The sequence below is a fragment of the Emydura macquarii genome, unplaced genomic scaffold (genome assembly GCF_026122565.2).
Source record: "Emydura macquarii macquarii isolate MOO-44397 ecotype Brisbane River unplaced genomic scaffold, CSIRO-AGI_Emac_v2 contig_3108, whole genome shotgun sequence".
Lineage (NCBI taxonomy): Eukaryota > Metazoa > Chordata > Testudines > Chelidae > Emydura > Emydura macquarii.
Window position 1 is genome coordinate 2,106,793 of NW_027133245.1, and position 995,245 is coordinate 3,102,037.

Below are 995,245 nucleotides of genomic sequence, written 5' to 3' on the forward strand. Positions count from 1 at the left end.
TGATAAACACTATGAAAGAAATAGGCGATGATATGTCAATACTGAAAAAAGAAAGGTTTATTGCATTTATGATAAAAGTGATAAATTGTACATCAAACAGGGGAAACAAATCAGAAAAAATGAAAATTATAGCCATGGCAGTGGACAATACTTGTATGTTAGCAATGTGTCAATTCATATAATTTTGCATGAGGTTAATGGTGAAATATTATTAGTATGGGGATCACAATTTTTTTTTTTTTTTTTTTTTTGGAATGCATGCAGTTTGATAGCAAACAGTCAAGAACTAAAATAAAGTATCTCAGAAATGAAAACTGAACCAGATATCATAATTATCCTGAAAACATGGATGTTTAAAAAGCCTGCTTTTAAAATTCCAGGGTACATAGCCTTTAGGCAAGACTGAACTAGGAAAAGGAGGAGGTGTTTTTACTTTCACGAGGGAAAGATTAAACTGCATAATAGAAGAGAATGAAGAAGTAAGCTTAGAATACAATGGTGCTGGGCTCCCAATGCAGAAGAGAAATATTTTTCTCTTATAATATCTATAAAATTTAAGATTTATGATATATGAAATTAGGATTAATAATATCTATTACCCATGTGGAAAATTAGAAAACTCAGAGCTACAAGAAATAGTAAAGAATGCTAAAAGACCATTCATTATGTGCGGTGATCTAAACAGTCATAATAAATTGTAGGGGAAGTAAGACAACTGATAAAAAGGGTACATTCTTAGAAAAGTTCATTGATGAAAGTAATCTAGAGTTTTTAAATGATGATTCAACTAGATTTAATGCAGCAGATAGATTTTCCTGCTTAGAATTGGGAATCATAAGAACAATTATTGCAAGTAAATTCATCTGGGAAATATATAAGGACAGTGATCATTTCCCTATACTTATTACTATTCAAGGGGCAAGGTAAGGTTGAAGGTAATGGAAAATTATCCATCTGAAATTTTAAGAAAGCTAACAGAGTAGTTTACAAGTAAATGTACTGAATATTTGAATAATCATGGTGTGACAGAGAATTTCAATGATAATGTAATAAAGGAATTAATAGCAACAGCTATTACTATAAGATATTAAAGTACCCAAAACTAAAAACTCACTTCCATGGTGGAATGAGGAGTCCAAAATGGTAGTTAAAGAAAGGAGCAAAGCCTATAAAAAGTGAAAATATACAATGGATAGTGAAGATCTAATGAAGTAGTAAGGCAATAGCAAAAAGAATTATATAAAACAAAACAAAAATCAAAGAAAGTAGGAGGAAGCACTGTAGGTGGATAAATAAAAATATCAAGACATCAGAAATATACAAGGAAATTAGAAGAATAATGGAACTCAGACTAACAGCAGTCATAATCCAGGTTTTACTGGGACAGACAACATAGTTAGAAGTTCTGATAACGAGAAACCAACAGTTTCAGCAGAAGCTTTCCAAGGGGGTAGTAATGACAAAAATGAAAGTGAAGTTTTCCACCAGATTACAAGACAATTAATTGATGATAGCCATGATCTATTATGTAGTTGAGGTAAACATGAAGATACTACACTGATTGATTTTGCATGTGGAAACTTGAGAAATCTATTGATATCAGCAAGAATACATCCCCAGGTAAAGATAATATATGTAACAATATTTAAATATCTTTCTGAAAGCAGTTTGATGATTCATTTGGAATTATGAAACACTATAGGATACCAGTAGGGTGGAAACATGCAATAGTAATTCCTATACAAAAACCAGACAAATTATCCACAAAAGTGGATGCCTATAAACCAGTGGTTCTCAACAAAGGGCATGGGTACAGAGAGGAATTCCAGGGGATACTCAACACATCAAGATCAAACTGGGGATTGTGACCATGGGGCTCACAGGTCAGGATTAGGGAGTCACAAGTGCAGGGACAGCCTTAGAGGGTGGCAAGCATAACAACTGCCTAGGGCACCATGCTACAGGGAGCCCCATGTAGCTAAGTTACATGCTTCAGCCCCGGGCAGCCAGACTCAGGCTTCAGACAAGGCTCAAAATTGAAAAACAGGTTCAAGTATCACACTGAAACATAAGTACAATATTTGTGTTCCAATTGATTTTATAGTTATCTGGTAAAAATGAGAAAGTAAGCAATTTTTCAGTAATCGTGTGCTGTGACGCTTTTATATTTTTATGTCTGGTTTGTAAGCAAGTAGTTTAGTGAGGGGAAACTTGAGGGTACGCAAGACAAATCAGACTCCTGAAAGAGTACAGTAGTTTGGTAAGGTTGAGAACCACTTGTAGACCAATTACCTTTACATCATGTCTGGGTAAAATTATAGCGACAATGGTGAATAACAGTTTGGTTGTTTATTTGGACAACAATGGCATTATAGATAAGGTGCAGATTGGTTTTAGAGAGGAAGCTGTATCATTGATCACATCATGTAAATTAGAAACCAAAAGTATATGAGTCACAAAGGTTTCATGATAGCTGTCTGTCTAGATATTGAAAAGGCATATGACATGCTATGGAGGGAAGGCTTGTTGTACAGTGTAGGTGCACTAGAGATAAGGAAAAGAATAGAGAATTTTTTAGTAAAAGGTCCAGGCAGGTGAAAGTTGGGAAAGTTGTGTTGAATATATATAATATTAACATTTCCCTGTGGTGTACCATTTTTATCAGCCCAAACGTATTTAACATTATTATAAATGACCTCCCAAAACAAATAAGTGCCGGGGTAGGTGTCACTCTATTCACAGAGGATTGTGTTCTGTGGGTTAGGAGTAGGAATCTTGAGGCGACAGAAAAGAGAATCAGAGAGTTACAAGAGACATCTGGCTGGGGAAATACAGGGAGGGGGGCTTCAAGATTTCTATTACCAAAACCAAAAAGATTGATCTTTACAAAAAGGAAAATTACAAAGGAATGTAATCTGCAGCTGTGTGGAGAACAAGTAGATGCAATTAAAATGTGTAAGTTCTTAGGGGTAATATTTGATACTAAATTACTTGGGAAAGATCATATAGAATAGAGGATGTTTAAGATAAGTATACAGGAAGTGTTAACCTGCTTAAACATTTTGCTGGAAGTATTTGGGGGGGCGGGGTGGATAAGAAAGCACTACTGATGTTGTATAGAGCTATAATCCAACCAGTTATTGACCATGCTTGTCAACCTTTTGGGTCAGCATCAAAATTAGAACTTAAATTAGATTTAATAAAAGCCCATTGCATGCAGTGCATTTATTGCCACACCTATATGCGCATTACAGACATGCCATTTACACTATAAATAAAACTACTGTGCCCAACTTTCTGGGCCAAAGTTAATGGCAATTGCAATGATGAAAATACCATACAATATATGAGGATAGTTGGGAATGTGATGGGTGAACTATAGCACACAATGTTAGAACTCCACATACCATTCGAGTTGAAGATGGGATGCAGGAGTTGAAAGACAATGAAAAGCTGAATGAAGGCAAAACTTTTAGTCATGGGAAAATTAGTTATGGATGGAAAGTCACATGTCCAAACTAGGGATGCAAGTGGCTAAACGTTTAAACGGAAAGCAGCAATCTTACCATTTATTAATTAGTTTAAATGTTGTCCTCGGGGGTGGGGGAGGGAATTTTACATACTTAGTCCAAACATGGATTTAGGTTTATTATATAAACTTAAGGGTAAAAAAAGAGGCACTATGTATTATAAATGAAGTGTAACAGTATAGAGATGAAAAGTGGAGTTGGTTTTAACAAATATATACAGATGGGTCCAAAAAAGGAAGAAAAACAAGAAGAGTGGGGACAACATAATGTATACCAAAATTAGGAGTTAGTACACCCAAAACAATATCTGATTATGACACTCTCATGACAGCCGAACTAGTAACAATAATGCTAGCATTAAATTGGCTCTGGGATGTGCTCCCAATAGCGACAGTCTTTTTAAAAATTTAATCTAAGGCTTATGATAAAAGAAGGTATCTCAGTATGTAGAAGAGATTTAATCAATGAAATTGTATTTCTAATAACTCAGGGAGCACAGATAAGTCTACATGCAGCATTCCAGACCGTATCAGGATAACAGGAAAAGAAATGGTGGGCAAAGCATCTAAAACACTGTAAGAAAATGGAAGGATAGACATAGAAATACCTTTGAATAAACAGGAATTCAAAAGCTTAGTACAAAAAAAAAAAAAAAAAAATTTGGATTCATGAAAGAAGAGGAAAAATAATTGTGCCCTAGAGCTGAGGATAATGACATACTTTAGGGCCTGGATAGGACTAATGAAGTGATTTTGTTTAGAGTAAAAACTGGACATTGTAGCATAAACAAAAATCTTTTTCAAATAAATAGACATGAAGATGGACTATGTGCACACTGTAAGGTGGAAGAAACAATTGATCACGTTGGGTATGTAAGGCTTTGATAGAGAAAGGAAAAAGCTTTCTGAGGAATTCAAACATCTTAGGTAACAAAAATTACATTATGTTAGTTAGTAAAAATATTGGGAATAGGGATATTATTAAAAAAGGTGGTATTACATTACCTGCCCTCTTTCAATCCAGGAAGGTAAGGAGAGATACCTGGGAAGCTATGAGAGAGACAGAATTGGAGTAGAAGATGGCTTCAGCCAAGTAGGGCTGGGAAGGATGGAATTTGGACCCGGGAGACTGTTTCTTGATTGGAACAATTTATGATAATAAAACAGAGTATTATTGGTAGAGAACAACCTGTATGGAGTTTCTTAGGAGTCTAAAAAGGAAAATTGAGGCATGATGCTGTTGAGCCATGCTTTGCCAGAAGAGGATGCTATAGGGCATGCCCTTTTACACTCAGTCATTCCAAGTGGATCTGACCTATAAACTGACATGTGCAGATCTTTCCTTTTCGGGTAGTTGTAATCTCTGCAAAATGTGGTGGGACTGATTCAAGAGTCACATGGTTTAAAATGCATCAGCCATGGTCTTGAACTCTACAATGCTCCTTTCTGTTATTCAAGCTTTAGGAATGCCAGAGGTGGAAAACAAGTGTTGCATCTAAACTTTCCTCTCCTGGTCTATGTAAAGCCTGGGTATGAACTTGGACCCACAAGAATAGCTTTTTTCATGGTATTGATATCTTGCTACTTCTATTTCTTGCCTGAAACAGAATCAGGAATTGAAAGGTGCATGAAAATAAGGGGGAAATAGTGATTTTTTCCCATCTTTAGCAGAGTTTTGTGTTTGGCCCAACGGATGTGCAATGATTCAAGATAGTTCTTGTTTTATTGAGACCTGATCATCTTCATGGTGATGCATCTTTTGTTCAAACAGCCACACATGCAAGGTCAACCACAACAATAGTTTTAAACAATCTTCATGCCACTAATGGGTTTGAAAGGTGTATACAAGTCACAACAACCATCAGATCCTTTAAATATTCTTTTTTCCAATTCCAACACCCTTCTTTGCTGGTCAGATTTTATGCTCTAAAAAGTGTTTGTTTGTAATTGTAATTCAATAAGGAATGACTGTAGGCCATGTTTCAGATAGAAAGGTGATATTTATGATTTTCTGTGAAAACTATGACATTGGAGAGGGTTCAGAAGAGACCTGCTACAGTGATTCAAAGTCTAGAAAACCAGTTGAGACTTAAGAAGTTCATTCTATTTCATTTATCAAAGAGAAGGTTAAGAAGTGACTTTTCTCATGGTCTATAAATTCACTTGTGGAGAGAAAATATGGTACTTCAGAGCTCTCTAACTTAGAGAAGTGCATAACAAGATCCAATGTCTGGAAGTTAAAGCTAGATAAATTTAAATCGGAAATAAAATGCACTTTAAAAACAGTGAGGTAATTAACCATTTAAAAAGCTGAACAATGGATGTGGTGGATTTTTCATCACTTGAGGACTTTAAATCAAGAATGAATATCTTTCTGAATGATATCCTCTATTTCAATCAGAGGTTATGGCCTGTGTCATGCAAGAGATCAGAAGAACTAATTATAGTGGTCCCTTCCAGTCTGAAGTCTTATTCAGTGGTTTTGCTTGCTTTCAACCTGAAAATGGGCAAAACTCACCTGTTTTGGCTGAATTTCTAATATTTCAAATCCCAAACTCAAAGCAATATTATGGGTGTGACCCCTCAAAGATTAAATACAAATGAAAAGATTCATATTTAATCACCTGCAAACCAAATCTGTAGAGTTTCACACAGCTTCAGTAAGCTGAAAAACAAGCATTTTTTCTTTTAGCATATTTCTTTTCAGTTAGGCTCGCTTATTCAGTGGCACAAGTGTCTGAGCAGATCATTCACTGTCTTTCCTGCCAAATTAAGGTGCAGAGTCAACAGTAACCAATGAAGCATAATATTTCTTGCTAGACTTTTAGTCCCTGATAATGTGGTCAGTGTGATTTTTTTCCCCTGATGCAAATGTTTCAGATTATTAAACATTTAAATACCACACAGGACATTAAAATTTACATTTAATGTAATGATTAGTGCTATAGCATGACATATTGTATGCACCATCAATAGAAATCTTTCAAGTGTAGAGTCTTAAAATAGGCTAGAACTGTAAGAGATTGAGTATTTGCAAATGTAACTGCTGGGTCTTCAGTGCTAAGACATAGGCATTGATTTAAATGTTCAGTATAAAGCCCAATAATGAGGATCCTATTGTCACCCCTTATTTACTCTTGCCAGTTGACTTGTACAGCAGTTAAAAAACAGAAATCATATCCTCATCTTCAAGGCTGGATGTGAGGAGTTGTAATAGAGTGAAGGGATCACCTCCACCATTCGATAGGACAAAGATTGCTCTTCTAGATATCTGAATTCCTGTTGGAGCAGGGTTGACAGGTAATGAGATTGTCATCTCATGCTGTTTATAAAACACTCATTTATTTGAGTATTTCACATCATCTCTCCTTAGAAGTATTTAAAATTTTGAAGACAGTGGGACTGAGAAACTAAATAGTTCTCAGCTGACTGGTAGAAAAAAAAAAAAAAGAGTGAAGAATAGGATTAAAAAGAAAACTGATTATATAACATTTGTGCATCTAATTTCTTTAAAATACATTATGCATGACAATATATAAATGTGTAAATATTGCCGAATTTTATAATATTCAGGTATCTTTTAGATCTATTATAAAATGTACCCCACAATCTATAGACTTCAAGGGTCCAGCCCTACTCCCAATGCACATGCACAGATTTTATCCACACCAATGGGCATTTGTATTTGCAAGTAACAAGAGTTAGTGGCTCGGTTAACTAATTAGTACTTTCAAACTGATGTAAACAGAAACACTGGGTTTATATGTGTAAATGGAATTTCATACAGAACTTTGAAAGTACAAATTATTTAAGAGGCATTTTTGAAACTTTGGCTCTGAACTTTTTTGATAGAAAAAGAAAGCATGGATAGTATATGTCAAAATGTGCTCCAAGAGTGTATAAAAATTGTATTAGTATATTCTGGTGATATCTCAGCTTTGCAGCTCTGACAAAAGGCATTGACACTATACTGCAAACAAAGCCAAAAATAGATTAAGTAAAGTAAAAGTACCATGGCTTGTAAGAAGCTGAAAAAGCTGTAATTACAATGTTGCTTGCCATCTGTCTCAAAAGTAAATATAGTGAATAAGGGTGAAAAGGAGAGAATGTGTTACATCTCTTCATCCAGTTATCCAATTAGAAAAGGCCAGAGATGCTAAACTTCTGAATTTCAACATCTCTGCTATTTCTGTCCCTTCCTCCTCAACCCACTGAGTTTTCAAATAGAGAATTATATACAGTATCGCCTCCCACAAATTCAAAAATGACTCAAATAATGAGATTTAAAAATAATAATTTAATTTGTTTTTAAAATCATTCTTTTTTTAAAAAAATTTAAAATCTGGCCTTTTTATTTCCTCTAAGGGTTGAGCCTTTATATATGATATTTTCAAGCATTTACTTCACAACTATGAGGGCTACTTTTATTTTTAATGAAAGCAGAGATTTTCTCATAACATTATTCTAGGAGGTGGAGCTTCAAGAAAATCACAAATATCATGAGACTCAGAATGAAGTCATGAAAGTTGGCAACACTTAAATACCATAGTTACTAATAAATTGTAAGACTGATACAGTATGTTCAGTTCTGGGTTTGGTTTAGGGTATTTATGTTTAACTTTGGAAGGCATTTCAGATACCAGCATCATGATGGCAGTATAGAAATATATAATTCCATATAGGAAAAAACTAAATAGAGTGCTCCAACAGAGTTTTTAAATAGCACTCAGTTCACTGGCTGAAAGTTAAAGTTGCCCCATAGAAACTGAAGTACTCAATCAAATGGAACCCTCAATTCACACTCAGTTGCCTCACAAATACCAAGCATGCAAATCCTTTTGTATGAGCATATAACTGAGGAACATTCGAGTGGGAGAAAACAGAACTGAAAACTAAGAAATGGAGCTGACCAAAAAATGGTTTCCCTCCAAAAAAAGTTTGATGAAGATAAATGATTTTTCACTGACATTTTCCATGCAAAATTTCAATTTTTGGCAGAGATTTGAATACCAAAAATCTTCAGCTGAAAACTGGGGGGAAAAAAAAAAATCAAATTGAAAATACTGTTGCATTGCCTCTGGAGTTTTAGTTCAGATACCTCAAGCTCCCATTCTCTGTTGCCAGGGCTCCCTGGTTGAACTACATCTCCCATGATGCTCTATGAGCTTTCCTTTTAGAGATGAGACATTGCATCATGGGAGTCCCTGAGCATGGTGCATTCTGGAAGATGTAGTTCAGCCAAGAAGGCTGGTCCATAAAGGAGAATGGGGACATGATACAACTGAAATACAACTCACAAGGAACCATGGCAGCATTTCTAAATTGAAATATTTCCATTTTCAGGCAGTTTTTAATGAAAAATCAGTTTTCCACAGAAAACAGACATGGCATCAAAAAGTTTAGATGGAAAATTTTTCATCAGTCCTGTAGAAAAACAATTATAAAACACAATGGACAGAAATCAAAGTGTGGTACAAGAATAATCCTTTTGTCAAAGAACTTTATTGCTTCAGGATGGGACTGTTATGAATTAAAAGTACCATCCATGTAATAGAGCACAAGGACCAGGGAAAGTGAGCTCTCTCTGGCATATTATATTCCCTGGGCTTACCAAGACACATACGCAGATATGGCAACTAGCAAACATGTGAAACAATCCCTCAGCTTTCATAAGTGCATTCTAGAGCATGTGCCTTCTTGCAGTTGCACACTAAGTGTGTATCCTAACCTCATCTAGGCCTGGGCTCTACTTGCTAAACCCTAGTCCTGTAAGTGTTTGCATGAAGGAATACTGCTGTGCCCACATACAGCCACTTGAGGAGTGGAGTGCTAATCATTCCTCATACTTAAAAAGATAACTCACACATGCATTATTTTTTTTAAACAGTCTAATCTTAGACTGTGAACTTCATGGGGAAGGAATTGTTACTACTTTTCTGTTTGGAAAGTTCTTAGCCTATTGTGTGTTATTGCAAAACATAATTACATAGATATAATAGATAATGATATATCATCATTCACACATATGGATTGATGACTGTCACTAATCCTGAAAGAGTGTGGGAGTCGCTCTTACTCATCTGCCATACTAGTTGAGAGAGAGAGAGAGAGAGAAAGTAGAAGTGTGGGAAAAGAAAAAGCAGTTAACTCTGATAGAGCTGGTTGGGATTTAAAAAAAAAACAACATTTATTCATCAAAAAAATACCAGTTTGTCAAAACAAAATGTTACACAGGCTTTGACAAACTTTTGACTCAGTTTTAGAAAATATTGAAATTGTCAAAATATTTTGTTTTGACATTTTTTAAATGTAATTCTGATTTTTGGGCTCAAATGACTTTTCATTTTGAAACATAAGCTAATTTTTAAGTTTTACTTCAATTTCAACCACTTTTAACCAATTTTAAACATTTAGTAAAACATAGAAGTAAAACTTAGAAATGATCAAAACAACCTTTTGACGCAAACCACATTTTCCCCCAGGTATTTAGTTCACAAAAACTTGCGATTTCAACTTTTTCCTCATGATTTGGAAGAGGTCCATGGAAGAAGAAAATAGTTTCCTATCCTGCTCTAAGCTTTGATTAGCTAAGAATCAATGCATGAACTTCCCACAATCATTCACCAGCACTTAACTCAGTGTATGTGAACCAGCAGAACACCTTTCAAAAGAGCTTCAGCAAGAGACCTCAGCTTTTGATACAGTTTAGCTGTGTACTAATGAGCTGCGGACTACCAATCTTCTTTCACATGTATTCCACTATAGCTTAGGTTGGAAGACTGAAACTCTGCTTTTCTAGTATCATTTAACACAAGATAACCTGTTTCTATTAAGAAAGCCTTTTATAAAAGAGACAAATAATAAAAATATTTGATACCTATTTGCTATAGTTAGAAAATTACATTTGAAGAACACAAATAGACACAATGAACAAATGCTAAAACAGGTTGCACACCCATTCTAAAAATACATGCCATGATGTGTCATGGGTCACTCACCCCTGATATGTTCTGGGGGGAATAGCCCATCAGGTGCAGCTCGTCGTGGTTGCAAGCCATCCCTCCACCTGTCTCTCTGTCTACAGCCCCTTCTTGCTGTACATGCTGCTGCAATCTTCTTCATGACTCAGCCTTCTGGCCAGGTCACTCAGCGTTCCCCTCTTCTAGGGTATATCAAAGTCTTTCCTTCAGCAGTCTTTGGAAGTCTTCCCATTCACTGTCTCAGATGGTTGGTAGGGGAACCTGGGCCTTCCTCTCCTCCAGGTTCCAGGCCAGGGATCCTCAACCCAGTAGTCCTGGGCTTTACTCTCCCATCCCTCACCATTCCTTCCTTGAACTGCTTTGTACCACTCCTGGTTCCCCCCCCTTTTTCTGAGTACCAACTCTAAGCCCTTCTCCCTCTTCCCAGAGAGTGACTGCCTTTTTCCCAGCAGCAGCCCCTTTCTGTTGCCAGCCTCCTGGCTTTAGAGGTCCTGTCTATTCTTGCACAGCTGCACCTACTTGCAATCAGTTCCCTGCTCCCTGTCTCTTCCTCCAAGTGCAGCCTGTGGAGTTAATAGGCCTACCTGGCCAACTTAACTTCTTTCAGTCCTGTGTAGCGTGGACCCTCCATTACAGACCTATAGTATAATCAGAAATGTGAATGTTCAAGAGGAGTTAATAAAAGGAGTGGGACTTGAAGCAAAATCCATAACAGTTGTCAAATTGAGAGATTTATATGTAATATATGGACAACCTATGTTTAAATGGTGTAGTCATGAGGATCTAAAAGGTAACCTGGTAAAATGAAGGGTAGAAAGGACAAAGACTACATTCCAAATGAAAGGTTTTCTGTGCTTTAGGGCAGAGAAGCCAAAGACTTGCTATCATAGTTAAATCTGTAGGCTCACACTCTGTAGACTCATTCTAACCAGAGGGCTAGTGAAAAATGGTTCCTGTTGTGAAGTGCAGGCTGAGGAAATGGTACAAAATAAATCTTTAATTTTAAAGGTATCTCAGAATATACCAAAAAATCAGTCTTGAAAGCCAGCTGAAACTATTAGGGAGCATTAATTAACCTGAAATTTTGCAATAAGAATTAAGATAAACCATAGTTTTGGAACACAACAAAATTATATAGATGAAGTCAGGGATAGCAGTCTCAGGAAAATCCGAGTCTCTGTCATCTGAGAAAATGCATTTGCATGCAAATGGGAGTAGGATGATTAATTGTATATACACAAAGATGATAAAATATTTAAAAGGAATGCTTTTGTGTCACAGCATATGTAGAACATGACAGGAAAGTTCATGATGACCTGGGATTAATGTACAAAGCAGACATTTTGAAAACTCACACCATCACTCCGGAAATGCCAAAGTTACATGGCTTGTCATACAGCATATAAGGAATTAGAGGCAGTAAATCATCTTGTGATGTCTTTTCTCCCCATTATATGGGTTGCATGGTGGCGGGTATAAAGGGATCTTATAAGGAAAGGGAAAATGAAGAGTTTTCTGTGATTCTGCCTGCAGGCAGCCCTAGAAGAAACAGACACTTCTGCAGAGAGGTTAAAGACTGTTAGATTTAAAGAAAAATGATCCCGCCTCGTTCATTCAGCCCACCCACACCAATTCTTCACTAGTGTCAGACTGAGGGGATAGTGCTGAAGTAAATTAATGCCACCAAAGATTATACCAAACAGCGGCCATCCGTGTGCCTAGGAAGGTCCAAGAGAGGGTTGCAAGTAGGCAGTGACACCTGGAGAGGAAGCCAGCAAACAGAACCTCTCTGCTTCAAGGGACTAGTGAAGAAATGGAGTTCTCCAGCCAACCATGGAGTCCAGAGAACTGTGTGGTGAATCCAGGGCAGGAATGAGTCACATTTGAATAGTTGGAGAAGTCAGGATCAGCAAAAGTGCAAGGGGGACTGGGAGAGAAACTTATTTCATGCAATTTGAAATAAGTAAATTGAATGGGTGCTCAAAAGCAAAGATGGCATATTTGGCCAACTCAGACAACATGGATGAGCACTGTAATTATCAATCCCTGCCTGAGGCACTCATAATAAGCTATGGGAAAGAGAGACAGATTGAGATGGTTCCTATCAAATCAGAGGTATGCTGAATTTTGTTGAGCTACAGTGGGTGGTTTGGGGGAGGGGAACATTAGATTTTTTTTTTTTTTTTTTTGAGGAACAATTGACAGAGGGGACTGGAGTATTTCATGGGTGGCCTGTTTGGTTCAAATCTGCAGATGCCAGGTGAAGCTAAGTGGACCCAACTCTGTGAAAGAGGACTTGATAACAGTTCCAAAAACAGTGTGATGGGAAGAAAGGCAGAGTTGTGAAACTGTAATTTGTACAGTAGAACCTCAAAGTTACAAACACGAGAGTTACAAACTGTCTGGTTAACCACACACCTCATATGGAACTAGAAGTACACAATCAGACAGCAGCAGAGACCTCCCCCCGCAAAAAAAGCAAATACATACAGTACTATGTTAAACATAAGCTACTAAAAAAATAAAAGGAAAGTTTAAAAACGATTTCACAAAGTAAAGAAACTGTTTCTGTACTTTTTTTTATTTAAATGCAGATAAAAACAGCATTTTTCTTCTGCATAATAAAGTTCCAAAGCTGCATTAAATCACTGTTCAGTTGTAAACTGTTGAAAGGACCACCATAATGTTTTGTTCAGAGTTACGAACATTTCTGAGTTACAGACAACCTCCATTCCTATGGTGTTCATAATTCTGGGGTTCTACTTTATCAGAATTGGTCGCTAAGCCTATATAGGAGAGTCCAGAGTGGAGGGAAAGGTGGTCAGAGCCCAAGGCAGTAGGAGAAATCCCAGCTTAGTCAGGCAGCTTGTTCAGGTGGTGATACTGGATTGTACCTTCAGTAATCCTTTGGTGACCTAGATTACATGGTGGAAATAATCCTAACCCAGGTGTTGCAGAGTCAGGACAGGCAGGCAGCTAATTGGTACCTATGCATAAACCACCAGCATATGGGTCTAGGGCTTTTAGTACAGATATAGGCCGATGTGTCTACCTAGCTTTCCAGCAACTGTAGACGTCCTTATATTTAGCACAGATAGTACTGAGCCCCTAGTGCTGTGAAAAGACTGGAGAAGCAGCTACAGACTGGGTCAGAATTTGGTACAGAGGCAGAGTCAAATCAGCTGGGGCTGTAGGACATAGTGGATGATGCAGTGATTAATGGGGAAAGTAAAAAGAACTAGGAATAAGAAAACATGCCAGATTTCAGAGCCAAACAAAAGGATGCACTGCAGAGATTTGGGGGGGAGGGGACAAAGAAAAAATTGGTTATACCATTGGGAAAGGAAATAAACTCAATGGCTAACTATATTTATTTCATCTTACCATAGTGGCAATCTGTATGCAGGATACTGCACTGAAAGCATTAATTGCAAAAGGTTAATTGATATGTGGTTGGACCCATAAGAGTGGTTAAAGAGGAAGAGTGGATCTCTGTTGGACACAGTTAAGGTTGTGATTTGCATTTTATAGTAATAGTGAGGTAAGCGCTTTTAAATGGAGGAGTAGAGGTTACGGACTGTTAGGTGGTGTGTTTTGTTTCCTTTCTTTTTTGTGGGTTAGGATAAGGTATGTTAAGTGTTCAATAACTAACAGCTCCACAACAACTTTTTATGTATGAGTTTTCTTTGGACTTTAATATTTAATTGTGGGGGTTGGTGGGTGGAATTTGGCCAGGTAGGAGCAGTAGAGGCAGGAAAAGGAATACCTCCAGGAGGTAGAAATGAAGTTGTTGACAGCTCATATATTAGTGTTGCAGTGTCAATTGAAGAGAGAGATTGTTGGGTGGAGCAATAAGGAGCATTTATTTGGTTACAGCTTCTAATCCACTCATTCCCCTTTGCTACGCATCCAACAAAGTGAGCCCCGAGTTAACTACTTTACAACTTTTTATCTAAAATAATATGTAAATACACACACTTCTACAAGACCCCATAAAACCCCTATTTGGTGATATAAATGGTCATAAAATTAATATTAGTGGCTATAGGAGGTATATAATTATACCCCTGTTTATTATTTACCACTTAACCTGAGTGGCATAAACATTTTCGCTGTGAATTTGGCTATCTTGACAGCAGGAATGACCATAAATCTCCTTAATGAACCAACTGCAAGGGAAGAAGAAGGGGGAAGATATCCTGAGCTTTTTCTAATAGGCGTGCTGTCTGAGAAAGCACTTCTTATCACCTTTTTTCTCCTGATGGTGAGGGGAGGAATAGAAGGGGGGACATTATAACCCCGTTACCATGGTACCCCTCCCTAACTCCAAGACTAGGAAGTTGCTGTGATCAGCACATGATTATTGCTTGTGTAGTAATGGACTTTTTAGCCCAAGCCAGGGGTCCCGCAGAGGACAATTTGTGCCCAAAGCCTGGGCCCACTTCCCAGCCCCCCAGGAATTTGGCTCAGAGCTGACCTCCTTTGTCCCTGTGCCCACAGTTAGCAGCTTCACATGAACCCTTCTTTATTGTAGAATAAAATCTGTCAGAAAAGTGTAGGTTACATGTGTGTGTGCACATAGCCCCAATCAGGTCTAAATGCACAGAAAAACTTTCAGTTATAACTGGAAAAACTGGTATAATTACCAAAAATTCAACATTTAAATCTGACCCACTGCACCAGATTTACTCAGGATGCACCTTTCTACCACATGTTTATGGATAGCTAATGTTTTGGAATTAGATAGTCATAACAATGAAAAATAGGGATGCCAAAAAAAAAAAAAAAATGCAGAAAACGCCCAAATTCAAAGACTTCCTATTAAAAATGTATGGAAAGAAACCAAAAAAACTACACAAAAGAAAATTTAAAGGGCATTAAAAACTAATCACATTTGAAATTTCACATTGAGTAACCACCTACTTTTAGAGATAAACAAGAATGTAGAACATTTTAGCCTCCATAGCAACCAGCAGAAGCCTGAGCGACAAAGGGTGCATTTGCTGAAAAATTGTGTTAGGGAAATTCAAGATGTGGCATTGACCAAGTGCTCAATATATGAAACTGAAAGCCTTGCCAGCACTTCCTTCATCAGGAGAAGAAAATTACTTCTCAGTAGTAGAGCTGAGCATACAATATCTCCTTGGGAATATTTTGACCATTTTTTGTTGTTGTTGTTGAAAAATACAATTTGTTGAAAGTCTTTGCAAAAAAGGGTCAGTCTGATTCTTTTGGCTCAAAGAAATGTTGGGGGAAAAGTTTGAACTTGTCAGAATATTTCATTTTGACATTTTCAAAACGAAAAATTCCAGTTCTCTAGCTCAGAATTAGTTTTTATTTAGAAATTTAAGCTAATTGGACTAAAATGGTTAAAGGGAGGAAAAGGTTGAAACCAGTATTTTGTGGATGTGGTTATATCCAGCTCCAGGGGAGGCTGGCATCTCTGTAACAAGGACTCTGGCTTCATTAAAAACTTTTGGATTGAAAGATTTAGTAATCTTGTTAATATGGCTACAACTGATGCTGTAATGTGTACATTATAAATTAATCCAGAAATAATATTATCTCTGGAAGTTGAGAAAATATGTATGTTATGAAAAGCAGACAGGTTGATGCAGCTCAGATTCTGTTTACTCTTTCTAAAGCCAAAAAAAAAAAAAAAAAAAAAAAAAGTCTTTCAATTATAATGTCAGGATTCAGGCTTTTAATTGAACAGCTCCACAGTTTCAAAAATCTTAATGAAAAATGGCATATTAGTCAGTTCCCTGCCATGAAACATCCATCCTAATGAGATATTCTGCATTTTCTTGTCATAATGGCATATTTGCTAGGAGCATGGTGGGAGAAAGTTAATCCTTTCTGTTTATCATCTCAACTTCTACTGGAAGGAAAACACTTAATAGGTGTTTCGGCTGCCACAGGGGGACAACAGCAATAGTTATGACTGGATTAAGATAAAGGAACCAGAAATCTGTGCTTGGAGCCCCTGTTTCTTGCGTTATAAGATTACCTCAGAATGTTAGCATCCACTTAAAAAAAATTCTCTAGCCTTCATGGTTGTGAAGAAAAGCTTGAAAATGTGTCCTGAGTGTTAATGGTGCAGCAATGGTTGCCTTCATTTGCAGACAGCCTGGACAATAACTTTGAGAAGTGTAAATTGCTCCATGAATCTCAGTGGGGTTTAAACTCCAGGACCCACTGCTCTAGGTGTGGCAGGTAAAGTGCCCTGGGACCAGCCCATAAATTCTTGCTACTGGGGAAGACCCCTGCTTCTCCAGAATGGAGCAGGATTTCTCTGCCACTTCTGAATGGGGATCAGGGGTCTCCATGTTGTTGCCCCTACGTCACTGGGAGGGAAGGGAACTCCCAGCCAGTGCCACTCCAAATGGAGTTCTGGGCAACAGTGAAGGATCGGGGTAGCCCCCTCCCCCATGTTGTGGTATGCCAAAGGCCCTAGATTGCCTTAATCTATCCTACACACAAACATATGCACACACAAAGCATATGGGAAGACTAAAAGGCCACTGGATATTCACTCTGAAAGAGATGTATGTATACAAGTCCTAACACAATGGACCTTTTGGAAACCTAAAATACTGACTCGGCCAGTCTTTGGGTTTAGTCTGGCGAATACATTTTCAACTAAGCATAGCTCTTATTAGAGTGAATAGACGTTACTAGGCATCTTGAAAAGGAGAATCAACAAGGGAAATTTTAATATAATTTAGAAACAATTGTCTCTGCATTAATAAAATATATTATTTTGAAAGATATTCTTAACTTTCATATTAAGTAATATGTATTTGGAATTACAGTTTATTTAAGTATCTCACTATATTTTATATCTGAATCATAAATAATTGTAAAATTATTTGTTAAAGTAATGTTACATGTTCAGTAATTGCATGGGGGGGGGGTGAGGGGGAAGGGGGACAGATTCTGCCCACCTTACTCATACTGAGCAGAAACTTTCTTTGTTAGCAGTCCCATTGAAATCAATGGTATGACTCATGGAATACAAATTACTATTCCATATGAATAAGAGTGGCAGAAGTATAATCTGGCTGTATAGCATTAAATATTTCTGCCACCAGACTCTTTTCTCTGCCCCAGTTTGACTCCAAACTTTCCTCCATTCCCATTGTATGAAATTTTGAGTGAGTCAATGTTTTGACAAATACTCTTTACAAGTACTTGCTATGAATGTTAGCTGTTCAGTTTCTTCAACCCACAGCTATTGTTTTGTCAGCCCCCAGTTGGTTAAACGGTGCTAAATGTATACGTCTGGCATATACTGTCCATTACAGAAAGTCACCCTGTAATTAGGTTGACCATGTGATGTCTTTGTCATGCCTGGTTTCATTACTGGCTATTGTGTATCTCATTTTTAAATGAACTTGCTTCTCTCAGATCACAGTTACAAAAGCAGCAGTTAAGTATTTCTCAGGGAAAATGTCATTTCTTTATACTGTAACCTGGGGATGGTCTACTGCATAAGTGGCCAAATAGCAGCTCATGACTAAAAGAGACTCAGGAAACGTACATTGCTGGTGACAAATACAAGTAGTTAATCAAGATAACCAAAATCACACTGCTTTAGTTACAGATTTGTGAAATGCAAGGACTATAATTGCGAATGCATCTCCCTTTCTCAGTGGGGAGGAAGTTTGGCTGGACCATCAGGGGGATGGAATACTTGTGTCCCAGATATGCTGGAGTTGAACCCCTCCTTGTGCCTCAAAGTGCATATGGGAGTGTGTTTAAGGGAGGGGCTCCTGTCTCCCACTGTCCAGCTGGGATGGATGAGGGGAGATAATTGAATCTCACAAGCCCCTCCCCCAAATTTACAGACTTCCCATGGGTCTCGGGGCCATCTTGCCATAATTGCTGCTCCCTGTAATTGAGGTATATTGAGCTACATTTCCAGGATGTTGTGGATCTGACCAATCATCTGCTACCCTGTACTCCCCTTTAGTGAGGGAGGTTGAGAAGATTCAGAAGTGAGCTGAGTCCCAGGGATTAGGCTGAAAAGTGTCTCTATCCTGAGCTATTAGTTATATGGTGGGAGTCCTTTAACTCTGAATTAGACACAATTGCACATATGAGGTGGGGAAGGGGTTAGTGCTTTATTTTGATCTAAGAAGTGATAGCATGTAACGTTCCCTGTTTCTCCAAGCAACATGGTCATTAAGGTCAAAATGGTTCTTTGAGCATTTGTACCAGTAATCCACATGGTTCAGATCAAAGTATTTAAAGTATAGACAGAAGCAATCGACTCCATTTCTTGCAAACTAGTTGCACTTTCAGGATCCTGATGAGCTGCCAGTGTGACCTATCTTAGATTAGACGTGTTCCAACCTTGCTTACCATTTGATCAAGTGTTAGAAGTTAGATACAAACCCTATCAGATGAAAAGAAAGGATTTTGAAACAAATGGAAGAAGTGGCAAGGAGGCTTTGAGAGACAGTAAGCAATGGAAATTATAAACAGCTCAGTCCTTTAAGCTAGAAATACCTGAGTGCAGAAATGGGAAGGACTTCTTAGACTTCTTTGGGACAGTACTGTTATGGGGTATTTGTTGGGGTAAAATAGAAGGGAAGTAAAAGTGCCCAGCACATTATGGGTGTTGCCAGAATATAGATAATAATAAAAAAGAAGAAATTATTTTTCTGTATATTCTCCAACTTCAAAAGAGGGGGTTGCTTAATGAAAAATACTTACAGTTCTGAGGTACTTATACTTTTTGTAACTCTTGCACTTATCTAGTACTTCAAAGACAAGTTACATACCAAGAGGAGGTTTCCAGGTAGGCAGAACAATCCTCAGGGATATGGCACAGTCCAAAAAGTAACTAGGACAGGCTGAGAGAGAGATAATAGCTAAGTTTAAAAGGCCACTGTCAATTTTAAAATAGTAAAATTATTTATATTTGGAATGTTTGTCCAATTAACACTTTGTAACATTACATACAAAAAGCTTGCTCTGAAATGTGGTAAATCTGCCAGAGCTTTTTTGGAAACCACACACAGAAGAGTGATTGTGTGCCCATAGAGCATTACGTGCAACGTTTAATCTGAAATAGAAGAGGATCTGCTCCTGAGAAAGCCATGGAGGAAAAGATGACGTTCCAGGCCTGAAGCATCTCTCCCTTGTGTGCATCTGGGGAAATTAATAAAAGTAAAGGTGGATTGGGAACCCTGCTCAATCTATGGTGAAGCAGAAGAGAAAAAGTTATATTAGGCTACTAGGCTACCCTTCAAAACTCATTCTGTGTGATGGGTGAGGGGTTACTATTATGTTTATGTTGGGGCCCCTCCCGCCTCCAACCCATCAAAAAAAGTTACTGTATGAGTCACTCTTACCTTAAAACACCATTGCACAGCAAGATATGGAACCAACAACCTAGCATGTGAGAGAGCCTGGGGCAACAGAAAGTGTGGCATTTCATTGTGTCTGGTGAGATGGGTAATCTTTTGTAGCACAGGCATAAGACTAAGCAACCAAAAGGTCTAGAGCAGTGTCACAAAAATGCCTCTAGCATTAAGGATGAAAGCACATACACAGCTGAAGAGAGAAGACTGAGCATAGTCAGACCTACTGTAATGAAGAAAAATTACATAACTGGAAAGAGTCTGAGACCAAAACGCTAGATCAGAACAACCACCCCAAACTTTGTGGATCCGAGAAATCTAAACCTAGCTATGGATCTGAGTTTTGCAGTCCAATGGCTATGATGGTCCATATTAAAATCCAAAAGCCAAAATATACCCTAACTGTGGGCCCAGATCCAAAGGTCACGCCCAACTGTAGGAACATCCTTCAAACGTTTCTCTCCTCAGCAGATATGATGATTCACAAGAGAGATAGAAAAAATAATTTTTGCTTCCTCTTTCTAATATAAGACAATTATCTCTTAATTGGAGGATTTTGTTGTTCCTTTTGAACAAAGTCTACAAAGAATGCCTAATTTTAGCTATTCCCAAATCAAAATGTTGGATTCTTATAATTATACTTTAACTAAAAACCAACTATTGTTAGTATCCAGGAAACTTACCAGGGATACACACAAATTTCTAACTAAATCCAGCCCTGCAGTGGGCTGCTGCTTCTTGTGATCTGACTGGATCACAGAGTCCCACCCATTCTGAGGTAGCAATAGTCCAACAATTTGTCTAGCTTCCTGCAGGAGTTGACTGAAGTGTTTTGGATGGTTTTATCCCACAAACACATCCTGATGAGTCATTTTGTTCCCACATACTCCCAGGAGGCAGATCCAAAAATGGATCCCATACTGGTGGAAGAATGTCCTTACTGCATGCTCTCAGTACTATGTTGGAACATAGGCACAGCATCTGTGAGACACTGGTGGACGTTAACGTAAGAACGGCCATACTGGGTCAGGCCAATGGTCCATCTAGCCTTGTATCCCATTTTCTGACAGTGGCTAGTGCCAGATGCTTAAGAGGGAATGAACAGATCATAGTAAATATCGAGTGATCCATCCTATGTGACATGATCCAGCTGCCCATGAATTGTCCAAAGGCTGCATACTCCACAGGGCACAAAAATGTGGAGGGGACTTAGTCCATGGGGTAAGAGCAGGTTCTGGCACAGGATACTGTGTCTGCTAGCCATGAGTACAAGTAATCACTCAAACACCTCTTTGTACTGCTCTGTCTTCCTACCTCAACCTGCAGTCAATATTCCCTGAATCTGTCCACTAGTTTTTCCTTTAGGGGTACAGGCTCTATCTTTCTTTCTACCCTGTGTGCATCCTTATCCTTCTGGTTTTTTTGGAACTCACTCTTCTGAATTGTTTTATCTAATGCACTCCCATCAGCTTATCTTGGACTCTCTCTCCTTGCAGTAGGTTGGTTCACATCCCCAAGCTCCTGGTGTTGTGTGTTTGCCCTGTGGAGGTCAAAGGGCCTTGAACGGAGAAAGACAGAGAACATTATTGTCTGAACCTAAAAAAATTGTATTTCCCATTCTATGAAATGGGCTGCTTTAATGCAAGGTCAAAGGATATTTTATTGAAAAATAAAATCTGCTTCGGACATCCTTTGGAGTAACACTGGAAACTAGCAGACATCATGATAAGATGCATGTACAAAATGCAGTACAGCATCCTTAAGACTGCCATCCTCCCCTGCAATTTAGACTCGCATTAAAACTAGGTATGGATACATAAGAGTCATAACAGTATGAACTTAGTTCCTAAGCGGTCTGGGACAGTGTGGGCATGACCAATTTATAAGGTGCACTATATTAGATAGGAGGGTCACATTAATTAATTGTAGAGCCCCAACCCCCACATGTAACAAAATCAGTGAGTAACTAGCAAAATTTCATGACAAATGTTTGTTTAACTTTCTTCCTCATTGTCAGTTTCAATCCCACATGGCATTGGGGGGGACGGAGCGGTGGTAGGGGAATGGCATGAGTTCTATCCTGAATGGAAGAACACCAAAACCCCAACTTGTATTAATACCTTAAATCCTTCCTATCCATATATTAATAAAAACAAACATGGCAACAGAAACTTACTAGCACTTGTTCTGATGCCAGTTCTGCAGTGGGCTGCAACCCAAGCCCATCCCAAAATCTTCTTTGAGTATGGATTAAAGAGGTGCTATAGCTGCTTCAGTGGCATAGCTTCCTTGGTGACCGGCTTTAGCTCCAGGGTGACTTCTTGCCTTCCATCCATCAGTTGGCTCTCCTCTGCATTGTCTGCCATCCCTGCTCAGCAGATTGTCATGCACCACTATGGGTTCAGTGCTCCCTACAGTTCCCAGTGTCCAGTCGAATTCTTCATAAAGGAGGCAGGAAGATGGGGAGTTCCCAGAGGTGCCATTAGTATCCTTGACTCTGCAATACTCTGTCTTCAGCCACTTGATTTGCCGTCTGCATTGTTCTACTCTCTGGTCGATCCCCAAAGCTGCCAGCCACTCAGATATAACTTTGTGGACATGATTGTTGCTTGTGCTCTCACTGAATTGAATGTCTTGCTCACCTGACAGCAGAAGTTAGCCAGAATCCTGTTATATTCCTCTGGCCAGCTAGCAGTGTGCTTGACTCTGGACTTCTTACTGTTAGTCATAGCTAACATGTGTGAGCATTGACTGTGTTTCCAGTTGAGCAATCCAGGTGGAAATGAAGGGTTAAATACCAAGCAATTGCATTTGAACCAAAAGGTTGCTTCTGGTTCCTGGGAGGCAAGTGGCAAGTTTTGGAATTGAAGGGCTGGGAAACAGACTCAGGGGACTGTGGAATAATGTTGGTGGATTCACCAGACCTGAGTCTGGTGTCCTGGACTTGAGCTGAATCCACACTATAAAGTGTCTGGGCTTTGATCTGCATCACAGTGGGACTGAACTCTGACTGAAACCCTAACAAAGTCCACAGGCCCAAGTCTAGAAAGGCTCCTGGCTTGAGTCAGACTCATTTCTGTGTGGAAGGAATGGGGGCTTGAGCTTGTCAGAGCCTGGCCTTAGTGTGCTGTGCAGACCCACTCTGATTGGTCATTAAGAACTGTAGAGTGGATGGAATCACTTCTTTTTATATGCTCAGAACCCTGCAGGAAGAAAGGAAGAGCAAATGATTCCAACCAATACTGCTCTCTAGAAAATTCTGAGTTGTGCGCCAGGATTCACTTCTTGTTTGGCAAGATCATTTTAAAACAAAACAAAAACAAACTAGTGCATTTTTGATGTTTAAAGTCAACTATAAAATTAATCACTGAAATTCTGATGAAATCACTCTAAAACAGTTCAATTTGATTATCTGTATCTAATTTCCAGTGTTTGCAAAATAATAAAGACGATTCTTTCAATCGTAATCTGCATTATGAACTTGACCAGCCAGTTGGGATGCATCATTAAAAGAATCACTTTCAGTGAGAGATACACAGCTCCATTGCCTGAAGGGCGATGCTGATATATTACTGATACTTTAAAGGCTGTTTAGAAGACAGTTTTCCTTTATATTTAATATAATAAAAAAGAAAGAAATTACTTAAAATTTAGACTACTTCATAGTCAAACAGGTAATGGGATTCTCTTCAATTCGTCAGACTCAAACATGTGTAAAACCTAATTTTAAATAAAAAGACGATTTATTTTTGGAGATAGTTTGAGGTATTATTGAAGAGTAGCATAGTAGGCCTTCTAATTGCTTTTACCATAAAGCATAGGAAAAAAGTACACATTAATGCTGGTAAAAATAGCATTAAAAAGAGAGCCATGACACTTCTTTCATCAGAAAGTAAATTCTTGAAACAGAAAACTATTAAGATTTTTTAAATATAATAATCTGGTTTATCAATTACACCTGAGAAAAGAAGACTTTAGAAAATCCTTTCACCATAATTCAAATATTACAAAATCTTAAATCAGAAAAAAATCAATTAGAATTCTGCTTAAAATGTAGTCAATGCCTATTCCCTTATATTCATGATTTTTTTACTGATTCTCTAAAATGACAGAACTCCATGGTACAGTCTGTTCAGATTTAACAGTTTTGCTTGAAAAATAGAAGAGATTGTCCAGTGGTCTGATTATAGCCCAACATCACTTATCAACTTTAGTCTGTTCAATCTTTGCTACATGCCTGCAGTCTGTAACACAGAAGGCTGTACACCAAGATCAAGGGTGATTCTTAAAGAAGAGTCCTGGATCACACAACACCTGCAAACCTTGCAGTATATAATACTTCATTCTGGAATAACCAAGATTTCCCTTCAGCTTCTGCTTCACTTGGCACAGCAAATCACTTTGACAAAGTGAAACAGAAATGTATTTTCTTCAAAATAAAGTGGTTTGATGTCTGTCAAAAGTTTAAAGACTGTCTAATTAATCTACGCTAATTACATAGAATATGCAGTAGAATAATTATTTCTCAATTTCCTGTAGATAACCATATTCCTCAAGGAGGCACCTATTTTTTCTTGTTTGGCCATAATCCCTCAGCAGTAGATATAAAAGAAACCTGAGCATCAAAATTAACATCAATTACTATCTATCATCAGGTTTGATACTCCTGTCCATTATTGTAGTAATGTTCCACAGCTGTAAAAGCTTTCTTGTCAGAGGGCTGGTAACCTTCCATATACGGTCAACAACAAAAGCATAGTCCCAAGTATAGTATCACTGTCACTGCATGCAGATGGCCTATGGACTGTATTGTTGAATCCACTGTCCCTAGTTTGTTAATATTCATAGACACATTTGAAAAGAAAACCTGAGTACAAGATAAGCTTTTCTTCAGATCAGCAGCTGTTTTTACAGTAAGACCAAATTCATAAATGAGAGGCTTATTGGCAATCTCAAATTGAATGCAAGAGCATTCTGCAAAACTTCTGTTGCTTAATGTTCGACATGTTGTTAATTATAGTGGCCACATATTTAAAGTGTTTCCTTTTTTTGTCTGTGTATCTGTTTGCACACTTAGATAGCCATTTTCACTCCTCACAAGTCCAGTAACGTCACACTGAACTTCTTGCTTTGTGTGCACAAATGTGGGGTTTGGCAATCAAAGAAGGATAATACACACAAGAGGGAAGCTCTTAAAATGTGCCCAATGAATCGTACCTCCTAATTGAAACATCACTATTGAAAGAGGGTTGGGTTTATGAATGAAAAATAGGGTTCGTTCTTCCAAAGTGATCACAGTCTGGAGCTTCCCGAAGCCTGCTAAGTGTGGGAAATAGTCATTTCCAGTCTTTTTAGCCTTACGACTAAAAAGTTTAAACAATTTGAAACCTGTGGCAGTCTGACCTAATCTGCCTCCTTCTTTTAGAAGACTTCAGTAGGTAAGGATGTGATAGAGGTGAAGGCAGAAGAGTCATCTGTTCTTAAAAGAAAAAACAAAACAAACAAACAAGTAAACAAAAACCAATAGAAATTGTTTGGTAGGACGTTTTGTACTTGAAAATTATTCCAGCAATGTCAGAGTTAAATAGCTTGGCACTGGAGTGACTATAGAGCACAATGTGTTCTCTAGCAGCAATATTCCATCTCTTAACTTGCTGTTGTGACTAACACACGATGTAATAGTTCAAGCAAAGATACAATTTTGGAGGCTTTGTAATTTCTGAAAATTCAACGGTGTCTAGGACTAGACAGGTGGGTAACTTGGGACCTACCACTGCTTTCACTGTCATTATGCCTCACTGTGTGTCATAAATAGCAAAGAAAAGAACCAAACGCAATAGGCTGACAGTTTTAAAGTACTGTGGTATCAAAGCTAAGCCCTTTGGGCACTATCTGAAACTGATTTCCATTCTGCTGCATTGATCATAGAGCAGTTTATCTTTAGTAGTTACTGTAGCAGGAAAAACATCGTGTTTGAACATTCTGAAGCATGTTGTCAGGTTTTAGCATCTGTTTTATTTAAATACTGAACAAGTATATACACTACCTCAACATTTAGCAACCAATAAACTCAGACTCAAAAAGAAGGCAAAGGTGAAATTGTCAAAAAGAAAAATATCTGCAGTCAGGGCAAAATTCTTAACTACACAGGGCAGATCACAACCCCAGTATTCTTTTGGAGCTTGGCAACCCTGCTATTATTATTGAAAGGTATAATCAGGAAACCATGTCTTAATTATTTTGCCCTCCAGTGGCATATGTCAGGGCTTTAAAATCTTTCTGGCATTTTACCTCCTGCAAGAGCTTTCTTACAACCTAAGACCTCTGATCTTCGACATTGGGTTATCAGTGGTTCAGAGTCAAGCTGTAACGGCATATGGAATGGGGTCCAGCAGGGATCAGTTCTGGGTCTGATTCTGTTCAATATTTTCATTAATGATTTAGATAATGGCATAGAGAGTACACTTATAACGTTTGCAGATGATACCAAGCTGGGAGGGCTTGCAAGTGCTTTGGAGAATAGGATTAAAATTCAAAATGATCTGGACAAACTGAAGAAATGGTCTTAAGTAAATAGGATGAAATTAAATAAAGAGAAATGCAAAGTACTCCACTTAGGAAGGAACAATCAGTTGCACATATACAAAATGAGAAATTACTGCCTAGGAAAGAGTACTGCAGAAAGGAATCGAGGGTCATAGTGAATCACAAGCTAAAAATGAATAAACACTAACTTTATTGCAAAAAAACCAAACATCATTCTGGGATGTATTAACAGGAGTGTTGCAAACAAGACATGAGAAGTAATTCTTCCATTGATTAGGCCTCAACTGGAGTATTGTGTTCAGTTCTGGGCACTACATTTCAGGAAGTGTGTGGACAAATTGGAGAAAGTCCAGAGAAGAGCAACAAAAATGATTAAAGGTCTAGAAAATGTGACCTATGAGGGAAGATTGAAAAAACTGGGTGTGTTTAGTTTAGAGAAGAGAAGACTAAGGGGGACATGATAAGTTTTCAAGTACATAAAAGGTTTTTACAAGGAGGAGGGAGAAAATTGTTCTCTTTCATCTCTGATGATAGGACAAGAAGCAATGAGCTTAAATTGGAGCAAGGACAGTTTAGGTTGGACATTAGGAAAAACTTCCTAATTGTCAGGGTAGTTAAACACTGGAATAAATTGGCTAGAGAGGTGGTGGAATTTCCGTCATTGGAGGTTTTTAAAAGTAGGTCAGACAAACATGTCAGGGATGGTCTAAGGTAATACTTAGTACTGCCTTCATCACACGGGACTGGACTAGAAGACCTCTTGAGCTCCCTTCCACTCCTACATTTCTATGATTCATATAAACAGCTCTAATACTTCATTCTCATGGTTCTTTATTTGTTTATTTATTTATATTCTTAAGCAATATAAGTGAGAGGCCATCACATTATGTAGAATATCAATGCGTGATGTCCTTCAAATTGAGGGACATTTGAGAATTAAGAGGGTGAGACTTGAAGATTAGTGGCTAAGGGACTTGGGCTGAGTGAATAGGAAGAAATTAGGGAAAGATAAGGAAAAATGAAATATATTTGGTACTGATGAGGAAGAACTTCAGTTTATCAGATATATATTATCTGAGTTGATGGATGTGGGCTCCCCGCATCATAATGTAGTAGAAGCCCAGGAAACATCAGTACCAAAAAGCCAGGAAGATGGGCAATACTGGGTTTTTTACCAATGTGAATCTGTGTTCAATCTAGACTGTATATTGATAGTTTTATATATACTCTTTAATGAAGCATTCTATTATTCTCTTGTTAATTAAAAATAATTCATACGTTTGAAGAGTAGTTACAGTCCAGAAACGTTTAAATCAAGTTATAAAGAAGACTTCAAAATATATCATTAGAAATGTGTCGTTCCTTTCATCCTTGAGAATCCCAAAATGTTCTGCACTATCTGTGTTAGAAATCATTCCGAGGGATTGCTTCACTCCATATTAAATTCCCCGGGGAAATGGGTTGAAACAAATGCTACAGAGCACTTTAGGACAAGGAGTAAAGAATGGTATACCCCAGAAAGAATACAAGGGTATACCCAGGAATGTGCAAGGCAGAGTGGACTAAAAAGCATCTGATAAAATAGGTAAAATCTTATAGTGCTATTGGAATTAGAATCTCACCTAGATATTGATCGGATCAGATTAACCGTATGTCAAAATTATCTGGATATAAACTGGACAAAAAATTGATTCTTTATTCTTCTTAGTGTTGCCCCACTATCATATCATCCAAAAGGAACTTCAGACGGATACCAAAGGCTATGAAATATTTAGAAATATTAATAAAGATTTAGAAAACACTGAAAACTTGCTAAGGGATAACTAAGGTGCCAGTGTACTACTCAGCACATTAGACATGCATTATGCATAAAGATCCCTGATTTATTTAGCAGAGCTGCACTTAATTATGTGTAAAAGGGGGAATTATTTAGCAATTTACAGGAGCAGGGATTTACGCAGATAGGACTCAGGAGGTTCACACGATAGTTGCCTTCTCTTGGAAGCCTCCTTCTATTCTCACAGCTACTGAAGTTCCTTCCACCACAAGCCACCTCTGCCCTCCTATGGTCTGTGTTCCCACAAGACTCATAAATTCTTCAGGATTAGTGTGTAATATTAGAGTGACATGAGAATTCTGGTAAAATAATGACTTTTGTTTCCTGGATGGGGACTTGCTTGTTTTCAGGGAAAGAGGTGGCCAGCTTGGTTCGTACAGCTTGGTTTACACAAAAGGAGCTACTGAGAGAGTGGAAGGGGCTCTGAACTATGGAAATCATTCTCTACATCGGTCTAAAATAGCCCCTATACATTGACCGTTAGGGCTTGCTGCAAAGAAAATGTCTTTTTGGATATTTTTTGGGTGGAAAACGGGGGCTGAAAGCAGTGCTCTGAAATCTGATATTGTGGTTGGGGTGTGTTTTGTTTCCCCTGACTGGTTTGGTGAGCTGGGTTTACTTTGCTTATAACGATACAACTGCATTTGTAATACATGGCTTGGAGCCTTCAATTATAAAAATCCAAATATTTAACAGCTAGATTATGCCATTTAGGGGCAGCTGAGACTAAGGAGAGATGCAGAATGGATCCCAGAGCTCCTCTACCAGCAGTGGCTGCTTGCCCACAGATAGAACTCAGTTTACTATTTCCTGAGCTCTGGGGGCCATGTGAACACACAAAAGGGGAGGGCACCGTCTGGTCCTCAGTAAATAAACAGCGGGGGATAATCAGGAGAGAAACGGTGATGACAGTACAGCTTGGAAGTTCTGCTCTGTTATTACAGAGAGAAAAAAAAAAGAAACTGTTGCTCATGTCTCCGCCAAGGCAATGAGGATTTTCATTTTTCTAAAAACACCCTGTATCTTTACCTTCACCATTGTATTTAGTCTTGTGTCTGTACTGTATGTAATGTTGGCAATAGAGCCTGCAGGAAATGTCAAGAGTTTCTAACCCTTGCTGTACTTGGAGGTTTTGAGTTAAGAAATCCTATACCCTTTACTGGGGTTAATGCAGAAGGTACAGAAACAGCAAAGATTTAAGGTTTCTATAAATCAGGATGGAAACTGTCAGAAAATAAAAATAGCTCTGTCACTCAGCTTAACTAACAAAGATTCTCTGTGCTGAACAGAAGCTGAAATTCAGACATGGGGGAGGGGGGGAAGAAGGGGAAAAAAACAGAAGAAAAATACATTCCTCTCTGACAATATCTCCCTCTTCTGAAGTTTTCACTGGCTTTCACTTTTCTGCATCAAAGTTAAGCTTCGTGTCCCCATATTGAAGGACTGAACAGCTCTTCTCCTGCCTGTATCTCTGCTCTCATTTCCTCCTACACAGCATTCTGCTCTCACCAGACTTCTCCCACTGCCCAAGGCTCCTTAATGAGTGCCAAGTGCCCTCACTCACTTCCTTCAACACCCCTGGAATCCCATCATCTTCATGAAATCAACTATCTATAAACCCCAGAAATTCCCTGTTTTCCTGTGTTATACCCACTCATAACTTTACATTTCTCCTGGATCAGGGACTCTTGCCTTATTTAGTCCGGTGCAAACTCACATCTACACTCATGGTGCAATGTGGCCCTAATACAGTAAATACTTACACACTCAAAAATCAGGCATAGGGTTAGTGCCCTGGACTTTAAACAGAACTTGGTCCTAAGGAAGTAAACTTGCTGAAGCTACAGATCACTTGATTTGTTCTTTCCCCAGGAAAGCAGATCCAAATTCTTAATCCATTTCTGTTTCTTGGAAGCCACCACACTGTTATTTAGCATTATACAGCAAAGGAAAATGCCTCATACTATTAGAAGAAAAATGATGCTACTGGCTGCTATGGACTTTTGTAAGGGAATGTTTGGGGCTTTTACTAGAAATAAATTGATATACATTTCAGTTTCTGGTAACAAGATTAAAACAAAAAAGGATGATATGGACAAAGATTTCAGACATTACATTTATTTATTTAGCTGCACACACATCATGACTAACGTGTATTTATTCATATCAATGAGTTATGCAACAGATCTATTTTGCAATTGGGGTGGTATGTCTGAAAACCGTGGGAATGACTGCTCTCTGGTACTTCTGCGTTGCTCTGCGTTTCACCACTGCACCTCCAGTGTTGGAGCTTGCCAAGTTTCTTCTTATCTGTGCTACATTCCCCAAGGACACTATGCAAGGGATGTGTGTTGTGGAGAGGGAGGCCTATTCTGCCCCTGCGCATCCTGCACTTTCTTTGGCTATGCCAGTGGTGTGGCTGGGTGGGAGCAGGGAGGGGGGGCCGGTCCCTCCCCCTAACCCGGACCCCGACCCAGGGATCCTGCAAGGAGTAGCCTCAAACTGCTTAGTCCCTGGGTCATCTGTCCATGGCCCTTCTGCTTGTGGTCCGCTTTCTGGAACCGGGGAGGAGGGTTGTTCAGCCTTCCTCACCTTGAGTCTCTGTGATCCTCCGCTGTCTGAGGTGAGGTTCCCACACCTCAACTCCTTCACCTAACTGCATGAGTGACCGGGTCCTCCTTCAGGTCTCTGGGCCCACGACCCTCGGCCCCAGCTGGACAGGCTGCTCCCTAGCTCCAGTACCTGGTATTGTGGCGGCAGCAACAATGATAGCACCAAGCTCTGGCACGGCTCCTTCTCTCAATTCCCTTCCAGCTGCCTCCTCTGCCTGAAATGGAGGCTTTTAACTGCTGGGGCAAGCTCCTTAATTGGCCTCAGCTGGCCTAATTGCCCTGGAGTAACACCAGCTGAATCACCCAGGGAATAAGGATTTATTGTGGATGGGGCTAATATATATGCTTTCCAGCACCCTTCTATAGCCCTCAGGTCTGGCCCCATCACAGTGTACTGTAGATTTTCCCATGTGTGGCTGTGATGGTCATCAATGGAGCAACATCTTTGAAAGACAGCAATGAAAACATTAAAAAAAAATTAGAGGCTTGGGTTGGCAATTAAATGTGGAGACTACATACTTTGAGATATTTTAGACCAATATATACATCTAGAGGAATAAGGGCTTTATAGTCTTTTCAAGATCTTGACATGCAGCTTTCCTTCTCATAGCAGACAAGTTTGTAATCAATTACATTTTTTAAAAAATAGCATTAATTTTGTGAAACTAGGTCTTTTGTTTTTCCCTATCAATATTTCATTTAACTCACTGTATTTCTTTCATTCATCATCTTTTGCAGACAATCTAGCTAGGTGGAGACAGTGTCATCTTGCAGTGAAGACAGCTATATTTATGCTTTCATCAGTATTCAACTGGGCAGGGGTACCGGTGAAGCTGTAAATTTAAATCGTTATACACAGTTTGGTCATATGAAAGTTGATATCATGCATTGTCTATTGGGACAAATGATGTGGTCCTAGTTTCCCATTATTCATAAAACTTAGTTATTGGTGTGGGCTTTACAGCTGTTTAGCTATTTAGTTTGTTGGCAAAGAGAAGAGTTAGCTATGGATTGAGCATGTTTAATTACTTTTTCTGTCACTTGACACAACCTGATTCTTCATCAAGGGAAATTAGCTTTAATACTTTTGAAAGTCTAAGTCACAGGTCCCCCATATAACATAGGAATAAAGTGTTCTGACTTATCTATAAATGTCTAATTGAGTCTGAAGGAAAAAATATGATGATCTTTTTTGAAAGACAGTGTTCATGTGTTTTAGACAAAATGTCTGCTGGATTGACATCACACATGTGACACACTCATATTCCATTCCTTTTCCTCTTAATTATGGAACATACAAGTATCAACTAACATGAATCATTATTTCCTTGAATCTATTGAAGTTAATAATAGAGGCAGCCACAAAGGAAGACAGTTTTAGATCCATTTTAATAGTATTAGCCTGAGCCAAACTCATTAGGTTTCTTGTTCAGGCTCAGGAATCAAACCCATGAAAATAAAATAATCATTGAAGATTTGTTATCAAGAAGCAATTAGAAAAGGAAGAAAGAAATACAGCATATAGTTTGACTCTTTCCTCTCCTTCTTGTAGGCAGAACAACTTATTTCTGCAGCTAAAGTGAAGCAACTCCAATGGGATAGTTAAATCCACACATCCAACATTTGAATACTAAAGTCAGGGATCTATTAAAAAGCAAAAGATTAGAAAAAGTTAGAGGGTTATATACTGAAAATCTCTCCACATGGCCAGTTCATTGGGCCAAATTCACCCCTGTTCCAACTGCACTGAAATCAATGGAATTGCTTCAGGGATGAATTTGACCCATTAATTTCCATTTGCTATGTGGAAGAAATAGATCCTTCTACATATAAACTATTCCATGACAAAATATGGAATAATACAGAAAGGGATAACAGAAAATTAGCACCCAATCTTATTTTAATCTTATTTTATCTTATCAAATCTTATTTTAATGTACCAGTAAGGTTGCAAATCTAGAATCACATGATGATACCCTTATTAACATTTAGAGCCAATAGCTGATTGAAAAACAGAATTTTCATACCACGGATGATTCTGATTTTGACATTTATTTCTGTCACATTTTTGGAAAAAATGTGTCAAAATTTCAATCCACTAAAGGTTTTGATAAATTCTAAAAAATGTTGATTAGAAAATGTCAAACCATTCAATTTTGGGTCAGGTTACTGTTAAAGTCTGCATCTACCTGAGCCACCATGATGCCTCTCTGGATGTGTAGTTCCAGGTCCCTTATATCCCTCTCTTCTGCTATGGGCCCTGCTTCTGGGCTGGACTACATTTCTGATGCTGCATTGTGCTCTGTTCATGTGCTGAGCTGCTCCAGTGCATCATGGGACTCCCATAAGGCTCTTGGAAGCTCAAGTGGATGCATAAATTAATTCTGACATAACTCAAAGGAAAAAGTGTTTTTGAGCTTCTAACACTGAATATTACCTTATTCACAAGTAATTGGGCTACATGTTATATAGGTGCTATTCACAATGAATAAGGGAATCAGAGTCTGGCCCTTCAGCACTCTAAGGTCAGGAAATAAAGATATAAAATATAAGGGTCTGATGATAATGTTAAGTTGACCATGTAGTGCATATATTGCAATCCCATGTTGTTTTTTATGTGTGAACTACTGTGAATATGTGTTGTTAAAAGCAGACTACAGATACATACAAGATAAGTAACATAGCTGAGTTAACTATTTTCATCTCCTGACCTCTGAGTTTTCACATTTAGTATTAACATATTTGTGTGTTTATACATAAAAAGGGTATATTTATATATACACTAATCTTTTTCTTGGGGAAAAAAGTGAGTTAACACAAAATTATAGAAATACAAGGGCCCAGGTACAGATAAAGTGGACAATGTTAATATGGCTGTGTCCCTGGGCAATGTGATAATACAGTAGCTTAGATACTGGATTTAATAAGAGACAAGAAAATCTCTAAATACTCTTTTATGGTAGTCCTAAATGTTCATAGGCAACTTGATAACTGCACAGCTATTTGCTACTCAACTGTTTTAAATACAGAGGATGTTGAAAAAGATGTCTTGGCATTTGATGAGAATGATACTTAAAAAAAAAAAAAAAAAAAAGACACACAGATTTTATATTATGTAAAGACCAAAGAAAAAAAACAAGACTATGAAATAAATCTCACACACACACACATCTCCCTTTGCAGACTGTTGCAGCAGAGTACAGTGTATTTTGGAGACTACTAAAGCACCCTTTCTAGCACAAAGGCTAATGAATGTCAATTTGATGATACTGATCTAGTTAAGTTACGTGAGGAATGACCTTATGTATGGAAATCACACAGGTTTCTTCTTTCAGAGAGAATGTTAAAAAATTGACTGCTAAGGCTGATTAGAAGAATAAACACTTAAAATGCTAAGACAAAGTTTTAAGGTAAATATAAGCTTTTCATTGACTCAGTATAAAGTGTCATATCATGAAGAATACTAAATTAAAGAAATCAATGATGTAAAAATGTTAATAGTTTGGTCAGAACTGAAACATGCCAAATACTGCTCATAAAAGTAACCAGACATCAATCATTGGGACTATTCACAAGGCTAAGATGAGCAGTTTGGGCCCAGTGAATAGAAAGTTATCTACAGGATATTCTTTAAAGTGGAAAATTTCTTCTAAAAACATAACATTCTTACATGGAGTATTCCATTTCTAGTATTTCTATTTTCTATGATATTTCTATTATTTGCTATTATTTCTACCTAGACCTAAATTATTATTTTTTTGTTTCTCTATGTAAGTGTATAGAATTTACATCACAGAGCTATTCTTTTCCACATCTCTACTTCTGAAACAATCTACTTTTAAAAATGTACTTCTTATAAATTTTACACTTATTGGGTAGTAAAATACCAGCAGATTTATTTGTGAGCTTTTTGCTATTTGACTTTGTGGGAGGGAGAGGTGACTGATGAAAGAGAAGATTTGGATACAGAAGAAATAAAGGATTTCCATTTGCAATACAGCATCTCATAGACTCACAGACTATAAGGTCAGAAGGGACCATTACGATCATCTAGTCTGACCTCCTGCACAACGCAGCTGACAGAACTTCACCCACCCACTCCTGTAATAGACCCCCTAACCTAAGACTGAGTTACTGAAGTCCTCAAATAATTATTTAAAGACTTCAGGGTACAGAGAACCCACCAGAAAGTGACCCGTGGCCCATACTACAGAGGAAGGCGAAAAAACTCCCACGGTCTATTCCAATTGGCCCTGGGGAAAATTCCTTCCCAACCCCAAATATGATGATCATTTATACCCTGATAATATTGGCAAGACTCACCAGCCAGAAACCCAGAAAGAATTCTTTGTAGTAACTTAGAACCATCCCATCTAACATCCTTTCACAGGCCATTCGGCATATTTACCGCTAGTAATCTAAAATCAGTCAATTGCCAAATTAGGCTGTCCCATCATATCATCCTTTCCATAAACTTTTCAAGCTCAGTCTTGAAGCCAGCTTGGTTTCTTGCCCCCACTGATCCCCTTGGAAGGCTGTTCCAGAACTTTATTCCCCTGATGATTAGAAACCTTCATCTAATTTCAAGTCTAAACTTCCTAATGGCCAGTTTATTTCCATTTGTTCTTGTGTCCACATTGATGCTGAACTTAAATAATTCCTCTCCCTCCCTGGTATTTATCCCTCTGAAGTATTTATAGAGAGCAATCATAACACCCCTCAGCCTTCCTTTGGTTAGGCTAAACAAGCCAAGCTCTTTGAGTCTCCTCTCATAAGGCAGGTTTTCCATTCCTCAGATCATTCTAGTAGCCCTTTTCTGCACCTGTTGCAGTTTGAATTCATCTTTCTGAAACACGGGGGACCAGAACTGCACACAATATTCCAGATGAGGTCTGACCAACGCCTTGTATAACAGTACTAACACCTCCCTATCTTTACTGGAAATATCTCATCCGATGCATCCTAAGACCGCATTAGCTTTTTTCACAGCCACATGACATTGGTGGCTCATGGTCATCCTGTGATCAATCAATATGCCCGGGTCCTTCTCTTCCTCTGTCACTTCCAACTGATGTATCCCCAGCTTATAGCAAAAGTTCTTGTTATTAGTCCCTAAATACATGACCTTGCACTTTGCACTAATAAATTTCATCCTATTTCTATTACTCCAGTTTACAATCCAGATCTTGTTGTATGATATCCCGGTCTATTCTCTGTATTAGCAATACCTTGCAAATTTGTATCATCCACTAACTTTATTACCACACTCCCATTTTTTGTGCCAAGATCAGTAATAAAAAGGTTAAATAAAATTGGTCCCAAGACTGATCCCTTAGGAACTCCACTAGTAAACTCCCTTCAACCTGACTGTTCACCTTTCAGTATGACTCATCGTAGTCTCACTTTTAACCAGTTCCTTAATCCACCTTCCAATTTTCATATTAATCCCCATCTTTTCCAATTTAACTAATAATTCCCCACTGTATCAACTGCCTTACTGAAATCTAGGTAAATTAGATCCACTGCATTCCCTTTGTCTAAAAAATCTGTTATCTTCTCAAAAAAGGAGATCAGGTTGGTCTGGCACAATTTACCTTTTATAAAGCCACATTGTATTTTGTCCCTATTACTGTTAACCTCGATGTCCTTAACTAGTTTCTCTTTTGAAATTTTTTCCAACACTTCCATACTACTGAGGTCAAACTAACAGGCATGTAATTACCCAGATCACGTTTTCCCCCCCTTTCTTAAAAATAAAAACTATGTTAGCAATTCTCCAGTCACCTGGTACAACTCCTGAGTTTACAGATAAAAGTCCTTGATAATGGGCTTACAATTTCACATGACAATTCCTTTAATATCCTTGGATGGTGATTATCTGGGCCCCTGGATTTAGTCCCATTAAGCAGTTTGAGTTTGGCTTCTATCTCAGATGTGGCAATTTTTACCTCCATATCCTCATTCCCATTAGCCCCCCTTCCACTATCCCTAAACTCTTTGTTAGCCTAATTAAAAACTGAGGCAAAGTATTTATTTAGATATGCCTAGATTATCTTTAACTTCCACCCCATCCTCAGTGCTTAGTGGTCCCACTTCTTCTTTCTTTGTTTTCTTTCTGTTTATATGGCTATAGAACCTTTTACTATTGGTTTTAATTACCTTTGCAAGGTCCTTCTCATGTTGTCTCTACATGTTCTGACCTCCAAGAATATTTTTCCTTGCTGATTCCTCCCATCTTCCACTTCTGGTAGGCTTTCTGCTTTCTCTTAAACACCTGTCTGAGATGCTTGCTCATTCAGCTTGCTTATGAATATTTTCCCCTTCCTTGGGATGCAGGCTTCAGATACTTCAAGTCAAAGTTGCAGGAACTAATTCCAAGCTTTCTCCGCCCTTAGATCCATGAATTCTTCAGTCCAGTCCACTTTCCTAACTAATTCCCTTAATTTTTTGAAGTTAGCCCTTTTGAAGTCAAAGTCCGTAGTCACAGATCTATTTTTGTTTATCCTTCCATTAAGTTTGAACTGAATTAGCTCATGGTCGCTCCAACTAAGGTGTCCCCTACAACCAGTTCTTCTACGAGAGCCTCACTACTCATCAATACCAAATCTAAAATGGCATCCGCTCTTGTTGGTTCAGCAGCTATTTGATGAAGGAATCTGTTAGCTGTCACATCCAGGAAAATCTGAGCCCTATTATTACTACTAGCACTAATCTTCCAGTCTATATCCGGGAAATTAAAATCTCCCATAATCACACAGTTTCCAGTAGTATTTACTTCATTAAAAACATTAAGGAGGTCTCTATCCATATCCAAATCTGATCCTGATGGTCTATAGCACACCCCAAGCACTATCCTAAGGGAAGCTCTAGCAATTTTCTTCCCCAGTGTGATTTTTGCCCTGACAGACTATCTTATCCACTGCATCACTTCTCATTTCTTTACAATCTACTTCAACGACATACAATACTACTCCACCACCTTTGCCTTTATTTCTGTCTTTCCTAAATAGCACATACCCATCAGTACCTGTACTCAAGTCATGATTACTATTCCGCTGTGTTTCTGTTATTCCTATAATATATGGTTTCACTTCCTGCACCATTAGTTCCTCCATTTTGTTACCCAGGCTCCTTGCATTGGTGTACAAACATCTTGATTTTTTGCTGTTTGGCTTCAGAAGTTCCTTACCTGATTTGGCACAATCATTCTACTGCCAATATCATCTATTAGACTGGTATCTATAATATCCTTTCTCTTAATGTCCATTCTGCTTCCCAATGCTGTGTCCTTTCTTACTTCATTTTCCTTCCTCTCAATGCTAAAATCAGGCATGGAGATTACCGGGGCTTCTCCCAACCATCTCCCCCAAATTCCTAGTTTAAAGCTCTCCTAAATCAATTGTGCCAACTGTCATTCTAAAAGTCTATTTCCTTCCCTGTTCAAGTGAAGTCCATCCCAAGAGGACATCTGAGCTGGGCTTTCCTGTGTAACTTATAATACCAAAAAGCAATATCATAGCATTTTAAGATCACTGAAATTTCTGATGATCAGCTCTCTGTTTGGGCTTCAGAAGACAATTTTCCTCAGCATGCACATACTCAGTAATTGTGTGAACAATTGTCTTAGGTGCTTTGAAAAGCTTTCAATACAGTATTTACACTAAGCTATTCACCATAGCATCTAAGTACCTGGAGTTTCCTTTGGGAAGCCAAGCATAACTGTATATCATTAGTAGCCCAAATCAAAGTTAAAAGCTAAATCAGGAGCTGCAGGTGCTGATCACAGCTAAGCTTTGCCTCTACTGTAATTTAAACCCTGAGAATATTCACTGTTCACTATCGAAACAAATACCGCAACTATGAAGGGCCAAATCCTGCAGTCCTTACTCAGGCAAAGTTCTCAGTGAATTCAGTAGGAGATTTGCCTGTATATGGAGAAGAAGGGAAACAGAAATTCACCCTAAGAAAATACAGGGTCCTAGTCATCACAACCTCCATATTGTGGTGCAAATTGCAACTCTCTTCACCAAACTTGTCTGTTGCACTTTGGGACAGAGGAATAAGGGAGGGTAAAAATGCACCCTTGGTGGAAGGCAGATTTACTTTCCACAGGGAGCGCCACAGACATCAAAGGGATGTCCAGGCCATATCGACTTTCAAGTCAGCACTGCCTTTCTTCTTTACATTAAGCTTCCAAGTGGAGGTATGATTGTGGCCCACTTATGCCATCATAGCCAGCACAAACCTATGCATCTTCCTGTTGCCACAAACCACGTGCCGATCATATAGTCAATCTGATTAGCACTATCTTAAAATAATCAGCAAGATATTTCTGTGGTTTAACTGACTGGCTTCTGTGGCATTACATCAGGGATGGCTTTGACCAAAGAAATTGTTGGTTTTGAGATTACATTTTACCTTTGGCATTAGTTGTCCCTACCTCAATATAACAGATTAATCATATTTATGTTTAATGTCTAGTGCTCCCTGGCTTCTCAATTTTGAGGAAATAGAACTTCCCCTAAAGTTCCTATCTCATTTGAGATCACTGTTCAGGTCCTTCAATGATCATGCCAGGGTTTTCCCCTAAAGAGAGAAATGTGAAGACCAGAGATTTCTAATGTAAAATAAAACAATAAAAAAAACCCCCCAAACTTTGAGACAGGCTTTTTAAAACAAAGAAGCAGTGAAGAACCAAAAAAAAAAAAATTTTTTTTAAAGAGTTTTATGTTCAGCTCTTAAACCAGATTGGGAAAAGTACCAGAAAATATATGGTAACAATCCTGAAGTGGTAGGGAGACTGACTGAATGGATGAGCTAGCAATGCATGAATATTTGCTCATATTTCAATTAACTTTATCACTGCTCATGTGCTTCTGTTTCACTCTGAGGAATATAAAATTCATTTCTTAGTTGGCTGAACCTCTCAAATTTTCACCAGTGGCCCAAATGAATCTTTCCAAACTAACAAGGTGCAACAGATATTGCAACCACATGCAACATCTTTGGGCCACATTGTATTTTATGTTTAAAACATGAAAACTTCAAAAAACCCATTATATTGAGGTGGGCCAGACAGTAGGTGCTAAAGAATGTTCACAGACCTTTGTATCAGTATAGGTGATGTGTATTTGGGTATTCCTGATTCTGTAGGGGTCGGGTTTCCTCTGGAATCACTATGGAGTGATTAATGCAAATTCCTCAAACCCTGGTTATGCAAGAACCCAGAATTTAAAGCTTCCCCCTGATGAGAGGACCATTGACTGATGATTGATTACCTGTTACAGGAGGCCAGAGATCAAAGGCCCAAACTGGATAAAGTAATGGCTGACACTGTTCTAAGGAGTTCTTATTCATGATCTAAAACCTGACTTCAACTGATAATCAGGAGAGAAAAGCCAGGTGAAGGGTTTAAAAGCCTGACACCTAGCACAGCCCTGTGCTGTAGCTGGTTGACCTATGGTAAGCTTTCAGCATGTGTATAGAACCATTTATTTATTTATTTATTTTGGAGGGAGTGGCAGTTATGTGTTTCTCGGTAATGCTTTTGCTCCAAGAAATAAATGCACCTTGCTTTGGAAAAACTGTACGGTAACCTGTGATTGTTGCCCTACTCTGGTCATTGATCTCACAGAGAAAGCACAGCCCAGGTGCTGGTCCTGAGGCAGACTGGCTTGCTGGGGCTATCACAGTACATGGCAGAGAGCTGTGCACTTGTAAACCTCCCAGTCAGTTGTGAGAGACATGCACCTCTCCACCCAAGAATTGACAGCTAGGAGGGAGCCTGAAACCCCTTGAGGGACCACACAGGGGGCAGTTCTCTCTGAAACTGTGACACAGAATATTCCTTCATGAAAATGCTGAAAAGCTTGACAGCCAGTTACTGATCTTTGGTAGAATTAATCTGTGCTCTTAGCGCTATAGACAGGACAACATAGGAGCTCAGTGATACAAGCCTCTTTCTTTCAGTAACTTCCTCTAATTAAAGAAACGTTGTCACCATAATTTACCCTGTTACTATTAAGATCCCTGTGGGTATGGTTTCCCCTGAGGAATGCTAATTCACTTTACACATGGAAATAGCTTCCTAGTTTAAATTATGTTACATTAGTCAGAATTCTTCAAAATAATCTTGTCAATAGGAAAAAATGTTATGCTTTGAACGGATGAATTGCTTACATGTATGATCATATTTAACACTAGTTTCCACTCTCTAGGTCCTAGAAAACATTTTATAAACATGGCTGAAGCATTAGAAATAAAGGGTTTTTTGTTTGAAATCACCAGCTGATCAAATCCATCTCTTCTGTCTTTGAATTAGATGAATTTATGTTACCAGACAGAAGAACTGAATGCTATAACCTTCTTTGTCTTAATTTCTCAATTGGCAAGACATTAATCCAGTGTCCTTATTGATTATTCTCAACATCTATGTTCCTTTTATTTTGTCCTTTTTGTGTGTCAGACGATGTGGACCCCTTTTTCCATTTTTGAGTGGCCCAGGAGACAAAATATAATGAAGTACAATCACCTAGTAGAATTTAGTAACTGCATTGCCTCAAATATCTTCCCTTGCAGGCTCAATCGGCTTTTCTCTATGTAAAGCACTGTAAGGCATCATTTCCCTCTGTCTTTATTATGAACAAACAAAACAAGAAAAAATGATGCCTTGCAGACACCTTCACCTCTGGATCACCATGAAAAAGTCAACAAAATGAGTTTGTTACCCTAAAGTGCACATTCTTTTTTTCCCTTAAAGCTACCGAGAGCAGATAAATCTTCTGCAAAGTTGATCAGCCTTCAGATTTTGTTTATTACTACTGATGACAAATTATTCTTTAATATATTTTTAAAAGAGACTGTTGTAACACAAGGTCATTATATAATACATTAAATGATATATGCAATACATAATTCCCAATGATAGGTAATTCACAATCAAGTATTTTTACCGCCTCCATCCTGGCCATCTCATGCTATAGTCTGTATTTTGATAGAGCCTCTAGAGGCTTCAGTGTTGATCAGGGTTCCACTTTGTCCTACTAATAGTACAAAACACATAAAAATACAGTTTCTGACCCAAATATGCTGCCAAAGCATCTTGGACAGACATTTATCAGACATGCCATAAGCAGCACTGAACACAGTTATAGGTTTAAAAACAATGCATTTAAAACAAAAAAAACTTTAGCTATATTTGACCAAGTTTCTCTCAGCCTTAATCCAGGCATAATTCCACTGAAATCAATGATTTCACAGGGAGTAAATCAGAACAGGTTGGCTCACTGTGCATATTTCATGATGCTGCATCAAATTAATGCTATGGTGCCTCAATAACAAGAGGCTTTGTTATTTCCCATTTGCTCACATTTTTTATCTTTTTTCCTCCTCTCATCAGAGTCTCATTTCCCTGCTATCTATTATCATGCTAGTTCCCTGATGTGGTTGTGTCTCTTCTGTAGCTGTTTCCTCTGTAGTGTAAGGCTCTGGAAATCATGTGATTCAGAAAGCTCTGTTTTTTCCGTGAATGCTGCTATTTACAGAATTCTCTCTCTGCCCTTGTGACAGGAATCTTTTTACAGTAGGTTTCTCAGGGTCTGAAGATTTTTGGCACTTAGACTGCAGAGCCTGTGAATTTGGGTCACTTTAGGATCACAATCTGAGCCAAAAGGAAGATGTTCATAATTCTTGTGCTAAATTTGCGTTCAGTAATGCATTAGTAATGTTCAGTAATATTCCTTCAGTGCAATCTTTTCTGAGCTGCCATGTATTTCTAGTGTAAAATGTATATTTGAATGGAAAAAACTAGAATGTCTCTGCAATGTCTAGGAAGCACCATTACTGCTATGTGTGCACATTCAGGTGGATAAATCTGAGTTCAACTCTAACCCAACTGAAGGTTGAGTTTTTATTTACAGGCCACTAGAGGATTAGCATTCCTAGAATAAATCCAATACAGCCAGAAGTTAGTAGAATGTAGTAAGACCTTAAAGCAGAGCTTTCTGAATAACAATGCACATTGGTATGTGCATGTTCAGACTAGTAGCTGATATTACAAGCTATGTCCCCATTCCTACAAACTGCTCCATGCTAGCAGACCCGTGCCTACTCAAAACATTATTTACCTTCAATGATGAGCCAGGAGTAGCCCTGGAAGGCACAACATCAGGGACAGAAGAAAGAAGCACAGCACAGAATCTGGCCCCTTCTTCTTATTCTCTATTCTGCCAGAAGTGACTTTAGGCACCCTCTCACTTACCTCATCTGTAAGATAAGGTGAATGATTCTTCCCTGCCTCTTAAAATAGAGATATGCGGCTTTGCTTAATAGTAAGGGCTGTGAAAGGCACAAAATTATTAACACGGATCAATGCAAGAGACTAAAACTCATGCCTCCTCTTGGCAACCAGCTCAACACGTCTTCACTCAATGATTTGACGTAGATTTAAAGAGGAAGGGGAACTGTCACCATAGCATCCAGAAAGGGGAGGAATTTGCAGGGAGAAACTGTTCCCACAATCCAGAGAGAGGATGGGGAGTGCTCTCTGTTTTTATAGGAGCAGTTGCATCAGTCCTACTCTTGCCAGGAACTCAAATGTTAGCAGCAATCCTCTAGAAAAGCTCTACTGAGCATAAGTAAATGGTCATTTTCAGAAAATTTATAACACAGAAAAATCTGAGTCGATTTTCATAAGTACAACAAAAGATGTCTCTCCAACTCCAGGACCGTGCCTAAACCAAATGTTGAGTTCCTTGTGCAATTTTTCTGAAATGTTAGAAATGGTTGGGTTTTTTTGTTTTAAACATGGTCACAGGTGCTCATTTTCCTCAAACTTCATTCTCAGAAATGACTGAACACTTTTTGCTAAAAGTTCCTCTCCCCCAAACAAACAAACTTCAGCCAGAGGCAGTGAAACAAACATGGATCATTTTAGCCCAAAATGTTAAAAGTTTTGCAAAGTTACAAAATGAAAACAAAGATAATGGAATTGGTTAGTTAAGGCTGCCCATCTGTATTGCTTCTAGCTGTGTCTATAATCTAAATAAGCAGGGAAGCTTGCAATTTCTACTTTGCACTCCCGGGCTTTTCTAAGCGGGAAAAAAAAAAAAAAATACCTTAAGAATACCTTTCCTACTGAACACTATTTCTTTCCCATCTTCTGATGTAGGGATGGTAGAGTACCTTCTCCTATGGGATTTATTCCCAGTATAAGTATGTGTGAGAGAATGTGATATGAATACCATATACCTCTTAGTCACCTTACCTTTTTTTTTTTTTTTTTTTTTTTTTTAAATGGCTGCAGTGCCCTTTTCTTATACTCTACCATTATTAGAGTTTTTTTCACTATCAAAACGTCTTTCTCCCTGAGGAGAAACAACAGTTTTGGCTGTTTGGGTCAGGAACTCTCCTTCAGTTATTTTGGAGAGGGTATAGAACATCTGGGCCAAACCCTCTAGGCACTCCCACAATGCAAAGAAACAATCATATTCCTCAGATGAGCTGACAAACAGCCACCAACTGGAAGCTGCTGCCTTTGGGTAGAAGCACCATCAGATGGGATTAATTAAGAGAGGTACATGAAGACAATTAATTAGTAGCTCCCCAAAGGTCTTAAGCACAAAACTAGCATGAGTTACTTCTGTAGCACCAATGAGGAGATGGGAAGGCAGAGCATAGGTTCTAATACAGCCTGGAAACAAAGCCTTTTAAAGTTCTTGAGGGACAATAAACACTCAAAAGGTCAATGACTTTTCTTCTTTTTTGTTGTTGTTTATATTCAATATATTTCCTATCTGTTTGCACCTCACCAACAACCTAAATCCTGGTTTATCAGCCAAACCTACCAACTCAGTATGCTGACATGTGAACATCAGAGAAGGGGGGGAAACTGGAGAAGGTGCCAAGGGATTGTGAAGTGATGAGAAACAGCTGGCAAGGCATGCTTAACACAAGTAAATTAAGCATTAAGGTAGAGCTGGATTATTCTTAAGTGACACTGTCTCAGGGAAGGGGGTGGAGGCGGTAGGAAGATGAGAATCTCAGTTAGAGCTCCAGGAGGGATTGCTTCATGGACCTTCCAAGCACACAGGAAGATTGTGACTGCTGTTCTTCCTATTAACATGCTAATAGGGTATTCTCTTTGCAGCTGGCAAATACAGAGTTGTCAAGGATGCACACCACCACCTATTTCCCCTATTCTCCTCAGGCACTGCTAGCCTGACGGTCTTTGTACTGAGCTGAGAGCGAGAACTGTGATTGTGTTTGGCTCCTGGGTAGGGATATAAAGCGGGGAAAGCTTGCTGGGGAAAAGAAACTTCTTGTGTTCTTATCCTCCCATGCACCTGTAAAGATGAAACACAGTTTCCAGTAATCTGAGTGACAATATAATTTGGTCAGGGAACAGAAACAATATCATGTGACCATATAGTAAGTGACCAATCATAGCCTGAATTTCAAATATCACATTCAATAAGGTTATGTATGTTGTGACTTTAGTTTAAATTTTCTGATACCTCACCAAATAAATGTAGCTGGAAACATTTTATCAAGGGTGCAGTTTGTACAAATTGTCTATACCAGTAGAGGACTGTGGAATTGGGATACCCCAAACTCAGTAATGAATAGTACTATATTATAGATATTGTTGGTAGCATATCCATTACAGAAAAGAATAAATTGTTTTTCCTAGGACACTTAGAAAATATATCCCCAGAAGTCCTATTCCCTTTGATGTGAAGATTGTAGTGGAGGGAATCAGCTTTAAAAGAACCTCAGAACATTTTAAGTGACCTCTCCCAACCTCCAATCATGACTGAAACATTCCTGGAGGTGGTATTATCATTCAATGTGGTGAAGAAAGGAAGCACACATAAATATAAAATAGGTATTGTACACTGTGAACAGAATTCTAAATACATAGCAGATAAAAAATAATTCCAGTGTTAAAGTGTGAAAGACTTGAAATTTAGGATTTTTTTAATTGATATTATTGCTAATGGCAGTGCAATAAACAAGCTGTGCACAAGAGGTTCAAATTCTGTCCCTATTGGCTTCCTTAGAATAGCTCAAACCTCATTTCATTCACTGAGGAAAGGCGGAAAACTATTAATGTGTATATATTTCATTCAGTTACTTTATCTAACAGTAGATGAGTGAAGAAAAAGGGAGGAGGAAATACTGTGAAATTTCTGAACAAAAGTAGCAGTTTACTTGCTTCACCTTTTGCTGCTGGAATGTGTAGTCTCCTCATACCTGCAGGTTGGAGATATATATATATTTTTAAATTTGGGTGGCAAGTTTTTTATCTTATACCTTTTGTTAAAGATTATGAATCTTGGATAAGATTCTATTTAAATGTTGCAATGAAGGTCATTAATTAAATATCCAGCTAGACCACTCTAAGGACCTAGCTAGAGATTGGTCTGGGTGCTGCTCAATTTGCAAGAAGGCTATGTCATGATGATGATAAATGATGGTGATTCTTTATTATGTAAGATTTGTGGGTGAAATCCTGGCCCAAATGAAGTCAATGAGAGTTTTACTACTGATTTCAACGGAGACAGGATTTCACCCTAAAACGTTAGTATTAAGCCTGAGGGATTTCAGGTGAAAGTTAAATCTTTCTTATTTCTTAAATCTTATTGCTTCTCTTTCCCAAATTTCAAATAATGACAGCTGATTTTTTATAAGACTTGTATCCTAAAATCTGAGTTTCCAGATTTGTGTATTTTTACTAGCAAGACATTGATCATCTTTCTCCATTTTCAGGTAAACAAAAGCCAAGAAAATAAAATGCTGAAGAAAATAAAATGCTTTCTAATGTGTCTGCCAAGGCACTTGTTTTATATTTATCATTGCAATATCTGCACATCTAATGAATTATGTAGACTAGCCATTTTGAATCATCTATATCCCAGCATGATCTCTTCTCTGCCATTATTAGTAACAAAATCAGTATTAGTACTGGTAATTTGAAGTGTATTTTCTGTATCAGGTTGTATCTTCTTCATGGTAATGAGTTCTTTGTCCACTGACTCCTCTCACATTTCCACAGACTACATCCATATTTGAATCTTTTGAATAAAACTATTTTTCTCCTTCTGGTCTGGGAGAGGGGCAGATTATGACAATCTGGGGCTGTAGGCACAACACAATTGGGGGGTCCTTCCATGGCTCCACCCCAACAGTCTGGCCCTTCACTATTGCCCTGCCTTCCACATGGAGTAGGGTCATAGTCCCCTCTGCCCCTGAAGGAAGAAGCATTGGGCTCCTTTCTCCCTTCAGGAACAGTAGGGTGGTCTCAGGGATCCCCTTCCCACCTCCACTGAGGCAAGATAGCAGCAGGCCGTGGGGGACAGTACCTAGAAGCAAGTATGTATAGACTGAGCCCACCCCACTCCGTCCAACCTGCAGCACAGAACTGTTGAGGGAGGGGCTTTGTATTTAAACACCATTGAAATGCATGGTGCAATTTCCACGTCTCCGAGCTATTGTCCCAGACTCTCTGCAGACTCAGGTAGACATTAGTGAATCAGTTACACTTGAGTAATATTTTCAATCTTTTTCCTCAGCCATGAAGAGACTTGTTGCTTTTTACCCCACACCTCAAAATGAAAGTTGAGATTCTAATGTAAGCATAAGACTCCAGGAGGTGGAGCTTTAGGCTATATGGGTTTACAGTACCCATTCCTTAATCCATTTCTATCTGATTTAAGTGCAAAATATTTTCGAAGTATCACAGCCAATATAAACAACCAGTGTTCAGAGGCCTTAACTTTCTATGATTATTTTGCAAACTCCCAAAAGACAATGGTTAGTGAGTCAATGAGGAAAAAACATTGCTTAAATTAGAAATGAAGGAATTTAGAGTCCATCATAATCTGTGTAGCTAAATCGATCTAATGAAGATAGGAACATTATTATATTCTTAATGAAAAATGATTTCTAAATGTAGTGGGTAAATGTATGATATATGAACTTATTATTCAATGGCAGAAGCTAGTGAAAATTTACCTAATTAAAGTAGAGTCAGTTTTACCTTGGATTAAAAAAAAAAATAGGAAGAACAAAGTTCTAAAAGAAGTGGAGATATTTCTGTCTCCTTTCATTTTCAAGATGTTAATGAAACAGTGAATTAATTGGATCTGTTGAACCCATTCTAACCTATGTTTGTTAAATTTTAAACAACTCTGCTTTGCAAAGAGCAGTGTGTCCAAGAGATAAAAGTCTTCTGTGCCAAATAATGTCTTTGTTAATCCAAAGAGACTGGTAGTATTGTGTGTGTGTTTCAAACGGGCTAACATTTCTGAACTGATAAACTGTCATAAGAAGCAGTGCTAGGTTCACTACACTGTGCAAAGTTGTTTGTCTAGTTTTAAAAGATTTCTAAAGCAAGAGAGTACTTTCTCCTTCTCACTCATGATGTACCTCCTTGTGTATTCAACAGTATCTTCAGCTTTAGGATTCCTGCAAGGTTTTCAACCTTATATTATATTTTCTCATTTTCTTCCATTACCCTCAATTTCTTTAGATTCTTCCCAGAAATCTATTAACTGTCATTTTATTATTTATTAGATAATTAGTAATTGCAAAATAACTTACAAGGTATAGGTATAAAGACAGTCCCTAAAGATTTTGTAGTCTGGAAGACCATCACAGAAACACAAGGCACAGTATGAGAACCAGAGCATATGATGTATTAATACACATATGATGGAGTCAGTTTTGATAGACACATATAAAAACCTTATGGAGCCTTTTTAAAGCGGGTAGGATCTGATCTTCCTGAGAAATACACACTTGAACCTCTCAATCAAGCTTTTTGCACACATGTATTCTCCTGGAATTATCAGGACTCAGGTATAGGTAATAGCTTCCATTAGGAAGCTAGATAGCAAGCCATAAGGCAGTGCATCTAGAAAGTCTGTTCTTCCAAACACACTTCTTTAAAATGTCAGCTAATATCCTCAACTATGGGGGAGAAGAATACAGCAGGCTCAGGAAGATGGTGCAACGCGTGTGCAGTTCCCTGCTATCACATGGCAGCCAGGGCCCAATAGAGTGCTTACATCATGTTTCTTTGCCCATAGCCGCTATGTCAGCAGAAGTGAAAGGGTACCATGTAGGATCTACTATACTGGCCATACAGCCAGAGGATCTTGTTAAAATAGGGTGATTCTCCTGCTGCTGGCTATGCTGTGTTTAGGGCCAAATTCCTCAGCAATGTTATGCAAAGCACCTTCACTGCAGAGGATGCTCTGTGCTGCCAAATCTTCTTAGGCAAGCTCTTGCAGAATTCTCTGATTTAATAAGGAAAACTTTATGGATGTATGCCCTATTGCTCAGTGATAATTCCATAGACTCACTTGTCTCACTAAAGTTCCTTTCCATTTTTCCTCTGATATGTATTATGAGACCCAGTAATTCCCTGATCATTAGAAGGCTATAATTTTATCAGCTACTGTTTAAAAAAAGTTAAATTCAGTACACAGAAGGATATTTTCTCCATTCTCCCATTTCACATTTATCTTTAAATAGCGAAACACACTTTATACTTTATTCTGTGATAATATAATCCCTTTCATGAATGTTATCAATGTATTTATTAATGACTGACTTAATTCATACACTCAGTATTTATTTTGCACTCCAGAGTGTGAGTGGCCTGTTGGATGGGAATACATAACTGGGCTTGAGCTCAAAAGAAGTGCCCCAATTTTAGTGATGTCGAACATGGCACAGGCAGTCAGCCCTTGCCAAATGAATCCCACACTACTCTCTTCATAATAAACCTAATGAGATACAGAGCAAAACTGCTAAGACCACAAACAGACTGAATATGGAAGAAGAAATCTAGCCTTGCTGTGAGACTCAGTCTATTGAAACACTGAGGCCTCATTCATGGCCCCCAAACAATATATCTCAGAAGTTCTTCTAATTTAATATGTAAAGTTGGGCCAACACCACTGATGAATACTATGTCTTCAGTTGACACATTTTCTTCGTGCACTATGTGTATGCCCCAAAATTACAGAGACAACATACAAGCAGAAAAAGGGGTGGAGAAGAATTTAAGTATTTGCCACTTTCAGTTTAAAATGTTTGATTAATCATCAACTTGTATTCCCATGTTATTTATACACTTGCCATTTACAAATAACAGCACAGTACAGCCAATGTTTTAGGATAAATAAAAGCACTGTTTTGTGGCAGCCTCTGCAGCTAACCAGAGTCCTTGAGGACCATTTATTTTAATCTAACATTTATTTTGTGGTGGCATCTAGACACCTTAATCATTTTGGGGCTCCTTGATGCTGTACAAACAGTTTGATGATTAAACATTATGGACTAGATTGTCATCTCAAATATACAAATTTGTATGTAAATCTGGAATAATTTCACTGAAATTAGTGGTATTATCCCACAATTACAACAATATAAATGAAATCAGAATCTGGCCCCCAACTATGCACTATCAGAAAATAACTGCTTAGAAAAATAGCTTAAACTAGCTGTTGTTTAGAAAAAGGCAAACATATTTAAGACAAATCAACTAGAGAAGAATGCACTTAATATTTGGAATATAATGTCACTCTAGAGAATGGTTAAAATAACAGTTTTCATTCTGTGACAATATTTGCTGCAAAAGCTAAGGAATTCCCCCAGTTTCTTAAAAGAAATGCACAAAAGGGGGAAACTTCACACTCTAAAAGCAAGAGTCTCAACATTCTGAAAAATCTTAGGGCGTACTTTGAGAATTTATAAAGTTCCATAAAACACCATAGCCAGACAAATAACAGGGAAAGAATGGTCCTGTAGTTAAGGCCCTGGAGTGGGATACAGGAGATCTAAGTTCAATTGCCATCTCATCCACAGACTTGTTGCATAACCTTCATCAAGACACTCAAGCCTTGATTAAGCTTGTGCTTATAAGAAGAAAAGCTCTTAAGTAAGTGCTGAAGTCCCATTGAAATTAATCACAGAAAATTAAGGTGTGTAAACATTTTAATATTGGCTGTTTATATTGGTGATTGTATTATTACCCCCCCCCCCCTCATATTTGCACTTTAGCCATTAGATCAGAAAAAAAAATGGCACTGAAATCAGTAGGAGTGAAGCAGAACCCAGCCGGGTTCCAATGAAAAGCTTCCAGGTTTGTAGCTAGCTTGCCCACCCAGCTCCTTGTCATCTTCCCTTAATGACTGATGGGGAGCCTAGGTTTCCAGGCTCATGGCTTCTCAGCAACTGAGGATCTCTGGGTCTGCGGCTCCCTTGACAGTACACCATGTGGATAGCCCCAGAGCCAAATTTCCATTCTCTTTCAGAGCATTTCAAATGATTGGTTTTCATTGCAAATCAGAATGAAACCAAAATTCTGAAATATCAAAAATCCTTCATAAAGTAGAATAACCTTTCGCTGCACAGCTTTACCTAGCAGAATGCACTTTTGAGGCTTAACCCTGTGTCGTGGTGAAGGGCGTGTGAGAGATCATGGGGTGGTACACCCAAAGCCAACAGTACTGCCTAATGGTAATAGTATCAGGCCATCTCATTTATAGGCTACATTTCAGGGAGGAGTTACCTAATGGCAAGGATCCTAGGCCACCTTGCCTAGCAGCTACAGTTCAGGGATAAGGGGTGGGGTGAGGGAAGCCAGGCCCACACTACTGCACCAATTTCTGACCCAGGGCCCTTCAAAACCACAGTCCTTGTACATGACCTAGGGACTGGTACCCTTACATATGCTCCCTAGGTCTCGTCCTACCCTTGTTCTGGTTCCTCAGTCATTGCCATGGGTTGGTCTTGGGATCCCTCCTGGGTCCATTTCCAGAGACCCTTCTGTTCACGGTAGTGAGCCATAACTCTTAGTGCCCACAGTCGAAGCATTTCCAGGGGTTTTACTGAGTGGTCTAGTCCCAGTTCTTTAGAGTCCTAGCAGCTTCTCTGCAGGACGCTGCTGCAGAGACCCGTTTCCTCCTCAGTCAGCCCAGACTGAACTGAACTACTCCCTTTTAAGTGCTCCCTCCACTGGAAGCATGTCCAACAGAGGCAAGGAGGCATGGTCTCCCATGCCAAGAGCAGCTCTTTTACCCTTACTTCACCAGTGTGGGGTAGATGCACCCTGTCACACATTGTCATGCAATATTTTCCACTTGATGGCCTGCTGACTCCCTTAATGCTGCTCGTGTTCCTTCACTTTAAGAGGGAAAATGACTGGACAAAAGCAACAGTCACCTCCTACTTACAAAGATACTTTTTCAAATTAAATATTATCAGCTGCATTTTACATTTACACAGTGTTGACACAGAAATATTCAGTAGTTATCCTATGCATCCATTAAAATCTTTCTCCCTCACTTTTAATCTTGTGTTGTGATGGGATGTGTAAATCCCACACTCCAATTGAAGGCATTAAACAGTCGTTCTGGGCCCAGCAGGAGGAAGGAGCTTAAATGGAGCCAGACAACTCAGATAGTGGCAGCTGTGGGAACAGGACAGATCTACCTTGATAGTTCCTGACCAATGCTGCCACAGAAGCCTCTGCTGTGGATGAAGGAACCATCAGCTGAGCCCAGCCATGTAAGAGGTTCATTTACCTCTTTTCCCCTTTTGCTAGTTTAAGTTGGACTTTGAGTTTGTGGAGGGGGCCAGATGGTAAGTGGTGGTGCACGGAGACAGCTTTGAGGCATGTCCTGGTGCTTGACATTGTTTGACTCTCACAGGGCCCTGGGCACAGCCTAGTTGTGTGGGAGGGCCCGGGCTCCCCTATTAGCTAGAGGGCTGAGTCACCACCCACCAAAAGGGCAGACCATCCCAGGACTGAGGCACCAGACACCAAGAAGGGGAAATAGAAGGCCCAATGACTTAACCACTGGGCGATAAGCCTGGCCTCCTGTCACCTGGGTGTATTTATATTGCAAAATATTATTAGAAAATTGGGATATAGAACAGAGAAAGGAAAGTATTTGTCACAACTAGAATGGGAAAATATCTAAAAATAACAGATGTAGAAATTCGTATACAACATTTTACAGAGCCTTTCACTCAGATAATTTCAATGGAGCAATACCAATTACACCAGCTGAGGATCTGGTCCTTTGTGTGCATCTGTAAACAGATGTTCAGGATCTCCATATGTATTTACAGTATATGTTTATCAGTCTGCCAATGTGAATTATATTCAGACTACTGAATTTAAACAAAACAGAAGACAATATCAATGGAATATAAATGGCCTTTTTTTCAGATATACCAATTTTTATCCTTGTCTCAACCTAACATGTAAATGGTTTAATAATCACGCTCCTTTTTCATGAGTCATCATGCATGCAGGTGACATGTTTATTCTTTTTAATTATATTACTGCTAGAATGTAGAAAGCAAAATATGCAAAAACACCCTTTGTGCTATTTTTGCTAGCAGGCAGGAAAACCCTCTTTTTTTACTTGGACCAGTTTTGTCAGTCCTGCCATAAAGCAAAATAAATTTCCACTAGTAGAAAGCTGTGTTTCGTCACCTGAATTGTAAAGTTTGCCTCCCACTGGAAACAGGGTTGAAGAGGAAAACTAAATTATTGTTTTCAGCATAGGTTGGTCTGGATCTGAATGTTGTTCAGATGGTAACTATAAAAACAAAAAGCCCAGATCTAATGAACAATCTTGGCAAAAGGTATTATTTTTGCAAAAGTTCACATAAAATTAAAGTCAGTTGCAATTCCATTTATTACACTTAACTGAGATCCCGGAACTTTTCCAGAGACTGTAGCTATGTCTTTAAAGACTGAAGGTCAATCTAAATATCCACACAGCTAGTAAAATAAGCATATTTCAAATTATATGTTTCTTTTAAGTAGGATGATGAAATTTCTCCCAGCAAATTTCTGGCCAGCTCCTGACCACTGAGCTGACTGCCTGGGGATTCTGGAAGCCAGGAAGCTCAGGGAACCAGCCAACTAAGGTCTCTGCCCAGCTCACTGGCAGCTGGCCACTGGGATCCCTGGTAGCCAAAGATCTCTGGAGCCTGCTTTCCCACACTCCCACCAGGCAGGTAGCCCAGCGATCTGGTCAGCCCAGAGAACTGGGAAGCCAGGCAGCCTGTCTACCAAGTAGACAGGCAGTCCTAGGAGCTGGCCAGCTGTATGAGGGAGCACAATCATCAGCAATCACCTGCCTAATGGTTAGGGAGGGTTTCGACAGGTCACCTTCCCTCTGAAAGCACAGTCCAGTTCTTCAGCACCACTTCCCTCAGTGGTTTCCTATCCTTCCCTTTAGCACAGAGATTGTGTTGGGGCTCAGTCCTTGAACAGTCAAGGCCTTTTCCATCAGGTCCTTCACTTAGGTGAAGGCTCTTGGTGTTGCAATGTCTTCAACCCTCTGGGCCTGAACTTGGGTGGCTAGCCTGAGTCTGCCCACACAGAAATGTCCACGCTGCTATTTTTAGCATGCTAGCTTGAGCCCTGCTAGTGCAAGTCTGTCTACCCAGGCTGGAAGGCTTGCTCCCAATTGTAGGGTAGATATACCTTAAGTCTCTCTTCTCAATCTTTCTGTCTTTCCCTCAGCCTAATGCTCAGTCACTAGTTTCATTGTGCGTTCAGTAAATCATATGCATGCATATACCTTCAAATCAGTGGAAGTTGTCTGTTGTTTCCGTTACACTTTGGCTTTCTAATAGTTAAAAACAAGCATTTTCTGCGAAAGGAAGTTTTGAGGAATGTTTTGGCTATCCCCAAGCCTAAGGTGACCAGATAGCAAGTGTGAAAAATCAGGAGAAGGCTGGAGGGTAATAGGCACCTGTATAAGACAAAGCCCCAAATATTAGGACTGTCCCTGTAAAATTGGGACATCTGGTCATCCTATCCACCCCTTCTTTCTCCCACCACACTATTGCTTAGTACAGCCATTTCACGCTGTTAAAATAGAATTCCTTTGTCCCCACATAGAAGCAGCCACCAGTTTGGGGGGGGGGGGGAGGGGGGTAGAGGGACAGAGATGATTTGGGGGCCCTAGGGAAAGTAAACAAAATGGCCTGCATTAATAAGGAAGTCCTCTTTCACTGTACCTATCAGAGTCCCCTTCCTCCGGGATTGATTGGCTGGGTCTCAAAGAGCTCCTGGCTGAGGCTGGCCCAGCACTATGCACATTCCCGTTCTTAGTAATCTCCTTTTTGGTTGCCAGTTCTCCTGTGTCCTCCTCTGCAGTTTGCAGTGTCCACTGTTCCAGTTGTGAGGGGGTGGTAGTGGTAGGATACCAGCTCAATATGGCATTGAATTGGTCATAATAGGAGCATGTTTTGAGGACAGCATCAGACTGGAAGTTGTTCTCCTTTGTTTTCCGGTAAGAATGCCATCGATCCTTCCACTTAACCTATCATCAGCCCTCATCCATGCTGTGCCCCTGGTTCTCTACGGCCTTTGTAATGGCCATGTACACTTTATTCCTGTGGGAGTTCGGTTGTTGGGCCTGCACACGTTGTTCACCCCACAGGATGAGGAAATCTATGAACTCTCTCCTGGACTATGCAGCAGCACAAGGGTGACTTGGAGCAGGAGCCATGCTCACACAGGGAGCAGGGAAAGAGGCATTTCCAAAACATACTGGGGATTTTAAATGGGTGGACTTCTGGTCACTGATCTCCCGGCAGCAAAGTTAAAAATACAGCTAGAGCAGTGAAAGCTGAAAGGAAAATTAATATTGAAGGATAAAAGCCCAGAGAAAACATCTGTAAACATTGCATAGCTGGAAACATTTATCATATGGCATAAAGTGGCTCAGTATCTTTGAGACCTACTCTTGGAGCATTTCCACTTGCAGGCACAAAGGGTATTGGCTTGTCTTCCTTTCAGAAAAGAACTACTAAAATGATCTAATTAAATGCTCTGATTTCACTGTTACCAGCAGGTCTGTACAAACAATCTACTTCGCTTTTTGATCAATCGCTGCTTGTCAAAACCTCCATCTCTGAGCTCTTTCTTCTATTTTATTTGCTCTTTAGAGTCATCCAAGTTTATTCAATGTTTTCACTTCTGAGTGGTTGCAAGACACAGAAATTCTCTAACTTTGTTGACACTTGTTAAACAGTGCTATCAATCACTGCATCCAACAAACTGCTCTCTCCTATGCCCCAGCATTGTGCCAGCCAAACATGAGATAATAGAGCTTGATGATTTCATTCTTAGTATACCACTTCACTGACCAAAAGGGACCTTTTGAATGCCCCAATGAATTCTCCCAATAATTTTCAAGTGACATCTTGCTGTTTATTCTACTCCATGCTAGGAGAAATTGACAGTTTAACTAAAATAAAGCTTCCAGAAATCTGGGGCTTCTCTGCTGCCATCGAAAGCCCTTGTTTCCACTTTCAATTTGGCCTTACAGCTTAGAGTTTCTCACCAAACAAAAAATAAATGGTCATGTAAGCTAGTAATTTCAGATAAGCCATAGATCTTCTTATTTATACAGCACCATAGGTAGGCACAGGGCTTTATAGATAAATAAAAGGCTGTCCTTAAAAGCTTCCCCTCAAAATTGAACATTACATAGAAAAAAATGATAAACAAAATTTGAGAGCAGGAGGATGGAATGGAAACACAGGGAATTCAAGACTAAAAGAGCGAAGGGTTCTTACTACTGACTATGGATCTTCTCCTGTCAGTTAGGCCTGTTTGAACTGCCTGTGTCAGTGGGCCGGAGAGGTGAATGCCCGGGACACTGAGCATTGTGATGGTGGATGTGCCTTCCTGATACAAAAGACACAGCTAGCATGCTGTGACAGATTTGGAGCTGCTCTATATTAATTTAGGAATGCTGTGTGTTAGCCTTATTATTAGGCTGTTTACTGTACAAATGTATTAGGTTAATTCAATAAAGGGCTGTATAGGAAAACAGGCAGGACGGAAAAGACTGGCTCCGTTTAAGCCACCCCTCACAAAAGTTGTTAAGGGACAACGCTAGGTTGTTAAGGGACAACGCTCTGAGGACTGTGTTGCAATCTCCTGCTGAGCCTAAAACACTGGTTTTGAGCAGAGGGTTCAAAGCCCAGGAACACAGAAGTGCAAAAATATCATGGCACAGTTTAAAAGCAACCTTCTCTCAAGAGGTGATAGTTGTTTGGAGGAATCAGACTGAGACACAAGCATTCACTGAGCTGTCTGGAGAAGCTAAATCTGTAGAAATCACAATCCATTGATGGTAGGGCTTTAAGTAAGAGAGAGATATTTAGACTTTTTTGTTGTGTTAAATAACCCTTTTCTTTAAAAGTTTTTCTCCTACCTCAAAATAAACAATACTTTCTGATTAAGAAGGCTGTCTGATCATGGTTTACCACCGGTTAATGACTCTCGAAGGGAAGAACTGCAGGTATTGGAACATACTTGGACCTGCTGGGTGAGCATAGGTGATACAAAGGGTACAGTAGTCGAGGGCCTGATCCGGGTGAGACAGAACTACATACTTCCACCACAGGAGAGGTACTTGAGAGGCTGCAATGAGGGAGACCAGAAAATGGAAAAAGGTGCAGTTAGTCTGCTAACCATGATACACTTGCATCTGAATCAGGGAAGACAGGTGTGCAGAAAGAACATTTTTTCAAGCCTGTTTTAGACTCTGCCTCAGACATGGCTCTGGCACAGAGTTGCACCCCCAGGAGCTCCAAGTGCAATAGTCATGGTGACTGAAGAAAATTTTCTAAAGTCCTATGAAAGAAAGGTAAAGGGCTCTCAATAAAAAGTCAGCACATGCACACCTGACTACAGCGCCAGTCAACAACAAAGGTTTCTGTATTCCCTGCCATGGGAAAGGTGGAATAAGCTGGTTGAGGTCTTTTATAATCTTTAGTGACATCTGTTTGACACCATGAAGGGGTGCTAATGGAGCACTAACAGATACAGATACAACTTCTAGATGGCTCTGGAAGGTCAGATGCCAGGCAGTTGTTTCTATAAGTAGCATGTACAGAGGTCCTTTAAAGAGAAAATGAGAAAAGCACACCTTTCCATGCACCCTTTGTTACTGTCTTTACCACCACCCGCACACCCTTTCCCTGCTTTTTTAATTACTATATTAAAATTTGGGAAAGAAATGGGTAGAATTGCAAAACTAGTTTCTTTTATTGAGCTTGCCAGAGGGTTTTGAAGGAAAATAAGGTATACAGGGTATCCCAGGAACTGGAGTTGGGGTGGAGAAGGAAGAAGGGGCTCGTTACAGCCACAACTGCCTTGGGAGATGTCTGTGGGAAAATTAGAACAGTGGTTCACAACTGGGGGTACATCAACTCACCTAGATATGTGCCTAGTTTTACAACAGGCTATATGAAAAGCACTAGTGAAGTCAGTACAAACTAAACATTTCATACAGACACAATGAGAAAGTAAGCAATCTTGCAGTAATAGTGTGCTGTGACACTTTTGCATTTTTATATCTGGTTTTGTAAGCAAATTAGTTTTTAAATGAGGTGAAATGTGGGGGGTACGCAAGACAAATCAGAATCCTAAAAGGGGTACAGTAGACTGGAAGGGTTGAGAACCACTGAATTAGACTACTGACTCAGTGATTGTGGTTATTATCTCTTGGGAGGTGCTCAGCTATTACAATGATGGACACCAATATAATAATTAAAATAGAGTGAGCGGTTGTGGCATGAGAAAGATGCAAAGTTATTTGTGGGAGTGCAGAGACCAGGGGATCAACAAGAGCACAGGGGATATGTAGAGCACAGGGTGAAAGCTATGGAGTTGGTGCATTAGAAGTGTGTGTATTGTGGGGTTTGCCAGGTAAGAGCTATGAAAAGCCTTGAAGGTGGGGCTGATGTGGAATTTGATCTGCAAGGGAACAAAGACTGAATTCAGAGAATCAAGGAGGTAGATAAAAAAGTCAAAGTGGTGGGTGAAGATGATGATGTAAGGAGGACTGTATAAAAGGCAGAAAGGCCAGTGAGGGTTGATAGTAGAAGGGAATAGGTAGTTTGAGGTATTAAAGAGCCGGTGGGGTTTTGCAAAAGCCTTGGATGTGGGAGGAAAAGGAGACAGATTTTATTTATAAAATGCAAAGGTTGTGTTCCTGATGAGCAGAAGGGTGGCAGAATCATTACTACTGTTAAAGAACACAGAAGGAAGTTCAGAAGCAGAGGTGGAGAATTAGGAGTTGTTGATGCAGAGATTGTAACTAAATCCATAAAACCAGGTCATGTGCACAGACAGGCATAGGAAAATAATTTTATATATTTAAAAAAAGTAAAAGTTGCTTTGTTTAGAACTCAGTCAAGAAATATCAGAGTTAGACTTAAAGACTGTTGGCTTGATTCTCAGTGTGGTGTAAAATGGCCATAATTAAATGAGAATCAGACAAATTTATGTTCAATTATTTTTCTCAGATATTACTATATCTTAGTATTTCTTCTGCTAGAGCCTTGTGCACAAGTCTTCTACTACTGTGTACTACTCTGCATAAACTAGAGAGAAGCTTTGAACATCACTGACAAGGTACCTACGATAATCTCATTGTCCTGGTGCCTCAGAGTTCCTTGAGACTTGTCTGTTTCTGCATAGCACCACTGGTAGTGTCTTGGTTTGTGACCAGAGATTTCTGGGCTTGACAATTATTGCTGCTGGGAACACATCTCACTGTAATGAGTGACTTTTCTAGTAAACAAATAATTCACGTCATTTATCAGTTCAGGGATATACAAAAAACATTTGAAAACTTGATTGGCTATCCTGGGTAAAGCAGAGTGCATATGGTATACAAGGAGGAAAGCACCTCCTGTGGTCTCTCCATAAAGTAAATAGTTATTCAGCAGTTCTGCTGTTGTCTTGTTACTTTGTGATGGCCCTAATGCCCCTTTGTTGTGAAAGTATCAGCCAGAATTTCTCTGTGAGGATACAATTCATATAAGTGGGAATTGCAGACATATCAGGAATCAGCCACTCTTTTGCTTAACTCACTGAAGCAACAACTGATTTGATTGATGTAGCTGAATTCCCATGGAAGCCAAGAATGTCAAGTTGCAACCAACTCTGTGAGCAACTGATAACACTTGCTTTAATTAATTTTCTTATAAAAACCCAAATCTTTAGTTTTATCTTACTTCGTATTAATTAGTTTGTTGAATCGCTATATTTTGCATGCTTGTTGTTTGATTAAAAACAAACAAAGTAAAGTAAACCAAAGGAGTTAGCAAATGCCGTCCTAAGTGAAGAATCTGCTGACTGTTGAGGTATTTTATTTTCAGCATACAGAATGTGCAGTAGGATTTCTTCAGGTTAAAAAAAAAAACCATAAGAATGACATCAGCAAGAACAAGCAACTTACATTTATTATTATACGTCATTTTTTCTCCTACAGGAACCAAATCACTCTACAAGTTACATGTACATATCTGCTACCTGTGTGGAATTAATATATATGTATTACAAGGAAGTTCATGTGATAAATTGCTGAGCCATATGATAAATGAATTTATCCTGGACCTTTTCCCACCATCCACTAATTCATCTCTCTGGAATTATCTCTCTGTTTATTCTAACATTGCAAACCATACTCACAGCTTCTAGCAATCAAAATAGACCTTTTTTAAAAAAATAAAATCAATCTTCCATAGAAATGATTCCTCCATCTTACCCCACCTCATAAATGAGGAATTCCTGCCTTAAAAATGACTCCAGCCTGAGCCCCAAGATGGTTAAGATTCAGCTGAACAGCAATAATAGCTATTCTTCACCAACACGTGTCAAGATATAATCCTACCTCTACAAACCTAGAAACAGGAGATATGACTGGAATGTGGGATTTTCTGTTGTCTTAATAGGATGCATAGCACTGGCTTCTAGCCCTGGAAGATCTTGAAAAAAACAGACTTAAAAAATCTTTTAGATACAGAAAACTATTTTAGGTCATTTTTAGAGGTTTTCCTAATTCTCACCAAGCTCTATGTGGTTGAAATCATGAAGCCTGAAATCATGAGGCCTGATTCTGCACACATGGACATCAGTGAGAGTTTTGCTATTCACTCCAACAGATGCAGGACTGGGATCTGTCTTTTCAGACTGGGGAATTAAAAAAAAAGTATTGGAGCTGGGATTTCTTTTGGTAAACTCTCTCTGTAGTTTAATTGGATTTAGTGCAAATGCTATTTCATTTTCTGTTATGTTTTCATACAATCCTTACTTCTTCGCTGGTTGGCAGGCCTTTGTGCATGCATGTTTGCATAGCTATGCCTTACATTTAGACCTAGGGACATACTTGCACTAGCTCTCATTGAGCTAAAATGCTAAAAATAGCAGTATGGCTGTGGTTGCCTGGGCATTGGCAAGCGGCAGCAAGGGTAGCCACCCTTTGTATGTATCCACAGGGTCCAGGCGGATTTGTTTTCAGAGCAGCTAGTCCATGATGTCACTCACAGCTACCCATGCTACTTGGCTACACCACTATTTTTATCATGCTAGCTTGATGAGAGGTGGTATGGAAGCTGGGAATCATGCCCCCAGCTCTAAGTGTAAACATAACCCAAGAGAAACAGGCGCCAGCACACACACAGAGACAGACACAGACATAGCCTGGAGATGCACCATGTGTAACCCTGAGAGAAGCTTAGAGATGGGGCTTCTGTGTTTGCTTCTGGCTAAAGAAGCAAAAAACACCTCTTGCCTGTGGTTTGGCTCCCTCTATGTTTAAGAAAACAGGCCTGTGTACATTCTTTGTAAATAAACAAGATTGCATCAATACCTGAAATCAATTTCTCCTCCTAATTGGCGCAGCCTGCAACACCCTGATTTGGCTAATCACTTGAGTTTAAAGGGGTAACCAGTAAATTAAATGGCACTTGTCCTAGAGCCAGTCATGATTATCAAAAAGTTGCTAACTCCACTCGCCTTGAGTCTATTACTTAGTTTAGCAGTAGTGAAAGTATATTGGCTCTGTTTTACATCTAGCTCAAGACTTTAGATTCCAAACTGAAAAATAAAGGTCTATTAGCTTATTATGGTTTAATGTGACTAACTCCTGTGACAGGGTTCAGAGCAGTATCAGTGGAAACATGAAATTCTCTCCCCCAAGATTTGAGATGATTCAGCTTTTTGAGTAAAAAATATATTACATTCATATTTTACTTAAAAAAAAAAATAGTGCTTTTGACAGGGGCTGCTTTAAAAAGTCTAGAGGGTTCTCCCCCAGCGTAGATGGAATCATGTATTAAATAAAATGCTGTACTTAAATTCCACTTAGGCCCTTAACATGGACATGTCTACATTTAAAATGTACAACAGTGCCATTGAAGCTCCACTGCTGTAGCACTTCACTTTAGACACTACCTACACTGACAGGAGGGGTTCTCCTGTTGGATTAAGTGTACAGAAGAGAAGAGTGAGGGGGGATTTGATAGCAGACTTCAGCTACCTGAAGGGGGGTTCCAGGGAGGATGGAACTAGATTGTTCTCAGTGGTGGCAGATGACAGAACAAGGAGCAATGGTCTCAAGTTGCAGTGGGGGAGGTCCAAGTTGATATTAGGAAAAACTTTTTCACTAGGAGGGTGGTGAAGCACTGGAATGGGTTACCTAGGAAGGTGATGGAATCTCCATCCTTAGAGATTTTAAGGCCCGGCTTGACAAAAACCTTGTCTGGGATGATTTAGTTGGTGTTGGTCCTGCTTTTGAGCAGGGCGTTGAACTAGTTGACTTCCTGAGGTCCCTTCCAACCTAATCTTCTATGATTATCCTTCCCAAGAGGTGGTATCTAGGTCAACAGAAGAATTCTTCCATCAACCTAGCACTGGCTGCACGGAGACTTAGGTCAGCTTAACTACACTGCTCATGGGGTATAGATTTTTCATACCCTTGAGAACTGTAGTTATGCTGACCTAAGTTTCTAATGTTGACCAGGCCAGATGGTGTAGACCATCTTGTTTAATTTTATGCCTTTATGAGCACAGATTGGAGCCTCGGGGACTAGTCCTGAAAACACAATGCTTGGGTAACTTTACTCATATGAGTAATCCAATTGACTTCAAATTCATTATTTAAGAAAAAATTGGGGGGGTAAAGTTGTGTGGGCATATGGAAAATTATATATGATTATATTATACCTGAAAAGTTGGGAGAGGAAGGGGGCTAAAAAAATAGAAGCTGTAATGGAGCACATAGACATAAGAAAAGGGGGCAGCAAACCAAGGTCTGGGCGTGCCACTCCTGCACTTCTCCCATTAGCAAATGAGGCTTCTAATTGATTTAAATGAAATTACTCATGTGAGTGAAGTTACTAATGTAAAAATTGAGACGTCTCAATAACTGGACCAATTACGCTGATTTTGATTATGGATAATGGCGTATTGTTGTTATTTTAATGTAGATACTTGTCCACAGGTAACCAGATGGGGACAACCAATTAATTTCTCATAGGTCATTGAATAACTTTCAGTCACTATGGTACCAATGTAGATTCAAATCCATAGTATAACAGTTAAAGACTCCAAATATCATGGTCAGTCCCTTCAGTCATCCAGTTCTCTTGCTTGTTAGCTTTAAGTGATTTGAGCAGCTTTGGTCATGTTTCATCATTTACGTATAGTTCTATTTCTCTTATACATCAGAGTTCTCAAACTGGGAAGTGGGCCCCTGTGGGGGGCATGGACTGTATTTTAGGGATTCTGTGAGAAGATTTAGGGGGGAAAATGTACTGAGCACATTTTACCCACAGCAATAAATAACTAATGAAGTTGATTACTCCAGACATATCAGGTCCTCAGCTGGCGCTGTGCATTTGACTTTAAATGGTGCTGTGCATTTAGACTGATTTCTCTTGAGCATAGCAATATACAAACTTTTTGCCATCTGTATGTTAATGTGTTTGCTACAATGCAGTGTTCACATTTAATTGTAAGCATCTACCACAATCGCACTGTGCTTTTGATCTCATCACAATGGATCATTGGCTCTGTTTGAATCAATACCTTACTGTTTTTAATATTTACTGAAAGTTGCATGTGGATTTTTTTTTAAATCGGTATGTCATGGAGGGGGGGCATAAACTACCACGGACATAAAGAAGAGGGGTGCGATCAAATATGTTTGCAAACCACCATGATAAAGCTGTCTTCCATAATTCTCAGCTCATGTATTTTGAATATCTTCATTACAAGAAACATTGTAACAAAAACGAGGACAAACAAAATTAAAAAGCAGATAGTAAGAAAACAATAGCTGGAGCCAGAATTAGCGCAGAGTCAGAGTTAAGTTAAATTAAATTACGAAGGATTCATTAAAGTTAAAATGGCTGTTTCAGTGGTGCATTAACATGATCAATGTTGTAATATTGTAAGACATGATCATCAGCTTGAAATCATCAGGATACATGAACTGATTCCCACAGCTGATCATTCAATATTTTTGGGCCCTCAAAGAAAATACATACCATTATTTATTGAGTTATTCACCTGATCGTCTTAACAATAAAATTTCATTAGATCAACATATAGATAAAATGCAAGTTTTCACATTGACATTAAGAAATCTCACAAACAACTATACTGATCAGCTTGAAGCTGGCAGGAAATAAAATGGAAAGTGGCCAAGTAATAATGAGTGTAAACTATTGTACATACTGTATTTTATAAAAACCTTAATTTTGTAACATGATAGTTCTATAGACGCTGAGATTTAAAATTACATCATTCATAGTGTTAAAAGGATTAAGATGGAAAATAACCAGTAGAGTATATCATCCACTCATCCTGCTATTCCATTCGTGTTTTTTCCACTGTGGTTATGAGCAGCTATGAGCATTGAGGAGTACCTGGGTATGCCACAGTTGACTAATGACGTTAGAATATTAAAAATGACAACATCCTAAGATACTAATGGTTAGAAATGGAAGAACAATTCACTGGGTTAAGTAAAGACAGATTTATTCATGCCTGAGTGATAAGTGAGTAACATAATGTTCTAGGTTAGGTTAAACCTTATTGTTATAGGTTGCCTGTAACTGCTGCATTTTATTCAGGATGAGAGTAAAGAGGTGATTGAAACAGCAGTCTCCAACTCCCAAATATAGGTATATATCTCTGCCCAAAACAAAGGCAAACACAAGGCTGTCCAGAAATGTGAACAGCCTGGGTGGAAGGTTGCATTGGGTATTGTTTGACCAGAGGGGTGGGGTGGTTGCATGTGTATAAGAGCAGCAGGAGACAGCAGACAGCGAGAGTCAGACAGACACAGCCTAGATAAGCATAGCACATGACTCTGTATTGAAAGAACCACTCTCCTGGTGTTTGGTTCCCCCTGTGTTCAAGGAAACAAGACTTTGTATGTTATTTGTAAATAAATATGATCTCATTAAAGAAAATACCTGACAATCCTCAATTTCTCCTCCCAACTGGAATGTCACAGGCAAGACTGGAATGTCACAGGCGAGACTGGGTTTTTAAGGAATTGTGGTTCTAGTCCATCTGTGACTAGTTAATGGCACAATCAACGTCACCCCAAATATGGCTAAATGCTCAGATGAAGGGGTAACAATAATTAGCCTTCTTAAGAAAGAATTGGTTTAAGTGTTTCAACAAATGTTTCAGTGTGGTTACTTCCTTTCTCCTTTAATACAGCCAGAACAGAGGCTAACTCCATGACTGGAATTTCTGTGTTAAGCCACACATCAACATTCCATGTTAATTCTAACAGTAACAACACAGAACTAAAAAGTTGTTAAAATATTTTATACTAAAACTGCATACAATGCAGTAACCAAAATGTTTTTATTATATTCCCAATGGATCTCCTATAATAGATAGTATAAAAATGGAACGTGCCATTATTTTCCTTTCAGAAACATTGCAGTGTTTGAAGTTTTCTAGGGCAGTTTATCATTTCTAAAACGTTACCATTTCCCCCCCCCATTATTAGCTAAATATTAGTCACCGATTACGTTTTGACTGTTAAAGAAAACTGTATTTTACCCTCACTGCAGATGCTATTATTTCAAGTTACAGAATGCAAAGCACATTTTTACTGAACACTACTGTTAGTCATCCTAAACAGCAACATTACAAGCTGCTATGGAGCCTTTAGACTTAACTTAGCCAGTGGAAATGGCACAGTTAAAATCAGTACTAAGCTAGTAGAATAAAATACACAACTGACCTCTAAGATGAATGCTAGGTAGAGTTAGTTTAATGGGGGAAAACAAGTAGTTTTTTTCCCCCTCAAGTAACGTACTATATCCCTCTTTACAGCTCAGACTCTAACAATTTAATATTCTTTTACAGGAGAGATAAATAATGAACTATTTTGTGCTGCAGACAGAAAGCTAGTTAAACAGTCAGACATACTATACAATTTTAAGTCGTATGATAAAATCCACTCTAAATATGACAGCTCATAATTTCAAGCATTTCCAAGCACAGAAACAATGGCATAACACACCGAAGTGGGACACTATTTACAACTGTTTCTTTTAGTAGGTCAGCTTAATATCTCTGGGGAAAAATCTGTTTCTCTCTGCTTCAAAGGAATTTCTCTTGTGAGGAAAATGTGTACACGTGTATATCACTTCCAGTGATAATAAAGTAGGTCTTAGAATGATCTGCTTTTTAGGGAATGGGGCATGTTAGAGACAAATAGAAGTCAGACACCCAGAGATTTCAAACAGTGCCAGTTTTCTAATTAACCTAGTAAATTTTCTAGTGGCTTTCACTAATTTCTTTCTTCAGAAAAAATGCAACTTCAAATTCAAGTTTTTCTTTAGCACAAAACGATAAACTTACATTTTTAATTTTTATTTTGTTTTAATATTTTTATTTTTTAAATTTTGAGAATTGACAATGTTTTACAAGTTTGGCACTTAAAAAATAGACTCGACCAGTAAACAAAGCAACAACCACAAGTTGACCGCTTCTTTGAGAATGGTCATTTCTTTTTTATGGAAGCGTATGATCTCTGTTACTCGTGTACTTGGATTTGAGATGAAGAGGCACAGGAATATAGGATCGGTCACTGAGGGCAAATCCAATTAAGTTGTCTCCAAAACATGAGGGGGAGGAAAACAAAAGTGTCACCCCTCCTCCTAAAACTGAGGAATGCTGAGGCTGAGATCCTGAAAGTCTTTTTTGAAGGGAAGGGAAAATACTGCTGAGGGAGCAGGCATCATAGGCAACATTGTTCTCTTTAGGAAATCTAAAGAATTTCTAGCAAAAAATCACAACAGGATTCCTTTGGAAAGGGCAGGAACAATGGGGTTTAGAAAAGCCTCAGCATCCATGTTTTTCAGAGGCTGCCCTGCTTACCCTTTCTTCAGACGCCACAACTGCCTGAAAAGGATAATTTATCCAGTTTAGAGTATGAGTTAGCCTAGAATCATTGGCCAGAAATGATGACAATGTCTTTCACTTGTGCTTATGAAATGAGGAATTATTTCCACTCAGCATTTCTAAAACATATTCAAGCCTCTACAAACATGTCACAAAGTTGGGTCTTCAACTTGAGAAGTTAGAAAACTTTGGAACTCAATCAAATTTAACTTTTTCTGGTTTTTGCAAACAGGAAAATTTATTGTTAGCAATGAGGAAGCAAAAATAACTTTTTTTGGAGAGGTATTGTAATGTACCATGTCACGGAAAGTTTACAGTATTGGTATTCACAACAGACCATTCAGTTAGTGCATGAGAAAGGAGGCAGCCATCCCAAAGGGGAAAAAAAAGTAGGAAATCAGTATGAATAAGCTGACTACTCTGACATGGAAACACAGAATATTTTCTAAAAAGTTATGTCAATATGGTCCTCAGATCATGTCTGATATATACGGTAGCTGGTTCATTTAATTGATTGCCAAACCTTTATCTCAGTACCAAATGTCCGTGTTACAGGGTTCATATTTTCACAAGGATGAGCCATTCTTGAATAATATTTCCTTTGTATTTAATCTGGAGATCCTTCCCTGCAGCACTGGGAATGCAAATATTTCCTTTTTAATCTTCCAAAAATTATGGTGGCAGGTGTAAGGAAAATTCCATTCTCTATTTGTTTGAGTTCTCCTCTGTCCCTCTGACAATAAATAGGGCAGTGATACAATTCAGGATCTTGTTACAATTTATAAACCAATGTCTTCCTTGCTTTTTTCAAATCCCCCTTCAAAGACGCCAGTGTCATGGAACAGCTGGTAATATATAGCAGCCAACTCCACTAGTTCCATCTTTTGAGGATGTAAACTGATTTTCCTCATATTAGCATGAGGAGTTAGGGGATGCTCACTGCCTGAAAAGTTGCAGTAGTACCATCCACAGTGGATAGGAAGACACACACTCAGGTCAGAAGGGACCTCCTGCACAACGCAGGCCACAGAACCTCACCCACCCGCTTCTGTCATAGACCCCCCTAACCTATGACTGAGTTATTGAAGTCCTCAATTCATGGTTTAAAGACTTCAAGATACAAAGAATCCATGAGCAAGTGATCCGTGTCCCATGTTGCAGAGGAAGACAAAAACAAAAAACAAAAAAACCCCAGGGCCTCTGCAATTTGCCCTGGGGAAAAATTCCTTCCCAACCCCAAATATGGTGATCAGCTAAACCCTGAGCACATGAGCAAGACTCACCAGTCAAACACCTGGGAAAGAATTTTCTGTAGTAACTCAGAACTCACCGCATCTAACATCCCATCACAAGCCATTGAGCATATTTACCACTAGTAGCCAAAAATCAGTTAATTGCCAGATTGGGCTGTCCCATCATACCATCCCTTCCATAAATTTATCAAGCTTGGTGTAAGCAAAGTGTGCTGAGGCTACTGCCCACTACATGCTGACAAGAGGCTACTTCCTTGTTACTGAACAAGGTTTCAAGTATGTAGATAATTTGAAGATCTGTGTATGTATGTGTACTTCACTTTATATGGCAAATAGCTGTGGATTCACTCTGTTAGTGGGTGGAGTCCACACTTAATATGCAGCTCACTAAAGCAAACTGAGATGATAATATATGTCCAGTGATTTCTACGGGGTAGAGTTGGTTTCTTATTATATGTGCAGAAAGCAACTAGCATGTAGTGGATGCAACATTAATAATTTAAATAATAAGTATACCATACCTCCTTTGATGCATTTTGATTTGATGCAGGCAGCTATGCAGAGAAATCACATAAATAGATAAAGGGAAATGGCAAGGAATAGATAATCAAATTAGTGGTTTACTGCTCAATTCAAATACATGAGAGTAGGAAATTGGAGACCAATCTAAAGTTTGCATTCACCTCAGTTCCCTTGTAGTAAATCATGGCCACCCAATGCTTTCCATTATGTTGCTTTAGTTCATCAAGACTCTGAGCCAGCAAAATCCTTAAAAATGATTTTAACTTTAACTACCTTATTAGCCTTGTTATCTTCAATGGGATTACTCATGTGCTTAAAAGTAAGCACATGCTCAAGTGCTTTGTTTGAATTTAGCGTAAGTAGTAAGTAAAGCAATAAAATTACATTCACGATGAACCGACCCAAAGAGTTAAATGATATTATATGAAAGAATACAACAAAAATTACAGGGCTTCTGTAAAGGAAAAAGAACTTCCTTCTCTTCCAGGAGATGTAATCAAAACTTCTGCAAGATGTAAGAGGCAACTCATAACACATAAGAGAATATAAAGACCATTTTTATAATAATTTCAGAATTATTCAGAATAATTTCAAAGCATGTGTCACCAGAGTGGTTAAATAAGTTGAGGTTGCACACTTACCAACAGTTTATATTAAAGATTTTTATTCACATATATTTAAAAATTGATATAACATAGCTTGTCATACTTCACAATATGGTAATACATTTATAGACTTTTTTTTTTCAGTAATTCTAGTAATAAACAACTTTTCTTTTCTAAAAGGGAATAATACACCATTTAGAAATTTTTGTCTTGGAATGTCAATACTTGGTTATCACAATAGTTTAACTGAAGTGATGCTTAATAGACAAACTGTACAGTGTCAAATTTGATGGAAGGTTTGTTACGTTTGCTAAAACTAGATAGGGATATTGCCTAAATCAACTGATATTATACCTGTAAAATGAGACATAATGTATTTTTCCCTTTCAGTTATCAGCAACATATGGCCATTAAGAAAGTGTTGTGGTTTAGATATATAATTTAAATTTCCTAAAAAGTATATAATGTACTATAGATAAACAAAAATATAAAATCAATCTTAGATTAAATCCATGCAAGATTTTGGAACCTGGAGGTAAATAACCAATGAAGATATATTATAGAGTGACTCCAGTAAACTGGTTACTCAAGTGATGCTTTGGTCATGAAAAATATGCTAACATGCATGAAAAAATGTTCACTTTCGCTTTCCTTGAGAACTTGCACAGTGTCCCTGACTTCCCCAAAGGAAACTGGAGGTACAAAGAGTCCACATTCAGTATCAGAATTTTGGCAGGTCTAATATACACCTAATGTATGGATTTACCTAGAGGACTTGTATAGCTGTGACAGTACTAATCTTAAAGGATGGCTGTGAATGACCTTATGTAGAATGAGTACCGTATATGACCTAAATCACAACTAACAATGTAGCCTGTTCGCTCACACTTGGGACTGCTGAAACTAAGCTGACAGCAAGGGGAGTGGCGCCAAATGGTCTCATGTGGATTTTAAGGCCTTGAAATGTAATTTATTCCATGGAAAGATATTTTAAACTTTCACTATTACCTTTTCATATGTGCTAGGGCTACAATGCAAAATATAAGAAAGTTGCTTCTATTTGTTAAACTAATTTTTTCACAACTAATTTTTCAGTCATTTTTAAATAAGACATTTTTTGAGTGCTGTGAGGGTGATCATAGTTAAACTCAAAATCTTTTGCTGCCAAAAACTTTTTTTTTAGCCCCCCCCCAAAAAAAAAGAGTCTAATGGAGAGAAATACAAGAAATGTATGATATGTTGGTACTGTTCTCTGTTTAAAATAAACGTGATTGTTAATCTTAACTATGTACAGATGCACTGGACTACTCTCCATTTCTCAACTGGCTTTTTTCCATTTACCTAGTGTAATGGGTCTGAACCATTCCTTGGTGCTACTGAAACCACTCTGGAAGTCCTTGTAGGATTGTTCCTTGTGCACATACAAATAACTTTCAGTCTTTCTCCCTGGCATCTAATATGAGACACAGGCAAACTCAGAAGTCATCAGGCGGGAACTAGCAGAGAAAACAGTACAGTAACCTGTAAAATAACCTGTACCCTCCATTTGCTACCAATAATATATATCTAATCCCACAAGAGGCTAGCAATTCAACAGCCTTCTGAAGGCTTGTCTCAGCTTGCCCTGTTTCAAAACACGTCTGGTTAGGCAAACAGAAATGTAAAGGAGGAATTTATTATCCTCATTTTTCTAAATGGCAACCCCTTCTCATCTGGCACTACCTTCTTTTCTAGTCTCTTACCCTTCTCCACTCCTGTTTTCTCTCCCCATTTCATTTTTTTTTTGTTTCTTGGCCTTATTTCTTTTCTTTTCCATTCACATATCCTTTACCTCTCTGTTTCACTACCACTTGTGTTGGCAAAATTTATGTTGCTCAGGGGGTGTGAAAAAACACCCCCCGAGCAATATAAATTTTGCCAGCATAAATGGTAGTGTGCACAGATACTCTCCCACTGACATAGCTACCTCTGCTCGTTGAGGTGTTTAATTATGTCAACAGGAGAACTCTCTCTGTTGGCATAAAGCAGCTACACGAGTGCTCTTACAGCAGCACAGCTACATCAGTACAGCTGTGTTGCTGTAAGCTTGCTAGAGTGACCAGATGTCCCGATTTTTCTTATATGTGCACCTATTACCCCTCCACCCTTGCCCCAATTTATCACACTTGCTATCTGGTCACCCTAGTGTAGACATGGCATAGGACCCACATGTGACTGCATCTCCCACAGCAGAACCTGGAAGAGGGTGAAAAATGCACCTCCAGCCTGGAGAGAGGGAACCGGCAGAGTTACTCAGGGCAGAAGTTTGGGAAGCTGAGATAGGGAAGGAAGATACAGCTGGTAAAACCAGCAGACACCATGGATCTGCAGGGAAGTTTATGCAGAAGCCATAGACCTTGGGCCCTTCCACTTATAAAATAATTCCTTCTTTATAGCCCTCCCATCTGGAGCTCTATTCTTAATGGCCCTGGTCCCCAAGCCTGCATATCAAGCTATCCCTCCACCTCCCTTCAAGGGTGTTACTAGCACAGATGACTTCCGGTGGGAAAAATCTGTATGCTCCGAAAAGCTGCCTGTCATGTCCATGGGCTACTACTAGGTTTCTTTCTCTCCCAGAATGCCGTGCTAGATTCATAGAAGGACTTCTGCTGTGTCTGTTGACAAGGTAGATCATATCATGGAAGCCCAGCCCCAGTCCTGATTGTGGAGCTCATTTTATTGCCCAGCACACTAGGTAGGAGGAGGGAGCCCATGATCCCATATGATGGCTGACATTACTCCACTAAGCCTCCTTAGAACTGACTAGGAACTTCAGGAAGATAAGATAGGCGGTTTCCATGAACACTTTTCTGCCAGGAGAGAGAGACAAGCCCAAAGCCAAGTGCACTTTTTAAATAATAGGCCTGCAAATGCCAGTTGAGAGAATGAAGGGGATGCAAATATCATTGCAGTGCCAGCAGATTTATACTATCTCTGTTGATGTCTCATAGTGTGACAGGTTCTAAATTCATTTGCTAAATCTCCATTTTGACACATCAGGGAACACCGCACAAACAGACTAGTGTGTGCTAACGAGCTGGCACTCAACTTTCACAAACTCTTAGATTAGGAAAAATTCAGAGTGGAAAATATACTAATGTTAAGTGTATATTTTAGAAATAGTATATAAAATGGTGTAATTTGATTAAATTTATATTGCACAAATATTCCATAAAGATTTTGAGCCTGATCCAATGCCTATGAAATCAATAGAAAGACTCCAGTCAATTTCAATAAGCTTTGGCTTGGGCCTTTAGTGTTCTGAGCTAATTTTCTCTCTATTTTTCACAAGCGCACACACACATACCTAGAGCTCACCGTCATTATTTGAGAAGACTACATATTTATTTACTGGGTTCTGTTTTTCTCCCTCTCTGAGGATGTTTTCCGAGAAGAGTCAGAGAGAGAGAGTGTGAGTGGAAAGAGAGACTACACTTCATTTATATTATATAGGACTGTCCTCCCCTATCAGCTCTCTAGCTGTTTCCTCTGGGTTAATAATTGCCCTATGAGGCAGCAGAATGACTATTTTTGTTTCAATAAAGTAATAAGCAAGTTTTCAGCTACATTATTGTTGTGAACACATGGGACAGCCAGTTACAATAATTACTGCCTTCCAAATAATTACTGCCTTCCAAAAATTAAATAAAATGGCCTGCTCCCTGTTCTTTCAATACCTGGGATCTTAATCACTTTTGAGATAAGCAGGCACAACTTCACTGACAATGTGATGGGTTATGGCAGAAGTGAATTTGGCCAATGGGAACAAGTATTTTGGTGGGCACAGTAGCTGATAGAATCTTGACTGTCTGTCTTTATGGTGATATTTCTTCTAAGCTTTGTCAGCTTGCCTTTGGTGTTTCTTCCTTATGTGTTCTGGAATATTGGTCAATGGAGCCAAGACAAATATCTGAGCTATTCTGAGAATAATAATATCTAGTTCTTATATAGCACTTTTCATCAGCAGATCTCAAAGAAGCACTACGAAGTGCTGAAAACCACAGAAGAAATCACTGCAAGGGAAAACCTTTAATTTATATGGGATATGAAAAAGCTTGTATCAAACAAACAGTATTTTGTTTGCTGTTATTTAATACTGTAAAGCAGTAGTGGCAAATTCAGATGTATAATACAAAAGTTATTAATACGTTATAGAAGCAAATTATTAGCACATTAGTAGCTTCTCTATTTTACTTGTATATGATGCATAAATATACTGTTAATAGTACAGAATATTTTATGTTGTGTATTTCTTTGATACTTTTTTTGTAAAACTTTTGTGTGATTTTTTTAAAGGCATTTTATGTAAAAAGCATTATGGGGAGCTGGATAATTCACAAACTCTCACTGTAACAGGTTGAACTAATTTGGACAGTTTCCTGTATTTTTAGTCTCTTGATTATATAACACTCGTTTTCAGTGATCAAACAATAATCTTCTTCGACAGAGTAAAGTTTCATGATCCTGCAGTCTTTGCTAAGGCACACCTCCCACTAACTCACATTTGGCCCTAAAACATTTGGTAAAATCTTGTGAAGAAGTGCACCTGTTTTGATGTGTCCTGCCTGTTTGGACCCCTGGAGAGCCAGGGGAGGGATTTCCCTTCTAGTGAATTACGGTAGTAGTTAGAATGAGACTATCAAAGATACACTTGATTTAGCAGGTGAAGTGCACCTTTCAGAAAACTTAGAAGTGTTTCACTGGGCCAGACTGCTGGCACAGGGAAATCTCCTAGTGATGGAAACCATGCTACCCCTCCTCCCAACACAGCCAACAGCATAGGGGCATGCCCAGAGTGGTAAATATTTGGCTATCTCTGGCAGCTGGAATGGCTGCTCTAATTTACATCTAATATATTTTAAGGCTGCCGGTTTATGCCAGAGGCTGAACTGGTCCCAGAATCAAGGAGGTGTATATATGGTTTAGAGAGACCTTTTGCTTCCCAACTCAGGTCCTGTGCCACTTGTAGTGTAGCCAGAACAAAGGCCCATTGTTGTTTTTTCTCTGAAAACAGCTTCTAAAGCTTATATACCTCTTTTCCGAGATACTTCCTCAATAGGGTCAGATGCTCAGAGAAGCACTTGAAGTTTGGCTGCTTCTCATAATCTTATTAGTCTAATAATGGATTCTGTCCCATTTATGTGGAACAAGCTTACTTGTGGTAGCTCTGGTACTTCTTGATCTAGACTGGCCAGATATATAGTACATGATTTCTTCAGGATGTTCCAGCACTTTCCCTTCCAGTCCTGGCTGAAGCCACAAACTGTACAGGCGTGTGGTGATATTAAAAAAAAACCAAAGTTCAAATTTTTAAAACATTTAATTTGGGTATAGCTCAAGGCCCAAGCAAAGCTTCAGGTGAGTTATTATTTTAGACAGAATAGTTTATATTTATCAGTTTCATTTTAATGCATTGGTGATCAGGGTGGATTCTCCCTTAAAATTATAAGGATATATACAATTATACTTACAGTTTCAAAATTACCAAGCTTAGTGAGATGGGAAGGACAAATTCAAATATGCATGGAATGGCTCAAAATATTTTTGTTTTATTGAATACTGCATTGGTATTTTTGATTACTCAACACAGGCCTGGTTCACACTTACATTAAGGCCACTTTACACCACTCTGACATTGTAAAGTAGAAATGGTATTCCTATCCTGCTAATATTTTCAAGAATTGATCTTTTTTTTTTTGGTCCCAGATTGCGACAAAAAGTCAAAATCTCAAATTTTTTTGTGAACCAAAACCCCAAACTATTGGTTTGTTAAAGTAAATTGAAACACTTAATTTAAATTTAAACCTTTTTTCTCTTTTTTAAACTTTTTTCACTCTAATTAACAAAGTCAAACTGGAAAAACGGGGGGGGGGGGGGGGGGGGGGGGGGGGGGTTTTGTTCTCCAAAGTGTTGAAACTAAACATTTTGAAAATACTTTTTTCAAGAATATTTTTATTTGAGAGATCTGTTGAAACTGACAGTCTTCCTTTCAACATTTCAGGACTTTTCAATCAAAAAACTTCATCTAAAAATTTCCAATTGGCTCTAGGTTCCAAGAAGGTACAAATGTAATTTACATTGACTTTAAAGCTCCTTTTCTTCAAAAGGGTGATGTAAAGTAGCCTTACTATAAATCAGACCTTTAGTTTTAATTTCTCCAAGCTTGGCATGAAAATAAAATCCATGAATTTTGCAGGTTGGAATGTCTGCAAAGTAGTCAATCTAAATGTATGGTGGTTTTCAAAAAAAAATTAAAACAATCTCCAACAGTTTTTGTTTTGCACTTGATGAGAAAATTAGATTGAACTAAGAGAAGTTATTACCAAATTGCAAATTTAGACAAAACAGGAAATATGCTAACAGAAGTTATCTTTAAATAGAAAATACTCAGAAAAAAATTCATTTCCCATCAGTGGTAACATTTCTGTTCTCCCTTTGACAGCATCATTTGAGCATCCTGAATTAGTTCTATTAATTGTTTTCCTATTTCATCTATAACATTTAATTGTGGTTATACAGTAGCACCAGATGAAAATACTAAGACCAAATACAAAGAAATACAGTACAGATTTTAAACTGTGTGTTAATTACATGCTGCAAAAGTTCCACCTTTTCAACAAAAGTAATTTCCAACTTCCAAAACCTTGCTGTTGTTTCACTAAAAAAAACCCCAACAAACAAACAAAAAAAATCTTGAATATACAGTATACTGCTTTTGAATTAATATGTTATCTACAATTTATAAGACAAACAATCCATTTAAATAGAAAAAGATTTGTTTTACATAAAGCAAGAGAGAGTACAAAAGCACAGCTTTTGTAATTTTGGTAATATTGCAATTTTACAAACGTATTGCATAGTATGTGTAAGAAAATATTTCCATTTTTTTTATATATCTATACACACAAGAAAAGCATTAACATGATAGTTACAAAACAAAACAAAAAATGGTTAGCAGACTTTTTCTGAAGTATGGTTTTAAACAATATGACACTCAAACTCTTAATCATTTGCATTATAGTGAATCAGCTGATAATTCCAATATTCTGTGTTGGGCTTTTATTTTGTTAACATTTAGGCAATGATTTGGAAACCTTAAAAAAATCACAGATTATTACAGCTGAATATCCTTAACATTCTTCATCAACTTCTTTCAGTCCCTATGGCTGTATCTTCAATCCATACTAAATAGCCCTCTGTTTCTAAATTGGTCTAAAATGAATTGTGTTAGCCAGTCAAACCACTGTGCAAGCAAAACAATTTAAATTATAAATTCAGTTGAAGCAAGCAACTTTTTGGCACATTTTGGAATACACATTCTTTCCTCTTCTCATGATCTCATAAAAAAAGACATATCCTGTTATGTATGAAGAACAATGCAATTGGACAACACTGACACACTATCCCCTCTGAAAAAAAAATTTACAGCTCAAACGCTGCACAGAGCAAAAGTACATTACCATTTCATGTTGTAACTACAACTTGTCCTCTCTTCATTCCAACAGAATTAGTAGAAGCAGCTGTGTCATACTATTAGATATAATAGAAGTGTCAGTCTTTGGTCTTTAACATTTAACCAGTGAATGAACTGCAGTACAAAACCATATAGGTAACAGTGCTCAAAGAGGTCATTCAATGTTTTTATTTTATTTTTTTAAACTAGAAAGAGACAGTATCCTTTTCTATTATAACAGGAACATTTTACAAATATTATACTATAATATATATTAATACATGTAGCTAACAAGGTCTTTTTTATGTTTCATTGTTGTCATACAAGCAATTCTGAGGAGGTCAGCCAACTACAAAACCACTTCAGGAGTGCCCATGCTAACAGCCTAATACAAAAGAGGCATTATTTGATACATGTATTCATATATATTATAAAACACTTCAGAGGATTTTTTTTTAGCCCCAACTATTATTTTCAAAATTGTACATTTATTAATTTAAAAGAAAAATGGTTTAGAACTGCTTTTGGGACTCTTTCTGCTGTCCTATATCACAATGCAATGACCTGTTAATTGGGAAGCTCTTGCCTTAGCCATAACAAGAAGGTGCATACTTCTTCTAACGAGGATCTCGGAATGTTCAGCCAGTCAAGCCAACTAATTGAGGAAAGGGCTGCAGTTGTTTTATCATGATCAGAATGGTAGCTATTATAAATGGCCATAAAAACTTGTAAGCAACCAAGAGACTGGGCAAGGCAAGGGCAGCTATGAAAAACATCCTTCAGTTTTGCACATGTGGCCTCCTTTATTTTACACCTCAATTTCATAAAATCAATAGTAGAAATGTAGTGATATCACTCCCTGTTTCCATTGATCTATTTGCTGAGAGCATCCACTTGCCCTCTGTCTAGAACTACATGCATGGGTGTGTGCAACTTTGCCGATTTTTTGAGCACTATCACCAGTAGAACTGGGAAATAGTGAGAAACTTTAATTTAAAGCATTTTAGGATCTGAAACTAAAGTTTGTTTCAGTATTCCTTCATATTTGCTCTTCATAAACATACATACAAGTAAGGTTTTTATTACTGCCAACTCCAAACATTCAAAACTCATGAGTCAGGCCTCAAAAATCATGAGATAGGCTTAAAAATATTTTTTCCTTTCTTGTTATTTTCTTTCTGTGTGTTTTTTTTTTAAATTTAGGTCATATTTTTAAGTTTTTCTCTGTAACCTTGAGAGCTAGAAACTCATCCAGCCAGGGAATCAAAACTCTACTATGTGATTTAGGTGACCAATCATAGAGTTCGATTATCATGAATGGGGAATACTCAAGGGAATACTCATGGCAAACTATTTCAGGCCACTCCCACAGGCTGACATTTGTTTGCACAAACATTCCTCAATACACTTTGAACAGCAAACAAATATTCAGTCTGTTCACAGACACTTTGAGAACAGCACAAAGGATTAAATTCACTGAATAAATTATTCACTGTAATTTTTTGCCCATCTTTTAAATTACCAGCATATGCACATGGGCACAGGTGATAAAATGTATGTGCTCTCACACACACACACACACACACACACACACACACACACACACACACACACACACACACACACACACACACACACACACACACACACACACACACACACACACACCAGTGCTCTTCTCTTCTCCTTGGAATACCATTTGTTCTGATAAGTTTTACACATACATTTTGTTATCTGTGTGCCCAGATGAAAGAACTCTCTTTCCTCATAAGGTCATTTGATAATTCCTACAGTTTTCATATAATGTTGCTACTTTATTTCCTGTATTGCAAAGAATGAGCTCGCTAGAAAAAGGAAAACAAATGACTAATAATAGAAGTATTTTTCTTTATTTAAAGACAATTAAAGTCTGGAAGCAAATACTTTAAATCAATAGTTAACAGCTGAAAAAAATCTGAGCAAATGAAATAGTCAAACAAGGATTTTAAATAGACTATGTAGCAGTGGAGGGTATAGTTCTTCCTGTTGGGTGAAATTCATCCTTACACATAAGACTAGGACAAGGACAAGTACCTGTGAATCAGTGGATAGGCCTTGTGCTAGACTTCTGCATAAGGGTGAATTTCACCTGTAGTGAATAAAATAAATCCTGTTAGATGACACTAAAATAGAAAATTAATCACATTGTTATGGTTGCCAAATTTCACTTTTTATTTTTTAAGTTTTTTAGTTTTTTATTTTATTTATTTTTTAGTTTTTACCCCCCTAATTCTACTTTCCCTGACTTCAGAGTTAGCTTTGAAAGCTAGACATTGCATTGGTGATCTTATAGTCAGACACAACTAAAATTATGAGCTGGGTGGGATAACTGAAAAGATAATATTTAAAAGCACACTTACCTTATTGTTATCAAGTCATCTTCCCACAATAGGAAACATTTTTTATCTGTTTTACATTCCTGGATTCTGCAAGTTTCAAGATACTCTTGTTAAGCAGCAGTGTGACAAATTTATCAACAACATACCAAAGTGTCTTTTGCAGGAGCACAATTACCAAAAAACAAACAAGGAATGAAAAATGGAAGAGGACTAAGGTCTCGTGTCAAGCCAGTCAAAAAAAAAAAAAAAAAAAAAGAGTTAATATTGAGAGCTGAGTGGAAATATGATAACATTATCTAAACTCAGACCTGGTGGAGTCAACACAATGTCAATGTACTTGTTAATATTCTATGTCAATTCATATTTGCTCATGGATTTTTAATACTATTACTTTAAAAACCTTAATAGCAGATGGTAAAAGAAAAGGATAATAAATCTGAGGGTGTCATTCCAGTTGTTAATGAATTGCTTCTTGGAGTTATGTGTCACATTAGTATTTATGTGTTTATACTATATTCAAATGGCAATGGATAAACATAGCTTTAAAATGGACAAGATGTACCTCTGAAGATCTTCTTTCTTTTCTTTTTTTTTTTTTGCCAATCATAAATTCTTTCTGAAAAATGTCTATTTGATCAGACATTTTCATAACATCAATATTTCCCTCTTTATCCTGTTCTTCTTTTCCAGAAACTCTATGTTTTATTTAAAGGAATGACTTCATGTGCAATAACTCACTAATTAATATGTAAGGCTATTCAGATCTGACAAACAAGAGCAGATGTCTTTTGAACTGTGTAAATTTAATATTGCTGAATGCTTCCAAAATTTACCTAACATACAAAACCCCAGACTTAGTAGACAAGGAGTAACAACACATTTGTTTTAAAGAAATGAAACTCAGGGACGGATTCTGTCTCTCTTTTTTTTTGTTTTTGTTTTTTGTTAAAAACCATGTACTTAATTTAATTGTTTAGTAAAGCAAGCATCACACAATGCTTCAAAATTTTAAAATTCAGGGATAAAAGTTTACATCCAAAAAGATGAATGGAAAATTGTGCTTTCAGACAGTAAAGTTAATTATCATATAAGGGTTACCTAGTCATCTCACAATTGGATTCTGGGTAAATTTCTATAAGTACTGTATATATGTGTGCAGTTCATATCCAGGTCCTGCATAAAACTAAAACTATGTGCTTCACTTCATGTAGCAAAGGCACCTGTGTTATTCTCCCTTTTGGACAAAAGATGATATTATGATCCAGGTTTCCTGATGAAGATTACATTTATTTTTTGAATATCTCACTCCCATCTCTATGTTGAGTAGTAACATGAGCCACAAGAGAAGGCAGCGTTGTATTCCTGCTTACACTGGAAGAAGTTGCTGTGCAGGCCATTTGAAGCTTCAAACTTGTCACAAGGGAAACCGAGCAGAACTGTGAAGCAGAGGGACAGTAACAAAAGGCTATTCTGGTGTGAGGAGAAACTGGAGTCATTTCAGCTCCACAAACAGATGTTGCTACTGGATTGACAGGTGGAGCCTGCTCCTGCCGGGGAAAGGTATAGTTTACCATTGGGACAGACGCAGAGCTCATAGATAGTCTGTCGAGGAGTTGAGGAGCTAGATGGGGAAGATGAAAAGGAACCCATTGGTAGATTTCCCAGTCGGATAACATCTGCATTTAAAAATATCTACAGAGAGAAAAAAAAAAAGAAACAAACAATTGAATTTAATTTCTTTTTCCATCCTATATATAAAATATTTTAAAGTTTATTCTAATGTGCACCCAAGAGTTTAATATGAATATCTAAACAACATACATTTCTACTGGTGTTGCTGTCATGTGCTTTTGAACACCTATTAGTACACATAAATACAGTTTATGCAAATACATTTTAATTCTTTACCGAAGACATTTATTCAACCATAAGTAAATGCCATACAATAACATTCTGAGACTCTTTCCTGAACAGGCTGAATTTTCTCCTGTATTTTTTATGGTAGAAATTCATTCATTCCATGCAGTAGCATCTCCCTACCTCGAACAATTTGTATTTCAATAAATGTGAAGTAAATCGTACCCCCATGTATTACTTTAAGTAGCAGGAAATGTGTGGTGAAATATGCTGTATAGTCTTAACAATAACTACATATACAGAATAATTACATAACCATGTGAGCGCTAATACACTAGATAATGTGCTTACTAGATTTGAAATTGGATAAAAAAGGTTTAAGGTTATTTAAGGTTAAAGTCTTGTTAAGAGCACAATCAGACTACATCCATTTGTTTTCTGAACATTGTATCTAGTCAAAAATGTCTTTTTCACCTTCTCCCATCAGAAATAACACTAATTTAATGAGGCTGGCCAGTTTGAAAAGGCTAATGTGATCATCATTTATTTTATAGTTTATAATGTTTATAAAAAACTTCAGCCATCCACCAAATTGCTCATGGTGTTGAATAAATAACTACAGTATAATGAATCATCATCAAAAGAGATGAATAAAGTGATAAAGAGGTAAGTTGTTTAGAGGGACAGACTGATAGAGAAAAAACATCTGAAAAAAGTGAGCTGTTAGGGTTTGTTTGTTTGTTTGTTTTAAATTAAGAAGGGATGAACTGAGGGAGATAGCTACAGACTAGGTAGCCCACCAAAGCTAAAGCAGGATCAGCCACTGCCCTAGGTGCAACATGGGAAACGCTAAACAGCAGAAGGTGTTTCAGTGCAGATACAAACCCTGGAGATAACACTGAGACTTGTCACGTGGTGGGGATCCTGAAATACTGCCTAGTGCTTTAATAGATAATCTACTACATTATAGTCAGCAAATATATAGAATGCATAATGGCATAGTATATGCTGCTCAGTTCAGTAGAGAAACATTCTTTAATATTCAACACCAACTGTAAATGGTAGAGAAGCTACAGGAAAGCACCATTAAGCCCCTAATGGAAATAGATGAGGATAAGCTGGGACATCGGAACAAAGGGGGGGCCATAACTGCCTACTTTTTAATATGGAGGTAATTTGAGAGGCAGGGGCCACGTTGCTTCCGCTTCCCCCCAAACAGCAATCCTTGGGAAGGTGTGGAGCGGCGCTGGCAGGGACTGTGTTTTGAGGCAGGAGAGTTGATAAGATGATCAGCTCCCCTGTCAAGAAGCACAGCCCAGCAGCCCCTGCCAATGGCACCCACCTCTTCCCTTTGAGTTGCCCTGCCGCTGCTCCTTCTCTTCTCCTCCGTGAGGCCCTGCCCCATGGACAGGCCAGAAGCCAGTACTGGGCCATGTTAAGAGCCACCAAGCAAGTCCAGGCTGCTGTGGGGAGCCCCAGACCCTCCACCTGTCCTGGGCGGAGGGCCGGGGTGCCCAAGAGCAGCCCCTGGACCATGTCCCTGTCCCCTGGAGCATGCCATGTAGAGCAGGTGTAAGGTCCAGGGCTCCCCTCAGTGGCGCAGGCTCCCTGGGCAGCTCTTACTACTGCCCAGCTCTGGCTTATGGCCTGGCCAGGGGGCGTGGCCTAAGTGGAAGAGACGCATCGGGGTGGAGGCATAGAACCTCGTGCCCCTCCTCCCCCCTTCTACCAAGGTTCTGGAGCTGTTGGGATGAGCAGGCTGTGATTTACCAAAGAGAAGACCAAGAGGAATTCTACACAGCTAGAATTGTTATATTCTCAGTTTGTAAACTGCAGAAAATATCTCCAGAGATCCAGGTGAAGGAATGGAATAGAGAGCTGTATGGGACATATCGCAACCCACTAGACAATAAAATGTGCCCACAAAGAGATCTCCAACTGCCCAAGATGACAGATGACCCTTGTTGGAGATTCCATACTAAAAAGAATGGAAAGAACATTCTGCAAGAGGCAGATAGACAACAGGATGGTGTGATGTCTTCCTAGAGCCAAGATACAAGATGTGGCTCTCAAATTGGGCAGGCTTATGAGGCTGGTGGGTAAGGATTCACAGATGGCTGTGCATATTGATACTAAATGACATTGTTTCACGGGATATCTCATAAATCATTACTGATTTCAGGGAACTTGAAAGGGTGCTGAAGAAATAGAATGTTTAAGTGATCTCTTTGATGATCCTTCCTGTTCCACTAGAGAAGGAAGACAAAGCACAAGAATCTGGAAGTGAACCACTGGCGAGGTAAGTGGTATAAGGTGGAGGATTTTGGTTTTGTGAAACATTGGTCCATTTTCTCTGGGAATAAAGGACTGGATAATTTGGAAGACCTCCTTGACCTCCTTCTCAGTAGAAGTGGAACCAATCTCATCAGGGACTAATAACAAAAAGGAAGGGTGAAGAGAGGAAATGCATGAGCACTCGCTTTGCACAAAATCATGATATTCACAAACAAACTGATCAAAACATCAAAGGACATGAAGAGAAATTATTTAATTGCGTATACACTAATGCTAGGAGCCTGAGTATAAACAAGAGGAATTGGAATTGACCATTTATGAGCATAAATTTTACCTACTTGATATTACTGAAACCTGGTGGGAAGATTAGCATGACTGGAATGTTAAAATCAATGGTTATAACCTCTTTAGGAAGGATCAAGTGGGCAAACCGAGAGGGGGAGTGGCACTCTATGTCAGAAATGGAACCATCTATTTCTAACTCACTGACAACTCAAGAAGCAAATTATTTTGAATGCTTATGGATCAATGTTCCAACAGATAAAGCATACAATGAAACATAGTTGGTACCTGCAACAACTCATCAAATCACACCAGGGAAAATGATGACAAGCTCAAGTCCCTATCTGTAAGGTGTGGTGAAGACATTGCATCATTACAAGGGACTTCAAGCTGAGTGTCATACGCTGGAGGTCAAATACTGCCAATACTACAACATCCTTGGATTTTCTAAAACCCATAAATGACAATTTCTTAACTCAAAAAGTGTTGCATCCCACATTGGGAATTCTATATTAGACTTCATCCTGACTGATAAAGGGATCACAGAACTAAAAATTCTGTCCAAATGATCCCAACTTGATTATTGCGTTTGCACACAACATGTAAACATCAAACCAGTCCCATATATATATACTATTAAAAGGGCCAGCCTCAAAAAAGCTGAAAACAATTATAAGACCAATCATCTGGGAGATGAAAATTAAACAAAAAATAAAAGAAAATTGGGAACTGTTTAAGAACATTTTGCTAGATGTGCAAAATGCCACAGTTTAAAAAGAAGGCTGCACTTGTAAAAAAACAAAACAAAAAACCAACCCGGCTTGGAGGGGAAGTGAAAGCAATTATAAATAAATAATAATAATTAATAACAATAACATATCTACAGATACATATAACAAATGGAAAAAATGTAGAATAGTAATAAGGGAAGCAAAAGGACACAAGGAGAAATCTATGACCAGCAATCAATAAGAAGGATGCAAATTGTAGAAACATTAATAATAATGCAGAAATGATATTCAATACATATTTCTGTTCTCTATATGGGAAAAAGCAAGATGATGTATTCATATCATATGATCATGAAATACTTTCTGTTGCAACTCAGAAACTCAGAATTAACCCAGTAACTCAGCTACTAAAGTTAGATATTTTAAAATCAGCAAGAGTTTTCAAAGAGCTGGATGAGGAAGTCCTGATCTGTTAATGGTGATTTTCAGAAGTCTTGGAACACTGGGAAAGTTCCAGGTGGGAAGAAAGCTAATGTGCCACTATTTAAGGTTCAACATGTTGACCTGGGTAGTTATAGGCTTGTCAGAGTGACATCACTCCCAGGAAAAATAATGAAATGCTGGACAGGGGACTTGATTAATAAAGAATTAAAGGAGGGTAATATGATGAATGCCAATCAACATGGGTTTGTAGAAAATAGATTTTGCCAAACTAATTTGATATCTTTTTTGGGTGAGATTACGAGTTTGCTTGATAAAGGTAACAGTGTTGATGAACTATACTTAGTCTTCTGTACAGCATTTGACTTGGTAACGCACAATACTTTGATCGAGAAACTAGAACAAGACAAAATCAACATAGCATACATTTAATGGATTAAAAGCTGGACACCTGATAGGTATAAAATGTAAATGTAAATGGGGACTCATCATTGAGTGTGTTTATACTGGGGTCTCACAAGGTCTGGTTTTTGGCCCTATGCTATTTAACATTTTTATCAATGACCTGGAGAAAAACATAAAATCATTATTGATAAAAGTTTGTAGATGACACAAGGAATGGGCGGGATTAATAAATAATGACAATGACAGACCAATCTAGATCACTGGGTAAGCTGGAAGCAAACAAACAATATGTATTTCAATATAGCCAAATGTAAAGTCATACATCTAGGAACACAGAAGGCCACACTCACAGTTCAGGGGACTCTATCCTGAAAAGCAGTGACTCTAAGAAAGACTTGCTGTGTGTGTGTGTGTGGGGGGATCACAATGGATAATTAACTGAACAGGAGATCTTAGTGCAATGCTATGGCCAAAAGAACTAATACGATCCTTGGCTGTATAAACGGGGAAATATTGAATAGGCATAGAGAGGTGTAACAGAATAAATTGGCCCTTTAAGACTAGAGGGGACCAGAAGACCTGGTTCCAAGGATGTTGGAATAAACTTGGAAATGACTTTGTAGCAGGCAGACAAGGAACAGTCCCAGGGAATAAGTAGATGGACATGAAAAACCATGACATTGTTCCTTTAAGTGCCCTGGCTCAAGAGCCTGTACAGTAGGATGGGGTAAGGCTCCCCTTTCTCACAAACAAGCTGGGGTGAGGGACGTCACCAGTATATATACTGCCTTTCCCCTTAGAACAGAGGAGGCAGTGACAGGGAGAAGGAAGTCAGAGCCAGAAGGCTGAGTTCCTACTAGGGAGGACAGGATTAATGAGGTCCATAAAGAACAGTCTGGGAGAGAATAAGAGCTGTGTGTGCAGCAGAAGAACCTGAGGTCAGTTTGAACTATTGTGTTGCTGCAGTGGACTTTATTTTGGGGACATTGAGGACCACTTTGAACTGCTTTCAGCTATTAATCCAGTCCCACACAGTAGGTGGTGGTAGTCCCAAGTAAAACTGCCGGGAGTTCCTAAGTGGCCCTCAATAAGAGGAACAGAGTGAGGGTTCTGAGTAGACACCTCTGGCCACAAGGGGTGCTCAATAAATAGCAACCCTGCTGCAAGAGATGGTATTGCCTCTGTATTTGGCCCTGGTGTGACTGCGTCTCTTTCTGCTGTCCATAATTCAAGGAGGACTTTGATAAATTGGAGTGTTCAAAGAACAGCCATGAAAATCATTAAAGGATTGGAAAACATGCCTTATAAAAGCTCAAACTAATAAATCTATCATAGAGACAGTTAAGAAGTGACTTGATTTCAGTCTATAAGTACCTACAATACAGGGATATTTCAAGCTAGCAGGCAAAGGTATAACAAAATCCAATGATTGAAGTTGAAGCTAGACAAATTTCAGACTAGAAATAAGGCATAAATGTTTAACAGTGAGGGTAGAGCAATTTAGCCAGGGTTCTGCACCCTGAAAATCTCTGTACATTTTAAAATCAAGATTGGATGTTTTTCTAAAAGATATACTCTAGTTCAAACAGGAATTAATTAGGGAACTTCCATGGCTTTATAATCTAGATTTCTGGTTTCATAATCTATGAATCGATAACGGTGGCTTTTTATCAGTGTAACTAGAGTTGTGCAGAACCTCAACGTAGGTGCATTGTACTTCTGTAAGATGAGAACTTCAATGGAATTACTCTGGTGTAAGTCAGAAGAGAACCTGCTGCAATTTTTTTTTCCTGATGATTTGGAATGTTGCTTAACTTTAATTTCTGCTTCAGGTTGTACATTGTTATGCTGTGAAAACTGGATTTTGGTTTTGCTACAATATAAAAAGCAGTAATCTTGTTTTCTTCCTGTGGTGAACTGCTTTGAGGCATGCATTTGGCCATGCAACATGACATCATGCAAATGGAGTGGTAACAGAAGGAAGTGTAATACTACGTTATTTATTTGACAAGAGAGCCTTGTGATGTAATGATCTTAAGTTCAAAGCAAAGAGAACCTTTTGACAAAAAGACCCAAACCTGAATGGGAATTCATAAAAGAGCATTATCTAGCTATAAGAAATTTTAAAGGCCCTAGAGCTACTAGCAGGGATGTGTTTACGGTAAAATGATGTTGAGTCTCGTAGGATTTGGGCAACAAGATTGTGAAATTCTTTGAATTTTTCATGTTCAGTAGCAATACCATGACAAAGTGCTCTCTTACATTCGCTCTGGATGTAAATTAAATGCTTTCCTTTTGAAAATTCTGTACCACAAGTAAGTTTTTTGTTACTGTAGTTCACAAACTATGAATAAGCCGGACCCAGGCATGATATGACACACACACAAGAAAGGACAAGTTCTAGTGGAAGCATACAACACATTTGACTAGACAGAGAAAAAAATATGAAAAAGCTGATACATGAAAACAAAATACTGTAACAGATTAAATAAAAATCAAAACAAAGGATTTCAAAAATGTTCTGAGCCAAATTTCCCATCTATTAGGCAAAATTGCTGTTGATGTCAATATTCAGACTTCTGTTGAATGAAGGACTCAGAGAGAACTAAAAGGATATAGTCAAATCCTCTTTGCAGCTCTGACCCTTTGATGCTGTGTAGTATTCTTTCAAGACAGGAAGGCTAGAAAGCAGCTGTAAAGCTCCCTTCCAAGGACACCCTTGCAAGTCCTAGTGTATGGGCAGTGGCAGGCAGTTTGCTAGGATTGGGGCTGCGATGGATAGCTGAGAAGGGTGTGTCAGGAGTAGGGCTGAAGCACATAATACTGTGGTGATACCGAGAAACACTGTGTTACATAAGGGAACCCAAGGAAACTGCTGTAATTTAGACAGGCCTCGATAGATGTATAAATTATATCTAAGGCCACTCAGCCCCTGGGGCAGCCCAGCGTCAGGAAGGTGCAAAGGATGTCTTGAAGATACCACATAGCCCACCATGGCTTTTGTGATTATAAACAGTAAGATTTACCATGCAATCCATCAGCATGTGAGTTTGTGACTGACTACCAAGATCTGTGATTTCCAGCCTGAGGACCAGACATGTAATCCCAACAAGGTCAAGGGAGCATAATCAATACTCTGGGGCAGATTGTTCAATTTCTAAACAGCCTGTAGTTCCCTGGCTGAGGATTCCCCTGTACAGTTCCCATGGGGAGGTACTAATGAATAACTCCCCAAACCTAAATTGCCCTAAACTGGGCTTTGTTAAATCACTGAATGTGTGTTCCTACTTTTGTGAAAGTATCCAGAGAAACTAAGATATCAGCTATAATCTATTCAGTGAAAGCTGCTAAATTTTGCTTATCCTAGTGTTTTGTTAAAGTCTGTAATTGTCTGATGGACGCAGGGGACATGAAACAAATTAGCCACTATACATAATAGTGAAATCTAAGGCAGAAGCTCTAAGTGGCTCTGAGGATGTGACTTAAGTGGTAAACAATAATTTGGTTTTAGTATTAAAATGTTCAACTAGCAAAGATGATTTTGATATGCAAAAGTTCTCTAAGTGGGGTCTGTTACTAAACAGACAGTGAGCTGCCTCCTTAGACTCATGTTTTTGGACTTATAAGATCGATCATCTGCTATTTATTATAAGACCATCTGCCATCTGCTTATAAGGACAGATCACCTGCTAATTTTTTGACCAAATTGATTACTTAATTCCAATATTGCTGCTAACTTTTCTATTTGATTTTATTTTGACCTCAGTTTGACAATTTAATTGTTGAATCCTAGGTTAGTTTAGTAGAACTTAGAGTAGTTTAGCCTTAGTGATAAGTTTTGATTTGGTTTTTGTTTGTTGATTAACTTTAATAAACAATTATTAAAAGGATATGAAGACAACTCTCTTTCAATAAGCAACTGGAGCCAAAACTATTGAGAGTATCTTGAAGGTATCACTCAATTCACCTAGGAGCCTAATCTGCTTCTTCTAAATTAGCTCTTTGGTTCTTCCAAGCTTTACTGAGTACAATGGAGCCATGCTGATTTACACTAGCTGAGGATTTGGCCCAGGCTTGGTCTCGTCTATGCATTAATTTATATGTGCTATTGTTTTTCATGCACAGATAGTAGTTTGCACAAACTGGGTTACTAGGTTCCCAACCATGCAATTTTCACATGTGCATATATTAGAATGTGCAATTTTAGAGCCTGAACAGTGGCCCTTTAACATTCTATTCCCACACAGCCCATTCCTTTAACAACTTTTAGTCATTTTTTAGTTTTGGTCATTTACTTCAACACTTATTCACTTAATTCAATTTCCATTTGATATAACTAGAAATTCAGAGAAAAAGGAAACAAAATACTTTCAAGGATTCATGAGGCAAAATCAAAGCATTTTAATTTTCTATTGTGATTTCTTGTGTGTTTTTAAGTCTTTGTGTCTGATGTGAAAGTAACAGATTAAGATTATTTCATGCTATCCTGACCTGAGGGCAACGGTACAAATTAAATTTCACATTGGGTTGCTCTAGTAGTTAAAGTGTAATTCTGATCTCAGAGATTTACACTGATTTGTATTATTTGTCTTACAAGTGAATATAGTAGAACTGTCTTACTTTTACTACAATAAATATATAATACTTTACTATACAATAATATTCTTGGCATCAGTATACTTGGAGTAAAAAGGTTCTGTGGTTAAATCCTCCATGGTGAATTTTCAACCATTTATTGCTATGTCTGACTTCCATTCTGAAGTACAAGCCTAGACCTCTGTGCCCATGCAGTGATAAATTAAAATGAATGAGACTCTATGCCAACATATCAGTGCACAATAGGGCATCTGTTTGCAGAATCAAAGACATAACAAGCATGAGGCAATGAATGGCTTTTAAGGATGGTTAAATATTGAAACAAAGCTGAGGACTGGGGCCTAATGCATTAATATATTAGGTGCATTTGTAAAATGCTTTCAAGACAAAAAAGCACTATGAACAATTTAGATATTATTATACCCTATAACTGGTGAAACAGACACAGTTTGTTTGTTAAATAATCTTAAATTATTAATACCTATTTAAAAAGGTAAGAATTTATGCTTCACTATAGATTTTCAAAGTATCTATTTATATCTATATGAGTTTGGAGATATTTCAAAATTCTTCCCTTCTGATATCATTTATTTTGTAAAGTTATATGGTTAAAGAACCAGTTCAGTATACAATGGTGAAACAAAAGCATTCCATTATATTTGTTCACATTTTTAATGAATTCAGGCATGATCTCATTTGTTTTAAGTTTGTTTTCTGTGAACATTTGCATGATCAAATTTTACAATCATAGATGTTTGTGGAAAGCTAATTACAGAGTCACAGGCTCAAGTGTTTATAGAAACTGAATTTTAAATTTGCACATTCAAGTATATGTACTGGAAGCATTAGCATATGCATCCAATGAGGGGACAGAATCAATACCATGTGATTTATCTGCCGAATTGCAGCTAAGAAACACTCAAAATTTGAATATGCACGCTCAGTCCAATGAGTGATATATTCATCATATAAATTCAAACAATGAGTCTATTCAAAAAAATTGTAATCAGCTTGTGAAAGAGCTAAATTTGTACAAGAAATTATCCACTGTGAATTATTTGGCCACAGCTATTAATGAGGAATATGGATGACTTCACTCTTTATTATTTGAAGGAAAATCCACAGGGTCCTACATATCAGTATTCCAAGAACTGGAAATGCATCCTAAAATGGATTTATATGTTAAAATATTAAATTGGATACAAATTATGGAAGTTTTTGATGTTTTGAAAATATCCTTGACTGGCATATCTGAGAGCTAGCTGGTTCCCTAAGACACTAGTTAAATCCCAGCGTTATGAATATTTCAAGCTTTATCACCAAGGTTCTTAGATTAAGCATATCAAGCACAGAACAGAGAATTAGGAAATCTGCACAATTTCAACAGTGCTTCTTCTGATTTACTGCAGGAATTTAGGCAATTAACAGCCTATCTTTGTCAGTTTCCTTCTATTTAATAGTACTAGCTACTAGAGTTTGGCAGGAAATGTTTTTCCTATACAACAAGACTTTTCAAGATTTTTGAAAAAAAATCTTGTACTGAATTAGGATGGAAAGTCAAAATGTCAAAAAATGTCATGAACAGGTAAGTGAAAAAAAATTCAGCTTAGGTCAGTCCGTTTTCTTTGGATAATTTTGAAACATTTTGATTTAACTATTTTTTAAATATACATTAACTTAAATTTTAAATTAAAAGTTGCTTTGAAGCAAAATCAGAACGTTTCATTTTGAAAATGTCAGAATGGGACATTTTGATGATTTTGAAATTTGGTTTTGTTTTGGTTTCCACCAACTGGCATTTTTTGATAAAGAAAATGTTTCATTGAAAAGTATCTCCACAGCTCTACTAATTACTTTCCTACCTCACAGAGGTGACGAGTAATTAGTTAGAGTTTACAAAGTGCTGTGAAGATGAAAAGCAGGATACAATTGTTAAGCATTATTTTGTTGGATGATCCAATAGAATAGCTGACTACTGCTTCCTTGTTCCCCTAATTCTGTTTATCACTAATTTTTAATGAATTCACTTCAGGAGTTATTTCACCTCAGAAATTATAGTTGCCTTCAAACAGCCATTCCTACTCAGGCAGCACCTAAGCCAGGCAAGAAAAGTCATTCCATTTCAAGGACTTAGACATATCAAAGGTTGGATTTGTTCCAATGCAGAACAAAATCCAGAAATTTCAAAAGTCTCTGCAAGAGGAAATGGAGCCAGAGAGCTCTAGGGTAGACTTCCTGTTGGCTTGCCCTAGAACCATGGACCCTGAAAGCCATTGGGTTTCCTACTCCAAGCAATCCATCAGGTGGACTATTCCCAGGCAGGAACCCTGGCAGTCCTGTATGCTGAGGAGCCAGGAACCTTGGAACTGGGACTTACAGGCTTGTGTCTCCCCATCAGTCTGCCAGGTGGCAGTGAAGGTTTTAGGAGCCTGGAAGGTGCTGGCAGAAACCTGCCTAGAAGGCTGAGTTCTGTTGGAACTCCATCACTCTTCACAAAATGTTTTGATTTTGATGAATTAGGAAATTCCAAGCAAAAAAATGTTTCAATGGAATTTTTCTGACCAGCTGTAGTCACAATCCTCACTATCAACAGATCAGCTGACTCTCACTACTTTCCAAACCTACTGGACCAGAAAATATAGAGCCATATAAATACTTATATGACCCAGAACTGAATTTTGATCACAGTTACACAGCTGTAAATCTGGAGTGACTCCACTGACCTCAAAGGCATTTTCACAAATGTAACTAAAATTGGAATTTGACTTAATAATTACAAAATTTGTATTGAAAAATACCATTTATTTTAATGAGTAAGTCACAGAAGCCAAAAGACATCAAAGACAAAAAGCCATAGAGAAATCAGGAGAAAAAGTGTACCATCAAGTGTTTTGTACGGTTTGAGAAGACACAAATAACGAGGTTTCCACTCTTCCTTTCGGATAAAAGTCAACAGTCTAACAGTGAAATATTTAGAAAATATATCCTAATATTCAGCAAAAATTTTAATGTAATTATTAGTTATTATTATGGTAATGGTTAGAGGCCCAGGACAGGTATCAGGCTCCATTATGCTAGGCAATGTATAAATAAGCAAAAGAAAAACAGTTCTCTGTTCTAGAGATCCTGCAATCCAGGATTGTAATAACCAGCCACAACAGGTGGATAAACAAACAAAGGGGATGGGGTGGGGGACAAGCTGACAATAAAGATGAATATGTTTGCATAAATGAGTAGTCTCAGAGGGAATGTCGACACAGCTGCTGGGAGCGAGTTTTGTAACCTGGGTCAACAGAGTAGCACCATCAGGGCTTCGGCTAGTGAGCTAAAAATAGCTGCATAGACATTGCTTTGATGTGCTGCCTTGGGCTAAATTTAAGCTTGGGATCTGAAACCTGCCCCTCCCCCTCAGGCTTCAGAGCCCAAGTTCCAGCCCAAGCTGGAGCGTCCACTTTGCTATTTTTAATGCACTAGCGTGAACCCTGCTAACGCAGCTTTGTCGACTCAGGCTGAAAGACTTGCTCCCAGCAGCTGTGTAGACATACCCAGAATCTCTTTTTCTTTATTTTATTTGGCCTTTGTTAGCCAATGTGATGCTGCTGCAGTTCAGAGCATGTTACTTGGGAGCCATTTGGGAAAATAGATAGCAGCTGAATCAGAATTAGGTTTCCTGAGAGCTGGGTGAGGTAAATCATATTTTGGACCACTGAGTTGCCACCATCAAATAATCATTTAACCTTGTTACTGTCATATGCTGGCGTATTCTGGGTTCAACTCAACAGACTTTTGTGTATTTGCAGGTGTACCAAAAGCCAGTAGCTACAGGATGCAAATAGCATGATTCAAAAGTGATCTGAACATCTTTGAACTTTTCTTCTGTGTTTATATGTTGAAGTAATAGTCAACTAGCAGCCAGGGGGATGCATCTGCAATGATGAAATGTTCTTTTTTCCTCCTATATGAGCTGATAGGATCTTTTAATACCCAGAGTTTCTGATTCCATTTTATGTGTAAATGAATGCTTTAAACCATTGGTTATGGTTTATTTATAGAGTAATACATAGTTCACAATTAAATGCCAAGCTGTAATTGAATCAAAGGATTTTGCTGATGCCTTAAATCACAAGGGTGACGCTCAAGTGCTTTATAAAGGGCAGCAGAACCTGAGACTAAATTACAGCCTCTAGTATTCAATCTGGGATCATACATTATTATTTATAATGCGGATTAAAGGATTATTATAATACTGAAGTAAATAAAAAGAAAATGCATCAAACAGCAGAAGCCAGATTTCTTGCAAAGACTTTCAGTTTCTGATGTGGGAGGCTAAGGATTATACTGCACAAGACATAGGACTGGAGGAAAAGTATTTGGTAAACATAGTTATGTTCTTCCCCCCCAGAACCCCCAAAACTTTAAAGTTCTTCTTGAATAAAAGGGAATTATATCTTTCACTGCTTAATCCATGGAAATGTGGATTCATAATGTTCTGCTAATATGGTTATAACAATTTTTTTTCTAAGTGCTATGCAATTCCTTCCTTGTAATATTTTCTACAGAAAGAAAATATAAATTCAATACATTTATCTCATGTGATTTACAGAATAAGTAAAAGTCTACAAACATTATAAAATTCAAATTGGTTGGGCAGCATGTGAACAAAGCAAAAGAACTATTTTCTAGTACAAATCCTCTAGTTTCAAATAGTGCAACAACTGTGCACAAAGACTGATTGACAAAGGTTGATTGACAAAGGTTTATTATAGAAGGGCAAAGATTATTTTTAAAATGTGTGCTTTCACTTAAGAATGTGATATACTAATAGAACAATAATGATAAACTCTTTAATCATCAGTGACCTAACAAGGAAATGGACTGTAAGCTATTTACTAGGAATAATTTTTCATTGTATTAGTCTCTGTGATTTAAACTCCCTAATGTTATTTTCCTGCACTTACTTGCTTTGTCCATTTCTTATGGAATTTAGAGCACATGAATGATGCTGGATTGCTAGTCTTGAACACTGAAGTCCCCTGTGTGTCCACAGAAAAAATAAAAATGGGCCTTAACAGTCATGCTCTTCTAGACTGTTCAGCCAAGACTTATTCTGGAAGGACTATTTCTAGAGATGAAAAGGTAATTTAGTCTTCATGCTCAGTCAGTCTTTGGCCAATTTGTTGGGGACCAGAATGGCGTTGTCTGGTGCTATCATTTATAGGTGACAAAAAGCACACATGCGTTCCAGCAACTTGATACAGGTGTTCTGATGTGGAAATCTGTGCTTTAGAAACTGTATTGGTCTGCCAGATCTTTATTCATAGGTTCCATATCTGCTGTCAGTTAGTCGATACTATACTCTGTCACCACTGACCCGGATGACAGAGGAAATAGTGACCTAGAAGTGAACCAGTCAGTAGCCGGTTACCAATCTCTTGTGCTATCCATTCCCTAGAACCTTGCATAATAAGGACATTTGGACTTTTTGGGAGGAAGGAAGGGAGAGGGAAGAGGGACTGGTATCTGCTATCTCCACAACCATCAAACCCCCCTGCCACCTCCTCCCATCACTTGTTATACCACAGGAAGTTGCCGAGACCAAAAATGTAACATGGTGGAGAAAGGGACTGGACATTTGCATGGAGATCAGGAATAGCCACGGTTATCATAATTCATGGTAACAAAAATGTTGTGGAAGTGATATTAAACTTCATGCTTCAATATTTAAGCAATCTCTGTTAAAGATCAGGATATGCCCTAATGGAAGGGAGGGGAATTATTTGCCCCGAGTGCTTCAACCTTCCATTGAAGCATCTGGTATTAGCCAATTGTTGGAGAGAGGATATCAGACATAATGGACTTTGATCTGATCCAGTACAGAATTACTGTGTTTATTTCAGGACAGATCCACAGAGTAAAACTGGATGTTCCTTTGCTCAACATAAAATTTTACCACCACTACAAGAATTAAACAATGTATCATAAGCATATAAAATACTTTTGGCTATAACTATCTATTAGGTGTTTGTGTGGCAGGGCAGAATAGTACTGTTTCATGACAACTATTAATGAATTAACAAATCATTGTAGAATCAATCACCTGGGAAATCCCAGATGTGAGTAAAGTTTTGGTTTCCATCATTTTCATGTTGGTTTGAGAATTTAACAAATGCTCCAATTTGGTGTTCAGCCAAAAACCTTTCAGCTTTGTGTTGAGATACTTTATTAGCATTCAAAACAGAGACTTGTGTTAGAAGTAAAATATCTGCAACCCTTATCTGAAAATGGTGTCTTCTTTTATCATTTTGAATAGTTTTGTCAGTCTTGCTACGATACCATGACATCCAAAGGCAGGGTTTCTGTAAATTAAGTTTGAACACTTAAGTGAATCCGAATTTTGGATAGAGAATCTAATCAATTTAACTTTCCTAAGTGCTCATTACTAAAGTATCTAGGTTAACCAGGTAATTGAACATCATTTCCAAAAATACCTTTCATGGAGATGAGAGAACAGGACTGCAGAAGAATAGTCAGGAAGGCAAATAGCAGTCAGGGTACATAACAAAATGTTGGACCAACCCATGGGCTAGAGGATATCCTCACAACTGTTGGTTCACAATTATTAATTATTATTATTAAACATTTGTAAAAGCACCATAGATGTGCTTAGTACTGACAGAGAAATTAAAGCCACAATCACTGCCTCAAAGAGCTAACGGTTTAAAAAAAACAAAACAGTTTAATCACTCCAATCATCTTTGAGTATTACATTATTATATGAGAAATGCCATGAAAGATAGAGTAAGAGTAGTAAGATGCAGATCCTAGTTGGAAAATATAACATGACTCAAGGAAACGTTAGACTAGGTGAGGGGGAGGGAGGATGGAGGCTAGTAGAAATAAGGCCTAGATTGTCACTAGTCCTAATATGACCGCACAGGGAAGTAAGGACACATTCTTTCTCCCTCTCCCCCTCCTCAGTTGCTGAAGTGAGAAAAGAACTGCATAACCTGTATTTTCCACTGTAAGAAATTGGATGGGAACATGCTAAGAGTGGGCAGGGAGTGGATGGGCACTGGGCTGAGACCCTCCAGCCAGACACATGGCCAAATGAAACAGCCAGGCATAAGAAGCCTATATGTGGGGAAATATGTTATGCCCCCAAGGCTTACTTACCCCACAAAGCAAGGGGGAAAACCTGGGAGAAGCTGTTTCTCTGACATACAATACCTTTATGGGCGTTCCACTTGGCTGGGGCAACTCCATGCTGTCCTTTGCAGAACGCTGAGCCTAAAGGTTTAATTTTGCCCTAAAACAGCTGTCTTCCTTGTGTCACTTGAGATACATCACATCAGTTCCTTCTCTTTAAATGAGATTTTCTAAGGGTGGCACTATCATGACAGAAATTTCTTAAGGAATTGTGGGAAGAAATGGATTTTGAAGAAAAATTGAAAAGAAGAGGTACTAAGGTGCATAGCACAAGAGTGGAGAATGGTGCAGTGCCAGAAAAATTATTATTGTGCTGCATGGAAATTAGAGATCCATTGGAACTTTTCATAAAAATAAAGCTCTGACCCAGAGTCCTTGGCTAAAACATTCCTGTATGTATTGTAATACAGTATGATGTGCAATGGTTGGTGGCTAACCATCACCACAGATGTGGGTATATTTCAAGGCTGTTATATGCATTTTGTATAGTTTGTGCAGCATTTGGGATTCTTTGTGGAAGATGTGATATATAATCACAAGGAGACAGATTTTCATAAGAGCTCAGTTCCCAGTTAGGCACCTAAATGAAATGGCCAGATTATCAAAGGTGCTTGGAATATAGCAATTCCCAGCAAGAACAATTTGAAAATCATGTCACTTCTCTGAGGTGCCTATTTGGGAACTGAGCTCTCTAGATGCTATTGTCCAAGATTTCTTAATATTATTTCATTTTTAGGTAAGAAGATGAAAAGATCCCTTCTCATTCTAGTAATCTTCCAGGCACCACTATCACATATGAACTGAGTTACAACAAAACCAAGGATCTGATTCTCATTCTGTTTTGGTCATATTTTACACCCACTTTGCACAGGTATAAATGATTTCACAAGCAGAAAGTCCTGCTCCAAAATCTATTGATACTGAACTGGATCACGGAATATCACATGGATGGTGTGGTATATCAGTGAAGTGGAGCTTTCAATCTCTCACACAAAGGCAATAACAATTTAAGAAGAGAGAGCAGTTAAACCAAATTGCGGAAAGTTAGAAAATGTAACAGCTCTTCTTTTCTCAGGCTTTGTCAAGATACCATTCAAATTTAAGATTCATTGGTTGGATGCAACATTTCAATTTAACTTTCTCTCTGCACATTCACACAAAGTAATTGTGTATGTATGCAAAGTCCTAGCCATGAAGGACATGATCAGCTCTCACCCGCCTCTGTCCCAGGACTCTGGTGATGGATTTGGGTAAACTTGTCCTCCGCTGCTATGTTAAGCAGCATTCCATGCCATACCATTTCCAGTGCAAATACTCACATTTGTATTTTCTCAAACATTCTTTTTCCTAAGAGAAATTGTGAGAATCAAATTTAACCATTCAAATGTTTTCCTATAAAACAAAGAATAATGCATGAGCCAGGCTGGAGTAAATCCACTTTTCAATTCGAGCAGGTATAGAACATTTCTTACGGCATTCACCTGGTTCTTACATACAGGATCACTGAAATAGTTTGCTTTTTGCAGGACAGAACTGCATAGTATTTCACTGGAGACTGAGCTTACCTCCCCTTCCGTGGACTGCAAGTGCAGTTCTTTCCTACAGGTGGCCTTTAAATCTCCTGCAGCTGCACTAACTTGTACTCCCCTGGGAGCTTCCATTATCAATGACCTAGTTGGAGACTCAAGTCTGAAAAACAAAAGTATCCATTAATTAAAAAAAAAAAAAAACTCCAAAACCAATCTTCACATAAATAGCATGTGTTGATGACAATCCATTGTCAAGACAAAGAAAATGAAAAGTGAATTGTTGCATGAATTGTTCATTTATTATTCTTTGTGACTCCAACTCAAGAAAGCACCTAAGCATGCACTTAAGTCCATCACTGCTCAAGAAAGCACTTCCCTCAGCTGCTTAATTTTAAGCAATAGGATGTATGCACATGCTTGCTGTGTTGTGTAGAGATGCTTTCTTGAACTGAGGCCTAATTTAGTTGATAGTGCACAGACACTGAATTATTGTTTCTATAAATATGCTACCTTCTACTCTGATAATATGCCGAAAAGCAATGTCTAATCTGTGTATTCAATGTCAGATGTACATTTAAAGAAAATCTAAATGGAAATGTTTCCTTTGAGCTTTTTAATAGCAGTTTAAATTCCCTGGGACCTCTTCTTCCTTCATAATGTACAAATAACTCCTACTAATGGCACGGAGTTACTCACATGCTTGGGGATGAGGAGAGAGAGATTAGGCCCTCAGTCTGTATTATTCTGCTTTCTGCACACATTTCACCACTTTTTGCAAACTGCTAACTCACCTCTTCAACCCTGCAATAACTGCCATATTCTCTGTCTCATTTCTCAGTGCAATTCCACATTTCTCTTTTTGTCTGTCCACTAGTTTCCCCTTCTCTTTCCTCACACTCTCTTGCCCTTAAGATTCTGGACCACTGAAAGTTGAGGGGTGAGCTCTCTCTGGAGCGCTAGCTCACAATACTCCACTTTTCTCTGCTAAGTGTGAGTATTCTAGTGATGAGGATTTATGGTGATGGTGCTCACATGAATGGCTTAATAGGATAGGGTACTGCACTGGGATTCAAGAGATGTGGATATAATTCCTGGATCAGCCACAGACTAACTGTGTGACCTTGTTTAGAATGAGCAACCTTCACTTAATCTAACCAGGACCTCAGTTTTCCATCTGTAAACTGAATATAGTACTGCCCAACCTCACAGGGGTGTTATGAGGATGAAATCCATCAATAATCGTGATATAACCACGCGGGCCAGATCAGCACCTAGGTAGATAGCTGGGAGAAAAAAGACTCTACATTTCTTCCCATCAATTTGAACCCTGAGTAGTAGGTCATAATCATCCAGAATTATAACAAACTGCATTTATAAGGGGCAGAGGAAAGGAATAGTATGGTATAAAGGATTTGCCAGCTAAAGTCAACTGAAATAGCTATTAGTAGCATAGCAAATTGGATTTAGGTGTATTGTAATTAATTATTTATTTATTTCTAGCAGGGGTTGCAGACAGGAGATAGGAGAGGAGATAGGAGAGGTGGATTATCTTCCTGAAACCAAAATACCACATTACTTTACATTCGAGATAATGGAGATGAGATATGAGCTGCATGTCACTGAAATAGCATCTGTAAAATATTTCTGACTGCTGGGTGTCACTGACACTCAACAGGAATTAAGCTGAAAGCAATTATTTGGAAGTACAACACATGACTTAAATACATTGTTCATATAGGAAATGATCAGATATTCAGCATTTTAGATGCCTGTATTTTAAGGCAAATGAAAAACATGAACACATCTTCTGTTAAAGAAAGGGAGAGAGAGCTTTTTTGAAAACCTGTGTAACATTCTTTGTGCTGAATGATTTTGTTTCATGAAAAATGAAACAGCAGCTAGTCCTGATTATTAATTATGGTTATCACCAATGTAATGTCCATAAAGGAACAAAGACTGGGAAATGGAGGTAAAAGGGAAAAAACCTCTAAAGTAATGAAGGAAGCTTACAATATCAATTGTTAAAAAATGACAGTTAATGGGAATCTCTATAAGAATATGTTTTCTTTAAAAGGACCCACCCTTTGGGCTTGAAAAACATGACTGATCCTATAATTCTGGGGGTAATTATATTATTATTGCTATTATACAAAAGAGCAATTGAAAAAAAATCTTTAACTTTTGTATTCTGTAGGGGATTCTCTCTTGGTTTTATTTTTTTATTTGTTTGAATAGGTAGGTGCTAGTAAAAGATTTTGTGGTTACTTTCATCAGTGCAGAATGTACATATGCATTATGTTGTTATACAGATAAAGAGAAATCTCCGCTATGTAGTTGTATGTTCTATTTGTTTATCAGTTACATTCCAGACACAAAACTGTATATATAATATACATTTTGTAATGATCATCATAATTTTATTTTAGAGTTTTAACATGTCTCTTTTTGAGCATCATTTTGCATTCTCTTGCAGTAATCAGAAACAAATATAAATTGTTTTCATAGGAAATTTAGGCTACAGTTCTGCAATCTGATCCACAAAGATACAAATTTTGATCCGTGCAGATCCGTGCAACAGACAGTCTTTTACAAACGGTCAATCTGATACCAAAATGAGATACTTAATATTAAATTACTATTACAGAAATATACATATTATCCATTTAGATATTTTATTAATGTTGTAGGCTGGGATTTTTCAAAAGTGCTCAGCATGTTGGTCTAATTCAATTTTACTACTGTTTTCAAAGAGAACAGAGTTGGGCCAAGTTTTCATGTTTGTGAAATTACCACTCAGTATATTTCAATGCGTGTAATGTTATTTAGACATTTATTTTCCATAAACTGCATACCTCCTATGAGTTACCTTTATCATCTCTTAGTCAGGAGGATAAAACTGCCCTTTGTTATATGTATTATACTGAATGGATGACATTAACAATTCCACATTACTGCTGTCTTCAGAAAATCTAAACCACTATTGATTTTGCCTGGAAGTTTTCCAGTAGCAGGTATAGTGTTGCGTATGCTGATCTGTGGTGGGTAATGTCTTTCACAGCATTGTAATGTTTTCTATAGGATCACTAACAATTATTTGTAATAAACATGTCACAGTGCTGCTCAGAATTGTCTTCTCTAGTTTTAACATGATTAGTCATTTTCCACCAATTTTATGAAACTGGTAAGTGACTGATGGTTGTATGAATCTAAAAAATCTGAACAATGAATTCCTGAAGAAGCTATTAATATTGTTTTTTCTGTGCACAGTTGAAAGAAACTTGAGCATTTTCAGAAAATAAAATAATTTAAGCAGCTAACTGAAATTATTAATTTCACCAATCTGATGGATAGATGAATTGCTGGGATGATTTGCAGTATAATTTTTAAAAGCTAGCTACTAATAAAAATGATTTTTCCTTCCAATTTACAATTATGTCTATGTTTTTATTATTCTTTTACTTATTATACATCTGGAAAGAATCTTAGGGTCTATGTGACCTGAAACTATCAACTAGAAAAGTAAAAGTCTATATGTTCAGAGAGATTTTTTCCTCATTAAGTGTTGCCAGGAAATAGTGAGAAATTATTTTTTGACCAGAACCTTGCTGGAGAATAACACTTGTTTGTCTCAGTCCTATTTTTTAAAAGCTTTGATCTTTGCCATAAATCTATTTCAACATTCCATGTTATGATATTCATGTCTTTAAAAATGCCATAAATTAAATGGCAGTAAAGGTCTCTTCTGAGCACTGTACCAAATATCTTCTTTCCTTCAAATTTGCTAATGGCCTGTCAGAGAGACATTTACTTCTGTGAGTGAATCCCTAGTCACGTGATTTAATTTTTTCTACCCAAGACACCAAGCAGATATGACAGAGCAGAAATCTTTACACAAGCTCCGCCATTAGACAGACACTTTAATGTAGCAGGAAAGAGAAGTATGTTTTTAAAACAAAGATCTTTAATCAGAGAATTCCAGACAGAACAGCTGTCTAGACTAAACCAATCTCAGTATTTTTGTTCAAAGGTCAAATGACATGTGACACTAAGCTGAAATGACATATGAAACTTGCACTTACGATATTCCATTTTGTTGGATCTGAGAGGATTGGGGTTGATGGGCCACTAATTAGTTAATTGAATCACCCAGACACTGGGTATTGGGCAGCCAGCAGATAGATGATGTTACAGTCAATGTTACATTGAACCTTTCAGCCAGAGGGATCCTTGGGCACTATTACAAACAGATGATCTCTGCCCACTTCTGATGGGCTTCCCTTTTGGGGTGTAATGAGTCATCTGTCCATGGCAACAGCAACATTATACTTCAGCTACAAGGAGCACTTTAGGAAGGCATAATTGAATTACTCACATCTGATTTTGGCTAAGAAAGCCAAATGATGTTTAAGGGGGCAGGACCTGAGCTTTTCCATCTCATGCACTTTCAAGGTAGCCTGAGCTGAAAAAAAATTGTTAGGGGTGCTTGTTTTGCTTCATTGTTCCTCCTCCTGCTCTGCTCAGAAAACATACTGGCCCTGATTCAGAGTGAGCTAATTGTGGCTTCATAATCATAAACCACTCAATGGAAGATAGAGCACTAGAGAGCCTAATCTAACTTGTCTATTTGAGTTTATCCTAGTGGAGGATCAGGCATAGGGAAACTCTGCTCCACCCTAATCCCTTGCACTTCTGCCTCATTGCCAGGCCACCACTTACATGTCTCCTTCCTCCACCTGACACGGAGTTGGGAGGGCAGCTGGTATAGGGTTACATCAGCTGGCTTTATGCGTTGGCAGAGATTCTCCCTACACAGAGAGAATTCTCCTGTGGGAATCTGATTGACTTAAGTTTGCTTTGTGCCTCTAAGGCAGAGAATCCAGCCCACAACATTCAGTAGAACAACCAAAGCAGATTTTAGTCTGTGTAGATAGGGCCTCTAATCTCTCTTCCCAGGCTGTCTCTGGAGTCCTTTCACTCTAGCATGTACAAGTATCGAGAAAGACTTAAAGTACTTTAGGCTAAGACTCATAAAAAGGAATTGGGGCATTTACAAATGTGCTGCTAGCCAGAAAACATACACGAAAAAGGGCATCAATTTCCCTCTTGTCTAGATTATCTCTTTCAAATTGGCCTGAGTGCAAAGACTCCCAAGATGAAAGCATTTCCAAGAGTTCAATCCCTTTATCTGGGAGTCTCACCAACATGTCTTGTTTGCTTTTTCAGTTAGCATTATTTTATGGACTTCTATACTACTACAAGAATAAAGATCCACCAACACACAAAAAAAGAAAAATCCATGCGGTCTTTTAGGTACCCGTTATGAGGATTTTGGCATATTGATATAAGTGTGCCACCCATGCGAGGTACCCACTGGTGCTTGTGGACACTACAATTGTCGTAGGTTGGCAGCAGAATCCACAACTCAATAACGATCTAAAAAAGTGCCAGACAAATATTCAGTGACTGGATAAATTGTTCACCATGTTCTCTCAGCGGGAGCAAATGAATGTAGCCGATCAGATCCAAACCCTATTTTAGTGTCACAGATGGAAGATTGAAATAAGACATTTGGCTGAGCACAGTTACATATTTTCCAATGTGACATGCTGGCATTGAGAAAGCAGTCTTGCATATGTTCTACATCCTAGTTTACAGTGACAATGTCATGGATTATGACAGAGAATCATTAAGAAAACAAAAAGTGGAAAGCAAGGAAAGGGAATGGAAGTAAAGGACAAAGGAACAGTGAGATATGAGAACTTCAGGGGGAATGCAGACAAATGTTAATGCCACTGTGGTCATATTCAACACTGATTTACACCCCTTATTCAATCTCTTTGAATTCAATGGGACTGTCAGTTAGCACAGAGTTTGGCCATCTGTCTTTTGAGAGCAATATACATCAGATAGCAAAGTGATTTCCCAATTAAATGGCAAATCCTGACCTTGTCATCTCAACTGTGGAACAAACTCTGGCAGCAGCGCTTGTGTGGTTCTGCTGGAGGTGGGCTAGGGAAGGAGGGGCTAATGCAGAGGGGAATTTCTCTAGAACTGGGGTTGCAAGAGCAGAGTGAGGACCTCTTCCCTCTGTAGGAAAAGATGTCTAAGGGCTTTAAAGAGCATATCTGTGGCCCATTCCCCACTCATTCCCCTAACCCTTCCCCCCAATCTATGTCAAGCCAGGGAGAATCCCTTTCAAGAGATGGGAGAAACAGTAGATGGGGCAGTTAGCAAAGGGCCTAGGAATTAGCACATGTGCCCTTTCCCACTGTCCTAGAGAAACTGTCAGCCTTCCAGGAAGAGTATCCCCCCTTCCATAAAAGACACAGTTGACGGGGAGGACAGGGAAAGTCAGTATCTGTGCTTTCCCACAAGAAAAATATGTAGAAGACCTGAGATGTGGGGCTCAGTGGGAGAGCACCCATATCACTTAAAGATGGCAGAGAAATATCGCAGAGAGCTCAGTGCATGAGTTACAGCCCTGCTCTGCCCACTGTTGCTGGGAAGCTGCATGCTACATATTCTCTACTCCTCATTCTGTGTCTCTTTGATCTGCAACATGGTGGGAGGGGAGAAAAGGGTATGGCCCCACCCAGGCCTCTCCGAACAGGTAATTCACCTATTCACACCTGGAATGGGGACAGAGGCTGTCTCCCTTATCTCCAGGCAGGACAGCAAAGGGCAGCAGTGCTGGGGTGTGCCTTACAACTATGCCTTGTTTCTTTTTGCTCTGGAAGGATGTTCTATATTAGTCCCACCCAAGGTGCCACCAGTTCTTTGATGTGGGAGTCCTTACTGCTTTCAAGCAGAAGCAGCAATCTCTCCCTTTTCTTACAGCAGAAACTTTCACCCGATCAGGCCCCACCCCTGTTGCTGATGCCGGAGTCTATCTGGGTAGGGTCAGCTGAGGTCCCTAAGCGTCCAAAAGTCACCCTATATAATGAGAAATACCTAGACCTCACTTTTATCAACTGTGACACTGTTAGGTAGAAGTGCACTTTAATTCTGATAAATAACAAGACGCTAAAAAGGAAATGACTGGAGTTAGTATAAAGGAGCACAAATTATGTCAAAAGAGAGGAACAAAATACATTACAGGGCACTAATCAACACTGACAAGCAGAGATGTTGACTCTGCGCAAACCATGGCTCACCCCAGAACTTGCATTCATTCATGAGCTTGTTTCACATAAATATATATTTTTTAATCATTATTATTATCATGATATGGTAATTTATGGCCCCAAGTACTTTGACTGTGGGAGTCAGGGTGCTTGATAATTAAAATGATTATTTTCACTTTATTCCCATTATTTATGCTGCTATGTATCATATTCATTATAGGTGAATACATACACACATTTTTAAAATTTATGCAAAACTTTATTGAAAAAAATGTATTGAAAAAACTTTTCTTGATTTATTTAATCTAGTACATTGCATTAAAGGTCAATTTTCCTGGACCTTGTTAGACACCAGTTTAAAATCTGTGTATGAAATTTAAAATAAGTGTTTTTAACCACTGGAAAGCAGTAACTCCAGGATCAAATCAATGCTGTTATTGGAATTCAAAGGGAAATAAATATACATCTACACGTAGGACTCAAGGAGGTCTAATTCTATGCATCAATCATCAGCTGTATTTTAACGGCTGAAATCTGTTCTCAGATGAACACATGCAACTCCCTTTGACTTCAGTGGGAGCCTGACACATACATTCAAGGGCAAAATCTGGTACTAGGTGTTGTGATCTCATCAAGAGAACGAAGTGGATGCCCTATAGAAATAGTGGTACAGCTTCCTAAAAAACAGTAAAGATGAATTTCTGACCTATACTTTCCACATTCAACTTTACAGGTCATTAACAATACCTTTAAATAAAGATGAATCCTTTGTGACTCAGTATCAAGACAATAAGGCAGTCACTGTACCTTTTGCTGTTATGCACACTTTCATATCTAACCAATATCATTGACTGTAGGACAAGTCATTGTCACCTTTATAGTTCCTAAAGCTCTCATTAACCCAGAAATCAACTCACTGGACTAAAAGCTGAATACTAATTGCACTGCACACTCCATTACTTCAGTACAGTAGGCCTGAATTATCATAGTAACTGAATACTTGAATATTAATAGACCTACACAGGTGGGGAGGAAAATTACTTCTTCAAAGGCCAAGTGGTGGGATCCCTTCTGAGAACCACAAAGAAAGTTAGAGGGGAAAGAGAGAGAAATAAAATGGAATTGGAGAGGCTCTGGAAATATCATTAACTTTATTTATTGCAAGGGCTAGAGAAATAGTGAAGAGGCAACAAGGAAATCTCGAGAGGTGTTAGAGAGAGAAACAGCATTGAATAAACAACATCCATCAAGTTTAACAAAACTTCAGGAATGACCAGGAGGTTTGAGGAAGGTTAAAGATGTTCAGTGTATGAATATGTAGATTATAGAGTCGAGGAGGGCATCCCCAGGATGTCTAAGGATTAATCAGAATATAGGAAAATAACCCAAAAGACGAGGAAGCATAAAAACAAAATAAAACCTGGAACATTGGAAGAGGATGGAACAACCAAGAAAGTTAAGTGAATGTTGAGCATTTTAAAGGGTGAAGCTAAGATTTAACATTAATAGAGCAAATAAGACAGCTAGTAATATGGAATTTAAATTTACAAAAGAAACTTATTTACATTAGCTTTGTTTTATAATAGCTGTGGGGGTGGAGAATAGGCAGGGGGGAAATAAAAGCCTTTAAATGTTTTTCACTCTGTAGGTCAGTTATGGATCATTTACTCAAGAAAGTCTGGCAACTGCTTGCTAGTTTTTAAAAACCTTTCTCAATGTATTATCATACAAAAAAGGTTTTTTTCCTTTTTGCTTTTGTACTTGAAAATCTCATCATTACAACATTCTGTATTGACCACCTAAGGTTTAGTAGGAATTAAATGAAAATGTGACAGTAGAATGACTCAGTATGCTTATTTGCACAAAGCTAACACATCCAAAGTGATAAAAAAATCAGCCTTTCTGGTTTACAACAGACATGAGAAAATGAAAACATTACCTTGCCAAGTGTCCATAGTAGTAAAACATGAAACAGAACAAGAGTTTTTAGAAAATATTTTGTGTTTTTAACTGAGGGAGGAGAAGGCTGGCTGCAAGGGGTATGGGTGTTTCTTGAATTCTTTACAGGGATATCACAGGTAATCTAGCTCAGGAAAATCAACAGCAGAAAGCTTTTTTTCATCCCTTGTGTGACAGCCACCAAGTTGGCTGATACACTGGGGAATGAAAAGGAGATTTTCAGAGCTAAAAAGCATAAGCTTTTATAGCTTAAGCAAAAGCTCTCAATCCAGGGGTCTAGCAGTTTCATATCCTACAGCTGAGTAGAGGATGGAAATTCTGTTTTGCAAAGGATTTCAAGATTTTGAAATCTAGCTTTGTTCCCAACTGGAGTAAAAAACCAAACATTTCAAAATTCTCTGTAAAATAAATTTTTAAAAAGTTGAAAATAAATTGAAATGTTTCATTCATATGAAAAGTGGAAACTAGGTCAAATTAAAAAAAATGAACATAAAAACTCCATAAGCATGTAGGGACAAAATTAGAATGGCCAAGGCACAAAATGAGGTTAAACTAGCTAGGGACATAAAATGTAACATGAAAACATTTTACAAATACATTATGCAAAAGGAAAACCAAGGACAGGGCAAGCTGTTAGTCAATGATGAGGGAATGCCAACAACAAAGAATGCAGCAATGGCTGCAGTGTTAAATGCCTTTTTTACTTCAGTTTTCACCGAAAAGGTTAGCGGTGATTGGACGACTAACACAGTGAATATCACTGTAAATATAGTAGAAACTGAGGCTAAAATAGGGAAAACAAGTTAAGAATTATTTAGAGCTTCTCGTAAGCAAACTAGAGAAATATCACCTAGACAAGCCAACTAAAACATTGTTATCAATGGTTCACAGTCAAGCTGGAAGGACATATATTGAGTGGAGTCCCACAGGGATTTGACCTGGGTCCAGCTTGCATTCAGTACCTTCAAAAATGATTGGATAATGGCATAGAGAGAGTACACTTATAAAGTTTATGGATGATTCCAAGCTAGGAGGGGTTGCAAGCACTTTGGAGAACAGGATTAGAATTCAAAATTACCTTGACAAATTGGAGAAATGGTCTGAAATAAATAGCATAAAATTCAATATGGACAAATGTAAAATGCTACACTTGGGAAGGAACAATCAATTGCACAAATACAAATTGTGAAATGACAGCCTAGGAAGGAGTACCACAGAAAAAGAGCTGAGAGTTATAGTGGATCACAAATTAAATATGAGTCAATAATGCAATCCTGGTGAAAAAAATCAAACATCAATCTGAGATGTATTAGGAGGAGTGTTGTAAACAAGACATGAGAAGTAATTCTTTCACTCTACTCAAAACTGTTAAAGCCTCAACTGGAGTACTGTGTCCAGTTCTGGGCACCACACTTCAGGAAAGAGGTAGACAAATTGGAGAATGACCAGAGGACAGCAACAAAAATTGTTAAAGTTCTAGAAAACAGGATCTATTGAGAAAAGATTGAAAAAATTGGGTTTATTTAGTCTGGAAAAGAGAACGGAAACAGTCTTCAAGTACACAAAATGTTATAAAGAGGAGGATGATTAATTGTTCTCCTTATGCACTGAGGACAGGGTAAGAATAAATGGGCTTACATTGCAGCAAGGGAGATTTAGGTTAGACAGTAGGTAAAATTTCCTATTTGTAAGGGTAGTTAAGCATTGGAACAAATTACCTAGGAAAGTTGTGGAATCTCTATTCTTAGAGGGTTTAGGAACAGGTTAGAAAAAAAAACTATCAGGGATAGTCTAGATAATATTTAGTCTTGCCTCACTGCAGAGGACTGGACTGCTGAGATGTCCCATGCAGTCCTACATTTCTGTGATTTTATTTTTCTATTATTTTGATTTTGACTTTTTATTTTATATTCTTTTTTAAACTAGAATATAATATGAATTTAAAAATTTTGTAAGTAATTTCAAAACAATAAATCAAAATGTTTCATTTTGAAACATTGAAATCGAACATTTTGACACTATTGGAACTTCTTGTCCCATTTTTTCCTCCAAAACAAAATTTCAGGGAAATTAACACAATTTCACAAAGCATATCAATTTTGACAGAACTGCAATCTCTCACAAAAAATGGTTCTGTTGAAGCTTTTCCAGCCTGCTCTGTCATCAGGCATAGAGGGGAAGTGTAACAGACTCTTCCTCAGTTGGTTACTCTGCCATTCAACTCAAACTTCTTATTTTTAAAAACAAGATTCAGGAAAGATTTAGTAAGTCAATTCATTTTCAGTTACCTTCTTATGACAGGTACCATCTTTAGCAGAGACCAGACATTTCTTTCTATCTTTTGGCAGCAGACCATGCCACCTGGGACGAGCCAAATTACCCTTTCTTCCTTTTAGACAGTGAATTCTATCTTCAGAGCCACTGAAGATAGAACAAAACTAGTGAGACAAGGAAAATAATCATTTCCCTTTATTCTGTACTGGTTAGACTACAGATGGAATACTTTGCATAAATATGGGCATTACAGAATAGAAATGATATAGAGAAAATTGAGAGATTGCAAAGGAGAGTAACTAGAATGATAAAGTGTTTAAAGCAAAACGTAATGCAAAGAAAGATTAAGGAAAATAAAAGGGAATTAAATAAAAAAGCCTCTTACATCAATGCAACATTAAGCCTGCACAGTTAAAATCACAAAAACACAGGAAATGCAAATATTAAGGTTTCAGTAGCAATACTGACTCAACTGCACTGCACGTCCTTGATAATGCAAGTTTTATGATATACACATTTAAACAGAAGAACATGATCAAAACAGGTTACACCAAGGTGATGCAGCAAATTAGTGTTTCTCTTGGCACCCAAGCTTTGCATTTCTTGATTTTTGGTGATTTTACTAATTAAGTTAAAATGTTGCATCACATTTTTAAAATGTAATATCCTTGTTTTTAAAAGAAAAAGAAAAACCTTAAATAATAATAGCCTAAATAATGTTGGCCTTTAAATGATTGTAACTACTAGACTTTGAAGTTCATACTTCTCTGTATTGTTGCTATTATTTGGTTGGAGACAGCTTTCTGAAATGCTAGATTGTTAGGACAACATAATCGTTCTTTATATTGTGATGGCTCTAACTTTACAATAGAACAATTTTTTTTTAAATAAAAGCTTCTAAACTAAGCAAAAATTGGAGGGACAAACATAAGACTATAGGATTTCGGGGTGGAGGTGGTGGTGTTTTTGCACCCATGATTTCTTCCTGAGGTTAATACAGGTTTTTTTTTTTTGGTTTTTTTTTTTGAGAATTTAGCTCTTTTTCCCCAATGTAGGCTTGATCTTGTGAGATGCTGTGCACTCAGGTTCTGGTCTAAGAAAATACTCAAGCATGTCCTTTACTCAACCAAAGGACTAGTCCCAGTGAAGTCAATGGGAATATTCACTTGCTTGAAGTTAAGCATGTGCTTAAATACTTTGTTGGATTGGAACCAAAGTGTTCGGTACCTTGAATAGTTGAGCCTTGAGACACAACAACAAGAGAGCAGCAGCCAATGTCTCAAAACTCCTTGTCAGGCCAGAGAGGAGAATCATGAAGTGCAGTGACCTTAAGTAGAGTGTGGGGTTTCAATTGGCTCTGCTAACAGGTTTACTTAACTGTCACTGAGCATGCTCAGAAGTGACTTTTCAATACCTTAGAACATTAGTGTTTAAGTGAGGACAATGTGCATGCTGATTTCATGCTTCAGCTGTTTCCAGGGGCGTGCACAGAAATTTAAATTTGACCCCTTTTGTAGGGGCACCTTCTGTGCCTCCCCCACCAAAGTGTTCGGTACCTTGAACAGTTGAGCCTTGCTCTCAGCTCCCCACCCTGCCAGCCAGAGCTCGCTCTTCCCTCCTCCCTGGGGCCGCAGAAGTTTTGTGCCCCTGACTATTACTGGGAGGGCGGGGGTGCCTCGGCTTGCCCCCACTTCTGCACACCCCTGAATGTTTCTCTTAAAGCCCTGTAACAAAAGAATAGGATTCTTTTTTAACATTTGCAAAAGTATATATATATATATATATATATATATTTTTTTTTTTTCACACTTTGGTCATTTAAAACAGCAGAAAGGATTTGGGCCATATTTTTCAAGGAATAGTCACTTCTAGGCTTAGACTAAGGGTCCTAAATATTAATTCAAGAGATGAATGTTTTTGAAAGATGCAAGCATAAAAAAACAGAGGCATATAATGGAAGCTATTTGTCAATCTTAAATAAGGCCAGAACTAACAGGTACCTGTCATACTAATCAGGGAAAATTGAGTGTACAGGGGAATATGGTTAGGGTATGCGCACACACACAGAGCCCTCTGTATGTATAAAGAAAAGAAAAAAGTTATTCTCACCAATTAGAGATAGGACTAGAAAAACGGATTTTGTAACAACACAAGAACATTTCAAATACTGAATATCTGTATGTGAGATCAACTTGGGAATGGAAACAATTTGTGAAAAAAATCAGAGAATGACAAAGTCACTAGACTCCTTTGATCAGGGCTTGAGAGTCTGGCAATAGTTTATAGCCATTAAAGTCCTACCAAAAAAAGGGGGGGGGGGGAATTTAAAAAAAGCAAGGGCTTGGAATGTCTCATGCTACTGCATCTTTTCCCTTGTGTAGAAGATTGGTTTGTTAGCTTTTCCTGGGTGAAGTGTATGGACAGAGGATCACTACTCTTCTGCCAACTTCAGCCTAGCTTTTCTCAGCCTTGATCATTTTAATGACAAAACTCCTGTGTGACCACTTCTCTGGCCTCAGGCTTTTACCGAAAGGACACACTGCTCTGATAGCATGCTACCTCCCGCAATCTTTTAAAAAATGGCTCTTAGAGATGTCATGTGGTTGTAGCATTGTGGAACACACAAAACCGTTGTGCAGGATTTGTCTATCTTCAATACTAATCAGAGTCAAAATGGGATCCTATGAATTTTATCTAGTCCTTGCTGCTTGATCAATTTCCATCTCATTATGCCCAGCAATAGCTTTCAGGATTAGCTAATAGTCAATGGTATACTAGCCTTGACGTAGAAGAAAAAAAGCTATTAAATTTGATCTTCTAGGTCTCCCCAGAGGTAGGAAACAACAACAAAGTAATTTACCCCCCTTATTAAAAAGGTGATTCAGGGCATAGCTATCAGCATATAACCAGTGGCTGCCTCTTTTGTGCATAGATATTACCCATTAGTGCACCGGGTTTTAATGCATTATTATCATTAAAGCCAATATTTTGGGGGCTGTAATCTTGGCAGTTTAGTTTTCTCAACACCATTCTTGTGAAAAAATGTATCAATGAAAATCTGGAGATTTAATTATTAAAATGTAATTCATCTGACTCATTCTAAAGCACAATTCTTTTATTCTGCATGTTTCAGCTAATGAAAGTCAGATTCAATTAGTTTTTGGGCAATGGACTTGATCTAAGGAGGTTTATCAGCTTTCAGAAAGGATTGTAGGAAAACATTTTTTGCTAGCAAAAGCTGGCTGGTTAGATTTGAAAAAAATGTTAGGAAAAACACAGAAGAGGGGACAAATATGCAGTTGTTTTAAAGCTGCAGTGTGTATGATTTTTAAAAGGAATATTTTAATGTTAGAAATAGCAATGTTAGAGCAAATGTTAGAGATAGGGAAAGCCTAAACACCCCTATATGCTGGGGGGCATGACAGTGTTTTGCGTGTGAACCAAGCTCCATATCTGAATTCTGCAACCAGCCCCTTTCTTTGTGTATAATGAGCTTAGTCAAATTCTCATATTTGAAAAACCCTGAACTTTATAGGTGTCAAACTGTTGGTCCACATCCAAATTCTGTATTTAGAAAATAAGAACAGCTATTCGGGTCAACCCAATATCCTGTCTTCTGTCTTATTGCTTATGCCAGTGTAACCACTGCAATTAATGTTGACCCTTTTTAAAATAACATCAGAAGGACTCAGTAAGTGCAGCTGACTTTCCACTGCCCCATCCTGACCATATTTACAATTTTCCCAAACTCCAAGAGAAACACTTCAGCAAAAATCCACAGAATATATAAAACTGTAAATTGTAGTCTCTGGAAGACTGGCAGCAGGGCCTATTAAATCTTAAAGCCCCTGGTGATGATCATTCAGGAAGCCCAAGAGATTTCTGGTGATAGGCTGGGTTGAGAATGATTGACTGAATGATGTGCATTTTCTTTTACCGTAATTTGGTTATTTTTTAAACACAACGTTTAAAGTTAGCACAACAAGCCTTTGCCCCTTGTACATAAGCCATATGCAAAGCTTAAAGTTTTAAAAACCAGCCATTTTGGAATTATTTGAGTTTATAAAAAAGTTCAAGGGTTGGGATTTTCAGAGGCCTAAGGATTTTGAATTCCTAGATCCTTTTCACCTTTGAAAATATCAGTCAAAAGCATTATTATTCATACTTGTCAACATCAAAATGGCTGAAGAGATTTTGTATGAATCCTTCCAGAAAGGTTCATTTTCAGATTGAGACCAAACCTGAGAAATCACTGTCCAAAGTATTATCATTATGATTTTAGAAAGGTTTAGATGACTTGAGAGGTTTCACATGCAATAACTCTGAACCCTAATTAATACATAGCAGTGACCATTTAGGGGTAGCTAGCAGAGCATAATTCATATCTAATAAATGAAGAAAAGAATAATTGTATGATAAATTAATGCTGTTTTCCTGAAAAGTTATGTGTAAAATAAGAGTCATTTCAGTTTCATAAATGTCTTATTTGAAAATGAATGGTGCTGAATCATCCTTCTATGAGTTCTCGCTAATTATATCTGATTTTAGAAGAAGAGGGGAAGGCTAGGTGAAGAAAGTTGGGGAATTCCCATTAATTGCAGCACGTGAGAACAAATAACTTGGGGGAACGGTTGGTTTGGCAAATATTCAGTGGGAGAGAGAAGCACAGAAAAGAGTAATGCCAAAAGAGAACTAAGATTGATAGTAGATTGCAATTTAGATGTGAGTTTGCAATGGGAGGTGGTGGCAAATAAAGGATAATGCAATTTGCATACACAGAGGCATCAGGAAGATTATAGCCATACACAAATGGACCCTTAAGATCACATCTAGAATACTGTATGCATAAAGAGCTGACAAAATACATCTGCTTCTGTCCATCATATTCTTTATGGTGTCAAAAGTATCACTTCTCCCTCAGATCAGACTGTTGCTGCTGCTTGTATCTCTTTAAAGCAACAGCTACTTGTTGTGTTTTCTATTCAATCTAAATTGCGCTCTTCCCTGTTAGTAATCCTGTCACCTAGTTACTGTTGACAACTGCTCTTAACAACAGACAACAGCCCTTGGCAGAGTAAGGGAGGAGGGAAAAGAGAGTTGAACCCTCTGGAAGCCCCCAAAGCCTTACTTTATGTTTAAAATGTTCTGTTTAAATGGTCAAATTGGTCAGACCCTTCATTTTTCTGTGAGAGAGAGAGAAAAAATATAAAGGCCCCAGTGCTGCAATCTGTATGCCTCCCTGTTAGTTTGATGGTTCTTTAAAATGCATAGAGGGGGCTTCATCTAACTTCCTTCTGGAAGTCAGTGAACAGTTGAGCACTGTAAATGCTGCTAGGCAGGATAATGAGAAGGGTTTATAATTTGCAGAAAACCTGGAAGAGTTGCAGTAAACTCTGATGTAAGTACAGCTAGGAAAGATCACAAACAAACAAACAAACAAACCCCTTAGACTGTAGTATGATAGTTTGTTTCACCATCATTTTGTGTAAACCATTGATTAAAATCTACCAGTGAAATCGCATAATAACTTTATGAAAAGGCTTCCATTAGAAAGTCATTATAAATGATCTTTTTCTTGGTCTTATAGACTCTTTAGTAAATTTTAGATTTTGTCCTTTTCCGATTTACTTACACATACACATCCAGACACACATACAACCACGCCAGAATGACTTTGAGAATATTTTGAGAAGTAGATTGGCTTACTTAAAAATGAATTCCTGAAGAAAGCAAAAAAAAAAAAAAAAAAAGGCTTAAAAAATCCCACAGAAATACTGTTTGAAGGACAAACCTGTGGGTGTTTACTTTCTGTTGACATTTTGGCTTGCATCTCTCCTGGAATAGTTCATAAACAAACAAAATCAGGGCTTCATGCTGTTAGACAGCACTCTATTAAACTGGACTTCTTTTTAAAAAGGTTGTTCCAAAATGTATAATATGTGTACAAACCCCAGACTCAATGATTTAGATTAGTTTGGTACTGGAGAAGATTGCATTATAAAAAAGAAAGGTGAGTGCATGTCTTTTGTGATAAAGTATATTTTTCTGTTTGACTGATATCTTCAATTGTAGATGAAGTCTGTGGGTGTTTTAGATATACCAGGAACAGGCCAATAGAGTATATATAAGTTATGGCCCAAATGATGGAGATTACTTTATAAATAAAAATAAAAATAAAGATTTCTGAATTGATGTTGGGGAAAATTACATTTTAAACAACTATTTTAACAAAACACCTACTTGAGGTCTTGGGAAGGTTCTGCTCTGATATGGGGTGTCTCCACAGAGTGCCCAAACACTGCCCCTTCAGTGCCTAAAATAAATACATAAATAAAATACAGTACAATTATACTGGGAAAAAAAAACACATTCAAATCTATAACCATCAATTGACATTCTAAGAGAAAATACTTGCTTGATTCATTTGTTTATGCTTCTGCATCTCATTATTAATAAGCTTTTCTTCAGATTCAACATGTATTATTTGTATTAAAGAAAATGTTATTGCTTATGGCAAAGTTTGGATTAATAGTACTAGAAACTGCAGTCGCCTACGTATCTATAGAAGAGCTTTAACATAAAAAATGGAAGTCCAAATTTCACAGCACCGGAGTGCCCACCAGTAGGCCCATCTCAACACTTTTGGAGGGATCATATTAAGGGTTAAAAATTAGTAAAAAGATAAAGAACATAAATGTGAATAACAAAAAAATCTATGGTCAAACTTTCAGAACTGTTCAGTGATTTTGTGTGCCTCAGATTTTGTGTGCCCAGTTTGAGACATCTTTCATGTCTCACATTCCCTCTCCAGGAGGCATTGACTCACTAATTTACTGATAACATTTTTGAAAGTGGCTACTAATTCTAAAAGCCTAAATTTTTGGGTGCCCAACAGGAGACACCCTGGTGTATGTTACTGGACACCCAAAAATTGAGACGCACAGAATAAGTGAACATTTCTGAAGACTCAATTTCTATAAGTATCTACAAGTTCAGATGCTTAAACAAAGGCTTAACTAATAAGGTTATTTTACCATTTTCAGTCAAAACTGGGTTTTGGTGAAAAATTAGGTTTTGAGAAAATGAAATTTATCATGAAAAGCATCTACTTTCCATAGAAAAATGTTGACTTTTCAGTGAAGAACTGAGAAACACAGAAATGTTGGGTTTCAACCAAATTTTTTCTTTTTTCAACAAAAAGCTGAAAGTTTGAGACAGCACACCTCCCCTTGCCCATTTTTTCAACAAATTCTATTAACAAACATGCTTAAGTAATACACGAATCTGTTCCCAAATAGGTTAATCTCTCCTGTACTTAATTTAGCGTCTTCTCTCAATCTAGCCTGTTGATATGGACCATGCACAAGCACTCTGCTCTACACTCTGGCAGTGGACCTTTATTTGGCATGCCTTCACATTTTTAAGTGCAATGCAATGGTAGGGATTAGGCATTGTTGGCTCTTGGGGCAGAATAAATGTCACCCAGTTTGGTTTCTGACGAACAGATCTAAGGCAGACTCGGCTGGCTGGTTCTTGTTCACATGCTCAGGGTCTAACCAATTGCCATATATGGGGTTGGGAAGGAATTTCTCCCCAGGTCAGATGGGCAGTGACTTTGAGGGGATGGGATTTTACATTTCTTTGCAGCAAGTCTGTGTGGATCACTTGCTGGGAATATCTGTGTATCTCTGATTCAATCATTTCCCTGCCATTGCAGAAGCCTCAAGCACTGGTACACCTTTGTCCCCCCTATTCTGTGACTGTGGCACATAATAGTCTAGTCTTCTGTGGGGTTCATTTACTTTGGTCTCATTTCTATTGTCAGGTTTAGTGAGTGGGTGCTTGGAGATGTTGATCACCTGTGCTATACAGGAGGTTGGATTAGTTGATCTAGCTATTCCTTCTGGCCTTAAACTCTATGACTCTAGGAGTGTAATGTGCCTCTCCAATTAAGAGGTGCTCAAGGGTGGGGAAACAGGAAGACTGACTGGCTGTCTCTAGAAAAGGACCTGCTGCTGAAAACAAGATAGGGTGGTTGCTGGTGGGTTGGCCCCAAAGCAAATATTTTCAATCCTCTAAAAGGATCACATGCTTACACAAAAGGTTCAGTTTGAGATTTGAAAGAATGTTCAGTGAGATTCTTATTTTATCCAAACTAGTTTTGTCCATCTCAGATAAGTGATAATTTCAAAACCAAGATATAAAATTTCACAATCTTTTTACATTTTAAGACTTTCTTTAAAACATGCTGAAGAAATTTGGCAAAATTTAATATGCATCCCATTAAATATAATAAAAGGCCATTTGCAAAGTAGGAATAATCAGGCATGACCAGATTTTTGAAGACAAAAAACAGAGCCCCAGGAAAAGATGGCATTCCCTATGTCTTCCTGCAAAAATGAGATCCCAGTTGCCTGGTATTAACTGTTATTTTCAACAAGTGCAAACAGTTCTACTGTACTCCCACTTCCTGGAAGAACTCGATAACAGTGCTTGTCTGCAAAAAGGCGCGCAAAACAACCCCAGTAACTGGAGACTCATCTCTCTGTGCTCCACCATGTATAAAATATATGCCAGCTGTGTTGTGGATAGGATTACAGACTGATCAGTGAATGCAGGAGCCATTAGCTCTATCCAGGAGGGCTTCATGTCTTGCGAAGGCTGTTATGAACACAGGTTTGTCCTTTAAACTGCCATCAACACAGCCTGGAGGGCATGGAGGCAATGAGCCATAGCATGGCTCAACTTGGCTAATGCCTTCAGCTCCATGCCCTAACAGCACATTTTTGCTGCAAGAGTATGGGATGCTGGAAAAGTTTCTTCAGCTGGTCCAGGAACTTTATGAAGGTTGCATGGAAGGGGAGAACCCCAAAACTCCAATCCAAAGTGGCATGAAGCAAGGCTGTCCCTCAGCACAATTGTTTATAAACTAGCCCAGGATCCACTCATTCAAGTGAGCTCCAGCAGTCAAGGTGGCTTTGACCTGTATAGCAATAGCGTGAATATCTTGGCCTATAAAAATAATCTGGCTCTGATTGCAGATAGCCCTGAGAGTCTCCAACGAATGCTCAAAGTCACCAGCCAGGCTGCCAGCTGGATGGGATTCCGCTTCAATGCTAGGAAGTGCACATCCCTGCATATTGATGGCAGTAGAAGGGACTCAGTCCAGGCAATGCCATTTAAGATCCAGGGTGAGCACATGATCTTCCTTGAGAGCGGACAAGCATACCGACATCTTGGCATGCCCATGGCTTTTCATGTCCAGCAGATGCCTGAGGATACCATTGTGGAGATGTGGTCAACATTGACTCCTTGCTGCTGACCCCATGGCAGAAGATTGATGCCTTGAACACCTTCCTTATCTCCCATATTTCTTTTGTCCTGAGGGGATCTGCCATGGCGAAGGTACTTCTCAAAAAGTTGAACAACACCAATAATGCAGTTGGAGAAGAAGTGGATGTTTCATCACATCTCGCACAAGCAGACCAGTGCCAATGTCCCTTAAATGGGTGATCACTCATGCATTCCACCTTCTGAGATGCCCAGATGGTATGGTGAGGAACATCGAGGCGAGTGCTGTGTGTGACATCATCGGGAAGTGAATCGCCAGAAATTCTTCCAGCCAAGATGTCACCACATACCTGAGCGGCTCCCTGGAAGGTGAATTTGGAAGAAACAAGGAAGACTTTGTCTCACTTTGGACTTGTGCCTGCCACACTATGTGAAGGCTAGAAAAGTGTATTGCCTGCCAATGGATGTGGTTGAGGAACAGTGGGAACTGGGAGTCCTGGTGCCACAGGTCAAGAATACAGAGCACACAATATCACTCTGAGAGCTAGAACCATGTTCAGGAGAACCTAGAAGGATGCCATCTACTGGCAGTACGTGGAAAACCTGAGATAGAAGTCGGACCAGAGTAAAGTCTTTGAGGTCACATGCAATTGGAATGACAGCTACTGCTTTCTTTTTAGGGCCATTTTCACCCAATTTGTGGATTGGAGATTCATCTACAGGACCCAGCTCAATTGCGTCCCACTGAATGGAGTTGTTCAGCATGGGAATCAGAACAAGCAATGCTGAAAGTGTAGCTATGCCAATGAGACACTTCCCATGTTTTGTATAGCTGCAAGCCCCATTCCAGAGCCTGGAAGCTGCGCCACAATGCCATCCAAGATTGCCTAGTCAAACCCATCCCACCACCTGTGGGGAAGATTGCCATGAATTCTGTTATCCCTGGAATGGACAGTCCAGTGCAAACAGGTAGCATCATTATTAACAAGGAATAGAAGAGGATCCTCATGGTGAACAACAAAGTTTCTTTTGAAAACAGGCCTTCCATGACACCCGAGCTCAAAAGGTGGAGAAATACTTCTTCCTTGCCTATGCCTTGAGAGTTAGGGGTTACAAGGTTCAAATACATGCACTGATCCTCAGAGCCCTGCATGGGCTCCCAGTAACGAGCGAGTGTTACAGGAATGCGGAATCGGTCAGCATTAAGCTTGACTGATGCGGCAAATCATGGTGTCGGACACCTTCAAGTGATCAAGGGGCATCTATTTAGAACTTATCACCAGACATTGGCAATACCAGAAGAAATGAGCTAGAGTACCATTAAGAAGCAAAGTTGGGAAAGTAACTGAAATACTTCTTTGATGGATTGTATTTATTTAGGGACAACATATCCTAAATTCTCAGTTACTGAGTGACAATTTAAACATTTGCTTTCCACAAGCTCATCTTCATATAAACTTTTTTGAGAGATGTATCCAAATATTTGGATGCTAATATTCAAACTGTGTCATTAAATTTATTAACCTTAATTTGGGATATTGCAGATTATGTATTATGTGAATTTTATCACTTTTGAAATCAAAGTTGCTCTTTTTGGATAATTTAAGCATTATACCGAGATGAATAGAAACTTTTTTATTAATCCATGTTATAGATAATTTTAACGTAAACTTTAATAAGAATGCTATGAGGACAGAAAACTTCAAAAACTCACTCAGACAAAAGTGGTATTATTCTTTATTCTCTGCGACACAGGGATAGAACATATAACAGCCATTTTTATTACTAACTTTATGTATTTTAGTAGATAGCAATACAATACATATATTGTTAGTCATTCAGCAGATGAGAGCTTTATTTATTTATTTTTGAGACCATACTGATATCTATTTTTGTTTATTGCCTTTGTCTTTGAGCCATATTTTATTTTTGTTACCCACTCTCTCTATAAACTTTCTATCATCTTTACTAAATCAATAGCTATGTGCCTGTAAGCTCTTTTCCTCCCTTTTTTAAGATGGAATAGTGGACTTTCTGTAATAAAAACAGATTCAGTGCTATGGCATAAAAGGGTTGTCACTAGACCATTGATTATAAAAGGGAAAAAACAAATGAAATTAATATATTTATTCATTATATATCACTAGAAATAGGGTCTAGGAGAACTTCCAATATTCTAATAGCTGATTATTAAATCGTCTAGGATTAAATACTCCATTTTTTATCAGTTCTGATATTTCTTGTTTTCTGAACACTACCTTTAGTATATTTAAACATATCCAAATTTTACTAGATAAATGCAAAGATACGATCAACGGAACAGATGCATCATTCTAAATGTAACAATATTTTAAATGCTTTGCTGAACTAAACTATAACAATAAGATTTAGAAAACAGCTATAGCCAGCAGATTAAAGAGCAAAGAGAACAGAAATATGATGTTAAATTAATTTATTTGTATATTTTGCATTGATAGAGGAAAAGTGTGCTCAATTTGAAGCCCCAGTTAAAACTGAAGGATGAGGTTGATTTCCTTGGCTAAAATGATGCTAGTTATTCTTCTTCTGAAAACTACTTTCACAGGAGAGAGTTTTTCTGAAATGGACGCTGCTACTGTGGTTAACAGAGAGAGGGGATTTAGGGAGATCTACAATAGGCTGTAATAGCAGCAGGTATTGATATACCTGAGCTAGCTTTAATCTAGCTACTTGGGGTACCAACAGTGAAGTCACAACAGCACAGACTTCAGCATGGATTAAAGATCTAGGCTTTCATCTCCAGAGATGTAAGTGCTGCAAATCCTTATTTAGGTCGCAGTGAAAACCAGTTAGGTGGATTCATTGCAGCTGCATGTTTTAAAAAACAATGTATGGGGCAAATCCACTCCTCACCACCAAACCAAGCTGAGTACTATGGAATCTACAGGAAGGGAGAGGGAGAAACACCACAGAACAGGAACAAAGCTCTGTTATGGAATCTACTATGTTGTATGGAGTAACCTTTGCAAGCTACTACTGCCAGCAGACAGAGATGAGGAGAAGAGACGGACTGGGGCATCTGTATAGTGATAACTTCACCAGCTATACTCTTATGTTTTCCTGCTCAAAACTCAAATCCTGTCTCCACATGTAGTGCCATGAAGGGAACTCTTGTGGAGCTGAATTCCTTGCCATAAAGAGGGTGCATCCTGCCTATCACCAACTCCTCTCCCCTCCCTGGCCAGCAAAACTGCACACATTTCACACCCAGGGGGCCTTCTGCAGCTGGGAAAGTGGGAACAAGACTTGAATTCATCAGAAATTTGGCACAATTTAAAACGACCGTCAGTCTCTACTTATGAGAGGCCCAAGATTGTAATAGCAGAGTTGGTGGGAAATCAAGATTGAGGTGCTTAGGGGAAGCTTGAACAAATCATCTCTATACCGGAGCCATATTCTAATAACATTCTACTGCGTTTGCCAAGCTATCATTAATGTCAAAGACAATTCTGTGCAAAGAATGAGGATAGAATATGGGCCATAACTGGCTCAAAGGCAGCATTAATAATGTTTCCACTTTCATGAGTATAACATTTGCTTATGAATTGAGAGAGATTTTTTCCTGTAACACAAAATTTTAAAAGGCAAATCCATTCCATAAGCAGAGGGTATTAACATGAAGACAACTAAACCAAGCAGCTTTTAAATTTTAGCTCTGGGGACTAAATAGAAACCTTAAAGACACAACTAATGTTTAAAAGACAGATGTGTTCCCCTTTACCCTCAGTAACACAATCCCACATACTTTTCTTCTCTCTCTCAAAAACCTAAAGTATAAACTTGTTTTATAGTAAATACTTTGACACATTTCTGAGGTTCTTCTGTTCACTAGGGAAATACAAGCACATATTTCTTACTCCCTAGCAGAAGAGATGTGTTAATATATAATTACCTTGTTTTTAGCAAGAAAGGTGAAAAAGATCAATCACTCAAAATCTACTGATATATCTCCTGTGATAAAACAGGAGGTTAAGAAAAACCCAAACAATTGGCATAACAACTAAAAATATCTTATTACTAGTAACTAAAAAGAAAAGGAGAGTGGCTATGGAATGTACTGTATAAAGCTAACATATTTTAGGTATCTTTTCTCTCATCCATGTATATGGAGAATGTGTGGTGCATAACTCCCATTAGTACTACAGGGAACTGTAAACTTAAGTCCCTAAATTCATTGATGGGAGATTAAACCCCTTTCTCCAGAGTTTACTATAAAATTACACTAGAAATGTCTCTCTATAAATACTACACGCTTCATCATAAATCATATCTTTAATGTAAAAGTGTGATTGGTTTTCTGAAGGCAAATTTGGATAAATAGGAAGAAACGTACCCTTTACTTCTTACATTCTGAACATGAATATTTGTCCTCAAGAATAAGCCAAAGGATATCTTAGTCCTACTTGTTTTACTCAGAGATAAAATATGTGTCTTCTTTTAATGGAATGTGAAAACTGCTTTATCTGTTACCCAAGGCTGACAAGAAGAGACAATATGAATGAGTGAGAGTTAAAAAAAACTATGAGAATTGAAATGCCACACAGAGAAAAGTCCTTCATCAGGATAAGGAAAGTCCTTTCAAAAGTTCCTAAAGTTAATTCAAAATATGGGTAATCTCTCTCTTTCAGTGACGGAAACTTGGCAGGACTGGATATCTCCGGAAAGAGATGTAAATCTAATGAAAATCCAAGCTAGAATACAGTTTCACTTGCCTATATTTATAGAATTGTAACCCAGATTTACACTGAGGAGAATGAAAATCTAGGCAGAGATTAATCCATATAAAAACTAGAATCTTTTAGCCCTTTCCAGTATACCACAAGGTGAAGTAGTTAGGGAACTGAATTCAATGGAACATGACAGAGAATGGATAACAATAAAAAGTGAACCTTTCAGTGGAAATAAAATAGAGAGGGCTGAGTAACGTGCAAAGGAGGTAAAAGCAAAATCACAAGTATGATGGAAATTACTTCCAACTCTAGCTCTTGAAGAGAATGAGTTAACAACATTACAGACTTCATTTAGAAAAAAAGCATCCCCGGGAAAGAGCCTAATGGACAATAGGGATAATCTACACAGAAACACTGAAAGAAGTTAAAGCAACCTGAGGCAGAATGGATACAAGGAAAGAAATCCCCAGTATACACTGAGAGTTTATAAATGGCAGGTTTTTAAAAGACATTTATCTGACAGAGAGCACAGCACAAATCATATTAATCCTAATTTAGTACAAGCAAGAAGTAGTCATGCATTCCCAAATTGTATTCCCCCTGAAACTATGGAAACTGAAAATGTATACTTGACAGATGTAAACTACTTACTTTTGCTCAATTTACTAGTGACTGAATTTCAGCTTTTGGAGAATGACAAGTTTCATTAGTATATCTGGAAATACAAAGTTGATTTTGGTAATAGATGGTGTTATCTCATTCAGGTGCTCATGGAGAAATCCTGTTGGTTCACTTATATATATATCCAATAAACTATGTCTCGTTTATTCTCAAAAGAAGTTTGGTAGCATTCAGTGCCTTACTAATAGGCTAGCAATTAAAGGGCCAGATCCGGCATTATTGATTTCACTGTACATTTTATGGGAACACCACATTAAGGAATAGTGGAGTAATTACTCTGAAAGGCTTATGAATGAAGACAATCCAAGAGTACTATGCCATTAGATAAAACCAAATCAGAATTGGGTGGCATTAATCCAAGAAGAAGTTTTTGCAGAAGCATTGATCAATACAAAAAAAAAAAAAAAAAAAAAAGTGAGTTCTTGGCCCTGATGGCATACCAGCAGAAGTATGGAAGTGAAAGTAAGCATGAATAATTTGGCACAACTTTTTAATTTCATCATGAGGTCTGAGAAGATGCCTGATGTTTGGAGAAAGAGCACATTAGTATCGCTATTTAAAAGAAAAGGAGGCAAACAAGACTGCGGTAGCTACTGCGGCATTAAACTCATGAGCCACACAAAAAAGATCTGAAAGAAAGTTATTGGTAAGAGACTATGAAAAGAAGTAAAGGTCAATGCCAATCAATTTCGATTTGTGTCAAGCAAGTTAACAATGAATGCTATCTTTGCATTAAGATTGCTTGTGGAAAAATATAGTGAAAAGAACAAAACCCTGCACATAGTGCTCATTGATCTGGAAAAGTCTTATGACATATCCTGAGAGAAGCCATCTGGTGGTGTATGACAATGAAACAGATACCTGAAGACTATATCAGATTCATCCAGGCCATGTACAAGGATGCTGTTACCACAGCTAAAAGGTCACGTGGAGAAATTGAACAGTTTCAAGCAAAAATCAGTGTACATCAAGAATCAGCACCACGCTCCTTTTTGTTCATGTTGGTGCTTACAGAAAACATCCAGGGTGGCACCTGGGTGCATAGTTATTGCAGATGATACAGTGCTCCTGGGGGAGAAGAAAGAGGGGGGGAGAAGAAGGTTTAGAGGCACAGAGGTGCCTACTTGAAAGAAATGGCATGAAAATCAGAAGTAAATCAGAGTATGTGATCTGTAGATTTCATATCATCTTGCAGCAAGACATGAGACTAAGTCTTGGGATGCCAGTCACTACCAAAGATATAGAAGTTCAAGTACGATAGTACAAGATAATGGTGAACTCCACAATGATCTTATAAGCAGAACAGGAAAGACATGGACTACATGGAGAGACGTGAATAGAGTGATCTGTGAGAGAAGAATACCTATCAACTTGAAAATTAAGATCTACAAAATGGTAATTAGGCTGCACTTTTGTAGGGCTCCAAATTCTGGGCACTGAGAAGATGGATGCTTGGAGTGACAAGGATGGACTATGTTTGGAATGAACCAATTAGAGGAAGTGTGATACCAGTTATAGAAAAGCTGAGGAATCCAGGCTCAGGTGTTTTGGACTTGTGAAAAGAAGATCAGAAGAATGTATAGGAAACAAGTTGTTAAACTTCGACATGGAGGGTGAGAAAAGGATTGGAAGTCCCAAAATTAGATGAGTGGATGTCATACAAAAGGATTTGATCAGCTGCGGAGTTTAACTTGATCAGACTGGAATGGAGATGGGAGAAGGCTTAGAAGAAGATTACAGTGAATTTTGGATGGAGTATCAAGCCTAAAGTCAATGAAACAGGAACCAGAAAGCTGTTAAATTATTCATTGTGAATAAAGGGCTAGATACTGACATTGTCCTGCCCGCTTGCCACTTCTTTTGCACCACAGAGCAGGTAGCAAGGTGGCTTAACTGGACAGCTGAGGATTCTCCTAAAATAGGAAGGGAGGTTGTGATGCCCTGGACAGTGCTATCCCCTACAACTGTGAACTTTTTCTAGGCTCCCTGAAAATATAAAGGGATGCATGGCAATGGTTTTCCAGACCACAAAGGACAGCCTTGTCACAAGCTTGTCAGAATCTGTAGGGAAAGTGAGAATAACGTGTGATCTTCAGGAAAAATCAATGACAAATTTTCAGTCCTAGTGATCAATGCCTCATAACTACCATCTTAAGGAAGAGAGCTAGAAACTTATTTACTTAAAAAAATAGCGAGATTCTCCTTTACTTTTTTATTTTTTCCCAATTAGAGAAGATCCCTAAAAAGGGCAATTCTGTTACACTATCTGTAAATATCTATGACAGAAACTGGCACATAAAAGGAAGAAAAAAAATAGATTCCCAAGTTAAATGCCAGAAGGGACCAATAAATTTCATTCTGTTACCTCTGTATTGAGCCCAATAATTTGTGTTTGACCAAAACATAACTTCTAGAAAGGCATCCAACCTTGATCTGAAGATATCAAAAGATAGAGAATTCATCACTTCCATTGGTAAGAGAACTTTATGAAGTGTTAGTTTTGTGTATATATTAGGATGTAGAACTAGTTTGTCCTACTAAGTTTAAAGGAGAGTGTAAAATTTTCATTATGTCTGAAGCTTGAAATTTAAGTAAAAGTATCCACAGTCTAACTTTCAAAGAGAAAGAAAAGTAATTAATCAGGATTGCTCTGCCACTGCAGGGACCTTGAAATTACAGTCTTTATGCTCTAAAAAGCTTAATTGAGCTAGAAAAGCTGAATAATTTTTGCACTATGTGTTGAAAGTTAATCTTGTTTGTTTCTCTCCATAGGATCAGCCATTCTCCTATGCACTATAACCTGTGAAGGCTTGATTCATGTTACAGCAAACACAGGAATATTCAGCCAATCAGAAACAGTACATCAAGGCATCACTTAAGCCCACATTCATTTGACTTTTGGTATTTAAGAAAAGAAAAGAAAAGAAAAAATGAGTTTAAGGCAGTGCTCCTCAAACTTTTTATGCCACTTTCCACCCTTTACCCCCGTCCGCACCCCCTCCTCCCAGCTGGGGCCTGGAGCGGGATCACTGTCAGGGCTGGAACTGCGACTGGGACAATGGTTGAGGTCTGGGGCCAAAGCTGTGACTGGGAGGCAGGGATGGTCTGGGGCAAGAATTGTGTCTCTGACTTAGTATGGAGATGTGCAGGGCTGTGGCTGGGCTTGGGGCCATGACTGGGTGTGGAACTGCAGCCCAACCAGGAGCCAGAGGCCAAAGCTGGGCCCACAGCTGTGGCTGGTGGTGGGGCTGGAGCAGAGCTGAGGCCAGAGTGGGGCTGGGTGACACTCCAGTTCTCCAGAGTGCTTGTAGCCCCTTCCAGCTTGGTGTCATCTGCAAATTTTATAAGCACACTCTCCACTCCATTGTCCAAGTCATTAATGAAAATATTTAATAATACTAGACACTAGATCACCCACCAAGTTTGACAGCAAACCAATGACATCTGTTCTTTGAGTATGATCTTTCAAACAGTTGTGCACCCAACTTATAGTAATTTCACCTAGACCACTTTTCCCCAGTTTGCATATGAGAATGTCATGTGGAGCTATGTCAAAAGCCTTACTAAAACCACGATACAACAATTTTATTGCTTCTCCCTATCCAGCAGGCTAGTAACCCTGTTAAAGAAAGAAATTAGGTTGGTTTGGCATGATTTATTCTTGACAAATTCATGCTGGCTATTCCTTATAACCCTATAATTCTCTAAGTGCTTACAAAGTGATGGTTTAATAATATGTTCCTATCAAAGCTATCAAAGTTAGGCTGACTGGTTTATAATTCGCCAGGTAGTCTCTGTTCCCCTTTTAAGAGGCAGGTACGTTTGCCATTCTTCAATCCTCTGGGACTTCACCCATCCTCCACGAGTTCTCAAAAATAATTGCTCATGTTTCAGAGATAGCGTCAGCTAGTTACTTAAGTATCCTAAAATGAATGTAATCATAATTTAATCCTGCCAATTTGAATACATATAAAAATATTCTTTCACCATTTCTTTCCCTATTTTGGCTTGTGCTCCTTCCCCCTTGCAATTAATATTAATTGTGTTGAGCCTCTGGTCACCATTAATCTTTTTAGAGAAGACTGAAGCATAATAGGTATTAAACACCTCAGCCATTTTAGCTCTCCTTCCCAATAAGTTGAGGGCCTGCACTTTCCTTTCTCTTTCTTTTGCTCCTAATGTCTCTAAATAACTTCTTCCTAGTGACTTTTATGTGCCTTGCTAGGTATAACTAATTTTGTCCCTACATGTTTTTGCTATTCTTTTGTACTCCTTAGCAAATTTGCCCACTCCCTTGTAGGATTTCTTTTTTGATTTTCAGGTCATTAAAGAGCTATTGATGGAGACACATGGGCTTCTTACTATTCTTCCTGTATTTTCTTTACACTGAGATAGTTTGCAGTTGCACCTTTAATAGTGTATCATTGAGAAACTGTCAGTTCTCCTGAACATCTTTATTCCTTTAGATTTTCCGTCCATGGAACATTACCTACTAGTTCTCCGAGTTTGGAAAAGTCTGCTTTTGAAGTCCATTATCCTTATTCTGCTGCTCTCATGCTTTCTTTTCCTCAGAATCATGAAATCTTATTTCTAGGGCTGTCAAACGACTAAAATTTAATCATGATTAAACATGAGATTAAAAAAAATAGTCACAATTAATTGCAGTTTTAATCACACTATTGAATATTAATAGAATAACATTTATTGAAATATTTTGCATTTTTGCTGGAGCCCATGGCCATCCCGCAGCCCTCTGGCAACTCCTGGTTCACTGGGGTGCCATTTCAGATTTTGGTTTGGTGTGAGACAGCACTGCTCTTTCAGCAGAGCACTCAGGAGCCTGAATGCTTTTTCAGCCAGCAGCAGCTGCTGTCAGCAGCACTCATTCCTGATCCAGGAACAGCAGCAGAAGCAGACAGGCTCCCCCTGTTCCCCAGCCCCAGCTCAGCAGTGATCACTGTACACAGTACACTGGCAGGGGGTTGGGAGACACCCAACATCAGCCTTCACCTCTGCTCTGTGCACCAGACAGGCTCCCGGTCCGGAACAGCAAGGGTGGGAGGGAGGAGACAGCAGCAGCAGTGGAGCAGGGCGGTAGGAGGATTGGCACCTCCGCCTCGGAGGCATGCAGCAGAGCCCCCCTGAGCATGGCACCCTGAACCCATGGTGGTCCTTCTTGCCTACCCAAGACTGGCCCCATCCAGGGGATGGTACTGCAGCTTGTGCATCCCTCCCCGCACAGCTGATGCGGAGTCCCATCTGCAGAGGTGTGCAATTAATGCTCGTTTAAAAAATATGCACTAATTTTTTTGAGTTAATCACATATGTTAACTGCAATTAATTGAGTCCTACTTATTTCATTATCACTTTCACCTAAATTGCTTTCCATCTTCAGATTCACAACTAATTCTTTCCTGTTAATCGGAATTAAGTCCAAAATGAGTTGCTTCCTCCACTTTCTGAAACAAAAAAGTTGTCTCCAGTACATTCCAAGAACTTATTGGACAGTGTGTGTTTTGCTGTTTTACTTTTCCAACAGATGTCTTGGTAGTTATATTCCCCCACAACTAGCAGGTCTTGTGTTTTGGAAATTTCTGTTATTTGTTCAAGAAAATGCCTCATCAACTTCCACTACCTGATTTGATAGTCTATAACAGTTGCCTACCATGATGTCACACCTATTTTTCCCTTTATCTTTGCCTAGAGACTTTCAACTGGTTTGCCTCTTACCTCCTACGGAACCTCAGAACAAGCATACATATTCTTGGTGTATGATGCAATGCCTCCTCCCTTTTTTCCTTGCATATCCTTCCTGAACAAGCCATACCCCTCTTTGCCAATATTCCAATTCTGATATTTATCCCACCAAAACTCTGTGATGCTAATTAAGTCAGAATTTATCTTATGTACTAACACTTTCAGTTCTTTTTATATATTCTGCATACTCCATGCATTTGAGTATAGACATCTAAGATGTTAAGCAGGTTATCCTATTGAGTCCTCTTGTTCCTATGACCCTATTTTCATTTTCCATGCCCCCCCCAACATCTAGCACTTTGTTCAAAATCATCATTTTTATGCAGACTTTTGGGCTTTTGTCACCTGTCCCTTTTGAAACTAGTTTAAAGCCCTCCTCTCTGGATAGGTGAGTTGGTGCACAAAGATGGTCTCCATCTTCTGGGTCATATGGACCCCATCTCTTCCCAGCAGTCCTTCTTCCTGGAACAGCATCCTCTTGTTGAGGAAACTAAAACCCTCCCATCAATACCATTTGTTCAGCTATGCATTCATCTCCAGGTTGTGCGTGTCTCTGCCTAGGTTCTTACCCTCAACTGAGAGGATGGACGGGAAAATCATCTGCACCCGCAACTCCTTCACCCTTGCTCCCAGAGCCCTGTAGTCACAACTGATCAGCTCACAGTCACACCTGGCAGGATCATTGGTGCCTACATGGATGAATAGGTAGTGATCAGAGGGGTGGATGAGCTTGGCAACTTTTCAGCTATGTCTTGGATGCAGGCTCCAGGCAGGCAATACAGTCTGTAGGACATCATGTCAGGCCAGTGGACATCATGTCAGGTCAATCAGGTTGGCAGGTGGATGCCTCTGTCCCTTCAGAAGGGTGGCCTCGACCACCAGCACCCTATGCCTCCTCTTCTTGGCTGAAATGGCTATGAGACTCCAGCCCTGGGGCAGGTTGATCTTCCTCGTCAATCATTAAGGTTTGCTCCTTACTTCCTGTTGCCAGTTCAGCATACCAACCCTTGACCGTGGTGGATGGGGTATTTGTATTTTTGTAATTATCGTACATGTTCCTGCTGCAGTATAAAAGTGCACTCTCTCTCTCTCTGTCACACACACACACAATCTTTGTATTTCTATCTAAATAGATAAATAAATAAAATGTTTCATTGGGCACAGGAATAATAGTATTTGGGTGAAAAATTGTTAAATCAAGATGATTAAATAAAGCTTTTTAAAAATCATGTTTACATTTAATATTCCGGTTAATCTTAAATTAAAAAATCTGTAAGGATTTACTAAATACATGATTTTTTAAAATCTTTTTCATAACAAACTATTTTCCCCTAGGATATATATATATATATATATATAATATACAAAAATAAAAAAAAGATTAAGTATGATAATTTTCTGCTTGAAGTGGGTACAGTCTTCCTGAAAAGTTTCAAGACCTAGATATATGGTTAGATTTACAGCTCACATTTAGAATTCAAATTAAGCAACTGCTGAAAAAGACATGGTTTTCTTTTCTTAAATAAATGTTGTAGCCCAAATTCACTTGTTTCTTACACTGATGTAAACTGTTCTTGGTTTATACTAGGTGCAAGAGCAGAATTTGGCCCTGACTGTCTTTTCAATAGCAAACATTGTAGACTAATGTCAGGATTTAGGATTATGCCAGTATTGTCTATGGTTATGCATTTCAGACTTGTCACTAAAGAACTGAAACTGTATTTTTAAGATTAAAATATTATCCAAATTATACAACATACATTAAAACTGTTAATAAATAAGTACATACTTTGTCAAAATATCTACAAATGAATATAATATTCTATGAGGATTTAAATGATAATATATATCTACATTACATCAATGTATGCCAGTAAAGAATATTGGAAAACTCCTATTCATTTGACAGCTGTGTAACCCACATAAGGCTTCATATAGCCACACAAGCTGCTGAGAGACTGTCCTGCAGCTGGGATCTCAGGATTGGAATGATACCTGGGGAGTACTCGGTGTGGTCACTGACTCCCCTAAAGTCTTAGCAGACAATGGGTTCCTCTCTGGCTTCCTGACAGAGGGAAGAAATTCAAAGGCCTTAGGTTACCCAAATCACTCTCCATAGCTGACATATTCAAAAAGAACTCCCTGCTAATTTGAGGTAAAAGGGCTCATCAAGTCACAGTGTCTTTCTTCATGACAATCAGAAGCTTGATGGAAGGAAGTCTCCTCTCCAAAAAACAGAAATGAGGCATCCACACTTGCTCAAAGGCAGGACCTCATTTTCAAAAACAAAGAAACTAAGCCTGACACCTTTTCCTATCTCCCACTTCTCTGTTAATGTCACACAAATGGAATTACAGGATCAACTGCACTGTATGCAGGCCAACTTGGGATGGGTGGCAGTGATAGCAAAGATGGTACTAGGACATGGATTGGGGGACTAGGAAGGATGTTCCTGTATATTCCAAGACTATTATACAGTTAGGCTACCATGTAGCAAGGACTTCTGTCTTTTCCAGTTTCCTCCTGTCTGACCACTCTCCTGAAAAGGTCATATAGGAGAGTTATGTACGTCTACTGCACCAATCACCATACTATCGGCAAGTCAAAAACAAACAATAACAAACATCTTTCCACTCCATTCTTCCCCCCCAGAGGGTGAAGTTAGGTTGATATGTAGTTGTGGATGTGTTTGGTTTTGTTTGTCTGTCTATCTAATTTATGGAATTGACATGTTATATGTTGCTTTATGGAAAAGGAAGGTAAAATACATTTGATTTGGAAGGGAATGTGGTGATGTTTGTGGTCAGTCTCAGTCTGAGTGAATTCCACAACTTTGTTCTTGACCTGGAGGAAGCCCAGTCTCCCTCGCACATGAGCTTCACCTTTAAGAAGTTAGGTAGATCCAGTGTTCTCGAGAGTCAGTGTTCTCAGTCATGGGAAGTGGGGATTCTGGAGACTGAGGCAATTTGGTAGGTATCCTAGGACCCAGACCATTTAAAGCCCTGAAATTAAGGAGTGAATCTAAACTTGATGTGAACTTCAATAAGAAGCCAGTGCACAGGAGCTGTGTAATCTTGAGAAGCTGTTTATGATGAGATGTGCCACTATTGCACTCAGCTCCTGGTTTAGTATTTTCAAGGGTGATATTTTTAAGGTCAAACAAATTACTTTGCAATAATCCACCTGGGAGGGATTAAAAAAGGCACATCTGACAGAAACCTGGTTGACATTGGCAAGAATGGGACACAGATTATTAGTCAGTCAGAGACGAAAAGTGTTTCTTGCAGCTGCTAGAATTTTTTATTTCCTGTGGATTCCCTTTTTGCATGAGGTTGAAAGAGAAGACAATTGCTGTTCTTGATGCAATTTTGGCTGATCTCAGTCCGTGGTGGGGGATTAGGTGAGTTAGCACAGATCTTGCAGTATCAGCCAGCCAGGACTCTGCAATTCTGGCTGCATCTGGACAATGAGATCATGACTGGTAAGATACTTACTGACTGCAGATCTGGCATTGATTGACATCTGTTTGAACATTTGGACTTATTTTACTTGTGTCTTTTTCTCATGGTAGATAATATTTATGTAGCTCTGTATTCTTTGGCATGCAGCTTTCCTCCCTAGGCTACAGGCATTAAGGTCCCATAGATCACTATAGCTCTACTGTCAGAGGCAGAGCCTCATCCCCGCCAAAGGCTAAGAATAATAGTCTGGTAATGGCAGATGAAGATTGAGCACAAACATATGAGGAGACAAATAGGGTCTTGCTGCTAACTTGTAAGTGTTGAGAGCTTAAAACCTCTGTAAAGGCTAATATGTATCTATTTAAAGGCTTTACAATATGGAAACCAGCCAGGATCAATGTGGAATATTTATTTCTCCTTTCAAAATGCAATTCCTAAAGCTTTGCCAACACAAAAGTCAAAATTAGATCCTGCAATTTGGAAGTTTAACCCCTAAAACAGTAAATCTTGGATGATGAGGTCCAATCCTGAAAGCTTTGCTAGAGACAAACAATCATTCTTAACTAGTTCTAAAGTGAGTCTTGTGGTAAGTAGGGACTATGAAAGACTGTAGAAAAAAAACCACCCTCAAATGTTGATGAATATCTAGCAAAGGAAGCTGCTGTGAGAGAATATCAGAGTACTACTTCTGCTTCCTGATTTGTAATTATTAAAGATTATCTTTGAAAACCATGTGCTGGTGTAGTAGCTGGAAACTGCTGGATTCCTTTTTTACTAATGAAACTGTACTATTCAGGTTTATACCTCTGAAGGATGAAGCCGCTCTAGGACAATATCATCACCGAAGTTTTAGAAATATAATGAGTGTTGCCATATAATCAAACACTCAAGCAAGTCTGATATTTCATCAGTAGAGGGCAGTAATACACATAAAAATTCTGGGAAGACAGTTGCATAAAAACAGGGTAATATGTACATGATTTTTTTTTTACTCCACAATGCTTCATTCCACAATGCTCCACAATGCTTTCAAATACCTCGGAGTACAAGAGGAAATAAAAAAAGATGAGAAAAGTCCTCATATTCCTTCCTAACATAATGAAGATACATTGATATTATTTGCTTTGCTGCCTAGTAGGCTAAATTGGAACAAAAATATTAACAACTTAGATTACTGATAGTCATAGATTTTAAGCAGAAATGTGGAATATATTAAAGCTATAATATCAGTGCTTCAGAAGATAGTGAAGAAATTTATATTTTGATATTACCATTAATTCTCTTGATTATTACCTACTCTGACTGCCTTTGTAGTCATGCTCTTTCTAAATGTTCTGTCTTTGTGCACTGGAACTAAATTGCACAGCTGAATACAGCACATTCAAACCTGTCATTACTACAATGCAAAAGGGAAAATGACTTATTTAGGCATGTCTTAACTGTAGTTTAAAATGGAAATTCTGCAGCTGTGAGGGAAATGGTAAAATGTAGAACAGTAATTTTGTCACTTTAAAATATTCCCAACTCCAATAAAGCATAACTGTGAAACAAGCCTTTTCATTTAGCAACAAAGTGGAAGCAGGTGTATTTTAAAGCAATTAACTGCAGTGACTGGGAACAGAAATGGCCATGGCAGCCAGAATATGTATGTGACCTTTATTCATCACAGAAAGGTGATCATGTTTACAGTGGTAAAGGAGCAGTTTCTGCAGTATATTGCACTATATCATTTCAGTAACTTTAAAGAGTTTGCTTGCCAAATGAATTGTGTATGTGCTCACAAAACTCCCCTTCAAATATTTTAAGAACTATTTTGTGAAGAAACAGAATCACCGATTACTTTTTTCCTTTTCTCCTTTTTATATCATTTTAAAAGGGGTGTTGGTTTCTATTTTATGATTTTTATAGAATGTATCATTGTAACTACAAGGAGATTCAATTAAAAATTTGAAATAATTAATTTGCATACGCCACTCCCCAGAGGAAGAGATGCTTTTAGAACTGTGGCCAGCAAGTCTTGGAAGACCAAATGTTACCTAAACATGCAAAAAGAGCCAAATGTAATAAAAAACCCCCAGTCAATCAACTGCTAACCCAAACAAATGAGTGCTCTGAAGTTCACCAAATTCAGGCTCTGCCAAACCACTAAGGCTGTTAACTGAGTATGTGCTGTTGACGTCCAGAGAGAAATCTACCCTCAGAACATCAGCAAAAAACATTCCCAATTTTGTAACCGATGCAGCATGGTACAAAGTGAGACGATGTCTCAGGCCATCCAGAGTTTTAAAGATTATCATTAACATGTTGGAATGCTACTGGGAAGCAAATAAATAACCAGTACAGACACTGACCTATATGTACTGTAACTAATTAGTCTTTTATCTTTTTCACTAGGACTTTCCCACCACGCTCCTTCTCACTAACAATGGTACTAATTTCCCAGGTCAATGCTTTTAAAAAAAAAACAACAAACGTTTGAGTTAATGTTCATTTTGCAGCCATAGGAAACCAATGAAAGCAAATCTATTCACAATAAATCTCTATTTTCAGGAATATATTTTCTAATTAAGAATTTTCTAATTGTTCTCTTTGCTTTCAACTCAAATTTAAGTCAACTCAGGGATGCCATAGCAGAAATGACAGAAGAGGACAATTGCTACACCAAGAAAACTAAAAGCAATCCTAAGACCTTAAACATGAAAGACACTTGTTGATAAATACCCTCACTGCACAGTATGCTTTCATTATTGGGTTTTCTTCATTCCACACTGTGAGAAATGCAATCTGAGTGTAAAAATAGATAAAGAAAGCGGTCCATCATTTTGGTAATGTGGCTGAAATAAAATAGTGGATATAATGCAGCCAGTTTAAAATAAATATTTTAAAAGAGATGATTCCCTTTTCCCTTAATGAGAAAAGACAGTGATAGTTACATAAATCCTTTAACATATAACTACAAACTCTACCTCCTTCTGATGACCATAAAAGTAAGAAAAAGCATTTCTCCAAAGGGCCTTGCATCCTGCCACCCGTGGAGTTCACATTGTTGATCTTGGGCCACCTCTAGTCTGTCAGGTCATGCTCCATAAACTATTGTATCCAGGAATACTATAAGTCTTTTAAGATGCTGGGTCTACAACTTCAACCTCTATAAAACATTTGCTTTGCAAGGAGATAGGTTTTGTGTGTAGTTAAAAAGCAGGTACAACATATTTTCCATGAAACAGTTCTACTGCCAGCTACAGCTTAAGATGATGTACTCTTCGTGCTGCTGTCACTCTGTCTCACTTCTTATATAACATTTGTCATGCAATGACAGTGGCTTGGGGGAAAGCTCTCCACTTGAGATCAGTGGCAGTTACCCTCATGAATAGGGAGAGCAGAATGATGGAGTTGAGACCGACTTTGAAGAGCTGAAAGGAGATTTTTGCCCTTTAATTTATATTTTGCACAGCCTATTATCGAGACTGATTGCAAAGTGCTTTCCAAACTGATTAACAAACTACAGTATATAACAACTGCAACCACATCTGAAGCTCATTCATTTCTAAAAGCCTGCTATAATGTACATTCCACAAAGTTAAGCTTTTCTGTGCTGGCCGTAGGTGACACAGACACAAGTCAGAACATCTAGACAAACAGATCTCCCCATTTCCATACTGATACTACTGCAAAACTAGGTTAGTAATTGTCACTTAATCAGAGGTCTGTCTGGAAAATGTATACAAAAATAATTAACAATCTTCCAATAGCATGTGCATAGTAGGGGGGGAAAAAAAAGGACAGCTCTCAGCATGAACCCCTTTTTAAAGCCAAAACAAACACTTCTCATTCTTTAGTCACTAGTATAATTCTTATCTGGGAATGTTCTTTGGTTTTCAATCATTTTAATCATAAATGCTTTAGTGTGTAAGATGTTATCAGGAACAGGAACCTTTATTTGTGAGTACTCTTATAGCCACAAAAGTTATAAGGCCATTCTGTGACTTAACCATGGGAAATGCCAGTGTTTTACCAGTACTGATCTTCATTTCAAACCACTGTACAGTGTGACATTCATTTTGCTCAGTATCCAAGGTGGCTTACCAATGGACAACTCAAAGATAAGAGGTAATAAAAAATGCTTGGTAAAGGAAAAGGAGGGGAGCCAAAATACTCCCAAATACAGAATACAGGCCAAAGAAGAATACTCAGTCATTTAAGACTTTCAGGAAAAAGATAGCAACAATATTAGGAAAAAACCAATCAAAGAGACTAAGGGGAATAAGAAAGGCTTTCACAAATATATCTAAGGCAAACTAAGTACTAGGGAGAAAGTAGATTCATTCCTAAGTGTGGAAGAAGATAAAATATAATTACTCAAAAATAAGAGAGACTGAATTCTTTCTAAATGTCTTTAACAAGAAAAATAAAGAAAATTAAAAAAAAATAAAGAATTAAATGTCAACATTTATTTTGGTAAGAAACCCTGTAAAATAACTATTGTTCCTTGAAAATACTGAGCACTCTGGCCCTGATCCAACAATGCATTTCAGTATGTGCTTTGGGCGGACTACTTGCATGCTTTAAATAAAGCATATGCTTAAGTGACTTGGAAAATCAAAATTCTCAGCAACTTGCAGGATCAAACCCAAAGGCGGGTAAGGTCCTCCTGGAAAATCTGAATATACTCAAATCAACAAAATAGATGAAATGCATCACTGAGCATAAAAGATTTGCAATTTAACACATTGTATCATTAACAATTATTTCTGAGAAATCATGGAGAACTATGGAAATGCTGAATCATACCATAAATCTTCTATTAGACCAGCCCAGACCTTCAATATTACAATCAATTTAGTTTATTCATTCAGGGTCCAATCCTGCTCCCATTGAAGTTAATGGCAAAACCAATGACTTTAATGGTGCAGGATCAGACCTTCAGTAAATAAGGCTTGGGTCAGTATTAAAATAAATAAATATATATGTTTTGTGTTAGCTCTAAGCTAGATTTCTAGAGAATTACTTTACTAGCAAGAAAGTTTGCTATAATAATGTTTCTAAAGCAAATATGGCAAAATATGTTGAAAATGCATTTGTAATTACAAGTTTTGCACTGGCAACCCGATCTCAAGGATTAGACTTGTTCATTAATTAAACAAACATGTTTATGATAAATGTCAAAACAGCTCACATTTCAAATACTAACAAGGCATAACAAAGTGTTCATGATCAAGACACAGAGTATTAATTATTCACTGACTTTACTTAATGAATAATTTAAAAAACAAACACAAGGAAAAACACAGTTTGTTCATGGACACTTCACAAACTGAAATAAGCAACATTCTTTAGGGGATCTGGTTAAGAACATAAAAAGTTTGTTAGTTTTATTGTTGTTCTATATCCGTTTGACACTGATGATATTCATAGGTTCACAGATTTTAAGGCCAGAAGGTACCAACTAGCTTAGCTTCTGGTCACAGAATTCACTCAGTTACATTTGCAGTGAGCACAAAGACATCCAAGCCCTGATTTGAAGACATCAAGAGACAGAGAATCCAACACTTCCCTTGGTTGTTGGTTCCAGTGGCTAATCACCCCCACTGTTAAATATGTGTGCCTTGCTTCTAATTTGAATTTATTTGGCTTAACTTCCAGCTATTGTTTCTCTGTTTTACCTTTTTCCTCTAGACTGAACAGCCTGTTAGTATATGCTATTTCCTACCCATTTCCTCTTATTTACCTCTCAGTTTCTTTTTTGATAAACTTATGAGTGAGAGCTCTTTAAATCTCTCCCTGGAAGGCATTCAAGTCATTTTTGTGGCTTTTTCTGCATCCTATCAAATTTTCCATCTGCAGCTCTGCACCTGTCCCACCCATCCTGCACATCCCTGGCACACCCTCTGTGCTGGGGCTCATGAGGAGATCCTTGGTAGGCTAACTTGCACCTGCCTGTGCAGTCCCTGCACTGGGGGAATCCTCTGTCAGGCAGAATCTAGGCTTTTTGGGACCCTTTACACTGCTCTCATCTTTTTTCACAGCATAAAGGGGCTTGAGCAGGATTGAGGATCTTATCCCAAGTCTAGAAAATCCAAGTGTTCTAAGCACCAGTAGACTTCAATGATCCTTGGATCAAGCCCTAAAATATCTTAGTAGGCAAAGTGCATAAATGGTAATATAGAAGACATTTTACAAGTTCTCTTTGTAAGATAAGGTTTTCAAAATCACCTATCTGACTTGGAAGCCTAACTCCCATTTGCAAAAATGCCAGATTCACAAAACCGCATGAAACTTAGGCTCCGAAGTCACACAGACACTGTTGAAAATGTTATCCATTATCTTTTAAGAGATGCTTAATATTTAGTTGCGATTGACTTTTAATGGCATCAGTAAAAACAATCTGTTTCTTTCTTTAAACTGGGATCATATATTTTAATGTGTGGTAGTGTATGATATTCAATATTATGAAAGATAGGATCAAAATAAAAATGTATTGTTGTAATTCTACAGCAAGACATTTGGACCAGTTTGGAAGTTGCATATACATATCAGATACTGTCAGGTATGTAAGTGACTCAATATGCACATACAAAGCCCTTCCAATATTTGCTTGCTTTGTAAGCCTCAGGGCAACTCCCATGCTCAGAGAATGTCAATCCTCCCATATGACATCACCCTGCCATCACCAGCATTGCCATAGCAACAGAGCATGATCCTCCACAACGTTCAGTCATTCCTTCCTGGGGACCTGATGGAAGCAAAGTGCCCCAGAGCCTGCAAATGGTTGTGGTCATGATCCCACGATCCTGTGGATGAAGGCCATGGATGAAAACCACCCACTTCCTTAACCTGTATGTATAGTTTGCATATCACCTTTTTCAAAATTTTACCTTCCAAATGCACAGAGAGCTGACACAATAATCCACAATATGCTCTTTCTTGTGCACTCTGGGATGCTGCTAATTCTGTGTTCGATATTTTCTTGTTAAGTCCCTAAGAAAGTTAGTCCACAAATACTGTACTTTTGACCATTTTGAAAAAATGGGTGAAAATGTTTCTGTGATTTGGGATAAAGACAAAAAAATGCAAGTAATTCATGAAGGGCCCAATTGTGCTGGGCTTGTGCAGCCATACAGGATAGTTAGAGGGTGTTGGGGCTTTATCATGAAAGCCTACACAGGAGAGTAATGAGGGTAGCAGTGCATGGGAAGGCTGCAACTTTTGTGAGAGGCTACCGTGCCTCCCCAGTCACATGTATAAAAAGGTGATGGGAGGAGGATGAGAAGAACCAAGACCATTGGCCAATATAGCTGTGCCAGCGCTGCCTGGGGATGCACACTGCACCAGCTATAGGCCTTGCACTGGACGTTCCTTTCGCAAGAACAAGGGGGAGGCAGATTTCTTCAGTGCTCGTGGCAGGGCTACAATTAAGCCCTAAATAACGAGAGAGTAAAAAGTTTAAGATTGTTTACCCAATGTGTTACCAATCTATCTTTTATAACTGATATTTCTCACCTGATGGTTGCTCTTTTTTCTATTGATGAATTACTGCTCTACAATCATTTGCTGACCTACATATTAATTTATGCCACCTGGTGCAAACTTTGAGTCTTGAATTTTCCAAGGAGCTTAATGGAGTTGGCTGCTCAAATGGCATTGAAAATTAGTAGGTGTTAGGCACCTAACTCCATTTAGGCTCCTTCAAAAAAATCCAAGTCTGAAATTAAAATAGATAAAGCAATTTAAATTCAATTTTTCCTCTCTTTTTCATTGTACAGTATATAAAACAAAAGTCTACTATTAGCCTGCATCAACACATCTCCACATGTACCCCACACAGAAGACTTCATGGTTGGTACAGAAAGGGGCTGGTTTAATTAGTTACTATATATAGATACAGATAGATGTTTTTAAAAATATAGATTTCATAGCATTTAAGGCAAGAAAAGACCATTAGATCATCCGGTCTGACCTCAGGTATATCATTAAATTTCACCCAATTATCCCTGTGTTAGGACAATAACTAGGGTTAGACTAAAGCATTTCAGTCTGCAGGAGGATAAACTGTTGTGTGCCACTGGCAAAAAACAAGGGAGACAGGGGTACCCCAATGTCTGATGCCCCTGAAATGGCAAGGAAGTTATTAGATGAGATATGCCCAGATGATGGACAGAAACATATAGACATATTTATGCGCTCACTCCCTCCCACACACATATTGTTGTTTTCTTCTTTTTTGCCATGTTGAGATCCTCTTGTTTGTACTAAGCATTGTGTTGTGTCTAGCTATTTCTACAGTTTGCAAATAGCACTAGCATTGAAGGGAACTCCATCCGCTGAAAAAGGACTGTCCTAGTGCACACAAAGCACTTCAGGAATTTCTAGAGCTGCTGATCTAATACTGCTGTATATGGAATAGAAATGCTGGTACTGTGCATCTTCCAACTGACCTTCACGGTTAAATTGTGTAAGTCCCTTCTTCCTACCTTGTGAAGATATTCTGAATTGTATTTTACTTTAAAACATCTCTCTTCATTTTAAAAAGATTGTAATATGCTAATTCCAAATTCTCCATTCAGATTATGTTATATAAAGTGGACAAAGATAGTTGCACTACTCTCCTCATCCTGAAATTCTCCCACTCACAAGTATCCTTGGTTCTTACAGTAGCAAAATCTTGTCATTTCCTGTCACAAATCCAGGTGTGACTCAGAGTTCCTTTGGTGTCTGAACAGACTGATGACACAAGACATTTCTAAAAGCTCAAAATGGCACAAAGCATTTCAAGCACATAGAGCATGTTAACATTTACAAAACAATTAAAACTGGCTTTCAAAAACTAACACATAAATACGTATAATATTCAAAAAATTCAAGCAAAGTAGTTGAACCAAAAATATGAGAGAGAAAAAAAAAGATTTCTTTTGAACAATAGAGACAGAGTTAAGCATTCTATCAGGTAAAAAGAGTGATTTGTTTAGGCTACTGAGAGCTGTAGAAAATAGCACACTGTTCTCTCATATCGGATCAAAGAGAAGGAATTTTACTGAACTTACCTGAACCAGTTTGTGACTAGAGGTAAAACACTAACTGATTTTTCATCTCTTAAGGGTCCTTTTTGTTCCAATATCTATGCTTAGAAAGTACTGAAAAGCCAAAACCTGGGATGGAATCATAATACAATATCTCATATTCATCTCCTACAATATGTGATCTGTAGTACTCAGTAGTTCACTTGACAAAGGACTTGGGCTTGCTATCCTTTCACCTGCAGTTCAACCAGCATTCTTTTCACTAGTAGACTGACTGGATGGTGTCTTTCACAATCTTAGGTTCTACAGATGCATTGTTAGTGGAATATTTTAGAGCCTGTATTTTCCTTGTCCTATTACCTCTGTGCCACTATGTGCATCAGCAATCCAGCCTTCTGTCAGGAAACTAGAGAAATCACACTTCAAACAACGTCACAGTTCCTCCAAATATGTATACCACATTTGTTAGGAATTCTCTCTTCCTGTTTGCTGGTAAATCCATGTTGACTGTCCTTAATTAAATCATATCTTTCTAGGAGCTCCCTGATTGTACACAATGAACATTTTTTGTATCTGTCTCTTCCCTGCTGATGAGATTTCAGGGTCTTTTCTACAATCTTTTAAAAATATTTTATTGCTGTTATTCTCCCATGTGTCTACCATTTGCAAAAGCCTTTAAAATGTAGCTGCTACTAGTCCTCTTCCCAGTTGATGCTTTCTTCAGAATTTTGGGAAGCATCCGTGTGGATCTGAAGTTTTGCCAATCTATAGGTCTTCTCTCAATTTAAATCACCTTTGGTGGAACAATCCTTATTGCATTTACTTTTGCTTGTTCTATAGAGTTCATGTTAATTTTTGCCACTTTTCCTTCTGGACTTTGTGTGCACTGATGCTAGTTTCCAACTGAGAATCCTTAGCTGTGTACTACTGTACTTGCGGAACACCCAGTAACATCATACACGTACATTTACATTATATGAGGATGACTCATTATGCTTGTGTATCACTGTGTTGAATTTATTGCTGTCAAACTGAAATGTAAACCCATCATTATCCTCCACCCAAAAAGAAATTTAAATTTACAATGCAGGCAGAAAGCTTCAGGCCACATTTTTGTGGGTGATTTAATATTTTTCTGGAGTGGTTTCCCATGGATGAAAGCTTTCCTAGCTCATAGGAGTCTGTTACCAATAAGGTTTGAGATGCATTGCACAGAAGAAATGACTGAATCTACAATTTCTTTCACAGCTTCACCTGAATGCTGCTGCTTTGTGCTTAGATCTACTGACAACAGTGTTTGATGCTGATGCTGCAAAACTAACGTCCCCATCAGGGTAGATGCTGGTTTAAAATTTTGATGGCCATGGATTAATGCAGCAAGAACATGAACTTATGGGGATGAAAAGTTCTCCTTAGCGGAGTTTATTTTGGGGGTCGCATTATTCAAGTATTTTGTTCATAAAGACTATTTTATTTACAGCATAACCTTCCTTTGCTGGCTATTTACTTTTATCTATTTTTCAGCCTCAAACATACACACAAATCTTATGAGTGAAATTATCTCCCCGTTGATTTCAGCGGGGTCAGGATTTTATCTTGTGAGTCCAAGTTAAAAAATAAGAAAGCTCCAACAAATAAAACCAAGTTTAAATCCCTGCAAAATTATACATTCAGACATTTAACAATCCACCATTTCTAGTTAAATTAAGAACAAAAGCATCTGCTTAATCAACAGTAGAAAGGTTCTAATTTCCTCTGATTTTTTTCTCTCATCAATTTTAAAAATCTCCATAAACTTCTCAGTTGATTTTGTTTGTCATTTCCCACCTGAATGCAGCGGTAATGTCATCCAGTCCATTGCAAATTTAGTGGCATTATTATGTAGTCATTGCAAACGCTGTACATAAGAACATAAGAATGGGCAAACTGGGTCAGACCAACAATCTCTTTAGCCCAGTATCCTGCCTTCTGACTGTAGCCAGCGCCAGATGCCTCACAGAGAATGAACAGAACAGAGCAATTTATCAAGTGTTCCATCCCCTGCCATCCAGACCCAGCTTCTGGCAGTTGGAGGTTTAGGGATACACAGAGCATGGGGTTGCATCCCTGAGCATCTTGGCTAACACACATTGATGGACCTCTCTTTTTGAAACCCAGGTATACTTTTGACTTTCACAACATCTTCAGGCAACAAGTTTCACAGTTTGGCTGTGCACTGTGTGAAGAAGTACTTCCTTTGTTTTAAACCTGATGATTATTAATTTTGTCAGCTGATCCCGGCTCTTGTGTTATGTGAGGGGGTAAATAATTCGTTATTCACTTTCTCCACACAATTCATCATAATTTTATAGATCTCTGTCATATTCCTCTTATTCATCTCTTTTCTAAGATGAACAGTCCCAGTCTTTTTAATCTCTCCTTGTTTGGAAGCTGTTCCCTTTCCCTAATCATTTTCTCTGTACTTTTCAAAATTCTAATGTAACTTTTTTGAGATAAGGCAACCAAAACTACATACAGCATTCAATATTCAGTGCAGTTTCCACATAACCTAACAGTAAAGAATACAGTCACTAAATACATTGCTTTAAACAGACTGAATGTTCAGTATCTGTTTTGCCTTAAGGTAAGGCTAAAGCTGTTGTGCATTGGCTTCAAATAGGATTCAGAGGGCTTTAATAATGTTAATATATAGTGCTGACATTCATTATATGGCTTGATGTAATAAAATAGCATTCACTACAATACTTTGCTTTAGCTCACAGTAACTGGGTGCCATTGTACACACTTTGGAAAACCAGTAATACAATGTGCTTGTGGTGTTTGTTCAATATGCTTTTATTATTCTGCCTATGATTCCAAGGACTCTGAAAGTAGAATTCCAAGATTTTTATCTACTCGCTACTCCACCCTAGTTCCACCTTGGGACATAGTGATATACTTTGCCCTGTAGCACCCTGTTTGTATGCATTACATTCAAATCCATATATCCTTATCACTGAACCCATATTCTATAGTCTCTTCAGTCTCACCTATCTTCATAATTTGGGTTATGTTTTCATGCATAAATTATTCACAACCAAATTTTCAGTAAAAAACAGAAACAATGAAGTTCTTCTAAGATTTACCCTTCCTTTTTGTTAGCAGCTGAATTCTAAAAATTGAGATCTATAAAAGCATCCAAAGTTTGGGGGTGTTTGATTGTGAAGTTTCAGTTCAGCCCATTAAAGAGGTAACTCTCCACTGCAAAATCTGGATCCCTATCCAAGCTTAGATTTCAAAATTCCAAAGTGTATTAGGGTATATGATTCTTTGGCTCAGGCCCATCTCAGGTTTACCAAACAGGCTCAATTATCCACTGTGTCTTAACTCCACAAGAGGCCAGTTGTGATTTCCTGATACACTGCCACCCAAAACCAGAACCAGTGAAAATTAGAGCTGCTGGATGTCTGTCTCTAGTCTCTGACATGTCCCCTCTGCACATACTACGGATGGTGTTATCAGCTGGCACAGGAGACAGTGGAGCTGCCATTACCAATTTTCCAATGGTTGAGAATTCTTCTGTGTAAGGGGAATTCTCCACTGGTTGTTTAACTCTTACTACATAAAGGCCACTTTGCAATGTTAGAATGTTGCAGAGTGAAGTTAGATGACCTGAGAATCTAGCCCAGGATCTCCATTTTTATACTCACCCTCTGTAATGAAGGAATCAGATCCAAATAGTGAGCAGGATTTCCAAAGCCACATATGCAAAATGGATGCATATTTTTGTGTGTGCCCATTTTGCATAAATATAAATGCAAGTTCAGATATATGCATACATACAAATGTATGACTATCACAAGTCAGGTGCATAGCTTTGAAAACCTAGATAACAGAATTTAAAATGTGACCTTTTTACTATTACTAGGATAATATTTTCTAATTTCTCAATATTTTTATTACCACAAAGGTTGGAGTTTTAAAAGTCATCCTGAAAGGTTAAAACTCCCTGTCAGGTTAAAAAAACAAGTCAGGTTTTTGGTCCATGCAAGCTTTGCCTCAGGAAGATTAGCCTTGCTCATTTAACAAAAGACTAAAGTAAACAAAAAGTCAAGTGTGGATGTAGAAAGCACTTTTTAAATTTTAAACTTGGCCAAATCAAAAGTGAATTTTACTAGACAACCAAAAAACACATCAACCATCTAGGGACTATATGCTTGTCAAGCATCAGTTTTCCATCATCTTCCACTGCAGTGGGAAAGATGTGGAAAAAAAGGGAGCAAACAATTTTATTCACTCTCATCAACATCTAAGGCATTTCTACAAAACATTTCCTAACACGCTCATTTGCAAATTGGTAACAAGCAAACCATACTTTAGTCAAAATGGTAGAAGTATCCAAAAATGATCCATTAAAATGTATGGACAACCTTAACTGCAGGTAACAAAACACACTCAGCCTACAGTACCCGCTGTAGAGAGAACTTATCATATAAAATGAATGGATTTGCTAGATCATCGTGACATTCAAATTGGTGTAAGTATAAAAGTATGAAAGAAAAATAATTATAATACTATAGAAGTGTATTTATGGTTGTAGAAAATAAATACCAAAGATTTTGAAAAATCCACTGAAGAATCTGTATGGGACAGATCCTCTACTCAGATCCCGTTCATTTGTTCCACTCAGGAGAGGCAGAAAGGAGCCAAACACTGGGTACAACAAAGAATTCCTCTGACAGATGCTGCTGGTGCAAGCCTAATGGATTTGTACCCTGAGTCTACTATCCCCATCCCTGCTTAGGAGGCATGTGAGGCAAGGAGAGGGCTTGGCAGAGCTCTGCTCCCCTATGTCTACGCTCCACTGGCAGATGATCAGATAAGGACCCTATATTAGTGGTGCACATTAGATGTGTGCTGAATCAGCTCTAACACTTGGGTAATGGGCTGGTCCTGAGGATCAGGATGTTGGGACCAGCTATCTGACCTGTACTCAGAAGATCTCAGACACGGGAGAGAATCAAGCCATATGTGTTCATGTGACTAAGGACTCACAATAATGCATACATAAAAAGATTGCAACTGTAACATTAGCATTTTCCAACTTTTGGTTGCTTAACTGTGTATATTTATCATTCTCAGAATATAGATTGTTTTGTATCAATGACCTGGCTGTGAAGCCAACTTCCCCCCTTTCTGGTGTCTCTGAAAGCATCCCCTCAGGCATATTTGGTGAAATATTGCAATTCTCTCACTCTCAGCCCAGGATCAGGGTATAACACCCTATGTGTGCCAACGCCTTATTGCCATGCAGATCTGATTGGTACTCCCTTTTGAGAGTCTGTGAGCATTGATATAGTGACCAATAGCCTTCTTAAAAGACGTATGTAGCAAACAGAACAAAGCAATGGAAAAAACTATTTCAAAATTAACAGCCTATATGTATATTTAGTCAAATCTAATCATATGCTTCGCTACAAGCTGAGTTAGACAGTGTCATGGCTATAGGACTAGGAGCACTAGCAGCACCTTTGTCCCCTTTTTGGTTTCTCTCTCTCTCTCTCTCTCTCAAGTGTCAGGGTCTTGGGCCTTTACCTGTTCTGGGGCAAAATTCCACAACTCTCTCACTCCTAGACTAGGCCACAGGATATAGAGCCCTGTGTATTCACTGTTCTCACACAGTAGGTCTGAATGAGGTTGGACACATGAAGCTCTTCTCTTTAGGAATCTATGTCCTGAGATAGGCAGGAATCAGACAGCTTTCTTAACACAGAAATATTGTTTATTTTGCAGTAGGAACAAAGCGTCGGAGGAAAAAAAGATTTTTAAAACTACAGTCAACATGCATGACTATCGTACCTAAGGTTTCTTCTAATGGTAACCGAAGAAAGGCCTAACTTCTTCAAGATGCCCCAGTGCCTGCGTCTCAGTCTGGTTCTCTATGAACAACTGCCACACATCTTTTGAGAGAGACAGACCCTTTTAAAGCATCCCATAGTTCCCAAAACCAGTCCCCAAATCAGCAGGAACTCAAGACACAGCCCTAGCGCCACTGATTCTGGCATTGTCCATTAACAATTCAAGCATTTACTATGGGATGGCTTATTTTGAGCCATTCTTTTCTTTTCTGCCTATTTTTCCAGACAAACTCCTGCTTAGTTAAATCAATGTAGTCACATAGAAAATCCCTGGTAACCACACCAACACACAGTATTAATAAATTATGATGATCTGTCACAGATGGGCTTTCTCCTTGTGTTATAAGAAAATAACAAAACCTTTGGCTTTCAGGAAGCCAAGGGAATTTTGGGAGATTTAGCCTCTTTCCAGTTTGTTTTCCAGAGCACACTCCATGTCTGTTCACCTGTCTCCTTTCAGGGGAACTCTAGATTCTCAAACATCTGTCCTCCTTATGTGTTCCTGAGTCCAATACCACACTGATCAATGGGTTTATTACAGGGTGAAGGTGTGAAGTCTTCCTTTAGCCTCAGACTGCCTTTTTTCCTAGTCACCCAGCCATCTGAGAGAATGCCCCTGTGATGGTTTCTCCATTGTTTGGAAGCTAGACTCATTCAATCCTAAAGGCTTTCAATCACAGGCCTGTCACTGTAGGAAGGAGCTGAAACTGTCTGCTTCCCTGACATTCCAAAACACCATCTCAGAAATCCTATACACAAACACTCATTTTTGGGGTACAGATCAATATTATTTACTGAACACTGCCATATTCATCAGAACTGAACTTTTGCTTTTTTTATCTGGATTGAAAGCTGGGTTCACCAGGTTTGCAGGAGTCCACTAATTTTACTTAAATTTCACTCAGCCTCTATTTGGAATTTTTATTTTTTTACAACCACATCAAACATAGCAATTTTTCTAGTGCCACCTGTGATTTAGCTGAGTAAGCCAGGTGAATGTTATTAAGTGCTTCCCCTACTCCTCACCACTTCCCCCTCCAAAATGCATTCATTTTGAATGATGATCTTTCTCTGGGCCTGGCAAATCCAAGATCCTCTCTCTCATTGATACTGAAATTTCTAGTCAGCCTTTGAAGACACTATATATATTTCTGCTATCATTACAACATATATCAAATAATCATTTATTTCTCTATATTTCAGTATTTGTTATAAATGTTTTAAATATATTCTTACAACCTCATTTGTAATTCACAAATATTCCTCATTTTCTCATATTTCTGTCATATTTCCTTTTAATAGCCTTAAGCCACATTTCTACTTTAACAGCACATTTTAACTATTCTATATTAGCCCTTTCTATATTATTTCAAACACTTGCAGGCCTACATGACAGTGTTAAAATCAAAATTAAGAGATCTATTTTCTCTCCTGCATGTTTATTGTGAACGGAAACTAAAATATAAGGGCGTGGACAATTATTAGCATTTAAAGTACACCTCAAAGCTCTGATGCTGCCTCCATTGAAGTTAATGGCAAAGCTCTAACTACTTCCATGGGAGCATAATTGGGCCCAATATTCACAAGAACATTTAATCTATTATAATAAAAATGATATGTCATTGCTAACAGATTTTTTTTTAAATCTAAGACTACTTTGGTATGAAAGTACATTTCAACTATGCATGCCCTGCAAGTAATCTGAAAATGTTTCTGATCAGATCTTGCTATACTTACTTTCTCTTCCTCTCTACCTTTGTGCCTTTTATAACTGTATATTTTCTCCTGAAGATGCATGGGAGGATAAAATGGCCTCTAAAATTTTTACATCTATTTTTTCATCAACCCAAACAGCATTTCCCGCTAGCCAACTTGTCAAACTTTTATTTCAATAGTCTATGACTCCAGTCATGCAGCAAACAAATATGCTTGAAATATGGGAACAAATAAAGTGACTGTCAACAAATTAGATCAACTCAAACAGTGTACAGCCATGAAAGTCCATGGTCCTAAAGAGTTACATGCCTCAAAAGATGATGGAGCCAGTGGAATTTTTTAAACACTACTGCCCCAACTTCATTAAACACATTGATTGACACTTTCTTACTCACTTTTTGTTTTTTTTTAAAGAAAAACAGAATATTTTTCTAATAAATACTCAATCATTCATAAAACCTCCATTTCTTTCAGAAAGACTTGGGGACCAAGGCAAATACAATGCTAAAAGCAGACCATACAATTATCTATTGCAACAGGAGGGTGTCAAAAATAAACAAACTAAACAAGTAAATAAAATAACCCCAGATACAATAGTTAAGATGGTTCTGAGGCAGTTATTTTTGCCAGAAAGGAAAGTAATATTTTAATTCACCAACTAATTTAGAATGGGCTTTGTAGTAAAATTTAGTTACAATTTGACCATTTGCTGCAGTTGTAAAACACAATCTGATTTGATTGTAGGACAAGAGATGGTTTCTCTCTAACACTTTATTAAAATGTAGCTGTTACTGCTAGAATTGGGCAGCTTAATTTGCAAGTTATTCCTTTCCATACCCATTATTTTACACACACTATAAAACACAAAGACTTAGCTGATATTTTAAAAATCTTTGAACACACCTAGAACACATCAAAAGTTACTCTGGTTGTTTTTAGCATTTGTGGAGAGGCTGAGGGGAAGGTTGTTGTGGAGTAAAGCACATAGCACAGAAGAATGTGCTAAGGAGTGAAATTTCAATGTAAACACGTTTTCCGTAATTCATAGAAAGACAAGCATCCCTGAGTTTCATGCCAAAAAGATTAAATGTTTAGTATAATTTGAAGAAAGCATGAAAAGCTTAGTGATAAGAGCACTCCTTTTTAAAGTGTGTGTATGACCTCTGAAAATAAATTCCTTCATGTACATAAACTGCTTTGCTGGTCATGTGAAATGCATGGAAGCCAAAAAATATGTCATTTTGTCCAAAGGAATCCCTTTTTATTAGATTGCTCCATAAAATGTAGCAACAGGACAACCAGAAGTTGGGCTCTTTGTTTAACACTGCTTACACAATCACTAAATAGGATTTCAGTAATAGAGATTTTTAAATAATCGACAACTTGTAGGCCAAATATGTCCTTAAACTTGGATCAAACTATATTGACACACAGGGAGAGGTTTCACAGAGAAAGAAGCAAAGTCCCTTACAGTAGAGTCTTGGAAATCAGTGTCAAATGGCATGCATCTTGCATAACACAAATACATTTTCAAGGTTTGTCACCCTTTCGTGCACAACTAATGATATGTTTAATAATTAGTAAATAATTAACATTAAGGGGGGAAGAAAAACACCTTTTCACTTTGGACTGGGATTTAGGAAAAGTGGGGGATAGCGAAAGGGCCCACACGATTATAGAGCCAGGATATTCATTTGAGGTCAAGGACCTGGCTCTCTAGTACGACTGTGAAAGGTGTGTAACAGCGTGTGTGGAGTCAGCTGGGAGCTCCACTGCTGGGCTCTACTTCCCAGCCCCTTGACAATATCCATGTTCCCCTTCTTCCTCTGCAGCCTCCCTGGGATGTGTTAAGCCTAGCAACAGGAGTCACAGGGCAAGAAAGGACAGCAGTCTTCCACAAAGGTTCACTGTTCTGTGAACCTCTGTAGTGAAAAATAAAGTGTGGCTCAGAAACCAAAACCTGGATGATTTATTGTGATTTAAAAAAAACAAAAACAAACATACATCCCTTGTTGGTTTTTCATAGTGTGAAGTCTTGTGTAAAATTTTGAAGGTGTGACTTTAAGATTGTTATGTTTTACCACCCAGAAAAGGTGGTAAGTCTTTGTGGAAAATTTGAAAAGGAGTGATTTTAAATGTTTCAGAACTCTGGAAAGAAGGCCCTAAAGACTGTGAAAAAGACCTAGAAAAAAAAGATTGTTCGGGTTGAAATATTCATTTCCGTGAATTATAATTCTTAATTAAGGGATTTTAACCATACTTTAGTGGAAAAACTAAACCCAGCCTTAACTACAGAACCACTAAGGTACCTCCATACACAATGTTCATATGAAGTGGTTTGATTCAGCCTGAGAACACCGACATTTAGGAGAACTTTGGACATATAGATTTATACATTTTATTTATCCATCAGCTCCCTAGAGAAAATTCTCTGAAGTAACCTCCCTGTCTTGTTGTTCTATAATTTAAAATAAAAAAGGAAGATGTGAAGTTTTAAATTGGTCACAGGAATGCAAGCTTTCAGAACCTGCACAGTCTTTTACTCTTGTTGAGTGATAAAGTAGAAAAGAACCAACACAATTTAAAGACAAACAGAAAGCAGTGGTGGAGTGAGAGAGAAATATAAGTTCTATAAATTATATCAGCAAACTCTATATCACCAAGATTTTTAAATTAAACTTTGGCACCTGTGCAATGCGAGTGTGAATTATTTTCATTATTTAGTGAGGTTCTCAATAAGGTAAAGTGTCAATGGCTATGTTGACTCCATTATTCTTAGTGGTAAAGGAACTGCAACTCCTATGCTCACCTTTTAATATAATATTTATAAAATTTCAAGGTTATCTATGAAGCTCCGTAATGGGGAAATCCATAAGAGTAATTTTTCTGGAAACAAAAATATAACTTCTGCCTCCATGTTTAGCTAGTCTTGGGAGTATGTGTATTAATTCATTTTCTCAATTTCTGGTTTCACCAGTATGCCGCTGCTGCACTTTTCTTGCACAAAATAAGGCTCCTTGCATTCTAGATAGACAAATAAAAGTGTCACAAGTCTTGTAGCTTCTAGGGGTTAGTACTGCTTTGAGCAGGACGTTGGAGTAGAAGACCTCCTGAGGTCCTCCAAATCTAATTTTCTATGATTCTATGATAGCTGATGCTTTATATTTCCAGATATCTAAAGATAGAAATTTGTCATAATATCTTATCTAGGTTGCATTGTAAGCTGCGTTGCACCAATGTTTCCTGATTATCCAAAGGGAAAAGAAGAAACCGAGTTTGGCTCTGTGACTTTCTGCATTTCATCAGAGATGTAGCCTTCAGCAGAATCTTGATAATAACTCTTGACTATGTAGTGGATTGATTCATAAAGTGGTGATTCCTGAAAAGACCTCTAGGTCACAGTTAAGTAGAAAAACAAAATCTGGTTTACACTCTAATATCAATCCTGAATTACCATAATTTGAAGACTTCAGATTTTCCATCCAGAAAAATTGTTCTGTTTATGTTCACTCTTTGTTTATTCCTGTTTTTCAAAGTTATGCTTTCCCCTCCTCTTCTTCCCTATATCCCACCCCAAAGTACTGTGGTTATGAAAGTGTGCATTTGAGAAAAATACCCCTTTTGTGCGATTTCCATCTGATGCTTGGCACTGTGACACCTTGCCAGGTTTCATCAGTCATGTCATGTCATATAGTGTAATGTAAATTGACTGATGCAGCCCACAGGGACTCATCACCTCCCCAGGTTTTTCTGAAAAAATTAAAAGTAACACACAATTCTTGGTCAGAACTCAAAGACTGTGATATGAAGAAAGTGTTATGTTTTTATTCCAGGCTGGGGATTTTACCACCTTTTGGCAAGATTTTAGTACTTTCCATGGGTCTACATGCAGACTCATACATTTAATACACACTATTTACTTCCTCTCTCACTGACATATCTGGATAACTTGGTTCAATAGTCTCAGCTTTAGGCTGCAGTCAGTAATGAAGCTAACACAACTCATTACAGCTTTGATGTATGGCTGGAGCTTAGCGCATGCTCCGTTTTCTTGTCAGGGATCTAGAAGTTTGGAAATGAGGGATTTTTGTGCAACCCATTTGGAAAAAGCTAATTCATTTGACATTTTAAAATTCCAATATAGGGGATATTTTTGTTCTCCTATAAGCTGATTAAAGAGTCAACATAAAAAGGACCCCAGAGTTTTTACAATAAAAGGTTTTAGATTCTAGCCAGTGTTTCATCCAAATTACATTATAAGCCCCTACATTGCTAGGTCATTAACATCAGTTTACTGAGACTAGTCAGGAAGCAATTGCAAGCGAGTGATCTTAAGAACATAAGAATGGCCATACTGGGTCAGACCAATGGTCCATCTAGCCCAGTATCCTGTATTCCAACTGTGACTGGTGCCAGATGTTTCAGAGGGAATGAACAGAACAAGACAATTTCAAGTGATCCATCCCTTGTCATACAGTCCCACAGCCTCTGGCAGTCAGAGGCTTAGGGACACCCAGATCATGGGGTTGCATCCCTGCCCATCTTGGCCATGAAGACAATTTTCTCACTGATATCACGGATTCTGTGACTTTAAGAGATGTCCATGAGTTCTTCGACTTCATCTCCATTTTTGGGCAGCGGGGCTCGAGCTTTGACTTCCACTCCACTGTGACCATATCCTGATTGTGTACATTTTTACTATGACTGTTCGGGGAATTTTGCTTAATTTTACCATGACAAAATTGTGTTCATATTAATAGCCACTGATGGACCTATCCCCCTTGAACTTACCTAATTCTTTTTGAAACCCAGTTATACTTTTAGCCTTCACAACATCCCCTGGTAATGAGTTACACAGTTTGACTGTGCATTGTGTGAAGAAGTACTTCCTTTTCTTTAATTTAAATGTGCTGACTATTAATATCATCAAGTGACCCCTAGTTCTTGTATGAAGGAATAAAATTTCCCTATTCACTTTCTCCACACCATTCATGATTTGATAGTCCTCTATCATACCCCTCTTAGTCATCTCTTTTCTAAGATGAACAGTCCCATTCTTTTTAATCTCATCCCATGTGTTAGTTGTTCCATACGTCTAATCATTTTTGTTGCCATTCTCTGTTCCTTTTCCAATTCTAATATATCTGTTTTGAGATGGGGAGACCAGAACAGAATTGAGGGTATGGGTGTAGCATGGATTTGCACAGTGGCATTATGATATTTTCTGTCTTACTATCTATCCCCTTCCTAATGGTTCCTAATGTTTGGTTAGCTTTTTGACTGCCATTTCACATGGAATGGATGTTTTCAGAGAACTATCCATGATGACTCCAAGATCTCTCTCTTGAATGGTCACAACTAATTTAGGACTCATCATTTTATATATATATCTAGATTTAAAGAATCTTTTCAAGAACTTAAATTAAAAATCTCTTAAATGTTATTTATGGTAGTTTTTGCGAAGAAATTGTTTCCTTTTATCTGATTCAATGCACACATTTTGCTTTCTGTGAAATTTTTACAAAATTCCCTTTTTTTAACTAAAAAAAAGTGAAAATACAAACTGCTGCATGTTGTTATGCAAACTATTTTTTAAATTAAAAATGGACCCAATTTCTCTTAAAAACTCGTGCATTAACACCTGAAAATGGGAAGATTTTGTGTACAGTGTTGTACCCTTAATGATTTTTTTCTAACAGGAAAAGGTCAGTTTTTAACTATGTAAGTTAATACAATCACCCCAACTATACAACACACAATTTTAAATGGTTTTGCACTGCTCTGTCCTCTTTTATAAACTATATTGCATAAGGAAGGACAGAAGAGGCAAAAGGAACTAGAGATAGTATATTTAGTAAATAGCACTACTGCAAGGTCTGGAGTTTGGTGCTACATCCAGCCAAGAAATACCAGCCAAAGAAAGCAAACCTAAGCCCATGAGAACTCATCTTTAAAGAAAAAAACTACAAGCAGAAATTCTTTGTGATTAGTAAATAACATGGATACTAAAAGACACCATAGCAACAGCAAGGACTCTCCTACATTAGAAAATGCCCTACTAACACTTTCCATCAATGACTAGAACTGTACAATTACCATTCATCTCCACAGCTCAGAGAATAATTGATTTTCATTTCACTGACAGTTCTGAAAAACTGAAAAAAGAATCAGTTCGGATCAAATCAAATAAAAGAATTCCCAAAAATTCAGTGAATCAAAAATATTTGTTTTGGGCCAAACAAAGCATGTCGTTCAACCTGAAATGTTTTGTTTCCAAGCATTTTTAAAGGGCTAGATTCACAGCAAGTAGTGATGATTTGGTCTCCTTATGATTTTTAGTCCAGTGGTGAGGGCACTCACCTCAGAGGGGAAAGACTTGTGTTCAAATCCCTGCTCCAGAGAGGGAGGCAGGCCTCCTTCCATCCATGTGAATGCCCAAACCAGCAGGCTATACATTATTCCTGGGTTAAGCTTTGCTGTTGAAGCTCTTCCACTTATATAAAATAGCTGAATCATTGGGGGATGGGGAACAGGGAAGGAGAAAGAGCAAAAAAGAGAGAAAATGATTTAATAATCTGATGGTTAGGGCACTCACCGTGGAAGTGAAAAGCCCAAATTCAAGTACCTGACGCAATGAATGTGTAATCATTTAAAGCTGAGCTGCTCTCGGTCTCTCCTGTTGAAGCTATCAGATCTAAAATAGTCTATAGCCATTTTGTGAAGCTAGCCCTTTTTATTCTGGCATAAAATATTCAGCAAATTTGTGTCAAATTCACAAATAGTTTCAGGTTGACTAAACTGCATTTTTCAGCAAATAAACTGTGCTTCTGAAAAATTTCACCCAGCTCTAGCAATCTCTAAGATATTTGATCCAAACTGCCACAAATCAGAAAGATTCTCCCAAAAATAAAAACAAGGCCAAATTTACCCAGGTTTTTCCCAGCATTTGCTTTATATATTGCTTTAATACATTAATTCTAGATAACAAGACATCACTATGATTATTTAGTGAAGCTGCATCTGTATTCCAGAGAAGATCCATCTGCATACCTAAGGACAGATTTTCAAATGTACTTAGCACTCAGCAGCTGCTACTGAAAACAATCTGAGTATGTTTGACAAGCAGACCTTTAGTTCATAAAGCACTGAAACTTGAGAACTTTTCCATTACTTAAGTAACGGTAGATAGCAGTATTCTTTCAGGTCCTCACCCTGCAGACACTTACACACATGCTCAACTTTATTTGTGTGTGTATTGCCCATTAAACTCAGTGGGACTATTCACATTAGTAAAGCTGTGCATAAGTGACTACAGGATCAGTGCCTTAGTTTGTACAGTATATACAAATAAATATTGGGCCATGGCTATTTCATTTCACTACAATATCATGAGAGTCTTTGTTGGAGAGCCATATATATATATACAGTAATCCCTGAAACTAATAAAAGTTATCAAAGCAGCAATTAACTCAGATTTTCCTGGCCTTTGGGGGATAAAGTAAAATCTCTAGTATTTAAAAAAAACAACCTATATTTGTTTTTTGCTTAATATTAGATATACACACTTTGGTTTCTTTCAGGAATTAAGAGAAAAATCCTTTTCTTTTTCAAAAGGAACAATTTTACATACCATATTTATTGGCTTGATTTTCTTTAGTACTATTTACCTACCAGTCCCACTGAAGTCAATGGGAGCTGCTGTTGTTCAGCCACTTTGAAAATCTAGCCATATAAATTGAAGTTACAGTTCACTTATACAATACATTGTTTCAAAGTCCCTAAAAAGATACATCACATCTACAGCACACAATTAGTTTTCTTAATGGTGACTACTCTAGCACTTGGGTATCCGTTGTTGGACGTGTTTTCTTTTGTAAACTTTTAATAGCTGCTTTGAAAACTTGTGCTAATTGTTTAAGATACAGTGTCTAAATATTTAACAATCTGACTGAGAGTTTGGATCCCTATGGGGCTCCAGGATGATTCTGTCTTTTTTTCTTCTAATGTTATTCTGGTTCTTCTCTTCCAATGTATCCTTTATTGTGATAAAAGTTTTCTAAAACTACTATCTGTGAAGAGCTTCTCTAAAGCAATGAAGAACTCCCCCACTTTCCAGTAAACAGGTGGAATTAATGCTATTTTACTGGACACTACAGCATTTTTAACTGTCTTCTAGCGAAAGCCTGTGATTATGAGGTACCAGCATGAGAACAGAAGAGTGGGCTGTGAAAGATAAGTAGAGATCAGGTAGGAATGGAAGAACAGGAGTGCATAAAAAAAGAATACCTATTCATCAATACTGTTGTAAGCAGACATCTTTTCCGATATTTAAAAAGAAAGTTTGGTTTGCTTCCTCCTCCCCCCCACACTGGCTGTGACACCAGATTTCCTGGATCCAGCCTGGACTGGAAGTGGTAGTAGTAGAATAGTAAGAAATAACCATTTTGCTATATCTGGTCTGACAGTAAAGAAAAAAGTTTCTAAACCTCACAAAAAAGCCTATTTTTGCAAGGGATTTACATATTAACTTTACAGACAAAAGAGGTTCAGATAGCTCCACTTAAATATGGGCTCAAAATATTTTTGAACGATAGAAAGTGGGACCAGAATCTGAACTTTGTAATTCAAGCTTCTCTTAAATGTGGACTGCCCTGGCACTCTGAGTCCAAACATACTTGAATTGTGGGGAAATTCAGATTTGGATCTGACTCTGGATTACAGTTTTATGACTCAGACCTAGCTCTAGTTTAGATAATGCTTTTTTAAGCACTGGAAGTTTAGATGCTTATCCAAACCTAGCTTATCTGGTTCTTTTAACCCATCACTGCTATCAAGTATATAATGTATCCATGAAACTTCTAGGTTTTGATGTTCAGGTAATGAAGAAAGATGCTTTAGTGGTGATTTGTTTTACACTGGCAGTACATAATTATTACAGATTTGCCCCAAACTGAGTCATTTGCCTCCTAAGTGAGAATTTTTTCTAATTCTTCTATTAGACAGGCTAAGGTTCAGCTGAGAAATAGGCTTTCCCGTCTCAAATTCAAGGTCAGCCTGCTTTAGCAGAGTATTTCAAAGTATGTACCCTTGGCCATGCAGAAATTAGATTTGACATTTTCAGTACAGAAGAACTGCAGAACATACTGCATATTGGAAGTTCTTATACAATTATGAGGGGCCATTATATAAGTAAAACCTTTCAAAATGGCACATGTGCCATAAATCAATGTTTTATCAGTGATGACATATAAAATAGTCCCTGTTAAAAATGAAACTTATACAGTTAGGTCATATAAACTTCATTCTAAGTTCAACTCTGCTTACAGAGAAATTGATTCTTAGCATTAGAAAATGTCTTTCATTCATGACATTATGCAGCATATGTTGATTGCTCATTCTAGATTATTCTGAACAGCTCAAGCACTCACTGCTAAAGCCAAGATTCTCTCCCCATATACCCATTCATTGCCATGGGAAAAGAGTTTATGAACATCTGATAGATACAGGTTTATTAAGCAAAATTATCAGCAGGGTTATTAAACATGCAAACTTAAATGTTGTTTAGAGACCTGATTGTTACTCTACCTGTTACTTTGAGTCTGTCAGCCCCAATGATGATTTCATCTTCATCTGCAGAAAATAGCACCTTTTCATCTTCACTTGCCCTCACTTCAAATCTCTTACACTGGGCCTCCACAGCATCGGCTCCTGGAATTGAGAAATAGGATACTTAATCTAATAAAATAGTTATGAAAAGATAAATAATCAATACTTCACTTTAAATCCCAGAAGCACATACAGTACCTCATGCTTTGCACAACATTTTGGCTTCAATATTTTGATTTGTGGTAGAAGACTTTGTATTATAAAATCATTCAACAATTTCATAATATAATTATCTCAATATTGTCTATTAGGGTAGGATTTAAAAATAACAAAAATAAATACTATATATAATTTATTTAATTGACATAGTGGAACAAGAAGCCACTGTTCTGAGATCCTTAAATGTCAATTCACAAAGGTTTATTATATTTTATTTTATTTTGTATAACTTTCAGTTTTGTGCCAGTAGGAACAGAAGATAAAGCACTGACGTGTTCTGCCAACACAAACAAACAAACAAACAAATTCACTTTGTGAAAAAGGTATTTTTTCCCCAGGCTGATTTTCTAGTCCTGTCACATACTTTCATAATTTAATATCTTAAAAAAGCTTAGAACACACACACTTTTGTCTCTTCACTTGTTTCACATTTGATGTTATGGAAGAAAAGTCCTTAAATATCTTAGGGCACCTAGAACATTACAATTAAAATTGTTCTCAATGCACTTGGATATCTATAAGATGCCTCTGTGTTACCTATTTTCTGTATTACTGCATCTGAAGAAGAGAGCTGAAGTCTCTCGAAAGCTCATGTCTGCAAATATTAAATTTGTTAGTCTTTTATTTCACTCATCACTGGCAATGAAAGTGCTTTAGTTCTCAAAGTGAGGGTGATAAATGACAAATTATTTTCCATTGACCAACAGTAAGAAATCTTTCAGCCTTCTTGTCCAATGTTATTTTGATGATACTCCTAGGTCCCCATCAATTTAGTTATATTTCTAAATTTAGATCCTTAATTGAGGCCTGGATTATCCCCTCCAGATGCACATGTAAGGGATAATGGGGGTGGTATTCTAAACTCTACCCTGAAGTTGTCATCTGAGTTCACTTACCAGCCTGACACATCTATTGAAGCAGTAGACACTGCGCAGTGAGGATTGCACCTGCTTACATAATGCTGTAGTCATTAGTTCAACATATAAATGGCCATCATCAAAAACCGGAATCCAATCAGAGATATAAAAGCCCTAACAGCCAATTTTGAATTAGGATTTTCTGATGAAGCCTTTAATATTCAGGGCCAAATCTCCATACAAAAAGATTAAGTTTATGGAAGGGTGATTATCCCACTAGAGTGAAATTATATTTACATGTATAAAAACTAGAGTTATATTTAGAACATCATTATAGAAGGTTTATAGTTATATAAGTGCAGCTCTCTTCCTTTGAAATTAGTGCTATATTATATGTATAATATAGTGTTGTGAAAGTGCATCTTATGCAGAAGGTATCAGATTCCACCCCAATGCCATATTTTTGCTTTATTTTTAACATTTGGACTGTGATCATCAGGTTTTGTTACAATTTTCATTTACGCCATGTAGTAAAAGAAGTAACCAGGCTTCTGAAGTGCACTTTTTAACCACATAATAAAGACCAGATTCCAAGAATCTCTCAGAACCCTCATTTCCTATTAAAAGAGTCTTAATCCTGCCAGGGACAGAGTGCTTCCAGACAGGCATTCACTCCCAGGGGCTTGACAAACAAACACTTAACCACAGCAGATATGAACCCCTAAGAACTGAAACTGCTGGTTTGTAATCCCTAACCACAATAAAACCAAGAGGGCAAGGTCCATACAGTTCTAAAGTGGCTTTGTTTTTTTTACTGCATTGAGGATCCTCTGTGTATGTACATGAAAGTGTCCACTTACTTCTCATGCAGCATCTAATCTGTGAGGTACACATGTCCCTCAAAGCCCATTTTAGGGCCTGATCCAACATGGTGCTGAGATTCCTTCATTCCCATTGGATTTTTAAGGTAGGGTGTGTGGGGAAAAAAGGTTAAATAACCCCCTATTACCTGAACTTCTGAAGTCTTCATTGGACAGATAAGATGCCCACCTGTACATCAGGATTAGCTAGTATGACCACTACCTCCTTCTCCCGCAATCTACTAGAACTTTGAGAGGGGAGTGCCTGTATCTCCACTATCCTGGACAGTGGGACAGCAAAAAAGAGATCTGTTTACTCTGCTTAAATTAATTTGGGCCTAAAACACCCAAGATTCCTCTGCACTAAAGACCATTCTGCTTGCTACCCTGAGATAGTCCCCAGATTAATTCCACAGAGGAAGGAGTCAGGAACAGAACTGCTTCACACTCTCACTCTCCACACTCCCAAAGATTATGGACTTACTGAATGAGTACCATGTTATATCAGGCTACAAATGGCTATGAATGCTCTTCTCTATTATCAGTACTTCAGCCTTGTTACTCTTGAGGTAATTCTGATTTTTTGCCTTCTTCTGCAGCATGGGGCATGGGTCACTTGCTGGTGGATTCACTGTACCTTGAAGTCTTCAAATCATTATTTGAGGAATTCAATAACTCAGTCTGGGTTCTGGGTGTGAGATGGTGGAGCTCAGCAGAGGGGTCAGGCTGGCTCCAGATGCAAGGAGTGAGGCTCAGTGAGGTGGTGGTCTGGCCCTGGGAGTATGGGCAAGGTGAAGCTCGGCGGGAGGCTCTGGTTATGGGCAATTAAGATGCACAGGGGATGGGCAGATGGGGGAGCAGCTCCCTGTACAGTGACCCATCCCCTCAAGAAGCAATGGTGACAGGAAGCAGAAGTGTGTGTGCAGAACTTCCTGAAACTGGGGAGGTTTCTGGGGATGGGTCTGACTGGGCCCTGGCCACTTCTCAAGGGAAGAGGATGTCCCATTCTCTAACACCCCCAGCCCAGACAGGACTAATAGCTGAGCCTGATACAGGGTAGGAGCCACCAGCCAATGTTTCCTGGACTCCCCTCCCCAAGGTGAATTACCTCTCCGCTGGCTGCTCCGTGCACCCAAAATGGTGCAGCCACACTGCTGGGGAGGGGCGCATGACTGCTTTTGTGCTTCCCTTTGCTTCCCCATCAGAAATTTTTCTGTGGGGAAGCAAAGAAATCTGTGGGGGACATGTGCTGGGGACATGATTTGTGTGTGAGCGCATTGGCGCAGAATTCCCCCAGGATTATTGCTTGCACTATGAAAATCTAAATGGAAAACCAAAATTAAACATATTTAGGAACTAAGTTCAACATGAGTAAAATAGAAAGAGTATAAACTCTGTCAAGACAAGTATAAAAATATAATAAGGCTGGCTAAGAAGGAATTTGATGAGTAACTAGCTAAATACCACAAAAACTAACAGTAAAAATATGTTGAAGTACATCAGAATCAGGAAGCCTGCCACACAGTCAATGGGGCCACTGAATGATCGATATTACTAAAGGAGCACTCAAGGAAAATAAGGCCATTGCAGAAAAGCTAAATGAATTATTTGCATTGGTCTTTAGCACAGAGGATGTAGGGGAGATACATAAAAAGAATAGCTATGATGTGGGTAACAAATCTGAGGAACTACCCTAGACTATCCTAGAGGAGGTTACCAGGACCAGATGCTAGTCACTGAAGAGTTCTGAAGAAATTCAAATATGAAATTGCAGAACTACTAGCTGCAGTATACAACCTATCATTTAAATTATCCTCCGTACAAGATGACCGGAAAATAACTAATTAACACTATTTTGTTTTTAAAAGGTTCCAGAGATGATCCTGGCAATTACAGGCCAGTAAATCTAACTTCAATGCCAGGTAAATTGGTTGAAACCATAGTACAAAACAGAATTATCAGACACATAGATAAACATGGTATGTTGAGGAAGAGTCAACACAGCTTTTGTAAAGGGAAGTTACACCTCACCAATCTACTAGAATTCTTTGAGAGTGTCAACAAGCACGTGGACAAGGGTGATGCAGTTAATATAGTGGACTTGGACTTTTAGAAAGCCTTTGACAAGGCTCCTCACTAAAGGCTGTTAAGCAAAGAAAGCAGTTATGGGATAAAATGGAAGGTCCTTTCCTGGATCAGTAGCTTGTTAACATATAGGAAACAAAGGGTAGGAATAAATGGTTATTTTCACAACGGAGAGGGGTAAATAGCGGGATCCTCCAGGATCTATACTGAGACCACTGCTGTACAACATATTCATACATGATCTGGAAAGAGGGTGAACAGTGAGGTGGCAAACTTTGCAGAAGATACTAAATTACTCAAGATAGTTAAGTACAAAGCAGACTGTGAAGCGTTACAAAGGGATTTTATTAAATTGCTGACTGGGCAAAAATGGCAGATGAAATACAATGTTGATAAGTGCAAGGTAATGCACTAGAAAAAATAATCCCAGCTAAACTTACAAAATGATGGGATCTAAATTAGTTGTTACTACTCAAGAAAGATCTTGGAGTAACTGTGGATAGTTCTCTGAAAACATCTGTTTAATGTACAGCAATCATGAAAAAGTTAACAGACTGTTAGGAACCATTAGGAAAGGGATAGATAATAAATCAGAAACTATCATAATTTCAATATACAAATCCATGGTACACCCACTCCTTAAATACTGCATGCCCCATCTGAAAGAGATAAATTAAAATTGTAAAACGTACAGGGAAGGACAACAAAACTGATTAGGGATATGGAACAGCTTCCACATGAGGAAAGATTAAAAAGATCTGTACTGTTCATCTTTAAAAAAAAAAAAAAAAGAGTTTACTAAAGGGAATATGACAGAGGTCATGATGGTGTGGAGAAAATGAATAAAGAAGTGCTATTTATCCCTTTACTTAACACAGGAACTAGAGCCCATGAGATGAAATTAATAGGTAGCAGGTTTAAAACAAACAAAAAGAACATCTTCCCACAATACGTAGTCAGCCTACAGAACTCATTGCCAGGGGATGTATCACTCGAAATTGCCCTGTTCTATTCATTCCCTGTGAAGCATCTGTCACTGGCCACTGACACAACATAGGATACTGAACTAGATGGACCATAGGTCTGACCCTGTATGGCCATTCTTATGTTCTTGAGTGTAGGCATAGATCTTTACTCATATTGAACAGGAGTAAACTTGGGAAGGAACCACACATAATACATAAACTTTGCACTTAATACAGAGGACCCCAAAGATACTTAAACTTAATTCAAAAAGTTCTCCCAAGGACATGCAGGAAATTGCCATATCTGTCACAAGCCAGATCCTACATTTACTTTTCTGGGTCCTACTACACAGCTAAGGTTTATTGTGCTGCCTTCAAACAAAGATAGGAGTCCAGAGAGTCATTGTGGAGGCACAGAGCATCAAAACAGATGGGCTGGGTATAGAATTGTTGCCAGGTCTGGGAAAGAGAGAGTAAGTGCTTTAATGAAAATATTGGGGAAATGTGAGAGAGGCAAAGATATCTGTTACAAGTAATAGCACAGCTTTTAATGACTCACATGTAAAACTTAAAGTGTATTACAAACAGTACAATTTTCCAGGCAGAATGCTTAACAAGCCAACCATCTGTAGCAGAAATGATTATTACCACCAGGAAACTTGTGAGATATTTTAAACCTTAAACATTTGTGGCTCTTCACTTTCATAGTATATCAAAATACTCCTAGAAATCAGTTACTCCACAAATGTCATTACAAAAGCAAATTCACATTTTCTACATTAAAAAAATGTGCTTTGAGTGTGTTACACTATGGAACCCAATGGTGTTTTACTCAGCAGTACTCAACTATTATTGCTGAAATAGTAGTTGGTATATTCAAGTCATTTGTGGAATCATCTGGAGACATGAAGTCCATTTCTGATGTGCAACCAGTTTGGAAAGTGGTTTTTGAGAATTAAAATTGTCGACAAAGTCATAAATGCTATGATAACAGAAATACTGGATGTTTTGTTATACATTTCAGCCATGTAGAAGGAAAATAAATGTATGCAGTTGCAAATGTATACAGCTGCATGTGTGATGAATTTCTGTTGCATCCTTTCAGTTACAATGCACACTGCTATGTCTTAAAAGCAGTCGGAAAACATTTGATTTGTGAATCTGTGACAGTTATAACAACAAAAAGAAGCAATGTATGACAGAACTGTCTCTCAAGACCTCACATGAGCAAGGTACACTCAGATGCAGTGGACACCGAACATCATCTCTCTCTATACTATGGATTCCATAGTTTCTGAAAACTTGTCTGTCTTTCTCTTCAAAATGTTGTTGCATTGGGAAGGTCATTTTTGGGAGTTCCTCTAATCAGTGAGCCATTTGAGAAACTGTTCAGCTCTGTTGCACTCTGGTACACTCTGCTTTCCGAGGGTCTTCTCCCACCAATGTCAGTGGCCAAACTCTTACCATCTTCAGTATTCTCAGGATTTAGGACCAAGAACCCAGAGATGTTTAATTGCAATTTCAATTTCAATTCATAAACCACTGATTCATTCAAAACAAAGTTTACATTTCAAAACCCCATATATTATTTCAGTATCTTCCTTAAGTATTTTATAAATAAGCCCTGTGAAATTTAGCTGTGATTTCAAAGCATATTAATAGTGAATAATATTTTCTTTGAATTTGTATTAAATCAGTGTATTTGTTGAAAATGTGAAGAAGAAATTTTAGCATTGTCTGCATTCAAGAGGATTTCACAATAAAAACAATAACATAATGTACCGTATCTTACAGATTACCAGAATGAATATTGATGTAAATTGCAAATACAATAGTATAGAAATTTTTTGGCTGTCTTTTTCTTTAATATGAACATTCCATACAGAAATTTATCCAAATAAATGTAGGTATTAAAACACTAGAATGAAAGGTATACAGTAAACTAACCTTACTCGGCAATCTCCACTTGTAAGAGATTCACTCAGATTCTCAAATTGGGAATTCACAAACTACTGTGCAAAGGGGCCATAATCCAGGCACAGTTGCCTGGTAAATAATTCCTTTGGTGGTGGGCAAATCCTTTGGGCATTTACATCAGAGCCAGGCCCTTTGGCTTTGTCATGCCCTGGGGAAACGTTACGTTTCAGAGGCAGAAAGTGGGCATGATGGAGCACCAACACTACCCTGGAAATATCCATTAAGAACCCCGTATCAGTGTTACAAGATAGAAGTGCTTGGAAGCAGCTCTAAATGGCATCGATAGTAGAGAAAGCACTGAGAATCAAGGAGTTATAATTTACTCCCTGATGCCTGTTCTCACATTCTCTATCCTACCCTTATGTTGAACAGAGCTTTGGCACAGAAGAGAATCAAAGTATTAATAATACCTAGATCTTATAGAGCGCGTTTCATCAGTACGTCTCAAAGCACTTAATAAAGATCAGTATCACTATCCCCATTATCCAGATGGGGTAACTGAGGCATGGAGTGGTGAATTAATTTACCCAAGATTATCCAGCAGGCCAGTGGGTGGAGCTAGGAATAAAACCCATCTCTCCTGAATCCCAATTTAGTGCTCTTTCCAGTAGGTGACACTGCAACCAAACATTTTATGCACAATTCTGAAGTGTCCCTTCGTTAAGCAACCAATTTCTTTCAGTCCTTTGCATGACAGATTAAGGCCATTGTCATTGTACTTGCGTCCATTTTAAAATTCTTTATGAATGTTCCTTTATAACTTATGCTTATTTACTGCACAACATTTGCATAACCAAAGTTAGCATCTTACCAGTTGTGTTCTGTATTTGCTCACTCATTAGCAATACACCTTTAGGGAATTCAGAGTACAAAGGGTGAAAAGCATAAAATTATGCATTTTAACTTGGAATTGTAACAGATGTATATATAACAAATAGTTGGTCTGAATATGATATACATTTATAATGGAGTATGGCATTATAACTTCAATTGTAAATACTTTAGGGCAGGGACTGATGCTCTGTCATGTGTTTCTTGAATGATGGGGCCCTGGCTTATTTGCAACATATAAACAATATATTTATTTTTACATAGCTTTGTTTACATAGCTTTGCTAAAATAAGATAGAATTTTGCACAACTGCCACTAGTTATTCAACAAACAAATCATAACCATTACTTGGAATTATGGTACATATTAACAAGTACTCACCCCTACCTTTTCCCTATAATTTAGGTATCACAAGTTGATTTTAAAGACAGAATGGTACATGCTCCCGTGATTGGCGTGCTCTTGAGTTATGAAAAAGTGCTTTGGAGGCACTCAGGCATGTCATGCAACCCAGTGATCAGTGAGTATAATATTTTCCATTCTGTACCCAATAATACACAGAAGATATGGGCCTGTTCTAGCTTTCACCTAGAGAACTTAACTCAGGGTGTAACAATTCCTCTTTTTAGCTGTAGCTGTCCCTGGTTCATTCCTTGGTATCAGCCAAGATAGTAACCATCACAAATTGTTTAGATAAAGTGGAATTTACTGGAGAATATGCTTGGAAACCTCCCAAATTTAGGTAAGTGGTATAATACCCTACAGAGTACAGAGCTATATTTGTACATTCATAAAGGAACTGCAAACAGTACTTCAGTGGCTGTGCGAAGGGAGACCTCAGAATTGAATGCATAATAGATGGGTTCCCCTGAAAAACTAATGCAATTTAGTCTAGAAATGCCTTTTTTCCTTGGCATCTCTATGAAACTTGTTGATGCAGAATGTATATTCCACAGGAACCTTACCATCATACAATGGCCTGCTTTTGCTGATCTCTCTGTTGGTGTAGCTCATCACAGATTTTTAGATGCTCTGGATTGTTTGAGGTTCTCGTGTCTCATGCCAACCCTGACAAGGTATCTGTGGGCTGCAGTTCTTCACAAAAGGCTTTGTAACTATGCATGTTGTGCATTATGAAACACCGAGTCATATGTCAGATTGTGATGAATGATGGTCACTTTTGAGCATCTCTTTCGTGCATAATTTTTTTTATCATAGATTTCACTCTCTTCCATATTTTTCTACATTCCATACAAAAGAGATCAGAATGGGGATAATGATATTTACCACTTGTGTAAAGATCTGACATCTACAGATGAAAGTGCTATATCAGCGCTAAGTATTTTTATTATGTGGACCATAATGACAAACAAAACTCTGAGTTTTCTTGGTTTTACATTTCAGTCAAAAAGTCTGCATTGAGTTTTCCTTTTGTATTTAATGTTATAATTGTTTCTTATTCAAAAAGTACAAAAAATTGTGCATGGAACTTTAAAGATATGTCCTTCTCCAAGGACCTTATACACTGCATTGTTCTTTCTTGCTGTCTTGGCAGTAAAAAACCATCCACTCCCGCTGCTATCGGCAAAAATAAAATAAAGATAAAGCTGTGCAAGAGAATAAAACTAACACTTTCGTTACTGTACCTTATGCTCTGCTTCCAGACATCTGCAGTACGTTGTTAATCCATCCTTGAAGCATCAGTGCATGAATTGAAACTGAGGTGCCTGAAAGCATCAGTAATACAAAGCATCACCATGCTACATTGTGATGGCTCCTTTAAATTACAATATACCATGAGAATTCGTATACAAAAGAAGTCTGACATATTCTAAGCCATCACAATGTATCATGTCAATCTATACTACTGAAATGTTTACAAAGAATCATTTCTTGGGGGCACTTATGCAGCTGTTGAAGGATCAAACAGCTTTTTCTGCTGTGCATGGGGGGAAAAAGAAAGGAAAGTCCACACTGGTAACTCCACATACCCGTGTGCTGTGAATGTTGTATCTGTGCCAGATCTTTAAGAAGAATAATGCATTTGGGGGAGTGTGGAGAAGTAGAGTGATCCTGCCACATATAAGAGAATGTGATCAGTGAGGCCAGATGCAACACAATGTGATTGCGTATATGGCCTGATGCAGGGAGGTGCTTACCCACTATAGCCAATAGAATGATCGATCCTCAGCACCTCCCTGGTACAGGCCTACATACAGTCCCCACTGTCAGCAAGAGGGATAGAACCTAAGACCATCAATACCAAAAAGCATAAGATCCTATTGAGTGAGCAAAGGAATAAGGCCAGTGAGTTTAAGTGCTTCATAGTTTGGGAGCTCAACTTCAGATCATTAGGCCTGATTTTCACATCATCCAAAGTTCCTGTTAAAAGTCAATGGCAGTGCATAGAAGCTTGCACTATTATTACTTTTCATGGCTCTAAACATAGCGATTATGTTTGAGTGTTTACTGGGATATTCCTTTTTTTACCATTCCTGCTTGGTTCCTTTAATAACGCCTTCTGATCTAACTCCAGAGCAAGTAACCCATCATCATCAAACATAGAGAGGCATGCACCATATTAATAAAAAATAATGCAGATCTCTCCCTGTTCATCACATGGGCCCAGAGTTCAAAGTGAACTATCAAGAGTTTATGATCTCTGTGTATGCAAAATGTAATGAAATTCACGCTTAATTTACAGTGTTTTGTTTCTTCAATAAAAAACAGGCTGTTTAAATGTTTATTAAATACATGATATTTCTTGATGACAAAGAAAGATTGAAAATGTGTGGATGCTTTTGAGACTAAGAAGATAAAAGAGAGAAAACATTTTTAATAAAGAGTCAACCCCCAACAGGATTTAAACTCAAGATTTTTTGACATATGAAGGCAGATAAAATATGTACTGAGCCAGAGAGATTTTGTTTAATAATCATAGAATCGTCAAGTATTATATTATTTCAGCCACCAGAGGGCTCCCATATTTTTCAATGAATGCAAAGGCAATAAAGCAAATGAAGAATTCATACAAATTTCATATCCCTTATATTCAATTTAAATAATATGTTTTCCCCAATTCATATCAAGATGCACACACATTCAGATTTCCATGAAAATAAGAGTGTTTGGAGTGTTATATTTTCTTATGCCTAACTAAAAGCTGATTAACAGCAATTCCCCTCCGCCCCCTATATTTTACCTAGGAACTGGTCCATGAAGAAGTATTTTTAAAGTAAGTTTATATGTTACTTTTAAGTGATGAAGTCTGTTAGATTTTTGCAATACATACAATGTATGCTCCCCTTGGAGCACAGCCAGCTCTACTGCCTGGTGTAGGTGAGAGGTGTGAAATGGACCAATCCCTTTGGGTAGACAACATGCAGAGGTGCACCAGCAGGGAGCAATGCCCCCTTTCCCTCAAACATGTTGGTAACCCACGCAGGCAGCAAGATCCTGTGCTACACCTCTATGAAGAAAAGCACAGGAGAAAGGACTCAAGATGGCTTCAATACATCTTTGTGCCCTCCCGATTGTGATCTGCCCTGGGAGCTGCAGTGGTTCTGAGGAGCTGTCTAAGTTACAGCAGACTTGCAGGGCTGTCTGAGGTGGCTACAGTACTGCCTGGAATATCCGCAGCACTGTGCACCCAATCACGCTCCCACCATACTCCTTACATCAGGGCTTGCACAAGGGCCCACAGGCAGTTTTCCTCAGTTCCTGCCTGGGAGAATTCTCCCATGGATGGAACTGGGACTTGTAGAGCCCCTTTATGTTGTAAAGAGGCTGAAACATGAGTGAAAAGTGGCTCCCCATTATGTTTCTCTCAGACATTTCTCAGCCCAGTTATCTATATTTCCTCATTCCGCAGGCCTATTTTCCAAAAAACTTAGTTGTATTGCTCTACTTTGAACCTCCTCAAGTCTTTTGTTAACATGAACACATTAATTAAACTGAGGTTTTTGTGCAGTACAATGAGTTTATTACCTGACTTGTTTTATGCATACTTGCATGAATAAAATCCAGTTTAGTATTTGCCTTTTTTGCAATAGTATAGCATTGCTCCATGCTTCATTTACTGTCCATTATAAACCACAGAGCCTCCTCTGCAATACTAACATGTAACCAGACTATATTTGATTATTTCTCCTCATATGAAGTCTCCTATGTTTGCCTTTATTAACTTACCTGTCATTGACCTTAGCCCAGTTGTTCAATTTATCAAGATCATTTAAGTCTAGTCTCGAAAGTATGTGCATTATCTATGAATGTGATTAACACACTTTCCATCATTTCTCTAAATGATTAATGAAACCTGAGTAGTTCTAGACTCAGACCAAATATTTGCACTTGACACCACCCTCAAAAACTTGGAACTGAACTACCTGTAACACTTTTGCATTTTAGCCTGCTGTGTATTCATCACAGTGTAGTTCCATCTAATCCACATTCTTGACGTTCTTGAAATCCAAATTCTTTAAATCAATGGGAGTGTTTCAATTACTTTAATGGGAATTGGATCAGGAGCTAAGTTTGCTACCTTATTAAAGAATAAATAATTAACTTGGTTTGCCATTGCATATTTTATGACAAACCCAAGTTGCCTACTAACTCCCTTATGCATATTATTTTTTACATGTTATTAAACTGAAAAGGAAATGAGAAGCTGAAAAGTGAGGGGATAATACAAAGTACAAGGTACATGACCATGCATTGTACATACTGAATAGCACATGAAAATTAAATAGCAAGAGTATTCTAGAACTACTATGAATAGGGAACTTTTTAGTTATACAAATTCAAAACCTAAGGCTTACCAAAATCTTTACATTTCCCTCTGAAGAAATATAAAACCCTCAAATTCACTAGATTATTGGATTCCTAAATACTCTCTTTAATCTTGGGTCCTATTTATCATCTTATTTTCTTCTAGGTGCTTTCACTACGACTGTTGTGTGAATTGTTTTAAACATTTATCAGATATTGAAGTCAGACTCACTTATCGGCATCCTGTTTATTTCTCTTCATAAAACAGGTTTGATGTCTGACTTGCTCCAATCTGCTGAGACCTTATCTATCATCCATGAGTTCTCAAAATATTGCTAATGGTGACAATATCTTTTCTGCTACCTGCTTTAGCCATCTAAGGTGCATGAGGATGTGAAATATGTTCATATTATTAAGTGATCTTCCCCTTCCTGATTCCTCATGATCTTTCCCTTTCCTTTTTAACTATTAGTGTATTGAACAGCTTGCTCTGTGAAGACTTCAGAAGAGCAGCATTTCAGGTTTCTCCTCGTCAACTGTTATTTTCTCCTTCTCTGTTAAGTATTAGACCTACACTTCCTGTGCCTTGTTCCATGGTAGGTTATTTTTGTGTTTTTATAACTTTGGCTAATGGCACCTTATTGTGTCCCTTTCCCCTTTTGACATTGCTTCTTTAGGTCCTTGTTACCTATTCTCATTTCCTTGTCTATTTTAATATAAAAGTTCCTGGTGCAACTAGTTTGTGTAGATTTTTAAAATATTTTCCTATTTTTCCTTTGAATTGGAATTATCTGTTGTGCCTTGAATGACATTTACAGTGGACAAACCTACATAGAATTTATTGTATAAACATATTTCACAACTTTACAAATACCCTCTGAAATATTCCCATTTTGATGATGAGGAAACTGAGTCAAAAGATTTACCAAAGCCTCCAGGAAATATGTCAATACATAAGGGAAATTTTTGTGAAAAAAATCAATCCAATATTACTAAAACCAGTTGAGTGCCATCAGTATAACTAACATTAAGAATTCTAGTGATCTAGACTGATAGCTGATTCCACTGTTTTAAGCACCATGTAATCTGATCTTGTCCAGAGTGGGAATACCTACACTGGAAAAAATCTTGGCAAATATTTATTTTTGCTAAAACCCATTAGGTTCCACTGGAATAGCTAAGTTGTGAGCCCTACCATAAATGGGCTCCTGTCAGGTGCTGCATTTCAAGCACCATGTTGATTACACTGGCTCCGAGTAGGGTTTGTTGACACAATGCTTAAACTAACGAAGGCAGCTTGTGGTCCAGCTGCACTAGGCTTTCAATGTTGCTAACACCAGAGTTAGATGAACCAGAGTTAGCAATGGTGGGAAATTGACCTGAGTCTGATTATTTTCATTCTATTGCCACTTGATAGAGCTATGAGCTGCAGTGGAGGCACTGGAGCTGTCTATTTGCAGACTCAGGAAGCTGATATAACTAATGCCCATCATGAAGGTGTTGCATGGAGAGCTGTGCCTTTAAGGATTTCATTCACAGCCCTCAACTTGTGCCTGATACTTCCTGAACCATGGGGTTTATAATCCTGAGATCATTGGCTGTGGGACAGGAGCAAGATCTGCTGAGAAGAAGGAAGTAGGGTAAAAAGCAGGTCCTGGCTCTCAGTCAAGGGGAGAGCTACGAGCAGCTTCAGGAACCAGAGTCTAGGAAAAAACCAACAATGGCTTACTGTTCGGAGGAAGCTGGCAAGAGATCAGGGAACATGTTGAGCAAGGTCTCCTGGGATTCAGGGGTGAGGACTGATAGCAATAGATGTTCCCTGTGAGGAGGAGAATCAGAATTGAGCCCCAAAGGATCTTAACTGAAAGAGTCTCAGAAAGACCTGGAAAGAGACAGCTAAATGTAGAAATTGTCCCTGCGAAAAGTGAAGTGAATGTGGAGGTGGGAGCACACTGCTACTTCATTAGTGGGGCCGCGGGACTGGAGTCCATGGAACATGTTCCCTGCATTTTAGCTGCACCTCCTGGAGTGGGCTGAGCCAATACTCTTGAGACCAAGTGGGAAAGGAGTGAACTAGATATTTCTAGTGGCAGGTGTAAGCCTCTGCAAGAAGGGAGAAGGTCCATACCCTGGAGAGAGGCCTTTGGTAAAGAAGTGTGATTCCTGAACTGAGGGGCAAAGGACTATGGAACTGTTGAGCCTGGAAGGGCCAAGAAAAGTTTTAGTTTGGGAAAGGCCCAGGTCACCTGACAAAAGCCTATAGTAAAAAAGGGCACTGAATGGGGAGGGACAAAGATGTATTTTGCTTTGTTTTGAACTTTGTTTACTCTGGAAGGGGGAAATCTTTGCTTTGGCCAGAGAGCCAAAGCACTGAAATCACTCTATTGGTATGGAGAAGACTGTCTTTAGCAGGAAACTGAGGCAGTGGCTGTCCACTTGGCATCAGAGATGTAAGCTACACCCTTCACGGGAGGGGGAAGAAGATTAAAAAAAAGGGAACAGGACATCCCTCCTCCCTGCTAGCAGGCTAGATAAGGAACAGAGCAGTCATGTCACCCATTCTCACAAACAGCAGCCAGGAGGATCCAAAGGATGAAGAAGTGACAGAAAGCTCCTTCTCCCTTCCAGAAACAAAAGTGATTAGAAGCTTCACACGTAGAAGGCACCAGTCAACAAGAGATCTTTAAGCAGGGTCCAAGGACAGCACTTTGCAGCAGCTGAAGGTGGCAATGAAGAAGGCTTATAAACAAAGTGTTGTTCCACACTTCCCTGGGATGGACTCCATCCTCATTTTTCATATCTTCCTTCAACTTGTAAATTAAGTCCACCAGCCAGTAGGTGTTTGGTAAATTTTTCATGAACTGGCTTTCAGTGGATTTCTGGGAATATTGGGTTTTTGGGTCTGTAAGGGGGTACTGTCCTTTTAAGATCATGTGAGGGACCAGTTATCCCAGTCCAAGTGTCTGAAATAACTAAAACTAGACCTTGATTAAGAGGAGGCTGGTACTAGGGAATAGTTAGTGTCTGGGAGGGGAAATGTATAAGGAAAACCCAGGCTAGTGTTTCTTTAAGGGCCTGGGATCAGGAACCTTGTACAGTGGGCAGGGAAAGTCTCCTAGCCAACATAGACTGATGTTTGGAGTAATTAGACCCACCTCAGAAGACTTGAGTGTCAGGTAACTAGAGGCAAGTGACAAGGAGGAGACTCCCAACCCAGCCAGAGAGATTGCTGCTGAGGGAAGAACTTAGCCCCAAGAAGAAAGGCTGTGCAACCCCTGGACCTGAGGGAAGATTCTACTGACCAGGAAAACCCAGATGGGAACACACAGGTCCCAAGGAAGAAGGCTCTGAAACTCTGAAATTAAAAGGGAGCTGAGTAATCTGAATACATTAGACCTCAGGTGAGAGGGAATATTATTTTAAAGACTCTGGGAGTATGTGAATTACTTTTGGATTCAGAGTGACACTGAGGCAGGATGTATGCAAGGCCACCCCGGGGGGGGGGGGGGGGGGGACGGGGACAGGAACCCAATTCATATTAGAAACAATCTGGTGGGAACTCCCCAAATGAAATTTCCAGTCTCCCTTATAGGAATAGTCTGCTTACTGGACGATACTGCCCTTAATTTTAGTTGAGGGAGAAAATTCTGATTTAGGTTTATTATGCTACTGGATATAAGATATGTCACCCTTTAGATGTAGTGATTTGGTCTGATTACTTCTGAGGGGTATTGACTGGTACTTGACCTGAGCTATTCTGATCTGTAAGTGAAATCAAACAATGATTGAGTCAATGATTCGTAGTTATTCCATGTGATTGATTAATTGCAGGTTTATGGAATATTCTTATTCACACAAAATAGAAGAATGGTAGCAGAATCTTTTAAATAAAATAGCTACATCACCAATTCAATGCCATCTGTTCCCTCATTCTACTCCAAGTACAGTATTTATTATCAATTAAAATAACCTAAAGGAAATAAAAATATAAAGTCTTAAATGTTAAGTTACTATAGAATTTAAAATTACTCATTAAAAATACTCCAGCTAAACAACCGTCTATGAACTTTTGATTTACCCTAAAAGAAAGAGACATCTGCCAATTCACCATTCATCTTTGCTTGCTATAAATCTCAATGATGAAGCTCCATCCTATTTTGATTGGAGGCAAAACAAAACAAACAGCAATAAATGTAATTAACTTGATTAATGAGAACACTAAGATTACTATTTCTTATTTATGGTCATTAATTAGTATTGATTTTGCAATGAGAAATGTGTATGGTTACAAGATTATACTGAAGTCATTTGAAAGTTTGATTTCATTGTGCTTTTGATTACTGTGCAGTAACAAATAGAAAGCAAATCTTGATATTTGATAAAAATATTGTTCTTAAATTAAGAGTAAACATAACAAAATAATGGACTGCTCTATGATCCAATCTGCCAAGGATTTGTACCAGACCAAAGATATTTGAGAGCAAACAGGCTGTGGCATTAGCGAAGATGACCATATGATCTTTCTAGGAATTGCAATATGAATGGATTCACAGATGATATTCAACAAAATAAATTTCTTTACTGAATATAGACCACTGATATTTTTTAAAGGCATGATTCAAAACCTATAGAAGTCAACATGTAGCTTTGACAGCTATCAATGAACTTCAGATCAGGCCCTAAAAGTATTAGACATTGGACAGAAGAAGCACTGATCAATGTGCAGTCTTCTGCAATATATTTCATTGAGGCTATATATTTAATATGCTCCTAATTTTGCATACAAACATAATATATTGTGCATGCATTAAGGATTTGCATTAAGGATAATATATTGTGCATGCATTAAGGATTTGCATGTGATACTTAGGATTTACACAAGTAGATTGGATAATCTGTCTTCTATCACATGGACATTGAGGCTGTTTTTCCATATTTGACCCCATAAGATATTAAAATAATAGAGTTTCAGGTCAGACCTCTGTAAGGAGTGCAAATCTGAAAATAGATTCAAATCTGCAACCATATATTCCTACCCTTGTACTTACTTGATGATATACCTCTTTGCTGCTGTTTTAACATCTTATTGTGTATGGTAGCTTTTTGTCCCTGAAGGCAGGAAAAATGGTGAAGCCAGAAAGCATGTTAGAAAGACCTGCTGGCTTCCTACTAGGGTTTATCTCTCTTTTTTTTAATAGTATTATTACATTTCTGGACTTAATAGAATAAATTTACAAAATGGCATGAAATTTACTTGCCCTTTTTTATGCCTTTCACCTTAGCCGTTCATAGGTGGAACGGCATATTCTCGCCAAAATTAATGAGCTGTCTGGATGTCAGAAGGAAAAAAAGGAATAAAAATAAAATCTTAACGTCCTGTCAGGGGCTGTTAAAGGGCCAGATGCTATAGTTAATTTAATTGTGCTGAGCACCCTGCAGCAGCTTTGTGAATGTCATGACACATGCACAGCGCCTGCCTTAGCAGTTCAATCAAGTATTAGCAGTTAATGAAGTTAAAGACTGAGAATTTACACCATCTTTTGAAGATGTACATCAAATCCCTGAAAACATATTGAAATTCCTCTGAATAGTGTCTGCGGCTTTTTTTTCCCCACTTCTAGATCCACCTGCTACACTACCAACCCAATTATTCCCACTTTATACATTTCTGAGTAACAGTTATGCTGTCTGTATTGGCTGACTGAGCATGAGGGCTGGCAATATCAAGACAGATGACAATGGATTAATGATTAAACACTAACATTCCTGTACTGCACTGCAACCATTAGTGACTTCTTTTCATTCACTAACGAGGACTTATACAGTTGAATCCAACTACAACTCAGAGTTCCATGTCAACTAGTGTCTTTAAGGAAATGGAGCTTCCTTTCTAATGAATTGCTGTAGTGTGTTAGACAAGACATTTCCTTTCTTACTTCTTTACGCTATAAAAATATCTAGAGAAAGCTGGGAGCACTCGGACACTATACTGATTATGGTTCTAATTATGCAAACAGTTTCACATGCCCGTAATCCCACTGAGTTCAATGGGGCTAGTCACAAAGGTAAAGACAGGCACATGCATCTGCAGAATCAGGTCTTATTTTTTAAGAAGCCCTTCCTTTTATTTTTGTGTGTACTTCTGAGATGAGCATTATCTCAGTCAGGACAAGAGATAAATCTCCCAATATGACCAGGTATCAGCAAATGTATGCAGTTTCATTACATGTTCCACATATGTATCTCCAGGAAGACTATTCACTATTCTGGAGCCATAAAGGATCACTTGAATCTCTTACTTTCCACATAATCATTAAGAAGCGGAAAAGAGGAATTAAAAAGGAAGGCAGGAGAAATCTAAACTGCTTTTCTAAATTAATTCATTGTAAAAGTATAGTACAACTACTTCATCTGAAGAAGGAAAATGTTTTAGTTTCTAGACTATTTTTTTCTTTCTTCTTGGTTACTGACTGCAAAATATATTCCCTGCATTTGATAACTACTAATACTGATACAAAATAATGTTGGGGAAATTAATGATTAAAGAGCTCAACTATCAGTGAATTTGTACCAGAGGAAGGAAAGGAGGCAGGCAGACCAGCCTTCTGGAGTGCAATGAAAGAGAAGGAAGAAGGAAAATCAAGTCTAGAAACCCTTTTAGATGTGTGATAGGGGTAGAAAAAAAGAGAGAAATGTGTCAAATAGAAAAGTGAAAGGAAGGAATTTGGAATCACAACGTGAAAGCTATTTACATAGTAATGAAATTATTTTAACTAGAGATAAGAAAATAAAAAAAAAAACAAAACAAAAACCAGTGAGAAAACCTCCCTTCTTATACTTAACATATGATGGTGAAGTTGGCATAAAGCAATTTGTTTGTAGATAGCGGCTTGGGATACTGGCTCTGATATTTATTATTGCAGAGACCAACTCCCAATGTAATGACCAAACAGAAAAATTGATATTTAATAATGTTTAATAATGCTTATTAATGTTATGCATATGTATGTCTAGAGGTCCAAAATCCCGATAGCAGGCCTTCAAACTCAGACATGTTGAACAGCAGGGCATGCTTCTTTGTTTCAGAGAGGAATTTAGAATGTGTAACAGCAACATCCAGCTAACTAAACTAACCACATACTCTTACCAAAATCTGAAGTAACTCACTGTTTTATCTTTTTCTTTTATATACATTTTATACTTAGATTATACATTAGATATTGTTTGATATAGTCATTGATACTATAGTATAGTGGTATAACTGTACATCAGATGTAAAAAAGATTAATTAAAATCTAAAAAGTATATAGACAGGTAAAAGCTATCACAAATATTCTGTAATAAACCTCTTCAGTTTAAGACGGCATTACTGCCAAGCTGAACAGACCACAAAGAGTAGTGCAAACAGTTTGAACAAGGATGACTATTTTAAATTGAAATGTAATCTCTATATAACTATCTAATAAAGATATAACAAGATCTTTTGTTTTATATTTAATGTTATATTGAAGAATGTGATAACAATCGGTATAATGAGAAGTAAAAGTGAAGTGAAAATCTTCAAGGTAAACCCAACCAAAATGCTATATCATCTATTGGCCATAAGCCTAATTAACTGTTTGATGGCAGTTACAGTGAGACACACCTTGCCTTATTAAGTGATCCTACTACCTTCAACTGAAGTGAAAGGAAAAGCTTTTATACAAATGTATCCAGTTATTTTTTATTATTTCATTAACTGTTACATCGTGTTGGTGTTGTATTACTCAATGATGAACTACTAAACAAGAACACATTCTCAAAAGAAATGTGAACTGACTTTACATGAAGACTATTTTTACTTCAGAGTGGCTATTTTGGTAGACACTTCAAAGTGCTGGGAGAACACTGAACATGGGACAGAATATGAAGTCAGGCAAAGCTGGGCAAAGACGATACTGCAAGAGGGGCTCCTATAATGTAACTTGGAGGAGTACGCTAGAGATTTGAGTTGAATCTGCAGTTATTCAAGAAATAGCTCAAGATATTTTACACAAAGTTGTATGGTCTCATGTATCTTACACAAACTGGCATGGCCCAAAATGTTTTGCATGAAGATGGCATTTTTCAGAGATGAAATTATAACAAGTCACAAAACTGACACCAGACTGCACACTGGATGATGAGAAGGGACACAACTTGTATTCTAGTTAGACATTTCAATCTTCACCAAAAGCATACATCACATTCTGACTGCCCCATTTGCCAAAAAAGATAATTAAAGGCATATTACCTATCAGAAACGATATAAAATAGGCTTACTGTGTTCAATGTCACTTTCTCAAGTGAAACGTTCTGATGAAAGATATGGAGAGGGGCTTGGCTGGCTGGCCACTGAGAGCACTCCCTACCTCATAACAAAAATCTTGTCACTGACAGTATCCTACTAGCACTTTTTAAAAAAATCATCTTTCTTTTCAGTCCACCACTCATGTCTCTAACAAAGACGGAACAAGTTAATGGAGGAGGGGGATATCAAGTAAAGGAGAAAAAAAGGTTGGAGATGGTAGCTATCCAGCAGGAGGCTGATAAGATGATAGGGACAGATTAAGATGTTTAGTTGAAAACATGCAAAATCAGTTGCTGTAGTTGAGTTTTGCTTTGAAGTCCTGGAGTCTTAACAAACCCAGAACACAGCAAACCTGAAAGGAATCAAAACCATATGATATGATTAAATATTTTGCTGACCCCAGTACAAAATGAAAGTGATAAGTTTCACACCATTCTACTTATCACTATAAAAAAGATAATTGTTTCAAAGAAAAACTAATTCTTTTTCAAAGCCATTTATTCAAGTAATCCTTCATGCTCCTTGTCATGGTTTTTTTATATATATTTTTCTGTGAATAAAGGAATTTAAAAGGACTTAAAGATCCAGGTCCACAAACTGAAGAAAAAAAAAAAAAAAAAGGATGGGCTGGAGGAGCAAAAGGAGATGTCTTTAAGGTAGATGCAATACAGTCACTTCCCTTTGTTGTAATCTGGCCCCAGGGACAAAGGATTCGGGGGGGAAGGGACTGGGAGATTAGGAACATGGAGCATTGAGGGTACCATTTTGGCAGTTTAAGGAAAAAACTTAAAAAAGGAGGAGGAAGAGAAGAGATTAAAACCTCAGTGTATGCGGGAGTGTGAGGGAGGGCAGCTTGGTGAACAGCTCTCCTGGTAAACTTCCATTGCCATAGGGCTGCCAGACCTCTACACCACAGCTTGTCTTTTGTAGCTCCCCTTTCACAGGATGACCCCCATGGGTGGTAAATGAAATGTTACTAGACAGCAGGGAATCAATAACTATGACAGGGCACTTGCCAGAAGGATCAAAGCAAAGGAGGATTCAGGGAGTTACTGGAGTAACTCACATGGTGCAAATTAGGAAAAACAAAACAATTGTAATGAGACCATGGAAAGAAAAATGTGGCAATCAATGAGATGGAAGAACAGGGGACTAAGATATGGTTCAATGCCAAAGGAGACCTGACCAATTATCAGGTGTGATCTATAGTCATGATCCAGGATCAGGCTCCCTACCACTCTTTCCAAAAGGCAAAGTGGTACATTCCATGAGTGATACTGGATGATTGGATCGACTTGCTCCCTCTATATGCTTGGTAGACCTGGGAATTAAAGGGCAGAGTTGGATTCAAGGAAGCCAACTCAAAATTTATGAAAGTGAGTAAAGAAAGAGGCAAGAAATGGTTTCTTCCCTTTTTTTCTTACAGATTTGCAACCATCAAATGGTGGAGGCTTAAAACATTGTGTGTCCTGATGTGGAGACAAGTTTTTGGTGGGGACACCACCATGGTAGGGAAGCCTGAATGGATTTGTCTGAAGCTCACCTCTCTGACTCAGACCCGTGCCCTATGGCCAAGTATGCAGATTGAGGAGAACGTAACAGAAGCCATGACAGACAACACCGAATGGAAGTTGCTGGTGACCAATCTCTTTGCATCCATATCTCCCTTGTCCATTAACACCACTGCTTTGGTACAAAGGAAAATAGAGTAATTGGTGCCATTGCCCAACTAACAGCCGCACGATTGGGAATTGGGATGATATTGTAGAGGCAGAGGAGACACCCTAGTGGGTTGTACCAGACGTGATGAGCTTACACCTCCCTGGTTCATACTTTGAGCCTAATTTTAATGGTGGTTCAAGTAATTACAACTACTGCAGCCTTGAAAATGTGCTGCTGAGTAAAACTTGAAAAAGAAAGCACAAAAAGACAAGAATATAGTGCAAATGAAATGAATGCTAATATAAAAAGAAAGACAGAAGCAAGGGAATGTAGCTGAGACCTGGCCTGACATGAGTAATTAACACATGAAGGGAGGCCTCATTTCTTGGAAGATAGAATTAGGGAGGTAAATGAATCATCAGGTTGATAACAGAATGCTTGTGCTAAGTAAGATAAGTCACTAGGCTAAGACGACAGAATGTCTGAGCCAAATAAGATAAGAGGAACAAAACTCAGGGAACTATTTACTAGAACTAGATAACAAGGGGAAAATAGCATAGAAATGTAGAGAGGAGGTAAAGAGGAAGTCAAACCATGGACACTACATATTTCACAGGAATTGATTCCTGCAAAGTAACCAAGCCAAGCCAAAAATGTGTCATGCAATGTTTAGTAAATTCAATTAAATGTGTAATATATATAAAGGGAGAGGGTTTCTGTGTAACTTTGGAGCTGTCATATACCCTCCATCCATCCCCCCCGTGTTTTAGTCTGATCGCCTTAGCATAGCATTGATGTATGTCAAATAAAGATAGCTGAGTGATGAAGGCTGAAGTCGAACGGAGTACTTGGGAAGCGAAGTGGAAAGAAGTCTTAGAGGGAATCCCAACAGGACTGGGACAGTCACTGCTCAATGAAATGGCCTTTGCACACTTTAGATTAATACACTTTAAAGTACACTAAGCAAAAGGCACTTTCAGTGCTTAGAAAGAGCATCCTCATGGGAAGTTAATGCAGAGTAGCTAGTACTCTGTAAATTCACACACTATCGTGCACAACACTAAATTGCAGTGTAGACAAACCTACAGTCTTCATGTATTTATATAGGGTATTTAGGAACACTTGGCAAAGTAATAAAGATAGTATGAAGATAGTAATGGGTTCTGCAAATCTTGTGTAAATGGAGGGAAAGGGTAGTGTTAAGGATGTGTGGGCATGTTGAATGATAATTTCTTGCCTTTTTCATGTTTAAATTCTTAACTTTACCTGAGAATTAAAGAAGATTTTGCCACTGAAACTTTTATTTTTTTCATCTTATGATTTCAAAAATTAAACTTATTCACTACACATCAATGCTAAGTGCTGGCAAAGGCATAAATATAAACCATTTCTGAATGATTAACTCTTCCAAAAAGTTTAAAGAATTTTTAGTTGAAAGTTGTTGTTGGAAATAAAGGTTTTTTTCCTTTCTATGAACCTTGAATTTTGAAATATGAGCTGTTTAAAACTTAAAAAAAAATCCTTTTAATTTCTGGTCTGAGATTAAACATGAAAATATTTAGGCCAATGATTTCTTATGCTTCTTTGCTTTAAATAAAGCCAGAACGCATTCAGAAATACGACCTATGCCCAAGATTTTTAAAAATGGGTGCATAAAAGTTAGGCTCCAAAGCCCATTTAGACACCTAAATAAGGGGCCTAATTTTCAAAAGCACTGAGCATTCAGCTGTTCTCACTGAAGTCAATGGAAACAACTAAGTGCTCAGTGTTTTTAGAAATTAGGCCACTGATATAGGAGCCTAAATATGAAGTTAAGATCCTAATCATGCACTCATTTAAAAAAAAATGGCCTAGAACAAAATGCATCTTTCAACTTTACCCATGTAATGACCACATGAAAAATGTATTATTTCTGAGGTACAGTGCTTTTCCTTTATCCACTTTATGCACAAAGCAATGAGTGATCCATGTCATGATCAGCAATTTATTGTTATTCCGCACATGTCCTACAGGTCTATGCGGCTCATTCACTGACACTATAGTAAACTTTGCATTATTGTGATGTTCCTAAAGAGACCCTTGATTGAGACCCAGGATTTCATTACACAATATGAAGGTTGTCCAATGTTTTTACTGCCAAAAAATAAATATCATTTCAGTAACATGCACAAACACAACATATACTTCTCTATATTCTACAATTTGCCTGGCTATTTAGCACAGTCCATAGCAATACCAACAGAAAAAACTACTGTTCCTATGAATTTCTCCCGTAGTAATTTTTATCAGTGTTAGTACCAAGACAACTAACACTGCACACTGATAAATGACATGGCCTTGTTGTTATTATAACGACTCAGAGCCATGACTTTATATTTAAACATATAAATATTGAATTCCCCAGCACTACCAGTCGCCATTTTTTATACTTTCCCCTTTCGCTCCTTGTAGATTGGGATGTGCTCCAAAATGTCTTCATGATGTACTTTATTACCCACCACTACTAACATAATTCGTCATGCTCAGTCTCAAGGAATTGAGTACCTCATTTATTAACAGTTTTATGCAGGGTCTTCCATCTCTCTCAGTGATCAAACCTTACTTTTTCTTTTCTTTAAAACAGCAAATGGTAGCTGTAGATTAATCTTCCATTTCCTAGTCTACCATAGCTGCTTTTCCAAATATCTCAGATGAAGAGAGTGCACGCTCCTAAAGTTTGACAAGTGCAGCAATTTGGATGTCAAGATCAGGGTCCAGATAATCCACAGTTGGCACCTTGTGTAGTCTTTTATATGTGTAAAATGGGTGTAAAATTTTGGGTGTAAGTATTCTGATTTGGCATTTTACACCTATTTTGTACATGTATAAATATAAAGTGCAAGGTGTGACCTGTCAGTGCCTAGGGTAGTCCACCTGAAAATGCCAACATCAGGACAGGCTGCAAAAGGAGAGCAGATTCTCTCCAAACTGGTGACTAAAAGTGCCATAAGATTCACCAACCATTGCCTCTGATTCCCCACACTCATTATCACAAAGCTAAAAAAAGAAGTTACACAGCCCCCTTTACAGCAATTCAGTCTCTGGTCCCCAATTAGCACTAGGTCCAGTAAAGAGAAACATTATTAAAACTATATTCCCTTTACCAAAGATGTTCTCCTGATCCACAAAGGGTCAGCCACATTGGCAAATCATTATTAGTTTGGATCTTACCCAAAATACCACACTGCCAGCCAATTCTTTAGCAACTAAAACTAAAGGTTTATTGTAAAGGATAGAAACAAATGAAGAGAGGGGTCAAAGCAATCAGATACATACAAATGACTTTAAAGTCCCTATATATCAGATCCTCAGCAGAACTGTGGAGTTTGCAGGCTTATACAGTTCCTCTGGAGTGCATCCAATACTTGGATGGGTCTCAGTCCTTTGTTGCAGCTTTAGTTATAGATGGGTTGATCCAGAGATTGGAAGCAGGAATGAAGACAAGATGGGAATGGTGCAGCTGCCTTTTATGTCCCTTTGCCACATGGCTTGCCCCAAACACAGCCACATAGCACATGACATCAAAAAGGCCCAGAGTCCTCTGTCCCTGGGCATGTTCTTACATATCCTGGTAACTCATAAGGTGTAGCACCTGGGTTCTTTCACTGGATTCATAGTACCTTTGAGTTCCCTTTATGGACTATTAAGCCGGTTTAGTGCTGCTGCCATCCTGTCTGGGGGTGTGACCCAGAAAAACAGCACAAGTTTGAAATACAAATATACCAGACATATTTAGAACTCATAATATAAAACTGATACAGGTATATAAACAATATATTAGACTTAGTAAATTATAACCTTCCCAATGGTACCTGACACAGAATATTTTGTAAGATTCATTGTAATTTTGCAATAATGATATCAATAATATTATAAGGGATCACATATATTTGAGACAGTGTCACACAAGGTAGTAAAGAATCAGCCACGAGAAGTCTGTTCTTGAGATTCTCAACAACATTGTACGCACGTGCACTCCTATAACACTCTTACAGGAGCATTTTGGTTTTTGTAATGTTCACAAACCAACATTCTTTTCTATTTGTTAAACTTTTAGGATGAATTGACAATTTAATTAATTTTCCATTTTAGGCCCCTATTAATTTATCTGAATCATGTGGCCTGATGGTCAGAAATAAAAGAACATTCATAGCTTGTATTAACAGCAATAAAAGCTGCTGTTGCTCAGGAATTTTTGAAAAATATCAGGCTACTCACTCCTGATAGACTTCACCAAAAAATAGAAAGAAAAAGATAAATGGAACAAAACATAAATGACACTTATAATTAGCAATCTTCCACTCTCTTGATTTAATCTGCACCAGCTGTAGACCTATTAAACAGCTCACAGGTGTTCATATTAATGACTAAAACAACAACACATGTTTTCTTTATGGCTCCTTAAGTATTTATAATATTAAACTCAAATACAATGTGTTTAAGCAGATCAGGTGTTACACACACACACACGTTTTCAATATAATGCCTTGGCCGGAAATGGTATCACCAACCAGACTATCAGATCTAATGTGTGTCACAAAAACCCTACCTTTCAACAATATCAGCTGAAGCAGAAAGTTTTTGTAATAAATATGTTAGAAGCAACAGGCACTGGCAAGTACAAAAAGACAAACAGTTATCGGCTTGATTTCTTCTCATCTGTATCTTCTAGCAAGTCCAGTTACCTTTGCACACCCATTTGCCATGGTTATTTAGAATAATCACAACAGATGGTGTCTATCAATAATATTGCCAAACAACAACTGTAGTTTCTACAGGACTGAAGCAACAATCTTAACTCAGTGTGAAGGCAAAAAGTAGAATTTACAAAGCTAGAATTTACAAAGAAGCTAGAATCAAAGCTAGAATTTACAAAGAAAGTAATTGTAAATCTATCTGAAGATTCTTGAGTATATGAAGTAGTCGACTGTGAAAAATGCATGTTATAGTAGCAACCTTGCTTGATCTACAGAATTAAAGGACAATGAAACAAGGCTTTTACAGGAATTAATTACTGACTAATGAAAATAAATATCTGTGGGGAAAAAAAAAACCAACAACCCCAAAACACCCCAAATCCTACCCACCCCCCCATCTTTTAACTCTCCCTCCTGAAAAAGGCTAGAATCTCTCTCAGCCATCAGACGAAACATAGATACACTGTAGGAAGAGAGATCTTCTGAGTGATTAAAAGCTGGAGTATCTCCCTTGAAAATGAGATTCAGAAATAGTAATCACAACACGTGAAGTAGCTAAAAATAATTTCAGTCCTCCACTTGTTCAGAAGCAACATCTCATAGTTTATGGCCTAACATTAGATAGAACCATTGGGCTTTTCATAATGTTAGGCAGTTTTAATTATAAGCATTCATGTTTATAAGGTTAATAGGGACAGATTCTTTAATTGTAACTTATTAATGAAGGTGGACTTTTGTTTTTACCAAAAACTTTTCTGGTCCACGCCTAAGTAGTCCAGGTTAGTATCTATTCTTGCAGCATACTGAGAGCAGCAGGTATAATTTATAAAATGAAAAAATATTACTCTGAGAAAAGGAAAGTGTTAAAGCCCTACTTCAAGAGACAGATACCAAATCCCATTAAACATGTATTACTTTAGAGATCTGTGGAAGGCTGAAGATTTGAGAGAGCCAAGGATGTGGCACAGATTCAGCATATAGAGGATCCCTCATTCTTCCTTCTGTAGAATATCCAAGTTCCTTTTCTAACTATATACTAAACCATTTCCACTACGTGCCAATTTCTTTGCAGGATGGGGAAATTCTATTATATTGAAGTATGGCTAAAAATAGAAAACATTTCTTCTTACTACTCTAACTTTCTTATCGACAGCCCCACACCTCTATTTTTTGTCTATATCTTGTGGTTTTGTTTATAATACAATGGGGAAATCACTGATAGGTTATTTATTTTTTTAATTATCATTATTTATTTTGGGCTATTTAAAAGTAAATTTGTGATTTTTTTTTTTCATTCACAAACTTGGATACCAAATGGCTAGTTCAAATATTAAGGTAGTAAGTAGAATTGTCCAAAGGAGGAGATAATTTACTAATGGCTGCTTTGTATTCCAAGAGATGTTTAACCTCTTTTCTTGTAGGAACTAAAATAATATCCACTATGGAAAGATATTTTATTATATTCAGTTTCCATTATCTCCTGTGACACCACCTTTAGTCGCCAAACATGCTGAAATTTTGTAAAAGATGTAAAAACGATGCAGTTAAGCTGAGAACATCAAGAAGATACCTGCTACCAGAGTTTGATAACAGAAAGCCTTATCATCTGAATAGGATATAACTACATCTACAATACTAACTTATTTAATGTAAATATAATCTAATACACTGCATTACATGCGATCAATTACCAACTCAGGATTTTAGCTATTAAATGCATATATCCACCAAATCTACCAAAAAAAGGATAAAAAATGCCCTCTCTAATTTTAAATTGTTAAGACTGTGTGACGATGCCTAGTGCTTCCCAGAAAGGGGGTGTGTGTTGGTTCAACTCCCATCCTATGCAGGTCCCAAAGTGTCATGCTTGGTCTCTGGCTGCCTATAACACCACTGTTCGAGAGTTTCCTAGGTGCGTTGGGTCCAGCAGTCCACCCGGGCTGAGCAGTTCAACTGTCCTGAAGCCTCTCTGGGCATGGCAGGGCTTCTGCCAGGCTCTGGGAGTGAGTCTCTCTCCGCTATTGTCCCGCCCTGCTCTGAGGCCTCTGCTGGGCTTTTAAGCCCCACCTCCTGCCAGGGTGCGTGCAGCATGCATGACGGGGAAGGGCCTGTCTGGCCCCGGATGAAGCTGAGGGTTCCCCCTCTGGTGGGAGGGGCTGATATACCCTGTCACAGACCTACATGTGTAGGTTTTTGGGTGGAGAGAAGGAAGTGACATGACTATATTTCTGAATGGCTATTTTTCACCTATTAAATGTTAGCTTAAGGAATGTAAAACTCCTCGCAGAAAGGTAACATATGCTTTACTTTCAATTAAGTGGGGAAAAGGCAAAATTTTGCTTTCATAAGCAACAAAGCTGACCAATAAAAATTTGTAGAAGCTAGGGCTGGCCAGAAAACAAGAATTCCGTTTAATGACAAATTTTGAGTTTTCAAAACTTGTTTTTGTCCTGGATTGGAATAAAAACAAGAGTTTTGGGAATTTTCTATGAAAATAAAAGGAAGAAAGTTTCTCTCTGGCCCAATGAATATATAATTAGTTATAAAAAGTGAACAATTCCAACAGGAGACATTGAGAGACACAAAGACTGACTCAACAGCTTGGTGGTTAGGGCACTCACCTCATGGGGGAGAACTAGATTCATGTCCCTGTTCTGAACCAGGAAAATCAGGGACTCAGACCTGGTTCTTCACTTGGAAGATGACATCCTAACCACTCATTATTGGGTTGATTTCTTTTTCTCTAAATTCCACCTTGGACCTGAGAAACTGTTTTGTTGAAACAGATAATAACTTCTATAAAGCTATAAATACAACAATCGGAGTAGTCTAAGATTACTCATTAGCTTGTGTTATTTCTTCTTTAATTTATAAACAGTATGACAACAGTCATTTGGGACATGTCCTTTTCCTGTAGAATATGTAGCATGTTGATTCTCAAGGTTGAATACATTTTAGGTTTCATAACATGAGACAGAAGAGTTCTTTATTTTTAAAATCCCTTTTTAATATCTTTCCCGGGACAACACAAGATTCTTTTATCCGACAAAATGACAAAATGACACCAATATTTACGATTAGATCAATGTCATAAACCAGAGACAGAAATATTACTTTCATGAAAATGTTTTTACTACATCATACTGTACAGTAGAACAGTCTGTTGAAATTGTAAACAACACTAACACCTATAGCAATTACTAATAGGCTGTAGGGTTTTTTGTTTTCACTGTCCCTCTCCAGGGCAAGATTTGTGGTAGATAAGATTAAGAGATTTTCAAAGCAACAATATCAAAAAGTCATGGAACTGTTGAAAAACACAATGAAAAGGCACATAGCCTGGTGTAAGACTCTTTAAAATTACATTTAAATTTAAATATATTTTATAAATGCACATGCGCACGCACACACTATTTTCAGTGCTTCAGGAAAAGCAATACACTTTTGGTTCCCCTCCCAGGATCCATTTACTCTCCTTCTAATAAATGATCGATTTAGGACACCTAATTATTTTAAAGGGTACCTCAGTATTGACCTTTATCTTCACTCTCAAGAAGGCCATGAATGCCTTTAGTCCTGTGCTAACCACTAAAATATACAGCCTTATTAGTTATAGATATATACTTTCATTTACAGTAAATCATACTTACGATAATAGTAAATATTAGAAAATAGTAGACAATAAAAGCAGGATAAAGTAAAAGGAAAGCAAGATAAAACATACCACAGGGAAGCTGATGACATTGAACTACTTAGAATTTTAATTTCATTTTGAATTTTTAAATCTTATATTTTATACTTCAATTGTAACAAAGATATATCAAATATATTTTGATTAAAAAACTGGAAATATGTTCCTGATTACATTACAGTGGTGTACTTATAATACACACAGGCAACATTTTGCTACCTGGGAAAGTATTTCAAATAGGTTTAGACTGTTTACTTTCTATTGCTTCGATTCTGCAATCCAATCTGTGCAGGACTTAATTCAGGATCAGGGTTACTGGGTCCAGTCCAATGCTCATTGAAGTTATGGAAGTCTTTTTGTTAGAAAACCAATTACTTTACATGAAATTCATTTTGTTCAAAAAACTATCTGCTGAAATATTTGTTTTGTGACAAAACACAAAAATATGAAAAAAAAATGTGTTTAATGAAAAAGCCATTCTCTCTCATTTTTTTTTTACTAGCTCTACTTTCCATTGACTTCAATGAGTGTTGAATCAGGCTCAATAAAATGTTATCTTAAAGTATGATTATCAGAGCTTTTGCAAGAAATATTTTACACAGCCGTTCACTAATATTTTCTTTTACATCACTAAATAAAGACACTTATTTTCCTAAGACTAAAATAATACATATAATCTTCTTTAGAGAAGAACACTCACCTACAGTCAGTTGTCCAGTTAACTGTCCCATGTGATTTCTTGCATTCACTGTTACATTCCTGTCAGACTGTAAGACCAGTGGGCTATCCTGGGAAACATGTATAAGACAAGCAAATGAGAGAAAGATACAGACTTCAGTTAGAACTGTAAAACACACATATCTGATGATAGGGTCTTGCCAAAATACTAGATTCTTATTTTATATCACCAATTCATGTAAAATATTTTACATATACACAAGGACAGAAATCTTAAAAATGAAAAGTTTACTGCATAACCTCTATTTTTAGATATCAGAATTGAAATTATTCTCCAGAAATTATGTTTTATTCCCTAAGGATCACATTTGGATGATACAAATTATGAACAAAAAGTAACTAATTATTGCATTTTATCTTAACCTTTTCTATATAATATAAACCATGTGTTCTCTATGCAGTACTCTTAGGATCATAAACAAACATTATAATAACCTTACTTTACTATTATTAATGATTTTAAGCCTTTGGAGGAGAAAGTGTTATTTGTATTTCCAAATTGATGAAAACAGAAGCATAGAAAGTTTACAGAGGAAATCATCAATTTAACAAATCACATTGTACTATTTTAATGTAGACCAACAGAGTCTTCAGAGAGTATTTATTGGGTTTACTAACAAGATTAACAGTGATGTACTCAACAGACTGAGATTATTATTGTATTTGTCTATTACACTGAACTGTCATGAGATGATACATTAACAACTAGAGCTGGTTGGAAAAACTGACAAAACCATATTATGTCAGAACAGAACTGTTCTGTTGGAACATATTCCATTGAAACAGAAATTTTATGAAATTGGGTCCATTATTGCAGATTTTAATTCGAAGAAAATTGGGGGAAAAAGTTACAATGATGTTGAAACATCCCATTTCAACATTTTTAGAATGAAATATTTTGATTTTGTTTTGAAATGGCTTTTGTTTTTTAAACTTTAGAATACAAAATTAAAAAAACTGAAAAAATTGAAAATTTCAGAAATTCAGTTTTTGCTCTGATTCTGAACTAAGCCAAATTTTGAAATTCTTCATGAAGCAGAACTTCCATCCTCTGCCCAGCTCTATTAACAACCTTCAGATACTACTTACATAGAACTGTGACTAAAGTAACATTTTTGCATCAAATAACCAATTCCATGAGCCATTCAGTTCCATAATTTATTTTAATTTATATGAATTTATTTGGCGAAAGCTTTGATTGTGCATGTGGCAAGATCAGGTTTTGACCTAATAAGCTTTAAATTATCCGGGACCCACCTACCTAACAGATCACCTCTCTCCCTGTGAAACACTGTCACCATTGTAATCAGCTGAGCCATTGATACTAGATCCCTTCTTGATAGAAAAGAGAGTTGATAAAATAGAGAGCAGGCAAGACAATCTCTCTGAAGTTCCCAGGCTTCTGGAGTGCTCTCATTCAACCCCTGGTCCAATACAGCCTGAATTTGCAATTTCCAGGGCATACCTTAGGGCCCATTTGTCTCATCCAGCTTTTGAAGACCTATTGAGGTATAGATTGAGGTATGGGGTTGTTAGCATTTGATTATGAGCTGCTGCTTTGGTATGAAGGGTGAATTGACTGAACTGCATATCTAGTTGATGAATGAAAATAATTGGTAAGTCATTGAGACCATGATCATGGGTTCTTATTCTGAGAAAAAGAAAACAAACAAAAAAAACCCCAAAACCCACCAAACAAACAAACAAAAAAAACCAGTTGCCTGTGGTCAAACTTTTCTAGAAAGAGAGATCATCTCCTCCCCATTTACTCCCCACGCTTGCTGGGAAGATGGGGGAAAGAACTAAGGAAGCCACAGTTGGCCTGATTTTCATTGACTGGTGAATTGCCGCTGTACTTCAATCTTGCATTCCTCCTCCACTTGCCCTTTTCTTCTGGTACAGGACTAACTTCTATAATAAAAAACTCTTCTGGATTGTGTTTCCAGTGATATTTAACCCTAAAATGGTACTCTGTCTGTAGGTAGGTCTGATATTTTGACCTAGTTTCCAAGATAGTAAGTGTATGTTTTCTCTTTCCCTGAACCCTATGTAATGCCCTGACAAACAACTTTCACAAAGGTGCTGCTTGGCTTGTCTATTTTCTTTTCAGGTGCAGAGCCATAACTATCTGAGACACTGTGTTCAGAGCAAACATTTGAGCTGAGAATATGATCATATCAAGGGATGCATCGGCAACAAAAGCAGCTGCAATGGATATTTTTCTCAGCACTGATTTGATTTTCATGTCCCTTATGGATTTTTGAAGATCATTAACAGGCAACTGGCTCTTTGGCAAAAGAGGTTATAATACACAGCTGAAACTTCAAAATGTATCTTTAAAGAGCCTTTTATTTTGCTGGCTAGTCGATCTTTGTGAGAGAGATCCTTCTCTCTGAGAATAACCATATCCTTATCAAGAGAGGCTATTATCATATCTATCTTTGCTAGCTGAACTAAATCTTTGGATTCAGTAATTTATTGACCTTAGGTAGCTATTTGACTGCTTAAATTTCTCAGTGGTCTTCACATTCTCATTTGAAGGGTTTTTGTTTTCTTTTCATACTTAGAATAACTATTTTGATTATCAAATGCTTTCTGCTCCTCAGGTTCGTTACACTAGTGCTCTGATTGTAAGTGAAGACCTTGGGTAGAAACTCTTAACTACAGTTTCACATAAAGATAGGTGGAACAAGGCTGTCCTTAGTTTCTACCACCTTCCTTACATCTCTGGTGTCAACTCCAAGAACTTGTTTTCCCATGTAGAGGACAAAGGACAATACATCTGTATTCTTAATTCATGCATATAGCGGTTTGTGCCTGACTCTTTTGCTGCCCTTGGTCCCCACAAACCACTTCCAGATAATGGCTTCATGCTCCACCAGTGCACTTTATTTACAACCCACCACCTTCTATATAGCCAGTTCTTACCAGTCGCAGGGTCTTACAGATTCAGCCTCTAGTCAAAGGGTGTGCAGCCTTCCCTGGCTGTAGCTTCTCCCTCTCTGGCTACTTACCCCTCCCTTCCTTCCAGCATCATCTTCCCGGGAGCTTTTATAGCCCTCCCAGGTTCTACATCTGTTCCTAATTCCTTCCTTCCAGGCCAGTTTGCTCAGGTGGCTCCCATCTACAGGCTTGCTCAGCTATCTCCCCCTGCTACAATGCATGTCTTCTATATGCACTTCTAGGATGAAATCCTGGCCTGACTGAAGTCAATGGCAAAAATCCCCTTGATGTCAGTGAAACCAGGATTTCACCCACAGTGCTTAACAGAGAATGTATTATCTATTGGCTCTGAAGACAGAGAATCAGATGAATCAACGTATACAACAGTAGCCAGCTCAAAGACATAAGTGGTGGATAGAAGACTGTACAAGTCTCTGAAATTACTCCAGTGTAAAACAGTTGTGAGATGAGAAGCAGTTTTAGGAATGAAAATTAACCTAGTTCTTTTACATGGTAATGTAGGATCACTACCTCTAGATCATTATGTCTGCCTTTCTTCTGTTGTGACCTTTTAACTCAAAAGTAATGGATTTGATAATCTTCAGAATATTTGATTATTAGAGCGAATCAGTGGGCTAGGGGTTAGCACCAAAATGTGATCATAAAACTGTTTCGATCAACAGAAAATTAAACCAACATGTCACAATAAACTTAACATATACAGCAGAACACAGAAGATTAAATTCCTCATCCATTCACGTTTGGACAAGTACTGTAGATAAGGAAAATACATTCAAAAGTCAGAATTAATTAGAAATAGAGTTTTTCTTCAACGGCCATATAGTTGAAGACCAGAAGGGACCATCAGATCACCTAGTCTGACCTTCTGTATATCACAGGCCACCAACATCACCCACAACCTGCACACTAAACCCAACATACTATTCTTATATGTGATTAACCATTTCATTATCTAGGATGCTGATCCACAAAACGACAGATAAGTACAATTGTAAATAATTACACATATAAAATGGTGTCAAAAAGCCTTGGATTCTGCCTGGCAAGCAACACAGCCCTCACCGTTTCTGCAAGTAAAAGCTACGATATCCTGTCAGTGTTCCATTTCTGATATACACCGCCCAAGTGAGGGTGACTTTACCTCAGATTTTCCACAAACATGGATGAAAGTTTAGAAATTGTTCTCACATGTAAAGGGAAGTAGACTGCTTTATAGTGTAATTTCTTCACCTTAAGTGAAACAACTCAAATCATTCACATGGGGATTTCATTTGTATTCACCTTCTGATTGCATAGGGCAGCCAATCCCTTTTTGATGGTACTAGTTTCTCAGGTGTTTAACACACTGATGGCATGGCAAATACCTTGTTTTTTTTTAAAAAAAAAGATATAAACACTGAATTTCATAGACTGAGATTATGACAGTTTTTATTTCCTCTGGAAATGACTTCAGGATCCAAATACCATAAGTAAAAGCTCTCTGTCTAAGGAAATAAATTACTGAAGTTGTGTACTGAGAAAAGCAGCTGTTCCTCAAGTTAAACCTTTACAATGGGATAAACTTGCAAAAACAGAATATATCATGCAAAAAGAAACTGGGTTTATGAGATGTAACCAATAACCTCTTGCATTTCCCCCAATAGTTCATGAAGGTATTTGGGTCAATGTAAGTACTTTTCACCTCAATCCTTATTTCTGCTCTGGAGCCTGTAGTGATGTCATAATCCTGAACTTCTAATACAAAACCATTACCATGGAAATGTCTTTGATGTCACTAATTCTGCACCAACTTCTTCACAGAGTCATACGTGAACTCTTATATAGAACATACTTGATGAAAGATAGATCTATCGTCAGCTGAGAGTACTTTGATTTCTTCTTTCTGCAACACTAGGTCAAATTTGGCATTTGGAAGAAATTTGGTATAGGGATGTTGAGACCGTATCAGAGTCCATATTGCAATTATTTAAAAGGAACATGATAGAAATGCCCCTTCTCACCTTTAGTATTTGCTTAGAGCCTTTAACGATAGTAACATTAAATAATAAAACCAAAGGGATTATAGGGGGCAGTGAGGAGGAGTTTAAGAAGTTGAAGTGTGCTGAAGATTATAGACCACAAACTATAATCCCTGAAATTTTGGATCTTGGTGATTTTAGTGTAATATATTAAAGACAAACTAGACATAGTATCTGATGCCATTGTAATCACGTAGTTACCTGGATCAATTTTGCAACTGGAATATCACCTAGGCAGGAGACAGGTGAACCTATTTAGGTACACACAGAAATAACTTAAAAGGGCTTCATTAAATTTTAATCTAGTTATAAATACAAAAAGGAATACTGAGGAAAATTAGAATTCCTTTATCTTTCCCTGTGGGGCAATATGAACTTAATTAAAATTAATGTTCTTCCAAGAGTATTTTGTAATCTTTGCTGGCTGATGTTCCTGCGTACTAGCTGAATATTATTAAAATGATGACAGTATGATCGGAAAGCTAGACTATCTTAAAAAAAAACCCCAAAGTTTCAGTGTATAGAACAGGAGGGTTTTGGAGTTTCTTAATTTTAAACACTCTCCTGCAGCTCCAGTTACTTGATAGCACAATGAACCCATCTTTTCACAGTTAATGTTATGAGCAGAAAGAACCCCCACCCTGTACCTCAGGAAAGGCCTATTTCCAACATTGACTCTGCACAGCAGAAATGTTTGACCAACTCTGAGGCAAATTAGACTAGCAATTTGACATAGGAGAGCTGAAAAATTATGGGATAAATAACACAGCAAATAGAACACTTTTTTGAAGCATGTCTCATTCTTATGGCCTAAAATATTGGATTTATTCATGAGCTGTTAACAAAATCTAGAATCAGGATACATGTTTTTGAAGTTCTTCATTTGTCTAGTTAGAAATATTAGAATAGTCTGAATAGAATAGTTAGAATAGAATAGTCTGTCAGGTTAGAATAGAATGGTCTGTCAGGTTTGGAAAAACTTTATGGCATTTACAAATAGTCTGACAGACTAGAAATTTCTCACGTCTGGTGAATTTTAGAGTGGACTGGACCACTGGTAAACAAGGCCCTTTGTTTTCAGTTTTTATTTTGCTGAAAAAATCCTGGGACTCATCACTGTTTATTACAAAAATTTAAAAATGGCTGAAAATTAGTGTGAAAATTAAATTCAGTTTTCTGGGAAAATATCAGGGAACAGGTGGGCATTATAAAAGCAACAAATAGAAAAAAGTAAGAATATTGAAGAGAGAAGCAGTTTAATGCTGTGGTGGTTTATGCATGAACTGTATTTAGCTGCATAATACATAGCATCACTAAATGGATACTTGAACCAACTGGAGCCTCAAGATATTATAACAAACAGAATTTAATATGGTTCACTTTTCAACTTAAATTGAACTCAAACACACTGTGCACTACCTCTGAGTTTTTGAAACCATTCTCTCTAATCCCTATTAAAAAGGAAATGTCTCTTCTTAATAAACAGTTTACTATTGTTGACTTACATTTGACATAAGGGGATTCTATGTAAATTTCAAAAGTCTAAGGTAACATACGCTTGCAGCAGTTTAAAAAGTGTCTTTTCCAAAGCTTGTTCTCCTGAAGTTTTGGAGTTAGCTGAGTTTAGAAAAATATTCTCACTGCATCAGCTGAGTCAGGTCGGGCACCAGGAGGTGAGAAGTAGCATGGCTCAAATTTGGGAAGTTGCTGCAGTGGATTTTCCAAAATTCAAATTCAGTGATGTTGCCATTGTCTGGAAAAGACATTGTCATGTATGCATGGAATTCGCTTTCCAGTTTCTCCCTTTCCTCCTTAGGAGTCACAAAGGGAAAAATTATACAACAATAATCTTTAAATCTTTATCAGTACAGCCTGTTCCTTTGCAATGAAGGTCAAACAAGCACAATGACTTTCCAGAATTAGGATTCACAGGTGAAAGTTTCAGGGGACAGTAGCTTCCCACTTCTTTGACACCTCTCTGAAAACTCTGGAAAGCCTTTCTGAGTATAAACTGCTCACTAACTGGCAAAATGGCTATGAAAAGATTGCTTTTTTTTTTTTCCCTGGGCTCTCCCCCAATGTGATTTTGTGACAAAATTCTGCAGGGACATTGCTGTCCAGAATGTGTTAGATAACAGTGTCTGTTGTGGAACCAGATTCCAATTTTTCCTGCACTTCATATGATGGCCAAAGGGTTTCAATCAGAAATTTGAGTTTTGGATTGACCTAGTTTCTTTGATAGCTGCTTGAGTGTTCAGCATTTCATCTTTTGCGATCTAGAAGCTGTGTTAGGATATCCCATACCTTCTGAATACTCTGTGCAACTTAACCATCTTGTTGGTACAACAACATTAGGAAGGGAGCATTCCAATTTGATCTCTTCACAGTTATCCTGAACATGTTTTTCATTTTACTGGAATGCTTGAAAACCTCACCAACTTCAGTTATGATGATCTTTAAATTAACCATTTTTAGAAATACCCATTGTAATGTGAAATAGATGAGCTGGGCAAGACAAATGAAACAGTTCAGATTTTTCATTCAGCATTACATTGTGTGTGAAGTTTGCCCAGTAAGAGGCTCAGCCAGAATTCACTGCTGCCATATCCTGCCAAGTAAATTCATCTTTACATAGTTTTACTGACACCGGGATGCAATTGTGACTATTTGCTAAAATTACTATCTCCAAATCTGCCAAAATAAGTACAGGCTTCTCCACAACAGAGTTAAAAAAAAAAAAACAACCCAAAACACAAAAACACAAAACTTGCCACTGCAGGTTGATCGAGAACAACTGGTGATTCATCCAAAAAAAAAAAAAAAACCAAATACCATCTAACCACATTCCCAGTCAATCTCTCTTTAATGTTGTTGTTCAGGTCAACATCATTCTCCTCCAAATATTTCTTGGACAGATTGATTAAATTTGGCAGGGATTTTGCAGCCAGCTTAAAGTTTAGCACAAAATCCCCCAAAGGACCATCAGCAAAGCCTGAAAAAGCATAGGGCATGGACAAATTAGCTTACTACATAATGCTGATCTCTACTTTACTGTTGTGCAGTGTCAAAGCTGCTCTCAATGTATGTTTGCTTTTATTTTCACTTTCTTCTTTCAGCCTTAAGTATAATTTGCTTTCCAAATGTTCTTTAGTCCAGTCAGCCTGGGTGTCGACTTCCATGGCACATTTGCAGTGCAAACATTCAACCTCACGCTCCAGTCTTTGTTTTCTTTAAAAATACTCTTATGTTCTGAAATGCACTTGGACACAGTTTTTCATTTTTGACCCATATTAACATGAAAAATAGTTCATTAATCGTATTTGCTTTGAATGCTGATAACTATCCACTCTCTCTCTAAAGCTGGTAATGTGATGGGCATGCGATTGACAATAGTACACACACATGCATATCTTCCATCTGGCTTTATCTTAACAGATAGCCTCATATTTACACTTACACTAATTTATTATTAACACACACATCAATAGGTTGGATTTACTTAATATATTCTGTATTTTCATGCACTTGAGTAGTCCAAAATTCGGGTGACAATTGGTAAAAACTGAGTAGCTTTTGTAAAACACAGGAAAGGAAGCAGAGCAAGGAATTTTGCCCCTTCAACACTCCCTCCATCAGAAACACACACACAGTACTGCCACACATGAAACAGCCTTTCCCTCCATCGTTCCCATACATTTGGGTTAATGCACTTGGGTCCTGATCCAGTGCCAAACTCCAACTTACTTCAGTGGGCATCAGATTAGTCCTTACTACTGCAAAGACTCATTCTTTCAAGATCTCCTGTGAAGTTCATGAGCTGTGAAAGGTTTCTAATGGTCACTATATATCCTTATTACATATATACATTACTTATTACATATATACATACATTTATAACACTGGTTTCACTTAGAACAGATTGTATTCCCTGGTACTAGGGTAAAGATTCCCCTTAAACACAATCTCACAACCTTCTTCCCCCTCCCAACAATAAAAACATCAGGAATAACGTACTCACTGTAAAATGCTCACATCTGTCACATAGAGATTGTTTCAAGTCTTTAGAAGAACCAGCCAGATTAAAGGAATTTCCCAAGACTTATTGAGGCCTGCAGACTTTTAACTGTCTTAGCAGAGCATGGTGACTAAAAGGCTTCGTCTTCACATAAACTTACTGAAGAAAGTGAACTTTTAAAGTTCAGAGATGAACTAGTGGGTTGAAAGAAATCAAGAGGCATTGTTTTGAAGAAACTTTGGTGCATCATTTTTTCTTAAACTTAAAATAAACTAACAATTCCAGAGGCCGACACCAAAGGGTAGATCCTAAACTGATATAACTTATCATAAGTCAGAGATGTCAGAGAGCGTATGATAATTTACACAAGTTGAAGAACTACTCCCAAGCATAGAAAATTTCACCACAAATAGTTCAAGGCTAGCAGAGTTTTAAGCCACTGAAATAAGAAGGTTATAATGGAAAGTGATATACAATGTTAACGTTAACTACTGGGGTTCACTCTGCCTTTAATAAATATATTAACAAAGTTAACACAGTTAGATCTTCAGATTTGCGCCTCTGCTGCAAATTAGGACCACTTGAAATTTCACTGCAACTCATACTTCTGTTTCCAAAATAATGGCCCATAACACTAGAGCTAATGGAGACTTTACAGTAGTTGTCAGCAGTATAAGACCTAAGAAATGCAGCTGTGCAATTCTGACTCTAATAGAGGTGGTGGATCATGTACACCCTAGCTTGTATGTTGCACTGTGTGCTTCATTTCAGCACTGTTGGCGTGGTCACTTGATTAAAATAGATACTTTGCCCAAATTTTTCCTCCTCTGGTGCCTAAAGTTAGGACCTAAATAAATGTTGAGGAGGAATTAGTCCACTTATTTAGGTATCTAGGTGACGCTGGCTGACCCAGTCCCAGCTCATGTCAAAGCCCCAGGTCTCACTGAACACTGACAAATGCATAGCTGGAAACCAGTCTCGCTCACCTGTGAGTTAGTATAGTTAAAATAGATATTAATGTTATATGAATGTGTTTAGATTTTATGGAATGCTAGTAGGGTGCTGCATGTACTAATCTTACTTATAGTATCTGTGTCCCATGCTATAAGGTAATACTTAAATGTTTACTCTATAATTGTAAAATGTTTGTTCTGAAACTCTCTAACTCACCAAATGGGGGTGGGGGGGGGGACCCTTCACCTAATGCAAAATGCCGGATTCCTGCAGAAGGTGTTATCTCCTGCCCATCAGGAAGGACTACTATATCCAAATGGGCCACTGGGAACCAAAGGCTGTCACTAGACCCCTGCCCGCTCCCCCAGCACCCACACATGAAAAGGTTATGTGCAGAAGTACACATTGCATCAGCTTGGATTCCAGGGAGAGGGGGATAAAAATCACACACCAGAAGGAATTGGGTTCTCTTTATGCTGTCTGGACTCTGAGGGGCAAAGATTCCTAAACATAAGCAAGAGATCCCCATGCTGCTTCTCATGGCTCAGCCATAAAGGACCTACAGAGCTGCTTATTATAGAAATTTATATTACCTTTTTACATTTAAGGCTGTAAATCTCATGTGTGTGTGTATGTTTCCTTTTTTAACCTTTTAAACAACTCTCGTTCCTTTTTCTACTTTATAAATCTTTAGATAATTTATTACAGGTTTGGATATGGGTGTTGTCTTCGGTTTGAGATCTGAGTACAGTTGACCTGTGGTAAGTGACTAGTCCTTTGGGACTAAGAGTAACCTGAATGTTGTTGTGATTTTTGGTGTAAAGTGATTATCACATAGTCCAGCTTGCAAGACAGTGGCAAGATAGACTTGGAATGCCCCAGGGAACTCTCTGTGACTCCATAGTAAGACTGCTTTAGGAGTTCACACTTGTTATTGGGTTGGTAAAATCTAATTATAAAATACACAACCAGTTTTGCGTTTCTGCCCTGATTTTTGGTAGTCTGTCCTGAGGTTGGTTTTCACACTCGTGAGCCATTCCAGACAGTGTGAGTCTCATTGTTTTTTCTGCAGAAAATCTTACTTCTGATTAATTATTGCATCACTGTATAAATCTGGCTTAGCTCAACTTTAGATTTTAAAACAAACAATAAGGAACACCTTGAACTTTTTCCCAAAGGGAATATTCTTGAACTCTAAAGTAGTCCGGTTAATTGTTATTCAAAATTATTTTCCTTTTTCACACCAACTTTGCAGACTCAAGAGGTTTGGATAAGTATTCAAATCAACCCTAGGTAAATTCATTCATTCCCCTCTGGCCAGGCTGATTATCTATGTAATTATCACCAATTGCATAGGAAGCAGAAACATCAGTTCATTGACATTTTTAGATAAACACACTAGTTAAGTGAGTCAATTTTTATTATTTGACCTGTAAAATACACTTATTAAGGCTATCTCATGTTCATATGTAGAAACAGATTTTCAGAGAGATGCAACTTTTACTTAGTTTTCCAGATCAGTTGAGGAAGGAACAAAGAGTTCCTTTATATGACTTGAACTTGATCTTTATATAGTGAACTTTGAAGATGAGGACCACATTATTAGCAAAAAAACAACCTACCAATGATTGCACAAATGATTTGATATTGAAACACAGGGCAAACCGATGAATCTCAATTAATAGAGTAAGAGAGACAAAACATTTAGCTAGCTAATGCATTAAACGACATTGGTACAGATGCATGTACTGTAAGAGTTAGTTGCTCTTGTTGGGTTAGCTCCTAATCCCCTTTCTCCTTCCACATCACACCTTCATATTTGCAAAGACAGTTCCAGCAATTAGGATCTGCATCAGTCTGTCTCTGGGCAGCTTTTAAGACCCCCCGCTTGCAAGGTAATAAGCGCCTCAACTCACTGACTTTAATGGGAGTTAAGGATACTCTGTACCTTACAGGACTTGGTCTTTGTGAAAGAGTCAGTTGGCCTGGAATCAACCAGTCAGCAGGTAGCTCCTTCCCTGAAGTTGCTCAAGGGACCACTTTCTTCTAGTTTTCTTTGCCTCTTTTCTCATTTAGAATAGAAACATAGAATATTAGAGTTGGAAGGGACCTCAGGAGGTCATCTAGTCCAACCCCCTGCTCAAAGCAGGACTAACTTCAGCTATATCATCCCAGCCAGGGCTTTGTCAAGCCTCAGCTTAAAAACCTCTAAAGATGGAGATTCTACCACTTCTCCAGGTAACCCATTCCAGTGCTTTACCACCCTCCTAGTGAAAAACTTTTTCCTAATGTCCAACCTAGACCTCCAGCCCTGCAACTTGAGACCGTTGCTCCTTGTTCTGTCATCTGCCACCACCGAGAACAGCCTAACCCCATCCTCCCTGGAACCCCCTTTCAGGTAGTTAAAGGCCGATATCAAATCCCCCCTCATTCTTCTCTTTTGCAGACTAAACAAGCCCAGTTCCCTCAGCCTTTCCTCATAAGTCCTGTGCTCCAGCCCCCTAATAATTTTTGTTGCCCTCCGCTGTACTTTCTCCAACTTGTCCACATCCTTTTTGTAGTGGGGGGCCCAAAACTGGACACAATATTCTAAATGCCGAATAGAGAGGAATAATCACTTCCCGCGTCCTGCTGGTAATGCCCCTCCTAATGCAGCCCAATATGCTATTAGCCTTCTTGACAACCAGGGCACACTGCTGACTCATATCCAGCTTTTTATCCACTGTTACCTCCAGGTCCTTTTCTGCAGAACTGCTGCCTAGCTCGTCGGTCCCCAGTCTATAGCTGTGCATGGGATTCTTCCTACCTAAGTGGAGGACTCTGCACTTTTCTTTGTTGAACCTCATTAGATTTCTTTTGGCCCAATCCTCCAGTTTGTTTAGGTCACTCTGTATCCTATTCCTACCTTCCAGGGTATCTACCACTCCCCCCACCCTCTGGGTGCCAAACAGCTAAAGGTTTCCCCTCAGTTTTATTCCCTTCCTGCATGGATAATTTAAATCCCCATAAATGCTAAGAAAGGCTAGAATATGAAAACCATGCTCATAGCCTAATTATCCCTTTCTCCAGTCAACGTTAGGTTATGTTCTTACCATACAACACCATGAGGAAAGCACTGCAACGCGATAACAAGATATTGTAACATGATCATTGTAAGTTACAAAAATATATCCTCTCCCTGCTACACCTTGTCTCATCTCCTGAAAAGGTTCTCTCTCCTTTATTTCTATTTCCCATCCCTTCATCCACACCTCACTTCTGGCTGCTTGGAGGGGCAGGGAGAAATCTTGGCATCTCCAGTGCATTTATCAGGAATCCTTTCATGTATCAGAGTACAACACTATCCTGGGAGGAACTCTGACCAAAGCTCTGGACTCCATGAGACATTCATGCTGGGCCCTGGAGAGCCACATGTGATAATAAAGCCACATGGTGATCTGTGTTATAACCTCTAGACAAAAATAACCTTCTTGTTTTACTTTCTAGTGTAATGTACCATGAAATTTGTATTATGGCAGCAGTTAGTTTTGCACAGAGAAACTTAATGATACAATAGTTGCAGCCTATTCAAATAGCAAATAGACCTGGATTTCTGGAACTGATTCAAACATCAAACAAAACTTCCACAGAACTTTAAATTTAAACATCCCAACATGAAATGCAGCAAAGCTGCAGTGAACTTGCAGAAAGCTTCTGATCTACCCAGAGTTCTCTCCATAGCTATGACATAAAGCAAATACAATTCTGGATCACTGAGCTACAAAACCTCCAGAAAATTCAAATTATGACAAGTGTAGGAGCCAAAGGAGGTCTTGACAGTATAAGACAAGATTCAGACCCAGATCAGTGCACTGTGGTCTCTTTCTGAACAACTTTTCTTTGTATTTGTGCATGTCAGGTATGGACCACATGTCAGAGGAGCAAGTTGAACCAAAGGATTAGCTGAACAGTTCAGAACGTAGTTGTTTTACAATGCTGGAGACTGGCCTTTCTGTGTTTGTGTGTGCGTGAGAGAGAGACTAAGTCATGATATACAGTAAACCTGGATTTGGGATATGTTTCTGGTTGGATTTTTTAGTTAAGATCTAGAATATTTTACAGACAACTATAAATAAATACAGTCAGAGGGTAAAAAGATCACAAGCAAATTTACAAAAATTAACACAAATATACTTATTTAAGTGTTATACCCCCTCCCTTCTGCCCAGGGGGGGACTTGACCACTGGTTTTTAATTATATTTATTTTAGACTCATTGGCTGGAAGAAAAAGCTAATTAAAACTTGAATATTTAAAACTTCAGTGCACAAAGCACTGGTGAATATACAGGAGAGGGAAACTCCAAACTGTCACGGAATTGAAGTGAGCAAGTGATGGCAGAATTTGGGTTCAGATTATATTTCACTTTTTCTCTTGCCAAGATTTCAACCTATTTATTTATTTATCCCATATACTTGGGATCTATACTAAAGTCATATCTCTAATAGGGAAACTAACAGACTTGGCCAGAAAATGGAAATCCCTTCCCATGAAGAATTTTGCAGTTTTGAAAACTTTTCCTTTTGAACCAGGATGAAAAGTCAAACGTGCCAACATTTTCTCAGGATAGGATTTCCATAAAATTTCTGTTATGACTGAACTTAAATGGAATTCTTCTGCTTCCTGGTTGCCTGGTTGGAAGGCTCTTGTCAGTTTCACTTTCTCCCTGCAGGCACCCAGACAGAAAATGAAACTGACTAGCCTCTTTCAGCCTGGCTGCCTCAGAGAGCCCAGAAGTTCATCCTCTCCAACCCTGCAGCTGTGGGGGGAAGGCGGAGATCCAGTGTGGCACAGAGCCAGTGCCCTCAGCCTTGGCAGCCCTCCAGGCAGGGATCTAGGGAGCCATCATTTTGTTTTTCCTGATGGCAAAAATTAATAACTTTTCAGCAAAATTGAAATTTTCCATGTGAAAACTTCCATTTTGCACAAAGAATATTTTCCATCAGAAAATTTCTGACCAGCTCTACAGACTCATATAGATAGCTATCAAGATAGATGAGCAAACTTCTTATTTAAATTTATGAATGCTTATCTGAATACAAAATTTCCAAATTTAGTTATAATCTGACTTTGTTGTCTATAATTTGGCTCAACTCTGCTAATACCATTGTTCTTATTCATCTACCACTTCCATAATACTACCCCAAATGGAGGGTGTATGCCTTTAGATTGCTAATATGGGCTGCAGCCTCAATATTCACCTGGCTTCTTCCCTGTTTCTGGATGTCCAAATAGCTATATTGTGCCTTTTTTTTTATATTTGACTGGCTGGGAGACCAGACCCCATCCTGCCAGATTCAGACTTGGTTATGGTGATTCATGACCTACAGTCTTGACTACTACAATGTATGATAAACGGAACTGAAACCATAATCTTTATAGGCTCCAACTGGTGCAGAAAACAGCAACATATGCTGCCAAGAGTGCAACAGTCCACTGCCTCTCTCCCTTTGCTGACTCAAATTCAAAGTTTCAGTCTGAATTTTCAAAGCCCTTCATGGGATAGACCAGAGTTACATAGACACTGATAAACTTGATCAGACCTGGGGCTCATCTAGTCCAGTATGCTAAACTGTAACCAGTACCAGCTGCTTCAGAAGACCAAACCCTGTACACAGATTATTGGATAGTCTGCATACTGGGAAAGTTTTTTATAAACTCTAATCATGGCCAGATTAAGACAAAATCATATATGATTTAAGTAGTTCTACTAAAGTTACTCGAACAACAAACTGGATATTGTTCTGTCCAAATTTTGTTAGCTATACATTATTATATTTGTTTCTACAATGCTGAGGCTTCCCCATAACACTCCTTTTCGTGGTTTGGCTCACAAGCCTTGAAGAAACAATTATTGTTACATCTTGATTATTTCAGCACCTTGGCAAAGCTTTCTGTAATGCTGGTTCTATCTATTGTTCCAGTATTAAATAAGAAGTGCACATATTTCCCATTAACTGTGAACAGCCCCATTTAAATGTGAAAATGTGTTCATATTGTTGTTGCTCTCCCTTCTGCTATAACCACACACATGCGTATTTCATCCAATTCTTGCATGTTTTCATGAACCACAATTGTAGTCTGAGGCAGGGACTATGTTTGTATAACACCTGGTGCAATGGGGCCTTGATAAGTTTAAGGTACTTAAATGAGACCTGTTGGTGCTATTGTAAAACAAATAATACATCATAATAACCTGAAAGGTAAATTAGTAAATCATCTCTTGGTCAAGGGATAAATTGTAAATTTTTCCTGCATCTCCAGAATGTATCTGTCTGGATCATGACAGCATAGGACCTAGGAGTTTTTCATTTTTCCTAAACAATGGCAGATATCTCATCATCCAATTTTACCCTTGACCATCAAGAATATGGATTTAGCTCTGGAAATGCCGTTGCTTTGTTCCTTTCATAAAAATAAAATCAGTATGTATCTTTTGCTAATTTATTTGCTTTGTCAGACTTGAAGCATCAACATGAAAATTGCAATATGTTGTATAAAGTAGGAGGAAAAGGAATACCCAAAGTTGCAAAAATGAAATCCCCTCCACACATCAGACTGTCACCCACAGTTCTGACAAACCAACAATCATAAGTGAGTCTGGAAAGAATGTACTCATACTGTTTCTTCTGCACATTCTTTAACCTTGTAAAATCGTTAATAAGCAGCTTAGCCATCAGTATGACACAAACTTGGCTGGTATCTGAGCTCAAAATTTGTTAAATAGTTTTCCTCTAAAATTTGTCATCTGTGGAGAAGAGATATTCAGCACCACCTTTACTCTAGGACATGACTCAGTGGTTCAATACATTTTCTAATAGAAAGGCAATTTGCCATGAGACTTGCCAGTCACAGATAAAGAAAAGTCATCAGCCTTGTTCAGAAGGTCAAAATAAAGGAACTAATATTCTACAGAAAGAATTATAGTTCAGGGAGAGAGACAAGACATGTCCCTTGAGGGGTGAATATTATTTTTCAGTGACTATGGCATTAGCCGCTACTATTTAGTTGCAGATAATTGCAAACTTTGAATACTGTAGATCTTTTACAAATTAAATTATGAGGGATGTCTCTTTTTCTTCTACTGTCTAACTGCTAATTATTTAATTCTGCTTTAGTAACTATCTAACTCTTTAGTACATAATATTTAAGGAAGTCTCAGGTACAGATATTTGAAGAAATTCTCTTACTTTCATTCTTGGGCTACATCTAACACTGGGAGCTGGGGGTGAGGGCGGGTGATTCCCAGCTTGAATAGACATAAGTGGTAGCTCTCATTAAGCTAGCATGCTAAAAATAACACACAGCCACTGGGGTAGCACAGGCATTATCAGCATGGGAAACTCATCCTCAGTACAAAACCTCTCATGCCCCAGAGATCCATACTTGGGGTGGCTAGTTCATGCTGCCACTCACCTAGCTCCAAGTGTACACACAACCTTAGCAACTTCACCAAATACAGCTCTGTGGCTTATAGCTTTCTACTGCCTATATTCAGTGTAGACTTGCTTAGGAAATCCCCAACAAGAGATTGTTCCTTTAGTCATTAGAACTCATAACATAAGAGTTCTCCCCTCCCCAAAAAAATCTAGAATTATTGCAGTTCTAAGAACTCAGACTGTTTTTTTTAAGTTACAAGATTACAGTGCCAAATGGGAACCCTCAAGTAAAAAAACCAACCCAGATGAATGCATTTTACTATCAGCTTTCATAGGGTCAAACTTTTAAAGGGGCCTCATTCCAGCCTACAATATTATTCACAGTTTTTTGTGTTTTTAAACACACACACACATTGAATTTGCATGTGCATATGTAGTTTGTGCACTAAAATCCAAGTTTTCAGAGTCTGCTTTGGAAAATTTGCTGTACAGTGCCTACAACTGCTGTGTCATTGGTGAAGTATCCATATGGAGTTTTTTTACTCCTTGTAAAGTCCTTGGCATCTGGTCAAAATCTAATGAGAGGACAGGGTGATCAAACATCTTTCTTTCTGAATATTACAGTAGTTGTCATTAGCAACTACTATATTTAAGCTTCCATTATAACTCTGTTAAGATTTAATTAGAACTTTATTAATAATCTGTCACAAATGTTTCTTGTGGGGCAGAAATTTAAATATCTGGTCTCACAACACACACACACATACTCTGGGGCAAATTAAAAATGGAGCAAATTTATCATCTATTTTTAAGTTACAAGTCAATGGGAAAAAATACAACATTTCATATTTTGACCACCAGTTTCTGTGTAAAGAAAACTAAAAAATGGCTGAACTTAGAAAGTTGAAGCTTGTCACACAAAAAATCCTCATTGAAAACTAGGACCTTCAATTTTGAATATTAAGAAGTTATAAGCATCTGAAAATGCCCTTTGGCACATGCATAGTTGTGACCAAAGAACCTCAGGATGGCAACTGGCAGGGGGCACAAGATTACACAGAGGTATAGGGATCCCCTGTGTTTACCAAAAGAGATCATGTAAGGTCTTTTCACACTGTCGTCATAACAACTGTGAGATGTATGTATGAAAAATGTAAGGACTTATGTATATATACTGAAAGTATGTTCTTTAGGGCTTGTAGTTAAATGCAGGTCACTCAAAGGTAGTGAATCCTGGGCAAACTTCTCCAGACAAGAGGTGGGAGACACTTATCTCCCTGGTGGTCCACTGAATATTGTGTATCTCACAACAGAAGTTTGTTAGCATACTGAGTCAAATACTAATGAAAACCTTGTGGAGACTTCAGAAGGAAATTAACAAGAAGAGATAAACAGTGAGAGAAGGGGGAGAGGAATCCTATAGCCCAGTTATGATAAACAATATCAGGTATATTTAGGATATAGAGATGAAAAATAAGTATTGCTTAATGTTGTAATACAGGGCCTACAGGCCTCAGGACTGTAAGATATAGAGTTTAGTTAAACAAAATCTCAGGCCTAAAGATAGGTTGCCTAACTGATGAGTGTCCCAAGGTCACATGATGAAACAATTTCAGGAATAGATGTTAAACTATTGATATTTAGGAAATATAGACCACAATGTATCCGTTAGAGCTGGTTTAAGTATTTGGCGGATTTTTGCAGACAAAGAATATGAGCAATGTGCTATCCGCAAGTTGTTATGGTGATTGACTAAGGTCAGTATTAATGAGTAAAAGGGGAACTAATAAGCTAGCCTGTGTAAAATGTGGCACCCCAAAATTAGTGGGGTGTGGAAGTTAAAATCAGAAAAGGGCTTGAAACCTTTATAAGTATGTATGAACCCCAGTGGGCATCAATGTAACACTTTATAAGAGCTGTATCCTGGTTTGCCTGCCTTGGGAAACATTTGGATGACAACCATTGGTGGTGATTGTGAAGATAATGACTGACACCCCGGGGCTCGGCAGGAGGACGTGAATGAAACCAGTCATAGAGCTAAACACTTTGTACAAATTCTCTATCTGCTGTTGTATTTCAGTGTTCATGGGATTGTTTATCATCTGATTAGTGGATTTGTTAATAAAGGGACCTGTAATAAATGGCAATTCTTTCTTGTGTGCTCCTTGTGTCTCAATTTAATAACATTGGTAGTGATCTTTTTATTGCCATTAAGAGGACCAAACCCTTATTGACCACTGCTGTTTAAGAAACTTAATCTATTCATAAGAACAGCCATACTGGGTCAGACCAATGGTCCATCTTGCCCAGTATCCTGTTTTCTGACAGGGGCCAATGACAGGTTCTTCAGAGGGAATGAACAGAACAGGTAACCATCAAGTGATCCCACCCATTCCAAGCTTAGAGACCCTTCAGAGTATGATTTTGCATTTCTGCCCATCCTGGATAATAGCCATTGATGGACCTATCCTCCATGAATTTACCTAGTTCTTTTTTGAATCCTATTATAGTCTTGGCCTTCACAACATCCTTTGGCAAAGAGTTCCACAGGTTGACTGTGCGTTGTGTGAAGAAATACTTCATTTTGTTTGTTTTAAATCTGTTGCCTATTAATTTCATTTGGTGACCCCCTAGTTCTTGTGTTATGAGAAGGAATAAATAATGCTTCCTTCCTTACTTTATCCACACCAGTCATGATTTCATAGACCTTTACTATATTCCCCTTAGTCATCTCTTTTCCACGCTGAAAAGTTCCAGGAAGCCATTCCATACCCCTAATCATTTTAGTTGCCCTTTTTGGTACTTTTTACAATTCCAATATATATTTTTTGAAATGGGAAGACCAGATCTGCATGCAGTAGTCAAGATGTGGGCGTACCATGAATAGAAGAAATATATAGAGGAAATATAATATTTTCTTCCTATTATCTATCTAGCCGTCCCTTTCCTAATGATTCCCAACATTTTGTTAGCTTTTTTGACTGCTGCAAATTGAGTGGATGTTTTCAGAGAACTATTCACAATGATGCCAAGATCTCTTTCTTGAGTGGTAAAAACTAATTTAGACTCATCATTATATTTGTATAGTTGGGATTATGTTTTCCAATGTGCATTACTTTGTATTTATCAACATCAAATTTCATCTGTCATTTTGTTGCCCAGTCACCTAGTTTTTTGAGATCTCTTTGCAGCTCATCACCATCTACTTTGGACTTAACTATCTTGAGTAGTTTTGTATCATCTGCAAATTTTGCCACCTCACTGTTTACCTCTTGTGATGGGGGTGGGTGGGGGAGGCAATACATATCCCACACTGGGAAGGAAGGGGTTAACCCTACACTCTGGGAGGTTAACCTGCCCCTCCACCCTTGCTGTACATGCTCCAATTGGTGTGCTAGTATAAAAAGAAGCAGTTCAGCTCATTTGGGGGCTGGCCACTGAGGAGGAAGGAAGTGGTGTGGAGACTCCAGCCAGGGAGACAGAGAAGCCCACAGATGCCCCATGGAGGCTGGATTCACAAGCTGCTATGCCTGCCGAGGGATCCGGAGACTCCAATGACACCTGGGCCAAGGCTTCAGGAATCAGAGTAGTAAATAGCTCAGGGGGTGGGTAACCTAATGTCCTGAAAAGAGTCAGTATATTTCAGCTTGATCCCTGCTGACTCAATGGCACTCACTTGTCACAGACACAGTTCTGGGTTGAGTCCCAGGGGACAGGGGCTGCCCTATTGACCCTGGCCATTGGGCCCATGCTGCCCTGAAGGCTGGGACTGCCCTATTGACTCGGACTGCTAGGCCACACAACCCTGAGGGTGAGGAAGCTTGACTATGGGGTCTGAGAGCCCCCCTTCTTGCCCCAGAGGATGACAGGGTGTACTTACCCCAAGACACCCCTTTTTCTAGGTCATTAATGAATATGTTGAACAGAACTGATCCCAGCACAGACCTCTGGGGAACACGACTGTTTACTTCTCTCCATTCTGAAAAATGACCCTATTCCTACACTCTGTTTCCTATCTTTTAACCCGTTACTGATCCAGGAGAGAGCTTTCCCTCTTATCCTATGACAGCTTAATTTACTTAAGAGCCTTTGGTGGAGGACTTTGTCATAAGCTTTCTGAAAATTTAAGTACACTATATATACTAGATCACCCTTGTCCACAGGCTTGTCGACCCCCTCAAAGAATTGTAGTAGATTAGTGAGGCATGATTTCCTTTTACAAAAACCATGTTGACTCTTCCCCAACAAATCGTGTTCCTCTATGTGTCTGATAACTCTGGTCTTTACTATAGTTTCAACCAATTTGCCTGGTTACCTTTAGAGCCTTTTTTAAAAAATTGGCATCACATTAGCTATCCTCCAGTCATCTGGTACTGATCAAGCTGGTCCCTGGTCAAGCTGATTTAAATGATAGATTACATACCACAGTAAGTAGTTCTGCAATTTCACATGAGAGTTCCTTCAGAACTCTTGGGTGAATTCATGGAGTATAGGTCCATCAATTGCTATTAGCCAAGATGGTCAGTTATGAAACCCATGTTCTAGGTGTTCTTAAACCTTTGACTGCCAGAAGCTGTGGCTGGATGGCAGGGGATGCATCACACAATCTTTGCTCTGTTCTGTTAATTCCTTCTGAAGCATATGGTGGCAACCACTGCCAAAAGACAGGATACTGGGCTAGCTGGACCATTGGTCTGGCCCAGTATGGCCATTCTTATTTTCTTAATCAATACACCAATTAGGTTTCAGCACTCTCCCAGAACATGGGAGACTCAGGTTTGAGTTCCTGGTCTGAATTCCTAGAGCAGGACTAGAACATAAGTCTCTGATATACCAGGTGAGAGGCCCAAACATTAGGCTACTGGCTATTCTTGGGTGGGTCTCTCCCACATCCTGGACCTGATTAACCTGTATGGATGAACCAGCATTTTACAAAGGGAAAAATATTTCTTCAAAAAATTACAGATCATACCTAGTGGCTAATATGTTCTCCCTCACAATACAGACATGGTAGTGCAGACTTTGACTGAATATTCTCGATAAGCAGAAGTTTGAAAACACTTACAAATATTACAGATGACAATCTCAAGTTTAACACACACAACTTTAATGAGCATCTTTATGAGATGATACCTAGAACTTTCTTTCTGGTGCCTTCCCCATGTGGCCTTATGGGTACTCACCCAAACACATGCACACAGCCACACTTTCACTTACTAAAAATAAAGAAAATGAGAGAGGCTGAGATCTCCCAGCTAATAAAGAAAAGATAAAAACAGAAAAAAAACACTTACATTTATATGGCATTTATGAAATCTTCAACTGGACAAGAAAGAGTCAACAATTCTTTTCCCTAAACCATAAAGGGTTACACTTTTTATGAAACAAATAAGAAAATTCATCCTAGATTTACAGGGCCATATCCTCACCTGGTAAATCTCAACATAGTTGCAATGGAAAAAACAGTGCTACATTAGATGAGGATCACTGATTGGGGAGTCCAACTCCCTCCCCCCCCCGATTTCCCCTCTTTTAGGCTGTTTAACCTACAGACTTCTGCTAGAATAGCTATATCTGTCAGGGGTAAGAAGAGATGTGATCCTTCTTAGGCTCTGTAGTGTAAATACAACTATATTGGCAAAATTATGCCTTTACCAGTATAGCTTATTTCTTTTCTTCTTTTTTTTTTGGGGGGGGGTGGGGGTGGATTACTATAATAGGACAAAGCAAGGATTTGCTGATAGGAGCGCTTTGCCAATATAATATACCAGTATTCCTGTATGGGTAAAGCACTGTTAGTGTTGAGCTGAGCTGACCTCACTGGAAGTTATAGCTTTACCTCTGAGCAAATGGTATACAGTGAGGTGGGTGAAGTTGAACCCAAATTTACCTTTGGTTCATTGGGGCGTAGGTAGTGACCCTATTTGTCACAGGTCTTTACACCATTTTAAAGATTTTAAGCAACTCTGGGTAATTTAAATACTTAAGATAGTATAACCAGCTAAAATTTGCTCTAAGGTGCACATTCTGTCTCCAGATAGTAATGTACAACATTCATTTTAGTCAGTGGGAGTCCGGTGTGAATTTCTGTCTTTTTAATGTCTAAAATAAGGCTGTGCTCAAATTCCTCCCTTGATGAGAATATTTATTTTGTTTTGCTGCAGGGGATTATGTAGATTGTTAGCACCATGAGTATGAGAGATTCTATTTTATTGCATAGCAAAGCCATTTGAACTCAAGTTTTGTCACTGATTCTCATAATACAGCTAAATGGCCTTTTTGGTTTAAAAAAAAAAAAAAAAAAAGCCCTGTTAAATATTTAATGTGACATTTCCCAAAGCTAACTTGTTTACCAGTGGTTCAGAAAATTTTTAGCTTTTGGAGTTGGTCCTAACAAAGTGGTATAAATATTAAATTTGAGTTTTCCATTTCTGCCTCCACTCCACACCTTTGCTGCAGTATTGTATTAACATCCTGAACTAATAGAACAGCCATTTTCAGCTATCTAGAAGTTGCCATTTTTTCAGGAGGAAAGGAGAAAGGGAAAAACACACACACATATGCACACATACAATCACCAGAGGTCCTAACAACTTGTGATTAGAAACATCTAATGGCACTTTTGTCAAGAATACTGGTGTTTAGCTCCAGTTTTTTTGCCTACGTTTCAATGGAGTAATAAATTACATACCATTTACATAAAAATCTTCCCTCCTGTCCCCCCATTACAAGTTAAATTGTTCACTTTGTTGTCCATTCTTTAAAACTGTTATAGATTGTGAACTGTGCACTATTTAGACTGAGTTTAGCTTCTTCCACACCAGAGCTGGCAACATTTCAGTGAATAGTGCAATGATTATTATGGATATTTTTTAATCGGTATGTGAAGTTTGGAATCTCTGTATCATAGAACCATAGTAAAGTAGGGTTGGAAGAGATTCAGGAGCTCATCTAGTCCAACCCCTGTGCAAAGCAGGACCAACCCCAACTAAAGCATTCCATCCAGGGCTTTGTGAAGCCTGGCCTTAAAAACCTCTAAGGATGGAGATTTCACCACCTCCCTAGGTAACTCATTCCAGTGCTTCACCACCCTTCTAGTGAAAAAGTTTTTTCTAATATCCAACCTAGACATCCCCACTGCAACTTGAGACCATTGCTCCTAGTTCCGTCATCTGCCACCAATGAGAACAGCCTAGCTCCATTCTCTTTGGAATCCCCCTTCAAGTAGTTGCTATCAAATTCCCCCTCATTCTTCTTTTCTGCAGACTAAATAAACCCAGATCCCTCAGCCTCTCCTCATAAATCGTGTGCCCCAGCCCCCTAATCATTTCATGGCCCTCCACTGGACTCTCTCAAATTTGTCCACATCGTTTTTGTAGGCGGGGTGTGGTGGGGAAGGGGGGAGGGGGCAAAACTGGACATGGTATTCCAGATTTTGCCTTTCCAGTGCTGAATAGACAAGAATAATCACTTCCCTCAATCTGCTGGCAATATTACTACTAATGCAGCTCAATATGCCGTTAGCCTTCTTCTCAATAAGGGCGCACTATTGACTTATATCTAGATTCTTGTCTACTGTAATCCCCAGGTCTTTTTCTGAAGAACTGCTGCCTAGCTGGTCGATCCCCAGTCTGGAGCAGTGCATGGGATTCTTCCATTCTAAATGCAGGACTCTGAACTTGTCCTTGTTAAACCTCATCAGATTTCTTTTGACCCAATCCTCCAATTTGTCAAAGTCACTCTGTATCCTATCCCTAGCCTCCAGCATATTTACTGTTTCCCCCAGGTTAGTGTCATCTGCAAACTTGAGGATGGTGAAATTCATCCCATCCTCCAGATCATTAATGAAGATGTTGAACAAAACCGGACCCAGGACCGATCCCGTGGCATGCCGCTTGATACCGAACTAGACATTGAACTGTTGATCACTACCTTTTGAGCCCGATGATCTAACCAGCATTCTATCCACCTTATAGTCCATTCATGCAAACCATATTCTTTAACTTGCTGGCAAGAATACTGTGGGAGACCATATCAAAAGCTTTGCTAAAGTCGATATTTCACATCTATCACTGGCAACAAAAAGCTCCACAGTACATTCTGATAAGGCCCTGAGGCTGTCAAATAAACGATATAATACCTGTAAGGTCTGGTCTTCTTTAAGGGCAGTCTACATTTAAAATGCTGCACCAAAGCAACTGCACCACTGTATTGCTTTAATGAAGACACTCTACACAAAAGTGAGAGAGCTCTTCTGTCCGCATAGTTAATCCATCTCCACAAGAGGCTGGAGCTACGGTGGCAGGATAAACTCTCCTGCTGACATAGCGCTGTCTATACTGGCACTTAGGTCAGTATAACTACATCATTCAGGGGGGTGGATTATTCACACCCCTGAGTGAAGTCATTATACCTAAGTAATTTTGTAGTGTAGATCAGGGCTAAGGAAGTTTAATCATGTTTAAATATGATTTTTAACAATTAATTGAGGTGACAATGCTCATCTGTCATTGCAGTCAAGAACAAGTCATAATTATTAAGAACAGCGATTAAACACAATTGCATATTCTAGAGAAAATGAGTTCTAACCGCTTTCAAATACTTGCTCCTTTTACAACGGTCGACACATAGTTCAGCTTCAACCAAAACATTTGTATAAGCTAAGCACCAATGTTTCTTTTGTAATAGCTCTTTCCTAAAATTGTATCTTAACAATAGATTTTTCTGGGTCAGATCTTTCTGATTTTTCAAATACATACTCCCTACTGGGTAGAAGAAGAATTTTAGTTTGGAATCTTTCTAACCTGAATCAATCAATGGCCTTTAGGTTTTAGTAGGCTACTGTGACAAATTAGCTCTTGGTTTTGTTAAACAGTAAGTCAAAATCAAGCTGTTGTGCAAAAGACAAAAGCCTATTCATATTTTTCTTCCTTGTAAATTATATCACTGTGAATTATGAAACTGAAGTCCTAACAACATTTGTTTGAAGTTGTATTGAGGGAGGTGTTGAACACAAATAATATAATTCAATACAGACCTTCAAAAACCTGTTATTCTAGCTGTGAATATCTCATGAGACTGACATCAACTGCATTTTGATCTTGATAGGGGAATATATGAATTCAGAGAGAACAGACCTTCAAAACCATGTTTATTTAATTTATACCTTTGTCCAAGATTCTGGGAACATAAACATCCACCGTTCAAAACCAAAGGTCAAATTTTCAAAATAGTAGTTTTTGGCCTGCAGTTTCATACCCATAGGTGACTGCTGGCAGAAAACTGCAAGTAGAAAATTAGAAGCTGGGTTGAGGCCTTTGAAAATTTGGCCCATAATTAAAAAAAAAACAAAAAAACAATCCATAGCATACTGCTAATAACTGTTTGCCAAAACACAATTTCCAGCATTCACAATAAAGAGAAACTAAAGAACACCATCTCTGTGTGTTTATCTAACCAGCTCTTTTTGACATGAGGCACCTCTCAACTGATGTCACATCAGGTAAGAACCTGAGTGAACAGATGAGACTGGCATTGTGATGAAAGTCAGTAAATGTACGTTATTGCAGATTAACATGGTAACTAAATTCTGGAGTTATGGATCTCCCACTGAAAAAGGCTTTGCCTTACCTAGTGCAGCTAGGGCCTCCTCAATTTTCTCTTGCCACCTGATTCAAGGATTTAATGTAGGAAGATTTAGAGTCAGATTTCCAGAGGGAAGGAGGATGGAGATCTAACATTTAGATACTTTCCTTCCCCCATCCCAACTTAACAAAATGCTTACTTTATTTCAACTTCACTTTTAGGAAAAAAATTCATGTCTCAATCAAGTATTGATTAGAAAATACATTGTATGTGCTGTCCTTTAAACATCTCCAGCTTCCATTGTACTGTCTCACTACTTATTGTCTCTAATACTTTGTATAAAATATCTACAGGTACTGCTTGGATGAAGACATTTATTTGGATTCATTCATTCATTCCTTTATATTACCTGTGATTCATGATATCTGGAGGCTGTTCCAAAGGAGGACTAAACACATTACAATTAAACTTTTATTCAGGTGTTGTAACAAAAACAAGGAGGAGTGTAAGGTTTGTATTATCTAAAGGAAAAATATGCAGGTTCTACCTTGGGTGAATATTAAATAGTACCACCACTCTCCCCCTGGCTCTGCAATAAAAATCTATAGTGACTTTTGTCCATGTTCATCTGAATTCAGAACAGCAAAAACTTTCTGCCTTGCCTGATAGAGCTAATGACTAGAGATAAGTAGGGTCTTGCTTTACATTTCATTAATAATAAAATGAAGACCTTCTACACAAGAAATCTAGTCACCAGTTGGTGGAATTGTTTTAACTGGATAAATGTACCCTACTGCCTTTTCACCAGTTCATAGAAACAGATGTCACTGCAGTATATTTTATTTTTTTTAAAAGGGAGAAGTAGTATTAACTGTTGACATTTGCGATAAAGGTGCACAAGTCAACCAGTTAGCGGCTGAAAAAGGATATGAATACGGTTGACTAACCAGAAGGCATTGTGTGCGGTCTTCAAAATACTACATCATAATTCCAATAGGAAATATATTAATTTTAAAAGGACTGGTCCTAGAAATGTCAGTTGCCTTTATGAAGATTCAATAACTCTGGCCTTGAGTGTACTCAGGAATCTATAGGTAAGATACTTCTACTTCTATCTGTACCTCTGCCAAACTGTCTCTCAGGATTTGTATACTGCAACGATCTATTCATCTGTATCTGCTATTCACATTACATTCCAAACTAAAAGTCCCCTCAGAATTATTCTAGCTATACCTAAAAATGCATCACCTCCAAAAAACTTGAAGTAACTTTTCTAGAATAAAATTGTTAAGTACGCAAAAGATTGTAGAATATGAATTCTTCAAACTTTCAGGAGCAAATAGGACTTCAATCAGAATAGCAAAACTATAGAAGGAAATATATTTTAAAAGATATAGTAATAGTAAAAATTTCTGCCATATGTTACATGCCAAAGCTTACATGATTTTTTTTTAAATAATATTGCAAAATATCCATGACAGACTACGACTTTGCATTGTCACTTCATTGCATTCCATGGTCACTTGGAGCTTCAAGGAAGCAGCAGGGACAGAACTCAGATTCTTGTCCAAAATGCTAGGCCACTGAAATTTGAAATTGAGGAGAAGTAGTATAATGTATATGAAACACTAAGTTGCTAGCCTGGGGACTTGGAAGACCTGGGTTCAGTTGCCTGCTCCTCTATAAGCTTCCCATTTGACCTTGGGAAAGTGATATTCTGAAAGTCTCTCTGTGCCTCAGCTTCCCATCTGTAAAATTGGGATAATAGCATTTAGCTACCTCACAGGGATGTTAGAAGGATAAACACATTAAAAAGGTTGTCAAGCACTATGAAGAATGCGGAAAATATCAGTATTATTTTTAAGATTGTGTACCTCTCTTTATTTGATTCTTCTTATTCTCTTTGGTACATGGGATCAAATAGCTATCTCCTGTAGGAGCTCTCCTCATGTCTCAATGAAGGAAGACTGTTATTTTGGGTAACTCAGTCAGTGGTACTTTATTGACAATACAGGGTCAGTGCCTTTGAAATTTTGCCTCTTACCAAGTTGGCTTGTACAGGAAGGGGGGACTTCAGGAATTCAGAACTGTTAAAAGGACAGCCCTGATGAACAGAGGAGGGAAAGGTAGGTCCATAGGAAAGCAGATGGAACATTGGTCTCAGAAGTGGAGAGATAGCAGAGATAAGTTGGGCCTGTGTAAATCTTGAGATAAATATATACTTTAGGCAAGACAATATGGTGTAGACCTCTTATTGTTTCAACTCTTTCGTTTACCTGCTATGTTGATATGGATAAATAAATATTATATTTTGAAAAAAGCTTCTCTGAATCACTGTATCTCCTGTTAGACAGAGCTCCCAAAAGGAATCTGTGCAAGTGGCTAGTCATGGTCAGACTTGAAGAGTAATCATGGCTGGTACACAGGGGAGCTGTAGCCTGGGGACCCTCTCTAAAACTGGAGTGAATCATAGGATTCAACTGTGGAAGAACTGAAGGTGTATGGCCTATTGCTTGAAAGGATGCCTGAGAAAAGACAGAGGTCAAAAGTACAGCTAACCCAGTACTTAAAAATGTTCTCAGATACCATGGTAATGAGGGACACATAAGTACATTAGATACACAACTGACCAGTTCAATTCAAGTAGAATGTTTTGCTACATATTCACATTTGCCACTATTTATAGTTTTTTTTTAATTATTTTTAAATGATAATTAAAGTTGCATACATTAGATTTATTTTAGTGATGTTGCCCTTTGTTTTGTCTTTCTGCTACATATCTCTGAGAAAGAAGATTATTTTTGAATGCATGACTTACAAAAAAGTACAGAAGAACATCAAAAATTTGAACACAGTACACTGAAGACATCTTAAATACGTAGTCTTTATATGAAGGATCTGAAAAAAATTAGAAGTTTATGTAAAACTTTCATCCCTTTACATTAGAAATATGCTTCTTTTGGAAAAAGTGTCATAAGTGATTTGCAATAAATTCTTGTAAAACATTATGAGAAATAATTTAAGAAATTTTGCATCTATTGACTATTTTAAATATACTTTACATTGGATAACATTAAGGAACTTTTTGTTTTATATTAAATAGTCATCCAATTGAAATATTTTAAAAATATCCTATAAAACAATAACTAGCACATCCCACACTCCTTACTCAGGCAAAACTCCCATTGACTTCAATGGGTGACTTTACCAGGGAGTGGGGCATGATTGACTAATTAAGGACATAGGATTTTGCCCTGACTGATTTGTACTGAGTTGTTCTACAAAATCTAATTATGAACTATTCAGCATTAATTCTGTCTTTATTAAAACACATTGTTTTCACTATCCCTACCCCTTCCATCACATGAAAATGGGTCCTCCTGGAAAGTAAATAAGACATCTGTTTTTAACTGCTGATTTTGAACTGTTCAGCATGCTGCTAGCAGTTACAAAGCATCATCCTTCCAAAGTGCTAATGCTTGCATAAATATTTTAAAGTTACTAAAATTCATTTTCATCAGATGAGGTGAGATGACATGTCCATACATACCTATCTCCCTGAGCTGCCTTTGCTCCAACTGTCCTATAGGCCTAGTTGCACCTGGCTTTCAAAAGGTCAAGATAAAAGTGGCTGGCATACTGACAATTCATATGTATTCTAATTACTATAATCTAGTAGAAAATTACCTTGGCCAATAAATCACTTCCAAGTGTTCTTTCATAATGCAAGGCTAGCCTTTATCACAAGGCCAGCTGTCAGCTTTTTTTGTTTGTTTATTTGAAGACACAAACTTTGGATCTATAAAACTCATAAATTTAATCTTTAATATCTGAGTCATCAAGAAAAGTTAAACTAGAAATTCATTTCTTGTCCAACATAGTTTACTTTTCATTAAAAAAGGAGAAGCATGAAAAGAAAAGATTATTAAATCAATGTTGATCACTCCTATATTTGTTTTAGCTTTCATATTTCTTGTTTCATTATTCAGTTGGTACAATCAAACAATAAAGTAGGATATTCCGTACTTATATATTTTTTCCTGATTTGTAATGCATGGGATTGCATATATTCCTGCCTAGAGCTATCATACTAGAATTAGTACACTGTATTCACATACATAAACTATGATATAATGGTATTAAGAATCTGATTTAAACAGCAAAAGTAGTGGAGTTAGGAGATCAAACCACTATTTTATGTGTAGGCACTGAGGCTTATGCTTTGTTCTATGGAATCATGAACTGATACACTCCTGAAAAACTGTCATACATTGGTGCGTGTTAGACATCAACCTTAATTATGGATTTGTTTACTTTTGTCAGCTGAAGTTGGAACTCATTTTTACTGTAACTCTTTTGATTTAAGTTCCCAGTTTCTGCTTTACTAAAACATATTTTGATACTTTGAATCCAAAATGCCTGCCTTGTCTCTGACTCACTTATCCATTGATTCTTTGGAACCATTGTTACAGTTCAGGGAAATTGCACCAGTTTCCACTCTCCATGGTGCACCCAGGACACCCACTCTACGCTCCTGGTTCTTCAGCTATCACCTATCTTGGTTAGATGGTTCTCTCTCTCTCTTTCTCGACCCAGATTTTTCCAGGCTGCACAGTTCCTCACCTACACTGATATTCCCAGCAAGCCAGACTGCCTAAACAGGCTAGCAGCATCTGTTATACTTTCTCTCTGAAGGCTATGCACAATGTAAATTGCCAGTAGTTACAAGTTACCACACCACTTTTTATAAGCAAGCAATTTATAAGCAATTTATTCTAAAAGTGAAAGCATTAGACAGAAAACATTTAAAACAATAGAAGAACCTACACACATGCTAATAAATTCACCAGATATTCCCCCTCCTGGCTCCACCATCCCAGAACTCCAGCAGAGGCTCTGGTAGGAGTAAGTCCTTCAAACCCCACAAAGCAGTTTTTCTGTGGTTACAAGTTCATAACAGCCTTAGCTCGCAATCAGAATAACCATGAATAGAATGGTCTTTCCTTTATACAGCTTGGGCCTTTGATCTTATGACTGAGAACAGGTAAGCAGCAGACAATGGTTGTCTCCTCAGGGCATAGCTTCAGAAGGCTGGGGTTTTTGATTAAGTGGAGATAGAGGATTTGTATTCACCTCCCCCAGAGATTCCCCAGGCAAAAATCACTTGACACATTCTCTCAAAAGTCTATTCTTGTCTGGCACATTGTTCACTACAGTCCTTTGAAGTTCATAATACTTCCCACATCCCAGAGAGGTTTCATACAATCCCAGTCCACAATAATACATCACCTTTGCATTTAATAATGACTTCCAAGATACTTGAAGATCTTGATCGATTTAAGTTTAAGGATATTGCAAGAAATTGGCATATCTGCTACAGTCATTATAATTTATTAAGGTAAGGCTGGCTTAGTGGTTAATTGTGTATTTGCCTTTAATATTTCACAGTATATATATTGTACATTAAAGGCTCCTTTGGAATCCCTATGATCCTAATAACAATACAGATATTTTTAAGTTGCATTCCCCAGATTTCCTTGATCCCATTCAGTTTGGCTTTAAGATTGGGTGTGTGAGCAGTGTTCTGGTCAGCTGAAAAAAGGATTCGGCAATTATGAGAAGGCTTCTCTTTCCTTCATCTAAGTCACAATTTTAGCATATTCCTGGACCCCAGTCTGCTGCTGGAATCTCAAAGGATACCAATGGCTTAGGGCACTTCTTTTTCCACCTGCTTCTAGCTCAGCATTTATGACCTATTCTTTCAGATCCAGACTTTGCTGAAGTAATCTATGTCTTTATGACTCATTCGTGAATTCATTGGTGAATTATTGTAACTTGTTCCATAAGGGCCTACAGCTGAGAATCATTCTTAAATGCTAGTAGCAGATTGAGGATAATACTAACAGGTGGGAAGCTGCAAAGAAGACAACACTAATCTTCTATGGACTTTTTCTTCCCTTTTGGCTGCAATTCAAAGTGTTGATATAGAGCTACAAAGTCCTATCTGGCTTGGGGTTCAATTATCTTAGCGACTACCTCTCTCCTCATGTACCTTTACAGCAAAAGAGGTCACTTGGGATACTCAAGACAAAAATCCCATAGATTTACACATCTGAAGGCCAAGCTTTATCACTGGAGAGAAATAATTTCGACCACTGGTCTGACAAAGCCAGACTCCACTGATATTTAAGACAAAATGTAGGTCTCATCTATGTTCTCAAGTATTTGTTTAAGGGATGAAGGGGTTATATTCCCATTTTCTTATATTTTAAGATGAGAAGAGATGATTATGATCACCTAATCTGACCTCCAGTTTGAAAAAGGCCACAGAACCTCAACCCAGTAGTTTCTATATCTTTCATACATTTTATAATTTTCAGGAGTGTCTACTCTCTCTCATTTCTTGGAAAAGAGGCAAAGTTTATGTTTTTGTTAAAATTTTATATGCATTCTGTCACAGGGCACTCTACTCACCAGTGGCTGGCACTCTCTTTGGGTGATTATGGGAATTAGTTCCTCCTGGTTTGGCACCCCTTTAAAGCAGTTGCACAACTTGTCATCCCTCTCACTCACTTCACCATTTGCCACTTTCCTCCTGCTCACAGAGTTGCAGTGAAACTACTTTGTGACTCAGTCTTCTGGTCAGGTTTCTCCTTCTGGGAGGGTGGAGGAGGGGGATTATTTCGAAGTCTCTCAAAACAGGGCCTACTGCCCTGGCATTGTCACTCCTACCACGACTCAGAAAGTCTGCTGGTTCACAGCCCTTGGCAGTGGTTGGTACGGGAACTCAGGCCCACCCTCTACTCTGGGTTTCAGTCCAAGGCCCTTTCCAAGCAGTCAAGGTCTGCATCTTCCCTAACCTTACTGCTCTCGCCTCTGGACTACTTCCTACTTTGTTTCCACTCTTCCTAGTTAGACTCCTTTCTCCCATGGCCTACTTGACCTCAGGAATTCCTATCCTTCCTTCCCTCTCTCTTACCTCAGCAAGAATGACTGCCACTTTTAACCCCGCAGCCTTTTCTCTGTTGCCAGTCTCTGGGCTTTATGCAGTGTAATTGTAGCTGTGTCAGTCCCAGGATATTAGAGAGAGAAGGTGGGTAAGGTAATATCTTTTATAGGACCAACTTTGTTGGTGAGACGACAGACCAGGGCACCCCAACTCAAAACAGCACCAGCCCCTGCAGAACAACAGATGCAAAACCTACTGTCATCTCTCCACTGCCACAATGATCAACATCCCCTCATCCAGGGCACTAAATGCCCCAACAACAACTGCATGGGTGAAATCAGACAATCACTATGCTCTTCAGTGAACTTACATAGGAAAATGATAAAAGATAAAAACACCCTGTCACCTGTGAGTCAACACTTTTCACAAAGTGATCACTATCTCTGGCCTCTCAGTCCTCATCCTCAAAGGAAACTTTCACAACACCTTCAAAAGACAAGCCTGGGAGTTTAAATACATCATTCTGCTATACACTAAAAATCATGGACTGAACAGTGACAGTGGATTTATGCCTCATTGCAACCTTATTATAACCCACTATCACCCTCTTTTTGTCCTATGCCTGCAGAGGTTTTAACAGATCACTCTACCTAGAATAATCTCTTACAATATGTGCTAACTACTTATAATAAACAATTGGTTCCACCTAGCATTTTGCTGTGACACCGGGAATACCTTTCCCAGACCTGAAAAAGAGCTCTGTGTAGCTCAAAAACTTTTCTCTCTCACCAACAGAAGTTAGACCTGCCTGGCCTAATTCAACCCTCAGGGCTAGTGAAGGGAGCTCACCCCCTCACATACCTTGAGATGTGATAGAGCACATCTCAAATATCTATAAACAAACTCAGGGTGAGGAGAGGGAAGAGTGGATTTCAGCTTTACCTATAAAGATTGCAGTAACAACTGTGGCATATGGTGGGGTTTTAGGGATGGGTAGTACCTCTGTCAGGAGAAACATGTCGTACTCCTTAGGGAATAATTCATCCACTTTGGTCCCCACCTGCACCCAGCTCTCACCTGTGGCTCTAAGTAGCTGTTTGCATGTGACAGTGGCCACACCCTGATAAACCACTTTGATGAGTGGACTAAACCAGGTGAGTGTAGCCAAATGGTCTTTTACCCTCAGTGAGTCTACCACGTGAAGACTGTTCCATCAGACTGGGTGGAGGAAATCAATTTGTGATTCAATGGCCACAAAGGCTGTTCAGTGGTGTGTTGTGAGGTGTGGAGAGTATGACAAGGCCCTGAAGCTGTCCTGGTCACCCACTACACCTAATGAAGTTCCCAACTGTAACGTTTCTTCATGCCCCTGGAATCAAGCTTCCACAGCCAAGAGAGTGAGACTGCCCTAGTACAATGGCTTTCTCACTTAAAAATTTCCCACACAAGTTTTGTTGTTATTGTCATCGTCATCATTGTCAGCAAAGGACTACCAACAACAACAACAGCAGCAACTGCAAATGCATACACAACTTAAACTAACTGAACCAATTCTTTAAAATCTGCAGCTTTGTACAAAAATAAATCATTCTGGAAAAGAGAGACAAATTGTCAAGCTTCAGCACAGATCAAATTGAAGCAGAAAATAAGCTTATTGTATAATGGAAATGCTGACTGACCCTGTCTTTAAAAGATCTCATGCATGTTAAATCTATCGCCTATGTATCCATAAATTATGGATGTGACACAGCTCCATTAGGGTTCTCTGATCATTTTATAATATATATATATATTATAAAATGATCAGTGAACCCTAATGCAGCTGTATCAAGTCCATAATTTTATATATATAAATATTTATATTTATTATATATATTCCGCTTTTCTCTGTGCTGATTAGGCCTCAGCTGGAGTATTGGGTCCAGTTCTGGGTGCCACATTTCAGGAAAGATTAGAGAATTGGACAAATTGGAGAAAGTCCAGAGAAGAGGAACAAAAATGATTAAAGGTCTAGAAAACATGACCTATGAGGCAAGAATGAAAGAACTGGGTTTGTTTAGTCTTGAGAAGAGAAGACTGAGAGGGGACATGATAACAGCTTTTAGTACATAAAAGGTTGTTACAAGGAGGAGGGAGAAAAATTGTTTTTCTTAACCTCTGAGGACAGGACAAGAAGTAATGGGCTTAAACTGCACCAAGGGAGGTTTAGGTGGGACATTAAGAAAAACTTCCTAACTGTCAGGGTGGTTAATACTGAAATAAATTGCCTAAGGAGGTTGTGGAATCTCCATCACTGGTGATTTTTAAGAGCAGGTTAGACAAACACCTGTCAGGTATAAACCAGTAATACTGTTATAGTGATGTCATCAGGAGAGGAACTATAATACCACTTGGCTGATGTTATGACAGTGGTAAATAATACCCTTTCACACACATCATTTAGGCCTCGTCTACACTGGTGGCATCTAGGGTACATGTAGCTACATGCTGCAGTGAAAAGCAGGCTGCATTCACACTGATGTGTGTAGCTACATGCAACTTTGAAGGCTCCGGTAGTGGGGAGCTGCTGGAGCCTTTCCCCATGCTTCTTCCTTGTCAGACCCTTTCCCTGCTGCTGGGAAAGGCTCTGGTAACGGGACATTGCAGACATGGGAGGTATTGCTTGGTCATCCAGAGAGCCATGTAGGGCATATACCCCAAGATTTTGGTGCATCTTTATTCTACTCGCCTAAGCCATACCTCACCATCTATACTGCTATTTATATATAGGAGGGCATGCAGCATATGTACTCTATACACCTCCATCAGAGTAGATATAGCCTTAGAGAAAGGTTTAATGTTAGCCATTATTAAAGAAAAAATTCAATTTAGGAAGTTTAAATGTAATATAACATTTTACAAGTTATTTGGCAGAACACACCATAGAATCAAATACTGATAGGGCCCTGAAGTTTTTTAAATTAGTTATAAACAATAAACAAGAAGAGGACAAAAGGTGAGCCTGGAGTGAATCTCTGAATTTAAATAGAATTAATCTATTATGTGACTTTAAGGGTCTGTTGATGAAATCCTCAGATAGCCTAAACTGCAGTCAACAGGAGTTTTTCTTCTCTCTCTCTTGCACACGGGTGCACACACACACAACAATACAATTCAATTCAAGTAAAGTTAGTGTTATACCAGGAATAAATTTGGCCCAGTAAGTTTGTATTTCAGTGATGGACAGTACATTACAGTTATTGGAGAGAATACATCTACATCAAATTTTTAGTCTTAAAGCTGAGAGGGGAGAGGGAAATCTGATCAGCTGAGTGGAACATTGATAGCTCTACCAGGTCACTATATATCCATATACTCCACAGTATCTAGGAACAGAACAAAATTTCAATGTCAAGAAAGAAAAAAGGATATAATTCCATTATATTCTTCCAACAACTACAATGAAATTTTTAAAAATATCAACAGGAATCAGAATAATAATTGTAGCCACTGATGAATGCAAAATTGCCTCAGAAAGGGGTGTATCATCTATATCAGAAGAAATCACAGAATCACAGAAATGCAGGGCTGGAAGTGACCTTGAGAAGTCTTCAAGTCCAGTCTCCTATGCTGAACCAGGATCTAGTAAACCTAGATCACTCCTGACAGTATTCTCCAATCTGTTCTTAAAACCTCCAATGATGGTGATTCCACAGCCTTCCTTGGAAGCCTATTCCAGAGCTTAACTATCCTTTTAGTTGGAAAGATTTTCCTAATAACTAACTTAAATCTCCCTTGCTACAAATTAAACCCATTATTTCTTGCACCTCTTCAATGGACATGAGAACAATAGATTACTGTTCTCTTTAAAACAGCCTTTAGCATATTTGAAGACTATTGTAAAGTTCCCCCTGCAGTCCTCTTTTCTCAAAACTAAACATGCCCAGTTTTTTTAAGCCTTTTTACAGTTTTTTCCCCCTTATAGGTCACGTTTTTCAAAGCTGCCATCATTTAAGTGGCTTTCTTCTGGATTCTCTCAAGTTTGTTCTCATCTTTCCTAAAGTGTGGTGCCCAGAAATGGAAACAATACTCCATCTGAGGCTTCACCGCTGCTGAGTAGAGCACGACAATTACCTCCCATGTCTTTCATATAACACGCCTGTTAATATACCACAGAATGATATTAGCCTTCTTCACAACTGCATCATTTGTTGACTCATATTCATTTTGTAATCCACTATAAACCCAGATCCTTTTCAGCAATGCTACAGCCTAGCCAGATAGTCCTCATTTTGTAGTTGTACGTTTGATTTTTCCTTCCCAAGAGTAGTAATTTGCACTTGTCTTCATGGAATTTCATCTTGATGATTTCAGACCAATTATCCAATTTTTCAGTCATTTGAACTCTAATCTTGTCCTTCCAAGTGCTTGCAAACCCCACCCCACCAGTTTGATGTCATCCTCAAATTTTAGCACACTCTCCACTCCATTGTGCAAGTCATTGATGAAAATATTGGTAGTTTCAGACCAAGAACTGATCACCTGAAGGAACCCACCCACTTATACCATCCCACCAGTTTGACAGCAAACCACTTATAACTACTCTTCGAGTTCAGTTCAATCAGTGGTGTATCCACCTTATAGTAGTTTTATATATACAGACCATAATTCCCTAGTTTGCTTATGAGAATGTAAAAGATGCATAGATTCCAACGGCAGAAGGCCCCATTGTGATCATCTAGTCTGACTTCTTGTATAATGCAGGCCATAAAACTTCCCCCAAATAATTCCTAGAGCATATTTTATAGAAAAACATCCAATATTGTTTTAAAAGTTGTAAGTGATGAAGAATCCACCACAGCCCTGGATAAGTTGTTCCAATGGTTAAGACGCATTGTTAAAAATTTACATCTTTTTACCAATCTGAATTTGTCTAGCATCATCTTCCAACCTTTGAATCGTATTATACCTTTGTCTGCTAAATAAGTCAAAAGCCTTACTATAATCAAGATACATCACATCTACTGCTTCCCATCATCAGCTAAACCAGTAAATCTGTCAAAGAAGGAAATTGGGTTGGTTTCATATGGTTTGTTCTTGACAAATCCATGTTGGCTATTCCTTATAACCCTATCATCCTCTAGGAGTTTACAAATTGTTTCATCATTTATTCCAGTATCTTTCCAGGTATCCAAGTTAGGCTGCTTCGTCAATAATTCCCTAGGCCCTCTTTGTTCCCCCCTTTTTAAAGAAAGGTACTCTCTCTTCACCATTCCTCTGGGACCTCATCTATCTTCCATGACATCTCAGAGATAATTGCTAACAGTTCCAAGATTGTTCCTTAAGTACCCTAGGATGAATTCTGTCAGGTCTTGTTGACCTGAATACATCTAACTTATCTAAATATTCTTTTACCTTTTCTTCCCTTTTTTTGTTTGTTTGTGTTCCTTCCCCTTTGTTGTTAATATTAATTGTGTTCAGCATCTGATCACCATTAATATTTTTATGGAAGATTGAAGCAAAATAGGCATTACACATTATTAAACAAATAATTAAAACATGATTAATACTGATATATCAGCTCTAAGTATTAATTTTTATTAATTTATTATTGTTAATAATGATGACAGGGCAGAGATTACAATTTTTATTGTTGATTCACTTCCCGGAACTGCCTTTCCCATTATTTCAGTCACCTAAATTGCATTAAACTATCCAACACGTTAAAAGATTTAATTTTATATCTCAGATTTTCCAACTCCAACACAAGGACAAGGCCTGGTTATTTTTCAAACAAATCTGAAATTCACTAACAAGTAAACACATGGACAGATGGCCTTTCTTCCTACTGATATTACATGTTAGAAATATGCTTGGAGGGAAAATCTATCAAGATCTCTGGAGTCATGTCTGTGTCTTATTTATTTTAAAATATTACCTAATTTAGTGTATTTTTTCACTGTTTTCCTTTTCACCTTAAAGTTTCATCCAAACTTATTTATAAGTGTGTTTTAGATTTTTTTCTCTTCAATGTATTTAATTTTCATTACAAGAAAGCATATCACAATTTACTAAACTAAATTAACACATTTAGTATGTTAAATATTTGTTGTAACCATGTATTTATTTAAATTAATCAAAATACCTATCTAGATTCTAGGTGCTATACATTAATGGCATTTGAAAACTCTCAACATCCAGAAATTAGGTTTGCACAGTTTTTTTTTTTGTTTTTGTTTGTTTTTTAAATGCCAGTTAAATACTTCATGTAGGTCATTTATTTGGAAGGCCAATGGTGTTTACTGGGACAAAGTTTTAGGGAGTACATAGTACATAGGTAAAATATAACATGATTTAAAGCATTCAATTGAGTAGAAAGGAGGGCAAAGAGTGGGAAGTTCTCTTTGTTTTTACTTCGAGTCCCTATCTGACACCAGCTTAGAACTTATAATGTGTGTATGTATCTTTCTGATACAAGATTTTAGGACTAAACTGAAATAGGGTCAAGGAGCTTTCACTTATTCATTCATGAGAAAGAGCAGATGTTGCTTGGGGTCGAACACTCCGCCTTCCCTAAGACACAAGTTCTTTGTAGACATGTTACTTTCCTCCTTCACATGCTCTTAAGACAGCTAATGCAAACATACCGTCTCCCCCAAGACTTCAGTACAGCCTTTCCGCCAATAGCTGGTATTGCCAGAAAGGAACACTGAATTTAGTGACATATCTAACAGATTGTTACTCAAATTGAAGGGTATCAAGTGTGAGAACATAGAAACATGCCACGCTCTATTTGGGCTGGCTACACACATTTAATTAAAAAATTGTTTGCAGAGTGGAAATGTATGTCATATCTTGTTTTTCCTTTCTAAACGTTCTAAACGCTTGACATTTTAGAATAGATGCATCTACCCACTGACATTGTATGCAGTTTGGGAACAGGAAAGTTTCTTTTACCATGTATCTTTTACAAAAACAAACTAAAATATGCAGTGCATTGTTATAGCTTAAACACTTTTCCCATCACATATTACTTTGAACCACTGCTGCAGCAACCATTCAGCCATAGGATTTTGAGGTTATTAAGTGTTCATCAGGATGTTGTCAGTGACCAGGATGTGTGTAGTCAGGCCTATAGGTTAGAACAGGCATCAGTAGCCAGGAATAGTAGCCCGGAGTGAGAACCGGAGTCAGATCATATGCCAGAGCCACGGGGCTGAGACAGAATCAGGAGCCAAGAGTCAGAGCTGGGTTACCTGGAGTGAGATCAGACAAGTCAGGGACAGGGCTGGATCCTAGTCAGAAGCAGGGCTACAAACAAGTAGGAACAAGCACCACCACAGCAATGAGAAAATACTTAGAGCAGCTGCTGAACTGCTACAGCTGCTTCTGGGTTTAAGAGCTAACTCTGCAAACTCTTCCAACCAAAGAGGTGCCATAGCCAGCCAGACAGCCTACTACAGGCTAGCTACACTTGTTAGAGTACCTGGAAACTGGCTCTGCTGCAGGCCCTGAGTCCTCACATATCAGCAACAAAGCGACAGAGTTCCAGAGGGGTAGCCGTGTTAGTCTGTATACAGCAAAAACAACGGGAGTTCTGTGGCACTTTAAAGACTAACAAATTTAATATTTGTAGACATAAGCTTTCGAGAGACTTCAGCTCTCTTCTTCAGATGCAGTAATACAGAAAATAGGTAACACAGAGGTATCTTATAGGTATCCAGGTGCATTGAGAACAATGGGGGAGGTGGAGTCCAGTACTTAAGACCTAATGATGACCATTGAGTAGGAGGTGAGAATGGGTGAGAGAAGTAATTTACCTTCAGTAGTGAGATAGCCACTCCAAGTCTCTGTTTAAACCCAGTTTGAATGTGTCAAGTTTGCAGATCATTTCTAACTCAGCAGTTTCTCTTTGAAGTCAGTTTTTGAAGTTTTTTTGGAGAAGTACAGCAACTTTCAGGTCAGAGGCAGAATGCCCTGGGGAATTAAAGTGTTCTCCCACTGGTTTATGGATGTTGTTATTTTTTACGTCTGATTTGTGTCCATTTATCCTTGTGCGCAGTGATAGTCCAGTTTGGCCAATGTACATGGCAGAGGGGCATTGCTGGCAGATGATGCATATATATTATATTAGTGGATATGCAGGTGAATGAGCCCCTTATGGTGTGATTGATGTGGTTAGGACCAGTGATGATGTCATTAGAGACGATGTGTGGGCAGAGCTGACAATGGGGTTTGTTGCAGGGATAGGTTCCTGGGTAGGATTTTTTGTAGGGTGTATGGTTGCTGGTGAGTATTTGCTTCAGGTTGGGGGGCTGGTTTGCTTCTTGCTCTGAGACCTATATGATAGTTAAAATGTACAAAATGTAATAAAGGGAGTGGTACTGGAACCATGGACAGTGAGGAAAGATAGGCAGAGCACAGAAAGATCAACTATGTTAAAAAAAACCCAAAGCAAATTGTGTGTATCTGGCAAGAGGAGTAAGATCTCTTGCAGCTAGAACTTGTGATGCACACATGGTTGGAGATGAATAGGAGAAGTCTGGTTGAAGCTTCCTGGAATTTTGAGTCATAAAGCACTTTTGAGAGTGAACTGACCCCAGTAGCTGATATTGTATCATGTGGGCAATTTGCTAGTAGTCCCATCTCTTTATGCATAGTTTAACCTTGCATTTAAAAGCAACAAATAATCCCATTTTTCTAACCTCTGCAGTTGCAAAGGTAACCTAGTAAATGTAAAGTATTGCAGATGAGCCTGGTTTAAGGGCTTGATCCTTCCAAATGCTGAGCTATTTTGTGAACTGCTGAGTGACTTCCACTGCCATCAAAGCCAAGGCTTGATGAGAGGGCACATCACCTTGCAGGACTGGCTTTTTACTGATTTACAGACAGACAAAAAGGTCTCAAGATGTCAGTTGCACTCATTCATATCAATAACTGTGTTTATTCTTCTTGAGTGGTCACAGAGAAAGAATATATAGCTTTGCTACAAGAGCCAAGACATCTATGGTACATCTCTGTGCTGCGTACCTAATGACGACAATTTAAGGGTCTAATTTTCAACACAAGACTCCAATTTTTAGGTCCATTTAACCTTAGATCCTACAAAATTCCATCCACAATGATTAAAGGGCAAAATATCAAAGGCTGATTCAAAGTTCTTTTGAAAAACAGGGCCTAGATACCAACAGTAACGGTTCAACTGATGATCACCGTAGCTGTGTAGTACAGAGTTTGGGCTCGTCAAAAGAACTTGAGTAGAGTACTGCAACTCCTGCCCCACACCCAAAATATCTCCTAGTTTATCCAAACCAAACCTGTGAACATTAAGAAAGTTACATTCATGGTGTAGATGTAAAGTTAGTGTGTACATGCTTATTTCAAATCTGATTTTGGAGAAGAAAAAGCGGTCAAAACAAACACAAAACAAACAAGGCCAAAAAACAGAAATCTAAACTACAATTTTCAAAACATTCAGACGACTGCTTCATTTTTACAACACCATCTCCAAATAACATGCCCCTTTGTTTTCCCTCAAAATATATTAGTGGAATACATTGTATTCATTCTCTCTCTTGCAACACTGGAAATGTGGAACACAAACAACTGCAGGGAGTAAGTCGCATGTTGCAATCCCTCAACAGCCTGGAGCTGAAACAGCAGTATAAATTAGTTTTCTTTGTTAAATCAGACCAAAAAAGGCTCAGTCCTCTTGGGGAGTAACAGCATGAACTTTCAGGGAGGTGGATTCAGAAAACTGCCTCCTCCAGGAAATCATTATATTTCTAAAAGTTTGTAAGTCTGGCACTGATGCTGAAAAAACAGTAAATGTTCTTATGCTAACCGGTATTCAATAATCTCCCCACAACAGGCCCTCAGATCCACCATGATCAGTACAGGATAGACAAATTGCGTGTCCCTTCTTTTTCCCATATGTTTTTAATCAAACAAATATCCATGAAACAGGAGATATAGAATGGATGTCCTGGCTCTTGCAGCAAAACTATACAACTCTCTTTGTAATTGTTCAAGAAGAATGAATAAAAATGTAACAACAAGGGGAAAACAAAGAGCAGAACTAATTATTTAGAGTATGGCCCTGAACTCAGGGACTTTGGTTTGCAGAAGAGACACAGCATTAGCAATTGTATACTGCCCCACTATGTGACTAAAAGTTTGTAACTGAGCTGGAGCAGAGGGGAAGAAGAAAAAGTGATTTTAAGCTAACTTTCTAAGCTTGTTTTCATCTTTCCAATTCTGGGGATTGCCAAACTCACCTCTTAGAACAAAGTCAGATAAACATAAGGGCTTTTCAAGGGAAACCCAGAGCTGCTCACTTAGGGTATCTTTAAGGTTTCTTTGTGTTGCTCTAATGGTGAAAAAAGTCCTATCAGGATCTGGCTCAGTGCATATAAACTCTGACCTAGAAAGAGAACATTTTGGAGTAAGTGTAGTTAGGATGCCTATCCAATTTTTGTCTTTGCCATTAAGATTAGAAACAAGTGTGACAATTGTGATAGTAGTTTTTGTGATGTGGACAAATGTCCAGTAGAAACTGCTCTGAGATCAATAACTTGCTTCACAGTGATCACTAAACAGCTAAAAAAGAGACAACTTTGGCTGACTTCTGACTCAGATTGAATCTGGAATGATAAAGGAGAACGGGGTTGGGGTGACTGAAGAGAGGGAAGAACAGAGGTATGGAAATGGTGAAGAGCATTAAGAAAATTACACAAATATACTTCTCTGTTTATGAAGAACAAAAGAGTCCCCAAATGATCGGCTTCATGTACATCTTTTCAAACAGAATCCAAAAATGACCTCAAAAAAACTGCAACCATAATTTATAAGGTTATTTATTGTTAGTTCCTATAGCTACGGTGCAAATGCAAAAGGAAGACACATTTCAATTCCTTGCAGGATAATATCTGACTCAGTATACTTAAATATTTTCTGTTGTACTGAGTCAATGCATATTTTCCTAGGTTTCTGAGAATTGTTGCCTTAGTGAGTTTTAGGTGGCTATTTTAAAAACGACAACTCATGTACAATACACACAATATCATCCCAACTCTTCTCAGTCATCATGCAGTATTGTTTCAGTTTCTGTGAAGCAGACAGATGAATTAAAATTAAATATAATTAAAATTGTAGCAAACTGTTCACAAACACTTCCAACTTTGGCAATGAACAGCCACAAATAAGCTCATGATCTTAGTACTGTCAAGTAAATACAGTCTTTGGTGGGAGTCAAAATGATATTAACATATCAGCCAATGTTGATTGGAAATGCTCTGAAATCCCTTGAGGAAGCACTCCTGTGGGAGAATGCACTTCTGTGAATGATGTGAACACAAATTGCCTTTGGATAGGTTGTAAATGTTGGTTGTAACTGTATAACTTTTTTAATCTGCTTTCTAAAACAGTCAATGAAACAAAAAAACAAACAAACAAACAAACAAACAAAAAATTAAGGACAGAGAGGAGGAGGAGGAAGAGAAGAAAAGAAGAGATTGAGCATTTTGAAGTGAAGAGGGTTGCATTTTGAGGAAATTGCTCAAGAGTACAGGAAAAGTAAAGCAGGGAACATTTTGAATTAAGCTCCCAAAAATGTTCTTATTTGGTTTTCTGTCTGATAGACCAATTCTGGCTCCTGAGGCAGAAAACACACAGCTCCATTTAAAGTTAATAATAAATGCATCCTGGTATGTAAGAACAGAATTTAGCCTTAAGACTGGAACTAGATGGGCAAGAAGCCAAGTGGTGGTGGTGGTGGTGCTGATAGTGAGACTGGAATTTGGACCCATAAAGGAAGATTGGGACCAACTTGGAAAAGGCACAAGTAGGGGGGAAAGGAGACAAGACTAGCACATGAACAGCTGGAGGGGACATGTGTAGGGTGATCAGATAGCAAGTGTGAAAAATCAGGACACTTTTTTTTCTGGGGGTGGGGGTGTATTGTTGCCTTTATTAGACAAAGCCCCTAATATTGGGATAGTCCTGATAATACTGGGAAGTCTGGTCACCCTGCATATATGATACTGAGGATTGTTTCTTTAAGGGCTGAGCTTCCCAGACAGACAGCCTGTGTGAGGTGATGCTTTTTTCATTATGTACAGCCAACTGGAACCAGACAGAATAAAGCACCATAAGCACTGACTGATCACTGAACACCACATGGCACCAGGAATAAAAAGGAACTAAGAAAGTAAAAGAATGGAGCAGTTAAAAGCCCCACCTGAGTTGAAACTCTCTGGAAATGTGGATTTAGATTGCCAAAACTGCTGCTCAGGATTAGAACTTGGAGAAAGTCATTCACGGTATTAAAAAAGGGTGGCCAGGCAGCATATTCCAAGCCCCTCTTATCAGTTTAAGGGGGAGCTCTCAGTACTCGATGGGATTTTATGTAAAAGAACCAGGATGGTGATTCCTTAAATGTTACAGTACAACTTGGGCTAGCTGTCTGAGTACTGTCCTGCCCATCCCCTTAGCTACATACTTAGGTGGCTAGCCCAAGCCACTGCCTGTGCCACCACGGCCACAGTACTATTTTTAGTGCTCTAGTTTGAGAAGAGCCAACATGTGCATATCTGCCCAAGTTGGGAATCACACCTCCTAGCTGCTGTGTAGATGTACCCTGAAATGTACTCCCTCACCTTGGTCTAAAATAATGCAAATTGATTGACCAGCCTATTACTTTGCCCAAGGCTGGGGGCTGAAGGACCACAATAAAAACTGGTGTTTGTGATAAAGGGTAGGAAGACATTCTTTTGGGTTTTCCTCTTATTTTTCTGGTTTTGGAGAGTTGTTTAGCTGCCAGTTCAAGCTATTTTTATGTGACCATATTTTTAATTTCTGACATTACCTAGAGCCTATACAGGTACCTATGGTATATGCCATAAATTCAAAGAAAAAAACAGGCATATGCTGGGTATGGATAGTCAAGTCCACTCTTTTTAAATGATCACTATAATAAATAATTTACAACAATAAAATCACAAATCACAAAAAAGTTGGCTGTGTCTAGCACAGGGCATGAAGTGGAGCAGAAGGATTAAATGAAAAAAAGTTTCCAAAGACATTTTGACCCTGAGACCGTCTTCAAGAATGATATGTACAATAAACTATAAAGAACCCATTTTAAACATACACTAGGTAGCCCAAGCCCAAGGTTCAATAAGAAAAGAAAGAAGGATGAAATGTATAGCATTCGTTCAGAAAGGCAAATCTGAACTTCAAAGAGTCTCATGTGCCAGTTTTGCTTCATTGTGAACGTCTTAATTTATCCCAGGCATATCTGTATGTCTTCAAGCTCCAATGCTGACTTGACTTAAAACAAACAAAACAAACAAACAAAAATCCTCTGCTCTTTTGGACAATTTACTTAAACTCTGCTCAAATTCACCAGGTACAAAATGAGAACAATACTTATCCGTCTCACAGGAGTGTTGTAAAGGCTAATGAATGAATGTTTCTCGAGTGCTCTGAAGATGGAAGGTGCTATGTAAGTGAGAAGATTATGATGATTATTAGTATTAAGTGGCACACAGATGGTCTCCAGCTGAGGGAATATAGACCCATTCCTCCTGCACACTAGTATGACAATGATCCTTTAAAATTTCAGATGCTGAGGCATGCTCTTTTCTAATATGAAGGCTACTTTTAGAGAAGAGTCTCCAAAACAATTCTTACTGGACAGAGGGGATCTATGTGTGTGTTTTCTGGCAGGTGGGGTGGTGACAAGACTTGACGGAAGAAAATGACCAGCATATATCACATTTTAGTAAAAAGTTTTAAATTTAGTTTTGTTTCCCCCACTCCCTCAGTTACCTGCCTACCACTTCATCCTACCCGTCCCCCCCAGACATGCTTTTAGTCCTGTGAAATCAAACACTATGCTCCAATCTCAGAGTAGACGTAAACAGTGCTACAGCTTATGCGTCAGCAGCTAGGTATAAACTTATGTAATGTATGAACTAAGGGAAGAAAGGAGTCATATGATAGTAAGAATTGTGTGAGGAAAAACTCCTTCACTCTTTAGTAGATTACTTTACAAAAACTCTTCCTTTCTGACTGCTCACCATATAATTTACACCAATTGGCACGCTGATGCGTAAATTACACCACAATTTACATAACATCCCTAAGGACCAGATTCTACCTACCACTCATGCTGAGCACTCCCTGGGACTACTCATGGACTAAGCACTATTATTCAACACGAGTAATGGTGTGACAAAACTTAACCAATATAGGTTAGGGTATGTCTGCACTGACGGCAGCAAAGTCAGCGCCATAAGATCGACCTTTCTGAATCGATTGAGCGATCAGTGAAGACCTGCTCAATCGATTCAGAAGTTGATGCTGTAAAACCACCCCCTCAAATGGTGTAGTGCTGCACTGATGGGAATGCAGTTCCCGTCGGTGCAGTGCAGTGAAGACACCATGCAGAAAGGAAGCACAGCAGTCGACGGGAGTTATGCAAGCTACTCTGAGTAGCTTGCGTAACTCCCAGCGACTGGCGCCGAATCATCAGGTAGTGTAGACCAGGGATTTGAAAATGAAAGTGGGGCTACAGCATATAATGTCTCAGAAAAATAAATCCATACCTCATATTCAGAGTCAGAAATAAAGGGTTTGTTGTGGGACCTGTTCAAAATCTGTGCAATATATCCTCTGCCGTTATATCCATTTAAGAATAAAATTGACTTTTCTTACCTTAATGACTTTAGTGTACACTAGAGGAGGATACAAATGTGGCATATTTAGTATCTTGTGAACAAAATTTGGGCCTGGATCTTTCTGAATACTTATAGTAGGGGTTCTAGATCTAAAGTGTTGCAGTGTGATTTTTACTACAATATTTCTCAAAAAGGATTTTGTTTAATTGTAGAATGTGCAGTTTTCAAGGGAGACTCCAATCTAGGGTACATGATTGTTCCTGCAGAAATCTGATTAACTAGCTGTGTCAGTTTTCTGGCTCAGCTAATCAGGGGGACTAATTAACATTCCAAAATGTCTACACATTTATCAAAGGTGATGACACAAGTATTAGAGACTCTTTTCCTTTAGAGTTTGGGAGTTAATTGAATTCCACAGAAATCAATGGAAAAGAAGGGTAATCCATGAATTTAAAGAGAAACATGTAATTCATCTGGTACTAATATGGAACTCAGTAAGAGTCAAAACTAAAAATACAACCAATTTTTTCATTCTGGATTTTTTATTTATATTTCTGGTTCATCTAGTTAAACCCTTTTTGGTCACTCTAGACCCACATAGTCCCATTCATAGACTTCAGTAAAACATTTTCTTTTGTTTTTCTTCTTATAGCTTGCTGCTATGTACAGCACTTAGGATCATGTATCTTTCGAATAACTTCAGTAACAGTAAACTGTAAGGTGCAATCTTGCAAACTTTTAAAACAACTATTGGCACTTGCTTCGCTGAAAAAGCAAATCCAAGTCAGCAGATATGAATGAATCCTGTAGCTCCTCTAGCTCAAGAGAACCTGCCAACTTGAGAGTAAGTGCACAGATGTTCAGCTTATGAAACTAATGCTAACACTCTGATGATCATTTTCAGGACAAATGTGATAATTTGCTCAGCTGTCTCCTTATAAAACTTTTGCTTGCCCTATGAGTTTTCTTTATTCCAGATCACTGATGGTTTCAATCAGGGGTATGCAGCAGTACTTTTTCATTGTATCATTTTGTTTATTTAATGAATTTCCACTTGACTTTCTCTGAAATCTTACTGTCATAATCCCAATGCTATGGGACATAAGAAAAAATACATTGAAAAAGCAAAGATATACAAATGTAGATGTAAAAGATTATTGACTTTTAGTAATTAAATTAGTAAGAATTGATTGCTATTGAGAAAAATACACCTTGAAGATGAGACACAGCCTCGCAGCCCTGTTGTAATACATTCTTTATGTTTGATCTAATGCCATCTTATTAAATGCATTTTAATGGCACCCATCACTAAATTATGCTTGAATAAATACTCCAGGACCAGATCCAAAGTCAGACACAAGGAACACATCTTAAAGTACTGAATACAGATTCAGTCTCAAATTGTTTTTAATCTCATCCTCACAGAATTATAAAAATCAAGTGTGGAAGGGTGTTTGTAACTGAATAGAGTAAGTTATATTTAAGAAAGATTGTAACTTATTAATGCAATTTTTCAAATTCATTTTTTAAAATGTACTTTTAGTAAATGCATTTTACACTGATTTTCAAAGCAACGCCTTGTCTGTGTCCCCACTTAGAACAGAACCGAGTTCATAATCATTTGGTTTGTGCAAGCTGGCTCCTGGTGACACTGAGTGAACTGGCAAGCATTTCATTTACTGTTAATAATATTTGATTTTATTGCTATTGAATGCAGCACAATCCCAAAAACTACATTGTCCTGGTTCTGGGAAAACCATGTTTGTCCCCAAATACTCTCTCAAAAGAATTAACCTCAAAACTGCTTAGTGCAAAAATGTTAAAATTAGCATAGAAATTCTCCTTTATAGGGTAGAAATGTTAAACAAGAAAAGTCAGTGATGCTTACTAAATAAAAACATATTTTTTATTAAGCACATTCACTGTACTTGGCTCTGTACAGACATACCATAGAGAAAGACAAAGTCCCTGCTCTATAAAGTTTATCACTGAAGTCAAACACAACCAATAAAGTTTAAGTGCATAAAGCACAAAAAGTGGGCTCATCCCAGAAAAGTTGTGACTATCTATTTTACACCTATAAAGGGAATAAAGTAAGTTATATTTAAGAAAGATTGTAACTTATTGATGCAATTTTTCAAATTCATTTTTTAAAATGTACTTTTAGTACTACTTTTGTACTACTACGGGAAGACATTTTCAAAGTCTGTTTTAAGGAGATATTGAGTGAACAATATTTTAAGGGTCTATGTGTAGTAAAAGCTGGTAATATTTTCCCTATATTAACTGCAGTAGGAGAAAATACTGAGCGTGGAAAATATAGTTTCAGATTTTAAGAAGCACATTCTTTATTTAGCCTAAAAGAACCTTTGCAGTTGGACCACAATACTCCACACACTTTACAAATGAATGTAACTATCTTTGATACAACACAGGTAATTTCTTTTTCACTGTTGAGGAAGGAAGTTTGGAATTTTGTTAGTACTAGGATTACTGAAGCTGTGCCACTTCTTAAATTTGAAGATTTTGTATACCAACCAGGTTTGCTGGGAAAGAGGGCTGCAGGCCCAAAACACGTTAAAGTCCCATTACTAGAAGGATGGTAAACTCTTTCAGGAACAGCAAAATACTGTACAATGCATTGTCAAAACTAAAAATTCCATAGTTGATGACCATGTATTTAGGGAACCAGATGGTCATCCTAACATGAACAAGCTAGGTACTATAGATTCAATAGGCATATCCGGTACAAAGATTGAAATGTTTTTAGGCGGCCTCCAATCTTTAACATAAACCAGGTAATTTTCAAATGTTGCTAGCTGAATTCAGACACAATAAACTGACTAGAACTGGAATGTGTTACACTAGAAATGTGTTAACATGTGGAACAGGCAAAAAATGAAAAAATATTGCAAAGTCTGATGCAGGAAAAGCCATCAGAGATAAAAATTAGTATGGCATCCACAATCTTTGAGGACAGAGAAAATAGGAGCAATTATCTCAAAGATAGAAGGCTACAAATATATATGTATAAAAGATATAAATAAAAATTATAGGGGTTCGTAATAATCACCTCCACTACAAGAACAAGTGATTTGTTCAGAGAAGAGCTGGAAGACATCATAATCAGACAGGTATGGGATATATTTGCTGAGATAGGGCTAAATTTTATGATTAGGCAAAGCCTTGTATTGGGTGGGGATTGCCTAACTGTACTGCAGAAGACAAGGTGGGTGAGGAAATCTCTTTTATTGGACCAACTCCTGTTAGAAAAAGAGACAAGCTTTTGAGCCACACAGTGTTCTGTCTCTCTAATATCCTAGGAGCTACATGGCTACAACTACACTGCATGTACTGCAGAAGGATGGTTTAAGGAGACATTGCGTTTGGAGAAGAAGGTGGGTGAGGATTCCAGCTTGGTCTGCTGGATGCCTGAGGGTTAAGACCTCTGATCCCCCTGCTCCCATTGACCGAGCTTATCAACACTATGGTATTCGTGAAACCACAGTCATTCACAGACATTTCTCTTTCATCTGTCTGTCCAAAAATATTGTGAGAGCAGGCTTTCTGCATTTCTGATTGCTGCTAGAATCCAGAAATGAAGATAAAAATAATAGAGAGAAAGTTGGTCAAAGACAGTAAAGATTCAGCCTGAGGTTTGAATGATTTCTATTTTATCTAAACTGATTCATCAATCCCTAGAAATAAGATATGATTTTAGAGAAGATGAAATTAAACCAACCTAAGACTTGTGCTTGAACATTTACAAATTCTTTACAGTCTCAAGCATACTTTTGAGCTTTGATTTATGTTTATTTCATTAGATTTTAAAAGTCTGGCAGATTGATTAGAAATTATTTACATAAAAAAGATTGTGCTCATGCAAAATATAAGGTACACTGAATGCAAAGTTACAACATCAAAGATAATTTGCTGTGAGAAATTATACTTACACGACAACACAGTGCTGTTTAATTGTAAATTTGACATGAACTGAGAATTGTCTATGGATTTCTCTAATGGATGAAAACTAAATTTTGTAAATAAAGTTATCTGCATTTTACCAAGTTCAAAGTTCAAAATGTCATCAAACTAATTTAATCTCTGTCTCTGAATTAATATTTTATGAATCTCTTCCTTTTCCTTTTTAAGATGAATTTAGAAGTTTGTTCTACCTTTGAATGTATGATTTTTTTTTATTCCAATCAATGGCTTTGTGGCTGTGTATGATATAAATCAGATGGAGATTTCTGCCATTACTACCACCTTATAGATAACTGTAACTCTGAACAGTTACAAGAACAATTTTTAAATTATTTTTATTTTACTTCTATCATTTTTTCTTTCTTTTTACGTTTCATCTCTAAACTTTCTGTTTTTAGGTATGCCTAACTAGGAATAGTGGATATGAAGCACCAGAGTTTCCTGTCACTAAGAAACAGTTTGTATATCAACATTTTTAGATATAGAATATTAAGTATGTTCTCTATTGTTAAGTAATTGAAATCTCCAGATATCACATAGCCCTAATTTAGACACACTTATTAGTTCTTCCCTTTTGGAATAAGAGTTGTCTCTAGGGTCAATAATCTTTTGAACTTAAATAAAAACTACTAAAATGTCCTCCATGGGTTATTGAGTTATCTGCACTCCCATAAGTATTTCTGGGAGGTCAAGTTATCTGTAATTTGTTGGTACATAGAGATTTACAGTTCTAACAGAGGGTTCTTCCAGAATCTCCCAGTGAGGGAACACATGTATACTCATAGGTTCAATGAATAGAGTGTGCAATAGGATAAAGACTCTTTTTTCTCTTTCCATTATGAAAAAGAGAGAATGTAAGATTCTGTCTCTAGCTTTTCAAGTTCTCACCTGGGTAGGGGTTTCCTGTGGAATGACACTAGCACCTTTTCCTTGCCTAACACACACAGGTTTTCTTTCTTTTTATGGGCCTTTCGTACTCTGTAAATTCTGAGAGCATAGTTTAAAACCTCAATACATTTTCAAGACCATCTTACATAGTACAGTATACAGTCTTAAGAAGCTTAATTTGTCTCATCAACCCAAGGAAACAGGAATCGTCACTTTGCTATTCCGGTTCTATGCCAGTTTAACTCCATTAACTTCAGCAGGATTATTCTTGCATAAAACTTGAACAACAGTGTGGAGAATTACATTAATTAATTTTTTATATTTTTAAACTTTAAACAAAAATCTCTATCTTTTTATAGTGAATGAATGCTATAAAGACAGAAGTTGATGTTTTCTATGTTCAACTTCCAACCATGGCTTTGGACAATGGCTTTTAGCCAACTTTTAGCCAACAACTCAAACAAACCCTTAAATTTCCCACAGCCCCACTACAATATTACTTTGCACTAAATGCAAAATTATGAGAAGAGATTGTTTCAAGGCTTCTCCCATGCCATGCAATTGAAGGATATAGTGTTACCAACTAGGGAGATGTAGGATGAAAAATTGGTTCTATTAAAGTCTGCTTCCTATAGAGTGTATACTGAGTGCTCAGATTTACTGAATTAAAGGATATTATTATATCCACTAACAGTTACATTTCTTAAAAATATGGTCAAAACTAAAATACTGAGGTGGGCTAAAACTAAAACATGTGGAATTAAATGGCAAAGAGGCCTTCATTCACCCTGCCCTTCGATAAGAGGCAATGAGTAGAAGTTAAGAATGAAATCACACTGAGCCTGGGCAATAAAAGCTCGTCTTCAACCAATTAAGTGATAACCTCCCAGATTGATATTTTCAGCAATGGCAAATGGAAATTTTTCTTAACTGTTGTTGAGCTGAAGACTTCATTTAATACAACTCATCCTCCCCATGTTCCCTAAGAAGACTCACACTTAAATTAAAAGTAACTAGTACCACCCTGGATGAGCTATATGAAGGACCCCACAGATGAAAAGATCACCACTGGACTGAAAAACTGTACAGTTCCACCACCATTTACTCTTGATGGAACAGGTATTACTGAAAAAAACAAGACTGTAGTAGCAGGCACAGAGGTTGCTGCCATTTCATGACTTGGAGAGAAATTACGCCCCCCCACACACGTACATCCACATTCTCAGAAATCATCCTCATGCCAAGCCCAGCTATTCAAGCTTGGTACAAGACAGGATGGACTTAAATCATTCATTACTAGTCACAGGTGTTGTAATCACCCAAACTAAAAGGATGAGTAATATTAACTCAGAATTTTCAGATTGTCACCATCATCAGTGCACATGCACCAACACTTGATGCTGAAGAAGAACAGAAAGTAACCTTCTGCGTGTACCTCAACAGAATTCTGTCATAAATTATGACATTCTGCCAAAAATAGACAAGAAATCCTCTTAGGGGACTTTAACGCAAGAATTGGCTGAGAGTCTAATGCATGGTGTGGCATCACTGGAAAGGAAGGAGTGGGCAAGACCAACAGCATTCTTCTACTCAGCAAATACACAGAGCAGGGCCTTGTGATCACAAACACAATCGTCAAACAAAGCAACAAGTATAAAACAATTTGGCAACATCCTTGTTCAAAACAATGGTTCCTCTTGGACTATGTCACTGTAAGAACATAGACTCTAAGAGATGTCCAAATCAACCATGTCATGATAGGAATAGATGATTGCTGGACTGACCATCGCTTGGTGAGGTCAGTCATGTCCATCAAGATTGCACCGAAACATAGAAAGCAATCCAAATCACTGAGTTGGCAATACAGCATCCAAAGACTTCAATCTTCAATGCACCAAGAGAACTTCCAAGCACACTTCAGCAGAAAACTGACCATATGCTCACTTGGAAATGACAACACAATTGTTGAAGAAGATTGGGAATCCTTAAAACAGACCATCCATGAGGCTTGTGAGGAATCCATTGGCCTTCCTATATGCTGCCATCAGGACTGTTTGATGAAAACATCATTGAGATCACAGCCCTCTTACACCAGAAGAAAAGAGCTTTCTACAACTGGCAAAACCATCCATTATTATACAGTCAGAAGCAGAGCTCTTTCCATCAGCTCAAAGCTAAAGTTCAAAGGAGGATCGAGAAATAAAAAACAAATGGTGGAAGGACAAAGCAAAAGAAATCCAAGCATTTGCTGACAGACATGCTATGAGGACCTTTTTCTGAGCCACAAAGACCCTGTATAGACCAAGCTCATGTTGCCTCACACTGCTGAGATCTGAAGATGGTGGTATCCTTCTTAAAGACAACAAATCCATCAAAGAGCGCTGGAATGAACACTACCAAAAGCTTCTAAATCGAGAATAGACTGTGATTGAGGACATCATTGACTCCATACTTCAGAATCCAGTCTGTGAAACTCTCGCCAACACACCAACACCTGAGAAGGTCTGCAAAGCAAGTAAGCAAATGAACAATAAAGCATCAGGTCCTGATGGCATACCAGCTGAAGTACTGAAAATGGGGGAAGAAATAGTGATTGACAAGCTCCATTTGTTGTTCCTCAAAATCTGGAGCACTGAAGAAATCTCCACTGACTTATGCAATGCTATCATCACAATTTTTGAAAAGGGAGATAGGGCTGAATGTGGCATTTATCAAGGGCAATGCCCTTTTCTCCATTGCTGGGAAGATTTGTGCTAGAATCTTACTGAAACGTTTGCTCCCTCTTTTGGAAGAAGTACTCCCAGAGTCCCAGTGTGGCTTTAGACTATCACAAAGCACCACCACATGATTTTTTCAGCTTGGCAGATCTAGGAAAAATGTCAAGAACAATACCAGGAGCTGTATATGGCCTTTATCGACCTGACCAAAGCCTTTGACTGTGTCAACTGTGAGGCTCTGTGGAAAATCATGTCAAAGTTTCTCTCTCTAAGCAAATTTACCACTATTGTAAGACTCCTCCATGACTAGATGATTGTCTCAATCCTGTGCAGTGGCTTTTCCTCCGAGCCTTTTGCCATTTGAACTGGCATAAAGCAAGTTTGTGTACTGGCACCCACTCTCTTCTCCATTTTCCTATCAGCTATGACAACGCTAATCCAAGACTGTCTGCCCTACAGCACTGGCATCCAATATCGGACTGACTGTAACCTCTTCAACCTCTCTCACCTCCATGCCAGAACTAAAGTAAGATAGGCAACAATAACCAAATTTCAGTATGCAGACGATTGTGCTGTAGTTTCACACTCAAAGGAGGATCTACAAACAGCTCTTAACTGCTTCTCTGAAACTTACAAAAGCTTAGGACTAACCCTGAACTTCAGCAAAACAAAAGTTCTCCACCAGCTGCTCCCAGTCAACCAGCAAGGAAGATCTACATTGACAGAGAGGAACTGGAAAATGTAGAACACTTGCCTACCTTTGCAGCCATCTCTCACAGAGAGAAAACATAGACATGAAGATTCAGACTGTCTTGAAGGGTGTTCAACAACCATGAAATCAGAACGCACACTAGACTTTTAGTTTACAAAGCGGTGGTAAACCCAACTCTCCTCTATGGCTGAGAGACTTGGGTGACCTACAAAAAACACCTAAAAAACCTGGAACGCCAGCACCAGCACTTTCTCCAGAACTCCTCAACATAAAGTGGAGGATTGCCACACTAATGTCTATGTCCTCACAGAGGCCAACATCTTCAGTGTTAAGGCCCTGATTATCTAGCACGAGCTGAAGTGGAATGGACACTGTGTGCGCATGGCTGATGCACATCTACCAAAACCATTGCTGTACACTCAACTCACTAAAGGAAATGGGGAGGCCAAAAGAAATGCTTTAAAGACACCCTCAAGACAAACACCAAGAGTTGGGGCATCGACATCACACATTGGGAGACAGTAGTCCAAGATAGGGATAACTGATGAAGACTTGTCAGAGAAGGACCGACCACTTTTGAGGAAAATCGCCTTGCCTTGGTAGCAAAAAAATGCCAGAAGAGAAAGGACAGACAACCGTCATGCAGCAATTGTGGCCCAACCCTGCCTTCCAACACCACCTGCAGCATCTGACAATGAGTCTGCGGCTGAAGGATTGGATTCCTCACTCACCAAAGGACCCATATAAAATAAAACCTGTGAAAGAGATCATCCTTGACCAGAGAGGGATCGCCAACACCACCGTATTAGAACTCCATCATTTTGAAAGCAACAGTGAAATAGGGGTCTCTTTATTCCACAATGATGACTTTATGTTCACCAATAGGTTAAACAATCCTAAAGGCAAGTTAGGAGAATAGATTTTAGCACTAGGAATTGGGAACCATTTTAGATTTTATCACACTACACAGGAAGGTAGAATTTAATTACAAAAATAGACCTTGTACTTTACACTGAAAACAATGAGGGTGGATTCTGTGTTCCCCTTGTGCTGCTCAAGCGATGCATAGATAGCAGATGCTAGCCACCCTACCCCCTACCATTTGACAGTTATCTAGAATATAGGAATCTTCAGTGCCTGTAGATTTCACATAGCTGGCTCTCACAGCAGCCTCCTAGTTCCTCCAGCACAGAAACCATGTCTGGGTTAGAGAGGAGGCAACAGAGAATTTGTCCCTGAATGTATACATGAGAATATACTTGGAAAAAGAAGTGCACTAAATAATAAGATAGCTCTTGCAGAGCATTATAGTAAATTATGGACACTTTCCAGGCATGTACTGTGCAATTGGTAAATAACACAAACAATACAACATTACAAATGGTTTGTGATAACCCGGACTGGAAACAAGCCAGTATTTTTCAGTTCTAGTTAAGTATTAATAAAAAATACATTTTATTCCATCCAAGCAATAAATCTTTTGGGGGCAATCAATTTCAGCAACCATGTTACTGTAATAAAATCACAAGAACAATTTAATCAAATACCTTCAAAAAGATAAGCAATGATTAAGAAGCTAACAGCATTTTAACTTGTAGAAATGCTGAATTAATCATATATTTGTTGAATTTATCAAAGCAACATTTCTGGTGAAAGTTTTCTCTTCTTGACTGTAGAATCAGACAGCCAAATTCTATTCTGACATACAAGTGTGGCTTCCACTCACATCAGTGGGAGTTTTGAAAAAGTGTATAAGGGCAGAATATCCCCTCAAATAGTCACATCATATATTAACTCTTTTAATGTAGTTCATCAAAATTCTCTCACTTCTTTTATAAGTAGAAATATTGTCACAGTCTATGAAGACAGTTAAGAACTTGAATCTATGCAAAATATGAGCTTACATATAGAAGGAATATTGACATTCATCAGGGGCAACAACAGATATCACTGTAAGGCCAAAAACAGCTTCTCAGTGTACAAAGATCTCCAGCTAGTAACTGAACATATCACTCCTTTCACCTACCTAAGATGGATTCAGTATTTCCCTCTAAAACCTCTGCTACATGGAGTAGTCTTATTCAAATGTACAAATCATGAGACCCAAAGAAAAATGAAGTATAGCAAATAGTGCTTAAGAAACACTAGGAATCAGCACAAAGCACATGTAAAAGTGGCTGAAGTGCAACATTTCCTGTTTATACTTAAAATTATGAATTCTCTTTGTGAATTAGAGACTGGAGATAGCACAGAAGTTTGGTTTGTGATATGGATGTTGCTACTGACCACAAAATTCAGCAATAATCAGAAATTGCCAAACCCAATCTTCCACTGGCAGGAAAAGGAACAGAAATTCAGCCCAACTTTTCCAAAAGAAAATCTCTTGGGCGGGAGAGGACTCAGACCTAAGCCCAATGACGAGCAATTGTTGAAGGGGACAGGATGCCTAAATGCCAACCCTCTAAAGATGAGCTTCTGGCCTGGGTTTCCAAAGAATGAATCTGATCTTCTCCCCTCTTTTAAGTTGAACCTAAAAAGATGACAGAAGCTCGGTAGAGTAGAAGGGGTGCAGGAAGAAGCCTATTGCACGTCAGCCACTGCTAACATTGCCTCATTTGTGAACTAGCAGCATTCTTTCTACCTTGTTTCATGCAGGGAGCACAAGACTCAAGTGAAAATCTTGAAGTGGATAGAATCTTTAAGGAAGTTCAGCTTTCACATGAACCTGTTTTTCCAAGAAACCATTTATTTCCCTTTGACCCCCCCAAGACCATATTAGATGTTTTAAAACAAAAACAATGTGAATTTTGAACCGAATTAGGTGTTCAATTGTGAGTACAAAAATACATGATTTTAGCAATATGGTGTATATATTCCATTTTTATCACATTTGTTGATTTTGTGCCTTGTAAACCCTTTCTCTAATAATCTTTAACTGCACTATGTAATGATGTGTTCACTTAGGGCAATCCCTTGAAAGCACATGATCCAGGAAAAGAGGGAATTCTTTTGATCCCATTAGATGGACAGAAAAGACAGCATATGAAGCAATGGATTATAGAATAAAGGAAAACATCCTCTCTCTCTCTCTCTCCAAGACAACCAGGGAGACTGCACTAAAGGGGTGCAAATTTGGGTTTCCTTAGTGCTTCAGGCAATGTCATATGGGTGAGTGGTGAATAGCTACTCAGGATCAAGGAATTTGGGACAGTTGCCTGTTACACTTGCAATATGTTTAAATCTAACGAACCTCTACACTGATAATACAGCTGTAGCAAACTATAATATTTGAATTCAAAAACCTTGAAGCGTTGTCTCAGATTAGTCAAATGCATTATGAGTTATTTGCATATCTACAATTGATCTGCGTGATGCTATTTTAATTATCATCTGATGATGGTTGCTTGCTAGATTAATGCAAATGATGAGAACAGAAAACCATTTAACAGCAGGAAAATAATTTTAAACCATAAATGAACCTGCTTAGGGCAGTGTCATTTGGTTGTTCTGGTCCAGACAGACCTTTCAGCAGTTTTTGATACCATTGACCATGGATTGCTGCTTCAGAGATTAACGGATGTTGCTGTGTGGCCAGAACTGCCCTCCAGTGGTTCAAGTGATATTATGGATTACAGAGTCAGTTGGCGATAATGGAAAAAGATTTATCATTACGAAGGGATTTGATTTGCAGTGCACTTCAAATTTCCCTTCTTGTTCAATATACATATGAAGGATCTCTTGGTGATAATTTCATAAAACGGTTTGAATAGATGCTGCTGACATGGAACTATATCTCACTGAATCTGTGGAGCCAGCACATTCAGTCTCTTTTATGGAGGAAAGCCATAATGATAGGCCATTCGAAAACAGAGCAGCCTTGTCCCTTGATCCAATGAAAACAAGATTTGTTGCTGGTTAGAAATCATTCAGCGATAGATTTCCATGAAAAAGAAGGGGTCACAAGTGATGCCAAAATTCTTAGCTCACTTATTTGTTAAATGTATTTTGGAATTTTTTTCAGTAATGCAATTTGTGTAGGCTACACCTATTTATGCTATGAACAGTTTACAAGAGCAACACATGCTTATGGATCACAAGATTCAATTAGTGTAATTCCCTTTCTTTAACAGATTATAGTATGGCTCCTTCATCACCTGCAGCTAGTTCAGGATGCAGAAATGTGCCATAAATCTGCCATCAGTATACAATGCTTGCCCTCTTTTCTTTACATTGATTGAATATACCAAGGTAGATTGGTTTTAGCTGGACTTTGGATTCAGGAACGGGCAGTTAGGAAAACTGGGAGCTGCTCTCTGTACTCCTGTTTGCTACAGTCTCTTTGACCACTTCTTCCTGTCCCTCTCTAGCCCCTGTGCTGTGAGTTGAAGGGAGGGCTTAGGATCTAGGTATGCTGGCTGAATACAGTGTTGTGCCCAGTCTGGGCCCAGTTTGAAGCCTCAAATCTCAATTCCCTGCCCCCGACTCTCAAAATCCTGCAATGACCACTAAATATTTTTAGAAAGGGATCTTCCTAGCCTTCTCTAAAGCAATATAATTAATTAGCTATTCCCAGTCTATCCGCCTTGCTTCCGAGTTCTCTAGAGAAATAAAAATGCCAAATTATTTAACTCTTCCTGCCCCTTGGACATTTTTAAATGGGTCCTAATTCATTTTAACTTGCAGAAACTTTTCTAGTGGCTCCAGAGTGTGAGTACCAAGCTGAGGGCAGACTGTTAAGAAGCAGGTTACAAACCCCAGCTGGCTGTGAATTCTATACTTAGATTTCACCAAGCAGATATCAAGTGTAAACTTCTCAGTCACTGTAACAGTCTAACCATAGTACCCCAGTCGATCTTGGGTACTCCAGCGTATCTTGCCATCTAGACAAACCTTACACCAAAAAAAAAAAGTCACAATAATATAGAGGTTACATCTCATCCCAAAGGACCAGTCACTTAACCCAGGTCAATTGCACTTTAGATCTCACACTAATTAAAACACTCAATCTTATAATAAAATAATTAAACTTTTATTAACTAAGAAAAAGAAATGAGTTATATACAAGTTTAAAGCAGTAAACATACACACAAATAAATTGCAGTGTTAGGTCCCAAAAACTGGTAAAACATCTTTAATAAGCAAGATCTATATGTCCTTTAGGGCTAACACAGGCCAAGCATTGGGGATCTTTTGCTTATACTTAGTAATCTCTATCCCTCAGAGTCCAAACAGCATAAAGATCTAGTTTCTTCTTGACAGGGATTTTTAATTCCTTCCACTAGAGTTCAGGCAAATGGGACAAGGCCATATGTATGTGTGGGGGAGTAATTAACAAAGAAAGTCTTCGTTCTTTGATGTTTCACAATGGCTCATTTGATTTCAATGGGCCTTCTTGATGGGCAGGCTTAACACCTCGTGTAGGAAGCCAGCATTTTACATTAGTTAATGCTTCTTTCCTATTTGGTGAATTACACAGTTACAGAGGTTTACAATGCAAACACTCAGTATAATCTTATATCATGGGGTACAGCTGTTAAAAGTGAGATGAATACATGGAGCATCCTACAAGCATTTCATACAATCTTAAACACCAAACACATTCTTATACCATTAATATCTATTTTAACAATACTAACACATAAGTGAGAGACAGACTGCTTTCCAGCTGTGTGTTGGTCAGTTCTCAGTTGATCCCTAGGTCTGCACATGGTCTACCAGTATCACAGCTCTTTTCACATAGACATAGTTATAAGAAAACAGCAAAAAACATGCAGTACTCTTTCTGTATTGGAAATGAAAGCACCCATTGATCTCCTTAGCTACATTCACAAAATTTCTTTTAGATGTGAATTTTTCTAAGTCTTCCTTAAAGATTCACCAGGAAAAACTGGCAAAGAGCTAAATCTCATTCTCAAAAATCTCAGAGTTTAAATCCCCAGGGTAGCTGCTTCCTAAGTTTCAAGTCTCTCTCGTTAGGTCTTCACTACTGAGACTTTTCAGTTTCTTGCCTGTCAAAAAAGAAAACCATTCTATGACTCCATCATAGAATCATAGAATATTAGAGTTGGAAGGGACCTCAGGAGGTCATCTAGTCCAACCACCTGCTCAAAGCAGGACTAACTTCAGCTAAATCATCCCAGCCAGGGCTTTGTCAAGCCTCAGCTTAAAAACCTCTAAAGATGGAGATTCCACTACCTCCATAGGTAACCCATTGCAGGGCTTCACCACCCTCCTAATGAAAAACGTTTCCCTAATATCCAACCTAGACCTCCCCCACTGCAACTTGAGACCACTGCTCCTTGTTCCGTCACCTACTAGCATTGAGAACAGCCTAGCTCCATCTCCCTGGAACCCCCTTTTACGTAGTTAAAGGCTGCTATCAAATCCCCCCTCATTCTTCTCTTCTGCAGACTAAACAAGCCTAGTTCCTTCAGCCTCTCAGAAGTCTTGTGCTCCAGCCCCCTAATAATTTTTGTTGCCCTCCGCTGGACTCTCTCCAATTTGTCCACATCCTTTTGTAGTGGGAGGCCCAAAAACTGGACACAATACTCCAAATGAGGCCCCACCAATGCCAAATTGAGAGGAATAATTACTTCCCTCGATCTGCTGGCAATGCTCCTACTAATGCAGCCCAATATGCTATTAGCCTTCTTGGCAACCGGGGCACACTGCTGACTCATATTCAACTTCTTATCCACTGTTACCCCCAGGTCCTTTTCTGCAGAACTGCTGCCTCACTCATCGGTCCCCAGTCTGTAGCTGTGTATGGGATTCTTCTTTCCAAAGTGAAGGACTCTGCATTTGTCCTTGTTGAACCTCATCAGATTTCTTTTGGCCCAAGCCTCCAATTTGTCTAAGTCACTCTGTATCCTATCCTTACCTCCCAGGGTATCTACCACTCCCCCCCAGCTTAGTGTCGTCCGCAAACTTGCTGAGGGTGCAATCTACCCCATCCTCCAGATCATTAATGAAGATGTTGAACAAAACCAGCCCCAGGACCAAGCCCTAGGGCACTCCGCTTGTAACCGGCTGCCAGCTAGACATTCATCACTACCCATTGAGCCCAATGATCTAGCCAGCTCTCTATCCATCTTATAGTCCATTCATCCAATCTATATGTCTTTAACTTGCTGATAAGAATACTGTGGGAGACTGTATGGGCATGGGGACAAAGGATGTCAGTGCTGGGCCACATTCCTGGGGGGCTGGGAGTTGGGCCCAGGCTTTGGACATGAATTGTCTTCTGCAGGACCCATAACTTGGGCTAAAAAGGCCATATACTACACACAAGCAATAATAATGTGCAAACCACAGCACTTTTCCAGCCTTGAAGTCAGGGACAGAGGGAACAAATCAGGGCAACTTTCTAGCAGTGGCTGGAGCTGGGCAGACCACCCGATAGGTACCATGGTAACGAGGGCAAAATATGAGTGGGCTATGTTCTCCCTTTCATTCCTCCACCCACCACCTGGACAAAGAATGTAGTAAGAAGAGTGTTATCTCTTCTTTCCCAGACCTCTGGTTCTTCCCTTATTGCTAATTGGTTATTTTTATAGTAAAAATGCATATGCCATGCAAGTTAAGTAGTAAATAATAAACAGAGGCAGGTATAATTATATTCCTCCCATACTCATTAATATTCATTTTATAATCATTTCTATCACCAAACAGAGATTTTATGGGGCGTTGTAGAAGTGTGTGTATTTAAATATTATTTTAGATAAAAAGTTGTAAAGTAGTGAACTCGGGGCTCACTTTGTTGGTCGTGAGGCAAAGGGGAAGAGTGGACTAGAAGCTGTAAGTGAATAAATGCTCCTGATCACTCCACCCAGCTCAATCTCTCTCTTCAACCAACCCTGCAACATTTTGGCGCAGCGAGCAGGGTGCCAGGGTTCCCTGTTTGTGAGCAGCAGATCAAGAGGAGCACGGCCCCTAGTTGGTTGTTCCAGCACTTGCACCAAGAAGTTGTCCGCAACACTCTCCAAAAACTTTCTGGATTGTCTATGCTCTGCTGTATTGCTCCTCCAGAAGATGTCAGGGTGACTGAAGTCCCCCATAAGAACCAGGTTCTGTGAACTGGAAACCTTCCTTAGTTAACTGAAGAAAGCCTCATCTACCTCATCCTCCTGGTCTGGTGGTCTATAACAGATATGCACCATGATATCACCCTTGTTATTCTTGCTTCTAAACTTAACCCAGAGACTCTCAACTGGCTTATCTCCAGTTTCATACTGGAGCTCAGAGCAATCATCGTGCTCTCTTACTTATTTATGCATTATTATTATCTCATACTTATTTATGCATCCTATCATCCAATTGTCTAAGTCAGGATGAAAACCTCACATTTAAGTAACTTTTTTGGGATCTGATGATCTTTTATCATTTGCAAATTTGCCTGGCATTACTTTCCTCCTTTGAGATTGTTTCTCTCTGAATTGTCTGGATATTCCCTAATGTTTCGGTCTGTGAATCAACAGCTTCCCTACATGCAACAAAACACAGGAAACTATCATTCAGATACAACATCTAAAAGACCACCAATTAAACCACAAACCACTTAATGTCAAGATCTGGACTTGGAAATTTTTTGCTCACAATATTAGTTTTTGTTAAGCTAGGATACCAGCTCTTCGGCACAAGAACTGAAAACTCTGAAATGTTCACTGGAAGGCTATCCATTTCTGACTTATGTTCTGGTGTCAGATTGTGTGAAGCCTTGATCTGCTCTAAAGCATCAAGAATGCCCTCAATCTGATTTCACAGCAGATAGCTTGCCTTTGCCCTTGGGTTACTATCTTATTACATGTGGCATTTTAATGTAATGCTAATATGCTATTTCAACACACCCCAGGGACTAGAAGAAGAGTAAATTAGGGTATACTATCTTTGAAAAATTCCAAAATATGGAACAACTATTGCAGCAGCTACTCCAACAAGATTCAGCGAGTGGGCAGCACATGGGTTGAAAGATGTGTGTTGATTTGCCTGCTGAATTGGATTTTCAACACCTTTGTATGCTGCAGCCGTGATTGTCATAACTTTGTCTTCTGCAATCAGCAAGATGTACAATCATCTCTGTAATATCCTCCTCTGTTTTCGGGAGGATATCAGTGAAATCTACTAAGCTCTCAACAACTTTTGCTCTCTCTTTCGAAACCTCAATACCAAGACATTGGTTCCATTCAGGAGAGGTTTGGAGTACAATCAATCAAACATAACAGAGAAATATTTAGCTTTCCTAACAACCTTGTCAAAAAGAATCTGCCATACTTTCCTTGTGATCCTACTGATTTTGATTTCAGTTTGATAGGTATGTCACCTTTGCAGTACTGGCCTTAAATACCTTCTACATGATCTCACAACACCACTATCATACCTTGCAAGCAATTCAAGTAAACCTAAAAAATTACCATTACAAGGCCTGACTAATTTCTCATCTCCATCTGTTCCTTTGAACATTAATATTGATATATTTGCTTGCTACAGTAAAAGTTTGTAGACCCAGTTTTATAGTTAACAGGGAAGACGAGGAGTTTGATTGGAAAAGCAAACAGGTGAAATAGAACAAGGAAGCAAGAATCAAACTCTACATCCCACAGCAGGTGGACAGATTTATACTAGCTCAGCTTGAGCTAACATGCTCAAAATAGTAGTGTGGCCATTGTGGCGATGGCAGCAACTCAGACTAACAGTTTGAGTCCAAGCGCATTGGCCCGAACCCCCTGGCAAAAAGTAAAGCAAAAAACACAAGGCCTTTGATGGGCTGTGGCCCAGTTTCTCTGGAACTATTTGAACACCTCTTTGCACGGCCTTGGCTCAATGCCTGCAGGAAGTCTCCATTGGGAGATTTATTAATGGTTTCATCAGACCAGAATGAGTCAGAGAATCTGTCCTCCTATATTTGAGACCTGTTCTTCACATCTACATTCAGACACCAGCCACCATTTAAGATTCTCATTATCATGCCTTAAGTCAGTAGGCAAGCTGGAATCTACTATTGTGGTGTGCCCTAAGGCTGGAGAACCCCCTCTTGAATTTCAGGTCACAACTTCTTTCACCAATTAAAGAAAAATACAATCTTTTTACTCTAAAAATATTAGTTCAAAAGATTTACATTAGATTGACAACTATTGGCCTTATCTGAATGGGATTCTGCCACAGACTCCATAGGGAACTGAGTTGGAACCTTTATTATCATCCTTCACCTCTTTCCTTTTCCCATTTTCAGGTTTATTGTTAAGCATTTTTAGAGAGCAGTATTTTATTTTATTTCTTTAAAGTTTGTTAAATTGGTTGTATTATAATGAATAGCTTCCAAACATTTTGACAGGAGTTAGGGGATTTAATGTATAAAATTATTACAATTCTCTACACCTAACGAGAAAAACAAACATAATGCAGCTTGAAGTATCCTAAAGTTCAGATTTCTAAGATGATGATGATACTGTATGAAAGGTTCACAGGATATTTTCCTTCACTAGATCAATGCCACAGTCATAATGCCTCTAGTATACTGGAAGTTATTGCACAAAAGTTCTAGGGTACTAAGTCAGTTAAAGACATTTATAGGAAAAAAAATGTCAAGAGCAGAGCTGATACACAAAGAACTTTCATCTGTGGTAATGAACGCTTGCATCTTTTCTGAATCTTCTAGCTAGATAAATAAAAACTTTCTCAGGCTAAAAACAAGAAAAAGATCAGATTAGCTGCAGTTAGGATTTAAGAACTATGTATCAGTTCCAATAAATAAAATATGTATATTTAAAAATCTATGTTTTGAATAGAATATTGTATCCAGGCTTTCTTAAAAATTTCCTTTCTTTAGGTACCAAGGTCCACAGTATGACAGATATGGCAAAATCCTTGACAAATGTTATTGAATTAAGTTTAAGTACATTTGCAGGCCATTGTAATAAAAGCAGAGTTTATGTATTAATGTGGACCAGAACTGTATGCAACTTCTATAGGAGAAGATGGAATGTGAACCCTGGGAAGTGTTATGAACTTCAAAGGATTATACTGAACAATGGGCCAGACAAGAATGGACTTTTGGGCAAAGAGCAGGAAATTTCTAGGGAGAAGTGTAAACATAAAAACAGTCTTTCAAAGTTATGCCCTGAGGAGAAGAGCATTGTCTACTGATTACCTTTTCTCAGCATCACAAGATCAAAGGCCCAAGAGGTATCAAGAGAAGACTAATCTATTAATGGGCGTGCTAGTTCTGAGCTAATGCTTTTATGAATTTGTAGCTACAGGGAAAACTCCTTTGTGAAATCTGAAGGACTGACTCCTATCAGAGCTGTTGTAGAAGTTGGAGGTAATCTTTGGTAAGCTTATTGGCATGTGTGTAGGTTCTTCTTTGTTTTTATCTGTAATATTTTCATTTTAAGGATACATGTGCTTGCTTAGAAGGAGCTTAGTGGTAACTTATAACTTTGGGCAATTACCTGGTCATAGCCTTCAAAGAGAAATCAAAGTACAGATGCTGGCCTTTCAGGCAGTCTGGCTTTCTAGGAACATCACAGCATAGGTAGAAAACTGCACAGCCTGAAAAAACCCTGGGCAGATGGGAGAGAGATGCAAGTATCTGCCCAAGAGATGAGACAGCTGAGGAGTTGAGATCCCTGAGTGGATGCTCTCGAGGGACCATGGAGGGGGAAGACAGGTGCAGTTGCCCTGAACTTTGTAACCCAGTTCCTGCAATGAGTTTTCAGGCTGATTCTATCTGATGATGGGTACATCAGAGGGGACAGAGCCAGACCTTTTAGTACCTGGCAGCTGAGCAAGTTCCACCTTCCAAAGGCTATGTTGGTCTTGTAACTTCTACAGCCAAAATAAATATGAATATTATGTTTACCTTTCTGGGAAGCAAAAAGTCGCATAAGTAACTATTGCTACTAATTTACCATGATAAAGATTGAGACATAGCACAAGGAAGACTAATTCCGTTCTATTTGCTAAGGATAAACATTTGAGAAAGCCAAATTACTAGCATCAATATTCCAAATCTCCTAATGGAATTTTTTAAAATGGTTAGCATTTGCTTTTCAAATTAATTCTTCACTAGGTGAAAGCCCATGTTGTCATATGTAACTCGTAAAAAAGCTAAAAATGACTGGGAACTTAAAAACTGGAGAGTTACAGAGCATGAATCCCAGTGATGATTGAATTTGGTGATATTCTAAATAAGAAGAGCTTGCAGGTATGCTTGTAGCTATTTCCATCACTTCACACTGACTCTACAGACATTCTAGGCTCTAGAGTGACACACAGTGACTATCCTGGAATCTTGTTATACAGATGCCTCTGAATTAAGTAATTGCAAGATATAGAGTTGGGGATTTGGCTTACATACAAAAGCCAAATAAATCATCTGCAGTGGGTTTTGGTCAGTGGATTAATAGGCATGGTTTCACTGGAAGTTCCAATGCCTCTCCTAAGCTCAGTTCTGCCTTGCCTTAGATATGGAAAGAAGCAGTGAGGCACTGCTTTACAGTGCCCGTGGATGTGTGCAGGGGCCCCCATGTGGCCTCTCTAAATCCTCCCTCCTCTGTGCAAAGGAAACATAACAGTGGTGCAAAAATATTTTCTGATCTATGAAATGTCTTAGCTAAAGTACTATCAACCAATCAACCAACCACATTTCACTTTCTGCCTTCTTTTAATGGGAAAATAGTGAACTTATTAAAAGAGGAAATATTTGCATAACCAAGCAATATCAGACCTTTTGTGGGTTCCATTTTCAGTATGGAACATAAATTAGCCACAAAAAAGCCTGTAAAGTCCTCAGATTCAGTTGCATCTTTTACTCTCTGATCTACTATAGTTACATTAATATTACTATTTCACCATGTGTTTATAATATCTTCAGGAAAAAAAGGGAAAAAAACCTTATTCTGCTGCTTTTTCATTCTTCTCACGTTTTAATGTTTTATATTTCTAATATGATAACAGATAATATACACAGCAATTTCTTTTTCAAGCAAACTGTGACACTTATAAATTAAATCACAAGGAAGATGAAAGTGAGCAACCTTGTAATTTCCAGGAGTAGAATTCCAGATGTGCTCCTCTCAAACTATGGTTAAGGTGAAAAAAAACAAATTATTCTTATTTTCTTTATTTGCATGTGCAAAGCCTATTTCAAGAGGAAAAAAGAGAAATTCACATATATAGTTTAAACAATAATTCCCCTATGGGGTCTGGAATCAGTATCCAACCAGCTGCTTACATTCCTGCTGTAACTTTGCACCTAAGATGATATTCTATTCACATTGATATCTCAGTCTCAAAACCAAGTATTCTTCATGAATCACATAGTTGCGTCTACTTTTCAAGTATCAGACACGTTTACCAATACTGGGAAACATTAAATATGGGGAACAGTTTCAAGACTGATTTCTGAAACATAACAGAAATAAAGACAATGTGTTATAAAGAACACTAGGAAGTTGATACTGTGAGAATGTGTTTATTGTTTTCCTTTTTATTAACTTTACTAAGTTTACTACAACTGTGATTTGATTTTCTCTATAAATAACCACTTGCTGTCAAAAAGGTCAGAAATCTGTGCATACCAGAAAGAAAATGAGTATATGAGATTCATGTGTTAACTGTCTTATGTGGGGGGTGTGGTGGAAGAAACAGAGACTGTTACTTACATGAAAGTCAAACACTCTCCTAATACAGTGTTGTTCAACAGAATTCAGTGGTGTTCCCCTCTCTGACCACCACGAAAAAATACAACCCAATATATTCCTTTCAAATGGTGGCAGGTATTTGCATTTACTGTATCTGAGTCCCAGACAATCAAGCATACTGGTTCTGAGTATCCAGGGGACAGGGAAGCCTGGTATGAAGGTCCCAAAATAATGCAAATAGTCCTCAGCAGCTACCAGCAGAAAAACTAAAAAAACACTGTCCATTTCCAGCCTTAACACAGCTCCAGAAGCATCTTTCAACCTACCTCATCCACATTTGCATATCCTAAAAGGGTTACCACAGCCTTAGGACTATAATCAACTGCCATTACGTTTCAGTGTTGGGGAGTGTTAAGTAACTTCTGGTCTAGAATATAGGCACTGTGACTGAAGGGATACTCCAAACCCTTGCCGAGCAGTACAGCTACAACTATATTCTTCCCCTTTTCTGTTGTTTTTAGAGGACTTATTCCCAGGCTTATCTTTTTCTAGCCCCATTTCAGCCATTTACATTTTGCCTATTTCTCCTCCTAGTAGAACGCTGGGGGGCTCTCTCAGCTTCTTTGGGCACCAATCTTGCACAGGACTTAAGGATATGCTTAACTTTGCTCATATGAGCAGCAGCATTGGCCCCTCTGAAATTAATGGTAGAACATCCGTTGACTTCAATGCAGCCAGGATGTCTCCCATTGACTTCAATTGACTACTTAACCTAAGAATTGCCATACTGGGTCAGATCAATGATCCATCTATCCCATTATCCTATCTTTTGGCAGTAGTCAGTACTAGATGCTTCAGAGAAAATGAACAGAACAGGGTAATTATTTAATTTTCCATCTCCTGTTATCCAGTCCCAGCTTCAGGCAGTCAGAGGTTTAGGGACACCCAGAACACGAGATTGTGTCCCTCACCCTCTTGGTTAATAGCCTTTGATGGACCTATCTTCCATGAACTTCTCTGAAGGTTTTTTTTAACCCAGTTATACTTTTGACCTTCACAACATCCTCTGGAAACAAGTTCCACAGGATAACTATAAATTGGGTAAATAAGTGCTTCCTTATGTTTGTTTTAAATCTGCTAATTTAATTGGGTGACCCCTGGTTCTTGTGTTATGCAAATGGGTAAACCACACTTCCCTATTCATGTTCTACAATCATAATTTTATAGACCTCTATTATATCCCCCATTAGCTGTCTCTTTTCTAAGATGAACAGTCCTGGACTTTTTAATCTCTCCTCATATGGAAGCTGTTCCATACCTCTTATAATTTTTATTGCCATTCTCTGTACCTTTCCCAACTCTACTTTTGCGAGCAAAGTTACACACCTGCTTAAGTGTTTTGCAATAGCAGGGTCTTGGTGAGTAAATAGAATAACAATTCCCAAAACCCTGATCATCAAAGCAGTTGGGCTGGACAGAATCACAAACATCACCCACGGGAAGGAACTGTCATAGCATACTTAATCTGGCAACCTGTGACTACTGGAGAGGACTCATGTTTCCCCCAGTGTAATTACAATGATTGTTCACACTGGGGAATTTGCAGAGCTTCCATAGACTCTGCTTTTGTAATGTTCCTACTGGCTGGATTGGGAAATGGATGCTTTCAGGAAGTTTACTTTTTAGCTTTGTTTGAATATGTTCATGAAGTATTCTGCACCTTTTAAAGCAAATCTTGTGTTTTCTACAACAGGACCTCGATATCACCCTTAAAATATGGGTGATCTACTTTGTTACTTCTGGAAATAATTAAAAATCTAAAGCTAAGTTAGTGTATCAAAGATCATCGAGTTTCAAAGATGCACATGAGACTTCTAGAAGATTATTTTGAGAGGGTCTTTGTGCCTTTCTATAGCATGACACGTTGAAAAAAATATTTGAGGAGACAAATTCCACCCACAGATGCATGTCCATGTATTAGATGGCAGAATTTCACCTTACATATCTATTCCTGGTAAAGATGCCCAATAAAATATACAGAGGTCATTTATGTAAACTTAGTCTTTTGGCTGTATCATGATCTAAATCAGAACTATGATATTTGCATTTCTAAATACACTCAGTTACCTTGTTACTGAAGGTTTGCTTATAGATGTTACATTAATTATCTTTTCCTATTTTTAGCACCCCTGTCACAAGGAATATTTTCAAAAGGCAAGCCGTAAGAGAATAAACTGATTGTGAATAGAAAAGTCAAAGATGATGATCAATTTAATAAAATTATCAAAAGACAATGACTATTTTGACATATACACAGATTGATAAAGTGTTGCATGATATTTCAATTGCCAGGCAAACACTCATGACTCTTTGTAAATCTTCACCAGTTTTTTGTCTTACAGATAAAGGAGAGAGAGAGCAGTTAATTGTCCATTTCAATTCATTATTTTAAAGACTAAGAATATAATCATGAAGGGAAAATATCAAGGTACCACTTATAAATTTAGATTTTAATCTTGTAGCCTGCAGTTTTCAGGTACATTTTCACGCACATGACTGACTTCAATAGAAACAAAGACTTTTCTGAGGGAGCTTTAACAGCGTAAAGACATTTTGAATAGCTCTTCATTCCTGTCAACATTTGCACTACGCATATTAAAATTCTCCGTACTTCATTGACTAAAACACATTTTAACATTTCTCTCTGATTGTAGGTTAGCATTTGTATGTCAGTGAGAACGTAATAGAATTCAAGTACTGCAAATTTTTTTGTTTTTTAATATATCTAGGAGAGCTACAACCCAGCATGATTCAGTTGAAATGAGCTGCGTTGAACTTTTGAATATATAATGTCTTGATTTAACTATTTTTTCCATAATGGCCTGCTGTTAAGTGATAAAACAATTAAGTTCTTAGCATTATTACAAATGGGTTGCTTTGAAAAGTCTCCATCCAGTTTTAATAAAATTCCCTGCACCTAGTGAAAAAAGATCATACTAACTGAAGCTGGAAGGTACTCAGGTTGAGCTACTTGAACATATTCTTTTCACTGCATTTTGCAGAACTCTGTATTGCTGGGTTCAGACCAAATTAGCAGAATCAAATGTTTCATTCACAACGGTGAGCTTCCTCTTTTGAAGATTAATGTACGTATTTTGCTTCCTCATCTAGAAGAAGGATGATAGCACTTTCTAAGTCATACACAAAGTTTTAGACAACAGTGAATATCCACTCGTTAAACTGCATCTCATCTTTGGCAGTCATGAGTCTTTCACTGCTTTCTCTTTAGGTGTTCTCAAAGCAAGCCTCCATTGAATGCCAGTTTAGAAGGTGCAGAAATCCTGTTCTGCAGTTTCAGGATGAAGAAATTAATTTGAATTATCTGTAAATAAGCCCAAAAGATGCCAAGCACCTACCTTTCGGGAATGTATTTCTTTCACATACAATGGAAGTAGAAATTCAGATATGCCTTCAAGTCGAATTCCTTTCTTGGTGACTCTCAGATTCCCCATTCCATCCTGCAAGTAATAACATATATGTTTCACTTTTGGAAGGAACTACTGTGGAGAAATAAAAAAACCATTCACCCTAAAGTCTAGAAGCACTGAATACAAAGAACACTGAAGAGGGAAGTAAGGTGAAAAATGCACGAAAGAACAAAATGTTCATGCATATGTAGATAATAACTAAGACAGAGAACTTTTCAAAAGCTGCAAAAGACATTTAAAAAAATTAAAAAATAATCATCCAGTAATTTGAAGAGAAATATTACTTTTACAATCATTAGTCAAAGTCTGTGCAGGGTCTGGGGTGAGTGGAAGGATGAAGCCTCCTCGAAATTCCAAATATGCAGCGGTTTTGAGTAAAAACAAATGTGGTTACAAAGATGATCTATAGTTAACATCCTATTGAATATGAAAAGAGACCTTTTATACCTGTATTGAGGGCAAATCCTGTTCTTTTCTTTGTGGTTGTGAAAATTCATCTTATAGCAAAACTAATGCTGTTCCAGTGAGCAAAGGCTAGGGTCAGGATTGGAGGGAACCCACGCAAGGGATGATCTCTGCCTGCTGCCACTCACTGGAGAACTGAATACAGCTTCACCATCCATAATTTTATATGAACACATTATCTATCCTTCACTAGCAATACTTCATTGGGGGGAGAAGAGGCAGGGAGGCTACTCAAGGCCCAGAGGATGGAGAAAAAAACCATAGAACAGCATTTCCACTGTGCAGTAGTCTTTGCAGAAGCAGTGTTCACCAAAACTCAGCTGAGCAACTGGAGCTGTGAAATATTAACCGGGATAAACAATGGCTGCAAGTTCTGAGTGTCACCCGTCCATGCCTAGGGCAGCCACCTAGAAATGCCAAGGTCAGGGCAAGCTGTAAAAAGGGGAGCAGATTCTCCCTGTACTGGTGGGTGGCACTGAAGCCAGACTTTCCAATGAGCCACAAACAGTGCTTGTGATTCCCCATACTGGTTATCAAGAAGCCAGTATACAAATACACACAGTCCCCTTTATTGCATTCCAGTCTCCGGCTTCCCAATCAGCCACTAAGTCCAGTAAAGAGATCAGTTATTTAAACTCTATGATCTTTACTAAAAAGGTTCCCTCTGACCCCAAAGAGTCAGCCACAGTACCAGATCAATACAAGTTTGGATCTTACCCAAAATACCACGCTGCCAGCCAATCCTTTAGTAACAAAAACTAAAGGTTTATTATAAAAGAAAGAAACAAACCATAAGAGAAATGTTAAAGGATTAAAGCAATCAGACACATACAAATGATTTAAAGTCCATACACATCAGGTTTCTAGAAGAATTGTGGAGTTTGCAGGCTTGTAAAGTTCCTCTGGTATACATCCAGTAATTGTTTCACAGCTTCAGTTGCAGATGACTTGATCCAGAGGTAGGCTGGTAGCTGAAACTGGACCCCAACTGGAGAACAAAATGGATTCCAAAGCCTTGCCTTATATACCCTCTGGCCCCTTACATGCTGCTTGTGGAATTTTACCAGAACCAAACTGGAGTCCAGAGTCACATGAGCCAGTCCTGGTGACTCCTCAGGTCTGTCTTTGGTTTCTCCCCTGGGCCCCTGGCCTCTCTGCATGTCTTAATGGACCATTGAGCAGGCTATTATCCTACCGCCATCCTGTTTAGGGTGTGTCTCAGGCATTACAATTGAAATACAGGTATATTAAATATATCTATAACTTCCATTACATATATCACACATGAACATAAGTATTATCATCTTACCTAATACATGTTAACCCTTCTAACAGTACCTGACATGGCATATCTCAAATAAATTATTATGATTTTGACATATTGATGTTAAACCATATACTAAATGCTGCCCCTCCTCTAACCAGCATGACACTGAGCATAATTGCTTTATTTTCCCCTTTACTTTCTTTTGAACTAAATTTGATTACAATGAAAGAATGGCAGAAAAATAAAAATGTGCTGTTAAGATACAAATTTCTTTATGATAATACAATTGAAAGAGCCTGCTCATGGTTAATTACGGCAAAAGTCCCAGTGGTCTCATTGGGAACAAAATTGGGCTCAAATTAATAATTAGTCTCTTATGTGGAGACAGGAAGCTTCAAAAGATGGCTGGTGAATCTGCAAGCTTTTCATCAGGCTTTTTAGCACACATTTTGAAATATTCACCCAGTACCTACTTGAATAAAAGAAGAAAAGAATCTTGTCATAAATATCTTGGATCTGATGAAGTGGATTTCTGCCCATGAAAGCTGATGCCCAAATAAATTTGTTATTCTTTAAGGTGCCTCAGGACTCTTGTTGTTTTGCCATAAATATTTAATTATACAACAAAGCCCAGATCCCATGTCCACTTCTGCAGACCTAATAAGATCATGGAAACAAATGAATATGCACTGCATAGATCTCCCAAGCTGTTGATGGCATAACGCTTCAAGCTCAGCACCCTACAGTCCGCCATGGGGAAATACTCTGCAGGGCTTTCCACAGCAGGACATAGAATAAGTATGTTGAATGTTGGGATGTAACCAGTGAGGCAATGCACAGCAATCCACTAGGCTAAAATCCTGTGTGCAGAAGACGTGAACACATTAACCATTTCCCATAAACCAAGTAGCAGTAGCTGCAGGCATGTTATACAGCAGCTTCTGCAAACAGCTTCTGCTCCTCCTCAAGCCCAAAACTTAGTGCCCAGTTTTCCTTAAAGATGATCCCTTAGTTTGCATTTTGGTCTGAGATTCAGAACTAGCCATAGTTTACAAACAAGTGCATTAATTAAGTAACTAAATACCTCATCTTTAAAACCCTTGATTAAAACCCCCCAGGTTGCTATTCAAGTGTTTTTCGGACAATGTAAACAGTATAATCTTATCTGGGATTTAGAAGTGACTGCCATAGGTAGAAGGTTAGTAAATAAAAGCCATATTAGAGTCACTCTGGCAGAGGACTGCCTCTTAATTTAGGTAAATGTATTTGTTGTTTAACAATTTTAACACTTGAAATTAAAAGGTAAATGATACACTGGACTTCTGGTATGATTCCACCAAAAAGAGAAACATTGACCATAAGGTCACTAACTAATGAGGAAAAGAAACTAAAACCACTGTGTGGCGTTTTTAACAAAAAGTCATAATTTTATTATACCAGTTGTGAAAAAAATTATCTATCCAACTTGGTTCCGTTTATTTGCTTCCTGGCCATCAATGGAGGAAGGGAGACTTCATTTACTTTCTCCATATCCATGGTGATTTGGGCCCCCAGTTGACAACCCTCAAATCTTCCCTATTCTCTCTCTTTCATGGGCAGCTTTTCTAATCTTTATACGCACAAGCCAGCTAGCACTAAATGATGCAGAATAAAATATTAATTCTTTCCACAGTATTTCATTGCTCAAGGCCTTTATCTTCTATCCAACTTACATGTAACCACATGTCCATCTAATCAAACACACTTCTACTGAATATCAGAATACATTTTAGCATTGCATGTTGCCTTTTGTGAACCTTTTAAGATATATTTATAAATATTATATGTATCAAAAATATCACAATGTGCATAACTCAGGCTATGAACCATCCCCCCCCCACCTAAAAAAACCTATCAAAACCCACAAATACAGAAATTAGCATTAAAGCAAGGTCTTACGCTAAAAAGTTGTACAAAAATGATATTGTCATTGGGTTCAACATCTATAGCACATCTGAAGTGGCACGCTCTAAAGCTCAAGATTAAAAGGCCTCTGTATTAGAAATGACAGAAATTTTAGATTTTGTATGCTTCATTTCATACCTTGATAGTGCTTCGTGTCTATTACATACAAAATTACATCTATTTTTTTTGTTTGTTTTTAAAGAAAAAAAAAACAAAAAACCAAAACTCCTGACCATACCACAGTGATACTAAAATATTTTAGCAGTTTGTCCTGGACTCAGCTGTGTTCTTAATTCAAAAAGTCTAAAGCACTTTAGGCCTCTTTGAACATTAAATAGCACAAGCATTTGTTTTAAACTACAATTACTATAGGGCAACAGGAAAAAACGTAACAAAAATTGTTCTAATATGCATACCGAACAAAAGGGCCCACAAAGACATTAAAAAGAAGAAGAAATTAGATTTGGTATAAAATGAATAAAGGAAATTCAAGAAAAAAAAAATAGATATCTAGAATATATTTGCACCCTTGTCTAATTAGGGCTGTAAATTATCTCTGTTTGGGCTATTCCTCTTTTTTCTTTCTCCAAATAATCAGCTCAATTTATTTGAAGCTTTCTAGGCTGTCATTCAACTATTAGTCAATAATATTAACTGTTTGTATGACACTATTTTATTCTTACATAAAACATGATCTTAATGTAACAAACATGAAATTTACCATCTACACAACAGGCATAATACTGCCAGTGCATTTCTTGCTTGAACACAAAGATTCATAAAGTGTAACTATCTAGTAATAATACTTGATCAAATTATTATTCCAAACACTACACTCTATTGTTTGGTCTTAGTGCATACAAACTGTAGGCTTTGGCTGCACTATAAGGCATGCGTCATCTGCTTGAAATCTCCAGAGGCATTGTCTGGAATCTAATGTATGTGATGAATCATATTAAATTGAATTGAAAGTGATTCCTATTTTCTTGCCAAGCTCTGGTACTTGACAAATTCAATTCTATTCCTTGTTGACATTTAAGGCCTTTCTTTTAAATTCACTAACTGTTGTTAAATAGGTCTACTGCAAGATTAGGTAAATAGATGCATTCTCTATGGGCTACAGGAGACAAGGTTTGAGGAGAGCTCCTGAACCTGGGAGGCAGAATATACCCAGTTGCTTAACTTAGATTATAGAAATCAGTATCCAAAGACATAAGAATTAACACGGGCCTCGTATTCCTTCTTTATAAAAAAGACTTGGGATTTCTCTAGTAAGATTGTTTTCTCTCGCACACAATTTCTCCTTTAAGCTTAAATTTTGTCCATATGCATGGGGGATCACTACTTATTTTTCCCTCAGACTGCTCACAAGCAGTGGGAAGAAAGTGGGTGCAGGCAGACGCCTATCCTTGAACTTGGCAGAATCAGCAGGAGAAAGACAGTGGATTCAGGGCCAGCTTGAGTGCTGGGGGAAGCAGGGGTGCTGGGAGTCTAGAGAAGCCAGTGAGTACCATAGTATTGAAATCAGGAGCAGACTGTGGGATTAGGGTATAAGGGTTTGTTTGAGGAAAGGACAGATAACTTGGGGTTATATGGGGGAAAGCTTGTGCATCTTCAGCATATCTACCTGTCTGCCCTCCGTGCTGGTGTCTGAGAATAGCAATTGTAGGAAAGTCCTGCCCAGTCCCTGTAGCCCTGCTGGATGCATGAGAATCCTACAGAACTATGTGAGGGAAGAGGCAAATGCATGAATGCTGTGCCCAATGCATGCCCAGGACTAGGTTTGAGAAAGGAGGAGACAACTTCAATTTAAAAAAAATCCATTTCTAGACAAATGATCAACTCAAGCATCTAGTTTTTTGCACTCAAGACAGCTTGCATCAGAAGCTAGGCTTTCACACAATTTTTGGTGTTGGCAGGTGTCTACTTTTATTGACTGCCTCCACCCTGCTAAATTCTGGCAGCAGTAAGGGCCTCTAGTGAGGTTATCAACCTCATCCTGGGCAAGCTTGCCCCTCAGTCTGTATCACATTAAGAAATCCAGGTGCACTTGGTCTCAGACTGAAATACATGTTAAGAGCAGCACCAGGAAGACATAATGAAGCTTTTGGGTTCCACTATTTCTGAACAGGGTGTGTGTGTGTGTCGGGGGATGGGAGGGTAGCGTGACAGCCTATATGAGATACCCAATCTACTCATGAAATTTTTATGGAAGCTGTAGAGAAAATATGAGGATTCAGCCAATTTATAATACTGTTTCTCAAAGGTAAAAATTGGGAGACGGATTAGAACAGCTCACTCTAGAGATAGAATGGGCATGAAGTAGGCAGCCAGGCATGGGTAGGATACAATGGAGATGAAAGGGTTCAAGTGACTGGCAGCGACCTAGCCCATTTAGGAACTAGAGGCAGGATATCTATTGGAAAGAAGCTGGTGGCTCAACGTTCATTAAAAAAAAAAAACAACAGTTTTTGTGTGTATGAATACCATTGCCCTGTACTAGTTACAGTTAGAGCTTCTCTGATATGTCATTTGCCTGGTATTGCAATGAGCTGAGGTAAATACTCCTTTAGCTGAAGTGGTAAGGACTTTTGCTTTTCAAGTTCCACCCACTTGGTCTTAACAAAGCTTCATGTAGCCATGGTTTGTGTTGTTACAGTGATAAAGTCATAGAGGGTCATAGATGGTACCATATGAAGAAATTATAGATTATATGGAGACTGATCGGAATCAGCACGAAAAATGCAAATAAATAATGTTTAGGGACCACTAGAGTAAATCCCCTTCTTGCAATGTAATTGTCTTTTAAAATGTATTAAAACACAATGGCTCTAAAGTAGACTAATTCTGTAATTGGTAAAATATTGTGGTCCGCTGTATCACTTTTTTTACTGGAGTCCTCCTGAGATTTTACTTTTTACCTTGTCAGACTATTGACATGAAGCCTTTCCTTAATTCAATTTACTAGAGTAATATCAAGCTATTCTTTTTATGTTAACTGGTAGGAAAAAATCATATCCATCTGAAATGTACTTCTTTAGAAAGTAAATGACCTATTAGATTAAAAATTTGGTCTTTCAGAGCTGGCTCTTGAGGAAAATAAATTTTCAGATAAAATGAGCTTTGTATAGATTAAACTCTGAAGTTGTCAAGGATTAAAGGTGCTTGACATTCGATTTTGAAACATAGCCAAAGCTACATTCATACACAGACAGCTTGATCATTATTCCAAACAATTCTTAAAGTCATCCAAGGAAAAGGAGGAATACGACTCACTTCCAAGGACATAATTTCTAGTACTTGTCTTGGGAATTTTAGATTATGTGGCATTTTATCTGCACCACCCCAAAGACTAACACAATATATTAAAACAAGGTTTGATGCAAAGTCCAGAAGAAAAATGAAGTCACTGGCTGCAGCAATATTGATTGATTTATACTTCCTGGTATCCTCAACATTAGTGCTCCCCAGTTCCAGTAGGAGGGTTTTATCACACAATGTAGCAACACATTAGTGTGAATGGAACCAATCAGTATGTATGGCAGGCATGGAAATTGATTACCAATTTCTCTTGCTTGGCAGAATTACTTCTCTCCATTCACACTCTTCACCAGGGTGGGAGCTTAAAGCCTCAGTCCCCCAAAATCTTCTGTTATGTGGGACAGTTAAACTCACTAATACATGTAGAAACAAAAGAGATGTGAGGTAATATCTTCTACTGGACCAATGTCTGTTGGTGAAAGAGACAAGCTTTTGAGCTACACAGAGCTCTTCTTCAAGTCTGGGAAAAGTAATCAGAATATCACAGCTAAGTACAAGATGGAACAGATTGTATTTATTTGTGACATTCTGATTACTTTTCGCAGACCCAAAGAACACTGAGTAGGTTGAAATCATGTCTCTTTCACCAAGAAAAGCTGATCCAATAAAAGATATTACCTTAACCACTTTGTCTGTCTCATATCCTTTTTATGCCGTGCTGTTGTAGCCGTGTATCCGGATACAACAGCACAGCATACAAAATGTAGGATAATCTTTAAATCTTGTATTTTTCACATTCTGTCTGTACCAGCTTAAGAAAAAAAAAGTGGGGGTTGGGGGCCTTCTTTTTCCACTCTCTCTTCTTGGCCTCAGCTCTCTCTGGCACGTCAACACACAAAGCCTGTTTTTTTCTTACTGCTAACACAGTAACCTTCTGATGTTGTTGGCTTAGTGATTTTCTACATCACATCTCTGATCTCCACCAGAAATTTAAAAAAATAAGCAAGAATATTAAACCTTAGAAACAGGGAAACAAAACATTTCTTAGATGCTGACACTGAGATTATCTTGCAATAATTTTGCTGCATTTGAATGACTATGTCAAGATGAATAAAGTCCCAAATTATAATCTTGTTGGGAAGGCAAGAAAGTCTAATTAACTGGAGTTTATTAAATGGGATTGAGGTGTTTTAAAGACAGACATTTTTCTCTATTATGACAAATGTTTCTGCCCTTAAAATTGAAACAAAGTGAATAATCAGTTCATGGAGTCAATCAAGCTGTTAATACCCATATTCAGGAATTTTTAAAGTCTTGGGCTGTAAGTAAATGGGTACAGATATGTTCTTAAAGGAGTTGTTAAATGGATTTAGTGCATATTACTGAAGATCTAAAATTAATCTTAAAGAGTAAAAACAAGCAAGAAGGTCTTTCCAAAGGCAAAACACTGGTTTAATTATTTTTTGCACTGTATTGGAAATTTCCTTAAGCAACAAAAGCTTTTATAATGCCTAGATAATATTCTTTATTTTATTAGATAAACCATCTTATACACACCATTACACAAAACAAACAATGTCAGTGAGCTATGACTCATGCTTTCTAAGTCAGGAGGCTATTTAAAAATGCTTTGCTAAATGTAGGGAGGTTTAAGAACTGCTACTGAAGTTAAAAAGGGACAGTAAAATTTACCCGTCTGCCTTAATTAATCCTGTGTCATACTTTATGTACAATGGAAAATAGTTTGAAAAACATTAAGGCAATGACCAAGTGAACCTACTATGGATTCTGTCTAGATATCTGATAAACAGAAGTGCAGAAGATCAATGGTAACAATACACACACAGCAGTCATTTAGTTCCTTTTAAACTACACTTTACAAAGTTAATTGGCCCAATATTTGACTCACTTGGAAAAAAGCTAATACACCTCATAACTCAGTTTTTATAAGATAGTTTTAATGTTTATCCAAAAACAAAATACAGATAAACACCAATTGTTTGGTGCATCTGAGCAGGGACAACAGGGAATTAATGAACAAGGAAATTCATGAATTGCCAGGCTTTAGGATTTTTACAAGATCCTATTAATAATGTGGTAGTTGCTTTCCAAGTATTTAACAAGACAGTTTATACCTCAAAGAGCTCTCAGTATAAGAAAAAAAGCAACGAGCAAAGGATGGGGGAAAGGGCAAAAGATATATTTTAAAAAAGGTACTCACCATATCCACCGGCCTCCCATTTAACAATTAAGTATTAGTTAGCAGTTTATTATAGGTATCATGGCAGAAGCAGGAATTCAGAAGGAATTTGAAGGTGAAGGTAACAATCTTATGAATTACCTCAGAGTATGTGTTTCATGCATAAGGGGTGATGTAGAAAAGAAATAAAAAGACTACTGAAAGGAACAAAAAAACAGGTGGGTTAGGGCCAAAATGTTGGGGTAACATACTGAGAGTAATAAGCAGATAAGTAGGGAGAGACAGAGTTGTGAATTACACTGAAGGTGAGGATAAGAATCTGGAAGTTGATATGCAGGTAAACAACAAGCCAATGGAGGGATTCAAAAAGGAGACTGACATGGTTGAAATTAAAGACAAGATAGAAGATATTAGCAGTTGTACTGTCTGTGGTCTGGTGGTGTGGGATAAGGCTATCAGGAGGGTCAGAGCAAAAAAGAGGAGATTGCGGTAATAAAGATGTGTAAAAATGAGGGACTGGAGAAAAGGTTTAGCAGTGTGGTCAAAAAGAAAAGTTTGGATTTTAGAAATGTTATAGAGGAAAAAGTGGCACCATTTGGGCATAGCATGAATATGCACCGACAAGAAGGAAAGGTAATCACTTTCAGGCCTGCATGATGGGGAGGATGGTAATGCTGTCAACCGTGACAGAGAATGGGGAGAGCAGAGATGGTTTGAATGGAGAAAGTAATGAACAGCGTTGGCCAAAGAAGTTTAAGATGACTGAGAGATATCCAGAAAGAAGATGTCAGAGAGACAGGTTGAAATACAGTATTTGATTTATGGGAAAAAATCAGGAGTGGAAAGTTAGAATTGAAAATCATCCACTGAAAACAGTTTTTGCAGCCATGTAAATGTGAATGAGATCCTCCATAGAACCACATAAAGGGAAGTTGGATCCCTCAGGGGAACAGGTAAGGGAAGGAGAACTCACTGTAAGGGAATGAAGGAATAATCAGAGTTAAGAAGAAGAAGAACCAGGAGAAAATAGATGAAGATCGAGTGCAGACAATGAGTTTTAGCCAGGAAGAGTTAACTGGAAACTTCAGTGAGAGCAGTTTTAGTGGAGTCAAGTGGGCAGAAGTCAAATTAGAAAGGATCCAGAATGGAGTTGGAGAAGACTTTGAGGCAACGTTTGTAGACTACATATTGATTCCTTCAGAATCTAATTTATTTATTTTTAAGACAATCTTCAGTCTTCATTTTCCAGTTGCCAAGTAAAGTAGCCTTGACAATAAAAACATTTATATATGAGTTTTGTTGAGTCTGTAACCTAAAATACAAACAATACCACCAAGTCAGGTGTGAAGTTTGTCTGTTCATATTAATGAGGTGTCAAACTGGGAACATAATTATCTAATTACTACATCAATTAACATTTCACTGGAAATTATTATACCAGGAACAACTGGTTTAAGCATTTAGTACTAGTCATAAAATATTTCTTTTATTTTGAAGGATGATCCATAAGAGTAAGTATTTTGTTTTTTAATGTGGAAATTATCAAAATTTGATTACAAACGTATCATCTGATTGAGTATTTACTATTTGTATATGGCTAAATGGAGACATTGCTTCTAGCCCATAGTAGAGTTATGCAGACTTGCATTGTCCCAGGAGCAGAGGCAGACCAAACAGTATGATTAAACTTTTAAATGAGAACGATGGAATTGAGATGACTGTAATCACAAGGTTTACTACAGATTAAAATATGCTATGACTAGCAACAGACATTTTCAAACTATACACTTTGCATGAGATGTCTGAATATCATTTTATAAAACAATATGGTTTTAAACAAGGATAATGAATCTGAAACTTGTTGACTAGTGGTTTTAGTGCTGCTTGAGTGAAAATTCTCAAGAAAACTATTTTTAAAAATTCAAACATAAAATAAAATAACCTTCAATAGCAAGTAAAACACATAAAAGTCAACCAAAGAGAAAATACACACAGGCCAAATGTGGATACCTAAAGTTCTAGGCAACTAAAATATTCATGACCTAATTTTCAAAGCTGCTGAGCATCTAATTCACATTGCAGCTAGTGGGAGCTGGGGATGCTCAGATCATCAGACCATTTTATATAGGTATCTAATTATGAATGTGTGCGTGTGTCCTGGTTTGAAAAGTTTGGCCACAGGTTTTGAAATTCATTATTTATTCAGATGTTACCTATCTTAACATTTTCTATGCCAGTCTATTTTCTGAGCAAGCTTGAACTATTGTATGTACTTTCATGTTGTGTGGCTTTTTCTCAGCATAGGCATAGTTATAAAATCAAAACTGGCCGTTTATTCTTTCAGGCTGACAGGCCTCTCTCTGTCATTTATCATTGCATTTTTCTTTGGGTGCTTTCAAACATATATTCCTTTTGTCTTGCTGAGTAGCTGAGAGATAGGCAAGATTAATAAAAACCTTTGTACTGGAATATGAGGTGTCTGAAAGTTTTGTAGATCCACCTAGACAGTGCTGAAAAAAAACCAAAGCCAACTTCTTTCTAGCAGGCACTGAGGACTAGCACTCCTTCAATACTAAAATCAAAAAAGTTTACATTTCATTTAAGAGGGGAAAATAAAGCAAACATGAACACAATTTAATAGTCAACTAGCCATAATAAGCCAGGTCATGAACCAGACTGTGTAGATATATTAGTGCAAATGCACAGTAAACTGCACCTGTATCTCCCATTTCCCCACCCCTCCCCCTTCTCCGCGTGGTCCATTCCAGGAGTGCCCAGTCACGTCTCAGGTCTTCAGCCATCAGTAGGAAGGGACCCTCATCCCACTCCCCTCTTATCTGGGAGTGGGAGGTTGGGGGAGCTTAATACTGCACAGATCCCTTCCTTACACTGTGATATCACCAGCAAACCTGCCTGCCAAAAGGCCAGCTCCTGCGCTTTGCTTTGTCTCCAAGGGCTATGAACAGCCTATTGCCAGCATTTACATGTTACCGCACAGCTCATTATAAGCAAGCACATTTATTCTTAAGTTAAAAGCGTCACAGAGAAAAAATATAAAACATAAGTTCCTATACACATGCTAAAAGCTTATCAGAGATAGCACGCCTACCAGGTCAAAGTATTTCCAATCCTTCAACAAAGGTTGGGGCCCCTGTTAGACAGAAGGTCTTGTCTGTTTGCTGGATCAGAAGGGAAGTCCTGAGTTAGTTTAAACTCAGCCTTTTTATAACAAAAAAGGCACTTTTCATCTGTTGGTCTCCGGAAACCCCAATTTGAACAAGTACTTGCAAGTTTCCCCAGGAGGTGATCTCTTTCTGGAAGCTGTTACAACCTAAGTGATTCAACTTAATCACTTCCTTCCCCCCCATGCACACACTGGGTTTGGGTTCCTGGTGGAGCTGTGATAATCAACCTCCTGGAGTTGCAAACAATCCCTAGCCCACTGTGATACATAAACTTAATACAATATGGTCCCCAAAGATATTGTATGCTGTTGCAGTATTTGTCAAAAAATCCACCTTCATCCCCATCTAGCCCTGTCAACCTTCCTGGACTTTGGATCCAGGTCCAGAGGAGTAAGCAGTTATTGCACATCTACTATTTCCCTGAGCAGGGAGTGGATGGAGCTTTGTCACTACTCCTCCAATGCACTGGCCAGTGTGTTTGTGTGGGGGACAGGGATAAAATTGCTCCTCTTGGATGGATCATTCACTCCCTCTGCTGCAGGTATGTGTCACTGATTAACCAGGGAGGGTCATTTAGCCAGTTTCATCCAGTGTGAGAATCTAACTGGACCTATTCTGAAGTGTTCATTTACTTAATCATATATGTCCTGTGCCAGGGATCCAGTCTAGCACTCACTGAAGTTAGTGAAAATAAAAAGACCCCCCTCCCCCCCACAGTTTAATGAATTAAATTATGCCCAGTTCAGATCTGTAGCACAAACTTACATTAGTTACTGTACATTCTCTTCCCATTTTTGAGCATTGTGTCCATTCTATTAAAGATGTTTCCTTTTGTCGGTATTTTCCATATCAGAAATTAACGGCATGCTTACATCCATTGTAACCTGAATACTACTATGACACCTCAGCATGGTTTTTTTTTGTTGTTGTTTTTTTTAATAATAATAAACAGTTCCAATTGCTAACAGGATTTGTACATTGCAGAGTTTTTCCCTCATGAAGTATATTTGTCTTATTCTTATTATTATACATTTGTCTTATATTCAGATTCTTATACTGCATCTGTCACCACAGTATCTGACTAGTGTAAGACCTCTTTTCAATCAGTGGCCAGATCCTGGATTGGTATACATCGGCATTGCTTCACTGGCACAAGTTTGATTGACGTCAACTGTGAATCTTACTCAAAATATTTTTTTCAAATTCCATAAGCTATAATCACTTCTGGAAGATACAGAAACTAGGAAATGCACAGTCACATAAGCATGAAAGCAGTTTGTAAAAAGTGATTCAATCCCACTGAAAATTTAATTGCACTTTTTTTATGTCGTATTGTTTATATTTTAAATAAGCTGTCACTTGATGCACTTTTTAAAAAGGAAAAAAAACATTTAGGGGCTAAATTAACAAAAATAGACACAAACTGATTTCTGTTGCCTAACACATTGGTACAGTAAGCAACATTCAAAAATCTTTCACCTTTTCATTACAAGTTATTGATATTATTGATATTACTAGTTGTAATAGGTGAGAGTAGTATGGGTTGGAGAGGAGAGTTGGAGACAAAAAATATTGAAGATATAATTTTGAAAATAAACATCTTACTGCATTAAAGTACATCTCAGCATGACAGAGTACCAGAGTATGTGGAGAGGAGCTAGGGATTGAGAGCTAGAGTGGGAAAAAGGGAAGATGGTAGAGAGAAAAAAGTGAGCAGATGAAAGAGAATTTGGCAGAACCCAGATCCAAAACAATGAGAGTTCTGTAGCACTTTAAAGACTAACACATTTAAATTTCAGCAGGCATAAGCTTTCGTGGGCTTCAGCCTACTTCCTCAGAATCAGCTTATGCCTGCTGAAATTAAATGTGTTAGTCTTTAAAGTCCTACAGAACTTTTGTTGTTTTTGCTGTATACAGACTAACACGGCTCCGCCTCTGGAGAACCAAAACAGATACTCTAAAAAGGGGGGGAGGGTGTGCCTCTTTTTGGAGAGACCTCCAATTTGTTTTCAGCTAGCTGGCATAATAAAACTGTAAATACCATCACCAACCCAAAGTAATAAGACAAACACACATTATTGAAATAACCTTGTAGTGAAAGGAGAGCTAATTACCCCAGGGTAGTAGCAGCATGTTTTAGTATCAGGCTGCTTCCTTAGGTGAAGTCCTTACAAGTTGGTGAAGCATTTTCCCTCTTGAGATGATTCCTCTAGATTCTAGCTTATTTTGTAAGGGAAACTGAGGTCACGGAACCAAGATTACAAGCCCCTCTTCCCAAGAAAGGCAGTGCTGCTCACGATCATGAGAAAAAGGTGATATTAATAGAACATATAAGGACAGAGAACCTAGCAAAAACAGAGTAGAGAGACAGAAAGAGAAAAGCCGTAATCTAGCAATAAGGTAAGATGCTTGGGCCAAGAATGTTATTTTCCATTTCGAGTTGGCCACCATTTGTCCCTATTACAGATCTTCTCCCAGTCTTCTACACCTTTTAGGGGTGTACATGCACTTGCTGGGCTGCCAGGTATAGGACAGAAAATATTATAAATGTTGGTACTAGGGGAAGACAGTAGAGGGGGACACAGATGGGTAAATATGATTCTCCCAAACCCCTCATTTACCAGAGCCTGTCCTGTTTTATACTCTGAAATTAGGCAGAGTAATGGAGGAGGAGAAGATAATTAGGTTGCTTGGTGATGAAAAGTAAGGGGGGGACAAAACAAAAAAAACAGAATCTTTTTTTCTCTGCTCTCCCCTGACAAAAGTCTCCTGACCCTCCCCTTGAACATGCTCTCCTTCCCCACACCACCTATCTCAGACATTAAATCCATTCTCTGTGCTCCTATCCCTGATTAGAATCTCACTTTATCACTTTGAAAAGTATTTCTAACCAGAATTCAATACAATACTAAAGCATATAAGGATGCAGAGAACATCAGAGTAGTAAAACAATCCTTAATAAAAAAGTTTACAGTCCAGTTTTGTCATCTGCAAAATGTGGTCAAATCAATATAGTTCCATCAAAATATTTTTTTAAATGGACCTAAGGATTTATTTTACATTTAAGTTGGCACCTATTGAAACTCAAGATGAATATTCAGTACTGAGCAAGTCATTAAAAATATAAAAAGGTAGAAAATAAAAATCTGTTTTACTCTAGCTTCATGTCTAAAAATCATGCTTCCATGAATATTTTAAGTCTTAGCCATTTTTAAAAAAAACCAAAACAAATATTTTCAAAGTTATGTGTACCGCATCAGCAGAAAGAGGAGAGTCTTAACAGCTGGCAATTTGTGTGTGTATGTGTGTGTTAAATATTTATGAATTTTTTTCATCATTTCCAAGTGCTGTGAAATTGCCACCGAATTTTTCATCACTATGTACGTTCCACATTACAAGTGTGGCTGGCTGATTACGCCAAAGATGCTCTGTTGACACCAGATGGTGCTACAGAGTTCTGCTAGTCTGCAGTTACAGTGAAAGATATGCTTTGACAAGCCAGTTGGGTCTTCGGTAGATTTTAATTTTACTGTGTTGGGAACAGAGGGTTAGTAATCAGCAAAGATTCCAAAAATTGGCAAGACTAATGTGGGAAAAGAAAAAAATACAAGAAAGGTACTCCAAAGTTATCCCATTATGGATTTAAGAAAAACAAAAACGAAATACCCTCCAAACATACATCATAAATAGGGGCCTGATCCAAGGCCCTTTCAAGTCAATGGAAATCTTTCCATTGGTTTTATGGGCAATGGATCAGGACCTAGTTGCATGTATGTAGTGGATCAAATATATTTTGGCTCCAGTGGAAATGAAAAGTGAAAAAGTATAAAGACACCCTGCTCTGTTGTCAGACACTGTATGAGATAAGCAAATTTTCAAAATAATCCACTTGCAATGTGTATGATAGCACAGGAACAAATTATAGTATTGCCAGCACAAGATTTCAAATGCTGGTTAAAAAAAGTTTCACTGCAGATGCTCTCTCTAGATAAGTCCATGGAGGATAGGGCCATCAATGGCTAGTAGGCAGCTATTGTTGTTTGCCAGAGGCTGGGAACGGCCAACGGGATGGATCATTTGACTACCTATTCTATTCATTCCCTCTTAAATTCCTGGCATTGCCACTGTTGGAAGACATGATACCGAGTTAGATGGACCATTGGTCTGACCCAGTATGGCCGTTCTTATATTCTCTTACCTTTAAATTAAAGTACATATAGCTAGACACAGGATTCAAGGCAGATACGGTAGCTAGACAGTAAGCGCTTCACTAAAATTGAAAGTTAGTTGAGGGCAGAAGGAAAAAAAAAAAAAAAGACATTTTGTAAGCCATCTGGAACCAAGACATCCTTCTGTTTTAACTGTAAGTCTTGTGCTTGTTACCTATTGTTGTAAAACAAACTGCTGAACTGCCAAAAACAGCTGTTTCAAAATGGAACAGTGATACACAAGAGCTGGAGAATGATGCTCTACATTGCTATTATCTTTGACATTTCAGGACATTTAAATCAATAATTTTTCACCTGTAATGTGCTGCTTTTTGTTTCTGTAGTTTGCTGGTCACAAAATAAATAATATACTATTGTGATATTGATTGTATTAAAAAAAGTACAAAAAGATTGCCAGAGGGTAACTGTAAATGTAGTTCGTTTACCATTACCTGTTGAGATAAATGGACACATATATATATTAAAAAGAGTTTCTACAATTAAACTGTGGAATGCTATTTTTTATTAATGAACAGTTTAGATACAAGAAGTCCCAAATATTATATTTTAAGCTCTTTCTCTAACTTATCACTTTGAAAAAAGCCCTGAAAATTATATGCAGAGAAGGTATCCAACAACTCATCCACATAATAAATTTAATTCCATGTAAACTAGATCCAAGGTTTGTAATAAAAATGCTACCAGTGATATTACAACATTCTGGCTAGTTGCCCAGTCATTCAAATAAATGGTTGTGTCAAGCAGAAAAGATACTTCTCCAACATACAGGACAATTTGAATATCATGCTCGCTTTTAAATATGCTTCTGCATCTAAACGTGCACGCTCTCTCTCTCTTTAGTGTTTCTGTAATCAGAATGTAAAATCTTCAATTATTATTAGCCCTTCAGAACATCGGAGCTACTGCAATCTTCCTGAAGATTCTCAAGACTATATCACAAAGCACAGAGAAAATAAAACTATAAGTATCTGGAAGATCTGCTACTAAAACCTATCAAAGATTCAGATGTCTAAAGAAGCAGGCTGCTATTAAATGCCAGTGTGGCACCTGCTTAAGGTAGGTACAACTTATGTTGTTTTGCTAAATCCTTTTGCTATATCTCCTAGCAAAATATTGAGATGTAAAATAGGAAATAAACATCCTTTCATTGAAAGCTTCCCTTTTTAATCAGTACCTTTTGAAATGTATGGCACTATTCTATGACAGTAGAAAGGGTACAGTTGATCCACTTATACATAGCAAACGATTCATATCTAAGTTCCTGGAAAAGTAATAAGGGTTCGTTTCTTTAAGGTTCCTTTCTTTTTTAAGAGCTTTACAGATAGTATTGTGTAATTGTTTATTATGGGGGTTCCTGCAGTGTTGTGTTTAGTCATTCCTATTGTTTAATGTATTTATTTAGGGACATAAGGAAGGTGGATAGGCAACACTGGCTGCCATGCCATTAATATGCCATTGTCACCCAGCTCTGACCCAGATGATGCAGTTTCTCAGCTTTCCGACTATCTAAGATTCAAGTTACCTGTCATGCTCAGTTTAGATAAAACACATATGATACTATATGGCCAAGGAAACAACCAAAAGCTCTTTCTCTCCTCTTGGCAGATGGACTTTCTCATATTCTATTGGCATTGTGTGCAGTAAAGGGGTCTTGTTGGACAATGTATTGTTTCTGGATGTCTAGATAAGCACTCTTGGCCAAGAATGTTGTTTTCCATTTAGACTTGGCCATCATTTGTCCCTATTTCAGATCTTTTCCCAGTCATCTATACCTTTTAGGGGTGTTCTCCAAAATACGGCCACATTTTTGGAATTTAATGTGCCCATCCTATACCCATCCACATCATTTCTCATTTGAGGAGGTATGATGTGCATCTGGCAAGTGGTGCTATAAGCCTGTAGGCAAGATGAAACAATGGTACCTATAATACAAATGTCATTTTTGCATAGTTCCAAAAATACTGCAGCATCGAATATGGTAACAGATTTTCCTGTTTAAGCTGATTTCTACACACTTACGTTGGTGTTTATTGGTAAAAGCTATCAAACAACAACAATGTATGAAAACATTTTTGTTTTTTTCACAGGCAATTTTTTTTTAGAAATTATGAAGCTCTTTAGCATGTGGCAAAAATGGTAAATATCAACATTTTGCAATATAGTAACAGGAAATGTTTTCACATCTCTTATTCTTAATTGTTCAAGTATCTCACAAGTGATAATAGTTTTCTATAGTTTCAATTGAAATTTGCTGACCAGGTCAGTCTCACACTGAAGGTTGCGCATCAAGAGCAGAAGATTGTGTGCCCATTGCCTGCATAGAGGGTTGATATAAATGTATCAATTCCTAATGTAGTGCTTCTCCATTTGCATGCTTTTGTATATACAACGTAGTATCTAGTTTGTCTGGTAGAAGGTTTTAATTTGCAATTGCCTCTGCATGCAGTAGCAGCCTTTGAAATAGTCTAGAAACTAGCTTTTTATTTCAGTGGTACTTATGCACAGGTTAGTATTAGTGTTAGGGATGACAATACACAGCTTCAATCAAAGCGTTCACTAAACAAAAATGGCAATTTGATACTAACATATAGATCTAATTTAGCACAAATCTGTATTCTTGTACAAAATGAAAAATGGTGGAAGTGTTGGTGGTAACACTAACAGGATGCTTTGGGAATTTTACCTATATGGGGAAGTTACAGTATATGAAGACCTGGAGGATACAAGCCCATTAATGCTTCCAACAAAGTGAAAAAAAGACTCTCCACAAAAACTTTGAAAAATATGTTTTGTCAAGAGCATCAAAAGAATGCAAAAACACACTGTCAAAAGCCATCAGTGGTGGACAGAATTCTGTGATTCTGACAGCAAAATCCATGAGAGATTAATTCTATTGGTGGCTATTGGATGAATTTGCTAATTTAGATGATGTGTCACCAATACTCTATCACAGGCATTGCTTTCCAAAATACACAAGCAAGTTGACTTTGGCACATGTCAGAGTTGTATTGAACCTAAGAAAGAAAATAGACAATTTAATCGAATAGCACCATCTTCACTTGCTTCTATAGTTAGACTCAAAGAGCAGCAGTGGGATTGTAGGACTGACAAGAAGCCATCCCTTGTCAGATGGACTCTCACAAGATGTCTTAAGTGAACATGAAAAATTATGAGAGAAAGATGTGATGACAATAAACTCCACAAACAAGTCTCTGCCTCTGCACTGAATAGGGACACCAAGCATTTTATCAACATGACAAATTGATTTGACCCTGAATCATATACAGAGGTGCTTATCAACGTATCTAATGGACTGCATGTAACATCAGATGTAAATGAGCCTCTACTGAAGACAGCAGATGTTGGTGTACGCTTGATTCTGATGGCATATATAGTTTCTTCAGCCCAGTCAAGAAATCTGGCATCAAAACATTTGCTGATATGGCCAAGACCACCAAATTTAAGTCCGGCAAGGGAGGAACAAAAAGCAGCTATCAGTCCAGAAATTGTTTTTCCATGAATCCCTGTCCTTAGCAAGATGCAGAGATGATGTTTCAATGGCAACTGTTCTTACCACTCAATAGTACCTGAGCCGACATCACGCTTGTGTGTTCACAGAACAGTGCAAAGAACAGACAAAGCTGAATTAACGCATCAGCTTTAAGCTCAGGCTGAAAAGAATCCATGAGATAGAAGCATGCAACAAAGCAACTACAGTGTACCTCAGAGATGCCATGGCTGTCAAAGAAAATGATGACTGAATACACATTCGATGAATTGGTTGCTGAGTATTTGAGGCAGGCCCCGAAAAGATTTGACAAAGCTAAATTTTGCAATCAAAGTCTTTGATAGATATGAAAACAGTAACTCAGTGAAAACTGCAGAAAGACAGCGTTGGACAGGATCTAAGGTTGAATGCAAGAAATACCAAGTGATTGGTGGACACCCTGTATCTCTATAGAAACATGGAATCCAACAAACAGGCACTTGCAAAATTCCTTTGTGAATATATGGTTCAAAATACACCTGACAGTCTAGGAGCAAACCCAACAAACACTTCTTACTGGAGAATCAAGTCCACCACAGTAAAGGTGTAGAAGAAGCCCAAAGCTTGTGCAGTACTGAAGAAGACGCGGTTGCAAAGATGTTTCTTCATGCTATGTGCCAATATGGCTTTTAGGTCTCTTGGTGAGAAGGAACCGTAGTGATTAAGTCACTAGATATGGAATTTGGCCCTTGCTGTTCACTACTTTCCAACAGTGGAACCCATAGATAACATGTGGTTTGAAATGGCACTATTACCAGCACAATTGACAAACATCACTTAATACCCAGGCACACAATTTGTGACACGCTCACTCCTGACTCTACAACATATTTTCTGCTGTACAGGCATTAACTGGAGGTGACTGTGTAATCCCTATTTGGTATTGGGAAAAAGATCTGTGTTTCAATATGTCAAAACAGAGGGAGCTTACCTTTTCAAAGATCGTGCCAAACTAGGGGGAGTGATAGACAAGCTGTAATTTCTGCAGCAAGGAAATTCGTAGCAGTGCTGTATGACCAGAGGAAAGGAGACCTGAATTGCTTATGCATCAGTCTAGCGATCAAAAGGGATAAGTCACTGGCCAATATCCCACCATATGAGGACATTTTTGAAGAATATGTCAAAATAACATCTTGGCAAACAAAAATTTGGATGGCTTCAAACATAGATAAATCAGGATTGGATCGCCATTGGATTACCATTGCAACATGAATAGAAAAATGTGGATGATGCCATCTGAGCTTCTACAGGATCTTATTTGTGCCTGTACCACTAAGGGTAGTGCCACACATTGCCCAGGTTTGGTTATTTTAGTGTGGTGGCAGATGAGGGCCCTCAACTATGGAATTCACTCCCCTCCTTGGTCTAACAGAGAGAATCTAACCGTGTCGATATTCAGAAAACACTGCATAGTTTCTCTATTTATCCAGACTTTTGCGGAGACTAGTTTTTTCTTTTTTGGAAAGTTGGGGAGTTATTTTTACCTGACTTTGGTCTCATCATAGATTTATTTATAAAATACATATTTTATTCTATACTGCACAGAGCACCAGAAGACAGATACAGGAAATGTAATTTAATCAAACAAATTTTGGACCAAATACTTTCTGGCATCTTAAAAAAGGTAACCCTAACCCCCCAAAACTGAGTCCACTAATGCGCTGAAAAAGCAATGTTAATGCATTGAAATTCTAGATGACATTGCTTTACAGACCCCTTTCTGATATTTCTACAACTTGCTATAGGAGACAGAATTTTGGTGGCCCTCTTCTACCCTGAACGTCTGCTGCTGAACTAGTTTCTAGTATGACTATGCTTGACTCCTGGTCCTTTGAATCTGCAGAATTGTATAATCTAACAAGTGTCAGGCTTCGATATGTGCATTTCTTGCTTTCTGTAATTATACATTCTAAAAATGAGTCGGATAATAATTATGTTAAATATATGATTCTTCTAATAGTCTGCATTTTGTGAGCACTTTTGTTGGATTCCAGGGTGAAAGATCTGTTTGATTATGTCCTCGTAGCAGAAGACATAAGCAAAGTCCTGTTGAGTACAAATCTGGTTGTTGGTACTCTAAGCAGCATGTACGCTCTAAAAATTAAGGTATCTGTTGATGTGGAATAGCATGTCAGTTGGTGGACTCACACTGGGATGATAAAAGTGTATTAAGATCATTTCATAGACAGACATATGGTAGCTGGTAAATAACAGCAAGACTTTTATACAAAGGGAAAGATAAAGACAAAATGTTAAAAAGAAACACTATCTAGAATATTTTCATATCTAAGTTTTTACATGTCAATTAACTGTATCCAATTTCAAATTCCTGTAGGAGAACAGAAAATACTGAGTCCAAAATTTTGAGTATATTTTACATAAAGTGTTACACTTAGGGAAGAAAAACCAAATGCACAAATAGAGAATGGAGGGCGGCGGGGGGAAACTGGTTTGGCAGCAGCACGGCTGAGAAGGATCTGGGAGTTATGGTGGATCACAAGCTCAACATGAATCTGCAATGCGATGCTGTTGCAAACAAAAGCAAATGCAATTTTAGGTTGCATTAACAGAGACATGGCATGCAAGTAACAGGATGTAATAATACCATTCTACTTGGCACTGGTTAGTCTCACCTGGAGTATTGTGTTCAATTTGGTCATCAATGTATGGAAAGGATGTACAGAAACTGGAAAGGATCCAGAGGTGAGCAACAAAGGTGATCAAAGGGATGGAACAAGTCATGTGAGCACAGGTTGAAGAAGCTGGGTATGTTTATTTTGGGAAAAGAGGAGATTAAGAGGGGGACAGGATAACTGTCTTCAAATACCTGAAAGGCTGCCATAACAAAAAGAAGGAGAAAAGTTGTTCTCTTTTGCCACAGAGGGCAGGACAAGAGGCAACATTTCAATCTACAACACAGCAGGTTTAGATTAAATTTGGAGCTTTTCAAAAGAAGGCTGGATAGCCATCTGTTTTGGGTGATTTAGACACAATAAATCCTGCATCTTGGGTCTCTTCTAACCCTATGGTTCTATAATTATAAACCTTTTTTTTTGGTGTATTAGCTATGTTGTTTCTCTCCCTTTAATAGAAACATAGATACTATAGATATTAGAATAGGAAGAGTAAAGGTCTTTGTCTTGATTTCTTAATCACCACATTACTTTTATGTTATTAAAAAAGTGAATAGAAAATGGCAGGTTTTTGTTTTGTTTTTACACAGAAATACTTTGAATTTGAACTATTTGGGCCTGGTTCAAAACCTATTGAAAGGCTTCCTTAACTTGAATGGGCTTTGGGTCAGAATTTGGGGTCAGGATTTCACTCATAAGAAAGGAAATGGGAGTTTTGCCAGGGACCTCACTGGAACTAGTATTTTAACCTAAGTGGGCAGTTTCTAATATCTGATTATCTGACATTTAGTATTTTAAAGGAGCTATACTTTGAATTTTGCTATAAGAAAACACAAAAGGCTACATTCTGCCATGACTTACATGTAGACAATTCCGTGGATTGAAAAACAGATTGAAATATTTCAGTCATATAGGCACTTTCAATTTATTCAAATTTTAAACTTATTCCAAGATGCATACTAATTTTAAAAGCACAACATTTTAAGAAATACCTATGTGACTTTTCATAGATTTATACTGTTTAATGCCAGATGAGACCATTAGATCAACTTGTCTGACCACCTGTATATCACAAGCCATTAATTTTCATCCAGTTGCTAACCACTTATGTTTGACTTACGTCTTGATTTTAAGACATCAAGAGATGGAGAATCTACCGTTTCAAATGGCAGTTGGTTCCCATGGTTAATCAGCCTCACTGTTCACAAATTGTGACTACTTTGAATTTGTCTGGCTTCAGCTTTCAGCCACTGGTTCTTATAATGCCTTTCTCCATTAGATTAAAAGAGCCCATTAGTACCCGGCATTCCCACCCCAGGAAGGTATTTATACACTGTAATTAAGCAATCTCTCGATCTTCTTTTTGATAAATTAAACAGATTGAGCTCTAAATATCTTAGAATAAGTCATTTTCTCCAGCCCTCAAATCATTTTTATGGCTTTTTTCTGCAGCCTTTTTATATTTTCAACATCCTTTTTTAATTGTGGACACCATAATTATATGCAATATTCTAGTCTTGATCTCACAGAGGTACAGATGTAAAAACATGATCTTCCTATTCCTACACACTACTCCACTACTTATACATTCAAGTATCACATTAGTTCTGTTTATCACAGCATTGCACAGGAAGGACATGTGCAGTTGTTTGTCCATTACTACTTTCCAGGATACAGTCCCCCATTCTGTAGGTATTCCCAGCATTCCTTGTTCCAGAAGTAGAACTCAGCTTATGCTCTGTTAAAATGTATTTTGTCTGAATGGGCCCAGCTTAGCAACAGATCCAGATTACTCTGTATGACTGTCTTCATCATTATTTACCATTCTGCCAATCCTTGTGACATCCACACATTTTTCAGCAGTGATTTTTATTAACTTCCAGATCATTGACGAAAACATTCAGTAGCACTGGGGCTACTACCAATCCCTGTGGAACCTCACTAGAAACATCCTTGTGAGTAGTGAATTCCTTATTGACAACTATATATTGAGTTCTGCCGGCTAGCCAGTTCTTAATCTATTTAACAGGTGCTTTACTACTAATTGATAATGTTGATTTTTTAAATCAGAATGTCATGTAGTACTTAGTCAAAGGCCTTACAAAGGTCTAAGGGCTTGTCTAGATGGGGAAGTGAGAGAACAGAAAGCTAGGGTGTGAATTTACAATGCAGTAACTACTCCACACTAACTCTGAGTAAAAGTCTTACAGTGCACCAAAAATGACTTTGTACACTTTAGAATAATATTTTTTAAAGTGTACTAAGATAAACCAACCAAGAGCACTTGTAGTGCATAGTGAGGGTCCAAATGTGGAGATGCTTGTGCATTGCAAATTCAAATCCTAGCTTCCTGTGCACTCACTTCGCATGTAGACTAACACTACATATATTACACATTTACACAGTTACTTTTATCAACCAAACCTGTAATCTCAAAGAACAAAATCAGGTTTGTTTCAAAAGACCTACTTTCATAAAACTATGTTGGCTGGCATTAAATTATTTTCCTATCATTTACCTCTTTATGAGTAGAATACCATATAAGCTTTTTCATCAAATTTGTACAGTGCTGATGTCATACTAACTAGCCTATAGTTACCCCATCACACTACTTTACCTTTTTTGAATGTTGACATAACATTAGCACTCTTCTAAAATTTTTCAATACTCCAAGATTTATTAGAACTTAAAATTGGAGGGCCAGAGATTTCTTTAGCCAACTCTTTTAGGACTTGCGGGTATAAGTTGCCTGGGCCTGGTGATTATAAGATATTTAAATCTAGAGTATGTTAACATCCTTTTTTACTAATGGTCCGGAAGGTACTTCTTCATTCTCATGTGATTCAAGTACATCATCCTGCTTCTTTCCAAATACAGATGAGAAATATTTACTGAGTACGTCTGCCATTTCTGCATCATTAATCATTTTACCATCTTCACCTAGTAATGGATCTATGCCATTGCTAAAATGTCTTTTGTTTCTAGTATATTTAAAAATTCCTTCCTATTGCCATCAGTCCTACCAACCATGGATTTTATCTCCCTCTCTCCCATCTATAGCTTTCCTTTTTCTACACTTCATAACATCTAATTTATAATAAACTGCTATCTATTTACTCCTTTTTCCATATATTACATAAATACACACACACACAGACACACACACACTGCTGTATTTATCTCCCCACTGAATTAGCATTTTTAGCCAAGTAGTCTTCTTTCTTGATTGTGGAATCCTGGCTTTTGAACATCTAATAGTCTTCCAATTTTCATTCACATTTCCATCTAAATTTTCACAATCAGTTTTACTCAATTTTCTTCATCTTTAAGAAATTAGTCCTTCTGAAGCATGAAGGACTTATATTACTAGTTAGGAGTCTCTTCTGTTTTCCCAGCTCATGATCACTGAGAGCTAAGCAACCACCAACTTCTAGTCCAGTGATTCAGAGCCTACGTCAAGTGCTCCTGAAAATTTTACCCAAAATAGATAAGCTCCTAGAGACATTTGAATGGGTATCCAAAGATTATTTAAATTATGCTATTCTAATGTGTTTGAATAATTAGGATGGAAATATGGGATTCTTGTTCCCAAGTCAAGCTGAAAGGTAAAAGATCAACCTCCCTTGTGGTATTTTGGCATTTCTGTTTCTCTTTTCACCTGTATCAATCAGAAGGTGAGATTGTAGCACATATGAGCTAGTTTTAATCAGCTTGCTAAAAGTAGCAGTATAGCAGTGGTGGCACAGGTGGCAGCACTGATCAACACCCAACTACAATCCCACCCAGAATCCTGGGTATGGACCCTGGCTGGGTTTCACCACCCATGTCACTGTAGCTAAACTATTAATTTTAGTAGGCTAGCTTGACCAAAGCTAGCTCAGGTATGTCTACATGTGCAGCAATCATACCTCCTGATTGCAGCGTGGATATACCCAGCAGAATACAGCTCTTTAGGAGGCAGATGAAAATTACCTTTTTCAAATTATAAAGAGAGATTAATTTTGTTCAACCAATGGGGAAAAGTGGTTACTTTTTAATCTTATTTGAAACATTATTATTGATCCCTATTAAAAATCCACCTACTTTTGTATATCACAAATCTCAGCCCTAAAGAAAGCTCGCAAAGGATCATTACAAAAAAGAGTAAAAGGAACTATAATCCAAATATTGTTGATAGAAATCAGTAGAAACTAGGTCAAGCTCCTACCCTGCAAAAGGCAAAATTATCCAGAAAAAAAAACACTTGTCTCCTGAGCACAACAATAAAATCCACAACTAGTAGTTTGACAAAGAATGTCTCCATTTTGTTTGCAATAATGAACTACTATTCTAAAACATGACCTAAATTTTTGTTCATCATCTCTGATTGCTTTTTGTCATCACCTTCTATCTCCTGCAACTCTAAATCCTGACTTGAGCTGTAAGATACCATTGTCATTTCAACCCCAACATGAAATTTATTAAAACCAAAAAAACCCAGGAGAATAGTATTTTGTAATTTGTTTGAAGTGATATACAGAACAAGAGTAATTTAAATCTTCAGCATACATCACTTGATTAATAACCAGAAAGTAAGAAAAAAATAAAAAACTTGTAATTAACACCAAACCTCACAAAATACTTAGCCATGCACTCCTTGTATTGCATACTTGATTGTAGAGTGCCTGAAGATATAATTATGGAAATACAAATGGCAACAATTCCTGAATGGATTTTCCTAGTTTAAGTATATTTTTAGTTACAGAAGTCTGGAAATCATAACTCTGACAGATATGACTACAGGACTCTGAAGATCAATACCATGAGATTCTAATACTGTACCATATCTGTAGGCTGTCTTTGAAATGCTCACTACATAAAGTTGAAATATCCTACTTCCAAATATATCTCTTCACTTTTGTTGTTTTACCAACTATAGTATGTTTCAAGAAGGCATTTAGAAGTTTATAGAATGAATTAATACAATAACCGAACCACATTCAAAACCAAATTAAAACCTGCCAGACAATAAAAAGTTTGATGTCAGAAATCAAAATTGGATGATAACATATTCTAGAGCGTTTGTAGCTATAAAATTTACATTAACAATCTGGGAATAGTTTCCACTGCTAGGAAAAAACTTCTGTACATTAAAAAAAATCCATAATCCTAACTATTGCTGTCTTTTATAATCTCAGATGTACACTCTGTCTTGCTGCATTTCTGAAGATATCAGATTTGCTTTTACATGCACTGTATGAGTTAAGAATTGATGTGAGAAAGAGATCAGAGATTAGAATTTAGCTTTTGATGTATTTAAAAAATTATAGAAAAGCAGCTACTATAATGAAACATAGCACACAATTACTGTAAATGCATTAGTTATCTCCACAGTAGATATGTGATACATGTCAAATACAAATTTATTTTTTTTAAATATTACAGTAAGTCTTAAGAATTTCAGCTGTAAGAATTAAGAATTTCTGGCAGAAACATCTGTTTCACAGTTCTACTGGAAAAGCTAAATTTATTATGTTGGTTTGAAATAGAATATATGCGATTAGATTAATATTATAGTATATTGGTATCAGATGTCAAAATTAATTACTTTTTAATGATAGTCCTTGCTTATGAGTCACTAGAAATAAATGGGGGGGGGGGTGTTAATGTGTTGCTTTAGTTCATTATTATTATGACAAGCTTTCAATGATATGTGTAATAAAGAGATTAAAAGGAAAAACATTCTTGTGCTTCTTAAAGAAAAAATAGGAGAAAAATAGGAGAAAAAATACAGAAACAATATTTTCTTGTATCATAAGCAAATTCTAAGGCCCTTTCCACTACAGTATAAAACAAGGCCCTTGATTTTCTGTTTTTAATTTTGTTTAAAGTTTCCCAAAAATGTGTCAGTGTTTATAACAAAATCAACATTAAAAATGGATGAGAATCTGCAGGAAAAAGATAACTTCAGTCTTCTGAGTAAATATCAGGGGACAGAAAGACAGAAAAAAACAGAGAAACGTAAGTGTGTTGAAAGCAAAAGCAGTTTAATGCTGTGGTTTATTTCATGAAAAGTATATTAATGCAATCTATACATATGCATTTGTGTGTGTAACTTCCACTACATTTCCTTATTTGACAACCTCACACTTAAACTTAGACTAACTTATTAAAATATACACAACTATCTACTGCAATGCATTGAATTCTCCTTAACGTAATCATACATGAGCAGTCCACATTTTGAGTGGAAAAAATTGAAAAAAAACCAAAGAGCAGCTTTTGTAAAACCCAGAACATTTTTGGCACAAAATTAGTAAACCTGAAAACAAAGGACCTTTGGTACTCTAAGAGCACAGTAACAAACTTTTCGACATAACATATAATTGAAAATATAGAAAAAAATAAAAAATCATTATCTGACCCTTGGCTTACTTATTTACCTAACACTATCCTTATTTCCCTCATCCCCTTGTTTGCTCTCTCACGTGCCATGCTACATGTGTAAATTCTAGATGGTCAACCAGGCCCTTTGGTAGGGTTGCCTGGTATCCAGTTTTTGACTGGAAAGTCTGGTTGAAAAGGGGAACTGGCAGCATCCAGTTAGCTCTGCTGACTGGTCACTAAATATCAGGTTGCCGGAGTAACAATGATCAGCATCCCTGCCAAGATGGTGGAAAGAGCAGTAGCTGCTCAGCTTCTTCTGCTGACAGAGAACTAGGTGGGCTCCCAGACCTAGCTCCAGCCTCCCCGGTGGAGAGGTAGGCACTCGTGCCAGTGCCACCTGGGGAAGGAAGGGGGCGGTACTGCTTCCAGGACTGACCCCCCACACACACACATTGCACACCTCCTTCCTGTTACTGGCTCTCCCCCCCAAACAGCATGTCCCCACCCCCACTGCCCATTACCACCTCTCCCCACACATAGCACATGCCTTCTTGCTGCTCCTTACCACCACACACACACTGCACCCACCCCACTGCCAGTTAGTGGTTCCTCCCAACTCCAGTGCCCCCCCTCTCCCAGTTAGTCCCCACCCCCCAGTGCCATCAATGCCAGTTACTTCTCCCTCCACACCGCCAGGACTCCCTCAATGAGACTTCTTGCTCTCCCCAAAATTGTAGTGCCCCTCCTCAGTATTCTTCTCAGGGCCAATTATTGCTCTCCTCCACTCTTTTAGAAGTAGGGCAAGGTTACTTTCGTGAGTGATCAAGAGTGTTGATTAATACATTTATATTCAAACAATATTCTGAGATTTTTAAAATTGTCACTGTAATAAGCATATGTTCAATTTAAAATATAATACTTTAAGCAGCAAAAAAAAAAAAAAAAAAAAAACCACACTGCCAACTTTTCAAAGAACTATTTAGATACATAAAAAGACTTAATTTCTACAAAACAAACCTTATTGTGCATAATATGCCAGAAGCCATAAAATTTGTACCAAATTTAGAGATTCTAAAACAGAAAATAGATTATTAGGACTATGGAAAAATGGGTCGAGTAGCTGGCAGCAGCCTGGCTAATGGGTTGCTGCATTTTATAGCAGAATTATATATGCTCTCAGGTTTGTTTGGTGTTATCTTGGGATAGTATGTTTTAGCAAGGCATTCTTTGTATAATTGAAACTTTCCTTTTCTAAGTTTGTGAAATGTCTCATTCGACCTCACCCCAAGACAAAAACCTCACATTCCTGTATTGTTTGGTATCTAATAATACATAGAAAAGAGGTGGGATGGGCTTTTAAGCAACTTATAGGAAGATTTTTAAACTTTGTTTTTGGATATTAGTGGTGGTAGTACTTCTCACCTAGTGTAGATGTGCTTAAACCTGTTTAACACTCACTTACAAATTTAGTTTAACTTAGTAATTTACAAGTTCATGCTAAACAAGGATTAAATGGGTTTAAGTGCATCTGTACTAGGGGGTCTCACCTGCCTAACTACACAGACTTCAAGTGAATTTAGTTAAGACTGTCCAACTTTTCTAACATACAGGGATGCGGAACAATTTGTACAGTGGGGGTGCTGACAGCCATTGAACCAACCTGTAAACCCTGTATTCAATGGAAACCATTTCAGGGCGGGGGTGCTGCTAAACCCTTATCACCTCAAGTTCCAGCACCTATGCTAATATAGACAAGCCCTAAGTATAAAGTCACAATTGCCAATAGATGCACATTAAGTAGATGTCAATATGTATTTGTATAACACCACACAATCTGCTCATTAGGTTTGCTTCATTTGAGTGTGGAATCAGTTTTCTCTTTTAAAAATAAAAAAAGGACCCGAGAAGGTGTGTGGAGAAAGCCTACCTACAGACATTTAATGAATGCTCCTAAGGCTAGACATTTTTTCTACGTGATTTTTCTGTGGAGATTTTTGTTGTAGAAAGGAATCAGGTATGAGAATTTTTTTTCCAAAAGGCAAAGAACAAACATTTCTTTTAAACCTCTCCTGCTGTTCTAAGTCTCATGATCCAGCACCACCTTGCTCAAATACTCCAGCTTCCTGGGAGAGGTGAGTGAGCAATGCGGGGAGAAAGGGAAAGAGAAGCAAGAAGGAGGTGCAGCCTCAGGGGAAGAGGCAGAGCAGAGGATGAGTAGGATGGTCCAGTTTTCAGCAATTAGAAAGTTTGCAATCTTATGGGCCTTTCGGGAAGAGGTTTGCCTCACTATTTACTTTGTGAAGTATGTAACAAACCTTTTTGTGTGGGATAAATAAAAATAGAGCAAGTTCTATTCTCATCCTCTACAATGACTCGCATTATTTTTTTTACTCATATAAAATTTAACATAATTTAATCATGAAGTAGGTAAACATTACCTCCATTTCATACATGGGGAAGAGAGATATGAAGTGAAATGGCCATATCAGAACTTTGAATGGAAGCCACATCTCCTGGATCAAGAGCCAAGTCCAATCCATTACATCACACTGTCCTTGCACAGGCAAGTAATTTAACCTCCGAGACAAAACCTGCCCTCAAGTTACTCCAGATTTACATTGGTGTAACTCCACTGATTTATTCAAGAATTACACTTGTGTAGCTGAGAGCAAAATTTGGCTTTCCATGTCTGTCTCAGATCAATCTGTAAAATGATGGTAATACTTAACTGCCAGCCTACAAGTAGTTACGAACATTGCAAGTCCTGTGTATTTGCAGATTTCATTGACTGCATTGTTCTGGTGGGAATCACCAGATGGCCCTCTTTTATGTAGTGTTACAAAGTTCTTTTTTTAGCGTGCGAGCAGAGTCTTTGAAAAAAATGCTTACAATGTTAGTTTTGTGATGTGGATTCTTTGTGGGGGAAGCTTTTGCAAACAGCAAGAGTTCGTTCTCAGTCTTAATCACTCTAAAATAATTTCTGAAACACTGTTTCTTCTTAGTAGGAAGAAAACTGCTGGAGCTAAAGGAATGCACTTTTCTGTGTCACATTCAAGTTTAGCTGAGTTGCAAACTGTTAAAAATTGCCGTTTCCCTTCTGTTTGTGTTCCTCAGGAAAACAATGACAGCACTTAGAAATAATAACTGAACATCAGCATTCTAAAAAAAACAAGCCCATACCAGCGCCAAAGCAGCAACCATCAGTACACTACACTGCAATTCATTGTAAATACCTGGGGGCTGCTGGAGCATCTGTAGTGGTGGTTGAGCAGGGAAAGCACCCCCCACTTCCCTCTCTCAGACCATGCACATGGCCTTTATGTCTCATTTCCCCCCTGGGGTCACCACATAGGACAAGAACTTCCCAACTTCTGGAAGAGGAGGGGCATGGAGAGTGAGAAACAGGACAGGCCACTCCCAACAATCTTTCAGACTTAGCGTATGCTATCAGTGGTCCATCCACTCTCTGGGATAAGATTTCCCCTGTTGACAAATTAACTACAGGACAAACTGTGTTAAGCCTAAAAAGTCTATGCTGCAGTTTTGAAAGTTCAAATCCGTATGATGTTTAGGTGTTGTTGCAGTTGTATTTAACATACTTTTTACTAAAAACAAAAACACCGAAAGAACAGCAGCATCAGCAAAAACCCGAGGAAATTACACACTAAAAATTAATTATGTTATTTAGGGTGCAAAGTCAAACACTGAAAAGCTAGGAAATGCCAAAATTAAGGATGCCTGGGCATATGCATTATGATAGTCTTTAAATATATAATCACATTTTATTTTTGCCAAAGGTCTTCTGCCTCATTCAGTGAGCAGATTGGATTCCATTTAAGGCCATCTATTCATAACAACTGGTCCTTGTCTAGATAGGAAAGAACAATCTTCTCCTGGTATCTCCTTCCTTTCCACACCCAGTTGCTTTCCTACCAAAGTCACCTTTCCAAATAGAGATTCATTTGTTTCTTGTTTCCTCCTGTGATAGAGAGAGTGGCAATTCTGTTTGGATGCAGTTGTCCCAAAAGAAGGGTATAGAACAGCAACTTCTGGATGTAGGTGGGATGTTGTTTTACTGTCCTCCCTCACCTGCTCTTTCTCAAAAGAAAGAATGATTTTTCCCCTCAAAATTCACTGCTTATAATAAGACTTCAGCTTCTTTCCCCCAAACTGAATTACCTTTAAGTACGGTAGTGTCAGAACATGTCTGAAAATAGTTTCTTACATAATAAATCATCAGGTAAGTAATATTCCAAAGGAGGAGAAATGTACTCTTAGAGATAACCATTAATTTCCTCAGAACCTAAGTCACAAATGTCCTTATACATTAGTGACAATGCAATGGACTATACAGCCTAAGCACAGGTTGAAAGAGAAACTTTCTAAATTCCTCTCATCATTTCACTTTCAATTTTTAACAAAATGTTCCATTTGGGCAGAAATTTCTCATATTTACTTTCATTTAGAAGGTATTTTCTGTGGACAGAGTTTCAAATAATTCAGATGAGCTCTGTGTGTGTGCATTCATAATTCACACAGGCTTCCATATCGGAAATATAGTAGAAATACTATTTTTGCTGTCCGCTGACTCATAGACATTTATGTTTTTAAACTTTACTCTTGCCATGCATTTAATCCACAGTTAAGATTTAAGTGCCTTTGAGTAGTTTGAAGGAATCTTGTTCAAAATTTGAAAAGTTACAAGTGACTGAAAATTACTTATGGACTACTCCAAAACATTACATGGGAAATTTCAGTTCAAAAGGAGAATTTTCAAGATCATCAGGAAGTGAATATAGTTGTAGCAATATTTGGAAAGCCCTATCAAATTTCTGTTACTGAGTCAAGTTGCAATGTTGACCAGAAACTTTCATTAGACCAGACATTATGAGTGTCTGTTATTTCCTATTTCCCTTCAGACTTGATATACTATATTTCCTATTTCTTGTTCTGTCCAGGTTTTGATTAAAGAGCTACTTGAAAATTGGAAATGAAGTTGTTGTTATCCACAAAGACTTTTTGTTCAAACTGGTTCTTAATTTCTCCTGAATGTCATCTCTCATCCATAATTTGGATGCAGTAATCCACTAATACCACGAAGGTAGATTGCATAAAGATAAAATTAGAATTCCTATATGCAGAATGGAATGTTATGGGGAAAAAAGAAATAAAAAAAATACACCACTCTGCCTGAGTAAGAACTCTAAAGTTTCTCTTGTCTACTTCATACATACTCAAAGAATGACAGTTTTCTATTAAAAATTATAATTGTATAGATCTCCCATTATATAAATAAAAATGTTTAAAATATACACTACCTTAAATAAGTCTTTACAAAACCCCAGAATTTTCAGTTGTTACATTGGCTAAAATGTTTAATACAAATGTTTGAGAACAATAATCTACAGTGATTTATTTTAAATGGTGTTATAATGGGATTTTTTACAGTGTTAACATTTGCTTTTAAAGAAAAACATTTACCTTTTACTTGGAAGTCAAAGCTAAAGGCTTCAAATTACTGTTTATCATCTTTATCTGACAAACTATGTGTTCCGCTATATCTTTGGAAGGCTAATGGTTTAAGGATTCTAGAATAATGTGAATAATTTTACTTGTATAAAAACTGTTCATTAAGATTTAAACTGGTTCATTAAGACATTTTAAAATGAGCAGGATTCTTTAAATAAAGTCATGTAGATTTATAAGTTAGAGTGGCCAACAGAATTAGAGCAATTACATCTTCATAATATACAAAATCTTGTAATTCATTTTTATCTAGTAAAACAAAACTTGTCTGTTAAACTTTCTGGGTTTTTTTTAAAGATTATATTTTGAATTTGTACATGTTACAGCACAGTTTTGAATCACAAAGTTGTAGGACTGGAAAGGACCTCATGAGGTCACCTAGTTCAGTCCCCTGCACTTATGGAAATATGTAACATGTATCAGAAATATGAACAAATACAAGTGATGAAAGGCTTGATCTATAGGTATAATATAGAATACATAGATAATAAATTCCTTGAGGCAGGATCTCTCTTTGTTCTATGTACACGGCCCAGTACAACGGGGCCCTGGCCTATAGGTTCTACTGCAATACATATAAAAGACTACTATAGTTTATGTTATTGAGCTAAGTTTACCTTCCCCAAAGGAAAAATTCTGCAGTAAACCCTATTATGAAGAAAATAAATACAGAAAATGTGGAGGTTAGTGGTAAAAAAAAAAAAAAAGACATTTTCAGTTATATAGGGTTAAAGAACCCAATCAATAAAAACTGTAGTGTGAGCATCAGAGGTGTCTCCCTCCAGACGTACTACATGGACAGCTAAAGATCCTACTTCAAAATGCTGGGTTTTTACAATAATATTTTTCTTTTTCTCTCCCTGCTGTTGTGTCTGAAAACCCCACAAACAAGACAGGAGGAAATTGACTGACTGACTTTAGAAGAAAAACTGTGTGATTGACAGTACGCAACATGCTGCCAAATACAAAAATATAACAAACTGAAGACAGAAAAAAATTCTCTTCTTTCTTTAAGTTATAGTCATCTGAGGTGCTATTTGTAGCAGTAGTCACATATATATATCTCAGACAGAAGGAAATTGATGGAGTCACTTTAACTTGTATTTTAACACAGAAGAACAGATCAGGGCCTTCTCTTTCAAGTGTATAGAGCAGGTAAACGGCAGAAAATCCATTTAAATGGAAATTTCTGTAGGACCATCACTTTTACCTTGCTCCAGGGCTTTCATAAACCTGCGTTCTGGCTTGGCATTCCATCAGGTCCTCCTGATTATGCTACAGCTTAATCTTGTGTCAGGCTGCCCACTTTTCCAATCTTTAGATTTGGTCCCCCTTGTCTTACTGAGCTGGAGGTGATATTTCAGTTAAGCTTCTTTTTGGCCCACTGAATAGGGTTGTTAGTAGCTCTTAAGAGTTTTTAGGTCCTATCCTTATTTTATTTCCAAAGTCAGTAATAATTTTTATCATCAGTCAGGCCACTTCCCTGTTCTGCTTTTGACCCTATCCAAGGGGAAAAGAGAAGCTGTGACATTTAAGAATAACCTCTACCTTTCTGAACTCAAATTCGAATACCGCTTCCATCTCTTCATACAGCCTAAACAGGAGGCCAAGATCTCTCTATTGTCATCAACTACTTGTGATTGTCACTTTCATTCCCAAATTTACATTTTGATTCTTTTAGTCCAGATTTCAAATTTTGAAAATTTTCAAATCAGCACTACACCTGGTCAGAAAATAGGATGATTCTTTTCTGAATATTTTTATAAAAAAAATCATTCCCTTTTTTGAAATAGCAATTCATTTTTTTCATAAAAAATAGCAAAATTCTGAAAATTTCCAGGAGCTCTAGTTCAAACTGCGAATGCCTCAAAGCTGTTTTAGTCTCCATAACTAAAAAGAGGAGTCTTTGTATGCAGGGCATTGCCTTGACTAAGGCTAATTTCTGCGTTCATATACATCCAAGAAACCAGAGCTAAATGGACTCAAATGAAAGAAGTATTTGGCCCAGTTGGATGATAATTTCTAGGATTGCTTATGTTTTAGAGAGACCTTGGTCCTGGCTGTTTTTAAAAACAGAAGGACAATTATTAAATGTATTTGAACTTCTAATGGGAATTGCATGCTTTTGACAAACCCACTAGGCATCTAGGCACTTATCTGCATCTTAAGGTGCCTAAGTACCTTTAAAAGCTAGCCTCTGAGATTACGTCTACACTGCAAAAACAAAAACATAGCAGCAAGACTCAGACCTTGGGTCTAGAGATTTGGGCATTCATTACAGAGCTAAAAATAGCCATGTAGATGTTCTGACTTGGGCTAGAGTATGAGCTTCAATGCTCCAAGAGAGAGGTGGGCTTCAGACCTTGAGCACCAGCCCAAGCTAGAACATTCACATGGCTATATTTAGCACCATAACACAAGCCCCACATGCTCCAGTCTAAACCCTGGCTCTGAGACTCACTGCTTTGGTGGTTTTGTGGAGTTTTTTTGGCAGTGTACGTGTAACTTTAGGCCAAAATTTTCAAACCTGAGTGCTTAAAATTAGCCATCCTAATCCACATATAGACACTTAAACAAGGGACAATCAATGTTCAACACCTCTGAATATCAGGCACCTTAACAAACTGACCTATGTATGGATTTAGGTATTCAATTTAGGGCACCATGTTTTAACATTTTGACCTTCGTTCTTAATGCTGGGGAACTGCTGGCACAGATTTCTCAAACCTGATTTAAAAAAACCAAAACCATGTATCCAGCTCAATCAGTTCATTTCCATATTTTCCAAAGAATTTACTTATTTAATTAGACAGAGTCATCCACAGCAATACTGGACTTCTGATTGCATTTAAAAAAAAAATATATGAAGCATTTTAATTTAATCTAAATTAATTCTTTCCCTAGGCACATTTGTTCCTCTGTACTTTGCTTGGGTCATATAAAGAATATAGTATAAAGTTTTAAAATAAAAATATATAGTTACTCATGAACCAAAATGTTGTTCAGTATTATTTTTGCATAGTGAATTTCACTGCTTTTTTTTGTCACTGACTGAAATGCATGAATAAAACATTTAGTTCTATCAGATAAATATATTTATCATGGCCAGTAGAGACCCCTAGCCTTTCATCTACTCAATCTGAGAAGTCATCTGCTGTTGTTATTACAGACTATAGCTAAAAGGATATGAAATGTAACAGGCAGTCAAAATTGCCTCCAAAGTATTTCTATGAAGGGACTCTTGCTTACCTATTTTGTTGACATTTTAGATATTTAAAAATTGGTTCAACTGTAGGATTAAATGCCATACAAATGTTCAACAAACTGCACCTTGACTGAGATACTATTTGAAAGGACATCAAAATGCCTGAAATAAACTTGCCTTTCAGCTGCTCACTTTAAAATAAAAGTTATGATCCACTATCTAAGCTCACCTTCTTCCTGTTGAACTTTTCAACAGCAATAACCACTGCTGAAGTGATTAACTACTAAGTAACTATCCTGCTTGGCTGTCAATATATAGTACCGAAAATTAGCACTGACCTGTTATACAGAACTAATAGGGAGCAGGTTTACATAACTCTAGGAAGGTCTACCTCCACATCATGTCTATTTTATTGATCTTTATCAGTATTTTCAGACTCCATCATCTTAAATATAGTACTTCTAGGAAGAACCTAACAAATGATGGTAGGTTAAGCTTTAGGAAATTCTGTAGTGCTGTTCCCAGAAGTGCCACTTTTAAGTGTGTTTTGTAGTCAATCAATAACATTTAAAATTAAAAAGTACAGTTTGACTATCTTATATCAATGTTTGGTAGTCAAACTGTACATTGGGTTTTGTTGGCTATTGATGGCATTTAAAATGACAAACTACAAATATCTATATGTGGCAATCACAGAAGTAAATACAGGTGAACTGCTATTCACTCTCTATACAAAAACAAGGGGGCACTCAATGAAACTGACAGGCAGCAAATTTAAAATGGATAAAAGGAAATACCTTTTCCACACAATACACATCTGTGGACATCATTACCACAAGAGATCCTTGAGGTCCAAGATTTTAGCAGTATTTAAAAGGGATTAGATGTAAATATGGATAATAAGAATATTCAGAGTTTAATGGTAAATATTACAAATGGACAACATTTTTCAAAGGGATACAAAACCTTCAATTTTGCAGCCATAAGACAACCTCTAATTACTGGGAATTAGGAGCAATTTCCCCTAGTTGCCTACTGTAGGGTTTCTAACATCTTGTTCTGAAGCATCTGGCACAAGCCACTGTTGGTGATTGGATATTGGACCACTCGTATGATCCAGAATGGCACGGCCTATTATCCTCACCCCACCCCCCGCCCCTTTTTTTTCCAACCATTCTTATAGAGTGTAGATATTGCAAGCAAGACCATGAGGTGTGATAGGTTTTACAAGGTGAGTTAAGGACAAAGCACCTTATAGTAGATTTATCCCCCCCCCCAATATTTTCTTGATGTTATTGTTCTTTATGTTTTTCTTTTCATGGTGCAGGTACTGTAGAAAAAGGAAAAACAATTAAGAGTCTTTCCTAGAAGTTTTAAGGGTATGTCTGCACTGCAAGAAAACACCAGCAGCTGGCCAAGTCAGCTGACATGGGCTCACTGGGCTATAAAATTGCAGTGTAGATGTTTGGGCTTGGCCTGGGGCCCAGGCTCTAGGATCTTCCCATCTTGTAGTGTCCCCTTGTCCGGGTTCTAGCCTGAGCCCAGATGTCTGCAATTTTATAGCCCTGCAGCCTGAGCCCCATACGACTGAGTCAGCTGACAGAGGCCAGCCATGTACTTTACTGCACTGTAAATGTACCTTAAGCATTAATTTATTTAAAAAAAAGTTAAAGTGCGCTATAGAAAAGATTATTGTTAGTTGGTGGATAAATTGGACCATTATAAGTAAGTATTTAGGAACTTTTTTTAAAAAGTGCATTATTCTGTGTGTATAACGTGTAACAGGCACAGTGACTGATTTTTTAAAAATAGATTAATAATACATAGTTTATCTGATAGACTGTAATGGCTCCAGCTAAAATAAAAAAACATATTCAATGCTGTTTTAAAATGCAAATCACTGCCTAATACTTAACAGCTCCATCTATCAAATCAATAGGATTTTGCACAATGAAAATTAAAAATTTCACCCTGAAAGAAACATACAGGCCTTGTCTACACGACACAGTTTTGTTGAGAAAAGTCACATTTCATCGACAAAACTGGAGATGTGAACACTGAAATGCTCCTTCCACCAGTGTAATTCCCCTGCTACGCTGACATAATAAAACTACCTCAACAAGAGGCATAGGTCATTTTGCGATGTAGTTCGACTGATGCAGCATCAGTGTAGGCTCTGTGCTTGGTTATGTTGCCCTAACTGGCCTCCAGGAAGTGTCCCACAATGCCCATCCTGACTGCTCTGGTCAGCAGTTTGAACTCTGCTGCCCTGTAGGTACACAGTTATGCTCCCCTCTCCCATTTAAAGGCCCAGGAATTTTTGAAATTCCTCTTCCTGTTTGCTTGTTGTGCACAGTGCACACAGCATCTGCACAACTGACCATGCCAGCTTTCCGCAGCAGACGCGCTCCTGTGCGGAGTACACCAGAGATGTTGGATTGGCTGGGTCTATAGGGAGAGGGGGCAGCCATAAGAACTTGTATACCTATAGGCTGATTACTAGTGGCATGTAGGAAAAGGGGCACGAAAGGGACATGCAGCTGTGCTGTGCCAAGATCAAGGAGCTGAGGCAGGTATACAAGAAGGCAAGAAAGGCCAACTGTCGCTCTGGTGCAGCACCAAAGATATGTCGCTTCCTGGAAAGGAGAGATGGACAGTGTGACGGACTGCCACAGGGACAGTGTTCTGGAATCACTCTGCGTGAAGCCAGACAGGACTCTAGGGGAGTGGGTCTCCCTTCAGGACCCCTCACACCAATGCAGCCGCTTCCTGAATATGGCTTCAGAGCATTCAGCATCCCTGTTCCACCATGTGCTCCCCTCTGAGTCCGCCTGGATGGGATGCCTGGAGAGCTCCTACATGTCCTGAAGGAGGCCATGCATTCTGCCTTGCAGTCAGAAGCAATTCACAGCCAGCAAGGAAACAGAAGGGTTTATTAGTCCTCAGGAACACAGCGTAGAAGAGAAGTTGTTAGCAGATGAATCATGAAATTACAACAAAAACCATCTTGGGTGTGCCAGAGCCCCCATTCCTGGGTCCTGCTCCCCAACAGGAACTAACTCTTCCAGTCAGCCAGCACCAGTATCCCCTTCCCTTGCCTTTGTCTGTTTTCCTGGCAAGAAGGTCAGCTGACCACTACCCTCCTCTCAGTACCTTGCGAGGGGATGGGTTTCAGCCATTGTCTGTATGTAGCTACACTGCCTGCTCGTGGTCACTACAAAGATCACACATCCTTAACGCAACACTTATACTTGAATAATACATGGGGGAAACTGAGGCACACATAATATTCATTAAGAACATTCCCACTTTATCACAGGCAGGAACAGATGATAAAGCTCCTAAAGGACCAGACAGAGATGCTGAAGTTCCTCATTATACTGCAGTCTGAGCACATGCATGCATAACTCCCCCTACAGCCACTACAGAACTCTGTTCCATGCCCTCGCCAAACTCCCTCACTGCATTCCTCATGTGTTCCTGATCCACCACAGTACCCCATGCAATCCATTCCTAGGGATTGGTTTTGTTTCACAATGAAAGCTGGAGTTACACACAGCTATGAGAGCACTAATTGAGAGTGTGTTCCTCTTTGACCTGTCCCGTTTGACCAAAAGTATTTGTTTTCTCCTGTTACTAAACTTGAGTATTTGAAATAAAATGAGTCTTTATCTGTGTCATACACACATCAGTCAGTGCTAACATTCAAACACAGTGGCTATAGGAATATTTGCTCAGTCCAATTAACACTCAGGAAGAAAGCACTACAGGAGTTATTCAAGGTGGCAAGTAAACATTGCCTGGCCAAATGCAACACATAAAGACACATTACTGGGAATCATTGTCAAAATGCTCCTTCAAGCCTTCCTGATTCAAATAGCCACCTGCTGTCCCCCTCTAATTGCCCTGCTATCTGACTGCTCAAAATCAGCAGCCACAGCCCATCATCCCATACACGCATGCATCGTGAAGCAATTCCACTACTCGGTGCTTGTTTCCTGAGTCCAGTACCGAAGGTCCACTGTGTGAAGCTGTTCTGTAAATGCCAGCAGAAGTCATGAATTATCTGTTTCCAAGGCAGACAGCAAGGAAGCACCATCGAGTCACTCTCTGAAATACTGAAGGACCAGCCACATTGTGTTCATAATACTCATCAGCTGATCAGCAGTTCAGGATCCATGCTGCCAGGCAGAGATGGTGGGTGCACAATTTATAAGGGCCATTGAAAAACTGCAAGAAAAAATCAGAAGTCTATGGAATGATGGGACAGAAAGAACTGCATAATGGGATGGTGCCACAATGCACCACAATCTGTTCCCAGAACTCCTAGTGGCAGAGGCTGTGAATAGCACAGTGGGATAGCTACCCACAATGCAATGCTCTCTCTGTGAATACAAGAGCAACGACTGTGGACGTGCTACACCAACATAAGAAGTGTTGCGTAGACATACACAACTGGTATAATTAAAGTGGCTTATAATCATCAACGTAACTTAAGTCTACTTAACTCTGTAGTGTAGACGTGGCCATAATAAAGTTATCAAATCTTGAAAATAAAGGGTTTATAATGATAAAATGCAAAGACCCTGTTTCCAGTACCACCAGCAGGGACCTGTATTACACTTACTTAAATATAATACATCACCCAAAAAAACCCATATTCTTAGATATGGGAGAATCATCTGACATTTATTGGACTTTCAAAAGCCTTTGGGCTAGTCTACGCTAGAAGTGCTATATTGGCTCAACTTCGTCAGTAACGCATCTGGTGAAGACCCTCTATGCAGATGGGAGAGAGCTCTCCCATTGGCATAATGAATCTACCTCCACAAAAGGCAGTAGATAAGTTGGTGGGAGAAGCTCTCCTGACGACATATCACTATCAACGTTGGAGCTTAGATTGATGTAACTTATATTGCTGAGGAAGGTGGCTTGCTCACACCCCTGAGTGATGTAAGTTATACCAAAGTAAGTGGTAGTGTATACCTGGATTTAGATAAAGTCCCTCACAAGAAGAAATTAAGATACTAATCCTGCAAGAAGAACCCAGTCAGTTCATCCATGTACCTGCACAGTGCCTCAATAACTTCAGAGGGGATCCATGCATGAGTCTATGGAATGGTAGGATGGAAAACAGCAGAATAAAGACAATGGACTTCAAGAGGACAGACTTTAGCGAACTCAGATCATTGGTAGACAAGGTTGCCTAGGAAGCAAGTCGAAGGGGGAAAAATTTCACAAGATTTGGCAGGTTTTTTAAAAAAGACATTATTAAGGACAGAAGAGCTAACAATCCCAATACATAGGAAAGATAGGAAGTGTGGTAACAGGCAACCCTGACTTAACAAGGAGATCTTCAATGACCTGAAACTGAAAAAGAGAGTATACCAGAAGTGGAAACTAGGTCAAATTACAATGGATGAATGTAAAAAAAACAAAAACAAACAAACAAACAAAAAAAACAAACACAACCATGAAGGGACAAAATTGGAAAGGCCCAGGAACAAAATGAGATTAAACTAACTAGGGACATAAAGGGTAACAAGAAAACATTTTACAAATATGTTAGAAGCAAAAGAAAGAAGACCAAGGACAAAGAAGTCCCATTATTCAGTGTGGAGGGAAAGACAGTAACACAAAATGCAGCAATGACTGAAGTGTTAAATGCCTTTTTTGCTTCAGTTTTCACCAAAAAGTTTATCAGCGATTGGACGACTAACATGATGAACATCAGTATAAAGGGGATAGGCTCTGCGGCCAAAATAGCGAAAGATGAGAATTACATATACAAAGTACATATTTTCAACTTGGCAGGTTCTGATGTAATACGTCCTAGAATACTTAAGGAACTGGCTGAAGAGATCTCTGAATCATTAGCAATTATCTTTGAGAACTCGTGGAGGACGGGGGAGATCACAGAAGACTAGAAAAGGATAAATATAATACCTATCTATTAAAAAAAAGGTAGTAAGAACAACCCAGAGAATTATAGACCAGTCAGCTTAACTATGATACCCAGAGAGATAATGGAGCAAATAATTAATTTGTAATCACATAGAAAATAGGGTGATAAGTAACAGCTGGGTACTGGGTGAGAGGAAAAAGGGTATTCTGACTTCTCTGTGGAGGAAAATACCTCTTCTTCAACACTGGTGCCTGCCAGAATGTCTTGGCAAGCTCTAGGATGGCCTCATGAATTTGCAGCACCACCCTGATCGGGCCCAAACTGTGCAGGATGCCAAGTGATGGCCTGTGTGAAGCCACCTGGATCCTCTTCCAGAGGGATTTGCAAGGCCTCTGCCACCCTCTTAAGCAAGTTCTGGAAGTCCTTAGGATCACCTAGGAGTGGAGGGGAAGCCAGTATCACCTTTCGTCCAGAGAGGATGATGACAGGATCACTGGTGTCCTGTCCTGCTTAGGCTTGTCCTCCCCTTCTGAGGTTTGTCATAACTCCACGGAAAGCTGTGGGTTCCCAGCCCCATGGGGTGGGTACACTGGGCAATAGGCTCATGAATCTTCCAAGCTCCAATATTGGCACTGTGGGACATTATACCTCATTAGTGCAGGTCCAAGGTGATTTGTATGAGCTCATTTAGTGTGCTTACTCCCTCAGTTAGGAGTATTGAAACACCCTGGATGGTTTGTCTAGACTCAACCCTCAAGAGGGTCCCCTCAGAGATAGATCTCCTTGACTTTGGTATCCCCCTTCTGAGCCTGAAGATTTAAAGCCCAAGTTCTTCAGGGAAGCTCCCACTACCGAAGGTGGTAGCCTGCCTCTAATCATCAACAGTAGAAGTGAAATCCTGACTCTACCTTAGGGTGACCAGATATCAAGTGTGAAAAAAATCAAGATGGCGGGTCAGGAGTAATAGGTACCTATATAAGAAAAAGCCTTGAACAACAGGATTATCCCTATAAAATAGAGACATATGGTCACCCTACTCTACATCAGCTAAATGAGAGATTCACCGATTGGTACCACAGCAAGGCTGGTGTTGACTGGTATCGCAGTACCAGGCATGGGTCACCAGACAGTAATAGTCACTCCAGTTCCTGGAGAATCAGAAAGTTGTCTGGTGCAGAGAACTGGGCCAGAGTAGATAGATTCTCTGCTGCCTTCTCCTCCACTGCATGAGCAGTGGGTGCTGAGTGCACCATAAATAAGGGCAGTGTTCCAGATACAGCTGCAGGAGGTGCTGAGGTACTGTTACTGGTATTGGAGGGTTCAATGCTTTACCTTTACTTGATGTCCTGGGCTGGTCTGGAATGGGATGGGGACTTCTGCCTCTAAGGGCTTGGACTGGTAACTTTCCCTCTTGTCTTTACAGAAGTACCTCTGTCTCCCTTTACCAGTCTCCTGGAGTAAATGTAAGGGGCAGAGGCCCTGGAACTGACCACAGGCACACTCAGAGAGGCCCTTGTGTCTTCTTCAGACTGACGTATGGGTGGGTCTCCCTGGTTAGAGCCCAGGCCGGCTTTCATGGACTACTCCATGAAAGGCCTCTTAAGCCAGAACTCCCTTAACTGCTTCATCTGCCTCAGAAACAAACTGCAGATATCACTCCTAGAAGGGTTGTGGATGTCTGTCCAGGCAGCGCAGACAGGCACTGTGATCTTCCATTAGTAGGAAGGGCTTCTGGCAGTGCACAGCTCTTGAAGGCAGGGATCCTTGGCACGCTTTCCCCACTACCAGCAGTGAACATGGAAGGGGAGGAGAGAAAGGGGAGCAGGGATTGCTCCTCTACCCAGTGGGGCCCCAACTAGTGTACCAAACCCCAAAATACACTAAACTAACTAGACTATAAACTAACTATTTTCAACTATTTACAAGTAAGACCAAGGAGGCACAAACACTGAGGCACCATTCCAAACCACAAGCCATGAGAAGCAACTGAAATGGGTGGTAGTCTGGAAGCCTCCTTATACCTGTGGTGTGGGGCACAAAGAGAGAGAGGGGGCACATGTGCGGATCAAGCAGACACTGCTAGGACGAATTCTCCAGTCCCAAGTGCACAGAGTACTTGAAGTGTGTTTCACACAGGGAGAAGCACTCAAAGTCATAGTAATGGTACCACACAAAAAATGTGTGGTTTTATTAATCCTCCCATAACACAGTAGCAAGGGGCCAGTGAGAGAAACTGAAATGCAGCAAATGTAAAACTAGTAAAAGGAAATGCCCTTTTTATTAACACAACACATAACTAACTAGTGGAACTCATTGCCACAATGTATAATTAAATAACCATGCTTCAGGGCATAAGCCAGTCATTCACTAAAATGACTTAGAAGGACAGTTCTCATCAGGATGGTATTTCCATAATTTGTGTTTCACAACAGGATTTCTTACACTTTCTTTTGAAACATCTGGTACTAGGCACTGTCAGGTTATGGGACTAGGTGGACCACTGGTTTGAGGCAGTATGTCAGTTCCTATCTTTTAAAAATATTGACAAACCAGAAGCACCTATGTGATGCGACACCTTGCAGTTTGATCTTTCACTTTTCCATTATAATCAATCAAGAGGGGGCTGCAATTTATACCACTATGCATTTCAAAGCCCGGCTGTTAGAACAACATACGCTTACTCCAACACAATACATTATTACTGCCAAGCGCTATTTGTCATTTCAGCTCTTAAATTCTTTGTGATATTAATTATTTATAGTGCCAAGCCATCTCACCCTTAAAATGTAAAATAGGAATACAAAATTGCCTTTGATATATCTCTTTTGAAATTTAAAGTGTCATAAAATTTCAAATCGGGAACCTTTCCAGTTTAAAACCTTTGAATCAGATAAGCTTAACAGAAATGTTTTTGGACACTGCTTTGTGTAGTTTGGTGTAAATGAACCACCATTTGTTCATTAGTTAATCCACAAACTCTGCATGAAAGGTAGATGTTTACAGTGAGCATCTTAATGATAAATCTCATATTTAATATAGTCCCGTTTTTCAAGAGCTATTAATTTTCATCAATAATTATCACAGACTATAGTGGGACTTTCTTGCAAAGGATAACATATTATATTTGCATTTCTACCATAGACCAAAAGTAAATAAATAAATAAATAAATAATCCTGTCAGGGGTATGGTGAGAAGGCATCAGAATTCTCTTTATAGAACGTAAGGATAAGATTTTAATTAAAAATGGCTGGGTTCTGTAAGCTATTTGACATTTTAAACCTTGATAGATATGGACTGCAAAAATGAAAGTCACCCTGGTTGGTATATTCGGCCAGGTGTCAGGTTAAAATTTAAACTATTCTAAATATGTTTCGCACTTTAAATAATCAGATGCATAATTTAAAAATAGTCTCCCCAGCAAGATATATATATTAAACGTAAAATTTTTAACAGTAATTATAATCTAGATATATTTTAAAGCTAGCAAGTTTTAAAAAAGCATATACACATTTATGCAAGAAAGTATTCAAAAAACTGTATTAAGAACCACATTATTATTCTGTTTTGTTTACTTCTCTAAGTATATTTAGGCCCTAAATATAGAAATGGGTATTAAATGTCAACTTATCCCCTTTTGTGTAAAAAAGTGCATAGGGTGAAAAGATGTTTAAAACATACTCTAATATAGGGCAGTATAAAGTGCACCCTAACACACCATCAAATCTAGGTAACCTTATAATGTGAGCCTTGAGCTGTGTATTTGTTTCAATGGGTAGGGAAGGTTCAAGTGACGTTTACCTATATGCTATAAACACACCTGCATTTATGGCTTTTGGAAGCACAAAAAAGAGAGAACTATACAAAACCATATGAATGAGCTCTGATTTCAGAGATTTCTGTTATGCTGGAGGCAGAAGTAGAGTAGAGCAGGGCAGTAAACAAAGCAGGCAATACATGCTGGTTGGCTACATATGAACAAACAGATAACGGGTCTGATTCTCCACTATCTTGCACATTGTGGAATCATTTATTTACATCTGATCAAAGTGGATGAAAAACACTGTGATTGTAATCTGCTAGCATTTTACAACCACTTTGTGCAAATTTAAATGGTTACACAAGAAACTGCACCTTCTCCACCAGACCACTCACCTATAGCATCTTAAATGGATCACTTCTCTTTCCAGAGCTATTCCTCATCTACATGTGACCACTAGGACAACTGATGTCACCAAAATGCTCAAATGCCAACATTAAAGAGAGGAGACAGAGCTCTGTCTGTCCCTCACACCTTATGACAATGTCACTGTCACCCAACTACGCATATGGCTGAGATTGACACATGAATGAAGAAGAGCTGGTTGATGTCAAGCCCCAGCAAGAAAGGAGTTATGCCAGCAAGCAGATGAAGACACTTTGGAACACTTATAGCATGGTGCACGCTCCACCAAATGAAGATTTATCTGGAACTGGTCCAGTCAGTCAACAGTTTCAAGGTTCTTCTGGATCCCTTGGTGGCAATAAACATTTCTCACATAGCAGTATCTATGAGGATTATGTTTTTCTCTCTCTGATTGTCCAAGAGACTGCATTACAATACCATGACCTGACCTTAATTGACATGCCATCTTTACCTCCTGACTGGGCAATACAGCAACACAATCTACCTGGGCTTCAAAAAAAAAAATCAACCCTGAGCAAACTACAACTAGCACAGAGTGCAGTAGTGCTCCACCTCAGCAATCCAGGCTACCAGCAGCAGTCTCCAGTGGCTGGAAGTTGAAACTAGACAAATTCAAACTGAAAATAAGGTGAACACTTTAAAGAGTGGGGATAATCAACTGTTGGAATGACTCAGCAATAAAGAAGTGGATTCTCCATGACTTGAAGTCTTGAAATGAAAATTGCATGTCCCCACTCGCCCCAAATATGTTGTGCTGTAATTCAACCAGAAGCTATTGGACTACAAGAATTATTGAGTGAAATTCTATTGCCTATGTTTCAGGATCTCAACACAGGCAGTCAGGACAAAGAGTCAGAGCAGGTGCAAACCTGAGGCAGTGAGTAGCAGAGGATTGTGTAGACAGGTTCCAGGCCAGGTCTGATACCAAGGGCTGGAGTCTGAGTTAGGTTTCAGGGTCTGAGTCCAAAGGCAAAATCCAAATCAAGCTGAGGTTGAAGCTAGGCCCAAAGCTTGATTCTGTTATATTGATTCTATGTGAAATACCCTTATTCTTTTGGTACGTGACAAACCACCACAGCAGTCTCTGTGAGGCTTTGAGTTTTGGGCATGTAGGGTGATCTGTTCAATTTTGATGAGGTTGTTTTGAAACCACCATCTGTTTGCCCGAAACTAACAGCTGGTCATTGATTATCCCGTTTGTAAAGTTACCAAAGATCATTCTGTAAAATTGTTGCTATTGCTGAAGTACACATTTTAAGATCACTGCTTAAAGTAAAATCAGCAAACTTTCTGAAACAGAAAGATTCAATGTTAAATAAGGATGCTTTGTAACAGTAGTGAATGTTTTAGATTAAAAAGAAACATTATTGTTTCTGAAAGACACTTGTGTCTTCCAGTTACAAGTTTTAAGTAAATGTTAATTGATTAGGGTGTGACTAGATCAATGAGTGATGTGTGTATGTGACACCAGGAAATGATGGGAAAAGGCACCAGCCTCAGATGTTCAAGGGAGTGAAGATAACTTTTACGACCCAGATGGCTGAAGACTGCGCACCCTGATGATCCTGGGATCTACCTCAAAGGACGAAAACAAGATGAACTATGAAAAAACAACACCAATGGTCATACTTGCAAAACATGGGTGATTAATAATCACACCAGGATGCAGATGCAGCATGATGAAGCAAAACCCATAGAGTGGCATAAGAGCTTACCCCTATAAAAAGGGGACAGAAAGATGAGGACTTTGGGTTTGGTTCTACAATCATCCTCCAGGAGCATCGGTGCGCACTGGCAGACTCCTGCTCCCTCCCTTGTGTCTTAGCCACCTGGCCAGGGGGCTAACATGAACAACAGAGGCGGGTAACTATACTTCGTCTTTGTAGAACCGTGTATGTGTCTGCATGTGTGTGAGTGAGAAAGTGCGCAGGCAATTGCTCTTTGAAATTTTTGTATTCACAATAAATGTGGCTTACTTCCTTGTCCCCCTGAATAAGATCCTGCTGTTTATTTTATAAGTATAACATTTGCAAGGAATGGTCATGGCAACTACAGGGAATCCATACTTTTGCCTGGAAGCTTCCTGGAACACCCTTTAGCTTTATAGGGTGGGGAGCTAAGTAGGAGCCACGGAACTGCTGTCTGTCAGACCCCTTGAGGCAGGACTTCCCATGGTCTGTGACCACATCAAGTCACGGTGGAGTGCAAGGTAATTATAGCTGCCTCTAGGTGGCAGCATGGCACTGTCAACTACCTAGCAGTTCTGCAGACCTAGGTTCTAAATCTATAGGGCCTTACAGTATTTTAGTCAAGATCTCAGATTACACTATCATAACAGGTCTTAAAATCTAAGAGAAGATCAGACCTGTCTTTACTCACAACACAGGTTCCCAACAGCATACTGTGTCAAGTTTTAGGTCTGAGTTATTATTTTCAAGGCACTTCACAGTTTTGAACCAAAATAGCTAAATGATTGCCTCATGCTCTGAGATCATGACTGGAATTGTCTACCACAAGGATAAAGCGTATTTGTGATGGAAGACAGAGCTTTCTTAGCAGCCTGTCCAAGAATGCAAAGCTCACTCCTGTAGGACTAGCAAAAACCTTTTCAAATAAAATATAGCAGAGCATAAAATAAAATTAAAAAATCCAAAGCGTTTTCCTCTGGGAGGAGTGCTGAGAAATAAAGAAGGAATTGCTAGTCACATTGCAAGACACTCAGCATGTTGATTGGCTTAACATTAGACCCTGAATAAATTAGGATAAAACAGAACAGCTTTTGAGTACCTGGCCTCATTATATTTGCCAAACTATACAATGTTTAACCAGCCAATCTTTTTATCACTATAGATACAAATGGGTAGCCATATCTAGTAATGTGTACTACTCTACGTATGCCAGTGTCCAAAGCAGTCATATATATACAAAAAAATCACAAAGTAAACTGTACTTCCCTAATATATTTTAAGTAATCAGCAAAACAATATTGAAAATTAATTGCTGTCTATAAGTGACCTAAAGATCACAGTTAAATTTGATGTAGTTAACTGTAGCAGTCTCTGCACTGCACATCAGAAAGCCTGTGCCACACATCTAGGAACTGTGAAGTTAGTTTCCTAGTTTCCTCATCCCTAAACAGGACTTAAGGAAGATTGTTTTGGTGTTTAAATGACAATGCATCATATACGGGTGCAGACAAAATTATTAAAATATACACCTTAGCAATTTTTAATATATAAAATGTATATATATGTATTAAACACTATGATGATGAAAATAGCCTCAGGATTTTTCCATTATGATATAGCTAAGAAGCTATACATTTTCTCATATTATAGAAGACTGTAGTATTAGAGAAGTATAGACAATTTCAGTATCATAATACAAATGCAGATTTAAGATTGCATAAGCAAATTTAACTGTAGAATTTTTGGAATTTTGAAAGCTTAGCCAGGCAGTTAGTTCTTTTAATTTAGTTTTTTTAAAAGGAATATTACTAAAAATACTGTCAAGAGTATTTAATAAGAGACAAGAAGCTACAGATGTTAGGACAAATATTTAAAATGTTCCTTCAATCAATGAATTTATTTGATATCATTAGTTATATCATGTTTATATTTTTTAGAAAAATAAATAGTGTATTCCTCTTCAATAACTGTTGTAACTACAACAAGGAATCATTTGTATTCTTAGGCTTAAAAATTGTAGTAAATCTTTTATTAAAATCTGTTTAAACGTTGATGTCAAGAAGAATGAAGATTGGCAGATTTTTTAGTTCATTCTGAAAGCTAAACTGAACTTATTACAACAGGAACTGAATGATGCTGATATTATTCTACAAGATATCACCTTAAATCAGGTCATCACCATAAAGAATCTAACCCATAACATTTTACTCCCTACAATACAGATGCCAGGTACTGAAGTCAAGATAACCACTTTGTTACCCAATTGACACTGGCTTATTTGTATTAACCTCTTCCTATTAATAATCATAATAGTACTTTGCACTTACACAGACCTTTACATATATAGTACTTTCCTGAATTAATTATTGCTTCACATACAATAACTAGAGCATATCTCTCAGGAAACATCCAACCTTGCTTTAAAAATTGCCAGTGATGGATAATTCATGACAACCCTTGGTAAGTTGTTCCAATGGTTAATTATCCTCATTGTTTAAAATGTTCACCTTACTTCTTGTCTGCATTTGTCTAGCTTCAACTTCCAGCCATTGGATTTTGTCATACCTTTGTCTGCTAATAGACAATACTTCCTCTATTAATGAATTTCTATTCCCCATGTAGATACTTATAGACTGTAATCAGGTCCCTCCTTAACCTTCTCTTTGTTAAGCTAAATAGATTGAGTTCCCTGAGTCTCTCACTATAAGGCTTCTTTTCAATTTCTTTAATCATTCTCTGAACCCTCTCCAAATCATCAACATCCTTCTTGAATTGTGGACATGGTATTCCAGAAGTAGCTGCACCAGTGACAAATACAGAGGTAAAATACCTTTCTACTCCTACTTGAAATACCCCCATTTATACATGCAAGGATTGTATTAGCACTTTTGGCCACAGTGTTGCACTGGGAACTCATCCACCATGACCCCCAAGTCTTTTTCAGAGTTATTTCTTCCCATTCTGAAGGTATTACTTACATTCTTTATTCCCAGAGGAAAACATTTGGCTACATTAAAACATATTGTGTGCACGCAGGTTACCAAGCAATCCAGATCATCCGCATCAGTGACCTGTCCTTTTTTGTAACCAGCAAACTTTGTCAGTAATGTTTTTATGTTTTCTTCAGCGTCATTGATAAACATTGTGGCAAACAGCCAGCTCCTCCTTAGTGGGTCTCACGCTTCAACCCCTTGTAGTGGGCCAGGGAGTCCCCAGTAACCCTGTCTCCCCTTGGAGGTACCTTGCTCCAGCTTCCTTCTGCTGGCTGGGGGAAGTTTCTCTACCAGCCTTCTGGCAGCTTCCTACTCCTGTGCTTCTCCCCCTCCCTCTAGGGAAGGCAGGGTTTAAGTACACCTGGACTAGCCCTTCATTGGGTCCAGGTGTCCCTAATTACCCTACAACAGTCTCTCCCTTGCTTGCAGGAACCAGGGCTTTAGGCATTCTTGGGCTCACACTCTGGCCCTAGTATGCCTTTTTGCAGCCCTCTGGCCTGATTTTATCACACCATATTAAGTAGCATTGAGCAAAGGACCTGGAGGATCCCACTAGAAACACACCTGCTGGATGGATTCCCCATTTTCAATTACATTAAGATCCATCAGGTAGCCAGTTTTTAATCCATTTAATGTGGGCCATGTTGATTTTGTTTAGTTCGGGTTTCTTAATTGAAATGCCATATGGTATCAAGTAAAATGACTTACAGACATCTAACTGTATTACATCAATGCTCTCAATCATTTTGTCATCTTAACCTGTAATCTCAAAAAAGATAAATTAACGTTGCCATATAAATAAATATTCTAATGAAGACAATAGGAGTAAAAATTATGGGTTTGATCTTGATTGTAGCTGAGTCTTGCTTTGTTGTGGTGCAGAAATGAACAACCTTAGGGGAAGCACCAGGAAGCATTCTCTCAGCACCAGTTCATGAGTGGCTGTCCAGTGCATGGTGGGAACAAAGCTGTGATCTGCATAAGATGAGAAAGTTCCACCCTTGTATTCCTTTTTCCTATGTACACCAGCAGGATGGCACATTTTGACCCTAAACAGAAACAAAAATTCTTACTTTCTGCAAAGAAGCTACTTTAACCTAACCTTAACCTAACCTAACCATAACCTAATATTTTCCTTTCAACCTTGATTCTGTTTTCTGACAAATAGGTACAGCACTACATTACTAGTGGCTGTAACTATAATTCCACTAGTGTTGTCATAAGAAAGGAGAGGATTTTCCATTAAAAACATTGCAACATTCTCCCAAACTGTGTAATACAATATATAGCAAAACATTAGATAAAGTATTTTCCATCTGGAAAGCAATTACTTTTTAAGTTCCATTTGCATTATTTGCCTGAAGCTTGAAGAACATGGTCACTAGTCTCAAGTTAATTTGTAATGTTTCATTTTTAATGTTTAAAGAAATATACACATTTTAAATAAAATGCAAAAGCAAAAAACTCAGGAAAAATAAATCAGCATTACAAAAATATAAATTTCTATAGCATACTATACACACAGTGTAAGTGGGAATCAATAATATATAATTCACACTTAGTCACATCAGTCAAGAAAGTCAGGCTATGTATAATTTAAACATATATTTTGCTCACTATATTAAAGGGTTTTATTTCAAACATAACCCTATTCATATTGCACTATATTCCAGTTCCTCATTGTCAGGAAGATGACATTTTCATTTTATAAGGAATTAGCTTTCCTGTGGCCACAGGGATGGTTCCAGGAGTTCTACTGTGTCTTTAGTAATAGCTAGCAACCTTATTTACAAATAATGAAGGTTTTGTCTGCTCATTTCTCTCTAAATGGAGCCAATGCAGAGTTTAGGAACTCTTCAAGGTTCCTGCAGTATCTTTCCTTCTCCTCTCCTTGCTCTTTAGTTTAAGATAAGTATAAGATCTCTGTAGTGCTTCAAATTTCCTTCCCACCTCTCCCTCCATGTGGAGGTTAGCATCTCTGCAGGGGCACTGGCTTCCTTTGTTTTCACATCACATTACGGAACTTTACAGTTCTGCAGGGTAACCAGATCCCTAGCTCTTTATGGCTTTATGTACACCAGAAGTTTTTCAGTTCCAGAGGTCTCTGGATCACCCTGGCTTCTTCCACCTACAGGGGCTTAGAATTTCTATATTGCCTGTATTTTCCTACTCTCTATTTGTATTTAAATTTATGTAAAGTGGGAAGTGTTAAAAATCAAACCATTAATTTCCAATCAGTCTTTCCTGACAACCATGCACTCTCCTCTCTCCTCCCCCACTCCCATATGATCTTGTCCAAACCTCTCACCTCCTTTGGATTCATCTTTGTTCTGTTATACTTTTAAAGTAACACAAAAAAATAAAGCCTTGAGAAACGACTATGCATATTAGCATTTCTCCACAGATCTTCATTTATTTCCAGAATTTCCTATGTTGCTTGTCCCTCCCTCTAGCTGTCTTACCTCAAAATGCCACTTAGCCTTTTTTGTTGTTGTTGAACTGGTTCTAATGAGACCCATCTAGTCAGACTACACAGCTGAGTCAAGTAAATAGGTCTATATCTATCTGTATAAAAATTGTGTAGGATATTTAACTATAGGAAAAAAATTTACAGGGAGTGACAAACCATTTTTTTTAGGAAGAAGAATGCCAAGAATCTTTAGCCACTATTCTAAATTTCAAATCAGGGTCATGTTTAACAACCTGTGTAACTCCAAAAAAAAAAAAAAAAAAAAAAAAAAAAAAAAAAAAGTTTGAAGAATTTTCTACAGCCTTTTTAGCCTTCAGAGTAAAATCTGGTTGTTTTCACATAAATTGTCCTTACTGAAGTTATAGGGAAGCTAAGAGTGGATTTATATTGGAAATTGGCTCCCTCCTTACTGAAGTTATAGGGAAGCTAAAAGTAGGATTTATATTGGAAACTGGCTCCCTCCTTACTGAAGTTATAGGGAAGCTAAAAGTAGGATTTATATTGGAAATTGGCTCCATCCTTAAGCACAGAGTTATGACCATAATATTCAGGATGTTCAGACATGATATAATGTTTAGTTATGGTTATTTGACTGCATGTAATACAAGACAAAAACAATACAGCATGAAAATAGACCAATTTTTCTTTAAAATTGACTTTCAAAAGTATAAGCACACAGCAGCTCTCAATGAAGAGCTGCTAGACACTCAGCAGTTTGAAAATCGGGCAACTTGTACAGGCATTTGACTATGGATTTAGGCCCTTAACTTTACGTATACATTTTTATTTCCACTGATTTTAATATCCATTGATATTTGACTGCAGGTCTGACTGTGTGTGGTGATGGCAGAGAGAGGCATTAAAAATTAAGTTTAAACATTTCAGGAAATGAAAATAAATTTCACCTCAATAAATATGATCACAGTTACAAAAACAATTTTATACTTCTCTTTAAACTTCTCATTAAATATCTTATTAAATTATAATTTAAAACCTATGCTAAGCAGAATGGAGACAGATTCTAGTGCATTCTGCAACCTGAAATTACATTGTTTTCACAGAGAATGATTAAGGACGATAGTTATAATTAGTAAAATGCTTCAAAGGAACCACTTTTTAGGTCTTCCTGAGTTCACTTGATAATGCTTCTGAAAATATTAGTTAATATGGTTCTTGAAGTTTTAGAAAAATAATCTGAATACTTGGCCTTTTCAGAAATTGATTTAGTAAAATTATATGGCACAAACACAATCTAAATCACTGGGGAATGTGGTACACAGTGAGCCTGAAAGCAGACACTGAAGTCTGGCACATACTAACAATGAGGTTCTCCAGGATACAGTGCTTGCTGATTTCCAAATTTAGTTGGTAAAGTATGGAATGTCTCATTGTAATGGACAAGTCTTAAATAAATGATAAGGTGTTGAAATTTAGCTCAATAAAATAGTAGATTTGGCTTTCAGAAATAAAATGCTATTGCTTCAGTCCTATAGTCTTCACTGAGGCAACCCTCTCTCGCTACTATCTTCTATGGGAGCTTTGCATGAATAAGTGCTGCAAAAGCAGACCCAATGAGACTAAAATTTAGCTAATTCTGGAGAAAAGAGTCAATAAGGTCTCACTTTACATAATTTATAGCATCTGTATTTCTTGTAAGGACTTTTCAGCAAGTGACTTGACATATTTAAATGGAAAATTAAATTACCATAGTTCTTGAAAATAGAAAAGTTAAATTAAATATAACATCATCTGCCTAATTCTAAGAAATTCTTTTCATCCTGTAAGGGAAAAAAATGTTCCTATAACTGACCAGGGTAACATCTTAAATGGAAATTTCTTGCAATCTTGTTCCCACTGAAGCCCATGGAAGTTCTGCCATTAACTTCAGTGGGAACAAAATCAGACACACCAATCAAGATTAGTCAGCTACTGTGTTATGTTGTGATGCAGGCAGGGGCGAGATAAGGAGGGTAAGTGTTAACTAAAATAACTCAAGTGACTCAGAAGAGTCGGCATTTCTTCCAGGCTGGTACTTTAAGCTGCCCAGAGTAACAAAAGTCCAACTCAATCAGTAACAAAATTATTTTTTTAAAAGTATAAAAGGGAGACCGAAATACTGAATTCATCCACACACATCTACTGATATGATACCACCTCAAAATAGTGCTGAGATAATGACTGGTGAACAAGAGGAGAATGGAATCAGAAATTAGTGGGCCAAAATTGGTGTCAGAAATTGGGCCTAATGAGTGAGCCAAATAATGAAAAGATGGACTATTCCACTCATCACCCACTTTTGGGGTCCTTAAAGAGGCTTTAGGGAGGGGTATCATAACGGTAGAAAAAATTTGAAGGAGCGAGCTTTCCCATCATAGGTGCCATCTCCTGGCTCCAACATGATTCTGTTGGGCTTCCATCATCTTAATCCTGTAGGGGATTCTAACCATACCAGGCCAGAGAGGATCCAAGAAGATATCATCTCCACCAGCCTGGATTAAATCCTGAACAGCACCTGGAATGTGAGACATGGGTTCCTGTTCTCCCCCATCCCTCATGTGCCAATTTATTTCCTCCATCTTATTTCTTCCTTTTTAATCTTTTGTCTAAGAAAAGCCTGATTTGGTCAGCCAAGAAAACCACATTTCTTGCAACACTGCTGTGAGCCTGTGACCAGTGAGGCAGCTAAAAGTAATTCCTTAAACAGTCGAAAGCTGATACAAGTTTGGCAAGTATTGGAGTGGCTGACAAAGCCATGTTCTGAGCCCATGGTTCTTCAGCAGCAAGATTGCAAGTAAAATTCAGCACCTATAGGCAGAAGATGCATTTTCTATCTTTACTATTTTTTTTGTGCTTCCTTTGTGTGAGTGTGCGGGTGTGTATGGGGGTGTCTGTCTTGTTTTGAATGAAAGACAGAAGAATTGGACTTTAACAGCAGCAGCTCCAGTCCATCCCAACTAATCTTTTCCCTCTTTTCCCTAAAATCATAGTTATTGCCATCCTTAATACTACCTAAATAATTGCCAGGCTGGCGGGTCTCCTTATAAAAACTCTACAGAGAACAGGAAAAGGAGTAAGATTATTCAAATGAAAGCTTTATTTCATAGTTCACATTTCAAATGCTTTAACTGTTTTTCTCCTTTTTCCTGCATCTTTAATAAAGGATTTTAATGGTAGTTGCTGCCACGGAAATAAACAGACCAAGGTCTCTGTAGTCACAGTCCTGAACAATATTTAATTGTTTAGTGTTGTGAAGTGACAGGGTCATGTTAACACCTTTAACTCCCTGGGCCCATTTATTTAGTAGAAATTAATGTAGACCGCCCCTTAACTATATAAGCATTCCAATGAGTGCTAACTATAACTTTAACTGATGACTAGGACTGAACCCTAAATCTCAGTCTGCTCAGAGGATTATTCTGCATGCAAATAATGGGTGGCTGTTAGCTTGTTTCTTTCCCCACTTTTATTATATGCTAGTCCTTTGCAACAGTTTTGGAGTAAAATTTTCATAGGCTTCTATGTCATTTAGGCATTTAAATCCCACTGCCTTTCGATGCGACAGACTCATAACTGCTGAAGTCATTTTAGAAAATAGTAATTTGGCATTTATGAAAATGTTACCATTGGCCTTTTTCTTTCTTCTAGTCTTAGGTTTGACTTTCTCTTGCTTGCTTTCTTTTTCATTCTCTTCTTTAATTTTAAACTTAGCGCCTCTTTCCATGTGGCTTTTTTCTTCCAGTCTTTGAGACTTTCAATGAGTTGGATATAACCCACTGCTCTTGGTATGGAAAAATTTAAGAAACATAACTGTAAAATACATTTTCCTCACTATGACATGATGGATACATGGGAAGGTTTAGGACCTCAGTGGGATACAAATGAACTAACGTGAGCTTTGAAAGGTACATTGAGAAACACATAACCCTGAGCTTGTGGAATCATATCTCAAAATCGAGCAGAATGTTTTCTCATAGATAGGAGATGCACTAGAGAAAACATTTTGTGAACACTGTAAGCCTTGATGACAGAAGGTGTCACAGTTCACTGTCACCTTTCCTGGAGCAATCAAAAAGTGCATGGGAAGATCAAGTTCTCAGCCACAGAAAGTGCAAAATGTGGGGCATAAGAGGAGGTACTGGAAACACTTCTGCCTGAGGCACTATGGATGCCTCTGGGTCTTCGCATTATAAATTCTGCAATAAGCTGAGCCATATGTTTCTAAGATGAAGTGGCAATGGACTAGTCAGCTGGTCTTTGAAGGCACCACCTGGCAAAAAGGAGCTGGATATTGAGAACAGAACAATGTATCGCACAGAAACACACATTTCAACATGAGCAATGACAAGATCGATACTGCTATAGCCTCAAGAAGATTACAATCTAGAATATTGCTTTCTGGTTCACTCCCCTCTCCTACTCTGAAGAGCATTTGGGTGTGAAAGATAGCAAATCATGAGCATCTTCACTGGAAGAGTCAAGCTTTTACTATATTTTTATTATATTAAATTACATGACCCAGATTGAGCCTGATAACTTGACCAAGTGCATGGGAGCACCCTAAAGAGAACAGTCTGATATTTTCATAATCCATGATTTATAAACCTGTATATGTTATTACAGAGTGAAATCTAGGTTCTGGGGAAGAAGAGAGTGCTATTACTGAGATACATTGCCATTGGGAGAGGTGGGTGGAAACTTGGTAAGGAAGACAAGCTAACCTGAATATTCTTAAATGTGCATTTCCAGTGTGATTTTTGGAAACATGCAGTGCCTCTAAATATCACTGATATTCACAATCTTGGGGAATGTATCATTCAATCAGCACATACCTCTTACCCAGAGAGGCACTTAAATTCTAAGCAGCCTCCTCTCATAAACCATATGTCAGTGACAGAAGCTGCAATTATATAAATTTAAATTTCACTTACATAGTTTATTCAAAAGCAGTGTATAATATTCTCAGTTTTGCTGTACAACATTGCTTGGTATAAAAGTGTCTGTGTACAAATAAAAAATAAAAGTGGATTGAGCAGGTAGAGATGTATTCTTGCGTTGATAAAATATTCTTTCACACATTTATTTTAAGAGATTGTAACCTTGTTTATTGATGATCATAGATTTCAGATGATAGTAGAGCTGGCTTGTTTTCTTACATCTGGAGTTCAATAGAGCAATACCAATCAGCTTTGCTGATCAACAACTTTAAATTCTCATCATCTTTCTTTAAAGCTAAATGTCATTTTAATTCAATACAACCAGAGGAGGACAATAACTGAAATTTGGTGACCTGGAACTTTAGCTGATGATGACCCTTGGTTATGGGTACACAGGCACAGGGGTGGAGGAATAGCCCAGGGGTAGCCAACTTAAGTCTGGCTAGGCTCACACTTTTCAGCCGGTGCCCCACTAAGTTTGTCAGCTAACCTGAATTTGCTACATCAGGAAAAAGCAGAAGGAGATCCATCACTCTTCATTCATGTATTCATCATTTCAGACCTTAGCTATTCCAAATGCAATTTGTAAAGCATCCTAAAATCACTCATTGTGCAGACTGGAGGTTGCATGACAGCTGAAAAACTTCTGTCCACACACCATAATCCAATCTTGAGTAACCACTATTGACAGCTCAATGTACTCCAGATTTTTCACTACCTATACTTGACATATGGGTTTAAAGGATAATTTAATGAAGAGCAGTCCACTTTTAGGGCGGATGGAGTCACTTGATCCCATTATAATAAAAGTTTAAAACAAAACAAAAGGACCTTAGCTCTTCTGTTTTACCTTCTCATATGGTGGGAATAGAGTAGCCTCAGGGCTAAGATTTTTAATGCAAAAATACTGCAGATACTCTACAGGGCTAAACTTTGGTTTAGGGGCCAAATTTCAGCCTTAGAGATTGTTCAAAATACTTTGAGGTAATGTAGTTCCAATTTTTACCCTGGCCTCATTTTTACATGCCAAGGTGGGTGTTTCAGTAAGTAGTAGAGCTTGTATTGCTGTTCTTAAATTTCCATCTAAAATCTGTACTCTTCCTGATTATAGGTTGCCCAAACTCTGTCTTCAGGAGATGAAGGAACAACCTCTGTACTACTTATTTCCAAGATATAAGACCGTCCAATTTATTATAGCTAGATTTGGTTTTACATTTATTCACTTATTGTCAATCTCTTTTAAACAATGTAATCAACTACTCAGTGAGTGACAGATATTACCAAACAAGAACATCTGCCTATGATTCATGATTGAAAGTTTGCTTTTTGGTTTTCTACTTTGAAGATGGCATGTGTTTTTGAACAAGTTATCAAATCCTCATTTACAGAAGGCATATACTCAGTTAAGTTTCCAAACCATGGAAACTGCTGTCCTTAGATATGGAAAAGTTCCTTCACATTTAAAGCTGGTCTACATTAGAAAATTAAATCAACTCCGCTACCTCAGTCAGAGGCGTGAAAAATCCTCATGATATAAACTAACCTAAATCCATGCGTAGATGGTGCTAGGTTGACACAAGAATTCTTCCACTGACCTAGTTACCACCATGATTGCGTCTACACTGAAATGCTACAGCGGTGCCACTGTAGCATTTCAAGGGTGGACAAGCCCTTAGATTTTGCCCGTTTAAATCTGGAGTTTTGGAAGATCTACTTCATCTTTGGGATTGTAAAATTTTCCAGATTCTAAGAGCATGCTGGATTTTACCTTGAGTATAAAATGAATTGTTATTAGCATCTCAAAAATATTCTGTTTTTTTTTCCCGCAATACCTGCTAGTAATTAAATTGGGGGCAATTTTTGCCCTTTTACCATTGTGTCAAATAATTCATTTTGATTGATATTTTAATGTATTATATGCATATTGCTATTTTAGATTAATACAAAAAGAAAAACCATGCACAATAGAAATGTCAGTCTATTTTAATAACTTGACTGCTCATACACTTTCATAGATTTCAAATAAATCACTTTCCTCACTATGTTTCCTTATAATTATAAAATATAATCTCTCTTTAATCTCCATGCTCCCCCTCCTGTTGGGTAATTTTGATTTCTTCTTGGTTTCTGCTCCATGCTCTCTGCTGATGGAAGATGGGAATGCTACAATCAATTTGCCTAATTTCATCAGCACTCAAACATTTAGAAGCTTTTCTCCACAGCTACCATTTAAGAAATATAATTGGGGAAAAAAAGGGAGAGGGAATAGACAAAGTTCTCATGAAAAAATAGAAGTGTATAGCATCTTATACTGATCATCTACTTCTGCCTAGGTAGTTTTAGGGGGGGTTCTTTCTATACCTACTGAAGGCTTTTCCCCTAGGCAGTCAAACAGTTTAAAAAAAATCTATCAGACCTGGCAGAAGTGTGTGGGTTTAATTACAGGAAATTGTCCAGTTTTGAATTTAAACTGCTGTGTGCACTCTGAAACTTAATAGCTTGTGTGGTCACAACAAAACCATTCCAAGAGACTCATCCCAAGCACTTATATAAGTCTTGCAACCACATTCCATCTCACTTCCTTTTAATCTCTTAAGAATCCAACTTCTGTAAATAGTAATTGGTCAGATAGTTTTACTAACTCTTCATGCAACACGTCTACAGTCCTGAATTACGCAGTCCTTATTGCAACATTTTACATTTTCATTGGTGCAATGTATGATATTTGTATGAGCAAGATATAAAACTTAAATCTTATTGTATGAGATCTGAAGATTTCCTCTTAGTTAATGGAAATAAAATTGGCAAACGAGTTAAAAATAGATTGAGTTTTTTATTAATATTTTGTGTGTCAGATAGAACAGGCCATGTCTAGGCAGTACAAAAATATAATTCACTTCCACCTCAGTTTAGAACACTGAACTGGAAGACATATAAAATATTCATTTGAAAACATCATCTCCAAAGGCTATAACAGACTAATATTTCATCTGCAATTTCATTCAGATTTAAAAAGAAGCAAAAGGAGAGTTTTTTCCCCCCTTTCATACTGGTACAAAAAAGACAGCATGCATCATTATTAATATTATAGTGGGCCCCAAAGCCAAATTAATACCATTAACCTTCAGGTTTCAGGGATTTGACAGCTTGTTTTTCCTTATGCTAAACCTGCTAGTAAATATGATTTTCCTTTGCTGAAAGGAAGACCCATCAAAATTGCATAGCATTTCTAGAGCTGAATCTTTAAATAGAATTTCAATACTGAATCTATAGACACAGTGCTTTGAAAAGGGTACTGTGTATGCATAAATGAACAAAAAGCACAGAGAAAATAAAAGCTATAATGGCTTGAATCTTCTCTCAATTGCCCTGCTTTTACATCATTGACTTCAATAGAGTTAATCATGACTTCAAGTGAGAGATTGGAGTAGGGCACAAAGATAAGTAAAACAAGAATTAGCTTTTCATACTATAAAACATTTTTGTTTAAAAAATATCATTGGCATTTACAAGGGGGCTCAGGAGATGTCTACACTTGGAAATTTACCAAAATAGATTTCTGGAATCAGAAAAATCTTATTTCGCTTAATCCATTTCCAAATGGATTAAAGCTAAATTGGAAGGGAAAAAAGCACTCTTATTCTGGAACCAGAAAGTTCACAGAGGGACTTATGCTGAATTAACTATTCTGGATAATTGTTCCAAGATAGCTATTTCAGTAAGTTTCCAAATTGGATGAACCCTTACAAGGAAAATTATTGCTTTCCAAAACCAAAGAAATTGAATCAGATTCTGATCCATTTTCTCTGTGTCATACAGTTTGTATCTGAGACACATCTAGGTTGCTCAGGAGGCCTGCAGGTAATACAGTTAGTATTTTTCCCATTTGAGGGAACACCAGGACTGTAATCGTTTTTTACTTCTTACAAAGCAGAGCCAGACTGTGCTTGCTAAATGATTTGACCTAGCTCACAGAAAGTCCATGGCAGAGGGATGAATAGAACCTGAGATCTTCTGTCACCCAGGCCTCCATTTTCACCATGAATCTAGTGTGATAATCTAAAACTGATTGTGGATATAAATTCTAAAAGAACAACAAATTTAACCTTATAGCTGAAAGAAATATGTTAATGTGACCATTCAGCCTGCAAACAAAGAAATTACCTGAGATAAAGGGGATATTAACATACTAATAAACTTAGGCAAAAAGAGAAGTTCACTCACAGTCACAGCTGGGAAATGGCTGTTGTTCTGAGAAGACACCAGACAATACCTACTGAAAATGCTGTTAATTGGGTATTCACTAAACAGCTTTCACTAGACCAAAAGGACATCTGAAAGAAATGCTGAATTTGGAAGGTATTTCCTTCAATTTGGGGAAACAATTAAACCTCATAATTTAAACACAGGACAAATTTGAACACACAATGGTGACCGTGTGATTGGTAGAAATGCAATTACATTGAAATCCTGTCTCAATGCTAATTTTGTTCACAATTACAATATAGGATATTACAAATACAATGTTACAAAGATGTTTGATTAGAAGTCAGATGATCATGATGACAAACATCACAAAAAGAAAATCTGAAAAACAATATAAACATGGAAGAGATGTCAAGGACAAAAGAAACTTTGAGGTAACTGTGAAACATTGATCATGATATACATAATGCAATGAAATCTAATGTTACTAAACAGGCCAGTATAAAGAGCTTCACAATACTTGCTGACATACAAGACTTGGTTTGCTTAAATCAAAATATGCAGTTGTAACTAATAATCTCTAGCTTTGCCTAAACTCATTTTCTGTCTAAGTAACAACCTGGCGATTATAAACATACTATTTCAACAAATAAAGCCCGAGGAAGTGGACATGAATGTCACCTGATGGGCAAATGAACAACATGATATACTTCATATCTGTGAAATGCAGAGGGAAAACAAACACGTTGTCATGCAGATAATTTGTGGCTGATATTGGATCGGATCATGAGGTAGTGCTGGAGTCAATGAGATTGAGACTCAGAGCAACCAAAAAAATGTCAAGTACAAAGATCTGACATGGACAAACTGAAACAGCCAGACAGCAGGAAAAAAAACAAAGCAGCCATGTGGAAAAACATCATGTCTCTGGTAAAAGAAGAAATGGAAGTGGAAGAGTGTAAATAATGAGATTGAAAGAATGGCTGAACAAGTTTTGGGCTACCAGGCCAAAACAAAGAAACCAAGGTGGAGAACAGATGAAGGGGTGAAGCTGAGGGACAGGCAGCTGAAGGAGACTAAAAAGGAAAATGCAAGCTTCAGAACTGAGTAAAATAGGTTGACGAGAGACATAAAACAGAAAAAGAGAAACAGCTAGGTAAGCGAACAACATAAAGATACAGAAAATGAAATGAAGAGAAATGCAACATCGGCGTTATGCTGCAAGATAAGAGAATTTAGTGGGACATGTGAGTTGAAAATGTCAGCAGTGAAAGACAAGCATGAGAAAATCATTGAGGACGAACAAGCAAAGAGTAAGCAATGCAAAGAATACTTTGAAGAGCTGTGCAACATGCAGCACATATTGATGAAACAGTCCTGGAGAAACTAAGGGAGAGGAGATTCCAGAATTCTTTGAGAGGAAGTAGTAAAGATCTCGATAGAAAGTTTGAAAAAGAAAAAGATTCCAGGAAGTGATAATGTAACTGCAGGCCTTTTGCGAACAAGTGGTAAAGGTAATGCTCACGCTATTTAACAAGATTTACAAACAAGAGCAAGTGATGAGTGAATGGGGGAAAGCAATTATATTCATGTATCCTTTGGTATAGACTTTACTAAGTGCAAGAATTGCAGAGGAATCGCTATATTGTGTGTCAGGGAAAGCATTCACCCAGACATTGAAGAGGCATGTTGAAGCAGCACTTGCAGAGTAACAGACTAGATTTACACCAGGTGAAGTACAATAGATCAGCTATATGTGATAAGACAGACGGAGAACTATGCAGAACACTGCATAGAACACTGCGCTGGAGAGACCTCATCTGGAATATTGTGTGCAGTTCTGGTCCCCCATGTTTAAGAAAAATGAATTCAAACTGGAACAGGTGCAGAGAAGGGCTACTAGGATGATCTGAGGATGGAAAAATCTGTCTTATGAGCTGTGACTCAAAAAGCTTGGCTTGTTCAGCCTAACCAAAAGAAGGTTGAGAGGAGCATATGATTGCTCTCTCTAAATACATCAAAGGGATAAATATCAGGGAGGGAGAAGAATTATTTAAGTTCAGCACCAATGTGGACACAAGAACTAACAGATATAAACTGGCCATCAGGAAGTTTAGACATGAAATTAGATGAAGGTTTCTAACCATTAGAGGAGTGAAGTTCTGGAACAGCCTTCCAAGGGCAGCAGCGGGGGCTAAACACTTAGCTAGTCTCAAGACTGAGCTTGATAAGTTTATGGAGGGGATGGTATGATGGGACAGTCTAATTTGGCAATTAACTGACCTTTGACTATTACCAGTAAATATGACCAATGGCATGTGAAGGGATGGTAGATGAGGTGGGTTCTGAGTTACTACAGAGAATTATTTTCCAGCTGTTTGGCTGGTGAGTCTTGCCCACCTGCACAGGGTTTAGCTGATTGCCATATTTGGGGTTGGGATGGAATTTCCCCCCAGGGCAGATTGGCAGAGGCCTTGGGGTTTTTTCACCTTCCTGTGAGCATGGGGCCTGGGTCACTTAATGGTGGATTCTCTGTATCTTGAAGTCTTAAAGTCATTATTTGAGGACTTCAATAACTCAGTCATAGATTAGGAATCTATTACAGGAGTGTGTGGGTGAAGTTCTGTGGCCTGCGTTGTGCAAGAGGTCAAACTAGATAAGGTCCCTTCTGACCTTAAAATCTATGAGTGTAACACAACTGAACCTGCTACAACAACTTTGACTTCAAACAGGCTTTTGATAGCATTTGGCAGAAAAAGTTTGGCAAGTTTTGAGAATGTATGGCATCCCAATCAAGCCGACAGAAAACATCTAGAGCAAGTTGATGCGTACAGTGTGGTTAGATAAGTAGAAACTGACATAATGTTTCAGGACAACCATAGGAGGGGTAAGACAAGCACTATTGACAGATTTGTTCAACTTGTTACTGGAAGTAGTAATAATTGTAGCACCAAGCAACAAAACAGGAGGAACATGTTATGTGGGAAAACAGGAATACTTTGATTTGCAAACAATATTGACCTCATAACATTGAGCAAGGAGGATTTACAGAAAAGAACTGTCAAGATAGACCAGGAAAGAAAAAAAAAAAAAAACGGACTAAAGGTTGGCACAGAGAACACAAAAAATATGGCAACTGGAAGCCAAGAGGAAGAGGTAAAGGTCAGTCAGAGACAAAGAACTGGAACAAGTGGAAAAATGTGTACCATAGAGGACTAGTACCTAAGAATGTGAATTGTGAGGACATAAGAATAATCCAATTACCAGTTATTGCATTTGGAAAGCTGCAAAATCTAGACAACTAAAGACATTTTGATAAAGAATGTCAACCAATGAGATAGCTGTCATTCCAGAGTGCTGGAGTATGAGGAAATCCAATGAAAGAAAGATCTTGATTTCTGAAGTTAACCAAATGAGGGGAATACTGAGAATTTCAAGACTGCAGAAAAAAATAAAATAAAAAGTGGCTAGGACAAGAAATAACACTGTTACAGAAGATTTAAGAAAGACAACTGCAATGGTTTCTCCTTGCACCACGAATGGATCTAGAAAGGATACCATACATTGCAATACATACTAGAGTGCAAGAAACTAGAAATAGAGAAAAGATTGCAGATGTGTAGGATAGACCCATTGAAGAATGATCATAGAAGAAAAGGTTTAAAGATGAATGAAGTCATGAAGCAGATACAAGACAGAAAGTGATGCATAGACTTCATTTAGCCCCATTGTCACTGCTGAGCTGGTAGACGGGAATCAAAAAAAGAAGAAACTTTGCATAGTACCTAGAATAGATCTGTCTCATTCTTCTTCATTTATATTTGATAGAAAAGAATTATTTATTTATTTATGGAAATTGGAATTATTTTAAGTTGTAGTATTACATAGAACCTATAGGTGCTATCCAAAGCCATGGCCCCATTTTGCTAGGCAATGTACAAAGGCAAAGTAAGAGACCTTCCATGCCCAGCGGTATTCACAATTTCAATAGAAAAGTTATCCAAAGAGTGGGAGGTGAAAGAAGCATAGCAACAGGAAGTGACTTGCCTAAGGCAACAAGGCAGGTGAGGGGCCGTGGCAGGATTAGAGCCCTGGTCTTCTGGCTCATAGTGAAAAGCCCCACCCACTGGACCATGCTGCTTCAAGTGAAGATTATTAATGTGACAATAACTGATAAGATATTCCTGACAGAAGGAAACCAGCTTCTGACCATTAAGGAAACTGAGTGGGGCTACAAACGCCAGCTTGAAGGAGAGGCTCATTCTCACAGAATGCTGCCAGGATGCTGTCTCCAATCAACTGGCTCACATAGGAAATCTAACAACTAAAAGGCGAGGAGTCAAGGGCCAGGACCCCGTTGTGCACTACACAAACACATAAATGACAGTCTTTGTCCCAAGGAGTTTACGTGTTTTATACTGTATCTTAATGATGAGTCACAACACCACTCCACAAAAGGCAGGAATTAAGACATTTTGTAACTTCTTCTCAAGGCATGAGCTGGACAAAAGGTTTAGCTGTCCCAACAGCAAGGAGAGTCTTGATTTTAGATATGCCGTGCAGGAAGAAGTGGTAAACTATAGACAAAGCCCGGTTATGAGAATCTAGAGAAGGGCTGTGTCAAAGATAACTTAATTATAGGGCTAAGAGAATAGTGCTGTTATACAAAGTGACAAAGTGAGGAGAAAGAAAGGGGAAAGATCAGGAATTCAGTTTTGGCCACAGTGAGTTTATACTGAAAATCCCTATGAGGAGATGCCAGAAAGATATTCCAAGATTTCATCTTGGACAAAGGAAAACAGGTCTTCAGTGGAGAGAGAGACTTGAGTCCTGCATATGCATCTTGTGCTGAAAGAAACTTGATGGCCAAGGCAGGCTTCTGGGGTTGAGGGTGAGGGACATGTGGTGACAGAAGTGTACATTTTGCTACCACATTGAAGAAACTTGTGTGCTAGTGCCAACTACTGGTGTTGCAGACTGCAGCATATGCATGATATCCAGGGACTGGAAACGAAGAATAAGCTTTTTAGAGCTGCCACACAAAGTGGTGTAAATTCTCAGGTCTAGACAGTGCATATAAAAACAAATTGTGTTCTCAAAACACTGGCACTTTTTTCACCTGTCAGATGTAAATATTTTGCTAGGATTTGCAAATAAAACACTAATACATCAGCATTTTTTAAAACAATCCTAGGTCAGAAGAGAAGATACAAGTAGCATGAATAGTGTTTCAAAAAACATACTGTCTGCTAGAAAGGCTTACAAATCCCAGGGGATTAACAAACCTAGAAGACTTTCCTATTTCAGTGCATAGACCAGAACAAAGGGACTGGCATATTGCACCTGGCACTACCTAGGATAGCAACACAAATCATCACCAAGTTTTAATAACAATGAAGCCTCTATTTCTTAAGATAAAAATGTTGATGAATGACTGACATGGATAACAGCATGTTCATATAAGGCTGACTGAGGGTATTTTCCTCTGAGGGATGTCATTGACTGTAATCCAGTTTAGGCACTAATTTCGAAGCCCGTCATGGAAAAACAAATTTCTCAGCTACATTTATGCTTGCTTAGTTCCCAAGGGCATTTTTTCAGCCGCCTTAATTAAGGGGACACTCTGCTAGTGCTCCTGTAGTTGCAGGTAATTGGCAATCACTGATGGCAGGGGATGGATGAGGACTTACTTTGTTAGAGAAACTCAAAAAAATAGAAAAAACTTATTATTTTTCTCTAAAAGTGATCCCACAGATCATTGTAATAAATCCTTACTTAGTTCAGATTTAAGTAAGTGAACCATCCTATTAATCAGGTATCCTGAAAAATTCAAAGAACTCAATCATCAAGACTTGGATTTCCCAAAAACTGCAAAATGTAAAGCTTAATCCCACCTATGATATTCCAGTGAAAGTTATTCTTAGAGGATTTATTCTGTTTGTTTTACAGACGCTGATAACACACAGACAGCCAGATGAGAATTTAAAAAGAAAACTTCATTTTGCTTTAAATCTCAAATCAGATGCATTTTTGTAATTTTCAAATTCTAATGTAAACTTCAAATTAGTTTTATATGAAGGGAGGCCCTGATTCCACATTGTGATTTGTGTGGGAGGACTGGAGTCAAAGCCATTCTGTGGAAGGACAGCAGTCTGTCTGTGTGGATCAGAATGCTGGATCAGGGCCCAAATCAGCTTAAAACAAGAGAAATAATTTGTCCCATCATATCTGATTTCTAGAGTTGGGCAAGTACTGAAGAAAAGTTATTCCACAAATATTCCTTCATGAGTTTCAATAAATATAATATTTGTATCCTGTGTTCTTTCAATGATTAATATCACAAGACAATTAACTCTTTTGAAGAAGTCGCATAGAATTTAATTAGAATGAAACACCATCAGGACTCAAGAAATGTATTAGGGTTCTGCATAATTTAGTAGAGTTCCATTCTTTCTATATTTTTCAAACCATGCTGTAGAAGTGGAGAGGGAATATAATTCCCTATTATATAAAAACAGTTAAAAAACTATTCAAAGTAATTATTTTCTAAGTTAAATTGTAGAAGACAGGAATTCTCAAACTCTCTTGTAATGTGGATCATATAAAATAGAGATGTTCTTGCAGAGAACCTTATCTCCCATTTGTGCTTGCATGAATCATGTTCCTTTCTACTTTGGAGTCCATGACATGTTTGTGGTAACTACAGCAATCATCCAAACAGGTATCAGAAATGTACCATGTGACATAGGTATCCAATCAAAATTCATGGACAGATTGAATTTCAAATATTAATATTTGCAATGAACAGCTCATGAAATATGAACAGACCAAGAGTATTTGTAGATATGATTTCTAGTTGCTTATAGTCTTGCATGTTCATGTGTTTATTTACATAAAGAGAAACAAACCAAGAAAGACCACTTTAGCTAAGGATTTTGATTTATTTTCCATAACCCAAAATTCAATGAGATGAAGAATATGGATGGGATTTTGGGCATATACACTATGTTCTTCTTAAAGTTTGCTATGTATTGAATATTTCAAATTTAAAATTTTGGAATCAATTGCAGATGAAACAAAATTAATCTGGCTGGTACAGATGGAAAAAGAATCCTATGCTTGATTCACTACTATGTGAAGGACATTTTGGTAGCAAAACGCAGCTCTAAACCCATATTATTAAATCTGTGTATTAAAATGAGAATACATTGCTATGGCAAAGGTGTTAATGAAATGCACATTGTCTGGGGGAAACACTTGCATGACTGAAGCTAGAGCTGGTCAGAACATTTTTGCTGAAATGAAATTTTAGCAAAATATCTTGTTTCATTGAAGTTAAAATGTTTTGCAGAGACAAATCAATTGCCCTCAGGTCAGCTCTAATTGAAATGTTAAAAATCAATGGTTATAACCTATTTAGAAAGGATTGAGTGGACAATAGGGGAGGGAGAAGTGGCATTCTATGTCAAAAGTGTCATTACCTGTTTCCAAGTCACTGACAGCTTGGAAGCAAATGATCTTGATTCCTTATGGGTCATTTTCTAAACAGATAAAGCAGAAGATGTGGTACAAGTTGATGTCTTCTACAGACCACCAAATCACACTAGAGAACAGAATAACTGGCTCTTTAAGCACAGTTCTATAATGCATAGGGGGAAAATGAATTATCACAGGGAATTTCAATTTGAGGGACATATGCTGGAACTCATGCTGCCAGTACTAAAACACCATCATGATTTCAGAAAATTAGAGATGACAATTTCCTAACTCAAAAAGTGTTGCATCCAACACGAATTCTATGTTAGATCTCATCTTGACAGCATTTAATCACAAAACTAAAAACATTGTGATAGGTTGGGTTCAAGTGATCATGACTTGATTATACATGTGATGTGCAAACAGACAGTGCAAACAGAATGAAGACCAAGCCAGTTATAACACTTAGTGTTTTAATATTGCAGTTTAATAAAAAAAATTTAAAAAGATTATGAGCCAAATCAGTTGGAAGAAAGAGTTTTAACACAACAATGTGAATGATAATTGGGAATTGCTTAAGAATGCTTTATTAGATACCCCAAAATCTCACAATCCAGAAAGAGGGCCACACTGGTTAAGAAATCAGCCTGCGTTAGAGGGGAAATGAAAGCAACTAGCAGCTAGGAATGGCAGCAAATTAATACAGTAAGCCAAAGGACAAAAGGAGACATCTATGGCCAGCAGAGCTAAGGATAATAAGGAGGGTTCTTAAAGCATATTAGGAACAAAAGGAATTAACAGCGGCGTTGGTTCATTATTAGATGGAAATGGTAGAATTTTCATTAATAATGCAGATAAGGAAGAAACATTTAATAAATATTTCTGTTCTGTATTTGGGAAAAGCCCAATGATGTATTTCATCTCATAGGGTGATGATAGATTCTAACAGTAACTCAAAAGGGTGTTAAACTGCAGCTACTAAAGCTAGATATGTTAAACAGGCCCAGATAACTTGGGAGGTTATTTAAAGTGTCAGTTGAGGAGCTGTCTAGACCATTAAAACTGATTTTCACTAAGTCTTGAAACACTGCAGAAGTTCGGGAAGACTGGAAGAAAGCTAAACGTTGTACCAACATTAAAAAAAAAAAAAAGATATATGGGACAACTCAGATAACTATAGGCCTGTCAGCCTGAAGTTGATCCTGGGCAAAAAAATGAAAAGATTGATACAGGATTCTATTAAAGAATGTAATTCAGTTCATACCAATCAACATGTTTATGGAAAATAGATCCTGTCAGGTTAATTTGCTATCTTTTTTTAAAAATGAGATTACAGGTTTGATTGATAAAAGTAATAGTGTTCAGGTAATAGATTGTGAAGCATTTAACTTGGTACAGCACACCAATTTGTTTAAGAAACTACAATGATAGAAAATTGACATAGCACATTGTGATGGGGTGTTCACCCCACACAAGGCTGGAAAGGGTAAAGGTGGCCAGGTAGGCCAACTAACTCCCCAGGCTGTACCTGGAGGAGGAGCAGGGAAAGATTAAATGAGGCTCTGCTAGGCAGGAATAGGAGGGGCCTGTATAACGCCCAGAAGTGGAGAGCAGAAAGGGGCTGCAGGGGAGCTTGGGCCGACAAACCCAGAGAGAAGCCAAAAGGTAGAGCTAATTCCCATAATGACCAGGAGGAGATGCCATCAGCAGTGAGTGCACCCAGTGACACACACATTAAATGGATTAAAAACTGGCTGATAAATGACATTTTGAGACCTAACGTGGAATGATCACTGAACAGATATGTTTCTGGTGGGTTCCTTCAAGGATCAGCTCTTGGCCCTAACTATTCAACATCTTTGTTAATGACCTAGAAAAAAAACAAAATCACTGATAAAGTTTGCAGAAAACAAATTCAGGGAGTGGTAAATAATGTTGAGAACAGGTCATTGATATATATTGCTATCTGGACTCCTTGTTAATCTGGGCTCAAGCAAATAATATGATTAAAATGGCCAAGTCTAAAGTTATACATCTAGGAACAGAAATATAGGCCATGGTTATAGACTGGGGAACTCTATTCTGAAGCAATGACTCTGAAAAAGACTTCAGGGGCCATTGTGGATAGTCAGCCTAACATGTTCTCCCAGTATGACACTGTGCCCTCAAGGGCTAACATGATCCTTGGATGTAAAATGGAGTAGAGGAGTTACATTACCTCTGTATTTTGCACTGGTATAATAGCTGGCTGAACTAAAAATACATTTAGTTAGTTTGGAACCAAAACTGATTTTTTTTTCCTATTGCCAAAATGAAAAACTGCAATTTGTTCAGGTCAAAACAAAATGTTTCTAAATGAAACTCTGATTCAAATTGACATTTTGATTTGAAAATGAAGATCTGAAATGGTTCATTTCAGCATTTTCAGAATAAAAGGTTTTGACATATCCAAAGTTTGTTTTTACTGCTATAAGTCATTTTTTTTTGTTTGGCTGGGTTTTTTGGTTTTTTACACCAAACGATTTTGCAGAATTTGACTCATTCAGATAGTTTTGCTGTCCTCCAAAATGCATTTTATGCAAATGTACTAGTTGTTGATAACATTTCACCCAGCTGTAATATCAGAGGAGATTAAAGAGGTGACTTGATTAGTCTATAAATATTTACATGGGGAAAAGAAATTTGATAGAAGGCTGTTCAATATTGCAGACAAAGGTACAATAAGATCCAATGGCTGAAAGTTGAAGCTAGACAAATTCAGACTAGAAATAAAGGGCAAATATTTAACTGTGAGGGTAATTATCAAGGGGTTCTTCATCACTGGAAATTTTTAAATCAAGATGGGATGTTTTTCTAAAATATGCTATGGATGAAACAGAAATTAATTCAGGAATTCCTATGGCCTGTGTTATGTAGGTCAGACTACATGATCACAATGATCCCTTCTGGCCTTATAGTTAGCAGTTGGTGTGTAACTGAATTTTTTGGTTTACTTGCTGTTCTACAAATCAGTTCAGTTCAAGCCAAATCTAGAAGCTGCAAAAGAAATTTGGCAAAGTAAAAGGAAGTGGCAATAGCAGCTTCCCTCGTAAGCTCCAGCCTAGTGGTTACAGCGCTCAAGTAGGATATGGAAGATATAGGTTCAATTCTTCCTACTGCCTAGTGTACTGAAAAGAAGGGATTTTAATTATTTCGGTCTCCCACATTGCAAGGATGGGCTATTCTGAAGCACATCTCTTTCAGTCTCTCCTGTTGAAGCTGCTCTGTGTATAGATAATTAAATAGCCATTGAAACAAGGAATGTAACCCAGGCCTCTCATCTCCCAGTTGAGTGCTCTAGCTACTCAGCTAAAGGTCATAAAGGACACATTTTTGTTTGTTTGTTGCTTGTTTTGGCTGAAACTATTCAGTGAATTTGTAAATAGTCACAAGTCAACCAAAACTCATTTTTCAGTGAATAAACTATTCGGCTGAATTTTCACCCAGCTCTGCTTAGAATCTAGGAATTATTTCTTTTTGTTTTAGAAATGCCTCAAAGGCTCAAGCAAGGATCAGAACCTCATTGTGCTAGGTGCTGTACAGAGAAGAGGTACAAAATCTCTGCTCCATAGTGCCCACAACGTTGGCTTACGTAAGATACACCAGATGGACAAAACATACAGAGTGGAGGGGCAAGGGTTACGATGAAGTAATAGTGAAGTGATCAGGTTTTGTGCAGTAATCAGTAGTCATAGCTTACTGACTTCTTAACATCTTACAAATAAGGATATAAATACTCAATATTCAAGTATTAATTGAAATGGCTAAGTGATAGAGGGCCTGGCCCAAAGAACCTGTCATGGGGTACTCTACTCACTGTTGGAGCACCACCTTCTAGCCACGTCTAGGGATTAGTTCTGCCAGTCTCATGCCCCTTCCTGTTATTGCTCCTTCTGTCCCACTCTCTTGGGATTCAGCTCTTCTTTCTTCATGGCTTGGCCCTCCACCTAGACCACTGTAGTTTTCCCTTCAGGGGAGAGGGAGTTCATGTAGCAAAGTCTCTCAGAAACCACTATCCCAGGCTGTCTTCCCTTTCACTGCCCCTAAATGGTGGCATTTCCTCAGTGACTGTAGGAACACAGGCCCACCCTCTACATTGGGTTCCAGCCCAGGAACCCTATCTCAAGCAGTCCAAGGTCTGCCTTCCTTCTGTATCGCTGGGCTACTTCCTACCTTGCCTTCTTTCATCCTGAGAATGACTCCAGCCTATTTCTCTCTCTGCAGCCCCCCCTTCTACTGTCAGCTACTGGGCCTTATACAGGTCCTGCCTCTTCCCATGCAGCTGAGCTTCATCTCTAATTAGTGCTCCTTGACTCCTTCACCAGGTACAGCCTTGGCAGTTAATTGGCCACCTTAACCCCTTCAGGTTTTGTAGGGTAGACACTCCATCACGGACCCCTTTAAGGCTAGCGACAACTACCATGTCTGGATAGTCATTAGTGTACAACCCACGCAGTGCACTTAATTTATTGGAAGGGGACTAGGAGAGTAATCAGATCTAGTGGTCATTGGATACAGTCAAGCCTGCCTAAGGTTTGTGTTGAAAAGTAGCACACAAAAGAAGGGTTACTAATCAGGCCCAGCAAAACTAGGACATGCTTATTTCTGGGAACAGAAACTCTGTGCTGTCAGAGGCTAATGATTTTGAGCTAAGAGGACACACAAGAAAAGGAACAGCACTCAGAGAGTGAGTGAGAAGGAAACTCAACAGACTTCAGCAAATAGACAGTGTGCCTATTTTATACATACATTCCCATAAAAAATACCTGTCAGCAATTTTTCTTTTCAATAGGAAAATGACTCGCCGCAGAGAACCCAGATGAGCTCCTGATCAATAAAAGGGCAATGCTACAGTTCCCTTTATAATTTGTTGAATTATGGATATTGAACTTAGTGCAAGAGGAAAAATATGGTGATATCTTTTTTGATCCGAATAGCTAGCCAAGATCATAGGTTGTTTCAGTTGGGAGAAGAAATTGATAATGGAGTTTGGTACCTTTACTGCAATCTTGTTTGTTTACAAAGAATGTACAAAGATATGTTTCTGTGAACACAGGAGGAACCAAACGACAGGAGACCGTTTCTTTGCTCACAACACTAATTTTTTTTTTTCAGCCAGTCCTCCTCCCTACTCCCTGCCCCCCAAAAGAGCTCTCTCCCTCTAGATTTTTTCCCCCTCAGGGTTGTGCTACCAGCTGCTAGTTCTGGCTGTGTCTCACTTTCTGCTCCTCCTGTGGGCTGGTCTACACTGGGAATTTACATCAGCATAGTTGCATCTCTCAGGAATGTGAAAAATCCACACCCTTGGGAGAGGTAGCTATGCCAACCTAACCCCCAGGTAGACAGTGCTAGGCCAATGGAAGAATTCTTCTGTAAACATATGAATCTATGCTTTTATATTATTTCCAGGTAAAATGTCTTTAATCGATTGATTTTATAGCCACAATAGGTCAGAATCTATGATTCAAAACAGAATAGATTGCAAACCAATATTTGTAGAAAATGTATTCAGCCACCTTATGTTGTATGAACCCCCATCTTCAGACATATGCAAAACTTTCTAACATGGTTACTTTCATCACATACATTTTTATGAAGCTGAATTTAATTAAAACATAGTAGCAAGTGAATCCTGTTGTATTTAATGCTGATAAGTCCTTTGGAAGAGGTTTTTAAATACCAGTCGCTATGGCTATTCATTCTAAATGGCTTCTGTATACATTTAAGAATTTTAAACAGCTAAGTTTCATTTATGTGTATTATTCTATTACCACCCAAAAGTTAAATAAAAAAGGCTTAAAAGCAGCAGCAGAAAAACAAAATCAATACTAACATGGTTCTTAGGATAATCCACTCATTTTCTTGGAAAAACAAAGCACAGACTTTGTCTCAAACAAGTCTTATAAATAATTGAATTATTGCACTTTGTTCAGAATTTGCACCAAAATTTCCCCATCCCAGTTAAACTGGACAACTGGTGAATGGAAATTAAGTGACCCTGGCCAACAAGTTGTACATGCACATTTTAAGCAAGGCAAATCGATATGTGCTGAAATTAAAGCAAATTACTTAATTTACAAAGGAAGGAAGACCTTCACAATGGGGTGGAGAGAGGAAAGCAAGTTTCACATTCAGCTATGTTCTTGTCTGACTGAAAATTTGCCTGATCTTTTTTTGCTTAACTATAAAAGTTCTGCTGGTGAACCATGTCTAAATGGCTAAAATTCAGAGGACAACAAATAATGCAAATATGCCACAAAGAAGTGCTAAATTCCTTTCCAGTCTCAACAATGGCAAGCACGTACTGTGTTAAAGAAGAAACATAAAATTAAAAATGGAGGTCATTCTTGTGTTTGAAGTGTTTCTTTTCAGGGATTTAAAATGCAGTGCAGAGAAGTTTGATTAATTGTGCTCTTGCAGTGGAGATGGAAATACAGTAGCCTGAATTTTGTTTTCCTTTCTCAATATTTAATTGCGGTCACTGTTACCTTTCCTTTTTTTGTGACTATTAGTTTGTCTAGAGGGATTTGATACTCAGTGCATTACATAGTATCTACAATGATATGTTAGAAAGATAGAGTTTATTCTACTGATCAGTAAAGAAATGGGTGTTGATATGCATGAATGGAACCTACCATGAATGCATGGCTTTATTAGCAGTTCTTTGGGAATGCTTTATAATGTAATACGATTGCACTAGTTTTCTATTGCAAAGTTATATTAATATTACTAAGAGCTCTGCAGTTACTTTAACACCAACACTAGAGCATTTGCTTTCTCCAATCCCAAATATACAGTTTAATTGAGGACTGTTTTCAGCTTTTCTTGGTGAAGACAAATATGCATAATATTTGGGATACAGTATAAGCCTTTGTGTGATGACTGGTTGAAATTGGGAAATGCGGGATTTGTAAAGGGATTGTGAAATTGTAAGATGTGAGAAATACATGCCATTATACCACACTGCATATGGAGTGCATTCTTGCAATCTGATACCACAAGTGTTTCCTTTTTAACATTCAAAAATCTAAAGAGAGAAATTTTAAAAGTAATAGAGTGCATGAACAGGGAAGTCTATACAGCAATGAAACAGCCCTGCAGCCCAAGCTCTGCAGACCCGAGTAAACTGGCATGAGCCAGCTGTGGGTTTTTTTTTTTTTTTTTTTTGCTGTGTAGACATATCCCTAAAAGATATCTACATCATGAAAGAAGTTCTGTGCTATTTTTAGTAATTGCAAGTCGCCAGTGATCAGAGATGACAGGTCCCTCCTCCTTTTCTATTTTCTGATTAGGCCAGGTAAGAAGGTAGATGATCTTAGGATCTAAGTCACTGGGCCATGTCTCAGGGTTCTATTCCCAGCTCTGCCTTAGACTTCCTGTGTGAATTTAGGAGACTCACTTGATCTCTTTGTACCTCAGCTCACCATCTATAAAACAGGGATAATCCCCTTTTCTCCCATCATTCATCTCTCTCTCACTATGATTTTTATACAATGCCTAGTACAATGGGGTCCAGATTTGGGTTGGGGCTTCTAGACATTATTGTAATACAAATTATAATTGACAATAATACAAACACACAAACTGTTTTCCCACTATAAATGTTAATTTGGCAGCCACATTTTTGTCTTCAACCTTCCCAGCATTTCATTCCGGGATGGTGGAGAGAGGGTGAAAGATGGGGCCACCTTTGTACAGCATGGACCATCTTGCATGGTCCCCGTCTTAAACATATCTCTCAGATGCATTCATAAATGCTGCCTGATCAAAATGGAATATAACTATGATCATCCACATTCCCAGAAATGCAATTTTAGTAATTCATATAATGTTGGGAGGGTCTCAATCCTAAACTGGACAACATTCCCATTGAAGTCAGAGGCCTATTAAAAAAAATAAATAAATAAAGTGGGCCAGTCACTAGCACATCTTCAGAGAATTATGTAAAGTTAGTCAATTTCTTGAATGTCCTGAAACATTATAATAGGAAAAGGCAACTTTTACTCACTTTGTTTTCTCCTTTTCATAGTTTCCATCAGTATTGTCCAGTAGAGTAAATATGCAAATTGTGCTTTATTTCCTCTTGTTTGAAGAAATGCTAAGCAAGAACACCACATAAATAGCCGGGAAAGCATAACATCAACTATATCTGGCAGGAAGCCATAAAAATAAATATGGGTCATTTCATGAGAACTGTGTTTTAAATAACATTACCGTTACCTATTAAAGAATATAAAGCAGTTACTCCATATGATTCTATGATTCAGACTAATGCTTTAAATTAGTAGTGGCCATAAAATACTATTTCTAGGGACTTATTTACTTTTAAATAGCTATATTTTTACTCTGGTTTTCAGCGTCTTTGAAGCATTTAGTGTTATTTCATATTAATTTATACTAGCCCTCTCTATTAATTTGCAATAATCTTAAGGAATCTGTAATGGTCTGTATAAGACTTAAGATACAATCTTGTGGGAAAATGAAAGCTCCTTTTCTTTTGCATTGTGCTGACTCAAAGGACATTTGAGTCAGTTTAGTACATAGAATGAGAGCCTCAGACAAATGCACTGCAAAGTCTAATATTAACTTGAACTATTTTTCTATTTTCTTTTAGGATGCACAAATAAAATGAGCTTTCAATAGGCAAACAGTTGGATTAGAGCAAAACAATTTGTCATGCTTATTAATTGAAATGGTTTACAGTTTTTCAGAGAGCTGTTGTCAAAGGATTCACAAGCAAAGCACACTTAAAAGTGAGAAGTTTTTAGCTGATAAATGAAGCTGTAAAAGTTATTATGGGTTTAGAAACAACGAATAATGAGATTTGTGTTTGGACTTCCTCTGCATTTAATAATAAAGGAATGCATATAAACAAGTTAGCCACTTCTACATAATACAGACAGAGGCATGGGAAAGATTACTTCATAATTCAAAGATTTAGGAATTCAGGGCTCCAACTCAGCAGCACACAGATACTATCCCAATGGGTGCCCTGGAACTGGGAACCTGAATAACTCAGTGTATCCTTGTTAAGTTATTACGCTGGCTTCTGAATTGCCAGGAAGGTTCGGGGTGAAATCCTGGCTCCGCTGAAGCCAATGGCAAATCCTCAGGCCTGTTCTGTATGGAAGGAAAACATGCCCACCTCCAACCTGACATAATGATATGGGGAACACAGCAGTTTCCAGTCCCCTGCCAGGATTTTAATAAGGAAAAAGCAACCACACCCTGTATTATTAGCCCATTCTGTTAGGGCAATAATTGGAATTATTTAAAAATAATCTTTCTAGAGCAAGTATCCCTCATTTGAAACATAATTTATAAGCACTAAAAGTATATTTCACCACTTCTGCTTCACTTCTTTAAATGTTAAGAGGAGGATAGAAAGAATGGTGAGTCAACAACTAGTGACTGAAAAAGAAAATGCCTTCCAAAAGGAACTCTCCCAAAGGCATTTAATACCCATGACAATTTCAAACAGAAAAATGAGCACAGGGGGCTGAATAGAGATCAATGAGAATGTCAGCACAGATCCAGATGCTGCAGCTGCTGCAAAAAGACAAATTTCTGAGTTCACCATCTGGAGTCTTTTGCTGCCAAACACCTCTTGAGTGGCCACTAGTATTGGCTGTAATGTTGGTGTCATTAACTAGGATGGCGAAGGACTGCACAATAGTCACTTTTCTAATATCAGCAGGGAAGACTAACTGAAATTAACCATATGTGCCAATTTCATGTGGAGTAGTATTGTCAGTTAGAAAACAGCTTTCCCTATGCAAAAGCTCAGACCATACCTCAAAGTTTGGAATAAACTTCTCCACAATGCTATAAATTTCAGATGAATTACTGAATACTTAAAAATTGCATAGCTGCTAGGGGTTCCCTGTTAAGCTACTAATGGGTATTTTGAGTATTCAAACCACACATCAGATACTGAGGTCTTAGAACTTAAAAGCTGCCCTAAATAAAAGAGCAAAGATAAACTATAGCACACAATATATCTTCTGTCTTTTTGTTGCTGCTAACAGTTCTCATTGCAAAGAGCATGAAAATTAATCAAACACCAGAAGCAACCAAAAGTGCAATACTTCCACATAATAGTGAATTCTAGGTCCAGGTAGCATATTAGTATTTATCTTGTTCTTTTCAAATGTGCTCATTATCATAATATTTATATGCCATAATCAGGGATGAACAGACTAATAATGAAGTCTACTACTGAATGCTGAAAAACTCCAGAGAGGGTCTGTACTAGACATATTCAACCAAGAACCTACTATTTCAATCTAATTGGAATTTCAGAAACACAGCAAGGGCTTATTGCAATGATTTTAGAGGGAAATAAAGGGAGAAATGATCACCCACATGCCTTAAGCCTAATTTCTTATTAAGGACTTAACATAGCCAGAGTTTTTCAATTTATCCCCTTTCAGTGTCACGTTGCCATCAACTAAAAGCAGGTAGAAAATGGTGCTGTCATGAATATTCACAGGCATGCTGTGTAATTATTCACTGAGACACAATATGGAAAACAGCATGCTTCCAGCTCCTTGACACAACCACCTCTACAGCAGAAGGTACTTGGTAAAGAGTGCTCTTCAGCAGCAAAAAACAGTTATTACTTTCCTGGATTGTAAATTCTGAGCGCCATTATGGCTTTACCACAAGCCCCCTGCAAGGGGAAGTATGTTCCTGCACTGGCCCAAGGCAGGCTGGACACTAGATTTTGACAGTTCCTGGTTTCTATACCTAGCACAGGCTGCTTTCTGCAGTGCGCCATCTCAGCTGCACTGTGTGGCACATTAGCTGGGAATGGAACCACGGCTCCTTCTGCTCCTCACCCCCACTTGCCCACATGAATGGGAGAAGTAACAAACTTGCAAAGGGTGTCATCCATCTTGTGCTGCTTACCCCTGGCATGGGGATGTAAGGTAGACCACAGCTGAGTCCTACTTAGATGACTAGGGACTTTCAAACACCGTAGCTTTCTGAGGTAACTAAAGTTTACTAAAACCAGTGTCTTATCTCCAGCATAAACATATTAATATTTGCAAATGTGCCTGTGACTAACTCACTTGAAGAACATTCTTTGCGTGGATTTGGATGTGATAATGTGTTGAAATAGATACACATATATACATACACACATATATATCTATATGTATAATGCTAGAATATGCATTAAATATAATGAGATAAAGAGAGAAAGGTATACTAAATATTTTAATAACCATTAAAACTTGATTGTTTGGTATTAGATGGTATTACTTTTCAGGATTTTAATATTTCAAATCATTTTCATTATTATAGTGGTCTTAAATTATCCTCCAAATTGCATTGCTGTTTTTTTTTTTTTTTTTTTTTTTTTTTTTTCCCTTTTGAGAGATTTGTAGAAGTCCAGAGCTGTGCTCCATTCTTGTATTAAAATCTCAGGAAATTAAAAGGTAAAACTTGGGGGCAACCTGCAAATTATAAAAGTTTCTAATATTTCAAAATTTCAAGGGACTATCATCATCTAGTCTGACATCTGGTGTAACCAGAGGTGGTCAGGAATTTTGACTGATTTTTTTTAACGCCAATTTGTTGAAACCAACCTTTGTTCAGGCATGTACCAATTTTGATAAAATTTTCATCTGGAAATGTTTCTCAAGTCCAGGATGGAATGTCTGGTTAAAATGACAGCACCCTCACTCCACAATAGCCTTATGGTCAGGGCACTTACCTGGGATATGAGAGATGCAGGTTCAAGTCCCTGGTCTGAATCAGGCTGAGCAGACAGGTCTCTAAATAGCTACAGTTGCAGCTGTTCCACTATATATAATTAAATATTCACTGGTCAAAGACATATATTGACTCTATAGTCCAGTGGTTAAGGCACTCACCTTGGATGTTGGAAACCCACATTTAAATAACGGCTCCAATAAATATTTATACATTCAACATGATATAAACATACTTTCCTTGCTGTGTTTGTTAGATTACTAAAAGCTGTGATTATGTATATCTTCCTCAGAAGAAAAAACAATGGTTAGAGGAAAAGCTATTGAATGATTTCATATTGCAGCCAAAAAGTGGGAACATTTTCACTAGCTGAGGAACTGCCCCTTTGTGTCTTCTGTGGATCTTTCCAGGCACACCCTCATTATCAACCTTTCACCTCTTATGATTATGCTTAGCTCAGCCGTGGCCTTACTGAATATGGCTGGCAACAAGGAAACATTCAGAACTAACTAAAATCTGGTAACAGGACTCAAATTGGCACCATGCAATGTCAAGACAGAGGGTATGAAAATAATATTTTGACTGATTGACTGTACCTGAGTGAAGAGAAACTGAGCTGAGGAGGCTTCAACTTGTAGCATGAGATCAGTGACCTTCTGTTTACATTCTTATAGCATGCTCATTAATGAGGTATCTGGGAGGAAGAGGACTTGGCCAAGTGCACCTCCAATTGAGAAGGTCAGTTAAACTGGAGAGTGAATAATTAGACTGGGGTTCTTCTATTTGACCGCTGGGTAGGAGAGACAAGGTAGGGTCAGGCCTTAGATGTTTCTATGTGGGGACAGGAGGATTAAATTTGGGGATTCAAAGGTTGTTGAAAGCCCTTGTGAGGGGATGTTAGGGATTGCAACTGCAAGCAGAGCAATTCTGACTTTCTCAAAAGGTGCCACTGAAGTGATCTTTCTCCCCCTCTCTGTTGTTTTAAAATTAAACAGCTCAGGATGGATTACACAACATGACTGTTTTAGTGTATTTTAGCACCAAGTGGAGCAGAGTAAGTAATGAGCCCATAGACATGAAATGCAGGCAAGTTTTTCTGAAACAGTAAAACTTACAACCTTTAAAAAATACTGGATAAGGATCCCACAAAAGATAGGGGGTCAGGAGGGAGAGAATGTGCAAGAGCTAGTTGGCCCCCACGTTTCAGGGCATAAGACAGCTTCTAACATTGGGAGTTCGGATGACACTTTCCTTTAGCCATAAATGCTTGCTATTGTGTTTTCCTCTCAAGCAGCTGGTCCTGGCCACTGTCACTGACAAGATGGAGCATGGTCTGATGCAGGATGGGATTTCTCATGTTCCTATTTTAAGGTTCTATAGAAAGTGCATAAGATAGTAAGCAAACCTTTTCATTCAATAAACGTCCCTCCTTGCTTACAAAACTTATGTGCCCTTCTCAATTCTACCACCATCCTAATTTTGTACGAGAATGATTGTCTGGCAGAGTTTTTGTTTTTATGGTTTGTAAGGAAAAAATTCCTAATGTATAATTTAAATCTGTTGTTCCTTAACTGAACCCTAATACTGTATTATGTCCATTACATTGCCTCTTCATGGAGCTTAAAAAGGTCCTTGTTTGTTAGCTTCACATATTTATAGGCTGTGTGATTAGAGAGAGACCTTCTAAATAACCTCATTTTCAGACTAAACAGTCACTTCCATCAATTTTGCCTTATAAAACAATCCTAAACCTCCCCTCGTAGCAGATTGCTATGAGTCCCCTGCCCTTCTGGGTCCTCTGGGTGGTCTCACCCTTCTTTAATAGCAGGACTCACAAGCTTCACTTGTGCTCATTTACTTAGTGTACAGATGCAAACCCCACTCCCAGACCAGGCCCACTTGGCCCGGAGGCTTTAGGCTGCTCAACCTTCCTTGACCAGGAGGCAAACTGAGTAGCAAAGCTTCCACCCTCCTCTCTGGCCACAGCTCTCCCTTAGTTTCTCCCTAGCTGGCTTATATACCCCTCCAGCTAGGGAAACAGCCATTCCCCCTTGCCTCATTAGGTACAGCTCTGGCATGCTCTCATCAGCACTTTCAGCTGTAGCTTCCTTGCTTGCACTCTGGGGCCCTGCTGGCCCACTTTACCCCAGTGCAGGCGGTTGAGGTGGGGGTGACAGAGGCACTGAGGGGCTTAATTGCCCTCTACTCTGCCACACCCCCAAACCCTGCTGCCCTCCTCTATATATTCTCTAGTGCAGTGGTTCTCAAGCGGTGATACACCGGAGAAGGCTGGGTGGTACGCGAGCCATACCGCACCGCCGAAAGTGCCCTCCCACCCACCCTCGCGAAACCCTGTGGCCGAAAAGGGGGAAACGGCGGAAGGGTTTCGGCGGAGGGCATTGTTCCCCCCCATGTAACCGGCTGCCGCCGAAAGTCCACCCCCGCCGCAAAACCCCGCCACCGTCGTAAGTCCCCCCCCGCCACCACCACGAAACCCCGCCGCCGCCGAAAGTCCCCCTCCCCCCTTTTTTTTCCCCGAGTGGTACTTGGGTCAGGTACAGTCAGGTCGAGTGGTACTTGACCTGACTGTACCTGACCCGAGTGGTACTCGGGGGAAAAAAGGTTGAGAACCGCTGCTCTAGTGTGTGACCACCCTGTTTAAAAAGTTTCCAGTACTCTGGCCTTGCTGTAGCAAAGCACATACTTCAGATTTTTCATGAACTGGGACCTTAATGATTTTTCCCACCAAACATTTCTCCATCTTCCTTCATTCCACTCTCACAAATTTCAGTAGTGAGAGTAATCTGTACTTTACCTCAGGATCAAGGCCTCAATCAAGGGCCTCTGGCCCTAGTCCAGCAAAATACCTAAGCAAATGGTGTACTTTAAGCATATGAGTATTCCTTTTAAAGCCATTTGCTTCAACAGATATGCTCAGATGCTTAAAATTAAGCACTTGTATAAAAGGAAGATAAAGGAATATTTTGGTGTGAAAAATCACTGAGGGCCCCGTTCAAGAAAAATCTGAAGTACTGTATGTGTTTACATCCCAATAAAAGATCATGGAGGTGGGGAGGAACTTTCCCCATGATGCAAGAATCTCAAACTTTCACAGGATGGGAAAAAATGTTTCTGACCCAATTCTAATTTCATTGTCTTGGTAAGCATCCAAGTACTGTGTGCCCTCAGTACCAAGAGGTGAAGATCAAGAGATGTTTAGAGATAAGTGTAACAGAATGCATCTGGGATATGTTTTATGGCTTTTTACATTTGTACTTATTTAATAATCACCATATTAGAAGTGTATATTTAGTTGTTTTTAAAAAAATACACTTGGCTTGAGTTTTAAACAAGTTAACAATGCTTGTTAAAATTTGGGGGGTGGGGGAAATCAGGAAAAGTGATGTTTTCACAATCTTCTGCCTGTTTTTTGACTAATTGTAAAGGTGGCTGAAAATTTTCAAATGTCAAACTGACTTTTTTTTAAAATGAATTTTAAAAAACATTACAGGTTTTCATCTTTTCTGAACAGCTGTATCAGTTAGGTAAGTAATTGCTTGCACAAGTTGTACCAGCAAATAGGGAAAATGCATGTGCAAATGGCTAATTATGGTCATTTGTGTGCCCAGTTACCCATGTTTTGCATGGTAGCTGTGTGTAGGCATTAACCAAGCAGTCTGAACAACTTAACTTCAATAGGCTACAAATTATTTAATTTTAGGGGGGAAAAAAGCAAAAAGGAAAAAAATTTAAAATAGAAAAGCAAAATGTAAAGAGTCTGCAAGGTTTCTTTCAAGCCTTCATACCTCCTGTTTTATTATTCATTGCTATGACTGTGCATACTGGTTATAAATAAATGTATTTAGCTCAATTATAAATTGAAATGTAGGTATTTAAACAAATAGGATTTAATTGTGATGTGCTAACATTGCACTGTTAAAATAACATTAGACATTAAAATGGTATGTTCTTACAAATGCTGAATTACAGTAGAATTCCTTCAAACACACTTGCAGCATCCATATGACTATGAAACTAATTCAATTTGACAAGTATTATCAGCATGAACACGAGATGAATCCATAATAAAGTGTGTCAGCCACATAACCCGCCCCCAACTCCCAGCATTCTGGAATATCCTTGTGTCAGTGTGGTTGATTTTGAAGAAATACACCTGTTTATAAAGATTAAATATTCAGTTGAGCTCCATACTGATCATTGTGTAAAATCATGATAAGTGAACATATTAGTGTGTATGAAATACATGTTTGTATTATTTACAGTGATTTTAAGAGCTGTGCAGTGACTCTAAAGGACAGGGGAATAAAGATAAGAACAACGAGAATCCTCATACAAAAACTGAAATAAAATGAATCTAAGCTGCTGATTAAGTTAAAAAAAATCAATAACTTTCAAAAGTGAACCTCACAGCAAAAATGGACTGAGTTATGCACATATTTCTTTGTGGAATGACTTCACTGACACCAGGCTGTTGTCAGTGAAATAAAGTTTCAACTAAGTATTTGACTCACTAAAAATGTTCTAAAATGTGAAGTCATAAAATGCTGGAGTCTCATTATAAGCCATGAAGTACATGTTCTTTGTGATGTCACAGAATACTGTATTGCAGATAGCCCTATCCATCTTCTTCATAGTATTGCATGTTGGACGCCCATCCATTGCTAGGTATTCTAGAGCATACCTTAGGACTCATGGGCTCTTCACAATACTGATCAACCTTAAGTGTTTGGAAAGCGCATCGCATATCTCACATAGCCAAAAAATTATGTCAAATTGCATGCTGAATGCTTTCCCACAGCCTGATGAGAGCAGCTGACTGGGGCAACGTTCAGCACAAATATTTGAGCTAAACTCATTTTCAATTTCCTTTTCCAGTTCACTTAATTATATTTTTTCATGCTCATGCGTAATTTCTGACCGCAAGTGATAGGAAATGGTAAAATACCTCCTGAGCAATGTCATGGCATGTTTGTTTTTTTTTTACTGCATCACTTTCAAGAAAATATAGCACTTTTAGCTTAGCATGCCACTATTAAAATAAACATCTATTCCTCTGGAAGAAAAAGGCCATCATTTAATTAACCTAACCATTATAATAGGACTGGCTATAGACAATCTTTACCAAGCCTTTTCTGCAAGTCTCCCAGGCCACTTCACTTCACTGGGGCTTTGTGCAACAACTCTTTGTGCCCTGACTTTCCTTCTAGGCAGTAGCAAACAGACCTCTCTTTTTGTTGTGACTGCCTAAAAGTCAGGTTAGGCAAACCCTGTACTATCACTTACCCATGATATGGCAGACTATTATGGATTTAAGTTCTCTGTATATTTTACTATGTAAGCAGAGGACTTACATACAACATCTAAGTTGTATCTATCAATTAAATTAACAAGTCATTTAAGTACTATATAGAAATAGGATGAACAGATTCTGCAAGCTTTCTGTATGTAGCTGCAACTAAAAGGACTGGAGGTGTTGGTGGTTAAGTATTCTGCCTGCCCAATTAAAGTGCTAATGGAAAAAGTAACATTGCATATTCCACTATGCAAACTACAATTAACTAAAAGTACACTAATCAGCTGTATCTCTCTTCCCATAACTGCAACACCTATGTTTAGTTCATGCCTAACTGCCACATTCATTTGCATAAGATTTGAAAAATGTGACTTGATAAAACAGAATGTCAGTTAATTTATCAATCCATAGACTCGCTATACATCACACTTCAAGTTCTAAACTGATGTGAATCACAAATAAAAGGGAAAAAATGGATTATTTAAGTAACTTGCCAGAATTTTTTGTATATTCCATATCAAAGACATCTGTTAAAAGCAAGGTAGAGAAATATCAGAGCAGAGGGACATTCTAGACTTATTTCTAAACTTTTTCAGCCAGCCCTAACTGTCTCAATTGATATGAAAAATTGCAGAGAATAATCTATATACAGTAAGAATACATATGGTCTCTTAAGGCCAACGACTAGCCCGTAATTAAAGAAAAATTCTCAGTAACTAATACTTTTTGTATTTTAATTGCAAAGACCATCAAACGTATGAAAAATATAAATTTTCTATCAAACACCTCCTTCACTAGTCTTCAGTGCAGTACAAATTACTGAGAGACCGACATTTATATTTGTTCCATTAATTTCTATAACACTGTACTGGAATGCAGAGCTGAAATGTCAGCTTGTATACACAATGATCCTGGAGTCAGCCAGGATTTGTTCAGTTCAAACAAAGGCTAATGTCATACAATTACCGTTCTGAATATTTCATTTGATCTTTAGTGACCTCGTTGTAGCCTGATGACTCTCAGTAGGGTGATTCAGCAAATGATTTGCTGTATTCAGTATTTGTATGATGGCAAAATTTGTTCCATTAGGTTCATTCATTCCATATTAAGCATTTGTTCTACCCATTTGTATTCATCTAATGCTAACACAGCAGCTTTCTATTTATCCTGAAATCTGAATTAGGTATGTTTTGCTGTGACATATTTAAAGCTTTTCATCTTTGTGTTCTAGACATATTAGTTACTTGGATTTAACCCTTGTCTTCACTGGGATGTCAGCCCCTATTATAACTGCAATGGTGCAACTCTTTAGTGTAGGCACAACTTACACTAGTATTTTATGACTGGACAGATAAAACCAAGTGAATGACACCAGTGTAAATTGAGTCTACACTAGGGAGTTGCATTAATGCAGTTAAACCAGCAACTGAAGCCTCAATGTAGATAAGGCCTTAGTTTCTGCTATTGGGCAGATGCTTCAGCATGAAGCAACCATTATAAGTGTTAAAATTTCCTCATTGCCAGCAAAACAGGAACGTTGTGTAACAGTTACATAAGAAATCTAGAAGGAATTTGAAAGCCTGGGTTATTTTCTCAAATGAGCCACTGACTTGCCCAAAGTTATATAAATCACCTAATCTTTGTGCTTCTTTTTACCCACCCACTAGATTAATATTTACCTTCAAAAACAATGTAAGAATTAGGATCTTAGAGTGCTTTATAAAAACAGAGTAGTGATTCCCTAATTGTGGCCCATTCTACCTCTCTGCCAGAGAAGGACATGCTTCCACTTCCCCAATGATTCCTGCAATTGCCAAAGAACCTTGCCTCCATGCTTCCAACCTCAACATCAATAGCTCTGGATCCAGACCCTGACTCCTTGGGTATCTAAGACTATAAGAAGGTTAAAAAAATGGTTTTGAGAGATAAAAAATCTCTCAAGATGGAGCTTGACCTGGGAGACCACCACCTACTCCCTTTTTCCCTCACTAGAAGTGGAGGCAGCACCAAGCGCCAAACACAGCAGCCTTCAGACACAGAGGTCATAACTATGCTCTATTTATTTCTGTTTGTGCTCTGAATACCTCCTCTTTTGTGTGCAATAATTGGCTCCAACCTTCCATCACTCTCCCTTACAATTTTTCTGCTGCAGCCACATTAAGCCTTCTCTATATCCCTCCGTTCTCTCTTCCTTCTGTCTCCCCTTCCCTTCCTCAATATTGCCCTTCCTTCCTGTTAACTCATCCTTTTCACCTTCCATCCTTACACCATCCCAATCTGTGAGAGTATCTATAGAAGTAAGAGGACATAATAAAATACATTTTAAAAAAAAGACTTGAGACCATCTAGAACTAACCTGGCAATTGTTACACATCACTGTGTTGTGTATTGCATCCCTTCCCCCCACCAATTACCATTCACCTATCTTGTCTGTTTAGTTTGTAAGTTTTTCCAGGCAGAGACTATTTTTACTACACATTTATACAGCAGTGGAACTGTGACCTTATAGGGGGCTTCTAGGTGCTGTATCTATAATAATGTGTGGGATATCCCAACTATGAGTTAGTCCCCCAACTGTAGGGGAATTATGGATAAAAGATATGGCCAAGACTTCTTGTGGTTGCAGGTGGCCTGAACAGGCTCTGCCTCCTAGAGCAGCTCAGGTTGAACCAAATCCTCATGCACCAATGTCAGGTGGCACTCTGAATCCACCAATCCAGTTACTCCACCCTCCCACCATCATCTGGGGACTCTGAACACTGTGGTCTTGGAATAAAATTCTCAAACACTACTGAATGACATAGAAGCTTAGGACCCACTGACTTTCAGTGAGAGAGGTCTTAACTGTGGAAGTCATTTCAGAAATGGAACTTAAATAGTTTTGAACATATTTACCCTTGGCCTTTTTCTTCCTTCTGGATTTAGATTTGACCTTCTCTCTCTGGCTTGGCCTTTTATTTCTCATGCTTAACTTTTTCATTCCTCAATTTTAATCTCAGCCTCTCTTTGCCCTCATAGCTTTAGATCAACACTTTTTCTTCTCATCTTTGACTTTTTGTTTCTTGCTGAATTGGATATAACCCACTAATCTTCCTATGGAAAGAGTTGTGAACCAAAACTGTAAAATACCCCTTGTTTGCTATCATATGAAAGACACCTGAGACAGTTTAGGCCTTCAATGGAATATGAATGAACTAACATCAGCTTTGAAAGGTAAGTTGAAAAAAACAACATAACCCCGAGCTCTTGGATTCATAACCTCAAAATAGTGCAGAATGTTTTCTTACAGAAATGAGATGCACTGAAGCAAAAAGTTATGTGAACACAGAAAGCCTTGAGGACAGAAAGTGTCACACCTCACTGTCACCTTTCCTGAAGCAATCCATAAGTATATGGGAAGATCAAGTTCTCAGTCACAGAAAGTGCAAAATTTTGGGCATGACAGAAAGTATTGGAAACACTTTTGCCTGAGGTACTATAGATGCAATAACTTCTGTGTCTTCACATTATATGCTCTGCAATGAGCTGAGCCATCTGTCTCTAAACTACAGTGGCAATGGACTATCAGCCTGTTTTTGAAGGCACCACTGGGCAAAAAGGATTTGGATTCAGTGTACGGGACAAAACCATGAATGTTTGAACTTGTTTATGGCAATGAACCTGCTAGTGCCTGTAGATGGTTGTAATCTAGAACACTGCATCTCTCGTTCACTCACCCTCCCTTACTCTCAAGAGTGTCTATGTATGAAAGACAGCATATCATAAGCATCTTTATTGGAACAGTTCATCTTTTGCTATGTTTTTCATTATATTAAATTACATAACCAAGCAGAAGCCAGATAACTTGATCTTTTGCTGTGCATGAGAGTACCCTGAAGTCCTCTCACTAGCCACAACATGAGTTTGAGCCACTGCACCTGCTCTATCCAACACTGAGCAAAAACGTCTGTCTCTTTACTCCATTTGGAATTAGGGCTATTAATACCTATAGGACTGCTTTACCTCACAGGGGTATTTTAAAGATAAATTAATAGAATTGGTCAAAATGTCCTGATTTCTGACTTTTTGATTAACATTTTGACAATTCAATTTGACCAAAAAAACCAAAACAAAACAAAAACACCACCCTGGATTTTTTTCAACTGGGTATACAGTGAGTCAATTTTGTCAATTAAAATAATTTGAAGACATTTCAACTTTTTAAAATTTAAAAATAGAAACTGAAAAATAAATCACCATAAAGTGTTTTCCTTACTGTAAACAAGTTTAGATTGTAAGGCCAGAAGGGATCATAATAAACTAATTTGGTCTCCTGTATAACTCATGCCATAAATTTTCACCCCGTAATTTCTGCTGTTTGAAAGATGCTTTATACGAGACTGATTAATGCCATAAATGCACCTATGAGAAAATGTCCTTATTCGGGTCAGAGTTTGGATGGCATGCAGTAAATAAGACATGAGGTTAAACATTGAATTATGAGGCTAAAGTTAAACAGCTGCCTCCTTCCCTGAACATCATAGTGTGTATTGACTGAGGCAGGGTTCCTATGGAGAAATAGTATGTGATCATGTAAACATCATCTGTATCACATGGGGGGCAAATTACGGTTGCACCAGCTTCTGAATTCTGGCATTTCCTAACTTTTGAGTGCTTGACTTTGCAACCTTAAAGGTCATTGAAGGTATGTACCTTTTTGTAATATGTAGGAAAGGACATCCTGAATTTGTGATGCCTGGATGCACACCAATGTAACTGAGGTAAGAATTCAGTATATTCAAGGGTTAGCTAGTATCTGAATCTACTGTTTAAAATCCACTTTGTGACATTATGCTAATTAATGACTAGATGACACATTTTTGGCACAGCCCATAAGTAAGAACTATGTAGAAGCACACTGATAGAGGGAACCCCAGGATGCATTTTGGAAGAGTGCTTTACCATATCTTTTGTACAGAGGCTTCAGGAAGCTTGGTCATAACGCCAGCCACAATGCCACCTTTTCCCCATCATTCCCTGCCTCTTTGGGAAGAGAGAACAGGGATTTGAATTCTGTCTGCCCCTTATGTGGGTTCTATAAGGGGAACCTAGCGAGGGAAGGAAAGGTTATTTATTTGTCTATACATGCATAACTCCCTTCCCCCCCTTCCACACTGTACAGGGTGACCACCTTTTCGAAAGGCAAAAGCGGGACATATGCAGAAACCCACTCCCCTGCTCTTCCTCTTCCCGCAAGGTCCTGCCCTCTGGCCTGGTCAGAAGCCAGAGCTGGGCTGTGGCAAGAGCTGCCCAGTGATCCCGGGCCACTCTAGGGAGCCGCGGACCCGCCACCTTCCCTGGGTAGGGTGTTGGAATGCCCAAGAGTGCCCCCGGCAGTGTCCCCACCCTGATGGGGCATGCCACCCAGGGCAGGTGGAGGGTCTGGGATTCCATAGTGAGGGAGGGGCTAAGGCCCACTTCAGCTCCCTCCCCTCCACCGGGAACAGACTGGTGCCAATCCTGAGCCTTGGGCAGGTGCAGAGTGGCACCACAGAATCTGTAACAAATTTTATCACGTAGTCATTCACTGTGGGACTAGGTATTGAATTCTACATTTCAGGTCTGTGCCACCCAATGCAGGACAAGTAGTCACCCTACCCACACTGCAGGCAGAAACAAGCCCTAAAATATCACTTTAATAACACTTAAAAATTCTCTCTCTCTCTCAACCTCTTTAATATAACTATCCCATTTTTAACACTTACTTGAAACTGTACTTTACTCTCCAATTCACACTGAAAAAAATTCTTCAAACACCCACTAAAATTTCTCACTTCAACATCATTAGACAACACAGTATTTTTGTATTCTCAGATCACTGTGTCTTCTACTTTCCCACCCAGAACAAGGTTTTAATCTCCCTTAATGTGTCACTATGAAATAGACAGTTTTGAAAAGGTCAGGTCTGGTTGCAATAAAAACCATTCAGTACAACTCCTTGCAACTCATTACTAAAAACTGTGGGTGCTTTTCATTTTCAGACATGGTGGGAATCTGAATTCTGCCAGCAATTTATGTTCTGTTCATGTACCTTTTTAAGACTTACCTTGTATAAAAATATCTTACGTTCACCGCTATGGAAACAGACAAGGACACTGTAGTAGCAAAATAACCCACAAATGGGAACAGTAAAGTAATATTATATTTACGTATTTAAAATACGTTTATTAATATTCTTTTTTGTGACTTTTTCAGTGTAAAAAGAGAGCAGCCTTCTAAGCAGTCCATTGCTTCAGCCGTTTCTCGTGTAAAAAGAGTCATATATCCAGTTAATTAAGTTGTAGTATGAACCAAACAGCACTGCCAGCTCTCCACTTCTGCTGGGCCCTTTGGCTTCTCCCCATATCTTGCCACAATCTAACAGCAAATGCAATGGGGCATTTTTGTCCATGGTCCTTGACTGACACAGTGGGTCAAGAGGGTACGTGGGTTCAAGAAGCTCTTTTTCTTCCTGTACCTCTCCTCAGACATAAAATCTGTTCTCTCCCTTCAGGAAATTAAAATCAGAGAAAAATGGATGGAAGACAAAAGAAAATGTTTGGATAACATAGCTAAATATTCTTCTAAGAAGCTACACTGAATAAGGCAATCTCTGATTAGTTACGGAGAAGATGATCTTACATATTTAAAGAGAAATTATTCTCTGACTTCCCAATCAGACTGTCAGCGTCACCTGTTGCCCAGTGAGAGACATCTGTTTTCCTCACTCAGGACTGATCTACACTAGAAAGTAAGGTCCACCTAGCTATGTCCCACAGGGAATGTGAAAAATTCACACCCCTGTGAAACGTAGGTAAGCTGATCTAACTCCCGGTGTAGACAGTTCTTCCTCAACCTAGCTACTGCCTCTCAGACAGGTGGGTTTACTACAGTGACAGAAGAAGCACTTCCGTCACTGTATTAAGCATCTATCCTACAGCAGCATAGTTTCAATGCTTGCTGCAGTTGTGCCTCTAGCTTACACATACCCTCAATGAGCATTTTCATCTCAAGTCCTTCCTGTGAGAGTTCATTATCAAATCAGCTGAGGTTACTTTCTCCTCAGATCCGTTCTTCAGACTCCCTGAGACAGGTCAATTCTCCCCCAGTGGGAGTTTTCCTTCTCTGAAGCCTCAAGTGCAGCACTTCACAGTTCATTCTGCAACTTTGTGCTCATCCTACTGGGTTCCTTGGCTTCTGATTCATTTTGCTTGGAGAGGCATCACTGCCTTCAGTCTGGTTGGGTGGAGATTTTCTAAGTTTAAAACCCATTTTACTCATGTGCCTTGGTTATGAAATACAGATTGGCAAGTCATAGACCCTACTGACTGTATCCTTTGTGCTTCACCCTGAAACAAAAGCTTGACAAACACAAATGGCTTGCTGGCTGGCTAATAGGGATTTCTCCCATTACAAAAAAATACTACAGTACTTCCTAGTAGGATGCATGTTTGGAAATATTAATAAAAATAAATCTGAAGTACTCTACATTAAGTGGTATGAGGAAGAGCTGAGCAGCAGACTATCTTCCTAACCTACAAACATTTGAGATATAGAAACATTTCCTCTCCCAATCAGAAAAAGAAGTCAAAATCTCAAATTACATAAACAAAACAAAACAAAAGTCATTTCAAACTGGGAAACCAAAATTTTACATTTAGAAAAGGTCCAAGTGAAACTTCTGACAAATTTAAAGATTTCCTAAACTGACCTTTTCCCATGAAAAGTTTTGGGTTTTGACAAACTAGCATTTCCCCCTAACAACAACAAGCTGTCAAAAAATTCCCAGCCAGTTCTAGTATGAGGCATTGTTTTTTAGTCTGTGCTTAGTCACTAGAGCAGGTTTCAGACCACTGGGATTCTGTGGCTCTGTATGACCTTTGGCAAATCTCTTCACCTCCCTGTTTCCCCCATCCTGTAAAATGGGAAGAGTGATGCTGACCTTTGTAAAGTACTCTGAGGGCTATGCATGAGAAGAGGTACATTAGAACTCAGTACTAATAACAATAAAACAAGGGGGGGAGGGGATATCACTTTTTAAAAATTGAAGGTATTACTTTCAATAGAGAACGTCTGATATTCTGTAGATCAGCCTGTTTGAGAGCTTCTAGCAACAGTTATGTTCAATACTTGATGTTATTTTCCAGCATTTCAATCTTCGAATAGAATAGTGAATTCTCCTTGATAAGAACTTTCCCTACTCTAGAATTGTAACTTCTTCATTTTAGCAGCTCCCCCAACCGAGCCCAGTTTCTCTTCTAATTCAGAAATTCAAAGACAGAAAGAAATTTAGATTCAGGTCTGTCATATTGAGAAGATAGTCTCAAGGGATAGTTGGACAATCCTACTTATGGGGGACTGGCACACAATTCACCCACAGTTCAAACTGCATCTAAAGCAGCTGCATGGCTAAAGGTAAATATGTTGGGGATGAGACATCTACGAAGTATCTCCCTTCTTATTCCCCTTCAACCAATCTTGGAAGGAGGATTTATAATACATTTTTCTATAACTGTGAATGTTCTATTTCTCAGATGCCTCTAAGGAGACATCGCAAGGCACATATAAACTACAATATTAATACAATTCCATAAGCAATTCCCACAGTGTGAGATACAAGCTGCTTTAAAGCTCAATTATGCATGCATATTATTTATACGTGTGTGTTAAACACAAAGTATTTTATTAAAATGGCCATTAAAGACATTTTTTGGATATGCGGCGATGATTTAGAATTAATTCCTCAGTATAATGTCAGTGAATGTGCTATCACCTTAATAGCTAATTGCAAATCCATTTACAAAGAATTCCTCATAACTGCCTTCAGCAGGCAACATTTGCCCTGAAGTAGGATCATTACCTTCTTAGGAAAGAATAAGCTGACAATACTTTTTCACTTCAGTACAAGACAAGTCACTTCAAGTTTTCTGACTGTGTGGTTGTTCAAGTAGTATGGTGTATCTGATTTCTTTAAAACAGAAGGAAATATTTTCTAATTGGCTTTATAATTCACCTGCCTGAATAGCTTAAAATAACAATGTATACAGTGTTGTCATAGGTGTGTCGGTCCCAGGATATTCAAAAGACAAGGTGGGTGTCTCTAAAATAATCTAAAATAAAGCTTGTGCAGCACAAAAGCAAATGTTTAAAGTGAAAGCCATCTTTCACAGAAAGGGTCAGTTAGAGAATATATACTCAGACTCTCTCCTAGCATCCTGGCTTAATGTTATCTGCCTCCAGGGCTGTATTTCAAAGATAAAACTTCAAAGGTAGAATCTCATACCAGTGACCACACTCCTTTGCTTCACAATTGATAATTAAAAAATGGTAAAGGTGCATCAGAAAAATTCATTATCCTATTTCTTACCTATTGGCCATCAGGAGTTGTTTCACATACTGTTAAGTTATGCCCTACTTTTTTATATTCTAAATGTATTCAAGTAAATATACAGAAATGAAATATTTTTCATATTATTGCTAGAATGGATTGCAGTTCCATGGTATTTTTCTTCCCCATTATCATCTGATATATGGGAACTGCCAGAAATTACTAATAGCCAAGCCTTAAAGGCTTGTAGGTTCACTTGGGAAAAGTGTCCAAAAGTTCAGATCCTCATCTGAAGCTCAATTGACCTTTTCAGAACCTTTAGTCTAAAAGTCTCTGAAGAATAGACTTTTGTGTGAGATTACCAGTACCTCTTCGGTTTTAACTGGGTCAGAAATACAGCAAGATTACTGTTTCTGGTGAAAACTGGAAGTTTTCAAATGAAAAAAGATAGTAACCAAGCTCCATAAATGTTCCAGCTAGGATAGATTCAAATTTTGTTTGAGTGTTCAGATTAAGTTCTTATTTTATCTAAAACTCTGATCAGTAACATCAGATAATTTTAGTAAACTCTTGTAAGAATTAGTCATCTTGAAGAAACATTACTAAAACAATATCCATTGTCAGCCCTTTTAAAGATATAATTGAACAACTTTTTTGTTTTTTGATATCTGTAAGACTAAAGCAGTACCTCGTTTTCAAGATGTGACTATACTATTCACTTAACATGATCTCTTTGTATTCTGAATACAGACTGTAGTAATTTTATGATGTCTATCATCATTAACCAGATGAACTGCTCACCCAGAATCTTGTGATACATCTCTAGTTACTAGGAGTTACTGTACAATTCTAATGGAACTCATTCATGAGACTATCATTTGATCATTATAACAAATCGGTTACAACACAATCTTTTGTTATCTTTGTGAAAATTTTGTAGACCACTATTTAAGTGCAGTTATGATCCATGATCCACTCAGTTGCGCTCTCCAAACTCAGCTATCAAAATGCAATACCTGATGGGCTTCCCCAGGACACCCATTCATAATCTAAAATGTTATTGCCGGTTACCATATAGGAAAGCAGTATAACAATGACCATATTAAATTCCTGCTTTTACATCTAACCTAGTCCTCCATTTCAAGTTCATATGGAAAAAAAAAGACTCATTCAAGAAAATTAAAAATCTGTGGAGGAAAAAATATAGGCACAAGTTACTGAAATTTATTCCGTTTAAAAGCAGGAAGTTTCTTGCTTATTAAGAGAATGTTTTTGTTTTTTTTATATTGCTTGCATAGCTATACTTGCTTGAACTAAAGTTACTTTAATCTTCCACTTCCATCCTCAATTTAATGTTGCATATTACTTTTAAAATCACTCAAGAATTTCTATAAATGTACAGATAGGAGGAAAATATAGGGAAATGTTCCAAGTTAGCTTCCTATCCTTTGCTACTGTAGGTCAAATTTCACATGTATTGTACCATATATCGTGGAACTATTTACAGCAGGCATGTATTGGTAGGTGCAGAACTTGAGCATTATAAACTTTCAGCTTTATTATGTAAATTGAAGGTCAGCTACTTCCTGTTATAATATTGTGTCAAATCACTTGAGATGCATATGATAATCAGTTACCATGAAATATTCTGATATTGTATATCTTCTGGTCTTTTTTGTTTGTTTTTTACATTACAACAGGGTCCCAAGATATTATCATCAAAACTGAGGAAATATATTGGAGAACATGATTGATATGGAATAAGTTTGGAAGAGGGTTATAGTGAGATAATAATTGCTCCAAAAGATTTAAAATAGATCTGAAGACTACTAGAACAATGTTCAAAGCATGAAAGGAAGAAAGGGAGAGAGGGAGGGATATATAGTGGCATATTGCCATTTTGAAGCCCAGGGCATATAGTATATCCTTGGAAATATTATCTCAGGAAGAGGAAGCTAACTATGAAATGGTAGTACGAGAATTTGACAAGGACAGTACTCCACATAAAAATGAAACTCGTGAAAGATATGTCCAAGCGGGTCTCAGGTAGGCAATAACCACAGCAGACTGAAACAACCAAAACAAGTGGACAAGCCAGTTCCTGACAGCAGTGCCGTTGATGTATCAGGGGAGCCCCACAGATCCAGGTGACAGTGCAGAGCACCACATACTAAGTAAGTTTAGTTATTAGGTTGGTTATAAGCAATTGACATCTGTGTTATGTTCATGTTGAGTTTTAAGTATTATTTGTGACAGATATAATGAACACAGGCACATGCTGAGCTTATTCTATTTAACATTATGAATGTATATGAACCAGACCTTGAAAGCATGAAAACTTCAAAGAACATTACATTGAGATGGGCCAGATGATATAGATTCATACCTTCTTCATAGTTCTTTGTATCAGTAAGTGTTAATATATGTATGTGTGTTCTTGCCTTGTAGGGGGTGAGAGGTGCAAGGAAGCAGGTGATGTTGCCTGTGAAATCTGGAGTCAATAGGGGGTGATTAATGCAAAAATCCCACAGCTGGTTATGCAGATCCCCAGTGAGCCAAGCCTCAAAGGGCTGGGTAAAGGGGCAGTGACTGGTTTTACCTGTTTGCAGGATACTGGTAGACAAAGCAGCAGTTTGGGTATAAAAAGTTTGAACTGACATAGGAGCCTTCTTTTGTTTCAAGAAACAGACATAACTTTTCTCCAAAGGAAAGCCACATTCTGTGGAGGGACTGGATGGACTGGAACCTGCCAGGATTTCTGTAGGATTAATGCAGCTACTGGTGAAATTTAGGCATGCAGTTAGATCATTTTGTTGTTTTATGTTCTCTGTATGCATCTCTCCTTAAACAAATGTACTAAGCTTTGAAAGAGCAGTTTGGTTAATCTTAAGAACTGGCATTCACTGGTCATTGCCCTTTGAGGAAAAAAAGCAAAGTGCACATGCTAGATGTTAGCCAACTTGTTGGGATAAACACTATGAAGTTGAGAGGGGTAGAAGCCTGAACCCAGGGTAAGAAAGAAGAAAGAGACGAGTCCCTGCCTAGAGAGGTGACAGCTAGAGGCTTGGGACCTGAGAGGACATGCCTTGAGAAGACCGGGAATGGGAATATATGTGTGGAAATGGGCAAGTGTTAGGTTTAATTACCCTGAAACTATGACATTAAACTTCAGTTGGAGGGGAAAATGTGGTATTGGGGTCTGTGCTGTTAAGGGCTGACCTTTGGAGCAGGATGCTGTAAAGATTGGGAAATAAGCAGGAACAACTAGAAATGCTAGTTTAATAAACACAACTATGACATAGCTGGCATCACAGAGACTTGGTGGGATAGTACACAACTGGAATATTGGTATAGAAGGATAGAGCTCACTCGGGAAAGGCAGGTGGGGAAAAAGGGAGGTGGTGTTGCCTTATATATCAAAAATATATACATTTGGACTGAGGTTAAGATGGAAATAGGAGACAGACTTCTTGAAAGTCTCTGGGTAAGGATAGAAAGGGTAAAAAACAAGGGTGATGTCATGGTAGAGGTCTACTAAAGACCACCTAACCAGGAAGGAGAGGTAGTTGAGGCTTCCTATGCAGAGCTAATAAAATCATCCAAAGCACAGGACTTGGTGGTGATGAGGGACTTGAACTACCCAGACATCTGTTGGGAAAATAACAAGCAAGGCACAGATTATCCAACAAGTTCTTGGACTGTGTTGCAAACAATTTTTTATTTCAGAAGGTGAAGAAAGCTACTAGGGGAGTAGCTGTTCTGAATTTAATTTTGATAAATAGGGAAGAAGTAGTTGAGAATATGAAAGTAGAAGGCAGCTTGGGTGAAAGTGATCATGAAGTGACAGAATTCATGATTCTAAGGAATGGTAGGAGGGAAAACAGCACAATAAAGACAATGGATTTCAAGAAGGCAGACTTTAGCAAACTTAGGGAGCTGGTAGTTAAGATACCATGGGAAGGAAGTTTAAGGGAAAAACAGTTCAAGAGAGTTGGCAGTTTTTCAAAGAAATATTATTAAGGGCAAAAGAGCAAACTATCCCACTGTGTAGGAAAGATAGGAAGTATGGCAAGAGACCTCTCTGGTGTATCTAGGAGATCTTCAATGATCTGAAATTAAAAAAAAAAAAAAAAGAGTCCTACAAAAAGTGGAAACTCCTTCAAATTACAAAGGATGAATATAAACTATTAACACAAATATGTAGGGAGCAAATTAGAAAGGCCAATGCGATATAAAAGGTAACAAGAAAACATTTTATGAATACATTAGAAGCAAGAGGAAGACCAAGGACAAGGTAGGCCCATTACTCAATGAGGGGAGGAAACAATAATAGAAAATGTAAAAATGGCAGAAGGGCTAAATGACTTCTTTGTTTCAGTTTTCACCAAAAAGTTTAGTACCAACTGGACATCTAACTTAATGAATGCCAGTGAAAATAAGGTGGGATCAGAAGCTTCAATAGGGAAAGAACAAGTTAAAAATTACTAAGACAAATTAGATATCTTCAAGTTGCCTGAGCCTGATGAAATACATCCTAAAATACTCAAGGAGCTGATTGAGGAGATATCTGAGCCATTAGCTATTATCTTCTAAAAGTAACAGAAGATGGGAGAGATTTCAGAGGACTGGAAAAGGTCAAATATAGTGCTAATCTATAAAAAGGGGAATAAGACAACCTGGGGAACTACAGACCTGTCAGCTTAACTTCAGTACCCGGAAAAATAATGGAGCAAATAATGAACCAATCAATTTGCAAACACCGAGAAGATAATAAGGTGATAAGTAACAGTCAGCATGGATTTGTCCAGAACAAATCATGTCAAACCAACCTAATAGCTTTCTTTGACCAGGTAACAAGCCTTGTGGATGGGGGAAAGTGGTAGATGTGATCTATCTTGACTTTAGTAAGGCTTTTGATACTGTCTCACATGACGTTCTCATAAAGAAACTTGGGAAGTACAACCTAGATGGAGCTATTATAAGGTGGGTGCATAATGGGTTGGAAAACCATTTCCAGAGAGTAATTATCAGTGGTTCACAGTCAAGCTGGAAGGGTGTATTGTGTGGGATACCACAGGGATTAGTTCTGGGTCTGGTTCTGTTCAATATCTTCATCATTGATTTAGATAATGGCATAGAGAGTACACTTATGAAGTTTCCAGATGATACCAAGTTGGGAGAGCACGCAAGTGCTTTGGAGGAAAGGATAAAAATTAAAATTATATGGACAAATTGGAGAAATGGTCTTAAATAAATAGGAGAAAATGCAATAAGGACAAATGCAAAATACTCCACTTAGGAAGGAACAATCAGTTACACACATACAAAATGGGAAATGACTGCCCAGGAAGGAGTACTGTGGAGAGGAATCGGGTAGTCATACCTGGTCACAAGTTAAAAATGAGTCAACAGTGTAACACTGTGGCAAAAAAAGCAAACATCATTCTGGGATGTATTAGCAGGAGTGCTGTAAGCAAGACACAAAAAATAATACTTCCACTCTACTCTATGCTCATTAGGCCTTAACTGGAGTTTAGTTCTGGGTGCTACATTTAAGGGAAGATGTGGACAAACTGGAGAATGTCCAGAAAAGAGCAACAAAAGTTATTAAAGGTCTAGAAAACATGACCTATGAGAGAAAATTGAAGGGAAAAAAGGGTTTGTTTAGTTTGGAGAAGAGAAGACTGAGCCAGGGACATAACTGGTTTCAAGGACATAAAAAGTTGTTACAAGCAGGAGGGAGAAAAATTGTTCGTTTTCATCTCTGAGGATAGGACAAGAAGCAACAGGCTTAAATTGTAGTGGTTTAGATTGGACATTAGGAAAAACTTCCTAACTGTCAGGGTAGTTAAGCACTGGAATAAATTACCTAGGGAGGTTGTGGATTCTCCCTCACTGGAGATTTTTAAGAGAAGGTTAGACAATCACCTGTCAGGGATGGTCTAGATAATACTTATTCCATCTTGAGTGCAGGGGACTGGACTAGAAGACCTTTTGAAATCCCTTCCAGTCCTACATTTCTATGATTGTTATGCACAGCCAGTTGGAACCAGACACAGAAGTACAGATTTCTCATAAGTGCCATTGTTTAATGTATTCAGTGATCACTCAGTATTGATCTTGTCTAATGCATATCCACAATGAACTCTGAAAATACTTTACTATTTTTAAAAACAGAATTGCACTCAAATGTTTACCTGGTCTTTGCGTGATTTTGTGAAATTTTCTTTCCATGAAATTTTGGGGAGATTATTTTTCTTTTCTTTGAAACTTGCAAAAACACACTCATCCACACCCAAACACACCCCACAACTTTCTCTCCAACTGTTGTGTTTGTGAAGCTAAAAGTAGAACAAGGACTAGAATACAAGATGTTTGATTACTTTTTCCTGTTTGTCTTGCAAGTGATGAGAGAGGGGGGTGACAGGTAGAAAACAGATGTAAATTTATTACCTTGTTATACTCCTTCCCCTTTCTTCCCCCATTTATTATAAGATGAACAATACTACCACAAAGCTCCACCAACAGCACAAATGGGGATTTTTTATATCTTTGAATTATGCAAGAGTGACATGAGGTGTCTGAGATAGACTTTAGGCAAGGTAGACAGGATACAGTAATAAGCATCACTACATTAAGTGATATATAAATGACAGAATATATATTCTATAAATAAAAGCTGAAACATAACTGTGTAGAATCAAAGCAGAACAGTAACTTTATCATTAAATAAGGCAGCCAATTCCCAAAACATGATCAGTTTAAGTGATCAAAAAATCATGAGTCTGCCCCTCTTCCCTCCCCCCTCAGACAAAAAAAAAATTAAGCCAACCATGCTATAAAATAAATACATGTTGTGTTATTTTATCCGCCTTCTGAGTTTTCAGACTTTAGTGTGCATCTTGCTTCTCCTTTCAAGTTTTTCTCTGCAACTACTAAGGTTAGAAACTTTTTTTTTTTTTATGAAATCAGAGTTTTATGGAAGAACTTGATTGCAGCAGATGGGCTTTAAGGAAAACACTAAAAATTGCAGGTCTCAATAAAAATCACAAGGGGTAAGCAACAGTTTTCTGCATTTGAATGGTATTTACTTGTACTGTATCAAATATTATACATGTTAGCAGTGTTCAGACAATTTAAGTGGAATAATTTATATATTCCAAAGTTGTATTAGGCAGTAAAATACAATGTATTTGCTGCTTGTGGGCATGATACAGACTCCTAGATGTAGGATTCATGTTGCTATACATTTCGTAGTCAATCTTGTAAAATACAGCTGAGAACATGCTTAATGTTTTATTCACAGCAACATTATATCAATTTTATGCCACTTTATCCTAAAAGCCTCCACAGGACTTCCAAGGCTCAGCTGTTATGGAACTGAACTAACCTAATTCAGGAATCAACCATTCTTCTGTACATGAAGTTGAATCTCATGTGTTTAGCAGCACCAAACCCCTGTCACTCTACATCCACAGAATATCTTTCCATATGTTCAATATCCTGAAACAAGGCGGATTCAGCTAAGATTAGCCCGAGATCACAATGTCACCACAAACAGAAAATGGACTTTTAAAAGCAGATTGTAAACACAACTTCAACTAGTATTAAAATTAAACATCCATAGTCCTTGCTTATGTTTATGAGAGGCATTGCTCTGAAAACCTGATGCTCTGTTTCCTGAGTATTACAACAGGTGTACTCTCATATTTATAACCAGGGGCCAATTTGCTGCTGAAAGTAATTAACTCTTCTGAAAGTGTCTAAGTGATTATTTCCCCTTTGACTATACTTCCATTAAATCAGGAATGAACAAAACATCTGTCCAGGGCTTTGTTTTAGGTCTGAAATAGCTTTTGTGGGTGTGGGGGAACAGTGTAATATGAGGAGAGAATGTAGACTATTAAGTGGAGTTGGACAGTATTTTGAGTCATTTGCTACTATTAAGGTGCCACAGAACTACATTTTTAAACGTTGTAGTAGGCACTGCCACATGGAAAAGAATGCCTAAGTGGTCAGTAATTCTTCATTTCATCTCTGCTACATTAATAAAATTCCCAAAGCATGCAAAGAGACTATTGACCTGAAACTCCACTTAGTTACACTGGTATGATAAGAAGGAACTTTACGAAGTCAAGTGGTATAAAGGCCTAAATGATAATTCAAGGGCCTCATTTTCTGTACTTTTGTGTACTTTACATACTATATGATACATACACACATGCAAAAATATAGCCTACCTCTCTCATAAGTCCTAGTTGAAAAACTAAGGCAGAATTAAAGAAAGGTTGACAGTGGGAAATTAGATTTATTTTAAGTTTAAGCAAAATGAAAATACTACTCAGTTTGACTTAACAGAATAAAGATGGTCATCCAAGTGAGTTGGAATTTATATCCTAATGATTTTTGATTAATATTCACATACAGTTCATGAATGCTCGGCAAATTATCAAGACATTTCATGAAGAGTTCAGAGTTTAATCATTTGGAGAAATTAAAAATCTTGATTTGTCACAGATCCTGTAAATTATTAGATGTTATGACAAAAAATTGTCCGTAATCATACAAGCACTTGAATTTTTTAAGAAATACAGTGTGAGTGTACATATAGTAAAAGTTACAGTTGATATTTCCTCATTAACAAGAACATTTATTTTAAGCCTCAAAAGCACATCAAATCTACCATTCTGATAGTAAGTTTTGCCAGGGGTGGATTTTATATCTTTCCACCACTATTCTCTTTTAATGGTATTGGAAGCATTCCCTTTCAATTTCTATTTCTAAAATATCACCTGCCACCTATAGTCTTCATGTGGAAGGAACATGATTTCATAGAAGCAAAACTATTATTTTAAGCTTCATCTCCTAGGGTTTGAGAGCTATTCTGAGCATGTACAAGTTGTAAGGAAATCTCAGTCTACATTTTCTGTATGTGAATAGTGAGAGTTTGGTATAAAATTTTACTTAGAACTAATCATATCCTTTAGTTGCTAGGTGGTAACTCTGTGTGTCACAAAATGTAGCAGTGTGTACATTTAAAAATAAATCCCCCAAACTAAACAAAACACTACAGTAAGAACAGAATTCTCCCCACAAATAACTGATTTTTCAATTCAGTGGCCAAATCAAATAAAATGTTCCTGATCAAGGGAAGTCTTTTCATTTTATTCTATCTGAAATGCAAAGGCTTTTGTTAAAAAAATATAAAAACCAATTGAAGTTAAATTTTAAACAAGAAGTCATTTCAAATTGACAAATCAAAACATTTCATTTCAAAAGTGTCAAAACAAAGTGTTTCAGTTGTTCAGAATTTTGTTTCAACCAAAATTATTTGGCAAATTCATGTGAATTCATGAAACATTTCAGTCAACCCAAATCTGTGTAAAAAGGTTTATAAAAAAATAAAATGCATTAATCTCTACTGATGAGGATCTCTTGTATATCATCACATAAGCTAAGGTTTGTCAAACAGTGAATTGTGACTTCAAAGGGATTAATGTTTTTAATCATGCATCTGACATTTAACCACTTATGGTTTATAACATTTTGCATTTACAGATCAGATTTCAGCTCAGGCTCTCAGTATGTTTAAACCTCACAATCTTTCTGTAAGGTAAGTATTACTGTAACCATTTTACTGATGGCTAAACTGAGGCACAGAAAAATAAATGTCTAATTTTCAGATGTTCAGAGCAAATACTATTCCCACTGACTGCAGTGAGCCTTGGGGCCTTTAGAAAAGTCACAGCGTAATTAACTTGCCCACAAAATCCTGGCTGAAGTCAATGTCACAGGATTCCACCCCAGGACTCCTGAATCCCATTCTCCTATTTTAAGTACTAGATATATTCCCCATGCCATACAAGAAGCTGAGAAAAGGAAGGTGACAACCACTGCAATGAAAGATGAATAATCTTCAGATATGGAGCATGTATTCATTAGCTGAATGACATTACATTTTCCAGTGAGCTGTTGTTCAGGAACAGCAGATGACACTAATTGATAATGCTTTTCACTCATGTAGGCTGTCAAGTTTTTTGTTGGGTTTTAAGTGCACAACTTCCAATGAATCACATCAGGTGCCACATGAGAGATGGATTATCAGAGATTCAGGAGAACAAGAAGTTAGAGACAATGTTACTGCAAAGACGTCTCTTTCTTTGGCTGCAATACTGTCTGTAGAGATCTGCCTAACACAGACATCAGCATTAGTTGTCTGTAGGGCACAGATTGTTTTCCAGCACTTTGCATCACTATTTATGATTATTTAATTAGGGATTAATGCTCCAGTACTAGAAAGAATTGCAGCAAAAGTTATAGTTTGCAAAACTGATAGAGCAGAATTATTGAAAAATAGCAAATCTACAACTACATCAAAAGTTTTAGGGTCAAATCTTACAATCCTTGTTCAGGCTTTAAGGAAGCAAAACTTTCATTGGATTGTTGAGTGAGGAAAAAGATTTGGTCTATCATTGAAGTCCTCTCCCCTTCTCTTGCCAGCCTTTGCTCAACTCAGAGATAGAAATCTAGTAACAGGACAGAACTACAATTGCACATCATCTGAAAGAGAACTTCCACTCATTGATATCGTTCATGGAGAAAATACCAGTGAAAATTCCAGAGGAATGCATATTCTTGAATTCAATACTAGTTTTGACAAAGCTTCAGAAGCAAAGTTCTACAAATCTACAGGAAGCTAGCACTGCAATATTTAAACAAAGATGTAAAACCTATCATCATGTGCAAAGAAGCCAGTAATTTGTTATGAGAGATACCATTACAAATTATATGTGTGAGGCTATGTCTCTGTTGGTATATTATAATGCAGTGTGATAGCAAGGAATCGAATATAAATAAGCTATAATGTATACTAGCAAATTTTGTTCCTGGTAGCCTCCAGAGTAAATCCCAGTCTGGTTTTCATAATCTATGCCTAAAAGACTGAGAACTGAGTTGGATCTTTTCCAGGTCAGACTCCTGATATCTCATCTCCTACAACCACTGCAGTAATCCGTACTTGGACACACACAGATCTGTTCCTGCTACCTCCCTACATAACAGATTCCTTTTCCACCCATTCCTCACTTCAGTCTCCTAATGATTCCTCTGCTGGCTATGCTTGATACCTCATTGACTGCTCATGGGACTAAGCTGTACTTAAATGGAAGCAGAGGATAACCACATCCCTCTCTCATATGTTTTGTCTCATTAAATAAGGCTCTTACTAAGTTACCAAAAATGACCTAATGAAAAACAAAATCATAATAGGACAGCCACCAAAACCAAGATCATACGCCACATGTCTGGTTCTGCTGCATATAATCCATGAGGCTGTGTATTTGGGTGTTTCCAAATGAAAATGCATCTAGCTACATCTGGTCTGTCTCCGCCACGTGTGACCAAAATAAATATCTAAAAGAAGTATTTGAAATTGAATATCTTAAGGAAAGATAAAGAGAGAGAGTGGGGAATGAGGGAATATTTTTTACTGGACCAACTTCTGCTGGTGAAAGAGAGAAGCTTTTGAGCTCCTCAGAGCTGTAGAAGAGTTCTGTGAAGGTCAAAAGCTTGTCTCTTTCAACAGCAGAAGTTGGCCCAGTAAAAGATACTACCTCATTCCCCACTACTTCTTATAGTATGAATGAAACACAGGTCAGTCAGATCAGATTCTTAATCTTTCTGGTAATTTTCAGGCTGTTAATTTGATGAACATTCACAAATTTGCTCCAGCTGAGAAGAAAGGAGTTGTCCACCTACATTTCTAACAAAAATTGCCTTTTAAAACTTATTTAGTGATAATGAATCCTGAGTAGAAAATTCTACAAGAAATATTTGACACAGTTATGAGGCTGAAATGATTAGTGTGTTGTGTTAAATTAAATTTTCTTTTTAGTTTCACTGGTTTGGAAAATCTTATTTTCATTTGAAAAACAAACTGCTAATTCGGAACATCCTTTCATGTATTAACTTGAACATTTACATTTGTTAGAGAAGAGAAAAATGGGAATTGCAGGTGTCTCAAATTTGTAAAGTGATATGCAACATTTAATTCTCAAGACTCTGATCCAAGTTATTAGTGATCAAAAAGTTACCATCCGATGGCGTTTTACTCTTTTATACTGCAGGAGATGACACTTTGCTGCTGGTGGTGGTGTAGCCCAGTATCTCAGGTATTTTTCACACTGGTTATGAGGCTTAAAAGCTTGGGCCTAAGAGGTGTTACTAGATTTTTCAAGTTTGCTAATTGTTATGTGAAGCTCTATCCACTAAGAAATAGGACTTGGATCACTTATTTATATCATACACAGTGGGTGCCTATAAGAAGATCCACAGGAATTTTATATCAGAATGGCCTACAGAGAGACACAGCAAGATGCAACAGTAGATGGGACAGAAATGTAAAATGACGGAAAGTGGAAGAGTATGGCATGCAACATTAAAAGACATAAGAGATGGAAAAGAGGTATGGATAGATTAATATGACACCCATAATGTATATAAGACAGAGGGAGATATAATTAATAAGAGTACAAGGAAACTCAGAAATTCAGCTGCAGGTCATGAGCCAAGAAATAGGACAAATGGTCAAGCCTAAGCTACAGGGAACGGGATCATAGCATGGGCAAACCTTTTTTTCTGGTAATTGGTATAAAATCTAGTTAGAGTCATGTTCTCTCTCTCTTTTTCCTCCCTTTCTGGCCATCTGCAAAGGAAATAAAGCTAACGAAATAACTATCTCCCCTCCTGCCATAAAGTCTTGGAATAAATCACACATGAAAAAAATGCAGGTTTAAAGTTTGTTAAATTTAGGGCCATCTCAGTCAGAGGGACATACGCTTCTGCTGCAGATATGGTCACAGAGGTCTTTATATTTTGCTGGCCAAGAGTCAGGGCCTTTGTTAAACATATCTGGATATGCTCAGATGTACTGAAAATAATGTACCTCTATTACTTGATTGATGTAAAAACTTGTTATTTCTGAAGCAAAATACAAGTAAGTAAAAGTATTTTAGTCAGAGGAAGATATTTTCCCAAACATTTTTATGCAACACAAATATACAGGTGTGCATACACATGGGTTCTCTCTTTCACACATTAACACATCTCATTCCTTTACCTATAGGAAATGGAAGACGAAGTCCAAGGTAAGATAGTCAAACAAAATACAAATGCTTTTTTTTTTCTTCTGCCAACTCTGCTATGTCTTCTTCTGTAAACTTCCTCTGCAAATGGGATCTAATATGGACTTTTCAAATCTGGGACTCTAACATAGAATCATAGAAGATTAGGGTTGGAAGGGACCTCAGGAGGTCATCCAATCCAACCCCCTGCTCAAAGCAGGACCAACCCCATCTGAACCATCCCACCTAGGTCTTTGTCAGGCTGCACCTTAAAAACCTTTAAGGATGGAGACTCTACTGACCTCCCTAGGTAACTCATTCCAGTGTTTCACCACCCTCCTAGTGAAAGTTTTTCCTAATATCCAACCTAGACTTCGCCCACTGCAACTTGATACCATTGTTCCTAGTTCTGACATCTACTACCACTGAGAACAGCCTAGTTCCATTCTCCCTAGAACCCCTTTCCAGGTGGTTAAAGGCTGCTATCAAATTCCCACTCATTCTTCTCTTCTGAAGACTAGACAAGCCTAGTTCCCTCAGCCTCTCCTCAGAAGTCTTGTGGTCCAGCCCCCTAATCATTTTTGTTGCCCTCCCCTGGACTCTTTCCAATTTTTCCACATCCTTTCTGTAGTGGGATGCCCAAACTTGTACACAATACTCCAAATGAGGCCTCACCAGGGCCAAATAGAGGGGAATAATCACTTACCTCCGTCTGCTGCCAATGGTCCTACTAATGCAGCCCAATATACCATTAGCCTTCTTGGCAGTAAGGGCACACTGTTGACTCATACCCAGCTTCTTGTCCACTGTAACCCCTAGGTCCTTTTCTGCATAACTGCTGCCTAGCCAGTCGATCCCCAGTCTGTAGCAGTGAATGGGATACTTCCATCCTAAATGCAGGATTCTGCACTTGTCCTTGTTGAATCTCATCAGATTTCTTTTGGCCCAATCCTCTAATTTGTCTAAGTCACTCTGTATCCTATCCTTTCCCTCTGGTGTATATACCGCTGTTATGTTATGTAACATCTGTTATGTTTCCACACTAAAAATGTTTAAATATTTAGGACTTGATTCTGCAAGCAGTTTAGCTTTTTGACCCTAATCCTGCATTGCTCTTAAGCATGTAGCTTAGTTGTCAGTGGGACTACCAAGTGCTTTGGAGAATCAAGGCCAGAACTCTCAGCACCTTACAGGCTTGATCCTTACAGTTAATACTTATATTCTATTTACAATTGTACAGATTGAGTACTTTTATAGTTCTTGTTGTTTGTGATACTATTCTAACTCCTTTTTTTTTTTTTTAAGGGAAATGTTGATTTCTGAAGACCCACAACGTGAGAAAAGTAATATTTTCTGCTTTCTTCTGACTGACAGATTATGGTCTGTAGTAGTATCATCATGGTAACAATTGAATATTTAAAATAATGTATAACCTTTTAAGTGCAACAGTTTGTACTTTCTTGAACTGAGTAACAAGAGTTTGAATCTTCTGTAAAAATAGCTTAAACTACTTTTTATTTATCTGACAAGTGTATGAAAAATACTTGAAGATTTTAATAAACTTGTTGTTAATTATTCAGAAGTGTCTAATTTGAAAGAATAATTTTCTTGATTAAATTTTTGAGTAATTCCTCAGTAGGTCAGAAGGCTCAAAATGCTACTCATTAGCATTGAAATATACCAGCATAGTTTAGAATGAACCCAATGTACCACTCCATCATGCACTTAATTATTTAAGCATCTGTATCCTCATCACAACTTGTTCTTAAACAGATAGCACTTGCACTGCCTAATTTTAAAGAGGAAGAAACAAAATGAAGGAATCTCTCACAAAATTCCAAGGAATTTCTCATTAATCTCAAGATATATGAATTTCCTGAACTGATTACTAGTCTGTAGGTGATGCAGAACCTCTCATTTATCTTGGCAGTCTCATCTAAAGCAGAAAAAACATTCAGTTTTCTATCATTTGATTTTATTGCTTAGTATGACAATTGCTCTGTCAAACAGTTTTGTATAATGATAAAATGCCTGAGTTCTGTCTACACCATAGTCTTTGCCATTCCTATTGACGGAGAATTATGGATTCTATTTTCGCTAAGGAAGACAGACTTTGAGTTTCTTGAGAGAAAAATGAGGGAGAAGGTTGAACGATAGAGAGACAGATGAGCACAGATGAAAAAGTGAGACAATAAATGCTTGGAATTTATAACGGGAGGAGTGGTCTCTATTTTCTCTTGTAGTCTTCTTTCTAGCTGCCAAAAGCCTGCCACCCTAATCCAAGGAACCCTCCCCAGTCACATTATGTTTGATGGACTAATGCAATTTCTCGCCTCTGTTTGTTAATCTTATGTATTATACTAGATTTTATTACAATAAAATACTGAGAGTTAATATAGTATGCTAGTCTGTTGAATAATCCAACTTTAGAGACCCAAAACACTATAAGATTTTAACGAAAGTGAGACTGACTAAAGTAATAATGCACTCAACTCTGTGCATGTCCAATGGTCACTCATACACTATGATATACTGTGAGGTTCACAGGCCTCCAAATAAATGCATTCAACCACTGAGTAAATATGGTAAGCTTGTATAAATGATGATCTTGAAGTAGTTTTATAAAATGTATGCTTTTTAGAATAATTTCTAGTTATTGAATCCTGACCGATGTAACTATGTAGCCAACCCTTCATCAGCCAATCCAATTCCTTCTAGAAATTAGGGCCTCCAATTCTCACTGCATAAAAATGAAACAGAAGTGAACTATTTACCTGAGAGTTGTTTCGCTGCTGAGAGTGGGTTTCTGAAGCATATCCTGTACCCATCCTGAATGTGGTTTGGACACAGGGAGTCACTTCAAGTGAGAAAAGGTTAGGACCATGCAAAGACTTAAGATTCCTAGACAGACATATGAAGGGAACGGTCAGTATTCCCCACCCATTGCTTGCAGCACAACCTGCTTTTTTGCTGAGTTGCCATTAGTTGATAGGCGGTAGCTGAATTTTGGCAATGATCTTAAACTGAGGCTATAGCCCCTGATCCAAAGCCCACTGGAAACATTCCCCTTTACTTCCATAAGCTATGGATCAAGTCCAGAGAGAGGGACTTAATACCATTTCAGGAAGCGTTAACTAACTCATCTTTCTTTGCACTATTTTGGTAATATGGGAGAAAGAACATGCTACACTGAGCAGCTGTTCTCAGACTCCTGACCCCCCGGCTTCTTGTAAACTCTCCCTCTCTATGGAGAATTTGGGAAGCAGGCTTGGAGGCAATGACATGGGGGAGGGGGGGAACCCCCAACATTTCTTCATAACTGTCTTTCCATTTTGTATGACCTTCTGCACATTTCATCAAGTTGAATTTATTAGTTTTTTTATATATAATACTATAAATGCGAACAGCGCTTTACATACAAATAAAGAATTTATAAACTAAGATTGATTGCCCCTAAAAGCTTATAACTAAGGCCCCACTACTGCACAGCTATACCTGTGAGTAATTACACTGAACAGCAGTGAAGACACAGCAGCGTAGCTTTGGCATGAGCTAGATGCCAGACTGTGCTATCCCATGCTGAAGCCCATTCTGGCATGTCTTCACTGTTGTTATTACCCACACTAGATAGATTAAAGCTAGCAGGGATGTGCCTACCTGTGCTACAATTACACCTTGAACTGCAGCATGGATGTACCCCAAAACACAGCCACTTTTGATGGGAATCTGGCAACTGTTTAGCAACACAGCAAATCTGGGTAACATCCTTAAAAATCTGACCTTTACTATTTTAAAGTATTTAGGCACCTATAGTTCAGATAGGGGCCTAGTAGGATTTTCAAAAGCACCTAGCTGCTTAATGCCACTTGGGAGTCAGTCACCTTGGTGCTTTTAAAACAATCTCACTAGGCATCCATATCTAATTTTCAAATGAAATGAAGTGCCTAAATACTTTAAAAAATCTGGTGCTAATTAAAGAAGAGCTGGTTCTGCACAGGAAGGTTAAGCAAAATAGAATTTTATGATTTGCAACTCAGACAGAACAGAAGTTATCACTCCAGCTCTTACAAAAAGTACCTTAGGACTTTAATTACCATAGGAAATCAGGACTTTTCTTTCACTTTTATTCAAATCCCAAATATCTCCAGAAGCACAGGACACCTAACCAAAGGAAAGAGTTCCACCTACTCAGTGCTCAGCACATTTTACTTCCTCATTTTGGTTTTCCTCAGGTGACCCAGACAAACTTGGGTTTGCTTGAGATTAAACAGGATCACAGCTCTGGGTAGCATGACTTTAAGCAATCAATACACTACTTTGATGATACTGAGAAGACAATAAATAGGTAAACACATGAGCTGAACTGGTAAACATTAATAAACAATGAGAAAAAAAGATAGTTCCATTGGCATAGCTCTCTTCAAAATCAGAGGATAAAAACTGTTCTCTGTGATCAGTATATCAGAAAGGTTGCATGACTTATTGATTAGAGAACAGAAGTGACACTCATGAAACCCAGGTTTCAGTCCCAGCTCTGAGACAGACTTTGAGGAATAGTGACTTCCCCAAGATCAGTTTCCTCATCTATTAAAATGGGAAGAAATGCTTTAAAATCTTTGGATGAAAGGGCTAACAAATACAAAGCAGTATTATTAATATACAAAAGGGCCAAATATATGCCTACCGCAGCATTAGAAGTATCTACTGCCTCTACTGAACTGCTAATGTTCCACTAGAACATTGGCACTACAAAATCACTATGTTCAAATGAAACCTCTGCACCAGCAAAGTGGTTAAATAAGAATTATGCTTTTTCTAACAGTTAAATGTTGAATAACATGTGTATTTTCAAAATTTACTCCAAAATAGTATTTCTTGACAAGTATATCCTGTAAATTATAGCAAGTAGGTGTATAGTGTTGTAAAAATTCTTCCATCTTTTAAAAACTTCAGACAGAAAATTGCATTTGCATGCTTGTTTTTCTGACCTGAGGTTAAAGGACTCTTTAGCGAATGCATAGAAATATTGTTCAATAAGTAACACCTCACAATTTCAGGATAGGAAAGCAACAACAAGGTCAAAGAAAAAGAACAGTTTCTACAAAACACAAACTATAGATTTATTACAGATTTGGCTGAAAAATCTAAGGATCTTTTAACATGAGATGTCAGAGAGAGTCTGTAGATTCAGAAACTACTCCTAGTTCATTCTGGAAGATAAATTAATTGATGATGTAGAAAGGTTTTATAATTTCATTTCAAATGCAAAACTTTGTTGGTCTGCTTTTCAAAAATCCACTTTGTCACACCCTCCCACAAAATCAATCTTCTTATCAATAGCTATAAGTTTCTGCTTATATTAAAAACTTTTAATTTTGTTATTTTTGACACTGTCTAAGGCTTATGTGAAGGCTTAGGAAAATGGAGGTGAGGAAAACAAATGGGCCAAGTGGCCTTAACTTATTTCTAGAAAATTTTTAAGCTCTTTTCTTTCAATTCATTCTCATACACTGAGATTATTTCTTCATTTGAATTTTACAGTATTCATTTGCATGTGGGTTATTTACCATTCAGTAGTCACTATGATAAATACAAGCTTTAATAAATTATTGTAAATGCAAATACTTTAGCTTAATTAAAAATATGTAACTTCAGAAAAACTTACTTTTTAAAATTTGCTAATATGATAAATCTAGCTAATCTGCAGAACACTCATTTAATTATCTCACTGATACACCTTGGAAGTAATCCTGATATAAATTAGAGTGAAGTAATTCAGAAGAAAGAAAGGAGAGCAGCAGAATACGGACCCTGGACTTCAGAAAAGCATACTTTGACTCCCTCAGGAAAACTGATGGGCAAGATCACCTGGGAGACTAATATGTGGGGTAGAAGGAGTCTAGGAGGGCTGGCTCTATTTTACAGAAACCTTATTGAGGGTGCAGGAACAAACCATCAATGTGCAGAAAGAATAGCAAATATGGCAGGCAACCAGCTTGGTTTAAATGAGAAATTTTTGGTGAAATTAAACATAAAAAGGAAGCTTACAAGAAGTGGAAGCTTGGACAGATGACTTGGGAGGAATATAAAAATGCTGCTTGAGCCTGCAGGGGTGAAATCAAGAAGGCCAAAGCACAACTGGAGTAGTAGCTAGCAAGAGATGGGAAGGGTAACAGAAGAGTTTCTACAGGTATGTTAGTAACAAGAAGGTGGCCAAGGAAAGTGTGGGCTCCTTACTGAATGGGGGAGAAATGATGTGGAAAAAGCTGAAATACTCTTATGCTTTTTTTGCCTCTGTCTTCACAGACCAGGTCAGCTCCCACACTACTGTACTGGGCAGCACAGTATGGGGAGTAGGTGAGCAGTCCTTAGTGGTGAAAGAACAAGTTCAGGACTATTTAGAAAAGCTGGACATGCACAGGTCCATGGGCCAGATACAACACATCCAAGGGCACTGAGGAAGTTGGCTTATGTGATTGCAGAGCCATTGGCCATTATCTTTGAAAACTCGTGGCGATTGGGGGAGGTCCCAGACAATTGGAAAAAGGCAAATGTAGTGCCCATCTTTAAAAAAGGCAAGATGGAGGATCCAGGGAACTACAGACCAGTCAACCTCACCTCAGTCCTGGAAAAAACATGGAGCAGGATCTCAAAGAATCCATTTTGAAGCACTTGGAGTAAAGATGGTGATCACGAACAGTCAACATGGATTCACCAAGGGCAAGTCATTCCTGACCAACCTGATTGCCTTCTATGATGAGGTGACTGGCTCTGTGGATGTGGGGAAAGCAGTGGATGTGATATATTTTGACTTTAGCAAAGTTTTTTATACGGTCACCCACAGTATTCTTGCCAGCAAGTTAAAGAAGTACGGTTTGGATGAATAGACTATAAGGTTGATAGAAAACTAGATAGATCATTGTGCTCAATGGGTAGTGGTCAACATCTCAATGTCTATTTGGCAGACGATAACAAGCATAGTGCACCAGAGGTCAGTTATGGGGCCGGTTTTGTTCAATATCTTCATTAATGATCTGGATGATAAGGTGGATTGCACCTTCAGCAAGTTCGCAGATGACACTAAGCTGGCGGGAGTGGTAGATATGCTGGATGGTATGGATAGGATATAGAGTGACAGACAAATTGGAGGATTGGGCTAAAAGAAATCTATAAAACCTGAACTTAATAAAAAAGTTTAAAGATTGCACATAGTGTTGGCCATTAGAAACCATTAAACTATTACCGCTTCAGTAAGGTGAATTTCAATCAAGTGAGCAGGCCTTTAAAAATTAAATAAAATAAAACACTTGCATGGCAGAATGAGTGTAGAAGGAGAAGCAGCACAGAGAAGTTTAACCTCATGAGAGTTATAGAAGAGAACACTGTTCTTAGCTGTTGTCCCAAATTGCTGCGTATGAGGGAAGATGGCAAAAATTTCTATTCCAGAATAAGGGTTACTAACACCTTACAGTGCAGCTCTGCAACCCCTACATTAGTAGAGATTGTGGACTGTATTCTCTCATCTCCTGTGGTGTCCCCGTCATGCAAAGTTTGTTTTCTTAACTCCTTGGGTACTTCTACAGTGTTTAGGATCTATTTTATGAGGGAGGAATGGATTTCACTCCAAGAAATTAAGTTAATGCCACATAGATGTTGAATCCATTTGCTAAACCAGAAGTTGGAACTTCCTCGGTCTTTGAAACATGATTTGCATGTATTTTTAGTCACATACCATTAGACAAAACTGATTAATTTATATACCACCTGCTTATCTGCTAGAGTGCTTAGTAGAATAATTAAAAATGACTGACCCAGGAATAGCTTTATCTGTCGCCGACTCAGCCTATAATCTTCATATCTCAATAGTCATTTCAATTATATTTGATCATTTGCAATTATTTTCTCACATAAGTATCAAACCAATCTCATGTTAAAGTACTTCATGTCAGAATGTTAGAAGAATTCATTGTTATCTGCTTGCCATACTAGTTTTAACCCTTATTCCATTCACAATTTATATTTCAATTTATATTTCTACTAGTTCACTTTCAAAGCAGATAGAGAACATTCACCTCATGTCTTATATCCATAAATGAAATGAGGGCGGTCAACATGTACTACTTTTCCTCATTTCTAATAGAGTTATAACATATTTACCTATAGTCTAGAATTTTGCAGCTACTGACTTCTCTTGTACAACCAGTTCAAAAGTAATGATGTTTGCAGTAATGTAGTTTCACACCAAAATATAATACATTTTAAATGATATTGAAATACTAGATGAACCTAAGTAAACACACTGGGTTGAATTCTGCCCTTTAAAATGTGCATCCAATTCCTAAGACTCCCAAATTATATAGTTTTGAACAGATTACTTCAGATATTTTAACAATGGGTATAAATACAATATAGCCTATGGCCAGTAAAAGATCCTTAATGTGGTGAAATTAGTAGAGAAGTGAGAGTACAGACTGAAGCAAGGACCCATCTCTCAGCCCACGTGCACCTCACAAGCACAGAGTGGACAGCTTTACCTTTGTCACAGCCCATACATACGTTCACAATATTCGGAGACTGTAACTAAGTGAGTTTTGAACCCATGCTCAGTGAGGACTTCCTTAGCTGCCTACTGCTTACCAGCTGAGCTCATGATCCTACAATGAGCTCCCATGCTGGTGGACCATTACTGATATCACCATAACCTGCCTGGAATTCAAATTAATGGTGCTCAAAGAGCACCAAAAGGCCCCAGTCAGATTAGGGATCCCATTGTACTAGGCACTTTACAAATAAAGCAGAATCTCTGCTCCAATAAGCTCACAGTGTGAACAGGAACACAATGAAACAAGGAAGGTGTGAAACACAAGGGAGAGGGGAAATGGGATACAAGGATGACAGTAATAGGAAGAAGAGACGGTCTACGCTGGCCAAGTGTACAGTTTGAAAGCTACATTTTTTCATTTTAAACTTAAGGTACGTGAAGAGACGTTAATTACTAACAGGCCATTAGCTTAGCCATTAGGAATTATCTTTGTGGTAGAATACCCTCTATATGCTGCCTTTATGGAGAATCTGAAAAAATGTGTTTCCTGGGTGGGTATAAGAACACCTGCAATTTGCTGATTCATTTAGACGAATGTGGCAGCTTTGACTTTAAACATGTATGCTTTGAATATGAATGATCATTTAAATGAGTGGATTCACATTCCAGGGGAAAACTTTGCCTTGACCACAGTATGAAAGTAGGAGACTGAAGTGAAAGCCTAACCTTTTCTAAGATAAAATAAAGGTGTCATGTAGACACAGATGAATGATATGTAGAGGTCCATGAAAATGTGATAAAGGAAGTAATCTTGATTAGATCAGTCTATTCAGGCACATGCTAGCAAGGAAACAGTTTTATTTTAGAGTATGTTTTAAGAAAAGAAGATTATGGTACTGCAACTCTCCAATTAGGCTCAGTTCCCTAACTTTAAAGATGATAATACTTGTAAGATTATAAATTGTCTTGAACATTGTTTCTTCCTGCATATATATATAATACCTAGCACAATGGGCCCAAATTTGCTTTTTGAGGGGTTGAGGTTGGAGGGCTCTGATATTGTAATACATATTATTAATAATCAAGAATAGTACGAACATCAATTGTAAGAGAAAAGATGTTCCTTTTGTGACTGGAAGAAAAATTCTGATTGTTGTAATTGTACAATTAACACTCAAACATAACAAAAAACAAATAAAAGGAACTGAAGCATGAATTGCTAATTTCTGAAAACTGGCATGCAGCAGTTAGAGGTACTATTGCGCACTGGAAGAAAAGAAAGTCCAGACAAGAACAGAATGTAGCAAATTAATAGGCTTTGTGCCACACTATATAATAGACTATTCATTATGTTTTAGAGACTACAAGTGCATTGGGGATGGGTGGAAATATTATGCAAACAGAAAAAGTGAACTCAGAACATTTGTATTATGAAGTACATATGTACCCCCAAAGTACAAGTAAGCTATAGATTTCCACTTTTATTTCAGCTAATTTAAATGCTCTGTATTTAAATCTTTAAACTTTGAAACAGATGCTACCAGGAGATTTTGGCTAAACACAACACATTATACTAACTTTCCTTAGTGTATAATTCTGAGTTTGTGGAGATTAGGGCCATGAACTGGGAGTTGTTTTCCTACCAAGATGGGCTACATTCAGATTAATTTAACAAGCAATGACTAAAAACTACAAAAGCAATCTTCCAGGAAATAAAATCTCATTAGAAGGAGCAGAGTCCAATACAGGCTGAGGATCCACTATGAGAAACTTCTACTCAGCAGTCAGTATAGATCCTGGTGGAAAATATTGTGGAATTAATATGATAGAGTCCTCTGATATTGTACATCCCAGACAGTGCTCTGTGTAATTGCATAGACTTTATAATGACCTCTTGGTAAAGAAACCAAACAAACCCGACAACTCAGAGTTCATGCTGCCATTATCTTCCTGAATTATCCCACCTCCACCTCCAAACTCATGCAAAAAGAGCACTCCCAGAGTTCAGATAAAACTCGTGTCTCTTAGACACCAAATAATGACTGCCCAGAGAGAGAAATATGACAAGATCATAGGATTCAGACTTCAGCATTTTGAAGAGGTTTATCCTTTAAAATTCTTTAACTTTTCATACCGTAATCTGTCTGAACCAAGTAATACGGTTCTCAAATTGCCATTTCTCTGCAGTTTACAAAGTAATTGCAAACTTATTTTAATATTTCAAGACATCCAGGACTATTAAAGTAACTTTTTCATATTGTTTTGTACCCCAGAATTTGACATTCCTGCACGTACCTCAGAATTTGACAGCATTGCTGTCAGCTATCTTGTGTGTTCAGCCATGGCTAGCTAAAAACCAAACACAAAATAGCTAGAAAATATCTAGAAATAATCTTTGGTCCTGAGAAGCAAGGCTGTGCAGCTGCATGTTTGCTGTTCTGCTAACCAAAATAGAAGGAATGTTTGGACAGCCGACATTGGTTTTGGGTGCCTCTGTCATGTAAGTTTTATTATTGTTGTTATTAGAAATGCTATGCTGATAAGGAGAATAATGAATTGTTATTGGCTGTTGCTTGGGAAATTGTTGTCCTATCGGGGCTATTATGAGTTATGCGCTTTGTCCAGAGAAAATTTATAAAAATTTTAGTTAGAAAGTGTGTTTTGGAGCAATCTGAGGAAGTTTTCTTTGGGCAAGGATCTGACACCTAAGTTCTCCAGCAGCTAGACGGAAGGAGGACCTCAGGAAGCCTGGCTGTAGATTCTTTGAAAACATTTCAGACTTTTTGGGTAACTATAAATGTTTGGAATGCTCTGAACGTACTGCTACAGCATGTTTGTGTGTTAATGCATGCATGTATGCTTGAGACCTAATAAAAAGTACTTTTAGGTGAAAGCACTCTTGTTTGTATCAATCGTTTATCAGATGGAGGAGCTGTGCACCCACTGATTTATTCCTGACACTGCCTGGTGAGAAACAGTAAAGTATTCAATGCTTTGGGTTCTGAAAACCTTGAATAACGGTTTTATTTCCTCATGCATCACTTCAATACATTGATTCCCTGATTATCTCAGGAAAATGGCTTCTATAACAGTTTATATGAGGCCACAGTGATTCTACGAGGACTCTGTTTACTATACTTATATAGAAGAGCTTCAATCGTATATTCCATTCTTTCTACTCTCCTCACTACTACAATTTTACATTCTCTCATTGCAATCTTTTTTTCTTTCTAATTGAGTTTAATACCTTTTACTGCTAAACAGAGTTATGGATAGACTTACTCAGGGAAAACCAGAAAAAGATCTGTCTGAGTAAGTCACTATCCATCACCCAAAAAAGTATAGCTGTGGAATCAGACGTGTCAATTTTTCTGGGTTGCTAACCATGGAAGCACAATGGCTATGCAAGTGGCTTGCCTGAAGGAAAGAAGGGAAACTTATATTTGAACATCAGTCCTAAATATTCTCACCCTGTTCTGCTAGACGACCTAGATCAGTGGTTCTCGACCATTCCAGAATACTGTACCCCTTGTCTAATTTGTCTTGCATACCCCCGAGTTTCACCTCACTTAAACTACTGGCTTACAAAATCAGACATAAAAACACAAAAGTGTCACAGCACACTATCACTGAAAAATTGCTTATGTTCACATTTTTACTGTATTATAATAAAATAAATCAGTTGGAATATAAATATTGTACTTACAATTTCAGCGTATAGCATATAGAGCAGTATAAACAAGTTATTGTCTGTAAGAAATTTTAGTTTGTACTGACTTCACTAGTATTTTATGTAGCTTGTTGTAAACCTAGGCAAATATCTAGATGAGTTGATGACCCTCCAAGAAAACCTCTGAATACCCCTGGTTAAGACTCACTGAGCTCAGGAGTCTTTGGCTTACTGGAAGATCCAGATTGATGTGTGACCCAGAGAAGAAATACAAATCTGTTTTGCTTTAAATTGATGCTGTGGCTAGCAAATTATTTTCTTATAACCTAATTTAAAGTCTGGACCTTCTGGTTCTGCCAGCAACAAGTTGCTAACTTTTAATTATTATGTGTTATTCCCCCAAGGCCAGAACAGTTCTCAGTTCTTCATTATATATAAATAATATAAAAGATACAATTGACTGTTAAATTCAGGCTTTCCTAGCCACTGCACTCTAACGTGCCAAACTTTGGGTGCTGGTGAAAAAGTGGCAACTGCTTGCTACAGTTTTAGAATGGAACTTTCAGTGGATAGCACCAACATCAATATCACAGTTTGTAAGTAATTGTATTGTTACTGAATTTACATTCCTGAAGGAACCTTGACAGGTTCAGTGCACATTTACCACATGATCTGGCATGCCTGTGGACCACTGCATGTATTATCTATTTTCCAAGAAATGGGGAAAATATTAGAAATGTATCTAATTTGATCATGACATTTTTTTCTACACATGGTTAATAACAGGAAAGTGTATCTCCGCTTGCCTGAAAATCTCCTTTATTCTAACAGGAAAGTCAACAAAACCTTCTCATTGAGTAGTCAGCCAATTTACAGCTTAGGGGTTAGAACCATGCCTGTCAGTCACTGTCAAAGAGGTCGTCACTTTGAGAAGATCAGCTCCAGATCTTGACTTTCCCATTTTTTGCCCAAAGAAGCAACAAGGTCACTTCTATACCTTGGCACAGAGATGGCCCAGAAGATTGAATTAAGAATTAGGGCCTGATTTAGCCAAATTATTAATACTTTTCTTTATTTTGCCATTCCCACTCCCTGTTAGAGGAGTTTTTGTTAGTCCAACATATGCCCAGGCCACTGCCAGTAACTGGAATATCAATTATCATGCTTATTGTCAAAAGCAGCTATAAAGCCTTTATAGCAACCTTAGTATAACGAGGCAAGCCAGAGGGAGGGGGTGATGACCACGAAAGTTGAGCATGACCCTGCTGCCATCCTGTTGAGGTTTTTCTCCAGACTGCTGAAGTGTGTGGCTTTGAAAAACAGGGAGGTCTAGCTACTTTTATGTGGAAATACAACTGCATAGCTAACAGTTGGAAATTGCTTGCTCAACAGTTTTTGGGTTTTTTTATTGACATGTTATTGATGTTATTGTAACACTTACTACCATAAAAAGTGTAAACTGGTCGTGTCAGTTGGATTTAACCTTCTGGACACCTCTTGAGATCCCCAGCAACAAGTGGATGGCTAGGCACCCGAATCTTGTCATTTGACCACCTTTAGAGTATAGATTTGGGGTTCTCTAACCTTTTACATATCTGTTTGTGCATGAGATATAATAAAATAGTAATTTTGGATGAAAGCACTCTGGTTTGTGCCAATCTTTTAATCAGATGGACATGCCGTTTCCCCTTTTGATTTATTCCTGAAACCGCCTTGCAAAGAGCTTAGCAGCTGAGGGGGTCTAATAAAGCTTGCAGGCAACTGAGGAAGAAAAACAGAACATAGAGACTTCAGTAGCTAGGTCATTCCCACTCTGATACTGACTGTTAGTTGCTAAGCTCACAGTATTTGAAGGGAGAATATAGGAATGGGTGAGCTCAGTTTCCTTAATTTTAAAATCACTCTCATAATCAGGTTTACATCTTGCATAAACAAAAACAAACAAAACACAAGTGCAATGCATTGCGTCAAAGTGAGTCTCTGCAACACCTCCTTATGGCCCCATGGTAGCACTACTCACCCTGCCTCTGTTTTCCTTCAAGTCATCAATAATCAGCATCAGCCTACCACCCTCTTCCCCTCCAAGGCAAGTCACAGGAGACAAGCTCTCCCACAGCACATTAGAAAAATCACTCAGCTCCTTCCCAGCTGGGTCTGATAACTGACCCAAGCCATCTGATCCATAGATAATCAGGATCGGCTGTGGGAGAGAAGAGAAGGCTAGCTGATCCCTTTCAGTGGAGACTAAATCACTTTCCTCTTTAAGGGCTAGCAAGTTTGTGATACACATATCCTGTGTAAAGAGTATTCCCTTTTGCCAACTTTGTCCTAGCACTCATGAAAACCCTACAAAAGGGGGATGTGAGAGATGGGGAAGAGGCCAGATCACATTTCCCCCTTCTCTTATGCAGTGGCTAGTAGGGATGGCCAGATGCACCAGGAAGGATAATGTGCATCTCCTGAAGGAATGCAGCAATCGGTGCACTTGCACCACATGCTAAGGAACTTTGAGAAGGAGAAATTCCCCCAGATGTCTCCCTGGGATGGTGCAGCTCCACCCTCCCCTAGTGCAGGCCAGTGCTTAATGGCATGATTGATCCCATTGCTTGTTTATCTTTTTGATCTGTACTGTATTTATTTACCTAATAAGTAGCGCTTTCATCTATCCAGATTTCCAGCATTTATTTTCACTGAGGCAGCCTGTGAGTTATTGGTCAGTATTCAGTTAAGTGCTACTACCTTGTATATATTGTATTAATCACTAAGAGGAGGAATTAGTGAGTGCATGATTGCTTCAACTAGTGCCAGTAAGAAATATGGAGAATTATGAGGAATCTAGTTGGATTTAAACACAATGGAGATTTGGACAGCACAATGGTAGATTAAATTAAATGTGGATAAACAAAGTTAATGCATGTTGGCAGGTCTTCTTATATGCTGATGGAATCTGAATTTTAAGGATTCTTGGAGGAATGAAAATTTGGATTCATCATGGATAGCTCAATGAATATGTCTTTAATGGGCAACGGCAATTAAATAAAATACACTGCTTTGGTGCATTATGAATGGGGAAAAAAAATTCTTTCTGCATGCAGTGTCATTCAGTTCACCTTAAGGAAGTTATAAGAATGATGGATAAGAAAAGGCAGCAAAGGTGGCTACAGGAACAGAAAGACTTGCATATAATAACAGACTGCAAAAGATATCATTATTTACCCTAGAAAACTGAAGAGATAGAAGGGTCCTTGATTAGGTTAAAAGTATAAAGAGCATACCTTAAGCTAATCACTTTTTTCTTTATACAAGGAGAGAGATATACTTACATAATTAAAAGAAAATTTGGAATAACCAAAAAAGAACTGCTATTTTATGCAGCATCTAGTTAGCGAGTAAAACTAACTACTGTAGAAGGCTGAAACGTGCTGTCTCTCTTTTCCCCCCCAAAGTATTTCTTCCATTTACAGTATTGCTTAATTATCTACATGGGTCTCCACTGAAATATTGAAAATGTTGTCTTTTGCCCAGTAAACGTTACCATAGTGATGTTCTGTACTTAATAACCTTATGTACACCCAACTTAAGTTTAACATGGCCAAAAACAAATTCCTGGTCTTTCCTTCCCAATCCTCCTTACTCTACATATTCTCTCATTCTTGACACTGCCACCATCCTCCCTGCAATTCAGGACTATGACCTGGGACCATGTTTGACTCCACATCCTTCCTTTTCCCACACATCCACCCTATGTCCAAATCCTGCCATTCCATCCTCCACATTTTTTTTCTTTCTATCTCAGACAGATAAAACAGATAAAACTATCAGTCTGGTCCTCATCTACTGTCTCAATATCTGTAACTTCCTTGTCCTCTGTCTTCCCTAACACTCATGTTGCCCCTCCAATCCATTCAAAAGTCAGTCATTACAAATAGTTGTCCAGCAATCTGACTGTCACCCACTCTTTGATTCCATCCATTGTATCCCACTCCTCCACTGCATCACATTCAAGCTTTTTGCCCCTACCTTCTAGGTTCTATATAATCTTCTCATATAATCTTCTACCCTGCTTCTTTTTACAAGACTCCAATATACTCTGTTCATCATGCTAACCTCATTGCTTTGTTTTTCTGCCTCTCCAACAAGCATCCCCATGCCACCTTCTGTGTAATGACCTGCTCATGGAAACATCCCTCTTGAGCTGCTCCAGAAGTCTACTATCCTCTTTACATTCAAATCCCTCCTCAAGACTAATTTTTACCATGATGCCCAGAGGCCACTGGCTGCCTGTGCTAAGACTGAGAAATATTATCAGGATGTGGCCAGGTGGTTCACCTTACAGCAACAAGGTCAAGTAAGACCTCAAGAAATTCAGCATTCCCACTGACAACTGGGAAAATCCTGCCCACATTTGTTAAATTTGGAGAAGCTGGGTTAAGATTAGTGCCATCACTACAGAGAGCCATTGGAGAGCTCCGGGTGACGCCTGCAGGTGAGCCAAGAAGCAGACTAGGCTTCATCTTCCATCTGGAGACTGGGCCTGTAGCCATTGTGGGAAGGTTTGCCATTTGCACATCAGGCTCTTTTCTCATACCATTGCTAAGCACCACTGACGGACTGACTTTGTCATGTCTCCTTTCATCTGTCCAGTTGTTGGACGGCCAGGGCCAGGCAGTAATTACCAACTTAACTTGTATATTGCTTGTCTTTCCACTACCCACTGCCTCTCTGTCTTAGCTATTTACAGTGTAACCAGTTTAGGACAGGGACTGTGCCTTCTATTTTGTTGCTACATGATTAACAAGATAATGGAGCAGCTGATGGAGAATTTGATTAATCAAGAAGTAAAGGAGGGTCATGTAATTAGTGAAAATCAACATGGATTTATGGAAAATATAGCCTGTCAAACTAACTTGATATCTTTTTTTTAATGAAATTACAAGTTTTGTTGATAAAGGTAATAGTGTTGACATAATATATTTAGACTTCTGTAAGGAGTTTGACTGGTACTGCACAATATTTTGATTAAAAAAACCCTGAAATGTTATACACTTTACATGGCATAGATTAAATGATTAAACACTGGTTAACTAATAGGTCTCAAAATGTAACTCTATAAGGGGAATTGTCATTGACCTGGTGTTTCCAGCAAGGATCAGTTATTGGCTCTGCACTATTTAACATTTTTATCAATGACTTGGAAGAAAATATTAAATCATCCCTGATAAAGTTTGCAGGTGACACAAATTGGGGAAGTGGTAAATAATAAAGAGGACAGGTCACTGAATCAGAGTGACCTGGATTGCTTGGTAAATTGCAAACAAATAATGTGTTTTAATATGGCTAAATGTAAAGGTATACAGTGAGAAACAAAAAATGTAGGCCATGCTTACAAGATGCGGGACTATCCGGGAAAGCAGGGACTCTGAAAAAGGGATAATTAGCTGAACATGAATGAGCTTTCAATGGGACGCTGTGGCCAAAAGAGCGAACGTGATCCTGAAATGTATAAATGGGAATATTGAGTAGCTGTAGAGAGGTTGTTTTACCTCTATATTTGACTGTTGCTGGAATACTATGTCCTGGTCTTGTGCCCACAATTCAAGAAAGATGTTGGTAAATTGGAGAGGGTTCAGAGAAGAGCCATGAGAATGATTAAAGAATTAGAAAACATGCCTCGTAGTGATAAACTCAAAGAGCTCAGTCTATTCAGGTTTAAAGACAAGGTTAAGGGGTGACAATTAGAATCTACAAGTTCCTACATGGGGAACAAATATTTAATAATGGGCTCTTTGATCTAGCAGAGAAAGGAATAACCATCTGATGGCTGAAAGTTGAAGCTAGACAAATTCAGACTGGAGATAATATTGTTAACAGTGAGGGCAATTAAGTATTGGAACAATTTACCCCCCCATATACTTTTTTTTTTTTTTTATAACCAGCATGATTTAGGTAACACATGCAAAACAGTTGAGTTCAGCTTTTTTTTAAAAAAACTAGTCAGTATCAATATTTGTGCTGCCAAAGTGAATTCTCAAAGGGAGAAAAATATTTTGCAATAATAGTTTTTACACTGTGAAATTAGCTGAACACAGATTTAAAATGGAGGGAGTAAAACCTTAAGACCAACTAGAAATGTAAAAGGAAACATATCTAATACAGAGAATGCATCTTAGAAAGCAGCAAAATTATGCAACAAGTATCATTTCAAGTGTACTCTGTTGAGCTTAAGTCCTTTTACTGATGGTCATACAGACATATGCTGAACAGCAAGTAAGATACATGGGAGAATACTTTGTTTTAGTATACCTGATTTGAGCCATCAACCTACATGGCCACTGCTACTGCTGACTGAAATTTCACTAATCTTCTGACCTCATCAAGAATGCTGGGGGCTAGCATACATGAGCAGCATGAAATCAAATGTGCCATTTGTTCAGCATCTGTTCTTAACTCTGCATGAAATTTTCCCTGCAAAGAACACAGGGCCGTCAGATGCAATAAACTCTTCACTGATCTGCCAGTTGATGCATTTGTCTTGCCCTATTATCTTACTTGGATTTTCCTTTCTTGATAGATATTGAATGAATTAGCATATAGACAAATATACAAAATACTTTTAAAACTATTAATTTGCTGTGTATTTGGAGACAGAAGCATTTTTTATACAGCATATATTTTCAAGATTCAACTATTTTCTCCCTCTCAGTTCTGCTTTGTTACAGGCCGCAATGAACTAGGAACCTACTTCCTACTTACTTATCCCTCTCTACAGTAATTTTTGCTGTATCAATTATCAAGACTAAAGACAGTTTTATTCTAAGTAATACATACATGTACAATAATTTTTACATCCGGCAATTGTATTTGTTTTGTGTCATCACCACATCATAAAGAATCAATAGTTTGAGGCCAAAAAGCATACCATTGATAGGTGTTCTCTAATTGACAGAGTAATAAAGGAACAACTAATGAATGGCTTGTAGGTACTCAAGGCACACACAGCAAGTTAAAGTATTTCAATCATGGAATCATAAAAGATTAGGATTGGAAGGGACCTCAGGAGGTCATCTAGTCCAACCCTCTGCTCAAAGCTGGACCAACCCCAACTAAACTATCCCATCCAGGGCTTTGTCAAGCCATACCTTAATATATATATATATATATATATATATATATATATATATATATATATATATATATATATATATATCTCCTTGTGTATGTATATATATATAAAGTTAAACATTTAAATAATGAAATCTGGTTCACTATACACTTCATGTTAGTCCAATTACATGCATAAGCACTATAACATCATTATCAGCTCCAAAAGCTGAGGTTAAGAACACAAAAAAAATATGATACAGATATATATTTTTTTAAAAGTTTGGATTTTTTTAACCTGATATTCACACAAAAACTTTTCTTATAACTGACAATAAAAGACTTAAAACCAGTTCAAGTAAGCAGCTCCTGCAGAGACACTGGAACCAAGCGACCAGAGTTATGAATTTATTTCCAGTGAAGTACAATCAAATATCACAGGAACAATTCTGCTTGCATAATGGTGCAATGTGAATCACCTTCAATAAGAAAAATTGCACCTTTATAATGACCCATCCTATGAACACTTCAATGGAGTTACCTGTGTGCACAAAATTACTCACAGGATTATGTGATTACAAAACTAAACCCTAAATTAAGACAGAATAATAAATATAACTGGGCTCCTGACTTCTCTTTAATTCCCTTTTCTATTTCTCTTTCTTCCCTCTCCACCCACCCACCCCATTTCTATTTTATTGCTCATTCCTTATGTTGGTTTCCCTCCTGTACTTTCCTATTCCTCTTGTTGTTTCTTTTTGAAAACCATAGACAAGAAATGAGAATTGTTAGGACTGAGTGAGTGGCCCAGACTTTAAAAAAGTAGATATCCTACTAAAAAAATATCCATCTTCAACCATTAAGTCCTGATGCACAAAAAGTAAAATGCATTTTTTAAAAGCTTCAGTTGGTGGCTCCATAATTAATGTACAAAAATACAGCTCTCTCCTTTTTGCTCCCTCACAAAACCTATTTAATTAGAACCAATGACACTTTCAGACATGTAATTAAAATGGTTATGCATTTACGTTTTGGGTATTTTATTTTTGTCGTGTGATGTTACCACTGTAAAAACATTCAATACAGCTAACCCTCAAGAACCTTTTGCAAACCAGCCAACATTGATTGATTTTTAAATCCAAATTACACCATTTACACTGAACAACCAGAATTAACCTTTGGCTCAATTTCACCCCTGAGTGAACATCCTCCATTTGAACTTTTTTAAAACTCTGTGCAAGGGCAATGGCTAACAAAACAGAATAATTATTAGAAAAAAAATGTACATACATTTTAAAAAAGTACTCCCAGACTATTATAATCAAGACATTTTCAATGTATTTTTGTCTACTCAGCAGAGCATTACTTCTGAGTTGTCATGCAACAATAGATAGTTGAAATGGAAGTGATCTAAGCCACTTCCTCAGTGGACTAGAATCCTAGAGAATTCTAGCTATCTGTGCACTTATATGGTGCACATTATGCCAATATTTAAGCATCTCAACATACATCAGTGGATTTATCCTCAACACCATTGTGAAGTAGTGAAGCATTAGCATTTGTAGAAAGCCAAATGAGACACAGTTTACACATAAGACATGTAGTAGTGCTGGAAACTAAAATCAGTTGGAATTTTTTGAAAAAAAATTTTTTTTGCTCAGAGGTGTAGGGACCTGAAGTGGGGTCTACCACCTCTCATGTGAGTGCCCTAATCACCAGGGTACATAGTCTCTCTCTCTCTCTGTCTCAATGAATAATTAGTCATCCAAAGCAGAACAGCACCAACAGGAGAGTTTGAGAGAGATCCACCTCAGAACAGCCAATAGCCTGGGGGCTAAGGCTCTCAAGTGGAATGTGGGAAGTATGTTTAAGTCCCTGCTCTGAATCCAATAAATCCCCTAAGCACTGGCCTATTGGCTTTGCTGGTCTCTCTCTGTTTGTTTGGGGCAGGAGGGGAAGCCTGTTTTCATCCAAATGAAAAAGAAAAATCTCAGATTTTCATTGGATAGGAAAATTATTTCCCTGCCAGCTTTACTGGAAACTGAACCCAAATCTCCCAAGTCCCATTCCACTGCCTTAAACCCAAGACAACCTTTCCTCCAGGATTCTTCCTTGCAATATATTCTTTAGTGCTCTCTTCACTTTAGTTTTAAGTGGCCCAAGCAATAGAGCTTGGTTTGCTCACCTTGGGATATTATTTTGTGGACTATTAGATCTTTTTGTCAGGAAGCTTTTTTCTAATATTAAGTATTTTTTTTCCTTTTCTTAATTTTACTGTACTGCTTCTCACTGCAACCTCTTTACCACATTAAGTAATTCCTTTCTTTTCTTGATGTTCAAACCCTTTGTTACCATATGGCCTAAAGCTACAAGTATCCCTCATGGCTATGCTAAGAAACTGTTAGCACATAAGAGTACCATGAGGCCTTGTGAAAGCTATGCTAAGAGAGATAAAGAAGAATTACTGGTAGGTAGATTTTACCTTGCTTATAGAGTGAAAATATATCTACAAGCATGATCCAATTTCATGAACCAATTTAATAAATTAGCTAATAAAATTGTAACTAAAACCACAAAGAAAGTGCAAGCAGAATAGAAATAAATGAGGGGACATGATTCACCTTGCCAGTGTTCAACCACAATTTGACATTAACATATTACTGGGCAATGCACAAAATGTTCCAAACCACAAAAGAGAAAATAAAATGATGGATTAAGACTTCGTTGGTTGTTTTTTAACTTGTGCTAAGCATTGTTGTTAAGTAGGTTAAATTGTTATTCTGGAAACATAGGTGTAAACGTGCCCTTCTGGGGGCAGCGTTGGGGGTTCCCCTCTGAGTCCTTTCTAGAGGAGGACCGCTGTTCCTGACTCTCCCCTGCGGGGCAAGCCAATAGTCCTTCGCCCCGGCCCCTAGGCAGGGCTGGTCAGGCAACAGATAGTCTAATGCCCAGCCCGTAGGCAGGGCTGGTAAACAAACAGTCTAGCATCTGGGATGGTAAGGAGGGTAAGGTTCTCCCGGGGTGGCTCGGGAAGGGAGGAGGGGGACGCAGGCCCACCCGTCTCCACTGCATCCCAGCCCAGGGCCCTAGCAGTGGCAGAGGTACCTGTCACTGCATTGGCGGGGCTCCTGCTGCAACACGCCAACTGGGTTGCCCCATACTCAGCCTCCGTTTAGGGCTGTCCCTGGGCTTCTTCCTCCCCGTACCCACAGGTACCCGATTCCTCCGGGTCGCCGGGATGTGGTAGTCCCATCAGGCCCTCCTCATCCACCGGCAGCAGCTCCGGCAACTCCATGGGCTCCGCCTCGGAGGGGAGCTCCTCCAGGTCCTCTGGGCCCCAGGCCGCCAGTAGGTTCTCTGGGTCCCAGGCTTGGTACCGCTCGGGTCTATCCTCCTCTGGTTCCCTGGCAGCAGGTAGCCTGGGCGGCCCCTCCTCTGGCTCCCGGGCAGCAGGTGACTCAGGTGGGCTCTCATCCGACTCCCAGGCAACAGGGGACTCAGGTAGGTTCTCCATCAGTCCCCAGTCTGGGGTTGGACGGGCCTTTCCCCTTCAGCGTGGGCTTCAGGCCTGGTTCTAGCATGGAGCCTCCAAGGAGAGGCATCCTTCTCCCTCAGCCATCTCCGCCTAACTGAGCTCACAGGCCAGGGTTTTAAAGGCCTGGCCCCGCCTCCCAGCTTCCAGTCAGGTGGTGTCCACCCAGCTCCTAAAGGCCTGGCCCCGCCTTCCTGCTTCCGGTCAGGTGATCTTCTGGGCTCTAGCAGCCAGGGTGGGTTTGGTTCTCCCTCTGGGTCTCTCTCAGAAGGGAACCATCCCTCCCGGCTACAGTAGGACATAACAGAATATGACATTTGCTGGTGATTGGATAATATTAGCTATGCCATTAACTGCAAGTTACAGAAAGTAATAAAAAAATCTAGTCCGTAAAAACCTATGAAATTATATACTAATTTGGACCAGTCCAAGCTGGCAACCATTGGGCCCTGTATTGGTGATTACTGCTTTTTCTGTCTTGTGCTGATCTTTTTTTGGTTAGCGCTATCTAACTTAATAAACCCAATTTAGCTTAACTATTTGACATCTCATTAATTAATGATCTAAATAGAAGCTATTATTTACCCCTTCAAACATGAGCATTAATTATTATATCCCTTTAATCTTTGTTAACCATCTATACATATTTAGGCCCCCATACTTCAAACATGTAGATGTTGACCTTTTAACGTGATTAGTCCAATTGTTGTGTATAGAAGTAGTCCTTCTATTCTATTTTACTCCATATAAATTTATATACCACATTCATCACTGTAGTATCTGAGCAACTTCCGGTAGTGCATTAGGCAGACAAGCATCTGTCACACACAAAAATATTTGTAGGACTTAGATCTTAATATTGTTTCATTAATCAGTTCCTTCAGCCAGCTCATGATTGTGTTTATTTATTTATTTCGTTCTCCAGTGTCTTTGAACTACCTCCAATTTGTCTACATCTTTCCAGTATTTGATGCCTAGAAGATAACACAATATTCAAGGTATGGTCGCACTGGAGCTGTACAGAAAGGACTCCACAATCCACTTCATTTACATATGTTGCTCTAAATTTATATAAATTGATATAAGGCTAATGGGCCTTATAGTTGACATATCACACTGAATATTAATATCTAATTTGTTGTTCACTATCACTCTTTGGTCTCTCTTTTCCATTGAGCATCCGTGTTTCAGAATGTTTATCCCAAATGTATATTGCAATTTTTCAAGCTGAAACCTGTTTTGTCATTTCCTGTCTATATTTCTACTCTCTCTAAGACCATTTATTATGCTGTGTACATCACCTCCCAGTATAATTTCATATACAAATTTCATTAATGTGTTGTTAAACCATCTTTCTGTCTATTAATAAGGATATTACATTTAATGGGTCCGAACATGGATGCCTCCAGTATCCCGATATACACTTTTCTCCCAGTCCAGTATATGATTGTTTCTTACCCTTTGTCAATCCACACAAGGTTCCTTTTCAAAGCCGATTTAAATTAATTCTTCATTCATGATTTCATGAAATACAATACTATAAGATTTTATTATAAATGTAAATGACACACATTGGGCCCAAAGGATTTCTAGGTAGGTCTTGGAAGCTGGGAAGTCCCTACCTGCTTCTTTGTTAAAGGGAGGGGAGGAAGGGGAAGCCAATATCTTGAAATTAGGGAGAATTTAATTGAAGTGACAGCTAAATATATATCACATTTTGCCAAAGTAAATTGTGTCCTTTACTTGATTAGCTATTTATCCTCTATTCTATTCCCTCTTATGCCCACTCAAGTTGTAATTAAAAAAGTTATCCTGCTTACGAAAAGATGTTCTCAGTATGAAGGAAAATTTATATATTGAATTAGAATAGTGTAGCCTCCTGCCAACACGGTGTAAACTATTGCTTCTAGATTTAGGATTTTATTTTTTTTACAGTGAAAGATATTTTCTTTGTTAATAAAAGCAAGTGCCTACAAACATCAGATTTGGAACTTTATTAAATGGGAAAAAACTGAAAGTAGAAATAATCAGTTAGTTGCAAAGTTCCAGATCAAGAAAGTTTTCCTTTGAATGCACCAAGTTTCATGAATACCTGAAACTCTGTTAGCTGACAAATACATTTTAATCATTCCAATGTAAAAATCCCTGAGAAGAATAACATCTTATTTCTTAAAGTCAAATCAGGATGTAATATAGCCCACAATGTTCATTTCTTAGGATCTGAACAGCTTCTGTCTGTGTTTAAAATCTGTCTTCCATTGCCTGAATCCTGCAAACTCTGGATGTTTCACACCCAATGGTCCTGATTCTGATCTCACCTTGTAAATTAGGTGGAGTTAGAGATGTAAAACTGGTGTGAAATCAGAATCAGGCCTTTTGTAAGCAAAAATGCCATACCCAGCTAATAACTTGTTTTTCCACTGAACAGTCAGATGTCCTCAATCTCAATTCATGCTGTTCTTTCACCCTCAAATGGCACAAAAATTCTCTCTAGTTCAGTTATAACAACACTTACATTTACAAAGCATTTGACATATTTAAAGCACAGCAGAAACATTTATTAATTAGTATGCACAAAACTTCCTTTGAGATTTATGGGGGAATATTACTAGCCCCATTCTACAAATGGGGAAACAGACAGAAAGGTGAACTGACCCATGCCACTCTCACATGCCTGGGCTATATAGTTAGGATTCCAGACCACCAGCAAATTCTTCTCCTCCCTTGCTGTGCACAGAATATAGGATGATAGATTATTATGCTTCTCCAGGAAACAGTACTTCCTGTGAAAGGCAGTGTCTGTAATGTTAGAGAAAAAACATTTTAGGATTCAGTTCATGCATTCATCTCATTATTTTAGGATTTGAACAGTATTTCTGGCTCCTGCACTTGGAGCAATTTGATTTTTTCTGGCAGACTTCTGGTTTACTGGCAAAGGAGTATGTTTTTTTTTTAAATGTTCACCTTACATCATGAGTCTAATGGGTACCAGCAGAGTTGTAACATTTGGAAAAATACACCTTACATCAATGAAATTCATTAAAATGGTTCCCTGAAAATGTGAAATCCTTTCTGCTTTCAGTACATCATAATTTTCAAGTCAGTAGCAAGCACTTTTACTTTTTTTTTTAAATGATTTATTTATCTTGGCTATTTTCAGAATATGAACTTACATAAGTTTGACACTAAATTGGCATGTAGAGTGGTTAGGGTGCTTATATTAACAATGATCCCAAACCAAAAACAAAATTTAAAATTACAGCTAGAGTTGCTAAATAACTAGGTATTTATCTACTGCACTGTTTACAGAGGCAACACACTTCCAAACTTGGAAATGAATAATTGAAGACCACTCTTAAAATTCCCATAAGACAAACCTATGCATTGGGGGAGATTTTGAAAGGTATAAATGACAATTAGGTGTCTAACTCCTATTGAAAGAAAGTGGGAGTTGGCACTTAATTTCCATCTATGCTTTTGAAAAGTCTCTCCCATTAGTCTTATAAAAATCAAAGAAAGGTGTATTTCACACAATACAACAATCATGAAAATGGAATGAGAGGCCACCAGGTTATGAAATTAAAGGAATGAGCAAAGTGGACCACACTAATAATGGCTGGGAACCGTCTGTTTTGTCCTAGCAGTTTTGAAACTCTTGTGGAAAGAATCCATCTGCAAGCAGTATATTTTCAGAATGTTTGTAAGGCTTAAGGAAATCATCTGTAAAATAGATCACATTGTGTACACACAGTATATCACTCAATATCCTTGTTTTGGCAACTGATTGAATGCTTCAGCAACAAGACCTCCGTAAAATACATTTGTTATCATCTGCTTCTGTCACAGTTCAGGGCAACTGCACCTTTATTCCTTCTTTTGGTCCAGCACTGTCACCCACTCTTAGGCTTCTAGCTCCCCAGCTGCTGCCTCTCTTGGGTAGAGTCATGTGTTTGTCTCTCTCTCCTGACTGGGGTATTTCCAGGCTGCACAGCTCCCAGCCTACACTGTTAATTCCACTGTTCATGTCAAACTGCCTAAGCAAGCCTGCTTTACTTTCTCCTCAAAGATGGTAAATAGTGTAATAGCCACTCACCATTCTATCTGTTGAATAGTCCTTCAAACCCCACCAAGGGTTGTTTTCTAAGCCCACACATTCAAAACTGTTATTAGCTCAGAACAAGGACACAGATGGGGCCAAGTTCTTCCAAACCTTCCCTGGAAGGATTGGGCCCACTTTATACAGAAGGTCTTCTCTGTTTCTTCGATCAGAAAGAAGGCCTTGCATCAGTTTAAACTTAGGCTATTTATTCCAAAATCATGTGTGTGTGTCGGTCTCTGGAGTAACCAGTCTGAACCAGTATATGAGATCCTCTGGACATGGTGGTGCTTTTCTGGAGGTGCTAAATCCTGAGTGAATTTGCCTAACCAACTGCAAGGAAATATGTACAATCCTGGCCCACAAGGATACATAAACCATTCAATAAAATTTAACTTAATTCAACAAGGTTTGTTTAGGGTATTGCAGGAAATTGCCATTCCTGGCACAGCTTATATTACAGGGAACTGTTTCTAATTTTCAAGTGATGGCAAATTTTATTAACATTTTACTATTCCTGAATTTGGATACTATGCCTGCCATCGGCCAAGTCAAAGTCTACCCATGTTTCAAATTCTGTGATGTTATGCATTTTCATTGGCCAGACAGAAAGACAGGAAGAAAAGTTAGATACTTGATACAATTTTCAACAAGGAGCCATTTGAAAAAATTGTAATCTCAAAATGTATTTACTCAGTTTTATGAGAAACACGCTGGTATTTAATGAGGATTAATGCTAACAATGTGGAAACTTTAAAATTTTATACTTTCTTTCTGAAATTATTTATTATTTGTATGTTGCTAGTGCCTAAAGACCCACACCACATACTAGATTTCAAAGATTTTCAGATTTCAAAAAAGATTTCCCATCCTGAATCAGGGTGAAAAGTAAAATCTTAAACATTTCTTAAACCAACAAACCAAAACAAACAAAAAAATTGTTTCAGTCAATCAAGATTTGTGCATAAATTGGAGACAGTCCAGCGGAGGGCAACAAAAATGATTAGGAGGCTGGAGCACATGACTTATGAGGAGAGGCTGAGGGAACGAGTTTTGTTTAGTCTGCAGTAGAGAAGAATAAAGGGGATTAGACAGCATTAACTACCTGAAAGTTAACTACTTGAAAGAGTTCCAGGGAGGATGGAGCTAGGCTGTTCTCAATGGTAGTAGATGACAGAACTAGGGAGCAATGGTCTCAAGTTGCAGTGGGGGAGGTGTAGGCTGGATATTAGGAAAATCTTGCACTAGGAGGGTGGTGAAGCACTGGAATGGGTTACCGAGAGAGGTGGTGGAATCTCCATCCTTAGAGGTTTTTAAGGTGCAGCTTGACAGAGCCTTGGCTGGGATGATTTAGTTGGGGTTGGTCCTGCTTTGAGCAGGGGGTTGGACTAGATGACTTCCTGAGGTCCTTTCAGCCCTAATCTTTTATGATTCTAAGATGCTTTGTTTTGATAATTTTGAAATTATTTCTTTCAATTTTGCTTTTTTGATCTTTTTTTTAAATCCCTTTTTTAGTGTAAATTAAGTTAAATTTCAAAAAGAAAAGTAGATGCAAAATGAAAAAAAAAATTGTGTTTAAAAATTTTGACAATTCTAAAAAATTTTCTTCAACATTTTTCAAGTCAGGAAATTCATCAGAACTGACCTGTTCCTGTGAACAATTTGGGTTTTGACAAATCGGCCTTTTTTCAGCCGAAAAAAAAAATGTTTTGTCAAAGTTCCTGACCAGCTCTAGTCAGCACATGGCTGCATCACCATAATCACAGCACAGAGAAAGCATTATAATTCAGAAGGTAAATGGAAGTAATAGCAAGTATCCATTTACTCAGGCAACCTGTGTTGGCTCAGCTCTATAAGCTGTTACATGATGGTGGAGGTAGAACCATGGCTCACTTCTCATCTGTCTACTTCTCACCCACTCATGAATAGAGGGAGTCGTGGCACCGGCTCGCCTCCACATACATTAAAGTAGGGGTGGCCTTATGTCTCCTTAGTGTCCTGCTCTAAATGAATGGAGGAGAAAGTAAAAGTGTGATTTGTGAAGAGTAGAAATGAGGCTGGGAGTGATAACACACATCTATGTATGTTTATTTAAAAAAAAAAAAAAAAAAAAGATGAGTGGAAAAATAAAATATTTCAAAACCCAAGCTAAGAAAATGTCTAGCCAACAGCTGTACCTATAATGTAGCAGCTCAAACATCTTCAATATTGTTTTAAATCCACCAATTCTAATTTCTAGAATTTATCCTGAAATGTTTGGACTATTCATTGATTCAGGATTGGACATGATCTGTAAATTAAACCATACTGGTATCTGTTGATCGTTTTGATTTTTGTCTCCAAATCCAGTACTTAGTTTGATAAGATTTCAATTAAGCTTTGTCCTGCTGTGTCACACTGCTACTCAGCAAGTTATTGAATACTTTTGTGAGGGATTTTCTTCCCTTCTCTTTTTCTAAATAGGAAAAAGTAAAAGAAGATTTCTCCCATGCCAGAGTATGGTCTGGAACTAAAGTATCTGACCCTGCTCTCATCACACAAACACACACATTGCTTACTCACAGATATTGCACAGGAAACCTGATGATGTCTGCCAGAGTCTTGACATGCAATTCTGGATGATTCAGCAGTTATTGATCTCCAGATATTTTCACCAGCTATTATTTACTATCAAGGATTGGGGCCCCATTGCATCAGACACTGTATATAAACCAAATGAAATGATGATCCCAGCCCCCAAACAGCTTACAATCTAATTAACACTACTCAGTGACTTCAAAAGATGACACTTGCAAGAAACAAAAAGCTAACATTTTTACACGATAAAATTGTTATAATTTGGCTTAGTTCTTTTTGTCAAAAACAAGATAGTTGCTGTTAACGTGGAACTAGAATTTGCCCAGATCCAAACAAGTCTATCTTCAACACAAACACTAAAAAGCACTATATGAAGTAACCAGAAATGTCATATCTATGAACTAGTTAGCACACATTTCCCGCTTTCCTCGATTAGAATGTTCTTATATAATTCTAATCATTTTCAGTAGAGCACACATCATGCTGATAAATAATCTGTTTTGTAATATAATAGAGAATTCTGAATAGAGAATTTTTCAGAAGTTTTTCTGTTACTAATTAAATGCACTGCATGATGTAGCAGTTAATTTTTGAGATTGTCTTTTTATTTCTGTTAATAAAGAGTTGTACATTATATGCTTATTATCAAACTTTGAAATATGATTCCAGTATACTATTTTAGATAAGTAGGGCATGATATTGTGAAATAACCATATGCCTTGATTACTCAATTTGACTTTTTAAAATTCCATGCGAGTGTATACTAATATTTGGTGAAACTATTTCTGATGAAATTATATTTTTATTAATCAGAATATTCCATAATTCATACTGATTTTCACCTTAGGAAATGAGGCAAAGAGTTAGGAATAGTCTTAAACAGCTTTGCCATTCAGTAAAAAAACAACTTCTCATTACATGTTTCATTCTACAGTATCTTTTTACATAAGTGATTCAATTCTAACCTAAACCTTAGGGCATCTGAAGTCATTTTTTGTTCACACACACCATGAATCAGAAATCCATAAATATTTCCCTTTAGAAATGGTTTTCATAGTCTTTTTTTACTGTAATAAATTTTTTTCATCTGTTATCCAATTTTATTTTCTTGAAAGTAAATGGTTTATTAAACTTGAGTGAACTAGAGATTATAGCTTTATTAAATCTTACAAGAGGAGTACAATAGTCTTTTGACATTTAGTCCAAAACTCAGATAACCATTTCATTATAGGATATTTATTTCTCCACCGAGCCTACCACAAAATAGACTCCACTCCTGCAATAAAACACAAAGAAGGGGGCTGGAGGAAGTTTGCCCAGATCATTTTAAGAGGCATGTGTACCAGATTTGCCTCCCTCAATGGAATGCATTAAAGGTATAGCCTATAGAACCTGCAGACCTAGAGGGATTCTGCCATTGACCCTGTGTTTCTGGCCCCTCTAGCTCTCCTTCTAAACCCTGTCAGAGTCCACAATGGAGCCATTCCCCAGTGGAACCAGGATAACAAGGGCTTCTCCAGACATGTGTTGTCCCCAGAATCCCCTTAAGAGGCAGTGGTGGGGGAAGAGTTCTATTAAAAAAAATACAGCCTGAGATTATTTAGCCTTTTTTGTATCCCAGTAAGGTTGGGGTGCTGGTGGATGGTACATGTGGATCACTTATCCTTTCCCTCTCTCTGAAGTGAGGCCTCTATTTGGACAGATGGAGAAGTAGAAGTCAACGATCATCCCAACCTCTTCCAGCATGGACAGGGAGATCTATATCTGCTATGCACATTTTTTAGGATACCCCACACACTCATTTAGGGTTCCTTTTTTGAGAGTTCTTCACTATAACCAGTAGAGAAAAAGGTGTGTTAATTTAACACAGTCTTATCTTCTATACATTGTATAAAGAGAATATGTACCATAAAATTTAATGTTTTTCTTTTTTCTTCCAGCATTTTACAATAAAGAGGACAACTCAATATGTAAATTTGGCTTCTCTCTCTTGCTGCCCTCTCCCACTCTGGTCAATCATTTGAACCTAATTATCAATTATCAAAATAGAAATGTGAAATTATTAATGTTCAGGAGGTAACAGAGTAGACCTCATAATGGTAAGGGTGATAATCACCCTTCAGGAAAAGATAACATTACCATAGCTACATTTTCCAAAAAAAAAAATAACACTGGACTGGGAGTACTAACATCTATCTGCACAGGTATTGAAGAAGAAATACCAGAATGAAATGGAAGTTATTTATTTTTGCTACCCAAATGATTTATAAGTATGCGGAAATTCTACTCAAGTGCATTTTGGAGAGGCAGTAGCATTTTATCTGACAGGATCTTTCCACAACAGTTTTAAAGACACCATGGGAATATAGTTGTTGATTTCCATTCACTTTGATTTGGCCATTCACGTAGGCAGTTCCACTCGGACCTTTAATTTAATAATCTCAAGACACTTCATGCTTTTATAAACAATTTAAAAAAATATTTATAAACAGGTATTTTAATTTTATCTACATTAAACTAACAAAAACTCTACATCCTAGAAAATTCTGAAGCCAAAAAACGTCCCAAACCGGTTACTAAGTGATAACAATGTGCTTATTTCCTCCTCAAATAATTTACAAAATCCTAACATCTAAAGCAAGGCAATGAGAGTTAAGGACTTCAAAAGTTTAAACTGCCCCCATACAAAAACCAAGCATTTTAAATCAAGCACTAATAAAAGCATATTTCATCACAACTGAACCATCTGACCTCTGAGCCTAAATAAATAGTCTTAATAGTAATTTTAAAATAGAAATGCTACACAAGCCCTTTGGGGAAAAAGGACAAAGAGATCAACCTGAAATGCAAGCCCACATGCTGGCATAATTTATTTTAAATTATGTTATAAAAAGATTTCCTTTTAAACTAAGTATACATCATTCTAAAAAGAAACACCAGATATACTTTACCTATAATATTATTGATAAATATATGAATGTTAATATTCTCCCCTTAACAGTAAAAGTTAAAATGAAATATTTAGGGCAAAACAATCTTTTGACCTGCCATCCATGCAGAAATACAAAGTAAGACTTTCCTCCTCCAGAGGCCTGTGTGGACTACCCAGAAGTACAAATCAGGACCATGCATCAACTGTACTTGCTATCCTCCATAAAGCAACTGCACAGGAAGTGAGCAGAGCACTAGCTCTGCCACTACAATGTACAAGCCAACAGGGCCAGGCCAGCAACAGGGGTGGTAATTTTCTGGTGGTGTAAATCAGCAGCAAATTATTATCCCTCGAGAGTATGGTGGGAACAGGAAAGCAATTATAGCTTTCAGAGCTACAGTTACTTCCCTTGAGAGCTCTTGAGATGGTACCATATCACTTCCTTCTTTATTATTGATTGCCATTTACTATGATCTAGAAGGACAATGTGTCACCAGCAAAATCCAGCCCCTTAGCGTATGTCTACACAGCCCTGAATGGCAAACCTCCCAACCTAGAGCAACAGGCTTGGGTTAGCTGGGCTCATGCTACCACTCTAAAAATAGCTGTGTAGACATTCTTTGAAATTGCAGCTTGGGCTGGAGCTCAGGCTCTGATAACTAGGGAGGGGGGTGAGCTTCAGAACCTGAGCTTCAGCCTAAGACACAACTTCAAAGCTCTGTCTAAACACCTATTTTTAGAGTGCTACTGCGAGCCCCACTAACCCAAGTCTGTTGACCCAGGCTCAGGAGACAGCTGTGTAGACATGCCCCTAGATACCAAACTCAAACGAGAGAACTACTGATGAAAAATATTGTACAAAAGCCAGGAATCGTTGTTAGTAGTAATAGTTAAAAACGGAATTAATTGCTCAAGCGTAAAGCTGTGTTGCAATAAAATATGCACTTCTTTGGACTTGATTAAAAACCCAAACATTTATTATGTAGGCAGTTTGTCACTTTTAAGTGGCTGAGTTTTGCAAATAATGTCATAGGCAAGTACAGTATCTTGTTTCTGTAATACTTTATTAGAATTTTTCTAGTATGTATTACATACAATAACAAGATGTCCACTTGGACTAGAGAGAACAAGGAACAATTAAAAAGACAATTCTGTGCAACATAAAAATACGCATTTCATTATTATGAATGTCACTGAAAAAAAGACCTGGTTTATTTTCTTTCAAGTGCAATAAACCTAAACTAACTAAAATAATTAATTGTGTTTAACTGGAAGGCAAAGTAAAAAGGAAATTTGCACCACAGAGTTTCTCAGGGATAATGCACACTTGGGTGTTTTATTAACATGAAGAATTCTGATGTCACAGACGTAATGTGCAACACATTGCCAACGGCAATGAATCAATTAAACTTATTTTTTTCTTTTTTCATTTCACAAGTGACTAGGGAAGATACATTGGATTGGATTTTTTCAGGAAGGGTTGGCCAACTTTACAATCTGAGGTTTTTGATTTGTGTAAACATGTTGTTTTGTTCTCTGTGATGCTTCAGTAATTTCTATGTAGTGTCAGGGAGTGTCATTCATATTTTGGTTTTGTTCATCTACTTTTTATTTATTGTCTCTAGCTATCTAGAAACATACAACCTTAAGGCATCCACAGGTAATCAACTGTGTCATCAACTGTGAGAGCCATGGGATAAAATGCAGCTTTTGTCAGATGTTCATGAAGTCCATAGAAACATTCCATTCTTATATGTGATGAGAGAATTTGTATTGCCATATTAATCCTGTTTTTAATGTTGGGTGGTTTTGTCACATTGCTGGTGAGATGAAGACATCTGGGAGACAAAATGGTTTCACTAGAAGAGGAAGGCAGGGAGGTAGGGTCTCCCACTCCTGCCCAGCCCACTTAATTTGTAAACACTCTATGAGGAAGAACCTGCAATGGGAGGAAAATGGATTGTCATCAACACCACTACTAGATCTTTCTGTGCTACCATCTGTTGGATTCTTGGTCAGAGAGACATACTGACCCTGGAGATATCAACCCAAGTCTGGGTCTTGACTTGCTGGGAATATAGCCTGCATGTCCCTGCTAAAGAAAGCCAGGCAGGGCAAACCACTTGGAGTGTGAGGTATCTGTTGGTGCAGTCCCTCAGGAAGCAGGGAAGAGAACTGCAGGAGGACATGGCTCATCTGCATAGCAATCATGAGAATTAGAACTTCATTGTCAGAATGTACATGGAGTCATCCAAGATGGAGGATGCTAGCTGACCACAGATGACAACAATGACACCAGAGGAGGAAAGAGACTGACTGCTGGCTACTTTGGACAGTAGATGGTGCTCCACCCCCCCGCAGCCAGGTCTCCCCATCCATTGAGGTCAAGAACTAGCATGTTGTACTGGCAACAGGAGGAGAGGAGCAGATCCCAATGGCTGAGAAGACAACAGACCCCAAGGCTGGGATCCTCACAGCCATTGCTCCAACAAGGCACAGAGTAGTGATGGTTGGAGATTTCTTTCTGAAGGGGATAGTGGCATCCATCTGCCTGCCTGACATGATGTCCCAGAAGGTGTGCTGCCCACAGGGTTAGGCAGTCTGGCCTACCAGTCACAGCGGGGCTCAGATATGCTCACCAGGGACAGCAGTTGCCAGGCAGGAATTAGAGAAATTGCAAGAGCCAGTTCCAGAGGCAAGAGTCAGGGTCAGAATCAGGCTGGAGTTGGAAACTGCAGATCAGGCAAAGTCTGGCACTGCAGCAGGCCAAAGTCTGTGTGGTTGCCCAAACAACTTCCTGGGGCCAACCTCTGCAGTTAAATAGGGGGCTTGGTCAACCAGAGAGCCTCAGCGTACTGTCATTCTGGGTTTCTTGGGCAGCACTTCCTGCAGTGGTTACTCTCTATAGAGCTCCATGGCAGTGCATCTGCATGGCCTCCTGGTGGCACTGTGAAACTATCAGCCGTAGGCTCTGTGGACCTGGATTCTAGTCCCTGAATCCTTACAGTGGTGCCCATATCTTAGACATTATGCAGAGGCTCAGTATAATCTGAGTTGCTTGACCACTGTCCTACAGGCTTAGCATAGCATTCAGTTGCTTGCTTGGCTATTCTGACCTCAGTAGCATGACATCTTTCAGTTGGCAGAGACTGAATAACAGTATAGATGTCTCAGTTTCTGCATAGCATGGCACATAAGACAAAACACGGATACTGTATACTTGCAGCTGCACATAGATAACGGTGATGGGAACAAGAAGCTATCCTTGAACATCTGTGGTACACTGTTTAATTGCCAAGGGGCATACCTTTACTCTGCCCCTCCTATCACCAGATGTTGTTTTGACGACCCCAATTATTATGGTGAGAATGAAATGTAGTTAAGGGTGGAAACCCAATGTAGGTAATTAGCATATATGATAATGAGAAAGAGATAATTAGGTGAAGGTTGTTTATGGAAGGGTATAAGTAGTTACCACTTAGACAAAGGGGGGTGATCCATCAACACCTGACTCCACGGGAGGTGCTGCCGGTTGGACCAGAGGCCACTGACTCCCTGGCAGGGCCCCTGAAGAAAGCCGTTCCTGTGTACAGCCTTCTGAGTGACTGCTTAGCTCTCTAAGCTTAGTGAGTATGATATATTGTAGTTAATTATAGGCTGTGTATCTAACTAGTATATTTATAAAACCTTTCACATTAAACCTTATTGATCTGCAAATCTGGCGTACCGTGTCTCACTGGTATTCACACTGATCACCAAGTGTCCAGAACCCACAGTTCCTATGATTATAACCCCATGCTGCTCATCCATGTGGGCACTGATGAGGCTACAAGGCATGATGCTAAGCTGATCAGCAGAGACTACAGGACTCTGGAAGCAGATAGAAAGAAGTAAAGGGCACAGTTTATGTTTTCATCCATCCTCCCAGTTGAGGGTAAGGTAAGGGACACATGCACCTTGGGTATGAATGCATGCCTGCACAGAGGGCACCAACAGGAGAGCTTTGGTTTCCTTGACCAGAGGATGCTGTTCTAGGAAGGAGATCTGCTGGGAAGAGATGGTGTCCACGTGATCAAAAAGGAGAAGAGAATTTTTGCCCATTGTAATGGTTTTCTGGGGAAACCAGGACTGTGAATCACTTTGTTATCCCCTGCATCCAATGAGAGAGAGAGACTTTCTTCTGGTAGCTGGGTGTCAGCTCCCTAACACAACCAGCCAGTCATGCAAGTACTGTCTTGCAGGCTATGCTAGCCCTAATTTTTCCTTGCAGGTTAACAATAGGTGCACCCCAGTCTCCAAGTCCCTTAGTATCAATCCCTTGTGATACCCAGCCCTTGGCACTAGCTACTCACAGAAATTCCTGATCCCCACACCCTAAGGTGCAGTGTACCCTGATTTATCAGTTTTATTTTAAATCCCCGCTCCTGTAAACTACACAGCACTTGTGAGCACTTATGATAAAACAAAAGTAGGCTTATTTAAGAAAGAATAAAGATATAACTACAAATGAGAGAAAGAGATATAAACAAATGATTACAAATCAAAACTAATCATAAAATGCAAACCTGGGTCTACACTTACCAATAGTTACCTTTTCTATATAAAATAGGCTTTCCCCCTAGAGTTCAGTGTGTTGCAGAGTAGGCTGGTTTCACAAGAACCAGGATACAAATGTTCATGAAAAACCCATGCTCGTTTAGGGGTTTCCTCAGTGAATGGATCAAGAGTGCATCTCCCTACCCTGAAAAATAATTTTGTCTCTCTTCAGAGCTAGAATGATATCTTGCCTGCAATAATGTTCCTTTCCAACTCTAAGTTGTTTAGATTGTTTGCAATTGTCTTTGACTCTTCTGGGATGTGGCCACAGTAAACAATAGAATCTTGCATTACTTCACCAGCTGACTATCGTGGAATGACAACTCCTTCTTGCTTGAATGAGTCATCACCAAGGCACATGACCCCCAATGAATAATTTTTTACTTTAAAAAAAAATATATTGTTCCTTAAATCTTATCCATACATCCATATCATAATGCTTCTGTGTGAGAAGTTATTTTTTACAGATAAATATCCTGTAAAACATGTATTTGGTGTAGTGAGTTTGTCAGGTTTGAGATGAGAGTTGTTTGAAAAGAATAGGGAACCCTTTGCCAAGGAGCCTCTGTGTCTCACACTAACTCACCAATCTAGGGAGGAGGTATTTAAACTAGTTCAAAGGGGGAAGGTAACAAAAGCCCACAGGCAGGTATTACAAAAGTAACCTTAGCAGAGAACTACATGTTGTGGAGGAAATGGAAAATTATAATGGGGTCATAAAAGCAACAAGAAGGATAACAGTGGGGGAATCTGCTCTACACAAATCTCTGTCTACACAAATGCAAGAAGTATGGGGAATAAACAGGAAGAACTAGAAGTATTAGTCTATAAGCTAAATTATGGCTTAATTGGCATCCAATAAAGCTGATGGGATAAATCTCACAATTGGAATATTGGTATATGGGGAATGGCTTGTTCAGGACAGACCAAAGGGGAAAGGGTGGGGGAAGGGAGGGAGGAAGTATTGCATTATTCATCATAAATTATACACTTTTTTCTGAGATTCTGAAGGAGATGAGAAGCAGACCAGTTGAAAGTCTCTGGGTGAAGATAAAAGGGGGAAAAACAGGGATTATGTCATGAGAGGGGATCTACTACAGCCCACCAAAATCAGGAGGAGGAGGCATTTCTAGAACAAATAACAGAAAAAGACAAAACACAAGACCTGGTAGTAAGGGGGCTTGTGGTGGGGAGTAGCAATGGGAGGTCCTGGGCAATTAACATCACTGGGGAACCAGGCAAAAAGCATCCAACAATTACTGAAGGGTGAGGCACCATAGGAAGTACTTCCTGAAGAGGCCAGAGTGAGAAAACCCTGAGGCTGCCCACCTGGTCTGCGACAACTATTTAAATCAGGAAGTTGTCCCAGGGAGCCATCTGAGCAGCAATGCAGACTCTGGCTTGCTACTGCTACAAACTTTGTCTTTTGCCCCATTTTGCTCCTGATTTCTGCCTTCGACCCTGGCCTGGTTTAACCTCAGTACCCAGCTCCTGACTTGGTTGGTAACTAGTCCCTACTCTCACCTTCAAACCTGGGCCTGGATTGACCTTGGTACATATTTCCTGACTTGGTTGGTAATTAGTGTCAACTCCCACCTTTGAACCTGGCCCAACCAAAATGACTGGTCTGGCTGCCTACACCCTGGTAGTTGGCAGACTTTAACCACATAGACATCTGTTGGAAAAGTAATATGGCAACACACACAATGTCCAATCATTTCTTGGAATGTATTGGGGAAAACTTATTTCAGAAGTTCTAGGAAATAACTTAATTTTAACTAACAGGGAAGAATTGGCTGCAAATCTGAAGACTGAAGGCAATTTGGGTGACAATGATCATGAGATGACTTATTTCATGACTGTGAGGAAAGCAAAGAGTGAGAACAGCTTCAAAAGGACAGTGGACTTAAAAAACACAGCCTTTAACAAAGTCAGAGTACTGGTAGGTAAGATCCCCCCTGGGAAGAAAAATCTAAAGTAAAAAGGAGTTCAGGAGAGCTAGCAGTTTCTCAAAGAGACAATATTATAGGCACAACTGCAAACGATCCTGATGTAAAAGAAAGATAGGAAGAATAGTAAGTTGCCACTATGGCTCCATCAGGAGCTCTTTAATGAGATAAAAAGTAAAAAAGGAATCCTACAAAAAGTTGAAACATGGATAAATTGCTATGGATGAGTAAAAAGAATAGCACAAGCATGTAAGGATAAAATCAGAAAGGCTAAGGCACAAAATGAGTTACATCTAGCAAGGGAGATAAAACGTAGTAAGTAGTCGTTCTTTAAATACATTAGGAGAAAGAGAAAGATGAAAGAAAGGGTAGATCTTCCACTTATTGGGGAAAGAAAACTAATAATGGATACTATCATGGTATAAAATGGTACAAAATATCATGCTATAAAATGGATAGAGAACTGGCTAGAGCATGGGGCTCAACGAGTAGTGATCAATGGCTCCATGTCTAGCTGGCAGCCGGTCACAAGTGGAGTGCCCCAGGGATCGGTCCTGGGGCCAATTTTGTTCAACATCTTTATCAATGATCTGGAGGAAAGGATAGATTGCACCCTCAGCAAGTTTGCAGATGACACTAAGCTGGGGGGAGTGGTAGATACCCTGGAAGATAGGGATAGGATACAGAAGGACCTAAACAAACTGGAGAATTAGGCCAAAAGAAATCTGATGAACTTCAACAAGGACAAGTGCAGAGACCTGCACTTAGGATGGAAGAATCCCATGCACAGCTACAGACTGGGGACCAATGAGCTAGGCAGCAGTTCTGCAGAAAAGGACCTGGGGGTAACAATGGATAAGAAGCTGGATATGAGTCAGCAGTGTGCCCTGGTTGCCAAGAAGTCTAATAGCATATTGGGCTGCATTAGTAGGAGCATTGCCAGCAGATCACGGAAAGTGATCATTCCCCTCTATTCGGCATTGGTGAGGCCGCATTTGGAGTATTGTGTCCAGTTTTGGGCCCCTCACTACAACAAGGATGTGGAGAAGTTAGAGAGAGTCCAGCGGAGGGCAACAAAAATGTTTAGGGGGTTGGAGCACAAGACTTATGAGGAGAGGCTGAAGGAACTAGGCTTGTTTAGTCTGCAGAAGAGAAGAATGAGGGGGAATTTGATAGCAGCCTTTAACTACCTGAAAGGGGGTTCCAGGGAGGATGGAGCTAGGCTGTTCTCAGTGGTGGCAGATGACAGAAAAAGGAGCAACGGTCTCAAGTTGCAGGGGGGGAGGTCTAGGTTGGACATTAGGAAAAAGTTTTCCACTAGGAGGGTGGTTACCTAGGGAGGTGATGGAATCTCCATCTTTAGAGGTTTTTAAGCTGCGGCTTGACAAAACCCTCACTGGGATTATTTAGCTGAGGTTAGTCCTGCTCTGAGCAGGGGGTTGGACTAGATGACCTCCTGAGGTCCCTTCCAACTCTATGATTCTATGAAGGCTGATGGGTTTAATATCTATTTTGCTTCAGTATTCAGTAAAAAGGTAAAATATGACCAGACACTTAACATTGATTAATATTAACAAGGCACAAGGAACACAAGTCAAAATAGGGAAATAACATATTAAAGAATATTTAGATGTATTCAAGTGAACAGGGCCTGAAGAAATGCACCCTGGGGTACTTAAGGAACTAAGGATATGTCTACACTGCAGAGTGAAGTCGACTTACTTTCACCCACTAATTTTTAGAAGTCACTGGAGAGAGTACACACCACACTGTTTGTGCCGGTCTCACGCGTCCACACTCACCACGCTTGTGTCGACATTCAAAGCAGTGCACTGTGGGTTGCTATCCCACAGTGCAACTAGCCGCGGTGGTTGTTGGGACGAGTTTCATCGTCCCATGATGCAATGCTCTTTCCCCCTCCCCTCTTACCCCAAACAAAGAGGAAACCGATTTTCACGCCGTTTGTTTATGCCGCATGCTTGCCACTGCTGCGGAGACATTGAGCCAGCTCAACTCTCAACTATTATTGTGAGCGTCACAAATACATCGCGGCTTATCACTGAGTATTTTCGAAGTAGAGCAAGAACCTGAAGCACAGGCAACTGTGATGCAACCGAGGCTGCCCTGCTACAAGCCTTCGAGTGGAACAATTCCCGATTGCTGCAGGCCGCAACGCATCATCTGCAGTCTGTGGAGCTCTGGTTCTGGTACCGGGAAACAAGCACAGACTGGTGGGACCACATCATTTATGCAGCTGTGGGATGATAACCAGTGGCTGCAAAACTTTCGTATGTGAAAGGCCACTTTCCTTGAACTTTGATTGGAGCTGGCCCCGTCCCTGAAGCATGTGAATACTCTCTTGAGACAAGCTCTGACGGTGGAGAAGAGAGTCGCCATTGCTCTGTGGAAGCTGGCAACCCCCGACTGTTACTGTTCGGTTGGGAATCAACTCAGAGTCAGTAAATCTACAGTGAGCACTGCCGTGATTCAAGAGTGCAGGGCCATCAATAGACTTCTGCTACAAAGGATAGTGACTTTGGGAAATGTGCAGGACATAGTGGACGGGTTTCCCAAACTGCGTGGGGGGGGGAGGGAGGGGGAGTCATTGATGGGACGCACATCCTTATCTTAGCACCTGCCCACCTAGCAACCGAGTACATAAACCACAAGGGGTACTTTTCCATGGTCCTGCAGGGCCTTGTGGATCACAGGGCTCATTTCACCGACATCTATGTGGGGTGATCTGGGAAGGTGCATACCGCACAGGTATTTCAGAATTCGGAGCTGTTCTCTAATATGCAGGCAAGCACTTTCTTCCCTGATCAAAAAATTCACATCGGGGGTGTTGTAATGCCAATAGTGATCCTGGAGGATCCTGCTTACCCCTTGCTCCCTTGGCTAATGAAGCCGTACACCGGACACCTTGACAGTGACAAGGAGTGTTTTAACAACAGGTTAAGCACTTTCAGAATGGTTGTTGAACATGAGTTTAAAGGCCAGATGGAGGAGTCTCCTCACTAGGCTGGACATGAGTGAAAAGAACCTCCCGTCAGTGATACCTGCGTGCTGTGTTCTTCATAATGTGTGTGAAGCGAAGGGGGAGAGGTTCCCCCAGGGTTGGGCTATGGAGGCTGAAAGACTGGCCTCAATTATGAGCAGCCCGATGCCAGCAATACGCTGAGAACTAACCGCGGAGTGCTTTGCATTAGGGAAGCTTTGAAAACCAGGTTCTGCAATGAGATGCAGGACTGTTTTCTGTTCCTGTCTGTTATTTGCCTTTGCTCAACATCACCCCAACCATTGTTACCTAGCAGCTCTGTGTTCTTGGGGAACCAGGGCTGGCTCACCTGAATACCCCCACATACCACCCTGCAGCCCATGCGTGAACCAGAAACCAAAGGCATTTCAATATAAAAACCTTCCCATCAAGGGTGATACAACTCCACATGACTACTCTACATCAAAGATGTAAAAAGGGGGCATACAGAAGCCTAATCTACATCGAAGATGGAACATGCACTGAACTCTGGGATTGGTAAAGATGGAGAATGCACTGAACTCTGGGATTGCTGAAGCAGGGAAGCACTGTGTGTTGGGAGATCTATGCTCTTGATATAAATGAACTAACACCTGTACACATCCAGCTCTGCAGTTATCAGACATTCTAGGTATTGATATGCAAAACACTATATCCTGGTTGCATTGGGACCTCCCTCTCAAGGAAAAGCGCCCTTCCAGGAAGGATCATCTCCTTTTGTCTAGACATTGTTTATCCATAAATAAACCTGGCATCTACAAATCCCCTATCAAAGCTCAAACCTCTGTTCTGATGCTTGGATCAAAAATGCTGCATCAGTTCCACTGTAACCTGTCTTCTCTTCCTGACTGATCGTACTAGGGGCTATGCCAGACTCAAAGCACTCCGGGCCCTAAGCCTGTTCCTGGGAACCTCTGAGCTGCATGAACTGGTGAGATCACCCCCTTTCTTTCTCCAACATACCCTCTCTCTCCCCCTTAGTCCAGGTATAACTTTCTACTTTTGTAATCAAATCGGGGATAGCTTTCTCCAATACCCCAACTGTAATCATGTAGCATTGTAAGCATTTGATTGTTTTCTCTCCTTGTATGGTATTACTATTAGTATCATAAGTTTTATATACCTAGCAACAAAATAACTGTTATAATCAAGCTGGTTGCCCCTTTCTCTCTCTTTCTTTCCAAACTGCATTTACTTCTTTGTATTCTTGGCCCCATCTTGCTCTGTAGTAACACTTCTCTTACCTAACCCAAAGATCTCTGGAGTGTCCAAAAATCCTATGGGGTTTGCTCATCAAGGGGGTTACTGCTAGAACAATTGTGGTGTAAAGAGGCATATGAAGGGGACAGCCAGGAAGTGCTACTCTGCCTAGCCTATGGAGTCCAGGAGCAAATAAGGGTGCGTCTCAAGTGCTGTTTGACCCAGCCTGATTGAGTCCAGGGGCAGATAGAGGGGAGTAGCCAAAGAGTGCTGTTTGGACCCAGCATGCTCAAGAAGTGTGCTCTATTCTGGTGTGTGGCAAAGGGGCATATAAGGGTGGCCACAAAGTGTGGTGTCACCCAGCCTGCTGAGTTCAGGGACGCATAAGGGGTCAGCCGACAGTGCTGATAGCCCGGTCCGCTCAAACGCACTCAGGTAATCTGAAATGTGTGTGTGTATCTGTGAGGGGTTTATTTGAATCTGGTGCTGGAGGAACCCAGCCCTGAAAACCTGGTCCTGCAGGATAGCTCCATTGGGAGGTGGCTTGTAGCCATATGAAAACACAAGTAACACAAGCAGTACATTAATAGAATCACACCCATAAAATCACATCCCCATCCAGGAAGGCACCCAAATCACACCCCTAGAATCACACCCCCTTCCAGGAAGGTAACCCTAATAAATGAGCATACTCCAAGGTGAAGGGAAAATCTGGTAACACCATTGATATCAGTACCCTCCAAATCCCTCCAAAACAAGATATGATTTAATAAAGAAACATGTTGAAATGATGCAAACTTTTATTTATGAAATTCAAGTCATGGAGGGAGGGGGGGAAGTGTTCATTCACAGTCTCAAGGGGTAGTGTGGTTGTTTTCAGGCCAGCTGTCAGCGGGGCAGCCACTGCTTTCTGCTTGCCTCCACCGGGGTGGAGTGCATCAGGTACTGCAGCCTGGCCATTCTCCTCTGAGACCTCTTGGGGGTAGGGGAGGGGCAGGACAGCCAAGTCATAGGTGGAGGGGCCTTATGGAGGGGTTGTAGTGGGACTCTGTCTGGCCTCCGCTCCTCCTGAAGCTCCACAAGCTGCTGGAGCATGTCTGCCTGGTCCCGCATGATTCCCAGCATCTCCTGCGTGGTACTGCAATCATGCTCCTGCATTTCTCTGTGACTCTCCCTGTCCATGTCCATATACCGGGACAAGGTCAGCCGCCATGCTCTGAGCTCTGTCTCTGGGGCCACGGAGGCATTCATGAGCTCGCAAAACATGTCGTCTCTTGATTTTTTTATCCTCTTTCTAATCTGTGATAGTCTTTCCGCAACATTTCTAGAGAGTTGGGCCAAGGCCGAAGTATTTACAGAACGAAAAGAAATTCACAAGGTTGCCATCGTTGCCAAAGAAAATGATACAACTGCAACAATGTATAAAATACTCTCCTTGCAGTTCGCAAGACAAACCCAGACCCTCATTCCATTCCTAACATCCCAGAAGGGTTGGCTCGCTGTGCCGTTACAGAGATGGCACCTCACTGTGCTATAGAGAGGATTAACGCCTGAAATTGCCTTCCTGCCCCTCCCCCCATTTAAAAGGACAGAACTGCTAAGAAGAAGGAAAAAAAAAAAAACTCACCAGATGTGCCTTCCCCAGAACCATTATTGCTGTCCTGTGTGCTGCTGGACCGCTCTGGGTTCAGGAATAGGTCCTTACTGTCCAGGAGAACGTACACCGCGCTCTCTTGCACCCTGCTCTCCTCAGCCTCCTCCTCCTTGTCTATGGAGTCCTCATCATTGTCCATGGACTGTGATCTAGCAGAGATATCGATGCTGCGGGGTGGCACCGTGGTGGGATCGCCACCAAGAATTGCATGCAGCTCCTCATAGAAGTGGCATGTTTTTGGCGAGGAGCCAGAATGGCTGTTAGCTTCCCTGGCTTTCTGCTATGACTGCTTCAGCTACTTGATCTTCACCTGGCACTGCTGCGTGTCCCTGTTGTGTCCCTTCTCCAGCATGCCCTGGGATATCTTCCCATAAATGTCCAAATTCCTTTTGCTAGCTCTGAGCTGTGTCATAAAGGACTTCTCGCCCCACAGACCGATGAGATCTAAGACCTCTGGTCGACTCCATGCTGGAGCGCGTTTGGGCCTTGCAGTAGCCATGAGGGGTACACTGACAAAGCTCTCTCCACTCTGTCTGCACAGGAAATTCAAATTTTCCCGGGGCATGAGGAGAGGGGCCATTTCCGGGTAGCGTGACGATGTAACAGCAGAGTGGAAATGTCCAGAGCGGTCACAACAGGGCATTTTGGGACACCGCCCGGAGGCCATTAACATTGAATTATGTTATGCTCTGTCTACACTGACGCAAAATAGACCCAATAAAATCGAATTAGGCGCTACGTCACTTGCGGAGGTGGTTTTATTACATTGACTTTTGCTACAGTTTAAGTCGATGGAACTGCCATGCCAGTGTAGACGCAGGCTTTCGGAGATTGACATAAGTGACGTTACGTCAACCTCCATCGCCAGTGTAGACCAGGCCTAAATGAAATGTCCTGAGAACTATTTAGTGATTGTCTGAAAGAGCTCATGGAGCACTGGTGAGATCCCAGAGGCCTGGAGAAGGGCAAACAAAGTGCCTATCTTTAAAAAGGGCAGTGTAAGAGGACTCAGGGAATTATAGATCAGTCAGCCTAACTTCAATACCTGGAAAGATATTGAAACAAATTAAACATTCAGTTTATAAGCACCTAGAATAATAGGGTTATAAGAAATAGCCAGCATAGATTTGTCAAAACAAATCATGCCAAACCAGGGGCGAAGCTGAAGATGAGGTATATCCTGATTTTAGTGAGACTTGACACAGTGCCACGACACTCTCATAAACAAACTGGGGAAATGTGGTTCAGATGAAATTACTATATGTGCACAGCTGCTTGAAAGATAGTACTCAAAGAAGGGTTACCAATGGTTTGCTGTCAAACTAGGGCAGGGGGCATTTGTAGTGGGGTGATCTGTCCTGGGTTTGATAATATTAAATATTTTCATTAATTACTTAAATAATGAAGTAGACAGTGTGTTTATAACATTTCAGATGACACCAAACTGGGAGGGTTTTCCAGCACTTTTGAGGACAGAATTAGGATTCAAAATGACCCTGATAAATTGGAGGATTGGTCTGAAGTCAACAAGATGAAATTTAATAAAGACAAGTGTAAAGTAGTATATTTAAGGAGGAAAAAAAATCAAATACACAACTACAAAATGGGGAATAACCGGCTGGACAGTAGCATGGCTGAAAAGGATCTGGGGGTTATAGCGAATCACAAATTGAATGTGAGCCAACGATGTGATACAGTTATGAATAAAGACTAATATAATTCTGAGGTGCATTGTATGTAAGACACAGGAGGCAATTGTTCCAATCTTCTCGGTGAAGCCTCAGCTGAAGTACTGTGTCTAGTTTTAGGCACCACACTTCAGAAAAGATGTGGTTACATTGGAGAGAGTCTAGAGGACAGCAACAAAAATAACAAAAAATAAAGTTTAGAAAACCTGACCAATGAGGAAGGTTTAAAAAACTGCATGTTCAGTCTTGAGAAAAGACCGAGGGGAGACCTTATAATAGTTGTCAAATATATTAAGGGCTGTTATCAAGAAAGCAGTGATCAATTATTCTCCATATCCACTGAAGGTAGGACAAGAAATAATCAGTTTATTCTACATCAAGGAGAATTTAGGTTAGGTAGTAGGAAAAACATTCCAATTTTAAGAATAGTGAAGTACTGGAATAGACTTCCAAAGGAGGTTGTGGAGATCTCCCATCACATCTCCCATCCGTTGGAGTTCTAGGAACAGTTTGCTATTCATTCAAGCTTTGTGCATAACTGTGGCTGGTTAACTAAATCATATGGTATTGCTTCTGTTCCCTAGGAGGACAAGTGTAACTATTAGTATTTGGTTTCAGGGTTGAGTACTCATATTTAAGAACTCAAAATGTCTTTTAAATATTTCTTTAAAATTCACTATTTCCAGAAACATTCCTGCCAGTAAACTTATTTGCTAAAATATTAATAGAGAGGGAACATAAAAAAAGGCCAAGGACAGGACTAATGTTAATTCAATTTTTTATTCATGCAAATATTTGAAGAATGTTTTCAGAGATATTTGCCCAGGTTTAATTTACACAATGACTTGCTGGCTCAGAATAGGGCTTCTTGTGAACACTGCTTACTCACGCAAATGCTTTAATGGTTTGGAAGTGATCTTTGTGATGAACATTAAACTCAGTTTATCAAATTTATCCCTCATATATGTCAACCTCCCTTTCATTAGCTTCATAGCACTATCTGAAATTATTGTTCCCTTTTAAGCCAATACTATGAATATTTTGGTTTTCATAGCCATACCATGCTTTATTTAATGAAAAATATTTGGACAGAACTTCCAATGACTTTTAGGAGAGGTGTTTTAAATTTGTAACTTCCACAATATTGGCCAAAACATCATGTATTGAATTGGGGATTTCTGGAGCTAAAAGCATAAATTGCTGCAGCTGGAGGTGAAGAGCCAAGGCTCTATAGCTAACTCTGTAATTGACTTGTATCATCTGCAGAGTGGGCACAGAGGGGAACCTGTAATACACACGTCACCAGTGGGTTACACTTGCACATCGGGTTTGTGCAAAAAATGACTTGCACATCCTATTACACGGTAGTTGGCATACACTTAGGCCCTGATCCTGAAGGCTCCTCTGAATGACATCCCTACACCCATATGGAATGTTTGCATGAGGATTTGGATACAAACACGCATGCAGACAAACCATCAAACAAGCCATAGGACCCCAAAAGAAGAAAAAAAAATGATGTGGATTATGCATAAAAAAATCAAAGACGCTATTATCCATTTTGCCTCCAATATACTAGAATTAACAGAATTCTAGTTCTACTTGATAAAGCGTGTGAAAGTGGTCTGTTCTACCTGAAAGTCTGATCTTTTTTCCTCATAAAATGCTTTTCTCTATAGAAATAGTACAGCGAAAAACGGACATTCAGGACATTATATAAAGAAATCTTAATTAATAACAAATTCATTTGTAAAAAAGAAGAATATTAGTAAGAGCTGATTTTATATTCTATTCTATATATGTTCTTATGTCACCCTCAACAGAATAGTATTTGAGCACCAGTAGTGCTGATAAGTGAGATGACTAACGTCTATCTCAGAGTCATGATATATAGTTGACAGAAACTAAATAATTCTATTAGGGACAAGGAACCAGATTTGCAACTAGCCAATAGGGGGCACTGTGTGTTCCTTAATGACTAGCCAAAGAAACTGACAGCCAAGATTGTCAGGAACAGCAAGAAACAAACAAAAGGCTGTTTGTGTGCAACAACCAACAAAGGGCCTGGTAGCTGGCTGCTGATAGCAGACCTTACAGGCTGCAGGTGGTTCACACTTCTCACTCAAGCATAGGACACTTTATCCATGGCACCCACTATAGACTGTCAGAGTGATGGAATAAAGGAGCTGGTATGGATCCCTGGACCTAGGATGGTTCTACACTGTCTTGGCATTTTGTAGAGTAGATACAAAGTGGTTCTAACACACGTAGACTGGTAATGACCCCACAAGGGCCAGAGTATCCCTCCATGCTTCCAGCAGATCCCCATGCTGAGCAATGGTTGGTGTAGTTTAACTTTAATAGTGACAACATACAGGGTACAATGCATTCCCGCATTTAATCAATTCAGCCTAGATTTACAACACACATCCTTGCTGAAGTGATTTTACTATGAAGTACTCTGTATAAATAAATTGGTTTTAAGTTCAGTCACATCACTAGGGGACTAAAGGGAGGAGAGCAAGGTGAAAGGAATTTGTCCTGTGTGCTTGTTAAAATCTCTAATAATATTCTTCCAATAGATCCAAAATAACAGAACAAATCCAGAAATGAACAATCAATTTTATCATGTCTCCCCCTCTTCAGAGAGACAATTTGCAATAATCATCAAAACCCATAGAGAATTTACATCTCAGGAGTGACATACAGATGTTAAGACTATAAAGTGCATTCACACATCCTGAAAATCTTATGCAATAAATGATGTAACCAGCTATGATTCAGCAACTTGATGATACATCAAGTCCAAGCAATTCATGTAATTTAAATACATGTAATTTAAATACATTAAATACATTGTTAAAATAATTACTGTTGTAAGTAGCTTATTTATTTTGTGATCCATTTTCTTTTTTCCATTGTTGAGGATTTAGTCAACAAGTGAGAGTTATGTGTTTGTTGTCATTTTATCTACAGGGAGAGGTTATCTAGTATAAGGGATGCAACCCAACAGCTTGACTGGTAGTGCAATTCAGTACCACATGACTAACTGACTGACAGACAGACTTTGGACATTCTTCATTGTGGAAGAAGTTATTTTCTTGGTACACAAGGATTTATGGAAACTATTTAGGGCTGTGTGCATTAACCATCACAGAGAAGTGAATCTAGACATACTAGGCGCTGATCAAAATACAAGGGAAACATGCTTTCCTCCTTTAAGTGAAGGAAAAAGAACACCAGAACTATCTAGGGAGATTCTACAGAAACAAAAACAGAGGAAAAGCAAGTGTATGAGAAAGCTTTTGTTCATAACAGTCATAAAGCTGTGTAATAAACTCTGTGCTATTAACAAATGATAAGTGTTTAAATCTTTTCATTTCATTTTACTCCAACCGGAGAGCAACAAGAGTTTCACAGAACATTCACTACCATCACTAGGGGCTGCACTCTGACGCAAATGGTACTATAAGGGATCAGGAAATACAAATGGCTGCTTGGAATAAATTGTTGAGTTTAACAGTGTAGCAAACTTCTTCTGTTGACCCTTCATATTAGCAAATGCTGGAACCTTGCATAAAGCTGACTGATTTGTCATAGCGTGTAAGGCTCCTTACTTCCTATACTTGGAGTATAGTAAATGAAACAGATAAAGGTGCAAGATGTAGTCTACACTTAATCAATATTCTGATATCTCAGAGACATCTTAGCACTGAGGACAGTTATATAAGTTTTAAATCATTTTGATCTTCCCCCTTCTTATTTCAAATTGTTTTTAGACTCTAAGTAGTCACCGATTTTGAACATCAAGCTTTGTATATGTGCATAAGAAACCTTTTACATTCTAAAAGAGAACACTTGTTGGTAAGTGAATGAGCCATGAAACTTTATGCTTTCCAAGTGGATAAAAGTATACTCTTTACTAAAAGTACAGTCACTAATAAAAAAGTACTTCTTTCATACGGGATAGCCTTTGTCAGCCTACCATCTACATTATTTTTGAGTAGTGATCAGCACATTCCCGGTAACTTTGAAAAACTATGAAAGATTTAGAATATTTAGCTAGCACTGAAAATCTACATATTGGAGACTTCTTCATTTCTCTGTCCTGTATTGCCAATATTTCTCAACAACTGTTTGATCATGTTCCTTTTTAGGATTATTTAGAATTGAGTTGAGCTAACACAGATTGAGATTCTGTCTATCACCCAGACAGGTCATCAGAACAGTAGGATTGATGATACAGAGATTACTGAATCAAACATAAAACAAACAGATCTGGGTGGTCAAAACTGTCTGTAACACCTGAGAGCAGAGATGCTCTTTCTAATACAGTGATACTTGTAGAGAAAAACAACACAGTATTACATATTATTTTGCAAGAAAATTACTTACTTATTCACTGTTAATTCAGGGATAGGTTTGCTACCATAGTTAACTTTTGATTAGGGCACTGAACACAACTGCTTCTAGAGTTCTGTATCAGTAAAATTAACTGAAGGCTGATTCTTTGAAGGAATGATGAGGCATTTGCCTAATGCTGAACAGTAAACTCAGCACCAAATGTAGATCCCATTCCAGCCAATGAGAAACTGAAAAAGCATTTGGTGCATCACTAAAATCTTTGAAAATCATTCTATTTTGAAACAACTCTTCTTATACAACATCTTCCTATCTCTCTCTCCATTATTTACTACAAAAAATAGGCAGCAGTTTCCAGTCAAGATCAAGGGCCATTGTAGTGACTGACCACTGTACAATCATATCAGAACACTGCTTCTGCCGCAAAGAGCTTGCAATCTAAATGTACATCAGTAGAATGCCTTTGCTTCTATCAAGTATTTGTTCCCCAGTTGTAATGTCACAAGTGGAGGACTGCGACTTCTGGCATGTGCAGATTCCTGATTGGGATTTTATTGCAAGCCGTTAGCCCATTGGTAAATTGAATGAACCTACCAGAAACCTGAAAAGGGCATTTAGTGATAAAGGGTTCTTTTCACTTTTGCAGTTCTCTGCACTTTCTGCCAGAAACATCAATACATCACAACAAAGACTATGCTCTCAGTGTTTTCTGGCTCAAAAGGAAAACAAAGTGCCGGGAATCTCTCACAAAATTTTATTCTTGTGAGACTTCCAGCAAAACTATGCAGAATTATAACTGTTTGAACTATTAGGATAGGCAGCCAACTTTTAAGTGTGCATTTAAACCAAACCTTTAGAGCTTCTCCCAGTACTAGGCTGTGGATAAGATATTATTATCTTGGACTTTTCCTTATGCAGAGAGGCAGAACCAACAAATGACTAGTATTTTTTTTCTCTTTTGCATTACCTGAAAAGATGTCTTGAAGAATAGGGAACTTGCCAAAAGAATTCTGTATGAAAGACAAGTACACAACCTGATTTTGGAAATGCAAAGGAGTGAATCCAATGAGCCCAATTTTTCTCTAGACGTCATTAAGTTGTGAGCCGTAAGGTACTGTCATAGTATAATACATATATTTTTAAATCACAAAGCTAACTAGCTGTTGCCTTACTCTCAAAATAATCGTTGGTTGCTATAAATTACTGTGAAATCATGTGATCATTTCCTCAATTATTGAGGTATTATTTTTTGACATACAAATGTCCACAGATGTGTTGAAGTCTCAACACAGGATGCTGATGCAAGTGCGTGAGTGAGGACTAGGGGATGGAGTTAATGTAAAAGTTAAGTACATTTGTATTATTATGCATATTGCCCATTTAAACACATGGCTAGTTGGTATGTATGTCCCAGGGCAAGCATCCAATCAACTTGCAAACTGACTTCATGCTGTTTAAATAGATGGACATAAGTCTAGGCAGCCAACAAGCAGTGTATGTTCAATTGTGAACATGAAGGACAATAATCCCAGCCAGGAAAATCAAAACAGCTGTTTATCCTCAGTTTTGGAGCTAGGTTTATATTCAATTAAGAATAGATTTCACTGATGCACAAGATTTTTTACTTGGCCTGTTTCAACCATGCATAGTGCTGAACAGGATGCAGAGAGACTTTTAATGAAGTCTGCTTTACCATTCTTCATTGCAATGGCTAAAACAATCTACATTGCTTGGCTGGCGTAGTAAGGTATCCAGCATTTCTGAAGGATTCTGCATGCTAACAGCTAGTGTTTTATTGTAAATTGCAAATGACTATAGTGAAGAGAATGAGATATCTGGGAATTAGATTATGGGGGTAACTGCATTAGTAAAAGAGACAAAACCTTTCACTTCTTGATCTCTGTTTGGAATTGAGACCAGGTTAGAAGGGCATAGGTAAACATCATCCTCAACAGGAGCTCTTTGGTGGCCTATGTGAAATAATTTGGTGGTTGCACAACTGGTAACTAGGGCTAAGTGGGAAATAGTTTCCCTGTCCTGCAAGAATTTTCACAATTGTCCAAAAAAATTCCATTTCTCCTCGGGATGAAACAGAGACCTGCAGAGCATTTTCGTGAAAAATGTGTGCCTGAGGTGGTGCCAGGGGTTATGACACTCAACTGAGATGCAAGAAACAAGAGTGAAACAGTGTTGAAGTCACAGTTCTGCCTGATTCAGAGTAGAGACTTAAACCCTGGTCTACCCCAGCCCAGCTTCATGCTTTAACAATCAGGCTATTGGCTACTCAGGGATGGGTCTCTCTCAGTTTCTCCTGTTGGTACTGTTTCACTTTGCATAAATAATTAAATATTTATCAGACTAGATAGAGACTGACTATTGCCACGTGGTTATGACACTAAAGTGGAGTGGGGAAGCCCTAGGTTGAAGTCTCTGCTATGATAACTATTTAGTTATACAAAATGTAACAGCTCCATCAGAAGAAAATGAGAACCACTCGGCCCCACATAGCCAATAGTCTTGTGATTAGAGCATTCACTTGGCCTGGAGGAGACCTGGGCTCAAATCCTAGCTCTCAATCAGGCAGAGTGGGGGTTTGAACCTAGTTATCAAATGTCTATTTCAGCTTAGATGAGTGCCACAACCAATAGACTGGCTATAATGGGGTGATCCTTCCTCACGTTCATTCACAGCAGAAATTTCACTCTGCACCTAAAAAACCTTCCCAACAAGTGTTTTGTCAAAACCACACTTCTTGAGGGAAACGTTTTGAGTTTGATGAAACAGCAATTTCTGACGAAAAACCGTTTTGTCTAAAAATATCTGATGAGCTCTATTAGCACTCTGGTGGATAGTCCCACCAGATATAACTAGGTCCTGAAGTGGTATATGTTTGTACTACCTGTACTAGCAGTTGCTGCAGATCTTTCTAAATCCAGGAGTCATCTCCTAGGATCATGATGAAGTTGCACTTTGTGATGCATATTTATATTTATACACACAAATCCTGACCACCCTTTAAAATGTATGCCAACCAATTCTTTAGACTTATTTTCTGGTAGACTCAGAGTGGTAGGGTAAAATTCACTCGGAGCAAAGCACGCCCAATGCACTTTATACCACATAAGCCTCATACGGAACTTGGCCAGAGACTGGAAGGCAGTAGCTGATATAAAGGAGAGTGTTAGAAGATGGTGGTGGGAGAGGTAGTAATTGTCTCTTTATGCTGATCCAGGAGTTGAAAGACCCACACAAAAGGAACAGTGGGTCAGTGTTTTCTATTAAAGACAACAGGCTGGTGAAACATTAGTGGTGCAATTGCACTGAAGTCCTATATTTTGTCCTCCCCTCCTCATGGTTCATTTTCCTCCACAAGCCCAATTAATTGGCTGTGAGGAGAGAGAAAGTATATTTTATTCTTTATGCTGTGTAATATGCTGCATATATATTCTTTTTTAATGTATAAATGTGACAATATTAAATTAAAAGATTATCGGAACAGAAGAGCTGAGTGTCTGGGTTGTCTGTCTCATTTCACACAAAAAGTTCATATATTTTTCTCTCTCTCTAGTTATCTGACATACTTGGAAACTTTCAGTGAAATATGTTCACTGGTTCTCTTTAATGACACTTGTTCAGTGACAAAGACGTAGTGGTGTGAGAAATAGGGGGTTATATCTGTTCTGCTTATGAATTCTGAAGTTGTATTATGTCAATCTGAGTCACCAAAGCCTACTGGTATGTGGATCCACCATTGTCGACAAATTCTGTAGCATGTTTGAAACAGACAGATTTAATAGAAGGTGCTTGGGACTTAAGGACCCTATTAAGATGCAAACACCTGAAACAATGGAGGAGCTGCATCCTTAGAAAACTAGAGTCAATTCCTCTGGAGGAAGAGGGAAGAAAGGAGCAATGAAAATTTATCAGGATTACAACAAAAGAGATTATGTGACCAGGAGAAGCTAATATAAAAGAACATGCAGGAACAGCAGCCAGACAGGAAGAGGAAGTGTGGAGCAGGAGAGAACAAGATCACAGAAGCTGAGAAGGGGCTCCAGGATCAGGAGGGACAGACACCAGCTAGCCAGAACACCCTACCTGCCTCCACTTGTTTCCCCCACGACTCACAATGGAAGAGTGAGATAGAATCATAGAGACAGAAAATGAAGGGCATTGTATTTTCAGATATTGTTTGTTTTGTTTGATCTGTACACTGGTATGCTTTAGATAAGGATAAGAGAGCATAAAGGTGTTAGACTGTATGAAGTGTGTGTGTATTGACTGTGCCACAGCTACTGTGGGCCCTTGAGAGAGTTAAACTGTAACCAGAAGCTTCACATCTTTTGGATGGACTTCAGGGACAGGGGGTGTTAATGTAACGTGGGTATCTTGGGAGTCAGCACTAGTCCTAAGACAGAGGGCAGGTGGACTGAGGAAATTCATTTCTGAGACGTTGTAGCAGATAGAGTCAGTGTCCAGAAAATGTGCTAGGGAAACCAAGGAAGGAACCAGTGCTGCAAACTGCTGAGGCTTCAGAAGTTTACCTTCCCCCAGGGGATCCAGAGCACAGAGCTTAGATTCCCCTCACCAAGTAGGTAGCCAGGAGCGAGAATCTATTAATCTATGACAAGTTTAGAGCAAAAAACATCACCAAAGATGATGGGATCCATAATTTCTCTAGGTCAGCTACAATGTTAACATTTCTGAAATTTACAGACTCATTAAGGACTACATGAAGAACATATTGTGCTAAAGCACAGGTTGTTTGAGGTCATCACCTGAAGATGTTACAAAATCATCAAGACAGCAACATGGAATGATGGGCAATTTCAAAATTAAAATGAAAATGGAAAAGCTAAATCTTAGCATTATGAGAGGTCTGCTATAACAACATGAAAATGTAAAAACAAGTTAAATGTTTTACACCGTCACCAAAACTTAAAATACCTATGTACTATATAATTCAAACCAGGAAATATCTACAGGATAGAATCCACATAATATATTAATAAATTATAACAGTAGTCATACCACCATTTAAAAAAAAAAATGGAGTATTCCCACCTTTCTTTGAATGGCTTTAGTTAAACAGGAAGGACCCTTTACTTTCTTTGGTCAGATTGTCTCCAGCTTTGTCCCTTTATATGAGATTTTTTTATAGCTCTTCTATTATTTTTTTATTAGGAGTTTCTTTCCTGGCAGGATCTAAGCTTCAATTTAATGTGACAGCCACCATCTTAGCGGACAGAAGGAATGGAAGTGGGGATTTCCAGAGCTAAAAGGACAAGTTGCTGCAGCTTTAGCTAAAGAGCCATATGTACCAGCAAAGAACAGTAACAGATTTACATGCTCTGTAGATTAGACACATACACGCACACACAGTTAAATTATCTTAAAAATTGAACATGACTGGTTTATTCAAAGCCAACACTGCTGTAATTGTCACCATGTTAGTCACTCACTATCTTCTAAAGAAGTTTGATTGAGAAGAAATTCATAATATGTGAAATAATCTAAACTACTTTAAAAAGTTCAAAATTGTTTAACTAGGCAAAGAAAGGGATTAACTTTTGCGTTTTAAAACCAGAGATTACAAGATACATGAAGTAGTATATACACTGTACCTAACCACCACCAGAATGTGCGTTAACACTTGTGTGTGTTCCAGTTTGGTAATCAGATCTCCAAATCAATTTCTCAATTCCATAGACACATGCTGTACACAGACACATATGTAATTCTTTAGATCTTGCACCGCCCTTAAGATTAAATGAACATGAATAGCCCAGCTCCCATTCTTAGTTTAACATCATAGTTACTTCTGCTGTGCACATTACTTTTTAGCCAGCCTAAATTTTACCACTGTTACTGGGGGGTTTTAAATATTAAAAACCATCCAGTGAATTTTGGTTTTATTTTCTGCTGATGCATAGGCATATTTTCCATCAATATTAACAAGACATTTACATGCACACACTATTTTAGCCATTATAAAGATGTTTTAAAAAGAATGAAGTCAAAACAACAGTGAAATCCTAATATGCTAGATTATTTAAAAAGACAAGATTGGGGCTAATGGAACTGAGCTAATATTTCAGAACATATAATTTATCTGAAAAATTTAGTCTTATTTTGCTCATGGAACGTCCATGAATAGAATAGATGTTTCTCAAATTTACATAGTAGAAATTTCTCAACAATTTTTGGAGGATTTTCTGTCACCAACATTGCAGTGTTTGATAAAAATTGATTTAAACTCACAGCCTAGGTTTAACTGTCAACCAGATCCTATACTGATAGAAAATCAAGCTCTCATACAAGCTATAGTAAATCTTTCTGATAGTACATAATGTAAGAACTCTCTCTGAATTGAAATAATACAATCACTAACACACTGTTAATAAAAAAGAATTGTGAACTATAAAATATACAATTTTGAGTAGAAACATTCATGCAGAATTAGAACATCATAAACCACAGTCAAGATTTATATCTACACACTCTGTTTTCTGTAACAGGCTAACCAGAGATCATATCACAAATTTATATAAATGTTTGGCGTGAGGAACTAATCAGTCCCAAATAATATATTACACATTCCACCATGTGAAGAATAAAGGTTAATAATCCAGTGTCAGCAATGATATACTACATAGAAATGCTGGTAAGAATGATCTACTAATGGAACCACCATAAAATAAAATGATCCTGCCAGTCTTCCTGGGCACATAATCTTTTGATAACATGTCCAGCTTGTTCAAATAAGAAATGTTAACAGACATGAGTTTTCATTTATGGGATAACAAATGCAATAATGAAAGTGAAATAGAATGTTGGTAGCTCAGTAATGTTACCTGCACAATTAGCACATTGTTTTCTGCTTTTTTAATGTCATGATGAGGTGCTTTTTTCTTGTTAAGCTTTTAACAACTGCTTACTTGAATACAAAAGTAATTACTGGTGAAAATATATAATTATTTTTACTCTTAGCAGGAGGATTAAAGATCTATTCACACTTGTCAATTGAACACAATCTAATTGGATATGTAATATTTCTGGACTATTAAAAATCCACATTAACTAAGTGATTTTTGAACTGCAATATCCAGCATAGTCATGAAAGCTCGTATTTAGGTATAATGTTATCTTAGTGAAATCATTAAGCCCATGTTTGTTTAATTATGTCAGCCACATGCATACTACTTAAACTACTAAACCAAAGGTTTCAATCTGCTAAGTAGTAAGCAGAAGCAGTGAAACAAATAGATTTGATTCCATTACAAGTTATTAGCTTTCTAATAGAGCCTCTAGATGTTTTATTTGCAAAGAGTGAAGGTGAATGAAGGTTATGTTATTTATTTGGAGTGTGCAATCCGATCAAGCCAAGCCACAGTGTTTTTATCAATGATGTTCAAGGCACGAAGACCTCCAGGAAGTTGAGTCATTTTGCAGGTTTAATTGAACAAGTTGAACTTTATTAAACCCTGTGGACTTCTCTGTCCATATGGCTGAGCTGTGCTTTTGCCTAACTCCCTGCATTCCCTATTCCCCTGGTGACCCTTCAGTTCCACTGACCATGATATATTTTCCCTGTTTTACAAACATTTTAATATAAACGTTAAAAACAAATAATAGACATCCAAGACCCACTCTCCTGCCGGAGGTTGTTAGCACATTGTTAAGTTGGAGTTTCACCTTTACCATAGACTCTGACAGCTACAGTCTTTGAGATAGTTTGGGCTTCTCAATAGGTGAAGGACATACAAGCCCAGGAGAGAGAGGAACTTGTGAGAGGATCCAGCCCTTAGAGAGAAAACAGGAGTGGACTAAAGATGGTGCGAGCAGTGATTGTCTCTAGGGCCAGTAGGTTCTTTGCTAACCTGTCATACTCTAGTACCTGCTTTTGTTGATTGTTGTCCATGTCCTCTTGATGAGCGCACCATTCTTCTGAATCCATCAGGCCTCCCCTCATTGATGGACAGCTCATGTGCTAACAGAGTCTCTTTCTGCTGGTAGTTATCACATGACCAGCAGGCATCACACCCTTTTATCAAGGACCAGATTTGTGTATTCATTCCCAGACAGTAAACACACTCTCAAGACAGCTGTCAATGCCAAGGTGTGAGGCCTGTATTTTTTGCATGACATCCTTATGGAATGAGGGGAAGACAACAGCTCCCTATCCTCAAAATATGATTCTATCCTGCACAGTCAACCAATCTTTAATTTGAAAATATGGTTCTGCTCCAACCAGTACTTGGCTTTTGTCTTCTGGACACCCTGTTAGTATCACTCATTTGACTGCACATAATTGGGCATCCGTTTCCATAACATCATTGATTTCCATTAGCTTCAGTGCTGAAACCGGAGATTGAATCCATAAACATGCTGCACTAAGTCCCGATTCCCTTCCCACAGCTCGCAATGTATTGGGCATATATTGGTACAATATCTGAACTCCCTCTTTGTGGCACTGGAGGTGCATCAACATGTGCTGCAATTTCTTTGAAGTCCCAAGAAGGGACTTTGGCACGATTGTTTCTAGAGGGTATAAGCTGACTGCACTATTATTGGGTGGCTATAGGTGTAGTCATGGAATCCTCCACTCCAAATACCATAGCCAGAAGCTCTTTTTCTATTTTGTTCAGTCTCTGACAGGGGTCTGCTGGCATCAACAACTGGCTGCTCCTGCAAGAGAACTACTTGTATCCTTTCTCTGATGCATCACACCAGAGTATCAGTGTTTCTCTTGGCTGGTAGCACTTCAGGACAGGGACATCCATTATCATTTGTTTCAGCATGTCAAATGCTTGCCATTGGGGATCTGCCCAGACTCACTCAACATCTTGCCTTGTTAGCTAACACATGGTCTATTGCAGCCAGGTGTGGGCAAGAACATTTATTATTCCTATAAAGTGCTGTACCCCTTTCAAATCCACTGGAGTTGGAATGTCTCTGCCTACCTCATTTTGTTGGGATCAGCTTCCTGTCCCCCTAATGTGAGAAGATGTCTAATGTATGTCACCTCATGTCATTTGTGTCATGTTTTTTCTTCATTCAGTTTTATGTTCTTGTCCCTGCATCACTGTAGAAAAGCTTGTCATTTTCTGTCATGGTCTCATTCAGCTTCTGAATGATGGCTTCTTTCACCTACAATGAGGATATCATCTGCAATTGTTTTCATCCCAGGCAGTCCTGTCACCACTTGATGAGTCTTCTCTGGAATATTTCTGGTGCTGGGCTTATGCTCATCAGCATGCATACGCACCTGTAGTGACCAAATGGCGTTGCACAAGTTATCAGCATGCCGACTCTTTATTTAAGCTTATGGGCCAAATGTATTCCTCATATCACAAACCATACAGATTCTGGCTTTGGAAAGTTCTAGAAAGATTTCATATGTTGTGGACAGTGGATAGTAGCATCTTTTCAATACCTGTTTCAGTGGCATTGGGTCTATGCAAATGCATAATTTGCCTGATGACTTCTTTACCACCATTGCCATGCTGCACTAGCCTCTACAAGTGCTTTACTACCCTTGCTCTACAGACTTTTGTGCTCCTGGCCATACTGGATTACTTAGTGCCATTAGAGTTTTTCTTTGAATGCTTACTACAGATTCTAGTGTAAGGTCTATTTCCAGCCACAGCTTTCCTTAAAGGGGTCTGTCACCTTTTAAAACATCCCCACATGCTTTTAAAGTTGTCTCCCTTAATCATGGGACTCCTGCTTTTGTTTCTTGCACTGCAGCTATACAATTCTGATGCTGCATCCTGATCAGATCCACGGCTTGTATGGCTGTACTCTCCAAGAAGGATCTGGGGTGCTTAACATCCATCACCACTAGCTTCAGTTGCTACTGTCTGTTATTCTACAGGTTAGTTACTATGAGGCCACATATTCTAAGTGCTCCACTTTACAGTCTCATTTTACATTGTGACTGCTCTTTGTAATGGGTGTGTTCAAGTCCAACTCACCCTGAGAAATCAAAATGCAGGGGGCCCCACTATTCAGCTGAAATCAGACAAGGTGTGTCCCTATTAATATTGTTCCATGCATGGAAGATGGTATTATCCCTTGTTGCTTTCTTGTCATGACTTGATCTCAGACCCAAAGAAAATCTCCCACAATCTGATGTGCCATCCCCCTCCTGTACAAGTCTCACTGAAACTGTCCAAGGCCTTCCTCTGCTCATGCACACACTGATAAGATGGGTCAACACTGCCACATTCCTTGTAATGCTGTCCTACTTCGGAGCACTTCACCTTTACCTGCTCAAGCTATCTCATACAGTGAATACATCTCACAATGTGTATGGAAACCAACTGCTGTCCTTTGCTGTTGTCTCACTGCATGTAGTTCTGGGGCTGTGGTGCCTTCTAGGGATTCATCTTTCCCTTCAAGGCTCCCACTGCATGCTCCATGTCTAAGCATCTGTCTAATATGAGATTGCCTTCCCAGAGCAGATGCTCCCAGAAGTGATGATCTCAAGTGCCAGAGACTTATCCTGGCCCAAATTAGGGAGTCTATCAAGATTCCAACACTGAAGGTAGTAGCCAATGTTTTTAAGACAGTAACAGGCGGTCTATTCCCCTCCCCTTTGGACTGATCTCTAGTGAAAAAGCCTGGGTCGCCCCACAGTTTTGTCCTGATTTGGGGTGTAATAGATTCCCAGGGCTCATAGGTTTGCTGGGAGGCTTGAGACAGTGTGAGGTTCAGAGTGGTGCAGATCTCTCCACCGTGTTCTCCAATAAGTTAGAATAATAGTTTTAATTTCCTGCTGTTGCTATCCTCCTGCATGGCCAGTTCTGTGTACAGCTCACACTCTTCGTTCCACTAGGTGCATTGCTGGACTAGGTTTGTGTCTGCAAAATCCAGCATTCAGCGGGGCTTCAGACCAAGTTCCATGACTCACTCTGCCAGCTGCTACACTTCAGAGAACTCCCTGATCAGACGCTGCCACCAGATTTCATTTGTAAAGAATGAAGCTGAAGCAGGTAAAATTGAACAAATGGAACTTTATTAAACCAAGTCGATTGTTGTGTCCATGTGGCAGAGTGGCTTCCAGCCTAACTCCCCGCCTTCCCAGTTCCCTTGGTATCCCATCAATAGCATTTCCTCCAGTTCCACTGATCATTTTACACTAGGCATAGAAAGAATAGTGTTTCGATATTTCATTTTTGTACAGATGTAATGAAGGTATTTACATTTTCCAATACTTAGAATTCTAAATTAGGTAGCTCTGTGGTAGTCTGTAGTCCTGAAAATTGTTTCAAATGTTTCACCAGTATCACCTTTTCTGCTCTGACCTCATCATTGGCCAATGTACCATCAAGACAAGTACACGAAAGAATCTTCATGCATTTTAAATGCATCTTTCCAACAGATTTAAATATCCTTTGGCTGTATTTTTAACGTCCCTTGAATTTGGCTTATTGTGGTGATCTGTCTATTGCATATAATTAAGTCTCATCTGAACAAGGATGTTGAAACATCTCAAGTAAAGTTCATAAACAGACTAAAAATATTGTTTACATATAAACAGATTCCATAGATTTAGAGATTTACACTAAGTATTCCTAAAATAGAGTTATCATGTGCTGTGATCCATTAAAAAAACATTGATATATACATGGATAATAATGCCAGTTAGTTGTCAAAATGTATATTCTACAGATTCACATGATGTAAACTGACAAGCCTTTTTAACTAATTCCCTCAGCAATCAGTATCAATAAACAAACCTAAAAAATAGTAGCCTTCCATTTTTAATTAAGCAATAAATCTATAATGTGCCATAGGTGTGTATACTGACAATTTAGAAGAATATCTCATTTAAAAAAAATAACTTGCACATCAAAAGAATAAATGAATGTGCATTGAAAAAGGGACAAGCTAGTAACATGAAGAACAAGAGATGTAAAATCATGGTTGTACTTACCACTGTGAAATTCATAACCTTCAAAATCCATATTGTCATTGCTAAGTTAACAATCATGGTAACCAACAGCAGAAGGACAAAGAAGTATAAGCACCTCTTTCGCCATCCATAAATTCCCACTGGATAAAGTTGCGGATTTTCAATCCTTGGCAGGTTGTTCTGCTGTGTTGCCAGTATATACTGTTCTCGCGTCATCTGAGGGTAGGGGAGAGAAAAAAATGTAAGAAAAAGAAAAGTTGGCATTTGATAGATTTTATTCTATTAAGATTATCTGAGGAGGTTTCCAAAATTATCATGCTACAGCCACTAACTGTGTTAAAGGAAAAAAATGCACTGAGTCAGATTCAACCATACAAAATTGTTTGAGCTAGGGTTTAGTAACGATATTGTGATTTTTAGCTATTTGCTGCTCCACAATATAAAGTATCGTCTTCCTCCATATTAACATGGACTATCAAGTGACTAATAGAGGAACACATGTGCATGATTATAACTAAGTCAGACAAAAGTTTTAGTATGAGGAAAATATAGGAAACTGGGGAGAGGGGGGAAGGTAGTCAGAAAAGAAAATAGACCATATATGCTTGCCTCAAATACAGTTTATGCAAGCCTTTTTATTGGCTCCTGTATATATGAATGCCTCACAGAAAGCCATTTTTGAAAGGTAAGTCATTCATCTCTTTAATATGAAAGGAGAAAAAAATAGTGTCATACTTCAGCTTTGAAAAATATTTTACAAATAAAATTCTCACTGTTTTATTATGTACACATTGCAGATATTAAATAATCCATTGTCTCACATGTATTGTGTTCCATAGAAAAACATACACTGTAATAATGTTAAGATTACAAGGCAAATCACTTAGTCAGTAAGTGCAAACTTGCCCAGGCAACCTTAACCTTAGCTTGCCACTTTAGGCATATGGGTTATTATAGTGTTTAATTATTTGATCATGATTTTTCTTCAGAACACTTCCATCATTCAGTGCACAGGGTGGAGAGTACACAGTGAATGAGGCAGCTCTCTCTTTTTTGTTTTAATCTTTACTGCTCAGTTAATAGATACTTGCCACATTTCATGCTCACCCTGTTCACACAGTGCCCTACTGTGCTTTCAGTTACCTACATGTAAATTTGAAGCAAATCCATATTCACATCAATGTAATTGAATTGAATTGCAGCAACCCTGCAATGTCAATAATGTAGTTAATTCACCTCCACAGAAGATGGTAGCTATGCTTATGGGAGGAGTCCTCCTATGGACATGTGCTGTCTACACCAGGGTTAGGTTGGTATTACTATAATTGCTCAAAGCTGTGGATTTTTCACATCCCTAAGTGACATAGTTATACGGATGTAAGTTTGTAGTGTAGATCTCGCCAAAGAGTCTATGTGGAAGGATCTTCTCTGCTGGTTTTTTTTCCACCTGTTTGAACTTCCTTTGTTTCTCTTCCCTGCTCAATGACTCTGTTTACTGCTGAAATGCAAATTAAGGCAAGCACATATCCCTTCCTTTGTTTAGGACAGACCTGACTTCTACATGGGCAGGGCTGTGGGGTTTGGAACATGTTAACATCATCATACAGGAAATATTATTTCACATGTTGCCATCTCATATATTTCACATGTCTCACAATGTTGTCACGCATATATTTTATCAAGACTGTACGGACCATCAAATTATGGAGTTTTCAAATGATACCTTACAAGGCATACCTTGTACAAAGATAACTACAATAGTAGGGTGTGAATACAGGGATGTATTACATCACACCATTAAACTGGTAAAGAAGCCCTACCTCAATCCAAATGAATCCTCACACACACAGGCGCAGCATCCCTCTTGAATTTAGAGAGGCTGACTCCAACCTGAGGCCCCGCCTCCACTCTGCCTTCTCCCCCTCGAGGCCCGCCCATACTGCCTCAGGCCCCACCCCTGCTTGCCCCATCCCACAAGGGCCCCCTCACCCATGCTGCTTGCTCCTCTGGGGCCTCCTGCCCCAGCTTCATTCCCCCCTCCCCCCACTCTGCTACTCCCTTCCCCCAAGTTTCCCCGCTCACTGTTTGCTCCTGTGGGGAGGTGCAGTGGAGGTGGGAAGAAGCTGAATGAAGATGGGGTTTCAGGGGCCAAGGCTGGGTGGGAGTTTCCACTGGCAGTGGTTGTTTGGGGAGGCTTAGCCTCCCCAAGCCTCTTATAACCACCACCAATGATCACACATCTGAAAGACGTTCCATAGATTCCTCCAGAGACTGAAAATTCCACTCACATTACATTACTTATCTTTTTACTGGTTTGTACGGTATGATGAGCTATTTACCTGGCACTATCAGCAACAGGCCCCAGGCAGGATTGAACATTGTGTATACAACGTACAAAACACACACAGGTAGACATGAAGTCATTTTGAAGCAAGGCAAATGAGTGTTCCAAAAAAAGGAGGGAAATGGGAAGAGGTGTGAGCAGGTATTCCCTATACTTATACTGGAAGTACCACCAGAACCAGTAATTTCTTATTTTACTAGTAGAAGAAAAAGTTAACTGAGCCCAGTACTTAAGCCTTCTGTGCCACGTCAACAGAATGTTGTGAGATGTAGTGAAAAAGCCTCTTTCATTTTAAAGCTCAGTGATCATGTGCAAAGACCATCCTTGAAACCTTTAGAACACTACCAAATCAAAACGGACTGGCACCAGGCTACCAAAAGACAAAATCTTTAGATCCCATACATGTCCCAGGTGTCAAGATTCTACTACAAATCACTGAGGTGAAAGCTGTTCATAGAAAGATTACCCATCCCCCACTTCCCTACCCCCCCCCCCCAAAAAAAAAAAAAAAAGCCTCCACCAATAATAGCAAAAATTATTTCCCAGGATGGCCCACCCTACCAGAGAAAGCGTGTATGATTTTTACTGCCAGACTCTGTGGTTTTGATTCTCCATGACTATATTAAAAGGAAAATGCAAAGACATGGTCAACAAACAGATAATTCACCTAGCCCAAGTAGCAGACTAAATATAAAAATAGTTACAAAAACAAATTTTCTATTAGAATAATTTTAGTCTACATTTTAGACTTTTCTCAACATATGCCAATTTAGGAAGTTAACTGAGAATGTCAGGGAACATGCATACACTACATTAATTTCTAATCTCTCGGTATTTGGGAGAAATTGCTTCAATGATTTTTGAATGAGGTATTAACTTCTGCAGTTTTCTTCCATTTTTACATCTTTTTTTTCCTAATAGTCATTTATGTTCCAATTCAATGTTCACACTTGCCTCTTTCTTTCAATAGAAAAGGGACTCAGCTTTTATATGACTTAGAATTAAATGAAGTCAATTCATTTATGTTTATTCAAAAATTATTCTATGACCATAAAATGATGGGATTATAATTTTGAATTATACAGGAATAATAAAAAAATCAAGCCATTAAGTAAATGTGCATGTAGACCTATCTACCCAACCAATAACAAAATACACCAGAGATAAATATCAATTTTACATTTAAACCAATTTTTTTTTCCTGGTAAAGATAGCTGTGCAGCTTGTAAGATATCTTATGAGTAAAGATGGGTCAGCTGATCCAAATAAAAAAGAACCAACCTAGATCTGCTTGAAGGATCAAACAAGTCTCAAATTTCACAACCAAGTCTGTCCTCACGAGTTCAAGACCAAAAACATTTGGCTAAGCAGCTGAACTAGTGGATGCTTCTCTAAATCAAAACATGAATGGAGACATTAATTGGGCAACAGGACAATCAGAATTTATTCCTCCAGCATTGGGAAAGGCAAAGACTCCAGTGGTGACTTAGAATTTGATTCTTTTTGTGAACCTATTATGGAGAGGATCGTCAGTGAAATCCCATCTTTTCTCTGCCTCCTATACATTCACAGTTACTGCAAATTCTTCACTTCCAAATGGCTTAAAAAAGAATGTATCACAGCAGTGAACATTAAAAGGCAAACGTATATTGCAATAAAACAGGTAAACCACAGAATTACTCATGTTACAAAATGATCTGAAAAACATACAAGTCTCTCAATCAGGGATTTAAATTGAGAGGATTTGGGGGGCGGGGCTTGTTTTTTTTAATTTAATTTTATTTATTTATCTATTTTTTTAAGAGAGCAAGGACTTTCCTTTGCCCAGTGATCTCAATTGCTTGATTGCTTCTTGCAGCCAAACTTCACCAAGTGCACGTTAGCTCAGAGGCCTCAAAGCATATTCCTCTTATACCCTGGCAGAATGTCAGGAAAATAAGACTGTGGTGAATTGTCAGTCGGTGAACTAAGGGCAGGCAGCTGTAGCTTTTCCTTTCTTCACAGAGGATTAGTTAACCCTATTCTTTCCAGCCACTGAATTTCCATGTATTTACCAAGTCACAATCACACAACTATCCCTGACTAGTTCTTTGAGTCCTGTAATTACTTGTGTACACTTCCCTCATCTCTCAGTCTTTACCTTGTGACCTACAAATATATATTACCCACAATAAAGCTACATTAAAAGACTGTTAAAGTTGTAAAGTCAAGAACTCAAAAATCAGAGAATGTCAGAACTCAGATTGCCCATAAAACTTTAATTTGGCCTCCTTGTGTATGTGGATTATGACACAGTCATTAATTATATCATCACATACTTCTCCTCCACCCCCACAGGGTTCCAGCCTCATTCTGAGCATAGGAGGGACAGCTTTCAATATATGTTTTTATTTTTATCATTTCAAATGAGAAAGGTTTTTTTTTTGTGTGTGGGGGGGTTTCTTTTGTGGTTGGGGAAGGTCATGGATTTACTTATTGATCAATCAAGTCTCCTGCCATTTTGGGCCAAAATATCATGAGAAGTGCTCATACAATCTCAACACAGTTGAAACAGAGTCCTGGTTTGACACCAAACCTATACTCAAAACGTGTCCAGATGCTAATTCAAACACCTCCGCCTCATTTTATCTGCACTATAATATAATACTTCAGTATTCCTTTGGAATCTTTTATGACTAAAACCTCACTCTAAAAGGAATGTTTCAGTTACAGTTTGCTAGAAATCTTCCATTGAATGATTTTTGACAGAAAATACAGCTTCCATAAAATCAAATATTTGAAAGGGGGAAAATGTCAATTTTGTTCAAAGAGAAGATGTGGAGGGGTAATGTCTTTTATTGGGCCAACATCTATTGATGAGAGAGACAAGCATTTGAGTTTACACAAAGTTGTTGTTCAGGTCCGAAGGAAAAAAAAGAGCTTTACATAAAACCACCAAAAGGCTCTCTATTTCAAAGTATATCTAGAAAAACATTGAGGACAGCAAACTTAGAAATGCCTTACCTAGTAGATCTTCAGAAAGCTGTGGAGGTAGAAGTGTTCAGCATGCCAGATAAACCTGAGGCCTCGTCTACACTGACCGGCAAATTTGGTGACAGTCGATGGGAGTTACACAAGCTACCTAGAGTGACTTGCCTAACTCCCGTCCACTTAGCAACGTCTGTTTTACGTGCTGTCTCCACTACACTGCACCAATGGGAAATGCGTACCAGTTGATGCAGCATTACGCTTTTTTTGGAGGTGGTTTTATTAGCTCAACTTCTGGATCGATTGAGTGTATCTTCACTGCTGCTCAATAAAACTGGAAAAATCAATCTGATGGTGGCAAATTTGCTGCTGTCAGTGTAGACATAGCCTGAGAATGTAGTAATACTTAACAGTCCTAAAAGTGCATAGTTATCAGTTCAAAAATTCTTCTGCAACCACCATCAGCCTCATTACAGACTGATGGGAAAAACAGGACTGATGGCCTAGGTTCCCAATGACATTTGCGGGAACTCTCAGGAAGATTGTACCTCTACATTTGCGTCCAACTACCATAAATCTGTGGAAATTTGCAGTGAGCACCAGGGGAACTTTTGATCAAACACAGTATGCTTTTTAACGATGGGACACTACAGAGAGGCATGACCTGTACCAAAGTAAATGGAGGAAGTTTCAGTGATTTGACAGTTTATCGGTTGAATGTTACTCTGGTTTCTCAGCCCTGGACCGAAGGTAGCAATGTTATGGGAATAGTGTATCTCTACACAGCGGCTTGGGTTAGCAGGGCTCACACTAGTACTCTAACAATAGCTGTGTAAACAGCCCTTTGAAGTTGCAGCTCGAGCTGGAGCTCAGGCTCTATCGCTTAGGCTGGGAGGTTTTAGAGTCCACTAGCCCAAAACTGGTCCCAGGCAGGCAGACTCACTGCTGCAGGCCATGGAGAGATACCAATGGTTTATCTACTCTAATCTCCTGTATATAACAGACCATCACCACCACTCTCTGCCAGAATTAGACCAAAGTATTACAATCCACAGGAGACTGAATTATTTTATGCCAGAGGCAAAGGTTAGGAGGGACTGAGGTGCACCAATGCCCCAGACCCCCACAATGGCTGGCAATTGATTAAGTGAGACATACACAGATAATCCTGGTAAGTGACCCACACTGCAGAAGATGGCAAAAACCGCCCTCTAACCTTGCTCCTAATCTGACCTGGAGGAAAGTTTCTTCTGGATCCCGCCATATGGCAATCAGGTAGACCTTGAGTGTGTGAGGAAGAATCAGCCAGCCAAGCAATTGCGAGAGAGAATGTTCAGTGCCACCTCAGAGCCCCGGTGCCCCCCCCCCCCCATTCAGTGTCCATCTCCTGCTGTGCCATCCTTGAGTCTTCAGAGGAAAGAGATTTAAAGCACCAAAACACAAAAAATCCAGAATACACGTGGGGAAAAAATCCCTTCCTGCCCTCTGCAGGTGGCCAGATGAAATTCTGAAGCCCTGAAGTACGAGTTTTGCCCCAGGGATGTTGAGCCCACCACTACAAACATGCCCACCATATAATCACACTCATAAATGTGTACAGTTCTCTCTGAAGACTAATGAAGTTGTTTGCCCTAACAACTTCTACTGGGTTACCACTCCGATGATTACAAAACTTCGAATTTCCAACTTCAATTTGTTCATGGCCAGTTTATATCAATTTGTTCTTGTGCCAACATTGTCCTTGAGCTTAAATAGCTCTCCACCCTCTTTGGAGTGGGTAGGGGGAAAATCTGATGCTGCAGGTGATCAGGTTCTTTAAAGATGCCTTTGTGGTTTTAAAGAAGAGGAGGGAACATCCTGTGGGACAGGAACAAAAAGGAAAAAGTTTTGAATGTGATACCGTGGGATGCAGTGAGAGGATGAGTTCCCTCTGCTTGGGCTCCTGATTCTGTGGCTGGCTGTGTAAATCTCACCCTATGGCGCTGAGGCCAGTCACTGCAGAGGGCCCATTAAGATGATACATAGCCCTCAACAGCCAAATTCTGGCAGCTCAGCTGCTGCTTCCTGTTCCATCCAGTCTTCCCTCCACTTAGGGCTGCTGCTGCTTACTGCTGGGACAGGGACTCTCTCTTCTACTCCAGTCCTTCCCTCCACTACACAGCTCTGAGTGCAGGCAGCTGGGGGTGATGGAAGGTAAGGAGGAGGGATGGAAAGAAGGAGACAGAGATGGACACAGAGTCTTCCAAAAAAGAACATTCCTGCAGCCTAAGTGAAGATGCACTGAGCTACAAACAAGCAGCCCATAAATTCTACTTTCAGCTTTTCTAGTGACTGCTGTTAATTAATCTGTGCTCCTCCCACTCCTAATTATTAACCAAGGTCTCATACTCCTACTTCAGGGGAGACAAATTATCATTCAATTGTTTTACAGTTAAGATAACTGAGAGGGTGCATAATGTCCCTGACAACAAAAGGGAGCAGAGTTCAGGCTGGTGTTGAAATGACAGATATTTCTCGACTTAGGTTTTTGAGCTACCAGTACAGTGACCTAATTTTCTAACTTTCAAACTTTTTAAACCTTTACCTTCAAATGTTTGACTTTTAAACGTGTGTGGATTTTTTTTAATAAACTACAGCATTATAAATTATGTTTTCATTTAATATGTTTCTGTTAAAAAATAATTGTATCTTAAAGTTTTCTTCTTTTTTTAAAAGGAGGAACTTTAGAGATTGTGAATTTTAAAGATAAGAACTAAGTATAGAGATATCCTTGACATAGCTGGAAAAATGTATTATCTATCTATCTATCTATCTATCTATCTGTCACTTTTGATTAACTGTTATATCACCAGGGAAGGATTTGTTGATTCAGTATGACCATCGTGCCAACTCAGTATTTTATTTTTACCTTTTTGTCCAGTGGAGCATGTGTAATAGTAATGGGTATCATTACACAATTCCATTGTAGCACGTTTACTAAATGCCTAATAGTTTGCAGAGTATTTATTGAAGTCTTCTAAAAATCATTAGCTAGCATTATTTACACTTTCAGACTTCATGCAGGGTCATCAATACCTTTAAAACACATGTAATCTTAAAAATGTTTACTTTAAACCATAAATGATTTTTTTTTTAAATCCAGTAACAAATAAAAATCTATTTCCACACCAACATTTTGCTACATTGACAAGCCGTGAGAATTCAGAACCTAATCTTCAAGATCAATTAAGTATGCAGTTTACTCCTTTAGGGATAGTAAAATAGATATTACAAAACTTAGTTTGAGTTTTGCTACCTGTATTATAAGGATTTTAGCAAATCAGAGCACCACTGCTTACAGGTCTTCTTGAGTATTAAGATTTAATCTCAATGACCTTTAAGGTATCTTTATTTATTCAAGCACTGAATGAAAAAAACATGTTATAAAGGAATAAAACATATATAAAATATGACAGCAGTCAGACCAAACAATGATTTTGGCTGGCAAGGGACCTCTAAGCAATCAGGTGACCTGTAATAGAACAGGTTTTTTTGTGGTGTTTTCTGCCAAAAGAGACAATGAACGAAAAAGAGAAAATATTGCTACTAAGCTAAAGGTGCCCATGTCTGCATTTAGAGTGAAAGAGAAAAGCAAAAACAATCTGCTCTTAACCAGCCATAGCAGCTCAGCAGAACTCTTGCAGGACATTAGACAGTTAATTTACCAGAACCAGCTGGCTTTCCTCACTCTCCCTGACAGCAACATGCCCTCTAGCCATGCAGTCCAGGCTGTGGGCACCTCTCTTTTTCTGTGTGACATGTCAGCAAGTCACTCACTCTTTTTCCCATTTGCACAGCATGTGACATTAGTTAAGCTTACAGATGAAATATTATTTTAGGTTTTCTTTACAGTCTTTAGCTGGCAATCTACCATGTGTAGTGTAACGCACGTCACACACAGCAGTAAATGATGCATAGGCACAACAATAATTTCTTATGCTGCAGCCCCAAAAGCGTAAGATGTATTTATTCTAAACAATCAAAGCATTATAACGCGGATAAGATCAAAAATGACAAATTTAGGGGCGTTATATAAAAATAATTATTAATGGTATAAGAAGTTACTAGTCTTATGCTTCCATCTCTTGTAAAAGGCTTTATATGTAAAATAAATTAATTTACCTGGAAAGATTTTAAAAGGCAAACAGCTCTATGCAAAGCTCTTGCTGTCATTTCCAGTATGTGTAGTGCAAACTAACTTATGTTTCCTTTCTCACCCAAGAGCTTAGGCTTCTCTTAATGACTTCCAGAATATTAATATAGTTTCTAGTAATCGGGATCATAATCCTGCCAGTGATTCTATCCCCTATGACAGAAGAGGCAGCACTAGATTGAGAGGATAGTGAACACTGCTTTCTTAGACAATTAAACAGTGGAAGGGAAAATATCTTCTCTTGGTATCATCAAAAATAGACATTAACCACATAGTTTACATTATATATAAAGACTAACTAGACCTAAACGCAAGGGAATTGGCATTGACATTCTGTTAGTAAGAATAGAGTGTTAGGTCTTACATTCCCTGTCCTTATTAAAAGGTACACCGAATTTAAATTATATTATTGACGTATAAAAACACTATTTTACTTGCAGCAAGTTAATGGCCTGATACTATAATGACTTACTGCAGTGCACAGTGCTTAGCACTGTGTGTAGTCAGTCCCCATTGTGGATTACTTAGAACACTCAAATATTTAAAATGAAAATTATTCTTTATCATTGGCATGTTTACTTTTCCACTGCACTCAGTTTGGGAATGAAATTGGACTTTACTGTTTAACTTTGAATATAGCAATTTTCTAATTAGATTCATTTTCACACTCTTATGCACTACTGTGTAATGATTTTGTACTGTCAGTCTGAAACAATAAAGAAGAGTGAAGTACCTAACGCCAAATTCCTGATTCTCCATGCATAGTCAAACCATCAGACTGAGAGCTAGGGAGTTCTTCTGAGGCTGGCGTAGAAGAGCCCCTTCTCTCCATGCAACTCCGTGGGAACCAACATCTGCTCAAGGCTAGAGCAGCCTCCATGCCATTTGTGTCTCTACTACAAGGGGGAGGGAGTTTGGTGGATTAACCTAACAGTAGATTGCCCACTCTTCCCCAAATCCCCACTGTGCAATGAGATAGAGATTGCTCTTCCACATAGGCTCTTCAAATCCTGCTCTACACACTGCAGCGTATGGTACTATTGGCTCTACTACATGAGAGTCCCACATACATGCAATGGAGGGAATAGGGTATGAATTGCTTCCCTTTATCTTTATGCAATATCATCTCTGAAGTCTGTCTCCTCATGTCTTTGTTTCCCAGTCTCCTCCCTCCCCCGCCCCACCAAAAAGACTACTACTGTACAGTATGCCTGGGATTTCTGGGAAGTTTAAATGGGCTCTCTCCCATATACACCAATATCTGAAAGCACTATCAGCAACTTGAAGAAATCTTCTGACTAGTTACCTCCTAGACAATGTGTCAAGGATTGAATCTCCTATGAACAATAAGGTCCTATATATGCTCTATCTACTCTCTCTGAAAGCCATTTCGTTCTTGAGGACTGCAGTCTTTCCTAATCTAATGCCAGGTAGCCAGGTTTGGGAAAGGGGAGCTCTACAAAGGTTAAAGAGGAGGAATCCCTCAGGCTCAAGTAGCGTTGGCTACATTTGCATTCTTGGAATGTGAAGGCAGCACCAAGTAGAAGTGGGTAGCAGACTTCTCCTTGGACTGACCCATGTTATGCTGGACAGAGAACCTCCATTCTGACAGGTGATGCATGCACTCTCCCACAAATCTGTCACACACTGCATCTGCTTCTTCTAGTATCTGAGGGTCCTCGAGCAAAGATAGTGACTATATTTCTGATATTTTCCAACAGTCAACTGGTGAATGTATATTTCAAAATTACTTTTTCTTGCATTATCAACTTTGTAGCAGAGTCCAATTCTCTTATTCACGCCAATAAGCAAGTGAATTTCTCATTCATACTGTGAAGTTATCCAGGCACACAGACACTTTAGTGTTTTGAGGGGATATATAAGTGTTATTTAGAAAATAGGTAACATCTCAAGTGTGTTTAAATATGCAAGCAAATCAAAGTATGTTTATAAAAAGTCAAGGAGCAAAGCAAAATAAATAAGAAAATACTGAATTTTTCAGAGTTCATGGGTTTTTCATAATTTAAGGGGAAAAAATTACATTCACTCATAGTGTAATTATCCTCCTTCAAATCCCTCCTTAAATTTCTCCTTTGCCATGATGCCTACAGGAAATTTGACAACAGTTAGGCCATTGATGTGCTATTGCCAGTGCCTTTCATACCGACCAATATTGTCTCATTGTTTCCTGGTACTCTCCCATCTATCTGTATCCATCTATTGTCTCTTGTCTTATACATAAATTGTCAGCTCTTCAGATGTTTGAGCATCTAGTGCAATGAGGTCCTGGTTCATGACTAGGGCTCCTAGTTGCTATGGAATACAAACAAAACAACAACAACATAAGAGATCTTAAGACTTTCCTCTGGCTTGAACAATTCAACAACTAGTTGTAATGAAATTCTCTATTACAAAGAAAGGGAATATCTACGAAAACTGTCAATTATTTCAGACCAACTACATTTTTTCAAGTGCATCCACTGTACCTACTAGGGAAAAAGGCTTTTTCAAAATGTACACAGATATTGTAAAAAGTTATCGTATTGAATAAAGTTAAATATCATGACGTTATTGAAATCAGTGGGAGCTTTGCCACGGACTTCAACAGGGACAGGATTTCACGGCAGTGTGTGCCTTTGGAACAATTTGGTCCTTTCAGAGTTTGCAGAAAAAGATATATTGCTTTTATTTTGGACCCAAGGATGACTTGTCATTCATTCTATTGCATTCCATTTGGGGCTTAGACTTGTTTCCTTGAAGTGCAGGCTAAGGAGTTACGTCGCCTTTCACCTTCAAATTCTGGCTGGTAGACTGACCTCTGCATATCCTGACTCCAGAGAACTTCATTTAGGAGGCCAGATGAATAATGAAACTTTAATTTCAAATTTTTCAAGCTACCAGGAGACCTTTTGAGCAAATAAGAAAGGATGCACTATAATTTTTCTCTCATAAGATGGCTTTTCTATTTAGCAATAACACTGGCCAGGAGAGTCAGTGACCTGGAGGAATTCTTCGCCAAAAAGCCATAAATGCAATTTTTCAGTTTAAAGTAGTTCTCAGGCTTTTGTCAAACAAAATATTAAATTATTTTAATCAATTCCCCTCTTCCCTAAACCTAACCACATATCAAATGAGCAGTTATGTACATTGGTTGTGTTCTGAGCTTGTTTCAATCTGGAAAGGACAGAAAGAAGATTTCACAAAGATCTTCAATAAGGTCTTCTTTAGTCTATTGTTTTCTTAAAAATTGAGAAAGAAAAGTGAGGGTATTGCTTGAATCAGTGCTGAAATAGGTCATTAGCTTGTTTGCATTCCTCAGCGATGGCTAGCGGGTCATGGTCCAGATGTCAATGCAATGCTACACAGGTACCAGTAGCAGCAGCTGATGGAAGCCAGACATGGGGAGAAAGAATAGCTCTTCCATGGCTGAGCTACAGCAACTCTATAACATCATGGGTTTCCCCTTTCCTACACTTTGCCCATACTCCAGATATGGATGGGAAGGTTGGGATGAAATTTTATTATAAATGTAATTTAGATTTTAAAAAATGTGTCCACATCTGTGGACAAATACACATTGATTAAGACATATCAGTTAGGGCTCACAATATAAAATCCTCTCCAGCTCATCCCAAACCGGATGATACCAAACCTCCCAAAAAAGGGCTGGATCTCAATCCTCTCTACCTGCAAAAGTGGAGGGACTGATACCACTTTCTAAGCAGAAGTGAGAAAAGGAATTCAAGACCCTTGAATTGCTTTTCTGACTTCTGCTTTGAAAGCAGGATCAGCCCCTACAGTTCTGGAATACTCCAAACTCCTTTTTAAAATCAGAAGGGGTGAAGGTATGTAAGGAACGCAAGATTGGAGTACAAAATCCCACCTAAAGATCGTATACTAAGTTGACTGGATAATTTACATGTTTGGAAGTTTAATAATTGAGAAATATCTGACTTTTCCTCTTAGCCACAGAAAAATACTTTTGACATCAATGTCAACTGGGCTTTAGTCAGCATGTCTCTTGTGATAGTGCAATTTGCTTGGCTTTATGTTGTCAATTAGAATTCCACTTTCCTGCTAAGTCAATACAATTAGATTACTACAGAGACTTCATTACAGCCACAGGCAGGACAGCAGATGAGGTATACAATTTTCTCCCTGTGATGCCAGCACTACTAAATAGTTATTGGAACAACGGTCTATAAAAGAGGACAATAAATGCTTTTACCTTAAATATTGTTTTCCAATAAAGGTTCTCACTTCAGAAGGAAAGAGAATAAATAGGAAAAAATGGACATAAGGTAGATGTTGCTTGCTATTAGTGGGAACACTTATTACTGAGCTATATTTAACATATTAAATTACAATTTTGTCATACAATCAAATATATGGCATGCTCACAAGAATGAATGATCCTATGATATGTGCAGGTTTATAATTTTTTTCATTGAAGATGGAGATTTGATGCATTAAAAAGTTACTGAACAATATTGTTCTGTACTTCATTGATTTATACTCTTAAATGCCGGGATTCAAATGCTTTTCACACTTGAAGTTTCATTGTTATCTGTTTTTCTAAGGTATACTTTTATTAACCAGAATAATTCCATATTTTTTCTATACGTGCAAAACTTTGAACACAAAGACTCAGTTATCTCTACACCTTGTGCCATGCCATTTTCCTCAATACATTACTATCTTACAGAATGTTTTCAGACCAAAAATATCTGATGTTTTTCAATTTAATAGATTCTGGTTTGCTAAAGAATTTAAAAACTCAGTAGAAGCAGCCATAAATTCAAGAAATGAAAGCAAATCCATGGTTTTCAGTTACAGAGTGTGACTTGACAGAATTGTCCATTAAAATAATTTCTCAAATTTATATTATGACTTCTGAACATCTTGCTAGTCACAATGCAAAATTAAAGTTTAAAAACGGTGGGAGGATCATGTTTCTCAGGATACACAAGGAGGAGGAGAATTTTCCACTTCAGGGGCAAAAGCCTGGCAGTATTATCTTTTCTACTGAACTCCCTGAACTCTTTCAGGGGGCTTCTGGGGACAGCTGCACTCAGGGAAGTCCCTGGCAGGATGACTAAGTGAGCAGTATTGCCAGGAGAATAGTTCTAGAACAGGACAGCAGAGGGAAAGCAGAATTAAGAATGGCAGCCTCCTCCAGGGGAAGAATTTATAAACGCCCAATTTAGAGTTGGGGGTAAGTGAGATCTGGATGGAGGTAAGACCAGTGAGAAGTCACTGGGTTGGGGACAGGGGACATCAGGAAAGGAGTGAAATGACTTGGAAAAGAAACAAAATGGGAGAGCCCAAAGGGACTGCAGGAGGAAAGGGTGAGAGAGAAGAGAACCAAGCAATAAGGGACAGGACTAGGGAAGAAAGCCATGCTCTGACATTTTTTTTCTTGTGTACAGAATAAAGGACTGCCTGATGTCAAGTCTGAAACCTTAGAGCACAGTGAGAGAGATTGTGCAGTCATTCACTCCAGGGTGGGAGGGGGCATGGGGCAAGGTGGGGGTGGACTCCAAAGACCCCTTCCTTCAGTTCAACAGGAACAGAATGGCCAATGGAAGCTGGTGTATGAGCTAAGTAAGCTTATGCATGCTGTTTCCCTTGAGCTGGTATATGTGTAATGCTCCCATGCCACCCCTTGGCTTGTTGGCCATGTGACTGAGCAAAGGACCTCTGGGTTTAAAAGTAAAAACTAAAATACCCACCTCTGTTAATTCAAAGGCTGAAGCAAAATCAAAACAGTTCCAGCTACACTGAGTAAGCCTGGATTACATATGCATGACATTTGGGGAATATTTGAAGGAGACTGAGGACACTGGAGGACTGGGCATGAGAAGGAGAGATTAAGACCGAGAAGGGTAAAAACTAAGAACCAATAGGAGGGAAAAATGGTGTAGAAAAAAGGAGCATTTAAAGTGAGAATAGAAGAACAAATACCAAGGCACACAAAGTTTTTATTTATAAATATGTAGTTGCTAATATATTACAATCTTCCACTTGTCCACACCTGTGTATCTGTGTATCAGAAGGCAACTGAATGTGATTCAATAGAATTAGTGGATTGGCAGATATGAAAGTGAATGGAGGTGCGTTAGGGAAACTAGCATTCAGTTGATTCTTGCTTGAAATGTTTATAGGTGATTTATTCCCATATGCATCTGAGAAATGATGCATTAGTGTGTGGTGAGTGTAGTGGGGTCTGTATGGTGCTGCTAGAATTGGTTCTTGTTATTTTAACAGATCTCAACTTGACACATAGGCCCATCACTGTAACTCAGTACAAAATTCCACAAACATATCTTTTTGTTGTCTATATGTAGTTGGTCTGATTTTAGCTGGCCCCGCACAGCTGTGCAGGGAAGTGAATGAGAGAGAAAAACAAAGATCTTTTCCCTTTCCTTGCACAGCGAGTGTACATGGTTGTACAATCACTGTGTAGGACCAGGACCATCAGTGAAATTAGGCTTTCCTGCAAGGGTGTGTGTCCTTCCCCCAACTCCCTGCTGATTCACTAGAAGTCAGCAGCCACTTCCAATACAGGCTTTGATTCTAAGCCACAGTCTAGCTCTTTGTCTGGAAACGTTTGGCAAGCAGGGATTGCTTATTTTATTCATTAAAATAAAGAAAACATTCAGGGTCTTCCAAGCTGTGCAATAGTTACTCTATGTAATTCTCTGACCCTACTTTTGGTACTTTCATTTTTCTCTCCTGGCAAAGTGAGAGAATAGAAGAAGTCAAGGGAGAAGAAATTTTCTATCTTGCCACACTCACCAGCTGCATTTTGTTTCATATTAGACATTAACTCTGTGGGGCAAGAATTGTGTTTCTGCAGGAATTATAGCATCCTGAGGTCCCAATCCTGAGAGAGATCTTTGGACCCTACCACAGTAATAATCATCTGAAGCGCAGGATATTGTACCTGATATTTCAACATTTTTTACAGACGAACACGCAGATCACACTTTTTATGGGTTTCAACAGTTTGTCACAGCTTTCCTACCTCAGAGTAGCTGGCTACTACAAAGTAGGAGACTTTGATATGAAAGGTGACAAGACAGATCAGGTACTCTGTAATACAGATGAAACAATTCCTTCATTTTATGTAAATGCAGCAGTGGTTGAGTAATTCAAAGATTTTACAAATAAGGGCCCAACTTAGCCCTAGTGTAAGCTCACTGAATCCAGTGGAGCTACATCACGAAAAAATTTGGCATGTAGTGATTAATGGTAGCAGTGTGAATAGAAAGATCACTGTCCCTAGCTGCTTTGATTTTTTTTTAAGGGAGAGAGGTATAAATAAATCACTTTCAATTCCTGTACTAAGAATTAGATTGAGTGATGATAATATTACTTTATTTGTTATATAACATGCATGCTGCATAATAAAGTGATGCAAAATTGCTGCTTCTTGAGTACAACATGCACTTCTGAACTAAGTTACTAGTGTAATCAGATTTCTAAATGAAGGCCCCAAATGATAGTCTCTTTCAGGACACATCCTCAACTGGTATAAACTGGTGTGGCTCCAACAACTTCAAGGGAAATTTACACCAGCTGATTATCAGGTCCTCATCTTTAAAAAGAACACTCTCCTTTTCTTAATTACGGTCCCTTGTCAGACAAAATAAATCTGAACCAATACGTGCAAATACTTGCTAGCCAGATATCACAGCAGAAATCCTGAGCTTATCCAGCCACTAAAAAGTCAACATATGCCACACTCTGCTCTCTGAGATACTAGTTTTCCACTGTGCTTACAATATGAAATAAAAATGGCATCTCACATACCACAATATAACGATTGACAAATATTGACTTTTTTTTAATAGAGGGAGTCACTTTATCCTGAGTAGATTTCACTGTAACAGTTTGCACCTGGCCCCCTTGCTGCCCAGGCCCTCAGCACCCACAAACCATTTCTGGATGATGGTTTCTTGCTCCACCAGTGCACTTTATTTACAATGGGTTGCGTACCACCTTCTATATAGCCAGTTCTTACCAGTTGCAGGGGTCTTAAAGATTCAGCCTCTAATCAAATGGTGTTCAGCCTTCCCTTGCTGTAGCTTCTCCTTCTCTGGCAACTTGTCCCTCCCTTCCTTCCAGCATCATCTTCTTGGGAGCTTTTATAGCCCTCCCAAGTTCTACAGCTGTTCCTAATTTCTTCCTCCCAGGCCCACTTGCTCAGCTGGTTCCCATCTACCCTTAATTAGGGCTCAGGAGCAGGGGCTAGCCTAGCCTTGCTGGTAGCACCCTGCTACGTTCACTATAAATATATATTTGTCTACCATTATACAGAGAAGCTGAGATGCAATAGGGTTAAAGAAACATGCAGTGACACCTCCCTCTTAGTCTCCAATGCCAATTCACATTCTGTACCTCCCAGGTACACTTTCATCAAATTAAAAACTTATAGTTGTCTAGTATAGATTCAGAGGCCAGAAGGGACCACTGGGATCATCTAGTTTGATCTCCAGGCCTTCTCTTTTTAAACAGATTGAGCTACTGGACTGTAGTATGAGGAGGGAATGACAAAGTATTTATGTTCCAATTCAAGATGACTTTGTATGTTGCTAAGTACCTCCTGTGATGCTAATAGGTGTCAAGGATGCAACACCTTGCAAGAGGCATTCAGAATTAAGCCTTTAAACGTGACAGCCTGATCTCTGTTTGTGTCAGTGACTAGCTAAGATATAGCATGGCTAAGATATTTTTCTGCAGGAGATGATCAAAGCTGGGAAACATTTCAGAACCGCCCAAATTGAGGTTATAATAGCCTACCTTATGAAAGTGATATGTTTTAATAATACAATGATGTAAATGAAGGTCCTGATCCTGGAAGGTGTGATGCATGTGACAACACTTTAGTACTGAAGTCAGTGGGGTTTTGATTGAGTGTTTTGTAGTATAGGAGCGCAAAAGGTCATAGTTTCTTATCACAGGAAAATCTGGTCACATACCAGGAATTAAAAAATGCTGCATTTCAACCTTTGCTCCTGGCTTCTTCCATTCTGTCTCATCTTTTTATAGCACTTCTCACAAGGGGGCCCTGATCTGATCTGAGAGCTATGTAATATTAAAAAAACAACCTCACCAATAAGGCACATATTGCGGTAGGAAAAATGCTAACATTCTGGTTTGCACTACTTTAGTTGTACTAAAGTTTTAAGTACATATAGTATATTTAAAGTACTCTGAAAATACTATTTTTTTCCATGCAGGCTATAACTAGATAAAAAATTATGAACAGAAAATAAATACTGAATGTAAAATTGTGAATTAGGAGGCTATACATCTATTGAGTGGGTTCAGGTGACACCATAAACCCAGAGAGAACAGCTTGAGTTGTTTGTGTAACCACCAGGACTCCACAGTGGAATTACAGCTCCATCATTCAAAATTTGCATTTTTTAATTTTACATGATACATGGGTATGATTCTTTAATCTGTTCTTTTCCTTCCTAGCATGAAGCTCCCTCTTTCTCCTTGCCTTGATGGATGCAATTCTTTTCTGTGATTTGTAGATTTTCATAATTCACAAATGTGGCTTCCAGTAATGAAATATTCATTTTTATACAGACTATGGAATTTTTAATACTGTAATGTCTCATTGTGCATTTCACTCTTGCCTTTGTAGCAGTCACATAAATAAAGTTTGGATAATCCAAATTACACACTGATCTTAGCATTGTGCTGAACATAAACTGATATTTATAAAAATCTTAAGTTTGAGAATTGCCCTCTGGACAAATTTTCACTGTGGCTTTGCATATGTGTTGCCAAAAGACTATAATGGTGTCCTCTTATTTGTGTTATGTAAATCTTATCGTAGTAACAGTCTTTCTGACTGTTCTAACCTGTGCATAATACTCCTTGAATCTTAGGTGTTTCTATATTTCTATTTCTTTAAACATTTCATCCTTTTGTTAACCTCTTTTACCCTCTTAAAAAATAAATGCAAGAGTTAAAATCTTCAAAAGCACCTACATTGATTTGGAAACCTAAGGCTGATTTTCAAAAGTGACTTTCAATGAGCCTAAGACTTGAACCAATGACTTTTAATAGCCTACATTCCATTTTCAAAAGTGATGTTGGCTTTGAGGATGCTAAGTCTCTTAGGCACATTAAAACTTTTACTCATCTCTTTTCATTTAACTCTGTATTAACAAGTCCCTAATGGATTTTTTCCCCTTCCTTTATGGTCCCCTTTTGTCTTCAGACTGTTAGTTTCATATATCTTTTGTTTATTTCTCTTATTTGCACCAAATTCCAAATTGTACTCTGGAAATGCTCTTCCAGTCAACCTCTTCAGGTTCCTCTGAGTGGATACCAGGAATATTTTACCTTTTTGTTTCTCCTCCCTCAGAACTGAAAGAGTAGGCAAGGTAATGACCATGCCAAATGTGGGCTTCTTGGATCAATATGTTCCCAGAACAGCATTTTTAGTCTTGACTAATTGGAAAGCCTTTAAACACCCTCCTAAGTCCTTAAATAGGAAAGAAAATAACAACTGGTAACAAACTTGCCAAACAGACGCATGTAAAAAATGAGAACCCACCACTTCTTAGTGAGAAATTGCCTATTGCATAGAGTCTCCAAAAAGGACATGTCAATAAACAAGACTCTTACTGTGCAAGAGAGAGAGAGAAACAGAGAGGTCCTATGGAGGTCTCAAAGCCTTCCCTTGATAAGAGCTGATGATTACCAGAGACCTTCTCATAGGGAGCTCAACAGAATTGTTTGGCAATACTAACTCTGCTTCTTTGTTTTTAAACAAGGCAAGAGGAGCAGCAGAGTCTATATTTTGAAAGTTGAGTCTGAAGGTAGAAAGCCACAGAAAATCCATCCTCTTTCCTGCCAGAATGTTAGAAAGGCCCCATTGGTCATTTTACAGCTGTTCTTTACTATCTATGGCCTCCTCAAGTCAACCAATGTGTGTGGGAATCAAGTTCTTGGTATAGGTGACTCACTCAGTCCCCTAACAATCTAACACAGGTGCAGGTTCTACCTTGTCTAGCTATTCTTCAGCTAAAGTAGAAGCTTAAATGAGCCTCAATGTGTGTATATTGTGCACTCCATGCTGAAAGGAAGTGGAAGCAAGGCCAACATTGCTTGATAGAGAGAGGTGCCCTAAAGTCTGTGATTAGTGAAGGAAGGAAATCTTCTCTTTTATATCTAGAAGATATTGAAAAAGCGAGATGCATCCTATTCCTTTTGTGATCAAGCTGGGAGAAAAGAGGCTCTTAGTCTCTAGCCTGGGCCTGGAGCTGTAAAGTTCAAATGTGCCCACTAGCTACATGCACTTCATGCTAAGGAATAACTCTCATTGCTACATAGCCTAGGGAATTCATGGAATTTCTGTGCCTCAGCAGAGGTAAATTTTGCCCATAGGTTTTCCACCCTACCTTCCAAAATTTAAATAAAATAAAATAAATTAAAAGGCTCAAATCTTGGCTACATTAAAGTCAATGGCAGAACCCCCAGTAATCTCAGTAGGGCCAAGATTTCACCCAAGACTTAACTTAGTTGACCAAGTCTATCACTTCTATAATTTGGCTCATTTTTAAAGTTTGCAGCTACCGTCACTGAAACTGACCATTTTCCTGAGCTATTACTATGCTAAGAGGACACCAACTTCTTATTTAACTTTGATGAAAATCTGAGATACAGTATGTGAGCAAACAACTGAACTGACCTTGTCTGATAAGTTTGCAATGTTGAACATGGAAGAAGAAAATGTCTGTTAGCTAGATTTGTCTGGATTTTGAATCTTTAAACCAAAACTCTTTCGTTATCTCATCTAAAATTCATAACACTCTATGGGTAAACTACACCCTGCAGTATAGAAAACGTGTCAGTTTAATATCCTATATTACTTCCCTGAGATATACCCATTTATGACACTCTTTTAGAAGAAATAATGATCCTCAATTGTATATACTCTCCAAATTACCTTCCGGGAAAAATAATTTAATATGGAAGAACCAGTCTTCCATTGTATAATTTATGAGAACCTGACATTTTACCTAAACTGATAAACATTTTAATACATATTTCTGTTCAGCAGAACATGGTTGTACTACAGTTTATGACTTTCACTGACTTCAATCTTTAATGAAATAAACATAATTTATTAAACCAAAGACTTCTGATTTTAAATGTTCAGAAGCATCAATTCCTCTTTCTTACAATAAAAATCACTGTATGATGTCAGTTTCTAAATATTTAAAGAATTCTTGTATATCACATTTCTAGAAATCCCATGCTTTTTCTGATTATGAATTTTCTGCACAACTGTATTTAAATGGAGGGGCAGGGGAGGAAAGGGGGAGATTTAATCAAGGTCCAAAAGTATCACCTCTTCGCTGGACTATAGCAATGTAGTACACATGGGCATGAAGACTTTAGCACTTAGGAAAACTCCTACTGGTATAGAACGCTGAAGAAAGTCTCCTTAGCAGCAGTGGTCACTGTGAACACATCAAACCTGCACACCACACATTACACTGGCTTCCCACTGAACATCAAATCAAATTCAAGCTCAGAGTCCTTCTCTTCAAGGTGCTCAGTGACCTGGGTCTAGGGTATCTAAAAGATCAGCTAAAACACTTAAATGAAGACTGAGGGTGACAGTTCTGCTCCTTGGACGCAATGAACTTTCTTCAATAAGGGTAAAACTCATCTGTGAAAGAGACAGAGCTTTCTCAGGCACTGGCCCAAGACTGTGGAAAAAACTCCCACAGGATCTAAGGACCATCACAAGCCTCAACACCATCTGCTCTGAGTGCATGTGCATTTCTCTGATCTTGCCATCTCTAACATAAATATATAGCTTTTTATGTACACACACGAGATTTTCTATTTACTCATATACATTAAAAAAAATCCAGAACACTACACTACACACTTTTCTTTTCCTGGGGGAGAGGACGAAAGAATGAACATGTGACAGATGTTAGTCACCTTGCTTAATGCACTACTGGAAGGCTCTCAGATACAATAGTGATGCGTGTGGTATAAGACTATATAGAATAGAATGAATTACTCTAAACACATTGAAGTTCAAAATGCAGTGCAAGCTCACTTTCAATGTAACTTCTATTGCTTTCCTAAACTGAGTGTCAGGGTATCTGTAATGTGTTGAATTTTATAATATCATCAGTGTGCTAGTAGAGCTCTGTAGATTAATTAAAAAACAAGATAACCTCTGTCCAAAAGACTTATCAGACATGTACACAACTTACAAATGCAGAGAAAGAGGTTGTAGGAGGCAACAAAAAAAGCAATGTGAATAAGCAGTGAAATAGTACACACTTTTTAAAAAACTGCATGGTATAAATACCTAGATAGAAAATCCATGCCATGACATATTTATACCTATAGATCTACTGTACAGATATCTTATATAACTATATACATTCAAATGGGTAATGTACTCAAGCCTGGTGTCTTACTAGCTAAATTCTCCAAATTATAACCTTTAAAGACCATGTAATAATACTTACTGAGAAGACCTGTAAGAGAATGCTTAAAAAATGAGAACTATAAATCAAGTCTGGATAATATGCATCCAAGGGTGTTAAATGAATTAAATACTAAATTTATTGATCCGCTGATTAAGAAATGAGGAGTATAATTAGGTAAATTATTAACAATAATTCTTCAATGTAATCTTTTTTCTTTGAGATTTGTCTGCCAACAAAATCAAGATGTTTTCTTAGACGATTTGTGAACAGAATAAGAAGTCAAATTTAAATAATTCAACATAAATCATTCTCTCAGCTGTTTTTGAGTGTAATTTCAACCCATAGTAAGATAATAGACCAAATATGAAGTGAACAAATGGAAAAATGAGCAATAAGCAGCATCGATATAAGCATGTCATATTGTGCCTTAATTGTATTGCAAAACTGATTCATATTAGATTGGCTAGGAACACTGACACATGGATGTAAAGATGATTGAAAGATAGTAAAAAGCAACATTATACTGAGTTGGTGGAAGACATATCTGATGGGATGCAAAAATGCTGAGTATGATTTTAGTTCAGATTTTCATCAAAAAGCAGAGAGAAGGGTTATACTGCACATTAATGAATTACATAAATACAAGTGAGGAAAAAATATACAAAGGGACTTTAAGGCTACAAATAAACTTTAAAAACAAAAATTTGATTTTGTAAAATACCAGCAAATCCATCTGCAAGCAAATGAAAAAACAAAACAAAACAAAACAAAAACAGCTTTTCACTGGGAGGAGAAGCTGTGCAAGGAGTAACACTGAAAGAGAGGTAAGGGTGTTCATGGAAAGCATGAGTCACTGAAAGCCAGGCAGGAGTGTGCAAGGGAACGTGACAATAAAAAAAAGTAAACAGCATATTCAAAGATATCCACATCACAGAGAAGAAAAGCAAAATTCCCTTTCTATACAGTTCTGGGGAGACAGCCCCTGGAATACTGCATATTTGGCACCTCATTACTAGAAAGATGTAGCAAAGTTGGATGGAATTCAGAAAAAAAATGAATTGAGAAAGCGCTTTTAATCTTCATAAATCAGTCTAAGAGCCACATTATCCCTGGTACTCAATATAAATAGACAAGTGAGTGCAAGTAGTCTTCTCCATTTCCATTTTATGGGTCCCTAGCTCAAAGACGCATAGTGCTGCTCATTGTTTTTTACCCCTGGGGAATGCCCAGGTCCCCAAAGGGGTGGGGGGAATGAAGCAAGGCCATGACCTCACTATACAGATTGCTTGGTAGAGATGGCTGGAGCCATAGGATGGTACAGCTTGCACAGTTCCTCTGTTCACCAAGTAGCATAATCCTTCCCCTAGCCATTTCTGGATGGTGTGGCTTGCCCATGGCTGTGGCTAAAGGCCACAGTTTTCCTTCCAAACCACCCAGCCTGTCCCTCGAACCCAGCAACACACTCTCCTGCCACCCAGAACGCCTGCACAACAACCCCCACCACACACATTCTCCAGAGCCTTGGCTTCTGCATAGAATTGTTCTAGGAAAATGTACTGAAGTGTTGGCACATCTGGGCCAGCTAATTGCAGTAGGTAAATATTATGCATCTACAAGGGTGTTTTGAAACACATAATTTTCTTAAAACACAAAGCCTAGCCTGTGTCAGAATGCTAATAACTGCACTGATCATTTTTACATCTCTAAAACTTAGTGTTGTGTGTGAACTGCAGTTGCAAAATATCTTCAGTATTCTATGATTGGATAGGAATTTATTTCCTTTCATTTTAGCTTAAGGTAAAACCTGAGAAAACAGAGTATTATCAATCCTTTAGAAATTAAGAGCCTTGGAACACAGGTAGGGAATTTAAAGGATCTAAGGAAACTAAAATGAAATTTATTATCTCCAGCAATAGATTTATTGATATTGTTTTAAAATAATACCCCTGATATTTGTATTACTATAAATAATTGTCAGTAAAATTGTAATGATATTCTGGCTGCTAAAATAATTAAAAATCTATTAAACGAATATGTTAACAGAACATTATATATAAGGATTTAAACATACAGAAGTCAAAGAGAATTGATTCTCCACCCTCATGTTAGTTTTATGTTGGTGTAACTCATTTGAACTAAGCATAAAATTGTTTTAAGAATAGAAAAGTCAGGAATTGTCATGGTCTTTCCTGGTTCCCATGGTAACTGTATCTTGATTCTCTTATTTATGAAGTAGAATTTTGTTTTACCAAATCAGATATTAAATTTTCAGCAGCCTTAGGCTATCCAGAGCATGGAACTGCAAAAAATGTGACCCTTTCCTATCATGAAAGGCACTTTAGTACACATGCCTTTTGCAAGTCTTCTTCACAGGGAAGAATTTCACCCAGTAAATGCAAAAGTCTTGCTCACCTTCTTCTGGCCTCTTCCATATTTACTTTACACCATCTTAGAGCTTGTCTATACAAATACTTAGTTCACAGAAAGCTGAGATGTAAATGAACCTTGAACTAAGCATACTAAGGCTATATCTACACTGACGACAGCAAATTCACCACCATCAGATCGATTTTTCCCGTTTGATTGAGCGGCAGTGAACATACGCTCAATCGATCCAGAAGTCAAGCTAATAAAACCATCTCTACAAAAAGCATAGCACTGTGTCGATGGAAGGGCATTTCCTGTTGGTGCAGCGCAGTGGAGACAGTGTGCTAAACAGAAGTTACAGAGTCGACAGGAGTTACGCAAGCTGCTCTGCGTAGCAAGCTACCCTGCCACCGAATTTTGCCGGCAGTGTAGACCAGGCCTTTGTGTCTGTGCAGATTCTGCTGTAAAAGTTCCCAAGTACACTCTAATGTACTCCTCTTTCAAAGTACTATACATAAGTTTTAGCGCGCAGTCAGCAGGGTCCATACGGACACTTAGTTTGCCACAAGCAAGAATGCAAATCTAGCTCGCAATACCCTGCTATGCATAAATTGTTCATTTAGACAAGTCCTTAGAGTACTTACACCCAGCCTCCCTTAGCCTTGCATCTATTTAGTGACATGTAATTTTCACATCACTCCTGAAGAAGTTTAGCTGGTGTAACTGACATACAAAAGAGAAAGATGTAGCAAGAAATCAACAAAAGGTTCTAAAAATGTTGAATTTAAAGTAGAGAGAAAGTGTGGGTGAGGAGACATCTTATTGGACCAACTTCTGTTGTGCTTACACAGCGCTGTTCTTCACATCTCTTGAAAGCAGGTGTTTACCATCAGAGGCTTCTTTAGGCTCATTCCAGACGTGAGTGACAAAAGTGATTAAAGGGATGGAATGCAATCTATATGAGCAAAGGCTGAAGGAACTGGGTATGTTTACTTTGGAGACGAGATTAAGGGGAGACATGTTAGCTGTCTTCAAATACTTGAAAGGAGGCCATAAAAATGGAGAAAAATTGTTTTCTCTTGTCAGAAAGGGCAGGACAAGAGGCAATGGGTTCAAACAACAACATATCAGATTTAGAATAAATCTCAGGAAAAACTTCCTAACTGTAAGAACAGTAGGACAATGGAACAGACTGCCTAGGAAAATTGTGGAAGCTCCTTCACTGGCAGTTTTCAAAGAGTTTTCATCTCCTTTTGGATGGTGTAAGGAACAACAGATCCTGTATCTTGGCAGGAAGTTAGACTAGATGACTCTTACAGTCCCTTCTAACTCAGTGGTTCTATGCTTCTATGATTATTTACTTTATATGGCCATGTGTATTTTGCAGAAATAGTATGAATTCAAAATCAAGTTCTAGTGCTTCCGTGTCAGAAAACATCACAGAAATACTGCTCTTCTGTGATATAGAGGCAAAGTGTGTTGGTTTATAAATTCTATGCTTCACCCTCCCCCCTCATGCTTTGAAGTTGGAAAAGAAGTGGTGATTCCTGCTATAATAACCAAGCTGCTGTAGATACAATCTCATGAGACCCATGGGAGTTACACATGGTTTCAAAGGAAGCTGGGTGTGTACAATTTAGGGCAGAATTTGTCATCTTGAAGAAAATGCATTGCATAACCTTATTTCAATTTCTAATGGGCAGTTTACAGCTCTAGATCAGCAACTACATTGTGACTTTTTTGGGGTGACTTCTGAGATGAGGACTAGTTCTATGAAGATGACATTTTGTCATGTAAGCATTTTATTTTCTCAGAATATATGAGTAAGCTTTTTCCATGCCTGCAAATTCCTCTTCAAGAAAGATTTTAGACCAAGTTTTGTTTGTTAGTCAAAGTTTCAGGCTTGAGCTTTGTACATATAATGGTGAAAACATATATTAAAATCTATAAGAAGTTATTTGATGCTTTAATTATAAATGATTAATGCCAGTAATGCTGTTGGTGGCAGAGCCTTCTTTCCAACTGAAGAGTGAAAGAATTGCCAAGACCTAAACATAAGTGCACTGTCACAGCTATCTAGACTTGGAATAAGAGGATTCCAATTTTCTGTTTTATTAGGTTCATTATCTTAACAAAACAAAGCAAATAATTTATGTCTCCTGATTCAAAATAACCCATTTCCAAAAAGCCATTATGTCAAAATCAATGCTACAAGAAGATATTGAATATTATATGCATGCAGATTCAGCTGACGCTATAGACAGTGCACTACTCTTGAGTGCTACATAAATTGATAGCCAATTTCAATTAGCTAGTCAAGCTGTGAGCTCCAGCAAGATATACTGGATAATGCAATAAAGTGACTGATCAAATGATCTGACTGCACTATTGATCTCAACCTGTAAAATCCTCACCATAAAGAGAAGGGATAGGGGAGAAGAAGCTCCAAGAACACAAGAAACACAACATACACAACTGCACAGTTCTATCAACTGTAGAACACTCACATCAACCACATTCTACCATATCTTGTCCTCCGACAAAAAAATGCATTACATTTCAACTATTGTATCATCAATAGTGCCATCTATGGCTATTCATTCCCTATAATGATACTGGACAGAAACAAAGGTAGTTTATTTCTAGGGAGGGGGAATCTGTTCCAGCTACAAACAGAAGAAAAGCTGTGCCTGTTACAAAAGAGACAGAACCATGCCTTCAAAATGTTTTCACTGACTGACAAAAAGGTTTGTGAACTTAAAAAGAAAAAAAGGCTGCTGCCTTTGCTTACTGTCAGAGGGAATGGTGCAGACATCTATGCTAGAATTAGCTTTTGGAGCACTGCACTGCTAGAGATTATTACAGTATAACAAGATTGCAATTGAACTACATTTCTGAAATATGCTGGATCCAAGGTTACTGTGCAACAAAAGCTGACAAATATGAATTCTATCAAAAGTACTATGAAAAGTATATTGTCATCTAAAACACCACAGTACAAAGAAACGGTTTCTAAGGACATTCTAATCTGGTCTGTGCTGAAAATGTTCAGTTACTATAATTGTTGCTTAAGTACTGCAGCTAATTTTATTCGACATATCTGCCATCAGTGTCAAAGATGCACATTTTGCACAAAAACGGATCATTAGAAAACAAAAAGCTACTAATATCTTGTACTTACAATAGGACTGTCCATCCATAAGGTCCCTAAAACTCTTCCTAAATTATTTGTAAGATTCTCTCAGACACCCTTGTAGTAATAGCCACATTTTCAGAAGTGCCTTCTAATTCTGGGTGCCCAATTTTTGATGCCTTTGCCTGATTTTCAGGAGGTACTGGACACCCACAGCTGTCAGAGACTTCAGTTAGAATTTTGGGTGCCCAGCAATTAAAATCAGGCCCAAGGGTTCTGTCTGAGGTGGATGGAGTGGAAAGAGGGATACACATGGAGCAGTTTCAGCTCCCTGATTCAAAGTGACCTGTAACCAGTGAAAGTTAGGGCTGTACGGGGGAAGCCCTAATACACACCAAGTTCTTCCTCATCCCCCACCTTCCCCTGGCTTACAGCTGGTGGCTGGCTGGTGCAGGAGTCCCAGGGGAACATTGCAGAGATGGGTCACATGGTCATTTTCAGGAGCAGTTTTAGGAGTTATAGCAGAGGAGTTACGGGGAGGGAAGGAGGAGCAGAATTTATTAATTGGAAGAGGAGGAGGAGAAAGAGCCCTAAACTAATCAGCTGACTGGTTAATTAATTGGTTGAATGATCTTATTTGGTAGAAATCATTTTTTGGGAGTAGGAATCTAATTGCCAGCCCCAGACCTACCACTTCAACACCAGCTGCCAGTGTCTATCAGAGTGTGGTCTTTTATGATGCTCTCTCTCTCTCTCAGCTCTCACGTTGTAGGCTCAGGCCTTCATGAAGTAGCACATTTACTGAATTTTATCATTATTTATAGATAATAATAATGTAGGTATTGAAATCAGCACAAAACACAATAAACCTATTTTTGACATAACTGAATGTCACTTGTGTTCATCTGAGTTTAATTTATCTCCCAATGAGAAAATAAAGGGTAATAAATAAATACGTTGCTGAGCTAAATTGAATTTAGGAGGTTTATTTAAAAATGCAGTATTAACTAAATGTTATCAAAATTGGGCATAAAATAAAATAGGTTCCATTATTCTCTTAATTTTTCTCATATGTATGGGATGTAGGCCTTACTAAGAATACAAGTTTCTGAGGGAAAAAAAATCTAAACAGCATTGTGCTGCATTTAGCTTAATTTAAAAGTGTCTGTTGCTCTGCATTAAGGAATGAAATAGCATGAATCCTTGGGAATAAATGTTGCACGAGATACAAATTTTAACAGCAAGGGATGAATTTTTTTTAAAACTCTAGTTTTTTAATCTATCCCAACAAAGACTGGAGATGTCTGGATTCAATTTTTTTTAAGTGATAACCAATATGTAGGAGAAATTGGGGGACTATTTTCCACTGGAATTCTCCCCATGACTTCTCTTTTAAAGGATCTTAGAATTCCAATTTCCATTTCTATTTTATATGAGTGACTAACCTCTTTTTGTATCATTTAGGGTTTCCATAAATTCTGGATGGTAGTTTTTGCTGTTTGCATTAGCCTTTTCTATTCATTCTCAAATTTGGACAGGGCTGTTGGTATATTTCCCAAGACAGGTCATCCATGAGTATTTGCTTGCCTGGATTATGATGTTGCATTGTATTTGACAACCAAATCACTTAGATATGACAAACTGTTTTTAACTTATGTACCACTTTCACACTGCTAATATTTCAGACAGATGTAATGTATTGTGTTCACTTAGATGCTACCAGGTGTTCTTGAAAGCAAAAATTCAATAACTGATTATTTTTACAGCTTCCTCCTTTATCCAAATTGGAGATTTGAGCACATTGCTAAAAACACAAGACTAAGTTTATTAGAATATTAATGTTCTTTCAGTTGTCAGTAAGGGAAAATCATTTTCAAATGAATAAATTAGGTCAAATCCTGCCCTGTGTTATGAAAACTTTGGTCCCCTCCTTTCACAATACATTCATGTCTGTGCCTATATTAGGGTGACTGGATGTCCCGATTTTATAGGGACAGTCCTGATATTTGGGACTTTGTCTTATATAGGCGCCTATTATCTCCCAACCCCATCCCGATTTTTCACAGTTGTTATCTGATCACCCTACCCTATATATACACCCAACAGCTGCAGCTCCCACTACAAAAAGGCAAAAGTTTGCCTTTTATGTTGGTTCTCTTCATAGTGGGAAGTTAAGCAGGGGCAAAAAAGGCAGTAGACTAAGTTTGGAATCCGGAGTTATATGGAATTAATGGGTTCTCAGTATGAGGGAGAAGAGAAAGAAAAAATATAGTTCTTGAGCACTGTGGTGAAAACTAAAAGTCTTCTACATTGGACCACTACAATGGACAAGCGACTGAATACCAAGTAACTAGGTTTTCCTTTTTTAAAAACGGTGGCTTAAAAAATATTCTTGAGACTAAATTCAGTATAATGCACCACTAAAAACACAGCAAGAGGAAATATGCTGTTCATTGCATTAAATGTTTGTTTATTTTTAATCTCCATTTAAAAATGTCTGTATTAAAAGACCAAAGTTTAAAATTTCACAATTGCTCACCAACACTTCCATAAAAATCACTATAGGTCCTTGGAACAGTGCATTAATCCATAATGTTCCAAATAAGTAGTTCCCAAATAAGTAGTAAACATTGCCATCCACTAGACTAAGTGGATGAATGACAGAATAAAGTTAAGAGGGAAACATAATAATATTTATAGACAAAGCCTGTGTCTATAAGTTAAAGACAAGTAGGGAGCTAAATTCAGACTGAGACCTTCAGCTAGGATGAAAGCATGTTCAGCTACCCATTTAGACATGCATTATGAGCAAAATTCACCATGCAATAGTTCAGTTCAAAACCCATTCTCCACTGGAGACCAACTGAAACCCTATTTTGAGGGCCAAACTTGTGTCCCTCTGTGGGGTGAATTTCACCCTACCTGAATTAGGGTTCATTTAACACATTTGAGATAATTATAGTGAAAGGATTCCCAGGAAAAGAGAGGTGTTTCAATAGTTCAGCCATCTTCAATTCATATTCACATAGCTGATAGCCTTTTCATATTTTGATTTTGATCTTAACAGAAGTTCAGAATGTGCATAGGACATACTGCTTGGAAGCCAGCTAATCACACTCATACACAGCCCTATTCTCCTAAACACTACCACTTACTGGAAAACAGATAAAAATGAGTAAAACTATCAATCTATGTATATATAATGCATTCATCTGAGCACTACCTTGGAGAGCAGTGTCTGATGAAGATCCAACCTACACAGATCAAATGTGAATTAACACTAACTGGCCCGGTGTTTGTCTTTATTAACGTGTTAAAACAAATTAACTGAACTCAAGTCCAGCCCAAATATTCTCCTCCATTTTGGCTGTTCTAGCCAAATGGCCTGCTCAGCACAGAACCAAGATTCTTCCAAAGAGGCTATTCCACAACTCTTACATCTAGAAGATATTAATGAGCTGCACCTGCCACAGTGAGTCAGTAGGACTCATTTAGCATCTGACTGCAGGGAATCCAACACCTGCCATAAAAGTGGATCCAAAGAAGAATCCAACTTCCTTTTACAAGTGTTCATGTCAATTCCTATATATACACACATGGTGGTAGTATGAATTACAAAGCCATGTAATAAATTGCACCTCACCAGTACCAACTATTTCATTTCCACCTGTACTTACTATACCATTCAAAATTTTTAGCAGTTTGAAACTGCCAGCATTTTTTGCAACAACCTACCAAAGAAATATTTCATTCTTCCTCCCTCAAACAAATGTTGACTGCATGTCTTTGTTTCTGTAATAAATTGAATAAAAGCATTGAGATCTCTCCAAAGCTTAAGGCAATTACTGTGTATATAAGCAAATCTATCAAAAGAACTTTAAGTGGCCATTACTATTAGATGACCATACTGCTCTATAAATAATATATCTATGCACTTTTAAATCCTAGATAAGCATTTTCTTTGTTAGAATAGCATTAGAATGCTCCATGATGATTTGGATTTAATATTACTGGAATGGGAATATGTTAAGGGACAGCTTCAGCTTTTAAATTTTTTTATTGTTAAAGAGACAACATTTGGATTTCTATTATGGGAGAAAATGTCCAGGTTGCATTAGTTGCTACAGACCTATCTTCCGTATTATGAGAAATCAAATGTGCTAAATTAACATCCACTGTATCTGGCAACTACCTACGGTTCTAAGTCAAGAAAACATCCCTGTTCAGAGCAGTACATGATTGGCTGTAAGATACATGCTTAAGACCCATAGAAGTCAACTGGACTAAAGAGCCCTCCTGAATCAGGTCCTACACTACGGTAACACTTCCACAATAGTCAAAGAGTTATTCACGTAATTACATTTGATAATACTTGGAAAAATATAAATAGGCTATTGTAGGAACATTTAGCAAATATAGATGATAAGAAAAAAAACTTCAAAAAAATTAAGAATATGACTATACAGAGAACTAAAATAAGCTATAGGTGACTATCAGAATACAACTAATTCTGGATGACACTGGAAACCAGTTTCTGGGGTATCCTTAAGACTTGAGATGTAGGTGTATAAATCCCATTAATGCTAATAGGTATTATTTACTGAAATCCCTCTGTGTCAACACAAATATTTACCTCTTTGAGGGATAAAATGAAAACAGGTTCAATCTAACCACAGGATATATAGCATCCCTTCACTAAGTTTTCAGGCAAGATGCAGATCACTTAGGCTTTGATATTTAACTATAAAACCATAGCTATTGTCAAGTGAAAGGTGAGAATTATTCCAGATTAGAGTCCTCATTTTTGACTTTAAATGCAGCATTTAAAAAACAACAGGAAGATTTTTCAATAAAATGGAACATGTTCATCACACCCAGACTCAGCAATGAAAAAAAAATCCATTAAGTCTCTTAATCATGTATGAGGTGAAAAATACTATCTGCTAAAGCCTGAAAGTAAATGTAATCTTTTTTGCTAGCAATGTTATTCAGTTCACCCTCCTTGAAAATAATTGCAAATTGTCCTATACTTGGTAGTGTATAAAGTAACTTCAGTGTTGAATGTCTTCAAAATAAAAAAAATAAATGGCATGACTTAACATGTCCAATGAAATCATTTGTATTAGTAAACAGATGAGGTCAAGTATCAACTTGTATCCAATTTCCTAAAAGCTACAAATCCATTTATGGAAACTGAACCATCACAATCAGCTAGACAAACAAAAATATTATCAGGGCAATAGCTGACACCCAGATGCAAGCCATCTGTTCTCATTATGCAAACACCCAGAATTTAAGTACCCCAAATAGTAAAGAGACAAAAAAAGATAAAACAAATGAAACTATGACTCAAAGTAACAATCAATAAGAAAATTATCTATATCAATAATTTTTTTCTAAGAGCAGTCTTTCATAGACTAGATGATAAATGAGGCTGTTTACACATTCTAGGATAGAAGAGACAAATTTGAAAGGGAAAAAAAGAGTATGAGGAAGAATCTCAATGTTGTGTGCAATTTCAATGTTTTGTGCCTAAGGGAAAGGCATAGGTAGACCTGGGAACCCCTCTTTCCCCCAAAAAATATAAAAACAAGAAATCCCTCTAAAACACCCCCCCAAAAACACCTGCAATTTAACCTCTTCAACAATTTGATATATTCCTACAATAAAGTTAAGGCAAATAGCCTGTTATTGTGTATCCTTTATACTCTAATTAAGGTCCTTCACTATTTACAGATACTTACATCATCTGGGACAAGATAAAAACTAAGGCCCTGATCCTGTAAATATTTACGAGAGATGAACTTTATACACTGCGAGTAGCTGTTGACTTCACTGAAACTTGTGCGTAAAGTTAAGCATATGTACATCTTAGAAAGATTAGCACCATTTTCATTACATTGTGGTGAGCAACAAAGGAGGAGTCTATTTCCAACTTTTCATTTCTCTTAGTTCAGTCATTTTTGACTCGGCAGGCCAAAAAAAGAAGTCAACCAAACTCATTCAAATCAAATTTTGAATAAAGTGTAGGTATGCAGGCAGAGGGCTCTGCAATGCAAAGTTCCAGCTCAATGTGAACTATAACAGCTGAGTCATTAACCCCTCAAAAACTAACTATGGAATGGAAAATCTGACAGGAACCTTTATTAGGAAATGCTTCTGCAAATATAACAACAATAAAAAGAACAAAAAGAATACCAGTTCAGGAAACCAGCAATTTACTAGGAAATTGGTCCAAGGAGCATCTTGTGTGTCTTGTAGAAGCTGTCAGTTAAATGTCAGCTTTAACATTGCCTATCACGTAATGGAGTATGAGAGGTAAGAAAGGGAAATTCAAACAAAGAACTCTTTGAGCTACTGATTTGAGCCAAATTAGAAGAGTCTGATCATAACACAGCAAGGAATTGTGAATCCCCTGGTTTAAAATAAACCACCCTCTTGATAATTTTAAATAAAAAAAAATCCTGTCTATTAGAATAACATATCTCTGAATGTTTTATATGAAGACAATGTGCATGTCCATTCATAATGTAAATGATGAATGCCAGTCCAAATGTGGGCACACTTGCCCAGATTAAAAAACAATCTTCCTCCCCTATTTTTAGAACCATTATGAAGTATTCAGATAATATTTTCTTCCTTTCCAGTTTCAGGCTGGAAGCAAATTCAATGGCCACTAGAAATGACATTTTCATGGTAATCCAGCTGGTACTAAATATAAACGTGCTAGTTCAAGAAAAATAAGTAGTTCAGTCATATTTTGGATAAGAATTCAGCCTGAACCATCAGACCCTTTGAAATTCATCCATACTTATTCCCCATTCCCTTAGTCTTATCTTGATCATTGAAAGAAGCCATTGAAACTTGTTTAGCCTTTTCCACAAAGTGGGAGAGTAATTGTTAGGAGAATAACAGGAACGTGGTGGATTGTGAGAGGGTAGGTGTGAGAAGGGGTCTTTGCAAATTTTATTTTTAAATCCCAGAGTTTTAACATTCATTGTTCTGCCAGATTCCAAATATAATCTGCATGTTAGCTAACATTACTCTTAGCAGCAACAGCTCTTTCTTTGTATCATTTAGGTCCTGAACACAGGGATATTTTGCAGCTACAATGGAAAACTTACAGCAACATGGTACTTAAGTCTGCATTCTGCCAAGCAGAGAGAGCAATATGGCAGAAGCAAGCATATTACATACTATTTTGGGTTGGGAACGATTTTCGCTATGGAAACCTTAAACTCCACTGAGCTGGCTGTAAAGACGTGATGAAATCCTGGCCCCACTGAAGCCAACAAGAGTTGTATCACTGATTTCAATAAGGCCAGTATTTCACCCATGCCTTCTGTTTTCTCACTGTGCAACAGCAAACTCCAGTTCATAAGGTCTGCCTGATTCCAAGCTGAGTGTTTTCAAACCCTTTTCTCCCTCACGTTTACAATTGTCTTGTTACCACACATTGAAAAGCTAAATCTTATGCTTGCATGCTGTGCAGTATTGTACACTTTATTAGCATGTCTGAAATGTAAGGACAAATTGTGAAACAGGGAAACATGCCCCACAATCCACTACACTCTCTTCTCTATTTTCTTCCCCACAAAATGAATCTTACACATGGCCTAAATCTCCAAACTGCTAAGTCTCTGATAAATTTTGAGCAATTTTATTGTTAGTTCTATTAACTTAAAAAATATAGTTTAATAGCACATTTAGATTTAAGGCTTTTGTTCATGGCTATTATGAATATAATGGAGTTCTGTATAAAAAGGTCTTATGTAATTGTTTCAAACAAACTCTTATTTTTTAGTGTCAAAATGCACATAATGTAACACGTACAGTAGAATATGCCAATCATTAAGGGTGAGCTCAAAAAATGCATGGTAATGAGTGAAGAATTCAATACCACATCACTAACTCCCACTGCAGAGATTGCTGTTGGCATACTTGAGCTATATGAAGAATTAACATGACAAAATAGTGCACAAACAAACAAGCACTTTGATGCCAATATTTCTACTTATTTCTTCACATTGGATACAGAATAAGGATGTATGGTTTCATGTGTGATGGACCATTTAATTTTGGTACATGTTTTAATGTTGCAGTAGCCTTCTGAGCATTTGCTGAACAGATATTTTTAAAGTCAAACAACGAATTCACACTAATAATTAGTTCATATACGAAAGAAACTGCCCATCAAGAAATCAGATATGCATTACTAAAAACTGTACTTGTGGGGTCAACATTTTAAAAAGTATCTCAGCCTCTGGTATCTGCTTTGGAAACATCTCCATAAACCTTGATTCAATGATCTCACAGAATGGCAAAGTAGAACTCCATCCATTTCCATATCTCACTGTTGTTGCAAGGTAATTCCTGGCAGCTCTGCTAAGCAGTTTGCCTTTTGAGACTATTCACTGATATGGAGAACATAGATGCAGATCACAGATAGTCTACTGTGAAGAATTTAGTTATATGCAATTTATTACTGCTCCTTTATCTTTAATATTTGATTCATAATCAGCATGTATCAGAAGATAGCATTTCTGTAGCATTATTTTGTATTTTTCCAGTGATCAGTAATGTATGTCAAATGGCAAAAATAAAAGCTATTAACTGATGTATTTGTAAATAATAGTAACTATATGTTAATAACTATGAAATTGATAAAAATACTGAAATGGCAAATGAGCATTTCTTTGATTCTAAAGAATTGCTAAAAATAAAAATACATAAAACAGGGATCTTGAAGTATTAATATTTATATGTTATTCTAAAAAAGTCAGAAATTGCATTTGATCGATATGCTAAAAAACTATTAGTCCTACCCGAAATCTCTGGGCCTTCAGCGGTTACTAGGAAAAAAGACCTTAAAAAATGATCTATTCTTATGTACTTCAATATCAATGAGACTCTACTGAAGTCTGGGTAAATGACAACCAGTTCTTCTTATTAGAATTGTTTCTAAACTGTCACTAGAGCTTTCTCTCTCTCGAGTAAGTCAAAACCTCAAAGTGACTCTGACAGTATTCCATGAATTTTTTGTAACAGTTGCCAACTGGAGAAATGCACCTACTTTTAGGTTTAATTATCAACATGAAACTTCAGCCAGGTTCACAGAAACAATTGCAAATTTGGCCCCACTTTATGGTTTTGCATAATTGTAAAAATTCTCCTTCCATTCGTGTTTGGACAGCTATTCTCTCCCATCTGACAAATTCCATTACCTTTAAAAGTCTTCTGTAGGAAGCCTGGTGACCTATATCTTTTCCCTCTTTTGCCATGTTTTCAGGAAGAGGAATAATTAGTTCCCTTTTATTTCTCAAGATCTGAAGGGAGCTGTAGGTGTCCAGTTTACCTCTATCCCAAAGAGAAACACCTAGTATGCACTGCTCAACCCCAATCCTCAACAAGGTCTGCCAAGATCCTGTTCTGCATGAAAAGAGCCATTACTATGATGAAGATGCTGTTCTTCACTGAAGTATTCAGCTTGTTCAAGAGCTCAGCTCTAATATTCAGCTGATTCAATAACAGGTTGACATTTTTCTCAATGAAAGTCATTTTTCATTAATGGCCTTTTCTTTCAAAAAACATCTCAAAAATAATTTTTCAAATAAAAACACCATTATTTTATGAAAATATTTCACATTTCAAAATTTCTACTGCCCAACAGATTCATGGGTGTAGTTCCTGAACCAGCTGAACAATTTAATAGTTATCAGGATATTCAACAAAAACAAATGAGTACTTTGTTGAACATTCTGTTCATGAAACTCTAACTAGTTCAGGTGCTCTTGACCAGCTTACAAGTGACAAGTCTTGGTCTTCAACAAAGTAAAATCTGTAATGACTGGGATCTTTGATACAGTAGAATTGCTCAACAAAGTACAGGAATAACTAAACAGTCAAAGCCTGAGGGTTCTGGTCCTTGACAAACCTGCAGCTATTACTTCAGAGAGAACCTTGACTGTAAATCTTGTTCTCTGTAGAATAACTGCAGCACTTTCGGATTCAGTTGTGTCAAAGATTTTTTGTTTGGTTAATTAACCAAATAGTTACACAATCCTAGGAAGCTCACTAATATTGTACACATTTTTTAATTTCTACATCTGTTTTAGTATTAGCTGGACATGGAAAGTCAGTCATTAGACTCCATGTGTAAACCTCTATAGTGGACCAATGTTTGAGTAGAATTTGGAAAGTAATGCAACCATTTTCTAGAATCTTCTGTCTTAACATTCAAACTATAGTCAGAAATTATCTGTTGAAAATTTGGCGTAGATGCACTTTATTTTTTATGCAAAATAAAAAAGATTAAACTCCTGCTTTAAGTGTAAAACAGAACTCAACCTTAAGCATTGCAATGGCTCCACTGCAATATTGACAAAGTTACCAATGAATACCTGGTGCCCCTCTAAAGACAGATACTCAGGACAGGGGTTTAATACCCAACCCCAAAGTTATGAAGCAGAAGTTGAGGAGTATTACAGGTCACCAGCCCTCCGCAGAAGAATTCAAATGCTTAGGGTGCATCTCGATGTAATTAATCTGTGTTCTGATATTAAATGGTTACTGTGTCTTGCCCCTCACCCCATGCTGAGGGAGATTGTTACCACTTCTTTCAGAGAATCAGCAGCCTGAGATGAAATTCTTGGGTTCTATTGCCAATGCTATATGTGTGCTCTTTAGCACTAGAAATATTCCCTCTGTTTGTGGCCTTGGATTATACCAGGACTACTGCTGATAGGGAAAGATGTGGAGGTTTGCTTGAAGTTTTTGGGTTATGTCATTTTGAAACAGCAAGCAAACCTGAGTGATAGTGGTTGAAAACACCACAAAGAAAAGCCAACTGTTTAGGCTTACAAAACAGAATCTGAAAGCAGTGGGTTTTCTACAGCTCTCCTTTACTAGTTAATTTCCATTCAGACTACTTCACTTTAGAAAATATACAGTTGCCACTGTGCTGGCTCCTGATATCATTTTCACAACATTATGGGTACGTCTACACTGCAATTAGACACCCATAGCTGGCCCACACCAGCTGACTTGGGCTCATGGGGGTCTGGCTATGGGGCTGTTTAACTGTGGTGTTTAACATTCAGGCTTGTGCTGCAGGCAGAGCTCGGGGACCATCCCACTCTTGCAGAGTCTGAGACCCCAGGCTGCTGAGACCCTGGGCTACACCGCAATTAAACAGACCCTTAGCCTGAGCCCCACGAGTCTGAGTCATCAGGCATGGGCCAGCCATAGATGTCTATTTGCAGTGTAAACATACTATAAGGCACTTGAGAGTATGGTTTTTCACATATTCCTTGTGTAGTTTATTTACTTACTTTTAATAAGAAATACTAACCGACCATTTAAGTTTTGTTTAAAGGATTAATTCCATGCCACTGTGCTCACTACAGATTCCCTAAAATCCTGCCCTCACTCATCTTTCAAAAAAAAAAAAAAAAAAAAAAAAAAAAAGTTAGCTACTTAAATTTGGCTTAATAGAAGGCAGTTACTGTCATTCTACCTGATGAGGTGATCTCAGATGACTTTTTTTTTTTTTTTAATTTAAGAACAAGTTTCATATTCAAATAAGTGTGTGTGAGAGAGACACAGACACCTGAATTTTGAAAGATTAATATTAATAGAAAATCCTTCATGGTGTGCGTCTTTTAATAATTTTCCTAGGTAAAAATAGTTTTATCTCTTTCGTTAGTAGTCTTATTGTTGTTTTGGGTCTTGGAACTAAATAATGGGCTTTTAAAAATAAAGCTGTGTTGTACTTTTTCATAAAAAGACTTATACTTCTCCTTAGCTGCAAATAGATGAGAATTTCATGAATGCACGTTGAACAGAGGCAGGCAAAAAACTCTTTAAATTATTTACAAGCATCTGCAGCCTTTATTGTTAGCACATTGTATATCCCAATAATGTCACCCTTTAACAACTGTTACACATTATGTTTCTAACACTTGGTATTTGTATGCACATTTAAAACAACATTCGGTGAAGACTAAAGGATCCTTCACATCCAAACCACAAGTTCTCCTGGCCTTATATAAAGGGCTAGCAGTTTCTTCAGTAACTGGATGATTTTCTCCCCTCCCCCCACAACTTGCTGTTTCAACAGCTTCTTCCACTCACTCAAAGCCTTAAATGATGTCCAAGGAAGAGGATCTTGCTTTGAAGGACTTCTTTGGCCATTACTCCTGGTTAGCTTACCTATCTAATTACAACTCGACCACTAGGAACTCAAATCTCCATGAGAGGGCGATACAGCTTCAATTCTTAACCTCTGCTCCTAGCTACCTTCTACTGTCATTACACAGGAGCAGAAGATGAACACAAAGTACACTGCATGACCTTGGACAAGACATCTTCTCCCCAAAGAGCTCCTAAGCAGTGCTATGCTCTGCTCAAGAAACCAAAGAGGAGCTAATTATTCACCCTTTATATCACTTTTCATTTTCACAGCTGCTGCCCAACCACAGCAACTGGCAATGACAGCACAATCACCAATGCTGCACCGCCCAGCTTCTAAATTGGGGTGATGCACTGCCTATAGCCTTGGCAATGGCTGCTCAAGAATAAGCCCCCTGCTGCTAACCATCCTCACAGTAGCAGCAGAGAAGTAGAACTAGTAATATTCACTGTAAATGCATTTCATGAGATTTTAAAAAACATAAGTAGAGCAAAAATAAATTTATGGTTTAATCTTTCCAGTCCTATAGCATTTCATCCCCTGGAATTCTGCTTGCAATCCTAAATGACAAATCAAAGCTGAACTCTTTTTCCTGTAAATTTATCAGCACTCTGTACAGTGAAGCATGTGTTTCTTCATGGGCGCATGAGCTATCAACATGGCAAATTCCTCTGTCCAATTACCAGACTCAATCTGTCTGTCCAAACTGAATATTAACATGACTTTCTATCAGGTTGTGTTGATGGCTGCCAGTATGAATAATTCAGGGCTAATTCTAAAAGGTTGTAAACAAAAGCAAAGCAAAAACAAACCAACCATTTATATAGCTTGACATGTCAAGAGTTGTATGAAATGCTTAGGAGATATAATCTGTAGCACTTTCAAATGAACTTTTCCTGCAAAGAAATCCCAAAGAAGATATCTTGGAAAACTGAATAGTCAAGTTCATTTTTGTGCTAATAATATCCTTTGACACAGACGCGTGTGTATACACACAGTGCTAAGTACAATGGCCCCCAGGTCACAGTCACTTTCATATCTAGGGATGTTTTAGGAGGCCATAAGTGGGTTGTGCTGACAGGGTAGGAAATTGATCAGGGTTATAATATTCAGTGCATCACTTCAGCAGCTTCTGCACAAACACATTTGTAAACTAAAGCTGCTCCCCACAAAGATCCCAAGGAAAGCTGTTAGAGGTAACATATGCTATATACTTTAATGAAACTTTTCGCTATGGAAGGAGTCAGGGCCTTAATGGATTAAAACTGGTTTGATACATGAAATATTTGATGAAGGCGGCCTCTAGTAACAGAAGGGCAGTAAATGCAGTTAAACGAAGAAGTAAATACAGCAGATTGAAAGAGTGTAGCAATTAGAGGGGGAAAAAGCTCTATAAAGATAGAACAGATGGGGGAAAGAAAGAACATGGAAACAGATGCAAACATTATTCTAAAGAATGAAAGATTTATCAAGACTGTGCAGAGCAGTTTAATGTTGTCCACAGCAAGGAATTCTGGGCTCCATTTTCTAGGAAGAATAAAAGCATTTGCTTCTATGTTTTTTTTAACTTAATAGAATATGTTTTGGTGGTCGTGCATCCCATCCAGTTCTCATTCATGAGACTAATGAGTGATATTCATAAACAACTGAAGTAAAAATCAAGACTACATTATGCTATTGTATTAAATGCACCTTTAAATAAGTCATAGTTCCAGCCTGCTTTACAGAATTAAGTAATACAAGACAAAGTGAAGCACAAACACCACTGATAGGAAATAGTGGTGTTAGCACCTTGTATTGTGAACAAATTAAATTACACAGACACACATACAAATGAGCTAATTTTATTGTATTATCCTTTTTATGGGGACGTGTATATATACTGGTGAAAGACAGTTAAGTCAGAAAATAGGTTTTTAAATGTATTTGGTTGTTTGGCTAATACACTACAAGGAATGTTGGTGGGAAAAGGTTAACAGCTGTGCACTGCAGGGTATATAAAAGTAAAATTACACAAGAGAACTCAATCAGCAGCCTATTCTCTCTTCAGTGTCCTGCACATATAGCTTGAGTTAATGTTAATTCAAGTTCCACACATATATCAAATACAGAATATTATTCACAATAGGTATATTTTGCATAATTATTTATCAGTTACTGTCTTGTTTTTAAACCTCACTATAAAAGCACTTAATAACCTGCTTTATTATTCTACTTTATTTGTGTAATACTGTATATTTTTACAATGTACAACAACACTGGATGAAGAAAAACTAGAAAAAATGCTGAAATCTGAACATTTTGACCCTATTTTCAGTACTTTTAAGATTTCTTTTTAATATTGTTCAAGAATATGAAATATATCCAAAGTCTTCTTTTATTTATTTTTCTGGGTTTGGATGAGTCTGTACAAGTATAAATATCTACAAAATAATGTTTTTTCCTAGTCTTCACCCTTAAGTAAGTAGATCACCCTCTTTTTGCTTGGTATTGAGGTACCAGTTTTTATAACTGTATATTAAGAATGGCTATATTTTTGTGGCACTAAGGATATAGGGTGTGTTGTGGCCAAACTGGTAAAGAAATTAAACTAATTACTTTATTAAAATAAACCATGTAAGTTAGGATGTGAAGGGAGAGAGAAAGGTCTTGTGGTAACTCAGGAAATGTTCATGCATCCCAGCTCTGTTACAGACTACTTGTGTTACATTGCACAAGTCAAAGTCTCTCTGGGTAAAGTCCTGGTCACATGGATGTCAATGGCAAAACTCCCATAGACTTAAAGAGGCTAGGATTTCATCCTCTATGTCACAAATCCGAAGTGTAAAATGGAGAAAAGACAGTCCTAACCCCCAGGATTCTGAAGAGAATACAATATATCAATGGGATGTAAACATCTAAATACCAAAAGAGATGGAGTTCAGGTAAATAACTACTGTACACCAACCCAGGACTTGGGTGGGCTAGTCACTGACATACACATGGTTGTATTATTATAAAGATTGTCTTTCAGATGGTGGTTCATTTCACATACTCTGGTTGTTTCTGGGATCTCTCTGAATTATACACAGTGGACAATTACAGCTGAACATCGTTTTTTACCAGGCACTTAGCCCCCTGGATAAAAGAGTGTCCTGATGTGAAGTGATTAGTGTGCCCTGCGTAGGCTTAAGGCACCCATCACTGCATAGTGCAACAAGGAATAGTGTGTCTGTGCACCTTTAAAACAGAGAAAGAGAATCAGTTTTGCAGGAACTTCAAACCCTGTGTTTTATTGAGTAAGAGTTCTGAAAGTAAAGCTACTTGTGATTAAGCAACACTGCTGCTTTTGCTCTTTAATCCATTTTTATTCATGATCAAAAAGAACTACATATGTATTTGGCACAGTTATCTAGTGCCTTGTACCTGGTGTAATCATTTACACCTGTACAAAACCAGTGTAAAATATTATCATTCAGAGCAGGTAGTGGTTTGCACCCACTTTGCACAAGTGTATATAACTAGACAAGGTGCAAGGCACTGGAGACTCAGGATCATACAAAATTAAGAGAGACTAGGAAAAAAGGAATTAAGTCTCTTTGACTGCTCAGAGGCCAGGACTAGTCTAATGTGAAACCTTACTGGAATTAAAATTGCAGGGGATGGGAGGTCACCTTTCCGATCGCATACAGTGCCACTTTTTCCTCCTGGTAATTCAGAAAATGTTTAATTTTTGTTCATTTTTAAGATAATTGAGTAAAAAAATTGAATCCTAAATATATGCAGATTTGAAGAAAAATAAGTGAATGAATAGCTTTTCTGACTAAAAAGAAAACAATACAATTTAGGAAAGTTTGAAAAGTACAAATGCTACTTTACTGAAGTAACAGGTTACGGCATTTGGAATATTTTCAACCAACACCTCACTTCTCAAAGCAAAGAGTGAATCATGCAATATTATAATTGTTTAAATATGTATAAATCAAGACTTTATAAATCCACTCTATTTCAAATTTTAAAAAAAAGTTTTCCATTTCATCCTAGGTTTGTGGTTTCTTTTGATGCATTTCTTAGTGTACATATTGGACATTTAGTTCCATATATTTTTAAAACAAGTTCTCCCTTTCTTTAAAGGGTGAGTTTGTATTACTAACATGTGCTGTTTTTTATTTTTATTTATTTATTTATTTATTTATTTTTTAAAAGAGATTCTAATCTTTTACTAACCATTTCACACTTCGCTTAAATTACATGTCCTCCTGCTAGCCACTGAAACTTGATTTAATTTATTATTACTGCATTAATTACAGACTAAAGGTAGGGAAACTAATTTACATGAATTAAGATTTACCCTAAACTTCTGCCCAAAACTTAAAGAACCAGAATAACACCTACCTTAAATGTTGAAAGAGATTGTTAAACTTTCCTTTCCTATTTTCCTGCAACTGTTTCTAGGCAAGACAAGAAAGGCAAAAATATATAAAGTTTTCGTGGGTATTTCCATTTAGATTAGTAGACCTAAGCAGATCATCATTTAGACAAGTATCCAGACTTATGTATTTGAGACATATATCTAAACTTTTTGGATGTTCATGCAGTAAACAAAACAATCTTTTTGGCATTCACTTATCATTAGCTGTTTTCTGTCACTGTGCAAGAAGTGGCAACTCTGGAAATGACATTGCAGAAATAAAGGTCATTGAGTTGTTGATGTTTTGATGATATGTTTGCGAGTACTGCCTGTCAGGAGTAATATTTCCAAGTTCTGGCCGATCTCACCCCACCACAGTGCCTGTGGGGAGGTCAGGTACATACCATATTCTGGATATTAGTTAGTTGGTTCACCTCTACAAATGTTAGCATTAGCCTTTATTTTCCATATGACGTGTACCACCATGTTCCTCCCTAATCCCTAAAAACAAAACAAAACAGTTTGCACAATATCCATTGATATTCTACCCTCTGTGAGTGGTATGGAGGATATTGAATAAAGCTGAACAAATAAGGTTCAAAGGTATGGGTAGAAGGCTAAATTCTGGGACCCCATGCAGAGTGGATCTGCATCCCTGTGCTGGCTCCAGGGAAGACTGTGCACCCCAGTGCACAAGGTTGTGGAGGAGAAGAGTTAGCAGTAGGAAGCATTCACAACTGCACAGATCCACTAGCTATCTCCCACCACCACCCACACATAGACATATGTGCATGGGCAGGTATGCTCAGGTGTCACAAGGGCCATTGTAGCATAGCTGTGGGTAATGGACGGGGCAAAGAGGGAGATGCCTTCTCTTGCCTAGTGCCTATAAAACTCCCAAGAACACAGCCTAATTTCCTTGCCTTTTGCATTACAATTAACATTTGCCTCAATGACAACTCTCTGCTTATTTACTGTACAGTGCCAAAACCACATGCAGCTCACTCACTTCTAGTTCCATTGTCACCATACTGTTATTCAGTGTTTTATATACATTTTGAAAATGCACCTCTTCCAGCCAGAAGTATAACAACATAAGAACGGCCATGCTGGCTCTGAACAATGGTCGATGTAGCCCATTAGTCTGTCTTCCAACAATGGCCAATGCCAGATGCTTCAGAGGGAATGAACAAAACAAGCAATCATCGAGTGATCCATTCCCTGTCATCCACTCCTTGCTTCTGGCAATCAGAGGCTAGCAACACCCAGAGCGTGAAGTTACAACCTGACTATCATGGTTAATAACCATTGATGCACCCATCCTCCATGTATTTATCTAATTCTTTTTTGAACCCCATTGTAGTTTTGGCCTTCACAACTTCCCCGGGCAACAAGTTCCACAGAATGACCGTGTGTTGTGTGATGTAGTACTTCCTTTTGTTTTCTTTAAGCATGCTGCCTATTAATTTCATTGGGTGGGTTCTGGTGTTATGAGGAGGAGTAAATAACACCTCATTAACTTCATTCACATCATTCATGATTTTATAGACACCCATCATATCTCTCCTTAGTCATCTCTTTTCCAAACTGAAAAGTCCCAGTCTTTTTAATCTCTCCTCATATGGAAACTGTTCCATATCCTTAATAATTTTTGTTGCCCTTCTCAGTACCTTTTCCAATTCTAATATATATATATATATATTTTAGATGTGGTGACCAGAATTGCATGCAGTATTCAAGGTGTGGGTGTACCATGGATTTGCATAATCACTCAAGCTAAGAGATGTTTTGAAGGTGACATGAAGACAGTCCAATTCAGCTTGCTCTGTTTAGAGCTCCTTGCTCATCAATCCATGGATGGAGTCTTATTGCTGACAATTCCAGAATGCCAGACACCTTGCCAAGGGCAAAGGCACCAAACTGCTGACTGCATATGGGGGGGAAAAAAAAAGACAAAATGGCAAACCCAGAACTAATAGGGTACCGGATGACACGGTCTACAATGACCCACCATATGTAGGAAAGAAGTTCCATGGTTCAGATACCCACTTAGGACCCACAACAGAAACAGAAAACTATAAAAAAGGAAAACATTTAATAAAATATCAAGACATGAAATATGTCATGAAAATTAATAGAAAAATTTCTCGAGCAATACAATATAATGTGAATTAACATTGTGAGAGCTGCCAAAGGCCTCCATTGTCCATAGAGCCAGGGATTAGTGGTAACACAACATAAAATAATGTGATCCCTCTCTAGGAGGAATATTGGCAGTAATATTACAGCTCCTATTATTTGGACTAAGCACACACTATATACTTGCTTTGTACAAAGCTCAGAAACTTTAACATTAGTGGCATTTCTGCCTCATTTGACTCCCTAAGCACAAGCACCTAAACAGAAGTTTACATAAAAACCTAGCTTTGTTCTGAACACAAGCGAGAGAGATTTGCAATTCCAAGCACAAAAAGATTACTGAATAGTTCTTCTGCAGTGCTCCTAATTTGCATAATTAAAAACTGGCAGCTCTTCATTCACTGTTTGTTTCCTTTACCTATTTGAAATATTATGATCCACTTTTCCCCGTGTACCTAATTAAAAAGTAAACGTACAGACTATAAATTAATAATACTAATTGCCAGCTATCTAGTTTAGGAGTAATCAGTTACTGATGACTTTTCTATAACTTCCAGAGGGGTAGCCGTGTTAGTCTGTTTTTAGCAAAACAGACAGAGTCCTGTGGCACCTTAAAGACTAATAAATTTATTTGGGCATAAGCTTTCGTGCATCCAACAAAGTGGGTTTCTGCCCATGAAAGCTTATGCCCAAATAAATGTGTTTGTCTTTACGGTGCCACAGGACTCTCATTGTTTTTCTATAACTATATTTTAGGGCTAAATGCTTCATCGCCTGCCCTATGCCAAGATGGAGAGCCAGGATTGGCACAGGGTGACTTTCATGAAAGTTGGAGTGTGGGGAAAGGACACATTCCTCACAGACTTCCAGGTTGGTGGTGGAGCCCAAGCCCCTTCTTTTCCACATACCTGCTCCATGGGTGCCAACGACCAGTGGAGCCACATAGCAATTTATGTGCTGGCACCATTTTACCTAACAAACACTGTTCTGCAGCACACAGGGATAGAACTCAACTATGCAGGCTCCCTAAACATGGCCATACCCTACCTCATGTCGTGGAACCTGTCCAGTTCCACTGTGTCTGGAATGTTCTGAAACAGCAGGATTTGCCTTTTCATTCACACAGTGTACATCATGTTTAGTAAACCACAGAGTACCCTTGATACCAAAGATATATATTATGTAGTAGTATACTATAATCACAACTTCTAATCAAGGATTTTTACTTATCTGTTTTCATTATTTCTGAAAACAGAAACTTTCAAGGTTACATGAACTTTGTATAGATGGACAAAAGGACTTGTGGCTAGGCAGGAAAATGGATTAACACGATAGGCATGGACTGTTTTCTTCTGTATTGTACAGCAGTGAGTGCATTGTTTGTAATACAAAAATAAACAAACATTGCCAGTGTTACTTAACTTTACAATAAACAGTTAGGTAACCAATTCTTTTTCAAGGCTATAAGTATAAATTTGTTTAATGCCGGTACATTTTATAATGGGATGTATGCCAACTAAAATAATTTTATGAATGTTTTTTGGTACCACAGTAACACTGTTTCCAAACTTGGCTCCTTAGTACAGTTTGTCAGTGCACTGATTATGCCTTTAATTGAGCAAAACAATTTTACCAGTCCTAACTTTTATCATTTGAAAACAGAAGAAATCTGAAAAATAATCTTATAAAGACCTTGTTTAATAAACAATGGAAAAATATAAAAAGCCAAGCTGGTTGTAGCTTGTAAACAGATTCATTCACTATGCTAATTCAATTCTTTTTTTTATATTACTTTAGTTTTCTTGTTGTTAGTCTCATCTAGTTGAAGTCACTGAGATTAAATGAAAAGGCAAATTTGACTACTAGATTTCAGATGAGAGAACATATTTCAAAGTGATATTTCATGGGTCACCATAACAGATGATTTAAAATGTGGATGACAGTGGCTGGAAGTGATGGTCTGTATTAGAATAGCCAGAGTGGCTGGGAATGTCCTGATCCAGCATTTTCACTCAGCAGCTTCTATCAGCAGGGTTCCAATATAGTCTGAGCATCAAATTAAAAGCTGTCCTTCCCAATAGAATGCCAAAAGGAAGGTAGGTGTGGAAATAGATCCTGCCCTCTCCAAAAAGAGGATTCCCCTGGAGTGTAGTGGGTCTCACTGGTGCAATCTATTCTGTATCAAGAAGTTGCAAAGTTAATTCAAAACAGGCTCTTAGCCAAGTATGTACACAGGCATTTTAGCAACCAGTCAGGTATCCAAGTCACTGCCAATTATTGGGATGGACTATCAATTATTCTGCTTGCTGATTTTAGCCATTTTCAGGCCTTTGCCAGAACTCAGTATAACTAGGCAAACCATATAATAATAAATAATCCACATAATACGGAGTCAGACAGTGCACACATGAAGTGGACTCGACTCTGTTTTCTCTCTTTGAATATGCTGGGGCGAATGTCTGAAAAAACTGTAGGTCTGGATATATTTTAGAATTGTCAGTATAGGGAAATTTAGCTTTCAGACTAAGTTTAAAACTGCTTGCTTAACAATATTTTTAGTGACATGTCTCTTACTCCTGTCCAGTGATTGATTTGTTTGGTCAGCTATGTAACATTTTCTTGATTGACATGTCCCTGTAACGTTTGGGGCATAGGAGGGAAGTAGCAGGGCTGAGTCAAGTGGATCACTTTGTGGACACACAGAAAAGATCTCCAGGTGCAGACAACAGGCCTGGCCATCCGGAAATCTCTTACTGATTCACCCAAAGACTGCCTCAGACTTGTGAAATAGCTATCAAGTTTTTGGGGTATTCTAACCACCTATATATTTGTACGTGTTAAGACTAATAAGTAGCGACTTCTGGTAAAGGTAATTCCAATGGGAATTGCTGGAGACCAATTAAGTAAAGCTTTAAGTGAAGATCACTTGGTTTTGACTTATCTATGCCAGCCATATAGGAGGTGGAGGTACTACATTTCCTTTGGTTTATTTCCTGATACCAACTCAGAGAGACTGAAAGTTACTGGGTTGAGGAACCGTGGGTAACAAGTATGGCGACACATTTCTTCTCAATCCCCAACTCTTTTTTTCCAAGAGAAAGAAGGGTGTGCAAAGTTGCCAGAAGAAAACTGCCTGTACATTTATTTTAACTTGCATAACTCCCGTTGATTTAAAGACATTTTCCAACTCCTATTTCTATGTATAGTAGGTAAGAATTTTGTATATCCAACTTTTTAAATAGACAGTAGTTGGCTAAAACATACTCTAGCTCCTGCTGTCCTGAAAACATTTTCTAAGCGGCACTTTTCTGTACAATGGAGGGAATTTAATAGTGGGGAACATCTTAAATGTAGATAGATTTTAAAATCATATACTCAGCTCCTGCTGTCTTGCTAGCTTTCTCCAAATAATATTTTTATAGAGAGTGGGATGTGCTTCTTCTAGCAGCTCATTTTCCACATTTTTTCCAGTTAACTTCTTAAAGAAGTTTCATTTCATAAAAGTTGAGAAGTATATTGATCATTTGGCTCTCCCCATTATTGTAGCTTTAAAAAGGTATTACTGATGGTATTACTGATTACTAAGTTCCAGATGCCATTTGCTATTGAAAAACACTTCTCAAGATGTACAATAGTAGCATAGTTCATTTAAAAAAAAAAGACCTTGTCCAAGATTTTTCTACTGAACTTCAATAGAATTTGGATTAGTCAGTCATGACTAAAATTTTCTCTCTACTTCTCTTGAAATGGTGGCAGTAGGCTTGCTCCTACACTTTCAATAGTTAGAGCAAAATTACATGTCTGCTACTGATGTTTTGTGAGAACCACAAACAAATGTAAAGTACCTTTAGTCTAACAGTACTTTGGATTAGCCTAATTCAGTATTCCACTTATGGATCAACATCGATGAAGAGAAGAAACAGGAAACAAAATTTAAAAACAAGAAAAACTGAACTCTCTCTTTCTCACACACTTACACACCCTTTACTGGGCACTGCATGTGTACATCTCAAGGAAGAATTAGAGTTAAAATGAGGATAATCAGGATACAATCACTTTAAAATGTTCTAACATCTACCACTTTTTCTATAACCAACTCTTCAGGGATCTGTTCTGAAGTAAGTGATTTCATCATTTGAAACCAATTCTGGGTAATTCTATATTAGACATCCGTTCCATCTGATAAAGATGAATAGATCATGAAACTAAAAATTGATGGTTACCTAGGTGACCAGTGATCAGAGTTCAGTTACTGTGTGCTGTCCAGTAATATATATACACTGTGTTCTTTTAAAAGATCCATTTCTCAAAGTTGAAAACAATCATGAGCAAAACTGAGTGGAAGGAAATATTTAAACAAAAAGTATGAATAATAGTAACTGGAAATTACTTAAGAATGTTTTATTAGGTGCACCTCCTAGCAAAAAACAAAGCCACAATTCTAAATTCACAAAGTGAAAGAAGTAATAATATATAATACATGAAAATATGGAGAAACTCAGAACAGTGTGTGCAAGTCAGCAGTTAGACACAGCAGGCAACTGATAAGAGGAGCTAAAAGTATTAGTAATAAAAAAAATCTATAACCAGTAGGGTTAAAAAGATATTAAATTTAAAATTCTTTAAATATATCAAACAAAATTCTAATGATATAGGTCTGATATTTTATAAAGATGTTAACATTTTAAGTCATGATGCAAAAGCATTCACTAAATGTTTCTGTTCCACATTCCATAAGAATTAGGATGATGTATGTATATTTTACTGTTAGCCAAACATATATTAATACTATGCCTAACATATAAGTCTTGGGAAGTTATACTCTCCCCACTATTCTGTTCACCCACGTCAAGTATCCCATAACACCTTGCATTAGCTGAAGTAAGCTTTAGTTTAAGTAGATGGGAAAACTGTCAGGATCAGGACATACAACTGTCTTACCAGAGCAAAAGGTAGGGAGTTACTCTCATAGGCTAATGTCAGAATGTTCTAAGGAAAAGGACGAGATACATGAATGACCTATCCATGTACAAACCTAGGAGGTGCCTTCTCATCCTTGGTACCTGAAATGCATATGTTTAGAACAAAGAAATAATGGGTACATCATGGCACCAGAAAAACAAGGTAGAAAGCTAGTTGGTTAAATCTAGTTTCAGATGACATACACAGTACCTTTTACTTGTAGAGAATTAAAAATGGCTTTAGGGGTGTAACTTCTTCGTATAATATGAATGTTACAATGCTGCATGAGATGGCTTCCCAGAGACTCCTATTATATTGAACCTTTTTCCTGTACTATGTTGTTATTGGCTTAGAGCAGTAAATCTGACTGATAGTAGCTGTTTGGTCTTGAATATATTTCATAACAAACCAAAGTGTGGTCAAGCAATTGACTATACAATATATCAGCAACTGTAATAGTTGCTGCTTAAACATTTTTAAGTCAGCAGGAACAGATAACTTGCAATCAAGCATAAGCAGGGTCTGAACATCCTATCGAGCTGGCTGAGGGAAAGGGAACAGGCATTGGGTCCAGACTATGTGCATGAGCACACCCACCCTGCTTTACATGCTCAGCATGATGCGACTGCTTTGCCCAAATGATCCCTTTGGCTGGTGTTTGGTTACAAATCACTTTAGTGTTAAATGCAGGGGTAATGAAATGTTGTTCTCCTTATATGACCAAAGGGCAGCAGAACTGTGCTTAGCCTGTTCTGATGGATGATTCACTATCATCTGAATCAAACTGGATAAGCAAAGGGCTCGGATGCCAGAGCCCTGTGAAGGTGTATACGGAGTGGGAACAGGTATTCCTGCCTGGAAGTGTGGGCTTTGCCTAGGCAGGGTTGAAGCTCCTCCTCCCACTGTCCAAAAATAGAGCTAATTAAGATTCCATGAGAAGTCTTGTTTTGTTAAGTGCTCACTAGAGTTGAAATCATCTCCTGTCGGACAGTGCTTCTGCCCAAATTCAGTACTGAGGTTCACCCACTAAGAACTGAAAATCACTGAGAGCTGAAATCACTGAGAATCAGAGAGCTGGGTGGAACCTCCAGAGGATGGAACCACTAGCTGCCCTTCGCCAGAACACCATCAACTTCTGCTACCACCTGCTTCTCCACTATGACCACTGCAGGTTGGTCCCTTGAGGTTCAACAGGGCTCTGGCATCCGAGCCCCTTAGCCAGTTCTGTTCAGATGATAGTGACCCTTCAATCAAAACAGGCTAAGCACAATTACGCTGCCCTTTGTTCATACAATACGGGAAGCAACATTTCATTACCCCTGCATTTAACACTAAAGTGATTTATAACACAACACCAGCCAAAGGAATTATTTGGGCAAAGCAGTCCCATAATGCTGAGCACCTAAAGCAGGGTGGCTGTGCTCATGCAAATACAGGCTGGCCCAGTGCCTCTTCCCTTACCCTCAGCCAGCTCGGCAGGACCCTGAACCATTAATGTTGATTTTGAATAAATCTTGGAACATTGAGGAAGTTGTAGGTTGTCCAGACACTGATCATAGCAAAATTTGTGGAAAGGCTGATATAGGATGCAGTCAGTAAAGAATTAAAAGATGGTAGCCCAATCGCAACAGAGTCGTTCTCATGCTTGTTCTTTCTGGCCCAACTATTATTTCATTAGTTATTCACAATCTAACAGGAGAAACAGAGAGCCCCCACATCAAGATACCCCAGAGCCCAGTGGCTAGGGCACTTACCTAAGAGGTAGTGGGGAAACAGGAGGGAAATGTGGGTCTCTCACATCGCAGCTGAGTACCTCAACCACTAGACTAAGTTAAAATGAAGCTCCTCCTCATTCTTCCCTAGTTTTTTTTTAAAATAGTGACGTCGCCTAACAGGAAAGTGTTTGCAGCTGAGAATCACAAGCAGAGAGAGGCATCTCCCTGAAACCCAGGTTTAGTCCCCTATCTCCAAGAAAGAGGAAGGGCTTAGCCTACAATCCTTGGCTTGGCATATCCCATTGGCTACTTTAAGTGAATCCCATTCTGAGGCTCCTGTTTCTCCCCATTCTTTGTTTGGGGAGCATAGGTGCCAAACTCAGGTTTAGAATCCCAATGATAGTCTAGAAATTGGGTGAGGTGACACTCACCCTTGCCAAGCTTAAGTTTCTTTGTGAATCAAGACCATAGTGTCTTATGCAAATACAGAGGTGAAATCATGCTAGAATTTACAAAGTAGCAGCTTCAGAACTGGCTTCTCGCCATAGAGACAAAATGAAATATAACTGCTTTCTTGAATAATAGACGTGTTCATCATATTTAAGTCTTCTACAGTATGCAATGAAATATACCCTGAAGAAAGTAGCAGACAGCTTTGGACTAGACTCAGAGAGCATTCAGGTACCAAGAATTGCTTTAAGTGTTCATCATAAAGCAGGTTTCAATATAAAGAAAATAAACACCATATGTCAATGTATAGACAGTGTCAAGGAACAGACACTATAAAATAAAAGCAACCAACAGGAAAATAGAAAGTTTAATAAATTACTATACTTTTTATATATATATATATATATATATATATATATATATATATATATATAATAGTTATGGAAGGCTGTTTAACTATATTTTTAAGAACCATTAATGAAGAGTAAGAATTATGAAAAAATAGAGACATTTACATGCCTCACTCATATGGTATTAAACCTCAGTAAGTATGTTTCTATAATCAGATGGTGGGTATGACAGAACATACCCAGTGTTCACATTTTATACAATATTATATTAGGGTTTCCAACTACCTTAACTTTCCCTTAGAGGCAGTGTCATGGATTTCATCCAGTCTGATATTTTATGAACTGGACTCTTGGAGGGGATTTACATGAAGGCACTAGATATTTGATCTGCTGGCATACAAAGAAGGTACTGCACATACATCAAATTTGTCCTTCCCTCTCTACATTGGCTTCCCATAAAATAATGGGTCAGGTTGAAGGTCTCTGTCCTTACCTTTCAAGGTAGTCAGTAGCCTGGACCAAGGATACCTATCACATTGCTTAAAGCTGCGGGATGAGGAACATGGTTAACTCCTCTCCTCAGGAAAAATGGAAATTTGTAAAATAGGTAGAGTTAGCATGTGGGGGAGAGAGTTTTTCTGGAGGCTAGTCAACAGTGGGAAATGAACTGTTGTACGAGCTAAGGACCATCAGAAACCTCATCACCTTGTGTTCTAAATGAAGTTGCACTTCTTTGACATTGCCTTATTGAACATATCCACAGAGTGCACATTTTTTTTTTCAAAAGCCTACCAAAAGTCTACATTGCAAATACAATTTTCCCACTGGGAAGAGGATGAGAGGGACAGAACAAGCCAAATGGGGAAAATGTTAGTCATGTTGTTTAATAGGCTACTGTAGTAATGGATGAGGTATAAAAAGCTATATAGAACAGAGAAGAGTACATTAAGCATAAAATAACAGGCTTTCAAAACCATCAAAGCAGAGGCAGATGTAATTTCTGAAACAAAATGTATCCTGTTATTTTATATTTCTAAATAAGAGATACTCCTGCTGGTAGGAGATCTTATCAACCAGTCTACTGGGAAATTAGAAGACCACTTACTCTAATCAATATTTATTCTATTCCCTATTGAAATATCCCCCAGTAGAGAATCCATCACATGTTGATAACCATGACTTTGGAATGCAGCCTAGTGCTGCTTTAAAGAAAGAAGCTTCCAATATGCCAACTTGTATGTCTGTATCTCTGCCTTCTGCCTCTGCTGCTGAAGGATAACAGAAGTCTTGTATTGGCTTCAAACTTCAGTCGATGCCATTTGTACTACCAATGCTGGAGCAAACAGTCAATTTGTTAGATTGAGCTACTGTCAACATCAGCACATATGCCAGCAGTCCCAAAGTGATAGCTAGAGATGAAACAGTAGAATGACAATACTTTTTTTCTTGGCAGAATCATGCATGCTTGGCTCTGACCTGCCTTGTAGCAGTGGAGTAAAATCAGGACTCTACCCTCGCTGCACAAAAAACATTTGCATCCCCAAAGCTAATATGTATTATCTCTGTCTGTGTTGATGCAGCCATCATCACGTAGGACCATATGCTCCACTTCATGCCTAAAACAGCATGGAAGAAAAGCAGCAGCCACCCGACAGACCCATCCGCTGTATCGTTCTCTCGGGATTGGTGGACCAAGAGCTGTGCAGAGCAGGAGGGGGTGATATGATGTACCATGCAGTCCTGAGATCTGTTGGAATACTAAGGACAGATCCAGTGGATCCTAGATGAAATCTCTGCCTGTAGGCACTTCTACCCCCACTCCCATGATGGTAGAATTGCTTGTATGAGCACCAACATTATGTGGCAGCCACCAGCCCCACACTCATGGTCTGTTACTCACATAAGGGGAGCTACTGCTCTTCTGGGCATTAGTAATTCACAACGTTTTGTGCTTACTAAATTGCACAATGAGTGTCTGTTCCCAAGACTCTTCCCTTTTCCCACATGGTTCTAACCGATACATGCTTTAAAGCTCTTAAGTGACTATAGGGTAGATAGAAGTTCATACTTCTGCATTATTTCAATCTTTGGCTTCCTGTCAGTGTGTGAAGAGAGAGGAATATAGCTTCTCTCAATTTTCTGCCAGTCTTCTCTCTTATTCAGGAAAAACTCAAAGAGATCAGAACATTTTGATCATTAAGATGTCCCAGGAAGTAAAGATTTGATCCTTAACTTGTGTCTGTGTAGACAGGTATAACTGTTCTGGAGACAATAAACATACCTGATGGTTTTTCAGTTTCATAATTCTGTAACACAGGACTTCAGAATGATCAGCTCAGGACTTTAATATGTAGCCTTTGCTTTAAATTACTGAAAGGTTTTTGTTTGTTTGTCTTTGTGCTTTTTGTGATTAAAAAAAAAAAAAAGGCCTCTAAAACCAACCATTTTTACATTACTTACATGACATCCCACAGAGGTAGAATCAGAAACACATTCTATCAATTACTTTACAACACTGCAACAGATAAAACACAACTGTTTCGTTTATCTGCTGAATTTTCCTTTAGATAAACCAAAACACATCAACGTGCACTCTACAGAAACAGAAATGCATAAAGTTGCACTGCTTGTAGAGGACAGGGATTATATATCTGTTACTTTCAAAGCCCACTGCAGACAGAAAATTGAATTAGAGGTATCAGTGTCTAGCCTTAAAATAGCAGAAAAGGGCTGTGTTTCATCACTCTACTATACCACTCTTACAAATGAAGTCTAGCATCATCTGGTTGGTATTAGAAGGATTCCGATGGTATCAGCAATTGAATTTATTCAGATAATACTAACTTTGCATGTTCCATGTAAATATACCCCAAGATAATTAATAATAAACCCAATGTGCGAGTGCTAGAGAATATACTAGACACCGTTTGCTTAGTATTTGCAGAATCTTAGATCTTATGTAAAAATAATTAAATGCCCTCTATCTGAGCTTAGAGAAGGATGACGTCTATCAGCAGCTACACTACTTTGAAAGCCGATTTATGAGGGCAATAGCTACAGTATAGTTTACCAAATACATAGAAAACAACAGCCTCTAGAAATAAATCTAAAGTTATACCAAACCTAACCTATCATTTAAATAATATTTAAAAGTTAATACGTATTTTCTCTTATAAGTTTCATTTAAAAATATACCCATCCTTAGTTTAAACAAGCCACTGTCATTCGTAATTTTCCAACAAAGCCCATGTAACCAAATGAAGATATTTTCTCAACCCTCTGCACTGCAAATTACAGAATCTAGGGTTGGAGTTTGTTTTTCTTTTTTAATCCAAACTTCAGCTAGAAATTGAGATGTACTGTATTTTGTTTATGAAAAGTGTGGGAGAAGGGCTGCAGGGGAAAGTAGATGCTACTTGAGAATCTGCTCTTGAATTTAAATAAAATTGTCTCATAAAAAAGTCATGATTCTACCTCCAGATTTGCCACACCTATGCAGAAGCTAATGGAACATTCTTGAGGGTTTTAGCAGCTGTACTACATTGAGACTTCTTGAGATGTAATTATAAATAACATGTTCATGAACAAATTGCTCATTTAAGCTACATTAGCATAAAAACAGTTGTGACTCATTTATATGAGTGTCAATTTCAATCACGTTCAAGTATCATTTAGATGTTATGCAAACAATTGTTTTTATCATATATTTACTTGACAGCCTTCCTGTGTTGTGGCTGACTTAATTAAGAAGGAAAGAATGTTACCTTCATCATATCCTAGGAATTTAAAGTTTCTTAACATAGTATTGCCAATGCCAAGTATTCAGAAAAAAAATCACTCAAACCACAAAAATTACCATGAGATTATTAAAAACAATAAAGTAAGTACTTTTTTGAGCCTATTGTGTACTCTTATTTCACATTTGCAGGCTTTTATCTGCCAGTTTGATGGCTAGAAATTTACCTCTTTTATAATGAAAAGGAACATTTTCTCACAGTCATGTACCTATAGGAGCTAAGGCTTAAAAAGAAAATCTATCATCATATTTGGCAATGCTGTTAACACTAAAATCCACCCAATGTACATGAAGTGCGACTGTCATTTTCCACCAACACCTGAAAAACACTGTCCATTTACTGTTACCTGATCTTTAGGAGTATTTATCATGAGGGATACTAGTAGACAACAACACAACATGACTGTGTGTGTTATCTTAATCACATGTAAAAACAGACCCAAAGCCTAAAGTTGACAAGCCCACAGACAACATTACTGTGATATATTTGAATGTATTGAGCAGTGCAGGATCTGCTTATGTGGATTTGCAGTAGTAGTTTCTTAAGCAGTTGTTTATGCTGAATCTACTTTATAGTGCTTACTATGCTTTTCTTCTCTCTCTCTTTTTCTGCAATAGGAGATTCAACCATCAGGGTTCCAACCAAGTGTGCAAGTCTGTTTCTAATCAGGGATGTGTGCTATATCCACTATACTCAACAACTGGAGACAGATTCCAATAACCTTCTATGTACAGGAGTAGCAAGACAATCTATAAGATCGCTTGCAGCTCTGGGGGAGAGAGGAGAGAAGAGCTAATAATGAGTACTCTGAACTACTAAACTAACAGCAGCAAGGTGAAGTTTCAGGCTATACTGGAATAATGGAGACCTTCAGTAGTGCCATGGAGGACTAGCCCACATATACGTATATAGAGAGAGACTACAGCAGTATTTTGAAGTAAATGAGATTCCCCCAGAAAAAACACACAGTAGCATTACTGAATACGATGGGAGGAAAAAAACATATAGTTGAGTACAAAGTCTGATCATCCAGAGAAGCCAGTAAGCAAAATCTTTAGAGAGAGAGTTCAAATTGTTCAAGAGCACTTGGCACCCAAGACAGATTAGAGCAGAAAGCTTCAGATTTCATAAGGGCAATCAACTTGAAGGTGAATCTATTTCCTTCTTTGCCACAGAGTTAAAAAGGTTATCAGAACACAGTGCTTTTAAGGATGAGTTTAACAAGGCCCTAAGAGACAGATTTAAGTGTGGACTGGTAAATGAAAGCACATAGAAGAGCTTCTTAACAGAAGAAAATCTTACCTTTAAACACACAGTAGAAATTGGAGTAGCAATGGAGGCTCTGTCAAGGGATGCAACAAAATTACATACCTGAGCTAAAACAGAAGTGGAAGTTCATAAGCTATCTGTAACCCAAGGAAAGAGCAGATAGACATGGAATTGATGTGCAAAAGGGTTCCATGCTCCTTTTGGTTGTCAGTTTAAAGGATATTGCAGAAATTATACTAAAAACATCATATTCAAGCAGTTTGTCACACTAAAAGAAATAAGGAGGAGGCTAAATCAGGGTATTGGAAAAGAAATATCAATTTACCCTCTGTAGACAGAGGCTGTAATGACACAGAAGGTGAGAGTGGAGAACCTGGATATTATACAAATTCCCTTTCATGCCATTATTTTATAAAATAATTGGGATGCACAAAGGTTATTCTAAGATACATCACTGTCAAAAAATACTACCATGAGGAACTTGCTCCTAACAATTATATTTGCATCTTTTGTGCATTTACAAATGCTAGATATCAGTTAAGACAAGCAGCAATATGCAGAGGCATTTGAAATTATTCTGTAAAAGCAAAACCTATGAATTAAGCAGGAGTGAGTTATATATGGTATAAAAATAAGATTAGATCCTTAAAATTTTAAAATCTTGCTTCATAGTTGAGTTAATATCGGTAAATGCTTGGATGATTTGCTCTGAATGAGTCATTTCAAATGCAGATAAGCATTAAAACACAAGGCTTTAGAAAGTAAATTATATATTGCTTTCCAGCATATTCACTGAACTACTAGATGGAAAAAATACAGTTCATTCCTCATTAGTTTTAATTAGGGCATCTTTATAAAAATGAAAGTGTGTTAGCAGAAGATGGTAGCTTAATTTGGACCAAATGGAGATGGACATAGCTACTGATAGCATACACTTAATAATGTTTTGTGCATGTGCTCTCACTTTGGCTGGGGTTTGGCTTGTCCTGAGCTCTTATTAGAGGGACATCTTTCTTATAGAAGAAGCCACAGTCATAACCAGTTACTCATTTCAATAAGTCCAAAAGTGGCCTTTTCTGCAGCCCTCTGGGTCCTGGTCACAGACTCCTCTCCAAACATTCTGCATCAAGTGAGGCTCACCAAGGCACAAGAGTACCCAATGTTCCTTTTACATGCTTTCTTAACAAACTCTAAAGATCTGCTCCACCTCCTTTCATGACTGACAGCTTTCACATAACCTTGTCACACCTTCAGGGCTACCCCTTGCCCCCCACCCACTTTCTAGGGCATTGGTTAACCTTTTCTTCCCCTTGCTGGGGGGAGTAAGGTACAAACTCCCCATCACAGTATGCTATATATCTTTTCATGAGAAGATCTCGATTCTTTGCAAGTGGTGGTTGCAAGCATCATGATTCATACAACTAAAGGTGACATGTAAAAAGCCTATGGTCCTCTGACAAACAAACAGTCTTCACACACCAGAATACCATCTTTAAAACGATGGTCTGTAATACTGGATCTGTTTGTATGGGAAGGCCCTGAAATAATTGAGAGAGAGAATGTGGAGATGTATTTCCCCCATAACCTATCCTTGTAAACCTAGCTGATCTACTAAGATTATTTCCTCATGTTTTCTCTTTTCCGGAAGCACAAACCTGCCAATGCTTAGTAGCATTCTGAGAAGACAGTGAAAAATTTTGCATGAAACATCACTCCAAAATTGTCACCATTTGCTATCAAATGAGGTTACATCCTCAACTATCTTTTTTCTAAAGAATTCCAGAAAATACCTTACATACAAGCTAAAAAAGAAAATCTTTAAAGCAATTGCATAAGGGATTTCCTTCCTCCTGTTGCATTTTAAGAAGGGTCTTGTGGGAAGCCCCAACAAAAATAATGCCTTACCATGTTCAGGCTCCTCTCCCTCCTTTTTGCCTCTGTACATATCTCTGTCTCTTTACTTTCACCTTTGATGCTGCTACTACTGAAACCTCTGAAAGAGCCTGGGAAAAATAGTGTGTACTAGAGATAAAGTGACTTTTTTTTTTCTCAGGTTCAAAACTTTGATTTGACAAAAAAGTGATATTTTATGCAAAAATCAAACACTTTCAAAAGGCCCCTTTTTTAGTTTCCCATGAAAACCAAAAGTTTTGACATTTCAAATTTCAAAATGTTGACATTTCATTTTCTTCCTACCTGTCAATGAATACCCACAGAATGATTAATGTCCAATCTTCCTTCTCCTCCCCCCCATTTTCTCATTCTTTATTTCTCCTTTTAGTTTTTCCTTCTCCAAAGTTAGAAAAATTGTGACAAGTTGTAGAGTAGCAAGAGGAAAAAATGTTAACCTCCCACCCAAATGTACATAATTCTTTTTATTGTAGTTCCTGACAAAAAGGAAAAGTGGGGGTAGAGGAGAGGAGTCTGGAAAAGAGCAAATAGAATTTGAAATTTAATTCACAAAATGCCCCAAAGTGAAAAGTTATTTTGTTTTTAACCCGGAGAAAGGTAAAAATTTCAAGAATTTTTCCATTTTTCCACCTTTTTTAGTGTGTCACATGAACAAAACAGTGAAACTCACTGTCAAATCCATAATGGAAAAACCTTTTAATATCTTTAGTTATACTATAAGTATAAAATTTTCAGACTGATGTGATATTCAAATTGATGGGGGCCCTTTAAAGGGCATCTCTATACATCAACTCACTTTTTTAAAGAATAAAAGTCACTTCCAATCTTGGACAGTTTAATTGTCTGTGGCATTGAAAAATCTATGATTGGCATGATAAGAACTCCGTTCACATTTTTAAGTTTTGAAAAACTCTTCATTAATCAGAGAAAAAAATAAAGATAGAGAATTTCACTCCATCATAGTGTTTTATGTTTCCTTTGTCTCTACCTAAGTTTTTAAAATCATCCTAGAAATAAATGACCTGCTAAAAGAAAGAGTTCCTTGCTATATTTTATTTAAAGAAACCCCTCTTTATGGGAGATTATGGCCTTATCTCTCTCTTTAGTTTTAAAGGAAAGATAGAATTCCTGTATCAAAAGTATGTTGTCCTAGCTCTTGAAAAGTGATGGCTTATTCTGTATTTTATTAAGAAATGCTGCACAGTCTATAGGTCAATGATTCAGACATTCCTCTCTTGTGCCTGCGTGTAAGCGTGTTGTCTCCGTGGGAGGCCACAGCGGCTTCCTACAGACAGGGAATAGCTCGCGCTTGGCGAGTGAGTAGTCCTAATAACCCACCCTAAGGCAGGGTGAGCAGCAGTTAATCGCTCAGGCCCTCTGTCAGGGCGAGCGAGCAAAGAGTCAGTTGCTCCAACCCCTAGGCAGGGTGAGCAGCAGTCAATCGCTCAGGCCCTCAGTCAGGGTGAGCAAACCAGGAGTCTATTGCTCCAACCCCTAGGCAGGGTGAGCAGAGGCGGATTGCTTGGGCCCTCAGGCAGGGTGAGCGAACAAGGAGTCTATTGCTCCAACCCCTAGGCAGGGTGAGCAGAGGTGGCAATGGCTTCAGGCGGGGTCAGGAGAGCAATTCTCCTGGGGTGGCTAGGGAAAAGGGGAAGGGGAGGGGGACGCAGGCCCACCCGTCTCCACTGCGTCCCAGCCCAGGGCCCTAGCAGTGGCAGAAGCAGCTGCCACTGTGTCGGCGGGGCTCCCGCCGCAACACACTGACTATAATGCGGTTTCAGCCACAGGCCGTGGCTGTCCCTGGGCTACTTCCTCCCCACTAACCCTAGTACCTGCCTCCTCCGTGTTGTGAGGATAGTCCACCTGGGGTAGCGCCGTTAGTCCTTCCTCATCGACTGGGGGTAAGGCAAGAAGCTCCTCTTCAGGGGGCAGCTCCTCCAGGTCGTTGTATGTTGGGAGCGGCTTGGCCTCGGGCAGCTCCTCTAAGTCCTGCCCCTCTGCAGGGAGGGGCTTGGCGGCCGGCAGTTCCTCCAAATCCAGCCCGGCCTTCGGGGGTGCCCGCCACTCAGGCTGCTCTGGGGTCTTGGCCCAGTCTGGCGGTTCCAGAGCACAGTCCCGGGCTCGGGCTCGGGGTAACTCGGCCCAGTCGTCCTGGCCGGGTTGCCTAGTCCAGCTTCTCGAGGGCCCTATCCAATCCCCAGGCCCAGGTGGGGCCGGGGTTTGGCGGTGGTGGCGGCTAGGTTCTGGCCTAGGCCTCTGCTGGCGGGGCAGCACGTCTGCCTCTGGCAGCAGTCTGGGCCCTACTGAGCTCAGGGGCCAGGCTTTTGTACTTCCCCTTCCTGTTGGGGCTCCGCCCCGCGGCTGCCAATTAGCCTGGCTGGGTGGTCCTATCATGGCCCAGGTCCGGGGCAGGGTGTGAGTTGGGCCAATCAGAGCGCTTGTGTCCTTCCTCAGGCTCTGTCTACGTGGGAGGCCACAGTGGCTTCCTACACTGCCCCATAATTATCACAAAATAAAAATTTACAAAATAAATAAAAAAAACCCCAAAAAGATGGTTTACTTGGCACTTTACTTCCAGGAGAGACCAACAGCATAGTCTGACTCACTCCAGAACTTTCTTCCTCTGTAGAAAGAATATGGTTTATATATACTCCCTGTTTCTGAAAATGCCTATCCCCAGCCTAGGACTAGTAACATGACAACTTGCCAGACTACATTTCCAAAGCTTGCTTTGCTGGCTGGAGGAAGAGGTGTAATCCTTCCTCAGTCAGGAGGAGGAGTTCCAGCCCAACCTGCTTATGGAAATCTGGTCTCAGGCCCAAAGCTAAAATCATCAGCAGTGTGGGCTTCTTGGTAAACCTGCAACTTCATCCCTGAGAGTACATTTCCTATCTCGTATATATATTTTAGAGGAAGATTTGGAGCGGAGTAGTGCTGGTCTAGGAAGGTTTCCCTCAAGTCTTCCAGGGCTGAATACTCTTTTATGACAACCCAATTCTAAAAGAATAGTAAAATAATAAAAATACATAAGACACACAGCAATTCTACGGGGAAGGAAAACAGATGTGATTTAACTCTTCTCTGTTGAGGAATTTTAGAATTCTTCCTTTTCAAAGTGTAAGATAAAATTAGTACTGTAACATAATGGAGTTTAAAATTAAATATTAAATCTTCAAGATTAAGCATTAGAGGAATAACATTTCATTGTGAAGTGACTTTTTCATCAAATTAAAATAGGAAGGATCCTGAGAATGACCTCCGTTGAAATAAATGCTGACACACAAGTTAAATATTCCTAGTTTAGGAAGACAATATGAAGACCACAGAAAACAGACAGTTTTAGCTACATACTATGACAGGTTACTAAAATAATACACTGCATGATGTATTACTAAAGAGAACCAAATGATAGAAAAACAAGTTCATCCATATAAAAGAAATTGCCAAATGCAAAAGGTAAGGAAAGTTGAGACACTTTCTGAAAATTGTGGTCTGATAGATTGGCACAAATGTAACAGCATTTTTACCTTAGCTTTATCATTAAAACCTTAACGTATGTCTGCAAGTCAAGTGTCAGTGTGACTCCTTCAGTATCTCTATTTGAACACTGTTTCCTTAGGAATGAAAATTAAACATCTGAACAGACCTAAAATTAGGCAGCTCATGATAAGTCTTTGTGACTATTGTTGTAGCTATATACAGAGACTTGCATTTGATCATCAAAATGGTTTACATTGACAAACATTTTTAAACGTACAAATAGCACTTTCCCCACAGTCTTGAATGCTTACTAGTGTGTGTGGAGGGAAGAAGGTTTTTTTTTTTTTCTTTTTTTGGTTTTGTTTTGCATTTTATACTTTAATAATAAAATCAGCATAATAAATAGCATTATTATTTGTACTGTGGCAGTACTTAGAAGCCCCATTCAGGGAGCAGGACACCACTGTGTTATGCACTGAAACACATATGATGAAAAGACAGTCTCTGCCCCAAAGAGCTTAAAATCTAAGCATATGAGGTTTATCACCTCTGAGGAGAAGGCAAAGTAGGCCTGTTAAGGCAGTCTGCCTTTGGAGGATTCACACTGCAGGCAGGGAACTGTGAGGCCTGGAAATAAACCAGTCAGGAGAGAGAGACACACACGTGTCTCCACTTGAGGGAGATGATGGCTGAGGAGCTGAAAGTTTAACAGAATGGGTGCCCTTGCTGCATCATAGAGGGGAATTACAGGTGCAGTTGTCATGAACAATGACAATTAATAATCGGAGAGGATGTGCAAGAGGTGAGATTAAGGAAAGACCTAAATGCAAACATGGAGGGTACCAGGAGGAGAGGGGAAATGATGCCACTTGCTGATGTGACATGTATGATACAGAGTGTGGCATTTTCAGGTGAGTGGATTACATTACTTGATTTATTACTGGAAAAAGCTTAAAATTCTACTTGTATTTTTCTCACATCATCCTTTTCTCAGGCTCGGATTTCTCCCAAGATGTAAAATAAATTTAAAATGCAAATCAAGAAAGTTATATATGTATACTCAACCGCGTAAAAAGATAAACATTGTAGAAGTTATTTTTCAAAGAAAAAACCTGACAAGTTCTGGGATCTCTAATCATAGCATTTTGCCAACAGTGATTTTTATTTGTTTGTCACTCATCATCTGATTTATTCCCTCATATTTGTTTTATACAGCATCACTCCTTAGTTGCTGGAGAGGCTCTTGAGGTCTTTGGGGTTCGTACAAACCTTTCGTGGCCAGAACTGGCAGGCCTTTGGGATTCACCACAAAGGAGTCTCAACTGTCTTTTTATATATTATATAAATATAAATTAAAGCAAGTTCTTCCTTGCAAAAACAGCTTTGAAAATATAAACCAAGTAATCTGATTGCTTGGATTGAAAGGAATATTCAGCTGGACTCCACTTCTGCAGCAGGCAGTAAGGGGCCTAGAGAAATTCCGCCATATTTATTAAGGGAAATGAATCAGTCAAATTTGCGGTTTATCTACCCCCACAAAAAACGAACAAAGAAATTACCTCATTAGCTTCTCAAAATGAGACTCTCGTATACCTGCAGCTTTGAGATCAGTGTAATCCTCTGCTTTCCCTGACTTTCCCAGCCAGTCAGAGGAAACATTATTTCCATACGAGAGTCTACCTGGTGGAAGTCCCACTAGTCCAGGGAAGCCTGTCCATCTAAATAACTGTCAGAGGGCAGCCCCATCTAGAGTGCCCTCCATGGCTGAACAGGCATGCGTACCTCAGTTTTCTCCTTCACTGTCCCCAGTTCCTCCAGGGAAACTTCCTTGACTCCCTAACAACGTCCTCAGGGCCAGTTCATCACTAAAACAGTTCAGATAATCCATACCAAAAGACCCAAGCACAGTCCATTTTTAATAGCCCAATGCATATAGACTTAACATCCCAAGATGTCTAGTCCCTTGACACTTCACACACCACACTCCAGCATCTTCCACCAAATCTGGGCTCTTTGTCAGCCCTTGCCTGTCCCTTTACCAGAACAGACACCTCAGCCCTGCCAGCGGTAGTGCAATCCCACCCATCCCAATGGGAACAACAACCCCAAGCCTCTCTCTCTCCTGGGAGTTAATCCTCACCCAAGTTAATGGAGCATTAACCTCTCATCTCAGACAGGCAGGCCATTTCCACTGTTTCCTTTTCCCCAACTAAGCTCCAGCATGGAGAACAACAGGTAAGCCCCTTCACTGCCCACCATCACATCTTTCCAGCCCTCACCTTCAGCTCTCCAGCTTAGAAGTCAGCTGGAAACTCCCTCTGCTGCTCTCCTGCCATGTACAACTTCCTTTCTGGATGTCCTGTGGTCTCCTTGTCTCTGGTAAACCTCACCTACTAGTCTCTCACTCCCAGGTGGGAGCTCACCCTTCTTGACTCACTCCTCCATCATTTCAGTTTCACCTCTCTTTTAAGCCCAGGTGGGTCAGCTAAGCAGGCATAGGTGCATTGGCCTTTTCTCTCTAAGACAGCTGTGTTATTATGTGACATTAACCATAAGGGACCCAGGCTGACAATCAAAAGTATTTAGGAACCTACAGCCCAAACTTTGGTGCCTAAGTCTGCGGTTTAGGCACTTAAATGCCATTTTTAGGTTCCACCGTGATCCACAAAAATTCCCACCAAACCATGTAGGTACCGACACTCAAATTTTCAGGACAAAACGTACCTCAGCACCTAAGCTTCTGCTTCTGAGCATGTGAATTATTGCCCCACACTGGGCTCCTGAATCCTAAGTCCCAGAGTGATTCACAAACTAGAGAAAACAGGAGTTCACCTGCCTATCTCACATTTGGTACCTGATCCAGTAGGCATACTCAGAGGCCACCTATTGGATCAGGTCCCACGCAAATTCTGACCGAAAGAAGGTGGTGTTTAAGGTGACCACCTTACAACTTGCAGCCTACTAATGAGAACACCCAGCTGGGATATGGGAAACCCAGCTTCAATTCCCCTCTCTTCCTGAGTGGGAGAAAGGATTTGAACAGGGTCTTCACCTCTCAAGAGATATTCTGATGAGTGATTCGCTCATGTTGAAGCTCTTCCACTGTGGATAACTACTTAAAGAGAATTGGGCCATCGAGGGAGAGTGAGAATGACTCTAGTCCAGTAGTTAGGGTACCCACCTAGAAGGTAGGAGACCCAGAATCCAGACTTACTGCTCTAATGACTCGTTAATGATGTATCTAGAGTCAAACAGCTTCAACAAGAGAAACTGAGTGAGCCCCACATCTTGTGCTAGAATCCTAAAAAGTGAAATATCAGAACACAGGGCAGATGGAGACCCCAGGATGGAGCAGAAAGGAGCAGGCAATAGTGGGGAGACCTGGTAGGAAGACAGGGACAGTGACAAACCTGGGGGAGGCCCAGATGAGCAATGGTGACTCCCTGCAGAGCCTGTCCCTGCCTCCCCCACCCACCTATGCCCAGCTCCTGCTCCCCACCATCTGTGTGGCCCCTCTACCCAGCCCCTGACATCACCCAGATCTTGCTGTATCTCCACTCCAGGTTTGTCCCAGCTGCAGCATCGCTGGCTGACCTGCTACCAAGTGCCCCCTGCCTGGGCCCAGCCTCAGCAGCTGTCAGCTTGGGGAATGTTCTACAGCTGGGGACGAAAAGGAGCCACTTGGCCTGGGACCAGCAAAAGTACCTTCCGGCTCCAAAATGTGTCACAACAGTGCTCTGGCACCACCTCCTCCTCCAGCTCTTTTGTATGGAGTTAGGTGCCTGCCTAAGTTATTCTCACAAGAATATATTGCCTGACTCTTGCAGAGGAGTTCCCAGTTGTGGATCACTAGCAGAGTCAGGCACCTACCTTTGGGAGAAGGGCAGGGCTTAGTACACACCCCTCTACTTGGCATCATTCATTGCCTAGCTTAGGTAGCTTTTCGACTCATGTTCTGAGGTGCCGTCTCTCTCCATTCATTGTTAAGGGAGCCTAGGCACCAGACTGAGGCTTTGTGAATTGCAGTGTTGTTTCTGTGATTTTCTAGGCACCTAAAAGTTAGACACTGTGATGCTCACTGTCACAATGCCCAAGTCACTCTTTGAATCTAGCCCCCAATTCCTAGCTTCCAACCATTTCACAACCAGAAGCCACAGAATAGAAGTAATGGTGGCTAGCAGGTCAATAGAGGCCACATGACATGCATCTCCCAGTACCACTAGCACTGTGAGAAAAAGCTGCCAGGTAGAATCATAGAATATTAGATTTGGAAGGGACCTCAGGAGGTCATCTAATCCAACCCTCTGTTCAAAGCAGGACTAACCTCAGCTAAATAACTAGGTTGGTGAACTAACTAACAGGAACCTCTATGAGGTACCTGGGAAAGTTAGTCCCAATGAGTTAAGAGGGTTAGGAGGCAGAAGGATTGATACATTGTAGATTGGTAGAAGAATACAGACTGAAAATAGATGTTTTTGGATTGCAATGTATTTTACACCAGTGGAACATCATATGTATCAAACAGTTAGAGTAGAACATTTTTGGAGAAGCCTATTGTTACAATTTTTACAGTGCATACAATTTTTAAACATCTGATCCTGACACCTGAGGGAATTGTATGGGTCCAGGGACTGTTTGATCAGACTTGGGATTAAATTTTTCAGAAGACAGCAGTTTTCCAAATTACATATTTTAAGAGAGACAGGTGCTTATAAACAGGTTTATAACTGCACTTACACTGGGTATGTAACAGCAAACAAACAGCTGTATGCCTGAATGACAGCATGCTAACACCTGGGTGGGCCTGTTGTTATGGTCATCTATTTAAGCATACAATGGCATTGTCAACATAATTAAGCATCTAATTGCACATCCAAATTGAATCAGAACACTGGCATCAATTATGATTTACTATAGATCAAATAGTTTCTGATGTGATGACCTCCATTTCAAACAAATCAAATTACCGAGGAGTGATCTGATTTTGAAATCATTTTGGAAAAAAAAAAAATCCTCTTATGTACTCAACAAAAGGAGACACAAAATAACTTTATCCTTTATTCAGAAATAAGATAAACAGGTAGGTTGTTTTTATCCAGTTACTCAGAAGAAAAAGTTTCTATCTGAAAACTATACTAGCTAGAGAGTTAAAGAATAACTAAAGTTTAATATAATTAAAATTTTAAATTTAGCATTAGTATAATTTGACTTTCAGCTATTGCTGATTTTACTTTGGCTACAGAGGCCATGGCTTGTTTGAATTCAGGGAAAAGAGCTATTAGTAGTTGTCTAATCAAATCTAATGAGCACAAAGATAACAGGGGACAATTATGTTAATGACCCAAAGGACAAAACATTTTTCCTTGCATTTTCTGAAAAGCTGATATTTTGGAAATGCTGTTGAGCCAGCATTAACAATTTAAGCCCCCATCCTGCAAAGATTTAGCCACATATTTAAGTTTTCCTACTGAAGGATGGGGGCTATATTTTGTGATAACATATTCAAACCCAAGTGTAGTTGTGTGCACAAGATTCTGCTTCCCTATTTTATATGTAAATTGCAATTCTTTACCGGTTTCAGTTAATTGGTGTTTGGAACCACCTATACAATTGCACCTTACTCTGAACTTAATATTGTCTACAGGGTTGTTATATGTTACACCCTGAAAACCGAGCCCTGATATGCATAAGTGAGAGCATTAAAGGAAGCATTGTTAGGCCAACACTGAGCACTTTTGAAAATTATACATTGCAGCATTAAGAAATTATATCCTATGTTGCTAATTTATATACAGGCTTTTCTATGGTACCAAAAACCACAGCACTGGAGAATCTCAGAAAGACATGAATTTATACAATTTACAATATAGGCTCACTCATTTAGTTTTGTAAACAATGTTTATAGTGGCTTTTTTTCCATGAAAACAAACCTATTATTCAAAATACTACAACATATATATTTGGTTTTGTAGTAATATAATGCTTGTTTCCATGAAAACCAAAAAATTTGACTAAAAATTCATGACAAAATTAAAGAAACATTATAATTCATAATGGTGTAAACCATGCAGAATTCCTGCATCTGGACATACAAGAAAAGTGAAGGAAAACCAAAATATAACAAGGAAAAAATAAAATAGAAAACCCCAGGAAAATGAAGCATGGAAAGCTTCACCCAGAGATAGATAAATATATTTATCTATCACCATGGTAACATTTTCCATTCTCAAATGAGACTAAACAAGAGTGCCAATACCTAATAATGTCTGTTACTGGAAGGCACAGAAGCCACAGTCCACAAAATTAACCCAGGAGAAATGGCAAAGAGTTAATTATGCAGCATTTAGAGTGCTAGAGGACATTGACCACATTGTGCACAGAGGGAACATTGATGGCTCTGCATGGAAAGTAGGCAATATTATCTTTGCAGCACTGTCTTTCACTCCCTTGAAACCTGTGGACACAACTGTTGCAGCTCTGTGGTACTTATCTGGGACCAGTGTGAAGGGGTAGAGAAAAAAATTAGCATTCCACAGAATTGTCCCTTACTCACCTTGTGTTGCTAATCCAAATTATATCCTATAGTTCTCACCCAGTGGATACTCCAGCAGGTTTACATTTTTCTCCAGGCAGAATTTATACCCTCTGACTCTATTCAGTACTACAAATGGAATCAACCAAAGACAGCATGACTCTTGCAAGGGCTGTGCTGCAACAGGACTAGGGAGCCAATGTGACAGAACAGACACAGGCGCTGCCCCAAAAAGACAGATTAAGGAGTTTCTTCCACACAAATCTACATGATTTGGAAGCTCTGAACTGCTCAGGGCTCCAATCCCCTGCTTCTGGACAGCAAATTTAGCAAGAAACTCTGCAAATGTAACCTCACAGTTTTCCTGACCCTCTAACCCCTTCATGGAATGGGACAATCTGGGTCCAATAAATTGCATCTCTAATACCCTAATTGTGTATAAAACCTTTAGGGGATATATACATGACAGAAAGGGGAAATATAGCTGTTCAGACCATTAGACATCATTGTGGAATTAAATGCCACACTAGGCGGCCTACTAAACTCAAACTGAAAAAGCAGTTTAGGCTTGTTTTGGGCTCTTGAAGTTCCCAGGAGAAGGGTACATATTTAATACAACCATATTTGGGAAAATGGAGGAAATTAACAATGTGACTATTGTTACCTGGGCAATTAATTTGATTGAAAGAAAACAACAGGGCAAGTGAAACTAAATGTACCTAGGGAAACTAAATATGCTTCCTTTTCAAACAAGATTTTGGTTAATAAAGCTATTGTGTTGAATTGTTTTTCTCCAAAATTCTCACTTTATATAGTTTAGACAAATGTATCCACATGCCAAGGTCTCATTGTTCAGCCACTGCTTTGGCATGTTGATGAGGGGATGGGTGCCACCAAAATTTAGTCTCGGGAAATTAAAAAAAAAAAAATCAATGAGTGCCAATTTCTCTAATTGTTCTAGTGATGGTTTCCTTTATCTATGTCAATCCTATCTATGAGTTCAGATCTGGCTACATTCTCATCCTGCATGTCTAAAGGTTGAAAGTACATGTCATACTATTCTCATTTGGAAAAGACTTTAGATGATACAATAAGTAAGTAATGATGATACAGTAAGTAATACATCTATGGCTTAAATAAACGTGAATTTAATGCTATCTCCACTATACCTGTTCTGCCTTTGAGTACCTCTCTCCTTCCCCTACTCTTCAACTTTAAAATAGGTCTATTAGCTACTTCCACCCATTAACTATTTTTCATTCACATTATTATTTACCACTCAGCTATTTTTCTAGTCTTCTCAGTGGAGACTTCAATGTCCGTATTCTTTACTTCCCACACACTATTCATCTGCTATAATTTCTATTCTACTCTTGGTTTTTTAAGATCAACTATCCCATCCACTCCTGAGATGTCACCCTTTGCTAATCTCTCCTCCTTTTCCTCTCTGACTTCAAGCAGTAGTTACTTTAAACAAATTCAGCTTTGCAATCATGCAAGTGATATACTTTGGATCCTGAGCTCAGTTCTTTGCTGTCCAGGCCAACAGTGGATGGGAGGTACGGAAGTGTTGAAGAAATACTTTACATTGCTGTTCACTACCTGACTACAGGCATAGTAAGTAGCACTGGCAACTTCTGCATGGAGATGTGCCCAGCCATTTCACAATTGTAGAAGTCACTTAAGTGGAGCCTGAGAGAGACATTATTACAGATAAATGATTCAGAGGGTAAATGTTGGGAAATAGAATGATCCCACAGAACTATCCCAAAACTTACTATTTTTTGTTCTCTCTAAATCACTTGTATACATACTCCCCATCTGTCTTGCTTTTTTACTATCCACTGCAACACCTTTTCTTCCTGAATGCATGATCCCTTATTTTCAATCATCCATGCACATTTGTTAAGTCTACAATACCATCATTTTCCTGACCTTTGAACAGCTTCCATTCATACAGATCTTTTCCTCTCTCTCATTCTTGACTTGCAGTTTGGGAGTCACCTTTGATCCCACCACATCCCTTGCCAATCCAAGCTATGTCCAGTTTGAAATTCCTTTGGAACAAGAGTGCTGGATATAGAAACTGGTCATTGCAGCTTTTTGTTTGATACTAATTTCTCATCCATTTGAACTCTCTGCGAAGCCACACCTTTCCCAAGAAAAAATGCTATGTTGGACAAGCCGTCCTTTGGCTGTGTTGTGGTCAACAGTCATACTTCAGGAGAGGAACATTGCACCAACAGTTGCCAGAAGTATTCAAAGTTTCGTCCAACTTCTCTCAACATCCACTCAAACCTAGATTGTGACCACATCTGGATGTTTCTTCCCTCACAAATCTATATTTAGATGTCTATCTCCAACCTTTCCTCCATCCCAACAGCTATACACCATCCGTGTGATAATCATCACATGATGATTACTGCAACTTTTTCCTCTTTAACCTCCCTAACACATTTATTCCTCTCATCCTGCAGTCCATTCAAAATGTGGTTGCTAAAATTAACTTCCTTGCTCTATTAGCCAATTAAATTTGAATCTGTTCTATGACTCCCCACTTTTTTACAGTATCAACCTAATTTTGTCCTTGCCCTCAAGGCCGTGCAACACATAATTCAATCTTTGTTCTTCTTTGGTCAGTTAAGTTTGATCTCATTCTTACAGCATTCACTCCACTCCACTCCACAATACCCCATTTGACTTCTCCAACTGAAGTTTATGTGCTTTTATTCATGCTTCCCTGTATGCTTAAATACTATTCTGGTTCTCTAAGACACTACATTCCAGAGTTTGACTCTTAAGGGCTCACTTTTTCCGTGATTCCCAAAGAAATGAAAAAACAATAAATGATTCAAGTTATTCACTCCCTTGTGCTTCCTGATGCATTGTGTCTCTTTTGTGTCTTTCTTTGAGACTAAAATCTTCAGGTTATAGTCGGTCTTCAGAGTCTGTTTTGCACTACACAAAGCATACCATCAGCACTTAACAAGAAATACATGTAACACTAATACCCATAATTTTTCACCACTAATTTACCTCGGTGCATGGATCACTTTCATGAACTCCACTCTAATTGCAGACACTCGCAGACGGTGTTCCTTAAAACTCACTGCCTATCATAAAGGTCAGCTGACTCTTCAATCATTCTCTTCTAAGGGATAAGATTCAGTTTTAATAAAAAATTGTCACTAAGAGCACTGGAGATTAATGCTACCTCTTCCTGACTTGATTTCACATTTACAGTACCGCAAACTTCTTTTAACTGAGTGCTTTCAAATTACTACATTCTTCTTTTGAAGATCAAAGAGATGCACAACTTCAATGCTGCCTGAAATCCTACTGCATTGCTTTGATCCATTCATAAACCTCATTCTTTGTCTGGTCTCCTCTTGCCTTCTCTGAAGCTATCAATAAATTCCTCCTTCTCTATTAAAAAAAAAAAAAAAAAAAAAAAAGAACTTCTTAACTAGATCTCTTTCAACTTCAGTTGTGCCTCTTGCCTCCTTGTTCCTACTTCTTATATCAATGCTGTCATCAGTCCCTCTACAACTCCACTAGATTTTCTTCTATCTCACCCTCAACTGCTCCTATCCCCTTTCTGTAGAGCCCCCTCCCTCAACTCTACTTCAACTCTTGCATCACGACTCTTCCAGCTTTTTCTTCTATCATTAAGATTCTGAAGCAAGATCTTCCCTGATTTCCACAGCCTCATCAACAATGGTTTCCAGTAACAGTGATAATATTTAGGCCAGGAACAATCACAACACTGAATGCTTTAATTTACCATTTATGAGGTCACTTTCTTCAGGAAATTAAGCTGTTCCATGTTTATGTAGTCCTGTTCTCACATAGTAAATCACAATTCTTTCTTAATTTAAAAAAATCCCAGGTTTCATTGCATACAACCCAGATAACTCTTTACTCTTGTCCATTATCAGTCTTCCAAACTAAAACATTTAGCTATCTTATTTCATTTAGAATATCCATATTATAAGGAAGAAGCAACCATGTTTCATGTTTAAAGCTATATTCATTAAGCACAGTACTATATTTATATTCAACACTGGGATTTCTCCCTATATATATTGACCTACCTCTTTTGGTACTATGACAAACAAGGGCAGAATTGAAAGCTATAATTTACATTTGTGCTCCACAAGGAATGTTTCCAATAACAATTCATTTGTTTTACTGCAGTTATTTTGACAGTAAGGACCAATATATTTTGAAGTGTTTGGCATAGTAAGGGTCTTTGTTATTGCTGGCATAATTAAATATTAGGTTGAGTGAATTATATTTTTTAAAAGTACACTTCCTTACCAGTGGGAGTAATTTGCCTGCAGAAATCTGGTATAACATTTAAAATGAAATAGTTAATCAGGGACTATTTACAGTTGCACCTGCTCTTATTTGTAGTGTGAAACTATGTAATCACTCTCAGTTATTCCAGATCCAGGCAACCAATAACCATTAATACAACAGAACCATAATTAAAGAGAATCCCCATCTGCTGTATTACACCAATTTTGTTGGAGAATGAGGAACATAGGTACAAAGGGCATCAAGGAAAACAAAGTGGGCACAGCAGTTTGTTTTGCTTAAATGGTCACTTGTTTAGTGCCACCTGTGTGAATGTGAAGCCCCCAAAGAAACATTACTGCTTCATATTCATTTTTGTGATTAATTATGTCTACATTAAGCTATGACAACATGGTCGACAACCCAGGAACTGAGTGGGTGAATTTTTCAGAAAGGGAGAAGAATGATAGTGATTCAGTTGAAAAATAAGTACTAAAGTCTACAGAACTATTTAACATTGATCTAGAAACAAATCTTAAGAGCTTCAACTAGGTAACCCACCTGATCTCAAAATATTAAATGAGTAAACTTTGTTGTGAATTCCTTTATGAACATCTGTTAAAAAATGTCACACAATCAAATTCCTTTTACCATCAGCTATCTATACTGCTTTGGTCATTTTATCCTTATTTTGCTTGTAGCTAGGTGTTTGTTATTGTTATTGCTGAGGATGCAGTAGTATATTTGCTTCTAAAATGGCATTGACTCTAGCTTACAACTTCTGAGAGACCTGGGCCCAAAATAACCAAATGGCAAAGTTAAAAACAACAACATAACCCATAATCAATAGGTTTATATGAATTATCCATTTCATTGCTACCATGTACTATAAATTGAAAAACAAAGTCTTCTCTGGATATGCTAACTTCAAAACCAGGGGTGGAATCACAGTTCCAGTGAAATCAATGGCAAACTTCCACTGACTTCAGTGGGGCCAGGATTTCACCCTAGATTTTCTGTTCTCAATAGATGAGTTAATCAGGCTACATCAATAATATGTCAAACACAAGATATTCAGAGGCCCACAACGTTAGGTAAAATGAAGATTTTGCTACTGAAAATCCCCTTTCAAATCGCTATTAAGTAATAGCTTTTATTCCATTTGTAGTAGTAGTATTACATTATTTGAAAACCAGCTTCCAAAATTAATTCTTCCCAGTTATTGCCTTATACTGATACTGCTCAGTTAGTTGTATGAAAAAATATCTCCGTTTACCATATTTATAATGAATATACAATTTCCATGTAATAGTCAAACTCTGCAACCCATTACATTACATATACATGCTCTGCAATTGTTTTTAATTGTTATTTTGCTAAATATAATACTCGAGGTACTTTAAAATGAATTCTCAAAGCTTTCATAAGGCAATCATCTGCTTTTTGGGGTTTTTTTTAATATTATATACTTTCCCATTGCTATTTTTCAGAAAATAATGAATCTGGAAATACTTATAATCACTAATAGGAACTGGAAGAGAATGGGGAATTTATTGTATGTGAAGATGAGAATGTTGTTTTAGAATTCTGAATGATTCATTGTATGATTTTTTTGTGTTATACATTACATTCTTTATAATTTACTATACATAGCACTTCGTTATTTTACCCAAATTGCAACCCTTAGATTTTAAATTATTTCAGCTTTGCTTTAGTGAGGCTTTTGATTCAGTCCCAAACAACAGTCTCATATGCAAACTAGGCAAACGTGGTCTAGATGAAATTACTCTAAGGTAGATCCCAACTAGTTGAAAGACCATACTTTGTGATTAGCGGTCAGTGGTTCACTATCAAACTGGGAGGTTGTATCTAGCATGGTCATGCAGGGGTCAGTCGTGGGTCAGGTGTTATTCAATATTTTCATTGTGACTTGGATAACTGTGTGGAGATTGCGCTTATAAAATTTTGCAGATGACACCAAGCTGGAAGTGATTTCAAGCACTTCAGCAGACAGGATTAGTACTCAAAAGGACCTTGACAAATTCATCTGAAATCACCAAATTAAATTCACTAAAGACAAGTGTAAAGTACTACACTTAGGAAAGAAAAATCAAATGTGCAACTACAAAATTGGGAATAACTGGCGAGGTGATAGTAATGCTGAAAAGAATCTGGGGATTATAGTGGCTCACAAATTGAATATGAGTCAAGAATGTGATGCGAAAAAGGCTAATATTCTGGGGTATATTAACTGGAGTGTCATATGTATGACATGGGAGGTAATTGTCCAACTCTATGCAGCACTGGTGATGCCTCAGCTGGGGTACTGGATCCAATTCTGGGCACCACACTTTAGGAAAGATGTGAACAAATTGGGGAGAGTCCAGAGGAGAGCAACAAAAATAATAAAAGGTTTAGAAAACCCAACTGCAAAGAACAGTTAAAAAAACTGGGTATGTTTCATCTTGATCCAAAAACCTGAGGGGGGACCTATTAACAGTCTTCAGATATGTTAAGGGCTGTTATAAAAGGATGGGGATCAATTATTCTCTGTGTCCACTGAAGGTAGGACAAGAGGTAATGGGCTTCATCTTCAGCAAGGGAGACTTAGAAAGTTTTTCCTACTAACAATAAGGGTAGTTAAACTCTGGACCAGGCTTACAAGGGAGATTGTGGAATCACCATCATTTTAGGTTTTTAAGAACAAGTTGGACAAACTAGGTGTTTGTGAGAACACTGCAGGAATAAACTGAAAAGTTCCTACTTCCTACAGGAATACATTAATGTGAACTAGAAACCATTTAGTTTGCTCCTGCAGCGTCCACATGGGGAGTTACAGTGCAGTACTTCATTGTGCACAGTTGTTCACACACATGTAATCTGAATTTCAGGGGTCTATAGACAAGCTCTTGGTTGGGCTATGGAAAGAAGATCGTGCCCTATAGAGTGAGATCCTTAGAAAGATCTAGGGAATGGATATTTCATATATTGATCCCAATCCCTGTACCACTTTAGATACAGGCTAAGATTTTTGTTTCACCAGCATCTGAGAGGACCAGTCAGCTATTAACCCAAGCCTGAACTGCTGCCAGCAGTGGAAATCCCCGGACTGTTTGCAAGGACTGAGAAGCTGCCATTTCTTAAGCTCTGAAGAATTAAGGGGGACTCACTCCAATAATATGATCACTATGAAAAAAATCATCTCCAAGAGAAGATCAGAAGGAATGTGTTTTGAAGTCTGCACTAAAATATAGAAAATTGTTGTGTTGAAAACTTATATTTGAATGCTTTTAATAATAGCAACAAAAGGGGGAAGTCTGTATAAGGAACACGAGCCGATTTATTGTCTAATAGCTTTTGCTTAAAAGTTATTCATAGTATTCCAAATATATACTAAGTTTTATACTATGCACAATGTATATTGTGTGCATTTCATGTTTGTTTTACTAAGAAAGTGCACAGTACTCTCCCTTTGAAAACTGACTAGGAAGTATAAACATCCAGATACCAGGGTTTTGCATATAATAGCCCTGTGGTTTAACTCTGTGTAATGTTTTCAGAGAAGACAGAACACTGACCAGTAGTTAAAGCAAAGAGTTAAGCTGAGGTGGAGGAAGAAGGGGACTGAATAGTTATATAGAATATTGCTTTGGTATTCCCTACTATGTCCCCGCTACATATACAATATACTCATTGAGTACAAAATTACATGTTGCATTATGTTCACATAGGCCATATATTACCCTGCTATATTTTAATGTTAAATATACAATACTTTTTGATTAATGGCATTACCAGTATATCTTATTTAGAAGACAGGACTATTTAAGAAGTAAATTACATATTGTTTTTGAAAATCACTAACTCAAAGTTGCATTTTTGGAAGAACAACAAATGTTTACCTTGCTAGATGAGGTGTGGATTTGATGGGCATGACAGCAGTGCAAACAACCTCTGAGACAGAGAAGTGGGGAGGGAAGACATCTCAGCTCCTGGAAAAAAGGTTCTGTACACCCCTTTTCTTCTTTCCTTCCCATCATTCCTTCACCATCAGCAGGCAGAGGCTGTTGCTTCTCTCTTCTCCCTTCTTCCCCACCTCTTGCTTGTACTGCAGGGTGTGGAGGGAGCGAGCAGGGAGAAGTCATATGCTGGTTCTGGACCCAGACTCTGAGCATTTCCCACCTACCATTACTGCCTTTGGACAATGGATGCAGTGGTAGGATCACATGACTGGCTCTCATTTGGTAGTGGCAGAGCAAGAGGGAGGTTGAAGGTAACCATCAATTAACAATTTCGTTTAATACTTGGAGAATGTCTTTCATCCCAAAGGACTCAAGGCACTTTATGAAATTTATGTATATATGGATCACTACTTTTCTGAAATGCAGCCACATTCAGGGTTATGCAGAGCAGTCAGAAGAAAAACTGACAAAGATTTCCTCCTTTACTGTCCCTGCAAAACAGACAGGACCTCAATTTTAAGGCCTCTGAATACAGTAAATAGCACTTAGTGTCTCTATCTTGGAAGGATGAGTTTCCCACTAAAATTCAAATCTAATCTAGGAATTATAGATTAAAATTTGGTGTTTACACTAAACCATCCATTCTAGCACTAGGATTTCTCAGCAAGAGACTACTATTGTGCAATAGGATATATTCTGATTTCAAAAGGCTTATTTCACAAAGTATTCCATTACACAGAATATGTTAAGGTGGAGTGAACTTGAATCAAAGTGATCCTGCTTAGAACTTTTGTTAGAAGGCATATTATTCAGCTTAATAAAATCTGCTACTGTACTGCCATCAACAAACAAATGGATTTTGCTTTCTCTTACATGACAATACAAGCCACATAACAGAGGTGAGAATCTATCTTTGTGGCATCAAGCAAAACAAAAGAAAGAAACCAATTTATAATGGATGGGTTAAGGAGCAGTGGGATTGAATTAACATTGTATTTATTTGCACAGAAGAGTAAATACTATATATATTAAGTGTATTTATTTTGATTGTGTCCTGCTCCACCACTCTACTTATGCTGCTTTTCTTTTGAACTGAAACACTTGTGTATCTTCCCATGAGTCTAGGCAGTGCCCGGCACATTGTAGGTAATACCTGAACATAGTTAAATAAATATTAATTATTTTAAATTATATGTCCTTCATTTTTATGGTATTCCTAAGAATCTGAGATGGCAAACAGCAACATGATCCAAGGAAAGAAAAAGTCACTGAAGAAGATGAATGTGATTTGGACAAATGAGATGAGGGGAAAGCTGTAGAACTTGTTTCTTATATCAGCAAGCTATCTGGAACAACAACAGGGTACCGACCATTGCAAATGAAACCACATTTTGTGCAGTGACAAGCACCTTAAAGGGGCACAACCAAACGGATTAACATTAAAAGTTCCATTTTATGATAGAACACTCAGTAGTATCATATTCTGACTTCATTTTAAATCTTTAAAATATATTTTAAGAGTTTTCCTTCTGCTTTTCTGCTGATGTTTGCAAAGACAGGGGCGGAAGGATGAGGAGAGGAAAGATAGTCCATTGAGGTTAGGGCCTTCGTCTGCGATGAGCGACACTTTTGTTGAATTTCTGTACTGCCATAGACTTATGTGACCATATTCAAGTCACTTAGACCCAAATCCACAAAAGGACTTAGGTGCCAACACTGGGGACTTAGGCACCGAAGTCCAAAATTTACATGCCCAAGATCCTTGAAACCCCTGCTTGGTTGTTAACTCATCCAGTAGGTGACTAAAATCCTTTGTCACCTACGTGTCTGCCACTGGATATGCACACAAAGTTGTATTCTAGGCATCCAGATGCCTATCTCATGCCTAAGCCCCAGCAGGGTCTTCAAACCAGGTGAAGACAGGTATTGCTTTGCTTATCTCACCTACTGGCACTAATCTGGTAGATATGCACAAAGCACACCTACTGGATCAGGACCTATACAAAATCTGAAGGAGGAATTGATGGTGGTAGTAGTGGCTCCCTTTCAGCTTTTAGCCCAATGGTTAGGGCACTCACTCAGGGTTTGGGCTCCCCACGTTCAATTTTCTGCTCTGTTTGATGGGGAGAAAGGATTTGAATGCAGACCTTTGCCTTCTTAGGAGTGTGCTCTAACCACTGAACTATGCAATATTCTGAGGTGTCTCCCTCTCAATCACTCCTGTTGAAGCTGTTCCACTGTGTTTAAATAGTTGAACAGTCACTAGGAAAACAGGGTGAGACTGAATCTATAGCCTGATGGTTTAGAGTACTTACCTGGGTGGGGATAGACTTAGGGTACAGTCCCTGTGCTCCAATGACTATTTAAATATATATACACAAAGTGGAACAACTTCAACACAAGAGACTGAGAAAAAGAGGTGGGGCTGAACACATCCCTTTTGTTGACATCTGCTATTGACTAGCTTAGGTGTGGAGCCACCCAGAATGCTGTGTTTTATGGATCACATTCTGAAGCACCCCATTCATTGTATAGGAAGGCTAGGCACTGAACACAGACTTTGTGGGTTTCAGTGATTTTCAAGGTTCCTGAGACTGTGGAATGAACTCCCAAAAGGATGAAGGACCATCACAAACATTATCACTTTCCATTCCAAGTGCAAGGCAGATTTCTTTGACCTTACCTTCTCTAACATATAACAATAACAATATTCATATTAAAAAATAACCGAACAAAAATGCACACTACTCAAAAAAGACACTCCACTGCACATGCTCCTCCCTCTGGCTCTCCAGAGAGAGGATGAGAGAACAAATAACATGACAGATGTCAGTGACATTGCTTAATACGCTACTTCAAAGCAGTCAGATAATGCAGTGATGAACATGGTATAAAAACCTATATAGAATAGCACAAGTAGACATACCTGTGCTAAAACTGATCAAGTGAGCACACTAAAAAGAGAACTGTAGCCACAGAGGTGCAAGAAGTGGGACAAGATAGCTACCAGAGTATAATCCTGTCTGAAACCTTAGGTAAGTACTTTAGCCCATCCCATTATACCTCCAGCTCCAAAGAAGACATACCCTTAGTAAGAGGAGGACTTCAGCAAAAGAGAAACTTGCTAACTGACTGGGCACACAGAAGAAACAGTAAACCCAGTGCTTAATTTGTGCCAGGGCTTGCCAGGGTTGAGCCCCAGTACTTCTAGGCTTGGCAGTTCATGGCCCCAGCACCTCTGGGCTTGCTACATCAGTTATGAAAGTAAAAAAATTGCTTGAGCCGCAACATCTAATTGCTTGAGCACTGGAACCTCTTTCATTACAAATTAAGCACTGAGTAAACCTCACTGTACACAAAGTTTTGTCAAATGAACAAGGTAAACTTGAGAAAGGAAGATGAGAAAACTTCTCTCTAATTTCTTTTAGGCGTAATGATGCTAAGAGTCACTTGTAATTACTGTATAGTAGAGACAACATTTTCAGCCACAAGTGGACTTCCAGGTATGATAAATCAATTCAAAATATTTAACTTTTATAAACGAGCTGCAAAGGAAAAGTGAAAGTTCATGTGTAACAGATGTGATGCTTTATTTTATTTTATTTTTTTTTTTTTGGGGGGGGGGTAAATAACTTTGATTTCTTTCCATCATGAAAATAGTGAACATATGATTAAATCCAATTTTGGCTACATCCCTGAGATTATGGGCCTGATCCAAAGTCCGCTAACAATTGGAGTTAACGTGAGCCTTTCCATTAACTTCAGTGAGGTCCAGTTCAAGTCCTGTAGTCTCATGCAGAGGAGTTCTGAATTTTCCAGAGGCTAAGAGAGATTTTGGGGAGTGGTTAGATTTGTTTGTTATATAATTTGCTGAGAGTCATTTAATTTATAAAAATGGGTTTGTTGCTAAATCTCTGGGTGAATTTTCCATAATATACACTTCAAATTTGCTATTTCTGCAAACTCAGTTGTGAAGATATTCACAAAAGTGGTTTAAACTCAATTTATTATTTGACCCACCGTTTGATTCTCAGTTCTAGTCAATACCATCCTGGGCCTCAGCCCTCTGCTTGACCGTGCTTTTCATGGTTTTCCACAATAAGTTTAGCTTCCTTTTAAAATGAAATTGTCATTATAAAAAGAACGCAAGGAATTCCATGTTTCTCAGTGGAATGAATTAAGACAGATTTAAGCGTTAGCTTTTAATTTTCTCTACAGTCATTTTTGGCAAAACTGTGATATAATTTAAAATGTGGCATTTTGTCTATGAATGGCCCTGAATTAGCCAGCATCCTGTGATTACACATTAAGATATTTCCTCATCCTAAAATACCTTATTCTGATCTAATGTCATACAGTTTGATTATATTTTATGGAAATAGAAACTTATGAAATCTTTAAAATTAAAGGCAAGCCTTTGGATGAATTCCAAAATGGGAGATAATGAAAGGAGTAGAAAGACAGTTATTGTATAATTACTTTGATGTTCACGAGCTGGACACAAAAAATAGAAGATGCATTAATATTGACATGTCCATAATGTTGGTTTCTTGACAGTGATGGGAACAATTAAAGACATTTCTCTCAAATAGCTTAACATTGAAATAATCTAACTTTATTTTGAATAAAAATATTTGCATATTTCAATTTTTAAAAAAATGTTTAAAACCTCTCATCTGTTCTTCAAGTGGGGGCTGGTGACATCTAAAAATAGTAGGCAAAGCTGACAGAAAGTAAGGTCAAGAGTTAGCTGGCAACTGGGGATAAGGATGATACATTATCTGATTAACCATTTTTTATGAAGTTTGCCAGATTTACACTGGGTAACTGATCAGAATTAGTGTCATTGTTTCTGACACTGGATGTTGCTTTTGAAACTATACTGGATCACCTGAATTTTCTGTCTTTTTTAAAGCGTCTCTCCTATTCTAAGAGGACCTGACTCTGCTATCCTCACTCTTGTTGAGACAAACCTCCACTGGTTTCAACTGGAGTGCTTGTGAAATAAGGTGAGGTCATCATGACCTATGGTGGAAGAAATCAGGCCCAAAATACAATTTGCAGCTAAGGAGCACTCAGGTAGCGCTTTCTGCCTGTCAACAGACATGGAATTAACTGGGATGAAGAAGGTGGTAAGAAAAGCTTTCTAGTCAAAGAGAAATCTGAAGCAAGACTAGAGAAAATAGGACACATGGAGAAAAGAAAGAGGAGAAAGGAAGGAATCAGTAAGTTGTCCCAAATTTGAAACTGCACTGTGTGTATATACATATATGGTGACACTCATTCTGGAATGCCAGTGTTATGAATGGGAAGGGGCTGCCAAGGGGGCATTCTCTGTGAAGGGAGTGTCACTCTGGAATTCACTTCTCTCCTGGATCCCTTGGAGCCTGGCTCTGTTAACCTGCTACAAGCAAAGCCCATTTTGTTTTAGTCCCAAAAACTTGGGAAAGGGCTGGTTCAGGATTGAGAGGTTTTGCTGTAGTAGATATTTTAACTGCTCTGTTTTTTAGTTACTTTATGCTGTGCGTAAGACATCTATTGCATATTCACTGTGAAATAAACTTATGGCAGGGCATAAGTAAGCAACTATTATTACAAGAAGAAATGAGAAGCTGATCACCTGTATTTTAGAAGGAAATTATACTAAGTTTTGACTCAGTTTTCCTTGTCGGTTGCTGAAAGAAACCTGGTACTTGACACAAAGAAGTTCTATTTAATTGCAGGTAGGGAAGGCTTGGTGATTCCTTTTTTAAGTAACTGGCACTTGAATAAAAATATGACAAAATATTAATTATTAAAATGATCGATATTCATGCAGCAAGTACAATTCATATAAAACAGGCTGTATACCATATGTAACAATCAATTTTGGGAAGAGTTCACTCTTAAATATCAAACCTCACTAACGTTTATACCCCACCTCTCCAGATATCATCCTCTTTCATAAAAGCCTCAAAATAATTTCACGTTATCACAAATGCAGATTCATTCCATTTTTTATTGTGGTGGTAAAAGGTGCCATCATATTCCAACACATTCAGAATTCTACACTCAACCCAAGATTGGATTAATAATTTGCTTGATCTCAGGCCACTCATCCTGTCTTTCTATTATTTTGAATTTATCTGATATCCATTCCTAGACTACTATAAAAGTCAGAAGCTCATTATGCATGACAATAACATATCCAGTTGGCCCCTTTCCTACTCATTACTGAATAAACCCTACTGGTTTTGCATGCCTTAACAACATTGACTAACTGAGAATTTTAGTTGGATTTTGACTTATTTCGTCTCCCTCCTCACTTCTTTGGTTCATTAAGAGCTTTCGGTGACATAACAGTATCTGGTAAAAGTCACACTTCAGCTCCAGTATGTCTATGCCTTCCTATTATACAGGGTAGTTGAGGCTATCAATCTATATATACTTTAAGGCTTCATAATAAAAAAAAATGTCTTCATAGATTAAAATAACTACTACTGCAGCATATTGATTTGCTATGCCAGATCTATTTCTTAAATGGATTCAGCTCCGTGGCAGAGAAGGAAAAGATTCATGGTAATGGTGAGATGCTTGCAACATTGTCTAGGCAAAAGGATGCATAATAGGTCACTTTAATATACGTTGTTGTACTGTTTGATGGATCAATAACAGAGCAATCCAATGGAACATGATTATCAGGAAAAGCTTCACTAAGTAGCCAGGAGTTGACAGAATTTAGTGCAACTGTATCCTGAGAAGGAAAAGGAGAACATTGCAAATGCACTTAATATACCAACTTCAGTGAAAAAGTAAATCTACCTCATATAGTGACATTCCATCCATTGAATTCTCTAGGACTCTGATCTGCTAACTTGTTCCTCCTACTCCTTTGGGGTTGTCAGAGAAGAGCTATATTTCAGGAACTACTGGTTTCATTGTGGGTTTGATGCACATTTGAACTGTTACTGTTATCAAGGTTACACCACACTTTACCAAACCTTTTTATGCATATTTAATGACTTTCCCTTCTATATTCGCTCTCGTTTAACACTGCATCTCATCTGACCCAGTTTTTTAAATTACAGCATACCTTTTTAGTAACATAGGCTCCTGTTTAATCTAACAAACCCCTGAAGTGTGTGATTTAATTAACAGATAATTAAATATCAAAGATGGTAACTTTAGGGAGTAACACATTATTGAAGCAGCAGAAGAATAAGAGGTACTTACATTTAACAAAAAGATTCTCAGCTGGCTGAATGAGGCTGGGAATAGCAAGCTAAGGCAGAACAACTGCCAGTTGATAACAAGCTGTTCATTATTTTATTGGAATCCTCAGTTTGAAAAATGCCAAAGCTGCTTTCTCACATATATACACATGAAAATAATTAGAAAGAAAATGAAATTCTGCTTTACATTTGCAGTGTGTGGCAGAATGCCTGTGAATAGTGCCCAGTGTACCTGCCTGGAAAATCCTTCTAGCTATGTATGCTTTTTCTGCAAACAGTGTGATGGTGTGTTTCATCAATGTATTTATTTTTTATTTTTATCCAATAGGATATTCAGGTTGATTCCTTATTTTTGCTTTCAAATAAACATAGCTATTTCCTTCTCTGGTATCTGTTTTCTAGTGGAATTCAGTGTTCATATGCTGAGGACCAGTGCTAGAATCTCTCAAATAAGCCAGACACTACATTTAAGATAACAAATGGCAAAGAGCTTTATTCCACATAGCAAAATGCACAGAGAAACTTCCAGCATTCATGCCCTGTGAGGAAGGCATAGAAAGCTCAAAGATTTATGAGGTTCACTGTCCATACTCCCTCCCCTTATTTAAGCCACAGAAGGATCCCTCTAGCCTCCTCTGATCTGCGGAGCCCTAGGTGCATGGGATCCCAGTAACAAGTGAGTGTTGGGGGTATGAGGAATCAGTCAGCGCCATGCTCGGCTGATGCAGTGATTCATCGTGTCTGACACCATCAGGTGGTCAGGGACATCTATTTAGAACATATCATTGGCAATATCAGAAGAAATGAGCCAGAGTGCCATTGAGAAGAGATGCCAGGAAAGTAACTGAAATACTTTTCTGATGGATCTTATTTTCCGAAGGACAATCTATCCTAAAATTCTCATTCACTCATTCATTTATGTCTTTTAAACCAAACTTTGTACTTTGGGATAATTTATGCATTATACTCAGATGTATAGAAACTCTTTCTTTAAACTCTGTATTTGATCATTTTAACATTAGCTTTAATATGAATTTCTCCTTGTACTGAGAAGATGGATCACCACACAGTAGCGTGTAAATGACATTTGGCAAACTGCACACTGAAGTGTATATTTAAAATGCAGGCACATGGATGCAAAAAGTGAATAAAGCACATTTTTGTTTTTGTTTTAAATATTATATACAGCAGTGAAGAGGCAGCCTCTTTACTGTGCAGGAAAATCAGGCAATAAAAATAACAATGGATAATTCTGTAAAATGCACAGCAACTTATCCCTACAGCATCAGCAAGAAAAGGGGCAGTAGCTCACGCCAAAATGGAGTGGGAGTGTTAGAAATTCTGAATGGTTTCCTATTGGCTTCATTCATTAACTAGGTTAGTGTAGATTTCATATTTAGTATCTGTATGTCACTGTGACAGCAGCTATAGCATATGTTTTTCAGTCAGCCTTTGTTGTCCTTGGATCATTTCCCCATTGATAACTATGTCAATTTTTCTCCAGCTCCATCCAGCCATATGCTGCCTGGAAAATGCCTCTGAGCTTCTTTAAAGGTATTTTTTAATTTTAAGTTCTATTACGCCTCTGACATTTTTTTTAAATAATATCCTAGTCTTAGATTAAGAGCACTGGCCCCAATAAAAGTGGGCAGGAATCAATTTTCCTATCCCATGAGAATTCTTCAGATATTGAAAAGTTCTCAAGTCAAAATCTCAAAAATTATTGAAAATCTGGCAGGGGGAGTGTGGGGGGAACCAACATTCAGATTGGGTCAATTAAAATTTTTGTTTTGATTTGGACTCTTTTGATTGTTTCTACTTTTTAAATATGAAAACTTAAATTAAAAAAAATAATTTCATCCTGATAAATAGAACTTCCTTTTTGAAAATGTTGAAACAAAACATTTTGGCAAATTTGAAATTTTTTTTCCATAGAGGGAATGCTTCAAAACCAACTCTGTCCCATGATAAACTGGTTAACTTTCTTATTGATACTAATTGATATTAATTATGTTTCTAATCATAATTACACAGAAAACAGAGGGATTCCATAGAATTCCATAGAGGGAATGCTTCAAAACCAACTCTGTCCCATGATAAACTGGTTAAATTTCTTATTGATACTTATTGATATTAATGTTTCTAATCATAATTACACAGAAAACATCAAGTTCATGTAATGTCACTTCTTCAGCTACAGTGTAATGCCATACACTTTATAAATAGATTAATTAGTTTTTTCCATCTTGAACAACAAAAGTTCTGTATTCTTCATCAGTCTTTTCCAATGCTGGTCAAGACTACAAATCAATCTCAGTTCATGACTGCTATTCTGTGGCTGTTTTCACTTGGCATTCTTATTGTTCAATCTGGGTCATTCTAGACTGAAATACATTGTAATAGATCATGGCATAGCCCAAGACTCAGTGTTTACATTCTAATAAGAATAGGTTGAGTACCAACTGTTGGATAAAAGACATCCAGAATTCTCTTCCTACATATTCAGGTCCACACTGCATGTCTAATATAGGTAAGACAAACTCCACCAACTCCATTGGTTTTGTATTTTGTTTTACATCAAAGATGAAATATAGTCTTCAGAGGTAATTTTCAAGCACATTATAAGACCAAGTTTTATATATAGATGCTAAAAATCCAATATTTACTAGTGAATCAGGTAAGGACGGAGGTGTTGACAACTGTCTTATAGACTCAGATTCTAAGGTCAGAAGGAACCAATATGATCATCTAGTCTGACCTCCCGCAGAATGCAGGCCACAGAACATCATCCACCCACTCCTGTAATAAACATCTAACCTATGACTGAGTTATTAAAGTCCTCAAATCATGGTTTAAAGACTTTAAGGTACAGAGAAACCACCAGCAAGCAAGCCATGCCTCATGCTACAGAGGAAGGCGAAAAATCCCCAGAGCCTTTGCCAATCTGCCCTGGGGAAAAATTCCTTCTCGGCCCCAAATACAGCGATCAGTTAAACCCTAAGCATTTGGGTAAGACTCCCAAGAAAGAATTTTCTGTAATAACTCAGAACCCACCCCATCTAAAATCCCTTCACAGGCCATTGGCATATCTACCACCAGTAGCCAAAGATCAGTCAATTGCCAAAACTAGGCTGTCCCATTATACCATCCCCTCCATAAATTTAACACATTTGATCTTTTTTTTGGCATATAATAGTCATATGTGGCGATAAAAATCAGCCTTTCCTATTTAAAAAAAGGCTAGACTATTATTATACTAGGAAGGTCACAGTGGTAAAAGTTTGAGTGAAATGTCATATTTTGGTGCTACAAGACTCCTCCTATCTCTCAAGGAGGTTGCCATTTGGTACTGGTTAAGACTGATGCTATGTCTACACTAACTAAAAACCTGCAGCTGGTCCGTGCCAGCTGACTTGGGCTCATGTGGCTCGGGCTAAGGAGCTGTTTAGTTGTGGTGTAAATATGCGGCTGGGTATAGAGCCTGGGCTCTAGGATCCTGTGAGGTGGGAGGGTCCCAGAGCTCAAGTTTCAGTCAGAGTCCAAATGCTTACATTGCAGTTATATAGCCCCACAGCTTGAGCCCCACAAGCCCGAGCCAGATGGCACGGGCCAGTCTCAGGTGTCTAATTTCACCTTTATCCCTTGTCACAAATACCTATCAGGATCAGGCCTCCTTCAAAATTATTCCAGTTCAGGTCAATAAATAAATTATACACAGATAATCTTCTATTTCTTTACATTCTATTTCCCAACAATTTTCTACTGTTTCCTTTAGCCTTTTGAATTTATGTGCCAGGTCATTTGCACTAAGTGAGTTTCTATATCTCCCTAGAGAGCTCATATGTAGGTATTGTTTATGTTTTAAAATGTTTTAAAATAATAATTATACATTTTAGAGAGCTACTCTGACCTGCACAGAGATGATGTTTTGGTGAATGAGCAGAACTGATTCGGAATGCTTAGCGATAGTTCGGAATACGAATGAAAGGGACTACAGAGGGGAGAGACATAAGAGGCAAGCAGTGGTCGGCCAAACCAAACTCCAAGGTAAGCAACTAAGTTGAAAGGAGCTTTACTGAGACCATGAGGATACCTAAAGCAGTCCATGAACAAAACAAGAATAGGAAAATAGTGTGGTACCATTAAACCCTTGTATATTACCCTACCCTATCCTACATAATACAGTAGCTATTGATGGACTGTTGTGAGTAAAGGAGCTCAGGAGAATGGCAGATAATGAAAAAAGGGGTAGATTTAAGATCTAAGGCAGGTCTGCTTTGAAGGAGAGAACCCCCTGAGTACTGTACATACTAATCAGCAAAGGAAGAATTGCTCAAGTTAGATCAAAATCCCTCATCCATAATGATGTGAATATCTTTAAAAAGAGGATGTGGTTTTGGTGGTGTGGTTTTTTTTTTTTTTTTTGTTCGTTTCAGAAAGCAAACGCCCCAACTCATTTTAACTGTAATCAGCCTTTGAAGAATATATTCCTGATCAAAGAGAACAGTCTCTGAAATACAATTATATTAAAATCCTTAAACATGGATGGAGATTTTAATAACTCAATGGAAACTCTTAAGTTCCTGGTGACACAATATTTGAGGGATGTGAGGTTTATTGACTGACTAAAATATGCACACACTCTCACCAGATTCTCACACAAAGTCACTGAATCTTTGCTGACCAACAGCCTGATATTCCAAGCCATCCATGCACAGCATTCCCAAGTCAGTGACAATTCCAGCTGTGCGTGACTGGCAGGATTGGGCCCTAAATTACTATATTCAATATTTCTACAATAATTCATGCCAACTTGCCGCTTATGTTCACAACTCTTAAAGAAATAGGCATATATTTTGCTGTTAAATCACACTCCATGTTGCAAACAGTGCAATGATTCCATTGTGCAATTCCAAACGGAAAGCAACAGAGCAAATCAGACAGTTTGGGGTTTTTCTTCCAAAAATTGAAAGTTTTCAAGGAATGCAGATTCCTTCTGTGAACATTTTCATTTAGTCAAAAACTCAATTTTTGTGTTTAAAAAACTGACAGAAGATTTTCGCCCAGGTCTAGGAAGTATCCTCTCTACTCTGCTCTCAGTCATCTCTGCTTTCCCTGGAGCCTGTAGCTCCTACCCCAGTTAGAGAGGCTAGGTTATATAGAAGCAATTGTCTTGTGTAGTCCTTCTGCATTCTGTGTTTAAGGACTATTACTGTGTCCCGCCTTGTGATCCTTGTGCCTCTTCCCCATCTTTGTTCACCTGCAAGGGAACCAGGCATAACCTTGTTCTATAATATTAAATAAAGGAGTATTCTCTAACAGCTAGAAAATGTAAATCACAATAGAAATGCCAACTACAAAGTTGCTCAATTTTTTTTCTGCTTTTAATGGAAAAAACAAACAAAAACAAAAACAAACCACGAACAAGCAAACAACCCCTCCAAAATAAACAAAACAACAGGATTTTGCAAATATTTCTAAATTGTGAAATGTCTCACCCATCAGACAACTCCTGAGAAGACAGAGAGGACTGATAGTCTGGCCTGGGACCAAGGGAAATGGATGATTAAAACTAAGTTAATGAAGGATGCAGTGGCAACTAGAAGTTGCAATGTTAAAATCGGAATGCTCTCTCAAATCTAAACCAGACAAAAAGATATTTTGCAGGATGCCTCCCTAGCCTAAGCACTTAGCAGATGCCCAGAGAGAATTAGGTGCAAAACACAGAAAGAGGCTTACATCTTCTCCCCCCGTGTTCTTTTTTCGTTTCCAGCCAAGTGTACAAAGCGATCAGTGTGGACGAGTTTTGCGTGCTTTGATAGCACAGGAAAATTAAATGGCATTCTGATTAGAGCACAGATCTGCAAGGTGTTGGGTTCTGCCTCTGCCACATCATACCTGCATAAACTTGGGTAAGTCCTTTTGAAAATTTTTGTCTTAACATCTCAGTTTCTTCATATCTAAAACAGGGTAATAATACAGATGTTAAGAGGCTAAACTCATGAATTTATGAAGGAATTTGACATCCTTGGCTGAAAGGTGATATAGAAATGCAAAGACTTTGCCACAAGCCCCAAGAGCACATTGAGTCACCATCTCGTTCTCAAAAATCAGGTGAGACTGAGTTTCCACTGCTGTTATACCTGTGTGCCAGCAACCTCCATCATGGGTAAGGGGACGTACTATTCTCCTTAATTCCCTGCTAGGGACCATTATTAAAGCCACAATCTGGCCAATCATTTATGTTTTAACTATAAAATTTCTGATTTTGGTAGTTTCAAAAGATTTCAGCCACAATATATTAATTAGGTTCTTTGTTGTTGTTTTGGTTTTTTACAACAATGCATAATTTGATTGGTTATCAATAAGGTATTTTACTGTGATGTGCAACTTTCTCTCTTTAGCAGGCTTATAAATTTAAAACAAATACTCTAAAATTTCTTGTAGTAGTGCTCAGGGTTAATAAATAAAAATTCAAATTATTTATCTACAGCCTAGTCTCAACTGTTTTTGGTGACTCATATCATCATCATTTTATTTCATCACTCTTTATACTTGTAATGCATTTTGCATTCTCAGAATTACCTCATTTAGAGTAATCAATTTCATTTATACATAGAGGTGGGTGTATACAAGCAAACACAGAGCCCCACTTTTTCTTTCAGTTTATTAACAGTGAAACTCAGGCTATGCCAACTATTTATTTGCACTTTGCTTGCTCTGTAGAGGTTTTCAAAGTCCAGGGACCTATGAAACTCCTTTCATTAGCAATAATAATGGGAACAAGACAAAAAAATAAGAAGAAATGCAGCTAGAGGTGGTTTGGTTATTATGATGAGTGGCATTGCAATTGCTAAAAAGGAAAAAAATAGCTTTCTAATCCTATTTAAACACTGTATATAATAAAAACCTCCAAACCAGGGCAAAGGGACTGATAAATTACCTTTTAACAAACAGTGACAAACTCCCAGAGCTGCTGCTTCTTGGACTTTGAATATCAGAGTTTGCTGCAAAACACCAGTCACCTGGTTTCTGAAATGTACTGAAGACCAATTCTTAAATCCAAAAAAGCCAAAAGGCAACTAAAATGAGATGATTTTGGATGTGGTCCTCTCCACTAAGGAAGAAATAACTAGCTGCTGAGACAAATATGACTCTTGGATACATCAACTACAAAGCAATTGAATTAACAACAACAGAGGTCTAAGCCTCAGCTCAAGTTTGCACATGCACACTATCAAAAGTAAAATAATCTGTGATTTCAGGGTCTCAGAGTAGTTTGTGCATGAAAGGCTACACTGAGATTTAGAGCAATGGTTCTCATCCAGGGGCATGCATACCCCTCGGGTACGCAGAGGTCCTCCAGGCGTACGTCAACTCATCTAGATATTTGCCTAGTTTTACAACAGGCTACACTAAAAAGCAATAGCAAAGTCAATACAAACAAAAATATCATACAAACAATGACTTGTTTATACTGCTCTATATACCATACATAAAAATGCAAGCACAATATTTATATTCCAATTGATTTATTTTATAATTATATGATAAAAATGAGAAAGTAAACAATTTTTCAGTAATAGTGTGCTGTGACACTTTTGTATTTTTATGCCTGATTTTGTAAGCAAGTAGTTTTTAAATGAGGTGAAACTTGGGGGTACTCAAGACAAATCAGACGGAAAGGGCTACACTAGTCTGCAAAGGTTAAGAGCCACTGATAGAGAGCACAGGAAGTAATGGGAAATAAGAAGACTATTATCTTGAGTTGGTCACTTAGACCACACTGCCAGGTATGTAGAGAAAAGCAAATGTATCCTGGAATAGAGGAGAGGGGATTGCTGGGTAATGGACAGAGCCAACACACCAGTCACTGCTGCTAAATCCACATGGGGAAGGGATTGTAATGATTTCTAGTATAGGGTAGCAGCAAATTGCTTCCCTGCTCTTTCCCCAAGCAACAAGGGAAGCAGAAAGTATTTGTCCCTAAAAGGAATGTCTGAGGCAAAATGACTTTCGGGGCTTTTTCCTGGTGTAGCCAATTAGTTCATTTTATTATTCATTTATTGTGTGATATGATTAACTAACATGCTACGTCATATATAATCATTGTATGCTAAATAGATTTAAGTGGTAGGATTATAAAAGTATAAGACTGATCAATAGCTAGAAGTGATAGTATGTGTTAGGTATCTAAGTACCTGTAAGTAGAGCTGAAATGCAAGGTGTACAGGCTGAGGTCTGTAAGGTTTTAGCTTAGCCATACAAGGCCATAGGCTTAAGAAATGCTTGACATAAGTAAATGATAAAAAAATGACCTGATGCCACAAGATTACGGGAAAAGATGTGCCAATGGGTGAGTATTGCGAAAAATTGACTGAAAGGTTAATTTTAGATGACAAGATGCCCGGTAATCACATTTTTTCTACCTCATGCCCTAATCATTGTGCATCAATTCTAATGAGAATAAAAGGACTACCAACAACCTATGAAAAATGGGGTACCACCAATATTCTTCAGGGAAACAATACAAATAAAGAAAAAGAGGGTGGACACTTTCATGCACATGCACAGAATGTTAGATATGGTCAGAGACACAAGATAAAAGAGGGCTCCCAGATGGGATAAAAATGGGTTCCCTATGGGAAAATTCCAGCAGGAACCATACCTCTACTGATGATCAATTGGCAGGGTACCCATCTGGCCTTAAGAATACTGTTAAGTATGCGAGTACGACTATATTTGTAACTAATGCATAGTCTTCATAAAATGTCTATATGCTTGAGTGATCATAACCTTACTTGTAACTTTAATAAAACTTCTAAAACAGACTAAATCCTTGTACTTGTGAATGTATGTGTGGTTATCCTTGGTCTTTATTTGTTCCTAGACATTCTAAATTTGAAGCAAGTGGCAAAGGTGACTTTCACACTATTAAGCTTGAAGCCATCAGAGCCGAAAACAAGAAGGTGTAATATCAATATTACAGAGTTCATTTTCAATAAAAGGCTACACTGGGATGGGTATAGTTTACATTACATCCAATGCTAAGGAGTGTGTCTATGCTAGGCAAACCCAGTACTAATGAGGAAGAGTGGGCGAGGGAGGACAAGGCAAAGAATAAGAAGAACATTCATTAACATAGGCCAGCAATGCGCTGAGCTAAAGTTTTTTAAAGTGAATTATAAGTTATAAATATCAGATCGGTATCAGACTCCCTGTGTGGTTGTCTTCTATACATGGTTATCAATTTTCTTTGCCTAAACGTGTCTGCTTCTACTTTCTTTCTTCACACTGTGTCTGTTACACTGAATGGAATACGTACAGAGATCCTGCATGGCTGCGTCTCATCCCTGCACTTTCAGTTTATAACAAGGTATTGTTATGGACACATCTGTTGCTAACAGGGTGGCTTGCCCCTTGGTGGGCCAACCCTGATTACTGTTACTGAAGAGGCACCTGAGAGAGATCAGCTCTAACGGGGCAGCAGGAAGCTAGCGGGGAGTTCAGGAAATGGTAGAGAGAGTGCAGAGTGAAGAAGGGTCCTGAAGAAAAGACCCTGAGATGAGGGGTGTTGCCCCAGCTAGGAAGGACTGGGAATAGCCTGATAGAACAGGATGACCCTGAGACACCTGGGGATTTTGGAGCTGTGCCCAACTTAGGGCATGCTTTGCACTATGATTATTGGAAGGTCTTGCCTCTCTCCTGTATTTATGGGGGCCATTGATAGTACTAGGGGTACCTGAGCCAACTGTGTTTTCACTGCAGGGTTTTCACTTCTGGACATTGCTCCCTGCTTGCCCAAAAGGTCACACTGCAAGGCTTATCTATTTACACTGACTTTTCCCTAACAAGATGCATGAGCAGAGTCAACAGTTCCTTTTTTCTTTGGGGAATGGGACTGATTGGCAATGAGTCAGTGTTTAAGTTTGATGTATTTTTTAGACCCTGAGATGTTTTTAGCATTTCTAATTATTTTCATATTTTATCCACATAAATAAATACTAGGGCTGCTCAATTACCTCCCCCAACATTCATATTGGGCCTATGCTGAAGTCAGTGGAACTTGATTGGGACTACTTTTTACTACTTTGGATTAGAATTGCACATGTGCTTAAGTGTTTGCATGACCAGGGCTTTAGCGCATTACTATTTTTCATTTCTAATTATCTCAATTTATATAAAAAGTGTATGTTTATTTTGATAACACCCTTTCTGTTCACTTTAATCTATTAAACCTATTTAGTGCATGTGTCATGCATTACTTGTATAATTCCTTTATACCTTCCTTAACCAATCTATTTTAAATTTAGTAAAATCAAAACTTTTAAAATTACAATGTTCTGAGTACAAAAAATATTTAATTGTGAAAAACTCATCCCCAGTTTCCCTCATGTTGGGATAGCTTAGCAATGCAATATGCAAATTTAATTAACTTTAATAAACAAGCAAAAAGCAAACAAATGCCCCAACCTAGCAATCCTCACCATTTGAGAAATAGAATAGGAATGAAAAATATATTTGACTCAAAAGCTAAAAGCAGCTTTGTGGGACAGAAATCGACTCTTGTGCCAGACATATCTCATGGAGACAAACACTAATACCTATAGTCTGGTTTATATTGCCTGACACATAGGTAATGGTTTTGGCGGAAAATTAAAAATAGTCACCAGACAGATCATTGCTGAGTTAGAGACTGTTAGATAAAGAAGCCTCCACATTAGCATAACTGATGGGGAGAAGAAAAGAGCTCAACCCAGGTATTCAATTCCAGTCTTCCATGCAATTACTCATGGCAGTCAATTAGCACGTAGGCCAAAGAGCAGCTCCATTTTCTGCTGTGAAAGATTGTAAAGGAGATAACTCACTATTAACTTTCCCCTTCTTGATTACTGCTAAGTGACAAGGGTGAAAAGAATATCCGTCTACTTTCTACTGTATAGTTTACTTATAGGATGTTTCTGCTGCTTTTCCAGTATTTTGCCCTTGGTACATTATTTATGTAACACTGGGATAAGACACATTGTTTTGCCAACATCCTGATAAAGGACAGCTTCTGTCTTTCTTTTTAAACAGTCTGTGGGGAGTTAAACTAACTGAAGTAGCTCTTAACCTACTACATAAATTCAAAAATATTCCTGCCTATTTAGCGGTTTAGCACCTTGTAGGAGACAATCAGAACCCTATAGAATCAAGCCCAATTTATTGAAATTGAGTACCTGACTCTAATTTTGCTTGTCCCCCAGTATATATTATATTCAGTTCAATAGCTGCTGAATTAGAATGGTGTAACAGAGAAGAATCAGGCCCCCCACCCACATCCTCTTTGTCCTTTGTCAGTTTATTTTAATTTTAAGGAGCATTTTCAAGTAACTAGCACAGAATTTATCAATTTGGAATTTCCTTTATATTTAAATAGCCTCACCTCTCATTCAGAAAGGGACATTTTTTGGAAAAAGTTTATTTGTGAAAATTGGAGTTTTGGTCAATTCAAAGTTGTTGTGAATTTTACATGAATTTTACAATTCATTTAATTTTTTGGCCTCCCCCCCCAAAAAAAAAGTTGAGGAGGTGCTGTCTTCCTTAACTTTCTCCCCAGTTGTCAGAGCACTCACCTGGGATGTGGGAGACTCAGGTTTCATTCCCTCCTCTGCTTGATGTGAAGAATGGTTTATGAGACCCTCACAATGTCTCCTCTTCAGAAAATTTGGAGCAGGAACTTGGGTCTCATACTTCATAGGTGAGTGCCAAACCACCAGGCTACAGAGTCATTCTCTCTCTCCCTGTCCCATGACTATTTATTGTCATTTAATATAGTTTACTTATAGGATGTTTTAGCCACTTTTATAACAACAGTGAATAGTCATTGAAGGAGGGAAAGAGACCCAACTTTAAATCCCTTCCTAAATTAAGCAGAGCAGGGAATTGAGCCATAGTCTCCCACATCCCATGTGAGTGTTCGAACCATGGGGCTAAAGGTTAAAAAGCGGTACTCACCCTTCCCCCCTCCATAAAGTCCCCCAATTTTGGGGGGGATGTGTGTGAACTATCCAATGAATTCATGTTAAATTCCTGAATAGCTTTGAGTCAATCAAAACTATATTTTTCAATGAATAAGCTATTCATTTGAAAAAATGTGCCTACTTCTAGTTATTACCCTGTACTTTGAGGTCATTTATTCTGCCTTTGAGGTTTGTTTTTGGAAATAAAGCTAGGAGATGTGAAGTGACTTGTAACTAGAGCTTTTATTTGTCCTGCCCCATTTGGTAAGTTTGCACATCATCTTATAGGTTGTTTTTACTTACTAGCAGGCTTAAGGGCTACTTATGTGAGTAAAGTTTCTAAAATCAGGCCCTTAGCTTGCATTCCTCAGTATAAACAGTGGCAGACAGGGAAAAGGGATATCAGTATTTTACAAGTAAGATAGGATGAGACCAATGGGAAAGGAAATGCTACTGGATTTTCAAGGTTCTTAGCAGTAATTAGTGACAACTGATAAAGTATAAAAAAATAGTTAATCACTCTTATAAATTCTACTTGATAAGAGTCCCTTTAATCACCAGATATCATTTCTCATTGTATGAAAAGGTCAGTCCATTTTTTTTTAAACTTCCCACTACTAATCAAGTGAACTTCATGTCAATGAGCCCCCTATATTCTCTTTCAGGATAACATCTACTGATGAAAGCAGAGATAATTTATTGCAGGCTTTCTTGTTTCCATTCCTGCAAACCCAAAAGGCTACTTTGATTTCAGTTAAGATGATTTTACTCAAGGCTCAGATTCAATGAGTCCCATTGGCTTCATTTATTCTGATTCAGATGAGTCAAACTATAGGATACAACCCCTATCGTGCCATCACAGAGTGCTTAATTTGTAATGAAAGAGGTGCCGGGGCTCAAGCAATTTTTTTTTTTTACATTCATAATGGATGCAGGAAGGCCAGAGATGGCAGGGCTATGAACTGCGAAGCCTAGAGGTGCCGGGGGCTCAGCTCTGACAAGCCCCGGCACAAATTAAGCACTGCCGGCACACCATCAGTTTTGCTTTTCTAAACTGAGATGACCTTGATTGATCTTTATAATCTTCCTCCTAGAGAGAGGAAATGCCACCATTAAGTTCCAAAATGTGATTCAGTTCCTTGGCTGCAAGAACTAATTAGTCACTGGACCAGCAGTGCTTAAATTCAAACCATTGTTTTCAGCAATAGCAAGTTTAAGTGACTAATGTATTCATTTGCTGCACTATTGTGCAGGCCCCCAGTTGCTCATTTTTACTAAAAAGTAATTAACTAAGCACAATATAATAGTTTCCAGACTATTAAGTTATTTTCATGGGAATTTAAATAAATTAGCTATAATTAGAACTAATGAAATCTCTAAGAGTGCTGGGTTCAATTGCAAAAATTATTCTGGTGCCTTATGCTTCCCATTCATTGGCGCACCAGAATATATTCAAATAATCTTTAATTGTCCAATGTTAGGAATGTCATTACAATCCAAAAGAAATCCCAACCTTGTTTCTATAGACTTCAGTTATTAGATGCTATTTGAACTGAAATCAAAACAAAATAGACAAAAACTAGATACCCAGTATTGTGGTGCTAATCACCAAACAAAAAGGAAAGGAAAAAATGGATAAAATATGGGTTAGTTTAAATTAGAATAATTGAATCATCGATGATTAGAGTTGGAAGAGACCTCAGGAAGTCATCTAGTCCAACCCCCGGCTCAGAGCAGGACTTATCTCAACTAAATCATCCCAGCCAGGGCTTTGTCAAGACGCAGCTTAAAAACCTCTAAAGATGGAGATTCCACCACCTCCCTAGGTAACCCATTCCAGTGCTTCACCACCCTCCTAGCTGTATAAACAGTTGAAAAAGTCATAAAGATCCTTTTTGTTTGTTTATTCATTATTATTAGGAAACTTTCTAAGGGGTTCAAAACTAAAAGACACTGGCCACAAATAAGGAAAGGAGGAGTAAAGGGTATAATCTACTAGCTGGTGGAGAAGGTATTACATAGAGGACTTAGTTCTGAACAAGCAAGCAAAGCGTGAGCAGTGCTGGCATTGGGTAGGTTGGTGTTCTAGGCAAATCCCTTGTTCATGTTACTCCTGAAAAGGTAAAAAGACTGAGGCAACAAAATCAACTTGTTTTTAAAAAACAACAATAAATCAAATTAATGCCTTGAGGGACACCATGACTATTTAGATTTTGTGCTCTTTGGGACAGAGACTCTAACTAACATGTGTCTGTACAGCACCTAATATAACAGGGCCTGATCTTGGTGATAGTAATATACTTAACAATACCACATTTTTCCCCCTTACCATGTCTCATTTCTCGTCGTCTTTCATCTTTTCCCTTGTTCATTCAATTTTTGTTCCATCTCCCCGTTGCATCGTTTGTTTTTTCACCTGTCTATTTTCTTTCTCCCTTTTATTTTGTTCTCTCTCTTTCTCTCACACACAAAATCCATTCGCCCACACATACATCCAGGCCCCATCAAAATCCCACATTCCAGAGAACACACAACCACTTTCTGCAACCCTGTGCTTTCAGAATGATTCCGGAGGCATACAGGGATCTTAAGACCAGCAACCTTGTCCCAGCTCCTCCAATCTGGCGATAACCAGAGCAACTTTTGTTGAGGAGAGGCTGGTCGAAATCCCAGTTAGGTTCCACACTTCATGTCACAGTGCTCCCTCTAGCTAATCAGGGAGTGCTACCCATTCTCATATCCCAGCTCTGCCCTAGCCCCTTCATCATCTCCTTCTCTCCTGTCTATTTGTACTCATAGCAATGAGTACTGTTATATGAGTTCATAGTCTATTTGTTGATGGGTTGTACAAACAGCCATCTGGAAAATGACAGAAAGCACTACATCAAACCATGTATTTTTTCTTCCTGGAAGAGAAGATACAGGCAGCTCACCTGCTGCCATTGCTTCCAATATTGTTGTCAGATTAACCCTTTTTTCTCTCTGGGACACAAGAAAAAACAGATACATTCTTCATTTCCTCTCAGAATTATTTCCTTCCCATATGGGAAGTGCCTGGCCATGTGGATGAGGGAGTCAATGTCTGAGTATCTGCCACGAAACACTATTTCTTTTTTTTTTACAGTGCAAACTGGTATATTCTTAGTGCCAACTTTATGCATAGGAGGCTGCAGTCTCCTATGCCCTCTCCATCCTCTCCTCCAAAGACTGTCTAGTATCTGTAGGTGTCACTGAGCTGAGGTATAACAACTTTGCTTCACTGACATTATATTGCCACACAGTGGGGCTAATATAAAGCATTACTTGCCCTAACTTGCTGAGCAGGGCCCAGGTAGCTTGTGAACAGCTTGCAGCCAGTTATTGGTCCACTGTTCTCCCCTACACTAATCTGTGACTTGTGAATCCTAGAGCAGGCTGACTTTCAAGAGCAAGAAAGGGAAGTTCACAGTAGGCAGGGTTGTGTCTGGAGTTGAGTAGTCCTGATAAATATTATGCTTATTAATTTCTTTGTCAACAAAGCCAAACCCCAGTAAAGGAGTGAGGAATTTGACTCTACACAGTAAGTGGAATTTGTATTGGAGAAGGTTGGGAAAAGCACCTGTTCACATCTTTTCTCCAGGTCACCTGTGAAGTTCCATTGTGGAAATAATTCCCACAGCACATGTGCATGGATTCTCTGCAGATTCAGAGTAGCTGACACATATGGCCTTAGATGTATTCATTTAGAACAGTGGTTTTCAATCTGTGGTCTGCGGACCCCTGGGGATCCGCAAACTATGTCTAAGGGGTCTGCAAAAGGTTGTTGTTACCATAGAACAGTGGTTTTCAATTTAGACTATGTTGAAGATTTCAAAAGGGGTCCACACCACCATACAACATTTTTAGAAGTCTACAAATGACGAAAGGTTGAAACCACCGATTTAGAACATTTCAGGGTTTGCTCAGCAATTAATAGGTTACTGGGAAAGGCAACAAGAGGAAATGGCATAAGCTCAAAGAGAAAATACCTTTATTTCTAGAGATGAATGGAAAAGTGGAATAAAGATAAACTAAACAAGAGCAGGAACGTTAGACTGGCTGATTTTATCCTCCTAAATTATTTTATATTTTTATTTAGTTATTCCATCTTCCAAATGACAGAGGGAAACAAATATTTGGTTCAAAATTCCAGCAGGACATTCTTGAAGTTCTATTTTTAAATAGCATGCTAATCATCCCCCATTATGCCTGTGTCTATGCAAGGTGTCCAGTACTAAAAATATTTAATTTAAATATCTTAATAAATGTTTACAATAGTAAATTGTATAAAATATACACACACACACACACACACACCACAATAATTCTTAGATATGATGAGCATGTGTGAAGCAGCATGACAAATAAGCAGTGTCTCTGTGAACTGCCAGCTGAATCTTTTAGATTCTCATTTAGATGCGAAATTTGGTTCTACAACTGATTATATCACAGAATTAGCTTTCCAGATTTCTATGGAATTCCTTCTGAGCACTAGGAGAGGAAACTTAAATTTGCTATGAAAACTGGCAGCACCAAAATAGTGAGATCAGATAAGTAAGATATTCAAGATGGCAGAACTGTGCAGTCTGCAAAACCCAGTACTATGACCATGAGGATCATATCAAATACTACCTAAAGTTTGACCACAGTAATAGAGTAAGTTTCCAGATATCACTGAAGGCAGATCCTCGGCTTGTACAAACTATCATAGTTCTATTGAAGTCAATGGAGGAATGACAACTTGAACCAGCTGAGGATCTGCCCCAATGTTGCTACAGTCCTCTTTACACCAAACAATTGAAAGAATAGACAGATTTCAAGATCAAGTGACTGCAGAGAAAGAAAGAGTAGCAGCAGCTGATAAGTTCAAAACAATATTGAACACTTGTCTGCAGCTCCCAGAAAATTATCATGATACATACAACTTTCTGAGTCTTCCTGAAGTAGGCTAACGAGATTTTTTCCTGAATAGATCTCCAAACTACTGAAGCTACTAAAAAAAGAGAATAAGTTAAATAATAGAGAGCGCACCCATAGGGTACCAAGTGTACCTGCAAGAGGTGGCCTTCACCCCCATCCCGTAATTTCCTCCCTATATATCTTTAAATATAGGTGATCCATTTTATAGACTGCCATGGCAAAGAGATTTTACTCCAACAGGCAGAAACAGAGAGAGAGAGAGACAAATCTATACCGGCACTTAACATGACAGTACTATTTTGTAAATGAAAAATATTTAAAAACTTGCTTTTCTTACTAGTTTTATGGTACATGCTTAGTTTCCACAATAATAAATTAATCAATCGAAAAATATCACCTTTTAGAATGTTATGGCAATCAACCTTTTGTGGTCCTGAGTGAAAGCCATGTATAGTTTCATGTGGAGGAAAACAATTTATATTATTTTCCTGAAACTAGACCCACCACCATTCCCACCCTCAGATGATTCACAATATCTTTTCTTTATTCAGGGTCCCAGCTACTGATCCTTATATCCAAGTCTCATAACACAAGGTAAACTTCAGTTCCCTCACTCAAAGACACCAAAAACTAACTCACCCAATTTACAAGGTTCAGTTGATATAATTAAAACAAAGCACTGAATTATCTAAATTAATATCTTACCTAATAATTAAAATCCATAGTGCTTAAAAAAAAAGATCCCTCTCTTACAATAAAGATCCAATAAGAAGAGAGAATGTACCATATCTGTCATCTTGCTTAGATTACTTAACATAATCCAATGGGACAACATTACTCCCTGAATAATAATTAGGGATTCCATGATAACTCTGATCACTGTATCTTTGTTCTAATTTAATCGAGATAATTTAATAATCAGTCTACTCATTTTGACCTCAGCAGGGTATTTGAATGGATTTTGATATGTTTGAGATATGTTAAATATAGATCTTTTACTTAATTATTCAGTCTACAACAGATTGATTATTCAATAGTTTTTCAGTAGAGGGTACATCACAGTAACATCATTATAGACAGGATAGCCTATTTAGACAAAAACTCTCTGATTACAGACATTGAATAAAATGCAATCTCTCATCTCTTCTGCAGTCTTTAAATTCGTTACATACTATAATAAAGACATTACCCACCCACTAAAACATATGAAAACCCTCTTCTTTTTAATGAAAGAAATGGTGGATATTCCCTCATCAGGAAAGACATGTAAATACCTCTGAAAATACTACATTGGGGGGCAAAAAAAGGTCGGGTCAAGTATTTGCTGCAGTCTATACTACTCAAAGGGAAGTAACTATGTAAATACAATAAAACTTGTCCTTTGTGGTAACTTCAGTCATTGCAAATGAGAAATGATGCTCGGTTTTGCTTTCTGTCACGATACCTAGCAGTAAATTTGGTATTTGGGGTATATAGGCCCATGGTGATGAATCTCTTAATTTTCTGTCAGGTTTAACTAACAGTTATTCCCATTTTACAAAGAGAAAACTCTCTCCTGAAGTAAACTTAATGTGACATTAAATCTCCAGTTGGAAAAACTCTCCACAAATTTCCAGAAAAACAAAACATCTAAATTCTGTCCTTATGTAACATGACTTAGTGAATGTCTGGAAGCTTCTAAACTCAAATTATATAGAGACTTTACTTTACACTCCAAATTCTGTGATTTCTTATTTCGTATAGATTTGATTTTCAGTAAAACTAAACAGCTAAAATATTTCACTCCTAATGCCTGTCTACTTAGGGAAGTTAATTTGGATTAGGGTAGGGTATAAACTTAAAGCATAGCTATTCCTGATTAACTCCCTGTATAGACACACTTATTCCGGAATAAGAGTGCCTGCCTAAGGAGTTAATCAGGAATAGCTATTACAAAATAAATCCACATGTAGACAAGCCTAAATATCTGGTTTGGAGAACAGTATCTTAAAGGCAACACCTCAAAATGGACAGTCCCCTCTCAAACTGAAAAGCAAAGCATTTTGTGTGTTCAATTTATTAATGAATATATATAGCACTATTTTGAAATAAATGATCGTGGGTAGACACACCACAGATTTTGTGGGAGGCAATATGTTAGTGAATTGCCTATCACCTATATGACAAACCAAAAGATACCTTTCAGAAGAATAAAAGATCTTAGGAAAGAAACTAAAATCTCTTCCACAACAACTGATCACTGTGCTTCCCAAGAAGCAAAATGAAGCTACAGAAAGTGAGTTGCCACTTGATGACATTATCTCATCTAGGGCACAAGCAGCTCCCTCATATAACCAACAACGTTTTTAAATTTTAGAAATAAAACCAGCTGTATGATTTCCAAAATATGTCAACTTGACAGTTATGCCTACAGTTGTAATGAAAGAAATTAAACAACGGATAGGCAACAAGAGGTATTTTTAAAAGAAAAAGAAAGAAAACTTTATGGATCTTCAGGAACTTCTTCTACAAACACAAATACATAGGGGGTTTTGTTTGTTTGTTTGAGAACTGAAAAATTCTATAGATTATCAACAAACAGAAAGTACACTTTGAAGTACAGATTTTAACTGAGGATGTTCAAAATGCTGTAAGAGTACGTTTCAGATGGCATGTTTCCAGGGTTGAATGGCTTAAACAGTAAATTCTATAAATCTTTTTGAGGAGATTCTAGTGCTTCCAATGTTCAGTCTTCCTTGATCAGGAAAAAATGCTTGATCCTTGTTTGGAAGCCCGTATAACCATACTCATGAGAAAAGACAAAAATCCAAAAGACTGTAGATTATACTGACCAACATCATGAATTAATCTAGGCAAAAAAATACTGGCAAATGTCTTAGCAAACTGATTATCTTTAGCCCAGATACTAGTTCACACTGAACAACCTGGCTTTATTGCAGGGAAAGGCACAAATAATAATATTCAGCAAAAGAAAACATCATTACTATGTAAAACAATTGAATAAAAGCAGCCTTCTATCATTAGAAGCACAGAAGGAGTTTGATAAGGTTCATTGAGATAATCTTTTTGTAGTACTGGAGAATTTCAGTTTTGAACATCAGTTTGTAATGGCAACACTCTATGCAGAGTCTTTATTTTAATGGGTCTTGATCAGAGCCTTTTTCCTTAAAATGCAACCCAAGGCATGTGCGTCCTTTGTCACTTTTTTCCTTTTTTCTATTATTGAATTGCTTGCAGTAGCTATCAGAGATTCTGCAGAGATTCAGGGCAACATCATAGTCTGTAATCAACAACATAACATTTCTTTTTTCACAGCTGACAATCTATTTTTTATCTTAATGAAACACAAGCCTTCATTCAAGAGAAATCTTAGTGGCTCACAGACATATCTGGTTTTTTTGTGTGTGTAAATATGACCAAGCTAGAAGCAATGATGCCCTTAGGCACCCATTCAGTGAGACTCTCTAATTACTTTTCCATACCTAGAGTCTCCCTGAGATATTCAAATACCTGGGGATTCAAATCTAACTCAACTTCACTACTAAAATCTCAGTCTGCAGCTCCTTTACTCTATTTTACATAAAGACTTCAAAGGATGACATAACTTACCACTATGTTTGCTGATTCAACTTGATAAACATTGACCAATGTCCTTCACTATCTGTTCTTTAAGTACTTCTACACACTTGATATAAAGAAAGAACTACATAAACTATTCAGCAATTTTATATGGCATGAAAATAAACTCTTCTTTTATTCTTGCAGTGTGACTGAAACCAAAGATACTTTCCTCCCTTAGGAAATTAGACATCCTCCTCTCCTAGGGACCTCTCTGCTTCTATGGAAAAAGGAAATCAGGTACCTTAGTATAATGGCAAAATAATCACTGAATTTCCAGGCATGGAGCTAACAGATTTTCTCTCAGGACAGGAAGATATTAACTTTTTAAAGATGGACTGCCAAAGGACTGTCCACCTTTGGAGACCCTTTCAAGGTAATAAAAATATGGAGTTCTGAACACTTCTGAATTAAATTTAATTTACCGTCTCAGGATTCCTATATGTATCTAAAGATAACCACTTTACACTCCACAACTGGGGAAAAACCAATTAGGAGAAACATTCAAACAGTGTTGTCCAACCAAAATATGCTCCAATTGCTACTCTACAACTTCTAAATTGAGAAAAACGTGCAAATACATACTGCAAGTTTTATATCAGGGATTAAAGTTCTTAAAATTCCTCTTCTTAATCAGGCAGGACGGTCTCTTCTAGTTAAGGCACTATACTAGGCTTCAGGAAACCTGGGATCATTTTTTTAACACTGTCATGGAATTCCACTGTGACCTTGGATAAGTCAGTTAATTGCTTGGGGTCTCAGTTCCCATCTGTGAAATGGGAATAACAACATTTACCTATTTCAATAGGGCATTGAGAGACTAAATTCATTAATGTGTGTAGAAAGCATAGATATTATCATGGTAGAGGCAATCTAGACAGCCAGAATATGCTTAAAACACACTGGATCAATATAACCAAATGAGGTTTCTATAAATTATAGCATGCTCTGGTGGGATATTTGCCCCACACAGGACCTAGAAGGGTTAAGTTGGCCAATTAACTGCCTTAACTGCACCTGGAGAAGGAGACGGAGAGCAGGGATTTAAGCAGAATAGACTCAACTGAACAAGAACAGGTGGGGCCTTTATAAGCCAGAATGCTAGCAACAGAAGGGGCTGGAGGGAAGAAGTCCCTTGGAGGAGGGAGTATGGGTTGACAAGCCCCGAGAAAGGGGAGAGCCAGAAAAGTAGGCATGGCTCAGAGGAAAAGCAGTGATGTACAGGGTAGGTCAAACCTTAGCTGCTGATGAAAAGGCCCCTGAGCTGGTATCTGAAGTAGAGAATGGGTCCAGGTTCCCCTAACGGCGACTGATGAAGTGGCACTGGTGGGGTAGTGAGTAGGAAGTCTGCCTCAGCCCAGTTGTCAAGAGAGACTTTGATACCTTGGAAGGAGTGTGGGGATGGGGAGGGAGGGACATGATAATCTCACTGGAGGGCTGAGTCATGAAGAGGAGGCTGCGGTTTCTGGAGTGAGCAGTCTGCATCTGCAGGTCAAGAGGAGGAAAGGAGAGAGACTGCCAGGAGAGGGTTCAACAACTGGCTAGTGCTAATTCCCTAGGTGGCCAGCAAGAGACACCACTGTCAGTGAGTGGACCCTGTGACACATGCATATATAAATACTCAAGGACTTTACAAACCAACAAATGAACTGACCAATCACCACTTTAGGGTGGAATTTTCAAAAGTTGTTTTGACCTTTCTCTGATACCACTGAAGTCTGTGGTAAAACTTCCACTGAAGTGGAAGCAGAATTAGGCCACCAATCAAGTGGTGGGTTATTGGTTTCTTGGAGGTTTTTAGGGTTTTTTGTTTGTTTGTTTTTAAATCACACCCTTAACTTCTAGAGATACAGTGGTATTCATATCAGTCACTCAAAATACTATGAGTATTTGGCAGTTAGATGAATAGGAGGCACCAATTTATTATATATATTGTTCTGTTTATTTTATTATAGCATAAGTTTAATTACTATGTTAAATATTACTAATTTGTAAAAAACAAGATTGTAATCATGAGCAGTTTATTTTACTTACTTTATCTGCTAACATAATTATTTCTTTGTATTACCATTCAGCCAGGAGCCCAAGTCACAGGCCAGGCCTCCATTGCACTAGGCTCTGTACAAACCCAGAACAAAGAATTTAAAATATAAGTACAAAACAAGACAATAAATGGATATAGATATACAGGAGGAGGAGAAGAAAAACAATCAGACAAAATTAGTCAGCATGATAGGCAGTGGTATTCTGATTCTCACGTAATTTTTCCTCATTTGATTTATCTTGACCCTAGGAAAAATAAATGTAGAAAGAGCTCCCAATAATTTCTGTATTTCATGCATGCTCTTAATGGATGTTTTGAACAGATTAAGCATGGCAATATGACAAATTATAACCAACACTTGAGGCTAGTTAATTCTGTAAAAACATGCCTGCAAGTATTTTAACAGCACATCCCTTTAGATTCAGTAAAATACTTCATATTGTTTTGGTGCATCAGTTCATCTCAATTAAGACAGCACCTGCACTCGGGGGGAGAGGGACCTACATGCTCATTTATTTTCACTGAAGGCATATTATCTAGTTGGCACGTGCTTCATAAAACAAAAAAATGTTTATTTTCTAAAAAACATTGACTTGTCTCCTCTTATGAAGTTGAACATTTTTACAGTTTGCTATTTCCTTTTGCAATTAAATGGCATTTTGCTGAATAGCATTTCAAAAGTCCATTAACAGCCCCACAGCGTGACATTACCTGGTAACGATTATCTAAGGCCGAGGGACTTCTCAGATATTTAGTGCATGATACTAGATACAGATCTGAAATATTGAATAACGTTTCTTGTCCTGTATTCACATAATGGCAAGATGCCAATAATATTCTTAAAGCCCAATTCCTGAAAGGTTTTATTCTTTACTCAAGCATATTTTCTGCAGTTTGCCACAAGAAACTACACAGCATGTCTTTTCCTAATAGAGTATGTATTTCAGTGATTTATTAATCTCAGACTTTTCCAGTGGGACAAATTCACAAAAGTTTTGTTTTCATTTTTTTGCCATTTACAGAGTAAAGAGGATCAGATTCTGCTTTCAGTTCCACAGCTATAAATCTGATTTATTGAATTCAAAGTGGATGTGGCCTGATCCAAAGACCACAGATATAAATCGAAAGTTTCTTGGTGATTTCAATGGGCTATGGTTCATATGCTGCAGCTGGGAGTGTGCTTCCCAGTGTGAGTAGACAGACACGTGCCTGCGCTAGCGTGTTAAAAATTGCAGTGTAGTTGGGATAGCATGGGTAGCAGCTAGGGCTAACTGAATACAAACCTACCCAAATCCTTTGAGTGCATGCTCAGGCTGCTACCCACCCATGCTATTCTGGCCATGCTGCTATTTTTAGAGCTCTGCTAGCTAAAGCAGTGTGAACGTGTCTGTCTCCATTCTCAGCCACTGTATAAGATATACCTGAGGTATCAAAAGACATTACAAACACCTTAAGTACATCACTTCTAAGGGGACTTTCTTACACCATTTTCGAGGAGCATATAAGAAATTAAGAAGATAGTCAGGTCATCCCTCAACCAGGCTTTGGTCCAATTTACTTATTCTACAAACAAAAGAGAAACCCTTATTGTAGCAATCCCCGGAAACAGAAATGCTCTCTCTCCGAGGCAGAGTAGGATATGAATTCTCAGTAGTTTCCATTGTTTTCAAACAAATTACGATTCTCCCAAATAAATGTGTTATGTTAACTTTCTTGGTCATTTCTAGCCAAATTGGTGTATCTTTTTCTTTCACTAAACTTCAAACATGAAAGTCAATGTAAAAATGTATCTAATAGCCAGAACAGAAGTGACTGCATTGGAGCACACTATCATCACTTAGCAGCAGGTAATGCTAGTCTACAAACATACATTATTCAGCCTTAAAAAGGTTGTTTTTTGCAGAACAATATTTTCATTATCTGGGGACAAATCCTGATTAGAGTTGGGCATCTGTAAATTCTTTGGATAAGTTGCAAGTACTCAGCACTCCTTTGGATTTGGCCCCATGGCTATAGACAAGTATTAAAGGCTTCTAAAACGGTGCAAAACTTTTATTAAAACTACAAATTCAGGCGAGATTCATTCAAAGATTTCCTGAATTTTGTGAACTGTTCAGAAAGCTGTGACCAAGCTACGGATTTAAGGTAGAAGTTTTGTAAAACTAAGGGTTCCAGGTTTTTTTTGGTTTTTTTTTTAACCTGAAAACTGGCAACTCTTGGTGGTTACTACATTTTGCTTGGAAATTTTTGGATTTACTGTAAACCCAAACTCAAGGGAGAGCCTGGAGTCCATGAACTGAAACAGAAAAAAAATAAAAGGGCTCTGCAGAAAACCCCAAAAGCATACACTAGAATTGTCAAGTTTCATGTCTCTTTGCTTTTACTTACCAGGGCCTGAACATGGGATTTTCTGTTTCTCATTCAACTGTGCACAAAGCCATAGAAGCATCTGGCTAGTGAAACAGATTACTGCACTAACAGCCTGATCCAAAACCAGCTGAAGTGAATGGAACTATTGACTTTGAAGGCCTTTGGATCAGGCCCTAAAAAGTGGTGGTCGGTGCACCATCCTGCATGTTTGATGCTACAGAATGTTATTTGCTAACAAGCTGTCAACGCTTGCCTGTGACTGGCCCATGATGCCAGCCTCCACTGCTCACTTGTTAAATTTTCAAACACCTTTGTGCTTTCTCCCAAGCTGTGCCAAACACTTGGAAGTTACTGCCCATAAACATTCACCTTCAAATCCCTCCTCAACACTCACCTTTCCATGATACCTATAAACCGCTAGACAGCAGGAATGTGGCTTCTATGAAATCCTGATGATGAATATTGTCTCAGTGGGTATGTCTTCACAACAATGTAAGCTGGAGGATAAGCCAACTCCTACCTCTTGGATCCGCATTGCACTGCAAATGTGCTAAGCTAGGACTCAGACCCAGGGTCCCAGGACCTTGGCGCGTGCATGCCTGTGTTAGAGTTGGGACCTAAAGTCTGAGCCCTATTGGTTTCCCATGTGCACATGGCCCCAGCTTGACTCAGATCCTGGAAGTCCTCTGGATGTATTCCAGAGATCCTTGCAGCAGAGGAGCAGTACTACAGACAGACAGCGCACTGTGTTGGAAGTGCTATTACTGTCTGACAAAGTGCATTTCCCCCTTCCTGCGCCTCCCATGATGGTGGCTCTGGCTCCTCCTCACTGCTGTATGGAGCTTGCCTGGAGCAGGGAGCAAAGTTGACAGGTGGGAGGCAGCTTCCAGACACCAGAATGTTGGGGTCCTCCCTTGGCCGTGCTGAGGCAGGAGTTCTGCCAGAGCAGGTTCTTGGTCCCCACTCCACTCTCTAGCACTTGTTCCTGGGCCCCCCATCCTTCCAGGGCCTGCATGTACAGGGGCACCCAGGCAGCATACACTGTTAGGGTGGCGAGTGGGAGAGAGCCCCAAAATGACTCTACAGCCTTCTGGGGTGTAGTGGGGTCAGGCATAAGGAATCCCAAGGGGTGCTGGGCACACTGCCTCCCCCAAGCCCTGGGGATGCACTTCATTGCTCCCCACTTGGCAGCAGCCAGTCTCAGGGGTGTGTGTGTGTTTCATCCGATACCTTCATTTTATGTTAAGTTTCAAAACAGGCAGACAATAATAAATTAACAAAAAAACCAAAGACACCTTCACTGAACCTCCCATTATAAAAGTTAAGAATCGCAAAAGTTTCATTTTAATAGTTTGACAGTCCTGGAGACTGATGCCCTAATTATCCTCAGAACAGGTGCTCGTGGGCATTTTCCTGCCCACATGACTTAGCTTAAAGCTGGGGAGCCCAATTCTCAGATCAGATGGTAGTTCAGTATAAGGCCTTCATTATATAACTGCAGTCATTGTACTGAGACAGCCTCCAATGGCGCAAATTATGTGGTTTATGTACTCATGTGCTCCTTATGGGCACCTGAGTCCTATCCGTAATACTGTCACAGTTAGGAAACAAGGTGGGCAGTAGAGTTTTCCCACTGTACACAATGTTCCTAGGGCTAGGGTGTCAACATTGGGGGAAAGGCGCTAGGCACTCTGGGATATGGTTACTTTGACTCATGTCTGTGCACCGGTGTGTGTATGCCAGAGAACAGGTCAGAAAATTCTTAACCTAAGGTTAAAATGCAGTGTAGATGTTCAATCCCAGGGTTCCCTGACATGGGTCAGCTAACTTGAGTTCCACTTAACCTAGGTTTACATTGCTCTGTAGACATGCCATTATTTACTTGTACTCCTCACCTAGTTATAGGTGTATTTATAGTCATTTGTTGCCTCTTGACTTATACTTAGATTATAATCTCTTTGGGACAGGAATTGATTTGTTGTTCTGTATTCATACAGTGCCTATGACAACAGGGTCCTGATCCATGAGTAGATTTTCCCTGTGCTACGGTACTAATAACAGTAAAGGTACGACACTACTAGTGTGGTGAATAGCCCTGGGCCTGAATTGTGCTCTTTCCTGTTCCTTTTACTTCTTATTTGAAAATATAAAATAATGGGAGAAGCAGCTTCATTCACTGAACCACATAAGCATTTGATCTCATCTACTGTTTTACAGTGGTTATAATTAAAAAGAAAATATTTACTTTACTGAAATTAGATTTATAGTACCACAATATTTTCCAATTTTTATGATGTAACATGATAAGACCAACACTTCCATTTTACTTTCTATAAGCATTGCCAAAGTGCATTCATTAATTGATTTAAACTTGTTTTCTTTTAATTAAATAGCTTTTCAGTTCACCTCCTACCACCAGCAGTAGGAACAGCAAGACATGTGTATATGCACTCTGCACAGTAAAAACAATGAGAGCCCTGTAGCACCTTAAAGACTAACAAATTTCTGCAGGCATAAGCTTTTGTGGGCTGCAACCCACTTCGTCAGATGCATGAAGTGGAAATCACAGATAGGAAGTATATATATATATATACATCCAAGGGTAAGAAACGAAAATGGGGAGGGCAAGTGCTAACAAAGTCAGTTCAGTTAGGGTAGATGAGGCCTATTCACAACCATTGACTAGAAGGTGAAAATGTGTGAACAGTGACAATTACTTCTTGTAATGAAATAACCATTCCAAGTCCCTATTCAGACCCAGTAAGATTGTGTCAAGTTTGCATATGAGTTCAAGCTCTGCAGTTTCTCGCTGAAGTCTGTTTTTGAAGTTTTTTTGTTGAAGTATGGCAACTTTCAAGTCAGCTACAAAGTGTCCTGGGAGATTGAAATGCTCTCCTACTGGCTTATGGATGTTACCATTTTTTATGAATGATTTATTCTTTTGCGTAGTGACAGTCTGGTTTGGCCAATGTACATGGCAAAGGGGCATGCATCTGACGAAGTGGGTTGCAGCCCACAAAAGCTGATGCCCGTAGAAATTTGTTAGTCTTTAAGGTGCTACAGGACTCTCGTTCTTTTTGCTGTATACAGACTAACACGGCTACCCCTCTGGAACCCTACACAGTGATTGCCATTAAACACTGCTAACAAATAATTAACATTGATATAAGCTCCCAAAGGGTATAACAACTTATTATTTATCTTCCCCCATGCCCTTTGTAGCTGCACATCTGAATTTCTGCTAAAATACTGAAAGAAAGGATATCCTCACTATATTGTCACTTTCACTGGAAGTAGAAGTACCTGCTGTATCCTAGGAACTGACTCACTTATGAAATTTCCAGACCGCTTTTGCAGACTAAGTTCAGATAGCTAGTCGTACAAACTTCTGATAAAAGTTAAAGCTTAATGCTAAAATACTGTGAATTCTTCCTTATACTTTTTAAAATCCAAGCATTAGTTGCTTGAACTGAAAATATATCATTTTTGTATCCTTCTTCAAGTTGTAATAGCACAAGAATGAAAAGTCGCATTGACTCAATCAGCCACAGTAACAAGATATATTATTCAGAGCTTTTATAAAGAGTTTTAACTCCTAATGACTATACACAGCCATTGCCTAGACCTAAGCTTGCTCATTCTTTAAGAGTTGATCATATCTTGAGCAATTTCTCTGGTTTCATTTTCGGTATTTTGTCTTTCAGTGAGTACAGCCTATGAAGAAATAGTTTTGAAAAAATTTAAGAAACCCTTGTAAAGATAATCTATATCTATACAGATGGTAAGTTCCACTATTTTCCCAGATGAAAGCTGCGTGTTGGGTCATGGGGTATTTAACTTAAAATAATATTATGACTAAGAAAATCACAAATTTATGCAGTTTATTCAGAAATATTGAGCGACATATTAGTACATAGGATTCTATAAGTATTTGCTTCCAGAAATACCGGAAAGTTGATGGGATAAAAATAACAGAAATAATGTATTAAATGCTTCAATTGGTGTACTGCCAGTATTCAATTAACTTTCAGTTTATTTACATATGTGCTGTAATTTCATTCAGAATTGTCAAATGACTGCATAAAGATTTTTGTATCAATACATCTGTTAACGTCAGAACTTTGTAATTATGTTTCTAAACTGACCTTTATAATGCTAATACATAAAGTAAAAGAATATGAAAAAATTGATAGGAATAAAGTAATAAGAAATGTTTTCAGCTTTCTATTTGTAATTCAAACTCAAAGGTTTTTATATATTAAATGTGTGTCAAAATCTGTAACATAACTATGAGTTTATATGCCTCTGTTTCCTTTTGTGAAATCAAATCTATCCCTCTCTCTCTCTCGATTGACAAAAAATTCCATTCAAATGTTAATGTACTACATCTCAGTTGATAGCACAGGCATGGAAGAGAAAGATAAATGATGCATCTTAGTGCCTTTTCCTCTGAAATTACATTAGTCTTCTGGGATACTGGATAGGATGAAGCTGCAGATTCTAAGATCATTACACTGCTTATTACCCTCTGTATTTATCTTCAATGCTCCTAAAGCTTTATAGAAAATCTAATTTCTCCAAGGCTGCATTAGCATCCAAACTACCAATTTTTGGCGGCCAGGCTACACTCCAACTTGCAGATAATGCACAAAGGGATTTAGTATCAATCACAGGGAAATGTAGAAAGGCTAAAGGTTGGGTGAATTTGGCACAGAATTCAACCAGAAGCTAGAGATCTGGATTATTTTGGGAGTCTGACTCTTAAATTTGGTTCATGTTTTATTAAGGAGAGAGATGAAGTTGAACTATGGGGCAATGGAGTCAAGGTTGTGCTAATACTTAATCTTCATCCATTCTGTTATCACTCAGAAGATGTTTTCTAACTCATCTATGTAAGTGTAATTATTTAATTTCAGTAACATTCTTTTTATGGAAAATATTACTGGGCATATTTGAAGGGAGAAAAACAGCTTCAGCTCATTTATATACCCAAACTCTGTTCCAACTTAAAAAACAAAACACAAACAAAAAACTGAGCTCAGAAAATTATCACTGAAATGCAGATATGTTCGCATTAAACGCCAACTAACTCACAAACTTAGGAAACTATTTATTTGTTTATTCTGCTCATGAAAGTGATGTTCTACAGACTCTTCAGTTGGAGAATTGTACTTTCTCCCTGATGTGAATGAAAGGAATAAAATGATGCATACTAATATGTGGGCAACATTTCAATAAAAGTGTACTTGAGAGTAAATTTCAAATGCAAGCATAAAGAAATTCCATATTTGAAATGTATACAGTGACAATGCCTGTCCTTGTGAAGTGTTTTCCATCTGATACATCAGCCTATAGTAGCTAGAAATATTTCAATTCCTGATTTCTCATAAAAGTGCTCAACAGTCTGTTCCTGCTGCTGACAATCTGACAAGCACTGGCCTTGAGATTCTCTGCTGCTGGTAATACTCAAATGATGAATAAATCCTCTTGTGCCAGAAAGAGGGATTCTAAGTTTGAATCCCAAACAAGAGGTCACTAAATACTATCAAATCAGCATGGGAGCTCTTGAGCGAGAGCCCAACAAAAGGATACAGCTGTGATATAAGAAGGTCCATTCTAATGCTGTGAGATGTTTTCCTTTGCATGCAATATCATGAATGTATGTTAAAGGAAAATCAGAGTGTAGAAGACATGGCTTAGGAGTCTCCAATGAGTGGCTTTGTCAAAATGATTTTTAATATATATTCTTGTTCTCCTTTATCCTCTATATTGCTGCTATGTTCATAAAATTCTTGTATATTAGAGGCATCATTATCTTTTATAAAAGCCTTATCAGTTTGTCTCTATCATATCATATGTTCTTCTGTTTTCTAATTAAGTTTTAATTACTGTTTCAATTATTTTTTCTGATACTGAGGTAAGGCTCACTAGTCTGTAATTCTAAGGGTTGCTCCTAATGCCTTTTTATGTCTATACTGAAAATGAAAATGTAATATGGGTAGTCATACCTGTGCTAACTTTAACCTAGCTAGCATGAGTAACAATAGTAGTGAAGATGTGGTGGTACAGTCTTCAATATGGGTTATCAACCTGAGGATATTCCCAGTCTCCCAAGTGAGCTAATATTTGTGTGACTAACCTGTGCTGAAAACCATATCACCACATCTTCCCTACTATTTTTCCTACCTGCACTATCTAAATTAAGACTAGCACAGATATATCTACAATTACACCTTCATTTGCAGTGTTGACATTTCCTTTTACACTTAGACAATGTCTACCCTACCATTTTTGCCAGTATAACTTGTTGCTCAGGGGTGTGAAAAAAACGCACCCCTGAGCGACATAAGTTACACTGACAGAAGTCCCAGTGTTGAAGAGCAGTGAGATAGAATCAGACCCCAAATATTAGCGCTTCAAGTCAAATTTTACTGTATATGAACAAAATGTAATGATGGACTCTGAGCATCCCCAAAGGATTATGGTTGATTCAGTAAAGTAACTGGGGTGGAAAAAAGTGCAGAAATTAAATGATCTTTCAAGTAAAAAACAAACAAAAACATAATTGAAGAAATATAGCACTGAACTTGTATTCTTATAAATCAGAAGGGGACTCCATGGTCTTCATTAGAGGAAAATGTGCAAAGACAAAGACATTCAAAGAAATAGATTTCACTCCAGCTGATTAGTCAAATCATCAGTGCTTTAAATCCCAATAAAGTTTGGAAATGATTATTAGCTAGAAGTATGAAAAAAAAACACCACCACAAATGCAAAAGCTTAACAGTGATATTAGTAAACAGACTGATGTCTTCGATACCTTCATTTGATTTTTAGATCTTAAGAGGGGGAAAAAGAAAAATCAATATTTGGGCTTTAACTCTATACAAAGAAAAAGAGACATTTCTTTACAACAAAGTGGTTCAAAAATAGACAAAGCAGATTCACAGTCCACTGGTATTCAATACATCAATATAACCCACTGTAAAAAAAAGTATAATAGCACACTGTTTCTCAATCTTTTTGATACCAGGGACCAGCTTCATATACAGTGCCAGGCAGATCTCAGGCTTCCTACACTGTGTCAAGGAGATCTCAGGGACCAGTGCCAGTCCATGATTGTTAAGAAACACTGTAATAGCATATAGTGTACATGATTCAAAAGAGTGTTTTACTGGAACTTTTTCATCGCTGTTTATTTATCGCAGTGAGTGTAATAAACATCCACTGGGCATACAAGGATTTGGATATCACTGGGTGTAAGTGGGAATATGAAAAATCCAACAGCGCTTGCAAACTTCAGAATTATGATCTGAGACTGGGATTTCTACTATGTTGCAATAACGAGCTGAAATCTTTCAAACTCTTGAGGCTGCAGATAATATTGCCAACTTTGTTATTTTGACTATAAAAGAAAGCACGACAGAATATAATGCAAAATACGAGAGAGTCAAAATATTAATGGTATACTAATAATTTAGCAAGATGAGAAGTGAAAAGGAATGACAAAGGATAAGAAAAAAAACTTACTGATTTCATAGCCCCAATTTGTTGATTTCAACAGGAGAGTTGCCTAATTGAGGAGATCAGGCTCAATCCCTGAATATACAAAGCTATTGTATTTTTAACAAGAAAAGAGAAAAAGCAAAAAATAACCACAAAAATAATTGAATTTAACTCCTTTCTAGCCACACTTTCATGCTTTTCCAGAGACATGTATTTAAAATTGTCCAAAAATGTCTATTGCACTTAGAAAAACACAGTATGTCCAGAGATCATAAGTGCCTCTTTAGATAATGTACATATTAATGCACAAATGGAAAAGAGGGAGAGAGATCAGGAATGTTATAAAATAATAAACAAGTATGTATAAAGAGGATAATTTTTAAAAGCAAAAGGGAACCAGGACTCAGACTTGTTTAATTGACAATTGGCAGCCATTTTCATACAATGAAATATACAGCAACAAAATATACAGTAATACAGCAAAAATGGGAAATCAAGAAAAATAAATGCATTGTACTGTACCAGACTCTTGTAATATTCATCAAACAATTTGAGCCAGTGCAACTTGTTAGAACTACTGAAACCAAAGAATACATAGTAGTCACCAGCAAGGTTACACTTCTCAGGATCTTCATGTCAAATCCTAGTCTCAAACCCAGGCTCGCTGCGTTCGTGGGAAGCAGCCTTGGCTGTCACACCATACCAGCTCATCCCATTTCAAGCCCTAAATCAGTGCCATATTTGGAGAGCCAAATTTCTTTTACCAGTGAACATTTCATTTGCTAAAAAGAAACAATAGAGTCTGCACTCCTGAATATTGGTATCAAACAGTGTTTCTTTATTTACTCTGTTGGGGCCAACCCTAGACCCATGCTAAGTGAATAGCTGCTAGCACAGGGCCTATTCTGTCAGCACCAGGTGATTGCATATAGTAGGATTTCCCCACTCAATGGTCCACAAAACACATCCTTACTATAATGTAATTAAATTTAATATCCTTGGAGGGGGGAGGACACCAAAGAAACCCAAGAGAAGAGCATTTAACTTCAAAAAGGGAAACTACACAAAAATAGGGAAGCTAGTTAAATGGAAATTGCGTGAAACAGTCACAAGAGTGAAATGCCTGCAAGTTGCACGGAAACTTTTTTTAAAACACAATAATAGAAGGTCCAACTAAATGTATACCCTGAATAATAATAATAATAAAAAACAAGTAGGACGACCAAAAAAAATGCCATCATAGCTAAACAGAATAAAAGAGGTAATTAGATACAAAAGGACATCCTTTAAAAATTGGAAGTCCAATATCACTGAGGAAAATAGAAAGGAGCATACATTCTGGCAAGTCAAGTATAATTAGGCAGGCCAAAAAAATTTGAAGAGCAACTAGCAATACACACAAAAACTAATGGAAATATATGTTTTAAGTACATCAGAAGCAGCAAACCTGCTATACAATCAGTGGGGCCACCGGATGATCGAGGTGCTAAATGAAATTCAAGGAAGACGGCCATTGCAGAGAAGCTAAATTAATTTTTCCATCCGTCTTCACTATAGATGATATGAATGAGATTCCCATACCTGAGCCATTCTTTTTAGGTAACAAATCTGAGCAACTAGCCAGACTGAGGTATCAAAAGAGGAGGTTTTAAAACAAATTGAGAAATTAAACAACAAGAAGTCACCAGTAGCAGATGGTATTCACCAAGAGTTCTGAAGCAATTCAAACATATAATTTCAGAATTCCTAATTGTGGTATGTAATTTATCACTTGAATCAGCCTCTGTACCAGATGAATAGAAGATAGCTAATGCAATGCCAATTTTCTAAAAAGGGTCCAGATCTGATCCTGGCAACTACAGGCCAGTAAAACCTAACTTTAGTACCGGGGAAATTGGTTGAAACTATAGTATAGAACAGAATTATTAAACACATAGATGAACAAAATATGTTGGGGAAGAATCAACACAGCTTTTGTAAAGGAAAATCATGCCTCAAATTAATCAATTAAAATTCTTGAGGGTATCAACAAATATGTGGACAATAGTGATTCAGTGGATATGCTGCACTTGGTCTTTCAAAAGGTCTTTGAAGTCTTTTAAGCAAAGTAGCCAGTCATGGGATAAGAGGGAAGGTCTTCTCATAGATCAGTAACTGCTTCAAAAGTACGAAAGTATAGCCAGTTTTCACAGTGGAGAAAGGTAAACAAGCAAGGTCCCCCAAGGATCTATACTGGGACCTGTGTTGCTCAACATATTCATAAATGATCTGGTAAATGGGGTAAACAGTGAGGTGAGAAAAGTTAGCAGACAATACAAGATTTCTCAAGACAGTTAATCCCAAGCTGACTATGAAGAGTTACAAAGGAATCTCACAAAACTGGGTCACTGGGCAACAAAATGACAGATGAAATTTAGTGTTCATAAATGCAAATGCACATTGGAAAACATCATCCCAATTATATGTGCAAAATGATGGGGTCTAAATTAGCTGTTACCACTCAAAATGATCTTGGAATCATTGTGGATAGTTCTCTGAAAATATCCACCCAATGTGCAGTGGCAGTCAAAAAAGTTAACAGAATGTTAGGAAGCATTAGGAAAGGGATAGATAAGACAAAAAATATCATAATGCCACTATATAAATTCATGGTATTCCCACACCTTGAATACTGTGTGCAGTTGTGGTTGCTCCATCTCAAAAGAGATATATTAAAATGGGGAAATGTACAGAGAAGGGTAAAAAAGTGATTAGAAGTTTTGAACATCTTCCATATGAGGAGAGATTAAAAAGACTGAGATGGTTCAATTAGAAAACAGATGATTAAGGGGAAACATGATAAAAGTCTATACAATCATGAAAGGCATAGAGAAAATGCGTTATTTATGCCTTCACATTACACAAGAACCAGGGGGTCACTAAATGAAATTAATAGGCATCAGGTTAAAACCAACATAAGGAAGGGCTTCACACAATGCACAGTCAGCCTGTGGAACTCATTGCCAGCGATGTTGTGAAGGCCAAAAGGTATAACTGGGTTCAAAAAAGAATGAGATATGTTGGACCCTTATTGAAACAGTGGTAGTTTTTGTTTTTGGTTGGCACTCTTCCAACACCAGGAAAAAGGAGAAGGACTGAAGAGGAATGAGTTTCCTGGTACTGACATATCCCCAGGGCCAACAGGGAGAGGCCAGCACTCCAAATCAGTTGGACTAAGAGTGAGGGCCAGGCCAATAAGATAGTCAAAAGCCCAGGACACATCCTCCATGTGAGCTGGGTCTGCCAGGGCAGAGTAGAGTAGAACCAGAGAGAGTACAGAAGACCAGAGTTGAGCTGGGGAGAATGCAGTAGCCCAGAGCCAGAGGAGCCATAGCAAGAGCCCAGAGCTGGGGAGGTGGAGCAGCAGAGACCAGCCATGCTGATGATGAGTCAGACTCAGCTATAGTGGAGAGTCATGGGACCAGAACCGGGATAATTGTAGGTCTGCTGTGCCACAAGTAAACTGTAGCTGAGCAGAGTGAGCAGCTAAGGAGAACAAGGTGGGGATCCTATACAGAGAGGGTCCAACAGAGGGAGCTATCACTAGACAAGAGGCCCTTGAAGGCTTGACTCGGGGGGATGGGAGGACACGAACCCAATGGGAGGGCCAATACTGACGAGAATGCTCCAGCCACCTAAAGATTGAGGGTTTGTAGCCACCACCAGAGCAGGTATCTTACCTATGGTATCACCACAGAGCATCCAAGTCCTGGTAAAGAGGACTGGGATGTATAAGGAATAGGCTGTGCATTTTCTTGAGTTCCAGAGATAATTGTTTACAGTGTTCCCCATGCTCACAGTGCAGGGTTCCTTGTTTCTTCTTTTCAGTTTCTCTCTTGTTTACAGTTGTTGTTTAACACATTGTATGTGGTTTAAACTCAGCAGTAGTGATCACTGGGTCAGGGAAGTGGTCAGTGAGGAAAGAGTACTCCAGACCAGGGACGTCCTAGCCCCTGTCCTGAGTGACCAATGATGAGACAGAGGGGTGGGGGAGGTATTAATCCTGGGACCAGCCTTACCAGGGTTATGAGAACTCTGCAGCATGAGAGAGAGAAAGAAGCCTCAAGATCAGACAGGCACCCAGGTAAACAGAGCTGGGGCACAGACTCGTATTCTTTCACCATCCAATTCCACTCTGGTAGTGGGACCACTCTAGCAGGATTCCCTGGCTTACCCACAGGTGCTATGATAGCTCTGAAAACTAGGTGTTAAAACACACCTCTTCTTCACAAGAGGGATCTGCAGGTTTGCTTAAGTTCCTTTTCTTTCTATTTAATTTCCTTTCTATTTAATCGACTATATAACTTAATCCATTTATATGACAGAAGAATAGACTCTGAGGAGGTCCCAGAATCAGAGCTGAAATAGTTCCTTGGCATGTGTTGCTGCTATGTGGCACCAAATTCTCCTGGGCATAGTAGAGAATGTGGTTCTTTCACTCATGAGCTTTCAACAGTTCTCTGTTTTCAGTGAAACACACTTTTCATTGAAAATCTAGGCACATAGACTCTGGGAGTCTTACTTTCAGAAACATTGGATTCTATCTATAGGTATGTTCCCAATGGCCTCTTGTTCGATCCAATTCGATAAGAATGGTGTGCTTTTAGTAGTCAGCACTCCTGTAATATGAGGATGGCAAATATGCAGTACTGTCCTAAAATCAAGTAAGGCAATATCCCCAGCTTAGTTCCATTCTGCAACACCTGAACCGTCTTACTAGCTATCTAACTAGCTATTTATACCACACTGTCAGTCATTGCTTTGCCAAGTAGGCTAGTTTATTAATGTAAAAATTGAAAGTGGTAACAGGTAGCATAAAAGACAAATGCAGTATGCATTTGCAAATGCAGACAAATCCTTTAGCTACAAACAGATGATCATTTTTGAAAATCACCTACATACCCATTTTATATGTATGTTTTGATTTTTTTTCCATGTTTCACTTAAATGGAAAGGCATGTTGCAACATCTGAGCTGTTTCATTCTTTTAAGTATGATTTTCCTTCAGTGTAGTAAATAATAATACTTACATTGCACCCTCTATCTAAAGATTAAGGGATGTATTATTTGTAGGCCCTACAGAAGCCCTACGCATAGATAACAGTATAAACCAAAGGCTGTGAATCCAAAATAGGTCGTCGGAATAGTAGCATCTAGGTATCAGCTAACCAAGTAAGTGCATTCCTAATGAGAAAAGATGGTACAAGAACACTCATACTTGTTAAGTAACTGCATAAACACAATTCTAGGACTATGGTACAAGAACACGCCAACCCCTGAAAAGATAAGGATGGGGATGACAGGATAACGGATGAGGATATTTTGTTCAAACTAGTAGGTACAAGGTATAAGGATAGTAACTAGCAACATCTGGAGTGTAATACATGACTTGTTTGTAGCAATGTGTAAAAGGAATAGTCATAGAAGGGACATCTTTGTATTGGCCTAGGAGACAGCATTCTGTTTTGCTGATTGAGCTGGTACTTTGTTTAAGGCATACATGTGTTAGGGTACTGGTAACCGTTGAGCTAAGGCACTAGGACTTTGCCTTGGTGACATTAAATCTGGTTGAGTGTCTTCACCACTGAACCGAGTCTTTATGAGTGATGTAGGGTCTGTTGAATAAACAAGGTGCACTGACTGCTGGTGCAGCTAGTACCTGAGCTCCATGAACAGCCTACGAGCAACTCAGAGACACTCAGCAGTACTAACAACATTATCCTTACTTTATAGGTAAAGAAACAGAGGTAGAGACTTAGTCAAGGTCACACAGGAAGTTTGAGGTACAGCCAGGTCTCCAGATCTTTAGCCTTTTGTCTTTATGATAAAACCATCCTTACTGGTTTCCTTTGTCTCTGTGCTTAGAGGGTTATGGTCACTCATGAATCAGAGACAAAAATAGTTCAATAAATATTAAAATATGGTTCCATGTATATAGCTTCATTCCTACTGAGTTCAGTTTCTGTCTTCTTTTCTTTTCATTGTACAGTTTCTGTACATAACTGCAGAAATTAAAATAAAAAGGCTTTTTTTTATTCTGAAGCCCAAAGTGGAGCAAACATTCAACTTTCAGAAAAAGAAAAGTTCCCATGAGATTATTATATAAGTTCAGAAAAAATTAAAAAAGGAGGAGAAGTAGAACTTGATAATAAACATAACTTTTCAACCTCTGCCTGAGGGAAGCATAGCACCCGTTGGATTCAACTACTGCCATGAAATTCATGCACACACAGACACACCAAAAACCGACAGGAACCTTAAAAGCTATAGGAAGAAAAGACATAATCTAGCTATATATTTCTTACATATTTTTCTTCTCTTCTGGAGACAGATGTGGAGTTTCAGTCAATGCTAAGAAACAAGCCAGATTTTGAAAAGAAGTCTCTATCGTGCACCATCTTCAGGCGCTGAATTACAGAAGGGAGAAGATGAACAAGTAATGTTCTTAATATTTGTGTACCATGAAAAGATTTTGACACAATGACAAGAGCAGCAATCATGAAAGCGGAAGCAGTTCAAAAAGTCAGAGCAAAGTAAATAGAGAGAGAAATTTACAGCATGAAACAGTGTCTAAATGCATTGTGACATTGATAGTCAGTCACAAAGGAGCATGACAAGGTTATTTTGTCAAAGCTGAGTTCCTGGAAAGGATATTTAGTAGAAATAACATTAATAACAAATGAGAAAATATCTTAAAAAATAAAATCTGCCTAGACTAGTTAGTGGTATTCCACTTTTGCCAAGAAGAGTCATGTCAACAAGCAAAGGTGGTTCAAGATCTCAACAAAACAATGTAGGATTTTAAATAAACTTTTAGAATACTATTTACCTTCAATCAAATTGCCTAGATGAAGTCTTTGAAAATAGAAGAAATTAAGCTGAAGTGACCAAATGTGTAAATTAGGCACAGAGTAGATTTAGCTAACAGGCTCTGTTCAAATCCACGTTAAATTTAGGCTAAGCTTGTTTTTTGGATTGGAGGTCAAACCAGTGCTAAAATTTGGATTCAGATTATTATTGTTGCTGTTTAAATTTCACACACACCAGTCCAAATCTAGGTATATTACATACAACCAAAACACAAACCTTAATCAAATATAAATACCCCCCATAAACTTTAAATTATTTAAGACATACCATCGACTAAAACTTGATCTGCCTCACAGCCTCTACCTTAACTTCTTCCACAACACCTGTTTGGCTAGTTTGGCTGTGTTTCTTGAAGGTTATCAAATCTGCTCTATATTGTCCCATTTCAGTTCCTTATCACCCTGTTATATGAGCACCATGTTCTCCTGAGTTCAACAAAATTTTGAACAACAAATGGAAGAAATCTAGCAATATTTCAGCCACTTTGTACCAGAAGAATACAACAGCTAGTGAAGAGACCCCTGAAATGTCTTTAGATTGTAGATTCTTGCTGGAGTGCATATCTACTCTGATAAATAATTACTGTAATCAGCTAAACACAATGCACTGTGGACTTACAGTAAGAACTGCATAAGTTTACATCCAAGGAGGGAAGAAGATCACCACTGAAGTCTCTCAGCAGCAAGTTACAAGATGAGTTTAACTGGTAGAGAATTCCCATAAAAAAATTTGTGTTAAGATAGAGTCAAGTCTGAGAGATTGTATGTGTAATTTAGGGTAAAACAAACCCAACACCATTACCAGGATGATGTTGTTATCCCCAAACCAAGTATTACAAAGCCAAGAAATTCAAAGCTAAGGTTCAACTTAAAAAGAAATCCAAAAGTGTTAAAGTATGGAAAATGAAACATTAGGGCCTCCAAACAATTTTAGTGACACCATCAAACCACACAATTCTGAATAATGCATATTGATTGTAGCCTCAGATTACATAAAGTTGATCTTTAAAAACACATTAAATGTATTCTTTTCCCCTCTTCACAGTTTCCTTCCAATCTCTGCCATTTTTTTATTTAAAAACATATATACAGATTGAGTACAGCTCAGGAAATATCACACTGCATACAGGGTGCAGGCAAGAGGTATGCACTTGTCTATACAGCTGTGACACCAATCTGCCTTCTTACCCAACACTATGCTAATTCAAATTTCCTCAGCAGAATGCATGCTCTAAAATACAGCTATCCTTAAAACTCTTTTGGATGCTTTAAGAGCAGTGTAGCAAGTCACATCCATCTAAGTATTGTCTCTAGAATAAACCAAGTTTGCAGGATCAATATAACCTCTATATTTTGGTAAGAAAGACAAAACTTATAACTCTGATGTCTCACATATGCTACGAACATAGTAATGTACTATATTGCTTTCACCTTTCCAATAATCTTTGTTTCCTCTGGATGATTATTTTATTCCTGTCTCAATACATGCTACATTCCCTCTGTAAGAGAAAAGAAGGATTAGCTAATAACAAAGAATATCAAAGCAATAAAAATTCTTCAGCAAAGTGGTCTGTGCATGAAGCCACAGAAATAATATGTACTTGGTCACTGGGTGTGGGCTGAACAGGAAGATGGGGAGCAGATATATAAAGGATGATGAGCTTTCAAAAGCTGAGGAAGCATTAGCCCAGGAAATGCCAGAAAATTTTCACTTTGGAAGTCAGAGGGTTAAATTATAACTTTGCCTGGATGTATATGGCAATATATTGCACTTGTTCTCTCTCCTTTCACCCCAATCACCAATATTTATATTTTGAAGCTCTTCAGATTCACTTTTCTCAGTGAAGGAGGGGGTAGAGAGGAAGAACAGAGAGTAACAAAGGGACGCAATGGCTGACTTTATGAGGAGCGAAAGAGCCGAAGATAGGGTGTCAATGAGAGAGTTAGGCAGGTGGTTTGTGTGATGTCACTCATTGCTGGAAGAATCAAATTGAGAAAGAAATAGAGGGAGCTGGAGGAGAATCAAGGAAGTCTGGGAAAATATCTAGATGATCAGGACAGTCATTTAGACAATGAAAATGTTTCAGCTGAGGGCACCTAATGAGAGCTGTTACATATATTTGGATAACCTTAAGACAGTAAAAAGGACCTGAGCAACACATAGCAGCAGTAAAGAGCTGTGGAGTGAGGTATAAGAGTCCAGAGAAAATTAAAAAGGATGTGGAACTGTGGTCACATTGGAGATAGCTGAAGTGGGTGTCAAAGGAGTTCAAGGAGCACTCAAGATGACAGATGCCCATTCTACAAATTCAAAATATTTCAGAGATTCTATAATCACCAAGCACTGAAGTTTCTAAGCACTGAATGCAGGTCAGCACTGACCATGTAGGAACTTATTGTGAACGTATCTATATTACACATAAATAAACTTCGTTAAAATAAAATCATTAAGGTTGTGAAGTCGAGCATTCAAAAGTTAGAAAATGCCAGATTTAAGATTGCCTGTTCAACCTTAATTCAACCCCTTTATGCATATTCATGATAGTCTCCACATGATCACATACTACTTATTCCATAGGACCCCTACCTCATTAATTATTAAATTCCTAACTAGCACTATTATTTATTAGGGTTGTTGCCAGAAAGCAATCAGGATTTCTAGGTCTAGATTATGTTATTAAATATAATGGTGATAATTATAAAACTATATGCTGTAGCATTTTTTTTTTAAATCACTAATACTAAAATTACATTTTCACTTTAAATAAAGAAAAAATATTTTGGTCTGGATTCTCCAGTTGTCTCTGGACAAATTGTGCTACTTGCATTTTGGTGCTATTTACATCCTCCTCTGGAATAAAGTCACTTATGGTTGGTCTACACTGCACACTAAGCACAAGTCTGTGGGACCTGGGCTTGTAGACTCCTGTGTTTCCAAGCTTGTGGGTAAACATCCTCACAGTGCTGTAAACCTGGCTTTGCAATTGATGGACCCGAATCTCATAGCCATGCTTACACATCCATACACATCCAATGCAGACATTCTAACTTGGGTCTGTGGATTGACCTACATCCACATGGAAAAATGACAGGACGTGGACCTAAGTCACAGAGGAACTCAGGCTCTGACTCCCCCTGGTCCTAAGTGCTTGCATACTTAAGTCCATCTGATCTGTGCGTGGATGGAAGGAGGACTTGGGCTCAAGCCTGAGCCCAGTCTTGGTATGCAGTGCAGACATACTTTAGGGGCCTTACACCTCTGGTGTAAAATAGAGCTTTGCTAACTTACCTAACTTGGCTGGGGTTGGGCCATGCAGGATTTGGGAGCTGCAACAAGCTCCTTGTTGGTTCAGTCCTACTCAAACAAATATGCATTTCCCCAAACAAAAGGATAATTACAAAAGTTGAGGTGTCTCAAGCTCATATACCACAAAAGTAACCAGGAATTGTCTAGTTAAGGCCTCACATCTTACAACTATTATTCTGCCTTCTCCACAATAGTTCACTTAAATGAACCACGCACCCAACACAACTCCTCCCTACATGTCCTCACAAAACATGCAACCTTTGATTTCCCAATAAGTGGAGTGATTAGAAAAGGATGATTTCACTTACTAGAAGTATGATTCATCTCAAACGTTACCAAGGAGATAATGTCAAATAGATTACAGAAGGGGTGGGAGGGATTTAGCACTTTTTAATTTTGTTCTTATAAACAAAGGATATAAAAAGTTACACACACAAGTTGGATGTTTCCTGATAATTCAGAATGCTGAACTGGGATTGAAGTAGATGTTCACTATGTGGGGAAGGAATGGAGAGGGAGAGTTGGGAAACTCCAACAAATCGGTCACCTGCAATTTATCAGAGAGGAACTATGAGAACTAAGCAAATCTCCACTCCGTTTTTTTCTCTCTAGGCATCCCCCAACATTAGCTCTACTTTTTCCTCATGCTTCCTGGCCACATCCTCACACATCCTTCATGGTCCTTCCCTCCATATTCCCACTATATGGTAGTTCACCAATAGCTTCCACTGATGGGTGAGAGTGGGACTGAAGGAGGAAGAGGATGGTTAGAAAAATGATGCTGTCAAGGAGGAAGAGTGTTCTGGAGGGGGTACCAGAACTGTGGGCATTGCATAGGATGAAAGGGTGTTCAAGAAATTCAGCATCAAGACAGCATTGTAGTGAGGAGCTCTTGATGTAATAATGCTAAACTTGTCCTGCCTGGTCTACAAGAGATCCAAGGTAGCAATGGTGCTGGTGGAGTCTTTCAAGAACCAATAGTTCCATGAAGAGGCATAGGGATCTGCTGCTACTGGACTAAGCACAGAACCCACCTCCCCAGATATCAATATCTTCCTCCCAACACCCACTACCGAGCATATCCTTTTAATCCCCTACTCCTTGTTTCCCAAAACCTCAGGCACGCTGCCTGCCTCCCTCACATCCTCTTTTACATATTCCTCCATCAGTCCCACTCATACCCATTAATGTGAGCCACTGTTGAGCTGCCATTTAGAGGGTGTCGGGAGGGAGGAAGGACTTAAAGGCCCATGAAGGATGAGTGAGCATGTAGGCAGGAAGCGTGAGGAAAAAGTGTGGCTTATCCACATCCTCACGTCCCATCTCTCTCCAGGGATCATCTACCATTATCATTTGCTGTCCAGTCTGCAACCCTGTCTCCTCAATATGTCTGTGAAGTATGTATCTGTAAGGAAGAAGTCTGGCAGCATCTGAAAATGGAAGTAGTTTATGGAATTTAACAGTATCATTGGCTAATCTCAGCATAGTTTAATGTGGTTATCCTGAATAAATGGAAATACCTATATACTCTATTTCAGAAGTCATTTTTGTCTGAGGTGAGCGTGAAATGTGAAGTTTGTGACAACTGTTATAATTTAGCTGGAGGAATCTATAGATACATGAAAAAAATGAAGGTAAAGTTTCAAAAAGGAAAGCATTTATGTGTTTCTTCAATCACAGTTAGGATTTTGCTAAAGAAATACACAGAAAATCTAGTTTTACTATGAAAAGCCATTGTGCCAAATCTGGTTACCAAATTCAATCACTTAAATGTAAAACAGAGGTACTGTATTTCAGTCTCACAGTAAATGCAATTCTCAATACATCCTAACTATGGAACCATGTCCAACACCTCCATAATACACATGATATATAACATGATAATATGGTGTGGTATAAAGCTGTCACTAGTATGGGATGGCCACATTTCTTACAAGGGTTGAAATTTACCCTTGAACAAGACTGAAGCATGAGTCGTATGCACTTCTCAAAAGGAGCTTAAGTTGTTCATAGGTCTTGTGTAGGACTTCTGCACAGGGGAGAATTTCACCCAAGTGACCCTGCTGTGAGTGATTTATATACGTCATCCCAAGCAAGTATCAATAAGTTTATATCACATCTCTCCATATTTTCCTAATGCTATTAGAAAATAGAAATATTTACAAAACGTCTTTGGTTCTAAATTTTAGATTGAACTGCATTGAAAGGCAGGTTGTCTTAATTACCACAAAGGCACATAAAATTAGTTGCTGTGCTACAGAAAGTATTGAAATCTCTGTGACAGTATACTCCTTTGGCTGCCTGCAATGCAGAACAAGCTATTGATTTGAGCACATGTAGTGGCACTATCCGTCAAAGAATACAGGCCTAGGACTGAAACAAATGTTACTACTATTACTTTTCAGAGTCTTTAAACATTATTTAAAATAGTTGCATTTCATATAACCTGGGTGTCACAATTTTAAAGGCTAGTAGCTCAAGAAAAGCTGTGATTGAAATTGATCTTTGGAAAGCCTGTAATCCCAGGTATCCAATAGGAAACAGCATATCCTTTTAGTCTAGCAAATCAAAAAATATTGGATCATAAAACATCACTGGTGCAGGGCAAAGTAGTTCTGCTCCTGGAATTTAGGACAGTGTATTATTAAATATTATTTACTTAGTTGTTTTGCAACAGCACCTAGGAGCCCCCAGAATTAGCCCAGGCCCCCATTGTGCCAGGCACTGTACAAAAAACAAAATTGATCCGTCTCAAAGATTTTTATAATCTAAGTAAAATCAGTCATACTTCATTTTACATGAGCTTCACTGGGGGAGTGGAGGTAAGCGTGTTTGTGGGGAGGGTACTGGTTTTGTTTATTTGTTTTTAAGAAAAGGCATCTTTGAAAGATGCTGAGAGGTTTAGACTGGAGTATTGCAAAGAGATGGATTGGGGTAGAGTACAGGTGAGGACGAAGCTGCAAAATAAATGCAGTTTAATTCATAGCTGAAGGAAGAAAAATATTCTATGGTGATCACCACAATATATGTACTATATTTAGGGTTGGCAGAATTTATTTTTTTAATAATTTCAATTGATATCAATGTTTATTTTTAAGTATTTTTTCAATTTTTAATCCATTTAAATTTTCACAGTTGTGGGGAGTTATAGGGCATGTCAGATATTTATGAACAATTACGTAATGATAATAGATGTTTTAATTCAAAAAGTTAAAGCATTATAACCATTAAAACACAAATTGTCAACATTATATTTAAAAATATACAAAGTTAACATCCTTAAATCAAAGTCTCATAAGTTATCAAGGAGCATTTTCTTTTGTTGCCTATTGTTTCTATTATTGGTGTAAATATTTTTCCATCAGTTTGTGTATGTAAGGTGAAATCTATGTTTACTGACATTTACGGATAAAAATCTAATCCTTCCAAGCCTAACTACATTGTTAGTTCTTCAAAGAAGGGGTAACAAAAAGCTGTGTGGATGCATAACAGTTTATAGAAATGTTAAGCAATAAAATATAATATTAAAAAGATACCAACATAGCTTTCAGTCACAATTGCCTGATAATGATATACCATTGTTCTTAAATCTTCCTTACAGTGTGAAGTGATACTGATGGGAGACTGGGCATACACTATTTCTGACTTCCAAAAAGCTCAACTCAATAGCTTGATGAGGACCCAACAATGAAATGAGGACAGACACAGCCATGGAATTAAGCGGCAGGCCGAAACTTTTATTAAACTTTAACACAGGGGAAGGGCACTACTTGTCCATCACTCAAGCATTCCTACCAGGCATCTAATTGGTTCCAGTGCAAGAGTTAAAGGGCTTCTACCATATAAGCCGTAACTTAGGGTGGGCTCACCTCAGCCTACCACCTGGATTCAGCTTGTTCAGAGTCCTGGTACCCTCCCCCCACCCCCGCAGCCAAGCCCCATGAGGGGAACAGAATGTGTGGACCTTGTTCCACAAAGGCCACAAGGTCTCATTCTGTCATGTGAGCCCATAGACCATTACCAAAATCCCAGGTCTTTTACCTTTGGAAACTGTTCATTTTATCCTTTTAACTGTACTGGAAACCAGCCATAGTGGGTTCCAGTGACTGGCTTGGCTCCGCCCCACCCAACTATGATGTCTGCTATGACCACTCCTGTTCAAGCCATTCCCTCACATTCTGTTGCCACATCTCAAAGCCTCCATCTGACAAATGTTCACGGTCATCCCTGAAAAACTCAGGCATATTGTACAAGATGGGCCTATGTTGTATCACTGAATCCTGACTCCCCAAATATCCTGGTGAGCTCCCTATTCACTTTCTTCCTAGCCTTGTCCACTCAGGCTGGGTCTGCAGCTCCCCACCAAATCTGCCTTGCAAGCATTTCTGACCATACTAACATAACCTCTCATGAGGTGGGAGGAGCTACCTAGTCTCCCTTAGCAAGTGTCTCCTTTGCTCACTGCTTTGAGTGCTCCCTTTCACCTCAGCCCCCATCAAGTTCTCCCACACATTGAGGCAGGTGGGTGGCATTTCTAGACAGCATAGAGGGAAAACTAAGTGTTTCTACCTAACTTCCACTTCATCCCTTTATGTGCATATAGAGAGATCTCTTCCCAAAGCATTTATGGCGGTAGGGATCTCTTATTTGTAGTAGGTGAGCCTTTAATATTCAGTGAAAATGTCCATAGCTCTAAAATATCATTTTACTTCTTATGAAGCTTGTTACTGCAGCTGTTCAGGTCATCAGGGGGTTTATAGCACCCCTTCAATATAAATTTAAATTTAGGAAAAAATGATTGTACAAAATTAGTAACTGTGGGTGCTTTAGATCAGAGTTTTATATAGCAAAATAAACTTTTTATAAGGCTAACGCAGCTGAGCTGATGTAAAAAACTTTATAGCCATTGATGCTTGGAAATGAAATATGTACATTTTAGACAAGTTGATTAATTGGGAGAAATACATCTCCAAAATTTGGAGTTCGAACATGCATTTTTACTCTGACCCACTGGAAACAACAGGATTCTGGCCTTAGTAAAATGTGCAGATTCAAGCTACCAGAGAGATTTAAATATTAAGGGTCAGATTTTGAGAGGACCTCACAGGGGTGCACAAGAATCTTTTTCTTCTCTTACCCTGCTCTAGTGACACCATGTGGCTAGAATAAAAACAAAACAGAAAAATATTGAAGAATCAGTTTAATCTAATCTAATCCAAACCACAAACACTAAAATGGCTTGACCATAATTGTAGGGTTATCGAATAGTGTCACTGCAGGGCAGAGTTAAGGTTGTTTGACTGTCTTAGTTGTACATTTCTTACATGAACATGGCTGGATTTCTTTCAAGTTTAACCTTAATTCTGAATTTCCTGGTAGATAAAGCTCAGTTTTGAGATAATCATGACATCCCTGAAATGTATTTTACCTTAAATTACTGACATGTACACTCTCAGCCTTAGCTCCATTTTAATGTAGTCGGTGTCTGGGAATATATATTAACATTCAGACTTTTTTTTTTTTTTTTGTAAATTGTACTGTTAATTTATTTTACATACTCCTAGTAGATTTATCTTCAGCAACTGTACTATCAGTTATCCCAATAATAAATTGGACATTGCTTTGTCCAATATGTGTTTGCGCTATAATTTTTCTTTGTAAATTGTCATTTTAATTTTTCCTTTTATTCTTATTTTTATAAGCCAGGTTTTGAAAGGAAAGGACTTAGCGTTAAGCCCTGTGTACATTTACAGTTTGCTCAATATCCTCTTGTCAGGTGCCACACGTCTCCAACCCAGGCAGTGGGGTTGCTGAACAGAAGCCTTACTCTTTGCACTCCTATGCTAGAAAGCTACATATGGACACTTCAGAGGATACCCCACAAACAGGGACGACACCCACCAACTAACAGGGATCAGCCAACTGCTGATTATGCTAGGAGGTGACCAAAGTTGCTGTGTGTACCACACCATGCGTCTGAGCAACTAGTTGCTAGGCCTACTGACAATCCCAACCTCTAATTCCAAGTTGTGCCTCCTTGCCTCATTCCCACTTCTTGTTCCTGCTCCCGCATCCTGACCTCGGTTATTGACTCTAGCTCTGACTCCAGCTTAATCCTCTACATGACACCTGACCACAACCCCTGAGCTTTGACCATTAGGTCAGAATGCCCACATATGGGCCTGACACCCCTCCTGTTCATACAGTATTTCCTGAAAAATAAATATATGAAAGTATCTGTTTACTGATCAAAATGCTATCACATAATATCCAAACTGTCTGAGTGGTTGATCAGAAGAAATTGTTGCGGTATTGATATTTCATGGATTATGAGGCATGAAGCTAAAGTTTATGCATCAGACTCATAATGTGAACATGAATGTAATAAACCCTCTGCATTCAGACTACCAGATGATCTATCTGTGGAAATAATAGATTAGTTCTGCACAGGTGCAATTCTCATAAAAAATGTTCATGCACAGTAGTTTCTACAAAATTACCCTTTATTAATGGATTAAATAAAGTATAAATGCACACTTTTGTGTTTTAAATAATTGATTATAGGGTTTTGCCAGCTAGTAAAAAGATTTGAGTTTGATTTTTACTGTGTATAATTACAAACTTAACAATGCTATAGCACTGCTGTCATGGATAACTTCATACTGTATGTTTTCTTTCGAATATTCAGCATTCAGAATATCAAATGCGTTAAAATAGAGCTGTGAAAAGGACAGAAGTTCTGTTTCATGCAAGATTGAGTTTTCAAAATTTGGCTATATTCCAAATTGGATTGAATACTAAAAATTTCTTAATTCTCTGGGAAGGAAAACTACCAAAAAAAATAATTTTTGATCAATTGAAACATTTCCCTTCGACAAAAATTGAAAACATTTTTTTAATTTAGACTTTTATAATAATGCAACATATTTTAAGAATTGTTTTGAAAACAAAGAACCTGGATATTTTAACACTGCCAGAATTTATCTCCCAGTTTTCTTCGGGAATTAAATCCTGGTGAAATCAAGTAGCATTACAACAGAACTGCCTATTAAGGTAGAATATGATTCCATTGAAGTTTCTCTGACAGGCTCTAGATCTAACATAGTCCAGGGTCCAGATATATATAGTGTCATAGTTGGGTTTACAAGGTAGTTGGTGACACACATAACAAAACTGTATGTCAAGTAGCAGGACTGAGCCCTATACACCAAACATTTAAAAGTGCCTCAACCTGGACTCCAATTTTGCACCTGTGATCAATTTCCGGGCAATTTTGTTGCACAGCTGCTGTTATTTACACATTAACTACATGATTTATGTACACAAAGTTGAAGGCTTGCTTATAAATAAATAGCTGTGGTAACATAATAACATTGATTAAACTTTGCATAAAGTATATATTTTTGTCAAAAGCACTCTTTGTTGGAAAGGATTTCAGTTCCTTTCTTATGTATTTAATGACATTATACAAATAAGAGTGTTAGTGCACCCTTTTTAGTAATTGTATGAATACTAAATAATAATGTTAAACAATTTTGAGAGAATCCCAGGCAGAGCTTCCAATATATAAATTCATACATAAAAATTGTTGATTATCTTTAAGATAGTAAATTAGAGAAACACCAATGCCTAAACAAGATAATACGGAAAGTATCTGCTTTTCACAGCTTTGTTTTTAGTATTTGATCACATTTTTTTTCAGAACAACAGTTATTTGAATACAAATAAAACATGAAAAACATTGAATATTCTATCCACTGAAGCATAACAACATTTCCTGAAGTAATTCGTATTCTTGTGTCAAGCAATTTTTTTTACAAGTATTTTTGTGAGGAATCAATGTTACCAGCATGACAAAGATTAAATATTCTGTGTACATTCAGATGGTGTAGATGTAAAAAAATATACAATTGCAGCAACATTTTAAAAAGCAATTTTTAATTGATAGTCAACTGATCATGGTAGGGAAAAATATTTGCCAAGCAATAGTTTAAATTCAGCAAAAAATAAACTAAACGGGTTATTTAAAAAAGCAACATATATATTCTTTTGCAGTTCATAACTGTTCTGTTTTTGTTGTGTTTGGAAATTTAAATTCCTACCTAGGCACTAGGGCTGAGGCGTGAACAAGATTTATGTATCTTTTAACATGCCCAAAAAGGCCAAAATCTTCAATTTCTGTGATTCTACATGTGGCTATCATGAGAACACTGAAATAAATCAGAGCTCTCTCATTTTGTAGAGTATGAGTCATGAATTTAAAGAGGACTAGAATAGGCAGAAAATGGAGATGAGCTTGCTGTAGCTTCTATGATAGGGGTTGCCAACTGCCAAAAGAAAAGTATACTTCTTAATGCCTCTTATTCATGCAAGAAAGATGTTAATCAGATTAAGTACAGGCCAAAGTTAGATTCATTAATAAAAGATTCAAGTAGCATTTTATCTGAAATGGGGCTGAATCTATCTGGAAACATTTTGGCACTTCCTTCATATAAGTGGCGAGTCAAATAATGCAGTAGATGGTTGGCACTAAACTTAAGAGTTATTTTTTTTTCTTGCTTCAGAAAACAATCCTGTCTACAACAATCTTTTTAGGACTTTCTAGCACAGTACTGGCACCATTGCAAACTGTCTCCAATTATAATGCCATGACTGCCTAAAAAAGGTTTAGAAGTTATTTTTGGTTCTGAGAATATTGTAAAGTTCTTTGGATTTGTACACAGTAGAGTGGCTGGGAAGAAGGCTGTATTGCAGGAAAGCTTTCTATCCCAAAGACTAAGTAATTGATGAAAATTAGCAGAAGTAACACAGAAGCAATATAAATAGAAGAAAAAACTAAAGGAATTCTAGTAAAGCTGGACTTTAAACTTCTGCAACCCTTTTAGAAGAGGTGCATGTCAAATACCACATTGAGCCTCTAGAGGACTTACATCTGAACTACAACAGTAATGGCTACAGAGTCTCAGGCTCCATTTCTCAGATTGTCAAGGGTCCAGGTTAGAGACGGAACTGGCTAGCAACACTACCAAAACCCAATCATAAGTTAAAACTCCGAGACAAAGGATTTGGTTTTGGCTGTATTTGTATTTGGCTGGAGCAGAGAGAGAAGCATCACAACCAGTGAGGATCCTTTTCTACTGAAGGGAAGACTGAGTGCTTTGGGATTTCTGGGATGGTATCATCTCAGCAAAGACCAGAAACCCAGGAAGCTGAGAAGAACATCACAGTCAGGCTACCAAGAGCCAGCCTAATGGTACATTTGAATCCAGACCAGGGAACCACAAGGATGATCTTACCATCTGTTAATTTATTTTGATATGTTTTAAGTTGGCCACTGATTTCAGAGCTGCCCCCCCCCCATCAAAGACTGAGCCTAAACTTGCTATTGGTCTAGGCAAGTGCTGGGAGGGAGCACAGGATGGTTTGAACTGATTGTAAATGTTGGGAGGGGTAGAGTTTACATATTGTTTTTTGTCTGCTATCCTGAATTCCCCATATCTAATAACTCCTCAGCTACTGTTTTATTGTGCTGGGAATTGTAATAGCTATTTTATTTGTTGTGCTCTGACTGACACTCCTCTCAATGAGATTAGGGTTTAATATTTTCCTAAAGGACAGGCCCTCTGTCCTTTCTGAACTTGGAGGGGTTTCCTTGGGTGGAGGCCCCAGATACCCTTCTAAGTGAACTCAGGGCCCATATCCTTGAGGAGAATAGGGAGAAAGCTTCAGTCATGTCTCAGAGCTGAGTCATGGTTCCTAATCTGTTTATTTTTGACCAGCAACCCTCTATCTGCAGCAAGGATCACCCCCCTACCCCATCTTTAGGTATTTCTAGAGTTAGTGAGTTTACTCCTCAGTGAGAACCCAAGTTGAACAGTCCAATAGTCTGCTCCTACAGATAAATGGTAAGTTAACTCTTCTTCACTGATATGTAAGGATTTTTAAAAAACTCCCAGGATATCAAAGAAAGTGTGAGAAAGTAGACAAGATTGTTACAGATGAGAGATGAAGACCAGTGGAGAGTGGATGAGCAGAAAAGATGCAGAACAGCTTTCAAGGTTATGTCAAGAGTTGGAGGAAAACCTCAGACCAGCAATAGAGAGACTGTGTAGACAGAAAGACGGGAAATAATGAGGAGAGCAGAAAGCCACAAGATACTTGAGAGAGACCAGTATTAATCATTTTTAAAAACAAGGCAAATTTCAACTGGAATTAGAAGTGCCTGGAACTAGAAGAGCAAATGCAGTTGCTTCCAAAGATGCCCTAATATAGAAGCAGGAAAACAGACATGAAGAGGTTAAGTGCTATAACTTGTCCAAGACTAAAGAGAATGTTCTTTGTTCCTGCACTGTGTTCAGAATTCAGTGCTAAAGTGGGATGGGAAATTGTAAGAATTCACAGACCCAACAAAAAAATCCATCTGGTTGCTGAGGGGTATTTGTCTTACCAAAGTTGCTGATCCCAGATCATGGGACTCCTGCCCCCCCATACTTTTTTACAGCACTTTAAGTATTGGGTCATACGCCTTTCTTCTTTACACATGGTACTCAACATTGATAAGACAGTACATGGTGCAAGATGATCATCTTTCAGGTAATAAACTTCTGACCTGACCATTTTACAGGGTAAACTGGTAGAGTCCTCACCTTGTCCCAACAACATACTACACGTATTTGTATAAAGTCAAAAATTACCCCACTTTCTGGGGTTTGACTTTATCATGAAATACAATTCCAACTAAAATTTACAAAATCCATCCTTAGCCTTAGCTCCAGTCTTCACTAAAGCCGGGCAAATAATCAGTTTTTTTCAGTGCATTGGCAGGTCCAAAAAAATTGAAAAAAAATCGGTTCAAGTTAAACCAAATCCAAAAATTGCAGGACAGCATCCTAACCAATAAAATATTCAGGTGTGGGTCTTACTCAGTATGTCCTGGTGAAGCTGTTCTATTTCATATAAATAATGAAATAATCATTGGAGCAGGGACTTGAACATGGGGCTCTCACCACCAGACTATAAATTTATTCTGCCACTCGCTCTCTGGGATAATGAGTATTCATAGTGGCAATTCACAGTCATCCAGCCATGGTCATTATACAGAGCAGCTGCTCTCTCGAAATGTACAATAGCACAAGGTAGCCACAAGGAAAATGCAATCTCACATTAACAAACCTGTAAAACAAGGAGAGAGACCAGTTGAAGTTTACGGTAAGGGGTGGAAGCTGCCAGCAACCCATTTGGTGAAGAGAGATATTCAGGTTATAAGTCTGATCAGGGTACAGCACCAGAACTTCATATGTGCAGCATATGGAGGCAGAGAATTAGTCCTATGAACAATGGAAACAATCTTAAAAATTAAGGGGATGTTTTCAAGAGTGACAGCTGCGTGGAAGAAGAGTTCTGTGAGAAACTGAAAAAATATACACACGAGTAGCAAAAATAACTCTTGGCTTGGTATCTGGAGTAGAACAGGTTCACCAATGTACCTGTGGATACCCTGTTGTGGTATTACAATGAGACCACAAGCCACTAGAGGCAATTTAAGTCCAGCCCTCTCCTTAGTGCCCCCGAAAAGTTTCAGTACAAACTGATACACCTCTCAACATGTTTTATAAGGATCTCTTTCCTACAGTGGTCTGCCTGCTGCAGCACTTATTACTAATGAAACACAGTTTGTGATTAATAAGGGTACGTCTACACAGGAATAAAAAACCTATGGCTGGCACATCATGATTACAATACCAACTCTGAAGAGGTATTTGTGAAGGGAAGGGAAAGTGTAGATAGAAGGTCTATTACAGGAGAGGGTACATGAGGCTCTGCGGCCTGCAATGTGCAGGAGAAAAGATTAGACAATCATGATGGTCCCTTCTGGTCTCAAAGTCTATGAGGCTCTGAGATACAGAGACTACATATTCCCCTTCCTGGCTTCCTCCATCCACAAACAGAAATGGAAAGGATGATCTAAGTCCAAGATATTATAATCTACCTTCCCTGAATACAGTAAAGATTATTTTTATTTTGTGAAGTACAAAATAAATAAAAAGAATGTTCCAGACACATTAATGTTTTATATATATACACCTTATATATAAACTTCACTTTCCCACTTGGGGATATTTCTGTGTTTATGGTTATGGAATGGGTACCCTTTTAGAATTAAAAAAAAAAAATATTAAACATTATGGGAGAAGGCAAGCACTACAATAGTTTTAAAGTAGCCATACGATGAGGAATTAGTAAACTGTTCTCAAATATAAAACAAAACTATAAAGCACTGTGAAAGAGTGCACCTGTAATCAAGTTAGCCCTATTTAATTAAATCTAGAAAAAAATCTTTCCTACAAGTTAAAATAGCAGTGCAATATGTGTTTTCTTGTAAGTGCCTACTCAGATTCATAATTTGCTAACAAAAATCTTCTCCACCACCTCTCCTTGGCACATGAATAGAACTAATTATGCCTAATTGAAAACTGCAGTCAGAAAAGCAATCAGACTGACATGGTTAATAACAGGCGCTTCTGTTTAATTATAGGCTAAATTAAAATTGCGCTTCTTTTCTACATATGAATTCTGCCAGTGTTATTGACTGAATTGTTCCTCAACTGGATTTAAGACAAAGAAAATAATCTCACTTTTTTGTTCATCTAGGTCTTACAGCTAATGAATCCATTTCAGACTTATTGTTATTATGCCTTTTATTTCCCTCTTTAAATCATGAACAAAAGTTGAGACAAAATAGCACTAACAAAGGAATTTCTACTCGCAGGAGATGTACTTATACTTAGGGTCAGCTGATGGCTGCCATTCGTGTAGAAGAACTCATAGGCTGATTTAAAGGTATGAAGAAGCTCTAGCTAATTCAATGATTTAACATGCATCACCCACCGTACACAAAGGTTGAAAAACAGTGGTTTCAGAGTGTAATAAAGTTCAATTTGTTAATTAATAACAAAAAGTATGCAGATGGCAGAAAATTTTACTATTAAAAGGAATAGTAACTTTTACTATTGGGGCGGGGGAGAGTAAGATCTCAGGAAAAACTTGAAAATATATTGTCCAAATACATACGGTACTACCTAAATTTTCAACCTACATTTTATATAATGCCCATCAACATAGTATCTAAATCCCAGTACAGCAAAGCACTTAAGCACAAGATTTCCATGGGACTACTCACATACTTATGGTTAAGCATATGCTTAAGTATTTTGTTGCATTAGGGCCTAAATTTTGGACAAAATTAAAGATTATAAAATCCCACTACTCAAATATTCTTTTCCCTTCTCTTTTATTCCTGGACAGATTAACTTTACCTCTTATGGTTATTTAAGCTCTTTATTCCCTCCTTCCCTCTCCCCAAGCAATAATTCTGGGAGAAAATTTCATCATAAAGGTGTGTTTTACACCTTTACTTAAACACCACGGTGCTGGGCTCAGACTGATATATATTCTGGTAAGGAGTTCCTCAGTCACATTCTAACCAGTGAGCTGGCTTTGTTCCCAATATCAGACAGTCCAAACCTGGGTGTTTCCAGCTGTATCGTCTCTGTGGAGCATAGATAGTGACTATGGAGGCTAAGGAAGCCTTAGTTAGGCCCCAGTACTTGTAGATTAGAGGCAGGACTTTGAACTCTTCTGTGAAATGAAGTGAAGATTAGAACCAGGAGTCATGGAGTTTGTGAAGCATGGGTTGTGTGTGTAGTCTTGGTAGCTAATGAAGCATGCTGCTTTCATAGAGGTTCTAACCAGCTCTGAACAGAGGTACAACCTCAGACTAAAGTCAAGTATCACATTTTATTTATCACACTGCTATACCTCCATTCTGCCACTTTTAGGTGTGAAAGAAATCAGAAGGAAAGCTACTTTTAGGAATAAGGAATAAGTACGGTGGCTGATTTTTGTTTTGTTTACTTTTATCAAATTAATTAAATGACTGACCCCATTATACCTTCTCCTGAGTTTCCTATAGCATCCCATCTTCTCTGTATCTCCTTTTAGATAGGGCTGACGGAAAACAACAATTCCATTTTTTTGGGGGGGGGAGGAGAAGGGGGGGGGGGTGAGGATGAGGTTTTGAAAAGTAGTAGTTCAGCTGCAGAACAAAAATAAGCCCTTTCCACATTTTTCTATGATAAAGCACATGATCAACAGCAAACAGTCCAGTGGCTAGGGTATACAGCTGGGAAGTGGGAGACCCAGGTACAAGTCTCTGTTCTATTGGAGTGGACCACAGATGAAGTTGGTTCCTTCATATCCTGGGTGAATGCTCTAACCACTGGCCTACACAGGAGTAGTCTCACTCAATCTCTCTAGCTGAAGCTGTTCCGCTTTATGTAAATAAAGCAACATTCAATAAGAATGAGAGACTGACTCTGCAGTCCAGTGGTTTGGGCAGTTGCCTAGGATATGGACGATCTAGGTTTAAGTCCCTGGTGTGAGTCACACAGAGTAAGGGTCTGAACCCACATCCCCTGGTGAATGTCCCCGTCCCGCCCCTCCCCGCCCCACTCACACATTCATTCTGGACCTGAAAAAATCTTAGTTAAAACAAATAGGTATCAGTGAAATGTTCTGGTTTTGAGAGAGCAGCATTTTTTTAAAGAAAAAGAAGCAGTCACAAGTGTTTCAACCAGCTCTACTTTTAAATGATCAGCTCTTTGGGCTAGCAACTGTCTGCATTTTTGTTCCTTGTACACAAGGAAGCAGCAAGTGCTTTTAGACTCAAGCTGTCTGATAGCCAGTAACCAGGAGAGAATATGGGACATCCATCTCCTGCAAGGGAGTTATTAAAATTCAAATGGACAGATCTTGCAATTCCTGCTCAGGCAAAACTCATTAAAGTGAACAGGAGTTTTGCTTGAGTAAGGACAGCAGATATGGGCCTAAAATGCATTTACCCTATATCCCAAAGCGAAAATAAAATCTTTACGGTATGGTGCAACTTTCCCATCAAGGTGATTATGCAAAGTAACAGAATGACTAATGTCACAGTTTAGACTTGATTGCTATTTCATTATTACCATAAACAATTTATAATGAAAAGCTTCACACGACCACATAAAGCAGCGTCACATTAGGCACAAAAGTCTGCTCCGCATGTCTGATTTAGCACAAAAAACAGTTATATTTGAACAAGAACAAATCTACTGCCATTCATAAAATACAGCAGAATCCCAAGGAATTTTACAGCTTATATCTAAAACAGTATGATTGCACACACTGTGATTATACAGAATGTGGTCTAGGGGCATGAGCAGGACTCTGCTGATCAAGATTCTTGGGTTCTTCTATTGTTCTGCCACTAACTCAACATCAGACCTTTTGCACTGATGTACTAATTTGTAAAATTTGCTTACCTTAATGGATCTGATTTTTCTACTGCCTTCCACCTTATCTATGCAAAGTGAGTGCAAAACCACCATCAATCTAAAATCTAGTCAATTAAAATAATTAGTTAAAAATAGCTTCTTGTATTATACTGCCAATTCTCCTGCCAATTTTTTTTTTTTTTTTTTGGACTGCTGTGTGAAAGGCCCACACAGAGGCAAAAGTAACATACAGAAAAAAATAGAGTTGACTATACACAAAGTGGTGCTAAATACATAAAGAACCAATACAAATTTTCTTCAATATTTCAGGTATAAAAATTGTACTTGTAATTTGTTAAAATAAAATAAAATGTTTGTTCTGGTTTTAGAGTGTAACCAACTGCAGCAATATTCTGTATATTTTAATTGAGGAATACCACTGAAACCAGTAAGTATTACCTCTAACACTGGAATTAACTTTTTAAGTGCATCCACCATAGTAAGTTAAGAATGCATAAGGAAGTGTTGGGTTTTTTTATTTGACTGCGTTACTTTGCCCTACTTTCTTTCTAGGTTTTCTTTTCCCAATAATTATTCAAACCCTTCTTTATTGAAATCTAACCAGGTAATGTCCTTTCTTTTCCCTCACATTACACAATTGATCATTATTACTCATTTTATTGCATAAAAGATGAAGTTGCTAGATTGGGGATCTTTCTTCCCGCCCCTTGTTACAGTATAAGGACCCAATTCTCTGTACGGAAATGGTATTGATTTCTTGTACAGTTCCATATGCAAGGGATCTGCAGAGCTGAGACACAAGTTCACCAGATCACCTCTGACTAGATGGTATAATGTGATATTTCAAGCAATTAGTTGTCTCTTGAAAGCCTTTTTTTTACCCTACTGTTTTTAGCTCTGCTAAATATTGACTTTCACATAAAACCACACTTACTATTTGTTGTTAATGAAAATGGTAGCAAACAAATTGAGCTTCAGAGACATTAATCCAAATGGACAATTAGGTATCTGGGCTAATTAGTTTTGTTATTTATCAGTTCCTTTATTCAGTCCATTCCAGAGAGAGAATCATTCATCTGGACACGAAGAACTTTTAAAAGAAGAACAGTTCCATAATTATTGGAAAAAAGATGACTGTATTTCAGAAAGTATTGTGAAAATTATAGTTTAGTAGAGTTATGGCTCTTTGTTAAGCTTCTGTTTATGAGATGAGTGTGTGTAAATAAGGCCGAAATAAGGAAATATGGGAGTTATTGGCTCTAGTCTGGGATTTGCCAAAGGCTCTTAGGAAATGTGAATGAACATACAAACAGTGTGTGTCTGCAAGCTGTGAATGTGCAGAAAACTGGGGGCAGGGAGAGTTTCTGTGCTTTGCACCAAGGGCTACTGCACACAATGTTCAGCCAAGGGATGAGGAAGAAAAAGTGGACTTAAGCCACTTTACACTAGCCAGATTCTGGGGCACAATGGCCCACAGTGTAAATCATAGCAGCTGGCTACTTTAATTTAGGATGGCTTTTCCATAGCTGCCTATTGGCTGCTCTGCAGCAGCCTAGTATCGCCTCAGAACGGAGCATCTTTCTACTGCCAACTTGCTCTTTCCTGCCTCTGGCACTATCCCTACATCAAGAGGTAAGGAAGGGGACAGTGTAGGGATTCTTCAAGTAACCCTAAGCAGCCCTGGTGCTGGAGAAATCCTTCCCTGGCCACTAGGATTTCCTTTATAATCCTGTGCGCTGTTCCCATAGCATACACAGGCCGGACCATACTGGGAAAGACTCAGAGAGGACAATCTGTGCTGAGATTTGTAGGTCCCTTCAAGCCTGCTTTTGCAGAAGTTACTAAGCCTTTGTTTTTGCCAATACTAAAAACTGGTTTACCTTTCCAAGATATATTTGCCAGGAAGGAGCTGGATTTCTCTGTAAAATTTCTCATTCCTGTAAATCAAGAAGCCATAAACTGAGCGCTATGTAGCATGCAATCAGCTTGTAGATGCATGTGTCCCACTATTAGCCATTGTGTAATCAATTTTTCCCAATTTAACTCAATATTTATTTGGAAATCAGTCCCCCTGACGTTTCCCCTTCTTAAAGTTTCTTTAGGTTTTTTAATCCTGGCAAATGTAACTGTGTGGAGGATCTCATTATGGATGTGTCTAATCCTTTTGAAACCTACTAAGATCTTGGCCTCAATAATAACTTGTATCAATGAGATCCATAGTTGTGTGTTGTGCAAAAGAGTCCCACCAATATAGGCTGGGGCTTTAAGACTAAATAAAATCAATAACAAAAATCCCTTGATGGCCAATTTGACTGATCAGTTACTCTGAATGTACTAGTTCTAAAAGGAATAAAATAAACTCATTGTTTGGGGAAGGAAAGGAATGATGGGGAAACAGACAGCTGAAGTGTGATGTTCTTTGCCTTCACTGCTTTGAGGTTATACTCCGAAAACAAAAATATAACTAACCAAATAGTATTTTAATGAATAAAGAATAACCTAATGTAAACTTTGGATCTGAAGATATGATACCAACAGTAGTAAGGACACTTTTGTCATTTAGCATACACCTCCAATCTATCAGTCATATTCACCCCCTACATGACATCAGTTTTTCTTTTTTGTATAATACGACTCTCACATGGTAAAAGTTGGTGCATAATGTTGCAATCTACACATATGTTCCCTTTCATTTAATTGCTTTGATTTTACGTGACATTTTAGAGAGGTAGTGAAATTATTCAAAATAATTTGTATTCCCAAATGATTTATCAAAATTCAGGAGCCTGCATCTGGTACAGTGCACAGCACAGCAAGTAGAAAGCTGGAGCTTGAAGGTTTAGCTGCATCCTTTCGACTGACATTTCAACCAAATATTGCTAAGTGTAAAATCAAACAATGGTGTGGGTTTTTTGCTACATGCTCATTTCATCAAAGCATGGCTACTTTTTTCTAAATAAAATGTATATATTTGAAACAAATGCTAAATATGTTAGATACATTCTATTATGATTTGGAATTGTGTAGCTTCATCCATTCATTTCCTTACATTTAAATCTAAATGTATTTCTTCTCTTTAGTTTCCAGTATGGAAGATATTCATAACAACAGAGCACTGAAGGCTAAGCTACAACTTCAGCAGGATCTTGTTTTTATTTCAGTACCTTAAGGAAGAAAGATTCGCTATGGCCTTTATAAAAACTCTGACCTAGTTATTCTGCAATACAGCTGTGTAAACCATCTTTTATGATTTTCTGCTTAGATTTACCAAGTTATTAACATGCATGGAGAGTCTATTACAGAACTTGATTACCTTGTGTATCAAAGTGACAGATCTACAGCCTTTGTGACAGTATTACAGCTCACAAGCACTGAAGGCCAATTAATCATTTATGAATCAGGTCAGAGCTACCAGGTCTTGGAAATCTGTCAGCTTGTCTTGAATAAAGCCACTACAATGTTATAACAAATATTGGTGTACATTGTAAATGATGCCGGACTGTAAGTCAACCACTAGTTTAAGGGCACATTAAAATATCAAAGAGGAGTATGTAAAAAATGATTAACTGCATGGCGTGGGACATTTCCAAACCACCAGAGGAGGTAATCCATTCTGTCAAAGCAGTGGTACATTGTGATAAGAAAAAGGAGTTTATAATTCAGTACAGAATATATGGGAGGGCAATGTCTCCTCCCTCATCCCCCCCTGATTGCTAAAGAATAAAAAGAATAGATTGTTTGTAGGACACAAACCTTAGTAAGCAGCAGAACACTGCTATGCCACAGCAGGAATATCCTAAGGAAGAAACTGGTTCACAGAGAAAATTCCTTCCCTGCTCTCTATTTGCCCCCAGGGAGGAATAATTTACTGATAACCTACACTAGCAGTACTTTAATACCCCTAGTTCTCAAGTGCAACCAAGGCACCCCTATAGGAGAGAGGGGAAGGTAAGAGGGTGTGGCGTCTGACTAAAGTCTTGTTACCCCATGGAGAAAAGTAATTCAATATTCTTCTTCCCCTTTACTTCTTTGTATGGGCATGCAGCCTGGGTGGGAATTTCACCTAAAGCACTAACATTTCTGGATTGCTACAAGCATTACCTTATTAGCCACAAATGTCTTTCAAAGTGACAGAAGATTGAGGATACACAAATACGCACAAAACAAACTCACCCCGCACTTATTAGAGGTCTAGATTCTCTCCTGTGGTGATACTGCTTTGCACCAGAACCCCAGTCTGTCTCTGAAGCCTGTAAAACTAGAGAAGATCAGCCCAGCATAAAGGAGATTCTGCAGCAGCTTACAGTTGATATAGACACTCTTATGCCATTGTGTCTGCCTGCTTCTGGTGTAGCAGAAAAAAAAGAGGATATGGTCAGACTCAGATTTCTGCCTAACATGCCCTGTACCACACTGGTCCTCTGGCCCCTGAAAGGCCAGCTGAAGCAGTTCAGGGAGACCAGTCCTGAATAGAACAGGTAACAGAATTAGGAGCAAGGAAAGGAGAGATTTAAATGCGCATATACATCCCTGACCTGTGCTCCGTCCAGATCAGCTGCACTCTAACTAGGCACAGGTCCAGAATGTTTATTTTGAATTGTAACTGCTGTAATGGAAACTATTTTCAATTGTAGGCATATTCCATACTGAAGGTTTATATGTTAAGATAAATAAACCATAGCACTTGGGTATGCAGATGTAATTGTCTGAAAAATATATGAACCTTGGGCACAAAAACATTTGTAATATTTATAGTTTTTAGGCTCCAGCCAACTGTCTGGGCATAATGAGAAGAACTGTAACAGGCACATATTCATTTAGTACAGGGAAAGTAAATAAAGCAGGAAAACATTAGGTGGCACTGTATAATAAATTATTCATAACCTGTCATTAAACAGTATGATAGAAGGCTTGTTTCTTGATAAAGATCGCATTTGGGGGGAGGTTGTTAAATATCTGCTCTTCCAAATAAACCAATGATATTATTAGAGAGCAAAAAGATACCCTTCTCTTTTAAAGAAGAAAAAACAGTCATTAATGTTATTTTGGACAGAGGTGCATTTTTGGTTAACCTTCCCTTTTTCAAATACCTGGCAGGGTATCAAGCTATATGTCTGTTTAAAGGACTGTGTTGTAGACACACATATTGTTAGTCAACATAACCTACACAACAAAGTACGTTTGGAAAAGTAATATTTGATAAACCCCCAAAAAAGCAAGAACTCCACAAATGTGATGTAATCCTTTAATGTCCAGACCTAATTGACAGAATAATGCTTTGCACTTAATTGCCTTTCATACCTGGATCTCAAAATGCTTTACAGATGATTGACTTCATACCACCTTGTGACAAGCAAGCAGCACATCATCACGTTCATTTTACAGATGTGGAAAGTGAAATACAAAGGGGTGAAATGATATGTCCAAGGTCAAATGGGAAACCAGTGTCAGTCAGAACGAGAACCCCCTAACACACATCAAAAGATGGGTGAAATCAGCACAGTTTGGGGGTCTGTGAACCTCTGGAGCTGTTTTGCAAGATATGGAATGCAAACTTTTTATCCCTATAACTGAATCAATTGAAGAGGGGATTTCCACTTGCAGCAACTAGGGGCAAGGGTACAGGCAGAAGGGAAGCAAAGTCTGTGGGTTTCTTTCATGCTGGAAGCTCTATTCTTGTAGATTTACCGCATGTAGAAACCCCAGTAGTGCTCCTTTTCCCTGCTCCCTGTTCCTACCAGAGCTAACGTGGGACAGAGACATCTGGCTGATCATCTGGCAGGGGTTGCTACTTCCGATAAAACTCTGTAGTCTCTTAAATACAATGTAAATTGTTTGATGAGGTCCAGAATGAAACATACAGAATTTGCTCTACCTACACTCCACTGTCTAGGTGTTATTTTGTTAAATTATTGCCTTTTCCCTTATAGACTGTTGTCCACTTTCATACAGCAATTAGTTCTATTACATCTAATTACAGAATCAGTGTGAATTCAAGTAGCCACACAATTACAATGTGTAATTATATATATTTTGCTGAACTAAAAAGGATGAAAAACCCATGAAACCTTTGGGAAATGGAGCTGCTGCAAAGTTTTTGACAAAGTACCATTTTAGCTCTAAAGAAAATGAGCAAATCCTCATGTGTCAAACCCAGAATGAAAAATAAAATATGGATCATTTTTTGCTGACTGTTGATTTTTCATAATAACCTCTTATGCAGATACATTTTTTTATACTCAACAGCTCCCAAATTCCCTCCATACATCCGCCCAAAAAACTGCTAATATATATTTAAAAGATTCCATGGTCATCCCTGCTTTTTAGGGAGTTAGAAACCTCCCTATAAACTTGCTGTGGCCTTTATAGTGTTCTGGGATAATACCCAGATTAGTTCATTCATCCCTGAATCCACAGAACTGATTCTCTGCTTCCTTGAAAACTTCCAAGCAAAGTATTACAGGATCTCTAAGGAATACATGGCAGTTGAGGGTGGGAAGATCTCTGCTTTGTCCCCTCTTTCACTTGACACACCCCTTATTCCACAGGGCTGTTGGAGATGTTGGCAAAAAACCCAGTTTTTCTAGCTATTCGCTAGCTGAGACTCTCTGATACAATGGAAATTCTAAGATGTCCATTTACAGCCAGAATCCAGCTCTTTTGCACTGCTGGCATGACACAACTGAGCCACAACGTACCTGAGAATCTGGCCTTTGATATCTAATCAGTAAAGGAGAGCTCCAGGGAACAACTGGCAGAGAGTTAACTAGCTGGTGTATGGGGTAGGAAAGTTTGATGCATCTCCTCTCTGTGTATTATAAATAGCATAAGCATCTGTGGAAGTAAAATATCTAGCCCACATAAAGATATTAAGTAACAAACATAAAATTACAATTATCTCAAAGCTTCACTAAAAGTATGTTTTACAGTGTGACAAACAGCAGAAATCTAGAAAAGAGGAAAGAGGGCAGCCACTAACATGTTCCTTGCTCCCAAGCGTATTTCAATTCTGTTGGGGGCATGTACTGAAACTGGCCTCGTAAATATGAAGGGTATAGGAAGGTTGGGAGGGGAAGGGAATACACGTCATTCGTTACCTTCCAGGTGACCTAGTAATGTTTTAACTAAAACTCAGAAGATAGTTTATTAAATCCTCAAAGATTTAATCTGTATACAGATGTTTAAAAATGTAATTTGAGAGCTTATCTTCCTAAAATCTTAGGAAGGCCAGTAGCAGAGAGGGATATCCTTTAAATCTAAATTGAGAACCATTCCATTGTAAACCCTATTTTCACTCCTTCGTAACTTGTCCCCCTGCAAAATTTTCTTTCTTTGCTGCTTCAGTTTCTCATATTTGTTCTCCAACCAGAGGTGTTAAAAATCTGTTTGTAAAATTCACAGAATAGGTTCAGCCCATTTTAAATGAACATGAGCATATAATAAATGTGTATGCCTTTTAAAGGCTGAAGATGCTATTGTGTGTTCTGATGAATCAAAAATGGGTTTGATTTTAAAATTCAAGCTTGCATAGATTTAATTCTCTAAGAATAAGGGTTTTTGACAATTTTGAAGGGTTTTTTAATTTTTATCCATAAGAATTATATAAACAACTGAAAGATGGCATATTTATAATGCATAAAATTTTCATTGCCTCTCCCCCCTTTTTTTAAACAAAACACTCACTGAATGCAGATTGGTAGTGAACTTAATGTTTGAAAGTGGTGATCTCCAGAGATCCACACTTGCATGTCTGTGGAGGACCACTCTTGATGTATGTCCCCAAACACTAATGAAAATGAAGCAGTGTGCATAATTATTTTAGAGTCCTTATAAAAACAATATAAGTTTATCTTCCTTCCTACCATAAGGTCTTTTCTAGTTTCTCATACTATGCATTACCTCCTAGTTTAGTGTTTGTTCCTAATTAAATCAATGGCTCTCATCAATTTTCTAGAATGGGACGTTAGCATCTTCTGCTTTTATCATAGAACACAGAGCCATGAAAAGATACAAATCTTTAGGACTTATATTATTGGAGAAGAAAAGACATGTTTCTTCCCTGATAATAAGCTAATAGTTTGTCCATCTTGGTAAATTTGGAATATAAAAGTGGTAAACATCAAATGTAGTCAGAATTCCTAGGTATACATCTGCTGAGGCTCTACTCGAGTCTTTCACTGAGAAGAATTAAAAAGCTATATTATTAAGCGTTATATGTAAATATATTTATCTATATGTATTTCATTTCCATATGAATACATAAAATATTTTTCATATATCCTTATCAGAAAAACAAATAGTTCAAGAACAGGTAAGCTAGGAACAAACATATTTGCTTGACAGACCTTATTAAATACTGCCTAACCTTTACCTCTATCAACATTTCAGCTTTCATTTCCCATGTGCCTCACATTTAACCCAGTCTTCCCACCTTACTCCTCTATTCAGCTCCTTTCCCCATTCTCGTTTGATGACTTTTGTCATTCTGGCCCCTTATCCTTCAGCATCTTATCTGTGATGGGGTGGACTAGGCCCTGCAGTCCCCTCCTGGAGTCCTCAAGGTCCTACCACACCCCACTCCAGAAAGGGGAAGTGGAGAGGGGTCCTCCAAGCTGGCTTGAGTGGCTGAGAGGGAGGTAGTCAATCAGAAAGAGGCTGCAGGGAGCAGCCAGTCAGGGTCCAGCAGACTCATAAAAAGAGCTGCAGGGCCAGACTAACTTCATTCTGTTTGCAGAGACTGGGAGAGCAAGAGGTGCTCCTGAGTGGCTGCAGGAGCTGAAAGGCTGGCCAGCTGCTGGCAGGAACCAGGGGAGAACAGAGGTGCTCCTTGTTGGTTGCTGGGACTCATAGAAAGATAAGGGCTGATGGAAATGCAATTAGAGGAATGTAGCTCGTGGCTCCTGCTTAGAGGGTCCCTGGGTTGGGACTCAGTAGTGGGCGGGCCTGGGTATCTCCCACCCCCTCCCCCAACAGCCACTGGGGAAGTGGCTGAGCTCTGAGAAAGGGTGTTGAAAAAGGCCCAGGGAAGGGGCTGATGGTTGGAACTTTTACACCCCTGGAAGGAAGCCCAAACTGAGACTGACCCAGCTGGAGAGCAGAGGTCAGAGCACTAACAGATAGGTGAAGAGCCTACAGGGAGGAAGTCCTTGGGGGGGGGGGGGGGGGAGGCACGCTGCTCTACCACAGAGCAGAAACCTTTGCGAGACAGCCAGATACGAACTGAGGGTACCGTTATGTGCCTTGCAGGAGGGACTGACTAAGCACTGAGTCCTGGGAGGGCTACAGAGAAGGAAACACCCAACTGAGGGTGTAGTACTGAGATAGGCCCTGTTAGAGGACTGAGCCTGGGATTTGTCTTGTTTTGCATAAGAACTGTGAGAGTCTTAGCTCGATGGCTGAGTCACTGAAGACCTGCCTGATGAGCACAGTGAATGACAGGGGGCACCATAAGCAGAGGAAATTGAGAAAACTGCAGGCATACATGCAAACACTCAACCAAGGGATGCTCATGAGAGGTTAGTGCATCCCATTACACATCCTAACCCCTATGCATCCTCATTCTCCTACTTATCTCTCCTTGAAATCCCCTTATCACAGATCTTAGTGGATCACCCCCTCTTGGAAACTTGGTAGGCTGCTGTGAAGGGACCCAGCTATTGGGACCCTGGATGTTTTTATCCTTCAGAGACTGAATGGAGTTCATACGCCAAGGCTCATATTTGGGGTCCCCAGACATCCTCTTGGGGCACATCCTGAGAGCTGGAACACTCTGTCCAGTTACCTAAAGCCTGGGCTCAGTGCTGACCGTTCAGACACCTCCATACCTTAAACATAGCCTTGCCCTGAACTCCACCCCAATTTGAGAGTGTGCTGGTTTACAGTTTAACTCTTTCAGGAGTCGTGATAGTTCTGGAGCCTATAACATGAACAGATACTAACACCACTACTCCTTTATACTTAATAGATAAAGAACAAGAGGATCATACAGATCATAAACACAATCCTCATTAGGCTCAACCTTCCCTTGGGCATCCTTGGGGACCATATGTATTCAGGAAGGCAGGCGGAAATCCCTGCTTCATATGGCCCCTACATGCTGAGTTGCTCTTCCTCCTCTTGAGCTGAAGAAAAATGGCCCAAAATCCAATAGATCAGCTCCTCTCTTTTTCACAAACGTCCTTATCCTCTCTCAGGTGACTCCCTTACCAACTTCAACAGGTGGCCACAGACCCACACCAGGTGACATCATTGCCAGGTGACCTCCCCTTTCCTAAACCAGTTTTCCTGGGTGGAAATCAATTTATTAAGAATTATTTCAATGGTCAAGCTTTTAAGTTAAATGGCCTTCTATTATTAGGCATTTATCTTACCATGTTGGAATCTTGTTACAACATGGTATTGAAAGGAGAGAGATGACAATTAGCCCCACACTCAAAATGGAGTCTTCAGTTTGGCACATATATACTTAGTCTCAAAATCAAACATTTCATATACTGTAGATACAGATTACCCAATTAATTACAACCCTCTTCAAGAAATATCTTTTCCTTGTTTTCACTTTTGATATTCCCAATATCAAATATTCCCAATATCAAAATATTTCCTCAGTTGTCCTGATTCTTGTTTTGGATTGCCTGTCTTGTCTTATTTAGATCATAAGCTTTTTTTTCCAAGGCAGGGGACGTCCTATCTATGTCTGCAAAGTGCTGTATGAATGCATAGCATTGTATAAATATTTGTTACTAATTATTAGAAAAATACCAATACATGGATGATATATTAGAAAATGGTGGCCTTCAGATTGTATCAAGAGTACTCATTGCATTGATGTTAGCACTTAGATGGGACTTTTAATTTTCAAAGGGCTTTACAAACATCTATTGAATCCTCAGAACAGTGAGAGTAAGTAATACAATCTTCAGTTTATACACAGAGCCAGAGGCATAAAGAGCTAGATAATTTGCCCAAGGGCATGGAGCACAAATGAGTCACTGTGAGAGAAGGAATTAGAAAGCAGGCATTCCCAAATTTGAAGATTGTGTTCAAATCCCTAGGCTACATCTTTACGTATAGACACCTTAAATAAGGAGTGAAAAAAAGCAATGGGTTCAGTTTACTCGGAGAGCAAGAATCAGTTTTTATTTATGTATGTTTAAGGGTGCTTTATTGAATAAAATATAGAACTATTACAAAAATAAATGACCATTAATACTGATACTAATAAACTCTCAGATGTTATTACTATTGTTTAATATGTACATTACAGTAGCACAGAATCCCCTATAAGGACTGGGGTTCCATTATGCAAGCTGCTTGTCACTCATTAAGGAACCTTCATTTGAACTTATTAACCTAACTTCAGGCTCTCATTTTTTTAAAAATCATGGCCCATGAAGTTTAGAAATCAGGGCTCCCAAGTCTTGGATTATTATATCTACACTCACCCACTGGCCAGAATACAGGGTTGTGAATAGCAGTATGCAGCAAAGTGCTGTGCTGTAACTCCTGTGTGGATGCTGTGGGCACAAACTAAAAAGGTTCCTAGTTTTCATTAATGTAATTCTGTTTGAAGAGGTCTGTAATACTTTGATCTAATTTGGGTTGTTGGGTTCAGTGTGGCGGTGGTAGTGGCCTTTGATATAGAAGAGGTCAGACTAGATGATCGGGTTGTTCCTTGGGGCCTTAAACTCTAGGATGACGAATCTGTGTTTTGTTAAAGCTATATGCTTCTCCCTTTATACACTTCTTGAGTCTTTTACACCCACTCTCAGTCTCCCACTTTGGGAAGACGTGTTCCCTGCCTTGAAAAACTTTACCATCTAAATAAGAGGAGGAACAAATGCAGAGAATGGTTACTAGGATGATCTAAGGAACAGAAAACCTACCCTCTGAGAGGAGACTCAAAGAGCTTGGTTTGTTTAGCCTAACCAAAAGAAGGCTGAGGGGAGATATGATTGCTCTCTATAAATACATCAGAAGAATAAATACCAGGAAGGGAGAAGCATTATTTGAGTTAAGCACCAGTATGGACGCAAGAACAAATGGATTAAAAAAAAAAAAGCCCTCAAGTTTAGGCTTGAAATTAGAAGAAAGTTTCTAACCATCAGAAGAGTGAAGTTCTGGAACAGTCTTCGAAGGGGAGCAGTGAAGGCAAAAAAACTTAACCGGCTTCAAGACTGAGCTTGATAAGTTTATGGAGGGATTGGTATGATGAGACTACCTACATTCTATGACTCCTAGCAGCAAATATCTACAACAGCTGCTGATAGGACACTGGATAGGCAGAGTTCTGAGTTACTAAGAGAATTCTTTCCCAGCTCTTTGGCTGGTGGGTCTTATCTGCATACTCAGTGCCTAACCCATCACCATATTTGAGGTCAAGAAGGAATTTTCCCCTGGGTCAGATTGGCAGAGACCCTGGAGGTTTTCACCTTCTTGCAGCATGGGGCATGTCTCATTTGCAGATTTATACTAGTGTAAATGGTGAATTCTCTGTAATGAATTCTTTAAACCAGGATTTGAGGACTTCAGGAACACAGCCAGAGAGTAGGGGTTTCAGGAGTGGGTGGGTGAGTTTCTGTGGCTTGCAATGTGCAGAGGCTCAGATTAGATGACGACAATGGTTCCATCTCACCTTAAAGTCTGTCTTGTAATACAAGACAAATCCCAAAGCAAGAATCTCCATAATATGATACTACTTCTCCTTCTTACATACTTTGAGCACTGAAATAGTAAACAATATTGATACTTATATTAGTATTGATGGCATCTGAGTTCACACCTCAGAGCTATTGTTTTAGGCTATCTTCAAATTTAGGCAGGGATCTCAACATTGGTTACACTTGCCTCATGTTTTGAAAGTTCTCTGCAATCACAATATCTAGAGACCTACTTTCTAAACTGAAAGGCAAGACCTTGGAGAACAATAGAAAGGTTTATCTGTGCCTTCATTTGTCACCTCCATGCCTAGCTAGCCCTTCTTGCTCCCTATTGTGTGGTATACCCACATTTTGGGAAACACTGGTGTAATCTAAGACGGTTGTTAGGCTAATGGCTTTGTACAAAAAGCAAATGAAAGGGCACTCTGTTTACTGTATTTTATTCAAATATTTTTAAAGTAGATTTTCATTATGAAAATTATTGGATTGTAAATTCAGGACACTGGAGTCTAAATCAATCAATAAAAGAGGTAGAGGACAAATGCAATCTACCTCTCCCAATAAAAGTGTCCACTCTGATCCAGAGGAATAAAATCTAGATGCAGAGCAGAGTTAATTCCTCATGCTAATTTTCTGAGATTACAAACAGGAAAGCAAATTAGCGATAGTTGTGGTGTGAGCGAGCGCCTGTCCAGATGGTGAACTTGTTCCACACATATCAGAAAACTTATCAGTTGGTAATGATTTTCAGCCATTACTGACCCAGGCTGAATTCACAATAATGGCCTAGCAATGAATGGCTCTACAAATCACCAATCATTTGTAACATCTTTTTCATTTTTAAGTTATGAATAAGAAAAACCAAGACCTTCTTTTTCCAGGTTAACTCAACATACATTGTCTTCAACCACCTATGTAAGTTTTTAACAGTTATGAGGGAAAAAATGGAGAACTAAATATTAGGATAAGTTTTTCACATGTAAATTTTTGCTGAGCAGTTTAGCTTCAGTGACTTGGCTCTAGTCATATCCCACTTTTTCCAAACTATTCAGAATGTGATTACATACTGTCAACATGCATTTGAAATAAGAATTGAAATATAAATCTGCATGTTTATATTTGTACCTCAGAAATCATTCTTGGAAATAATTGAACACACAGTACAATAATTCAGAAAACAACTTTTAATTTAACAGATTCCACTAATCGTAGATTTAGGTCATTTATATCAAATAACTCTCCATTAATGAGATCAGTACAATTCAATTAAAAAAACTCTCAAAAGCATCTTTCTGGTTACTGTTAATTTCTGTAGCAACAGATTTTTTCAGACAGAGATCTTTTTAATATTCTATCATTAAAAGAATGAAATGAAACATCACAAAATCATCAATATATGGAAAAATCAAACTGATATTACAGACTGAATGCACAAATATTACCTTTCTGTCACTGAAGAACTCGTCCAACATGAAGCAGAAGACATACAATCATAAATACAACTTTTCTTGGCCATCCTCCACCATTTCCCCTCCCACTCACAGTCCAATCTCCTTTCTCAGTGGTCTTTTTTTATTTCTAGAAACACACTTCTTTCCTTCTCTTTTCCCTCCCCTCCATCCTCCTAAGTCTCCAATCCCAAAATTACCTAGGGCTTGTTCACTTACCCAGAAATTCGGCAGCAGTTGACGGGAGTTATGCAAACTATGCAGAGTAGTTTGTGTAACACCCGTCGAATGCTTCTGTGTGCTGTTCACATTGCACTGAACCGACAGGAAAAGCGTTCCCGTCAGCTCAGCACTACGCTAGTGGAGGAGGTGGACTTAAGTCAACTCCCTCATTGATTAAGCGGATCTCACTGACCGCTCAATCGATCATGAAAGATCGATCAGGCGACAGCAATTTTGCTGCCACCAGTATAAATATAGCCCTAGTCTTGCTTCTCTCCACCCAATCCTTCCAGAAGTGAAGCCAATAGTAGGCTTCACCCAAATGTCCTTGTTCCTCCTCTACTTCCAGTCCAGTGAACTGTCCAACATGTCACCTGTAGCACCTGACAATTGTGTTGTGTTCAGCATCCACTACCTATCCTTTCTCCCAACCTCCATCCATCCACCCGTGACTCTAACACACACGACTTACTGAGATTGGCCCCATTTCTCCTTGGATACATTCCTGTTCATGGAAGCTACTCCCACTTTCCTAGGTTAACTCCACTTTGAACAGTAATGATGATTAGGTCCAGGATTTAGTAATGCAGTCAGTCAAAACTCTTTTCAAATTCTCCAATCTTTCCTCTATGTTACTTCACCACCCTGAAATATTTCATCTTCCCTTTTTCTCATCTGAGATTTGGGAATATAATTTCTCAAAGCACCCTACTCATCCCAAGCCTGATCTCCTGCCCACTCTCCTCCAAGCATCTCCAAGTTCTATGGATTTTCTGCTACCGCTACTTCTCTTCTGATTTCACCTTTACTGGTTCTTATATACATTGATGTCTCTTAACATATTTCCTTCCCACTTTCTTTCCATACATGATTACATAGCCTAATCCAAATTGTTCTTTCCCTTCAAATCCCAGTGTGTTTAGCAATACTGCACCCATCTCCTATTCTTCTCACCAACATCAACTAGCTCTTTCTAGTCACCTCTTTGAAAAATTACCTACCATACTAATTTCTTATCTTGATCTCACTAGATACTCCATCCTTTCCCTTTGATAACATTCATACCACACCTCAGCCTCTTCGATGAATAGCTATAGCTGCTGCCCTTTACATGGTCTTGAATGAAAATGCCTTAGTGAAACCCTCACCATGCTGTTGATCTTTAACTGCATCTGGCTCTCTTTTCCCCCCAACGAGTACATAGCGACAAAGAAGGAATTTGACATTCTGTCTTTCTTTGTAGAGAACAGAGAACTTTTGCCTCAGACACACTAGATAGTACACTGCTCACTGTATTTCTATTGGATGCAATTAATCTTAAAAACAAGACTTATTTATATGAATGAATTTATATTTACACTGAAGAAATGAGAAAACAAACAGATATTAAATACCTGGAGCCAAATTCAGTAAGGTATTTAGCTCCTAAAACTCTTAGAATTTGCCATGGATATGGAGCCTACATATATACATTCAAGCTAATACATATTCATTACAGAATATGAAAAATATTGTCTCTCTTCAAAACAGTAGCAATCCATTCCTTCTCAGACATCCAAAGTTACATGCTTGTGGGCATTCTAGGTTTTGATACTCTCCTTCATGGGAAAGTGAAGCAGCTTTAGAAACCTAGTTAATCCATCTTTGATGCAAAGATAATATAAAAATGAGAGAGAGAGAGGGGCAATATAAAAAGTATTACTGGACCAACTTCTGTTGGTGGAAGTTGTTCAAACTTCTGAGCTTCAGAGAGCTCTTCAGAATACAAGTTGGGACAGATTTTTATGGATAAGGGGTTCACACATGCTGCAGGAGACCCCTTAAAATGAAGTGGGCTGGGTAATTAAGGGCTAGGTGTGTTACAAATGATTGTAATGAGCCATAACATGAGCGTGTCGGAGTCGGAGGTTTTAGTGTCTAGCAAAATTATGACTAAGTTCCCTTTTGAAGGTGTTGTGCAAGATTCCTTTGAGGATGAGTACTGAGAGGCCAGATACGGAGTGATTGCTTTGTAAAAAGTGTTTGCACATGGGTGATAGGGTATTTTTGTCTTATTTTTCTGTGTGAACTCATTTGATAGCATAGTGATTGTCTGGTTTCACCCACAGTTGTTTTTGGGGCATTTGATGCACTGAATGAGCTGCACCACATGTTGTGGTAGGCATGCATAGAACCGATTAATTTTGAAAGGTTTGTTGTGAGGGTATTGGACATAGTAGAAGTGGAGATAGATGCAAAAGCTGCAGACTTGTTTTTCTGGCAGGGTCTGGTACTGCTCTGAATTGGTGCATCCTGGTCTGTGAGGAGCTTGCTTCTGATAATGAGCTTGGCATGGTTGGGAGGTTGTTGGAAGGCCCAAAGAGGTCTTTTAGGAAATATTAATTACAGGATGTGGTCCCCATAAAATATGGGTTGTAACTGTTTGATACCCTGTATGGGTTTCAGTGTGGGACACTAGGTGGCAACTAGGGGTGTGTAGTCAGTGTTCCTCCCTCTTCCCCAGAATTCCTATATTGAAGCAAGTTCCCCTGGGGTATTTGTCTAGCTCTTTCCAAGATCAGGTCTACTTCTCTGGTGGAGCGTCCTGGTTTAGTGAAGGCATTTTTAAGTGTGTATCCCACACTCTCTCTTTGGAGCAAATTTTGTGGTATCTGAGTGACTGGCTGTTTTGGTGTATCAGGGGTGGTTGCAGGATATATGGAGATAAGTATGATGATCCATAGGTTTATTGTATATAAAATTGTCCACTTCATTTTAAGTGGTGTCTCACAGCTTCTGTCTGAACTTTTATTTAGCTCAGACATTCTAGTTTCCTTTCCCAGAGCTGAAGAAAATTTCTGGGAAGCTGAAAAGCTTGTACACTTTCCATCAGCAGAAGTTGGTCCAATAAAATATATTACCTCACCTCCTTTGTGTCCCTTATATCCTGGAACCAACTCAAATACAACCCTTCAAACAAATATAAAAATTTAGAAATTCCATGGATCGAAATCCCATCTCTTCACAGTCCTGAAATAACCTAACCAGTGGAATATATGCCCACTTCAGAACAAGTGAGCAGGATCTGGCAATTCTTGCAAATAACTCTGCACCCACACTCCATTTGGTTGTGGAATTTTCTATGCTCTGGGTGGGGTGAGAGACATGAATTGGGGGATCTCTGATTATGCAAATTTTGTTGAGCTTTCCTTCATAGGGAACCAAACAAGCTGCAAGGCTATCTCAGCCCTGATGCTTCAGTAGTGGCCATGAAGTGACCCTGCTTCCCTCAGTGGCCTGCGTGACAGGATTTCTTCCTCTGTGGAGATTTCCTAACATGTAACCTGGCTGTACAGTAGTTCTAGGAGTAGTCTCAGACAGACAAATGGGAGGATGTCCTATTTGACACACCACAAAAATTAGTTTCCTCCAACCTGATCCCACAATATATTGATTTCTGGTTAGAATACTTTATTCAATTCTTATGTAGCACTAGCAGTTCTGTCAATTTCAAATAAGTCTTTGATGTAAAGTTCTTTCTATAAAATGACTTATCATTCCAGGTGTTTCTGACATTGTTTCTTGCCACCCGGTTAAACAGATCATCATACATATTTTCCCAGTATTTTTTTTGTATAGCATGTCAAATCTCCTGTAATACTTCCCCATGAAGAGCTTCATTAACATGTCAATTATAAGTCTACATTGGGAGTTCCCTGGTGCAACCAAGGTCACTTTGCTGAATCTAAAGATTGGTAGAGAATACAAAACTATTATAAGTGGAGATATACAAAATATATCTGTCACACCCACACTTTAAATGTCACTTGTTACACAGACTGTCCACAGACCCTCAAATTCACAGGTCATCCCTCAAAAAAGTTGTGCAATGCCCAGGTTCTCCAGGAGATATTTTAGACACTATAAAGATAGCTGTAGGACAGTATCTTCTTTTTCCAGCACTTCCACTCACTCATCCCCAATTATCATTTCTTCTTTGTTTTGTTTCACCAGGAAATTTTTGACATTACTTAGTGAAAAGAGGGTTTTTCTTAAGGCTATTGTCCCTGTCTACTCATTCTTGCTCCCTACGTTATAGCAATTAACAACTTGTGTGCCCTACCCTCCTAAATTTGGCACTGTCAATTATGCTTTATAAAACCCTCCACTGATCCTGACACCATCCATCTCTCTCAATCTTAGTTCAGCACAGTGCTTGAAGACCATCTTGTTGCCACGTCTCCAATCACATCTCAATAATAGACAAAAATCTTGACAGAAATCACTCTTGATTTTCCTCTGGCCAGAGGACAGAGACTATTCTCCTTTATCCTAATGTCCCTATTCTTTTTATGAAAGATGCAATGCAAAATCAATTGCATTGCAATGGTGCTTACATTAGTCACACTATAAATGTACAAACTACCAGAGAAGTGTGACCATCTTAAAATTTTTCAGGTAGTAGAGGAAGTCTTCAGAACCACCTCTACACGCAAGGTAGACACTGTTGAATTTTTATATTGTTTCCAGACCTCTTTTAGCAGCATTTGAACCACTGGTGAAGATGATCTAACAGTAATTAGAGGTGGATGAAATTTTTTTTGAGAAATAGTTTATTCATCAAAAAACACTGTTTCGGGTGGATCAAAACTTATGAATTTACATGAAGTTCATGGAGTAGTTTCAATCAAATGGGAAAAGTCAGAACATTTTGGTAATATCGAAATGCAACATTGTTTCAATTTGAAAGATTTTTTTTTTTTTTTTTTTTTTTTTTAAAGCTTTCAGGCATTTTGACAAAAGCAAAGGAAAGGAAACCCGGAGTCACAAAACAGCTGGATGAGGTACCACCACAGTTGGCAACACCTCCCCCTTATAAGTGTTTGCAAGGTGACTAGGCTACTCACCTGGGCTGTGGTTTGATTCCCGCCCTCCTCCCCCCCCCCCCAATATGGAGAAGAAATTTTAACTGAGGTCACCCCCACTTCAAGAATGCCCTAGCCACTGGGTTATAGGATGTTTTGGGATGGGGCTTTCTGAATCTCTCCATCTCAAGCTGTTCCACTTTTTTTAAATAAATAATTAAAAAATCATTGGAGTAGGGACTTATAACTTGGATGTCTCACATCCTATGTGAGTACCCTAACTACAGAACTATACAATTATTTCACTTTAGCCTTGGCTCAATGACTATTAGGTTCATCATGAATAACTACAAATTGCCACTAGACTAACAAAGGTTAGAATATCCCATACCTTAATGGCTCGAATACTCACCTGTAAAGTAGCAACCTCAATTTCAAACCCCTTTCAGGCAGAGGAGAGAATTGAACATGCATCTCCTACATCACAGGTAAGTGACTTAAATGCTGGGCTAAAGCTCATAAGGGACACTCTGCCAGTTGCAAGTGAGGTAGCAAATATTTACCCATTTACTTGTCTTTAAGTCTTATACATGGCATGTTACAGAGATTCACTGTGTTTGCTAGCTTTTCTTGCAACACCACTTTTATTGTGCACCTATTGAAAGTTTTCCAAGAAAGTTTTATGATTAATGTTACTGTCATTCAAAGGGAGAACTCTGTGATAAAATATAATGTCCTCTTTACCAGCCATATTTAATATTGCCATACTAATTTTCTCTCTCCAAAGGCTGGAGCAATTCAATAGCAATTAGTTTCTGACTGTCATTGATCCCACATTTTTCCAGGTTGAAAAATCCCAAATAAAAATTCAGAGAAACCAGGTGGGTGAAATAATATCTTTTCCTGGATCAGCTTCATATCAATAAGAGATTTTCCACCTTGTATCTTTACTATCCTGGGATCAACACAGTTACAACACTGCAAACATAAGAATTCAGTAATGCCCTATATTTTAAATATTTTTTCCTACAATAGCTTAAGAGAATTAGTAAAGGATCAAGTGTAAGTGTATTACACTGGTCAGTTGGTGTCATTTTCAACTTCAGGCCAAAAGAGCTGGTGTGAAGTCCCCAAAAAACACTTCAATTCATACCCAGTGCTGGCACTGCAGTGTAACAGTAGAAGGTTATGCTGAATTTTTAAAGGTATTATTCTTTTCATTGAGTTATTAAGATTGAGGTCACTTCCAACCAGGTTGCTGCAGTACAATGTGAAAATCACTTTAGCTTCAGTCATTCTTGGAAGAGTTGAACTGAATATTAGGTGCTTGTGTATTCGATTAAGCACAAACAATCCAGCACAGCAGTAACTGTACAGCTGTCTGTATTCTCTCTCTACAGAGAAGTATTTCCCATTACATGAACCATTCATACTGTAACTTGCTGCCATGGTTCCACAGTTATTACATATCTTTAACATAAAAGGAAAAGAGCGATGCCCATTGGTTTGTTTTTAAACACATTGCAGAGTTTATTTAAAATGCACTGGCACATCCACATATTTGCCTAAAAACCTAATAAAAATTAGTTAGTTTAAATTTTCAAATTGGGATGGCAAAATTCAGACATTCAAATTCATACTTAGATACCCAACTTTACTACTTCAAGTCTAAAAATGTTGGCCATTGTTTCCTCATAGAAGTTCTGAGTTTGGACACATACTTAATGTCACTGTGATACTATGGAAAAAGCATTGCCAATTCAGAGTTGCTGTGTCCTTAACACAACATAAAAGCCTAAGAGATTAGGGTATTACAATCATGCAAAATTGTCAAAAGAATTCACCAGCATAGGCACACAATTATTTACTCGTCCTTAGCAAATTCATGATGACGACACAATACATATGGAACACCTAATATTTTATTCACTCATCAGAAATAATTGGCAACAAAAAAGAATAAAACCCTGAAAGAGGTTACTAGGCCATTCATTTAACTGAAAGCAAGCTGACATTTGGTAATGGAAAACCAAAGATCACCATCTCATGTACAGAAGGTTTTCCACATTACATCCAAGCAATTTATCAATGAGTCAGTGAGTGATGGAAGTCAACACACATTTCCAGGCATTCTGTAACATCCTATGTCCATTGTATGGTCCCATCTCTTCCATTGAACAAACTTAACTATAAACTATTGCTTATGAGAATTGAAAAACTAATAGTATATTACTTGTTTCAGACATGAACAGAGAAGGGTGTAACTGGGCACTAAATACTGAGCCTGCTATGAGGAAGATTAATATTAATTAAGTATAAACGTACAATTCATTTTGAGAAACAAATGCACAGCAATTGCTACTCAAAATCTGTATTCTTGTTTAACTTTATACCAGCTGAGACAACAATGTACCAGATAGTTATAATTGCTCTGTATGTGCACCACTGCTAATCCATTTGCCTAACATGCCAGTTTCTTTACCTAGGCTTGTTTGGAAAAGAAATCTACTCTTGAGGGAATTCCAAAGCATCCTAAGGAAACATTCACCTGACTACAGGAATGAAAGGTTACATCACAAATAAAAAGAGGAATTTCGTTAGAAAGGAACTTGAAATTGTGCTTCAAGGGAATCTAACCAATGACCCCTCAAAACCTATCCTTTTAAAAATAAATTTTAAAACTTTAAAAAACAAAATGTTTCCTATGAATGAAACATGAATGAATAATTAGGGTCTAGACAGTTCCCCCACTGCATAGAATCCTTCATCACTTGCTGCTGGTCTTCTTACAAACAATGAATCTCTCACCACATACCTATAAGCAGTTTACATGTTATTAAGGACTAATCTGTCCTTTTCAATAAACTGTTATTAGCCCAATTACTTATCAGCATATACTACCAAACTATAATTATACAAGAAGGCTGAGTATTTCAATCTTGTATGTAGTGGTTGTGTAGCTGTGTTGGTCCAAGGATATTAGAGAGACAAAGTTGAAGTAATATCTTTTATTGGACTACCTTCTGTTGGTGAGAGAAAAGCTTTCAAGCATATACAGAGCTCTTCCTCAGGATTTCTTCAGAGTTCTATGTAAACTTGAAAGTGGTCTCTCTCACCAACAGAATTTGATCCAATAAAACATATTACCTCACCCACCTTGTCTCTCTACTTTAGTCTTTGCATTTCCAAATATTAGAAACAGGTAACAAGCCATATAATGCCCTATTTCCTTTTCATGAAAAGGAAAAAAACATTGTATCATTATTAATACGATTTTGCAATCTGATAAAAAACAGCTGATTTAGATCTGTAACACCTCCCTCCACCCTCCAGTACAATGTGGGTGGGTTTTTGTTGTTGTTGTTTTTTGGTCATTAGGGGGTTCCCCTTACCTTCTATTTCTTCATAAATTTTAAGGTCAGAAGGGATCATTTAATCTGATTTCTGCATAACAGGCCATAGAACCTTATCTCTCAGTAATTTTTGCATCAAGCCCATAACTTCTGTTTGAAGTATCCAGTCTTGATTTAAAAAAAAAAAAAATCAAGGTAAGTAAGTTATATTTTGGTTAATTACCCTCACTGTGCAAAAAACACCTTATTTCTAGTCTGAATTTGTCTAGCTTCAGTTTATAGCCATTAGAGCTCATTATGCCTTTTTATGCTAGATTAAAGAACCATCTATTATCTGAAATCTTCTCACCATTACTTGTAAGACTGATCAAAATCACCAACTTTCGCTTTAATAAATTAAATAGATGGAGCTTCTAAATTCGTCCCCTGTAAGGCATGTGTTCCAGACGTGCATTTTCTTGTAGCTGTTTTCTGAATCCTTTCCATTTTTTCAACATCTTTTCTGAAATGTGGACTCGAACTAGGGACAATATTATTGTATGGCCTAGGAGCCCCATGCACAAGGACCTCATTGTGCTAGGTGCTGTACAAATACAGAGCAAAAAGACAGTCACCCAGCTCACATTACCAAATGATCCAGTTCAATCTGTAACAGACCTCTCCCAGTCATTATTGAACTTCCCATCTATTTGTGTATCACCTTCAACTTTTACTGTACTTATATTTTCTTCCAGATCACTGATTAAAAATATTGACTAATACTGGGTCAAGAACAGATCCTTGAGGGACACCACTAGAAAGTTTAACACCTTAATAGGATGATTCCCCATTTACAATTTCTTCTTTATATTGCTGTTACCAGTTTGTAATCCATTTAATATGGGCTACATTGATTTTGGACCATGCTAGTTTTTTAATCAGAAGATTATGTGGGTCTAAGTCAAAGTCTAAGTATATTATATCAACACAGCTGTCAGGAATCAGGGCCTGCAGCAGAGTCAGTCTGGAAGCAGGACCTGAACAGAGCAAGCCTCCAGGTAATCCAATGAGTGCAGCTGGCCTGAGTAGGCTGCTTGATTGGCTACATTGCATGATTGGTGGAAGAATCAGCAGATCAGATCTTAAATCCAGCAGCTGTTCAGTGGCTTCTCAAAGGATCTGTCTATAGCATGTTATATGTGCTTGCTCATTGCTTTGTTCCTGATCTTTCCGTCTTGCCTCACCCCCAAGTAACATGGTCCTGACCCTTGGTTCTGATTACTGATCTTGGCACTGAACCTGCTCTTGAGCTCTGACTCCCAACTCCTGCTCTAACCCACGTGGCATGAGTGTCCGCATCCCAACCACTGACAACAGCTACATACATCAGCCAAACTCGTAATCTCAAAAAACAAGTATCAAATTTGTTTCACAAGACCTATTTTCCCCTAAAACTGTGTTGACTAGCATTAGTTATGCTACCCTGCTTTAATTCTTTACTGATTGCATACCATATCAGCCTTTCCATACGTTTGCCTGGGATCAATTGCAGGTTATCCAGTCTATAGTTACCTGGGTCATCACATATAACCTTTTAAAATATTGGGGCAAAATTTGCTTTTTTCCAGCCCTCTCGAGCTTCTCCAGTGTTCCAGGATTTGCTAGAAATCAATATTAAAGGCTTCCCAAACAACTTTTTCTCTATGTGTCTTCACTCTCACGTATTTTGTTGACTGGTGTCACAAAGTAAGGATTCAGGTTGATAATCTCTAGTTTGCTCAGGGGATACTACCGCCAGCAAAGATCTGCATTTGTGAACCTTCTAGAATACAATTGCTGAGAATATTGTTGTTTGACTTAGTAGACCAACTGGATAAAATTCTCCTTCTGATACTGGTAGTTTTCAGCTTTTATATTTTTGTGCTTCTTACATGTGTGGAACATACCATACACTTCCCAGATCTTTCATAATCTATTTAGAAAAATCCTAATGAATAAGAGGCAGTAATTATTTTTAGAGAACAATGCAATATCAGTAACCCACAAATAATTAAGTTTTTTTGGTGTTTGTGTGTGTTGGGTGGGAGGGGGAAGAGATATGGTTCGTGTTTTGCTCAAATGCAGGGGAATAATTTGTCTTTCCAGTCCACTCAATCTCATTATTGGATCTTTGATCTAAAATATAAACAATCTAGCCTACAACATTATTAATGTATCAAGCTTCAGGAACTTGACTGGGGACTGAGAGAAGAGATTTAAATACAAGTTAACTGCCTGATTTCACATCAGAGCTTAGTTTCATAAGTCTTTGATATTTGTTTTCATTTGACAGATTTACCAGGTGAATCAAGACAGTAATTTTTATTTGAGAAGCTGAAAAATCAGTTGTTTCATAAATGTATATGGAACTTATTTTACAAACTAATTTTATGAATCTATCCATGAGAGAAAACAGCTTTTTAAAATTCTGTCTTTGCTACAATTCAAACAGCATTATTTGAAGTAGAATGTCCATAGATCTACTATGGCCCAATTCTTAATCCATATGAAATAACACAACATATGTAAAATGCGATTAGTTCAACTGAAATATCAGACGTGCAATAACTTGAAGAGCTCTGTATAAACTCAAAAGCTTTTGTGTCTCACCAACAGAAATTGGGCCAATAAAAGATATTACCTCAACCACCTTCTCTCTCTAATATGCAATGTCTAAGCATTTAGACTAGGCAAGGAGATTGAAGCAACACATCTTATACTGAATCTTTATTAAAAAGAGAGGAAGTGTCAGATTGCCAGTCACTTTAGTAATAGTGACACAGGCGTAATAAAGAAAGTTATGAATTTTAGCCTAACTGAACTGGAAGTGAAGTAGCATGTGCCTACCTAACAGATTACACTGTCTAAACAATTGACCAATGAAAGATAATCAGAAATAGACATTTCTGTGTACTAAGGTTTTAGCTCCTACGGCCTGGACTGCATTTACTATTAGGTTTGACATTTCCACCCTTGAAATCCATTTTATTTGCTTTGGTTTTGTACATTTTGTTTGCTTAGCACTAATTAGTATGTTCTATTTTTTATTAGAACAAGTGACAGTCTAGGGCTGAAATACTTGATCAACCCAGCCATCCACTACTCAGTATCTAATTTACGTCACTGAACAAAAGTTATAGAAATGACTACATTAACTGAACATTTCTGTAATTTTTAAAATTTACTTTTGCTATTTATGTATTTTGCATAAAATTTATATTTTTCCACTATAGCAAATTTAAATATAAATTGACGGTCGCTTTAATGTGTGTGTGTGTATACATATAAATACATAAAAATACTGCTCAAGCATGCAGGAGTGAAATCAGGAAGGCCAAAGCACAATTGGTATTGCAGCTAGCATGGGATGTGAAGGGTAACAAGAAGGGTTTCTACAGGTATGTTAGCAACAACAAGGTGGCCAGGGAAAGTGTGGGTCCCTTACAGAATGGGGGAGGCAGCGTAGTGACAGATGATGTGGAAAAAGTTTTTTTTGCCTCTGTCTTCAGAGAGAAAAGTCCGCTCCCAAATTACTGCACTGGGCAGCACAGAATGGGGAGGTGGTGAGCATCCCTCAGTGTTGAAACAATAGGTTCAGAACTATTTAGAAAAGCAGGACATACACAAGTTCATGGGTCTGGATGCAATACATCTGAGGGTACTCAGAGAGCTGGCTGATGTGATTGCAGAGTCATTGGCCATTATCTTTGAAAACTCATGGCTACTGGGGGAGGTCCCAGATGATTGGAAAAAGGCAAATATAGGCCCATTTTCAAAAAAGGGAAGAAGGAAAAACCAGGGAACTATAGACCAGTCAGCCTCACCTCAATCCCAGGAAAAATCAGGGAGCAGGTCCTCAAGGAATCCATTTTGAGGCACTTGGAAGAGGAAGGTGATCAGGAACAGTCAGCATGGATTCACCAAGGGCAAGTCATACTTGACCAACCTGATTGCCTTCTATTATAAGATGTCTGGCTCTGTGGATGTGGGGAAAGCAGTTGATGTGATATACCTTGACTTTAGCAAAGCTTTTGATACAGTTTCCCACAGTAAGTTAAAGAAGTACGGGTAGGATGAATGCACTGTAAGATAGATAAAAGCTGGCTAGGTCATCAGGCTCAATGAGTAGTGATCAACGGCTCGTTATCTAGTTGGCAGCCAGTAACAAGCCAAATGCCCCACGTGTCGGTGCTGTGGCCAGTTTTGTTCAACATCTTCATTAATGATCTGGAGGACGGGGTGGATTGTACCTTCAGCATGTTTGCAGATGACACTAAACTTGGGGGGGTGGTAGATACCCTATAGGGTAAGGATAGGGTACAGAGTGACAGACAAATTGGGCCAAAAAAAATCTGATGAGTTTTAACAAGGACAAGTGCATAGTCCTGCACTTAGGATGGAAGAATCCCATGCACAGCTACAGACTGGGCACCAACTGGCTACCAACTAGCTAGGCAGTAGTTCTACAGAAAAGGATCTGGGGGTTACAGTGAACAAGAAGTTGGATACGTGTCAACAGTGTGCCCTTATTGCCAAGAAGGCTAATGGCATCTTGGGTTGCATTAGTAAGAGCAGTGCCAACTGATCGAGGGAAGTGATTATTTCCCTCTATTCTGCACTGTGAGGCCACATATGGAGTATTGTGTCCAGTTTTGGGCCCCCTACTACTGGAAGGATGTGAATAAATTGGAGAGTCTCCAGCAGAGGGCAACAACAATTATTAGGGGGCTGGAGCATATGATCTTATGAAGAGAGGCTGAGGGAACTGGGCTTATTTAGTCTGCAGAAGAGAACAAGTGGGGATATGATAGCAGCCTTTAACTACATGAAAGGGGATTCCAGGGAGGATGGAACTAGGCTGTTCTCATTGGTAGTAGATGACAGAACAAGGAGCAATGGTCTCAAGTTGCAGTGAAGGAGGTCTAGGTTAGCTATTAGAAAAAATGTTTTCACTTGGATGGTGGTGAAACGCTGGAATGGGTTACCTAGGAAGGTGGGGGAATCTCCATCCTTAAGTGTTTTTAAGGTGCGGCTTGACAAAGCCTTGTCTGGGACGATTTTAGTTGGGGTTGGTCCTGCTTTGAGTAGTGGGTTGGACTGGATGACTTCTAGAGGAGGTGCTTTCCAACCCTAATCTTCCATAATTCTATGAAATACACAACACACACACACACACACACACACATCAAGAAATGCTAGTATCAGAATGACATGTGCAACCTATATCTGCCCCTGTGTGTCTCTCTCTCTCTTGTGTTACATTCTTAACAACAGTGACTAATTGAACAAGATTCTTAAACATGTGTATCTTTAAGCAGTTTAGCAGTTCCACTGATGCCTTTTGGAATACTGAAAGACTTAAGGTTACATATCTGCTTAAGTAACTTCAATTGAAAATTATTAATGTTTCTCTATGCTTAGAAACTCCCATCATAATCAGACTATTATGCTGAGGGCTATACATGCACAAAGAGACAGGTGTTATTTAAAAAACTTTACAATCTAATTAGACAAAACCAACAAACAATACTAGGCAGTTTCACTGATCTGTCTGTGGTAGAACGCCCCCGTTTGGCTATGTGGGGAGTGTACACACGAGTCCAGTTACTCCACCCCTTCCTCAGCAGATGCTATGGGGCATCTTCCTAGCAGGCTGGGGCTCTCCTTCCAGCCGGGGGCCTCTTGATTGTCTCGTCCTCTCTGTGTCCCCAGTGATGCCACCTAACAGCCTATAATCAGCAACAAGGGTTAAGCAAAATAAATGTTTGCAGCTCCTGCCAGGATATGGGCCTCTCTCACTTCACAGAGATCCTGGGATCAACAATGTCCATTTCAGAGTTCGCTGGTCTCCAGGGCAGGCCTCAGGTTTTTTTCCCCTTCAACCTCGGGGTTCTGCATTCTCCTTCTGCAAAGGCAGGGGGCATGTCAACTTCCAGTCATCTCACCAGGGTTGGAGAAGCTCACCACTCTGCTCCTTTCTCAGTGTTGCCCCAATCTGATTGGAGTTCCCCCTTTTTTTAATTCCTCCTCCAGTTCTGGCATGATTTGCAGGTTGGGGTCAGATGAGGCTGCTCTAACCCAAATCATCTCCTTAGCCCTTCCATGCTAGTGCGGTGTATGCATATCCCATCACAACATAATGGCAAAATGGCAGTGGTGGAAATCTAGTTAGTTATGCTTTTCTTAAAAAAGATCTATGTTCACATACTACATTTTCTGCACACAGGACTGTGGTCAGCGAATGAGTCAGCTATTGCATTTTTTTCCTTCAGCATTTGGTGTCTGCACCTCTGCCTGACTCATTATGCACCATCTATTCCTGCACTACATATAATTAAAAACTGGAGTTAATTACGTTCAATATGTAATTAAAGACTGTATTGTCATGTATTCATACAAAGGGATGAAATTAAGGTTGTCTAGACAACCTTAACTTTAGCATTTCCTGGCAAGCAACTTCATTTTGAAAACCTGTCTCATTTAATGTAAGGGTAGTTTGTTTTTTGCATAAACAAACTAGTGTGCTTTTTAAACACAAAGCAAAAAATAATCACATTGTTCAGGAAATGGTTCTTGTCCTGTATTATATAATGAAAGTAACAACTGAACATTGGCAAATCAGTTTTTTAAAACATTTTTATGAAACAAAACTAGCCCACAACATTTAATATTCATATGACTGCACACAGAATCTCAACGGAGATTGTAGCCTCATTTTCCTAGGTGCTATATAAACACATATTAAGACATGATCCCTGGGCTATGGGCTTACAATCTAAGTCTCCAATTTCAACAAAGACATATATACATGCTTAACTTTGCACTCTGTGAGAAGGTCCATCTAGTGCAATGTGAGGAGCAAGATAACAGAAGGAGGGACGCAAACAAATATAAACATAAAAACTTTTAAAAGTTATAGTAAATAGACATGGTGTGAATTACCCCATCTGTCCCTGAACCTAGTTTTCACTAATTCTTCTGGGCATCACCACAAATGGAAGTCCTGACAGGAGTTTTAAAGGAAGAGGGGGGAGTGGCTTTTAAAAATCAGTTATTGTATGGTCCCATATGGAAGGAGCAGAGTGGAAAAAGTTACAGATATTTGTGACAAGCTCACACGTGGATGAAGTAGGGTTTCATCTTTGGCAAACTGGAGGAGACATAGGAGGCTCATATGAGCAGGGAGGTATAGAGCTGTGAAGAGACTGGAAGGAGAGGACAGGAAGCTTGAAGTTTATGTGGTGAAGCTGGGGAAGTTGTTCCAGGTGAGGAGGAAAGAGGTGAGGCAGTAAGCCAAAGCCAAGAGACAACCATACAAATAGTGACACACACTTGCCTGAAATGCTGAAACAAACAATTAGCAATAGCTGGTATCCGCACAACCCTACTGTATCTTTCAGGGATTTAGGGATTTCAGGGATATAGTCTCTGCGTACAAGTCCAAACTATCACAAATGGCTAATATACTGAAGATATTTACAAAATATTAGTAACTGTCCCAATATCTTAAGTAGTATTAGTATAATTCATGTACCAATTTCATCTAAACAGAAGAGACTAGGGATTAATGTTAAGTGTGTTTGGCAATTTAAAGAGTGTATAGTAGTAAATGTATTGAAATGTCAGAACTGTTCAACCTTCTTATTTCTAGGCACAATCTTTCTTTCAAATTCTGGTTTAGTGTCTGTCATTTGTTATTTCATGCTATTCATTATCTCATTCCTGATGCTTTTATTTTTTTATGTATATAATACATGTGGGGTGATACCCCATTCAGAGATGAAATAGCACATGCTGCACATTAATGTGTGAGGAAGGCCAGTCCAGTAATCAGGGCACTACTCTTGAGTTCAAGTCCCTGCTCTTCTCCTGGCTTTCAAAGAGACCTTGCGCAAATCACTTAGATTCTTTGTGCCTTGATTCCCATCAATAAAATGGGCACAGCAGTATTTCCCTAACTCAAGGGTATTATAAGAATAATTACATAAAAGTTTTTGAGATGCTCAGATACTATGGTATCTCTGGATATTTACTTATCTAAGATAGATATTCTAAAAGACGTGAAAGATCACGCAGCCATCAGCGGTCACCATTTTTAGGGACACCAAAGGACTAGAACTTCTAATACTGGGTACAGTTTTAGGAAAAAAACTGATGCATGTTCCTGAGAATGTCTGTTAATATCTTGGACTTGCTTCCTCCAGAGATGACTTATGTTATTTTCTCTTTCCAATAAACCTCAATTTAATTATATGAAATTAAAAACACAAGGTCATTAATGTTTCATTCATTAGCATGGTCTTATAAACCAAGATTTGTTAACTTCTTATTGAGTTTCTCATCATAAAAAGTGTTGGAATGTGCCAGCAGGCAGACATCACAATATTGAACAATATTTCATTTCATGGATACTCGTAATGTATTATGCCCAGGAAGGCAGGCCATAAAAGGACGTAACATTTTTAAGCTTAAATTATATAGATTAAACAGGGTCTGGTTTCTTTTGTTTTGGATTTTTTTTTTAAAGAGATAATTTGAAATTGTGATAAAGGCACTTTACTTGTTAGACTAACTTTTACTCTTAGTACACCATGCAAGTTGACTAAAAATAATTAATAGAATTTAGCTCTTAATTGGGGAACATATATGTGCTTCATGAATCTTTAATAAATCATGAGCCAAATTCTCTACTCTGGTTAAACAGACTTACTTTAAAGGCTAAAGGTTGGGGACTCTTCAAAATAAATAACCAAGGAGGCATATTTCCCTGACCTCCTTTCAGTAATTGTTTAAGCTAAGTGTGCTTGAACTTGTGTGTGGATCTCGGTGAAACATTTCGGTCAAAAGGGTTTTCTGTGAAAAATGCAGTTTCATCAACACCAAAAAAATATTTCAGGATAACCAATATGAATTCATTAAAATGTTTGAGTTTTGAAAAAAATCCCAAAAAAGATTGAAACTTGTTTAAAAAAATTAATCCCACAATGAAAAATGTTTTTCAGATTTACCTTCAATGATATTAAATTCAAAATTCCAAATGCTTGAAATTGAGAAAGTGTTTCAAATGGAATAAAATATTTTGTTTGACCTCAAATGAATTTTTTTTTTGACATTTCCATTTGACAAAAAATTTGAAAAAAATCATTTTTTTAAGTTTGGAATTGCCAAGTGAACTGAATTCTGTCATTTGCCCAGTTCTACTTCTACGTCCTTTCTTTATTTGATCCTTGCAAGGGAAACTTGAACTTGCCATACTTCTTTCCTTCCTGGATACCCCTTGTAGGCCAATAGATTATAGCTCCTTCTTACCTACACCAATGCCTGGCTTCTGATTTACCTTTGTACAGCATCACAGCATGCTGCAACATGGAGTCTTCCTCAGCAAAAGAACAACCCTTAAAGAATGGTGAAATTCAGATATCAAGGGCAGTTGTCTTTGAAAGTTCTTATGCAAATTGCAATAAATTGAATAAAACTCAACATACATGGCAGAATTTGCAGTGCACTGCAGCTTGGCAGAATTTTATGTATATTACTACTCTGGCTTTTAAGTCCAACCATTAGTAATCCCTGTGAAGCTGCAGTGATAGGTTCCAATGAATAGTTCTGAACTACTAGAAAATTAAAGCTCTTCAGGACATTCTGTTTTAAAATTAAACAATAATGAACTCAAAGCTATGCTTTCCATTACAATAATGCAAATGAGTTACCTGACAGAGTACTACTACTATTATTAGAATGCACAGCACAGATTTAAACTTCTTATTTTATGAGAGGACATCAAAATGATAACATGTAAATAATGATATAATTTCACTCTGAAAAAAAATACGCCATTGTGTGCTCTCTGGTGTATCAAAGTGCAGTTGCCAACCAATAAGGAATAAGCGTTAGATTGAGATGGCTTGTTCTAGTCTTTGGTTGATTCACCTAAGGTCATAAAATTGTAATATTTGCTAGACAGCCAATGAACCGGAACACTCTGGATTTTCTAGTAAAGTATGAGTTTCTTATACAATCCTCCAATCAGAATGATCGGGAAAAGACAACAGTCCAAAGGATCATTTGCAACCCTCAAATCCATCACAGGTCTATATGAATCATAATAAACTTGTCTTGAAAATTATATCGTCCTTGCTGAATCTCATATTGTTCACAACAGAGGCAAATATTACTAGACACACAGCACAGTTCCTGAATATATTTTTTTTAAAAATATATCAGATTAGGGTCTGAACTGATGGTTACATTCTGTAAATGGTGTAAGTGGGTACAATTCTATGATGTTGTGCCTACTTATAGTAAATCACAGCTGCTTACGCCAGGAATCAATTTGATCCCTAATGTCTAGCACACTCCCTCCCACTCCCCCGCAAAGACAAAAAGACCCTGATTGTTAGAGTTTCATGAAAATTTGAAAACTGTTGGAAATATTTTAGAACTATTTTTAGTGCAATTTTTGTCTTGTCTTCTCACACCCCTCCCCCAGGTAGCTTGGATTTCAGCACCAGAGGCCATGCTTTCCTGTATCATCTTTTTATTCTGATTCTGGGCCTGGTTTACACTGTATAATGATAACCATACAACTGTAAACTTTATTTAAAAAAGCCAGTTGAAAGAATGAGTTCATATTGGGTACCTTGTATTCTAACTACAGTACATTTCCATGCACATCCAGTGTCTCTGCTGTAACAGTTTAACACCTCTAAAAAATCTCCATTTACTATGATCTAGAGGCAACCTATCTAGGCCTCCCCATCTCTAGTACTTTCAACATAATATTATCAACAATCCCAGGTTCTCCTGTGCTTAGTCTGTCCTTCCCCTCATTGCATATTCCAAAACCTTGTGTTTTCTCCCTGAATGATAACACTAAATTATAAATTATAGCACTGAATAAGACAGCCACAGCAATTTGGATTTAAAGACAAGATACCTATAGACAGCTAACATCCTGTGATAGCAGCAAACATACCACCTCTTTCCTCTTTTCATTAGATGCTACAACTGTTTTAATGCTGTTTGGGCTGAAACTTAGCTGAAAAGTTCTCAGCAAAGTAGCAAGTGTCTCTTCCTAAATGATTATTGTGAGCTCTTTATTAAAAATTGACAATCTGAGCCATAATTGGAGAAGTGGTTGTTGAGCTTTCCAAGTCCTGCTGACTTTCTCTCACAAGGAGCTCCATTGAGTTCAACAGAAGAGCATAATATTCTTAGACCTGTCTTCTCTAACAAACACAAAGCCGTGCACACAGAAGAAAAATATAACCCAACAAAAGAAAAATCCCTACCAAATCAGACCACTCCTATGCACATACAATTGTCCGACAGGAGAGGATGGGAGAAAGCACGAACCACATGATAGATGTTAGTCATGCTACTTAATGAATGACTGGAAGGTAGTTGGATACTACGGTGATGACTGGGGGTGTAAGAACCTATACAGAATAGAAAAGTAGCTGCTGCAGGGAGGCTAATTTGCTCCCTGCACTGCTAGCAATCACTGCTCTTGGGGGCTCCCTTTTTAAATCCCACAGTTCCTGCAGGCAGCAGCTCCCCAACAGGACTCCAAGTGCCAAAGGTTTGTTCACAACTTGAGGAGGAGAAAGGTGGGTGCCTAAGTGCAAGAATACAAACACCAATGGGAGCTATGGGCAAGGAGGAAATGACACTTTGGGAGGAAGGGACAGGGCCACAGAGAATGACCTCAGGGCTGTTACTGGTTGGCTCTTCTCGATGTTTTGTTCCTGATCCCATTAATTCTGGCTTTGGCCATGGTCCTGTCTGCACCACAACATGTCAAGGAGACTGGAATGATGCTGTAATATGTACGTGGAATATAGGAGGAAGGAGGGACCCTTTAATTAAGAAAGAGAAAAACTTATAATGAATCAGATTAAAGCAAACAAAAAGTTTTTCCTTCAAATTTCAATGGCCTTCTGGTGTGGAGGGAAGGCTGCAAAATACTGAGAGTCACAGGGTGAAACAAAGGAAGAGGGCAAGGGAGAGGGTGAAGAGTAGGTGGATATGAAATCAGAGACTGCATTTAAGGCCACAGATTTTAGAAAACCAGGGAGGCAGGGTGGAAAAAGTTATATTCAGATGTGGAGGGAAAGCCCGAGAGACAAGAGAATAGGGAGGGTTCTGATGAGATGGTGGGGTGGGTGGGAGGAATAAAGTCAGAAAATAAATGAAATGAGGATTCATTCAAAGGAACATGAACAAGGTATTTTCAAGGGTTGTAGGAGAAAAAAGTTCTGATGTTCAGCATATCAAAATAGGCAATGCATTTGGGACCACATAGTATATCAGATCACGCCCAAAATGTCCTGGAAAATGCAGAGCTAGATCAACTGGAAAGCTCTACTAGTGTAGCAAAAATGCTCAAAAAGGTGTTAGACATTGACTGGTATCAACATATAATTTCTTAACTGCATTTTTTAGATGCCTGCACATGTAATCACTAAATAACAGACTGATTCTCACTTATCGGATTGAATATACTGTAGTTCTACCCAAATAAAATGTCAGACATTTTAATGTATCTGGATAGCAGCACCAAGGCTGAGAGGCAAAAGAAATAGAAAATGACTCTGAAATATTTCAATTTGTTTTACAAGAGAAATTACTTCAAGGCCTTCATTCATTTTGAATTTACAGTTTTAACAGAGTAAGTAACATCAAGTTTTGAAACTGGTAAAATTCACCTTATTGAAAGAGAACAATATCTAAGAACTACAGTAAAAGAAGAGAAAATCTGAAATTAATAGCCATTATAGTGTAATGATGACTAGAGACAAAAAGACGTGTCAATAAACTGTTTCTGCATGTTCACACTACCTGTCAGGGTTTATAGTCTAGTTTACAAGAGATTTAACAATTTTAATTTAGCATCTCTTATTGTCACAGTTCTAAGTGAGTCGTGCTTATTTAATGTATGAACTTCGACAATTATCAGGCATGCTTTCTGAAGTCTGAAAGTAGCATGGCACTTGACAACCCCTCAGACATTGGAACTACTAAAAAAACACCTCCTGTAAGAATACTTCTTCATGCCCTTAATTAATACAGTGCCATGTGATTAAGGGCAACAGAAATATATATCCTAAGATAATTAGTTTCCAGACAAACTTTGTGCTCAATGAATACATTTATAATCAGACAGTGCTGTACAAACAGCTCTTTATGAGCTTACAGTAAGTAAGGAAAGCAAGACATATGAATAGGGCACTGGGAGCAGAGGATAGAAGTGTTTGGAGAAAAAAATCATTAAAAAAACGTAGCCAAAAAAAATGAACCCCTCCCCCACACACACTTGCAAGTTAAAAATTTTGAAGTTAAAGCTAAAGATTTTAAAATATTTAAGTCTGGAAATTCACAACTAAGGTTCCACGGGCAACATTAACTCTGACTATCTTCTCGTCCTTCTAATCATACATGTATTATTTACCCATGGACACAAGCGTAAAAGATATATTCATTATAACTGTCTTGCCAAAAGACATAAAAATCTACAACAAATCTAAAGTGTCTCAGAAGGTGAAAAATAGTTACAATATACTTTGGAGATGTGAATAGGACAGACAGCTGTTGGGAGTCAGTAAATGCCACATTCTTATTCCAACTCTTTCACTTGGTCACTATGTGGCTTTGTACAAGTTACTTCATGGTCTGAGTTTCCCCAATCTCTAAAAAGAAGATATTACCATTTATTTACCTTACTTATTAACCCGCATGAGACCTGTAAGTGATGGTACAGTGAATATGTAAATATGAAATAGTGACTACATACAACACTATGTAAGTGCTAATTATGTTTGTTTTGATGATATTGAACAAGGTGGAGTAAAGAATCAATGTGATATTGTAATACTCGCTTATAGAACTCAAAGGATTTATTGGAACACTGAAAGTTAACAACTGACAATAGGCAGGTACAACATAACACTAAGACAAAGATAAAGCACCATTTATTGGTGGAAGTGCTATCTATACTAATCATTACAATATTGTTCAGTAATATATGGAAGTTAGGCTGTCAATATTTCTTGATGTTCACATATGGGCAAATTAAAGCAGATGAAACCTTATGTTTGGGTGCATGGATCATATGTGATATTTTTACATGTGATCAATATTAACAACTTGAGAGTTGAAATTTTGTGTTCATTATTGGAAATGGGTTATGGCAGGATGAAGTGTAGATGCAATAAGTTGTTGATGGGAAGATAGAATATGGATATTGGTACATGCATTGGTTATATGCATAGAGCAATGAAAAATCCATGCTTTTCTGTTCTTTTTGGCAGAGGATGGGGTGAGAGTGAAAAGATGCTGAACATTAGGAGCAGGATATCAAGTTAGGAGCTCTAGCAGTCAGTGGGGTATAGGATAGGAAGTAAACAGGCAAAAGCCTAGCTGAGACATCCTTGCAACACTTTTGAACCCAATAATTTATTTAGACCTTGCCGAGTATTCTTCATTTAACTAATTGGGTGATCTTTGAGTTTGGGAGAAGGGGATTTAGACGAGTTGTCTCAATACAGAAATATGTTATGCAGTAAGTGATAATTCATTTAAGTAACTGGACCAATTTTCTCACATGAGCTGTCTTTGTAGAGGTTTCAGTTACCTGATATACCATGATATCTAGGTGCCTAACTTTGCAATTGCATCTCAAACTTTCAAGGCGAGTCAAAGGAAATAGTTGTCTGTGAGGAATTCCAGCACAGAAAGTTTCAGGTAAAGCTATTTAGGCTTCTTTCCACCTGATGTGAGCAAATATTGACCTGAAACCACATTTATTTTGTACTCACTTCTTATGAAAAGAACTCCCAGTCGACTCCTGCCAAACTTAAGAAAATATTTTGCTTGGGCATTGACAACTCATACTAGCTTTCAGGCAAAAACAATTTTTTGTTCCCAAGTTCAATGCTTTATGATGTTTTCTTTCCATTTCAAGGAGTATTGATATAAGGAAGGAGCATGTAGCAAAGAATTTCTGCTTCTAAAGATTCTGCAATAACATCTTAAATCCAGCCAGAAATTCAGACTGGTACAGAGTTTAGTGCCCTGCCTGTTAAAAAAAATAACAAATTATGATCACATGACACATGGGTTAAAAGACATGATCTGCATTAGCTGCCTACAGTTTCTGGTTGGAATTCAAGGTGTTTGGTTTTTAACTAGGGAGCCCTAAATGGCCTTAGACTTATCTACATGACAGATCCCTTTTCCTCTGTGCCATATTCTCTGATTTGTGGTTAGCAGAGCTGAAACCCCCTCAATATAGGAAAGAAAGGGCCTTTTCCTAGGCATGTTTTGTGAGGCTGTCTTGAATTCTGGAACTCATTCCCCCGATCCAGAATATACCAATTCTGCTGACAATGTTTTGAAGTCCAATTATTCTTCCTGGCTTTTGGTGAATGAGTAGAATTATGAAGTGGTGCCTTTTTTTTGGTCTGGCTATTGATGGCTACGGGTATTGTTGAAATTGATGGAGTTATAAATTACAATAACTGTATTTTTTAAATGTTGTTTGGGGAAACTAGAATCACGGGTAGCTGCTCAGTCCAGTTGTTGTATAAATCAAAACAAGCTAACTTTGGAAGCATATTATCCTAGTAAAGAAGATAAGAAAGCACGTGGTAAAGTAAAGGTAGGAGATAGTGAGGAACAGTCAGACGAAAGTTCCATTTAAAAACATAACATAAGAATGAGGGCAGCCTTTAACTACCTGAAAGGGGATTCCAGGGAGGATGGAGCTAGGTTGTTCTCAGTGCTAGTAGATGACAGAACAAGGAGCAATGGTCTTAAGTTGCAGTGGGGGAGGTCTAGGTTGGATATTAGGAAAAAAGGTTTTTCACTAGGAGGGTGGTGAAGCACTGGAATGCGAGTGGGGAGGTGGTGGAATCTTCATTTTTAGAGATTTTTAAGCTGAGGCTTGACAAAGCCCTGGCTGGGATGATTTAGCTGAGGTTAGTCCTGCTTTGAGCAGGGGGGTTGGACTAGATGACCTCCGGAGGTCCCTTCCAACTCTATGATTCTATATGAAGGCAAGCAACTAAATATTGATAAAAATGTACAAATACTTATATACAAATGCTAAAGGTCTATATATGAAGATGGGTGAACTAGACTGCCTGACATTAAATGAGGATATTGAGATAATAGGCATAGCGGAAAGTTAGGGTAATGAGGATAATCAGAGGCACAGCAATACCAAGGTAAAAAATATACAGAAATGACAGAGTAGGTCACACTGATGTGGGTATGGCATATGTTAAAGAAAGCAGAGTGTCAAATAAGGTAAAAGTCTAGGTAAAACAATCTAAGGTAAAAAAATGAAAAACTATACCACAAAATCTCTATGGAGAGAAATTCCGTATGTGAATAAAAGTATAGCAGTAGGAATATATTACCAACCATCTGACCAGGATGGTGATAATGATTGTGAAATGGTAAATGAAGTTAGAGAGACTATAAAAGCAGAAAATGGAATAGCAATGGGTAATCCTAATGAATCTCACATTGCTGGGTACATGTCATCTCAGGGTGTGATATAGACAACACATTTCTAGACCCATAAATGACTGCTTCTTTTAGCAGCTAGTCCTGGGACCCACAAAGGGAGAAGCAGTTGTTGATTTAATCCTGAGTGGAGCAGAGGACCTGACCTAAGAGTTAACAATAGCTGAACTACTTGGTAATAGTGACCACAATGTAAATTAAATTTAACATCCTGGTAAGAGGGAAAATATCAAAAAAACTCCTTCAGTAACATTTAACTTTAAAAAGGGGAACTACACAAAAAATGAGGACACCAGTTAGATGAAAGTTAAAAGGAGCTGTCACAAGGTTAAATGCCTGTAAACAGCATGAGGACTATTTAACAAAATACTATAATACAGGTTCAGACTAAATGCATGTTGCTGTTAACTCTCAAGAAAGATATCTTGGAGTCGCCGTGTATAGTTTTCTGAAAACTTCAGCTCAGTGCACAGCAGCAGTCAAAAAGGCTAACAATGTTAGAAAAGAGATCAGAAATAAGGAAATATGACACTATATAAATCCATGTTATGCCCACACCTTGAATACTGTGTCCAGTTCTGGTATCCCCATCCCAAGAAGGATACAGTGGCACTGGAAAAGGTTCTGAGAAGGGCAACAAAGGTGATCCAGGGTATGGAACGGCTTCCATATGAAGAGAAGCTAAAAAGCTTAGGGGCGGCAAAGAGTTCTATGAAATTACAAATGGTATAGAAAAAAAGTTTTATTTCCCTTTCCCGCAATATAAAAACTAGGGGTCAGCAGTTGAAATTAATAGACAGAACATTAATACAAACAAGTGGAAGTACTTTTCTGCACAACACACAATTAACCTGTGTAACTCACTACCATGGAATGTTGTGATGGTCAAATAGATAACTGGGTTAAAAAAAGAACTAGGTAAATTCATAGAAGATAGATCCCTCTTCTCTTCACATGATCTTGTGTAGCCAACTAGATGGTCTCTTACCTTTGGAATGTGAGACTTTTCCTTTCTCCTGAGTAACCCCATCTCCTATTCTCTTCTTAACCCCTTTTCCCCTGCACTGCTTGTTTTCCTACTGCACACCCGTAACTTACAGCTGATGCCTACTTCCTGACACTCCTAAGCAGCCAATATCTTGAAACAGTGCACTCTGATAGAGTGCACAAATCTTAACATGACTACAGCAATATATCAATTATTTGCTACACTCGCCAAAGGAGAAAATGCTTGTTTACCTGTCACCTCCATAGGAGTCAATATACTGGCATCTTCTCTCAAGGTGACCGTGGTGGGAATGAAGACCCTGGACTGTAACACATCCCCTAACATGTTATCATAGCTTAACAAAAACATCTGCTGCTCCACCCTACATTTGTGCAAGGAAGGAAATATGCAAGTCACCTTGAAATTGGTGAGTGGAGGGGAATGAAGGAGAGATCCTTTATCTTCATTTTTATCAGTTTACAAAAGAGCCAGATTGTGCCCTGAGCTACACCTGTGTAGTTCAGCCATCAATAGAGCAACAAGAGTGTAACTGAGGGCATAATTTACTTCTGTGTAAGTACCCTACAGTTATTTAAATCCACTACGCACTCAGGTGTAACGTACATAAGGCAGAGTTCCAGAAAGCATCAAAGCAAAACCTGCAGTCAGATGACAAGGTGTCCATCAAACACTACAAAGCTGATTCCAGATTCTGGATCATCTTTCCAAGATGAAAAGAAGTCATTTGCAGTCCAAAAGAATCTCTATTCCAAATCCTTACACTTTAAAGGAAGTTCAGCCTTTCAAACAATAGGCTAGCTGCTGTGAATTCTCAAGTGGTTGTTTCTGCTTGGTTTAAGGCCAAGTTTTGCTTCATGTAGCCTAGAATTGTGGTCTCTATTTCACAGAAAGACTGACAAACTATATCTTCAAAGAATACATGAAAGCTTCTAAGCAATGATATAAGAGCTGTGAAATGTAAGTGCAGAAAAATTATGATAAATAGAACTAGCTTGAATAAAACAAGGAAAAAGTAATCTTATTCTCTCCAGTAGGTGACACTTCAACTTTTAAAGACACAGCACTTTATCACTGCCCCAGAAGTTACCTAACATACAATTCAAAACTCAGAAGGAAGACAGTAGGAACTTACAAACCACTATAAATAAATAAAAGAACTCAAACTCTTGCCCACCTCTCCAGCTGAGTCTGAATTAACCACCACCTGCTGCATCACAAATAATAATAAATAACCTTTCAGTAGAATCCAAAAGTGTTTAAATAACCCTCCCCGAATAAAAAAATGCTCATATTTACATTTTCTACTTTCAGCTTGGAAGTACTAATATTTATGAACATGCTCTCATGGTATTTGGAAATTCTTGCTTCCAGTGAAAATCATAGAATCATAGAATATTAGAGTTTGAAGGGACCTCAGGAGATCATCTAGTCCAACCCCCTGCTCAAAGCAGGACTAACCTCAGCTATATCATCCCAGCCAGCGCTTTGTCAAGCCTCAGCTTAAAAACCTGTAAGGATGGAGATTCCACCACCTCCCTAGGTAACCCATTCCAGTGCTTCACCACCCTCCTAGTGAAAAACTTTTTCCTCATGTCCAACCTAGACCTCCCGCCCTGCAACTTGAGACCGTTGCTCCTTGTTCTATCATCTGCCACCACCAAGAACAGCCTATCCCCATCCTCCCTGGAACCCCCTTTCAGGTAGTTAAAGGCTGCTATCAAATCCCCCCTCATTCTTCTCTTTTGCAGACTAAACAAGCCCAGTTCCCTCAGGTTTAGGGTCTAAATTTTGTATGAAGTTTATAATCAGTTCTTTAATAATAAAATAAATAACAAGCTTATAATCAGTTCTTATAATCATAGCTGGTTCCATTCATGTGACTACAGGACAACTCAAGTACTGTTTAGTGAAAGAGCATGATGTTGAAGAGTAGTAATGTTAAATAGGTCTAAATAAAGAGCAAGATGAGTGAGTGAAAGACCTTCTGGTTTCCAACATCAGCTGTATGAAAAGCCATCATTTATTATTTTGTTGTATAATATATTTCAGTATATTGAAAGTGTATAGCATACTAACTCCGAGGGAATCACATGTTAACAATTAGCCACCTTTATTTATATAACATATCTATTTCAAAGCATCATTTTCCTTTGTTTTAAAGGCTGGTCAGTGTCAGAATTGTCACACTAGTCACTGTCCAGAAATGACATCTGTATGTTTGTCTCCACGGAGAAACTCTATAGGGACTCCAATTACAGTCATATTTGTTCATAAAACGGCAGCAGAGATGCAAGTTGACAGTAGCAGGAAGGTAGACAACATCCTGGATACTGCAGAAGCAGATTTTAGATACTAAAAAAAAAGTAATTGTCAAATAAAACATAGGACCATTCCCCACCCCAACACCCGCCAAGTTTGGCATTATTTTAAATAGATTAAGAACCTCTTACAGTAAAGTTAAAAGGAATAAAATAAAAAGGGTCCTGATGCAGAAAGCCACCTATATACATGCGTATCTTTAAGCATATGCTCAAGTCCAATTACATTTCAATGGGAAAAATGGGTATGCTTTAAGTACTGTCCTGAATATGGCGAAAACAACGAGTGTCCTGTAGCACTTTAAAGACTAAAATTTAATTTCAGCAGGCATAAGCTTTCGTGGGCTTCAGTCTACTTCCTCAGATGCAGCTGGTAGAAATAATACAGCAAATATTGGCAACATACATAGGAGGCAACATATACATATCCAAGGGCATAGACAACAAGGGGTAGGTGGATAAAAGACGGGTACTTGAGGCCTAATGACAACCATTGAGTAGGAGGTGAGAATGGGTGATCAGAGCAAATTACTTCTTGTAATGAGATAGCCATTCCAAATCCCTGTTTAAACCCAGTTTGAATGTGTCAAGTTTGCAGATAATTTCTAACTCAGCAGTTTTTCTTTCAAGTCTGTTTTTGAAGTTTTTTTGTAGAAATATAGCAACTTTCAGGTCAGAGACAAAATGTTGTTTTTGCTGTATAGAGACTAACATGGCTACCCCTCTGGAACTGTCCTGAATATGGACGCTTTGCTGAATGAGGAGATTCATTTCAGTGACAACATGCACACTGCAAATCGTGGAAACATTTGGGTTGTCATTTGACTTCAAAGAATTCCACTATATCTAGTGGCCACGTTCAAAGAGACTTGCACATTTTTCACTCATTAAACATGCCCATAACTCAGTTGTAGCGTTGATTTGCTCAAACTCAGGAGTCAGAAGCTCTTTCCTGATCAGTTAAAACATTGACGTTTAAGGTATGGATTCTAGATGGCAGGATTTGAGTGTGCTAAGAAGAAAGGGATGTTTGTTGGGTGTTATTCGATGGCGCTGTTTTGTAAAGTTTGACAAACATTCATTAGGTTGTATTATCGACTAGTTTCTAAAATGATTTCCACTGGCAGAAGGCTCAAGCTGTGACAGCTCTGCTAGTCAGCAGATCATACAAGTGAAAAGCAGCCACAACTTCCCCTTGCATTGGAGAGGGGAAATCAAAGAATCAGGGCAATTCAAGAAAGAACCAGCATTGCTGGGAAGGTGGCATAGCCAGGACAGTCATTCAGTCCTAAAGCTTCATTAGCTGCTGTCCAGGCACCTCCTTATGGAACTTTCTATGGAAGTTAAAGTTGTCCCTCTCTGGCAGACACTTTACAAGAGGACAGTCATTACTAGAGGGTGGGGGTGGGCTCCCCTAGGACAAAGGACATAGGTAGGGTATACATTAAATATCTCTGAACCGGCACCATTTAATGTGGTCCAGAATTTGCTGAAAAATCAGCATGGTTTTTTGTTGGTTTTTTTAGACCTGAGAGCAAGAAATCCAAAAACGGTTAGAAGCTAATTTGAAGTTCAAAGAGGTCATGTGAAACCCATACTAAAAAGCAAATTGGTTCCCTCTTTTTAGTGTGTCCTCAGAGGGGTGAAGAAAAAAATATCACACAATGCAGCATCCATTAATTGGAACAACTAGAGGGAGACTGCCAGAATGATCTAACTAACTGACATGTTTGAAAGAGAGCTTGGCCTAACTAAAGATGTGCAAAAAATACATACAAGAAATGTAGAATGAGAATTATGAATAAATAGAAGTTTTTTAATGGACTAATGACGTGTGCACAAAGTATCAGGAAATGAGCTCACAATTACACGGGACAGATCATTTTACAGAGCTATCTGAAAATCACCACCAGAGTCTGCAAAGCAGTGGGAGTGAGAGAAAGACAGGCCATCAAATGAGAGGAAAATTGCAGAAGATGAGCTGGAAGGGTAGAGTCAGGTTTTAGTGACAGTGAGGAAAGCAAGGAGAGTTAGAGATCATTGATCCAAGCAATATCTAATGAAAGTGCTAGCCAAGACAGGAATAAAGATTGCACTTCTCCTTACTCAGACTCATTTACATATTGTATTGAAGTGTGAACACCAAAGAGGATCTCAAATCCTTCTCTGAGAATAGAGATCTCACCCATCACTCAGATGAATAAGTAAGAGTGCTGAACTGTCAAAAGTTGTCATCTTTGGGGTAACATTAAACTTGATTTCCTGCTAGAATACCTTGGTGCCTTTCCATTTGGAAGGTAAAGGTCCAGTGATATTCTGGCCAGGGCTTGCCAGAAAATAAAATTTCTGTTTTGCAAAAGGTTTAGAGTTTTCCTTTTCCCTTCGTATTTTTGCCTTACTTTCCTTTTTGGATGGAAGGTCCATACAATGTTCCAGCATTTGTCGTTTTGTTCACACCTACTCCAATCTGTTCTTTCCCCTATTCCTTATCTATCATTTGCAATGGACCTGCTTCTTGCTGTTCCTCAGCATGAAGTGCTGTGTGATGCTGAAAAACAATCTGAAATTAAGGAAAGTTCATTAAGAGTAAAACTTACCCTCTCTGCACAAGCCTGAATAACCTGGCTTCATATGCGGAACTTGACAGGGGCGAGGATGATGGAGTTCACCCTGCAATCCACAGGCAGGCTGACAGTTTATAGTGCAGCCCTTCTGGGTATATCTTTCGTGCAGAGTTAAACTGGGGTCTAGTCTGGTGTTACTCCATTCCCCCCTTCTGTCTATGAAGAAAAACCTCTGACCCAAGAATGAGGATGCATTAAACCCAGCCTAGCAGGCATAGCTGAAGGTTTAGGCTTCAGCTTAAATTCACTTCAGTCCGAGCTGGCAACGAGAACTCAGGTTAGATGAGCTTGGGTGCTGCTAGAATTACAATTTCACCTGCTATCCCACAGTTCCACCTGGACTGTATTGTCTTGTCTATGTCCTCTTGTCTTCTGCACTGAATTTGCCTACACTGGATCAATGTTTTAACCCGACATTTGCCAGCTCAGTTTCTGCTGCACTTACAGAGAGATGCTATCCAAAAAATCCTTTACCAGCTGGTCAGAAAGTGACTCTAGCCTTTTGGTAAATTGTGGTGTGAATTCAGTAAGACCCATAATTTGGGGAAACACATCCAAAATTACACGTTTATTAGAAAGGAAAAATGGAAAAGTAGAGAAGTCAATCAGATGCATTATGAATTACTTTAAGGAATTGAGTCTGCAAACCACAAATGTCACTCTCATTAAAAGTTCTGTTTGCTTTCACCTTCAGAACTTTCAGAATTAATAAACTAGGAAGTTATTTATATACTGTATTGTTCTCATGTCACTGTCACAGACAGGAGCTCCATGCTGGGGGACGGGGGGGGGGAGGGGCGGGAAGAGAGTTAACACCCTGAGAATGAATTGATAGAAAAGCCCAGTTGCATTCACCTCTAAGAATCATGGGCTATCCCACTAGAAATCCCTCCCAGCAGATGGGTTAGTACAGTACCATTGTGGATGTAATAACATGGGTTTGACACTGGTAGTATTTGGTAGTGAGGAAACTCCACCCATGCAAGGCTAGCCCAGGCTGACACTGCCCAGGAAGAAATAACCTTTGTAGCCATTACTCCAGACTGTAAAATGGAATGTGGTTGCAACACCTTTGTGCCTCCTTTAGGTCCCTGCTTCTGAATTGTCACAAGTCTTGATCTCATGGCTCTTCTCCTGATTTATTCCTACACCATCTCCTTCCCCCTGCTTTCCTACAGAATCTCAACTTAAGTGATTAAGCTGTGTTAAAGGCTTTGCAGCAGTGAATTTCGTTTCTAGAATAAGGTCCTCCCACTAGAATATTTACAATATAGTAATTTGGAAATGTATATATTATAGATGGCACAGGTAGTGCCTCCTATAATTAAGGTTTCCTGACAAAAAGAACAGATTCAGGGCCATTTAGAAAGGTTGGGGCCGGATGCCATGCATCCAAGGTTGCTGAGGGAGTTGGCTGATGTGATTACAAAGGCATTGTCCTTTATTTTTGAAAACTTGTGGCGATTGGGGGAGGTCCTTGATAACTGGAAAAAGGCAAATATAGACCCATTTTCAAAAAGGGGAAGGAGGAGGAGCCGGGAAACTACAGACCAGTCAGCCTTACCTCAGTCCCCAGAAAAATCATGGAGCCGGTCCTCAAGGAATCCATTTGGAGGCACTTGGAAGAGAGGAAGGTGATCAGGAACAGTCAGCAAGGATTCACTAAGGGCAAGTCATGCCTAAGCAACCTGATTGCCTTCTATGATGAGATGACTGGCTCAGTGGATTGATACAGTTTCCCACAGTATTCTTATTAGCAAGTTAAAGAAGAAGTATAGGTTGGATGAATGGACTACAAGATGGATAGAAAGCTGGCTAGATCATCTGGCTCAATGGGTAGTGATCAACGGCTCGATGTCTAGTGGCAGCCGGTAATAAGTGGATTGCCCGAGGAGTTGGTGCTGGGGCCAGTTTTGTTCAACATCTTCATTAATGATGTGGATGATTGGGTAGATTGCACCCTCAGCAAGTTTACAGATGACACTAAGCTGTGGTAGATGTTGTAGCTGTGGAGGTGGTAGATACCCTGTAGGGTAGGGATACAATACAGAGGGACCTAGACAAATTAGAGGATTGGGGGAAAAATCCTGATGAGGTTCAACAAGGAGAAGTGCAAAGTCCTGCACTTAGGATGGAAGAATCCTATGCACAGCTACAGACTGGGCACCAACTAGCTAGGTGGCAGTTCTGCAGAAAATGACCTTGGGGTTACAGTGGACAAGAAGCTGGATGTGTGTCAACAATGTGCCCTTATTGCCAAGAAAGCTAACGGCATATACTGGGTTGCATTGGTAGGAGCATTGCCAGCAGATCGAGGGAAGTGATTATTCTCCTCTATTTAGCACTGGTGAATCCACATTTGGAATATTGTGTCCAGTTTTGGGGCCCTCACTAAAGAAAGGATGTGAACACATTGGAAAAAGTCCAGCGGAGGGCAACAAAAATGATTAGGAGGCTGGAGCACATGACTTATGAGGAGAGACTGAGGGAACAAGGCATGTTTAGTCTTCAGAACAGAAGAATGAGGTGGGATTTGATAGCAGCCTTAACTATCTGAAGGGGGGTTCCAAGGAGGATGGAGCTAAGCTGTTCTCAGTGGCAGTAGATGGCAATGGTCTCAAGTTGTGGGGGGCTAGAAGGGGGCTAGGTTGGATATTAGGAAAAATGTTTTCACTAGGATGGTGGTGAAGCACTGGAATGTGTTACCTAGGGAGATGGTGAAATCTCCATCCTTAGAGGTTTTTAAGGTGTGGCTTGACAAAGCCCTGGCTGGGATGATTTAGTTGGTGTTGGTCCTGCTTTGAGCAGGGGATTGGACTAGATCTTCTGAGGTCCCTTCCAACCCTAATCTTCTATGATTCTGTGATTCAATCTGGAGGGGCCGTGTGCAAAAGAGGTCAGGTCTTGGCTTCATGAAAAGGCAGAAGGATCTGTGACTACTAGATCGCATTCCCCTTAGATCCTGCAATAGACCAAAGGATTCACAACATTTCTCTTCTGTTAGCAAATGGCTGTGAAACCCACTGAAAAAATGTGTGTCTTATCGTCCTTTAGTTGCTGGCACACAAAGGATGATAACCTATTACTGCTATCAGGTACTCTGTTCACTCAAGTGGTAAAGGTCTGTACAGTGTATCAAAAATTCCAACCTTGCTGATGATCTATGTGTGAATAAACATGATATAATTTGTTTTGTTTGTTTACTTTTCCTTACTTTAAAAAAGTTTGCTTTTTAAAAAACCTAGACAGTTACACACAAAATACTATATTAAAAACATTAAGGTTTCAAAGTCAAGTATTCAAAAGTTAAGAAATTCAGGAATTAAGGATGCCTGTGAAATCTTAAATTGTCCCCCTTGTGCATATGAGTTATGATACAGTCTTTACTTACATGAACATACTTTTTTCACAGAACACCTGCATCATTCTGTGCACAGGATGGATGGTGCTCACTAAATGAACAGTTTATTCAATATTTTGTTTTCTCCTCACTGTCTAATGTGTGACCCCAGGCATAGTATTCAAACCCTGCTATGACAATCGACATATATGCACACAGACATATTGTATTAACATATATATAGTATATATGAACTATATATGTATATATAGACTAAGAATATGAAATACTGTACACAACTTTTTCATTAATTGGTAAAGCTGCAAGCATCATCAGCCCCATTTTAAAGATGGGGAAAGTAACATGCAAAAGACTGAAGTGACTCAAGGTAGGTCTATACTTAATGTTTCATTGGTGCACCTGCACCGATGCAGCTGCATCACTGAAGCGCTTTAATGAAGATGCTCCTATGCTGATGGGAGAGAGCTCTCCAATCGGCATAGTTAATCCACCTCCACGAGAAGCAGTAACCACAGCAACAGGAAAAGTTCTCCCACTGACAGTCTACAACAGGGGTTAGGTCGGTGTGACTGTCGCTCAAGGGTGCGGATTTTTCACACCCTTGAGCGACACAGTTATACCGATGTAAATCTGTAGTGTAGACCTGGTCTGAATCAAAGTTGCTCAGCAAGTCACTGACAACTGGGAATAAAAACCCATGTCATCTGCTTTCCATCTTTTCTATTGTGACCAGGTGACGACCACAATGGAAATGAAAGGAGAACTGTCTGGGGGCAAGCAGCAACAGCAGCAAAAGCGAGGCTGTACTCAAGCTCCATCCTTTCATCTCAATGAGGTGTGATTTTTAAGTCTAACTGGGACCATTTTTATTTTCATTTCTCACACCAAGGAACCCCATTTGTAATCAAACATTTCCTATATTAAATATGAAAGGTGAAGGATTAGTATTTGACATCTACTCCCTACTACACTGGCCAGTTTGAGAAATATCAGCATAGATCTGATCTAGAGAAAGTCTGAAGTTAACTTCTTTCACCACTTCTATGGGTGCTACTGTAGGAGCTATCTTTGAGTAGGGAATTTATTTCAAGAAGTATCACTGCTGGCAACAGCGTCAGGAGGAAAACTAGAAAGAAAGTGTGTTTATTAAAACCAAAATCAAACCCAGTCACTAACGTTGATAAATAGTTTTGAGTTTCCCCACTTATTCTGGCATTTACAAGAGAGAGAGAATATCAGATCAATTATTTTCTTATATCCCATAGCTTGCATTAAATTCATACTATGACTGCTGGAACAAAGCAATACACCTACCCATCTTTCAGTCTTTCAATACAAATGCCAGCATTTTTTTTAAATGCATAGCACTACTCATCTCTGAACTTAATCACTTTTTAAAGAAACAAAACTCAATCCCTCAAAACCTCTCCTATTTAACCTGGGAAACTCAAGCACAATATTATTCAAGGTATTAAACTTGGACTGTGCTGGAATCTACAAGTGTCTAGAAGTCTAGAATCTAGAAGTGTCTAGAAGTCTGCAGTAAGGATTTGGGTCTCTCTAAATTCAAGGAGAATCAATTTTGCCAGCAAGGCCGTTAAAGTACCTCCTATTAGGATCAAATTAAAACAAAAGAGTACACTCTAAAAAAGTGTAGAGGTAAGGCTTTATAGAATTGTTAGACCGTTTTACAAGCTGTGGGTGTTAGGACGGTGGGAGTGGCCAAGTATTTATTATTTAAATCATAAAGGTTTGTGGTCATGGGTTAAAGGTTGCTTTGTGCCACAGCAGCCTCTCAAAACAGCACTACATGCTGTTTTACTCTCCGCTGGCTGCCGGTGGATCTCCAGCAGCTGAAGATTCCCAGGCCTTTAGGGATGGTAGTAAAAGAGCCACTATGGCAGCTGCACATTTCCCAAGGATTCTCCTGCAGAGCCTGAATCCTCTTTAGGGCACCTTTGAACTACCAGTATGGCAGAAAACAGCCTTAGTGGCTGACTCTTGTCCAGCATTATTATTTAAAAAATAATAAAAACACTCCCCCTCTCAATCCTCACCTATAATAAAACCTTCATGTATGTGAATTGACACCATCCCAAATTTCCCAAGCTTCACGAAGTGTTCCAGGGATGATGGAAAGTTTTCACACATTCAAAAGGTCAGAAGGGACCATTGAGATTGTCCAGTCTGGCCTCTGTTATAATACAGAAGTACTATAGAAGTTCCCCAAAAATAATTCTTGATTTAAAATTGGTCATTGATGGAGAATCCACCATGGTCCTAGGTAAGTTGTTCCAGTGGTTACTCACTCACTGTTAAAATGTACACTTTATTTTCAGCCTGAATTTGTCTATCTTCAACTTCCAGTCATTGGATTGGGTTATACCTTTCTCCGCTAGATTGAAAAGCCCATTATTAAGTATTTGTTCCCCAGTGTAGATACTTACAGACTGTAATCAAGTCACTCCTTAACCTTCTCTTTGTTAAGCTAAAATGATTGAGTTCCTGGTCACTATCAGGCATGTTTTCTAATCCTTTGATCATTCTCATGGCTTTTCTATGACCCTTCTCCAATTTATCAACATCCTTTTTGAATTGTGGGCACTAGAGCTGGACACAGTAATCCAACAGTGGTCACACCAGTTCCAAATACTCGAGAGTCCCTTGTTTATGCATCCAAGGATCACAATAGCCCTTTTGGCCATAGTGCCATATTTCGTTACTTTAAAAATCTGCTATTTTATTTTCATTTGATACTTGCATGAGATATATTGTCTCTGAATGTGGAGATGCTCTAAAGGCCACTCTATTATACAAGAGAGAAAGCGCTAGCAACTAGATAGCCCCAAGATTTGATGGAAAGGAGTGTTAAGGGCGCTAGGTGAATCTCACCCTTCAGCCATGCTGAGCAGTGATTGACTACAACTAAGGATCCAGCAAAAATCTTTTACCAAGGCCAACCCATATTATTTCATACTTTGCGGATTTGATTCATCCCCTGTTGACATAGTGCATCCAAATGGGCCCTAAAAACAGAATGTATTTATGTGAGATAGTCAACTTAAAATAAAATGTAAAAAACGTCTCTCTCAAGGTCATGACCTTTAGGTCTAATCATGATCGGATTTGAGTGCAATGTTGGCTTGTTCTTATACCTCTGAAACCAAAGTATCCCTCATCAGATGCACTACTTAGTTCATTTTTCAGGACATACAGCTTATTCACACATCAATTACACAAAAAAATAAAAGAATGATGGTAGCTGCACAACCATGTGTTTCTTTGCATTCAAAGAGACTTTGCCTTCATTTTATAATGTTGCTAACTAAACATTACTATTCAAATAAATTGCCAAACCGACTTTTTATGAAATCCAACTTCAACTTAATTCTAGAAAATGGAATGAGAAATGAAATACGCAACTAGACAATGCATAAGGGAAGTCACACAAGCTTCCATCCGCAGCTCCAAATTGCATTTTAAGGCTCACCTGCATTGTCCCAGCTACTCCAATCCTGAATCCTTCTGAGCAGACACTGAAGAAGCATTTTATTTGTGATGTGGAGCCATGCCCACTGGGAACAGATCAGGACAAAACACATGTGTGGAGACCTATGCTGGAAGAGAACCAAGGTCCTTTTGAGGTAAAAGGCTAGTACACTTGCTCTTTCTGACCAGGTAGTGCTGTGGCTGCTTAATATCTACTCAAAGCCACAATCACCTTCTGATCTGAGGAGCAGGTGACTTGGTGATTCTCTCACGTCCTGATAATAAGGCACAGATTTATCAAGAAAAGGTGGAATGTAACAGATTAAATAATATTCCAGTTACCAAAACAGTTTGCTTTGCCCTTTTAAGAATTTGCCCCAGGCATCATCATCCATCATAGATGGCTTCTAACATGACAGTGTTGGATCTGTAGGATTATCTGGGCACCAGTAGCTGAATCAGAAAGATAAAACATCAGGGGGAAAAATAGAAATTCAAAGTAACTCTAGTTGTATACATGTAAGGGACTGATGTCCCTAGTTGATTCATACACTTTCAAGCCTTGAAATCAAACAAATCAGATTAATCCCGTCTCACATGGTATCAAGAAAAGCCTGTTCTACTTAACAAGAGTAGTCATAGTGCCATTTTACTGGGTTATATTTGCTGCTACATCACCATTTCCTGGCACTGTAATATAAACTAACAGATTAGAAACAAATGTAGTTATGACAGTGGCATTCATTTCAATTTGTGCTTTTCTTTAAAAAAGATAGAAAGCACAACCTTTTAATTACACACATATTTTTATTAAACTGCCTCTCACATCCAGCACATGACAAAAATGATACATTTAAACTGAACACAAAAGGAGAGACTGTTTTTAATACCTTGCTAGACTAAAACAATTCCAGAGAGGCATCTAGTCTAAGCTGCAGCTATTGATTTATATTTGTGTATACCTGAAGAGTGGATAACATACTGTGTGTTTGTTAAAAACAACAAAAGGAAAGGCAACTGAAGAGATGGATTTCATTTCTGTCAAATGGGTTGTACTATCGGATCAACTGACTGCTCAGATTTCGGGTCTGATCAAACCAGACAATGACTATCTTTTCCTTAGGCTTTACTACCACATCATTAGAAATGAACAGAGATAAGAAATAGCAGGACATGTTTCTCTTACTCCCAGACAGAATTTGACTTGCCAGAATACACTTGTTTTAAACTCACAGCTCAGCTTAAAATAAGCTCTGGATGGAGAGTGAACTCTTGGGCTTCTCAATCTCAAGACACTCCTGCTTAGCCACTGAGTCTTTTTATCAACACAGACTAACTGAAGCCAACTCTGAAAAATTATCAAAAATACTGAAAGGAAACATATGGCATAGGTTGTAGCAGCATTATCGCACAAGTCCATAGAGGCATTAGCCTCAGGAATTTTTCCCTTTTGGTTTTGACAGGCGAATTTGCCCAGTAATACGCCAGTGATGTTGAAATGCAAAGGGACCCTATGAAAGTTGCTGCCAAATTAAAATGCACCTGATACATTATTGGAATTTTAAGATGGCCACCTCCCATTACACCCAGTGGTGGTGATTAGAGATAAGGCAATCTGCGCACACAGGATACAAGTACAAAGTAATACAAATTTTTTCATGTATCTCAACAAGATATTTTGCAAGTAATTTTAAGTAACAATCATGTTTATTATTTTATACTGCTACATACTATTCCACCGTTTAATCATTTCTGCTCAATTTAAGGAAGACAGACAATTTACCAAACAAAAACAAATTAACATATCTTGACATACCAATTCAGTATGGTAAAAAAGAGTATGGATCCAATAGAAAACAAAGTTCTTAAAAGTCATTTGAGAAAACTGTTGAAAATCTGCATACTGTTCAATGAAAGAATAAGAGCTGGTGCTAATTATGTTAACATTTCTTGCCAAAAGAACACAAACTTTTGACTTCATCCAGAGAAAATAAGACCACAACAGTGAACTCAACATTATGGAGTTGAAAAAGTTGCAAAAGCAAAATTCATGAGGCAGCCCTATCTGTCTGAAGATTAATGCAGCTATATGCATATTTTAAAATAATTTTTTTAATTACAACTCCCTCACTTTTGCAATGTTATGGAGGGGATACTGTACTTGCAAAAACATTTCAGAATATTATTGTAACCATAGCAATACATTTGTCACCATGAGAGCTAAAATTCACCTCATTTCAGGATGTATTAAACTTTACACTCAGATCATATTTATCAAGAGTCATTGAAGGTCACAATTTCATGGTACATATCTGTGCCCAACTTTGAGTGGAACCATGCCTAGCTACAAGCGAATATGGTCCAATAAATGGTACTGCACTAAAATCACGTCAGATGTCTGGTTTTATATGGTTATCAGCATAAAAACTGCAAATAAAAGACAGTCCCTGCCCTGAAGAGAGTTTATCCAGAAACAAAATATTGAATCTTTGAACAAAAAAGGAAAAATCTTAAGACAACATTTGATAAAACTATTTCTCCTCGACACTGCAGGTATTGTCCCATAGCAAATCTATGAACTTTCTGTGCTAGGCTCCAGCCAATCCACAAGCCAAGAACTAGTCTGGTGACTCTCAGAGCAAGTATATAGGCCTAACAAGAAGAACAGCAGCTCAGTCTGCTCAACTTCACTCCAGAACATGGAACTTTCTTCTGCCTGATAGGGGCAACAGACTTCTCAAGTCATAGCCTGCTCCTGCTCCAATCCTATTCCTAGACCTGCTCCGGCCTTGCTCTCTGTCTGAATCACTACAAACACTGTTCTGGAGTCCTTTTTCTGGTTCTCATCTAAAGCTCCACCCATTAGACCTAACCATGCCTTTCACAGTTTGATAGGTCCAATCTCAAGGGGACTCTATTCAGGCAAAATTCATACTTTAATCAGTAGGAATTTGTCCAAGAGATGCTTGTGTAAGGACTTAAGGAGTGGGCCCTTTGATGTTACTACATCTTCCTTCACTTCTGCAATACCTACAAATGATATTTCCGCTATAATGTACAGCACTAATACGTGTCATGGTGAGACCATATGGTACAAAAACCATTAGTTATATAAAGGGGCAGACTCTGCTACTCTTCGTCACATTGAATAGTATCTTACTTCATTAGTATTTCCACTGAAGACAATGGGACTACTGAAAAGCAGCATATACCGGTCTCCACCCATCTGTAATGTAATTCCATTTTGTGGTGGGTTTTAATATTTTGAAATCTGGGTTCATTCCAATTTGGAATGAAAACAAAAAAACAAAATCTCCAAATTCTCTATAAAAGGGAGCAGTCTGCATGGTAGGCTGCCCTGGAGCTGCGTTATTACACTGACATAACTCCACCTCCACGAGAGACGTAGGGCTTATGTTGGTGTAGTTAGGGTGACATACTGTCTGTGTCAATGCTGTGTTACTTACATTGGCTGTGGGCCGTCATGTCAATTTCATGGGAAACCTGGAGAGTTGGGTGGCTTCTCCCTGCTCCTGGCTGGGAAACAGAGCGAGAAGCCTGGGTGGTTTCTCCTCGCTCCTCATAGGAATGGGAAGATGAGAAGTTCCAAATGGCCCCGCACCCTCCTGCTCCCTACCAGGGTCCAGGCAGATGTGAAATTGACAAGGCTGCTCAGGAAGCAAGAAGCCCTGGGTGGCTTCCCCACTGCTCCTGGCAGGGAATGGGGAGGAGGGAAGTCAGCCCACTAGGGGTCTGTGGAGCAGGTGGGCTCCTGGAAGGGAGTTGCCAGTGGAGCTAAGAGACCGGGCTTTCAGCTCCCCACATTGCCCCTCTTAGGTCGGTGGAAGTGCGCCTGGTGAGGACTTGCACCACCAACCCAAAGTAGGTAGTGTGGACATGCGCCATCAGAGGCATTACTGCTGTGGCTGTAAGTCAACTTAATATAGGTTGATTTACATTTCTCTTGTAAACATACCCTAACTGATGTATTATTCTCATCACCACAAGGAAAAGTCTCTGGATATGGGAATTCCATGACACATCACCTCTCCTCACCAGGAGTCCAAAATATTTTGGTTTTCAAATGGCCAAAACTTCAAAATTTTCTGTGGAAAAAAATAAGTAGTTTTCCAACCAGCTTTTCTAACTTCCTTTTAAGGGAAAGACCTTCATTTAAATGGTTTTATTCTCTGCTGATCTAGGATTAGGAAAAAGACCTGAGTTGGAAAGAGTAGAGAAAGCTTTTTAAGGTTATTAAGCTGTGGTATGCAGCAGTCTGTTTTGTAGCTGTGATTTAGGATTGATATAAATCATGTAACATTACCATCATGTAACAATTCAGTAATAACTATGGCAGACCATGCTGGAAGTAAGAATATTTGGATTGGTTAAGATTTCTGAAGGGAGGTTTATTTGGATGCCGTGCACTATGAAAATCACACCCATCAGCTGAAGCTGCTATTCAGTACTTTAAATTTAATCTTTTAGTTACAAAGGGCAAAGTTCTCTACAACATGCTTTTTAGCACTCTACAGAGGCACTTCTGTGCCCCAGAAGAAGTGAAAATTGTCTTATTATAGTCAACCATACTGTCATGCCTTATTGTTTAATTAGGCATAATGATATTTGGTCCTGCAAGTCAATTGTCCAGGAGCTACTGTGCTGAATAGGGTTTGACACATAATTGCTCTCCGGCCCTTTCTACCAGCATATTCTGGTAGATCATATTTTAATTGCAATTTTCATGAAGACAATTTGTCAGAGAAGCAAGTTCTTCTTCCAAAACAGCCATAAAATTAATGTTTAATTGACAAACATGATAACTGTGTTTGAAGATTTCATTCCCTCTGCTTTTATCTCCTCCTCCCCTTCTTCCTCTCCATCTCTCCTGTCCAGTTCCCTCCTTTTCTGCTCTCCAGGGCTTATTTTCTCCATAAGAGAGCACTAATGAAAGGCAATATGGCAATACATCAGTCAAGAATCACAATGACAATCTTTCCAATAGACAGCTGTGTATCAGCAGACAGAAATTTGGAGTCTATGTTGAGCTACACAGGGCATTTAACACACTACAGCACACAACCGGAGTTATGAATACTATCGTAGAGATGGTTCCAGGGCTGGCCCTGCACAAAAAACACTCATTAAGGTGGCAATCAACCCCCTTTTTAAAAACTTTATTTCAAGAAAGGTGATTTCAGTTTAAAAGTGAATGTGTAGAGGATGATGGGAAGGGGGGCAAGCACTAAATATAAATACAAAACTAGGTGTAAAAAAAGTAGAGAACCTAGGCCTAACACCCAAACCATACATGTCATTGACGAATAAGTTTTTTTTTTTTTTTTTTTTTTTGCAGTGAGCATGTGAAGTATTTTGTTAATGGTCAACAAATATACCAAGTATTTTAAATTAATTAAAAGGGGAGTTTCAGTCTAATAATGACTGCAGAATCTGGCACCAATGACCATATTATGGCATTTAAAGAAACAGTCTTCAATATACAACTCAAACATCTGGCGCTTCTCTGATCCCCAGATTATTGGTAAATTTTAATCCCAGACAGACATTTTATTCAAAACTGGACTTCGTACATTGATAGAATCAAGCTAATTTTGCAGTTGAAAACTTGGGAGCCCTTTTCCTATAAGTATGAACTGAGATGCACTATATTTCATAAAAGGACCCATTAGTGAATATACACAGTACAGAAGGCAGCATTCTTTTTCAAGACAAATGGTTAACTAGTGCAAAATAGGAAACTCTGATCAGCACCAGTGCTCTGAAAGGTAAAAAACAAACAGGTTGGTATGGAACTGGGCATCATAGGTCTTTGGGGCAAAAGGGTACAGGACTGATCTAAGAGGCAAATGTAAGGGATCACCTTTCTTCTAACAGGAAATAAACAACAAGCCATTCATCTCTTGTGTGAAATATATAGAGCTGTCCAATCCTCAAATTGTACACTTTGAGAATCACTGGAAAAGCTTTGACTTAAAAGGAACTAGAAAAATCTATCCATTCACTGTTCTTGCAACCCATAGCAAGCTTTTAAAATATAGAATATATGTGATTATATATAAAGGTCATATTTTATGGTACAGCCCTCGTTCTCTGTCCTAAGTCCAAAAGTCTGCATTATATATTTATTCACACATGCACACTCACACGCTCCCTCCCTCTGCCAGTGGTGCTCACATCTGTAAATTAAGCTAAATCTAAAACTGAATTTACCTAAAATACATTCAGTAATGAGAGGAGGCACTTATTTATTCTACCCTTATTTTAAGTGCAAGGGTGCCTGTAGTCCAGGATAGACAGTCTTCTATGTGTGCTGTTTGAAATCTAAATAAATATCTGGAGATCTGATTATATTTTGGATGTGGCTTAAATTCAGTGGTTTCTGATTGTTTTGGACATAGGCTTGCATGATCGGCAGTATAGATGTTTGATATTACATTATACTAAAAGAATCTAGTAGGACTATAAGGAAAACATTCAGGAATTCATATATGCGGAACATCACAGGATTGTTCAGATGAAGACTTACAAAGAGAAGTCATAAGAGTAAAAGAGCCAGTAATGAGAGTGATACCTTGCTGTATAAGAAAAAACAAAAATAATGGAAGACACACCAAATTCACTGAGATTTAAAGAGCAACCCTACTCTGAAATATGCTATAACCAGGACACTGTTGCTTATTGCTTTACAATGATTTCCAGATGAAATGTGCCCGGTTTACAAGTTTTTTCCCCCTCTTAACTTTTAGTCTGGATAACTCAACCTGGAATGTGGAAGTGAAGTTAGATTGTTTTCTCCAAACATTAATTGTGCCCAAATCTGGGCAGTAGTCAGCCCTTTTAAGCTGTTCTTGCCACATGCAGAGGCTAGAAAGCAATTCCATGCCCCCACTGGGGAATTCTTCAGTGGTTAGTTGAAATTGATCATCAACGTATTACGATAATCAATATGTTTTGCTGGAATTTTTCTGATGAGCTCAGGACAGAAGTTAAGGGATATGTAAATCAGAAAACACATGAATAAAAAGTAGTAGGATGGAAATTGCCCCGTCTTGCTATGTTCTTTCATCTGGAGCCAAGGACTCTTCTGGATTTACTGTGTCAGACTAACAATCCATCAAGCCCAGTATCCTATCTTCCAACTCAGATACTTCAGAGAGAATGAACAGAAGATGACAGTTACTGATGGATCTATCCCATCATCCATTCCCAGCTTCTGGCAGTCAGAGGCTTAGGGAGACCCAGAGCATGGGTTGCATCCCTGACCATTTTGGTTAATAGCCACTAATAGACCTATCCTCCATGAATTAATCTAATTCCTTTTGAACCCTGCTATGCCTTCACAACATCCTATGGCAAGAAGTTCCATAGTTCGACTGTATTGTACGAAGTAGCGTTTTCATATGTTTTAAACCTGCTGACTATTAATTTCATGGGTAACACCTGGTTCTAGTGTTATTTGAAGGGGGCAAAGAACATTTCCTGATTCACTTTCTCCACATCATTCATGATTTTGTATAGACTTGTGTCCTCCCCAGTCAACTCTTTTCTGGGCTGAACAGTCCCAATCTTTTTAATCTCCTCATATGGAAGCTTTTCCTTAACCTAACTCATTTTTATTGACTTTCTCTTCACTTTTTCCAATTCATATATCTTTTTTGAGATGGGGCGACCAGATTGCACACAGCATTCAACATGTGGGTGTACCATGGATTTATAAAGTGGCATTATGATATTCTGTTTTATAACCTATCCCCTTCATAATGGTTCCTACCATGGTTAGCTTTTTTGATGACTGCTGCAGACTGAGCAGATGTTTAAGAGAACTATCCACAATTCCTCCAAGATCTCTTTCTTGAGTGTTAACAGCTAATTTAGATCTCATCTTTTTTTTATATATATATATATATATATATATATATATATATATATAGTTTGATTATGTTTTTCAATATGCATTACTTTGAATTTCGTCTGCCATTTTGTCACCTAGTATTGTGAAATCCCTCTATGAAACACTTCAGTCAGCTTTTGACTTATCTTGAAAAATTTTCTATCATCTGCAAATTTTGCTCTCTCTTTGTTTACCCTCTTTCCAGATAATTTATGAATATACTGAACACTGGTCCCAGTACAGATCTTTGGGGTACCTTCTATTTACCTCTTTCTATTGTAAAAATTGACCATTTTCCTACCCTTTTATTCCTGTATTTTAACCATTTACTGATCCATGAGGGGCCTTCCCACTTATCCAATGACTGTTTACTTCACTTAAGAGCCTTTGGTGAGGGACCATGTCAAAGGCTTTCTGAAAGTCCAAGTACACTGGGTCACCCTTGTCCACATATTTGTTGACTTCCTCAAAGAATTCTAATAGATGGGAAATCATGCCTCACCATTTATCAAAGCTGTTTTTACTCTTCTCCAACATATCATGTATATGTACATGTCTGATAATACTGGTATTAATAATCATGGTATTAAAGTTAGGCTTACTGTCCTGTAGTTGCAGAATCATCACTGGGCCCCCCCCCCCCTTTTTTTTTTTTTTAAATCAGTGTTACATTAGCTATATGCCAGTCATCTGGTACAGAGGCTGATTTAAGCGATAGGTTACATATCACAGTTAGTAGTTCTGCAGTTTCATATTTGAGTTCCTTGAGAACTCTTGGGTGACTAGTATCTGGACCTCATGATATTTAATTATTAATCAGTTTGTTCCAAAATCTCTTATCAACACCTCTGTCTAGGATAGTTCCTTAGATCTGTCACCTAAAAAGAATGGCTCAGGTATGAGAATTTCCCTCATATGCTCTCTAGTGAAGACCGATGAAAATAATTCATTTAGGTTCTCCGCAATGGCCTTGTTTTCCTTCAGTGCTCCTTTAGCACCTTGATTGTCTGGTGGCCCCACTGTCCTTTTGGCAGGGTTCCTGCTTCTGAAGTACTTACATATATATTTTTTAAGGCTGTTGGTTTTGTGTGTCTTTTGCTAGCTGCTCTTCAAATTCTTTCTTGGCCTGCCTAATTATACTTGTACACTTGGCAGAGTTTATGTCCCTTCCTATTTTCCTCAGTAGGATTTGACTTCCAATTTTTAAAGGATGCCTTTTTGGATCTACCAACCTCTACTACTCTGCTGTTTAGCTAGGGTAGTATTTTTTTGGTTCTCTTACTGGTTTTTTGTTTGTTTGTTTGTTTTGTTTTTTGGTTAATTTGGGACATTCATTTAATTTGAACTTCAATTATGGGGCTTTTAAAATGCATCTATGCAGTTTACAGGCATTTCATTTGTGTGAATTTTACTTTAACTAGTTTCCTTATTTTAGTATAGTTCCCCTTTTTGAACCGTGATGAGTTTCTTTGGTATTTCCCCCTCCACAAGGATGTTAAATGTAATATAATATGGTTGCTATTAGTGAGAGATTCAGCTATATACTTCTTGGCCCAGATCCTGTTTGCCACTTAGGACTAAATCAAGAAATGCCTCTCCTCTTGCCGGTTCCAGGACTCTCTGCACCAAGCAGCCGTCATTAATGGTATCAAAATTTTATCTCTGCATCCCGTCTTGAGGTGACATGAATCCAGGTGAGACAAAACTGATTAAAACTGTAGGCAAATTCTTAATCACATTAACATGTAAAACATTCAAATTGTAAGTGCATGCCCCTCCATTCAGAAAAATCACTGAACCAAGTTGACAGATAAAACACGTGTAATAGCAAGATGTAGGATTAGAGGGGAAAGCCAAAGAACAATCAGAGCAGGAATACAGGAACAGAGGAAGCTGGTGAAGTAGGGAGGAAATGAGTGGGGGACAAGATAGATACAATCCCTACTCTTATTGCCCCACAAGAGACACAGGAAGTATGGTGTAATCTGTAAAGCTTTAGTCAGAAGCTAAAATAGTGAAGTTTCTCCTTTCAAATTGGCTTTGGTTTTCACACAAAACAAAATTAAAGAAAAAAATGAAAAATATTTTGATTTCACACAAACCTGTCAAAATATTCTTTCCCCCCTCCTGTCAATATTTTTTGCCAAAATTGCACCCCTACACAAATAAGGAAGTTGTCCTTCTCATTTAAGGAAAGAGAAAGTTAAGCTGATATCGGACTTCTTACAATCAACCAGATTCACATACAGTTTTGTATTGAGTAACTGACTCTGCAAGTCCACCATGCATGGAACTCCTACTAAAATAATCCTTTGATGGTGGTTAGTTTTGATCCAGTAATTGTTATTCATTTAATGGTTGAGGTGGTAGGTCTGGATAAGTTAAAAGATCCTCCCCTCCAAGGTCTGTTCCAGCTTGAGGAAAAACAACCAAAATATTTTTTTAGAGGAGACACTAAAAATGTCACTTGAAGCTAAATACATTGTGAGCCAGCTCAAATCTGACATCAGAAACATGCTACAAGGGACATGCTAAGAAGTACACAGTACATTGTGAACTCATAAAAAGTTTGGTTAGATTCAGGAGAAAAAATATTTTATTATAATTAGTTAAATTAAATCTCGAACGGTTTATGCTAAAATAGAAACGGACCAGAATCTTTCCTCTTCTCCTGAGGGAAACTTGATCCAAATATTTTACATTTGAAATTTAATTAAATTTGTCATCAATCTCATGTACCTCTGTATATATCTTGTTTCAGATCAAGACTGGAAGCAGAAATTTCAAAATCCTAAGAGTAAATGGGAAGTTCTGATTGTTGAGAACCTGAACTCTGAGAAGTAAACCAACGGGAATAGGTGTAATTAAACCCCTGAGAGCCAAATATATATGGTTCAGTTTGTGTAAGCCACATAAACCAACCCCCCAAAGTTTACAAACATATACCCCAAACATTTTGAGATAAAACCATAAGCTTCCACGATTTGTATTTGGAGGATAAAATGCATAAGTGGAAAGACAACTTTCCATCTCTAGCTCATTCACACAAGTTTTGTCTTCCCTTTATTTATCACTTCAGCATTATAACTGTACTGAATGATCAGTAGTTCTGTATAAGAAAGTTTCTGGTCCGCTTCATTGCACAATTCTCACTAATACACACATTTGTATGGTCTCATCAGGAACATTTAGTATGTTTACAACCATTTCCTTTCTCATTCCAGAACCATGTCAGAAGTTTATTTCTACACTAATGACACTTGTGAATTACCTGAATGAATTGTTACCAAACAAATGGAAACAGAGTGAAAATTATTAACTTAATTTTAATTAGCTAAACAACTTGTGTCTTCAAAGACTTGCACATTCTGATAATAAATTACCTACTTATTTAGCATGCAATGCAACAATTGTTGGCGTTGCAGCTGGGGAAGCACATCTTTCAGTTATGCCAGATGGCTCTCAAAGGCCTATCACCTTGTATTTATCACAAGCCAAAAGAAAGCTGTGCTCAGACAAAGAATTCAGAGACTATTCTGTTAACTTTTGGCTATGATAGTGCTGAAAGGTAAAGGGTCTAATTCTTTATATACACTACAATATATGCTCCCACATCAGACATTGAGTTACATTGTAACTTTACAATCTACCCAGGGGTGAGGGACAGCATGTAGCTTCATTGCCCCAGGGAGCAGAGGATGAATATTGTGATTCAGTCAGAATTCCACTCATATCCCTTTTGCTCTGGGAAGGGAGTACATTTCTCCACACTACATCTTCCCAACTACCCTGGCAACTTTATATGGGGTGGTCAAGCCAGGGGTTTTTATGCATCACCCTTTTCCACCCTCTTGCTCAGTGGAAATAGCAGCCTGGGAGCTCCTCCTTTTCTCCCAATTGCCAGATTCAAAATCTGAACAAGTCAAGGTGAGGAAGGAAGATGGATCTTACTTCCTCTTACTCCCCGGCGCAGCTCACTAAAGACTGTAATAATCTAGCTCAAAGGGAGTTGTAGCTGCATATCTGGAGGCAGAACTGAGACCAAAGAGATGTGCATAGAATGTAGGCCAAAAGACAAATCTGACAGGTGTTCTTGGAGGTTTAACTTTACCTGACAAAAGAGAAAAGAAGAGGAAGAATAATTAAGATGGAAAATTAAGAGGTTTGATTAATGGTTCAATCCATACTCACTTCTCCCCCTCCTTTCCTATATTTGATGAGGGGGTGGTTGGATAGGGTGAAAAAATCCATCTGGTATATAGATTTGCTTTCCAGTGTTTATCTTGTGTTTTAATACGGTTATTATGCAAATTTAAGGTGGTTTAGGCAGTCATCATACATTTAAAAAATAATGAATATACAAATTTGTCTTTATTATCTTATTTTCATCTTCCTTTTTCTCCTACATCTCATCCCTCCCTTACCTGTTCTGAACTCTCTTTTTAATACTACTATAAAAATGTGAATGTTATTCACCAAGTCATAGCAGCACCATGCTGGCCCATCTGTCTGATGCTATGCTAGGTCTTTGTGGAGGTAGTGCCACAGCAGCAGCACATCCCCAGCAACCTTCCTTTATTACTAGCCCAGCTTGATCTGATCAGTGTTCTCAGATAAACCTCCCTGTAAATTATAATAGATTTCCCAGCCCTCGGTGCTCTTGCTTAGAGATAATCCTTTGAACTGTTAAGCTGGTCTATGTTGTGGTCCTCAGCTATAGGTCAATCCTGTTCCACAACATAGTAGTCTCTTATTGAAATTTAATATCTTATTCTGCTATTTCTTCAGAGAGTCCTCTTTATCTTCTCCTCAGTCACCACAGTCTCCAAGTCTTAACTTGCTTGCTCTAATGTTGCCTTCTGCTCTAGCTCAGCTATCTGCTCGTCTCTCGGGTTTTTAGTGAGCCCCCAGGCAACTGCTAGTCTCCTTCTGGTCCAGCAAGAGTCTTGGAACAAACCAAGTTCTCATTCTAGACCAAAAGTCATATTCAACTCTAGCATAAGCAGGTTAGCCCCATCTAAGTGAATGAAAATTACTTTAAATTACAGCAAGATTAAATTTGATCCCCAATACCGGTCTACTACTGAGGAACACTGGTTCTGTGGATGTGGGGAAAGCGGTGGACATGATATACCTTGACGTTAGCAAAGCATTTGATACGGTCTCTCACAGTATTCTTATCAGCAAGTTAAGGAAGTATGGGTTGAATGAATGGACTATAAAATGGATAGAGAACTGGCTAGAGCACAGGGCTCAATGAGTAGTGATCAATGGCTCCATGTCTAGCTGGCAGCTGGTCACAAGCGGAGTGCCCCAGGGGTTGGTGCTGTGGCCGGTTTTGTTCAACATCTTCATTAATGATCTAGAGGATGGAATAGATTGCACCCTCAGCAAGTTTGTGGAAGACACTAAGCTGGGGGGAGTGGTAGATACCCTGGAAGGTAGGGGTAGGATACAGAAGGACCTAAACAAACTGGACGACTGGGCCAAAAGGAATCTGATGAGGTTCAACAAGGACAAGTGCAGAGTCCTGCACTTAGGATGGAAGAATCCCATACACAACTACAGACTGGGGACCGACAAGCTAGGCAGCAATTCTGCAGAAAAGGACCTGGGGGTAACAGTGGATAAGAAGCTGGATCTGAGTCAGCAGTCTGCCCTGGTTGCCAAGAAGGTTAATAGCATATCGGGCTCCATTAGGAGGAGCATTGCCAGCAGATCACGGGAAGTGATTATTCCCCTCTATTCGAAATTGGTGAGGCCGCATTTGGAGTAGTGTGTCCAGTTTTGGGCCCCGCACTACAAAAAGGATGTGGACAAGCTGGAGAGAGAGTCCAGCAGAGGGCAACCAAAATGATTAGGGGGCTGGAGCACAAGACTTATGAGGAGAGGCTGAGGGAACTAGGCTTGTTTAGTCTGCAAAGAGAAGAATGAGGGGGAATTTGATAGCAGCCTTTAACTACCTGAAAGGGGGTTCCAGGGAGGATGGAGCTAGGCTGTTCTCAGTGGTGGCAGATGACAGAACAAGGAGCAGCGGTCTCATATTGCAGTGGGAGAGATCTAGGTTGGACATTAGGAAAAAGTTTTCCACTAGGAGGGTGGTGAAGCACTGGAAGGGGTTACCTAGAGAGGTAGTGGAATCTCCATCTTTAGAGGTTTTTAAGTTGCGGCTTGACAAAACCCTCGCTGGGATTTTTTAGCTGAGGTTAGTCCTGCTTTGAGCAGGGGGTTGGACTAGATGACCTCCTGAAGTCCCTTCCAACTCTATGATTCTATGAACACATCTCTTTGTTGGCTGCAGAATCCAGCTTTAGCAACCCAACACTGGTCCTGAGTTCTGTGCCCATAGTGTGTTGGGATGAGTACTGGCAACAAGTTCTAATATATTTAATTGCTTGAGGAAAAATATTTATTTTTCTGGAGCCCAAGACCATTAGAATTCTTACTAAACCAAAAAGCACATATTTTGCTTACTTGGGACTGCACCTGGAAATATTTAGCACTTGATAAATCACAGCGGCATTTACAGAAGAGTATTTCACACATGACATAAGGATAAACACAATGTGAAGGGGTAAAATATAGAAGGCATTTGTTGGGTATATTGCATTATTATTTGTATTTTATGAATTGTAAATAAATTATAGTATAGTATTACACTATCATGAAAACCTAAAGAAAAGCCATACTGTACTGCATCAATTTTAATTATTCCTGCATCAGCTTTTGTTACAAGACCAATGCCTAAAGTTTTGACATGCAGGTTTTCAATATGCAGAATTGGATTTCACAGTGTTTAGTCCCGAAGGCACATTTGTATCAAAAAAAGATGAAAAGAAACAAAAAAGAGACCTAGTAATAGGTACAGCAAGCCACACAATGGCCTGTACTGTGAACTCATGAAACATTCATCACATCCAGTGAATTAAAGCAGAATTCAAGTCAGTGACATTCACCAGCCTAAGACGACTTCAATGAGACCAGGCGAATACTGTAAGCTTGAGGTAAAACTACAATGTAAGGGGACAGAATGTTTGCCAGTGATTTGAAAAAAAGTGAGGTGATTACATGCAACAGTAGCTAAGAGCACTGATGATATCTAGTCTTCTTGCATACTCTTCATAGTTAAAGCAATGCATTTGGTCACACCACATAATGCTGGTTTTTTCCATGATGTTCAGTAAAAAGGAATCTCACGTAATTATAATGCAATAAAAAGCCAGCTTACAATACAGGGGAGAGCTGGCTTTACTCTGAGTAGCAATGACCACTACCCAGCTGACATAACCCACATCAAACAGAATTTGTTTGGTTTTGTTTATTTTGTATTGGCAGGTAAGCATTGATCTATGATTTTGTCCCTCTGGTCTGTGGTAACTATATTATTGAGATATTGTGCTTGTGACAACTATAACATCATGCCTGGTGTGATAGGGTGTTCACCCCACAACTGCCTGGGTGGGGTAAATGAGACTGAGAAGGGGCCAATTAACCAGCTAGGCCACAGCAAAGGGAATTAGATGGCCTAAGTAATCCCCTGAATGATGGCAGTGCCCAGCAGAGAAGGAATTGGTGGAGCTAGGATAAAGCCAGGAAGCTAGCAAGACAAAGGGGCTAGAGGGAAGTAGTTTGCAGTCATTCCCCGGGAATAGGGAGGTGTGCTTGAGGCTTTGGAGTTCAGTAGTCCACAATTACTCCCCGGGAGGAGGGAGTTGAGTTGGTACACTCAAAAGTAAGGAGCCAGAAGCTGTAGGAATGAGTCCAGGGAAAAAAGCAACAGGGTCTGAGGGAGGTTGCCAAGTATAGAATCTCTGGACTGGAAGCTGGAGTAGTGGACAGGCCCAGGTTCCCCTACCAGCTGCTGAGGAAGTAGCACACACAGTCAGGGCAGTGCATGAGAAGACTCTGCTGGTATGGAAAGACTGCTACTCCAGAAGGGGAAGACTATAGTGACCTGGCTGGAAGGCCAAGCCACAAAGACAGAGTACCTGGAGTCACAGGGATCGAGAGAAAGATGGCAGGGCATACAGCAGAAGGGAGTGTCAGACCTGAATGGAGCTAGGAAGCACCTATAGCAGGAAACAGAGTGCCCAGTGACACATGGTTTCATCACATAAACATTGATAAATAGAATGGTTGGATGAGAGAACACTTTTCTTTGTGATTATGGGATGTATTTATGAAAGAAATCAATGTTTATAAACAAGATTGGGTGAAACTAAGAGAAAGGAGAGAACACCCTTAAAATCAGAGCAGTATTTCAGAAAGAAGCTAAGTTCAAGTTCCATACGATTTGGGGTTTCACAAAGTTCCTAAACAAATATAATCAAAGTTATGAAAAGAGAGGAGCAATGCATGCACAGAGGGAGATGCGAGACATTCACACTGTTCATTGCATACAGACATACATTATGTTAAAAACAATGTCCAGACGTATAAGCACATAAGAATGGCCATACTAGGTCAGACCAATGGTCCATCTAGCCCAATATCCTGTCTTCTGACAGTGGCCAATACCAGGTGCTTCAGAGGGAATGAATAGAACAGGTAATCATCACATGATCCACCCCGTCAGCCATTCCCAGCTTCTTGCAAACAGTGCCCCTGCTGATTTCGGCTAATAACCATTGATGGACCTATTGTCCATGAACTTATCTTGTTCTTTTTTGAACTCTGTTATGGTTTTGGCCTTCACAACATCCTCTGGCAAAGAGATCGACAGGTTGACTGTGCATTGTGTGAAGAAATACTTACTTTTGTTGTTTTAAATGTGCTGTCTATTAATTTCATTTGGTGACCCCTAATTCTTGTGTTATGAAAAGGAGTAAATAACACTTCCTTATTTACTTTCTCCACAACAATCTGATTTTATAGACCTCTATGATAGAAAAGATACCCACACTCCAGTAGTCCAACTGAACAATCTCAATCTTTTTAATCTCTCCTCATATGGAAGCTTTTCCATACCCCTAATCATTTTTGTTGCCCTTTTCTGTACCTTTTCCAATTCCAATGTATCTTTTTCAAGATGTGGGCACAACGTGGATTTATAAAGAGGCAATATGATATTTTCTGTCTTATTATCTATCCCTTTCCTAATGATTCCCAACATTCTGTTAGCTTTTTTGACTGCTGCTGTATCTCTTTCAAAGGAAAAATGACTGCAGGAGTTTATTAAATAAACTGCTGGCCACCCTTTAATGAAGTGAATTTCTCTTATCACTCCCCTCAGTTGTCTTTTGAAGTATAGAAGTTCATCTTTGGAAATTTAATTTCCATTCTTGAAAAGGTAATTGACTGTCAATGATATAGCCTCAAAGGAAAAGCCTAACTTTCATTTTTCATTACACTGAAAAAGAACATATCAGTGTCCCTTTGGTGACAGTTTCCAAAAGAAATGGACAGTGATTCTCCAAGGTTCACTTGTTGAGACTCTTTGCTTCAGGTCACAATGAACATGTCTTCATTGTCTCTGAAGCTATTTGCGCCTTTCACATTGATGATGCTGTCAGTTTTTACATTCCCTAAGGGAGAGGTTATTGATCTCACAGGGGAACTTGTCTTAAATTACCAGACAGGCTTTTAAAGAGTGCCAGAGGAAAGAGAATGGGCTTGAATGTTTGGTTGTATTTTCACAGAGATTTCTGCAGCTAACACAATAGAAGAGGCATGCATTTCTTCCATTTAAATAAAATATGGTTTTCAAACAAAATCCTCATTCTCCCGAGCTCAGTCTTAATTGTACTGGTCTCCTATCTGCAGAACGTCTTAGAAGAAAAATAAAGGTGGTGTCACACCAAAATGGGAAAATCTGAGCCCACTAAGACGGAAAGTGCAATTTAACCTTTAAGTCTTCAGTAAATTGTGATTTTCTTATCCTCTGGAAAAGAGACACTGCAAATGGGATTATCAACCAGGCAGTACTTTTAAAAGCATCTAGTTTCCCATCATTGTGCTTATTCTCGCTAACAGCTGGACATGTACTCATAGGAAATGAAGCCTTGTTATTAGCTAAAGTAAAATAAATCTTAACTGAAAAATATCCTTTTTTGCATGACTTCCATTAGGATAAGAAGATGGTGCAAAGTTAGACTCTCCCATCCTTGTGTATCCGGATTTAATAAGACTCCACTCTCTATATATTTATTAACCTTTAGAATCTAACTTGAATTGAAAACTTTTGGGAATCTCTTAAATGCTGAGATAATTATGCAGTGCAGAAGGGCAGGTGGGGATAGTTGACTACACTAGACTACAAAGAATAATTTCTGAAAAATAATGCCCATGTCGGAGACTGCTAAGCCAATTCTGCTCACTGAGTGAGCTTCAAACAAATATTGTATTTTATTTGAACCAACGTACACTCAGTGCACATCTAGTGGTTCACCTATCACTGATATAGATATCAGCTGGTGCTTGTTCTACTTTTGCTGCACATGCTTAATTCCCATTTACACTAAGGAGTTACGTACACATAGCTAGGCAAGAACACTCAGAGTTTACCCAGTAAGGTAGATGTGAAGGGTAACAGAATGGCAAGGAAAGCAACATCCCGGAGTATAGTTAATTCTGGTGTTTTTAATACCTTTATGATGGAAGCAGGATTCAGTATCACATTGTACTCTCTCATGCAGATGAATCAGTGGAGTGCTGTGGTTTCTATAGGAAAAGCCACAGATCTGTGACAAATGCATGAATTCCAAATCAAGATGAAATAAACTAACCTTGCTAGCTTGTATGACAGGTATAGCTAGCCAACAGTGCAGCCGGCAATGCTTTGTTCGAGAGATTTATATAGTTAGGCTTTGTTTGTCTTCTGGCTGCTGTATTTCCATATACATAAAATAATGCTGCAACAAAGAACCAGGTGAGTGAGAAAAGGCTCAGTCCAGTGGCAAAACAAACAAACAAACAGGGAAAAATCACTTTCAATTCCCTGGAGGTCTTTTTTTTTATTATTATTATTTGTTGTTTTTAAAGGACGTTGTTTCCCATTTAATTCCTTTTCTTTGTTGTCATCCCAAACCTTCCTGTCTACCCCCTCCCACCTAGATTTTAAACATGCAATCAAGAAGTGGAGATGTCCCCACTCCACATGCAGATCTCCTCCAGTCAACAGAACATTTCTTCTCTCTCTGCCCTAACCACCTTAGAAACCACATGTGGTGGTTTAGGGGACCGGGGTGGAGACAGGACAGGCAGGGGGACTAACTTGGTTCCTCTAGCCCCAAAGTTTTCAAGCAGAAACCGTAATAGAATTTAATGCGATATTGTCTTTTTAGGTCAGTTCCCTCCCAGGGGTTGCATAAACAGCCATTACTTGAAAGGAGTCCCTGGTAGCATGGCTCCAAAGGATCCATGTGGGCAGGAACAACTAGAGCCACTGCAGATCTATGAGGATGTCAGACTAGGAAATGGTCTCCAGAGTTTCTTCTCCCAACGTCATCTCCCACCCTTGACCGATGAGATCCTTGAAGTGATTTCCTGCCTAGAACTCCTTCTCCCAAATATCCACCTTCCCTCATTTCCTGGGCCATGTATGAAATAATGACCATGATCTCACTAGACAAGGGTACTTACATCTTTCTGAAGAGACCCTCCTACCCCCACAAGAGGAAATGGGCATAGGACTCAGCTGTAATGAATATAAAAGGGAATGCTGAGATTCCTGGATGTACACAGACATTGTAGTTCTCTCCCTGATTCTCTAGCTTCCAGAGCAACTAAACATAGCTGCCTAAAGCCTGAGCCATCATGTAAGATGCTTTGACTACAGCTGCGCAGGAAAAGACTTCCTGTCCTGTCAAAATCTGAGATTTTTATGTTTTCCTATCCTGAATTGGAATGGAAAAAAGAGTCAAAATCTGACAAAGAGTTGAACATCTGACGAAGTGGGTTGCAGCCCACGAAAGCTTATGTCTGCAGAAATTAAATTTGTTAGTCTTTAAAGTGCTACAGGACACTCATTGTTTTTGCTGTATACAGACTAACATGGCTACCCCTCTGGAACTTTTGAATATTTTTGTGAACCAAAAATATTTTAAAAATTGAGGTTTACCATAACTTTTTTTTTAAACAAAGTCATTTTGAACCAGAAAATCTTTTGTTTAAAAATGTCAGAATACAACATATTCAAAACTATGTTTCAAAATATTTGAGTAAAAAAGTTTGCTGTGAAGAATTGGCTTTGATGAATCACTGTTTTATATAAAAAAGATGTTTAGACAAAAAATCCCTAAGCAGCTATATTCTGACTACACTAATTCTTGAATTGTGTTTTGGAAAACATTCAGAAACAGTAATAATGCAGCTTCTTGACATACACAAACCCTCTGAATTAGCCTGCAATATTTCAACTAAGGACAAAAATTCAGACAGTTCTTTAAGTGTCAGTAAGAAATTACAATATATCATTGTTACATGTTTCATTGAAGGCTTTATGTTCTATAGACCAGACTTGATTCTCCTAATGTCTGTCTTTTCAGATAATTTAAGAACTAAAATTAAATAAAACAGAATTAATAAGGCTCCCTGGCCCTATGCCTGAGCCCAATGGGGATATTTTATTAATTAAATCCATTTATAATCATCAAACTCCATTATAGTGTCTCCAGTTCTCCTGAAATCACTGCTACCAGTATTAAGGCAAAAATATATGGGATGCTTTACAGGCCCGACATTTGTTAAAATTCCTTGATTGGGATAGATTAAAGATAGACTTCCAGTTCAGATGCTGACATCTATGCCAATATTTTATAGCCTGTTTATGAGGAAAAAGGCCTTGTATGGCATTCTGAAAATTTACCAGGTAGGAAGTGCCAGGGATAAGGGCTGTTCTCAGTGTTGATGGAAGAATGTCCCTTCAAACCAAAAACCATGTAAATTCTCATCTCAGGTATTGTATATGTGATTAGAGTCTGATCCATTATATTTAATGGCAGCGGTATCTGGCATAAAAGAAATTGGAACGTGGCCCGTGGTATGTAACTATTTTAAATATATTGGACACTAAGGCAGACCGCCGGAGCTCAAGGAACGGCCTAACTTCAGACTTGCTGTCAGAGTTTTTAACTGAAAGAATTTATATAGATTTGTAGGAAGGTTAAATGAACTCAAGCTTATTTTAATAAGGCATCTAAATGCCAATACTGGGTGAACATCAGCAAATTCATTATTGCTCTGTGAACCCATCAGCCTAAAATCATTTAACAAAAAATTAAGATTCATTTGCATTACCAAGGCCTTCTCCATACTAACATGTTTCTTATATTCCCCCACCACGCAAGGGGGAGCTCTAATGCAGACCAGCTGTTTTTACCTCCATGTTGTCTAATCCTGTTCAGAGCAGAGTTTAAAGTACATAAAGAATGACAAGACCTTATCTCAGACTTCAATGTCAGAAAGGACCATCACGATCATCTAGACTGACCTCCTGCGCATTGCAGGCCACAGAACCTCGCTATACCACTCCTGTAATAGATCCAACACTGACTCAGCCAAAGGTTAATACCTCAGATCATGATATAAAGCCTTCAAGTTACAGAGAATCTACAACTTATTCAAGTTTAAGACAGCAAGTGACTTGTGCCACATACTGCAGAGGAAGGCAAAAAAAACCACAGGTTCTCTGACAATCTGAGCCAGGGGGAAATTCCTTCCTGATGAAATATCACAGTTGGATCCTAAGCATTCTGGCAAGATCGAACAGCCAGACCCTCAGGAAAGCAATCTCTGTAGTAATTCAGAGACCTCCCTATCTAGTGTCCATTGGAGATACTTGTTACTAGCAGTCACAGATCACCTACATGCCCTTATAGGCTGTCCCATCATACCATCTCCTCCATAAACTTATCAAGTTCAGTCTTAAAATCAGTTAGGTTTTTTGCTCCCACAGTTCTCCTTGGAAGGCTGTTCCAGAACTTCACTCCTCTGATGGTTAGAGCCTTCATCTAATTTCAATCCTATATTTATTGATGAACAGTGTATATCCATTTGTTCTTGTGTCAACACTGGCACTTAATTTAAATTAACTCCTCTCCCTCCTTTGTATTTCTCCTTTTGATGTATTTATAGAAAGCAATCATATCTCCCCTCAGCCATAGTTGGGTTAGGCTAAACCAACAAAGCTCAGAGTCTCCTCTCATAAGGTAGGTTTTCTATTCCTCAGATCATCCCATAGCCCTTCTCTGCACCTGCTCCAATTTGAATTCATCTTTCTTCAACATAGGAAACCAGAGTCTAACAATATTCCAGACGAATGCCTTGTATAACATTACGAATACTTCCCTCTCTCCCCTGGAAAGATCTTGCTTGTTACATCCTAGAACTACATTAATTTTTTTCACAGATGCATCATATTGGCACCTTGTACTCATCCTTTCATCAACCAATACACCCAGTTCAGTCTCCTCCTCCGTTGCTTCCAACTGATTTGTCTCTAGCTTATAGCAAAAATTCTTGTGGTTGTTAGTCCCCAAGTTCATGACCTTGCATTCTGCACTATTAAATTTCATTCTGTTTCTATTACTCAAGTTTTCAAAGTTGGTCAAATCATCCTGTATGATATTCTCCTCCATATTAGTCCTTCTCCATATTGACAATACCTCCCAACTTTGTGTCATCTGCAAATTTTATTAGCACACTCCCACTTTTTGAGTCACGGTCATTAATAAAAAAAATAATGAAGATTGGTCCCAAGACTGATCCCTGAGGAACTCCACTAGTAACCACCCTCCAGTTTGACATTTCACTTTTTGGAATCACCCATTGTAGTCTTCCCTTTAACCAGTTCCTTATCCACTTTTCAAATTTTCATATTAATCCCTATTTTTTCCAGTCTAGCTAATAATTTCCCATGTGGAATTTATCAAATTCTTTTTTGAAATCCAGGTAGATTAGATCTACTACACTTCCTTGATCTAAAAAAAAATATATATATATTTATTTTCTCAAAGAAGAAGAAGATGAGATTGGTCTGGCACAATCTACCTTTTTAAAATCATGTATTTTATCCCATTTACCTCTATGTCTAACTACTTTCTCTTTCTAAATTTGTTTTAAGACCTTGCATACAATTGAGGTCAAACTAACAGCCTAGTTTCCTGGATCAGTTTTTTCATTTCTTAAAAATGGATATGTTGACCCCCCCGAAGTTTTCAGATTATTTAAAAATCCTTGCTGTTGGGCTTTCAATTTCATGTGCCAGTTCTTTAAATGCTCTTGGATAGAGATTATCCTGGTCCATTAAACTGTTTGACTTCTACCATGGATATTTTAATTTCTAATTCATATCCCCATTTCCATTAAATAGCCTGCCACCGCCCCTATTCATTTCCTCAGATTTTAATAATGGTTAAGTATTTGTTTAGGTGTTGGGTCATGCCTAGTTTCTCTCTAATTTCCACCCCACTCGCAGTGCTTACAGGTTCCACTTCTTTCTTTATTTACATGACTATAGAACCTTTTACTATTGGTTTTAGTTCCCTTTTCAAGGTCCTATTCTGCTTGGCTTTTGGCAGTTCTCACTCTTTCCCTACACTTTGACTTCCAAGAGGTAGCTTTCCTTGCTGATCCCTCCCATTTTCCATTCCTTGTAGGCTATCAGCTGTTTGAGATGCTTGGTCTGCAACACTTCCCTACAAATGTTTTCCTTTGGCTTGCAAATCCAGCTTCAGATTATTTCTGCAATTTTGAAAAAATAGTTCCAACCTTCCTACACATTCAGATCTTTGAGTTCTTAAACCAACTCCACTTCCCTAATTACTTCCCTTATTTTTTTTAAAGTTTGACCTTTTGAAATAAAAATAACTAAAGATCTATTTTTGTGTATCCTTCCATTTAGTTTAAACTTCATTTAAAAATTTAATTGAAGTTTAATTAGCTCATGGTCACTCAAACCATAGAAGAACTGGTTGTAAGGGTGAACCTTGAAGTTCTCACTACTCACTGAATACCAAATCTAAAATGGTATCACCTCTTGTAGGTTTAGTGACTATTTGGTGAAGAAATCGGTCAGCTAACACATCCAGGAAAATCTGGGCCCTATTAGTAGCATTTATCCTCCAATCTACATCTGAAATTAAACATCTCCCATAATCACACAATTACCACTAGCATTTATTTCATTAAAGAGATCTCCAGCCTTCATGTAGGAAAAAAAAACTAGCTTTCTAAAAAGTGAGTAGTTTAACATCTTGGATTTAACACCATCAGTTATGATTCAAATTCACCACAGAATCATTATAAAACTCATGCCACTGGCTGTATCTGTGTTGATAAGATTCAAGCAGACATCACTGAAATCTAGAGAATGGGTTAGAAAATGGTTCATTTATCATCAATACAAAATGCAAATAAAAACAAATTTTTCTACAGTCAGGGGGAAGGGAAGTTCCATACATGCATATTCACACAATTTGCCATATTTTTGATGAGAAATAAAATAAAGTATACTTTTCTAATCTTCTTGGAAACTACATGATGTTTTCTAATAAGTATGAATTTAAGAGGGCACTTCACTGAAGGTTTTGTCTCATTAAAAACTCACTTTTTTCTGATTGATAGAATTAAAATAAGCAAGTTGGGTGAGTCGGTGGTTTAAAATAACTAGATTAATGCAACTGGGTATAGTAAGACAAGCGTAAGGAATCAAGAGTGCAAACGTGTACCTATTGAAGTATTAAGAAGGAATATTTATGAATCCACTTTAAGGGCCTCATCTCACTCTCTGGAAACTGCTGATATTTGGGAAACACCAGAGATTTATTTTAATAGATTGAAGAGTTGTTGCTTTTTTCCAACATTTAGATTTCAAAAGATCTGTTTTCACAAAATCATGGCTTTGTGTTTACAGCTATATGCCTATTTTTTCCCCTCAGATAGCACCTGCATGATTTTATTTATTTAATTTTTAAATTAAATTTTTAATTTATTTAATTACCCTCCCTGTATTATCAGCACCATTACTGATGAGTGAGCTGCTTCAGAAATCCTGGATTAAAATCAGCATTGTTTCCTCTCTCCCCCACCCTCACTTACGCTTTAGCAAAGAATGTACACTACAACACACTACAGCAATTCTAGAAAGTACTGTTGTGATGCACGCCTGTATTTCTAGACTTTGGTTGTGGGAAATGTGCAAGAAACATACATCTGACATAAAGTAAATTGCACAATTTTGTGTCTTACACCCTTAAAAATAAAAAGTGAGGATGAGGGAAGAGATTTTTCTATGTGTAATATATAGGTTAGTATTAGTTATGACTGCACTTTTGGGTAACAATATGACATTAAGAACGTTGTATTTTCTAAAAAGGTTCTAATTTCTCCTCCCAGAAAGCCTACAGAAAATTAATAGCAGTTTCACTTATACTGTACTGCAGCTAGATTCAGCATGTGCAGCTGCTGTACAGTACAAGTGATATCTCAGTCCCACATTTACATAATAGAAAAGATAGGAATTGAATTCCACCCTGGACGATGGCCCTGGAGTTTCTTCCATTTGTAATATAAAATGAGAGCTACATAATTTGTTCCAGTCAAATGGGAAATTTGTCTCACGGATATAAAAAGCCCTCCACAATGGAGGAATTACCTTTTTCTACAACAATCCTCATGAATTTTATTTAGAGAACCTAGAGCCAGATAATCTCAGTAGAAATGCTCTGCAGGGCACAGCAGTGTTCAGTGAGGCTGGGCAGCTGAACAGAGGGAGACAACCCCCATCGGCTGAGTAGGAAACTCAATGAGCCCAGTTCATTCCTGTGCTGTCACATCTGCCAGCTTAGGGACCCCCTGGGAAGCAGTTTGCACCTCCTCCTATTAAGTGAGTTCCAGGATCACACAGTCACTGCAGAATAACCAGGGCACAAGTCCACCCTAGGGAATGTCTCCTAAGCCAGAAACGTCAGGGTTAGTTGTGTGTCAGGCAAAGGGGATTCCTGCACTCGGAAGTATTCCTTAGAGTGATTTATGCCAGCTGCACTTGTACAAAAGGACCATGGTGCAGCAATATTCAATTGTCCCTCATTAGTTCCAACTCAGTATTCTCTGCCTCAAGGTAGAATGTGGGCCTGTGTTAAAAATATTATCACTCTTTGCAATGTCTTATAGTTTATCATAGAATCATAGAACATTAGGGTAGGAAAGGACCTCAGGATGTCATCTAGTCCAACCCCCTGCTCAAAGCAGGGCCAACCTCAACTAAATCATCCTATCCAGAGCTTTGTCAAGCCGCATCTTAAAAACCTCTAAGGATGGAGATTCCACCATCTCCCTAGGTAACCCATTCCAGTGCTTCACCCTCTCCTAGTAAAAAAGTTTTTCCTAATATCCAACTTAGACCTCCACCACTGCAACTTAAGACCATTGCTCCTAGTTCTGTCATCTACCACCACTGAGAACAGCCTAGTTCCATCCACCCTGGAACCCCCTTTCAGGTAGTTAAAGGCTGCTATCAAATCCCTCCTAATTCTTCTCTTCTGCAGACTAAACAAGCCCAGTTCCCTCAGCCTTTCCTCATAATTCATGTGCTTCAGCCCCCTAATCATTTTTGTTGCCCACTACTGGACTCTCTCCAATTTGTCCACATCCTTTCTGTAGTGGTGGTGGTGGGGGGGAGGGGGGGGGGCAAAACTGGACACAGTACTCCAGATGTGGCCTCATCAGTGCAACATTCCTACTAATGCAGCCCAATATGCAGTTAGCCTTCTTGGCAATAAGGAGGTACTGACTCTCACATCCAGCTTCTTGTGCACTGTAATCCCCACATCCTTTTCTGCAAAACTGCTGCTTTGCCAGTTGGCCCCCAATCTGTAGCAGTGCATGGGATTCTTCCGTCCTTATCAGACCTTATATGACATGGTAGGTATATTCCATGGCAATAATGTGATCGGAAAAATATGCTATTCAGAAAAAAGTGTTACAGACATAGTGAGTAAAAGCCAAGTCAACCGGAGCCAGTTCTAGTTCTCTGCAAACAGAGCTTCTATCATCTATTGCTAAGAGCAAGGAATTTCCTTTAAAAAAAACATAGGAAGATGGAAAAGATGAGAACATTGGGAGACTTGTGGAGTAAAATAGCACAGCAGGAGTCTCTTGGCCGGGGTAGGAGGAGAGGTCAATAAAGTAGTGTCCTCTGGAGGCAATTGCACATTTCCTTCTAGGGCCATATCTTTCTGGATCTGCCTGCCACTAGGTCAGAACTGTTGATAAGAAGCCACAGATATTTTCACGAGGGGGTTTCATTGTCAGTTATGATTAAAATAAAGCCTCACTTTTCCCCCTTCTTTATTCATTTACAGTAATTATCCAGATGATGGTTACATTTCCTAAACTCTTTTGAACCACTTGTCAGTATGATTATACATGGTTACTATGGAGCTGAAAAATCTGTCTGATCATGCTCATCTTTTCACAGATATTCTTGTTCTTTCCTGAACTCTCCCAACCCCCATACCCAAGAGATACAACTGATGTGTTGGAGCTGCCTCTCTTTGAGAGGATACTATTACATTTTAGTATGTAGTAGTAATAGAAGAATGTTAGTGCCCTTTCAAAGGAATATCAAGAATATTAAGCACTGTCCCTTTAAGGAGGACAGAGATGCATTCCCACATTTTTATTGGAGCCATGTGAAATATGAACTGCCAGTAAAAGTAGAGAAAAAGCCCATTGGTTCAGGTGTGCAAAACCAGCAAAACATTTTTCACCACACATTTTTCACACCTCATTTAAATATGAATAAGGAAACATTTCTCTGAGAAACTGGTAAATTCCCACTGAGGCAAATTCACATATATCAATATTGCAAGATTCAGACCAGTCTACTGCAAGTGTTAATATAATTTTTTTCTCTTGCATCCAAGACTAAAGGGTTTGTGCTTAGTGGAACGGCTTTAGTGCTACAGGATCATCATCATGCTCCCTTAAGATCTATTTTTTTGTGATAACATTCCTATCAGATTGATTTCTGCCAGGCACTTGGAGGTTTTTGGGGTTTTTTTGCATGGTCTTAAAACAAGACTCAGGATGATTTCTGAAATATGTCTCTAGGTAACAGTCTCAGAATTGTGCCATGTAAGAAATTCACCATTGTATCTTGCTGCCAGTTTGTAACTAACTCAAAACCTATGTGCCAACTTTTTAGTCCAATAAATACAGAGAATAAAATAAAAACCTGACATTTAGGACAGAAAGCAAAAGCTTTATCTACATTTTTTGCTCCATTGCTCTTTAAATGGACAGCAGGAGTAAAGTAATGTTTTTTACTTCTTAACTGCTGTGCAGATGGGACTATAGGAATATTTCAGTAGCATACTAAAGCATAGAGTATTTATTATACTTATTTGTATTACAGTAGCTCCTAAAATAATCCTAATTAAAATTCAGGGCTCCAATGCGCTTGGCACTGTGCAGACAAGTAGCACAGACAATCCGTCCCTGCTCCAGAGAGCTTACATGTCAGACAGGACACAACAGGTTGATAAAACAAACAAACGGGGGATGGGTTGGGACTCATACTTTAAAAAAAAAAAAAAAAAAAAAAGTTAAGCAGAAAAGCAGAGATCTCAGCTCACTACCTGCCTAACCAATCACCAAACAAGTGATTTGCAGACATCACCCAAAAGGCAGGGTTTAGGGAAGGATTTAAAAGAGGGAAAGTGACTGCTTTACTGCTACCATTTTTCTGAGCCTGTAGTGTGCAAAACTGGATTTAGGTTGATGTTTAAATACTATGCTTTAATTTTTGACAAGGCTGTGCCAGTCATTTCTTTCTCTGTATCTTTTCATGTGCTGTTTTCTATGCATGAAATGAATAGCCAATCCCAGTTTGCCAAGCTAGCAATCCCTCTCCTTCACTCACTTTTTCTGTGATGCCATCAAACCATGATTTCATAACAATTAAAAGTATATGGTTCTCTGGATTTACCAGTATTTCCTATCTCCTATATATAGGTCTTTCAAACTGCAAAATGTTTTAAAAACATATATGCTGTATTAATATTTGTACAGTGTAAGTGCACTGTCAGCGCTTCAAGTGTGGTTCTATTCAGTACAAGTCTAAAGGTCTTCATGGGTTCCATGTTTATTTCCTCTCGCTGAATTCTATACCAAATGTGCTCAGAGAAGTAATTGCCAACCCTGCATGTTCACTCTGAGATCCAAGAGTAAAGCACATCATAACCAGTAATAAAGGCCAAATTGGGTAAATAGTTACAGCTGTGAAACTCTAGCATCTTCAGATATTGCCCTCTGAGTAGACAGGGGAACTCCACTGCCTTCAGTGTGTTTGCCTAGAGGAACCTAGTAAATGATACTATTAGGTCACAGAAAGGAACTGCTTCCTCTCTTAGTTGCATGACTCTACAGGGCAAATAGGAGTGAAAACCAGTGAAAGCTTATTTTTGTCCTGAGAGTCAGCAGTTATGACTCTGAACACACAGAGAGGACAGAACCATTGATTAAGAAAGTGACTTTTTACACAGCCACTTTTCAGAGTGAATGTGCAGACTTAAAAAAAAAAAAAGACTAAAGAAGAATTGCATAGAATCTGTTAAACAGATGCAGAAATGCAGGTACTTCACAGTGATTTGTTTGAATGGAGGAAGCCAAAAGAAATTTCCTCCAAAACTGTTTCTAAATACACTAACTTCTCATACAGGGAATACATTTTCTGCTGCTTTATGTATTTGTATATGTTTTACAAAACATATTGGGGCAGATTCATTCCTGTAGTAGTGTCTCTGAAGTCAGTGAAGTTACATGAGAGATAGAAATGGCCCATTATTGCACTGCTTAACTCAGTCTGCCGTGTTGAGACTTTCTGGATAGCTTCCTCTTAATCAACCTCTGACAAATTATTCAGCTGCATGTATCAGCTTTAAAAATGCTTGTTATGTAAAATATTTTAAATAGAGAATCAGGGCCTCATCTCCAGAGCTACAAAACCCCTGCAGCTCCAGCGGACTTCATTAGGAGTTGTGGATGCTCAGTGCTTTTAAAAAAAATCAAGGTCTGAATCCAAAATAAAAAAATGACACCTTAATATCACTATAAAACCATTAAACACTTTTTAAAAAAAAATACTAAAACTAATTAATTGGGTTCAATCGAAGAATCTGATATCAATGAGTAAGACATATATTTACTTCTAGGGCACTTGGCTTCAGCTCTTCAAAAGGTTTGATAAACTAGGAGGATCCCCAAGGATGACTGTTTGTTCAAACCTTGCAGTGTAGAGACAGTTGGCTTTTTGAACATCTTTTCCTGGGTAAGACAGGTGGAAGACAGATACCGTTACGTTTCCCAAACAGTTAAATATTCTGCAGAACTTTTGACCCCAACCTCCCAGACAGAAGACACCACTACATACAGAGTCAAAAAGAAAAACATCGATGGAGCAATAAAAAAAGCAACAGTAACATGCTCCTTATATAATCAAAGTACTATAAAACACACTGTTAGCATGCAGCATAGCAGCTGCACTAAATAATGGATAAATGTAATGCCAAGCAACTTTAAATGTATAAAAAGATTCTTATTGGTACTATATACACTTGTAGAGTGAACTCATGTTGTATGGATAAATTTTTAAAATGTATGTACTCTAACAAATCTGCAGTTGAAATGGTCAAGACTTGTTCTTCAGTGCTGTATCGAGACTCGTTTCAAATTCAATACATCATTGAAAAGCTGTAAAGTTCAATCAAGCATCAACATAACAATACAGGAGAAACCTTGACATCTGAGACTACCTAGTGGAATGCTGAACCAACTTTATGAAACTAGAAAAATTGTATCTGTAAGAATTTAAGTCATGCACATCTGACTTCTGCATGTGCACTTAAAGCTGTTTTAAGGAAACAAAATAAGTTGAAAACTACAGAGGGGTGAAATGGTTCAGAAAAATCAAAACGCCCACTCAGATATTTCTGCAAAACTTCAAACAAATTGAAACATTTGAAAAATCTAGTTAACTTTTTCACTGTGATTTTTATTTTTAAATAACTCTGCACTTCCAGAGATGAACTGGGACTGGAAGAACAGCAAAACCTTGAGAAAGGCATTTTCTTCCAAATTCACTGGAATCTGGGAATAATGGAAAACTCCAGGGGAGGGGAGGGGGGCCAGATCCTTTATCAGGAGATTTCCAACCCTATTTCACATAGACATAGCCTAATACAAAATGAAAGGTGTTTGTAGACAAAAACACGACTCATTACTGAGATGGGACTAGCTGAAAACCTGAGTCGTGCATGTACACTTACTCCAAGTATAAAGGAGTTTGGATCCAGAGTTTGGGTTGGGGATAGCTTTAGTTTAAAAGAGGCAGAAATGAAACTTCAGTGGCACAGTTCACATACAACATATCATGAATCAAAGATGTCATGATTTGCATGCATCATCATAAGAGGAGTGAGGTATCTTCAGGCATAAAAAAATGTAAGAAAACCATTCTATACAATGTACTGACTCAGCAATGAGTTCACAGGTTTCACAAGTTAAAGCGTAATGTCTTTCGTCATTCTGAGCTTGTGTGTTACATCTCTGGTACAGCATATCTTTCAATCAGCCAAAGTCTACTCAGTGAGCACAACCTTAAAATTGGGAGTAATGATAATAATAAGAGAAGATGGAAAGGGCCTCTGATATGAATTATACACATGCTATATTATGCATTTTCTCAGCTGGACCCTGCAGTTTAAAATTATGGGATTTGGTATTATTGATAGGATTTAGATTGAATATTTCTGGTAACTGATCATCAAGACAAGTTACATGCAGCATGAGGTGGGGAATGAGTAAGTCCCACAAACATTTACAAAAGTAGCAATTTATCAGCGCATCGATGCTGAACTAGTTCATAGATTCTCAGGTCAAAAGTACCACTGTGGTCATCTAGTCTGATCTCCTCTATAGCACAGGCCATAGAGCTTCCCCAAAAATAATGCATAGGGAAAATCTTTTAGAAAAACATCCAATCATGATTAAAAAGTTGTCATTGATAGAGAATCTACTTTGGTAAATTGTTGCAATGGTTAATTACTCTCAGGCCTCATTTCCAATCTGAATTTGCCTACCTTTAACTTCCAGCCACTGGATCATGCTATTCCTTTCTCTGTTAGATTGAGGAGCCCATTCTTAAAAATTTCTTCTCCCATGTGGATATTTATGGACTGTAATTGAGTCACCCCTTAACCTTCTCTTTGTTAAGATAAATAGATTGAGCCCAGAGCTCAACCATCAATGCCATTTCAACTGAAGTATTACACTGGGAAATCCAAAGTGCCCACACAAACGGAGAGGTCAATTGGCAGAGGTCTGAACTGCTTACGTAACTAACCATAACAAGAAAGGTAGCATTTTTAATATCTAAAGCTGAAACGAACAAAAGCAAGAGAGGGAAGTGAAGCTATGGGAAGGAAAACAATACATCTACTGTACCAGACAAGAGCATAATGCCTTTACAGCCAACATCTAGTTCCTTCTCTAATAAGTTATAGACCTTATCTTTAGTAGTGTGGGGGGAAATCATGATTCCCCCATTTTCTTGGCTGTTTGTGGGTTTTTAAGGTGCACCATTCATGCAAAAAAGAATAACATCCTGAAAAGGAAGTCAGTATTTTGTTAAAGGTTACTACTGGCTATAGCTGGTTATTTGACTTTCTACCAAGTGTATGACAAAAACAAACAAAAAGATAGGGCTTTAAGGGGAAAAACAGACCGATAAGGAACAGATTAGAAATCCAATCTAAATAGCCCTTGTAATAGGTGATATATATCTCTAACTGAAGTATGTGCAAAAATAGGTCTTCAAGTCTTTAGATGGCTATATTCAGAGTCCTGCCATTATACTGTGCAAGGAAAATGTTTGAGCAAGGTACAGAAAAACCTGTTTGGAAATGGAAAAAAATATTTTAAATGGAAATAAAGTCTGTTTGCATCTCTCTGCTTTTTCAGCTTCCCTGTAATACCATCTGTGTTTTCAAAATTGAACCAAATTCATCCATCAGTTCCATGCAGCCAATTCTCAGCGTGCCACAGTTGTGCTGTTAATTATGCTGGTGCAAATCCCATTGAAGACAATAGGATAGCTTTTGCTCTCTTAGTTGTATTCAAAATCTGGAATGATTCCAGCCAAATTTGCCCCAGTAGGTTTGCAGATACGTAACTCAGAGCAGACTAAAGTTCAGTGCATATTGAATGGATAATTGGTATATGTGAACCAAAAAGAAAAATCAAGAGTCCTACAGTGCAACATTGTTTTTCCATGTACAGATCAAGTACAGGTCACAGGAGAACTATTTGGGAAAAAGCAGTATATTGAAAGAGCATACAACCAGTAAGTACTCTATGCAAAAAATATACACTACAGTGTTGTATACCACCACCTTTAAGGGCCTATCTAGCCCATAAGGAATTCCACTCATTCCACTTGCTTCTTACATATACTTCTGTTCAGAAAATTATACTGAATTTTAAAAAGACCAAAAGACTATTTTCTTGTACAACTGTCAAATATTAAGCAAAACTGTTAAAATTAATTCTGGTGAAATATTGTTTATTTGTGAACTTTCTGCCCCCTTTTTATAATTGAACTTTAACAAGCACATTCTGTTCTATAGTTCCAGTGCACTACAGCCTATTTACCATGCTGTACATGAGGTTGCCATGGAAATTACTTTTTTTTCCATTCAGTGCAACTAAAAAAAAAAAAGAAAATCCACATTTGTAAGATCTCTCGAAGAAACCCGAGAGCAGACCACAGCTGCACCTGTGTGTCCAAATGCAATATCTGAAATCCTAGGAATAAGCTGGTGTAAGGGCATAGTAAAGCACTCTGGTCATTCATTCCCATCCTCAGTAGCTGATGGATGTGCTGCTGCTGAATTGACATACACTGTCTCTAGAATGGTGGTGGTGGTGAACTACGAAGACTCCACCGTGCACTAAGTGCTTAAAACCAGAGTAGCTGAAACAAAACTTTGAGCAGGGGTTTGGACTAGATGGCCTCCTGAGGTCCCTTCCATCTCTAATATTCTATGATTCTAAAATACTTTCTATGCAGCAGAGAGGTATGGAATGGAAACTGTATGTAGGAAAGAGGATAGAATGGTGTGGATACTAGTGGCAAGCCTCAAGCCTTGTTTTATCAGTGCTTACCCACTTTATTCTGTCCACAAAGGAGCCACTTGGGTACCACCTTGCATTGACAATGGTGTGAAGCCAGCCACTCCACAGGGAGTTTAGGGTGGAATTCTGTCCCCCAAAATTTGTTTTCCCCTCTCCCGGAGTCTCTGTGCATGCCCACTGCCACAACCCAGCAGAAGATGTCGCATGCTTTCCTCTACATGCTCACACATTTCTGCTGGTCACTGATTAGCAGCTCAGTTCCTCCCCATTCCTTTTGGGTGTCCTGCAACATAATGGATGCAGAAAAGGAACAGTTCTCGCTGTTCCTGTAGCAGCAAGAAACAGAGAGTGGTGCACATGTATAGAGGAGCCGGGCCTAGAGAAGGAGGAGGTTTTAAAATTATTAAAAATGTGATATATTTCTATCTTTATTTATATCTATTTAAATCTATTAGTTCCATTATGTTTTCAACCAGAGTACAACCTTAACTATGCTGGTGCAGCCAGCTCCAGCATAGTACAGCCAGTCCTGGCAACATGAGTAGATCACATCAGGAGCGAAGATTAACAGTGGAAAGCTAGCCAGAGGTGGTGAGCCTTGTGGAGGGATTTGAAAGAGTAGTGCAAGATTGCTTAGCACTCAGGAAGAGAAAGGCTCTTACAGGTACGGAGGGTGGCATGAGAAAAAAAAAGCTTCAAGGTGTGAATGAAAGTAGTTATAGTCAGATACCTTCAAGAATTTAAAGTGAAATACAAAAAGATAAGATTAAAAATAAAATGCAGAGAGTAGCCAGATAGATTAGCACCAGTATGAATATATTATACTCTCACATTCTCTAAAGTTGCCCCTCTGGAGTAGATTCCACAGAGCTGGAAATGCTGGTTGGCATGTGCTCCAAAGAGGTAATGTTTTTGCCACATACATCTCAATGAAATGGAACAGCATGCCCACGATTAAGCTGGGGAGAATGCAGCCACACATTATTGGCTAGCTGGTGTTTGAGAAGCTGCACACTCAAGTGGAGCCATAATAATGGAAAACAAACAAATTTCCATGTCTCCAAAATGTGTATGGATTATTGGGTTTCTAGATCATATTTCTTAAATATATGCAAGACCTTTAACTTGCTTTATTTTCTTTCAGAGACCAAATCTTTATATATTGGCTTAATATTCATATTTATGTTTATTCAGTTAAATTTCAGATTCTTTCCAATCAGGAGCACTTTCTTGATTGGAATTTCTATCAGATTCATTAGTTAAAATCTATGGTAGCATACTCCAAAGACATAGCAGAAAAAATTTCTCCCAAGAAATGCTACCAAGCAAATCTCTGATGTTTCTGAATCATCATTTATCAAGTTTATGGGGAGAGTAGAAGTTCATATAAACAAATTAGAAAGAACAAAATTTGTTCAGAATGGTATGTTATGTTCCTTCTTGGTAATGGCGATTATAATTAATGTACATGAGTTATCAACTGCTTTAAGTGCTGTAGCAATTTGATATTTTACATTGCTGCTTAGGCTTCTTCCCAGTCAGCCTGCAGCTTCTTCTCATGTTTTTCTCTGTGGGGACTGACTCACCCTGTCTCACACCCAAGGGAAATTGAAATAATAGGGTGCACTGGAGTCCCTGTAAGCATCCACTGCTTCTAAGTATCCTGGCACTCAAGGAAGCCAAGAAAAATCAGTAGGGAGTTAATTTTAGGGAAGGCTGCCTCGCTTTAGCCTTGCTATATTCCCTCCCCTATCTGCACTTGAAAAAAAGTGAATTTTAAGAAGAATGGAGCAGAGAGAAGGTGTTTGGTGAGATGGAGATAGGAGGATGGAGGCAAACTAGATGGGTACATTTTAACTAAAATCAAATATAAGTAAATAGTTCCTAAGGGGAGCATGGTACAAAACCAACAGGTGAAACACAGGGAGCTGCGGCACTGCACAGAACCACGAAGCAAAGGTCAGAGTTTGACAGCAATCCAGTGGGGGCAGAGAGACTTGAATGTGTGGAATGAAATGACCAGAATAGCCATCAAAGAAGGTAACTTTAGCTATAGTGTATTAAATGAAGCTGAGGAAAAGAGAGCAGTCAGTGAAGAGTTTATTTCTCTTGCAGATGTCTAAGTGGGGAGAAAAAAAAAAAACCTCACTCTGGGCCCTAATACAGGGGAGCCTGCGGTAAATTTGCTCCCTGGGCCCTTATCCTGAAATATGCTCTGCTGTCATTATTAAGCACAAGTAGTTTAGAAATCCCTACACTAAAATAAGACATCTCTGAACACAACTGTGTTTTCAGACACGTAAACAGTTGATCCATATCATCTTGCCAAAGACCTTTTGTTGCAGGCATTTTGTCCAACATCTGGCTGTGGTCAGGGTCAGGTCAGATTTGTTATATAGTTGTATTGAAGCTGTCTTTCATCGGTGACATTTGGTCTTGGACATTTAATCCCCACTAACAGGTTCTCTGCCTGTATTTATGATGTCTGACTCTGGGCTGTACCTGTACTAATGAGCATGACATTTCATGGTGACTAATGGTCACATGGTGAAATGTCAAGTTCAGGCACCAACACACGACAAAAAGTGTCTACTGGAAGGATGTGCTACTTATAAAGGTTAATGAATTTTCTACATCTCCAGCAGAAACTTTGAGATTTATAATTTCTTATGGAAAAAAACTTTAAAAATAGTTTCTCTTTCTCTGAAGCCCTCTTCCCTTTACTACTGTTAAAAAAGCCATCTTGGAACACATTTTATACTTAGCAGCTGATGGATTTATTTAGGATAAACGGTGACAGCCTGTGTCATTGGCATAACAGTATGTGTCATAGATTTGATTGTAATGGTGCCAATGTGATTAATTGTAACTTGATATGGTACATCATGGAAAAAGATGAAAAATTTGAGACTAGTAAATTTGAAGGAATGATTTCTTAAGAGACAGCATGAAATTCTATCCAAAACCATTTTCATTCATATTTCTGTTTTCCATTCAATGTTCTTTTTAAGACGCTCTAACAATATATAAGAATAACCTGCATCCTCTTAGAATATAAGAATAACCACCATTGGCAAACAGATTCCTTTTTATCAGTTTTTGAGAGCAAGAGGTCAACATGATTTGGTCTCTTCTCTGCTGCCATCAGCACCATAAAATAATGTCAGCACATCACTAAAATTCAGTTTAATGTCTACTCACTCTGTTGATTGGTTCTGCAACAGTGTAAATTACGGTAGAATCACACAAACAATTTATTTTATATTTAGTCTCTGAGTGCAACGATAAATTTAAAAAATAAATCGAAGATGAAGGAAAATGTTAAGCCTAAACTGACTGAAGACTATTACTTGAAAGCTTCAAAACTCACTCTTCTTGGGCTGCCCTAGAGAATCAGGTGTTCTGAATATGTATCTGCAGTAAATATTGCTATTTTGCTTTCCAATATATTACTATCTACTAAGATTCAAATAATTTTTCAGAAATGTCACCATGTCATCAGAAGGTCAGAATTGTCTACTACAATGTCTGCAAGAACCATCAGCAGATGGATGGCTGTGATTAAGTCACAGGCCTGGAAGTTGGGTATGGTGGGGGAGGGGCTCGGTTTTCACATCTGTTACCCTGACCAAGTCACTTAACGCCACATACCTTCCTGTGTCAACATAAAGAAAACTCACACATGCAGAATGAGGTAGTTCTGAGCCTATCACACACTTCCACCCACCTCACTTCAAGGCTCCAGCTCTGTGGAGCTGGAGGGATGAGCCGGGAAAGTGACTGGACTGTTCCAGGTTCTCTACCCTAAACCTTGGTGAAGAAGCACAAGTTGATACAGCCCAGGACTATGTTTCCGACTGCTCCCCAGGGAACCCAACTGAGCAAGATTCCACTGAAAGCACAACTCTAGACAGCAGCCAGTGGAGCTGTAAGGCAAAGCAGAAGTAAGGATCATCTGTACAGATGCCTCATCTCATGTGGATTTCCTAGGTTCCAAATGAATCAAAGGGAAAGACTATTAAAGAGATGTTACACTGAAGCTGCTTCTACATGGTGCAAACCCTGTTTATCTGATGGAAAAAGTAAACAGGAAAAACTACACGCTAAGATATCTGAGATATTTATACGGCCTCAGTCACTGAACTGAGCACCTTACAGTCTTTAATATATCTATCCTCACCACCCCTTTGAGAAAAGAAAATACTATTTCTCACTTTACAGATAGGGAGCTGAAGCACAGAAAGGCTACATAAACTTACTTACAGGAAATCTGTGGCAGAGCAGGAAACTGAATCCTCATCTCCTAAGCTACTGCCCTAACCACTAGACCATCCTTCCTCTTAAACAAAGGCTATCAAAGGAAGAAATAGAAGTAAGAACTGGCTACAAAGTTCACAATGCCCAACTGCACCCCTTTGCTCTCTTGCTTTCTAAAAAACAAGAATTGGAGACTAGCACTCCCTTATCACAGGGAAACAGTTCTCTAATGATCTGGCTCTACTCCAGGGTCATGGTCACAGCAGAAGCCAGCAGTGGCCAATTACTGCTTGATAATACCAAGTGGTGCTAATTTATAGATCTACATAGAACAACATTGTGGGGAGAATTGTGTCCTTTCTTTGAGATGAATGGGAAACTTCAAACACCCCATTCTCTTTGTTGTTTCTACAGTTTACTACTTCGCATTTTGTCTCTTCAGCAGTGACTGAGATTAATATCCTCTTGCTTTTTGATAATCAAAAGGAGGCCAAGAGGGAAATCATTTTAAAAATAAACCCAAACATGCACACACTATGAAAATATATGGAAAGTTGGAAAGGATTTTCCACTTTAATGGGATAATTGAAGTACAGACAAGTCAAATAATTTCTTGTAGGCCACAAAATTAATCCACAGAAAATCTGAGAGTATAGTCTACAACTACTTTGAGTTAAATAATTTAGGCTCCAGGTCATTGCAAGAAGGCCATCCATTTATGGACTGAAAACAAAATCAAATTAAAAATCAATCATAGCCCACATAAGAATTTCACAAACATAGCATGGCTTACAATGGAGGCACCTCTGCTCCAGAGACTGAGCTGAGACCAGCCATCATGGACCAGGACATAGGTGGTGAAACTTAGTTGTCAGAGCAATGGTAGTCTGGCCTAGTGGGCAGAGCAGGAGTTGGTAAACCAGGAATGAAGATGAGAATCAGAGCTGGAGTTAGTAGACAGGGGTGGGGCATAGAATCATGGATCTGAAACAAGACAGGACAGGAAAGGGCTAAGGTCACATGTAGCAGGCAGCCTGCCAAGGATTCAGCTGCTGCTCCGACAACTTTCTTTGCCGCCTCCTGTTTTAAAATAGCAAATTTGATTCCATTAGAGAGGCCGGACATCTCCTCCAATCAGGGGCTTTGTGGGAGGTGTCTCTGGTGAGCTAGGGTCCAAAGCCCACACTCCCTGCTGGTACCAATGAGCTGCACGGTGATGGTGTCAGTATGAGAACTGCCTGGGATCCCATGTACTCAAGGTTTGTGACCCATAAAAATCTCACACCATCTCACTGTCCCCGAAAATCTGATGTTTACAGAGGATCCATGGCAGGCCAGGACCATCTGAATGGACATCCCATGTTTACCAGCAGCTCCTAACCCTAGCAATCTTTGGAAGCATGGCTTTGGTGCAGCTGTTTGACCAGGAACTTTCCTTGCTACAGCTTCCCTGGAGCACAACGAAGAAGCTCAGCAGAAAAGATAATATATCCTGGGACAGTAAGGGAACCTTTTTGGGATCAAAGACGGCAGCTGTAGGTATCCATCTAGTCCCTACTTCCAGATCATCCAGTCCTCCACTTAGAAGCCTGGCCTTCATCCTCTCCTCAAAATATGGAACCTGAACATGCAGATATGCCTAAAGAGGTTCTAGAAAAGGACTAAGGTTCCAATGAAGCAGCTTAACCCTCTTGCATTTAGGAGATCTGCATGCAGAGAATACAAGATTAAGGATGATGTCACAATTTCAGGGTTAATTTGACCTCTTCCCTGGTATTTCTTGTGGGCAACCACTTAAAATTTTAGGCTTCCCTGCTGTCACTTCTGTTGTGGCTGAGACGTGTCTCTCTCCTTTCAGACCAAGGGGTTTAGGTTTGCATTTCCTCTGTACATCACCGATTTCCCAGCAGGTCAGACTAGGGCCCAGCACCTATGATTAACTTTTGTCAGGGGTTATAACAGTATACACCAATTATCAATCAGCCTTCACAGGCAAGCACATTTATTGTTAAGATAAAAACTTTACCGAGTAAACAATCAAGAATCAAAAAACAGTTTCTATATTATACACAATATTATACATAATTTATAGTACTCTATGCACTGTTAAACAGCTTTCTGTTCCAGACCAAAGATATTGGTATAGATAAAATTTTCCATGTCATTCCCCCACATTGACTAATGCGGATGGCAATACTGTACCATATCGCCCTAAGAAGGAATTATGGATTCCCAGTATGCAGTTTATGAACCTTTCTGTCCTGTCCTAGGGGTTACAGGCCCACTACAGCCAATTCTCCCCCTCCCCCCCACATCCCACTGCTGCTTGTGTTGTTTCCAGTCAATGCAGTTGTGGAAGGAAGGAATTTTGCTCTATAAAGCTGTTTATTTCTTTAGTGTTTTCACTGAAGTTGCACATAAAATCCTGCACAAATGGGATAAGTATGTTTGTATTTAGATTATTTGAGCCTTCCATGATAAATGAGGTCAAATTTCTTCTTAAGGGTTATACACAGAATTAAAAAGATGACAAGATGTCTGTATCAGGAAATAACGTTAACCAAGTGACTTGAACAGATCAGCTCAGATCCAAATTAACAATTGTATAATAAAGAAGCTATAAGGAATCTTATGAGCAATGGAACAATAAATATTGAAATTAGGCATTAATGCATGCCACTGTAAACATCAGGGTATAATAAAACTGGAATTTGCACAGGACGAGCTCACATATTCAGTTCTACATTTAAAAAAAAAAAAAATGTAACATTGGACCCCACATTTTCCATCAGGTAGCTGAAAGATTTGCATGAAGTGTATTATACTTTCAACATGAAATGTGTGTGTGTCACATCTCAACCTCTATTTTTAAAAGGTTTGATTGGTGTCAGGTTCTGCTGGCTGTGCAGACTTCCAAAACACAGGAATTTGGTTTATAAATTGCCAGTTTAGCAGCCCTTAAACTCTTCCTTACAGTATCCCATTAAAACACCCATTGTATTTCCTATGGGACATTTTGAGAAAGGTTCCATCTTTAAATTATACTTCTGGCTATTCTTGACACCGATCTGTAGTTCATCTAGTCAGATTCCTACACATTCTAAATCTAAATAATGATTTGGCAGCACAGTCAACCCTTAGAATTTCCAGCAAAAGAGCTCATTAGTTTGAAATGGACACTCATGCATTTTTTCACCAAACTATATCATTGCAAAACCCAGGTAATTACAGCGAAGGGGAAACACTGCTGGAAGGCCCATGGTGAAAAGTAAGCTGAGCTGAAGTAAGTTCTTATATGTACTACAAACTTCTTAAGAATGAAGAAAAAATAATGAAAACCAAAATGCAGTTTCTTTTTCTTTCAAGCTGCTGACTAGTGAGCAGAAACCCTAAAGGTTGGACAAATCATAAATACCACTTCCAAGGAGGCAATATTTGATGCAGCAGCCCTATTGCTTTTTTTTTTTTTTAATATATATATAAAAATAATTGTGGGTGCACACATGCATGTGTGTATGTATCATTAGAAATAAATACACACACCCCCCACTATGACACCTTTAGAAGTTTGACAGCTTGTTGGAGATTTGTAGGTGCCTAGAAACTGCTGAAACAACTATGGTATCACTGGTAGATATCACAAAATTAGAGCATTTCAGAAGTTACATAGCTTATGTTTCTCTGGCCTTTGATTTAGCTTGTAGGTAACTATGGCTGTCACAGCTGGACAGTGAAAGGACAAGACCATCAACTGAAGCCCTTTTCTATCAGTCACACAAAGAACATAAGGTCAATATAGCTATTGCAGAAGCAAAGTGCATAGTTAGTATCATATGTTTATCTGATAAAAGAAACTTGCCATACTTTAGTCAAATCCTATGCAGAGGAGTATAATTCTAGCAACACAAAGAAATTGTTTTTACACAGCTAAGCAGCATAGTGTAGAAAGGTCTGGTAAGAGTAACTGAAACCAGTAGGGAATGCAATATTCCCTCCCTGAAGAATAAAGAAAGCACAGCTAATGAATCAGGATGAATATGTACAATTTAATTCAGGTTTTATTTTCCGTTCATAATTAGCATGTTTGATAGAATTATAGTGGTTAAATTAATTCAACTTTCCTCGGAGGACAATCTGTTTTACTGATTATAGCTGAAACTGAAAGACGCATATATTTTATTGTTGAAACATCAAAACCAAGAATGGCTAAGAAATGCAAGAGGAATAGCTGTTTTCACACAATGTTCACTTTCCAATAAAATTGTAAACATCTTCTTTGTGTTGATTAAAGAAAGGAGATGTAGATTCTGTTTTATATGAAAAACATATCTACAGTGCCTTCAGATTTAAGATTTATATGGTCTTAAATTGTAAAAGTACTTAGAACGATTTTCATAATCCTGTTCGCTATATATCTTTTGATAATCTAATAGAGCACATTCCTCAATTCTCACATGGAATATCAGACCTTGCTACTATTGAGGTCAGAGTTTGTTACAGATTTTAACGGGAACAGACCGACCAGTGTATGTTCATAAGACAGTTCCTTCAAGTGTAACGTGAAGCTGGAAAACAGTCTTATTACATCCTATTCCTTCCCCTCCCCACTTCATAATCCTTATTCTTCTGTGTTTTCAAATCTATTTGAAATAGTACACGGAAGATCATTTTGTGATGCAAGAAAGGAATATTTAGTTTATCTCTGGATAAAATTTGGAGATCTGGAATGCCATTTAGATGAAAATCTGAATGGGTTTTCTTTTACCCCTTTCCACATTACTGACACTGAAAAAATCTGTCTCTCTTTGCAAATATATTTCACAGGCAAGACACTAGATACATGCTTTGTTTAATTTATGTGTATAGAATATGACTTAATATGTCTTATCACTACTTGGTTAGGTTATCCACATTTCTAATTCAACATGAACTGCTGTCATATCAGCAGTGGTAGCCACTTTGATTTGGGGAACTAACCCTTTATTTTTCATGTATATCCCCTTTGGTAGTGCCAGCTGTACTTAACTGCATTAACTATTGTCTGCTTCTCAGACTAGCTGCTTAAGGGCCACCAAGCCCACCTATCCTACATCCTCCTGAGGAAAAAAATAGCCCATGGCAAGTAGCAAAAGTATTCACTTCTCCAATTTGTTTTCGTTTTTTGTCAATTTAAAATTCCCTCAAAATTTTCCGACTCTTTTTATTTCATAACTTATGTTTCTTCCTTAATGCTCAACTCACCTATTAGTGAACCACTGATTTTTTTTTCTGCAGTGTAATCTTTTTCTTTTCACTTCATCTGCCACATTTCTGCTTCCACTCAAAACATGTACATTTTTCAAAATCCTTAGCTACTGAATCCATTAACAGGCTCACATAGCTCTTAGTTCAGTTCTGACCTTCAGGATTCATGAACAGCCTTAATACAGCATAGGCTTTGACTTGCTCCCAATCACAAGCAGAGGTGGCTGGATATGAAATAAAACTTGAAATTTTGCTATTTAGAAAGAGACTCCTGAACTCTGCAGAAGATTTTGTATTTCCCCCCTTGATAAAATTCTCATCTTTATTAATCCTGAGTTTGTATTTTTGTTTTAACATCAAAATGTATTTAATGCTATCCATACCATTCTGGCAAAATCTATCACTCTCTACTTTCTAAATGCCCATTCCTTCCATTGCGCTTATCTCCCTGAGGGGATGTGGGGACATTGCAGTAACAAAAAGGAAAGTGCCTCACCTCTTTGTTGCCTCATAACATTTCTTACATGGAGCTGAGCAGATGCTTACATTAATATTTAAATGAATGTGTAATACCAAAACCATACCAACACTGCAATAAACATCAACAAACAAACAAACACTTGTTTCACTTTTATTACACCAAATGGATTCTCCTCTCCTCACCCCCCATTATACAATTTAAACTACATTAAGCAACTGCTGAGGACAGAGTCCTTAGGCCTTGAGGGACTCTTAATTCTGTATTTCCTATTCAATACTGCTGTGCAGTTCTCACTTTGTAAAAGGGCTTCTAGCAATTTCTGCTAATAGAATAAACTGGTGAATATCTGTACGCAAACTGAAAGTGATACTGATAGCTAAGGACCAGATTTTTAATTTGCAATAATGTGTGCAAAACCGTGTCCCCAGATTTGGATATGCATTTGCCAATGCACATTAGATCAGCTCACAAGTGAGAACCAAACAACAAATTCTGTGTGGGGCTAAAAACAAAATAAAACCAAAGGAATTTCAGGCATTTCCCCAATATTCAAATGTTTCACTGTTAAAAAATATTTATTAAAAAATAAATGTGCCACAGTTCTCTAGTGGCTTAAGATAAGATCGACCCTTCACTTTTCTGTATCAGACTGCTTAGCAAAGTGGTAATGTTTATACTAGGGTCATCAGATGTCCGATTTTATAGGCATAGTCCCAATAGTCGGGGCTTTGCCTTATATAGGGACCTCTTCCCCACCCCACCCCCATGCACTCCAGTCTTATTTTTTCCACATTTGCTATCTGGTCACTCTAATTCATATTGAGTCTGTCAGTAAAAACATATGGATGTTTAAATTATATCAGGTGGATAATTTCTGCTTGCAGAGAAAGCAACTGAATTAAAATTCATGAAATAAAAACTATTTAAATATTCAATTCTGGGAACCTTGCTAGTACATTTTTTTTCCAGCATGTACTAGGGTTTTTTTTGTAATAATTTAATGAAGGTTTTCTTAATTGAACAACTGCCTTGTTGTAATTCTTGCACTTCAACAACTAGAGCCCTTTTCAGCAGAACACATTTATTTCCAAGCGAACAAAACTGGTGCTCAAACAGCATGATGGCTATAAAGAGTAAAATCAAAGAAGAGGTTGTTATAGAATACATGGGAGGAATAATAAATAAGACCAAAGACGATGGATTAATTCACGAATTTATACATTTAGGCTGGAGGAATTAAACAAATTCTTGTATTTTTTCCAAGCAGTTACAATAGACTTTGAAACCCTGGAATGGATATATTTGTGTTTCTACTTTGAATAGAAAATAATTATGGTGAGAGGAAGAAGCATATCGCACTGACAGTACCTTTTAGTTTGAGTTAATGAAATATCCTTTTGCTTGTTTTGTACACTGTGAAGCCCAGGTGGGCTAGCCTGTTAAATATTAATTTGACTGTTCTAAGACTAGGTGAGCTTACTTCATAAGATGTTTCAGGCAAGCCCATGATATTCCATTACTAGAGTTGGAAAAAAAAAAAGTTGGTACATAGTTTGTTTAGGTGATAACTGTTTGCAAATTCAGGTAGATTTTGTTTCAACCAAAGAAAAACAAATGCTGATAAAATGGAAATGTTTTGATTTTTCATTTCAATACACTTCATTTAGAAATTTTATTATTTCTAACAAAAAGCAAAGCACACACACAGAAAAAAAAAGTACAACTTTTTTGTTTTTTTTACTACCACCAAGAAAATACAAATTATGGTTTTGGGTAAACCAAAAACTGATTTTTTTTAATTAGAGAAAGAAATAAATTATTCACCCATCTCTGCAATTATTCACCCATTACTTTAAATGGCCAACACACGATTTATGGCATATTAGTAAATAATAAAAAAACAATTCTTCCAATTAATTCCCCCTCTATTTTCCTAAATATTAATCATTCTTCTCTCTCATTAAAAAATTATGGATTCCTTTCAGAACATAAGGGAGCTAATATCACTTCTTAGTAAAGGTCACTCAGCAGATTTCTGACATTTAAAAAAATGGCAAAGTTCTTTATAACTAGAGCTGAACAAATACTCACATACCTTCTATTATCCTCCCATATTTATTTGTTTAATTCCCTTGTTCATAACTTGTATATCTTTTATTTTGGACAGGAGCGTCGTCTTTTTTTTTTTTTTAAACTACATTCTGGTTGCTATACAAAGAGATTAATACCTGATTAGGTGTGTGGGCACTAATGTAATACAATTAATAGGAGCAATAATAATAAGTAACGAACAATTTGTTTAGCGAACTTAGTAGCTTGCCTGCTTATGGAAAAACAAAAACTGATTTTTTTCAATGTATGTGAAATTATTCAATATATTTTGACAATGTTTGACTGCCACACCACAAATTCAGAGTCCATTTCAAGGATACTCTCCTGATGTCCAAAGACCTCTATGGAACTGGCTTTTCTCTGTCGTGACCTCCCAGGACAACTACATTCCCGAGGAACAACGGAACTGTTCATTGACAACACAGGGAAGGACGTGAATGTGTGATATAGATTAAAAAAAAATCGGGACATCCGGTCACCTTAGGTACAGTTCCAATATTCAGGGTTTTTCTCTTATATAGGCACCTATAACTGCCCACCCCATCCCGATTTTTCACACTTGCTATCTGGTCAACCTAGATATAGAATTTCCACAGAAACCAGACTTAGTCTATGGAACTTCTGCAAGAGTGACTGCAAACCTTAGCATTTTCAAAACCAAATGCGGAAGTCCTCTTTGATTTGGTTCTCCACCAAGAAGAACCTTAAACACATGAACACACTAAACTATATTCTATTAAGAAGGAAGAAAGAAACCAAGTGATTGTTACTGTTGTTTCTATGTATAGGTCCCTGATAATGAGTCAGATACTATAGCAAGGGGGAATGGGTCACGTAGATCAAATTATCTGGTTTGTAAGAACTAAAGCAATATTTTTCACCTTGGCTCATATGGCAAGAATAAAGGAGAAGTGTTTTTTGATATTTAGAGGGCAATAAAATGAAAATTGAACTGCATTTTTATTTTATTCATGATCATTTAAATATTTTTAGGTAAGTTAAAAGGACATTTTGGGCTAGCAAACAGAGACCTGAAGACAAACATATTTCAGCACCAGTAAGGAAGTCACATCCTGCTTTCTGAACATTTAAAGGAAAATATTTAGATCCATGGACAGATCTTGCCTTTCCTGCATGAAAGCATGTACATGTGGCTTGGTCAGTTGTTTCAATGATATAGTCCCACTGTGCCCCCAGCCTAGAGCTGGTCAGGAATTATCAGAAAGTTTTTTGGGGTTTTTTTGAGTGAAAATGTGTTTTCTGCAAAACTGAAAATGTCTAATTTTCAATCAGGAAAATGGAATGGAAATATTTCCGTTTGGATTGGACCATTCCAGATAAAGACACTGATATATTGAACCAAATCAAAACCATTTTGGGTCAGCTCAACATTAATTTGTGTCCAGCAGCTACGACAGTACCCTATGGTAGTTGTTTTCAGGTGCCTCATGCAACCTTTCTACCCTATAGGTCATGCTCTTTGTCTGGAATACATCTCCTATGATGTACCGTGGTTTCCCCCCGCTGTGGTTCATCCTAGTAACCCAATGTCTACAGTGCATCATAAGGAGATGTAGTCCATCCAGACAATCAATCATTTATTCCACATGCGGGGGGGAGGAGAGGGAGGAGGAGGAGGCAGTTCAGTCAAACATGTGAAGAAAATATTAATGTCCACTGGATCCTGCTTTAGCTGTTTCTGCAGCTGCTCTGCCAGCTTCACACTCTGCCTGAATCCACACTGTAGCTTTTGCCCCAAGCCCACTTGGCGCGGGAATGGGAGAGGAAGAGGCGAGGATGTCACATGGTTTTGAGTGCCCAAGAAAGGATTCCTCCCCTCCATAGTGCTGGGTGGGAGATACACTTCTCCTCAGCCATTCTCTGTCAGAGGGAACTATATGTATAATGACCACATGAATTTTACAATTTTTCTAATGACCTTCTTAATTTTTATATGTTGAATCTATAAAAACAAAGCATTCTGTGCCATTTGAAGTCTTAATGATGCAGTAGTATATTAAATTTCACTCTAAGCATATAATGAGAAAAATAAAATAGGACCTGATCCTGAAAACCCTTCCTCTTGCTAGTAGTCCTTATTAATGCAAGTAGTCCCATTGAGACTGCTCATGTAAGTGGAGGTTCCTTGTGTGAATAAGGATTTGCAGAATTAGGCCTATATTTATTAAATATTTGCACTGATGCTTATACAGGCTCAATCAGCCTTATTAAATCAGTCAGCAAACATGAAATTTAGATGCTTTAAAAGGATATTAAGCAGTCATGAAATAGGAGCAAACAAAGAACTATGAATTATTTCCATATCTACTTCCAAATACACACACACACACACACACACACACACACACACACACACACACACACTGCACAATCTTCACTTGTAAGGACATAGCAAGACAACTCTGGGCCTGATCCTGCAAAACCTACAGGAGAATCCCTCCCACTGATTTTAGTGAGAGCAGACCCTGTGGTTTATAATCTTCCTGTGCCCAGTGAAAATAAGCTTTCCATTTTTAAAATGCAACTGTAGAGATGTGTCATTGACACAGCAGATGATTGTGGCAGGGATGTTTTGAGTATCAACTTACCCAAAATGACCTTAAATATCTTGAGCCTTAGCAGTGAACCTTGCAACAAGTCAGCTGAGAAATCCCTCACCTCAGTTGAGTAATCATCACAAACCACCCACAGATCTCCCAGACAGAAGAAGAATGGAACCACTTGAAAGTGATGCCTTCTATTCCTACTGGGATCTGCAGATAAGTCAACCAAACATGCTAGACTTCAGTGCTGCCAGATCCAGCGGTCAACATGGGCACATTATTTCAACACAGCATAAGGGAGAGATCACCAACCTGCTAGGCTAGTGTAATCTTTATATCCAGGTATGAAGTTGGGAATACAGAATTAAGCTGCCTCACCACAGCCTTCTCGAGCACACTCTTAAGAAAGGGAAGTCTTAGTCCTTACGCTTACCTATATGGCAGTAATGCCAAATGCAGGGCTGACTCATTTGCCATTGCTCCACTGTGTTTTGGATTATTTTCCCAATTATGACAGTGCATATCCCGAGAGTGACCACTATTACATCTACGAGGGAGTGGATTTCATTTAACAAAGTGCACATTTTTCATTCCCGTATTCAGTATAGGATAGCATTTCCAAAGATATCCTCAAATAATAGCAGAGGAAGGTGTTTATACCTTTCTTTTCTAAGGAAACAAATGATGGATTTGACTACCAATGATAGATGTAAGTATAACAAGACATTTTATCATTACAAAATATTACTATGGAAAGCAAATGTACATTCACTATTACACTTTTAAATCTTGGTATACGCTGTAAACTGAAGTTTAGTTAATGTGTATTGTAAAAAAAAAAAAATTGGTTAAGATACTACTTTCAAGATCACTACCTGCTTCTTTCATCCTTCAGCTTGGAGAATGTGGTGGAATTTTTAAAATCAGGAAAACTCAATGGGATTTCCTTCAGAAAAGCATAATGTAAGATGTGAAAGAGCTTGTGAGGTTTTTTAGTTTTTTCTCATCCTTAAAACCCACACAGAAAATGCTAGAAGTAAAGTGAGAGCTAGTTTTTACTTTGGGAACAATTCTAAAATACGGTGGTATCTAAGCTAGGAGGCACATGGTACCCCTTCAAGGCTTTACCCAGAGTCCAGGTAGCCTACACAGCAGTGTAAAGATGTTTTTACTCCCCTGTGTTGGTGCACAGTCTAGTTAACACCCAGCCCCTAACGAACAGTGAAACTGAATGAAAAAAAATTAGCTCATAAATTGTGACAGACGATTCTTGATGTGATTATATTCTGGTCCCTCAAAACACCTGGGTTTATGGATTATAACTTCTAGTTTAGGAGTTAGTATTTCTGTGAAGCTCACTTTTATGTAAAGAGCCCTACAGGGTATACATGTAAAAAAAGCAAGAGCTTGAGTTGCCTTGTTTATTTTACAGGGAAATTTGAATAATCTATATGCCATTCTAGAGTAAGGGCAATTTTTTTGTCTTTGCCAGTGCACGTGCCTGGGACTCTAATGTTCAGGACATGCCAGGATGAATGACTTCTGCATATTCAAAATCCTCTTGAAACATGTGGTCAAAGTAGTCATCGTAGATGAGCTTGTTTTAAGATTTTATTTTTCAAAATAAAAATCCCTGCGATTTTAACATTGTTCTCAATTATGCAAAAAAAAATTATTCCATATTATGGAATAATCTTCTGCTATATTTAATTGAATGAAATGAAACTATTTAAGGGTAGGGACACAGAAAAAAAACCTCACAGAATTATAAAGTATTCTATTTTGCTCTCCTGCAGTGTAACAATGCATTTCAAATTGAACCCTTAAGAGTATTTTTAAAATCCATGAAAATATCTTATTTGAAATGCAAGTACTGAAAGTGATCATTTGAAGAGTTCCTAGAACTGCCTTCTCATTCCTCACATGCATCACCCTGACAGATCTGCCAGAGTTTTAATAAATGACAACCACATCTTCCCTATTTACATAAATGTGCTGTAGTAACCAGCAATCTTTTTGTCTGTCGCATCTGTACACTTGTGACGCCATGCAGCAGTATTTCATAAATTAACAAACTTTAAGAGAATAGTAGTGGTGGAAGAACAATTTGCAGAGTATAAATTTATTCCTGTTAATACAATATAATGCAAAATATGGTTGGTGCTATTCACTCACTATTTGGTATTATTGATGTGTGTGTCTATAAATACCCTAGATACAGGTAGACAATGTTAATCATGATTTTTATTTTTTACAGTCTGAATTAAAATTTTCTCTGAAACGGATGGGAGTGAACATACCCTTCAGTTAAGATAACTGTAAGAGACAGCTAATCTAAAACAAGGCATTGTGGAGTCTGCCCAGTAACGAGCAATGTGTATGTGGAAGGTTCAATTGTCTATTGCTTGACCAGATTGACACACAAGCACACCTAATGTTCAGACAGAAACTGAGCATACAGAGAGCATACAAGAACAGATTAGCTGAGGAAAGATATACCAAAAGAAACAGGCAGCCTGGAGAAGCACAGTGTAGAACCCTGAAAGAAGTTAGAGGGAGCTTCCTAGTCTGGTACTGGCAAAAGCAGCATGGGACTTTAAGGAAAGAAACTCGCCTTCTGGATTTGGTTCCTCCTGCATACTTTGTACATTCCTTGTAAATGAACAAGCAGTCCAAAAGCCTGCCTGACGCCATCAATTTCTACTCCCAACTGAAAAACCCTCGGGGCCTCATACTTTGACTAGCCAGTCAGGTCAAAGAGTGGTAACAGTATCATCGTCTTTATTTTTGTTTATGGATTTCTGCTATACAGACACAAGAACACTGAAAGGTGTGAGGCAGTGTGGATATTTTGCTTAGCATATCTCTGTAATTCACATCTGTCCATGGACTATCAAGTATCCATAGTACTATTTCTAAGAATCTCCAGAACAAAAAAGCTGGACAACTTTAAGGGCCAGATGCCTGAGTCCAGCCAACCAGAGTTACTAAGGAGGCATACCTGAACAAGGATCACCTGATTCCCTAAAAGGATAGCAGACAAGACAAGGAACTGCAGAGGCAGGAGGCTTGGCAGTAGCTTTAAAGGAAATTGTAGGCCTGGTCTTACATAATTACTTTGCTCATTTCTTAGTGGGCATGATTGGGAAGATGAATGGAAGGTTAAGTTGTATGCTGTAGTTAGGATGTTTGCAGTAGCTAAGGTAAGCAGGAACACTGTGGTGATGCAGACAACGAACAAGATATGGAATATGAACATCAGATTCTACATGGACAGAGCATGCTGCAGATACTGGTTCCTGTAAAGTAACCAAGCCAATCCCAAAATGTATGGTGTGATATAATGTGCAACTGTATATAAAGGAAGAGGTTTACTGTGTAACTTTGCGTATGTGGTACTTCCTATACCCACCCCCAATGATTAAGTCTGATCAACGCAGCAGAACTTTGTTGTATGCCAAATAAACATATCTAAGTGGCAAAATCAGAATTGAACTGAGTTTTTTAAATTGCGTAGAACTGGAGGAATTGTTCTCTCCAAACTGGAGTGTTCTGGATAAGCATAATAGAAAAGATCTCAGAGAAAATTCCAACAGAGATATTCCTGAGGGCAGAGATGAATGTCTGCAGGGTACATTACCTAATGCTAGTTTTCATTTTCCAGCTGCTATTTTGTAAAATAAATAAAACCCGTCTGGAAGGGCCTGTGAGATTGATCTGTTGTGAGTTTAGCTGGGGGCCTGAAGCATTACCTCAAGCCATGAGGGGGCTCGTAGGAGCTCTCCTCACCCTAGAACAAAAACAAAAGCACTTGTAGCTCCTACACCAAAAGAGCCTGGCAGGTTCGGCTTAGGGATTTTGACCACAGAAGAAACTCTCAGCTAAAGTATTTTACAGAGGAAAGTACAATATGAGGGATTTGTTCTGGGTCAAGTGTTTAACATAAGAATGGCTATTCTGGGTCAGACCAATGGTCCATCTAGCCCAGTATCCGATCTTCCAATAGTGGCCAATGTCAGGTGCTTCAGAGGGAATGAATAGAACAAGGATGGATCACTTCATGATTACTGTCAACCATTCCCAGCCCCTGGCAAACAGCAATCCCTGCCTATCCTGGCTAACAGCCATTGATAGACCTATGCTCCATGAATTTATCTAGTTCCTTTTTTTAATCTTATTATAGTCTTGGCTTTCACAACATCCTCTGGCAAGGAGTTCCATAGGTTGACTGTGCATTCTGTGAAGAAATACTTCATTTTGTTTGTTTTAAATGCTCTGCCTATTTTTTTAATTTAGTGACCCCTAGTTCTTGTGTTATGAGAAGGAATAAACAACATTACTTTCTCCACACTAATCATAATTTTATAGACCTCTGTCTGATCCCCCCCTTAGTCATTTCTTTTCCAAGCTGAAGAGTCCCAGTATTAAATCTTTCCTCATAGAAACTTGTCCATACCCTTAATTACTTCAGTTGCCCTTTTCTGCCTTCTCCAATTCCAATATTTCTTTTGTGAGATGGGCAACCAGATCTGCATAAAGTATTCAAGATGTGGGCATACCATGGATTTATAAAGAGGCAATATGTTATTTTCTGTCTTATTTATCCCTTCATCTGGAGTAGTTTTGTATCTGCAAAATTGTGCTATCTCACGGTTTACCCTTTTTTTCTAGATCATTAATGAATAAGTTGAACAGTAGTGGTCCCAGTACAGACCTCTGGGGAATACTATCATCTCTCTCTGCATTCTGAAAACTGACCATTATTTTTAACCAGTTACTGATCCAGGAGAGGACCTTCCCTCTTATCCCACGACCACCTACTTTGCTTAAGAGCCTTTAGTGAGGGACCTTGTCAAAGGCTTCCTGAAAATTTAAGTACATTATATACACTGGATCTCCCTTGTCCACATGCTTGTTGACCACCCCAAAGAAGTCCAAAAGATTGGTGTGGTATGATTTCCCTTTACAAAAACCAGGTTGACTCTTCCCCAACAAATTGTATTCATCTGTGTGATAATTCTGTTCTTTACTATAGTTTCAAGCTATTTGCCTAGTACTGAAGTTATGTTTACTGGCCTGTAATTGCCAGGATCTCCTCCGGAGCCTTTTTTAAAAATTGGTTTCACATTAGCTATCCTCCAGTCATCTAGTACAGAAATTGATTTAAATGTAAGGTTACATACCCAGTTAGTAGTTCTGCAATTTCACATTTGAGTTACTTCAGAACTCTCAGGTGGATACCATCTGGTCATGGTGACTTATTACTGTTTATTAAATTTGTTCCAAAACCTCCTCTAATGACACCTCAATCTGGGACAGTTCCTCAGATTTGTCACCTAAAAGGAATGGTTCAAGTTTGGAAATCTCTTTCATATCCTCAGCCATGAAGACCAATGTAAAGAATTAAATTTAGTTTCTCCTCAATAACTGTACCTTCCTTAAGTGTTCCTTAAGCATCTTGATTGTCCACTGGTTCTCTAGCAGGCTTCCTGCTTCTGATGTACTTAAAATGTGTTTTGCTGTTACTTTTTGAGTCTTTGGCTAGCTGTTCTTCAAGTTCTTTTTTGGCCTTCCTAATTATATTTTCCACTTCACTTGCCAGAATTTGTGCTTCTATTTTCATCAATAAGATTTAACTTTTACTTTTTTAGAGGATACCTTTTTTTCCTCTGCTTCTTTATAATGTGTTGTTTATCCACAGTGTCACTTTTTTGGTTCTTTAAGTTATTTAATTTGGGGTATACATTTAAATTGAGCCTTTATAATGGTGTCTTTTAAAAGTTCCCATGCAGCTTGCAGGGATTTCATTTTTGGCACTTTATCTTTTAATTTATTTTTAACTATCTTCCTCTCTTTTAAAAAAAAAAAAAATATCTCCACTTTCTCAAATTAAATGCTACTGTGGTGGGCTGTTTTGGTGTGCCCCCAGGATGTTAAAATTATATTATTTCATGGTCGCTGTTACCTAGTGGTCAGCTCTTGGACCAGCTGCTGTCCTCAATTTAAGACTAAATGTAGAATTGCCTCTCCTCTTGTGGGTTCCAGGACTAACTGCTCCAAGAAGCCGTCATTTAAGGTGTCAAGAAACTTTATCTCTGCATCCCATCCTGAAGTGACATGTACATCTTTATTAATGACCTGGATGTAGGTATAGAGAACATACTGATCAAGTTTGCAGATGACACAAAGTTAGCAGGGTTGCCAATAGTTTGGAGGACAGAGCTAAAATTCAGAGGAATCTTGACAAATTGAAGTACCTGGTGATAGCGAATAAAATAAAATCAGACAAATGAAAGGGGCTACACTTAGGGAAGAAAAACCAAATGCACAAATGCAGAATGAGGGATAACTGGCTTGGCAGCAGCACAACTGAGAAGGATCTGAGAGTTGTGGTTGATCACAACCTCAATGAGTCAGCAATGTGATGCTGTTGCCAAAAAAAAAAAAAAAGGCAATTTGTTTGAATTAACAGAGGCGTAGCATGCAAGTCAAAGGAGTGGATAGTACCACTCTGCTTGGCACTGGTTAGGCCTCACCTCGAGTAGTGTGTCCAGTTTTGGTCACCAATGTATAGAAAGGATGTAGAAAAACTGGAAAGGATCCATAGGCAAGTAACAAAGATGATTAAAGAGATGGAATGCAAGCTATATGAGCAAAGGCTGAAGGAAGTGGGTGTGTTTAATTTGGAAAGGAGGAGATTAAGGAGGGGACATGATAGTCTTCAAATACTTGAAAGGCTGCATAAAAAGAGGGAGAAAAGTTGTTCTCTCTTGCCACAGAGAGCAGGACAAGAAACAATGGGTACAAATTTACAGCATAGCAGATATAAATTAAATCTCAGGAAAAATTTCCTAACAGGACCACAATGGAACAGTCGGTTGTAGAAGCTGCTTCACTGGAGGTTTTCAAAAGAAGGCTGCATAACCATCTGTCTTGGATGGTTTAGAAACCACAAATCCTGCATCTTGGCAGGGAGTTAGACTAGATGACCCTTGCAGTCCCTTCTAACTCTATGGTTCTATGATAACTATCAGTGCTGTATAGAATATTAACATTAACAGTGGGTGACATGGCTACATGATTTACTGGAAGTCTAGTAGTTCTTTCAAGCTGATATTTGTTACAGGCGAGAGATTTATTAACTTCCGATATTCTTATCCTCATAATAGTAGGAGGGTGACAGCAAAGAGTCAGTTAAAATAAGTTAGAGTTAGTAAAGTGAAAGTGAAGGATGGATGGCTAAAGGTAAAAGCCGCCATATGACAATGAGGTTGTTATATTTTGTATTAGATTAAAAATATTAGAATCTGATCTCACAGTTAGACTGATAAGATTAGGGATGTATTTACTTTTTTTAAAAAAATAGGTAGTTATCTGTAGCATACATTACCTATGCATCTAGTAAATCAAATAGGGAAACAGGCTTTAAAAATTGGAATTTAAAAGTGAAGGGATATAGGTGAATATTTAAAGTTTCTGTTGAAGTATTAAAGATAATAAATCAGTTAATTACAGAAAAAGGAATCAATTGAATTGAAAAAATGTGAAATGCTTAAAATTCTGAATCATACAAGATCTGAAAAATCTGTAGCCAAAACAGTTGTGTTAAAAAAATTCACTTGTTACCTAGTGAAATAGTTTTACATTTGCAAATATTTAAAAGGAAAAATAGAAAATTCTAGAGATTGACAAGAAAAAAACAAAGAAATGCTTCAAAGGTATCAAATGGTATGTGAAAATTGGTATAATAAAATCATAAGAGCTGCCACACCGGGTCAGACAACGATCAATCTTGTCCAACATCCTGTTTCTGATGGCGCCCATACCAGAGCATCAGGACAATATACCAGAGTACAGGGCAATTATGGAGTGATCCACCCATCTTTCATTGCTGACTTCTGATAATCAGAGGTTTAGCCCCCCAGGGCATAAGGTTTCATCCCTGACCATCTTGGCTAATAGCAATTCATGATCCTATTCTCCATGAACAAATCCAATTCTTTGCTGAATCCAATTACACCTTTAGCCTTCACAACATTCCCTGACCAGAAATACAACACGTTAGTTGTGCATTGTGTGAAAAACAATTTCCTCCTGTTCGCATTAAACCTGCTGTCCATTAAGACATTGAGATGGGGCAAGCAGAAATGGACACAGCATTTAAAGTGTGGGAGTGCCATGGATTTATATAGTGGCATTATGATCTTTTCGGTCTTATTTTCTATCCTTTTCCTTTTAGTTCCTAACGCAGTTAGCATTTGATCATTGCTGTGCATTGAGTGGAATTTTTCAGAGATCTATCCATGGTGACTCCAAGATTTCTTTCTTAGGTGTTAATAGGCAATTTAGATCCCATCATTTTGTATGCATAGTTTGGATTACTATTTCCAGTTTGCATTATTTTGCACTTATGGATATTGAATTCCATTTGCCATTTTGTTTCCCAGTCATACAATTTAGTGATATGACTCTAACTCCTGTCAGTCTCCTTTGGAGCCAACTATCTTGAATAATTTTGCATCATCTGCAAACTTTGCCACTTCCCCCCCGCCCCTTTTCCAAGTCCCCCATTATTATTGCAGTTTTGCTTTCGTAGCCTCTCTAGCCTCCCTTAGCATTTCATAGTGACTGTCTCCCTCTTGGTCAAGTGGTTGGTGGCATAATCCTATTGCTATATTCTTATTATCCACGGATGGAATTTCTATTCCTAGATTCTATGGTACAATTTTATCCATTTAAGATTTTCACAATGTTTAGTTCTATGCCCCCCCCCCCCCTTTTTTTTTTTTTTTTTTAATTAAAGTAATATAGTGCCAGTCCCCAACCAATGACCTACTCTGTCTTTCCTATATATTTTGTATCCTGGTATTACTGTGTTCCATTGATTGTCCTCATTCTGCCAAGTTTCCACAATGCCAATTGTCAATATCCTCATTTAATGCTAAGCACTCTAGTTGACCTAGCTTAGTATTTAGACTTCTAGTATTTGGATAAAAGCACTTGTACATTTGTCTAAGCTTTGAATTTAGACCCTTCAGTTACAACAAAACATTCTAAGTGAATTTAGTGTAAACTAGCTAAATGCTTTTTTCTGAAGTGTGCAAGCAGACAGTCCCACTTCAGGTACTTGTCATTACTGCTATTCTCTACTATATCCACAAGGTTCTGAAATGGACCAGAAAGGGGTTACATTGGAAAGTATTACCATCACCAGATGTAGGCACCACAGCTATTTATTAAATACAATGGTCAAGCAAAATATAGAGGCTGGGGTGATCTAACATGCACTGCCACCTTCCTCCTAATAACCAGGAGGTTCAAGAGACAGAAGAACAAGAAGTTGGTGTGGAAGGGCATAAACTAGCAAATCCTCCCCTCCCTACTATCAGGGGAGGGATAGGTGTGGGGGAGGCTTTACATTTAGGCAAAATTTTTAACTTTAGCAGTTTGAACCCTCAGGAATGGCCCATAAAAAATAACCTCTTTAGAATACCATCTCCCTCCTGCACTGCTCAGCAGCTGAGTTTGTAAAGAGAGGGGTTGGATTTTCAGCTGAGTGTTAGCCTTATTTTAAGCTTAGCTTTCTGGAAATTAAGTCCTCTAACTATTAAGAGTCTGATCATGGAAGTGGATGGAGGAGGGTGTATGAGGATGGCTGGTAGGAAGAGAACAATATAGTAATATAGGAGAGAGAAGTAAGGCATCTCCCTGACAGGAAGTAGGGGTGGGGGAGAAAGAGAGAGAGTTGGGGATGCTTTGGGGAAGAAATGAGAGAGAATAGAGTGTAAAGAACAACACAGAAAGCGTAACAGTATACAATATCAATCAAATACAATATCCTGAAAGGAAGCAAGACTCAAGCAATAGAAGAGAATTTGAAAATTAATTTAAAAATCTGAAATACCACTTATCAAATCTGCAAATTGAGGGCTTAACTCTACAAACAGCACACAGCAAGCTGGGATGTACATCTACAAGGCACTAGCCTGGCTGTGAGACCCCTGCTACCACTTTGAAATGAGAGTAAATCAAATTGCACAATGGAATTATTCATGCATGGCAGCAGGGTCCACACAGCCACTTAGCACAAACATGCTAGTGCCCTGTAAATATACATCCCAACTTGCTAAAATTGTGAGAAGTAATTTGCCATAAAGGGAGATAGCTGAATGATAAGAAACGTCTTGAAAGGAGTGGACTAAAGGGACATGCATGATGTATGATTTTCATTTTAACAAACTAGAAAATAATGTGTGTAGAGTACCAATTTATAGTTTAAATGGGAAGCAAAGTAAGTGTTGAGGAAGTGGAATGAAGTCAAAATGGCTGGAAGTTCTAATGCAATTAATTCAAGGAAGAAAATGAAATTGATAAGAGGAGGATGTTAGGAGAAAGTAAAATGTACGATCAGCTGCTACCAGTAGATGCAGTTAGAGCACCAAGACGTCAGAAAACAATAATAGATCTACAAAACAAGACATGAAGTCTATGACAGAATTCACAATCTCAAATAGAATACTAGAATGGACCTTGCCTATCTTTGCTACCATATATAAAGCATCTTAAAAGGGACAAATATTTTCTCATCATCCATGGAACTCGATTCCAGTGTATGAAGGGCACCAGGTTCAGCATGAAGGACCTGCAGACCTCTAAACGCAAATATCTAAGTAAATGCAATTAGAGTTTAGAAAGGTTAACAATTATAATTTTGTGTTTAAGTACATGACAATACCCTTAATTTATAATTTGCAGCTGTATGTGGTTTTTATTTAAGTGCATAGTTGTTTTGCTATTTTTTGACACTTGTTGGAAAGTTGTGTGTACTGCCACGTAAGTGAACACGATGTTTTACATATACAAAACTAATATATGTGTATATATTATAGAAACACAAACATTGTTTGCGATACTTAAAAAATGCAAAGACAACATCTACATAATGTCAATCATCTTTCTGCCTCATACACAGGAGACAGTGGTAGTGTTAATATACCCTGAGTTACTGCCATATTGGTCGCATACTTTCAACCTGCCAAATGATGATTTGTACAACCAACTCCTGAAATATTTAAATTAAATCATGAATGTATAATTAAAGTTTTCCTATGCTGTTCTAGGGCCTTGTCCTAGTTCATCAAAAATGTAAAAGTAAATTTCGTAAGTTGATCTCTAATGATGTTAATTACATGAAAACATCTACCAAAAATGCTAGCTAGCTGCCATATTTAGGAGCCCTGTGGAAGACGCTGTTCACTCACTAAGTAGTAAGGCAATTTTTTTTTTTTTTTTTTTTTGGTAGAAAAAAGTTTTCCCCTAGACTTGAAAAAGAAAATATCTATTCAAAACATCCAAGACGGCACCACCTAGTCAAGCTTTTTCCTTTATCTCAGTAAAACTTTTGTAAGATTCCTGACGGCTCATCAGCATCTGACTCATTATCAAGAAGCCTTGGAATTTCTCAGTAGACTCTTGGGTGACACACACAGAGTAACCCTATCTCAGAAGCCAACATTTCAGAGATAAGTGAATGGCACTACACTGATTTAAAACAGGGATACTTTTAGGCTAAATTCTCACCTAAGTGGAGCTATGTTTATTTCCAACAGCTGAGAACTTGGCATAGTACATCAAATATTCCCTACCAACGCAGGGTTGTTGTAACAGATATTCAAGTCGTTTGTCCAAGCTAGTTTTAAATGTCCCAGACATGGGAGGTCCCTCCAATCTTTTGGGAGAATATTCCGCAACCTACTGTGTTATCCATCCAATGTCATCTTTCAGATAAGATGGTCTTCTGTATGATTACAGAGGACTTATTTGCAATCCCTATAAGATGAAGGGATGTAGCAAAACTGTGGAAACTGAATTCCAGACTCAAGGTAAGAGACACGTATGTCTTCTTGATCAAGAGTGGGCTCTCTGGTAAATGTGAAGGAAAAGACTTCTGTTGAATAGAGCCTTGAAGTATTCATTAGTCTAACAAAATGTTTAGCCTCCACTGAGGTTGTCTGCAGCCCTTTAACAAATGGTTTGTCCTTACTAAAAAAATCATGTTCTTCTGTGTCCTTCTTAAGTAGTTTCAAATAAGATATATATTTAGTACTTTGCATAATTTGAACTAGGAAATGGAGATCATAAAATCTAAGCACTGCTCTTCTAATCAGAATCTCTATAGTTTGCAAAGAATTCACAGAATCCCACTACAAAACAATATACAGTCTATTGCACTGCTTCCTGTCAAAATCATTCTACAGTTGGAGACACACGACTATTATTGTATCAACTGAAATGTATCATTCTACTCTTTAAGGTTCTTAATATAAATTCGGTTATTTTAAAATAGCTATCTTTTAAGTTGTACCTTCAGTTTTATATTTCAGACATTATCTTATTGAATTATTTAAACAGGAATGATATTTTTATTTGCCAATATCTTTCTGTTGAAAAGGATAGTGTCTTGTAATATGTGACAAGCCATTTGGTGGATTGGCACACCTTTTATCTGAGACAATTTTTGGTTTCAACAGTAAGTTCCTTTTTCTCTGCACATACTGTGGTCACCATTATAACAAGTTTTGACATGTTGACAGGTAAAGTTACCTCAATATTTACAGTAATACCACAACTCCTCAATGCCACATAGAATTCTTATAACACTACAAATGTAAAACTAGATTTGGTTATATCAGGCTTTGCTTATACTTAAAATTAGGCCTTCAACAGCTGGTGGTCAGCAACCCAGGGCAAGCCCCAAAACAAGGAAAGCTTATGATTTGCACCAATTGGTAATGCAAATCAAGGTTAACCTTATCTACACTTGGGGATTGCACTACTACAGTTACACTAGCAGCTAGTGTAATCCACACTTATTCAGTGTGAAACTTTGTCCACCTCTAGTGGTGACTTGACCACAGAGGTTCATGAGCCTGCTATAGCATTAGTTCAGGCAGTAGTCTCACACTTGAAGATCCAGTAGTCACAGCTTTGATCCCCACTGTGGATGACCCACTCAAGGGGCTAGGCATCAACACTGGCAACCAACTGCTGAATTCCAAGTGTAGACAAGGCCTAAACACAAATAGCAAGTTCTTAAGGATGACCTTTGAGGCATTAGGAGTAATATATGTACATTGAACATTGACTATGTTCTGATACAGGGCTCATATTAGAGGAGGAACATGATAGGATGGGATGCACTTCATTAAAAGGGCTCTTATTTTTTTTAAAGAATGAAGTGGGAAGGGAGAGGAGAAGAGGTGTCAATGGTAAATATTTACATTTGAGTGCTGGTGTCACCATGTACTAAAGGAAAAAATATGCACAAATACACTTCAGGTACAACTACACTCTTTAGTTGTAACTGATGAAGGTTTTTTCATTAAAGAGTAAAAGTAAAAAAGAAACTTCTGAGGATTAAAATATTAACCTAATCTTAAACTGTGGACATCTATAGAGCTATTTTATAGTCTTGCAGTTTCTTCAGTTCGTCTTAAGACTATTTCCCTCTGTGCACCACAAAACTCCTTGCATTCTCATATTGTATTGTTCTTAACTTCAGAAGTTAACAGGATACTAAGACTGTTGGTTCCCCTCCCCTCCTGCCCCCCCTTTTACTCAACTCCAGGAGCCAAGAAGCCAATTGTTTAAAAAAATAAAACTATAGTTTGTTTCAAGGATAGTGCTTCTTCTCTATACAACTGGTGCCATGAAATTAAACTGTTTATGCTGGCTGTCTCATTTTTATGGAATATTTTTGTTGTGCGTCTAGTGGTGCATGTTCTTTGGATCAACACTTAGGAACCTTAACTGTTAGCTAATGACATTGTGGGAAGCTGGGGGTTGTGGGACAGTTCTCAGTTGATTCTGCATGGGTGCAAATGAGGAGGAAAAGGGTCCAAAAAGCCTCCTCATTCTACCTGCCTTGCATCTAGTGCATAGCGCAACCATAATCCAAGGCCTTTTCTCCAGAGGCACAAGGATGGGCCCAATTCATTATTACCCCACTGCCTATGCAGTCGTTTACACCAATACAAAGTGAGCACAAACCGGATGTGAAACACTACCAAATCAGAATGGTAGCATTTTACATTAGTGTAAGTGACTACACAAAGGGCAGGACAGTGATGAACTGGGTGTTCAGTGTCCAAGAGCACCAGCATTGTACTCACTTGATAGGGTATGACAAGTTAGTTCATAGTCCTGGTACTAGCCAGTGTTCCTTAGCCAGGTCAGCAAAAAAAGCACATGTTGACTCTTCCAACAAGATGGCAGAGCTCACGCTGGCACATAGTCTAACAGCACAGAGAGGCATGTTATCATAGTATGCCAGAAGTCCTCAGGATTCCTACTGTTCCACATTGGTATCACCCCTCATGTGGGCTGTCACTTAGCAGCCATAAAGTAAAACCGGTGTAATTTTTTTCCTCCATTAGCAACAGGAATTTAAAAGTATTCCCTGGATCCTAAAAACCACCAAGCAATACAGTGCTTAAGTTTATTAGCTCCAGTTCGCCCCACACTATTCCCTGAATGTCCATTTTAACTGATTACTACTGTACTAATCAATCTATCATGAATCTATCACAGCCTTTCATTACAGAGCTCACACTGTTATTTCAATAACTTCTCATTTGGCCTTCACTGCTGCCAAAAAATGTCACATAACTTAGACACAAAGAAAATAAAGCTATAAAGGCTGAAATGAAAAGAATTTGAAAGTGAGAACTACAGAAAAAATGGAAGAAGTCTTTCAAATAGTACAATAAAACAAGCATGAAAATTATGTCCATTATATTGCGTTACTCCCTCTTTCACACACAAGATGCATCGGACAACTCAGTCAACATGTCATACAACTCCCGAAACCAGCTTCTCGGGGCAAAAAAATGGTACAGATCACCATTTGTACTACATTATACAAGTGCAGGTCAAGGCAATACAATAGTTAAAAAATGACACCAGCTATTTGCATCGTGTGCACTTACCTGTTCCTGATGTTAATACTCGTAGTAGTAGTGAGAAAGTTATAGTTAGAAAAACCTAGAATAACTAAACCCAGAGAGGACACCTGTAGGGGTGAGACAAGAATCTCCTTGCCAACTCAGACCCTGGCTAATATATCCAATGTGCCAGTGAGAGTCAATCAATTTCTTTTTCATGGGGAGCTCATCTGTGTACTGCATGCTCCTTTCAAGTAGACCACAAAACAAGGCCACCAGCGGGTGGTAAATTACAATTACTTCAGCCTTGCACTAAATTTGTATACTGTTTCTTTAAAATAGGTAAAAAGAAGCGAGGCAAGATGGGACTGGGTAACGTTCTTCTCAAACTCAAAATTGAAGCAGACACAGACTAGGTTTAAAAATGACACCAAGCGCATCATTTTAATAAAGCCAGTGTTTAGTGTTAGAAGAAATGACTCTTTCCCATGGTCACATGGCATGCCCTTGAGCTCATGCCTTATTTCATCACTCACCCCAAGACATCCAGTCCAAGTTTAAATCCTTTTACTAAATGAAAAAATCTCAAGCTATATTAAAAATATATCTTCTAAACTGAAGAAATTGTGATCATTGTCTGCAGATCAAAATATTTAGATTCTTATCTAAAGCTTCTGAATACATTGAGGATCCCTGTCTCTGAATGCACCAATATTCCGTCACCATATTTTTGCTGTTGCATATATATATATGCATGCAATGAGTTAGTAGGTTCTTATTTCAATCTGTTTTGATCATTTCACCACAATTACAGGTTTTATATTAACGTTACATAGTCCGTTTAATTTTATGGATGTATTATCTATTAAATATTTGATAACCTAAGTTTTTTATTAGAACATTCTTCTTTCCCCCCACCCCTTTTTATGTTCCTTATCCTACACATTAGGTCTTGAGGGATGACTCTTCCCCTATGGGCCCCATAGCTTTTATTTTACTTATTTCCTATCTGTGAATAAAGAACTTCAGCTTCAAGTGTGAGCAGGCCATTAACCTTCATAACTTCATGAATATTTGTTAAAATATAAATCACATTAGGGTCATTACCCATATATTTAGCTCTATTTTATTAAGACAGCTTTATACCACAATTATGGATAAGTGTGGTACTGTAATTCCCTTTGATAGCATTGCTAAACTCCATAAAGAATTTGTACTTCATAATACTAATTAAGCAAAGAAAGAGGCAATGCAGCACAGCCCAGTTTGACTTTGAGAATGTCTCCAGGATTCCCTTTCCATACTTGAGATCTGGAAACTGTGGGCCACTTGCTGCACTAGTGAAAATCAGCTGCTTGTATACAAAAAAGAAACATGTAGGCTTTCAGAAAGTTAAGGTGTTGCACCTTTCTTTGCTTAATAAGATAATGGAATTATGCTAATTTACACTGATTGGGACCCGGTCCAGACATAGGGCAAGGTTCCTCCTGCATCATAGATAATTTTGCTGACTATATAGTTGAATTGTGCATGTATGAAGTAAAATGATATATTTAAGGAGATTTCCACAGGAACATTGCTACCATAGTTATATGAACAGTCCTCTATATATGTTTCCCAGAATGACTTGATTATCCACACTATGGAGAAGTCATTGCTGGGTAACAAAAGAAACACAAGTCTTTTTCTTATCAAAAAGGTGGGACTGTGAATATTTGGCTAAGTTCAAATCTTTAACTAGAAGAGACAAAAGCAGTGATAAATGATGGATCATGACAGAGTTCTTTATTTTCTAAGGTGTTAGCCAGTTTCCAGTGTACTGAGTTTATGGAAGAGCGTATTCTTTCACCAACCCATCTAGGAAGTCATAAACCTTGTGAACCTTACAAAATGATTTATTTATTTTCAGGAAGCTAGCACAAAAATACAATGACCCATACACTTCACTACAATAAAGATACTTTCTATCCCCCGGTTAAAGAATTCAGTTACATTCATACAGAGTTTCCTCTATGGCTAGTCCATTATAATTACTCTAGCAGTTTCCTGCTGATAATGCCCATGCTATCAGAACAGTTTTTCTTTTGGTCCTATAAATGATGATGATTCATTTACACTCCCCCTCTGATGATTTTAGGAGGCACCAGGGCATTCTATGAGCAATCTATTCAGCCATTTCTATTAGAAAGTAAAAAGTAAGAAAGATAAGCCAAGACCCAGGCTAGATGTTTTGCTTAGACACCCTGATTCAGAGACAAGGACCTCTACCTGTAAAATAGGAATCATGTTTATCAAAACTGTGCACCGATAGGAAGGGTGATCAGCCATCAAGATTGTTACATGCCAGTTCACAGACACTGGCAGCTCTCATTTATTCCACTCGTATCTGCCCGTTTACATTTGGATCTGATTAATTTTGGTTGGTGGAAGTCCATTCTGCATGAGGTGTCTGTAGGTGTGATTTCAGCTCTGGATCACATCAAGTGTTTATACTGCAGCTGCTGTATTCCACAGCAACATGACTAAAAGCATCCTCAAGCAACACAGGAAAATGCTGCTGACTCTAAATATCACCCTGAAATGGATACTAGAATAAATCCACAACTCCATTGATGCATGGAATGTTTACCTCTGTGGGGAATTGGTGACCAAAAACTTCCTACTTTTTGTGAAGAACTGGATTAAGATTCATTTCATAAACTCCTAACTGGTTTCCTAACCTGCCCTGTCTTGACAGAATTTACCTCTCATTTTGAATATCCCTGGGTAGAAAGAGAACAGAATCTGTACAATACACTAAAGTCTAGATAGATAGGCTCCATGCCAGCAATTTGATCACTTATTTCATTCTGTGATAAGCTGACTTGATTGAGACATATGCAGAATTTTCAATGGATTTTCTTCTGATTAGCACGGAATCCATATGTAGCAAAATAAACATTTTTCATCCACATAGTAGGACCTCAGTGAAATGTGCTAAATAATTCAGAAAGTGATATTTCATTTTGTAGCTGTGATAAGAAGGGTAGGGGAGAGATACAGTGAATAGTTAAATGGCCCAATGGAGAGACTATGTTAAAATTGCAGCAGAACTAATATCTAGTAATTCACAGTCTTATAGTTTAACTACTACATAGTTAGGTCACAGATTACTTGTGCTCTTTCAAGTGGATGTATCCTATTAGACTTATTTCACAAATGAAATCTGCTTCTTCCAAGATTCTTATAGGTTATTCTTACCAATCTTTCCACAGTTAGTATTAAACCAGCTTCCCATCTCTCTCTCAATTGACTTAAACAACATTTAGACATCTGAGAGATCATGGATATGCATGGAGGAGAAACAGATGCAGAGGAAGAAGTCCTTGTATGGGTGCCATTATAAACTGCAGCATCTCAAAATTCCCCTAATTTTCTTACACAGATGTCTAGATATACTCAGTCTTGCTCAGCACAGAAGGCTGGACTAGATAATCTCTTGAGGTCCTTTCCAGCCCTACATTTCTAGGATTGTATGTTGAACATGGTAGGTGATGATACGGAGTCCTGTGGAACTCTACAGACAAGAAGTAGTTGCTTATCATGCATCTCTGGGATCTATAATTTGATGTCAATTAAGACGTGTCCCTGGATTATAGTATGACCGTTAAGTGTCACTCAAGTAAGAAACTCATTAATTTCTGCATTTCAATGTCAAAACTAAATTACTGCAACTTTTTTGCAATTGGGGTTCCACTGAAGAGCATAAATGTTTTGTAATGAAAAATTCTAGGTAGGTAGGGAGACATTCAAGTATTTGGTGTGAGACTGACAAGAAGGTCCAAAAGGAAACTCAAAACAGAAAAAATTGGGCCCCCAATCTCTGACATGATTTTTCTTCTATTTCATTGAGCTAAGTCACCCTTACCTCGTGAGTGCAATAAGTGGAAGTAGATAGTCTGGGGACTATTCTTGGCAATGGCATGCTAGTACTATGTTTAGGGAACATACAGGTGACATTTTCCTAGATACATGCCAGACTATTGTATAGAGATTTACAATAAGGTTCCTGTCAAGTTCCCTATTGCAAATGAAAAAGTAATTGTGGATGCTTCACTCAGGTAATGTTTGAGGTGCAGAGTTGCTGCTGAGTGGGCATGCTCCAACATGACTGACATTTATAGTGTTCCCATGACATGCTGTGTTCACCAGCTGGTGGCCAAACACACAAATAAGACTTGACAGTTAATCAGCATAGTTCCCTATCCCATTGCTTGATTCAAAATGTGTGATTTTCCTATCAAAATCAGCCTATTCATGAACCATAGGCAGGAACAGGAGTTCTACCAGGTGAGCTAAAATACTCCCATCATTTTAGGGCCAGACCCATAAGAGATATGATAAACTTCCCTCAGCTACAACTCATTGGCATGTACTTTACATCAGATCATGTTATGTTAATGCAGAGACTTTAGAAGCATGTTTTCCCTGATGGTAAAGCTGTGCAGCAAATATCCTATGCATGAAGCAGCTGGTTTCCATATTTGCTAACTATCAGATTACTACGCAGGATTTCCATACGTCTTTTTATTAACTGACAAAGAAAATTAGCTTTTGAACTGCTGATGTTAGCATTTAAAGAGGAGTTAGTAAGAAGGGTTTAAATGAGGTAGAATTCTTTTTAGAAAAAGTAAAAGTCATAGTAGTTTGAGATTAAATAAAAATTGAGACTTTCTCCTTGCAAGATCAGGGTATTGTCCTGCAAAAGAAGATATTTTAGATATTAAACTAATAATCTGATCTTTGCCAAAGTGCATATAAATCCATGAACTGAACTGAATTTGTGAGTATGTAAAGTACATCAGAGATATTTTATATGCTTCTGCATTAATATAATTTGAAGTGGAGCACCAACATCCTGATAAATTTTGACTGGCATTATAGGAATGAGATTTTGCTATTGCTTTACTGTGTTAAAGAATAAGCTCAATATATATGGAAAACAATTGTTTTCCCCCCCAGAGAACAAGAAATAGCATACCAGGCAAAAGAGCAGAATATGAAGTCGCTATTGAAAGGGGCATTACATTTTTAAAGACCTTTATAGTTTACAATGTTGCCTTCAAGAGAAAAATTCTGCTTCATGATTGGATGAAAATAGCCATGATATAAATCAAATTTCTGTTCACCTTTTTAAGAGGTCAGCAACACCAGAATCTGGAACAATGTTAACCAACCAAACTTCATAAAAAAACCACTACAGTCATCGTTCAAAATGGTGCAAGATTATTGTAAGACAGGCTGTGTTTTGGAACATTATAGAATACTGTAGTGTTTTGCAGTAAGGGAGATCATGTATGAAAAGGGATGTAATTTAACTGGCTTCACTGAATTCTGTGAAAATTTAGTTTGTCCCTGTAGGGATTGTGGATTTTTCCTCCTCCCTCCCTAAAACTGAGAGGTTCTTTTATTCAGAGCATTAAGTTTCAGAAAAGAAGTTATTGTTACATTTTGAAATTCATGACAATAGTAAGAATAGATCCAGGTATTTCTAATTACAATATTGAAAATGCAATGACAATATTTCAGCAAACAAGACATTTATCCATAAAGGTCAACCTTGTCCCAATCATATTCATTTCCTGATAAATATGGGCCAGATTCTGATGTAGTACATCTGTTTTACTCCCAATAGATTATTTCGCTATGCATAAGGAACTCTGCTGGATTTACTTATACCACAACAAGCTCTGAGCCTCTGCACCCATCCCTAACAGAGATCAAGTCGTGGAAGAAATGTCATAGGCAAGGACAGGGTGTGGGCAGAACATGTTCTGCTCCAGTCCTCCATTAAGAACCCCATATCAATGGTACAATGTAGAGCCACTCATCTAGAGTCAGATCTATGGATCAGTGAGCCACAATCAGATTCCCCACCTTCTACACTGAGCAGATATCTGATGCAAGATAGAATCAATCCATACATCTTGAGTTTTCTCCTCAAAAAGAAATGAATATCTGGTTAATACTAATAAATCCCTTCACACAAAAGACCATGTGTGTTTCTGGCTTTCATTTAGTTTCTGCCACCTCTGTTTTCTGGGGGAGGGAGTAGGGGCAACATTTAAAACTTTTCTTGCCAGCAGCCCCATTCACCTCAACCTCCTGAACATCCTTCCATTTATCTAGGTTTTCTATATCTGCTACTATTTAGAACTGCATTTGTGGACTTTACAGTCCATGTTATATATGGATCATGTCAAAGCTTTGATTTTCACTTAGCTCCAAATAGAGATTAAAAGTAAACAAACAGGCAGTTAATGGGGTCTTTGCAGTGTAAGTACACCACAGATGGAGGTTGGAATTTGATGAGTACACAGCATCAGCAATGAAAACATTCTATTTCATGCTTGCAAACACAATTTAGAAAGATGCTTTACTTTTCAAGTTTTATGGCTACCTATTGTGATTTAAAGCCAGAGAGGTCTGTCTTCGCATTTTTCATCTTTTAATTTATGTTCTGACCCTCTCTTTCCTATGCCCAGGATCATTTCCTAGGATGACTTTGCTTGACAGCCTCTAGACCTTCTTCCCAGCCCTTTCTCAGGCTTCTTTCAGATAGCCCATCTTAGGCTGCTTACCCAGGCCTTTCCCGGTTTGTGGTCACAGTCCCTCTTGCAGTTTATTTCTTGTGCTTCTTCCCTGGGTCATCCCAAAAAATTCTCCCTGATCCTCACGTACTGAGTTACAGACATCTTACAGGCTAAAGCTGATCCCTTTCCTCAGCAATCCCTGCTCCCAGCCTGCAGTCAGATAACCTCCAAACTACCTTCCCAGAGTCCTCTTTCTTAAAGGGCTGATTCTGGATGCTCTGAACCACGTACTGGTCTTAAAGCTCAAAATACTAGCACTAAATTTAACATATTACATGCTTTATGTTACAATATTACATGCTGTCTTAGTAACATTTCATTTCCTTGCTGTGTAATTTTTTCTTGTACACACACACAGTAAGAAAGGCCTCAGGGGATTATAATGGTCACATGTAAATAGTTTGATTGGAAAGAGTTGATCAATATGAGATACTTGCTGTACTTCTAATGGGAGAAAAGCCTGAGTCTGATAACTTTCAAAATGGAAGATGTTTTAATGCCACCACTCACCTGACAATAAGATGAGCTAGTTCAGTGGGAAGCCTTAGGGTGACCGTTTGATTGCTGTATGGACAGAGGGGGGCATTATGTTAAAAACATCACCGAATCACCAGCACCACTTTATAACACCTGAGGTTTTCCAAGAGACCTCCTCATTCAAGTGAGGACACTGGCCAATACTTCTTAATTTAACAGAGTCTGATGAAATTACACCTGGAGCTGAAACGGCTAGTTATATTCTATACTGTGTTTCAATTTCTTCACAAAAATAATCTGAATTCAAAATTGTCTTTCAATTGGTGTTTTAAGGCTTGCTGGAAAACAAAATTCTAGCATATTTTATGGTCAATTGGTCACTGTTGATCATAGAACTGATAAAGGACATTTGTCTAATAGCTCATCATAATTATAACGAATGGTAAAACAATATAGAATGTTGTTCAAAACCGTTCATTTTTCTGAATGACTTTATATACATAATTAATTCAGCTTGCTTGAAAAATGTTTAGCTTTTCCTAAAATGCAAATGAATGCTAAAAATGGATTTTGCAAATATGTTTTGGGTGTTTTATTGGTTTGCCTATGTGTAATAAATTTAAATATTAGTCACAGAAGGAAAAGTGTGCAAAAGGTTTCTGTGAAAGCTAGTTATGAAAACATGTCACAGAAGAATAGCTTCCCCCATAGACTACACTGACATTCGCAAGTCAAACAAGCTTAAATAGAGTAGGGAATATTCTACTCTTTAAATGGCCTATTTAGGAGTTTATTCAGATAATCTCTCATCTTGATATTTATAAACTAACAAGACTTGCAAATTGGTTCCTCAAACTTTTATACAAAATAAAAGTATACTGTAGGTAATGAATACCCTCTTACTCCAACAGAACCTTTACACTTAGAAAATGCTAATATTTATAAGAATTAGCTGGAAACTTACATTTCAAACAGCATTTTAATCTATGTTATTAATCAGTTTGTGATTTGATGCTGTTCTTTGAGAGTGAAATTCACTCTGCTCTACAGGGCTCAAGAATTTGGGCTCTACGTTGGAAATATGGTGTGTGGGGATTGAGGAATGTTCTTAAACAGATAGGTATGGGTTAGAGATATGGGTGGATTTTCAGATATTCTGAACTAGGATGGAGACAGGGATGGGAGGGTTTTATGGGACTATGTTCAGAGGGGAAGAGACTCAACTGGTATATGAAAGAATGATATCTGTAAATAGAGAAGGGTCACAGAGGTTGCATGCTGTTTTCTTCCACTCCCCATTTCAGATTTTTTATTGACGGGGAGGAGGAGAGAAGAGGGTGATCCTTCTTCTCACTTCTCCTCCCATCTTCATTATCTGCCACCAAAATGCTTCCCTTTTACACCCCCCCCAAACCAACCATATAGTCGGAGTTTTTCACTTTGAAAATGTAATCATCTGCAGGGGAAACTCTGGTAGGTGGGAGAAGGCAGCTTTCTACCTGAAGCCCTGCCATTTTTGGTGGGCATTGATGGCAACCTTAACTATGGGCCACCAACAAAACAATACTACTTTATTATGGGACAAAGAGTAGTAGGCCATGACCTCTAATCTTTCCTCACCATGTGTAAAAGGAAAAAAAAAAAAAAATCTCATTTCATTGCACCCAAAGCAAAATGGCAAAAAGCCTAAATAAAATAATTTTATGAAGCTCCGTACAAACAGAAATTATTTTTAAAAAAGCCCAAATCAATAGGAATATTAACTCTTATGGAAAAAACAGCTATACACAAATCTTTGCAAAGCACTGTTCCAGGTTTGGGTTTGCATTATAGTAACCAACTTCCTATTGAAGGGGGGGGAAGAAACTTCCAATTTCAAATGCATTTTATTTCAGTTTTGTGTAAAATAAGTTTAGTAGGATTTTCTTGAATGTATTAGCATATGAATGAGTGGTAAGTGGTTCCTTGTTTCTACTGTCAAGAGGCACTTCAAATAAGCCAAATAAATACGGTTGCATTCAGCTGGGTTTTTTTGGGTCTAGCATTTTTTCAGAATATTAGTTCGAAAACTTTTGTCTCATCATTTAAAGTATGTGGAGTGAGGAAGGAAGAGAGAGTTCAGAGTTCTCTTTGAAAGGACCAAATCCTTTTCTCATTGAAGTTAATTGGAAATTTTTTTGATTCCAGCAAAATATGAAATGTCTGTATATCAGTTTAAGTTTGTGAACTGCTTTGGGGATAAGAGAGCTACAAGTTTACATCAAGTTCAAAGTCATCCTGTCTGCTCCACAGCTTGTTTATTGTTCTGAAGAATGATCTCATTTGTTTCTCATCCATAGGCAAATCAGTCTTACATTTGTTTCTTTATAAGAGCATATTCCAGCTTTCATCTTATGTCATTCCTCCTCCTATCTCTGCAACATTTCTAGCAGGAATACCTTGAGATAACTTGCCTTAGTTCCACCTCTCTATGTCCTCACCACTTGGCATAAAGACCCAGTCAGGTTCAACATCTTCTCACTTACATCTCTTCAGACAGTAGGTTCTACAACCAAATAGTGGCATTCTGAGTGTTTTCCTGTATTCAATGAAACCACCATCATATAGTCAGCTTTACATAATAGACACTAGGAACTTCCAAAACTAGTGGAGGTTATTATGACATCCTACGGACCTCTCCTTCTCTGGTAACTGTGATCATGAGAAATTCCATCCCACTCTTCCTATCTGCCATTAAAATAGCTCTAACAAATTTTAGTTGATCATCTTTTGAATGCAGTACCTAGTTATACTTACAGATAAAATATGTTAGGCCCCATACCATTCCTTCTACAGAGCTCTAGGCTTCAGTCCTACACTCGGTAGAGCTTTCACCTTTCTTCTCTCTAAATTCTGGGCTAGTCCAGGGTTGCTTTAAGTCCACTTTCAGAAGTTGCAGTGGAGAAGTGTTGGAATGCTTTGAATTCTGCATCACACACATGACTCTCACAGGCTCACAAAGGTTGATGAGGTTTGGGTGGGGCAGAGATAGTTACGCAGGACTTTGTGTTGCTCAAAGTTTTCCCTGGGCTAGGGGGAAGCCTTGGATTCTTTAGGGCAGCTTTCTCACAACATAAAATCTACTTTATCAAACCTTCTCTTTTCATTAGAGAGCTTCCAACCCTGTTCTAAATAGGACTACTCATTTACTAGCTCAAGATATATTTAGTCCTTTTCTGTTAAATTGCTATATCATTTTGTCTCAACTTTTCTGCCAGCCTGAATCTTGTCTTTAATTCTATCATGTGAGACTTTAGGGTGGCATATCTTGTTTTTTTCAATAACCTGGTCTCTTTGTCCAAAGATATTCAGCTGCTTAGCAACATCTCAGACTGTGGTATTGCCTTCAGGTATCCTCCACTCCTGACTTTGTCTCTGCTTTCATCCTCTGGAACTTCATAAAAATGAAAAATCCAATATTTTAGCTTTCCCTCCCCCCCATTCTCTTTCATTACTAGAATTCAAAAGATATCTAACCCAGGTTTTATTTTTCATGGGTCAGACACTCAACTGATGTAAACAGTGCTCTAGTGAAGTCAATGGTTCCTTTAACAGAGGTTCTAGAATAGTGGAAGTGTCTTGTCCTTAATAAAATTGAGTAAGTGATGCTCATAGCATTTAAGGTTTTGCAAATCTCCCTTTTTTAAAGTGTCAGGGTTTCTAAACTAGTTTGAGGTAGTGAAACTTTTTGCCATATTTTAAATGTTATGGGTGATTGACATTATAAAAAAAGACCTATTACAGCTTGCTTTGCCCCAAAAGCTAAGCTGTGAAGAGTGGGGTGGCCTGTACACAGTATTTATGGCTTTTTCCCCCCATAGGGAGATGAAAAAACAAAGGCTATGTGCTGTCCCACACCCCAATCAGGTTTATTCTTTCTGCCCCATGTTTCTCTCAGCATTTCCTAAGTGGAATACCAACCCACTGTTGTTTGAGCTCAAGTGAAACTTTTGGTCCTCTTATGTTAGCCAGTTTAAAATTAAGCAAAGTGTCTTTACCCACATCTTGGAACTTGGTTCAGTCATGGCCCTGAACTGCATGTTATATTTCATGGGACAGTTAAGAATTCTAAAAGAGGTTCATAATCAATAGTAGCTATGAACTGAAACTAAAAATCTGGTATCTGAAGACCCTAATGTTTAGGAATGTTTGAACTTGGGTTCAACTTTTGCAGCTTAAGCTGCTAAAACACAGAACTATGAACAAATGATATTGCTATTTCCTATACTGAGTTGATTTATTTTAGCTAATGTCCATTTCAGAAAGGATGCAGAGCAAGTGTAACTTAATTTCCCTTTGGCTGAACACAAGTCTACATTGAGAGGGATGTCTGAAGGGGAAAATAGATTTAAACTATTGCCAAACCATTCTGTAAACATATTACTTTACGTTCAGTCTGAACCCAAAGGAATTTTCTTTGCATAAAGTTTAAATTAGAAAGCAAAACTTTTTATCCAGTGGGATGGATATTATTCAGTAAAACATAAATCTTGTGGCTCCACGCAGTAAATATACCAGCAAATGTTGCTGTTAACAGTGCACACAGGGAAATGTAAAAAAATATTGCCTTTGTCATTTATATGTTTAACTAACACAGGAAGTTTACGTAGCATCTGCACAATTGTTTATTGGAAAGATGCTGTTGCACCTCAATTTAAAGTGGCACCTGCTAGCTTTTCCTCTCCCCCTCTATCTTCAAAGTACTATTAATGCCCCACAATTTTATTTTTAAAAAAGGATACAAACTTCACACATCTACCATAATGCAAAAGACAATTTTCCATCCAAACCAAGTGACAAATAGATCCCAAGTGTCCATTGATTAACTACAACGTTAAAAGTGACACTCTGTGTGTAATAGATCTGTTTCACTGTGTGGGTTAAGGTTGTATTCCAAGCAGAGGATTTTCTTCTGGCCAGAAAGGAAACTGAACCATCTGAAGTCTGGTGACACCTCTAAAGTTTTCTATGAACAAGGAAGAGTAAAACTAATTTTTTAACAAAGTGTGGAAATGCTATTGCTGTGGGAAAACTCCATATGTAACTGCTATCAGTACAACTGACTTGCAGTGATATTGTACCTGTGTTGGTCTCATCACCATCATCATCAAGAGTACCAACCATGACAACAGTTTCTGGACTGTTGGCAGATAATGAGAGACCTTGCACAGTTCGATTTTGTGGTTATTGTATAGGTGGGAAAAGGTCAAGGGATATTATGAATAAATATTTCAATGTTATGGTTGAGTCCCTTGCAGTAGCTGTTAGAAACCTTCCCCCTCAATGTCCCTAAATGTAAGCTGCGTGGGAGAATTTTGAGGTCTCACTACTCGTGGTCATGATTCTTCTCTCAGGGAAAGGATTTGCTGAGGATTACATGACCTGGAGAACTGCAATATTTAGAAGTTAAAGGGAATGGGGATGTCATAGCGGAGTTCCAAGATAAGCTGTGGCAAATTTATATTTAACATGGATATCTGGTATCATGTATATTGCTTTTATGACACCTAGTTCCATACTTTTAATATCTTCCTAGTCCAATGATTGATTAAATAATTCATGTGATTTTTGCCACTCAGCAATTCATTTTTACCAAAGAATACTATTGTTCTAAGGCTATAAACATTTTCATACTGTATTTAGATCATTTGTCTAAGGAAAAACAGTTTTACTACACAGGAATTTTGTATTAATCAATAACAGCCTATTCTATATGTACTGTTATGAAACCATATTACTTTCCTAATCAAATGCATACTTCTCTCTGAACACCCAGAACTAGGCTGTCAAGGGAAGCATTTATTTTGTGAAAACCACAATTTACATTTTGAACTTTATGCTACATCAATCATTTCTACAAAATACACAAATGTAATTTAGGCAGCCAAAACAGATCTTGATTTTCACTCAAAGAAAAATTTAAAGTCATAAGAGTACCATTTATTTCATTTTGACAATGGTACTAAGATACACCTGAGTTGAGCATCACTAATTCCTCAGCAATCTTGAAGATTCCTATAGAAGAGAACTTATAAAGTGATCATCCTGAAGGTATTTATCATGGTTTAAATTTGGTGTCTCATCCTCATAATCCTCTACTCCCCACCCCACCCCCTACTTACTTCCTATTTCATTTCATTATTCAGTGTAGCTTCTCTTTCTGCAGAATTTGATTTTGATTTTCACCTTGTTTTCCTTTGTCTTCCATTTTTCATCTCCTCAATTTTCTCCTTCTCTTCCTTCCCTCACATTCTCTCCTTAAAATACTTTCTAAAATGATTTTTTCTTGCCACCACTGGACTACCTATTTGTAGAAACAGCAGAACAGTTACACAGTCAGCTTGACTGTGGTGATACAGGCTACTCAGAACAAAAAACACAGGCTTGGTCAGTAATATTCCATCCATCTTCTCCTCAATATCATTGCCAGTTTCCACTTTTCCTAATTTGTTACAGATTTTAAGACAAATCCTGAGCTGCTTTGTCAGATAAGTACTCATCTTGAAGCAGGTGGGATTACTCACGTGAGTGAGTAAAGAAAATCAGATTCAGTGTCTCTGGATCAATATACATAACAATTTGTTAAATACCCCAATGTGTTAAAATCAAATTTAATGCATGGGCTGGCTATATGTGACAGTTCTCTGTGACAAAGTACTCCCCAAAACAGTATCTCACAAGTGCTAAGCATAGTAACTCATTTATCCCACAAATGCTGCCTGAGACACTTCATTAAAGAAACATACTTTCTTACCAATATTTTTTTAAGAAATAGATGGGTTTGATCTATGGATTGAAGAAATAGGATATGTCAGAAGTTTCATTACTTTCCTTTAAGCCAGTTCAGTGAAGAATAGAGGTTATTAGCCATTAGTATTGGTACATAAAGCAAAAATCTGCTCTTTGATACCCAGGGCAGATCTCAACTCCAGTGTCCTCTTTCTACTGTTGTAGCTTTCTCTTTTATTGAGGTCACCAATAGCTTTGCACATGTAAGCAGAAAACAATATTGAGTCAAGAGCCACCATGTGATGGAGGACAAAAAACGTGGCTTAAAACACAGAGGCCCAAGTATTTTATCTATCAATTTGCAATCAACCCTCCTATGGGCAATGCATACTTGGGGTGAAATCCTGGTACTATTGACATCAGTGAGTTTCACCACTGACTTCAGCAGTGCCAGTACTTTATAACAAGCATCAATTTTGTCAGAATTGTGATCTTTCTGTAACCCACCACTTGCAGCACTATAGACTGGCACACAAGTTAACTATATTATAGTAGAAGACCATAGATAAAATATTTTCCAGGAAGGATTGTTTACGCAGATTAAACAAACATTCAGAATTAGCAGATCTTTTCAAGCCTCATTCATACAGTTAATTCCACATGCACAAACTATATTTTTCTTGAATTAATTTTCTTCTGGTTCTTTAGATCCACACCCATAAAGCACTGAGCAGATCCCTCCCCAACCCCCCGAAAAAAGTTCCAACAAAAAAGAAATCTGTACAAAATACCTCCTAGCACAACCCCAAAAGTAACGTTTTCTTATATCTGCAAAGGAATAGTCTATCAAAAGCAAGCACAATTCCCAGTAACATGAATGGCATATTTAATAAGCAAATGCATTACAAGTGCAAATATTTTCACATATTCAAAACAGTCATGTTATTGAGCCTGCTGTTGCGCAACTGCAATCTAAAGAAACGATGTGTTTCTAGGTTTTAACTGTTTTAATTAAGCTGTTTAGCTATGTGTTCCATTGACACACTTGAATAAATTTTTTTTACCAGACCCTAAATCCTTGTTTTAATACTTAGCAAATCCTTTACATCTGTTATGGGTTATACTAACAAATTGCTTAAGCCGTCTCAATGAAAATACAAGCTGCCAGCTACTTTTATGCCAAACCTCCTATTAAACACATCTGGAAAAAAAATAGGCAAGTGATGGCACCAGTACATTATACAAAATAAGCACCCCCATCTCAGCAAACATTACTACTACTACTACTAATAGAAATTAAAGGGCAAGAAAGACCACCACACAGGTCACATTTTTATTGAGCTGAAATTTATGCAAAGATCATATAATCCAGCTGAAAAGCTTCAAATGAAAGTTAATTAGAGGTTGTTAATATGAGATGGTGTTAATCAGCAGCATCAGCATTCTATTATTTGCTGAGCCATTGAAATAACACGCATCATTATAATTCCAAGAATTATGCTATTAAATACTATAGTTGTGGTGCCAATGCCTTTCAAAAACAGGAAGAAAAGAAAACACACCTCCCATTTTATTCCTTCCCTTTGTGAGATCTTTTTAATCAACTGAAGACTAAGATATTCAACCCAGATACAGTACTATACCTTTGACAAATGCATCACCAGGAGATACTGTACAAAATGCACAAGCATCAATACTTGAAATCTAAACACTAACATGGAATAAAATTGGAAAACAGTTGCCTATAAACAATATAATATTTCCAGCTCCCTACCAAAGATAGTAAGAGGGAATTCTGAATGCAGTATTAATTCTTTTCTTCAGAACCACAGACTATTATTTCATAAAATGTCACATTCCTCTTGTGATAAATACAAATAAACATCTTCTTGGAAAATAAAACATTTTAAGAGCTATTTTTCACAGCTGTTAACTCCTAAATTTGTCTACCTTGTCTCTTTAAGCAGTATCCTTTATCACATACTGTATTCTCTATCTGATGGAAAAATTATCATCTAGAGTATGAAATCTCTTTACCAAATCTCTTGAAATCTCTTTACCAAAACAAATTACTACAGCACTGAAAGAAAGCCACTTATATTAATGCCATAGTAAGGATATACATTTGAACACAAACAAGACAAAAAAAATCAACCTTCAGTTGAGTTGTTTTAGATTTATATTGATCAAAGTGACATCAGAATATGGCCCAGTGACATTTTTGTAGTGTGGTGGCATTGAAAGGTCCTAATTCAGATCAAAGTTTTGCCCATTCTGTACTACAGGAACACAGCAACAGTCTCTGCTGTGAAGAATTTGCATCACAACTTGAAACAAGATGCAACAAATGACAAAACAAGAGGAGCGAAGGAAAGGGGAGAACAAGAGTTGTGAATATAAGTTCAAGTGGTTATATAGCTTCACAATTGTGCACTTGATAGTTCCAAATCTTCTGAAATCTTTTACATTAAATCAGTAAAATCAATTCTGACTGTTTTGCAACCTAATCACTACTGGTTGGCTGATGGCAGCACAGCAAAGTGAGCTTTGAAAGGGAGAAGGAAATGGTCTTGTGATTTAATTTGGGGAAGGATTTCCTTAGATAAAGGATAGCATGAGAGAAAGCACAGATATTTGTGAGATAAAGAGACAAGTGGGCTTTCACAACTGGCATATATGGGACAACGGCAGTTAAGTAAGGTGTGTGTGGGGGGGAAATTGTGAAGAACCACAGTGAAAAATAGAGAGCCAGTAAAAGGATTCCTACAAGGGATAACATGGACAGCGTGATAAACAAAGATGATATCAAATGGCTGCATTGTGTGTGTTTTTCGATTCCAGGGAGCAGAAAGACAGATGTCAAGACAGGAAATGAAGAAGGCCTGAACAAAGGTATGACCAATGTCAATGCCAAGAAAAGATTTGGTATTCAAAATGTTGTACTGTAAAGCAAGTCAGCGTTTGACTCTGCCTGGATGTGAGAGGCAGAGAAGGATCAGTGATCAGAGATGCATCTAACCTATGGGTCTGAGCAACAAGTAGCATTGTCCTATGACCAAGAACGTTGGGAAACAGGAATACTTGGTAGAAAAGATTAGAAGTTCATTTTGGCCATATTCAGTTTAAGCTGCCAGCAGGACATCTAGGAGAAAAATGTCAGAGAAGCTGAAACAAGGGATTGAATAAAAGTCATGAGTGGAAAGGTGGGTCGGCAAAATGTCAATACAACCCTGGTGGTTGAACCTATGTGAGTGGATGATAAGTTGCACAGAAGGAGAAGGCCCTCAGAGTGTGGGAGAAAATAGGAGGTTTCACTAAGAGGAACACTAAGTGAATAGGTGGAGAGGTAAGAGCACGAGTACAGGACAGCATGAAAATGCAAGGGAAATACAGGATTTAGACATGGAGGAAGAGAATGATCAAAAGCAGTACAGGTCACTAAGGTTGAAGATGCGGTAATAACCCTGATATTTTGGTCAAGAAGAGGTAAATATAAAGTATGTACAATAGACTGAATTAGTGTTACATTGGAACCTTATATTTTCTTTCCCTGTCTTTCAGTAATTAAATATTACCTGATATTCACACTGATTGATGTATGTTTTTTTTAATTTTGAGTTTTTGTTTTTTAAAAACAAAAAAGAACATGTCTGTGCATGTTAGCATTTAAATGATCTAATTATGCTTTGACATTCACACCTCCTGGTTATAAATGGGTACTGAGGAAGAGAAGTCAATCCTCATGGCGGTGGGATACATATGAGTTCATATCTGCTGAGGTTACTGTTGACCTCCTGGGGTAATGGAGCCGCAGCAACACATCTGAAAGAACAAGAGACGAGAACAGAAGCAGCAGAAAAAGATAGTAGCATAGGGCCTAGATACCGCAAAATGGCAAAGGCACTCAGAATCACTCAACACCCAGCTCCTGATTCAGGACAGTACTGAAGTATGTGTATTTTATAAATCAATGGGATTAGTCATATGCTTAAAGGAAGGCATGTACTTAAGTATATTGCTGAACTGGGATCTCAGTAAGATTACTACTAATCACAAGTGGCTGAATTAAAGTACAACACACTTGCCCAAAGTTGCATTGCTAGTCAGCTGTAGGTCTTTTGACTCAGTTTGCTACTGCAAACTCTAGACATGATTATCTTTTTTGCACACTTGGATCTGTAGTTCCTATCAGGAGATTCTGCTACAGTTTTGCTTCTTATTTTCTCTTCCCATCTGTTGTGACTTTTGCTCTTTACACAAAAGTAGCATGAAGGAACCACACAGGCACAATGGGGTCCAAATAATAGTGTTAACTGACTACACACAACATCTTGGGCCTAGCAACTATACATGACCATGCCCAGATTAACCTATGTGCACTTAGTGAACTTGAACAGGGCCCAATCTCAGGAGGTATGGCCAGTAAAATTTAAAGAGTGAAATTGCAACCTGTTGCATGGGATTGCAGTAGCGCTCAGGTTTGTTCTGGCCACCCTCACCATCACGATGGGGGAAGGGAAGTGGATAGACGGGTGACCAGGTCAAGTTTGTATGAGTGATATTGTTATAGAACAATGCCACTCACTTAAATTTGTCCCACACAGTGAGAGTGCAGGACAGGAGATGGGAGCTGCCAGCCAAATCGGGAGTTGCTGCCCTAGCCTGGAACAGGAGTGGAGCGCTGATCCACGAGTCACTTGAGTAATGCCTAGTCAAATGAGAGTGAAGAGAAGATAATTCAGAGGGAAGTTAGAAATAAATTAGGGCATAACCTCAGGTTGTGTTGTAACTATGTTTTGGTCCTAATTGGTTTCTAGGAGTGTTTTAGATTTTCTGTCTAATAGGTTTTGGAAAAAATCAGTCTATATTGATAGCTATGGGTATGGCATTGATGCAAATGTTAGTTAAGACAACACTTACTGTTAAATAGACAGTGAGCAAGTAGAAAATATTTAATTATGGTAAAAAGGTGAATTTTATGCTCATCAATTTATAATTGATTATAAAAAGGGTAGTATGCTAATTTTAGATTATGCATGCCCATCCATCATCAATGCACCATTAAAGAAAGAACAATACCTATTCATTTCATCTTAGAATGAGAGTATAAATGCAGTATATGATTATATTGTAATGCCTGTTTGCTTCACTAGCTTTTATATTAAATAAATTTTTAAATTGTATCACTTATTGAGTCATTCACACAGATAATTTAATTGAGTGGAGGCATAAACTTCCCTGGAGGCTTAAAGAACTCAGTAATTTAAAAAGAAGAACTAAAATCACGCTAATTGAGAGCACGCAAGTCAAAGGTTATAGGTGACCAGGACAAATTTGTGTGAAAGTGGTTGGAGGAACCAATTTCCATAGTGGATAGTGCCAAAGTTCTTTAATTTGGGACTGCACACTCCTATTTTATCTGATTTCCAAACCTAGAACACAGACACCACTATAGGTGTCACAGGGCTATTGAAAAAGATACTACCCAAACATTATATTACACTACACCACACCACAAATCTTTCAGCTTCAAAAGAGAGAAAACACTTTTTATAAAGAGGAAATAAGGACTTTACTCCCTTTTATTATGTTCTGTTATTTGTATATCTTCATATGTACTGTTGTAGCCATGTTGGTCCCAGGATATTAGAGAGACAAGGTGGGTGAGAATCTCTTTGGTTAGGTACCTCATCCAACTTATTTAGTTCATTGCAAAGAAATAAAATGCCACCATGCTGCCACAAATAAAAAAATTGGCTTACTCTAGTAGATATTTTGTAAGTTAACAAAATTCTGAGGACCTTAGATACAATTTGGTTCCTCTTGTATCTCTATTTGTATGCTGCATCCTCTTTCACATAGCCCTCAGCAGTTCTTTAAGACCAAAAGCTCTTCAGGATAGACCTGCCTTGTTTTATGCCTGTGAAGCTCCTATCCCACTTGCAAACACTATAAAAATAAATATTACCAATAATATGTTGTAGTAGGAACACTGCATCCATATTGAATCCATTGTCATTATTCAGATCTTAATTAAGAAAATACTTAATGTTAACTAGACAGCTAGGGACACACCTAGGTGCAAACTATTTCAAGATATCCCCTCTCAGCTTAAGAAGCATGCCAGGGCCCATCAATGATGCTGGGAGCACTGCCAATTGGTGGACAGCATATCTCGTGGTGCTTGGCCCCACAAGACTCACATCCCATTGACAAGTGCTCTGCAAGAGCTGTTGGGTGATGGTGTGGATGTGGCAGTTACTCAGGGATCATCAGACCGAGGGTCAAGTCCTATGGAGCCTCACACCTGCATTACCAAAGTTATGCCATTTTAAGATCAACATAATGGGTCACACTAGGTGGTGTTCTACTGACTTCAGTGGCATGGTAAGACCAGTTCTCAATTTGGCCAACTACCGACAGAACCAACTAACTATCTGATGAATTTCTGTGTACAGCATGATGCAAATAGTATTCTATGAAATTTACAATAGGGTAAGAACCAAAGCAAAATATAATAAGTAGCAACACAAATGCCCTCAGCTAGGTGAGGTCAATGAAGCTACACTGAAGCTTAAATGAAGCTACAGTTCTAGCCCATCAGAAGGAAATAATCAGGGTAATAATTCCAAACAAAGTTTTGAGCTTTATTATGAAATGTAATTAGTCATCAAGATTGATCAAACAAGCTAGTAATGTCTCATGTAATGAACATGGAAAGCTTCATAGACTAAGAACCATCTGTTTCCTGTATCCATTATGAACAATGGATGAAAGATGTGCAACTGTAAGTTATATACTTTGAAAAAAAATCTTCAAAAACCCTGGCATCTGTTATGCAGATCTATGTTATTCACACCAGTATCCAGTATAAAGGGGCTGTATTTAGATGACTTTGATCTGGCAATACTTGCAGTGAACACATCTTTCAATTACCATGCAAAACCAGAGGTAGCTAGTCTTATAGCACTGACATCCCTTCTTGAATGTGACAGGTGGTTTTAAAAGTATCCCATAAGATGTACTGATGCATTAAAATTGATATGCTTGCAGCTATAATAAATCATTTGCTGAAGTACCACAAAACAAGTTACTAAAACAAAAGAATAGAGTAAAAATGGAGTGCTTGTCTTGAACAAATAGGGTTAAACATGGAAACAGAATATCAAAACATAGCACTGCATTCCTTTTTAAAGTCCCTTGCAATACTCTGGTTGAAGCAGGGATTTCTTCATGTTCCTAAAAGAGAACTGCAGATCATAAATATTCTTTTAAGCCCTTATCCTACACACATACAAATGCAATCTCCGTAGAACATGGTATGACAACCCCCCTTCTGGCTGAAGAGGACATGATGAGATTCAGTCCATTAGCAGAGCTTTAATTCTGTGGAAGATATTTAACTGGGCAAGGCATTCTTCATTTTTCCAGAAGCTTAGCACACTCTCCAATGCCCAAGAGATAGATGTGAGTCTTAAACATGAGTCTCCCATATAGTTCGTTCCTACATTATGATCTTTGATACAGAAGTATATAAAAGGAAAAAAAAATGCAGGCCTCACATCTGTAGGGTTGCTCATACATGAAGTAACGTAACAACGCAAAGACTCATATCTAGCTTTTTTGATATTTTTCCAGAGACACATCTGACTGAAATGTTCTTTGTGCATAGATCTTAAAAAAAAACAAAAGAAACCCACAACCAAGTCTGAACATTTACTGAAATTCTTGTTAAAAATTGTTTTCTTTAAGCTTAACATCATGGATTTGTAATGTTACCTAAAAGCCTATGCATGCTTTAAATCTCTGCAGGATAAATATAACAGTGAAGATATAACTAGTGCATCTTACAAAAAACAACAAAAAACAGGTAAAGTGATCTCATTAGCGAAACAAATAGTGGTCTCCTAGCAACAGAGATAATGTTTGCTTTTCACAGATAATGTTAAGAAGGAATTTGTCCTTGAACATTCATGCTTGCTGGAGGGAGAAAAGGGCTCAAGTTCCGTGCAGTTAATGTTAAAGTTCTGTTAAAGGCAATCTAATATTAAAAGGCAGCCAGTGACTGCCACTAATTTTTTTCACTTTTCAGTGTCAACCTTTGTTATTTTTATCTATTAAAACTTTGTGATTGATAAGTCTTAAAATAAAATTTAATTGCTGTTGAGGTTACTATAATTTGCTTCCTTTTTGAACAAAAGCTATAAAAAACCCAGGCAACATTTCAATATGTTTTGCCATCCAAGCCATTTTTATTTTCCATTCAGCAACAAAAGAAATGTATACAGACAGGAAGATTATTGGACCACAGCGGAGGAGAGGATCTGGCTCATAGAGTATGTTCAGAATGCAATGCTAAGAGCGATATACTGGGGGAGGAAAGCACAGCAATATTTATTTTGCACAAGTCTAGTGGTGCCATAAAGCAGACGTTCCAGAAGAGACATGAAAGGAAGTGTGCTCAAAAAGGTGAGTGTAACCCGTATGCTTGGACACAACATTTATGCTGCTGTAACAAAAAAGCCCACATAAAGGGGGCAAATGTAAAATAAAGTAGCACTAGAGCTGCCCTGAAATGAGAATAGATAAAGGCAGGAGGAACAGTCACAATGGAACCAACACAAAAGGGTCTAGAGCAGACTCTCATTCACACATTCCCTCTAAGTTACTAAGATAGCAAAACAGAGAAGCTACGCTCACCTCTATAGTTATACCTATAACTCCGTCATCAGCCTGAATCCATGGTGAGACTGGAAAGTGGAGTAATAGTAAATGGAGGATAGTAGAAATGCCATGCACACAGACTGCAGAAGGGAAAGTCCTTCAGTTACATGCACAGTAGATAAGAGCATTCACCTTTTACCAGGTGGACAGCTGCTGCATCATTTTCCTTGTGTTCAATCCAGGATTGCTAACAAAATGCTCCTTTCCAGAGATGAGTGTTGAACCTCCTCCTCTAGTAGGTAACAAAATGCTAATGATATAAGCTTTTACATGCCACTAGATGCCTTTGAAGCTGCTCCTTGATAGCTATCAGATGAGAGTAAAAGATTCTTACTGTTCAGGAGAAATATGCAATGAGCAACAATTAACTTGACCACTGTGCATACTGATCTACCAATGACAAAAATATAGATTGTACTGAAGTACCATAAACTGCAGGATTTCCTCTGGAGACTGGAGAAACTGTCTGGGCATAGGCATTTCACTCTTGCACCTGATCCAAAACTCATTAAAAAAAGGACAATGGAAAGGATTGTATTAAATGGATATTGGATCAGGTTTTAAGAGTGCACCTGTGCCGTGAATTCGGCCACTTGGTCTTTTCCACTCACCCATTGTACATCTTCAGAAAGGTCCTTCAGCCGTCATGTGAATGAAGGGGTTTTACTGATGCTAGAACCAGGAATGTGAGACTCCCAAGGAAGAGTCCTATGCAAGCCACCCTCCTCCCACAACCAACACATGCTCACATCATATCACTTATGAGATTATAGTGATATATCTGAATGTTTTAATATATACTACAGGATGATTGCTACTGTAAAACGTTATTTGTACAGTAAGAAGCACACTACAGCTGTGTATTTAATGGCAGTTGGGATTCCCTTGCTACTTAAATAAGAGGGACCTCAAGGAAAATAATGCCTTGCTCAAAAACAGAAAAAAACTTAACATCTGATTCCTTGGCTCCATCTAAAATCAATCCTTCCTTCCATCGCTGAGGCTAACAGATCATCCTGTACCAGATCAAGACAATATTTACAGCCTCACTTCATTAAATTGACCACTATGGCTACATCATATATGATCGAGTGGCCATGTAGCTGGCTATATTAAAAGGATTCAAGAGCCAGGCTCAGAACACAGAGCACTGCAATGCTAAACACATTGCCTTTGCTAGTACGATTTCAGACAAAGTTTAAAAGCAAATTTCTTGCAGCTGTGTGCTGCACCAAGTAACTGCATAGGTCATTTCTAATATTTTTGTTCCTGTTCCATACCTTAAAGAGGAACAGGATTTCTCTGTCAGCATTCTACAGCCTTCCTGGCAGCCCCAATTTGTTTTCTAACCATACAGTAATTCAGTAAGAGAGAATTATGGTCACGGCATGGCCATGTGTGTGAATATCCACTTGATTTTTAAATGAATTCACTTTGGCAGTGTTCCTGCCCTTATGTTCATTTTCACCAAACATTTATCTGAATTTTACTAACAAATGATCATGGAGATCTAATTGTTCACCTAATACAACCAAATACTCAGGAGAAGCTCAATTTAAGTTTGCTTACCACAAACATTGGGTACTAGAAAACTGATTACATAAATCACGCGATAGTTCCCTGCTCCTAACTTACTCTGTTATGCTCATCCAGTCCTGGAACAGACAAGACATGTGCTTCATGTGATTAATAACTAAACAATGCATCTAGCAGTTTGAATTGGAAATGGCAGGCCACAGAAAAAAGAAAATGTGCAAAACCTTTTGTCAAATTTTGAATAATGAACAAACTGATGTCTTACTGGACGTTGTGCAAACAGGAAGAGAGATGAAAATAGCCAAATTATTCATCACAAACTATTTACTGAGCTTGAATGACATTCTCCATCTTTCAAGGAAAGTCCATTTTGCCTCTACAAATGCTCACTTCTTTGCCAAAGAATTACAATTGTATAATTGTGTGTTTAGTCCCTTAGGAGAAGAGAAGAATCTACTGGATGATGCTTCAGACATCTCTAGACTAGAGATGAAAAATTATTGTTCTAAGATTACAAAAGTAAAGAATTATATGTAGTGACTAAACACTGGGAAGAATATTATTCAATGCTGTATCTAGAGAGTAATTCTTTCAGCTTCCACAAAATGCAGCAAGAGACTGATGGTAGACTCTGCAGACACAGAACTAGCTAAAATTATTCCGAGAGGGAGAGGGTCAGAAGATGGGTAATTAAAATAGGGGGACATTTCTGAGTTAAGGTGCATGTCTGAGACTAGTAGGTACATGTATGTGTGAGAGAGTAAAAAAAAAAAAAAAAAAAAAAATAGGGATGGACAAAAACATTTTGCCTGAATTTTGACCGACTGACAGCAGTGTTTCAAAGGATACTCAAACACAAAAGTCACTGGGTTTTTGCTAAGGAGAGACAGAGGGGGAGCTAGGAAGCTGCAGCTACTGGTACTCAGCCACCTACAACCAAACATCTTTCATAGATTCCAAGGCCAGATGGGACCATTGTGATCATCTAATCTGACTTCCTGTATAACACAGGCCATAGAACTTCCCACCAAAACTTATTGGACCATAACTTTTAGAAACACATGCAATCTTCATATAAAAATGGTAATTGACGAAGACTCTACTACAACCCTTGGTAAACTGTACCAATTGTTAATTTCTGTCTGAATTTGTCTAGCTTCATCTTCCAGCCATTGAATCATGTTATACTTCTCTGCTAGACTGAAGAGCCCATTACTAAATATTTGTTCCCTATGTAGATACTTAAGAACTGTAATTCAGTCACCCCTTAACCTACTCTGTTAAGCTTTGTTCTCGAATGAATACATAGATATTCAACCATATTGAAATGCATATTGTGTTTGTGCCCAGTTTACCAAGCAATCCAGATCTCTTCTGTATCAGTGAAATGTTATCTTCATTATTTATAATTTCCCCAACTTGTGAATTATCTGCAAACTTTATCAGCAATGATTTTGTGTTTTCTTCCTGGTCATTGATAAAAGTCTTGACTAGCATAGGGCCAAGAACCAGTCCCTGCAGGACCCCTTTTGGAAACATACATTTTGAGACCTATCAGTCAGTTTTAAATCCAATTAATTTACTGTGTGCTATATTAATTTTACATCATTCTAGGTTTTTTTTTTTTTAAAATCAAAGTGTCATGTGGTACCAAGTTATGGTCAAGAGGGGTCAACAAACTTTAGAAAATGATGGGAATTAATACTGACAAACATTAATCCTATGGATTTTCCTTGTTTCTTTGTATGGCTACTTTTCTCCAGCCACATAATCCTAAATTTGTAGTGTCCCAGCTATATGGAACTAATAGACCAGAATTTCTGAGCATTATAAAGATGATTGGGGTCAAGGAAATGATGCTGTTCAGACCCCAGCTTCAGAAGACGTTTGACCTTTTGAGCATTCTCTCTTCTCCTTCCATTCTCTGACAGCGTGAACTGTTTCATTGGGGCGCGGGCAGGGGGGGGAGAAAGCGGTTATCTCCATTTAACTAGTCCTCTCAGAGGTTGCTAGGAGTCGGAAATATCTGGGGTATATAAACCTGACCTAGCTTGAGAGAGAGATGAGCCAGCACTCAGGAAAAGGTGGAGGTTGAAAGAGTGCATAAAGAAAAAAATAACAGCTCTAGAAGGGGCAGAGGATGAGAATCACCTTGGTATAAAGGTAATGAGTCTTAGGAAGGTAGGGCGCCAAACAGGGTTCTGTGTCCCTTGGAAACTTTGGGCTTCTGAGGGGTAAGATATTATGGGGAAATGAGACTAAAGACTTCCAGTGTAGATGATATAAAATGGTGTATCAATATTTAGTTTAAGTATTCTTACATTTTCTCTAGCACCTTTTTGTTAATTCCCCTGCTTCCACCTCCCGCTCTCCACCGTGTTGGTCAGGTCATCGTGGACCATTAGGCAATAGCTTAGTGACATTTAGTGTCTGTAGTGGGATATCAGCAGATAATTACTCCTGAAACTGAGGGAAGCTATAGATTAGATATTCCAAAATATTGAAGATGAGGGAGCACTGACCATTGTTCCTGAATTATCGAGTCCTGAGATGACAGATTTTCAGAGTTGATTGGCAGTGCTCAAAGAGCAGACACTATGTCCTAGAGGTCCTGGGATTGGAAAAACATAGAAAAAAACTGAGGAGGCTGGTAAACTGACACACCCAGTCAGTTTTGTAGGACTGGAGGAAGCTTTTGGCAAGACAGGGAATGGAAGCTGGCTGCCCTGCAGTGGACGCAGATGGGATTGATTATGGAAAAATAGGTGAGATGAGGGAACCCTGAAATAAGTGTTCTCCTTGCAGAATTTTGGGATGCTATAAGGAGACTGGCCCCATCAATAATTTCAGAAAGCTTTGGGGGTCTTTATGTGAAGAATTCTGGAGAACTGGGGAAATGCACAACTACAAAATGGGGCATTGATGGCTAGGTGGTAGTTCTGCTGAAAGAAGCCTGGGGCATCAGAAGTTGAATAAGTGAACAACATGAGACAGCTGTGAACCAAGCTATCACCACTTCAGGTATTAACAGGAGCATCGTATGTGAAACTCGGGAGATAATGTCCCACTTTACTCAGCACTGGTGAGGCCTCAGCTGGAGTATTGTGTCGAGTTCTGGGTGCTACACTTTAAGAAAGATATAGATACATTTGGAAAGGGTTCAAAGGGCGGCAACAAAAACTTTAAAAAGGTTTAGAAAATCAGGCTGGCATCCTTCCTGGCTGCCCTCAGTGCCCCAGGTTCCAGAGGGATCCTGGTTACTTCAGGGTAATTTCTCCTCTGACTTTTGCTTGTCCTCTGGGGTGGCAGTGTCCTTGGTGGCAGCAGTAGTGGTACCACTGTCCATAAGGGCGTTGGGTTCTGCAGAGGTGTGCTGGCAAGAAATCCTCTCCACCTCCTCAATAAACGGTGAAGTCAAAATGGACACTACTTGACTCAGTCATTCCACCTTTTTGTACATTTCTTAGTTGTTTACGCTTTATACAGCATTGATAGGTGTCCTGGCTGCAACCGTTCTTGGCCATCTGCTGTGCAATCTCCTTGAAATGTTTCTTATTTCAACAGCTGGTCACAAGAGCTGCCTGCAATGTCACTTCTCCCCAGATGGCAAGGAAGTAGTCAAGGATCTCACCATGGCTTCAAACAGCTATTTTTGGCATATGTTGTAAGCCTGCTGCAGTAATATCACGGTACTGCCAATGTATTTGAATCCAGGAGCAAATGGGTCATCTTATCTGTGCACCAGTTTTTAAATAGAGGGGGATATCCAGTCAACTTGATCCCAGAGCAATGGAGGACACAAACAAAGAAAACCAGACAGGACTCTTGGATATCCACAAAGCAACATGGGATAGTTGTTGGAGGGCTGCCAAAGCAGTCTGCATTAGCATTGCATGCACATCAATAGTCTGCGCTAACTGAATTTGCACTGAATTTAGTACTTATTGAAAGAGAACTCACACACCAAGTAGGGAGTTAATGTGCTTTAAGGGTCTGTGTCATGTACACAGGCATTTTCAAATAGTACTGACGTAAATTAATATGGACTAAACCCCCATGTGTAAATGATATACCCTTTTGTATCAGTTCTTCGTTTCAGTATGACTACATTATCTTAGGCTCCGTTCTCCCCCCTGGGATGGTCAGGTCATCGTGGCCCACCAGGAAATAACTTGGTGACATCCCTTCTAAGCCTCGTAGAGAAAATGATATGGCTACTAAACAGGTAAAGACATTTCACCCAGGAAATATTGCAATACCTAGTCTCTGGGATGAAATGCAGCAGCTGTTCAATAGCACACAGCAACAGTACACAATAGCTGAGGAAAATGAAGCAACATAAGTAGATTAGTAACAATTTCATGTTAAATAAAACCATTTATCTTGAACTTTTATGGTATATTCTCCCTTCAATACATTTATATTCTCCCCAGTACTACTAGTATTTAAGTAGATCAAGAGAGTATGTCCTTTTTCATGTAAGCAAAGGGTTATATTTTTTGCATGCTCTACCTTGCTATCGTTATTTCTAGTCGATATTGTAGCATAGTATAGTGACCTGAAAATAGCTGCAGAATGATATTCAGAATTATTCTTAGGACAGATCCTCAGGTGATGTAAACTGGTATTGCTGTGATGAAGTAATGGGATCTACACTTCTGTAAACCAGCTGAGTATCTGTTCCTTTTTGGTACCTACTTTGCACAGCACAGCACAAGTACAAGCTGAAATCAGACAATTTTTTTGGTATGTGTAATGGAATATTGTGCTACATGCTATTTTGCAAAATTGCTAGATTCTGTCTAAACTGATGATTTTTAGTGCATTCAGGAATGACATTTACATTCAAACAAAATCTTGGATACTCGGCACAAGGCCATATTCTAAAAAAAAAAAAAGCAAGAGCAGCTAAAAATGTTTCTTTTCTATATTGATTTTCTCTTCAAATAAATCCAGTGATGTTTCAAAGGTCTGGCTAAATAGACAGTGTATCATAGTAACTTGGGTACTGTTCTGAAAGCTATTATACTTCTAAGATAGTAAAGATTCTAAATCCGCAGTGATATCAATAAAATAGTCAACTATTTATTATTCCCACTTTTCATTGCCTGCACCAACTAGCATATACAAGTGGATAAACAATTTCCTTTCATATTAAGAATAGTGCTAGACTCATTTTGATTCTGCAAAACAGCCACCACCAAAAGAAATAAACTTGTTTTTCCACTGCAGAATATAGGATTCTGATGAGGCCTATGAAGTTAAAATGGTTGTTCATCGACAAACTAAATAATTCTACAATAACTAAATTGACTCTTGAACTTGTTGCTTATCACTGTGCTGCACCCTAACAAGCACATGGAACTGTAAAGTGACAGCAGGGATAGAATTCAGATTCTCTTGCTAGCAGGGTAATGCCTATAAAACTAACAAATTTTCGTGATTTTATTTATTTTTTACACAATGAGCTAAATTTCATTCCTGCTATAAGAGGCCATGAACCCGATTTTCCTTTTACTTGCTGTATAAATCAAGTAGAATCAATTACTATAATGGAATTATACTGGGATCAAGTCAGTGTGATAGAATCAGGACCGCAAACGCCACTGAAACCAAAGTAGTTGCAAAAAGTCCGCCTGGGCTGAATTTGGCTCAGTGGAATGAACATAGAGTACTCAATAACATTAAAAGTAATGGATTATATGGGTTTAAGTGTTTAAATATATTTTTGACCTCTCAGAGCACGCCTTCACTGCATTCATAGACTCATGCTACCACTCTATATATAGCTGTGTAGATAGTACTTTGACATAGTGGCTCGGGCTTTCAGACCCCTCCCCCCCCCAATCCCCGTCGCCAAAGCTTCAGAGCCCCAGCTCTGGCCTGAGCCGCAAGACCTACATAGCTATTCTTAGAGTGGAAGCTAAAGCCCTTTTAGCACAAGTCTGTGGATCCAGGCTGAGAGGTTCACTCCCAGACGCAGCACAGCTATACCCTGAGTGAGATCCAGGTTGCATAGAATATTTCTCAAGATTCGAAGTAGGTCAGAGGTAGGAGAGCATTAAGAATTTTACATTTAGTGTTTTATAAAAATAACCTAAACCTGAAAGATTAAACATTTGTATTGGTTTCCAAAATCTAAGCACCAAGCATACACAGAAAGGTCTGTCCATGAAAATACTCTCCATGAATTACAGACGGTGTTGTAAAATTCAACACAATGACAGCCATCTGCTAAATGTCATCATTTAACATTAATGTAATGGTGGGAGGTAAAGAGAAATCTGCAACAGTAATCTAAATATGAACAGCAAATAGATACTGATAAATATAACCACTAAATGCTCCCCTAGGCTCTATTACTATATACCTCAATGTACTGCCTTCTAAGCAAGCTACATGCTTTGATATGTAGCTAAGATTGTGTCCTGATTATGTGTTTTCTCCACTCAAGTTCTGTTGTTGAAAGCAGCATATAGCTCTAAACATTCCTGGCCTCCAAATATTCATAGGGACATAGGCCTGGAAAGGACCTCCTGGGTCAGTGAGACCAGTCCCCTGCTATCACAGGCAACCCCAACATGTAATCCCATTCTAAAATGTATCAAGTTCTGTCTTAAAAATTGTTAGGCTGTTTTCCCACCCCACCACTAGTCTTGTTGAAACATTTGCTCCAGAACCTCACTCTGATAGCTAGAAACCTTTTGATTTTATTTCTTCTCTATTGTTTCCAACTGCTATAAATTCCCCAGTTTGAAACATTAAAAGTTCTTTCCTTCAAAATTTGTTCTAAAAACCTTGCACACTACTGAGGTCAGATTAACTGGATCACTTTTCCCCTCCCCCCTACTTAGATAGTGGCACTACAATTGCTATTTTCCAGTCACATGGTGCCAAGTCCAATTTGATAGACTTGTGTGTAAAATTGCAAATTTGGTCTCAAGGATTTTCAGCTAGTTCTTTCAGTATTCTGGGATAGAGGTTATTCAGTCCCCCCGACTTGAGCGCATTAATTCTCCCAAAATACACCAGATTCTGCAGACTTGCAGCAGGCTTCTAATGTCTTGTAGTGGCTTTGCCAGGCAGTCTGAGGTCCTGATGACAAAGTTACAGTAAATTGGCTCTTGGTTCTCAGTTGGGTAGGAGGAGGAGATAAGGGTAGAGGAACTTGGACCCTCCCTCTCTACTGGGTTCCAGCTCAGGGCCCAAAGAGGTGAGGAGAGTCTCAGACCCTTCTTAGCAGATCCCTAGACCAAACTTCCCTGGGCCACTTCCTACCCCTTTTCTCTTTGGGACGTGGTTCCAGCACTCTGATTCTCCCTCCCCACCACCAAAGGGTTGCTACAGTCTCAATAATTCAGATAATCAGCTGGAGCTTCTCAATTCACTTTCAATGTCCAGTTGTTGCCCCTTGTCAGGGAGCGTGGGTGGGGTGTGGTCAACACTTCAGTCAAGCAGAGCAGGAAATGTCAGTCCTTTTTAAACAGGTCCTCCATTTGAAGCATTCTCTACAGTTGCTGAAGGGCAGAGACTTCTTGGCCCAATACTGCTCCTTTACTCCATTAACTTGAGTGGGGGGTCTGCAAACCTATCATGGGGCTCTTCAGGCCAACTCTAGTTCTTCCACAAGGGCAAACCCTGCTATCCTCCACAACAGAAAGGTTCGGAGGAAACTGACAAGGGGAATTTCACTGAGTTTGCCTCTCCCATATATATTCCTGCTTAGCATTTCCTTGGCAGGGTGGAAGAGGATAACTTGAGCCATGGATTATTGTTTTTGCTTCACCTAAGCAAGTAGCAGCACAAAGTTAAAGCATGTATCATATATGAAGTAGGTCTGTACACATTTTAAGAAGTTTCCAGACATGATGCTGATAATTTGTCATAAAATATTACCCTCTCCTCCATCCCTACCAACAACAACATGATTTTCCCTCCCTCCCACCCACCATCTACCAAGAAAAATAGTTCCAGGATAACTTTATAATTGGTTGTTCTTCACTCTTCTGTTCTCTCCCCCACACTGCATCTCCCTTTCATTTTATTCCTCTTTTCTTTCTTTGGTAATATTAAACTGTAAACATGACATTCAAATATTCCCTGGCTGCACTGTTCTCTGGGCACAGCAGTGGAAGCATAATTGCAGCTCGTTTCATGAATTCTTTAAGTCACTCAGAAGCTGACTAAAAGATGCATAAACTAGTTTCAAGGGAAATTGTTTCTTAAAATGAACTTTCAGATCAGATAGCAAGAGAAATAGTCCCATACCTTTGGCAGTCCCTGAAAGCCACTAGCCATCTGCAGAATCACATACACTTGTTTTTTATTCATGTTAATTTGATCTTGGTTTTGTTTTTAAACCAGAGAGAAGCCAATTACCAGATACTAAAATGTTTGTGGATATTGTCACTAGCATTGCAAGTGCCCACTTAGTGCACAGTCCTGCAACCTGTTCCACAGAGGAAGATGCCTGCACCCAGAGCCACTGATGTGTGCATGCAAAGAGCTGCAGTGTGAAAGCAGGGGTCTCAAATGACCTTAAGGTTTCAATGTATTTTATTTCATAACCCTTGTTCATCTGCAAAAAAGACAACCCCTTTACATTAGGGGGTTGTTTGAGGTTTCCCACAATGTGCAGTTTGGGTGCTGGAACTCCTGGTTTTAGCAAGGAAACTAAATGAGGTATTGCTGGAAACATGTAGGGACTCTAAGATCATCATCGGGGCTCCCTCCTAAATAAAATAAATACATTCAAATCCAGACTAAAAAACTAAAAATCCCCTGAATGAAAACACCATATTAGAAACAGGGAGTGGGCAGAAAGAATAACTCAAGTGATTCCAAAGGCAAGAGTCTGAGATCCCAGCTTTGTGTTCAGTGGGAGTTGGTACAACTATGACACTATAAAAACAAAGATTCAGTGATTTATCACATTTTGTCTTTGGACATTGTTGTTCACAGCCATACTCTGTAAAGTTTCCAGACTGCGACTGCTACTTAGGGACTTCGGCTCTGATCGTGCACAGATTAAAGCACTTGATTAATTTTGCACAATGCAAGTAGTCCATTGCAGTCAATGGGATTACTGACTGTGTGTACAGTTAAGTGTATAAGTCAATTTTTGCACCATCTGTGGCTGAATTCTGTGAAGATTTTCTCTATGTTCAATACATTAAAATTAGGGATTAAAATCACTGCATTCAAGCTGGTAGCTTTCAGTAAAATACAACCGAGTCACTAAAACACGGAACCTTGAAAGTGAGATGTGTCCTGGAAAAAGCAGATCAGTTCTAAGTAGAGAAAAGCTAGAAGCAACATTACAGTAGATACCATCTTTATGAGAGAGTGAAACGGTACTTTTATTTATGAATAAAGAGACCCACACATCCAACCTGATGAACTGTTCAGGTATAGAGTACAGACAACTGGTATGGAGCTGGAGCTTCAGCTCCCTCCTGGCAGCCTCCCATGCAAACTATCTGGGAACAAAGGTCATTGGGCTCCCAAGCTCCCTCGTGGGCTGCTGCAGCACCTGGGAGCCCAGTCAGCTCATCAGGCAAGCTGCCAGGGAGGTGGCAGTGTGGCCCCGCAGGAAGCTAAAATTTTTGGGCTAAAATTTTCCCCACACCAGTTGTCTGCCTCAGGCTTTTTTTTTTTTTTTAAATTCCAGCCATTTCAGAGAATGAAAGTAGGGGGAAAATGTTTTGCTCATGTCAAAAAAAATCCTGGTTTACGTTTTTGATCAGGGATGTGAAATTTAATAACGGGATGTTCTTGCATCAGGAATGTAACTTTTGGCTTTTCTGTGAGAAATCTCCCAAATCTGGACAAGTTACAAGCCTTTAAAAACCATGCATTTCACACATCCTCAGACTTATATTTTAACAGGCACATTTCCTAAAGACTCTCTCTGCACTTCAATCCAGGGCTGATCAAAAAACTTTCCCTGCAGTTGCAGCTCTGATCTGCTGCGGGATGTGCTGGGTCTGGCACACCAATAGAGAAGGGAACCTGACACTCCTGTCTTCTCAATTAACCCCCTACTGGTCCCAGGCAAAGTGGAGGAGAAGTAATCTGATTTCAATGTAGAGGAGACAAGAGATGGATTCATGGGGGAGCATATTAGTACAAGCAACCTGGGAAGGGTGGGTGTGAACTGGCCCTGGCAGCTAGTAGAGGAGAGAAGGACTGGGAGATACGAGGGTGGGGATGGAGGGCAGAGACTAAAGAGCTAGGGAAGGAAATGGGAGAACAGAAGCCAGTAGATGGTGGCGGGAGACTGAGGTCAGATGAGGAGTAGAAGATTGGGAGTGACAGGGCAAGGGGAGTGGGAACCAGAGTGTATGTGTGAGGGGGAGAAAGTGAGAGGAAAGGGGAGTGGAATTCATTATGTGAGAGGGAAATGAGAGCAGGCATGGCACTGGGACTGGCTGTGCCAGCAGTCTGGGGCCAAGGAGCTGGGAAGGAGCTGAGAATGGCTGGGCAAGGACACTGCAAGTGGGAGACTGGGACTGAGAATCCAAAGGAATGAGAACTAGGGCTTGCTGGGCAAGGAGATGGGATGAGAAGCCTGATTAGTGGATGCTAGGACTGGTTAAGTGAGGGATTGGGATGAGGATTTGGGTTGGGGAACAGACCCGAACACGTTGGAGGGAATGAGGCAGGAGTCGTCAAGTTTGCAGAGAATGGACAGGAGAGTCTGTGCCCATGACAGAGCACTTCCCTTCAAAGCTTGGAACGCAACTCAAGATTCCTGCATCTCACCATTTAAATAGGATTTTACTTAGAACCACAATACTGACATGCTCATCCTTTGGCACTCCAAACTAATCTTATATGTCTAGTTTTCTTTCTGTACTGGCCAGGGCCGTTAGAGCCTTTACTAAATAACATTGCATCTAAAGGTCTATTCCTATTTCAGCACAGAATTTAAGCACGTGTCTAATGAAATACAAGCATACTCCCATTGACTTCAACAGGACTATGCACATGCTTAACATTAGACACATGCTTAAGTAATTTGCTGAATCAAGGTGTGAATTTGCTATGTGTGCAGGAGAGGGTAAGTATTTTAACTGATCAGAAACCAACATTCAAAAGAAACCAAGATGTATTTTTTCATATCCGAATGAAAGCTCTTGACCTCTCAGTTACTAAGGAGAATTAGTACCTTCTATAAGATTCGTATAGAGCTGAGTCACTAAACAAGCATGGCACATTCCTCATTTGCTTACATCTTGTTGTGTTGCTGGATCGATGACCGACAGCTTTTACTCAGTTGGAGTAGAATTACAGCATAGATTTTGTTAATTTGATGCTAGGCAGATAAGCTACTTTACATATTAAAAAAAAAAATCTTACGGACCATTTTACTTTGACTGTTCTTTTTCTTGAGACACTTTAAATTCCATTGAACGCTAACATCCCTACTTTTACATAAATAGTTCTGTTTATAACAGTGAATGTCAAATATTTATTAGACATCTTTGCTATTTGCATGGTGTTTGAACATCTAGTAACCAGGTTAGGCATATCTGCTGTAAAGCCTCTGCTATTGTACAACCATGCTGTTACTTGCAGACCCAGACAAGTTTACCAGCCAGACTGGCAGTTAAATATTCCTTGCCCAGTCTCACAGCTAGCACCCGATCCAACTAATGTTGAATTGTCATGTTTTGTCACATTTGTCACACAGTGCATGGCATGGTGATTTTGTACTATGTTTGGTTCACAAAATTGTAACAGTAATACAAAATATAATATGCTTTAAATTGTGGTAAAAGGCATCAACCTATTTTCTCCCCAGATTTTATACCTCCAGTGAATTCATGGTCCTTGTCAGCAGATCTCAGAGACATTAAGGCCAAAAGAGACAATCATGATCTAGTCCAACGTCCTGCACTCAGCAGTCCACAGAACCTCATCCCCCACCCCCCTCTTAGTACACCCATAACCTCTGGCTGAGTTACTGAGGTCCATTATTTAAAGACTATATCTAAAAGTCTGACCTGAAACAATCTGTTGCCATGTGGAGTGTCCAACATAAGGCAATGTTCCACTTATGGTAAAATACTCTGACAACCCTGTCCTTTACAATAAATACTCAGATAAGCTCCTAGCTAGCTAAACAGATATGCAGGTAGGTCTGTGCAAACTGTTCATATTGAAAACTAAGCATATCTTTGTTTTGGGTTTCAATGTAATTCCAAATCTCAAAATTTGGAGTAGTCCAGGACCCCTTTTCCCCCCCTACCCTTATCACTTCAATCACCCCCTTTTCCCCCAATTCAACAGCACCCTGGTTCTTCCCTTTATGTTTATGATGTGACTCAGTGTTGAAGTCTAAGATGGCAACAACAGCTACTCTCCAACCTCCCAGCATCTTCAGGGGCAATCCACTGGCTATCTTCTGAGCACTTCAGAAATGGCTAAATCCCCCTCTCCCCATACACACACTTTTCAGGAATTTTTTTGTTGAGGAAAGTTAACTCCCCTCCAAGAGTTCTTCAGCAGTGTGAGTAGGAGAAGATCCGGTGGCCTTGCCACTAGTGGTTACCAAAGCATTTTATCTATGTGTGGAACTATAGCCCCAGCAATCACTAAAGAGGCTTTCCCATTTACTTTGGTACATCTAGAGGCCACAACATCACTATACAATGAGTTACCTTGACAAGCAGTGGCAATGGAATTAGAAGTATTTCTTAGACCCACTGCTGCATAAAAGTGGAGCTGGCAGGCCAGTACCCGATACCCAGCTGATGATGTGAAGATGATGCTGGAGAAGCTGGCCAGTCCCTGAAAAATTTGGGAAAGAACCAGCCAACCATTTTAATAAAAGTTTAAAAAAAAAAAAAAAAAAAAAAAGGCAGCTCAGGGCATGCCATCAGTGCCAAATCCCCACTGAGAAGACACCTAAACCTAAAAGAGGAAGTTTATCCTCTTGGAGTAATTCTGAAGTTCACCAACTTTGTTAGAAAACTGGCAAGTTCCACAGAGTTTTGCTGAAGTTTTAGTTTGTGTGAATCCACAACTCCAAGCAAAACTAACGTGTTAAAGTAAGACCATGGGATCTTGTATTAATATTACATTTTGGTATGAAACCAAAGTTTCTGTATCCTAATCCTGAACATATTTATTTGCAACTTTGGCAGTTGTCTGATCTCTGCCAACAACCTCCGTAGTCCAGGAAAGAGACGGACTTCTTATGTTGAGAAAGCAATCAAGTCTCTAATTAAGAGTTCTTATAAAACAATACCTGAAGACATTCACTTTGATAGTCCAGATCAAAGCTTCTCAGAGGTGAACAGACTGGTTTAAGTGGGGAGAAATGCACAGAGGATAATCCATGGCAGATTGCACCTGATAGGGAAGGGGCAGAGTGGCCCAGCCTAATGTACACCAATAAATATAGACAAAGAGGTGCCCTAGACTGTCTGAGAGGCTGAAGGTAAAATAGCCTGCTGGGTACAACTGGACATTGTCAAACTGTCTAGTAAGAGAGCTGGTTCCATTTGTTTGATTATTTCTCTGCATTTTATAAACTTCTAAATGAATATTTTGTTTAAGAGAGAAGTGTTAAATGCCTTGGAAATTCATACTAGTCAGTCTTCAAAAAGAATTCCTCTCACAAGTAACTGTGAAGTTCCTTAGGAATATCAGTATCTGAGGGCTTTGGCACCTGCCTTTGTTTCAGTCTGGAAAGTGTAGGATATCACTGGATCCACCCAGGAAGAGGCAGTTGCAAAAGGTAACTGTGGGACAACGACATCAAGATGACAAGGGGCCAGGTGTGTTTTAAAATTGCCATGTAAGGGTTAATGAATCCCCACAAAATAAACCCAAAATTTTGATTACCTGAAACCAGATGTTATCATATAGCCCTATTCGTGAATCAGAAACACATGCTAAAAAGCTATCCAGAAAGTTTGAAATACAATAGTTCAACTAGTAATAGCTCCCTAAAGTTAATTCAACATTCAACTTTTTTTTGTAAGGTGACTTCTTTGAAACAGAAACTACAAGACTCAGCATTAAAACACAACACCATACATCAGACATTTGAGGATTCTCCCTATTTTAGATCCAAGATGTGTGTAGTATTAGTTTGCAAAGAAAATGTTATTAGAGGATATTAAACTGGAAATCTATCATTAATAGATACAAGGTAACTCAGATTGCATTTAGCTGCTGATGGTTTCATGGGATGGGAGTTTCAACACAGCCTTCCATTACCCACTTTTACACTCTTGTAACCAACTAGTCCTGACAAAAGAATAGAGTAAGAGGAATAAGGTTACATAATTGAATTATGATCTCACCTTCCACCTCTGAAAGCCTGAATTCATTAGCACCATGTGTAAGGAGTTTAGTCTTGTCTATCCATTCCTAGCAGACTTCTGTTTGCTTCACAAACTCCCAAAATGTTTAACATTTTGGCAGCAAGCAGTTATTTGCCACTGAGTGGAAACACCACAGTTGAATAGAAAGGATGATGCAGTTACACTTAAATAGATTTTTGCCAGAGCTTTATGGGAAGCTCTCTCTACCCACATTATTTCTGCTAAGATCCATAATTTTCATGAGCACTTAATTGATTTGTTAAAAAAAAAAAAAAAAAAAGTCAAGTCAATAAATTAGGGAAAACAGGAATACAAGGCATGCCAGGTGGATAATGGTATTAGAAAAGTTGGCTGAAAAAAAAAGTCAAGTCAATAAATTAGGGAAAACAGGAATACAGCTAGGCATGCCAGGTGGATAATGGTATTAGAAAAGTTGGCTGAAATTTAAAATTATAACCAAGACTATCAGTTAAACAAAATCCTATTTTTTCCTTTAAACATTGAAGTGGCAAAATTAGTAAAAAAACCCATGTTCCTTATATTTGCATTGTATTTTCTATAACAAGCATGTGAAGCTCTATTTCTGGGTAATTGGTCTCTCTCCTCCTTATTCCATAATTTTTTTCCCTTTCTTCTTTTGTCTAGAAATTTCACCCTGGACTTAAAATTTCACAAATAAGTTTAATTGAAACTAGTCTGTTCCCAGAAAGTTTTGGTTTCGAGAACTCAATATTGTTGAAGAAATTCCTGACCAGCCCTACTTACAATCCACATTACATGCCCACAATCATCATACTACTGAGCATTAGTAGCTTCAAACCATTTCTTATGTATAGCTTCTCTTCATGATTTGCTGATTTGTTTTGCATACTCCTATTTTATTTACTCAATATTGCATGTTTTGCTATGTTTTAATGCAAGTATATTCCCGTAAGAGAGGAGAGAACCATGCAGTTCCGCATGAAATGACCACCACCTTTTTATACTTCATCTTCTACCCATGATGTACATTTTGATGTTCTTTTGCTACACTGTGATCATTGCTTTTCATTTTATTTTCATTTTTAATGCCATCATGTGCTTTTTTCCCATGGGGCTGATACAAGTGAAAAGCATTGTAATATTGATTTATCATATGAGATCAGACCATCTAGCCCTCATACTGGTCTTTGGCAGATCTCTTTGCCTGATGCTTCAGGCGAAAGCAAAAAAAAAGAAGCATTTAAAGTACAATCAAATGTGCCCCAAATGCTGCATTACTTGTGAAGTAATTATAAATATCATCTCCAATACTATCATAAGTGGCTTAAGATATTGTGCCATCTGGCTGCCCAGAACTCATTCTCTAATCTCCCCCCCGCTCTGTGGCAGTTTTCCCACAGAAAGTTCTAAGTTTTCCTGGGGGCCTGAAAAGTAACTAAAATTTAAGTCTCATTATGTAGGAGTGAAAATAAGGGTATTTACTGCCCTAAATAAGATGGAGCTGCAGTTATGCTCTGCTGGTGCTCTTCCATATGTCGTCACAGGTCAAAGTTGTTGGCTGTGACCAGCTAGGTGAGCAATAGAACAAAAACTATATTAGAGATCACATGACATTGACTCAGACAGGTGAATTGCTGTATGGGGCAAGCCAAAGTTGTAATATATACTCAAGACTGCAGATAAATATGCTCATCTAAATTGTCAGGAGTGAAGGTGGCTTTCAAGAACAACAAGATAAAATGCTCATTTAACAATTATGTCAGTCTTTCATAGTCATGTCACAATATGGTGATTAAAGAAACACATTGTCATTAGAGATGAAATATTCATAAGAATGTATTTAAACAAAAAATCACTTATGCTCAAGCTCATGAAATGGAAGGAACTCTAAAAAACAGGGGTGAAATTCTGACCCCACTGAAGTCTATAGCATAACGTCCATTATTTCACTGGGTCCAGGATTTTATCCCAAAGATTTATGGAGGAGTAATCTATATGAACATTTTGGCTATTTGGATAACTTAAAGTTGCAGTTCACTTTTTTGGTATTTGGGCTTAGCTGGTTAGTTACAATTGATCACAAGTTACGTGTTCCGGTTTTCTGATTGGCTGAACCTAATACATCTGTTCAGGAGTGTAAGCAAATTGATTTTGACTTATTTTCTTTAAAGGAACACTTGCATTTTGTGTGTTTTCTATGAGCTGTTTTAAAAAAATAGCTTTAGATGCTCTGTTAGCTGCTCCCTGCTGCACTGTGAGGCAGAATACTATTTGTCACCTTTACCAGACCACCTTAGGATTTCCGTAAGAAAAAGTTCTGGTTGCTGATTATAGTTTAAAGTCACACTCCTCAATTACAGATGCCCCATCTGAAGGGCCAATCCTCTGGACTATACTTTGGGCCACTTGTGTCTCCACTGCACCTGGAGTGCATGTGTATATCTAATAAAAATATTTGTAATTTATCTGTATATGTTGCTCTATCTTTGTCTTCTTCAGAATTCATTACCACCAAATATGGTTACCAACAAAATATTGGGAAAAAAAAAAAAACCCAAAATACCTAGAGGAATTGAAGAATTACCCACATTTTGTTAGTGAAGTCATCTATACAAAGTGTCATGGAAAAGATCACTAATCTCAAGCAACTCTACTTTCAAATATAATACATCAAAAGCAAGCACATGACCAGATATTTCACAGAACAGTAACTGATCAATAAGTCAATTTTATTATTTTGATTAATGCAAGATCAATTTAGTAAGTTACTCTAAAAATATTTATACATTAACACTTGAGAGCTTGTCATTTTGCTTCCATTCTTCAAAACATCTCTAGTTAGTGATCAGTTATTTTTTTATTCTGCTGATAAAAAAAGGGGGGGAGGGGGAGGGAGGGCAGTTGAAGAGCCTTACCACCAAACCTCACAGCAAGAATTTGAAGCTGAATTTCCACTGCTAGAGGTTTGCTTGGATGTAGTCTGTGATCAAGAAAACTCTTAGGAATACAGATTAAACCACCAACTATAAATCAGAGTTCCAAAGGAAGCAGAATCCACTCCATTAGAGAGCATATGAAAGAAGCCTTCGATGATGTGGTCTAGCGTATTGACCAAAAAAAACCCTCTCTGAAATAAAGCTGATCTCCAGTTTACCAACCTGATAATGCATGTAACTTAGTTCAAAGATAGAGAGGATGCATTTGTGGCACAGTCTAAGGATTTACAGACTCATCTTCTGTTATTGTTGGTGGAAAATGTTGACTCTAATGCCCTATCAAGAACCCTAAAACATGTAAAAAAATATTACTGAAAGCTACATGTAGTGTTTCACTCTTCTTGTGAAAGCTTTTTTCTTCAAAATTATAATGTCCTATATATCTTATGCAGCTGTTTACAATATCATTTCTGGACTCAGACTCATGATAGAAAAAGTCTGCAGTGCTTGGATTAAGTTGGCTAGGGGAGACAGCCAAGCATACTTCACTGATCACAAAATAAAAACCCAGATATCTAGAGGTGGAAAATCCCTTCTAACTGATTATTAAATAAGATGAACTTTGTTTTAAAAAAAAAAAAAACCCTACTTTCTAGATTCTTCTTGGTTAAACTGATTCTTCAGAGAATAGGATCTCCTCCAAAGCCAATTTGTGGAATCATCATTTTATTTGGAAACCCATGAACAGATGACATGGGGGGTGGAACCAAAACTTCATTTTGATAAAGTTCAGATCTAGATCCCAGACAAAGGGGGACTGGACTGGCACAGGGACTGAGGTGATGCAGCTTGACCCTTCCTGATTCCCAACTGAAAGGACCGGTTCTGCCCTAGTGCAGTTGATGTTTCTCCCAGTTTGCACTCCCTGAAGCCATAATCTCTGTAAGGGCTTGCAGAAGTGGGGAAATATTTGGAGGCAGGACTGCCCCTCTTTATCTTCCTCCTTCTACCTCTAGCCTGGCCCTTCCCATCCCCGCACTGGGGACTGGGCAAGTGGAGTGCAGAGCTGGCTTTGTGCTTGGCATACTGTGCTAGGGCCGTTCACTGAGATTTATGGTCTTCGGGAGTAGCTGGCCACAGGGCAAGAGTGAATTAGACTTATAGAGAATGATCAGCATATTGATAAGATCTTTTCCACATGTTAGAAATCTTGGTTGTCGGTTCATTTGTATTGCCAAAGCAAGTGGGCAGCTAAACATTTGTCAACATTTTATCCTAAAACATGCAAGCCTAATATCAGTTCAGTGTTATTACAGTTACCTGGCATCCTATAGGACAGATCTGCTGGTCTCACTGTTGCCCCAAGAGAGAGGGTATGGGTTTGGGAGAAAATTTACATCCTGCTCCTGAGTCTAGTACAGCTCAAATATCAAGCTGCTCTAAGGGGAGAGTAATGACTGCTTGTAGTATCCATTCCTGGGCTATACTGCAGTATTAATGGTAGCTGCCCACACACCCTTCCAGGCTTAGTACAGAAGTGGTGACAGATCTTTTGGAGAATAATCTGTAGAACTCAGCAGGGTAGCCACATACCAAACAGGTCTTCCAATGTACAGCCAGGGCCAGGAACATAAGTAGCAGTGAATCAAAAGTGTACATAATATTGTGAACTTTAGCATTTTAACACATTGAAAATTTTCATTATTTGACTAGTTACTGTAAAGCAAAGTTAAAGCTATACTCATATGTCTGATGGGAAATCCGATAACCAAGAGAGGAAGTAGTTTGGTATAAAGTTCTTGCCACCTTGCAAGCAGTTTTCCACCACTCCAATTTCTTACTTTAAAAAAATACAAACAAGAAGAATCTCCAAGCATGTAAAGAGAAGGTGCACCAGTATGACCTGCATATCAGGTGTATAGTTGTGTGTAAGGTAGATAAGTGTCTAAGTCACTTCTGAAAATGGAATTTAGGCTCATAAGTCTTCAATGTTTGAAGATTTTGCCCTAAACTATATGGATGCACTGTTGAAATAATTGTTTTGAAATATTCTGCAACAAAAACAACATTCCAAAATCAAAAGAGTACCTGATGCTGTCAGGGAAGCATCCTTCTACAAAGCACAAACACCAGCTGGTAAAAGCAGCTAAACCAGGGACCACTGCACTGAGGGGCAATGATTAAAAAGGGGCACAGCTGAGCTCAGCCCATCCCCTGGACTCAGGTTATGCAAGACTCCCTATAAGTCTGAGGAAACTAGGATCCAGCTGAAACCTCTCTCTGTCACCACATGCTTGAGAAAAAACAGAGCTGTGTGGAACCAGCCAGATACTCCTCCAGCCAATTGGGGCAGTTTCTGAAACAGCCAGAACAGGGACCTGTGCACATTCAGAGAACTCTACAGTTTTGACCCAGACTTTCACTGCCCTGCGCCAATTGTTCCAAGCCTCCCCATCTCTCTCCTCCAGTCTCAAACTTAGTTTCACTCCACAACTGCCTGTCTTACTTTCTTCACCCCTACCCCCTCTTTTCCTTCACTCTCTCTCCATTCTAAAATGGAAAAAAAAAAAAGTGTGTATCCCATCCTCCATACCTCCTACTCCCCAAAAAAGAAATCATGGAACTAACATGCTGTTTGCTTCCATTGCATTGTCCAACTCTGTTTATGAGTTCTACCTCTTCCATCACCATGTCTGTCCTGTCTGTTTAAACTAAACTTTTCAGGGCAGGGGCTATCAACTACTTTGTCTGTACAGTGCCTAGCACAACAGGGCCCTATTTTTGGTTGGCCATTAGGCTCCACCACAATAAGCATATTTATTCATAATAATATAATCAAAGAAATGCTCTTCTACTTCAGCACTCTTTAAAAAAGTCAAATGAGCATTCTTTTAAAGAAAATGATAGGGAAAATATCTATTTTTAAGCTTGTAAGAGACTATTACATTAATAGTAACATAATGAAACAACATTGTTCAGCTAATAGTCTTCTCTCGAGACTTGTAGCCAAATTGGTGCTGTCATTAACTTTGACTCCACTATGATTACGCACAACAAAAATGCAACTGCTTTTTCTATTCACATATTCCCAGACACCCCTCTGAAGAACTTTGTCGTGCTATTTCCATATTTGGGTTCTGTTACCAGATCCCTATATTGCACAGTATCTTCAACCTACAGAGATTGCAAAGCACATTTCACTAGTGTTTTCAAGCAAATAAATGGTGGGGGAGGGGGGGGGGAAGAGAGAAGGAATGGTAAGAAGTGAAAGCATCCAAATATTATGAAACTCTTGGTTCACAAAAATAGTGATATGCGGTAATACTGTACAGTAAATTGTTCTACCTCCCATTTCAGGTTGCTTTTTCATAAAAAGAGTCAGTTGTAAGCCTGCTCCCAATGAAGTAAGTCCCCCCCCCCCACCACACACACAGCTGCAGAGAATATTGACATTGCCACATGCCGTTTTCTTTGGTAGGAGAGGCAGGTGAAATAGATACTCCATGTGACAGGATATCTAGGTAATTATATAGCCTATATCATATCAAGTCACTATAGAATTTGAGCCTCTGACAAACATGACAATTGATTTTCAAGACAGCCCTGTCAGACAGGAAAATATTACTTCCATTTTATCAGACAGAGGCAGAGAGAGCAATTAAATTACTTACCAGTCATAAAGAATCAGGAACTGTACTTAGCTCTCATCTACCCTGGGTTAGATCAAGCACTTGGGGCCAGATTTTAGAAGGTTTTAGGCACCTAGGGGATTTTCAAGAGCACCTAGTCACCTGATTCCTACTGATTTCATTTGTCTTAACCACAAAAACAGATTTCCCTTTGGGGCTCTATGATGTACTCGGCTTTCCATTTTCCCAGCAGTGCACATTACTGTCGATTAGCTATTCCCATAGCAATTTCAAAAGCATTCCTGGTATTAAATAATGCCACAAGAAATACTCATTGTGAATTGTTAATGCAGCTTAAACAACATACCAGCTCAGCAAACGTTCAGCGCCAAAGGCTCTTGTCATGGATCCACTCACTGCTAGAAGGGTCACCTTCCGGAAGCTCTTAGAATTAGTTCTAAGAATTAGTGCTGCACCCTCATCTGGAAGTCTCTCCCATCTGCTGTCCTCTCTCACACTGAACTCCCTCTGCTCCAGGAGTTGTAGCTTCCTTTTTGTGACTTAGCCCTCACCGTCTGTGATGGTAAAATCTTTTAGGGCAAACTATGCCCTGCAGTCTGCTCCTCACTGCCTGGTCACTGCTACTTCCCCAAGGGCTAGTAGGGGAACCTAAGCCTGCCCTCTAGTCCAGGATCCAGCTCAGGGCCTACTGATCAACAGCCAATATTTGCACTAGCCTATATCTTGCAGCTTTTCCCTTGAGTTCTTTCTACCTCTCTAAGTTGCCAGCCCACCACAACTCTCTTCTCCCACAAAGTAACTGTAGTCTACTTGTCTCTATAGCCTCAAACACACCTGCTTTCTCCCAGCAAATGGATTGCAAATTTCTTCCCTGAAAACACCCAGCTACTCTCTACTCCTGGGCTTTACCCAGGCCCCTCCTGTTCCCATCCAGCTGAGCCTCATTACTTTAATCCCTGCTCCATGGATCCTCCTTCAGGTGCAACCTGGGCAGTTAATTGGCCCACCTTATCGCCTTCAGGCTTTGTGTGTAATGGATACTCCATCACAGTCCCTTTTCTCAAAACAGGGCATTTTACAAGTTACAAGTTCAACTTTATGAGAAACATTTATTGACCCCTTCCTGACAGTGGCAGGTAACATAATCCTACTGTTACTTTTATTTTTCAGGTACTGCATCATGATTTTTTAGGGGTTTACTATGAAAGTTGTCTAAGAAAGCAAAAGTTTTGCTCATAGTAACCAGTATATGCCAGGTTTCTTTTTTCTTTTCTATGCATTCAGATATGGCAGGATTGTCTTTGTTCAGATCAGTTGCCACTGAAGACCTATTTCTAGGGTGATTTATTTAAAAAAGATTATATACATATTTCTTAGGAGTTTGACACATTACACAGTTTAATGATGGCCAGAATCCTTATACATAGATATGAGAATCCATTTTACCCCCAAATTATGATTATCTTCTCTGACAAAATTTTAAGAAAGAAAGTTGGCATCTGGTGTGTGAAAATGGGACTTCTGGCCTTTGCAAACTTTTTCCAATGTAAACTAGACATGACGTGACAAACTAAAGACCAACTAAATTTCAGTTCACAGGCATGAAATCTGCTGCTCATAGCAAATATCCTTCTAGATCTGCTAGTTTATTCTTCTTTACTGCATCAGATTTAAGCACAACATGAAATTATATTAGTTTAACAGAAATGCAAGCATATGTAGTGCAGTGGTATTTAGCATTCTTTTCGGGTGTTCACTAATCTTTTCAAATGTTTCTCCTTATCACCTCTTCAAAACAAAACATTGCAGCATCTTTTAGGGCTTAAAGTCTGTGCTGTATAGAAGTTACCAAAAGTGGTCATTATTAAAAGCCAACAGTTACCAATTAGTATATTTAGCCATTAAAACATGCTGCCTTTGTTTTCCATACCGTTTATTTAGGGTCTGATCTAGAACCCAATGAAGTCTATACATAGACTCATTTGATTTCCATAGGCTTTGAATAAAGCTATTATATGATTAAGAACTTTTCTTGTGTTGAGAGACAGCAGCTGTTTAGTTCACAGAGTGGCTGAAGCATGTTGCAAAAGACACACACATACATATACTGTGCTCTCACATAGTTTACATTCCTCTTGTTTTTCTTAGTCTAAAAGTAATTTTAGATTTAATATACATGGCTGTTCTTTGCATGTGGACAAATGAAAACAGTTGCCATCCAGTGCTGCCTGAGATTCAAAAGTATTTTCTTATACTTAGAATAGGAAATAGCAGTGGTATCTCAGATATATACTATTGTGAAGTAAATGTTGTTTAATGTTGACCTTTTCACACTGATTACTGTATATATTTCCATAATGATTGGCAAACATATTAATATAACAAAGCAGTGCTGAGTAGAGCTGGGCAAACAGCCATTTTTTTCAGTTCAGTGGCCAATTCCCTCCCCCAACAAGAACAATAGAAAGGTGTTTGGAATTTTTTTTTCTTCATATCAAACATGCACACAAATGTCTTGGTGAAACAAAAAAAGTCAAACCTCTTTTTTTTCATGTCTCTGTTTCATTTTCAGGTTGCTTTTTTTTTTTCCCCCTAAAGACACCCATTTTTTAAAATTAAAATTTAGGGAAATTCAAAAACAAAATGTTTTTCTGAAATGAAAAGTTGAAATGTCTCATTTTGGAAATGCCAAATGAACCATTTTGATATGTGTGTATGGGCGGAGGGGGGGGGGGGGGCGGGGACCTTTTTTTGTTTGCTTTTGACCAAAGCTGTTAGCCAAAATTTATCTGAATTTCCAAATGGTTTTGGTCACCCTGAATCAGCACTTTATGGTCAAAAAAATGTCACCTGTTTATATTGCTGAGTCCATATTTGGGGTCCAAATACCACCATCCTAATACCATTCCTTATTATAGCACTCTTGCTAGTTAAATTTATCTACTGTTCTAGCTTAATATTCAGAGATGCTGCATTTCCAATGCATTTTGGAAACTCTTAACAGCAAGATAGATAAGTCCGTGCAGTTGGTTGCTTTACATTGTATCTTTGTCACAAAGATACATTTATATTTGTATTTCTTTGCCTCATTGAAAATATCTCACTACAGAAGTTAAGTGCTTTTTCTCAGTACCTGTATATCACTGCTACATTAAATCTGTTTAATGGAACAAGAGCAAACACCAGAGCAGAGCAGCTCTTTGAAGAAAAAAACTGTGAAGATAGTCACAAATCTCAAGACCTCTCAGACCCAAGCATTAAACTGTTCTGTCTTGTGGAATATATATAATTGACAAATATACTGGCTAGTGTTTAAACACAAACTATGTTAATGGGAAAGTGGATGGCTTGTTTATGAAAGACCTCAGGCGATATAATTCATATAATTGATATTTTTCAGATATTAAAGGAGGTCCGTTTTTAATGATTTTCATAAACTTTCCATTCTAAAACTCCATTATCCACACACACAATTTTTGAAGATTCTAACCTATAGTGTAAATATTTTCCATGATCCATCTTTGCCTCACAGGGAGTGTTTTGGGAAAAATAGCAAAAATAGTAGAAGTTGTGTTGTCCCCGGGATTCCCCTATCTCTTGTTGTGGTATTAGGGTCTGTCTGTCTTTAAAGGCTGAGTTTCTCAGTCAAAGAGTCTGGTTGAGGCACTGTGAAGCTCTTTTGCACAGCCAATTGGAATCAAACATGGAATAAAACAGAGTGCTTGCAAAGCTTCTTCAGCACTAAATGATCACTGAACACCACACTTCTTGTCCCAAAAACCCTGCTCAAGGAATACCCTAACCCAGACCACGGAGGCAAATCAGCAAAAATTTACAGCTAAAGCTCACTGAAGTCAACAGAAAGATTCTCACTGATTTCAGTGGGCTTTGCATCACATCCTTAGTCAGCAGTATTTTACATTGCTTTTCCCAGAGGATCCAAGCTTTTCTTACATTCCACTTGATATTTTCTTCCGAACCACAGAGATTGGGGAAGGGAAGGGTAGATTTCCCCATCTTCAGCCTGGGCAGCAGCTGGTCTGAATGTGGAAGCTCCCTGGCATGCCTGCCTCCTAATGGATCTCAGTTTAGGATCTGGCCCTACTGTTTTTTTAATGTTGTACTTTCAACTGAAAAACAAAAATCAGCAACCTAAGCAATTTAAACAGAATTAAAACCTTGGATTCTTTTAAGATGCTTAGAACTGTAAGACCTTAGATTCTTTATTTTTTCAGTTAGAAATAAAACCCAAAGTACAGAATCTGAAGAGACAACAATAAGGTTAGTGGGTTTGTCAAGGTGTGGGGGGCATATATGATTTCTTAAATTACAAACCTAGGGCTTGATCCAAGACTGCTACAATCAGAGGGACATTTTCACTGACTTCAGTGGGCTTTAGAACAGGCCCTCAGATGGATATCAAAAGCACTGGTATAGAAATGCCACTAAACTGAAATTTTAAACAGATACCAACAAATCTGAAATACTAAAATATCTTTGACTAGATTGTGCATAGTAAATCAATTTACTAATAATAACAAGGAGCACTGTCAGACCCTTCTTCAGCTGGTTATGTTATGATGCTTTCTTTATTCCATTACATCTTTAGGAAATTAAAGTTTTAAAAAAAATCTTGCATGTTGCATTAAAATGCAATATTACGTGGCACGGGTAGACACTCAAATGGGCAACCTAAAGTCAACCCTATTACCCATGTTCATTACAATGCAGTCTGCAAGCACACGATTATGTTAGGCTCGCTGTATGTGCATTTAAGGTGGACATTTTTAAAAAGTGATATTATATGGGATTATTACCATAATATGTACCCAGACAATTAAACATGATATAGTAATGCCTATGCATAATGGCAAAGAGGCAAAGTTGAACAGTCAATCTTAATTTTTGCCATTCACAGCTGAGTGCCTATCTGTACCATCTAATGTTATATTAATATATGTTTTGCAGCTAATGTATACCATAGCTCCTGTTTCAGAATTAGGAGCCATATATATTCCTAAATGTACACTGGCATCTACTGATAAAGACCATCCCTCCACAGAAAGTCTGCCAGAACACAAGCTGCATGCCAGAACAGGTAAGTGCAACATCACCACAGCTGAACCCACAGGAGGTCTAAAAAATGGGCTGTCACTGATTAGGGAGAGGCATCAATGAGTCAGTAACATCTTAGTGTCCATTAGAAGAGTTCCTATGAAGCTCTGATTGCCACTAATATGCTCTCCACCATAGTTTTTGACTTTTTTGACCTTCCCTCAGGGGCCATCCCCGATCGATCACAGTAAGCAAGGCTGTAGCAGTAGGGGAGCATGTAGGTAGTATGCAAAAATTATGTTGGAACTTAAATATACATATTTAGATGTGTCATCATTTACAAAGCATCTTTACAGAGGAAATACTTAGTGGTAATTCAGATATTACCACAACAGAAAGAGAGTTTCAGCTGATTCTCTGTGGCATTCATAATTAGCTTTTAAATCTTTCAAGGCTAAAATTTCTTCATGGTAATGCGATTACTGGAGTTGCTACATTACATCCATTATAATGGAATTACATTTATAGTTCATATCATTGATGACAGAAGAGTCTTTACCACTGAAAGGTCAGCTACTTTCAAAATTCCTGTTGTGTAAAGAAAATTAAGTACAAAGACTCAGTAGGTATTTTGAGGCCTGCTGCAATTTCAGCTGTTGAAACATTTTAGAATAATGTGAAACATTCTGAATGATTTTCTTTTGATTTCTGCTTACAGATGTCCTGGGCATGAACAAAAGAATATAAATCTTAATAGATTCCTTATCTGCTCCTAGTTGAAACCTCATCTGCTAGTCTGAATAAGACAGAACGCTATGGTTAGTTCTAGTCCTCTAATTTAACTAATCCTGAATATAAATGGGGATTGTTTTTCTCTCCTTCTTTTCCTCAGTCAACCATAACTTTAGCACTCCAGATCAGGAGTCCCAGCTTGACTTTATTTAAACCAGCAACGGGAGGCTTCATACTTCTAACACAAGCCAATTAGAAGCCAAACTTGCATGCAAGTTCTACTTAATGAAGCTTAATACTAATGTGATCTAAAAATTGCTTTCCCCCGTTTCCCACGTAGCTGATTACATGCTTAAATGGCATTTACTTTTCACAAACATTGTGCTATGAGATTATGGGTTAGAGTTTTAAAATGAGGCATGCAATAGTGCATACACACAAACACGTGCGTGTCGTGTCTTTCTCTGTGTAAACAATGAGCATCCAGGTCTATGCATGAAATTTGTGTGTAGCTTTGAAAAGATGTCCCCATGTTTGTACAGCCATGAAGGCTTTAGAAGCAATATAAGCGTAACTTCTTAAAAATATGGCTGAATTTCAGTATGAAAATTTAAGTAAATAGAGTCTGGAAGATCTAGGTTATGTCTGCACTGTGAGCGAGGGGTGTGATTTCCCTCCTCATATTCACATAATCATGCTAATCATTTCCGGTGGGTTTATACTTGGCATGGCACTGCTGCTGCCTGTGCTACCATGACTACACTACTAGTTATACTCACACTAACTCATGAGCAAAAAGGTTCCTCATTTGCATTAATGGAGTCCTCTTCAAAGCGGACTACATTTGTGGGAACTCAGGACCTTCCAGCATCCCTGCTGGGGGAGTGACAGTGCAGCACATTGGTGCATCCAGACTGCAGGGCAGTGTACATGTACCCTCAGTTTCTCCTGCTGATGTTGTTCTGACCATTTTTCTATCTCAGCCCTAACAGGCAGGCCATCTGGTGAGGCAGTTCCAGACTTCCTTGTTATAAGCAGAGATGTTCACATTTATTATATTGATGAATGAGATCCTAAGCCCAAGATTGTTACTTTATGTAAGTCATAATGTACAGCAAACTATTAGGATTTTGCTTTTGCTTTTTAATTTCCCTGTTCCTTCTTCTCCCCAATCCCACTTTTCTTCCTGTCATATGTTCTCAGCAGACGAAGAATCAGAAAAGCAGGCCTCCCTGGTAATGCAACATATAGATCAAAACATTATATAACGAAAGATTTTATTCAAGCTTTCAGAAGTTTGCAGACCAAGTACTTTGTAAGATATGAATTTTAGCTGCCTGCTAAACAATTATATAATACATTTAAATGTAGAAATAATTTAATTTAAATTAAATGCCAACTATTTTACTTGCTACCTGGTAAATTATTAGAAAGGCAATTAGCTCACTAAGAGAGACATAAGAATACTCTATAGTCTGATTTGACTTCATAAAAGATTCTAGAAAATTGGTGACTAAAGTTTATAATTCTTGTACTTCTAAAAGTACAGCCTTTTTATCTTAAGAGATGCTTGATGTGGGTTAAATATTTATCATACTGAGGAGAGGGTACAGGTTAAAGTGCTTCTAATTTAGTTGTGCATATTTTTAACTATAATGAACTAGCAAATATAACCTTCTGGCATAAAACTGTCATTACTGAATGCCTCAGTAATTTTAATCTGTTTAAGTATCACTATAGGATGGCACATACTGAACATTCACCACCTAGATTCTTCCTTTCCAATGTTGGTCAAAGCTTAATGGAGTTATCTGTGGCTAATGAGGAGGAAAACATCCAAGGGACTTGGATGTAGTAAATGAGTAATAAATGAGGTTTAAACAAACAAGGAAACTAACCTTAAATAACCTATCTATTGCACATTTTAAAATATGCTTAGACATAACATGCACCAAATTAGTATTGTGGTATAGTGTCCAAGAACACTGAAAGAATTTTAACTTGCGAACACTGTAAAAAGAAAACTACCTATCGTCTGATCTGATGAGATATGTTGCCCTGTATTGACCTACTGTGATACATCTATTGAGGCTGATGAAAATCAGTACCAGGTGTAACAGACATGAAATACAGCTAAAGTATGTAACAGACTTGGCCTACAGTACCAAGCATTCTAGTGGGGGTTTTTTTTTGGCAAGAGGTGTTTAGTATCTTCATATATTGTCCAAGAACAACCAGTATTCAAGTCTATCAAGTGTTCAGGGAAAGGCTGCACAGCCAAGAATACTGAAGGGGTTGTTTGCCAGATGGCCAGAAAGAAAACTTTTCATTATTTGGGCAAGGATAATTAAGTTTTCTTTCTTGACTGACTAGGATGGAATTGTGTACAAGTTATTTATGCTTGCTTCAATGTACACAGATGCTTCTCACATGAAATTTAAAATCTCTCTGGAAGCTTTAAATAGGCACTCTTCAATACTACCACCACCACCAACCAACCAACAGCTACAACAATCACCCACCCACCACGATCACCACCAAACACACACTCCACACCTGAAAAAGCTTTTGATGAAAAACTCTGATTTATTGATTGAAGTTTGAAGAGAATATTGAAATACACCTTTTCACAATCTAGAGAACTAGACTATTTAACTATTGGGTATAATGATTTCAGCTTCCAAATGTGCAGAAAAGAATAAGAGTAAAGGCTAGAAAACCACTTGAATCACGCTTCTGTGAGACATATGCTTTATGCTGTCCCAAAGCACATAAGTGAATTTTATTTTTTCCAAATAAGGAACAAATCCTCCATTAGGGTCCTTTGAGATTGTTTTTATACTCAAGACTGAAATCCATATGAATGAGAGATGGCAAACAGTGTTAAAATAAATGAATAATACACACAGTAGCCATCTTTCATGAAGTTTTATATAATATTTCATGAAGTTTATAAATGTTATTTACATGCAATGCCCATTATTTAGATAGCAGATTTCTTTGGGCAGGGACTTTTTCTTCGCATCTTGTATAGTGCAGAGAACTTAATATATAATTATACACAAAATGTTCCATTAAAAGAAGATTAAAAAACAAAGAAAACACTCAAAATTTAGGAAATGACAGAATTAAGGCTGTCTGGGCTATCTTAAATGAGCCCCCTTGTGTAAGTATTATGATACAGTCTTTAATTTCGTAGTCTCAAACTATTTTTTCCTCAGGATCCCTTCTTCATTCAGTGCATTGGAGGGATATGTTGGCACTTTATATACAAGAAGTGTCCTGTTAATGAGATTTTGAGTGATCGAAAAGTTCTTAAAAGAACAATTAAAGGAATGGAATGGGGAGCGTGGGTTGGGGCTCCTATGAATGGTATGGCAGGAAACCAACTCCCCTTTCTTATAAGCCCACCTTAACCCTCCTCTGAGGGGGAGGTGGATGATAAGGTCCCAGCAACTGATTGGCTGAGGCACCTGGATGGAAAAAGAGGGAGATCTGGCGGAAGCCACCCAGGTAATTATTGAATGAACATGGGGTGACCTGCACTATGCACTTTTATCTGCTGGAGTGCCCCAGACATCTAATAATAAAGTTGCAGCTGATTAAATCCATATCATTTGTCTGCTGTCCTCCTTTTGTTGAAGCTGGACAATCACTTTGTATTCATCAGACAGCTCCAGTTCAACACTTCATCTCTTAATTAAGAGCTGTTCACAGCACAGTTAGTTCCCTTAACAATAGGGAGGCTAAAGATTAAAGGCCTAATATAAGGCCTATTAAAGTAAATGGAAAGATTCCAACTGAATTAAACAAGAGTTGGATACATCTCGCAATGGACATCATCCTCTCAACCTTCCACCCTTCTTCCCTCATAAGTGTCACTCCTGAAGTAAAGAGAGACACAATGGCAGTACAGCACAGGTCAATTTGTGTTACTGTTTCCAATGCTATAGTTGGATAAAGGCCTACAACTCCATTGCTGCTAGTCTGGCACTGTTTCATCGGTATTAAAATCACTTTAAATTTTTTAAAGCTGCTAATAAAATTGTAAGGATAGCTAAGAAGAAAACTGGCTTTTAATCATAGTTATTTAAACTTTTTTTAAATAAAAAATTTATAATTTAGACATTAATGATCCATTCTTTGGTCTGAAGTTATTTCATGAACATACAAACTGTCAAGTACCCTGGGCTTTGCCATGCATATTTAACACCACAATCCTGTCGCTGACCAAATAGTAAAAACATGAAGTATCATTAACCACTTTTCAGTATGACAGGAAGCCTAAAAGGATTAATGCTTAAATATTTAATTGTGTTAGCAATTACTATATGTTATCAGGATTATTTTTTTCACTGATCAGTTTGAATACATTTCCAGAGAAAAAGCATAACCAGTTTAAGATATCTGTAATTCACATTCGAAATACCTATGCCACATGAATGCCAACGTTTAATCCTGGTAATTATGGGTCAGATTTTGGAACATACTGTGTTCCTGAATCTAATTAGAAAGGCACTGTTACTAGGAAATGCTTCATGCCTTTCAGTGATACAGTGGAGCACTTATATTTTCAATTGTCTTAGATAATTAAATAGTTACCTTAGCAGCAGGGTGTTCTCTATTATCAGTATAGGTAATGTTCAGGTCACAATACGCAAGACCAAGGTGCTTGATCCTGAGCTGAGCAACCAGCCCCTGATGGAGAAGCTACAAAGAATTTGGGTCATGTTATATACTGCTATTCACTGACATGAAAATTCTTTAAGGTAGAGTTAAGGTTGCAAGAACATATCTGTAACTTCAGGCTTAAAAAAAAATTACAAGAAGATTGTAGCTGTAAGAAGAGAGAATACTTTTAAACCAAGATATTAGGAATTAAGGTTAAATTTAAAAGAAACCAAATCTTTTTAAATAATGGAAAAGCACAACTCAGATCATCCCAACAATGGTAATGTTTCTAGTTATCCTTCATTGTCCAAGCAGACCATAGTCTGCAAGTGCACTTCAGCCTAAGCCTGTACCCAGCAGCATACGTTCTCCTACATTTCTCTTCAGCAGTGGAGCTGCTCTCCTGGGTATCAATTATGGTCTGTAGTTGTGGAACTCTCTTCTTGCACTCCAGCCACCTACAGTCAATCAATACATTAAGAGGTCCTGAGGTTCAACCAAGTGACCAGAGCTGAATCAGTAATTCAAGGTCTTGGACACCAGATAACAAGTTCAGGGAACAAGCATAATGAAGACATGGTGGCACAGGCTTCAGCTCAGACTAACAACTAGACTACATACCTAGGATCCCCAGAGGGCTTATATTGGAGCGGTTAGCCCACTGCGAACACTGTGCTGCCATGTGTACACTGCTAGTGTTACCCATGCTAGCTAGATTGAAGCTAGCATACGTATGCCTACCCACTCTTCAGTTCTCTCTGCACTTGCAGTGTAGACATACCCTAAGAATCCTAGAAATGTAGGGCTAGAAGGGACCTCAAGAAGTCATCAAGTCCAGCCCCTGTGCTGAGGCAGGACCAAATAAACCTAGACCATCCATGACAGGTATTTTTCCAACCTGTTCTTAAAATCCTCCAAAGACAGGGATGCCACAACTTCCCTTGCAAATGTATTCTAACCCTTATAGTCTTTTCCTAGTATCTAACCTAAGTCTCCCTTGCTGCAGATTAAGCCCAATACTTCTTGTCCTACTTTCAGTGGACACAGAGAACAATTGATCAGTCCTCTTATAACAGCCCCTAACATATCTGAAGACTTATGTCTCCCCCCACTTTCCTCCAGACTAAATATGCCCAGGTTTTTAAAAAACCTTTCTTCATAATTCAGTCAGTAAGTACTGGTTTTTAAACCTTTCTTCATATCACTTTTGTTGCTCTGCTCTGGACTTTCTCTAATTCATCCACATCTCTTTCCTAAAGTGTAGTGCCCAGAAAGGACATAGTACTCCAGTTGAGGCCTTACCAGTGCTGAGTAGAGCAGGACAATTATTTCCCTTGTGTCACTTAAAAAATTCCTGTTAATACTCCCCAGAATGATATTAGCCATTTTCACAACTGCATCGCATAACTGACTCACGTTCAATTTGTGATAGCCCCCAGATCCTTTTCAGCAGTATTATGGCCTAACCAGTTATTCCCCATTTTGTAGTTGTTCATTTGATTTTTCCTTCCTAAATGAAGCTCTTTGCTTGTCTTTATTGAATCTTACCTTGCTGAATTCAGACCAGTTTGCCAATTTGTCATTTTGAATTCTAATCCTGCCTCCAAAGTATTTGCAACCCCTCCCAGCTTGGTGTCATCTACACATTTTATAAGCGTACTCTCTACTCCATTATTTAATTAATTAATGAAAATATGAAATATTACCTGACCCAGGACAGACCCCATTAAATACACTTTCCCAGTGACAGTGAGAAACTGATAACTATTATGAATACAGTTTTTCAACCAGTTGTGCACCCACTGTACAGTAATTTCTTCTAGACACATTTCCCTACTTTGCTTAAGAGAATGTCATGTGGGATTGTGTCAAAAGCCTGACTAAAATCAAGATATATCACATCCACTACTTCCCCGTCCATCAAACCAGTACCGCTGTCAAAGAAGGAAATTAGGTTAGTTTGGCATGATTTGTTCTTGACAAATCCATGCTGGCTATTCCTTATAACCTTATTATCCTCTAGATGCTTACAAATTGATTGTTTAACTTGTTCCAGTACATTGCCAGGTATGAAATTAGACAGGCTTGTCTGCAATTTCCCCAGGTCCTCTTTGTTCCCATTTATAAAAGGCAGGTACTATGTGTGCCCTTCTTCAGTCCTCTGGGACCTCACCAGTCCCCCATGAGTTCTCTAAGATAATTGCTAATGGTTCCAAGATTGCTTCAGCTAGTTCCTTAAGTACCCTAGATTGAATTTTATCAGGCCCTGCCAACCTGAAAACATCTAATTTATATAAATATTCTTTAACCTGTTCTTTCCCATATTCATCATACAGTCCAAGAAATCTTTAGGAAATTGGCAGTTTTCTGAACATTCCTGGTTCACCATTCTAGAACTCATTACTCTCTGCAATTTGGTCTTGTACACTGCATTTCTCAAAAATCTTTCAAATAACCTCATTTAAAGTCTCTTCGACAACATGATTTGCAGCCAATATTTGGAAAAAAAAATCAGAAAATTTACCATGCAAGAACACCATTTTTTTATTGTTGTAGTAGTTGTTTAAGGTCCATATCTTAAGAACAACTCAAACAATCTCAAATTTGTTTAAGAAAATACGTACTGAGCAGACACCACATACCATTTTGGAAGCTGAACAGAACTTGGGGAGGTGGGGGAGAGCAAATACTAAAAGTGGATCCCATATTAGATTTAAAATGGAAAAGCCAGACTCAGTCTGAACTATAGTGACAATTTAAAATACACTATAAATATCTTTATGCTAGCATGTTCATCTTTTGAATCTGAAATGTGACTCTTTTAAAACTAAACCAAACTATGTATAATCACATAAACTAACAAAACAGCAAAATCAGGAGCTGTTTGTAAGCTCTTAAGGAACAACTGTATGAGAGTTTAAGCAGCATTTAAATTTCTTGTAATTGTTCTTTGATGTAACATGAAATCACATGTCATTTTTTTAATGCAATTACATGTTAAACTGGGTTGGACTCTGGCATTGCTATTAATTTGGATCAGAACTGATTGGTCTGAATTTTTTTTTATCCATCTTAGACCAAAGCAAACAAAAAGTAAACTTATATTAACCAAAAAACAAACTTTTTTTCCAGAACTTTCACAAACTAGCCAAAAAGGGAAGTATTAGGAAATCAGTAAATCTTAAATGTATTATTAGGGAGTAAACTGAATATGTTATCAGGGTCATTCATACTCAATATATTATTCTTCAGATTTCTTGAAAAGGCTGAACTGGTATCTGTCTTTCCCACCTTACAATTTTTCTATATAGCCTTCTTCAGATTAAATGGGCTCAATAACACTCTCTTAAAAGCTGTTGTAGAAATAGCTATCATATTATTTTGTTCACTTTATTATGGATCAGATTCTGCCGTTCTCTCTCATACCAGATAATACTTTGTGCATCCTTTTTTAAAGCAATTGGAATATTCACAGAATATGGTATTAACCAACAGAATTAAAAATTGCCAAGTCTGGCCTTAACAGCATGCAAGTCTCTGTCTGTGCTTAACATTAGTGAGAATGACTTCCAAACAAAAACAATCAGTCTAACATTGGAAATGACTACTCATTTTTTATTAATAATATTGTATGTAACATCATGAAGTATGCACAGAACTTCCTTCACAACTGAACAACATCATATAAAAACATTATCTCTGCGCCAATGAGCTCACGAGGCATATTGTAGTATTATAAAACAGACAAGTGCCATACGGGCAATCAGAGTGAGAAGTTGCAATTTTAAACCTGGAATGCACCGCAGAACAGATGGCTTTTCAGAAGTTTCCTAAATGAGAGGAAAGGGGAAAGGTAATTTGTTATCCATTAACTAGAAGCCTGTTCCAGATGCAAGGGGAAGTGATAAAGAAGGTGCAAAGCGGGTGAAAGAGAGGCTTCAGGGAAAAGAGAGAGGACAGTGTCTATGCTTATGTGGCGTTGGAAACTTGAAGATGAAGAGGAGAATCTTTAACATTATGCTGAATGAAGACAATCGGGACCCAGTGCAGGGATTCAAGATTGTGTGAGAGATATGATCAGAATGTGAAAGGATGATACAATTTTTATGCCACATTTCTGGAGGCACCCGGAAGAGGGAAAGGTTGGAGAGTCCAGAGAAGAGGAAACTGAAGTAGTGATGGAGTGGTGAAAGGCACTCACAGTAGCAAGATTGCAGTCATATGTGGATCCTGTCAAAAACCTGCTGGTGAATTTTGGGGGCAAGGTAGAAAAGGGGTAAGAACCATTGGAATAGAAGGATGTTGTGAAGGCCAAGACTATAACAGGGTTAAAAAAGAACTAGATAAATTAATGGAGGATAGGTTAATCAATGGCTATTAGCCAGGATGAGCAGGGATTGCTGTTTGCCAGAAGTTGGGAATGGGTAATGGATGGATCACTTGATGATTACCTGTTCAGTTCATTGCCTCTGAATCACCTGGCACTGGCCACTGTTGGAAGACAGGATACTGGGCTAGATGGACCATTGGTCTGACCCAGTGTGGCTGTTCTTATGTAGAACATGGACTAAGTTTGTTCTTGGGGATCATGAGGAAAGGCTAAATTATAGAGATAGCACAGAGAAAGAAGAGAAAATAAGTAAAATTACTTAGCACTTGTGTAGCCCTTTCCATTTTCAAAGTACTTTACAAGTATTAGGCAAGCTGGTGTAAATCAGCGTTGCTCCTTTAAAGAAGTGGCCCATTATTTAAAATTTGATAATGGCATGAATGTGGGGCGAGAAGGAGACACTTGAGATAGAGAGGACCCAAGGCTGTGAGCCAGTAGGATAGGTAGGATACTGATGCTGTGAAAGGTGAAGGGTAGACTTGGAAGGAAAAACACTAAATTCACTGTTGGTACATTTTCTGCCAATCCATCTTTGGTGTAATTCTATGGAATCTTGAGATGGCAGCTGGGCATGCAGGAAGGACCAAGGGCAAGAGATTTGTGATAAGACAGATTTGGAGCCATAAGCAGAGAAATGACACCTGCAAGGAAAAAGCTTGTAGGAAAGGCTCCAGAATCAACTGAATGAATAATCACCTCAAAAAGAGTATTGTCATTAAACAGAGTTTAATGAAAAAATGAGTTGATCAACAAAGAAGGTTACATCTTGGTTATAAAATGTAGGAATAAAAGGAGATATTGCTAAATGTCAAGCTGAATTAACTTTTAATCAAGAAAATTAAATGAGAGGATTTTTAGTTATATAAATAAAGAGAGAATAAAAAAGGATGAGGTTTAGCTGCTATGCAGTGTGGATTGGAAGAAAATTAAAGATAATCTAGGTTGGGCCCAAAAACTAAATGAGTACTTTGCCTCACTTTTCAGTCAAGATGATAATATGGAACATGCATATGAAGGTAGCATGGCTAATGGAAATGAGTGTCTGTCAATGGAAATGACACATCTGAGGTGGAAGAAAAACTTAAAGGGTTTAATACATTCAAGATCATTTCAATCCCAGAATATTGAAAGAACAGTCCTATGAGATTGCTAGTCTAGTAGCAATGATTTTTAATACTTCCCTCTATTTGGGGATACAGTAGAACCTCAGAGTTATGAACACCTCAGGAATGGAGGTTGTTTGTAACTTGGAAATGTTCATAACTCTGAACAAAACGTTATGGTTGTTCTTTCTAAAGTTTACAACTGAACATTAACTTAATACAGCTTTGAAACACTACTATACAGAAGAAAAATGCCGCTTTCCCTTTATTTTTTTAGTAGTTTACTTTTAATATAGTATTGTACTGTATTAGCTTTTTCCCCCCCTTCTGCAGCTGCCTATTGTGTACTTCTGGTTCCAAATGAGGTGTGTGGTTGACTGGTCAGTTTGTAACTTTGGTGTTCATAACTCTGAGATTCTACTGTAGTACTATATAACAACTGGAGAATGGCTAATGTAATACTGTAACTGAAGTGTGACCCTAAGAGCATCCCAGTGAAAGAGGACAAGGGGCTTATTGGTATCTGGGAGTGAGTTTCAACTGGCCTGAGCAGTTCAGTTTACCCCCACTGACTAATGTAATAATCTGTATCTAAAAGGTGTCGTGTAAGATAGGTATAGAAAGCTAATAACATGCTGATCGTTCTTTTTATTGTGTGGTGTATGTATGGAGGACAAATACAAAATTACAAACATATTGGAAATTATGCATCTGCTAGGCAAGGCTAAAGTTGCTATACCCTAGACAAAGGAATGTGGTTCAACAACCTTCGAGGCATCTCCAGGGTACATTAAGAGACAATGGGAATACAAATTCCATAGAAGGTAAACAGGACAAGACAGCAGGGGGAGGAAACTGCAGGATACAGATCAATTTGCATTTTAGCAAACCCCAGCAGGGGGAGAAGATAGCCAAGGTCCTTCACAAAGAGATTCCATGTCATTTCCTCACAGCTTGAATGAACTTTATTCTGGGGATAATCTTCAGGAGAATCCATTTTAAAGGTTCACATAAAGAGGGGCAGAGAACCCCAACTTACCTTCCACCTAAGACAAAGGAAATAAGCATGTTGGACTTGTGGAGATCCTGACCAGAGGGGTGGTCAGCCACCTTGATAGAAGGCAGACTAGCCTTGAACAAAGGCTGTAGCTTGTTATGTTAAATCTTTAGCCTCTAGAAAGCATTTTCAGTTTTATTTGCTTGTATCCCTTTCTAACTCTGTGCTTTATACTGCAACTCACTTAAAATCCTATCTCCTTTTGTTAATAAACTGGTTTTACTTTTAATCTAAATCAAACCAGTTCTGTGCTTGATTTAAAATGAATGTTAACACCAGTTAATGTCACAAGCTACTGGATATTGCATCTTTTAAGGAATGAACACACCTTAACTCTCTCTGCAGGGTCAAGGAGAAGGCTGGACATTGCAGAGCACACGAGTTTGGGAAAATATGGGACTGGGAATGGGTTGAGGTCATTTATTGCCAGGTGTAACCAGAGTGTGGCTGAGGAAGGCAGGGGGTAATAAGCCGGCTGTTGGAATCGGAATTGCTTGGTCAGAGCTGCTTAATTCACAGACACTAAGTGCAGGCTTGTATGCTGGGATAATCCAGCCAATGGAACCATGGAACAGAGCCGTTTGAAACACATACAGCTACAGGACAGGCAGCATGACACATGCTTATACTTAGGAAAGTGGGGAAAAAGTGGTCTGGGCAATTATAGATCTGTTAGTCTGAATTCAATATGATGCAAGGCGTTAGAACAAATTGTGAAGGAAAGAGTAATGATGCATGTAGTAATGCAAAATGGGTTTACCAAAGGTAGACCATACCAGAATAACGTGATTTTCTTCTTTGAGAAAATAACTGATTTTACCCTAATACACTTCAGTAAAGCATTTTACTTGGTATCTCATGGGGAAATTTTAGTTAAATTAGAGAAAATGGAAATTAGTACAAGAATTGTAAGAACTGGATAAAGAACTGGTTAAAGAAGGCAGTGGACTGTGCTGAAAGAAGACTATTGGACTGAAGGAAGGTTATTAGTGAAGCTTCTAAAGGACCATTCTTATTCAATATTTTTATTAATGATGTTGGCGCAGGAGTGTGCTAATGAAGTTTGCTGATAATACAAAATTGGGAGACTGTCAATATAGAGGAGGATCAGAATATTATACAGGAAAAGCTGGATGACTTTGAAGACTGGAGTAACAGAAATAGTGTGAAATTCAATAGTGCAAAGTGCAAGGCCATACACTTATGGTGTAATAAGAATTTTTGCTACAAGGTTGGGAGAAACAGAGGAAGAGAGATCCCTAAGTGTATGGGCCGATCACAAGATGCCCATGAGCCATCAATGCGATGCAACTGTGAAAAAGGCAAATGCATTCCTAGGATGTATTAGGCAAGGAGTTTCCAATAGAGATAGAGAAGTATTAATGCCATTGTACAGGGCACTGGTAAGACTTCACTTGGAATACTGTATACAATTCTGATAACAGATGTTCAAGAAAGATGAATTCAAACTGAAATATGTGGAAAGAAAAGCTATTAGCATGATCAGGGGAATGGAAGGCCTATCTTATGAGAGGAAACTGAAAGAGCTTGTCTTGTTTAGTCTAGCAAAAAGAAGACTGAGAGCGGATATGATCGCTCTCTATAAATGCACCAGGGAGGGAGTAGAGCTATTTAAGCTAAAAGGACAATGTTGGCACAAGAACAAATGGTTATAAAATAGCCATGAACAAATTCATATGGAAATTAGAATGTTTCTACCCATCCCGATGTTCTGGATCAGTCATGCAATGAAAGTTGTGGGGGCAATCTACTTAGTTTTCAGAGAGCTGGACAAATGTATACGTATGATTATATGGGTGGATTGCTTGTGATAGTAGGGGGCAAGGCTCAGCAGCTCTGGGTTCACTTTCAGTTTGTCTTGATTTCATTAAAGCTCAAGCTTCAGGATTTCCGTGATTGCAGGGGTCATGAGGGATTCTTCCCCCTCCCCGCAACGTATTATGTTTGGGTTTGTTCCTACCTCAAACTTCAGGGATGGCCATGGCCAGAGATGGAACGTTGGATAGCGTGGGCCAAGGCTCTGAAATGTCAGCAGGCATTCTGGCTTGTTCTTGCTCTCATGTTCAGGGTCCAACTAATTGTCATATGTGAGGTCAGGAAGGACTTTTACCTCTGGTCAGACTGGCAGTGACTTTGGGGGATTTTCACTTTCCTCTGTGGTGTGTGGGTCACTTGCCAGGACTACCTGGGTATATCTCTCTTAATCAATGCATTGCAAGGGCCTCAGGTGTATCTGGGTTCCTTCTATTCTCTGCCTGTGGCACATAATCTAGTTTCCTGTGGGTTTTGGTCTAATTCTGGTTGTTGGGTGTAGTGAGTGGGTAATGTTAGTGGCTTGTGATATGTGGACTAGATGATCGAGTGGTCCCTTCTGGCCTTAAACTCTATGACTATGAATTACAGGAATTAATTAAAAATCAGGTGTTGCTCAGCTGGAGAGAGGGAGAAGGAGAGGTGCACTTTCTTCTCTTCCACAAATGTCCAATGCCTTCTGTTCACAGCTTCTTTACCATCACCAACACCCTGAGCACTGCACATCCACTCTGCGAGACAGGTGTCTTAAAACAAACAAACAAAAAACCCAAAACCCCACACTTTTGCTTAGGTTTGTAGATCCATCAGTGGTAGCTACAGGCAGCTCAGTGGGGGCAAAGGGGAAGGCAAACTCTGCTTTCTCTTGTAGAACACTTTCTGTATAAATATTTGGAACAGCATTAACTAATTCTCTCTTCCTGCCCTGGCCAACATCCATGGGAAAAACAAACAAAATTACACACAACATAACCTCTAAGAAAAATTATGCTGTATGCTGACAACTCCATTATTTATTCTTTTGGGTCCATTGCTGAAACTGAAACACAACTTTAGGATTTTTAATATTTCTCATGGATCACACTGACAAATCCTTCCTGAACGCTAAAGTTGCAAAAGCATGTCCTTTAGCAGACCCACCTCTCATTCCTCCTGCTCTATGGACTCTTAAAAGCTCTATTTTTTTATTATTCTTGGATATTTGGATTATATTAATACCTAGGCTCCTGCTTCTAGTCCCTCCTAAACTTCACACCACCTATTGATGGTTATATATAATTTAGGACTAAGTTAGAAGTACTGTACAAGCAACAAAGAATGTGAGCTAAATTCAGAGCTGGTGTCAGCAGATAGAACTGGATCAGGCCTGAATTTGAGTCTCTTGATCATTTACCTCAACCTATAAAAAGGTAGCAAAACCCTTAAAGTTTTCTAGGTTATTCCAGGGGGCACTTTGGACCACAGCAGATCAGGTATGAATGAAACAGATATATGGTTTAAACACACTTTCCCACCCTGTCCTCAACCGGATCAAGCATGAGCTCAGCAGATCTGAAGATCATATCCAAAGAAGAAGAATGATAGTAACCATTCAGACTAGAACCACACATCGATTATCAAATCTTCGTACTCTGACTAGCTACTAAAGCCATCATCCTATCAGAATATAGGGACTGCATACTGTACAGTTACTCAGAAGTAACCACAAGAGATTATGAATGTCAAACCCCCACAACTAAACACAGGGATTTCAGCAGTTATTCATCAGCAACTTCACAGCATCCTTGGACTCTGAGTGGCTGAGAAAATTCTGTTTTAGTGTAACTGTTATATTGTGCAATGACTCTAGCCTTAGTGCTTCAGAGAAACAATACTGGATGCCAAAAAAGACCATGAACACAAATAAGAGACTGTAAATGCTTTACATTTCATACACATGTTCACCTAAAAGACCCCCACAATATGTTTACCAAGTAATGTGACAAGAAAACGGGCACTGTTTATTGTAAAAGATTGATTTTAACTTCTGAAGCTAACATTCATTAGTTATTACTGTAAGTCTCTTTAGTGTAATATTTTCAACTAAGCCAGTAATAACATGGTAAACAACCCCAAAAGCTTCTGAAAGGAACAAAAGAATAGATTCATCACCCTAATTTTATTCAGGATATTAACAAAGTCATGTTCAGTAAACAACTCAACATAAATCATATATAATCAATTCAAGAAAATTCAGTAGAGGATGGACTTGCAGTAAGCAATTTTGTTTACTTTCCTAATCAAGGAACCCATCTACTGAAAAGATCTCCAGTTTCTACAAAGCTTCTGTGTTTCTGGTGTGTGTAGATAAATGAAAAAATAGCATTACTATGGCCCTGATTCCAGTCTTATTTACTGTGTAAATCCAGAGTAATTCCATTGAAGTTAATGGTGTCCCACAATGTAATAAAGTAGAATTGAGGTAAAAGTCAGGGCCTATATTGCATGTTTTCTCATTTAAAGTTATGTTTTGCCCTGAGCTGTTAAGGAAACAATGTTGAATGTATGTGCTCTGCTTTGCAAATACAAACAAAACCTTGTTTTCCTGGAAGAGAAGCCTAATTTTCTTCTTTTAGCTGCATTTTTGTAAGCTTCTTCTTCTATACCCCGTTGCAGAAGAACATTGTTTTTGGAAACATTATTCTGTTGTTCAACGTCTACTTGTAAAATAAGTCTTCAGTATTGTGACTGGGCACACTTGCCCTGCACTGGTTCTCTAAGGGTTAACTCTACCCTCTGGGCTGAGAAGGCGATGCTCACTCGACACTGCTGGGCATGCTCCAGCAGGAGACTGGATATAAGAGGGAGCCAAACAGATCACTTAGGGCTGGCTGAGGAAGGGAGAAGATACAGACTGCCACCTCTCTCCAGGAAACTAAGACAGGCACAGAACCTAGAACTAGGGCATGCAGATGGATTCCAGGCTGTCGGATGAACACGAGGAAGGGACTGAGCTGTCATGAGCTGCATCAGCTGAGGACCCTGGAGGCCTTGGGGAATTGTGGATCATTGCCACAGAAGACAGGATAGGAAGTAGCCCAGGGGACCTGAACATTGCTACAGCGGGAGGATTGGGGAACTGGTCAGCATGCTTTGGGAGGAGCGCCGCTAACTTGATGGCAAGTACCCCTGCCACTGCCTGGGCCCTGAGCTAGGGCTTAGCGGAGCAGGGAGGACCCAAACTCCCCTACCCTGGGTGCCACACCCCGCTAAGCAGGGTCCCTCTTCCCCAACGTGCCAATAGGCCACATTATCCCACAGAGGTGGGAGACTTTGATGATTCCAGCCACTAGGCCACGCCGCCTGGTGAATCAGGGTCTCCTACTGACTCCGGCTAGGAGGCCTTGTGGCTTTGCACAACAGGGCCAACATATTGACTCTGGCAATTAAGCCATACAGATCTGAAGGTGAGAATAGCAATGGGGCTATAGCCTGCTCCAAACGGGGAAAAGCCCTGTGACTAGTATATATAAGAATTTACTTACAATTTGTTTATATACATTTTTACGTCAAATGAGAGGTTATAAGCATTAATATAGTTCCTACTTCAGAATGAAATATCCCTACAATGTCTCCATCATAGAAATTATTTGGAAGAAAGTACACTTCTAACAAGGCTATCATTCTCATCTTAGCATGCTGAAAGGCAGTCTTAATAGTATGCATCATGTACTTCTGAATTGGTCTAAACACTGCTATCAAAATGTAACTTCAGGTTATTTGTCTTATAAACACAACTCCTCTATTTTCTAAAGGAAATAAACAGTTTTTACCCTGAGTTATGGGAAAATGAAGGTTTAATGTTTATAGTAAATGTTGTGCAATATTGAGTATTACACAAAGTAATATCTACTTGGCAATATACTTACTGCTTAAGCAGCTGCAATACCAAATGGGAAGGATGGCTTATTGGGAGGTGTGGTCTCAGTTGCATACAATTTATGCTGCCTTTTTCAGGAATACACTATATTTTTTATGATTTCCATGCATCACACATTTAATTTCTCCTGATAGTAGGAGCAAGTGCTTTGTGCCAAATAAAATTGACTTTTGAAAGAAGTTTAGCTCTGTTTTATTGCTTTGTTTTTATTATGGGATCATGTCTGCATATCACAGTTTAAGTGTATAGATTAACCTGTAAAAAGGGCGTAAAAGGTTATTTTCTGCAAATTGTACAATTCTAGCAATCATGCTCTCACTCCAACATCCCTGCTTAAAATGGATCCATAAGAATTTTCAGATTTCATAGCAATGCGCCAAAAGATCCAAACATAGGCAAACAAAAGCCACAGCTCTGTGTAACTACCTCTTGCTGCTCCCTTCCTGACCATTCCAAAAACATTGTTAGGCCGAGACGCATAGAAAGAAGACCATAAATGGTGAACAAATGTGCATAGAAGTGAAAAAATACAGATGCCTAGGAAATAATGGAGCAGCAAGTTAATATTTGAATTAGGGGAATGTGTGTGTATAGCAAACTCACATCTTTTCTGTATTTTGATTTGCCGCTGTTCTAAGAATTCTTTATCTACATCTGCCTTTGATTTTTTCCTGTTTTCCAAACCAGCTCCTCTCAACTCCCTCCCGCCTCTCGAATAATGCTGGTTTTCCTGCGTGAGACCATATTTATTAAGTTTAAATTTAATTTTGAAAATTCTCCTTCTCCCTCTATCACACCCTTCCCTCATCCACAACACGAGTAATTTGCACTTATGTAATATCTGAACTATAAATGTGACTGTACCGTGGGATCCTGTTTCATTTCTGGTATTATCAGACAAGAACAGGAGGCAGGAGTCAGCCCCTGTGGGTTTTGAACACAAGTCTGCGGAGGTCTCAAAAATCAGCACATTCCAATCCTCCAGATCAGACAACTGGTAGGACTACGGTGCATGAAGCACAACTGAGGCACAAGTCCCATCCCAATATTCTGATTGGGACATCTCCAAGACTCCTAATTGGGCTGCAGCTCCTATTTAAGCCAGAAGAGGAAACAGGCAGTTGTCTTTACAAGAGGACTTCACTCTGTAATGGACTTCTGGTCTGGTGTCTACCTTGCCTGCCTTCAGATTCTGACTCTGGATCCCTGTTCTCTGGTTTGTGTCTCACTCCTATCTCCTGGCATTCCAACCCAGCCTGATTCCTGGTAGTTGGCTTGTGATCCCGGGACCCTCCACCTGCACCTGACACTAACCTGTAGCCCAGGCCACCCATGCACCAGTCCTGCTATCAGGTTAAGTTGTGTGACCAGGGCACTATTTCAGAGGCTGCTACAGAAGATACTTTGAGCGGAGTCCTTAAAAGTAAAGATGTCATCTTAAACACTGCCACTGGCTGCGTCTCTAAGTACTACCCCACACAGATTCCAGCTCTACCATCTATTCCTGTTTCAGAGAAAGAGCGTATGGAGACTCCAGTGTTCCCTCGATGTAGATTTTGGAAACATCTTTTATTTGCATACATAAATCAAGTATGATACACTGGGGTGAGAAGGGGAGGCAGATGTAATCTGTCTGTATGTAACATTGCACAGCATGTAAAAATATGCCTTTTTTTGAATACTCAGATTAACACAGGAGCATATTAGGATGCAAAACTAAATATTTGCTAAATATGTATGTATCTAATATGTAATATCTAATTATTATGTATATTAGATTAGAACTTATTATTATGTAAATATGTATGTATCTAATATTTACATCTCTAATTAGAGATGTAAATATCTAATATTTGCTAAATATGTATGTATATATATTTATCAAATATTAGAAGAAGGATTCATAGTCATTGTCTTTTCTGTCCCCACAAATGACATTTAAAATCAATTTTATATTACAAGTTTGGGTGATATATCCACTACCAAAATTTAGCCTGAGCTCTCCTAAGGCCTCTACAATACTCAAGTATTTACTCTCACTTGAGGTCAAGTACTAATGTGCATAAGGGTTTTTTCCTATGTTATTAACTATTTGAGCATTCTTGCACTTCAGTGCCCCATCTTGCATTTAAAATCTGCAGATTTCAGATTAGCTTCTTGTCAGTCATAGACATTATATCTTCGATGTTGAAGGTCTTATGGGATAGCTGGTCTTTTGTTCTACTCCTTGGACACAGAGATCTGAGTTGATTGTTAATTTAGCTTTCACAGAATTATTTAATGAGGCCCAAAACACATGTATGCGCGGATAGTTCAATATACAGTGCATTAGTGATTCAGGCTTCTACTCATATTTGATGTAGTTTGCTTGAAGGAATGGTTGCATTCCAGTGACCAAAAAAGACTGCTGATCTTCTCTGGTGTTCTTAAGAACTTCAAGCCTAGAGTTTGGGGAAAAATCCTGTGAATATTTTCCTACAATATTTTTATATTGTGTAATTTTAATAGAAACCCCCTGTGATCTGATCAGGTAAAAGAAAAATATATTCTAAGAGAACCTGCTTCAAGTTAAACAGAAAACAAGTTGCTGGTTTGCAGGTACAAATCTATTTCTAATCTGTTCAGAACTCAGATTTGTCTCATTTTGTGTTTAAATGTCTTATTCCCAACTTGGGAAGTTAGGTCTTTATGAACTTGAATAAATCCTGATAATCTTTTGAGTTTAGAGGAAAATTTGATGCACATAAATATCTGATTTTTCTCTGAGCACAAAACATGATTGTCATTATCAGATGTTCCAAAACTCCTTGACACAGCCAGGTTTCATATTATATACATACACACACTGCAATAAGGAATTTCTCTGCTTTTGCTATGTCAAATGATTATCTTGTACTTCTTCAAAGTGTGGCTTCTCTCACTGCAGACCTCACTCATTGTAGACCTTGCAGTTAAGAAACTAGCTCCACTGATGTACTTATTGCATCCAGATTTAAAATTCTATTTAATGGATGGGGGGAAAAAATTGGAATGAGGAGATGAGAGTAAAGGTGGGGGGGATGAAAAAGAAGAGCAAAGCAAAACAAAGAGGGAGAGAAACTGAAAGGGAAGTTTCTGAAATATTTTTAAAATGCATCATTGCAGGAGTGTGGAGGAGGTTAATACTTCCTACCATCTGTTGAGACTTAGAAGAGCTGGAGGGAGAACAATAATCACAGGTAATTTACAGTCCAGGGAGAGGAGGGGTGGATCTTGAGCTGATCTGAGGGGCTAGAACAGCCCCTTGGGGTTTGCCTAACTTAACCTGCTTCTTCAGGCTGCTTTATGGGGCACAGAACTGCACAGAATATCTGAAGCACTGTGTGGTGCAAACCTGCCAGTCCTAGCCCATTCCCCACTGTGGGGCTTGTTTTGCTACCATATCCTGGATATGTTCAGGATCACTCACCAGCCAATGTCAATGTGTTCTGTAACTAAAGAGGTCTGTGGGTAATCATATGAAAATGAGCTAAAAATGGGAAGCCATTTAAAATGTATTGTTGCCAGACCACACAGTATAATTAAGATTCTTACTTTTCTAGTTCACTGCCAAACTTTTTGCTATTACTTCAAGCACAAGAAATAAATACTAGTTAGGAGCTTCTGTTTATAAGAAATGGTATCCTGATAAAAAGAACTTCACTTTGGGGTATGCCATTTATTTACTATCAAACTCCTAAATCTCACTACATACCCCAGAATATGGCTTATACAGTCTTGAAAATAGGTGACTCAGATACTACCATGATAGGCACCACAGAAGTGTGAATAATAAAATAGTTAAATTAAAATGGGAAGCAGCCTTCAATTTTAATCTAAATAACTATTGAACTTTTACAGTACCTTGTAATAGATACATAAAATGCTCCTCCAGTACATACGCACATGATATGCCAACTTTGTTATAATTAATATTGTCTCTTATTTTTTCTTCATTAAAAACACATTTTTGAGCTGGTAATCTTGATAATTTTCACTGAAGTTATGTAGCTTTTCCATGCCTGCCATTATGGCAGACCGCTGAGAGAAGAGTGACTATTCAAGAGCTACAAGTTTGATCGAAAGACTGATATTAAAATGTACACTACCCTGGGATATGCTAACTATCTGAAAAAAAATCCTGGACAATTTCCTGTATCGCCAACAGTAGGTGGCCTACTCTTTCTCTAATGCAACTACGTAGTGGCATGAATGGAGTGATGTGCTTTGACTACATATTAAGAATACAAAAGGTGGTCATTTAATGACAGCTGAAAAGTCTCAATTTAAAATAATAAGAACATTATTGTTAAGATATTGTTCTTTGACCTGCCACTCATTCTCATGGTAATGTTTCTGCGTTTTATATTTGCTTCCATACAAAAGTAAATGATGGTGTAATTTACACATTGCTAAGTCAAAGTGAGTATCTTAAAATTATGGTCATCTCCACCAATATAAAATAGATTAAAATATTGCCCCATTCAAATTTGATAGTGATTTATATCCATTTTGCACTTATGGAGATGACTACACAAGATTTGGGTAACAATAAATCACAGCTGTACATGTTTCAAGGGCAGGATTGATTCATGAAAAGCAATCTTGGTGTAAAGAAGTGTGAGAGTGCATCTCCCCCGACTCTATCCTATATCCTCCTCTGGTTATTTGCCCTGGTACAGCTTTGCCCCTCTTCTCCATCTGAAAGTAACATGGATGTACATGCCAACTAGCAATGATTTACCAACTTCACACCCCCTTATTTGAATTAGGCTCTGCTTCTACAACAAACTTTAAGACTAATCAAGCCAAGTTTACCTCTGGAATCAGGCTAGTTCTGAGGTGTCTTGAGCAGTTTTGTATAAGTCAGGACATTTTTTCAACACCTCCTCCAATGGAGCCAACCTTATCCATCCCATTGCATGATCAAATCATTCCTAGACGGGCACACTGCTTAAGTATGATTTGTAGAGGCAGTTTCACAATGTTGAACTGGCTAATCCAAATGAATTTCTCTCCTTTTTCACATAGATATACCTTACACAAGAAAAAGCCCATGAGGAAAATTGATCTTTTTCTCTCTGCTCATTACTTGGGTGAGACTTTTTATTTCTAGAGAGGATATTGGCAAAAGGATAATGGCAAAAGGCACCAATATGTAGAATGACTACAAAGCAGTAGACCAGGATGGAAGGGGGAAAATGATAGAAAAGTAACTGAAGAGAGAAATGTGACAGTAGAAATAGAAATGAATGGAGACCCAAATACAAGGGGGAAAAAAGAGAAAAAATGGTCAGCCCAGGAAAGGAGCTAACCAGAGACACAAAGAGCAGAAATAGTGATGATCCAAACAGTGTACCACTTAATTGCATCTACTGACTGATGCTGAATGCAAGAGGTAACTGGCAAATTAACTTTAACTTACTACTCAATAACTGTATTCTACTTGTGTTTGCCATTTACATCAATGGAAGTTGCACAGTGGCAAAAAGGATAAAATGACACCCTAATTTTTGTAGTCCCAGCTCAGACCCTAAAATAAAAATTGAAAGGTAGCCCTCACCATTGTGTATATTCAACACCCTTATTGTAGATGCACTGTGCATTAAGAAAGTACATCTTCAAAGCTCCAACACTTTTCTTACAACAAAAACTTTCATAAACCAATTCGAAAATAAATACTAGATTCTGGAGATACTTGGTGCTGATTATTACAAGTTGTACTGTAGCATCAATTTAAAAGAGCTAAAAAACAATGCAAGTTGTACAATAAGCTGGATGTGTTACTATTGCTACTAAAACAACATAGTTACAGTAGGGTTGTGTTAGCTAATATTCACAGTCCAATCAGACTTCTAATGGTAACCTATATTTTGATTGTGGATGTAGGTTCTAATACTTGACAAGTTCTCAGGCTAGTTATCTTAATTATTAGTATTTATCACTTAAAATTTGCTAACAACTGGGTTAGAATCCCATTGTGCAATGCACTGTAAAAACAGACTGAAAACAGTTCCTATCCCCCCATATTGTCCAATCTAAGACAATACATAACAGGTAGATGAAATAGGCGATTGGGCAGGAGTGAACAACAAAAATAGGAGAGGGCAACAAAAATAGGATTTTTAGCTTTACAGTTGATAGCCAATGAGTAGCAGTAACCGCAGTTCAGTTGCCTAGTTTTCAGAAACTATGTAGGTATATTAATATATTTTCCTCTAATAAGTATTTCCAGATCTAATTTCATCAGTAAAAGACATGCACTTGGAAAAACAGGTTGTGTATGGTTATATACAGTACAATTATGTCATGAAGTGAAAAGATGGGAGAAACTACATTTACATAAAGAAAATGAATATTCATTTACTTCAAAATGGCAAGAGAGGAGCTTTAAAAAAGCTGTTTCCATGTCAGCATCTAGATACTTATGATGCTAAGGAATCATTGTACCAAGCTGTATAATGCCTACTACATTTCTTATACAACAAATGTAGCCATTTACCTCTAAAATTTAGCTAAAACTGCAGACATTTAAGAGAAAAACAGGAATTATTTGTTGTCTTGCATAATAAAAAAGTAGTACACACTTGTAGAATAAACAACAATCATGTCTTATAGGTAGTGTGTTCTGTTGTAACAAGCTCACTCCAAAAGAGTCTAACAGAGTGATTAAAAAGATCGTTTGTAATAGTATATATTAGAATTGCTTTCTACAAAGGACAAAAAAGTATTTAAAATACTTTGCACAGACCCGCTTGAAGCTGTTCTGGTGTAATCTGCACAAAAGGGAACACTAAATGACAGAATAGAGCTTTAATATGCAAAATGTCATTTAGAAACTGCTTGCAAATTGCTGGCTGTCACGTATGACAAATACATGCTTTTAGTGTCACATTACCCAAGGCTTTGGTGAGATTGTTCTGATGGAGACATGGCCATTACTTCAATAAAAGTATGAAGTTCAGTGCTGTGTCACTTAATTTTTTGAACAGTAGATCAGCCTCTGGTCTTATAAGTGACCAAACAAAATGATTTATTCTCCCCTCCCACACTTTAAAATGTGAACATGGTAATGTTTTAGGTTTTTCAGAATCATATTACAGTACATTTTATTAGGAATATTTTGAGTTGAAATATGGTTGTGATGTATTAGACAAGTGACAGATATACACAATTTTACTTCATTCTAATAGCAGCTCCAAGTCTCTCTTTCTTTTTGTTATGCTAACTATCATTTGAGGTATGGATTTTCTACTATATTTTAGTTAAGCTAGAACCTTAATTCTCAACATGTTCAAGAAGTTATGGGGAGAACAGCTAAAAACTGGACACAAATAACTAACGTTAGGGCAATCAGTAATTATTTTCTTATCTGAAGAGCATAGCATGCCTGCCTGAAAGATACTAAGATGTCGGGTGGTTCTCATGCCATTTATTTCCTTCCTTGTTCAACAGGACACTCACTGCAATACATGAATCTCAAATGCAGAAGTAAGTAAAAGCAAACCCTTGGTTTACAGCACATCCATGGAAAAAATATTTGACCCAAGTCCATTAGATGTTAAATTATAACTTCTCAGAAGTGAAATCAGCTTTCATGAATACATATATATTGAGTAAACAATTCAGAACATTTGTTAAAGGTTAATATAAATATATAGTTTACTGTAAGCAACCGTCTTTACCCTACAATAAATTAGAAATAATACTCTAGATTACATTTGTTTTAGTAAATATCTTATTTATTTTGCATTTCTTAGTGTGGACAAAGAAAATAAATTTACCACCAGTGGGGCAGGACTTTCTCCAAAGGAAGTAGAGCTGGCCTTTTTTTTTTTTTTTTTTTTAAATTAGCCAACTTTGGACGTTGCTGACACACCTGGATAGTGTGAACTACAACTACAGTGGACTTAACCTCAGTCTGCCCCTTGTCACTTTCTATTCAATTTCACTTTCAGAGATTCTCATGACTTAGCACAAAGCTGCAAAGAATGAAAGGAAATTGTTAGTTTGTTTAAAAACTGATTCCATGGGAACATTAAAAGAATGGATGGAAATGTTTCTACTGGTCTTCGTGTATTCTCAAAATGTACAAAACCTAAGTTACATTATAATTTTTCATCCAGCCATTATAAAGTGTGAGATTGCAGGTCTCTATAAAACTTCTATATTCCAATGTTCATTTCCTTACACTGCATTGTAAGACCCTTGAAATACTTCACCTTGTAAGCATTCCATGGCGTGGAGGTGGGGGTAGTGCCCCTTCTGCACAGTCAGTCTCTGAGGAAGGCCACACCTCCCAACCACTGTGTCCTGTGGGGAGGCTTGAGCTAACGGGAAAATTAATGGTTTTGGCCCTGTGTCAGGCAAGCGGGTAGTTCACAGTCCCGACACTCAGGTAGGGCGGGGCAGGAGCAAACTCTAGCCCTGTGTAGGGTGAACAGACAAGGCAAGGCCCTGGCCTTCAGTCAAGGCAGCGCAGGAGCAGTCTCTAGTCCTGTGTAGGGTGAGCAAATAGTTCAAGGTCCCAGCCCTCAGGCAGGGCGGGTCAGATAAGGCGAGTCGGCGGGGCTCCAGCCAAAATGTGCCGACCCTATAGGCCACAACACAGCCGGACTGGTATTTGGCTTCCCCGGGCTCCTTCCTTCCCCCAGAGTACCTTGTCCTCTGAGACACCCTCGGTCTCCTCGGGGTACTCTGCCATGGGGAGGTTCGAGAACTCTTCAGCCTCATTGATCACTGGCAGGTCCAGCAGCTCCTCAGGGCCATCAGCTGATGGCAGCTCCTGCAGATCGCAAGGGCCAGGTATCTCCTCAGATATAAAGGGTTCCTGGATCTCTGGCAGCTCCTCCAGGTCACAGGGCCCAGGTACTTTGTTGGGTACGCTGGGCTCTGGTTGCTCCAGCAGATCATCGGGGCCCTAGGTGGTGGGCAGCTCTTCTCCGGGGTAGCAGTCCGGCTCCAGTCCCAGCACCCAGGAAAAGTTGTTCTTCTCCCTCGGCCACTTTTTCCCAGCTGAGCTGGAAGGCCCACTCTTTATACTTCCCCTTCCTGTCCCACACCTCTGCTTCCAGTCAGGTGGTGGTGGACTTCTGGGTTCCACCCCCCAGTGAGGGGTTGGCCCTTCCTCACTGTCTGTCTGTCTCTGAGGCAGGCCACACCTCCTGGCTGCTACAGACCTGTATGTGTACTTGTCTTAGTACTTTCACTGAGCTGGATTGTGATCAAGAAAGAGGCAGTAGAGCAGGGACAAGACTGTGTGATGCTCAAAACCACACAACCTTGTTTTTGATTCCCCCTTGCTCAGGTGGGAGCAGGAGGGGAATGTAATTTGTGCCAGTTCTCTTCCTTGACATATTACTTCCTCCTCCGTGTTGGCTCTGGTGCACTGGCTGATGAATTGGGTTTCGCCCACTCACCTGCATAGAATGGTGGAATAGCAGCCCAGTGGTGGCTGGTCTCAGCCCTGCACAGGCCCCTACAATGAGGGCGCAGCCCATGTAGTTGAGTAAGGAGACTCCTTACATCTACTTACTCCCCTGCATGGGTGCAATAGAGGGTTCACAATTGAGCTCATTAAGAGTAAGCACTAAGTCATATTATACTGTTTACAAACAGGAAAGGCATAATAACCCATAAGGCTTCTTGGTAAATAGAGGTGGTGGTCTCAAGTTTAGCCAAAACTCTTATCCTCTGCTGAAGAGAACCAATTCAATCAAAAATACTCAGCAGCTGGCAAATTAAAATGTTTTGGTTTTTTACCTTTTCCATGCAAGTGAGTTATCAGCAAAATGTATCTGGCCATAGTTCTACATTTCAAGTTCTTCCTTGCAGCAGGCATTACACTGTAATTGAAGAGCTGACAAATGAAACAAAATGCTATCTTATCCCAGTAAACTGAAAGTCTATATGTGCAACAAAAATCCCTAAGTAGATTGAAAGCTTCAGTCTTTCCTAAACTAAGCTGACTCGTGCAAACTTCAAGCCTTTTTGAGCAGCCATTCACCTTGTTGCTTAAATTCCCAAATAATTCAGTACACTGAACTAATCAAACACAGCAGCCAGACAAACAGAGAGCTAGGACAGTTCCACTAAACAGTATAGCAGCCAATGGCGCCTTTCTCAGAAGCAGTGGGGAGGGGAATCAGCCCACATCTCTGCATCTGATTTACCTAAATACTGCCCAAGACCCAGCACAATGGAAAAGAATCACAGAACTTTATGATCAGATAACTTCTTCACCTGCATTGTGACCTCCAAAATGACTAGGACCCAAATGAATGAATTATAAAATTTTCAAAGCCCATTCCAAAATTCACTAATGCTGGGTTTCAGCTTTTCTGCTGACAATGCTTCCTGATGTTTCATACAATAAATCCTTTAACAGTATACTACAACCACATCTTAAGCTTCATGAGACCACTAATCCTGCCCGACTGATCCAACTCCATCAGTTGGAAGCCTAAACATTTTCAACAACTCACCCCACTTCACTCTTTAATATTAGAATTAGGATTAGCTCATGATTTTCCCACAAATCAAGGAACTCACTGTACATTTATCAAGAATTCTGAACATTTTTTTTTACCTGTGGATTAAGTAAGCATTTCTTTATATACAAAGTTGTCTATAGGGTAGGTGGAACAATGGACTAATGCACTAATGTTTGTTTAATTTCCGGATGCCTAAATTGAATTAGGAAGTATGTTGCAAAGTGAAAACAAAACAAAATAGCAGGAATCTTGAACAAGGAAAATTAAGTATATTGGCAGAATTTGGGGTGAGGAGTTGTGGGGGAGGATTACATAACATCTGTTTACACTATATATAAGTAATGAGTGCTGCTAAGAGTCTTCCTGAATGGTTTAATCATATTCTAATGAACATAAGAGAATCTGAACTGCATTTGAAATATGCTGAATTAACTCACTGGATGAAAAAAAAAAGTAGATTTCCTTATGCATGATCAACAGGATGATTATCTACTTTAACTGCAATACCTTCCATGCATTACCCAAGTGTGTCATTTGTCATAGAAACAGATTTAATAGCACTGTTTCCTCAAGCATTTCAAAGTGTACAGATGTAACCTGACATGAGTCCTTTAGCAACACGTGAGCATGATTGGCTTTGGCAAGGCATAGACATATGATGCTTGTGTCTTTTGAGACATAATTGCCTACTTTTCAAAGCCTTCCTCAGGCAATTGTGATGGTATCTGTTACTCTACAGTCATTCTGATTCATTTGTGTCATCTGAATACCCTCAGTCTCAATGACATTTGTTGTGACTACAGATCTATCAGTTTTTTTCTTTAGACATGACCAAGTCACTGACACCATATGAGTAAAGCAAGAAGGCATGGTCCATTCACTCAGAAAATAGCAGATAGTACCTGGACTCAAAGTAATTTGGGGTTTTCTTTAAAAACCTGAAGTTTATAGGTTTGTAGGTTACCAAAGAAAAAAAAAACCATACCGTACAGCAAAATACTGGTCTTATTCAAATCAATAGGATGCTTGTTGACATTGATGTCATTCAAATTAGGATTCATTCCATAGAAAATAAAACATTTTAAACTTTAACCTCTGAGCCTGTTCTGCAACCTTAATTATAGAAGGGGAAAATATATTAAGCTACATAGAAATATTAACTATGAGTTTCCTTGTGGGAACTATGAGCAGCTGAACATCTCAGAAAGTATAGGTGTTCCCAAAATGTAATCTCCCCCCCTTCAATGAGTCTTTCCAGTCTGAGTCCCAGTTTAAATCTGGGAATTGTCTCTTTAGTTTCTCTCTAGACAATAGGACAGTCTTGATAGCTGGAATTAGTATTGCTTATTTCCTGCTTCAGGGTGATTATTCCAAGAGCCACCCACGCCTCCAGTTTCTGCATTCACACTATTGTCTGAATGTTCAGGAACTGACATGGCTATCTATGCAGAAGTTCTTATAAGCAAATCACATTCTAATAGAACTGCTATACAGCTGGTAAATGATGGTATCAGATTAAGGTTCTGCTCTCAGTAAGACAATCTGTATTTTTCACATTACCACTACAAATGGAAACTCATATTCAGAGTTAAAGAGACATCCATCTGAAAAAATGTTACTTGCCCCTCTCAAAGTGCCGGTGTGGTTTAATCTTGATTTTTAAGGATCGGTAAATACATTTTATTCTTAAGGATCTCATACAGCATCAGACCACAAATCGTATAATGGACTGAGAAATATCCAGCAGCAGTAATGATGAAATAATAAAACTGAATGCTATATATAATAGTTTTGCTTTGATATATAGTCCTTTAAGTCCATTGTATACTTTGTCCATGGTTTTCAGGTTTTGTTCATACAGCTAAATGGTCATATCTTTATAAAGAGCAAAGGGAAACAATCCTCTCATGCACCGATCAGCCTTATTAATGATTTGTGTCTGTTACATATATTCTTAGGTTTTTTTATTTTAATTTCATTTAGGGTTAAATAATGATACTTAGCCGCAGCTCTGCTTTGGGAATAACGAGGAAGCACAACAGACTTCAAAGGCAAAATGCCTCATGGAACTCCCCATTTGTGCTGGGGGACACAACAATCTATTATTTAACCTTTCTGCCAGTGGAGTCAGCAGCAACGAGGGCTGGGTTCAATATCTAGAGGTTCCTTTCAACAATACAACACAAAAATCCACCCAGTAACCTGGGACAATCACACACCACCCTTGGGTACCATTAGAGGCAATACTTCCCCTCTCATAACCCCAGAGACTGAGTGTAAAAAAGAAACTTAATAAAAAGGGAAAAGTAACCCACAATTAACTTGGGAACACATCGCAAACGGGATTCACATGCATAAAACCATGAACAAGACACCCACCCCAAAGTGCACTGTGCAGCTTTCTTTTGCGTCAGGTTCTGAAGTCCAGCAACAAGAAGTTGCTTTAACGTGCCCCTCCTTTCACAGCACTCCACTCACAGGTCTTGTCCTTAGTCAGGGCAGACCCAGAGTCTAGAGAGGTGCAGCTACAGAGTTCACTTCCCACCCTGGTTGGGGGAAGGGAAAAAGAAGGCATCTTGCTTCCTCCACTGTCCGGCCTCCCCACATGGCCATACCAACCTGCCATGCCCACCCCACCAGCCCCCCCATCTGCCCCATCGGCCACCTTGTCCACTGTCTGCCTGCCACCCCTCCCTGCCGCCCACTGGCCACTCTGCTGTCAGCTCTGCCTGGTTCTCTGCCAGTCGCTTCAATGCACACTGGCAACTTCCATGGTCAACTGCTCCTCTGCAGGTCAGTCTTCTGAAGTTCCTCCTAGTTCTTAGTGATTTTCAGCTCTGAGTGGGGCAACTTCAGTTTGAAGGCAGGCTGTGCTGGAACACTGTCCTACAGCATGTGATTTCAGCTATAGAGATCGCTTAATAAAACAAAAAGACTCCTAATGGAGCCTTAATTAACTCTATTTTTCAACGATAGGAAGCGGCAGGTCAAACAATGCCTAGGGCTCTTAAAAGTCCACACCTCCCGGCAGGGATACCTGTCTCCACCCCCGTACCTTTCACAGAGGTCTACATCTGAGACCTCTGCTTTCCAAGTTCAATTCACATGAGGATAACCCACTCAATCAGGACCGGCTAAGCACAGTCCTGCTGCCTTTTGCTCATACAATAAGAACATTTCATTACCACTGCATTTAACACTAAAGTGATTTGTAACCCAGCACCAGCCAAAGTGATCCCTTGGGCAAAGCAGTCCCATTATGCTAAGCACCTAAGCAAGGTGGGTGTGCTTATGCAAATACAGTCTGAACCTGAAGGCTGTTCCACTCCCCCTCTACCCCCAGCCAGTTTGGCAGGGTAGAGCTCATTCAGACCCTGCTTACAATGCCATTTAAGATTTGTAACAAATAGCTTGCCCCCAATCGTGGCTGGCCATTTCCACCAGTTGGTATGTAAAAGGGAGGTCCCACAGCTTTAAATACTCCATTTCTTTCCCCACCTTCTTTGATCCAGTTGCTCCTGAGAGAACAATTCTGTAGCAACCTACAAGATGATGAATGCCCTCAGTGTGCTAAATGACTATACCTTGCAGATTCCGGTCACTGGGTAGCATCCGAGAGATTTGTACAAGTGGGGTGTCAGGAGGGGCTCACAAGGATATTTTCTGCATATATTGAGCAAATATCACCCCTGGTGTAACAGCATGGGAAACAATAATGTTTGGCTTCACTAGTGTTCTTCCATGGCTAAATTTGTCCAATTAATTCAAATCAATTGACAAAGAGTTCACAGTACAGTGAGACTCTTAGTTGATACCACTGGGTCTGTTAAAATTCTAATATATATTCTTTCAAAGATGTAGTAAAAATGGTCTATATAACTGGGATTCAGACTTACTGTATGTGCTCATAAATGTGTACATGTGACACAGACAGTTCAAGTACAGCTTCACTTGGAATCCAAAGAGCCTTCCTGCAATAACACATAGTGTGAAACCAAAGGGGAAAAAGTTACATAATCAAATATTTCAGAGTCACATTTCACAGTTAGTGGGGGAATCCAGCATGAAAATTACAGCTGTGCTATCTATCTTGTTAACTTGAGAAAACTGTAAAGTTTAGCCTGATGTGAAAATTGAATCTTCTTCAAATCTCAACATGCAGTGTTTAATTTACATCTTACACAAATACATATTCATCACTGTAACGGTCTACATGGATTGTACTCAGCTGAGAGTCTATGAGTTGCCCCTCTCCCTCTAAGCCCATGGGCATTTTAATTATGTAATTACAATTTTAGTACCCCTTTCTCCCCCCCAGGTGAAATGGAATAAGTAGAAGCTGAAAATCTAGAATTGTTCCATAAAATGTTATTGCATTGGTTATTGCAAAAAAGATCAGAGAATGGACTGTATTTATGTGCACATTTATTGTTCTATTGTTTAAGATGCAGTAGTAGTTTGTTGCTTTTTTTTTTGTTTGTTTGCTTTTATTTGTGTGGGGCGAGAATTGCCAGTTTAGCTAGTCCACCAGATCTAGAGTTTAATCTGAACATTACTGATGTACATCAAAAGGTTCTTCCAAATTGACATTACTGAGAAAAATGCAGTTATGTAAAGCTAATAGGAAAATTTTTAAAAAATCTAGAGGAAACTGTCACAATAATGCACCCATCACACTGCAGCCTGCATACAAACAGGCACAAATTTCTGAGACACTATGGACAGACATTGGCGGAAATATTTATAGGCCGTTAGTGTATCAAGTAGAGTACACTTAGAACAACAATTAATCTTTGAAAACCTGCAAAATGAATGTATGTATTTTGTTCTGTTCTTTCTACAAAGGGTATTCTAATGAATGTCCCTTACCTAAAGTGATTTTATCTTTAAAGGGTAACAAAGAGTAGGATCACTTTAACTCTCTGTGTCTCTGTGAGAGATACTGGCTCTGTACAATGTCAACAGTTTCATTTCTCTTCCCTTAGCAAAAATTATATAAAGAACACACACAACACCACTGAAAGAAGCTGGGGAAAACAGTTACTGGAGTCTGATGAGAGCTTAAAAGGCTCCATTTGCAATCCTGCTTTTCACCCATTTGCCCCTTGCACAGCAAGAGCAAATATTTGCTGCACTTGCCTGGATATCTGGAACACCCTGAAAGCTTCCACAATTCTTCCCCCATGCCACATTTCAACTCCCTGTTCCATAGCACAAAGGCACATGAGCTTCTCAACAAAACAGTTGTGATATTTAAAAAAGAAAAAAAAAAGAAAAACACATGAAAGTAACATTTTCCCCTAATCTCATTCAAGGAAAAGGCTTATCCATATTTGTTAAAACATTTCCCCCGCTGCAAAAAAAAAAAAAAAAAAATCAGCCTGAGGCAGACACTTGGCCTGGAAAATTTCAGCCTCAAGGGTAGAGGTTTGGATAGTTATAAGCAACTGAAAACAGATTCTTATAACTGGAAACATTATGTCAGCCTGTCTAGAGTAGCTCATGAGTGTGAGTACCAACCTCAGGGAAGACTATTGAGAAGCAGGGCACAAACCCCAAAGTAGTTGTGAGTTCTATACTTAGATTTCACCAACCAAGTATCCAGTGTGGACTCTGCAAGCACTATAACAGCCTTAACATGGAGTCACAGACAGTCCCCTTGGGCACTCCTGTCTATCTTGCCACCTAGGCAAACTTGCCTCTGTGATAGATGGTCCCTTACAACAAAATCACAACAATATTCAGTTTACTCTCAGCCCTAAAGGACCAGTCACTAACCTCTGGTCAGTTGCCCCCTTAATCTTTCACCAAAGACCATGCTTATAGCCAATCCTATAAGAAACTAACTAAAGATATATTAACTGGAAATAAGAGAATGTTTACCTGCTTTAACCTTGTAAATAATACACACAACTGAGTTACAGTCTTAGGTTCCAAAAGGGTGATAGAAGATGCTGTAATAAACAAGCTCTATATATCCTTTAGGGTTAACCCAGGCCAAACCCTGGGGAACTCTTGCTTATACTTAGAAATTTTCACCCTTCAGAGTTCAAGTAGTGTAGAGATTACAATTTCTCCTTGACAAGGATTTTTATTCCCTTGCCTCTAGAGTTCAAGCTGATGGAATGAGTGCTTGTGTGTGTCTCCTCTTCATGTATGTTGGGAGAGCAATCAACAAAGTCTTTGTTCTTTGATGTTTCACAATGGCTCATTTGATTTCAGTGGACCTTCGTGGTGGGCAGGACCTAACACCTTCTGTAGGAAGCCAGCATTTTACATTAGTTAATGCTTCTTTCCTGTTTCAGTGAGTTACACAGTTATAGAGGCTTACAGTGCAAACACTCCATACAACCTTACAACATGGGGTACAGATGTTATTAGTGAGATTACTTCATATGACATCCTACAAGCATTTCATAAAATCTAAACATTCTTCTAACCCTACTATCTATTTTAACTATACTAACCCACAGGTAAGCCAAACTGCTTTTCAGCTATGCATTTGTCAGTGCTCAGTGAGGTCTAGGGGCCTTGGCATGAGCTGGCACCTGGTCTGCCAGTGTCACTCTTCAGTTATAGGAAGTACTATCAGCTCTGTGTATAGAAAAACTAAACATTAACAGAACAAGTTTGGGAAGGCCCCACTGAAACGAATACATGCCATGTCATGTGAAGATATGACTCCCAGCTGATAGGTTTGCAGATCACCTCCAAAGAGTTATACAGATATGTCTTTTAAAAATAAATAATAATAATAATAATTAATAATAAACCTGATTATGTGTTTCTGGCTTTGGAAAGCTATGTCCAAATGAAGTCAGGTACCTTTTTCTGAGAAAAATCTGAGATCTTGCTCTTGACATGGGCTTTCTAAAATTACAAAGCAGACATTTTCACTCAATTCACTTCTGGTTGACTAGAATGCAGTCTGTTGGAAAATTACACTGAAATAAATTATGATCGGATACCTTTTTCTGACATACATTTTCTCATTCATCCTTTAGTACTCACCCTTTTAAAAATCATAGTAAATCATTTGTTGCTCCAGAAATACAGCACAGCCTAGGAAAACAGCAGCATTCATTTCATTAAGCTAGACGAAATAGGTTTCCAAAAGTAGTAGAATTTTGTTAAAAATTGGCACTCTGAAAAGCCTCCCTTTAATTTCTATTAGAATATTTACATGCATGAAAGAAACTAGGTCAGTATATTTTTAGCTTATGATTCCAGCTCAATTTCATTCTCAACTAGCTCTGTCGTTAGTAATATGTCTCCTTTTGTGTCCCTGTCAGATACCTTCCATTCTATCCTTATCAGAAAATCCTTTTTCTCCCACCCTTCATTTTAGTTTAATCACTTGTCCCTTACTCTCACTCTCATCCTCCTGTTCCTTCTCTAATAGCCTTAATACATTCACAGCAACTCTATTCTCTCTTTTCCCATTTAGTGCCCCTGACAAAAAAGATTATCAAGGCAAAGAAAATAGCTGGATTTCAGATTAAAGAAGTTCCCACTGTTATCTCTGTGATTATTACATTTTAAAAATTATATTGAAGGAAGTTCATATATCATGAAGGTAGTTCATATATTGAAACTTAGCTTTCATAAAGCCCGATTTAGAATTTTCATATCAAATGCTACGTGTGCATAATTTTAAACCTGACAGTTTCAAATATCTCTAGGCTTGTGGGCTCTTTACCTTCTGCATTCTAAATAGACGTATTGATTGTTTAAAATGGTTTCATGCCTAAAGCTAGGAAAGAATGGAAAAAGATTGGGTATGTATTTGGCTTATTAAATTCTTATCTTTTCCTGCAATCCAATACACTACCTGATTATATCAGTAGAGTGATTCCTAGAGCATTTAGTTATTATGTACTTACTTTGGTATGTATGTTGCAAAATGTTCAGAAAAAATTGGAGTTCTTCTTTGTTCCATAACCATTGTATTTTCAAGTTGAAAATATGAAGTGTTTGCTTCAAGCCATGTTGCAAAGATCTTATATTGTCCTGGGTGGCTAAAGAGATTGGAGCCTGCTGGGTGTAATTGTTTATGAGGAAGATGGAGGTTTGCTGGGGAAATCACTCCTATTGGGTTGCATTAGGGTTGGAGCATTCCAGGAGATTTCTGGAAGCATCAATTGGTTTTGTTTTGTTGTTATTTTAACTAACAGCAGACGGGCAACTTTTTATATGCTGTGATAAACTGCAACAAATAAGAAGTGATTCATTAAGGCCTTGTTAATTTTCAAGCAAAGTGTAATGCAAGGCATGTTTTCTTTGGATTTTTTGTAATGATTGGCACTTATTTATACAGATTATAAAAGGACAGAAACATCCACCTTATAATTAATCATTAGACAATGTGAGTGAGATCACTTCCAACATTCAAAAAAATACATTGGTGATTCTTTTGTTGGAAAAATGTTACTGAAATTTCAGTATCTTAACTACTTTATTGCTTATACAAGCCTTTCAACTTTCCCAGCTGAAGAGCAGTTAAGGTAAGCAAGGCAAGGGCTTTTTCTTGAGAAATTTCCAGGGTGCAAAAAAAATAGGGCCCTTTCACACATGGAGCACCTCGGTGATCAGGAGAAGGGTTTCCTCTTGCAGACCTCCAAAGGAATTTGGAGACACCAGTGGGGTCTAGCCAAGGAGTTCCAGATTATGGGATTTATATTTGCAAAGTCAATGTTGCAAATTGGTGTGATCCCAGTGGGTGTTTATATATATAAAAAAACCCACAAATTTCACAAGAAAACTACTGTCAACAGAATATTAAGGACACCTGGTTAAGCACTCAAAAGCCAGGAAATGCCAAAGTAAGGGCTTAACATGCCTCTCTACACCTCAGGCCATCCCCTCATGTTTCCTATTGGCCTCATACACAATGAGCAGAAAGGATAGCAGAACTGGCACATTACACATTAAATCCTTAAAGGCATAAGGATAATTTCCTATTACTACACCCACTTACTCGTCTCAGAGCAAAATTAACAGTGCTAATCAAAGGCAACTCCATCTATACCTGCCAAGGTCTACATGCATGTCTGCAACACTAGGCAGTTGTATCCCAGGAAGTCAAAAGAACTAAAAAGCATAAGCATTGTTCGTGGATCTTTGTCATTGGCCAGTAGACAATTATACACTCATTGACCAATGAAACCAGCATAATCTTTGTGCCACACTCAGGTATGAAACTGGAATGAAAGAGATCAAATAACAGAGGAATCCAGATAATTCCAGAGTTGTTGAACCATAGCTGAAGAAATTAATCAGACAGATCATATAATATTACCCATGACAGGGCTTGATTTATGGTATGAAGAGCCCAAAACGGGAATGGGGGCTCCACACACCTAGAAAGAAAGCTGAGGTAAAAAAATTATCTTGAGATGTTTTCTTTGCCATTTTTACTGCTGAAAGAGGATGGGAGTGGTTGCAATGAACTGTTTGTTTTTAAGCTCCTTTGGTTCTGCTCCTATAGACTGCACTGGCCAATTTGTGCGTTTTGCAGACTTCACATTGTACGCCAGCTGCACAAGAATGGGGTCCTAACACTTAATCTGATGGTACTTAAGATTGACCTTGACTTCTTCCCCACCTCCTACAACACTATAGTGGTCACACAATAGTAGTTAATGTTTAAGGGATATGTTTTCAAAAGATCTGTGTCCTAGCCACGCTTTCCATTGGTATAATTTGCACCTGTAAATTTTGTGTCAATTTTTTTGCTCACACAATAAAATATTGGTGCAAATCTGTGTACTTGTGATTTTAACCACACCCACAATCAGGTCGGGCACACTAATTAAAAGCACAAGTTCTGGAGTTTTATACCTACTATTCAAATATACCCACAAAAGAAAGGCTGGCCTTTTGAAAATGTAGTCCTAACCATCTTACTGACATTTCCAAGGTTGTCCAACTGTGATATTGATATAACTTTAAACATGACTTCTATTGAAGCATTCTTCAAATGGAGCTATAAAACATATATGCACTATGTGAAACATCTTGCACCAGGGATATATTAACACATTGACATTCATTTATTTATATATAAACAATGTTGTAAACACAACAGCAGCATCTATGTACTGACATTTTTTTACCTGACTGCTGTGGGAACTGTCTTTAGCAATCCTAACTCCTGTGAGATCTGGCACACTAAACAGAGATAAGCCTGGATAGTACTTGGATGAAAGATTTCCAAAGCCCAGGTATCACTCTTCCTTGTGAGACAGCATAAAATCCATGATTAAGCAGGGTATTAAGGAGTAACTGCGGGTGAAGGCTCTATCTTTCAGATTACTCTTTAAAAAGAAATCCTGACCACCTGTGGTCTTTAACAATTCAATTGTTATTTCACAGGGGTTGAGGTGTTCGTCTTGATATTGTGGCTAAAATTTAAGGCTGGGTAATTACATTTAGCTTTTCTACATTCTCCCAAATTGATCATCCTATTCTTCTTTAGATCTTTTGTAATTCTGTGTCCTCTTAAATTGCAGTCACCCCAAAACTGATGTCATTTTAGCAGTGAATGAAATTATTTCTGTACTGTATAAAAGACCAAATCGTCCATATTTTGTGTGGATACTGAGGGGAAGAGGAAGCAGAGAAGATGGCCTTTACAGCTACATAGAAATGAGATAGGCACCTTAACACACAGGAAAGCATTAGGAGCTGGGCCCATTTCCAACACCCACGCACAGAGTTGAGTACCCTAACTCTGTGCAGCATGGCTCCTGGAGCACATATGCAGCTGGAACAATTCCTCCCTGCCTATCCTGTTGTCCTCCCCACTCTCAAGGGGCAGAATTTTACTCATTTGGTAAAGCATTTTAGACCCTTTCAGAATGGGCTGTGTTATAGAAATGTAGACTAGTATTCTATAATAATTTTTTTTTTGAAAATCTATTTAGAACTATGGAGAAAGTGCTCACAACACCTTGCTAATTACTTAAAGTAACAAGTCAAATATAAAGTTAACTTAGCCCACTCCTGCCGTGCAGATGCTCTAAATACAATTAACACCCCAGCACATTGGTTAATTCTTCACTCTCTGCTAATTCTCCTCAAATAAAAGGTGAAATAAATTGGTTCTGTCCCATGTCCTGGAAGCTGGCACATCCAGAATATTTCAGTCCAGAGACCAGAGAGAGCATTCCAGAACATCTCAAACTCTTATAGTAAGCATTTGCCAGCCACCCTTTTCTATTATACTGAGTGGGATTTAGCACCCATGCCATGGATTACCACAAGATGTGCAACACAGAGAGAGAGATGGTCAGTATATTATTGTATTGTTCAATAAATATTACTATTAGCAAATACATAAAATTAAGACTCTAAATGATGAATCATGCTTATTGCTGACTGTTTCATCCAGTCATAGTGAAAATAGCTTGCATGAAAGAATTACTTCAATCACCACTGAAATGCAGACACCTCTGGAATGGACTGCGGTAGCTATTTAAACTAATCTCATTGACTGACTACATATTGAAGAAATATTTCTATATATCAATAAGGGAATAAGGAATAAAGTATATTTTTCATTTGGGAACACAGATCGATAAATATAATTAAGACACCGTTTTTCTATGTATATTTGCAATGATTCCTGATTATCTTTACAGTAAGCCCAGCCATACAGAAGTAGTGTCATATTTATGCATACAATTCTTGTTAGTAAACATCCCACAGAGTATGTTTAATGGCAATATTTGTAGTGCTTTTGTATTACCTAGTGGTGCGTATGGATAAGTGATATTTAAATAAAGATAATTGACCAACAGGAGGTACCTGGCTTTTTTGGTCTTACCTGAAGTGAAAAATGTATGATTGGATAACAAAAAAAGAAAAGAAAAGAAAATCCAACCACAGAAAGGAGTTGAGAGGCTCCCGCAGTCTTCACAATTTAGCTCTGTTTGATTAGGTTGTTTTGGTTTTGTCTTCACAAAAACAATTGTACAAGTATATATTCTAGAGAAAGAATGAGAAATCATTAGACTAGCACTTAATTACAGGAAACCATTCTGATTCTGAAGGGTTAGTTTTAAACCTACTGTGTTAAAGATATCTAACAATTCCTTATGTATGTAATTTTAATATCACAGGCATAAGAATCTCTAGAGTCACCCAACCTTGTTCAACTTCCACTGACGTACTCTTCTCCATTAGCTTCTCAGTGTGAACATGTACCCCAAATATTAACAATTGTATCTGTAGATTATAAATGTAATTTCTGTTATGACTGGGTAATTTGCAGGTAATCTCATCAGCCATGATAACATGCTTTCAAATTCAATTTTATGGAATTTTTGCATATTCCTGTCGGTCCTCTGTTTCCCCTCACTCTCAGAGGTACTTTAACAACTACAATTATGTTGATTTCAATGGGAATTTCCAGTACTAAGCCTCTGGAAATTAGGCAATTTTTATTTTGAAGTTTGAAAAACATTGACCATCATGACCCTTGTCTTGTTGTCAATGCAGACACAACCAATGAATGCCACAAACAGCATGAGTACACAATATGTTAGCTACATTATAATGTTGCCTTTTTATTGCCTGCTATGTTTGCTAACAATATATTTTATGTTATCCACTAAGAAGTATCACTAAGAGATTTTATTTCTTTTTCATTTAAGTGTAGTGCACTGAATTGAATATTTTTGTTTACAAGCTTCTTCTATAAAATATTGAATACATTCTATTTCCAGTACATCATATATATTTGCAGTCTAAGATTTTCTAAAATGAATGCCTAAAGCCAGGGAGAGATTTTCCACTGAACTCAGTGGACGTTGCAGGGGGGCTCAAACCATTTGAAAATGAGGTAATTTATTTAGGTACATAAACCTGGATTTAGATGCCTAACTTTAGGTACCAAAGATTGAAAATGTTGGCATCACAGTTTACATTTGCATTAAGTTTTGCCATAAAACATTGAAGTAGTACAGGTACAATCTGGAATCCATCACAAAAATGTTATGATTGTAAAATTTGATAGTTCTTCTTTACCAGTCTGACATCTTCATCTCTAATTTGATATGTAATGAAAATAATCATGTTAGGCACTAGAAGTATAAAATTGCATTCAGATAAATTAGAAACCTGGTTTTAAATGTATTCCATTTTGACAAGATAGTGGATAGGTTATTATACTATGTTTCCATTTTTTAAATATATGGTAACCGATAATGTGCATGTCTGAAGGCACCATACCACACACAATTCTTTAGTTTAAAAGTATTCTCTCTGAAGGATAATGGATTCCTGAACCCTATCAGTCTATGTACTGAACAGAGAGAATGAAATAATTTAATTAAAACAGGAGATGTCATGTAGGATAAGCCTTCTCTAAACATGGAATTTTTGGATAGTCATTTGTACAAGGATTTTTTTTTCCAGTTGTGTGATAAAATATTATCTTGGCTGTGGTCTAAAACAGTGAGCCAAATTTTGTTATACACTTCTTACAACCAAAAATCGTTATCTTGATTTCTGAATCTTGGCAAAAAATAGATATATTTGTTTTAAAAAGATAAAAGCAGTGTATTTTTTTAAATGTCCAACCCCAGTCCAAACCCATGGCCACACCCCTGGGAATGCTCTTACAATTCATTCCTACTAAAACTCTTCACATTCTCAAACCAAATCCATACATTCTGCCTCTAGAAAGAGCTAATAAAATTGAATACTCTATTTGCTATCATTCGCAGAACACACAAACAATCAGCCAGTATGTCACTTTCATAACCCAGAGAGTTGATGTGGAAGAGTTACGTGCTTTATGTGACAAATTGAAACTAGCCTGAAGACAAAGGAAAGTGTATATAAAATGGGCACTATGTCCAGAATACTTGATGGTATGATAAAGGGAACTTTATTAACCCTTACATTTCACACTGAGAAATCTAGACAACCACACAACATTAATCTGTTAGGGCATATGAAATGTAATAGAACAAAGACAGTTATAACTTTCTGAAGTGATACTTCAGCTCAAAGTTAAGAAACAAAATTTATAGTGAGCAAGCCTATTGGATTCCAGGTAAAATTCTTCTACTTGCATTATGCAGCTGTGAGGGAACCTTTATTTCCAAACAACTAGATTAACAGAAGAAAGAAAAGGAATTTCAGTCACAAAAAGGAGTGGAGAAGCAAAACAGCATGGTGCCTTGGAATTGCAAAGGAGAAGGTGTAGTCATCAATAATTTCAAGGACCAAAGACACGTCAAGGAACATGATGGTGAAGTCACAGACAGACTTACCATTCACTCAATGGTAAATTTGTTGAGAGCTGTTCTGGTGGAGTGAAAGCCAGTGTGAAGGGGTGGGTGGGTAGTGGGTCAAACAGAATTGAAGGAGAGACACCCATAGGCACAAGAACAGGCAACCCTCTGGAAGAGTTTAGAGGGGAAGGATGTTAAAACTGTTAAATATGAGAGAGGTTTTCCTCAAGGACAGTGAAAAACAGGGTCAGTTTTGTGTCTGAATTGGAGGAAAAATGCTCATGGAGAAGGAATCAGAGGAAAAGGGAGAAGATGGGAATGACAGAGGAGAGAGCGAAAGACAGAAGGAAGTGTTGATGATGGGGAGGAATCATAGGGTGGGATGTGAAGAGGAGAAAGCATCCTTTTCAGAGGCAGAAGTAACTAGTGACAATGTGGGCAGAGGAGAAGTTAGAAGACTTCTACCCTCAAAGAAGAAAATGTAAATACTGAAATTATATCACAATTTTATGCTAAGCAGATGGCAAATGGCATGTTTCACTCCAGAGGGCACAGTTGACAGTATTCATTTGAGGAATGTTTACTTTTTACGTAACTAGTTCACATGACTCACTTCATTTTGGTATGTGTCTAATAAGCAGCAATTACATTTATTTTAAAATAGAGTACTTTTGACATTGAGTTGTTTGTTCCTTATTTGAAAGCTTTATAAATAATGACCCAGATTTGTTTCAGCAAGTCTTTGACTGCTCCCTCTCTAGAGGGATTAAACATAATTTACTTTGTTATAGAATTGACATAAAGAACATAAGCAATTTTAGGAACAGGAAAAGGTCATTTGGACCAAAGTGACATGTTACATTAATATTATGGCTGTCAATTAATCACAGTTAATGCAAGTAATTGATGCAAAATAAATTAACTATATTTTTAAAAAGTCACAATTAATCGCAGTTTTAATAGCACTGTAAAACAATAATAGAATACCAATTTACATTTATTATAAGTATTTTTGGATTTTTTTTCTACATTTTCAAATATATTGATTTCAATTACAACACAGAATATAAAGTGTAATATTCACTTTATATTTTTCTTTTATTACAACTATTTGCACTATAAAAAGGATAGCAACTTACAAATGAAGAATTAGTATTTCTTTACATAACTGCATTAAAAAAAAATAATGTAAAACTTTAGAGCCTAAAATCTACTCAGTCCTACTTCTTGTTCAGCCAGTCATTAAGACAAACAAGTGTGTTTACCTTTATGGCAGATAACGCTGCCTGTTTCTTATTTACAATGTCACCTGAAAGTGAGAGAAGGCGTTCACATGGCACTGTCATAGCTGGCATTGCAAGGTATGTATGTGCCAGATATGCTAAACATTCATATGCCCCTTCATGCTTCAATTTGTAGGTTGCACTATTTTTAAAATCTTTTTTACAGTGTAAATATTTATAAGAAGAAATAATAATATAAAATGAGCACTGTACACTTTGTATTCTGTGTTGTAATTGAAATCAATATATTTGATAATGTAGAAAAACACCTAAAATATTTATAACAAATGTAAATTGGTATTCTATTATTGTTTAACAGTGTGATTAAAACTGTGATTAATTGTGACTTTTTTTTTTATCTTGCAATTAATTGCAATTATTTTTGTTAATCATTTGACAACCCTAATTTTTATATCAAGGGATCTATACAGTGGGTTGTGCGATATAGATGTCAGAGATGTTGTGTATGTTGTATGGTTATGTTAACCTATTGGTAAAATTTCTGTGTGTCTTCATTTAATAAAAGGAAAATTCCTTTAGCAATAGCCTCTAAAGTATTCTTTGGATGATATTTAATTTGAGTTGACTACCTTTAGGATCAACAACAACAAAGAATTCCTGTGCTGAAGAAAGCAACTATCCAGTAAGAGAAATACTTCTCACAAGCAGAAGAACATCCAGATATGGATATACTTATTAGTACCAGCTCTGTTCATTATACACATCATCAAGGGCCAGACTCATGCTTATCCCATGAAGTCAGTCATGTAGTTGCCACTAATGAATATCTCTAAGAACATCTTGAAGAATAAATTATGTTTTGGTTAGTACTTTCAGCTAGAAAGAGCTGCTAGAGGTTCATCTATTCCATTTTTAATGTTCTCTTCCTTTTAATGACACAACTAATATCCTCTTTTGAATGGAAAACTTTGATGTTAATTAGAAAACCATTCTTTTTCTTTGTAATCTTCTTGAGTTATTTAACACTTTTCAACCAATACCAAGAATAAACGCATAATCAACATTGTTATAATTCTTTAGCAAAAGTGCATAAAAGACCCAATTCAGTAGCCATTAATCATGTGAAGAGCCTCATTGAATTTAGCGCTCTCACAGCTCCACTTCCATGAATGTTGCTTCATTGCCAGAGTAGCAAAGGGACTGCAAACTTAATTATATTGTGTACTCCTTCTAATATCTTCAAATAATTTGCATTCTGAAAAATAAATTAAAGTAGATATTCACAGGTTCCTACCACACAACACACAATTTGCATTTTGATGTGCACGTCCAATGCCCGATTTGCTCATGTCCATACCTATATTTGAGTTTACACAGACAGAATATGCACACAGTTTGGATGAAATACTAGCCCCACTGGAGTTAATGGCAAAACTCCCATTGACATTAAGGATCTCACCTTTTATGTTTGCACTTTTTAATATTTTGGTCTATTATTTTACCTAAGATAATTCTGTACCTATCATTCTGGCACAAAAAACATCATCAGGATCAAGGTGTTTCAACCAGTGCAGCTAGAATATGTCCAATATAGAGATTGCAAGACTTTGTGCTGTATACAATAATATTAAATAACAACAACAATGTTTGAGAGAGAACGGGAGATTGAATAAGTTTTGGTGGAGCGGCAGACCTTTACTGGAGAAATGTGAAGTATGTTCTAGAATGATTGTCCTTTCATTGGTTTTAAAGAGTATTACAAACAGTATATTTTCTTTTGATCATCAGGAAAATATGCTTTTAGTAATCTAAAAGATAGCATGTACTATTATTAGTGCAGAATATTGGTTCCATATTAAGACTGTCTTTTTAAACATATGCCTGAGTTCTAATACTTTCAGAATTCACTTCCTGTAACTTTATCATTATACATCTCACATGTTTATCTTCTCCAGAACCTGTTTGGGCCAAATTCTGCTTGGCTGGAACTGATTGCAAAATTTGGACCTCGGGAGCTAGAAATTCAGCTGGTGTAAATTAGCATGGCTCCAGAGTCACTTCAGTGGAGCTACAATGATCTACATCAGCTGAAGATCTTCTACATCTTTAATTTGCTCTTTATACTTCAGTATTGGTAATACTCTTTGTAAATTAATTTTCACCATTTATGATGGATATTAACACAAGGCGGGTGATTATTTTTTAATTAGTTGTTCTTATTCAGTGTTGAGGATGCATAACAAAGCCCTAAATTTAGAACCATCTCAGCCACAGGCACTGTATAAAGATGGTTGCTAATAAAAAAAAAATCCATTTTTCTTTATCATACCAATGCAAACTGATAAGCATAACAATCTTAGAAGGGGAAAAAGGAAATTTGGAGTTCAGTTCTGTAATTGGTTGTAGAATAACATTACTCTACAGCTTCTTTCTGAATTAGGAAAGGTGACCTGATATTACATCGTAACTCATCAACTTTTACTTATTGAGAACTCATTGAAGCATGGGTAAAAAATGTGGTATAAATGGATAGTTGGAATAAATTGATTTGTGCTCAAATATTACTTTACAAATTGTAGTTACTTTTATTTAATTTCTTATACATTCACATATTTGAGGAAAACCTATAGTATTAATACTGCAACCTTTATTACACCTCTAACATATCTGATTGCAGGAGACAGAGAAATCAACTAATTTTTCTTTTGTAACAACTACCAGTACTGAAGCAACTTTTGTAAAATCAAGATTATTTTTCTTTTTATATCCTAACCCACCGCCTTTTGCAGTGAGCATAACCTAATGGTCTGTTAAGTTCCTTAACAGAAAAGAGATTTACTGATGGAAAAGTAAAGAAACGTCAGTGAATAATTTACAGAATTATTTTGACAGCAACTTTCCAACATTTCCATGTGTATAGTGCATACAACCAATACATTTCTAATAAATATACTGCACCCAAAAATTAACAAAATGTATTGTAAAGAAAAGGTACACTCTGTATATGCAATTCCTTCTGTGTAATTCTTTGAGGCCAATTCTGCAACCAACTAATTCTGACCCTGCAAAGAGCCAAATACTACACAGGAAATGAGGTCATCCAAAACCTCTCAAGGCAAATAATATGTTACAACTAGTAAGGGACATAAACACCAATAAGAAGTAGTTCTTTAAATATATTAGGAGCAAGAGAAAGACAAAGGAAAGTGAAGGTCCTCTATTTAGCTGCAAAGGAGAGCTAATAACTCATGACCTCAAGAAGATTGAAGTGTTTAAGGCCTGTTTTGTATCAGTCATCACTAAAAAGATTAATGGGGACCAGACACTCAATATAATAATATTAACAAGGGGGAAGGAATGCAAGCCAAAATAGGGAAAGAACAGGTTAAATAATATGGAGATTTATAAGTTAGATGTATTCAAGTTAGCAGGGTCTGATGAAATTCATCCTATGGTACTTAAAGAACTAGCTGAAGCAATCTTGTAACCATTAACATTTCACAACTCCCAGAAGATGGGAGAGGTCCAGAGGACTGAAGAAGGGCAAACAAAGTAACTATCTTTTAAAAAGGGGAACAAAGAAGACCTGGAAAATTATAGAGCAGTCAGCCATGCTTCAGTACTTGCAAAGACACTAGAATTAATTATTAAACAATCAGTTTGTATGCACCTAGAGGTTAATAGGGTTATAAGTAATAGACAAGGTGGATTTGTCAAGAACAAAACATGCCAAACAAATTTAATTTCCTTCTTTGACAGCATTGCTGGCCTAGTGGATAGGAAAGAAGTGGATAAGAAAGAAGCAGTAGACATGATATATCTTGATTTTAATCAGTCTTTTAACACAGTCCCACATGACATTCTCATAAGCAAACTAGGGAAATGTGATTTAGATTAAAGTACTATATGGTGCGTGCAAAACTGGTTGAAAGACTGAACTCAAAGATTAATTATTATTAATGGTTTCCTGTCAGACTGATGGGGCTGTATCTACTGGCATCCCAGAGGGGTCAGTCCTGGGTCCAGTAGTATTCAGTGTTTTCACTGATGACTTGATTAATGGAGTGGAGAGTATACTTATAACAAATTTGAGAGTTGGTCTGAAATCAACAAGATAAAATTCAATAGAGACAACTGCAAAGTACTATGCTTAGGGAGGAAAAATCAAATGCGGAATTGCAAAATGGGGAATAACTGGCTAGGTGGTAGTACTGCTGAAAAGATCTGGGGTTACTGGATCACAAATTGAATGAGTCAGATATGTGATGCAGTTGCAAAAAAAGGATATCATCATTCTGGGATGTATTAATAAATGTGTCATATGAAACACATGGGAGGTAATTGTCCTGCTCCACTCAGCACTGGTGAGGATTCAGGTGGAGTAGTGTCCAGTTCTGGGTGCCACACTTTTGGAAAGATGTGGACAAACTGGAGGGAGTCCAGAGGAGAGCAACCAAAGTCATAAGAGATTTAGAAAACCTGACCTATGAGAAAAGGTTACAAAACTGGGCATGTTTAGTGTTGAAAAAGAAGGCTGGGTAAGGGAAAAACCATCATAGTCTTCAAATATGTTAAGGAATGTTATAGAGAGGAAGGTTCTACACAGCCACTGGAGGTAGGACAAGGAGTAAGAGGAGATTTAGGTTAAATATTAGGACAAATTTTCAACTAACTGTCATAGGCTTCCAAGGGAGGTAGTGCAATCCTCATCATTGGAGGTTTTAAAGAACAGGTTGCATAAACACTTGTTAACATTTATTTGGTCCTATCTCAGCAGAGGGGACTGGACTTGATGACTTCTCAAGGTCCCTTTCAGCTTTATATTTGTTTGATAAGATTGGGTCCTCTTAATTTCAGCAAAGCAATGAGAAGAGGTGTTAAAGCTTCAGTGATCCCCACAGAAGCCTTTTGCACAGATGTGCAAGGTCAAAGCTCTTCACTTGAGGGACTTTCACGGATGCTGTTAATAAGAAATAACTAGTTAAGTGGAAATAATTTCTGGGAGTAATTTTATTTCACACGCTGGGTACAATAGAATTTCATTGTTGATAATATGGATATCTTGAGAACATTTTACCTGCTACAATGCTTGTGTTTGAGGAAAAACATTTAAAATGACGGTTCACTTTTCTAATCTCTATTCTTTTTAGTCAGCATAGATATATTTCCAGTTTACTATATATTATGTATTTGTGCAGTTAAGCAGACCAGTTCTAGTGGTATCTCAGAATGGATTATTCCACCAGATTTGTTTGCACCTTTAGAATATATAAACCGTCAGGGCAGGACTCATTTATTTGTTCCATTTCACATAATGTACACTGAATGATTAATAATTATTTACCTCAGAAGACACTGTGTCTAAATTTTTCATTTAAAGTGCTTTGGTTTCACAGGCTAAATATGTCACTTTTAAGACACACTAACAGTTAAACAATTTCTCAAATAGCATGGTTTTCACTTTTATATTTAATCTAGCTTTTCATGTGTCTATGGCTATAGGATTATGTCAAATAAAAGATGTCATTCCATATTTTTTCTGTTTGCATTTTCACAATACATGAAGGAAACAAAGTCACCTTGTCAAAAAAAGATTCAGTATCTTATTAAAACATGTAGAGGACTGGACAAGTTATTTTCTAAATATTTACCAACTCTAATAGGCTGGGCTGAATTTTGAGCAGGAAATGATTTGGCCTTCACGGTACAAGTGGTGGCCTTGTGAAGCCAATAGCTGTTGCTCTGAAAGCCCTCAGAAGAGGTCTATTTTTCTATTTTGATAGCAACTTGTGTGACAAATATGCCAATTAATTGCAGGAACCTGCAACCTAATCTCTGGGCTGATACCATGCACAGGCCCTGATTGCTTAATAGTACTTTAGCTCAATTTAGATAAGGCTCTCTAAAGTCTCTTTTTCCCTAAAACTAAGTTTGCAGTATAGTTACAGTGCTTTAGTTGAACATACTGACTGGAGGGCCTCAAGTGCCCTCCTCTGGATATCTGATGCTACTCCAACATACTCAGGGAGCAGTGTCAGTACACAGATGACTTATTTGTGATCAGGTGGTTAAAATTCCCTGAGCTGAAATGTTATGCATCACATGTCTCCTGGGTAAAAAATGACAGAGACTTATTGAACTGTAAGTTTGGTAGTGCAAGGTACACAGAGTAAAGGCACCAGCTGAATAATTTAATAGGAAAACACCAACCTATGTAATTTAGCAGAGCTTTAGTGTCAGTTATAGTTAATTTCTTTGGGAATGTATTCCTTAAGTGTTTACTCACAGTACATTGATTTTAAATCCCATTTTCCAGCAGGATTAAGGATATATCTCCCTTATTTTCTCTAAAATTGGAAAAAAAGGGAGAGGTATTTCAATTGCTTGTCTAAAATGATATTGGGACAGACAGACTATCTATGCACAAAGGAAACGATGACAATTTTAATAGTCAATCATTAATCAAGAAGAGATTGGATGCACTAGGAAGAAAAATATGGGCAACATTATCAGATGTGGGTGCCAAAAGATAAGCACCTAAAATCATATTTAGGCATTTAAAGAGATCTAATTTCTAGATGTGTTTCACCTTACTTCGCTATGAATTGTGGGTATTCTATCTCTGAAAATCAGGCATCTTTGTTTATTTAGATCTCTCAATATAGATTTAAGATGTTTGCAATAACTTTTGGCATTTGAGTTTGATCTTTTGGCCTACTCAAAGTCCTTGATTAAACAGAACCCCAGGCACAAAATATGACCACCATTTATGTGTTAATGATCACACAAGCAACTACTAAAAAATATAATATGTACAATTGCCTATGTGAAAGACTCCAGATTAAAAAAAAAAAAGGCAGAACCAGGGAAGTTCTAAGCTGCAGGATTGCTTATATGCAACTTTAGGCACCAACTAGATATTTCAAGGAACTTTCCACTTTGGCAGTACAAAATCTTTAGTTCAAGAATAACCCAGACTTTTTACCTAAGACCAAACTGTCCCAGGTCTAAACTAACTGATACCTTCCCGACTCATACACTTGATAAAATGGTATTGGGAATCAATGCTACCCTGGCTCAGGGAACATGGTTATAATCATCATCAAATCTGAATAAGTCATTGGGAGTCATGAAATCTGACAATTGTGAGTTTTCCCCTGTTCAGCATAATGAGCACAGGATTCTAACACAATCAAACGTTACTTCAGAGACCCATTAATTTCAAAAAGGTCAAAATGTTGCCTATTTTCAAGTTTATAGGACAGACGTAGGAATTAGCATTATCAGCTAGTTCAACAGTAGAATAGGTTGTCTAAAATACAGGAGAATGGAAATTTGCATAGGGAACTTGACAATACTCCAGGCGAGCTCGACCATCCTAGCCAAATGCTCTGGAATCTTCTTCTTGACAGAAAACAGTGATGCCGCTCACTATTTCTGTGTGACATTCAGGAAGTGAGCACACAATAAGCAAGAAGACAGCCCTTAACCTCGCCCAGCAGAAGCTGGTGCAGAGTTCTGTGGATACAACTTCAGGTTATAGACAGGAGCAGCAGTCTGAAACTGCTACTCCCAGCCATACATATCTTTGTGGGCCAGTGAGCTGCTGTGGACTCCTCGGGACCCTCACACAGCAGAACCATGACATTCAATATGTTATGAGCCTTCCTCAGTACCCAGAATTTCAGTGCAACAATCCATAGTAAGATGAAGTGAGTGCTTGTTCAGATCATATCTAGAATACATAATAATGTACAATAAGAAAATATCTCCATTTGCACTGGGATGTTGTTTTCCCATCTTGATGAAACAGTACTGTTAAAACCAGTACTGATTATAACAGTGAGATCCAGTGCCGTATTTTATTTCTGCCTTCTTTATTGATTGACCTCATCATGATCAATTTCCTTTCGTAGCCATGCGACTGTTGATAGAAATGACAGATCCACTCCTGAAATCCACCTCTCAGATGAAATTTCCAGTCACACTTAGAAACATCTTGGCCAATAGCACAAAATGTTGCATTAACTAATCACATTATACAATAGATGCACTCAAAAATAGCAACAAAGATAATGGGAAAATTTTGTAGATGCTGCATTTCTAAAGAAAAAGATCCCTTTCCATTACTTTTTATATACTGTTTTTATTTAAAATAATTTAAAAAGAGTGTGAAGATAGGAGTTCAGAGAAAAAATAAGACTATCAACTCAGTACTATAACTAAACTTGTAATTCCTCCCTCTCCTGCTGCTCCTGAGGCTTTCAGATAATAAAAACACATTTGAGCATTGCTTATCTGAAACAAAGGATTTGTTCCTCAGAACATCAAGTTCAAAATAATGTCCATGAGCCACTCAAATTTGTAAAATGTCTTTTCTTTCAAAATTAGATCATAAGCAATTTTTATATTTAAAAATCATCTGTCACATTCATTCTTCAGAGAAATGAAGCCCTGACAGCGGATGGAATTACATGAGTTCAGTTTGATCCTGAAAAGCCATGTAGGTTTATCCACAGATTGAACATACTTTCAAGTGATCACCCACCATTCTCTCCCCCCTCTCCCCACTCTCTCCTGATTGCCCCTATTTTTATATTTTGGACTAGATTCAACACTGGTTTCAGTGATTTATGCTGGCATAATCTAAGGTTCAGGGCCCTCAATCAGTGGCAAATGCACCTGGATGCAGAGTTCAAAAAGTCGCTGTTGTTGGCAAGAAGGAAGGGTACTAGGTTGGGGTGTGGCCCAGGAGGTAGCATTGCCAACCTCCATTGCTGGGGCTCCTATGGAACCACAACCTAGAACTACTTTTCTATACAAACAACCCAGGAGGAAAATGCATCACCTTGCCCTTGCTCTGATGTGAATCCTCTCAGAGAGCAGTTACCTACCCGCACAGGGGCTAAAATCTGTACTCCCTGATAGCAGCAGAGGCAAATAAAGCCATACAACATTCCTAGAAAATGTTGGATTTGCTTACAAGAGTTTGCAAGGTCTGCATTTCTCACAAATGAAAGCATGAAACAGAACGGTCTCTGCTATTCCTGATGGACTGTATAGTATTTATTAACTTGTGACACAAAGTCCTTTAAGGGGGATTGCCATCACTATATTTGTCTCATCAAGGAGTACATTATAAAGGGACGCTGATCTGCCAGTGGGATAGTGAATAAGGAGCTCCTACCCTGGCACAGTCCATGCAGGCAGCTCGCAATAGTAAACCCTGTAAGAAGGAACTGCTGGATCCAAAGAGTAAGTCACCCAAAAGAAGACCAGGAGGAGGCTTGGGGGAGTTCTTGCTACCCCTCCCCTTTCACAGTCAAGGGGAGGAATCTGAATTATCTTAATGTTTCAAGCAGGCACAACTCCACTGCCTGAGCTGAGGAGAGTACAAGGACTGTCCCCCATTGCACAGTGGCTCATGGAGTGGGATTGGGGCACAGATGGTTTCTCATCTTCCCAAAAATGAGCCTATATTTCTGAGGCATAATTAAGCCATTATTATCTGTGATTTTAGTTATTTTCCCCCAGATGTTTCAGTTTATGTTTTCTCAGGTTTAATAGTGGTTGCCTGCATTACTAACTTCTTTTAGTCCCTTTGAATTATTTATCTGACCTCCCTGGTGTTTGCCACACCTCCCAATTTAGTATTATCTGTGCAACTCATTAACATGCTGTTTACCTCTTCGCTCTTCATTCGTTCAGATGTTAAAAAAAAATCAGACCTAAAACTGATCTCTGACATCCCACCCACTCTTTGCTTCACAACTCAATGAACACTTCAGTTTATCATTACCTTTTATTTACACTCCTTCAGCCAGTTTTCAATCCCTGAGACATGCTGACATCCAAGCCAATTTCAATTAGTTATTCGAGTGAAACTTTGTGAGTCATTGCTTTAATGAAGTCCTGATATAAGAAATAGTTTAGAGTCCAGATTTGTTACATCAACTGCATTCCCTTTGTCAGCTTAATTTTTTTATTTGATTGTTTAAAAAATCATGTTTGCCATTATTTCCTCTTTGTATTCCTCTATCTATTGCTGAATAGTCTTTGGATGTTTACAGATGCAATATTTGTTTCAATATCTTACAAAGACCTGAAGTTAGAATTCTTGGACGTTACTGTAATTGCTAGGCTCATGCTTATGATCAATAATATCTATTTTATTCCACTGGTGCCTTTTCAGTACTCCATTTTCAGAAATAACTTCATGCAGTTCAATAAATTCCCTTTGGATTCTGTGATGCACAATGTCCAGAATTGCTGATTTATATATTCAGTTTCTCCCAAATATTCTCTTACCAGGATTTTTTTTAATCAAAAGCTAGCTCGACATTGTCTCCATTTTTTCTTAAGTGTCCTAACCCTTTTGGTTTCTATTTCTTGTGAAGGAATATGGGTTTAAAAAGCAGTTCAGTAGTTCTGCCATTCCAGCATCATTACTAGTTTGATCTCCCTCTTCATTTATTAATTGGGCTATTTTCTCTAGCATTTCATGTCACCCCAATGTCCTTGTAAATGTTCTTATCCTCTTTAACTTCTATTAACTCCCCATTCTGGTTTACTGCTCTTATCTTTTCTTTACAAGCCTCTCTATATTCTGGTGTCCTCTCCTTTCTTCATGTCCAGTCCAGGTTTGTTTGGTTTTTTTTGCTTTAAGATCTTTGAACAGAATACCATTGGAACAAATCCTTCTGTATTAAAAGGGGGATGGAATGGTAACCTAACAAGTTTTTCCTTATTCCATGATACAAACCCTCAATGTCACATTTGCTATTTCTTTCCCCTTGCATTTCTCTTTTTTCAGTGCAGTGATAAGTGTGCTATGGAATATTTTAATATGTTCTAGGCCCATGTACTTTAATATTTCTTGGATAAATATTTTAATTCTCCAAATTTGCTTTTGTGAAATCCAGTACCCTTGACCTATTCACTTGACAAACATCTTCAAAACTGAGCAGTGACTTATGTGCCCACCTGGGGATACCTTAAAGGATTCTGATTTTTCAGAAATGCTTGGCACCCTCTAACAATCAGGCTCTTTTTAAGGTATCCTCAAATCAAGATACCCTGAATCACTAGTCCATTTAAAACGTAGGCCTTATTTTTTCTTAACTTGTTGAATTCGAGTGATCATTTTCATCAAGCTGCCTATCTGACTTAATGCTAAAAAAAAATTGCTTCCTCTTGGTACGGTTGGGAAGCAGCTCCTATAGAGCTTCACCTCTGACTAGATTCATAGATTCAGAGTTTGAGATCAGAAGCTGTATTCATCACCCAGGTTTCATTAAATATTCTGTAGTTTCCAACTCCTCTACGGTTGGTTTAGTGATTTTTCATTCTCACTCTTCTCTCCTAGGGGTTTGCAACAGATGCCCACTGCCATTTCTCCTTCACTTTCGTTAGTCCAAAAATATCCTTACCCAAAAAAGCTGTCACTGTTGCTATCACCATCGAATTTCAACTCCTCAGCTTCAACACTGAGGTTCAAATGTTCACAGTATGCTTTCTTTTAATAGTATTATATAAGCCTAAAATCAGCTAGTTTATCTGTAGTTCAGGAAACCCCAGTGTTCATATACTAGTTGGTGTAATCTGATGTTAAGCCTAATAGTTCAACATATATGTTGCCTACCACTTAATCACCATCACCCTTTAAATCTCTCCACTGATGACTCCTTCTCCCTAACAAAGTTTATACTTATTGTCGCACCTGCAAATCTGCTCCAGCCTACTTCTCTGATCTAATTTCTCACCATAAACCTCTGACTACTTCAATGTGACAATCAATATCAGTATAAAGGCCTTATTCTTCTCCTCCCACTTGTGCCTTTTCCCATTCTGTTCCATATGCAAATATTGCTCTCCTATCACCTCCCTTTCTGTATTCAAGGCCCTCCTTAAGATTTTCTTCTACACTCCCCAAAGTGATGCATATATAGTAAAAATTCTAAAACTGAAATTCATATCATTTTCATTTTTGTTGTTGTTTTATACTTTAAACCACTCAGAAAAGGAATGTCTGCATTTTATCTTGTACACTGCATGCACACTGTTGAGACTCAAATAATAAATTAACAACATCTCATAATTTTCTTGAGGAATCAAGCTTCAGTCCTCTGACTAATAATATGTTATGGATTAATAAATTACAATTATAATCAATCTTCATAAAGGATTATCTGTTAACCAAGATTTCTTTGGCATGACATCGCAAATACTCTAGACTTTATGTAAAACAGACTTTCTTGGATCCTGACTCCTGCTTTAGGGAGACATTTTTCCTATGGAACTGGTTGCACATCTTTTTGTGTGTCATTGTATGGAAGGATTTTTTATTTTGCAGGGTGGAGGTAGGTGCTAATACTGATCCACTGAGGCAAGATACAATTAATGTAATCTATTTAGGAAAAGATATGATCTATTGCACAATAATCAATTTTCCGTGCATTGAAAAGTCAGCCAGTCTGGCAGCAGGTAACTTTCCAAGATAAAGGGCAATATCTGTTTCATATCAGAGGCCTGTGTTGCTGACATTTATTAAATTGCTAAATAAGAAGGCTGACTAGTTTTGGAAAGGTCTTTCCAAAAAGATACAGCTTCCAGACATTCAGAAACCACAATGAGTATAAATGCAGCTGGTTGCTTGTTAAATAATGTTTCAGAAAGAAATCAAAATACACATGTGGTCCATTTTACAGCATTTTAGAGAGAAGAAAGGACATCCCATGCTCAGAACTCAAGTAATAATGACGAGGGAGAAGTTCAGTGTGATGGAGCAGGTCATCAGAATGTGTTGTCATAGGGGGTTGTGAAAGGATTAAATGGGCAGTCTGTTACTTGTATTAAAATTCCTTTATGAGTCCGAAGGAAAGATAGGAAAAGAGAACCCAACAGTGGGGGTCTAAACACAAGGATTGTTTTCTTGTTCTTTCTTTGAATTGCTCTTATCTTGAAAGTAAAGTGATTTAGGAATTTTTACCTTGGGTCAACATGTCTGTGGAAATTTCTTTTGAGCTGGGGAGACTCCATTTTAGATCATGTGGAAGGTGCTAATTGGTCAGAACACGTTGGGGTCAGGCTAAAGGACTACAAAACTGGTTTCTAAACGGTTTTGGAGCTTAGAAAAGAGAGGACTGGGGCAGACCTCTCAGGAGCTCATTCTGCATTGCAGTGTGGCATGGTCAGGAGTTCAGACTATTATTACAGTTATTATTATCAGCTTATTATTTTATTTTATTATTATCAGCTTATTAAGTGTGTGCATTGTATATATGTGCATATATGAAGCTTCACTATGTGTATCATCAGCTTACAAATAGACCTTGCACTCAAAATTTGGACCGGAGAAACCATCACGACATAACAGCAGTCCCTATATTCACAAAAAAGGGATTTCAGAGGAGATACAGCCACAAAATATATGAATTTCAAAGTAATCATTAACAAACAACTTTAGAGATATTTGTACCTATTGCTATGACAGAAGAAATAGCCAAGCAAGGTGTCTTCTTAACATAACAACTTGCAACATAAACAGAGTATCTACAAGAAAATAGTGTGAGCCATCATGGAATGCTATCTATAAATAGCACAGATATAAAAAACTTGGACCTGAAAATGGAGACTCCTTACCCAAGGACATTTTTCTTTCTAAGCAGTAGAATTGATTGTTCTATCTCTTAGATTATAGTGTGCTAATACACATTACACCTGCATGCTATAAGGCCTTGATCATGTAATTAAAGACTACTGAAGTACATGTGCACCAGGTGGCCAAATGAAAACTGCACTGGCAGCCTTAATCCTGGCATTTCATTACTTTTCAGTGCTGGACTTTGCAGTCTTCCTAACAGTTTTTTTAATGTAATACAATATATGTTACTAGGATATCTTTTATGTAAGCATATATAAGTCATATGTACACATACAAATAGTATAGAATGTTTGTATGTATTTATGTATACAGTGTTGTAGCCATGTTGGTCCCAGGATATTGGAGAGACCAGGTGGATGAGGGAATCTTTTTTATTGGACCAACTTCTGTTGCTAAGAGAGAGAGATAGTCTTTCGATCTTACACAGAGCTCTTCTTCAGGTCTGGGAAACGCACTCAGTGTCACAGCTAAATACAAGTTATGCTAAACTATCTGTTCTAAGTAGTTAACTAAGATATTACCTCAACTCACATTGTCTCTGTATGTATTTATGGCAGAGTGCTAGCAGTAGCACCTGGTCACTTAGATAATTGCATAACAGGGAAGATTACAGGCTTAATTGGAATCAACTAGCCTATAATCGTGGGAATTGTTGATACTTGGGGCAATGGTGGTGCTAATGAGTTAATTAGCTCAATAAGGGGAAGCTATATAATTTGCAGCAACAGGAAGTAAGGGGCAGCTCAGAGAGCAAAGCTGGGTGTAGTAGAGAAAACTGGGTGGAAGGCTCCTCCTCCTCACACATACCTGTGTTGTTCTGCAGTGCTTGGAATCAAAAGATTAAATGAACATATATGGAGCAAAGGACTGTGTGTATTTTATGAATAAGAGACCATGCAAATGGGCCAGGCAACATGGTACACCAGGTAGTTGAGGAGGCACCCTGTGACACATGGAGTCTTGTCCAGACTCTTAACCCCTCCAGTCTAGAGAACTGCACTAGGGTAGGGGATCTGGACATGATGGATGAGATGCTGAACTGGCTAATTGAACAGCAACTAGAGATGCAGCAAACCAGGAAGTAGGGAGACAAGCACTTCTAGGTTGGCAGGCAGAATAGTAAGGAACCTTACAGGAATTTATCAAGGAACAGTCCCAGGTACAACAGCAGCTCCTGCAGAGGCTGGTGAGTGCTAATAAAGGAACTGGACATTGGATAGTATGCCCTAGACTACGTAAGATGGCCCCAGAGGATGACCCTGACACCTTTTTGATAATGTTTGAGCAGGTAGCTAGGAGTGCTGGGTGGGACTAAGGGTATGTCTACACTGACAGCGGCAAAGTCGCTGCCATCAGATCAACCTATCTGGATTGACTAAGCAGTCAGTGAAGATCCGCTCAGCCGATCCAGAAGTTGACGCAGTAAAACCACCCCCTCAAGTGGCGTAGCTTGCGTAACTCTCGTTGACTGCCTCCAAATTGCCTGGTAAGTGTAGACCAGGGCTAAGGAGCTGGGGTGTTGCAACTAACCCCTTACTTGAGTGGTGAAGACCAGGTGGCTTATATGGCACCAAGCCAAGGCCATTATTTTGTGTACAGTGGGCCTGTCAGCAGAGAAATACCACCAAAAATTTAGGGCAACCAGATGGAACAGTGGAATATGTCACCAGGCATTCACACAAAAACTATCAGGATAGGCCAACCAGTGGTTGAGGTCAGAAAAAACATACAGGATACAGAGGCCATAATGGACTCATTTATTCTGGAGATTGGACCCAAACTGTCTCAGTCTTGGGGAGACTAAGGCATCAGCTGGAGTCGCTGGAAGCCACTGTAAAGTTAACACAGGAGTATGTGGAGGTGGACTTTTCAGGAAAAGGGCTCCGGTAAGGGGAGGAGAAGTTTGAGAAGCTGCAGTCATCAAAGCCTGGGAAGCAGATGATAGAGGTGAACAAGGGTGCCCCTAGCACCTGACCAGCAGTGTGCTATCCGTGAGAGGGCAAAGGACATACAAAGAAAGATTGCCCATACATGGACTACAGGTTCGCAGAGTTCTCTGAGTGGGCAGACATAAAAGACAGGGTGGGGATAAGGACAATTCCTATCAAAGTGGGATGGAGAACCACAAGGGACATTGGATTTGGCAGCTGAATGTTCCCTGGCATGGGGTGCCTTGGGCAGACCGCAGCGGCGACAGAAAGGGGTGACAATTATGATGAATTACATCTGTGGGGAAAGGAAAAAACTTATCCAATTGCAATTTTTCCACTGGCGGGAAGTAAAGTGCATAGAATGGGAATTTTACCCTATGCAGCAATGCTAGGAATGCTCCAGTCTCTACTGCCCTTAGTAAAAACTGAGTGGAGGACTGAGATGGCATCCCCAGTGGTGGGTAAACAATTCTGACATATACCCTTCAAGAGCACTGTTAAATAACCCTAGACACATGCAGGCCAACAAGCTCAGAGACAATCAAAATATTGGGAGGTGGAGAAGTAGTGAAGATGGGGGCAATAGATCTGGGAGTGATAAATATAGAGCACCTATTAAAGAAAGAGGGCAAAGGCTCAGCCAACTCCCAGCGGGAGCAAGCCGGGGGCAAAGCCCCAGATGGAAAATACACTAATGAGGAAGAGACAGGCCCCGATAATGATACCATGGAGGGGATTTTACCTAAATAACCTCTAGCCTAGGGCAAGGCAAGTTGAGAGAAGAGAGAAATTCTATATATATATATATATATATATATATATATATATATATATATATATATATATATATACAGACATGGGGCAAAGTAAACTGGAGGAAAGATCTACAGAATAAGAGTGATGTGATGACCTGGGGGCTGAGGTGGAAGTCTCGGCAAACCTCCACTATACAATGTACTTTTTGTGGGTGAAAAATAGGGGACCTGCCCTAGTGGTCCCTGAACAGCAGTTTTGAGGGGTGCAGGAAGACCCAGAAAAAGCCTAACCCCATAAAGAGGGTAGGGCTCAGATGGGGAGGAAGAACACCCCCAACAGGGCAATGAAAGCTCTCAAATGAAATAAGGGAGGCAGATATGTGACAGAGTAATAACTGAAGCACCCTTCTCACTTAAATAATTGCATTCAAGAGAAGTTCATGGACTTAATTGGAATCAATTAGCCTGTAATGGTGGGAATTGTTGACATTGGGAGCAATGGTTGAGCCAGTGAATCTGGTTCCAAGCATTTCCAAGGTGTGGGAAAGCTTGGATCCCAGGTTTTGGTTCAGGCCCTTGTCTAAGAAAATATTTTAGGAACATTAAAGTGTTGGGTTTTTTTAATTTTGATTCATGGAGACTTAATTTTAATATATATAATATATATATAATTTATATATATGCATGGTACTTCCTAAGCAGTGTAATGGGAAACACTTTAACCATTAAAAGCACAGTGTAAAATACAAAGTACAGTACTTGTTTTTGACTTTTTATAATGGCCTCAAAGAAAATGTAAAAAGGCAGCCCCATTTGAAAAGTACTTCCTTCATTGAACAAAGCGATTAATTACAATCGTATGCCACCTGGTTAGCAATTACCAATTATGAATTATCAGAGACCACTGATCCAATAAATGTACAAGTATGAAAAAAGACCATAAACATTAATAATGCCTATAATTTTAAACTCTAAAACTTGAAGAAGCCTGAATCAGTCAAGCCCTCTGATTTCAAGCATTTGTATCAGATCTCATGGACCCTAATGCCATCTATTGCGGAGTGTTCAGCTAACTAGGATTTTACATTTACACAAGACACATTGCGTTTTGTGACTATTCTGCAGACATTTTGTGGGAAGCTATGATTACTGTTCCACTACAATGCCTTAAGAATAGGGTCTGTTGAGTTTCAAGGACTGAAGCAGTGCAAGTTCAATGAGATATTGCAGTGACCAGCAGGATGGTGCCCTTTTGTATAAAATAAATAGTCCTATCTAAAGCTAGTTAAAAAAATGTAGCCAAGTAATGCACATAGCCCTCTCCACAACAATGTTTTTTAAAATATCCTGTGTTTTTTTAATTAAATTATTTTATAATTACTAGTTGTAGCTCTAAATTTAATTTTCTTTTGTACATTTTCTTCTACAACAGCAGTTCCTTAGTTTAGGCAAAAACAGTTCAACTACATTACCCTTTTGCAATAATCATGCAACAAAGCAGTGCCAACACAACTGGAGATACCCTTCAAACCAAATTTGTCTCTTGACATGAGCCTTTACATGCACTGTACTGGAAGGAGGCTTTGGCGCCAGCAGTATGTGCTAGAATTTTTAACAAATTTCTTTGAAGCTAGACAAAGCTTTAAAAATCTTTCCTATGATCCACAAAGGAAAAAAAGCCGTTCCCTACTTCTGTAAGTAATATGATGGGATAGAATATCCATGTGCCAGACTTTCATTTAAACTGAAAGACCAGTAGGGTACTGTACAATAATTACTGTGGTCACCATTTCCTATTTCTGACAATAATCCTATAACCATCTGCCTTTCCTCCTAAAAGGCAACATTTGTACATTACCTGCAGAAATATTGCAGAAAAATTACTAGGCTCCAATAATATACTTAGCAGAGAAAAACAATGTTTTTTTAAATGTTTTTAAAAAGCTTCTTATACTTTTTCCATTTTCCCTGAAATTGCTAGTGAAAATATGAGCAACTTTGAGAGGGAGCAATAATACAAATTTTGAATGAACAAAAGTGCTACTTCCCACTAAATGAAGATACAGTAGATATTGATAATAGATAATGGAAGATATTCCCCTTTTAATATATTTCACTGTTCAAGTTAGAGCAATAGACTTTGAGGAAATCTGTCTGAATTTCTTGCCTGTACTAATCACTGATAGACTACAATATTGAACTTAAACTTACAGAGAAACATAGGTCTGTACTTGGACCAGTACTGTTCAAAATATTCATAAATGATCTGGGAAAAGGGGTAAAGAGTGAGGTGGCAAAATTTGCAGATGACACAAATTATTCAAAATAGTTAAGTCCAAAGCAGACTGAAGAGTTACAAAGGGATCTCAAAAAACTGGGTGATTGGGCAACAAAATGGCAGATGAAATTCAATGTTAATAAATGCAAAGTAAAACACATTGGAAAACATCATCCCAACTATACATATAAAGTGATGGGGTCTAAATTAGCTGTTAACACTCAAGAAAGATCTTGCAGTTATTGTAAAGAGTTCTCTGAAAACATCCACTCAATGTGCAGCAGCAATCAAAAAAAAAAAAAAAAAACTAATAGAATGTTGGAAATCATTAGGAAAAGGTAGATAATAAGATAAAAATATCTTATTGCCTCATTATAAATACATGGTATGCCCACATCTTGAATACTGCATAAAGATCTGATTGCCCAATCTCACAAAAGATATATTGGAATTGGAAAAGGTACAGAAAAGGCAACTAAAATGCTTAGAGGTATGGAAAAACTTTCATATGATGAGAGATTAATAGGACTGGGACTTTTTACCTTGGAAAAGACATAATTAAGGATCGAGGTCTCTGAAATCATGACTGCTGTGGGCAAGTAAATAAGGAAGTGTTATTTACTCCTTCTCATAATACAAAAACTAGAGGTCACCAAATGGAATAAAGCAGCAGCAGGTTTAAAATAAACAAAAGGAAGTATTTCTTCACACAACACGCAGTCAACCTGTGGAACTCCTTGTCAGAAGATGTTGTGAAGGACAAAACTATAAATGGGATTCAAATAAGGACTAGGTAAGTTAATGGAGGATAGGTCCATCAATGGCTATTAGACAGGATAGGCAAGGATTGCTATTTGTCAGAAGCTGGGAATGGGGGATGGGATGGATCACTTGATAATTACCTGTTCTATTCATTCCCTCTGAAGTACCTGGCATTGGCCACTGTTGAAAGACAGGATACTGAGCTGGATGGACCAATGGTCCAACCCAGTATGGCCATTCTTATATCCTTCTGATAGAGATGAGAGGGGAAAAAAGGAGGACAGCAATCACATCAGTAAGGATCCAAAATTGGTACCAAAATCAAGAAAGCAGTGCCTGATATGAGTGGCTTAATCATCCATTTGTATTTCCAGTGGAAAAAAAACACTTAAATTGTAAATGCAGGACAATGACAGAATATCAGACCCTCTAAACACTGGATCCAGCACACATTGTACCCAAAGCAAAGTAACCCATTGATATCAACGGGCCCCAAGTATGTTATTCATGCAGCAACATGCACTTACCATTCCACCAGGGAGGTTAAAAATGGCAGTATGATTTTATGCTTTGTATTTTATATGCAGCATGTTTTATTTATGCATATGCAGCAATAATACAATTTCTTCATAATACTATTAAATCATACAATTTTCAATATCTGCAATTATTCTAGCAAATAAGTTGTTATAATAAATGTAGCAAGATAGATGGATGAACGATAAATTTTATGGTATGATGCAAAGATTTAGAATGCAAGAATGAGGATTCATTATGGACAGTAACAAGAATCACTTTTTCATCTTTTTAGAAATGCAATGAAAAACAGAGATACGTATGAATTTGAGCTGTTCAGTATCTGCATTACTGAGTAAGCTGTAGTATACATCTACTGTGTGTTTTGATGTATTTAGTTTCTTGTTTTCTGATGAGGCTCATATTTCGGCATCTCAACCGTTAAGTTTCTCATCATTGTCCTATGTTGCACTGTATTTTCCTGCTATTCAAGCACTTCGGAAAGTCTGCTTGCTGTCTTAAGTTCTTTTATGGCACTTATAAATTGAGTATATAAACATCCCCCAATAATTTTTTTTAAAAGTAAAAGAAAAGAAGTGTTTCTCTCCCCTTCCCTGGTGAGTAGGAATTAATGGATTATGATTTTTATTGTTTGTTTATTTTGATTTAACTACAAAAAACCTATCCACAGCTTTAGGCACCCTGGTAATTATTCAGAACAATCCACAAAGGAAGAGCCATCCAGCAGCATGCCAAAGCTCAGACATAATAAAATTATGTGTGCATGAAGAGTTTATTGTGGGAAATTGAATGAACAAGTTTTGCATTTAATTGTGTGCAGGTGAGATTAGTAATCCGTTGTTTCTCAACTAGAAATTAGTTCCATTGTCTGGGGTTATCTCCTGTACTCTTGAGTTTCAATTTATTTGTTGACAATGTTCTAGTTCCAGCAGAACATATTTACTAAGAGAGATCATGATCATGGAGAGAGTCTCTGCAAGTTAGTGGCACTATTCTCATTTAGGAGAGAAATGAGTAGACATGATGCAGGATTTATAAAATATTGTAGTAAATATTGTAGTGTACTGTCATTACAGTTTACATTTTTTTCAGTTCCTACAATTATTGCTTTGAACATAGATAAATATTAGACCGCAAAATAGCATAAGTTGGACTTGGAGGCTATTTCTTCACAAAGGAAGAAAGGTGTGTTTAATGTTAACTACCTCCAGTTAACAAACTCAAGGTAAAATGCTAAATGAAGACAGTTTATAGTTTTCATTACAAACCCTACACTCCACCACGACTGTCAACTTGACGTCCTAACTGATGCAATAACTACAAACTGCCTTATTTTTTCTAGGATGTTAACACCGTTTCACCTCCTCCATCCCCCCTACTCCCCCTAGTGAAGAGAAGGCCACAGATTACTTTCGGAAAAAGTTGCAAAGGCTTTTCAGGAATAGCATTTTCTTGCTCTCAGCCAACATTGTGACAATTCCCAAGTCTATCTTCTGCAATGTTACCTATTACCCATGATTTTAAACCAGTTTTGCTAGCGGCCAATGTTATTCAATATTTTCATAGATGTAAAGATAAAATCATTGCTGATAAAATTTGTGTGTGACACAAAGATTGAAAGATTGGTAAATGAGGGGGAGAGCAGGATAGCCATACAAAGCAATTTCTCTCACTTGGGAAGATGAGCCCTTCAAATAAAATATTTTAATACAGCCAGATGCAGAATTAGACATCCAAGAACAAGGGCTGCAGGCCATACCTAGAAATGGGGAACTGTATCCTGAGAAACAGTGACTCTGAAAAGGATTTTGGAGCCATAGTGGACAAACAACTTAATATAAGCTCCCAGCTGATGCTGTGGCAAAAAGGGGCTAATGTGATCCTTGGATGTATAAACAGGAAAGCAGTTTGTAGGGAGGTAATTTTACTTCTGTGTACTTCATTAGTGAGACTGCTGTTGGAACATCTAGCTCTGGTGTTCACTTTTTTTTTTTTTTTTTTTTTAATTACATTGAAAAATTGAAGAGGGGACAGAAAAGAAGCACAAAAATAATTAGAGGGGCTGGAGAAAATGCCTTACAGGGAGAGTCTTAAAGAGATCAATCTGTGTATTTTATCAAAGAGAAGACTGAGAAGTGACTTGATTACACTGCATAGATACCTTCACAGGGAGAAAATACCACGTACTAAAGAAATCTTCAGTATAGCAGAAAAAGCCACAACAAAAACATATGTCTTGAAGCCAAGCCAAATAAATTCAAATTAGAATTTTTAACAGAAAAGGTGATTAACTATTGGATCCATCTACCAAGGAAAGTGGTGGATTCTCCATTACTTGATGTTTTCCAATCAAGACTGGATGCCTTCCTGCAAGGTATGCTTCAGATATCCTGTATGATCCCAATACTTTGTAACTGGATGAAATTCTATTGCCTGCAATACACAGAAGGTCAGACTAGATGATCTAATTCTCCCTTCTGGCCATAAACTCTATTAATCTATGGCCCTGCAGCTGTTTGAACCCTTCTGAAGGAAGATTTTTTATCTCAGATACATACCATTTCCTCCAAATTCATGTCCATTCACACTGCTGTCATTTCAACCAGTTGGATGCCTACACATTAATGTGTCAAACTATTCAAAATAGATGCAGGGGGAAAGCAGCAGTCAAGCCATAGCCTCTGGCAGCATCAATATATTTAAAACTGTGCTACTAATGGCTTGAAGGACAAGGAAGTGGTACTTAGCCACGGGGCATTTATGGAAAGATTCCAACATGATCAATGCAGATTTCAGAGGTATCTGCAGGTTTTGGGGAGTAAATCTCTACCACTTCTCTGCAAATTCTGCCTTCCTGCCCTGTGATGGAAGAAACAGCAAGAAGCATGCAAACAATCTAACTGAAAGCTTTTTGGCCTCTTTGCCAATACAGTTACTGGCTTAAAATGCAGCTGACGAACCAGAGGTACTGATATTAAAAATAAATACGGCCAGAGTGGACAATTTTTAATAAGCTGGCCATTTAATGTATGTTTTGTATGAATGGGAAATTTAGGGTTTGTGAGCCTTGAAAGTTATATTTTGGTTTCAAAAGGCTTCACTAAACTAGCTTAAGATCATGAAGCTTTTTTTCCCCTCTCAGATTTAAGATATTGTGTTTTTTTTCTCCCAGCCCCCAAAGTGTCATTGAATTTTAAAAAATATGTTCCTGGCTACTGAGAATCTTGTTCTATCACTGAATACAGGCAAACACCTCCCACACCCCATTGAGTCATATACATAGCATGCATTTATTGGACAATTATTTATTTTTCATTTGTTTTTATTTGTTTTATCCCTTCTATTTTCTGTATTCCCTAGGTGAATGTGAACCCACTGAAAGTAACTCTCAAACCTACTATTTATTTGTATTACCGTAGTACCAAGGAGCTCCAGTCATAACTAGGACCCCACTGTGTAAGCACTGTACAAAGTCATGGTGTACACATGGTTTCTAAATTAGGCAAAAAACAGTTTGTTCATCTCTAATATTTAATACACATCCCCATGGACAAAATGGATGGTATTCATTTCTTCCTATCAATATACTGGTCTTGAGTTAGTAAATATTTACAGTAATAATTTCTAATTTTGGGCAGAGCATCTCAAAAAGTTAATCACATAATCATTTTTATTCTACAATTTGCTTTTCTGGATAAATAGCAAAAGAAAACAAGGCTCCCTTCAAAAGTCCACTGGAACTAGAGTTTTTAAGAAATATATTCACTTTTGTGGCTGTCAGCCACTGAAATTCCACTGCTCAGTCTTACTCAAAGAATACCTGCCTTGCAACGGTCTTTTGGTGTAGAGCATATGAGTCTCCTGATATTCTAATAACCCAACAGGATGTCCATCAAGGATTTGGGAATGATTTAAGATCCTATTACAGAATCTCACACGCAGGCCAAAGCACTCACAAATCTATGGCTGTCTGTCTAGATGATCTGCCTGGAGACAGATTAGCCAGTCAGCCTAACAGCTAAGGACTGAGTGGAGTCCTTGGAGAAGAATAGGGAGCCAAAGAACCAAGGTGTCTGCCAGTTTCAAAGCCATGTTCACTATTGTCCAACTTGCCTCTTCAGGATCAGGAAGCTCTGTGGGATGAGGCAATGGGAGCCTGTGGCTATTTAGCAACCCTGTTGGCCCCTCAGAAAAATAAAACAAACAAACAAACAAACAAACAACAGCAGGTCTGTCAGGGCTAAATTTCAAAACTGATTTAGTAACTATTTTATCCAAATAATGTCACAGAAAATTCAATTGTCCTCAGAACAGTAACTGTAGTCAATTTAGGAAATAAATTCCACCACTGAACTTTGGAACAGAGGGGTCTTATTCCTGCTTTCAGTGAAAAGCTCAACACAATTTTAACTACAGAGTCACTACTGATGCCTCCACAATACTTAGGAAGTTCATCCCTTTCATGAATCTGTGAAAGTGGGCTCTGTTTGGCCAGGATCCTTGGTGATGCTTCGCAGTTAGACAAGGTAGGAAATAAAATTATAGGTCACCTAAAAGAGCCTAGGAGATTATAAAAATGGGGAACAATAGGGCATTTAATAGAGGAGAAAATATTTCTTACGGACTAGAGTCTAGGTATTTTTTCTAAGTAAGACACAGGTTATCAAAGCCTGGTTTAATATATGCAGCTGCAGAAGGAAAATATACCAGCCTGTTCCTCGAAGAAAGAAAAAAAAACATAGCAGCTGATCACAATTTAAACCACCTAGTGAATCACACTTAAGTGGCCAAAGAAGGCAGAACTCTCATGATAATGGACCACTTATAAAGAAAGTAATGTTTCTCTGTTGAATATGTCAAGTGTGATTTAGAGCTAAAAACATTCTAGGGCTTTCTGCAGTGTCTGTAACCCTGCAGAACTCCGCAGTTCATTACCAATGGTTTAAGCTAGTCTCCTAGGTCAAAGAAAGATAGCTTTGAACTGCAGAGCATCTCCTGCTACACAAGGGGAAAATGTATATGAAAGTGTGCAGACCCAATTCATTGTCCCTTATGGGTTAAATAACTTCATGGAAGAAATAGGGAATATGACCTTTAAAATGCAGAGTCCAAGTATTCATAGAGAATTTTGACCCAACCTCGTGTATACTGTATCATCGACAGCAGTGGTACTCATTACGTGCCATCTCTTCCACCCTCTGTAGCCAGAGTAAACCCAAGTGAGTATCCATGTGCCATTGATTTCCCAGTTTATGCACTTCTCCTCAGCTCCCTAAGGGGACAAAGGTGGGGAGAACATATGCTTTGAACCTCTACTCTTGCACCCTTGGATTCTTGGCACTGGTATTTCTTCTCCTGTACTCGCCTCCATACCATACATTAAAAAGGAAAATCTGAGCTTATGTGCTTACACAACTTTAGATGTCTGTGCACAAAAATCATAATATAAGAATTGTTGAGCATACTGAATTATCAAATTTGAAAGTGTACTATCCACATTTTTTTCTTGCAAAAGAAACACTTAACTTCTTTTTAAAATTGACAATCAGATCTGGCATCATTGTAATGAAGTGTTGGGGAAAAAATAATGCTGCTCCATAGAAACGGTCAGATTAGAAGATTTAATTTGTGCTTTGATTTTTTCCAAGCTATTCAGATATATTGGTGCTTTCAAGACACTTTTCATGAGCTGACATTTAGCTGACAGAAATAAATTCAAGCCATCCCAGATTTGGATTTTGTAGCAATATTGATAAGAGAGGTGGGCATAACTGCCTGAACACCAATTTTGACCTGAGACTCAAGACTTTGAAAGATTTCTCAGGTTCTTCTGCCTTATATCCATGGCCTGCTGGTTATGCTGTAATGGTTATGAAAAACCATTCAATTACATCACATCATGGAGGACAGCTAAAAAGTTACCATTTTTTAAAGTGCTTATACCCAAATGTTAGAAGTCTAAATACTAAGATGGGTGAACTTGAGTGTCTCATATTAAATAACGATATTGATATAATAGGCATCACAGAAACTTGGTGGAACAATGATAATCAATGGGACACAGTAATACCAGGGTACAAAATATATTGGAAAGATAGAATAGGTTGCACTGGTGGGAGAGTGGCACTATATGTGAAAGAATGCATAGAGTCAAATGAAATAAAACTCTTAAATGAAGTAAATTGTGCCATAAAATCTCTATGGATAGTAATTCCATGCTTGAATACCAAGAATATAGCAGCAGGGATATAAAAAGAATTTGAAGAACAGCCAGCCAAAGACTCAGAGAATAACAGCAAAAAAATTTTAAGTACATTAGAAGCAGGAAGCCTGCTAAACAACAAGTGGTGCAGCTGAACTAGCGATAGGCAGGGACTGCTATTTGCCAAAGGCTGGGAATGGCTGACGGATGGCTCACTTGATGATTACCTGTTCTATTCTTTCCCTCTGAAGCACCTGGCATTGGCCACTGTCTGAAAACCCGACACGAGGCTCCTCCTGATAGATGGATCATTGGTCTGACCCAGAATGGCCGTTCTTATGTTATAAAAAAGAATGGAGAAGAAATTGGGGTCAACAAGGTAACAATGAAATGATGGTTATAGTGTTCTAATTGCTTAGCTCTGTGTTTTATAGGCAACACGTCAGAGGTGAGTTAAGGGGGGATTTGAAAGAAGATAATGCAGCACCCTTATCAATTTGTACAGGGTGCTCCTCCCATACAAAAGGAACAGCATAGGAGAAAGTGCAAAGGTGCTTTATTCACTAGCAGAGCAGGCAGGAGTCAACTGCTTGATGGCATACTTGTTTTACCTTTGGATCAATATCAATAGCAGGAGAGAAATTCAGAGGGGTGTGATGTAGTCAAAGCAGCAAACCAAAACAATGTTCTTAATAAATGTGTTTTGAATTGACTTGAGGAGGGCAAGATTACAATTCTCAAGTCCAGAAAGAAAATTTGGCTTGGGTGGGTTTAGAGATGTGTAGGAAGGAGTGGAAAAAGTTAGAAACTGCCTGGATGAGTGGATCTAGAGGGGGGGGGGGAAATCTAAAGCTTTTCAGTTCTGACAGTAGATAAATAGCTTAATAGCTTTTAACAACAGAAAGGGCTATTATGGTCATTTGGTCATGCAGAACAAAGACCCAGAAATTTCTGCTCCTATGTTATTGAGCTAGAGCATATTTAAAAAGAAAAAGAGAGAGACAGCTATCCAATCTGGATTTAAAGAAACCTCAAGAAGTGGAAAGGAAACCATGTCCCTCAGTAAGTTCTTCCAGTGTGGTATGGGAGTTAGGTGGAAATGTATTTACCCTGCTGGTAAAGACAATATCAGACAGTTCATGTAGGTGAAAAAGTCCCATTTATAAACCTATCTATCCTGAAAATTTCTGCTGAGCATTTCTTGTAAGGTAAATATGTGAACTGTAGATTAAGTCCATGGGAGCTAATGTAGCACATCGCTTTATAGAAAGAGACCCTTATTCTGCATTCATTATATGGCCAACATTTTTGCTTTATCAAATTCTGCTCTCATTTGCAACAGTGTAAATTCAGAGTCCCTCCAGTGAAGAAAGTCAGTAGACTGTGCTGAATTTTCCACTACTGTAACAGACTAAAACTAGCGACCATTTGTCTCAATGAGGAATCCCAAATAGGTCTCAGAATAATATAAAGGGCTTTTTTTTAAACTGACAGTTTCTTTTTATCTTTTTAATTCTTCTCTAAAAGAACCACTCGCAACTTGAAGTGAAAGAATGCCTCATCCTTTTTCAATTTGTATATGCTTCTCTCCTGGCTCTCTATGGCATTACAAATATATATATAATTATTCCTATTTCTCTGTCTAGATGATCGTTTCTCTTTCAGCTTTATCTTGTTTTAGCACAATGCAAACCTGATAATGTTAACTATAAATATTGGCAACTGGAGTGTGAAACAGCATTTAATCCAATAGTCAATAAAATAACTGTATATTAAAAAATTTATGATAGGTACGTCACACAAACAACAGATAAAAACTCAAATTTCTATTAAGAAAACAACATTTACTTAAAGCTTTATAACCAGTACAGAAAGTATTATTTTTCCCTAGTGGCCTATTTGAGAGCCTATGTCTTGATTTAAAAGTAGTGCCATTTTCTATGTAACAATAAAAAAATATAAAAGGCTAAATTTAAATGAATAATAAATCAGATTATATTGTGAGAGACTTGGTCATAATTGTCTCATAGAAACATTTACAGTTTGCATAAGACCTAATGAATTAGGTCATTTTAATATAAAGAAAAAATGCAATTTATGACCTAGCACTACACAACACTAAATGACTTAATTTTGTTTTTCTTTAAAAGTAAGGCTAAATTAAGCAATGGATTTGGAAGACATGTTAATTAGTGAAGTAAAATTTCTTTGGTTAAAAAGCTTAATCATCATATCCATCTCTTATTTAATATCATTAGTACATAGACTAACTAGTTTTACAATTCCATATATGTATTTATAACATTTCCTCACTGCCTCTTGCCCTCCAGCCCTATGATAGTTTACATTTTCTGTGGAAAAGAAGACTGTTCAGTTCCATCGAAAAGCATCTTGTGGTAATCCATACAATATTGCACTTATGTTCTGTAACTAGACACCTAATAACAGAGTTCTATATTGTGAACATGAGTTAATATTAAACATCACATTCTGCTAAGCAAAATCAAAGATTATACCAGCCATAGGCATATTTTAGACTCTATGCTATCCTCCATGTGCTATTACGCGTGTTGTGAGATAGCACCAAAAGCCTGTAAGAGGGGAGGAATTTTACATTGTGCTAGATATAAAAGTCACAGACATCACAGTGTGTTTATTCCAGATGTACTTTCTGGTTCAATAGAAAACTATTAAATTGGAAAACTCTAAACTTCAAGAAGAAAAAGCAAAAGATGCATTGTTCAGTTTTAACTGAGAAGTGTAGTTCTGTTAATGTACACATCTCTCCATCAACATAACCTTTTACATTTCTTTTTTTTCCATTAAAACTGAACATGTTCTGAAATGGATCAAACAAAATCATTCAGCATTAAAGAATAAGGCAAACTAGTGACTACTAGTTAGAATTAGACTGTATGACTAACATAAGCTTTGATATTTCATTAATGTTGGTAAAGTGTAAAAGTGGCCTACTGTAAATGCAACAATGCTACACTGAAAATGCTGTACAGGAAAAAGTGATGAACTGAAATTTCAAGGAATACTTTTGGAAGTATCCAAAAGAAACATAGTTGAGGAATATCGATAGGTATGTACTTGATATGTTATCCTACCTTTACTAAAGCTTCAGGATTTTGGCCAATAGCAGTAATATACCCTAGATAAAATAGCAGATCCACAGATGTCTAAACAAGAAGCAGATCCCATTGAAGTTAATGGCAATTGCAGGTATTTAGCATCCATTGAGATTAAGCCCTTATTTCCTAAATTCTTTGTGCCAGATCCTGCAGTCCTATTTTACCTGATGAAGGGCTGAAAACGAATTGCAGTGACTGGATACATATCATTGTTTGATTTTAGATAAGACATACTTTGAAAAAGTGTCAAACTAAAAAAAAAATGACATGGACAGATGATTTCTCTTTTCTACAAAAATTAAGGCAGGTTTGATAAAACTCAGAAGAAGGAAATGTGATATATTAGTGAAACATCTATAGTTATTGAGTTCCAGAGGGGTAGAAAAGAATCCCCCTAGAATTTCACCAGGATTTCAACAATTTTCACCCCAACATCAACCTTAGCCTGGACCAGTCCACACAAGAAATCCACTTCCTGGACACTACAGCGCAAATAAGTGATGGCCACATAAACACCACCTTACACCGAAACCCCACCGACCGCTATACGTACCTACATGCCTCAAGCTTCCACCCAGGGCACACCACACAATCCATTATCTACAGCAAGGCCCTAAGATACAACCACATTTGCTCCATTCCCTTAGACAGAGACAAACACTTACAGGATCTCTATCAAGCATTCTTAAAACTACAGTACCCACCTAGGGAAGTGAAGAAACAGATTGACAGAGACAGACGGGTACCCAGAAGTCACCTACTACAGGACAGACCCAACAAGGAAAACAACAGAAAGCCACTGGCCATCACCTACAGCCCCCGGCTAAAACCTCTCCAACACATCATCAAGGATCTACAACCTATCCTGGAAGACGATCCCTCATTCTCACAAACCCTGGGAAGCAGGTCAGTCCTCGCTTACAGACAGCCCCCCAACTTGAAGCAAATACTCACGAGCAACTGCACACCATACAATAGAAATACTGACCCAGGAACGTATTTTTGCAACAAACCCCATTGCCAACTCTGCCCGCATATCTACTCAAGCGACACCATCACAGGTCCTAACAACATTAACTACACCATCAGGGGCTCATTCAGCTGCACATCTGCTAATGTGATATACGCCATCATGTGCCAACAATGCCCTCTGCCATGTACATTAGCCCAACGGGAATGTATCTACACAAAAGAATAAATGGACACAAATCCGACACCAGGAATGGTAACATTCAAAAACCAGTGGGAGAGCACTTCAATCTCCCTGGGCATTCAGTAACAGACTTGAAAGTTGCCATACTTCAACAAAAAAACTTCAAAAACAAACTCCAGTGTGGAACTGCAGAACTGGAACTCATATGCAAGCTTGACACTATCAGACTAGGTCCAAATAGAGACTGGGAGTGGCTAGCCCACTACAAAAAATAATGTTCCCTCTTTTGACATTCACACCTTCTCATCAACTGTTGTGAATGGCCTCATCCACCCTGATTGAATTTACCTCATTAACACTTGCCCCCCTCACTGTGATGTAACTCATCCATCCTTGCATGTGTATATATATCTACCAAACTGAAGTTTCCACTTCATGCATCTGACAAAGTGGGTTTCTGCCCTGAAAGCTTATGCTCAAATAAATCTAGTTACTGAATGAGAATTAAGAATAAAGACATTAAGAATTAAGAATAAAGACAGTTATCTTAAGTATTTTCTACCAGAAGGTATAAAAGCAATTTTTTGTATCCAGAATACAAAAATCTTGTAATATGGGTCTAATAGACAATATAGACTATTTTTAAATTTAGATTTTCCTCAGCCAGTAAAGTTATCTGTTTACACATTACTCACAGATAAAAAAAAATCATTCAAACACTGAATTTATTCTGGTTTCTCACATTTAAAATTTGAATTTTTAAATGTATTTAATAAAGTGGTCATTTACCATTATTTAAGAGGCTGAGAAAGTTCCATGTGCTCTGGAATTCAATGGCCTTCAATAATTCTCCAGGCCCATAAATAACTATTGAATTCAATATGCTGGAAAAATAGAGAAAATATAGACAATTCTGTTAAACTGGCAAAGTTAACAGACTGATTAAAAATATATATATATTCCACAAAATCAGACTCATATGCCGCTTCAGAGAAGAAGTGGTTTTGGAATGAACATTTAGCTGAAACCTAATGATAGCTATACAGCCGGGGTTAGCAACTACTATATTTTGTTATCCTCCAGAAAAACAAACACTTTGGAGTCTATTACCAGATCACTGGAAGACAAATTCCCATTTATAAAAATACAGAGGAACACTTACCTGTGTCCCTGAGATCACTGTTTTACTTTAGGTTAGTTCAATGCTCCAGACAATAAATGAATGAATAAATCAGTAGAGTGCATGATATTTTTTGTTTAGAAATATATGGCAACTCCTAGAAAATGTTTTCAGGCAATTTTCTCTGTATTTCTGACTAGAATACTTATCACATTTGAAAATCTTTATTTCATTTGATTCTTGTAGACCAATCTTTTTTTTTTTTAATGCAATCAATGATTTTTTTTATATAAAGTAGTACACTATGAATCTGCTTCTGCATTCCTTGTCCACCTAATATTCCAGTTGAAGTCGATGGGAATTTTAGAAGCACAAGGAATGCATGATCAGGTCCAAAATTCATATGGCTGTGGGTATATTACATATATACACAGGTGGTGATGAGGTGCACTAAGAGATCTACAGATTTTAATTTGGCAAGGCCACATTACTTGCAAAAAGAAATTTTTTTGGAAAAATGAGATAGATAAATAAATAACTTGTGTGTTAACTAAAGTATAATTTGGGTTTCACCAAAGCATATCTTCTAAAAAGGCATCTAGTCATGATCTCAAGACTCAAAGAAATGAAGAATCTACCACTTCTCCTGATAATTTGTTCCAACAGTTGATCACCCCTACTGTTAAAAATCTGTGCCTAATTTCTCATTTGAATTTTTCTGGCTTTTGCCTTTCTCTACAAGATTAAAGAGCCCTTTAGTATTTAGGCCTGGTATTTCCTCCCCATGAAGGTACTTAAACACTGTAATCCAGTCACCTCTCAATCTTTGTTGATAAACTAAACAGATAGAGCTCTTGAAATCTCTCACAGTAAAGTATTTTCTAGGGTTTCCAGGGTTTCTGTGGCTCTTTTCCGCACCCACTCCCAGTTTTTAACATGTTGACACCAGAACTGTATGTATCGATACAAGAGAGTTTTAAAGCTGCTCTAGTTCACATAAGGTGTTCAGCACCAGAGACAGTATTTAGCCATACAGTTGAAAATGCAGGCGGAGAGGGGCAAAAATTGGAGAAAATGTTACCTGCTTTAATCAGAAAAATAAAAATGGTGACAGTATCATAATAACTAGCCATGAATGGTAATATAGTTAGTTTTAAGTTTAAGGTTTCTGATAAGTAGTAATTAATGGTAGTTTAGAGTAAGTTTTAGTTAGAAATCCAATATGGTGGCTAACGATATCATCAATCACAGAGGGAAAAGAAACAAAATGAAGGTATTAAGAAACTGACCAATAGCAGGAAGGTTGGATGGGATGAAATAAAGGTAATTCATAACACCTAAAGGGAGAGGTCCGTAAGTGAGAAGGTGGAGGTAAGGAGGACTCAAGTTTTGAGTAAACAAGTGATGCTAATTATCATATCAGATTATTATGCTAACATAACATGATAACATAACTGATTAAAAATGATAACATCGTGGAGGAGAAGCAGGAGGAATCTGAGTTTGAGGTAAACAAGGTAAAACTAATTACCATAGTGGGCAATTGATTGTTCCAAAATGATCTCACCTCTGGATAGGGTTCTTGATGGACATTAAGAAAGCAACCAATCAGAAAGGATCTTTAAAGGTAAAAGAAAAACTGTATATAAGGCAGAGAATTGACAGGCTTTTGTGGTGGGTAATTGTGAAGAGTTGAAGATTAGTAGAATATATGCAGAAGCAATTCCAGCATCTGAGCAGCAAGTGGAGACCTGGCAGTAGGAGACCTGGCAGGCAGCAAGTGAAGACCTGGTAGCAAAACTGCTTTTTCAGACAGAGCAGAAGGATATCAGACAAATCAGAGGGATTCAACCAAGGAGGAATAAGTATTATTTTTCCTTAATAATAAGGAATGTATGGGAGTGACTGAAAATAAAGCTGGATGTCTGCAGCTTGAATGATCACCCCACCCATTCTATGATTGTCTGATCAACACTCATAGAATGTTAGTTAGTTTATAATAGTGTTAGTAGTTTTGTTAAGTATATTATTGTAATGTTACTGTATGTGCATATTGCTTGCCACATTCTAATAAGCTTGATATGGCAGTTGATGTGTTAAAGATTTATACGTATGTATGCAGGATTTCTGTGTGTTCTATGCTGCCATATTGTATGTTTGTCATGTCATGCCACAATTAAGTATTCATAACATTGTAGCTTATGATAAGGAAATACCTTCTTGTGTTATGAATGCTATACTGAAACTTTAGAATTTTATGGTATATGTAATGGTATACCATATATAGTTTATAGTGTTTGGTATTGTCTTAAGCAGCTTATTTCTTATGTTTTACAGGATGACTTTCAATTTAAAAAATAAATATATTAGAATTAGTATTTAATAAAGAGACATTTGTTTTCAAAGAATTTACTATCGCAATATCAACCCTTTGAGCGGAGGGCTGTATCCATGTTCTCTCAAGGGTAAACCGAGGCAGGCAAGTCTAGGAAGTTTTTCTTTGATTTAAAATCCCCCCTCTGGTAAAACACTTTTAAATCTCCTAGGGCAGACCACTGCAATTACCCACTTGTCGAAGTCAGGCTGTGAGCGGTACTGTTAGCATATCCAAGCCATCACGGGGCCTTGTGGATTCTGGAGTTTTAAGGTAACAGCATTATTCCAGCATTGGTCTCATTAATGCCGTTTACAGAGGTAAAATACAGAAAAGACTCCTATTTTGACTCCTCCTTTTTTTGGACGCTTCATTGTACAGGGGGAGACTATCAATAGCACTAATAGCATTTTAGTTATTTACTCTTGCAATATCTGTCAGATGTAGAATTCATGATGGGGAATGGTATGGTGTAAAAAGATTGACACTTGTTTAGAATGACGTTCATAGCTCACTGATGGTATTATCATCACCAATTGTGGCGCAATTCCCCATGCATAACCTGGATAAGTATCTCAACCATGGGTGGATTCACTTGCTGAACCATAGGAAAAAAATAGATCCCCAAAATCTCCTTTGGTCTATGCATTCTAATTTCTAAGTGAGAGTACGCACAGAGAGAACACTGCCCCTTATATCATAACTAACCTACATTTTATTGCCCTCACGTGTAAGCAATGAAGTGTTGTAAAATAAGAGGCTGCTTGGTGTTCAGAGGAGACACTAGCAACCATAGTGAGGAATATGCCCGCCAGATGCGTGTAGCTCTTTGCCCTGCTATTCAAACAAGGGCTTAGCCACCTCTACAAAACCATATGGGGCAGGGTGTTGAGAATGGAAAGTGGTTAGGTATGCCTGAAATGGTGACAAATGTTATTCCCCTCCAGAGTTTATGAAGAGAAAATACAGCCTGGGATTTTATTATCTTTTCAGCAGAGCCCCATTTGTGGTGTGGATCCCCGTTTAAGGAAAGATCTGGGGCTAGAAGAAGCTCTAGCTACTGAGCTTCACTGCCAGGGACAACAAGGTACAAATGTCCCCCTAAAACTGCAGATCTGATGGAAGGCTCCCTGGGTATGTCTACACTGCACACTAAGCCCAGGCTTTAATGCAGGTTTGAGCTCAAGCCCCACTTCTGTCCACACCCCAATCAGTCTGACTTATGCCAGCAAGCACTCAGGATCCAGGATTCTATGACCCTGCTAGGGGGTGGGTAGGAGCTCAAGTCCTACCGTGACTTGGATCCAAGCCCTGTCATTTTGCAGTATAGACACAGCTCATGCCACAGGCTCAAATCACAATGTCTACATAATGCAGTATGGATGACTTAGCATAGCTGTGATACCATGGTCCAGCAATTACAAGTCAGGTTTAAAATGCAGTCGGGATGCTCAAGCATGGGCTTGTAAACATCAAGTCCACAAGCCTGGGTCCCACAGCCTTGGGTTTACAATATAGACTAAATATACCCGAGAAGGCCTGCAATGTTTGGGTACAGCTTCTATATCCTTTTCTGCAATGGACAAATTCTGCCCCCTGACAAAATGATTTTTTTTGGGCGGGAGGAAGGATCTCAATGATTCCTTAAAGAGATTCACAGATATTATCAAGGGAAAGGGAGTCCTGGCCCAATATTAGGAAGGTCTTAAATTTTTTTGTTACTTGTTGTTTGCTGGCAAATGCAAAGTACATAATTCAGATTCCCAACACAAATCTTATGGCAAAGGATGTTTGTCCTATCCACATGTATTAATATTCCCTCCAGTCCCTTGCCCATGATCATCTCCCATTTACATGCGAGCATGTAATCTTGCCCTCAGTCTGAGGTGGGATGGGAGGCAGTTGCCTCTCTTAGCAGCAAACTCTAAATCCCCTACAAAATTAGTACAGCGTCATGCTGTATAAACTTTTTAGTTCAATGGCTGACTGAAGAAATCCTGGATACCACACAGGCAGAGGCCATAGAGAGGAGCAGGCAGTCCAGAAGCCAACTCGGAGGTGCAGGGTCTTCATCACGGATGGCCTTGTCACTCCAGGAGATCCAAGATCCACTGCATTTGAAAGCCAGATATTCTGCTGCTTCTGTATGGAGAGGAAACCCACCTCACCGATGGAATAATTGAGGAAACTCCCTGAAGGAGATGTTGTGGTATTTCTTGGCACCATCAGTTCTCTTCCCCACTGGTATTTCCATGGGATGGAGTGATCAGGCCAAGTAATAAAGATCCTTTGGTCTGGCTTTTCAGTTAGGCTAACATCAGGTTTGAAATTAACAAAACTACAGGTTTCTTAAAGTATGCACCTTCTAAATCACACCTAAAATCAGGCTCTTTATATACTTTTTCAGGCTTCAATGAATAACTAAAAGCATCTTGTTTCTACAGGATGTTCAACAGATACAAAATTATTCTTTTTAGGATTGATAATAAAAACTGACCAAGAGATCAGTGATGCCTTTTCAGTTATCCTTATTGTCCTGGCTCAAAAATGACTTCTCTACAGATCTATGTATACATTACACATCTGAAGTAATATGAGTTTTGCATTCTTATTTATTAAAGTGCAGTGCAAACAAAGAACAAGTGCAGATGTGGATTATTTACTACATGTCCTAGACTGTTTAGGTTTCTTCAAACACAAATGAAAATACATTCAGAGTCGACAACAGTCAAAGTAAATTCCTCAGATTTATTCCTCAGCATACCCTTGCCAAAATTGTCGGCACTTTGTCAAAAATATCAATTTACTCATGATGCAGAGTACAACTCCTGAAAGCACCCAGGTGACTTCACTAACATCAATATATTTTTCTTTCCACTTTACCCTGGGCCATTTTAAATGGTAGAAGCTTACAGCTCTCATAATGTAGAGCACAAAAATGAAAATTAGTCTGCCAGTGACCAAAGCCATGCATGCCAAAGCCAATTTACATGGTGAAGCTGTCACTTACCTTTTCATTCTTCAATGGTACCTTATCAACCATTGCAATTACCAGTGAGAAAATTCAAAACTAGAATAGGAAGCTGGCAATTATGATTGGTGTCTTTGCAAGGAAGTGAAAGAGGAGGGATGTACTTTCTGTCCTTTCTCCCACCGCCAGTGTCCCCTGTTCTTCCTCCTTCTAGAAACTGGAGACAATCTGGCCTGATGTGTGTGGTGGGGGAGGGTGTGTGCGTGTGTGTGTGTGTGTATATATATATATATATATCCTGAGACTACTTTCCAGGATAAGTAGACAAGAGAACAGAAGACTTCATTGGGTCTACATGAAAAACATATTTTTAGGTGTATACTGATTGACTTCTCTCAGTATTTAAAATTAAATTGCCTTTAGGCAGTCAAGCCTCTTTTAGGAGCTACTAATGATATTATTAACCTTTAAGTTTTGAAATTCTGTTAGTATCACCTGATTTATCTGTGGTGCACTGTACTAGCATCTCATTCTTATCTCTGGCTTGTAAAAATTTACAACTTAGGGGTTTTCTTTTGCTTATTTTTCATATGAAGTTATCAATAAAAGCAAACTGCTTTGAACTTATGTTACAGCTTGCACATGAGGGATCCATTACAATTTCTAATTAGTACTTTTTTCTCTAAAATAGAAGGGATGTTTTTAATTGATGCCACAGTATTTTAAAATATACATGTGCAAGAAACACAAGAGGGCAGAAGACTTCTTTGCAAATCCCCCTCCCCAATTAGTGCACTTGTATTACAGCATAGAGAGACCCTAAACCAATATGGGCAGAAGGTGTCTTGTTAAGTGAACATGGGACTTTTCTGTGTTATACACTGGACTTAATTCTGATATCACATACACCAGTATAAAAGAGGATTAGTGCTACTGAAGTCTGTGTTATATGAAATCATACCCATTTGGGCCTAGTCCTGCTTTCATTCATATGTAATCTCCCACAGGGTTCAATAAGAGTTGTACAGCTGAATCTGAATTGGGACTATTGTGGGTGATGACTCCAGTTTATAAAGGAGATAAGCAAGATTTCCTATGTATAGCGCACAGGAACAGTACACAGGCTCTGCTTAGATCTAATCAATATTTTGCAACTGCTTCTGAGCATTGTGCTTAGGACAGAAACCTCTGTAATACTGAAGTGGGAGGAGATGGGGTCCTTAGAAAGTGTGGTCTCATTTACTTGCAACTCACACTATTTTAGAAGAACATATTCAATTTATATTAATTTCCTGCAGCAGTAAATTTTATTCTTGCTGACAGCAGAAGTAATTGTTGTGTGCAAAATAAAAGTGATTGTTTAAAAAGTTTGTCTGTTTCCTTGCTCCAGTTTAAGGTTAAATTCTAGTGTGATTTTTGTGTACAGATGCATTTCAAATTATCCTCTTTTAATGCAAAGATATCCCTCTACACTTTCTCGTGTCAAATACAAAAAAAAAAAAGGCTCATGTCCACTTGCGGAAATGTATGGGCAGTAAGGCTGTCCATGAGGTAGAAATAGATAGTTCATTTTCTCATGTCCAGCATGTTGTCTTTACAGTGAAACACGCCAGGTACTTTGTAGGTTACAAGGTTTAGTAATTCTAGACCACTAGATTTAAACCAAACATATCTATTGTTTAGAGAAATACTGCCGCTCCAAACTTCTGCAGCAAGCAGGCAATTAGTCAGAGTATATACCCACCATCTGCCTGATGTCATACTCCCTGGGACAAACGTTATGGTAATGTACTAAATGACCCACGGCCCACAGCCTGGCTGAAATGCACAGGACTAGAGAAAAAGTAGAAAAGGAGCCTTTAATTTAGCTTTATGATTCCCTCAATCTATAGAGCCAGATGGGTGATAGCCTGGCCCCAATAAAAGCTGGAGAAGTCTCAAGGCTTGTGCACAGTTAACCACAGCGTCAAAGGACCATTTTTCCAGGTGGGGATCAGCAGGGTGTAAGGAAACCCCAGCCACATCCCCTATGTGGGAGGTCTGGGAGAATGGTTACTGTGGGAGCCACTACAGTGGTTCTATGTTACCCAAGGATTTCCCTGATACAGAGGGAACACCTAGTTGATTGGTTAAACTGCTCTGCATCCCAGGAACACACCAGAGGATCAACTCCAAGAAGTTTAACTTACAAGCTGAGAAAAGCCCAAAAGCCAGCTAACCAAAGCATGGAAGATAACATAAGGGATTCAGAGGTATTTTTACGTTCTATTAGTAGTTTTTTCTGCTATATGGTCTCCCTTCTGTTCCATCATTTTTTCACATTCATTGACTTTAACTGCAACAATGTGGGTATGGAGAAGGTGGTCTGTTATGGCTACATAAAGAACTCTTTGCAATTTAATAAAATTGCAAAAATCTCTATCATTTAAGTTTTAAATGAATTGTACTATATACACACAAAATTATATATATAGTTTCAAAATGATGGCATTTTAGCAGAATTTTTGTTTTAAGTAAAATATATAGCACCATAGAAAGACAAAAAAAGAAAAAAAATACTTTGATTTAAGAGCAGACTTAAGCTATCAGTTTTATTGATGGAAACAAGATTGATCTCTGAAATTTCTAGCCTCTATTACTTCCTCTAGCTCTTTAATCAAAAGTGTAGTAACAAAAAAAGCAATTTGACATTATAAAGGTACAGTTTAGTAGAAGAGGACTGGCTGTGCCTAAAAAGATATCCAGTAGAATACAGAAGAGTGAATGCCAAAGGATAGAACCCAATCCATTGACTTCAGTGGGAGCTTGCCAGGCATAAAGAATCCAGGATTGAGCCCAAAACATAGAACAGAAAGTAATGCATATAGCGTAACAGCTCAGAGACAATATTTCATCCTTCCACTATCTTAGCACCACCTCAAATAATAGCATAATAATAAATAATAATAATTCAGTGGTAATAGCAAACTCATAATTTGCCTTCCGGGAATCTGATTCTTCTCCTTCAGTATCCTTCTATACCATAGAAGAATTCTACAATATATCTTTGTGAAGCTTCTATATCTTTGTGAGGTTTCTGTAGGTCTTCCTAATCGTGAAAAATTAACTGAGCTTTTCTCATTATGTGTAGCGTTAACACACATACCCCCTACTTAACAATAAAAATAGTAATATTGGTGCAAAGCACTGATAACTCAGCATGTTGTTTTTAATTAGCATTACTAAAATCTATACCAATCCAATCACTGCTACATCTGTCAATAATCAGGGTGTCTCAATGTGAGAGAGAGAGAAAAAAAATGAGGTGTCAGCATGAGTTAGTCTGGCTGACTATAGGAACAGCTTGTTTTAGTTTGTCTAAAGCTCAGTTTATTATTTGTTATGTTTTTTTAAATGTTATGTGACACTTTGAGCCACTCAGACGTTCCTTCAGACATGAAAACTTTACATTCCATTTGCCTATTCTACAGCTGTGTGTGTGTCTATTACAAAAGACTAGTGTTATAGTCCCGATGCATCATCATATGCCCTCAACTAAAATACATTTCAGTCAATATACTCTATAATCCCTGACATATCATGTGCTAGACTTCAGTTCAGCTGTCCTAGGCCCTAACGCCTTGCTCTGTTCATTTTGCTGCTGTTTATTGCCTTGTAGACACTATTCATTGATCAAGGCCTGGAAAAGTCCAAGTTCAATAGGACAGACAGCACCTTGGCAAAGAGTGCCTTTTGTATTATGACTGTCAGCTGTATGATGGAAATTTTATCATGGGACACAGTGACACTGCTCATAGTCCCATAATTCTATTAAGCAATAGTGCAAGTAGTCTCGGTAGACTGAATGGATGACATATTTACATGAACTGTGAATATTATCTGCCTCATCTAAATTAATACTGAATGAAATAGGGAGCTTAACTAGTCAGAGGTCTGTCCTGGGCAAATAGATCATTTTCCAATCACATATTCACTTGTGCCTTATAATGAGTTAGGGGGAAAGAAATAAAGCTGTAAAATGAGTTCTAAAAATAGCACCAAAACTCCCTGAAAACAAAATAAGCTTACAGAAAGGAGAAGGCTGATACTAGTACTGGGAACACAGCAGACACCAATTGGCTTGTTATTCTTGTTTGAAAAATGGCATTTTTTTCACCATTTTTCTTGAAAATCTAATATAACACACTGAAATAGGATAATAATTTTCCCTGAATTAAGATTAAGTGAGAACATGAGTCTATATGAGAGAATTTTTTGCATTATTTTCACAGCTGCTTAGCTTCAGAATTCACTGGGAAATGGCAATATATCTAAAATGGAGTAGCTTTGAAATAGTAAAATGTCATTCTCCAAGACCAAAAGAAACTTGTCACCAATACCAGGACACCCCTACATATAATTTCCCATCAGCTAATAACATGTGACTCTGTTCAATACTCTTATTAGTCAATGGAAATATTGAAAGTCAATACATTACATTTAGAAAGATTAAATACTCATGATTAATAGCAAACATACATAACAGGCACTATCTTTGAGAAAATAATTTAAAACAATTTTCTGGGGCCTACCTGTGTCTCAAAAAATTAGAATTTCAGGGCAGGGGGAGATGGGTTATGTCAGAACTAGCTAAGATTAACCTTTAAATAAATATAAAGTAGGATGGTCTAGATGAAAAATTGGAGTAACTCTGAATAAGGTAATCCATAAGTATCTTATCACCTGTTAGTGACTAATCATGCACTCAGAGCTAGAGACGGATCCGAATCACAAATGTATTATGTATGGCCTGAATTTCCCCAAAGTTTGGAGGTGTTCAGGTTCAGGGTTTTGTTTTGTGGTGGTGAATGGGAGAGGGGCGCCTATTGGTTTGTAACTACTCAGACTACTTTCCACACTGAGTAAACTAACACGGAAATGAATGAGCACAGGAGTTCTTCACTGAGTGATAGACTCTCACGTTAGTAAACCTCTTACAATGCTCTTTATTTCTCTTGTGACAAGAATGATTCACTACCCCCATTTCCCCCACACATAATCCTATCTAAATTTACCTTCTTTATGATGGTTTCAGTTCATCTGCTTAATTTTTGGTAGAAATACTCCAGTTATCAGATAACACCTAAATATCCAGGAGATGCCCAATCCACCTCAGGATAAATATATTACAAATCCAGAGCCACCATTCTGCATTTCCACAATTATAATCTGTCTCATCAGGAGCACACATATGTCTTGGTAGCAACACATTTTACCCAACACCAGTTCATTTCGATGGTATATGTTGTGGCTTTTAATCAGGGTCCTGATTCAACAAAGCACTTAAGCACCTGACTAGATCCCACTGAAAAGAGTCAAGCATGATTTGCTGGAACAGGAGCCCCAATGGCTGAACAAAGTTTTTGCCACAGTGACCAAAAGAGATTGGTGTTAAGTATTGATACCTTGTGCTGAAAGGTTAAGACTAGACACCCTTCCCCAGTGCAGTGATTCAAGTCAAATGCCACTGAAGGCAAGGCAGTGATCAGCTCTCTCAGCTGTATGGTTCACTTCAAGGGTATCCCATTCATCCTTGATTATGCTTGAAGCAAGCAGCTAGTAACTTTTGAAATTTTAAATTGATGTTCACCTTTTGTCATCTCTGTTGATTCATGTACAAAGTCCTACCAATCTATCAGGCAGAAAAACTATTGATTTGACGTGTTTAGTTTTGATTATAAATTACCAGCATGCACAGAAAAAGTTGCTATTTTGTTGTTTTTAAGTTGAGTCAATATAAAACCCTCTTCTAACACAGATCACTTGTTTAGGGTGGTGATGAGATAATTGGCAGGGTTAGCCAATCCTCTTCCGCATACGAGTCTGGCCTTACCGGGAGAGAGAGAGACATTTAGTGATACTGAACCTCTTTCTATGACAGGTGCTCTAGCTGGATTGTCGTCACCTGTTTGGTGCCTTATAGAAAGACCTCTTTATATTAGCTATAACTACCAATATACTACAATCTTTTTTATCGGTGATGGTTTTACACACAATATAATTGTGCTCTTTACTCATAACCTTTAGGGGCAATGCACATAAAGGTGTCTGTGAATAAAAACTCTACAACAACAAAAAGTTGTTGCTTTCAGTTTGCTAAACTATGTATGTCCAACTGCGTTCAACGTGAATTTTATTTTCTCTTTGTTTGATTCCTACTCAAAATTCCTAAGCATCACTACATTAGTATTTGTAAGATAAAGTCACCATAAAAACTAGGATGCATGCAAAATACTTTCACACATGAATGTGAAATGCATGAAGCTTTAAAAATGTAAACATATCTAATGGGGCAACCATATCTAGTGCATTTTTATACTCCAGTTATACAATACAAAACATGACACTGTGTTTACAAAGTACAAATTCAAAATTGTGTAGTACTACATGGTACTGTTTCTGTATGATTTTGGTTTTTATACATGTACATTGAATAACTGTACACTATTTCCTGCTGGTGGAGTAGAAACAAAGTATCCCTCTAAATAATTTTTCAGCAGTGCAAGCTTTAGTTAATCATTTGTCTGTCTTAAGAGTTGTAAAGCGTAGGAAGGTGGAACCTATAAATTCTGCACTACGCTGCATGGATGAACTGAAGGAGGACTGATGAAACAAAATAAAATGGCTAAGGGCCAGATTTTTCTGCCTGAGGTAATCTACTGCTCATGGCACTGATTTTTAGAAGTTCTGGTGATGAGTCACTGTTGGTAGGCCTGCACTAAGTTAGCAAAAAGTTGTTTGTTTATTTTAGTACTGCTAATTTAAAGATGAACTCAGGTTTTCTTTTAGAATGATGCAATAATACTTTGCACTTCTATAGTACCTTTCAAACAGAGCATGAAGTTTTCTTTACACATATGAAGGAGTTAAATCTCACTATATCCCTGTAATACAGGAAGATATTATCCTGTTACAAAGATGAAAAAGCTGAGGCTCAGAGCAAGCACATTATTTCTAGAGGTTTTGAGAACCCCCAGCTTCCACTGACTTTCTCAGCAACTATGAAAGTTGGGCCTTGTGTGACTTTGCCAAGGTGACACTGGCAACTGAGCAGAAAACCCAGATCGTATGACTCATGGTCTTGTGGCTTAGCCACAAGACCATCCTTCGCCTTTATATAACAAGAAACAAAACTTAATATTTGTGGATAGCACTGTACAGTACCCTTCTTCACAGAGAACAGTTGTGTGTATATAATAAGGAATTTAAGATATAACATCTTAGAGAAAGTAAAGGATTTGATGGCTTCGTAGATAAATACCAATCTTTCATTCTTGGGCTGCAATGTAATTCCAGCCTGTGGCTCTAAAGTTTCCACTCTACAACACCGCTGAATATGACTGGAATGATTGGCAGCACAGCAGAACAATAGATAGGTCTCTGAAAACATAAGCTTCAAACTTTCTTACAGAGTACCAGAAATAAATGTAAAGACACAAATATATTATTTGTAATCAGTTACCTTCTGATTCTTTTAAATTAAAAGAACAACAAAACAAAAACAAAAAAGATTTAACTATGGAAAGGCTTTGACATATCAACTTCAAAGTGAAAAAAAAAGTTGTATGCTAACTACTTGTAATTTAATGCCTTTTTCATGTTCTGAATCCTTATTTGTCCTTGGAATAGTAGGATTCCTCATGGATTTAGAAATAGCTCAGCTAGACATGGATTTACAAAATTCACATAAAATTGCACCAAGTGCAACGTTTTCACAGGAGACAGAGCCTTGTTCTTAACATATGTGACATAATGCTTCACAGATAACCTTGCTCCTGGCACCACTGGCAGCTGGTATAGGCAATACTAACCTTCTGAAAGGTCCAGGCTGTGACAAGCAAAGTAATACTTGAATCCCAAAATACACTCGCTCCTTAGGCAATCAGATCATTGAAAGGACATAGGGAGGGAAACATTCTCTATAAGTTTTAATTTTAGCTCTGTAAGAAATAAGCCAATTCTACTTGTAAAACACAATAGTTTAAGAGATTGTCACAAGCCAATCTCTTCCATTGCAGAAGAAACACAAAATTAGTACTACTGACTCTTGTCAATCCCTTTTTGAAAATCATACAAAATATGTACATGATGCATCTTTAGAGGAGAACAGAACATGTACTGAAAACCATGGAGAACTGGAAGCTCTTAACCAGAACGTCAAGTATTGATATATTTTCACCTGGAAAAGCATTGAGCTCAGCAAAGCTGTAATGTACATTGCAGAAATGCATAGCCACTTGTTAGTGCAGCTTCTTAGTAATGACAGTAGACTAGTGATTTCTAAAATGTGTACTGAGAGCACTGCTGTTGTCTTGACCGTTTTTCTGTGTCATATGACACTATATACTATGCATATCATTCTTTTCAGCCTCAGTGACCACATATCCAATTTCTAGCCATATTTGGAGACTGAGGTGAACCCCCAGAAAGGAGACAAGAAGAGAAAGAGTTTGCATGCCTAGTACTCTGAAACCATTTCAGCTAGACCTTTAATTTGGAAGACTCTTAAAACTACATTTTCTGAATGTGGAATGCAAAGGTTAATTGTCTTTATACACTGTTGATGATGGGCCCTACCTAAAAGATGGGGAGAAGGGAGGTTGGGATGGAGGGGGAAGAAAGAGCTGTTCATAAAAGAAGACATATAACTCAGTATCCACAGGAAGATGTCCTTCTCTTTAGCAGAAGAATGAATAAATGAAGTAGAATGTGCTAAAAATATGTCATTTGTTAGAGAGCACTATTTTTCATTGTGAAATGACTAATTTATAACAGAAATATAACCACCTACTTACACTCATCAAAAATCCTCCTACACCATACTAAGCATCACTTTCCTGGGCTCTATCTTATTTTTTTAAAATTTCAGAAATGTTCTGAGTTTTAGATCTCCTGTTTGATTTAAATTGTGAAGTGATTTACAAGATTGTTTATTTAAGACCACAATATTGTTGAATCAACCTCTTGTTCAAATTCTTCTGGTTTCTTTGTTTGAATTTCTTTATGACATATAAAGTATCTTCTTAATGAAGAATCAAGTATGCACTGAACAGTTTTATCATCACAGATCATCATCTGTGGCCAGTTTCATATGGTTAAGGTAGGTAGTTTTATTTCACCTGGAAATGTGAAACTGTAACAGACTCGAAGAATAATTATTGTTGAATGACATGGCTAGGTTTACAATGTGATAAAGAAATAGTGTACTGTATTTTAATGGTTCTTTCATATTAAATGGAGATAATTACAAGACACCCAAACACACTTCTAGAAATAACATCCATCTTGGGACTCTAATGGAAAATTCTAATTTAGCATCCAACCAGCAACTTCAGGTAGTAAGCACTGATTTGAAAACAGGTTATTATAGTATGCTCACAATACCACCACCTTTATAATACTTTAAATTTACATAGCAACTTTATTTCAGAAAGATATCATGAGTTCTTTATGGATTGTATAAAACGGTATCACCTACTATTCAAGTGCATAGGCAGATTTTGATGACTAAATGAACATGAGAGGAATGGTTGTAAAATATGCTGCAAGAGCTGTATCCCAAACAGCCAGAAAATGTGAAGGACAAAATCTGTAACTATCTAATAATTACAAATTATTGTAATCCAGGATATCTGAGAGCCTCTGTACTGTTTTCATGTGAATAAAAACAAATAGTTTAACATCAGTTCTTGATGTATAAGTAGTAATGTATACAAAGGAATAGCATACGTAAATTACTAAATACCAACTAGAAACCTATATATACTCACACATATACAGTACCTATATGTACATTTACCCATGTGAGTTTGACATATCTATATACATATGTATGCACATTTTAAATAATAGAAACAGCTTCAAAACACTAACACTAAGGACATAGTGCAAACCATCAAAGAAAATAACCATAATTGAGTTCATTTTTGTGGTGGTACTACTTTAAAAGAAAATATCACAGGGTTCTGAATTAAAAGTCAGAGGAAAGTTCACAGATGCCATCTGAGACAGAAGATGAGACAGATCAAAAGGAAAAGCAGAACAGTCCAAAAATCTCTGGATGAGTACTCTCTCTCTCTCTCCAGTACTGATCTGTTTCATCAGGAATTCGTGCACAGACTAATAAGGTGAAAGTCATACATACCCTAATTAGCAGGTCTTGCACAAGATTTTTGTTTCAGTTTTGCACAAAAACTGACCTTTCAAAATGGATATAGAATTCATAGTAATCATAATAAACAGCACACATTTCAAATTGACATTCAGAGTCTGACCTCAGTGTATCTGTTGTATAATGTATTGCAATTACACTACCATCACGACAAACACACCTGACTTGTAGTATTAATCAGAGTTTAGTTTTGTGCTTTGCTAAATATACTCGTTAAAATAAGCTTGGTTCTAAAATAAAAAATTCCCGTCATACATTTAGCCACTGTCCCATCTATTTCTAAAATTCCTGGAAAAGTAGGTGCAAGGTCTTGTGTTAGGAACAGATTGTGTATGTCAGCCCCTCAGAGTAACACACGGAGGGAGGTCAGAGGAGATTGCTAAAGCTCCAGAGAACACAGCTTACAGATGTCTAAACGTATGGCGCTAGATCCTTTGGTCCGGTTGAGCTGGGCTTGGACCTGAAGGAGTTGGGTGGGAACCTCAAAGATAGGTAATACCACTTTCGTTGCTCCCTGATCCTGGAGCTGGAAAGGGGTTAATTTAAAGCAGCATCAGGGTTGCTCTTTATTGAATCTGGCTACAATGGAGCCAGTTTAAACAGCTAGGGATTGTTGGAGTTCGACAGAGCTTTGTCCATAGACGCTGGACTGGTGGGACAGTGGCTGACGTGGTCCCTGAAGAGGAGGAATCCCAAGATGTCCATGGAATCCAGCTTTAAGCCTGATTTGCATCGTTGGAGTTGTACTAAAGGGGACGAAGCAGGGCAGAGGATCTAGCTCACTGGGAAAAATCCCATCCCACTGACTTTACAGTAGGTACCCAAGGGATGCATTTGATTGACTAACCATCCCCAAATCACCCCCTACTGGTGATTCACGCCCAGTAACAAATCACCAGACGCTATAGGTAAAAGAATCTTTCCACCGTTTAGTGCACCATTTACAGTTTGAGAGTCTTCCTCATCACAAGTTTTTTCCACTAAAGATGCTCATATAAGTAAAATGAACCAATGAGCATGAGTCGTGGGGAAAGCATGGAAGGGGTGCTAACGAGGCTAAACGAAGATAGGTATAGCAACTCTAGGAGCATCAGCTTCAGGATGGCAGGTTTTTTCAGATCTTATTCTTATGGAAGGGGGGGGGGCAAGAAATCTTCTAAAAACGCTGATGCTCTGTTTATGCTAACCAAGGAAAAGCAGCATGAGGATCACCTTTCACCCAGGCAGCTTTTCTCAAGGTCGCCCACTGTATAATCTCCCTGCAACACATGTTTTAATTGAAGAGTACATCGCCAGAAGATTAATGGAAACACCTTCCTCTACATCTGCCTACGGGCAGACCCCTTGCAGTGGTGAAGCACCTGTCAGGCTCCAAGCAGTAGCAATTCCTGCGAAGGGAGCTCATTCTTGTGATTCACACAGTTGCCAGAGGCGCTTTTCACTCAGTTAAAAGATAAACTTTCCCAAAGGTACTTCAGGGCAGGGCTCGTCCCGTGTCTTCCTACCGCTGTCCCCAAATTAAACTGAGGTCTGGGTTCACTCCTGGACAGGGGTCACGAGAGGGTCCGTCTCAACGGGCTTGGTTCAGGGCTGAAAAGTGGTGAGGTTGTTGTATCACCTTAGCAGTCATGAAGCCTGTCACTTAAAACACCAACTTTGTATGTTAAGAGGGAATTTATATTCTTGACAAGTAAGAGAGAGAGTGTGTGTGTGTGTAAAAACGTTCACAAGCACTTTTAGACTCGGCATGTCTTCTGAGGCGAAGATGCCCACAGAAGCTCACTGGCACTTGGTAGGGCTGAGCATCGCTGTGAAATGACGAGTGACCTCCGCAGTTCAGCTCTGGGGAAGTCATTCATGGGGCTAGATTATTAAATGAAGCGCGGGGGGGGGGGGGACTCCACTCTTCCCCTCTATTATTGCCCTAACTGTGCAATGATATTTACATCTGCCTAATGGTGCGGTGGTCTCTCCCGTGCCCTTCCTCTTTTTCTGTCTTATACCCCTCCTCAACCCCACTGCAAATACCTGAAGATCCTCAAAACCTCTCCCGGATTTTGTTCCTCTATTTCCTGCTTTTGACAGTTTCCCCTTATTTCTTTCCCCCTCCCCCTCCTCCCCTTCCCTCCAATACTCCTGGTTCTGTTCCTCCGCCTCCTCTCTCACCTCACCCCAGATGTTGCTCCTGTCCCCCTGTTTCTTTCACCGCCGTTCTTCTCAGGGCTCAGATTCCAGCAGCTGGTGAAGGCACATTCTTCACCGCTGCTAACGGGCATGCTCGGATCTCAGCCATGCTCTCCGACAGCCAGGGAGCAAAATGGGCTGGGGAGCACAATCTCGACACTACACCGTCCTCCCGTAAAGTTGCATTGCTCCAGAGGCCCCAGAGCGGATGCTTCGTTAAGCATTTACCACGGCTGCACCCCGGCCAAGCCCCTCCTCGTCCCGCACGCTGGGTGCTTTCGTTTTGCTGAGCTCTTCCCAGAGCTCTGTGTGTGTCTCTGGAGCTTGTTTTTAGGGCGAAATCATTTCGCTAGACAGTGCAGGAGAACGGAACTCGAAATCGGAGCGATCAAGCAGGCAAGGCGCAAGAGCGGGGATCACCCACCCCCCCGATCAGGGGCATTATTTCTAGGCTGCTTTCGTGTCTAAAAATAAAGATTTTAGCCGGAGATGCCCAGGTTGGGAGTCGGAAGGAGCCTTTAGAGCGAACTTCTGCCGGAAAATCAGCAGCCGGTGGAAAAATCTGCTGCTGCTGCTGCTGCTCCGGCTTCCCAGGGTGAGATTAATGGACACACTGCCTCTGTCTCTGTGCCCAAAGTGCTGATGTAACTGAGGAGAGGACAGGGGCTATTATTATTACCAAGGCAGAGACGGAAGAAGCGGAGCCCGACTGCACAATCTGATCTCCAGAGATCCTCCTCCTCTGCTCCCCCCTTCTCAAAGGCTTGCCGTGTGCCCGTTCCCACCCTCCCCAGCCCCACTCACCGCACCCGAAGCGCATCCAACTCCTTTCGCAGAGCTACTAGCAGGCAGGAGAGGGGAGGAAAGAATAAAACACCCGGAGCATCACGTACCTTGAGCTCCTCAATGTCCAGGTTTGTTGATCTGTCCATAGAGTGAAACTAAACGACAAGGAGGCGACCGAGGGAAGTTGTGCCAAAACGTATTTTTTTTTTAAAAAAAAAAAGAACACCAAAAAACCTAGACTCTCAGTTTCCAGCCCAAACTCAGCCTTGTCCTCCAAACCCTGGCAGCTCCTCTCAGTCTCATTCTCCGTGATCGCGCCTCCACCGGTTAAAAATAAATAAATAAAATACAATAATAATAATAATTCACTTTTTTACTCCCTTCCGGATTAAAGCGACAGGTGATCTTTCCCCGGTGAGTCTTGTGGCAATGAAAGGAGGAGAGAGCCCCCAAAAAATCCACTCAGTTTAAGATTACTTCTTCGTCTGCAATAAGCTTAGAAACCAGCGAATTGCTGCATCCCAAGGAAAAAAAACTGCTTCCCTGGACAGCATCATGCAGCATATTTCAGGCAAATGTGTTCAAATTGAAGGGAAGAGTATACCATGAAAGCCTGTCTCCGTCATGCTTATTCTGGCAGCTAATTTAGCACCTGTGAGCCCAAGACATTAGCAATGATCAATTTCACCGGAAAGATAATATCCACCAAGTCCTGCAGAGACTCAAAAAATTGTTTTGCAGCTAAAGATATTTTCTCAATAAAAATAAAGATAAAGTCTGTAGGGATAGGTCTCCTCTGAAGGTTATGCTAAAAGAGTTGAGAGGAAAATAGGAGGTGGATCTCTTGCAGACGAGAGAGAGGAAGGGGGAAGAGAGATTTCCCCCCCTTCTTTCCTGTTTTATTGTCCTTCACCACCAGGTGACTGACTTCACTTCTCTCCTCTCATGGCCAACATTGAGGGGGGTTTCTCTCATCTGTCAAAAAGCAACATTTCCTTTCTCGACAAATACAACCCCTGGGTCTTAAAGCCTGCCTTTCCAGTCACTATGTGCATGAGCCTGCCGGCATTTTCATTTCTTTCTTTTTTATCGTAGATTTCAAGCAGAAATAATCATGCTGGATCTCTTAGGATACAAGGACCTCCTTGCAGTTTCCTAGTTGGATATTTTGCCCCATGTAGGGGAGAGCTTTAAAATAAGCAAATGTGTTGACTATCACAGCAGAGTTACTGCTATTTCCCTCACATGTTTTAATCATGATTTGCAAAATTAAATTAAACACAAAGGCTGATACTGATCACTTGATTTTATTGGTAAAGTGCATGTTTTTGTATAGTTGTTGATCTTATTATTAATGTGAAATGGGGCAGTGGTTTTGGCAGAACAACGTTTTTTGATGGCACATGGATATAAATCAGAATACCTCTCAGTTTATTACTTTAGTAATCTTCTTTTTTTTTCTAAAGGATTCAGTGTGCTGAGGTTCTCATGAGACATTAAGCTGTAAATAGAATCAAAATTAGATTTAAAAAAAAATTGAAATTCCTCCCCACCATGATACTGATTTGGTCAAACTCATTTGTTCCTGCATTCTGACTGCCACTTGCAGGTTTTTAAAAACAAGACTGTCTAGAAAATTTCTGTTTTCCTGCCTTCAATCATTTGGGGGCCTTTATTAAATTAACTCTTTGACTGACAGATTCAGAACTGGCATATTTTGTACTATTGCCCTCTCCTATTGTACATATTCTACAATTTTATACATAAACCTCATTTTCATGAAGATGTGGAGTTTTTTTGAATATCATAGGCACATTTAATAGTTCTAAGCATATAATGTATTTTTAGTTCAATAAGGGCTTGGCTTTTAGTCTGCTATACTTCAAAGTCAACATAAGGTTAAATTCAGATGGCCGGGACATATTCGAACTATGTGGCATAGCCCATATCTTCTAGAATCAACTGTAGAGATGAGGCAAAGACAGGCAAAGGACACTTATCTTAGAAAAAAAACTTGTGACTTCAAATTCATTAAGAATGCAATGTAAATATATACTTAAACAAGATAGAACTGCGATTTGCAAATATTAAGGACTTGATCCTACATTCCAGCTGAATGAAAGGTATGTCTAAATAGAGGACTGCCAAACTGGACATTAAACACATTACTGTAGGACCTTTAGAAATTGTAATTTAAAGAGCTGCTTTTGTATGATAAAATTTGCACATAACCATTTATTATTTAGAATTAAATTTGTGCAAGAGACCTGCCTTAACTAGGTCATTTCCTCTCTTAAAAGACATTCCTAAAACATCCACAAATATATCAAATACAATTCTAGTCTACCTTCTGATAATGGACGTTTACGTAAATTTCAGCCTGATATTACATACCAAAACTAGCTTAAAAGAAAGTTATGAAAGTTGCAAAGTCAGTCACTCAAGTATTATAATATGCACAATGTAAGGTTTCTTCTGCAACCTTAATTGTGCCTTCTTGTGAATATGCATTATGATAGTATGTGATTATATAATTAATGACTAAGTTCTTTCTACAAGGAGCTCTGCCTCATATAATGAAAAGAATGATTCTGCTAGTCAATACATTTTTTTCATCCTCACTATTTAATGTGTGGCCCCATGATTTATTTACTGCATCTCATCCAAACGCTGAACTGAATATGGAATTAATTTCCTCATAGGCTTTTCTATGGCTTTCTTCATTGTAGTACCTGTGTGCTTCACAAACACCAATGAATTTATCTTCAGAATTCCCCTGGGAGGAGGAGTATTATCATCTCCATTTAATAGATGGAGAAATCTAGGCAATGACAAAGTTATTACACAATAAATCAACAGCAAAATCAGGATTAGACCTCAGGACCACCTAATCCCCAATCATGGGCTCATTCCTCCATACTCCTGCCTTACTTCCACGGACTTGCAGCTGCACCATTTTTTTAGATTGAAGGCCCAAGTGTCTCAAGCTGGATACTCAGAAAACAAGGGTCACACTACTAGTGGCCACCTTCCACAATGTTACTTACCCAGCACCACATATGAAGTCTGTTGTACAGCCAGGTGCAGATCTCCATTCACTTGCGTGGCATTTAACTTCCTTAACTACAAGATCATCTTTTCTCTTCCTACTTTCCTAGGCTTCATTTTCTACACACCTTCCAACTTCTTCAGCAAATGGGGCAAAGGGCATACAGACAAAAGCCTCATTCGCTATGCAGTCCTGCTTCATTCCCTAACCAGCACCATCCATTCCGTGTATGTGATTTTCTAGGGTTTTTTATAAGTAAAAAAGTTCCTCTCTGTTCCAGAGGATTTCCAGCAGCATATGCTGAGAAAAGAAGCAGTAGCACAAGGTGCATGTTTAGGGCTTCATGCTTAACTGCCACAATCACAACGTACAAACCAAACCCCAGATGGGAATGGGGATTTTTAATACTGCCAGATTTGAATGAAATTATATGGAACATGCAATGGTACTCCATGCCCTCAAGGAACCATCCTGTTGAACCACAAAACTCCTGCAGCCAGCTTCTCCGATTAAGGTTGTAAGTATTTTTTATTATTGGAGGTTTTAGACAACCTGAATCTAGGGATGACTGCCAACTCCTGCTGTAATACGTACAGATGAAGTGTGGCTTAAAGCCATAGTCTGTGCTGGGGACAGTTTAGAAGCACACCATTTGAGCAGATGTTCCTGGAGGCATTGTTCTTTAAGTAGGCATAATAGCTCCAGTGGTGGAGGAGGAAGATCCTGGCTTCTATATAACCATTCACATAATGCAGAGTGAACTCCCCACTGATCAGGGACAGCTCCATTGGCCTGTGTGAAGAGAGGTGGGGCAGAGTTATGGCCCTATACCTTGTTAGGAGAACAGCACTTATAATAATACTAATTTAGAGGCATCTCCAAAGACTGCCATTGTGCCCCTGAATGGGGCTGCTGGGGAGGACTCCTTGTGCCTTCTTACATTGCCCACTTTTGCAGGCCATACACAAACTAAGTCCATAATATTTATAGAGTTGTGAACACGTATCTAAAGCTAGTAGTCATAAAGTAAGGATTTTTTTGTCCTGAAGTACGGAATCTTCTTTCAAATTATATCGGTAGGCTTATTTCTTTATTTTTCGCATTACCATGCTTTTGGTGACAACACAATGAAAACCAGTTTTCATGCATTTTAGCAGATTAATTGGTAAGTCAAACATTAACCTTTAAGAGGTCCTGCTTAAGGCTTCTTACCAGCAGCAGAACAGTACTTTTGGAGGAGGAATAGAATTCTTAGATAGAATGACTACATTATCCTGAAATTCTAAGGGAATTCCTTATATCTGAAAATGGATTTATTATACTTCTGCAGTGAGTTCAAGTTCAGTGTGCATTTTTTATTAAATAGAGGATGTTAGACTAGCACATGCTACCTTATATTTTAATTTTCTGAGCAAAATTATTCTGTGTAACACTCAGTTGGCCCTTTGGGCTGAAATCAATAAAACCCCTTCCATCTTCCAAGCTTCGGAAGCCTCACAAGATAAAAGTAATAGATTTTTTTCAGGCCTAGCACACAATCCTTTGAGATTGTGGAGATGGGAAGAGCAACAATTTATTAAGGGAAATAGAGCAAAGAGGAGCTAAGTAATTAAGTTGGTTCCTGTTGGTTGTTTCAACTCTGCTTACCATTTGGGTTGACACGTGAGGTGGCAAAGAAGTTGTTTATGAGAATGAGACTAGAGCTGATTTTCCCTCATCCACTACAGATTTTTTTTTAATATAAGCCAATAAAGATGGTGCATTTATAGACATTTTATATACCTGTAGTCCCTTGAATTGGAATAAAATATAAATTCAATGCCAATGCCTAAAAAAATAAATTAATGGAATACAGGTTCACAAAATCTCAGTGCATAGCTTAGAGTTGTAGTCTTTTCCAGGTTACTCCTTCACTGCCGTCCTGGAAGATTTTACATTTCCCTGTGTACTGCAGCATCAGTAATATAATAAGACAGACTGACAAGAGATTGCCTGGAAAGTAATGACAAAGTTTTGATTGAATTAGTGATGAATAAGCTTCAAAAGGTTTTTAAGTTCTTTTGGATAGGCCTGAAAAGGTCAAATGCTAATCCAAACTTTTGGGTGTTCCTTTCCCTTTCTTCCATTCAACAATATCTTCTCCCATCTTTTTTTTCCCTCCACTTTTTCTATTCTCAAAATCCAAATCTTTGGTGACACAATGTTAGGTTCTGAAATGTGCATTTGGTACTCTCTGCTAGGTACTGTCCATATGTTCACACTTCCCTACAGCTCTCCAGATGACTAACTGCAAATGGTTACATGCTATACACCCTATATAAGGCCTATTTGAAACCTGGCAAGAGGGAAGATGGCTCATTTCTGAATTCTTTCTAATCTAGCCATTTTAGGTTGGGGTCATGCTTAACACAGTTTGAGGTTCAGGTTCATTTTTATTCCTAGGTATAGCTCTGAGTGCTATGCTATATGTTAATAGGCATCTTCTGCTTCTGAAAAAATCATTATAAAATATTAATGTCTAGCTTTCAAATTAAGCTACAAAACACAGCAAGGATTGTGTTAGTCAGAGACAAAACATGGTTATGTTACACGGGCCTTGGAATATATTATTTTTAAATAGCAACCAGAAATAATTCCTTCACTTATTGTGAAAGAAAGATTCTCCCTTGCAGTAAGAATAGTTCAGTAATTCATGTTTATAAAGGGAGTCAAACAGTCCAATAGACAGGGAATGTGATTAGGGATCAGCAGACATAAGAACTACTGTAATAATGACCTTCTGTCTGATCTTACACAAGGGAAAATCACAGCTGTGTTCATGCCTCAGTTTCCCCATCTGTAAAATGAGGAGAATGATACCTATCTTTGTAAGTCTATCGATGAATGAATACTAAGTGCAAATCATTACTATACTATAATGTGCATTACTATGTATTAGGAGCTTGGGTTTCGAAACAGAAACACAATTCACATGTTCAGTTCTGTAAAGTGTCAGTTGCTCGAGAATATAAGGTACCCAAACTTTGTGTAAAAAGGAACAAATACTTACTAATGTACTGTATATGGATTCCTGAATATTTATAGCTTCTAAGTAACACTGTTTACTGATCTCCAATCGATACTGTGAAAAAATTTATAGGTAAAAACATAAATAAATAATAGGCTGAATAACCTTTAAACCTTCATTTATAATTAATGATAGTAAATTTAGTAAATTATGAGTAAGAAATCTTACCTCATGGTAGGAATTTTTGGTACATGGATTAGAAAATCTGTCATTTCTCTTGGAGATAAACTGGTACTCTATTGGCCACCCTGAGCTCATTAGATTTTATCAAGAAATAATGATTTTTACAATAATGACATTTAGATTGTAGCTCTTAGGACAGGGACCATGTTCATTTTTAATATCAGGAAGGTGCCATGCAAAGTTATAGATTTATATTAATGGTTAATATAAAAATCATAACACCACAATAGTCAGGAGTATACTTTCTCACAAACTAATGTTAGGTTAGATGTCTCACTCTCTAACGGTGGGCTTGGAATTCTTGCTATATTTATTATTTTTTTAATATAAACATTTTGTACACATGCATTGTGTTATCAGTGCACTTTGCAAATAATGGTGTACTGTTTACTACAGAGATTAGTATACTATAAGAGCTTCATTCTGCTCTATGTTCAACAAAAAGTGTGTAACTCCAAAAAGTAGGTGTGAGTTCAGCAAAACTGGCACTGTGCACTGCCCTCTTGGGGAAATGATCTGTAAACAGCAGTTTCCATATTTGTCTTTTTAGCAAATATAGTGAATGTGTAAGTCACACATATACCTACGTACAGTTCTTTTACTTATTTTTACATCCATGATTCAGCTCCCATGAGGATTACCACCTCTGAGGTACAAAAAAAGTGACATCTGGTTCCAGAATGATCTTGAGCCCATTAAACTAGACAGCTGGCAGTGTGTATTAAGCAGCCTTATGGATTTCCCAGGACAACTATGTCAAAACAAGGGATGATCATGGGGAACCTAAACATGTGGCAACACTGTCAATGCAAGTCTTTCCATTAACTTCAGTGGGAGGTTGATGAGACAGTGGACTCAAGCCAGAACAAGATTCTTCACTGTTTATTTAGCACACACGGCTCAAACTACTGTAGCATAGATCACCATGATTTTCATTATATATTCGAACAAAAATTTGGCTGAAACTAGAGTCAAATCAAGATAGCCAACATGAGTGATCAGTCTATTTCATATCAAGTACTTTATATATATGAACATAGGAAGCGCTCCAATAGTTAGATTAAAAACCACTCACCACCCTTTAGATTATACTGCTTACCTTTGATTTACTCTGATTTTTTCTGTATTCTCCACTTTCTTAGATAAATCTTGTTATATGTAAAATAATTACTCTAAGCCATTTTTGGACAGAAAGAAAAAGCAGCTCTAGATTCCGAAGTGTTTGAGTGGGGGCAGGGTAGTATCCTGAAGTGTTCAGACAAAGGTACGGATATAGGAAACCAGTCCTCAAGAGCTAATGCTGACATGGTGAAGAAGGCAGTTATCTAGGGAAAGAGAAGAGCAAAAAAAACCAGCAGAGGTGGAAAAGAGACTGAAGGTAACAGCTCTTATTTCTTATATCCTGACGGTAATAAGCAGGATGGATTGATTTAAATCAAAGTTATTTAAATCTCCAATGTTAATCATAATTTAAATGCTTGATTTTAATATTGTTGTGCATTTTTACTTTTTCAATCATTTCAGAAAGGTTGATTTTCATTGGCTAGTAACCATTAAAACATGTTGATTTGCAACTAAATATAGGCTTTACATTAAACTTGGTGCTTCTTTTCAGTAACCAGAAAAACACCATCAATACACTTTTAAGGAATTGCATAGTTTTATGTACATTTATTCAGATTCTTTATTTTTGCATTTTTATTATGTTAGAAAATGGTGAAGGGTGAATTACTTGTTCACTAGATGATTCATTTTTTACTCATGGTTTGTGTCAAGCTGCATTTAGATTGGATTGGACTTCAATTAAAAAAGCACAAAAACAGCATTTTAAAATTGTTTTTGTTAATTAAATAGAGCTATCTTTAATGTGGATACATAAGAAAAAAGTTTATTGAAACACATTTTTTAATTTAAACTAACTGATTTATTAAACAAAGGAAGGACATTTTCTATAGTTAGTGAATTCAGATGCTTGTTTCTGGTCACCATGTCCTTCAAGATTTTAAAACTAAAAGATCTCATCTTCTCACATCTCATTTTTATTCATAGATTGGACAAGGAAAACAAGTTTTTTCAACTCCCGATCCATTTCCGAACTTTGAATGAACTGGTCATTGAACTGCACTATTTGAATAAACCAAAATGAAAACATATTCTCTCTAAACTGGCAGAAAAGGCTACTACTGTCAAAAGCCCTTCAGCAAATTCAGGTTCTAAGTGCTTAGCTAGTAACTTCCACCAGTTCAGTGGTTTTAACTTTCTTTAAAACTTCAGCAGCAAAGATGTACTGCTTGAATTTTTTTATATTTAATTTAAATCTTAATACACTATTGTAAATTTAGGCCTCAATATCAGTTGCCATAATTTCACATTTAATTTTAAATAGGATTATTTAAAAAAAAGAAAAATACATTAAATTTCAATGAAAAATCCAGTTTCAATTAAAAATCCCACTCCCGCTGCCTCCTAACCAGCTTTCTCATCTCTGGTAAGAAGCATATAATAGAAACAGCACCAATAATCCAACACAACAGTTTGTGACCATTACATAATGTGTCCTTTTTCAGTATAGATGGCAGGATTTTGTGGCCTGGCTACCAGTGAAACAAGATTGCAACATTTTGATCTTCTGGTTGTAATATGCTGTCTAACCTATGGTATACCACAACCAACAAGACACAGTGGGATATTTCTTACACTTCACTATGAGGCATTTCATGTACCATAATATGCTGCAGTCTGACAACATGTTTTGTATGAGTGCTTTCTATTTCTGAAGGAGTAATATTTTTATGTTACGTTGGTAACTTGCTTTAAAAATAATCTACAGATAAATTCAATCAAAATCTCTTATATCTGCCATAGATGGAAAAATATTTACATAAAGAAATGAGCCATTCATTTCTTCGTTTAGGGACAAAAGTGCTCTAGTGAGTATTGCTGTGTCCCTAAATGCTGCAGTTTTTCCATCTGGATCTCTGATTTTGTTGAAATATATGTAAAATCACATGTAATGTTCTCCAAGAGGCTCATATGTGTGGTTTATTCCTCGAACGTGCAGAATGAGTTACACTCAAGAAATTCTCTCCTGGTATGCTTTTTAGATACTACATATAAATAATTTGTGTTTAGGAAAAAAAAACAGTAACTTTTGTTCAAATCTATTCTTTAGTTTGGGAAATCTTTAAGAGCAGAAGCATTATGTGTATCTGGCACAATACACCACTTCTTGTAAGAAGACAGTATCCCTGAGGAACAACAGTTCATCATGGAAGCTGCTGCTAGCCTTTCAAATGCATAAATTATTCCTGTCTTCAGTGCTACACATATCTGAGGGCATAATCGAGTCTTAGTGCTGGAGGGAGATACTTTTGTTCTAAAAAATGAAGTCTGGAATGAAGCCATTTTGCTTAATCTCAGTAAAATACTCTGCTGTAACATTTATAAAGGAAACACTATGCAGTTTCTCTGTTCCTCTCAGATTCTTAATCATTCTAAGAATTTCTTAAACACCTTAAGGCAGACAAATGTTCACATACAGAAACTATTTTCAGCTTCTAGCTAATGCTCATCAAAGCATATAGCATAGGGGTATTCGATTGTTCAAAAGGTTTTAATAGGGTATAGAATCATTAGGTTATCAGTTCTATTCCATCCTAGAACTGAAATCTGTCTAGAGGTGTAACTGAAATACACTAGTAGTTTCAATCCAACTCTGAGTGGACAAGTGCCGGGATTTCCCACACTTTGATGTGGCATGTGGCAATAGGAGGAAAACTGCAATGTCATTGTCCATGCTGTAAATATCAATTAATAATAAACGGAGGACTAAATCAGAGTTGCCAAGCCAGTACCTTTCACAAGTAGAAAAAATAGCACAGAAAGGATTGTTTTTATTAGATTGTAATAGGTTTTCACAGGCTCTTGCTTATCCCTCATAAGTAAGGGAAAGTGGATAATCAATATCAATGATTAGAAAAGTAGGGTTTTTATGACTGAAGAAGAAAACAGATGAGTTAACTTTTTCAAGAAAGTTGCATTTAAATAAATTAGCAGCACCTGGTCCTTTATTTACTTTTTATGAATGATCCACCCAACTCCTAATGTGAAGTGTGTTAGGATAAGGTTATCTCTGATAGATGAATGATTATAACTACTAAGTTTTATTTTTAAGGACAAGAGCACTAGGCCTGAAAATGCACACTAAATCCAGGAATAATAATGGCACTCACCATGGAACTGACTTTGCAATCCTGACTACCACTTCTTTTCCAAGAGGACAAGCCTTTAACTGCTTACTCATGCCAGTTTTCCTTATTCACACAAATGATCTCTTTGCCAATTGGAACAAAACTATTTAAAAACCCATAAAAATAAAACTTGTAATTAAAATACTAAGATGCACACTTGCTTCAACGGAGCAACCGTATGATCTGATTGCTGTAATTCTTTTCCTATTCTCCATCTCTCTGTGTTTGTTATCCTACTCAATTCATTGTGTCACTTTTAACTTTAGACTTTAATCACCTCAAAAGCCAAGAGCACATCTTTCTATTTGTTCTGTAAAGTGCCTAGAACACTTAGGGCACTGTAAGTAAGCTAACAATAATCTATCAACGCTGCATAAATACATACTGAAGAAATGCAGGTTCGTATATAGAGACACATTGCGAACAAATGTAGAAGTATCCTCTTTCATGCATTACACTCTACAGAAGTAACATGTAGGCTTTAGTAGCAACTCCCGAGTTAATGAGCTGATCCACAGTCCACTCAAATTAACTGGAGTCTTTTCACTGATTTTAATCGGTTGTCTATCAGGACCTTAGGCCTCTTTTCAGCAAAGCACGTAAGCAAGTGCTTAACTTGCAGCATGTTTTGAGAATATCTGTACATAATGAAAATAAATAGTTTTGTTGTGGACATCTCAAATCCTTTTGCAAAGGAGCTAAGCATCATTATCCCTGTTTTACAGATAGGAAAACTGAGGCAGATGGCAAGTGAAGTGATTTGCCTCAGATCACTCAGCAAACCAGTAGCAGAGCTAAGACTAAAACCTAGCTATCCTGAATCCAGGCCCAGTACACTATCCACAAGGTCATTTTTTATCTGTTAAGAAGAACAACGAACATTATTCCTCTTATACATCAAAACCTTGGTGAAAGTCAGTTAGATTAACCAATGGTAAACCAGGTTAACCAATGCTCAGCTCCACGAGGTGGTGGGGTTTCTTGTTTTGATTTTTGAGGCTCCCAGCCTACCTCCCCAACTTCAGCTATGGTCTGGAGATGAAGACAAACATGTCTGAATATTTTTGTTATTTTTTACACAAAATTTCATTTCCATCAAAGTTTTCCAGTTAGCCTTATCCTTGACTCAGCTGCTGTGCCTGTTCACACCCTGGGTGAGTGAGGGAGGCAGGCTGGGTGACAAGGGGTACGATGGCTTGCAGGAATGTTGGGAGACAGCCAGAGCCAGCACAAGTCAAGAAGGTATGAGTGTTGAGCAGGACTTTGGGTATACATGGGGGGGCAGGGCGTATGGGGGAAGTGTCTTGTGTGAAGGTGGTCTACATCTGAGCAGGTGGCTGAGGAGGGACAGTGACTTTGTGCCTAGCACGGGTGCTTGAAGGGTCCTCCTGCCTGGCAGCCTCAGCTTCTTGGCACAATGATGTAGCAATAATGTGAGGAGTCTTTCAAGCGCCACTGCTTTGCTGCACAGACACTCTGCCTCCTTAATACTTCTGCCTTTTATCCACGGTGCACAATGGAAGATAACTGAAGAGGGAAGTGCCAATACAATGGAGAAAGACATAACTTCATATTTCTTTTCTTTTTACTGTTAATATTGACGGAATATGCAGGCCAGTAAACTCAACTCAAAGTTAAAGCTTTGTTAACCTTTATTGTGTGCATACAAATACCACTAACACATAATTTTGTTATAAAAGTCATTATATATGAAACTTATACATCCTTTCCAAATGAACAATCCTCATCTGAGTAAGGTTTGCAGGATCAGTTCCTAATACTGGCGCCTCTTAGGCAGCGACTGACAATGAAAACAAATTATGCTTAAATTGATGATGACTGTGAAGTGTTGTCCACTAGGGCCCAGAATGAGTTTTCCCTTAATCCCTGAATCCTAGAATGCTACTGATTTGTACAAAGAATATGTAGATTCATTAATGCAATTTATTTCACATTTTTATATTCTATATATACTGAATTTTTAAAAAATTTAAAATTGAGCGCTGAAAATTTAAGTGCTTGGTGACTTCAATATAACAGAATTTTTAAAGTTGTGTACAGTAAAATTTTAAAGTTACTTGAAACAATCATAATGTGATAAAGTAAAAGCTACTTTCCTCCCACTTTTTGTCATCTTGTTTCTCCCTACCTCCGGAAGAAATATAATCTAAGGAGATTTTAAATGTATTCAAAAGCCATAATATTTTTCAAAATCATCAATACCAGAGGTAATACTTTCCAATATAATTAAAATCAGAAATGATCAAATACCCAAGATTAAACAGTGTTCATTTTGTTATGTACCTCTGCATATGCTTACAGTTCATTTATCTTCTCCATATTTTAATATTATAGAAAACGCTTACATATATTATGTGAGTTGGCTGATAAGTTTCATCTTTACTTATAACCCTATGGTTAATAGCCAGCCAGGATATATTATTTCCAACCTGTTATATTTTATCTACTTTGAAACCTGATTTTAACTCTGCTACCCATGGAAAGGGAAGTAGAAGAATGTTAATAGTTTAAGCCACTCAATTCTCTTCTGCAATTAAAAAGTGTTTTGTTTTTCAATTCTCGAGAACTTACAGAGAGACTGTGGTGCTAGCACCTTCATTTGCACTGGCACCTTCTCATTTTCCAGCAAGTTTTAGATATTGTAGATATTTAGATATTGTGCTAAGAAGCTCTCAGCTGACTCCCTCAGCTAAGAGTCCAACTTTAAAATACAATGTCAAAATATCCTACGAATATCCTGAAGGTCCAGACACCCAGGATCCTTACCCAGGTCTTAAAATATTGGTTTAACCATAGCACTGACAGGTTGCAGCAGTGGAGCACATCAGAAGCTCTCTTTGATTGCCCCCCCAGGAGCGCACAGACTCAAACTCATAGACTCTAAGGTCAGAAGGGACGAATATGATCATTTAGTCTGACCTCCTGAACAACACAGGCCACAGAACCTCACCCATCCACTTCTGTAATAGATCCCTGACCTATGACTGAGTTACTAAAGTCCTCAGATCATGGTTTAAAGACTTTAAGGTACAGAGAATCCACCAGCCAGTGAGCTGTGCCCCATGCTACAGAGGAAGGTGAAAACCCCCCAGAGCCTTTGCCCATCTGCCCTGGGGGAAAATTCCTTCCCAACCCCAAATATGGTGATCAGTTAAACTCTGAGCATGTGGGCAAGACTCACCAGCCAGACACCCAAGAAAGATTTCTCTGTAATAACTCAGAACCCACCCTCTCTGCCGTCAGCCACACCCCAATCCCTCTTTTCATGCCAAGGGCTAGGGTTTGTATCCCTCCTTTGGCTCTCTCCCCAGAGGAAGAGGCCTCTCTGAATACAAGTAACTTTCTTCCCCTGCAGTGAGGGTTGACTGAGGTCCAATCTTTCTCCTTTTGCTTGGTTTAAGCATGTGAGGAGGTGGCATGTTTTTAGGAAAGAACATCCCCTCTTTGGTCCCCCCTGATAACTAAGCCTGGTGTTGCTGAGTGGAGCGCTTCTCTCCTCCCCACTGCTGAAAGCAGCAGAGGAAGTGGCAGAGCAGTGTGGCCACTTCAGTCATCTCTCCCCCATCCTCTCTAACCCAGCCTGAAAGAAGGGGAGGATGAAAGGGAACCACTATTGTCCACCCTAGCTGAAAGTTACAGGTGGAGGGAATAATCTTGAATATGTTCATGTTGGGTCCATATCTTCCCCCACTGAAACCAGCCAGTTTCAGATCTGTGCACATACTGCATTGCATATGTTCATTGAACACTGTTGTGAGAATAGCAGCCTCTATCTATTTTTTATTATCCTTTGAAGGGGACTGGATGGGGTGGCAGAGGTGCACATATAAGGAAGCACAGGTCTCTATGAATGAATATGTAGGTATAGTGTTATTTTTGTTGGTGAGCAGCGGAATTTTTGTTCTATCTGGGTGTGAGCTCAGGTAATTTTGAAATATTAAGATGTAACGACATTCACTCACTGCTAGGGGAATCAGCTCTCATCAGGTGTATATCCCCATTCTCTCCCATTTGCTCCCTCAGCAGCCCTTCTCATTCTCCAGAATTCAGGGAGCTCTCTCTTCACAACTCAGCCCTCTGGCATGATCACCACATATCGTTTTCCCCTTCCAGTGTAGCCAAGTCGTACCAAGCAATTTGCTCTTGTGTTGTCTGAAGCAGTCTTCTGTAATTCCCAATCTGTGGTACTTTCCCAGTGGCTGGTGAGGGAATCCAGGCCCTCTTGCTACTCCAGGTTCCAACGCAGGGACCCAATCATCAACCCTCAAGGTTTGCACAGTCATAGCCCTTGCGGCTCCTTCCCTGGGTTTCTTCCTTCTCTGCCTTTCACAGGCTGTCTTCCTCACAACTCCTCTGATAAATTTCTTCTTTCAAGAACAGGATCTTAGGGCTTTTGCTTCTCTCCCACCTTTTTATAACCAGAGCAGATTTTAATTTTTTTTGCTTATAACCTCTTTCTGTTCCAAACTTCCTAGCTTTAGACAAGCTTACCCTGCTCCTGCCCAGCTGTGCTTCATCTTCAATTAGTGCTTGTCAATCAAGCCTGAGTCTCACTCAGATGTGGCCTGTAAGGTTAATGGGCCCCTTCTGAGCCACCTTAACCTCTTTAGGTCTGGTGTGGCATGAACACCTGGCCACAGAAGGTCTTACCATGACACATAAAATATGAAGAAAAAAAGAAGGATATTTTCAAATCTTCTATTTTTATAGAGTCTGAGTATTAAAGGAGCTTTTTAAAGGAGTTACAGTATTACTGCAGAAGAGAACAGTAATGGCTGACTTCATATAGCATAATTGCAGTGTAGTATAGACTGTCACAAAAAGTACCTTACTATGCTGTTGTTGAAGTGGACTGTGTGTTTGTTTCCCAGGATGGTCATTGATAATAATGCTCTCCCTGGATAACTTCTTTGCAATAGGAGCCCCTGTTTGCATGGCTAGAGGCTTGAGCTTTATCCCTGCATTTGGTAAAGGGATTTGAAACCTCACCCTAATGCATGGTATTCTCAGAAAAGTAGTTTAGGAGTCAAGTGGTCATTTTGCTCCTGCTGTGTCTATTTGTAAATTATTACATTTAAAAATGTGACATTAAAAATTATACTGATATCTGCATCACAGGTAAGTAAAAGCTAGTTTAATGGACAGGAAGCTTTTAATTCTTTTAGATGAGAGGCTATAGGAAAGCTTATTTTATAAAATGGACTAAGCTAAAAAAGCATGTATCACGCTCATTGTCACTTAACAGAGGATAGTAGGATGTATAGGATAGTAGCATGGATAGTAGGAACAAGGCACCTGGTGAAAGCCTAGTTCCAGCTGTCAGTTCCAAACTACAAGCATTTATTTTCATTTCTAATGCAATCAATGAGGAATAGTTTAAATTGGCCTATGGAAGTTTGATTTGTATTTTTGCTATTTTTTTCCTGTACATCTTTTTGAAAATAAAGAAGCTTCTATAAAATCTTTTCTGGTTATTCAGTAAAATTTTCCGAATTCTCTCAGACACTTTTCCTGCTTTACAGAATAGGCACTTGCTGGAAATATTCCAAAGATCTGTGGCACTGATACATGCTTTGTGATGAAAGTGCAGCAAGTGACCCAAGTCTGGAGCACAGTCCTTGAAATAATTAATTTAGCCCTTTTCATCTCCACATGTACCCCAGATAACACACACACCCTAGTCATACTCTCTCAACTTGACCAAAAATGGTTTCCAACAGCTATCCAGGTAGCAAAGAAAACTTCTTAATGACCTGGAAATTTAAGGAAATGCCAAATAGTGACTATGGGATCAAATTCCTCCAAGAAAAAAATAATCTTTGAAAAGATTGGAAGTAATCCGATAGGGCTACCATAAGGAGATTTGAGAGGGGTTCCCATCTGTATACCCATGTTCAAAACTTATTTCAAAATTAAAGCATAAAACATGTCACTCAATTTAAAATTCTACCAACATGATCAATGGTCCAGAGGCAGAGCAATGACGACTCCTTTGATTTTTTCCTTTCTTTTTGTTTCTCTTTTCTTTTCACTTAGATCCTAATAAGTATTTTCTAAATGGGGACAAATTCAATGTTGCCAACCCTTGCAATTCTATCACAAGTCTCCTGATATTCAGCGTTTTTCTTTGAGCCCTGGCTCGTGGAATGTAGTTTGTACCTGAGAATCCCTACTTCCAATTTAAAAAAAAAGTTTCTAATCCTGAAGGCCTCAAAGAAAAATTTGAAAATCTGACCCCCTATACAGTCCAAACACTACAAGTCAAACAAAGAGACCCCCCCATTTATTTTTTTCAACCTCACAATTTTTAACCAATATCTTGATTTTGGGGGTTTCACTCATGCTTTTTGACTGGTTGAGATTAGCAACACTGCAGTGTAAATTATCTCGTCACTAATATACGTTTCACTGAAAATACGTAGACACCATGATGAAACAATAGCTAGAAATTAAACATCATCTACACAGACTCCCACACTTTGACTCAAATTCTAAGCTGTGGCTAAGGTGTGCACAGTGCATTTTGGAAGGAGAATGTTACAAAGGTGGCTTTAAGCCACCCTTGTGCTTCTTGATCCTGAGCCATCTATCCACCAGGCCAGTCCTCCAGTGTAAATTAGGGTAGACTGACTGAGGGAGTGCTATAATCACAGTAGTTACAAGCCACCCCAAAAGATACTTCTGGGGTACTAGGAAGTCCTGGCCATGCCCCTTTTTTTCATCAGCCATGTCCCCTCTGCTTACAGTCAGGAGGGGATATTAGATTAAGGCAATCCACAATTCTATACACATAACAACATGGGTCTTCTGTGCCCCTCCCCCCATACTTGGAGTAGTCATGGCAGGGATTCCCTTCCAGGAGAAGCAGCAGGGGCTCCCCTCTTATATTCCCCTTTCTCCCCATGCCCCAGAGAGGCAGGAATTGCAGAAGAGGATCTGCTAGTCCTTCCCCTACCAGCTGAGAAATACCTGATTGAGTGGATAGTCTGGACAGCATTCTTCTTTCACACAGAGACCTCTAATGTAGCCATGTTGATGCCTTTCCCCAGACCAGTGGCTCTTGGAGAAGAAGGATGTTTCAGTGATTAAGATACTAGCCTAGTACTTGGGAAACCCAGGGTTAACTTCCTGTTCTCCCACAGATATCCTATCTGACCATCAGCAAGTATTTAAGTCAGTGCTTCAATTCCCTCCCTGTAAAATGGAGGCAATAATTCCCTACCTCCGGGGGTGCCTGATGACTGGAAAAAAGCAAATATAGTGCCCATCTTCAAGAAAGGGAGAAAAGAGAATCCAGGGAACTACAGACCGGTCAGCCTCACCTCAATCCCTGGAAAAATCATGGAGCAGGTCCTCAAGGAATCCATTTTAAGGCACTTGGAAGAGAGGAAGGTGATCAGGAAGAGTCAATATGGATTCACCAAGGGAAAGTCATGCCTGACCAACCTGATTGCTTTCTGTGAAGAGGTGACTGGCTCTGTGGATGTGGGTGAACATGATATACCTTGACTTTAGCAAAGCTTTTGATACGGTCCCTCACAATATTCTTATCAGCAAGTTAAAGTATGGGTTAGATGAATGGACTATAAAATGACTCTAAGAGCTAAGGCCTACAATGCCTATAACTTAATCCAGCCCTGGTTATAAGAGCCCCTTCACTGGGGTGATCTTACAATAGCTTTAGGAATGCTTTGGCCACTGTATGCAAAAATATTGATTCTCATGTAGAAATGACTGTATTTCTTTGTTCTTTATGTATTGTTTACCCCTCTTTAGCCTGAACTGATATTCAGGGTATTACAAGTTGCTTCCATTAGGAGGAGAAATTGATCATAGAGTCAGGTGTTCCTTTGATGCGATGCTGTTTACTTACAAAGAATGTTCATAAAGTCCTGTTTCTCTGAGCACAGGGGAGTCAAACTGGAAGCAGTTTCCCTGATCATAGTGCCAGCTTGCCTTTCCAGCAAAAAAAGATGTCTCTATTAGCTTTTTTTTCCTTCAGGCCGCTATCCAAGAGCTTCTCTCACTCACTCACTCACACACACCCACCCTCTTAGTTTTTTTATGGCCTTGCATGTGGCCTGTGTTTTGGGTAGTGGCTCCTATTCTTTCAGCTATCCTACTGAAAAAGAAGCTTAACTGTTTACATTTATCCTGAATGACGGGCATGTATCATTCCTGACAGCTTCTATGAGGTTTTCCCCAGACTCCCTCAGAGCAATATTTATATACATAAAACTCTATCTATTCACAAAAAGCAGATGTAGTTGTAGCCGTAAAATAGAGTGTACTTGTAAAAATACAAATATAGAAATACAATTTTAAATGTAATCTGTAGTTTTTTTATAGCTTTTACAAAAACATTGTCAAAGTTAATAAGCTTTTGTAACCTTATAAAATATTTTAGAAATGATCTCTTATATGCAATTCCATAACACTTTTATTTTCAATATGGCACACTGTTTTTTATATTATATATTGAATAAGGAAAATAATTCAATTTTTCACTTATTTTTAAGATGAGGCTAAAGATGTGCAAGATAATAGACATACAAGCTATTTTCAGCCAATCACCAGAATTGATTTGTTAAAAAATATATAATGTGCCAGTTCCTCTGCTGGTATAAATTAGCTTAGCTCAACTCAAATCAATAATCTATGGCAATTTACAACTGAGGCTCTGTCCCCTAAGATTCTGAAACTAATAAAATATACCAGCTAACTAATTTAACAAAACTCATACCAGAAAAAAAAACTGAATTATCTGAATTTTTAAAGTTATTTTCTTAATTTTACCTTGTATATTAAATGGTGAAAGTAAAAAGATTCAGAAAATCTTGTATATGTTTCTGAATTTCTTTTTTCACTCAAGTTGTTAGCCATATTTCTTTGAATCTATTCTGAAGTCAAAGGTAGCCAAATTAAAATATGGTTGCTACAAAATATTAAGAGCTATATTTCTAGCACACTGTGCAGGGACCCTGTGAACAAGAACACAAGTGTCATATAGCACTGAAAATTATGTCCATTTATGCAGCTGGCCAAAGATATTACTGTTGTCGATGCACGAACGTGAATAAAATTTTAAAAAATAGATATATGGGACATATTAAATCAGTATTATTTATTTAATTAAAGTACACAGACAGCCTGGCACCAGCACTTTGTACTGGACTGATGAAAACTTATCGTACATTCAAAAAGCCAAAGAGAATCTATGTAGACCCTGGGCCAATTCTTGCAGGCTCTGTTCACGGCTTGATCCTTGAGTTCTTACTCAGGCAAAACTCCCAGAACAGATCTTCAGCCCTGAGGCAATTGGGCAGAATAAAGCGATTAGTTTCTATAGGAGATTAAAAAAAAAGTCTACTACACCAGGCATAGAATTATGTTCAGCAGTAAACAGAGCAAAACTGATGTGGGCCTCATAGGAAGGCAGTCATCACAAATGAAACATTACATCAGCAGTCAGATAGACAGTGAAAAATTATGAAGAAATGGAAGCTGGAACTGAAGAGGGAGACAGCTTTTGATAACCTGGAAAACTTTCCAGGGAGACAGCTGGAAAACCTGGAAAACTTTTCAGGGAGACAGCTTTTGATAACCTGGAAAACAAAATCTAACAACATCTAAACAAAATCTAACTCTGGACATTGGTTGTTCCATAGCTCCCATTACCTCATCGACTGCCTTGATAGCCATACATTTACTTTGAGCAGTAGAGGTGACTGAAGAGGATCCTGTAGAATCTTGCATAAGAGAGCTCATGCTACCTTCTGGTGTGCCTCAGAAAGAGTCAGCATGGGCAGCATTATCTTGCTCGCTAATTCCCTGTGGGGTTAATGGAGGAATGATACTCGGGAGAGCAGCCTGTCAGAGACTTCGGTGGGTAGGACCAGAAGCAGCACTGGATGGAGAAACTAAAATGGGGCCTAGCTGGGGCCACCTCTCCCCACAGCACACTCCAGGACCTAGAACTGTGCATGCAGGACTCCCCACATATACTCTATGAGCCTTAGGATTTGGTCGTGCCTCCCCTTCTACTTGCCACACCAGCAGGTAGGAAGAGAGGTAGCCAAAGCAGGGACCTCTGCACGTTCCACTAAAAACTGAACATACACAGACTTTCTCTGTCCTGTGAGGACTGGCTGTTTGCCACAGTCCACTCCCTTCCTCGACAGTCTCTTCATCTCAGCTTCTCATCTCCTGTCCTGTCTCCCACATTCCCTTTCTCTTCCCCTTTCTTTCCATTTAGCTGGTCCCTTCCTAAGTAAACCCACCCAAAATAAATAAATCATGGAACATGGATGTTTATTGTCATCACATTGTTCAGTCTCCTGTGTTCTATCCCTTCTCCCATACTGTAGATCTCTTGTTTATTTAGGCAATATTGTCTCATTGTTTCCTTGTATTCCTCTGTTTGTCTGTATCCATCTGCAGTCTCTTTTCTTATACTTTCTAAGCTCTTTGGGGGAAGGACTGTTCTGTTCTGTAGAGTACTTAGTCCTGGTCAATGAATCGGATGGCTTCAGTTGATGTCTAAATCATCCATTGCTTTTTTCCTTAGCCTATTTGTGGCATTTGAGGCATTCATATTCTTTCCTTTCTCACCTGTTTCTGCGGCCACTGTCTATAGATCCTGATTTACAATAAAGAGAGGTTTATAGAGATGAGAGCTTCTAAAAAGATAGTCTAAAAGAAGGTTCTATCTGAAACCAGTCAGTATTTTTTCTCTAGCCTCCTCTGAGACATAAGCTTTATCATTGTATGAAGCCTTCAGTTTGCTCTGCAAAGTTTTTTTTTTAAATAAACATTTAAGTCAGAATGCTTTGTAATTCTTTTAAATAGAGCTTTTGTGAACCATCTAAAAGAGAATTTGTTTTGACAGATAATATATTGATCACAATGTATATAGGCTACTGCATTCCTCACTGTTTTCTTTAAAAAATTGTGGGAAATGAGCCACTGAAAAAATGCTACCTGAGTTTGTCCTGTTGAATTTATTGAAAAACTAAAGAGATTTTTGAATTTAACTAATCTGGGATGATTCCCTCCAACAAAGAAAATCTCTTTGGTGTCTACAAAACAGGCATTATATGTTAACATAGGACCCTTTTTTTTTTCCTTCATTTTTTTTCCAAAAATGTTGTGTTGTGCTGTGTTTCTGTGTTGTGTTTTATTAAAAAGCTGTCACATTCTACCTTAGAGATGTCTGCATTTCATTGGTGAATCTGATTAGGCAGTTCCTGAAAACATAGAGCCAGAGACTGCTTTGTGTCACACATGTATATTTTGGGAAATGGGGGCAAGGGAGCTTATCACTCCATCCCCATTGATTCTGCATCCTATCCTATTTAACAGTTTTATCAAAGATGTGGAAGAAAACATAAAATCATTACTGATAAAGTTTGCAGATGACACAAAGATTGAGAAAGTGGTAAATAATGAAGAGGACAAGTCACTGATACAGAGTGATCTGGGTGGCTTGGTAAGCTGGGTACAAACAAACAATATATGTTTCAATATGACCAAATATAAAGTCATACTATGGCCAAAAAGGCTAATGTATTCACTGGATGTATAAATAAGGCAATAGTGAGTGGAGTAGAGAGAGATTATACTAACTCTATATTTGGCAGTGATGTGATCATTACAGGAATACTGTGTCCAAATCTGGTGTCCACAACTCAAGAAGTATATTGATATTGGAGAGGATTCAGAGAAGAGCCATGAGAATGATTAAAGGACTGGAAAACATGCCTTATAATGAAAGACTGAAGGAGCCCATTCTGTTTAGGTTATCAAAGAGGAGGTTGAGGGGTCACTCGATCACAGACTATAAACATCTTAAAGGGCATATCACAATCTATATGTAACCACAAAATTTTGATAACAGAGGGCTCTTCAGTTTAGCAGACAAAGGTGTAACATGGACCAATGGTTGGAAAACTGAGCAAGACAAATTTAGACTAGAAATAAGGTTTACATTTTTAACAGTGAGGGTAATTACCACTGGAACAACTTGCCCAGGGTCATGGTGGATTCTCCATCACTGGAGCTTTCAAAATCAATATTAGATGTTTTTCTAAAAGATATGTTCTAATTTAAACAGAAATTAATTCAGGGAAGTTCTGAGATCTGTGTTATACAAGTGAGATTAGATGATCTAATGGTTCCTTCTGGTCTTAAAATCTATGAATCCATGAATCCAGAATATCCAAACAGTGGCAAACCAGGATTTTAATCAAGTATTCGAGAACATTAGGAAAGAGATTCTGCCTCTGTTGTAGATAGCTCTCCTTAACACTCAGGCAGTATGCAGGGTAGGGTGCAAAATTAGGCTTCCCAAACCCAGTCAGAGCTGCTATCTGTTACATGTCAGAGTAAAAGTAATTATCTTGCCATGTATCACAAAAGACATCTGAAGCTCACTATGTTGTCAATTTGATCCCACTCCTTCGTTCTCTCTCTCTCTCTCACACACACACACACACACACACACACACACACACAGAGCCTCCAGTGATTTTGTCATGAGTCTCATAATATTTAATGTTTTTATTAAAGCCCCAGCTTCTGGAGTCAGCTAATTGCATGAAAATCTCAGCTGTCATTTAAAAAAAGAAAGTAAGTATTTTTAACCCTTATAGTTGCAGAGAAAAGCTTGAAAATAGTGAGACTATTTACTCAAAAATCAGAGGGCAAATGAAAAAGCCTACTATTGATTATTATTAAGATTGTATGATTTTGGGAGGCCTGACTCGTGATTTTTCAATAGTTAGGGTTAGCAGTACTGCACACACACTCACTTACCCACATGTGGAACGCATGGCACAAGAAAGCAAAGTTAGGAATAAATCCAGAGTTTGTATATGTCTATAAAGTTTTCTGTGTCCTTTGTAGATGAAAGACACTGAGCATACATCTATCTATGTAGATTAGAGAGACAGACATATGAATATGGGGGTATATATAATATGCACAAGTATGATTATGTTGTTTTCTTTTTGTAATATTATTGTTTTGTATAATTTTTGCTGCTATTATGTTATTAAACACTCAGGGTGGAATTTACAAAGTTATTTATGTGCCTAACTTCCATTCAGTGAAGTTAGATGCCTAAATACCTTTGTGTATCCCACCTTCAGAAAATATTACTGAACTGTAAAAAGTGGATATATCTCTGTGGAAATGTAACTGTTTAAGAAGCAAATCTGTGCTGTTTAAATTGGTGTTTAGGCTGGAAAGGATTTCATATGATGGATGACATGGACTGTATATGAAAACAATTTTCTAATCCCCTTGCATTATTTGGTTACCTCTACCACAACACCCTAGTTTCTCTCTATATTTTATCTTCTCATCACCAGTGTCATCACTAAAACCAATTGGTATTGGTAAACACTGCGGCAAACTTCTCTCCAGCAGAGCCCCATCAATGGCAGTTATTGATTTAGAACTACATGTTGTGACTAACCCAGCAGTATTAGATAGCTCTGTTTCCTACTTCTTTTTTCCCCCTTCCACTTGGCATCAACTGCTCTGCAAACTAGTTCCACTGCTCATCCATTGCTAACTAAAATTGTTTTAATTCAAACTGGAACCAAACTAGCTATTGTAGGAATTCAACTGCAGTATTCAAAAGCAACATCATGTTCTGACTGCCTTTTTGACTATGAAACCTTGGAGATGTGTAAATTCTCCAATTACGGCCTATTGTTACAGAGGAAAGCTGAGATCCTTAAATATTTGTCAAGTACACTATGACCCTTCATAATGACAATATTCTGTACTATATGTGAATTTAGCAACTGAATATCATAAAATATAGCTGCTTAAAGAATAACCCCCATCAGTGTGTTTGATATTCACTAAATCATGTGACAACAGCTGATTGTGCAAAGCGTGGCTCTAGAATGTGTACATAGGAAGACATCCTTTCAGCTCACAGGATTATTGTAAGAGTTTCTGGAGGGGCAAAATAGCTGTTAGCTTTGGTCTTTGGTTAAATTCTCATAGCCACAAGCTAAGCTGCTACTGTATCAACTAAATCTTTGGTTTGCTCAGAATGAAGGAACAAAAATAAGTTAAGGGCTATTTAACTCCATTTCTTCACTAATGTGTTATTCATATAAACAATTAAATTCACATACTTCTTTACCTATCCCACTAAAACAGCACTGCTGAGGCAGCATTAGTCATTTTTCTTTTGTAATGGATTATTACAAGATATTTTTCTTTAGCCAATCAAGATCCAGAGTTATGATCATGTTATCCACCTATAATTCTTTGAAGCAGAAGATCTGACAGGTGCTGAATCCTATATTCTGATCTGACTCTGCCATTAATCCTGCACTCATTCTATCCTCCTCCTCTATGCCCTTCTGTTTTGTTTCTTCACTCTACAGTCTGACACATTGATTATATGACTTTTATTAATTAAAATGATCTTCCTGAATAATGCAAGATAACATAACACATCACTGGGCTATAATGTTTTCTTTGATTGTAAACATGATCTGCTGTTCATATTCCACTGCTTCAGGCTAAATATATTTTCTAAAACTGTTAAGAAAATCCTTTTTTTCTCCTCCAGTGTCTTCAGTTGTCAATTTTTAAACTCTCCTTTGTAAATTTAAATGTTCACTGTTTTTATATGCTTTAACGATTCAAGGATAAGGAAGTCACTAGACAGACCTTGCATCATGTGATTTCCTTGTTTTCTTTTTCTTCTCTTTTTTAAGACTTGCTAATTGAGTAGGTGAATCTAATGAATAAGCCTTTTGTTCATATACACTGTTACTTCATGTTAGTAAGTCTATAAAAGCTTAAAACTGCTAGTCAATATTGGGGGGGAAAAGGGGCATTTAGTCTATCACTCATTTCATCCCAGGATTGATATATATAAAGCACAGACAGTTTTGAATTTTAATTGTGATGTCAAACAGACAAATGATAGGAAATTGGCTGCAACCATAGTAATCCAGTGTAGACTTGGAGAAAATAGATGTGTGTTGCATGTATTAATATTGCAGTCTGTATTTCTGGTCTACTCAGTGTCCAAAGTGAGATTTCTGATGTTGCCTGGACAAGCTCTCATTTTGGTTATAGCAGTAGTGTAATTGGTTACCCACTTTTAGGAATAAAATTAATTCAGGAAAATGTATGTGATCCCTTTTGAATTATTGACCCTACACTCTTCTTTCCATTCATTAGTCTTAGGCTTAAAGCCAACATGAGATGTACTTCTCATTCAGTTTCCTTTTTATTGGGTTCTCTCTCTTTTATTGATAGTCACCAAAGCTTAGCCTTAAGCGTTTCAAAAAGTTATACTTACCTAGCTACTGTAGTTTTTGATGAAGCTACATGACAGACTCAGTTCTCATTGCAGGTATAGTTTAACTGACCTAATTCTAACCTGCGTTGCAACAGTACTTGAAAATAGCACTTTCAGTAGAAACAAATTCACTATTTTAGGCATAGGTGCCGCATACAAATGAATGCATACCTACTGATTAAGAGATGGCATGGCACCTGCTGCCTGCGTCTACTCTGCATTCCAGCTGGAAAAGTCCTAGAGCAAGTTTCACCTCACAGGGTCTGATACTCAATTATGGCCCACTTACACCATTCTAACAGGATAAAAGGGCCATAGAGTGGTTGGTAATAGCATCTGAGAACATCTATTGTGTCTCACCAGCCAGTGTAGAACTGGCATAATGGTTCTACAAGGCATTACTCCCAACTCTGATTTAGGGGGAGGATTAGGGAAGAAGGCATATTGGGGGTGCATTAGAGTTCACCATATGATGGCTACTCTCTGTTCCCAGGGCTCATAGGGGGCCATGGGAAGAAGAGCATAAGACAGAATGCTGTACTGATTTACACCAGGCAGGTCCCTGCACAGAGTACAGAGAATGTCTGTCCCAAATGCAGAATGGCATAACTGAGAATCAGGCCCATAAAATCTCCTTTAGATTGTTCCACCAGGCCACTATGACTCTTTTGATGAACTACAACAAAATTCTGATCTCAGAATTTGTCCCTGATATAATTATAATGTGAGATAAAATATCACATAATAGAAGCCCATTTCAACTAAATGGGAGAAGATCACAGTAGGACGGTATTGGCTTATTCAGGAATAAATAGAGTTTAAGGCTTCATTTCTGATGGCACAAGGCAACACTAATCTTGGGAATTTTTTTCCTTCTAAACCTCAGAAATAATTATGAGAGCCAAAATATAAAATGTGAATGACATTAATATTTATATTGGGCTTTTAAGAAGGTAATAATATTCCAGATCATTATTTACCATAGTCAGACCATTGTGGGATAAAACACTTCCTCCACATACCCCATATTTTTTCAGTAGGAACAGAGAGGTCAATTGAGATGAGGCTACACTCTGAGAAACAAGGTATCCATAGCTTTTGCTGTCACTCCACATTGCATTCCATCATGGGTTTTATCCCATATGACCTATTCCAATGGAGTACACTCAGACTAAATATATAAGAAAAATTAAAATAATAAAGCTAACCAATATTCAGAGAAAGCTAAATATATCATATTAAAAAAAGGGGTTGATTCTCCAGTCCACTAGTTTACTTTGTGGTGCATATGCTTTCTAGGGCCAAAGATTGTATTTGTGTAATACCAAACAAAATAAGGCCTCAATAGTAAGTATATTACTATAATAAAAATAATAATCTAGCTGCTATTGATTTAATTTTTTCTTCATAAGTTAAATAAATAGATTTTTGAGAGTCAGATTGAAAAATATTTTTAACAAATACATTCCCTGCAGTATGCAGGAATATCATTGCCTAATATTAATGAGTGCTTTATGTAGCCTATTTCTGTGTATTTCCAGTGATCCAATGTCTACCTTAGAACTGAAATTCTGAAGTTTTGGAAACAGCAGTGGAAATGGCAGGGCAGCCTTGTTGCTTTAATTATCACGCCTGCCTATTCCAGAGCTTCACGGGCAAACTTCACTTCAGGATCATACGAACAAGGTGGGAAAGATTAATGAGAACATTAATATGTATGTTACTATGTTAAGTGGTTCTACTGACTTTATTATGGATGTAGCAGATTGCCATGGGCCCCCTGCCCTTCTGGGTCCTCTCAGTAGTCTCCCCTGACAAAATAACAGGACTCACAGGCTTCACCTGGTGCCATCACCCATGATCATTTATTTACAGTGTACACATACAAATCCCACTCTCAGACCAGGCCCCTTGGCCATGAGGCTTTGAGCTGCTCAACCTTTGTTGGCCAGAAAGCAAACTTAAGCAGAGGGCTTCCATTCTTCTCCCTAGCCACCTCTTTCTTGGTTTTGCCCTAGATGGCTTATATACCCCTCCAGCTAGGGAAACAGCTGTTCCTCCTTGCCTCATTAAGCACTGCTCTGGCCTGCTCTCATCAGCACCTTCAGCTGTGGTATCCTTGCTTGCTGTGTGGGGCCCTGCTGGCCCACTTTACCCCAGCCCATGCAGCTGGGGTGGGGTGGCAAAGGCACTGAGGGTCTTAATCACCCTCTACTCTGCCACAATGGGGTATAGATGCTCCCATCTACTCCATAATTGCAAAAAAATCAGAATAAAACAGGAAACAAGTTATTTAAAAAACTCAGATAAAATCATTCCCTTCTCATCATGATATGGAAATGATGAGAAAGGATATAAAAGATTTGACCTGCGTTCAAAGCTTCCAGTGAGTTAGTGATTGGAAAGCTTCACACCAGATACTCGGTTAATCGGTTCTAGAGCTGAGCTACTGTTAATATTTTAAAGATATTTTCTTTATCCACCAAGGTCTGATTTGATCATTTTTACTTGAAGAGAGAATGAAACAGTACCAAGGAGCATTATTTATGTGGCTGACAAGCATTCCACAAGAAACACACTAAAATGATTTGACCTGTTTCTTTTGCAAATCGCAGTGCCAAAGCCTTTTCTGTAAACAGTTCTGGCTTCTGTAGCAAAGAAAGAACCTTCTGAATAAATTCCTTAATTAGGTGTGCATGCAAATACATTTACAACCCTATTTCATCCTATTCTGACTGTTTCACGTTGTTCAAAAGACCATCTGTGTCTCTGCTTTCTGCTTGATGTCTTGCTTTCTGGAAGTAAATTGATATCAACTGATGTGATCTAAATCCAGCTTGTATGCAGTGTTTATGGCTGACCAGTCCAGCATACTGTAAACTTCCATGCCACAGTCTACTTGACAGGATAAAAGACTCACTTCTGGGATTGCTCTCTGACATGTGGAGAATGATTCTCAGTACTGCAGTCCCTAAGGAAAAAGCTTTTATCCTGTCAGAGAGTTCAGTCCCAGCCTTAAAAATAGATATGTATACATATGTATCTACATCTGCCTATCAGCAGAGCAGGAGCTCTTATCTCCACTATGTGCAAACATCTGAAGGAAGTGCATTATTAAAATAAAATAATAAATTAACCAAGTTTAATTATAATGTTACTTATAGTAAATTATTCAATATATGTTTTATCTGTTTTCTAAAAGATAATCAGAGGCATAAAAAGATTTTCTTCTTTGAAGTAAACAATTGCAAAATATAGAACTTTCAATTAAATTTAAGAGATTCAAAGGACAGCTAGCTTTTAGATCCATGGAAAAAAGCAGTGACTGATCAACTCATTCCACTTCAAATCACAAATCTCAAGAAAGATGTGGCTATACTCTGTTAGTGATAAGTTTTATTGCAGCTGCAAAAGAAAAAAAATGGCAAAGTGCCAGTTTCAAAAACTGTATAACAATATAGTAACATTTTCCCTGTTAGTTGTATTATTATTTTAATTTGAACTCATAAGGGAGTATGACCGAGTATCATTGTAGCTAGATAGTACCAGGGGATTTCAAATGCAGAGGGAATTCTAGACCCCATTAATTCTTATCTAGTATTTCATCCAAAAATCTACATTAAAAGATCATTAAGGTTGCAAAACCTAGCAGTCAGAAGATAGGAAATGGACAAATTAAGGTTTAATTGCGCAACCTTAATTGGCCTCCCCAGTATGCTGATACAGTCCATAATAACCATATACCATTTTCAGGGAATTGTGATAGTTCAGGTGGTTTGAACATACAAATAATTCTCCCCAAATGAGATTCTAGTTCATGACTTTCTGTCAGATAAGCTCTGTATAAACCAAACGGAATGTAAGGGAGGCGCCACTTAACCCACTGGATGAAATTCTGTCTCATTGAAAACAATGGACATTTGCCATTGACTTTAGTGAGGGTCACTATTTCAGCCACTATGTGATGGATATTTTATTGCCATAAATCAGTGAAAGCAGATATTGCAATCCTATGCATTATCTTTGGGGCCACTGTATTCAATTTATGAATGGTTCATATATGATTCTGTTTTTCTTCAAAGGAGAGGGTTACCACAGCTGCTATAGGAACTAAAAACAGAAGTCGGGAGGTGTGATTAAGTTAAATCACTGAGACTAAACAATTTTGGAGATGTACTTCCTCCTGGATTCAGGGGTGCTGGAACAATTTTTATAATGGGGGTGATGAGAGCCATTGAACCAAACTGTAAACCCTGTATATAATGGAAACCATTTCAAGCCAACTCCCCTGCACCTCTAGTTCCAGTACCTATGCCCGGAGTGGTTTGCATATAGGTCCAAGATTGGTTTTCTAGAGAGTAGGAGACATAGACAGGGCTTTTGATCCAGCAGATGGATTGGATCTTCTATGCAGGTTTGGAACCTGGGGGTTCTGGGCTGCTAGTACCACTACATTGCCATTGTAGGTACCTGCAAGGCTGGGCTAGGAAATACCACCCAGCAGGACCTCAGTGATGGCCCCTTGAAGCCCACTGATTGGCCAATATCAGTACTTAAACCAGGAAGCCATGAAAGGGAATTTTCTGACCAATAATACAAGACTGTCTGCCTACATCTGCTCCAGACCTTGCTTGAGAGAAATCCTAGACTCAAGCTTCTAACCATGGTTTGTCCTTGACTTTGCTTTTTGATGGCTGTCTTTAACCTGATGCCTGACCCCAGTCTCCTGATAACCTGACCCTCCCTGCCTCCTCATGCCTGAACCTCAGTCTGCCCTCTGGCCTGTTGTGGACTCTGACCTCCTTTTACCTGACTCCCAACTCTTGCTGTGACCATTAGGTCTGACTGCCCTCATCCTGGTCATGACACCTTCTCTCCAAAGGGAAGGATGGGAAAGATTTTGGCCTACTAGGGCCCAATGAGTCTTATGGGTGACTCCCAGTATGTGTTTAAATGTTTAATGTTGCATTTTCTCTGTAATGATTATAATTTGCTGTGTGGCAACTTGTGACTGCTGACAATACTGTTCATAGCCCTTGGTGAGAAAGCATCGCACAGTCATTGGCCCATAGGCAGGCTGGCTTCCTGGGGATTTCAGAGTGAAAGATAGGAAGCTGTGCTGCACTAAAACCCCCAATCAGATAGGGACAAGGGGACCTACCCGGAGAGAAGTGATGGCTGAAGACTTGTCAGAATTATTGGATTGGAACTGGGGTGGGGTGGGAAGGAAAGGGAAAGATGTACAGGTGCAGATACCCTGACACTGTGGCAGGTGCCCTTTTATCTCAGTAGCAAAACTTTCCTTTAAAAAAAGTGTGTGCCAATTCATAACTAGTTATTAAGGTGTGTGTGTGTGTATATATATGCACTTTGAAAACTCATGGCGATTGCAGGAGGTCTTGGACGATTGGAAAAAGGCAAATATAGTGCTCATCTTAAAAAAAAATGAAGGAGGATCTGGGGAACTACAGAATCGTCAGCCTAACCTCAGTCCCTGGAAAAATCATTAAACGGGTCCTCAAGGAATCCATTCTGACACTTGAAGGAGAGGAAGGTGATCAGGTACTGCTGCCTAGCCAGTCAGTCTTTAATCTGTAGCAGTGCAAGGGATTCTCCCATCCTAAGTGCAGGACTCTGCACTTGTCCTTGTGGAACCTCATCAGATTTCTTTTAGCCCAATCCTCCAATTTGTCTACGTCATTCTGTATCCTATTCCTTCCCTCCAGAGTATCTACCACTCCTCCCAGTTTAGTGTCATCTGCAAATATACTGAGGGTGCAATCCACTCCAGCCTCCAGATCATTAAGGAAGATGTTGAACAAAACCAGCCCCAGGACTGACCCCTGGGACACTCTACTTCTTACCAGATGCCAATTAAACATTGAGCCATTGATCATTACCCATTGAGCCCAATGATCTAGCCAGCATTCTATTCTATTCTAGCCATTAATTCAACCCATACTTCTTTAACTTGCTGGCAATAATACTATGGGAAATCATAACAAAAGCTTTGCTAAAGTCAATGTATATCATGTCCACCACTTTCCCCACATCCACAGAGCCAGTCATCTTATCATAGAAGGCAATCAGGTTGGTCATCATGACTTGCCCTTGGTGAATCCTGATCACCTTCCTCTCTTCCAAGTGCCTCAGAATAGATTCCTTGAGGACCTGCTCCATGACTTTTCCAGGGACTGTGGTGAGGCTCATCTATAGTTCCCTGGATCCTCCTTCTTCGTTTTATTTTAAGATGGGGACTATATCTGCCTTTTTCCAATCATGTGGGACCTCCCCCAATTGCCATGAGTTTTCAGAGGTAGTGGCCACGAGTTTTCAAAGATAATGCCATCCTATAAATCCATGGTATGCCCACACCTTGAATACTGCGTGCTGTTTTGGTTGTCCCATCTCAAAAAAGATATATTAAAGTTGAAAAAAGTATAGAGAAGGTCAACACAAATGATTAGTGGTATGGAACAACTTCCATATGAGGAGAAATTAAGTCTGGGGACTGATTATCCTAGAAATTAAAAACTAAGCATGAACATGATAGAGGTCTATAAAATCATGAATGCTGTGGAGAAAGTGAATAAACTAGTGTTATTTACCCCTTCACTTAACAGAAGAACCAGGGATCCCAATGGAACCCAATGGAATTAATAGGCAGCAAGTTTAAAACAAACACAAGGAAGTACTTCTTCACACAACACCCCATCAAGCTGTGGAACTTGCTGCCGGGGAAATTGTGATGGCCAAATGTATAATTGGGTTCCAAAAGAAATTAGGTCTATCCTCTATAAACTTATCCATCAATGTCTATTATGCACAATGGTCAGGGATGCAACTCTATGCTCTGGGTGTTCCTAATCCTATGACTACCAAAAGCTGGGACTAGAAAAAAGGGATGGATCATTTGATAATTGCCCTGTTCTGTTCACTCTTTCTGAAGCATTGGTACTGGCCATTGTCGGAAGATAGGATATTGGGCTAGATGGTCAATTGGTCTGACCCAGTATGGCTATTCTTATGTTCTTAAGCCCTTTTCTAAAAGATGGGTTTTAGGAATTTGGAAGGAAGCTTTTTAACTGTTTTTAAAGCTCAGGATGCATTACCATTTTCCTCACCATCTCAAACAGTTATTTCATCCCTTTGCACAGCAGTCACTGGACCCAGCTGCTCAGCTGTAGAAAACATTTTCTCCAGCAGTAGCAGCAGCTGCTGGCTGCTTGGCAGGCTCCTCACTCAGCTGCAGCTCCAAGGTTGCCAACGCCTCTGGGTGTGTGATGTGGTATTAATGCTGATGTGGACTGTCTCATGTGCTATTAAGCTCTATTCTCCTTCAGCATGTCTTAGATTTGGAAGACTTTGTGCACTTGTATGCATTTGTATTCAGGGGCTTTCACAAATCCTCCAAAATATATTTATTGCGGCCCTTTTATAGAAAAATAGTACTGTTTCCAAGCCATAATAATTTGTTTGTGGCCTTGAAAACATCCTTCACACTTGCACATTGGACTTTCTTTGCTCAATAGTCAAACAGGCTCTCTATTGAGCCAATAATAATAATGTTTTTGTGTTTTCTCATACGTGACACATGCATTTGTTTTAGTTGTGCCCCAAGGAACTGTGACTCCTGCAATTCAGTTTCACCTGGAAGAGCTCTGGTTAATCTGGAAGAACATGTCTACCATCAATTACATTTAACAGTTCAGAATGGCTTCCAGATTTAATTTGGAGACCCAGATGGAAAAACTGGAGTGAAAGCTTTATGTAAATATGAATGTGTTCATCGTTTATAGATCATTATTTATTAAAGCAAAAGCCAATTGACACAAATAAAATATTACTTTTTTTTCTCAGTAAGCCATGTCCACACTAATTATTACCTTTAATTATGTAGTGCAAACACAACTGGGTCTTTTTGTTTTCCATTTATCATTTTTTAAACTGACCCTATTTATTTGATTACTATAAATAACATTAATGAGCTACTTAAAATCTTTGTGATTTTACAAACACTACCCTTTTCTTGTCTATGGCTATTTCACATTCAAAGCCATTTTAACAACTACCACAACATTGTTGTTTATTTAGGTTACTGCATATTCAAAGCATGTAATTCAAATACCAATCTCTGGATACATATTAATTATGATAAGGTCCATAGTATTTTATAGGATAACAATGGAAATTACATTGAACAATGTTTCCTCAGTACTCCACAGAGATTGAAAGCACCAGGACAAATTTAACAATAAATCTTCCCTCTTTTTATCTGATACTTTGTTAATTAAAAGCAAATACTGTTCTGATGCTGTAGTGTTGTTTATATGCTCCCCAAAGTATTTTATTAAGTAAATATTTACTGAAGAGTTTTTGAGGGCACAGTCTACAATTAAAATTAAACTGGATGCACATTGTTTCTTAACAAAGGTTTTCAAAAGTAAGATTTTAAACATCTACTGTTAATGGTTTAGTGCTCTAGTCAACAGATATGACACACACGAAAGTGCAAATGTCACTAGCTGAGCAACTAGGGAGGCAGCTCAGCTGGGCTGTGAAACTAGAGTATTTGGCAAAAAGCCAGTTGAGGAATGCAGCCTACTTTAAATAAGCCTCTCCACCTGAGCAATTTGAAAAGTCTCATGCATAGCCCAGCAAACTTTGCCTTTTCATCAGTTTCACAAAGGATGTGCTGTGGAGAAAAAGAGGGATGGAGAAATAAATTTTGGCTAGTGCACCACTCTAGCATGTTGTTTTGCAGTAATGGGCAAATTGCAGTAGGTTTGGAGTTTGGGTTCAGTTCTGATTAAGCACATCCAAATTGTAGATACTGACCCAAAGCTGATCCTGCAATTGTACCCAACCCAGCTTAACAGTCAATGGCACAAGTCACACAAGATGCTTCTTATGCAGCTCCATTTGCAGGACTGGAGCCTAAGTAAATATCTTACACCCTTAGAACTGGAAATCTAATGAGAAGAGGCTGTCTTGATTACTTGTGTTTCCGCCTTCTGGGCTACACAGGGCATTGCAAGCACAGCCTATCTAGTAGGGATATTTCATCATACCACTTAGTCCTAGCCATAACCCAGAAATGCTGAGGTGCTTAAACATTAAGTGAATAAAAAAAAACAGTGAACCAAACCTTTCAAGGCTAAAAAGAAATTCTTTGAATATGGAGTGAAAATTCAAAACATCCCTAATTTTTTGCCAATAGATTTTATCTTGAAAAATCTAAGCTTATATGAAGGGAAGCTGAAAGTAAAAGGTAAATAACTTTTGCTGCAATAGCTTTGTGTAGAATTAATATCCATTTTAGGTCAAGTATTAACATTTGACTTAAAATCCGCAAGCCTACACTTGGATTTGAAATTTTGATCACAATATTATAGTCATTTAGTTTTGGCAGTCTCATCTGTTGCCTGTGAGAAGTGGCATATCTGTTGTTGTTGTTTTGTGGCTCAGCAGACCACCTAACTGTAGACCCAAATTGGAAAGTGGGCAATTAAATTGAGTTAGCTGTACATAGGATTGTCTGAGAAATGTTTTTCAAGATTCAGCAAGATTTTCAAAACTGAGTACCTGTAGTTAGGCTCTGAAATTCATAGTTAGGCATGTAAACTAGTGGCCTGATTTTGCAGAAGTGCTGAGCACCTAGTTAGTTCAAAAGAAAGAATGTATGCAAAAAAAGCCTAAAGCAAAATAAAACGAAATGACATTATTTGTATTAAACTGTAATTTGCCAGAGGCAAGTTATATTTTATTAAAATATCAACAAACATTATCAGTCATCAAAACCAGCCAGCTCCAACATAGCTTCTCTCCTATCTGTAAGAATACCAGACTCTTGTGCTCATGTTCCGCTTCAAACCACTTCACTCAATATCTCTCCTGCCTCGACATGTGCATCAACATGCATGTGTATCTTCTTGCAGTATTTTGGCACTGAACTTTAAACACATTGTTTCCCTTTTAATTGCTATCTTTTAGACTTTTGGTTCTTCCTTTCTTTCCTTGAATCACTGCATTTTTTCTTTTCCTTCTCTTTCTCTTTTTCCTTACATTTTCAGTTTCTGCAAGGATTAATTCTTCTCCCCCTTCCTCCATTTAAATCTCTTCTCTGTCCCTCTCCTGCATTCTCGTCCCACCTCTGTTCCCTCCATCCTTCACCATTCATTGCTCTCTGGCTTTTACCTATACTAAATTCTCTGCTCCAAGCCTGCTATTTTGTGTCAGAAAAGGAGATGGAGCTGACAGTCATCTAGTTTCCCCTGGGATCTTCCACTCTTGAGTGGAGGAGGAGGAGAAGCTAGGGGAAGAAAGGAGAGCTCCATCCTTCTGTTCCTTTGGAGCTAGTGGCATGGGGTCTCTTTCTTCTTCAGTCCTTGTGGAGAAAACAGGAAGCTATTGAGTGTATTCAGTAGATAGTTGTCTTCATTTTGAGTCATTACAGAAGCCATGCCCTAGCATGATGCTAAGATGTACTGTGGTGTTGATAGACTGTCTATCAAATTGGATGCACGACTGAGGACTAGACCATTTGTAATTCATCCCATGGCATTTTTCTCAAGAGTAGGACTGTTAAATCTAGTGTTCTGGCCAAATTCCACTTTTGGTAGTAAAACTCCAACTAAGTCTCACCTCATCAGCCAGCAAAGTGGTGAGGAAAGGGACAGTTGTGGGAGAATGATCAGGGGGACCACAATTTTTTATCTTCTGCTAAAAGATGAGGGAGAGCTCCCCCTTTCTCTCCTTTTTCCAGCTTGGGGAGAACAATATCCCCATTGCTGCCTCTCTTCCCATCACTCTACTGTCTAGAAATGCAAGAAATTGCCAGATGGGTGAATCTGAAGCAGGAGATGGAGCCTAGCTACTAAGCAGTTTCAGGACCTTTTAGCCTTCCTACAAGTAAATGGATCAGCAACAGCATCTGATGAGAGAAGAAGAAGAGTCGCCTCCTTCTGCCTGCTTTACAGGAAGGAAGTACATACAAAATTTTAGGTCATTGGGATGTCACTACCAAAAAGGGAATTTGACTAGAATGCTAGAGGTAACATCATCACCCTTGAGAAAAAGGCCATGGGATCTTTAATTACCCAGGTGCTTACATCTCATTTGATAGACAGCCTACTAACAGTATGCTTTATCATCATGCTAGGGCATTATTTCAGTCATGACTCTAAACAAAAACCCAAACAAACTTCTATTTACTGAATCCTCACTTGCCCTTTCTTCAACATCTAGGTGTTTCTGGGCATCACCTATCCAAGCACTGAGCAAATCCATCTCCTCTTGGCTCCTGAGAAGTGAGGAAAGATATTTCAAGGAGGCATGGCAGCAGATGCAGGAAGGATCACTAAAATCAATGAAGAGGAGGCCTGCTGAAAAAGAGCTTGGTAAGGATATATTGGAAACAGTATTATATAATCAATGGAGAGCTAGTCTCCTGGCATAATATTGGCTGCAGGGCAGGCTGTGATTTAAAACAAACAAAATAAAATTGTAAATTTGCCAAGTTCTCTGTGTTTAGATTTCTAAAGATTTGTTGATGTTTGAGAACTTGTCTGGCAGGGGAGGTTTTGAATCCTGCTACAATGTTGAGTTCGTGAAGTAATTGATGGATTGTATTTTGTGTAGTCTGTGCTTTTGTTCTTTGTTTACTTTTCACCAATGGATTTTTTGTTTTCAGTTGGCTGTTTTATCACTGTTACTCCATTGAAAACTTTCTACATCTCTTCTTACTACATCCTGAGTTAGGCTTAAAACAGGCTTGAGGGTTTTATCAAAATTTAAATCTGTGGCCTTCATTATAAGCTGTATAACTAAATATATCTCTAAAAGCATTTGAAATTCTGAGAATACACTTTATGGCTATTGATATCAGGAGAAGATTGAAGTTAATCTTGGTGTCATTATTCTACATGGATAGTATGGTACATAGATATGATGATTCATATCATCGTACTTCCTAATGTTAGAGGCTTAAAGATTGTTTCTTGAAATATCTGGCAGTTTTAATCGGGTCTGAACACAGGTTAATCAAAATTCTTAACGTGTTTTAAGTAACTCTGAATCTTGGCTGTATTTTAGAATCTTGGATAATGAAATTGCACTTACAGATTTTAATTTATTTCATCTGGAATACAATAGAAAGTATGAAGGATTAGTTACTAACTGTATGTTAGGGAATCCTTATCAGCTGCTCTCCCAGATGGAGTCTGACACAGCTGAAGCTCTCGTTATATTTTACTGAACATTAAAAATCATTTTTTGCAATGCCCTCTCAACTTATTGTTAATTTCAACTCCTTGAAAGATTTTCATCTTCATTTTAAAGATGAAGCCACATTTTTTTTTTGAGTGAATGGATCCTAGTGATTTTCAGAGTGACAAATTGGACTTGCACTGGGGGTTCTGTAGCATCAAAATGACTCCTTACTCACGCTCAGAGTGTTTTTCTTATGTCTTGCTGTAAGAGAAAGTAGATTTATGCAGGATGATAAACATGGCACAAGACCATACATTCCATCCATAAGAACTTACTAGCTTAAAAAATCTCTTCTATCTTGCACTTTGTGGGGTTTTTAGAGAGTTTCCTTCATCTTCTTTTACAGTGATGTTTCATGCTTTTTGAAATGTGCCGAATTGACAGAGGTCCTCATTTCACCCAGTGCAGAGGGGCAGCACAAAAAGCAAAGGAACCACTTAAGCCCTATTTTGAGGCTACAACAAAGCTTCCCCAGGTCCACTTTCCAGGGTTCCCAGGCACATGCTGACCTGGAGGGACTGTGATGTTGTACAACTGAAATATAACCATGTGTAACATAGTTGCTCCCTCTGTTAAACAATTACAACTAAACATATGCAAAGTATGTCACGTAAGGTGTCAGTGGAGAAGTTATGATATGATAAATATGATTATCCTGTTCATATATCATTTTGTATCTGAAATATAGATTTTGTGGCTAAAGTTATAGGTATTGACTATGTACTGGCATCCTGCATATATCCTGCATTCCTGAGTAACAGCCATCAGGTAAAATCTACATTATGAATGGATTATGCAAGTTAATGGCCCATTTAAGGACACTTAGCTCACACAATAGACCATAGAAGAAGCCTGTCCGTACCAGATGGACCTCCTGTGAACGTTTTAGCCAGAACATGGACAATGTCTACTCCTGTGAGTCAAAGCATACAAGGGCATGTGACTTGCTCATATGACCCTGGGTTCCATTTTGGGCTTGTAATTTTCCACAGACTGAGACTGAAAGCATCCCCCACTATGGGAGAAGGTATATAAGGCAGCTGCACCATCTCCATCTTGTCTTCATCTCCTGCTTCATTTCTCTTGATTGGATTGGTAACTTTAAACAAGGACTGATGACGCCTAGGCTGTCTGGGTAATTTCCAGAGACTTTGAAAATTGGCAATTTATTCCACCACTGCTACAAACCTAATTCAAGAACTTTGCAATGATCGTATGTATGTGAGTCTTTGATCATTTTAACTCTCTCGTCTTTCTTTTTCACTATGAATAAACCCTTAGATACTCAAGGATTGGCAGCAGCATAATAATTGGGTAAAAGCTACATTACATCTTGGCCTGGTTATGTGGCTGATCTCTTGGGATTGGAAGAACTCTTTGATGAAATTGGTTTAAATAACCACTCATCTTAAATCCAGTGTATGGGTGGTGAAACAAGAGCTAGGATAGCTAAGGAGACTGCTTTTCTGGCTTCTTGTTAACTAGTGTGGTGAGAAAGAAATTTACTTTTATTGCTGGCTTTGTATATCTTATGGAAGAATGACCACCCTACTGGGGAGGGTCTGCCCTATTTCTCAGCAGTTTGTCCTGAATCTGGTATCCTAAGCTGTGACCCATTGAGGCATGGTGACAGGGACCACCTGTGAAGGTGAGTTATTAGTCTCCTAAGAATTCCAACACAGATGCCAATTAATGCCAAATGTAATAATGACACCTATCCATAATTCACTGGAACTAAGATCATCAATTCATTTCACAGATAACCAAACAGCCATCAGATAGAAGACACTTTTGACCTGGTTTAGAATTGAATTCCATTACCAATCTGTTAAATCATCCAGTTCCCTTCACTGCAGGAGATATATGGCTTTCCTCATCCAAACACACCACGTACAGCACCTAAAGAGTCTTTAAATTGCCCAAAGGCCTAATAAATAGGCCAATGACAAGATAAAACTTAATCAAAAGCAAGTTCTTTCTTTTTATAGACAAACATAAGGTTGTTGGGTTTTTTTAAAATTATACATTTCTTGCGTCTACAAGCCCATTAATACTTATCCAGGAGTTTTATTCTTTTCCATAGATGGTGTAGCTCTATCAAATCAAAGCAAATATTTCAAATGTGATCATTAGAGAGGGATTTCAGTATCTTCCTGAAAAAGTGATGGGGCAGGAGGGGAAGCTTACTGAACCATTCAGCTTTTTATCTCATTGCATAAACCAAAGAATTAAGGATAACTTTTTAAAAATATTTACAGCCTGGAAGTTTTTTACATTGATATCAAATATTCTATGCACTAGTCCAGTACTAAAGTTTAAAAATCCTTGTTTGTGTACCAGTGCATCCACTGAAATTTACAAGATCCTCTCCCATTATCTTTGCAAATGCAATGTGCTACCTAGGCCTATTAAGACTAAAATATAAGGATAACATTGACACTTCTGTTCTAGATTTAATATTTCTGAAAAAGAATTGTTTAATAGGGACTGTTTATTCCTGGGACATTTCTTTCACCAACTGCATAAGAAAAGTTTATTGTTCAGTCTCCTTCAGTGGCAATATTTGAATATTATTTGATTTTTCCATAGATGATCTTTTTTAGCATGAGTTGTAATCTCATATAAAATGAGTTCTAGATGAAGAATTGGCAGCTGTAATACCTGTGTTAATGTTTGAATGATGCGTCACAAGTGCAGGGTTGGGAATGAGAATGGCTAACTCAGCTTTCACCTTGTGAGACCTATATTTCTCTAAGCCACAAGCAGATATCGCATTTTATCTCTACATGATATTTGTTCACATTGTAGAACCATTACAAAATTTAGCATGTAATTTTATGGCTGGCAGTTTCTGCTCAGCAAAGTCCCAGAGCTGGAATCAGAATAGGAGTTGTAGGTCAGGATTGAAATGCATTGACTAAGTTGTGCATGGAAGCTTGACCTTCATTTGTTGGAACTGTGGGCCAATTTCTATACTCCTTCTGGGCATAAATTTCCAGTTAATGTCAATAGAAGTTGAGTGCAAGAAATGAAAATAGAGTCTGGCTTTTATCCAGGGCTAGTGTTCCTTCAGTTTCAAGAACACAAAATTGAAACAATGAGGAAAAAAAGGTAATAATCATTATGAGTGTGGCTAGGATACTTTGGCAGGACATAGCTTTGCTCTCATACCTGGTTTAGCCCTTGGCTGGGAAAAGCTGCAGAAAAAGTGAGAACTAGTGATTACGTCCCTCTTCTCTCATAGGGTAAGGACAACTTCTTTTCTCCATCACCTTTTCTTTGCTCACTTAGAATACCCAGTACAGCTAAGGGTGCCAAATAGTGCTATATGCGGGAAAGCGCCCTCCCTGTAGAGCCCTGCCAGAGTCCTAGCAGTCACATTTGCTCCAGGATATGGAACAAGCTCAAAGTTTATTATCACACAGAGGATTTTTCTTACACAAAGATGTGTATTGTGGAGTTTACCAGTTATAGCAGATGCACATAAACATACAAATTCTTTTTCTTCATATGTAAGCAGCATACAGTGTTTGAAGAAATGCTGTATTGTTGTCAGCTTCTCAGATGTAGATTTTTGGGAAAAACTGTTGCAAACAGCAAATCAGTTTGTTCTCTGCCTTCATTTCTTCAAATAAAGTCAAAATTACTCTGGAAATGAAACATTAGGTTTTGGGCTAAGATTCCTGAAATAAGAGATTTCCTACATGCCATTTGTGACTACCTCTGATCAAGGACTAGTGCAAATAATATAACCAAACAAGCTGCACTAAGAAAATACTCAAACTTCACCTCACTTCAATTGGAAATGAGCCTGTAAGGCCTTGACATCTGCAACCATTTGGCAATGGGGCAGCAGAAGTATGCCCCAAGATTTTTCACGTGTACAGTTAGGGCTCTCTGTGGGATAAAATTGCCATATTTGACCTTTAAACCTTGATTTGTTCTCAGTATCTTGCTATTTTAATAACTTACTTAAAATAAATAAATAAAAGTATGACTACAGATACAAATACAACTAATAAAAGGAATAAGCGAAAACACTCAGAAATATACGGAACCTTTCAAAATTAACATATTAGTTCCACAATTGTACATCCAGAGCATCACTAATAATCACCTCTAAAGAAATGTGAATGTTAGCAAGTTCTGATTGCTGTTTTTGTTGCACATTAATTATGTTTTGAATGCTCACTCTTATTTTCATAATATGCTGATGGTATAGTTATGGTTCTGCAGTGTTAAGAGTCTATTATCAGAATGAGGTCTTTACTTAAGCAACAAAAGACCAAAAGAGAAAAAAAAATCTCTTAACCGTCTAGTCTTGACTCATTCAATTATCTGATTATGTTTTAAAATAAATATGATCTTAACATTTTCAATTTGTGTTTATTTCTAAGAAAAAGTTCATGGTTCAGAAGTTTTGTTTTTGTTTTGTTTTAATACTTGTCTCATTCTAGATTGCACTTTAAGGAACATATTGCTTCTATTCCAAATAAGGTTAACTCCAGATGGGGACTAATTTGGACTGAGTGCCCATAATTGCTTAGGTGAAAACAATCATCTTCAGGTTAAAAGAAATCTATTTTGTTTCCTAATTATGCTGATACTATTTTTGTTTCATTGTGTGTATGTGTGTAAACTGGATTCTGAACATCAAAGAACTGCTTCATTTACTCTAAGTGCTCCTCTCTTAGAGACAATAGTTCATCTGTATTCAGTAATAAGAAATTGCTTGCCTCCCATGAAAATGGGGCATCAGTCTTTTTTTTTTTTTTTTTAATTTTCAATTTTATGTTTTGTCAGTCCACACCTATACAAATTCGATTACAATAAATATTCAGAGAACACAGAAATTATTAAAAGTAAAAATATAAATGTTTGTACATTATAAATACTTTTTTGAAAAATCAGAACATCTAATGCCGTTCTCATTTCTCAATTACAAATTTGCATTTTAAATTTACATAAAGAATTCAGACCTGCAAACACTTAACCATGCAACTTTACTCATATAGTCACAGACTTCAATGGGTCTACTCACATGAATGAAATATTTGCATGTGTAAAAGTAGTGCAGGATAACACGCATAACTAGGTGATATATTCCTCTCTCTCCTTTTTAAGGGTCTGAACCTGAGAAGAACTGAGCATCCAAAACTCCAACTGAAGTTAGAAATTGTGGGTGGTCTGAAGATCTGAGGATCAGACCTAAAAGCATAATGAACCTCTAACCATAATGAACTAACCTCTAGTCCACATCACCCTACTCCCTGCACTCTTCAAGTAGAAAGCTAAAGAAAGGGGACAGAAAAATTGAAAACTGCCCTCGAGGAGTTATCTGCTAAGCACATGCCTAAAGGCAAGGGGTAGAACTGTTGGAAAATGGAATTTTCTTTCCCACAGTTAATTCTGTTAGGACGTTTGTTTTCATCACAAAGTGGGACACGATATTGAAAAATATCAATGTTTTTCAAAGAAAATGATGTTTTGTTTTGAAGGGTTGATTCAAAATGAAACATTGCATTTCCAAATCTCAGTACTCTACATTTCCGAATGTTGATTCAAAATGAAAAGTTTTGTTTTGAATTTTCCCACCTAAAAAATTGGAAAATGTAGTAGAGAAAAATACAGTTTCCCACAAAAGACTCTAATTTAGGTAAAACAATGTATTTAAGATCCTCCAAGATGAGAAAAGGGGTTGGAATTAAATCTGCTGTTTTGTGGTTTTCTGGGTGTCTGTTTTGCTACACAGGCTGCAAGGTGTGAATCCTAGCAAAGGACTGCTGTGGCAGAAAGTTGCTACAACGTTGCATACATGAGAGGTGCCAGGCAGGGCCAGTGAAGCTTCAAAAGTGGGCAGCAGTGCCTGAGAAGACAGTATATTGTGGTCAGGATGTTTGGGAATTGAACTAATTCAGCATTTCTTCGCAGTGGAATGCAGTGCTCCAGTGGAAATGAAAGCAGAATACCTTTTCCAGGGACCCCAAAGGAAAGCAGCAGTGGTGACATTACCTGCCCCTCAACATACTGGATCCTCAGTGGGGCCTGGTGTAGAGAAGTATAATTTTCACCTGCTTACTCTAGCCTGAGTGTATCAGGCTTTACACAACGACTGAATTTTAGACAGGTCCACGGCATATATGTTCGCGTTAGTCAATTATGATTACTACTGCTAATACTTGCAATGTCCATAATATCATTTTTATAATGTTATTTAGGGCTCTGCATGTATGTTAAGTTATGTCTGGCTTAACTTATCTTGACTCCTTCGCAGCTGGAGTTCAGTGGAAACTTGATTTCTCTGTTTCTTCTAGTCCAGAGATGAATAAAATAAGTAGATACACAACAGTAAAGGGTATTTGACAAACAAAAATACAAGTGTGAAGAGGCTCTGAAGAAGAATCAGACTGCTTTGGATACGTCAGAGTCACTGATTTTCAGAGCAGGCTAATTAGTGCTGTAACGTGACAATCACAAATTTTAAATTGCCATTGGCCAGAGAGAATCACATGGTTATGCAAAAATGTATCAGCACAAACACTTTAAAACGACTAAGTCTCAACTAAGGGAAGAAACTGTGCAGCAGCTCAGCAAATCTTATTGTAACATCGAGTTTATCAGAGGTGTTATGAGCCAAATACTGGCGCAAGATTCCAGCTGAAGCTATACTGCTCAGCCACCCTGCCCTTCACTCATGTAAGCTTGAAATGAATCGGAAGGGGAACACATCTCCTGAGGAAGTCACATGGTGCCTCTCCTTGCTCTCACTGCCAATCAGGCTGCTCGTGCATGATGCCAAGGGAGGCAGTACTCACCCAGTATCCCCAGGGGAGGGAGAAGCTCTCTGACCCTTGGAGCAGGAAGATTGACTGAGCTGTGATGTCCAAAACCAACTCCATTTACCTTGGGCCTTCAGAAAGCCTGAGAGGAAATGTGCCTCATATACAAGTGATTTGCAATCTGCCACCCACTCATGGATTATTTTCAAATTGCACTTTTTGATTTAATGTCCAAATTGTTGCCCCATCTTTTGACATCAGCATCCCGTTCTGACACCAGCACTTCCTCTCGGCCAAGCAGAGGCAGATGCCTGGCACCTTGCAAGTCGACTTCCCAATGGAGGAGAAATAAGGAGTCTAAATGTAACTTGTTATATTTACACATATATAGCAGCCCAGGAATAGAGGTGTTCAAACAGCATGTAGGCAATCCCTTGTTTCAGGAATCCCAGCTGAATACCAGTTTTTACTCTAATCAGAGACCAAGGCAGAAAGCAAATTCTCCTGCTGCTCATGCAGATCCCTCTTTAAGGACCACTTGCTCTACACAGAGCCTTGCACAACCAAAAAAGCAATGCAGCGTGTCTTCCAAAGACTGGATATTTGCTCACATTCTAAGAACAGAGAACTTGGAAGATAGTGTAGGAGCACCATCTTGTATCAATTGTCATCACAGAATCTCAGGGAGAGGGAATTGGAAGGTCTGTCTCTGACTGGGACAACATCAGGAGCTGTTAACCCATTTTTTTCTCTGACCCTCAGCATTTCCCATCTCTCCCCTGAGACTCTCCAACACTGCCTCTTACTCAGTTCCTCATTGTTCTTTCTTTCCTGAGGTTTCGGAGCATCTTCCAATCTCTCTTCCTTATTTTCACCCCCTCTGAGCCCCTTTATCTCTTATTCATCCTACGTTTTATTCTGACTTGGAAAGGGCCCATCATGCACAGCACTGTCCTGCTGACTCTTGATGAAGAGGATGGGAATCAGCTGGCTCCATGGTACCAACCTTCTTTGCACTGTGTGGTAGGCTCTATGTTGGGAGAGATGAGAATGACCAAGGAGGGGAGATAGGTGAGGCTTTGGGCTGGACACACCAATCCTGGCCCAAAATGTGAAGAAAAGGTAGTAAATCTGCAGGCAGATCGTTCCCAATAAGGCTGGTAAAACTAGTTAAATTATAATACATTTATTGTATTTCTAAATAAATACATTTCCAACATTTTCATTACAAAAATCTATAAAAATGTATATAGAAACTTACATCTCCCTCTTTGCTTTTGCAAATTTAGAGCCTGATCTTGCACATATTTGTTCATCCGAATAATCTTTAATCAAGCAAGTAGTCCCAGTTACATTCTATGGGATTACTTCCCTAAGTAAAGGTTTGTCTTATTGACACAAGGCTGAATATTACCTGCAGTTTTTATATTCTTGAAATTTTAAATAAAGGGTTACTAAAAACCTAGTACAATGTATTTAGTGTGATTCAGGTCTTTACAGTAAATATTTACTTGGCCGCCCTGTCTGGTGTACTGGATCCAGTACTGCATGATGGGAGTTGTAGTCTTTGAGTTTAGAAAAAGTAACAGAAAGGAGGAAATGTAACTACGTATGTCATGCTGCAGCTGCTTTTGGAGCTGCATGATTGTCTTAATAAACTTTATTATATGTCACTCTTTTGGGTCTTAGCCTCCACATCTTAGCAGATTGGCAGCGAGGATGGCTATCGTCCACCTGCACCCTTTCTTCAAAGCCCAGGTGAGCCTTCAATTGGTTTTAATGCTTGGATTAGAGTGTTTGGAACCTGTATCCTTGCTATGAATTACAGAGAATTTTTCAAAGCAAGAAAATGTGCATTGCTTATTCACTGCCTTTGAGCCGAAGAGCAGCGTTCATTTTATTCTCTGCCCCTTTTGGATGATAAATATGATATTGCACTCTATATTAAAGAATTTTTTGTGACTAAAGTAAATGTCATAGCTCAATGCTATAAATTCTGTCAGCATGAACAGAAACTAAGGGAATCAAAAGACCAGTATGTTTCTGCTTTACAGAAACTGATTGTCACATGTGATTTTGGCAACATGGCAGACAAAAGTATTCAAGACCAGCTCATGAAAAAAGCAGTTGTGCCTCTTATTAGAGAATGCCTACTACTTGAATTGGACCTGACATTACAGAAAGCCATAACCATTGTCAATCATATCGAGTCAGCTATAGGGGAGGCAAAATAATGAGCCCAGTGCAGCAGGCACTATCCAAGCCATGCAGCCGCTACAGCTGTGGACTACAACAACGCAGTCAAAAAAAATTACAAGGGCAATGCAAATGAAAAGTCACAGGCCCAACGATTTCCAAATGTACAAGGTAAAGTACAATACCTCTGTGGATCTAAACAACATGTCACAAACTACACAGGGTGTCCTGCAAAGAGAGCTCAGTGCAGTCACTGCAACAAGAGCAGACTTGCAAAAGTATGCCAAAGCTAGAGTAACCAGATAGCAAAATCAGGACAGGGGGGTGAGGGGTAATAGATGTTAAAAATCAGGACAGAGGGTGAGAGGTAATAGGTGTCTATATAAGAAAAAGCCCCAAATATTGGGACTGTCCCTATAAAATCAGGACATCTGGTCACCCTAGCCAAAGCAACCATCGTAATCAACAAATACATGCAGTTACTATCCCTGATGTTACTGTTTTGAGTGTGGACAGAAGCAGTTCCACAAGCATAGAGCATAAAATAGTGTGCACTGTTCATGGTTCTAGTGGTGGTGGAATTAATGTTGGACCTGGCTCAGCAGTTTCTACACCACCTGAATTATTTACTTGTACCACCCAGGACATGTGCCACTTATTGAATCAAGCTTATGCCTAGAGTGCTACTTGATGAGCCACATTCCTGTGTTTGGTTACTTACCTGTGACTTTTGATACATAAGGACTTTCCATGTAAAGCTGTCAGATGTTTGGGTATAGTAATATTGTCAAAATGCACATTATCCGGTGTAGTGCATACAATGTTTCAAACATGATTCAGTTCCAGTTCTAAGGGCTCAGTACTTCTTTTTTAAGGCATTATTATTTAATAGTTTGTTATTTCTATTAGTTAAACACTGACAATAAGGCTTGTTTTTAAATGTTTTCTAGTAATTCGGTATACAAACATTGGCTCTAATCCTGTATCCCTTACTTTTGGGAATAAACTTTGCAGAATCAACTACAAAACTAGACCTCAATTCAGCAAGGAACTTAATCATGTGAGTAATTTTCAATATTTGAACAGTCCTACCACATGCTAAAACCTAGGCACATCCTTAAGTACTTTGCAGAATCAGGGCCCTAGAAAAGAGACAGCATAGTTTACATACTAAGAAATATCTTCACACATCAGCCATCTGCCAAACTGCAAAGCTCTATAACATATCACAGTCATTTAAAAAGAAGAAAATAGGTGAAACAAAACAAATTGTGCTTTAATCATCTGCCTACCTTATTATGCTCGGAACCTGCAATGAGCTTTGTGTAGGCTTCAGTGAACTTCAGTGGGTTTTAGGTGAGTGCTGAGGTGAGGGGCTTTACTAATTATCACAAGTTTATTCACAGAGACAAATAAATAAATAAAACCAGACACAAAATAGGACTACAGTCACAGATTCAGGGCCTGATTCTCATTTACACATGTCCTTACCAGTGTAAAGAGATCTAACGTTTGTGTAAAATACATTGGGACTTAGGGTAAATGAAAATCAGGGCCTTAGAGTTCAGGGATAAATGAAGTTATAAATGGACTTCTCTGACTGTTTCATATTTCCCATTCTCCCACTTCCAATCAAAGTTTTTTACATTACAAACATCCAAATTTGCCAGAAGCATTGTAACAATTTGCCTTACCTTAAACAGAGCAGATTTTCAAGCAATAAATCAGCAAAGGATAATAAGGTCTATCAAAGACAAGCTGGAAAATAGATATCTGCAAGAACCTTGATGAATCTATTCATATTTTTTCCAAACTTCACTTCACTCTACCTTTATCCTATGAACATTCAAGTGTAACTATTAAAGTTCAGCTGGCTACAGATTTCCCAGCAGGGTGGAATCTGCAACAGGCCCTGACTTTAATTTCTATTGGAAACCTTGAAACATGTACTGTCTTGTAGAATGTAAATTCAGGAACACACAGGTGCAGGTTTTTACTCTTTTGTTAGCAGAGATGCAGTGGAATGGCTCTAGTTCTAAATTCTTCTACCAGCAGTGCTGAGATTCCCATATTAGCTTACAAATGTGTGGTGATCTTAAAGAAACACAATCTTATATCACTCCTCAAATGCTTTACAGACTTACTAAGGGTTAATAAAAATATACAGGTTTTAGCTTTGTTCAGGTACAAATCATTGTCACCATTAGTCCGGTAAGACCTTCTTCAGCGGTCAAGTTTTTCTTACTTTGGTCATATTCAAGAGCCTCCTTGTCTTCTTTTATCTGCAGTGGAGTTAAGGAAAGAGAATGATTTTCAAAGATTTCTAGCTGACTGCTATGAAGTGGTCTAAAGGCCTTTTATCATCACACGTACTGGATTTTCAGCAATTCTGTGTAATTTTTTCTTCCATCAAGAACGTCTTTGTTTTCTTTTCTGGTGTCCTTGAACTACCCTGAGTAGAAGACTAAAATGTTACCTTCCTGGTTCTGTCTTTCTTTCTGTTGCACTGTTAATGCACATAAAGTGTTCCTCCAAAGGTTGTTTTTTCCCCCTTTTTTTCTGTGTTTACAACCAGGTCTGCACGTGGCCTCAGAGTCTCTAAATGTTTTAACATCTCTTTACTCTTCTTTTGGATATTCATCATTTTTTTCTGTGCTTTTCTGAGTTCTTTTTCAAACACTTTATTTTCAGCCTGCAATTGTTAGAAGTCTTGATTCTGATTTATCTCAGCATCATCCAGCTTCTTCACTTTGTCTTTTGATTTCTTCTTCACAGCTACACTTTTTATGCATTCCCCTCACACACAAACATCTTCCAGATACTGCTGCCACTGTATTTTGTGAGAGTTCTTTTCTTTTTCACTTCAGTTTTCCGGATTCTATAGTCATGACAGATCATAAACTGCCTTCCAATCAGGTAGATGTGAGTTGCTTCCACTAAGTCAGCTCCCATAGTCAATGCTTGACCAACATATGAGTCTAGATCAGTGTCCCATCTGGAAATTGTTGTGCTTACTGACAAAGGCTAGGTATTTTAATAAGCCCAATACCATGGTATGAAAGCACCATACTATTAAAAATATCAGGAAGTTCTCTAAATGCTGCAATAAAAGGGCTGTATTCATAAAGTCTCCCTTGTTCTTATTATGCATCTCTGTGTTTTTGTTGCTGATTTTTGTCTTGTGATTTGGTGTCTCTTTTCTTCTGGCTTTCTATTTTCCCCCCTTCAATCTCTAGTATTGGAAAAATGTCACTATTAGGTGAAAGCATCTATCAAGGAGTTGGGTCTTGCATTTAGATCCGAACATAGTCAGAGTAAACTCTGTCTGATCTTCATCGGAAAGGGTCTGTAATAATGGTGGGATGCGCAAGAGTGCTAGTATGGGGCTCAAATGTATATCCTGATCCCACTCACTTCATAGGGATCAGTTTACATGCTGGAAATGGCCAGGCAGAATTTAGTTCACAAAGTACTAGTGTGATGTGTTCATGCTTGCCTTTTTGGATTAGTAGGTGTGCTGCTAATCACACCTTCCTGATGATGTGCACAATCAGCCCCTGAGGTTCTCATGATTTGGATGGACTACTGCCTCATCCACAGTGGGTAATGTGTCCATTTTTCCTGTCTTGGGTGTGAATTCTGTAAATTTGGGATATGACATTTAGAATAGACATTGTGGCATGTGATGAAGTGTTGTTTCTTGCCATATTTATGAGATTCCTTTCCAAACACTGGGCAAGCTGAATCTCCTCCAAGGTAAACATGCAACATTTCATACCTTCTGAAAGTGTGTCAAAAGCCAGACTTAATTCTGGAGAATTGGCTTGCTGAGACTGCAGCCTGGTGTACTTTAAGCTGACATTGTTTCTGCATTGTTTTCCATGCTGAGGAACTGTGGTTTGGCCACTCCATATCTTGTCCAATGTCCAATATAAGCTCTGACTCACTGAAAGCTGTTCTCTGGAGCTTACTTGATTAACAATGTTACCCATTTTGATCTCACAAGCCAAGTACGTCTCAGTACAGGTGCTTTTAATCTGGCACAGAAATTGGTCAGTGTCCCACCTGGAAAGTGTTGTGCTTGCCTAAAGACAAAGGCTAGCTGTGATAACACACACCTCATTACCACATTTCTTTTTGGAGAGAAGTAGTCTGAACACTAAGAGCTATTTCAAGTGCTCTTCATTTCTGCCAGGTGTAGCTTTTGGGCAATGAATCATAAAGCAATTTACCCCTTCACCTACATAGCATGGCAGAAGTGCCACTTGTCATTTTGGATTTTCATTTTCAAGTGACTCCAGCAGATTTTTGAATCTGCTTGTCCATTTCTGCTGTCTTTGAGAAACTGCACATCACAGACATTAAACGCTATGAATTTAAGCAATGAAAATACCATGCTGTTTGTAATTATTATTTGCCTTTTCATGACTTTGTACTTCCTTTCAGGCTTTCATTGGTTATCCATGCTCTCATCTTGTTTAGTCCTGTACTTCTGTTGCTGCATGAATTTTGATTCATCATTTTTTCCCTTTAGTCCTAATGTCCGTCGGACTCTGCCTGTTCTTCTTGCTCACAACAAAGTTGGTGCCATAATTTTCTTTGTCTTACTTATAAAATAAACAGCAGGATCTTATTCAGGGGATAAGGCAGTATGCCGCCTTTATTATGAATACAGAAAAGAAAAACATTTAAAAAGCAATAGCCTAACACACACACACACACACACACACAGAGAGAGAGAGAGAGAGAGAGAGAGAGAGTTCTGCGGGAAGGATATAATTACCAGTCCCTTGTTGCTCGAACTGGAGCCACTGGCCAAGTGGTCCAGGCATGAGGTTGGAGCCGGGCTCTTGTTGGTTGCGACATGGTGCTCCTTGGGGTATGCAGAACGAGCCCAAAATCCAGGTTTCTTCTCCCCACTTTTATACTTATTCATCTCCATTCGGATCTATGGATTTGTCATGTCAGATGGTCTTCTTGTTTGATGTAATCATTAATTACTTTTGGTGCTGCAGGGTGACAATTTTCCCATTATTTTTTTATTCCTATTTTACACCTTATTTTGTTCCTGTTCTGGGGTTGTACATTTTCCCCCTGTTTTCCGGGGTTTCTTATTTTGGTTTTTGGCCATCTGGATTATAAAAGTTCTTTAAACAAACGCTTCTTTTTTTCCTTTGGTCCTTGAAGCAGCAATTGTTTTTTACTGTCCTATTTTACCATTTACATTACATTTATTTTTATTTATAATTACTAAATATTATTAGAGTTTATTTTACTAATAATATTTTTGTTTTTATTTTATTTACTAACTTAATACAAATGTTTATGCTTATACTAATTTTACTAGCACCATTTTACTAAAAAGGAATACATATGTAGAAATCTTAAATTTTATTTGTTCCCTCATTGCCCTTTGATTTACACATCAACTACATTTTTGATACACATTGGGCATTTCACTGCACTTGTAAATTATTACAATTAGATTTCAGGATGTTCCCAAACATTTCTTCATAGATGTTTACATGCAGTCAATTATCATAGTGGAGCCTGGGGTGTCATGAACAAACAATTAATGTGTTTGGAACATCCCTATCTATAATGGGCTGCAAGGAATAGCCAGTCAGGACTCAGGAGGTCCATATAAAAGGAATCTTCAGGGCAGCTGAGCTCAGTTGCTGTTGGGAGCCCAGTGAGAAAGAATTACATCCTTAGATGGCTGAGAGAATGGTAAGCACCTTGGACAGAGCAGTGACTGGTTTCTGGGACTGAACAGCCAGGCCCTGAAATAAGGGCAAAGAAGAACATGGGGAAGTGGACCAGGGAAATTGTAAGCTTTAGTAATGCTGCTCTGAGGAGTAACAGGGTCCCTGGCTTAGGGCCTGGAATAGTGGGTGGAGCTGGTCTCCCCCACTCAACACCAGGGAGGTGGTTGGACTATTTGACAGAGATGAAAACCCAGAGGACTGAGTTGAGAAGAGAATGCTGTGTTCCTGAGAGCTGAGAAAGGAACCATAGGTGGGAGCAGAAACAGAGTGCTAGTGTGCAGACTGTGTATATGGACGTTGATTTAATCCCCAGCATGACTGGGAGGAGGCACCAGTCTGGTGATGAGGGCTGTACCCTGTGACATGCCTACTTTCAAAAGGCATGGGATGGTTCAAAGATGGTCTGAAAACTCAGGCTACAGCACCCCCAGATTCTGGACATAGCATTTGGGCATCTGAAATAGAGAATCAGTGTCAAGCTAACTGCTTTCTGTTGTCTCAACCTTCTACAGGTGCCCCTCTGTTCATGTCCTGACAAGTTGCATCTGAGTGCTACTTTCAGTGCTCTACGTGAACACACTAGGAATAACAGGCTGAACCCAGTGCATTGTAATTTGATAATATATTTAAGGTTAACATTTAAACCTTTAGCAGAAACAACAGCCAACAACAAGAGTGAAAACGAACAAAACAAAAAACAAGTGGATGGAGCTTCCGTTCTTGCTAATCAAATAAAAAAGGAAAAGGTCATTGGAAAAATGTGTTTTAAACAGTTCACACTCTGTCAGGCTTTTGTAGAGAAATAAGACCAGCTCTCCGCAAGAGAAAAGGAAAGAAAATGGTTTGAAAAACAATACAGAAACTGAAAATAGACACACATACATATAGTGTGCTACAGGCCCAGAATACCCCAATTTGAAAGCACTGACCTTTCCATACACACCTACTATGTGTGCAAGCAGTCATCTCCTTGAAATTTCTACATTTGCACATTCATTGTTTCTGCCCTTAACAGTGACATCTAGTGCCCTAGCTCAGATCAGGGTGCAATACATTCTCATAATGAAATAAGAATAGTCCCACCCTCCAAGGGTATACTAACTTATTAGAAAGTCAGACATGAAGTATTGTTTAGGCCCATTTTAAAGATGGAAAGCTGACAGACAGAGAGATCAAGTGACTTGCCAAAAGTCTTATAGGAAGGGTCGAGCATTGAAGCTGGATGGGTTCCTAGTCCAGTGTTTTAACCAGAGGTTCAGATTTCTTCTATGGATAAGAGGATTTCTATCCATTCACCCTTTGGAAAATGTGTTCTATAAGTAGAAAATTGTGATTTTTATAATTCTCTGAAATTACTATTTTCTTTTAGTTAAGACTCCTTGTAGACCTTTAGAACATCGTATTTCTGTCTTCTCATTTAAACCTTTTATGTCAGATCCCAGAGGCTCATTTTTGATTCGGAGTCAATATGCAGCGTGAATGAGAGAGGAAGAATCTGTTTTAACTTCAAAGATTTGAATGACATGTAATTTTGTTTCCAGGGAAACTGCTGGTTTTAATCCAGTAGAAGCCTCATCAGAAAAAAAAGCAGGTGCTAAAACCACCATGTTAATTGTCTCTATAGATGAAAAAAATATATGCACAAAATCCATCTCTGGTTGTCACCACTCTATCCCAATGTAGTGTCAGTGGTCATATACCTTCAAGCAAACCCGTTTTGATTCTCTTAATATCCATTAACACACAAAAATTAATTCTTTAATATCAAAAATTGAAGTCAACAGAAGACAAAAGCCATTGCTTTTCCATGGTAGATAAAACTAAAGATTAAAACCATTACCCAAATACATACTGGATCCAGTTCTGCTCTCCCAACAATACCAATCTGCAGTCACTTCGTAGATTTAAATGGAGTGACTCCAGATTCAAACAGCAATAATCAAGCACAGAATTTGACTCAGTGGGGTAGATCATCAGCTGCTGTGAACTTGTGCAGCTCTACTGATGTCAGTGTAGCTATGCAAATTTACATCAGATCCTTCCTGACTACATTCTTCCCCAAAATTCCTCGAAACAAGACTAACAATATAATAACATTAAAATGACAAATAGCTGGAGACAGGGAAACTAGATGATTTACACCTGGACCCCACTAATTCCCTCTTATCAAAAGAGAGGAGAGAAATAAAATGTATATAATTAGTTTGCCAAATTGTTGACAGATAAGAAATTATCCAATTAATTTACCCCTTTTTGTCTTTTTGCAAATTAATAGTGAACCATTCCCGAAATGAAATTCATTTCTAATAAGATGAAATAATAAAATGAAATAATAAGAAATTCATTTCTAATAAGTATTCACCACATAGATTGGACTAACAATTTTCAGCCTATGGGTTGTTGGAAAATTTGTTCAACTTATGAAACTGATGAGTTACACTGGGCTAAAGCTGTATTAATATAGTGGTGAATCACTGTGCCTACATTTTAGTGCTGAGCAATGAGGTGAAAGGATACAAACAATGCCCTACCATTAGTGCTCTTTTTTTTTCCTGCACAACTTCAATGGAGCTACATTGATTTATACCATCTGGGAATTTGGCTATATGTTCCCACTTCTATGAAATATATTTAAATTGCTTAGAATTATTCAAATTCTTCCATGGAGTGGTTACAAAGTGCCTGGTCTTCCACAGTTACCAGAGAGGAACGGGATATAGAGCTTAATAAACAGAGGGACTGACGGGTCAGGGAGTTCATTTCCTCATACTACATCTTCCATCCCGCTCAACGTAAAATGACAGCATCTGCATGTTATACAGGAAATTGATGACAAATTATTTCCACATTGCAGAAATAAAGAATGGGTGGGGCAGCCCTGCTGCTTTCAATCACTTCTAGTAAGCTCTTTGCAGTACTTCCTTACTGACTTTTTTTACACAAAATAAATATATGTTGCATCCTTTTCATTCTGCTCACTATTAACTACATGTGCAAATGTACTGGACTTCAAATGTGTACTGATGGTAACTATTACCTTAATTAACTCAGAGCAGAGAAAAAATACACACAGAATGATTTGCCCAGAAGGACAAATCATGGCTGCACATGAGAGGTATTTGAACACCTTTGTAAAGATACATAAGAATGACCATTCATGGTCGAACCAATGGTCCATCTAGCCCAGTATCCTGTCTTCCAGCAGTGGTCAATACCAGGTGTTTCAGAGAGAATAATAGAACAGGTAATCCTCAGGTGATCCATCCCCTGTTGCCCATTCCCAGTTTCTGGCAAACAGAGCATGGTTTTGCATGATGGCTGAAAGGCTGCCCTCTAAACTTTGACATTTTAGTGATAGATACTGAACATGGTTATCAGTCAAACCAAGAAACCTCATCATTGGTGGTACTGGCAGTAAACAGTCATAAAGCCGGCTTTGTCTGCAAGGATTTTGCATTTATGTACTCTGCCTCTGAGTTCTCTTCAGAACAGTTTGGTTTATACTGCAAGGTGGGGGGGAAATATTATCTAAGTTGGACAGAAAGAGCCCTAGTTAGACATTTAGCATTAAGGCCATAGCATTGGCTAGCTCAGCTGATTAGTGTCTACCTGCAATAATAAGGTAGAGATGGGCACTTCAGCTATTGACCTCAGACAGAGATATATAGGGTTAGGTCTACTGCTGACATATGTGAGTATATTAGTATAACTCTAGTGAAGTCCATGGCAGTATGCTGTTTATGCCAGCAGTGTAACTGGCCCTTTGAATATCAGAGGGAACTAGGCATTCATCTCCTAGCTATGCTCTTCCTCCCAGAACACAGAGGGCAGAGGCTAGAGATTGCTGGAAAACAACGGTTCTGATCTGCAGAAAATGTAAAGGTCTCAAAATCTGCTTTTGTTCCACATTGGAACAAAAATAAGCCCGGTCTAAATTTGTCACAAAAAGAGAGACTGTATCCCAGAGAATAGCTTGGTAGTTAGGGCACCCACTTGGGATGAGGGAAACCCAAGTACATGTCACTAATCTACCTGAGTCTGATAAATTCCTTGAACGCGGGTCTTCCACATTCCACATAGTGGGATGTCAAACTCTCTCACTCTGTGACCTGAGAAACCTTTATATGAAACAGAATTTTTCAGTGGAAACAAGTTTTGACCAAATTATGACTAGATCTAGCAGAAACCCATCTACAGTATCTGTTTTATCTCCACTGTCATATGGGATGTATGAAAAGGACAGTCTGATTGACACACACATTTCCAAGCCAGATGTTGACCTTTCCAAGGAAGAGAGTTTAGACAGAAGCATGGGAAAAGCAAGAAATTCAGCCTGAAGGCCTCAAAATATTCAGGCTGATATTTAAAATGGTGAGCCCTTGACTTCTGGGGATTGCATGGGGTGTAAGAAAGCAGAATTTAGTCATGCAGCTTATCCAAACACCTTGTTTGGCTCCTTAGCGTATATGGAATAGCTAGCTTTGGAGATCAACACCACTTCCTGAAAAAGTCTGTGTGTGTCCAAAAGCAAAAATGATAAATTTCAAGATTCAGTAATTTGTCTGATCTCTTCAGTCACTTCCCCCTCAGCTCAGCACATCTCCATAGTTTGGCACAAATGAACAAAAATAACACATAAAAAATGCTTCCAAGGGCCAGGCTGATTTCTTGGCTGAATCAGCAGACCAGGTGGGATCTAATTTCAGAAGCTAGGGTGGCCATGTATAGCACAAAAACCACAAAAATTAGCTGATATGAATAGAACTTCTAAGGAGGCACAGTGGTGAGCACTTTTCTCTGATATAATTTTACATGATCTTTCTTTAAAAAAAACCAAAACAATTATTGCCATTCACTAATTTTATCTACATTTATTATAGCTATAAAAGAAACAGTTAAAGAGCTGGAGGTATTCTTATGAATTCTTAGTATCAGCTGTAAAATACATGGCAAAGTTTGTGAAACCTTTCCTCTAATGATTTCAATTAGAAACGGAATTGTATCTTGTCTTACAGAAAATCTAAATAAGTTCTATGTAAAATGCTTTTAAAGTCCAATGCAAGTATACTATGAAAAGTGGAACATGTTTTTCATAGTTTCTTAATTGAGTTGAGATAGAATAAAACAGAGTGAAAGAAAATAGAAAATTAGTTATCAGGATATTGTAGATTTCATTTAAAACTCAATGGGCCAGATCCTCATCTAAGGCAGAAGTTGTCTTGGTACAGATGTGAAGAGGGCATCATATGTGTCTTTAAGCCACCTTTGTTCTAGTGGTATTCTTGGGGTTGCCCAGGGCTCGTTTGTAGCCTGATCTATTATCTATGATAATCTATTATATTGATTATTTAAGAATGCCCAGTTATCACCGTGAGGTTTGACAGGTTCTTGCCCCAAGATCAGGCCCAGTATAATCAAAATTACTTTTTACCTGGGAACCCCAACATGCACAATTGCAACACTCACACTTTAGGAGCCATTCTGTATTTGTAATAGTTTATTAATACATTCAGAAAAGTCAGAAACACTCTACCCAAGCAAGGTAGATAGAGATAATACAGACTGTACATCTGACTATCTCTTGCAGAACAACTTGCAATGTTAGCCGTTATCTTCCTCATCACCATCACATTCCTTGTCATCACCAGTGGACATCATGCTGGCACCTCTGAAAGGCTACATCTCTCTCCTGCACACAGGCTGGAATACAACTTTTATAATGTTACACTGACATGCATATTAAATAGGGATTTTTCCCCTCTTCCTTATTTGTATTTCCTCGCCCTACTAAAGTTGGAGTTCTCTTCTCCTATAGGTTACTATATTAATTATCTCAACATTCTCATACATGTTAGTTTGTTGCCATAGCACACTCGTGGTCACACATCTGCATATGTTCCTATCCTAAAATATCCAAAATAGCTTATGTTCCTATGGTTGGCTGGTGTCATTATGGACGAACTCCCCCCTTAAACATTCTATTCCCTGTTCTCCAAAACTTAGATGTGACCATCAGGCCATTTATCTGTGCCAAAGTTCATAGGCCTCAAGCCTTATGCTAACTACTTAAGCGAAGGTCTTACAAGATAAAGGCCTGTAGATTCCTTGCATTACTACAAAATAAAATAAATGCAAATCTAGCTCTAGAGGCTACAGTTCCTAACATAATTTAGAGTAGCCTCAGTGATGCTCTACATCAGGGTTTCTCAACCCAGGGCTCACGACCCAAAATTGGGTTGACAGACTGTTTCAAAGGGTTGTGTAGTGGTTCCTGCAGCTTTGGTCCCCCAGACTACCCAGTCCAGACCTGGTGCACCAGGTTGCAGTGCTGCTCAGGTTTGGCCTGGCCACCTCTCCATCAAGATGATGGAGAGCTGGCTGGGGCCAAATTTGGCCATGTTGCAATGCAACTCACATAAGTTTGCCCAGCTGCCCCCAGCACGCCATCAGCAATGAGCAATGCTGCTACCCCAAAGGTCATAACACCCAAAACAAGGAGCTGAGCCCAGCCAAACCTGTGGTAAAGGAATCACAGGAGTTGCCACTGTGGGGTGGGCATGGGATGGGCTCTGCAGCTCCTACAGGGTCTCCCACACCCCCCAGAGGCAGGACTCAACCCCCCTAATACCAAGGGCCTCCCACCAGAGAGAATCCTCATGTAACTTTACACTGCTCCAACTGTGCAAAGCAACTTTCTCAGGGACCAAAATCTGGTCCAACATTGTATTAGGCTATAAGCTGCCATAAAGATAAAAAGGAGCTCTCTGACCTGTAGGATGGAGTGCACCACACAGAAAGGTCAAGGATGTGTATGACTATGTGATTCTAGGTACGTCTTTTTTTCCTCCTAGGTTATCACTACAATGGATTTGGCCTTTCTGATGATACAGTTTTAAATTCTCACCTATGCTAGTTACATCTTTGTCTACTATCTCCTCCTAAATGATGAAACCTGTTTTACAATAGGAGTCCCTAGGGTGTGAGAAAAGGTGTCGACATCTAATGTAGCAAGCAAGAAAGGAAATGGCACAGTGTTTGTAGGTTAATCTCATCCACATATTCCCTTTGCCTTGGTGCTACTACAGAAACAGCAGAAAGCTCCTCCAATGTGAAAAGTGATCCTTTTTAAAAAAAAAAAAAAAAAAAAAAAAAGCTCAGGTTCACTCATTGGAAAATTCAACTGTTAACATATTTCCCCTGTTTAGCAATATCATTATCAAACTGGCAACATGCCTGGCAGAACTGTTTCCAAAGATTCTTGAGCTGAACACTGAATAATATGAAAAAATGATTTTTTTGCAAATGCTGACAAAATGTTAAGTATAGCAATGCATTAAACCTAATGATATTTTTTTCTTTCCACTATATAGGGCAAATTTACTCTGATAATACTTTTGTAGAATTTTTATCAGGGTTCCCTCATTATAAAACATAATTCTGTAGAGTATATAACACACACTTTTATTGCAAAACAGTGATCGGTCTGTTGTGGGTTTGTTTGGATTTTTGGTTTGGTTTTGGTTTTTTTCAATTTTTGGCCCTGCATGCATAACTGCTATAAAACATAAAATACTAATTTATGATAAGATAGTAGATACTGAGGAAAATATTTTGTGTGAGCTCTCATAGAAATCCCTTTTTCCAGTTGTTCATAACTCGAGTGTGCTGAAGAATGGAAGAAATTATTTGAAAACTTGTTGGTGAATTTATTAATCATAATTTGATTCACCTACAGGCACAACCTTTGTTTTCTTGACTTTCACATGAGTGAATGGGTTTTTCTTGGGGAAGATCTTTTACACAATCAAATTCTGCAAGCATGCACAGGTATGTGGATTTGTGCCAGAACCATTGACCTGACCACTCTTTATAATTTGGCAGTGTGGGTCTGGATATTGAAAGTGTTAGGAAATAGAGAATATCTAGAAAACGTGTTGCTTTAAAATTAATATTGCTGAGCCACAGTGAGGGGATAGGAAAGAAAAATGCCCCTTTCATGAAGGCATTTTGCATATATTCTATATCCAGAATGTAGAGCGAGGCAGTTGTGGGATAACTAGATATTGAGGGAAAGGAAATTAGTTTCCAGAAGTTCTATACGAGCTTGCTTAAGGTAGCAATTTCCCATAATTCCAACCAGAGACCTGGCAATGACACAATTAATCAAATGAGATGGACACTGATATGTGATCATGCTCTTTACAACTAGGATGAGCATGTGTATGAGATATCTATACCGTTTGGAACGGTCCTTAGTCAGGAAGGAACCCAGGAAACTTTAAATCTAGGGTCCATGTACACAGACAAATATAATAATCTTTCTTGTGGAAAAGAAAGGAAAAGTATTTTTAAAAACACAACTACTGACAATAAGCATTTCTCCAAAACCCAACTTCCTAAAATCAGGGAGTCCAAATCACAATAGGAGTTACAGCTAGCAAGGAACATGAAGGGTAACAAGAAGGGTTTCTGCAGGTACTTTAGTAACAAGAAGAAGGTCAGGGAAAGTGTTGGCCACTTACAGAATGGGGGAGACAACCTAATGACAGATGATTAGGGAAAAGCTGAAGTACTCAATGCTTCTAAGGTCAGGATGGACCATTACGATCATCTATTTGACCGCCTGCACAACGCAGGCCACAAAACCCTTCCCACCCACTCCCGTAATAGACCCTTAGCTGCCAGCTGAGTTTACTGAAGTCCTCAAATCATGATTTAAAAACTTCAAGGTACAGAAAACCCACCAGCAAGTGACCTAGGCCCCGTGCTACAGAGGAAGGCAAAAAAAAAAAAAAAAAACCCAGGGCCTTTGCCAATCTGCCCTGGGAGGAAAATTCCTTCCTGACCCCAAACATGGCAATCAGCTAAACCTTGAGCATGTGGGCAAGTCTCACAAGCCAGACACCCAAGAAAGAATTCTCTGTAGTAAATCAGAACCCACCACATCTAGCATCCCATTACATGGCATTCGGCATATTTACGACTGGTAGTCAAAGATCAGTTAATTGCCAAATTAGGCTGTCCCATCATACCACCATCCATACCAGTCTTGAAGCCAGCTAGGATTTTTGCCCCCACTGCTTCCTTTGGAAGGCTGGTCCAGAACTTCACTCCTCTGATTGTTAGAAACCTACATCTAATTTCAAGTCTAAACTTCCTGATGGCCAGTTTATATCCATTGATTCTTGTGTCCACATTGGTGTAGAACTTAAATAATTCCTCTTCCTCCCTGGTATTTATCCCTCTGATGTATTTATAGAGAGCAATTATATCTTCCCTCAACCTTCTTTTGGTTCGGCTAAACAAGCCAAGCTCTCTGAGTCTCCTCTCATAAGGCAGGTTTTCCATTCCACGGTCATCCTAGTAGCCCTTCTCTGCACCTGTTCCAGTTTGAATTTATCTTTCTGAAACATGGGAGACCACAACTGCACACAGTATTCCAGATGGTCTCACCAGCGCTTTGTATAACTGTATTAACACCTCATTATCTCTACTGGAAATACCTCACCTGATGCATTGTAGGACTGCATTAGCTTTTTTCACGGCCACATCACATTGGAGGCTCATAGTCATTCTGTGATCAACCAATAAGTCCAGGTCCTTCTCCTTTCTTACTTCCAACTGATGTGTCCCCAGCTTATAGCAAAAATGTTTGTCATTAGTCCCTAAATGCATTGCCTTGCACTATTTCCACTATTAAATTTCATCTTATTTGTATTACTCCAGTTTACAAGGTCATCCAGATCTTCTTGTATGATATCCCAATCCTTCTCCGTGTTCGCAATACCTCCCACTTTGTGTCATCCACAAACTTTATTAGCACACACCCACTTTTTGTGCAAGTTTGGTGGTAATAATGTTAAATAAGAATCTCTCAGCTCCATGACCAAACAATTTCTTGGTATCAAGTGAGGTTTTTGAGAGATCTAATTATTCATACAGTCTTATGGATATTTTATTGAATTATGCATCTGTTTCCAATTTAAATTTAACTTAGTGGCATTTCTCCATAATTGTAATTTCTATAAATGCTTGGTCTAGACCTTGTTGAGCTGCTGTAAACTGAAATTCTTGCTACTGTTGCCCTTGCTTAGGTGATTTCTTCCACATAAACATTATCTGTTCTGTATTGTAGCTTCTCAAACCTCCTCAAATATTCTTGTGAGCTGAAATATTTTTTGCATAATACTTTCTTTTCAAATCTTTTTATCTCACTGACCTTTTTCTGGATACTCATCTGGTTTGCATATTACCCCATATTTTCAATCCTTCTGCTTACATAATTATAGCCTGTTGATTATTTGTTGTTGTTTTTGTGGTTGTCTGAAAGCCTTGGTATTATGCTTCTTGTTTAGAAACAGATTTTAACTGGATTTGTGCCATTTCATGTGTTCCAGCATCATATATGTGCTTTATTTAAATGAAGCTCATATTTGATTTATGAGGTTGATTTATGAGGTTGTCTTGGGCTTTTGGTGAGTTTGTCCCAAATACTATCCCTGTCCTAAATCATTTCATCCATGTCAGTAAATACAGATTCCTTGGCTGACAATTTTAATTCTGTCACAAACTGTTCTGTGAGTTCACTTAGATCTTGATTATAATATTATAATGTACATACATCTTTTTGGGATGACATGCATTATAATTTGTTTGATGAATCTTCTCATATTTTATCTCCTCAGATGATGTATCTATCCAAGTACCATAAACATCTCTGCCTTTCTGTTCTCCCCATTGAGGAGGTATCATTTCCCTTGCACCTGTTTGGATTTCAGGAATTCCATTTAGAGGAGTACTGCTTGCTGATGGAGTACCTTCCACTCACTGAGAAGGTTCATTCTTCTCCAGCTCCCTCTTTGGCTATTCCTGCACTTTCAGGACTTCTGACACAGTATGTAGTGTTTTGGTTTGCTTGTGTGGCTGTGTGTTTCAAACCCAGACAGACAAACCGTACCTTGGTTAGCACATTCTCAGAGCTGCAAATGTTCACAATTAATGTGTCAGGCCTTCAAAAATCATGAGAATGACTTAAGTATTACGATATTTAAGAAAAAACAACAACTAGCAAATATCAGATTTTTTTTATTTATCTTCTGGTTTTCAGGCTCCTGGGAGCATTCGGGTCAAATTTTCAAGCTTTTCTCCACAACCATGAGGGCTAAAAACGTATTTAAAAAAAAACCAAACAGATTTTTGCATAATCAATTGATTCCAGAAACTGAGACTTTAACAAAAACATCACGTATTTCCAGATTCATGACAGTTAGCAATACTGCTTACACTTGCATGCAGTCTCATGGAAACAGTCCGACATGAGATATTCTGCTGCAGTCCAACTCTCCATTTCCTTTGACTTATACATGTTCTCCCATCCTGATTCACTAGGCGGCTAATAGATTCCAGCTGATTCTGAAGCCTGATTAACCTTCTCCTCCCATTACAGAATGCTAGCCCAGACCCTTGCAGATTCTTAACAGTTGTGGGTCCCAGACAGATAATATGCCTCATCACAGACTCATTGAAATGGTTATTTAATGGGTGATTTAAAAGATCAACTTCATATAAATAAGAGTTAAAATAGAAAAATAAAATTTCTTAATCCCATTTACCTGCACTTGGAAACTTCTGTGACTTCATAATAGAAGCCTCAATAGTATTCTCTCAGGGACTGACCCACTCCCCATCTCATTACTGTGCCTTCTGCTTTCTTGTAGAATAATATATAATGAAAAGATAAAGATATATAATAACCATTAATTTTATTTATATTCTAATCAAAATATAATGAAATGAAGTTGAATACCCAAATAAACATGAGGAATTGGACCTACTGGGCTCTATTCACCATTGCCCACTTATGACATAACTGCTTTTGTTACTTTAAGAGAATTATAGAAAATGCTTCCATTTCCTTAATAATATATGGTTAATGTTTCATTCCCCAAATACTTCTATTAATTGTACAAAGCTTAACTTTCTGTTTAAAGATATTAATGGTTTTCAAAGTATTAGAGTACTTATATGTAGCTCTTTCTTGATATTAAATAAAACTCTCCATTCAAATTTAATAGGAATCAAATTCCAATGAACAATACATAAGTCTCAGATTTGGAGTGAAGAGCATTCACAGACTTTTTTACACAGAGTGTGCTTGCCCTGAGCACTGACTAAAACCAGTCATTTTGTTTCTCTTCACATGTGCACTAAATTAACTCATACATGTTTAAAGAAAAAAATACAGAAGTCCTGCAAAGTGCAGACTACTGTATGTTATAAAAGAGTGTTAAATACGCAGTGTTAGTCAGAGTGGAAGTTAAAATGTGTGCAAAGGGCTGAGACTTTAGCAGAAATATCACATAGACATGATATATAGCTGCAACAAATTAATTTTGAAAGAGCCCAATGTTTTGGAATTTATGTACCAAGCTTGTAGATGTTTGCTATATTTTCTGGCTCTATGACACTACTGAATAAATGTATTCTTAAACAAAGCAATACAAGTATTAAATATTTTAACACAGTAAAACATGTTAGTATACCAAGATGCAGTGCACAGCAGAATATAAACCAGATTGTGTAGTGTATAAAATGTAACACGTAGCATGTACGCAAAAGAGCACTGTCAAAATCCTTTTTAACTTGTTTGGTGTTGACAATACTATTTAAAAAAGGACTAATGTGTTGACTAGAAAATACATTCATTTTCATTAAAAACAACAAGAGTTCTGTGGCACTTTAAAGATTAACAAATTTAATATTTGCAGGCATAAATTTGTTAGTCTTTAAAGTGCCACAGAACTCTTGTTGTTTTTGCTGTATACAGGCTAACACAGCTACCCCTCTGGAACTATTCATTTTCATTGTGTGTGTTACTAAGGATAGGCACATCAAACGTCATGGTGTTCAAGACTTTTATAATTCAATTAGGGCGCAGGTTAAAAACGACCATTGTAGTGCATCAAATGAGAACATTTGACCTTTGATATTTAACAATACAAACCAGGTGAACAGAAAACAAAGATACTTTTAGAAATATAGTTCAGAAACTAGGATAAAAATGATCATCATGCATGCATATTGAAAGCCTTTAAATACATGGGCTTTTTTAAGAAGGAAATTGAATGGTATGGGGAAGTTAAAATTCTCACTGATTTGCACACCCACCTAACTGGGGGACCTAGAAACACCCTATCCCCTATGGGATGAAACAAACTCAATTTTCATATTTTTAATGAGTCAATAACTAGTCCTTATCTATGCAAAAATAAATTTGAAAATGAAAACTGACCTAAACCAATCACTAGGGCTGAAAATTTGTCACTTTTTTTCATAAAATTGATAGCATATTCATGGATCTCCCCCTGCCATCTAAAGCTAGCCTTTAAGATCCATGAAACCCATGGCCCTGGATTTGTATGTGTGGTCATGATCATATACTCTTACCTACTTGTAAATCACCTAGTGCACCAGTGGAGCTATATCAATAAAAAAGCAGCAGGCAGAAGCTGTTTATCCTCTTCCTTTTCTCTCCCCTCCACAGGGAGAGGACCAGCAGATTGTCATGAGGAGCTCAGGTGTTTCAGGAAAGATTTGACTCAAAGCCCAGATTGATTTCAGTGGGAATTAGGTGCCCAAATTACCTTTGAGGATCTGGGCCTAAATTCTTAGTGTTGTCAGTTCTCAAGATTTTTGGTGTTTTCTTAAAGTCTCAATTCATGGATGCGATTATATTAGAATCTCAACTTGCATTTACAAAAAAAAAAAAAAAAAAAGCAAGTTTCTAGTCCTTCTGGTGGTTATAGGGGAAGAATTGAAAATGAGACCTTTGGATGCTCTAATACCAGAAGGCAAATTAAAATAACCTCAAGTGTATTGTTTTTAAAATCTTGTGATTTATTTTTTTAGGCCAATCTCATGAATTTTTAGAGCCCAAATTACAATTTTGAATGTTTGGGCTCAATAATACTGCTGTTATGCATTCTCTTTCGGGCAGGTCTCTGTTTTGTCCTGTGACTCCTCAGTTTCTTTTAAGGAATGGGGCCAAAGGACCAAGTTTGTTAAACAGTATTTTCAAACTCCCAGATCATTGGGTAGAGAGTCAACCCAGTCTCCATTTAAGAATGAATTCAACTGCATCATCAAAGATAACTTCTTTTGCAAGGAGGCATGTGCTGCACCTTACCATCAGACATACATTCGGAATAACTGGATCCTATAGAACCCTCTGAAGCCAATTGCAAAGGAGAGAGCATGGACTCAGACTCTAAGGTCACAGGGCACCATTATAATAATCTAGTCTGACCTACTGCACAACACAGGCCACAGAACTTCACCCACGCATTCCTGTAATAGATCCCTATCCTTAGACTGAGTTATTGAAGTCCCCAAATAATGATTTAAAGACTTCAAGGTACAGAGAACCCACCAGCAAGTGACCCGTGCCCCATGATACAGAGGAAGGCAAAAAAAACCCAGGGCCTATGCCAATCTGCCCTGGCGGAAAATTCCTTCCGAACCCCAAATACGGTGATCAGTTAAACCCAGAGCATGTGGGAAAGACTCACCAGACAGACACACAGAAATAAGTCTTTGTGGTAACTCAAAACCCACCCCATCTACTATCCCTTTACAGGCCATTGGGTATACTTATTGCTAGTAATCTAAGATCAGTCAATTGCCATATTAGGCTGTCTCATCATACCATCCCTTCCATAAAATTATCAAGCTCAGTCTTGAAGCCAGCTAAGCTTCTTGCCCCCACTGCTACCCTTGGAAGGCTGTTCCAGGTCTTCATTTCTCTGATGGTTAGAAAGCTTCGTCTAATTTCAAGTCTAAATTTTCTGATGGCCAGTTTATATCCATTGGTTCTTGTGTCCATATTGGTGCTGAACTTAAATAATTCCTCTCCCTTCCTGGTATTTATCCTTCTGATGTACTTATAGAGAGCAATCATATCTCCCCTCAGCGTTTCTTTGGTTAGGTTTAACAAGCCAAGCTCTTTGAGTCTCCTCTCATAAGGCAGGTTTTCCATTTTTCAGATCATCCTAGTAGCCCTTCTCTGCACCTGTTCCAGTTTCAATTCATCTTTCTTAAACATGGGGAACCAGAACTGCACACAGTATTCCAGATGAGGGCTGACCAACGCCTTATATAATGGTACCAACTCCTCCCCATCTCTACTGGAAATATCTTGCCTGATTCATCCTAAGGCCGCATTAGCTTTTTTCACAGACACATACACATTGGTGGCTCATAGTCATCTTGTGATCAACCAATATGCCCAGGTCCTTCTCTTCCTCTGTCACTTCCAAATGAAGTTGGTAAATGTTTGTTATTAGTCCCTAAGTTCATGACCTTGAACTTTCTACTATTAAATTTCATCCTATTTGTATTACTCCAGTTTACAAGGACATCCAGATCTTCTTATATGATATCCCAGTCCTTCTCTGTATAACAATACCTCCCAACTTTGTATCATCCACAAACTTTATTAGCACACTCCCACTTTTTGTGCCAAGGTCAATAATAAAAAAGGTAAATAAGATCGGTCCCAAGACCAATCCCTGAGGAACTCCACTAGTAACCTCCCTCCAGCCTGACAGTTCACCTTTCAGTATGGCTCATTGAAGTCTCCCCTTTAACCAGTTCCTTATCCACCTTCCAATTTTCACATTAATCCCCAACTTTTCCAATTTAACTAATAATTCCCCATGTGGAACTGTATCAAATGCCTTACTGAAATCTAGGTAAATTGAATCCACTTCATTCTTTTTGTCTAAAAAATTCTGTTATCTTCTCAAAAAAGGAGATCAGGTTTGTCGGGCATGGTCTACCTTTTATAAACCCATATTGTATTTTGTCCCAATTACCCTTATCCTCGATGTCCTTAACTACTTTCTCTTTCAAAATTTTTTTCAAAATCTTGCATACTACTGAGGTCAAACTAAGAGGCCTGTAATTACTCAGATCGTTTTTTTCCCCCTTTTTTAAAAATAAGAACTATGTTAGCAATTCTCCAGTCATACAGTACAACCCCTGAGTTTACAGATTCATTAAAACTTCTTGATAATGGGCTAGCAATTTTACGTGCCAATACTTTTAACATCCTTGGATGGAGATTATACGCCCCCCCGAATTAGTCTCATTAAGCAGTTCGAGTTTGACCTCTACCTCGGATGTGGTCATTTCTACCTTCATATCCTCAAACCCATTAGCTGCCCTGCCACTATCCCTAAGCACTTCATTTGCCTCATTAAAAACTGAGGCAAAGTATTTAGGTATTGGGCCATACCTAGATTATCCTTAACCTCCATCCCATCCTCAGTGCTTAGCAGTCCCACTTCTTTCTTTGTTTTCTTCCTGTTTATATGGCTATAGAACCTTTTACTATTGGTTTTATTTCCCTTTGCAAGGTCCAACTCTACTTGGCTTTTGGCATTTCTAACTTTGTCTCTATATGTTCTGACCTTCAAGACGTATCTTTCCTTGCTGATTCCTCCCATCTTCCACTCCTTGTAGGCTGTCTACTTTCTTTTAATCACCTGTCTGAGATGCTTGCTCATCCAGCTTGGTCTACAACCCTTGCTTATGATTTTTTCCCCCTTCCCTGGGATGCAGGCTTCAGACAGTTCCTTCAACTTTGACTTGAAGTAATTCTAAGTCTCCTCTGCCTTTAGATCCATGAGTTCTTCAGTTCAGTCCACTTCCTTAATTAATTCCCTTAATTTTTTAAAGTTAGCCCTTGTGAAATCAAAGACCATGGTCACAGATCTATTCTTGTTTATCCTTCCATTTAGTTTGAACTGAATTAGCTCATGGTCACTCGAACCAAGGTTGTCCCCTACAACCATTTATTCTACAAGATCCTCACTACTCACCAATAATACCAAATCTAAAATGGCATCCCCTCTTGTTGGTTCAGCAGCTACTTGATGAAGGAATCTGTCAGCTATCACATCCAGGAAAATCTGAGTCCTAGTATTATTACTAGCACTAATCTTCTAGTCTATAGCTAGGAAATTAAAATCTCTCATAATCACATAGTTCCCAGTAGTATTTACTTCATTAAAAACATTAAGGAAGTCTCTATCCATATCCAAGTCGGATGCTGGTGGTCTGTAGCACACTCTAAGCACTATCCCAGGGGAAGCTCTAGTAGTTTTCTTCCCCAATGTGATTTTTGCCCAGACAGACTCTGTCCTATCCACTGCATTACTTCTAATTTATTTACAGTCTAATTCATCATTGATATGCAATGCTACTCCACCAGCTTTGCCTTTATTTCTGTCTTTCCTAAACAGCACATACCCATCCATACCTGTACTCCAGTCATAACTACTATTCCACCATGTTTCTGTTATCCCTATAATATCTGATTTCACTTCCTGCACCAATAGCTCTAGTTCCTCCATTTTGTTACCCAGGCTCCTCGCATTGGTGTACAAACATCTTAATTTTTGTTGTTTGGCTTCGCTTACATTCTTTACACAATTCGCCACAGTCATTCTACTGCCAGTATCACCTATTAGACTGGTATCTACACCACCCTTCCTCTTCATGTCCATTCTCCTACCCACTGCTATATCCTTTCCTATTTCATTTTCCTCCCTCTCAATGCTAAAATCAGAGCTCACCCGCGCATCTCCCAACCATCTCCTCTAAATTCCTAGTTTAAAGCTCTCTTACTCAGTTGTGCCAACCTCCATCCTAGAAGTCTATTTCCCTCCCTGTTCAAGTGAAGTCCATCCCAAGAGAACAGTCCTCTGTCCATGAATGACTCCTAGTGACCATACATCCCAAAGCCCTCCTTATAGCATCACCGCCTGAGCCATCTGTTGATCATCATAATCTTGTGACACCTTTGTTGTCCTCCTCTAGGGACAGGCAGAATCCCACTGAAGATCACTTGAGCCTCCATTTCCTTAAGAGTCTTCCCTAGCCTGGTATAGTCTCCCTTAATGCGTTCCAGTGAGAATCTAGCCGTATCATTTGTTCCCACATGGAAGAATTAGTGGATTCTTTCCCAGGCCTACGAGAATCCTCTTCAGCCTCAGGTCCACATTTTGTATCCTAGCACCGGGCAGACAGCACATCCTTCTGTTCTTTGGATCAGCTCTGGTTACAGGCCTGTCTGTTCTTCTCAGGAGGGAGTCCCCAATCATGTAGACCTGCCTTTTCCTGGTGATGGTGCAGGTCTTTGGCCTCTCCCCTGTTCTTTCTGGCTACAAGTCCTCTCTTATTCTATTCTCCTTTTCAATCTTCTGCAACCCACCCTGGATCCCCCTGGGGCTCTTATTTGGTGGTATGTCCATTGGCTCATCCAGTGTTTGTATAGGATTAGCTGCTTTTCTCTTCTTCCTTGCCCTCCCACCTTCAGTTATCATTTGCTGCACCCCTTCTTCATTTTCCAACTCTGCATACCTGTTTCTGAGCTCTATTTCTCCTACCCTGTCTTTTCTTCTGCCTAATTCTCATAGTCACATGTGTCCACTGGCCACTTTCCTCACACAGCAGTCTCTCCTCAGAGTCCTTTGGTCCTGAAAATCTGGGCTTTTCCCTTCACCTCCTCATACCTTTGCTCCATCATCTGCTCGAATCCTCTTCTAAACTCAACCAGAATTTCCACCTGCATCTCCAAGTCCCAGATCTTCTTTTCCATCAGCTCTATCAGGTGGCATTTCATACAAAAAAAGGTCTTTTGTGGTACCCCCTTCAGGATCATGTACATCCCGCAGTTCCCACATCCAGTCATCTTCATTGTCTCTTCCACTGCTTGGGTCACTACCACTGCTGCCTTTGTATCTGTCATAGCTTCCTCTTCTATGTACTGTCAGTGAGATTAAAAAAAAAACCCACATACAGAGAAAAAACACCCCATCAAAACAAACCCCCAGTGACCACCAAAACAATACCAGAACCCTACACACTCCCTCCCCAAACTCCCCTTGCAAACTCCCACTCAGACTCTGCTGTTTACAACTCTGTTTGCTGGCTCCTGTGCTGCTGTAGCTGTGCCACATATTGGGTTGGGGAGATGTGCGCACCAAGCTCCAGACATCCCCACCTGATGCACAGTTTATTGTGAGCTGTTACTACTCATGTAACTTAGAGAAGTCACCAGGCTGCTCTATACTCCACAAGGCCTGGTATAGAACTGGTGTAAGGATCAGGCACCTGATATAGACTGAACTCTGGAGAGACAGAGCACAGGAAAGGAGCTGAAACTATATGTGCAATCTGTCACGATTTCTGTGTTACTGTCATATGTGCAATTTCCCATCTAAATGTGTTACAATATAACAGAGTTTATATGGAATCAATAGTGCATGACTATTGACATAGTTTGTGTACAAAGTGCTCTTCACTATCATATTGTTCACTTACTTGAAATGCACAGTGACAACACTTTGATGTTGTTAAGATTAATGACCTACTGATTAATACCAGAGACCGCATTTGCAATCAGATGGACTATATCAATGAAGCATGTGGAGAACATTTTGTACATGAGATCAGCAGTTCATGGAACACTGCCATTACGGGAATAAAACCACCCTTTATTCACCTCATGAGCACTTTTGTAGCATTTCAAAATAGCTTAATCATATAAAGCAGTGTTTCTGGAGTTCTAAAATAGATACTTTTAATGTGATTTGGAATTTATACATTGGCAGGCAATCTTGACAGCACTCTGCAACACAGGGTGCAATACAGTATGATCTCCATTCCACAATTGCAGGCAGAAAACTACAGATAATGGTCAGTGGACATCTTGCCCATTATTCAAACGAAGACATAGATGTAGAAATGAATTACTGCTGTGCTGTCCTGGAAATGGAAATCACCGTTAACACATGGACACGGTGGGCTTTTTACTATTTGTGCCATTTCTGATTGTCTCTCTAGCGATGATTCTTTCTAATTGTCCTTTAGCATAATTTGAATGTGGTTTGGAATGTGCACATTGGAGCCAACCTTAACAGCACTCTGAAACACAGAGTGCAATACACTGGCTTCCAACAGTGAGAGTCAGTGGTTTGATTTTATCTAAATAAAAGACGGGTAATTTGCAAGTTTTATTCAACTCCTTTCCTTTTTACAGCCTCAATGACTTGTTCGGTTACTTTCGTAATTATGAAATACACACAATTTCTTCTTTCTTCTTTCCAGCTGTGAACGTATTTTTAATTAGAATAGTTGTTTTATTAATTGTAACATAAATTAATTAGTGTAAGCCTCATCTTACTCACTTGAAACACACAAGAAAAAATGTCTTTTTGAGTTGGAGAAGGCAGACAGCTCTGTAATATTTCAGTGAGGACCGAGGCAGATTTTAGGATAGCTTATTAATTTAACTTTATTTATTTAACTAACAGCAAGAAATAAATTAATGTAAAGAGTGCAGATGGTGCTGCAATCTCACCTGGCTGCATTCTCAATCTCATTCTGTGTGTTCATGCGTGTGTGTCAGTACATCTAGACAAAAATTCTAGTTTGTTAAAGGAAAGTTTTAAGTGGAGCATGAGAAAAGGTGGAAAATTTATATTTTTTCAAAGAGATGGAGTATAGGCATTGATTAAATCTTGGTAACACAGAATGAGAGCTGAGAAAACAATTGTCCATAACAGAATAAATCAGTGGACGTGACAGTTAGATGCTGACATTATTGTTGTAAAGGTCTGGGGTCCTGCAGTAAGATGAGGTTGAATCTTTTTTTATATTGTTCATTACAGACAAGCTGCTACAAAGAAGCTATACTGTGCATAATGGCCAGAGTTAAGATTAAATTTAACCTTTGACATTTGCCTCTTCTCTTCTCTTCTGTTCAGGTTCTTATACTGCACTCAGCATGGTAGTAGCTAGCACATTCCAGTAGTACATTAAGCCAAGTAACTACATATCTGTCATGTATTATTTGTTCTCTCATCCTCCCCGTCGGAGGAGAAGTGTGTGCAGTGAAGTGTCTTGTTTTGGTAGGGTTTTAGTTTTGCTGGTTTTTACTTTTTAAAAACAATATACATGTTGCTGTGTATTTATGTTGGAGAGGGCAAGATCAAAGAAATGTGCCTTCCAGTTTAAATGGAAAGTGGTCAAGTTTATGATGATCCTTGGTTCCTTGGGCTGTATTTGATTTCTTCTAATTATTTAATTAATGCTAATTGTGTTTTTGCATGGAATAAGCTTTGAGATGTATTCCAAAAGGATAACGTACAATTGCTATTGGACATCAAGTCAGTCTGGAAGGCTACCTGATGCCTACTACTGAAAAGAAAACAACAATTCTCTCATTAGCATAACAAGCCACCTGATTATTGAAACATCTAACAATATAAATATCTAATGGAATTTAAAAATTTGAGCATAATAGTTTCTTTTTATAAACAGGTGCAATTAATCTGAAGTGTGGTAGCAAGTAATAATCTCTTCCTGCTGGCCTGTCTGCTTGCTGACTGTGTGGGATGTTCCCTGATGCCTTGTTTATCTGTTTAGTATTCACTTACTAAATACACCACTTAAAAGAAAATTCTTTCTCCCTCTTCTGTCACCTGCCTCTTCAGAATTGTTTACTTTCGGGAAGCTACTCTTTCCACTTGCCCTACTCTTCTTCACACATCCAAAGCATATACAGGTTCCTATTCCAAAATCCCAATGACACTGCTGAGTAATATCCATCACTTTTAGGGTATATCTACACTGTAGGCTTAACCCGTGGTCCTACATATTTTTGCCCAACTCACTTCATCCATAGGTTGAATCTTCAAACATTTGCATATTTGCACAATGAATCCATCCTTGGTTGCCTGGCTGGGAGTAAGTGTAAGTAAAATGCAAGTCAGATCACTCAAATGCTGGTAGTCCTCCAATGCCCTTCCCACAATTCCCCCTGAGGGACAGATAAGTTCTCCTGCAGCTGACAGGGAAAGAAACCTAGAGCATCTCAGCACAAAGAACCATGAGATGTTTCCCCAGACACACAAAGGGAAGTGCAGGAACAGTGAGAACATAGTAATGCAGGTAGGGCTTTGCTATGGGAATGCTTATACATGGCCTAGGCTAACCCAAGTGCTCAGACTTGGGTGCCCATCACACAGGCCATCTGTGCAATGTAGACATACCCTTATTGTCCACCAATGACATTAGGCCAATCTATTCCTGTAAAGCACAGATAGTTACAAAGGGCAGTGCAGAGCATTATTCCTCAGAAAGGCCTCCCACACCTTCCCAAATTGCACTGAGGGGGACAGATTTCCAACACCCCTTGAAAGGTTGCCTACTCCCCAGCCCCAACTTCCACTTTCTCTTCCCTTTCTAATGTGAACAGTGGCAGCATTTCCCCTTTATGCATGCCGTACAAGCTGAGGGTGGGGGCTTCTCTGTTCCAAAAGGTAACTTTTTAGGGCTGTCTAATGGGTTTTGTATTCATCATTTGGGGTAAATGGCTAACAGAAAGTAGGCCTCTTGTGATCCAGCTTTGTACTTTGGAAGCAGCTTTGGCAATGAACGGGCAGTTAGACTCAAGCTAAGTGTACATCTACACTACAGCTGGAGCGTGCTTCGCAGGGCAGGTGGAAGGACACACGCTGGCTCTGCTCAAGCTAGTGCACTAAAAATGGCAGCATCACCCAGGATAGCATGAGCGGCACCTTCGGCTAGCCTGCTGAGTACATACCCAGGCCATTTGGGCAGGTTTGTACTCAGGTAGCTAGCCCAAGCTGCTACCTGTGATACCCTGGCTACACTGATGGTTTTTAGCACACTAATTCAAGCAGAGCTAGTGCCTGTCAACCTGCACTGGGAAGCACCCTCCCAGCTGTGGTGTAGGCATCCCCTTTGTGATGACACAGGATTGAAGATTTTCATTTTAAACTGTCCAATGTGGATACTCCAAAAGGTTTTTAGATTCTAGTGTCTACGCAGATTGCTGATTCCCTTCCTGACTTAGTATGGTCTTGTTTCACACGGCAATGGAATGCCATTTAGCCAAAGGCCAGAAGTCTGTCATTCTCAAGCGCTGATGTCTGTCTGTACCAGTGGTGTCCAGCCTTTTCAGACAGAGGAGCAAAATAAGACTTCAAAAAGGCAAAAGGGCACAGTCAATACTTACGGACAGACGTGCTGTCCTTTTCAGCTTTCTTTGGGCTAATCAGGTGGCACAAAGACGTGTAAGACATGCACAAGTCCTGGCTAGTAGACACCGTTGTAATCCTACTACTAGTAGTAATAACACTAATAAGGGTTCCCCTAATACAGGGGAGTACATAGCAGGCATAAAGTCTGATTCTTACTCCTCCCTCTGTATAGACGCTCTTTATGGACCATCTGTCCCATGGCATGTTGGGTCATGGTGGGAGAGTGGATGGAGGGCACTAAGCCAGATCCAGCTGGCATATGGTTCCTGAGGCTGTAGTAGAGAATCATAAAGCTATAAGGTGCTGTAGGTTCTCACCTTCTCTTTCTACAGCTCTTCCAGGCTGGACTGGCAGCTGGGTGATGCTGGGAGCCATCTTTTGTTAAGTCATTTCTTAGGTTCTGGGTGGAACCTCTTATCCTCTCTCCGGGGGTCCTGCAATCAGAGCTGTTCTCTCCTGCAATGTAGAAAGTGGTCTGTGGAGGAGCTGCTGAGCAACTGTAGCAGGAAAAGGACAGGGCAGCTCACCGCACTCCTAGATCACATCAGAACTGCTCCTGTGGCTGCAAGGGAAGAGGTGTCCTCTCTCCCTCCGCCATTGTGAGGGGCTGTTTCAAGCATTTCAGTTTAGAAAGCAGAGGGTGCAGCTCAGGGAACACATGTTCAATTCTAAATCAGGTTCTGTTTTTCTTAATATGCTCAAACCTTAAAGCCTCCAGGGCCACCAGCTGGACACAGTTGTACTGTAGCAGATCAGCAGTTTTTACTGGCAAATGGCTCAGTGTTATATTTATCTTCTGTTATCCTGATGTTGTACAGGTCAGTTGCAGAGTCTGAAGTGTTAGGATTTTTTTCTATATTTACAAAACAGGAAAATACATTACCATGTTAAGATACAACACTGCTTTCTTTATTCCTCTGAATTACTTTATTGATTTTAGAATACTTCTGCTTACCTTCAAGGTCCTCAATAATGTTGGTCCATAATAGCTTTGATTTTTCTTTTCTTATTTTCCTAGTAATTTTTTTTCTACTGAGTAATTGGTTTGTCCTCAATATAATTTGGAGACTGAGCATGTTCAAGCTTTTAGTGTGTGTATCTCATAGTTTTGAAATCAACTTCCTATTTAAATTTGGAAAACTGGATGTGGGGTTGGCTTTTAAGGCAGAATTGTCCAATTGTTCAGTGCTGTTTTTACTTGTTTGAGATGTAGAGTTCCCTGGGATTCTGTGAAAAAACACTCCATAAAAACACAATTTACTGTTATTTCTTTTTTCACAGTAGTGAAAGCTATGTTAATGAAATTTAAGCTGCAACTTTATAATCCTGTTTTACTCAAGCATAACTATAGTTAGGTGAAATTTTTTAGAATGAATTTATTCAATGAAAACTACAGTTTTGGTCAACCCAAAGCTATTCATAAATTTGACATGAATAATTTTGTCCAGTCACAAAATGCCTGGAGGAGGAGAAGATGACGGCTATGTTGTCTCTCCCTCTCCTCTCCCCCCCACCTTCTCCCCCCACCCCTGTATAACCTTTAGCCCAGTCATTAGGGCATTCACATGGGAGGTTGAAGAACCCAGGTCAAATCCCTGCTGTGGAACAGACCCCACATGAACTTTTTTGATTCACTAAAAATACTAAAAGTTTCAGGATTTTGTTTGACTGGAACCATTTTGGTTTTTTGGAATGGCCACCAATCCAAATATCACTTATTCACCCAACTAATCAAAATTTCTCATTCTCATTTTGGGTTGAAACTTCCATGCTTTTCCTCAACTGAAACATTTGGGGGTGTTTTTATGTTTTGTTTTTGTCTTTTCAATTAGGAGAGCCTGTTTTAGAAAACTGATCACTAGAACTTGAACACAGCTGAGATTTGAGGGCCAGATTGTCAACTGCTGTTAATCAGCATAGTTCCATTGACCTAAACAGAGCTATGTTGATTTACACTGAATGAAGATCTGGCCGAGACTTCAAATCTCACATCTCATAGATTTTAAGGCCAGAAAGGACCATTGTGATCATCTAGTCTGACCTCCTGTACATGACAGGCCACAGAACTTCATCCACCCACTCCTGTAATAGACCCATGACCTCTGGCAGAGTTAATGACGTCTTCAAATCAAGGTTTAAAGACTTCACATTACACAGAATCAACCTTTTACTCAAGTTACAACCAGCCAGAGACCCATGCCCTATGCTGTAGAGGAAGGCAAAAAAAAAAAACCAAGGTCTCTGCCAATTTGACTTGGGGGAAAATTCCTTCCTGACTCCAAGTATCGTGATCAGTTGGATCCTGAGCCTGTTGCTGAGATCCACCAACCAGATACCAGGGAAAGAATTTACCATAGTCACTCAGAGCCCTCCCCATCTAGTATTCAATCTCTGGCTATTGGAGGTATTTACTACTAGCTGTCGCAGATGGGTCACATACCATTGTAGGCAGTCTCATCATACCATCCTCTCCATAAATTTATCAAGCTCAGTCTTAAAACTAGTTAGGTTTTCTTTCCCTACTTCTCCTCACAGGAGGCTGCTCCAGAACTTCCTCTGATGGTTAGAAACCTTCATCTAATTTCAAGCCTAAACTTGTCGATGGTCACTTATATCCGTTTGTTCTTGTGTGAACATTTCCCTTTGACTTAAATAACTCCTCTCCCCTGGTGTTTATCCCTCTGAATTTATTATTAGAGAGCAATCATGTGCCCTCAGCCTCCATTTGGTTAGGCTAAACAAGCCAAGCTCCTAAATTCTCCTTATGTAAGGTAGGTTCTCCATTCCTCTGATCATCTTACTAGCTCTTCTCTGCACCTGTTTCATTTAATTAATGTCTTTTAATTAATCTGTGTTAAACATGGGAGATCAGAATTGCACTCAGTGTCCCAGGTGAGGTCTCAACAGCGCCTTGTGTAATGGTACTAATATTTCCCTTTCTCTGCTGAAAATCCCTTACCTGATGCGCCCTAGGATTGCATTAGCCTTTTTCACAATCACATCTCATTTCTGGCTCATAATCATCCTGTGATCGACCAATGCATCCAGATATTTCTCCTCCTCTGTCACTTCCAACTGATAGGTCCCCAGCTTACAGCAAAAGTTCTTGTTGTTAGTTCCGAAGTGCTTGACCTGGCACTTTGCATTATTAAATTTCATCCCATTTCTGTTATGCCAGTTTTCAAGATCATCCAGATATTCTTGTATGATATACCAGTACTTCGCCGTATCAGCAATATCTCCAAACTTTGTGTCATCCACAAAATTTATTAGCACAGTCCCACTTTTTTTATGCTAAGGTCATTAATGAAAAAGTTAAATAAGATTGGTCCCAAAACCAATCCCTGGGGAATTCCACCAGTAACCTCCCTTCAGCCTGATAGTTCACCTTTTGGTATGACCCTTTGTAGTCTCCCCTTTAACTAATTCCTTACCTATCTTTTGATTTCCTTACCTATCTTTTGATTCTCATGTTAATCCCCATGTTCTCCAATTTAATTAATAATTTCCCATGTAGCACTGTATCAAATGCTTTACTGAAATCCAGGTATATCTAATGCATTTCCTTTGTCTAAAATATTTGTATCATCTCAAAGAAATAAATTAGAATGGTCTGGCAATATCTACCTTTTGCAAAGCTCATATTGTATTTTATCCCAATTACCATTTAACTCTACTTTCTCTTTCAAAATTTGTTCCAAGACCTTGCGTACAATTGAGGTCAAACTAATGGGTCTCTTGTTTCCTGGACCATTTTCCCCCTTTCTTAAAAACAGGTACTATATTAGCAATTATCCAATCATAGGATCTGACCTCTGAGTTTAGATATTCATTAAAAATCCTTGCTATAGGGCATGCAATTTCATGTGCCAATTCCTTTAATATTCTTGGATGGAGGTTATCTGGGGTCCCCAATTTGCTCCAATTAAGATGTTTGAGTTTAATTTCCAGGTTGGTTGTGATAATTTCTGTGGTACGGTGTGTTGGCCACCGGTGTTTATCAGTGTAGGCTGCATGCGTGTGTCCCTGTGCAGATGCTGTCCCAGCTCTGATCAGGAAACAGAGACGGCTCTGACAATCAATGAATTGACACGACCACAGATTAGCTGAGCAATGAAGGCACCCAGGCCAGGTTTATTGCGTGCGGCACAATAATAAGTGACCTATGGAGTATCTCTGAGTTACTTTTGTATAGGTGGCGTTACAATGGCCACGGCCCAACGGCGGGACTTTCCATTATCCCCTAGATCGAAAGACGTTGGTCCCTCTGACACCCTCTTTTATACATTGTTACAGACAATTTCGTTCTGCCCCCTTTGACGTAGGTAGTTGCCACCCTCTTGATGTAGTCTAATACCACCTTTTTCCGTTAATTGGCTGATTTGGGCAAAACAACTCCATTTATCACTTTTTAGTCATTTCTATTAATCAAAGTGTCATTTTAGGGAGTTAGTTCTCTTTGATATCTCGGTGCCTCGTGTACCTGCTACATAATTTGCATTTTAGTAATATTTTGGCAATCTATATACTTGCAGTATCAGCACTTTCCTGTGCCAATTTCAGTTAGCTTGTTTTTTTCCACTTATACTCCTGTTCACTTGGCTTTTTCCAATTAGGCCTTAGCCTGTTTTACAGGCCTTTTGACAGGTCTTATACTTACTACAATTTCTACTTCCATATTCTCATGTCCATTAGCTACCCTGCCATTATGCCTAAATTCTTCATTATCCTTATTAAAAACTGAGGTCAAGTATTTATTTAGGAATTGGAGCATGCCTAGGTTATCTTTAATCTCCACCCCATCCTCAGCTATTAGCAGTCCCACTTCTTTCCTTGTTTTCTTTTTATTTATATGGCTGAGGAACATTTTACTATTGGTTTTAATTTCCTTTGGAAAGTTCAACTCTGCTTGGCTTTGGTAGTTCTCACTTTTCTCCTACACTTTCTGATCTCCAAGAGGTAGCTTTCCTTGCTGACCCATCCCATCTTCCATTCCTTGTAGGCTTTCTGCTCTCTTAATAACCTGTTTGAGATGCTTGTTCATCCAGTTTGGTATGCAACCTTTCCTTAGGATATTTTTCCCCTTGCTTGGGATGTAGGCTTCAGATTGTTTCTGCAACTTTTTCAAAGTATTTCCAATACTCCTTCACATTCAGATCCTTCAATTCTTCAGTTCAGTCCACTTCCCCCAACTAATTCTATTCATTTTTTAAAGTTTTCCCTTTTGAAATCAAGGATCCTAGTTGCAGACCTATTTTGTTTATCCTTCCATTTAGTTTAAACTGATCACTCAAACTAAGGTTGTCTTTTATAGCTCTTCTATGAGGTTGTCCCACGATTACACAATTCCCAGTAGTATTTATTTCATTAAAAATATTAAAGAGGTCTCTATCTATATACAAATAGTATCCTGGAGGTCTGTAGCATACCTCAAGCACTATCCAAGTGGAGCCTCTGTTCACTTTCTTTCCCAAAGTGATTTTGACCAAAACAGACTCTGTTTTATCCATTCAATCACTTCCAATTTCTTTACAATCTACTTCCTCATTAATATACAATGCTACTCCACCACATCTGGCTTGCTCTCACTGAGGCTTTGTCATTCCATAAAGGCAAGATACAGACAGAAGTGGGAGTAAATGAAACTGGTGTGTGGTCAGCCTGTCATAGGACTTCAATCATACAAAATATTATATTTTAAAATTAAGTTTTTTCACAACCAAGCTCTAAGTTTGATTTGAATATTTTTTAAATAATTTTAAAACAGTACTTTGCTCACATACCATCATTACTGAACATTAGACAGCAAGAAATTCAAAGGGTATATTATATTATACAAAAAACCCACCTTCATATATTGCATCACAAAAATAACCAAGCTGCAGGTTATGGATTACATTTTTGAGCTAGCATTGTTTATTATTTCTTTCTCAAGAAATATTTTTTGTGCTAATGAATTATCCAAAATGTTGCCTCATTTTTAATATTCTTTCTTCTCTTATACTGTTAGTCATCATTATTGGTGTTAGCTAGCAACTCTATTTTGTTGCCCTATTTGCACCTGACAAATTAAAGGAAATAAGGAATGCATGTTCTAATTTCATCAGCCATTTGAGGCTTATTCAAATATTACCTCACCCTTTTCATAGCAGCAATATAAGTACAGTACCCGAATAGGCACAGTCCTCTGATCAGCCCTGTAGAAAATATCTACAGCAATTCCTAATTCTTGCCATGAATTATTTGTCTTCTTAACAATTAATTTGGATAGCTCAAAGACATTCTTGGTTATATAGATGTTTAGAAAGACCTGTGAGTGAGGAATGCTCTCATATATGTTATAACAACTTAAGGTTATTAAAGATCCCATATAATTTATGAGAGGAAGGAGTTACCTCAGCTTCCTGGCCAAATGCTAGATAAAACTGGAGGGGGAATTATCTACAGTGTTGTTTTTGCTCCCCACAAACTGTATAGTATTGTTGCACATCTGCTACATTCCAACCTACAGGTGCATGCATTTCATATAAATACAGTTTACGCTGAAAGCCGTGCTAATGGTCACCTGTTAACCACAGTTACTTGTATTAACATCCAATAAAATGTCATTCCTCACAGCTGCTCCCCCTTTTAATTGCACTGTATTATTCAGCCACCTGTTTTAACAGCTGGAAAAACAACAATTCCTTTCCATCGCATACTAGAAATATTTAGATAATCAACCAGCTCTAGCTGTTATAGCTTTGTGGATGAAAGGCACAGTGTAAATGGAAGATTTTACTACTACTACTAATAATAATAAAAGTAGGCTGGGTTCTAGGCACAAGGGATGATCCTTGAGGAAACTGCCACAGGGGAGAGTGGTAAGAAGAAATTTGGCAACATTTTCATCATGTATTGAGTGGAAACACTATTCCATTAAAGTGGGATTTTTCCCTCTTATTTGAATAGGATGCTATTCTCACTCAACAACATACCCGTTGGTAAGGCTAACACTAATATATTAGGGTTATTGCTCTCAATTTGTGTTGTCTTATTGTTGTGCACGTAAATAAAGCTGTGGCCTTTTCTTCCAGTCAGTATGTGTTAATTTAATTGTATTTGAGGAAGGTGATTTTTTTCATCCAATGAGGAGACATAGCTAAAAAGGCAGCCTACTATAAACCAGCTCCCCTCATGAGGTGGTTCAGAGATTGGCTTTGCTGCAGGCCCTGGTTCCTGACATACAGCCTCAAATATTGGTTACATTTTTATCCTAATCTGAATTTTGCATCTTAAGCTCATTTTTAGAATATATGTTTATCCATAAATATGAAATCCCTCACCTTTTCATCAATCTGAAGCTATTATTTAATTGGCAACAGCCAATTGAGAGTACTGACTTGACCCACCTTTCTGCCTGAACTGAGAGCTGAACTGAATTTAGCCTTAACCGAAAATGATTTGCTTGGGACGTGGAAATCAATGTATAATTCTATTGCTCCACCCTTTTGGGTTTCAGCCAATCAGCTCCTTTCCAACTTTCCTGCTAGTGTTCCCTGCCCCCCGCTCTCTTCCACCACCCCACACACACAATTATTATTACTGAAGTAGCACTTAGAGGCCCCAATTAGAGCCCCATTGTTCCACATGCACCATGAAAAGAAAACCCCTGCTCCCCAAAACTTTCTTTTTTTAAATTATCAAAACAGTTTGCCACTTTGGCCTTTGTTGGCCAGGAGATAATAAGGGATCATGAACACCAGCCACACATGAAAGACACGGACAACAAATGAGGGAACAAACAATAAACAAAACAGACTCATATTCCACTGTTTTCCCACTCTGGTCATTAAGGAAGGTGCCAAGGAACCTTCATATATCACGCAATAAATCAGCAGCACTTCCTAACCTACTTATGCTCTGGAATGATGCCTGCCAGCAAATATTCCTGTTTTCTGAAATCCTGAGAAATCCTATGATGGTAAATAGAAAATAAATACTCCCTCTAAAAAAGAAGCCATTTGTTTTTTTGCAATATAAAAAGCACAAGAAAGGAAGAAACCAGTTTCTCAATATGATTCCAGAAGTAGGTTTCACTTCCCTGTCCCTGTAGAATATAAAATAACTTATAAGTGAAGGGTTTTAATGAAATATGGATACTTTTTATAGTCTATAGGAATTGGGGAGTATCCCTTTAAATAGTTGGTAGCCCTTTTATAAGCAGCAGTATGTGTATGTAGCTAGGCTTGTATGCACTGAGAAAACATGGTTATCTGCAGCCTAACTGTGTTTGTGTGGTTTCCTCATACTCACTATGTTGTGTAAGGAGTAAGGACACAATCTCTTTCCATAATACACCTTTAATAGTTCTACCATCTTAGGGTATCTTATCCTCAGTGACAGATTACTCTGGAATTCCACCCCCTGCCATTTCTTGGAACTCAGTTCAATGTAGCTGGAAAGTCACTCCTACTGAACATTTTTAACAGGTGTCTAGATATTGTATGGCCATTCAGCTAACTGTTTTTCTCATAACATTTTTATTTAAGTTTTAATAACCTCAAGAAACAGAAAATTGAAAAATAGGAAATGTGCAGCTATTCTTCTGCATGAATTCACCTTGTGCATTTCCCCAGAGCTCTGTTCACTGAATTGTCCCATATGGGATAGAAGAGGTATTTCTAAAGGCTGGCACTGGTTCTTCAGATTTTCCAGAAGCTTTTCAGCAATGACTCAGAGTAGGATTCTTCTTTCTCTCATTACTCATAGCCAGACATGTAGCTATCTTGGTCAAGTTTCTTCCAGCAAATCTTAACCCTATTTGTATGCTTCAGATTATATTTGTGCAAGGTTTGTACAAAGCAGTTTTCAGTGGTTTGGAGAGGATCCAATCAAAAGTCTTAAGTCTTGAACTGAGTATAAAAGATTGTCACAGTTATGTGCAATAGGCCAAATGCTGCTTTTATATCCACTTCGGTAACTGCAGGGGAATTGAGAGCAGTTAAAGCCCAGCAACTGTGCTTGATAGGCTGTTGTCACATTCACACCTATAGTGAAGGTGGAGTACCAGAAGCTGACATAAGAGGGTTCTGCTCCCCTCAAAGGTAAAGACATTCTTTTCACTGACATTGAGCTAGCAAGGTTTCGGGGGTGGGGAGTGTCAAGGCATTGAAGCATTCCTTCCTAGCACAGGAATTGTTTGCTTATCATTTCAGCTGTTACCCAGCAAAATGAAAGTGTTCCAAGTTACTGAGGAAATACAGTGAGGGGATATGCAGAGCGTTGGGTTTGCCATCAACTTAATGACAAAATTCAAAGCTCATTTGTGAGGATGAATGCATGTCACTTGAATTAGTCTCACTTTCTGATCTTTGAACTTGCCAAAATGTATTTGGCCAGAATTGTTCCAGAAAACCTACTGTCTCCAATGAAGCATACAGTGCCTTTTATTGAGAGTTTGTCCACTAGAGATTTACTTACTGCGTATGTAAACATATATTGTTCCAAAGCTCATTTATAACAATAAGATTGATTTTCCTACTAAACAAGTCAGAAAGCGCTTTCAGAAATGCTAACTAACAGGACTTGTAGAGGTGTGCGTAGGGGCAAGGACCCTACAAGGCCATACTTTCACTTGCAGTTAGCAATATGAAAATAAGTTTACAAGGTGACTCTCAGGCTTTAGAGAAGGGGTATAACAAAACAAATTGTTACAGCACAAGTGAAGAAAGCTGTCTCAGAGCTAATGTGTGAAGTGCTTATCAACAATCACAGAGGGAGGCTAGTTCAATTACATCACATTGAAAATGAGGTGATAAAGATATCGTTGATCAACACCTGGCTTCACTCTGTCAACAGACAGAAGAATTTATCGGAGTACAACAAAAAAATCTGAAAAGTCTGTATCGACTCAGTCATAATCTCTGCAAAAAAAAAAAAAAGTATTGATTTGGCTTGGTTCTCCTCTTATCCCAAATTGTTAGCCCATCCCTAGTTTCTTTCCAGATATTTTCCAGACTTCCTGGAAGTTTTTTTTTTTTTAATTATTATTGTTTTTGTTACTTAAACATTTTCTATCATCTTTACTGAATTTTAATTGAAATAGTGCTACATCCTGATGTTGCTTGGTAACCACAAAGCAAGATTTTGGAGTTCTCACTATTCTAAGGACACTGTGATAAGAGGATTTTGAATAGAAAGATTTATTCTGCTCTGAGTAAAGATGGGCCTGGACTAAAAGCCAGATCTGGGAATCCTGGAACTGTATTAATATTTAGAACGGGATCCTAACTTTGCTTGCACCTTTGTCCCATTTCTAACTCCAAGTTCCAGGAAAATATATCACACATTGTTCATAATGATGCAGTGGGCACAATGTGCACCATAGTATTCACATCAGAAATAGCTCTCTATGAAGAAAAAAAGTAAAAACATTGGAAAATAAAAAAGAGTAAGGAACTTTACAAAGCAAATGTTATGTTTTAAGGGGCAAAGCAACTAATGCAGAAAAGCACAACACAATATAGCAATTGCAAGTTATTTTACCAAAAAGGAGAAAAATACAATTCACATCACCTTGCTCTTTAACACATTTGGAAAGCAAAATATGAACTGAGAGGTTCAAAATATGAACCTATGAATCTGACAATGATTAAATAACAAGCCTATGATGCTGGAGAATAAGATGGTCCTAATGGTATGCCTGTTTCACTGAGCAGGGATTTGAAACAAGATGTTAGAATGCTGTGTCACTTTCTTGAAATGTCAAAGAAAGGTGAAAGTCACCTGCTAAGGGGAGTTAATATTGTCCCTGTACCAAAAGCTCCATTAAAACATATTTAAATAGACAACATAGGCCCAGTGGAAAAGAATACTAATTAACACAAACTATATTTTAGTAATTTGTGTCTATTACCTAAGGCTATTTCCCCAGCAGAACACAAGCATGTTACAAATGAAAGAAGAATGTGTATAGTAACCTATACTGTCAAGAGTATCTAAAGGGAGCCTTGCAAATCTGGGGTGATAGTTACATCCCTAGCCTTGGAACACCTGCCAGTATTTATGTATTAATACAGTTATGAAATTTTACAGCTTTGAAAACATCCGTCTCTACCTTCCCCATACATATAGATCCACTGAAGGATTGAACCAAAGGCTACATTAGCATTTAGCTAGGCAGAAAACTGCTATGAGAAATTATAGAACAGACAGAGGGTAAAGAAAAAAACGTATATGACATGGTATTCTATAGCACAGATAAATCACTCAGAGTGGGTAACAGTGATAGCTAGATAAGATAGCTGGAATACCTGACTGGCCAGAGTTCCCAAGGGTACACCACAAATAGTTGACCTAATTTCAGGTGCTGTGGTTGCTATTAAAGTCAGCAATTGCCAACAGTTTCCAAAGGGAAGTATCTGAGATGCCACAATTATTTCCCATTTGAAGCCTTGGGAAATCAAACATTTTCATCAGCAGGGATTATTTATACCTATTTTATTTATTTACATTTTATAATTAAATATAGAAGTCCAGATAGCTGTTTAAATCAGTATAGTTCCATTGACTTCAATAGAGCTACACTGATTTATGCTAGCTAAGGGTCTGGCCCATGATCTTTAAATGACTAGGAACCATCAAATTGTGCTTATTGTTAGTCCGTGTAACCACACTTCCCTGCTGACCTCATCTTCATTCCCCCATTCCCTCTATTTGTTTGTTAACTCACTCCTTGCACCTTGTCTTAAGTTAGGTTTATCCTACATGCAGATCTACAGGGGGCTCCTCCTTGTACTTAGCTGCATCACTGGGGACTTAGATTGTAAATTTCTCAAGGCAGGGACCATGTATTGGTAGGGCACCCGTGGAACCACAGTCCTGATTGGGAGACTTTTGGTGCACCTAGAATACTAAACAGTTGCCTTAACATACTCAGCTATTTAAATTCAGGTTAAAAGAATTGAGCTGAAGAATCGCTTTTTAAAAGGTTTATTGTGCAGACAAGTGAAAAACAGATTTCAGAATAATAATAGGGAAATCTTTGTTTATTTCTGAATTCTCTTTTACTTGCCCTAGCCAATGAGGGTTACTCCTCCCTACAATGTAGTCCTTAGTATTTTCCAGGGGGCATGCAAAAAAAGTGCAACTGCTTTCACCACTAGTGTAAACAATTTCTGTTCACTGTGCTCACTACACTATGCACAGGACACTCAGATGAGGAGTTTGAGGAGGGTTTGCAAGCTAATTCTGGGAGACCTCCCTCAAACTCTCACTGCATCATTTTATACACTGTATGTGAAAGGATTGCAGAAGTGGATTCTAGTTGTTTATGCACAGTTCTCAGCATAGTTTTGCACAGGACATTTTCCCAAATAGTTGTTGGGGCATTGTATGTGAATTCTGGTGAATTTTAGCACAGTAAATTGCCACACTTCCCTCACCTTACATAAGGTAAATTATTTTCGCACTTTTACAGATGAGGGAAATTAAGAGAACCCATTGATCAAAGCTTCCAAAGCAATAGGTGTCAACTGAGATCAGAATGTCTTTTGTTCTCAGCTCCATGCGTCAAGTTTACACAACTATTCTACATTTCTTTTTAGTCAGTGGTCACACTGACTGTTCCACAGGCAACTAGCTGGGAGGAAGTTTGACGAAATTCTAGTGCAAGAGTTGTAGCCTGGAAACCAATGCCACCCCTCCTCACACCCAAAAATTGAGATGCCTATTGCCCATGGACTTTGTAAATCCCAGAAGCCTGGACTGGGCAGCTGTACGACAACTCTGAATAGACTGTAGAGTTCTTATTACACAAGATATACAGTTTATATTTTAAGGCTATCTTCACAAGGAAAAACCTCTAAAAGCATACCCCTCTCCCTTTTTAAAAAAAACAGCTTCCCCTTTGTAGCTCTAGGGCCCTTAAATCAGAAGAAGTCCAGTTTCACAGGTCTTAAATGGTCATTCTGTCCTATGAAGAGGTGGAAGCAGGAATGCTGACATTATGATGTCCTCCAATGTTAAATGGAGGAAGAGAGTCATATTCATTTAACAATGTCAATAAAAAGCTGTAATGATATTTCCTAAACCAGAACTACACATTGTAAAATATAACTAATTTTAAAAAGCCAGTACCATCTTCATCAAACACTCTGGGTGGCCTTTTTAGGCTGGTCTAAGACATCTTGTCTTACCAAATTACTTTGAGTTATATTACCATTTTCCAACATTGTCTATGTGAATTGAGATCTAGGGAGTGCAACAGTAATATACCTATAAATACTACAGATTGGCTTGAACCAAAATACTGGATCTGAGTACCACTATGCTTTATCAAAGATCAGTTTCAGATTCAAACTGTATAGATCACTCCATTCTCTACGTGGTGATTAATAAATTCACTCAGATTTTTAAGGCCAGATTGGACCATTACAATCATCTGGTCTGAACACCTGCATAACACAAACCAGAGTATTTTACCCAATAATTCCTTCATCAAGACAAATAATTTCTGGTTGATCTACAGCATACCAGTTAGAAAGAAATCCATTCTTGATGTGAAGGTTTCAAGTGACAGAGAATCCACCATATCTGCAGATAAGTTATTCCAATGGTTAATTAGTCTCATCATTACAAAGTTGCACCTTATTTCTTGTCTGAATTTGTCTAGCTCTATCTTGCAGTCACTGGATTTTTTTTATGTCTTTGACTGCTAAGTTAGAGAGCCTTCCACTTCCAGAAATCTTCTCCCCTTGTCACTTATGTTTATATAGTTTTTGTTAACTGAATTGTTGATAAAGCTAAACCCCAGAAATGGGTGCATATACTCAGTTGGAACAGGATGGAGACTCCAACAGTTTACACTTACAAAGTTAAGAATCATTTGCAAGCTTTAACTTAGACTTTGGATCAATGCAGTGTTGTTGTAGTCATGTTGGTCCCAGGATATCAGAGAGACAAAGTGGGTGACGTAATATCTTTTATTCTCAGCAACTGAAGTTGGGCCAAAGACAAACCAAACTCTCCAGATCTGAATATCCCCTAGCTTTGGAGAATGCTAGGTTGAACTTTGTGGCTTGGTCAGATCTGTTAAGTACATTCGGGACTAATGAATAACTCATATTAATAAATTCTGTTGAATGAAGTAAGCATCTAGAGAGAGCGCCAAATCTAATATGTAGGAATAAGGGAAGACATGCCTGGAGGCATACATGGAATCTTTCTGCAAGAACATTAAATTCAAGTGTGACCTTATGCTTCAGATTTCTCTCACATGTTCTTCCTGTTAACATCCTGTTAAGATCTGAGAGCAAAGCATGACCACTGTATTCCTTTCATCCACATTAAAGCACTGCTCTGTCCACAAAGTGATTCCACAGATTTACTGGAATGAGCTCTAGTGTGCGAGCTAATGATTTGCTAAAAAAGTCCTAAAACCATCCATCAGGAAGCTAAGAAAGTCCTGGGGCAAAGAGCAAGAACAATAGACCTATCAGCTCGGTTATTGTAGACATATAGAAACATTTGATAGCATGCAAGATCAAAACACTGAACCTATGAGCCTACAGAGCTTTGCTGTCATCACTGTGGTGGGCCCTCTTGACATTTGCTGACTATGTCCACAATCCTGCAAGTGTATAAGCTCATATTTAGCTTCATGAACATGAATACTCCCTTTCGAGCCTACAAAACTATTTACCTACATAAAGATAAGCATGTGCATCTGTGCTTTTGGGGCCTATCCTACCACACTGCTGATACTCTTCCTGCCACCCAAAATCTAGCCCTGATATAAAAAATAACAACACTGTTACTATCTATACTTGCTGACAGGCTGGCACGCACTTGGGCTTATACAGGATATTGGACTGAAAAGAAGATTTTAGCACGGGGCACAGCTCACTTGCTGGTGGATCCTCTGTACCTTAAAGTCTTTAAACCATGATTTGAGGACTTTAATAACTCAGTCATAAGTTAGAGGTTTATTACAGGAGTGGGTGGGTGAGATTCTGTGGCCTGCATTGTGCAGGAGGTCAGACTTCATGATCATATTGGTCGCTTCTGACTTTAGAATCTATGAGTCTATAACATCAGATCATTATTCTATGAAAAATGAACACTTAAAATTAAACTAAAACAATGTAATCAAGCAATTTCTAGGCCCTTGGATAGGAAAGCAGATCATATAAATTGAGGCATTGGCTGCATAAAAATGCAAAGATACTTCTTTTGAATCACATTGGTGTTAGATCACGTGTCTAATTAGATCCAGGGTAAAGGTGAAATCTTGGCCGCATAGGTGTCAAAGAGAGTTTTGTCATTGATTTCAGAGGAGCCAGGATTTCAGACTAGAAGCAAAAAAGAGGTTAGCTGTAGAGGAAGGGTGTCTGTTTTTTTTATGAATAGCTTATTTGCCACAAATAATCATATTTCAGTTAAACAAAACTATTCACCAAGTTCAACCTGAACTCACAAATAGTCTTGGCCAAATAAAAAGGAGAGAAACAAATTCCAAAAAAGTAAAATAGTCCATTTCCAAATAATTGATTAGATATTAGATTAGATTTTAGATTAATTAGATTTAGATTAATTGATTTTAATTTAGATTAATTAATTTTAGATTAATTAGATTAGATTTTCCCCACAAAGCTTCCTTTGTCTCAAGCCAAACTAGAGAGAAAGACTATGCTAAAGTTTATGTTCTGTTATTTGAATTGTCAATAAAACTAAACCCCAGAAATGAGTGCATATACTTGTTAACATCAGGGTGGGAACTCCAACTGTTGGCCCTTACAAAGTAAGTTAAACATTTGCAAGATTTAAATTTGACTTTGGATCAATGCAGTGTTGTTGTAGCCAAGGATATTATATAGACAAGGTGGGTGAGATAATATATTTGATTGGACCAACTTCTGTTTCTGAGAAAGACAAGCTTTGTGTAAGCATGAAATGTGTCTCTCACCAACAGAAGTTGGTCAAAGACATTGCTTCACCCACCATTTCTCTTTGGATCAGGTATTTTTATCCCATTATCATGATACTCATGCACTCTCTTGAGATAAGAAAGTTTGTTACCTCCTTCTTGGGACATTAAGAATCAGATGGTGATTTTAGCTAAATAAAATATTGACTGAGCCCTCACTTTTAGAATTTACACTCCAGAGATACTTCCAAATCACCTGTTACTAAGCAAAGAGCCTATTGAATACTTGGCTACTGCCAAACGTGGCTACTGGATTTATAAACATGCGGCCTGATAAGTGAAATACTGTTATTTGTTTCATTATCATTTTATGCCAAGAAGAAGGTTGTACCTCTTTGATTTCAGGGTTATCATAGTTTGCTTTCCAAATGAAAATAATTTACTTGTGTTTTGTATAAACTCATATGATCTTAATGCATATTGCACATGGTGAAGCTCTAAATACCAATGATTTTAATGAGCTAAAACAATTCCTAAATACCTGGTAATCCAGCTGGTTACTCCAATTAAAATAGACTCTGTTGTCTGACTGAAAGTTATTGCAGTGTAACTACAGCTTGATTTATGTTGTTTAGCTTTCAAAGGAAGTGAGGCATTTTAATACTGCACTGAGTTCTAGTGTTGCCTCACTCATATGTTGAAAGCTAAAAATTAAGACTAGTTCTTCCATCAAGAAATGTAAATCTACTACCACATGTGGTATTTGGAAAGATGTTTTCTGGCTCAAGCATCTTATCATAAAACAGTTTTCAATTCTGTATACTGATACTTTAATTTGTCTATTCTTTACTGATTAGGATTAAGTAAAGGGCATCACTCCAAGGTATTTCTTTAATATCATTTGAAGAAACATGCTTTTGACCTCTGAGTTAAACTGCAAATCTCTTTGCATGCACAATATTTTGCAGTTCTGAGTTACTCCTTATATCAAAACCTCAGCTGGTTTATTTTACCATTGAGCAAACACAGCTACTTATTCAGCAAAAAAATCACCAGGAAAAAAATTACTGTTTTTTCAAGGAAATTACAGATTTATAGAAGATGTTGTACTAACATAGTCCTGCATTATCACTCTGGAGACTAGTAGTCAGCTCAGCACTAAATAGCTTCATTTTTTATTTATATGCCCAACAAAGTTAGTATACCAAGTTCAAAATGTCACTCATGAACTAAACAATGTAGGATTGTTTTCAGTTCATTTAACCTCTCACAGCCATAACGTGAATCCTAACTAGACACATTTTACCTAATTTAAGTCTAAACATTGGGCATGCACCTTATCAAGACAGATTCAGTTGTTTAATTATTTCAGAACATGGACCTAATACTCTAAAAAGCTCCACACTTCTAGACATTGATGCCAACACAGAGGCCCCAGAATTTCAGTGAAGCTTTGCATGGGTGCAGGGGTTTGCTTACGAGGAGTTCATTACAAAAGCAAGGCCTAAACCCTTATTTTCTAGCAGAGATAACACATGGGGAGGCATGCAGGGTCACATGCCCCTCCTCTCCCCCCCGATTTTCTGCTTGACTTGGACTGAGCATGCTCATTAACACTGCTGAAGTCAGCTGCCCTCAGTCTGCCCACCCCATTATCAGCAGGCCCAGGTTGTCCCTGTTTTCTCAGACACAAGTACCACTGCCACAAAGCTGGATTTGGGGAAAGTATAGGCAAGAAAAGAGCTTCTTAAAAGGTAAGGAGAGAAGAAAGATGTCCAGGGGAGGGAAGAGGGTAGGGAATCCCCATATGCAGGTCAGAATCAAATTGACAAATCCATGACAAATCCATCACCGTATTATGTTCTAATTGCTAACAAATTGATTAGCTGATTATTTGCTCCATTATCTTTCCGGGTTAAGATGATGGTCTAATTCCCCAGATTGTCTTTTCCCTTTTCCAGTCCACTGGGATTATTCCCATCCTCCATGAATTCTCAAAATTAATCGCTAATGTCTCAGAGATCTCTTCAGACAGTTCCTTAAGTATTCTACAATGTATTTAGTCAGACCCTGCTGATTTGAAGACATCAAGCTTGTCTAAATAATTCTTAATTTGTTCTTTCCCTATTTTAGCTTCACATCCTACCCCATTTGCACTGATGTTTACTATGTCAGTCATCCGATCACTGATAACCTTTTTGGTGAAAACAAACAAAAAAGGAATTTAAAACTTTGACCATGTCTGTGTTTTCTGTTGTTGTCTTTCCTTCCTCATTGAGCAATAGGCCCACTCTGTTCTTGTTCTTCCCCTTGATTTTAATGTATTTGTAAAATGTTTTCTTCTTACCCTATATACCCGTACCTAATTCAATCTTGTTTTGTGTATTGGCCTTTCTGATTTTGGCCCTGCACGCTTATGTTGTTTCTTTTATATTTATCATTCATAATTTGACCTAGTTTTCACTTTTTTGTATGATTCTCTCTAGAGTTTCAGGTAGTTGAAGATCTCCTGGCTAAGCCAAAATGTTCTCTTACCACAATTCCTATCTTTTCTATTCATTGGGATAGCTTGCTCTGGGGCCCTTATTAATGTCTCTTTGAAAAAATGCAAACTCCTGAACTCTTTTTTCCCTTAGATTTGCTTCCCACAGGTTCTAATCTACTAATTATTCCCTAATCTACTCATTGTGTAGTAATTTCATTGATTACTTAAGAATTCCAAATTAACAGTCTGTGGTTTGGTAGGTTTTTGTCCCAAGATCAGGCACAGAATTATTAAAATTAAAGTTTATTTGGGAACCCCACTGTGCACAGTTGAAACACTCCTACGTAGGAAAAACCTTCTGCATTTGTAATAGTTTAATTAACACAGTTAGCAAAGTTGCAAACACTCCAACCCAGTAATGTAGATAGAAATAATAGAAAATGTGCATCAGAGCATCCATCTATTCACACTATCCTTTGCAAAAGAACCTGAAGCATTAGTCATCCTCTTGATTATCATCACCACCACCAGTGGTGGTCATCATTCTGGCATATTCCAAGAGTTACATCTCCCAAGACACACTGGTCGGGATACAACTTTTATAATGGCATACACTGATGCTACCATGCCTAATTCATATTCAGTAAGGGTTTCATCCCCTTTTCCTTGTCTATATTTCTTTACTAATGCTAATGTTTGTGTTCACTTCTCCCAGAGGTTACTAGGCTTTTTACCTTAGTATATATGTCAGATTGTTACCAGGGCACTCCTGTGGTCCGATATCTGCTGAAGTTCCTAACATAAAATATCCAAAATTGATATAAACTAGCATCTTGTGGTTACTTCTCTGAAATTGAGTCATTACTGCATTCTATCTTGTGCTAGCTTATGATCTATGGTTACTCCTGGTTAGCTGCTTATAATAAGACTTTTGGGTCTTATGCCTTGTTTATACAAGCTATTGTCTTAGAGGGCTTGTAGACTCATTAAATTACTGCCTTAATTTATACTCGTGTATTACGTTGCAAATATTTAAAAGCTACATGGTTCTCTGAGTTTGCTAACATCTACCTTCTTGAAGTCCATTGTCATGGTTGCTTTGTCCTCCCCCTCCCCACACACACACACACACCCCCTTAGGATCATGGACTCGATCATGAAATGATCACTTTCACACATGCTGCCTTCCACCTTCAAATTCTCAAGCAGATGGTCCCTATTTATCAGAATCAAATGTAGAACAGACTCTCCCCTAATTGTTTTCTCCACCTTCTATAATAAAAATTAGTCTCCAATGTATTCCAAGAACTTGTTAGATAATCTTTATTATTTTCCTAACAAACGTCTGGTTTGAAGTCCCCCATCGCCACCAAGTCATGTGCTTTAGATGATATTGTTAGCTGTTAAAAAAAGTCTCATCCACCTCTTCTTCCTGGTGAGGTACTCTATAGTAGATCCCTACCATGACATCATCTTTGTTTTTTACTTCTTTTACCCTTACCCAGAGACTTTTAATACGTGTACTTCCCACTTTTATCTCAACCTGAGTGCAAGTGTATACATGTTGGATATGCAAGGCAACACCTCCCTGACTTTCCCCCTGCCACTCTTTACTAAACACATTGTACCCTTCTATACCAATATTCCAGTCATGTGATTCTGATTGTTGTAATTGTGATTATTCACTAATATTTCTAGTTCTTCCTGTTTATTCCCCATACTTCTTGTATTAGTATACAGACATCAGAAATGTACATTCGCTTTCCCCTCTATATTCCCTCTTGTCTTGCCTTTATCCTTGCTTTGATCGCCCATGTTCCTCTCAGATTCCAACCCTTCACCCAGGTCTCCATTTTCTGGACTCCCATGTGGACGTTTGTCTCCTGCCCCTGTTGAATGTAGTTTAAAGCCCACCTCAGTAGGTTAGCGAGCCTATATCTGAAGATATCCTTCCCATTCCTTGATAGGTAGACCCCATCTCTGCTCAGTAGTCCTTCTGAGAACAGCAGCCCATGGTCGAGAAAGCTGAAGCCCTCCTGGCAGCATCATCCTCACAGTCATCCATTCAACCCCAACATGTCTGTCTCTGCCTTGGGCCCTACATTTGAGTGTAGGGATCTATGAGAACACCAGCTGTCCCCTCCCCAACTCCTCTCCCTCACTGTCAGAGCCCTGTAGTCACTTCTGATCTGCTCAGGGTCATACCTTGCATTATCATTAGTGCCCACATGGATGAGCAACAAAGGGTATTGGTCAGAGGGCCAGATGATGCTCAGCAATCCTTCCAGAATGTCTTAGATACTGGCCCCTGGCAGCACACCGCCTGGGTCTCCCTCCCTCTTAGAAGGGAGTTGCAGGCCATCATCATCACCATCCTCTCAGTCTTAGGGATACATGGCTTCTAGTGTCTCTTTTGGGAAAATTCCTCATTTCCAAGGTAGCACACTGTTTTATTATCTCTGTGGATGGTGGGGTAGAGCATTACCTGCTGCCAATAGCACCCAATGACCAGCTTTCTCTCTGTGAAAGAGCTGTCTTCTCCTCCCTCTTATGGTGCTATTGCAGTCCTCTCCAGATGGCTTGGAGATCTCCATATGCATATTTTCAATGAATTCCTCATGTGCATAGGTGTTCCTCAGCCTAGCCACCTCCTTCTGTAGCTTTCCCACAACGGATGGTGTCCCCAGCCTGGCTTTCCATGATGGGGAAATGTAGGTCACAATCTGCAAATCCAGCCCAGGACCTGGGTAGAGGCATCCATAATCAGGTTCTCTGTGGGCACAGGTACAGGTGGAAGAGCCAAGAGCAGTGCTGGTACTGGTGAGACAGCCTTTCCAAAGTATGATGATTTTAGTATTTAGTCTTACAAATTCAGTCTCAAACTCCCCTCTTTGCTGTCTCCTGTTTGCTAGTTCTCCTTGGCTGCTTAGCATGTGTCTTTTAGGTCCTTCTCTCCAAGGTCAGATCTTCCCCCTCATTAATCCACAGGGGAAGGGTGATGAAGGATGTCCAAGGATAAAAAGATATCTAACTCCAAGAAAGGTTCATGGCTATAAATCCCAAGTGGGAGAGGCCCTCCCTCTAGCCTGGACTTAGGCACCTAAATCCCTTTGAGGGGAAGGGCTGAAGCTACTTTCCTCTTCTCTGCATTGCCTATTGGCTAGCTTAGATGGTTTCCACTCAGTGTACTGGCTTGTGTGAATTCCTTTTCAGATGCTTAACTGTCTCCACACATTATATAGGGCAGTCATTCTCAACCAGGGGTATGCAGAGATCTATCAGGGGATACATCAACATCTAGATATTTGCTTAGTTTTACAACAGGCTACATAAAAAGCACTAGCGAAGTCAGTACAAACTAAAATTTCATACACACAATTACTTGTTTATACAGCTCTATATACTTATTATTTACTAAATGTAAGTACAATATTTATATTCCAAATGATTTATTTTATAATTATATCATAAAAATGAGAAAGTAAACAATTTTAAGTAATAATGTGCTGTGACACTTTTGTATTTTTATGTCTGATTTTGTAAGCAAGTAATTTAAGCGAGGTGAAACTTAGGGTATACAAGACAAATCAGACTCCTGAAAGGGGTGCAGTAGTCTGGAAAGGTTGAGAAGTGCTTGCATAGGAAACCTTGATGCCTCAACTCAGGGCTCTGAATTCCACTTGGTGGCAAGGACCCTAAAAGTTAGGAGAACTCTCTCTCTGGATCTTACTTTCTAGTCAGTTGAATACAAACTTTTTCCATCCTATGTTTCATTCCAGTGCAATCTGTATGTGGTCCCAAGTGATCAGCCACAAGCAGAACTCAGTATGCATATTGCTGTGTTGTCTGTTTAGTTCCGGACTATTCAAAGTCCATACATTTATGCATGTGAAAACAGTTGCAGTCATTGTTAATGAAATTGGAAGCAGATAGAAAAGAAAGGATTTGCTAAATGCAGCTTAGGAACAGAATCAACCCTGAACAAGTTGACAACATTTAAAAGTTTGATGGAAACTTGTCACTTCACTGCAGGAGTCTGACAGGGAAGGGCACAAGGAGCCATGGTTACTGCAGACACACCATTATCACAAGCAGCTCCTGCCACAGTTACTGAAGTGAATGTTACTGTAAGACTGACACTGAAAGCTGGTTGGGAATTTAAATCTTTTCTCATGAAAAAATTTGCCAAAAAAGATATTTTGTTGTTCTTGTAGTTTTTTGTTTTCTTCAAAAACAACCCAAAAGCCTAATTATAAAAATTTATAATTTATTTAAGAAATATTTTCAACAAAAACAGAAATTTGTACGAATAAAATCTCCATTTTTGTTGAAAAACTATTTTCCATTGGGAAAAAATGTTTAGATGGACAATTTTCAACCATTTGGACTGATATCTGTCTTGCCCATAGATAGCTTTCCTATCCTTTCTGGTCCCCTGCTATACAAGTCCCAACCCTACCTGAACTCTTCAGTTCAGGGACTGTTTGCTGGCATTAGCCATGCTAAATAAGAAGGAAGAGTCAAGGCCATGAAAGTAGATTTAGCTGGCCACAGAGAGGATTACAGTCTATGCCCTCCTAAAGACTAGCATGATTTACATATTCCCCCTATATATCAAGGTGGTTCAGGAGGAATTAAGCCTCCTAGAGCTCTCATGTAACATTGATGCTCTACCCAGCTCCTAACACAGGCCTTTGCCTTAAATCACAAAATCTGGCCCTAATTTTTGTCATGTCAGAAAAACCCAGTTTTTGGAGCAAAGAATGATAAACAAGGCAGAAACTACATGTTTTAATACATAAGCACCAGAGGTCAGAGATAGTGTTACACATACAGCCTTAGCTTTGTTATTTCCTGACACAAGTGCTTAGTTATGCACCCTTAAGGTTTTTTTTTTTTTTTTTTTGTTTTTTTTAACATTTTTGAATGAAGTATATGTCTTTATGATTACATCTCTAGTTACATTTTCAGCTCTCTGAATTACAAAGTTCTCAGTGTAACCTTGAAACCTCTTTGGTGCATGTTTGTCTGTATTTGCTTCCCAAACAACTTTGTACCCCTTGAGAGTTTATTCAAGAATTTTAAATTCTTATTCTTCTGGTGTTATTCAACATTTGCCAAACCTTGTTTCTGCTTTATTTGTCACTCCTTTTATACAACCCACTGCCATCTTCATTGTTAGACTCAATCACTGACAATCTAAATTTTCAAACAAAAGTCCTAGAAAAAAAAAAAAAAGTTTAGTTTGAATGTTTCAGCAGAGTCGATCTAAAGTCCCCCACACTCAAATTAAAACTCACTTTCATTAGAAAAATTATACATCCTTGAAATACCCCAAACACTAAAGTCTGGAAGTGATCAGATAAGTGATCCAGCCAATTTCCACTGCCATGCATTCATTCTTCACTATTCCAACAGCTGACTTATACACCACGCCTCCAATCTGAAATTTGCTCCCTTGTTTTGTTATGTCACAGAAATATCATTTTATATTGTATGTGTTTATTAATTATGTAGTAAATCTATTGAAATGAATATAGTTTGTGGAGACATTTAAATATATCAAAGATCTGTAAGTTTTCTTGTAGGATTGGTCTACTTTTGGAAAATGAGTAATGTTCTAAATCCATATTAACTTGCACATTTCATTTAAAATGTTTTTTAAACACTGGTTAGGATATAGAGGAAAGACAATGGTGCTTAAAGCATAGTAGCACAAGCAGGGTTTTCAGTATATCATCACTCATATATAATAATCGCATGAGTTATCCCTGACCAGCAAATATCACTGTTTTTGTCTACTGGAGGTTCTAAATAGTGCTTAAAAACACATTAATTAAAACATGTGAGCTAGCATGGTTTACAACAGCATTCTTATCCAGTACAGAGAAACCCATAATGAAATGTATTGATGGAGAAGAATAACATGGGGCTAGACTGTAAATTTACAATCAACCTAAGTGGCATTAGTAGTGTTGTCTCAGGAACCAAATTATCACAATCTGTATTGTGGTCCCATTTGCACCAGCCCTTTTGGTGGTACTGATTTCTTCTTCCTCTGTTCCAGCCCTATTGCACTGACCAGTGCATTGGCAGCATGAAGGTGGAGCCATAATTCCACCTGCTTGCAAGAGAAGATAATGGTAGCCCTGTGTTGGCTGCTCTTCCTCCAGTATAGTGTTTGTTGATTTGAGTAGCCTGCACATGCGACAGTAAAGGGGCTCTCTGCACCCTCTTACTTCCCTGCATGGTACACAGCAGAGCTCACAACTGAGACCTTTTTTAATAGAAATTGATTAACTGATCTGTTTAATGTTGGTTTTGGGGGTGATAGAGGTATATGAAAATGTTGCAAGTTTGTATTTTATCAAGTCTATAACTATAGTGTTATATTATGCTAACGTATGCTGTGTTGTGTGTAGTGAGTAACCATACAGCACATGTTGGCATATAAATACACTGAAAATGTTCCCTTGAATAGGAACTGGAAATTTATAAACTCCTAATAGTTAGTTATTTTGATCTTCCTTTGCATCTATTTTGCAATGTTAAGATTGCAAAAAAATGGTCTCTTCTTGTTAGCTCCTGTTCTCTTTCTGTTCCCTGGAAGACCCTATTAAGATGTCATTCATAAAACTGTACACTTAATGAAGTAGTTCTTGGTATGGCATTGTGTCATTGGGAAAGTGTTCATGAACTGAGAGTGTCATAACAATTATGGCTGCCCCCGCCATTTTAGCAGGCCAAGAATTCAGAATATCTTAAGGATACAAACTGAATGTGGGTGTGTTATTTCTAGGATTGCAATACATTGTACTTTGTAATAAACTCCATAGCTATTAAATGGCAACTATCTGCATCCAAATGGATGTTGATGAACTTTTTGTTAAGGACATGTTTTGAACCATGAACCAAGGTCATACATTCAAACTGCTCACCATAAACAGGGGCACGAACATCTCCCTTAGCCAATGCTTTAGCAGGCTCATCAATCTCTAGCTGGTCTAGCCACCACCAGAGGGGGACAGTGTCACACTAATTAGGCATGACTTACACTTGGAGAAGGGAAGAATGTTTTCAGTTTGCATGGTTTTATACCCATTACAACGTATGTCTCATCTGTAAAGTGTCTGTGTAAAGGTGCAGTGCAGTGGAGATGGCGTTCTAAAGAGAAGTTAGGAAGTTGACGGGAGTTACACAAACTACTCTGCATAGCTTGCATAACTCCTGTCAACTGCTGCCGAATTTCCCAGCAAGTGTGCCACTGTGTCCCCCTTCCCCTTACTGCACCCTGACCATAAGGGATATAGTATAATCATTTCTTGATTAGCTAGCCTGCTGAGCACTGCAACTGTAGTAATGCTTTTCTGAGAGAGGGGATAATTGTAAACTTACCATTCAAGTAGAAGTGTGAGCATAATCTGCAGTTTTAGGAGTATGCGTCTGTAGAACATGGAGAGCTGATGAGACTGCTGTGCTGCCAGGAAAAAAGAAACTATATTTTAGAGCTAAGATAATTTGTTCATGACCAAAAATTGGACAAATAAGGAAAATAAAAATTGCTGAAGGTGTTGGAGTTTTGGAGGAGGAGGAGGAATAATACTTATCTGCTGAATCAGAACTACAAGAAAAATGAGTTTTGTGAAACCTGATAATTCTTTGTTACTAAACATTCAACTTTTGCTAGAATATTCAGCTTAAAAGTTAGATAAAAGGAAATATTTATAAGCAGCCAGGCAGTAATAATATTCTCTATGAAGCTGCAAGAATAATATTACAGGAATTCAATGTGGAATACAGTGCCGGCAACTCTTGCAATTTTAGGTCCCAGTTAAAATCTCAGTTTCTGGAGTCCTGTGATTACATGAAAATTTGTATTTTTTATTTTAAATTTTAATTTAAAAAGAGATTCTAGCTATCATGGGTGCATAGAAAAGCTTTTGGACTACAAGGACTCAAACTTGAAAGTAAATAAAAAGCACCTCAAATGTGTTATTTTTAAAATCTTATGATCTTTGAATGTTTGGGTTTGCCAATACTGAAGAGACAGTACTCTTGTAATTTCATGGAAGTTTAGTTTTATTTTACACAAACCTAAACATTTGTATCCATTGCTGTGGCATGTTATAGAGGTGCAATCACTGGCAAATAGCGATGGAACCAAAGGAACAGACTGAAGAAAGATTATATTGTAACGCAGAGAACAAAAGTCATTTTGAGAAGAACTGGACACTGAAGCATAAGACTTCCTGGAAGACTTCTTACAGGAATAGCTGAAATAGGACCAAATCAAAGAGAGGCTCACCAACTAAACAAAGTGCAAGGAGCTACATGACAGTGAACCTAAGACAGACTTGTCCACACATTAGCAATCATCAGTGCTGGGTTCAGGTGTAAGTGAGCCTATGATAACAATCAAGAAAAAGGTTGTCACAGAGGGAAGTGATGTTTGGGAATATGTTAAGCCTTCAGCCTTCATTTGAGAAACCAGACTTCTTGATAAAAAAAGTTACAACTGGTTGGAATAACTTAATCTTTAGGGCATCTTGTGAACATAAAGTCAAAATGGAGAGGGAAGTGCTGAAATCATTGTCCTATGGTACAACTTCATGTTAATGTGGATTTCTTTTTCCCCGATTCCTCATGCTGCTTAAGGAACATAAATTCAAGTGTGTGAGGTGTTTAGCATGGTGTATTTGGAAACTTGTTGGAATTGTAGGCTGTCATTTTAAATTATAAAATTAAATTAAATTATAAGGGGTTTCCTGATCCTGCTTGTGAGATCTCTTCTGCCAGTCGGAGTCGGCAGCAACAAAGGTCGGTTTCAATATTTAGGGTTTCTTTTCAACAATGTAACACAAAAAACTGGCTCAAGCCTTCACCCAGTGACCTGGGACAATTACACACCACCCCTTGGGCGCCTCTACAGGCAATACTTCCCTTCTCACAGGCACAGAGACAATGTAGAAAAGAGACTTTTAATAAAACAGGGAAAAGTAACCCAGCATTAACTTGGGAAAATGCTGCAAGCAGGATTCACACGCATAAAACCATGAACAAAACTCGCACCCCAGAGTACATTGAGCAGTTTCCTTTTGCTTCAGGTTCTTAATTCCAGCTACAAGAAGTTCCTTTAATGTGCTGCTCCCTTCACAACACCCCACTCATAGGTGTTGTCCTTAGTCAGGGCAGACCCAGAGTCTAGAGGTGAAGCTGCAGAGTTCACCTCCCCCCCCCCCCTTGTTGGGGGGCGGAGGAAAGAAGGCACCTTGCTTGCTCCACTGTCCAGCCGCTATGTTCCGGCCCCCTTGCCAGCTGGCCACCACTCCGCCAGCCACCCTGCTGGCCGCTCATTGCTCTGCAGACCACTCTGCCAGTTGCCCACTAGCTGCCCTGCCAGACACTCTTCTAGCTGATCTGTCAGCTGCTCTGCTGCACACCATCTCCTTCTGCTACCACCTGCATCTCCACTATGACCTCTGGGGATAGGTCTCTTGAGATTCCACCCAACGCTCAGTGATTTCAGCTCTTAGTGGGCGAACACCAGTGCTGAAGCTAGGCGGTAGCACGGTCCCAAAATAAGATGATTTCAGCTCCAGCAAGCACTTAAACCAAAAGACTCATAATTGAATCTTAATTAGCTCCTTTTGTACAGTGGGAGAAGGAGGTTAAACCATGCCTGTGGCTCTTACCTGTCCCCACCCCTTATCAATCTTCACACACAGGGCACTGGCACCTGAGCCCCTTGGTTAGCCAGTTCTGTTCAGAGGATAGTGACCTTCAATCAGAAAAGGTTAAGGACAGTTCTGCTGCCCTTTGCTTATACAATAAGGGGAACAACATTTCATTACCCCCTCATTTAACAGTAAAGTGGTTTGTAACCCAACACCAGCCAAAGGGGTCATTTGGGCAAAGCAGTCCCATCACACTGAGCACCGAAGCAGAGTGGGTGTACTCATGCAAATACCAGCTCCGCAGGAAGAGTCTGTTCAGACCCTGCTTACAGGTGTGCAATCTGAGTCAGTCAGTAGGCAGTCAGCCTAGAGTAAGGTGAGATGAGTTGTACCTCTCTGTTTTAGAGACCAGTATGTTTTGTCTCTGTTTTTTGGGTTCTTAGAGTTCAGAACAAGAATACACAAGAACTAAAGTAATGTTACATTGCAACATTCAAGCAAGAGAATCTGTGTTTTTATCTAACTTTTCTGTTTGTATGACATGAACATAACGTTTATGTAATGCTAAAATGACATTCAAAGGCTATCCACTCCAATACCGAGAGCGAAGAATTCCAACAACAACTTTATTTATTCACTTGAATTAAGAACATTATATAATAATACAGTCTTTCCTATAAATAACCATGAGGTGGCAGCATCAAAGTAAAGTTAGTACACAACAGGGATTTTAAAGGACATTACAGGGGGAACAATGTGGGTGACCTAATATCTTTTATTGGACCAAGGCAGTGTATTAACTTGTTACGCTACATAACTACTATCTGTAACCAAATGTTTACGAGTACTTAAGAATGTGCCTTGTGCTGTAGAAAAGTAAGTTGTTCGTAAAACTTTGATTTGTTCAAGTCATGTGGATTCATAGAGGGGCAAATTTTCCATCTTTAAGGGAGGATACTTGGCAAAGATTTTTCTCTTTTAGATATATTCCTTTTAAAATGATCCCTAGAAATACAATCTAGCCATGGAAGGAGCACTGGAGGTCCACTGATGATGGAATTTTAATTGTTGGATTTGGCATCAAGGTTTTATGGTGATAAGCACAGAAGAAACAAGTAAAAAAAGATGCCATTTCAGAACATTATGATGTCTGGACAGAGAATTTATGTTTAGCTCCCTGTCAGGATTATACTTTTCTGTTCTTACACGACCAGTTTTCCTAATTAAAAAGGTGTTAAATCCCAAAGCAGTCTTGTGTCAGTCCTTGGGGGTTCTCCAGCTTTCAGAAAGCACATTAAAGTGTAGCAAATTGGATTTATATAATCAACTACTTATATTATCAAATAAACAGGTGTGAAAATCAAAAGGAAGAAAAAGATTCTGACTAAGCTGTGTCCAGTACCCGTAAACATTCTTGTGTTACTTTAACTGAATTTTGCTTCTGGTTAAGAAACTGTAAGGCTCAGTCATCATTAAAGCTGAAGAAAGCAAGCTGAGCAAGCTATTGCAGTATTAGGCTCTACTCACTCAGCTGAAACTACTGCTACTGCTGCTGCTGACATTTCCTTTCATTCATTTGTGCCTCTGTTACTTTTCAGTAAATCACCCACTGTTTGCTCATCATCCAGAATAATATTGCTGCATTTGCACATCAGGGATTATAAACCATCATGCTCTATTTCTCTAACTTTTATTTTAAATGAGAAAACCCCTAAGGTCCTCTAGATGTCTTTGCATCAGTATGAAACATTTCTTGGATTAATGATGCCTAGAAATGGATCTGCCCACTGATAGGTGTTTCTTAACATTTACTAATGTATCTGCTGAGATCACAAGATCACCACATTGTTGGTTTTTATTAAGTAATGCTGATGACAGTATAATTGATGTTTGCTTATCAGGAAGGATGCAATAGCTTAAAATATCAAAGATATTTAGAATATTTCTAACAACAAAATAACTGAGTGGGTTGGATGACATTCTTGTTATTTATAAGTTCTTCAACAAGAGGGTATAAGGCCTGAGGCAAGCAGAGAAACTGACTTATTGTACCTCTGTTGGTCTGACAAAATTTGCAAGATTCATGAGATAGCTAGTAAGGCTGACAGGTATTATCTATCCTACTACTAATAATTAGCACTTCACAAAGAAAGATAAGTACAGTTATGTTACATGGGTTCTCTGAAACTACAAACTGACAATCAAAGGATTTCACTACCTAATTTGGGAAAATTACATTTTAGCATTTTTGCCATTCTGAAAGGGGAAATAAATAGGTGTTGGCATGTGGTTAAATGTGTACAATACAAAGCCCACCTCAACCTTTCCATGAGTTTTTGCATGTAGAAACTAGAATTCTGAGTTCCTACTCATAATCCTCATATCAGGGTGATTTAGGGGCTGAAATCCCTGAATGTTCTGAGATCCACTCAGGTGCCTGCCAAGGGCTGTTCTAGAATCATCTAGGCAGGATGGAGGAAGAATGTAGCTGTGAATGAGGAATCATTTCTGGTCAAACTCTCCATAACTCCTGTGCAGATTTGTGCTTCAAAAGCCACTTAGAGTAAAAGGGGAGCAACCTGCAGAGAGCAGTTGCTCCTCTTCCCTGTTGTACCTCCGACCTTCTGACCAATGTAGCAGAAACCTGACAGAGACCTCCACAGTTTCTGTGAGGTAGAGGAAATGCAGCAAAATAGCTGCTGGACTTTTATCAGTGTTCTGGAGGCTTTTTCCCCATTGCTCCATATTATAATGGACAACATGGAGCTTACTGTAATGTGATTCAATCTGCATGGTTTCCAAAGTATTATTACTTTCCCATATGATTAGGGATGAAGATGTACACCATGTTTTGTGCCTCAAAGGAAGAGGAAAATGAGCTGAAACTGGCAGGGATGGCTTTTCTGTTAACTTAATATAATGCTAAAAGGGGTGTTCTAAATTAATGCAATACAAGCCTAAAGACTATCTTATTCCTTAAAGAAGTTTCTAGTGTATTATGCTTCCATCAATTACTGTAATAGAAAGTCAGTTAATCTGATACAGCGCAAATACTTCATTGGTAAGGGGGTTGTGACAGGTACGTTCGCGTCATGACCCCTGTTAATCTCTCATTGCAACTAGCCCTGGTAGAGACAAAATCTGACAATATACACAGAGACCACCATAGTGTAGACATAGACATATGAAATAAATAGACCCTTTGGGGGCCTCAATCAAAGAAAGCATTAAAAAATCATCAGTTTTAATGCAGAGAAGGCTAACATTCCATCTGGCATAGAAGCAGACATCATGTGCTTGCAAGAGATGCATAAAGAGACAACAGCACCAACCATCCTTGGCGTGCATATTGCTGTGAACATCAAAAGCCACGTCTATGCAGCATAATAATTGTACATGACACAAGACCGGTGAAAAAACAGTGCTGTGAATACCATGGTATAATGGAACTTATCATGGTTGAACTTGATCTAATAGCAGTAGCTTCTGTTTACAAACCATCAGCTGAACCGTTTCTACAGCCAACCAACTTTTCCCTGCTAGAAAAAACATGCCTTGTCAACTTCTACAGTCCCAGCACCATCTAGGGATACTCCAGCAATGACAATGATGAGGAAGATGTTAGGAATGGGAGACAACAAACAACTTGACTTCAAGGATAAATGTACCTTCTAAAACACATGCTGGAACAAGGGGTACAATTCTGAGCTAGCCTTGTCACCTCTTAAAATGCAGGCAGCTTCTGAAGAGAGGTCATGGTAACAATTCCAAGATTGCAGCATAGAGCAGTGCAAATGACAATAAAGGCTGCAGTACAACTCAGGAAAATAATATATTTACTGAGATTCAACTTCAGAAAGACTTACTGAGAAAGAAAAAGACTTTACCTCTGAATTGGATTAATCCATCTATAATATTACTCTGACACATTAGCACTATGAAGAATTGTCCTCCTTGGTGTGAAAGGCTGCCTGAAAGCACACCCCCAAGGAATTTTGGACACGATATGTACTTCTGTTTCAGAACAGAGAAGCCAACAATATAAGTAGTATTCAGAACTGTTTGACTTCGATTCCTTTGGCGATGAAACCTCTAGGCTTGAGGAAATGCTGATGAGAGAGATTGGAACAGAGCAGCATGACTGCTGGAGAGAGCAGATTGAAACAACAAACACTTGCCATAATAGCAAAGAAGCATGGACCACCATTCTTAAGATGAATCCTGATGATCAAATCACCAAAGCACATCACAGCAGTCTCTCCCAGCACCGTTGCACACCAATTCTCAAAGAGTAAACCAGCCCACAAAGAAAAGTGTAGAATGAAACAACTCACCTCCTCAGAGACAGCAAAGTCCACAATGAGCAGCTGAACACCAAGGAGTTGACAACAGCCATAAAAACCCTAAATGCGAAAAGGTAGCTGGACTCAGTGGTATAGCTAACGAACTATTATTACACTTGAGGACTAGAGTACATAAGTAGCTGCTTAACTTCATTAATTCTTTCATGGAAACAATGAAGATACCCAGGCTGTGGAGACATGCCAAAGTGGTTGCATTACTCAAACCATACAGACTATAACTCTGCAAAGAGTCCCCCACCCAATATCATTACTCTGCTGTCCTATGAGCTATGTAAATGGATGATAATGGGTAGAATAGCATCAATAGTGGAAAGGCAGCTCAATTGTTAGCACACTAGTTCCCACCCAGGAGGCTCAGACTTCAGTTCACTGAAGATGGCTTCAAAACCTGCAAAATAATAAGGGCAATATTGCTTATCTGTTGGCTGTTTACAACACCAAACTACAATGCACTTCTAAATTGTCAAGAATTCTGAGAAAAACCAAGATGGTCCATGTCATATCTTCCCTGCTCAAGAATTGACTTTTTTGTCAAAATGGATGGTCAGAAAAGCTGATGGCATACTCCACAGAATACATTGCCCCAAATTTCAGTGCTATCATCCTAGTTCTTGAATGTCTACACAGATGAACAATCATAATTCCCCAACATGTGAAGAGGCATTTATGCGGCTGATCTCTGCATCACCAACCTTTTGGAAGGATTTGAGGACACTGAGCGCATTCTAACTGGCTCTCTGAGTGCACTTGGAAAATACAATTGCACCTGGTTCCTGAATGTCAATCCTAGAAAGACACAAATGTTGTCCTTTCACCTGAAATACCAGGAAACCAAGTGAAGTCTCCTCGAACACTATGACTGAGGGGAAGCAGAGGAATGACCCCAAATGTGATGGTAAAGAGCTTAGGCAAACACTTTGACATATTTTTAAAAAATAAATTACTGATCAATTTCCTCAGAGTGCTAGGGAAAGGTGCCAGACTTACAGCCTTAGAGACCGAAGTCATCTGTTTATCCACAACTCAGGTAGACTGCATTCAGAGAAGCTGTGCATGCTCCTCAGCATTGTTCCCCCTATCTGCCTCAGTATTGTTCCCCCTATCTGCCTCCATTTGGATCAATCTTCTGAGCCATGCATTCCTAAAAGAATTTGGCACATGATCCAGAAGCAGTGTATCTCAAGATGAAATAACCCTGAGACCATAAATATTTCAGAGAATGAACAGCCAAAGGGCTTCAAATAATAAGCAGGTTGTTTCAAAGATTATTTGAATAATTTAAATATAAACTCTTGGTTGCCGACATTTTTTCTTCAATTCCATGATATTTTGTACGTAAATTATGCAGTACCCGGCACTCTACTATCCTTTCAATAACCAGATATGAAAGAGCATTAACAACTAATTTTGTTCTTTCTTCTGATCAACTTTTGATGACAAATAGCACATTAATGTACAAGAATAAGATCGGAAACTGCTGAAAATAATAGGAACACTGCTCTGGTTAGTGTCCAAAAATGCTAAATATGCAATAAAATATCTGGATATCACTACTGTACATTACATACACATATTATTCTCCAATATTGAAAATAAAAACTGGATGGAGCTGTCCTCAAACTTCTCCAAATATCATTCTTCTAAAGGAACATTCTTCACTGTTTTGGGGATTTCTCCACATAGGAAAATGTCCTAGAGAACAGAAGTTTTACCATAAGGATTCTATAGAGATTTTTCTGAAGAACTATAGACTTTAATGATACCCTTTCTCATATTTTTTTAAAAGTCGTAGTATGGATCTATGTAGCAGGGATATAATTCACTATTAAATTATACTGAATGTTTCAGAAACTTATAGGATGCTTCTTATTTTCTAATGAATTCCCAAGGACTTTTATATAAGCATCCGATATACATGATTTTGGGCCTCAAGTTAATAAATTTTGTCTACTAATTATTGAAAATATTCTATTTCCAGTGCAGCTACTCAGGTTCTTCTTCATGTGTGATGCATACATATGACAAGGTTTGGCACAAGTGGGATCTGGTAGTAGCACATACCTTTTTGTATAAATGTCAAGGAATATATTCTGACTTTTTGGATGTTAATGTTTTTATATTGTACTTAATCCCATGGTATCTGAGCACCTACCAAATGCTAACCAACCATAAATATTTGTAACCAAGAATTCAAATATCTCAAACCCACCTGATATGTACCATGTGAAAATGATAGTCAGCATGTACATTAGTTCTATCCACCATATGAAGAACAGTGTTAATTTCAATTTAAAGCCATAGTAGTCCATTCTTGTAAAGATTTTATTTCACATCATGATATACTCTCTTTCTACTATAGAAAGAAGCACAACTCCTTGGGTACCTTCCAATCTCTAAGTAATCTCTTCTCTTGTTGTTGTCATATTTTCCCCTTTTGGAAAATTCTGGTATATTGTATGTTTTTATTAGTATATTACAAGGCAAGATGTCCCTTTAACATGACTAGGTCTCAGCTGCACCTTTGTCAGGATTACTTTTGCTTCCCAAATTGAACAGACTTATATCTCTAAGGTTACATACCTAAATCAGGCTTGGTGGGAGATAGCAGCAGTTTGTGACTCAGCAGAAGAAGGAAAATCTGTGAAAGACTCTGTGGAGAGTAGGCCTAGGAGTCAATATTCTGTTAAGAGAAATCCATTCAGGAAAGGGCCAGTGAGGAGAGTGAGCTGGGAGAGTACTGGAAGAGGTCTTGGGGAAAGGAAGGCAGGGAAACTATGGGACAGACAAGCCAATGATTTAGAGTTCTTGAAGGAACCTATACAGAGTTCCCCTATACTGTCACACTGTGAAGGAGTGTAATGACCCCTCTATATCAGTGGCAGAAGAAACTGATTAGAACCCAGGAAAATAGGACTGAAGACATGTTGAAAAAGAACAGGGGGAGATCTGTGCCTTGTGAAAGAGTCTGGGTGGAAAGTTTGGATGTTGGTGTATGCTGAACTTTGAGTTGAACCATGGAAGGGATGGACTCTTTAAGTCTGCTGAAGGATTTTGTCCCTGTAATGATTTAGCAGTGCTGGGAGCCAGAGAATAACACTAAGGGGAAACTAGCCTTTTTTGACAGGGCTGGAATCTAAATATCTGGCCTGATTTAAGTCAACAAATTAGTCACCCTCTACATAGAAGCTTGGCTTTCAGCTAGACTGTCAAAGAAAGGAAATTTACTGGGCCTTCTGACTTGGTTTATCCACAGTTACTGTAAAAAACTAGCTCCAGACCAGTTTTGGAGGGTACAAGAGGAAAGATGGTGCCTTTTATATCCACCAGTAGATATTGCTGCCTGACCCATTGCTTCTCATTATGGGATGAGCATCTGTTTCCATTGTAGGTTGCCACACCTACTTTTGGGGCAACATATAGATTTCCCAACTCAGAGGAAACAGAAGAGATTCTGAAATCAGTTAAATAGTGTGCCACAACTGCTAATGTTCAGGACCTCATACTCAGTTCTGAGTATTGAGATATTATAGATGTTCAGATACTACAGTGATGAGGATGGCACAAGGACCTGTATGGAAGAGAGTATAGAATAAACCTGTCATTTTTACTATTGTGGTAAGAGTGAATTCTGCATTGGCTGTGATTAAAGGAACAGAGCAAACATAGGACATGTGCAAAAAGAATGTTACAATTTAACTTCCCATGAAAATTTAGTATTTGATCTCCATGATTGCCTGTTGGTCTTTGTTCTTAGAATGTGGCTGTACTAGTATTGAACAGACATAACAGAAAACCATGGGCATAATTCTTGTCTGCTACATAGATGCAAATTCCGGTGATGTAAATGTATTTGCAACCATGTCATCTACAGTACAATTTGACTCCCTAAGCAGAATACTGTCCTCCCAATGCAGTTATCCCTGTGTTTAGAAAGAAAAGTTAAAATGTTAAAAAATGACTCGAGGAGGAAACAGGAGCAAATTTTAAAAAGGGGGGAGGGGAGGAGGAATTCCTTTTATTCTTGCCCTTCCTGATTGGAAAAGGGAAGCAAGGGAAATGCAAATGCACTGCTTGTCAAGAGGCTGGGAGGTACTCTGTGGTGTTCAGATAGCGAAAAGGGGCTAGAACCATGAGAGGGATTTTTTGTAGTGAAAACTGGAGCAAGAGGAGAAAAATAGCTGTCTTGGGTTCCACTTGCTCCCTGAAGCTGGATTCACTCCCACCTATTTTGTAGGAGGTACCACACAGGAGGCTGCTATATTGTAAATCAATCTAAGAACAGTAATCAGACTCTCTACAAACCCAAAAGCAATTCAAACCATCTCACTGGATTCCTTTATAACTACTGAGCCCCCTATTGGTTTCTCAAGCCTAGCCCCCTTTTCTCCACATATAGCCCATCAGCAGACTGAAGTGAAACTGTTCATGCAGGCATATTATAGAAATAAATTAGATACAAGCATTTTAGAAGATATTTTAACCCATTAAAAAACAATCCCGTACTAGAAGAGACTCCTAAGGCCTAAACACTTTGTATTGAAAACCACAAATTCAACCAAACTTTAAGAATACTTTCAGCATGAGAGAAAGTGCAGATCAGCCCTTGTGAGACTGGAATATATACAGGGGAATCAAATCAAATTAAACAAAATGTTTGATGGTGAGAAAAAGTGCTACCTTGTGCAAAAATATTTCCAAGTAATAAACATGTTTAAAGGATACATTTCCTTTTCATTGTTGTGTTTCTCCCTAGTGGTCATGTGACTGTTTTCCGCCTTGAGATACTAATGACAAGTCACTAGCACTGTTTTATCACACATTTGCCCAAAACTTGCTAATCACTGTAGCCACCTATAGGAAGAAAGAGTCCCTGAATAATTTACAGTCTGAAAAGACAAAAGAAACCCATATGAAAGTGAATGTGGGTGGGAAGTAGTGGTGGTGAAGGGAATGACAAGGAATGCAGCAGACCAGCAAGATGATCAAAGTGATAATAGAAACATGTCTTATCAGTTCTATTTTCAAAAGTTGTTAATAATTTCTCTTAAGTATCATGGCAGAAGTGTTTCCTGAGGCAGGATTTGCATGAAGAGAGTGTAGTAAATTGGTGTATCAGCCCTGGAAGAGCATTCCATGTGTAAGGAACAGCATGGGGAAAAAGAAGATTAGAGACCATCATAGACAAGTGAATGAATCAGTGAATAGTCAAGACTGGTATTAATTGAAAAAAGGAAATGGTAAGAGAAATATTAGAAAGGGAAGTTCTCAACATGCCCATAACAAGGAATCAACAGGTTCTCTCTGTATATAAATTTCCTTAATGACTTATGGTATTAGACTAGGAATATCAAATAAGTCCAGTGTGTATTGTCTATTGAAACACACCATGCTAGTGCTAAAGCTACATGTTCAGTGATGATCTCATAGCTTGTGTACTGTACAGAACATGTTAAACATACATTGTTTTACTTGCTGTCCCACACACCGAGAGCTTTGGTGTTAACTTTTTGAAGCTATACTGTCTTAATTTGGGAAATAGCAAATCTTAGAGGTCAACAGATCAACTTGCTGGGCTCTTGCAGTGTTGTTTTCAGGTATTTTCTGTTTCATGATATTTCGTACTGCTGTGGTGAACCACAACTGCTGACATTTATTATGAGGTTCCAAAGATATTTTCATAAGTTTCACAGGACCTAGAAACTATTTCCTTTTGAGAGGCTCTTTGTAATAATTATTGCTCTTTAGCTGTTATACTTTCAGCAATCTATTTTGGGCTCTCTTACCAGTAATTCATTCATTCTAGGGCTTTCTTCCTCCCCCACCCCCAATGTGAAAATAATTCCATTTCAGCAGCAAGAAAGTATCTCAGACGATTCCCACAAAAAGATGGATACCCTGGATTGGACTTCAACAGGAAATAAACCCCCATAAGAATATAACAACAGAGATGGTATTTTATTTTTTATTGAAATCCTTGAAAAGGAATGTGTTCGATTTACCGAGAACAGATGGAACTGGGACAGCAGCAGTACATGTGTCTCACCCATCTCCATTAATCCTGATTTGCAAGGACCATGTCTGGGTAAGAATTTGGTTCAGTCTCTGCTCATGAAATATTTGATTTTTTCCATTTGGGTTACAAGAATGGTAATTACTTCCACATGTAGTGCTTGCTACATAGAGGTCCCATGGATCTGGACTGAGACAAGCAATTCATTTAGTAGATTTATGTTTCCTCCATCTAACCAAGGTAAAGGAGTCTTTTCCATTTCTGCTTGTTTGACATAGAGAAATTGAATCATGATACCAAGAAGAGCACTTCTTGACAGAGCACATTATTACTGCTCATCTACTGAGCTCTGAGACTTTTTAGTGACTAAACAGAATTCCTTTTACACAATGCACTAATTGTAGGTGAAATAGGATACAAATAATTGTATTTTGAAGCCATATATAAGGTTCTTATTACTCTAATGTCCAGTGTATACCAGGGGTGCTTTTCCCCCTGAAAGGAAAAAAGTCTACTGTGGCCAGTTCCACTCTTGGTAGCAGCATTGGGAGTGTGTGTGTGTAGACAAGGAGCCAATGGCCACCAATAATTTTACCAGATTTTCATAGTCCTTCTGTGAACAGATTTAGACAATGTGCTAAAAAGCCAGTGTCTGCCTAAAACCCTATCTACCTGAATATGCCAAGCATTGCTACCACTGGGGAGTGCCATCTGGGATAAAAGTGGACACATTTTTCATAAGATAGATTAGTGTAGACATAGCCTGCTATTCCTGGGTGGGGCTCTGAGTGTCAGTTCTTTCCCTCACTAGAAGAATTTATTTAAAACCAATGCAGGATTAGAACCTGTAAAACACTCAACACATCCAGCTTGGATCTGAGCAGCTTCCACTTCAATTTAAATCAGAGGGAGTTGAAGGCATTAAGCACCTTGCAGGGGGTACTCAGCACCTGGTATGAATGGACTCTTAGGCCCTGCACACACCTAGCACATGCATAATGTTACGCATGTGAGTAGTAGTTAATGGGATGTGTATAAAGTTAAGCAGACACATAAATACCTATTGGATCATATGGGCTTAGAAAGCAACCATGTCATAATTTAATACTTGTATGAGTCAACCACTATGTTTTAGTCAGTAAGTCAAGCCATTTCTTTATCTTTAAAAAAAGGATAAGAACAAAGCCATAATTGTAGCTGAATTACATGAAATATTAGAGAATGTCCCCTAACTTTTTGAAACTGCAACCTGGAATCCTAATGTAATTGGCTGTAACTTCTAATAACTAACCTGTGAAACTGAGTCACAGCCTACAAAGTCAGACCCTTCAAACAAACTGAACTCTTCAAAGGAGGTTCATGTTAAAAGGAAAGTCTGCCATGGCAGTCAGAAACTACCCATTACTGAAGACACACCAGACAAGACAGTGGGAAGTTACAAGCTGCTACACTAAGAAATTTCAGAGCTAGAGACCTAAAAGCACTCAAACATTTCTGAGCAATCTCAGAGTGCCAACTTCTCCCCACCCCACACACACACTACTATTACATTTTGCATAATTATGTTATCCTTGTAACCATATATATTATAAAAACAGTGAGTCCCACCCAGAATATAATTCCTGCTCTGCAAATTTGGTACTACCTCTCTAAGACTTCCATCAAACTTGATCAAGTTTAATGGAATTAAAATAGATGAAAGAAGAACATTTGGTGATAAATATGCAACATGCATTTATATTGAGAATGAGGATGTTTTTGACCTGTTTTACAGTATTTCCAAATATTTCTATGAAGAAAACAAAAGTGTCATTGAAGAATATGTATGTTTTGTCAGGACTGTGTGTTATTGCCATCTTGCATATTATCAGCTCTCTATTATATATTTGTGTTTCACCAACACCTTGGTGCCACGATTAGATTCTGGTCCTATTATGCTAGGGTCACACACATAGCAAAAGACATTCCCTTCCCTCAACAACTTAAGTTAAAATGGTGCTGCTCCTGCAATGAGCTTCCTGCAGTTGGATCTGTGTCCATCTGTAACCCCATTTAAGTCAAGTGTCTCCATGAGGTCACAAGGGATGCTTTTGGTGCAATTCGTTGGAGAGTTTGGGCCTAAATGGACATGACAGAAAAAGGACGGGAGAAGTGGTGCAACATACAAGACCAATTAGAGGGATCACTGGTAAAAGTCATGTTAATTCCATGTGGAATTACATATATGTATTCACTTACAATGAATTTTGTTAAAGTGGAGTTAAGGTTTCAGCTAGTCCAGCTGCTGTCTTTGGCCCCAGGGTCTGTGCTAGGCCCGTGTACCCAGAAGGCAGTTCTAAAAATCTGAGTTTTGCTAAAGCCATCCAAGATTCCAGGTCAGTACTGGAAAACTGAAAACAGTCTGTGTAGAAATGCAGGCCTTCTTCACAGGAATGTTGTGTAGATCTCTTTTGAAGATGAAAATTACTATACTGGTGCTGAATATGAGCATTAAACTCAAAATACCTTGTGCTTTATTACAATACACAAAATCCTTGCTTTTAAGAATAGCCTCACAAATAGTGTCTTGCACTTAGACTAATGACAATTTTTCAAGTTCTATGATTAAATTTTTTTATTGCCTCTTATGAATTGACTGCTTAGTGTTCACTCTTATTAGTGAGTCAACTTTGATAGAAAAGGAAAGTTTAGAGCCTAAGATTCCTGACTTTTTACTGCTAAACACTCATTTCAGAAACATTACTATCATGGCCACATGTAATGACTTGGAGTGGCTCCTCTGTCAGCCTCAGAGGAAGGCCACTCTGCCTCATGGCGCCACTTAGTAGCTGAGACACAATTGACAGGGGATTATCACAGTAAGTGTCAGCAAAGAGGCTAGGGCTCTAGAGCAATTAGCAATCTTCAACACAGTTCTCGGGCTGGGGCACACTGAGTCAAGCTCAAGCCCTCTGGGCAGGGCAGAATAGCAGTTTGTGGCCCAGCTCTCTGGCTGGGGTAGACAGCAAACAAACGGAGACCATCTGGCCTAATGTGGGTAGGCTGCCACGCAGGGGTGGGGTCGGCAGCACGGGAAAGAGGGACCCAGGCCCACCCTACTCCACCAGGTCCCAGCCCAGGGCCCTAACAGTGGCAGCGAATCCTGCCACTGGATCGGTGGGGATTCTGCCGAAACATGCTGACTGTGGTTTCAGCAACACAACCAGATATATGTCTGGTTTGCCAGGCTACTTCCTACCCCTACCTGTTTCATAGGGCTTCATTGCTCACAGGCCTTCAGACTCTTTGGGGTACTTGGCAGTCACCTGTTCCTGCAGCTCCTTGGGCTTTTCCTCTCAAAACAGGAATTGATGAAGCTCGGTCCCAGGTTCCAGAGCCAGCAGCAAGGCAGAGGTGTCTAACTCCTTCCCTGGCGCTCTCTCAACTAAGCTGGAGGCACCACTTCTTATACTTTCTGTTTCACCCTTCTGCTTCTGGCACAAGGGACAAGCCCGGCCTGGCTTTCCCCAGCTGGTGGTGGGAAGTAGTTCTTCCCTGTCAGGCTTGGAGGAAGGCCATTCTGCCTTGCTACAACTCAATAATGTAGTAACATAAGAAACTGTACTTTATAGTTTAACTGATGGGTTTTTTGTCTCTTCCTAAATTACTTAGACTGGCACTTGCATGTAATCAAGGTGCCAAATTTAAGTTTTGCAGAAGCAACAGATTCAAATAAATGTTTGATATTTTAATATTAAAATAATTATTTTAATACTTCTAAATGTCATATTTGTTTTAATTTTAAACAGCCGTTGAAACATTTGCAACTCAAATGCCATAGTAGTGTACAAGTGCATAAGAATGAACAAATGAAGCTGACTATGGAACAAAGATGTCTACTTTCACTGTCCAAGGTAAGTGAAGCGCAAAAAGCAAGCAATATAAATGCAAACATGTAAGCTCTTGTTTGAAAATTCTTTCAATTTAATAATTCTGGATGGTAGTTTTTTTTATTATAAAAAGTTCTAGTTGATAACATTTCAAATCTAAAGTATGTGAAGGTACAGTTGATATGTAAGATGCTATGCAATATAAAGTTGTATTTTTATATTAGCTGTCAGTTATGATGACTTTCACTCAAAACTGTAACATGCCAATTTATTATAGGCAACAACTGATTTCTCAGGAACTAATTGCTTATGCCTGTCCATAAGAAGGGATGGCAGAAAAACATGTTGACTATTTAGAAGGTTGTTGGCTCCTTAAGGCAGAGGTTATATCCTACCATTAAAGCAACACTTCTTTTGATAGAAAAAAGTTATTAGATATTAGTATAGAACATATTAATTAGTACTGGATGTAAGATCTATCATTAGTTGATTATTAGTATTGGTAAAAGGCTAGAGATAGTAAATACCTTGCCAGATGAAATGAAGTAGGAAGGATGGAGGTGAATAGGGTCAGGTGAGAAAGGTTTATAAATTCAGGGCCAGATTCTTATCTGATGTAAGTTTGTGTACCTCCATTGACTTCAGTGGAACTACACTAATATACACCAGCTGAGAATCTGACTTTCAGTACTTATACTACTGATTTTGAGACACACATTCTTCTAAATCTCTCATTTGTAGCTTTGGTGTTATAAGTAGGAGTTAATTCTAAAGTCACTAGAAATCATTCAAGAAAAAGATGAGAATCATCTGCTAAAGATCTTTTAGGCCATATCCTACCTTGACTTCAAGAACTCCTACAGATATCATTATGAGATGGAAAGGCTAAGGCTCTTACTTCGATGTGCTCCTGGCCCTTAGCTTTCAATATTATTTTATGTATATCCAAATTGCTTTGGAATCCTACACAATGAAAGTCATTATATACATGTCAAATCCGCATTATTTCTTAAATCTATAATGTACATAACCTATAGAATTTAATATACAGTGCCAAATTCACTAATACAGCAGGAGGCAAAGCAGTCATAAATCCAGCTTTATCAGCTAGTTATGGCTGCTTTTGATTGTAGCAGTGTAAAAATGCTAGAGTATACCAGTGAATCTGGCTCAACAATTTTAATGTACTTCATTAATGTTGTATTTTCTTCAAACTAACTCAAACTGTATTGAACATAGGGACTCCTCTTTTTATAGTAACATACTTAAGAAAACTGGGTAATTGCTGTAAAAACTGTACACCTGCAATGGCCAAAGCAGAAATCCATGCCAACCTTGGTATGACTAAAGTGTTTTGTCTATATTCAGGAACTGCTTATTTTAGGATGGCATCAGTTGCAGCAAATTAGTAATCAACCTAGTTAGAGCTTAGAAAATAACAGAAGTTTAAGGATGTAGCAAACCATTTACATGTCTCTGCCAGTGGCTGCCTGAAATATTTGCTAGATGCTTTCATGATTTTCACTTTTATCTTATAACTGAAGTGTGATAAGATACCTGAAATAAAAGTGCAATCTGAAAAAAGTACAAACTTTTAAACTCCTAAAATTAGTTTACTTGGACTTGATTGTACAATGCCATTAATACAATTTAAATTATTAAGATTTTAATAACAGTTTTTATTACAAAAACTGATTGTGAAATTCGCACTGATTTTGTCTCAAAAGTAGATTTGAAAGACAGAAATGGTTCTCACGTTATAGAAACAGTGCTCCAAAATGTATATTCATTTTAAAGATTCAGGACTATATTACCAGCAAGGCTGCAGGATATACTATGCCATCTTTTCAAAATAATGTGTATGTGCCCCGATTCTCTGAAGAGTTGTGTAATGCCATGCCCCCAGGTGTATTGTGAGCACTAGGGATTGAACCTGGAATCTCTGCATCTAGAGCATGAACTAAAAACTTCTGCTCTGTTAGCCAAGGCTGTAGCAAGGTCAATCTTATATATGGCCCAGCCATCACTAGTGGGAGACAGAACACCACACCAAGTGGATAGGGGTTACACTTACAAGTGTGACTTCAATGGGACTACTCAAAACTGCATAAAGTTAAGCATGTGTTTAAGTCTTTGCAAAATAAGGATCTTACCTTCACACAGCAAAATCAATCCAAAGTAAACAGTTCCATTCCGAAAAGAACAAACATTTCAAAACTTATGTTGTTTATTTGTTAGAATGTGTGCTCTGCAGGACAGTGACTGTCTCTGCCTTTCTCTGAAAGGCATCTCACACCCTTTAGGCTCTGCTGCAATATACACAAATATTTGTTTATCTAGCAATAATGCATTTAGGCTTTTGCTATGTGGAAAAGTTTGTTGATGCAATATTAAACTTCATATTTTATTTGTCTGAAACTCAAAAAATGAAAGTAAGATCCATGAAGGCATTGGGGGGGGGGGGGGGGGTGTCACACCAGCATGCCTCCTATGGTCAAGCAGAGCACTGCAGACAAGTTCTGCTTTGATTTTCTTCCACCCATAGTATTAACAAGTCCAGAGCAGCTAGGGGTATTAAAGACCACCCTCCCCAAAGGGTCTCCTTTATTTAATAGAAAATCTCACACAGACATACATGATACCTTTCTATCTCAGCTTTTTGGCTAAGGGAGTAAGTCAGTCCCAGTCTGCCTCACCTGTCTTGAGTTCAGTATTCCTTTTTGCTGTTATCTCCTGATGCTTTCTGTGTGGAGTCCTCTTCTTATATCAGGATCTATGGAGATCTTCCAAAGGCCACCTCAAACATTAGGCAAGGCCCTCCATGCTGTCTGCCCACCATGACTCTCACACTAAAGCACTCCTTTTTCCAGAAGCCCTTCTTTCAGACTCCCTGAGGGAGTGTCGTTTCCAGGAGCCCCTTCTTAGACTTTCTACCCTTGGAGTTTGCTTTCTGCTTAATCCAGACTTCCTCATTTGAGAGCATAGATTCAGTTTGGCTTAGACTCTCCTGCTGTGGAGCACCCTTTCTCCTCAGGAGTGTGTCTAATTGAGGTCCTTAGTCTTTTATCATACCCAGATGCTTCCCTGCCTGATTAATTACTCCTAGGTGAACCAGTGGATGAAACCATCAAACAGCCAGTAACCTGCTGCTGAGCTTAAAAAAGATGGCCAGCTGGCTCCCCTCAGCCAATCAGGCAGTCCTACCACAACCCAGTTGAGCTCATTAATCTACCTAGAAGCTGGATTGGCTAGTCCTCAGGTGAAGATGCTCTTCTTCTTCTTTACAAATGAACCAGTATTCATATTTCTACTTTCCCATTCTATACAAATCCCTTGTGAGGCACTTTCTCAGAAGCTTTCAAAAGTCCAAATAAGTTAGATAAAATATTTTTCCTTTATCAACTATTTTGTTGATGTAATCAAGGAGTTCTAGTATGCTAAATAGGAATGATTTCCTTTACAAAAGTTATGCTGCATGTTTAAACATCTCATATATGAAAATGAAAATGAGAAGAGGAAAAAAGTTAACTTTAAATGCAGAGCTTCTGTAACTAAAATATTCAAGTTTTAAGATGTGTGTATATATATTTCCTCTCTTTCCAGTAATTGTCAAGATATATTATTTCAGAATGTGGGAGAAATGATGAAGGGCATTCAAACCACACTATTCATGGAGAAAAAAACAACAACTCAACAAAACCATGAAAAAAAAAAGAATTCATTCTCTTTTTGCTCTAGAAAATCTAGCAGTCAGATCTATTTCAAACTTATTTCATCTTTAACTCCTGCCATGTTTCTTTGGCAGCAGTTTTATGTGCGTAGGTCTTTGTCTGGCCTTTATTGTAATTAGTGTCAATATTTTGTTCAAAGCACTTCCAACCACCAGTTTCATCCTCATCTGCTGCTTCAGCATTCAACAAAACTAAGTTTCTGATTCAAAGTTAAAAACATAAAAAACTGAATCTTCACATTTTCAGAAACAAAGCTTAGTTCAGTGCTGTCTGTGTTTTCCTCAACAAGACCTAAGCAACAAAGTTGTTCATTGGAATGTGACTCTTTCCTTTGGGAATTCTTGCCAACAGCTGTTGGTAATGCATGTTTTTGATTTATCATGCTGCAGATGGTCTAGGTAATAGATTTCTATTTCTAAACAAATAAAACCGAGAAAATTTCAAAGACCCTCCAGATAATTTTACCCAAGAACAGGACATCACTTAGAATCTCTGAAGTTCATAGTGAAACCCAGGTAGAAAATAAAATATGCAAAATGTTAGAGATATCCAGCTTTACAAAATATGGCTTCTTTTGGAAACAACTTTGATTATTTAGAGTTCAAACCTCAAATACCAAAAGGAGTTCTACTTTGACTGCTGCCTGTAATTATTCTATAGTCAAGAACCTTCTCCCCAGTCTGTCTGTGAAGAGGATCTAGGAAATGTTCATAGCTGGGGAATTTATCAATTTGTCATATTTTCACATATATATGATAACATATTAATATCCTGACACTATGACAACAAACTATTCTAAGTTCCCAATTAGATAATCTGTTCCATGCAAGTAGGTCTCTGCTCCAGTATAGATCATCATTGGCTTCTGTGGGGTTTCACACCAATGTATTGGTCTACCAGCTTGGAGCCTATGCTATTATTTATGAAAGACCATTGGTGAGTTCTTTTAAGAAGAGATGTTGTCTGACTCTTTGGAAATCTCCCATGGACATTGCACAAACTTATGATGTGGAGTGTTTGGTTTTTAGCATGTCCACTATGAATGAATGTCCTCCTTGATTAAGCAATCTGATTTGCCAGGAAAAGTGCAGACTTACTTTGAATTACATGTGATTCTGTATATAATTCACACCTTATTTCAAAACTCTTCTAATAACTCACCTCATCTTTTCTCAATAATTGTTTAATAAACTTTTTTTCTCCTTTTTTCTCTTATTTGGTATCTATCCCTTTCCACTTTTGCTTTTTCCTTGATTTTCTATTATCTTCTTTTATTTGTATCTATTTACATATTCACTATCTTATGCTTTTAAAAATATTATTAATAATATTAATAGACTGAGTTAAGCAAAAGGCATATTTGCAGTCATCTGTGGATTAAAGTGGAATTAATTATGCTGGGGCCAAATTTTAAACACATTTCTACAAAGTGGTAAACCAATGTTATGGAATTTGTTTGAAGACAAATGTCCAACTAAGGTAATAATAGAGGTCACAAACATGGATCCCAGGTTCATAAGAAAGTGCCAACCTGCACATCTTATCATAATTCCAAGCTCCGCAGCATTACTCTACACGCATTTAAATATAATTAAGCTTGGAAGCATTAGATTTTTATTGGTAAATGTTGGAAAATATTGATTTCACCGTATACACGCAAATCGGTGAAAAAATATTTCCATAGTTGATGATTGAAATTTACAGATAGGCAAAGTAAGAAAAAATATGTTTGAGAATTTATTAGAATTTGATTTAAGGATCTTTACTTTGTATATTTTAACATATGATGTTGACAATTTGTGTTTTAATGGTTATCAAGCTTTAACTTTTTAATCTCAATACCTATTGTCATTAAATAATGATTTTCTGACCTCCCCATAATTTTTGCAACTGTTAAAATTTAAATAGATGAAAATTAAAAAACTGCATAAAATAAACATTGATATCTGTTAAAAATGTAAAAAATTAAAATCAAATTCTGATGACCCTAAACATAATCCAAGATAGGCTATGGAAACCAATCAAATGGCATGCCTGCTTGCAAACTCATTTAGACTTTCTGGATATTTATAATGTTCCCAACCTCAAGCTAAAAACAGAGAGAATGATCCATGTTTGTGAAACAATAATAAAGTGCTGTAGAACTCTTTCAATTTATTGTAACAAATCCCTGATTAGTTAGTGCCTGATTCCAGTTCATCCTGGAATCCTTGAAAACACTCACAATGACTTCAAGTGGAGTTAAACTGGTCCCCAGTGACACTGACAAATTGCACACCACTAGCAACTGGAGCAATATTTCTGATCCTATTGCTATAACAGATGCTTTTACCACTTATTCTAGGGAGTATCTCTATTACTTGTTTCTAGCATTGGGCTTATAACATAACTAGTGGTTGTGACTCCATTCTATAGAAAGCAGTGCTACATATAGGAATGGTCATACTGCATGGGACAATTGGCTAATGTAGTCTGGTGTCCCATCCCTGATAGTGATCATTACCAGATGCTTCAGAGAAAAAAATGAGGGAATAGCCTATTCACAGAGGAAGTTTCTTCCTACTCCCAGACAGCTAGTGGTTGCTCATGTCCTAAAGCAAGAAAATGTGTAACCATTTTTTTACCTTACCTAATGTAACTGTGGATGTTCCAATTCACCAAATAAATGTGTATTTCTTTTTGTGAATCCCGAACTCATTTATATATGTGGTTCTACAGGTTAACTATGTATTGTTTAAAGAATATATTTCCTTTTATTAATTTTAAATATTTTCACTTTCAGTTTAATTGAATGGTGCTTTGTGCAATGATCAGGGCATGGATTATCCTATCTAGTTTTTGGAGCCAAAGTCAGTCTAGTGGCCGGAGACAAGGTTTGAAGCCAGAGATATCAGGTGCCAAGCCTGGGGTCAGAACTGGAGACTGCTACAGGTGCCAAGCTGGGGGTCAGGGCCAGAGAGAGCATCAGAGGTAAGGTGGAGGAGCAGGGACCTGGAATAGGACAGGACAGCAGGAACTGGGAGTAGACTGGAGTTTTTGATAGAAGGAGAGGAATCAGGATCAGGCAGTGATGCAGGAACTGGGAGCAAGCAAGAATGAAAGGCTCACGAGTCAGGTAAACAGGAAGGCTCCATCGTAGCAGCCAGCCAGGGATTCCTCTAGATGTTCAGACAACTTCCTATTGTTACTTCTTGATTTATATAGAGACCCTGAGCCAATCAGTGTTGGATGTTTCCCCAATCGGAAGCTATGAAGGCAGGGCCATCTGTGAGCTAACCTTTCACTGGACCCTTTCCTGATTACTCAGGTAAGCTGCTTGGTGTCACTCATGGCCCATAGGCCTGCTGTGATCCCTCACATTCCCTCCCCCAGTGTTCCCTCCAAGCGGTTGTGGATCAGGTTGTTCAGGGTAGTCTTGGTGGAAGGCATTTACTAGGTCAAAAGCATGGATATTCTCCACCAATTCCCAGAAGCACTTTTCAGGACCACAGCCTTCCGAATTCACAAAATACCACAGTTTACCCCCATTTAATTTTGGCATCAAGAATCTCATGGATGATGTACTTGAACACATACCGGTGGGGGGATGGGGAAGGAAAGAGGGGCATTCATGGAAAGGGTGTGGAAAGTGGGGCTTCAGGAGTGATATGTCGAAAACTTGGTGTATCCGAAGACAACAGGACAAGTCAAGTTCAAAGGCAATGGGATTAATTTGCTGGTGAATTTAGTATGGGCCAAAGAACTGGCAGTCTAATTTATGAGATGGCCTGTTTGTATGTAGGTTTTCTGTGGAGACTCATATCTTTTGTATTCTCTTGTATGCTAAAGGCCACCTTACACTGTTCTAGTAATAAAATTTACTCCAACTTTAAGATCCTTTAACATGCCAAAGTGACATATAGTGGCCATAGTGAAAATGACAATCAGTCACTATAAGGAATGAATGCATATGATGGAAATCATCAGAGGTTCCACCAGAAGTTATCCACCTTTATGTAATTGGGGTGTGCAGAGAAAAATGGATTTGTATTTATTTATTGGCTGTCAATAAATAGCTTGAACTTAATAATAAGGTTGTCAATGCAAGTTCAGTTCATGTAACGACAACAGAATGTGTATGACACATAACTGATCCTTAATATGGATTGGTGAGGTTTACACAAAGACATGTAGAAAATATACATTATTTGCACATTGCATTGTTTTCATAAGGGCTAATGTGACTCCACTGATGGAGTTACATCATAAAAGAACTTGGCCCACTACAACCGTTTTCCTCACATCTTCCCTAATGCCACTTTAAAATGTGGGCACAATTCAAAGGGTAACACTAGGTTCAAAGGTTCTTGTAGACAATACTATTCATTCTTATTTATAAACACAATTTTCCACATCACTTGGACTGAGGATATTACCTCATTTATAAAATGTCTGTGTAATGACAGATTGGTGCTTGTGTACAAAGGGAAACGCAAATGACATAAAATTAATCACAGTTGGAAACATTTAAGACCTATTATTGTTGCTTCCAATGGATGTCAGCAGCATTGTTATAAGGACTAAAAACAGAATAAAACAGTGAAGGGGAAAGAACACCAAGAAGCAAAAAACAAACAAAACATGCCTTTCATTGTGCTCTGAAAGCTGCTAAATTTAGGGTTTGGTAGACTGTCAGTGGGGACAGATGCTAAAAGTTAGCTCTCTCTGCTAAGAAAATTTTGCTGCTAGTCCTGGAAATTCAATGCCAGACGTCCCAGCCACTCAACTAATGTGGTGGGGTACTTCATACAAGAGAATTTTAAGTTGCTCTAGTCCATGTAAGGAGATCAACACCAAAAACAGCATTTAGCCACACAGTTGAAAAGCAGGCGGAAAAATTTTCTCTCTTCTAATTTAAATAAGAAAGATGGTGATAGTATCATAACGATTAGGCATGAACAGAAATATACTTAGTTTTAAGTGTAAGGCTTTTGATAAGTAGTAAATGATGATAGTTAAAAGCAAGTTTTAGATAGAAATCTAAAATGGTGGCCATGATGATGTCATGTTGAGAGAGAGAGAAACAAAATGGAGATGTTAAGAAACTGGCCAATAGCAGAAAGGTAGTGGGTGAAATAAAGGTAATACCTCCTAATACCTGCAGGGGGGGGTCCGTTAGGTAGAAAGAAGGATTACAAGGAGGTCCTAGTTTTAGTAAACAAGTTAAATTAATTAGCATATTGGACAGCTGAGTGGTCGAAAATGCTATCATCCCAGGGAGGGGAAGGTGCTATTGACTGATGTTAAGAAAGCAACCAATCAGGAAAAGGCAGAAAATCATATATAAAGCAGAAAGCTGACATACTTGGGTATGGGTGATTGGGGGATCAGAGGAGTAGGAGAGGATATCTAGAGCAACATCAGCGGCAGTGACAGTAGAACACAGCAGCAGCAGCAGCTTGACAGAACAGAAGAACCTGAGACGAGACAGGCATTTGAATAAGAAGGAAAGTAAGTATGACTCTGCTAAGTATAAAAAATGTATGGGTAGGATTGTAAATAAAGCTGGATGCTTGCATTTCAGTGATCTCCTACCCCACCCATTCTGTGACTGCCTGATCAATACTCATAGAATGTTAGCTTGTAGCAATATTATTAAGTGTGCTATTGTAATGTCACTGCATGCATATGTATAAGTAAATTGTATGTTATATTGTAATAAGCTTGGTATGCTAATACAACATTGTATTAAGGCTTTATACATATGTATGCAGGTTTCGTTCTCCCTCCCTCTATGTTATATTGTATGTTGCAGCACTGTATGATTGTCACACCGTGCTACAATTAAGTATTCATAACATTATAATATGTGCTAAGGAAATATTGTATTGTGTTATGAGTACTGTTTTGCAATTATAGAGTTTTATGTTATAGTTGATGGTGCGCCACATTGTTATATAGTTAATGGTGTTTTATATTGTCCTAAGTGGCTTATTTCATTTGTGACATTGATTTTTTTTATTTAAATTGTATTAGAATTAGCATTTAATAAAGAGACATTTTGTTTTTGAAGAAACTACTGTCTAAGAGTCAATCCTTTGAGCGGAGGGCTGTATCTGTGTCCTCCCAAGGGTAAACTGAGAGAGGTGGGTCTAGGGAGTTTTCCAGTAACTTAAATGGAAATCCCTGGTAAACTCTTGTAAATCTCCTAGGGCAGACCACTCCTGATTACCAGTTTTTCGAATTAAGGATTGCCTACACTGTGGCAACACCAAGTAAACGTAGACTATCTTTGATAGGTGTTTGTCCAACCTGTTCTTAAAAACAGAGGATTCCATAACCTCCCTAGGAAGCCTATTCCAGATCTTAACTATCCTTATAATTAGACTTTTTTTCCTAATATCTAACCTAAATCCCCTTGGTGCAGATTAAGCCCATTATATTATGTCCTACCTTCTGTGGACATGGAGAATAAGTGATCACCATCCTCTTGACAGTAGTCTTTAATATATTTGAAAATTGTTATCAGTTCCCCCCTTCCGTCTAATTTTCTCAAGACTAAACATACCTAGTTTTTTAACCTTTCCTCATAGGTCGTTTTCTAAACATTTTATCATTTTTGTTGCTTTCCTCTGGACTCTCCAGTTTGTCCACATCTTTCCTAAAGTGTGGCATCCAGAACTGGACATAGTACTCCAGATGAGGACTCACCAGTACCAAGCAGAGCAGGACAACTACTTCCCCATGAATTTGATACAACACTTCTGCTAATACACTCCAGAACACATTGTTGACTCATATTTAATTAGTAATCCACTATAACCCCCAGATCCTTTTCAGCAGTAGTACAACCTAGACAGTTATTCCCCATTTTGTATTTGTACATTTGATTTTTCCTTTCTAAGTGAAATACTTTGCATTTGTCTTCCTTGAATTTCATTTTGTTGAATTCAGACCAATTCTCCAATAGTTAAGGTGGTTTTGAATTTTAATTCTGTCCTCCAGTGTGCTTGCAACCTCTCCCAGCTTGGTGTCATCTGCAAACTTTTTATGCATACTGTCCATTCCAGTGTCCAAGTCATTAATGAAAAAACTGAATAGTACTAGACCCAGGACTGACCTCTGTGGGATCCCAGTAGGTACATCCTCCCAATCTGGGAGTGAACCATTGATAACTACCCTTTAAATACAGTCTTTCAACAATTTGTGAACCCACCTAACTGTAATTTCATCTACATCACATTTCCCTAGTTCTTCAATATAGATATTTATATGAAGATCTACACCTATATCAAGTAATATGCATTTTTGTTTCATTTCTCATTTGACTTTAAAGTGTATCACTGAAGGAAGAGATTAACATATTTAACTGAGTATTCAAATAAATGTGATTCTAATTACCGAGGGGATAAACCATATATCCTTTGAATCCTGTAAGCATTGATTGTATTCTTTTATCACTACAAGGGTTATAAAAGGGAAAACAACACGAAATACTTACAATCTGGGGAATGCAGAACACATTTAAAAGTGTACTCTATAAAATTAAAAAGCATAAATGTCTTTGGGCCTGTATCAGGGTGGCTTTCCCCCCCCAAGGACTGGACGGCCTGGGGCTAGCCAACCCTGATTATTTGAATGAGCCATAACTAAGCAAGTTCAAATGATTTCCCTACAATAAGCAGCAGGAAGCTACAGGGAAGATCTGGAAACTGTAGGGAATGTTAGAGGCTTCTATAGGAAAGACCCTGACATCAGAGCAGTCTGGAGGCTAGAGCCCAGACAGCAAGAGGCTTCTGTGGAAAACCTGACTCAGATTGGGTATGGAGGCCATAGCCGGAAGGCTGACTTCTGGTTAGAAAGAGCTGGGAGGTCTGGCTGGGAGAACAAAATGAGATGAAGAGCTCTGGTTAGGATAGAAAATGCCAAAGCTAAGCATGAACATCCTTATTTTGGTGATGGACTTTATTTTGAGTCCCTGAAGATTGTTTTGAATTGTTTCTGTTATTAAATTAACCCCAGACAGAGAAGCCTGTGTGAAATTCTTAAGGGGCCATGAAGAGGGGGAAACAGATACAGGGTGCTGCAGAGTGACCTTTGGCCATGAGGGATGTGCCTATGAGGTGGCTAACCTTGTTACAGGATCCTATTCAAACAGGTAAGAATCTTTAAAAATTGATTTTAAGAGGGGTTGGGGTTTTTTTTAACAAGCTTTTTAAAAAAAATTTCAACTAGTTCTAATGAACAGTAAATTATAATAATTAATGTTCATTGGCACTGTGGCCACAAAGTGAGCTGAATCTACTTACAACAGAAGAGGAATAGTGACATGGGCTCTATCCAGGAAATGGGTAAAAAAGTTCATCCTTGAGTCTCACCAGTCTTGTGATTCATCTAAAGTATAAGATAGGGTATGTTTCCTAATTTTAAAAACAAATATTTGATATGATCAGAAATCCGAGGTGGTAGTGCCAGAGTCAGCTGAGAGAAAAAATCTCAAGCTTTTCAACTTCACATTATAAGCAATAGATACCATCCAGATTCATGTATCACAGACAAAAGACATATAATAGTTTGTGTATAAAGACTGCCACAAATGCAGTCCTCCTCAGAGTGAAGGATAGAAGCCACAGAGTGAGGAGAGGGACCAAGAAACCCACACTGCCTTCCGTTGGAGAGACCCAAACAGACATAGCCTCCTGTAGGTACAAAAAGGCTCCAATCATTGGGGCAGGTATTGTCAGATCTACAGAGAAGCTCTTGATAAAATTGCAAACAAGAATGTGATGGCACCATTGGACTACTTAGAGATTGTCAAAGTCACCTATCCAAATAATACCTGTAAAAAAACAATTTTCATACCCTTTCCCTCTTAAAGCCTACGTTTCTGGCTATCATGGAAACTGCCAATAAGGCACTTATTCCATAGAGCTAATATGTGGAAATATTTCTTTTTCTTTCCTCAAAACAAAGGTACTCTGGAAATCGGTGAGGAAATAATGAAAAATGCTGAAAGTTCAACAACAGAGTGTCTTTGCAGTAATATTAATGTATTTCTGAGCGAAATGGCATTATCCTACATAGAGGTGTGAGCTGAATACATCTTAAACTTAGGCTGTTATAGAAAACTAGAAGAGCCTTCATGATTAAGGCTGACAAAATCTGAAGTTCAAATTAAAAAAATAACTATATGAACAGTGGACCAGCAAAAGATAAATTCCTTTATTAGTGACACTTGCAAGAAAAATGCTTTTTTTGTTCATCAAAAGGCAATTACCAGTGTCTTCCACAAGAACCATAAAAGCAAGCAGCTGCACAAAAACTTATTTAATTTCATGGGGACTATTCCCTTTCTATTAGGCTACAGTTACAAAAATGTAAACTATTATTTTTGTTATATCACTATAAATATGACATTCAGTGCAATCTTAAAGATCAGACACTGTTGAAAGTATTAGAATTCTCTGAAGCAAAAAGAAGGATCTTTTTAAATGAATTTACAGAGGGTTTATGGAAAAAAGACGTTTTTCTCTGACAATTCAAACTCTATTTTTGGAGGATGCATGTAGAGAGGTTAGCCTGCTGGTGACAGAGAAGAAAAATAAAGTTCTTATAATTCAGAGTTGTATCCCTATAACAGGGCAAAGATTAAATCCTATGCAGTTTATTTTTTGCTTTGCAAGCAAAACAGTGTTGCCCAAGCTGGACTCAACAATAACTCTGTGAATCTGTTAGCTGTTTTATGCAACCTTAAAGTGAGAGTTTGGCAATTAATTAGAATAAATCAATCTTTCTAGGGCTCTAGCATGTTTATACTTGATGATAATCTAGGTGGTCAATCCTTAGAAAGCACAAATATATTTGATATTAATAATTACTACTGCAGATTTTGCAGTGCCAGAAGAGAGGCTTTTCTTACAGGACAGATGTATTTATATCACAAAGAGCCAGATTGTGCCTAGACCTTATGTGGGTGCATGTGGAGAGGGTGCTCAAGGATTCTTCCCTGATCTTTGCCCCAGCTTGTGTGGTCTGCTTAGAGACTGGCACAGTTGCAGCTTTTGTGTTCAGTAGAGCACAGAGACTGCTTCCCCACTATTCACCAGGACGTGGAAAAAGAAGAAATGTTCCTGAGTCATCACTGTCAATTTGAAAAACATAGTGAGTCATGTTGGAGATCAGTACCATAAGGAGCATAGAAGTACCTTGGCTTTTATGACCAACTTCAATTCAGAAGATATTTTATATGCAAATAATCAAAACACACTTGATTTACTGGCTTACCCTTAAGAAGTACTATGAAAAGGCAAAACTATTAATATCTTTAGAAACCAACTAAGCAATGTCTTAATAAGTCATTTTCCAGGATCAATTCTCAAAAACAGTTGCTGACTTGTGAATTCTTTTTCTTAAAATAATTAACATAATTGAGGTCTGGATTGTGAATTCCTTGTTTCCATCAGGACTAGTTACTCATTGGAGTTGATGTATGAACTTCAGTAAGACTCCTCCTTCAGTAGATGTTGAATTATGATAGCTCCAGTTCAGTTTGCAAGTGCAAGAGACTCTTCTTTTATTACATCTGTCTTTCACTGATTTCTCTGAAAGACACATATTTTGGGAGGAATTACTTGAGAAATAACTCATTGTATTGGCTGCACATGTTCTTGAAGTATTTTACATGCAAATAAAGTAGATAAGTGTTTGACTTTGACTGACTTTGTCTTATGAAGGTCTCTCTCAAGCTCACTAGCTGGCAGCATTTGTTTATAGATAACACTATCGAATCAGGAATTTGTTTGTCTAAAACTTTCTTTCCATCTTTTCAATGTAACTTCACCAAAGCTGAATTGAAGTCTTATAGCAATCATTCTTGTACTTGTATTAACTGCATATTTAAAATCCCTTCTCCAGCTTTCTGACAACTTGTGTGTGTTTTGTCTCATTATTAGTAGCAAATATGGTAGCATCCAAAGGCTGGAATTTGGCTCTCATTGTACCAGGACATAAGGGACAACTTCTAGCCATGAGGACTTAAATTCATAAAGACAAAAGAGATGAAATTTTGGAGACTGGGATGTGACATAGAAATGAATATAGTAAGCAATGTTTCTAAACTGGTGGGTCATGACCCCAAAAGGGGTCATGAATGGCAATCGGGGAGATTGTGAGAAGTTGAAAACTCCTTACAATCTAAGCAAAAATAATCTCATGCCCCAACTCCCTGCATACCCTAATCCTTTAAATTCAGGTTATCTCTGTCACCACACACACAATTACATAGGCTTATCATAGTTAGTATTGATATTTTTACAATAAAAGTAAGAGTAAATAACGTAAGGGGTTCATGAAAATATTTGATGCTGAATAAGAAGTTACCAAGCTGAAAAGGTAGAGAAACACCATGGTAAATAACTGACAAAAGTTTGTTCGTTGCAACATTTCTTATCTAAGATTTATTTAATTTCTTTATTCTGGGTTTCCTCGGGAAGTCAGAGTTTTTCCATTGACTCCATAGGAGTTGTATAGGACCCAAGCTGGCATGAAAATCAATTAATTCCAAAATATTAAGAACAAAGTTTATGCAATTTCCCTTTTAGCTTTGTAACACTTTAGCTAATTGTATATTCTATTAATAATCAGTGGATATATTATTTAATATTGAAAATTAAGCAAAACAGACATATATAACATTTTACTTTCACTTGTAACCCTTATAAAAACAATTTTTTAAATCAATCCAATAATTAAAATGTTTCAATCTCCATGAAATTAATTCCCATTTTATCAAAGTACTGTGTAATATAAATAAGTGGTATTAAATGAGGATATTGATATGATAGGCATCACAGGAAATTGGTGGAATGATGATAATCAATGGGACATGGTAACAAAAGGGTACAAAATATGTGGGAATGACCAAGTCATGCTGCTGCGGGAGTTGCACAATATGTGAAAGAAAACAAAGTCAAATATAATAAAAATCTTAAATGAATCAAACTGTACCATAGAATCTCTGTGGATAACAATTCCATGCTTGTAAAATAAGAGTATAGCAGTAGGAATATACCACAGACCACCTGATTAGGATGGTGACACAGTGATTCTGAAATGTTCAAGGAGATTAGAAAGGCTACAAAACCAGAAAACCCAATAATAATGGGGGATTTAAACTATCCTCATATTGACTGGGAACATGTCACTCAGGATGGGATGCAGAGTTATCATTTCTAGACACCACTAATGACTGCTTCTTGGAGCACCTAGTCCTGAAACACACAAGGGCAGAGGCAATTCTTGATTTACTTCTAAGTGGCGCACAGGACCTTGTCCGAGAGGTCAATATAGCTGAACTGCTTGGTAATAGCAACCTTAACGAAATTACATTTAATATCCTTGTAGGGGAAACAATATCAAAGAAACCCCCTCCAGTAGCATTTAATGTCAAAAAGGGGAAATACCCAAAATTGAGGAGGCTAGTTAAATAGAAATAAAAAGAAACAGTCACAAGAGTGAAATGCTTGCAAGCTGCATGGAAATTTTTTCAATCACCATAACAGAGGTACAAATTAAATGTATACCCCAATTAAAAAAAAAAGACCTAAGAAAAAGCCACTCAGGATAAACAGCGGAATGAAAGAGGCAGTCAGAGACAAAAAGACATCTTTTTAAAAATTGGAAGTGAAATCCTACTGAGAAAAATAGAAAGGAGGATTAACTCTGGCAAATCAAGTGTAAAAGTATAATTAAGCAGGCCAAAAAAGAATTTGAAGAGCAACTAGCGAAAGCCTCAGTAACTTGCAGCATTTTTAAAGTACCTCAGAAGCAGTAAGCCTCCCAAACAATCAGTGGGGCCATTGGATAATTGAGGCATTAACGGAGCACTCAAGAAAGAAGGTCGGTGTAGTGAAGCTAAAGGAATTCTTTTCATCAGTCTTCAGTGCAGAGGATATGAGGGAGATTCCCACACCTGAACCATACTTTTTAGGTGACAAATCTGAGGAACTATCCCAGATTCAACATTGATAAATGCAAAGCAATGCACACTGGAAAACATAATCTCAACTATACATACAAAATGATGGGGTCTAATGATGGGGTTACCACTGAAGAAAGCGAGTCATTGTCAATAATTCTCTGAAAACATCTGCTCAATATACAGCAGCAGACAAAAAAAGCTAACAGAATGTTCGGCACCATTAGGAAAGGGATAAATAATAAAACAGAAAATATTATAATGCCATTATAGAAATCCATTATACATGCAGACGTCTATTGCATGCAGTTCTTGGATGCTCCATTTCAAAGAAGATATATTAGAACTGGAAAAAGTACAGAGAGGGCAACCAAATTATTAGAGGTATGGAACAGCTTCCATTTGAGAACAAATTAAAAAGACTGGGACTGTTCTGCTTGGAAAAGGGATGACTAAGGGGGACACGCAATTCTTATATAGAAATATTATGTAGGTTTTATATGTAGCTTAATTTTTACAAGGAAACAACCTGCAAAATGAAACTACTATTTTATCCTCTTCTGAAACATACTTGGGTTCTAGTCTCAGCTCTGCTCATGACTCACTATAATCTTGATCTAATCACAGTTTGAAGCCAATGGATAGATTCTTAATGACTTCAAAGGGCTTTGGATGAGTCCCAGCCTAACACTGACCGAACTATTTAATTACTCCATTACTTAGTTACCTAATTTTATAAAGTATTTTGAGGTCTATGGATGTGTTATTGATGGTCTATGAAGTGTTATTATTTATTATACATTTCTAGACTAAGCAGATAGTTAAAGATACCATAGTATTGGTAAGTTTTCTGGACTTGTTAATACAATAGAACATTTTTACAACTAATTACTTTAGCTGTATATGAATATCATCTGCTTAAGCTTGTCTTTCCTCCTCCATTGAAACAGTGCACATTAACATAAATGCACAGGGTAAAGAAAAATAAGTTTGCATTTTATAAATGGAATTAGCATTAATAGGGATGCAGGCTCTTTAACTGTTGAGATAATATAGTTGCATTTATTCCCCTTCCCTAGTAGATTACAAGTGATTCCAGAATAAGATGTTCTCTAATTAAATTGTTCGAACAAGGATAACTAAGTAGGATGAGCGTTTAGAGCTCCGTAGTACAGGGCTTCTGGAATAATCTCTCTCAAAGGACATTCATAAAAACAAAAAGGAGCAGGATTATCTTTTTCTTTTTTTTTTCCAAATTGTGCTTTACATAAATTTAAATCTCAAGCTCTATCTGTGTGTGTCTGCCTTTATGTTTTCCAACTCATTCTTGACTTCTGAACACTTTCCAGTATGTCTAAGGCAGTAACGTGTCACAGGATTTGACCCCAAGTTTGCCGGCTTCAGCAGAGTAACTCCATTTCAAGTTTCACAGAATCCTTTTTCTTCTTTGTAGCTAATTTCCATTAGAAGAAAATAGATTGCATTTGGGAGCTTAATTTACAAATCACTATTTTTTATCTGCTTTGATACAAATAATTTTTCTTATTATTTGTATTACAGTAGCATCTACAGGTCCCAACCAAAATTTAGGTCCCATTCTGCAAACACAGAGTAGAAGATGGCCCTTACCCTGAATAGCATATAAATAAATAAATAGGGGGAGGGACAAGGAATTATTATCCCCATTTTTTATATGAGGAACTGATCTACAATGTAACTGATTGACTTGCCCAAGATCATGCAGTAATGTGTGGGACAATCAGGAATTGAACCCCGTTCCCCTGAGTTCCAGTCAATTGCCTTAACTACACTATCATCCATCCTCTCTGAAATAAGATTATTTTCTTAATAAATGAGTTTTAAGCATTAGTGCCATTCTGTGATGAAAATACTCCATCACTTCTTCTCCTTCCATTTTGCATCAGCGTACATGGTTATCCACAATCCTTATTGTTTATCTTCATCACCAGAAGTTTTGTTAGGATAAATAATGTGGTTTTGCTAGTTGTTTCAAATTTATGGATTACAGTAAATGAAAAAGGTGCAGAGCCAAATATCACATTGCAATTTTATTTTGCTACGCTGATATGTTTACCAATTGCTGCTGCAAAGTATTCAAGTCCATTTTAACTTTTAAAAAAAAGAGCAGGCTTTTTGAGCCATTGTAATGAACAAAAATTGAAAAGGGAATCTTAAAATAACTAGACTGCATGGGACAGATAAATGTCTATTTCTTTATCATTCCCAGCCTAACTGTGTGTTATGTGGCACCATGTAACACAGTCTAATGGATTAGATGGGAACTATGGATTTATTGGTACAAACCTCCTGATGTAATAAATGTCATGTAACTGTACATACAGTATAGTTACTGCTGGTTTGTGAAGTAACTGCCTGATTATCACATGGTTATGTAAAAGTCAGTTTGCAAGTACAGCATGTAGAGGATCTCCACGTGACCCTTGACATATGCCCTCTGTTTCAAATAAATCCCCTTTTCACTCTGCAGCATATAATAGATGAGGGCTGCATAGAGGAGAAGCAGCAAATCATGTGCAAGCCAGTAGGGCAGGTGTGATTACTGATCTGCTGTCTGTTAGCTCACTTGAAGCAACACAAACATGATTTGCTCTTGTCGATACACAAGAAGTAACCCTGTGTATTACAGCACAGGATCATTGCCTCTGACAGTTTGTTCTCTTTCTCCCACATCAAAACTCAACCCCAATATAAACTCATACCACTTATACCTACAGTAAGCTCTATTTTGTGTTAACTATGATAGGCTAACAAAACTTTTGGATGTAGAGTTCAGAACATAGGGAAGTAAATGTATAGCATCTATAAATGATCCATGGTGATTTAGACATAATGTAACTAAAGTTAGACTTGATAGTCATAGAAGTTAAAACCATATGGGACCATTAGATCATCTAGTCTGCGCTCATGTATATTCCCACTAAATTAAATTAATGGGAGTTAGGTGCCTAAATACATTTGAATGTCTGGACCCCAGTCTTGGACTGAAAACTCCAAGAGATGGGAAATCCACCATTGCGCCTGGTAGTTTGTTTCAAGAGTGATTCACCCTCGCTGTTCAAAATCTGTGCCTAATTTGAATTTGTCTGGCTTCATCTTTCAGCCAATTGGTTCTTGTTATGCCTTTCCCCGCTAAATTAAAGAGCAATTTAGTACCTGCTAATTTCTCTCTGTGAAAGTACTTATACACTGTAATCAAGTCACCTCTCAATCTTCTTTTTGATAAGGTAAACAGATTAAGCTCTTTAAATCCCTCATTGCAAGGCATTTTCTCCACCCCTCAAATAATTTCTCTAGCTCTTTTTTGCACCACTCCAGTTTATCAATATCCTTTCAAAATGTGGACACAGAATGTACACGTTATTCCAGTATTGGTCTCACCAGTGCTATATAGAAAGGAAAATCCTAATCACCTCTCTTTCCATACTCACTACTTCCCCTTCTTTGTACATTCAAGGATTCCATAATCCCTTTTTGCCACAACATCACTGGGAACTCATGTTCAGTGGCTTAGTCTCTCTGACCCCTTAATCCTTTTCAGAACCATTGCTTCCCAGCCCACAGCCCCTCATTCGACGGTATGGCCTGCAGTCCTTGTTCCTAGATGTATAACTCTGAATTTGACTGTATAAAACACATCTTCTTTGAATGCTCCTAATTTATCAAGTGAACCTGTTCACTTTGTATGAGCGCCCTAAGCCCTATCCTCATCATTATTTATCACTCCGCTAATATTTGAGTCATCTGAAAGTTTTATCAGCAGTGAAACTATACTTACTTCTAAATCATTGACGAAAATGTTGGATAGTGTCAGGCCTAGTACCAATACCTGCAGAACTCCACTAGAAACATCCCCGTTTAATGATGATTCCCCATTGACAACTACTTTTTGAGATCTGTCAGGTGGCCAATTTTTAATGCACTTGTTAATATTGCATACATCTATTTTTTAAATCAGAATGGAATGTGGCATGTGATGGGATGTTCACCCCACGCCAACCATGAAAGGGTTAAGGAAGCTCAGAAAGGGTCTATTAGTGTGATAGCCCCCACATGAGGGGTTGGAGGCGCAACCCCAAATTGAAGGGTGAAGCTCACCTGAACAGGTATGGGTTGGGCTACTATAAAGCCAGGAAGGGGTGCAGTGAGGAAGTCTGTACCAATACTGTGCATTAGGGAGGGAAGAAGGGAGTTTAGGGAAAGAGTAGGACCAGGACCCTGGCCTTGAGGGAAGGGCATCCCAAGAAAAGTGGAGAAGTAAGCCTGTGGGATGCAAATAGGAAGCAGCCCAGGGAGTGAGCAGGTCTTGGCTGTGTGTTGTATGGTCCCTGGGCTGGAATCTGGAACAGTGGGTGGGTCTGAATTTTTCTAGCAACCACTGATGGAAAGGCATTGCCTGGACATTAGGTCCTCTGAGACTCTATACCTCAGGAAGGGAATCTAGATAGTGACCTGGCCAGAGGTCAGCTCCTGGATTGAGAGAAGGAGCACAGAGTGAGAAGACAACAGGGCAGGGAAACCGCAAGGAGAGGTGTTAGACCTAAAAAGACCTATTCCCCAGAGCAACCAGGAGGAGGCACCACCTGTGTTGAGTGAGTACCCCATGACATGGTACTAATCAAATATCTCACAAAATAACTCCCACTGAGTTTCCAGCTCCTGGAACTCCAAACAGAACCTCTAGGAACCTTACCAAAAGGACTACAACTATTACGGCTACTGCAGCCCTCTGACTCTATTTCTCATCTTGCTTCAAGTTGGGGGTGGGGATAGAAGAAACTAGAAATCCCTGTTGAAGGAAATACAGAGACTTCTGCATGGGATGATCTAAACAAGCAGTTGCTGGATCAGTGACAAACCAGGACTGCTCAGCCTCTAGTGAGGGGATATTGTGACCTTATGCATAGATAGGTTTAACTTTAGGTTTTGGTTTGGAAGCTGAGAGAGAAACAGCACAGCTCAGAGAGTCCCTGCTAAACACTCACTCCCCTCACAAAGAGAGTTCTTGTACTGCTGTGAGACCTTAGCTGCATGGATTTCGCAAACCCAGCATTGCAGTGACCAGCCTCCAGCAAGGAGATCCTACCTGGCAACAGCTACCAAGAGTCACCCATGACTACAGGAGGATTTCAGACCAGGGAACCAGTGAGCATGTTTGGAGGCGAGAGGACCCTGCCTCACCCAAGGTCATGAGGGGAGAAGTAAGGTGACTTCTTTAGTTAAACCAGGCACCAGCAGGTGGTGGAAAAGAATCTGGGACCAGATTAATGTAAGGAGAAGAGAGAAGCTGCTCCTAATATTCGTGATAGCAAACACCAGGAAAAGAAAAGGGAGGAGGTTTGAGTCATACCCTGGGGGGGGGGGGGAGGGAAGGAAGGCAGAGAGGAACAAAAGTAGGTATATTACTTCTATACAGTTAACTTTATCAACTCAATTTGTAACTTCATCAAAGAATGAATGTAATCCAAATATAGTGTATCTAATAGAGTCCAAAAAGGGATACATTTTTGATGGGTTTTGACACAGTTGTGGTTGCCATCAATCCTAATATGACTAGGATACTTCTGATTTTATGGTTATCATCCCATACCTTGCAATGGTTAGCGGTAGGATGAAAACTGTCTAGTTTTTCTTTCTTATGATCAGGATTAGCTACGTGCACAGTGAAAAATATACACCGTGCTGCTTAATATCTATTGCAGCAAATAATATAGCACAATATTCACTTTAGATTAAATCAGAAAAGTTCAAAGCCCAGAAGTCTCAGAAAAAGATGCGGATATGCGGACCTTTATTAAAACAAAATCTGTGTGTGTATAATTTATTTTTCTCAGTGAGCCATCCCTTCAAGAAACAACTATTGAGGGTTTTTTTAAAGTAACTGGAAATCCTTCCATATTTATTTGTTTTACTATAATTTATTCAGTCAAAATATGTCAAATGAACATTCATGCTGCGAAGTGAAGCATGCAAATGTCAAGAAACACCAACAGGAAATGATCAAAGATACTCTTTCTAAAACCTGCCTCATTTGGTGTGCAGATTGACTGGTACAAAGCAAATGAATCCAGAGTCTGCAGTGAAGGAAGCAGACATCTTGCATATTTAAATCTCTGACTTTCTACATAGTTTGAGGGAATTGTTTATGGATATATCTGTGTGTTCTGATTTTCAGGAAGTCTGGCCAGAAAACAAGTATCCTGTTTTGCTGAAAAAAATGAGATTTCCACATTTTTCATTCATCAGTGGAATGAACTGAATACTTTTCAAATCACTTCATGAGAAAAAAATGAGAGAAGAGCCCTAGAGCAGATGATTGCCCAGTAATTAGGGCACTCACTAAGGATCTGAGAAATCAAATTCAAGTCCCTACTCTGCTTGATTCAGAGCAGGGACTGGAACCTGGGTCCCTTATGTAAGTCCTACTAACCACTAGGCTCTTCTGCAGTAGGTGTCTCTGGTTTTGATCTCAAATTTCATTCTGGACCTGAGAAGCCTTCCTGACAAAACTGAACATATATTATATATATATATATATATATATAATTTATTTTTACAAAAATTTAATAAATTTTTCACCAGTTCTAGTTTTCAGTGTTTTTTTCTCACTAAACACCAGTGACATAGTACTGCTGATTTCACAGTTGAAAGTAAATTGAAAGTATTGTTAGCAGTGTTCTTCTTTTGTATGGCTTAGACTCAGCAATGTTAGATGTCCAAGTCAGGGTTGGCAATCAAATTAATATGTTCAAGTGATGCATAGTGGATGGCAGAGATACCACCAGGAACATTCTTGAGATATTCCATAGTTTGAAGTCTTTTTTTCCAGTCACAAGTAAGATTGTGTCTCATTCCCAATTTATGCAGAAGGCAGTGTGTGGATGTGATTCAAAGTGGATGATATTTTCTGTGGAAGTGAAAGGCCACTGGGTTTTTTGGTTAGGTCCTTGATGAGCACGTGTTAATAAGCCAGACAGGTAGCCTTTACAAATATTCCCCTTCCTTCATGTTGCTCAATAAGGATGGATTCAGCCAGATGCACTAATCGAAATTACAGAACCTGTTTGGAGAGGCCATCTAGTTAATCTTCTAAAAGAGCCTATTATTATGGTTTTGAAAATATATCTTATACATGGGTTGCCTTCTGTTACCACCTACTCTCTCTTAATCATTTGGTCATTTTTCAATTACAAAAGCACCAAAAATGATTACTCTTTTCATTCCAATGCACATTCTGTACATGAGTATTGAGGTTTGAACTTGAGATGGGGTCCATCCCACAAGATTCAAATAGATATCCAGATGAGAACTCTCAAAGTTCTAATCCTGGGCTTCAATTACCCTTACTATAGTGAAGGGGGCCAGCCATGCTGTTCAAATCCAAATCAGAACTTCCTAAAAAACGGGGGTGTTTCAGATCTCTGGTTCGGGGTTAGAATCAAATCTTGTTGAAGTATTTGAAATGATAAAAGATTGTTCTAAATTCCCTGCTATATGAGTTTGATTCTTTTCAAGTCTTTACTTACATCAACAAAAATACTGTACTGATAAAACAAACAGAATTGCTTCTGCAGGTATGTCCTCTGTCATAATGTGTGAATGGGATTTAGCAGTGGACTATTGATCCCAGTCATATTCAATATTTGATCAAATAGCTAAAATTTGACATTTTACATGGATGCTGAGCAAAAATCATGCAGAATTTCTATCAACTGGGTGATCTTGACACTGTAAGCCCCCACAAATGAGATCATTTGGAAGAGAAAGAAGAACCTTGTTAAATATTTTTGCACAGTTGTTTATCCAGCGACAAAAGGGTCTCCCTCTTCTTATTTCAGGCAGACAAAATAAGACAGAAGAAAAGACAGAGAGAAGAAAAATCTACACACTTGCACTATTATGTCATTGTAAATATGAATAGAATGACATATTTGGAAATCAGTTTATTTCCATACATTTTAAGTATTTTCTCTCAAAGATCATAGATTCATATGGCTGGACGGGACCTCAAGAAGTCAAGTCCCGCTCACTATACTGAGGAAGTTCTATGTAAACCTACAACATCCCTAACAGGTGTTTGTCCAACCTCTTCTTAAACACCTCCAGTGAAGGGGATTCCACAACCCCCCTTGAAAGCCTGAATTTTTTCCTAATGTCTAACCTAAATTTCCCTTGCTTTAGATTAAGCCCATTACTACTTCTCCTACCTTCAATGGGCATGGAGAACAATTGATCATTTCAGTCTTCTTTCTCAAGACTAACCATGCCCAGTTTTTTAGCATTTCCTCATAAGTCAAGTTTTCTAAACCTTTTATCATTTTTATTTTCCTCTGGATTTTTGGCAATTTGTCCATATCATTCCTAACAAGTGTCCAGAATTGGATACAGTACTCTAGCTGAGAACTCACCAGTACCAAGCAGAGCAGGACAATTACCTCCCCATATCTTACATCCAACACTACTGTTAATACACTCCAAATTATATTACCCTTTTTCCCAGCTGCATCACACTGACTCGTATTCAAAGATGCATGTCTATCCTTGAGTTCTGTGATTATTTCTCAGTAATTCTTTGGGCCAAATTCTAGGTCATGCTTAATCAGTAGTGAAAACACCTTATTGCTGCACATTCTCATTCTGTAGTGGTCTGACCAGTTCTCAAGATGATTGGCCTAATGTAGGAGGAGGGGAACCACGCCTGCTCTGCAAGAGTGGGCTCTTCAACCCAATTGCCCTATTGTCCAGCTGACTACTGTCAAAAAGAAATTTGATCAAAGTGGAGTGTATTTTCCTTTAGACCTCCGACATGGCCCTCTGGGAATCCAACTGCCCCCCAGAACTCAAGGGAGCAATACACATATACAAAGCCTTTCAAGTATCATCTTAACAAGCTATGATAATGAGTGTAGTAAAAATACTTGAAGACAGACTGATTGTTTGCAGCACACTTTGGGCTCAGTCATGGACTCCACCCCAAGAAAAAGGGGAAGAATCTGAGCAATCAGAGTCTGATCCTGCAAAGTGCCAAGCACATTCAACTTGAGTGGAAGCTGAGGGCATCCAGCACCTCATAGGAAAATCTCAAATATTGAAAACAGAATCTTATTCCTTCACTCACCATTTGGCAAGGGAATAAAAAAGTCTTGAGATTTCTCTTAAGTAACTCAGAAGTTAGTACCTGTTTTTCTGTAGTCAAAACCAAAGTTGTATTGAATGGTTATGTTATAGTACAGAGTTATATCAAAGATGCAGATAAATGGGTACTCTAATAATGGGGTACCCCTCCCATTAGTCTGAAATTATACTTTCATATATCTCCATGGAGGAAGATTTAGGGTTGGATTTTTAATAGAGTCCAAAGGAGTTAGGTACCAACATCCAGTAAAGTTCATTAGAAATTGTGCCCCTCGCTCTTTTGGGCTACTTTTGGAAATCCCTGCCTTATTTCTGTTCACCAATTTTATTTTCCCAATGGAATCTTTGTATCAGTGTAAGTCAACAGTTACAAATACTGTTCTCTGTGGGTGATTTAAAATAAGCATGAGAGTGCATCTCTGAGCAAAATTCTAAAGCACACTAGTCCCTGGCAGGTTAACCATCTGTAAGTACGACCGGAAGATAGATTTGGTAAACAATGCCATGTCCTCGTTAACCAGCGCTGTGCAATCTTGCCATTATAAACAAACTCTTCAACTTAATGCAGGAGCAATAACGTTGCCTTCACTCTCAAATGGGTTGAGAATGGTTGATCCAACAGTGAAGTAATTTGTCATTTGCCTGTTACAGATATTTTGTCCATGTAAGTGAGTTAGAAAATATAATCAATGTGGCATTTCAACTAAGGGTGAGCATTGACCTTTCCAAAGAAATATTTACTCCAGTTCAATGTGGCATCACACTACTAAATATGTATGGTAGGGATTTACACCTTGCACAAGTTTAAGTGACTACAAAAGGTGCAGGACTATGGAGAATCTAACTCCCAGCCTTACATTTTTGAGGTATGAAGTGATGGAAAACATACTGTAACTGTATGACTGCATCCAAAATATTTAATGTGAGAAAAAGAGCAAATCAGCTACCCTAAAGGAAGTCATACTAGCTAATCCGTTGGCCCCTTCTGCCCTTAAACTCTCTGATTTAAATAGAGATGGTATCTTTATTTACTTTATCATAATCACCATATCTAAAGAGGGTTAGCTGTTTAAATGGCTAACCAAAGGAAAATATAAATAAGGCCAACTCATAAGGTTTTGAAGGAAATATCAGATCATGTTATTGACTAATTGAAATTATAGCACATAAGCAGAATCATGAGGCCAAAGGGAGTTTTGCTACAGCAAGGACTACAGAATCTGGCACCGAATCAGAATATTTCAGTCTTCACCTCTCTCTCCCTCAATTATTTTATATTTTCCTTCTTGATTTTGAAGCTTTTGTTAGGATTGAGGCCACTCAAAAATATTATCATTGGTTGGTCTTTAAGATGATTTTTTTGCTGAGATTTCCCCACTTCACATGGGGCTAACTGGGATGAATAACCTTGCTAAAGGATTGTCTTCACACAAATGTTCTGAAGGGACCTAAATTCTGCCTCCCAATAAAAAGATGGGGTGATTTATTTGCTACTGATAGGGTTAAAGCCTTTTTGGACACTGCTAATGCATCCCTGTCGGGTACTATTTATAAAAAACACTTCTGAAGAGCAAATGTTCTGCCATTGGAATTGCTCAGGTTGCTAGAAATGTTTATATTTCATACCTGAAGAAAATATACTGAGTATATTGATGACAGCACAATCATCAATTTGTATGATCTGTTGGGTTGAGGTGAAAAGCTTAAAAGGGGGAAAAGGGTATCCTCTCCCAGGATTACTTTTTAAGTATCTGTCATTAGAAAGCAAAGTGCAGCTTAATGTAAGTTTTGCCTCCTTCTTTGGTTATACTTGCTAGTTCCATTTGTTCAAATGGAAAAATGAATATATTCCAAATCTCTCTTTCTGATTATTTTACAACTCCTCCATCCAAAAACACACACCTCTGGTACATAGGCTTTATCACAGGTTAAGTGGGTGGAAAGAGCCCCTTGTTCAAATGCCAGGATATCATTACCCCTTCATAAAATAGAATTATAATTCTGATATCACTGCTCACTATGGTCTTGATTCTGATCTGGGTTATACCTGGGTAATCCCAAGTAACATCACTGAAATCAAAGGAGCAACACTAATTTAGGTGAAAGTATGATCACAATCAGGTTTTATATGCTTGATAATTTGGGAGCGGATTGTTCTGCAAGTTATTAGCAGGAAGGGACTTGCTGTCTGTTCAGGGTATTCAAAGAGGGTGAAGACTCCAAAATGCAGACTCCCAATGCTTTTTAGATTCTGGTGTCACTAGAAATGTGTTCTGTTGATCGGAAATGTTGGTAATGTATCTAGAGTTTCCCCTAATTAATTAATTAATTAATTAACAATCTGACCAAAAAATCTTTTGTAGACATACATACAGATGATAATTTCTGCCAACAAATATAAATGCAACCTATAGTACAGGTCTTGCAACACAGAAATATTGTGGATCACCAAATTTACAAACAGAGAGCAGACAAGCTCTTTGAGATGGAGGGAGAAAGGACAACTGATTCCTTTTGTGCTTCATCATAAGCATGGAAAATTTATTCACAGCTGAAAGTATTTATAGGATGATTCAATTAATTAGGGATACTGGGCTTCATTTCTCAAACTGTGTTTTCTTCTGGGGCCTTATAGTATGCTGCAATGTCACTACAAATATCACATTTCACAGGATTGATAGATCAGAAGTTACATGTTTCAAATTTCCCCAAATTGGGGGAGACAATTCAATTTTGTACTCACTTTTAAGGTAGCTGGCAAAGATTCTGTGTAAAATTACATTTTTTCATTTGCCACTTGAAAATGCTTATTGAATCATGAATGACACCACAAATCTAACCCAAAATTCAGTCAAGAAGTGAATGTTTTCCATTTCTTTGAAAATAACTCTGATTATGGTATTTGCTTATACAAGAAGTTATTGCAACACTACTCTGCAATGCTGCATTTTTACTCATTGATTTGGCTCACAGCTTACAGAGATGCACACTTCTGCTGCCACAAGATTCATTGCCCATCCTTTAATTAAATTGTTGAAGCATGATGGAGGACCCTTGATTGTGAGAATACTGATTGTATTTTAATCCTTTTATTTTGCTAATTTTAGTCTACTTTAGAAACTATTTGGAGATAAAACCCGATTTGAAACCTATGAACTTATTTTTAATGTAATATCTCTGTTTTGGTTTTAATCCCAGAACTTTTTTTTTGTGCATAATTGAATTTTTCTTTTTTTGCTAGGTGGCCACCAGAACCTGCACTTATTTACCTATAGATGGAAACGAGCAACTACAAGACATGTTTGCTTGGGCACAATCCTGCAAAAACTGCCAGGCGTAATGTTCCATTTACATTATTTGATAATGTGTATTAAAGTCAATTAAATTAATCATCAGACTATACAGTCTTGGTCCATTTCCTACACTTTTGCACATGCTTAACTTTATGTAAGTGAATAATGCCCATTGACTTCATGAAGTTAAGCACATGCATAACTTTTTTGCAGAATCAGGACTTAGATAGAGTTTATAGGACCAGATCCTGGGTCTGATCCAAAGTCCATTCAAGTCAATGGGAGTCTTTCCAGCAACTTCAGTGGGCTTTGAATCAGGCACCCAATGAGGAAAAACTAGAAAGTATATCTCCTCATTTGTCCTTGTATTCTAAGGTTTTATCCACTGGGCTGCGCTCTAGGTTTTGTATACTGCATATTACTTTTTTCAACCACTATTTATAATGGAACATATAATGGAACATTGTAGTGTTTTCCTTTACCATAGTATCTGAGGTATTTCTTCCACTTGGAGTGAGAAGCACTATAGAGCAGATACCACCGCAATGTACAAACTGCAGTAGCTAACAGGTTGAGTTAGTGCATGGCATGCTTGGGTGTAAACCAGCAGTGTTTCAGTGTGATGTGCTAACTATCCATGTGGATCCTGCTGCTCTACACTAAAAGTTGTGATTGCACTTTGTGTCTTTCTGTTTCATTGTACAGACATATCCTATGCTGGCAATTTTTAGATGGCGCTGACTGTACACACACTATTATCTCCCATCCTGTAAGTGTGACCTACATTTTTTGTTCCTATATGTATGAACTTTCCTTTGGCTGTTTTTAAAGCCTATTTTACACAAGTGAATATGTATGTTACTATTTTAATGTAACGGACTTTCTTTTGAAACACAAAAGAGAAAATAATCATGGATGAAATCATGGCTTCACTAAAGTCTATGAGAACTCTCATTCACTTCAATATAGCAGGGATTTCACCCCATCTGATCAACTGGTCCTATGTAATGGTAGTAGCTGCTCAATAGCTAAGGTTGCAACTGAATTTCAATTATAAGTCCTAACTATTCAGTCATTTATATATGGTCTTAGTATCTGAGCCCAGTTTTGGCTGTCCTCTTAAAATTCACAAAAATGTTGTATTGGGCACAACATTGGATGGATACATTTGGAGCAAAGTTAGGAATTTTCTACCAGATTTGAAGTTAATTGTGTAAGGAGCTTCTATATTATGGATGTTTCAAAATTTCCTTCGTTGGGGGCTTAGAGGACCTACTGAGGCCAGGGTAGTGGTGGTGGAACATTGATCTGCCCCTCCTAAAGCTAAAGCAGTAGGGCTCCCCCAAGAGCCTAATACAGGTGACAATACGGGCCCATGAGCTTCCTAAGGCACACATGATCTGTTAAGGGTTGCACGGGGAGGTGGGCCCTTGACAAGCTTCAGAAAGCTCCCAGGGATGCAGGTTGGATGGTTTCAATGGCTATAGATTTTTCTAAGGCTGTCAGGATAGATCAGGGGAGTGGTGGCTATAACCTCATAACTTTTACTTCCTAGGATACTCAAGGACAAGGGAGCAAAAGCAGGTAGCAAAAGGTAAGGTGTTCATCATGCTGTAGCCTTTATGGGAAATAGGGACCAGGAGGAGGGGAAGGAGATTTCCTCCACTAGCTCTATTACCTTGCAGGCCTCCTGCCAGCTACATGGAGATTTTTAAAGAGCAGGATAGACAAACACCTGTCAGGGATGATCTAGATAAATGTTTCTCAACCTTTTTGATACCAAGGCCTGGCTTCCTATATTGTGTCAGGGAGACCTCAGGCTTCCTATGCTGTGTCAGGGAGCTCTCAGGGACCGGTGCTGGTTCATGGACTGGTCATTGAAAACAGTGGTCTAGATAATGCTTGGTCCTGCCATAAGTGCAGGGAACTGGACTAAATGACTTCTCAAGGACCCTTCCAGTTCTATGATTCTGTGTCTTCTCTTTCTGCAGAGTTCTGGAGGACAGTCCTGTTTGGAGACATTAGAACATAGACAGGAGAAATGTTGCTTTCTTATACGTCTCCTACGCTTTTCATGAGAGATGCCTAACTCATGAGGCACACATTTACATGAGTGATACTCCTTTTTGTCATGGGCATAATTTGGGGAGTGCAGGGGGGGCATTGCCCCTCAACCAGAGGCGAGGAGTGTGGGTTTGTCACTTGGGATCACATGCCACTCACCCCATCCCCGATTTCTGCAAGCGCTAAGCTGCCCTGCTCTGCTCAGACTGTAGGGGGAGGCTGTGGAGCCTCACCTGGCATGTTTTGGCTCCTGGGGAGCGGAGGAGGTGGAGGGATGGAGCAGCTGTTTTCCTGCACTCTGGATCCCTGCCTTGACAGCTAGATGTGACTGCCTGGGTCCTAGTGCCCACCTATTTCCTGTACAATAGTGAGTGCCCTTGACGGAAGGGCAAGGAGGGCACGGGCTCTGGGAAACATAAGGGGATACAGGAATGGTCAGGGGGAAGCAAGAGCCCAGCACATGGCATCCCCTTGACTGCGGCAGCATCAGAACAGCAACATCCCCTCAGCAGCCAGTACCAGAGTGGCTGCCAGCAGCACCTGGGTCTCCCCATGTCACAGACCCCAAAAGGCATCCTGTGGCGGTCCCTTGGTGAACGCAATGGGCTTCTCATTTTGTTCATACTCAGGGCTGTTCCTTGGTTCAGGGTTTCTTTGTTTTTAGGTCTGTAAGTATATTACCGCCTCGCAGTGGTGCTCCAGGAGATTGCCTGAGTCAGAGATGTTACCACTACAATGTCTCAAGCCTTTCACAGCATTCAAAAGAAGCAACCTTTCAGTTCAGCACTGCTTCTGCAGTATGACAACATGACTGAGACTTCAGCATCATTGGATAGATGATGTTTGCAAAATCATTGCCAATAGATTAGGTTTAAATTGGTCTGGTAATTTTAATGGGGAATTGAAATGCTATTGTAACTTTAAGTACTAACAACTTCTGCTCCAAAGCACCAGATTGTTAAGACTGTGTGCTCCTGGAGAGGGGACATAAGTGAACCTTTATAAAGAGAGAAATAGTGGAATTTAATTTGAATGTAAGATTCCTAATCATTAGTTTGCCTGTCTCAAGACCACTC

At 38.3% G+C, this 995,245-nt stretch overlaps 1 protein-coding gene and 3 long non-coding RNA genes across 10 annotated transcripts; 1 reads left to right on the top strand and 3 right to left on the bottom strand.

Annotated features, from left to right (window-relative positions):
• Positions 1–80,351: 80,351 nt before the first annotated feature.
• Positions 80,352–845,314, bottom strand: SGCZ (sarcoglycan zeta). 7 transcript variants are annotated; one of them, XM_067530571.1, is made up of 9 exons: positions 746,117–746,673; positions 442,937–442,992; positions 440,053–440,247; positions 265,879–265,980; positions 191,922–192,009; positions 160,222–160,344; positions 116,348–116,420; positions 98,787–98,910; positions 80,352–81,100 (listed from the first exon to the last, which is right to left on the bottom strand). In XM_067530571.1, exons 3-9 carry the CDS (start codon positions 440,245–440,247, stop codon positions 80,906–80,908), a joined length of 900 nt encoding a protein of 299 aa, XP_067386672.1. In that variant the 5' UTR covers positions 442,937–442,992; positions 746,117–746,673; the 3' UTR covers positions 80,352–80,905. The 7 variants fall into 7 exon arrangements, 6 of the variants coding, with proteins under 6 accessions (XP_067386672.1, XP_067386673.1, XP_067386669.1 ...); XM_067530572.1 differs by lacking the exon at positions 442,937–442,992 and having other exon boundaries at positions 746,117–746,324; positions 746,605–746,635; XM_067530568.1 differs by lacking the exons at positions 442,937–442,992; positions 746,117–746,673 and adding an exon at positions 844,699–845,314.
• On the bottom strand, positions 705,346–711,271 carry LOC137141619 (uncharacterized). The gene is made up of 4 exons (XR_010916678.1): positions 711,160–711,271; positions 710,289–710,413; positions 707,869–707,922; positions 705,346–705,464 (listed from the first exon to the last, which is right to left on the bottom strand). It is a non-coding gene; the product is annotated as an uncharacterized lncRNA (long non-coding RNA).
• LOC137141623 (uncharacterized) lies at positions 746,776–752,190 on the top strand. The gene is made up of 3 exons (XR_010916679.1): positions 746,776–746,906; positions 750,739–750,868; positions 751,544–752,190. It is a non-coding gene; the product is annotated as an uncharacterized lncRNA (long non-coding RNA).
• Positions 845,315–943,851: 98,537 nt separating the features above from the next.
• On the bottom strand, positions 943,852–965,880 carry LOC137141643 (uncharacterized). The gene is made up of 3 exons (XR_010916687.1): positions 965,649–965,880; positions 946,431–946,507; positions 943,852–944,255 (listed from the first exon to the last, which is right to left on the bottom strand). It is a non-coding gene; the product is annotated as an uncharacterized lncRNA (long non-coding RNA).
• Positions 965,881–995,245: the final 29,365 nt, after the last annotated feature.

What these genes read in the sequence shown, in the direction of transcription:
- SGCZ (XM_067530568.1), bottom strand. Translation starts at nt 844,737, where the DNA reads ATGGACAGATCAACAAACCTGGACATTGAGGAGCTCAAG. An exon ending in AAGAAATACATTCCCGAAAG is followed by an intron (nt 192,010 to 265,878) that starts GTAGGTGCTTGG and finishes CATGTTTCCCAG; the next exon opens with GATAGCCCACTGGTCTTACA. An exon ending in GAACCTTCCCAAGACCTCAA is followed by an intron (nt 98,911 to 116,347) that starts GTAGGTGTTTTG and finishes TTTGTTTTTCAG; the next exon opens with ACTTGAGTCTCCAACTAGGT.